The 1153433-nt window shown below is 39.2% G+C and overlaps 2 protein-coding genes, 1 long non-coding RNA gene, 1 other non-coding gene and 1 pseudogene across 18 annotated transcripts; 3 read left to right on the forward strand and 2 right to left on the reverse strand.

The window, feature by feature from the left end:
- Positions 1-9464: 9464 nt before the first annotated feature.
- Positions 9465-9536, forward strand: TRNAK-UUU (transfer RNA lysine (anticodon UUU)). Its single transcript has one exon. It is a non-coding gene; the product is annotated as a tRNA-Lys (tRNA).
- Positions 9537-55882: 46346 nt separating this feature from the next.
- On the reverse strand, positions 55883-67812 carry LOC147373868 (uncharacterized). Its single transcript, XM_086395808.1, has 2 exons — positions 66232-67812; positions 55883-61323 (listed from the first exon to the last, which is right to left on the reverse strand). The coding sequence occupies exons 1-2, from the start codon at positions 66749-66751 to the stop codon at positions 61307-61309; spliced, it is 537 nt and encodes a 178-aa protein (XP_086251934.1). The 5' UTR covers positions 66752-67812; the 3' UTR covers positions 55883-61306.
- On the forward strand, positions 62647-931218 carry GRM8 (glutamate metabotropic receptor 8). Of its 14 annotated transcripts, none has more exons than XM_086395795.1 (12): positions 62647-62755; positions 65848-65973; positions 77899-78721; positions 220444-220660; positions 427487-427622; positions 428092-428246; positions 429799-429936; positions 582497-582697; positions 737763-737899; positions 813126-814061; positions 922667-922968; positions 930619-931218. In XM_086395795.1, the coding sequence occupies exons 3-11, from the start codon at positions 78212-78214 to the stop codon at positions 922961-922963; spliced, it is 2727 nt and encodes a 908-aa protein (XP_086251921.1). In that variant the 5' UTR covers positions 62647-62755; positions 65848-65973; positions 77899-78211; the 3' UTR covers positions 922964-922968; positions 930619-931218. The 14 variants fall into 14 exon arrangements, with proteins under 14 accessions (XP_086251921.1, XP_086251918.1, XP_086251922.1 ...); XM_086395800.1 differs by lacking the exons at positions 62647-62755; positions 65848-65973; positions 77899-78721 and adding exons at positions 89334-89437; positions 95772-95890; positions 124070-124190; XM_086395801.1 differs by lacking the exons at positions 62647-62755; positions 65848-65973; positions 77899-78721 and adding exons at positions 94509-94876; positions 95772-95890; positions 124070-124190.
- Positions 344695-346275, reverse strand: LOC147373870 (ATP synthase F(0) complex subunit C2, mitochondrial pseudogene; annotated as a pseudogene). Its single transcript, XR_015162199.1, has one exon. The product of XR_015162199.1 is annotated as an ATP synthase F(0) complex subunit C2, mitochondrial pseudogene (transcript).
- LOC147373871 (uncharacterized) lies at positions 767804-772125 on the forward strand. The gene is made up of 2 exons (XR_015162200.1): positions 767804-768472; positions 769243-772125. It is a non-coding gene; the product is annotated as an uncharacterized LOC147373871 (long non-coding RNA).
- Positions 931219-1153433: the final 222215 nt, after the last annotated feature.

Consider the following 1153433-nt stretch of genomic DNA (forward strand, 5'->3'; position numbering starts at 1 on the left):
CTCCAGTTCCCTCCTTGTAACTTCATACCCAATGACCATTTGTTCCTCTCCGAATCAGCCCTTGCTCCCGGATTCTAATTTGCCATCCCAGGGCATCCTCTACTGGGTTTGCACCGAGATTAGTGCGTCTCCTGGGCTGCTTAGTCTGTGACTGAGCGGAGTCGGGGTGAGATACCAGACTCCTCCAACGAGCAACTTCGGTCTGCGTACTCCTCAGCAACCTGACTGAAACTTTCTTAGAACCGTGCCACATGAGCCTAAGGCTCTTCTTGCCCAACCTCCCTCTCCTTTTCTAGGTGTCAGACTTGCGTTATGGTATGAAGACTGCGCCCTGCTCCTGATTCTTTCCCTCTTTGCTTCACAGATGTCCCCTCAATAAAAGTCTTCTAAGTTAAACCCTGCCTCCGTGTCTGCTTCTAGAAGTGGTTGTTGTTATTCAGGTCGTTTCTGACTCTCTGTGACCCCAGGGACTGCAGCATGTCAGGCTTCTGTGTCCTTCACCATCTCTCAGAGTTTGCTCAAACTCATGTCCATTGAGTCTGTGATGCTATCCAACCATCTCATCCTCTGTCACCCTTCTCCTCCTGCCCTCAATCTTTCCCAGCTTCTAGGAGGACCTGAAGGAGGACCTGAGCTAACACCTTATCCGTCATTCCACTCTGATCACCATCTTCCTATCAGCCTGGATCCCTTGTTCACTGACAATTCATTAACTTCATTTTTCCCACTATTTATCAGCCCTTGTCACTTATTTGTCTAGCCTAGATCCTGTGACCCATCACTATTATCATCCTTGAAATAAAGTCCTCTCAGCAGTCTTGAACTTCAATTTTTTTCAGTTTACTTTCCTGGTAAAATCTCAACTCTGAATGAACCTTACTGTCTGCCTTCCATTGGCCTGACTGCGACAGCTGGACATTTTCTTTAAGGAAATCACAGTTTTACTTTGAATCCTTTATCTCAAACCTCAGATTGGTGCTATTGTTCCTACTATAGCCTCAGTTTCCCACTTCTGTTTATACCTTTTCATCTCTACTCAGAATTTCCCAATCTCCTCCTCCCTGTTTACTTTAAATTTCCCTTGAAAAATAGATGTTACATTCAAAGTCTATCTTCCCAGCACAAGACCCTCCACTCCCAACCCAGCTGCCTTGGTAACCACCAACTTCCTTTTTGTGACTATGGAGGAAGTTTCAAAGGCCACCTCCTCCTCTTGGACTTTGGATCTCAACCCTTCTTGCCTTTACAAGGACTTTTTTCCTTAGGCGTTCCCTTTTCTTCCGTGATGTCAATTTCTGTCTTGAATGAATCATTCTCATGAGCCTGCAAACACGCTCCAGTATTCTTAACCAAACCTTCCCTCAGGCACATCTTTTCCATCTATTAGCCATTTCTCAGCTCTCCTTCGTGACCAAGCTTCTTTAAGGAATTATCCTATAGATTGTCTTCATTTTCTGATCTTCTGTTCAAGTTCACAGTGTGACACCCTCACCCCACTCCTGAAAGTGCCCAGTTAAAGCCACCACCCACTTCCGTGTTGTTGTTCAGTCGTTAAGTCATGTCTGACTCTTTGTGACCCTATGGACTGCAGCAGCCAGGCTTCCCTGTCCTTCACCATCTCCTGGAGTTTCCATATTACCCTATCCAAAAGGATATTTTCCTGTCTTCACCTTGACCACTCCCTGCTTCTTTAAAGATTCTCTCTTCATATTCAAGACTATTCTGTCCAGATTTTCTTCCTGCTTCACTGTTTGCTCCTAATGTTATGCTCTATCTCCTGCCTAACTTTGAAATGTTGACGGTTTTTGTTTTTTTAAAACCTCCTCTGGGTCCCTTTTTTCTTTCTATGTTCTTTCCCAGGAGGATCTTATCAATTGCTATGGATTTAAGTACTGGCTTTATGCTAATAAGTTACAAATTTATGATTCCTACTTTGATCTTTCCTCTAAGTTTTAGACTCACATATCTAATTGCTTGCTTAATTAATATCTTCCTTTGATTGACTCAGATCTTTCAAACTTAACATGTCCCAAATCTAATTCCTCATTCTCACCCCAAACCTGTTTCCCCTGTTACAGTAAAGAGCGTCACCATAAAACCAATTTCTCAAGCCAGAAACCTATGTGTCCTGTTTGATTCTTTTCATCTCTCCCATACATCAAGTAGACCAGCATAATACAACCATTTTGTCCCCCAAATGTACTTTAATGTCTTCTTCTTTTCATTTTCAGTGCCATCACTTAAATCTAATTACTGTTTGTTCTCACTTGATTATTGTGACAGCCAGCCTACCTGTTGTCTCTACTTTCACTCATGACCCATGACCCACTTAAATACATTCTTCATAGAGTGGTGACAATGACCTTACTCCTCAATTGAATTGAGTAAATTGTAAGATAAAATCTAAACCCTTAATCATGACTCACAGAGTCCTGCACAATCTGACCCCTACCTATCTCTCCAACCCTATCTGTGCTCCTCTCTCTCATTGCCCACCATGATGTAGCCACGCTGGTTCCTCCAACATGCTTTTCTGCCCCGCAGGGGCTTAAAGTGAAAGTCGCTCTGTTGTGTCTGACTCTTTGTGATCCCATGGACTATAAAGTCCATGGAATTCTCCAGGCCAGAATACTGGAGTGTGTAGCCTTTCCCTTCTCCAGACTATCTTCCCAGCCAAGGGATCAAACCCAGGTCTCCTGTATTGCAGGTGGTTTCTTTACCAGCTGAGCCACAAGGGAAGCCCCAGGGGCTTAGCAAATGCTGTTATCTCTGCCAACCTGCTCTCCTTGGTTAGTCTCTCCCCAACAACAACCCTTAGATAACTGCTTAAATAAAAAATCTTTAAAAAGGCTTGCCCAGAGCATTGTTTGCAAATAGTGCTCACCTCTCTCCTCCCATTTGTTTTCTCACTTCTTTGTTTCTTTGAATTCCTATCTCGATTTGTACAATTATTTGTTTATTTACTTATTGTGTCTATGTTTCCCATACTGGAATGAATGAAAGAGGCTGTGTCTGGATGTCTAGATTCTTCAACATTGTGTTTCTAGCCTGAAGCACAATACCTGGCACACATTAGGTGAACAATAAATATCTGTTAAAGGAATAAATGAACACATTTGCCAGTTTTTCTGTTGGGAGTTCATTTTTTATTGATTTGTAAGAACTCTATATATTTAAATCACTAACCATTTGTTTATTCAATATGTTGCCAATATTTTGCCCCTTGTCTTATGTGTACCAATTTAATTTGTAGTATCTTTGATATACAGAAATGTTACATTTTTTATTTAGGTAAATCTATTTGTCCTTTCAAGATTTCTGCTTTTGGTGATATGTTTGAAAAGTTTTCTTCCAGCTCAATGTTATATAAATATTTGTCTATTTTTTCTTCATTTTTTTTAGATTTAAATCTTTATTCCAAATGGAATTTATTTTTTGATATAGATGTGATTAAGGCTCTAAATATTTATTTTGTTGTTGCATCATCACTTATTGAAAACCCCCTCTTCTACTGTTTTGAAAATTCTACATTTATCAAAAATTAAATTCTTACATATACTTTGAGTGGGTTCTGGATTTATTATTTATCTGCTTGTTTTTTGGGGGGAGGGGTATCCTTCTATATTCCTGAACTATGTTTTAATTATTGTCATTTTGTAATTTGCTTTATTGTGTGATTAACTTTTTAATGGAGTAAGCATTATTCTTCTTATTCAAAATAGTTTCAGCTATATTTGTGCTTTTATTCTTCCAGATAAACTTTAGTTATAGTTTGCTCGGTTTCCAAAAGAAACTGGCATTTTATTTAGAATTGCTTTAACCTCATAGATTAATTAGGGGAAAATGCCCATTGTTGTAATAGTTATTTTGCCATTCAGGAACTTGTCACATGTCAGGATTATTGAAAGCTTCCTATATATTTTTTCAGCAATTTTGTAGGTGGTGCGTGTTTCCTGTTAATTGTATCATTAGATATTTTATGTCTTAGTTTGGATCATTTTCCTGTTATGTTTTATAACTGGTTGCTCCTTGTTGGGTCAGGCTATTGATTTCTGTAATTGGTAAATTTTCTGTACTCTTTCATTAATTTTTCTAGTTGATTCTCTTCTAAGTAGACAATCACTTGAAGTATACTAAATAGTGATTTTCTCTCTTTATAATATTAATACCTCACATGTTATATGATGGTATTAATGTTAATTTTGTTCTTATTCCTGACTTTTTAGGAATACCATTAATATTTTACCAGCTTTTAATGTTAGCTGTTTGATTGAAATAAAGGTCTTTATCAGGCTAAAGAAGTGGTTTCCTGGTTCAAGTACTCTAAGCATTTTGTTGGAAGTTGTTGCTGAATTATATTAAATGTATTCTGGGCAACAAGAGATGATCATGTGGCCTATTGTTATAATAAATTACATTAATAGATTTTCTTAATATTGGATTATTTCTGTATGAGATGTATCCTGTTTCATTACAGTGGGTTTGTTTTCTTCTTTCAGTATAATACTGTTGAATTCAGCTCCTTAAATTTTAATTAGAATAATTGCATTTATATTCATGAATATGTTTGGACTAAAGCTTTGCATTTTTAAATTGTGTCGTAAATAGGCTCAGAAAAGTCTTGTTCCGTGCTCTAGATTAGTATAGAGTGTAAGAATCTATTCTTTGACGATTTGGAGGAATTTACCTACCACACTGTTTAGGCCCCAAACTTTTTTCAGGGTAAGTGAGTGGAAGATAACTCTCTTAAAAATTTTAAGTTTTCTTCTATGGTTTAGGTTTAGACAGGTTAACTACTATTTCTTATCAAATTTAAAAAATAGCAACTTTAAAGCAAATCATGCATTTTTATAGAATTTAACAGTTTACCAGTCTTCTACATATAATCTTACACTTGAAAATATTTTTCTCTATGTTTATAGTTATAGCTCTTTTCTCATTTCTAATCTTTTTAGTTGCATTTTCTTTCTTTTATTAGACTTGATGGTCTTCTAAAGGAACCAACATTTAATTATTTTTTCTATTTTCTACATCATTAATATAACTTTAATCTTTTAAAATTCCTTCTTTATTCTTAAGTTTATTTTGTTGTTTTCAGAATGTTTCTTTTTAATTAATGACTTAGTTCATTGATTTTTATTTCTTTCTTATTTAATAATAGGACATATAAGGTTATACACCTCTGAACAGAGCTTTGACTGCATCCTAAAGGTTTTGGTAATAGTTCTTAATTGTTGCTATTTTAAAAATAATAGATTATAATTGTTTTTATTTTGTTTTGACTGGTGTTATTTAGGATAGTATTGTGAGGTTTTGTTATTGTTAACCCTGATTTTTTTAAATAAAGAATAAATTTATTAATATTTATGTTGCTAATTCAATAAAGAGGCAATTTTGTTTCAAAAAAGTGAAATTACCCTTGAAGTTGAGTTACCTCAAGTTATACGCAAGCATTATCTAGAGTTCTTTGTTATGAGATCCTACTAATTGCACTGACTAGTGGTGACTATACTAGCTACTGACAACAGGGATTTGGTATGCCATTAGAGTCAATAATTTACTGGAACTGTGATTTATATATAATATTCTATTTATTCATAAAGGCAAAAAAGAGCTTTAATCATGTTTATTGCCTCAAAAATCCTCAGGTAATATGAAACTTAAATGATCATCTAAAAATTAGAAAAACTCATTATCAAAGTTTATGAAATCAGGAAGGATCTGAGAATTGTGAACAAGGAGTTTGAAAATTTTGGCATTGGAACAAGTTTTCTTTTAGATTTGGAAAGATTGGTTTTAAAAATATTTATTTTTATACTTACAAATGTAATTCATATACATTAAATAAAATAAAGATCACTTATAACTCTGTCACTCAGTAAAACACTGCTAACATTTTGTTATATTTTCTTCTAGGATTGTTTCTGTATATCCCTCTTTCATTCTATCTTCCATTGGATAGAATTGGGCTCATATTCTTTTGCATCCTGGTTTTGTTTTTTAGTTATTATTTGTTAGCATTTCCCAGTGCTTTAAGGAAGTGGAAATGGTTAGGAATTAATTTATTTCAGTATTAGTAACATAAGGATTGGACTCTTCTTGCTGTGGTTTCTACTGCCCAAGACTACTTGCTTCTAAGCCTGGTTCTTAAAGAGTCATCTAATAATCTTCCATTTAATTCTTTTATTTCTGTCATTGGCACTCAAGAACTCTGACTGATATGGTGATTTTCTTTTATTTGATTCATAGCATTTTCAGAATTCTAGTGCCAAGAAATATATTATGCGTGTGTGTACAGGTGTGCACACAAATGCACACACACCTAGGCACACACACACCTATATAAGTTTACTTGCTTATTTTGTATTCACAGACCACATTCTTATATTAAAGCTTCTGAGAAGTTCTGCATTAAAAATTTGCTTTAAGAATCTGCCTTTCAGACATTTCATTACAGAATACTGTACTTTTTTCTAGTAGAACTGGTAATTTCTTAAAATAGAACTTCAGGAAGCACTGATTTTGTTTATTAACTTAGCAGCAGCTTGATGGCCCTTTCTCTTGGTTTCCATTTGTCAGTATTAGTTGAATTAATACTGATTGAGCATATCGAATAAGTTTCTTTTCTGGAGCCTCTTCTTGTGTGCTGAGAAGTTAGTTCCAGCAATACCTAACAATTTGATTTTAAGATTACCATCAGACCCAGGTAAGAGAGACCCTTGCTTTGGGACCCACTCTTTACATGGCCCTGCTCTGGCCCTCTTTCAGTCACTTTTGAAGAGTCTGTGGATCTAAGGGAATATGCCCACCTGAACCTTGAGCACTCTTCTTTAGACTGCATTCTGGGTGCCTGGGACCCAGGATTCTCAATCTAAACAGCCTCACCTTCTGGAGCCTCTTCTAGTCCATCCTATCATGCCACTTGAGTTCTCTTAGGCCTAAAGGATGGTGAAAGGGTGGCTATTTGAAGGGTGTGACAGCTTGGTTCTGCAGACGGGAGTCCACATCGGTGTATGTGGGGCCCCTCACAGTGTGGGATGCAGCTGGGGTATGGTATAAGGACCAGTTATGATTAGGCTACCATGTTCCAGTATGGGACACTGAGGAATCCAAGGATTCTTACCTTGAATGTAGCCTTCCAGGAAATTATGAGGGCATATATATGTGGGCATAGAGCAACAGAAGTCTTTTAATAGTTTGTTGGTGTGGTTTGTAACTTTGAAAATATTTGGATGTAGGATACTTCTACTTTTCTCTTGTCCTGGCCCTGTGAATATTAGGAGTGAGATTGGTGCTCAGATGGCTACAAGCAAAAGTTACAATCCTGGGGGCAGTGGCACTTGGAAAGTCTTGGGGCCTCAGAGGAAAGTGGCAGGAGGGTGACACTTGGTGATAGAACCCAGGGAAGTAACTATATATATATATATATAGTTAGATGATAGGTAAGTGTGTATATATATGTATATATATATATATATACACACACATATAGATAGATAGATAGATAAATGCAAGCATTATCTATCTATATATATAGTTAGATGATAGATAGGTAGATAGATAGTTAGGTTGATAGATAAAACCTGGCTTCCCTGGTGGCTCAGATGATAAAGAATCTGCCTCTTGGGCAAGAGACCTGGATTCGATCACTGGGTTGGAAAGATCCCCTGGAGAACGGAATGGCAGCCCACTCCAGTATTCTTGCCTGGGAAATCCCATGGACAGAAGAGTCTGGTGGGCTTCAGTCCATGGGATGGCAAAGAGTTGGACACAACTGAATGAGTTTCACTTTTCACTAGGACCTCATGGAGCCTGAAAGTTTAGCATGAAGCAACAGAGCCTTCTGTATTTGAATGAAATACAAATTAGATGATGAGTGTCTTAGCAGTGGCCATGGGTCACAGTGAGTTAAAGACTAGAGTCTAAGTCCTAGGCTTTCCAGAGGCCTCCAGAATTTTGTACTCTAACAGCCTTGCAAAAACATGACTGATTTTTTCCCCCTCACACTAGTGAGTGAAAAGTTCAGAATCAGATTGAATTTTACTTAGAAAATTAAAGTAATAGTACCATCTCTTATACCCGAATGTGGTGGTATGAGTCACACTACTGCAGTATGTGCAAAATGGTACAGAAAGAAGCATGGACTGTCTTGGAAGTGTGAAACAGAGGAACCTCCCTTGGTCTGGAAGTTCAGATTAAGTTCTTGGAAGCAGTAACATTTAGCTGAGCAATGGACAGTGAGCAGAGTTTTCAGGGACAGATTCAAGGGAGAGGGAAAAAGGGCATTGGAAGCAGGAGGGAAGGCTGTATGGGGAGGTTGGAAGTTGGAGAGGACACGATGAATTAGCATTGAATAAAGGTCTGTATGGTGTGGGAGTTGAAAGCAAGAAGGACACTGTAATCAGATAAGACAGGAGAGGAATTCCGAGGCCTGATCACCCAGGGCTCTCTAAACCATGTTGTGAACTTCAGGAAAACAGCAGACCATGGTTTCTATCTTCAATGAACTCAAGGTCTAGTGAAGAAAAAAGTCTAGTAAAACAATAATGAAAAACAAAGAGGTAGTGTGAAGGTGTTCATCACTTAGTGGTGTCCAAATCTTCGGGAGCCCATGGACTGTAGCCCACCAGGTTCTTCAGTCCATGGGATTCTGCAGGCAAGAATACTGGAGTGCACTGCCATTCCCTTCTCCAAGGGATCTTCCTGATCCAAGGATTGAACCCAAGTCTCCCGCATTGCAGGAGGATTCTTTTACCATCTGAGCCACCAGGGAAGCTTACTTAAAAAGAGGTAAGTGCTACACTAAAGATACGCTCACTGTTACCTGGCATCCTCGGAAAAGGAGCATCTTAATTATTGCTGAGTGAATCAGAGAAGGATTTTTCAAGGCTTTGAGTGTTTGAGTTGCAACTGAAAGTTTGGAAGCTTTCCTGGTAAACAAAGGGAAGGGAAAGGAAGAGAAAGCGAACAGCAAGGGCGAAGACATGGGGTTAGGAACCATTCATATGGACGGAATTAGGCTGCATGCCTCATTAAGAGCTTGGATGTTTTCCTCTGTATGATGTCAAGTCTTTAAAGACTTATGAGTTAAGACTGGGCATGATTAGAAAGATCAGTCCAAGGACGATGAGGAGGATGAGTTTGAGGGACATGAAACTGGTACGGGGGACGTGGTAAAAATTTGTTGCCATAATACAGGAGAGAAGTAGAACTCCTGAAAAAGAGAATTTGTGGTGGGGTCGGGGGAAGATCAAGGGATGTTTTGGACGTGGAAGGAACCAACTGGTTTTCCCAAATCTTTGTGCCTTACTCTCACCTTAGCTTCACCACCAGTATGTTAAAAATGGGCCAATCTGTGAAAGAAAGGAATCTGATGACTCAATTACAGTAATGTATCAATGACTGATAACAGCTGGGTATCCCTTCTCAGAGGACTTTGAATTTAAAAGAATATGTATGAGAGTTCCCTGGTGGTCTAGTGGTTAGGATCTGGTACTTTTACTGCTATGGCCCAAGTTCAATCCCTGGTTAGGGAACTGAGATCCTGCAAACAGTGTGGGGAAAAAAAAATCTGAAAAATAATGAATATATATGTGTATAACTGAATCAGTTTGCTGTACATGTGAAACTAGCACAATATTGTTAATCAACTATGGCCCAATAAATTAAAAAAAAAGAATACTTTGGAATGGCAATGGATGTGGAATGATGGACTTCAGATGCTTTGGATCTTGGCAGGGAGGTATTTAGTGGGTGGGAAAAGGAAAAAGAATTTCCTTGCTTCTCTTACCACAGTGGTTCTCAACTAGGGACAATTTTGCCCTTCAGCAGACATTTGGCTGTGTCTGGAGACATTTTTGGCTGTCACAATTTGGGTGGGAGTGCTAGGGATTAGAGATTAGGTAGAAATGTTGCTAAAATACACAGGAGAATTCCCCTCCCCACCCTAAAACAAAAAATTACCCAGCTCAATAGGCAATGTAGCCAGGGTTGAGAAACCTTGCCTTAAACCATGACATGAGTGACTCTATATTAAGACTTGCTCTATCTCTGAGTTACATAATTATTAGATTGAACAATCATGACTCCAGGGATGAAACCATAAAGTGGCTTCTATTCTTGTCAACTCTTCCTTTAAAATGGTTCCATGGGGCTTGTCCTGGCCTTGGCCTTGAATGAAAACTTGGGCCCATCTCATGAATTTTCTGGTCACTGGAATACAATGAAAAATGTCTTTTATTCACTTTAAACCACAGAGTATATTCTAAATTTAGTAATTAGAATGTCTCAGTTTAGTCGCTCAGTCATGTCCGACTCTTTGCGACCCCATGAATCGCAGCATGCCAGGCCTCCCTGTCCATCACCATCTCCTGGAGTTCACTCAAACTCACGTCCATCGAGTCAGTGATGCCATCCAGTCATCTCATCCTCTGTCGTCCCCTTCTCCTCCTGCCCCCAATCCCTCCCAGCATCAGGGTCTTTTCAAATGAGTCAACTCTTTGCATGAGGTGGCCAAAGTACTGGAGTTTCAGCTTTAGCATCATTCCTTCCAAAGAACACCCAGGGCTGATCTCCTTTAGAATTGACTGGTTGGATCTCCTTGCACTCCAAGGGACTCTCAAGCATCTTCTCCAACACCACAGTTCAAAAGCATCAATTCTTTGGCGCTCAGCTGTCTTCACAGTCCAACTCTCACATCCATACATGAGTACTGGAAAAACCATAGCCTTGACTAGATGGGCCTTTGTTGGCAAAGTAATGTCTAATTAGAATGTCTAGTCCCTTGTAATAATCAAAATTTCAAGCTTGATTTAAAAGGACGAGGATGTGGCAGGCTTCTGTCCCCTTTCCTGTTAGTGGTCCTACCCCCCCCACCCCAAAGCTTGTATAGCCTTGGGGTTGGAATATGGGGTAGAGAAAGGGAGACGGGACTGGGACAGTTCTTAGTGAACTAATAGTGCTGTAAACTGGTGTGGTGCTCACTGGAGTGCCTGGCAAGTGTTTACAGCTGATTCTAGCTCCTTGGAGATTTCCAGGGTCCCTTTCATTTGGAATTCCCCTCTGTAAGTCATGCACTTTCCTCTGGTCATGGCTTTTTGAAAAATCTGTGATGAAGAACTAGGATTTTGTGTGTATGTGAAAGAAAGAGAAAGAGAACAAAAACAGCAATTTTCAATTATTTCCCATCTGCTAGTCTGAGTGAACTCCGGGAGTTGGTGATGGACAGGGAGGCCTGGTGTGCTGCGACTCATGGGGTCGCAAAGAGTCGGACACAACTGAGCGACTGAACTGAACTGAACTGAATAGACGTAATAGTTTTGAAATATATGATAAACATGAATTGGTAGTAAAATGAAAAAAAAAACATGCAAAATATAAAGCTGCATTTTAAATAATCACATTCTGCAACACAAAATTACTCTGTCAAACTGCTACAAAATTTTCCTTAAAGCTTACTTTCAATTTCTGTCCTTTTTCAACATTACAGACTGCGTTCCAGCACCAGTCCTCAGACCGAAGAGCACTAATCTAACTTATTTCTTATTCCTTCCATTGTGCCTGGGAAATGCGACATTTGACTTCTTCCTTCTGAGGCTTCCTCCCCTCATGCTACCTGAATATTCTCTCTCTCTCACTCACTTTGCTCAGTCATCCGGCCAATGGAAGACACGAGGCATCAACTGCTCTGACTTGGTCTTGGAGCACAGATTGCTTAGTGGGGCTGCCTCTGCCTGCTCACCTCCTGGCCACTAGCCCACAGGCACTCCCCAGGTGGGGTCAACAAAATTGAGAGCCCTCCATCCCCAACCCCCTATAAGATATACAGACCTGATCCCCAGAACTCGTGAGTATAATTGCTTTATGTGGCAAAAAGGACCATGTCAAGGGGGATGATTAAATTAAGGATCTTCTCATGGGAAGATTATTTTGCATTCTCCAGGTGGGCCCAGTGTTGTCAGAGGGGTCCTTATAAGTAAAAGAGGAGACAGGAGTGCCTAGTAGGTGGGATGACAGACAGAGGTTGGAGTGATGAACCAAAGAATATGGGAAGCCTTTAGAAGCTGGAACTGACAAGGAAGTTGGTTCTCCTTTAGCGTCTCCAGAAAGAACACAGTCCTATTGAGACCACATCCCTCCAGAATGGTAAGATAATGAATTGGTGCTGTTTTATTTATTTTTTATTTTGTTCTTTAATAGTATTTACTTGGCTGCATTGGGTCTCAGTTGTGGCATGCTGAATCTTCACTGTGTCTTTCCTGGTGGCGCCCAGACTCTCTAGTTGTGGTGTGAAGGCTCAGTAGTTCCGGTGCAGGGGCTCAGTTGCTCCTGGGCGTGTGGGATCTCAGTTCCCTGACCAGGGATCAAACCCACGTCCCCTGCATTGCAAGGCGGATCCTTAATCACTGAACCACCAGGGAAGTCCCAATTTGTGCTGTTTTAAGCCACTAAGTTTGTGACTGTTAACAGCAGTACTAGAAACTAAAGCAAGCAAGTCAGGCCCCAACTCAGTGCAGCCTGAAACTTGAAGAGGCACATAACTGGATGCTCTCTTTCAAGTCCCTCTGCTTTGACTTGTCATAAGTCAGATTTCTGTTTCATTTTTAAAACAGCATGGTGCTTAAGCGCTTGGCATAATTCCCTTTTCAGCGTCTTCATTGCTTGTTTGTGGAGGAAAGAAAAGGACTAAAGCCTCAACTTGAATGGTAGTGTTTAATGACCAGTTTATCTATTTTGAGCTGAATGAAAAACATTCCCCAAATTACAAACCTTAAATTTCATAATGTTACTTCTATGCCATTCTTTAACAGAGTGAATTATTCCTAACTAAAAGGTCTGTGCAATTAGCAATTTAATTTATTTGATTGCTTTGATAATTTTCTCTGACACTTTTCTTTCATCCAAATACTCTAAAGTGCTTTGTAGAAATTAGATTTCATGCAAATAGTATCATTAATCCTCCTTTGTAGGCTTTTGCTCATAGTGTTAGCAGAAATCTGAAAATGATATATGCAAACCCAAGTTTCTTAGGATAAAACAAGCAGTCTGCCATTGTTTAACTTATCTGGCTTTTCCATATTCTGTGGTATGTGATTGTTTATCATTGTGCATAATAAATCAAACACCTTGGCCTAATGCTAATCTTCTGAAAGTACTTCAGTTATTATATGGTTCTGTTTTTTTTCATCAGTAGGAGCTCTGTTATTTAATGAAGGTAGACTGATGTTCAGAAAGAAAGGACAGTGAAGGCAAGACTTAAAGTTCACAGCCCTCAAATGTTCCTATTTATCCTTTATAACGTAGATATTTGCAGACTAATTAAAATGTAAATGGCACATTAAATTCCATGGAATGCCAGAAATTATTTCTCTTGATTAATTGCCCTGGAAATAACTCTTAAGTAACTGGGTGATCATCCTCTTGAATATAACTATTCCCAGTAGTTGCCCACATCAGCACCATATCATACACATAATATCAAAGAAGACGAATGAAGAATGAAAGATATGTAACTTGAGAAAATCCATGATGAAAGGACTGATTTTATGGCTGAAATGAATGGTTTAGCATAGTCAAACTTAAAAAAAAATGTCATGCTTTCTTTAAAATTTTTTGTTTTAGTCCTCTGGGTTCTCATGTAAGTTGAAAAGATGATAAAAGAACTCAAAGAAGAGAAATGGTTTGCTTTTGAGCTGTCACTGTTCCAGGGCCCCCATTAAAAAACAAACAAAAAAAAACTCAGTTCATTTTGATTGAATAAGTTAACATAAATGAATGAAAAGAACTGAAGTACAAATGAAAAGAGAGTGTGGTTTAATGGGATAAGCAAGAGACTGGGAAATGGATTGGATACCTAATAGTTTTGGCTACTGACACTAATTTTATCTGTTAACGCTGACTTCTTGGTTGTGCATAAAGCAGAATCCATGGTATTATGGTTGAAGATGGAAAGAAGGCTGATGCTAACAACTGGGAAAAACAAAATGAAACCTTGAATCCATCAGCTAGGGTACTGTTTATATTCCTGTTTTCAAGACTAATCTTTTATTTGTTTTAGGTAATATTTTTTCTAAAATTACTTGCTGCTGCTGCTGCTGCTAAGTTGCTTCAGTCATGTCCAACTCTGTGCGACCCCATAGACGGCAGCCCACCAGGCTTCCCCGTCCCTGGGATTCTCCAGGCAAGAACACTGGAGTGGGTTGCCATTTCCTTCTCCAGTGCATGAAAATGAAAAGTGAAAGTGAAGTCGCTCAGTTGCGCCCGACTCTAGCGACCCCATGGACTGAGGCCCACCAGGCTCCTCCGTCCATGGGATTTTCCAGGCAAGAGTACTGGAGTGGGGTGCCATTGCCTTCTCCGAAATTACTTGCTAACATATCTAAATATCTACTAGTAGATTTGTATTTCACATCTTTTTATTGCAGAAATGCACATCATTAATACTTTTCTAGGCTGCCACCAGAAACCACATTTTAAATTGTTCCTTAAATTTAAAATAATTTTCTTTCTTATTAGAAGAATAAATATAACTCTATTAGGGCCCACTGTAATTTCCAGCAGTTTAATTAATATCAACGTAAATTAGTCTTTAAGCTTCAACTTACATTAAATTTATCCCCATTTTAGTTGTATAACAGGAAAGAGAAAATTTTAAAGATAATTTTCACTTATGTGTAAAAATGACCCTTGAAATGACAGCTGAGTCTGCTCTTTTCAGAGAGTATGTAGACTCAGAGGAGATGATCCCTGATACTTCCTGAAATCAGCACCGTTTCTTCCACAGTTCGTTCCTTTTTATGTGTGTGTTCTGTTTTTATGTTACATGTTACACCCTGGCATTGGTGGCTGTAGTGATGTAGTGTCCTTGACTTTGCAGCACACACAGGATCACTGCTTTTCATGCACTCCCCTCATCAATCTTGTGATGTGCTTTGTTGGCACTACATGTTGAGTTTAATTTAAACAAAAAAATGGTTAAAATTATCTTCAAAAACCTTGTCCTCTATAGCATTGCAAAGCCATCAGGTCTATAACAACCAATGAAGGTGGAAGGATAGGCTTATGATGGTTGTCAAGAGATACACATGAAATTTAGAAGGAAGAGGAAGGGAAAAGTATGATTTCCATGCTTGGAGCCCTTGGGAGTCCAGGATAAACACAAGTATGCTTCACCCAAATGCAGGATGACATAGGTGTTTTCATCAGAGGCTTACTCTGCCAGACTGCTTACATCTGAATCAGAGAGGATATAGCAGCCTGTGCAGTATCTGCTGACAAACTTCTGTGCTCGTGAAGGCTGGCTTCCAAGTCACACTAGAGCAGAGTTCATTGGCATGGACCAGCTCTGTGAAGGCCCAGTGAAGCACAGGTGAGTGGAGAGGAATGGAAAGTGGAGAGGAGAGGAGAGCACTCATGGTCAGCCTGTGCCCTTCACATATGGACATTGCCAGACTCCTTTGGGAACAAAGCTTTTGGGGCTCCAAGGAAGCTGAGGATTGGCGGAGGGGATATTCTCTCTCTCACAGGTACCAAATGATTCCTTGCTTACAATTCAGAAAGCAATAAATTCCATGTGGATGTACATGATAAACATCGTATGGGTTGGATGCTTATAAGAAATAATTATTTCAATAGTTAAAGAAAAATGAAACTCCCAGGCTTGATGGAAGAGGTATATTGGAAAGCTCATGCTGCTACACAGAGAATCCAGCCTATAACAAAGAAACTTAGAGTTTGAAAGAAAAGGTAGGATTGTCCTAAAATCTGTCTCATCTAGAAGAGAGATAAGGTTGCTCAGCTTCCTTGGGACTCAGGAACAGAACTAAATGCAACAGTACACACTCAATTCTCCATAAAATTTTTTTGTGTTGAGATGAAACACTTTCTGATCAAGAAAAAAAAATGTTACTCTATGATTTAGCATGGTAAAGTCATTATGTACAGAGAAAGGCACAGACTCAGAGCGAGAGGACATATGTTTGATATCAGTCAACCAGGTAGTCATTGTTGGAGGAATAACTGCAATTCTGTATTTTCTTGCAAAGCAAAATCTAGTGTACCTAAGAGAGGAAGTCCCTTAGGAGAGGACTAAGCAGATGAAGCTATGGTATCTTTCTTCCTCAGATACGTGCAGAAGGACTATGTACTACAGGCCAAGCAAAACCCCTGAAGGCAGAAGAATCCCAGCGTTTCAGATGAGTGATAGAATTTGAAAGCAATGAGTGAAGCTGGTGAGGTCAGTCATGCCTGGTGTGGTCCTATCGTTAAGGCATCAAACATAAGTTTATTAGAAATTTCTTCCTGTCTTTGAACTGACTTGCCTTAACGTCCAGCAACATGTGATTTTTGTCAAGTGAGAATAATTAAACTACTAGTTTAGTCAAAGTGGTAATGCTAATAAAATGCAGGTGTTCTTTGATCATCTCAAAATTATATTGTCAAAGCAAGTGTGCTATAAAATATCAAGATCCAGTGACCACAGCTTACTTGGCACCTGCCTCTAAGTATAAAAATAATTCTTTTAGTAAGTGTAAGATAACAATTCCAAATGATAAGAAAGCAGCATTATTTGTTTCTTGTTGTTGCTGAGTTGCTAAGTCACGTCCAACTGTTTGTGACCCCATAGAGTAGCCCGCCAGGCTCCTCTGTCCATGAGGTTTCCCAGAAAAGAATACTGGAGTAGGTTACCATTTCCTTCTTGGTAATACATATAAGAGTGGCACCTTAGGTTCTGAGAAATGCGCTCATTTTTCTGGAATCGGAGTCTCACACAGTATCAGGCACCCAGTGAGAGGTGTTGACTGACTGGAAGAATGAATGGTGCAGTGGCCTCCAGAACTGGATACGCTTTTCACGGGCACTCAGGTGGGTTCCCTGGGACTCTGTGGATTCCTATGAAGCTTTGAATTTGCTCCAGTTATTTCACATGCTAACCTAAGAGGACTTGTGCATCTCATGGGAGGAGACATAGTTAAGCAGAAGGAGAGGCAGTAACTCCTATTGTGAAATCTTTTTCCATCCCACAGCCAGCCTTGGGACGTGGTACAGCAGAGAGGTTAAAACCATGGGCACAAGAAAAAAAAAGAAGAGTGAAAAAAAAAATGGGCATCAGAGTCAGACAGTATGGGCGTGCCAATGATGGTACGTGGCCTTGATGGAGTGACTGTCTTTGTCTCAGTTGTTTCATCTATAAAATGATAATAATAAAGGAATTTCTATACTATGGGGTCATGAGCTTAGCACAGCATCTGGCACCTAATAGATGTCCAGTGAATAGTGCTATTGTGATGTTAAAGACAGAAAGAAATGACTGTTGCCCTTCCTTATAGGAGAGGAAAGTGGATGGAAAACCATGTAAATTAAGTTTGATCACCAGAAAGGCTAAAACCATAAAACCTGTAACACCAAAGGTCAGTGAGCATATCAAGCAACAAGAAATTTCTTAAGTTCATTGTTGTTGGGAGTGTGAAGTGGTTCAGTTACTTTGGAAAAAAAAATCTAGCAGTTTCTTATAAAATTAAACATACATCTACCCAATGACCCAGAAATATCATTCCTAGTTATTTACCTAAGGGAAATAAATATATCTATCCAAAGACATGTATCTTGCTCAAGTATCTTCATAATAGCTTTATGCATAATAGCTGAATGCTGGAAACATCTAAGGTGTTCTCTAAGAGAAGAGTGGTTAAACTGTGGTCTATAACAAACAATAGAGTACTACTCAGCAATATAAAGGGAAGTGGCTACTTAAATCAACCATGGCTCAGATGGTAAAGAATCTGCCTGCAAAGCAGGAGACCCAGGTTCAATCTCTGGGTCTGGAAGATCCCTTGGAGAAGGAAATGGCAATCCATTCCATTATTCTTGCCTGGGAAGTCCTATGGACAGAGGAGCCTGGTGGACTGTAGTTCATTAGGTCACAAAGAGTTGGACACAACTGCAGCAACTAACATGCAAGATACATAAAGGAATGAATGTCTGGTACTCACAAAAACATGCACAAATCTCAAAGACACTAATGAGTAGAAGAAGTCTTACATGAAAGAACACACAAAGTATGATTCCATCTTTAAAAAGTTTTTAGAACAGGTAAAAACTGATCGATGGTGAAAAAAAAAAAAATTAGAACGGTGGTTGCCTCTAGTGCAGGGGATGGGTTTTGACTGGAGAAGAGCCTGAGACAACTTTCTAGGATGATGGTAGTGTCCTGCGCCTTGATAAGCGTTTGGGTTAGACAGGTGTGTGCATTTGTCAACATACAATAAATGAATTAAAATGTGTGCATTTCACTGAATGTTAACTTTATGTCCAAAAGAGAAAAGAATTATAAGATTTGAACTCTAGGTGACAATATGCATGCTGATGTGTTAAGGAGTGAAGTGTGCTGATGTCTGCAACTTACTTTGAAATGCATCAGAAATAAGATAGATTGATGGCTGGGATGGAAAGATGAAGAGATGGATATCTGTGTCATGATAAAAGTGTAGTAAAATATTAATTGTCAAATTTAGGTGAGAGTATACTGGTGTACATTTCACCTTTTCTGTATGTTTGGAAAGTCTTGTAATAAAATGACAGGAAAATACTGCGTGTTTACAGTACATCCTTTTCCTGGAGCTGGCAGAGCAAGGCATCCGGCCCCCAGTGAGGCCTGCTACTCTTCTGTTTTCCTTCTTCCCATAAAGTTCTATTTCGCTTCCAGTTTTCTGCTTTTGAGGTTTGAGTTTTAGTATTTCCTGTGCCCTGGAGGGCATGTGAATGCTCTGGATGGTTTAGCTTCTCAGGAACTGAGGGCAGCTCTTTGGATCACTCACATTCCTATCCTCAGCCGATCTCATCTGTGTCTCCTTGACTCTCCTGACTTCTCCCAGAGCTGCCCTGCATGGATGCTTCTGTCTTCCCTGCCCACAGACATTGCCTAAGAGGGCAGGTGGAGGGGAGAAGCTGGTATGCCCTGCTTGCTTAGTCTATTTAGTGCTGCTTCTCAGTGAATGTGTGGGAGTACTTGATGCTTTTATCCATGGTGGCATCTCTATTTTTACTCTAGGAATTGGAATATGAGATTAATCTCACAAGGGTTATGGGCTGGGCTGTTATACTGACTTTGTATAGTATAAAGAACATTGATCTGGAAAGGAGGTGACCTGACTTCTGGCCCTGCTTTTTCTCCCTCTAACACTGGCCATCGGAGAAGGCATTGGCAATGCCACTCCAGTACTCTTGCCTGGAAAATCCCATGGACGGAGGAGCCTGGTAGGCTGCAGTCCATGGGATCGCAAAGAGTCGGACACGACTGAGCGACTTCACTTTCAGTTTTCACTTTCATGCATTGGAGAAAGAAATGGCAACCCACTCCAGTGTTCTTGCCTGGAGAATCCCAGGGATGGCAGAGCCTGGTGGGCTGCCATCTATGGGGTCACACAGAGTTGGACACGACTGAAGCGACTTAGCAGCAGCAGCAACGCTGGCCATACAACTCCGAATTAATGACTCAGCCCCTTAATCTATAATATAGAATGAGGGGTTGGATTAGACATTGTGTAGGGATTGCTTCAGTTCTAAAATTCCCAGTCCAAGCATTTCAATCAATGACTGGGCTCAAATCCTGCCTTACCACTTACTCATTATGTGATCTTAGGCAAGTTACTTGGGGCTTCCCAGGTGGCTCAGTAAAAAAGAATCCACCTGCCCATGCACGAGATGCCAGAGATGTGATTCAGAGAAGAATTCCTGGGTGGGGAAGATCCCCTGGAGAAGGAAATGGCAACCCACTCCAGTATTCCTGCCTGGAAAATTCCCTGGACAGAGGAGCCTGGCAGGCTACAGCCCATGGGGTCACAAAGAGTTGGACACAACTGAGAGACTGAGCACACACAACGCAGGCAAGTTACTTACATCTGGGGGCAACTTCAGTTTTTTTATCTGTAAAATGGGAGTAGTAATAACAACAGTTACTTATCCCTTAGGAACTTCCTTAAGGATTAAATTAAATTAAGTATGTACAGACCCTGCACAGGTGTCGGCTCATAGCAAGCAGTCCAATGTTAGCTACTACTGTTAGTAACTACTCAACTACAGTTACTACTTCCCCTCCTGCCCCTCCTCCTTTTCCACCACCAGCATGGGCTGGAAGCTACCACAAATATATTTAGCTATACAAGTCCTCCAAAGCCTTCACGTTTCTTTTTCTCTCTTAGAATTTTATTGTTATTTCTCTTCAACTTAAAGTTAGCTTAAATATTTTCTCTCTGATTTAGATTTTCTAGATATATTTGCAGTAACTTTAGGGGTGTGCCCTTTTATTTCTTAATCATATTGATTTTCAGAAAGGATATCATAGGAAAAATAAGGATCCATTTTAATCCTACATTCTCTTCTAATTTTTCATCTTCTAAAAGCAAAAATCTTCATATTGTTTCTTCTCTGAATCATAAGGGCTAAACCAAAAAGTCAATTCTTCCTAAGAAAGGAGAAAAAGAACTGTTATTAAGAAGTAAAGAATAGTCTCAGGATGGCGTGAGCAGATCAATGGAACTATCGGAGATATTGTTAGTTAGATATTGAAAGCTAAACCATCACCTCAGGCTGTTGCTGAAGAATGTCTGCTGCCACTGGAATCAATCCACGGAAATACAGGCAAGTACCCATCACCCTCAGCTCTTCAGATCTCTCTGCCTTTTACTTAAAAAAAAAAAAAAATGACAGGATTAATCTAGTTAGGTAAATGCAATTAAAAATAATTCCAGCGTAAGACATGAACTGCTTTTAGTTATCCAATATTGTATACTAATTAGAGACATGCAGCTATAACTTTTAGAAGCTAGAGAGTACAACTTTCAACCCAAAAGATGAATTAGATTTATAATGCAAAAATTTCCCCAGAAAGTTAGGGACCTAGAATAATGAGTGAAAATAGTGCGTGCATGTGAGTGCTCAGTCGTGTCTGACTCTGCGACCCCATGACTGTAGCTTGCCAGGCTCCTCTGTCCATAGGATTCTCCAGGAAAGAATACTAGATTGGGTTGCCATGCCCTCCTCCAGGGGAATTTCCTGACCCAGGGATCGAACCCACGTCTCCTCCACCTCCTGCATTGGCAGGCAGATTCTTTACCACTGCACCACCAGGGAAGCCCCAGTGAAAATAAGATACCAGTATTTGATCAGAAGTCCATGATATGTATAATCTTTGTCTTGAAGCAGTCTGCCATCTCTTCAAGGAAGTTGTGGGAAATATGGGCACTGAAGATAGATGTCTGCAAATGTACACTTGTTACAACTTGGGTGACAAACCCTAATATAAAACCTTACATTACATCCTAAAAAAGGGCAGGATTCCTTCGGCTGCCACTAGAGGCAGCCATGCATCTGGTACCAAGCTGGCTGCAAGACAACTCTTTCCCTTGGGCTCATTTCTAAGTCTCAGGTCATTTTGTGTACATCAGTTAAGTGAATAATAATTTATTTGTTGTTTATCTCCTGCCCATTATGCTAGATAGTAGGGAATGTAAGACAATCCCTAATTTCAAAGAGCTTTTTTAAAATTTAATGGTTATTTTTTATTGGGGTATAGTTGATGCACATTGTTGTGTTAGCTTCAGGTGTACAGCAAAGTGTTTCCGTTTTCATACACATATATCCATTCATTTTCAGAGTCTTTTTCCATGTAGGTTATTACAGAATATTGAGTAGCATTCCCTGTGCTACTGTGCAGTAGGTCCTTGTTGATTATATATTTTTCATATAGTAGTATATGTATGTTAATCCTAAACTCCTAATTTATCCCCACCTCCCTCTGTCCCTGACCTTTCTCCTTTGGTAACCATAAGTCTGTTTGTCTGTGAGTCTATTTCTGTTTTTTAAATATGTCCATTTGTATCATCTTTTGTAGATTCCACATATAAGTGGTATCATGTGATATTTGTCTTTGTCTTACTTTATGTAGTATGATAATCCCTAGGTCCATCCATGGTATGTACCACATCTTCTTTATCCATTCTTATGTTGATGGACATTCAGGTTTTAAAGCTTATTAAAAACCAAGCTCTTAGTATTCAAGCTAAGGTCTTGAAATCTACCTCCATCAACTCTTTCCCTCTAAACATCTTCTCTCACAAATACCTGGTTCTTAAAATGAAAAGTCAGAGCTTTCAAGGTTCTAATTTGCAATTGAAAACTGGGGACTTGACTCTGTTCATGCTGGACTTAATGATGGATATAAAGAGTAAAGATTCTTGGTGATGAAAAGATGAAGCCCAGAGGAGATAGATTAAAGAACTCGTTCTTAGATAAACAGCAAGGTCCTACAGTATAGCATAGGAAACTATTCAATATCCTGTGATAAACCATAATGGAAAAAAATATGATAAAGTATATATATATATATATACACACACACACACATATGTATAACTAAATCACTTTGCTTTACAACTGGAATTAACATTGTAAATCAAGCATATTTCAATAAAATAAATAATAATAAAAAAAAGAAGACAGAAAGAATCCATTCTTCACATTTGAGCTAACAAGGCTGGAAGAGGGACACTGACCAATAATAAAGGCAAGGTGCCATTGGCTGGTAGGGCGGCAGGAGGGGTCTTTCATGCTATGTCTCATCACAGTTCATTCAGAGCACGGCAAGTTTGGACCAAGAATTGAGGACCACCACAATGACCCCATCTCAGTTCAAGTTCTGTTTACACCCATCAGGCCTTGACACGTGACAACGGGCTTCTGGGAAACAGCCCCACATGGCAGACAAGGCCATAGATACTGGCTCTTTCTCAGCACAGGGATGAGCAGTGTGGGACACAGGAAGGAGCAGCTGTGAGCAGAAAACAGATGGAGCTTGTTACCGCTTCAGAAGCTCACTAAGGGACGCATTAAATGTGCACACAGGATAGAACAGGCAGCAGGCTGCTTGTGACCTTTGACCTCCTTGCCTTTCAGAAACCGCCTTGCCAGAAGTTTCTTTCCCTGGATTACGTTAAGACAAGCCATAATCACCTCTCTACAAGACCTCTGCAAAAGCATCCCAGCTCCGTGCTGCTCAGCTTGCCACCTAGGTTTGTGAAAAGCATGATCTGGCTTCCTTTACCTTTGCTCTCCCTTCTTTGTTCCTATGGAACCACCAGTGTGCACAGCTGAGCTGTATTTTCTGGCCCTACCACCTCTATGCCGGCCTGGGAGGGAAGTGAAGTCTGCTGCTGCTGCTGCTGCTAAGTCGATTCAGTCGTGTCTGACTCTATGCGACCTCATAGACGGCAGCCCACCAGGTTCCCCCGTCCCTGGGATTCTCCAGGCAAGAATAAGAGCTTCATTATTACCAATAATCCCTGAGAACTACAAAAATCCTGCTATACTGCCACTAAGTTTTGCTGCATGGCCATTAATTAACAGCCTTTTTAGGAAGGTAAGATTTTTAAAAAATGAAAACAACAGAAAATCTGTAATATTTTGAAGGTGAAGTGAAAGTTGCTCAGTTGTGTCTGACTCTTTGCAACCCCATGGACTATAGAGTCCATGGAATTCTCCAGGCCAGAATACTGGAGTGGGTAGCCTTTCCCTTGTCCAGGGGATCTTCCCAACCCAGGGATCCAACCCAGGTCTCCCGCATTGCAGGAGGATTCTTTACCAGCCGAGCCACAAGGGAAACCCATAATATTTTAATGATTTTTTTAATAGCAATTTTTACTTCCATAATCTTTGGATACAAACAATAATAAGACTTAAAAGGTATAGCCAGAAGAAGGTCAAGGTTAACTTCTTCTGTCTTATTTAGGAACACCAAGTGTGTAATGAATCTTTGCAAGTACAACTTCCACATATTGCGGTCCTCTGAGTTCACGTCAGTGGAGTCCCTTTCTGGTGAGATGCCCTCAGGTGGGCCTAATTTTATTATTCTGGTAACTGGAGCTATTTCCATGGAAAGGAGACAAGGGAAGAGAACCATATGCATCGAGGGCCTAGTATGTGTGAGCTTCTCTGCTCATGTTTGTTTTCTCATTTGTTATTGAGAAAGTTAATTCTTAGGTAGGTTGATAAGAAGTCTGGGGCTTCCAAGGAGGAGATATGGGTCTGGAGTTCTCAAGAAGGAGAAAAGGACAAACTTTTTTTTTTTTCTTCTACATTCCTTAGTCTTAGTCACATAAAAGGATCTTTTCTTTTAGCCCAGAGCTGATGTTTATACAACAAAACAACTCATCTTGAACTCAGTACTAAGGATTATATAACAACAATGTATCCTGCTTGATGTTTCTACTTCTTAAGAATCTTTTGAATAATCCTGTCATCTTAAAGTTTAGGAGTGGGTCTGGTAAGATCTTTCTATTGTTAGTTTTAATCCTATCATCTTAAAATGTAAACTGTGGGAGTGGGTCTGGTAAGCCCTTACAACCTTGAGATACTCTTTTGATTTACTGTAATAACCAACTGAAAAAGTATATAGCTCTCTTGCTAAGACTAGTGAGTGGGGCACTCTCCATCCCTCTTCTGATGTCAGAAGCTTTCTCTGTCCCCTCTTCACTGTAATAAAACTTCTATCCCAAAGCTCTTGAGTGATCAAGACTGGTCCCTGATCCCGAAGCTAAATCTTCTTCTTTAGAGATCACGTTCACTGTAAGCTATCATTATGCCCAACAGTTTTTAAGGCTGTATTATTATTTCATTTTATAGGTTAGGAAAATGAGGCTCTGGGAACTTACACGGCTCGCCCAAGGCAACACAGTCAGCAAGTAGGGTTTGAATCCAGGGCTGTCTGCTTCCAAAGCCTGTGATCATTTCACTATTTATGTGGCCTTGAATGACCCAGATGGGCCAACCTTATTCCAGATTCCAGTGCACAGTGATATTTTAGCACAACTTTGGAAAAACATAGGTTTCCCCGTTTCTACTTGGTTCACAAAATTCATGTTAGTTGTGTTCTTTCTGTCAGTGGTATTGGGCTTCCAGGTGGCTCAGTGATAAAAAATCTGTCTGCCAGTGCAGCAGACCTGGGTTCAGTCCCTGGGTGGGGAAGATCCCCTGGAGAAGGAAATGGCAACCCACTCTAGTATTCTTACCTGGGAAATCCCATGGACAGGGGAGTCTGGCAGGCTACAGTCCATGGGCCTGCATAGAGTTGGACACTGCTGAGTGACTAAACAACAGCAACGTCAGTGCTATTGCCTGCTCATCCTCCTAGGCCTTCTCATGAACTCTTATCTTTTAAATACTAATCTAGCCTCCATTTACAGCAAACTGTCACACCAAACAGGTCTAAGGGATCTTCTAGAAACTTCACCCAAGAAATCTAGTAACACTTCTTTTTGGGTTTGGTTTTTAATTAGGCCACTTATGTTTCTTTATTAATGGCCAGATTTCCTTCAATAATACCTCTTACACAATAATGCCTATTATATAACAGTACCTATTACACAATACCTATTGCAGAACAATACCTAATGACATTTTTAGTTACTTCATTCATTTCAGTCGCTCAGTCGTGTATGACTCTTCGTGACTGCAGCACGCCAGGCTTTCCTGTCCATCACCAACTATCGGAGCTTGCTCAACACATGTCCATTGATCAGTGATGTCATGCAACCATCTCATCCTCTGTCGTCCCCTTCTCCTCTTGCCCTCAATCTTTCCCAGCATCAGGGTCTTTTCCAATGAGTCAGTTCTTCACATCAGGTGGCCAAAGTATTAGAGTTTTAGCTTCAGCATCAGTCCTTTCAACAAATATTCAGGACTGATTTCCTTTAGGATTGCCTGGTTGGATCTGCTTGCAGTAAAAGGGACTCTCAAGAATCTTCTTCAACACCAGTTCAAAAGCATCAGTTGTTTGGTGCTCAGCTTTCTTTATAGTCCAACTCTCTCATGCATACACGACTACTGGAAAAAGCATACATTTGATTAGGTGGACGTTTGTCAGCAAAGCAATGTCTCTGCTTTCTAATATGCGTCTAGGTTGGCCATAGCTTTTCTTCAAAGGAGCAAGCATCTTTGGTGGCTGCAGTCACCATCTGCAGTGATTTTGGAGCCCAAGAAAATACAGTCTTCCACTGTTTCCATTGTTTCCCCATCTATTTGCCATGAAGTGATGGGACCGGATGCCATGGTCTTAGTTTTCTGAATGTTGAGCTTTAAGCCAACTTTTCCACTCTCCTCTTTCACTTTTATCAAGAAGCTCTTTAGTTCCTCTTTGCTTTCTGCCATAAGGGTGGTGTCATTTCGAATGATGTACTCTGCATATAAGTTAAATAAGCAGGGTGACAATATACAGCCTTGCCATACTCCTTTCCCGATTTGGAACCAGTCTGTTGTTCCATGTCCAGTTCTAACTGTTGCTTGTTGACCTGCATACTGATTTTTCAGGAGGCAGTTCAGGGGATCTGGTATTCCCACCTCTTGAAGAATTTTCTAGTTTGTTGTGATCAACACAGTCTACGGCTTTGGTGTAATCAATAAAGCAGAAGTAGATGTTTCTCTGGAATTCTCATGCTTTTTCTATGATCCAGCGGATGTTGACAATTTGATCTCTGGTTCCTCTGCCTTTTCTAAATCCAGTTTGAACATCTGGAAGTTCTTGGTTCATATACTGTTGAAGCCTGGCTTGGAGAATTTTGAGCATTACTTTGCTAGGGTGTGAGATGAGTGCAATTGTGCAGTAGTTTAAACATTCTTTGGCATTGCCTTTCTTTGGGATTGGCCCAAAGAAAACTGACCTTTTCCAGTCCTATGGCCACTGCTGAGTTTTGCAAATTTGCAGGCCTATTGAGTGCAGTACTTTCACAGCATCATCTTTTAGGATTTGGAATAGCTCAACTGGAATTCCATCACCTCCATTAGCTTTGTTTGTAGTGATGCTTCCTAAGGCCCACTTGACTTCACATTCCAGGATGTCTGGTTCTAGGTGAGTGATCACATCATCATGGTTATCTGGGTCATGAAGATCTTTTTTGTATAGTTTTTCTGTGTATTCTTGCCACCTCTTGTTAATACCTTCTGCTTCTATTAGGTCCATACCATTTCTGTCCTTTATTGAGCCCATCTTTGCATGAAATGTTCCACTGGTATCTCTAATTTTCTTGAAGAGATCTCTAGTCTTTCCCATTCTATTGTTTTCCTCTATTTCTTTGCATTGATTGCTGAGGAAGGCTTTCTTATCTCTCCTTGATATTCTTTGGAACTCTGCATTCAAATGGGTGTATCTTTCCTTTTCTCTTTTGCTTTTTGTTTCTCTTCTTTTCACAGCTATTTGTAAGGCCTCCTCAGACAAGCATTTTGCCTTTTTGCATTTCTTTTTCTTGGGGATGGTCTTGATCACTGCCTCCTGTACAATGTCAGGAACCTCCATCCATAGTTCTTCAGGCACTTTGTCTATCAGATTTAATCCCTTGAATCTATTTGTCATTTTCCCTGTTTCTTCAGGGAAGCATTTATTAATCCCCCTCTACTAACTTTTCATTCTTGTCAATTTTTATCACCAGCAAATGGTTGGGTCTGAAATATTACATCATAAAGGACACAAGAACAAATGCTATCCACATAAAGAAACTCTGATGATATCTTGTTTATTATTTGATAATCTCTTTGATAATCTCTTTTGAAATAGATTGATAATCACTTGATTATCATTTGATAATAATATTATCAAAAAGTAAGTAAACTTTGATCACATTTTTGGGCTATCTATGTAAATGAACGTGTTAATATCTTTTAACATAGGTGGTTGTAGGGGGCAGTGCCTCTAGAGGTATTTGTTAAAGCAAATGGTTAATTGTTAGTTTTTTGATGCATGATCTGTAAATTTATTTGTTCATTCATCATTTCATTCATTCAGTTAGTTATTTTGTTTTCAAGAGGCAATCATGGTCTGGAATATTGTCCAGCAATATAATGCAAACTTTAGTTAGGAGATCAAGCAAAATGTTAGGGCTTTTCTATTTTTTTCCTTGACCAGGGATCAAACCCAGGTCCCCATGTGCAAGCATGGAGTCCTAACCACTGCACTCAAGAGTGCAGGCTCAGTGGTTGTGGCCCATGGGCTTAGCTGTTCCACCGCATGTGGGATCTTCCCAGACCAGGGATAGAACCTGTATCTCCTGCATTGAAAGGCAAATACTTTACCACTGAGCCACCAGGGAAACTCCTAAAAGCTATTTTTAAAACTGAAAATTGCATGTTTAATGCACTGAATGAGTAACATGCTTCTTAAAGAATATATTAGGGAGTGAAAGTCTTGTTTTCTGACAAAAAGGCCAATCCCTACACAGTGTTCCACAGAGCAATAGGGTATCTATAATAAACCATTTCATTAAAAAATGTGAAATACTTGCATTGCCTGTTGCTTAATTTAAATAACAACATATGGCTATAGTCCGTCTTGAACACATGGATGGGAAGTAATTTTAGCACATTACTATTCATGCTTTTTTCTTGCAACAGAAGGAAAGAACGTCTGCTCTTAGGTTGCATAAACATGAAGACCTAAAGCAGGGCCAAGACCCCTCACATGTTTCTCCACATTTTCCCCCACTCTATCCTCTGACGCTTCACTAGCAAAGCCCCATAACACAGAGGCTTCCTTCTGTAGCTGCCTCCACAACAGGAAATAAAAATTCAGAAAGAACCCATGGTTCTTGCTCTTCCTGTCCATCTGCTTGGTAGTAGAATTATGGAACCAATTGGCTCTGAATTTGTAATGTTCTGGACAGAAACATCTTCAATCTTCTTATCACTCTCCATTCCCTACCCAAATAACAATTAGAGAGTGTGGTTAAACTTTTCTGAAAGTCTCTTAGAATACAGTATTGAGCTGAGAACTTGGAAGGCACATTTTAACTTCATGTTTAATTTGAAATGGAGTATTGACCTGTCTTCTTTCCTTCATATTAGCAAGTAAACTATTTGTTATCTTATGGAGAGATACTTTTGGACTCTGTTCAGCCATTCCCTGGTATCCATGGGTATTGACTGGTTACAAGACTCCTGCAGACACTGAATTTCGCGGATACTCGGGTCCTTTATGAAGAATGATGTAGTATTTGCATATAATCAATGCACATCCTTCCATATACTTTGAATTGTCTCTAGATTACCTATGATACTTTAAACAATGTAAATGCCATGTAAATAGTTGTAAGTACAATGTAAATAGTTGCCAGAGTGCAGCAAATCCAAGTTTTGCTTTCTGGAATTTTTTTTTTTCCCAAGTATTTTTAATCTGTGGTTGGTTGAATCCACACATGTAGAACCCAAGGATACGGAGGGCTGATTGTAATGATCCTGTCTTTCATCAGATCTTTAAAAATTAATTAATTAATTTATTTTTGGCTATGCTGGGTCTTTGTTGCTGTGCATGGGCTTTCTCTAGTTGTGGTGAGGGGGGTAGTTGCAACAGCAACTACTGTTTGTTGCAGTGCCCTGGCTTCTCGTCACGGCGGCTTCTCTTGCTGTGGACCACAGGCTCTAGAGTGCACAGGCTCAGGAGTTGTGGCTCTTGGGCTCTAGGGCACAGGCTTAGTAGTTGTGGCGCACGAGGTTTAGTTGCCCTGTGGCATGTGGAATCTTTCTGGACCAGGGATCAAACTCCACTGGACCGTCAGGGGAGTCAATCTCATCAGACTTTTCAGCCATAGATTTATCAATGATTCTTATCTGAAACAATTACTACTGTCGGATCTACCAAATAGACTTCATCCAACATTTATTTGTTGGAAATCTATGGTAATGAAGACAGTTTATTTATGCCACTATGAACTCCTGGATTCTTATTTGACTCCATGGCTATAATCTATTTCTATCATTTTGTTGTTGTTGTTCTTGCTCCAATTGTCTCAGATCTGACCCCGGGAGCCCTTTTCAGTTGGCTACTGTGTCCTTTTAACATATTCGAAGATGTTCCTATTTGAAAAAAGAGCATGCTAAAAATATTTGTTCAGATCCTGTAAAGATATAAATCTGAAGATTTCTGGAGGCTCTTTCCTGTCCTTTTTTAATAGCTTAGAAAGAAGCGGGCTCCTTGGATCCAAGACAGCTCCACAGAGGAGGAGGCCACCCCAGAAGTTGACATTTGGACCCTTTCTAACAAGACTGTCTCATGTACCAAACAGTTTCCATGGTTTTATACAGAGAAGCCTGGCAGACTATAGTCCAGGGGGTTGCAAAAGAGTTGGACACGAGTGAACACAGTACCACCACTGTTTCCCAAAAAACCTCACTTTGTGCTTAGATCATGTACTGTCCATCCTCTGATCCCCAGTGCAACCCTGTCATTTAGATGTATCCCTGTAATAATTTTAAAGAGTATTAAAAGTTGCCTCATGATGAAATTATTATAAGTGTCTCACTAGACTTAAGCTGTGAAAGTTTTAACAATATTATATGCAACCTTCTATACTGATTTAGAGTATTTCTACATTTTAATGGCATAAAATGAACAACTACTCAAGCATAATATTATGAACGAGTGAAAAATGGATGAAAGTGATAGTGAGTCAACAATTAATCTAAGTACAACGTACAATGAAAAATCACCCAGTCCAAATTAAGTTTTCGAGAACTTTAAATTAGATTATTTCAAGCATGGCCTATTAAGAAGCAAATATCAATACAAATTTACAAGTTTTTATGATAAAATGTTTTGGTCAATTTAATTGCTTTTAATTTTTCATTGTTCATTTATTAAAGCTTCACTTAAATTTTTTTTTAAGAACTGAAAAAGATCACAGTAGCAAATTCTTTCTCTATAAGAATTTTCATATTTTGTAAATACTTGCTTTAGTTTTTCAAGTGCCTTATAGACTGTAATGAATGTGTTATATTATTGTGGAGGTGGTGTGTGAAGGGAGAGCTTGAGACCCTTGGCATTTAAAGGAGTCAGAGGTTTTGTAAGGTGAACAGAGACAAAGAGATATTCTATGAGGGAAAGGAGTAAAAGAAGGAACAATATTTCAAGGAGGTAAGTTTAACATCTATTCAGGGTCAAATTCATTTTTGGTTCTATCAGGGCCACCTGATGTGAAGAGCTGACTCATTGGAAAAGACCCTGATGCTGGGAAGGATTGAAGGCAGGAAGAGAAGGGAGCTACAGAGGATGAGATGCTTGGATGGCATCACCAACTAAATGGACATGAGTTTGAGCAAACTCTGGGAGATGGTGAAGGACAGGGAAGCCTGGCATGCTGCAGTCCATGGGGTCACAAACAGTTGGACATGACTAAGCAACTATACAAAAACAGGGCTGAAAGTAGAGAATGCAGTCTCATTTTGATTAGATTATATAATCTCCAACCTTTTGGGCTCCAGGGAGAAATTTCATGGAAGACAATTTTTCCATGGAGTGGGGTTGGGAGATGGTTTCTGGATGATTCAGGAACATTACATTTATCATATGCTGTATTTCTAACCTCCTGCTGCCACTGACCTGAGAGGAGGTACCGGCCAGTGGCCTGAAGGCTGGGGACTTCTGAGTTGTACTGCATGTGGTGGTGTGGCCTGGCAGGGGTGAGCTGAGGCTATGAGATCAAGCAGACCTGAGTTGAGTCCTGGTTATGGGACCTCAGACAAACTTCAAACCTTCATCAAGTTTATGTGAAATGGCAATGTTTGTAGCACCAAACTGCATAATACTCATAGCTAGCTAGTGGTAAAGAACCCATCTGCCAATGCAGGAGACATAAGAGACTCTGGTTCAATCCCTGGGTTGGGAAGACGCCCTGGAGGAAGAAATGGCTACCCACTCCAGTATTCTTGCCTAGAGAATCCCGTGGACAGAGGAGCCTAGTGGGTTACAGTCCATGGGGTCTCAAAGAGTCAGACATGACTGAAGCGACTTAGCTTCATAAATAGCTTAGCACGATGAGTGGGCCATAATGAACCCTCAGTAAGTGTGAGCTGTTACTGACACCAAGCAACAGGGCAGTCATTTAATTATACATTTAAGATCAGCCTGAGACAATTAGAATGGAATGATGCCAATAAAAGTGATCAATAGTTTTGTGGTTTTATAGAAATGTGGAACAGGCTCTATTTACATACACAGATGAATCTGAGGTTTTGAAAGCTTCCTACCTGGGGTATTTGCAAGGATCCTGCCCCTCATCAATCATAATGAACTCAGCTGTATCCACTGTGTTGAATCTGTGGATTTGCTAGTGGCTGAAAAGTTGACACATAAAATACTTGCCTGAAGGTATTTAGAGGAGGGAAGGATATTGTAGTGAGGTAGAGTAGAACCATTGAGAAAACAGTGTTACCTTTTCTCACACGAAATTTGACCACTTGAAGTTCAAATGGATGTGGGTTGATTTAAAATGCCTAGTGGTGTCATTTAGCTGTATCTTAAGAAGGCTTTTGAGGACTTTACTTTAAGCTCCAACTTTAGATCTTGTGGAGCCAAACTGATGCTTTCGGAGACTCGGTGTGAATAATGTCCTCCTGTAGCCAGGGTCATAACTCATCAGATATTGCTCTAGTGGCCTGAAAGAGGCAATATATCTCTGAGTATGCACAGAGGATGTACTTTAATGCCAGAGGATCTAGTTCAGTAACCAAAAACATATTTAGAGCTTAAAATAAAAATCCCAATGGGAAATTCATGATTTAAATACATTTCTGGAGTATCTTCCTCAAATCAGTTGTCAGCTCCCATGGTGTTGATGCCATTTGTGCTCAGAACATGCTCGTGTGGGAATGAAATTACTACTAATTTAAACTTTTCAGAAAAGGCATTAACATCTTTGTTCTAATAGTAGCAATAGCAGTCAAGTCCTGGTGGTATGAACTGTTTTTGTGTTGTTGCAGATGACTATGGCACACCTGTTTTAAGGTGTTTCTGCATTTTTTCCATGACTTGCCACAAGTAATTAGTCTAGCAAGCTATTGTTCTTGGCTAGTATTTAACTGCTCTCATGATTCCCGGAAATATTCAAGGCATGGGACAGGTATGGCCAGCCAAGCCACCTTGTTACTCTTCTCACAAAATGCTCAGACTAGCAGGTCAATTGAGAGGAATGCTAACTTTTCAACTCACAATTTTTCCATTATATATACCTGATCAGAGGAAGTAAATCCATACATGTGGTGTAGATCTAAGGACTTCCCCAGTGGCTCAGTGGTAAAGAATCCGTCTTCAATGCAGGAGCCACAGGAGACAAAGTTCAAGCCCTGGGTTGGGAAGATCCCCTGGAGGAGGGCTCAGGATTCTTACCTTAGGGGAGAAACAGGTGCTGAAGACAAATTCTTGACTTTGACTTCCAATAGGTCAATAATTTCTTAATGTTGATGGCAAAGTCAATGACTTCAGTAAATTGCAGAAGTCCAGGTTTTTGAAAGAGAAAAGGTATTTTGAGTTCCAGAAGGCTAAGAGACAGAATGATTCAGAGCACATAGTTCATACAATAGACAATAGTTTTAAAAAAGATAGTGTGAGAGGAAGAGCTAGTTCTTCTCCTAAAAGGCTGAGTGGAAGATGCTAACATGATTCTGGGGTAAGAGATGCCCCATCCCAGCCTCCATCATGGACTAGTAACAATAACACTACCCAACACCGTAGTACTTCCTATGTGCCCAGCATTATTCCGAGTCCATTACAAACTTTGATTCATTGACCCCTCTCAACAACCTTATCAGATCTCATTTTGCAGATAAGGAAACAGTCACAGAGGGGCAAGTGATGGGCCCAAAGTCACACAGCTAGTGATTAGAACAGCCAATGTTTGCATACATGCAGTGTGGATCTAAGGGCTTCCTTGGTGGCTCAGTGGTAAAGAATCTACTTGCAATGCAGGAGCCACAGGAGACAAGGGTTTGATCTCTGGGTTTTGAAGATCCCCTGAAGGAGGGCATGGCAACTCACTCCAGTATTCTTGCCTGGAGAATCCCATGGACAGAGAAGCCTGGTGGGCTACAGTCCATGAGGTTACAAAGAGTTGGATGTGTCTAAAGTGACTGAGCACAGCACAAGAATGGATCTGGAGTCCTTGTTTAGCAGTGGCCAAGCCCTGGGTGAGGATGATAGAAAGCTCAGCTTGGTTTGGAAGTTTCTAACAGCAGGGAAGATCTGAGCCTTGCTTCCAGGATGAAGACTGAATGTGCAGAAAACCTCATGGACACACTGGAACAGCAGCAAAGCAGCAAAGCTGGGCCAGCCTAGGCAAGAATGGATCTGACAGCTTTGAGTCTCCTGAAGCCCAGAGGAGAGCCCATATGAACTTTTATTGTCCCTGAGAAGACTGTGGACATAACTGAGAGAAGTTATGGTGACAGTTTACTGTCAACACCAGCAGTACTGAAAAGCCAAGGGATGCTGTGGAGATAGAGACCAGCAGGTGGAGGTGCCCTTGTTGGGTTCCAGTGGAGAAGCTCCCTTACTCTCCAGTGCCATGATCCAAGCAAACCTGCAGACCTTCACTGCCATCTCAAGAGAATGAAAGGGAAGTGTGAAACCCTGAAATTGTCTTGTTTTATCCATGAAATGATTGAGGAATCACTAATTTGAATTAAATTAAGGAGATCAACTTTTCTGCTACAGAGAAGACTGAGAGCTTGAGACCGAAGTTAAATTTAATTACTGGAAACATAAGGGCTGTATTTTTTGCACCCCTGCTTATTGGCTTGTAAAACCATACTCAGTACATCATTCTATTGAAATCATGTACATTCAACACAGGAAGCCACCTTATAGACTTTTGGTCATGTTTTCAAATGGGACGTGCTCTGTCTTGGGCTTGGGTTGTTGAGCTGGATTCTCCATCCCTTGCTTCACATTTCCAGTGCACACACAGCTCTTTGAAAAGCCATTTCCACTCAATTGCATTTAGTTTTCCATGGGTTGGAGGCAATTAAGGGAAATGAAGGACGTTTTGGTGCCAGTGTTATATAGGTTACCAACACCAAATTATTTCTGGATTAGAAACACTATGTCTATATTGCAGCAGTAAAAGTGCTTCGCACCCCATCTATGGATGAGGCTAACGTGTTCGTTGATAGACTTGGATCCCCTAGCGGACCTTGTAAATCTGTGAGTTGTTTCCAAGTGCTCTATTTTACATTAGGATCCCTGAGAGAGCTGGAACATCGAATGAATAAATGTGCGCAGGAGCAAAGAGGTACTTGGTTAATTATGCGTCGCAGGAACCAGACATACTACGTGTTGTTTTTTGTTTGTTTGTTTCTTTCATAAGTTTTTTTTGGTTGAATTTTTGTCAGAGAATCAAAAAGGGCTTGTATTTTCTGAATAGAGGGCAACAAACTACCTCCATAAGAACTAATTGGCCTTGAAAAGAAATTTAAGTGACCAAATGGGTTTGAGAGTAGTTCCTAAGCAGAGAACAATCAGATTCTTATCACTTCTATGGTCATTTGATATTTACTGAGACTCATCAATGCAAATACTTTGGTTTTGGATTTAACACATGTCTTAGTTTTGTTGCTAATAAGGAAGTGTGTTTGAAGTCTTTTCTGTCAAAATGCTCTTCGTGGAACTTACCAGTGCATGCCTGGTCTTTTGCTAAATCAACCTGCTGGGAGCAAGGGGAGGCTTCAAGTTGTTCTGTGATTCTGTGCTTCAATTTCCTCCTTATTGCTAAAATGGGGATAATCTCCGCCACAGACACATATCAGAGAGATGTTAGGGTAATTTGTGAGTTATTATCTGAAAAGTACTTCAAGTGTCTTAGGAGAAAAGAATCATAAAATGTAGGCCAGCATTACTTTCCCACTTTCAACTAGGAGAGATTTCTCCATCTAACAGGCCTCCCTGGGAACATCCACATAGGACACGAAGTGGTGATTCATAGGTCTCCGAACACAGCTCCCATTTTTCACCGTCTCCTTGTCCTAAGGCCTGAAGCTGCAGGATCCAGGAGGTGCCAGCCCTCAGCCTGTGACAGAATTGCAGTGTTTTAGTTTTCTTTTCTGTCAATTTAGCAAAGGTAATTCATGGGATTGCCATATGGAGTGAGTAACCAGGTGCTTGCCAAGCCTCGTGCCAATAAAAAATGAAGCCCTTGGCAAATAAAAGGGCATATTTAAGTACAGACTAATAGTCAAGCACATGCATTTTGAATGTAGAGATATGGGTATTTGTTTGCTCAACCCTTTATTTGCAAGAAATGAGTATGTTGGCTGAAGGAAATCCGTCTACAGCTCTTAAGACGACAGCTGTGAGATGCTTAAAAACATATGCTGCTCCACATTTTGTCTGCTTGACACTGCCAGATTGAAGATCTAAAATGAGTTCCAAAGAATTTTCATGATATTGCATACTTTGAAGTCTTTTTCAGAAAGGACACAATTATTACTAGTCTATTTTGCCAAGCCACCTCTATGACACACCTGCCATGGAAGACACTACCAAAAGAAGTGTGTTCAGTGGGTGAGCAGAGGTCCCCTAGACATGTGAGGATGCCTTCAGTTGACAGTAGCAACCACTGTGGTCCCAGAGCAGCAACAGGCCCCCAAGGGCAGCACAAATCTGAACACTGTGAGTTTGCTAGACAGTGGCTCATTCTCAATCCCTTTTTGGGGTTATAATTGTAGTAATATTTTCTCCATTGTTTTTCTTAAGAGTCACATTGTCTGCATCCTGGGGAGCTAATCAATACGTGAATGTTATGGTTACCTAGTACATCCCTAAGCTCACACCACCTGGATAAAGAGTAGGCACAAACAGGTGTTTCCTTCCTGTGGCACTTCCAAGCTCTCCTCCAGTAAAGCCTGACATAATCGATGAAGGTATTTTTATTCCCTAAGTAGGAGTGTGTCTGTCTGACACATCATTGGAGTTCCAAAAAGAGGTAATTTTTGGGTTAGTGTTAGATGGAGATTCCCTGACAGCAGACTCCGGGAGGCCAAGGTCCTCCCTGGAAGGTTCAGGCCATTCCTGCCTGGGTTGTCCTTATAGGAGAACTCCAGCCCTGAGCCTCGGAGGTAAGTTACTTATCAGTCAGTCATGGCAACATCAACCAGTAAGGGGTGAAGAAAGGCAATGGGTGAGTGAGGAGGCAGAGGGGCAGGTAAACTGGGGAGCGAATGCTGACCTCAAGATGTGACCAAATGTGAAGATAGGGAGAACACCCTGCAGACTGAGTGCCAAGACTTGGGGGAGGCATGGGTACAGATTGGAAATGGTCCAATGAGAGACATAGACATCAAACGCATTAGAGATGCAGCCAGTGGTGGGAGAGGAAGATAGAAACAGGGATAGGGGACAGGAAGTAAATTCAGAAGTAAAATAAAAGAGAGACCTTTACTGAAGCCAAGGAAAACAGTGTGCTATCAACTATGGGGTACGATGAATTCAGTCCTCTGCTCTACAGTTCAAAAAAGAAGGCAGATGAAAACAACCTCAAGGATGTGCAATTCCAGCCCATGAGTCCTTTGCATATGTAGCTGGGAGTGTTCCTATGAATGGAGACTTAGCATTCTAGGTTCCCCCAGTACATGCAAGAAGGAAGCATGGTCTCTTGGACTGGTTCTTAGATGCCATTTCTAAGATAAAATAGCTTGAAATTGTCACCTCCTTTGTTCTATGAAATAACCTACACTTAATACACACTAAACCATCAGGTTGCTGCTATTGGTTACAACTCTATAATTGAGCCAAATGAACCAAGCATAGAATTTAGATTAAATGACTAATCAGAGTAACATTTCTATTATTTTTGAGGTTTTAGACACCACCCTTTTTGAAGCTGCCTCAGATTGAGGAGTAAAGGTGAAAACATTATTTGAAATTTGTAAAACCAGAGAGAGCAACTCTGCCTGGAGGATTTCAAGTGGCAGACAAAGGCCCATTAAATAATGTCTTATATTAATATGAGTGAGAATAATAGTCGGAGTTGGGTCAGAAACAAGGGATTCTATCCTGCCCGTTCATCTGAGGGTCTGAATCCTTTTCCTTCTGAGATTCTTGGAGGATGGTTTTATACATCTTCTCCATTTCCCCCACCCTTTCACCTCTTTCTGTTATCACTTAGAACAGTTTCCCCTAGAATAGTTTGGGTCCTGGACAGAGGTAGGAATCAGAGTACTATAGGAGTCTTTTCTTTGGCCTGAGTTGAATTTTTTTTTTTTTTCATTTCTTCTCATTAAAAAAAAAAAGGAAACAGTGAAAATCATTGAGGCAACATGTGGACAATACTATCTTCTTTTACTTGAGTGATGGTCTCTCCACTTCCACTTTTTGTTTTGTTAAAAGTTGACATTTTCTTACCAAGTGCTATTTCCTCCCAGTCTCTGCCATACAACTGGAAAAAGGAATCTTTTTGCAAGTAATTTGGTAGCCAAGATTTTGTGAAAGGATATTGTATTACTATGTAACATAGTCACAAATTTTAGGTATTTATCCTTGCTTTTCTAAATCTGTGAGAAGCTAAAAGCAGTAATGTTTATGTTTTCATATCATAAGAAAACAAAACATTTAAATATATAAATAGTGATTCATAACAATTTCAGCCCTGGAAAGAAGGAATGAGATGTTTCAAGCTTGAGAAGATTGCCAGGGTAGCTAATTAGGTTCATCGGGGAGTCTCTACCGATGCTTGTCTATACAAAGGTGTGCTAGATGGCAAGTTCAGAGTCCTTGTTACAAAACGCACGCTAGGAGCCAGAGTTGGATGAGGTGAGTTAGTTGTTGTGTTAATTTCTACCCTCTTGTTGTCTCATTGGAAAGATAAAAACCTTTATTAACACGTTCCCCTGTTTTGAATTTCTGATGAAGAGCCAGGAACCTAATTGCACTGAGTTCTGTACCACATACAGGAAGGGTTTTGTGGAGCCACAAGTGAATGAATCTCCAGTGGGAGCAGAAGGCCTCCTTCCTCAGGTCCATGAGAGGATGGGAGCTGTGATGTGGGTCAGGACTGTAAGGCACGGATATTGATCCATGGGAGGCGGAATGTCATCAAGGTCACCGAGATGTCTCAGGCTACGTTTGTCATTGAAGGATAGCTATGGTAGCTGGAGCCCCCAACCTGCCTGACTCTGGTGGTCTCTCCAGGTCACGTGTTATTTCTGCGGTTTTAGACATGTCTTCGGACTAGCTGGGCGGTGGTCTCTGCACCTTCCATTTGGCACATTTCTATTCCATCTCTCATATCTTTCCATTGCTTCTGGGCTTGAGGTGTTCCTGCTGTCTTAAAGGGATCGGGAGAATGGCCCCCACGGCTCTATGTCTTGAGCCAGGTAGTTGCTCTGCTGGTCTGGAGTGGCACCAGCTCTCTCTAGAACTCTTCTGCCAGGTTCTGGCCTTTTCTCCCTCCTAGCACTGGGAGGAAGAGCAGGAGGTGGAGACAGAACAGATATTTTACCCTTTGCTCCTTTTCTCTTCTTAATCCTCCTCCCCTCTCAGCATCTCCAGTCTCTCCCAGGTAGAAGACATAAATGTTAAGCCTAATGCATACGAATGGCAGAAAACAGGTATTGGGGTGGGAAGATAGTTTAACTCAGAGAAGGGAGAGTTGAAGTTTGGCTGCATTCAGTGTTTGAGGCTCCAATCAGCCAGGTGAAAATATGGCCAAAATTAATAGGCACGTAGATGGAGAACCTCTGGGTTCCATCCTCCTCTCTCTCTAGTGTTAGTCGCTCAGTCATGTCTGACTCTCTGTGACCCCATGAACTATAGCCCTCCAGGCTTCTCTGTCTATAGGATTCTCCAAGCAAGAATACTGGAGTGGATTGCCATTCCCTTCTCCATCTTTCTCTCTGCTTCTCCTTACTTTATCTCTTGTGACCTCTGGGTTAGAATGGGCCTGCAGGCGCCCCTTGCTTTGATCCCCTTAAATTAAATTAAAAAAAAAATTATTTGTTTGGCTGCATTGAATCTTAGTTGCAACACTTGGAATCTTCATTGTATCATGCAGGATCTTTCGTTGCAGTGCACAGACTCTCTAGTGGTGGTGAGTGGGCTCAGGCACAGAGGCCTAGTTACCCCGTGGCACATGGGATCTTCGTTTGCTGATCAGGGATCAAACCCATGTCCTCTGCATTGCAGGGTGGATTTTTAACCACTGGACCATCAGGGAAGTCCCCTCGTCCCCTTAAGTTTTTGAGGCTGAGGGAAATCAGGGAAAGTCTTTGGCTGGTGCCATCTCCTCACTAGACCTGCAGAAAGAAAATCTGTGTCTCTTCTGCTCAGGCCCAGGCCTTGAGTGATGGGTCTTGTGTAGCATCTCTAAGGTTCACACAGTCCAGGGCCACCCAACAGGCAGTTCCTAAACCTGGGCTTTGGAGAAAAACAGAGCAGACAATTGTCTTCAGGTCTTTGGCAGCACCTTCCCCATGTCTGGTGGATATCACGCCGTCCAAAACACCTTGATGAGACCTGGCGGGTGCAAATATCTCAGCGAGTATATTGAAACTGCTTAAACTACTCTGGCATCAAGGAAATGCTCATTTATGGAAGGTCAATAGGCTCATTATTTTTGCCGCTTATAGATAGACTCCCAAGGGCAGGTATATACTTGACAGCATTTTGTTGGATTATTGCATTTATGAAATGGTAAGAAAACAAAATTTCTTCCTAAAGTATCTTGGAATTTTTACTGTCTTTCCCTCAGTAAAAGAAAAATGGTGTTGCTGGACTTAATGGCTGTACTGGAACATCTTTAGAAAAGTATAGTTGGCAAAGCACTTTCCAATACCCCATCTTGTTTAAATTTTACAGCAGCCCTGTCTGATGATGAGGACAGGGCTGCCAAGGGCTTTGCCTAGGGTTACACAGCCAGCAGGGAGCATAATACGTTCACGAGTTTTCAAATCTTATTTCATGGTTCTTTGGTGGATTTTAAACTTAGAATGAACTTGAACAAGATGAATGTGAAGTCCTTAACTCTTCCAGGTTCCTTAATTTATCCCATCGCCAATTGTGGTAGCTTTAGGCCCTTCATAGGCCTTTCCTTTTCTATGGAAAATGCCCCAATATCTTTCTCATTTTTTTTTTCTTTTTTTTCTGTGAAAATTTCACGAGATTTTTATAATTTTGTTTTTGAGTTATTTGGCTATGAGCAACTCATTTAAAAGTTGGCAGTGGTATCTTAGCAATCACAGTGAATATACTCAGGGATTCCTGCAAGTGAGAAAAAAATCTATCCTGCAAGTTGTTTTCAGATATAATAAAGTATTGGGTTGGCTAAAAATTCCTTTGGGTTCTGCACGTTATCCCCAATGAGCTTTTTGGCTAACCCAATATATTAGATTCAATAATTAATAAGACTTATATAAGGCTATATATTCTAGACATTTTATTTAGCATTTGTTTTTATTTTGTAAAATTTTATTCATATATTTTAAGGGATGATGCATTTTCATAGGTCTTCAAAGAGCACATTTTCAGTTTTCTTATCCATAAATTGGATATAACAATAGCAACTGCCTTATAGAGTTGTTATGAAGATTAAATCAATTTTAATTAATAAACTTAAAGCTCTTAGAACAATATATAGCACATCATACTGCATAACTATTAGTTTGTATTATTTACCTATTAGGTGAAAGAGCTTTCATTATATACCTCACAACAGAACAGATTTGTAGGTAGCCAGTAATTTGACAATGTGAATCCTAATATAATCCATGAGCATCCCTGGTGGCTCAGATGGTAAAGAATGTGCTTGCAATGCAGGAGTCCAGGGTTTGATTCCTGGGTCAGGAAGATCCCCTGGAAAAGGAAATGGCAACCTACTCTAGTATTCTTGCTGGGAAAATCCCGTGGACAGAGAAGCCTGGTGGGCTACAATCCATGGGGTTGCAAAGAGTTGGACATGACTGAGCAACTAAGCACACCCAATATAATCCATGACTACTAGTTTATGCTGAATATCCAAATAATTCTGGAACATACCTCCTAAGAAATGATATGGTTCAAGAGAAGAGACTATATAAAGTAATTCTGGTTAAATATAGAAACAATATTAATGGGAATTTTTTAATGAGAGGCAAAAATCAACCCTTTCCAGTAGAATAGCATAGAGTATGATGATTAAGAGCATGGATATCTTTTTTTTCAAATCTTGGCTTTGTGTTTCCTCTCTGCATGATCTTGGGTAAGTCATTTGAGCCCTTGAAGCATCCATTCCTTCATCTGTAAAATTAAGTATTAATAGTATGTACATTGAGGGTTAAATGAGGTGGTGTCAAAGCCAGGGCCTGGCACAGAGTGATGGTCAAAATGTTGAGTGTTACAATCATGAGCACAGGATGAGAGCTCCGAGACAGGTCCCTTCTTTAGTCCAAACAGGCCTGAGGCTTACTTACTCAGTATATCCCCCTTACACCAATGTTAAGCAACTCTTTAAAATTCGTGTCTACTGTTGATTACATTTACATCTTCCTCTTCCCCCATCTTTTTTTTCTGAAGTTGGAATACCCCCTAAGAGTGAATCTCTATTTGAGAATCACCGTTTATTCTGCATATTTCTTCCAGCCAAGGAAATGTTGTCAAGCATTGATTGGCTTTCTGTTGTTTCTATTATAAAAATATACACATGCACATATATTTACATTTGAATAATATATACAGTTTCTATAATTGTATATAATATTGAATAAAATTTTTAAAATTATACAGTTATACTTTCTGATTCTTCTATCCAGATTATCAGAAACACAGGCTCCTTGTGGTGAGAGACCAAGTACAAAGGATACCATTCAGTTCATTGGTCACAGGTTGGGGAAAACCCAATATTTCCAAGGCAATTTGCTAATTGAGCAGAAAAACCCTATTGATATTTTAATGTGTAATTAATATTGTCTTAAGTCACTTGTTTGAACACTTGTCAAAAGTTAATTTATTTTCCTTTCAAGAGAAATTTACCTGCCCTTGATAATCAAATTTCTATTAAGTACTTTTCTTTTTGCCTTGTGTAATGGTTTTCTATTTCAACCAAACTTCTTTTACTTAAATGTGAAATTTGTGAGTCAAATATGGCAAATGGTGTAAAATGCAAAATTATCTTTCAATTCGTTACTCTAGTTTTATTCATTTCTGTAATAGGGCTCATGGTGGGGAAGTATTGACTTTAAGTCAATTAATTTAGAAGTGATTTCTATTTCTAAGACACAGCACTGGTCTTAACCTGTTCTGTGGTTCATCACTTTTAAGCATGGGTGAGCCTCAAAGAAATTTTGTAAGAACCGGAAATCTGAAAATGGGGATAAAGAAACAGGGTAGAGATTGGTATCCCACTGGGCAGAGAATTGGACAAATAAAAAAGTGTTCTGGGAAGGAGGAGAGGGAGAAGTCAGGGCTTCCTGTCAATGAGTAGGTAGAAAATAAAAGATTGTTGGCATTACAACAGCATAATTACATCTGAATTACTTACGACATTGAGATTTTTAACTCATATCAATAATTCCAGAAAACAATCAAAGGTTTAAAGTGAGTAATTGTTACAAGAAGCCCTCTGTGCTTAAAATTCACTTTCACATTAATGTTAAATATTAAATACACCTCGGCTCAACATTGGTGTGTTTCTGAGCCTTAAACTTATCTGCACATTTTACATTTATTTGCTTTATACAACAAAGGCTTTCCTGAAAAATGAGTTGCTAAATAAATTCTTATAAGCAAAAACTTTTTTTTTTAAAGAAACATCAGAGGAGCTTTCAATTTAAAAGAACTCAATTATTCTTTGATGTGGAAATTCTGTACGCCCAACTAGGTTCAACTAGAAACTAGGTTTTAAAAACAGGCAAAACACAAAGCAAAGTTATAAGAGCTCTGAGAAAACAGGGCAAGACAACAGAGGTTGTTTAAAATGGTCACAAATGAGGGACTTCCCTGGTGGTCCAGTGGTTAAGACTCTGCTTCCAGTGTAGGGGGCATGGGTTTGATCCCTGGTTGGGGAACTAAGATCCCACATGCTGTGTGGCTTGGTCAAATATGAACAAATAAATAAAAATTAAAAGTTTTTATTAAATTTACAATAATATTGTTTATTAAATTAAACAATATTAAAAATATTCACAAATGAGGCAGGGAGGACTGACTATATCCATACACATACTGGTCAGCAAATGCAAATATATATATCTGTAGAATAGACAGGGAATTAAGCACAACGAGAAGAGAATAGGACAAATAGGGGGTTAAGGATGCAAAAAATTTTCCCTGTAAATCCTTTTGTATTACTTGAATTTTGAACCACATAGGCATGTTACCTCCTCTCAAGAAAAGAATCAAGTCTGTCTTTTTGGCTTGTGAAAAAACAGATCATTCTTTCCTCTCTGTGTGATTTAGGTGTCTATCATGTGCCAGCCACTGTTCTGAGCATTAGTTTGATCACAAAAAATCTTTCTGAGGCCGGAACTTGTGAATTGGACCAGACTGTGCCAGGCAAAGGGAATATGTGCAGCACCTCCAGGGGGGAAAGGCTGGAAGGACAAACCATTTGGAGTGAGTGGCCGCTGTGTGTGTGTTTACACGCACATGTGTGCACAAGTGTGCATCACTCTAACTTTGGTTCACTTCATCACTGACCCTCATCCCTGGGGATGGCAGGATCAGGATTTCACCAGGGTGCCAGAAAGCTGTGGAGCTGGGAAACCACTTTTGGATTCTATTTTTTTAATTTATTTTTAATTGGAAGATAATTGCTTTGCAATGTTGCATTGGTTTTTGCCGTACAACAATGTGAATCAACCATAAGGATACATATATATCCCCTCCCTCTTGAGCCTGGATTACATTTTTTATGCCCCCAGGGTTTACCTGTAGCTCCCATTGGTGTTATTGTTTAGTCACTCAGTCATGTCCAGTTCCTTTGTGATCCCATGGACTGTCGTCTGCCAGGCTCCTCTGTCCATGGGATTTCCCAGGCAAGAATACCGGAGCAGGTTGTCATTTTCTTCTCCAGGGGATCTTACTGACCCAGAGATTGAACCCGTGTCTCCTGCACTGCAGGAAGATTCTTTACCACTGAGGTTTCTGGGAAGCCCTGTAACTCCCATACATACCACAGATAACACTCGGAAGGATTGCATTAAGTTTCCTCTCACAGAGGCAAGCCTGAGGTATTCTTCCGCCATAATCAAAGAGAATGTCAAAAAGCAAAAGAAGAGATGAGAGTTTTGGCCTCATGCCCAGAATCCCCTGTACAGATGCTGCCTTTGCATGGGGAGGGTTCATTTCAGTTCAATTCAGTCAGTCATGTCCAGCTCTTTGTGACCCCATGGACTGCAGCACACCAGGCCTCCCTGTCCATCACCAACTCTTAGAGCTTACTCAAACTCATGTCCATCAAGCTGGTGATGCCATCCAACCATCTCATCCTCTGTTGTCCTCTTCTTTTCCTGCCTTCAATTTTTCCCATCATGAGAGTCCTTTCTAATGAGTCGGCTCTGCACATCAGGTGGCCAAAGTATTGGAGCTTCACCTTCACCGTTAGTCCCTCCAATGAATATTCAGGACTGATTTCCTTTAGGATGGACTGGTTTGATCTCCTTGCAATCCAAGGGACTCTCAAGAGTCTTCTCCAACACCACAGTTTAAAAGTATCAATTCTTCAGTGCTCAGTTTTCTTTATGGTCCAACTCTTACATCTACACGTGACCACTAGAAAAACCATAGCTTTGACTATATGGAGGGGGAGGGTATGGTCCCCCAAATAGGATTTTGGAGAAATTCAGGGAGATCAGGTGAACTGTAAAAGTAGCTGGTAAGATAATGCTTGTTGCTGCTGTTCAGTTGCTAAGTCATGCACGACTCCTTGCAACCCCATGGACTGCAGCACATAAAGTTTCCCTGTCCTTCACTATCTCCTGGAGCTTGCTCAAACTCATGTCCATTGAGTCTGTGATGCCATCCAAGCATTTCGTCCTCTGTCGCCCCCTTCTCCTCCTGCCCTCAATCTTTCCCGGCATCAGGGTTTTTTCTAATGAGCTGGCTTTTCACATCACGTGGCCAAAGTATTGGAGCTTTAGCTTCAGCATCAGTCCTTCCAATAAATATTCAGGGTTGATTTCCTTTAGGATTGATTTGTTTGATCTTACAGTCCAAGGGTCTCTCAAGAGTCTTCTCCAGCACCACAGTTCAAAAGCATCAATTCTTTGGTGCTTAGCCTTCTTTATGGTCCAACCCTCACATCCATTCATGAAAGTAGTGAAGTGTTAGTCACTCAGTCATGTCTGACTCTTTGTGACCCCATGAACTGTAGCCTGTCAGGTTTCTCAGCCCATGGAATTCCCCAGGCAAGGATACTGGAGTCGGGTGCCATTTACCTCTCAGGGGATCTTCCTGACTCAGGGAGTGAGCCTTGGTCTCCTGGATTGCAGGAAGATTCTTTACCATCTGAGCCACCAGGGAAGCCCATCACGACTACTGGAAAAACCATAGCTTTGATTAGATGGACCTCTGTCAGCCAAGTGATGTCTCTGCTTTTTAATATGCTGTCTAGATTTGTCATAGCTTTCCTTCCAAGGAGCAAGAGTCTTTTAATTTCATGGCTGCAGTCACAGCCCACAGTGATTTTGGAGCCCAGGAAAATAAAATCCGTCACTGCTTCCCTGCTTTCCCCTTCTATTTTCCAAGAAGTGATGGGACCAGATGCCATGATCTTAGTTTTCTCAATGTTGAATTTTAAGCCAGCTCTCTTCACTCTCTTCTTTCACCCTCATCCAGGGACTCTTTAGTTCCTCTTCATTTTCTGCCATTAGAGTGGTATCATTTCCGCATCTGAAGTTGTTGATATTTCTCCTAGCCATCTTGATTCCAGCTTGTGATTTGTCCAGCCTCACGTTTCCCATGATATACTCTCCATGTGAGTTAAATAAGCACAGTGTATCGCTTTGACATCCTCTTTCCTCAATTTGGAACCAGCCCATTGTTCTATGTCCGGTTCTCACTGTTGCTTCTTGACCTGCACACAAACTTCTCAGGAGGCAGGTAAGGTGGTGTGCTATTCCTATATCTTTAATAAAATAATGCTTGAGGTAGTGATTTTATTGTCCCCCTAACAATATTTTCTTTCCTTTAGAGTAGGTCATAAAGAAAGTAATTTGATTTTTAATATTTTTCTGTTTTTTTTAACATATCATAATATGTCAGGTACTGCTCTAAATGCTTTCATTTATTAATTCATTTCATCCTCTTAACAGCCTTGTTGCTAGTCCCACTTAACTGACAATGAAACTGAGTCATAGAAGTTAGATAATTTGCCCTTAATTATATAGCTAGGAGGTACAGAGCTGGGTTTCAAATTCAGGCACGTTGACTCCAGAGTCTTGCCCTTAATAAGTGTATTGGCAAAGGAATACATTTAAACTTCTTTATTTTCCGTCTCAAAGGATTTCCATTCAATTTGAATATGGATGCAAACATCCTTAGAAAATAATTTGACAATAGCGAGTGACAGGGTTTAGATTACATTACGATTAGAAGGGAGATAGAGAAGAAAGTTTATTAGCTTGCATGTTCAGTCAGAAGATTTGACCTGGCTTAATTCAATTTTCCAGATGACTCAAAGAAAGGAAATTAACACAGGGTAATAATTGGTTGAACTCACCTCTTATTAGGTAAAGATGTTAATGGAGTGCAGTGTTCTCCCTCTTGGATATGAAGTTTTAATAGGAAAAACATCCATGAAATTCATACAGTTGTCATGGAATAGCAAAGAAAAGGTGAAGAGCTCAAGGTCCCCATTCAGTAGCCTGGCACTTGTTCATTCCATGGGACACATTTTACCTTATGGAGCCATTACACTTTATTTGGGTGCAATTAGCCTGTATGATGGCCTGTAAAGAAAAATTAGCTTTCAATAAAGATATCAGGAATGAAGTAAAATATGGGAAATTCATGCTGCTGCTGCTGAGATCCCTAAAATGGACCCCAAAGTTCTTGCAGTAAAATTTCTTTGAACTACATGATGCTCCATGAAAGCACTTTCGGAGGATAATAAAATGGGGAAGTGTACCCTTTGCCCTTGCCAGCTGTTTCCACACCTATGAAGACTGTATGCTGCTGCTGCTAAGTCCCTTCAGTCGTGTCTGACTCTGTGCGACCCCAGAGATGACAGCCCACCAGGCTCCCCCATCCCTGGGATTCTCCAGGCAAGAACATTGGAGTGGGTTGCCATTTCCTTCTCCAATGCATGAAAGTGAAAAGTGAAAGTGAAGTCGCTCAGTCGTATCTGACTCTTAGTGACCCCATAGACTGCAGCCTACCAGGCTCCTCCGTCCATGGGATTTTCCAGGCAAGAGTACTGGAGTGGGGTGCCATTGCCTTCTCCAGAAGACTGTATGGTACCTCCTAAATGCTTGTCCACTTCCTTCTAGCATAGATCTAACACTACACCATCTCTCATTTAACTATGCAGAGTCGAGCAAGTGCATCACTCATAAAATCTTTCACTAGGGTGTCAAGGGGCTTGAGCTGCATGTATTTAGGGTTTAACTTTGGTCTCTTGCTTCAGTGTAATGGCCCATGACTAGCCATTGCTTCCTCTCCAGACCTTGCTCCACATCCAGAAACACAGGCTTGCACCTCAACACCAGAGCAGGATAGGATTTGGCCTGAGATCCAGGTAGAGTTGGCAGAGACATTTAGGGAATACACATGCACCCATTCACACACTTGTAGACATACATAACTCTGTCTCACACACACATTGCTCTCCAGAGACATTATGTCTACAATTGATTAAGCAAATGCAAGAGAGAAATTTGGTAAATTAGTCCTATTTTATAGCTCTGTTGCAAAGAAGAATCACTGTAAGCCCAAGTAGAATCTATTCCTTTTTGTTGGTTTATTTATTTATTTGGTTGTGTTGGGTCTTAGCTGCCGCACTTGGGATCCTCGTTGCTTCATGCGGGGCCTTTCGTTGCGGCCCACAGACTCTCTAGTTGTGAATGCAGGGTCAGTAGTTGTTGCATGGGCTCCAGAGCACATGGACTTCAGTAGTTGAGGGACTCAGCCTCAGTAGTTGTGACGCTCAGGCTTAGTTGCTCCACTGTGTGTGGGATCTTAGTTCCCTGACCAGGGATTGAACCCATGTCACCTGCATTGCAAGGCAGATTCTTAACCATTGGATCATGAGGGAAATCCCCACAATCTATTCCTCTAAAGGGAAACATCAGAGAAGGCAATGGCACCCCACTCCAGTACTCTTGACTGGAAAATCCAATGGACGGAGGAGCCTGGTAGGCTGCAGTCCATGGGGTCGCTGAGGGTTGGACATGACTGAGCAACTTCACTTTCACTTTTCACTTTCATGCATTGGAGAAGGAAATGGCAACCCACTCCAGTGTTCTTGCCTGGAGAATCCCAGGGACGGGGGAGCCTGGTGGGCTGCCGTCTATGGGGTCGCACAGAGTTGGACATGACTGAAGTGACTTAGCAGCAGCAGCAGCAGTAGCAAAGGGAACCATATGTTAATATGTTTTGGATTTATATCTTAGGATGTATGACTGAAGCATATCATCGCTCAGGATAAGTAAGGAGTCATGATGCTTGTGTCATCCTCTGTCCAAAACCCTGTGGCCATTCTCCATGTCACCCAGAGGAGAAGCTGAAGTCCTCACAGAGGCTCACAAGTTAATGTCTTAGGTCCTTTGCACCAGCTATTCCCTGCCTGGAACATTCTTCCCCCAACTCCTTTCCTCTCTCCCCCACCATCAAATCAGCTCAAATCTCACTTTGTCAAAGAAGCCTGCCATGACTTGTGGGCCCACCTGTGCTATTCTGATCCCACTTACACTGCCCTTACTTTTCCGTTTTTGTTTTTTTTTTTTCTGTTATATTTAGCACTTCTACCCTCTTTATTTTATTTATTGTTTACCATTTAGCTCCTCTTTCTAAAGGAAAAGTGATGTCTCTGTGTATTAAAAAGCTTTACTCAAAGACATTACTTTGAGACAAAGTTCCATCTAGTCAAAGCTATGGTTTTTCCTGTAGTCATGTATGGATGTGAGAGTTGAATCAAAAAGAAGGCTGAGTGCCAAAGAATTGATGCTTTTGAACTGTGGTGTTGGAGAAGACTCTTGAGAGTCCCTTGGATTGCAAGGAGATAAAATCAGTTAATTCTAAAGGAAATCAACCCTGAATATTCATTGGAAGGACTGATGCTGAAGGTGAAGCTCCAATACTTTGGCCACCTGATGTGAAGAACTGACTTATTAGAAAGGACCCTGATGCTGGGAAAGATTGAAGGCAGGAGGAGAAGGGGATGAAACAGGATGAGATGGTTGGATGCCATCACTGATTCAGTGCACGTGAGGTTGAGCAAACTCCGGGACATAGTGAAGGACAGGAAAGCCTGGCATACTGCAGTCCATGGGGTTGCAAAGAGTCAGACACAACTGAGTGACTGAACGACAATGGAGGCAACCCTACAGCAACCAAGAGAAGCTTGTATGTTGTGTGTGTGTGTGTGTGTGTGTGTGATTCTAGGCTAGGATCTAACCTTTCATGTAGTTTTAAGGTCTTGTGGGGGTGGGGTGAAGTTGAGGATCAGAGAGAGGAGATAATCACAGAAAGCTGAATGACAACATCCCTGAATTTACATGTGACGTAAACTAACCTAGAGAGAAAGGGAGAGAGGATAAATAAATTTGCGTCAGAAAGCTCTGTAGTGAGCCATATGTTTTCCATTTGAGTTTTATTGTTATATTCCTGTTAATCCAACATCTCTTAAGATACTGTCTTTCAAACTTGAGTGTGCTGAGAAATTTCCTGCGGATTATATAAAAATGCCATTTCTCCTATACTTTGGCCACCTGATACAAAGAGCCTACTCATTGGAAAAGACCCTGATGATAGGAAAGACTGAAGGCAAAAGAACAAGGGAGTGGCAGAGAATGAGATGGTTAGGTAGATCACCAACTCAATGGACACGAATTTTAGCAGACTCTGGGAGACTGTGGAGGATAGAGGAGCCTGTTGGGCTATAGTCCATGGAGTCACAGAGTCAGATATAATTTAACAACTGAACAACAGCAACAACAAGTATAAAAATGCATGTTCCTAGGCTACATCCCAGAAGCAGTGGTTTTGTAAATCTGTGGACCCAAATCTGCATTCTTAATAAGCTCTTCTATGGTTTCAAAGCAGGTGACCTAGAGATCACAGTCAGAAATCTGTCCTGAAGACGTATAAGGGGAAAAAAGTGACTTCATTGAGACTTGTCAAGTCCCTAAAATATCCACTGTCTCAGTTTAAGTCTCTTTCATCTAAAAAACGGAGGAGTCTGTCATATTAAGACATTCAAATGGGCTTAACAGTTACTCCCTTAAGGAGCCTTTGCCATTTGGCTGGTTAGTGATTGGAACCTACTGACAGGGGTGGTGACTGAAATACACAGTTCTTGGGTGCAACATGCCTTCCGAAAATACTCACTGACGTGAAATGCGAGTGCCACAGCCTCTCTTGAACAGCTCTCTATAATGAAATGTAACAGTTATTCTCACTCCTGTAGTTAAGTTCCCTTGCTAATGTCTAAAACATCTATACCTCTAGGCTGCTCTCCCAAAGTCCCATGACTTATGAAGGCTGGGGCATTGGTTCAATGCCTTTTACTGTATGGAAAACCCCTCCCTTTTCTTGAAATCTCTCTGTTGTTGCCATGTGGTTGGGAGCTGTGCCACAGTGAAGTTATGATTAAAATGCAGCCTTATTAATGAGTTTGCTAATAATGTTTCCCTGTTTACAGGCTTTTCAATTCAGTGACTTCTCTTGTTGCAAAGCGTAGGTTCTAGTCGCATGGGCTTCAGTAGTTGCGGCTCATGGGCTTAGTGGCTCCATGGCATGTGGAATCTTCCTGGACCAGAGATTGAACCTGTATCCCCTGCAGTGACAGGAGATTCTTATCCACTGTAACACCAGGGAAGTCCAAGAGACCTCATCTTGAGGATGATCCTGAGGATCAGGCTGGACTGTGACTCACCAAAGGTCATCTTGCCTATTACTGGTAGAATCTAGATTAAAACCCAGTCCTCTAACTCCTAGTTATGGACTCATTATTTTAATTCATACAACTTCATGAGCTTCTCTTGTGGCTCAGATGGTAAAAACTCTGCCTGCAACGCAGGAGACCTGGGCTGGATCTCTGGGTTGGGGTGATCCCCTGGAGAAGGGAATGGGTACCCACTCCAGTATTCTTGCCTAGAGAATTCCATCGACAGAGGAGCCTGGTGGGCTACAAGTCCATGGGGCTGCAATGTGTCGGACATAACCGAGCAACTAATACTTTCTCTCACTTTCATGTTCCTATGGCTAACTGGAGACATGGGACAGTTTTCAGCTGTAGAATTGAATGCAACTAACTAGCTCACCTAGGAAGGGGACCTACCACTGTGATCTCTTTAACACAGCATCCTAACCAAACTAACCATCGAGAGTGGCTATCCCAGCTCACTGTAACTATGAAATGGATGAGGGAGAGTATGTGCTTCGTGTAGACCTCAATCTAATTACTACAGCTAGATAGGTTTGTCTAAGATTGGTCCAAACTTTCATTGCCCCGTTTTCTTGAGAATTTCAAATATTAGTAATTAGATTCAGTATTGAAGGTACTTCTCTCTTCCATCTTTGTAAAGCATTTGGCCTTGAATCTGTATTTCTAGTGTGGGTATAGAATTCCCTTCAAACAGAAAGAGAATCATTGAATTTCTTTTTAATTGGTAAAAGCTGTAAAATGGTTTTCCATGGCCCTATAATTTCAAAATAATCAGTTCAGCTGCTCAGTTGTGTCTGACTCTTTGCGACCCCATGGACTGCAGCACGCCAGGCTTCCCTCTCCATCACCGGCTCCTAGAGCTTGCTCAAACTCATGTCCATCAGTTGGTGATGCCATCCAACCATCTCTTCCTCTGTCGTCCCCTTCTCCTCCTGCCTCCAATCTTTCCCAGCATCAGGGTCTTTTCTAATGAGTCAGTCCAGGACATTCAGCTTCAGCATCAGTCCAGGACATTCCACCGTATTTCCTAGTACAGAGACTCTGTAATATAGGAACATTATTGTGGAATGAATTAATAAATATTTACTTTTGTCATCCAAGTATATGAAGTTATATTTATACTATCATTCCTTTGGTAGCACTGGATGAAAATAAGACTCTCACAGACACAAAACCAGACCTCAAAGGACCAGCCAAGTGGCTGGTTGTGTGATGGAGCCTGAGAACCAGGCTAGATGTTCTGGTTCCTGAATCACCTAATCTTTCCCTAATGATGTGTCATGAAGATCTTTGATAATTTCTGTAAAAGGAAAGTCATGACCTTCACACAAATGTGAAATGAACATTTATCAAATATTTTATTTAAATCATTAATTTAATGAGGAAACCAATAAGATGTTAAAAAACTGGTTCAAAGAATATTTGAGGTATCCCTATGCCTTTATAGGCAATACTAAGATAAGAGTGAGGGGATAGATAAAAAACTGGTTAATATTCCAACTGAGTCATAAACCGTAACCTCTCTGGTTATCTCTTCCACCAAACAAACATCTGCAAGTTAATCTCTGTTCTGCAGAGTTGTAAACTGGCTCAGACAATAAAAAGCCAAGCCCAGCACTGCAGTGAAAGCATTTCCAGTAATCTTTTTTTGCCTCTTTCCAAGTTTTAGACAATTTTCTGACACCCTGGTATGTTAAGGCTTTCTTATCATCACCACTTTCTTACTGCCCAGGCTGTTTCTTACACTGATCTTTTATTCTTCCTTTTCTTCCCCTTTACTGTCTCTAACATATATGGATTCCCTTCTAATTGAAACTCAAAGTTTTGTCTTGAGTGAAAGTGAATTGTGGCATTTAACCTGTGACTTCCCTTCTAGCTCACTGATACTCTCTTTTCTTTCATCCATCTTATCATCTATCCATCCAATCATCCCCTTCCGTGCCTCCATTTTTCCATCCCATTTTTATTCATTTGTCCTCACATCTATTCAACCAGCACTGCTGAGTTCTGATTACAGGTGAGGCATATGTTAAGAGCCGTGTAAAATAAGACACCATATCTATATCTCCTTTGAATTCAAGTTTATTAACTAGTTGGTGAGACAAGCTATCCATGAAAACTATGTTACAAGAGTTATTTGGTTTGCCTGGACTAAAATAGTAATATATCAGTCAAAGATTTTTCCAAATGGTATCTGAATGCTAGCACTCTTATATGAACCAATATATTGTTATACTGATAACCATAACTTACCAGTAGAAACAGTTGTCACTCTGCAAAGAGTGCTCCAATGAAAACAGTTTGATTTTGCAGTCTTTAATTTTGCCCACTGAGCTGTCAATTCAGTTAAATACAAAGTTAGAGAGTCTGTTAGGTCCTGGGAACCGAATAGGCACTGGGTATACATCTCCACAGAATTTTGCTAAAAGGCAAATCCTTTCCAGGGAGATGTATCTTTTTTAAGCTGCTGGTAGTCATTTCAATTTTAGTGTAGCGTACTTTTTTCTTGAGAGTAGATTTTGATTGAGCTAGAGAATGTGAGGGTATTTGAGTCGTCAAAAAATAAAAAGAGACCTCCCCTGAAAAAATAGAATGAAGAAAATGGATGATGGCACTTTAGTCATTTTTTAAGACTCGGGGGTGGGTTTTCAAAAAAAAAAATTTATTATTTGATTTTGGCTGCACTGAGTCTTTCTTGCTGCACTCGGGCTTTCTCTAGTCGCGGTGTGCAGGCTCCTCACTGCGGCGGCTTCTCTTGTTGCAGAGAGCAGTGTATAGGGTGCGGGCTCAGTTGTTGCAGCCCTTGGGCCCCGGAGGGTGGGCTCAGTGGCTGTGGTGCATGGGGCTCATTTGCCCCAGGGAATGTGGGATCTTCCAGGACCAGGGATTGAATCTGTGTCTCCTGCACTGGCAAGGGGATTCTCAACAACTGGACCACCAGGGAAGTCCCAGGGACTGGTTTCGAGGGAGTTAGTTAGTTAGTTAGTTATGGTTGTTTTTTGGAGATAAGAGGATTGCTTAATTATTTATTGGTTGGTTGGTAGTTGGTTGAGAAGAAAGAGAAAGAAATAGAAGGGAGGGAAGAACATGACAGAAATTTCCAATTACTTTGCCATAGCTATATGGGCCATGAATGGGGAAAGGAAACCTATTCTAGAAATGCAGAGGGTCTTATTGTCTTACTACAAATAGACACTAGTTTAAACGCTGCAGCCATCTTCTGCAGTGGCTCAGATGGTAAAGAATCTGCCTGCAATGCAGGAGATCCAGGTTCAATCCCTGGGTAAGGAAGATCCTCAGGAGAAGGAAATAGCAACCTATTCCAGTACTCTTGCCTGGAGAATCCCATGGACAGAGGAACCTGGTGGGCTGCAGTCCATGGGGTCGCAAAGAGTTGGACATGACTGAAAGACTTATACTTTCACTTTAAACATGCCACAGAGGTTGCAAAATAAGTCACGTAGGAGCCATCCTTGAGAAACCAGGTAACTTAACCCTAGCTGACGACAAAACTGTTAGAAATCATATTTCCTTGTCTACGTGATTAACATACAGTTGCTTTCAGCACTGGCTTATTCGGTTTGACACAGTTTAGTGATCTGAATAGCCCTCATTAATAAAGAAACATCTTACATGTGCTAAACACGAAGTTTCTACTATTGTCCCTTTGTTTAAATGTTGATAATTTTGCTCCTGAAGGAGAGGGGCTGGTGGGCTGGGAGGAAGAAAGCTGGGGACTCAGGTCAGGTTTGCTTGGAGAGATGAGTGTCAGCTATCTTTGCCAGTGTGTTGCCATTGCCCAGAACTCATCCTAGTCTCAGGGAGGAGTCTAAACTGTTACAGATGCCACACCTTTTATCCATATGTCTTGAAAATGAGATTGAATCTCATTTCCATATTCAATCTCATGAGGTTGAATATAGAAAGCTTGTAAGTACAATACTGCTATGCTCAAGAGTAGCTAATCCTTAAATCATGCTTTTGGGAAATGTAAATAAATTGCAATATTCACTTTCTTTGTCTCCTTTATTTGAATACACTTCATTTTGAATGAGGTTAAGACATTTGGTCATGTAAATTTAAACACCCAGTCAATGTTAGAGTGTGATTTAGTATAAAACATATTAACTTAATTTGAAAATATATTACATAGAATAGTCAAACACAGAGAAAATAAACCTGTAATGCTGCAAACATATATACCATATATACATAACTAAAAATGTAAAACTAAACACTCCCCATTCAAGGTCAGGGTGGTGTGCCAAGGACTAGACTGGGGTCAGCAAGCCAGCTTCTATTCCCATCTCTTCCTCTAACTTGTCAGGGACTCTGGCCATCAGTTTCCTCACCAGAATTTGAGGGGTTTGGAAAGATCATCTCAATAGTTTTTTCCAGATCAGTTATTCTAGGTTTGGTCAAAATTTGAGTTCCTTAGAAACTAGTGCTCCTGGTTTTGGGGTAACTTTAATTCTGTTCCAGGTGGTAAAGAGTCTGCCTGCAAGAGACTCAAGAAGCAAGGGTTTGATCCCTGCGTCAGGAATATCCCCTGGAGAAGGAAATGGCAACCCACTCCAGTATTCTTGCCTGGACAATCCCATGAACAGAGGAGCCTGGTGGGCTGCAGGAGTCCATGGGGTTGCAAATAGTCGGACATGACTGAGTACACACACACAAAATTCTGAAGCAAACTTCTGGCTTCCCTTCTTGTTTCATTCCCTCTTTTTCCTCTTTGCTTTCTGTTTTCTTATTTCTTTGTCTCCTCTCCAAGCCCAGATAAGGGTGGTGGTCCTCACTGATAGAGAACAGACTTACTTTCCTCCCGCTACACCTATGAGAATTTACAAAAGAAAATCTTAGGCCTTACACACTTGTTTTGAGCTTCCGAGATGAACGTGTGAGAATGCATTTTTCTGAAAACAGTTCCTTGGAAGGAGACACCTGGGTAGATGGCTGGTCTTGTCAGATGGTGAGCTGGCTGCCTCTACACGCTTCTGTTTGGACATGAAGACAGGTTTATACTGTTTGTCTGTTTCTTGGTGAGTTTACAAAATCCTCACCTGATTAATTTGAACTTGAGCATGGTGAACTGTCTAATTGTCTTTATGGTGGGGCACTGGGTGTGCCTGGATGTCTGCTGACTTGAGGGGATGTTTTGGCCTTGCCTGGTGTGGGGACGGATGAGATGCCTCCTTGCTGTGGCAGTTGGAGCACAATCCAGCGACAGTCAAGTACCTCTGAGAGTTCTTTTAGTCAAGGCACAGCTGTGACAAGTCCTCCTTGAACATGGCAGTGACAAGATCACACCTCAGCATGCAGCAGCTGGAGGCCCTACTCAGGCATCTAAAATTGTATCAGAATTAGGTGAAAGGTTTAATTATAGGCTTTGAGAGTTGCTGGTGCTGCTGCTAAGTCGCTTCAGGCGTGTCCAACTCTGTGCGACCCATGAAACGGCAGCCCACCAGGCTCCCCCTCCCTGGGATTCTCCAGGCAAGAACACTGGAGTGGGTTGCCATTTCCTTCTCCAATGCATGAAAGTGAAAACTGAAAGTGAAGTCGCTCAGTCGTGTCCGGCTCTGAGCGACCCCATAGACTGCAGCTACCAGGCTCTTCCGTCCATGGGATTTTCCAGGCAAGAGTACTGGAGTGGGGTGCCATTGCCTTCTCCACTTTGAGAGTTAGGCCCTTTTTTTTTTTTGCAAAGTCTGTTGTTGCTTATCATCCTTTCCTCACCCACCTGCCCACCCTTCCAACAGCTGCCAATAAAACTTCTATTGTCCTTTGTCATGATGTACTGTATTTGCAATATAGATTACTGAAACCAGTTTAACATGTCCTCTTTGTACTGACTTCATATTGGAAGGAATCCTTAATCCCCAGGTCATATGCAGAAATTTTTAATTTAGTTCAGATTTGACAGGTCATTCTTATTTTCAGTTGGAAACCTTGGACTTACAAAAAAATGGCCCTCTCGTCAAGGGAGAATTTACCAATAAGTGTACTATTTTATGGGCTTCCCTGATAGCTCAGTTGGTAAAGAATCCGCCTGCAACGCAGGAGACCCCAGTTCAATTCCTGGGTTGGGAATATCCCCTGGAGAAGGGAAAGGCTATCCCCTCCAGTATTCTGGCCTGGAGAATTCCATGGACAGTCCATGGAGTCCAAAGAGTCGGACACGATTGAGCCACTTTCACTTTCACATACTATTTTATAGGGTTTCTCTGGTGGCGGTAATGGTAAGGAACCCAGCTGCCAATGCAGGAGATGCAAGAGACACAGGTTCGATCCTTGGGTCAGGAAGATCCCCTGGAGAAGGGCATGGCAACCCACTCCAGTATTCTTGCCTGGAGAATCCCATGGACAGAGTAGCCTGATGGGCTACAGTGCAGAGGGTCCCAAAGAGTCGAACACAAGTGAAGTGGCTTCTGCACTGGCAGGTAGATTCTTTACTGTTAAGCCACCAGGGAAGCCCTCTGAAAGTATAACATATAATAAATACCCTTCTGCTCCATAATAAATTCATTTAGGAAGTAAGGACTGAAAGAAAGGGGAAAGAAAGATGGGAAGGAAGGAAGGTGGACAGAGAGAGGGTAGATTTAGGAGTCAAAGGTAGAGAAGGCAGGGGAGGAAAGGAGAGAGAAGTGAGCAGGTCCAGGAGTTAGCGATGGGGACTTTGCATGGACCTTTTTAAACACCCTTCCAGTTCTGAGCAACCATTAACTCGTCCTTGGGGAAAAAAGACTACTCTTCCACCTCTTGTTTAAATTCTCGATTTTCACATCCTCTTATCTGACCCTGGCCCCTCCCACCAGCTACTGTTCTGGGCAGGTTCCCTCCTCTGCGAGGTCCTACCACTCCCAGGAGCTGTGCGGGTGCCCTCCCCTCTGCAGGGTGCAGTTCGAGTGTTCCCACCAGCCTGCACACCTCCCTCTACCACCACTTACTTTCCTGCTCAGAAAACTGTCCCCACAACTTGCCCCTGGACATCCTCTCGGATTCTGCTTCTCAGAAAAGTGAACTGGGAATTCCTCCCTGACTTCTAATTTAAGGCAGTTTAAGACCCCAGAGGGCTAGAGTCTTTCCTGGAACCTTCATTTCCCCTCCTCTCTCCTTCTCTCCTTCCTTCTTTGGTTCCTTTTCTGCTTCCCTTTCTCCTTTCCTCAACTTGAAATGGGAAAAAAATTAAGAAGTGCAATAATGCTTCCAAACAACGATCATCTTTTTCACTTTTCTTCCTCCTAATAAAGTCACTAAGTATCTGAATATGGAAGAGGGAAGAGGAAAAGCAGAAAAAGGGGGAAGCAGTCAGCAGTACAGCAGTCAGGTACCAGCAGGAGAAATCCTCTAGACTGCTATGTGATCATCCGGAAGTAAAAGAATAAAATGAAAGCTGTAACCACTAGTCTGCTTCTTTTTTGTTATATTCACTAGCTTGCTGTATTTTTTAGACTCCACAAATAAGTGACATTATACAGTATCTGTCTTAGGCTGCTGATTTCACTTGGCATAATACCCCCAGGTCCATGCATGGTGCTGCAATTGGCAAAATTCCATTCTTTTTAATGGATGAGTCGTACTCTACAGTGTGTGTGCATACATGTACATGGGCTTCCCAGGTGGCGCTAGTGGTAAAGGATCTGCCTGCCAATGCAGGAGGCACAGGAGTCCTGGGTTCCATTCCTGGGTTGGGAAGATCCCTGGAGTAGGACATAGCATCCCACTCCAGTATTTTTGCCTGGAAAAGCCCATGGACAGAGGAGCCTAGTGGCTAAAGTCCACGGGGTGGCAAAAAGTCAGACACGACCAAGCACACACGCAAAGACCCAAAAGACATATGTATATATATATAAAACATCTTCTTCATCCATTCATCTGTTTATTGACCTTTAGCTTGTTTCCATATCTTGGCTACTATAAATACTGTTGCTATGAACACTGCAGTGCATGTATCATTTCAAATTAGTGTTTTTGTTTCTTTCAGATATATACCCAGGAGTGCGGTTGCTGGGCCACATGGTAGTGAATATAAAAAAAAAAGAAGCTGACCCAAAGATACAGAGAACAAACTAGTGGTTATCAGTGGGAGAGAGGGAAGCAGGGAGGGGCAATATAGGGGTAGGGGATTAAGAGGTACAAAATATTAAGTCTAAAATAAGATATAAGGATATATTGTACAACATGGGGCATATAGCCAATGTTTTATAGTAAGTGGAATGTAATCTTTAAAGATCTTTACAATATAATATTGTACACAAACTACTGTTGTTGTTCAGTCGCTCAGTCGTGTCCAACTCTTTGAGATTCCATGGACTGCAGCTTCCATGGACTCCAAGCTTCCCTGTCCTTCACCATCTCCTGGAGCTTGCTCGAATTCACGTCCATTGAGTCAGTGATGCCATCCAACCATCTCATCCTCTGTTTTCCCCTTGTCCTGCCCTCAGTCTTTCCCAGCATCAGGTGGTCAAAGTATTGAAGTTCCAGCTTCAGCATCAGTCCTTCCAACAAATATTTAGGATTGATTTCCTTTAGGGTTGACTAGTTTGATCTCCTTGCAGTCTAAGGACTCTTAAGAGCCTTCTCCAACACCACAGTTCAAAAGCATCAGTTCTTTGGCACTCAGCCTTCTTTATGGTCCAACTCTCACATCCATACATGACCATGGAAAAACCATACCTTTGACTAGATGGACCTGTGTTGGCAATGTCTCTGCTTTTTAATATGCTGTCTAGGTTTGTCATAGCTTTTCTTCCAAGAAGCAAGCATCTTTTAATTTCCTGGCTGCTGTCACCATCCGCAGTGATTTTGGAGCCAAGAAAGTCAAGTCCTTCACTGTTTCCACTGTTTCCCCATCTATTTGCCATGAAGTGATGGGACCAGATGCCATGATCTTAGTTTTCTGAATGTTGAGTTTTAAGCCAGCTTTTTCACTCTCTTCTTTCACCTTCATCAAGAGGTTCTTTAGTTTCTCTTCATTTTCTGCTGTAAGAGTGGTGTCATCTGCATATCTGAAGTTATTGATATTTCTCCCAGCAATCTTGATTCTCACTTGTGCTTCATCCAGCCCACATTTTGCATGAGGTACTCTGCATATAAGTTAAATAAGCAGGGTGACAATATACAGCCTTGACATACTCCTTTTCCTATTTGGAACCAGTCTGTTGTTCCATGTCCAGTTCTAACTGTTGCTTCTTGACCTGCATACAGGTTTTGCAGGAGGCAGGTAAAATGGTCTGGTATTCCCATCTCTTTCAGAATTTTCCATAGTTTGTTGTGATCTACATAGTCAAAGGCTTTGGCATAATCAATAAAGCAGAAGTAGATGTTTTTCTGGAACTCTCTTGCTTTTTCTATGATCCAATGGATGTTGGCAATTTCCTCTCTGGTTCCTCTGTCTTTTCTAAATTCAGCTTGAACATCTGGAAGTTCTTGGTTCATGTACTGTTGAAACCTATGTTGAAGAATTTCAAGTATTACTTTGGTAGCATGTGAAATGAGTGCAATTCACAATACAAAAAAAAAAAAAAAAGCTATTAAAAAGCATTGAAATCCCTTCCTATTGTTGGTTCTCTACCTTAAACCCTTATGTTTTTCCTTTTTCTATGCAACAATATCTAATTCTCTGTCAGTTGAAGAGTGTTTTACAAATGGAGGATGCTTTTCCTTGCATAACAAATGCTCTGAGTGCTCGACAAGCTATAGACATGCATGATTAGAGCTCTGTACTAGGGCTTCCCTGGTCGCTCAGATGGTAAAGAATCTGCCTGCAATGTGGGAGACCTGGGTTTGATCCCTGGGTTCAGAAGATCCTCTGGTGGAGGGCATGGCAACCCACTTTAGTATTCTTGGTTGGAGAATCCCCATGGACAGAAGAGCCTGGCAGGCTACAGTCCATGGGGTTGCAAAGAATCGGACACAACTGAGCGACTTCACTTTCTTCTTTCTTTCATATAAGAAGTGAAAAGCAATTTCTTCCTCACAAGTACAGTCCCCCCTGGGCTTGAAGATGTTACATCAAGTGGCTATTTTGGGAGGAGGCAAACACCAGTGATGTAGAGGAGCTGCATTAGTCATCGTTTCCTTCTCTTAGGCCCAACTATGTGAGGGGTAGGGAGGACTGGGCTTGTGAAGGATGTGGACATGGCTCCATGCCACTGGGTGCATCAATGGTGCTGTGGGAGGGTATGTGACCTGCTCAGCTTGATCTCAAGTGGGGACAGATGTTACCATGTCCATTTGCTGGCTTGCAACCTTGGGAAGTCCCTGGGTGAGATCTGAAACTGACCCTGAACATGGAGGGCAAGGAGAGTCTGGAGAATGAGGCGGACCACTCCAGACGGGTTTAATAATAAGCAAGGCAACATCTGAGGCTTATCTAAGGCGACTGTGAGATGAGTAGATGTTCACATTGACTCACCAGAATCTTAAAAGTTTATATAGAAGCCTTAACTGGGTTCAGTTACATATTCAGTCCAACAAGCTCAACAGCACCTCACTCTCTCACAGTTGCGGCCATGACCTTGAAACAGCTGCTAACATGGGAACGGGAGGCAGCTGTACACTCCAGGGACAGGTGAGGGGAGTGAGAGACCCCTGATTGTTTGGGGTCAGTTTGCTGGTCAAGAGGTCACGGCTTCCTGATGACCTCCTCCAACACCGCCTTATCGGAGTAACAATTAGGTGCTATAACAATTGAATCCTTAAATTTCAGTGACAACACGTGAGAGTTTCTTGCTCTCCCAACAATTCAATATGGATGTTCTGGCAAGCAGGGTGCATTCCTCAGCTTGGCAATTGGAGGACCCAGGGCCCTTCCATCTTAAGCTGCCAATCCTAGGACCATGGAAATCTTTGCTTCCCACTGGAAGAAGGGGAAAGAGAGGGTGAGGAAGCATTTTCTTCTTGATTTTCTTGGGTCAGAAGTGATCTGTATCATTTCTGTTCATTCATTCTACAAAGAGTAGACACATGGCTCTGGCTGGATCCTAGATGGAAGGAAGGTAGGGAAATGTAGCCCCTCTGTGTGTGTGTGTGTGGGCGCACGCACACGCATATCACTTTCTTGTGGCAACTTCACACTACTGATGAATCTCGGTTGGACAGGTCTCTGCCACACCCATATAACAGGTAAGAAATTGAGGTGTAGAAATGTTAAAAGGTGAAAATGAAAGGACCTGTTAGTGACAAAGTTGGGGCAGCAGAGACTCAGCCCTTTTTCCCCTCAGAAAACACTAGGTGGAACTTTCTTGGTTTGAAAAGAGTGGAAACGAGGAGCTTCCGTGACCACAGACTTGGCACGGGCCTCTCTCCTCCAGGGATTCCTGAGTTCTAAGGTCTGTTTCCCTAGGCTCTGCAAGTTAAGTTTTTATGTATTTAAATGTGCTGCCTGTTGATTGTGAGGAGAATGATTTCCTGAAAGCAGTGGGTTTCCCATTTTAGGGAAAGTCATCAGAGTCACCTGGAATGTTTGCAAAACATGAAAATCCCGCAGGCCCCACAGGGGCAGCTGGCTTGATAATGTACTGTATTGTGACTCAATTGCTCACTCCACTTCTGGGCCCTTCTTCACCTATTTTTTTTTTTTTTTTTTAAGGAGGATCATTTTTTTTAAAGAGTATTGAATCTGTTACAATATTACTTCTGTTTTTTTGGCTAAGAGGCACATGGGATCTTAGCTCCCCAACCGGGAATCAACCCCACATCCCCTGCATTGGGAGGCAAAGTCTTAACCACAGGACCACTGGGGAAGTTCCTTTCCTTTACCTCTTAAATAAACTATACTGGAGTGAGTTGCCATTCCCTTCTCCAGGGGATCTTCCTGACCCAGAGATTGAACCTGGGTCTTTGGCATTGCAGGCAGATTCTTTACCATCTGAGCTACTAGGAAAGCCCCTTCTTAAACTGCCTGCCCTTAAATCTCAGGTTGTGCTTCTGGAGGAGCCCAGCTGAAGCCAGCAGGGATGCACATACACAATGTCATCAATCCTCTCTCAGGAAATCCCTTCCCTGGTGCCTGCAGGTAGGGGAGGGGCACACTTGAACTTCATTGGCCCTGTCTGTCAATCTCACATGTCTAATCTTGCTTCCAGGAGCCAGTGCTTTCATAAAGTGAGCAAAATCCACATTGGTACACTCACCACCACTTGCAGACAGTCTAGTTAAAAAATTTTTTTTATATATGTATGTGTGTAGTCTGAGTTTCCGGAAGAAATAAATTTTATTCCCACTTTGCTCTGTCAGCTTTGTCCCATGTGGGAGCTTCCTGCCATCAATATTCCTTCTGGGTGAGTAGCCTGCAAGGTTCTGAGTCTCAGTGATTACCCCAAAGCAGGAATTGTGGCATAAATCTCCATGTGTGAAATACATATCACAGCTTGAGTTAAATGGACCCCAAACATATGGCATTGTTTTTTGCATTTTCTAACACATGGGCAGTTTTTCACATTTTAAATCAATGGAAAAGTGAAGAGATTACAGGCAAATCTTCTTGGAGGATTAACTATCAGGAAATAGATTTGGCTGGCATAAATATTTGGGGGTGGGATGGATGATGAGGTCAGACACTTTCCAAAGACACATTTCCTACTGTGGTATGGTAGCCCAAGGCGGGACCAGGCTGGTGGTTCTGGAATGAGCTGCTGACGTGGGCTGCAGCAAAAGGTGAGAGGAGCCATATGATGAGAGCAGGATAAGTCCAGCTGGGACTGCTGACTGCCTTTTCCATGTGACTGTCACTGACAGGGACCAGTGACTCCTGGAGATGGTCTCTCTTCCTGTGCCCTGACGTGGCTATCAGTCTGTCTGGATTCTAACCTGTGTATAAGCTTGCCACTTGCTCAGGGGCCACCAGATAAAGTCACTAGAAACACTCTTAGAAATGTAGAATGAATCTGTTCTCTATGGACCAGATTTCATGTAGGACTGGGATGATAGCCCTGTTCTGACTTTCGAGAGTTAAAGAGGATGCAGAACTGAACATCAGAATTATACTTTCCCCTGTATGTGTTAGTTGCTCAGTTGTGTCTGACTCTGCGATGGCGTGAACTGTAGCCCGCCAGGCTCCTCTGACCATGGGATTCTGCAGGCAATAATACTGGAGTGCGTTGCCATATCCTTCTCCAGGGGGGTCTTCCTGACTCAGAGATCAAACCTAGGCCTCCCACAGTGCAGGCAGATCTTTACCGTCCGAGTAACCAGGGAAGCCCAATACTCTCCCTGGAGAGGTCAATTCTGCTCATCTTTGCGAGGGCTGCCCCGGAAGAGACCGCGATGTACATGTGTGCAGGGCGCCAGTTCTCCACAGGCAGTGATCAATAGAGGAAGAAGAAAAGCAGGCTCGCTAGGCATTTCTCCCTGAGCAGCTCACTCTGCCTGGCCAGCCCTCCAAAACCACAACCAGCTGTGCTGTCCTTGTTTCTGACACAGGCCACCGGATTGCCAGGGCACTGCCCTCTGTGCTCTCCTGGGCGACAGCCCTGCTGGCCCCATGGCTGGTCTCTAGCAGATCCTGAAGGCTACCGTGCAGTCAGTAGCTCTGTGGGCACATGTACCTTTGGGCTGACTCTGCCTGTCTTCCCCTTCATCTCTCCCCCCCCCCCCCAAACGTATTAATGCTCACATAGTAAAGCTGAGACAGATATCGCCAGTCTACAGTGTGGGGTGGGGTGGGCTGTTGACTACGGAATCAGGCTTCTGAGTTTACCTTCCCACACCTGGGGGAGGAGGGATCCCTTTCAGTGGGTAAGAAAGTCCCCCAAACTTCATGTGCAGACATGTGGCCCACGAGCCCTCCCAGCCCCATCTCTGTATCAGTGAAGGCTTCTTCTCTCTGCACTGCCCCAGGCTGCACTGTCTGCTGGTCACTCCCTTCAAGGCTATGCTGTGCATTCACAGTGAATTGGGATTCCCGGGTAGAAACTTGAGGACAGGGGATCCAGCCCCTTTTCTCTCTCCAAACTCTCCATCCTCCCGCCAGGTGGATGATTCTATGTCTGAACAGCCCCTCATGTGATGGGAGAGAAAAGGAACGGGAAGAGATGGAAATGAACAGAGAAGAGGTCTGCTGAGCTGGAAACCTGTAGACTTTTCTAAGTGACAAAGGGTGAGTGTGGCTTTATGAAAGAGGAAACTTGGTACATTAATGCTAGCCTTGGGAAAAGCAACAGCCCCAGATAAGAAGTGTGTATGGGGCTTGGAAGCCGGGCAGCTCTGATTTCTAGCTCGAGGGCCTTCCAGTTGTGTCTCTAAGCCTCGGTTTCCTTCTTCACCTGTAGAGTGGACTTAATAATTTTGACAGTTGATGTGGGAACGAAAGAAGCCCACACAGGATAAGCAATATACAGAGATTAATGCAAGGTACCTGTCATCATGCTTACGAAGTTCATGATGCTTTGAAAGGTGTAATTCATTGCAGAGATGCCGACTGGGGAGAGAGGGCCTGCCTTGCACCGGGCCTGTCCTCCCCTCCTCCATCCTCCCCATCTTCCACTGGCGGTTCCTTTCTCCTCCACGTTCCTACGCGGTCTGGACAGTGGGGAGAGGAGACGCTCTGTCCTGGGCTCACTCGGCGGCCAGGGCAGGAGGTCGGGCCTGGGGCGCGGGCTGCAGTTGCGCGCGGCCGCCTCTAGATGGAACTTTCTCACCAACACAAGGTCGGGTGGGCCGCAGATCCCCCAGGCGCTGGGCGGCGAGGGGGCTCTCTCACTTCTTTTTTCAAACAAGTGCGAGGTGCCTGGGCGGTAACGCGTGCGGGAGGGCCGCTGGGCCGTGGTCGTAGAGTCCGGTGGGCTTGCATCAGCTGGAGGCGAAGGGACTCCCGATTTCCCCTCGGGAACCCAGGAGCTGCGGGCATGGGTCTCCAGGATTTTGCAGCCCCGCATCTGCAGCTGCTAGAATCACCTCAATAAGACGCCGGCCATCGTGCCGGCCCTCACCCCCTTATGCGCAGGGCCGGCAGCCGGCGGGTCTTGTGTCAGGGCTTGGGCTGCGGGGGCTCGATAGACTGCGCCGTGGGAGTCAAGGGCAGGGAGATGATCTCCCGAGCCGCCGGGCAGGACAAATGGCTGAGCGGCAGCGCGGCGCGAGCAAACTTTGCAGGGGAAGCGCGCGGCTGGAGGCTTTACGTTGAGCATCCCCGACAGGAAAGCGTGGGGCGGGACAGGTGCGGTCCACCATGTATTCTTCACCCGGACCCTTTTCGGAGCGGCGTTGATGAAGGCGAGCCCCGGGTTCGCGGTCCCGACTTCGGGCTCCGGGTGGCCTTGGTGCGGCGCTTACCGCGCGGGTCCCGGACTATCCTGGCATTCAGAGGCACTCAGCTGCTTCCCAGCCATATTCCTCCTTCCAGCCGCCCGCACTTCTTCCTACCCTCCCCGCCACTATCCTCCTTCTCCCCTGCCCCGCCCCGCGTCTTTGGGTCCTCCCTTTTTTGTTGGGGGCGGGGCGGATGGGGTGATTTTAAAAAATCAGAACTATTGACGTTTCTGTTCCCCGCATCGCTGAGGACTGAGATGATGTAGCGCAGAGAGGGAATCCGCCGGCTGAGTGACCCTCTCCCTGCCCGCACCCGGGCAGCTCTGAGACACCGAAATCCAGGGGCTCCCACCCCTCGGAGTTCCTCCTCCCGCTTCCCGGGGTGACTGGTTGGCGCGAAGCGATTGGCGATCCCGGGCGCGATCCCGGCCGCGGCTCCGCGCGCCGCGCGGGGTGAATGGCCGCAGGCGGAGGATCGGGAGGCGCGGCGCGCAGACCAATCGCGGCCGCGGGTGGGAGTATTTGTTATTCACATGGAAGAGACTTGGCGCCGGCACGGCCAGCTCAGCCCCCTCAGCCCCGAGACCAGCCACAAGTGCGGCCGCGGTGCTCGCCTCGCGCGGCAGCGGCGCTGACATGGAGCGGCGGGCCCACAGCGGGCTTTCTCACCGCACCCTCTGCGGGGAGCAGGGTAAGACTCGCCGAGCAGTGGAAGGAGGAAAAGAGGAAAGCAAGTGCCCAACCACAGGAAGAAGAAGAAAAAAAAAAGCCCCCCCCCCCCCAACTCTCCCCAAAGGCTGTGCTTGCGGAAAAAAAGAAAATTGCCCCGTTTAAATTCCTCTTTACGTTTTCTTCCGCCAAACCATCCAGTGGCCAGGCAGGTGCACCGTCTCTTTCAGATCACTTTAGTGATCTGCTTTTCTGGCGTGCAAGTAGATGGCCTTGCTCACCCGGAATCTGGGAGAGAACTAGTGGGCGGAGGTGACGGGAATGGGGGGGAGGCGAGGGAGAGTGGGCACCAGGGGGCGAGGGGCTGGCCGGGCATTGGAGCTTGATTGGGTGTCTGTTGATTTTACGTTGCAAAGAACAAGGCAGCCACCCCTCTTATCTTCCCGTGATTACATTCCAGTGAAGAGGTTCGGAAAAGAGGGAGGCTTTAGCATGGAACTCCTGAGGCTTGGAGATGTGGTCCCCCAAAAGTTTAGTCGGCGAATGGGAGACTGAAGGGTGACGGGAAGGGGCAGGCGCGCCTAGAGTGCTCGGATGGGGCGCGCGGCGGCAGGATTGTAAAGCGTTCTTCCTCGGACTGCCTGCCCGGGTGACCTCCCGGACCTACTCCTGGAGGAATCCGGACTTGCCCCGCCGAGATGACGAGGTACCTCCGTTCTGCGAATGTAACGGGAGGGATTTCCGAAGTTACAGGCTTCCAGGATGAGTTGGGGTAACCCCAGCCCCCCGCCTTCTTGAGCGTGGGGCTGGATGAATCTAACCAGAATCTAGGAAAGATGAGGGGTCGCGGGAGAAGCCGGGTACTTGAGGCGTTCGCGGGACCCCACATCGCGACATAGGATACGTCTGCCTCGAGTTTGCATTCACTGAGTTAGCTCTGTGAGACTGGGATTCCCCCCCCCCCTCCCACCCCGACCCCCTTTTTCAGCTTTCGGGAAAACATCGGAGTTCCGTGTCCTACTGGGGATGGCGGGGGGCGGCGGGGGGTGGGGGGCGGGAAGGCGGAAGGAATGGTCTCAGGAATCTTGAGTTTAAAAAGCAAAGGCGAGGCACCGGGCAGCTCCCCCGAAGCACCTGCGGCCAGTGTGGCCCCAGTTTGGCACCGACCCGCGCGGGGCGTGGGTACTCTGGGTGCCAGGTGCGGCGGGGGCGGAGGCGCTCCCTGCCCGGTCGCGCGCTGAACCTAAATTCCCCAGGCGCGCGGGGGGACTGGGGCGGCGCCGCAATACCCCGGCGGCGCGGGAAAGCCAGAGGACAGGGTAGTTCTCCTAAGGCCCTGGCTCTACCGGGAGCCTGGGTTCAACAGTCGAAGGAACTGAGAAGAAAAAGGAAGATGCGGCAGGGAAGAGGGGAGCGGGGGTGGGGTGAGTGGCTGCGGGCTGAAATCTCGGCAGAGGTAGAGAATCCTCTGAGCCGCACCGAGAGCAAGCCCAGCTGCTCAGCTAAACAGCTTGGAGATCCCTTGAGGTTCGTACAGTTGGTGAAAATATAACAGACCCCCTCTTTTCCACCCCCAACGTCTGTCGAACTCGCTCTCTTGGTGCAAATGAAATGCAGAAGGGTGTGCGAGTCACCCAACTGCGCAAGACCCCACCCCCCACACCCCCCGCCATCCAGGCTGCCCTGAAGACTTGTTTCCCTGGTGGCCCAAATTACGGAGCCCAGGATCAGAGAGTATGTGAGCGCCTAGGAGGGTGGGGATGAAAACAGACCCACCCGCCAGCTGCAGAAGCCCCAAACCCTCAGACCCCGAAGCGAGTCCTGCTCGAGAAGGAGTAAATGCCCTATTTGCCATTTGGGGGTGATCCCTTCCCATAGACCTGACGGCGTTGGAGTCTCGCAAACACCCAAGAATAAGCTACCGTCTCGGCCACCACCGCGCTTGAATACAAATTCTGCCAACAGACGAACTGGAAAACCGGGTTGGTGGTGGAGATACTAAGACACATCTTAAACGGGAGAAATGAGTTTGATGATAGCTGCTGTTTCGCTTGAAAGAAAAAAAATAAAAAAGAGAGAAAAAGAGCCACCAGCAGGTAGATCTTGGATAAACAGCTTATTGCACTCGACTGTAATTTCCATTTTCCGTTATGAAATTGTTTGTCAATAATTGCAAATGGCTACAGAAACCACTTTAGTTTACCTCGGTCACTTGCTTGTGACTAATGCCCTGAAAGATCTCTGTCAGAGACAGAATCAGCTATATGAAATTCATTGCCTGGTTCTTGAAAATATGTAGTTTGATGATTTTGAAGAGAAAAGCTTTACCCATCAGGGAAAATGAAGTAAGATTTTTTTAAATGCAGTTTTCTCATTTCAGAGTCAACTTACAGGTTGTATCATACTTGGGATAAAGACAAAGAAATTGTCATTTTTGCTTTTAAACCAGGGATCTGGGGAGGAATAGATAAGAGGAGGCTCCCAGCAGAGGATTTATCTAGACTAAAGAAAAAGATGCTGAGAACACAGCTCTTTACTGTTATTTAGGCTTCATTTGTTCTATTTGGTTGGTGCTAACTAGTTCTGCCCTCCTGCTCCTTTTACAAATTATTACTACTTGAATAATTCTAAAAACATCTAATGCCAAAAGGAATAATAAAAGGAAGAGTTGAGCTCCAGTGAGTGCGGGAGAAAGTTAGAGGTCTGGAGAGATGTGCTCTTTTCAGAGTTGGCTGGGCAGGTTGCAGCTGCTGTGGGGCTTGTTTAATTGGTATTTGTGCAGCAACAACCCGCTGACATTCACACTGGCAACATCTCATGCCAATCATTGTGGAAGAACCGTTCCACTATCTTCAGGGCATGAGACACAGGACACTGTACACATGTGCACAGGGTAGCAACGATTTTTTCCCCCTCCAACTTCCTTCTTGTCCTCTTCCTCCTGTAGTTAGGATGCCCAACAGAAAGAGGACTTTGCTTTCATCTGGGGAGTGGGGTTGTGCTGTCCCAATATCTTAAAAAGAAATGGTTGCATGGACTTATCTCTTAACTGGACCCACAACAAAGATCTGGCCACATCTCCATGCCTGTTGAATAGGCTGGTGTTTTAAGGTTCAGGTAATTGCTGATGTTTTCTTGACAGGACCTGATTGGACATCACCAGACTCACTCATGTAGTTTGCTCTGGTGGGGGCACGGTCACCCCATGATGTTCTGGGAGAAATGGATATAAATGGAGAATCAGCTGGATTATAATGTTTCCATCCCAAGGTGGGCGGAGTTCTGTTTGCTAAATTTAGGTTTGGATTTAGATTTAGAAATTTAGATTTGAACTATCTTTTTCCGTTCCCTCCTTCTTCCCTCCCTCCCTCCCTTTCTTTTCTTTCTTTCCTCCTCCCGCCCTTTCTCCCTTCCTTTCCTGCTTTCCCCTCTCCCCTTCTTCCTCTCTTCTTTCTTAGCTCAGAGAGTTCTTTGATTTTCATTTCTACTTAGTACTTGAATTCAAGTTGTGATAACTCACTCCCTGACTGAGGACCTTGAGCACGGTGCATTCTTCTCCCAGGACCTGCCTTCCAAGTGGTGGGCATTGCTGTGGGAGGGATTTGAGAGGCTCCAGACTCAGGGTCACTCCCCACTTTGACTTGTTACAATGTCAGTCCTAATCACTATTAGAGACATTTCTTTGGTAAAGAAATTGTGGATCTCCTGGAAACAGTGTTATAAAATGCAGATGTTCCAGTTGGGGGTGACAAGTAATGCATCTTCAGGTTTTGATCCCTGTTGATGAATTTGCTCCTTGCCTGGGGAGGGCCAAAGTAACAAGAGAACCAAGTCTTAAGATTTTGACCTGCAGAACACACACATCAGCACTGACGGAGGGAAGATCCAGGTCTGGGGCAGGAGGGAGCAGGTGTGCAGAAGTGGGAAGATGTAGAAGAGGCTAAAGAGGAGTATGTGCAAATTACTGGGCACATACTTTTCCAGGTAAAGGTGTATCTGTGGTAAAAGCCTTAGTGGTAGAAGCTCTGCATCATATCCTGCATACAACTTAGGAAGGCTTCCTCTTGTCCTCTTCTCCCTACAGAAGAATATCTTGTCACCACTTTCTCCAGAATAACCCTCTTGGATGCTCCAAGTGTCCATGAACTTCAGCTCTCCAGCCAGATGTTGATCTCCATTGACTTTCCTCTTATGTCCTTCTTTCCAGTTTTCTTTTGATTCATTGGACACATGACTTATTAAGGTCTGACCAGCCCTGTGTATGATGGAAAAGTGTTTTTTCTTCAGGTCTTCCAAGTCTTCTAAGCACAATATATCAGTAAACTATTTGAATTGTAGGACCAATTGTTAAAGAATAGTGTCCCTGTGCATTCTTATAGCACTTGGCAGTTTATGAAGTACCTTGATATACATTGTATCATTTGACTTCAAAACCCTGGGAGGTGGCCAGAAATCATCCCTCAGTTTAGAAACAAACTGGTCCCAGGTTAGTGACTTACCCTGTGCCGTGGAGTGAGTGGAGTGAGTGCTGGGCGCACTTCTCAGACCCTAGGATGCCACACTCACAGTTCAAACCTTCAAATCAAGGTCAGCTGGCCATCCATCATGGTCTGCTGCACCCAAGAGTGTGAGGTAAGGGAAAGAAGGTACAATCAGTCGATGTGAATTCGTGCCCAAGATTTTAGACATATTCGTATAATCCTTCTGTTTTTAGATTCCTTACATCCCCAGTGGAGGCTGTGACACCAACCTCATTGGGAGTATCGTGCAGTGGAAGTGAGATAACATGTGCGAGGGTCCAGGCATGTTGTGTTTGTTGTTCAGTCGGTCAGTTGTGTCTGACTCTTTGCGATCCCATGGACTGTAGCCTACCAGGCTCCTCTGTCCCTGGGATTTCCCAGGCAAGAATACTGGAGTGGGTTGCAGGCACATTGTAGCACTCAATAAATGTTGGTTTCACCCCTTCCCCTCTCCTTATATGATACATATTATAAAAGTGGCTTCTCATTACTTTAAATGTGGTCTTTTTATGCAATGGTTGTGTTATTAAAAATAAAAAAAATGGCACAAATTGAATTCTACTAAATCAGATTGCATTTTAGATGCATGGGGGGATTTAGCTATTTAAAGGAAACCCGTGGTGAATTCTTTTGTAATGCAAATAATCACCTTCTAATTTATCTGTTTAGTCAGTTGAGCTTCTCTTGTATCAGATTTTCTTAATGTGGGGCCTGCTCCTAGAGAAGAGCTTTCACAATCCTCTTTTACTGATGGGAAAAAGCCACTCAGCTTGCAAACAAAATCAGTTATTGTGTTCTGTTGGCAAAGCCTTGCTCTGGTGTTTTGAGCATAATCTCATATTCCTTTATTATTAAATAATAGAACCTCAGAACGGGAAGCTGGAAGACACCTTAGAGATTATATGGTCCATCTCACTCATCTCACAGATGAGGAAATGGAAGCACATAGAGGTGACGTGACATGTTGAGTGTCACCAGCCAGGGACTGTCAGACAAGGATCCAAATCTGGGACTCTCTTACCAGGGAAGGCTCTGTCTAGCCCATCCTCACTCTGCCCCAACCAGAATTCCAGGGCTGTGCACACCTATGGTGGCAGAGGAGGTGACAAACAAATCTGATGCATTTTCTACAGCAGCTGAAAAAGGGCTGCAAGTACGGGGAGAAACTGCCAAATTTGCAATTTTGTGAATTGATGACAATATTTGGTTTAACCTTTTTGTTAAAGAGCTGAATAGAATCCAGCAGAGGGAGGCTGTTTGGCCTTTTTATGAGAAAATGATTACAATCCTTGGCTATTTCTGTTCCTGTAAGGATTTTATCCTGTCATGTCTCAAAAGCACTAGCCAAGTGCTGGAGGAAGACCTGGTGACCTGGTGACAGCTCCTGATAGATCCCCCCCCACCGACTCCTCACTAACCCCCCACCACAAGGCTTGGTGGTTTTGTTCTCACTGTTATCAGGCTGCCTGGGAAACCTGATTTGAAGCCCAGGCGTTTGGACAAACTGCATTTGACATTCTCAATCCTTTGAAAGATTCAGAAATCACCCTGCCCTGGAAGTGTCCCCAGGTGACCCCTCCTAATGAGTGCATTGTTTTTCTTAAAGAGCTGGTCAACAAAGCTGTGCCTGTTTCTGAAAGACTTCAGTGGAGGGGCAGCGCCTTCTCCTTGTGTTGTCCCAGTCAATCTCTGCAGCTCTGGGGGGTTTCCTCAAAGGGCAGGACCCCCCCGCCCTGGAGGACTTTGCCTGTGGTGCCATTCAGGTCTTTGGGCCATCTTCAACCTCTTTGAGCCTTTTTTCCCTCTCATTTACATACGAGCTTGGCGTATGAAAATTCAATGGATACTCTGTTAGGTGAGTCTTTGATACAGAGAAGGTAGGGCTTCCTGGGTTGTGCTAGTGGTAAAGAACCCACCTGCCAGTGCAAGAGACATAAGAGACGTAGGTTCAATCCCTGGGCTGGGAATATCCCCTGGAGGAAGAAATGGCAGCCCACCCCAGTATTCTTTGCCTGCAGAATCCCATGGACAGAGGAGCCTGGCAGGCTACAGTCTATAGGGTTGCAAAGAGTTGGAGATGACTGAAGTGATTTAGTAAGCATGCACTGAGAAGGTACCTAGAAAATAAAAAGAAGCAGAATTCACGGTCTTGGCCCTGGAGGAGTTGTCCATACTTTCAGGAAACAGCTGGAGCCACAGACTCAGATCAGGGGGCCTGCTCCCCAGCAGACTTGGGCCAATGCGTTGGCTAATGGAAGTGCTAACGATCTGCAGGGTACCCATATACGATGTACTTAGGACTGGCTGGGAGGTAATGAACAGGGCTGCATGGGCATTTAATGGGTAAGCCTCCTGGAAGGCCCTTCTGAGGGCTTAGAAGCTCCTCTCAGAGGATGTTTTCAGGAGTGTGGACCTCACACCTCTTTGAAGAAGTCCATCAGCTCAGGCTGGTTTGTATCGAGCCCTAGAGGAAGGTCAGTTTCAGAGAAAACCTGATTTTAAATCAAGCCCAGAACCTGAAGTAGAGCTATTTGGCTCGGTAACATAAAAAGGTCATTATTTCATTAAAATTCATTGACTCTGACTAGGATGAGTTTAGATGAAAGCTCCCAAGAATTGCCCAAGAGCAAGATTAGGCAATGCAAGATTATACGATGCCACCAGATTTATGTCGTTTTCCACAAACTTTCAAATATATTTTCCCTTAGAATTTAAAAGGAAAACTAAGCCTTCTAGCCATCAGGAGTCTGATTCTTATGACAATGTATCAGATTTTGAAATAACTGCTGTATTTCAATATTTTATGAGTAGCTCTGATTTTACTTTTAAAGTGACGGAAATTTTCAGTTACAGCCTCACCAACTGGGCAAATATGGAAACAGTTGCTCTGCTTCAGTGAAAAATGAACCACAGACTAAATTAGCAATGATAGGTCCTGTTTACTGAGATCTTACCTTGGCCAGCACATAACCTGTGCCATGTGGCGGGTTCTGACACCCCTTTACGGACCAGAAACTGAGCTTCGGAGAGGTTATGTGCCATTAATTCTATGTTGCAAAGGAGGAAACTTAAGCAAAAATACAAGTAAACTGCCCAATAAATAACAACCAAAATAGAACTTCTCATTTTCCATTTAAGAGCATTCATCCAGTAAACAAGGGCTTCCCTGGTGGCTAAGACGGTAAAGATTCTGCCCACAGTGTGGGAAACCTGGGTTCAATCCCTGGGTTGGGAAGATCCCCTGGAGAAGGGACTGGCTACCCACCCCAGTATTCTTGCCTGGAGAATTCCATGGACAGAGGAGCCTGGCTGGCAACAGTCCATGGGGTCGAAAAGAGTTGGACACGCCTGAAGGACTTACACACACATCCACTAAACAAAACTAATTTTTGTCTCTCTGTTACTCGCTCCCCAACTTTTCCTTAACTTAAAGCTCTAAACAGACCTATGGGATGCATACCTTTAAAAGAAACTCTATTTTACTATTTCCAGGGCTGTACAGCAAGGGGAACTAGGTTAGTGTTATGTGAGTGGCAGAGGTAAGGATGACTTGTAATTAACAGATGAACTGTGTTTATGGTCATCTATAATTGATAACCATTTATTCTCTGAAGTGTTTTAAGTACTTGGGAGGTGGCTTGGAGTAACGAAGAAAGGCTGGTCATTGAAGAACAGCACATTCCCTTTTCCTCTTCATCATCTCTTCTTTGAGTATCCATTCATTCTGTGCTCTGCCAGAAAGGATACACTCAGGGTCAGCCCAGCCCTGTGGACTTGGTCTCAAGCCCTGAATTAGTGGTCAGAGTTAAAGTTTTATTGTCTTCTAACTGGTCTTCCTTGTGAAACTGTAAAACACAATACTCCTTCTCTTAATGGGTGGTTGGGGTAATTTATGGTCCATCACTTCAATGGCGTCATCCAGAAAGTCAACTTGACTTTCTAAGTGTTTTCCTCTTATGGAATGCCTGAGGTCAGGCTGTTGCCAAATCAGATTTTCTGTGGGACAAGCAGCTGCTAGGAAAATTACATGTGATAGAACATCTGACAAGTGGTGAGAAAAAACGGAAAAGGACTAAGTATTTTGGAGCAGAATTGGGAAAATCCAGAGCTTGGCAAGTGTCAAGAGTCCAGAAATGCTTATCATGGGCAGACAAGAACTGTCTCAACAGACTGGGTCATTGGCTGTATTTCTGAGTGTGTTCCAGGTGTGTACTCTGAAATTCCAGGCAGTGGGCTCTGACGAGTCCCCTCTCTTCATCTGAAATTGAAAAAAGTGCAGCCTTCTCTGAAGGGTTTTGGACATATGTTCAGTTGTTCTCTAGGGAGGCACCATCCTCTCCTTTGGGATAGTGAGGACAGGATGAAAATTTTATGAACTGGAAATTGAACAAGTGAATGGAAAATACAACCAGATGTTGGTTGACTAGGGTAGAGGAGAATTATCCACATTTCAGGTTTCAAATTTGTTTGTATAAGTAGGTTAGAAATGAACATTAGATTACCCATTCTAGCAAAATATGTTGGTGTGTTTACCCTGTTAATTGCATGTACATTTCAAACATCAAATGCCCTTCCATGAAGTCAGTTCCCATTTTCAGTTAAACCTCCACTAAAGTCCTTTGAAAAAAATCTCATGGAATTATTTAAGAGTGAAGGTCTTAGAATAAACTTCTACCAGATTTGCTTGTAGTTGTTTTCACTCTTGGTTATTTCTCATCTTGATGAAATGACTGTTTTTCCCACTGAGTCAGACAAAATTGAGAAACTCTAGTTCATCTCCAGCTCTGATTTGGTCATAGTGATTCTAGGATCAAGGAGTGTTTACTTCAGAACTGCAAGCATACCGATTGCTTCCATTCTGACAAATTAATGGGAAACATACAAAGGTGATAGGAATATTTTTCACATATAACCCACCCTATATGTTTGATTTTCATGTCATTTTTTATTACCAGAGAACAATAAGATAATTTACATGAAATCGCTGACATTCTATGTTTAATCTTTTCACAAGCTCTAAAACTTACACATTTTGGGCTCCTTGGGTGGATTTTTTCTCTCTCTCTTTCTCTTTTTTTTTTTTGTGATTGAATAATCACTTTTCCCCTTGGGAGATCCGAGGCACCAAAAAATGTCATTAACAGATAACTGGCTTGTTGAATACATCACAGAAAATAGCCGTTCATTCTGATTTTGTGGACAAAATTTAAATGCTAAATTCAGACAGCTGTAAAAAGCAAAAACAGATTTGAAAAGAAATAATACCATCAATCACAGGATTTTTACCTTCCTGGAAACTGGATTTGTTGAAATAAAATGGTAAATAAAAGTACTTTCTGATTTGGAAGAGTCAACCTAGTTACTGATAACTTTTCTGTTTCTCTTGCTCCAAAAGTGTCATCCATCTCTGTTTAGATGCAGTGCAGCCAGGTGTTCAGAATCATAAGGGGACAGAAGGAATTAGTTTCTTACTGAATAGTGAAAATGAAACAACAAAAAAAGAGGTCAGTGCAAACAGGGCTTAAGAAATGAAAAATGTAGGCCCATTGAATGGAACCCTTTCTTTTCTTCCTTCTGCCCTCCAGGAATAATTCTGCTACAGGGCTGACTTCAAGAACGTGAATTGGTGACCTCATCCCAACATCAGAACCTCAGCTGTTTCTCTGATTTTTGCATCATTCCAGGCAAGTTGACTTTATGTGGAAATAAAATAGAACCTTGGGGTCTGATGGAAATTCACTGTGACATTCAAATCAAGAACACTTGCTGAAACCCACAGAGCCTTTTCCCCATGGGCCCTGATGGTAGCCTCCAGAAGGTGCAGCCTCAGGTGGTCCCCCTTCTTCTGTGGCAAGAATAAACTTTGGGTATTGGATTGCAACACCGCCCGTGGAGAAAATGGTATGCGAGGGAAAGCGATCAGCCTCTTGCCCTTGTTTCTTTCTCCTGACGGCCAAGTTCTACTGGATCCTCACGATGATGCAAAGAACTCACAGCCAAGAGTATGCCCATTCCATTCGAGTGGATGGGGACATCATTTTGGGAGGTCTCTTTCCTGTCCATGCAAAGGGAGAGAGAGGGGTGCCTTGTGGGGAGCTGAAGAAAGAGAAGGGGATCCACAGATTGGAGGCCATGCTTTATGCAATTGACCAGATTAATAAGGACCCTGATCTCCTCTCCAATATCACTCTGGGTGTCCGGATCCTCGACACCTGTTCCAGGGACACCTATGCTTTGGAGCAGTCCCTAACGTTTGTGCAGGCTTTGATAGAGAAGGATGCTTCCGATGTGAAATGTGCTAATGGAGATCCGCCCATTTTCACCAAGCCTGACAAGATTTCTGGTGTTATCGGTGCTGCCGCGAGCTCCGTGTCCATCATGGTGGCTAACATTTTAAGACTTTTTAAGGTAGGTAAAGGCACTAGACAATTCTGACCATTGTGAAAAGACAATAAGTAGTCCTAATTCCAGCTGCAGGTTTAAGAAGAAAGTGAACCCAGTAAAGATGCTCATAGACTCTTTCAGGGCCACAGTTTCCCCAAAGAGAGGAGTTTGTGTCTAGGTTTCTACAAGTGTTGATTTGGTTCCACGTTTTTAAAGCAATTAATTGGATTGATTGTGACTTTTTTTTTTCTGAACAAACAGGTGATAATTCCCATGACATGTTGAATCCTCAGTATCTTGTGATATTCTCTTTTAATTTAATTTTTATTTAACACTGAAAGCATTTTGTATTGGGGTATAGTCCGTTAACAATATTGTGGTAGTTTCAGGTGAACATTGAAGGGGCTCAGCCGTACATATACATGTACCCTTTCTCCCCTAGTCCCCTCTCCCATCCAGGCTGGCACATAACGTTGAGCAGAGTTCCATGTACTATACAATAAGTTTTTGTTGGTTATCCATTTAAATATAGCAGTGTGTACATAACTGGGCTGATTTTAAAGCAAAGCAAGTAGTTTTTGAGAGTCTAATGAATTTTTAGCTCATTTATCAGATCAAATGTTTTTATGGTATTTGAGGTATAAGATAATTTACTTGGTGAAACCTCCTTAATGTGGGATGCTCTGTTATGACAAAAGTTGCTGTGTGAGGAAATTGCATTTATCACTAATGTGTAGATGGGAGTGACACTCTGGACTAGAAGATGGCCATGAAGTTGTCAGGTTTATTCTAGCTACAATGGAGCAGCATCTCATTAATTCAGACAATTCTTATTGCATTAAAAGCTCAGATTTAGCAGGATAATGCGAAACGTTTTGGTTTAGGATGATCTATTACCTACAGATTGCATTTACATATCAGATAAAATTGGCAAAAGAATATAAATATGAAACAATAGTTTGAAGGCATAAAGTCCCATAAAGTTATTGTAACTTATTTTTCATTAACATTCTCATTTTATTTATTAATATTTGTTATGTAGTCTTTGGTAATAGGCAACATTTTAAAAACTGAAAATATTTGTCACTCTGATTTTTTTACTTAGTGGGACATGACTTTTCCAACTTATTCTGAATTAATGAGTCTTCATTTAATATTATGAGAAACTGTTTCTGTGTGTATTAGATTTAAAAATATTAAAAGAATATGGAGAAGTCAGATAGATGACAGATATAATGACGAAAATGAACAAAGTGATGGAAAACTTAAAAAAAATAGAAGTGTTCAAATCAAAGTCTTTCTGGTTTGGAAGCTGTCTTGGAGGACCATCTAGTCTGGTTCATGTCTACAACATCCCCCTAGCTTCTGTATGAATTCCCTTAGTTTAGAGGAGAGAATGGTAAGAGACAGCTTAATGACTATTTTCAGATTGATGAAATTTTCTCAAATGAGGATGCTGCTGAGCAGAAGTGCTCTGTGTCTAAGGAGTACTGAAGAGTCACACAAAGGCATCAGGGAATGCCTGAGATATTTGAGCCAGACGTTAGGAAGAGCCTCCTTGGCAAGAAGGATGCCAAATTGAAATAGGTGGCCAAAGGTGCTCTAGTTCTCCATCTCTGGAAACTTTCAAAGGAAACTGGATAAAGTTGTTAGCAACTTCTTTTGGGCCAACTGACCCCTTACCTGGAGCCAAGGTAACCCCTTACCTGTGTTAGTCTGTTGGATTATTTAATGAGAAAATGCAGGTGAAGGATTCCACCAGGACCTGACTGTCCTTTGTCTGCTTGGGCTGCCAAAGGAAATTTCAGGCTACCCAAAGGGCAGGTTTTGTTTTAATGCATTCTAGACCTGGCTTCTCTCTGCTTTGTTCTTCTCTCACTGAGAGGCCAATTCTCTCCTTACCCTCTTGGGTGACTCTGAGGGACCTTATTCAGCCAGGTGGGAGAACTACCATTGACTCTGGGCAGAGTCCAGTGCTGTAGGCCAATTCTGGAAACCATCCATCAGCAGATGAAGGGGCTGCCATTCCTGCCTTTTAGCCAGGAGGAGATCTTGGTTATGCTGCTAAGTCGCATCAGTCGTGTCCGACTCTGTTCGACCCCATAGACGGCAGCCCACCAGGCTCCCCTGTCTCTGGGATTCTCTAGGCAAGAACACTGGAGTGGGTTGCCATTTCCTTCTCCAATGCATGAAAGTGAAAAGTGAAAGTGAAGTCCCTCAGTCCTGTCCGACTCTTCGCAACCCCATGGACTGTAGCCTACTAGGCTCTTCCATCCATGGGATTTCCCAGGCAAGAGTAGTGGAGTGGGGTTATGCTAGGTGTCATAACTAAGACCAGTATGCTGGTCCAGAGTGAGCATTTAATATCTGGAAGCAGATATATTTTTTAACCAAATAACTGGGGCTTGAAAAATTTGTCTTTTATAAGCAAGTGAGAAGATGTAAGTGATCAGCCGGTCTTCTAGCTGAACCTGGAATCACGTGACTGAATTGATAATTGCAGTTTCATCGTTGTGCCATTTTCATTTATTTTGATGATTTATATGAGACCTCCAGCCAGCGCTCCACACTGATATTAATTATGAAATGATGATGGTCACTTTTGGAATAGAAAATGTTTCACTTTATGTGTGAAAATATATTCTGTTTAAACATGTATGCTAGGACTGACATGAAATATTAGAATAGTTATCAAAGGAATGATTGGCAAATTAATGCATTGGGGAAGGGCTTATACTTCCTTTTGAAAGATTAATACTTTGATTAACCAAATGCTGTGACTGTGAATAAAATTAAACATTTAGGACAATTTTATGGAGCTTGGGACCCTCCAGAACAGCATATGACCCACAGTATCTAAAAAAACTCCTGGATATCAACATTGTGTCACTTATTCCTGGATTAATGGAGTTACAGAAGGTTGAGCATCTTGGTTTGGAAACCCACAAACGATTAACCCTGACCGTGAGGGATGTAAACAAGGTCTTGATTAACGAATTTATCACTGTCCTGCTCAACAATAAGCATTAGTTGGGTTTTTTAGAATCTGTTTAAAATTATATAGAAAATATCTGGGCTGAAATAAGAATTAACTCCGAATGTCTCAGTTCTCTTTTTTATGGAGAGTCCGGGTAAAGCCACGTAGTATCTGCCTGGGCTACGTTGTGAAGGAGACAAAGTCCTTCGGGCACCCCCAGCTTCCTCTTCCTTCAGTCTGACCTACCTTGGCAGTCTTTCCTGGCTTCATGTCCCTCTGTGTTCTCCTAACTGCAGTCTTGTTTCAGGAAAGGAGGTATATGCCATCTGCATATAGCATGTCTGTTTAAGTCAGAGGAAGATTCTGTTTTTCGTGGGATCACGAATTGTGGTTTGATGAAATGGTGTATCTTTGTAAAGGGAATTCAGACACGGAGGGAGGTTCATTTAGCCCTCCAGAGACAGCACTTTTGGGGGTGGAGAACAGTGGGCGGGAGACTCAAGAGACACGAGTTCCATCCCTTGGTGGGGAAGATCTCCTGGAGAAGGAAATGGCTACCCACTCCAGGATTCTTGCCTGGGAAATCCCATGGACAGAAGAGCCTGGTGGGCTGCAGTCTGTGTGGTCACAGAAAGTGGGACATGACTGAGCATGCTGGCAGCCCACCACCATGCACCTATGCATCTCCTCTGCCCTGGAATACAGCTGGTCCTGCTCCTTTCTAGAGTGAAGGAACGTTGCCCTTTGTTTCTCTTCCTGTCAAAGCTCAGGGGCAAATGAAAAAATCAGTCCTTTAATTTAAGAGGTGAATTGGACAGGGAGTGGAGCCAGACTACTGGTGAGGGGGACGGGCAGAAGCTGCCCTGTGGCCCCGCCCCTGGGGCACTGAATGCCACACTAAACCAGTGATTGTCTACCCGGGTCAAGGGGCGTGCACTGTCTCCTCCTGCCCGGGGGATGGGGTATCAGCGGTCAGAACTACCTCAGAGGCTTTTCCTGTGACAGGACCCAGTGAGTGCGAGCCTGCCAACTCCCGCCTGAGAACCATTTTTACTGATTGCACTGTCTCCTGTTTCTCAGGAGCACTGGAAGTGAAAACAAGTTTGAGAGTCACAGACAGAACGTAAATGATCTGAACTTTTTAGAAGTGCTACACACAGCCTTAGCACACACACACACACACGTCATATTTGGGTTAACAGAGGGGCAGAGCAGTCACCTCGGTGACTGTTTTATGTCTAACCAAGTGCTGGGAAAGATTGAGGACAGAAGAAGAAGAGGACTACAGAGAATGAGATGGTTGATGGCAACACTGACTCAAAGTGTTGCAGAAACCAGTAATTGAGAAACCAAGCACCACACTGGGAGAGCTGGAGAATTCTGGCTTATTAGCTCAGCTGTTGGAGGAGTTAACACTCCAAGCTCTGAGCCCTGAACAAAGGGGTTACATAGTTTTTATACATTGGCAAGGAGATCCAACCACTCCATTCTGAAGATCAGCCCTGGGATTTCTTTGGAAGGAATGATGCTAAAGCTGAAACTCCAGTACTTTGGCCACCTCATGTGAAGAGTTGACTCATTGGAAAAGACTGATGCTGGGAGGGATTGGGGGCAGGAGGAGAAGGGGACGACAGAGGATGAGATGGCTGGATGGCATCACTGACTCGATGGACGTGAGTCTGAGTGAACTCTGGGAGTTGGTGATGGACAGGGAGGCCTGGCGTGCTGCGAATCATGGGGTCACAAAGAGTTGGACATGACTGAGTGACTGAACTGAACAGAACTGAGGCATGATTAAGCAGGTTTGTGGGTTTGCAGAGGCTGGGTGATTGCAAAGAGCAGGACAAGGGTGAGTGAGATAAGCTCCAGTTCCTAGTATTGTGAGTCCCCATTTTCTGAGACCTACGTGATCCAGACTTTGCAAGGAGCAAGCTGAGTTACAGAGGCAGAAGGAGCAGGAGGTTATGTAAAATTTTAACTTTTCCTCTTCAAATGGACATGAACTTGGGCAGACTCCAGGAGATAGTGGAGGACAGGGAAGCCTGGCATGCTGCAGTCCATGAGGCTGCAAAGAGTTGGACATGACTGAACAATTGAACAAAAACAACAGCAATGTTAATATTTGTAGATAATAGTAGGATCGATTAGGATAACTGCAAAGTGGCAAACTCAGAAAACTCGGAACTGCTCCAACCTGCATGAAAGCAGATCTGCCATTTCAGTGGCTCCTGCGTTGCAGAGAGACCAAAGAAAAGAGGAGTCCAACTCTCAGATAGAGATTGTGTAGTTTGAAAAGAATTAAAAAGAACGAGAGGGTCTTTTGGGTATGTTGGCCAGGGAGCCCATCATTTAAATTTGTTTTATAAAGCAGTTTCGAGGAATTTGCATATGTTTTATAAAGAGCTGGGATTTTTTTCCTTTTCTAGAAATTTCCACCCCTCTCCTTTAAATTAGAGCAAATCTGCTCCTCAAAACACTAATCATGTCTTACTGTGGGCAAAGATTGAACATTCTAAGTTAAAAATAGCACATTGGCGCTTGGAGGTAATGCATGTTAATGTCCACATAGATGCATCGAGGTTAAGAAAGGACAGTGTCAGATGTAATTCTCTTTCTCCTGTTTTTCTGGTGAACTTTACCTAGAGTTAATTTTCGACTATTGAAGGATGGGAGGTTAGTCTATAGTGTATGCTTTCCAAAGTAATCAAATGGGACTTTTGAATGGAAATCCACTTGTGGGCTAGATAATTTCTCCCCGTGTGGAAGCGTCCTGGCTCTAAATGGCTAAAATTGACCTTCATGTTAAGTTGGTGAAGTACAGTGAAGCATCCCATTGCCCTAGATGTGCTCGCCAACCCTTCTGTGTTTACAAAGATGTATTTTCTTCCAAGAGACTCCACTAATTGCAGCAACCACTCCCATAAAGCCAAGCATTTTGCAAGTTATTTATTGCTTACAATGGGCTTTCTTCACTCTAAACTCTGAACAGGTAAATCTGCCTATCCAGGCTTATCTAGTTAGATGGACAGAAAAATGAGCCCAATCAATAAACTCAGCAGGAGGCAACATTTTATGTTAAATCTTATTTGATGGCAAATAGATAATGGAAAATTGAAAGATAGACTCCTCAGTCAATCCTTTGCTTCTGTGTCAAGCTCTAATTGAGTTTTGTAAAGAGCCTATTCACTTCAGATGAGAGATGACGGGTGTTCTCTCTTAGTGCCTCTAAGTGGGTGAGATGGGGGAAATGGGCACTGCCTGTTGTCACTGACACAACTCGGCAATAGGGATACATAAATGTCCAGATGTGGTCATGCCACTCTTCTTAAAGCTCTCATGGCCGTCATTACTTCCATGATGAAGATCTACTTCCACTTGGGCAAGTCTTTTCTCACTTCTCTCCACTACATTAAGTTTCTCTGTTACATGTAACAAAGCTCCATGAGGGCAGGATGATACCCATGATAAGCGTAGGGCATACATGTCTTATTTGTGGTTGTATTTCCCATACCTAGTATGGACCTATCTGGAAACCCAATAAATGTTTGCTGAATGAATGAATGAACCATATCTCTCCACCCACTTCCACCACCCTCACCCCAATTCTAGATTTTGGAAACAATAGGTGTTGGGTACATAGAACAGATATGGGATTTTTTGTGTTGTACTTTTGTACTGTTTGAGAAAAAGGAGCAAAAGGAGGGAAAGGAGGAGAAAGAAGGAGAGATGGTATATTTGGGGAATTCCTATATTTTCTTGTGCTACCTCATTTTCCTACCAATGCATGTTTTCTCCAAACAGATTTTTAAAATTAAAAATTAAGTAAAAGACATGAGCACATTCTCATTTTGAAAGTCCAAGCGACGAATAAGTAAATAGTGTAAAATGGAAAGAGGCTATATTCAAACACACATATCTCTCAGTAAAGTTACATACACAGAATTTTATTAACAGATATGCCTTATGACATTGTTTTTTTTTTTTTTTTTCATATAACAATGTGACTGGGAGAGATTTCCATATTGGTTAGTATAGATTCACCTCAGTAATTCTCAACCCTGGCTGCATGTTACCATCACCTGGATAGTTTTTTAAAAAGCCCAAATCCTACAAGACGAACAAAACTGGGGTGGAGCCCTGGCATTGGTGTATTATAATCACCAGGTGATTCTGTTATTTGTCCAGGACTGAGAGCTATAAAACTTTAATTATATGAATAGAGCATCATTTATTCAATAAATCCTTTAAGTTATTTGACTTTGATTTCTTAAGGTCACTTAATCATTTAAAAAAAAAAAAAAGTAAAAACAATGCCAGAGGCATTGTTAGATGCCTGAGCACTGTTAGCTCTCAAGTGAATTTTGATGTCATAGAGCCCTTTCTTGGACCAACAGAGGGGCTGAATTAACGAATCCCCCCAAAACACTTTGCTATAAGTTAGACTGACATGACATAGGCCCGCATCACAGGCCATGGCTCTTTATGACGTTGAGTAACTTAGAACCAGTGTTAGTATTGTGGTTGTGTGCTCAGACCGTTAAAGCAGCATCATGACTTGTTGAGTGGAGCAGATTTTAAACTTGGTGAATTTAAATTAAATGTTTCTTACTTTCCCTTTTCCTAGCCTCAAAAGTTTTAACATCTTAAAGTGAATATTGAAGATATCTTAAGACCTGACAGTGATTAATGCCTGTCTTTTCAGTGTTTAATAAGGCAGGGACTTCCCTGGCAGTTCAGTGGTTAACACTCCAAGTTTCCACTTCAGGGGGCCTGGGTTTGATCCTTGGTCAGGAAATTAAGATCCCAAGTGCCAACCATGGTGCAGCCAAAAAAAAAAAAAAAAATTGTTTTAACTAGTGATTGTGAGTGAGGACGGGCTCCCCAGGTGGCGCTAGTGGTAAAGAACACGCTTGCCAATGCAGGAGACATAAAGAGATGCGGGTTTGATCCCTGGGTTGGGAAGATCCCCTGGAAGAGGGCATGGCAATGCACTTGTATCCTTGCCTGGAGAAACCCTTCGACAGAGGAGCCTGGCTGGTTATTGTCCATAGGGTTGCAAAGAGTTGGATATGACTGAAGCAACTTAGCATGCACACATGCGTGAGTGAGGAGAGGGAAGAGGAGAGGGGCAATAAAGGAGTAGGGGAAAGAAGGATTATTATGGGATTATATGAAATCATGTGTGTGAAACTTTTGAAAATTGTTTCAGGACAGGTTTCTTCCCAGACTCTTCAGAAGATAGCTAGAAAGCTATAAAACAAGCCTATAGAATTTAAAGAATCTTTCATTCAGTTAAAAGTCAATAAGGGCTTCCCTGGTGGCTCAGTGGCAAAGAATCTACCTGTCAATGCAGGAGACATGGGTTTGATCCCTGGTTGGGGAAGATCCCACATGTCACAAAGCAACTAAGCCCTGGTGCCACAGCTCTTGAGTCTGAGCTCTAGAGCCTCGGAGCCAACAACTACAGCCCACACACCTTAGAGCCTGTGCTCTGTAACAAGAGAAGCCACCGCAGTGAGAAGCCTGCATACCGCAACTAGAGAAAAAGGCTGCATGGCAATGAAGACCCAGCACAGCCAAAATTAAAAATTTAAGTAAATAATAACGAGGTTGTTTGGAAAGTAGTGAGTTTTTCCAAGAGAATTGTGACAGTACTATGCATTTTTTTCTTTTTTTTTGCATAAGAAGTTGTCTGAAAAGCCTTTCTAGAACAAGTCAGGGTATATGTGGTGGTGGTGGTTTTGTTGCTAAGTCATGTCCAACTTTCGACCCCATGGACTGTAGCCCACCAGGCTCCTATGTCCTTGGGATTCTCCGGATAAGAATACTGGAGTGGGTTGCCATTTCCTTTTCCAGGGGATCTTCCCGACCTAGGAATTGAACGCAGGTTTCCTGCATTGCAGGGAGATTCTTTACCGAGTATGTAGATAAATAAATTTGTGCAAGGAAAGGCCTATGCTCTTCTGTTAACTCTTTCACCCCGAAGATCGCAGTGGTTAGTTTTTTAAAGACATTTAGAGACTTGTTTTTTTTTTTTTAAAGAGAAGTTTTAGCATACAGCCAAATTGAAGGTGGCAGTGCTTTTCTTTGGTTTCAGGACAGGTTTCTTCCCAGACTCTTCAGAAGCTAGCTAGAAAGCTATAAAACAGCCAAAGGTTGTACCTTCTGGGGAAACTTCACCTCTGGGGGCTGCCCCTGGCTCCTGCCCAGTAGCTCTGAAACTTTAGTCTGCATCTGAATCACCCAGAGGGCTTGTGAAAGCAGCATAGCTGAGCCCCTGGCAGAGCTTCTGAGTCAGAAAGTCTGGGTTGGGGTCTGAGACCTGGTATTTCCAGTGGTTCCCAGGTGATGCTGATGCTGCCGTTTTGCCGATCACGCTTTGAGAACCTCTGCTTCCTGCAAATCGCTTGCTGGCTGACTTAGCAAGTCAAAGTACACAAGACAAAAATGAGGTTGAACAATGTTCTGTCTGGTAGCGGCCTTTTATTCTTTTGACTCATGCCTGGTTGAATTTCTGTTCCTATTGGTCATAATCACAGCAGCTGCTGTATGGATCTATTTTTAATTATGTGCCCTTTTGGAAGTTGTGTTCCTTATTAAATAATGCATGGCTCAGGAGTCCTGATCAGTGGAATGGCCTCTTGAACACGGTTCCTAGAGCAGGGTCACTTAGATGACCACGTTTCCTCATTTTTACTACCTATGACAGTGGAGCAGACCGATTTAAGAACCTAGACTGTGAGGTACACATTAACAAGGAATTGAGAACAGTAAGAGACGAAAAGAGGCTATGGTTTGACTCAGCTACCAGCAATTTGTCTTCAGAAACCATGACAGCTACCTCCTGATTTCCATTATGCGATGAGATTGCAAATAACATTCCACAGCAGTCTTAATCAATAGAGGGTCACAAGAGGCCCTCCTTTCCCAACAGTGGGGAGAAAGGGCTTATTTACCCATTAAATTGATAGAAAGCGTTCTCTGGCAAAAGACAGAGACATCTCTTTCAGTTGTATTAAGGGACTCTCCCTATGTCTAAGCACTCTTAATAACATAAAAATAAACGTGTAATCTTCCTGTTGGGCTTCCTAGGTGGCACTAGTGGTAAAGAACCTGCCTGCCAATGCAGGAGATATAGAGGATGAGGGCTCCATCTTTGGGTTGGGAAGATCCCCTGGAGGAGGGCATGGCAACCCACTCCAGTATTCTTTCCTGGAAAATCCTATGGACAGAGGACCCTGGAAGGCTATGGTCCATGGGGTCGCAGAGAGTCAGAGACAACTGAAGTGACTTAGCACAATATTTATATATTTTAAACATATAATGAGTACCAGGCTGGTGGGTTGGGAAGGGATCCAGGTATAACATCAATTTGGGCTTCCCCTGTGGCTCAGGGGGTAAAGAATCAGCCTGCAGTGTGGGAGACCTGGGTTTGATCCCTGGGTTGGAAAGATCCCCTGGAGAAGGGAAAGGCTACCCACTCCAATATTCTGGTCTGGAGAATTCCATGGACTGTATAGTCCATGGGGTTGCAAAGAGTTGGACACGACTGAGTGACTTTCACTTTTCACTAAGCTACCTTTGTCTGTTTTCAGAATGAAGCCAATTTCTGCTGCTTTATTCCCTTTGGCCCAGTAAGCTGACAGGCACGTGTTTTCAATGTTGGCCATTTGTCTCCTTCCAAAACTCTCCCAGGCTCCCTCTGTGCTTGGGGAGACTGGTTTAGCCCCAGGTCTACTGCTGAGGCTCAACTTTGGAGTCAGGTATCTGTTCTGTGTCCCCCACCTGCCACCCTGGGCTCCTTTGGGAAGTAGGGATGGTGACATATTCTTGCTCCAGCTCACCCTTGCTTCTTTTTACATGGATTTAGAGTGAATTCTAAGTTTCATTAGTGTTTGCACTATTTCTTACATTTTAAATTTAAGTATTAACATTGTGACAATTCTATGTATTAGAGTTCTCAAAGTGATTTATCATTTCAGTTCTGAGAATGTTTGGGTTTATATTGTTTAGAGAACAAAAGACATATTCCTATGCGGATTTGTTGCAGTGATATTTGTGTCCTATAGATATTTATCCTCAGGAGCTGTCTCTTCAAATTATAGATTACGGTAATGTACTTGTCTAGTGGTGCTTGGTACTGTTTTGAGTAAAGCAGATTAATGTGAACTATATAAAATAGGTCAGGTTTCATAGTCAGACTTCCTGGGTTCAAATTCTGATGTAACACTTTTTAGCTGTACTACCTTAGGCATGACTACTCATTGGAAATAACCCTGATGCTAGGAAAGATTGAAGGCAAAAGGAGAAGGAGATGGCAGAGGATGAGATGGTTATTTAGTATCACCTACTCAATGGACATGAATTTGAGCAAACTCCAGGAGTTAGTGAAGGACAGAGGAGCCTGGTGTGCTGTAGTCCATGGGGTCACCAAGAGTTGCACAGGACTTAAACAACAATAACAAATTTTAAGCATGCTAGTTAATTTCTAAATCTTAGCTTTCTTTTTGTTATGTGTGTGTGTTTATTTTATTTTTTAAAATTAAAAAAATTTTATTGGAGTATAGTTGATTTACAATGTTGTGTTCATTTTAGGGGTACAGCGTGATAAGTTGCTTCAGTCATGTCTGACTCTTTGTGACCCCATGGACCTTAACCTTAGGTTCTTCGGTCCTTGGGATTCTCTAGACAAGAATAATGAAGTGTGTTGCTATGCCCTCCTCCAGGAGATCTTCCCCACCCAGGGATCGAACTCATGCCTCCTGCATCTCCTGCATTGGCAGGCAGGTTCTTTACCACTAGCATCACCTGGGAAGACAGGTGTATAGCAAAGAGATCTAAATCTTAGCTTTCTTGGATCAAAAAGTAGATAATAATAGTACTTCCTTCATAAGGTTTTAAGATAAATTAGATGATGTGCATGGAAGTCCTCAGAATCCCTGATACACAGTTATGCTGACCGTAGTGAGGAGGGAGATAATTGATGTCCACTGTTAGTTGAATATTCATCTTGAGTTAACCCTGTCCTCCAGCACTCAAGCATCCTACCTGACTTGCCTTATTTTGTGAACAATGGCAGGTTAGAATGAAAGATGGTGTCATTGGCCAGGAAACAATGCAATCAATAGTTCTAAATAGGCTCTGGCATGGAGCTAATTTGCCTGAAGGCCAAATGTGAGACTGGGACCTCACCAACCCCACTCTAGCCAGCGGAGCTAAAAAAGCAGTTCAGTTCAGTTGCTCAGCTGTCTCTGACTCTTTGCGACCCTATGGACTGCAGCACACCAGGCCTCTCTGTCCATCACCAACTCCTGGAGTTTCCCAAGCTCATGTCCACTGAGTGGTTGATGCCATCCAACCATCTCATCCTCTGTCATCCCCTTCTCCTCCTGCCCTCAATCTTTCCTAGCATCAGGGTCTTTTCAAATGAGTCAGCTCTTCGCATCAGGTGGCCAAAGTATTGGAGTTTCAGCTTCAACATCAGTCCTTCCAATGAACACCCAGGACTGATCTCCTTTAGGATGGACTGGTTTGATCTCCTTGCAGTCCAGGGGACTCTCAAGAGTCTTCTCCAACACCACAGTTCAAAAGCATCAATTCTTCAGCACTCAGCTTTCTTTATAGTCCAACTCTCACATGACTACTGGAAAAACCATAGTTTTGATTAGATGGACCTTTGTTGGCAAAGTAATATCTCTGCTTTTTAATATGCTGTCTAGGTTGGTCATAACTTTCCTTCTAAGGAGTAAGCGTCTTTTAATTTCATGGTTGCAATCACCATCTGCAGTGATTTTAGAGCCCAAGTCTACCACTCTTTCCCCATCTATTGCCATGAAATGATGGGACCAGATGCCATGATCTTCGTTTTCTGAATGTTGAGCTTTAAGCCAGCTTTTTCACTCTCCTATTTCAGTTTCATCAAGAGGCTCTTTAGGTCTTCTTCACTTTCCGCCATAATGGTGGTGTTATCTGCATATCTGAGGTTATTGATATTTCTCCTGGCAATCTTGATTCCAGCCTGTGCTTCTTCCAGCCCAGTGTTTCTCATAATGTACTCTGTATATAAGTTAAATAAGCAGGGTGACAAAATACAGCCTTGATATAGTCCTTTTCCTATTTGGAACCAGTCTGTTGTTCCATGTCCAGTTCTAACTGTTGCTTCCTGACCTGCATATAGATTTCTCAGAATGCAGGTCAGGTAGTCTAGTTCCCATCTCTTTCAGAATTTTCCACAGTTTATTGTGATCCACACAGTCAAAGGCTTTAGCATAGTCAATAAAGCAGAAACAGATGTTTTCTCTGGAACTCTTGCATTTTTGATGATCCAACGGATGTTGGCAATTTGATCTCTGGTTCCTCTGCCTTTTCTAAAACCAGCTTGAACATCTGGAAGTTCATGGTTCATGTACTGTTGAAGCCTAATTTGGAGAATTTTTAACATTAATTTGCTAGCGTATGAGATGAGTGCAGTTGTGCGGTAATTTGAGCATTCTTTGGCATTGCCTTTCTTTGGGATTGGAATGAAAACTGACCTTTTCTAGTCCTGTGGCCACTGCAGAGTTTTCCAAATTTGCTGGCATATTGAGTGCAGCACTTTCACAGCATCATCTTTCAGGATTTGGAATAGCTCAACTGAAGTTCCATCACCTCCACTAGCTTTGTTTGTAGTGATGCTTCCTAAGGCCCACTTGACTTAACATTCCAGGATGTCTGGCTCTAGGTGAGTGATCACACCATTGTGATTATCTAGGTCGTGAAGATCTTTTTTATACAGTTCTTCTGTGTATTCTTGCTACCTCTTCTTAATAACTTCTGCTTCTGTTAGGTCCCTACCATTTCTGTCCTTTATTGAGCCTGTGTTTGTGTGAAATGTCCCCTTGGTATCTCTAATTTTCTTGAAGAGATCTCTAGTCTTTCTCATTCTATTGTTTTCCTCTATTTCTTTGTATTGATCACTGAGGAAGGCTTTTTTATCTCTCATTGCTATTCTTTGGAACTCTGCATTCAGATGTTTATATCTTTTCTTTTCTCCTTTGCTTTTCGCTTCTCTTCTTTTCACAGCTATTTGTAAGGCCTCCCCAGATAGCCATTTTGCTTTTTTGCATTTCTTTTCCATGGGGATGGTCTTGATCCCTGTCTCCTGTACAATGTCATGAACCTCCATCCATAGTTCATCAGGCACTCTGTCTATCAGATCTAGTCCCTTAAATTTATTTCTCACTTCCACTGTGCAATCATAAGGGATTTGATTTAGGTCATACCTGAATGGTCTATTAGTTTTCCCTACTTTCTTCAATTTAAGTCTGAATTTGGCAATAAGGAGTTCTATTTACAAATCCATGTCTTAGGTGGTTAGAGTCAGTTTTATTGAATTAACAAGCAACTCAGGACTCAGGGAAAGAGTGGATGATTCAAAGATAAGCTGTGCTGAATTTTAAGGTTATTCCAGCACCCAAACAAGTGCCACTAGGGTTCAGTTTTGAAAAAATAACATATTCTGGCTCCACTGAACTCTTTCCCAGTAGCCCTGGTTTGATGGTTTAAGAGGTGGAGCTGCGGTTGAGGACGAGCAGTTGACTAACCGCAAGGCTGGAGGCAGGCTTTAAGGCTTTCTTTTGGGTTGGAATTCCCTCTCTTTGTCATGTGTGGTACAGTGATCTAATATAGTTGGAATCACAGGCCCACTCTGGGCCAAAAGCAGTATCCCTTTATTGAGGGAATACTCTCATGGACTATATAACATGTATACCTGTCACCTTCTGATTCAAATGTCAGAAATGGAAGCATGAAAAGGTTCAGAAGTACTTTCTCTAGAAGTCACATTCATTTTTGGACAACCAGAAAAACAACGGAACTAAATACATAAAACTTTGACTCCCACGCTGACCTCTTTTGTTCCACCTGTTTAAACTGTGAATCACTCATATTAATTGTGGCCCGGTAAATTTTCCTGTTAATCAAACATGGATAGTTGACTTAAATGTGAAAAGACTTCACAGGGAAAGAGAAGTGATATTTTTTGTAATGTAGAATTGCACCGTCTCTGTAGAAAGGACAGAATCCTACCTGAGTGTTACTTGCTAAATAGTTCTTGGTGGTGCTCTTTAAACTCAGTAAGTGTGAAAGCTCTTATTTTCCATCAAGAGAAGCAGAATAGGGTGAAGAAATGCCAGCATATTATCCACTTATTTGCATTCTTAACAGGTGAAATAGGTAACAGCCAGTCAGTCCCCAGCAGGTGTTTGAACTTATTCAGCATCTTGGAAGTATATACATAGTGTTTGACACTCCTGGGGATAATTATGAAAGAAGTAGAAGATTCTAAGTTTTACATTGCTTAGAACCTAGTTGGGGAGAAATTACTAACATGTATACAATAATAATTCTTCCCTGGTGGCTCAGATGGTAAAGAACCTGCCTGCAATGCAGGAGACCTGCGTTAGATCCCTGGATCAGGAAGATCCTTTGGAGAAGGAAATGGCAACCCACTTCAGTATTCTAGCCAGGAGAATTCTGTGAAAAGAGGAGCCTGAAGAGCTATAGTCCATGGGGTTACAAAAGACTCGGACATGACTTAACAACTAAATGAGAATACAATAACAACAAATGGTATAAAACAATGTGATGAGGCTGTGATGTGCTGCTAGGGTTTAGAGGAGAGGCTGACTTTGCCTGAGAAAGCTGCAGCTATCAGCCAGCTGCTCGTGGCCATGTGGGACAGGGCTGGGCCAAGGGGGAGGGTAGGAGTGTAGAAACCCGAGGCCAGGCGAGGAGAAGAGCTCTTCAAGTGTAGGGAATCTCAGATCCAACCTTTGATCTGATGCCTTCAGCTCTGTGAAGATGGAAGCAAGTGGAGGGCTTGTTTCTTGTGCTTCGCTTCTGCTTGTTTTATCTCTGCGATGACAGAACTTCAAAGGGTCCCTTTAAGTGTTTCCTAGAAGGACTGAGGAATGCAGGAGATGCGGGTTCAATCTCTGGGTCGGGAAGATCCCCTGGAGAAAGAAACAACCCACTCCAGTATTCTCTCCTGGAAAATCCCATGCTCAGAGAAGCCTGGTGGGCTACAGTCCATGGGGTCGCAAAGAGTCAGACGCGACTGAGTGACTAATCACACGCCACAGGAGGATAGAGGAGGGTTGGAGGTCTAGGCCCCCAGCTCCCACTGAATGTGGATGTTGGGACTTCAGTTAAAATTCAAGCAAGTGAGTACCAGGCATCCAGAGGGCAGAACTCTAAGCCCTCTAGATTGGGGTAGGAGCGAAGACAGGAGGTGAATTGCTGTGCGATTCAAGCAAGGGCCCAGTGGACCCAAGAGAAGCCCAGTCCCCACCTCCCATTTTTGTACTTTGGAAATCCAAAAGTACAAAAGATCAAAGATCAAAAGATCAAATGTTTTAAGATCAAAAACATTTTTTTTTGTCATTTGACACATGCATATATTGATTATTTCTAGTGTTCTCATTAAGTGTAGATATACAATTAGTTGCTGAGAGAAAAATTAAATGCATTATCAGTGAATCAGTTTTATTTGCCTCAGTCCACTCAGGAAAGCCACCATCCTTGAGGCGCACAGCTTCTCCTTGTTGTCTTTCTGATTCTCAAGTTACCTGATAGTAATAGTATCTGCACTTTCTCTGTTTCACCAAGTAGTCATAGATCTCAGTAAGGTTAAAAAAAAATTGAAGAATTTACAGTATTCTAAGCATAAAGCATTATAGTGACTTGGAAATAGGTTCTGTATGAAAATGGCATAAACGCTTATTTTTCTTCTTAATGCTGTTGTAATTTCTACTCTCATTAACCCCACTTATTTAAATAGGAGCTTGATGGGAGATGTTTTGTTGTCTTTGAAACCACTGGGGTGGAATTTTAAATCCTTGGGTTTTTTTTTTTTTTTTTTTCACCCTTTGCCTGAGGAGAAAAGATACTGGAAACTCCATTTTTTAGTCTGGATTATTTTGTTTCATTTACATTCAGACAGCTCAAAGTACCCAGTGAGTTTTGCGTGTGTGTAAATTAATATTTAGAGGCAACACCTTGCTGAAAGTAAAATAGATTAAGTGGAGAATATTTTCCCACTGCTTCCTTCTCTAACAGAAATGAAGTAACCCAGCACCACTCTTTAACGGAATGCCCCATATGTCACCTCCATGCGAATCTGAGCCAACATGGACTGAGAGAGCTGTATGGGGCCAAGGGTGTGCGTGCGAAATACGGTGGGTTTAAACACAGGCTGGAAGAATCGGAATATATTTACCCTTAAGCAGTTCTCTGAATTATGAGGAATTAAAAATGAAAACTTGTCTTTTTGGACTGCCATTACAGTTAAATTTCAGCCTCTACTGATCAGTGTTAGGCATGGCTGCTGCTGCTGCTGCTGCTAAGTCGCTTCAGTAGTGTCCAACTCTGTGCGACCCCATAGACGGCAGCCAACCAGGCTACCCCGTCCCTGGGATTCTCCAGGCAAGAACACTGGAGTGGGTTGCCATTTCCTTCTCCAATGCATGAAAGTGAAAAGTGAAAGTCAAGTCTCTCAGTCATGTCCGACTCTTTGCGACCCCATGGACTGCAGCCTACCAGGCTCCTCCGCCCGTGGGATTTTCTAGGCAAGAGTACTGGAGTGGGGTGCCATTGCCTTCTCTGGTTAGGCATGACATGTGATAAGAAATTTAGATGTTAAATCAATAATCTAAAATACTGTAGTGGTCCAAGATTGGTGAATAAATATTATTTTAGCATCTCATTTAAAAAATTTCATTGTGTTTAATAGCATTAATATTTCATTCTAGTAAAGTGGTACAAGTTTGCAAATTGAAGTGAAAGAAATGCAAAACCTATAAATAATGCTGATCACATCTACATGATGAGAATTGCCCTTAAAAATCTATTCCCAGGTAGAGAATGAATCTTATGAAGGGAAAGTACACAGTTCTGCATTGTACTTTGTTTTATATGGGCTTCCCTGGTGGCTCCCTGATAAAGAATCTGCCTCCCAAGCAGGGAGATGCAGTTTGATCCCTGAGTCAGAAAGATCTCCTGGAGAAGGAAATAGCACCCCACTCCAGTATTCTTGCCGAAAAATCCCATGGATGGAGGAGCTTGGTGGGCTACAGTCCACAGGGTCGCAAAGAGTAGGACACAACATAGCAACTAAACAACAACAACAGTTGTTTTATATAACAATTCAACTCAGTAGAAGACTTCAACTGTTTTCAAATATCATATCCACTGACGGACATTTGTTTTTTAAATGTAATTGGAAAGTAATTGCTTTACATTGTTGCATTAGTTTCTGCTGTGCAGCAACGTGAATCAGCTACATACATGCACATATCCCCTCCCTCCTGAGCCTTCCTCCTGCCTCCTCCCAGCAATCCCACCGCTCTAGGTCATCACAGAGCACTGCGATGAGCGTCCCGTGCTATACAGCAGCTTCCCACTCGCCGTCTGTTTGACACATGGTAGTGTGTATGTGTCCGGAGAAGGCAATGGCACCCGACTCCAGTACTCTTGCCTGGAAAATCCCATGGACGGAGGAGCCTGGTAGGCGGCAGTCCATGGGGTCGCTAAGAGTCAGACACGACTGAGCGACTTCACTTTCACTTTTCACTTTCATGCATTGGAGGAGGAAATGGCAACCCACTCCAGTGTTCTTGCCTGGAGAATCCCAGGGACGGGGTAGCCTGGTGGGCTGCCGTCTATGGGGCTGCACAGAGTTGGACATGACTGAAGCGACTTAGCAGCAGCAGCAGCAGCAGTGTGTATGTGTCAGTGCTCCTCTCTCCACTCGTCCCACCCTCTCCTTCCCTTGCCATGTCCCCAAGTCTGTTGTCTATGCCTGTGTCTTTATCCTTGCCCATTAAAAAATATACTTTGGGGACTTCCCTCTTGGTCCAGTGGCTGAAACTCCGAGCTTCCAGTGCAGGGGGCCTGGGTTAGGTCTTTGGTCAGGGAGCCGGATCTCACATGCTGCAGTAGGAGTTTACAAGCTGCCACAAGGACCTGGTGCAGCCAAATAGATAAATATTAAAAAAATGTTTTAGGAAGCTTGGCACAAAAATAATTTACTTTTTAAAAACGTTGTCTTCCCTCATTCCCCTAATACTTGGCCTTATGGTACCTTGGGGATGAAAGGCATTTTTGAGATCTTAAAGTCTTTCATCCAAAGCAGAATCTCATCTATTAAGATCCTTAATACCTAGTGATTCAATGCTGCCTTTTATTCCTTTTAGTGTTAAACATACATCTCCACTCAACCTTCCTCTAGAGTTCGATGCTCTTGAGGGCAGGAAACATGTCTTACTCATTTTTATGTCCCTAAGAGTATCTGGTGTGGTCCTTGTACAGAGAGGTCCCAAAAGAATGCATCCTGAGACATTTAAACACTGTCAGTGGTGGGATGCTAATAATCTCATAAACTGGCTTACTCCATTTTATAGTGACATTCTTTTTTTTCCTTTATTCTGACCTGAAATCTTCCCTCTTGAGTAGATTTAGGAATGGCTTTAATTCCAGAAGGGATGGGGAGGCCCACCCAGCCATTTGGACAGTGAAGCAATCCTGGTGCTCAAGATGGGAGCAGAGGTCATAGTCAATCACTTCTACCCATTAGCCCCGCTCCTGTCTTCTGATGCATCTCTTTCTGTCGTGGGACAGTTCTTCAGATATCTAAAGGTCCTGATTGTCCAGAGCCTTGGGTTCTCCAGGCTAAAAGTTTCTACTGTTTCACCTGCTCCTGATGGTAACATTTACTGAGAGCCTCCTATATGCCAGGCACTGCGCTAAACACTTAGCATGCCTGATCTTATTTGATCTCATTACAGTTCCATCAGATAAGTGTGGTTTTCAGATGAAGAAACGAGGCTTACTTAGCTTAGAAAGTAGATAACTTAGAAAGGAAGTGGCAAGCTATAGTCAAACCATGGTCTAACAGATGCAAAAACTCATACTTTCAACCACTGCTTTGCAGTCTTTCATACATTATGGTTTCAAATCCTTTCTGTTATGGTTCCTTTCCTCTGAACACATGCCTGCTGTTAGCTTAACTCTGTTCTAAGTGAAACTTGTTTTTCCTTGCCATTCTAAAAGATGGCCTTTAAGCAAGGAAGTTAGCATAGAGGACTTCAACTCTCTAAGCCTCATACTCTCAGAGCGGAAGTGGCCTGAATGGCAGGTGGTCTGTCCAGCACATCTTCAGTGGGCAGAGGCCTGGATAAAAGGATGGAGTCTGACTGCTGTGACCCCGTGTGTCTTTCTTGCTCCTGGGAACCATTAGGAAATGTGTCCTCCTTCAGCACGCTGTGGACGGGAGCTTCCGGTTGCGACAGATGGTTTTTGAGGAGGAGGCTGGATGGGAAGAATTTTTATTATTACAGATGGTCAGAGCACTTTATGGATCAGGAAGTTTTCCATGGAAAGACTAACATATCCACAATTATTCTTTTAAGTTAATGGGAGGATGTGGTGAAACAACTTGGAGTTCAGGAAAACACAGAGACACTTAAACAAACACATGTGGTTCCCAAACTAAAATATGATCCTTGACAGCATTTCCTCAATACATGGAGTTGAGTCTAGTCGAATGCAGTGGTGGGCTGAAGCTATTGGGACCACAGTGTGTACAATATTATCAATATCAGAAGGACAGATGATTCATTTTTACATACGTGGGGAGAGACCAGCGTTCTGACCCTACTTCCTGTACTTTGGCAGAGGAAGAGAGTTGGATGTTTTTTAGCCCCTTCTGAAGTATGCTTGGTCAGCAGCCTGCATATCCACCCGTTGTCCAGCCACAGCAGCTCCCAGTGCTGCTGCTGCGTGTTCGTTGGCATTCCACCCCCTCCACTCTTTCTCTGTTCACCTGCCTTGATATTTCACCCCAAGGCTTCTTTAACCCAAACTAGAATGACCTTACATACCTTTGTTTTGAAAACACGTTTGATCTTTTTTGAGTTCCTGTAGGTTTTCCTATTCGGTAAAACAGCTTTCTGTACCTTTGGTTCCATGGTAATGGATTCCAGGACTACCTTAGAAAACCACTAGCTTCACGTGCCAGTGGAAAGTTGGCGTGTAACGGTCTAACACAGTAAACACCAGCTCACCTGCATGAGGAGCACAAGCAGGGTAGAACACTGTAGAACCATGGTCGTGAGATGATGTGAGCACAAGTATTTTTATTGCAGTCAGCGGAATTTGGAAAGTGACTCCTGCATTGCAGGCAAATGGTATGGGAGCACTAGCATGAAATTTAGTGTTCACTAATCAGCTCAAGGCAGAAAGAGCCAAATTAACTTGAGGCAGTAATTTCAAATTTAACGGTAGTTAAAAGCCATGAAACCCTGTTTCTGAATTTTCAGCAACCTCTCCCAGTTTTCCAAGTGCCAGGCCTGCTCTGGGAAAGTCAAAGGAGGACGTAGGTGCAGGAGAGCCTTCCTTGAGCTGTTTGCCTTTTGAGGAAAGGAAGATTGTGTCGCAAAACTCAAAAGAACCTACCTGGTACTGTCTGCAAATACACCTTTTAGGAAACTGGGATACAGACCAGAATTCGATGGAAAAACCTATTAGAGTTGGTTAAAGATGGTGAACATGAAGAGCAGAAATTCTTCTGGGAAAAATAGAACTACCACTTTTGTAAAAAGCCTTACGTTTCTGAGTTTGTGGAAGAATAATTAGCTTTTCTGGGTCAACCCTGACTCTGTTCCTACCACCCTGCTCTTTGTTATCTGCGTCCTAAGGAAGAAGAGCAAGAGGAAAGAGAAAAGGCAGAAGGAAGGAGAGAGGAGAGGAGAGAAGGGAAGACTGGAAGTGTGTGCCAAACTGCTTATTTGGAAGGAGAGAATGAATCAGAGCAGCCCCCCCTTTTTTTCCTAATGTGGATTTTAATATTTAAAATGATCAGTACCATCATTGAGGATATTAAGATGCTTTTATGTTGAACTGATTAAAATTACATTTGGAATAACGAATGACATGAAATATACAAATATCATCCCCAGGATATTTGTACATTTTTCTTTTTTTAAAGCTTAAAAATGATAAACAACAGTCATGGTAAGTTTTCAGAAGCATTATCCTAAGAGATACAGGGTTGTGAGGGGGTGGGGCAGAAACACCAGACTGGCAGGTCCCATGAAATGATTTACTGTAACACTGGGGGCTCCCCACCTGCCCGGAGGGATTCAGAATTCCTGCCTCTGGTATAATTGAAGAGAATTTGAACTACATTAGAACTCAGGATTCATTTTCTTCCTTGTATTTCTAAGACTGAAGATGCCTGTAAAATAGGTCTTTATAGCTGGTAGGGAGAGTTTCCCGAGGCTGGCTGATCTTGAACTGAGCTCATTTCTTGAAGCATTTGGGGCATGGCTCCAGAAGATCACACTTGTTTCTTTCCTTTGCCCAAGCTACATCCAACCTTCACCAAAGCTACCTTAATTAATTTTTTTTCCCAGAAGTATAGGTTGCAGAGTGGGGCTTTTGGCTTTTGTAATTGGCATGTAACTATCATCCTCCCCTTGGAGGGAGCCTCCACTGTTCTGAAGGTTAGCAGAGACCCAAGCCTTGGCAAGGAGCCCCTTTGGGTGGGCTGGCAGGTCAGCCTGCTGGTTTTGACAAGGGTCTTCCATGATCGTCCGTAGGAGCATCACCAACCCTCTGTAATTTCCAAAGGAAAGCTCTGAAATTGCCTAAATTCCACAGAGGAAAACAAGGGTTCCTCCCCTTGTCCCTGCCCTAAAGGTAAACCTGAGCAGCAAAGGGACTATTTTCTCCCTGTGACAAGGGTCTAGTTAGCTGGGGAGCGACCCTGATATAGGAAGTGGAGACGCCGCCACCCATCCCACTCCCTCCTCTTCAGTCTCTCCTCTGCCCTTTTCCTGCTTCCCTATGGGCTGCTTGAACATTTTATAGTATTCTGTTTTGATTTATCTGTTGTATTTTAGAGTGTATCTCTTTATGTAGCTTTTTTAGTGGTTGCTCTATGTATTACATTTATATACAGATGATTAATCACTGTCTCCTGGTGTTGACATTTTACCAGTTCCACTGAAGTGTAGAAACTTAACTTCCTTTCCCCTCCTCCTTTTATGATTGTTTTAAATATTTCCTCTGCATACCTTGCAAACCACAATAGACAGTGCTATGATTTTTGCTTTAATCATAAACCAAATTTAGAAAACTAAAGGGAAGTCAAGTCTGTAGTATTTCATGTTTTTGCTCTTTTTTTTTTTTCTTCTCAGACTCCTCCTTTGATTTTTTATTTTCTCTTTAGAGAGCTTCCTTTAGCCTTGCTTTCAGGATAGGTCTGCTGGCAACAGATTGTCTTAGTTTTCATTCTTCTGAGAGTGTCATTCCTGAAGACTATTTTCTCTGGATATAGAGTCCTGGGTTGACAGCTTTTTCTTTTAGCACTTGAAAAATATTGGGCCTCTTCCTCCTTGATTTCTTATGAGAAATCCTCTGTTATTCAAACTGGTTTTTCCTTATAGTGAATGCATCATTTCTCTCTGGCTGCTCTTTTTTTTTTTTTTGGTTTTGTTTTTAGTTTTCAGAAATGTGACTATGGGTTGTGACCTGAAGACATATTAGTTTACCCTGTTTGATGTTCACTGAAGGTCTTAAGTTTGTTTTTTGCTGGAGTTTTGGGAGAATTTTTGGCATTATTTCTTCATATCCTTTTTTTGGCCCCACTCTCTTTTCCCCCTCCTGGGAGCCAAATGACCTATGTTTTAGATTTTTCACTATAATCCCACAGGTCTCTGAGACTCTGCTCATTTTTTTCAATCTACTTTCTATTTTTTAGATTGGATATTTTCTATTTTTCTGTCCTCAAATTTGTGGATTCTTTTCTCTATCTCCTCCATTTTGCTGTGAGCCTATCCACTGAGGGTTTTTTGTTTATTTAAAATTTCAGTTATGGTATATTTTAGCTCCAAAATTTCCATGTGGTTCTTTTCTTTGTTGAGAGTTTCTACTTTGTCACATCTTTCCAATTTTTCATTCATTTCAAGAAAGTAATTACTTATTGAAGCTATACTGGTCTGGCAGTGAGAAGGAGGGCTGCTTGGACACTGCTCCCCACCTGAGTTCTGCCCATTCTCCTGGGGATGGTACGGCTGAGGGCACTTGGTAGAGTCCTGAATCTCCATGAGGTTCCTCTGACAGCTCCTCAGCTGAGATTGCACCTGGAGGAAGTGAAAGTCCTGTCTCCCCACTCAGGTGTCTCAGAAATCATCCTGGTGGGGCTGTAGGGACAACTCAGTAGAGTCTTTGCTGGTGGGTTGGGCTTGGGACCAGTTTTTCCCTGCAGTGTTTAGTTGGAGTAGGGTGATTGTTATTAATATCTAAAAGTTTTCTATCTGCAAGGGGCTAGGATGCCTCATTCTTCACTCTTGGGTTAGAGAGAGGAGTTCTGGATTTTTGTCTAAGCCTGTTGGCATTTCCAAGTTGCTGACTCCTCCAGTATCTAGTCTGGAATATATGAAGGAGAAAAAAAGAAAAGCCAACTAGGAACTCATTGCCATGTCATTCCTTGGGTCCTGAGATCCTTAACTTTCTTGACTTCTCTCTACCTTTTGGAGTCTTATTATGTTTGTTTCAGGTATAATATCCCTGTTTTTGGCTGTAGCTGTGGGAGCAAGACGGAAGAGTGTATTTACTCCATCTTCCTGTCTGAACCCCCTTGCTCCTCATTGTTATCCTCATCCTTATCCACACCAGACACCCTTTATATTGCTTCACTTTCTCAAGATCAGAGAACATGGTGTGGTTTCAAGGGCATCCAGTAATTCTGTAAGAAACTTAGCTGAGAACGGGCATCACTGCAGGGCAGAGCCAGCCTCAAGCTCTGAGCCAGTGGCAAGGACAGTTTGGTGAGTGGCCTCGTCACAAGTTTCATGGTTAGATCAACCTGGGTTCAAATCCTCTTTCTAACCACGTAGTTGTTATGTGATGCTGATATATTATTTAACCACCCTGGGCCTCATTTCCCCTACCTGTTATGAGGATTAGAAATGGCATACTTCTACCACGTGATATTGCCTTGCTTATATGTGGAATCTAGGAAAAAGGGTACAAATGTACTTATTTACAAAACAGAGGTACAGTCATGGATGTAGAAAACAAACTTATGGCTACTAAGGGGTAGAGGGAGGGGGATAAATTGGGAGATTGGGATTGCTATATACACACTGCTAAGTCACTACAGTCGTTTCAGACTCTGTGCGACCTCATAGACGGAAGCCCACCAGGCTCCCCCGTCCCTGGGATTCTCCAGGCAAGAACACTGGACTGGGTTGCCATTTACAGATAACTAGTAAGGACCTACTGTATAGCACAGGGAACTCTACTCAATACTCTGTAATGGCCTATATGGGAAAAGAATAGAAAAAAAAGAAAGGGTATATGTATATGTATAACCAATTCACTTTGCTGTACATGTGAAACTAACATTTGAGTAAATCAACTATACCCCAATAAAAAAGTGGCATATTGCTGGTGCCTAGCACATACTGCTGCTAAGTCACTTCAGTCGTGTCCGACTCTGCGTGACCCCGTAGATGGCAGCCCACCAGTCTTCCCCATCCCTGGGATTCTCCAGGCAAGAACACTGGAGTGGGTTGCCATTTCCTTCTCCAATGCATGAAAGTGAAAAGTGAAAGTGAAGTCACTCAGTCGTGTCCGACTCTTAGCGACCCCATGGACTGCAGCCCACCAGGCTCCTCTGTCCATGGGATTTTCCAGGCAAGAGTACTGGAGTGGGGTGCCATTGCCTTCTCCCACCTAGCACATACTAGGTGCTGTAAAAAGAACAGCTCTTATTGTTACAAAGAAGGTTATACATTCTCCAGATATTTTGTCAATAATCTGACCTTTGCCAGGAAAGAAACAAGTCCAAACTCAGTGAGGATGCTGTTTTTCTGTAAACAAGTCATAGTTAAGTAAGAAGCCCCAGAAATGACCTCTTCCCATCCCAAATACTTCATCCAAGTGAGAGCATCAGCTAAAACACAGAGCAGGTATGGTGATTCCTCTAAAGAAGTGGAGTAGAGTCATTTCTGGAGCAATGGGTAGCTTGTTAATGCTGTGATTAGACTCCTGTTCTCTGTTTAAAAGATTTCATACTGCAGGAAGCAAGTTAAGGGACCTTGGGGGAGGCTTCTCTGCTCCCTAAGGAGAACCAGAAGTATGAATCATTGATTGTATTTTAGGCAATGTTCTGCTGCTGATAAATTCAGCTTGATCATACACTGACTTCAGAATACATCTTTCAGCTCCTGCTTATAAGTTAGGTGAGATCTGAGATGGAAGGAAGGAGGGACATCAGTGCTTTTCCTAGGGGAAAGGTGGACTTCTAAGCTGAAAGGGACAAGGGGGCTCTTCCTGGCTTGTCTGAGCACTGGGTTTCATGGCTCTGGATAAAGACAGTCCATGCAGGCCTTTGGACCATTCTGGGGTCTGAGCCAGGAGGCCAGCTTGAACACTAGTGGAGAAGCACAGCATCAGGTCAAGTTCCCCAGATGGGGATTCTTAGGCAAGTGATTTATTGAAGCACATTCTCAGGAGAAAGAATGTAGTTAAAGGTGAAGCCTAGTGTCAGCCTGATCCTGTGATTGCTCTGTAGTATCCTTTGCACTGAGTCTTTTCTGTTTTGAGGCAAGGAAGTGGGGTTTGTATCCTTGCATCGTAAGCTAGGGACAGCCTAGCCCTAAGTTAGGGGTAATTCCCAGGCCCCTTTAGGCAGGTGGTACTCCTCTGGAGGTCATAGTTATGACCTGGGCTTCCTAGCCTATGACCCATGGAGAACTTCAGCAAGAGAGAAGAAGGTAACTGTGAGGTTATTGTCACGTGGCCTGAAACCCAGGGGCCTGGAAGGGAAGAGGGTTCCTTCCCTTGGGCCTGAGGACTAGAATTAGACCCACACAGACCTATGGCTGGGGCCGAGGGGCTATGTGGCTTGGTGACAAAGAGGACAGCAAGAGGGTTCACATCAGGAACTTCATCTAGAAAGCAGATTCTTGGAGGAACCCATGATCTTTGCTCCTTGTTTGAGTGGTTGCAGTGGGAATCTGATCTAGTTAGAAGTTCAGCATCTGGACTTCAGTTTCTTCAATTCTGTAAATGTGATATTTTAATTCCATCCATCTCATAAGAGCCCTTTGTGTAATATGATTGTTTTATTCATAATATTTTGCAATAATTCTTTGACCCATTATTGCCGTTTGTGTCCTGGTTAGGGAAGAGGCAGAAATTCTTGTATTTTCATGTGTTTGATGTGCAGAAACTGGGCGGCTCTGGGGAGCAGTGGAAACACGTGGCGTTGGGGGACAGAGGGGAACCTCAGTCCTGTTGGTCTAGGGGCTCGTGGGATAGCAAAGCTCTTCTAATTCTAAAAATTAAATGTTTCGAATGGTTCTTTATGCTTAAACTTGATGCAGGTTTATAGCATTTACTGTCCATTGTCATTGCCAAGTAAACCTGCAGTGAATAATAAAGTGCAAAAAAAAAAAAGAAACCCCAAACAAAAAAACAAAGCATGACACATGTGAAGCCATCAATTTGCTAGCCATCAAGATATTAGAGAATTCAATAATATATTCAAGATTTAGCCTTAGGTTTAAGGAAATTTAGCGGGTTAAAGAATTCTGCCTTGTCACTTCATATTTGAGCAACTGGCAATCCGAACTTTATACAAATGTAACCAAGAGAACAAGAATGCCAGAACTTTTTCTATTGTCCTCTTAACCAAAATAGAATAAAAATTAAACAGTAATATGGAAGTGCCATGTCTCTTGGATGTGGTTTGCAAAGTTAAAAAACTTGAGTCTTAAAGCTTCAGAAACACTTTTGAACTTTGTAACTGGTTTGTGCAGAAAAAACTTCTAATTCAGACAATTTCCTTCTCTAGGATGGAGGTTTCTAGTGAAAAAATTTTGTTACATGATGTGGGTCATATTTTGCTCAGCTGCTCTTGTTGAAATGGTGGCATAGATTCAGCGTTGGGCCTTGAAACTGATTTGGTGTTTTAGAAAGTTATAGGTCACTATCCATCAAAATAAACTTCTGAGGAGCTTCCTTCTTTTATGCAAGTCTTTTGATTACAGAGTTTTTATCACTCAAGCTTTGGCTTATACTGGACACCCTCCCAGGCTAGAAACACCATCACTATAGCATTGGATCTCAGGTCAAATTGACTGGCCTCACAGCAGGTTATGGAAGACAGCTAAAGCAGGCATCTTCTTTGGGTGTAGTTACTGCTGACTTAAAAAAAAAGAAAAACGTGAGAGTTGTGAACTGGGTTATATTTGGGGCAAAATGAAGACTATAGCATGGGAGAGAGCACCTCAGATAGCTCTGAGAAAAAGTCCCAAAGAAATGGAGCAAGGTCAGTATATATGTGATTTCAGTGAAGGGGGAGTACATGCAATCAAGCGCGCACGCACACACACACACACACAAACATATATATATATATATATATTTTGCAGAAGGTTTCTGCCAGTCACAAGGAGCAGTCATTGTGAAGGATTTTAATGCTTCTCTAGCTATGAGGAGATACAAGAATTAGGCTCATAAAATCGGTTCCTAGAACTATCTAACAATCTGAAGACCTGTCCTGCCAGTTTTTCCCAGAGCACAGAGTGCCTCACTTCTGCTCTGCACTCTGACCTCCTTTCAGGGAGAGTTGAAAGTCAGCAGCTTGAAGCACATGATTTAGTCCTTGTACAGGTAGATGGCAAGTGCCAATTTGTAGTTGACCTTACCTGTCTTGGCTTTCACTGAAACTCAGCATTTAAAAAAATTTTATACATTTTTAAACACTAAAAACATTTTGTATTGGGATATAGCCAAAGAACAATGTGATAATTTCAGGTGAACAACGAAGGGACTCAGCCATGCATATACATGTATCCATTCTCCTTAAACATCCCTCCCATCCAGGCTGGCACATGACATTGAGCAGAGTTCCATGTGCTCTATAATAGGTCCTTGTTGGTTATCCACTTTAAATATAGCAGCGTGTACATGACCTTCTCAAAGTCCTTAACTATCCCTTCCCCCTGGCAACCATTAGTTTGTTTTCTGAATCTCTTTCTGTTTTGTTAAATTCAGTTGTATCATTTTTAAATTTGAGATTCCACATGTAGATGATGTCATATGATATTTTTCTTTCTCTGTCTGACTGCCTTCACTCAGTATGATGCTCTCTCGGTCTAACCATGTTGCTGCAAATGGCCTTAATTCATTCTTTTTAAAGGCAGAGTAATATTCCATTGCCCAAAACCAAGCATTTACTGTCTGGAGTTGGATATTTCTAAGAAGTTTTCAAACTTGATTAATTTACTGATTAAAGATCAGATTCTTAGGGGACCTGTATCTTTCCCCAATTTATTTAAAGGGTTCTGCATCTGAGAAAGCTTTAGCCCCTTTCAGAGAGAGAGAGGTCTCAGCTTGCTACAACACAAGGCATCCTTTCCAGGAGTGAGCTGCCTGTTTGCCTGGTCCTGCCGTGTTTGGGTGTTGCTTAGTGGATTGGCTTTTCCAAAGGGGGCGTCAGTTTGCTGTGTGTTCTGTGGTCTGCAAGGGCTTGTGCCTTGTGCACCTCACATACCTCATCTCCTTCATCTCTGGGCAGAGCTTTTGGGATGGGTGTGGAAGCTCACATGAATATCCCTGGATTTGCATGAGGATAGTGTGGCAAGCCTGCTTTTTATGCTGACTCTCCTTTCTCCGAGCTCTTGAAATATCTATGGTCATAAATAGTGGCTTATTTTAAATTCTCTGCATGACTATAAAAATAGTTTCATTTAGAAAGAAAAATGAATAATTTTAAGTACCTCCTTAGGAGATTTAGTAAAAACATGACTTATAGAATAATTTTTTGCCATGGAAGAAAGGAAGTCTTGGATGTATTTCTCTGTTTCAGTTTTGCAGTAGCTGACGGTCTAAGGATGAGGCTTGCTTCCTTGACCGAGATGTCACCCGGACAGGTAGCACCGTTTGCTCCTAATGATGACTGATGGTAGTCAAACAAGTTCTTCCATGTCAAGAGGGCACTTAGAAGGCAGGTGATAGAGCGCAGTTCTCACCACCTGAAAGCATTTGTTATCACTCAGCTTTGATGCAGCAACACATTGCCGTTCTTGGCATAATGAGAGCCGGGCTGCAGGAATTACTGCTGCAACCAACTCTTACCTGCCAAACTATAAAGACAAACTATTTTGAGGATTAAAGGATGGAATCCCTTTGTGCTTTGTTGAAGCAGAACTGAGAGGTTCATAATGACAGACAGAACCATTAGGAAGCATGAAAGAAAAAGCAGCAGCAGGTCTGAAAGTGTTCTGTGTAGAAAGGAGTTGACGCCCTTTGAATGTTTAAGTTCAAATAATGTGCAGTCCTTTATCTCCAAAGACCACATTACCGACCCACTGTTAGTGGAGCATGTGCTATGGGTTGTTTTCCAGCAGAGGGGATAGATTGTCTTCAGATGTGTCTCCTCATGCTTGCCAGAGAGCTCCCTAGAGACCAGTGACAGCCACTAAGGAGCCTGAAGGCAGGGGAAAGGGGAAGCTGGATTGTAATGGCTAGTGCTTGTGTTGTGCTGGGTTCCTTTCTAAACATGGATCACTTCAGTTATTCTTCACCAACAAGCACCTTAGGAAGCAGGAGTGCTTATTAGTCCCACCATTACAAATAGGGATGGGCTTCCCAGATGGTGCTGGAGGTAAAGAACCTGCCTGCCAATGCAGGAGATGTAAGAAATGGGGGTTTGATCCCTGGGTCGGGAAGATCCCGCTGGAGGAGGGCATGGCAACTCACTCTAGTATTCTTGCCTGGAAAATCCCGTGGACAGAGGAAGCCTGGCGGGCTCTACTCTATAGCGTTGCAAAGCGTTGGACATGACTAAAAGCGACTTAACAGGCAGCACAAGTGGAAAAACTAGGCTAAAGAACTTGCCCATGGGCACACAGCTAGTAAATGGTGCAGCTAGCATTTGAACTCATGCAAGCTGATGCCAGGGCTGCAGCTCTTAAGCTTTGCATCCTGCTGCAGTCTAGGGAGTGACTGAGAACACAGAATCTGGGCTCAGAGAAATATGGACTCAAATTCTGACTCTTCCAACTGACTGTGTTATGAACATGAGCAAGTTATTAAACATTGTTGAAGCAAGAAAAGAAATCAGCCGGAGAAGTCTGTTACAGATCATGGCCCGGAATACACATGCCATAAATGCTAGCTGCTGCTGCTGTTAGCATTTTGATTTTGCCACAGAACAGAGTGAAGCTGAGAGGTAGGGGCTCTCTCCTTGAGGGTGTGTAAAGAAAGAATTACCTTGACATTCTTATTATCAGCAGGGCAGATTTCTGAGCCCCACTCATGAAAGATCCTAATTCAGTAGCGTCTGGGGGAGTGGTGGATAATTAGACCCAGAAACCTGAGGTTTTCACGAGGACTTTAGGTGATACGGAATGGATGGTCTGTGGAGCTCACGTTGAGAAGCTCACTGGTGTGGGAATCACAGAAATGTCCTGTCCTTATCCTGGCTGGGCTGACTGGCCACAGATGGTGTGCACAAGGCTTTAGAATTTCCACTAGTTCAGAGCTGCCTTCCATAATTGATTTCTACATTGAGTCACAGTCAAGCAATAATGTGGCACACGCGTAGTCTGCAGACGCTCTCTTAATCATTAAAAAACAAAAGTAACAAAAATAAAGCAGCAAAAAACAGCCATTGGAACGTAAAAGTTTCAGTTTCAGTATTGGCAATTTTAGAATGTGTGCTGGAGTGAACAATAGGAAAAAAATCACAGACTTTTAGAGCCGGTGCTGAACTGAGGATAAGAGGGGAAATGGCTGGTTTAAAAATCATACAGTCAACTGGCAGCAAGTCTGCAACAGGACTTTGGTGTTTTGATACCCTGGCCACCTTTGGACTTGCACTCTTTGGGAGGCTCTGCCTTCCCTGAGTTTAAGGTGACAGCCTAAAGGAAGCAGGCGCCCCTCACCTGCCTGCCACTGGATTTACTTTCTTTCAGTCTGGATGCTTTCCTCCACCTTGTGCAGCCGGCAACTGCCCACTCATTCTTTAGGGTCTCCTGTAAGCTGCGTGTTCTGGGATGGTTTCTTTGCCTGTCTCCCACCCTTGCTCCCACCAGATTCATTACTGCCCTCCCCGCCCCGTCTCCCCTGGCCATTACTGAACCTTATGGCAAGTGTTGCACTTAATTGGAATTTTTTGCTACTTGTCTTCTTTCCTGGGATGCAATTAGGTGGCACAAGTGAAAGCCACTGTCTTATTTTCCACACTTGCAGACACCCTTAACCACTTATTTGTTTATTCTCATAAGTGAATGGAGCATCCACTGCCTGTACTATGAACACTCAGAGAATACAAGGAAAGCGAAATATAGCCTTGATGAGAAAATCCATTTAAAAAAACTAGATAATTTGCTACTGATATGTAGTGTGAAGAAAACAGGAAAGGGTGATGTGATAGATAAATGAAATGGTGGTGGATTTCTTTTGACTGGATGGTCAGGGAAGGGCCTTTTCAAAGGGTCTCTCATGTGAGCTGAGACCCAGATGGTGAGATGTGGGATCCATATAAAGATCTGAGAAAAGAGTTTTCTAGATGAAAGCAAGGGTATATGCAAATGAGCTTAGGATGAGAATGAACTGGCGTCTTTGGAGAACAGAAGGAAGCCGTGTGGGGAGACTAGAGTGAGTAAGAAGAGGAGGGTGTGAGATGAAGACAGGCAGGGCAGCATCTTGTATGGCCTTGGTGACCATGGAGACATCTGTCTGGATCCTAGTCTAGGGATGATGGGAGGCAGTTAGTGGTGCTGAAGCAGGAACACGGCATGGTGACGTGCACATTGTTCACAGAGCACTGTTACCTGCTGAACTTCGACTTGTCCTCAGATTCTTAATACAGTATCAGCAGTCCCCAACCTTTCTGGCACCGGGGACCAGGTTCATGGAAGACAATTTTCCATGGATGGGAAGTAGGGGATGATTTTGGGATGATTTTCATAAGGAGTGACCAAGCTAGATTCGTCATATGTGCAGTTCACAGTCGTGTTCACACTCCTATGAGAATCTAATGCCAAGGCTCATCTGACGGGAGGCAGAGCTCAGGTGGTAATCTGAGCGGTGGGGAGTGGTTCTAAGTACAGATGAGTCTTCTCTCACTTACCCGCTGCTCACCTCCTGCTATGCAACCTGGTTCCTAACAGGCTATAAACTGGTACCAGTCCAGGGTTGTGAACTCCTGCTCTAGACAATCTCTACTTATTGATCAGTTTGCATTTAAGGGGAAAAAAAAAACTTGGGCATTCTTGCTAAACCATTTGAGGATCCCGTTCATGTTTCAGTCACTTTTGTATGTCTGGCCCTTGGTACTGTGCCTGGCAAAGAGTAGGTTCTTGGCAATATTTGTTGTATAAGTGAATGGTTTCTGAATTATTTTGTTCTTTCAAATAAGGAAGTAGCAAAGTTCTCTCTGTTGGGTCGCCTTTGAGCAAGTCCACAATGTGGTAGGTGGGAGCGTATTTTGGAAATGAGTTGGTTGACATGCCAGCTTATTTCAGTTAACTTTAAACATTTCTTTAGTTCTATAAAATTCAAATATAGTTAAGCTGGGAGACAGTAGAGTGGGGGCTTCGGAGAGACAAAGTGACAGCTGTATTTTCTCACCGGCCTTTAAGCATCAGATACGAAAGGCCTGGTGGACTTCTGCCTCTGGTATCATCACAGACTGTTTTGAGAAACTTCTAATTATATACACTGAAAAATGTTGGATAGCATACAAATGTTGTAGCCAAGCTCATCAAAATTTAAGGTAAATTCATAAGCGCTGAAAATTGAAGAGAGAGCTGACATCATGGTGGTAAGTGAGAATTCTAGGCTGCCTTGTGGGTACCTGGAGATTAGAGAAACCCAGACCTTGGGGGAATGAAATAGTGCTGTATAGCAGCGGGTGAGTGAGTGTCGTCTGTTGTGGGATGGGAGATAAGGCCATGGGCACTATAAGGTGGGGAGTTAGGATTTATTAAGAGCCTGAAAAAGCCAAGAGTCTTGAGGATCTGCACACCCAATGAAAAGATGGACCAGAACCACCCATCAGGCAGAGAAAGTTGCTACAAAAAGTTGTTTGTTCCAGGCTGGGCTGGGAACAGAGGAACAGAAAGTCTCTCTCCTGAGAATTTAGACCTCATGAGGGTTTAGGGTTTAAATTCATATTATCTCTAACACAAATGCTGTCCAGGAAACCTCAAGGGGATTAAGATGATTCCAGTGTGGTAGAGACTCAGAATGCCAGGCAGGATCAGATGAAGATCCTCTTTGGGGGAATGCACACAGAGCCGAAGTTCTTTAGAATCTTCACAGGTTGTGAATAGCCCTATCTGAGCTCACAATAGAAAGTTACCAAATCGACAGAGTACACAAGTCATTAAGTAGAAACAGAGAACGATAGAATCAGATGTCCCAAGGACCTTGGTATAAGAATGATCAGAGTTTATAGGAATAAAAGAAACTTTCATTAAAAGTGTGGAGAAGGGACAGGAAGCTATTAAAAAGGACTAGGCAGAATTTGAAAAAGAAATAGTGAGATTCTGGAAATAGAGATTATTATCTGAAATTAGAAACTCAAAGGATTTTAGCCACAAATGTCTTGTTTTGATAATCGGATGAAAGGTTTGAGTTTACAGTATTCTTAAAGTAGCACACACAGCAAAGTATACAAATTATAAGTGCATAACCTTATGAATTTTCACAAATTAAATGTACTACATAACCAGTATTCAGTTTAGGAAACAGAACATTATCAGCATCTTAGAAACCCTTTCATGTGCTTCTCCAGGTAATCTCCCCATTCCCAGGGCAAACACTGTCCTGAATTCTAACACTATGTTTAGTGTTGCCTGTTTTTATAAACATTATAAATGGATTTATATAGTACATGCTGTTTTGCATATGATCTTTAACTCTCAAAATATGAAAATAATAAAAATATGAAATTCATTTATATATATTTTTTGTAGTTTGCTTCTTGTTATTTAATATAGAATTCTATTGTATAAATAAACCATTCTTTATTTATCCATTCTATTGCTGATGGGTATTTGGGTAATTTCCAGTTTGGGGCTATTATTTATCCATTTCTATCAGTTTGTATCTAGGAGTGGAATAGCTAGGTCCTGGAGTATGCATGTGGAAAGCATTAGTAGCACTGCCTAACAGTTCCCAGCCTTTTCTAACCTAGGTGAAATCTTGTGTGAAAATACAACAGATAAAACTGTATTAAAAAATGTCAGAATAAAACAAACTAATGAAATGGATGGATTAACAGATTAGACCCAGTGAAGAGTCAGTGATTTGAAAGATAAATATCCAAGATTCAGTATAGAAAGACAAAAGGATTGAAAAAGAGAGAAATTGAAACATAAAATTAGAAGATGCAACTTAAGTCTAATTGAAGGCTCAGTGGAACTGAGTTAGAGCCTAAAATTATCTAACTCAACATTATCCAGTAGAGATATAATGTGAGCCACACATGTAGAAAATTTTAAGTTTCTGGTATATATGTTTTATTTAACTTAATATATAAAATGGACTTCCCTGTAGCTCATACAGTGAAGAATCTTCTTGCATTGCAGGAGATACCTGGGTCAGGAAGATCCTCTGGAGAAGGAAATGGCAACCCACTCCAGTATTCTTGCCTGGAAAATTCCATGGACAGAGGAGCCTGGTGGGCTACAATCTGTGGGGCCACAGAGAGTTGGACATGACGAGTGACTAACACTAATATGTAAAAGATATTTTTATTTCAACAGGTAATCAATATGAAAATTAATAATGAGCTATTTCACATTTCTTTTAATACTAAGTCCTCAGAATCTGGTATGTAATTTTACATTTTGGGCTTCCCTCATGGCTCAGTGATAAAGAATCCACCTGCCAGTGCAAGAGACGCGGGTTCAATCCCTGGGTCAGGAAGATCCCTTGAAGAAGTAAATGGCAACTCACTCCAGTGTTCTTGCCTGGGGAATCCCATGGACAGAGGAGCCTGGTGGGCTACAGTCCATGGGGTCACAGGAGTCTGACATGACTGAGTGACTAAAATGACAACAACTTTACATTTATAGAGTATCTTAATTTAGACTAGTCACATTTCAAGTGTTCAACAGCCACATGTGGCTAGTGACTACCATATTAGCGTAGCTCTAACCAGTGAAGGTGTTTAGGGAGGAGAAGTTCACAGAAGGTCACTAGGTATTTGGAGAAATGGGCCAGTGGTAGCAGAGGGCGGTGTTGGGAGGAATGTGGGTTAGTGTAACATCTCAGTGGTGGCATCAAGCTTTGAGTTTACATGCATTCATGTCCCTCTGTACACTTATTATACCCTTCAACATCCAGTGAGTTGAAAAATTACAGGCATTGAGTTGATCAGAGCAATAGTCAACCATGGCTTAGTACCAGAAGAGAAATATATCATGTCTGTTGAATTTACAGAGGGGATGTGGAAACTCAGAATTTAATTATCCTCATGCAAATTTGACCAGCAGCCTAAAGTGAACATGTCTGACATTTACATCAAAGTTCACTGTGTTTATTAATAGCAGCAGGCAGGTTGGAAGTGGTTTTCATTGCTTTGGCTGCAATGATGTGAAAACTTGACAATGAATATAAGTAGGTTGTTGCCTTGGTTTTTATGTCTCAGTTAAAAGAGAACACCAGGTCCTAGTGTGCTCATATAACCCAAAAGCTGTATTATCTGGCTCGGAATCAAATACCTTATGAACTTGACCCAAATAACCTTAGACTTCCTGGGAAATTCTATGTTTAGGTAAGATATGTGACTGCAGTCTGTTGGGTCACTGTTGCAGCAGCTTCAAAAGCAGTGAAGAAAGTCCTTTAGAACCTCTGTCTAGTGTTGCTATTTGAAAAGTAGTAATAGCACTGCTCTATTTAAAATAAATAACCAACAAGGACCTGCTGTATAGCATAGGGAACTCTGCTCAATACTCTGTGATAACTAAATGGGAAAATAATTTGAAAAAGATTAGTTATGTATGTGTAATTGACTCACTTTGCTGTACACCTGAAACTAAACATTGTTAATCAACTCCCATATAAAATAAAAATTAAAAAGCAGAGAAGTAGTAATGAAGTTGAAAATGTTTCTTTGCCCTTAAAAACACCTCTAAAGTGCTGTGTTTATTTGTGTAATCATAACACTTTTTTATGCTGGCTCTGCCATTCCAAAAATAGGGGTGTGACTATTATGCAAGAGAGCCCATTATGTAAGGTTGGGATCTTTACGACAGGAAAAAGTTCTTCTTTATCCCTTGGTTTAAGTATGAGACCTGCTCAGGCAAATAAGTGCAGCCACTATGTTTGATTATGAGGCCAGCAATGAAATTATTAGTTTAATCCAATTATCCCAAATACTGGAACATACAGATATAGAGTGTTCTACTGTGTTAACTTTGAGATACTCTTTATATTGTCTTTGAGAAGTTTATGAAACAGTCCCAGTCTAATGTAGAACTTATATTAAATGGATCATTTTCTCAAATTATGGGAAAATAGATCCATCACATGTTGAACTTTTTATTTGTGCCTATTATCTGTGACACCAAAGGGAATGTCTCAAAGCCTGTGCCAGAGTCCTCCTGGTATCATGAGACCAAGTTTACTGGTGAAAATCAGCCAGTGGAAAGGACAGTCAGTCCTCTGTGTCTGTGGGTTCCTCGGGTTGAAAATATTTAGAAAAAAAAAATTTCCGAAAGTTCCAAAAACCAAAACTTGCAGGCAGCTTAATTTTTATGTTGTATTAGGTATTATATGTGATTTAGAGATGATTTAAAGTGCATAGGAGGATGTACTTGGGTTACCTGCAAATCCTACACCATTTTGTCTAAGGGACTTGAGTGTCTGAGAATGTTGGTATCTGCAAGGTCCTGGAACCAGTCCCTGGTGGATACCAGGGATGGTTGTATTCTAGGAGTTGGGGTGTTGACTGTGTGACTAGGGAAAAGTCACTCATCACTTTACTTCTGGATGCTTTTGTGATAAAAATTATTCCTCATGTACATTAGAATTGGAAGGAATTGTTTAGTTGTTTAGTTGCTAAGTTGTGTCCAGCTCTTTGAGACCCCCATGGACTGCAGCTTGCCATGCTTCCCTGTCCTTCACTATCTCCCGGAGTTTGCTCAGAGTCGTCATGTCCGTTGAATTGGTGATGCTATCCAATCATCTCATCCTTGGTTGCCCCCTTGGACTCTTAGGAGTCAATTATTCTCACTTCCCTGGTGGCTCAGATGGTAAAGCGTCTGCCTGCATTGTGGGAGACCTGGGTTTGATCCCTGGCTTGGAAAGATCCCCTGGAGAAGGAAATGGCAACCCACTCCAGGACTCTTGCCTGGAAAATTCCATGGACGGAGGAGCCTGGAATGCTACAATCCATGGAGTCGCAAAGAATTGGACACAACTGAACGACTTCACTTTCACTCTCACTTCACACCCAAATTACTAGAGCTCTGAAAAGCATCTGGGACAAATCACCATTAGACTTTGGCCTGAATGCTGAACCAGAGGTTACTCCTTTACAACAGTATTCTCTCCATGATATTTCACAGGGTTAGAACACTCTCCTGTATCGAGCCAACATCTTTTTTAGCCAATTTCCTACTCATAGGAGCTTGGGAGATAAAACATTATAAATGTGGATTTTTTTTTTAAGAAACAAGTAAAAGGACAGTATATCAATCTATATCAGATGTTTACAGGTTTGGATCTTCATGAATTCATCTAGTCTAATTATAATGCCTAAATTCTTGCTTTTTTTCCCCCTGCAACTCTCCAAATTTCACAAGGATCAGCATCTTTGTGGTGTGGCTTCAAAATTCAGGCATTGTGCTACTATGGGTTTGTGTCAAAAGCAGAGAAAGTACTTCTGCCTCTCTAGATCCACCAGGAACCCTCATATATATTTTTTTTAAGAGCTGATTTTATTTTTATCTTGGGTCTAACAATTAACAGGGTTAGGGATTCTCCCATTCTACTCAAGAGTTTTCTTGCCAGGACTCCAGAGCCTTGTAGCTTTTTCCAGGGTGGAGATGGTGAATTACATGTGTGGGGATGCCAATGGTCCATGGCATCCCCACACATGCCAACAGGTCCATGGGACTCCTACAGTCATAGTGTCTCTCTGATTCATTTCCTGTTCATATAGGATAGTTACTCATTTCTCATTTACTCAGCTAGTATTTGTTGAAAGTGCATGATTGGTGCTTATACTCTTCCTTGGGAAACTCTAAATATCCTCTTCAGTCTGATATGTTATGGCCAGAGGATCCTCAATGAAGGTGGAGTTTTTCCAGGCTAGTTGTGGAGGCTCAGAGGACCTGGACTGGACCTCAGCGGGATTTCCCACCTGGGTTAGAATCCCCAGTGACTTTACTCTCCATCTCTCTGATTGCCATGCTGATCTTGATCCCTATAAGAGCCTTGTGAAGGATGCTGGCATCCCCTTGGTTCACGGTACCTATATCACCGAGGAAGCGATGAATACAGCTCTGAAGGTTTGGAATTCAGACTTGGACAGGGAAGAGAGTAGCAGATAGAGCAGTAGGGCCAGGTGGGGGCTGCTAAATTCTTAGAGTTTTGGGGGTGGATGCCCTTCTGCTACCTCAGTGATCCTCTTTCACTGAACACTCTGAGCTCTTGGCTGTCCTGTCATACAGGACAGGGCATCCTGGGCTTTGGGAAAGGTGGTGGGATTTTAAGGAGCTTCCTTTTTGATTTACCACCTGGCCCAGTTCAGCTGGTAAAGAATCCACCTGCAATGCAGGAGACCCGGGTTTGATTTATGAGTCAGGAAGATCTCTTGGAGAAGAGATAGGCTACCCACTCCAGTATTTGTGGGCTTCCCTGGTGGCTCAGATGATAAAGAATCTGTCTGCAATGTGGGAGACCTGGGTTAGATCCCTGGGTTGGGAAGATCCCCTGGAGGAGGGCATGGAAACCCACTCCAGTATTCTGGCCTGGAGAATCCCCATGGACAGAGAAGCCTGGCAGGATACAGTCCTTGGGGTCACAAAGAGTTGGACATGACTGAGTGGCTAAGAACAGCACAGCGCTTGGTTCTAAAGTAATTTCTTCCCAACAGCTGCTCTGTATCTCTGCTCTTTCTCACATGGAATTTGCAGGTGAATTGACTTCCTCAGCAATCTCAGAGTGCAAACTGAAGGTGCAGCTGTTTTGTGCTAAGTGCTAAATCTTGTTGGGGTAGTGAGAGGGGAGAAGCCTGGACTATATTTAAGTGAAGATGGGAAGCCCCTCGAGTTGGATGACTCTCGGTTTATCACTGCGGTGTAGCTGTACCAAGCAGAACCTCCACTTTCAATGTTCGGTTCCCTAATGTTGAAACACACACACGCTCTGAGACATTATAGGGTTTAACTTGTGCCAGGAGTGGAGTTGGGAACTTTTCCCCAAGGAAAGTTTTGAAGGCAGTTTTCAAGGAAAGCATTGAAGGCAAAAACTCAGGAAACAGGAAAAAGAAAAGAAAAGGAACCCAGCTTCCAAGCTGGAAAACTCAATGTTGCTCTCTAATCAGATGACTGAAAACGGGTGACAGCTACGATTACAGGCCATGTGAGGGTCAGGACTGGTGATAACACAGCGTATCAGGAGTCCTGAATCAGGAGGTGGGAAGCCTGAGACTGGCAGTTCTGTGAGATTTGAGGTGAACAAGCAAAGGGGTAATTATATAAGCTTGAAAAGTGTTTAGGCACCTGTCTTCCGAAGGCCACACAGGGTGGCTCTGTACTCAGCGTGTTGGACTCTGACTCCCTACTTGTCTGAGTTGCTCAACATGCCACTGCCTCTGTCCTGGCCTCTGTCAGTACAGCTGTTCCCATAGCACTGTTCTCACAGCGGTGTGAGGTGGGGACTGTTCATGGCAGGCCAAGCCCCTAGCATGATGGGCAGTGCTTCTTACGTGTTAGCTATTATTATCTAGGTTTCTGTAACCCAGAACAATACTTGGCTCATAGCTGACATTCATTCAATAAATGCTTGTTGATTAAGTGAACATTTATGATGTTTTAATATAAGTTTCCTTTTTATTTAACAACTTCCCTCCCTTGCTGATAATGTTATTTGATGCCTTATAAAGACATATGAAAAACTTTGGAGTAAGAGTTCTGAAAATAATGCAGGATCAAATGCGTAAGAGGGTACATACAAATATTTTCTCTTAAATCAGACTATGATAAGCATTTTTAAATCAAAAACATATTCCCTTCCATTTTTTCATCATTTTGCAACTGTAGCTTAGTGTTCAATTAGCCATATTTCTCTCCAGCTCTGCTTCATTTCCTATGTTTAATAAAAAATGGCAGCTTTCTCACATTGAAGCCAGAAATCTGGGCGTTGTCATCGTCTCTTCTCTGTCCTTTGTTCCCCACCCATTCGTGTTCCTGGATATAGCCATGTTCATTTCATCTCCTGATGAGCTTCCGAATCTGTTCTTTGTACCTCTCTCTGCTATTATTTTATTAGTCCAGCTACTGTCATCTCTTGCCTAAATTAATGTCACAGTTCCCTGACTGATAATTAAGGGAAAGTCTTCTAGGAATGTCCAAGGCAACCAATGTTTGAACTTGCTGCTGGCAAGCACTCCAGTGCTCATGCACATAACATTTATGAAAGATTTAAGCAGCTTGGATTTCTATGGGCTTGCAGAATGTTGAGGCTTTCTTTCTCCCCTACTGAATTATGTACAGAAGACTGCTGCTGAAGCTACTTGGATATTCATTTTCAGGTGAGGTTTTTCTGAAGTTTGCTGTTATCATGGAGGCATATTAATTCCAAGGAAATAAAACTTCTCAAGATTACAGAAGATCTAGTTGTGGAAAAAAATCCAACATAGAAAGATTTTTATGTATATTAGAAAAGCATGGCTTATTCAATCCAGATTTATTTGGCAAAGCCCACATGTATCCTGAGGCTACCCTGCTTAGGGCAGTTGATATCCTATGTGGTAGAAGTCATATAGGATTATAGAATCAATCTTTCAGAATTCACAGGCTAAAAGTTTCTACATTGATTAGGAAAACTGAAGTTTAAATGGAGTAATAGTTTCAAATCAGCTGTCTAAGAGATGACTTTACCAGACTAGGGACAGGCATATTTACCATATTTGGGCAAGCTTACCAGAATGATTACCCTGGCTCTGGTGGCTCAGATGATAAAGAATCTGTCTGTAATGCTGGAGACCCAGGTTCAATCCCTGGGTTGGGAAATCCTCTGGAGAAGGGAATGGCTGCCCACTCCAGTATTCTTGCCTGGAGAATCCCATGGACAGAGGAGCCTGGCAAGCTACAGTCCATAGGGTTGCACAGAGTTGGACACAACTGAAATGACTTAGCACACACATACTCCCATATACACGTTTTTAAACTTTCGTTTGATTTTCCCCTGTTAAAAAAAAAATAGCAACAAAAAAGAACTGATTTTGGTACTGATGTCCTTAAAACCAAAGGCTCACATCCATCTGAACCTGGCAGGTCTTCCTCGTGAAGTCCAGCCTCAAGCATCCTCAGGCTGGTCACTCCTATGGTGATGTTGTTGCCTGAGATGAGGGTCATCAATGCTTCTGTTTCAGAAGGAAAAGGAAGGATTTTTTTGTTCATAAGTGCCTGGATAGAGCTGAAGAAAGAGATGAGAATCAAGGGAAACATGGAGTCTAGTTTGTCTGTGAAAGACTATAAGTTTGGGCAGGAAAGAACTATAGGGCCCAGGTAACATTAGAAGCCAGGTGAGCATCCATCTTCCTCTCCTCACTACGTGGACCGCAGGGTAGACTGACACCCCAGATCATCCTGGTGCCCCTAGCCAAGCACAGTGGAGAGGGGCAGAGCATCAGGGGAGAGGATGGCTCCAGAAAGTTGGTGATGTCATGGTGGCCCCGAAGACATGGCGGTCGGTCAGGTTTCCACCTGGCTCCGAGGACAGGCCTTGCAGAAAGGCTGGCGTGAGGAACTGAAGTGGTTGGTTTTTGTCCTTATTGGACGTGAAGAGTGACATCTGATTGTTCCCCTGAAATAATATGAGGGGGGCTTCAAAGGAGTCTTGAGCCCTAGTAATTCAGGCATGAATGGAAATACGATTGTATTTGCATCCATGGGGTGGTGAAACTTGTAATATTTGGAATACATACAGTCCTTTAATTCTAAAATTGCTATGATTATATTTAACAGCATTCACACATGCAAGGCCAAAACACTACTTAGCACTAATTTACAAATCAATCCTAGAACTTTCTGCTCAGGAAGGATCTTTGGAAAAAAAATCTACAGCAACGCCCGTGATTTAGAGTCAGATGGCAAAACTGGGAAGTATCAGCTCTGTGATATTGGTCATGTTGCTGGCAGTTAGGACTATATCTAGATTCCCAGGTCCTAGACTTAACCATTTTAGAACAGAAGGGGTGAAACAGAAAAACAAAAAATGAAAAACAAACCCAAACACTAAGACATGCCACAGACAACTTGGGTTTACAAGTTAGAATGCCCAGAAAGTCACATTTTAACACCAGTGTTGTGCCAAATCCATCAGTAGTTTTCTAGGCGTGTGAATAATACATGTGTACATTGAAGAAAAAGGCTCAGGAATTTCAGTTCTATCAGGTATGGACAGGAATTGTGTCTCTGATTGCTCTGTCTTTGGTGTCTCCTCCCTGTAGGTTTTATTATGGGAGAAGTTTACTGGTGGCTTTGGTGTGGGAGGGAACAAGTCAGATCACTCCTATCTCTGAGCCTCTAGCTGTTTCCTCTACTGTAAGTGTTCTTCCTCTAAATCATTCTAAAACTATCTCTTCCTCATCTTTTAAGTCTCAGCTCAAGAATCTCCTGTCTTGAGAAGCAGCTATTCCTCTCCCTCCCCTCTCCAGGCCGGCTATCTTTTTAACCTGTGAAGTGAAAAGTCAATGTGTTAGTTGCTCAGTTGTGCAGATCTTTGTGACCCCAAGGACCATAGCCTGCCAGGCTTCTCTGTCCATGGGATTTCCCAGGCAAGAATACTGGAGTGGGTTGCCATTCCCTTCTCCAGGGGATCTTTCTGACCCAGTTATCGAACCTAGGTCTCCCACACTGTAGGCAGATTCTTTACTGTCTGAGCTACCAAGGAAGCCCTATCCCTGTCCTGCTGCTGCTAAGTCACTTCAGTTGTGTCCGACTCCTTGCGACCCCATGGACTGCAGCCCACCAGGCTCCTCCATCCATGAGATTTTACAGGCAAGAGTACTGGAGTGGGGTGCCATTGCCTTCTCCATCCCTATCCTGCTGCTGCTGCTAAGTCACTTCAGTCGTGTCCAACTCTGTGTGACCCCATAGACAGCAGCCCACCAGGCTCCCCAGTCCCTGGGATTCTCCAGGCAAGAACAGTGGAGTGGGTTGCCATTTCCTTCTCCAATGCAGAAAAGTGAACAGTAAAAGTGAAGTCACTCAGTCATGTCCGACTCTTAGAGACCCCATGGATTACAGCCTACCAGGCTCCTCCATCCATGGGATTTTCCAGGCAAGAGTACTAGAGTGGGGTGCCGTTGCCTTCTCCGATCCCTATCCTAGTGGCTCTCAAATTTTGTCCCCCAAGAAATATTTACCAATGTCTGCAGACATTTTTGACTGTCATGTCTGGGGTGGGAGTGGATGACAGTCAATGTTGATGCTAAATACCTGTTGTACACACTCCCCACAACAAGGACTCACCTCATCCGAAATGTCACTGGTGGAACTTCTCTAGTGATCCAGTGGCTAAGACTCCAAGCTCCCAATGCAGGGAGCCCAAGTTCAAACCCTAGCCTAGAAGTTAGATCCCATATGCCTCAACTAAGAGTTTGCATGCTGCAATGAAGATGGAAGGTCTTGCAAGCCACAATGAAGAGCTGGTGCAGCCAAATAAATAAATAAAAATAAATATTAAAAATACAAACAAAAACCCCCAAATGTCACTGGTGCCAAAATTGAGAAGCCCTACTCTCACCCATTGCAAACATTGTACCACAATCTTACTTGTTTACATGCATTTCTGTCTGTCTCCTCCCATCCCACCCCTTTGAATGAAAGCTCTACAAAGCCAGGAACTGGGTTTGGTTCATTATCATTGAGGCTTCCAAAACAGTTCTGGGCAAAGAGAACAGTTCTGCTCTGTATATGTGGATTGAATTGATTGACTGAGTCTGTCGCTACCACTGGAAAAATCACTTCCAGGGCCAGCTGATTCTCACTGATAAAAGAAACCAAAGTGAAAGCCCCAAGGAAAATAGAGCGACTCTTTTCCTTTGGGTCTCATATAGTCAGGATCAGCACCGTGTTGTCTTTCAGAAAACCAACAAATGAAAAAAGGCAAAGGTCATTGAACATGAGTGGGTCTTGCCGGTGTGACAGCTGTGAGTGTAATCCTACAACTCCTATGACAGTGGTCATCTGGGCTCAGACTGCAAAGGTGAGTGGAAACGAAGCCATTCGTATGGGAGCTGCATCTGGCAAAGGGTAACAACTTATTGATTCAGGCTGTCTAGGAAGGCCATGTTTCTTTTCCATGTCTTTTCATTCCCAGTCTGGGTTGAATTGAGAACCCAAATTCTACTCAAATGTATTAACAGCTTTCTTAATGTAAGCTATCAGTCAGGAAGAAATGAAAGGAATTATTGAAGCACTCCAGAAGGCCAGAATTTCAAGCTGGTTTATTTTACCTGATGTATTGTAAAAAAAAGAGCAATGCTGCCCTAATGCCAAGTCAGAGATGCGGTTGTACAGTTTTCTCCATAGAACTGGATAATAGATTAGGGAGTGCATCTAACTAGCAAAATGAGATCAGGAGCATCATGGAAATAAAGACCGAAAAGTGCCTTAACAGCTTTCAAATCCACAGATGGCAAATTGAGGGAAAGATCTGTTTATCACCCTCCGAACGCTCTGTCACGTGTACGTCAAGGGCTTGGCAGTTTCAGATGGCAGTGGCTGCACTCGATGAAACCTCACTGAACACTTGGCTCTTGGATCCGAAGCTCTTCTGGTGTTTCTCTGCAGGACGGGGAGCTGCCCTCCTGACCAATAGCTTCTGGACAATAAACTGGGAAGACCTTGTGCTTGGCCCAGAGTGTCTGAAGGCAAACAGGAGAGTGTCAGATCTCTATAAGAATGCATCGGAGATTATTATGTCATGTTCTCGGAATCATAAAGTCTTGCATAAACAGCTTGCTATAGAATATTACAGCTGCTTTTTATTGTTTGGGCTCTTTCTGTTGACAATTCAGTGTATATAATTCATATTAACTGCACAGGTTGGCTACTACTTTTTTTATGCCATGAAAATGCAAGTCAATTTAATGAACTCCATAATGAATTAGCACTCCAACACATGCTCTTATATTTTGCATATGTTATATTTTTAGATATTTATTGTTCCCTATTTATTTGCATTATCTACATTTCAAGAGTCCTATGAAAATAAAATTAAAAAAATTTTTCTACAATCCAGGCATTTCTTTTCTAGCTGTGAGGAGCATCTCCCTTCTTTTTCTTTCTCTTCCTCTTCTGTCTCCCTTATTCTGGTTTCCTTTCTCTGTTAAACCAATTTGTGCTTATTTCAATCCTTTAAAATCCCACATTTAATCTGAAAACAATTTTTAAAATGTTTCTCAAAAAAATGTTTTCTTGAAAAAATGCGGAAATATATTTGATAGTATTTACCTATCTATAAAATAATTTCATTTATAACATGAATCTATACTACGTGTCCAGTTATTATATGGATCAAACCATAGCTCATAAAACATACTTTATGGTGAAAACCTGATATGAGCATTTGGCCACTAAGACAAGTGACAGCTCTGCCTCTAACTTCTAAATAGTAGAAGCCTAAAAGCTTTGGCTTCATTGAACTTCAAAGACAAATATATCTGAAGATGAAGATTTTTGATCCTACCTCTTTGAATCACCATTGGGTCAGAGGGATCTCGAAAAAGAGAGTAGCTGGTTAAGTTTTTCTTTTTTTAATTTATTTATTTGGGTGTGCCGGGTCTCAGTTGTAGCATGTGGGATCTACTTCCCTGACCAGGGATTGCACCTAGGCCCCCTGCATTGGGAGCATGGAGGCTCAGCCATGAGACCATCAGGGAAGTCCCTGATTATTTTTTAAGGAGTCTAGTCTATATAAATGGATGAGTGAACATTTTATTTGAGTAGGGACAGGCTTTGGAGCTATGTGGACTGCAGTCCAAGTTCTGGCTCTTCCATTTACTAGGTCTTGAATAACTTTATTTAAATTTCTCAGAGTCTATGTTGGTGGAGATTAGTAGTAAGCAACTTGTACAATTATTGTAAGAACTAGGAATGTATACAGAAACTGCTTTGTGGCCTGGCACCCGGTAGGTATTAATAGATGGTAGCTATCAGCAATACCTACTTGTAAACAAGTACAATGGAGTGCATTAAGAATCTGGAAAGTTCTGCTTTTGTGTTGTTAGTCACTCAGTCATGTCCCCATTCTCAGCCAGAGTTTGTTCCTGAGACGTCAGATTCAAGAAAACTTCTTTGAGCCTTTCAGCCTTTGGCTTCCCAGTGAAAAAGGGTGTTAGTCACTTAGTCATGTCAGACTGTTTGTGACCCTATGGACTGTAGCCCACCAGGCTCCTCTGTCCAAGGAATTCTCCAAGCAAGAATACTGGAGTGGGTAGCCATTCCTTTCTCCAGGGGATTTTCCTGACCCAGGGGTCAAACCGGGTCTCTTTCATTGAAAGCAGATTCTTTATCGTCTGAGCCACCAGTCAAGCCTACTTCCCAGTGAAGGTATAGCTATCTTATATTTTATATAATGCTTCATCAAGTACAAAGCATGTGCTAAACAAGTATTAAAAGATTGAAGTATGCTCCCAAATAACCTCTATTTGGGGCAATGTTTATTCCTACTTTTAATTTCTTGGTGAAAGTCACTCAGTTGTGTCTGACTCTTTGTCACCCCATGGACTGTAGCCCATGAGTTTCCTCTGTCCATGGGATTCTCCAGGCAAGAATATTGGAGTGGGTTGCCATGCCCTCCTCCAGGGAACCTTCCTGACCCAGGGATTGAACCCAAGTCTCCTGCACTACGGACAGATTCTTTACCATCTGAGCCACCAGGGAAGCCCTCTTTCTTTCTTAAGGTTATGATAATTTCTTTTCCTTCCTTTTTTTATGACTTGGGGTACAAAAATAGATGTGCCTGAAGCAATTTTTCTTCACAGGCCTGTTCACACACACATTGGGCAGGACAAGAGAGGGAAAATGGGTTCGTGGGTGGCCCCCTGAATTCTCATGCTTTTATTCCAGGCACGAGGGAGTCATTTCCCCATTTCACTCTCTTGGAACTCACAGAAAAGAAAGAATGAAAGTCCAAGAGGGTTACTGTATTTGAAACAATTCAAAAAGTGTTTGGGTACATTTTTGACTGTTCTTACTACCATAAAGCTTCCTCTTTTTTTTCACAGTTGGGAAAGTATACGTATTTTATTGCAACTTAAAGAATAACAACAATAAGTAATAAAATCACACTCCTCTACATATGTTGTGAGAAGTGGCTGGGGGTTCTCTGTGTCAGTCCTTTAATCAGATCATGGAATCTCTGCCTTGACTGTCAAGGGAATCATGTGATAAGATCATTATACATTTTAGCAAATTCTGACTCTGGATAAGGTTAAAGATTTATTAGGAAGATTTAACTGAAAAGGCAGTGTGGACTTAGAACACAGGTACATTTGAAAAGATCTGCCTCTTATTACCTATGTGACCTTGGGTAACTTCATCTTTATAATGGAGATTAAAACTACTTACACTTAGTTTTTATATGGGTCAGGTGAGACAGCCCATGAAGCGGTAAGAACAATATTTATCTAGCTCAGAGTAGGTGTTTGACAAGAGGTAAACTTCCTTCCTGTCTCCCTCACTTTATTTTTAGAAAGAGACTAGTCATCTCGCCCACTTATGTTAGGGTGAGTATTTGCATTTGTGACTGTCAAGTGAAACAGTATGAAAGCACTTTATAAACATAAAGCACAATATAAAACAATGAAGATGACCGATTTTATGATCCAGGATATGACAAGCTTGTTTATACATTGAGAAGTTGATGAAGGTTTCAAATTGACTTTGACTTCCTTTGAAAGTCACTAGTCATGGAGAGGTGAGTAATTTTTGTGCCTTATATATTCTGAGTCCAATAGTGTTTTCTCAAATTCTTGTCTTCCTGGAATCTCAGAATGTGAGGAATAGGGTCTTTAGAGATGTGCCCTGATAGCTCAATTGGTAAAGAAACTGCCTGCATTGCAGGAGACCCCAGTTTGATTCCTGGGTCAGGAAGATCCACTGGAGATGGGATAGGCTACCTACTCCAGCATTCTAGGGCTTCCCTTATGGCTCAGCTGGTAAAGAATCTGCCTGCAATGTGGAAGACCTTGGTTCCATCCCTGGGTTGGGAAGATCCCCTGCACAAGGGAAAGGCTACCCACTCCAGTATTCTGGCCTGGAGAATTCCATGGACTGTATAGTCCATGGGGTTGGGAAGAGTCAGACATGAATGTGTGACTTTCACTTCACTTTAGTTAAAGTGAAGTCATACTAATTTAGGATGGCTTCTAATCCAGTGACTTGTACTCTTATAAGAAGAGAAAACAGATACAGATACACATAGAGGAGAAAGCCATGTGAATAAGGAGGCAGAGATTAGGGGAGATACACGTGAGAATTAAGGAGTATCAAGAATTGCCAGAAACTGATAGAAGCTGGATGGCCTCCTGGGTGGCTCAGTGATAAAGTATCCACCTGCTAATGCAGGAGGTGTGGGTTCAATCCCTGGTTTGGGAAGATCTCCTGGAGAAGGAAATGGCAATCCACTCCATACACTCCAGTATTCTTGCCTGGGAAATCCCATGGACAGAGGAGCCTAGTGGGCTACAGTCCATGGGGTCTCAAAGAGTCAGACATGACTTAGTGTCCACCACCAACACCACCACCAATAGAAGCTGAAAGAAGAAAGGAAGGATGCTCTCTTTAGAGCATGGCCCTGTTAACACCTTGATTTCAGACTTCCAGCCTCCAGAACTGTCAGAGAATAAATTTCTGTTGTTTCAAGCCATTCAGTTTGTGATATTTGTTACAGGTGCCCTAGGAAGTCAGTACACCATACCTCATTCTTTTTATTGGTTAAAATTTTTCAGAATGTAAATGATGTAAATTTGTTGTTTTCACTTGAAAATAAAGATTAGTTGCACAGAATCCGACACGACTGAAGTGACTTAGCAGCAGCAGCAGCAGCAGCGAGAGGTCTTAGGACTTGATGGAAATCCTGTTATGTGTGGAATTAAATCTGACATCGCCTACATCTAAGAGCTCCCAACATACTGACTGTTTTTGGAAACCCCCCCTTTGGGTAGAACTCTGAGTTGAGACAGAGCTTTGAGCTTCTTGTGAAAATCAGTCTCATTGATTTGCTAATTAAGTGAAATTACATAGATCAAAAAGGGGAGGGTGGAGTGGGGAAGGGGGAAAACTAACGAAACTTGAGAGATTTTCATAATGGAATTCTCATTTTTAGAATTAAAATTATGTTGGGGTCTTGACCATGGCCACTTAGCTGATCTGAGAGTTGTATTTTACTTCCCAGAAAATTTTGGGTCAGCATGTAGGCTGTAGAAGGCAGGCAAGCTTACTCTGTGCCTGTGTTAGTGTTTTTAGCAAAATACTTTATTTTCTTTTTGGAGGACCCTCCACCCTCACACCAAGTGTAGGGTCTCCTGCAGGCCTCTGGTGAACATTTGTTGAGTCAGTGCGAGGTTGGATATAGAGACTGGACAACCAAATTGCATTGATTCTTCCTGTGGACATTGAACCAAGCATCCAGAACACCTGAATTACTGCTCTACTTTTAACTCACTGTAGAAGACCAGTGAAACATGTAGGGTTTGGTGAGGTGTAAATCTGTGTAGTTTTTCCATGTTTCCTCAAGCTCAGCCTCACAAGTGCCTCTGGTTAGTATGAAAGCTGTTTCTCTTCTCCAAAAAAAAAAAGTTTGCTTTATAATACTTCCCCGTGTAACTTAAAGCACTCCTGGTTATGACCTACATCTACAAAGAGGCAAAGTTGAAGTTAAATATTCCAAAAATCAATAGTATAATGAACCACACAGTATTTTGTCTGCAGACTTTTGTTTTTCCATTTAGAGGATCTTTCTGTTTAAAACAGGCACTGCCATAGTTAGTGTGGTCCTTTGGCTAATTAAGATCCCTGTGCAGTGCTGGGACCTGGGTAATCCGAGGAATGGCTTGTGCTTTTCTACATGAAGGGACAAATTTGCATCGTTTGTAAGACTAGGCAGCATGGTTTGAGACAAGGGTGCTGAAAGGTGAAGGAATGATTTGATGATTTCAGGACAGAGTGGAGAGAAATCCGGTGTTTGTGGCCTCTGTTCTCTCCTAATGTGGCACAGTATTTTAAAAGCCAAGGCCGGAAGCTGCCTGTGATTGTTATCTTAGTACAGCTGCATCTGAACTGGTGGGGAACCTGACTTTTATCACCTGCAATCTCTACACATTACAGAGAGGAACCTGTCAAAGAAAGGACTAACTCCTAGCAGTGGTTTCAAGGTCCTTTGTCATAAACTTGCAATAGACTTAACTTTCTTCATTCATGACACATGTTTGCCTTTTATTTGAAAGCAATTTTAATTTCTACTTAATAAGCATTGAAGAGGTTATCCATTAGTAATCATCTTTTTAAAAATTTAATTCTATTTTATATTGGAGTATTATTGATTTACAGTGTTGTGTTTCAGGTATACTGCAAAGTGATTCAGTTATACATAGCCATATATTCTTTTTTAGATTCTTTCTCCATATTGGTTATTACAAATATTGAATAGAGTTCTCTGTGCTATACAGTAGGTCCTATACCTGTTTTATATATTGTAGTGTATGTATTAATCCCAAACTCTTTGTTTATCGCAATCATCAAAAAGTCTACAGATAATAACTGCTGGAGAGGGTGAGGAGAAGAGAGTAGGCATGAGTGTAAATTGGTACAGCCAATATGGAGAACAGTATGGAGGTTCCTTAAAAAACTAAAAAGAGTTACCATATGATCTAATGATGCTACTTCTGAGCATATATCTGGAGAAAACCATAATTCAAAAAGGTACATGCACTTCAGCGTTCATTGCAGCATGATTTACAATAACCAAGACATGGAAGCAACTTAAATGTCCATCAACAGATAAATGCATAAAGATGTGGTATAGATATACAGTGGGATATTACTCAACCATAAAAGAGAATAAAATAATGCTGTTTGCAGCACCATGGATGGACTTAGAGATTATCATACTAAGTGAAGTAAGTTGGATAAATTAGCAATCATCTTTAAACAAGGTTAAGTTGAAAGTCCATCAGAGAGTACAAAATAAAAGATTTACGTATTTCTTGAGCACAGGATAACATAAGCCAGAGGTTGAATCATAGACTAGGATAACAACAACAACAACTCCATATAGCATCTCAAGGAAATAATAACAACAATAGCTCACATTTATTTGGGGCTTACTGTGCACCTGCGCTCTGGGTGCTTTACATGAATGAGCTCCTTTAGCTACTCAAGGATATTCAATGCACCCCAATTGCTATCCTTTTCATTTCATAGAAAATTGCTGCTGCTCAGATCGGTTCAGTAACTTGACTAAAGGTCACAGAGCAGATGTGGGTTTTCAGTTCAGTGCTGTCTGGGTGCACACATTTATGCTCATCATGACTTAAAGGTTTGCTGATCTTTGTGTAGTTTCCGTGTATCATGTTCGGACCAGTCCTGAAATAGCATAAATATAGCTTAAACAGATTAGCTATTTGGTTGTCAAGAATGAAGGAAAACCTCATAAGGCCCAGATAAACAAAAAAATCTCTTTGGTTGATTTCATCTCTAGAAAGCAAAATTGTAGAGTATGCATATGATTTGGAATTTAGATTTCAAAGTCTTTCTGCTAGACAAATGGCACTGAGTCTACATGTGTTATGTCCAGAGAGAGAAGTTTACAGAGTGTAAACCTTTCCTTTGGCTACTCTCTGTGCCCCAAATCTTTTAATACTGCTGCTGCTGCTAAGTCACTTCAGTCGTGTCCGACTCTGTGCGACCCCATAGACGGCAGCCCACCAGGCTCCCCCGTCCCTGGGATTCTCTAGGCAAGAACACTGGAGTGGGTTGCCATTTCCTTCTCCAATGCATGAAAGTGAAAAGTGAAAGGGAAGTCGCTCAGTCATGTCCGACTCTTCGTGACCCCATGGACTTCAGGCTACCAGGCTCCTCCATCCATGGGATTTTCCAGGCGAGAGTACTGGAGTGGGGTGCCATTGCCTTCTCCGCTTTTAATACTAGAGGTACTGAAATAAGAACAGTGACAAGTGATATTGTCCCCTTTGTCTTATGCCTTCTTTCTTTAGCTCTCTCTGTATTCAGTGCTTGCTTCCCACTAATAGATGGGCAATATCAAAGACATTCCTGGCATGTTTTATTGTTTTCCTTTCTGCTGTTTCTTCCTTTTTCTGAGAGATATTTTTCTGTTCTACTTTTTTCTTTTTCTGACAGATATATTGCCTTTCTCATTGAGGGAAATGAAAGAAACTCTTTCTCTTTAGTGACGGCAAAAAAAGCAAAAAAACAAAACAAAACAAAATGCACACATAAATGAATTTTGAGTTGTGAAGCCAATAAGAAATAAGGATTCTTTCTTTGGTCACAGCTCTCTCTCCCCAGGATATATGTAGAAATGGTTCGTTAATGAATCCTCTGAGATGAAAAGCTTGAAATAAAAACCAAAGCTTTGGGCCCTTTGATTTCTTTGCCAGTTGTCTCAGCACAGGTTGTTGATGTTTTGTGAAAATATCTTTAGTTTATAAATAAACATATAAAATTAAGTAATTTTACATATGAGCATCTAGAAATTGAACTAGAAACCCTTTTGGAAATGGGCTGAAGTCCTAGGGATTTGTTCTAAGGAAGTAAACCTGTGGAAGTAAAAGCAACTAACGAAATAACCATTCTCAAATCCCATATCCTTAGAGATGCTATTGTGATATAACTAAACAATCTAGAAAAATCCCTAAATGATCAATAGTAGCACATGAATTCCTATTTACAATAATAATTACTATAAAGCTAAACTTGTAGTATTTACCATACATCAAGCACTCTAAATTATTTTAGACATTAATTTAGTCTATGGTCATACCCATGATCATATCCGTTTTGCTCATAAAATGGGTATAGTCATTATCATCTCTGTATTAGATGAGGAAACTGGGGCACAAAGAAGTTAAGTGATTTGTCCAAAGTCAAACAGCTACAAAATGATAGAATTAGCATGCAAGCCCGGGCAGTGTTGCTTGAGGATGTGTTCTTTTTTTTTTTTTTTAAATGTGGAATCTAGGATCCCGCACCCTCACTGGATTCTTTGTTTTCCCTGGACTTTAGGAGCTCAGAGTTTCAGCCAGGAAGCCACAGGCATCTGGCAGGCAGTCAGGAGGATCCTCTGCTCTGTGCACTCAACTCAGCCAGGAGGCCAGGCCCAGGATGTGTTCTTAAGCACTCACTTTATTGCCTTTGAATTATGGTAAATTAACAGACAGGTTATTATGTTACACTAAAGATGCTAAGTATGAAGAAAGTAAAAATGTGGACCATATACAGAGTACTATACCAGGAACCTCTAAACATGTCTCTGGAATTCTGAAGATGACAAAATCATTTGTTTCACATCATTAATCTTAAGCTCCATTAAGAAAGCTAAACATAAAATAACACTTCATACATATGCTTTTTTCTTTAATCTATCTATCAACTATATCTATCTATCTATCTCTATATTTAAACAGTAACAGAAAACAAATCAAACTTAAGGATTATATATTAGGTTTTGACATCACTTTCTCAGTTCAGTTCAGTCGCTCAGTCATGTCCGACTCTTTGCGACCCCGTGAATCACAGCACGCCAGGCCTCCCTGTCCATCACCAACTCCCGGAGTTCACTCAAACTCATATCCATTGAGTCAGTGATGCCATCCAGCCATCTCATCCTCTGCCGTTCCCTTTTCCTCCTGCCCCCAATCCCTCCCAGCATCAGAGTCTTTTCCAACTCTTTGCATGAGGTGGCCAAAGTACTGGAGTTTCAGCTTTAGCATCATTCCTTCCAAAGAACACCCAGGGCTGATCTCCTTCAGAATGGACTGGTTGGATCTCCTTGCAGTCCAAGGGACTCTCAAGAGTCTTCTCCAACACCACAGTTCAAAAGCATCAATTCTTCGGCACTCAGCTTTCTTCACAGTCCAACTCTCACATCCATACGTGACCACTGGAAAAACCATAGCCTCGACTAGATGGACCTTTGTTGGCAAAGTAATGTCTCTGCTTTTCAATATGCTATCTAGGTTGGTCATAACTTTTCTTCCAAGGAGTAAGTGTCTTTTAATTTCATGGCTGCAGTCATCGTCTGCAGTGATTTGGAGCCCCCCAAAATAAAGTCTGACACTGTTTCCACTGTTTCCCCATCTATTTCCCAGTTCTTTATTAATATATTGGTGATCAATAACCTCAGATATGCAGATGACACCACCCTTATGGCAGAAAGTGAAGAGGAACTAAAAGGCCTCTTGATGAAAGTGAAAGAGGAGAGTGAAAAAGTTGGCTTAAAGCTCAACATTCAGAAAACGAAGATCATGGCATCTGGTCCCATCACTTCATGGGAAATAGATGGGGAAACAGTGTCAGATTTTATTTTTTGGGGCTCCAAAATCACTGCAGATGGTGACTGCAGCCATGAAATTAAATGACGCTTACTCCTTGGAAGGAAAGTTATGACCAACCTAGATAGCATATTGAAAAGCAGAGACATTACTTTGTCATCAAAGGTCCATCTAGTCAAGGCTATGGTTTTTCCTGTGGTCATGTATGGATGTGAGAGTTGGACAGTGAAGAAAGCTGAGTGCTGAAGAATTGATGCTTTTGAACTGGGGTGTTGGAGAAGATTCTTGAGAGTCCCTTGGACTGCAAGGAGATCCAACCAGTCCATTCTGAAGGAGATCAGCCCTGGGTGTTCTTTGGAAGGAATGATGCTAAAGCTGAAACTCCAGTACTTTGCCACCTCATGCGAAGAGTTGACTCATTGGAAAAGACTCTGATGCTGGGAGGGATTGGGGGCAGGAGGAGAAGGGGACGACAGAGGATGAGATGGCTGGATGGCATCACTGACTCAATGGATGTGAGTTTGGGTGAACTCTGGGAGTTGGTGATGGACAGGGAGGCCTGGCGTGCTGCGATTCATGGGGTCACAAAGAGTTGGACACGACTGAGCGACTGAATTGAACTGAACTGAACTGATAAGACTTAATGTAGTTAAGAAAATGTTTGTGTTACAACCTATTTTTCTTCTGATTTGCTGTCTACTTCTTGCTTCTAGGCCATTATTACAAAGTATATGCTTTTTTTTTTTTTTACCTACTCTAAGTTAAGTCTTTTCTAAATTTTTATTTCTGATTTTCATTAGATTTGTTTTTTGAGTTTATTTTGAACTCATAAACAATAATGTGCTGAACATGCCAAAGAATCGATGCTTTTGAACTGTGGTGTTGGAGAAGACTCTTGAGAGTCACTTGGACTGCAAGGAGATCAAACCAGTCAATCCTAAAGGAAATCAGTCCTGAATTTCACTGGAAGGACTGATGCTGAAGCTGAAACTCCAATGCTTTGGCCACTTGATGTGAAGAACTGACTCACTGGAAAAGACCCTGATGCTGGGCAAGATTGAAGGCAGGAGTAGAAGGGGATGACAGAGGATGAGATGGTTGGATTGCATCACTGACTTGATGGGCAGGAGTTTGAGCAAGCTCCGGGAGTTGGTGATGGACTGGGAAACGTGGTGTGCTGCAGTCCATGGGGTTGCAAAGAGTCGGACATGAATGAGCGACTGAACTGACTGAACACACTGTGTGTGTGAAAGTGAAAGTGTTAGTTACTCAATATTGTACTAGGCAGAATAACGCCCGCTCCCCACCAGTGATGTCCATGCTGTAATCCCTGGGACCTGTGAATATGTCACCTTACATGGTAAAAGGGACTTTGTAAAAGTGAAATTCACTCAGTTGAGTATGACTTTTTGCAACCCCATGGACTGTAGAGTCCATGGAATTCTCCAGGCCAGATTACCGGATTGGGTAGCTGTTCTTTTCTCTGGGGGACCGTCGCAATCCAGGGATCGAATCCAGGTCTCCTGCAGTGCAGGCAGATTCTTTACCATCTGAGCCACCTGGGAAGCAAGGTAAAGGACCTTGATGTGGGGAGATTACCTGGTGGGCCCAATGCAAGCATATGAGTCCTTAAAAGCAGAGAGCTATTCCTAACTGTGGTCAGAGAGAGATTGAGGATGGACTAAGATGCAGTGTTGCTAGCTGTAAAGATGGAGGAAGTAGGAACATGAGCCAAAGAATGTGAGCCTCTGGAAGCTGGAAAAGGCAAAAAAGTTGATTCTTCCCCAGCTCCAGGAAGGAACATAGCCTTGCTAGCATCTTGGTTTATTCCCAGTAAGACCGCTAGAACTGTAAGATAATACATTCATGTTGTTTTAAGCTACTAAATTTGTGACAATCTGTTATAGCAGAATAGGAAACTTAATACATATACTGACAAAGAATAATGATATGAAGATATTTTTGAAATCCAGTTTTCTCAAGAGTACTCCTCCACTTATTAGTGATAGTAGATCAGATTGCATTATTTACAATTAATTTTACCAATGAAGCAGATAAATCAATGTTCTTGCTCTAGTACTTTACATATTAATTAAAAAGTTGCTAGTTTGTCTCTTGAAGTCATCTAAAAAACAAAACCCGGACTGTACATTATTAACAGACTATTTATCTGTGTCACTATTGCCCAATTCTTAATAGAGAAATTACATAATACCAGTTTGGAGGAGATAAAACATTGTAAGCAATAGTTTGCCTTCTTTTTAACTGCTTTGTGAATCTAAACAAGACTATTTTTTACTATTTTGTTGACTTAACCTTTTTTTTCTTTAAAAGATTATGTTGGTTTAGAAGCTATTTTCTGCCATACTTATTTCAATTTTCGGAGTGTTTGCCCACCCAGATTAGATTAAAATCATCATCTACCTCTAAAGGGCTCATCTCTTTTTTGGCCAGCACTTTGGATACCACATGGTCTTTAGTGATGGTTTTAGGACTCACCACATCTTAGAACCCCAGATACCCTCTCTGATGGCTTTGGCACTAGGGAGGTCATGATTAATACAGATGCTGGGATGTGATACATGGCAGAGTCAATGACCATAGAGTTGACTTCACTTCTGGACTTATAGTTATTACATGGAATCTGACCTACTGCAGGTCAGAGTGTCTCTTTCCCCAGAAACAACCACACATGATAGGATTGTGCTGAACAGTGCTCTGCTACAAAGCAGGTATTGATTCTGAATTCTGGTATTAACCTCATAAAGGGATTTTGTTGACTTTCTTTTCCAGAGACCATTGTTTTGCCTGAAGCTTGTCTTAATTATTTCAGAATTTTTGATTTTTGTCGCTACAGTATACTGAGGATAATGGTGTCTTTTTGGAATTTGATATGCAAAATTAACATAATGTGAACTACAAAATTAATCTTCTTGGGGAGAATTGTGTCATTAATACCATCATCATAATTGCCCATTATTGAGAAGGAAAAATGTAGCCCTCTCATCTATTCTTTATTAATTAATTAATGAAGAGCTCTGTTCAGAAAGATCTCAAAGGAAAGTCAAAACCATTGTGAATGAAGGTTTAAAATCAGTAGCAAACAGTTTTTATTCTACAGAGAGTTTAGTTCTGGTGTGTGACAGGGAATCACACTGAAACAGAAGATAAATGAAGGAATGTTATGAACAAAGTCCCTGATATTTGAAATTTTACTGTTGTAAATTTGAATACAAGGGGACAATATTCCAGGACAGTAAGGCTAAATAGGCTGAATCAGGCTTTTTATAGGGGGAAAGTCTAGAATTAGGTCTTACAGAAAGTCATGTATTGTGAAATCAGAAAGTACATTACATTTCCTGATTTTGAAATATATTACAAACTATAGTAATTAGAACAGTATGATACTGGTATGAAGACAGATGTATAGATAAATGGAATAGAAGAGAGAATCCAGAAGTAAATCCATGTATATATAAGCAGAATGGCAAAGATATACAATTAGAGAAAGATAGTCTCTGCAACAAATGGTATTGAGAAAACTGGGTATCCATATGCAAGAGGTTCAAATTGGACCCTGATCTTGCAACATACACAGAAATCAATTGAAACAGGGTTAAAGACTTAAAACCTGAAAGTGTAAAACTCCTAGAAGAAAACATAGGGGAAAATCTTCATGGTATTGGTGTTGGTTATGATTTTGTGGGTATGACAATAAAAGCACAGGCTACACAAGGAAAATAGATACACGGGGTTATGTCAAACTAAACTAACTTATTCAAGCAAAGGAAACAATCAACAGAATGAAAAATCAGCCTATGGAATGGATGAAATATTTGCACACAATACCTGGTAAAGACTAATCTCCAAAATACATGATGATCTTCTATAACTCAGTTGCAAAACCCCCAAATAATCCAAATAAAGAAATAGGCAAAGGACTTGAATAGACATTTTTTCAAAGAAGACATACAAATGACTAATAGGTACATGAAAAATTGAAACCCAAAACCACAATTAGATATCACCTCACACCATTCCCTAGTGGCTCAGATGGTAAAGAATCTGCCTGCAGTGCAGGAGACCTGGGTTCGATCCCTGGGTTGGGAAGAACCCCTGGAGAAGGGAATGGCTATCCACTCCAGTATTCTGGCCTGGAAAATTCCATGGACTGTACAGTCCATGGGGTCACAAAGAGTCAGACATGACTGAGTGACTTTCACTGAAACTATTATCAAAATAAAAAGAGATGGCATGTGTTGCAAGAATACAGAGAAACTTTTTTATATTGTTGGTGAGACTGTAAAATGGTACAGTCACTATGGAAACAGTATGGAGATACTTCAAAAAATTAAAAATAGAACTGCCATATGATCCAGCAGTGCAACTTCTAGGTATACACACAGAATTGCAATTAGTATCTGGAAGATATAGCTACACTCCCATGTGAATTGCAGCATTACAATAGCGAAGATTGGGAAACAACCAAATGTCCATTAGCAGACAAATGGATAAAGAAAAAGTGCTGTATACACACAATGGAATATTATTCAGCCCTTAAAAAGAAAGAAGTCTTGCCATTTGTGACAACATGAATAGACGTGGAAAGCATTATGCTAAGTGAAATGTATTACAAAAGGGCAAGTACTCCGTGGTTCCACTTATATGCGTATCTAAAACAATCACATTTGTAGAAGCAGAAGACAGCTGGGGGGTTCCAGGGGAGTGGGGGAAGGGTGAAATGGGGAGTTGTTCAATCTGGATAAAATGATAGTTACACAGAGTGAATTATAGAGATCTGTTGTACCACATAGTGCCTGTTAGTAATAACGTATTATACACTTAATACATCTCATGCTAAGTGTTCTTAACACGCACACACACACACATGCAAGAGGATATAAGACTTTTTGGAGGTGATAAATATGTTTATTATCTGGTTTGTGCTGATTGTATCACAGTGTATGCATGTGTCCAAACTCATCAAAATGTATACACTAAATATGTGGAACGTTTTGTTTATTAGATATACCTCAGTAAAGCTGAAAAAAGGGAAGTGATAAAGATGAATGAATGGGGTGGAGGTTGAAGCACTCTCTGTGAGGAGACCAGCAAGGAGATTTCAGCAAGAAGGACCAAGGCTGATGTAGGGGTTATGTGCCAAGGACAAAACTGGCCACCCTCTACAATGAGATCACTCTTAGATCTCAATGCTTAATGGTATTAGGGAAGTCAGAATCAAAGCTTTATTTTGACATTTTTATATTCCATTTATCCTTTCAGCTGGGATCTTGGAGGGACCCAGATTTATACACCTGTGTATAAATCAGCAAGTTGTGTGAAAGTCTCTGGAAAAAGTGACTTGACTTGTGTTTATTAATCCTTTTGATATAGTTTCTTAAAATGATTTTCTTTATATAAGTGTGATAAGGAGTAGTTTATGGTGATTTTTCTGGATGTCTTGCCAAAATCAATGTCATTACTTGGTACTCACATTTTCTATATTTCATATAATCAGTCTACCAGGAAAGCTAGTTAAATGAGGGAGTTAGGATCACTTGTTATAATTAGCCATCAAGTTTGTTGAAATGGGGCCATTATTCCAAATGTTATTTGTATGTTTAATTTTAAAAATAGAATGTATCTGATTCTTGAGCAGGGATGCCCCAAAGCCAACGAGGGTGCCTGACCTTTTCATTATGGTGCAGAAGGAACAAATTGGTGTCTATGGCAGTGAAAGGTAGAGGTTGGATGGCGGTTGTCTTCAAAGTCTTATACTGTTCTTTCATAATGTCTTAGAAGTAGGATGGACATTTAGAAGGTACCCTAATCCACTTCCCTTAAAAGAATAATACCCTTCAATAATGATGCTAGCGGCTGCAGTTTACTGCCACTCATACAGTAACCTAAGTTTTACCATAATCTCATGAGCATTACTCATTTAGTGACGAAGGAACTAAAGCTTAGACTGATAAACTTGTTCAAGGTCATACAGTAGGTCAATGTCAGAGGTGACATTTGAACCTAGGTCTGTTGAACTCACACTCCAAAGCCCACATTCTTCAATATTATCCTCTACTGCTGCATTATACATGGAGCTAATTGCATGACTTAAAGCACAGGACTAGTCACCTGTAGAGCTGAGTATAGAAACTGCACCTTTAAGAGCCGTTGGAGGAACTCTGAACCTGTGGGCCAGGTAGTGGGAAGAGATAGTCTTGCTCCTCCCTGGTTGCCTCTCATACCTTCAAGATGGGGCTCATGTGTCTTGTTCATGCTTCAAGTATTATTCATGTTACTCCAGGGATGGGATGCTAATGCTCTTGGGGTTTTATTTAAGCTGTGTTCTTTCTCCATACCTGTTTTCTGATGCTTGGATCAATGATGGAAATGTCTTCTGAACACATATTTCAGGAAGAGGTTTTTGGATGACTGGGCTCTAAGTTTTGGAGATGTAGAAGCTTAGAGAAGCAACTCCTAAACTTTGATAGTGTTTTCACACCCATCTTCTGTGCAAGTTGCAAGACACTGTAATATTTGAGTAGGTGATTATTAATATATAATTCACAACCACTATTCTTGACCTATAGTATTAACAACTGCTCAGGAAAAGCCACTGTGTCACTCTTGAGAAGCCTCAGTAAGACTTAGAACCCCTTGAAATGCCCTGAGATTATGGTTTCAAATTAGAGTTGACTTGGGGATTTGCTGTTTTTCATATTCACTTTGAAATTTCATAGTGAGGAGTCAGGATCCCACTTAGGGATCCAGTGGTAAGGGAGAGTAGGTTTTGATTGTCCAACAAATGATGAAAATTTCAAGTTTCAGTACAGCCTGAAATCCCTGCTGGGGTCAATGGTGCAAATTCTTCCTCTTCAATTGGTTAACTCAACACTTCTGAACGGACATTACTGAGAGATATGGCTTTTATATTACCATTTATGTTTGAATGTTGTGTATATAACAACATGGTATTATTTTTGTAAGAAGTAAAATCTTAAAAAGAAAAATATAAAAGTCATAAAGACCAACTTGTATATGAGTTTACTTTGAATAAGGCAGTGTTAGCCATTTAGGGGTACTGCTGAATATTCTGACATGCCTTTATTCTTACAAAATATATAACGTATTAAGGAAACAGTGACTACTGACATAAGTCATATGGTAGATATATGAATGATGGAGAAAGTGAAAGCTATAATTTCCCTGAAAAAAAGTGAGTCAGCTGTGTCTGACTGTTTGTGACCCCACGGACTATACAGTCCATGGAATTCTCCAGGCCAGAATACTGGAGTGGGTAGGCTTTCCCTTCTCCAGGGGATCTCCCCAACCCAGGGATCGAACCCAGGTCTCCCACATTGCAGGTGGATTCTTTACCAGCTGGGATTCTTTACCACAAGGGAAGCTCAGGAATACTGGAGTGGGTAGCCTATTCCTTCTCCAGCGGATCTTCCCGACTACTAACTTTGGATCGAAATATTCAGGGAAGGCTAGGATGTAGGAAATGAATTGTACCTTAAAATACAGGCAATATTTAGTTGTGAGAGGCTGGAAGGTGGGAAGTACAAGATATATCAGGGAATATTTGGGGGGGGGCAGTGATATTCTGGGGACAGTGTTGAGTTTTCAGAGGGAGATGGGAAGGAAAGTGGGAATGTGTACTGCCTGTGCTTTAGCCTGATACCTCTTCTCCAACCCAGGGCTTTGGGAAACTTCAAGTATGATTAGACATTTTATTTAAATAACATGAAGAATGTAAAGATGGCAACTGAACCCATGCCCTTCAGTACCAAGGGTTCACCCTATGCTGCATGTCATATAAAAGGCTCCCTGGCTTGGTGTCAATTTCTTTTTTTCTTTTTTATGTCTCTCAGACTTCCTTTCCTTCGTAAGTCCTGATGGGCTCCCTGAGGCTGGTGATAAAGCGCAAACCTAGCGGGTAAAAGCAGATACATCATAAATTAGCAAACAGGAGCTCAGAGAGCTGTGTTTGGAACAGTCTGGAATCTGTGACCACAGATTTTTGCAGTATCTTCCAGAAACAAATTTTTAGAGTTCATCTCCTTAGAAGAGCCACACCCCACCCCCACCCCCTACCCTGCCTTGGGAATTTGAAAAAGCTGCAAATAGACTAAAATTTAAATGAAGCTTTAGTACCTATAACACACTTTAGTTAGCTATTCAAAATAATGATGCATAATTTGGTAGCATAAAACATATGTTCCTCTTTATGCATTTGTTCTTGTTCCTCCAAGTTTTTATTTGAAGAGTTACTTCACATATATTCGATGCCCCAGGTAGGATTTCTTAACCAGAATCTTGTGCAGATCTTTTCATGTTGAGCTTCCTTGTGATGTGGCAATATGATAATAGTAGCACCAGTTGTTAAACACTATTTTACAGAAAGAGGGGAGAAACCTGTTTCATCAGTTTGCTACTGCAAATTGAAACATACATGCACAGCCATGAGTTTTAATAAATGTGACATAAGTTAACAGAGCATGGAAGACAGAAGAATAGAAAATGGTGTCCCTAAATCAATTTAATGTGGTAGCAACCCCAAACAAACAACAGATTGGGCCTCTTCAGCAAAACACACTAGAAAAACGAAGGTTGTCAGAAACGGTTCACAGTGTATTCTTCACCAAATTGCAGAGGAGATTATCTGACAGAATTAAGTACCAAGTCAGTTATGAGAAATTTGTCCTCTTGTAGCTAATGTGGAGAATATTATTTATATTAACAGGCAAAATAGGCTGGCAGTACACAAGCAATTATCTAAATTTTATGGATGTGGTTCTGCCCATAAATCTCGGTAATGATGGCATATCGCTTATGGGACTATATTAACATAAGGGTTACCATCATTGCATTTAATCAGGACAGTGTCCACTTAAAGATTAAGGCATTAGAGTGAGAGCTGCTAACTGATAGGCAAACAGGTCCCAGTCTTCAATAATAAAAGAAACTTTCCAATGAACTATGAACAAATGTAATTTGAATACTGACCCCTTTTATATTCATTAGCTGCTCCAGAACTTCTTCATTGCTAGAAGGTTAAGGGATGTGAAATGAAAGTAGCCTCTTTTTTTTTCATATGATAAAAACAATATAGGTAGTCAGACTGTCAAAGGCATTGAACCCAGAAATAGAGATTCTGATTTCTATAGAGATATAATTTCATCTCAACCTTCTTTTAATCTGAAACTTCTTCTGATATTGCAGAGTGAATCTTGGTTCTCATGTGAATGAGTTGATATTTCTAAAATATAAACGTACATAATTGAATCAGATGAGAACTACAAATCCAGGAATCAGATACCTTTCCACCTTTGTTTTGTCAAAACTGTCACGTAAAAATATTTACTAAATTTAAAATACTGAAATGAATTTCTGTAATTTTTTCATAATCTTTGTTTGATAGGCTATTTCCATTCTCCTTTTCTCCAAAATTTGAAAAATATATCATTGTCATAGACTTACAAAAGTGATTAAAGCATTTATTCGCTCATAAAAATGTTTTACCAGGCCACTGGAATAAAGAATACCCAGAGAGGAAAGAGAGCAATTCATTCTCAGCATAAATGTTATTTACTTCAAGTTAGTGTTTAAGCTAATTATAATAACAGATTGAAGTTAAAAAATACCATTTGAAATAGGCATTAGAAAAAATAGGCACTTTCTTTCAGATTCATTTCCTAGTTTGACTTGCCAATATATCTGGTTTCCATCTTTGTAATTAAAAATACTATAGTGTTAATCTTTATGTAAAATACTTGTGGTATGCTGCACCATTGGCCTGAATTCTCCATCTTTCCCTAAAGCACTCCCTTTGTCATTTAATATTTTTAAAAATTTTAAATTAATTTAGTAATTATTTAATTTTGGGGGCATGCCACACGGCTTGTGGGATCTTTGTTCCCCAGTCAGGTATTGAACCTGTGTCTCCTGCTTTGGAAGCATGGAGTCCTCACCATTGAGCCACCAGGGAGGTCCCTGTCATTTAATGACACAGTCCACTTCCACTGAGAGTGGGATGTAATTCCTTGTACCTGGATTCAACTACATGACTTGTTTTGGCTAATAGGATGCAGGAAGGGTGTCAACTCTGAGTTCAGGCCTCAAGAATCTTGTGTATTTCTGATGGCAATCCACTTCTCTGTTGCCATGAGACCATCCCTGGAATCACCTGCTGGAGAAGAAGAGACCTATGGAGCAGAGTTGAGTAATTCCAGTTGTCCCAGTCACAGCCAGCTGTTATCAGCCAACAGCCAGTGACTGCAGACATGTGAACAAGCCTGGCTGAGACCAGCAGAGCCATCTAGCCAACCTCCAGCTGACGCAGGCTTAACCAATAAATGCTTACTGCTGATTGTTACTGAGGTTTTTATAGCTGTTTGTTATGCAGTGCTATGTGGCAGTAGATAGCTGATACAATATTTATGCTGATTTATTCTCAGAGGTAAAAATCTGCTGGCTTGTATATTTCCAGTAGTGGAGATGTATTTCTCTAAGCTGGTTACTTTTTTCCTAAGGGTTCTCCTAGTAGTAAAATTCAGGAGCAGATTGATTGGCACCTGAGGTCACAGAAAGGTGCTAAGCCCTGTAAGGTTAGTAGCTCAGGAACCAGATGAAGATGTACTTCATAACCTTGACTTCTTTTCACCTGCTGTTACCAACTTTACTTCCCTCCCTCTTTTGCTTCTGTTTTTCCTTTTATTGGTCAGCAAATATTAATTAAACATTTGTTTACTGTCTCCTACGTGTCATCGTGGGGCCGTGCAGACTAGACTGAGGGAGGGTGTGCAAAGTGCACTTTAGACCAATTAAGAAATAATTTAGGTAAAGCATCAATTTGGGGCTATTTGCTTAATATGCCCAAATATTTACACGCAATTCTTGCAGCAGAAGAAAGAAAAAGGAATAAACTGGACCTGTTACATGGGGCAAAGGAGACAATTCTGCAGATCCCCTGTCAAATGCAATGTAATGTTGCCCTCCGCCACTGCTCCTCCTGCCCCCCGCCCCGTCCCCCCCCCACCTCGGCCTTTCTAAATAAAGCCACTTCTCTGCAGCAGAGATGAATCACTGCATTCATGATAAGGCACTTGAGAATTACTGTTGTTTACAGAAGCCATCACCAACAGTAGGGTTTAAGAATACCCTGCAGTTAGAACACAAATACATTTACAATGAGGAGTGATGGAAAATAGCTCTAACCAGTTTATGTGTGAAAGTCTTCTTAACACGCGCAGTGTACTCGAGATAGGTCTAGCGGAGGACATTCTACCACTGGAGAGAAAATGTTGAGGGTAGATGTTTGACTAACGTCCAAATTCCTGCAAAGGCACTTTCAAACTTTCTAACTTTCACGGCAGTTTTGGATTTACAATATAATATAAAAACCTGGGCAGTGGAAACCATGAGAAAATAAAAGTTTCTTTCACTACTTCAAAGGCTTAGAGTTTATATTATCATTTAAGACAAGATACAAGTCAAGGGGATGAGGGTGTGGAGTGCTGATTGGAGAATTGTCAGCTTAGCCCTGGTGGATTGATGGGGGAGGCTCTGCCAGGTCAAGGTGAATGCGTGTCCTCAGACTGGTCTGGATGGTTTCAATTTGACTTCCTGGATAAAGCGATTATTTGCTTTATTAACAGAGTTTGCTTGCTATTTGATAAGCACTGTACCAAACTTGTCTGGAGGTGCCCTTGATAGATTGGTTGGGAGATTAAACATGGCAATGAGGAGAAGTCAGGAAAGATGATGTCGGATGTGGTATATGTATAGGTGAACAGTCTTATCAGGCACAAAATAATACAGCAGGGATAGGAGTCCATTCATTGAAAGTAACTTAGGTGAGTGGGCCTTCGAGCAATGCTCAAGATGGAAGTGACTTGGCTAAGGGTACATGATGCAGACTCCTGACAGGGCCATGACGTGGATATGGGGTAGAAAGCATCTTGGAGCTCAAGTAGCCCCTCATCCTGGAAGTCTTAGCAGAGCTACGATCACCTATCCAGTGTTTTATTCATGCCTTTAAAGAAGGACTTTTTACTGTTATTATTTAAGAGGCAGTATTGTTGAGGGCCAAATTACATAGGTTTGATTACTGGCTTTGCCATTTACTAGTTGTGTGACTTGGGCCATATTATCAACATCTGTGTCTTAGTTTTTCTTTTCTGTAAAATGGTGCTTTGTCATAGGGTCATCCTGAGGATACAAAGAGACAGGTCTAAATATCACATATAGGGACTTTCCTGGTGGTCCAGTGGTTAAGAATCTGCCTTCCAGTGCAAGGGAAATGGGTTAAATACCTGGTTGGGGAACTAAGATCCCACATGCCACAGGGCACCTAAGCCCTTGTACCATTAATGAGGACCCAGTGCAGCCAAATTTAAAATAAAATTAAGTTAAAAATAAAAGTAAAAATATGAATATCACATGTAGACATGCTCAGACATGGTAACTGCTCTTACATGTCAAAAACAGGGATGCTTACTCTATTCCTAGAATCCAACACTGTGCCCTTCCCATTGCAGCCACTCAGGAAATGTTAGATGGACGTGAGAGGACTGAGCCTGCTCACTGTGCTTAGTCTCATCCTATCATTGTTTTTTACAGATGAGAAAACAGGTCTTAGTATATTCATGTTAATCTGAGCCATTGGGATGTGGTATACAGGAGACTGGTATGAAGATGGAAAATTGGGTTTGGGTGTAGAGCTGAAAGGAGTCAAGGAAATGAAGGAAGTTGGAGCAGAAGCTGTGTGTTCCTCAGACTGTGGCAGGGAGACCTGACCCAGAAGGGACTGTGAAGTTGGAATGTGCTCAAGAATCACACTGTGGAGGGTCCAGTAATTCACGATTCAGGAGAGAGAAGATGAGAACATCAGATGCAGATTTATGACCAGGGAAGTGGTGCCCGTTATGGCCCATTAGCTGATGGCTTTGGAGGTCATCTGGGTGCACTGCCATTTGCCATTTGTATGGAAACACTAAATTTAGCATTCTGACTTCAAGGGTTGGAGACTCACTTTGATTTTACAGGTAGACCTGCAGTGCCTCTCTGAGTTGAAAAGAGCCACTCCTGTTTGCTTTGACATGAGCAGCCTTCTTTTAAAAATAAATCCTCTCTCAGAATAGTTTAGTCTTGGTGATGGAAAAAAACAGAAGTGTGTATGTATTACCTCTCAAGGTACAGGGTATTGGGGTTGTTGTAACCTAGACATATTAAATGATGTTCTTGTAAATAGCTTGCACTTGTCTTTGTCAGGAAACATGACTTGGAAGATAGTTCTGAGCTTATTATTAAATGTTGATTGTGTCCTGATTGTGTGTTCTTAACTAGAGCAGGAAATCACTGAATGCTTATTGAGCAATGGCCTAGAACAGGGGATAAAGAGAGGATGGAAACTCTCCTCTTGATCTCACTGTCTGAAAAGACAGACGAATTAAGGGAGCCCTCACTGAATTATGCAACTCTTGATATCTCTTCGTTGTGTGTGACTGTGCAAACCAACTACAGAGTCTTGAGTTGACATCACTGCAATCATCAGATCTCTAGGCATTCCTGTACATCTGTACATCTCAGATTCCCTCACTTCATGAGGCTTTCCCCAAATGAAGCCGGCTTGTCTAAGCTTCTTTCATGTCCACCACCATCCCTTGATATTACATGCTGTGTATAAAAAGTAAGAGCAAAGAGGGAGTCACAGCCAACTCTTGGGGTTGGTGGTTCCACGGAGGAGGTAAACCCTATTTTCCCTTATTTTGTATAGTGTGAAAGTTGCTCAGTCGTGTCTGACTCTATGCAACCCCAAGGGACTATACAATCCATGGTATTCTCCAGGCCAGAATACTGGAGTAGGTAGCCATTCCCTTCTCCAGGGGATCTTCTCAACCCAGGAATCAAACCCAGGTCTCCCACGTTGCAGGCAGATTCTTTACCAGCTGAGCTCCCAGGGAAGCCCAAGAATACCAGAATGAGTAGCCTGTCCCTTCTCCAGGGGTTCTTCCTGACCCAGGAATCGAACCAGGGTCTCTTGCATTGCAGGCGGATTCTTTACCAGCCAAGCTACCAGGGAAGCCCTATTTTGTATAAGTTAGATCTATTTGATTAAAACTGAAAAGTCCTAGTTGGCAAATTAATATATTTCATATTCTCTTTGTATGTATATATTTTATACTTGTATCAATCAGGGTTAGGCAGGTAACAAATGGGGAGAAATAAAAGGGACTGTTTTAAAGATGTGAGCAGCATGAAGGGAACTAACAGGGGATGGTGCAAAGCATGGAATGATGCCACTCATGTAGCTGATGGTGCCATGCAGGGGCTGTGAAATGTGGCTGTTTGCCAGGAGCTGTGATCTCTGCTAGAGAAATGTGGGCCTTGTCCATCCACAGCATAGCCAAGAGGAGGCTAGGAAAAAGACTACTCTGGTTATATTTTCCTCCTGTCTTCTGCTGTCTTGTAACTTGGTTTTCGTGGGAAGTTATAGTGATGGTAGCCCTTAATGAAGACCATAAAGGTCAGACCCCTGGGGAAGCATGGAAAAGATAGAGTCTCTCTCTCAAGACAATGGAAAATATCTAGCACAGTACCTGTTACATTTCTTGGTTTGGACTTTCACATATGAACCTGTCTAATTAAGTGAAAGTGAGGGCTTCCCTGGTGGCTCAGCTGGTAAAGAATCCACCTGCAATGTGGGGGACCTGGGTTCGATCCATGGATTGGGAAGATCCCCTGGAGAAGGGAAAGGCTACCCACTCTCGTATTCTGGCCTGGAGAATTCCAAAGCGTTGGACATGACTGAGTGAGTTACATTTCTTGGTTTGGAGTTTCATATGTGAACATGTCTAATTAAGACATAGGGCCATTACCCCCCTTCCCTCCAAGACAATAATAATGAAATATATTTCTGATTTATAAATTATCTAATTGGTTTTCTCTGCCCATATATCTTGTGGGTATCTCTTTAGCTATGGTTTATACAGTGTCTCTGTTCTCCACATCATCCCCTTCACTTGTCTGATCCAGAGTTCTTTTTGTTTTGTACTGTCGTAATATATTTATCATGAAGCTACTGTATGTTCTCCATGGAACAAATATATACATAAAGCCTTTTCTTTAGCTCTTTCTCTTATGGTTCAAATTAGTGCACATTATTAATTAAGCCTCAAAATACTCCATTGAGATAGATAGCAATGCATACATAATGAGAAAGATGACAGACAGAAATTTATTAAGATGATTAAATGGGTAAAAATGTTCTTGCACACTGGAAAGAAAGATTAAAATAACCATGTTGTATATATAGATTCCTGTGGGGATCACCTACTCCTTAGACACTGCATTGCCAGGGATCCTGGATCCTCTCCTTCTTGGTCCTCCATATAATAGCAAAGCCTCCTGAATAATGTTGGCACGTGAGCTGATGAATGTGCCTGAGTCCCGTGCCTGGGTGACCATTAGGATAAAATGCTATGGGGAATGGCTCAGGTGGCAACATTGTTTGTAAAAGTTTTTTGTTGTTCAGTCACTCAGTCGTGTCCAACTCTTTGTGATCCCATGGACTGCAGCACGCCAGGCTTTCCTACCCTTCACTCTCTCCCAAAGTTTGCTCAGACTCAGTCCATTCAGTTGGTGATACCATCCAACCATCTCATCCTCTGTTGCCCTCTCCTTCTCCTGCCTTCAGTCGTTCCCAGCATCAGGGTCTTTTCCAATGAGTCAGCTCTTTATATCAGGGGGCCAAAGTATTGGAGCTTCAGCATCATTCCTTCCAATAAATATTCAGGAAATATTGATTTCCTTTAGGATTGACTGGTTTGATCTCCTTGCATTCCAAGGGACTCTCAAGAGTCGTTTTCAGCACCACAATTCAAAAGCATTAATTCTTTAACTGTCAGCCCTTTTTATGGCCCAAATTTTGCATCTGTATATGACTACTGGAAAAACCATAGCTTTGATTATATGGACATATGTCAGCAAAGTGATATCTCTGCTTTTTAATACGCTGTCTATGTTTGTCATAGCTTTTCTTCCAAGCAGCAAGGCAAGTGTCTTTTAATTTCATGGCTGCAATCACCATCTGCAGTGATTTTGGAGCCCACAAAATAAAATCTGTCACTGTTTCCACTTTCTCCCCTTCTAAAAGCTTGAAAAGTTTCTATTGATATATTAATATCTTCAAGCTCACTGGTTCTTTCCTTGGCCATGTCCAGTCTACTGATGAGTCCATTCTTCATTTCTGTTAGTGTTTCTGGTTTCTAGAATCCTCTTTTGATTCTTTCTCAGAGTCTATGGTTTTGCTTACATTACCCATCTGTTCTTAAATGTTGTCTGATTTTTCCTCCTTATAACTTTTAATATATTAATTATAAATTATTTAACATTTCTATGTGATAATTCAAAAATTTGTGCCATATCTGAATTTAGTTTTGATGCTTACTTTGTGTCTTCAGACTGTTTATTTCTTGTCTATTAGCATTCCTTATACTGTTTTGTTGAATGCCAAACATGTTATATCAGGCAATGGGAACTGAGTTAAAAAGATCTTTAGTGTGACCCTTTATGTCAATATGCCTAGGATTGGGCTTTTATTAATGTTTTCTCTAGACATAGAGGAAGGAAAATTTCATCTAGATAGGTAGATCTGGAACATCAGGAAGCTTTGGGGTAGTGTGTATGGTGGGTAGGGTTTTGCTATGTGAAGTTAGGAACAGCATAAAGTATTATAACAAAGGTCAATACTTTTAAAAGGAAGGGATTTTAATACCCCCAAATGATTCTGTTTGGCTCAAATGGGAGAGTATTAGGAATAATAAGGCAGAGTAGAGTAGTAGTGAGAGTTATGAATAGAGTAGATGTCTATAAAGTATTCATGCCTCCTTGAACAGTTACACATGGGAATTTATATTTAGGTAGTTGAAGGGACAAAAATCTGGGGTTATAGGGTGGGCTAATGGAAGTGTTAGCAAGGGGAACTGGAAGGGTCTCCATTGCCCACCAGGCAGTAATTAATAAGCGCAAGATATCCACTGCCTTATCTTCTTTCTCAAGGAATTTATTCACTTCTTTAATTTTTTTTTTCCTACAGAGTTATATTTCTGATTTTAAGATAGAACTTACAAAAATCAGGTTTTTTCTTTTTGGTAATATTTAGAAATTCATAATGGAGTTAGTGCTATAAAAATAACCCATGCTTTGGAAAGTTTGAATAGGAATGTAGATGAGATGGAGGGGGGTATTCCAGGATTTAAGTGCTGACTGTGTGACAAAAGGCACCCACAGGAGGTATCTTCAGGGAGGTTCCTCCATTTTACCTTTCCTAGTGGGTTTTAGGTTATGGAGGCATGTTGTCTTCTCAGCCTTCTTCATTTTTGAATCTGCATTGCTTGCTGTGCTCTCTTTCTACTCTGTTCTACATGAACTTGCTCGAAGGAACTAGTCATTTGCACTTTAGTGTAAATTTATTAATCCCCCCCCCCCCAACATATACCAAGTTTATATATTTATTTTAATTGGAGACTGATTACTTTACAGTATTGTGGTGGTTTTTGCCATACATTCACATGAATCAGCCATGGGTGTACATGTGGTCCCCATCCTGACCCTCCCCCAACTTTATATTTTAAGAGTCAATCCTTATTGCACAATCTTTGCCCCATGTTAATGATGTCAAGGCATCAGTATTTAGGTGGGGAAACTTTATGGGTGGTGGAGTCAGGACAGGCTTTCTAATGTCTTTAAATTATATCAAACGGAGAGTTTATGTCTAATCCTCATGAGTCTTGCTTGGATGGAAGCTGTCAAGTGTGGGGAAGAGGCTAATCTATTACTCTGGATACAGAGCTCACTGTGCGCCCATAGCTGATTGTTGTAAGGGATAGAAAACATTTGTAACTCAAGCATTCAAATCTGGGCTTCTGAAGTAAGGGTTGACACTCGGAAATTACAAGCTCAGAGCTGTGACCACTGACAATACTTGGTGTTAGCAAACATCAGAGAAAACATTTAAACCATATTTTCTACATTTCTGGGAAATAGTATTGCTTATATTTGCTCAATCCTAGCCTCAAATTCAACTTTCGGTGGGAACTGTGGATAAAAATTGGTACCCAGTTTAATGCTTTTCATCTTGCTTCTGACAGTGCTACCCTTGGAGGAGACTTCAAAAAACAGTGGAGAAGTTAAAGGTCTTTCACTGTGACAGAAAAATGTCTAGAGATTTTACTGCCAAAAGATTTAAACAGAATGAATGTAATAAAAGTCTTAACAAAACAGAATTCAGGGGCCAAGACATCCAATTAAGATACCAAGAGGCATCCTTCAGTCACCTTTCCTGGAGGTGAAGGTCAGGGACAGGACAGGGCACACTGCTTCAGGTGTTTCATCAGAAGTCATCTTCCCAGTGGCCAACAGCCACCATATTTAAACCCACAACCTTCTGACACTGTCTCCCCCTCGTGCTTGTGTGCCCAGTTGTGTGACTCTTTGCAATCCCACAGACTGCAGCTCCCCAGGCTCCTCCTGGGAATTTTCCAGGCAAGGATGCTGGAGTGGGCTGCCATTTCCTTCTCCATGTGATCTTCCCCACCCAGGGATCAAACCCACGTCTCTTGTGCCTCCTGCGTTGGCAGACGAGTTCTTTACTACTGCGCCACTGGGAAGCCAGTCTCGCATAGCGCAGTGCATTTACCATTTTCTCCATAGCACTTAATTACCTTCTAACATACTGTACAATTTACCTGTGCATTATGTGTGCTTTCCATTACAATATAAAGTCCCAGAGGGCATGAATCTTACCCAGCTGTGTTCTTAGTGCCTAGACCAACACTTGACAGTGCTGGGTGACTACTACCTGTCTGTTGAATGTATGGAGGAGTGAATACGTGAATGGATTAATGCACACCTTAGTTGTCATTTGTCTTTTTTCTATCCCAGCCTTGGACGTATTCTAGCTGTCCTAGAATCCACCACCATAGACCAGCTCACAATTTTGATGCAAAGTTGTATTAGAACTGAGTGATGATAATACAAAGTTAGAACTGCTTTTTTAAATTGGTTTAACTATGGCTTTTCAGTTTTATATAGACAGCATCCCCTTTTTGCCTGCATCTCAATCAAATTGTCCCTTTTCCCCACTTTAGCTTGCCCCGGAACACCAGACCTTTTTTTTTTTCAAAAAACAAACAAACAAACAAACTCTCAGTCCCTAGATTTTAAAAGGATGTTTTAAAGTTAGTGATTTCCTCCTTTAAGAAAACAAACTTTCAATTTCGTTCAGCTCAGGTGTACAGATCATAATTTTTAATCCAAACACAGAAGGAGAAAAAAAAATCCTTTCCTTTGATCAGGAAAAAGTATGGTCTGGAAGATTAAAATGCGCCAGTCTCACAAGAGGCCAGTTGAAGGTGAACCAATATTAATTTTAGCATGTCATTTAAGAAGAAATATCAAGATCTTTGTTTTTTTAAAAAAAAACCCTTAAACTTGGATAATGCAGCATATTTTTATGAGGGAAATTTGTGTCTAAGGATGTGAGAAAGCAAAAAGCTGGAACTCTTGGGTATTTTTTCTTCCTTTTGACATTTTAACTTGCAAGATAATGAAAAGACTTGTATTATTGCTGAAAAGAAAGCAGTCTTTTCTCTCAGATTATAGTTTTTTCCTATTTGGAACATTCAGTGTTGCCCATGCCAGAGCGCCACCTGCACAGATGGTTACGTGGTACCTGGGAATGTTTTGTGTACCAGCCAATCTTTGGATGGCGGGATGTGCAAGCAGATGAAAACCAAGCTGAGTCTGCGTGGCCCTCATTCATCACAACTTCAGAAAGCAGGAACATTAATCTGAGTTGCTGAGTTCCTGGTGAACAAAGGCTCTAAATTTATGTGGTCTGAAGTGAATTCCTTAGAAGTTAATCTTAAGCATTTAATTTCTAAGCTTTTTATGTTTTCTACTCTTAACTGACTTTGGGCCCCATGTATGAAGGAGAAGGAAAAAAAAATTCACAGCAGAGGAGCAAGAAGTATAATAAAAGAAAAATATGCAGATAGCCCCATATTTGCCTGTGTATATTGCTCCATGTAGGGGAAAAGTCCTCTGGGTTAAACTGTCCACTGATATTTTAATTAGGTGGAATTCAAAAAAGTTCAATCCATGAACCCACTTACAAAGGTTTCCTATGGTGATAGTTTTCATTACTAGGATTTTTTCCCTCTTGGTGGAGAAAAGCATCATATTTATCTTCCTGACTCTCCCGACACTTCCTAAAACAAATCCTTACTTTATTAATTCTCAAATTCTGAAATTGTCAGAAAAATGATGGTGGGGCTCTGAGATCATGTAACTTATCTACATCTCATTTCTCTGAGTCTTCCATTCCCATCAGTACAACCTCCTTCCTCCTGTTCCCTCCAAACTCACACCAGTCCCTGAGGACTGGCAACTTCTATTGGAATCTCCTCTCCTTCTGGCTATAAATGGGAGCAAAGAGACAAAGAAGAAACAGTGAAAAAAAGTGGAAGAAAGTGAGAGGATTCAGTGACAGTGACTCTGATATAAAAGGAAAGCAGGTGAACGGAAGCCTGAAAGCAGTTTTAAGGTGTAATTCAGAAGGGAGGCAATTTGTTAGGGAAAAATTAAAGGTGAAGAAATTAAAAGGCTGTGTCTGTGAAAATAGCAACAAGAGAAGGATCTGTTAATGGTGTGAAGAATTTTTGATGACAAAGTACTGTTTTTGAAAAATGAGGTCAGAAAAGAGACATCACTTTGCCGACAAAGGTCCATATAGTCAAAGCTGTGAATTTTCCAGTAGTTATGTGTGGATGTGAGAGTTGGACTGTAAAGAAGGAAAAAGCAACCCATTCCGGTACTCTTGCCTGGAAAACCCCATGGACGGAGAAGACTGGTGGGCTATAGTCCATGGGGTCACAAAGAGTCGGACATGACTGAGTGACTTCACTTTCATTTTTATGTGTGGATGTGAAAGTTGGACTGTAAAGAAAGCTGAATGCTGAAGAATTGATGCTTTCAAACTGTGGTGCTGGAGAAGACACTTGAGAGTCCCCTGGACTGCAAGGAGATCAAACCAGTCACTCCTAAAGGAAATCAATATTTCCTGAATATTCATTGGCAGGACTGATGCTGAAGTTGAAGCTCTAATCTTTGGCTACCTGATGCAAAGAGCTGACTCATTGGAAAAGACCCTGATGTTGGAAAAGATTGAAGGCAAGAGAAAGGGCAACAGAGATTGAGATGGTTGGATGGCATCACCGACTCAATGAACATGAGTTTGAGCAAACTGGGAGATAATGAAGGACAGGGAAGTCTGGTGTGCTTTGGTCCGTGGGGTTGCAAAGAGTCGGACATGATTTAGTGACTGAATAACAACAATGAAAAAGACAATATGGGCAAGATGATCATATGTGAGAAGGAGGATATATGTGTTTGTATGCATATATGTGAAGTTGCTTCAGTTGTGTATGACTCATTGCAATCCTATGGACTATAGCCTGTCAGGCTCCTCTGTCCATGGGATTCTCTAGGTAAGAATACTGGAGTGAGTTGCCATGCCTTCCTCCAGGGGATCTTCCTGACCCAGGGGTTGAACCATGGCTCCTGGATCTCCTGCATTAGTAGGGGGATTTTTACCACTAAAGCCATCTGGGAAGCCCAGTATATGTATACTTAGAGCTGATTTACAATTTTGTATGGCAGAAACTAACACAACATTGTAAAGTGATTATACTCCAATTAAAAAATAAAATAAAAACGAACACCACCAACAAAAAATAAAACCGCAGTGAAAGGCAGCGTTGGAATGGATACTTATGTTTATAATGTGAATTTGCCCTTTAGTGGGTCTACTCATGCAAGTTAAGATCCTGGGTTATCATTACTACTACGTTGGAAAACATAGGGTTCCCAAACCTTAGCTGTTTTGATGTTTATTTAAGAGATTTTTCTCTTGTAGTGAAGTTGGTTTAAAAGCTAATTTCAATGTGTCTTTTCATCAAAATGTCACCATCTTAGGCAATTCCAGACCACCTGACCTAAAAATAATATCTCCCATCACTTTTACTATGTTTTGGTTCCTTCATAGCAATAAGCACTATTGGAAACCTTGATATTTATCTGTTTATGTGTTTGTTATCTGTCTTTTCTACTGAAAGGAAGCTCCAGGAGGACAAGGGTTTAGGTTTGTTTACTGTTGTATTCTCAGGACTTAAAAAACCAGACACATAGCAGTAGCTTACTATATATATTTGCTGAATAAGTGGTGATTATAGTAGTTAACATTGATTGAAAGCTGAGGATGAGCCAATTCTAAGCTGACTCATTTAATATTCATGCAAATCTGTGAGTGCATTTTGTTATGGGTTCCATTTTACAGGTGGTAAAACTGAGGCCTTAAGAGGATAACTACTTACTCAAAGTCATTCAACGACTGAGCAAGTGATCCTAAAGGTGAAGCAGTGTGATCCTAAAAAGGAGAGTTCATTTCTGGTACAGACATACTTTAAAGAAGGTCCAGACATACTTTAAAGAAGAGGTCAAACAAACTGAGTTTTGAGGTGGGTGAGTTTTGAAATGCAAAGGAAAAGACCAGGAACTTTATGCTAGGAAAAACATGTCCAAGACAGTGATAAAAAAAGTTTTCCATAAAGATTTGCAAAAAAAGGTACATTGTGAGATAACATTGGAGAGTCCATGAAGGCCAGTGTGAGGCTGAAAGTAAATATTAAAGTATTAAAAATTAAAAAAAAAATTATTGATTTTTTTCTGAGTCTGATTGTTCTTTTAATCAGAATGAATTAGCAAGGTTTTATTGTCTAGTTCCAGTTTAGAAATGACCACAGATTATTTGGGGCCCTTGCTTTTTAGCAATAGTTCCAGGGAACCTTATATAAGGGGCCATACTCATCTTGCTGATTCTTTATTGCCTCCTCATCTACTCCTGTATCTGGAGAAGGAAATGGCAACCCACTCCAGTATTCTTTTTTTTTTTTTTTCACTCCAGTATTATTGCCTGGAAAATTCCATGGACAGAGAAGCCTGGCCAGTTACAGTCCATAGGGTCGCAAAGAGTTGGACACGACTGAGTGACTTTCACTACTCCTGTATCAGTCCAGGTCCCCATTGGAAACAAAGAGCACACTCCAAAGGGTGCTATTCAATAGAGATTTTTCCCATTAAAATCTTTTTATGATGGAAAAATGTAAACATGGACAAAAACAGAAAATTGTAGAGAAGACCCATGTACTCATTTACCAATCTCTTAGTTTTGGCAATTATCAACTCACGGCCAAACAAACTTCATTTAAATGCCACTTTATCCCTAAATATTTCCATATGTATCTCTAAAAGATAAAGACCCCTTTCAAAAATAATCACAGTATCATTTTCACAGCCAAAGAAATTGGGATTTCTGAAGAAAGTTGCTGTTGCAGGGCCAATTTCCAAAGGGTTAAGGTTGAGGAAATACAACAAGGGTTGGAGAAGCACTCAAGGCTTAGCTGTATGGAAAGCTACTTTGACCTCTATCCAGGCTTGAAGAGATTCCTGAAACCCAGGGAGACCTGGAGTTGGAGGAGAGGTCTGCCTGGCAGGAGCTATGGCCTTGGGCAGAGAAACCCAGCCCTAAGTATCCCAGATTTACTTCCTTCCTGATTCCTTAGCCCTGGCAAGTCCTTTCCATTGACTAAACTCAACAGGCTGCTATGATTCATAGAAATTAGCCTCCCAGGTACATAGCAGGATGGAGAAGAATAGAGTAGATCTGGAACTGCCATACACTCTCACCCAGCATCACCCACATGCTTCTAAGGATGACTTTGAGGCTTGCCTTCACTACACTGTACCCCAGACCCTGGCTCCGTCACCCACTAGCCCACCAACTAAAGAAAATAATCTCCTCTGTCAACACTGATAAGCCAGCTGGATTAGATATCTTGGTAAAGGAAGACTTTTCCCTTTTTCCTTTCAAAACCATTCCAATTTTCAGCAGATCTTGATGCTATAAAACAAGAGCTATATTTCAAGATACCAGCCTCAGACACTGATAAATCAAGGTGTAAGGAAGCTCCCCTAACTGAGTTTTGAACTTGATTTGCTTTGCTGTCTTCCAATTAGGTTTAAAATATTTAGATGAGAAAAAGTAGTTCTGGTTCATTTAAGACAACCCTCCAGTAAGAAGCAGTTTGGAGTTTGCTGCTGGAAGCCAGCAGGGGTTATAAAATGCAGAGTCTGGTTAAATAAATCCTTTTACTATTAACTCCCAAGTGAGACAAGAGGGAGGAACCAGAAGAATGGTTAGTCTGACAAAAAGAGAGAATAGGAATCACTTTCAGTTAATACTTGGTTACCTAGGCAACCATTCCCCAACTGGAACAAAGCCAAAGTCTTGATTGGATGGAAGAGAGACCTTGGGTCTTCCTTTCTGTATCTTTCTCTTCTGGTCTGGAAGATAAAGGGCCAGGAATGAGGCACCACAAAGGAGGACAAAGCAGGGGAAACCAGTTCTGAATGGAGGTATTGGTGAGAGAGGTTCGGTGACTCAGGGAGGAGTCTTCACCGATGGGGCTGAGGTTGGAGTACCAACAAGGTTTGGACCCTCCTGAGGCTCTCCAAGCAGTAAAATCCACCTTGACCTCCCATTCTTCACAGCCTGAAAGGCTTCAGGGCCTTAGACTGTCTTAATTCTGGGAGAAAAACAGATCTGAAGCTACATTGTTTTTATAACATAAAGGAATTTACACATGATACATATACAAGAGTGCAGCACTTTTATAGTTGAAGAAACAGACCAAGAAGGTTAAGGGATCCATCAAGAATCACAAGCCAGTGAAGAGAGTGAGTGATGAGACTTATTGCCTTTCATCTGCTTTAAGATCTGCATTTGAAACTCCTGGGGACCAGAACTGTCCCACAGGTGATAAGAAGGAACCAAGTTCCGGTTGACTTGGTAGTATTTTTTTCCCCCATAACGGCATAAAAGAATGGCTTATCGTCTAATCTAAGGTGCTACATTAGATTCGCTGAAATATGGTCAATAGCGACAGAAGACTGCATCATTCTTTTGCACTTTCTTTAAATCTTGCTTTGTCATTGAAAGTGAAAGTTGCCCATTAAATCTTGCTTGTCATTGATAGTGAAAGTGAAAGTCACTCAGTCATGTCCAACTCTTTGGGACCCCATGGACTGGGAATTCTCCAGGACAGAATACTGGAGTGATTAGCCTTTCCCTTCTCCAGGGGAATCTTCCCAACCCAGGGATCGAACCCAGGTTTCTCACATTGCAGGTGGATTCTTTACTAGTTGAGCCACAAGGGTTGCTGGTCATTGGTGGGGGTGGTTTAGTCACTAAGTTGTGTCCAACTCTTGCGACCCCATGGACTGTAGCCTGCCAGGTTCCTCTGTCCATGGGATTCTCCAGGCAAGAATACTTGAGTGGGTTGTCATTTCCTTCTCCTGCTGGTCATTATGAATGTCTTATTTATTCATATCTTATGGCCTGCTGTGCCAAGTTGCTTCAGTCATGTCTGACTGTGTGCGACCCTATGGACTAGCCCCCCAGGCTCCTCTGTCCATGGAGTTCTCCAGGCAACAATACTGGAGTGAGTTGTCATTTCATCCTTCAGGGGATCTTCCCGACCCAGGGATCAAACCGAAGTCTCTTGTCTCCTGCATTGGCAGGTGGGTTCTTTACCAACTAGCGCCATATGGGAAGCCTATTCATATCTTATAGAGATGAGTTCTTTAAATTATTACCGGATTTTTCATTGGTAGAAAAAGTACATTCAGGTAAAGACTGAAAGAAAAGACTTTCAGAGATCAGGTGTTCCCATTTAGAGTAAGTCTATCTGTTCTGCTTAAGAAGGATTTCTATGAACACACACACACACAGCCCGTACATACAACATGGACACAGGGACACACATGCATTTCACTGTAACCTAAATCTCATGTCCACCCGCTTCAATTGCTGTCCTGACTATCGATGCCAGAGACTGGGTGTCAGGGCTTGGTGGTGACTTGGGTGATGGGAGAGTTGACTCAGAGGAGTGTGGGGTGGGGTTGAAAGCTCCCCATCTCCCCCAACTGCTCTACAATGGACCTGGCTATCCATATCTCTCAGACTGGTTTCCTCCTTTACTCTTCCTGTTTTTTCTAACTCTTGCTATTTGTCTCTTCTTTTCTTTCTTTTCTTTTCTCCTCTTACAGGTCAAAGTACCAACTGGGTTGGGTTTATTTGATGAAGATGGGAACATGGTATGGTTTGTCATAACCCTACCATAGGTTCACAATTCTTAAAAATCTATGTGGTGAGCTAAATGTCACAGTCTCATTTCTTGCTTTCATTATCTTTTAAAGAAAAAAAAATTTGTTTTGTATAAAAATTTCAAGTTCATTATAAAGTCTATTGAAGCAAATCAGAAAAGTACAGAGAAGAAAGTGAAAATGATGACCTCAATCCCATCATCTCAAAATAACCACCGTACTTGACTGTCTTTCCCCCATGACTGAGGTCCACTTATTTCTAATAAGAAAAGACAACTCAGGCTTGGTTTTGTTTTTTTTTTTAATTTATTTTTATTTGGAGGGTATTTTACAATATTGTGTTGGCTTCTGCCATACAACAGTGTGAATCAGCCACAAGTCCCCTCCCTTCCGAACCTTGCTCCCACCCCTAATCCCATTCCACCCCTCTGGTTGTCACAGAGCACCGGGCTGGGCTCCCTGTGTTATAAAGCAGCTTCCCTCTGGCTGTCTGTTTACACGTGGTGGTGTACATGGTTCAGATCCACTCTCAAGTCTTTCCTTTATGTCTCCGTCTCTATTTCTGCTCTGCAAATAGGTTCCTCAGTACCATTTCCTAGATTCCATACATATGCGTTAATACATGAGATTTGTTTTTCTCTTTCTAACATACTTCACTCCGTATAACAGACTCTAGGTTCATCCACCTCCTAGAACTGACTCAAATGCATCCCTTTTTAATGGTTGAGTAATATTCCATTGCATATATGTATCACAACTTCTTTATCCATTCATCAGGCTTTGTGGTTTTTTTTGTAAGTGTTTACTGAATTTGTCACAACGTTGCTCCTGTTTTATTTTTTGTTTTTTTTTTGGCCACGATGCATATGGGATCTTAGCTCCCCAACCAGGGATTGAACCCTCACCCCTGCATTGGGAGGTGAAGATTTAACCACTGGACCACCAGGGAAGTGCCCTGGGCTTTGATTTTTTGGGGGATTAATCTGCTTTACTAATTGCTGAGAACATAGCAGTGAGCAGGCAGGCTGAGTGGAGGGAGATGCTAGCTTTTCTGGATGCCATTCTCATTTCTGAGCCAGGTGATGCTACATGTTTTCCCCCAGGAGGGGGTCCCCATGTGCTTTAGATCCTCCTCCAATTCATCTTGTGGCCCAGAGGCTATTTTTCCCAGCAGCCTTTCCATAGCTCCCTAGAGGAGGGAGAAAAAAAAAGGCAGCCCACTCAACTTGCCTCTCTCCAGATTTATTACTAGTGTGAGGACTCGGGATGCTGCGGCTCCCCAGGGTGACTTGTGAGGACTGCATGGGAGTGTGTGTGTGCGTGTGTCAGGGGTGATGGACCTTCTTTCACAGTGCCCTCTGCTCCACTTTAGGCTCTTCTCTTTCCTCTCTCACTGTTTCCACAGGTGACAGCCTTAGGTTCTAGGCTTTCCTTTATCAAGTGTTGGTCAACTTTTGTTTTACTTTTTCCCCCCTAGTTTTTGTTTCATTAAAGTTGGGAGAGGGAAACAACATAAGCCAGTTTATTCTACCATTCAAGCCTGGAAGTCCCATGCCCAGCTTGGTGTAACTTTGAAAAGCTCACTCACTACCCTTCTCTGAAGGACGAGCTATAATATTGGCTGGGTATTTGCTTAAGCAGAATATATATATGGGCTACCTCTTCTTTGCTATAGTATTAGATTAGTGTTTTCTTGAAAGAGATATGTGTTAAAGGGCTTTAAGATACCATTTTCTAGTTTTCTCATGCTTAGCCAAGACTTTTATAATATCTCCCTATTAAATATGTTTTTTTTTTTTTTTACATTCCATTAGAGTATTTGTTTTTTAGCTTTGCTTTCTGACTGTGGAAGTAAAGCCAATTTTCAGAATCATCTTTTACTTGCAAAAATAAGAAAGTAGTATGCTTCAGCCTTTCAAGCATGTTTTATTGCACTGAATTGCAGTATCAGTCCTTTAGGGGGAAATCCAACATTTGGATTATTTTGCTTAAATTTTAGAATGCTCTAATTTAGTAAAGAGGCAAGTCCCCTCTTTGATCTAGTTTCCATTTAAATAACATTAACTCTCATGGAAGAAAAAGAGCAGTATAAAGATCAATGACTCTATATATAGGTACAGTGGTGAGAATGAGTCTGTGGTAAAATGACTACAATTCTGTTTACTAAATGAGGAGTGTGTTAAAGGGGGCTTCCCAACCTGCCTGCCAGTGAAGGAGATGTAAAAGATGTAGGGTTGGGAAGATCTCCTGGAGGAGACCACGGTAACCCACTTCAGTATTCGTGCCTAGAGAATCACATGGACAGAGGAGCCTGGTGGGCTACAGTCCATAAGGTTGCAAAGAACTGGACACGACTGAGACAACTTAACACACACACACACATGTTAAAGAGATACACAGAGATTGCTAAGAGATTTTTTTAAGGTCACTTTTCAATCCCATCCTTTTTTTTTTCCCCCTCAGAGACTCAATAGTTTTCTGTCTTCATGTATTTTTCCTGGCATGTTTGACAACTGTATTAAAATCATTCTATAAGCTTTTGGAAAACTGCTTCAACAATGTCATACATTTAAAGTCAATAGTGATTTATCTAAAAGGCTTGCCTATGTTTCTTTTCTCTCAATATTCTATGTAACAATTAATTAGGTCATCTTTAAAAATAGATGCTGGTGGCTAAATTCAGCATACACTCAGATAGTGTTTCCTTCCATTAATTTTATGTGTTCACAAGTACTTTATCTTGCATCTTATTATCAAACAGTGACTAAAAGACTTAGCTTAGAATCTTAGTAATCTTAGAAATAAGAGAACCTTGTGAATCAGATCTGTTCATAAGAAAGATGGCTTGAACCTTTTCCAGGAGAGCTGAAATCAAAGGCTACATTTCCCTTCTCCGTGTCCTGTTCCAGCCAGGCATCCATATGCCCTGCACCTCTCTGCTGCCTACCTTTACCAAACCTGAATGCTGGAAAGCACATGTCTGCACTATTTCCACCTTGTAGCAAGTTAGGGGACCACCAACTAGCTACTTCGGAGAAGGCAATGGCACCCCACTCCAGTACTCTTCCCTGGAAAATCCCATGGATGGAGGAGCCTGGTAGGCTGCAGTCCCTGGGACTGCAAAGAGTCGGACACGACTGAGCTACTTCACTTTCCTCACTTTCATGCATTGGAGAAGGAAATGGCAACCCACTCCAGTGTTCTTGCCTGGAGAATCCCAGGGACAGGGGAGCCTGGTGGGCTGCCGTCTATGAGGTCTCACAGAGTCAGACACAACTGAAGCAACTTAGCAGCAGCAAGTAGCTACTTAATATGTATTGCTGCTACCTACAGATGGGGAAACAGTGGAAACAGTGTCAGACTTTATTTTCCTGGGCTCCAAAATCGCTGCAGATGGTAATTGCGGCCATAAAATTAAAAGACACTTACTCCTTGGAAGGCAAGTTATGACCAACCTAGACAGCATATTAAAGAGCAGAAATATTACTTTGTGAACAAAGGTCCATCTAATCAAGGCTATGGTTTTTCCAGTAGTCATGTATGAATATGAGAGTTGGACTGTAAAGAAAGCTGAGCGCTGAAGAATTGATGCTTTTGAACTGTGGTGTTGGGGAAGACTCTTGAGAGTCCCTTGGACTGCAAGGAGATCCAACCAGTCCATTTTAAAGGAGATCCGTCCTGGGTGTTTATTGGAAGGATTGATGCTGAAGCTGAAACTCCAGTACTTTAGCCACCTCATGTGAAGAGTTGACTCATCGGAAAAGACCCTGATGCTGGGAGGGATTCGGGGCAGGAGGAGAAGGGGACGACAGAGGATGAGATGGCTGGATGGCATCACCGACTCGATGGACGTGAGTTTGAGTGAACTCCAGGAGTTGGTGATGGACAGGGAGGCCTGGTGTGCTGTGATTCATGGGGTCTCAAAGAGTCAGACATGACTGAGCGACTGAACTGACTGACTGACTGACAGCTAGAGGGCGCTAAAAAGACCAAAAGATTATATTTGGCCATCTTTTGGGTGTGGTTGGGATGGCCCATCTCCACCAAATGTCTGGACAACCACTGGATTCCTGAGTCTACCCTGGGTCCCCCTGACAAGACAGTGGACAGGGAGGGGGTCTTATATCTGAGCCGGAAAAGACAATCTGTTTTGAGCCATCCACAAGCCTGTTCTCGGTGCTATTCCCTGTCCTCTCCAGCCTGTCAGGCTTTTTTCCCTGCCCTGGCCTCAGTATACTCTCTTGAGTTGGGGGTAAGGAGATCTCTGCAAACAGCAATTTTAGGGCTATTAGCTCTGACAAAGTCTCTGTTCATTTGTGTAAACTCTTTCATTGCTATCTGCTTTTCTATCTATTCTAATAAATGCCAATTACTTCTTATTTTCAGCCTCCAATCATTTGTCAAGGTGGTATTTCCTTGTTTTAATCAGATCTCAGGTCCAGAGAGTTAAGTAAATCATCCTCCTTAGTTTATAATGCGTCATCCTCATTGATGGGTGCAAAGTCCTCTTCTTGTTTTATTTTCTTTCTCTTTCATCTTCTCTGATCACTGCTCTAATTCCCTTATCTCCTTTACACTTCACTCTGGTGTCTTTGATCTATGTCTTAAATATGTGGTATCTTAAATCTGTGTGCATCCTTGTTAAGTCTGCAGTGTTGTTTTGCAGTGAATGTGTTTTTAATGTTCATCAATGGTATAGCACCGTAAACCTTGCCCTGTTTTCTACTTTTATCACTCAGTTCTGCTGCTGCTGCTGCTAAGTTGCTTTAGTCATGTCTGACTCTGTGTGACCCCATAGACGGCAGCCCACCAGGCTCCCCCGTCCCTGGGATTCTCCAGGCAAGAACTCTGGAGTGGGTTGCTGAACCCATTGGTTGCCTTCTCCAGTGCATGAAAGTGAAAAGTGAAAGTGAAGTTGCTCAGTTGTGTCCGAATCTTCGCGACCAACAACCAATTCCTTAAATTTCAGTGTCAGCAATAGGCCAGGTGTTCTTATTCAAGCTACATGCTTGTTATGATTTGGCTGTGGGTCTGTTAGATTTTCCACTAAATTTTGTTCAAGTGAAAGTGTTCGTTGCTCAGTTGTGTCCGACTCTTTGTGACCTTATGGGCTGTAATTTGCCAGGCTCCTCTGTCCGTGGGATCCTCCAAGCAAGAATACTGGAGTGGGTTGCTATGCCCTCCTCCAGGGGATCTTCCTGACTTAGGGAATGAACCCAGGTCTCCTGCATTGGCAGGCGGATTCTTTACCATCTGAGCCAAAATCCTATTATGTGATGCATTAGTAAAGGAGAACATAGAGTCCTGGCCAGAGTCAGATCCTAGCCGTGGTGGGTTTTAGGAGGGGAGGCTAATGGTGTGCCCTGGCTTAGAGAGTTCATAGCTCTGAGTCTGGACTTGAATGTCACATTTGCTCCCCCTCGCTAAGAAACTCTGAACCTCTCTGCTTCTGCTCTGAGCCTTCTCTCTTCCTACATCTTTTCTAGGTTGGTTTTCTAGTCCTAACCTAGGGCTGTGGTGGGGACAGCTAGGTGGATGCACCCCTCAGGGGCAGGCTACTCACACTGTGCCTGTTTTTAGCTTCTTGCAACAGCAGCCAGACTGCATCTGTCCCCTGAGTTACCCTGCAGGGTGGGCTGGTGCTGCTGGTCTTTTAGTAAGGGGCAAGTGAAGTTCGCACTCCAGTATTCTTGCCAGGAAAATTCCACGGACAGGGGAGCCTGTTGGGCTGCAGTCCATGGGGTCTCAAAGAGTCGGCAACTGAGGACACATTGATCACAAGTAAAGTTCTACGGAATACAAAGAACACAGCTCATACGCACACCGCTAACCTGTCTGTCCATGCGTTGCTCTTCCCTCCTTCCCTGCCATTTTTTTTCCTACTTATGGTTACTACCAATCTTTTTCTCCCCAGAGTTTCTCCAAAATCTTTCTATCAGGTCTTCAGATACATGCACTTTTCCTCTGTGGCTTCTCTAGGGTTGGACTGGGGGAGGAATTCACTGGCTCTTGCTTGATGGAGTGGATTGCCTTGTAATGTTTACACATAGGTATCATTATAGAGGATCAGTTATTTCCTAGAATTCCTTAAATGTGTAGACCAAAACATGATTTTGTCAAAGATGGGTGAGTGACCTTAGTACACAGTTACTTTTTCTCAGAAATCTTTCTTATGACATGGCCACCCTGTAGATACAGCTAATCCCTGCTAGGCTCCTGTAATAGTGAGCACTGCTGGTTATTAAATGCCCGTTAGTCATCAAGAGTGACCCACTCCTCAGTTTTCACCACCCTCCTCTCCCATGCTGAGCCCCATGTTACAAGCTCAGAGATTCTTTGACTTTCTTCCAATTGCACAGATCCTACATTAAAATGAGCACGTGTGTGTGTGCTCAGCCATGTTTGACTCTTTGCAATCCCATGGACTCTAGTCCACCAGGCTCCTCTGTCCATGGGATTTTTCAGGCAAAAATACTAGAGTGGGTTGCAGTTTCCTCCTCTAGGAGATCTTCCTGACCCAGGGATTGAACCCATGTCTCTTGTGTCTCCGGTATTGGCAGGCGGATTCTATACTGCTGAGCCACGTGGGCAAATTGACTAATTCATTGTCTTTCTCTACGTTCTTTTTATTTTTTTTAAATTTTATTTTATTTTTAAACTTTACAATATTGTATTAGTTTTGCCAAATATCAAAATGAATCCACCACTGGTATACATGTATTCCCCATCCTGAACCCTCCTCCCTCCTCCCTCCCCATACCATCCCTCTTAAATAATCATGACATGTGGTTCCAGCCCTTTTGTATACATATTTTCTTTTGGCTGCAACACGTGGCATGTGGGATCTTCTCTCAGTTCCCTGACCAGGGATTGAACTCATGCCCCCTGCAGTGAAAGCACAGAGTCTTAACCACTGGACCACCAGGGAAGTCCCTTTGTGCACATTTTTCTGAAAATTATGTTTATTGATTGGCTGTCTGAGGAGGCCTTACAAATAGCTGTGAAAAGAAGAGAAGTGAAAAGCAAAGGAGAAAAGGAAAATATACCCATTTGAATGCAGAGTTCCAAAGAATAGCAAGGAGAAATAAGAAAGCCTTCCTCAGTGATCAATGCAAAGAAATAGAGGAAAACAATAGAATGGGAAAGACTAGAGATCTCTTCAAGAAAATTAGAGATACCAAGGGAATATTTCATGCAAAGATGGGCTCGATAAAGGACAGAAATGGTATTGACCTAACAGAAACAGAAGATATTAAGAAGAGGTGGCAAGAATACACAGAACTGTACAAAAAAGATCTTCATGACCAAGATAATCACGATGGTGTGATCACTGACCTAGAGCCAGACATCCTGGAATGTGAAGTCAAGTGGGCCTTAGAAAGCATCACTACGAACAAAGATAGTGGAGGTGATGGAATTCCAGTTGAGCTATTTCAAATCCTGGAAAATGATGCTATGAAAGTGCTGCACTCAATATGCCAGCAAATTTGGAAAACTCAGCAGTGGCCACAGGAATGGAAAAGGTCAGTTTTCATTCTAATCCCAAAGAAAGGCAATGCCAAAGAATGCTCAAACTACCACACAATTGCACTCATCTCACACGGTAGTAAAGTAATGCTCAACATTCTCCAAGCCAGGCTTCAGCAATACGTGAACCGTGAACTTTCAGATGTTCAAGCTGGTTTTAGAAAAGGCAGAGGAACCAGAGATCAAATTGCCAACATCCATTGGATCATAGAAAAAGCAAGAGAGTTCCAGAAAAACATCTATTTCTGCTTTATTGACTATGCCAAAGCCTTTGACTGTGTGGATCACAATAAACTGTGGAAAATTCTGGAAGAGATGGGCATACCAGACCACCTGACCTGCTTCTTGAGAAACCTGTATGCAGGTCAGGAAGCAACAGTTAGAACTGGACATGGAATAACAGACCGGTTCCAAATAGGAAAAGGAGTACATCAAGGCTGTATATTGTCACCCTGCTTATTTAACTTATATGCAGAATATGTCATGAGAAACACTGGACTGGAGGAAGCACAAGCTGGAATCAAGATTGCCAGGAGAAATATCAATAACCTCAGATATGCAGATGACACCACCCTTATGGCAGAAAGTGAAGAATAATTAAAGAGCCTCTTGATGAAAGTGAAAGAGGAGAGTGAAAAAGTTGGCTTAAAGCTCAACATTCCGAAAATGAAGATCATGGCATCTGGTCCCATCACTTCATGGGAAATAGATGGAGAAACAGTAGAAACAGTGGCTGACTTTATTTTTTTGGGCTCCAAAATCACTGCAGATGGTGATTGCAACCATGAAATTAAAAGATGCTTACTCCTTGGAAGGAAAGTTATGATCAACCTAGACAGCATATTAAAAAGCAGAGACATTACTTTGCCAACAAAGGTCTATCTAGTCAAGGCTATGTTTTTTCCAGTGGTCACGTATGGATGTGAGAGTTGGACTATGAAGAAAGCTGAGCACCGAAGAATTGTTGCTTTTGAACTGTGGTGTTGGAGAAGACTCTTGAGAGTCCCTTGGACTGCAAGGAGATCCAACCAGTCCATCCTAAAGGAGGTCAGTCCTGGGTGCTCATTGGAAGGACTGATGCTAAAGCTGAAACTCCAATACTTTGGGTACCTGATGTGAATAGCTGACTCATTTGAAAAGACCCTGATGGTGGGAAAGATTGGGGGCGGGAGGAGAAGGGGACAACAAAGGATAAGATGGTTGGATGGGATCACCTTCTCAATGGACATGAGTTTGGGTGAACTCCGGGAGTTGGTGATGGACAGGGAGGCCTGGCGTGCTGTGGTTCATGGGTCACAAAGAGTCAGACATGATTGAGTGACTGAACTGGACTGAATTGATTGGATTTTGAGGATTCTACATGATGACATTTGTAAATAAAACTTTTGTGAACCAAACTTGCCATTTGGTTCTGGGTAACCTCTTTCTCATTTTTCTCTTTTCCTTCCCACACGGGTCAGTATCTACCTACTGCACATTTAGTGTACCTGAGAATGCAGCCTTTCCCTCCCCCAGGACACATGGTTTAGAAAGATATTCAGCTCATGGCCAGGGTACAGTCTTCTTTGACTCCATCCTGTCCTTGTTCAATGAACTAAGTCTTTTAGAAGATATTTTATTTCCAGTGATTGGTGACAATTGAGTTATGTAGGATGAGTCACAGAAAGAACTGCATTCTGTTTCAAGAAAGTGAAGTTTCACCAAGCAACAGAGCTCTGGTGTTAGAGTATAAAAGCACTACAAATGCCGTGCAAGGTTAAAGCTGACGAAACCGGATGTATGCTGCTCATGCTGTGGCTGTGAGAAGGATACACGTGGCACTTTCGTAGGAAGTGAGGGGTGAATGCACTCTGCTGATAAGCTAAATAGCTTTAATGTCTATTTAACACTGTGTTGGAACCATCATCCTAAGTCCTTCTTGGAATCTACTTATCTCAGTCCTTCTTGGAATCTACTTATCTCTTCAAGTCTGTACCAAATCTCAAAATAGAGAGTTTCATGTTTGCCGCAGCTGTGTAAAGTAGTGCTCCCTTTTATTTATTTTCAAGTCACCTTCTTCAGGCTTCGAGGGGTGCCTCTAATTCTAATATTCCTGAGTTTAGAGAACAAGCAGAGTTTAATTTCTGTAACCCCTCATGTCTTTTGTAACATGTTTGCTGCTGCTGCTGCTGCTAAGTTGCTTCAGTCGTATCTGACTCTGTGCAACCCCATAGACAACAGCCCATCAGGCTCCTCTGTCCCTGGGATTCTCGAGGCAAGAATACTGGAGTGGGGTGCTGTTGTCTTCTCCGTTGTAATATGTTTAGGCATCTTTTTTTTTTTTTTTTAATCAATATCAATCTTCATATTTCTAGACTGAGTTAAAAAAGATAGAACAAAGTAATCAATATTCTTTTTCATCTTTATTATATATACATATAAACATTCTTGTTTAGATTTTGCCCCATTATAGAGTGTTACAAGATATTGTATATAGTTCTCTGTGTTACACAGAAGGTACTTACTGTTTATCTGTTTTATACATAGTAGTGTATATCTGCTGATCTTAAATTCCCAATTTATCCCTCTCCCCCTTTCCCCTTTGGTAATCGTGTTTGTTTTTTATATCTGTGAGTCTACTTCTGTTTTGTAAATAAGTTCATTTGTAAAATTTTTTAAGATTAAGCAATAAGATTACGCAATAAGATTTCATAAGATATAAGCAGTCTCTGCTGATATTTGTCTTTTCTGGCTGACTTCACTTAGTATGATCATCTCGAGGTCCATCCATGTTGTTGCAAATGGCATTATTTCAGTTTTTATGGCTGAGTAATATTTCATCGTGTGTGTGTGTGTGTGTGTGTGTATGATATCTTTCCCTTTCTTCTGGGAAAGACAGCTTTTTGTAGGAAGTAGCACTTGGGAAAGGATATTCCATACAACATTTAGAGCTTAAAATGACACAGAAATACTTTGGAGTAAATCAGGAAATGATTTGGAAAAGATAGAACATAATGTGCCAGGATGGAAGCAGTGAGAAGAAACTAGAAGGTTGCAGGTGGGGATAGGAGCTGGATCCTGAGAAAGACAGCTGGGTTTGCTCTGTTATTTTTCTAAATTCTAGGGAAGAGTGCTTTTTGCAAACCTAGAAAGCTGGATTATCAGGAATGATGGATCTCCTTCAAAGCTTTTCTCCTGATTCCAGCCTGCAAAGCATCATTTTCCTAGAAAAATCAGGGTCTGGTGGTGCCTCTGCTGATTCCCTTCATCCTGTTTCTGGAACCCCACTGCACTGAAGTTCATGTTCGGCAGAAGTGACCGGGCAGCCGTCTAACTTTCACACCCATGCTCTCCAGATCCCCTGCACTTGGACTTCTCCTCCCTTGGACCATTGACCAATCTTGAATGCAAAGTCTAGGCCTCAGGTTTTCCTTTGTGTTGAATTTATCTAAAAGTCACTTGTATTTTGCAAATATTAAAAAGTCTAACATATAGCTTGTTTATAGTCAGACAATTCAGGTATCTGTCACACGTAATTGAATTCAAATACTCCTTTATGCTAGGAGCTGTCCTAGGTGCTGATGACACAAACTCAATCAAGGCCTGAGGAGTCTGATCTAGGAGAAGACATGGACAGACTGGCTGGAGCTGTTTGAAGCTTCTCATAGTTCATACTCACCACCTTCAAATTGCCAGACATTCCTCAATGTCCGAATGAACTTTCCCTAACACCTCCATGGTAATTATTTTTAATGATACCCTCCCAACTGCCTTTCAATAAATGACTTTCTAGTACTTTGCAGAGCAAATTGACAGTATCTGCCCTGAACCATCTCAGTGTCCACCAGACCTTCTAACAAGTCAATAGCCAAACCTACCTTTTCTTTTGCCCTCTGGTTTGGTGGCAGAGGTGTCCCTCACATGAAAGTTCTAGCAATGGTCTGGATTTGACCTTATCCCACATTCTCATAGTCCCTCAGCAATCAATTTTTTTAAAAACAAACTTCTCTCTTCTTCACTGTATGTCTGACAGCCAGGGACACTGGGATTGGACTTGCACTAGGTTTGAATGGTACTTGGTTTAACTGAGACTTCTTGCCTGCAGAAGTGCTTCTGATGGCTGTGAAATATGCCTTTCCCATGGACTATAAATAAAATGAGCCTCACACTTCATTAGTGAATTCTTCCTTTCATTGTCCCAAGTGATCCAAATGCTAAAGGTATGGTATTTCACAGCAGGTTGTGAGACCTTTTATGTAATATACCCTTTAAGTAAATGGGTTATGGTCTTGTGATTAATGTGATCTGATGTTCACATTGAGAAAATGGGAGGTGTTAAACTCCTTAAGAAACCCAAGAGCTTTAGGAGATTTTTGTAATTCATGCTAATAAGATTGACTGATTTGTTATTCCACAAATAGATTGCCTATAATTTAATTTTGACTGACAAATGGTTCCAAATTGTTAAGAACATAAGTATCACATAGCATTTGAACTCTAGTTCCATTAAAAGTGTCTGAAAATAATTTTATTCAGTTTTCCTCTTTGAAAAATTTCTTCAGGGATCTTATAATTGTTTTATCCAAGTGTCATCAGTTGTGCTTCCAATTTAAAGAAATAGTTTCTGTCTTGTAATACCTACGCTCATTTATAACAAGGACTCAAAAACAAACTTGCAAAGGAAAGAGCCACCTAAGAACTCTCTTGACCCATCTTCCCTTGGAATCAGTTATTGAGTACTGAGGAGTCTGAATGTGAAGATAAACTGAAGTCAGGTTAGACAGTATGTAGATCAGAATGGGATTTACAGTCTAGCTTAAGTGTTTTTGAAAACAGATGAAGTTGTTAATCAGATTGGTAGAGTATTTCCTTTGTTGTAAGTACTCAGTCTTGATCATGTCTTGATTTTAAGGTAAACTTTATCCAGTGTTGCTTTCTTAGACCAGCCTTGCAAGGTGGGCATTTTGCTTATTTAACAAATTATGAAAACACGGTTCATAGAGGTTGATCAACTTGTTCACACTGACTCAGTAAGTGGTAAAACCCACATGGGAACTGGAGCCTGAACATCTACTTTGTTCCCCACCCCCACCATTGTGTCCATGTATCTCGCCAGTCGTTCTTATTCTTGTAGTTTCTACACTCTATTTGTTCCCTTTTCCCCTAAAGTGATAAGAGGTGGAGGAAAGTTAGCAGTTGCCCTATCTTCAAGATTAAAAATAAACATGAAAATCCAATAATGAGCAAGTGAGAAATAGTAAGAGTAATTTAAAAGTGGCTTAGTAACATCTGATATTAAAGCTTTTTTTGAACTACAGAATTAAAAGACTTTGGAATGCAAATGAGAAACTGATAAACATTCAGAATATAAAATTCAATTTACATGTAATCCTGCCTGTAGAAGAAGAGGGTAGTGTCTAGCTGTCTAAAGACCCTGCAAAGTCCATGCTACCCTGTCTTTAGGTTTGTCATCATAAACTAAGTGGAAGCAGCTTTTCCTTCCACTTGCTGCCTATACCTCTTTTCACACTTTTGATAAGTCTTGATGTGTATTTTTTAAAGCCCAATAGAGAGCTACAAACTCAGAGAGTCAAAGAATATGTGAGGACAGTGCTGATGAAGGGCAGAAATGGCAATGTGACTGAGCACCTTTCAGAAAATCACCTGATATATTTAGTTGTTGATGACTCCTTAGTGTGATATGGCTTTTCACAATCACCCATAATTGTGTTTTAGGGTGTCTTTTCTTTTATGACACAAGCAGATCCTTAGAAGAGATGTTACTTCTTACGAGGGTACTGTGAGTGGGGGGTTTTCTGGAGATGGTTGGGCTATGTATTCAGAGGTGACCATAGCCTTTGGATGACTGAGTTTACTGTAAGAGTGTGTGAGGTGTGATTTTCTCTAGGGAGGTGAAGGCTGAAGATGGGTCTGGGATAGCACAGGCTCTGAGAACTAAAATCAACCCCTTGGGCCAGGTTGGGAGACCTTCAGAATTTAGGGTACCCAGTGCTGCCCTCATGAAACCTGATCTCCCCAAAAGTCTTTCTGCACCCCAGGGCCAAGTGGACACATACTTAGTCATGCCAGCCACTGCTCTTCTCCACAGAAGGAAAAGTGCTTCATTTTTGCTAAAATTTTATGTCCATTGAACCATTTAGCATGTGCCACCTGGAAAAGGAAAAAACCACTTTGTTAAGATAGCATTTCATAATGCCAGCCACCTAGGCTTACTATGATGGCCATCTGGCTTTTTGAGGTAGGGTCTTCCTACTTCAGATGTGAGTGGGTAGTAATATGTCTGAAGGACTTCTTCAGTTTTGGACTTTATAAAACCAACCAAAGGGTTAATTAAGAGTGATTGAGTCCACACTCTTCAATGAAAACCACTCACTCTTTACTCACTTATAAGTAGACAAACGTGGGAGAGCAGAGTTTGAAGGACGGGCTTGGGAACCAGATTTGTTCTGAGTCCTGTGAGATCACTTTCAGTGGTATTTCTTGGAGTGAATTTCACAATCTTTCTGGTTTTTCAATTATGTAATCTATGGAATGGGATAATAACACTAATTGTCTATTAAAGTTGTGGAGTACTTAGTCTGGCTCCTGGCACACTCATTCTAGGCACAAATGAGCCAGTGGGACTGTGACTTAAATTTCCATTTTTTTTCACCATTAAGACTTGGGACAATCTGCATGTTTGTCTTCTTTTCTGGTCTGGTTTTTCTGACCCCCAGCTCCTGCTGGATACTACTGTGTAGCCATAAGCTCCTGTACTATCTGAGGACACTCCTTGATTTCAGAGACCTGCTTCCCTCTGACCCCTGCTATTATTGCAATGCCTCCAGTGTTAAGTGTCAATTCTTCATCAGTTGTTCTCCAGGAGATGATTTTATTCTTTCTGATCTGAGGCTGGAATTCTAGGCCTGTATTCTTTCCTGTTTCACCAAGGCCATGAAAAGAGGAATTTAAACCTTTTTGTAGGAAAACTGCTTTCTAATGGATAGGTTTGATTGTGCAAAATTTGAGACCTTTGAATGAAGGCCATTCAAGAGATATTCCTTGTAGATGATTTCATGCTGGGAATGGGGGAAGTCAGTGCTTCTAAAAATTTATTATGTGTACAAAGCACTCCAAGAATCTTGTTAAAATGCAGAATCTGATGTGTGGTGGGTTAGGGGTAGGGCCTGAGATGCTGCACCTCCAATGACTTTCCATGTGATGCTGGTTCATGGACCATACTTTGAGCATCAAGTAAATGGTCTACATGAGTGTGTTGAACTAGAGTTCCAGGATGGATGACGGAAGACATACTATGTTTTAGAACAACAGAGCCTATTGTGTTCCTCTGCACTAATTTTAATTTACTTACCCAGTTTTTAAAGCTACATTTGGAGTACCAATAATATACAAAGCTCTGACTTTCTTTCTCTGAGTAGATAACATAAAAACATATGCTAAAGACCTGGACATGTAAGTCTGTATGGGTTCAGATAAAAGGAGGAAACAGTAAAGTTGGATTCCATCAGTTGATTTAGAGGGGCTTCCACAGAGAGGTGTTTTGAGTCCAGCTTGAAAGAAAGATATGGTAACTGAGGACTGGAGGATGTTGGAATTACACTGTCAGTGCACTTGTAGAGGGCAGAAAGTGAAAGTGAAAGTGAAGTCTCTCAGTTGTGTCCGACCCTCAGCGACCCCGTGGAATGCAGCCTACCAGGCTCCTCTGTCCATGGGGTTTTCCAGGCAAGTGTACTGGAGTGGGGTGCCATTGCCTTCTCCGGTAGAGGGCAGAGGGTGGCTTTAATCCCTGGGTTAAGAAAAGGGGCAAAAGGGACAGCTGAAAGCTGTAGAGAGAGAATTGCAGCTCATTAGTAGTTAACAGAGAATTCACCAGCCAAGCTTGCACAGGGTCTTAGAGAGTTTAACCATATGTACTAGGACATAAGAGTTCTTTAAAATATACCCTCTGTTGCTGGGGTCTGTCTGAGGACCCTCACCATAGCAGTAAGAAGGCAGCATCCTTACTCTCTACACTTCTGCCAGGACACTTGAATTTCTGGCTTTGCCTGGTAGGGGTGGGGTGGGACTTCAGACCTCTTGGGAAACATCAATTACCTCTCTCTAAGGTTTTCTGTGGGCTGCCCAACTTTCATTCATTTGTACATTCAATATTCTTTTTAAAGAAGTTTATAGATTTTATTTATGGCTGCTCTGGGTCTTCACTGGTTTGCGTGGGCTTTTTCTAGTTGTGAGCAGGGCTGCTCCTCATCGTGGTGTGCAGGCTTCTCATTGCTGTGGCTTCTCTTGTTGTAGCGCGCCGGCTCTAGAGGCAAGGGCTTCAGTAGTCATGGCACAGGGGCTTAACTGCTCCAGGGCATGTGGAATCTTCTCGGACCAGGAATCAAACACTTATCCCCTGTGTTGGCAGGCGGATTCCTATCCACTGCACCACGAGGGAAGTCCCTATTTGCACTTTTAATATTGTTGGATTGAGTGCCCAGTATGTTTGAACCTCGTGTTAAGTTTGTGCTAATTGCATTGTGCTAATAGCAACAATGACAACCACACACTGGGAAAAAAGACAAAAAAAAAAAGAGAGCATCTAGTATAGACAGATGCCTGCCAAAGACCTTACATTCCAGGTAGACACTGATGCTAGGTGATTAGTTTCTGTTTGCTTTTCATTACCACAAGCAAACACCTTTTTCAGCTAGAGACCCTTTCTTTGAGTTGGGCTTGCTTTAAGACTGTGGAAATTTCTCTCAAGAGATATGAGAACTGCAGAGGTAGAGTGGGGTTGAGTTACTGTACAATGAGTGACTTTAAATTGGATTTTTGAGTAATTGGAGGTGAAGAGAGGGATATTTTTGAAAGGGAGGGGGATTATTAGCCCTAGTTCTGTCCTGTTGGAACTGATACTTCTCTTTGGCAAAATATCTGGGTAACTGGGTTTTCCAGCTGGCACTAGAGGTAAAGCACCTGTCTGCAGGAGCCATAAGAGATGTGAGTTCAATCCCTGGGTTGGGAAGACTCCCTGGAGGATGAAATGGCAACCCACTCTAGTATTCTTGCCTGGAGAATCCCATTGACAGAGGAGCCTGGTGGGCTACAGTGCATAGGGTCACAAAGAGTCGTACACTACTGAAGCGACTTAGCATGCAATTGAATTAAAAGATAATGGTTCTAATCTTGTTGATTTAAAAATAACAGGGATTTTAAGGAGACCATTTGTCCTGATCAGCATCCTCAATAGGAAGGAACACTTGAACGTCCCAAAGCTGGAATCTGTTCTCCTTGCTCTCCCCTCTCTTGGCCTTGCAGTGCATGGGTGTCTCTGTCCCCTTGTCCTTCTCCACCCTAAGCTGTAAGGACCCTACTTCTTTGTCTGAGGCTCACTTTGCCCTGGAGGCTGCATTTCTGGGAAGTGGGTTGTCCTCCTGGAATTCCCCTGTTGGAAACCATCAAGTCTGTATGTGATAGACCCCAAGGGTCTCCTTCTATGACAGAGAGCCCCCAAGCTGCAGCCCACAGTCCTCTGAGACCTATTTATTACAATTAAAAAAGCAGTTAAAGCAGAGAGGATTAAACAATAGATCAATAACTTTTAAACTCCAGAAATGGCTTCCTAATAAACAATGTTTGTCTCCTGGACATGCTTTCTTGATGCTGGCTAAGGACCTGTCCTAGTACCTTCCCAAGGAGCCCACAAAATCGTCTACCATCAGATTTCTCATTTTTGCCATAACTCACCCTATATCAGAGACCAAGAAAATGTTGCTCAAGGTGAATTTATCTTATAGGCACTGCTCTTTTAAAAGTAGTGTTACCAGGACTTCCCTGACAGTCTGGTGGTTATGACTCCATGCTCTCAATGCAGGGGACATAGATTTGATGTCTTGTTCAGGAACTAAACCCACATGCTGCATGGCTTGGCCAAAAAATAAAAAAAGAAAAGCTTTGAAATAAAAAGAAAATAATCTTGAAAGCTCATTAGGGGGAAAAAAAAAAAAGGTTACTGGAGAGTTCCCTGGTGGTCTAGTGGTTAGGATTCGGGGCTTTCACTGTCATGGCCTGGGTTCAGTCCCTGGTCAGGGAACTGAGATCCCATAAGCCATGTGCAAGGTCAAAAAAACAAACAACAACAACAACAACAAACAAATAAAAAGAAAATTAACAAGGCATGTATGGAGTCTAAAATATGACACAATTGAACTTACCTATGAAACAGAACCAGACTCACAGACAGAGAACAGATTGCCAAGAGGGAAGATGAGTAAGGGAGGGATGGATTGGGAGTTTGGGGTTAGCCAATGCAAACTATTATATATATGTATAACTGAATCGCTTTGCTGTACACCAGAAATTAACACAAATTGTAAATCGTCTATACTTACTACACTTCAATAAAATAAACAAAAAAGGAGGGTTGCCAGATGAAATACAGAATTTCTGATAAATAATGAACCATCTTTTTATTTTTGACTATACTCTAGTTGCAGAGAGTGGGACTACTCTCTAGTTGAGGTACACAGGCTTCTTGCTGCAGCGGTTTCTCTTATTGTGGAGCACAGGCTCTAGGGCATGTGGGCTCAGTATTTGCAGATCTCTGGCTCTAGAACACAGGTTCAATAGCTGTGGTGCATGGGCTTAGTAGCTCCAAGGCATGTGGGATCTTCCCTGATGGGGAATTGAACCCCTGTCTCCTGCATTGGCAGGTGGATTATTTACCACTGAGCAACCTGGGGAGCCCTGGACAGTCTTTTGGAATAAGTATGTCCCAATATGGAACAAAAAGGCAAAGCTTAAAATTAATTAATTATTTCATGCTAATCTGGCAGCCCTGATCAGTTCAGTTCAATTCCATCGCTTAGTCATGTCTGACGCTTTGTGACCCCATGGACTGTAGCCTGCCAGGCTTCCCTGTCCATCACCAACTCTGGAGCTTGCTCAAACTCACGTCCATCGAGTCGGTGATGCCATCCGTCCATCCATCTCATCCTCTGTCGTCTCCTTCTCCTCCTACAGCCCTGAGAGCAGGACTTATTCTGTTTTCTTGACAAGTCACTATCTGTTAATATCTTAACAGGCATCATTTGCCATGCTGTCACTCCACTCTGCTTCCAAGTGTTGAATGGCCCATGTTTATTTTTAAAACCAAAATGAATTAAATCTAATCTTCTGCTTTGAGAAATTAATAATGCCACTTGACACAATTAGCAACCCTGAGTGTGTTTCAAAACCAGGGACAGATCTCACTGACCTATGGCAATATGAAAATGGGAGATCATGGAATTGGTTTGCTAGGCTTTACAAAATGACTTATCTGGATTTAATGACCAAGCATGAATCTTTGACTGTAGTATTCAACCCTGAGTTACTGTAGTACTGTGTTTTTTCACAAGATGTAAGCAAGTGTCTTGAAAGATGTAATTACTATTTAGCTACACGGCTGCTTGCATACCAAGTGAAGAGAACAAGGTCAATAACACTGAGAAACTTTACTTGGAAACCTATTTATGGCTATGATGTTATGATCATGTAAGTACATAAAAGGGAAACATTTTTCATCATGGGTAGTTTGAGGTCACTGTTTTTGCAAGGAGAAATATTTAAATCAGATTTAACAATAATTTCCATCAGGCTATTTACAGTTGAGAAAATTAATTAAAATGTCATCTGTTTAATTATTGTTTGTTACCCTTAATTAAAATGTTAATTGAGTACATTTGTATGTGCAGCATATTTAATGTGTGGACTTTTTGACAAAGGCAATGACAATGTTTTCTACCTTCTACAATCAGATGTTTAATTATTCACTTATCTTAAATATTTTGGAAAAGAAGAGATGGATATATTTAAGCAACATAGCAGCATAGATTGAAAGATCATTTTTCTGCCAGGGCTTTAGACAGCAGATCTGTAGGAAACCAGCACTTGAATCAGCAGGAAGGAAATCTACCAGAAGTATGCATTTGGGTCTTGTATCTGCATATGAGAAAAAGGGACAGAAATTAATCAGCTGTAAAATGTCCATTCAGAGTGACATTTGTAAGTAAAGAAATTGATTATGAGGAGATGCATTTTAAATGTGTTCTTGCCTCAGTAACAGAAGAGGCTAAAGGATAATGAGGACCTTCATATTCTTTCATATTGATGTACACTTGACCTTTTCATTTGGCCAACATTTGAGACAGTTGTTAGAAAAACCATATAGACCTCTGCTGCAAAATTGGTTTGAATTTTGGCAATGGTTATGATTTCTCTTTTCATGCAAACTTATGGCACTGACCTCCATTCAGTAAATAAGCATGCTGGTTGTGTTTTGCACAACGAAAAGATCTCGTATATCAGCATAAAAATAAAATGGTTCCTTTTCAAATAATTTATGAAGTGTAATGCTTTCCCCAAGCAGCATCAGTTAGGCAATCACATCCACTGTGCACCTTTCAGCAACCCAAGCAATTGAGAAATGTAGGGTCAGACATAATTCTCCATCTTGATAAGAGTTTCAAGTTTAAAGATTTCTTTTCCTTACCACCCGGAACTTACTCTTTTTTTTTTTTTTTTTAAAATAAACTCCAAGACTTTAAGACTTAGTATTGGAGGTAGTGCTTCTTAGGAAGTAATAATCAAGGATAACAAATTGTTGTTGTTGCTGTTCAGTCGCTAAGTAATGCCCCACTCTTTGCAATGCCATGCACTGAGGCTCTGACAGGCTCCTCTGTCCATGGGATTTCCCAGGCAAGAATACTGGAGTGGGTTGCCCTTTCCTTCTCCAGGGGATCTTCCTGACCCAGGGATTGAACCTGCATCTCCTGCATTGATAGGCGGATTCTTTGCTGAGCCACCAGGCAAGCCCAAGATAACAAATACATAATGATTATTTAGTATACACACTAAGTGCATTGCTTATAGCGTCTCATTTAATCCTCCAAATAACCCTCTAGGCAAGTACTGTTATTATTCTCATTTTACAAGTGAGGAAACTGAGACATGGCTTTCCCAAAGCTGTATAGCTGTATATAAGCTTCATATAATTATGAGGTTAGAAGTTGAGACCACACATTCTGAACCCAGAGTCTGCCCTCTTATCCATCCACTATCCTTATGGATAGTAAAAGGAGTTAGTGCAAGAAATGCCACAATATTGTGAGCAACCACATACTTAAACCCATTATAGCAAAGGAAAGCAGCAAAGTACTTGTGTTGACACTTCGGTTCCAAACCTTATGGTTTATTTATAGACTTTATTTATGTTTATGAAAATATTAAAGAATGAAAGAATGATTAAGAGCAAACAAGGGGAAGCAGAGCCTTGCGGAGTCAGTTTTCTGAGCAGAGTTTATATTTTTTTCATACATAATAAGCTTTCTGACCTTAATGGATATAGTCATTTTGTGGAGTTATGTGACACTTGTTAAAATTTAAGCTCTTCCTCTTACTAGCAGAATGATCCTGGACAAATTACTTAACTCCTATATGCTTTAACATCTTCTCTTACAGAAGGCAGTTGATAATTCTGCCCACAGAGGAACATTGTGAAGATGAAAGAACCAGTGCATACCACAATGTTGGGCTCATCCTAGAGACCCACAGAATGTGAACTATGGCTGTTTCAAATTAAATAAGCAAATCATTATGTTGAGAAGTATCAGATTGTACCCTAGTTAATGCCTATTAGGATGTTTCTACAGAAACTTAGGGAGAATATATGTAGATATGCTAATATATGTAGATAGGCCCAAGAGGATTGACTACCGCAATTTTAATGGTTTGCCCGTTACTAGCAATGAATAGTTCATAAAAATTTAAACCAAATTTCTCCATCTGTTACACTTCTAGGGAATATTCACCAAGAACTGGTTCACTTCACTGTTTTCCTTCCCTTTCAACAGGCTTATCTACTAGAGCTGTGGGAAAGAGAGAAAATTAAAGGGAAAGATGCAAAACAGAGCAGAGAGGATGGCTTCAAGAAGACAGGCTTGATTTTGAAGGCAGACTTGTGGAGAGGAGGCGAGGAGAATGATACGGGCTGTTCTTCCCATTTCATTGCTATCTGGGGCTTCCCGGTGTGGCGGGGCAATTGTTGGGTGGGTCTCTCTTGATGGCGTAGTGGAGAGGCTGCTTGGGCATCTCTGTATTATAAATAGTGTCTTTCAAACTTAAAAAAAAAATCTATGACATCGCAAAGAAATGCATTTTACATTTCTATCTAATCTACTGTATATAGCATCACAAGAATTTTTATCTGTTGTAGTCACTGATGTGTCTGTTTAGAAAAGTACTTGACACGTGGAAGGTGCTCAGTAAATAGTTGTTGAACTTTTGTTTCTATCCATCTGTCTATTATCTGTCTGTCTATGAGCCTCTTCATCATCTATCTAGGGAAGAAGTTTCATGCAACATTCTTACCCTTACTATTTGCTTGCAATTACATTCTGAAATTTTCTCTTCCATTCCTCAAAAGAAAAAAATTGCAGTCAAGACCTATTAATTAATTTCAGTGCATTCACTAGGAAGAGAGCCTTAATAGGTCACTCTTTCCAGTCCTCTTGGTTATGATCTGCAATTTGAAAAGCACTGCTTGTCACGGGGAGCAATTGGCTTTGTGTATAAATCGGCTTGTATCATTGAGACTTAGCTTTCTTGCTGTCACAATGCTTTCATTTAGCTTGTGTTTTTCCCCAGTCCAGGCACTAGATTGGTGCAGGCTGGTAGAATAAGCTGGGTAGTACTGGGGATTTTGGCCTAGCTACTGGGAAGTTCTGAAAATATCTGGTGTGCTCTAATGGGTCCTGTTTTTCTTTTTCTTTAAATTAAAAAAACTTTCTTTTTTTTTAGTCTTTTGGTGAAAGCATGGAGTCTTAACCCCTGGACCACCAGCGAAGTCCCTAATGGGTCTTGTGTTTGTGAAGGCCCCACATAACTTTTTACCTGTGGGGAGGACTATTGCCTAGCCAAGGTCTATGTCTTATGAGAATGGTTTGGATGCCTCTTCTGCCTTATAAAGGCAGAAGACTGGCAGGAGTGACCCTGAAGGTTCTCTCTGCAGTGAGCATACTTTTAGTCCATGTTGATACACAAGTGAAAATTAATTACTGGGTGGATTTTGGTACTTTTAAAGTCTTTTTATTTTTGTTTTTGATTTCTTTCTGAGCTGTGTGTACTTAAATTTTATACTTGCTGTAGTTATGAAGAAGGTGGGAGATAAGCTAAAGAAATTGAAGCAATTAAGTGTTTTGATTAGAGTGAGAATTGCAAAAATCTTTCCTTTCCTGAGAAAATGTGTGGGAGTAAAAAGAATAATGTACCCAAATGTTATGTTCACTGTGAAACGGCCCTTGAAGTCCTGTTTCTGTTAGTTTTTCTAAGCTTCACATCTTTCAGGAAGATATAACTAGAAAGGCAATATTCTGGCTTAAGGTTTAAGTAAAATTGAGTGAACTGCCTAGAAGAGCTAATTGAATATTAATTCTAGTGGCATGGCTTAGCTAGGATAACAACCATATCATAAGCAAAGACCTGGATCTGGACACCTCACCCCACACTTATGTGGGGAGGACGGGCACTGTGGGAGGGGACAGCAGGGTTCTAGAACAAGACTGACAGGCTGAGGATGGTATCCAGAGAGTCGGTGAAATGGCAGATGGTAGCAGCCTACTGCAATCATTGGCATCTTGTAAGTGTAATAAGGTCTAATGAGAGCATTGACAGTCGTAGAAGCTCAGTGATGGCCAACACCAAAGCAAGTGATATTTGGAATTCTAAGGAGCAGACAAAATAATATTGGGCCAACAATTTTGTCAGCATATAGATAGTCACAGGAGAAGGCAATGGCACCCCACTCCAGTACTCCTGCCTGGAAAATCCCGTGGATGGAGGAGCCTGGTAGGCTGCAGTCCATGGGGTCGCTGAGGGTCGGGCACGACTTGAGCGACTTCACTTTCACTTTTCACTTTCATGCATTGGAGAAGGAAATGGCAACCCACTCTGGTGTTCTTGCCTGGAGAATCCCAGGGACGGGGGAGCCTGGTGGGCTGCAGTCTATGGGGTTGCACAGAGTCAGACACGACTGCAGTGACTTAGCAGATAGTCACAAATTCTGAGGCAGGGCTGCAAGAATAATTTAGGGTTTTGATTCTTGAGGATCATGGCCTCATGAGACCACTTATAAAAGTATATAAAAAGTGACAGTTGCTCAGTCGTGTCCAGACTTTGAGAGTCTAGAAACTGTAGCTGACCAGGCCCCTCTGTCCATGGAATTCTCCAGGCAAGGATATTGGAGTGGGTTGCCATTCCCTTCTCCAGGAGATCATCCCGACCCAGGGATCGAAGCTGGGTCTCCTGCCTTGCAGGCAGATTCTTTACTGTCTGAGCCACTAGGGAAGCCTGAAGACAGAACTTAAATTATCAGCACTGATTGATAAGTGGCGATTTTATTTCCAATTCAAGATACACACCTGGTTTTCAAAACTGGGTCACCTGCATGTAGTTTAATGACAAATAGTGGGAGTAACAGGACACTGATTATGAGAACATTAGGCTTGTCTCCCTCCTTGCCAAATCAAGGGCAGTCCTTGAGAGACAAGGTTGGAGATGTGTCTAAAGCTGGGTGAAGCTTCAGGATCCCAGGTTTTTGGAAAAAGAAGGTGGAGAGATGGAAATCAGGCAGGGTCTGGCACTGGAGCCAAGGGAATTTAAATGCAATAACATCAGAATAGGAAAGGCAGGCCACTTGATGTATGAATAACCATCAGAGAATCTCAGAGACTGTCACTTGGGTTGTGTGCTGTGCTGTGCGAAGTTGCTTCAGTCACGTCAGACTCTTTGTGGCTCCAGGGACTGCAGCACACCAGGCTTCCCTGTCCTTCACCATCTCCCGGAGTTTGCTCAGTCATGTGCATTGAGTTGGTGATGTCGTCCAACCATCTCATCCTCTGTTGCCCCCTTCTGCTCCTGCCTTAAATCTTTCCCAGCATCAGGGTCTTTCCCAATTAGTTGGCCCTTCACATCAGGTGGCATCAGTCCTTCCAATGAATATTCAGAGTTTATTTCCTTTAGGATTGACTGGTTTGATCTCCTTGCTGTCAAAGGACTCTCAAGAGTCTTCTCCAGCACCTGGAGGGCTTGTGAAAATGCAGGTTTTAGGTCCCCTGCCAGGAATATCAAGGTTCTTCAGGTTACTTACTGATTTGATGTGCTACTAGATGCAATGAGTAGGAAGAACAGAGGGCCTTCCATGCCCACTGCTTCTGCATCAGTCAGTTCAACCAACAATTTAGTTCATTTGGTTGAATCCATGGATGCAGAACCTGGGAATATGGAAGGCCCACTGTACTATGCCATTTATATAAAGGACTTGAGCGTCCATGGATTTTGGTATCCACAGAGGTCCTGGAACCAATCCCCCATGGCTACCAAGGGATGACTCTGGGTATATGGGACTTGTTATATTAAACACAAACAAATAAATAAAAACAAAGAGAATAATATATCAAAAGAAGGATGAGTGTGAGGTGGGGGTGTGGGGTGCAGTTAGGTGACAAGGTTTATTTGTTTGGAAAAGGTAAATTGAAGAAGTGCTTTGCAGTTGTGCCTTGAGGGTATCACAAAGGTTCAAATTCATGGTGGTGCCACCTTTTCTGTTTCACTTGTTTCTTGCAGACTTTGTAGAGAGGAGACTGGATTAGACTTCTGTTTAGGAGATGCTGCTTAATTCTGACTGGGATTGGCCACCAGTTGGAGCACGAAAAACAGGAAATATGAAAATAATCTGATTTGTGCTATATAGGCTGTTGTAATCTTGGCAAGTTGTTAGAAATTAGGGTCTCCTTTTTAAAACAGAAATGAGCTTGAGCAATTAGTGCAGACTCTCATCTGTAACTTTCCTATGGGCTTACAGTCTGGCAAAAAGACTTTCATTTCTTTCATTTTTAGCAAAACTGTAAACATGGCATCTTGCCAGTAGGCAGAAATCAGTTATTTAAGTTTTTACTCAGAAGGTTTATTTCATTTTGAAACAAAAAAGAAACTCACCTGTGTTCAAGACCCACAATTCTGTTAGTATATATGTAATAGCAAATCAAATTAAATTTTTGTAATAGTACCAGACAAACCCAAAGACGGTAAAACAATGGGGGAATTTCAAGTTTCACATTTTAAATAGAAAACCAGCAGTTGATTGTTACAGCTAAATAAGTGTCTACCTACAGAAGTTTAACAAAAATAGAGGAGAAAGTTGACTAGGTTAAGAAGGAACATTTTATGTTTGCCTTACTTGATAAAATATGGTAACATATAGGAGGAGCCAGCTGTTCTAACCAAGTATAAGTAGCAATTGACTGCTTTATACAATATGTCAGGCATGTGTGAGATCCTGAGGTTATGGAATTGAATACGACACAGCCTCTGCCTGTAATGGCTCATAATGCAGAGGGGAGGAGAGAACATGAGCAGATAATGCCTGTATAATGTGGGAAATGGGATGTACGTATAGCTCTAGTGTGTCTACATGATATTATACATGTACAACTACAAGTTTATGTAGTGCCTGATCCATGGGATAGTGCTGGAGCCTTGGATGTGTGATGTGTATGTAAACTTCAACTCCCACAGCAGTCCTACTTTTATCCCCATTTTTCACATGAGGGAAGCAGGGTTTAGCAACAGTAAGTTGTCCAAGATCAGGTAGCCAGTTTTTTTAAGAACTGAGATTTGGACTTGGAGGTCTTAATGACCTTGAAACCTCTTTGCCTTGGAATGCTATGATTTTTATCCTCTGATCTAATTCTTGTATCCTGTCTGTCAAGCTGATATGCAGTTATTCATTTTCCCAGGTAGATCTGGAAACCTCTTTAGATTGCAAATATTTTAGAAATTGCTTTTATGTAATGGAGAGTTTTTTGGGGAGTGAAATTTTAAAAAGGAGAGCTAGAACTCAAAGCACTTTACAAGGAGCTTTACTGTATAGTACACATTCATCTGGAGGAAGAAATGTAGATATCTACATTCTCAAATGCAGATGCATTCTCCATGTTAAATGAATGACGAATTTGCTCTTTGTAGAAGCGTCCATGCCTGTGCATGTACAAGTTTATAGAAACAGTGAGTTGAATCTGGGGAGTACACAGCAAATGTGATACATTTTTCCATAATCCCAGGTAAGTTTTGCAGCTGATCTCAGGTACTAGGATTTGAAAGATGTGAATCAAAACTATATCCCTTTAGTGGAAAGAGAGAAGTCTCTGATTTGCCACAGCATTCAAAATTTATGTTTTAAATATCTTCACATTTTATGTTATAAAGTTTCTGCTGGATGGTGCTTTATAACACACAGTTGAATGCTACTATTATGGATGCTAGTTTGCTTCCTGTAGGTAAAATGAATACAACATAATCCATTCTGCCATAACACAAGCTATTTGAAGTGATACTTCTGGCTATTAAGGATAAATCATATCTGTGGGATGAATTAAGAGTTGGGCTGTTTGCAGTATATTGGATTTGCCCATTTCACAACTGCATTCATTAAATCCAAATTTGATGAAAGCTGTTCATATTAAATTTGATAACCCCAGTTCTAGCATGTTATATACATTATAAAGCTCCTTTGAAAATTCTATGACATGTTATTTTTGTCTTTTAATGATTAAGTCCTTTTTAAATTAGGTCTCCATGCTTAACCATATATTGTTGTAAGCACTTCATAACTTATGACTTTTACAGAATTAGCTTAGAATTCAGCGCTCTTATCTTTGCACTTTGACATTGAAGAAGCTAAGCTTAGTTAATAATGCTAGTTTTTCAGTGGAGTTCACTGAACCTTTGAGGAATTCCTATGATGTGCACAACATTGTGTGAGATGTAGTTAGTTTGAAGAGCAGAAAGAACTAATCCTCACACTCTCAAAATTACTGTCTACTGAGATAATAACAGGACAAGAGATTGTATTGGGTATTTCCCCTGTTATTTGTGAGACAGGGACACCTCTTTGGGACTAGCCAGGTGGGGAAAATGACCTAGCTTATGATATTTAAATTCCCCTTGGAAATAATAACAACAATTCTAGCTGAATGTAAAAAAAGATTACTATTCCCAGTACTTCCTAACAGTCTTATATGTGTGTGTGCTTAGTTGCCCAGTCGTATCCAGCTTTTTGCGATCCCATGGACTGTAGCCAGCCAGTCTTCTCTGCCATGGGAATTCTCCAGGCCAGAATACTGGAGTGGGTAGCCTTTCCCTTCTCCAGGAGATCTTCCCAACCCAGGGATCAAACCCAGGTCTCCCACATTGCAGGTGGATTCTTTACTGTCTGAGCTACCAGGGAAGCCCAACAGTCTTATTCTTGATTTAATTAAAAAATACATTTTCTGCTAATTCTTTATCTCCCAGCTCTAACTTTTCAAGTAAAATATTCGCATCTGTTCCCTCAGTCCAGTTCTGTTCTTTGCAGAACAAAGTCACTTCTCGGGGGAGGAGTGGGGCAAGCTTAGGTGGAATTAGTAAGAAACCTTTATAATGAATGTTTTAAATTTAGTTTTGTTATTTTCAAAACTAAATTTGTGATAGCTTAAACAATGCCTAAAAGGAGTTGCTTGGAATTATTTTCAGTTTAGGGATTTCTGTGGACCTGCTTTGATGAACAGCTAAAAAAAAAAAGGATTTATAATTAGTTTTACATAATGTTCAAATTTATTTATATGGAAATGGGCATGCTTAGAGTCCTCAAAATAGTTTTTATTCTTTTAAATGGGTCAGTTACTGTGTTCTAAGAATGTTTCTATCCTATTAATTTATTGAGTAAACTTCTCTTTTAAAGAAAGGATGACAAAAACATAAACCCCAACATGACCAAACATCTTCTTAATCTGAATCAGTGATTTTCCTGAATACAACAGGTAGTACCATTGATGAATTAAAATATAAAAATTCCCTTGCCTATTAAATTTTCATCACATTGTATTTCTTCACTGGTTGTACAATTAGTATTAATATTTTTCCCCTGAAATCTGTAAGAAATGTTAGTCTGTTACAAGGTCCTTGTGAAAGTTCAGACCTATGTGTAACAGACCCAGAGGAAAGCTAGCTGAAATTTGAATAGACTCTACACTTAGCTGAAATACTTTATATATCTAGAGGATATATGTCTCACTTACATTTTATAGTTAACAGCTTAAAGTTTTCTTTCATGGGTAATGAAATGCTTATCAGTTAGGAGACTAGAAAATGTCATGAGCCTTGCTCTGACAGTTAACAGTGTTTCAAAATATTATGGTAACAAGCTGAACAATACTGCACTTTATTTTTATTTTTTCTTCTTAAAATTGTTTTGACTCTCTTTTAATTTAAATTCTATTTCAGCTGCATTTACCTTTGATAGCAAAATGTTTTAGTTTATTCTTGAAATGATCCCACTTGATTCTCACCCTTCCTTCATTGAATCATAGCAGGTTTTAAAGCTAAATCAGGCCCATTGGAATTTATGCAATGGTAGTTTATCAAGTTGAGGTGATATTTCAGGGAGGTTGATCTGTAGCAAGATGTGGTTGTTTTAAATTGGTCTTTGAAGTGTTGAACAATGTTATCTATTGCAAAATTGTAGATATTTTCTCACTCATTTTTTTTTTTCCAGAAGAAAGGACACTTTCTGTTAAGTACTCACTGTACTTAACAGTGAATTCTTGATTTTCCCAAAGGCTTGTCAACAGCCATGTTTTCCCTGCCTTCATGTCTTTTCACATCATTTTCCTTCTAGGCGTGTCTGTCTCTGTGTTCAAATTTCCCCTTTATGAAGACATGAGTCATGTTGGATTAGGGCCAACCCTAATGACCTCATTTTAACTTCACTACCTCTATAAAGACCCTAACTCCAAATATGGTTGCATTCTGAGGTATTAGGAGGTAGGTCATGGGAGATAGGACTCCAGTGTACCTTCTTTGGGAGAGCACAGTTCAACCCCAGATAATCCACTGCTCTTTTTGACTAGAGACATAAAGACTGTGTCTGTAGAAATTAAAAACAGCTTAAAAGTAGTTAAGTACAGTGTAATGGATGATGTAATGTTTCCTGGCTATGATGAATGTTGTCACTTTAAGCCACTGAGCTTTGGGCTAGTTTGTCATATAGCAATAGATAACTGATTCCATGATTATGCAAAAGCTTGCTTCAGAGATTTCTGAGACTTTAGAGGAGAAGGATCAATGTTTCTGTGCTATTATATACTACAAATAAGGGGATTTTTACAAATGGCCTTATTGAGGTATACTTGGTAAACAAAGACCTGCACATATCTAATGTGTGCAGTTTGATGAGTCTGGATGTATGCTAACTGATACCATCACCACAATTATAGTAGCAGACAGATCTAGCACTTCCCACAAAAGCAAATGCAAAAACAGACAAGTAAACAAATGGGACCTAATCAGACCTAAAAGCTTTTGCACATCAGAGGAAGCCATAAATAAAGTGGAAAGACAACTTATGGAATGGGAGAAAGTGTTTGCAAACGATGTGACCAACAAGGGCTTGATTTCCAAAATAAAGAAACAGCTCATACAACTCAACAAACAACCAAATCGAGAAATGCAGACCTAAATACATCTTTCTCCAAAGAAGAAATACATATGACCAACAGATATATGAAAAGATGCTCAATATCACTCATTATTAGAGAAATGCAAATCAAAACTACAATGAGGTACCATCTCAAACCAGGCAGAATGGCCATCATTAAAAACTACAAATAATAAATGCTAGCGAGAATGTGGAGCAAAGGGAACCCTCTTACACTGTTGGTGGGATTGTAAGTTGGTACAGTCACTGTGGAAAACAGTATGGAAGATCTTCAGAAAACTGAAAACAGAGTTGCCGTATGATCCAGCCGTGTCACCCCTGGGTATAGATCCAGCCAAGACTCTAATTCAAAAAGATACATGCACCCCTATGTTGATAGCAGCACTGTTCACAATAGCCAAGACATGGAAACGACCTAAAATGTTGATCAACAAAAGGATGGGTAAAGAAGATGTGGCACATATATACAATGGAATAGCACTCAGCCATAAACAAGGACAAAATAACACCATTTTGCAGCAACGTGGATGCAGTGAGAGATTATCATACTAAATGAAGTAAGTCAGAAAGAGAAAGACAAGAACCATATAAGATTGCTTACATAAGGAATTTAAATATGACGCAAATGAACCTACCTGTGAAACAGGCTCACAGACACAGAGAACAGACTTGTGGCTTCCAATGGGGAGGGGATTAGAGGGGGTGGATTGGGAATTTGGGGTTAATAGATGTAGGCTATTATATATAGAATGGATAAACAGGTCCTACTGTAGAAAACAGAGAACCGTATTCAATATCCTATGATAAGCCATAACGGAAAAGAACATTAAAGAATGTATATATATATATTATAACTGAATCACTCTGCTGTACAGCAGAAATCAACACAGGTATTAAATCTACTATACTTCAAATGAAAACAGAGACAAAGAGACACAAGCTAACACAGGGATTTTCTCAGGCTGAGTTCAGGAGCTCAAATATTAAGTGTTGCAGTCTTCTTCCCAAGTCAGTTTCTATTTTTTGTGATTTCTAAGAAATCTTGTCTTGAGTATTGAGAGGGGGATCTGGTTGTGGGTAGAGCTTTTGAGAAGAGAAGAGACTAGAATTAATGAAGGTGTGGCATAATATCTTTTGTTTCTGGTCTCTTGTTTGGATTTGACCTGACAGAATGCAAGTTTCTGTGTAAAACTGTGTAAGATTCTGGGCACCAGCATATCTGCTTAGGATCCCAGCTGACACAGTGGGTCTCTGAGTTGGTCCTGGAACCTTGAGAAGCAGTTTAGAAGTCTCAGGACAAGAGAGATATTGGCTTTCTTGAGGTGGGTACTACCACAGGGACATGAGTGGTGAGCATTCTTCTAATGACTTTGTAGGTGGGGATGTATATTCACAGGTGGGAGCCAGTGCAGAAGGGAGGATGGGACAGTTGCCCTAGGCTGCTGCAATGACAGCCTGCTTTGTGGGCACCTATGAGGCTTTTCTTGGGGGACTTAGAGTGTGGTACCAGGACCAGCATCATTAGCATCACCTGTGAACTTACTAAAACTTTAAATGCTTAGGACTTTCTCCAAAGCCGTGGGAGCATGTTCTAGTGTAGACGGAGTTGGGGAATCAGTGCCTTGGGCAGAACCCTCAGCCAGTGAAGTAGGAAGTCCGCAAATAAGTGTCCTGAATTCCTGTCATTTAGAAGGACAATTCCAACGTCCCCTACAGAGTGAAGTTCCAGATCCCCATAGTGGTAATTAGGTCATAATATATCCTTTAACTTCTCCATCTCAACTTCCCAACTCCTTCCTGCTTTTTGGAAACAGTACCTGAAAAAGCTGCCTGCACCCAAAGTTCTTGTATCAGGCTCTTTTTTTGGGAATAATAATAAAATAATGAACCAATAGTAAGATACTCACAAACACATGCATTCCTCTATGAAAATATTTTGATTTATGCTAAGTATATGTATTCTAAAACTTTTTAACTTCCACACTACACCAAGGAGCTCTGTGAGGGGAGGGAACATAGGATTTCTGTCATCTTGGTGAATGTCAAGTGTTGCTTAGGAAGAAATAAACTCTCCACCAAGATGCTGTCAGAGGGGGAAAAAAGGCTGCATTCTTGGTTGCCACAATAGTCTTTCAGATTGATTCTCTCATTGGTTTAGTTTCCTGTGGCCAGGAATTAAATACCCTACTGTGTGCAATTTTCACTTATTGAGAAGTTTAGTCTCTTGGCAAGCTGTTCCTTGGTGTGTCTGGATAAGGATGAGAAAGGAAGTCTTTAGCAGTTTAGCATAGGCATTTGGGAATTTGGTTTTTGGTTATTTTGAATACTTAATTTGTATGAGTGTTGCAGAAGGTTTTGGAGAGGATGTGAATGCCAGGTGACCTGTAGCTTGACTCAGACAACTGAAGGCTCCTCACTCCCTCCCCTGTCTTTGGAATGGACATCTGCCCACTGTTCCCACACTAGCAACTGTTCTAAGGAGGCAGCCTTGAGAGAGTAATGTGTTACTGAGACCATCTGGACTGAATACATGTCTGAACACCATTAAGGCCACCATATAAACTTTTCAGTCTTGCATGATGCAGATATCTACTTGTCTTGTAGGGGCTCAAGCCAAGACTTGTATGAAGTTCCCTTGCTTGTTAAGCCTGCCACCTACCAATCTGGAATAGCCTGCGCCTTTCTTCAGTCTTCACTTGCTCTCCATGTATGGAGGCCAATTTCAGATCTCAGCTGGAGAACGCTGAATATTGTGAACCAACAATGAGAATATTTTTTTTCAGTGTGTAATAAATTGATGGTTAAAATTATACTAAAGAACAAGGAGTTTGCTTCTATGCCCAGCAATTTAGTTTCGCAAAGATATTGAATACTTTTGCTTTGATGTGGGGGAAAGCAGTTCAAAGGAAATGAATGTCTTTTTCATAAAGTAAAGCTGTTAGCTAAATAGCTTCAGCCTAGAAAGGTAAATAAAAGCATTAAGTCTCATTTATTTTTCAACTGAAAGTATAATAATTTTTTTGGTTTATACCTATGATTTTATAGATTTATTAAAGATGTCAGGACTTGAAAATGTTGACTTCACCTGGGTTCCTGCTATGAAATGCATCATGCATGAAATTCTGACATGCTTATGGTCATTTATACACATTTATTTCTAGAAAGAAATAATTCCAATTTGTCAGGTTGGATGTGCTAAAGAAGGAGTTGTTTTGAAATCATATGATTAATGTTAATAATTCAGTTATTATAGGATCTTAATTCATGTGAGTTTTTTCCTTCCTGCTGTTTTTTTCTTTGTTCCACTCACATACTAGCTATTGCTATATATATTAGTAATATTAGCTATTGCTCAGTCTTTTGCTGGGTCTTCTGTAGCAGCTGCCATCCACAAGCTGATTAGGGAAGAGAAAATTCTAAATATAAAAATATTTATATATAATATAATATATATAATTTTAAATATAAAAGAACATAGATATTAAAGATATAAATGGTAGGAAATTTTTTCCTGCTATTCCTAGGGAAGTTATATATAATATGGAAAGAAGATAATCTTTGTAATCTAGCTGATTCTAGCTTAAACCTTAGCTTTCATCATTATACTCAAAGGACAGCTATTTAACTTTCTATGTCTAAGTTTTCTTACCTATCACAGAGATACTATCCACCTTAGAAGATCGTTACAAAAGTTAGAGATAGTATACTTAAAGTGCCTAGAAGACTTACAACAAATAGTAGATATTATTACTGTTATTTTACTACATTGAAAGGAACTTTCAGAGAAAGATCCCTTTGGTCAGAGTGAGTGGTAAACCTTGTGCTTAGAGGGCAGGTTTCCAGGCTGTATAGAAATAGTGGTGTAAACAAAAATGACTCAGCTTGAAGGTCTTCACATGAAACTTTCCTCTAAAAAGCCCCACTGACTTTACAGTGTGATATTCAAACCTGGATGATTTTTTGGATATTCAGAAGGACTGTTTAGTGTCACCCCAGAGTGGGGAATATGAATTTTTAAAAGTTGCCTAAGGTGATCCTGATAATCAGTCAGCTTTGGAACCACTTCTTTGTTTTTTAACTGGAGCATAATTGCTTTCAGGTTTCTTAGCCATGCTGTGTTATCAATACCTTCATGCTCTTTACATTTCAGAAACCGCCTGCCAATGCAGGAGATGCAAAAGAGGTGGGTTCGATCCCTGGGTTGGGAAGATTCCCTGGAAGGGGAAAATGGCAACCCACCCCAGTATTCTTGCCTGGAAAATCCCATGGATAGAGGAGCCTGGTTGGCTGAGGTCCACAGGGTTACAGAGTCGGACACGACAAAAGTGACTTAGCGCAGCACAGGACATAGTTGCTTTACAATGGGAACCACTTCTTAATATTCAGATCCAGCTCTTACAGGCCAACTTTGAGCATTATTGGGTGAAGAGCTACAAATTTTTCTTAAGATCCTTTATCTTTTTTTTTAAAGTTATGCTTTTCTGTTCTGAGCAAAATTAATGTAATTTCTTAATAGCATCTAAGACCCAATCCATATTCAAGTAGCCCATATTTTCTCAAAATGGGCTACTTTTATGTTTGGTTTGTTTGAATCAGTATCCAAACAAGGTCTACAAATTGCGTTAGGTTGATATGTCTCTTATGACTTATCCTTTTTTTTTTTTATATCATTGATTTGTTGGAGACACTTTCATTTGTATTTTAGTGTATTTCCACTTTTTGCATTTGATGGATTTCTTTCTCATGTTATTTAACTTGTTGCTCTACTGTATATTTAATACAAACTGGTAATTTGATATAGAGGCTTGATTAGATTCAGGTCAATTTATTTTTGGATTATTATATTTTTTTGTCCAACTTATTGCATTCACTATTCTTTTTGATGAAATTTGCTCCATCTTAGGTCAGTGGTAATTTCTTTATGTTGGCTCTGGTGTCCTTTGACACAGCACTTAGTTCTTGATAGTGCTGCTTTCTAGCTCAATGAAATGCCCCAGGCTCATCTTGCTATATATCTAGAATCAGTGATTCCTAGAAGGAATCTTGCTTTTTTTTGGTGGGGAATGGTATTTAGAGACCACAGTCTGAGTGCCAGGAAAGTGCATTAATCTTGCATTGAAATTGCATTTAGCAATCTTCATAGATAGAGTTGGGAAATAGATGTTTAAAAATAAAAGAAATCACGAGTGTACACTGACATTTCCAATTCAAATTTCAGGTTACAGAATATTTACTTAATTTGCTTGATTTTATGCTTGTATCTCTTTAGACTTGGGCTGGAAGTTGAAAGGCTTTCACCCTGATCTGGAGAACTGTGCTGGCCCTGAGTGTGCCATGCCATGCCATGCCGAGTTGCAACAGTCATGTTCGACTCTGTGGACCCTATGGACTATATGTAGCCTGCCAGGCTTCTCTGTCCATGGGGTTCTCCAGGCAAGAATACTAGAGTGGGTTGCCATGCCCTCCTCCAGGAGATCTTCCCAACTCAGGGATCGAACACATGTCTCTTAAGTCTTCTGTATTGGCAGGTGTAACTGCTCTTATATCCATTTTTCATCCATCCTCTGCTTTGCCCTGTATTCCAGGAGGCTGGCACCCTACAGCCTGCATTTCCCTGGCTCCCCTGTCAGCTGGCTCCCAGATGATCTTTGTCAGTGGGGAACACTGCTAGGAGGTTGACAGATGGGAAGGGGAACGAGTTCAGATTATTTCTGCCTTTCTGTCTCTGCCTTGAAAATCATCTGTGGCAGCAGCCAGGTCTCCTCTGAAACCTCAGCTTCAGTGGTCCTAGCTCGCCAAGGTTTTAGCTTTCATTGGGTGACCCTGGCCCTTGGCTCTGGTTCTACCACCTCCTTCCCCTTCCTGTTTCTGCCGTAGGCATGCTAGTGGCTTCATCTTGGCACTAATTTCTGGGTTGTCTCACTGTCCTCTGGGTTTTTGCCTCTCCTATCACCTGTATAACAGAATTCTCTATGTTATATCGATAGTAGTTCTGCTTTAAATACTCAAAAGGTTTCTGTTATTTGATTAGACTCTGATGCAATCGTGTTGCTTAATCACTGAACGTTTTATTTTACCAACAAAGTCTTGTGAATTTTTGACTGCTTGGAGCTTGCAAACTGAATCCTGACAGTCATTATTATCATTATCACAAGTCATTTATTAATCATCTCACTGTGGGTATCACTTCATACATTTATATTTTTCCTTTTTAATCGTAACTGTTAGACTTTGTCAAATTATGCTTCCCCTCTGGCTCCTGAATCTGCCATCCCTACTGTTATCACCCCACTTCAGGCCATTATGACAGCCTCCCTAAATTTTGAAATAACTTCACAACTTTCTCCCTACCTCCGGTCCCTTCATTCTCTAGTCTATTTTAATATATGCTGCCAGATTTATTTTTATAAAGCACAGCTCTGATAATGTCACACCATCACTAAGAAAGAAAACCTCCTGTGGCTTCCCATCGCTTACCAAATTAAGCACAGACGCTTTGTACTGGCTTTCAACATTCCCCACACAATATCCCCAAACTTACCTCTGTGTTGAGTGTTTCATCATACAAACCACGCCTCGGCCTGTTGATCCATTGGCAAGGAAGATCCTTGGAAGTAAAAGAGTTACCCTTGACTTTGCCATGTGCCTTGTGCTATTTGAAATGTCCTGTGGAGAGGCAAAGTCAAAATAGAGATAGAAAACAAATTTGGACGTTGCCATCAGAGAAACTATTCCTTCTGCATTTATTAGATATAATTTTTCTATTAAAGAACTTTCCCTCATTCACTAATTTGTCTGCACTACTGAAAGGCAAGTTAAATATAGATATTTCTCCCCTGTTTGTTGTCAGTTTTTAGTGTAATGATTTAGTGCCCAAGCAACTCTCAGTGGTGGCCAATGAATTTCTGAATAATATTATGAATCCACGCACCATTGTATATTTACATTCATTTTAGCTATTTTTCTTCTTGATGCAGATTGTCCCATTCAGGTAATGAATCCATCTGTTTTAGATTTTAAAACATAGAGATCACAATGAATAAGCCCTTAAAGATAAAATGACATTCACCTTTTATAGGCTTGTTTATTTTACTCTGAGTTCTGGATCCCTCTGGACTCATTTTAGAAACAAAATGTCAGTGATTAAAGAAACTTCTTGCTCTCAGTGAAGGTCATTGTTGACACTTGATTTTATTGTTTCTGTGGGCTTCCTTGGTCTTACTTGTTCTTGGTCATAGGCTCTGTTCATTCATTTATTCATTTTTGTTGAATAAGATGCACAGGGCTATTGCTGTTGCGGTTGTTTTTGGCTGTGCTGTGAGGCTTGTGAGATTTTAGTTCCATGACCACCAGGCATTGAACACGGACCCTCGTCAGTGAGAACGTGGAGTCCTAATCATTGAACTGCCAGGGAATTCCCCAGGACTATGTTCTTGTGAAGCTGAACCCCTACAGGAGACACAGACATTTAACAATAAATTACACAAATGATAATACAATTCCAGTTGAAGTGGGTACTGTGGAGGAGAAAATCAGTGTTATAAGCAGTTGTGTCAGGGAGGCTCTGACTTGTTGGAGGAAAGGGGCAGGGAAGGCTTCCCCAAGGATTTGATGTCTGAGCAGAGATCTGAAGGATGAACAAGGATTTAGGTAGAGGGGCTCATTAGCACAGAACACAGAAAGTGAGAAAGCCTCGATGAGAGAAGAAACATGTCCCTTTGAGGATTGAAAGAAAGGCCACTGTGGCTGGAGTATGGAGACCTACAGGGTGACTGAAATAGGTCAGAGAGGCATGTAGGGACCAGGCCATGCAAGGCCTTCAAGATCATGGTAAGGATGGTACAGTTTTTTAAATAAAGGGCTATCATGATCAGGTCTGCATTAGGCTGAAGTGTGGGAAATATATAGGAAGGACACAAGACTATGTGCCGAGATGCCACCAGAGATCCAGGTGAGAAATGTCTGTATTTCAGAAAGTATTCCTTGTTCTGAATTCTTCTTATCTAGTCATAGCTATTTTAGCTTTTATATGAATATTTCTTTGGTATATGCTTTTTATCTTCCTACTGCTAACTTCTCTACGCTTTTAAATCAAAATGAATTTCTTTTTTTCAGTTTTATTGACAATAATAATATACTTAAAGTGAACAAGGTGCTTAGTACTTAGCAACAGAATCAAGGGGAAACCTGTGCTGATTTCTGGAGCTTTTTCTCACCTTAGCTTCCTTTTTTCTGGTTCTTTGATCTACAAATTACTGTCACTTCAGTTTCTTTGAAATTTGCTTTCTCAATTCAGTGGGATCACCTTGCTTTGTTCAAGAAGTCCCTCCCAGCTCCACTGTCCAGAAGATGCCTCTAGACAGGGAGCCAGGGCAGGCAGAGGACTCACCCTGCTTGTTTCCTTTTCTCGGTGATCTCAGTCCGGAACAGTCTCTTTTCTAAAGTAATCATTTCATATATTTTGTTCCGCTTTTCTAGTTGTTTACAGTGTGTATGTGAAGGATTCCTTCTAGTCCCAATTATTTTATCATGGCCAGAAATGAGTCTGTGCATTCAGTTTTGATCATACTGAACTCAAGTTAGAAATTTCTAAGTGGAAGTCCATTATCCAGTTGGTGTTAGATTTGCATTTTAGAGAGGGAATCTGAGTTGAAGAGATACATTTGGGGATTGGAGTAGGATGGCAGGTGATCAGAGTCATGAAGCCTGATTGGACATTATCAGTTGTGAGAATGAAAGCGTGTGAAGAAAATTGGGCTTTGGGTTTGGCCTTGGGGAATTATACTTTCAGATCCCAGGCAGAGGAAGATGAACCAGAGGAGATGGCAGAGAAGCATCATCTAGAAAGGTTAGAGAAAACTAGGACAGCATGTTGCAGATATATGGGAAGGTATTGTTAAGATTTTCATCATTAATTATTATCAAAATTTTAATGATGCCGGTTCAGATGAATGGAGGACTGAGAGTTGCCAACTGCGTTTTGTGACATGAAAAGTTTGAGTGGTCTTGCCCAGAGCACTTTCGGGAGAGTACTGGGACAGAAGCTAGATTTTGATGCTGAGGAGAGAGTGGGAGGTCAGACAACGGAGAGGTATGTTTAGACAATTTTTATTTAAGTACAGAATTTTATTTTTTAAATTAAAAGGTTTTTTTTACATATATATGTGTATGTAATTCTTTTCTTGTTTAGGTTATTATAGAATATTGAGCAGAGTTCTTTGTGCTATACAGTAGGTCCTTGTTGGTTATCTATTTAAAATATAGCAGTATGTACATGGCAATCCTAAACTCTTAATCTATCTGTTTTTCCCCTCCCCTTCCCCACTGGTAAGCATAAGTTTGTTCTCTATAGAAATCTGTGAGTTTGTTTCTGTTTTACAAATAAGTTCATTTGTATAATTTTTTCTTAGATTCTGCTTGTAAGTGATATAATGTATTTGTCCTCTTCACTCTGCTTTACTTCAGTTCAGTTCAGTTCAGTTCAGTCGCTCAGTCGTCTCCGACTCTTGCGACCCCACGAATCGCAGCATACCAGGCCTCCCTGTCCATCACCAACTCCAGGAGTTCACTCAAACTCACGTCCATCGAGTCAGTGATGCCATCCAGCCATCTCATCCTCTGTTGTCCCCTTTTCCTCCTTCCCCCAATCCCTCCCAGCATCAGAGTCTTTTCCAATGAGTCCACTCTTCGCATGAGGTGGCCAAAGTACTGGAGTTTCAGCTTTAGCATCATTCCTTCCAAAGAAATCCCAGGGCTGATCTCCTTCAGAATGGACTGGTTGGATCTCCTTGCAGTCCAAGGGACTCTCAAGAGTCTTCTCCAACACCACAGTTCAAAAGCATCAATTCTTCGGTACTCAGCTTTCTTCACTGTCCAACTCTCACATCCATACATGACCACTGGAAAAACCATAGCCTTGACAAGATGGACCTTTGTTGGCAAAGTAATGTCTCTGCTTTTCAATACGCTATCTAGGTTGGTCATAACTTTCCTTCCAAGGAGTAAGCGTCTTTTAATTTCATGGCTGCAGTCACCATCTGCAGTGATTTTGGAGCCCCCCAAAATAAAGTCTGACACTGTTTCCATTGTTTCCCCATCTATTTCCCATGAAATGATGGGACCATATGCTGTGATCTTCATTTTCTGAATGTTGAGCTTTAAGCCAACCTTTTCACTCTCCTCTTTCACTTTCATCAAGAGGCTTTTTAGTTCCTCTTCACTTTCTGCCATAAGGGTGGTGTCATATGTATATCTGAGGTTATTGATATTTCTTGCGGCAATCTTGATTCCAGCTTGTGCTTCTTCCAGCCCAACATTTCTCATGATGTACTCTGCATATAAGTTAAATAAGCAGGGTTACAGTATACAGCCTTGACGTACTCCTTTTCCTATTTGGAACCAGTCTGTTGTTCCATGTCCGGTTCTAACTGTTGCTTCCTGACCTGCATACAGATTTCTCAAGAGGCAGGTCAGGTGGTCTGGTATGCCCATCTCTTGAAGAATTTTCCACAGTTTATGATGATATTTAGGTCCATCCATGTTGTTACAAATGGCATTATTTCATTCTTTTTAATGGTTGAATAATATTCCATCATATACCTATACCACATCTTCTTTATCCATTCATCTGTTGATGGGCATTTAGATTGCTTCCATGTCTTGACTATTGTAAACTATACTGCAATGAACATTGGGGTGCATGTATCCTTTTGGATCACATTTTTATCCAGATATATGCCCAGGAGGAGAAGTGGGCAACAAAGGATGAAGTGGTGGTTGGATGGCATCACTGACTTGGTGCATATGAGTTTGAGCAAGCTCTGGGGATTGGTTATAGACAGGAAAGCCTGGTGTTCTGCAGTCCATGGGGTCACAAACAGTTGGACATGACTGAGCGACTGAACTGACTGATATGCCCAAGAGTGGGATTGCAGGGCCGATAGATAGTAAATCTAGTTTTAGTTTTTTAAGGAACTGCCATACTGAAGATAAGAGTTACCTTGAGAGCTGTAACTGGATGAGAATTTCCAGAATTGTTTTCATTTATTTTCTTTTTTAAAAATGTTTTCTTTACAATAAGAGAGCCTTGAGTATATAGAAATGCTGGTGGGAAGAACCTGGCTGAGGATATAAGGTTAATAATTTGAGAGAGAGCTGATACTCTGTAGTGTCAGGAAGAAAAAGGCTGCTGCATGTGCAATTCATGAGTTGAGATTTGACCTTAGATAGGAAAAGTTATATATTTTCTTGTAACAGAAGGAAAGAAAAGAGAATGGGTATCCAGAAAATCAGGTTTGTTGGTTTGGTGGAGGGAAGTTCAAGATAAACCATCAGTTAGAGATAGTGATGGTTTCCATGTCTCATAGAGAATGTTTGAAAAATATGTGTCCAGTATTGACATGGGCTTCCCAGGTGGCACAAGGAGGCTGGAGAGAAAGCAGTGGCTTCTTCACCTGTCCATCCTCTGCTAAATGTTCCCATTTCTCTCCTCTTTTCAGGTTTCTTTCCCTATTTCTGATATTCAGTTCTCAAGCCTTACTGCTGTTTCAACCCATCCTCTTCTCGATCTCTAGCTTTATTTTTCTAATTCTGGTTTCTCATCCAATCCTTAACCTTATTCTTGCTCCCTCTCCTGCATATAATGTCTTTATTACTTATTGAAAACCTTTCCCCCCATCCTTCATCTTTTCCAAATCCTCTTCTTCTTGTATGTTTGTCCTTATGTCTTCTTTCTTTTTCTTTAAGCCATCTTGAGTCCCACTTGTTGGCTCACTCTCTATTTGTTTACAAAAGAAAAGTCCACGTTTTCAGTATTCAATCTCAATTTGAGATTGATTTTATTCTTAAATGCCATCTTGAGCTGCTTTAAATGTTCTCAAATTTTATTCCTTAGGATGGAAAAATAAAGGGCATTTCAATAGCAGTACATAAGTCTCATCATTTGAGATTGAAATAGTATTTTTTAAAAAGGCAGAAGTGCCTATAAGTTTTTTTGTTTGTTTGTTTCTTGCTTGTTTTTAAAAAAGAGAGACCAGTGATATTTACATATAGTTGGGCAAAGCATTATGAAAACATTTACATATTTAAATTACTTAGAAAATTAGAGTGAATTGGAAAAACAATAAATGTCTTCATATATCTAAATTATGGTTTATGAAAAAGTATGTAACTCTTCATAAAAAAAGAAATGTATGTTTTCACTTAAGCACCAAAAATGTGGGAAGCTTTTGAGAAGCACTTCTATCAGGTAGGGCTTCCCAGGGGGTGCAGTGGTAAAGAATCTGCCTGCCAATGCAAGAAATGCAAGACTCCAGTTGGATCCCTGGGTTGGAAAGATTCCCTGGAGTAGGAAATGGTAACTCTCTCCAGTATTCTTGTCTGGGAAATTCCATGGGCAGAGAAGCCTGGTGGGCTAACAGTCCATGAGGTTGCAAAGACTCAGACATGACTGAGCAACTGAGCACACACACACATATTTATCAGGTAGGCTGAGTCAGGAATTTGAGTTGTTTCACTGTCACAAGTAGGCAGTGACAACTACACAGATCATCTAATATGTACATCTACTATGTACAAAGTGCTTTCCTAGCATCTGTGAAAGAATAACAGTATAACCTTGAGTCTTAGCTTTCAAGTCAGCCCTCAGAGAGAGAGAGAGAGTGGCATTAGGCATGAATTTGATCTTTGAAACCCAAGTGCAAGAAACTTTCTTCTTCTGTATCACATAACTCTGGCACTGAGCCACATTGACTAATATGTCAAGAAATTCAATCAGTTTCCAGTGCTATTGAGATGTTCACTGTAGAGATGCTCAGTATGGTCCCCATGGGTTATTTAAAGGCAGTGACTCCATTCCTTCCATGGCAAGAATAGGAAAGGGACTTCTTTGATGAGGTTCCTGGGTTCCTGGGCATTGGGAAGGAGAAAAATGAAGATCTCCATTATTCCAAGTCCTGAACAAACCATCTCTTTCTCCATTTCCATTTCCTCCTCTTCAAACCTTGGGTGATCCTCTTCCTCTAGGTAATTCAGTTGTACAGTCTCTGTAAACTAAGGCTTCTGAAAATAAGTCTTGTTTATTCTCTAGGGCATACAGGGTTGATTGCTCTTGGGGAGGGCCCAAAAAGGAAAAAAAAAAAAAAGAAGAAAATCTTTCATGGGCCTTCTAAAACAGCCATAATTAGATTTAAAATATTTTAATAGATTATCAAGCTATATATGGATACTATGGGAAATTTATTGATGACAAGGTACATTGCATCTCACATTTGACATTCAATCATATAGCTTTTGTCAAATTCTAATTTTTCCAAAACTCATCTGTTATTTTCAAGTCAGTGAGAAACATATTTAAAAGCCTCTTACTGACTCAACACTCACCATGACGTACTGACTGATCTGTAGATTTACCAGGACACTAAAAATAAACTTTATGCCAAAATTTGATGCAGAGAAGTGGAACATAATACTCTTAAAATATAATTATAATTTTTGAGTAATGGGGTATTTTTGAAAAGAAATGTCTAGCTATCACGAAATATTCACCCTAGGGAAAGGAAACATCAGGTTTAATGTATCAACTTCTTCATAAAGTGAACCTAAAGAGAGCTTTTACATCTCCACATGATGGCAACATTCAGATCTACGAAAATCATCCTTGCAATGAATATGATATGGAAACATTTCAAAAGAAGATGTGGGGCTCAATGCTTTAGACTAGAGCAGTGATTTTCCAACTTTGTTGTGTATATAAACCACCTGGAGATCTTGTTAAAATGCTGATTCTCATTCAGTAGGTCTAGGGTGGGGCCTGAGGGTTCAGCATTTCTAAGAAGCTCCTGGGTGATGTTGCTGCTGTAGGTTTGCTGACAATCCTGAGCAGCAAGGTTTTAGAGAGTATAGTTTCTGTAGTCAATGATGAAAAGTTGACTTTTTTTGCAATGTGAATATATCTTTTATACACAAATCACATAGGTTTTTTTTTTTTTTCCCTTTCAAGGAATTTTGGACCTAAATTTAATTTTTTTTTAATAAAAAACTTTATTTATGGAGGTTAACCAGACCAATGAAAAATATAGGAAAGATGAGGGCCAAAATAGACCAGAGTCATGCATTGTGTGGTAAATATGGAAAACACTCAACACTATGTAATAGAAATGGTTATGATAAAGTGTGTAGTAGTCACATACATGGAGAGCCAGGCTGATTGACTTGCTGAGACTTGAGACCCTTGGTGCACCAGTTGGCTTCCAGTTTATGCTGGGAGACATGAGACAAGTTTTGAATGTGTGATTTTGATATACCAGTTGGACACTCAAGAGGAGATTCAAATAAGTAGGACTTGGGTGGAGCTCAGCACAGAGATTGAGTCTGGATGTATAGATTTAGAGTGGGTGTGAAGTGAAAAGAGAGCCTAGTTCACGTCCTAAAGAATACTAATATTTAAAGGAAGAAACAAAGGAATAATAGTCAACAAAGGATTTAGAGATTTATGAGAAAAATTGGGAAAATGAGTTTTCACTGAAGCTAGGTAAGAGTGTTGTAGGTGCTTAACAAATGTTGTTAAAATGAAAACCAATAACAAATACACAGTAAAGAAACAAACAGAAAACCAGACTGAACTGGGTTTATGAATGCTTTGTACCAAGACCACTGGAATGTTTGATTTTCCTAAGCATATATTCTTTAAAAATTTTATTGTTTTTTAAATTTACTTTTTTTTTATATTGGAGTATAGTTGAAACTCCAATACTTTGGCCACCTCATGCAAAGAGTTGACTCATTGGAAAAGACTCTGATGCTGTGAGGGATTGGGGGCAGGAGGAGAAGGGGACGACAGAGGATGAGATGGCTGGATGGCATCACTGACTCGATGAACGTGAGTCTGAGTGAACTCCGGGAGTTGGTGATGGACAGGGAGGCCTGGTGTGCTGCAATTCATGGGGTCGCAAGAGTCGGACACGACTGAGCGACTGAACTGAGCTGAACTGAACTGATAGTTGATTTGCAGTGTTGCATTAGTTTCAAGCGTGCGGCAAAATGATTCAGTTACATATATACATATATCCTTTTTTTAATATTTTTTCCCATATAGATTATTGCAGAATATTGAGTAGAGTCTCCTGTGCCATACAGGAAGTCCTTGTTGGTTAGTTTATATATAGTAGTGTGTATATGAAGCGACTTAGCAGCAGCAGCAGCAGTGTGTATATGTTAATCCTAAACTCCTAATTTATCCCTCCCCCCTCCTTTCCCCTTTGGTAACCATAAGCTTGCTTTTGAAGTCTGTGAGTCTGTTTATGTTTTGTAAACAAGTTCATTTGTATAATTTTTTAAGATTCTACATACCAGTGATATCATGTATTTGTCTTTCTCTGCTTGACTTACTTCACTTAGTATGGCAAGCTCTAGGTTCATCCATGTTGCTGCAAATGGCATTATTTCATTCTTTTTATGGCTAAAATTCCATTGTATATATGTACTACCTCTTTTTTATCCATTTCTCTGTTGATGGACATTTAAGTTGTTTCCATGTCATAGCTATTATAAATAGCGTCCTACGCATATTGTTTTATATGTTTTTTCTATCAAAGACTGTCTTCTCTCCCTGGAATAGCCTTCATTCTCCTTCCACTTTTTGTGATCTCTGCCTCTGCTGCCTACTCCCTCTTATGTTTGCACACACTCTCTCTGGCCCTGGGACATCAATGATACTCTTTTGCTTCTGGCTCCCCTTGTGGAACTGGATGATTGCTCGTCAACCTTTCCAAGCCCTGTGTGCCAGCACTGTCTCTGACCAATAAGCTGGTACCCAGCTGGACTAGAAAGCCCTCATCCCATAAGGAACTGTAGCAACTGATTGAAACCAAAGGGGGAGAAAATATTTGCTGATAGTTGATGTTAGTATTTCCTTTTCACTATGATGCTGTATACGATGATGGCTGGTGGAGTCCAAGTTCCAGATGAACCATGACATGTGACCCTGAGAGACCCTGTATATGACCAGAAGAAGTTGTTGTTTTGTTGCTAAGTTGTGTCTGACTCTTTGCGACCCCATGGACTGCAGCACACCAGGCTTCCCTGTCCTTCACCATCTCCTGGAGTTTGCTCAAACTCATGTCCATTATTTCAGTGATGCTGTCTAACCACCTCATCCTCTGTCACTCCCTTCTCCTTTTGCCTTCAGTCTTTCCCAATGAGTTGGCTCTTTGTGTCGGGTGGCCAAAGGATTGGAGCTTCAGCTTCAGCGTTAGTCCTTCCAGTGAATACTCAGAGTTGATTTCCTTTAGGATTGACTGGTTTGATTTCTTTGTAGTCCAAAGGACTCTTAAGAGGACTCCCTGGTTAAGTGGTTAAAATTCCACATTCCAGTGCAAGGGGTGCACGTTCGATCCCTTATCGGGGAACTCGGATCCCACTTGCTTCTCAGCCCAAAAACCAAAGCATAAAACAGAAACAATATTGTAATAAATTCAAGAAAGACTTAAAAAATGGTCCACATTAAAAAAAATTTTATTAAAAAGTGGACTAGAGGCAGTGGAGAGCAGAGGTGTTTACGAGATGAGCTGAGAGTCAGGCTGCCTGGATTTGAATCCCATTCTGCCATTCACAAATTGTTCAGTCTAAGAAAGGTTACTTAACTTCTTCATATCTCAGTTTTCTCCTCTGTAAATGGGGACTGGACACATAGCGTAGTTCTTGGTCAATATAACCTGTTAAAGAAATGGTGACAAAACCAATCAAACATATGAACACAAATACATGCATACATAATGTTTCATGTTAGGTGTGCAGATGGGATCTGACACTAAAGGAGGAGGTTGATCAGGAGCAGTGAGCTGGGCTTCTCAAAAAAAAAAAAAAAAAAAACAACAAACCTGTAGATGGGGCAGAGATAGGCGGAAAGGCTAATCAGTCCACTTTGGGGAGAATTAACGTGATGCCCTTTTGGACACTAAGATGATGAAATGATGTTTGTCAGAGGAATGTGGGCTTGACATATTCTCCAGTGTGGAGTGGAAGAGTGAGATCTAAGTCATTTATATTATTTTTCTACTTTTCCTATTATTCAGTGATGGTCATTTATGAAGTTGGCTATCGTTTTTGGACAGAGAGTGTTTTTTTTTCCCCCTTTGTAAATGGATCTCTAAGACCTCTAACCTCATCTGTACCCTCTTATAATATGAGCTCACCCGTTTAAACAATATTAAGGAAATGAAAATTTCTAGTGGTATTTAGTGTTCAGAATCAGTCCTTGAAGGATGCCAGGTGGGGGATAAAGGATCAGTCAGATACCGTAATATCAGTCAAGATGGATAATCACTGAAAATCCAAGAAATTATCATCAGAGAAACTTATTTGCACAGACAAATGTCCTTATCAACATCAGGCATTATTTTTAAGATTCAAATCATGTATTATTGAGTAGCATAATGCCAGTCTAAATGAAATATTTTCTAGCTTAAGTTTTATTGATTTCAATTTGTTAATTATAATTACTAACTTTTTATTTTTTAATGTTCGAGTGCTGACATGCTTGGGGGAAGGTGGGGTGGGGGAATTGAACCACAGTGGCGATTGCACAGCAAGGAAATCAGCAGAAGAGGAAAATTAAATGCTAGGTGATGGTGTGAAGTCAGCAGTGAGGAGAATGAGTGGGGGGAAAGAGTTAAATTTTTAAGTGATTTAGCAAATGATGTCAAGAAAGTGCCACACCATTGTTTCAGTTTTTCTAATATAACAAGCCATAATTGATCATTTTTTTGTACTCATGTAAGAAAACCTCTTTAGGGAAAATTTTCAGTGTCCTAAGGAACTCATTGCAAAATTGTTTTGTTTAAAAGAATACTTAGAGGCTTAGCACGCACACACACAGAGATAGATATCATTTTGAAATCCCAAACTGCTTGAAAACTGTTGAGAAGGTATCAGAAGCATCTTTTACTCTGGAATCCTGGACTGAGCAGAATTTTCAGAAGTGGACAGAACCATTTACTTCTCTTTTCTCCTCCTGAGAGGTGTTGAAAATGTATATTGGAAGCAAAAAAAAAAAAAAAAAAGTCTTCTCCTGGTAAGTTCTAACCTGCTTCTCATGTCTTTTGCAATCCTATCCCAAAGCCTTTACTGCCTGAGTAAAAATAAAGAGAGTTCCCTTTTTAGTTTTCCATCACCTTTTAAAAACTTTCCTAAGTAAACATATATTTGAGCTTGTAAGTAATATTAAGTATACATTTATTCATTTTTCTGGGTTCTTGTGTTAAAATTGTTTCTGTTCTATGGGTTTAGTTTCTGCTGGATTCAGTCATTCTTTCTTCGTCCACCTATCCATTCCTTTGTTCATTCATTCTGGACCCCTACACACCTGAGGATCTATGAGAACATAATGCAATTTCCTGCCGATAATTAGTGACTTTCTCAAATAGTTCTGATATGAGAACCCCAGTTAGACATATATTCGTTAAAAATAGTCTGTGTAAAAAGCATGGGGGAGTGGTGGTCTTTGATTTAATATTATTCTGCCTGTGGCGGGTTTCTAAAATGAAGTACCTGTCAGTCGACTGCCCATCCTCCTCGCTTGTCCAAATTGGGTGGTTTACACATCTGAAGGAAGGCTGAAGTGAGAGGCAATCTGTGGACGGTGTTCAGTGTTCATTTCCTTTTCTCCCTCATTTTTCATGTGTCAGCTTAATGTCATTTCTTTAGGGACGCCTGCTCAACACCTCCCTATCCCACTCCCTCCAGATGAGTTACTCCGTTACTCTTAGCAGCCCCTACTTCTTTTTCACAGCCCTTATTACAGTTGCAGTTAAATGTTTGTTTGGGTGATTGTTTACTTAATGCCTGTCTTTTCCATCTGACCATATGCTCCATGGGGGTGGGGCGACCATGTGTTGTTTACAGCCCTCTCCCCAGAGCCTGTCATGGAGTCTGGCACATAGTGGGAGCTAATTTGTTGACTGAATTAATCAAAAAGTAACCATTAAAAAGACATTAAATTTAATTTAACCACTAACCAGAAAAAGTGTGTGTATTGAATTAACCTTTTTAATTTGCGTGTGATATTGCACATGCACGGATTATCATTTTCTAAAAATCACAGCATGCTGAAATGTGCGAAAATTAGGAAAAAAAATGGTGTTCACTTTTTTTTTTTTTAATAAGGGAAAATTGAAGATCAGGAGAAACCATAAACTAGAGGAACTATAGAATTAGTTGGAATGTTAAAGTCCCTTCCCCACAAAGTGAAGGTTTTAAATTTAATATGCTCTTAGAACTGTTGAATGAATATATGCAGGGTAGTTAGGCTTAAAAATTTCCACACTACTAGTGACTTGATAGATTATAATCACTCTTTCCCTAGGAGCTGCTGTGCTTTCTCATTGTAAAAAGTAATTAGCAGATGTAAAATAAAAGTTTATTAATCTTATAGGATATAATTATGGTTGTTTGTATGTAAATTCTTTCATGTTCGTGGATTGCTTATCTTTCATTTTAAATAAACAGGTTAGAAGTCAAATATCATTACCAATTTGATTAAAACCATTACAATTCTTTTTGTTTAAAAAAAAAAACAGAGCCTTACTTATTTTTCAAAAGATAATGCTAAATTAATTGGCCTAGTTTTAGGGTTGGAATTCCCAGTAGCCAAACCAAAATGTCCTAATGCAGATGATCTGCCAAAAGTATTTGAAAATATCAAGTTAAAAAAAAAAAACATGGACTATAACACAGGAAACTGCATATCTGCAGCACCATTCGTCAATTTATTTAAAATGTCTGATGTTCAATGATGAGTGAGACCGGGGATGGATGGCTTCTGCTTGCCTAGCCCATCTACCTTCTCTCTTGTGCAGTCTCTTCTCTCTCCTAGGAGGCAACTCTGTCCAGACAATGTCAACTGGTTCTTTGACTCCTTGGTTTCTAGTGGATTCGGTCAAGGGGAGAGCCAGCAGGAAGTCAGGGAGGGCAGAGAGTTCAGGATATAATATCCTGGCTCCCTCCCTGTGGGGTTGCTAGGGGCTGGTTGTGTCCCTCCCCTCCAGGGATTAGGGGAGAGGTCACTGCTCCTCTCAGATGGCATCTGTCTGTGACTCCTTCTGGCTTCTATAACTGCTCCCTCCTCTGGTTTTTAGGGTGCAAGGGTAGTAGCTGCCTTCTTCTGACTTTACTGGATTATGGCTTTCCACTGCTTTCCCTCTAAATTGCCTGTGCCTTGGAAATAGCCCCCCTATTAACCTCCCTAAATTACCCAAATTCAAGGGTACTCTTTGTTTCCTTCACTTCCCAGACTCATACAGTACCCTTGAAAAAGTACTCATACAGTACCCTTGGTAAATGCACCCTTTAAAACGTGGCGCTAGTGGTAAAGAACCTGCCTGCCAGTGCAGGAGATGCAAGAGATGTGGGTTTGACCTCTGGATTGGGACGATCCCCTGGAGAAGGGAATGGCAACCCACGCCAGTGTTCTTGCCTGGAGAATCCCATGGACAGAGGAACCTGATGGGCTATGGCCCATAGGGTCACAAAGATTGGACACGACTGAGGCGACCTTAGCATGCACACAAAACTCAGTAGAATATATCCAAGTGAATTACGAAAACCAGGATATGACATTGTATAAAGCATATGTCTACTCTCAGGTGTACACGTATGTACAAAAATGCATTCTTCATGTTTTAAAGAAAGTGTGCCTCCTGTGACTTGGTCTTCATATTTGCCTCTGAAATTTCAGATTCAGCATCAGCAGGAAACCATATTTGAATTCTTTATCTAATAATGAGAATGAATTGTCTCTTTCTTCTCTGGTTGGCTTGGTTATGGGTGTTGTGAGAGGTAAGGTCTGTATCCTGGCTCATAACAGAATTAGTCGTGACTGTAAGGGTATGAACCATCTCTCTATACTCAGCTGTGTTGACTGACCACAGGCCCTTTTAGTGTGCAAATGTGGATAGATTTTGCTCACTCTGAATGAGCTGATGTTGGGCAGGTGGATAACATCACGCTACAATGAAATCATTCGCTCTCTCCGTGGCCTCCACAATTTCCCATTTCAAAAGACCCCCTCTCCTTTTCTATTTCTAAGCCCCACCATGCATCAAGGGCTTCCCAGGTGGCTCAGTGGTAAAGAATCCACCTGCTAGTACAGGAGACACAGGTTTAATCCCTGGATTGAAAAGATCCCCTGGAGAAGGAAATGGCAACCTACTCCTGTATTTTTGCCTGGAGAATCCCATGGACAGAGGAACCTGGTAGGCTACAGTCCACGGGGTTGCAAAGAGTCAGACATGACTGAGCACAAACACACATACACACACACACACACGCACACTGTGCATCAGAGCACAACAGCTAGTGTCCTTTTTCTGAATCAGTGGTGAAGATTCAGTTGAGAAGATAGTCATGGACTCATTTCACACTTGTACAAATAGGAAGCTTGCTCTCTATCCATTGAGTGGGCAAGGTTTCTTTGAGCAGGTCCTGGTTTGGGAGGGTAATAGAGTTTCAAGAACAAACTGAGGATAGTCATCCTTCTTCTTTATTTCTCCATGTTTAGGCTCCACATTTCTTTCTCCTTTTCCCTCTCATTTCATTTTCATGAAGCTGAGAGGCACATGAAAGCTCAGGCCAGCATGAGGAGGGAAAGGTCAACACTGAACTGAACTTCTAGCTCTGACTCCTGATTTTTATCCAATTTCTGGTTTTATACTCGTGTTTTGCCACAAGCAACTAGTAGTTTTAGTACCAGAGAGCAGTCACGTCTGAAAAGACAAAATTGATGGCTATAATCATTATGCTTTTCTGGACCGGGTTCTGCAGCAGCAACAAACCATCCCAAGACCAGGTGGTAGGAAGCTGTTATAGCGATGGCGGCTGTTCCTAAGAGCAGCATCACTGAAGAAGTGCTCAGGCAAGCACTAGCCCCTGAGGAAGAGCACAGCTTCAAGCTGATCTTTCACTGGAGAAAACCAGTGGCACTATTGAATGGCACTAAGAACACACCCCGCCAACTTCCTCCACCACTAAGGTTGACAATCAATGGATGAGGTTGGTTGTAGAGATGAAAAAGCACAAAAACCTTGTTGGTAATTGATGGTGAAGATGTGGGTGACTCAGGTCTTAAATTGTCTTCTGTCTGCAAATCTGTTCTCAGATGTATGTGAGTTTCTTGCAGGAAGACTTACATTTCCTATGATCCTGGGGGACTTCCCCTGAGCTGTGCTTTAGGACTCATTGCTTGTTAGGGGTGTCTTGGCCTCCTCGTGGATCTTTGGCAAGCCAGAAACTGGGGGAAATGCATGTGGGATACATGTCATTTTCAGCAGTCACAAAAAGTTTAAAACTTACCACAGTATTTTAATGTGCAAGCAGCAGGGAACATTTAAAAGGCACCTGAAGGGGAATTGCCATCTTCTTGTGCTGTGAAAGAGTATATATGGTGCCTAAAAGCCTCTTGGAGAAGGCAATGGCACCCCACTCCAGTACTCTTGCCTGGAAAATTCCATGGACAGAGGAGCCTAGTAGGCTGCAGTCTATGGGGTCGAGAAGAGTCAGACAGGACTGAGCAACTTCACTTTCTCTTTTCACTTTCATGCATTGTAGAAGGAAATGGCAACCCACGCCAGTGTTCTTGCCTGGAGAATCCCAGGGATGGGGGAGCCTGGTGAGCTGCCGTCTATGGGGTCGCACAGAGTCGGACATGACTGAAGCGACTTAGCAGCAAAAGCCTCTTGGCCCCTTTATATCTCAGTAACATCCCGTCTCACCCTGCCAGTCATGTGGAATTAGATTCACTGACTTCAACAGGGAGAGGCACAGACCATCTGAGGAAGCTGTACGCATTCTCAACCCTGTCTAGAAAGTGTAGAAAGCAATGGGCATGAGGCTTGGGGAAGAAATAGGGCTTGGCTGGGCCAGGGAACAGAAAAGAATCTAGTGAGTCAAGTGAGAGACGGGAAAAGGAGGTCAGAGGTCGAGTCATGGATCCTGTGAATAGAGGCTTAGGCTTTACTTGAATTTCACTGGGGAAAATGAAGGGCTTTCAGCAAAATTTTGATATTATCTGTTTTTTTTAAAAAGCTCAGTTTGGTTGTTTGTGTAGAATGGATTTGAGAAGGGCAGGAATGGAAGTGGTAAGAGCATAATCAGGTGGTTTTGGGAATCAGATATCACAGTGGATTGGACTAGGTTGGGGTGTGCTGTTTTGTTTTACCATCCCTAGGTGATGGCCTGAGATGGCTAATTGAACATTTGATTATGTCCAAATTCTGGCCAGCAGGAAGAAGGGGCAGGGCGTGAGAAAGAACTACTCTTTCCCTTTAAGGATACATTTTCAGAAGTTGCACTCACCACTATACTAAAGATCATAGCTGCAAAGAAGGCTGGGAAATGTAGTTTTCTTCTAAGTGGCCAAGTCGTACATAAAAATAAGGGGTTCTATCTGCAAGAAGTAGAAAACAGACACTAAAGGACAGTAATATCTGCTAACTTCTATTTAAAAAGAAAAATATATATATATATGTTTGCTATTTTTAGCAAAATATCTAAGAAACTATACATGAATTTCTTTTGAAATAGAAGTTTTGCCTCCTTGAGATCTACGTTGAACTTTTGGATTATATTAGAGTATGTTGGTCCAAGATTCACAGACTATCTAGCTAAATGTGGATCAAGTAATTGGTTTTAGTCACAGCTGGGCAAACACCAGATAACTTCCCAGATGCATAGACATGTCTGTTAAGACCAGAATTGGAAAGAATTCAGCGTGGACTTGAGTTCAGAATGGTGCCTCCTTCTCCCGCACTACAACTTATCCTTCTGCCTAAGCCTGGGCTCTGTGGGGGTATGTTGAGAATGAAGGCAGAGCGTGATCCACTCTTGCCCAGTAAACTTAGAACTCTGACCTCTCGTTCAGATTCTCCTCCCCTTTGGGGAGAATAAATAAGAGATAGAGGTCTAGGGAGGAGACAATACTCTGGAACTCCCCAAGAGGAGTGAGGTTTGGGTGGAGATCTCTTCTTTCTGAGCGGAAGTGTAATATAGTGGAGACAAAAACAATTATCAAAAAAGTGGAAGCTAATTGTTTTTTAATTTGGTGGATAATTGCTTTACAATGTTGTATTGGTTTCTGCCATACAACAATGTGAATCAGCCATAAATATACATATATCCCCTCCCTCTTGAGCCTCCCTCCAACTCCCACCCCATCTCACCCATCTAGGTCATCACAGAGCACCAAGCTGAGCTCCTTATGTTATATAGAAACTTTAACCAGTTTTTTATTTTTTTTTTTTTTTTTTTATTTTTTTTTAACCAGTTTTAAAAGAGGGGTATGGTCATGGGTATTTTGAGTTGTACAATTATTTGCCTCAAATATGCTTTATTGGGGTAATGGATATATGGCCCTATTTTAAGCACACATCATATTCTTATGAAACCTCAGCACAAGGAAAATATGAGAGGAAAAAAGGCAAAAAGACAGGTGTTTAAAAATGATGCAGTTGGATGCCTTAAGGCACTGAAAGAGAAAGGGAAGGAAAACATCCTGTAAGAACGGTGGTGGAGGAGGTTGGGAGGGGAAGTGGATGGAGAAAGGTTAGCAGGTTATGGCAGGGCTGAGATTGGGAAGGCAGGGCAGTGGGTGTCCCTTCCCCAGAGACCTGGAAGAGTGGGTGGACTGATGGGCTTCCAGCACACTCATGGGATAATAGAAGAAAGGTTAATAAAAGGACCGTTTATAAGGTGTGGGCACAGGTAAAGGCCCCAACTCAAGATGGAGCATGCTTAGGAACTAGCAACTGTGGGGAGACTGGAGGTGCAAGGGCAGTGACTCATCACAGGAACCTGGAGAGGGCCTCAGAGGCCGGTAAGGACTCAGGAAGAGAAACACCAAGTCAGGGTGAGGGAAAGAGATGGAGGCATCAACGCTCTGACTGCTGTCTTCTCCTGCCTTCCTACCTCTTGGAGATGCCTCCCACTGGGTAAATTCGACTGAAAACCTGAGGCTAGGAGCCCAGGTGAGACAGTCACAAAGCAACCTCCTAGGACATACAGCAGGATAGAGAAGGATGGAGAAGGACAAATGAAGAGCCAGCATGGTATTTTGGTGGAATGTCAGGTAGGGGGCTGTTGGGAAGAAGCTATATCAAAATCCCTGCCACAGTTTTTGAGTAATGAATTGCTTTCAAACATTCATTGAACACCTGCTGTGTTAGGGACTAGTGACACCAAAGAAGTCAAACAGAGACTTTGTCTCTGTGGGTCTCCTAAGCTAGCACACAACTGTGGTTCTTATGGCAGATGATGGAGACTGTGGGATGAGGGACAGCAAAAGGCAGCTCTGCCCGAGAGAAGGCTTCCTGGAAGGAGGGGATGGATGGATGGGTGGAATGATGGTTGAAGCACAGTTGATTTACTGCATGGTGTTAGTTTCAGGTGTACAGCCGAGTGAGTCAGTTATACATACCCATACATTCATTCTTTTTTTTTTTAGATTATTTTCCCATTATAGCTCATTATAGAATATTGAGTAATTTCTCTGTGATACACAGTAGGTCCTTGCTGGTTGTCTGTTTTATACATGGTGGTGTGTATATATTAATCGCCAACTTTTAAGCTGGATGTTCCATCTGTGCAGAAGGTGAAGGTGTCTCTCTTGACAGAAGCAGCGTGGGCAGGACTGCAGGCATCATCGGGGTGACAGTGAAGGCATGAAGCTGGGAAGGAGGATGGGACAGTGTCTGATACCAGGGCTTCAGGAGCCAGTTTGATGAGTTGGGATATTACCCTTTGAATGGGCAAATGGAAAGGCTTACAAGGGATGTACGTCTTGAAAAGGATGAACTGATACAGAATGGTTTCCACACTTGTTTTCTTGGTACACTCTCCTTTCCCCTCTCATTTCCCTCTTTTTCTTCTATGCCTCTCTCACCACATTTTTTGTTGTTCTGTTTCTGGAAACTGAAATATCCAGAGTGAAAGGATTAGTTAGAATGGATTCAGTGTAGGAAAAAAAAAATATCCCAGGTTAAAAAAAAAATTCCCACTTCAGTTGCCAGTAGGGGTTTAATTTGAGGCATTGGAAATATTGAGGATGCCAACACAGAAATTAAATTGCTTCATGAGCCAGTGCTTAGTGGTCGGCTACAATAAAGTAAAAATGAGATGTTACCCCATGACAACTTGAAAAGATGTCTTGAAATATGATCAGTATTCAAGATGCCTTCTTGTAGGCTGAGACATAGCATGAATTGAATGAATGAAAATACAAACACATACTCTCACATTACTTTTCTGCACATTGATCAGCAAAGAGAAAATTCTTTCAGACTTTGGGGAGAAAGTCCTTTGCCTAATTATTCAAACAACCATTTCTTATCTGCACTTTTATTTTATATACCCTTTACACCTGTTTAATTAATCCTAAACATGATGCTGCCTGCTAATTAAACAGCCCTGAAAGTGACTGACTGAAGGTAGTAATTTGAGATAATTAGTTTTGGTTTCAAACACTCAATTTTCACACTTTGTGCTCATTTTTAGAAAGGGGTGGCTCATTATTATAGGCAGGGTGTGGATTGTGTAGGGCATTTTACTGCTGGACTCTGAGTAGCTGAGGAAGTAGGAGGATTATTATATATCCAGATAGGCCAATGTAATGGTATAGCACTATGGAATTTGCTATAGAATGCTCCCTGTTCCCTCCTACACTTGTGTGTGCATACACACACACACATACACAAACACACACACAGAATTCCTTCCAAAGTGAAGGTCAGGCTGTTGGATCTTTTTCACTAGAAGATAGAAACACACATGCTCTTGATCTTTGGGAAAGATCTCTAGCAAAGGGTAGACCTCACTGAATCATCCATTATCTCTTTCCCAGGTCCTCTGGAAACAACCAAGAAGGGCAAGTTTGGTGTGTGGTTAGAGATTTGGACGGATGTCCTTGCTAAGTATTTATGTACTACAAAGGAACACAGCCTAATCAAGGGGACAATCTATCAAGAGGTGACTGGTATATCTGGCAGAGAATGCAAAGGAACAAAAAGGAGACAGTCAAGACTGGTTTTCATGATCCCACAATATTGACAGGCAAGTTAGTAAGGTCCTACCAGGAGGACAGGACCCATAAGAATTGGGTGTGAAATAGAGTAAATCATTGTTGTAGGTGACGTAGATAGATACAGGTTACTCAGAAGCCAAACAAGTTCTCCAGCACCCTGGAGAGCTCCAAGCACAGTCTTCTGGGTAAGGAGGCTTTTACACCTTAGGATGTTCAGTGTCACTTCACTGGCCACCAAAAATGGAGGAGGACTCTCTAGACCTACAAAAGGTCTGGATACAGATGTTGAGGGCTTTTTCAAGATGTCAAGAGGAAAGTTGTAACCTCCTTGTGGATTGGGGATTGTCTGGTCAGGGGGTGGCAGGTGATGGACGGTTCCCAGAGTGTGTAACTCTGTACAGGAAGATGAAATGGCAGCCCATTGAACATCAGAGCCCTGACATTACCTGCAAGATCTGATGGAGAGCAGAGTTAACAGTTTTATGTATGAGTCAGACCTGCATCTTCAACCAAGCATCCTGAGTTAGGGCATCATAGATTCATTCTGACCTCTGGATTTTCACATCACAGATGAAGTTCACATCTCTTAAACTCCAGATGCCACAATAGTGTTGCCCACTTTTTAGTTGCTTTCATTCATCTCACAGGAACCTCAGAAGAAACAAGTCAAAAACTGAACTCATCATTTTTGTCTTCCAAATCTCCTCTTGTTCTTCTACCTTGGAAAATATCAAACATCATCTACTCAGATAGCAAAGCCATAGAACTGAGAGTCATTTCCCATTTTTTCCTACACCTTTCTTCGTCTTTTAGATACTCACAGGTTCTACACCCTTCCTTTTTTGCCACCTGCTACTGCCTTAGTTCCGTTTTTATACTTTCTTACATAGATTTCTATAGTAGTTTTCTAACTGGAACTAGTAGGCAACTTCTTATGTCTTCCCTTTAATTCAGTGTATCTCTGCATTATGGGTCCACTGGCATCAGATTGTTCTGGAGGACATATTAAAATGAAGATTCCTAGATGTCTAGACATACTAAGTCAGAATTTTGGGGCATGGGGCTGCCCAGGTGGACCCTGAAATGTGAGGGTTTCTACTCTTCCCACTGCTGCCAATGTGATCTTTCTAAAACAAAATTTCTGTTGTGCCACTCCCTTGGTTACAATCATGCTGTGCTTCCTCATGACCTTGGTGATAAAGTCCACACTCCTTGTCATACCTGAGTAACCCTTCATCCTCTGGTTTCTGTCTAGCTCTGAAGTTTTACTTCCTAATGTTCCTCCCTTGATATTTTGCTTTCCCACCACAAGAAACGCTGCAACACATATCCTTTCTTGACTCTGCCTTTGGACATGCTGTTTCCTGTGGCTGAAATGTCTTTCCCCATGTTTTTGCTGGATTTCCTGCATCTTCTCTGCTCGGTCTAGCCTGCATGTCCCTCTGCCATACTTCTTTAACATCCCTGTGTTCTTCTGTCCTAGCACTTTTCATAGATAGAATAAGACTCTTCATTTGTATATAGGAGGGAATATTGCATTTCAAACCTCTTTGGGGTAAATTTATGGCATGCAGTTAATTTGCTACTCAGCTTGAAGCTATTTAGGAGAAACAACATATCTCTAATTTTGAATATCTTCTAGCAATTCACCCTGTTTATGTCAGAAAATAGTCTCTTATCCTAAAGAAATTTCGATATGGATTCCTGTTTTGTGATTTTTTTTTTTTGAGGATGGAAGCCTGGAAAGACATTATAATTAAAAGATACATGGTTAGCTGTTCCCAAATCTTATTGTGGTACTCAGTGATTATATTAATAAGCACTGACTAGATTTGCAAAGATATATATTTAAAATAATTTACCCAAAATATCATAGTACTAAAATGGTATCAAGTGTAAAAAAAAAAGTCTTGTATTAAATGCTGTACTCATCATTATGTAGCCTTTATATCCTGAAGCCAAAGATGATTTTAGAGGTGACCTTTTCTGGGGCGTGTGGGTACATTTCATGTTCATTTCTGCCTCATTTCTTCACCAGAAGTTATCATGTACAGAATAAGAAGAGCAACAACAACAAAAAGCACAAATGTTTTGCTTTGGCTTCTGAAACAATGGGGACTGAATCAAAACTAAATTCTTTCTGTTTTGTTGTTATTTTTTAGTTGCTCAGTCATGTCTGTCTCTTTTGCGACTGAAGGGTTGCTGTTCCCTTCTCCAGGGGATCTTCCCCACCCAGGAATCAAACCCATGTCTCCTCACTGCAGGCAGATTCTTGACCACTGGGCCACCAGGGAAGCCCTCTTGTTTAGAAATGTGCTTTGAAAGAAAGTGAGCCCACAGACCTATATAACCTACTTTCTAATGCAACTGATGGTGATGAAATCTTATCTTGGCTGCAGGCTGCTGTCTAGGTTTCTGGTATAGCTTTGACTGTTTAATCTCTTGTGCAACAGTCCATCATTTGACAAGAGTCCTCATGGGTGGAAATGACCTGTCATCTGTTTTGCAGATACCTCAAATCAGCTATGCATCCACCGCCCCAGAGCTAAGTGATAACACCAGGTATGACTTCTTCTCCCGGGTGGTCCCCCCTGACTCCTACCAAGCGCAAGCCATGGTGGACATTGTGACGGCCCTGGGGTGGAATTACGTGTCGACGCTGGCTTCTGAGGGTAACTACGGAGAGAGTGGTGTGGAGGCCTTCACTCAGATCTCGAGGGAGATTGGTAAGTGTATATTTATCAGATGATCGTGTTTGAGGCGACAGGCTGTGGAAGTCTGAGTGTCCCCAAGAGCTCTCTGATCTGTGTGGGATAATTAGAGCTCCTACAGATGCATGACCCAGGCTGTCCACTCTAGGGGGAAGCTGGGCTTATTATAAATGGTTTTGTTGTTCATGGTCTATCAAGGTGACACTCTTGTGCTAATTTAGGAAGTAGAGCTCCTGACTCAGGCGAACATTTTTTAAAGTTGTCTGTTTTGACGTGGGAGTTTGCTGGCACATTAGAGCCACTGTATATTTGAATAAATGGCATACTATTTGATTGTTCTAGATGGAAGCTTACATTAGCAAGTCATTAAATATTTTTAAAAAGGCAGTAGAATTTAACATCCAACACTAAAGGGATTAAGACTGGTAATCATCTTAAAACAACACTGAAGTAGCCCCCAAGGCTATACTTGAGTGATATTTTTATTGTCATTTTTGACTTTTTGAATTTTGATTCTTACCTCAAACTCTAATCTTGGTTTACAAACTCTAATCTAAAGCTTGCAGTGAGTGGGATTAAGGGCAAGATGTGGAAACCTGTTTAAAACAGGGTGCTTGTGAACTCTGTCCTGGGTTTTTTCAACGTTCTCATTCAAATCTCCATAGGCATTTTACTCTGTATGTATTTATCCATGAGGCTATAAATCTACTACACTATGTGAAGACCCAGAAGACAAAGACACCTCAGGGCATAAATCTTATTGCTGACTGGGCAACAATATAACTTTTCAGATGAAAGGAGATATGTTACCAGTTACTTAACAAATGCTATTGTTCTTACTAAGAATTACTGAATAAAATTAGCATATTTTTCTATTGCATTGTTTTCTGTAATAGCAATGTTTTGCCAAAAATTTAAAGCATCCTTTAGCTGTTTTGGGGGTAATTTTGAACTTTGATAACTTAATGTTTTTCTTTGAAGCTTTAATGCAGGAAAAGACCATGGGAATGATTTGGGCTTATTCCCTAATTAGCAGACAAAACATCTAAATTTATTGGAATAAGGTTTTCTCTTAAAAGATATGAAGATGCCTAGGATCTGTTATGCTGCATGTAATAAGCATGGAAACTTATGATGCACAATATTTAGTGTGTTTAATATTTGTTCCAGTACTGGGCTGCTGCAGAAAATGTAGAAAAGGCCTGGTCTTGTTGGATAGATTGGTTTAATTTATTTAAGGGACAGCTATTCATTCTTTGTTATAAATATCCATGATGGCATAATCTTTGCTCTTTTGAATTTTAAATTATATCACTATTGCTATAAAAGTGATTCAAAACATTCAACTGAACTTTAAATGATGGTAAATTATATTACCTTCTTGGAAAAGAATCTCACATTCATCCTTAGGAGAAATGCCCACTCAAATGAAAACAGTAGCTTCTGAAAGCAGGTTTGAATGCATTATTTAAGCAGCTGATGTTAGGTCTCACCCAAGTGATAATTTAACAAAAGAAGGCAACTAATAGAATATGTATTGAAATGAGAAGTTTTCTGCAGTGATCTGTACATTCTCAACTAGAGGACACATGTTGTGTGCATGCCACAGATTACTACAAAAAATTTAAGACAGGACATTGTTGCAGACTCTGATAAAACGCATTGTTTTAAAAGTTAAAAGTGAGAGTGCAGTTTTATTCTTCTTACCAGAAGAAAAAAAAAAAAGAAATACTTAGTTCTCACTTTTAGGGAACATTGCTATACTTTGGTAACTGTCACCTTCAAGGATCAGGTGGTATCTTTCATGATTACTGTCTCTGTCTTAGTCATTAGTATGGGAGAAAATAATTTTAGTGCCTTGTGTATGCTCCTGATTACAGCAACATTTCTTTTCTGTTGATCCTTTCAGTATTCTGTGACTTGATTGGCTGTCCATTCTATTTCAGTTCTCACTTATCTGGGGAATGGAGGAGGGCTGTATTGTCAATTAATATGCAGAATACTGAAAAGGCCAAATTAGTGCCACACTAGAGTATGCCATGGAATACATTAAATATCAAAATCATCCCTCATTTTAATGACAAAGATTTTATCTAGAACAAAAATAGCTGAAAATTAAACCTTTTACATGACAATGAGATTAATGGGAATGACAAATGGTAGCAACTTAACCCATTCTGAAGTGATCTGATGACTCTAATGAAAATTCATTAGTTCTGTAACATTTGCTCCTCTTACTACAACATTGATGACATCTCTGTCAGTGTGTTACCAGTGTTTTTAAAGATCTTAGTCTCTTGACTGAGAAGGAGATATATGCATTCATTTTTTGGAGTGTCTGCCTATTAATGAAATTGTATATTTTTCCAACTCTTGTAAATTTTCCTGTACTCTGTTAAGAATTTCTCCCTTCAGCAATGTTAATTGCTATGAAATTTCAGTGTAGACTGGGACTTCCTATGTTTTGTCTCTGATTAATTCTGACAGATCATAATGGAATGATAGTGAAATGAAAATCTGTTTAGTGATACATTGCTTGTATGGTTTGATTATAACGTTTTTCATTTTAACAAAATCTGAGATGTGAGGAAGCATCCTTAGTGAGTCTTGGAGAACAAAGTTTATGAATGAATGATGGTCTTGAACATAGATGTCAATGATGTCTCTTCTGTAGTCAGGATCCTTCTCAGGGAGAGAGGGACAGGAGTTATTTGATAAAATAAGACAAATAGTCCCTTGATATTCTAGCTGTTACAGTCTCAGCCCCAAGCATCCTAACTATAATGTTTTTACTGGAGAAGGCAAAAAAAAAAAAAAAAAAAAAGGAGGATCAACAAATGTCACAATTTGACTGGATCATAGTTTGTGTAGTAAGGTATGGAAGACAAAACTGGAAGGCTTGACATGGTACATAGATGACTATTGTACCCCATAGTGTAGTAATTTTATCTTTCATTTTCTAGACAGTGGAGGAAACTACTGAATAGAGAGGAATCCATCAGAGTACATAATTAAGATTGTGCTAATAAGAAGTAGAAGATGGGGAGACCAGTTGAAAGACTTTTGCAATATCAATCTTAGCCTCATGGAGGGCAGTGATAATAGAAATGGATGAGGGAACAGACTTGAGAGACACTTGTGAGGTAAAGTCTCTGGAACTTAGCGATTGATTGGAAGTAGAGCTCGAAGGTGAGGCTTCCCTGATATCTCAGCTGGTAAAGAATCTGCCTGCAATTCAGGAGACCCCAGTTCGATTCCTGGGTTGGGAAGATCCCCTGAAGGGATGGATTACCCACTCCAGTATTCTTGGGCTTCCCTGGTGACTCTGATGGTAAAGAATCCACCTGCGATGTGGGGGGGCCTGGGTTGGGAAGATTCCCTGGAGAAGGGCATGGCAACCCACTCCAGTATTCTTGCTGGAGAATCCCCATGGACAGAGGAACCTGGTGGGCTACAGTCCATGGGGTTGCAAAGAGTCGGACATGACTGAGTGACTAAGCACAGCACACAGAGCTCAAAGGTAAAACAAATTAAACTTGAAATGTTGGTCAATTGGAAAATGCAAGTACCATGAATAGAAAAGAGAGAGTACAGTGGAAAGGCTGAATTGGAATGAGAAGCATGGTTTGATTATGAACTCAATAAACTGTAAATGCCGGTACATACCTTTGTGGAGAAGAACACAGTCAAGGACATTGGTTGAGAGCCAGATGTAGTTCTGAAGCTCATTTTCACAAAATTTATAATCGAGGTGAGAAAGGTAATTGCTAAGGTATAGAGTATGAATTCGGAGAAGGCAATGGCACCCCACTCCAGTACTCTTGCCTGGAAAATCCCATGGACGGAGGAGCCTGGTAAGCTGCAGTCCATGGGGTCGTGAAAAGTCGGACACGACTGAGCGACTTCATTTTCACTTTTCACTTTCATGCATTGGAGAAGGAAATGGCAACCCACTCCAGTGTTCTTGCCTGGAGAATCCCAGGGAGAGGGGAGCCTGGTTGGCTGCCATCCATGGGGTCGCACAGAGTCGGACACGACTGAAGCGACTTAGCAGCAGCAGCAGCAGAGTGTGAATTAGAGTGTAGGGTGAGAATTAAAGGGGGCAGAGGATACACTTGTGGGCTTTACATAAAGGAATGGGATGATGAGCATTGTTGAGGATGTAGAGGAAAGGAAAGCATTGTACATGGTTGATATGAATGTAGTCATTATGGAAAATAGTATGGAGTTTCCTTGGGAATTAAAAATAGAACTACCACATGATCCAGTGATTCCACTTCTAAGTTTATGTCCAAAGAAAATGAAATCAATATTTTGAAGAGGTATCTGCCTCTTGTGTTCATTGTAGCATTATTTTCAATAGCCAAGATATGGAAACAAACTAAATGTCCATTGGTGGATGAATGGACAAAGTATATCTATATTTATGTATCTATCTATCTATATAATGGATATTATTTAGCCTTAGGAAATCCTACCACTTGTGACAACATGGGTAATCTGGAGGGCATTGTACTAAGTGAAAAAAAGCCAGACACAGAAAGACAAATCCTGCATGCTCTCACTTATATGTAGGATTCTAAAAAGTCAAATTCATGAAAACAGAGTGTATTGCTAGAGGCTAGTTGTGGGGAGGGGTAAGGGAAATGGAAGATATTGGCCAAAGAGAATAAACTTTCAGTTAAATAGGATTAATAAATTCTGAAGATCTAATGTACAGAATGGTAATTATAGCTAATGATACTGTGTTGTTTACTTGAAATTTACTGAGAATTGATCTCAAGTGTTCTCACTACACACACACACACACACCAACTATGTGAGGTAACGGAAATGTCAATTAGCTTGATTATGGTAATCATTCCACAATGTATACTTTTATCAAAACATTGAGTTGTACGCCTTAAATGTATACAATTTTTGTTTGTCAATTATACCTCAATCAAGTTGAAGAAAATAAAATTAGTATAAATGAAAAAAATGAAGATGTGGCAATAGTGGCTTAGATTTAGCAATGGAAAGCCAAGAATAAGGCAGAGTGTTCTCTTGATGGGGTTTGTGGTATGGGAGGGCTCTCAGTCTTCTTTGAAGTTTTCCATGATGAGAGATGGTAGGAGTTCTTGATGAAAAAATCAAGGCTATTGAGCAGATTTTCATAAGAGAACAGGAACTTTGCCAGAGGGCACAGCTGAAATTATGTGGCATTGTGACAGAGGATCAAGGATTGTCCTTGACAGGGAGTGTATTAAGGCTGCCATAACCAACTGAGTGGCTAAAAACAACAGAAACTTAACTGTCTCACAATTCTGGAGGCTAGAAATCTGAAATCAAGGAGTCGGCAGAGCCACACCTTAGAATTTGCTGGTAATCAGTGGTGTTCATTGATCACCAGAGGAACCTGGTGGGCTGCAGTCTGTGTGTGGCAAAGGTTTGGAGGTGACCAAGCATGCATGCAGTGGAGTTCATTGGATTTATCCATCAGTTTAGTCTTTGCATCCATCATCACATTGCTGTCTTTTCCCTTCTTGTTTCTGTCCCTGTCTTCTCTCCTTATAAAGATGCCAGTCATGTTGGATTAAAGGCCCCACCCTACCCCAGCATTACCTTAAGTAATTGTATCTGCAATAACCCTATTTCCTTATAAGGTCACATTCTGAGGTATTGGGTGTATCTTTCTGGGAGACACAATTTAATACCCATAACAGGGGAGATAGTATGAAGAAGGGTGTACTTAGGGAGAAAATTTCCATGACAGAGATGGGAGGTAAACCAGGAGGACAAACAGTAAGCAATAAAGATGGGGGGGTTTCTAAGTAGACAGAGTTTGGTAATGGAGAAGACCATAATATAATATGCTCAAAAGTTCCTTTTGAAGTGCCACAGAGTTCTACTCTCTCAATCTTGACTAGTTGGGTAGATGAGGTGACCTGATGGATAACTCAGGGTTCTAGACTGGGTGGGATCTTTCTGTCTGGCTTTCCCAGGATTCTAAGCAGTCAGAAGTTCTCTGGTAAAATCATTGGCCACTCCCTATACAGTGGAGGTACCAGTTGTTCAGCCCCCCTGCTTTGTGTAATTCCAAGCTATTGTTCTTTTCAGTAACACCTGGGAAATTATGGACATCTGAGAGTCCTTCTGGCCTAACTGATTTTTACTTTTCTCTTTGGTCTTTTTTGGCTTGAGGGAAGGGAATAGCTTAGTTGCTACTGGTTGTTAGGACTTTTCCATCTCCTATTTTACACACCCTCGGTTCTTAGGACCACAGTCCTCTATGTCTATCTTGTTTTAATGATTTGATATGATGTTTTCATTGATATTGTAATAAGGAGGTTAATAACACATGCCCATGCTTTTCTGTCGTAAGCTCTGGAACTTGTAGCTTGTGACTCAATAAATGACTTCCTTGAGGCTTTAGACAGGTTGTTTCCCCTCTTTGTCTTAGCTTATTATATTATTTAAAAAAGAAGACAGGATAATAAATGTTAATGCTGCCATGATCATTATAAAGGGGCAAGGAAGCTAAAGCTTCATCTTTGAAGATAAAAGGAATGTGTGAAAGCACTGTATCTTATCACTGTGAATTTGCACAGTATGGCAACACATGCCCTTTAATCAGCCATCATGTTTATGAATGGTTTATTGAAGATGACAGGCCTGCAAGTTGTCATCGCACACATTACGGGGGCAGAATAGACCTGATTCTGTCAAATCTTCTACTGTACGTGACTTTTTTTCCTCCCAATTTGCAAGTGTTGGAAGCTTCTGACTATTGTCTGACATGTGTTCCGAATCTTAAAATCTCAGACTTGGAAGGGACCACAGAGGTCATTGGATTGGCAAAATTTGTTCAAAATGTTAATGCAATAAATCAGTTTAATTAGTTCATTTTTTGTGTATATAAAATGACCGACACTTGCCAAAACACTTGATAGTAATTTATTTTTGGTGTGGATCAAGAAATAAAGTAAATTTCATTCCAACTCTCTGATGAAAAAGTGCCCACTGATCATATTTTTAAGCTATCTCAGTACAGTTTTAAAAGGAAGCATTTATTTCCTCCTGGGTTATAAACAAGAATCAAGTTTCTATTAACTGCAATGGATTCGCGTTGAGATTAAAACAAAGTATTTTCAATGACAAAGGAAAAAAAATACAGAGAGCAGCCTTTTCCCTCAGATGTTCATTGCTTTGGAAAAATGACTTCCAGCAGGCAAAAATCAATTTGACAAAAGTATTAATGTTGTAAAATACTATGAATGAAAGGAAACATTTTAATTCAATTGAAAGTTTTGCTTTATATTCCTACAGCTGAGTTCCATTGATAACACCACATTTCAAGTTGCAAATCATATTTAATTAATATTAACACCAGGTAATTGGCAAGAATAACTTCAAAGGAGGGCTGAGGAAATTGCAAATTGGAACTGCAGGTGCAGTGATCCTGCAGAAGCTTTACAGGGATCCAAAGAAAATGTATATGATTTTGACAATTACTGCAGAACTTGATCAAATAGAGCATCATTTCAAAGCTGTTCTTCACTCTGGCCTTGCTTAATATTTAGGGCTTAGGAATGGCTAAGTAGCAACAGCTGCTATTAATGTGAAATGGCAAATAGCATCCAATAGATGCTTTTAAACCTATGATTCTAACACTATAGTTAAGTATTTAGTAAACAATGGCAGTTTGATGCAGTGAAACCCACCTTGGAATCACAAATGTGTTTAAATTCCCCTTCTTCAATTAAGAGATTTTGTTTGAAGATTCATTTCTATTCTGTAAAATAGATGAGGCCTCTGCTCAGTGATCATCACGTGATAGAATGTTCTTCATAAACTTGAAAGTGCTGTTTGATATCAGGTATTGCTAGTGAAAGGAGTTGAGGTAATACAGGTTTTTTTCCAGAATGTGTGGCAAAGCTGTAGATGATTGTGAAGGTGGTGGATGTACTGCCTGCTTCTCAAGCAACGAGAAGGCTTTGCTTGATTTATTAATTGCTTTCAAACTTAATCATATTCTGCCTGAAAGATCAGAGAGGAGATCTTGAATGGCTTCTGACTACCTACTCTCTATGTTGCTAGTCCTCCACAACCACCGTGGTATGGATTCTACCCTGTCTTATTCTTATCGCCCCTGGCTATTGCATATTGCTTATCATATCACCAACAGTGGTGTTTGCTTGAGTCTGCTTACTCCGGTAGGACATTGTTCAGATATCAAAAGAAAGAAAAGTGAAAGTGAAGTCACTCAATCGTGTTGGACTCTTTGTGACCCCATGGACTGTAGCCTACCAGGCTGCTCTGTCCATGAGATTTTCCAGGCAAGGGTACTGGAGTGGGTTGCTATTTCCTTCTCCAGGGGATCCCAACCCAGGGATTGAACCCAGGCCTCCCACATTGTAGGCAGACGCTTTACCATCTGAGCCACCAGGAAAGTTAAGATATCAAGATATCAAGTTCAGATATCAAGACAAGCTTGCCGCATGCTTAGTGATGTTTTCTCATGAGCTTAACTCTGTGGAACCACTTGCCATTCTGATTGTAACGCCAATTTCTCTGTATACCTCTCTCACCAGAATGTGTTTTTCTCAATAGAAGAATCCTCTTCCATCCTAATACCCAGCAGAGTACCAGCATATGTCACATGCTTCATGAATTTCTGTCGAATAACACTGTTGCCAGCCTCAGGGCAGTGTCAGTGCTGTGATCCTTGTGGTCAGGCTTGCTTGTGCTCTGGAAACCGAAGGGTGGAGATGGCCCCAACAATGGCTTGTGCATTTTCCTTGCTAACATGTAACCTCCATGGGAACATTTGGGACTTCCCTACTGTTGAACCACTCAGAATTCATTTTTTTTTTTTTATTACTGGAAAATACCAAAGCCTGTCATCTATAGGTTGAACCCACCCTTAATCCCTCAGTCCAAACAGTGCTGGGAAGTGGGTTAGAGCTTCTTATCAGCTGGGTTTGACTTTCAGATCTGTCATAATCTAGCTGCAAGATCTTGGGTAAGTTACTCTTGCTATGCCCCCATTTTCTCATCTGTACAATGGGGGTAACAATTGTATAAGGATTGAATGAAGTCATACAGAACAGTGTGTGGCTCATGTGAAGTGGTCCGCAGCTGCCAACTCATGTTAGGAGCCCGTTTTCACTGATGTGTGATCCAGGGGTCATCTTATAGCCCTGAGTCTGTGCCAGATTTGCTCAGTGAGCAAATAAGAAGGCAAAGTGAGGCCTCCGTCAGAGCTCAAATCAAAGCAGCCAATACCCCTCATTCCTAAAACTTGCTTTGCACCTCCTGGCAGAGACCAATCCAGTTATTATTAATGATAATAATCCAATTATTATTTTTTCTTAGCATGACTAATATTGTACATGGAATAGTGTTGGCACCTGGTTGAATGCATGAATTGATTAAATGCCAATCAGTGTTGACTCACCAAATACACTTTCTGGTCTTCCTTTGGAACGTTCTGTGTATTAGCTGACTCAGCCAGCATTCATTGTTGTAGTCATTGTGGATCAGGGCATACTTGTTCTAGACTTTCAGGATCCAGAGATGAATCATGGCCTCTGCATCGTAGCTGGTTACTGTGTATCAGAGGAAACAGAGATGGAAACAAACAATTATAAATGAATGTGAGCATTGCCTTCATAGAGGCATCAACTAGGGTCATTGTCCAAGAACACACTGCCCAAGAGAGGGTATCCTGCAGTGCATGTAACGAAAAGACCTGCCATAATGCTGTGGAGGGTGACAGTTTATGGACCCCCAGACTCAAAGGGAGTACACTGTGTGATGTGAGTGAAGTAAATTTAGGTAAGGTCAACACAATTTCCTGAGAAAAAGAGACAGCACCAAAAATGTGTGTAGAATATGATGCCAACTTTGTAACATATATATCTGTGAGGTGATTAATGTATGTAAAAATATGTATAGTTTTTGACAATTCTTTCTCCTTATCAGAATATATTTGCTTTACAATGCTGTGCTTGTTTTGGACAAGTCTTATTCCTTGATCTGTCAGTGGTACTCAGATGTGTCTCTTCACAGACAACCAGTGTCTGACTTGCTCTTCAGCTTCAGCCCCTGTTCTCCCTGGTCACTGCCACCCAGCATCATCCATGGCCTTGGCAGCAGTTTCAGTTTTGTTCAGTCCCCGAGTCTTAAAACAGGGCCAACAGCTTGTCCCGACCTCAGCTTGCAAGTTTCTGGGCTTTGGAATGAGTTTACCATGGTGGACCCTGTACCTGGTGGTCCCAGAGTAAGCTTTGGGCCCCCTTCTAGGTCCCTGCACACTCACAGGGCTGTCCCACCTTGACTCACCCTCTGCATCCCTAGGAATGGGGCTCTGCCTCAGACGCTGGCCTCTGAGGTTGAACCATAACACACTGCCTATCCCTTGTCAACTCTTTCACCTGACTGGGTGGAGGTGACTGGTCCTCTGCATGACTCATGCAGTTTTTTGGATCTGACTGTGTGAACCCATTGCAAAGAACCCTGTCTATTGGGTTCCTAGGGTGTGTGGGTGTCCTGACCCTGTCTAGCTTGTTGTCTTTATATTTCTCCTGTCTTTTCAGTGTCGTATCCCTAGACTAAAGGAGTTCTGCTTCAGAGCCTGGTTTGAGTGTCTCTTGCAGAGATTCCCACTGAAATGCTTAGGAAGGATTAGAATCTCCCTACCAACAGGATAGTCCCTGTTTAGAGTTATTCTTTTCCTGGTACCTAACTCTTCTTGCCAGCTGTATGAGTTTCCTAGGGCTGCCATAACAAAGTACAATAAACCCGTGGATTAAATGGCATAAATCTATTTTTTGGGGGGAAGGGGGGCTGCTGGTTGCATTTCTCATGTGGTCTTAGTTCCCTGATCAGGGATCAAACCTAGGGCCTCTGCAGTGAAAGCATAGAGTCCTAAACGCTGGACCTCCAGGGAAGTCCCATATAAACCTATTGTGTCATGGTTCTGGAGGCTAGAAGTCCAGGATCAAGGTGTGAGAACCTTAATTCAATAGACTTCATATTATTAGTATGACCTCATCTTCATTAGGGCTTCCCTGGTGGCTCAGTGGTGAAGAATCCTCTTGCAAATGCAGGAGACGTGAGTTTGATTGCTGAGTTGGGAAGATTCCCTGGAGAAGGAAATGACAACCTGCTCCAGTATTCTTACTTTGGACAGAGGAGCCGGGCAGGCTATAGTCATGGGGTTGTAAAGAGTTGTACATGACTTAGCAACTAACAACAGCAGCAGCAACATCTTTATTAATCGTATTTGTAAAGACCCTTTATTAACTATATCTCTAGTGAAAATAAGGTCACATTCTGGAATACAGGGGTTAGGACTTCAGTGTATGAATTTGGACATGGCGGGGGTCACAATTCAGGTGTAACACATAACTGCTGGATTGAGTCCTAACTTACGGAGTTCTGTCTGAACTGAACCCACATTTGTCCCAGTCCTTTAGATGGATTTTGGGTTGTGGACTACTCAGTTTTTCCTGAGGGATCAGCTTCTGTAACCAGGTTGCTGTTGCTAAGTCACTTCAGTTGTGTCCGACTCTGTGTAACCCCACAGACAGCAGCCCACCAGACTCCCCTGTCCCTGGGATCCTCCAGGCAAGAACACTGGAGTGGGTTAGCCAGCCCCATTTCCCCTTGAACTTGCCAGCTGGGCTCTGCTTGTAGAGCTTATAACTGAATGCCTGTGCCATGACAAGAGTGTGCTTTTCCCCTTCCCCCAATTCTTAGCCCCAAAGAAATTGCATTCTTTTCTTTCCCTTTCCAAAGTAATTTTCTTGTTCAAGCTCTTCTGTTTGGAAACTCCAGCCCTAGATGAGAGCTTTAAGGTGCCATCCTCACTTTACTGTTGCTAGAAGAACATAATATAAAACATCTTTCTACAGAAATGAAGCAACATCAGAATCCATTTATGTGACTTTTTTGTAGGTCCTGAAAGAGCTGGCCTGAGAATGAGGAGTGTTTTTACAGTTTCCTTCATGACTTATCTGCGAGGCAATAATTATGGTTTTCTTGAAAATAAATGGTTCAAGAATAGAGCAATCAGGAGGGCATAAGATGAATAGTTTATTGAAAAAAGGTGCCAGTTATTTCCAGGATCATATCCCTTGGCAAAACTGGGCCGCTTGGTCTTTCTTCTCCAACAGCTGCATGCTTGACATATGCCAGGCTTCTTTCTTTGCTTCTTTCAGTGTTACCTGGTCAGAGTGGTTTCATGATTCATCAGGGACCCCACAAGGGGAAGGCTGGAGAAAGAAAGCAAAGTGAAACTCAAGTCAGCACATTTTGTTTCTTGTTAACAGCCCTGGGAAGAGGTTTGGTTGGGAAAGGAATTTTAAGTGATGATTTAAACATATCTCTTGGCAGTTCCACTAGTGAGGAAAAAAAATGCCTCTTGTAGCAGCTCAGACATACTTCTGAAGCAGCGGTACTCAGGGCCACGTGACTCCAGGGCCACATTTACATCATGAATCAGCACTGGCACCCACATAATGGGCTATTAAGGGAAAGAAGGAAGTGCCAAGTACATTGTTAGCCTTTCGTGTTGAGTATCATGGAAGGTTTTCCAGGTGGCTCGGTGGTAAAGAATCTGCCTGCCAATGCAGAATATGCAGGAGATGCAGGTTCGGTACCTGGGTAGGGGAAATCCCCTGGAGGAGGAAATGGGGCCCTACTCCAGTATTCTTGTCTGGAAAATCCATGGACAGAGGAGCCTGGCGGGCTAGTCCATGGAGTCACAAGGGTCGGACACGACTGAGCAACTAGGCACAGACATCATGGAGTCTCCTATCTCTGTGCTGTGCTTAGTCACTCCAGTCATGTCCGACTCTTTGCAACCCCATGGACTGTACCCCACCAGGCTCCTCTGTCCATGGGATTTCCCAGGCAAGAATACTGAAGTGGGTTGCCATTTCCTTCTCCAGGTGCATCCTTTCAGAGTGGGCTTGTCATGATGCCAGGGGGATCCTAGGATGGATGGAAAATTCATGGGTGCTGATGTGACATTTCATTCAAGAAATATTTGAGCACCTTGGGCTTGCCTGGTGGTCCAGTGGTTAAGAATTTGCCTGCCAATGCAGGGGGCATGGGTTTGATCCATGCTCTGGGAAAATCCCACGTGCCACAGGGCAACTAAGCCCATGCTTTGCAACCACTGAAACCTGAAAGCCCTAGAGCCTGTGCTCTGCAACAAGAGAAGCTGCCACCATGAGAGGCCATGCACCGCTGCTAGAGAGCAGCCCCTGCTCTTCGCAACTGGAGAAATCCTGTGTGCAGCCAAAAATATATAAATGAATAAATAAAGAGAAATATTTGAGCACCTACCATACGATGGGACCCCATTCTAGGAGGTTAGAGTATGGCACCAGGTGAGTCCCATCTGATTTCTGCCCTTGTAGGGTTTCTAGTCAAGCTTACCATCTTCACTTGGTAAGCTTACATCTTACCATCTTCTTACCATCTTAGCATCTTCACATGTTCTTTTAGTCTCCTGTCTCTGTGCTGTGCTTAGTCACTCCAGTCATGTCTGACTCTTTGCAATCCCATGGACTGTACCCCACCAGGCTCCTCTGTCCATGGGATTTCCCAGGCAAGAATACTGGAGTGGGTTGCCATTTCCTTCTCCAGGGGATCTTCCCAACCCAGGAATTGAACTCAGGTCTCCCACAAGCCTACAGTGTGAGATGCCTCCAACTGAGAGTCCATGAAAATAATGAGAGAGTCTTTATGTGGCACATTGACAAGTTGATTCCTTAGGTGTCCTGGAGATGCCAGCATTCAACTGAGGTGTCCAAGGCATGCTGGGGGAAGGGATACATATATGTAGGAGAAAGGTGTCTTCTTGGGCACAGAGAGGGATAGATCTGACTTGGGAAGCTCACCAGGTACAGATGTTTGTAAGCAACCACGGATGCAGGGGGCGCAAATGTGGATTTTATTCTCAAGCAATGGAAAGTTTTTGAAGGGTTTAGAGAGTGGCATAGTATAGTTTAGATTTTAAGGGGATCATCTGCAAAAATAAGATTGTAGGGTCAGGATTGAACCAGAACATGAGTTAGAAGTCTATTGGGATTGACTTGGACTAGGATGGGGTAAAGGGAGGGGAGTGTGTGAATTGGTATAGGTACTGGTAGGATCAAACTCCCAGGCTTGGGAAAATGAGGTGACTTAGTGCTACAGGGATCTAAGCCATTGAAAACTTGTTGGTCAACAGCAGAATGTGTCCTAGATTGTCCTTAGATTGGAATGGATGTGTCCCAAATGACTATATGATTCCCTTAAAAGAATGATTCAGGGGTGGGAGACCAAGTGAATTATTTCCTGGCAAAATTTTATTCCAACTAATGCTTCAGTGAAAAAGAGCTAAAAAGTTGTGTCCCCCATGTTGTTGTTACTTAAAATAAAAATAATCCATTAGAGATCTTTATTGCTATTCTTATGGTATTCTAGGAGGACCTGAAGTTTTCTTGTTAATTGTTCTAAATATTTTCCTCTTAACTCACATTTCTTGTTGGCTTCATACTCTTGTGTTACTGATTCATTTTAAGTCTCATTAAACATGCAGCTTTCTGAACATTTTTGTGCTTTCATAATACAAGGGTTATTTTGGGTCCACATAGCCAAGGGTCATAGAAATGAGTGATTTGACACACTGGTCTCTAAAAATTAGGTTTAGTGTGGCTTTCATTAAAGCATGTAAAATTATGACTTGACCTAATTACTTTTGATTTGTAAATTTGTAAACGCACCATATTCTGTTGATGTGAATATTTGCCTACCAAAGTCTCTCTCCTTCTCTCTGTCTTATTGTCCCCATGTCCAAGTTTGTCCTTAGATAATTCCTTGAAAGGGGAGGGAACTATTAGTGCTTACTTTATAGGTATAGTATAACTGAATTTTCACTAGGCTATGAGGCATATATTATAATACCTCTCTTACAGATGGGAAAACCAAGGCTCAAAAAAGCTACATAGCAGTCCAAGATAACCTAATTCATTAGTAAGTGGTAGCATGGGATACAAACCAAAAGTTCTCTGATTCCAAAATCTGTATTTTTTTTACTACCTCTTGCTATTTCTCTTTGAAGTTTGCAGAGTTTGGTTTCTTTAGTCGTTTCCCATCCTTGTCCTAGGAAGCTGCAGGGAGGACAGAGACCGTGCTCTCTCAACAGTCTGGTTTCTTGACTTTCCTTCACTCTCCCCACACTCATTGTGCTTTTGCACTGTACTTATGATCTGAGCATTTTCTAATGCACCTGCATGGATCCTCTTCCATTTTCTGGAAATGCTGCATCCCGCATGTCTGCCTGGAGCTATTTTCGTTCTTTAAAACCCAGCATTAATGATATTTCCTTAGTGAAACCTTCCTAGATTCCCAGAAGGCATTAGATGAGCTCTTTTCTGCAGTTGCAACCCTCTGTATACATACACCATTAGTGAAGGAAGTAGTTGACCTGAAACACGTACATATTCTTCCAGCCAAGATAGGTTTATTTGGAATCAACAGAGAATTACAGTTTAGGGTCTGCAACCATGGCAAGCTATAGGCAGGTCCCCGCAGGGCAAGGGAAGAAGCACACTTTTACAGAGGAGAAAAGAAAGAGGCCTCTAGTAAATAGAGTCCATGGCTTTTCATTGACTGAGTCCTAGCCAGGGGAGGAATCTTCTTCCTGTTGCGCTGTGCTCTCCTCATGGGGCACAAGACTTTTTCCTTCTGGCCTGCCAACTCTCTTTTGTTGATATTTATGTTTATTCACTTTTTTACTAAAACATTTATTTCATGGTTTCAGTCAAGACTCAAGCCAACAAGAAAATTAGGGTTGGTTAACAGTCTCAGAGTAACTCTGATCTCAGGTTGGTTTAGCTCCACATTTTAAAGTGAACTGACAGGAATGCGTCCTATTCCAGCTCTGGCTTCTGCTTTCTTGCAAGTTGGCTTTATCCTCAGGTTTCTTCCACATGGCAGGAGGAGGGTCACCAGCAGCTGTGTACTTGTGGACTGCCAGCTTAGCAGCTGTACTCCTTTCCTAGACCTGCCTTAGCAAATCACCACACTGTGTGAGTTAGAACAGCAGAAATGTATTCTCTCTCCCACCGCTCTGGGGCCAGATCTGAAATCCAGGTGTTAGCAGTGTTTGCTCCTTTTGGAGATTCTGAGGGATCATCTGTCCCCTGCCACTCTCATGGCTTTTGGTGACTGCCAGCAATTCCCGGCATTCCTTGGTTGGTGGCTGCCTAACTCAGATCCCTGTGTCTGTGGTCACATCACCTTTCTTTCTGTGTGTTTGAGTCTTCTCTTTTTCTGTCTCTTATAAGGACACTCGTCATTGGGCTTAGAGTCCACTCTCATCCAGGTTGATCTTATTTTGAGTTCTTTCCCTTTGTTAAATCTGCAAAGACCCTTATTCCAAACTAGGTAACATTTTGAGTTCCAGATAGTTATATCTTCTGGGGGAATACTGTCAAACTACTCTGGCAAGCGTAGTGGGAAGGGTCTGCTTCTTTTCCACTGGTTCCAGCAGAGACCCCCGCCATACTGGGTTTCAGTCCATCACTCAAGCAACCACTATGGCCTAAGGAAGACACTTTTCACAGTGGCCAGGCGTGGGTCCCATGTCCATCTGGAGCTGGAGAGAAGAAGGTGGGGAGAGCCCCACTTGAAACACATGGTTAAAGCCACAGGGAAGGATCATTCCTCAAGGCTAAATTGAGGTGCCCTTCAAGAGCAAGGAGAAAAGGCTGCCAGACAGGAGAAGCACTGTGCATATTGTGTGCTATCCGTCTGTCGACCTCTCCGCCTCCCATCTAGACCGTGACCTTCTCAGGGTAGCGGCAACCTGGTCTTATTCATCAGTGCCTGGGGCAGGGTAGAGTTCTATCAACATATGTTAAATTGTAGCTAAAATTTCCCTGAAAAATAAGATTTAAATGTAGCCATGAATCATAATATTTGTCAAAAATAGTTTTGGCCTCCGTCTAAATGATAACAAGCAAAGCAGTTTCAAGGACAAGGAAAGATTTCTGTTAAGTGTTCTCTGCTTTGAAAAAGCTCTGCCTTCTGTCCTGTGTCTCTCAGCTGAGCGTGTTGGCGACCAGAGGAATGGAGCCGGGGGCTTCAGGCTCATTGATGGTAGCCATGTCCGCCTCCTCAGCAGTTCTCTGTGGCCAGATGCGCACTCTGCCTACCGTCCCTCACCACCAATGGAGTCCAGCCTGTGAAAATAGCACAGTTCACACATGGCCAAAGAACTGCCTTTTCAACCATGGGCCAGCTCTGACCTCTAGCTGACTGGACAGCAGTTAGAGGAGTCCAGATTGTCAGGAAGGAACTAGAATATTTTGTTTGGCTGTTTTAAAACATGGCTGAACTCTTTATTTTCAAGAAGATATTTCAGTTCTTTTTATGGTTTCTAAATCAATGAATTTTAAAATTTCTCCATTAAAAAAACCCCCAAAAAACCCAAAACAGGATTCCCTGCAGGCCTGTGAGGAAGTCTGGAAGCCTGTGTGTTCTGTGCATCTTCAAGGGAGAAAGGCACTTGAGAAAGCCCTGTTATTGAGAACTGACGTAAAAAGTGCAAATGTAACTGGCACGTTGAAGAGCCTCCACGGTGTTACTTCTTTATTTTTAAAATTCAGCTCCTTTATTTTAAGCAAAATCTTTATTTTTTCTTCCTCCTGGTTCTTGACGTATGATGGTCTAGCTCCTTCTATATCCTCCTCTAGAGGATATCTTGGCTTCAGACTCTTAGTCCTTTAGTGACTTCTAAATATATGAAAAGTCTCATTTTTAGTTATTAAAATGACCAGCCCAGTGGCATACAGCTGAATTTCCACAAAACAGAAAATTTCTCCCCTCCCACGCGTTGGAGCTGCTTTGGGCTGGAACCCTGCTGTGGCGAGGGGGTGGGGGGCTTTGCTGGCCGCTTCTCTGCTGCCCCCTGTCCCCACACCCCCACCCCAGCCGCCTGGCTCTGCTTTAACGTCTTGCAATAGTTACCAAAGTGTCGGCACAGGTGTTCCTGGAGTTGGCTGGCTACAGTACCCGTCCTTGATAGAGGATGTTTTCTCCTCTTTTTCCCACTTTTTTTTTGTTTTGTTTTTCCTTGGAGGAACTTTGGTTTTCCTCCTGGCTTCTGGCATTGGGCCCTCCATGTGGGCCGACATATGCTTTGGGTCTTGATCTCAGCAGTGTGAACTTGTAAGTTCAGCTTTTCCCCTCCTTGTTTGTAGATGAAAAGCTGGAGGTAGGACTTGATTAATGAAGGTGGAACAGGAGCAGAACTCTGGCTTCTTTTATTTACGCCCGGACAGGAGCCGTCCCTAGGTCAAACTGGGCTAGATGTACTGCACGTTGGCTGTGGGCCAGGCACGGTGATAGGTGCTGGGCAGGGACACAAAGATGGATGTGATGGGATGGGTACCCTTCAGGTGCTTAGAGGCAAGTTGAGAGAGAGTCACTGCTCCATAGAAGTGCAGATCAGGAGCTGTGTGTGTGCAGAGAGTGAGGTGATGGGTTCCTACCAGGAACACTGGGGGAGGGCTTAGAGGGGAAGTGCTGGGTGAGGTTCTGAGGAAGAGGAGACACATGCAGATGGAGGTGGGGGAGACAGATGGAAGCATTTCAAACAATGTTTCATAGAACTAAAACTTTTCATTTATAAACACAACCTTGTGTTTTTATTAATGAAAAGCTGTAATTATTAATCTTGTGTCTTTATTACTTCACTCAGTATGACAGTCTCCAAGTCCATCCATGTGTCTGCAGATGGCATTGGTTTTGTTCTTTTCTATGGCTGAGTAGCATTCCATGGTATGTAAGTACTACGTTTTCTTTTTCCATTCCTCTGTTGACGGACATTTAGGTTGCTTCCTAATATCATATGGTATTGCTTATACATGGAATCTAGGAAAAGGGTGCAGATGAACTTATTTATTAAATACCAAACAGAAATAGAGTAACAGATGGAGAAAACAAACATGGTTACCAGAGGGTGAGGAGGGGAGGGATAAATTGGGAGATTGGGATTGACGTAAACACATTGCTATATATAAAATAGATACATAATAAGACCCTACTGTATAGCACAAGGAACTCTACTCTGCACTCTGTAGTGCCCTATATGGGAAAAGAATCTTAAAAAGAAGTGGATCTATGTGTATGTAAACTGATTCACCTTGCTCTCCATCTGAAGCTAACGCAACATTGTAAATCAACTGTATTTCAATAATTTTTTAAAAAAGAAAGACAAATAATGTTAAAAAGATTGCTTTGAAATTCTCAATTATAAAAATTCATTTGCTTCCAGTGGCATATATGCCTATATTTTCCCCTCACTTCAATTTTATGGTCAAGAAAGGCCTGCTGTATTGATGGGATTTATGTTTCTGAGTTCCTGACATTCTTGGTATGAATTATTTTGTCCCATACCTTTTCCATGTTCATGGTGATAGAGATTTGCCTTACTCTGTTCTTATTCTGAAACATTCAGTGGTCTGAATGTCATTGTCGTTGGAACTGTGGTGTCTCCTTCACTAGTTTTCAGTAGCAATGATTCCTAAACAGGGGCCAGGATGGGTAGGTAAGTGAGTAAAGGAACAGAAACACTTCTTAATATCCTCAGACTTAGTCAAGGTGATTGGGACTTGGAATCACTGTCTCCCTCAACAATTACCTTTTTCCCCCCTTTGTGTGGATACAACACGATTATGGCATGGCTTTGTTTTAAATACTTACAAGATATAAGGTTTATTATAACCTCATGTCCCCCAGGGGCTTTCCTGGTGGCTCAGTGGTAAAGAATCTGCCTGCAGTGCAGGAGTCGCAGGAGACAGGGGTTTGATGCCTGGGTCAGGAAGGTCCCCTGGAGGAGGGTATGGCAACCTGCTCCAGAATTCTTGCATGGGGAATCCCATGGACAGAGGAGCCTGGTGGGCTACCGTCCATAGGGTCACAAAGAGTTGGACATGACTGAAGCAACCTAGCACACACGCACGTGTGTCCCCCAGATTGTCAATGGTCTGTGTTCACTGAGTGCCATAAAGCTTGTCTCCTCTGTAATGAAGGTGGCTTGTGGTTTCATGTCTTATTTATTGTAACAAACACAGACTAGCGTACAGCCAAAGTTCCCCAGACTGCTCTCACCGTTCAGGTACTCATGTGCACAGCCTCTGGAGACAGCAAGATGACAGTTCAGCCTATCTCATTAGAAGAATCCATCCCCTAATCTTTTTTGTGTCAGAAGATCCTTTTGTTTGCAAGTATCTTGAAGTGCAGCTCAGTCTGCCTCTGTCCTTCTTCATTGTTCTAGCCATCATTTCTTCCTTGGTTACCAGTTCTCCTTAGAGGTCGGGAAACATTTTTTCTTTTTTTTAACTCTTCAACAACAACAACAACAACAACAACAAAATCTTATACTCTTTCCCAGGGAAAATGGGACTGCTTGCTATTTCTTGGTACCTTTGGTGATGTCTAGGCCCTGCATTATATTCTGAAATGATAGGCCCTTTTTTCCACTAAGGGGACAACCACAAGTGTGACCTCTAGAAGGTCATATTTATGCTAAATGCATGTATGAAGTACCTGGTCTCATATATACAGGTTACTGGGTTGTTAGGTGTTTTTCTTACCAAAATTAACAGAACACCACACTGTCTCCCAGGAATTTACATTCTAGACAGGAAGGTACTTACAGTGGCTGGCAAATTCTCTATTGACACTCTGGGAGGGGAGGGATGGCATTATTTTGCCCAGATCTCAGGAAACACTTTGACAAAATGATCATTTTGATCTGATTTGAGGAGAAAGGGAGCTGGCATTTGAGGCAGAAGGAAACAGCACTTGCAAAAGTTTAAAACCAAGAGAAGCTATGGCAATTTTGTTAATGAGAGAGTGCGGCTATTTTTAGTGAAGGGGGACAGCAGTGAGTGGGGGCTGGTTTACTGGAGGGGTGACAGGAGATGAGACTGGGAAATAAATGAGGACAGGATTGTAAAGGACCTTTTCACCAAACTAAGGAGATAGGGCTATTGAGGGATTTAAAACAGGGTAGCAGCATGACCAGATTTGTGTTTTACAAAGATCCTTCTGACAGTAGGTTGAAAAATGGATGGAGAGACTCAATCCATCTGTAGGCAGCAAGATGAGTTAGTAGGTTATTGCAATAGTCCAGGCAACAAGCTACAAGATCTTAAATAAAGCTGTGGTAGTGAGGATGGAGGGGAGGTGATAAATAGGAGCCCTGTTAGGAAGTAGAATCAATAGGTCTTTGCAAGCAATTGGATATACAGAGTGAGGAAGAAGGAAGAGTCAGGGATAACTCCCAACTTCCTGGTTCAGACACCTAGGTAGAGAATTCTGTGGTTAACAAAAATGAGAAAAATGAAAGGGAATGTTTTGCAGTGAACTAATAATTAATAAAAAAAAAGAAGTATTATTGAGTACTCCATTGTGTTAAGTGTACAGATATGATGGTCAATTTTATGTCACCTTGGCTGGGCTGTGGTGCCAAAATATATAGTCAGACATTATTGTGGATGTTTCTGTGAGTTTTTAAAGTAATTGACATTTTAATCAGTGGACTTCAAGTAAAGCAGATTGCTCACCCTAATGTGGGTGGGCCTCACCCAATCAGTTGAAGGCCTGGGTTGAACAAAAGATTGACTTTCCCAAGCAAGGGGGAGTTCTGCAGCAGGCAGTCTTCAGACTCAAACTGCACCATGGGGAGCTTTTTCATGGATCTCCCGCCTGCTGATCCACTCTGCAGATTTTGAGTTTGCCAGCTTTCATTATTGCATGAACCAATTTCTTAAAATAAATCTCTATGTGTTTATACCTTCTACTGATTCTGTTTCTTTGAACCCTGACCATACAACAGGCTTTGGGGCCATGCTACATGGCTATGAATCCTTTTCTGGCCATTGCCTGGTGATCTCACCATGTGACAACATTAGTGACTTCTTAGAGGCCAACTTGCTTCATTTGTAAACTGAGAATAACAATAGTCTTCACTTCTATTGTTCTTGTGATGATTAAAAGAGAAAATCCATGTAAAGTTTTAATCTTAGGGTCTAGCAGGCAGTAAGCTCTTAAGAAATGTTTTCCATTATTATAACCAAGGAAACATTTACACATTAGTGTTAATGACTAATAACAGCTCAGATTGTTACTTTTCCCAGGAGGGATTTATGTGATAATAGGGATCAGAGTTTTCCATTAGAAGAATTAGCCTCTTAGCTTAATGCTTTGCTCACTGAACTCAAAGGTAAATATTCATTGAATGGCTGAATTACTTCCCAATACCAATGAGTGGAATCAGAGAAACACAGCAGGTTAGAAAGGGAGAAACTGAGGCCCAGAGAGATGAATGACTTAGTAAAGGTCGTAGAATGAGTTAGTGGAAAATCTAGTACCAGGACTCAGGTGCCCTAGCTCTTGTCTTGTGCCCCTTCTCTTGGAGCAAAGCACACCCCTTCACTGAAACCATGCCTTGTGACCCATCTCCAGGCTGCCAAGTCAGCCACTTGCATAGAGAACTGTATTTTATACCCTTCTTTGTATAGCGAAGTGCTTGATGGTCATCTGGTACCTGGTTGGGTACACTCCTTAAAGGGCTTATTCCTAAATGGACCAAAATGTGTAAAGGCATTAACATTTTGAAAACCAGAAATGTCTTCAGGGGCTTCCCAGGTGGCTCAGTGGTAAAGAATCCGCCTGCCGGTTCAGAAGACGCAGGTTTGATCCCTGGTCCAGGAAGATCCCACATGCTGTGTGGAGTGACTAAGCCCATGTGCCACAACTATGGAACCCACACACTGCAACTCCTGAAGCCCGTGTGCCCTACAGCCTGTGCTCCTTAACAAGAGAAGCTGCTGCTGTGAAGAGCAGCCCCTGATCGCTGCAACTAGAGAAGAACTCAACAGCAACGAAGACCCAGCACAGCCAAAAATAAATAAAATCTTTTTTTAAAAAGGATGTTTTCAGGCTTATCAGCCTATATGAATATGAAACAAAAGGAGACAGAGTCGTATATTTTGTTCTCTTTCTTTTCTGGTCCAGTCATTTGCACATGTGGGTGTGGTCAGTGTGGACACACCAATTGTTTATTCTCCCCGAGTCTCCTGTCATTTAACCTCTTTTCTACTCATTCATAGGAAATTGCTGTCTTGGAGGCTCTCTCTCAGAGGCCAAGTGCAAGGCCTTCACCAGCTCTTCCTTCTTGACTCTTCTTCATCTTTCACTGTGACTGATCTCTTCTTCTCCTGGAAACTGTCTTCTGTAACAGCAGGCAGAGCTCCTTGTGCTACGTTTCTCTTTTCTTCTTGGCACCTTTACCTCCTCCTACCCCAGTGGTAATGTTTCTGAAGGCTCTGTTCTTGGCAATCTCACTGAAGCTTTCACTTTCAACCATCATCTGTGTGTTGATGACTCCCCAAATGAGATCTTCGCCCTGGTGTCTCATCCACACTCAAGATTCAAGCTCTCTTATTTATATTCATCCTCCCTTTCTTTCTCTCTCTTTCTCCTCCCCCCTCCTCCCTCCTGTTTTGGGCCAGGTACAGAACTAGGTACAGGGGTTACATGTGAAGATCACAGTTTTTGCCTTCAGAGTCCAGGTTAATGGAGGGGAGAGACAGGTGTTGACTCACACAATCACAACAGTCCTAACAATTGGAAAAGTACAGATGAAGATGTGCCTAAGATGCTGTGGGAACAGAGGTAAAGTAAGATCGCTAATGCTTAATACTCTCTGGGTAGGGATCATGTCAGGCTTAGCTTTATGAGTTGAACTGTGAAGAATGAGAAGGCATTAGCCAGGAAAAAGAGCTCTAGTGACCATTTTGTGCAATCACACAGGGATGGAGAGGCATGTGTTTGCAAGGACAAGTTCTTTAGGGTGTCTGGGGTACAGGTGACATGGAGTGCTGTGTAGGGGCTGGGGTGATGGAGTGAGTACAAGGGGATAGACTGTGACGATGGGCAAAGGCTAGCTTAGAAAAGACCTTCTGTGTTATTTTAGTTTTTTTTTTCTAAACTGTCTGCTCAACATCTCTAATTAGCATCTCATTCTTATAGTCTCTGTGACTGAAATGATCTTTTACTTCAAATATTTCTATTCACCACATTAAATCTCAGCTAATGAGGGGATACCTAGTGGTGGGTGTTTTGCTTACAGAATGAGCTTATTTCTGGTAAAGGGAAGAAAGGCTGCTTTTGCTAGCCAGCCTTGGACCTGATCCAAAACGGGCTGAAATAATAAGTGCATTTTTCTTCCTCTATAACAAGAAGGTTGGAGGTATGTCAATTCCACGGTTGGCTATGCCAGTGCCTGACTAAGGCAACAAGGGTTTTGCTTCTTTCTGCATTTCTACTCTGCCGTTCTTAGCAGGTGGGTTCCTCATCATCCTTCTGCCCTCATTGCCTCATTGTAGGATGTTCAAGTATCACATGTAGATGGCAACATTGATAGGGAAACAAAGGCAATTTTCTCTTTAAGAATATCTTCATTTATTTATTTTTTTAGGAGCAAAACCCTTTCTTAGAAACCTCCAGAACCACCTTCCCCCCCGTCTCCCCCATGCTGCCACACATGATTTTGTGGCCAGCATTCTGTCATGAGCTTATTCCTAAATCAGTAGGAAAGTAGAAATACAATGGTAGAGTTAGACTGTGCATGCTCAGGGGCGGCAGAATTGCCACCATAGGAACGAAGATTGGTTTGGGGTGAGGGAGGGGTTAGTTTCTCATATTCCTGATAGAAAGTGCCACAATATATACAATGGAATATTACTCATCTAAAAGACAGGAATTAGATTGAGTCATTTGTAGAGAGGTGGATGGACCTAGAGTCCGTCATACAGAGGGAAATGAGTCAGAAAGAGAAAAACAAGTATCATATATTAATGCATATATGTGGAATCTAGAAAAATGTTACAGAAGGACCTGTTTGCAGGACAGGTCCTCCTGCCTTCCATAGAGAAGGGGCATGTGAACACAGTGGGAAAAGGGGAGGGTGGGGCAAGTAGAGTAGCATTGACATAAATGTGCTACCATGTGTGAAACAGCTAGCTAGTGGGAACTAGCTATAACACAGGGCACTCAGCTCGGCACTCTGTGATGACCTGGAGTGGGGTGGGGGGGTTGGGAGGGAGGCCCAAGAGGGAGAGGATGTATGGATACATATAGCTGATTCATGTTGCTATACAGCGGAAACTAATACGATATTGTAAAGCAAGTATATTCTAATAAGAAAATAAAATAAATAACTGTTTTAAAGAAAGTACGACATAAAAAAATTATGTTTTAAAAAAAGTACAATAAACTTAGGAGTTTAAAAGCAGCACAAAATTATTATCTTATGAATCTGGATGTCAGAAACTCAAAATATGTCTCTCTGGGTCATAATTGAGGTGTCGCCAGGGTTGTATTCCTCCTGAGGCTCCAGGAGACAATCCTTGCCTTTTTCCTCTTCTGGAGGCTGTGTGTACTCCTTGGCTCCATCTTCAAAGCCAGCAATGATTAATTGAATCTTTCCATAATGCTCCCTCTCTTTCTGATCTTCTGCCTCCTTTTCCCCATTTAAGAAACTCTGTGATTACATTGGATGTACCAGGATAATTCAGGATAATCTCTCCATCTCAAATTCAGCAGAATAGCAACCTCAATTACACCTGAAATGTTATTTTTCCTTTGCTCGGTAACCAAACATATTTAGAAAATCCAGAGATTAGGATGTGAAAAGGCCTGTTGTGTTCAGTCGCTAAGTCATGTCCAACTCTTTGCGACCCTATGGTCTGCAGCATGCCAGGCTCCTCTGTTCTCCACTATCTCCTAGAGTTTGCTCAAATTCATGTCCATTGAGTTGGTGATGGTGTCTAACCATCTCATCCTCTGCCTCCCCCTTATCCTTTGGTCTTCAATTTTCCCAGCATCAGGGTATTTTTTTATTGAGTAGACTCTTCACATCAGGTGGCCAAAGTATTGGAGCTTCAGTGTCAGTCCTTCCAAAGAATATTTAGGGTTCATTTCCTTTAGGATTGACTGGTTTGATCTCCCTTCAGTCCAAGGGACTCTTAAGAGTCTCCTCCAGCACCACAGTTTGACAGCATTAATTCTTCAGTGCTCAGCCTTCTTTATGGTCCAACTCTCACATCCATACATGACTACTGGGAAAAAACCATACTTTTGACTACATGGACCTTTGTGGAAAGGCCTAGGGGGCCATTATTCTGCCTTCCACAGGGACAAAAAGACTTACATGTGATGATGGGTCATTGTTTTTCAATGGGCTGTATAAACAGATGCACGGTATATCTGTGGTATTAAAATATCATGGGAGGAATTTTGGGAGTATTTGAGTAAAAAAATGTCTACAAAGATTTCATGAGGGGTCAGTGAAAGAAAGAAGTTGAGAAATACTGGATTAGATTAACTAAACCAAGATCTACCGGTGGGGCATGGGAGGGGCCACGTGCTGGGAGGCAGGTGGCCTGTGCCACTTGAACTGGCGAGGAAGACGGGGAAATGGCTGTTGGGTCTACAGATAAGCAGGGTTCTGCTCCAAGGGAGTGGTCTGAAACTGAGGCAAGAAAAAGGGTGATCAGTATTTGGATAAGCAGCAAAGAGCCATTCAGCAGGGATGAAGCCACGCAAAATCCAGATGGTTTCTGCCACTGATTGTTCTGCCTCTCCACAGGCAGATTGTTTTCTGTTTGCTTTTATTTTATCTTTAAATAAACAAAGTGGTGCAGCATCTTATTCTTAGAAAGTATCAAAGTTTGCCACTGACTTTTTTAAAAAAATATAAGTGATGTTGCATAATACTTCAGTTTTGCTTATGTATGTCACAATTGGATGGCTTAATATAACAATATTTGGAAGATGAGATCAAAATGGTTGATTAGAAATGTGATAATGAAATTTCCTATTTCTTTTATATGTGCTCTTTTTTATAGGGGCATACTTTTTTTGTTTCTTTTTCACTCACCAATTGTTTATCTAGGAGTTACCATTTGAAACTCTATTACTTCATGAACTGCTCACAAAGCCTTGGAAAATTACTGCTAATTCTAAAATAATTGTACCACTTATCATTACTCAGTCAGGAAAAATGGGCATTTATGAGTGCTTTCGCAATATTTAGATAGGCTGTTACACCTCTTCCTTTAAAATAGTGTTGATTGCAATGCAAATCGCAAGCTGTGATGCCATCACTGAAAATTGGAACTGCGACAGTTTCCTCTTGTTGAGATCCTCTGTTGACAATGGGTGCATCTGAGAGCTGTGCTCAGTCATCTTGGATGTCTTCACTAAGAGGACCAGTGTGTGGTCTTTTCGACTAAGGCCATGCTTTGCATCACCACATACTCATTGCTGGGGCACACGTGCCTTCTCCACCTAATAGGAGTTATGATTGCCCTCTGCTGCCAATAGTCTCCACCATTCTGTCAGGCTTGGTCCTGAGATGGGAAGCTGCTCATTGAACACTGGATTCAATTCCACAAGCATTATTAAATGCCTTTTGTATGTCAGGGTCTGTGAGAGGGGTGCTAAAAGGGATTGATCTATGCCACTGGGAAGCTGGAATCTTACAGAACAGATGACTGATAGGATGGTGCTCTGCAGAAGTGCCATGAAGACACAGATGGAGGACTGAGAAGGTCAGGGAAGGTTGCGAGAGCAGGTGATGTTTCATCTGCCTCTTGTTAGTGCAACAGAAGTGAGAAGATGCTATTTTAAATGACAGCCACTTTCTAAGGTGGGTGGAAGGAATTTGGATAAGGCTAGCATTGCATTTGAGAATAGCCCTTGCAACAACCACGTTTTGCTAGATGAGAGTTTCTCAACCCCATGACATTTGGGTCTGGACCACTGTTTGTTAGGGAAGCCTGTCCTGTGCGTTGTGGGACTTTTAGCAACATCCTTGGTCTCTACCTACTAGATGCCTGTAGCACCCCCAACTCATGACAGTCAGAAATGTCTCCAGACAGTGTTGACTGGTCTCGGGTTGGGGTGGCGGGGGGAATCACTGCAGGTGAGAATTGTTGCTCTAGATAGTAGATTGAGAAGAATATAGAATCCCAAGCAGTCCTAAAAAGAGAAGGAAGGGAGAACAAGAGTAGGGGAAAGAAGAGGAAAGAGGAGTCGGGGAGAGGGTTAAAAAGTTAGGTTACCAAGGGCTTACCAAGAAGCTCACTGGAGGAGGCCTGAACTTGTATATATTGCACATGTTTACTCAGTCGTGTCTGACTCTTTGCGACCCGAAGAACTGTAACCCTCCAGGTTTCTGTCCATGGAATTTTCCAGGCAAGAATACTGGAGTTGGTTGCCATTTCCTCCTGCAGGGGATCTTTCTGACCCAGGGATCGAACCCGAGTTTCTTGAGTTGCCTACATTGGCAGGTGGATTCTTTACCAGCTGAGCCACCAGGGAAGGAAGACACTTTTAAAAAACAGGCATGTCTGCTGGCCAATTTGAAGTGATTTGTCTTGTTTCAAAGTAAACAGCCTCACCCAAAGCTTCTTGTACATATGGTGGGTGGTTTTATCTTTGGTAGGAGTTTTTGAAATAGATTTAACTTCCACATACAGTATAGAACAGGAATATCACATTTGTCCCCGTAGCTAGTCTGCAGCTAGAATTATTTGTCAGAAAGGAAGTTAGGATCATAGGTAACCACAAGGCTAGAACTTGCTCAGGAAGTCAGAGCAAGGTTCTCAAACAGCAGTTTGGGGTCTGTCCATGAAGGTACACAGAGAATAAAGCAGAGGTTTAGGCTAATACAGTTTAGATCTCAAAGAGGGAGGAGACCTCTGGTTGAGGTCCAGGTTATATGAGAGGATCCACCAGTTAACAGACTATTAATTATGAAAAGTCCTGGAATTTGGCCAGAAGAACATAAGAGGGCCAGAGTGAGCACATGTGTACTCCCAGACCTCTGCAGATGCCCTGCTTAGCAGAGACACACACTTATACATGCATATATGGATGCTCCACTAAAGATCTGCTTTGGGAAACTAGAATGGACCGAGAGCAATGCAGAATAACAAGGCTGTCTAAAGGGAGAACAGTGGGTGCATACAATGTGTGCATAGTGGTCGGAGCACTTGACAAGAAGTCAGGAGACGGGGCTTCTGTGTCTAGGTTCACCCTCTAATTCTCCGTGTGACCCTCAGGAATCATTTCTCCTCTTTGGACTTTAGTTTCTTCCTCTTTAAGGACCTTGTTGGACTAGTTGTCCAGCCATCAACCCTTCCTGTTCTAGTATCTGATGAATCCATGAGAAACCCGAAGCCTAACTGGTGTGACTCCTGTTCTTCACTTGGACAGGACGTCTGTTTATAGTGCCTGAGCCAAACCAGCTCAACGAATGCCAAACCCCAGATTTGGGATGGACACAGTGGCCGAACCTGGAGCAAAGGACCGCATGACAGAGAGAGGTTCCCATCAGCCACCAGCTCCCTGGGACAGCCCTGATGGATCTTGCTCTTCAGGGGCTTCTTAAAGGGCTTAAAAGTCAGAGTGTTGTCATGGGAGGAAAAAGGAGGAGCAGGAGAGAAGACTGTAGCAGGCTGGGTGTTCTGGAAGCTTCCTAAAGCTTCTTCTACTGCATCTCCTTGTGGACAGTCTCCATTCTCTGTTTCCCTGGGCTTGAAACCACGCCCCCTTTACTACCTATTCACTGCTGATGAATAGATCATGACTCACAACTGGCTTTCTCCTCTTGATTGCTTGACTGTTTGCTGTGCTTTCAGAAGGAATGTGGAACAGAAGTAGAGGATTTCTGTTCCTGTTGCATATGTTAAAGCATTAAAAGTCTGTTTTTGCACAGAGCACAGAGGATTCTTAGGGTAGTGAAACTGCTTTGTATGATATCCTTTTCTCTCTCTGTCTTTTTTTTTTTTTTAACTTTTTAATTTATTTGGCTGCACCAGGTCTTAGTTGCAGCATGCAGAATCTGTGATCTTCCTTATGGTATGCAGGATCTTTTTCAGCTGTGGCATGTGGGATCCAGTTCCCTGACCAGGGATTAAACCCAGGCCCCCTGCATTGGAAGCATAGAGTCTTGGCTACTGGACCACCAGGAAGTCACATCTTTATGGTATCTTTTTAAAAAAAAGTTTAACTTTCATTTTATGTTGGAGTATAGTTGATTTACAATATTATGTTAGTTTCAGGTGTACAGAAAACTGATTTAGTCATACATGTACACGCTGCTGCTGTCGCTAAGTCGCTTCAGTCATGTCCGACTCTGTGAGACCCCATAGACAGCAGCCCACCAGGCTCCCCTGTCCCTGGGATTCTCCAGGCAAGAACACTGGAGTGGGTTGCCATTTCCTTCTCCAATGCATGAAAGTGAAAAGTGAAAGTGAAGTCACTCAGTCGTGTCTGACTCTTTGCGACCCCATGGACTGCAGCCTACCAGGCTCCTCCATCCATGGGATTTTCCAGGCAAGAGTACTGGAGTGGGTGCCATCACCTTCTCCGATACATGTACATATATCCATTCTTTTCCAGATAGGTTATTATAGAATATAGAGTAGAGTTCCCTGTATGAGATCTTAATGGTAAGTGCATATCATTATAAATTTGTTAGAATGTGCAACACCAAGTGTGTGCTCTAGTGTAAACTGTGGACTTTAGGTGATGATGTGTCAGAATAGGTCATTAAGTGTCACCAATGCGCCCTTGGTGGGAGATGTTAATAATTGGTGAGGCTATGCATGGGGGGGAGGGGCAGGGTCTATGCAAAATGTCTGTAGTTTCTGCTCAGTTTTGCTGTAAGCATAGAACTACTCTAAAAAAATGAAGTTCATCTCTAAAAAGTCAAGTTGGCTTTATTTTTGGGCTTCTCTGGTGGCTCAGACAGTAAAGAGTCTGCCTCTAGTGTGAAAGACCTGGGTTCGATCCCTGGGTCGGGAAGATCCCCTGGAGAAGGAAATGGCAACCCATTCCACTATTCTTGCCCATAAAATCCTATGGACAGAGGAGCCTAGCAGGCTACAGTCCATGGGGTTGCAGAGAGTTGGACACGACTGAGTGACTTTATCTGCTGCCTTTATTTTTGGTTTCTTTCAGCTTTTCTATCCCTCTTTGAGACTCAGAGCTGCCTTAATGAATCTTTTACCACATTCTGGGAAGTTGTTTACCAATTTCTTCTTTTAATGCAGCTGTTAGACACTCAAAACTGTTAGCCAAACTGGCTTGCTACCAACCACCTTTTCCAAACTCTCTCTCTTAAATACAATGTTTTTGACTAGACTAAGCATATCAAACAGTCTTTTAACACCTTTAAAGTGTGGTATTTGCCACGATACAATTCTATTCAATAAATATCTTAAGCACTTTCCCTGTGGAAGGCTTTCTGCTAGGTACTTTGGGATTGTATAAAGATGAATTAGGAGCTATACTGGCCTTTTCAATTTGAACTCCAGTGGGAGCTTAAAGATGTAGGTGTGAGGGTTATTTATTTATTTGGCCTCCCTTCTTCAGGATCATAACGATGGCTCAACTCTTGGCTGTTTGCATGCCTGTCCCTACTTCCCCTAATAATGGGAAGAGTTCTCTTGGCAAGTGCCTAGAAACAAGAGAGGCCTATGTTCATAACTGGGTTTAACATGTTCTTGGTAGACTCTGTAGGTCATTGCTACTCCTTTCCACCTTGTTCCATCCCCAAACCAAGAAGGCAGATTTATCTCATGGACGGTGATACAAGTAGCCCTAATAATTTCTGGTTTCTCTGTTGTTATCATACCCCTGCCCCCATTCCTTTCCAATCAAAACAATACATGAATGCATTTATCCAGTAAATATATTACTATATTTCCATCAATTTAATTTTAATCCATTTACTTATTTAATCCATTCATTTCATTTGATTAAACTACTGGTACAGCCACATTTTGTGCAGTGTGGTCCATGAGCTACATCATCCTAGGGAATAGCCAATTCTAATTTATTTAAGGCTTAACTCCAAGTCATGCTGCATTTTACTGTGGAAGACAATATTGGTTGCCCACAGTTTCTCATATTAGGGGCCCACAGTCTGTAGCTGGGACCAGCTTAAGCTTGAACCTTATCTGGTGAGAATGTAAGAGACTGACGGCCAGCATTCCATTTCCCACCTCTTCCACTTAGGTCCTTAAAAGCAACTTGATTCTGGGCAGTGTCTCCCATCCCAGTGATCTTGGAAAAATAAAAAAAGCCTCTATAAAGATTGAGTAGGGACCCTTCACATTAGGTGTGCCTCTCTTGGGATAGGAGATATGCAGGTTATGCTGAGAGTACAATGAATTTCAAGAATACACAAAGGGGAAGGCTGGCCTTCTGTTGGAACAGCCCATGATGGGGAGTGTTTGTAAATGGGACACTAATGAGAACCCAAAGAGTATCCAGAATTCTGGAATTTCCAATCCAAGGATCAGGGTAGAGCCTTAGACAGAGCTTACCTGTGTCAGTGGATTCAAAACTATGGCAGGATGGAAGGTACTACTGCTCAAGAGAAGAAGGTGCCAACAGGAGATGGAATCAATGTTTCAGAAGGAGAACACATAGGAGGCAGTTAGCGTCTATTCAGCACTCTTAGGAGAGAGGGTGAGCAGACCGGACGGAATCTTTCGGCCCTACAGGCAAGGTGATTTGTATAATGGGGAAGGATGCGTTATGTTATCTCAAGAGGCATATCTCAAAACCACCTTTTCATGTCGAATGATAGTGAAATGCGTGAGCACTGGTTAGTGTGAGCCAGTTTCCAGGTGTTTCACAAAGTTGCTGGATGTACAAAGCTGAGGGTCATCACCGAGAAGAGGGCAAGTGGGGACATCTCAGAAGCTGTGTCCCCAGAGAGGAGCAGCTCCCTGCCTCATTCCCTTTCCACACACACATCTGTGACCCTCTACTGTCCTTGTCCTTTGCCTATATTGCACAATTTCATGCTCAGTTGTGATGCGTGAATGAGAATTGGAAATGTAAAAAATGGACAACGTGGAATTAAATTTTCATAAATGGCAAAAAGGCTGAGTTTTATATTGAAGTCCCCAAAGCCTTCCCCTACCCCACTAATGGTGCCTGTACTCTGGATCATCATTAATCAGCAAACTATTTGAGTTCTACCTTCTGCTATCAAAAAAAAAAAAAAAAAAAAAAAAGGCCCAATATTATTTGGAACATCAGATGAATTCAGCATACTATTGTATTGCCATCTGGGCTTATCAGTAGCAACTACTTCCATTTCCAAGTCTTATTAAACCAAACACATTATAGCAATTTGTACATGAAACATTCCAGCATTACTAAAACTTCTATAGTCCTGGAAGCACAAGTTAAATTAAAGCATACTCCTTTACTTACCTAAAGGTTTTATGAATGTTACAGTCCTATCTGCCGAAGACTTGTCAAGGATGAAAATTCATTACAGAAACTTCATATTATTTAAGAACTTGTGACTCATACTCAACAGGATTTTCTGTCTCTAGTTATAGGAACATAGTCTTACCATGTGCATAAAAATGTGTGAGGGAGACTTGGTGCTCAAGAATCTGGGTTAGGTCTTTTCACTGGGTCCCTGCTCTAGTGGGTTGTTCCTTCCCAGTTGAGTGCTAAGAGCCTGCGTGGCTCATGAAGCTTCAACTCAGAATGCTTTCATGCTGCTTCTGCTGAAATCAGTCTTTAGTGGACCAGACTTCTGGAAAACCAAGCCGACCAGCCTATGCAATCAGACAAAAGAAGTTTCCTTGGTCTATACTTCCGCCACTCCTGAAAGAGTAAGTGGAAACTTCTAAGCTAGCAGTCACTTCGGAAGCCCTTTGAAAGTGCTGATCTGTTCAAAACCTATTCCCATCATAAAACATCCTCAATAGCCACCCTCAGGGCTTCATGGATGGAACACAGACCACCTTTCTCTGAGCTAAGTCATCTGCCTCCTGTGGAGTCATGGTCCATTACTCTGTTCTTCCTGTTCGTGTGGTCAGATTGACCCAGAGGCAGACTTCTACCCTGAAGGCCTTTTGTGTGGCCGACCCTCTTTGACTGTTAAGTGATCTCTCTCCTAACGGGTCCCTGCAGTCCCTAGAAGTGTTATCCTCCATAAAGGTCTTCTCGGTGGCCTGAAAGGCAGTGATATTTGTTCCTCCCTCCTGGGCAGAGGAGGGCTGCCTTCCTCTCGCTATGGCGTTGATGACTGACTGACTTCTCTCTCCTTATTCCCCCTTCACCTTCCCTCCCCTCCTCTCAGAGCTGTCTCTATAGAATACTACTTTTTGAAGCAAGAAGGAGAAAGAAAAAAAGAAAGGATGGCTTATTTGCAAGCAGTCGGTGGGCTAGGTTTACCTCCTTTGGTCCCCTGCCAAAATAAAATAAAATAAAATAAAATAAATGAAAAAAAAAATAAAAGAAATGCACATTAAAAAAAAAATAAAAGAAAGAAGCTAGAACAGCATCTGACCTTACTCACCCTTCTTTAAGACCTGCTTAAAAATAATGTTTAAGGTTTAACATGTGGGCTGGAAAAGCACCTAGACTTTTCTACTTTAAGTTGTACTTTTTCCCTCTCTGTGAAACCTTCTTAGTGTTTCTTTATGTTTCAGGGTAGCTGTATATTTTATTCATTCATCCATTCGGTCTGACTGAATTAATAATCATTTATTGGGTGTCTATGATACATGTGGTACTGAGCCAGAAGCTACAAAAGAAGTATAAGAGGATTCAGCACTTAATGGTGGTTTGGTGGTTTAGTCTCTAAGTCGTGTCTGACTCTTGTGACCCTATGGACTGTAGTCTGCCAGGCTCCTCTGTCCATGGGATTCTCCAGGCAAGGATGCTGGAGTGGGTTGCCATTTCCTTCTCTAGGGGATCTTCCCAATCCAGGGTCTCCTGCATTGAAGGTAGATTCTTTACCAACTGAGCTACAAGGGAAGCCCATTTAGTAGATAGGAGAGGGAAAAAACACACAAAATGCTTATGAAATAGTGCGAGCATGCGTGTTAAGTTGCTTCAGTCGTGTTTGACTCTTTGCAGCCCTGTGGACTGTAGCCTACGAGGCTCCTCTGTCCATGGGATTCTCCAGGCAAGAATACTGGAGTAGGTTGCTATGCCCCCCTCCAGGGGATCTTCCCGACCCAGGGATTGAACTCACATCCCTTATGTCTCCTGGATTGGCAGGCAGGTTCTTTACCACTAGGGCCACCTGGGAAGCCCATGAAACAGTGCAAGGAAACAATAATTCAGTTCTAGAATGAATGCTACAGGGATTTCCTTGGCAATCCAGTGGTTAAGACTTCACCTCCCAATGCAGGGGTTGCAGGTTTGATTCCTGGTCAGGGACCTAGGATCTCACATACCTGGGGGCTAAAGACCCAAAACATAAAGCAATATTGTAACAATATTGAAGCTATGTTGTAACAGATTCAATAAAAACTTTAAAAACGGTCCATATTTACAAAAAAAATCTTAAAAAAAGAATGCGATAAATATAAATGCTAAAAAGTTTCCAAGTAAAGGAAATCAATATATTCTGAGGTGAGTGGGGAAAAAAATCCACAAATGCTGGGAGACCTTGGAGAATCGTGCTCAGGAGATGTAGTTTATTCTATAGATAGTGGGAAACTTTTTGCAAATACTTTAGCACCCTCAAAGCATCTTGTTGGAAGAGATGAGCAGACAAGAACTATGCAGTTGTGAAGGAAATAGCTTGGTAAAATGTTAATAAAAACATTTCCCTGTTCATAGCAGGGAGAGGCTTTGGAGATGTTCAAATCAAGTGTGATGACAATGAAGAAAAGAAGATGTTTGTCGAAGCCCAGTGGGTTGGTTAGGTAGATGTAGATCATGCCGGGTGATGTTTGAGGGGACCAGGTATCCATCGAGCAGGTGAGCATGAGTGGAGAGAAAGGGAGGCTGTAGACAGGATGCAGGAAGCCAGGCAAAAGCCCTGGAAACAGAGCATAAGCCTCTCTGCATCTCAGTGGGCAGAGTGGCAGCCCTTAGGACATCTTAAGAGCTGAGCCATCAAAGGGAGTGGAGAGAAATTCATCAACTCAGGAGATATTTATCAGCAGTCTCTGTGGCATTCCACTCATGGCACTGCTGGGCATGTGGGGACACAGAGGGAAAATCCTGAACAGAAAGACAGATATTTCTGTTGCTACCACGCTTAGTTTCCATTGTGGTGTCTGATAGTCAATTTGAAATATCTTGAAGAGAGAGAAGGTCAGTGTGATTTATTTCTGCCCAAAGGAAAAAAAATGGTGTAAAAAAAGTCAAACATGAATCTCAACCATTGCCATATTTTTAAACTACTAATTTGAATTACATTCAGAGACATCATTCTCTTTTGAGTTACAGTGTTGCCCATTATCTCTGAACTGACCTCTACAAATATGAAGAGGACTAGGAAAGAAAGCTGAATTGCCAGACTGAGTTGTCTCCACCTAGCTTTTGATCTGTTTCAACAAATGAAGGCCCCATCAAGGGCTAATAAAGGAGGCTTGTTGTGGGTGATGCAGAGACTGTAGCTTTAAATGGTCTTAAATTAATATCTGTTCACCTCATGCTTGACTTTGACTGAGCCTAATGACATCAACGCACAAAGGAGACAGGATGAGGTGGTCTTAAATCATTATCTGAAAACCAAGTCTGTAAGAAAAAGTCCAGTTTTAAGCTCATTAAGGGCTACTGCTGAATACTCTAGGATATCAAATCAACCATTAAAAACCTTTGAAAATTGAGTTGAAAACGAGAACATTTTTTCAAATCCTTTGAGATTCAGTTTTTGAAGTGAGTAAAACTCAGAGCTTTAAAAATTTTTTTCCCCAGCCATGATGAAGAGAACATGAAAGCCTGTTGGCTTAAACTACTTGTCAAGTCTAAGAAGTTAGCTTGGAGAAAAACCTTCTTTGGCAGTAATGGTATTTTCTATAGGATAGTAAGCGTGATCTATAGAACCTAAAACTCATAGAAAACAGCCTACAGATAGATCCTGGTATGCAGACAGTATGGGAGGTAAAACCAAGATACCTATTTCGATACATCATTGAAAGCTATTAGAACTATTAGATGAAATTACATTGTCCAACACCTTCCTTGGTTAGGATTGTCATGTTACCAAGAAGGAGAAGAAAATTCCTTTTATTATACAGTTTAATGGCTTAAGAGTATAGGCTTTGGAGACGGATAGACACAGATTCCAGCTTTATCTCTGATGTTACCAACTCTGGGACCTTGGGCTATTTTACAAGTTTTAGTTTCTTCATCTGTGACATGGGGATAATCATAGTCCCTACAGCCCAGAATTATTTGTGTTCAATTTACATATCATCTATCTATCTATCGGAGAAGGCAATGGCACCCCACTCCAGTACTTTTGCCTAGAAAATCCCATGGACAGAGGAGCCTGGTAGGCTGCAGTCCATGGGGCCGCTAGGAGTCAGACATGACTGAGCGACTTCACTTTCACTTTTCACTTTCATGCATTGGAGAAGGAAATGGCAACCCACTCCAGTGTTCTTGCCTGGAGAATCCCAGGGACGGGGAAGCCTGGTGGGCTGCTGTCTATGGGGTCACACAGAGTTGGACACGACTGAAGCGACTTAGCAGCAGCAGCAGCAGCAGCAAATTGTATGCATTGGAGAAGGAAATGGCAACCCACTCCAGTGTTCTTGCCTGGAGAATCCCAGGGACGGGGGAGCCTGGTGGGCTGCCGTCTATGGGGTCGCACAGAGTCGGACACAACTGAGGCGACTTAGAAGCAGCAGCAGCAATCTATCTATTTATCTAATGCGCTTGGGTCAGTCCCTGGCATATGGTAATGGTTCTTAATTTTCAGCAATAATAAGCATCAAAATTAAAGAATATAATCCCTGTGCAAGCCCCTTTTTAAACAAGCTCCTGTGATGCATCCTGGTTTCCAGGGACTTGGGACAGCCTATACATGGACCAGGTATGAGAAGAATTATTGACTGTGTTGACTTTTACACATTACTACAGAAAGGACTCCTGATTTCTGTCATTTTGATGATTGTTCAAAAATGGTGGTGAACTCTGTCATTGTTCACTTGATACTTGGATTGGGGATATAAGTAAGAATCAGCTTCAGAGGTTTTTAAGTGTAGTATTCTTCCTTATACCTGAAAATCATGCTTTTTACTTAGAGGATAATCAAATTCAGTGAGATGTTCAGAATGGAGATTGTTGTATAGAATGATCCTTGCGTAGAAACAAGCCGACTTATAGAAAGACACACACATAAGTGAGATGAATTGGTTCTACAAGTGCATTTTAGAACTTTTCAAGTACAATTATCAGGTTGTCTCTACCAGATATCCATTTATTCTGATAAATGGTATTTTAAAAAGACATTTAGATTTTGAAGGTTAAGATAAATGCAAAAGACAAAGAAAAACGAACTGAATTACTTCCCATCATGCTGCTACTGAGATTGATAATAAATGGTGATAATGAACATTTTTATTCCAAATTTGAGTGACCTATTTGTTCATTTGCATACTGGATATTGGCAGGGAAAAAAGAAAGGAAAATTACTAACATTTGTTGAATATCTACCAGCGTCAGAGGTAGAAGTCTACATTTGTTTCTTAGGTAATTCTCACAAAGCCCTGCTGATTGTGAGCTATGCTGACCATTTTTCAGATGGGGAAATTTTGTTTCATGATGATTACGAGAAACAGGTCGAGGTCCTATATTCATGAGTAGAGTAGTGAGTGCCCCAGTCGTAACAGTGTATTGTTGCTCATTTGTGAAGAAATATTATCTCCCTTATTGTGCCCATCTTTGCATGAAATGTTTCCTTGGTATCTCTAATTTTCTTGAAGAGATCTCTAGTCTTTCCTATTCTATTGTCTTTCTCTATTTCTTTGCATTGTTCACTTAAGAAGTCTTTCTTATTTCTCCTTGCTATTGTCTGGCACTCTGCATTCAGATGGTATATCTTTCCTTCTGTCCTTTGCCTTTAGCATCTCTTCTTTTCTCAGCTATTTGTAAGGCCTTCTCAAACAACCATTTTGCCTTTTTGCATTTCTTTTTCTTGGGGATAGTTTTGATCACCGCCGCCTATACAATGTTACAAACCTCTGTCCATAGTTCTTCAAGCACTCTGTCTATCAGATCTAATTCCTTGAATTTTTTTCATTAAAAAAATTTTTTTTTTTTACTGGAGTATAATTGCATTACAATATTGTGTTAGTTTCTACTGTACAGCAAAATGAGTCAGCTCCTTTAGTGAAAATAAATCAGTGTTTTGAGTATCACTGGGCTTCCCTTGTTAACAAGAGAGGAAACTTTTGGCGGGAGGAGTCGAACATTGACATTTCCCCTGGGGGTTCTCTCATCTGCTCCCCTGACTATACAACCACCACCCAGCCCCCAAGTCATATTGTTAGGTTCCTGTTTTTGCAGAAAACAGGATTATCTAAGCACAAGAAGGAGGTTTCTTAATACTGGTTATAATAGATGCAGCAGTGTACTCTGGCTGCCTGTGGAGAGAGTGAAGAACTTCAGCTGCCTTCCAATGAAAAGCACTTCAGTATAATAGAAACTCCAACTGAGTGCTACGTTTTCGGGGTGTTAGTGACAGGTAGAGAGGTTTCCCTCACAAAAGCGGTGGACGCCCTGTAACTCTAATGTGGTTCTGATCTCCCTTTGTCAGTGTTGACGTGGGAGACTGACTCTACCCACACAGGTTCAAGTGTAAGGCGGTGCAATGGGTTTAAATGAAGACTGATAAGAACAGCTGGCTGATCGGGCTAACAGAGGAGTCCCAAGGGGAGCTAGGTGTGGGGACAAGACTTCCGGATGTCTTCATCCCCTGTTGCTCCAGGCTCTGTTGTGTGGTCATCTGTGCCCCGGCTGCAAACTCAGCCTGTCTTTTTGAGGTAGATCTATTCTCAGTGGAGGGTAGTAAAAGTTTTCACGTGCCCGTGTGCTGAGTTTCTTCAGTCGTGTCTGACTCTTTGGGACCCTGTGAACTGTAGCCAACCAGGCTCCTCCGTCCACTTGCCTGGGATTCTCCAGGCAAGAATACTGGAGTGGGTTGCCATGCCCTCCTCCAGGGGATCTTCCCAACCCAGGGATCAAACCCACGTCTCCTGCACCTCCTGCATTGCAGGCAAGATTCTTTACCACTGAGCCACCAGGGAAGCCCTAAAGCTTTCATACTCCTGTATTAAACTAAGTATGGCATCAAGGCCTCTAGCCCAGCTCCAAACTTGTCTTCTGGTTCCAGAGATTCAGCTTTTGCCTTCTTCGCAGGAGCAAGTTCTCTTACACAGGTGCTTTACTTCCACTTGGAGGTTTTCCCTCCACCTGAATCTAGGGAAATCAACCTGGTTTGTCCAGCTCTGTCTCAGTTTTACCACCCAAAGTCCCATATCCTGGGGAATCTTGCAGTCCTAGGTATTTCAATACGATCAGTCACCCTAGAAGCCCACATATGGACAATGTGTCCAGAATCCTTGTAGCATTAAGCCTGGCACACTTCTTGTTTCTTGTTAAGTTTGAAGCCTCAGATTAAATTGCTTCAATACTCTTTAGTTATTGCTGAGTGCATTGATAAACTGAACTTGGGATTCCGGCTGCAAATTCCTGTAAAGAATGTGATTTGGATTATGAAGCCATCCACATCTTTTGAGCAGGAATTTTAAGTGATTAAAATTTCAATTCATTAAACAGTACTGTTAATACAAGGTATTTAGGGACGTTATCCTTGACTAATACGAGGGGATGGAAGAGGTGGGGAAACCTCATGTTTGACCATATTAGGTTAAATGTTTTATTTAGTGAGAAAGCATACTGCTCTGTTGTTTGCTTTCATGGGTCTAAAGGGATTGGACGTGTACAGTTAGCTAACTATATGCAATTATAAATCATATCTCCCTTTATTCTCCCTAAATCACAAGTCACTTTTTACTGGAGCTTTGTCTAAAAGCATATTTTACATGATCCTTAGAGTGTTGTTTTTTGTAGGTTAAAAAATTAAATAATATGGATTGAGATGAAAATAAAGATGATTATAACAAAATGATTTACTATGGAGCTGGTTAAGAAGGGACCTGACATATTGTTCTAAATTGGATGGAGTTTACTTTTGCTGTAAAAGAAATGTCACTTTTCTCTAACGACACTTCTAATTGCTTACATCTAATGCAGGATAATAAACTTTAAAACAAAGGGGAGACATTGAAGCATAATGAGGTACTCTCAGGAGCAGATTATAGAACTAAAGCGTTGCTTTTATCCATCATAGGCAGTCTTGGTGAGAAAGAGAAGGAGGAGGAGGGAGAGAAAACTAAAAAGAATATTTCAGATAGTTTCTCCAATCAAGCTAAGTATTGAATGGGCAAAACGAACTCTCACAAAATTAGCTTACAGTGAGGCGAGTCTCCTTTAAGAATTTGAAATAAAGAGTAATTCTTGATTGGGTAGAAATCTGTTTGCTGTTTACATGAACCGTCACATGGCAGGAATCATTTATTCAGAATAAATACAGCACCTGTTATTACCAGATGTGCAGCTTCCTTGGCTTACAGAGAGGATGGGTATGCATTGCAAAAATGCTTGCAAGTGATTTGATTCCTTAGACAAGAAGCATTTTCTCTCTAGAAATGAGAGCTTATAAAGTTTCTCTAGCAGGGGCTCCCATGAAAACCCTCTGCCACCAGTGGGAGGCGGCCAAGAAAGACAAGGAAGAGAGCTGAACCAGGCATGGCTGGGTGCTTGTGGAACACAGAGCCTGTTAAAAAGCCATTGGTATCAGTATTGATCACGCTCCTAGAGAATATGGGTGTTGAGGACAGAACAGAGATTTTGGGGGGAGAATCTCAGTATGTCTGTGCTAAGTCGCTCCAGTTGTGTCTGACTTTTTGCAACCCTATGGACTGTCGCCTGCCAGGCTCCTCTGTCCACGGGATTCTCCAGGCAAGAAATACTGGAGTAGGTGGCCATGACCTCCTCCAGGGAATCTTTCTGGCCCAGGGCTTGAATCCATCGTCTCTTATGTCTCCTGCATTGGGAGGCAGATTCTTTACCACTAGTGCCACCTAGGAAGCCTGAGAATCTCAGTGCCACTATTTAATAGCTAGACAGCTTTAGGCAAATCACTTCCCCTCTCTGTTCCGTGTTGTCTTCACCTATAAAATAAGTTGGGTTAATAACACCTCTCTCTCAGGGTTGTTTTGAGCATCAGATGAGATAATGTCTGAGAAAGTACTTTGTAAACTCTTAAATGCTACACAAAGGTTAACTATTTTCCCATAATGTGGTTTATAATTGCATGTGTTTAGGTATTCCATGAGTCACAATGTTACCACCAAAAGCTAAGGCTTGATATAAGTTATTCTGTGACCCAGATATTAGTCCTGTCCCTGTGTAGAAGCATTATAAAAGGTTAGCACTATATTAAGTAATAGATCTATTGCTCTACTAAATTATTCATGATTATGTGTTCAGTGAATGATCAGTTTGATTGAAATAATCTTCAGGTGTTCTCAGGGCTCTGGAGAGGAAGCTGATAAATGACATAAGGTTTCTTCAATGTGATGACTTTGCTACTATTAAATATCAAGAAAAATCAATTAATAGACTCTCTGTGAAAAAAAGTCATCAAGTCACAGTCTGGAATGTTAAAGGAATTATTCCTTTTTGAAGGTTTCCCTCCCCCCCGCCCCCCCCCCCCCCCAAATCAAAGCTTTTAAGTAAGTTTCAGAGTGGTGAATGATTGCAACCATTTTCTGAAGGTTAGCTTTTGAGTCAAAAGAGAGAAACCTATTTCTTTTTCTTAAAGAAAGACATGTTAATTTTTTGTTGTTATGACATGAATGAATGAATGGGTTTGGTGAATTTTGGTTAGGAATTTTAATAGCTGTTGAAAAGGTTTGTGTCAAGCCGCTTCTTGGGAATGTTGATGTTTTGTTTGATGTTTGGTCTCTAAGGCATGTCCAACTCTTTTGTGACCCCATGGACTATAGCCCACTGTCCATGGGATTCTTCAGGCAAGAATACTGGAGTGGGTTGCCATTTCCTCCTCTAGACCATCTTTCCGATCCAGAGACTGAACCCACAGCTCCTGCCACATCTCCTGCTGAGCCACCAGGGAAGCCCCTTCTCAGGAAATAGATCTCTATCTCCGACTTCTCTGTGGCTCTGGAACCATGATGGTGACAGGGAACATGTGAATTCTACTTGCCTATCCTGTTGTCATCTTAAGCTGTTCACATCTACATTGAAACCAATTTCCTTATCCACCATCTCCATCACCACAGCCACCTGACATCCCCATTTCTGTCAATAGTCTCTTGCTAAAATTTTTTAAAGTTGTATTTGTCTTCCAGTACCCTCCAGTATTTCCTGTAACCAATATGTCTGTAAATCCTGACTTCTGTCCTGCTGAGAACGTCTCTGGTAGGACCCCGGATTCCCTGTTACCAGCCTAATCCCACAGTTCATGCTTGCAAGTATCATGGCAGCTCTGACTCCAACAATTGGCTTCCTACAGTTCCTCCTGAGTCTTTCCACAATACCTCTTTTGTTACACTATGACTTCCTGTGCAAATAGCTCTACTGCTCTATTGTGTGCTGCTTCAAGCCCAACTCCTTTGTTGGTGGAACTTCTCTTCTGGTTGAGTGATGTTTTACTAGGTTGGCTGGGACTTTGCCCCGGCACACCTGGGTTTAGGCAGTTCAGGCATTTGCCTATTGCTTGCAGCTCTGATGATCTGACTTCCTAGGAATTGGCCTTTCCCCTGTGGGGAATGTGAGAAAGTCCAGAAACAGGGGGCCAAGAAGGTGTTTCAAAAATAGAGGCTAACCAATCCCAAACTGCAACTTGTATCTCTTTTTCTAGTTGTTTATAGTCTGAGACCCACAATCACTCCCTGTTCTGTCTGGACGAGCAGGAGACCATTTCCATGCTGGTCCGGCTGGCATCTGAAGTCCTGGATCTCTGGGAGTGACCAGGTGGGAGCCAAGATAGCATTGATAAAGTGCATATCATCAGTAAGAGTAGTAGAGAAATGGCATCAAACAACCCAGATGGCAGAGTAAGGTCTGGGGCACACAGCAGAACTGTCGATAAGCATTAGCAGAGGGAAGAGGAGAGTAGGGATTTGTTACATAAATAATATATCTATTGTTAAAAAATGTCACGCCAGCGGATTGATTCAAACAGCTGAATTTTGTAGTTTGTACTGGTTGAGACTCAGGTTCTTCTTCAAGATCATTAAGAATATGATTGAATTAAATACCATATGTAACACTCCAAACACAATTTCTAGCAGCTAGCAGGTCCTTAATAAATGGGGGTGCTTTTACCTTTCCCTTTCCCTGAGTTCAATAATTTAAAGAAAATTATTCATGTAGGTGAATAACATTTAAAAGTCTTCCTGTGAGTTGTTCTGCTCCAGCTCATGGGAATCTGAAAAGAAGTCGAAGAATGATTCAGAGGTAGGAAGGATGAGTACAGGTCTCCGATATAGGGGTAGAATATACATCTCCATGTAGGCATAGAATATGGAGCAAACAGGCTCATGTGAACACTTCTAAGCCCTTACTCCCAGGCCCAATGCATCACTATCTGAAACGGAGATATATTTGCACAAATGAATCCCCATTTGAGAAAGGGAGTATTGAACTTGTCAAATAGGCAAGTTGTGGGTTATTATTTTACTGCAGAAGTTCTTTGCTCTGAAAGGTACAAGTCAAGTAAAAATTGTTTTCCATATGTATGTTACATAAAATAAATTTTATCTCGATGAAATGTACATCAATATCCATCTGAATAAATCTGCAGAAACAAGGAATTCCTGATGCTTTTCTCCTGGAGTTGGAAGTTTTAAAAAAGATATACTTAAAATTCTCAGGGAAACAAGTCTTAAGAAGTTCATTAACTTCATAGCCTACCTTTGTATACAGTTGAGCTCCTATCTTCTACAGATCTTTTCCCTCATATCCTCTATATTTTATTTCCTAAAATGTATCATTTATTTCAGTTAAATTTCTTACTGGTTTTGTTTCTTTAGTATCCTATTCATGATAAAATTTTGTATGTTCTATATGTAAGAAAGAACTGGTATCTAGAAATTTTCTTTTCTCTCTCATTGATTACTATTTATTGAATGTTTCCTGAAGCCTATGTGCTAGGTCTCTGCTTTTTATTATATTATTTTATTAAAATAGAGTAATGATATACATGTATGTATGTATATAGGTATTTGGCATAGATTAAAAAAGATTTAAAAGTTAAATTAAAAATTAAAGATTTCATTTAGTTAAATAATTGCTGACTTCCAAGAACATATGTGTACACCTAGCTTAGAAATAGCATTTTAGAAACTTGTTGAAAACTTGCCTCTCAACATCATGTAATTCTCAGAGAGATGAAGGCGAGTCTTTTGGGGCTGAAATCCCCTAGAGATTTTTCTCTCTTGTCATGTCTAGTTTTTAAAAACCTCTTGAGGATTATGGTAGCAGTAAAAAATACCTAACAGTGACTTTCACATGGGACCGAATGTCAGAATATATAACCACTCACCATTGACTGGGCTGAGTTGTTTCTCCCATAGTTTGGAAAAATGAATATTCTTCAATGTCTATTTTATTAATACAAAGGTGAATCATCAATAGGGATTTTTCTAATCCATCATTATGCATATACTAGAAAAAGAAGTTACTGAGATCTTTGTGGCCAAATGCTTTCAAGAAAACATAATTGACTTTGATTTCCAATTTTTATTTCTTTATAGAGATAGCATAAAATATTCAGCCTCTTGGAAAAAAACTCTCCTAAACAATAAGCCTACTCAGTTCATATATTATACTTCAGAGTCATCTAGAAGCTGCTTGTAATTATGATGAAGGATTATGGTGATGTTAGTGTGTGAGTCAGTGCCCCCTCAAAATAGCAATTACATGAATGGATCGTGTTGGGAAAATATCTACAAAAGCATTAATTGGTCTAATACTTTGGGGTCTCACATATGCCCATTAAAAAAAACTGGAGTCTGGAGTTTTTCTCTCTTCTGCCTACTCATTTTTTCAAGATTCAAAAGGATGTTCCCTTCCCTGTGGGATCCTCTTGGCAACTCCAGATATTCTTTTCCCTTTCCGAGTGTCCAGAACGCTTTGTCTTATCATCATTAGAACCTTTAGGAGACTGTCTTGAGATCTGTTGTTCACCCGTCACCCTTACTGCTCTGTGAGCTCCTCAAAGTGACACTGCTTCTTCTGCTCAACTTGAACTCTTGTACCTAGAACAGTGCTAAGCAATACCAACTGAGTTCATGAAAGAGAGGTACGGCATGTCCTGTTTAAGGAACTGGTAACTACATCTTTTTGGAAGGTTTGGGTTGGGAGGATCCCCTGGAGAAAGAAATGGCAACCCGCTCCAGTATTCTTGCTTGGGAAATCCCATGGACAGAGGAGCCTGGTGGCCTACAGTCCATAGAGTCATAAGAGTCTGACACGAATTAGCAACTAAACCACAGCCACAACTACTTAAGTAAATTTAGGTAACATTCAGATTGTTTGGATAGCGTCTGGATAATATATATCTTATCCAAATGCCCATGTTTATAATGAACACTAAAATGGAGACTCTGCTCATCAGCAAGGCTGTGACGGCCAAAGGTCTCCGATCACAGCTTTCAACACTCCCTCCAACCATAAATGTTTCTCATCAAAAGTATTGACTGCATCTGCCTCTTGCTTTCCCATTACTTGCCATTTCAGAATGTTATAGAAGAAAGTGGGAGAAGAGGCAAAAGAATTGGAAGAATTGGAAGAATGTGGATGATGAGGGCAAGAAATGAGGAAACAAGGAATTAGGTGTTTTGCTTGTTTTTGTTTCTACCACCAGCCCACAAACTATCCTATGACCTGAAGAAAGGGGATATTAATATAGGGAAAATTTTCTCTTTCAAATGGATTTGGATATTATTAGCTATGGGGCAAAGAAAGGAACACCCGTGAAAATCAATCTTGTGAAAACCATCACCATAAACTCTCCTGTGTAACTTTTAAATACCTCTAATTTGAGATCTAGGAAGTTTTAGGAGACCAGGAAATAATTAGTAAAGGCTGCTGTTCTTTCCTACAGACCAGGAGTGTTGACAAGAGCAAAGGAAATCTTTTAATCCTTCTCGCCCTTCCTGGAGCCAGGCTGATGAATTTAATTTGATGATATTATGCCATGACATTGTGTCAATATGCGATGATGTGTGTGATGGCACAGCGTCATCACGTGGTGACGCAACATCATGACGTAAGACGTCACAACGGCCAATTAAAGACATGACTCCAGGAAGGTTTTCAAATTGAGCAACGAATCTACAATTATTTGACTCAGGAATTGGGTTACAAGGTGGTGAAGCAACCGATTTGTAAATTACAGATTAGAGAATGCTTCTTTGCATGAATTATGGCTCTTTTATTTGTTTATGGCTCCTTCCAGAAATTGTAGCCCCTGTACTTTGCAAGGCAGGTTTAAAATAAAAATCTAATTTTGTTTAATAAACTGCTCCTGTCAGAGGTTGTACTTATATTAGTTTTCTTTTGTTGTGGAATATGAGCTGGTGCTAAAATTAAATATAATTTCAGAATAAGATTAAGAAAATATAATCTACTCTTAATTTGCATAGTTGTTAAAATTATTTAGTACCTTATAGAGCTCTGAATAAAATGATTTATAATTGAATTATAATTTATAATTGAAATTGTACCTAATACCTTTTGTAGGCATACATTTCATAATAATAATCTTGCATTCAGAGTCTAATATTATGAAACTGTTAAAAAGGAGAAATGAATTGTAAAGTAGTATGTGTGTGTGTGTGTGATATCTTAGGCAAGCTTTTATCTATTTTGTGCCACAATTCTACCATTTTAAAAATGAGGATAATGCATTTTTTCCTGATTTTTATAGGGATATTGTATGAGCAAATTATATGCTGTATGTGAATGTTCCTTGTGCTCTTGGAACAAATGTTGTTATATAAATCTAGGGTACTGTTAAACACCTTCTCTAGGGCTATATAGACTCTACTTATGAACTTGAAATCAAATAGGGAAAATTTTGGTGAGTTAAAACTAAGATAGGCTTCACATTTGATATTTCATCGTGACTTTTCCCCTGAACACTTCATTTATAGATTTATGTGTCTGGAAATGAATTAGATTTTGATGTAGAACAGATGAATGATATGCACAAGATTTTGCTTCTGATCTTTAATGTTTTGGTAACTCTTTCTGTAAATGTGGATTCAAGGTGTATGTTTTCCACTGGTGAAAGGAACTTTACAGCCCACATCAAGGAGAATGTAATTTGAGCAAAAGTTCAGAATTCCATCATTCTCATGTAGCTTTGGCAATTCACAATCCAGAAAGTACTGAAAAAGGCTGAAGTGCTACAGAATTCTTGGCTCCTTCTAATTTCAGTAGTGAAATGAAGTTTTATTTGTTGTCTTAAAATTCATACTTGCTTCATCACTCCTTCTGGAACTCCAGTAAAAATGGACCCAAATTCCGCGCCTTCTGAAAGTGATACATGACTTCTTGATGGCGTTTGAAATGGTGGCTGATTACTTTTGAATATTCAAGTTCCACTGCTTGGCCGCTTACATCTGCAGCAGAGAAAAACAATTAGCAAATTTGTGAATTAGCTTTGGTTTACACATTCAACAAGCAAAGTAATTCTTTATAACTTTAACCAACAGGCTGTGTCTTGATTACAGGATCTTGGTGCTCATTAATAAAGGGAGTTATTTTTAGATCTTGCCAGCGCATATGCATTTCGTTTGCTTGCAGCCTTTTGTATTCGCTGTGAGGTACCAATATCTGTGACCACCAACACACTCTGTAAGGCCCAGTGTTAAAAAATTATTAAGACTTTACTGTATAGCAGAGGAACTATATTTGATATCTTATAATAGCCTGTACTGGAAAAGAATCTGAAAAAATATAGGTGTTAACTGAAGCACTTTGCTCTACACCTGGAACTTATACAATATTGTAAATCAACTTAAATAAAAAAAGTATACGGCTTTCAAGACATTGACAGCAGAGCATTCAAGCAAGTGTGCAGCCATTTTGAGCTCAAGGCCACCCTAAGTGCAGGGCCTTCTGCAAGTACATGCATTACCATGCGGCCCTGCCAGTCACGCTTTTGAACAGCTTTCGGTCCTGTGTGCAGACTCACAGTTTCTATAATTTATGGCCAGTTAGTCTGTGATCTCTCTTGCTTTGGTTGGATCCTTTAATTGTAAGTTTCAGACTGTTTATAATACTCACTTTTATCTCTGTCTAGATTATAATTACTTTGTTTTGGTTAATAAGGGTCTATCCTCATTTCTTGCTATCTGTAAGATAAGAACTCAAAGTCACGTATCATCAAAAAAAAGCCTCATAATAAACTGAATTAATGGGGCTTAATTTAAACTTGGGAAATGTCCAGTTCACACGAAAGCTGGGTTTTTTAGCATTATGAAAATTATTATTTTTAACTTTGTACAATATTCGGCATAAGTGCTGCTAACAAGTATAAAGTACTTTCAACTGATAAGTTCAACCTGACTTGAGGTGAAGAATGGATCATTAAGAAATTGGAAAGATTTATTTGTACAGAAATCATAAACTATTTTTAATAGTGTGTTTTCTTGACTTTAGATGTAAGCCATACTTTCCTACCAAAGTCTTGTTTACACTAACAATTTTCTTTGCAAACATCTTTTCCCCTAGAGGGTGGCTCAGAGATGGCAAATTTTGATTCTGTTCCCCTCTGAATTATTACAAATTCCAAATAGTAGAACCTGGTCTCATGAGACTTTGTTGTTCATTCCATTTTGACAAGAATCATATTTTCTTTATGTATGTGTATATACGTATTTGGGAAGTGGGTGAGTAGCAGATTTAAACTTCAAACCATATCTTGCTGAGACTATGATAACAAGAGTGAGTCTTTAACAGTCATTTCTTTTTTCGGGCAACTTGTGGATTTTTAATTCATTTTCCTTAAGATTTTCATGGGGATTCCAAGATTCATTGAGATAACTCTCACTGAGGGGTCCCCCTGTTCAGTAACCCATCAATAGCCTTCTCAGTCTATCTAGCATGAGGAAACTCACAGTCTCATCATCCTGTATGTAAATTTTCTTGTTATGTCAAGTTACAATCCGTTTTCATTGAACCTCCTCATTTTCATTTGACCTCTCTGGGTCCTTCAGAGTATTAAAGATAGCTATCATATCCTTCTTTCCTCCAGCCTAAACAGATCTTTGAAAATAATTATTATTACTTTTCAAAATGTCTCTTCATCTGACATGGGACTCTTCCTGTTGAGAAACTGAATGTCCATGTTGTCCACATTTTCAAGTTCCAACACCACTTTGTATCTTTAAGATTCAACATCAAAATCCACATGCAAGATGGAAGTAAATTACCAGAGCGAAGAAAAGCAAGCCTATGGTTTTACTTCTATGAGATACTTTTCTTATATTCCGTTATTGCAGAAACAGCTTATTTCTTTTATTGCTAAGGGTGGCCCCAGCTTTTGGGTAGTCATCTTGTGGCTTCATACTGAATTTACTGTCAACCAAAGTTCCTATGTCTTTTTTATGGTAGCTGCCAAACCATTTTTAAAAATCATCCTGTACTTAAGAAGTGTATTTTTTTGGATCTTAAACTTATCTCTGTTAAATTTCAATTTGTTTTGACTTGACTCATCACTTCACCCTGTCAAATCTATTTTGGCTTATATAATCCATTTATTATCCCACTCAATTTTTTTGTCATTTTCACCTTTTAGGACCTTGCTGTCTGTTCATCAAAGCCACTGGTAATATTTGGGAATAGAAAAAGGTCAAAGACAGGACCCTGCAGCATGATTCTTTGTCCAGGTTGAGATTCTTTTCTTAATCTGAACACAGCTGTTGATCCAATTACTAGTTGTTCTAACATTCAATCCACATTTCTCCATCTACTTCCTTTGGGTATGAAAGTCTCTGATAGATGTTTTGCTGTAATCCAGGGCACATTATTGGCTACATTTTCTGACCAGACTACTAGTCCTGTCAAAGAAAGTTATGAAGTTAGCATACATAATATAATATATTAAGAAGCTTGGTGAAGATAAAATAGGTACCACAGGTAATTCACAAAGTCAATCACCCATAAGGTAGTAAAAGCCAACTGTATTTATCTCTGTGAAAATAGGGTTTGGGTGGGTCCCAATGACTAATTCTTGTTCCAGGCTCCGTTGTTTTAGTTTTGTTTTGCATTACCAGAGAGGCATATCCTCATAACAATGAATAATAGAAGATGTCAGGGAAGTACTTCAGTAAGAAATATTAAGTTGTAGGTCAACGTTGAATGGAGGTTAGAAGTTGCTAGAATGAAATACAAGGTGAAGTTCTTAAAAAGCTTATTTACTGAGCACATGTCTATCTTTGGGGTATTAGTATTGTCACTGAAATGGACTAAAACAGACTTAGAATCCTGACTGGTATTTGATAGTACTGTGATCTATATCAGATAGGTAGTATCTGCCTCTCAGAGCTGCTGTAAGAATTAATGAGAAGTTGTCATAAGTACCTAACATAGTCCCTGTTATAATACAAACTTAATAATTTATCCTATTAATTCAGTAAGCCTTAATTATATGCTATCATGTAATAGAGACTGGGCAACCTTTTGCACGATAACTGAGCAGTGTTTATTTTTCCCATCTGAAATATATACATTTTGTTTAAGTAAATATGTATACACACTGCATTGGCTCTGGCTGTAGTCTACATGATTTGTTACTGAGTTTTTCATTGTTCAGCCAAAAAGTTTGAAAACTTCGACTGAGACTGTATATACAAGGCCAGATTTGTTTGGTCATTCCACGGAACCAATGGGTTTCAGAGATTAGAGGGACCTTACAAGTAACAAAGTCCAACTTTTTCATATCATAGATTAGGAAACTAAGGCCAAGAGATAATTTCATGAGACTGTTACATCCTAGAGCTAAAATCAGGTTTGCTTGTTTTTGCCTCATATTACTAGTTAGTCAACCTTAGTTATGTGTCCTACCATATCACATGGAACAGATGCTTCAAAAGGGACCTGAAACCGTCAAACATGTGATTTTGGTGTCACAAACCCCAAAGAGGAAAATGTGATTTCAACTTGGCCTGCTGATTTGGATATGCAAATTAGCAAAACTTAAAAAGATATGACAAATCTTGGTGGTGGGTATACTTTTTGTGTATATGAAATCTTTTATAGTAAATAAATTAGTTAAAATTGATCATTCTTTGTAGGCATAGTTCATCAATATTATGGTGTCCATGTTACTACAATGTTGATCACATTTAAAGTATCAATAAAAAATCCTATTTGGAAAGGGAATTGCTCTTCAAAGGCATAACTTGAAGGAAGTTCAAAAGAATCCATGGAAAATGAGAAGCTAAGTTTTCCTTTGTGGAAAAAGTTATCTAGTTGGTTGTATTGAGTCATATTTGATATCAAAGTGGAGGATAAGGAGGTGGAAGTGATACCCAAAGAATAGGGATAAGAGCTATAGAAAGGATGTATGGATACCAGGGCGGGAAAGAGGGCATCAGATGAATTGGGAGATTGGAACTGACATAGATACACTACTATGTGTAAAATAGATAACTGATGAGCACCCACTTTATAGAACAGGGGACTCTACTTAGCATTTGCCGCCGCTGCTGCTGCTAAGTCACTCAGTCGTGTCCGACTCTTTGCGACCCCAAGGACTGCAGCCTACCAGGTTCCTCCGTCTATGGGATTTTCCAGGCAAGAGTACTGGAGGGGGGTGCCATCGCCTTCTCCCTCCTTAGTGTTTATGGTGACCTAAATGGGAAGGAAATCCAAAAAAGAGGGGATATATGTATAGATAATTCACTTTGCTCTACAGCAGAAACTAACACAACATTTTAAAACAACTATACTACAATAAAAATTAATTAAAAAATAAAACACATTACACCACCTTAAAAAAAAAAAAGACTAGGGATAAAGCAGCAAATTGTCACTGTAATGTTAATTCAAAATTATCTTCCACTTGGTGAAATCCATGCTTAGGGATAAGATTCTCCTTCAAGGAAAGGTTGCTTAGAAGTTCAAGGTTATTTTCTAAATCTCACACAGCTTGTCTGTGTGCCAGAATTTTTGGTTTTACTTTTATTCTTTTTGCCTTAAAAATACATCTTAGAACACAGGTTCTCTGCTTCCTGCTTTGTGATATGTTATTACTGCCCGTCCCAGTTGTGGGGCCATTGTAAACAGGGGACTATTAGGGCAGACAGCTGGACGGTGACCAAGATCTGAGGAGGCTACAGTCTATGTGTGGAGACTGAAATGGCAAGGGGCTGGGGATTTTCTCTTTGAGGACAAAAATAGATCACAGAGGATGAATTCAACCTTCTCTATTTTGCAAAATGAGGAAACTGAGGGCCCTAGAGAGAAAAATAATCTGCCCAGTACCAAAGATCTATTATCAGAGTTGGCCTTAAAACTGAGGTAATTTCATAGCAGATTCCAACTGATTTTTTTTCCTTATTATTATTATTATTTTTTTTGGCCACAGCATGAGTCATGTAGAATCTTAGTTCCCAAACCAGAGATTTAACCCATCCCCCGTGCAGTGGAAGGATGGTGTTCTAACCACTGAACCACCAGGGAAGTCCTGCTATCAAGTTTTGAATGAACAATTTCATGTATACAGAAAAGTATGAAAATTAATATTAAAAATACCAGGGTACCCATTCCTCCTCATGTCAAATTTAACTTATTGTTATATTCTCTTTAGACTTTTTTTTAAGAATTAAAATTGTTGAGGCCTTATTAATATACCCCTGATCTGCTTTCCATTTATCATCCTTTTCCAGAGCTAAGCCCTGCCCTGACTATGCTGCTTCTCATCCCTCTAGGCTTCCCTGGTGGCTCAGATGGTAAAGAATCTGACTGCAATGCCAGAGACCCAGGTTCGATCCCTGGCTTGGAAAATCCCCTGGAGAAGGGAATGACAACGCACTCCAATATTCTGGCCTGTTTATAATGGACAGAGGGACCTGGTGGGCTATAGTCCCTGGGTTGCAAGGATTTTACTTCACACAGACACGCCACACACAATACCCAATGTTATTCAGCATGTTGCAAACATTGAATATAAATAATAATAAACATTATCAAATATATAAAGTTTGATAATCAGATCAGATCAGTCACTCAGTCGTGTCCGACTCTTTGCGACCTTATGAATCGCAGCACGCCAGGCCTACCTGTCCATCACCAACTCCCGGAGTTCACTCAGACTCACGTCCATCGAGTCAGTGATGCCATCCAGCCATCTCATCCTCTGTCGTCCCCTTCTCCTCCTGCCCCCAATCCCTCCCAGCATCAGAGTATTTTCCAATGAGTCAACTCTTCGCATGAAGTGGTCAAATTACTGGAGTTTCAGCTTTAGCATCATTCCTTCCAAAGAAATCCCAGGGCTGATCTCCTTCAGAATGGACTGGTTGGATCTCCCTGCAGTCCAAGGGACTCTCAGGAGTCCTCTACAACACCACAGTTCAAAAGCATCAATTCTTCGGCGCTCAGCCTTCTTCACAGTCCAACTCTCACATCCATACATGACCACAGGAAAAACCATAGCCTTGACTAGACGAACCTTTGTTGGCAAAGTAATGTCTCTGCTAATAAACGTTATCAAATTCTATGCGTTTTTCTGCAACCTGCTTTTTTGGCTCAACATGATATTTTTGATATTCCTCCGTGTTAAAACCTGTAGCTCCAGTGAATTCATTGTAACTGTGAGTGGCATTCCAGTGCACAAACATGCCATGGTTTCTCCATTCTTTGCTGATAGGTATCCAGGTGAGTCCTGATTTTCAAAAATTATGACAGATGAAGCCACAGTGATCATTCATCTGTATCTCCTTTTGCACTGATGTGAGTTTCTCTAAGTCAGAGTTGTCCTGCTGGTGGGCCTGTGAGAGGGTTATAGTGAGCTGCTCAAGCCACACTACTGAACAGGGCTGAGACTACTGATGTTAGGTCACTAGCAGCTTCATCTTCTTAACATGGGGGTACAGTACAGATACCATCACTTTCTATGTTTGCCTGAGATATGAAAAGGTTGGGAAGAACTGTATTAAAACAGTGGTTCTCAAACATTAGTGTATATCAGAATCATGTTGAGACCTTGCTAAACTGGCTGCTGGCCCCTCCCACTCCTGAATTTCTGATTCAGTAGGTTTATAGTGGGACCCATGTATTTGCAGTCTAACAAAATCCCAAGAGACATTAATGCTTCTGGTCTGGGGACCACATTTGAGAGCCACTAGGGTGTATATTTAGAAACTGAATGTGTGTGTGCTCAGTCACTTCAGTTGTATCTGACTTTGAAACCCTATGGACTGTAATCCGGCAGCTTTCTCTGTCCATGGGATTCTCCATGCAAGAATTCAGTGGGTTGCTATTTCCTCCTCCAGGGAATCTTCCCATCCCTGGGATCAAATCTGCATCTCCTGCATTGGCAGGCAGATTCTTTTATCACTGAGCCACCTGGGAAGCCCCTTAGGAATTGAATAAGAAGTTCCAATTGATTATTCAGATTCCTTTGCAGTATTGCAAAATATTTGATCATGTTAGTATATTATATAACCTAGGATATAATTTAAAAATAGAAATGATATGATTGTATAATCAAATAACTTGGTATTTGCAAGCTTTTGTGTGAAAGGATGATGAGCATTTAATCATGCTCAGAAACAATTTCCCTTTAACTGCAAATTCTATATTCCCTTTTGGGTGTTTGGAACCAGGAAGAAGGCTTTAAAAAGACAATTGAACGAGAAAAGCAGTCCTCCCTTCCTTCCCCTGTTATCTTTATTGTGTAATCAATAGGTACATCACCCATACCAAGGAAGGAAAGCAAAAAGGGAAATGTTGCAATTAGAACACTATCAGATCTCAGCAAAGTTGTAATCAGAATGTTCTTCCCTGTGTTCCTCCTTTGGCTCAGTTGCATTCGTCTTGAGATCTACTCCAGTTTCTACCTCTTTTGGTATTCTGAGCACCCTATTTCAGCTTGGGTATTGAGGGGGTTTCTCACACAGCACCAAGCAATTCTCAGGACACCAGCCTGTTGTCAGTTCAGTTCAAATCTGACACTATCAACCTGTAGATAGATTCACATTTTACAGGGTAAGGGCTCAGTCTCGTGACTAAATCACTCCACCAGCCCCCAATTTCAGATGTCAATTGCAAGCCCTGGTTGTTACCTGTACTTCTGACCAACTGGCTATAGCTTAGAGATACCCACAACCTCTTCCTCCTTGGGTTTCATTACTTTGCTAGAGTGGCTCATAAAACTCAGAGAAACATTTTACTTAGATTACTGGTTTATTATTAAAGAATATAACTCAGGAACAGTCAGATGGAAAAAGATGCATAGGGCGAGACATGGAGAAAGGGCAAGGGGCATCCATACTTTCTCCAAGTGCATCATGCTACCCAAATCTCCATGTGTCCACCACCATGGCAGCTCTCCAAACCCCATCCTTTTGGGGTTTTTATGGTGGCTTCATTATATAGTCATAATTGACTTAATTCATTGGCTATTGGTGATTGAATCTCCAGCCCCTCCTTCTTCCCCAGTGGTCAGGAGATGGAGCTGGAAGTTCCAACCCTTTCATCACTTGGTTGGCCAGCCCTGCTGGCAACACATTTTTAGGTACTTTAGGAAAGTCACCTTATTTACATAACAAAATACACCTTGATTGCTCTCATCACTCAGGAAATTACAAGGGTTTTTAGAACGCTATACCAGAAATGGGGATGAAGACCAAATACATATTTCTGATTATAAATTACAGTTGCACCCTGTTCTCCTGCATCCAGTCCTCGGGCTGCTTTGGTAAGTTCTGTCTTCAGAACTCTCCTTTTTTCAGAACTTTCCCCTGCTCTTCTCAAAAGATATTTGTCTCCCTTCTTCTGCAAGGATGACACTCTTCTTGTACCTTCAGTAAGAAGAGGTCAATGAAATAAAATCTTTCACAATCAAAAATTCAGGCTGGTAGAGAGAAGTGGTGCTGAAATAGATGTTGACCGACTTTCCTTCACCCCTAAAGGATACTTGGCATAGACCCACAGCTGCGGTGAAGAAGCTACGTGTCTCCCATCTTGGTGAGTGGCCCTTACCTCCACCCAGCTGGAAAATGAGGGCTCATCATTGCTTCTTCTTGCTTGTCCTCCCTACACAGTCCCTACTGATTTGAATCTGTCACCTTTGTCCACCGTCCTGCCCTTGGCTCCATCCATGTCCCACAGCCTCTCCTCTGGGTGATTAGATAGGCTCCTAAGTGCTTTTCATTCCTGTTCTCTCTTCTGATTTATTCTTCACAGAGTAGCTGGACTGACCTTTAAGTAACGAGAACTAGATGTGTCACTCCATGGCTAAAATCCCCCCTAGTGGCTTCTCTTTGCTCTTAGAGTTAATCTAAACTTTTAGCCTGACCTGACCTGGCCCCTGCCAGTCTCCAGCTCCACCTCCTGCAGTCCCCGCCCTATCCTGGTTTGCAGAAAGCACACCAGACTTCTCGCTCTTTTTTCCCCTAAGCCATTGGATTCACTCCTGTATCAAGCCCTTACATAGATTCTTTTCTTTATTTGAAAAGTCCTCTCCTCCTCCACCTCTTTGTGCTTCTTCTTGCTCAATTGTCTTCAGTGGAGCCGAAGCATTGCTTCTATAGGCAGGCTTCCCTGAACATCCTTTTCCCATCATGCTGGGTTTGGTCCATGTTAAGAGCAGCCCTGTATCCTCCCTATTACTTCATGGCGGTGCCCCTAATACTTCCAATTATATATTGGATTGGCCAAAAATTTGTTCAGGGTTTTCCATAAGATCTTACAGAAAACCCAAATGATCTTTTCAGTCAACCCAATATTTATTGTTTGGTTCCCCTTCAGGATTGTAGGCTTAATGAGGGCAGGGGTTCTGGCCTTTTTTATTCTCAACACTGAATCCCCGGGGCCTAAGATCATACTTAGGGAATACTCGGTAATTGCAAAAAATGTCTGTGGCTTACTGATTTCAATTCTTGGGACTTCCCTGGTGGTCCAGTGGCTAGGACTGTGCACTCCCAAAGCAGGGGTCCTGGGTTCAATCCCTTGTTAGGGAACTAGATCCCACATGCTGCAGCTAAGACCCAGTGCAACCCATATACTGATTGTTCATACATACACAGACACATCCAGACCCAATTTGAATTTCTCAACATTATTTACCTATGAACCTGAGCCAATGTGGCTGGTTTAAAAACTCAACAGCAAATGACTAGAGATCAAATTTGCATGAACTATTTTCATGTTGTTTATGTTTTATGTTGAGTAGCTGGAGCCACCCAATTTCTCACTGAAGAAAGTGATAAAGTGAGAAGTTGCCAGGCTCCTCTGTCCATGGAATTCTCCAGGCAAGCATACTGGAGTAGGTAGCTGTTCCCTTCTCCAGGGGATCTTCCCCACCCAGGGATTGAACATTGCAGGCTGATTCTTTACCATCTGAGCCACTAGGGAAGCTGAAGAGGAAGTGGAAACATTTCATTAGTAAACCTTTCTGTCTGACTATCTTTCTTACCAGTAATATTACAGAAGACAGCATTACTAGAGTGCCAGATGGGATTTGAACTTGGGAAGGTACCTGTCAGTCAGCAGATTTTACAAAGAAGAATCAGCACTTAAGCGGTGAAATGAATTTTAAAGAACACAATCTGAGACTCTATAGGGGTATAGGAACATAATCTTGTGCTTCTCATTTTTAGGGCTAGAGTAAATAAATCTCCAGGTCCTGAAGTTTATTTGAATCAAATTAATATCAAACTAATATTTGAAAATCTGGGTTTATTTCTTCAATAAGTAAATCAAGAATAAAACCTAGAAATTTAGATCTATAGCATCCAAGCAGTATTTTAAAAGAAATATGATTTATTTAAAAGATTATGAGTCAAAAATAATATATGATTAATATAAAACCATGAACTTTGGAAATAATTATGTCCTATATTATATGCAGTTATTCATGAAGTGCTTTTGTATAGTGAAGTCCAGGTTGGTCTGACTCCAGATACCACTCTTTGATGTTGGACAGACTCCAGGTTTAAACCAACTCTGCTTTCTAGTAGCTGTGTGACCTGGCAGTTATCTCTTTTATGGTCTTAGTTTCCTTATCCGTGAAAAGATATGAGTCATCATATAAAAACATAATAAGAATCATCATCTCATCCATTTAATCCTGAGGATTAAATGACACAAACTCTGGGGATTAAATAACATGACCTCTCCTTCAGTATTGTAATGGCCTCTAGGATAGTCTTGCAGCTTCTACTATAGTCTTCACCTTAATAGCCAGAGTGATTCTTTTAAAAATCAGCCAGAAGACTTAATTCTGCTCATAATCCTGTAGTGGCTCCTCATTTCCACAGAGTAAGGCCTACTGTGGCCACAGAATTGGAAAAGATCAGTTTTCATTCCAATCCCAAAGAACAATCTTCAAACTACCATACAATTGCGCTCATTTCACATGCTAGCAAGGTAATGCTCAAAATCCTCAGCAGTATGTGAAATGAGAACTTCCAGATGTACAAGCTGAATTTAGAAAAGGCAGAGGAACCAGAGACAAAACTTCCAACACACACTGGGTCATAGGGAAAGCAAGGGAGTTCCAGAGAAACACCTTCTTCTGCTTCACTGACTACGTGAAAGTCTTTGACTATATGGATCACAACAATCTGTGGAAAATTTTTAAAGAGATGGGAATACCAGATCACCTTATCTATCTCCTGAGAAACCTGAATGTAGGTCAGAAAGCAACAGTTAGAACTGGACGTGGAATAATTAACTGGTTCAAAATTGGGAAATGTGTACAACAAGGCTATATATTGTCACCATGTTATTTACTTCTATGTAGAGTACATCATGTGAAATTCTGGGCTGGATGAATCATAAGTTGGAATCAAGATTTCCAGGAGAAAATATCAACAACCTCAGATATGCAGATGATACCATTCTAATGGCAGAAAGTGAAGAGGAACTAGAGAGTCTCTTGATGGGGGTGAAAGAGGATAGTGAAAAAGCTGGCTTAAAATTCAATATTCAAAAAACAAAGGCCATGGCCTACTCTCTCATCACTTCATGGCAAATAGAAGGGGAAAAACTGGAAGCAGTGACAGGCTTTATTTTCTTCTCCAAAATCACTGTGGACAGTGACTGTAGCCATGAAATTAGAAGACACTAGCTCCTTGGAAGGAAAACTATGACAAGCTGAGATAGTGTTTTAAAAAGTAGAAACATCACTTTGTCAACAAAGGTCCATATAGTTGAAGCTCTTGTTTTTCCAGTAGTCATGTACAGATGTAAGAGTTGGACCATAAAGAAGGCTGAGTGCCGAAGAATTGATGCTTTCAAATTGTGGTCCTAGAGAAGACTCTTGAGAGCCCCTTGGACTGCAAGATCAAACCAGTTAATCCTAAAGGAAACCAACTGTGAATATTCACTGGAAGGACTGGCGCTAAAGCTGAAGCTACAATATTTTGGCCACCTGATGCGAAGAACCGACTTACTGGAAAAGACCCTGATGCTGGGAATGATTGAGGGCAGGAGAAGGGAGTGACAGAGGATGAGATGGCTGGGTTTGTATCACCCACTCAGTGGACATGAAGGAGTTTGAGCAAACTCTGGGAGACAGTGAAGGACAGGGAAGATTGGCGTGCTGCAGTCCATGGGGTCACAAAAAGTTGGACACAACTTAGTGACTGAACAACAAGGCCTACCAGGACCTCCAACATTTGGTCCTATAAGCTCTCTGGTCTCATCTCCTTTCTGCTTCATCTGTCCCGGCAGCACTGGCTTCGTTGGTGTTCCCTGAACACAGCAGGAACACTGGCCATGGGCCTTTGGGATCCCTCTGCCTCCTTCAGGGCTTTGTTCAGATGGCATCTTCTCCAGGGCTTTTGATCACTGCTCCCTCTCCGACCCCCATCCCCTCCTCTATCTACTCTTCTTCCATTATATATTATTTGCTCTGCTTTTTGTTGTTTGCTTCCCTCTGTTAAATAAGCTTCATGAGAGCAGTAATCTCTGTTTGGTTCACTGATATATTTCAAGCACCTAGAACAGTATCTGGTGTATGTACAGTGTTCAGTATGTACTGGGTGAATGACTGAATTTTGAATGAAGAAATTTAGTACAGCATCTAAATTTAGTACAGCATCTCATACTAGATATTGAAGAAATGATCAGTTTTCTTTTTGATTTAATGAGTGAAAGAGATCTTGCATTGCTTTTAAAAAATATAGAACAGCAATTAAAAAAAAAAGAACAAGAGAAGAAGGGAGAAAGGAAAGAGGGAAGGAGAGAGAAGAGGAAAGAGAACCATAGACAGATAGTGGAGAGAGATAGTAGAGGGAACAGATATTAGAGAGCTAGAAAAGGGATTTTTTTTTTTTTTTTCCAATTGGAGGGCAATTGCTTATAGTGTGATATTGGTTTTTGCTGTACAACGATGTGAATCCACTATAACTATACATATATCCCTTCCCTGTTGAGCCCCCCATCCCAACCTGCATCCCATCCCTCTATCACAGAGCACAGAGCTGAGCTCCCTGTGCGCTATAGCAGCTTCCCGCTAGCTAGCCAGTTTACATACGGTAGTGTATATACGTTAGTGCTTTTCTCTCAACTTGCCCCACCTTCTCCTTTCCCTGCTGTGTCCCCGAGTCCATTCTCTGTATTTGCATCTCTATTCTTGCCCTTCAAATAGATTCATCTGTTCCATTTTTCTAGATTCCATATATATTCATTAATATAGGATATTTGTTTAAAAAAGCCACTGGCCTGCTTCCCTGCTTATTCCCCAGACCCTCAATGTAGGGTGAAAATTGTTAGATTTAATCTGCTGTATGTCAGAGTGGGCAGACATCTTCTATAAAGGGCCAGATGGTAAATACTTCAAGCTTTGTGGGCCATTCGTTCTCTGTCAACTACTCAGCTCTGTCATTATAATTTGAAAGCAACCACAGATAATATGTAATCAAGTGGGTGTGGCTGTGTTCTGATAAGCTTTTTATTTTTTTAAATTTTTCTGCAAAACAAGTCTAAGCTATCCTTTTCTGACTTATGGCCCAACATATATTGTGCTAAATATTCCTTGTAAACTGCAGTGTAGGGGTTAATTGAAATAAAATCTAAGTATCTGTATCAAGACTCATTCATGATAAGAACACACATCAAACTAGGAATGCAATGGGTCTTCCTTACCCTGATAAAGAGTATCTAACAAAAAATTATGGCAACATAAATCTTAAAGGAGAAACTTTAGAATATCTTTTGAAGAGGGTAAGACAGGTATGTTCCTATTTCCTATTCCACTTATCATGAATCTGTTAGTCTTGGATAATACAGTAAGATAAGAAAGACACATATTTATAGGTATAAAGAAGAAAGAGGAAGAAACTAAATTTGTTCTTACTTGCAGGTTAAATCATTATCGAAATGAAATTGGAGATAGTCTGCAAACTCTGAACTTACAAGAGAATTTGCAAAGCTGCCAGATATAAAATCAATGTATGCAAATTGATAATATTCTTATAATATTAATAATAAAAGCTAACATTTACACTGGATTTTTATGCACCAGGCATTTTGCATATATTAACTAATTTACTTCTCACAATCATCTTGAGGTAGCACTGTTTTATTCCCATTTAAAATTTGAGAAAACTGTCTCAGAGAGTTTAAAGAATTTGTCCATGCTAACAGTATGTGATGATATCAAGGTGAACTGACTCTAGAATTTGTGATAATGCTTCTCTTCCTCATATATACCAGAAATAGAGAAATCGCCCATTAAAAGTGTAATAGAGTATTTTTCATAATACCAACTAAAATGATATGGTTCTTTGGAATAAATGTAAGAAAAATCTATAAAATCATCTTGGAGAAAATATAAACATTATTGAGAGATAAAGAAGAAGACCTGAATAATTAGTGAGATAATGCTATGTTTATTTAAATTCACATATTAGATGTTTCAGTACTTCAGAGTTATGTTAATGATGTGTGTGTGTGAGATTTGACAGATTCTAAAACTCAGATGCAAATGTAACATTGCAAGAATAGCCATAAAATTCTGAAATCAGCAAGTAAAAAGCAAAAAAAAAAAAAAAGAATTTGCCTATATATTGATTTATAAAAAATATTTTAGCAAATGGCACAGTTTGGATTTTGGAATTAGTACAGGGATAGGCAAATACATCAAATAGAACAGAATAGATAGCTTGACAAAGTGCTCACACACATGAGACCTTGGTGTAGAGGTGGGATTGTCGTTCTTTCTTTCATTGATAGATTTTTTCATTGATATTTTTGTTAAAAAAACTAAACTAGGTTACTACCTTATACCATTTCTTTTTATTTAAGATGTATTCAGAGGGGTGGGATGAACAGAGATTGGGATTGACATATATATACTATTGACACTGTGTATAAAATAGATAAGTAAAGAGCATACTGTATAGCTCAGGGACCCTACTCAGTGCTCTGTGGTGACCTAAGTGGGAAGGAAATCCAAAAAAGAGGGCATATGTGTATACATATAGCTGATTTACTTTGCTATATGGTGGAAATTAACACAACCTTGTAAAGCAACTGTATGCCAATAAAAAATAACTTTTAAAAGCTGTATTCAGGAGCATATGTAAAAAAGAAAACTTTTTAACTATATGTAGGAAATAGAGTTGCAACATGGATGATAGATAAGGATAGTGGAGGATGTCTTTATGACATCAGGATAAAGAAGGACCAACAGATTGGACTACTTGAAGTTAGAGATCTGAATGACTAAGACCCCGTGGAAAGGGTAAATGTAGGCCACATCCTGGTAGAAGATACTAGCATATATATCAGAGCAAAGACTCTTCCTAGAAGTTATTTTTAAAAAGACAAATAATAGTTAAATAGAAAGATGGGCAAAGAGTATGAATAGACCCCACATAGAAGAGGAAATTCAGAGAGCCAGGACCTGTATGAAGATGAGCTCAAACTAGTGAGTAATCAGGACTAACATTAAATTAACAGAAAACTGGGATGCCATTTTACTCTTTTTGTTGTTTTTATTTTGCTTCTATTATCATTCTTTTTTCTTCAATTAATTTGTTTTTTAATTGAAGGATAATTGCTTTACAGAATTTTGTTGTTTTCTGTCAAACCTCAACATGAATCAGTCATAGGTATACATATATCCTCTCCCTTCTGAACCCACCCCCCCCACCATCTCCCTCCCCTTTCCACCCCTCAAGGTTGATACAGAGCCCCTGTTTGAGTTTCCTGAGCCATACAGCAAATTCCCATTGGCTATCTATTTTACATATGATAATGTAAGTTTCCATGTTACTCCCTCCATACATCTCGCTCTCTCCTCCACTCTCCCCATGTCCGTAAGTCTGTTCTCTATGTCTGTTTCTCCATTGCTGCCCTGTAAATAAATTCTTCAGTACCATTTTTCTAGATTCCATATATATGCATTAGTATACGATATTTCTCTTTCTCTTTCTGACTTACTTCACTCTGTATAATAGGCTCTAGGTTCATCCACATCATTAGAACTGACTCAGATGCATTCCTTTTTATGGCTGAGTAATATTCCATTGTGTATACGTATCACAGCTTCTTTATCCATTCATCTGTTGATGGACATCTAGGCTGCTTCCATGTTCTAGCCATTGTAGATAGTGCCACAATGAACAAGGGAATACATGTGTCTTTTTCAATTTTGGTTTCCTCAGGATATATGCCTAGGAGTGGGATTGCTGGATCATATGGTGATTTTATTCCTAGTTTTTTTAAGGAATCTCCATACCATCTTCCATAGTAGCTGTATCAATTTATATTTCTACCAACAGTTCAAGAGCATTCCCTTTTCTGCACACCCTCTCCACTGTGTATTGTTTGTAGAATTTTTGCTGATGGCTATTCTGACTGGTGTGAAGTAATATCTCATTGTTTTGATTTGCATTTCTCTAATAATGAGCGATGTTGAGCATCTTTTCTTGTGTTTGTTAGCCATCTGTATGTCTTCTTTGGAGAAATGTCTGTTTAGGTCTTTCCCCCACTTTTTGATTGGGCTGTTTGTTTTTCTGGCATTGAGTTGTATGAGCTGCTTGTATATTTTGGAAATTAATCCTTTGTCAGTTGTTTCATTTGCTATTATTTCCTCCCATTCTGAGGGTTGTCTTTTCACCTTGCTTATAGTTTCTTTTGCTGTGCAAAAGCTTTTACGTTTAATCAGGTCCCACTTTTTTGCTTTTGTTTTTATTTCTATTACTCAAGGAGGTGGGTCATAGAGGATCTTGCTTTGATTTATATCATCGAGTTTTCTGCCTACATTTTCCTCTAAGAGTTTTATAGTTTCTGGTCTGGCATTTAGGTCTTTAACCCATTTTGAATTTATCTTTGTGTATGGTGTTAGGAAGTGTTCTATTTTCATTCTTTCACATGTAGCTGTCCGGTTTTCCCAGGACCATTTATTGAAGAGACTGTCTTTGCCCCATTGTATATTCTTGCCTCCTTTTTCAAAAATAGGGTACCCATAGATGCATGGGTTTATTTTTGGGCTTTCTATCTTGTTTCATTGGCCTATATTTCTGTTTTTGTGCTAGTACCATACTGTTTTGATGACTCTTTGTATTATAATCTGAAGTTAGGGAGGTTGATTCCTCTAGCTTGATTCTTCTTTCTCAAGACTGCTTTGGCTATTCGAGGTCTTTTGTGTTTCCATATGAATTGTGAAATTTTTTGTTCTAGTTCTGTGAAAAATGGCATTGGTAATTTGATAGGGATCACATTGAATCTGTAGGTTGTGTTTGGTAGTATAGTCATTTTCATAATATTGATTCTCCCTATCCAGGAACATGGACTATCTCTCCATCTGTTTATGTCATCTTTGATTTCTTTCATCAGTGTCTTATAATTTTCTGTGTACAGTTCTTCTGTCACCTTAGCTAAGTTTATTCCTAGATATTGAATTCTTTTTGTTGCAATGGTGAATACGATTGATGCCTTAATTTCTCTTTCTGAGTTTTGATTGTTAGTATGTAGAAATGCAAGTGATTTCTGTGTATTGATTTTATATCTTGCAACTTCAGTAAATTCACTGATTAGTTCTAGTAATTTTCTGATCCTATCTTTAGGGTTTTCTATGTACAGTATCATGTCATCTGCGAACAGTGAGAGCTTTACTTCTTTTCTGATCTGGATTCCTTTTATTTCTTTTTCTTCTCTGATTTCTGTAGCTAGGACTTTCAAAACTATGTTGAATTATAGTGGTGAAAGTAGACACCTTTGTCTTGTTCCTTATCTTAGGGGGAATGCTTTCAGTTTTTCACCATTAAGAATAATGTTTGCTATAGGTTTATCATATATGGCATTTACTATGTTGAGGTAGGTTCCTTCTATGCCCATTTTTTTTTTTGAAGAGTTTTAATCATAAATGGGTGCTGGATTTTGTCAGTTTTTTCTGCATCTATTGAGATGATCATATGGTTTTTATCTTTCAATTTGTTAATATGATGTATCACATTGATTTTTTTTGCATATACTGAAGAATCCTTGTATCCCTGGAATAATCCCAACTTGATCATGATGTATGAGCTTTTTGATGTGTTGCTGAGTTCTGTTTGCTAAACTTTTGTTGAGGATTTTTGCATCTATGTTCATCAGTGATATTGACCTATAGTTTTCTTTTTGTGTGTTGTCTTTGGTTTTGGTATCAGGGTGATGGTGGCCTCATAGAATGAGTTTGGAAGTGTTCCTTTTTCTGTAGTTTTTTGAGAGTTTTAGAAGGATAGGCATTAGCTTTTCTCTAAATATTGGATAGAATTGTCTTGTGAAGCTATATGGTCCTGGGCTTTTGTTTTTTTTGGAAATTTTTGATCACAACTTCAATTTCAGTGCTTGTAATTAGGTTGTTCATAATCTCTCTTTCTTCCTGGTTCAGTCTTGGAAGATTGAACTTTTCTAGAAATCTGTCCATTTCTTTCAGGTTGTCCATTTTATTGTCATATAGTTGTTCATAATAGTCTCTTATAATCCTTTGTATATTTGCATTGTCTGTTGTAACCTCTCCTTTTTCATTTCAAAATTTGTTGATTTCTTTCTTACTGCTAATTTCTTTTTCTTCTTTTTCCAGTTGTTTTAGGTGTCAGGTTAGGTTGTCTATTCGATGATTATCTTGTTTCTTGAGGTAGGATTGTATTGCTATAAATTTCCCTCTTAGAACTGCTTTTGCTGCATCCCATAGGTTTTGAGTTGTCATGTTTTCATTGTCATTTGTTTCTAGAAATTTTTTGATTTCCCTTTTGATTTCTTCAGTTCATTTCAGTCGCTCAGTCATGTCCGACTCTTTGCGACCCCATGAATCGCAGCACACCAGGCCTCCCTGTCCGTCACCATCTCCCGGAGTTCACCCAGACTCACGTCCATTGAGTCGGTATTGCCATCCAGCCATCTCATTCTCTGTCTCCACTGATCTCCAGTACCATATTGGGCACTTACCGACCTGCGGAGTTCCTCTTTCAGTATCCTATCATTTTGCCTTTTCATACTGTTCATGGGGTTCTCAAGGCAAGAATACTGAAGTGGTTTGCCATTCCCTTCTCCAGTGGACCACATTGTGTCAGACCTCTCCACCATGACCCTCCCATCTTGGGTGGCCCCACAGGGCATGGCTTAGTTTCATTGAGTTAGACAAGGCTGTGGTCCTAGTGTGATTTCTTCAGTACCTGTTGGTTATTTGGAAATATGTTGTTTAATGTCCATGTGTTTGTGTTTTTTACAGTTTTTTTTTTTTCATGTAATTGATATCTAGTCTCATAGTGTTGTGGTTGGAGAAGATGCCTGATGCAATTTCAATTTTCTTAAATTTACCGAGGTTTGATTTGTGACCCAAGATGTGCTCTATCCTGGAGAATGTTCCATGTGCACTTGAGAAGGTGTATTCTTCTACATTTGGATGGAATGTCCTGAAGATATCAATGAGATCCATCTCATCTAATGTATCATTTAAGACTTGTATTTCCTTATTAATTTTCTCTTTTGATGATCTGTCCACTGGTGTGAGTGGGGTGTTAAAATCTCCCACTATTATTGCGTTACTGTCAGTTTCTTCTTTTATTTCTGCCAGTGTTTGTCTTATGTATTGAGGTACTCCTATGTTGGGTGCATAGATATTTACAATTGTTATATTTTCCTCTTGGATTGATCCCTTGATCATTATGTAATGTCCTTCCTTATCTCTTGTAATCTTCTTTATTTTAAGGTCTATTTTTGTCTGATATGAGGATTGCTATTCCAGCTTTCTTTTGCTTCCCATTTGCATGGAATATATTTTTCTATCCTCTCCCTTTCAGTCTGTATGTGTCTTTAGGTCTGAAGTGGATTTCTTGTAGACAGCATATATATGGGTCTTGTTTTTGTACCCATTCAGCCAGTCTGTGACTTCTGGTTCTAGCATTTAATACATTTACATTTAAAGTAAATATTGATATATATGTTTATATTGCTGTTATCTTAATTGTTTGGGGTTTGATTTTGTATATCTTTTTCTTCTCTTGTATTTCTTGATTATATAAGTCCCTTTAACATTTGATATAAAGCTGGTTTGGTAGTACTGAATTATCTTACTTTTGCTTGTCTGAAGAGCGTTTGATTTCTCCATCAATTTTGAATGAGATCCTTGCTGGGTACAGTAATCTTGGTTATAGATTTTTCCCTTTCAGTACTTTAAGCATATCCTGCCATTCCCTTCTGGCCTGCAGAGTTTCTGCTGAAAGATCAGATGTTAAACATATGGGGTTTCCATTGTATGTTACTTGTTGCTTTTCCCTTGCTGCTTTCAATATTCTTTATTTGTGTTTAATCTTTGTTAGTTTGATTAGTATGTGTTTGGTGCGTTTCTACTTATGTTTATCCTGTATGGGACTCTCTGCACCTCTTGGACTTGATTGACTATCTCCTTTTCCATGGGGAAATTTTCAACTATAATCTCTTCAAAAATTTTCTCATACCCTTTCTTTTTCTCTTTTTCTTCTGGGACCTCTATAATTGGAATGTTGGTGCATTTGATATTTTTCCAGAGGTCTCTGAGACTATCCTCAATTCTTTTCATGCTTTTTACTTTATTCTGCTCTTCAGAAGTTATTTCCACCATTTTATCTTCCAGCTCACTGGTTCATTCTTTTGCTTCAGTTGATTCCTTCTAGAGTATTTTTAATTTCAGTAATTGTATTGTTTGTCTCTGTATGTTTATTCTTTAATTCTTCTAGGTCTTTATTAATTGATTATTGCATTTTCTCCATTCTGTTTCCAAGGTTTTTGCTCATCTTTACTATCATTATTCTGATTTCTTTTTCAGATAGTTTGCTTATTTCCTCTTCATTTATTTGGACTTCTGTGTTTCTAGTTTGTTCCTTCATTTGTGTAGTATTTCTCTGGCTTTTCATTATTATTTTTTAAAACTTCTTGTGTTTGAGGTCTCCTTTTCCAAGGCTTCAAGTTTGAATTCTTTCTTTCTTTTGGTTTCTGCCCTCCTAAGTTTTGTCCAGTAGTTTGTGTTAGCTTTGTATGGGGTGAGATTTTTGCTGAGTTTTGTTTGTTTGTTTCTCCTCTGATGGGAAAGGCTGAATAAGGTGGTAATCCTGTCTGCTGATGATTGGGTTTGTATATTTGTTTTGTTTGTTTAGATGAGGTGTCCTATGTAGGGTGCTACTGGTGGTTGGGTGATGCTGGGTCTTGTATTCCAGTGGTTTCCTTTGTGTGAGTTCTCACACAAAGAATTGGGGTTGATACTCCCTGGGGTTTGATACTCCCCGGGGTTAGTTCTCTGGTAGTCTAGGGTCTTGGAGTCAGTGCTCCCACTTCAAAGACTCAAGGCTTGATCTTGAGTTTTTGTGGGTTTCTATGTATTCTTTTCAACTGGTCAGGTACTCCTGTCTGCTCTCAGCTGGTGTTCTGCATGCACTTCTGTGTCTGAAGGTGTATTCAAGATGTATCCATGGAGAGAGATGTACTCTATGTCAACCTACTCCTCCACCATCTTGTTCTCTCCTTATTTTTTTTGTTTTCTTTTTTTGCTGCACCACATGGCATGTGGGATCTTAGTTCCCTGACAAGGGATCAAACCTGTGTTCCCTGCAGTGGTAGTGCAGAGTCTTCACTATTGGACCTAGGGAAGTTCTGCTATTTTACTTTTGTTTTTTGGAAAAAATAAAGATCTGAGAATGCCAAGTGTTAATGAGCAAGTAGAAAGCAATGAGAGTGCATGGTGATCAACCTCTTTGGAGAGTAATTTGATAATATTTAGTAAGGCTTAAAGTGCATATATCCCTGACCTACTAATTGTGCCCTACATAAATGCCTTAGGGAGACTTTTGCATATGAATACAAGGATTTCATGCAATATTGTTTATGATATCAAAAACTTAGGAATAATTTCAATAGATCTTAGTATATAAATGGATAGATAACTTCTGAAGCCTGCATAAAATAGATTATTCTAGAAGTTAAATAAATTAACTGAATTTCTGTTACTTATTCAATGAATATTTGCTGAGCATCTACTATATGGCAGGTGCTTTTTATGTGCTCAGGGTACATTATGGAATACAACAGTAACAAAAAAAATCCCTCTATTTCTCTTACAGTCTAATGCAAAGTCAGTGAAGTATAAACAAAATCAATGAGTAAATAATAGGTTAATCAATAGTAATAGATTTTGAAATCATACAGTTGAATTGATAAAAGAAAATTTCAGGTAATAAAACAAAAATCTGAAGCAATCCTCTTTCGTGTTTACAGGTACATATAAATGGAGGAAAATATGAAAATAGAACTGACTGTGCCCCAGATTTCCCACCTAGTATCTGACTCTGAAAAGAGAGAGGGAGGAAAAGGAGATTCAGAAAATATAAATTACTGGATCTGTAACTTTTTAAAAATTAAAAAAGTCTGAAACAAATATGACAAAATGCAACTTTTGCATTTCAGATGGCGGGTACATAGGTATGGCTGTATTTTCCTTTGTGAATGTTGGTTTATTAAAAGAAATGATCAAATAAGAAAATACCTGAGTCACAAAAGCAGACAGTGAATGTGAGCTTTTGCTCCAATCATTCCAATATTGTTCCTTCCTACTTAGTTCTCTGTCCACAGTGGCCTTAAATAACCCTCAGTCTGCTTGACTCCATTCCTGCTGGACTTTGCCAGAATTAGCTCTACTGCCCTACTTGACATGAAGGGATTTTGAGTTTGGAGCCAAACTCTGTTACTTAAATTAAATTCCATGCCAATTACTTTTATTTTTAAAGCTAAACTCTAGGTCTAAAGAGCACCTATAGAGAGACACTGTATGCATAATTCAGGTAAACAGTGAAGGATTTGTTTTAAATACCTTTAATATCTAAATTGTACTGGGACTTATAAATAGACTCCATTTGAAGGTCCACAAGAAAAGGTCAATGTGTCTTTTTAAGTTTGATTATTCCAGGATGAGGGCTTCCAGATAGCTCAGTGGTAAAGAACCCAACTGCCAAGCAGGAGATGTGGGTTTGGTCCCTGGGTTGGGAAGATTCCCCTGGAGAAGGGAATGGCTACCCACCTCAGTATTCTTGCCTGGGAAATCCCATGGACAGAGGAGCCTGGTCAGCTACAGTCCATGGGATCCCTAAACATGACTTAGCAACTAAGCAATGACAACACTTCCAGGGTGAAGCATGTTAGCCATCCAGGTGGGTCTTCCTTCCCTGCAGCAGGCAGGTAGAGTTAGGGGAAGGTTGGGTTGCTTAGTTTGTACTGAAGGATTGGGAATCTCCTACTCATGAGCTTGCTTCAGCTTCAGAGGCATGTTTGTGTACGTGTGTGTGAGTGACAGAGTCACTGTTTGCCTCTCCACTCTGAGCAAGGGCTTGGGCATGGCTCCAGAATATTAGGTCCTAAGAGAATCATGAGAAACGCTGGGCTGCGAGAAGCACAAGCTGGAATCAAGATTGCTGGGAGAAATATCAATAACCTCAGATATGCAAATGACACCACCCTTATGGCAGAAAGTGAAGAGGAACTAAAAAGCCTCTTGATGAAAGTGAAAGAGAAGAGTGAAAAAGTTGACTTAAAGCTCAACATTCAGAAAACTAAGATCATGGCATCTGATCCCATCACTTCATGGGAAATAGATGGGGAAACAGTGGAAACAATGTCAGACTTTATTTTTCTGGGCTCCAAAATCACTGCAGATGGTGATTATAGCCATGAAATTAAAAGACACTTACTCCTTGGAAGGAAAGTTATGACCAACCTAGATAGCATATTTAAAAGCAGAGACATTCCTTTGCCAACAACGGTCTGTCTAGTCAAGGCTATGGTTTTTCCAGTGGTCATGTATGGATGTGAGAGTTGGACTGTGAAGAAAGATAAGCACCGAAGAATTGATGTTTTTGAACTATGGTGCTGGAGAAGACTCTTGAGAGTCCCTTGGACTGCAAGGAGATCCAACCAGTCCATCCTAAAGGAGATCAGCCCTGGGTGTTCATTGGAAGGACTGATGCTAAAGCTGAAACTCCAGTACTTTGGCCACCTCATGCGAAGAGTTGACTCATTGGAAAAGGCCCTGATGCTGGGAAAGATTGAAGGCAGGAGGAGAAGGAGACACCAGAGGATGAGATGGCTGGATGGCATCACCGACTCGATGGACATGAGTTTGAGTGAACTCTGGGAGTTGGTGATGGACAGAAAGGCCTGGCGTGCTGTGATTCATGGGGTTGCAAAGAGTTGGACACAACTGAGCGACTGAAATGAACTGAACTGAACTGAAGAGAAGTTTAAAAACTTAAATATATCATGGCATGTGAAAAGGATAGTGGACAGAAGGCAAACTTGTTCTTGGTGTTCTCCAACTCCCTTTTCAGAACCCTGTGCCCTTCATCTCTTGTAGCTTCTTGGCCAGAGTTCTTCTAGGAGTCCACCTCCTCCTGGACTGGGCTACCCAGCATTTCCTACAGGTGACTCCAGAGCCATCTATTTGCCATGGTTTTTATCTTTCAGATTATAACCTTTTCTTTCCCTTCACACAACCTTATCACTCCTCATACCTTCCCACTTCATCTCAGTCAAAACTATGGCCCTTCATGTCTTCACACTTGCCATTTCTCAGCTTTTCTGTCTAGATAGAATACACAACCTTGCTTTCTCATACTCCACTTGACCAGGCTCAGGTGTCAGCCTGTTGTGATCCCATTACTCACACTACAGTCACTTATTTCTTCTTTGTCTCTGCTCTGGGAGCTCTTTAGACATAAACTCTATTACCACATCTCACAATGTTGATGCATATAAGTTCCTCCTTAATGGCAGATAATACGTTTTATTCATTTGTGTTTCTCCAGCACATAGCATAGTGCCTGATCATGGATACTGAATGAATGAATGAACAGAAACTTCCATTTTACCTGTATCAGGAAGACATCTGTACTGAGATGATACTGGTTTGCAACCCTGCCCTAAAATCTGCTGATACCAGCCCACTGTCTGTGCCTCATTTTGTCTCCCCACTTTTGGGGTTGACTCTGGATTCTGGGGATTTTAGAAGTGCCTCCTTGTAACTTTCTACTCTGGGTGACTTAACCCCCTCCTATACCTGACCACAAACATGCTAATTATGATCATTTACAGGAACTACTTTCATTTATTATTAATCACCATAAAACTCTATAATTCAATATGAGTGTCATTAGTTACTCCTGTAACATGAATTGAACTTCTAATCTCAGTCCCTGTGCTAGTCTTTGGAGATAAGAGGATTGAATTTGCATGTCAGATGAACTTGGTTGCATTTTGGATTTGATTGGAAGATGAGAAATTCTAATTCTCTATTCATGAATGCTTGTTTTTTATATTCTTATCCTTTCCTAAAGTGTTAGCGCACAGCATTAAAAAAAAATGGGCATTTTTAGTCTCCATCCCCAGGAAAGAAGACAGTCTCAGAAGGTGTGGGGCCGAGTTTGTCTGTGGCATCTTGGAACCAAACCTCAAACACTACCTTTGATCTTCCCACTCCAGGGTCAGCTATGCTAGGCTGTACCACCTGTTGCTTCCTGCTTTGGAAGCTCCTCAGCAGGACCATCACAGTCTTCATTAACATTATTACTTTGAGTAACTGGCCTCTCTTCTCACAAGTGAAAAAGAGGTAACTTGCAGGACAGATACCTTCCATGTGTCCAGAACTCTTCAGTCAATGTAGACTACATTGTTTTTTTACAGAGCCTAGAACTATATTTGTTTCTGAGGGGAAATAGAATGTTCTGGAGCTTGTGGTGACCAAATTGGAAGACTGCCTGTGGCATTTGTGTTGTCTGATTGGAAAGGCCTTTTTGAACTGTCCAGAACCATGAAGACCTTTAGTATGGATGGCCATGAAGATGTACTGCTCAGATTTCCAGATGTAGGGAGCATATAAACTGACAAATCAACTGCTGTGCTCTAAAATCCATCATGGATGCTGCCTGGGAGCAGTTCTCAGCCAGTGACTGAGCATGGCAGGGGGTACCAAGGCAACCCATTCCTGGGAGATAGAGGACTCTTCTGTGGCTTTGCCAAATTTGCCTTAGATCAGCACCACAGTCTCAGGCTTTCCATCTACCCTTGCTTCTCTTTCTCCTTCACTCACGGTCAGACCAGCTTTGCTCCCAGCACTCATCAGCTCCATCCTCATTTCCTCTTGTAGGACCTTCTTTGTAATGTATTGGTTTGCTAGGGCTGCCGTTGCAAATACTGCAGACTGGATGGCTTAAACAATTTATTTTCTCACAATTCTAGTGGCTAATAGTTGATCAAGAGTAGGAGGGTTACTTTCTTTCTGAGGCCTCTCTCCTTGGCTGGGAGATGCCTTCTTCTTCCTATATCTTCACGTGGTCCTCCTTCTGCTTCTTTCTGTGTCTGTGTCTTCTTCCTATGAGGACACTAGGTCTACAGGATTAAGGCCCATCCTAATGACCTCATTTTAACTAAGAGACCCTTTAATCTGTTTAAAATCCTTTGATGTCTTTAAAGATCTCCAAATGCAGTCTCAGTCTGCAGTAATGGGGGTCAGGACTTCAAAATATGAATGTGATGGAGGGAGGGACACAATTCAGTCCATAACATCTAATAAGTATCTTTCACATTTAATCCTCTTAGTGTTTGCTTTTTGGAGGATATGGACTAATACTCCTGGTCTCCTCACTGGTCTTAGGGAATTAAGATTGCAGTGCAGTGACTTTGCTAAGCCCCTGGGGCACTCGAACAAGTGGAATGAGAGCTCTCTTTGCCCACAAGAGGTTCTGGTGAGTTCCCCAAATCTTCAGCTTTAACTTAGACTTTTAAACATTCCATTCATTTTCATTTTGTTATGATTTCATGATTAGATGAATTTACTACCAACTGTCATTCATTTTGGTTGTTATCTGACCAAGCATAGTTATTGTTTTAGCAGTCTCAAACCAAGATGAAGAAATACCACTCCTCAACCTACCACTTTATTTAAGCAAGAAATAGTAAGTTTGGTTGTGTCATTCACCATTGGTGATTTTCTTATGCCATTTTTACTACAAATTACATTTTATTATTTAAACTTTATAGGCAGCTTTATGGCTTTGAATTTTTCATTGGCTTTTAAAAAATTAGCAGTCAAGATATGAAATAAATAAAAATAATGTTTAAAGTTCTTTATAAAATTCCTTCAAAGCTTATCTTATTTCACTGTGATATAGGGGTACATTAATATGAAATAAAGAGTTATATAAAATCCTGTATATTTTCTGTGTCACAGAAAACAATTTTTCAGCCTGGACTGGATTGCCGTCAATCATATTCTTGTCCTAGGTTTTCTTTAAGACTAAGTTCAAAACCTGCTTTCTTCATGTAGGCTTACTTTGGCCCATTGTTGCAAATCATCCCCATTTGTCTGTAAATCATGTGTACTGTAACCTTCTCACATACTATCTTGAATTTTTCTCCCATGCTTTCAGGTACATATGCAAGCTCTGGTCCCCATAACGAGATTATCACTTTTCAGACATCTCTTGCTGGATTATTTAGATGATAAGGGAAAAACAAAGGAGTATAAGATATGGTTCCTGTCAACATCTCCCTTAATGTTGGAAATTGTGAGCAGCAAATCTTGAGGCCTGACTGACAGGAAATAACTTTTAGCATGCAAATCAAATTCTATTTATAATAAAATTAATGATTTATATGTATACTGCCATCCTAGTTATTTTTCATGTGGTAATTAGTCATAAATGGTAAATATATTTCATGTATAACTGTAACTGCCATTTCTTTTACAATGTCAAACCATGTTTTTAGTTTTTCTTCTCTTCATTAATCCTTAGGTATGTATTAAAAGCATCTGAGTTGACAGATTTTGCTCATGCTATATATAGCATAATTTAAGCTCCAGTTTTAAGCACACACACACACACACACACACACACACACAGAGTGAAATTCAGTGTCTGTTCAGTCATGATTCCATGGGAGCCCTGGGCTCTGTGGGGCTCAGGTATTTTTCTTCAGTCTCTGCTTCTGAAAGCTCTTCACTCTGTCTCTCTTGTCCTCTCATTTAGGTCCTGAGAGCCCTTGTTCCTTGCTTACTTCTGTCCACTACTGAAGTTGTGAGGCAGCAACACTTTGGTAGCTGAGGCTATGCTAGTGGACTCAGCAGAAACTCATACTTGGAGAAAAAGGAGTCAAGTTGGGTGGCTAGGATGCCAGTTAAGGTCATGGCATGAACTGAGGCAAGGACCCAAGAGGATGGTCTTGCGGAACTATTACTTTACACTTTTGGGGAAACTCAGATGGGTGGGAGGCTTTGGTGACAGGGCTTGGGAAAATCCGTTCTGCAGGGCGTGCCGCCAGTCCTGAGAGGTGGCTTCTGAAACCTTGTACATTCACTCAAGCAAGGGTTTATCCCCTGCAGTCCATGATTCGGGGTCCAGCTTCATATAATCAAAAGCTCCTGGATATGTACTCAGTCATTTTGGACGGGAGTGTATTCTTTTCTGGAAAGGTCTGTGCTTTTAGCGAAGGGGTCTATGACTCAAAAAATGGTTAAAAACTTTTTCACCATCATGTAAAATAATTTTTAAAAATCTGTTTTTGAGCTGATGATGTGGGAGAGATAGGGAAGAGTGTGGGAATGCTAATAGTTGGGACTGTGGAAGGTTGAGAGAAGACAAGAGATAAGCAGTATTCCATGTTCTCTCTGAAGGCTTATCCTTGTCTTTATCCATTTTAAATTCAAAGCAAGGGAAAAAGTAAAGTAAATGAGAGTCATTAAATAGAGTCAGGGACAAGATTAACATGACCATAAAACCTGTTTACTTGCTTAGGGTAGGTCACAAATTTAGCTCTAACCAAAAAGGGAAAGCTGGTTGGTTAAAAATGTCATACATAGGGTCCACAAGAAAAGATAAGAAAAACTGTTCGGAAGAAGTTCTGTCCTTGGTGCTGACAGGACTCTCTCCCAAGCATCTTAATGAAGGGGATTCTGCAATGCAACAGGGTCCTCAGAATCCTAAGCAAGGACCCATGGTCAGATCCCACAGAGGTGGCTGCTTGTCAAGTTACCATTTGGCTTGGTCATTAGTGGGGACAACTGTGTGGCTCTAAGAGCCTGACACTGTGGGGATCCAACTGCCTGATTCTCTATTACTCTTGCTTGTGTGTGAGTACAAGGTAAGTGCTGATAGGTAAGTGTGTAGAGATGGGAAACTGAGCAGCATCTTTGCAGGGAGCACTTAACTAACCTTTTTTATAAGGCCCTTTGCACAGGATGAAACAAGTAGTGTTTAAGGATTAAGAGATGGGACAAATTCTACCTCCTGCTCCCAGGGGCAACTTGCCAATATCCATGCCACTGACTGATTCCCCATGCTCTACAGACCCTGACCCTGAGCCAGGTGCTGGAGGTAGGAGATGGAGGGAAATAACCTGTGCCCTTTGAGCAAAGAGCTCAGTTCTTAGTGAGGGAGATAGTCTGTCGCTAGGTAATGATCCTGCAGAGTGTAGAAATGGGAAGTGAGAGTTGTGAGGGACTGCTCCAGGTGCCCAAAGGAGACATGGAAAGTAGACAGGATACAGCAAAGTGACCAGCCAGTCAAACATGCCAGTCAATCACTGCTAATAAAGGCAAACAACAAGGGCTTGAGTAAATGTTTCACTAAATTGACTGGCTGCTTGAGTGCATCAACCTAATCAAATGTTTGCTGGCATCATATACACACAGCCTCAAAAATGCAAATATTATTATAATCCCTTGGCTTTGAAATGACTTGATGGGACCATCCAAGGAATCTGGGCTCCTAGTTTTCTCTACCTTTGTTTTGACTTTCTGTCCCATGGTGAGAAGAGAATTGTTTTCTTTAATGGACTATTACTCACAGTCTAAAATGCGTGTCTGCAGATATTTCCAACATTGATGTTAATTCTGAGATTTAAAAAGATACATTTGAAATCTCTCTTTGAAGGCTTAAGTTATTTGTGTGGCTGTTCGCTGGAAACTGGTGTAAGCCATGCTGGTTTACTTTGTGACCATAACCACCTGGGTTCTGTTTTTAAAGCTCTGCAGATTTTTTTTTTATGCCACCCTATCCAAGGACTTTTAAAATGACTTGAGTGAAAGTTCAAAGTTTTATGGGCTTTCTTACAGTAGTACTATTTTTAGGATATTCAGTTCTTTTCCAAAAATCCAATTTTGTCTCCATGATCCACTCTATAGCAGTGTTCAAGGTTATTCGAAGGAAGGAGTGAGTGCAATTTTGCTTTTATCCCCTGGAGCTTGTATCATACACTGCACAGTGAAAACACTGGATTTATGGAAGGTCAGGGATGTACCTCTGTGACGTCGATTGTGTAACCAATTTTGTAATCTGACTCTACAGCCTTCTGGACTGAGCTTGAGTCAACAACAAGTACAGCTATAAACCTTGCCATCTGGGGTTTGGTAGGTAAAGGTAAGGAGTAGGATCAGGAAGAATTAGGGTTAGAAGAGCAGAGTGACTGTTGATGGATTGTACAGTTGCCATAGTGGCTTTACCTGTTAAGTTTATTTCAGGGGTGGTATGCCTGTGGTAGACTCAGACTATAAGGTCTCTAATTTGGGCTTTGGTTTCACTATCTTCACAATCATGTGATTAATTCAGAGACTATAAACTCAAATGCCTCTAGGGGAGGGACCAGGTTTATAAATGTGTCACATCAGACCAGGTGTGATACAGTAGGGGATTTTACTGGTTGCGGCAAACTGGAGAAGATACACACTGTTGTCATTATTGTTGTTTAGTTGCTCAGTCGAGTCAGACTTTTTCACCCCCGTCTCCTCTGTCAATGGAATTCTGCAAGCAAGAATACTGGAGTGGGTTGCCATTCCCTTCTCCAGGGAATCTTCCCAACCCAGGGATTGAACCCGGGTCTCCTGCATTGCAGGCAGATTCTTTTCTATCTGAGCTACCAGGAAAGCCCCTAAATTCATTGGGGTAGAACAATTAAGGCTTTTCAGCTGGCTGATTTTGGCTATTGAGCATTACCATTTTGCAGCTCCTGAATTAAAGTACATGAGGAGAAAATATATTTATATGTAATGATGAAAAGATGTGAAAATTAATTATGCAGCAGTGTCCCTGTGTAGTTTGCCATCTGTGTCCATCTCCAATTTGATTAATGGAATGGGGAAACAGTGGATAGGGACCTTCCATCTTGGAGTTTCAAAATTTTCATTCTCTCAGAAAGCTATTCCATTACACCATGGCAATGAATCTTCCAAGCTTTAAGTTTTGTGGTATGTCTTCTGGACAGCATAATTTGTGATGCACAGTTAGTACTTATGGGGAAATAATTGAATAGATTAAAAGCAATGTGTTTATACATGTGATTTTAGCTTTCATTATTAATGGAGTCTATTCTTTTCAATATATGTGTCCAGAATTTATATGAGGGAGTTTTGTTCTGTGGGTCATCAGTACTATACTTATTAAAATTTCGAAGTTGTGGTTTAATGTTTAGGAAAGTCCCTTCTAGATAGAGGTTTGTGGGAGAAATGTGCATACCATTTTTCATAGTCAGTGAAATGCCATGATGATGCACATGGGTTTTGAAGACAGAAAAACCAAGTTCCCATGTTTAAATTCTGGTTCTAAGAATTTATGGCTTGTACAACCTTGAGTAAATTACTTCACTTCTTTGATCTTAAGTTTCCTCATGTATAAAATGAAGTTTTTATAGGGCTTTGATGAGATAGTGCAGGTAAAATAACCAAATCAGTCCGTGGTCCTTATCCATTGTGTTCAGGCTTGTCTGACTCTTTGAGACCCTACCCCATGGATGGTAGCCCACCAGGCTCCTCTGTCCATGGGATTTTTCCAGGTAAGAATACTGATTTGGGCTGCCATTTCCTCCTCCAGGGGATCTTCCTGACCTAGGGATCAAACTTGCATCTCCTACACTGGCAGGTGGATTCTTCACCACTGAACCACAATAGGTGTTCAATAAATGATTAGATATTACTATTATTAAAACTATATTGCTATAATATGCAATTATATATATATTATATACAAGTATTCTTGCCTGAAAAATTCTATGGACAGAGGAGCCTGGTGGGCTACAGTCTATGGGGTTGCAAAGAGTCAGACATGACTGAGCATACAGAATTATATTTTTAGAGATACAGGTGTTGAAATCTGATACAAGATTTCATGGAGATTTCACGTCATGGAGATTATGTGGAGTAAGCCTCAAGGCTTAAAGTATAGAACCCTGGGGTGGGGGAGAAACTAGGGGAAAGAAAATGTTTAAGATTTTGGGACAGAGAAGATGAAGGTGAAGAAAAAGTATATTGCTTTTTCAATGAAATAAAAACATATGTTACTGTGTTCTATAGGTTACAATAATTTGAAGTTGACACTAGAGAATATTTTTACAATTTTGTAGTGGGAAAGCATTGTAAAAAAGGTCAAAAGACAAGCAGCAGACTAGGAGACAAAAATCATGGCAAGTGTACCAAACAGAGGATTACTGAATATAAATAAATAATCTTTATAATCAATTAAAAAACAGCATCAAACAGATAAAAGCAAAAAAATGTGTAGAGACATTTCACAGGTTAAAAGATTCTTATTCTTACTGTGGTCAAGAAAATATAATTAAAACAAGTTATCAGGTTGGCAAAAAATAAAAAATAAAGGCCATAAGATAATTTCTAAAGACCCACTGATTAAGGATATTTAGAAAGGCCTTTGAGAGAAGTTTTGGATAAATGCTCTCCAGATTGTACAGCAAAGATCTTTCCCACTTCAGCCTTCAGTAGAAATAAAACAACAAAAAGCAAAATCCAAGTTTAAAAATAGAAAACTCTTATCCTCCTTATCGTGTAGAAAAAAACCACAACTATTTCTCTCATCCCCTCTCATACCCAAATCTGGATGCTATCCAGATTAGGAAAATCAGAGTTCTCAAAAGGGAATAGATGATTTGAGGACGAAATGGTCTTTTTATATTTTCTTAAATTTCCTATGTTCATGCATAGTTAAAGATTTGGGCTATTTATCTCCAGTGGGAATTAAGATTGCTATTGATTTTTTTAAGTACCCCAAATTGAAGCTGTAAATGAACCTTTCTAAAGAACAGGCCTTCAATTTTCTTCAAGGAGCATTGCTAGAAAGATGGCAGGAAGTTTGTTCTTTGGTGATGGTCTCCAAACTCAGCTCTTGCATCCTGGGTGGGTGATGGGCAGGGGTGGAGCAATGTCTTTCTGAAATGCTGCTAGAGGCCAGTGAATCAACAATGAAAATGAGTTGAATGTGATAGATTTGCCTGGCGGAATCCTTGGAAAAGTAGAGAGGCAGATCAGGGGAAATGCCAAAGGGAAACTGAGACCTGAGGTGAGGTGAGGAATGAGTTCCTGGGAGGAACACAGTGATGTCAAGAAGAGCTCACAATGCTGAATTTGGAACTTGCATCTCTGAAAATTGCTGGACCATAAAATGTTTTTTTCAAGATGTAAATTTGGAATAAGAACTAATGAAAGACTAGGCTCACCTCTTAGAGAGGATGGTATTGTAGGATAGATTATGGAGAAGAGGAAGAAAACTCAAATCTTAATTTTCTACTGTTTCATCCTTTCCAGTGGAGCAAATTATCTTCAGATTGGGAAAGGGCAGGATAAGTAATATAAATAATATGAACAACTAGTTAATTCCTGCTATGCACTGAGTTATATCCCTCCAAGATCCATAGATTGAAACAATACTAACACATTTCTTAGTGTGATGGTATTGGAGGAGGGCATTCGGGAGATAATTAGGTTTAGATGAGGTCATGAGGGTGGTGTCCTCATGATGGGATTAGTGCCCATATAAAAGGAGACATCAGAGAGCTGCTCTACTTCCCTGTCTTTCTGCCATGTGAGGACTTAGGGTATCTGCAAGCTAGGAAGAGAGTCTTCACCAGAACTCAACCATGCTGGCACCCTGATCTGGGAATTCCAGCCTCCAGAACTGGGAAAAATTAGTTTCTGTTGTTTGAACCACTCGATCTGTGGTATTTTGTCATGGCATCTGAGATGATTAATGCAATTCCTAAGAGTAAGGAAGAGATAATAGAAGAAAGTCTATCAGGCAGAAATACATAAAATGAATGCATATTCTTTCGATTTCAAACCACTTTGCTGTTGTTGCTCAGCGTTGCCCAACTCTTTGTGACCCCATGGACTGTAGCCTGTGAGGAAAATCTGGGCAAGAATACTGGACTGGGTTTCCATTGCCTTCTCCAGGAGATATTCCTGACTCAGGGGTCAAACCTGCATCTCCTGCATTAGCAGGCACCTGAGAAGCCCTTCAAACCACTAGGGCTCTTCAATACATAATGGATTTTGTTATGGTGTTAATTCTTGTTTTAGAAGAACTCTAAAAAGAGTTCATTTAATAGATCTTTAATGAGCACTTATTAAGTGTCAAATGCTTCTCTAGGTGCTGAGGGTACACTGAGATGGTGGAGAGTAACAAAGGAGCAAGATGAGATGGACAGAAAGCAAAGAATTACATGGCAGTAATATTTTCCTTCTTGGTCCTGGAGCTGGGGCTTCGGCTCAAAGTTGAGGACTAAAGAACTCAGTGAAACTCTATGTTCAAGGTTCTGCTGGCTGCTAAAACAGCCTTCCTGCAGTGCTTATGGGAGGCACCAAATAAGAATGAGTTTTACCACCACACCCACTGTCACCAGCCAGTGTTAGAAGTAGGCTGAAAGGGGTAGGGAGTCAGCACTTGCAGGATGCATATTCAGAGCTTGACTGTTCCCTTCCCTCCCTGTCACCGAGAGGTAGGAGAGCCTGTCCCCTCCCTGGAGCCAGGTGATCAGGGCTCTGAGTGAACCAATTTTGGGGATGCCTTCATAATGGTAGACTCAGGTCTCATTCCCTGGCAGGACCTGGAGGTCTTTTTTGACGCTGTCTCTGGAGTAGACTAAGAAGAGTAAGGTGTAGCCTGGCAGTAAGGCTCCATCCCTGTGGTGGTGGTTTAGTCTAAGTTGTGTCCAACTCTTGTGACCTGATGGACTGTAGCCCATCAGGTTCCTCTGTCACAGGATTTCCAAGGCCAGAATACTGGAGCAGGCTGCCATTTCCTCCAGGGGATCTTCCCAACCCAGGGATCAAACTCGTGTCTCTTACCTCTTCTGCATTGGCAGGTGGGTTCTTTATCACTAGTGCCACTGGGAAGATTAGCGGAGCTGTCTGGAGGCAGGGGCTGGAAGTCCACTGACAGAGCACAGGGCAGGGGAGTGTGGTATAGCTGGGGAGACAGGGCCGTGTTTACACCACTCTGGTTATTGGCAGCCATCAAGATGGGGAGCAAGAGGACTCCAGTTGTTAAGGTGGCTCTACTTGCAGCATCTGGGGAGTGCAGGAATGGGATCAAGTGTGGTTTAGGGCTCTTAACTTGGGAAAAGGTTAAAAGGTTTCATGGCTGCTTTCCTGGAAAGGTAGGCAGAAGAGTACTTCCCTCAGAAAACCCCACTCCTCATCTCAGCAGATTCCTTAGAACCATCTTGAATCAGAGTAAGACAGAGAAAACCTTTTACCACCAACACGTGTCCAGACATGTAAAAAATTATATTCAGTGATGGGGAGGGAGGTTGTGTCTCTGTGGAGTCAGGGACATCTGGGGACTCTCTCTACTTCCTGCTCAATTTTTCTGTAGACCTAAAACCTCTCTAAAAATTAAAGTCTATTAAAAAACAAAACAAAACAGTAGTTTATCTGACAGAAGCCTCCCTCTCAGAGTTGTTGAGGACTGATAGGATTTTAATTGCTAAATGAGAGCAGCTATAGCCAGTTTTATTGAAAGCAAGGCTAGCTCCTCTATTTTTCAGAATTTCAAAGATTTAACTAAACAGATAATAGAGTTTGCTTCTGGGCTGCTGTCCTGTGAACTGTCTTTGGACAGGATATTGACTCCCAGTGAGCTGTACATTACTTGTAAGAGAAAGAAGAAGTAAATGCTAAGATATAGGAGACTGGGTAATGTTTCCATGTATGCCAAACACCTGGGGAATATGCCAAACACCTAATGCGTGGTTGCTTATGTGAACAGAGGAGCTGGTGAGCCAAAAAGCAGGTGGCTCTTGATGCCTGAGGTAGCACATAGTGGAAGTAAAGTATCCTGCAGTGGTGGGGAGAAGGATGAAGGGAAATGCTGTTCTTTTCCAAAAGTCAAGCAAAATGAGAGAGACCGACTTCCTTCTCCTGGGTATGGTGGGTGAGACTGAGGTTCTCTGAGAATCCAGTGTCTGCAGGCAGAAGAGTGAAGGAATTGAAAGAACGAAAAAAGGGTGTAAACAGAGTGGATTTCACTCCACACTCTACCATACAGTCCTATGGTCTAGCCTGTGATGGAGACAGGGAAGAGAGTAGCTTTGAATTAACTTTGATATAAGTATTTGAAAATGAAGAGGCCTAAGTCTTAGAAATCAAAGTGAGACAGTTCTCAACCACAGTGGCTGAAATGCTATGGATTTTGGCCAAGATGCCATAAAGGCACCATTTCCTCTTGAGAAAGCGGGGTTGACATGGCAGTGTTTGGGGTACTGTTTCATATTTATATCCCAATAAATGGAGATTTATCCATAAATTGATTACTTAAAAAAAAGTCATATGGAGAAGTGAAGGAAACAAAATGGGTACTAGAGTCAGATGGGGGGAGATGAGATGGCAGGCCTGAGACACCTTTCTGGGGGATGGGCATTGCCCTGAGGAAGTAGCCTTTGGGTTGAAATCTTTGTGTGAAGAGCTCATGGATAGTGAGCTTTGTTGGTAAAGGTAACAGCAGGTACTAAAGCCCTGAGGTGGGAACAGGCTTGCCCAAGGCAAGCAACAGCAAAAAGGCCACTAAGACTAGATCAAACCAATCAATTCTAAAAGAAATCAATCATGACTATTCATTGGAAGGACTGATGCTGAAGCTCCAATAGTTTGGCCATCTGGTGCAAAGAAGGGACTCATTGGAAAAGACCCTGATGCTGGGAAAGGTTGAAGTCAGGAGGAGAAGGGGACGACAGAGGATGAGATGATTGGATGACACCACCGATTCAATGGAGTTTGAGCAAGCTTCAGGTGATGGACAGGGAAGCCTGGCATGCTTCAGCCCATGGGGTTGCAAAGAGTTGGCATGACTGAGCTACTGAACAACAACAAGACTGGAAGTGAGGAAGACATGGCCCGAGACGAGGTCAGGGATTGGTTCCTGGTAGATGTCCTGCCCACAAAGAGCAAAGCTAGATTTTATTCTCAGTGTGAAGCTTAGTCTTTGCAGTATTCATTCAGGAGAGGGATGTGGTCTGATGGACATGAGATAATTTGAGGGCTGCATGGAGAATTGTGAGGATGAAGGCTTGAGTGGAAGCAGGGTGACTAATTCAACAACTAGTTCTATTTTCTCGGTCAAAATAGGCAAAAAAGTATTAAACCTCAGCTGTTGGTGTCATCAGTAATGATGAACAGAGAAAAGATGGGGAAAAAACTGGAAGCTCATCCTGACCAATGCTGGACAGCTCACTTTCTTTCAGTTTAATAGCAATTGCAAAATAATTTCTATTAAAATATTAACAGTTGTCATGTATTGAGTTCTTACTCTGTGCCATGCCCTGGGCTAGGCATGTTAATTAATCTTACCTTATTTAGTCCTCATAAGAATATGCACCAGAAATGCTGTAGAAGAGATGGCAGCTATTAATAACCAAATATAAGACTTGACAAGCTATCAATTTAGTCAAGCAAATGATTAGCCATGCAGTGATTTAAAACCAATTCCATATTTGACTAAATTCCATCTTTTTAAACAAGTCCTTTATTTACAGACTTTCATATCGAAAGGGACACTTGAAATATTCTTCTCTAGATGCAATGATATTGTGAAGTTACAGATATCATCAGGAATACATCTCAGAAAAATTACCAAATTATTTTCTAAAATGCCCTTCAGATGTTAAAGGTTTTAATATACTGAAATGTTATGGTATAGAGAAAAACCACACTGGGACCCACTATTTACGGAGGGCCTCGCTTTAATAAGCAAACAAGATTCCGTGGAACTGTGCAAACGTTGAATGAGAGATGACCATGGATTTAAATTGGAAATTTTTTTGTCAGCCAAGGAGAGCTTTTTGGTCTGTCTCCATGAATTCAATTTTACAGTTTTTGCTTGATGAAATGATCAAAGCCTTTTGCTTCTGAACGAACATCCCTTTGAAATGTAAAATTAATAGTTTAAAACTTAAAGGAGAAACAATCACGGTTTTAGATTTCAGAAGATGACCAGTTGTTGTGAATATTTCAAAAGAGAAATTTCTGATTTAAAAACATGTTTAAACAGCTTTAGAAATTAACGGACCTTTTTTCCTGTAAGTATTCTCAGTGTTTGTCCCCTTAATACAGATACTGTGTGGTTTTCCAAAGAGCATGAGGGCTGTTGGCAGAAACTAATCATGAGAAGACTTTAAAATATGTTTTACCATAATAAGAAACTATAAATAATGTATGAATAAACAAAATTCATAAACATTTTTTATTCTAAATGAAAAAATTCATGATGAAAGCAGAGAAAGCCTGTTACAAAGGAAATAGTTTGGAAAGCCAAAGTATGACTGAAAATATAAAAAAGTATTCCTTCTCAGTATTAGAGAGAAAAGATAGCTTTAAGTGAAAGTATTCAGCTACTCACAGACAGTAGCATGTGCAAGAATAAGGACATAGATGGGTTTCTGGAAATCATACACATGTACGTGGATAGCTGAGTCCTTTTGCTGTCTACCTGAAACTATCACAGCATTGTTAATAGCTATGCTCCAATATAAAATAAAAGTTTCCTTTAAAAAAAGATTACTTAGAAATCAGATATTTACCATGCAGTGATCTATGCAGATGTAATTTATGTTGGGGGTGGGGGAACGAAAAAACATCAATGCAGAGAAAGATAATAAGTGGTATTATTCTAAGAAGATCCACACACAGTCTTAACTGTCAGTTTGGGCTGTGAGCCAGTTAGTTCCTAGATAGAAAAGTTAGAACTCTTAAGTGCAATTTTAATATTGTTGCCAATTATTAATTGCCTGAAACACAGGACTTAGGTTTGGATTACATACTCTTATCAGCTTCAACTCAATTATAAGCTGGAAGAGAAGGAAACAAACAAAATCTTCCAAAAGCAGGAGAGAGAAAAGTGGTCCCTATCTTTTCATAATATAGCACTTTCTCTAATCTGAATCTAACATTCTATTTCCTACCTTAAAGAAGTGGTGGGATTTAGCCTAGCAAACTTAACAACATTCATCTGTTTTCTAAAAATGTTTTTGTGTGAATAGACGACGTCCCAGTGTTAAAATACCATGACAGGTAGTAGATTTTATAGAAATATTGTAAGAGAGATGTTGCCTTTTTCAAATCAAGATCTACTTAGGGAAATTTAATTTAGATATAATTTCACAGAGTTATCAATTTGACTTGTTGATTGAACTGTCCAGGCAACTGGATTGCTTCACTTTTTTTTTCTATCCCTACAGATGGACAACTATGGTGACTAATTGACTTATATACAGTTGACCTGCTGGAAGTTAATGTCACTTAGCTATCACTGTTATTAGCAGAAAAAGAAAAAGAATTACCAAGGAAAGAAAATAATTTCAGGGTTTAAAGAGGGAAGGATATATGTATACTTATGGCTGATTCACTTTGTCGTACAGCAGAAACTAACACAACATTGCAAAGCAATTATACTCCAATAAAAAAATTTAAAAAGAGTTTAGGTTTGGTTTATATTTCTTAGACGTTCATTCTTTGAAGAAAAAAAAAATCTTCCTCTGAAGTAGCTCTCTGGCTTGAGGTCCTTAAGCAGTTGGTTTGGGACCCTGAGCCTGATGCTGAGGATAGGGTTTTGTTGAAAACATTCCTGTCCATGGCACTCTACAGTGTGGAAGCCAAGACTTCGGGCTCTTTGTTTGTCTTGGTCTCTGTCTCTGTGTCTCTTCTTTAAATAATAACTGCTGTATTTGCAATACTTGTGAATGTAAGTGAGCGTTAAGTGGCTTTCTCCTATAGTGGCCTTTGAAAAATGTGAAGATATTGTTCCTCGTAAGCATTTAGAACAGAAGTTGAAAGACGAGAGAGTGTTGGCAATTGTACATCACACAATTGCTTATCTCTTTTCAATAATGTACTGTTCAGCACAGTGTACATTCCCCGAGGAAGCTCTGTGGAATTGCCCTTTCTTTCACTTAGAAAGAAAGCTTTAATTTCCTTCCTGTATCTACTCTGAATGGTAATTGGACATTGAAATTCTTGTTTCCTGATTTATGATGATGATTAGGGCAACAGAGGAATAATACAAATTTGGCCACTCTAACATAAAATAAAATGAAACATCCTCTGAATAATTACAAGGCGATAACGATGATTCTCCTCTCCTCATCTCCCCACTCCTCTCAACCTTCCTATGAGAGAATGAATGAGGCAATGCATTTGTATTAACAAAGAAATGAATTGACATTTTTGAGATGGACCAAGGGAATGTTATTACTGCTATTTCCTGCAAGAGAAAGAAATGAATTCTGTGTCCATAAATGTGGCTACTGTTTTATCATTAAGGTCCTGCTTATAAATGTTTTGTTCTCACTGTTCTTTGCCTGCCAAACTGCTCTAAAAGGAGTGAAGGAGTCAGAGAAATGACTCATGTGGGAGGTGATGGAGAGAGGGAGAGCTGAGGGGCTCTCCTTGCTTTCCTTGGGGAGATATTTGCTCTCTCTCTGGACTGATTCAAGGTGAGGGAGACAGACAGCTGTTAATTTAAGGGTCACCAGGTGATGGGAGCAGAAGGATTCATCAGGAAGCATCTTCCATTCTTAACCGTTTCTGCTTAGGGCTGTACCCAGGCGTATCCCACCCCCTACCCCACCCCCATCTATAGGAAAAGGAGATTGAGTCCTCAGTATTCTTTCCTCTGATTTGTGCTTTGGGCTTTGTGATTGCATAATACCAGCATGAGTTTGAGCAAGCTCTGGGAGTTGGTGATGGACAGCGAAACCTGATGTGCTGCAGTCCATAGGGTTGCAAAGAATCGGACATGACTGAGCGACTGAACTGAATACCAACTTAGTCTTTCAAAAATGGAAATGGTCCTTAAGATATTCTTTTTATGGTTTGTATGATATTCTGACCATGGGAGCAAGTGATTTTTACCACCCTCTGTATGTGGCTAATTTTTGCTTCAGAATTTAAGTAGAAATCTTCTCTTCCTGTTACACTTAATTAGGTTGGGATCTGTACTGCAGGAACAGATTTTATCCCCTTAATGAAAACTCTTCAAATGCAGGTCGATGTAAGAACAGGCAAAAGAGAAAGGAGATGATATTTGTCGAGAGCTTACAGCCATGTAGGCCTTAGTGTAGACTGTTTGTTTATAAAGGATCTCATTTAATACTCACAAAATGTAGGTATTCAGGAAACCAAAGCTCAGATAGATTTGGTTATGTTCTTCAGGTAACACAATTAGCTTGTTCTAGAGATAGGATTGTTAGATAGATTGTTCTATCTAGAGATAGAAATCCTAAGGTTTTTGGCTTCAAAGTTACGTCAGATTGAACACACTTTCAGTGAAATTTGTGCGCCAATGGACATTACAGAACGTGTCAGTATAATGATTCTTGATCAAGCTGGCCAGAGCTGCCTTTACATACCCTTCAAAATGGGAGCATCATGACAAATCAATGTATAATTAGGGAAAGGAAAATGTTGGAAATCTATTTATGCTTTGATAACTAAAAAAGCACTGGTCACCTGCCAAATTGACATACCTTTTTAGAATCGGAGACTCTGAGATCCTCCTTAAATGCTACTTATGATAAATAATGCCATTTAAATGTCCACCACATGCTACAGGACATGGCTGAGTTCTTAGAACACTGTCATTACTTCCTCAGATGGTCTTGATTAATGTACAATGATGGATAAAGTTGTTTTCTTTTTTCTTGAGAAAATATTAAGATGTGACAACTCGATGTCTATAGATAACACCCATTTTCTATATAAGTTAAAGTTTCTAGAGGATAATTTTAACAGTTCCCAAAGCCTTATGCTAAATAAGGTAGTATTTATGTTAATGAGAAACTTGATTGTCCCATGGGTTTATGGCAATAACAGTGTCTATGTTGTAAAATAGGACTGGGAAGAGCTCTTGATTCCTCTTTGTGTCCATGTCATTTCTACTTTGATCACCTTTAACAGTGTAACTCTCCTTCCTTTTTATCCCCTGTTCTTCAGATTGCATAATCTCTACTGATTTATCTTCAAATTTATTTTTATTTTTTTTAAATTTTATTTTATTTTTAAACTTTACATAATTGTATTAGTTTTGCCAAATATCAAAATGAATCCGCCACAGGTATATATGTGTTCCCCATCCTGAACCCTCCTCCCTCCTCCCTCCCCATACCATCCCTCTGGGTCGTCCCAGTGCACCGGCCCCAAGCATCCAGTATCGTGCATCGAACCTGGATTTAAATTTATAGATTCTTTTTTCTGCCATCTCAAATCTACTGTAATACTTAAAAATTTTAATTTATTATACTTTCACCTCCATAATTTGTATTTCTTTTAAAATAATTTCACTTTATTAATATTCTCTATTTGATGTTATTGTTGTAGTACCATGTGGGCTGATCTTGACTCCCCAGGGACTGAAGCAAAGGTGCAGAATCCCAACCACTGGACCCCCAGGGAATTCCCCCTTTTTAGTTCTTTAAGCAGTCACCTTTAGCTTTTTGAAAACAAAAACAAAAACAAAACAAAAAAACACAATAGCTCCACTTCCTACCACACTACAGCTTTGTGCCAATTAGGAATTATATTTGACTGCAAACAGCAGAAACTGGTCTGCCTTGGTTTAACCAAGTAAGAGTTAGCTTTTCTCACATAACAAAAAGCCCATGGGTAGAGAGTCTCAAACTGGTAGAGTGGTCCCTGGATGTTCTCAAAATCCCAGACACCCTCTCCTTTCCAGTTCTGTCATCCTTAGTATGAAACATTCATTCTTAACAACTGCCTCGCATCACAGAATGGCTGCTTTACTTCCAGACTCAGTGTCATTTGAGGTCGGAAAAAGAAAAGCAGGATCATTCAGGAAGGAGCTGTGTTTCTTTTGCAAAGGCAAAACTTTGCAGAAACCTGCAACAGCGTTTCTCTTATGTCCTACTGGTGAAACCTATAGAGAAGTCAACCCTCGCTGCAAGGCAGTCTGACAAAATTAGTATTTTGGCTGGGCTCATTGTCACTGTAAAGAACTTAGGACTCTATTAGTAAGGCAGAACCAGTGAATAGATTGTGCATAAATAACTGTACCTATGCCCACCCTAAAACCCCAGGTGTGAGCTGTGTGCTTATACTTGGCTTTGGGATTAGAGGCGAAAGTACAGAGGAAAGAAGAAAAGGAGGCTTTCTCAAGGTTGCAAGGGGCTTCTGATTAGCTGTGCACTCTGTGTTTTTTCTTCCTTGGTGTTAGTTCTTTGTTGTTGGTTAGTTCTTTGTTAGTTCTTTGTTCTTTTCTTCCTTGGTGTTATATCTTTGTTCCCTTTGATTGGCTAGATTATCACTTTCTCTCTCTCTTTTTCTAATTACTCATTTTCCAGGTGATGCCATTTCCTTAGAGTAACCTTCCTTGACACTTCAGAAAAGAATAGACAACTCCCCCATGCTCCTTAGGTTTACCAGGTAGCACTAGTGGTAAAAAATCCACCTGCCAATGCAAGAGATGCTGGTTCTATCCCTGGATTGGGAAAATCCCCTGGAGGAGGAAATGGTAACCCGCTCCAATATTCTTGGCTGAAAAATTCCATGGAAAGAGAAGCTTGGTGGGCTACAGTACATGAGGTTACAAAGAGTCGGACATGACAGAGCGACTGAGCACATACTCATGCCCCTTGGAGCAAGATCTTTTTTTCCTTCTTTTTGGAACATTTATCACAATTATACTTATTTGTGAGAGGTGGGGGGCAGTTTTGCTCATTGTTCAATTTCTTGCTCTCTTTTCCATTAGACTATAAACTCCTCCCTTACGTGTCTAGCACAGTGCCTACAACAGGGCAGACCCTCAGTAAATATTTTTTGAATGAATTAATAATGAATGAATAAATTTCTTCCCTCACTTGCTGTTCTTCCTTTTCTTTATGCATCTTTTTTATCCTGGTCCTCCATTCTAATTTTAAACATTCTTTAAGTACTCTCATATATAGTTATCCATTCATTTATATATCTTTACTTTTTGTCTCTACCTCTCTCTAGATTATTCTTCCTCTCTCTCAGATAGGTATTGTCTGTATTCACAACTCTATAAGTCTACCCTCGTTTTTTAACTCAGGTGTCTGTATCCCACGTTCAGTTGCCTGCTATTTTCTATCTGGAATGCCTCGCCATCACTCTCTACCCAACAGGTTCTAAATGACAATCACATCTTAATTCTCTAGTGTCTGAAAGTGATGATACCTCCTTCTAGTTACTTAAGCTTGAAAATATGGTGTCATTTGTAGGATCATTTATTTATATCATTAAGTTGCATTTTCTTTATCTTGGCAAATAGCTCTAGCTGTTCTCTATTCTTGTTGCTACCACCCCAGGACACAATGTGCAGGGTTGTGGGTCCTGCCATATGTGGGATGACAAGATCAAAGGTGACAGGGGTCAATGGCCAAATGCTCTCCATCAAGAATGGGGCAGATTAGAGGCTTTTGCCAGTTTATGGCAGTATACTTTTTTTTTTTTTGACTTTTAAAAATTGGAATAGAATTGCTTTACAATGTTGTGCTAGTTTTTTACTGTTCAACAAAGTAAATCAGCCATATGCATACATATATCCGCACCCCCTTGGACCTCCCTCCCACTCCCCTTTGGCTCCACCCATCACATTACACTCTTTTACACACCGTATTCTGATGCTCATGACTTGTGGCACAATCAATTTGATAACCTTGGATTACTCTGCAGTAAAATGTGAGAGAGTTTAACTGCTTAAAATAGGGGGACCATGTTATGATAGTAGGTATGGACAATTTTTGCAGTTCTGATGAAAAGATCACAAAATGGTATTAAAAAATTGCAGAAGTAGAGTTGCAGTAGTGATGCATTTTGTAAAGACATATTAAATATTCCCACTCAGTCAATTTCATAATGCAGAAATTAGTGGAAATTTATTAAAATTAATAGGTCTGAAATTTAGAAAGTTAGCACAATTGCTTCACAGATTACCCCATTAATCAAGATGGACATTTTTCTTTTACAGGAAGATAGTGAATCATATGGACATACTGAATGAATAAATGAATATGGCAGTGTATGTATGAGGCCAGAATGATTGATTGAGAAGTGACAAATTTTGATCCTTTCTATTCAGCATTTGCAGTCTAAAACTCTATTAGTTGTTGAAAAAAAGCCCCCATGTTTGGAAAAGCTGTGAGCAAACAAAGTTATATTTTAACATAAAACTTTTAAAGTTATTTTGTGAAAGGATAGTTTCTACATGGCTTTAGATTGATTGGCCATGTAGTATGCAGAAATTTAGTGAACACTTTCCACATTACCCTGGTTATTTCCTACAGAGAATGTAAGGCTCTTTAGGATACTTTTTTTTCTGTTTGGACTGAGAAGGAGTAATGGTTTATGATATAGTTCATTTTTTAGTTCACTGCATTTGTCAGATTGAAATTCATCTCTGTCACCATGTTGTTCTTTAGGATATGTTCTTTTGATAGATAGAGGTTTAGATATATAGGGCGCAGAGGCAAAGAAGCACAGCTGGTATCAACAACAGGTTCGCTTCACTCTCAATTTCCCTAATTTTATACCTTTTCCCTTTCTCATTAAGTATCCATTTGATTATGGGGATTACATACAGACAGGGGAAGGACTCTTCCCCTCTCTATGGGATCGATGAAGCATTTGTTTCCTTTTAAATTTATTTCAGCTAATTCTGGCCCCTTTAATGTATCTAGCATTGAGATGTAGGAATTAAGGCATGTTTAGATATTTGCCATAGTCTTATTCCCACAGGAGGAATAATGCTGGAAAAGGAGACCAGAGACCAAGATCCTATTCCCCTTTATTGGTGGATGTATTTCATTTATTACTTTTAGAGATTCTTTTCCTCTGGACATTTTCATGTTTTTCCCCAATAGGGTAGAATAAATATTATTTTGGTTTTCATCCATCATAATAATAGAAAGCTACTGTCATAAGGAGAAACTTGAGAACTGGAGCAGTGTTAAGTCAAAAATCTAAGCTTGTTTTTATGATAAAAACAGTGAGTAAAAGGCATGGAAGTGATACAAAAATATGCGCCTAATATTTTTCTTTGGATCTCATCTTCATGGATCCCTTAAAATAAGTAGTTATAATTCAGTTCATCAACTTGACTAACATCATTCAAATAGACTGTCATTATTTAGCAATAAAACTGTTGGCAAGTTCTTCCCTTTATAGCTGGTTGGGTTGGTGTGCTTTTGCATATCTGACTAACCTTGGTACTTTGATACATGTCACTGTAATAAAATAGGAAAATCAGCTCTATCAAAAGATACAGTAACAACCAGTATTGGAGCTAGTAAGATATTCTGTTTGTATGGAACTGCCTCTTTCTCTCCCATTTTTATGGCAGTGGAAAATTCAATGGTAAGAATGGATAGCAGTCAATATCATGTTTTTAATGTAATATGATATGAACCAGAACTAGAAGCAAAGTTCAAATCATGTCTTTTGTTTAATGGCCTGTATCTTATGGTTTGACGGCAACAGATGAGTAAAGAAAATGGTTTTTAAACCTGCTGCTGCTGCTGCTAAGTCGCTTCAGTAGTGTCCGACTCTGTGCGACCCCATAGACGGCAGCCTACCAAGCTCCCCGTCCCTGGGATTCTCTTTTTTAGGTTACCTGCCTAGTATCCACCTTCCTCTTTCCTTTTTCCTTCCCAGACTAAATTCTCAAACATTCCAGTTCTAGCCAACTGGTGTATCCCTACCCTCTGGCACAGCGATTGGTCTTGGGATGATCATGTGACCTGACAGGAGGAGACCGGTGTTGGAGGGTCGGAAGGACTCTTCCCCTCTCTTCTTGGGTTGCTCTCTTTCTCCTTCCTTCCCTCTCCTGTCAGATGTGCAGGATGTACTAAGGAGCTTTCTTGCTAATGATCAACAGACTTTCAGTCACAAGAAGGTTGGTTGTAAGGTGAAGTTGACACCTTAAGTGGTAGAAAGAAAGCATTCTAGATAATTTAAAACCGTCTCACTTGAAAACAGTTGGTAACACTTTATGCCTATTGTTTCTTTACTATTTATTTAAATTTTTTATCCAAATTTTGAATGCGATGCTTTTAAAATCCATAATAATAGCCTCTACCAACTATTGAGTTCTTAATATGTGCTAGGGATTGTGCTGGATAATTTATGTGCATTAGGTCATTTAACCTGCAAAATCACATTATGATTTAAAAACCACCATCTCCATGTACAGATGAGGAAACTGAGGCATCAAAAGTTTAAGTTGCTTGCATGAGATAAGCAGCTAGCAAGTGATAGAAGCAGAATTTTGTCCTGTGGGACATGGTTCTACCCCATGAAGCCATCCACAGCCAGACCTTGAATTTGGAGAAGCCTGTTTTGAAGGTCATTCAGGTCTCTATCCTAAATATCCTAAAAAGCAACCCTTTGAGGACAGTTTTGCAGAGGCAACTTTTGAGCCATTAGGGGAATTAAAGTCTTGGTCATGGTTATATACTACCTGGGATGAAAAAGGCAGTGGTGTGTAGTAGGAAATGATTTGGCTTTGTGAACACAGTTCATCCACTCTCTGAGGTCAGTGCACTTTCTTTGTGGCTTTGTCTTCCCAGTATCCTGAGGCATCCTGCCTTTCCATCTTTGACTTTGTCATCATCAGTTGGTATGTTCTGGGAGCCCAGTTGTTGCCTTCCTAGATTAGCCTCACTCTACTATATGAGGAATGATCCTTTATATTTCTGTAGTGGCGAGTAACTCAACCAAGATCTCATCCGTGATCTCATTTGAGCCTTTCAACCACCCTATGAGATGGATTCTTGTACTCATTTTCTTTATGTCTTAGGTGCTTAGATATCACTTTGCTTTCAGTTAATTTGCACTTCTAAATATGTTGTCTTAGAAATGATTTTTAGTTCTATTTTACAAATGTTGCTGAACTTGCAGTTAAATGGTAAGCTGTACAAAGAGAAGAATTGATTATCAGTTTTGTGCGCTTGATTTTCCTTCAATAATGCCTCCTGTTGGTACTCAGTGGTTTCTCAGAAAATAAAAAAGATAACCCATTAATATCTGGGACTGACTTTCCAGAGTTGATTGTCAAATATTCAGAATTGTTGTTAGCTGGCTATTAAACTGTTGGTAGTTTGACATCTATGGCGGGATTATTTATACTAGGAAGATTGGCAAGGACTACAGTATCAAGGCTCCCCTGCATCTACTCTCACTCTCAGAGATCCAGTTTACCAGGACATCCCTGTTGACAGCCTTTCCTTTGGTTCACAGACAACTGCTCTCCCTTATCCTTTGTTGATTAACTAATGGCTATGACCCAGATGTCTTCACCTGGGAGGAAGGTTGAGGTGAGGACATTGTTTCAGTCTCCAGGTCTTTGCTGTCCTGAGACTCTGAGCAGAAGATGACAGCTTCTATTCACTGTAGAAAACCAGAAAATCAGAGAGAACTTGATCAGGAAGGGTGGAATAGACATCATGTCTCTTCCCATTCATCCTTTTTTGAACTGGTGAGCTGGTCAAGCTATGCCTGTAGGGATATCAGAGGATGCTTGGGTTGCAGGTAAAAGAATTCATGATCAAAAGTGCTGTAAAACCACAGGGATCTTTATTGTTTACTTAACAGAAAGTTTGGAAATAAGAAGCCCAGTGTTAGCTCCCTGTTTTATCAATGGCCGCAATGATTCCAGGCTGTTTCTTTCTCCCTCTCTGTTACTCTCAGAGTGAGTAAGTAGTATTTCCCCTTCTGGCTGCAAGATAGCTTCAGTAGATCTAAACAGCAGGAAATTAGTTCACCACCCAAATCCTCAAGAATATCCTGGATTTGTGACAGGAAACCCTGGTTTCTCTCTCCCTCTTTTTTTTGGCTGCACCGCATGGTATATGGGGTTTATTTCCATGACCAGGGATGGAACATATGCCCCCTGCAGTGGAAGCTCAGAGCCCTAACCATGGGACTGCCAGGGATTTCTTTTTTTTTTTTTTTTCCCTGAAGGAAAGACTCTCTAAACTTAAATAGAGAGTTTAAGGAATAAAAGGGAAATGGTGCATCTTATAGAGTAGTGCTAAGAAAAACCCTTTATGGTAAAAATAATTTTGAGATATTCATTTCCAATTAGCAGGATACTCCAGTGATTCTGTGTGATGAGAAGTTAATTAAGGAAACCAGCAAGCCAAGTCCATCGTAGAAGCTGTAGGAAGAACTAAAGCAAAAACATTGCAAGAAGAAAAAGTAAAAGCCTTCAGTTCATTATAACATTGGAGGCAGTAAAATGCTATTTAAGTGGAATTGAAGACCCAAATGGCGGCAATTATGGCATATTGCAACAATTTTCACATTAAGAAAAAAATAACAATATTTTTACTTTTATAGGAAGCAAAATTAAATGAAGTTGCCACAGGAGACAGGATATCTGAAATCTTAGGAATTAATGAGCACTGCCGCCCTAAGGGACTTGTTCTTTGTTTCCCATTGCTAACACAGTACCTGAAACACCATCTGATAAGACAAGAAATGATGCAGATAGTGGAACTGAGGTACGAGGTGGGGGTGTTGGGGTTGGGGACTGGCCGTAGTGGAAGGAGCCCATGCCGGTTATCGGAACCGAGGTGGATGGACTGCAGATGGAGTGGAGAGGTTACTAATGTTTGGACCTGTATTTTCCTCATTTGATGCAGTGGCAACAGAATTGGCCCCAACTGTAAGCTCAGTCGCTCAGTCATATCTGACTTTTTGTGAACCTATGGACTGTAGCCCGCCAGGCGCCTCTTTCCCTGGGATTTTCCAGGCAAGAATACTGGAGTGGGTTGCCATTTCCTCCTCCAGGGAATCTTCTTGACCCAGGGATTAAACCCAAGTTTCTTGCATCTCCTGAATTAGCAGGCAGATTCTTTACCACTGTGCCACCTGGGAAGCCTTGAATTGGCCCCAGAAACTGGTGAAATGACCCAGAAAGATCGAGACCCCACAGAGCTGGATCCCTGGACCCTTGTTCCCTTGTAGGACCAGCTTTCTGGCTCAATTTCTTTGACACCAAATATTACCTCTCTTTCCTTACTACTGAGTGAAATTAAGTAATAAAACGGTAAATGTGGATTCACAGGTGACTGATACTTGTCTTGACTAGCTTGATTAGCTATTTTATAATCCTTTTGTGAAGCTGGATTATCCACAGTATTTATTCCAGTTACATCGTCCACTTAAAATGCATAGGGAAGGGATCCCATGCCATGATACAAGGTACAGAAAATACTGTCACACAGACTGTAGGATATTAAGAAAGTCTTGTAATCTTTAAGATTTTTACTTTTTAAAAATAATGCTGTGTGAATATATATGGTACAAAACTTTTTTTTTTTAATTTCCCTTTAGTGCATCAGAAATGAAAATGTCCTTCAAGCATTGAGCATCAAAATCTGTCTTCATATAAAACATGATTATTGTTCCTTAGAACACAATAGATTTGGGGTTTTTATCTGTAGGAGAAATCCTCACAGGCTTCAGAGGCAGATTAAAGAGGAAGACAAGAATATAAATGCAAGTAGTTTAACGAATGTATTGTTGCTGTTGTTTAGTGACTAAATCGTGTCCAACTCTTTGTGACCCCGTGGACTGTAGCCCCAGGCTCCTCTGTCCATGGGATCTCCCAGGCAAGAATACTGGAGTGGGTTGGCAATTCTTTCTCCAGGGGATCTTCCTGAACCAGGGATCGAGCCTGCATCTCCTGCTTTGGCAGGCGGATTCTTTACCACTGAGCCAAACAAATGTGATACAGAATCACAACTCCATTCATCCTAAGTGAGATGTACAAATCTAGTAAAATTGGAAGCCTCATGTTTTGTGAAGGATAGCACCTTCCTTCCACAGATTTTAATTTATGCAATTAATTACACCTCAAGCCACATTTGAGTTTTCATATTAAATGAATATGTTCAAGTTGGTAGTGTGGCTTAATTTTACTAAATGTTAAATCTTTTCCTTTCTGGGGCAGCATCACCTGTTCACAAAGAATGTGTGAAAGGCCGTCTGCAGTATTTTATCAACATTGTCGTGGGGTTAAGGTTGTGCTGTTTTGTATTCCATGAATTTGCTGCTGAGGTTCATAGAATCTGACACTCGAAGGAAATGTCTCTTAAATATTACCTCTGACTGAATAATACATTGACTTTTTTTAAAAAAGAAGAAATATGTGAGAAAATGAAATAGTATCTAGGACAATAAGTAAAATTCAAGGACAATAATAAATAATAATCAATGCGATGGTAATCTCTTTGAGTTCAGGATCCTCCCCATCTTCCTTCTCCTCTGCATCTTTCTTGTTCTCTCCTTTAATTGCATCATACACAGCAAGTGACATTGAGCATCATAGCAACTCAGAAAAATGGCTTTTGAATACTGAGTGGACACATAAATATTATTATCCCTCCCCAAATCTGGCTTGCCCTGTTCGATGTACTTAGTGATTGATAAGCATTTGTTGAATAAAGTTTTTGAAATAGAAACTTTTTTCTTGTAGGGGGTTCAGTCATAACTTTGAAACTTGTACTGTTCTGAGCAAGAAGCTATTAAAATGCTGTTGAGTAAAGGTTTTGATGGGCCCAGTTTAATAAATAGAAGAGTCATTTAGAATTAATACAATGTTATGCAAATAAATACTGGGAACGAGATTGAAATTAATTTGTTCACCTAAGTAGATGGTTTTCTTCTTACCATTTTGTATGCAATTTTAAAATGTATTGGCTTTTATGTATTGACTTCCCAACATATAGCCATTTTTTACTACTTTCCTGATTTTGAGACATTCTTGCTTACCACCTGTACAATTATTACTGCATATTTTCTTTAAATTGGCTCACTTTGCAATCTAAATTTATTTAAAGAGAAAACTTTATATTAGTACTGTGAATAGAAACCAGTATCCTCTGCTGAAAACAGAAGGCAACTATAAAAATAAATATAATGTGATGAAAATGACGTTATTAAATTTTAGACAGCTTCTGTTGCCTGGAGAAAGACTGAGCCTGGTTTAAATTTTCTTAAAAAGATAAGAAGTTGTCAAACTTTAGAGAAGAGTTAAAGACATGCCAACACTGACCTGAGTCTTTGTCTTTGGCCATATTATAAGGGTTGAAAAAGAATCCAGGGAAGCGTAACTTCTCTCTACACTGAGTCAAACATAAACTTCAACCAAGAAAAAAAAATCCAGGTTTTTTTTCATAATTCCAAACTAGTGGGGTTTAACTTGTGAAATTTTAGGGCTATGTAATTTTTGTGATAAAGTAAAAACATTCTCTTCATCTTAAACTTTGTTGAAAACATTTGATTGAACACATACAAAGTTAAGAATATAATTTAGAGTGAAGCATCCGTCTTCCTTCTGTGGACTTATTTCTTACCCTATGGGTCATATAAGCAATGTTGGGGCATTCTGCAAAGGTACTATATGCTGAGTCAGGTTTATACTTTTTATATCATTAATGTTTCATAGTGAAAATCATTCTAGATAGTGTTCATGAAGTTAAGATACATACATTGTTGTTGTTGGGTCACTAAGTTGTGTCCAACTCTTTGCAATCACATGGACAGTAGTGTTCCAGGCTTCCCTGTCCTTCACCATCTCCTAAAGTTTGCTCAAATTCATATCTATTGAGTCAGTGATGCCATCCAAACATCTCATCCTCTGTCTCATCCCCCTTCTTCTCCTTCCCTCAGTCTTTCCCAGCATCAGGGTCTTTTACAATGAGTCAGTTCTTTGCATTAGGTGGCCAAAGTATTGGAGCTTCAGCTTCAGCATCAGTCCTTCCAATGAATATTCAGAGTTGATTTCCTTTAGAATTGACTGTTTTGATCACCTTGCAGTCCAAGGGACTCTCAAGAGTCTTCTCCAGCACCATAATTTGAAATAATCAATTTGTTGCTGCTCAGCCTTCTTTATGGTCCAACTCTCACATGACTACATGCCTACACGAAAACCATAGCTTTGACTATATGGACATTTGTCAGCAAGGTGATATATCTGCTTTTTAATAGACTATCTAGTTTGTCATGGCTTTCTTTTCAAGGTACAAGCATCTTTTAATTTCAGGGCTGTATTCACTGTCTGCAGTGATTTTCGAGCCTAAGAAAATAAAATCTGCCACTGTTTCCACTTTCCCTCTATCTATTTGCCATGAAGTAATGAGACTGGATGCCATGATCTTAGTTTTCTGAATGTTGAGTTTTAAGCCAGCTTTTTCACTCTTCTCTTTCACTTTCATCAAGAGGCTTTTTAGTTCCTCTTCGTTTTCTGCCATAACGGTGGTATCATCTGCATATCTGAGGTCACTGATATTTCTCCTGGCAATCTTGATTCCCACTCATGCTTCATCCAGCTTGGCATTTTGCATGATGTACTCTGCATATAAGTTAAATAAGCAGGGTGACAGTATACAGCCTTGGTGTACTCCTTCCCCAAATTTGAACCAGTCCGTTTTTCCATGTTCAATTCTGTTGCTTCTTGACCTGCACACAGATTTCGCAAAAGGCAGGTAGGGTGATCTGGTATTCCCATCTCTTTAAGAATTTTCCACAGTTTGTTGTGATCCACACTGTCATAGGGTTTAGTGTAGTCAATGAAGCAGAAGTAGATATTTTCCTAGAATTCCTATGCCTTTTCTATGATCCAGTGGATGCTGGCAATTTTATCTCTGGTTCCTCTGCCTTTTCTAAGTCCAGCTTGTGCATCTGGAAGTTCTTGGTTCACATACTGCTGAAGACTAGCTTGAAGAATTTTGAGCATTACCGTGCTAGCATGTGAAATGAGCACAATTGTACAATAGTTTGAACATTCTTTGGCATTGCCTTTCTTTGAGGTTGGAATGAAAACTGATGTTTTCCAATCCTGAGGCAACTGCTGAGTTTTCCAAGTTTGCTGGCACATTGAGTGCCTCTTTTAGGATTTGAAATAGCTCAGCTGGAATTTCATCACCTCCATAGCTTTGTTCCCAGTAATGTTTCTAAGGCCCAGCAACTTCACACTCCAGGATGTTTGGCTCTAGTTGAGTGACCTCACCATCATGGTTATATGGGTCATTAAGCCTTTTTGTATAACTCTTCTATGTATTCTTGCCACCTCTTCTTAATCTCTTCTGCTTCTGTTAGGTCCATACCATTTCTGTCCTTAATTGTTCCCATCTTTGCATGAAATGTTCCCTTAGTATCTCCAGTTTTCCTGGAGATGTCTAATCTTTCCCATCCTATTGTTTTTCTCTATTTTTTTGAGTTGTAAGGCCTTCTTATCTCTCCTTGCTATTCTTTGGAACTCTGCGTTCAGATGAGTATATTTTTCCCTTTCTCCTTTGCCTTTTGCTTCTCTTCTTTTCTCAACTATTTGTAAGGCCCCCTGAGACAACCGCTTTGCCTTCTCTCATTTCTTTTTCCTTGGGATGGTTTTGCTCACCACCTCTTGGATAATGTTGCAAACTTTTCAGGCACTCTGTCTACCAGATCTAATCCCTTGAATGTATTTGTCACCTCCACTGTATTATTATAAGTGGTTTGATTTAGATCTTACCTGAATGGTCTAGTGTTTTCCCCTAGTTTCTTCAATTTAAGCCTAAATTTTGCATAAAGAGCTCATGACCTGAGCCACAGTCAGCTCCAGGTCTTGTTTTTGTTGACTCTATAGAGCTTCTCCATCTTGGGATGCAAATAATATAATCAATCTGATTTAGGTATTGACCTTCTGGTGATGTCCATGTGTAGAGTCCTCTCTTGTGTTGTTGGAAGAGAGTATTTGCTATGACCAGTGTGTTCTCTTGGCAAAATTCTGAAGCAAGGCAAAGGCTAGCAGAGTTTTCCCGAGATACATACGTGTGTCAATTTTATTAATACTTTAGTGTCTCATGAAACTGACCCAACAGAAAATAAGTCTAGATGATCAAAATTCCTAATTAATGTAGTGATAGATAATGAGTTTAAGAATGTAAGTTTTGAAATACTTCATTCTTTAGCGATTGCTTTGGGCTGGTCATCTCAACATTGATAAAGACCATTATTTCAAGTCATACCTGAAACACGAACAGGTCAACCCTCTTGATTGAAAGAATTGATTTTCTAACAGGTAAAATAACAGTCTATCAATTCGGTCAGCCCCCCAGTGGTCAGTCACTTTAATCAAAGTCAAAATGATTTTTTGCAGGGATGGGAAAGCAAACTTGTAAGTTCTGCATCATTGCTTTCCCCTGTCAATTCAGGAAAAGCTATGTGGCTCAAAACTCAGCCTGGCAGATTTAAACAAGGAAGAAGGCAAATGAAAGATAGGCTTTAGACATTTAAGCTGTGATGGTGACTTGTGTTATGTAATATTTTCTAATGATTTTCATAAGTAATTTATTCCATTGATATAGATACGAATATACTGGAAATACTGAAATATCAGAACAGGTGATTTTTAACTGCTTTCCCTGGATAAGCAATGGATGTATCCTTTATTTCTGCTATACAGAAGGCAGCTTAAAAATATATGGAAAACGCTCTCATGACCAATGCTTGATGCTTTAGAATAACTGGGAACAGAGGTTGTTTTTAAAGTGGCCCTAGAATTTTTGAATTTTGTTTTTGTAACTACTAAATGATTTAAAATTAACAAATGTAAACTAAATCAAGAAGCAATGTTTTTACAAGCAAAAACACAGTTTAGTGAATGTTTTACTTTTAGTAGTTAATCTGAACAAACACTGAGAGATCAGATTTCAACATAAAATGTAAATATTCTTAAATAATTTAGAGAACAGTGCATGCTTTTCACAAATGCATCACGGATAATTTAGTACCTACGTCTTGAGGTGTGAGGAAGAATTTTAATAGTGCGATATTTATAAAGATGAATGTGCTTTAAAATGTGGACAGTTGAAATTTCAGCCCATATTTCTTTTTCTTCTACCACTTTTTTTTTTTCAATCCAAGTTTTTCTGAGATTTTCTAGAAGAATGCTTCTTTGAGTCGGTCGGAGGCAAGATGGTGCAGGATGGGAGTTACATTCTAATGGTGAATACATCTCATAAACATTCGTAGGTGCTATGAAGAAAAGAAAGCAGAAAAAAGGAACTTAGAATGATTGTGTAAAACATCATAGTTTTACATAGTCTGGTCAGACAAGACCTCACTGCAACAGTGGTGCTGGAGAGGATATCTGAGTGATTTAAGAGGATATCTGAGTGATATAAAGGGTCCATATATGAGAAGATGTTAGGGGAGAGAATTTCAGGAGACAGCATTGGAAATGTCCTGAGAGATGGAGATTTAGTATGTTTCTGAGGCAGGAATATAATGGAGTGGTCAGGAAATGAGTTCCACATGGTAAGGAAAGGCCAGATTATGTGGAACCCTGTGAGTCATGACTCTTGACTCTTAAATTCCGTAGAGTCAATCGATGGTTACTATATATGGAATCTAAAAAAAAAAAGAAATAGTACAGATTAACCTATTTTCAGGACAGGAATAGCGATGCAGACATAGAGAATGGATATGCAGACACGGGGCAGGGGGAAGGGAAGGGTGGGATGAACTGGGAGAGTGGCACTAACATGTATACTTGACCATGTGCAAAACAGATTGCTAGTGGGAACCTGCTGCACAGCGTGGGAAGCTCAGCCTGAGGCTCTGTGATGGCCTAGGCGAGAGAATGGGGAGGGGAGGTTGAGGTGGAGGGCATATATATGTATACATATAGCTGATTCACTTTGTTGTACAGCAGAAACTAACATACATCATAAAGCAATTATATTCCAATAAAGAAAGGAATTATGTGAATTAGGTTCAAAAAAGTATCAATGGATGGATACCAATTACAGTTTTCAAAGGGGAATAATACAATCTAATCTCTGTTTTTAAAAGCTCAATTTGACTATTCAATGGAGAATGGAATATAGAGAGGTAAGAATGAAAACAGGGAGACCAGTTAGGAAGCACTGCAGTTGTCCACGTGAAAAATGATGTAGTTTGGGCAAATGTGATAGCACTGGAAGTGACAATAAATGTTGGATTTATGAAGACAAAGCCCACAGAATTTGCTGATGAGATGAATCGGGATTGAGGGAAGTTCAGATCAGTTCAGTCGCTCAGTCGTGTCCGACTCTTTGCAATTGAGGGAAGGGATAGTTAAAATTATATACTGATCAAAATTATGAATAACAAATGGTTTCACTTTGGTCCTGGTGCTGGTAACTAAGATGGACGTAACTGGGGGAGGTTCAGAACTTGCAGAAGACACAAAGAGTTTTTCTTTGGCCATTAGTATAAGAGTCTATTAGACCACCTAGTGGAGATTTGAGTAGGAAGCAGCAGGACACCAAGAATTGTGAGCTTAGGGCATGGATGGAAGCCTGGAAGTAGAATACAAAGATTCGAATGTGGAATATGAGGACCTTATAATATCTGTGTGATTTGGGAATATTTATCCTATTGGTAATTATATAGTATCATGGAACTAGATGAGATTATCTAGGAAGAAGTAAGTATAGAAGGAAAGAGAGCCAAGGCCTGAGCTCTTGAGAATGCTAACATCTAGAACAGGTGGAGCCAGCAATGGAAACAGAAAAAAACACTGAAGAATTGAAAGGAAAACCAGTAAAGCATCCTTTCCTGGAAGCCAAATGAACCAAGTGTTTCAAGAACAAAGCTATTATCCATAAAGTTAACACTTTTGAGAGGTTGAGTAATCTGGAGACAGATGTAGCAAAATAGAGGCTGTTATTGACCTTGATTTGAACAGCTCTGTGGCAGAGGTGGAGGCTGAGCTTGATTGGAGTTGATTAAAGAGAGAATGGGAGTAAGTAGAGATACTCTTTCCCAATTGAGAAGCAAAGAAATGGGCAGAAGCTGGAGGTCAAATAGGGTCAAGGGAGTTTAGTTTGTTTGTTTGCTTTTCAAGATTAGAGACTTTTTATAAGTGGTTTACAGGCTGATGGAAATGACCCAGTTGAGAGAGGGGAAAATGAAGAGGGAGCAGAAGAGGTGGGTAGACTTTCAGTAACATTTATCAAGAGGGGAGAAGGAATGGAATCCAGGGCACTGGTTTAAATGGACCAAGGAGAGGTCCTCCATTGTATGGGGAAGAAAGACCAAGTGTATGGGTCATGTGAAATAAGGCTGGAAGATTCAGTGATAAGAAAATGAGGATCTTTTCTTCTGATTCCTTTGCATTTTTCAGTGAACTAGAAATCAAGGTCATCAGCCCAGAGTGAGAGGCAGAGGGAGAGTACTGAGGGCTTGAGATGAGAAGAAAAGTACATAAAATAAATTTTTGGTAGAGTAGGAAATGAACTTACAATAAAAGCACAGAAGGATGCTGAATGGTGATGAGGTGTTTCTTGAGATTTATGGTCATCATTTATTTTTATAAAAGGAATGGTTTTCTTAAAATTGTTCCTTAAAAGTTTAAATGAGATCAGGTAACTCAAGTGTGTGTTTTTTTTCCCCAGCCACTTTCAGGTCCTGGGGTGCAAGTGGGGAGTAGGTAGGGTTTGGTGTTGGCTAAATGAGCACAGTGGAGAAAGAAAACAAGGCATATTCAAGTTACTAAAAATAATGCCTGGCATAGTGGAAGAGAGGTTCCCAGTGAGCCAGTTGCTAAAATTCTAAGTGAAATGCCAAGAGAGGAAATGGGAAAGTAGTAGATAATTCTAAGAGACTCATTGCAAACAGAATTGTTCTTGGCAAAGTCACTTAGAGCTGCTACTTACAAATATCAGATGTTTGGAGATATGTCTGGTCAAGACAGTTCACAGCCTGGCCTTAGGGGTTTGAAACAATATCATCACCATAACTGTCAATTAGCTTACAATTTTATTTTTTATTTTTAGTACTTCCACCATGCAAAGCCACGCATTATCTGAAACAAAGAGACAGCACAGCCTATGTCTTCGGGGAATTGACATTCTACCAGAGATCTAGTAGAAAAGATAATTGGATGTAGAAAATGATCCAGAATGGTTTTGTTGAGGAAGAGTATGTTTTAATGGGAAAGCAACAGGCACACTAAATTATTTCTGTGTTCTCCTAGAGTGGAATGTAAATATTTAGGGAACACACACCTCTTTTAATCAGTAGCACAGTTGGGTCTCTATATGTACAGAGTTCTCTTTCAGATACTCTAAATTAGAGACAAATATCAGGCAAAATCACTGAGTAAAATTCTAATATATCAGATATAAGCAGATGTTCCAAAGAATTCACATACATGATTTGTGATCAATACAAAATGGATGATTATTTTTTCTTTCTTTCTCTTCTTCCTCCTCTTTTTTCCTATTCTTTTTTTTTGTGGGGGGGGGGTCAGATCAGATCAGATCAGTCACTCAGTCGTGTCTGACTCTTTGTGACCCCATGAATTGCAGCACGCTGGGCCTCCCTGTCCATCACCAACTCCCGGAGTTCACTCAGACTCATGTCCATCGAGTCAGTGATGCCATCCAGCCATCTCATCCTCTGCTGTCCCCTTCTCCTCTTGCCCCCAATCCCTCCCAACATCAGAGTCTTTTCCAATGAGTCAGCTCTTCGAATCAGGTAGCCAAAGTACTGGAGTTTCAGCTTCAGCGTCATTCCTTCCAAAGAAATCCCAGGGCTGATCTCCTTCAGAATGGGCTGGTTAGATCTCCTTGCAGTCCAAGGGACTCTCAAGAGTCTTCTCCAACACCACAGTTCAAAAGCATCGATTCTTCGGTGCTCAGCCTTCTTCACAGTCCAACTCTCACATCCATACATGACCACAGGAAAAACCATAGCCTTGACTAGATGAATCTTTGTTAGCAAAGTAATGTCTCTGCTTTTGAATATGCTATCTAGGTTGGTCATAACTTTCCTTCCAAGGAGTAAGCGTCTTTTAATTTCATGGCTGCAGTCACCATCTGCAGTGATTTTGGAGCCCCCCAAAATAAAGTCTGACACTGTTTCCACTGTTTCCCCATCTATTTCCAATGAAGTGATGGGATCAAATGCCATGATCTTCGTTTTCTGAATGTTGAGCTTTAAGCCAACTATTTCACTCTCCACTTTCACTTTCATCAAGAGGCTTTTTAGTTCCTCTTCACTTTCTGCCATAAGGGTGGTGTCATCTACACATCTGAGGTTATTGATATTGCTCCCGGCAATCTTGATTCCAGTTTGTGTTTCTTCCAGTCCAGCGTTTCTCATGATGTACTCTGCATATAAGTTAAATAAACAGGGTGACAATATACAGCCTTGATGTACTCCTTTTCCTATTTGGAACCAGTCTGTTGTTCCATGTCGAGTTCTAACTGTTGCTTCCTGACCTGCATACAGATTTCTCAAGAGGCAGATCAGGTGGTCTGGTATTCCCATCTCTTTCAGAATTTTCCACAGTTTATTGTGATCCACACAGTTAAAGGCTTTGGCATAGTCCATAAAGCAGAAATAGATGTTTTTCTGGAACTCTCTTGCTTTTTCCATGATCCAGCAGATGTTGGCAATTTGATCTCTGGTTCCTCTGCCTTTTCTAAAACCACTTGAACATCAGGAAGTTCACGGTTCACATATTGCTGGAACCTGGCTTGGAGAATTTTGAGCATTACTTTACTAGCGTGTGAGATGAGTGCAATTGTGCGGTAGTTAGAGCATTCTTTGGCATTACCTTTCTTTGGGATTGGAATGAAAACTGACTGTTTCCAGTCCTGTGGCCACTGCTGAGTTTTCCAAATTTGCTTGCATATTGAGTGCAGCACTTTCACAGCATCATCTTTCAGGATTTGGAATAGCTCAATTGGAATTCTATCACCTCCACTAGCTTTGTTCGTAGTGATGCTTTCTAAGGCTCACTTGACTTCACATTCCAGGATGTCTGACTCTAGGTCAGTGATCACACCATCGTGATTATCTGGGTCGTGAAGGTCTTTTTTGTACAGTTCTTCTGTGTATTCTTGCCATCTCTTCTTAATATCTTCTGCTTCTGTCCATTTCTGTCCTTTATCGAGCCCATCTTTGCATGAAATGTTCCTTTGGTATCTCTGATTTTCTTGAAGAGATCTCTAGTCTTTCCCATTCTGTTGTTTTCCTCTATTTGTTTGCATTGATCACTAAAGAAGGCTTTCTTATCTCTTCTTACTATTCTTTGGAACTCTGCATTCAGATGCTTATATCTTTCCTTTTCTCCTTTGCTTTTCGCTTCTCTTCTTTTCACAGCTATTTGTCAGGCCTCCCCAGACAGCCATTTTACTTTTTTGTATTTCTTTTCCATGGGGATGGTCTTGATCCCTGTCTCCTGTACAGTGTCACGAACCTCATTCCATAGCTCATCAGGCACTCTATCTATCAGATCTAGGCCCTTAAATCTATTTCTCACTTCCACTGTATAATCATAAGGGATTTGATTTAGGTCATACCTGAATGGTCTAGTGGTTTTCCCTACTTTCTTCAATTTCAGTCTGAATTTGGCAATAAGGAGTTCATGGTCTGAGCCACAGTCAGCTCCTGGTCTTGTTTTGCTGACTGTATAGAGCTTCTCCATCTTTGGCTGCAAAGAATATAATCAATCTGATTTCGGTGTTGACCATCTGGTGATGTCCATGTGTAGAGTCTTCTCTTGTGTTGTTGGAAGAGGGTGTTTGTTATGACCAGTGCATTTTCTTGGCAAAACTCTATCAGCCTTTGCCCTGCTTCATTGTGTATTCCAAGGCCAAATTTGCCTGTTACTCCAGGTGTTTCTTAAAAGTGATAAAATAGTACCTTGCAAATCCATAGTCTTTTCCTCCCTCCGTCCCTTCTTCCTTCCTTCCTCCCGTCCTTCCTTTCATAATGTTTTGCTTTTGTTAAAGTAGTATATGTTCATTATAAATATAAGAACAATAGAGAAAGTGCGAAGAAAAATGTGATTGCCCACCTCAAATTCTACTCCCAGAAATAGTCATTATAATTTTGATGGTTATAATCCTAAAAAAAATCTATGTGTGAAGGTAGAATAATAGATAGCAAGAACTGATAACTAAGTTATTTTTCTTTACCCTTGAAGTTGGGGGAAAATTTGTAGCCAAAGGTCTTTCTTGCAGGTGATCATTGCTTATCAATTTTTTCTTGGAATTGACATTGTGTGCTTTCAATATACAGATTAATTCTTTTCCCCTTAATTATCAGAGAAGTTTAGTTGCACCATATCTTTGGATATTTTTCTGTTGCATGTATGTACCTTTTCTACCTTCTATATATGTTATTTTTCTTATAATTGTGTTAGGTTTTATATTTTTTCTCTGCATTCATTTGATTTTCTCAAATGTTTCCCTTAGTCAGTAATTTAATTTTTAACTTTATCTACTAGGTTCTTTGATCTTACTAATGTGTTTGTTATATTATTAATTTAATTATTTTAAAATGACCATCAATTTGTTTCCAAACTTATGCAGTCCTTTTCTGAGTTGTTTAATTGAATTCATATTCAAATAATTTATTTTTTAGATTAAAGCACTCACAACAAATTTAAAAATTTTAAAAGGGCCACTAATAAAAAGAGATGCTGTTATCACAGTTGCAGTTGTTGATTGGATTCACCTGGTTGGAATACTTTTTCTTAACAGGGAAAGTGGCTATAAAGTCTTTAACAGGAATAACTGAGAATGGGATGTCACACTGGACAGAGGAGCCTGGTGGGCTACAGTCCATGTGGCTGCAGATAGTCAGACACGACTAAGTAACTAGCAAGCATACACACATATATTAAAAAAAATCTATAAACAATTGCATTCAGATGCGACTACATATTGTTCTGGGGTTAACTGTCAGTTTGACTCATTAAGGAGTTCAGTAAGTTCAGTCACTCAGTCGTGTCCAACTCTGACCCCATGGACTGCAGCATGCCAGGCTTCCCTATCCATCACCCACTCTCAGAGCTTGCTCAAACTCATGTCCATCAAGTCAGTGAATCCTTAACCATGAGAGGCTAGGAGGGTCTCTGGTGAGTTGTGACTGATCTTCTCCTATTGTCATCCTAGTTATTTTCTGGAGATACGTGTATATATATGAATGTACTTATATGAATTTATATATATATATAAATTCATATATATATATATGAATTGATGTGTGTGCATATGTATATGACAAAGGACTTGTATCCATAACTCATTATCTTCTGCATTGCATGTTGACCCATGTGGGTTCATGTTGCATTGGTCATTTTTAAGAGCAAAACCAGACATAGTCATGAAATCTGTCTATCTTTGTTCAAAGTTTAGACTTTGAAATATTGCTTCTTCATCAATTCTGTTTTGGTAGTTTAGTTATCTGTTCTGTTTGACACTACACGGTTACACCTAATATGGGCTCCTTCCAAGCTTTGCAACACTCTTCCAATGCATAGGGTGCAAAATTTCTTGGCACAGATTATCTTCCCTTTCTTCCACTGTGTAGAAAAGGTTTTATTGACTTCTTTCTGTGAGTGAGAAAGGACTAATTCCCCATCTGGATGCCACCTGTAAGAGTTCACACTTTTTCTCAGAAGAAATTTAATCTGTAACAGCAAGCTCTTTCATATTCTTTTAAGCAGTCCATGTTGCCATTCTCTAAGTGTTAAGTATAAAGATTCTTTATAGGTTGTTTTCCTAGGACTATGTTATTTATAGAATCCATGAGATTTCTATTTAAGATTTGTTTAACAGAAGCAAGGTCAGAAATCATATATCTATTACTCCACACAAAAATAATCTTGTTATGTCTTCATGAGAGACATATTTGAAGAAAATATATAGTGACTAAATTGACTTTGATTATATATTTTAATTAGTATCTAGCCTGTCAACTGACTCCAACCTAGTTGGAAAAATAAAAATTTAAGTGTCTCTGGCAAAGCTATGAAATAGGGAACCCGTGAGAGTGGTGTTTCTCAGACTGTGTTTGAAGGCTATCTACACTAGAATCATTAGGGAGATGTTAAAATGCAAATCCTTGGACTCTGGTTTCAGGCCCATCATAGACTTCTGAAGATTTGGTTAAGATCCAGAAGTGTTTGAGAACCATGATATTAATATTAGAATTAGAAATTGACAGTATCATCATCATTGAAAATGAACTTTATTAAGAAATTTAGGGAACAGGATGAATTTTTATCTGTGCAAAAAAAAATATAAACCACCAGTTTTGTTTTAAAATAATTTCTGGTCTATCTTGAAGGTGAGGAATTGAGAATCAGTGGATGGTCCTGGGTAGGTAAGCAATGGAAGTGACAAAAAAGCACAAAACTCAAACCATTCACAGATAAAATAGTTTACTAAAGAATATACCTTCTGGAGAGCTGGCCTTAACAAAGGTTTCCTGAGTCCTATCTCAAGTACCCACTGCCAGAGCAGCTATCTTCTTCCAGGAGGAAAATGCCTCATAGTCTGGCTCCTGGCTCTTGAGCTGTTGACCTGGAATATGTTCACTGCTGGTGGAAAAGAATGTGGATCTTTCTCAGCTGGGCATAAGGGAGAGCTTGCCCTTGATTTTGCTAGTGACTCAGGATTTTGTTTAATCTCAAACTGAACTTCAGTTCAGTTTTAGTCGCTCAGTCGTGTCTGACTCTTTGCAACCCCATGGACTGAAGCCTACTAGGCTCCTCTGTCTATGGGATTTTCCATTGCCTTCTCCGATTCTGAGTATAAAGCTCAATGAGTTTCGGCATCACCAATTCAATGGTCATAAATTTGAGCAAACTCTTGAAGATAGTAAAGGACAGGGAAACCTGGTATGTTGCAGAGTCCATGGGGTTGCAAAGAGTCTGACACGACTTAGTGATGAACAACATATATCTGTGTGATCACCATCATGGTCAAGATACAGGACGATCCCATGACCCAGAAAAGTTCTCTTATTGCCACCTTGCAGTCACCCCTCTCTCTCACTAGCCACAATCCTGGGCAAACACTGAACTATTTTCTGTCATTTTAAAATAGTTTGCTTGTACTGAAATTCAATGGATTTCAATGAAATTCAATGGATTATAAATGGAATAATATAGTATGTATGTCTTCTTTTGCTCAGCAAAATGTTTTTGAAATTAATCTGTGTCATTGCATGTAACAATAGTAAAATGGTCTATATATTTTAATGTTAAGTAGTAGTCCATTTAATGCGTGTTTCACAAGTTGTTTATCCATTTACTTATTGATGGATAGTTGGTTTGGTTTCCAGTTTTTCGGCTATAAGAGTAAATCTGCCATGGATATTCTTCTAGAGTAGGCATATGGTTTAATCATTCTTTGGATTGTTGGGTCATATGACAGATGTGTGTTGAACTTTATAGCAACCTGCCAAATTGCTTTACAAAGTAATTATACCACTTTATTGTCCCAACAGCATTGCATGAGACTTGATCCAGTTTTTAAATTTTTAGCCATTCTGATGGGTTTGCAATGGTATGTTAATGTGGTTTAAATGTGCACTTTTCTTTTGACTCATGTAGTTATGCATTTTTTGATGTACTTAGTTGCCATTTGTATATCTTCTTTTATAAAGTGTTCAAACCTTTTGATAATTTTATATGATAGGTTTTTGTTGTCTTATTAAGTTCTAGATACAAGTCCTTTGTCAGATACACATGCACACACATCAATTCATATATATGAATCTATAAATGCGTAAATTCATATATGCACATTCATATATATATACACATATATACACACATGTGAAAGTATTTGTACATTTACATACATATGCTTTATACACACGTATGTGTGTACATGTATACATGTGTGTATATACACACATATATACATGGCTTCCCAGGCTCAGTGGTAAAGAATCCACTTTCCAAGCAGGAGACTCGAGTTTAATTCCTGGGTTGGGAAGATCTCCTGGAAAAGGAAATGGCAACCCACTCCAGTATCCTTGCCTGGGAAATCCCAAGGACAGAGGAGTCTGGTGGGCTGCTGTCCATGGAGTCACAGAGTTGGACACACCTTAGTGACTAAACAGTAGTGGCACATATAGATACATATACGTGTAACACTTCATCCTGGTCCCTCCCATTTTCGTGCTTAGCTTTTTATTTTCTTAATGGGGTTTCTCAAGATTCGATTTTAATTTTGGTGAAATTCATTTGCTTAATTCTGGATTTTTGCAAAGTTTTCTCCTTTAGGAAGATTTATAGTTTTGGTGTTTATATTTCTGTCTATGATCCATTTTGAGTTAATTTGATGTATAATCTGAGGAAAGCTCAAAGTTCACTTACTCATGTGCACATCCGGATGTTCTTCACCATTCACTGGAAAGACTCCTCTCAGTACTGAATTACCTTGGCATCTTGTCAAAAATTAATTGATTGTATGTGAATCTACTTCTAGATACTCAGTTCTCCTCCATTGATCTATATATCTATATAGATCATATTGGAGCTACATATCTAATACTACACTATCTTGATTATTGTAGCCTTAGTGTGAGTCTTCGGATCAGGTAGTATTAGTTCTTCAACTTAATCTTTTCAAAGTGATTTTGGCTATTCTAGGTCCTTTATATAGTCATGTATATTTTACAATCAACTTGTTTTCTACAAAAACAAAACAAAACAAAACAAAACTTCCTAGGATTTTCTTTTGTAAATATTTTTTTTTATTGTGGTAAAATATATAAAACATAATGTTTGCTATTTTAACCATTTTAAGGTATACAATTCAATGACATCAATTACATTCACAATGTTATTCAACTATTACCACTATTTCTGAAATTTTTCATGACCCCAAACAGAAAGTCTGTACCCATTAAGGGTCAATACTCAATACTTCCCAGCCCTTGGTGATCTCTAATCTGCTTTCTGCCTCTATGAATTTGCCTGTTCTAGGCATCACACATAAATGGAATTATATATTATGTGTTGTTTTGTGACTGACTTATTTCACTTAATGTTTTCAGGATTCATTCATATTGTAGCATGTATCAAATTTCATTCCAATTTATGGCTGAATAATATTCCATTATGTAAATGTGCCACATTTTGTTTATCTATTCATCTGTGGATGGGACACTTGAGTTGTTTCTAACTTTTGGCTATTGTCAATGATGCTGCAGTGAACACTGACATAAACGTATCTGTTTTAGCAGTTGTTTTCAATTATTTTAGGTATATATCTAGGAGTGGAATTGCTGAGCTATATTGGAGAAGGAAATGGCAACCCACTCCAGTATTCTTGCCTGGAAAATCCCATGGATGGAGGAAGCTGGTAGGCAACAGTCCATAGCGTCTCAAAGGGTTGGACACGACTGAGTGACTTCACTTTCTTTCTTACGGGCCTGCTGGGATTTTAATTGAGATTGTGCTGAATTTGTAGAACAATTTTGAGTGAATTGATAAACAACGTTGAGCCAACTGACCCGTGAACATGGTAATATCTCTGTCATAGCATGGGCTGCCATAATGAAATACCATAGACTGGATGCCTTAAAAAACAGAATTTTTTTTTCTTACAGTTCTGTGGGCTGGGAAGACCAACATCAAGTTAGCAAAGTAGTTTTTATGCTGAGGCTTCTTTAGCTTGACTTAAAGGCAGCTGCCATTTTGCTGTATGCTTGTATGACCCTCTTGTGTTGTGTATATATAGAGAGAAATAAGCCCTCTCATGTTTTCCCTTCTATAAGGGCTCTAATTTCATCATAAGAGCTTCAGCCTCATTGTTTCACCTAAACCCAGTTACCTCCCAAAGCTCCCATTACCAAATACCATTACATTGGAAATTGGGGCTCCAACATATGAATTTAAGTGGGAGGTATACAATTTAGTCTTCAGCAACTTCCTTACTTAAGACTTATTTAATTTTTCTCAGTATATTTTATAATTTTAAGTATCCTACTTGGGTACACATTTTGTTAAATTTTCGTATTTCATAGTTTTTTGATGCTATCATAAATGTATTTTTGTTTCATTTCCAATTCTCTCTTTGTATATAGAAATACAAGTAATGATTCTTTTGGTGTTGATCTTGTATGCTACAACCTTGCTTAGCTCTAGTGGCTTTTTTTTTTTTTAAGATTTTCTATACACCCAGTACTCAATCAGATAGACTGTAAGTAAAGATAGTTTTACTTTTTCTTTTCCTATCTTTGTGCCTGGTATTTTCTCCCTCCCACATTCACTTTCTTGATTGTGCTGGCTAGGGCGTCCCATGTCAGGTAGAGTGGCACTGATGTGGGTAGACATTCTTGCCTTGTGCCCAGTCATAGGGAGAGGATATGCAATCTTTTACCATTAAATGTGATATTAGCTGCAGGACATTTTATTTCCATTTTAATATTTGTAACTAATATGATCAGTTTCTTGGCTACACAGGCTTTTTCCTTACCCAGAGTCTGTAGTCAGTGATTATGCTAGCTTCAGGCCCTTTAATTCTGTTTCAATTAAAGCAGTTCTTATTTGTCCATGTTATATATGAGCTGCTGCATAATATTTTATTTCCCTGGTTCCACGGCTAAAAATAATTTAAAAATTACTGGCATAATGTCATGCTATTGACTTTTATTGGAGTTCAAAGCAGCTAGTGAACCTCATTGATGAAAATACTGAATATTATGAAACTCAATTTTCCTTGAAAAAAGACCCATAAGATAAATGCCTAATGCAATTTAGTACCAAGGCCACACTTGGAATCAGTATATAAAAGTATTACAGCTTTGCTCTATAAAGTTGTGAGAAATTGCTTAATCAACTATGTTTCCATTTTCTTCTTAGTCTCATGGAAGCTCAGAGCTGAATGTTGTGCATAATCCCATCAATGATGATTTTATATTTGCATCTACTTTTCTAGTACCATGGTATGTTTTGATTTATTTCCATCTTGATCTATTTATGTCTTTTGTTGTAGGTCAATTCAAATCCTATTAGAAAGGATTTAGAAGTATAAATAATTATCTCTTTTTGAATTAATAAAAAAGCTATTTCATGAAAGGATCTACCTTTAAATATTTAATTGGAATAATATCTACCTTTAAGAATCTTAATGGAAAGCTATAAATGGAAAATCTCTAGGCTTAGGAACACTGTCTTTTATTAACCTTGCAAGATAAAGCTTCCAAAGAGAAGCATTTGGAATGATGATCTTGTTGAGGTGAAGCTGAAATGCTTATGACTAAAACAAGGGGAAATAAAACCCAGAGACCTGCTGTTTTCTTTAGTGATCCAAAAGAAATGGTTGAATATTCTGAAAATATCCTACTAAATGAAATGGTAAAGATTCACAATGACTTGGGTCTGGGTGAGATGGTAAAAGCAAGTTGAGAGTTACCGTGAGCCATTCCAGTCTATCCTTAGGCTTGAGGAAGCGGTTTGTTTTTCTATGACAATAACTAGAACAAAAAATTTAAATTATAGTAATTATGGTACCACCTAATGCAATTATACAAGTGTATTTATACATTTTAATGCTAATTGTAGATGTCTTGATCTAAAAGAGATATAGAGTGAAAATTATTTTACAAAAAGTTGAATTCTCTACCACCCTAAATGTTTAATTTTTATATGCAATTTTTTGGAAGGAGAAAAGACACAGCATTTACTTTAAAAATATTTGTATGTGTTTATATTTTAGTATTAGTATATATATCTCTTCAATGTTTGAGAGTAATATTAGAGTTCTGCTAATTACATGGGTTATTTCATATTTCTCAAAATAATTAACAACAATCCTCTAATGGCAGTTATACTTGTGTCCATTATACAGATGAGAAACTTAGCTTAGAGATGTTCAGTAATTTGCCCAAAGTCAGATAGTTAGTAAAAGGCAGAATTGGGATTTAAACCATAACTGTCTTAATTGATGACTCAGTTGAAAGGCATTTGACATTAACAGTGGCTTACACAAATAAAAATCTTTTCCTCATATCAAGTTTCCTGAAAGAAGCAGATTGCTTACATTGGTTTGCTTGCATAGTTCAATAATGCTATGTTATCTTTGCTTTAACTGTTCCCAACAAGCTGGCCTTTCATTTTCACTTTTTTTTTTTAGCTTCATGGTTGCAATGTGCACAATGCAGGTTTAGGCATCATATGTCATGATAGGAAGACCAGGCAAGTGGTAGTGCCAGCTAGAACTGTGCCACATGAGAATCCTTGGCTACAAGAGAAGCAGGAAAAGTAACCGTTAGGGTTCCTAACCACAGAAGGAGGTGGCTAGGGCCCAAGAATGGCTCTTGGGTTTGCCCGATAAATACATCAAAATGTTGACACTGTCAGGTTAGCACTAGTGGAATTTGATTATGATGATGCATAAGTTTTAAAAGTGATGATTAAAAGAGGGAGAGTAAAAGAGAATATTTTGCTTCTTGTAGAATCTGTAATTCAGTTTCCCATCAGAGAGCTTTGGGACACTTTTCTTTGCTAGCTCCTGGTCCTCGGTTTGCAGTACTCTATTTCTTTCTCCAACATGTTTCTGGAGTACTGTCCTGTGTAACTTGTCAGAGATGGCAAGAAAAAGGGATGGGAACCTGGACCCTGCTGTAGCTTAGAGTTTAGTTAAGAGATTATGCAGACATGCATTGTAGTAGAAAGGGTACCAATAGTACGGTGGGGGGTGCACATTTCATATTGTAATATTACCAATATTTTGAAGAATAAGCTTGAATAAGATAAGCTTGAATAATCATGTATTGTTAAAAGAATTTAAGCTGGTTACCAAGAAGCAGAGTTATAATTTATTATTTTGTCAGCTTCTAACAATAATTAGACTACCCTCAAAAGATAACCAAAAGGTAAAAAACCAAAACCCCAAATAAAACAGGATCAGGGATGAAAAGTTAAGAGCATTAAGGAAATCTCACTGAAGTGAATAGCTGTTAGTAAAGTTATACTTTGCCTTGGTTCATGAATCTAGTTAGTTTCAAATCATTTTGCTTTAAGAGCCTCAATATGATCTTTGCATTTAGGAAGGGTTAATATTATAAGGGTAACGGCCAAGTGGCCGTCTTCATGTCTGGTGTCTCTGGAAATTTTTATAAATGGGAAATAATTTCATAGGTTTGAAAGAGGTTATGTGGGGTCATTTATTCAAGCACTAATATACTGATGCCTGGCCCATGCTGGGAAATGAATCCAGCCCCAAAACCATAGAAGTCATGGTTCTTATGCTCAGAAGCTTGTGGTCCAGGGAAGTTGGTCTTCTGATGTCCATTCAGCTCACTCATGTTATGGACCTGCAGCCATCCCTGTCTACATGCTAAAGTCAGTTTGACTATTTCAATGAAACTGACCGATCAAATTAGGCAAAAATGCCAAATGAATAGTTAATCAGAACACTCAAACTACGTGTATAAGCTGACACATACCTACATATGTTCCTGGCATTCAGCAAAAGATGTAGGATTGTGTCCATTGAAATTCTGCTTCATTCCCATGTTTATGAAAACTTATTATCTACTGTTGTTAAATTTGATAAAATATCTGGATATTATTAACCCTATTTAAAAATATGGTTTTATCGGCAGAAAAATGATTCCTGTAAGTACACCGAGTAGAGTGCCTAGCACTAAGGGTACATAACTAACAATTTGATGAGTGAATGTTGCTGGATAAAAGTAAACAGATCACCATGTCTCTGGAGAACTTTCTTTTCGAAGTGTGAGTAGAGATCTTCTAACAAATCCTTAAACTTACAGACATTTTAGAAAAGTTATAGTTTGTGTTGGCTAAGTCTAGTTAAGTTCAAATTATTGTGCCTTAAGAGCTTCTATGGCAATTTTTCCTGGAAATGCTTAAAGTGATACGTGAAAGCCTTCTCCTGGTGTATCTAAATCCTCTGTTGAACTGACAAGTTGTTTTGATGTCCTTTGCATAAAATGACATAACGTCATTTCCTGTGCAGAGCAACGTGCTAGCTGGCAATTGTCTGCTTGCTGTGAGGTTTGGATTGTTTTGTCAGAGGAGCTTCATATACATTCCTTGGCTTTTAGCATCAAATGCTCAGTGCAACTGAGCTGCCACTTTTTCAGATGAGAAACTCCAGTGTTGATAAGTTCAAAGCCTCTCAAATTTTGAAAGCCCTATGCCAAAAAGAAAGTGGACCATCCATTTACCTGTTTTTCTGCAGTATCATTTCCTTCAAATGCCCAGCCTATGTCCACATATTGGCTAATTTTAAAACTGGAGTGTGCCTGTTCCCGTGGGTGAAGAGAAGAAATCTATTTGTTGTTGTCGTTGTTGTTTAGTCTCTAGGTCATGTCCAACTCTTTTGTGACCCCATGGATGGTAGCCTGCGAGGCTCCTCTGTCCATGGGATTTCCCAGGGAAGAATACTGGAGTGGGCTGCCATTTCCTTCTCCAGGTCATCTTCCAGATCCAGGGATTGAACCTGCCTCTCCTGCATTGGCAGGCAGATTCTTTACTACTGAGCCATCTGGCAAGTCCTAATCTGCTATTACAAGTGTCAGAACTTGATAAGGAAGTCATTTAACTCTGGCCGCTGTATGATTTCTAACAATGCCTTATCTGCACAGGTACATATTTGTGATGCAACTATGAAAAGACATTTTCCTTGCTCTGAAAGAACATAGTATTTAATATGCGGAAATCGTGATAGGTGCTGACACAGGAGAAGACACAGAGCTGGATGGTGCAAGAGGGCACCTGAGCCAGTGTGGTGGGGGGTCAGGAAGACCTTGGGTGTCTGTGTAGGAGCAGCCACGAAATGATTTCAGATATGAAAGGAAAAATGTTATTTTTTTCACAAAATTAAAAGCTTTAATATCCTTAGTATTGAAATTATATTCTAACTATGTAAATAATTTTGACGATGGAGAGGCAGCCTAGCAGAGCATTTAAGAGCTCAGATTCTGGAGCCAGATTGCTAGGTTCACATTGTGAATTTTCCTTATATTAGCTCTGTGGACTTGGGCAAGACCCTTAACCTATTTATGCTGCAGTTTCTCTGTTTATAAATGGGGGTCATGATGCTACCTAGCTCACAAGGTTTTTAGAAGGAGTAAATGAATTTACATTCATAAAAGTCTTTGAACATAGCAAGTACTCTATGTGTTTGTTAAGTAAATATTGTCATACAGATACAGAAGTATTTAAGCACACTTATTTGCCAGTGACCTGGAATATGACATGTCTTCTGTACTCTCCAAGTCAATGAAGTTAATTCTGATAGCCTGAAGCTCCTATACAGTGGTATTGAGAAGTGGGTTAAGCATTGATTGACTATGATCTCATCTAGTGAGATTGCTTATGCATATTAATGTATATTATATTATATATACATGTATGGCATCTGATCCCATCACTTCATGGGAAACAGTGGAAACAGTGTCAGACTTTATTTTTTGGGGCTCCAAAATCACTGCAGATGGTGATTGTAGCCATGAAATTAAAAGATGCTTACTCCTTGGAACTTATGACCAACCTAGATAGCATATTCAAAAGCAGAGACATTACTTTGTCAACAAAGGTCTGTCTAGTCAAGGGTATGGTTTTTCCAGTGGTTATTAATGGATGTGAGAGTTGGACTGTGAAGAAAGCTGAGAGCCGAAGAATTGATGCTTTTGAACTGTTAGAGAAGACTCTTGAGAGTCCGTTGGACTGCAAGGAGATCAAACCAGTCCATCCTAAAGGAGATCAGTCCTGAGTGTTCATTGGAAGGACTGATGCTGAAGCTGGAACTCCAATACTTTGGCCACCTCATGTGAAGAGTTGACTCATTGGAAAAGACTCTGATACTGGGAGGGATTGGAGGTAGGAGGAGAAGGGGACAACAGAAGTTGAGATGGCTGGATGGCATCACCGACTCAATGGACATGAGTTTGAGTGAACTCCGGGAGTTGGTGATGGACAGGGAGGCCTGGAGTGCTGTGATTCATGGGTTCGCAAAGAGTCAGACACGACTGAGCGACTGAACTGAACTGAACTGATGTGTATTAATAAGTTTGAATAGTTTTTAGGGAATCTTGAAAAAATGCAAAAATAGCAAATATAAAAGTCTACAGAGTTTCTCAGAATCTAGCACATTTATGATAATAGAAACTAATTATTATAAAAAAGGGAAAAATGTTGGACTTTAGTTACTTTAAGCATCAGTTAACTTGTATTAAAGACATAATACAACTACAAGTATTAATTTAACTACAGTAAAATATGGCAGAAAGATAAGAGAAACTTCCTTTTCCTTGATTGCAAGAGCTAGTTATGATACTAATAAAAGAACTTGAATTTTCTTTCATACGTTTAATCTTCATGAAAGAAGAAATAGATGTTTTTGAAAGGTAGCTATAACATGCTAATAAGGAATCTTTCTTTAGTTCTGCTTCAGTTACTAATAAACTCAAATTGCAGTCTTGTTCTTTCGACAAGTGAAATACATAGAAGATAAATATTTAGTTTGAAATCACAACAAAGTGATCAGTTTGTTCTTTTTATTTTTTATCCTCCTGGGCAGTGGTGAATTTATTAATCACTAGTAGATCCTCTCTTCAAAGGCTGAGCTGATTTTATTTTGCGGATGTTGAACCAAAAGTTGCCTGTAGAATGTCATTCTGTAATTCAAGCTACTGAGCTGGAGCCTATGGAAAAAGACGTAGTGTAGGTTTCATGTGGGTGTAAAGGAAATGGGAAAGGTATACACATTTGGCCAAAATAATGCTGAAATAGTTTGCTTGTGCTTCTTATAACTCCCATTTATGTCAGTGAACTCAGTAAATTATTTCTAAAAAAGCTTTTTTTTTCTTTGTGTGTGCACGCGTGTGTGTGCTGTGTGGAAGGAGTTTGGTAGAAACTTGGGAGGAAGATAATTAGGAAAGTTTTATCTAGATAATGTGAGGAGACATAGGTAGGTACCTAAGTCATAGAAGCCAATGGCACATAAGCCTGAAAAATCCAAAATCGTTTTCAGGGACCAAACAGGTTATTTATAATCCTCCTAAATGAAAAGGTCAGTTTAATAATAGAATTATTCAGTTTCAACATTATCTTTTCTAAGCACTAAGTTCATGAAAAAGAAACTTGATTCTGTAGGTATTAGGGAGCCAAGGTGCATTCCTAGCTAGGGTAATGGCAGGCTATAATTTTTCTTATTCATACAGTATTTACTATTTGTTTTCCCTCTGTCAAACCTTGAGTTGACCATTTTTTTCCCCCTCAGGCTGCTTGGAAAGGTATAGGGAAATAAATATACAGAACAGACAAGATGTGGAAGAAAGAACCCTGGAAGATGGAGACAGCTCCTTCACATGGCAAAGAGGATGAGAAAGGCCATCCTCAGGCAAAAGACCCCATGGTCTTCAAGAGGGCAAAGCCCGGAATGGCTTCAGAGAAGAATTGTAGCTTCAGAGATGGATTCTTGGCATAACAAGTGCTGAGGCTCCCAAACACAGTCTTAATCCCTACCCCAGAGCCAAGCCCCTCTGACTGTGGCAGTTCCAACCCAAATGAACTTGGCTGCTGTGTCAATGTCCCTTGAAATGGTGCTATTTTGGAAGCTGCTGTTAGGGATAAGTAAGGTCAGGGGACATGTGACTGCCAAGCTGCAGCTCTCATCTGTTAGTACCATCACAGAGAGTGGTTGGCTCAGCAGCTGAGAGGTAATCCTGACCAGTGAGTGCAAAGAGATGAACTTGGGGCAGGCATATATTTTCTGGGGGTGGGGGCAGTGGCAAGAGCTGCTCCCAGGGCAGAGAAGACAGAGAGGGGCAATGGCAGACTGTTTTAAGATTAACTATGATTTAGTGTACATGATCAATTGCAAGGGAGAGAAATTGAGATATTAAACCTTTGGGGAAGTTGTTTTAGTCATTCAGGTATAAATAGTGACAGACTCGACTGTATGGCCCCCTGGGAACAGAATAAAGATATTCGTTCAAAAACTAATGACGTGAAACTAAGGCGATCTAATGACAAGGTGAAGAAGCTGGGGGTGGAGGTTTTCCAAGAGGGAATGTTGAGTAGTTTGTTGTACTATATGGAAATAGAAGTAGTGAAGAGTAGCCACATCTAAAAATATGATCATTGAAACTAGAAAGCCTGGAGAACGCTTGTTGATGGAATAAAACATACAGGCAAGATGCTTTTTTTTTTCAAGCTGTGGGTAGACAGTTAAATGAGAAAAAGGCAGAAAAAATAGTAAACAGTACTGTGAAGAATGGTTATTTTGATAATTTTAGATAATTAGTTTGGGATATGTTTGTAATAGTATATTTAATGAAAAAAAGTCTTGATTCATACTGAGAACATACAAGCTCTTTTTCCTCAAGGAAGGGAAAAGTTAAACAAAACTTTGAAATCAGAAGTGTTAAGATAAAAATATAAAAATTGTGGGTAGAAATTCTAAAGAAAAGAAGACTGAAAAAAAACCCAGTAGATTTAAGGAAATCCTAAAACCATCAGTGTTCTCCATCTGAAGACCATCAAGGGAAAACAGACTGATGGCTGTGGTGTTGGGCTCACTTGAATGAAACAAAAAATAGCTTGTTGCCATGAGTCGGAAAGAAAGATACTCTAGCATTAAAATTCATAACTTAGGGACTTCCCTGACTATTTAGTGGTTAAGACTCTGCACTTGCGATGCAGGAGGTTCCCTGGTCAGGGAACTAAGATCCCACATGCAGCATAGCTAAAAAAAATTCATAACTTAAATAATCTTTTCCATTAACTGTTTACCTATTATGGCTGATCTTTCTACTAGAAAGTAAGCTCCATGAGAACAGGTACCATATCTGTTTTCTCCATGATGATATATCCAGCAGCTAGAAAAGACATAGATAAGTATATGTTGAATTAAAAAATGAGTATACAGTTGAACCTTCTGATCTTTAGCAGGCAATAAAGTCTGCCCAACTCCAAGAACAATTCACAATATGGAAAAGCATTCTCTGTGAATATTAAAGTACAACAGAGAGTAAAGTACTTATATATATTTAAAATATTTATTAGAGAAACAGTTGTCATTATACTTATCTCATTTATATTTAAATTTTAGAATGCTCTACTGTGGTTTTCAATTTAGTAGATTCACCTGCTTAGTTATAGCTCATTTGGGCAAATATTAGAATTATTCTGATTTCCTTGAGCTTTCTGTGACTGGGCCAGGGGAGGAGGAAGGAGTTGTTCAGGAGTGTGTTAATTGGCCTTGTGTTCAGAATTCACCCAGTGATGATACATATCAGTATCATGTATTGAACTGTGTGTAGGAGCAGATGTTTGGCATGTTTCAGGCTACTTTTGGGAATCATCTCTATTGAAGAAAGGAAAGTATGCTTCATATCCGTTCATGTTATTTATGAGAGTAAAGAGGGATTTCTCACAAAGGGAGAATGCTGGATGGACTATTATATTTACAAGATAAAGCACGCTATGTGCAAATTAGCAGAGTCAGTCAGTATAGAAGAGGACAAAGAGATATAAATACATTCCCGTGGAAGGAGATTAACTCTCTAAAGAGCAAACATGCAAGAAAATAGATGATTTTCTAGCCTTGGTTCCACTCCCCAAGGTAACCATTTGTTTCTGTTGTTTTTATTAGAAAAAATCTTTTGCAAGAACTCTATTGCCCCACAAAAAGATGTTTGAATATTGGAATCTTGGGGTTAAGAGGGATTTTCAAAAATTATCTAATCTTACCACCTATCTGATGCTTGAATTAATTTTGCAAAAACCTTGTCAGAGATCTTTCAGTCAGAGATCTAGCACCTTCTAGAGAGAGTGGCTAGAAGCTCCATCCTTGGAGAACTTTGACACTAAGATATGCTTCAGTTCAGTTCAGTTCAGTTCAGTTGCTCAGTTGTGTCTGACTCTTTGTGACCCCAAGAATCACAGCACGCCAGGCCTCCCTGTTCATTACCAACTCCCAGAGTTTACTCAAACTCATGTCCATTGAGTCGGTGATGCCATCCAGCCATCTCATCCTCTGTCGTACCCTTCTCCTCCTGCCCCCAATCCCTCCCAGCATCAGGGTCTTTTCCAATGAGTCAACTCCCTGCATGAGGTGGCCAAAGTATTGGAGTTTCAGCTTCAGCATCAGTCCTTCCAATGAACACCCAGGACTGATCTCCTTTAGAATGGACTGGTTGGATCTCCTGGCAGTCCAAGGGACTCTTAAGAGTCTTCTCCAACACCACAGTTCAAAAGCATCCATTCTTTGGCTCTCAGCCTTCTTTACAGTCCAACTCTCACATCCATACACAACCACTGGAAAAATCATAGCCTTGACTAGACGGACCTTTGTTGGCAAAGTAATGTCTCTGCTTTTGAATATGCTATCTAGTTTGGTCATAATTTTCCTTTCAAGGAGTAAACCATGGCTGCAGTCACCATCTGCAGTGATTTTGGAGCCCCCCAAAATGAAGTCTGACACTGTTTCCACTGTTTCCCCATCTATTTTCCATGAAGTGATGGGACTAGATGCCATGATGTTAGTTTTCCAAATGTTGAGCTTTAAGCCAACTTTTTCACTCTCCTCTTTCACTTTCATCAAGAGACTTTTTAGTTCCTCTTCATTTTCTGCCATAAGGGTGGTGTCATCTGCATATCTGAGGTTATTGAGATTTCTCCGGGCAATCTTGATTCCAGCTTGTGCTTCCTCTAGCCCAGTGTTTCTCATGATGTACTCTGCATAGACGTTAAATAAGCAGGGTGACAATATACAGCATTGATGTACTCCTTTTCCCATTTGGAACCAGTCTGTTGTTCCATGTCGAGTTCTAACTGTTGCTTCCTGACCTGCATATAGATTTCTCAAGAGGTAAGTCAGGTGGTCTGATATTCCCATCTCTTTCAGAACTTTCCACAGTTTATTGTGATCCACACAGTCAAAGGCTTTGGCATAGTCCATAAAGCAGAAATAGATGTTTTTTTGGAACTCTCTTGCTTTTTCGATGATCCAGCAGATGTTGGCAATTTGATCTCTGGTTCCTTTGCCTTTCGTAAAACTGGCTTGAACATCTGGAATTTCATGGTTCACGTATTGCTGAAGCCTGGCTTGGAGAATTTTGGGCATTATTTTACTAGCATGTGAGATGAATACACTTGTGCGGTAGTTTGAGCATTCTTTGGCATTGCCTTTCTTTGGGATTGGAATGAAAACTGACCTTTTCCAGTCCTGTGGCCACTGCTGAGTTTTCCAAATTTGCTGGCATATTGAGTGCAGCACTTTCACAGGATCATCTTTTAGGATTTGAAATAGCTCAACTGGAATTCCATCACCTCCACTAGCTTTGTTCGTAGTGATGCTTTCTAAGGACCACTTGACTTCACATTCCAGGATGTCTGACTCTAGGTCAGTGATCACACCATCATGATTACCTGGGTCGTGAAGCTCTTTTTTGTACAGTTCTTCCATGTACTCTTGCCACCTCTTCTTGTATCTTCTGCTTCTGTTAGGTCCATACCATTTCTGTCCCTTATTGAGCCCATCTTTGAATAAAATGTTCCCTTGGTATCTCTAATTTTCTTGAAGAGATCTCTAGTCTTTCCCATTCTATTGTTTTCCTCTACTTCTTTGCACTGATCGCTGAGGAAGGCTTTCTTATCTCTCCTTGCTATTCTTTGGAACTTTGCGTTCAGATGCTTATATCCTTCCTTTTCTCCTTTGCTTTTTGCTTCTCTTCTTTTCACAGCTATTTGTAAGGCCTCCTTAGATATCCATTTTGCTTTTTTGCATTTCTTTTCCATGGGGATGGTCTTGATCCCTGTCTCCTGTACAGTGTCATGAACCTCTGTCCATAGTTCATCAGGCACTCTATCTATCAGATCTAGTCCCTTAAATCTATTTCTCACTTCCACTGTATAATCATAAGGGATTTGATTTAGGTTATACCTGAATGGTCTAGTGGTTTCTCTACTTTCTTCAATTTCAGTCTGAATTTGGCAATAAGGAGTTCATGATCTGAGCCACAGTCAGCTCCTGGTCTTGTTTTTGCTGACTCTGTAGAGCTTCTCCATTTTTGGCTGCAAAGAATATTATCAATCTGATTTCGGTGTTGACCATTTGGTGATGTCCATGTGGAGAGTCTTCTCTTGTGTTGTTGGAAGAGTGTGTTTGCTATGACCAATGCGTTCTCTTGGCAAAACGCTATTAGTCTTTGCCCTGCTTCATTCCGTATTCCAAGGCCAAATTTCCCTGTTACCCCAGGTGTTTCTTGACTTCCTAGTTTTTCATTCCAGTCCCTTATAATGAAAAGGACATCTTTTTTGGGTGTTAGTTCTAAAAGGTCTTGTAGGTCTTCATAGAACCATTCCACTTTAGCTTCTTCAGAATTACTGGTTGGGGGATAGGCTTGGATTACTGTGATACTGAATGGTTTGCCTTGGAAACGAACAGAGATCATTCTGTCATTTTTGAGATTGCATCCAAGTACTGCATTTCAGACTCTTTTGTTGACTATGATGGCTACTACATTTCTACTAAGGGATTCCTGCCCACAGTAATAGATATAATGGTCATCTGAGTTAAATTCTTCCATTCCAGTCCATTTTAGTTTGCTGATTCCTAGAATGTCAATGTTCACTCTTGCCAGCTCCTGTTTGACCACTTCCAATTTGCCTTGATTCATGGACCTAACATTCCAGGTTCCTATGCAGTATTGCTCTTTACAGCATTGGACCTTGCTTCTATCACCAGTCATATCTACAACTGGGTTTTTGCTTTGGCTCCATCACTTCATTCTTTCTGGAATTATTTCTCCACTGTTCTCCAGTAGCATATTGGGTACCTACTGACCTGGGGAATTCCTCTTTCAGTATCCTATCATTTTGCCTTTTCATACTGTTCATGGGGTTCTCAAGGCAAGAATACTGAAGTGGTTTGCCATTCCCTTCTCCAGTGGACCACATTCTGTCAGACCTCTCCGCCATGACCCTGCTGTCTTGGGTGGCCCCACATGGCATGGCTTAGTTTCATTGAGTTAGACAAGGCTGTGGTCCGTGTGATCAGATTGACTAGTTTTCTGTGATTATGGTTTCGGTGTGTCTGCCCTCTGATGCCCTCTTGCAACACCTACCATCTTACTTGGGTTTCTCTACCCTTGGACATAAGATATGCTTACAGAATCTAATTCTGCTGCTTTGTGCCTGCCATTCATTTGTCTTGTTGAAACAACACCACCTCCAATTCTTTTTCCCACTGAAGTTCTTAGGGTATTTGAACATGCTTATCAGATATCCAAGGCTAAAGATGCATGATTCCTCCAAGAGTTTTTTGAATGGCATTGATTCGACAGATCACTCCTGAGGGTATCCAGTTGGTCCATACATACTTATACTGCAGTATATCTAGGGTGGTCTGTGGGGTTTTTCTCCTTTTCATATAGACTGTCTCCTCTCCCCTCATTTTGTCCTCATTTTTCTCTCTCCCTCTCCTCCCTTTTTTCTTCATTCCTCCTATTATTCTATAGTACCTTCATTCATTCATTCAGCAAACTTTCAGTTTACTGTTGATTCATATTAGCCTTTCTAAAGACCATGGGGTTGCAAAGAGTCGGACACAACCGAGCAACTGAACAGCAACAACACAGACTAACATCACGAAGCCTCTGTTGCATGGATTGTTACTAAGTTATTGCTACTGTCCAGTCTGTACAATTGTCCTTTGGATATAATCATCTTTTTTTACATTTATTTTTATTACTTTTCACCTTATTCAGCCCTTGTTTCTAACATATCAGCTTCTTTTTTGATCACTTTCAATCATCCAACACTGTCCTGTCTACAGATCCTATGGTGTCATCTTTATAGCTGCATCTCATTGATGAGAATGTGGAATGTTGAAACAAATGGAACCTAGGAAAGAATCCTTCTATGATGTTGGAAACCTAGAACTAGGTTCACACCCTCTGGGTTTTATTGTTGAAACTGTGACAAATCTGTTTTAATATTCATGCACTTACTTCTTCTTACTCCATTTTGTCCACAAAGATAAGTTAAAAGATCTTCTGAAGGTTTCACTGAAGGTGATGTGTGTTAGGTCTTTACATTTACTATAATCCCAAGAATTATAACAAGGAAAGGGCATTTGCCTATTATCCTTTCCTTCTGAAATTGTTGTCTCATTCTCTTTTTAGCATATTTCTTCTTAGGCAAGCAAACCTTTTGATTCCCTAACAGACACACAAGACTGAGAGAAGGATATTGGAAAAAGTCAAACCTTCAGATAATTATTAGAAATAATAAGGTATTGTATGGGAGTACAAAACATAAGATCAAAATGCTTTGATTGTTGCATGAGATCCACTACTTTCTAATCAGCAAAGGACTTGAAATAATTGATGTTTTTGTTGAAACAAATCAGAATCTTCAAAACTCTGCTAATGCTTATTTCTTGAGGTTTTTCTTAAGTCTTCCAAAGAACTGAAAATAGTAAAAATCATCATATACGTTGATATCATGAAACTGTGTTTATACAGATTTTGATCAAAATAGATAAAATGCACAAGGAATTCTTTAATGAAGATAAACCCTTGTGGAAAGGTATATACAAACGAATGAGTTGGATATTACAGTGATGGATGGAATTGAAGAATTACAAGACCAGTCTTTGTCTTTTTCTGTGGAAAATAAGAGTGAAGTTGCATTCATTGTGCAACTAAACCATTAGAGATAGAATCAACTGAACAAATACTGTCCTCTATTTGTTGTTATTCAGTTGCTAAGTTGTGTCCAACTCTTTGCAACCCCATGGACTGCAGCATGCCAGGCTCCCCTGTCCTTCACTATCTCTTGGAATTTGCTCAAATTCATGTCCACTGAGTTGGTGATTCTGTCTAACCATCTCATTCTCTCCTGCCCTCTTCTCTTGCCTTCAGTCTTTCCCAGCATCAGGGTCTTTTTCAATGAGGTTGCCAAAGTGTTGGAGCTTAAGCTTCAGCATCAATACTTCCAATGAATATTCAGGGTTGATTTCCTTTAAGATTGACTGGTTTGAGCTCCTTGCAGTCCAAGGGACTCTCAAGAGTCTTCTCCAGCACCACAGTTCAAAAGCATCAATTCTTTGGTGCTCAGCCTTCTTTATGGTCCAACTCTCACATTCATATATGGCTATTGGAAAAACCGTAGCTCTGACTAGATGGACCTTTGTTGGCAAAGTGATGTCCTGGCTTTGTAGTATGCTGTCTAGGTTTGTCATAGCTTTCCTTCCAAGAAGCAAGTGCCTTTAATTTCATGGCAGCAGTCACTGTCTGCAGTGATTTTGGAGCCCAAGAAAATAAAATCTGTTACTGTTTCTACTTTTTCCCCTGCTATTTGCCATGAAGTGAAGGGACTGGATGCCATGTTTTTTTTTGTTTTTTTTTTAGTTTTTTTTGAATGTTGAGTTTCAAGCCAACTTTTTTCACTTTACCATTTCCCTCATCAAGAGGCTCTTTAGTTCTTCACTTTCTGTCATTAGAGTGATAAACAGTAATGAATTTTCTGTAAGATATTGCTACCTATTTTTCACCTAAGCTGACAGATATTCTCTATGACCAGTGTGACTGTGTCTAAGATATCATTATTCAAGTGACTGAGTTTTATATTAAATTATATTCTACACATGTAGTCATTTAAATTATGTAGACATTTTTGTTAAATTTCATGATATCTTGTGTTTCTTATGCTGTAATTAGAAACATGAAAAATTTTAAATACCACAATTTAAAAAATCATCATTATGGTAAACCTTTACTATACAGCTATAGAAAGGAATTTAATATGAGCCAGGACCAAAAGAGGTTTCCAAGGTACAAAGGATTTTTTTGGAAGTATAGATTTCATTGGTAGTTTGTGTTTGTGTGCGTGTGTTCCTAAGACAGAGAGAAAATGAGATAGTCATTTATACTGGTGTATTTTGAAATTTTAATTATTATTGCTACAATTTGTCACTATTTGGACCCTCAAAAAATGTTCCTGATACTACCTTCCTAGTATCTTATTATTTTTTTTTTTTCTACTTGGTTTGAGTATTTGTTATCAGTTTCATCATTAAATGAGAAACTGGGTAGTCAAAAGATAAACAGTTAAAATGAAATTTTAATAGTTGGAGAATTGCAAATACAGCTGTGATTTATTTTATTCCAACATTTCATTAAAGATTTACATTCTTAGAATTTTTAGAAACTAAAATGAATGTTATTTTATTTTCTTGTCATTAATCCATGTGCATGGAGATTACCAGAGACCACTGACTGAAGTTATTAGATATCTTGAGCTCCCAAATAAAAATGTCAGAAGGTATTGCCCTGTTCTATGTTGTGTTACAGAATGGATGCATTTCCTGTGGGTGAGGGCATTAGTGTTAAAGTGAGGGAAGTTATATGTTACTCCTGCCTTCAATCAGAATTCCTATAGTGAAGGGAAACTGTAATCACCATAAATTTATACAAAATTAGGTTTGTTTTGATTTGGGTTTTTTTTTGGCCATACCTGGTGGCTTGCAGGATCTTAACCTTTTGGATAAATATTATTGTCCCCAGTAAATGAATTAAGAAACTGCGACTTAGAGAGATGAGGTCACTTGCCCAAGGATGTATAAATACTGTAAAGTAGAATATGAACCCAGGTGGATTGACTCCAAAGTTCTAACCAGTATATTATATAGCATTAAAGTGTGATCTGCAGACCAGAGGCATCAGTGTCTCCTAGGGATATATTAGAAATGCAAGTTTTAGGGCCCTAACCCAGTTGTAAGGAAACCCTGAAAGCAAGGCTCAGATATTTTAACAAGTCCTGCAGGCTATGCTGAGACTTTCTAAAGTTTGAGAACAACTGTTACATAGCACAGGGGTCTCCCACAATAGGAATAAGAGGCATTGCTAATAAAGATAGGACCTAATAAAGTTTATTGGCTAGCTGGCTGGCTCATATTGTAATCCTAAAATAATGTCATATTTGCAAGGTTGACTAAGCTTTTAGTCGCTTAATAACAAATAAAATTGCATTTGCTCAAATGTGCTTTAATTATAGTTCCCAGTAGGCAGAACTATGGTAACAAAATATACGAGGCTTTAATGTTTTTTGCATAATGAGCATAGTCAAAGCATTTAGCACAAATGGATTACAATTCCCCATGTTACATGGGAAAGTTCTAAAAGGACCACATACTTTTCTTGGGTCTGACCTCCTCTTGTTCTCCATCTTAGTCTAATCCTATTATTTCCTTTCTAAAAAAGTGCAGGATACAGTGTCTGTGTTCCTGAGAGGAAAGGACAAACTGACAAGATCCTTCCTTATATTATCCTGGGTTGATAGATTGGTTAAATCTAGCATTTGTAATGCAGACAGAAATAAACAGTTTCTGAACAAAAGCTGATTAAGAATTTAGCTGCAAAACAGAGAACTTGCTTGCTTTAGTGAAAAAAAAAATTGATTGACATTAAGGAATTAAGCATCCCCAAAGGATAAATATATTTGATTCCAAGAAAAAAAAAAGACAGTTTAAAAAATAATATACCAAAGCACCAAAGTGCAGAGATGCCTGGTGAATGTGATTATGTCTACCCAACATCAGTACAACTATTTGAAAAGCACAACATTCAAGTTGTAATTTTTTTGCTCTGCATGATGCAAAATAAGCAATTTGACTGTTCTTTTTTCCACTAAATTGACTGGTTTTTGAATGCGTTATTTGACCCACAGTACTGTATTATCCATAGCATTTCCCAGATGACTGAACTAAGTAGATGTCTTATTGTTGCTTTTTTCTAATAGATGTGTATGGGGATGAAGATAGTGATAATTGGAAAAGAGGAAAGCATAGCATTTGGAACTTGAAAGTGAAGATTTTAGAAGCATGAGTGGTCTTCAGCCTAGAAGACCTGGGGTTTGGCTGCAGTCACGGGCAGGCTGTCTCTGCCTGCATAGGCTTGTACACACTTGTTAGCGCAAATTGAAAAGCCAAAAGTGTTAGTTGCTCAGTTGTGTCCAACTCTTTGCAACCCCATGGACTGTATTTCACCAGGCTCCTTTGTCCATGGAATTCTCCAGTCAAGAATACTGGAGTGGGTTGCCATTCCCTTCTCTGGGGGATCTTCCCAACCCATCTTCCCTGGTCTCCTGCATTGCAGGCAGATTCTTTACTGTCTGAGCCACCAGGGAAGCCCAGATTTGTACCTTATAAATAGGGCAGAAGGGTCCAGCGTCTTGTTGCAAATCCTGAAATACTCCCTTCTTGGCATCTGTTTCTAACTTTTCTCTGATGTGGGACTTGAATCTCAAAATGGGCCCTGATTTCTACCCAAGAGCAGTTTCCTCTTGTGTCTTCCTGCCTTGAGTGTATCTCTCCACTCCTGTCCTACATACCCTGTTCTGTAGTTGCCTGTGCTCCTGTCCAGCTTGAACTTCAGTACTGGGGCGCACAGACCACCTGTCCCAGCCTTGAACCTTGCCTACCATGAAGGTTTGGCCAGCCTCTTGGAAATCAGTCCTGTTCGTTGACTCATGGGGGAGGGTGAGTTGGTGAAGTGCATCTGCTAAGTGTTCCAGTTAAGTGTATCTGCCTGCTTTGAGGCCCCCATCAGCAATTCAGTAATTTTAAGATCTGGAGTAACTCCTCTGTGGATCTCCGTTTCCTCATCTATTTTATATCCAGTGATGCGTGTGTGTTTTGCTTCTTTTTTTGAATGAATGAATGCTGATGAAAATAGAGTAGAATAATATGTTTCAGATGCTTATCAAAGTCTACACACAGATTAAGCGTTCAACATGTGTTTCTCTTTATTATTATGGATTTTTTCCTAGTCTTTTGTTTTGCAGGGGGGTTGCAGAGGGAATCAAGCCATTTTATTGAGGGGCTTTGGGGGAGAGTTAAAGGGGTGGGGGGACAGTGAGATCCAATGTCCTTCTCCTGGCTGGGATCTTTCTAACTTCACAGTGGCTGAAAATTCCTACTCTTTGTTTGGCTATTTGTTTTTAGCACTGTTACCACCCAGTCCCTGTCTATATAAAATGGTCCCTGGCCACAATCTCTATCTTGTTGGCTGGTTTTGGCTACTTTCATGCGACCACCTTCCACAACCTGCCATGACAAGACCAACACACATTTAGCCTGAATCACATAATTTATTTAGAGACATTTATTGTTATCCACTAAGGCTCAAGAGGATTGAGCCATTGAATGAAATGGTTTCCTCAATCTGTGCAATTAGAAAAACATTTTAGGAAATTTTCTCCTACAATTCTGTGAGAATTTCTGTGGGAGAAACTTCAACATAGTACAAATGTTTAGTTCCATGCTTCTGGCTTCCTGGACTGAGTAAATAGTAGAATGCCAGGAGTATGGAGTTTAACCATTTAATGTATAGTCTTGTCTGATTGTTAATTTAGGCATCTATAGATATAATCCAGAGAAGGCAATGGCACCCCACTCCAGTACTTTTGCCTAGAAAATCCATGGACGGAGGAGCCTGGTAGGCTGCAGTCTATGGGGTCGCTAGAGTCGGACACGACTGAGTGACTTCACTTTCACTTTTCACTTTCATGCATTGGAGGAGGAAATGGCAACCCACTCCAGTGTTCTTGCCTGGAGAATCCCAGGGACGGGGAAGCCTGGTGGGCTGCCGTCTATGGGGTCGCACAGAGTCGGACACGACTGAAGTGACTTAGCAGCAGCATAGATATAATCATTGGTTTGGGTTTCAGTGTTTGGCTTTTGCTTGACCTTGCAATAGCAGTCAACCAGTTTAAGCAGTTTGTCATTCTTATAGCAAGTATGCAAAGAAGACCCCCAAGTGGTAAGTGGGTTTGGATGTCAATGTAGCTAAAACTTGATGGAGGTGGAGGATTGATTAGATTATGACTGATATAGACATACTTCACTGACCATGATTTAAGAGCTTCACAATTTTATTTTCATTGCTAGAGTATTTACATACTTTTGAGTTGTCTAATAGATAAATCTTGAAAGTGAAAATAAAGTGAAGTCGCTCAGTTGTGTCCAACTCTTTGTGACCCCATGGACTGTAGCCTACCAGGCTTCTCCATCCATGGGATTTTCCAGGCAAGAATACTGGAGTTGGTTGCCATTTCCTTCTCCAGGAGATATTCCTGACCCAGGGATTGAACCCGGGTCTCCCACATTGTAGGCAGATGCTTTACTGTCTGGGCCACCAGGGAATTCTGATAAATCTTAGACCATGGCATTATGTTACCATGATGGTACAGTGGTAAACTCATATATCACGTCTAATGGATATCAAAGTGGTAGTTTCTCCAAGACCAGTGTGTATCTATAAGACATTTCATAAACTGAAATCAGAGAACACATTGAAATCTGTATATATATCCTGTGCATTTATAGGTGCACATTTAACTATGCATGAATAATTCACACACATGAGTGGGATTTCTTATGAGTGCCAAATATGAAACTTTTAAGTCATGAAGGTTTAAGGCAAGACCTATTTTTCCTCAAGACCGATTTTTGCTTGATTATGGTTTATTAGTTTAAACTTGACCAGTTGTATATTAATAGTAGTCTACTCTTTGAAGAGAGGGCTATTCTCTCAAAGCTTTTTAGGACAACATATGAATTTTGGACCTATTTAAAACTTGACAAATAGGATTACAGAAATAGTATATGAAATACTGTAAGTTTTTAAATGTGAAGGCTGCTGTTTTATGTAATTGACCATTTTACAATGCTTTCAGGCATTTTTAGGGACATGTTTGTATTTGAGGGCAAAAGGGAGAGAATAGTCTAAAGAGAGACAAAGGTGAAGAAGCAAGGCCCATATAATGTACCTAAAATTTCTGTATTTTTTTTCCCAAGGAGAGTGGATTTAAGATAACCTTCAGTTCAGTTCAGTTCAGTTCAGTCGCTCAGTCATGTCCGACTCTTCGTGACCCTATGAATCGCAGCACACCAGGCCTCCCTGTCCGTCACCAACTCCTGGAGTTCACTCAGACTCACGTCCATTGAGTCAGTGATGCCATCCAGCCATCTCATCCTCTGTCGTCCCCTTCTCCTCCTGCCCCCAATCCCTCCCAGCATCAGAGTCTTTTCCAATGAGTCAACTCTTCGCATGAGGTGGCCAAAGTACTGCAGTTTCAGCTTTAGCATCATTCCCTCCAAAGAAATCCCAGGGCTGATCTCCTTCAGAATGGACTGATTGGATCTTCTTGCAGTCCAAGGGACTCTCAAGAGTCTTCTCCAACACCACAGTTCAAAAGCATCAATTCTTCGACACTCAGCCTTCTTCACAGTCCAACTCTCACATCCATACATGACCACAGGAAAAACCATAGCCTTGACTAGATGAACCTTTGTTGGCAAAGTAATATCTCTGCTTTTGAATATGCTATCTAGGTTGGTCATAACTTTCCTTCCAAGGAGTAATCGTCTTTTAATTTCATGGCTGCAGTCACTGTCTGCAGTGATTTTGGAGCCCCTCAAAATAAAGTCTGACACTGTTTCCACTGTTTCCGCATCTATTTCCCATGAAGTGATGGGACCAGATACCATGATCTTCGTTTTCTGAATTTTGAGCTTTAAGCCAACCTTTTCACTCTCCTCTTTCACTTTCATCAAGAGGCTTTTTAGTTCCTCTTCACTTTCTGCCATAAGGGTGGTGTCATCTGCTTAGCTTGTGGAATTCTTAATCTGGCAGAGATCACAATAAGACCATTGAATTTGGAGAATTATCTGAGTTATTTTTTGCATACTTATGAAATAAATATATGTGAAAAAATGAAGCAGTGACAATAACTACCAGAAACTCATCTTATGTGTGGCCCCAAGGTAAGATGGTCCAGGCATTTTGTGTCTCAGGATGAGTGAGCGCAATAACAGATATTGCGTGAGGGAGACTTATGGAGCAAGGATGTGTAAGCCCTTACTTATTTCTGCTCTGGGGAGCTTGACGTAGTAGGGTTGGGCCCTAGGTGTGACATTAACACATGACGATGCAAACCCAACAGCCCCAGTCTGAACCATGGGTGCTTTCTCTGTCTCCACCCTTGTCCTCTTGTTTTTCAGAGCTAAGCAGTCACACTGGTTTGTTTCTCTCAAAAGCAATTTTCTTTCTCATTGACATTTTTTTCTGACGATCTGGGGAGAGCCTTGAGCAGCATGTTATTGTTTCTATTGGTCCAATTAGCTTTGTTTTACTTAGGAAGACAAGTTTACTAAATCAAAAGTTTTCCGGCTGGGTCATGCTGACCAGTACAATAGTCTCTCCAATTATTTTGCTATTAGAACAAAACACGTCCACTCCCTAAACCCTCAGTGTAGAAATCATGATATATATGTTTCTCTCTTTCAAGGGAAGATAATCATCATATTATTTGTAGGAAAATTTTCAGAGCACAAGCTGACACCTTTTGTTGTTTCCTTTTACTTTTAAGGTGACATAATCACTAACAGTTTTAAGAAATCTCTGTACTTTCTTACTCGGTGTATAAATCTTTTCCATTATTCTTGTGGAAGTATATTTTTGGCTCTTGCTTTGGTTTCACAAGGCACTGTTTTCTGTGTTTTAATCTAACTTGAGTAATATCTTTGATTACTTACCAAGTGTCACACATTATGCTGGTGGCTAGAGACAGGAAGATGAAAAGACATGAATTGCCCTCAAGCAGCTCATAATCTTTCAAACAGGAATCATTCAGTTTTGTGCTTATTTGTTGATATATACAAGTGTCATGAGAAGCTTGTCCACAGCATACCAGAAGACACAGAGGGTCATGGGATTGTGTGTGGGGATAGTCAGTGATGGTTTCAGAAAGGAAAAACATTCTGAGCTCATCTTTGAGCAAATAAAGGAATAAGGATGTATTCTGTGCTGTGTTGCTTCAGTCGTGTCTGACTCTTTGCAACCCCGTGGACCGTAGCCCACCAGGCTCCTCTGTCCATGGGATTTTCCAGGCAAGAATACTGGATTGGGATGCCATGCACCTCTCCAGGGGATTTTCCTTCCTGATTCAGGGATCGAACCTGCATTGCAGGCAGATTGTTTACTATCTGAGCCACCAGGGAAGCCCCAGGGATATATTAGTCAGAAAAAGAAAACAAAAAGCTTAAAAAGTAGGGTGTGTGCAAGAGGCATAGTTTTATTTTGCAACCACAGTAGACTCTATGATGGAAAATGTCCTCAAAAATTTATCATACTAGAAAGTATATTCAATAGTAGAAGAACATATTCAAGAGAATTTGTATTCATATCACAAAAAACTGATACATTTGGAATAAGTCTAAATTACTATGCTTTTCTTTAAAAAATATAACTGAATAACTTTGATGACATTTTAATCCATATAGTGTGGTAAACTGATTTAGATTCAGAGAGCTTCACTTGTGAATATGTCAGTTGTTTTTTATTTGTTTCAGTAAAGTATCGATAATTTTAAATGATCTGTTAAAATCTTCTTTTTCGTAGAAAACATTTTTGTTTTCTCCCCAAATGTAGGGCAGAAGTATATTCTTCCTCAGTGTCTATCAGAAATTATAAAATCTGAATTAGTTAGGTTCTGATGAAGGAGGCTTTTATAGCACCAACTAAAATACCTTTCAAAAATCTATTGTCTCTTTCAAAAGATACTTTACTCCGATCTGATGACATTTACCAATCTACCAGCTAATGCATGAGGAATAGGTTTTCATCAGGCATCGTTGCTCTTTCTTTACTATCCTATTGTATATTTTGTTTACATTTTTATTTGTGTGATTATCACAGCATTGTGGATATTTGTTTTAGTGTGTTTCTCACACACACACAAATTATGAGCTCCTTGATGTCACTCACCATTGCCCCTCATGACATTTAAATGAATGAATGAGGACATTCATGTCCAACCTCCATATTGTCTTTGACAAGTTGTTGTCAATTTTGGCTACTCATTGAAGTCACCTGGAAACTTAAAAAATATTGATGTTTGTGTCTTACTCACAGATATTCTGAGTTAATTGGCTTGGGAGGGGAGTAGCCTGAGAATAAAAATGTATAGAAACTCCACAAGTGAGCAATGAGGTTGCAAACCACAGATCTGGACCTGTGCAGTGCAATACAATAGCCACTGGCCATATGCGGCACCAAATACTTGAAAGGTGCTAGTCTGAACTCACTGTAAGTGTAAATATATACACACCAGATTTGGAAAGCTTAATATAAAATAATGTTAAATATCTCAATAGTTTTTATATGATTTCATATTGAAATGATAATGTTTCACATATGTGCATGCTAAGTTGCTTCAATCATGTCCGGCTCTTTGCAACCCTATGAACTGCAACCTGCCAGGCTCCTCTGTTCATGGGATTCTCCAGGCAAGAATACTGGAGCAGCTTGCCATGCTCTTCTCCAGGAATCTTCCCCACCCAGGGATGGAACCTGCATATCTTATGTCTCCTGCATTGGCAGGTGGGTTATTTACGAATAGTGCCATCTGGGAAGCCCAATATTTCACATACATTGGGTTTAATAAAATTCATATGAATAGTTTAGTGTTATAATACATTAATCTCACCTGTTTCTTTTTACCTTCTTAATTGTGTCTACTAGAAAATTTTAAATTACATATTTTACTTGCATCACATCCTATTTCTATTGAGCAGCTCTGATCTAGATGATGTCTCAACATAGAAACTCTAAGGACAGAGATGCCTAATTAACAAAATAAATGCTTAGTAAGTGCTTTCTGGTAAGTTATCTGGTAGTGTTCATGTTTTTGGACTATATTTGGTACAAACAGCTCCTCTTTATAGTGATCTCTATTTTAAAAAATTCAGATTCAATCATATTTATTAATCGCATGAGTTGTAGAAATTACTATGCTAAGAAAGTAGTAATACTCATGTTATAAATGAAAATAGACCAGTGACTCAATGGCATCAGGAATGTAAAAATGAAATAGTCCTTTGAAGCGAGTAAAAATAGGGTGAATTGATAATACAGAGTGTTATTTTTGTCACTGCCATTGTACTACAGGCCAAGCAAAAATCTTTCTAAACTGAGTCTATCTGGCCTTAACACAAAAACCAAAACCAAACTCTGAGTGAGTTAATTGGTTTCCATGCAGAAGAGTTGAATAAGTTATTCACATAGACATATGTAATTATATATGTATGTTTACAAAGGTTAGAAAGTGATATATCAGAAGAGAAGTCAAGGTCAGAGATGTTTACAGTTTTCACGAATGGGGAAATGACTATAGGATTGAGTCACTGGACAATATAACCATCTTGAATATGGAGCATAAAACTCAGTGTAGGGGGAGAGTACACAGGAACAATCTGATGAAACAGTCTGACCTACAGGGCGAACCACTGGGCAGACCAAATGCGTGGGCAGGAGGAGTAAAACACTTTCTGGAGGCTTAGCTGATCAGGTTATCGTGGTGGGCAACATTTGCTCTAACCACAGGTATTCAAAGAAAATGATGTTAAGTGTTTTGAGAAAGCTCTTATTGAATGGGATTGGTTAAAATTGGAAATTGCTAACTGTGAGTTATTAAGAAACACAGTATCCATAAATCAATTAAGGTACGTTCTATTCTAGTCCATTCCCAGCATTCATTTAAACATGAACTATGGTAAGTTTTACTCACAAATCAAAAGTTTAGGCTACTTCCACTATTCTACAGTGGCAATCTTGGAATAAAATATTTCTTCCAGTTTGTTTAAAGCTTGAAAAGAAACGATTTATATTAAACAAATGCCTAGTGCTGTAATCTAATTTTTGCTTTGCGTCCCACATTTTGACCTTATGAAGCAGCATGGGAACATGTTGAAAGCTGGGCTTTGGCATCTGAACAGACCTGGTTTGATTATTGTCTCTTATCCCTTGCTATTTGACCTTGACCAAGTCACTTAACCTATGCAAACCGTAATTTTCCTGACCCTGGTACCTGCCTTGTAAGGTTGTTTAGAGGAGAAAATGTAATATTCATTACCAAATATATGGTAAGTCTTTATAGATATTAGTGTTCTACTTATTATTATAAGGTTGAAAAGCACTCTGATTAGGATGGATATTTTTATATAATCAAAAATTATAGTCAGAATTAGTATTTTATAAGTGAACTATATTATTCCTACTTTTAGCCTGCAGAATTTGGAAGGAGGAGGGGGTATTGAGTATAAGAACTGGGAAAGGGGGAAAGGGGTATGTGGTATCAGCAAGGAAGCTTTTCTATTTGTAGTTGGGGCCTTTGGGGAGTTAAATTCCTCTATAGTGGATCTGGAAGAATCTTTAAACCCAGAATGGATGAATGAGAAGCTATAGCAGAGTGGGATCATCCTCCTCTGATGGGGGAGCAGGGGTCTACTGTGTGCAACCAGTGGATGTCCAAGCAAAAAGGACACGTAGCAAAGAAGTAGCAGCCTGGGAACAGTGATTTCCTGTAGGCTCCTGGGACTCTATTAATGTGCTTTCTGATAGACAGCTTGTGATCAGAACATTCTAAAGTATGTATCTTGGGATTTGCAGAGTCTGAAACATGTCAGGAAGCACCTGCAGTATGGTGTTCAGAGGCAGGGGCAGTGCCAGCACCATCCTGCTTAACCTGAGCCCAGCACATAGGAGGGATGCCATGGTGTTAGTTGGATCTGAATGAATGCACACATCCTGCCTTTTACAGCCCCCATGAGTATCCACCTTGTGAACAATTCAAGCTAAGTTTTAGACAAATGAGAATCTTGTTATATTCTCTTATATGTGGTGATGGCATAAGAGAGGAAAAGACAATGGAAATCAATGATAAATTAGCAAAGGGAATTAACTTCCCAAAGACAAGCCTTGAAATGCCTCTCAAAATTCTGCATTTGCTTGTTTTACAAAATGCTTTGATCGATGAAATGCGGGAGGTGATGTGTTTTGCACTTAGCGATTCTTTCTCCAAAGCCTATTTAGAATGAACCAGAAAATCTTTCTCTTTTTTCCCTCTAAGCTTAACCCTTTTACACAGAGAAAGAATTTCCATTACTTCATGTAGAGTAAGACTTAGATAACTAAGATCAATTGAGTTTTGAGAGTGATATGCTTTGTCCTTTAGCTATGATAATATGGTCAGAATAGTCTTTATGAAAATGAGGAAGGAGAATTGTTTGATGTGTGAATATTCGCAAGAGAAGAACTGACCCCAATTCTAGGCATCATATTTTTTTATATGCCAGTCATCCATAATGATGAAGAAGGTATATCCTGGAGGTGGGAGTGTTCTTTGCTGAATTTTAAGTATTGCTAAATCAGTTTTTCAAAAGCAGAGACATTACTTTGCCAACAAAGGTCCATCTAGTCAAGGCGATGGTTTTTCCAGTAGTCATGTATGGTTGTGAGAGTTGGACGGGGAAGAAAGCTGAGCACCGAACTGATGCTTTTGAACTGCGGTGTTGGAGAAGACTCTTGAGAGTCCCTTGGACTGCAAGAAGATCCAACCAGTCCATCTTAAAGGAGATCAGTCCTGAGTGTTCATTGGAAGGACTGATATTGAAGCTGAAGCTCCAGTACTTTGGCCACCTCACTCGAAGAGTTGACTCATTGGAAAAGACTCTGATGCTGGGAGGGATTGGGGGCAGGAGGAGAAGGGTACGACAGAGGATGAGATGGCTGGATGGCATCACCGACTCAATGGTCTTCAGTTTGAGTGAACTCCGGGAGTTGGTGATGGACAGGGAGGCCTGGCATGCTGCGATTCATGGGGTCGCAAAGAGTCGGACATGACTGAGTGACTGAACTGAACTGAACTGAAACCAGTTTTAGCGGGATAGATCCGGAATATCCCTCAATATCTATAGAAAGTGGGAGAGGCAGATAAAGAAGAAAATTAAATGGTGCTATTTTCAAAATAGTAATAGTTTGGGTTTTAACATTTCCTTGGAATTGACATAGCCTGATGCCATTTGCATATTTCAGTTCAATTCAATTCCTTTCTAAATATGTATCTGAGAAGTATCATGCACAAATAACTTTTTTGTTCTAGAACACAGCCAAATCTAGGTCTCAGTCTAAAGTTCCAATATTTTCTTGAGTCTGCCCAAAATATATTAAGATGATTGCTTCCACTTGTCCCCAGAGAGTCATCTTCTCTGAATGCATAACTTCTTAAACTATCAAATAATTTCATTTTCAATTATAAGCAGACATTGTAAGAACAGTGTTGTCTTTGGGCCAGAAGAATGTTATTAATTAGTTTATTAATTTTCTTTCTGGTTCTGATCAAACATTGTCTGCTTTTTGACAACTAAAGCTATGTTTTCTGTTTTCTACATTTCTTCAAAAACCAAGATGTCTCAGTTGTTTTTAGGGGGAGTATTTTCCCTTTTTTTTTTTTTGCTTGAGTCTTTGCAGAAGATTGAATGAAATAGCACTGTATTTAATATTATTAGTAGAATCATCTTCATTTGTAAAGACTTCTGCTAACTGTGACATCATCTGACTCTGTTTTGATAATAGAGTTGATGCATCTTTTCAGCAGATTTTTTTCCCCCTCACTCCCAGTTGCCAGGATCTTGTCAGAATAGAAAAATTGGAAGATTGATTAGTGTTCTTGTCTTATTCATTGATTTACTTGGGTTTCTGGCTGACCGATGTATGTGGAATTTGATACCATGGATTGTGTGTGTGAGAAGCAAAAATAAAGAGCTCAATGATAAAAATAGTGGGAACTAGCATTTGTTAAATGCTTGTAATTTTCTAGGCACTGTGGTAAGTACTTTATACATATTATCTCTTTTAATCTTTTCAATAATTGGATCTTATAGATGAGGAAGCTGAGTTTAGAGGATAATTAATTTATTCAGTGTCATTCAGTTAATAAGTGATGAAGCTGATTTCAACCTAGTTTTATATGACTTAACTCAGACCAGATGGCTTCTGATAAAATTATGATATATAATCAAATTAAATTCAAGATACTCTAGGCAGACATTTCACTAGGCACCAAGAAAGATACAAAAGCCATAAGAAGTTTAGAGTTCTGTAGAGGAAAAAGACACAGACTGATAATGATTGTAAGTAAGTGAACTTTAAGTTTTTCTCTTTTGCTGGAAATCTTTCAACTGTACAAAGTGTACCATTTTCCTCCAAAATTTGGGTCCTCTGTTCATTGGTTTGAGTGGAATATAATGAAGATAAAGTTTCAAGACCCTAATGCTGGGAAAGATAGAAGGCAAAGGGAGAAGGGGATAGCAGAAAATGAGAAGATAAGACAGCATCACCAACTCAATGGACATGAATTTGAGCAAACTCCAGGAGATAGTGGAGGACAGGGAAGCCTGGTGTGCTGCAGTTCATGGGGTTGCAAAGAGTTGGACACGACTTACTGACTGAACAACAAGCTTTCTATGACTTTCACCCAATCCCAGGACAATGTTGTCGTCTCTCAATTAAGGAATCAAAACTAGTCTTTAAATGATTTTAGATTAACTTTTGTCATAATTTGCCTCTAAACATGCCATCTTCCCCTCACTCCCAGGCCCCGGACAGAGCTTTAGCTCAGGGATTTTCCATTTCTGGTCTGAGCAGTTGCAGTTTTCCTTCTTCCAGCATTCGGCACCACCTCCTGTATTCTGTCCTTCCTGCCTCTTATCATGGCATTTTCCTCTTGATTAAACACCACACCAAGCCAGTCTTTAGAACTCTCTGGATTCCCAGGTCCTTATGAATTAGAGCTAACAACCTTCACTCTCCTTCAAAGTCTTTTCTCAGGGTTTCTCTGACAAACTCACTGCCCTCCTCTTTCATCTACCAGCTTTTTCCTTCCATCTACCCACATTAAATTTCACTGTGTTTCAGAACCTTGTTAAGGAGCCAAGGTAAATTTTGAGTCTAGGTGTATATTCCATACAGTTTTGATGACATTGGACAGTTTTACTGAATGTACTTCCTGATGAGATAAACTGGGTCGTGCATTAACTGCTTGCTATTTCAGGGCATGAGGTTGAGAGTGGGGCCAGGTAGGGAAAAACCTTAATATAATAGACAAGACTCTTTTCCACGTAGATTTTTTTTTTTTTTCTTTAAGGGAAGAGATCCCATGGTTATCTAATCCTCTGGGGGAACTTGTCACAGGCTCTTCTATTACAGGTTTTCTACTTTATTTCAGTTACTGTTTCAGTGCATACTAATTTTGTTCAGCTCTCTGATTAAGAGCTCTTACCTTTCAGGCACAAGCTCGCACTGCATCAATGTGGTGATCTAACCTCGTCAGGCACCAGAGTCATCTGCGGAACCTTTAAGAAGTGTTCATATGAGATCCCACCTCTGTGCTTCTGATTCTGTAATTTGTCACCCAGGGTTGAGAAAGAGGCATACATTCTTTAGAGGGTTCTCCATTGCTTAGATTATTTTTCTTTTTTCCAGATCTATCTTCATGATTCATTTTCACAGTAATAGTAGATTCTGTCTTGGGTGAAGAATTCCATTCTGAGAGAAAAGAGAAGATAAACTTTGCAAGTTTAATTAGGCCTAAGAATAAACTTGGCTTCTAGTGTTTTCTGTAGTGAATTCTGACAGGAAGATTCATCTCTCCTCATCACAAGTTATTGATCCCTTCCTACCATGTGCTTCTTATTTTTCCTTGTTCATGTTCCTTCCAGACTGATAAAGAAAATGTTAGAAAATAATAACGAGTCACATTGTGGCTTCTTCAGTTACATTTACATTGCAAAAGGGAATGCTGAAAAGGGTATGATGGAATTAGCATTTATTGAACATCTATTAACTGTCAGACACTATTGCTTGGTGGTCTTATATACACTGTTATGCTTAATCAAACAACAAACTGAGTTGTTGTGTAGTTGCTAAGTCATGTTCCACTCTTTTGCGACGCCATGGACTGTAAGTCACCAGGCTGCTCTGTCCATGGGATTCTCCAGGCAAGAATACTGGAGTGGGTTGCAATTTTCCTTCTCCAGGGGATCTTCCCGACCCAGGAATCAAAACCACATCTCCTGCTTGGCGGATGGATTCTTTACCTCTGAACTACCAGGAAAACCTCAACAAACTGAGTTTGGCATGGTTATTTGCATTTTATAGATGAAACTGAGGCTCAGACTATACAATAATAGTAATAGAGTTGTTGTCCAGCTGCTCAGTCATATCTGACTCTTTGTGACCCCATGGACTGCAGAACACCAGGCATCACTGTCCTTCACTATCTCCTGGAATTTGCTCAAACTCATGTTCATTGAGTCAGTGATGCCATCCAACCATCTTGTCCTCTGTTATCCCATTCACCTCCTGCCTTCAATCTTTCCCAGCATCAGGGTCTTTTCTAATGAGTTGGCTCTTTGCATCAGGTGGCCAAAGTATTGGAGCCTCAGTTCCATCGTCAGTCCTTCCAATGAATATGCAGGACTGATTTCTTCTAGGATTCACTGGTTTGATCTCCTCACAGTCCAAGGGACTCTCAAGAGTCTTCTCCAACACCACAGTTCAAAAGCATCAATTCTTCAGGACTCAGTCTTCTTTATGGTCTGGCTCCCACATCCATATATGACTACTGGAAAAACCATAGCTTTGACTACATGGACCTTTATTGGCAAAGTAATGTCTCTGCTTTTTAATACACTGTCTAGGTTGGTCATAGCTTTTCTTCCAAGGAGCAAGCTTCTTTTTATTTCATGGCTGCAGTCACCATCTGCAGTGATTTTGGAGCCCAAGAAAATAAAGTCAGTCACTGTTTCCATTGTTTCCCTATGTATTTGTCATGAAGTGATGGGACCAGATTTAAAGGACTAGATCTGATAGACAGAGTACCTGATGAACTATGCATGGTAGTTCATGACATTGTACAGGAGACAGGGATCAAGACCATCCCCAGGAAAAAGAAATGCAAAAAAGCAAAATGGCTGTCTGAGGAGGCTTACAAATAGCTGTGAAAAGAAGAAGAGAGAAAAGCAAAGGAGAATAGGAAAGATATACCCATTTGAATGCAGAGTTTCAGAGAATAGCAAGGAGAGGGCCCATGGGTTGCAAAGAGTTGGATACGACTGAGTGACTGAACTGCACTGCACTGATGGGACCAGATGCCATGATCTTCATTTTTTGAATGTTGAGTTTTAAGCCAGCTCTTTCTCTCTCCTCTTTCACCTTCATCAAGAGGTTTTCTAGATCCTCTTTGCTTTCTGCCGTAAGAGTGGTGTCATCCTCATATCTGAGGTTATTGAGGTAATAGAGTAGGGTCTTTCCAATACCACAATATAATTTTTCCTTCATCATATTTCCTCTTTGGAAACTTTCAAACCTCAGAGATATTTTTATAACTTCCTCCCATTTCTTCTCAAAATAATACTAATAAAGCCCTAATTTTATGGTGATGAACTTAGGTTTTATAAAATATTTTCATGTGGACATCTTTGTTCTCAGTGCTTTAAAGGGCCATTCATTTTTAGGTAAGGTAATATGCCCAAATTGAGTGTGGGCCTCTGTGCTGAGAGGTCACACATACATATGCAGAGGCTGTCTTTTAATGTACTCAGCTCTCAGCTTGACCAAATCAAGTTCATTTTTAAAGCTGCTATTGAAAATGGGATTGGGTTGACTAGGACAGAGTTCTTATAATCATTGGGAAAATCCTCCACAGTAAATATCAGTGTGTACTTATGAAACTGACAAAGCTGTCAGACTAGTCTCTTATTGACGAAGTTACAGGGAGAAGAGGAAAATGTTACAGGGATCTACATATTCTTTAGGGGTGGTGGCAATGTAAAGCAGGAAATAAATTTCCTTAAAGTGTTTGAATCTGGGGTTTATCTGATTGAATAGGAAAAAAACCCCACTGGAATTTGTTAACAGGAAGACAGACTTGAGTTGACAGGAATAATTAATCTCTTGAGGCTAGATAAGAAAAAAGGACTTATGTGAGTCTGTGGAACACCCTCAAATATGGATCCCTATGACTACTAGTTTGAAGAAGGGAATAGCAATCCACTCTAGTATCCTTGCCTGGAGAATCCCATGGACAGAGGAGCCTGGCGGGCCATAGTCCATGGGGTCGCCAAGAGTCAGACACAGCTGAGTGACTAACACTACTACTACTATGACTACTAGTTATAAAGAAAATGAATCATTTGTGTTGATCCTGGCTCTTGGGAAAAAGGAAATGTTCTTTGGAAACTGTTGGTGTAACTGGAGACTGAGAACTATTTTTATTTGTGTTTTTTTACCTCTCTAGTCAGCAGAAAGAATGAGTTGATAGTGATTCAAACAGTTTTCATTGAGAACCTTTCTGCTCCTCTGGTTTTTGCATCCAGCCAAGAGGAAAATGTTATTTTCCAGCCTTTGTATTGGAGTTGATGGGTTCTTAGGAAACTTCTTGAGGAAATGAAGGTGGAAGAGGCAGATAGGACCCTTTAAGAGAAAGGCTTAAATATTGGCTGTTATCCAGGCATAGGTAATCTTGGAAAGGCATTGTCAACCAGTCTCTACACAGAAATAGTTTACTAGAGGTCAATGTCAATTCATTTATTGAAGGGCTAGTAATAAGTGTGTTCTTAATTTACATATATACCTTTTCTTCATTTTTGTTTCGGCTTATCTCAGTTGTTTCACTCCAATTCTTCTGCCTTTTATTCCTAACTGAAGTGAAAAATGAAATGTATAAAACATCGCGAGGAAGTTTGGTAAGCATTCCTTATTCTGAAGTCTGACAGTAATTATTATTAAGGGATTACAGGAAAATCCTACAATGTAATTTAAGGATTCTCAATTTATTCGCAGACTTCTCCTTCCACCTTGCTTAGCAAAGACATTTTCTACCTTTCTGGTAAAATCTAGACTTTGCTTACTGACCTGTTTGCTCTTTCAACATTTTATTCGGTGTGAACAACAATAATAAGGTAACTACAATAATAAGGGCAAGCATTTTGTGGCTGCATAGTACTATGCTAAGCACTCAAGAGATTGTTAGAGTTCCTCTTCACAACAACCCTAGAAGGAAGTTTTTGTTTTTATTATTTCATTTTACAGATGGGGAAGTACATACATTAAAGAAACTGCTCAAGACCCACAGTGAGAAACTGGTGGATTTGTAGGAGAATTCAGGCCTGGAAGTTAAATTTCAGTGTTATGTATCATTTCTCAGAAGGTGGAGGGGAGTTGCTAAACAAAATACAGGACATTCAGTTAAATTTGAATTCCAACTAAGTGAGGAATGATTTTTAGGGTACATCCCCAATATTGCATGGGTTGTAGATATCCTGTATTTTTATTTGCTAGATCTGGCAAATAAAACACAAAGAACACTTGACTGTTGGCAGAATGATTTTGAGCCAGAAAATTTACTAAAGGCCATCTGCCTCTATTGTCTTAGTACCCAGATGAGAAAAGGCTCAGAAGTCTTACGATTTTCACATTCCTATGACTGACAACAAAGTGAGGCTTAGGAGTTTGCCATACTGGCTCTGGGTTAATTCCTCAGCAGTTTTCCGTTTGACTATCAAGTGAGATTTCTCCCATTATTTCTTTTTCTTTTTTATGAACTTCATTATTTTAAAGAGTTTTTTTTTTTTTTTAAATCTGGACCATTTTTAAATTCTTCTTTGAATTTGTTACAATATTGTTTATGTTTTGGTTTTTTGGCCACGAGGCTTGTGGGATTCTAGCTCCCTGACTAGGGATTGCATCACACCCCCTGAAATGGAAAGTGACGTCTTAACCTCTAGACCGCCAGGGAAGTTCCTCCCCTGTTATTTCTGAGGGTATTTCTCGTCTGCCTATTTTCTAAATTATTGTCTGGAAGGCAAATCTTTGCAAACATTCTACCAAAAGCAACATGAGGAGAAGTGGAGGCCAGGAAGTAGGAAGCGGCATGTAAAAGTTCCTGACAGTGCCCACCCACTAAGCACAGCATCCTGTCAATATGGCGTCTCACCAAAAAAAAAAAAAAATATGGCGTCTCGTTTGGTAGAAACAAGAGGCCTGAGTATGTGGCACATATTAAATAGCGACTTGTCCTAGTAGTGTGTCTCTTAAGATCTTGGCCAGAGGGTCCTATTTGAACGACTACTAGTGGTATCAGAGAATGAATAAATAGGAATGCATTTTATAAAGTAGCCATCCTTTCAGCAGATAGTAAATTAAAATGTTGTCTAATTCACTGGAGTTCAATATTGGGTCATTTTCTTCAAAGAAGAGAGAGGTATTAATTAGTCTGTTGCTTGGAGGCTTCGTTATATATGCTTCATTCCCTTTGCTGTTGTAACAAACAGTTCCTGGGCGCTGGGGCCCTGACTGATTAACTTGCTGAGCTGCCTCTTGGTAGCTCTTCTGCTGACAGACACTGCTAAATAGGGGAGAATGGGATAGAGGAGTAGAGAAAAAGAAAAAAATAATAACCTGGCTTCTTCATGATGTGAGAAAGCAAATAAATACAACACCTCAGCAGACAAAAGTGAAATAAACTGCTTGAGTTGTCCATCTTAGCCACAGGGTTCTTTTAGGCTGAAAATCAAATGTACTGGAGGCTTTTTGCAGTTGGAGTTGTTAACAGCTAAGAGATGACAAAAGCTTCTTGAGATCCTGTCTGTGGGAAAAGGAACTGGAAAATTTAGATGGATTTTAGTTGAAGAATAAAAACCCATAAGTGTGTTGATACAAGGAACAGGATTGGTTGATATGGATTCTTAAGTTATAACTGTCCAAAAGTGGGAATTTTAACCAAATGTAGTTTTCCTGATATTATTTTCACATAGTACCCCCACCCAACCAAATTTGGTCTTCACCCTCAAAAGAGAATGACTTCTTCAAAAGCATTTTCAATTCTGTTGGAGTAAACACAATACTTTTCACTTTTGATTTTTTTTTAATTTTATTTTATTCTTAAACTTGACAATATTGTATTGGTTCTGTCGTATATCAAAATGAATCCACCTCAGGCATACATGTGTTCCCCATCCTGAACCCTCCTCCCTCCTCCCTCCCCATGCCATCCCTCTGGGTCATCCCAGTGCACCAGCCCAGAGCATCCAGTATCGTGCATCGAATCTGAACTGGTGACTCGTTTCATATATGATATTATTTTGAACTGATTACAGATGTAGAAAAAAGTAGTAAAACTAGTACAGAGAGTTTCCTTATATGTCTGCCCTAGAGTCCCTCAGTGTTAAAATCTTACTTAGATCAGATCAGATCAGATCAGTCGCTCAGTCGTGTCCAACTCTTTGCGACCCCATGAATTGCAGCACGCCAGGCCTCCCTGTCCGTCACCAACTCCCGGAGTTCACTCAAACTCAAGTCCATTGAGTCGGTGATGCCATCCAGCCATCTCATCCTCTGTCGTCCCCTTCTCCTCCTGCCCCCAATCCCTCCCAGCATCAGAGTCTTTTCCAATGAGTCAACTCTTCGCATGAGGTGGCCAAAGTACTGGAGTTTCAGCTTTAGCATCAGTCCTTCCAAAGAAATCCCTGGGCTGAAATCCCATCTCCTTCAGAATGGACTGGTTGGATCTCCTTGCAGGCCAAGGGACTCTAAAGAGTCTTCTCCAACACCACAGTTCGAAAGCATCAATTCTTCGGTGCTCAGCCTTCTTCACAGTCCAACTCTCACATCCATACATGACCACAGGAAAAACCATAGCCTTGACTAGACGAACCTTTGTTGGCAAAGTAATGTCTCTGCTTTTGAATACACTATCTAGGTTGGTCATAATTTTCTTCCAAGGAGTAAGCGTCTTTTTAATTTCACGGCTGCAGTCACCATCTGTAGTGATTTTGGAGCCCAGAAAAAGTCTGACACTGTTTCCACTGTTTCCCCATCTATTTCCAATGAAGTGATGGGACCGGATGCCATGATCTTCGTTTTCTGAATGTTGAGCTTTAAGCCAACTTTTTCACTCTCCACTTTCACTTTCATCAAGAGGCTTTTGAGTTCCTCTTCACTTTCTACCATAAGGGTGGTGTCATCTGCATGTCTGAGGTTATTGAGATTTCTCCTGGCAATCTTGATTCTAGCTTGTGTTTCTTCCAGTCCAGCGTTTCTCATGATGTACTCTGCATATAAGTTAGATAAACAGGGTGACAATATACAGCCTTGATGTACTTCTTTTCCTATTTGGAACCAGTCTGTTGTTCCATGTCGAGTTCTAACTGTTGCTTCCTGACCTGCATACAGATTTCTCAAGAGGCAGATCAGGTGTTCTGGTATTCCCATCTCTTTCAGAATTTTCCACAGTTTATTGTGATCCACACAGTCAAAGGCTTTGTCATAGTCCATAAAGCAGAAATAGATGTTTTTCTGGAACTCTCTTGCTTTTTCCATGATCCAGCAGATGTTGGCAATTTGATCTCTGGTTCCTCTGCCTTTTCTAAAACCAGCTTGAACATCAGGAAGTTCACAGTTCACATATTGCTGAAGCCTGGCTTGGAGAATTTTGAGCATTACTTTACTAGCGTGTGAGATGAGTGCAATTGTGTGGTAGTTTGAGCATTCTTTGGCATTGCCTTTCTTTGAGATTGGAATGAAAACTGACCTTTTCCAGTCCTGTGGCCACTGCTGAGTTTTCCAAATTTGCTTGCATATTGAGTGCAGCACTTTCACAGCATCATCTTTCAGGGTTTGGAATAGCTCAACTGGAATTCCATCATCTCCACTAGCTTTGTTCGTAGTGATGCTTTCTAAGGCCCACTTGACTTCACATTCCAGGATGTCTGACTCTAGGTCAGTGATCACACCATCGTGATTATCTGGGTCATGAAGATGTTTTTTGTACAGTTCTTCTGTGTATTCTTGCCATCTCTTAATATCTTCTGCTTCTGTTAGGTCCATACCATTTCTGTCCTTTATCGAGCTCATCTTTGCATGAAATGTTCCTTTGGTATCTCTGATTTTCTTGAAGAGATCCCTAGTCTTTTCCATTCTGTTGTTTTCCTCTATTTCTTTGCATTGATCACTGAAGAAGGCTTTCTTATCTCTTCTTGCTATTCTTTGGAACTCTGCATTCAGATGTTTATATCTTTCCTTTTCTCCTTTGCTTTTTGCTCTCTTCTTTTCACAGCTATTTGTAAGGCCTCCCTAGACAGCCATTTTGCTTTTTTGCATTTCTTTTCTATGGGAATGGTCTTGATCCCTGTCTCCTGTACAATGTCACGAACCTCATTCTATAGTTCATCAGGCACTCTATCTATCAGATCTAGGCCCTTAAACCTATTTCTCACTTCCACTGTATAATCATAAGGGATTTGATTTAGGTCATGCTTGAATGGTCTAGTGGTTTTCCCTACTTTCTTCAATTTCAGTCTGAATTTGGCAGTAAGGAGTTCATGGTCTGAGCCACAGTCAGCTCGTGGTCTTGTTTTTGCTGACTGTATAGAGCTTCTCCATCTTTGGCTGCAAAGAATATAATCAATCTGATTTCGGTGTTGACCATCTGGTGTTGTCCATGTATAGAGTCTTCTCCTGTGTTGTTGGAATAGGGTGTTTGTTATGACCAGTGCATTTTCTTGGCAAAACTCTATTAGTCTTTGCCCTGCTTCATTCCGTGTTCCAAGGCCAAATTTGCCTGTTACTCCAGGTGTTTCTTGACTTCCTACTTTTGCATTCCAGTCCCCTATAATGAAAAGGACGTCTTTTTTGGGTGTTAGTTCTAAAAGGTCTTGTAGGTCTTCACAGAACCGTTCAACTTCAGCTTTTTCAGTGTTACTGGCTGGGGCATAGACTTGGATTACTGTGATATTGAATGGTTTGCCTTGGAAACAAACATAGTGCAATTAGTACAGCCAAGCAATTAACACTGGTATAATACTAGTAACTAAAGACCATATTCTAATGTTACCAATTTTTTGATTAATGTTTTGTTGTTTGTTCTGGGATCCCATATCAATCCTTCAGGATCCCATATTACATTTTGCTATTTCTCTATAGCCTCCTAAAATCTATAACAGTTCTTCTTTAACCATTATGACCTTGCCATTTTTGAAGCGTATAGAGCAGTTATTTTGCCAAGTGTCCCTCAAGTTGGGTGTGTTTGGTCTTTTCCCATGGTTGGATTGAGGTAACTAATTTTGGAAAGAATTACACAAAAACAATGTTGTGTCCCACTTAATAGCATGTGATTTATGATGTCACATTGTTTTATTGCTGGTATAATGTTGACCTTGATTGCTTGGTTAATTTAGTTTCTGCTGGGTTTCTTTATTTGACAATTACAATGTTTTTCCTTTTTGTTAACAAATATCTTGGAGGAAAGGCTTTGAGACTGAAAGTCTTGTTTCTCGTCAAACTTTCATCCACTGTTTTGAGCATATATCAGAGGATCTCAGTTCTGTATAATCGTTACTATGGTATTTACTTAATAGTGATTTTCCATTCTTGCCAATCCTTCAGCATTTATTAATTGTAATTCTAAAGCAAGGAAGTGGAGAAGGCAATGGCACCCCACTCCAGTACTCTTGCCTGGAAAATCCCATGGATGGAGGAGCCTGGAAGGCTGCATCCATGGGGTTGCTAGGAGTCGGACACGACTGAGCGACTTCACTTTCGCTTTTCACTTTCATGCGTTGGAGAAGGAAATGGCAACCCACTTCAGTGTTCTTGCCTGGAGAATCCCAGGGACGGGGGAGCCTAGTGGGCTGCCATCTATGGGGTCGCACAGAGTCGGACACGATTGAAGCGACTTAGCAGCAGCAGCAGCAGCAGCAAGGAAGAGCCCTCTTTCTCTCCTTTCTATCTAGATAATTGGTCATTTATATCCACAAGTATGGACTTATGGATATTTATTTGATTCTATGGGTCATAATCCAATATTAGTATTAATTTTTTCACTCAACTTGTTTCAGTTTTGGTTTTTTAGGAGCTTCTTCAGATTGGCGCTTGTGCTCTTGATTAGCCCTATCTTTTACAAAAGTTTTTTTAGCATCTTTTTGCTTCACGCTATTATCCCAGGCTCATATGTATTTTCCCTACCCTCATCCTAGAATCAACCACTTCTCCAGGTTTTCTTTTATTGGGGAATAGGGTTCAGAAACTGTGACGTTAATGCTAGGTGTGCTTTTTTCCTGCTGGGATGTCATTGCTCTAAGCCTTCTCAGTGGGCAGAGCTGGGAAATATACACAAGGATACTAACCTGCATAATACAATATAATTTCTATTACATATTTATTTATTTGTTGAATTCTATATGCATGCATGGGCTTCCCTGATAGCTCAGTTGGTAAAGAATCTTCCTGCAATGCAGGAGACCCCGGTTGGATTCCTGGATTGGGACGATCTGCTGGAGAAGGGAATAGCTACCCACTCCAGTATTCGGGCCTGGAGACTGTATAGTCCATGGGGACACAGTCAGACACGACTGAGCAACTTTCACTTTCAATCATGTGCATGGATATAAAGTACTTTCAGAATTGCTAACCCTGTTACTATAAGAAACACACGTACTGACTTAATTATAGCATTGATATACTTATTTTTATCTTTAGTTTTACACTATCCAGTCAAGACACTGTTTTCCACAATTATTTAAGTTAGTTTTATTATTCCCCATCCCTTCAGTGTGGTTCCTTTGTAATAGAGTGAGATTCATTTATTTAGTTTAGTATTGCATTTTGTTATTTCCACCCTCATTCCTCAAAGATAGTTTTAATTATTGATTGCTTGGGGGTTATGTGAACATATGAAACATAACTATGCTTCTAAGTGCTCAAACTTAATCAAATGATGTACTCAGAGGGGTGTCACTCCATCGTTGTCCCTGCTACTTCACACCCATTCCCTCTTCTTTCCAGCTCTTTCCCATCTACCCCCTTTACATAACCGGTCTCTTTGGTTTCATTTTAATCCTTCTCATATTTCCTTTGCACAAGTGGGCACTTGCACATGTATTTTCTTGTAAATATTTTTTCCTTAAAGAGTGTCATAGTCTAGATACTCTTTTGCACTTTGCTTTTTTCACTTAACACTGTGTCTTGGACATCACTCCATATCAGTTCATAAAGTCCTTAATGATTGTCCTTCATATATTTTACAGCTGTGCTGTTCTCCATTGAAGAGCCATATGACACTATCTTCTTCATGTATCCCTTTCCCTAGGAGAAAGGCACACCAGTTAACAGGCTAAGGAAGTTTAACATTATAGTAACCAGAAGACAGAGTGGAAAACTTAAGAAAAAACTGAAAAATAGAGCAGACTGGGCCAAGTTGGGGAATGTAGCTGCTGCCTTTATATCAATTCAGATGGGACAAAGCAGAAGTAAATTATCAAAATTTACTAGCTTAACGCTGCTGAATATGCTTTTGCACCTATCTGTGACTTTTTGTTAACACCTTCGTATGGTGAATAAGAGCAGTCTCTGCCATTATTGGTGGCTCAGATGGGAAAGAATCTGCCTGAAATGCAGGAGACTTGGATTCGATCCCTGGGTTGGGAAGATCTCCTGGAGAAGGGAATGGCTACTCCAGTATTCTTGCCTGGAGAATTCCATGGATAGAGGAGCCTGGTGGGCTACCATCCATGGGGTCACAAGGAGTCACACATGACTGAGTGACTAACGTACACACACATTGCCATTATCGGTTTGGAGCATCAAAAGTTTTGGACTGTTACAACTGATTAGTTTTAAAATATATGTTACAGGCTTATATTTCATATGAAAAAATAGCATACCTACCTATTTTGACAAATTATGTAGCATCCTTGGTTTTTCTTATCTGTAGAAGTAGAATAATAGGAATGTCTACCTCGCGGGGTTAGACTTAAACTCTGGGAAACAGTGCATTGTAAGGGACATGGTGAGCCAGAAACTGGGGATGGCAGTCATTATTGTGTGGCCGATTGCTTTAACTTGTTATACTAATAACTCTAAGCAGAAGTTTTTGATGGTTTGGTTTATATACATAGTTGGGAATACATGGTATATTTTAGTAATTAATAGTAATTAATTTTAGTAATTAATAGTAATTACTATTAATAGTAATTAATATTTAGTAATTTTAATAGCTGTTTTATATTGAAGAGATGCAAACAGGGTGCACGAGAGAGAGAGGGAGAGAGCATGCACAAGAATAGGGGAGAGAAAGAGATAATACATAAAAAGAAAATAAAAATTAATCCAAATTTTATTAACTAGAGAAACTCACTGGTCTTATCTTAGTATAAATCCTTCCAGATAACTTTTTGTACCTATGTACACAGAGTTTATCTTTTGACAAGATAAGTATATTTTAACAAAAATGGTATCATTTTCCACATACCTGTATCATTCATTTAAAATTAAAAAAATTTAATATACATTTTCAAGCTTACACTCTATTTACAGTCGTTACAAAATATTGGTTATATTCCCCATATTGTATAATACATCCTTGTAGCCTATCTCCACTTTATTATGACCATTTTTTCCACGTATTTTTCTTCCTACCAGAAGGCTCAACCAGATCATTTGTTCATTTCAGTCTAAGGTCTGACTAATCAAAGTGAAACAAAATTGAAAAAGCAGATTGTCAAACTAACCAAAACAAGCTCAGTAAGTTTGGGTGTTTGACATACCTGAGTGCTCAATTCAATCAACTATGTTTTCCAACCACTTACCCCGAAAATACAGAGTTAAATTCAATTAATCAGCCCCTTTCTTCTAAAACTTTTGTTTGTGATCTTCATGTAGTGGCATTACAAAGTGAGGGAATTAACCTCAACTGCAAACCCACAGCTTTGATCTAAACCGCTTGGCAGAAGCTCTCCAGATGCTCTATCAGTTCTAGGAAGCTCCTCCATTATAACTATAGTCTGCAAAAGTCATCAGTAAACTTTCAGAGTTTTGAAGCATTATTTAGGCAAAAGTCTCCCCAAAGGTCTCCTCTTCTCACTTCCTTGTTCCTCTGGCTTCATTATGCAAGAAATATTTATTGCTGGTCTCTTAATATTGCCAACTTTTTATACAGTGCTGAGACTTACGAAAATTTCCAGCAACATAAAAGGTTTAGCTTTATTTTCATTTTTTAATTCATGAAGGCAGGAAATGAGTGGATGAAAATTCATCAAATTTCCCATCTAAAGGGACATTCTTAACCCCAACTCTTAGCTCACAGAACTGTGAGATAAGAACAGAGGTAGGCATGCTATTTGTTTCATATGAAATATAAGCCTGTAACATATATTTTGGTTCTAGTATTCCTTGCTCTTTTTGAAAGAGGGTCTACTCAGTGGCAGAAGGAAGAAAATAATTTTTAAAAATGTTATTAGTTACTCCAAGAGTAGATCTGATCTTTTTTGGAACTTAGCATGAATATGCTTCCTACAAATATAAGAATTGCTACTATGGAACCAAGGAGAGGCCCTTTAAATGTAATATTTTCTCTCTGAGATCTCTAGAGAGAAGAAAAGGGATGAGACCTTGAGGAGAGTGTTTTGTGAACAATCTGCCAGGTTCCAGACTTCTTTAGGAATAGGCAAGGCACTTGACTGCAGGATGCCAAGTCATAATAATCACAATTGTGGATTGCAGGATGCTTTGCATGTGACAGATGAGTGCCGAGTGCCTCATGTACATCATCCATTTAATGTATACATGATCCAAAGCAGGTGTGACTGTGACCTGGAGTCTTGAAGAAATGAAATAACCTTGTGAAAGTTATAAAGCTACTAAGTTAGTAAACCACCTGATGAGATTTAGCCCAGCTGTGTGGATGCCTGCTTCAGTGCCACCTGTGACTGAGTCATGTGGGTCTCTGGATTCCCTGGGCCCTGGTTCTCTTGGGGCCAGTTCAGCCTTTACTCACTGATCCAGCTATGAGCAGCAGTTGGCTCTGGTCCTAACCCTGGTCCCTCCAGGAATCTTGAGCCTCTCCAAAGTCTTCCCTAGGGGAACGGGGTTTATGTGGCGAATGACACTTTTAGGCTGGGGGGAATGAAATCCAGCACAAACTAGTGGAAAGAGCGATAGACATGTGTTAGCCTCCCAGTGCTCTCATTTCTGTGGTAATCAATTTTTTCTCTAAATCATTAGCTGGCTTTTCTTGTCCGCTCTTTTATAGGAGCATGCTCTGTGTTGAAAGCAAGGATAACTATGTTCCTTATCTGTTGATGGTCTTTTAGTGGCTCATTCCTCATCTCCTAGGCAAAAGTCAAAGCTTTTTTTTTTTTTCTTTGCATTACTTATTCTTTCCTTTTTCTTCTTTCATGTCTGCTTACATTCCTAACCTGTATCCTAGGTTCAAGCTTATCCAACTGCTTAGTCTCTCAAACACAAACATGTGTGTGCTTTCAATGTCTTTGCGTGTGCTGTGCTGTCTGCCTTTCCCCCCATATCCTGCATGCCTTGCTGTTGCTGCTGCTGCTAAGTCGCTTCAGTCGTGTCCGACTCTGTGCGACCCCATAGACGGCAGCCCACCAGGCTCCCCTGTCCCTGGGATTCTCCAGGCAAGAACACTGGAGTGGGTTGCCATTTCCTTCTCCAATGCATGAAAGTGAAAAATGAAAGTGAAGTTGCTCAGTCGTGTCTGACTCCTAGCAACCCCATGGACTGCAGCCTAACAGGCTCCTCCGTCCATGGGATTTTCTAGGCAAGAGTACTGGAGTGGGGTGCCATCGCCTTCTCCGCCTGCATGCCTTACAGACTTCTAATTTTTCAAAATACAGCTCATTTGTGTCCTCCTCTATGAAACTTTCCATGTTTCTTTAAGCACAATGAAGCAGTCCTTTCTCTGGATTCTCAAAGGTCCCACAAATACCTCTGCTTTGGCAAATATTTTTGGGTTTTGTGACTCTTCCCTTTTTCTTCACTTCCACTAGACTCTGATCTCCATGAGGGCAATGAGTTTGTCTTAGTACTCTCTATATGAAGTACTCTGTGTTTCCTTAGTACTAGTGCCTAGCAGTGTCTAGTAAATGTTCATTAAGTCTTGCTTGAATGGATCTGTGGATGGATCAGAAATTATAAAGCATATGAGAACTTACCTTGCCCACCCAAATGCTGTATGGTGTTTGGTAAATTACAGGACCTTTTGGAATCCTGGTTTCCTCATCTTTATGCTGAAGTTGGCCATAAATGTCAACATCTCTTCCTTGGAGGACATTTACAATTCAGTCAGTTTCACAGTGAGACCTTAAGGAGCTTCTGATGGCAGCTACTTTTCAGCTTACTTTTGGCTGAAATCTTCATTTCAGTTCAGGTTTTTCAAGTGACTGATTTAGACTGAAGAGAAAGGACATCAAAATCTTCAGAGATTGAAGTGGATTGAAAAGGTTGCTTTTATGATAGGAAGGCCTCCAGGCCTTGTAACACTGTCACAGGATCATGGAATGTTCAGATTAGGAGAAAGTTAAGAGACAAATCATTCAACCTCCTCATTTCATTAAGAAAAAAAAAAAATCCAGACCTGGAAAGTTTAAGTGACTTGGTCTGAGTCACAGCACTCGTTGGTATCAGGATGTAGCTTGTGGATTCTTAGGTTTGTGCCCTTCTGCCAAGCACTTGGTCTGTGTCACTAAATCAAGATATGGAGTAACATTATACTAACACTTGCTTTTGGGTCATGGTTGACTCAGTTTGTAGCAAACTTGATGAAAGTTTAGAATTTTTCACTTCTCTTTATATTTATATTGACTTGTAATCTACTACAAAATGGAGAACATGTTTATGAACAATTTGTTATCTTTCTTCTCAGCATCTATTAAAGAAGGCTCATGAAGGCTAAGTAAACTCATAGGACATAACATGCCAGAACATAGGCTAAAAGATCTTCTTGAGCCTTGCTTGGGGGGTCTCCTGCTTCATAGAAGATAAAATATTTTTTAAATAAGAAACTGGACAATGTGTGGAAAGAACAGAGCAAGTTTTGTCAGACCCTAATGACGGCAGAAAGTGAAGAGGAACTAAAAAGCCTATTGATGAAAGTGAAAGAGGAGAGTGAAAAAGTTGGCTTAAAGCTCAACATTCAGAAAACAAAGATCATGGCATCTGGTCCCATCACTTCATGGAAAATAGATGGGGAAACAGTGGAAACAGTGGCTAACTTTATCTTTTTGGGCTCCAAAATCACTGCAGACAGTGACTGCAGCCATGAAATTAAAAGACGCTTACTCCTTGGAAGAAAAGTTATGACCAACCTAGATAGCATATTCAAAAGCAGAGACATTATTTTGCCAACAAAGGTCTGTCTAGTCAAGGCTATGGTTTTTCCAGTGGTCATGTATGGTTGTGAGAGTTGGACTGTGAAGAAAGCTGAGCGCTGAAGAATGGATGCTTTTGAACTGTGGTGTTGGAGAAGACTCTTGAGAGTCCCTTGGACTGCAAGGAGATCCAACCAGTCCATTCTAAAGGAGATCAACCCTGGGTGTTCTTTGGAAGGAATGATGCTAAAGCTGAAATTCCAGTACTTTGGCCACCTCATGCGAAGAGTTGACTCATTGGAAAAGACTCTGATGCTGGGAGGGATTGGGGGCAGGAGGAGAAGGGGACGACAGAGGATGAGATGGCTGGATGGCATCACTGACTTGATGGATGTGAGTTTAAGTGAACTCCAGGAGTTGGTGATGGACAGGGAGGCCTGGCGTGCTGTGATTCATGGGGTCGCAAAGAGTAAGACACAACTGAGCGACTGAACTGAACTGAACTGAGTGATGATATTAATATTAGAGGCTTGGAGTTGTTATATGTGTGCTTATATATGAATCAACAGGTTATATTTGCTAGAATGGATGGACCTTTTCTCTACTTTTAAAAATCTCATATGTGGCAAATGCATGTGTTAGCTTTGTTGAATTACCCTTTGGGTAGCAAGGTCAAAAAAAGGTTTGGTTAACTTTTTTCTATTTCTGGGACAGTTTGAATTTAAGATGGGTAACGGTAAATATCACTTCCAAATTTCTTTTTATTAGTACCTTAACATCTTAATCATTGAAGTCTGTTTAGGATAGAGCTCTCTGGGCAGGGGTGGGGTTTTCCTGTCCTCTATTCAAGGTCTGGGAAGCCCCAGGGGCCAGGTGTTCAGTTCTGGTTTCTCACTGGGCCAAGATTCAAGGCCAGGACACTAGGCCTGGCCTTCAGAGCCCATATTCTCATACTACCCCTTTTGGGTTATTTTGAGCCCCAGCTCCTACTTATGTCCTGACTTTGACTTACCTGTTTGCTTATGACTCCTGAGAATCTTCAATCTTTCCTTCACGTTAAAATTACATTATAATATTTATTTTGGTTATATTTGCTCCAACTTTCCATGTGTTCAGAGTCAGAAGAAGGTCTGTATCAGCTTTTTCTGTCATGCTGCTGAGGGATCACTGTAAAGTCTCCACAGCCCTACAATAACTAACCTAAGGATCTCAGTTTTATTTGCATGCTGATAGTATTTAGCCCAGGGAGGGGGTCAGTTGATCTATCTGGGGAGATGTGGAAAGTATTACTGTATATATTTAGCTTAGGCATTTAATATTTAAACTTTTGTCAAACTCACTGGTAAAATGAGTCCTTTACAAAGGAAAATATTAGGGCTATGCCTTCCTTAGAAAAGGAAAAGCTCTTTTGGCAAATACTTGGCAAATGTCTAAATCAATCTGTGTATGAATGTAAATTTGTCCATCTATTTACTCTCCATTGAACTCATGGGCGACTCACCTTCATTTGAGGCACTTCTGTGAACATGACTCTATAAACCTAATTTCAACTGCCTTATTATCTTTCACATAGGAGACCTCAACCAGAGAGTAGAAAAATGGATAGGGTTCCACACTGGATTACCCAAAGAGCTATTCCACTATGTTCCATGCAAATGGATCCTCAGTCCAACCACTGAGCTGGTCATCGCCAGTTGTCGTATAAAATCTACTTTTTGTTCCACATCACAATCTGAGAAGTGGCTTGTTTTTGTTATGTAGAATGAGAGAGGATGAAATTTCAAGATGATTTTTTTTATCTTCATTCAGCCCATAAGGCACCCACTTATTGAGTGTGATTTCACCTTTTCAATTTGCTTCAAATGCCAAATGACCATAGGATGGTCAACGTTGACTTTTTCAGCAACTTTTCATGTACTTTTAAGAGGATCAGCTTCAATGATATCTTTCAATTGGTCATTGTCAACATCTGATGACTGGCTACTATGCTCCTCATCTTCAAGACTCATTTCCTTTGTAAAACTTCTTGAATCACCACTGCACTGTACATCCGTTAGCAGTTCCTGAGCCAAATGTGTTGATGTTATGAGTTGTTTCTGCTGCTTTAAGAGCCATTTTGAACTTGAATAAGGAAACCACTTGGATTTGCTTTTTGTCTAATATCATTTCCATAGTCTAAAATAAATATAAAATACACAGCCAGTAACAAGTCATTGACAAAAAATGAGAAATTCATATTAAAATGATGTATAACATAATCATATTTATTTAAGAATGTATTCCAGTATCAAATAGCAAAGTTCAGTAGTGCAAAACTGCTATTACTTTTGTACCAACTTAATACTTGGAATGAGGTTCAAGGGCCCAGCAGCCTTGGCACCACTTGCCAGTTTATTTAGAAACACAGAATCTCAGGTTCCCCAACCTACTGAATCAGAAACTGCATTTTAAAAAGATCCTGAAGGCATTGATATGCACTGCTCCACTCGATTGAATTTCAACTCAGTGCTGGGTTTCATTATCAACCAGTGTCCATTTTTCAAAATATGTGCCCCACGAAATGATAGAAGTCACCCCCTTCACCTGCCCAATGAGTCCCCTCTCTGTCTGATGGTCAGTGCTCATGAGTCTGTGTTCCTGATGAAAGTGTGGCTCCTACTTAAGAGTGTTAGAGAAAAAACAGAAGTGAGAACCCCCGTGCCTGCTTCCGACCTTGACCACAGTCTGGTGCTACTGGGTTTCACCATGTTTGATTGTATTTCCCCGTGTTGCTTGTGTTGGGAAGTTGAACTAGAACATTCATTCAAATCCTCCTGATGGTCCACACTCCACCCCCAATAACACACTGGGTGCACAATGGCATTGACCAGACCGAGGCATTTGGCTTATTGTCACGAAGCAGAGCAAACGTTCACCCGTGTCAGGTCCAGCACCTTGGGCTTATTAGCACTGACCTACAAACTGAGCTTGTTATTGTGATGCTCCCCGTCAGGTAATGAGTACTTAAGCACCTACTGCTTCCAATTAGAGTGAACTATTGGCAGTATGGTCTCAGCCCTCCAGCTACTTTTACAGTCTGAAATGGGGAAATGATATGAGGAAGGAAGGACAAAAGACATGTGGAATGAAAAAAAAAATAGCATAGAGGTCTGCAGGGTGGTTATCTTGACCATGTGATGACTATTTCATTATCAGGAGATTTGGTGTTTTTGAAAATAGACACATTCTCAATATAGTCACAAAGGACCTCCATGCTGTTCTCTTGGATGTTTGGTGGTTTGTCTGCTTATGTAATCAATCCAGAAAGTAGTTTTTCAACTTAAACCTTTTTTGGCAGGTTTAAAGACATCACCCTCGTCAATTTTACTACCTAGAAAAAAAAAATTGTGACTTCAACAGACTTTACTCATTTTGTCAAATTTTTACTCCAATCCAGATGAGGAGAACTATTGTGGAAAAAAAGATATGCCAAGGTGCATTTTAATTATAAATCACATTTAAACTTTTAAAGAAGAGGAAAAGTTTTCATTTATCCTACATATTTAGAAGAAACTTTCTACCCTATCCGATGTAACAGTGGAGGAACTTTTCAAAAGAAATGTTTCTAGGTAGATCCCACTTTCATATTTAATAGTGATTATTTGTAAATCTAACAAACTTTGGAGTTTATAGCTTTTGCCACCACTTTTGTATTTGAGCATTATCTTGTTTTTTATTTTTCTGGATGTAAAATTATTTAAACAGTCATGTGAGCTTGTCTTGCTATAGTACAGACGTGGTTCTTAGGAAGGGCTCTAACTTGCCTGCTTTAGTTATAGCAAGACCTTGTTCCAGAAGATGAAGAATTAGACCTGCTCATGCTCAGGGTGAAGAGAGGCACTGGCTGTGCTGTGTACCCTTTGGCTCACTGTTTGCTGAGCACATGGCACAGGCCATGCAGGCCCCTGAGAAGGCTTCATGGATGGAACAGGCAAGCAGACCCTGCTCAGAGAACTTGTGAGTGAGTAGGGGAGACTCAAAATGATATGAACTGTTTTAATACGTGGTTGGAAGTAACTGTCATGGGAGAAGTGAAAAGTGCTGTGGTCCTTCAGAGAAGGACACAGGAGAGAGGGGGCAAAGGAAGTCTCAGGGCAGCAGGGACAAATGGACTGAGTTTGGATGGATGGGTAGAACTTGAATGTGGATCACATTCCTGCGTAAAAACCTGCTGTAGAGATAATAAACTAAAATGTGTAAAACTCTGTGCCTCATTATCATTGCCTTTGTTTCAAGGTAGAGGCAGACAAATAACCTGAAAACTGGCCAAGCAAGCAAATAATGATATACAAAGCCCCCTTTTCAATCTTGTAATCTGCAATGATTACACGGTGGGCACTAGCTCTAGGCTGGGCTCTTAGCCAGGACAACCAGCCAAGCAGCAAGCTATTCAACTGGACAAAGTCAAAAACATTCTCAAAGGAAGAGGAAGGACAAAAAAAAGGGGGGAAGGGTACAAATGATAATCATAAAAAACAGCCCAGCCTTTACAGGGGCTATTACGATATAGCCAGGAGTCCTAGAATAAGACTGTGCCTAAATGAGCCACCCGGTAGAATACTTCAATTGAAGTTCTTTTTAAATTTCTTATTTGATTTGCAGAGATTCAAGGGCTCTTGTCTACATGGTGAACCAAAGACCATGGAGTCTGGTTTTAGGTCTGCCACCACTTAAGCGGCGTGACCTGGGCCCATATACTCTCCAGGGGCTTGGGTACAGAAAGGCAACAGCAGTGACCACTTTATAAAGTGCCCAGAAGTGCCCACCAGTTGCAGCCAAGAAGGTTGCAGGGACCATGGCATACGGGAATGGAAGCAGATGAACTGTGAAGTCACTCAGCCAGCAGCTCCATGGCTGAGAAAAATCAGCTTGGAAAACTGGGTCAAACTAGAGTGGTGACTATAATCAGAAACTTACAAGAGAAAACACTACAAACATGTTAGCCTGGGCAAAATTGATTGTTTTACAAATAAAGATAAAGGAATAGATTAAAAGAAGAAATGCTACATATTTTCTGCCCTGAGATAACAGGGATGAAGTGTTAGAATTGAAGGTGGAGGAGGAAAGGTTCTATTTTAATCCACAAAAGAAAAGGCTCATTTTCCCTTCATTTTAAGCACTTTTTTTTTTTTTTTTAAGTTTCAGGCTTATCTCCATGTTTCAGGTGTAAGAGAAAGGCCCTGTTCCACTCTGAATGTTGGATTAACTGATGCCACTCAGTGTCCCAATCGGTTCCCTGGAGGCTAAGAGGGCATTTATTTTTTTTTTTCAAACTTAATTTTGGTTTTGTGAAATCATTAAGTCTTGGAAGGTGCTGGATGACACACTGCTGTAATTATTGCTTAGCCAAGCCTGGCATGGTCAGCTTAGTTGGATAGAATGTGGCACTTAACAACATTGAGAATACAATCTCATGTGAAGCATTTAACTTGACAAAGGGCAGAATTTACATTCCACTAGTACATCTCAACCACAGACATTGGGTTTGGAAACATAATGTTTTGGCATTGATGAAATTTGGGATAGAATGCTCTTTAGTGGCCAGTGTGACCCATTAGTGTGATGAGGAACATAGCACAAAGTGTTTGCCTGACAACCAGTGCATCTCAAACAATAACAAGTGTTATTGTCTTATATGAATGGCATTTTACTGCAGAGGATGAGATGGTTGGATGGCATCACTGACTCAATGGACATGCGTTTGAGCAAACTCTGGGAGATAGTGAAGGACAGGGAAGCCTGGTGTGCTGCAGTCCATGGGGTTGTAAAGAGTCAGACACAACCTAGTGACTGAACAACAACTATACCAAAGAAAGTTTTCATTGTTATTATCTGAGTGCCTTCTGTATGGTGGGTATTGTAGTAAACGACATCTTATATGTATTATCTCACTTAATATGCGTAGCAATCAGTGAGCTAGATACTATTGTCTTCATGTTACAGATGAGGAAACAGTCTCAAAGATGCCTGGGGACTTGCCCAATATCATACAATTAGGAAATGACAATTCAGAGACCTAGTGTTCCTTATTTAGATAGGCACAGCATGGGGAGGGAAGTGTTTTTTGGTCATTTATTTATTTAAAATTTTTATTGGAGTATAGTTGATTTGGGCTTCCCAGGTGGCCCTAGTGGTAAAGAATCTGCCTGCTGATCCAGGAGATGCAAGAGAGTCAGGTTGGATCCCTGGGTTCAGAAGATCCCCTGGAATAGGAAATGGCAATCTGCTCCAGTATTCTTCCCTAGAAAACTCCATGGACAGAGAAGCCAGGTGGGCTACAGTGCATGGGGTCGCAAAGAGCTGGACATGCCTGAGCGGCTGAGAACATGCAGAGCTGATTTACAATGCTGTGCTTGTTTCAGGTGTACAGCAAAGTGAGTCAGTTATACACATACACATAGCCATTACTTTTTAGATTCTTTCCCATATAGATTATTATACAGTATCGAGTAGAGTTCCCTGTGCTATACAGTAGGTCCTTAAATAAATTTTAGAAGATTCTACAATTAGAAGAAAGAGGGATGAATGGATACTGTGGAGTCTCAGAGTCCCTACCACAACCCTGCTGACTAATTATGAAAAGAAATTAAATATGGCAGAACCCCTAACTGGCTTTTAGAAACTTACTCCTTCACAAAGAGCCTATCCATCATAGAAATTATAGGAATGAAAACTATTCTCCTGGTCTTATTGCTTGTCCAGCTTTCTTCCTATGTTCTTACACATACAATGTCAATTGAGTTTTAAGGAAAAATACCGTAGGACAAGTGTTCAGCTTTTTCCAGTTCAAATATCTATCATTTGTTCAGTTCCTTTCAGCCAATCACAAGGTAATTCTATCATGGGGTCTTACTTGTGTGTCTGGAACTACATGTTCATTACTGATTCTAAGCATCATGGTCTAAGTGATTACCATCTTTTCTTAATACTGACATCTTTGCCAGCCCTGGTGGAATAATCAGACTTGTTAGGAGTAACATACACATGAAAGCAAGCATGCTTATACTGTTGCATGAAGATGTGAAAATAGCGAGCTGAGTGGCCAACTTGTTGTCTGTTGCCTCTGATAGCACTGAACTGGTAGACAAAACTGCTTCCCAAGTTTATATTAAGGAACAAAATTTATGTAATGAGAGAAACAGGAATATACAGAAGAGTCATAGTACTTGGTAAAGTTAGTATGCTGGGATATATGGTTGGGAAGTTATACGCGTGTATTGTTTTCTGATAAGGTAGGTTCCTCTGGGCACCTTAAGCAGTGTCCTCTTTATATTTGTTGATCTCTGTTTTCGTCCTCTACACACACACTTATCAGCATTCATTCTGGATCCATATGAGGGTGCATTCACTTGCTGAGTCAACAAGTAGCTGCAGTTCTGATGCGCTGGCTTTGCTGCACCCCAACCTTGAAGTTTTTCTCCTCTCCATCCCTACACAGTACTTCCTTGGACTGATTATCTACTTTGCTAGGGTTTTGTCAGTTTTAGTTGCTGCCTTCCTGTTTGGGTGTTGAGAATTCCTGTTCCCCTATACCTGGGTTTCCCAGTCCCCCTTCCTCAGCAGGTCTGGGTCTCAGCCAAATTGGGAACTTTGCCCTTCTGCCCTCTTCTTTCTGAATAATTCTCCCCCATGACATTTCCCTCTTCAGTACAAACTCCTGGGTAGCTTAAAATGATCTACTCCAAGCATGATGATTCTTTGTGGTTTCCTGTTTTTAAAATGCATGCAAATCTTAGATTCTGCAGCACAACTGATCCATTTGTTTAAAGAAACAAATGGTTTAAATGAACAGTTAAAACATTCACTTCCCTCTTCCTCAAATCTTCAAGTCACACTTAATTTGCAGGGAAATAAGCCATGTTTATCCTGTGGTTTTGCACAATCTTTCAGCATATGGCTCCAAACCTCCATGGAGTCAAAGTTTTCTTAGTCAAAGAAAATGAGCTGTAATAGTGGGATTTGAGTTAAGGGATTTTAAAAAATCCCTTTATTTTATTTTACTTATTTTCCCAGCTTTATTGAAGGATAAGTGACAACATAAATAAAATATTAAAAATAAAAACTATATATTTAAGGTGTATAAGTTGATGTTTTGAAATATAACATTGTAAAATAATTGCCACAGTCAAGTTAAATTAACATATCCATCTCCTCACATAGGTACCATTTTCTTTTTTTAAATTGAAGTATAGTTGATTTACAATATTGTGCTAGTTTTGAGTATATATCAAAGTGATTCATTCATATATATATATATATATTCTTTTTAGATTCTTTTCCATTATATGTTATTACAAGATACTGAATATAGTTCCCTGTGCTATACAATAGATCCTCATTGTTTATCTGCATTTTCTTTTTGTTCCTTCTTTTTTTAATAGTGAGAACACTTATGATCTACCCTCTAAGTAAATTTCATGCATACAGTGGATTATTATTAACTATAGTCCTATTGCTATACATTAGATCTACAGTATTTATCATGCATAACTGAAACTTTGTACTTTTTTGACCAGCATCTCTCCATTTCCCTCTCCCCCAAGTCCCTGGCAACCACCATTCTACTTTGTTTCTATGAGTTTGGCTATTTTAGATTGTCCGTGTAAGTGATATTATGCAGTATTTGTCTTTCCTTGACTGGCTTATTTCACTTAATTTGATGTGAATCCAATCTATCCATGTTCTTGCAAATGGCAGGATTTCCTTCTCTTGCAAGCTGAATAATTTTCCATGGTGTGTGTGTGTATATCTTTATCCATTCGTCCATGATGGAAGTTTAGATTGTCTCTATATCTTGGCTACTGTGAAGGGAAAGGCTCTCTCCTAAGCCTGGGAAACGCTGTTGTTGTTGTTCAGTCCATAAGTCATGACCGACTCTTTGCAACCCCATGGACCACAGCATGCCAAGCCCCTCTGTCCTCCACTACCTCCGGGAGTTTGCTCGGATTCATGTCCATTGAGTTGGTGGTGCTATCTAACTTCTCATCCTCTGCTGCCTGCTTCTCTTCTTGCCTTCACTCTTTCACAGCATCAGTCTTTCCCAATGAGTCAGCTCTTCACATCAGGTGGCCAAAGTATTCGACTTTCAGCTTCAGCAATAGTCCTTCCAATGAATATTCAAGGTTGATTTTCTTTAGGATTGACTGTTTGATCTCCCTCCATAGAAAAAATGACTCATAGGTCTGGTCCAACCAACAGTTCTGGTCTCTTCCTGTGTCTTGTTTGACTGTATAAGTGAAATTGCCTCTCCCATGATCTTAACTGCAGGCATAAAGGACCTGAGATTTCTATTCCTGACCCTCAAGAGGAACCTCATACTGTTCAGTGGTCTGTTGACTTTAATATTTCTAGTCATTTGAAGCTACATTTTATTTATTTACCTTTCAGTTTATTTATACTGCTACTTTCTCTGGCTTAGAAATGACTGGTATGTTCATTTTTAACTCTGTGGTTTAACCTCTGTGTATACCATTATTAAAATCAATTTTAGAAAATCACAGGCATGCTGTGGAGACCCATCCCTAAATACTTTTATGAATGATTTAGTGCAGGGCTAAATAATTACATTTTGTGGCTGAAAGATGCACAGTTGATAAGTAAGAGGGATTGGCTATTTCTTTGCCTTTCTTAAATATATACTAAAATTATGAATTCTTATATATTTAAAATGTAAAATCACTTTGATAGCATAGTTGAGAGCTCTGGGGGATTTTTCCTCCACCCACATTTTTCTAAATTTGGTTTCTTAAGTATTAGGAAAATACTGGGTTAAGTATAGGTCTGATCGTTATGAGCAATATACAGGGCACCCAAAAGGAATGATGTCTTGTCCTAGTCCTTGAAAGCAAGGAGACAGAATGAATGTGTATCTACATATGTATCAGGGCTTCCCTGATGGCTCAGTGGTAAAGAATCTGCCTGTAATTCAGAAGACATTGGGTTTGATCCCTGGGTTGGGAAGATTCCCTGGAGAAGGAAATGGCAACCCACTCCAGTATTCTTGCCTGGGGAATCCCATGGACAGAGAAATCCTGGCAAGCTACAATCCATGGGATCACAAGGGTCAGACACCAGTTAGCAACTAAATCATCACCACCACCTACACAGGTATCAAAGGCTGATTGGTGACTAGTATGGAGTGATGATTTATTCACTCATTCCACATATACTCACTAAGCTTCCCCTACATCCCAAGCACTGTGCTTTGTCTTGTAGAGGAGGTGGTAGATGAAATTGACAAGGTCCCTGCTCTCATGAAATCCATCAGGATTGATGCCATATTCATTGAAGTGTTATTACATGCCAGGCATTGTTCTGCCACCTTCACATGTACTAACTGTTAATCTTTCCATAACTATCATGAGGCATGAGATACATTTACAACTCATAAGTGTTGGAATCAGGATTTGACCTCTAGCAACTATCTCCCCGGGACGGGGGAGCCTGGTGGGCTGTCATCTATGGGGTCGTACAGAGTCGGACACGACTGAAGTGACTTAGCAGCAGCAGCAGCAGCAACTATCTCCATAACACAACTCCCACTTACATAATGCACCAACATGCACAGGTTTATCAACCTGTAAACTGTGATAACGGAGAAGGCAATGGCACCCCACTCCAGTACTCTTGCCTGGAAAATCCCATGGATGGAGGAGCCTGGTAGGCTGCAGTCCATGGGGTCACTAGGAGTCGGACACAACTGAGTGACTTCACTTTGACTTTTCACTTTCATGCATTGGAGAAGGAAATGGCAACCCACTCCAGTGTTCTTGCCTGGAGAATCCCAGGGACAGGGGTGCCTGGTGGGCTGCCGTCTCTGGGGTTGCGCAGAGTCAGACACGACTGAAGCGACTTAGCAGCAGCAAACTGTGATAAGTGCTTAGAAAGAAGAGTACAAGATGCTGTTTGGGGGTAGCAAAGGAAGTGGGGTTAGAGAAGAACACATGAAGAATGATTTAGTCACCAGTTAAGTGAGAACAGAAGATAGACTGAGTCAAGTGAAAGAGCTTGGTGAGTCCAGCTATGCTTTTACCTGGCTAGAGTCAATTTCTGGAGAAGGCAATGGCAACCCACTCCAGTACTCTTGCCTGGCAAATCCCATGGATGGAGGAGCCTGGTAGGCTGCAGTCCGTGGGGTCACTAGGAGTCGGACACGACTGAATGACTTCACTTTCATTTTCACTTTCATGCATTGGAGAAGGAAATGGCAACCCACTCCAGTGTTCTTGCCTGGAGAATCCCAGGGATGGGGGACCCTGGTGGGCTGCCGTCTCTGGGGTTGCACAGAATTGGACACGACTGAAACGACTTAGCAGCAGCAGCAGAGTCAATTTCTAGATAACCTTAGTCCAATCATTAATCTCTATGCACTCAATTGTTTTCATGATTCCTATTTGGTTGCATTGCCCATAACACCCATATGATTGTGTGCAACTTAATTGAACCCAGTGCTTTCTTTCTTTCAAAGCTTTGAAACCCATCCTTTTTTTTTTTTTTCCTGAGGTAGAGAAGTATGTTTCCGTTAATTGCATTCTGCTTGGGGCTAATCCACCATACAGCTGTGGTTGATGTCCAGGTATGATTCCGAGGGTCTTTTCCTTGCCCCCATGAGAGGATAGGTCTTTCTAAGAGGTCACAAGACCTAGTTCCTCAGGGAAGGAATCTTGAGCTTTTCACCATCAGCATCATGATCATCTGATTCTAACCCTTTCTTGGATATCTAGATAATGAGGTTCTTGGAACCCGGACAAACCTCTTAACATTACTGTTTTTTGATATTGTTGAACTCCAGAGATTGAACTCTTTCTCTATTTCATTTAATCACAACTCTAGTCGTAGTCAAACAGTTGAAGGATCCATCTCTACTTTTCCTTTTTGCCTCCCCAATCTTAATTGTACAAATTCATTTTTGATAATATTTACTCCTTCTAGAATACAGGCCTTCTCATTCTTTTTTTAAAAAATATATTTTAATTTGTAAAATCTATACCTCTTCATGGTTTTCTTTGATTAACTCAGTTCATTAAACTTTTTTTCCCAAGTCTCCAGGCATTTTTGTATGCTATTTACATGATATCCTTTGAACTCAATATTACAACTTGGTGCACATGCCTGCTTATATTATCCAACTATATCATGTACTCTTCAAGGGTGAGAATTATGCCTTTTCTTTATAATTCTTCTACAGAGTCCTGCATGTTGGCTAACTGTGCCAACTCAAAAATGTTCCTAAATAATGAATACAGTGTCAATTCTTTATTAGTTGTCTATGACTTTCTCTGTGTGGTCTCAACCTTGACTTTAGTTTGCCAACTAAAAATACACCCTTTATATGGTATTAACTAAGGATAAACAATGTGTTCATTGATTGACTTTCTTACCTTCCAATCTGTAGTGTTGGCATGGAGAAGAGTTAACCGTCACGTATTTTGGGTTTCCAGTGTCCTTAAAATAAAAGTCCAAATGCTGCAATGAACATAATAGAGTTTTAAAGAAAGACTCACAACAAAGCCAAATCAAAGTAGCCAACCTACCAATGGACAAACAAAACAATGTTTCAGAAATGCTCAGGAAAAGAGAAAAATCCTTTACAGTAATGTGTTGGAGAGGCTAGTGAAATTCCTACATTGGGAGGGTTTACTCTAGATACCCCTGAAGTTTCTTTCCAACTAAGATGCTATTTTAAAATTCAGAGTTAAAATTAAGAGGACTAAAAGGAATATTAGCAAGTGACTGTAAAAATGAGGCCTTGGGAATTTTTGGTGAGAAGGTCAATAGTTATTTTCTGTTGAGTTAGATGCTAAGTGCTGTGTGATGCTTTCAAAGCAACTGTGATAAATTATTAAGTACTTGTAATTTATTACCCACATCAGGGAATAATATATTGCAGTGTGAGCTGAAGACACCAGGCAGTGCTGGCTGAAGCATTTGTCTAGATATTGCACAAGATTGTCTGAAAAGCAACAGGCTCATTAGTAACTCAGGTTGTTGCAGGAGACTGTGTTTTCCTTGTTATGAGTTTTTCCATTTCCAACTAGAAAGTGAAGAATTGTAGAGACACATTTACATTAGTCAAGTGCCCTGGTGAGACTTCTGCCCTCTGAAATTATTGGGATAATCACCGGTGTTTTGCAAGTGTAAGAAATGAAGGAGAGACCATGACTTCTTCTATCGAAAATAAATGTTTTATGAATTCTTTATAAATACATATTTGGGCTTTTGACTTTTCAGTTATCTGTGGCTGATGTGAAATGCTGTTAATCTATTGTTTGTTAAGCTAGTTGCAAGCTACATTTTCTATTCTGCTTAGTGTAATTTTAGGAGGAATAATTCACACTAAGCATGCGGAAGCATGCCTCACATAAGGATTAATTCATAAAGTCCCTAGAGATGACCGTTTTTCATAGCATCTTCACAATCTGAGTGTTTTCTTCTACTGATTCAAAGCACATCATTGAATTTGTTATCTGGAGGAAAATAAAAAATACTCTTGCATTTTCCTGGCTAGCAATTATAGGAGCCCTTGTCATATGCTGAGGCTTGTTAGCTCTGAAACACCTTGAAAATCTTTAATTTATTTCACATAACTTCTGGAAATTCTTACTTTTTTTTTATCATTCTCTATTGTAACTAATGCTTTTCTTCTGAGGTATTCTAAATTTTACCTCCGTTCTAATGTGTTCCCCATCAGCTCTACTTATAGACAAATTATTTCACTGCTCTTGAGAGCTTTCCATAAAACTTTAAAAGCATCTATCCACCTGTACTAAGCCGTGTGCTGGTTGAAGAGAGGAGGAAGGAGAGGAGAGAGGTGGATGAGTGACAGCTGGAAGAGGGTGGTGGAGTCTTGGAAAAGCAGAGAAAGTTCAGAACAGGCTAGTATGTAACCAGGAGCAAGACTGTGTATACTGAGTACCTCCCAGTTGAAAAGTAGGAGACCTTCAACCATTCTGCCTGTGAATATCACTTACCATATTGTATTCACGTGAAAATGTTTAATAATTGGTTGGAATCATCAGCTCATACTTACTTATGGTTTGGAACCTATTAGAAAGTTGAAAGAAAAAGTGACCATGCAAATAAACTAGAATAACCAATAGGCTGGTAGTTGGTTGGAACTGGATTATCCAGAGCAAAGGAAACCTTAGTTGTAGACCGTCTATCATTATTATTTTTTTTAACATTATACTTTCCTTTGTCTGGGGTTCTGTCTTAGAGCTCATTTGAGAGTCATGAGGCAAAGACATATCAGAGTTAGAAGGACCAGCCAAGACTAGAATTGTGTGTCCTTTCAAAAGACTGTGTATGGGGTGGGGGGACGACTGAGCTCTTGGTTAATTACTAACCCATTATGAGCAATTTACCATGTATGTCAGGCTCTGTTCTAAGTGTTTTACATGTGTAAAAACACTGCCCAAGCCCATTAAATGTGTCAACACCTTTGCCTCCGGGCAGCCTCCTTCCAGACTTGCTTCTTTCAGACAGCTTTCCTGACCTGCAGGAGAACCCTCTGAAACTCATACCAATCCTATGTGGTTAGTACTACTTACTGTTCCCATTAGGATGAGAAGGAAATTGAGGCACAGAGAAGTTAAGTAATTTGACTAAGGTCACACAGCTGGAAAATCAGAACTGAGTTTGGGCACAGGCAGTCTTCTCCAGTGTCTGCGTTTCTAGTCCCTGTTGTCCTCTGCCTGTCCAGTGTGGCTCAGCAATGTCTTTACTCCACAGGAGTCACATTCCATTAAGGGCACAGGGCCCTGTTTCCCTTCTTATGGCCTCTGTTGCTGCAGACTCCACTTGCGTCTTCAGCGTCTACACTCCTGTTAAATAAAACCCATGAAAGTGCATATAAATTGCAAAGATCAATAAAAATGTTATTTCATTATTTCCCAAACAGGTAAGCTTGCCCCTTAAGTCCTTTTCCGCCTTAAATTTAAAAGTTTTCTTATTTTCTAAAGCCTGTAGGGTGATAGAATTCTGCTCTGCCCCAAAGGATGCTAGCTTTCTATTTATATTTAAATCCAGTAGAATGAAAAGCACAGTTGCTGGGTCACACCAGCCATGTGGCAGGGGCTCAGCGACTACACATTGCTGGCGGCTACTGCCCGGACAGGGCAGCAATAGGACATGTCTATCACTGTAGAAAGTTCTCTTGGGTGGCACTAGACAAAACACAAGATAGTATTTCCTTTCAAATGAGGCAGCATCATAATTACATGACTTTGATATTGGACCATCTCATTTTTTAATCACTGTCTTTACACTTATAGAATAAATAGGATACCACGTCTCTCCCCCTCATTCCTCTTGTTTATTTACTTTTCCCTTTAAAATAAATACACTTGGCCCTGTTTCTTTCTTTCTTTTTTTTTCTTCCCTCCAGTTTTCTTGCTTCCACTCATTCTTTCATACTGAAAATGTGTGAAAGGAGCTGCCCAAGCCCATTAAATGTGTCAACACCTTTGCCTCCGGGCAGCCTCCTTCCAGACTTGCTTCCTTCAGACAGCTTTCCTGACCTGCAGGAGAACCCTCTGAGACAGACCCCTTGGACTTGAGGCTCTGCATCACCCTTGAATTCAATTTCTTCCTGAAAGGCATTCATATGCTATGTATTTATTTGCATTTTTCCTGCTATGTATTTGTTTATTAGTAAGATAGAATTCACACAGTGCACATGTCAAAGAGCATCCAGGATTCTATTTAGTAAATCACCCGAGATCACCAATTTCATGTATCTTTCAGGCCATCCAACACTTTAACAGTACCTTGCACATTTCAACAGACCATTGGCCTAATCCTATGCAGCAGGCATTTAGTAGCAGCTCTCTAGTTTTTAAAAGTCACAACAAACAGGATCGGTTGTTTGTTAGATACTCTCACTGGAAGACAGAGGCTGGACTGTTCACTCTTTTATTTATTAATCCACCAGACATTTATTTCCTATAGTGCACACTTTGCAGGGCACTGAGGAGTCAGAGTTAAAGGCACAACATTAACCTGAAAGAGCCAATAGCCTAGCCAGGAAAACCAGAAGCTAAGTAAGTGACGATAATATGGTGGAATAAATGCTCTGATTGGAGATTTCTAAACTGTGTTGATGGAATTATCAATGACCAGCCAACACTGGGAGGATGTGGAATCAGGAAAGTCTTCTGGAGAAGTGGACCCTCCAGATGAGTCTTGCAAGACAGCAGTTATCTAAGCAAAGGCTTGTAAGAGTATCACCTTTGCAGGTGTTGAGTGGGTATGGGGTTATTGGTGACAAATGAGACTAAAGGCTGAGCTAGATTATGAAGAGCCTGGATTTTGTGCTGGAAAAAAAAATGGCATGCTGTTGGAATATTTAAGCAGGGAGTAACACTCACCATTGGACTAATATTTTAGACCACACACAATGGCAACTATTGAACTGGAGGCAAAAATACTGGAGAAGAGGTAATTGCAATATTCCAGGTGAGGGCTAAGGAGGGCTTTAACTAAAGCCATGCAGGGGAGAGGGAGAGAGTGGGCAGATTAAAGAGGGATTTTGGGTTTGAAACAGCAAGACTTAGTAACACATTGAATGAGGGCAATTAAGCACAGTGAGGAGTCTAGGATAATGGCCAGGTTTCAATCAAAGATATTGCTGCAAAAATTTCTCCATGGGTGAAAGACCACATTAAATGATACCTATAATTCTTTGCAGGACTGTGGGTCATAATTTAAAATTTTATTAACTTTTAGGACTCCTGACAACTTCCACTGAATATTGTAAAATATAATAAAGCTAACACTTAACATCTACATAATATGGTGGGATATCTTTTTTTCAGATACTTTAGCAAAACATTCAACATAAAGTACTTAATATTGGCAAGGCTGCTGTACAGTCATATTTTAGTGTGTTATTTTTGTTGAAGTATAATTGATGTACAATATCGTGAAAGTTACAGCTGTACAATATAGTGATTCATAGTTTTTAAAGGTCTGACTCCCTTTATATTTATTATAAAATATTGGCTATATTCCCTGTGTTGTGCAATATAGCCTTGCTGCTAAGCTGCTAAGTTGCTTCAGTCGTGTCCGACTCTGTGTGACCCCATAGACGGCAGCCCACCAGGCTCCGCCGTCCCTGGGATTCTCCAGGCAAGAACACTGGAGTGGGTTGCCGTTTCCTTCTCCAATGTGTGAAAGTGAAGTCGCTCAGTTGTGCCCGACCCTCAGCGACCCCATGGACTGCAGCCTACCAGGCTCCTCTGTCCGTGGGATTTTCCAGGCAAGAGTACTGGAGTGGGGTGCCATTGCCTTCTCCAGTATAGCCTTATAGCTATTTTATGCATAATAGTTTGTACCTCTGAAGTCCCTACCCCTATATTGCTCCTCCCTGTTTCCCTCTCCCTACTGGTAACCACTAGCTTGTCTTCCATATCTGTGAATCGGTTTTTTTTTGTTGTTGTTGTTATATTCACTAGTTGTTGTATTTTTAGTCTCTACGTATAAGTGATATCATACACTATTTGTTTTTCTCTGTCTGGCTTATTTCACTTAGCATAATACCCTCCACCTCCATCCATGTTGTTGCAAATGGCAAAATGTCATTCTTTTTTATGGCTGGGTAGTATTTCATTGTGTGTGTATAATGTACTATATATGTTGTATAATACCACACACACACACATATCTTAGCAATTGTAAATAATCCTGCTCTGAAAATTTGGGTACATGGATCTTTTTGAATTATTATCTTTGTTTTGTCTTTCAGATATATACATATATATATACATACATATTATATATATATATGTATATATATTAACCAGGAGTGGAATTGCAGGGTCATGTTGTAGTTCTAATTTTAGATTTTTGAGAAACTTGCATACTATTTTCCACAATGGCTGTGCCCATTTACATTCCCACCAATAGTGTATGAGGGTTCCCTTTTCTCCATGTCCTTGTCAACATTTGTGATTTGTGTTATTTTTGATCACAGCCATTCTGATAGATGTGAGATCGTATCTGATTGAGGGTTTGATTTGCATTTCCCTAATGATTAGCAGTGTTGGGCATCTTTTCATGTGCCTGTTGGTCATCTGCATGTTCTCTTTGGGAAAATGTCTGTTCAGGTCTTCTGATCATTTGTAACTGGGTTGGGTTTTTTTGATATTGAATTGTATGAGCTGTTTGCATATTTTAGATATTAACCATTTATTGATCATATTATTTGCAAATATTTTTTCTCATTCTGTAGGTTGACTTACACTATTGCTGGTAATAGTATAAATTTGTATAATTCTTTTGGAAAATGATTTGGTAGTATGCACTAAAAGGGCTTCCCAAGTGGCGCTAGTGGTAAAGAACACACCTGCCAATGCAGGAGACATAAGAGATGTGGTTTTGATCCCTGGCTTGGGAAGATTCCCTGGAAGAGGGCATGACAACCTACTCCAGTATTCTTGCCTGGAGAATCCGATGGACAGAGGAACCTGGCGGGCTACAGTTCACAGGATCACAAAGAGTCAGACACAGCTGAAGCAACTTGGCAGGCACACATGCTAAAAAGTATAGAGCATATAAAAATATGTTCATCTTGCCATGAAATTATATCAAAGATAGTCTTCAAAAGAAGAAAAGAGCTATGATATGGAAGTGTGTATTGCATGGGTACTTAGACCTGTGAACTATTGTTCATGACCTAAATGCTGAAGAACAAGGAGAAGAGTAAGTATAATTGGTTATATCAATTCCAAGGAAGGTTGACTAGCTGAGAAAATGATGACTCTCAGTACTGTACAAGGAAATCATGTGTGCTAAGTCTTAAAGCACACCTTGCTAGAAACCCAGCGTTCTTTCTGCAGCTTCTCTTGAAATAGCATAGAAGAATACTAACAGAACAATGATCAGTGGAAAACCGAACACCAGAAGTATGTGCACATTAATAAAAACTGATATTTATGGGTTTACGTGGATTAAGTCTGAAATATGTTGAAAAAAATTTTAACTCTAGGATGGTAAGGTTGTGGAGAGTATTATTTTCCATGTTTTTCTTTAGCTGTTGTTCAGTCTGTTTTTGTGCTATGATGCCACAATGATACTTTAACAATTATAAAAGTACAAAAAAAAGCAAAACAGTTTTATTTTGGTTTAGAATTGTATTGTTTAGGTCTTCAGTTTTTCCACAAGATTGCTTGTTATTATCCTTCCCAATTTAGAAGAGTTAGCTATTTAATAATGGAACACATGTGCAGCAATTCTAGTACTGCATTCTGCTTTCTAAAAATTCATTCAGCACAAATTTCACAGAAGCCCACCTACACTTTGGAGCTATTTAATTTTTCACAGTTTTATGCCCATGTTGTATGGTAGCAACCATGGAAAAATAAATTGAATGCTAACCGTGCTGCAGAAAATAGATGAAATGTATGCTGTGAGCTCTAAAAATGACAAACCCAGTGTTATTTTGGCTATTTTTCATGCTTAATAATAATAAATGGAAGCAGGAAGGAACAGGCCCTGTATTTGAATTCTTACTATTCTCTTGAGTCACATCCTACCTGAAGCCATTCAGCACCATCTCCTTTTCATCTGATGCTGTGGCCTCTTTCCTTACCTTCTTCCTCCTCCTCTTTGCCCACTTTTTGCCTTTTCTCACATAACTTATGATTTCGCCTACCTGAGTCTCACAGACACTCACTGGAGATGTTTTTTCCTGGAGGACAACGAGCAAGCATTTATTCGACTCTGGATTTTTGTCCTCATGAAAGGCATTGACCTGTTTCTCCCTCTTTTTCCTCCTTAAACTTCTCGCATAAATTGGCTCTGAGAGACTTGCATGTCCATTCACTTCCTTTGCACAATGCTGTGTCCAATTAGAGCCCGATGAGAACCTGGTTCCTATTGACACCATCGACATCTAAGAAGATTAGTGATTTTTTTTTCTAAAATAAAAAAGATAAACCACACAGATATCAGGTCAATAGGACCAAAGAAAATGAAAGAAAGGTAATATCACCCTTTCGAGGGCTGTGGATAGGAGTTGGTGGAGGGTGAGAAAAACCTGTTATCAGAAAACAATGTGGTCACCTGATTTCACATAAATCACAGCACATCTGGGACACCCATGATACCAGAGGGATTAGACAGTATAATCCCTGTTGCACAGTGACTAATGCAGGAAAAGAATTTAACAGTTTTGAGGTGACACTGTTAGGTTGTATGATTGTACAATTTTATGCCCAGCTGCTGTTACAAAATCTGTGAGACTTAAAATGAGTATTTGTTATTTGGTATTAAAGAAATGACTTATGAATCCAATCCCATTTGCTTCTTTCACCTCTTGGAGCCCAAATTCTGTGAAAACCAGGGTCTGGCCTCTCATCTCCTGTGCCTGGCGCAGTGCTGGCAGGAGACTTTCTTCCCATTGTTGCTGTTTGCAGTTGCCTTTATCCTGTGCATGCTGAGGGTGGGGCCTTGTCTTTCACGTGGTAAAGAGGAAGCAACCTATTGGTCGCTGGAGAAGAAATCACGGCAAATCTTTTCTGGAAAAATGTGATGTATAGATTAACTTCCAGTGCTTCAGTGTACACCATATATTTAAAACGTAGAATGTATTCAAATCACAGATTATTGAAATATTCAGTGATTTATCTCCCACTTAGGGCTCATCAGGTTTCAGTTCTGGATGGATGAGCTAAAATTTGGCCAAGGAGTTCCTTCATATCTTTTCATATTTTCCTGAAACCACCTTTACCAAGGCTTCAGATCCTCACTGGTGGGGTTTGAATGACAGCTTTTTATTTCCACCTGTTTCTCTTGTGGTGTAGGATTGAACACCTATCAAAGCTACTATAAACTCACGTGCCTGAAAGCTAGAATACTAGAGTCACCTCCATCAATGTCCCCAGCTGCACAGACTCACCTCTGGGAGCCTCTGGGCTCCCCTCCACCCTACAGTCACTTTGCCCGTAGACCGTCATTTCCTCGTGTTCCTTGAAATAAGATCACCTGGGAGACAATTATATCCTTATGTGAGAAAACTCATTTTTTTTAACATAACAACAAACATTATATTAAATTGGAAAGAGTGTCCAGGTAAAGTATTAGTTGTGTTTTTGTTTAAACGATAGGTTTTTATGTCATTGAAAACAGTTATTGATATATCTGTAGAGTTTGGGTGGGAAACATTTATGGACAGGTTAGCTTTGAATGAGATAAAAGCTGTTGCTTTAATTAAATTCTGGCAATGTAGGTTTTCATGTTGTTCCTATTAATTACTATTTTTGTCAATATGCATTGTTGTCTGGGTTTTGGTCACAATAAGATTAAACAAGCATCTGCTATGCCACCAAAAAACAAATAAGCAAATCCCCCAATTAGGTAAGATGATACAGGCCTAGGTATAAAGATACAGAAATATTTTTAAGAGAAATCCAGTTATAGAAGAGCTTCCCTTAAGAAGCCATCCTTCAGCTTTTTTTCTTCTTACTTCATGACTTTCAAAAGCAGTACCCCACACATGCATTTTATCTGAGTGATTTTGTATATTGTACAACCAGGCTTAACTAAAACAGCAATCACACAATCACACACCTCAGTCCTCCCAATTTTGAATTTAGAAAATTTGTTTTCAATACTTTTAGACTGTTTTTTTTTTTTCTGGGTTTTGTCTCCATTTCCCCCCACAACATCTTGATTTTTTAAACTTTCATCTTAACATTCGTCTTACTGTGGAAGATTATGACAGCTCATACAGAAATGAACACCATACACAAATTGCACGTGTGTGTTCACATAGACATGCCCTAAAACAATCCTTCCAGCAGGACTGTATCACAATTTTGGTCCATTTGATATTCAGTGTTTATATTGTCATGAATCTGCATTTGATGTTATGATTGCTTTAGAAAGGTACTAAAATAACATTTCTCTTCTATATACATTTTGTTTTTCCTAGAATTAATTCCTTGCTTTGTCATAAGCTTTATTTTTTGGTGTATCTATCATGAAATCCATCTTCAAACTCGGGTAGAACTATGCATATCCTTTCAGTATGTGAAACACATCAAATATTCCATCAATTCTGGCTTTATTTTTTTGAGATACTTCTGGAATCTTCCATCTTCCTGCTCTAACCTGAACTGGGTGATCTCTAGACCAGTTCCACACCTGTTAACTCTGACCTCGCTGTATCATCACTTTGAGAAATCCATTTACCTTTTCTGTGTTGAATAACTTGTTACCTGGATTCAGAGTCTTCCCCTTTCTTGTTTCCTTCCTTGTTTGGATGGTGTAGATCCTACAGAAGCCTCCTAAAAAGTAGAAGGGAAATAGATTTTTGAGATTTCTGCATCTGTGAAATAGACTTTATTTTACCTACGCATTTGATTTATATTTTAATGGTTATGTTTTGTGTGTGTGTGTGTGTGTGTGTGTGTGAGTGTGTGTGTGTGTGTGTGTGTGTGTGTGTGTGTGTATGGAATAAAACTCGTCTTTTCTCATCATTTTGAATGTGTTGCTCCATTTTCTTCTGACCAGTAGTTCTGCCATTGAGAATCCAGAAGCCGTTCTGAGCCCTAATCCTTTCTCTAGAATCTGTTTTCACTCTCAAGTGATTTTTAAAATCTTGTGTGAGTGTTTCTTCATGTGGGTCTTTCCCTTCCTCTTCCTTCTCTTTTCTTTTTGCTAGAAGCTTGACAGGTGTTTTCAATTTAAAAACTCATTTTCTTGAGTTCTCCAATATTTTATTTCTTTGTAATGGTCTGTGTTTCTGTTTGAGACTTCACAGTTTGATGTTGAATATCTTGCATGAATCTAATTTCATGACAAGTTTTCATTTGTTTTACCTTATGAAATCTTTCCTCAACTTTCTTATCTATTGAGATGTTCCTATCTCACTTACCTTTTTAATTTCTATGAGCTCTTTCTTATTCTCTGAATGTTCATTTTTATAGCCTCCTGTTCTTGTTGCATGGACAGAATGTCTTCTCTCTGAGATTATTAATATTCTTGAAGTCATCATCTTCTTATGTCTTGTTTCTGTGTCCACTGAGTTCTTCTTTTCTGTTTGGTGTGGCATTAGGAATGTGATCCTGGTGCTTTTTGGAAGCTTGAAAAGTGTGGGTCAGGTTCACTGACTGTGGATTCACTTTAAAATGAGCAGGTAGACATGGTTATCTAATTGGAAGATATCCATTTATGAATATCGGTGTGGTGTTACCTTTTGGTCAGTTTCTGATGAAAGTTAGGCAGCTAAAGTCTGAATGTTAAGCAGGGAAGGGGGACTAAGTACTCCCCATTCAGCATACAGGCTTTCACTTTATAGAAACTTGCTCAGTCCTTGGTGTGATTGAGTTCATCCTCTACAGAGAGTGATGCTCTGATCTGTGCAGAGAGGCTGGGGCTGGAGGAAGACACTGACACAGGTTTTCATCGAGTTTGATTTTCACTCCCACCTTCTGGAGTCTCTGGTGCTCCACTCCTAGAGCCTTCCTGGTGCTGGGTGGAGTGGTTGCTTTGGTATCAGTTACATTCCACCCCTTGTGGGTTTTCCTTTCGGTTTTTTATACTGTGATAAGTTAATTCTGACTTGATTATCATCTGCTTTTCAGCTTTTGAAACTTTGATAACATTTTTTTTTCCTGTTTTCCGCATGTTATACTCAACAATTTAATTGGATAGTTGAAGGAAGTGGAGATAAACAAATGTGTTATATTTTCCATATTTACCCAGACTCCAGGCCACACAGCAGTTCTTTTTCTTTTGCTGCTCTGTCCTGTTAGTGAATCTTAGAGAACAGTAGGACAGGCGAACTTGGAGGGGTGTTGTGTCGTGTGACCTGTCACCATTTTCTGGGTTTTGAAAGTGGAGAGGGTGGAGTATGAGAAAAGGAAAGGAAGCAAAGGAAAGCATTTGGGTAAAGATATGAGAGAGAAATTAAAGGATGAAAGGAGAAGAGAGGCGTTTTGAATGGTGAAATGAAAGCTATTAATGGAGAAATCTGCATCAGTGTCTCCATCTTCTTCATGACTCTGCCGAACCACCTTCTCGTTTCCTTTTCATTGAACTGAGAAGGAATGAGAGTGCTCCCACAAACTGGTCTTCAGAACCTAAGCGCTTGATGGATACTCTAGTACTCTTGTAAAAATGAGCTTTTAAGTTACCCAGTCATCCTCTGATTTGTGAAGCCAGACTTCATAATTTTGAACTGAACACATTTTCTTATGTCTCTTCTAGTTCTTCTCTTGTAGGCTTTAAAGAAAGTGATTAATTGTTTTTTATGTGATATTCTTTCTATTTTCATATTAGAACTTAACATAATTCACAGTACTCATGGGAGACAGTGTATGTGGTATATTCATAGAAATACAAAATGTTAAAATTCAAAGGCATCTTGAGGTTCCTGCCTGCTGTCAAGCACCCTTCTTTTTAGAAATGAGAAAACTGATATCCAGAGAGGTGAAGTGTCTGCCCAGGGTGGTACAGATGGCAAATGGGCATGATTCAGTGTAGGAATGAGAAAATTGTGTCATGTCACGAGTAAACTTGTGCTAGAATGGTAGGGCAAGTATGTCTGTCATACTATTCATTATTCAATAGTATTCATATTTCAGGATTTTTTTCCCACAAACTGCTTTTTATTTTATAGATATTTACTTGCTATAGTATATGGTTGAAATATACAGTAATGCATTCGTAGAGAGAATGAGTTTTATCTGGGAGTCACTGCATGAATAGAGGTTGTAAAATTGTATCACAGAAATTTATGAGGTAACAAATGGTTATCCTTTTGCCATTTGCAGTTCTGATCAGTTTTCATTTTTGTGCTTAGATGATATTGGGATTATTGAAAGCTTAATGTTCTTTTCTAAGAATCCCCTTAGATAAATGATATAATTTAATGCAAAATGTTATAACACACCTGCTGTGTTTCCTATAGCACCTTGGGTATAGATGTTTCTTGGTTTCAGTGAGTTTGATAGTGAATCTCTAAAGGATGCAATTTTGCTTTGACTTGTACATTCACAGCTTGCAATAATAGGAATAAAAAAAAAACTATTCTTGCAAGTTCTGACATGTTTTAACATTGAAATAAATAAAGCCTTGTGTAAACTGTTTGATTAGTTGTGATTAAAATGTACTGAACCCTACTACCATCCTTGGTTCTTAGAACTGATGTTTTATTTTCTTTTCAAATGGCCATATTAATGGTTATTTAAATTTTTTCTCCATATTCCTTCCACTTCCAGATGAGTTGTCTGTTTCTTATTGTAGAAAAGTAAAATTAAATCTCCCTTGTACATAAGCACAAGGGGTTTATTACATTGTATTTAAATTATTAATGACAATCACATTTTCTCAAGAAGTACTGGACATGTTTCACTGGTGGTATCCATTAAAAATAGATTTTGCTGGCTTCTGGCTGACTAAATCAATCATAAACTTACTTCTGAAATATTTTCTGACTTGTTGATCCTGGTGTGTATGCATGTACCATACAGCTACTTTTTATAGTTCTTTAACCATGTATTCCTACAGTCACTGACAGGAGCTGGAGAATCTTATTCGTAGTGAAGTACATCCTGTTCTGTTGGTCCCATATCCCTAGGCTACCCTACAGCGTAGCATTTCTTACATCAAATTGACATACTGTTTACATATTGCGTTATTTACTGTGAGTGCCGCAAGACCAGAAACCATGTCTTCTTATTCATTTTTGTATCTCCAGATTCCAGCAGAGCACTCAACATGTAGTAAGAACATGGTTAATACTCTGTGAGTGATGGTGGGTATGCATGGGTTCATAGGGAGAAGACTCCTACAGGATACGCTTTTGAGAAGCGGTTAATGAATGAAATTTTTGTCCAACCTGAACCAGACAAAAGTCAACTTTCCTAAGTTTTTCAGTTGGTCCTAATGGTATAAAACTTTGGAGTTCACATTTTGAGTATACTACCTTACCTGTTGATGCTGTTTAATTACATATATTGAGGAGATTTAATGACCAAGGGAACAATTATAAGAGATAATAGCAAAGTACAATGGGTATACTTAGTCATTAGGATAATGAAGTCTATACTTGATTCCTTCTTAGTTGTGTGACTTTGGGGGCAGTTTCTACAATAGAAAAATGTTTGTGGTATTTACCCTACTTATTCAATAGCACTGGAATATTATGAGGGTGAAATGAGATATTAAAGCATGGTGAACTAGTATTCAATACACCATTATTGTTATTATAATTATTTTCTATTTGTTCCAAATGGGCTTTTAGTTCAGGAAAAAGTAATAGAGTTAATTTCTTTTGTGTAGGGAGTTATGCATCTCAACTTACTAATTGTCTTCTATTTTGGGTAAAATCATCCAAAATTTATTTTAACAAGAATTCTTAAATTCCTACAATGCAATAGCAAAAACCCAAGTAACTCAATTTTAAAATGGTCAAAATACAACATTGTAAATCAACTATACTTTAATAAAATTTAAAAATAAATAGATAAAAAATGGTCAAAGAATTTAAATAGATATTTCTCCTAAGAAGAGACACTCCCCATACAAGTGTCCATGATGTATATGTGAAAGGGACTTCCCTAGTGGCTCAGATGGTAAAGAATCTGCCATCTGCAGATGTCTTCTGCAATGCAGAAGGCACAGATTCAATCCCTGAGTTGGGAGGATCCTTTGAAGAAGGGAATGGCTACCCACTCCTGTATTCTTGCCTAGAGATAGCATGGACAGAGGTATATGAAAAGGTGCTCAGCATCTCTAATCATCAGGGAAATGCAAATCAAAACTACAATGAGATATCACTTTGCACATGTTAGTATGACAATTATCAAACAGACAAACAACAAACTATAACATGTGTTGGCAAGGCTATGGAGGAAATGGAATCCTTATACACTATTAGTGGAAATGTAAAATGGTACAACCATTATGGAAAATAATAGAGCCTCCTCAAAAAAATTAAAAATAGAACTACCATATAATCCAGCAATCTCACAACTGGGTATTTATCCAAAAGAATTAAAATCAGGATCTGGAAGCATTACCTGCACTCTTATGTACTCTGAAGCATTATTCACGATAGCCAAGAGATGGAAACAACCCAAATGTCTATTGACAGATGAATAGATAAAGAAAATGTGGTATATACATAAAATGGAATATTATTCAGCCTCAACAAAGAAGGAAATCCTAACATTTGAAACAACATGGACTAACCCGGAAGATATTATGCTAAGTAAAATAAGCCAGTCTCCAAAGGACAGATGCTATATGGTTCTACTTATGTGAGGTGTCTCAAGTAGTCAAAGTCATGTAGGTGGGACAGTGGTAAGAATCCAGCTGACAGTGCAGGAAACGCAAGAGATATGGGCTCAATTCCTGGGTCAGGAAGATTACCTAGAAGAGGAAATGGTGACCCGCTCCAGTATTCTTGCCTGGAAAACTCCACGGACAGAGGAGCCTGGCAGGCTGCAGTTCATGGGGTTGCAAAAGGTAGAACATGATTGAGCATGTGTACGCGTGCATACATGCACATATGCACACACACACGCACACACAGTAGACAAAACATAGAAACAAAGAGAATGGTGATTGCCAGGGGCTGGGAGGATAGGGAAATGGGAAGTTGTTCAATAGGGATAAATTTCCAGTGATGCAAGAGGAATAAGGCCTAGAGATGCTGTATAAAGTACTGCCTATGGTTAATATTATGGTATTCACTTAAAATTTTGTTAAGAGAGTAAGTTTCATGTTCCTACCACACACACACAAAGGGACCATGAAACACAAGAAGACTTGGAAATGATGGATATGTTTATTACCTTGATTGTGATAATAGTATCATAAGTATATGCATATGTCCAGACTCGTTAAATTATATACATTAAATATATGCAGTTTTTTTGGTGCATCAATATACTTCAATAAAACTGTTAAAAAGTTTTTTTTTAAGAGTTCTTTAAATAACTAAAATGTATGATGACTTGCTTTCAAAAATATGTCAATTCACTCTCTTTTTAGTTCTCTTTGAATCCAAGAAGTTAAATATATAACTATATTTTTAACCTTTACATATCTTAAACACGTACATCAAATCTTTCTGTGGAAAGTTACCATGTGCTACCTGGAGAAACACTCCAAGTACTTAAAATAGCTTGAAAGATGGAGTTTTAAATGTTTTGGTGCTTTATTTTTGTTCTCTGCAGTCCACTTCTTAGCTTAGCCACTGTTGGGCAATGGTTGTGGTGCAATCTTTGCTTTGAATAGTTATTTAGCTAAAATAATAATGATCTTCAGTTATTAGCTCCTTCTTTAAATCAAGAATGTCAATCCCCTTTGAATCTCTGTTAAAATGCTGCTTTGTGTGAAGACCACTGATCAAAAGACAATATATAGGAGAATTCAGGTAATGTTGGTAAGTAGACTAAGATATAACTTGAGGTTTTCAGGCTTTAAGAGCTGTTGTTGAGATACTATTGAGAGTATCCTATTTGTAAAAGTTATTTGGGGGACTTCCCTGGTAATTCAGTGGCTAAGACCCCACGCTTCCAACGTAAGGGGCCTGGTCAGGGAACTAGATGCCACACGCTGTCACTAACAGTTTTCATGTTGCAACTGAAGATCCCACATGCTGCAATCAAGACCCGTTGCAGCCAAATAAATAAATAAATACATATTTTTAAAGGTATTTGGACCTGGGCTTCCCTGGAGGCTCAGTGGTAAAGAATCAATCTACTCATGAGGCTCAGTGGTAAAGAATCCACCTACTAATGATCTGATAGACAGAGTGCCTGAAGAACTATGGACAAAGGTTCATGACCTTAGACAGGAGGCAGTGATCAAGACCATCCCCAAGAAAAAGAAATCTAAAAAGGCAAAATGGTTGTCTGATGAGGAGGCCTTAAAAATAGCTGAGAAAAGAAGAGAAGCAAAAGGCAAAGGAGAAAAGGAAAGATATATGAATGCAGAGTACCAAAGAATAGCAAGGAGAGATAAGAAAGCCTTCCTCAGTAGAGGAAAAGAGTAGAATGGGAAAGACTAGAGATCTCTTCAAGAAAATTAGAGATACCAAGGGAACATTTCATGCAAAGAAGGGCACAATGAAGGACAAAACTGGTATGCACCTAATAGAAGCAGAAGATACTAAGAAGAGGTGGCAAGAATACACAGAAGAACTATACAAAAAAGATCTTTATGACCACAATGGTATGGTCACTCACCTAGAGCCAGACATCCTGCAATGTGAAGTCAAGTGGGCCTTAGGAAGCATGACTATGAACAAAGTTAGTGGAGGTGATGGAATTCCAGTTGAGCTATTTCAAATCCTGAAAGATGATGCTGTGAAAGTGCTATACTCAATATGCAACCAAATCTGGAAAACTCAGCAGTGGCCACAGGACTGGAAAAGGTCAGTTTGCATTCCAAACCCTAAGAAAGGCAATTCAAAGAATGTTCAAACTACCACACAATTGCACTCATTTCACATGGTAGCAAAGTAATGCTCAGTTCTCCAAGCCAGACTTCAACAGTACGTGAACTGTAAACTTACAGATGTTCAAGCTAGATTTAGAAAAGGCAGAGGAACCAGAGATCAAATTGCCAAAATCTGTTGGATCATTGAAAAAGCAGGACTTCCCTGGTGGTTCAGATGGTAAAGCATCTGCCTACAATGAGGGAGACCTGCATTCAATCCCTGGGTTGGGAAGATCCCCTGGAGAAGGAAATGGCAACCCACTCCAGTATTCTTGCATGAAAATCCCATGGATGGAGGAACCTGGGGGCTACAGTCCACGGGGTCACAAAATGTTGGACATGACTGAGTGACTTCACTTTACTTCTTCACTCACTTCATCGAAAAAGCAAGAGAGTTCCAGTTCCAGTAGTTCCAGAGTGTCTACTCCTGCTTTATCGACTATACCAAAGCCCAAAATGTGTGGATCACAACAAACTGTGGAAAATTCTTAAAGAGATGGGAATACCAGACCGTCTTATCTGCCTCCTGGGAAATCTGTATGCAGGTCAAGAAGAAACAGTTAGAACTGGACATGAAACAACAGACTGGTTTCAAATCAGGAAAAGAGTACGTCAAGGCTTTATATTGTCACCCTGCTTATTTAACTTATATGCAGAGTACAACATGCAAAATGCCAGGCTGGATGAAGCACAAGCTGGAATCAAGATTGCCAGGAGAAATATCAATAACCTCAGATATGCAGATGACACCACCCTTATGGCAGAAAGTGAAGAACTGAAGAGCCTCTTGATGAAAGTGAAAGAGCAGAGTGAAAAAGTCAGCTTAAAACTCAACATTCAGAAAACTAAGGTCATGGCATCTGGTCCCATCACTTCATGACAAATAGATGGAGAAACAATGGAAACAGTGAGAGACTTTGAGGGCCTCCAAAATCACTGCAGATGGTGATTGCAGCCATGAAATTAAAAGACACTTGCTTCTTGGAAGAAAAGCTAGATCAGATCAGATCAGTCGCTCAGTCGTGTCCGACTCTTTGTGACCCCATGAATCGCAGCACGCCAGGCCTCCCTGTCCATCACCAACTCCCGGAGTTCACACAGACTCACATCCATCGAGTCAGTGATGCCATCCAGCCATCTCATCCTCTGTTGTCCCCTTCTCCTCTTGCCTCCAATCCCTCCCAGCATCAGAGTCTTTTCCAATGAGTCAACTCCCCACATGAGGTGGCCAAAGTACCGGAGTTTCAGCTTTAGCATCATTCCTTCCAAAGAAATCCCAGGGCTGATCTCCTTTAGAATGGACTGGTTGGATCTCCTTGCAGGCCAAGGGACTCTCAAGAGTCTTCTCCAACACCACAGTTCAAAAGCATCAATTCTTTGGTGCTCAGCTTTCTTCACAATCTAACTCTCACATCCATACATGACCACAGGAAAAACCATAGCCTTGACTAGATGGACCTTTGTTGGCAAAGTAATGTCTCTGCTTTTGAATATGCTATCTAGGTTGGTCATAACTTTCCTTCCAAGGAGTAAGCATCTTTTAATTTCATGGCTGCAGTCACCATCTGCAGTGATTTTGGAGCCCAGAAAAATAAAGTTAGCCACTGTTTCCACTGTTTCCCCATCTATTTCCCATGAAGTGACGGGACCAGATGCCAGATCTTCATTTTCTGAATGTTGAGCTTTAAGCCAACTTTTTCACTCTCCACTTTCACTTTCATCAAGAGGCTTTTTAGTTCCTCTTCACTTTCTGCCATAAGGGTGGTGTCATCTGCATATCTGAGGTTATTGAGATTTCTCCCGGCAATCTTGATTCCAGCTTGTGCTTCTTCTAGCCCTCATTTCTCATGATGTACTCTGCATAGACGTTAAATAAACAGGGTGACAATATACAGCCTTGACGTACTCCTTTTCCTATTTGGAACCAGTCTGTTGTTCCATGTCCAGTTTTAACTGTTGCTTCCTGACCTGCGTGCAGGTTTCTCAAGAGGCAGGTCAGGTGGTCTGGTATTCGTATCTCTTTCAGAATTTTCCACAATTTATTGTGATCCACACAGTCAAAGGCTTTGGCATAGTTAATAAAGCAGAAATGGATGTTTTCCTGGAACTCTCTTGGTTTTTTCATGATCCAGTGGATGTTGGCAATTTGATCTCTGGTTCCTAAAACCAGCTTGAACATCTGGAAGTTCACGGTTCATGTATTGCTGAAGCCTGGCTTGGAGAATTTTGAGCATTACTTTACTAGCGTGTGAGATGAGTGCAATTGTGTGGTAGTTTGAGCATTCTTTGGCATTGCCTTTCTTTGGGATTGGAATGAAAATGGACCTTTTCCAGTCCTGTGGCCACTGCTGAGTTTTCCAAATTTGCTGGCATATTGAGTGCAGCACTTTCATAGCATCATCTTTCAGGATTTGAAATAGCTCCACTGGAATTCCATCACCTCCACTAGCTTTGTTCATAGTGATGCTTTCTAAGGCCCACTTGACTTCACATTCCAGGATGTCTGGCTCTGGGTGATTGATCACACCATTGTGATTATATTGGGAGTTCTTAATACTAGCATCCCCTGAATCTTCAGACTGAGGGACAGAGGCGCAGAGATGTCACATAACTTACCCAGTGTAACATAGCTAGTCAGAGAAGGGCTAGGATTTGGAGCCAGGAAGTCTAGCTCTGGGATGGCATCCATAACTGTCACACCACTGTGCCTCTGAGCATATGTTTGGATCTCTGATGAGCTGTGTCCAAGTGGTTGTTTTGTTGCAGGAAGTGGGACCCCTGCCAGAGCCCAAGAGTGTACTCTTCTCTAACACTTGGAAATGAATTGTCCAAAGATACACATGTGCTGAGAAAGCAAAAGACTATTGGAAAGGGGCACACAGGTGGAGAGCAGTAGTATAAGGGAACCCAGGAGAACTGCTCTGCCATGTGGCTTGCAGTCTTGGGTTTTATGGTGATGGGATTAATTTCTGGATTATCTTTGGCCAATCATCCTGACTCAGGGTCCTTTCTGTTGGTGCACACATTGCCCAGCCAAGATGGATTGTAGGAAGAAGGAGTCTGTGAGGCAATAGACATGTGGTATCTCCTTTTGACCTTTTCTGAATTCTTGGTGGTGGTGATTTGTTAGTTCTGTGTTTCTTACCAAGACCTCCTGTCAGAAAGTAACTCATGCACATGGTCACTATGGTGTCTGGTCCGGGTGGGTGGTTCCAGTCAATGTTTCCCAGAACACTTGAGTGGCTAAGTCTTGTCCAGTTCTGCTCCTCTGTCCATGGTGTTCTCCAGCCAAGAAAACTAAGTGGGTTGCATTTCATGACTGCATTCTAGTTTGTGTGGACCTGAGGAACCCAGCCCAGCCCAACCTGCCTCCTGAGCATCAGAAGCTTTGAGTGTCACATGGAGACAGGCAGGAGAGGGACACTCTGAGCCAGTCGTCTCCATTGCCACTTTTAGGGGCCAAATGGGAGCAGCCTGGAGCTTACGCCCCTTCTGCACCAGGATTTTCATTCCCTCATTTCACTGCTCTTCAGAGTGCATTTAAGGATGATGTGGCATTTGATAGACAAAAAATGTTTGGTGGGGCGAGGAGAGATAAGCACAGATTTAAGTGTGATTTTACTGTTTTAATCGATGTTGTTAAAGATAACACTTGCTTCGCTGTGATGTGCGAGATAAATCTTCTCTTTCACAAAGTGCACTTGAACCTGACAAACAGACGCCCTTCTATCACATTGTGCACTTGGCCGCTACGTCCCAGTTGTACCCCACATACGGAGGCGAAAATACTGCTACAAGAGGTGTGATGACACTTGTTCAAACTTTAGAACAAATTTCACAGAACTATCACTAAAGGACCAGTTACATTAGGCCAAATTGTTATTTTACTTATGTGTCCAGAAAGGTGGAAAGAAATGATGTCAAGGATAATTAGTGCAAAGAGTTGTGATATTGTGATTTATAATAAGAAATACATATTTGGTTTTTATCCAGTTTTTGGCATAGAGCTCCTAAAATCCTTGGAATTTACTAAGTGATGAGAGAGATAAAAGTGTCTTTTGTTATGTTAATGAGGTGACTTTGGGAAAGCCCTTTGAGGAGGGGAGACTTGCCAGAAATTGAGTTCAACCCCTGATGCTTATGTCAATAATGCCTATGTAAGGAAGCCTCCATAAAACCTTGAAAGGATGGGATTTGAAGAAGTATGGTTTTTCCAGTAGTCATGTACAGATTCAAGAGTTGGACCATAAAGAAGACTGAGGGCCAAAGAGTTGATGCTTTCCAATTGTAGTGCTGGAGAAGACTCTTGAGAGTCCTTTGGACTGCAAGGAGATCAAACCAGTCAATCCTTAAGGAAATCAACCCTGAACATTTATTGGAAGGACTGATGCTGAAGCTTAAGCTCCAATATTTTGGCCACCTGATGTGAAGAGCTGATTCACTGGAAAAGGCCCTGATGCTGAAAAGATTGAGGGCAGCAGGAGAAGGGGGCAGCAGAGGATGAGATGGCTAGGCAGCATTACTGACTCAACAGACATGAATTTGAGCAAATTCTGGGAGATGATGAAGAAGAGGAAAAGCCTGGTATGGTGTGGTTCATGGTGTTGCAGAGGGTTGGGCATGACTTACCGACTTAACAACCACAACCTAAAGGGTTGGTGAGCTCTTGGAGATTCAGAGACAGCATGGAAGCTCTGTGCCCTTTCCCCACACCTTGCCTGAGCATATCTTGCATCTGGCTGTTCCTGAGTTATATCCTTTTATAATAAACCAGTGATCTAGTAAGTACAGTGTCTCTCTGAATTCTTTGAGCCTCCTAACAAATTAATTGAACCTAAGGAGGGAGTTTTGGGAACCTCTAATCTATAACTGGTTGGTCAGGAGCCAGGTAACAACCTAGGCTTGTGACTGACATCTGAAGTGAGGGAGTTGGGGGGTGCAGTCTTGTATAACCTGGACTCTTATCCTGTGGAATCTGACAATCTCCAGCTAGATAGTTTCAGAAGTGAGTTGAATTGTGGCATACCTTGTTGGTGTCAGAGAATTGCCTGGTGATGGTGGAGAAATTCCTTACCCTGTATGAATTAGAATTAGGACATGGGCACTTTTAAGAGCTAACATATTTCTATTGTCTTTAAGAAACAACCAACCAACCAAACAAAAGAAAAGCTAGTTAATTTGGTTTTGCTCATTGCTATTATTTGGAGATGCATTCATAGGAAATAAGTTAATAATAGTTGACTGACCATATCACATTCTTATTAGGGTCAATTATAAGCCATCTTTTAAGATCAACTGACAATTTTTACCAATCACTTTGTTGTTGTTGTCATTATTCAGTTCCTAAATCATGTCTGACTCTTTTGAGACCCCATGGACTGTAACCTGTCAGAGTCCTCTGTCCATGTAATTTCCTAGGCAAGAATCCTGGAGTGGGTTGCCATTTCCTCCTTCAGAGGTTCTTCCCAACCCAGGGATTGAACCCACATCTTCTGTGTTGCAGGTGGTTTCTTTACCACTGAGCCACCTGGGAATCCCATCACTTTTTTGCCAGTAGCCTTAACTATTGATAAAAGGGTACCTTTGTTGATGTGTTATGTATCAAAACCATTCTTTCACACGGATCTAACAAGTTATATAATCAGAGGCTCAATATGATTTTTTTAGAACTTGACAGAAATTGTAAGCCAACTTGAGACACTGGTAATAATCATGTTGTTTAAAGAAAATCACATTCAATATTCTATATGCAGCTTTGTAAGTAATTTCATTTCTAATAATTTAATCCTCCTGGATTTCCATCACAGTTGGAAGTTGATGCTGTAACATTGTTTCTTGTTTTGTTTTTCTCTTTCTACATTATTAATAGAGATTTTGTTCTTAAAAATAAGCAACAACTAAAAACATGATTCTTTGTCCTCTCGGATTGCTTTAACAAAACTTCTCTGTTGAAATACAGGGAGTTTTATGACCCCAGTTCTTTTGTCTGAATTGGCTACAAGTCCAGTACTGTACTGTTTGGATAGGTTGCCTGTCTTTGTGCAATAAGTCCTCTTTGAAGAGGAACTTTAAAATTAAACAACGGTATTTTATTAATTGTTTGACTTGTACTATTATTTCAGAGATATAATATCTTTGGTTCTCTGTACGTTTAGTTCTTACATATGGTGAGTCCTCTTTCAGAGCCCCATTCAGTGAAGGTTCCTGGTGCCCTTGCCTCGTAGTGTGGCTGCACTATGGGGTGGCCCCGACTGCAAGGCACTTCCTTGACTAATGTATCTACCCCTTTTCCCAGGATGTCCCCCAGCAAGCCACTGATAAATGTGGAAGTATAATGGCCTGTCCTATCTGACCTAATTCAGAGCAACTCTGGAAGGCATTTCAGCCTCAGCATTCCTGGTGGTGCTGGGAATTTGTCATTAGTCCACAGTCAGCTGGACTTCTTCTCTGCCCACTCCGATTTCCATCCCTGGTAGTCTTCCACTGGGCAGAGATCAAGGCAAATATCCATTTCAAACTCCTAAGGTTGCAACAGTATTGTCTTAGCACTCTATAGTCCAGCTTCTTAATAATCTATAGGCAAATATTTAAATAAAAAGAGCCTATGGGTTGTTTCCACAACACTTACTATTTACTGGTTGGCACCATTAATAGATGAATAGTTTTCACCATGCTATTACTCTTTTAAAGAATTAAATTCTAATGTTCAACCCAGATCTTCAAAATACTTATAAAATCCCTCCAAGAGGAGGCTTGAATCCTTCAGGTATGAATTCAGGGATGACAAAGGAGAAGTAAGTCATTTTCTCCATTCTCTCACATTGAAACTGCCCTGATGACATTGTGATGATCTGTAATAGGCGAAAAGTGAAATCTACTCATCTTATTTACTGGCACAGAAAAGCAGGCAATTACCACTTCTCGGAATTTGGGATATTTAATAATATTACACAAATAAAGTTGAGGGTTCAAGATCTTACCTGTTGACAAACTCATGTTTTAGGTCTAAATATCAGCTATCTCTCCTCTCAAGTCTAATGATGATGCTTATCTGGTTAAGATGAGGATGATGATTAACAATATTAATAATGTATTCAATGTAACATTTGTATAGCACTTTATCATATTATCCTTTTCATCCCTAGAAGATCATTTCTATGAATCTTGTCACAGAGATGATGACACTGAGACTTGTTCAAGATCACATAGGTCCGACCCTCAGGTCTTCTGGCCCATATCTGTTTTTCTTCACTTCAACATCTTATTGCACTAGCAAACCAACATATATGTAAAGGACCTTTCGTCTCTTGGACCTGAGACTTTCAGGTACTCACATATGAGATAAAGAGACAAAAATTATGAATGAAATTTTTACAAATTTGCTGTTATTTCAATAAGAACAAATTATTGTGCAATCCCACAGATGAACAAACTAAGGCCAAGGTAATATTCTAATTTATTGTACCGTGATAAAAACTATTTTGGGTGCCATATGCCACATCAGTGAAAGCTTCCTATGAGTTAAAATTTTAATTTTTTTTTTTTTTTTTTACTTTTTGTGTGCCACTTTTAATCACTTTTAAAAATAAGGATATATTTTTACGTATCCTGTGTTTTCCTACTTGACTGAGAGGTGTCTGAGGTCAGAAATGTCTCACTTCTGTTTATACCAGCAGTGTCTCTTGTCTTACATTTATTTATTCAAAACATATTCACTGAAATCTGTATGTGCCAAGCACCGTGATAGGTAGTGAGAAGTATGGTGGTCAGTGTGAAAGCCAAGATTCAGTAGTCATGGAACATACAGTCTAAGGTGAAAAAAAAAGATAACAGAATTTTAAAAATATACAATTATTGTGGTTGCTACAGTCAAAGGTGATGTGGAAGACTGGAGGCCTCAGAAAAATTTTCCTGAGGACCTGCATTCACAGGGGCAATTGGAAAGATTTGGGGATGGACTAGTTAAATACTTAAGTTTAAATCAGTTCTATAATCTGCATGAGTTCTAAGTATTTTAACTTTGTTCTTAATGCTCAATAGAAGGACTGCATTTGTGTAGCTATTGATTCAGTTTATAAGGGGTGACCTGCTGTGTCTTTTGAATGTCTTTAAATTTACTTTATCTTATTCATCAGTCATGGATATCCATGAAACCATTAAGTCACAAGTATAGTCAGTTGTGGATGGGCAAGATGATGGAAAAAGTCTCGGAGTCACAAGATGTGGCTTTGAAACTGGGTTTCAAACTCTTGCCAGCGGTTGACACCCCTATTTCTCAGTTTCCTCATCAAAATTATGGTGATAATACCAAGGTTAGAGTCCTTTCCCTAGGACTATGGAGGTACAGAATGCATGAGACTGGGAAGGAGTGCTCAAGTGAAGTGTGTTGGAGAGTGTATGTAAAATGCTCAGCTCAACAAATGATCTTTTAATTATCACTAAATAATCAAAGGGAAAACATTTACACAGGTGAGGAAATCAGACAGGGAATTCTAGAAGGCAGCCAATTATAAATTCTTCTGTACAACAGTCTTTTCCTAAGTGCTAAGCTTTAAAAATTATTTCTTGCTAAACTGGGGACACCTGCAGAACAGGGAATTTAGAGTCCCTGTAATTGTACACAATCACTCTTCCAGAGTGGGGTATGAAGAAATAGATGGAATAGACATGCTTTGCTGCAGGAGAGCTCCTCTTCCACACTTTAGGAATCTAGATCAAATCAGAGAGTCTCTTTTAAAATTGAAACAATTGATAATGAATATTGTAGGAAAACACATCTTTGATAAAGCCTGAATGTTTGACTAAATTTTACTGTATTTTAACCAAACACTAACAGTATACGATGACCTCTTCTTATATAGTTTTAAATAGTCAAGATTATTTGAGGTGGTGATTTACGGTCATTTGTTACTGCAATTGATCTGACCTTATGCAATATTTTCTTAGCAGTAGATCATTTTATGTTTTTATCTGGCTTTTCTGACGTGTCCATCTTGTCATTCAGTTATAAGACTGTTGCAGGCAGAATGGAGACAGAAAGTCCTTAGCTCTGGAAACACAGTAGACCATGGGTACTTATGAATGGACTGTGTGGCTTTTTGACTGATGTGAAGATAGAAGTTGTGACTGAGTTTCAAGGCTAAGAAAAGGAATATTAGTTTTCTAACGCCAATTATTTGAGAGTAATTCATTCCACAATAAAATGACCATAAAGCACAAAGCAGCATAATGCCTTTGGGGTGCACGTTCTTTGTAAGGATTTGCTCTGCTGAGATAAATTACTTGTGCAGTTCCTCTTTCTAGAAAGATACAAATTGACCAGGCTCACAAATAAAAGGTGAAGTGAAGGAATAAAAAAATATAGACTAATGTAAAATTCCAACTTGACTGATTTTGAATGAACAGAAATGTTCAATGGATCTGTAGTAAATGACTAAATGAGTGAATTCAGACTAAACCATAAGTCTGGATTGCCTGTTTGCCTCATCTGAAAAAAATCATAATTAAAATTTTCTGGCCTTCATTTCTTCTGGTTATGGAGTCAGAGTTAATCTCAGGATGATACTTAAGATATGGCATGTCTTTAATGGGATCCTTAAGTAATTAGAACAATTTTCTTAAAAGTGCAGTCATGTTTTGAAACAGCTATTGTTCCCCAGAGAGTGTTACAGTTTGGATCTTACATTTCTATGGTTACTTCATGTTTCCACTCACCACAGTTCTTTATTTGATTTTTACACACATTATGCAGTTTTCAAGTAATCCCTAGACTTTGTCCCAAAAGTTTTCTCCTCAAAACATGTAATCACTCCTTTCCGGTCTCATTCCTAGCTCCTGTCCTGCTGGTGGGTTTTCAGAACTCTGTCATTAACCTTTTCCTGTTATTGATTTAAATATTCTCTGACTGATGACTTAATTCCCAACACTTCAATTACTACTGTGTCTGCAAGGCAATGGCACCCCACTCCAGTACTTTTGCCTGGAAAATCCCATGGACAGAGGAGCCTGGTGGGCTGCAGTCCATGGGGTTGCTAGGAGTCAGACACGACTGAGCGACTTCACTTTCACTTTTCACTTTCATGCATTGGAGAAGGAAATGGCAACCCACTCCAGTGTTCTTGCCTGGAGAATCCCAGGGACAGAGGAGCCTGGTGGGCTGCCGTCTATGGGGTCGCACAGAGTCGGACACGACTGAAGCGACTTAGCAGCAGCAGCAGCAGCAGCAGCAGCAGCAGCTGCTGCATCTAACAACATTGTGGTTACCACTCCCTGCTTTCTCCTTAGCTCCAGACTCATTGTTTCCATTTCAGTTTTCCATGGGTACTTTGAAAACCACTGGTTCTGAATCAAACTCATCAAGTCTGCCCCTCTTGTATTTCCTACTTGTTTAATGATGTCATCACAGAAAAGTGAAAAAGTGAAAGTGAAGTCGCTCAGTTGTGTCAGACTCTTTGCGACCCCATGAACTGTAACCCACCAGGTTCCTCCATCCATGGAATTTTCCAGGCAAGAGTACTGGAGTGGGTTGCCATTTCCTTTTCCAGGGGATCTTTCTGACCCAGTGATCAAACCTGGGTCTCCCGCATTGCAAGCAGACGCTCTACCATCTGAGCCTCCAGGGAAGCCCCACAGAAACCAGTCACAAAGGCCAAAACCTTAGAGTCGTGCTTAATGGTTTCCTACCACTGCACTACCTTGATCAAATTAATACAACCTAAATATTCAGTTGGCCAAAAAAATTTGATCGGGATTTTCTGTAAGATGTTATGGGGAAACCCAAATGAACTTTTTTGCCAACCCAGTATATACAATTTTTATTTGCCAGGCATGTTTCAGTAAAGGTGGGAAAAATATTACAAAGCCCCACTGATTCTAATTCCAATTTTCACTGTCCACCTGTCTCTGGTGACTCAGACAGTAAAGAGTCTGCCTGCAATGCAGGAGATCCAGGTTTGATCCCTGGGTTGGGAAGATCCCCTGGAGAAGGTAATAGCAATCCACTCTACTATTCTCACCTGGAGAATTCTGTGGAAGGAGGAGCTTGGCAAGCTACAGTCCTTGGGGTTGCAAAGTGTCAGACACGACTGAGCACTCATACACCTGCCCTTCCAGGTGTATGATACTGACGGTATCACCCTAGTCATCATTCCCTGTTGCCTGTCCTAGTAACTTCCTAACTGGGATCATGGCCTCCTGTTCTTTCCACTCCAGGTTGCCCTCTTACATCACTTAGTGGTCCTCATTCATTTTTCTTCCATGAAATGCCATGGTCATAGAAAAGACACTCCTGTGTGCTACTGAAAATTAGGCACCTTCATTACTCATAATCTTGCACAGGTCTTGAATGACATGCATGACCTGGATCCCATCTACCTCTCATCTTTGTCTCATACTTCTCTTCATTCATTAACTCCACTGGTTCTTTCCTGCCTTTTTCCACTCGATTCTCTCCCCTTCTCTTTTCTTTCTGAACTTAATGGAGAGATACCAACTTTAGGGACACTTTCCCTCAATATAAATTAAATGTCCTTGCTCTTCCTTGTAGGGCATGCCATAACTTATATACTTACTTGGTGGTTTGTTTTGCATTAAGCCTGTTTTACCCATAATATTTCTTTTTTTTTGCACAAACTTCATATTTTTAAAATTCCTATAGAAAGTACAAGGAGATTTCCTTCCTAAACTCTGGTAAGAGTTTTATTCACCATTATAATATGGTTTTATTCACCATTAAAATATGTCCATTTTATTCACCATTATAAATCCATATCTCCCGCATGGTGTCTGGCAGATAGTGAAAGTGTTAGTCCCTCAGTCATATCTGACTCTTTGCGACCCCATGGACTGTAGCCCATCAGGCTCCTCTGTCCATGGAATTCTCCAGGCAATAATACTGAAGTGGGTAACCATTCCCTTCTCCACATGATCTTCCCAACCCAGGGATCGAACCCAGGTCTCCCGCATTGCAGGCAGGTTCTTTATCATCTGAGCCACCAGGGAAGCCCCATAAATATTTACTAAAGGAATGAATCAATCATCACAACTATTTTGGACATATCAGTAGGTTAACTACTTACAGGCTCAGTCTATGGCTTGTAGGCAATTCTTAGCACTGAAGAGCAGAGTGTAGGGTTAGTGAAGGTACTGCTGTTGCAAGGATAATTTTAGCAGTGTTCTAACTTTTACAGAGAATAACCTTCAGTCCTGTGGCACTGTTAATCATACGGCATTGTCACATATATTAAATCAGATCACAACACACTGGACACCCATTGTGTGGCTACCACGTGGTTCCTCTTTGTTTGGCTACCTGAAGTTTCTTCCTAAAACACATAGCTCATCATGTAATTCTCCTGCTTATGAACTTTCTGTGGGTTCCTAGCCTTTTCAATATAAAACCCAAATTATTTGGCCTAACAAAGTCATTGTCAAGCTGGACCTGTTCATTCTTTCCAACCTCAACCCCAGACAGTCATGATCCAACAAGGTTCTTTCACACCTTGGCTTCTACCAGAAAGGTCCCAGTTTTGTCCCTGTGCGTATGTATATTTCCCATTTAAAATCTAGCTCTCTCAAGCACTTGAGTTACTCCCTCCTCTGTGTTCCCGAACTGTGGTATAGTCTCTTCATCCTAAAATCATTACATGCTCCATGATAATTTATTGGAATGCCCCTTTCCCAGACTAGCTGGCAACTGTCGGGTTAGACTGGGCATTCCCAGTGTCCAGCCAGATGCATGGCATATAATGGCACCCTGCAATGTTTGAGTAACTGAATGCATTGTCAATTGTGTGGAAGCAAAAATACCTTGCTTGTTGAAGCCATGCTGTAAATAAATGGTGATTTTCTTCTCAAGTGACTCAAAAAGTATGTTCAAACCATAATGCAATTGAAACATCTTGCTGATGTCACTTTTTCTCTTTATATTAGAATATGTTACCTCGACACCACTACGTAGACCAGAGGAAAACTCCTTCTTTTCCTCCTATCCCAGCCCATCAGCAAAGGGCAGAGATATTTTCTACATTTTTCTTTCTGGCCTCTCATTGCCTTAAGATGAGAAACCAAAAGAAGTGTTCTTCCTTTTTTGGTCTGTGAGTTGGATGATTCAGTTCAGTTGCTTGGTCGTGTCCAACTCTTTGAGACCCCATGGACTGCAGCACTCCAGGCTTCCCTGTCCTTCACCAACTCGTGGAGCTTGCTCAGACTCATATCCATCGAGTCAGTGATGCCATCCAACCATCTCATCCTCTGTCGTCCCCTTCTCCTCCTGCCTTCAATGTTTCCCAGAATCAGGGTCTTTTCAAATGTTTAGTTCTTTGCATCAAGTGGCCAAAGTATTGGAGCTTCAGCTTCAGCGTCAGTCCTTCCAATGAATATTCAGGACTGATTTCCTTTAGGATGGACTGGTTGGATCTCCTTGCAGTCCAAGGGACTCTCAAGAATCTTCTTCAACACCACAGTTCAAAAGCATCAGTTCCTCAGTGCTCAGCTTTCATTATAGTCCAGCCCTTACATTCATACATGACAACTGGAAAAATCATAGCTTTGACTAGACAGACCTTTGTTGGCAAAGTAACGTCTCTGCTTTTCAATACGCTGTCCGGGTTGGTCATAGCTTTTCTTCCAAGGAGCAAGCATCTTTTAATTTCATGGCTGCAGTCACCATCTGCAGTGATATTGGAGCCCCGCAAAATAAAGTCTCTCACTGTTTCCATTGTTTCCCCATCTATTTGCCATGAGTTGGATGGAATTTCTGCCATTCTGATTTTCATGGTGGAGAAATATGTCAACTGAGTGCTTGTGTCTTTGAAAGTTGACTTGTGTCTCAAATAATCTTGAAGACCATTTGTCTCATAACATATTATGTTTTTGCATAAGTTTCTTGCTACAATACTATGAGCTAAAAAAAGGAAATTAACTTTAAAAGAGGTCTACTGATAAATGTGAGTTCGATCCCTGGGTTAGGAAGGTCCTCTGGAGTAGGAAATGGTAACCCATTCCAGTATTCTTGCTTGGAAAATTCCATGGACAGTGGATCCTGGTGGGTCCATGGGGTCACAAAATAAGTTAGCAAAAGGACCTTCTTATATTTATCACAGGAAGTCTCACCTATAAGACATATTCATACCTTTTTTTTTTTTTTAAATCAAAGCACTTGTCCTTGGACTTATGTTAAATGAATTAAAACAGCCTTTCTTTCCACTCTTTCTCTCCTGTCCTACATCTTGTGCACTTTGATTTTTTTTTTAAGGACATTCACAAAATTAATGTTTAAACTTGAAAACAAATACCTGATGTGTGATTAAGTCACTGATGTCATTCATTTGATATATATATACATATTTGGATGCAAAACATCCTGATTGCTTTTAAATAGGTGAGAATGACAGATATTTTGAGAAACAATATCCATTACTGAGTCATGTGTTTCTATAAAGTAGCTAACCTCATTAAGTGTGTTAAGTAAATGTCTTTTCTGAATCACTTTCTCTCTCTCTCTTTAAATAGGTGGTGTTTGCATTGCTCAATCACAGAAAATTCCACGTGAACCAAGACCTGGAGAATTTGAAAAAATTATCAAGCGCCTGCTAGAAACACCTAATGCTCGGGCAGTAATTATGTTTGCTAATGAAGATGACATCAGGTACTGACTGATATTCTTCCTCATTTAGGATCATATTTGCACCCCACATCCTTTTTCTAATATATTTCATGTTCAGTGTAGAATCTAGTAAGATTTCACAAGAATTGTAGCATTCTTATGCAAGTACAGACTGCCTTCTGCTACATAGAAACAGCAGCCTTCTGGTTTCTCAATCTGAAATGTTTATCGAGTAAAATCCGGGGACTGAAAAGAAATGAGACAAACAACAGTGACAGACAGAATAATGTGAATGAGGTTAAGAATAAGGCTAATTATCAGGCACTGGACTTAAAGTCTCCAATTTATTTCTTTTAGGAGATGTTAAAACTCAGGCAGTTAGAGTGATTGACTTGTTGTTTAATGGTGACCTACTGAGTGTTGATGACTTGATACAGCAGGTCTTGTAACATTCACATGTATAGAGTTTCTTGGTAAATGTGGTGTGTTTTGTTTGTTCTTATTCTCATAGGAGGATACTGGAAGCAGCAAAAAAATTAAACCAAAGTGGGCATTTTCTCTGGATTGGCTCCGATAGTTGGGGATCCAAAATAGCACCTGTTTATCAACAGGAGGAAATTGCAGAAGGGGCTGTGACAATTTTACCCAAAAGAGCATCAATTGATGGTAAGAATGCACCATAGAGAACTGGTTTTATTCTAACTGAATCTAAACTCAAAAGCAAAATCAGAGTATTAGCATATGATGAAATGCATCCATTATTTTATGACTCTGGATAAAATTTGTAGCACTGATGGAAGAATTACCAAGACAGTAATTAAGTATGTAAGTAATTAAGTAAGTAATTTAAGTTAGCACATTATATATTTTTTAAATTAGAAAAGATATCCACAAGACATTTTTTTAAGGAGCACTGTTGTTGGCCTTAGATATCTCCATGATGTTAGCAGTTGCCCTCTAAGTTTGCAGATATCCATGGACATACACAGCAGTTATAGCATTGTTGGAAGGATAGTGTTTGCTTTATAGCAAATTAAGGTATGATGCTGGTTTGACTCTATGGATAAATGAATGGCAACAGAAGAGGTGACACATCCTTGAAAAGCAGTCTGTCTCCCAAATATCTTTTCTAGTGATCTTGACAGTGACTAAAATTCCTACCTTTGCCATTATCTGTTGGAACAAGGCATTATTTCCAGTTTTAATCTCATGTTTATCGATCAAAGCTCAATTGGAAATTGAAAGAAATATTAAAATCAGAGAAGTAGTCAGTTGACAAATGTTGGTATATTGGAGGTTTTGTTTTGGTTTTTAATGTATGCTGTTCAAAAGATCATTTCATCAATGTGTAAGAGTGTATGTATTAAAGAGAGAATAATGACAAACTAAGGGCTTCTCTGGTAGCTTGGGCGTAAAAAGTCTGCCTGCCAATGGAGGAGATGCAAGTTTGATCCCTGGGTCTGGAAGATCCCCTGAAGAAGGAAATGACAACCCATTCCAGTGTTCTTCCTTCAATGAGGTGGTTACCTGATCAGACTGACACTTTAGCTTATTACCTAGGACTCTAGAAGATTGGGTGCTTCCCAAGTGGCTCATTGGTAAAGAATCCGCCTGCCAAGCAGGAGATATAGGTTCAATTCTTGGGTTGGGAAGATCCCCTGGAGAAGGAAATGGTAGCCCATTTAAGTATTCTTGCCTGGGAAGTCCCATTGAGAGGAGCCTGGCAGGCTACAGTCCATGTGGTTGCAAAAAAACCAGAAAGTTACCTTAGTAGTGATTGGTTTACTGAGTTAGCTGAAAAGGGAACATCCAGATCAGATAAATCTTCAGGTGAGTAGAAGCACAGAAATCCAGAACATAGACCCCTACTAGGGGAAAGAGAGGAGAAAAAGTCTGAGTTTGTTCTAAATATTCAGCATGAGGTCACTGGTTGCTGCCACTGGGAGACATAGAGGAGAGGAGGAAGTGGTGGAGATGACACCCAGTCTGCTGTGCATGCCTGAACGGCAAATGGTGGGAGTAGAGACACTGTCCTTTGATCTCCATTGATTCTTGCCACAGGGATAGCCTTATTTCTGGGTTATTGGTCCTCCCCCATGTGTTATATGTATTTTTTCATGCAATGATCATAACATAATATAATATATATTCAAATTTCTGATAGTACATGGTTTTGATTTTGAAAAAAATATTTTCATACCTTTCTTCTTTAAAATAGGGTTTGATCGATACTTTAGAAGCCGAACTCTTGCCAATAATCGAAGAAATGTATGGTTTGCAGAATTCTGGGAGGAGAATTTTGGATGCAAGTTGGGATCACATGGAAAAAGGAACAGTCATATAAAGAAATGTACAGGTAACCATTTAAATGTTTTCCTTGGCGCATTTGTGTTTGTCATTACCTGAGAAATGAAGCTTTTCTATGTGGATAGTAATGGCAACATCTTCTACCTCCTTGGATCTCTTGTTACAGTTTCTCAGCAGGGCTGAGCTTCCATTGATCATTCAACAAACTTAACCTTGCACATTGGTTCTTGCCGTCAATGAACAAGTATTTATTGAGCATGTGCCATGCTGGAGTATTTCAGTTCTGTTTTTTTTTTTTTTTTAATTATGGGTATCTACTTTAGACAAAGTACTTTTTTAGGTTTGGTAGGATATTGACAAACAAACAAGACATGATTTTGTTTGCCAGGAGTTCAAAATATAGTCAGGATGACAGATGATAACAAATTGTGCTGACAGTGCTTTTCAACTATTTCAATCCATGTCCCCCATATCCTGCATAGCTCTAGCAGCTATGGTTTTTTGATGCTCTACTTTCTGTATTTTGTACATAAAAATAACAGTGATATTAAATATACATTTTTTGAATGTTAGAATTTAACTTTTTATTTGAAGATAACATGACTGTATATGTGGAAACATCTATGGAATTTTAAAAGTTACTTAGAACTAAGCAGTACATTTAGTAGGATCAATACAAGATAGAAGGTCTGTATAAACATACCTTTTAAATCCATTTATGGATATTCGTGGATGTATTTATATACCCATTTATATATATTAGAAACTAACACATGGAAAATGAAATATGTACAGCATAATTAAAAAGAACATAAAAAGGGATAATTTTAATAAACATACATCTCTTCTATACTAAGATCTACACTGAATGAGCATCTTATAACCAGACATTCCTCTCTTGCTTTCCCCTTGACCCACACATTTTGATATGATCTCCTTTCCCTCTATTTAGTTCCTTTGGAAATAGGTTTTCAAATAAAGATATAATCTGAGAAGGGCTAGAGCAGCCCTATAAATGGAGCAAGGATAGGGATGTGGAGAGGGGGTGCCCCAGTGGAGGGAACTGACTTCCAGGAGCTGGAGTAAGTGAAGTGAGACAAAGTTCATTCTTGTAGGTCTTACATTTGAGTTTGAAGAGTCACTAAATAAGTAAATGTATAAAGGAACAGAGACTTCCAGATGCTGAGATGTGCCTTGAAGAAATACAACAGAGTAAATGTAGAAAGGGTGACCAGGTGGTCTCAGGAAGGAGGAGGAAAGGCAGCAATTACTATCCTTTGGTTAAGATGCTTTGCCAAGGAGCTAACATTTGAGACCAGACATAAATGGCAAGGGACTTCTTTCATGGCTCAGACGGTAAAGAATCTGCCTGCAATTCAGGAGACCTGAGTTTAATCCCTGGGTTGGGAAGATCCCCTGGAGGAGGGCATGGCAATCCACTCCAGTATACTTGCTGGAGGATCCCCATGGACAGAGGAGCCTGGCAGACTACATTCCATGGGGTCACAAAGCACTGGACATGATTGAGTGACTAAGCACATGAATGGCAAGAGTCCTCAGCCATGTGAAAATATGAGAGCAGCCCATTCTAGGATCTAGCACAAGCCTCTTGAGTTTAAGGTAAAGAAAACAAAAAATAAAAGGTCAAGGAGGCCAGAGTAATTGAGACTGAGTGTGGGAGTGAGAGCAGAAGAGGATTGGGACAGGCCAGCTCATGCAGGGCTCTGGGGTTCTTCCTAGAGGCTCCAGAACTGGGGATTAGGGCCTTTATTCTACCTGTAGGGTAGAAGTAAATAAGGCTTTTCATTTAGGACATTGCTCAGATACTTGTTTCAGAAAGATTCCTCTGACAGAAGTGTAGGGAGGGTTGGAGATCAGGGGAGAGAAAAGAGAAAGGTAAGTCAGCGTCCATCCCAGAGCCCCAGTGGTGGACAGTCTCAGCCTCATGAGATGTGCTAGTTAGGGATGGAACACAGAGTATAGAGATCCTAGTAGGTAGCATTTACAGGACATGGTGAGTGCTGAATGCCCTGGGGGTGGTGGTGAGTGACGGAGGTTCTGAATGATAAATCTCTGCCGGCTAAGTCTAGGAAAACTTCTTAACCGAAAAAACAGCAAGAATGGTAATGGACTATTGGAAGGACTAACTGGAATTGGGTTCTGAACTCGCCCCATGGAATTGCCCAGCAGGTGGCACCTAAGGTTTGAGACCCTGCCTAGTGTAAGACACTAGAAATGCAGATTAGGTAGTAGTAGATGGAGGAGACCTGGAAGTTAAAAGACAAGGGCAGAGATGCAGTTACCAGGGAAAATTGAGCAGAGATGAGGGATAACAACCTAACCCTCTAGGGGAGGAACCAGAAGAAGAAATTAAGCATTGCGGGTTGGGGAAGGAGACGTACTGGGAGTCAGGAGAGGAGTTAGGGTGCATGCATGTTCAGTGCTACAGAGAGGTGTGGTTGAAGGACAGAAGTTTGATGGAGACTCAGATGGTGAGGATGGTGAGGGCTGGAGATAGAAATGGAATAGAAGTAGAGGGAAGAATGCTTTTTTAAAAGAAGTTTAGCAGAAAAACAAAGTAGCAATGATGGGAGAACTTGAGAAAAAGCAGAGTTACAGAAATTTCTTTAGGGGAGGGCATCTAATTTAAGCATATTTTCAGATAAACATGGTGGTGGGAAGGAATGTCAAGGGACTTCCCTGGTGGTTAGGTAGTTAAGACTTCCCTTTCCGATGCAGGGAATGTAGGTTCAATCCCTGGTCAGGGAGTAAGGATCCCACATGCCCTGAGGCCAAAAAACCAAAAACATAAAATAGAAGTAATATTGTAACAAAGGCTTCCCAAGAGACTCTGGTATTGAGTCTACCTGCCAGTGGGGGATATGCAAATTTGATCCCTGGGTCAGGAAGATCCCCTGAAGAAGGAAATGGTAACCCACTCCAGGATCCTTGCCTGGAGAATCCCACGGACATTGGAGCCTAGCGAGCTGCAGTCCACGGGGTCACAAAAGAGTCGTACATGATTTAATGACTATACAACAATTGTAACAAATTCAATAAAGACATTGAAAATGGTCTGCACCAAAAAAAAAAAAAAGTCTTTAAAAAATAAAGAGGGAATATCAAGAGAAAGATGTTAAACGTGGAGTAGGATCTTGACAGAAACTTGAAGGAGAGGCATAAGAGGCCTGTGTTACCTTTAAATCATGTGATTAAGTTGGGAAAGAGAGATACACCCAAACATGTACATAAGTAAAGGACAACAAAGTATCTTATGATTAAATGTTAAATTTGGACATAGATATTGAAGAAGTTCAAAAAATGTATGATTATAAGTTTAAGTTGTAAAACTCAAAGCTTCAGGGAGGAGGTGATTGAGAACAAGAAAATATTGAGAACGCTTCCCAAATGAGGGAAAAGATGGGTCAGCAGAGAGTGGCATGGAGAAGTGTGAAGAACGGAGGAGAGGTTCATCTCATGAAGAGTTTGCATGGCAGTGAATAGTGGGATATAAAGAGCAGTTAGTTTATAGAAAGATTTGAAAGAAGTTATACACAGAGGGCCTTAGGGGTTTTTCATTCATGTATATTGTACACTGTGCTTAGTTTTGAATTCTGAATGTCATTTGATCGTCCACGTGTTTATATCCTATTGTTGTTTAGAGCATATTAATGAAAATTAACCAGTTAGTGAAATGAATGACCTCATGGTAGTGTATATATGTCAATCGTAGTCTCTCAGTTTGTCCCACCCTCCCCTTCCCCACCTTGCCCACGTGCCCATTCTTCACATCTGCCTCTCTATTCCCGTCTGGTAATTAGGGGATGGCATCACTGACTCGATGGACATGAGTCTGAGTGAACTCTGCGAGTTGGTGATGGACGGGGAGGCCTGGCGTGCTGCGATTCATGGGGTCGCAAAGAGTCGGACAGGACTGAGCGACTGATCTGATCTGATCTGATCTGTATCATTGTTCTAGATTTCATATATATGAGTTAATATACAATCATAGAGCTTTTTAATGGACTGTTTTCAGAATGATCAATTTCTCTAAAGTCATTAACAAAAAATGTTGACGTCTTTAGATGTCCTTGATGGTGTAGAAGAAATACTTCAGGCAGAAACACTGAGCTGAGGTGTTGTAGAATCCAGATTGGTGGCATGTCTGCTTCATATTCCTTTGATTTATTTGGGTGTTGCTAAAATTGTAACAATCTGTCCAAATAGAACTATTTCTAGTGCAATGAAAATAGTGTTTACTCCAAGTGCTAGGGCAAATGTACCCTTAGGGAACAGGGTCAGTAAACAGATTTTCATGCAAATTCCATTGTGGATGATACTGAAATAACTTGTCTCTGGGTGGAAAATAAATAAAGAATGTGATGTTCTTACTTATGTTTTTGGAAAACAGTAACATAGAATGAATGTTTCCAGATGGTGAGAGAAGATATTTGTACCCCCAATTGGCACCAACACCCAGTTTTCATGTGTTTTTGGGACGCAGAGAAGATGATCAGCACATTAGTGGACAAAGAAGAAATGTGCTTACTGTACTTAAGAGGAGAAATCTACAGGATATTCATGGCTAGACGTGTCTAGGATTTGAACGTGCTTAGTTGCTCAGTCATGTGTGACTCTTTGTGATGCCATGGTCTGTAGCCTGCCAGGCTCCTCTGTCCATGGGATTTCCCAGGTAAGAATACTTGAGTGGGTTGCCATTTCCTCCTCCAGGGGATCTTTTGGACCCTGGGATCAAACAGCATTTCCTTCTTAGCTGGTGGATTCTTTACCACTGAGCCAACAGGGAAGCCCCAGGATTTGGACATTATTTATATTTCCAATTGGCAACAGTTCCACCTAATTCAGAAATGGGTATATACAGTTATACGTGTTTCAAAATCTGGCCTTAACAAAGTTTAGCAGTAGTAGTAGTCTCTCAGTCATGTCTGACTCTTTGTGACCCCATGGACTGCAGCCTGTCAGGCTCCTCTGTCCATGGGATTCTCCAGGCAAGAATACTGGAGTGGGTTGCCATGCACTCCTCTAGGGGATCCTCCCAACCCAGGGATTGAACCCAGGTCTCCCACATTGCAGGCTGATTCTTACTGTCTGAGCTACAGGGAAGTCCTTACAAAATTTATGTCTTAACTATTCACAGTGAGTCCAAAAGTTAGAGAATTCTGAAAGTGGGATATCCAGAGGTCCTTTTTGTTGCACTAAGAGCATCTTTTGTGGGTTATGTTTTGAGTAAAATTTTACATTAGGCGAAGGTAATCTGCAAACATAATTATTTGCTTCCAGTTGGGGGCAATACTGGAATGTATTTACATGGATAAGTGAGTGCCTCCCAGCAGGCTAGAACTTCTGTCTTATCAATTTTCAGGCAATAGAATGTCTTCAAGCAGTGAGGAGCATCCTTTTCCTAAAATTAACATGGTACAGTTTTTCTAAGATGATTTCCCCCCTAGAATCTCAGAAAAGCTTTCAAAAAGATGTGATATTACTGTTAACTTTGATATGCTGGCCACATTCCAAAGTGAAGTAATTCCTACCATCCACTTAGCTATTTATGTACTTATTATTGCTCCTGAGAGCCACTGAGTTCTGAAAGCTACTACTACTTAATCCTACTTAAAATTCCCTTTGTCTTTCTCAAAAAGAAAAAAGGATTTTTTATCAGTGATGATGGGTGTTATTTTATAGACACTTCTCTGACCTCTCCGCCCCTCTTTCCGTCCTTCCCTGTCTTCTCGAAGACTTAATGCCTTTCTGCCCCTCCCCATCCAGACACCCACACCCTCCCTTGAGGACTCCTCACCTCGCCTTGTTTCGGTGCTTTTTTTTGCACACTTGTTTTCCCACTCAGGCCTCTGCCTGAACTTCCCCTCCGTTGCTCCCCCTCACCACCTCATATTTTCTTTTTCCTGTTCTTTCTCTGATCAGTCCCTTGCCTGACCTTGTTTTGTCCAGCAAGACCCTCACTGACAGTGGAGAGTTTTTCTTTTGAGGTCTCACTTGACTTTTGGAATGGCCATCATTCTGATTTCTTGTCTTTCTGGTGAGGCCAACTTCCCTGGTGGCTCAGACGGTAAGGTGTCTGCCTACAGTGTGGGAGACCTGGGTTCAATCCCTGGGTTGGGAAGATCTCCTGGAGAAGGAAATGGGAACCCACTCCAGTATTCTTGCCTGGAAAATCCCATGGACAGAGGAGCTGGTAGGCTACTGTCCATAGGAGCTGGTAGGCTACAGTCCATAGGGTCGCAAAGAGTCGGACATGACTGAGCAACTTCACTTTCACTGGTGAGGCCTGATAGTGAATATGGCAGGGAAATTAGAGCAGTGCAGAGCAACTGCTCATCAAAGGCAGTCTCTCTCAGATCACAGTGTTTTGGCTTTCATTTCTGCATCATGAATTGTAAATAGGTCTGCACTTACCAAAATAACATTCTCTGACCCACCCTCAAAATCCAGTCTTTTCCTTGTGCTCGGACACTCAGTGGTGTCTGACTCTTTGCTACTCCCGTGGACTATATGTAGCCTGCCAGGCTCCTCTGTCCAGCATCTTAAAACCTTTTGACTCATTCAGCCATTTGTTCATTCATTCATTCTTTATTCACTTATTTATTTTGGATGGCCAGCCTTGTGCCAGAGATTGCTAGAGATACAGACAAAGAATAGATTACCCTTGCCTTCTAGTTGCTCACTCAGACATAAACACTGTCTTCATGAACTGAAGTGCTTTCCTTCTCTGGTGGGTTTGAATTCTCAGCCAGGAGGTTGGAGCACTGCTGCTTAGCTTGTGTATGGCTGACACTCAGATGCTAAATGGTGGTGAGCGTATGCTTCTCGAAATGGCCTATTGATTCTTATTTATGATGATAGAAACGGTGGTAATGGAAAAAGCAACGCACAAATATGTTCCTTCCCACAAACAAAAAGTTCTGTCAGTGAACCAAATATCAGGCTCAATAATTACCTCCTGAAAGACTTGTCAGTTTACTTTCTGGGGCCAAAGTAATGAGGTAGCTTTTCAGGTGTTACTCTTCCTTGAGCTTTCCCTGTTTTGGGTCAGAGATGAAAGCTCTCACGCTTTCACTAAGATTCAAGGAGACCATGTGAGTGAACTGGATAGTTAGCAAGGGGGAATCACACAACTTGATTTGGTGGTTCAGAATGAAAGGAAACTAAGATTAACTGTCGTGACATGAAGATATGTTCTGTCACCTCATTTGCTCCTTGCATAGAGAGAAAGTCTGTTGGGGATAATATCTTTCCATTTGCACCATGAGGTGCCACTAGCTCATATGCTCCTGTTCTTAGCAAATAAAATAGCAGAAATTCCAGAATGATTTATTTAGGCCACTTCTGAGATTTCATATAGAATTTCAATAGATGCATTTGAGATGACAAATGGGCATTGATTTCAGATGTATTGGATTTCAGAATTTTAAAGCTGGGACAATTTTAAAGTTTAGGACATAAAATCAAGATCATTCTTTCATTTTGTAAATGAAGAAACTGGAACCCAGAGATTAGTGAATGGTTGACAAATCACACAGTACTAGAGCTGCAACTAGAATCCTTGTCTGTTTTATTTGAACTTCTACTTGAATTTTATGTCCTTGATTTGTTTTATTATTTACTTATTTTAGAGGTTTTAACCACATAGTTGAAAGGTGTTTCTTTTTCCTCTTTATGATACTTTATGAATATAACAGTAATGTATTATGAAATTTTAAAATCAACAGCTATAAAGTGAAACAAAAATAACACATTGGTTGTTATCCTATGAAAAGGAGTCCAATATTTTAATACTTTTCATATTGACTTTCTTTTTTTTTTTTTTTTTATTCTTCCAATTTTATTTTATTTTTAAACTTTACATAATTGTATTAGTTTTGCCAAATATCAAAATGAATCTGCCACAGGTATACATGTGTTCCCCATCCCGAACCCTCCTCCCTCCTCCCTCCCCATACCATCCCTCTGGGCCGTCCCAGTGCACCAGCCCCAAGCATCCAGCATCATGCATCGAACCTGGACTGGCAACTCGTTTCCTACATGATATTTTACATGTTTCATTGCCATTCTCCCAAATCTTCCCACCCTCTCCCTCTCCCACAGAGTCCATAAGACTGTTCTATACATCAGTGTCTCTTTTGCTGTCTCGTACACTGGGTTATTGTTACCATCTTTCTAAATTCCATATATGTGCGTTAGTATACTGTATTTATGTTTTTCCTTCTGGCTTACTTCACTCTGTATAATAGGCTCCAGTTTCATCCACCTCATTAGAACTGATTCAAATGTATTCTTTTTAATGGCTGAGTAATACTCCATTGTGTATATGTACCACAGCTTTCTTATTCATTCATCTGCTGATGGACATCTAGGTTGCTTCCATGTCTTGGCTATTATAAACAGTGCTGCGATGAACATTGGGGTACACGTGTCTCTTTCCCTTCTGGTTTCCTCAGTGTGTATGCCCAGCAGTGGGGTTGCTGGATCATAAGGCAGTTCTATTTCCAGTTTTTTAAGGAATCTCCACACTGTTCTCCATAGTGGCTGTACTAGTTTGCATTCCCACCAACAGTGTAAGAGGGTTCCCTTTTCTCCACACCCTCTCCAGCATTTATTATTTGTAGACTTTTGGATCGCAGCCATTCTGACTGGTGTGAAATGGTACCTCATAGTGGTTTTGATTTGCATTTCTCTGATAATGAGTGATGTTGAGCATCTTTTCATGTGTTTGTTAGCCATCTGTATGTCTTTTTTGGAGAAATGTCTATTTAGATCTTTGGCCCATTTTTTGATTGGGTCGTTTATTTTTCTGGAGTTGAGCTGTAGGAGTTGCTTGTATATTTTTGAGATTAGTTGTTTGTCGGTTGCTTCATTTGCTATTATTTTCTCCCATTCTGAAGGCTGTCTTTTCACCTTGCTAATAGTTTCCTTTGATGTGCAGAAGCTTTTAAGGTTAATTAGGTCCCATTTGTTTATTTTTGCTTTTATTTCCAATATTCTGGGAGGTGGGTCATAGAGGATCCTGCTGTGATGTATGTCAGAGAGTGTTTTGCCTATGTTCTCCTCTAGGAGTTTTATAGTTTCTGGTCTTACGTTTAGATCTTTAATCCATTTTGAGTTTATTTTTGTGTATGGTGTTAGAAAGTGGTCCAGTTTCATTCTTTTACAAGTGGTTGACCAGATTTCCCAGCACCACTTGTTAAAGAGATTGTCTTTAATCCATTGTATATTCTTGCCTCCTTTGTCGAAGATAAGGTGTCCATATGTGCGTGGATTTATCTCTGGGCTTTCTATTTTATTCCATTGATCAATATTTCTGTCTTTGTGCCAGTACCATACTGTCTTGATAACTGTGGCTTTGTAGTAGAGCCTGAAGTCAGGTAGGTTGATTCCTCCAGTTCCATTCTTCTTCCTCAAGATCGCTTTGGCTATTCGAGGTTTTTTGTATTTCCATACAAATTGTGAAATTATTTGTTCTAGCTCTGTGAAGAATACTGTTGGTAGCTTGATAGGGATTGCGTTGAATCTATAAATTGCTTTGGGTAGTATACTCATTTTCACTATATTGATTCTTCCAATCCATGAACATGGTATATTTCTCCATCTATTAGTGTCCTCTTTGATTTCTTTCACCAGTGTTTTATAGTTTTCTATATATAGGTCTTTAGTTTCTTTAGGTAGATATATTCCTAAGTATTTTATTCTTTCCGTTGCAATGGTGAATGGAATTGTTTCCTTAATTTCTCTTTCTGTTTTCTCATTATTAGTGTATAGGAATGCCAGGGATTTCTGTGTGTTGATTTTATATCCTGCAACTTTACTGTAGTCATTGATTATTTCTAGTAATTTTCTGGTGGACTCTTTAGGGTTTTCTATGTAGAGGATCATGTCATCTGCAAATAGTGAGAGTTTTACTTCTTCTTTTCCAATTTGGATTCCTTTTATTTCTTTTTCTGCTCTGATTGCTGTGGCCAAAACTTCCAAAACTATGTTGAATAGTAATGGTGAAAGTGGGCACCCTTGTCTTGTTCCTGACTTTAGAGGAAATGCTTTCAATTTTTCACCATTGAGGATAATGTTTGCAGTGGGTTTGTCATATATAGCTTTTATTATGTTGAGGTATGTTCCTTCTATTCCTGCTTTCTGGAGAGTTTTTATCATAAATGGATGTTGAATTTTGTCAAAGGCTTTCTCTGCATCTATTGAGATAATCATATGGTTTTTATTTTTCAATTTGTTAATGTGGTGTATTACATTGATTGATTTGCGGATATTGAAGAATCCTTGCATCCCTGGGATAAAGCCCACTTGATCATGGTGTATGATCTTTTTAATGTGTTGTTGGATTCTGATTGCTAGAATTTTGTTAAGGATTTTTGCATCTATGTTCATCAGTGATATTGGCCTGTAGTTTTCTTTTTTTTGTGGGATCTTTGTCAGGTTTTGGTATTAGGATGATGGTGGCCTCATAGAATGAGTTTGGAAGTTTACCTTCCTCTGCAATTTTCTGGAAGAGTTTGAGCAGGATAGGTGTTAGCTCTTCTCTAAATTTTTGGTAGAATTCAGCTGTGAAGCCGTCTGGACCGGGGCTTTTGTTTGCTGGAAGATTTTTGATTACAGTTTCAATTTCCATGCTTGTGATGGGTCTGTTAAGATTTTCTATTTCTTCCTGGTCCAGTTTTGGAAAGTTGTACTTTTCTAAGAATTTGTCCATTTCTTCCACGTTGTCCATTTTATTGGCATATAATTGTTGATAGTAGTCTCTTATGATCCTTTGTATTTCTGTGTTGTCTGTTGTGATCTCTCCATTTTCGTTTCTAATTTTGTTGATTTGATTTTTCTCCCTTTGTTTCTTGATGAGTCTGGCTAATGGTTTGTCAATTTTATTTATCCTTTCAAAGAACCAGCTTTTGGTTTTGTTGATTTTTGCTATGGTCTCTTTTGTTTCTTTTGCATTTATTTCTGCCCTAATTTTTAAGATTTCTTTCCTTCTACTAACCCTGGGGTTCTTCATTTCTTCCTTTTCTAGTTGCTTTAGGTGTAGAGTTAGGTTATTTATTTGACTTTTTTCTTGTTTCTTGAGGTGTGCCTGTATTGCTATGAACTTTCCCCTTAGGACTGCTTTTACCGTGTCCCACAGGTTTTGGGTTGTTGTGTTTTCATTTTCATTCGTTTCTATGCAAATTTTGATTTCTTTTTTGATTTCTTCTGTGATTTGTTGGTTATTCAGCAGCGTGTTGTTCAGCCTTCATATTGACTTTCTGTGTATGTAATATTTGTAAGTGGGTCTTGAAGAGAATAGAGCTCTTCATCCAGTTCCCTGGCCCTTGCCATTTATTTATTTTTATTATACACACACACACACACATATGTGTGTGTATACATACACACACACACACTCACATATATATTTTGTTCTATTTGGCTGCACTGTGTGGCATGTGGGATCTTAGTTCCCCACCCAGGGATCTAACTTGTGCCCCCTGTGGGGGAAGCATGGAGTCTTAACCACTGGACTTCCAGAGAGGTCCCAACCCCAACTTATAAGGGTAGTTGTTTAATCACTAAGTTGCATCTGACTCTTTGGTGACCCCATGGACTTGTAGCCCACCAGACTCCTCTGTCCATGGGATTTCCCAGGCATGAATACTGGAGTGGGTTGCCATTTCCTTCTCTGGGGGTTCTTCCCGACCCAAGGATCAAATCTGCATTTCCTGAGTTTGCAGGTAGATTCTTTACCATTGAGCCTAGACCCAGAACTATATTAAAAGAAATGGAGAAATGATCAGCCATAAGCTTCTGTTAGTCTAAGTCCAGTGACACTGAGTTGTAGAGATTCACTTTGCTAAGTACAGTTGGTTGGTTTAGTCACTAAGTCGTGTCCAACTCTTGTGACCCCATGGACTGTAGCCTACCAGGCTCCTCTGTCCATGGGATTCTCCACGCAAGAATACTGGAGTGGGTTGCCTTTTCCTTCTTCAGGGGATCTTTCTGACCCAGGAATCGAACCTGGGTCTCCTGCACTACAGGCAGATTCTTTACCAACTGAGCTATGAGGGAAGCCCAAGTACAGTTAGGCCAGTCATTTATTCACTCCCTCATAGGAAAACCCCCTGCATATTTTAAAGCAGTGCAGGAAGCACTATAATATAATAGCACTTCTAGAAGTTTAGTGAGCATATAAATCACCTGAGTACCTGGTTAAAATGCAGCTTTTGATTTCAAAGATCTGGGATGAGGCAGTCTGAGTTTTTGACCAGCCTCAGGTCATGGGATGTTCATGGGCCTCTGGCCACAATTTGAGTAACAGGAGGGCGTTAAGAGTTTGTTTATAGTGATAACAAAAGTACCTGATGTTTAATTAGCATAATACACTCAACTGTGCTAAAGACTATTGACAAACTCAAGATGTCTTAAATAAGATCATCTACATAAGAGTTTAAATTTTCAAATACAAAAATTTATAATCACTAGTCTGTGTTAAGTGTACTATTTTCAGTAAGTATTTAGATTAGGGAAGTAAAAAGATGCAGTAATGTGTATGTGTGTATTTGTCTCCTCATTAGGAAATTTGAAGCTGGAAAGCTTAATTACTAAATTTTAAAGAAACGTACACAGATGCACCTGTATCTCCACAGTCTGCAAAGGAGATAGCAAAGCTTGCCATTATCAAGATACAAAAATATGCTGCACACTTAAAAAAGCTGCACTTCAGTCATAAAAACATAAAGAATTTGGAAAGGTCCTTAGAGATTATCTTGCTCAATTCTTTCATTTCTCAGTAAAGGAAATTGAGACCCATTTTTCCTGAGTGAGTTGTCTAAAGCCCCATAGCTACCTGAAGGTGATGGAAGGACTGAAGTCTGACTTGATGCTTGATTCTTTCCTCAGTCCTTTCCTGCTCTGAAAGTCTTTCCCAGCGAAGGTTGAGTCTCAGTGATCCGTTCTACTATTTTTCCCTGGCACAGCGGCTGGAATGTTTTCATACATGCGTAACATATTTAGGGTTAAGTATTCCCTTTATATGAAGCTCCCTAACTTCTAAAGGGGTCAGATTGTTGTTCTTGGTCTGAGAAGCACCAATACTGCTGGAAATATGGAAGCTTAGGGAAGTGCCCTTGATGAGTAAACTTCAAGGGTACATAAACTCTTACATTTTTCGGACAGTAACTTGAAACAGAAGAACATCCATTGTAGAGAGTCAAAATGACTGTAGGAGTCTAGAAATCTCTTCCTGCAAAGCGTACCATGGACTCTGGCATTGGCTTGATTGACAGAGAGCCTCGGATACCTCTGGAGAACATAATAAACATGATCTCTGGAATGTTGTGCTGAAGGAGGCAGAAATGGTCAAGGGAATATAAGCAAGTATGTGACAGTTAAGTAATTTTGAGAACCAATTATTTGGAAACCCATAATGTGGCTTCAGCCAGTGAGGATGAAGGAGGGATGTGTAAAGTACAGAAACATTAGAAGAAATTGTCTTTGCTTCAGTGCTTATTAAACTTCAGTTGATGGAACACAGTTCATTAAAACAAAGCAAAACAAAGAAAGAATATACAGATGACACAATATTAAGAAAATTTCATATTCTTCCTCTCCCTCAAAAGACATACAGAACAGATAAATATAGCAGCCAGCTATTTACATTACAAAAGAAGTAATTATTTTCTGAGAAGTTTACCTTGGGATTCCTTTAAATCCATGGGATTTGAGGGAATTCCATGGCTATGACCACAGATGAAATAAGAGATTTATACAAATTCTTAGGAGTGTACAATGTATTCACCTGAATGAACAATTGGGTACATTGGGGCAAAGGAGGCATCAAAGGAAGTGTGGGACTTCCCTGGTAGTACAGTGGGTAAAGAATCCACCTGCCAATGCAGGGGACATGGGTTTGCCCCTCCGGGAAGATTCCGCGTGTGGTGGAGCAACTAAGCCAGTGTGCCATAAGTACTGAACCTGTGCTCTGCAGCCTTCAAGCTGCAACTGCTGAAGCCCATGAGCCCATATGCTCTACAAGAGAAGTGACTGCTTTCTGCAACTAGAGAAAGCCCATCTACAGCAACAAAGACTCTGCACAACCAAAAATAAACAAATAACTAATTGATTTTTTTTTTTTAAGGAAGTGTGATCAGAGTTTACTAAGGCTAAATGACAATATCTTCTGGAGTCTTATTTTCTGGTTACTTATAACTTTTGTTAAAACTCTATAACATGCTGAACTTCTCCAGAACTTTCCCTCAAGGAACTTATATTTTATTAAAAAGACAGTAGTTAGAAAAACGAAGAGATTAGTCTGGAAGCTTTTAGTAGGCAGGGTGTGTATCCTCAGGACTTAGCATTTGATTAGCATTCATTGTATGTTTGTTAAATTAGTCAATCAGTTAAAAATGATGGCCAATAACCCTCTTGTTCTTCATTCTAATCCTGTAGGTATGATGTTGGCACCTCAGTTCAGTTCAGTTCAGTCACTCAGTCGTGTTCGACTCTTTGTGACCCCATGAGTTGCAGTAACCCAGGCCTCACCATCACCAACTCCCGGAGTTCACTGAAACTCATGTCCATTGAGTCGGTGATGCCATCCAGCCATCTCATCCTCTGTCGTCCCCTTCTCCTCCTGCCCCCAATCCCTCCCAGCATCAGAGTCTTTTCCAATGAGTCAACTCTTCGCATGAGGTGGCCAAAGTATTGGAGTTTCAGCTTCAGCAAAAGTCCTTCCAAAGAACAGGCAGGACTGATCTCCTTTAAGATGGACTGGTTGGATCTCCTTGCAGTCCAAGGGATTCGCAAGAATCTTCTCCAACACCACAGTTCAAAAGCATCAATTCTTCAGCGCTCAGTTTTCTTCACAGTCCAACTCTCACATCCATACATGACTACTGGAAAAACCATAGCCTTGAGTAGAAGGAAATTTGTTGGCAAAGTAATGTCTCTGCTTTTGAATATGCTATCTAGGTTGGTCATAACTTTCCTTCCAAGGAGTAAGCATCTTTTAATTTCATGGTTGCAATCACCATCTGCAGTGATTTTGGAGAGCAAAAAAATACAGTCTGACACTGTTTCCACTGTTTCCCCATCTCTTTCCCATGAAGTGATGGGACCAGATACCATGATCTTCATTTTCTGAATGTTGAGCTTTAAGCTAACTTTGTCTCTCTTCTCTTTCACTTTTATCAAGAGGCTTTTTAGTTCCTCTTCACTTTCTGCCATAAGGGTGGTGTCATCTGCATATCTGAGGTTATTGAGATTTCTCCCAGCAATCTTGATTCCAGCTTGTGTTTCTTCCTGTCCAGCGTTTCTCATGATGTACTCTGCATATAAGTTAAATAAGCAGGGTGACAATATATAGCCTTGACATACTCCTTTTCCTATTTGGAACCAGTCTGTTGTTCCATGTCCAGTTCTAACTGTTGCTTCCTGACCTGCATACAGGTTTCTCAAGAGGCAGGTCAGGTGTTCTGGTATTCCCATCTCTTTCAGAATTTTCCATAGTTTATTGTGATCCACACAGTCAAAGGCTTTGGCATAGTCAATAAAGCAGAAATAGATGTTTTTCTGGAACTCTCTCTCTTTTTTGATAATCCAGTGAATGTTGGCAATTTGATCTCTGGTTCCTCTGCCTTTTCTAAAACCAGCTTAAACATCTGGTAGTTCACATATTGCTGAAACCTGGCTTGGAGAATTTTGAGCATTACTTTACTAGTGTGTGAGATGAGTGCAATTGTGTGGTAGTTTGAGCATTCGTTGGCATTGCCTTTCTTTGGGATTGAAATGAAAACTGACCTTTTCCAGTCCTGTGGCCCCTGCTGAGTTTTCCAAATGTGCTGGCATATTGAGTGCAGCACTTTCACAGGATCATCTTTCAGGATTTGAAATAGCTCAACTGGAATGCCATCACCTCCACTAGCTTTGTTCATAGTGATGCTTTCTAAGGCCCACTTGACTTCACATTCCAGGATGTCTGGCTCTAGGTCAGTGATCACACCATCGTGATTATCTTGGTTGTAAAGATCTTTTTTGTACGGTTCTTCTGTGTATTCTTGCCACCTCTTCTTAATATTGTCAGCTTCTTTTAGGTGCATACCATTTCTGTCCTCTATCGAGCCCATCTTTGCATGAAATGTTCCCTTGGTATCTCTAATTTTTTTGAAGAGATCTCTAGTCTTTCCCATTCTATTGTTTTCCTCTGTTTCTTTGCATTGATCGCTGAGGAAGGCTTTCTTATTTCTCCTTGCTATTCTTTGGAACTCTGCATTCAGATGCTTATATCTTTCCTTTTCTCCTTTGCTTTTCACTTCTCTTTTTTTCACACGTGTTTGTAAGGCCTCCCCAGACAGCCATTTTGGTTTTTTGCATTTCTTTTCCATGGGGATGGTCTTGATCCCTGTCTCCTGTACAATGTCACGAACCTCATTCCATACTTCATCAGGCACTCTATGTATCAGATCTAGTCCCTTAAATCTGTTTCTCACTTCCACTGTATAATCATAAGGGATTTAATTTAGGTCATACCTGAACGGTCTAGTGGTTTTCCCTACTTTCTTCAATTTAAGTCTGAATTTGGCAATAAAGAGTTCATGATCTGAGCCACAGTCAGCTCCTGGTCCTGTTTTTGCTAACCGTATAGAGCTTCTCCATCTTTGGCTGCAAAGAATAGAATCAATCTGATTTCGGTGTTGACCATCTGGTGATGTCCATGTGTAGAGTCTTCTCTTGTGTTGTTGGAAGAGGGTGTTTGCTATGACCAGTGCGTTCTCTTGGCAAAACTCTATTAGACTTTGCCCTGCTTCATTCCGTTTTCCAACGCCAAATTTGCCTGTTACCCCAGGTGTTTCTTGACTTCCTAGTTTTTCATTCCAGTCCCTTATAATGAAAAGGACATCTTTTTTGGGTGTTAGTTCTAAAAGGTCTTGTAGGTCTTCATAGAACTGTTCAACTTCAGCTTCTTCAGCATTATTGGTTGGGGCATAGACTTGGATTACTGTGATATTCAATGGTTTGCCTTAGAAACAACGATCATTCTGTCAGTTTTGAGATTGCATCCAAGTACTGCATTTTGGACTCTTTTGTTGACCATGATGGCTACTCCTTTTCTTCTAAGGGATTCCTGCCCACATTAGTAGATATAATGGTCATCTGAGTTAAATTCACCCATTCCAATCCACTTTAGTTTGCTGATTCCTAGAATGTCGATGTTCACTCTTGCCATCTCCTGTTTGACCACTTCCAGTTTGCCTTGATTCATGGACCTAACATTCCAGGTTCCTATGCAATATTGCTCTTTACAGCATCTGACCTTGCTTCTATCACCAGTCACATCCACGACTGGGTATTGTTTTACTTTGGCTCCATCCTTTCATTCTTTCTGGAGTTATTTCTATACTCATCTCCTGTAGCATATTGGGCACCTACCAACCCAGGGAGTTCCCCTTTCAGTATCCTATCATTTTGCCTTTTCATACTGTTCATGGGGTTCTCAAGGCAAGAATACTGAAGTGGTTTGCCACTCCCTTCTCCAGGGAACCACATTCTGTCAGACCTCCCCACCATGACCCGCCTGTCTTGGGTGGCCCCACACGGCATGGGGAAGAGATACCCCATGTCCAGGGGAAGAGATACCCCATGTCCAGGGTAAGCAAAACCGAAGTAAGATGGTAGGTGTTGCGAGAGGCATCAGAGGGCAGATACACTGCAACCATAATCACAGAAAACTAGTCAGTCTAATCATATGGACTACAGTCTTGTTGGGGCCTAGCTTGGCATAAATTTGACAAATATTTAGTTATTGGAATGGCAATTTTTAATGAAAGGAAAAGCTTTTATAAATGGTTATATTAAGAGTCTTTAAGAATAAAATGTACTTTACTGGTAGTTTATCTCTCTTTAAATTTCTGACTGCACTGCTAATACAGAGATGAGAATATAATTCTATAAATGCATATAGGCCTGTGTCTTTCAGTCAAATCTAACTGGATTATTTGGTTTCATGATTATAAAAGCCATGACTATGTACTGTTGCATTTTTAAAACTTACATTTATATTATGTGGGAGGGTTATTCTATCTAACAGAATAATGAAAGGACAGTTGGAAAATACAATAGAAAATATCAGTTAAGAATGTATTTATTCATTCAAGTTAAAAGTGTTTATTTGTCTATCATTTGTTTATTAGTCTATTGTTGTTCCCCATGAGAACACAGACTTCATGAAGTAGGGATTTGGTCTAGTTCTCTGGTGCCTCCCAATGCTTAGGATAACATTAGGCACCATTAGATCAGATCAGATCAGTCGCTCAGTCGTGTCTGACTCTTTGTGACCCCACGAATTGCAGCACGCCAGGCCTCCCTGTCCATCATCAACTTCCGGAGTTCACTGAGACTCACGTCCATTGAGTCATTGATGCCATCCAGGCATCTCATCCTCTGTCATCCCCTTCTCCTCTTGCCCCCAATCCCTCCCAGCATCAGAGTCTTTTCCAATGAGTCAACTCTTCACATGAGGTGGCCAAAGTACTGGAGTTTCAGCTTTAGCATCATTCCTTCCAAAGCAATCCCAGGTCTGATCTCCTTCAGAATGGAGTGGTTGGATCTCCTTGCAGTCCAAGGGACTCTCAAGAGTCTTCTCCAACACCACAGTTCAAAAGCATCAATTCTTTGGCGCTCAGCCTTCTTCACAGTCCAACTCTCACATTCATACCAACTGGATAAGTGAATGAATTGAATCCAGCTTATTTATTATCTACTTTTAATCAGGCACTATTAGATGTTGGGGGCACATTAGTGAAAAAAAAAAAAAAAAGAATTGGTTCTTGCCCTCATAGGCAAGTTTGATTAAGAAGATGAATAATTAGGCAACATCCATGCAATGAGATGTGTTATGACTTGGAATGAGAGTATGTACCAGGGAGACCTCATGTTGTATAGGGAGAAGAATGATGTCATTTCAGTTGAGATTAAAACATAAGCAGGATTTAGACAGGACAAAGGTGATCAGTAGGATCATCATTTCAAATAGAGGGAAGCACAAAGGCCAGTAAACTAGAGAGAGGATGATAGTTTGAGGAACTGAAGAAGTTCAGTATGGCTGTGGTAGAGGTGTGTGCTAAGTCACTTCAGTCGTGTCTGACTCTTTGTGACCCCATGGACTGTAGCCTGCCAGGCTTCTCTGTTCATGGGATTCTCCAGGCAAGAATACTGCAGTGGGTTGCCATGCCCTCCTCCAGGGAATCATCCTGACCCAGGGATCGAAACCAAGTCTCTTACATCTCCTGCATTGGCAGGCAGGTTCTTTACCACTAGTGCCACCTGGGAAGTGATAGAGGGTAGGATAAAAGAATAGGAAAAGGACAGGTCAAATAAGATTTTATGTGCTTCATCAGGGAGTTCACATTTGTTTTGAAAGGCAATGAACAGGCACAAAAAGGTTTTAAGCAGATCAGTGACACAATTGGATTTCCATTTGAGAAAGATTGTTCTGGCTGTAGCATAACACTGGCAAGGTGTAACCCTGGAGAAAGAGGACCAGTTGGAAATTACAGGAATTCCTCCAAGGATGACAGTGGCCCAGGTTATGACGACTGTATCTGCACTGGGGTAGGGGGGTGTGGTGGAGAGGAGTGGATGGACATGAGATATTTTAAGAGAGAGATTTAGGACTTGGCAATTAATTGAGTATTTAAGGAGTGGAAAATTATGGATGACAAATTGATCTTGGGTTGGGAAATCTGAGTGATTTGAGTCTCAAATTTGGTTGAGAGGATCAAATTTGAATGAATGATTGGGGAAGAAGGGGAAGGAAAGGACGATGAATTCTGTGTGGAATATGTTGAATAGAGGGAACCTGTGAGATATTCAGCTACAGATATCTGAGAAGCAGTTTGTTGATTATGTGTGTGAAGTTGAGGAAAGATGTTTGCTGTAAAGAGGAGTTTGGGAGTCACTGGCCAATAAATGAAACTGAGTGAAGTAGATCTAGTCATTTTGTTGACAGCAAAATGGAGAGGGCTTGAGTTAGATCTTGAGAGACTCAGCTTTCAGGGAATGTGTTGAAGGAGAGGACCCTAGAATTCTAAATCTCTATTAATTACCCTCAGTATCCATGACTGGACCCCCTAAGATCAAATTTCTGATCTATAACCCGAGACCTTAATTCCCTCCCTAATGTCTCTGCAACTATAACTCACGACTCCAAGGCTGGGTGCTTGACCCAAGCTGGACCATCAGAGTTCCTCCAAAGGGTATTTAGAATTGGAGCTGAAGGAGGAATATAATTTTCCCTTGAGAGTGAGTAGGTGGTGAGGCTGTGAGAAGTGAGGCTGGGGAGATTGTCAGGTTCTTCACTGAGAGGAGAAAGTTGGTCTGAGATCATGATATTGACAAGTAGCAACCCACTTGCAGTGTTCTTGCCTGGAAAATCCCATGAACAGAGGAGCCTGGCAGGCTACAGTCCATGGGGTCACAAAGAGTCAGACACGACTGAAATGACTTAGCACACACCCTCTTTGGAACAGAGATGACAAATAGGAAGAGTTCTGAGTGTGATCAGCACCTTAACCATGCCTTTCCTGCAGGTGTGTGAGATAGTTCAAGACTTTTCTAATTAAATTTCTCCATCCTTAGCTAACAACCTAGTGTCCAGACTAACATATGATAATATTATGTAGGACAATTAGAAGAGATAATACACATAAAGCATATTGATTGCTATACAGGGAGTACAGCAGGTACTATAACTTATCCAACAGCAATTTCCCTTTCTTCTAGACCAGAACCATGCAATAGAGTGTTCTGAGATAAGGACTGGTTAATTCATTCTTGTGATATGAGATAATTATAAACTCTCTCAATTTTAAAGCCATTTTGCATTGGGTTTTCTCTTATTTGCAGCTGAAAGTATACTAGGTATTATCAATAAGTGGGAATGATTTATTTAACATGACATGAACATGCCACATTTTAAGAAGATATGAAAAAATTAAAATTCTTAGATAAATCCCGAGGTTAATATTTGCAATACAGACAAATTGTTTATATTAAATGGATTCACCAGAGACTTCTTAAATACTGACTTCCCAGTCAGTAAATGTAAAATGTGATTTGATTTATTAAAATTAAAATGATATACAGCTTTTCAGCAATCTTTCACTGAGACATGTTTCTATATAAGTTGCAGAATTATAAAACACAAGTATTAGAGAATGCTCCTTAATTTGTCAAATTAATTCAGCTTTGGGTTCCTTTAAGCAACATGCCATCTAGTCTACCAAAATGTTATTTTACAAATGGTGGTGGTGTTATATTTCCCACCTAGACAAACAGTAATTTAGCTAAGCATTTTTCTTTGCAGTGTAAGTGAAAACCTGTTCAAAGTGCTTGTAAGTTTATAAACTAAATCAAAAGACCTAAGAGGAACTAAATGTTTCCATCTAGTGTGTTTTCTGTGTCTAGTAAAATTCTTAGTCTCGTTGGTAGACACTCAGACACTGCATCTTAGCTGTGTGATCCTGGGCAAGTAACTTAACCTCTAACAATTCTTGCTAAATATTAATTTTTCCTACCTTTAAATTTTGGTGGTGGAGGTGGTTATTGGTATATGTACCTTTCATAAAGGCCATTCAAATGATTCTGGTTCTCTCTTATGTTACCCCAAATGCTCTATGGCTAAAACATTGAGCTTAAATGTAGAACTTGCATTGTTTTTAGAAGTGGTACTTATTTTTTTATGCACCTCTCCACACATCCCAACACTGGGCTGAACTGGGATGTGACTATTTGTTGGGAAAGAAGTTAGCATTCTGACCAATAGGTGATGTCATTTCACCCCCGCCCCCGTGTTACTTTCCCAGATTTATTTGCTTACATCACTGTGGTCAAATGGTTAGAACTGTAGTTTTGTTTGGGAAAGTGATTAATATCTTTCTTTAAGGACCCTTTTGTTCCTGGTTCCTGAAACACTTCAGAGGGCTTTCCCTGGCCTTCTGTGGGAAATGCGAATATTCTCTATGTCTGTCTCCTACCCAGATCTCTTCCAGAAAGAATGTAGACAATGCCAGCTAAGCTATTTGGTGGGAGCAACAATCTATTCTTTGCTAAGACAGAGCCAAGAGTCCAAATATGCTGATTCAGCAGAACACAGAGATGAAAACCGAAGAAGGGCTCAGGATTCCATCAGAACCTGTGATCCTTTAAATCAGATTCAAATCCCACTAGCACACAGAGAATCAGAGGATATCAGAGAAGAAAGGAAACTTAGAGGTCATCACTTCCCACATTTTGCCGAGAGTCACCTCTCAGACTGATGCAAAATGAGGACAGGAGTGCACAGCCACATTTCGGTTTTACTGACTCAGGAGAACTGGTGAAGGCTTTATCTGCTGCAAAATGAGTCTTTCTCATTGACTCTCAATAGGCTTATTAGTGGCACACAGAAGGATTTCCACTGATCTTCTCTTTGTCCCCAGTCAGAGTGAAGGCGTAGGTCTGACGAAGGCTAATAGCTGTAAAAGAGAAAAGTACCAGCAGACTAGAGCCTGGAGAATGGGCTGGCTGCCAGCTCTGGGCTCAGCATCCTGAGGAGTGTCATTTGTCTGAGCTACTTTTATGAAACAGAAGGCTTCTTTTGTGTATTTGTACCTGTGAAAGGGAGCCATGGTATAGCTTAGCAGAGAAGCAGAAAAACAAATAATCCATATTGATTTTGGGTCCCCACCTACACATCTCTTTTTCAGAAGTCTTTGTTTACATCTCAACACACAGCCAGTATTCTGGGAATTCTGGCTTGATGCATCCCAGAGGCTTTGCCTTAATGCGTCTGAAGTTTTAGTTCAGTGGAACCCAGAAAACTGTTTAGCCTTTTCTCCCCTGCCCCATGACAGAAAATGTCTCTGTAACTGCATGGTGGAATTAGTCTGCGTCATCTCTATGGCTGATGCAAAGCCTGACTTCAGCTCACTATGGAGCTGCATGAGTCATATCTTCCCCGAGGGCTGCAAGTTTGATTAAACATTTAAACGACCTTTTAGGACAGATGATTGTGCAGTTGGGCAAACTGTTTGTTCTTCCAGTTCTTAATAACTTTGGTGTGTGTTTGGAGTAGGTGTAGATGGAGTTGGGAAGAGTGTGAACAAGAGACTTGGGTAGTCCTTGGAGTTGAGAGTGGTGATGATGATGATGATTTTGATATAAATAGAGGGTGTGTGTGTGTACTTAGTTGCTCCAGTCATGTCCAACTCTTTGTGACCCTATGGACTGTAGCCCACCAGGCTCCTCTGTCCATGCGATTCTCCAGGCAAGAACACTGGAGTGGATTGCCATGCCCACGTCCAGGGGATCTTCCTGACCCAGGGCTTGAACCCTCATCTCCTGCATTACAGGCAGAGTTTTTACCACTGAGCCACCAGGGAAGCACTAAATAGAGAACCACGGAGCCACCAGAGAAGCAGTAAATACAGAGTAGGATTTGTTAAAAGAAGGGCAAACTCTACACAGTTGCTCAGTGCCAGCCTCCTCCTTTTCCTCTCAAAGTCAGACACCCAAAGCATGTTCTGTCACTGGTGACTTTCTAACCACCCGGGAGTTCCAGTGCTTCTTAAGGACCACAGCCCCGTGGTCAGGAAACTTTCTGCTGATGGCTATCTAGAAAGTTTAGAACTATCTCTAACATGCCTAGTATTATTTGAGAATAGATTTACTTCAGGGAACTCTCCAGATACAATATGCATTTATAAACTACACACAGTCTCTTTGTTCAGTCCATCCTTGTGGAATCTTATAATTAGCTATAATTTAGCTTTACTTCCTGGGGCTTAGATATCTGTTTCCAGTTGACTTTTTTTTCCCCATCTAACTCTAGTTCTTGAAAATCACTCTCTCCTGGTTTGATTTTCAGGTGCTTTCATGCTCATTTCAGGTTCCACATGAAAAACTTCCTTTTCTGAGACATGCAGATGGACCACGTTTTAGTCCCCCTGGTGCTTATCATCTGGATCCCTTGAATGAATCCACTTTGTCCGGATACATTTCCAGAATATTGTTTCTCTCTCATTACAAAATGCAACCTACCCTTCTTTTGGCCCTTATTCTGCTGCTCTAGTACATTCATTCATTGCAACTCAGAATAAGCACTATAGATAAATATCTAAGTTTTAGTTCCACAGTTTGTATGTTTTATTATCTGGGAATCTGGCTGCAGAGAAACTATAGTAACTTATGGGTGGGGGGTATTATTCAGGAAATTATCCATATATATATATTTTGTAAAAATGAAATTTTGACTTTGTAAGATGAATTAGGTATGACTTTTCTTCAGGAAAAAAATCTATGTCAGCAACTTTTTATTTATATGACCATACTATTAATCTGTTGGCATTAATGAATTCATGCAGCCTGCTCAGAAATTAATGAAGACTTTTTATCCTATGAATTTTCTCATTCACTCCTTTAGGCTTGTCTTGTCTTCTTGGCAGCACTGTTGAGATCATAAAAAATGTTACACATTCCACTATTATAGCCTTTGCAAGTTTTTTGTTGATTATTACACATTTAGTATGGATCTCTGGTCAAATTAATTTGAAATTGTAATATAAAAAGCACAGGAATAAAATGAAAATGTGCAAACGTAGGCATGCTTTTCTCTGAAAAAAATTACAATCAAAGTAAAAAGTAAGAGGTATAAAATGTGTCTGGCATTTTGCTGTTCTGTTTCCTTCATTCGTTGGCTTATGTACTTTGCTGATTGATCTCAAATGTGTTAGTAGATATGACGAAGGTCTGTGCAAGTCTTGGCCATAATGTGGGGAAGCTCAGATTTGATTTTGCAGGTTATGTGAGTAAGCAGAATGACCCTGTCATCAGTGTCTCTGTATTATAACACCTGCTTTGGCTTCGTGATAGAATACTTGTTTTGGAACAAGCCAATTGAGTAGAGCAGAGCATCTTTGTACTTGCACAAAGTTACCTGGATAACTCTGTGGTTATAAAGAGTAGGATAAAAACTACATCATTATAATCACTCCATGCTATTTATATGAGGGAAATAATACTCTGCCAAGTGCCACAGAGACTAAGAAAATGCAGCTTCCTGCACTTCAGCTGCTTTCATTTCCAAGGAGAAAAACAAGTTTGCTTTTGGATTTAGAATAAAATCTTTATTATGATTACAAGTTGGGTTTCCTTATTTTATTTCAGAAAAGTTACCTTTGGAGATAGAAGGTAGCTAGATGTGTTCCCTTGCCCCACTCCTACTCCTGAAGATTTAAAACTATTCTTGAATTACTATCTGAGCCACCAGGGAAGCCCATTCTTGAATTAGTAAATGTATTCAAAATTAAAAATTAGATCAGGTTTGTTATATGAAGTCATCTAAACTCAATTTCTCTATTAAAGCTATTTTAAGTTTATTTTCTGTTTTGTATGCTTAAGCATCCCATCATTTCTTACTATAGAAAACAATTCCCCTGCTAGTGTGAAAGACCTGGGCTCTTTTTCCAGCCTTTTATCATAGACCTTCAAGTAGTGAGTAAGACCATTATGGCTAGGGTACTCTGCTGACTGTTCTAAGGGTACAGAGGGTATGGACTAGTCTTGGGTTGACTTTGTAAGCCTTTCAATGTTGAACCTCTACTTTTGGAAGTTAGAACTTAGTTTGTGTTTGAATGTGTATGTCTCAGCTCTAGAAAGTTTGAGTTTATTCAGTTTTGCCCTTGAATTATTTACTGAGGCTCTTAAAGTGCATTCATGTCACCACAGGAATACAGTAGAGGAGAGGGCAGTGGGTTCTTCTGGGTCCCTGCAGAGTCAGCTATGGTGCTGCAAGCGTCCTTCATAGATAATGACCAAGATTGAACTGCTCTGGTTTGAAGGTGTTGGATGATGGGGGTTTGTGCCAGAGTGTTGCTCTATCTCTTATGACATGTTGAGCTCATTTTCAGCAAGGCCAGTTGAAAACCAGTGTCAGCTTTGGATGGAGAGGTATATAGTCTGTGGCTAGCCAAAGGATTGGATTTTAGGGTGTCCAGAAGGACATCTCTTCTTGGAAATACTTTCCTCACCTGGTTGCTGATGAATGAGACTCCAGGAATAGGATAAAAAGCCTCCTACTAGTCTTATCTCTCTGTCTAGAGTGGGTCTCCTTGCTACATGCCCATAGAACACTATACTCACTTTTACGTAATCACTCACTTGTACATTTATGCGTGAAATTGTTTGATTGATGTTGCTGTGCTGTGCTGTGCTTAGTTGCTCTATCATGTCCAACTCTTTGTGATCCCATGGACTGTAGCCCTCCAGGCTCCTCTGTCCATGGGGATTCTCCAGGCAAGAATACTGGAGTGGGTTACCATGCCCTCCCTCTTCCAGGGTTGACTGATGTTGATCCCCCATTAAATTGTAAGCTCCATGAGCTTACAGGGTGTATCTCCATTGCTCACCTTTGTGTCCACTCTGTATGCCATTTAGAAGGCACTGGATGAGCATTTGTTGAATGAATAATGACCTAAAAATATTTCTGTGGCAGGTGAGGTATTCATTAAGTTTATACTACAATGAAAGACATTTCTCCCCAGTAGGACATGATCTCCATTTTCTCTGTGTCATTTCTGGTTGCTAAACTGACTTTCGGGTTAAGAGATGGGCCTGTAACCCACTATGCATAAGCTCTTCATCAAAGAATGTGCTCCATTTTCTTTTTCTAAAGTCATAGGATAAGAATGAAAAAGAAGAAAGAAAGAGAGAGAGAGAAAAGTGAAAAGCTTATTAAGCTACTGACATACAGTTGTTTGGGCTTCCCAAATGGTTCTGTGGTGAAGAATCCACCTGCCAGTGTAGTAGACATGGGAGATACAGGTTTGATCCCTGGGTAGGGAATAACCCTTGGAGGAGGAAATGGCAACCCACTCCAGTATCATTGCCTGGAAAATTTCATGGACAGAGGAACCTGGAGGGTTACACTCCTTGGGGGCACAGAGTTGACATGACTGAATAGACTGAGCAGCCATCCAGTTGTTGGTGGAGAAAGTGCTTGTGTTGTTGCACTTTGTTTAGTGAAACTCCTATGTAGATATTTCTACTTTCGATGAAGTTTTATGCACTCAGTCTGGCTACTCAATTTTTTCTTTGATTTTCTTTATTTTATTGACTGCTGAATGGCATTCAATTTTGGGTTGTGGAAAATATTTTCCATGTCTCCATCTTTTATGGAAATCTTTCTAAATGGCTTAGTCATTTTGAATACAGGTTTTTGGTGTGTTTTGTTTTTAATTTATAGCACCAGCAAATGGTTTCTATTATATTGTTAAGTTGTGCTCATTGATGATGATGATTTTTAAATTCTAGGGAGCTAAAAGGAAATATCACAGCTCATTTCATTACTATGTAGCATCTTATGACAGGTATTTGGATACTGTTTTTCATCCTTAATTTTTTCTTGCTAAGCTATCTGTATTATCTTTAGTCTGACTTTTATTTTTTCATTGGATTTTTATGTTTTTTGCATTTGTTGTTTTTCTTTTTAAAAAACATGGTTGAAAAATTTGTGTCATTTTCTAGCATTCTATTGATTATCTACAAGCCAAAATTTTTGATACATATCTAAAAAATGGGTGTGGAATATATCAACAGTATAACTTGAGATATGAGCTATTCTTGGTGAAAGGATTTATTTCTTCTCTGTGACTTGGATTCTTCAACTTGGCATGATTTTGGCTGAGTCCTTTTTTTAAATCTGATTTTAAAGTTTTTGAATACACATTTGGCTGCTTCAGACTCACCTGAAATGCAGCTTCACTGAAATATGAGTCCACAATTCATAAAATAATATTTTTATCTTTCTTGATACATAATAGAACAGCTTTTTTGTAGAGTTGGAAGAAATATTAGCAATTATTTATCCTGTATTACTTTTTACAGATTAGGAAACTGGAATCAATTGGAATAAATAACTTGTCTTAGGGCCAAAGAAAGGAACCAGGCCAGAAACCCCATATATCTCTTTATAATGAATTGTTGTTAGATGTGATCTCCTAGTCTGAGCGATTTACACACACCATTCTATTTGTCTTTCTAGCATCAAAATAAAAGAAGGCCCACTTTGTTTTATTTTCTTCTTCTACCCATTGCATAGTTGAAGTGAGGCTCAATATTCTGTTGTAAATTCCACATCAGTCAAGCCTAAGAAGATGAAGGGGACTTTGATTCATCTGTCTAACACAAACACCTAAATTAGCTGTGTAAATTATTTGTCTGTGAAGCTTCTTGGGTTTCTTGTGGTGTTTTAGACTGCAGCCAATCAGAAGTGACCCTTGAGTTCTGATTCTATCTGGTCAGTCTCTCCTTGACCAAGGAGAATATTTGGGCATGAACAGTAGCTTTTGTTGTCCTGAGAATGACTCCCACTAGGGACAGCTCCCTGAGGCTAGCCTTCAATTCTCTTTTGATCTAATTATATTATAGACATAGACTTTGGTGTTCTCTTTGACCTCTGGAGACTGCGCCTGGGCATAGGAACATTACAAATACTACTGAGGTCTTAGTAATGAAGATACCATTTTGTATACTTAGGAGTAGATACCTTTTCTCTGTGGGATGCCTGAGTAGGAAATTTTTATGGTCCCAAATGTAACCACAACATTCAAATGTCAGGAGAGTCTACTATTACAGAAATTCCCTTGAAACTACTGATCTCAGGAGGATCAAACTGCCCAGTGCAGACACTTGATCTTCTAAGAATAAAGCCTTTTTCTTTCTTTCTCTCTTTCTTTCTATCTGTCCATCCACCCATCCATCCATCCATCCATCCATTTCTTTTTACTCTCAAAGCAAAGATCAGGGTAGAATCTCATTCCTTTCCAGTGAATTTTTATAAATTCTCCTCTCAGCTTTTGAGTTCCTTTTTCCAGTTGAGTCACACTGTGTGCAGATGTTTATTGGCTATTACTTAGCATTCTTGCTTCTTATTATTTAAAATATCAAAAAGGAACATTTGCAATGAGAGGAAACCAAAAAGGAACAGAATACCCTCTTTCTAACATCTTCAGTGCTACAGAAATGACAACTAGAGTACTTTTTTCACATTTTAACTTGCCCTTTGTTTTTAATCCAAGAGGTTGAATTAAAGATTTAAAGCAAAATAAGCAAAAAACCAGAGCTCTAAATTTCAAAGTCAGTCCAACTACATAACGCATTAAAAATGTCATATATAAAGCTAGATGCAAACTGACAGGGAGGAAAAAAAAAATGTTCGTGTATTGAAAGCCCCAAACCAAAAGCAAAATTAAAATTTGTGCTGACCCTTCTCCCTTGAGGCTGCAGATGTCACTGCTGTCCAGGGCACCGTCTGTTACTTAGTGGAAAGAAGAGAAATGGCATCCAAGTCACTAGTGTAAGATGAAATCGTCCTCTTGCCAAGTCCTGAAGATGTCCTGTCATAGCCTATAAGGCAAGGAAAGTGGGATCGAGGTGAGCTACAAAGAGGACCACTAACACCCAGGGATTCCTGTCTTTGATGGCTCATTCTTTTCTTTTCTTTTTTTTTTAAAGATTTTTTCTTTTTTTTGATGTGAACCATTTTTGAAGTCTTTATTGAACTTGTTACAATATTGCTTTTATGTTTTGGCTCTTAGACTGTGAAGCATATGGGATCTTAGCTCCCGAGCCAGGGATTGAACCCACACCCTCTGCACTGGAAGGCAAAGTCTTAACCACTGGACTAACAAGGAAGTCCCCTCATTCTTCTGTTATAAGACATTTTAGAAGAGTCAGTTTATCACAAGACTTATTATTATAAGACTGTCTATACTTAGTCGCTCAGTTGTGTCTGATTCTTTGTGGCTTTATGCACTGTAACCCACCAGGCTCCTCTGTTCATGGACTTCTCCAGGTAAGAATACTGGAGTGGGTTGCCATGCCCTTCTCCAGGAGATCTTCCAAACCCAGGGATCAAACCCAGGTTTCCTGCATTGCAGGCAGATTCTTTACCATCTGAGCCACCAGGGAAGCCCATTATTAGATTTAAAATTTATTTATTTATTATATAAAAATATCTTTTAAAATTTATTTTATTATGTATACATTTATTTTATGACTAATTTTTCATTATCAGTAATAGTAGTTACTACTTATTTAGAGCTTATTGTGTAGACATTTTATAGATGTTTTTCATTTAATAATTCAGAATAATTCTATAAACTATTATTGTCATATAACTCAGTTGGTAAAGAATCTGCTACAGTGCAGGAGACCCAGGTTTAATCCCTGGGTCAGGAAGATCCCCTGGAGAAGCAAATGGCAACCCACTCCAGTATTCTTGCTTGGAAAATCCCATGGACAGAGAAGCCTGGTGGGCTACAGTCTATGCGGTTGCAAGAGTCAGATATGACTTAGTTAATAAAACACCAAAGGTAAGAAAGCTGAGCCTCTAAATAGAGTTGCTCCAAGTGATCCATAGCTGTGATTTCAGGAAGGCCTGTAGCTGTTTCCTCACTGCAGATATGAGTGATCACAGGAACTGCCACCCCACAGGAGGCTACAGCTGATCTGGGGGCTGGGCAAGCTGTTCTTCACTTGCCCCACCCCCATCCATTCATCAGGGTTCTGTGTCCTTCCTGCATCCTGGGAAGCTGGCCTTTCCAGATTCCATACAGATTGCATGTCCAGGTTTCTCTTTCCTGCTGTTTTCATCTTGGGCTTGGCCAATGGGAAACCTTTAGCAAGACACTGAGAGGAGAAAGATATTTCTTCTCTACGTCCTGTTTGGTCCTATGGGCTGGCTGTAGTGGCATCCTTTCAGGCTGTCACTCCCTCCAGGCTGCCCTCTTCCATGCCTCTACCTTTAACTGGGCTTCTGTGGAAATGCTGCTCCTTTTCTTGTCTCTCTGTTTCTACTGGTAGTACTGTCTTCTCACCGTTGCTAGTCTCACCGTTCATTACCTCGCCATCTTGTTTGTTCCTTAACTCTGTCTGCATGTTGGTAAATAGCCCCTTCATTAAAATCTCTTCAGTTGAACCACCTGGGATAAATTCTGTTTCCTTTTGGGACCCTGACTGATAACGGAGACTGATAGCACACCCATATGAAAATAGGTCATAGATAATTTGCAAAGCAATTTTAAAAACTCTAAATTAGGATCACTAGCATGTACAAAAGCACAGATAAGAAAATGAGTATTTCATACAGGGCCTGGCAGGTTTCTTTCTTTTTGTTCCTTTCTAAACTAATGTAGAATCTGCATTCAGGGAGATATGAAAGACTAGGATGCTGAGAGGGTTGAAGACTTTAACAGTCTGTTATATACCAGGCTTTAGAGAACTGTGATAGGTTTTGAGCTAGTGATAAAAGCTGTCTTTGGGGAAATTTTTTCTAGTAGCCATTTATAGGAAGAGTGGATGTGGGAAGAAAGGTTGAGATCAGGGAGAAGAATTACAATGTTTTTAAATAAGCCTGTGTGGTAAAGTGATGGGAGACAGGTTTGCATAGTGGCTGCAGGGATGGATTAAACAAAACGTGGAATGAAACATATCAGAAGAAACATTGCTACTATGAGACTGCCTGCTTGCCTGTATATGGCCTTTGCTCTAAATTGGTAAAAGCTCTTCACACAGGGAGGCCCTGTATGCCTGAATGTAACATTAGATCAAACTGTAAAAGTTAAATTTGGAATTAAGGTAATATTTATTTGTAGTGAACATCATTCATGTGTCTATCTATCTCTTGGACTTTATGTGAAAACACTTAAAAGGTCCTAAGAGGCTAAGAGGCTTGTTTAATCTATTTATTTAACAATATTTCAGATTTTTAATTTTCTGTTCCCAAATGATCAGACTCCTCAACTTGAAATCCAAGGGCATTACAAACTCTAGGCAAATTGCTTGTATATTAAGGCTATTGAAGTTGGAAAGAGTAATCCTATAAAAGCCCCATTATTGTTGAAACATTTTCCTGATCGTGTATTCTTGAATGTTTATTTGAAAATATTCTCCTTTGGTGGGGCGGTAAATGAGCTGATGTACATTGAGCTCTATATACCCATTTGGTTTTTTATTCATCTAGCAAACATTTTGTGACTAGGTATCAGGCACATAGATGTTTTACCCAAGAGGTCTTTCATTTAATATTCAACCATTCAATCACTTGGTCATTCATAGTGGAAGGTCATAAGGTTAGGAATGAGGCAGGCCTGGGTTTGAAACTGACTTTGCCACTTTCTGGCAGGGTTGTCTTGGGAAAATTATTTTTAGGCTCCTTTTCAGATGAGATAAAATAATTTTTGCAAAGAATTTTCATATCACTGAGAAAAGGTACTCAGAGTAGTTGGGTTTAATCCTCCTCTATCTCACCTGCAACTAACCTTGTATAATCTCAAAAACACAGAAGTTTGAAAGATAGATATGAAAAAAATGGGAGTACAATGCTCTTAAGTATAACTTCAGATACAAGACAAAATACAGAACTGTTTAAGTATATGAAAAAAATTAATAAATAAAGAAGAAAATACAGCATAGCTTTTCTTCTGTTATTTAACTGGTATAAAATTAATTCCTCGAATCTCACATTTTGTTAACAAATATGACTATGTATGTTGTGATATATTGCTTCGCCTTGAGAAGGAAAAAAATAATTATAGCCATAAAACATTTAAGAAAATTCTAGAAGAAAAGAGTACTAGAATTAATTTTTTTTAACACTTCCCAAATGCATTCTAAGTGGCTTTCTTAGAGGAAAGGGAGAGAGAAAAAAAATGCAGATATAATTACAGATAAGACCCATGCATGTTAGTGGACTTAAAAATAATCATGCATATTTATAGCTAAATTGCTAATTACCATTCCCAGAATTTTGTTTAATATAAGCAAGTTATTTTAATGGGGTTAGGGCAAAAACAATATGATGATAATCTAAATTTGTGGCTATTTAACCAGCACTGACAAAACTGCCTCTCCCCCTCCCACAGACACCAACAATTAAGCCTTATTATCATATTTTTTTAAAGAATAAAAAGGGCAAATAGAAAACAGTATATTGAGATATAACACTTTGAGTCTTTGTTGATCGTTGATGAGTTTCCCTTGGAGGGTTTGAAAGAAAGGCTGGTGGAACTTTCAGGCAAAAGTCATGGGTCAGAAGTCCTATCCTTGTCACTAAAAAGAAGTGTGAACTTCAGGAGACCTCTGAACTTGCTCAGCCTCTGTGAAATGGTGATAATACGTCCTATGAGCTGCCTCAGAGCTGTTGGGAAATCATATGGAAATAAATAATGGTTGTCAACAAGTTTTGAACTGCAAATCACCTTATACATATAAGGCATCACTCACTATTAACTCATTCACCCATGGAGCTATGTCTAGCGTCATGAGTGGAGTGGACACTAATATGAAATGAGGTGGAGGAAACAGTCTGTCCCTGGAATTAAGAGTACGCACTCTGCGGGGACTTTCCTGGTGGTCCAGTGACTAAGATGCCACTCTCAGTGCAGGGTTCCCAGGTTTGATCCCTAGCCAGGGAACGAAATCCCATATGCTGCAACTAAGAGTTTGTATCCTGCAACTAAGACCAGGTGCAGCCAAATAAATAAATGCTTTTTTTTTTTTTAAGGTATGGGCTTTGAAGTTAGACCAATCCAGGGCGACTCAAGGTTCACCACTTCATGAGCCCAGCAATCACCTTTTGTCTTGATATCTTCATTTAACAATCACTTCATCATTTTAAATCCTGGTTTCTCTAATGTTAATATGGTAAAACACCACACATTTCACAGTGGAGTTACAAGGATCTGAGAAACTTAGCACATTGAAAGCACTCAATGAGTTGGCAAATATCAGCTTTCCAGATACTTTAATCTCTAAGCAGGAAGAGCAGACATTCACACCGATAATGACAGAACAGAGGGTAACAGTGGTACAAAAGAACTTTGTTGCAGTAGAGCTGCAACACTTCCAGTTAGAGTGAACAGGCAAGATTTGAGGAGAGGTAAGTATTTAGAGTCCCTTGGACTGCAAGGAGATCCAACCAGTCCATTCTGAAGGGGATCAGCCCTGGGTGTTCTTTGGAAGGACTGATGCCAAAGCTGAAACTCCAGAACTTTGGCCACCTCATGCGAAGAGTTGACTCATTGGAAAAGACTCTGATGCTGGGAGGGATTGGGGGCAAGAGGAGAAGGGGATGACGACAGAGGATGAGATGGCTGGATGGCATCACTGACTCGATGGACATGAGTTTGAGTGAACTCCGGGAGATGGTGATGGACAGGGAGGCCTGGCGTGCTTGGATTCATGGGGTCGCAAAGAGTCGGACATGACTGAGCGACTGAACTGAACTGAACTGAACTGTTTAGAATGAATCTGTTTCAGTAGCAAGATGTAGGGTTGGTGAAGAAAATTCCAGATATAAGGACTGAGGTTTAGAGGTGAGACAGTCAAGTAATCCAGCTGTCTAGATTGAAACTGCCCAATGGAAACTTCTGCCATGGTGTAATTTGATCCTTGGTTCGGGACAATCCACTGGAGGAGGGCATGACAACCCACTCCAGTATTCTTGCCTGGAGAGCACCATGGACAGAGGAGCCTGGCAGGCTACAGTGCATAGTATCACAAAGAGTAGGACACAATTGAAGCGACTGAGCCCACACACACACAATAGAACTTAACTGCTAGACCAACATGTTTAGATCCCAAAATGGAACCAAGCATATTTTGAAAATGGAAAAGCAAAAGAATTAATTAGCAAAGGAGATGCAAAAGCAAGAGAGAGAGAAATTGGAAAACCAGGAAACCAGTGAGGAATGAGTGTTAAAGAAAGTCCTGTCCTGCACTATTAGTTCAGAGGCTAATAGGTAGCCAGAAGTTTGTTGGATTTTAGCAATCAGAGATTATTAGTGATTTTAGACAGAAAAGTTTCCATTGAGTTGTGGAGGTGAAAAGATTACTGTTAAGGAGTGACATATGTTGAGTAGGTGGCAGTGTGGAGCACAGACTTCTTTTCAACTAGTTTGTGTTCCTAGAGTTAAAGAACAACACATTACAGACTAAGTTCCAGCAAGTATTGTATAATCGCGAAGTAAGTGGTCTTACAGGCAAACCAGGTAGTTTCAATGCTTGGTGTGAAATTACAGTGGTTTCAATAAAATTTTGAAGCAATTCTACAAATAACTACTCTGAGTCATGACATTTTTACGCCACATGGAAAACACTAGCTGAAAGAATATAAACAATGTTGAAATCACAACCTGGTCCATTGCGGAGATTATAGTCTGAGCTAAGGCTAGATTACCCTCATGACCTTATCTTAAAATTTTATTTATTTTTTGGCCACGACATGCGTGCCTGTGGGATCTTAGTTTCCCGACCAGGCATTGAACCCACATCCCCTGTGGTGGGAGCATGGAGTCTTAACTACTGGACGACCAGAGAAGTCTCCCTCATGCCCTTATTTTCATATGATTAAAAAAAAACTTTTTTTCTTTTGACTTGCACAGCACAGGTAGGTACCAGGTAAAGGGGAAGGGGGAAGAATCCCATGGCTATCTCAAAGAAAGGAGCCTGAAGACAGACATACTTTGTACAGACGTAGGTTTACTTACCTCTCAAGATTAAATGACTATAGTAATTCTCCCCCTTCCTCATTCACCCTTCTGGAAATCACTTGGAATGCCTGACCCACATGTATAATATTTTGTCCTAATTCAAACTGGCTAATATGAATTTCCAAGGAGTTAGTTTAGGGACCTGCACTATTTTGAGGTGGTGTTGGGTGGGGGGAATGGTACTTTTTAATTAGCATTTGAGTGATTCTTAAGATCAGATTATTTAGGGAAATTTTAATTTATTTCATTTATTCACCTTTTCAACAAACATCAGTTGAGCATCTGCCATGTTCTAGCCACTCAGCTACATACTGCGTTAGAAACATAAATAGGATATATAAGTATCCCCCGCTTTCCTGAAGTTTGCTTTATGACACTTTGTTTTTACAAATGACTACATTAGTACCTCTTTTTGCTGAGAGGACTTTCAATTTTACGTAAAAAGGTGAAAATGAAAATCGTGTTCAGTGTTCGTTTTGTAGTAGCCTTATGGAAGCAGGGTGTAGCCCGGCATTGACAATGGCACCACTGAGTTCCTGCCTTTCACTCAGCATCTCAGCATCAAGCCATCACTGCTTTGAATTCTGTCTGTGAGCATCTGCGCTTATTAATCTTGATTTTTTTTTTTAGATTTTGAAATTTTTTTGTTTTTTATTATTTTTTAATTTTTAATTGAAGTATAATTGGTCTACAATATTGTAGACTGATTTCTGCCATACATCAACATGAATCAGTCATAGGCATACATATGTTCCCTCCCTCTTGAACCTCCCTCCCACTTCCCACCCCATCCCACCCCTCTAAGTAGTCACAGAGCACCAGGTTTGAGCTCCTTGCATCACACAGCAAATTCCCACTGGCTATCTGTTTTACATATGGCAATGTATATGTTTCAATGTTACTCTTTCAATTTGTCCCTCTCTCTCCTTCCCCTACCATGTCGAGAATTCTGTCCTCTATGTCTGTGTGTGCATTGCTGCTTTGCAAATAGGTTTATCAGTACCGTCTTTCTTGATTCCACGTATATGTGTCAATATATGATTTTTTTTTCTCTTCCTTAGTTCACACTGCATAATAGGCTGTAGGTTCATCCACCTCATTAGAACTGACTCAAATGTGTTTTAAAAAATCTATTCTTCTGTCAATGGACATCTAGGTTGTTTCCATGTCCTTTGTTGTTCAGTCGTTAAGCTGTGTCCAACTGTTTGTGACCCCATGAGCTGCAACACACCAGGCTTCCGGTTCTCACTATCTCCTTGAGTGTGCTCAAATTCATGTCCATTGAGTCAGTGATGGCATCCAGCCATCTCATCCTCTGTCACTTCCTTCTCCTCTTGCTTCAGTCTTTCCAGCATCAGGGTCTTTTCCAATGAGTCAGTTCTTTGCATCAGGTGACCAAAGTATTGGAGCTTCAACTTCAGCATCAGTCCTTCCCATGAATATTCAGGGTTGATTTCCTCTAGTATCGACTGATTTGATCTCCTTGCTGTCCAAGGGACTCTCAAGAGTCTTCTCCAGCACCACAGTTTGAAAGCATCAGTTCTTCAGCGCTCAGCCTTCTTTATGGTCCAACTCTCACATCCATACCTTCTAGCTATTGTGAATAGTACTTCAGTGAACATCGGGGTACATATGTCTTTTTCAATTATGGTTTCTTCAGGGTATATGCCCAGTAGTGGGATTGTTGGATCATATAATAGTTTTGCATGCATACATGCTAAGTCACTTCAGTCATGCCCAACTCTTTGCAATCCTATGGAATGTAGCCCACCAGGCTCCTCAGTCCATGGGATTCTCCAGGCAAGAATACTGGAGTGGGTTGCCATGCCCTCCTCCAGGGGATCTTCCCAACCCAGGGGTTGAATCCACATCTCCTCCATCTCTTGCGTTGGCAGGCAGGTTCTTTACCAGTAGTGCCACTGTGGTAGTTGTATTCCTTTTTTTTAAGGAGTCTCCGTATTATTCTCCATAGTGTCTATATCAATTTACATTCCCACCAACAGTGCACAAGTGTTCCCTTCTCTCCACACCTTCTCCAGCATGTCTTGTTTGTAGATTTTGGCAATGGCCATTCTGCCCACTGTGAGGTGATATCTCATTTGTAGTTTTGATTTATATTTCTCTATAATGAGTGATATCGACCATCTTTTTGTGTGCTTATTAGCCATCTGTATGTCTTCTTTGGAGAAATATCTGTTTATGTCTTCTGCCCACGTTTTAACTGGGTTGTTTGTGTTTCTGATATTGAACTGTGTGAGTTGCTAGTATATTTTGGAGATTAATTCTTTGTCAGTTGATTCATTTGTTATTATTTTCTCCCATTCTGAGAGTTGTCTTTTCACCTTATTTATAGTTTCCTTTGCTTTGAACAAGCTTTTAAGTTTAATTAGGTCCCACTTGTTCACTTTTGTTTTTATTTCCATTTTTCTAAGAGGTGAGTCACAGAGGATCTTGCTGTGATTTATGTCAAGGAATGTGCTGTCTATTTTATCCTCTAGGAGCTTTATAGTTTCTGGCCTTAAATTTAAGTCTTAATCCATTTTGAGTTTACTTTTGTGTGTGGTATTAGGAGGTGTTCTAGTTTCATTTTTTTTTACATGTAGTTTTGTCCAGTTTTCCCAGAACCACTTACTAAAGAGGCTGTCTTTTCTCCATTGTATATTCTTACCTCCTTTGTCAAAGATAAGGTGCCCCTCAGTGTGTGGGTTTATCTCTGGGCTTTCTATCTTGTTCCATTCATCTATATTTTTGTTTTTGCGCCAGCATACTGTCTTGATGACTGTTGCTTTGTAGTATAGTCTGAAGTTAGGAAGGTTGATTCCGCCAGCTCCGTTTTTCTTAAGGTTGCTTGGACTATTTGGTATCTTTTGTGTTTCCATACAAACTGTGAATATTTTTGCTCCAGTTCTATGAAAAATACCATTGGTAGTTGGATAGGGATTGCACTGAATCTGTAGATTGATTTCAATAGTATAGTCATTTTTACAATATTGATTCTTCCAATCCAAGAACATGATATATCTCACCATCTATTTGTGTCATCTTTGATTTCCTTCATCAGTGCCTTATAGACTTCGGCATTCTTGATTGATTTTGTGCATCTGTTAGCAAGATGTATCCTAAGGGCGTTGCTTCTTCCCTTTATGCCATTTCAACTTATGAAGGGTTCATTGGACTCTACTTTCAGATAGTGAGGGAAACCTGTAGTTTTGGCCTCAGGAAATTGTTCTGATTGGAGAGATAGTAAATGCTATTGGGGAATAAACAGTTTGGTAGAGGTTCAAAGGGAGGGATAGAGGAAGACCATCTTAGCCAGGGGAAGGTCATGGAAAGACTTAGAGGAAGATAAATCTTGAATAGTGTGTCAAAGGAAATATCATCCAAGTCATGGGAAGAGAAGCATTCTGTTCAGGAAATGTCACATAAAAGGAAAGGAGAAAGAATATGTTGAGTCCATGAACAGCACTGAATTTAACGTGACTGGAAAATAGGCCTCCCATGAGAGGGTGGCTGGTATGGCTAGAAAAAAAAAATGCATTGGGCAGAGCACAAAGAGGAGTTTTCAGTTAATCTCAATGTGATGAGAAGTCATTAAAGGATAATATGGTGTTGATAAGATTGGAGATAGGGAGATCGATTAAAAGTTTAATATACTAATTCAGGTGAGAGGTGATGGTGTCTGACCTAAGGCAATATCCATAAAGGAAGAATGGGAAGGACATTTTTGATAAATCATTGGTGATTTACTATGCATGATGCAACCAGATGATAGTTTACTTGATTCTTTTATTAAGATTGTCTTATTGAGATGAATTGGATTGCTGAACAATTGAGAGTAGATGGCCCACATGGTGCATTTTGACCATGATAAAGAACATATAATTGCACGTTTGTGACTATATTCACTGTCTAACTTGGACTTTTGATGGACCATGTTTCCAAAATTATCCCATTGGCTCAGGACTATACCATCCCTAAGGAAGGTATAGAGGTTTTTACAGTTGCCTCTGTGAGTATCTCAGACTCTTTGACTTCATGTAGGCGAGAAAGTGCATATTGTTTACTACCTATTTAAATTCTTTCTGGTATTCTGGCCCTTTACTAATTTGTCTTATTTGCTTTTCCTTCTATGATTACCAGGGAAGCCCACTTACAACTGTAATAATATTTTTTAAAAAGTTTGTAATACTATTTTAAAACTTATATCTCTTCTTGATGCATTCCAAGTTTAAATTGCTATAAAGAATATGCAGTTTTCCAAAATAAAGCTATTTAAATATAAATGAACTAAAAAAATAATTTTTGAGATTTTTTTTGACACCCACTAAAATAATATATATTGAGTTGTCATGAAACTAAGCTTGAAAGGTGCTGATTTATAGTGATAATATCTGTAATGACTCAGGAAAAGAGGTACTGGACATCTTAATAAATAGTTTAATAGAATTTAAATAGATATGCCCAATTACTGACAAAACACAAAGCATAATAAAATACTTGGCTACCTTACCATTTGCAGACACATTTTACAAGTTGGAACAGTTTGAGGATTCATAGAATTTATGTAAAATGTGTGGTAGTTAACATATTTTAATACATTGGTTCTATTCTTGAATGCCTTTTAACATGAAATGTTTAATGATTATGGTCAAATGTATGTCTATGTCCATGCTATTTTCATTCACATGAGGGAAGTAGGTGACTCAGAAGAAGCACTAATCTAGAGAAACTGACTACAACCAAGGCATTTGGAGTGAAATAGACAAGATTTGGGATTCTGGTTCTTCCAGGGTGTGAACCTGGATGAACAAATTCACCTCCCAGAGCTTGTCTTCCCTCATTTGTAATGTGGGGTAATAGTACTTACCTTCCAGGGTCATTTTGAGGCTTAAATGAGGTAATGCGAGTAAAACCTTCAGTAGTGTGGCTGACTCATAGTATGTCTATGTTGACAGAAAGATTAGTAGTTTAAGAAAGAAATGGAAAATTTTATTTAAGCAAATCTGGAGGATTATACTCTAGGAGATGCCCATTAGCGGTCAAAGCACAGTAATATAAGTTTTTGAGACTAAGGGTTAGATGTCAAGTGGCATATTATTAACAGTTGATGCAATTCAGATCTATACATACAAAGCAAGGAGGTCATGGGTCATGGAACCCCTTACACCTTAAGGAAGAAGGTTATTTTCTAAAGAGTTGTGAAACTTTATGGGATTAAGATTGTTATCTCCTAAGGAGGTCTGATTAATGCATATGTACAACACACACTCAAAGGAAGAGAGGAGGCCCAAATGCAAAGAAAAACTTTATGTTTAAATTTTTCTCATCTTGCCATAAAATATGAATTTTATTTCAACATTCAGTATAAAAATAATAACAATTACCAAAAAAATAGGAGTTCAGATTCTAGCTGCAGCTCATCTACAAATTCATGATTATCTTGGAAAAGTAATGTTTTTTCTCAGAGTCTGAGCTTCCTTATCGATGAAACAAGCAGGTGGGTTGGATAAGTTCTAAATTTGGTGATCAGTGGTAGGATTCGATGACTAATGTGAGTCATATCTGAATTTTTGTCATCAGAAAATATATCATTTTAAAAGTCTTATTTTACCCTGAGTCATGCTCCCCTGCATGAGAATTGCGAATATATCTGATCTAAGCAGATTTGGAAACTTCAGGAATGATGACATGTTGATTTTGAAAGCGTGCTAGATATCCAGGTTAAGAATTCCATGAGATAGTTAGAGTTAAAACTCAAGGAAGGAGACAAGAGCTTCAAAAAAATGGAATTTCACAGTGTAAATGATACTGAAGGAATGAAAGTGATTGACAATTCCTTAGACACACAAAAAAGAAAAATATGCAGGCAAATTTCACATATATATTTATTCACTTATTTTCTAATATTCATAATGAGGGTAAATCATTAAGAAATCAATGCTCACCTGAGACAATTTATTATTATTTGCAAAAATTTTACAAAATATCAACTTGGAAGGAATATAAAAATTTGAAGACAATTTGAATTTCCACATATTTTTGTTATGATAATTAGCAAATGTCTGACATATTTGGAATAGCTGAAGCCAATTGTATTTTGAGAATGTTGAATTTTGCATGTCCAGGTCAGACAGGCTGGACATAAATAAATATATAGAATACTGCTCACGACAGAGATGACTTTGGAAAAAGTTGAGATCAGGAACAGAAAGATTCATATTTTTGGTTTATTTACCCTCAGTTACATCTAGTTAATTTGAATTAGTACATTTATTTGCTTATATTCTATTTGTGTCCAGTTAGGGAGCGTGACTATAGAGTATAGTCATTGGGAATTTAATTCTTGAACTAGACTCCCTAAGTTCCGATTCTGGCTCTGTATCATGGGAAAGTTATTTGACTATCTCAGTGTTAGTTTCCCCAGATGGGTAATGGAGATAATAATAGTACTGGCCTTGTAAGGATTTGTGAGAGTTAGATTAAATAATATTAATATGTACAAAGCACGTCAACTAATACATAATATACAGTTTATAACCGTTAGTTGGTTTTCCCTTCTCAGTGATTAAAATAAGTTTTGGTTTTACTAAGCCCAAAAGTTAAAAGTTCTGTATCCTAAAAAACTTCTATGTTCAGTAGATAGGCTCATGTACAGAATAAGAAAATGCAATGAGTGTGGTTGTTTTCTAATTGACTTGTCAGTTTCATCAAAAAGCCAAATTGAGTGCACTATGCAGACACAATTTAGGTTAAAAACTTCTCCTTGGTGAAAGTTATCAAAGGTGAATCAATAATGATACATGTCAGAAAGGAAAACCACACTATATATTAATAGTTACATATGTGTGCATGTATTTTAAACTGTAGTATAAAGCATAAATCTCTAGCATAATACTGGATGCTTGGTAACTATTTGGTAGATTCTTTTTATTAATATAAAATGAATTTCAAGTTTTTTATAATCTGAGTGCTTGATAACTGTGTTTAAAGAAATAAGAAATTTCACAAAAGTTATCTTAGTTTTCTTCCTCTGAAAACTCTGACATAGGCCTGATGGATATTGATTTTCATTTTAAAAATTAAAAAGGGGCTCAAATGAGTTTAGTTATTTTCTTTGATGATGAAATGCTCCCCAGAGGTGGACCAAGAAGAGTAATAAATCTTTGATGCACCTGTGTAATATATGCAGTACACTGCTGAGAATATCTGGTTTTGAGGTTTCAGTGGCAGAAAACCAACTGCAGGGAATCTGGATATTCTAGTACAGCTCTGACCTTAAATGTTTTATCCACTCAAAATAATAATGCACAGTTTCAAAAAAATTAACATAGTCGCAAAAGAAGGTGAGGATTTTTTTCCCCTTTCCATACCACTTTAGTTACAGTGTACTAACCAGGTTACAGTACTAGTATCACCTAATTTTATTTTATTTATTTTTAAATATTTTATTTATTTATTTAGCTGTCTTGGGGCTTAGTTTTGGCATGTAGGATCTTCATCCCAGTGTGGCATGTGGGGCATGTGGGATCTAGTTCCCTGAAAAGGGATGGAAACTGGGCCTCTTGCACTGGGAGTGCAGAATCTTAGCCACTTCACCACCAGGGAATTCCCTAATATCACCTAATTTTAAAACAGAGGACTCTTTAGTTCAAGTACTGCTACTTGAGATGATCTAAGCAGAATCTTAGCAGTCAAAAGAATTAATTTTCAAAATGTTCGTTTTGGCGCTGGGAAGCAACCTCCACGGAGGACAACCACGTCTAGACTGAAGAAGCTATGGGATGCAAATGTCTTTCTTCCTCCAGGATCCTAATCATGTGATTTCCTGCTTCCCAAACTTTGCTGGCATTTCAGAATGAAGAGGAAAAAAGGGGAAAATAACCAGGAAATTAAGAGAAAAATTAAAAAAGAAAAAAGAAAAGAAATAGGGCAGAACAACCTTTAGAAGAGTTTGCTCATCTTCAGAACCAAAGACAGGGAGTTGAAGTTCCCCAAGAACAGCAGAGGTGCTTTCCTTCCCTCCATCCTATGCAAACCGAAGACCAGGAGCAGAAGGAGGTTTTCATGCCAAACGTCCAGGTCATTTAACGATATAGAGGGGTTTACTTTCTGAGTGTCATTTGTTGTGGACTGACAATGCTGGCAAATACTTTATGCACAGGATAAAGTATGAAGGATAATTTTGATCCATGAACATAACACATCTTATGAATCATATGTATTAGGAATATTTTAGTTTATTATTGTTATCATACCAAAGTTGGGTCTACTCATGCAGCAAAACCAAGTTGCCAACACTGGGTTGTGGTAAAGGAAAATACAAAGTTTATTGGAGGGCCAAGCAGGCAGAATAGGCATCTCATGCTCAGAAGACCTGAACTCCCTGATGGCTTTCAGGGTAGGGTTTTTAAAGACAGTCTGAGAAGAGAGGGTCACAGGATATCAGCTCATGCACTTCTCTGGCTGGTGATGAGGTAATGGGAATGTTTTGGGAATCTCAGTCATCAACCTTCTGGTTTCAACTACTCTGGGGTCTACTTGATTGTGTTCAGCATGCAGTTAACTTTTTCCAACAGGTGGGGCTTTTAGTATCTGCAAAAGAACTCAAGAATATGGCTATATATATATACCTGTAGTCCTTGAGGAGGAGCTAAAGGTTCTTGACTTTATTTTATGGCTAAAATATTATTTTGTCTTGCTTGGTTGCTTTCCTTTGTTCATGTACTTTTTTCTCTTCTCTGATTAAACTTGCAATATGGAACTCAGGGAAAGCCTAGAAGGCTAAAGCTTTTCTACAAACAAGAGGTGGGGAGTACAAGACGTCTGTCCCCAGGAAGGGCCTACAAGATTCTTCTGTTTCATCATGATCAACTACAAAATTGTCTATTTAACAATTCCGTGTTTATTTAATAATTCTAGTGTTTGTTGTGGATAAGTATAATTATCTATAATGCTTAGAGATGAATTTAATTTTAATTATGTAAGTGATTTTCAGAAGAAAATCTTTTCTATAAATTTTAAAACAATATACACAAAATAGTTTACAAATTCTACTTTTGTCATGCTCTGGCAACTTTTTTAACATCTAGAAAGGATAGATGGTGTAATCTTAAGACTCATTTGCCCAAGAGATACACAGCAAAGTAAACTGACATGCACAGGGCATACAAGACAACGGTTAATCAAAAACCTCCCCAAAAACAAAAGCTCTGGGCCGGATGGCTTCACAGGTGATTTGTATCAAATGTTTAAAGAAGAGCTAATGCCTGTTCTTCTCAAACTCTTCCAAAAAATTGCAGAGGAAGGAACACTTCCAAACTCATTCCACGAGGTCACCATCACCCTGTTACCAAAAACAAAGACGTCACAAAAAAGCAAAATTGTAGGCGAATATCACTGATGAACATAGATGCATAAATCCTCAACAAAATTCTAGCAAACAGAATCCAGCAACATAGTAAAAGGATTATACACCAGGTGCGCTAGTGCTAAAGAACCCACCTGCCAATGCAGCAGGTGGGATGATCCCGTGGAAGAGGAAATGGCAACCCACTCCAGTATTCTTGCCTGGAGAATCCCATGGACAAGGAGCCTGACAAGCTACAGTTCATGGGGGTCATAAAGAGTCAGACATGACTAAAGCAACTTAGCACATACCATGATCAAGTTGGGCTTATCCAAGTGATGCAAAGATTCTTCAATATTTGCAAATCAATCAATGTGATATATCTTATTAACAAATTAAGAGATGACAATCCCATGATGATCTCAATAGATGCAGAAAAATATTTTGACAAAATTCAGCATCCATTTATGATAAGACACCCTAGAAAATGAGCATAAAAGGAACCTACCTCAAGATAATAAAAGCCATATATGATAAACCCTCAGCAAACATTATTTTCAATGGTAGAAAACTGAAAGTATTTCCTCTAAGATCAGGAATAAGACAAGAGTGCCCACTCCTGCCACTATCATTCAATGTAGTTTTGGAAGTCCTAGCCATAGCAATCAGAGAAGAAAAAGAAATAAAAGGAATCCAGATTGGAAAAGAAGAAGTAAAACTCTCACTGTTTGCAGATGACATGATATTATACTTAGAAAATGATAAAGATACTATCAGAAAATTACTGATGTAATTAGTGAATTAGGTAAGTAGCAGGATACATAATCCATACACAGAAACCCCTTACATTTCTATACACTAACAATGAATAATCAGAAAGAGAACTTAAGGAATCAATCCCTTCACCATTGTCTTACTATGAAACTCCTGACATGGACCCCTCTGCCCTGCCTTCTTCTCCCTTGTCCCCTGAACCACTTCATATATGCAATATGTACTCCTCAAAGAGATGGTTTAGCCTGTCCATTTCCAAAATAGAAATTTCATATGAATGTTAACAAAAGGATAATTATAAAATGTGTTATTTTATTATCTCTACCTTAAACATAAGCCAGGCACTTCATAACACCTACAAAGGTGAGATATTTCCAAAAAGCATTTAGCACGTTTTGCTATCTATACAGCTGTGAGTAATAACATGCACACACAGGGGGATGGGCATCATATGAAAATATCTCCTAAGTCTGACCAGTTTGGCATCGGCAACCATCCTATCCCGCTTTATTGTCTTCTTCATTGCCTTTGGCTCTGCTTCCTCTAACCTATAAACAGATATGGATATGGGTGATTCCTGGTGTCTCTTCTAGAGATGGTCTGAAAATTCTATTTCCAAAAGTCAGTTTCAGAAAACATTTCTTTCCTATGATTTATCCTTTCCTTTTCTTTCAAAAGGGCATGTTTAAGACATGGGATTTTCTATCAGATGTCAGAATTTCTTTACATGTAGAAGACCCAGGTGTAGCAAAGTAAGATTTAAAAAAATTCAGCTTTATGGAGGTATAGTTGACAAAATTAAGATATTTAAAGTATACCTGAAAATGATTTGGTATACCTATACATCGTGAGAGAATCCCACCACCTTGACCATTAAATGAGTTAATACATCCATCACTCCACATATTTATTTTTATGCATTTATTTATTTATTTTTGGCTGGGACTTTCAAATTTATTTTCTTAGCAAATATCTGTTGGACAATACAATCTTTTCTTTTAAAACGATGGGGAAACTTGAGAGCACTTGCTTCACATTATATACCCAGATCAGATCAGATCAGATCAGTCGCTCAGTCATGTCCGACTCTTTGCGACCCCATGAATCGCAGCATGCTAGGCCTCTCTGTCCATCACCAACTTCCAGAGTTCACTCAGACTCATGTCCATCGAGTCAGTGATGCCATCCAGCCATCTCATCCTCTGTCATTCCCCTTCTCCTCTTGCCCCCAATCCCTCCCAGCATCAGAGTCTTTTCCCATGAGTCAACTCTTCGCATGAGGTGGCCAAAGTACTGGAGTTTCAGCTTTAGCATCATTCCTTCCAAAGAAATCCCAGGGCTGATCTCCTTCAGAATGGACTGGTTGGATCTCCTTGCAGTCCAAGGGACTCTCAAGAGTCTTCTCCAACACCACAGTTCAAAAGCATCAATTCTTCGGCACTCAGCCTTCTTCACAGTCCAACTCTCACATCCATACATGACCACAGGAAAAACCATAGCCTTGACTAGATGGACCTTTGTTGGCAAAGTAATGTCTCTGCTTTTGAATATGCTATCTAGGTTGGTCATAACTTCTGACACTGTTTCCACTGTTTCCCCATCTATTTTCCATGAAGTGATGGGACCGGATGCCATGATCTTCGTTTTCTGAATGTTGAGCTTTAGGCCAACTTTTTCACTCTCCACTTTCACCTTCATCAAGAGGCTTTTGAGTTCCTCTTCACCTTCTGCCATAAGGGTGGTGTCATCTGCATATCTGAGGTTATTGAGATTTCTCCCGGCAATCTTGATTCCAGCTTGTGTTTCTTTCAGCCCAGCGTTTCTCATGATGTACTCTGCATATAAGTTAAATAAACAGGGTGACAATATACAGCCTTGACGAACTCCTTTTTCTATTTGGAACCAATCTGTTGTTCCATGTCCAGTTCTAACTGTTGCTTCCTGACCTGCATACAAATTTCTCAAGAGGCAGATCAGGTGTTCTGGTATCCCCATGTCTTTCAGAATTTTCCACAGTTTACTGTGATCCACACAGTCCAAGGCTTTGGCATAGTCAATAAAGCAGAAATAGATGTTTTTCTGGAACTCTCTTGCTTTTTCCATGATCCAGCGGATGTTGGCAATTTGATCTCTGGTTCCTCTGCCTTTTCTAAAACCAGGCCTTCTATAAATGTCCAGCAAATCTTCTCCAAGGGTAGTGGATGCTCTATGTTGGCCCAGTGTGGGATAGTGTTCTATCATTTCCCTACTTCAGTGTCAAGGTCTGGTGGAATAAAGATTTCCACCAACATTTCCACTCTCTGCTCCTTTTGGGCCCCTTAAGCAGTGGGGCAAGGTGATGTCTTATTCACTAGAGGTCAGAGAGGTCACCCCAGGTCTGGGATCTCCAGTGCTCTGTGACCTGAGGCTGAGGTGGCCAAGCTCATGTCCTTTCCAGTGTCTGGGTGTTGTCTCTCTTCTCTACCTGCCACGCCCCGCCTACTCCAGAACAGCAGCCACCACAGAACGGGAGCCAGAGCTCAGAGACCTGCAGGCTCTATAGGGGTAAGATCACAGGAAGGCTGTGCTGTTGCTGCCTCAGGGCCTGGGCCTGCTTGGCCACCCTGCTCTGGGCCCTCAGCTTACCCAGGCCTAGAGGGCCCTAGGCTGCACTCCACTAAGGACAACCTCTCTGCCTAAACTCCTTTATTTTCACATTCCATTTTTTCTGATTAACAGTTTAAGATGGATAAGTGTCCTAGAGATCCTGGCTATATGATTTTTCGGCTGAAAACTGTTACTAAGATTGAGACTTTATAAATACTTTTAGGTATATTATTGATTGATTGATTGTATGTGTGTGTGTGTGTGTGTGAGTGAGAGTGTGCATGTTCAGTCGCTCAGTCATATCCGTCTCTTTGTGACCCCATAGACTGTAGTCCACCAGTCTCCTCTGACCATGGAATTTTCCAGGTAGGATCATCTCATAAACTCCATTTAAAATTGCATTCCTGGTTTGCAGACTGCATCCTTTCTAATACAGCTGGATGGTAGCCTTTTGCCCTCTAGGTTTCTTTGTGTCTCCTTTTCCCAGCTCAGTCTTCCTGTCCTCCCATCTCATTGTGTGGCTTTCCTCTTCTTCCTTTCATTCCTCTTGTTTCTCTGTGAGCATTCCTATCACATTCTTTATTCTCCAAGACACCTTTTTAACAGGATCCTCTTTTCTCACTTCCCTTTTTAATTTCTCTTTTATCTGGTACTGCAATATAGAAAGAAATGCCGAGAATTACTTAGTGGGATTTAACATATTATAAAGAATTTCTGTTCTTTCTCCTTTGCCAACAATTCATTACTTGAAAATATTGACATCAATTTCCAGATATTCATAAATGTCTCCAGTCAATACATCTAAATTTCAAATAAACCTCCAATGGTTTTGGTGAGAAAGTGCCAAATTTATTACTTTCTTTCATTTCTTGTAAATCACAGCAGTGAGAGATTAGAACATGGCTGCATCGGGACATTGTAAGAAATCAGCCTATGCAAATGAGTTTTTTATTTCCTTAGAACCCCTCATACTAGTGACTGAAGTTGCTAAGAGCTCACTGAACTGTTTTGATCCTGGTATTTCAATACTGTTCCTTATCATTTATCAAAAGTACAGCAATGAGGATTTCTTTCAGTTCTGCTAACCATAGAGAAACATACACACCTGGACATATATAAAAGAACCGGTACCTCTGAACTAAGATTTTATAATTCCATGCTTTTTAGAGAGATCAAAATATCAAAGAGCCTGGTGTCTCATATCATGTAATTTTGCCATGATAATACTTTTACACAGTGACCCCAAATATGTCATTTTTGGGATCAGACCTTTAATTCTTAGAGAAGATCTTTCCAGGTGGTTGTCACCTTAAGAAATACCACTGTGCTTACACCATATAAAAAATAATTGAAAATGATCAAATATTTAAATGTAAGCTCTGAAACTATAAAACTAAAGCAGGAGTTCCAGAAGTAGAGCACAGAATGAGAGACAATAACCAAATAGACAATGATAAAAGAATAGCTCTAATATCTAAGATAAAATGGGTCCTCAGGCTAAGGGAACAAGCAGGCCCACCTGGGCACATCAGAGTGAAAAAGTGAAAATGTGAAATGCAAAGACAACAGGAAAGCTTCAAAGATACCAAAGAGAAAATAAAGTATCCATAATAGTACAGCAATAAAACTAATAGCAGCAGGAAAATATTTTTAAATGTTGAAGGAAAAATAACAATAGTTATAAATCTATACTCAAACTATCACACAAGAATAAAGGGAAATGAAGATATTTTATATCATATAAAGACTTAGATAATTTGCCTCAGATTCTTTTTGAAGGGGCTACTGTTGCTGCTGCTGCTGCTGCTGCTAAGTCGCTTCAGTTGTGTCCGACTCTGTGCGACCCCATAGACAGTAGTAGCCCACCAGGCTCCCCCGTCCTTGGGATTTTCCAGGCAAGAGTACTGGAGTGAGGTGCCATTGCCTTCTCCGTTGAAGGGGCTACTAACTTTAAAAGAGGAAAACTGATTCTACAAATAAGCAGTAGGATATAGGAAGCAATATTTTCAAAAAGTGGCTAACATTGGAAATAAAGTTCTTGACAACAGTGATATGTTTGAGGGGCTAGAGTTAAGCCTTCCTAAACTCCTTGTAATGTTCAGAAGAAATATAAAAATATTAATTATCCTAACACCTCATTATATAATTGGGCATGTTAAAAAGTTAAGGTTAACGATTAAAAGAATAAAAGTACAATGATAGTTTAGAAATCCCCGGAGGCATAAAAGGTTGATGGGTTGTACTGAAAAGCTGATCAATCCAATGGGAGTCAGAAAAGAACAAAAAATAGAAACAACCAAAAGGATGGTAAATTAGTAATACAAAAATATGTTGGTAGAAACAGATATCAAATATCAGTAGTTACAGTAAAACTCAACCATTAAAACAAAGAAAAATGTCAGATTAAAATCTAGCTAAAAAGTGACATATTACACACAGACTTATGCTTACATGTGATTGTATATGTATGTACACTTATGTGTACTTGTGTCAAGTAATTAAAAACAAGGAGTGATATGCCACGCAAATTTTGATGAAAAGAAAAGGAAAGGTGGTATAGTCAATTAAAATCAGAAAAAGTTATGACATTTATCAAAGGATATGACCATTATGAACTGAAATGAGCTTAAAAACAAAAACCACAGGAACTTGACATTAATAGAACTATAATCCAAATGACCAAATGAGGGATATTGTCTACAGATCTCTCAGAAATTAATAAATTAATTAGACCAAAATATTTAGAAAGAATATAGAAGATTTAAATAGCTCAGTTAACAAAGTTGATCTGACAGATATATTTACAAATGCACACCCAGCAAATGTGAACATCTCTTTTTTTTTTTAATGCATGCGGAATTTGAGGCTATTTCTTATAGAGTGAGAAACGCAGACTCTGGAGTTGAACTGACTAAGTTTGAGTCTCAGCACCACAATGTACTGGGCTTCTCTGGTGATTCAGTGTTAAAGAATCTTCCTGCTAATGTGGGAGATGCAGGCTTGATCCCTGGGTCAGGAAGATCCCCTGGAGAAGGAAATGGCAATATACTTCAGTGTGCTTGCATGGGAAATCTCATGGGCAGAGGAGCTAGGTGTGCTATGTTATTTTATCTTGTTACGGTTCAGAATCCTCATCTGTAAATTATAGGTAATAATAGTACTTATGACTTTAGTGACTTTTACCATGAATGTAAACTGTTTACAACAGTGCATAACATAAGGTAAACACTTAATCAATGTGAGTTGACAGTATTATATAAAAGCTGCAAAAACAGTAGCACAAAATTCAGTGAAATAAATTCAGTAAAATTTGGCACCAACTACAAAAAAGAGATCAAACTCTCCCTTAGAGCTGGAAATTGAAAAATAGGCTTTTCAATAATTAATGAGTTAAAGAAGAAAGTAAAATAGATATCATACAATATTTATAATTGAATGACAGTGAATATAGTACATATAATAACTTGTGGGGTGCAATGATCACTTAAAGGAGAGTTTCTAGTTATAAATGTATATATTAGAAAATAAGTCATTTGAAAAGAAGTGAATGAGGGTTCAGCACAAGAAGTTAGAAAATGAACAACAGAGAACCTACAAAGAAGTGAGAGGAGGAAAATTGTATGAAAAGGAACACAAAGTAGCAAAACAGTAAACAAGAACAATAGGGGATTTCTAATAAAATACACAGGATCCTTTTTTGAAAAGGATATTAAAGAAGCCCATGGCGAAATTGATCATTGAAGGAGGGCACACATAAACGCATATAGGCAATAAGAGGAATAAAAAGGAATACAATTTCAGTTCTAGTGAAGATTTTTTTAATTCTAAGAGACTATTTTGAACATGTTATGCCTAATAACTTAAGTAACTTGCTGTCTTAGATTAACTGAACAATTTTTTTAAGAAAATAAAGATTGTCAGTATTAACATAGGAAGAAAGGGAAAATCTGAATTTACTAATAACAATTTAAAATATTAAGTTGATAGTGAGAATGTTGCCCTCTTCCTCAAGGATGCATGCCATCAGTTATTATTTATTGTAGATAGGTCTTAGCCTATGCAACAAGATAAGAGGAACATATAGGGATTGGAATAAGTATATAGGATTAGAAAATAAGTAACAAAATTATTGTTTGAAGAATATAAGTATTGTAAGAAAATTTATAGACAGATTTTAGAAGTTATTTTATTGGATATAAAAATTATTTAATAATCTTTTTATATTACAGAAACAAATGTCATTACATTTTTTAAAATTCAAAATTATTCCTGGAAGATACCTACTTATTAATTTATTTTTGTACTTTTATTGCAAAACAGAACAGACATCTTAGAAACTGACCACTTGGGAAGTGAAATCAATAGGCTGGTATTAAAGATCAGTGTGGCGATAATAGATTATTGATTATATTGAAGTAACTTGCTATGTATGTGGAAAAAGAAAATAAATTAGAGTCATACTTTACATTATAAAACAAAATAAAATCCAGACAAATTTAGAGACATATATGTGGAAAACAAAATTTAAATGAGTTTTGGCGAAAGTACGGGAGAATATTTAAGTTTGACCCTTGAACAACAGCCAAATAAACATTAGAATGTTCAAGCTTACCAGTAATCAAGATAGTACAAATTGTAAAAAATCAAGGATATATAATTTTATACTCATCAGGTAAGAAAAATAATTTTGAAAAATACCGGTGACAATAAACATAGGAAAGTTTGTAGAAAATTGAAAACTCTTACTAATGGGGGGAGGATACACTGGTATAACCACATTACAGGGCAATTTAGCAATATCCAGTAATATAAAAAATTGGCATCCTATACTAGTAATTCTCCTTCTACATGTGTGTGTGTATGCTCAGTCATGTCCAACTCTCTGCAACCCCATGCCCTGTAGCCCTCCAAGCTCCTCTTCCCATGAAAATTTTCAGGCAAGGATACTGGAGCAGGTTACCATTTCCTACTCCAAGAGATCTTCCTGACCCAGGGATCAAACTCTTGTTTATTAATTCTCACATATGTGCCCATGGATATTCACTGCTGTGTTGATAACAATAGTGAGAAATTTGAAACAATATAAATAAGCATTTATAGGGGAAGGACAAGTAAATTGTGGTATATAAGTCTTAAGGTAAACAAACTAGATCTTCCGCACTCACCGTATCTTGAGAGCATAGTGGTAGACAGAAAAAATAAAAGTATGGCATAATACTTATATTCCTTATGAACAGAAGCATATGAGGGAAAAGGAAAATATGGATGGGAAAGGATGTACAGCAACTTCAGTATTGGGATTATGTCTGGGGAGGAAAGGGATTATAAATTCTTGATGTTGGGTGTGTGTTTCACATAACCTTCTCTCTGTATTTTTGCATGTTTGAAATATTTCAAATTAACAAGGTCTCAGCCAGCATGGTGTCCTTATAAGCTGCTGAGATCAAACAGCAGGAGACTAGTTGGCTAGTATGGAATAAGAAAGACATGTCTGAGCATGGCTGAAGGCCACACAGGGGAAATTCACCAATAAAAGATTTACAACAATTGCTGCAGTCACAAACCATAGAACAACCTTAACATGTTCACCATATCAAATGGATGCTTCATTATTCATAAGTCTTTTCGGTTCTATACTGATGTTCACAGGTCACATGCACTAAAAGTGATTTTATTTTCAGAAAAGCAAAAGGATCTCAATATATAAAAATACATATTTACAAAAGCAAAAGAGCGCAGATATTTTAAGTGCAGTATTTCTCCCAGTATTCTTAATTTAAGATGCATGTTTCGACCAGTAAGTGTTATGTACAATGGAGCAGGATATTTAAACTCATATGCTTGTAATTTCCATAAATAAATCTTTTGTGCTTTATTAATTCTTTAAAGAATTGGAGGTAATATCTGTAAACTGGGTAAGATACTAGCACATTTTTATGAAGTTATGTTTATACTTTTATTATAACACTGTAGTCATTTTAATTTATAATTGTTTCTCTATAATTATTATTTAAATGTAGCAAATATATCTATATTGCTAGTATCTTAGTTGAGGTCATCATCTTCTAAATAAAATTTTTTACTAAAAAGTGTTTCTTAAAAAAGGGCATAGATTCTTACTTATACATTGAAATCATTATAAATCATAGTAATACAACTGAGTCTATTAATTGCTCTCATAGCTCATTTTTCTTTAAGAAACTTAGTTTAAGGAATAAGCTATGTGTGGAATCTAAAAAGTATAATGAACTAGTGATTGTAAAATAAAAGAAGTGGACTGTCAGATATAGTCAGATAGAATAAACTAGTAATTACCAGTGAGGGTGAGGGAGGGGCTTTATAGGGTTTGCAAGTGGTGGCTACAAACCATTGTGTGTAACATAGGCTCAGGATGTAGTGTACAACATGGGGAATACAGCCAATGTTTTGTAATAACTGTAAATGGAAAGTAATCTTTAAAGGTTATATATAAAAAAAAGAATTAAGGAAGCCCATGTGGCTTGTATCAAGTCAGTAAAGGTGATAGTAACAGAAGATGAAGTCAGAGGGTTAAGAGGAGTGTCTAAATCATTAGTTAAAGAATGAGTGTCGTTTTAAAAACAAAAATAAGGGGCCAGTTAGCTTGGTTGTTTACAGCGAGGTGCTAATGAAAACATAAATGCATGCTACAACATAGAGAAAACGAATTTACCATCTGGATATGAATCAAGTCTCCATTACGAACTTCTTACATAGAAATTGCTTAACTTCATTTTTCCTCAGTTTTCTAATATGCAAAAATGTGATTTATCGTCCTTATAGGGTTGTCTTGAGAATTAAACTTAGTAATTCATGGAAAGCATATTGCAGAGTGCTAGACACATGCTCCAAAATCACTGCAGATGGTGGCTGCAGCCATGAAATTAAAAAATGTTTATTCCTTGGAAGGAAAGTTATGACCAACCTAGACAGCATGTTAAAAAGCAGAGACATTACTTTGCCAACAAAGGTCCATCTATCTTGTCAAGGATATGGTTTTTCCAGTGGTCATGTATGGATGTGAGAGTTGGACTGTGAAGAAAGCTGAGCACTGAAGAATTGATGATTTTGAACTGCGGTGTTGGAGAGGACTTTTGAGAGTCCCTTGGACTCTCAAGGAGATCTAACCAGTCTATCCTAAAGGAGATCAGTCCTGGGTGTTCATTGGAAGGACGGATGTTGAAGCTGAAACTCCAATTCTTTGGCTATCTGATGTGAAGAGCTAACTCATTTGAAGAGACCCTGATGCTGGGAAAGATGGAGGGCAGGAGGAGAAGGGGGCAACAGAGGATGAGATGGTTGGATGGCATCACCAACTCAATGGACATGAGTTTGAGTAAGCTCCAGGAGTTGGTGATGGACTCATGGGGTCACAAAGAGTCGGACACAACTGAGCGACTGAACTAAACTGAACTGAGACGCGTGTTAGGGTCCAGTAAATGTTAGTCTTCCTTTCACTCCTTCCCCCAATTTGAAGATTCTTTCTCTTCAGTCTGAAAGGGCAATGAAGCTGTTCCAAGTGTTTAAGGAAGAATTTTTAGCAAAACCAACAAATGGCCCAATATTTATATGGGATGGAGATGGACTCTTGTAATTCAAGTAAATGTAGAAATTATTTATTACAACCACAGTCTTCAGAGTGTAGAATAAATAGACTTCAAGGGACCCATGTATCATTCAAACTGTATGTAAATTTTTTGTGTATGTGAACTTTTTTCCAGATGTTTAGATCTGACTGTCAAAGCATCAGACTCTCAAAGTACATGTGACCTTCTAAAATATTAATATGCTCTAGCTCTTAAACATGAGTGGAACATCCTTTATAAAATCGAGTGTGATAGTGAGGATAATCTGTGATACCTTTCACATTGGGATAAACTAAGACTTCAACTCCAAAATGCTAATTGCTCACATATTAAAAAAAAGCTACTTCTTTCCCTTCCCTACCATCAAAGTGCAAAAAGCCTGGGGAAAATACAGCATATCTTTGTCAACCAGTCTTCCATGTGAGCTAATTCGCTGGAGTGTGAGGTGGTGTGTCAAAGGGCTTCTGAAGTGGAGCTGGTTTCCCTTTGTCAGATTTGGTCAGAACAAGCCTAGCTTCTTGTTCATTGATTTAGTAAGTTTTAATTGAAAACTCCCCTGTGTGCCGGAATCTACCCCAGGCACTGGAGCTGCTGTGGTGAACAAGAGAGAAGTAAGCTGACAAAGTGACAAGAAGATTTTTTTGGACACGGTGGGAAGAAGGGTGAGATGAGCTGGGAGATTAGGATTGACATATACACACTTCCATGGGTGAAATAGACAGCTAGTGGGAAGTCGCTGTATAGCACAGAGAGCTCGGCTCGGTGTTCTGTGATGCCCTAGGGGTGGGATAAGGAGTAGGGTAGGAGGGAGGTCAAAGAAGGAGAGGATATATATATATATATATATGTATATCCTCTCTCTGTCTTCATTATATATATATATACACACACATACACACACACATATATATACATATAGCTGATTCACTTTGTTGTACAGCAGAAACTAATACAACATTGTAAAGTAATTATATTCGAATTAAAAAAAAAATCACAGGAACGAGAGTTTGGTGGGAGGTAGAGGTGTGTTGGGAGAAGTGTGTGTGCCATGATGAAAACCAGCTAAACTGCTGTGGGAAAGGTCCTTTATGATGTGGGGGGTGGGAAGGCCTGTCTCTAAGGGGAGCATTAGATTATCTGCCATGCAAAGAACAGGGAAGGGCACCCAAGGGAGAGAACCCAGCAGAGGGCTTGTGGAAGTGGGAAACTGTCTGCCAAGTTCAGAAAGTAGGGCAGGACCAGCGCTATGGAAGCATCCTGAATGGGAGGGGGATGATAAGACGTAGGATTGAAGGGCAGGTGAGTCTTGTCATGCAAATACTTACACCTGGATTAGGAATTTGGGTTTTGCTATGAGTGTAATAGGAATGAATTAAAGAACTCGGATTAGAAGAGTGATTTAAGTATGAAAATTATGACTCCATGACTCTGTGGAAAATGAACTGTGTAACTAATACTGTCAGGCTTCCCTGGTGGTACAGTGGTAAAGAATCTGCCTGCCAATGCAGGAGACTCGAGTTTGCTTCCTGGGTCAGACAGATCCCTAGGAGATGGAAATGGCAATCCACTCCAGTATTCTTGCCTGGGAAATCCCATGGATAGAGGAGCCTGGCGGACTGCAATCAATGGGGTTACAAAAGAGTCAGACGTGACTTAGCAACTCAGCAACAATAACAGCCAATACTGTAGTGGGGGCATTCCCCACATTCAAACCACCAAATTATTGTGTAAGTTCTATCACAACCAAATATATAACAGATCCAGCCTATTTGGTATTGAGGCCTGAGGAAAGGGGTGAAGTACCAAGGTTTGGGCCTTAATAACTAGGTAAGTGGGAGTAATTTTTTTAATGGGAAAGATTAGGAAGGCTCTGATTTGAATGTGTAGAGGATGGGAAATTCTGTTTTGTATAACATTCATGTAGTGATGGCATTACACGTAGGAGTCTATAATGCAGAGGAAATACAGTCTGGACACAAACATTGCAAATCAATGGTGTTCAGTAACAGGTTTTCCTGGTGGCTCAGGTGGTGAAGAATCTGCTTTCAGTGGAAGAGACCGGGTTCAATCCCTGGGTTGGGAAGATCCCCTGGAGAAGGGCATGGCAACCTGCTCCAGTATTCTTGCCTAGAGAATTCCATGGACAGAGGAGCCTGGTGAGCTACAGTTCATGCAGTCGAAAGAGTCAGACACAGCTGAGCGACTAACATATAATAACAGTTAAACAATGGGACCAATAAAGCAGAGAAGCAAAGAGGGGCTGAGTGGTACCTCTCATCCAGTGAGTTTTTCTTTAAAGGAAAGCATGAAAATGATGGTATAGGTAGAAGTGGGTGTAGGTAGAAGAGGGAGGTATCTTTTTATTTTTTAATTTTTTTTAGGTGGAGTATAATTGCTTTACAATGTTATGTTAGTTTCTGCTGTTCAATGAAGTGAATCATCTATATGTAGACATATATCCCCTCCCCCTTGAGCCCCCCTTTCACCCTACCCCCACCCCTCTAGGTGATCACAGAGCACTGAGCTGAACTCCCCGTGCTGTACAGTAGGTTCCCATTAGCTATCTATTTTATACATCGTAGTACATATATATCAGCACTGCTCTCTAAGATGAACTGTATTAGCACTTTTTGTTTGTGAATGGAAATGATTGATTTTTAGGGAGTAAATGATGATGCTATGAGAAGATGCCTCATTGCAGTTGTTAGAACTGAGGCATTTCCTTTATCAATGGGTTTGACGTTGCACTCTATCTACCTGTTTTTCTGCTGACTATTTTACAAACCCAACATCTTGGCTCTCTTTAGCTGGGTAAACAAGTGGAAAATGGTTGCTTATAAATGCAACTGCCAACTCTGTAAATCGCAGGCAATCACAGACATAAAGCTTAGATAGACTTCTGTAGGCACCAATAAAAGCAAAGTTACCATCCCATGTGGTCATTGCGGTAGGCCACAGAATGTGTCCTAATATTTGTATTTCTCCCCTGCCCCTTTTTCTAGAAAAAGCATGTTTTCTGTTTCATGAGTAATTGGGTAAAATTTCGTGGTCCTCCAAGTCAAGATCTCCCTCCTCACAGAAGGACAGTTTACCTTGCTTTTGCAATAGAGTAAGTACTCTGCAAGTGCTTACTTTGTCTGCAGTGACAAATAACTTGTTTATCATTAAGATGTGCGTAAGAATCTAGTCAGAGAGACCTCTCCCAAAGGAGAGGAAGAAAGGCATGCTTATTTTCTAAGTATCATGAGACAAGAGCTCATTGACCTAACTGAGAGGACTACTTTCCACAGGACAGAATGAAAGAATGCATGAATCTTGTAGTGGCTAATATGTCATGTTTGATGGGCATACCCCGTAACAAGAACTACCCAGCAGTGTGGAACTAGGCAGCTTCTTCCTGATTTAAGGGCTTTGAAATTTCATTATTGCCTGGTTTGGGAGGTGACTGAGCATTATTATGTATTTGCTCTCCTTTCCAAATCCTTGCATAAAGAAGTCACCCCCAAATGAGTTAGCTAACACGTCCCCAAGTTCAGCTATATCATAGTGGTAGGCATTATGAATATATCCACTGGTCTTACTGACCTCTAAACTTAGTGGACTTCCCAGGTGGCTCGGTGGTAAAGAATCAACCTGTCAATGCAGGAGATGCAGAAGATGCAGGTTCCATCCCTGAAGGAGGAAATGGAAACCCACTCCAGTATTCTTGTCTGGGAAATCCCATTAACAGAGGAGCCTGGTGGGCTACAGTCCATGGGGTTGCAAAGAGTTAGACAAGACTTAGTGACTGAGCACAGACAAACTTAGTGGTATAAAGGAAGATATCACCACATAATAGAACTCATCCCTGAAGCTGCCCCAGAACAATTAGGAGAATAACAAGTAAATGAAAATGAAAGGCAAGTAGAAAAAACACCATTTCCCCTCTAAGTTTAATCACTTCAGTTCCAAATACATATTTCAACTGCATCTACTCAGACGCTTCAGAAAGGTTTGCTAAAAATTGTGATGATATTATTTTTGTTATCTGATTTTTTAATTTTCAGGTATTCCCTGAAGATATCTCTGTGACAGCAAATTTATAGAGTGCTAATAAAAAGGATGTACTGGCTGGAAATATTTTAAGATATGATATTTCTTAAAGTAATTACTCAAACTGGTATGGTCCATAGCTATAACATTCTGCATATTAGCCTGATCTTTCATTAATTATTTGAGTTCAGGCAAAAAAAGAAAAAGAAGAGTGAGAGGGAATTTACTTTTGGGAAAAAAGTAGATTTTAGCAATACTTGGGAACTGGAAATTAAAAGAACTGGAGAAAATCCATGTTTCTTAGTCATTGAGGCCATTTTTATCCTTAAAAGAAAGACTCTGTGTTCTCTTATTCTGAAATATTTTAATTTCTTGAGGTCAGTGTTTGCATCTTTAGTTAGAAATATTTATTAAATATCTTTGATACACAATGGAAGATACAAATCACTAATGTTACTCTTAAGGAATGTTCACTTACAAATGAACTCTAATGCATGGTAGTTGATAGTCTAAGAGAAGTCCAGCTACCTACAGAAGTCCAAAGGAGAGAGAAATTATTTTTAAATTAACAACTAGTGAAGAGTTCCTATAAGGCACAGCATTTAAGAACAAAGAGCAGCATTCACATAAGTGTAAATGAGTAGAAGTGCATTCCTGAGCGATTTAACCAGCGATTCTCCAAGTGTGACCCAGGGACCAACAGTCTCAACAGCATCTGGGAATTTGTCCCAAATGTAAAATCTTGGGCTCTACCCCAGACCTACTGAATCAGAAACTCTGGGAGTGGTTCCAATGACCTGTGTTATAATAAGTCTTCCACGTGATTCTGATGCATGCTAAAATTGAGAAGCACAGCATTGAATTAGTCAATTGAAATAGGAAGGTGGGAAATACAAAGCATTATGAGGATGAAAGATATCTTTATTTTTCTGGGTTTTATGATAGAAGAGAGGCCATAATGAAAGAAAAAGATAGGTTGGTATAATCTAGAGTAAGAATTCTCATGCTATGCTTTGGAATTTTGGCTTAGTTCCATTGGCAGAGGGAAGCCTTGAAAGCTCTATGAGTGGGAGAATGTCATCAAACTTGAAGTCAGCAATTCTTCTGACATCAGAGTATAGGTTCGAGAAGAGATTACCAATGGGGAGATCACTGGGGAAGGACCATGTAGGAGGTTATTGGAATTGTCCAGGTAGAAATTACTTATGGTGAGAATTGTGATGCCAGAGATGGAAAGAAAGGACTCCAAGGAGAAGCTGTTCTGACCCTTGGGAAACAAAGGAGTTGCTGCTAAGTCACGTCAGTTGTGTCCGACTCTGTGCGACCCCATAGATGGCAGCCCACAGGCTCCCCCGTCCCTGGGATTCTCCAGGCAAGAACACTGGAGTGGGTTGCCATTTCCTTCTCCAATGCATGAAAGTGAAAAGGGAAAGTGAAGTCGCTCAGTTGTGTCCAACCTCTAGCGACCCCATGGACTGCAGCCTACCAGGCTCCTCCATCCATGGGATTTTCCAGGCAAGAGTACTGGAGTGGGGTGCCATTGCCTTCTCCCGAAACAAAGGAGAAAAGGAAGTAAAATAGAAATTAAATAAAGACAGTAAAGGGAAAAGAGACGAGTGGATATCATTAATTTGGTTTTGGAAATTTTAAGCTATCTTTACAGATATTGAGGTAGAAGTGTCATGGGCTGTTGAAAATGAGTTTAGAGCTGCAGCATCCAATAAGACCAATACGGTTATTGAGCACTTGATATGTGGCTGGCTCAAATTGAGATGTGCTGTGAGTATAAAATACACATTGAATTTTGAAGCACAAAAGCTATAAAGTATTTTAAGAAGTTTTACATTATTCTTTGAAATGATAATATTTTGACATCAAAATATCTTGAAAGAGTTGACTACATGCTGATTCTAATTTCTCTTCCTTCTTCTCTCCTGAATCTACACCCATTATAATGTCTACCTTTCAGCTGTCCTCATCAAGGTCACTAATAACTTCCAAGTTGCCAAATCCAGTGGTCAGTTATCAGTTCTCCTCTTACTTGATGCTTAAAAGTACTTGACACAGTTAATCATTCTTATCTCCCCTTGGCTTCCAAGACAACTCACATTCCTGGTCTACATTCTGTGCCCTTAGCTGTTCTCCTCCGTGTCCTTGATTGGCCCATTTTAATTCCCAATATTAACATGTTGGAATACTCCAGGGCCCAATCCTTAGAGTTCTTCAGTTGTGGGCATATATTTACTTATGTCTATGATCTCCAGCCAAAGACCACCTGAAACACACCTATAGTTCAACAAGTTGGGTTTGTTTATTATTGGTAGAGCAAGAAGAACTCACAACATAGAGAAATGTGAGGAGTTTTATTAACATGATGTTAGAAAGGATTTATTAAAGGGTTTGGGATTTTGTTGGGTGACTTGGGGGAGGGTCCAAGAAATGATAGGGATTTCCCTGGTGGCTCAGATAGTAAAGAGTCTGCCTGCAATGTGGGAAACCTGGGTTCAATCCCTGGGTTGGGAAGATCCCCTGGATAAGGAAATGGCTACCCAGTCCAGTATTCTAGCCTGGAAAATTTCATGGATGGAGGAGCTTGGCAGGATACAGTCCATGGGGGTGCAAAGAGTTGGACATGACTGAGCAACTTCACACACAAGGAAGTGGTAGTTCACTCTGGATTGGGTGCTGTCAGACAATTCTGTGATTGAATGTTTTAATAAACCTTACCCATAGTGGGTGAAGACTAAAGAAAGTCTACAGCTGTAATTAGTAAAGAAGCAATGTGCTTATATTAAACAGGATATTTGTGGGGTTTTTTGTGGTTTGAACAGTGTTGATTTTTTCTGTGTTCATGCATGATTATGGAATGGTCTTCTTCCAGTTTTGATCCATCGTGGTCACAGAGTGGCCTTGTCTGATGTCAGTGTTCTCTGAAATTACTTAACGATCAACAAGTGAACATCAAGACCTAAATGATAGTACTAGGCTGGCTCCTGGAAATCAGGGGCTGCTTTTTCTTTCTTACTCATTGAGTAATCTCATCTCATGACTAAATTCCATCAATATGTTCAATATTCTAAATTTTTTTGCACGGTCCTTATAGCCACAAATTGGAATGATAGCCAGAAAGCTTTGCTAGAAGGTGTTTTAACTGAGTGTATCTGAATCTGGGGTCTTGAGAGTCCCCTCCAAGTCTACTTCTCAGGGTAGACTCCTCTATCCTGGTTTAGACAACACCATCCTTTGTAGTTGCTCAGACTCCAAACGTTTCCTTTCTTTGACTCTTACGTAGCTTGTCTTTCTCTTATATCCCACATCTGATATTTGGCAAATCCAACGGTCAGTGATTGTAAAATGTACCAAGACTCTGACTGATTCTTACATTCCCAGGACTCCCTCTCTGTCCAAGTCACCATCATACCCCTCCTGGATTTTTTTTGGAATAGTGCCTGACTGTTCTCTATGCTTCTGACTCTTCTCCACTTCAGTCTGTTCTCAACTTGTCAGACAGAGTGATCCTGTTAGAAAGGAAGTCAGATCATGTTGCTTACCTGCAGAAAGCCCTCTGCTAGCTTCCCATGTCATCCAGTGTAAACATCAGTGCTCTTTCTATGACGTATGTGATCTGGAACTTCTCTCTGACCTCATTTCTTGCTGCAAGTCATCCTTGCTCACTCTGCTTCACTGACTTCCTTGCTGTCCTTTGAATACACTAGAAAATCACCCATTTACTGTTCAGGGCCTTTGCCTGAACAATGGTTTCCTCCGCCCTCCCGCTTCCTTTCTCTATATTACGCCTTCATTTCCCTCAGGGATTTACTCCAGAGTCATATTGGAGTGTTCCTTCCTGGCCTTTCTGTCTAAAATTAACCTCCCACACCAGCCATTTCTTCCCATTTCTTGTTTTTCCTCCTTAGCGCTTTTTACTCTCTAACACATTTTACTTACCTGTTTGTATTTGCTGTTTCTTTTCCCACTGGAGTATAGCTTCCGCAGGGGGCAGGATTTCTGTTTGTTTTGTTCACTGCTGTATAAAGAGTGCTCAGTAAGAATTTGCTGTGTAAATGATATATTGACATGCTGGGGACAGTCGATGGTGGGGACATCTGGGGCCTCAGAGGGGGAGGCAGCCTGGAAGAGCAGGCTGGGTCACCCCTTGTCCCTCTATGGGCTGGAGGTATTGATGTGAAGTACTCCCAGGTATGATAATATGAGAGGCACCACATCCTTTTTTCCAGTTTTATCCTTGTTTGCAGTTGGAAATATTCTCTAGGATGTGCTCAGGCCAATGAAACCCTCTCCTTCTGAGACCCTCACCCTGCCCTGTGGAGTGGCCCACTCTGGCCATTCCATGTCCTTGTTTCTGAGCATCACAGATGCTAGGCAGCCAGGCCTGGGATGATCCACAACCGCTTTTGAGATAGATATTGGTGCCTGGCATTTTGTTCTTCCTGTTTAAGATATCATCAGTCAGAAATTTAGCTAGGGAAATGGCAGAGTATACAACTTGGGGAGGGGAAAAATGCTGAGATGGTAGTGGTTCTGTCTGCAGTGTAGAGGGCAGCAGATGGTAGGGGCAGGGTGGCATGGAGTAAGCACTACTCATATGTGTTTTCCCTATTAAACTATCCTAGTTCCTCATTAACAAAAAGGAGAAAATGAAAAGAGCTTACAGTAAGTAGATTTATAGAACTGAAACAGAAAGATCAGGCCTTGCTTTTGTACTAAATTGGGACATTTGATAAATTGCTTCAGAGATCTAAAAGTGTTTTGAGAGTGACTTCTTAAAAGAATTTTCAATTGTTGGGTTTGCAAAATCTGGTGACATGTGGCTTATCCCTCATACAGTCCGGCTTGCAAAACTAATCTTTGAACCAGGATATTTGTGTGTTACAAAATTCTGTTTTTTTTAATATATTTATTTGTATATATTGATGCATTTATATATTTAAATTTATTAAAATTATATAAACTCCACCATGTTGAGTGTTTTTAATTTTTTGGTTGACCCTAATGATGATTGATCAGCATTTTTAATTTAGTGCTGTTCAAATGACCTAATGTTGTTCCAAATAGTTTGGAAGTAAGCTGATTGACTTTGCTAATGTCTGTGTTTATTTTCAAAGTCAAGATGTCAGAGATGACAATTTTCTGATAGGTGGAATGTTTTTATAAATATTGACCTGAAGCCTGAATTTTTGGAAAAGGATGAATCAACTGGTCTTAGAGCATGAAAGAATCAGATCACTAGAGGCAGTGCAGGCTGGATTTGACATCAGCTTTTCTCAGTTACCAGTGTTTTGTTTGATCCACATATATTATATAATAACAGATGATTTTTTAAAAACTCTTCGTTCCCCTTAGTGTGACAAAATTCTAGCTGCCTGATTTGCACTTAACTTTAAGAGGCCTCAGGTCACAGGAAGAAAAGAAAAGCCTCTGGTAGGTCAAGCTTATTGAGGCCCACCTTCTAGAGACAGGTAGCCAGTTTCTGACTTCACTTGTATATTTTTAGAACTCTTTCTGGACCTAGAAAAACTTATAAGGTGACCAGCCTCTTTCATTCATGATCCATCCTGCATAACTAACCTTTGAGACAAGGTTTACATGTAAATCAATAGATAAAGGAAAGAAGGAAGAAAACAAGTCCTACAGTTAACTTTTGTGTCATTAAGGTTTTGCGTGAAGGAGCTTCATATTGAATTTGAGTTTTATTAGATTTCCAGAGCTTCCTTGAAAAATTCCTAAACCTAAAATGATAAACCCAGTTACCATCAGTTCAGTTCAGTTGCTCAGTCGTGTCTGACTCTTTGCGACCCATTGAATTGCAGCATGCCAGGCCTCCCTGTCCATCACCAACTCCCGGAGTTCACCCAAACCTTTGTCCATCAAGTCCATCCAGCCATCTCATCCTCTGTTGTCCCCTTCTCCTCCTGCCCCCAATCCCCCCCAGCATCAGGGTATTTTCCAATGAGTCAACTCTTGGCATAAGGTGGCCAAAGTATTGGAGTTTCAGCTTTAGCATCAGTTCTTCAAATGAACACCCAGGTCTGGTCTCCTTTAGGATGGACTGGTTGGATCTCCTTGCAGACCAAGGGACTCGCAAGAGTCTTCTCCAACACCACAGTTCAAAAGCATCAATTCTTTGGCGCTCAGCCTTCTTCACAGTCCAACTCTTGCATCCATACATGACCACTGGAAAAACCATAGCCTTGACTAGATGAACCTTTGTTGGCAAAGTAATGTCTCTGCTTTTGAATATGCTATCTAGGTTGGTCATAACTTTCCTTCCAAGGAGTAAGCGTCTTTTAATTTCATGGCTGCAGTCACCATCTGCAGTGATTTTGGAGCCCCCCAAAATAAAGTCTGACACTGTTTCCACTGTTTCTCCATCTATTTGCCATGAAGTGATGGGACCGGATGCCATGATCTTCATTTTCTGAATGTTGAGCTTTAAAGCCAACTTTTTGACTCTCCTCTTTCACTTTCATCAAGAGGCTTTTTAGTTCCTCTTCACTTTCTGCCATAAGGGTGGTGTCATCTGCATATCTGAGGTTATTGAGATTTCTCCCAGCAATCTTGATTCCCGCTTGTTCTTCCAGCCCAGCATTTCTCCTGATGTACTCTGCATATAAGTTAAATAAGCAGGGTGACAATATAGAGCTTTGATGTACTCCTTTTCCCATTTGGAACCAGTCTGTTGTTCCATGTCCAGTTCTAACTGTTGCTTCCTGACCTGCATACAGATTTCTCAAGAGGCAGGTCAGGTGGTCTGGTATTCCCATCTCTTTCAGAACTTTCCACAGTTGATTGTGATCCACACAGTCAAAGGCTTTGGCATAGTCAATAAAGCAGAAATAGATGTTTTTCTGGAACTCTCTTGCTTTTTTGATTATCTAGCTGATGTTGGCAATTTGATCTCTGGTTCCTCTACCTTTTCTAAAACCAGCTTGAACATCTGGAAGTTTACAGTTCACGTATTGCTGAAGCCTGGCTTGGAGAATTTTGAGCATTACTTTACTAGCATGTGAGATGAGTGCAACTGCACAGTAGTTTGAACATTCTTTGGTATTACTTTCTTTTTCATTGGAATGAAAACTGACTTTTTCCAGTCCTGTGGCCCCTGCTGAGTTTTCCAAATTTGCTGGCATATTGAGTGCAGCACTTTCACAGCATCATCTTTCAGGATTTGAAATAGCTCAACTGGAATGCCATCACCTCCACTAGCTTTGTTCATAGTGATGCTTTCTAAGGCCCACTTGACTTCACATTCCAGGATGTCTGACTCTAGGTGAGTGATCACACCATCGTGATTATCTGTGTCGTGAAGCTCTTTTTTATACAGTTCTTCTGTGTATTCTTGCCACCTCTTCTTAGTATCTTCTGCTTCTGTTAGGTCCATACCATTTCTGTCCTTTATTGAGCCTGTGTTTGTGTGAAATGTCCCCTTGGTATCTCTAATTTTCTTGAAGAGATCTCTAGTCTTTCCTATTCTGTTGTTTTCCTCTATTTCTTTGCATTTATCGCTGAAGAAGGCTTTCTTATCTTTCCTTGCTATTCTTTGGAACCCTGCATTCAAGTGGAAATATCCCAGTTACCATAGTTTGCCATAATTCCTGGTTCCACATTAATATTTGGTTGGCCAAGAAGTTCATTTGGGTTTTCCATAAGATGGTGCAGAAAAACCCTGAATGAACTTTTTGGCCAACCCAATGTCTATATGACTTGGACAAATTGCTGATCTTCCTGAACCTGAATTATCCATGCAATATTCAAGATTTTTATGAAGAAGATAAAATATATACATGTGTGTATGTATATATATATATATATATATATAATGTACATATTTTAATATTATATAGTGCTTGGCATAGAATAAGAGATACAGTTAATAATTATTATTGTCATTTTTTTCTTAGGAGGATCAGTAGTGATAGCATACAGTTCCCCACACCCTCCATCCACTCCTCCATTGTCTTCCATCTCCCTCTCTATAGAACTCTACTCATAAACCTTTAATCATGAATCACGTAAACTCTAATCATAAATCATAGACCTCACTCTCATCATAAACCTCTCTCCAGCAGATGCCCACTTTTACATGACATTTTGAAATGTTCTACATAAGAACAGATACTTCACTGATGATCAGTTAGCAGGAATAAAGCAGTCATAGCCAACAGGTACGATGTGGTTTTCAAATCTTAATAGAGTAACCTGGATTATATTAAAGCCAGTTCTCAGGTAATTAAAGATGGATTGTTCCTAGAAAACCTCCATGCTCCTGTCAGTGAGTGACCAATCACTATTCTTTGTCCACAGCCCAGCAGGGAACGGAGAAGTGGCAAGATAGGGTAGGGTAGTGGTGTGGGTTCTATTCTCAGGCCAACTTGGGTGCACAGTTTCTATCCCACTTACTATTTGTCATAGGTAAGTGTGATAGACTGAGTTGTCTCTCCCCAACCTTGTTCATCTGTTGAAGTCTTAACCCCCATCATGGCTTATTTGGAGATAGGACTTTTAGGAGATACTTAAGGTTAAATGAGATCATAAGGGTAGTATCTAATTTGATAGGATTGGTGGTTTTGTAAGAAGAGGAAGAGAGAGAGCTTTCTTTCTCTCCAAGCACACGGAGGAAAGGCCACATGAGCACACACCGTGATGGAAGCCATCTGAATGCCAGGAAGACAGCCTCACCAGACACCTACCCTGCTGACACCCTGACCAGCACTGGTTCCAGCCTCTGGAGTTCCAGCCTCCAGAACTGTGAGAAAATTAATTTCTGTTGTTTAGGGCACCCAATTTATGGTATTTCATTATGGCAGTCTGAGCAGACTAATACAGGAAGTGACTTAACCCTTTGCCTCTTCATCAGAATAGGGATCATGGTAATAACTGAATCACAAGATTATTGTGAGTAGTAAAAGAAATGATATTCATAAGGGCTTGGAAATTTTAAAGAAAGGAACAAAAGAACAAAGGAACTGGAGGAATCAACCTACCTGACTTCAGGCTCTACTACAAAGCCACAGTTATCAACACAGTATGGTACTGGCGCAAAGACAGAAATATAGATCAATGGAACAAAATAGAAAGCCCAGAGATAAATCCACGCACATATGGACACCTTATCTTTGACAAAGGAGGCAAGAATATACAATGGATTAAAGACAATCTCTTTAACAAGTGGTGCTGGGAAATCTGGTCAACCACTTGTAAAAGAATGAAACTAGAACACTTTGCTAACACCATACACAAAAATAAACTCAAAATGGATTAAAGATCTAAACGTAAGACCAGAAACTATAAAACTCCTAGAGGAGAACATAGGCAAAACACTCTCTGACATACATCACAGCAGGATCTTCTATGACCCACCTCCCAGAATATTGGAAATAAAAGCAAAAATAAACAAATGGGACCTAATTAACCTTAAAAGCTTCTGCACATCAAAGGAAACTATTAGCAAGGTGAAAAGGCAGCCTTCAGAATGGGAGAAAATAATAGCAAATGAAGCAACTGACAAACAACTAATCTCAAAAATATACAAGCAACTCCTACAGCTCAACTCCAGAAAAATAAATGACCCAATCAAAAAATGGGCCAAAGAACTAAACAGACATTTCTCCAAAGAAGACATACAGATGGCTAACAAACACATGAAAAGATGCTCAACATCACTCATAATCAGAGAAATGCAAATCAAAACCACTATGAGGTACCATTTTACGCCAGTCAGAATGGCTGCAATCCAAAAGTCTACAAGCAATAAATGCTGGAGAGGGTGTGGAGAAAAGGGAACCCTCTTACACTGTTGGTGGGAATGCAAACTAGTACAGCCACTATGGAGAACAGTGTGGAGATTCCTTAAAAAACTGGCACTAGAACTGCCTTATGATCCAGCAATCCCACTGCTGGGCATACACACTGAGGAAACCAGAAGGGAAAGAGACACGTGTACCCCAATGTTCATCGCAGCACTGTTTATAATAGCCAGGACATGGAAGCAACCTAGATGCCCATCAGCAGATGAATGGATAAGAAAGCTGTGGTACATATACACAATGGAGTATTACTCAGCCATTAAAAAGAATACATTTGAATCAGTTCTAATGAGGTGGATGAAACTGGAGCCTATTATACAGAGTGAAGTAAGCCAGAAAGAAAAACACCAATACAGTATACTAACGCATATATATGGAATTTAGAAAGATGGTAACAATAACCCCGTGTACGAGACAGCAAAAGAGACACTGATGTATAGAACAGTCTTATGGACTCTGTGGGAGAGGGAGAGGGTGGGAAGATTTGGGAGAGTGGCATTGAAACATGTATAATATCATGTATGAAACGAGTTGCCAGTCCAGGTTCGATGCATGATACTGGATGCTTGGGGCTGGTGCACTGGGACGACCCAGAGGGATGGTATGGGAAGGGAGGAGGGAGGAGGGTTCAGGATGGGGAACACATATATACCTGTGGCAGATTCATTTTGATATTTGGCAAAACTAATACAATATGGTAAAGTTTAAAAATAAAATTAAAAATTTTTAAAAAAAGTAAAAAAAAAAAAAGAAAGGAACAAAAGAGTTTGAGCACCAACAATGTCATTGTCCAGATTTTTATATGATTGCAAAACAGATCTTGTTACATCTATCTCATTCCATGTATCCTATGCATTAGAGTCTCCCAGAATGCTTGTTAAAAATACAGGTTCCTGGACTCTACCTTGGACCTAAATAATCTGAACCTCTCTGATGCAGCCCAAGAATCCAGAAGTTCAGGTGATCTGTACACTTAAAATTTAGGAGCACTACCTCAAAGGAATGGTATGCCAATCTGTCTCAAAATGTTGTTCTACAAATGTTTACTGCCAGGAACTCTGATTAAAGGAATTTATGTCTGTAGATGCCAATCGACAAAAAGAAGATTAATAGAAGTCTTATTCTGAAGGCTGCTATCAGAGTCTGCCTTGGCTATTGTTAACCAGCACATGAATCTTTTAGATTTACCACAAAGGACAGTGGATGAATGCTGGGTCATAAAATTAATTAAGATAATATAGCAAGATTATTAGGTAATTTTATAAATTGCTGCCTATTTAAATATCACTTTTTGATCAATAATAGATGGAAACATAGTGTGTTCAAGGAAATTAACTGAAGGAAGTTGCTGCTCATATTTCTTTATCTGTGCTGTCTCTCAAATAAATAGCAGGTGAAGTAGACTCTTTTGTAGACACATATAGAAGCTGAACTGAAGGAAAACATCAGTGCTACTCTCTACCCCAGCTCACAGAAATATTGACTTCTTTTTTAGAGATACCAAGTCTCATCTAAATGATTAAATCTTTAAAAAGCATGCCAAATACCCAGCAAATGGTAATTACAATGCCTAATCTTCCTCCTCACTTCTTCTTGCAAGACAATATTTACTCTGGGTTATGTTTTTGCCAGAACAATCATAGACCAGCTTTGGCTGGTGGGTGTTCAGCTGTATCTGTGCCATGCATGTTTGCAAGATGTTATGAAGACCCGACTGAAATTCAGCAGCTTTGTCAATGGTTAAAAATGTCTCACTAGGAATGTATTAGCATTTTTACTTGGATCTCAGTTTGATTTCTATTTTTATTCCAATTAATTTTAGCTCCCTTCTCTCTTCCTTCCTTTGCTAATGTACCCAATCTCGCAAGCCATATGTGATAGAGTTTTGTTATTTTATAGCCCTATTTAGTTTAAATAATGGATTTATTCTTTACATAGTTTCTACTATGTACCAGGCAATGTGCTAGCTACTGAAGTCTAGATCTGCCAAAATTGACATTAAGCAAAACAGGAAGGGGACCAATATTCCAAACAATACATGGAGCTCATTTGTTATGAACGTGATGGGATTAGATAAAGCATTATGTGTTATAAACAGTTATCTTCCTTTCTAATATACCTTCAAGTCTCCATATCATTTTTGTCATCATTGAGCAACTGTATGCAAATTACATTCATTTATTCTTCTCTTCCACGTGCCCTATACATTTTTCACAATTGTGTTCATTTTTGGCTGCTATAAAACATTATTGCATACTTAGTGCCTTAAAACAACACAAATGCATCATCTTCCAGTTCTGGAGGTCAGTCAGAAGTCTGAAATGTATCTCATTGGGCCAAAACCAAAGTGTCAGCAGAGCTGTCTTCCATTCTGGAGGCTTCAAGGGAGAATCTGTTTTCTTGCTTTTTCCAGCTTCCTAGAATCTGCTTACATTCCTTGGCTTATGGCACCCTAGCTTCTTCAAAGCCAGCAATGACCAATCAAGGCTTTCTTATGATGCTCTGTGTTATGGACTGAATATTTGTGTTGCCCTCAAATTCATTTGTTGAAGTCCTAGCCACCAATGTGACTGTATTTGTAGAATTGGGCCTAAAGGGAAATAATTAAAGGTTAAATGGGGTCACAAGGATAGGGATTGATCTAGTGGGATTAGTATCCTCCCCAGAAAAGACAGGGAGAGTCGCTCCCTCTTTTCCACTCTCTATTCTAATGCATCAAGGGAAGGTGCTGTGAGCACACAGTGAGAAGGCATCTATCTACAACCCAGAGGAGGGCTCTCACCAGACACCAGCTCTGCTGGCACCTTGATCTTGAACTTCCAGCCTCCAGAACTGTGGGAAGTAAGTTTCTGTTGTTTAAGCTACCCAGTCTGTGATCTTCTGTTATGGCAGCTGGAGCAGACCAATACACCATGTCTCTAGTTCTGGCTTTTCTGTATCCCTCCTCCCCACTTAAGGACACCTGTAATTTTATTGAGTCCACCCAGGTAACACTTTCCAGTGGCTCAGTGGGTAAAGAATCCACTTGCAGTGCAGGAGTTACAGGATATGCAGGTTCGATCCCTGGGTCAGGAACATCCCCTGGAGGAGGACGTGGAAACCCACTGCAGTATTCTTGCCTGGAGAATTCCCTTGAACGGAGGAGCCTGGCAGGCTACAGTTCATGGGGTCACAAAGAGTTGGACACAACTGAAGCGACTGAGCATGCATAAATGCACCTAGATAAGCCAGGATAATCTCCTTTTAAAAATTTAGGTGATTAGCCACTTAAATTCCATTTCCCACTTACTTCCTCTGTGTAGCACAACATTTTCATGGGTTCTCAGGAGTAGGATGTGGGGATTTATTTTTGTGGGGGCATTATTCTGCCTCCACAATACATATTTTGTCTCTCTGCTTTCAGAGGTTAAGTGTTTTGTTTTTTTCCTTTTATTGCATTGCCTTGGGTGGGAGTGCTTCTTCTTTTCAGCAATCTGTGATTCAAAAGTCATTTGCTTCCATGATCCGCTAAACAGATTATAAAGGCCAATAGTGAGTCTCAGTAACCTATATCCTCATAAACATCTTTTTGATGACCCTTATCCTCATTTATTCTGGTGTTCTTCCACATCAGGCTGCCCTGTTTTTTCTCCTGGGTCTGCTGCTGGGCCATTGTAGCCTCCCTTTGCCACTTAGAACCTTTTGTTCTCTTCTGAGAGTATTCTTTTCTCTAGTCCATTTCACTACAGGCAAATAAACTACATTTAAAATTTTCCTCCAAATTCTTGTGGTCACTCTTTTTAGCAATAATTCACAAAAATGTTTAGTGGTTAAACAATTTGTTGATCATATCTAACTTTTTTCAGTCAATATAGGCATATGAGCTTCCTTTTTAAAAATTTTTTTAGTTTGATAGTTTGATTTAATTTGATTTGTCTGAAATAACAAAAGCATTTCAAGCATCTTTCATTATGTCATTGATGTCCTGAATTAAACAATCTACTAAATTTTGAACAAAGGTTATTAGCAAGTTTTCAAAAAATTTAAAAATTAAACAGTTGTTTCAAAACTATTAAGTAGTAAATGTATTTAAGAAACTAAGACAGATGCCATAACTTCATTAGAACAACACTGCTCATGTTTTTGTTTTTTTGCTTTTTTTTTTAAAGAAATCATTAGTGTTGTCTATTTGGCTATCAGTATTAGCAATGTACTTATAATATTTAACAAAGTAAATTGTAGGCAAAAATTTAGTACAGTTTCAATGGAAACACCCCCCCCCCCCTTTTATTCTCTGAAAATGCAGCAGTATTTGGAGGACTAATTTTATCTCTGTATCAAGTTATAAGGAAGTGTCCCATCTACGAACAGGAACAAAAAAAGTATCTGCAAACCTTGTAAACAAATCTGCACCATTTAGAAACATAAATAACCAAAATTATTAACAGCCAACAGCAGAAATTAAAGCATCAGTTCAATGATCCAGGGCTCTTTGCTTGCTTGCCCATCTTTACTCCTCCCTCTCTCCCATCAAGGATTGAGATCAGATAAAGTTTTGCTAATATACTTGTTCAGGACCATTCTTAGGTTCTACTGACTTATGTTGAGTAACTGTTTATCTGTCAGTTCACTTCTCCCAGCCCCTAAAAAGTACCCTTAATCTGGCAGAAAGCTTTGCTTTTTAAAATTTTTTTATAAATCTACATTCGTACAAGTGTGTCTTCTGTTGAGCTTCCTTTTTATATTAACTATTTTATTTATTCCTTCCAGCAACCATTCTTTTAAAGACCACTATTTATTTAAATGTTTTTGGTTTTATCCAGTTTCCATTTTGTGTCCATGGATCCACATTCCACTGAGTCATGATGTTTCTTTAGGCTCCTCTAGATGGTGACATTTTCTCAGACTTTTCTTGTTTTGGGTTGCTGTTCAGTCGCTCAGTCGTGTCCCACTCTTTGCGACCCCATGGACTGCAACACGCTAGGCCACCCTGTCCTTCACCATCCCCAGAGTTTGCTCAAACTCATTCCATTGAGTTGGTGATGGCATCCAACCATCTCATCTTCTGTGGTTCCCTTCTCCTCCTGTCTTCAGTCTTTCTCAGCATCAGGTTCTTTTCCAGTGAGTCACCTCTTGGTATCAGGTGGCCAAAGTATGGGATCTTCAACTTCAGCATCAGTCCTTCCAATGAATATTCAGGATTGATTTCCTTTAGGATTGACTGTTTGATTTTCTTGCTGACCAAGGCACTCTCAAGAGTCTTCCCCAGCACCACAAATCGAAGACATCAATTCTTTGGTGCTCAGCCTTTTTTATTGTCCAGCTCTCACATCCATACATGACTTCTGAAGAAACCATAGCTCTGAGTATATGAACCTTTGTAGGCAAAGTAATGTCTCTGCTTTTTAATACACTTTCTAGGTTTGTCATAGTTTTGGATGACATTGACAATTTGATTAGTAATGGTGAAGATACTTTGTAGAGGGTTCTTCAGTTTTAGATTGCCTGATGTTTTCTCATGATTAGACTAGGGTAATTGGGCTTTTGAGAAGTATATTAAGGGTGCATGCTGGCTTATCAAGATGACTTATCACTGGATGTTAACTGTGAGGAGCTGACTGAAGTTGTGTTTGTCAGGGTTCCCCATCGTAAACCGGTAAAGTTCTATTTCCTGCTTTCCATACTCACTGTTTGGGAGGAGTCACTTAAGGAATGGGCACCCAGGTACCACCTCTCTGAGGGCAGAGTGTCACAGAAAGCATTTGGAATTCTGTGCAGGGGATTCCCCCTCCCCCCAGATTTATTTATTCAGTCATTTATTTTTATAAGTGTTGACTCATGAACATTTATTTTACACTTTGGGTTATAGCCCAGTACTACACTATAGGTTTTGTTGCTCAAATTGTTCATCTTTGGCCACAGAAGTTTTTAAAGTTGGCCCCTTTTGTCCCTTTGACATATCACCACCAGTTTGTTTTTTGAGCACTTTCTTGTTTTGTGGCCTAATAAGATATCCCGGGATTATCATGTATGTTTCCTGCTTATCACTAAAGTCAGTCATTTCTCCAAGGATTTCTGGTTCTTTTCATTGAAGAATGAAATTAGAAACCAAGATCTGGGTGCTAGGGTGTTGCTACTGGGGTCTTGTTAGTTCTAAACCCTTTCAGTAAGTGCACAGAGTTTGGAAATACATGGGTATATGCTAACCTATATACACACACATATCTATAATTATTTCTATATTTATCCATCAGCATTTATATTAAACTAAATGTGAGTTCATACTGATGTGTCCAACTCTAATGTATCACCCCACAGATCATTCTAGCCTCCTCCTCTTGCTTCTCTGTACCTGTCTGCTCCCACTGTCTGTTATCCATTCAGAACTGTTAACCTGTATCCCAATGCTTTAGCAACTAGAATACAGTGCTTAGGCACAGTTTCTTTTGTCTTTAGTCCTTTCCAAAGTCACTTTGGTCAGCACCACTGATCCACACTCCTTCAGGAAAGTTACATCATGTATTTGTAATACAATTAGATTCTCTTGTCATGGTCTGCATTCCATACTGGAATCCTCTGACCTCCTAATTTATTTTTAGAAATGTCATACCTTAAGGTTCACTCCTTGTGCTATGAAGTTCTACAGTTTTAGTGAGTAAATAGTGCCTTATGTCTATAGCCACAATGTCATACAGAAGAGCTTCACAGTCCTGAAAAATCTCTATATTTGACCCATTTAACCTTTCCCTCTCCTCATACTACTGGCAATCAGTGATCGACTTTACCAGGTGTCATGTAGATTGAATCATACAATATGTAGACTTTTCAGACCAGCTTCCTTCACTTAGCAAAGTGCATTTGGATTCACCTATGCAACTGTATGGATTAATCATTCATTACTTTTTATCACTGAGTAGTATTTCATTTGGAGAAGGCAATGGCACCCCACTCCAGAACTCTTGCCTGGAAAATCCCATGGACGGAGGAGCCTGGTAGGCTGCAGTCCATGGGGTCGCTAAGAGTCCGACACGACTGAGCGACTTCACTTTCACTTTTCACTTTCATGCATTGGAGAAGGAAATGGCAACCCACTCCAGTGTTCTTGCCTGGAGAATCCCAGGGACGGGGGAGCCTGGTGGGCTGCTGTCTATGGGGTCGCACAGAGTCGGACACGACTGAAGTGACTTAGCAGCAGAATTTCATTATATGGATGTATCACAGTTTATTTATTCCCTTTTAAAGGATGTCTTGGTTATGTCTAGCTTTGGGAGATTATGAATAAAGCTGCTATAAACATTTACTTATGTGTTAATAAGTTTTCATTTGTACTTATGTGTACATAAGTTTTCAAATCATCTTGGTAATTCCAGCAATTGATGAATCATTCAGTGAGACAATTAATAAAGCACAAAAATGTTGTCTGACGTGACTATACCATTTTGAATTCCCAACCAGTCATGAATGAGAGATTTTGTTGCTTCACTTTCTTTCCAGCTAGGTATTTTTGTTTTAGTCATTCTGATTGGTGTATAATAATATCTCATTGTTGTCCTCTTAGCTGTATCTGGAAAATGTGCTAAGCAGCTATAAATGGTCAAAAGAAGAGAAAATAAAGAATGACAGTGGTGGTATATATGCTTTTAATGTAGATAATTATTTGGGGGATAATAAAATTTTCTATATTGTATCATTTATTTGACTTATTTTCCAGTCTGGGACTCAATGAGAGAATTACATTTCAGAAAATGGGGTCTTCTTTAAATCATACTAAGTTGGAAATTTTTGTGTTATACATATATACATATGTCTTCATTTTTATCTGTCTATCTATAAGTCCAACTCCAGTTACTAGTTGGGAAAAATAAAGCTTAGAGATCTCAGTGGTTAGCTGTAGTGGATCAAAGATGGCTGTGTGTTCTTTGCTGCTTCTTGCATTGAGGAATGGAATCTGATTTAATTCCCCTTGAATTTAGTCTGGCTTTACTGACTTAATTGACCAATACATGCAGTGAATGTCACATGCAGAAGTGACATTCCAGGATTTCCGAGGCTAAGTCAGAAGAAACCTTATACCTTCTGTCCAGGACTCTTAGAACATTTTCTCTGGAAACCCTAGACTGCTAAGATCCATGACTACTCTGAGACCACCATATTTCAGAGGCCACATGGAGGTGCTACAGTCAACTGTAGCTTCTAGCCATTCCCACCAAGATTCCAGAAATGTTGTGAAGCTGGCTTGGGCTCTCTGGAGCAGCCCAGTCACCAGCTGAATGCCATCGACAGTGGCTTCTGTCAATGCCTGTGGCCGAGAAGAATTACTCAGATTCTTCTTGAATTCTTGATCCCTCAAATTATAATGAATGATAAAATGGTTGTTGTCATAAGAGATGACCAGAAGAGTACCCAGTGTCTTTCTAGATCTGAAAGTGAATCCCACAGTACGTGTTAAGGCTCATTCTATGAGATTTTACAGAGGATACAATGCTGAGGTGTGCATTATTATTAAAAATAAAGGATTGCATTTTCAGGCCCTGCCAGTACCTTTAATCTTCACACACACAGCTACTTACACAAAATGAAATGTATCTTCTTTATTAAATTTCCAGATCTTTCCTCTGATAAGAGCTAGAGTTATCTAACACATATTGATTATAAAAACAGAAGCTCTAATCTCATCTGTGACATAAAATTAGTATATACTTTTCACTACTGAAATGAAAGTTTGATGAAAATTGTAATCTTCCTTTCAAAAGTGAGTTCCCTTTCATTAATATTAAAAATACACACAAAGTTCATTTTTTTTTTCCTCTGTGGAAATGTATTCATTAGCAAGTCATGCTATGATGTGGAATTTGCGAAAATTTCACAATAAAAAACCATATGGCCACAAATTTATTTTAAAATAAAGAAACTAAAAATCATAGATAGTGACACAAGATGGGTGTCTTCTTGGGTCATCTGGTTACAATGACAGGTTGTAATGAACAAGAAAAAATACTCTTAAAAATAGCACTAAATTCTTCTCCAAGAAAAGATGAAAATACTATATCATTAAAGTGTTAAAAAATTAGATATTGTAAAAGGCACTTATAAGATACTTTACTACAAGAGGAAAGAAAAATAATAGGATCCAGTTAGTTTTTAATGAAAGGCAATAGAATGAAGCCTAGTTAATTACACTGACTTGAATTGTGGATGATCTGCAGTTTACCTTTCTGTTCTGGGAAACAAAGATGTTTGCTTAGAAAATATTATAGTGTAAATAAGATTGCATTAGAAATGCTTAACCAACTTAAGGTTAAGGGAAACTGTTTTTAAAATCAGATGCTAATTCACAAAAATAACATATTTGATTCCTTCTTGAGCTTGAATTCCATCAAAGTAGATCCCAGATGGATACCTGATGGATTGATATAGTTTGATTTATTATATATGGTAGAGAAGACTAAAATTGCATTTAAAAAAATGCACTATCACTCATACAGATATTTCCATTTGTCAGACTTAATGAAGTAGTTGGTAGCTGTATAAAGCTCAATATTGGCCTGATTGTCTGACATAAGAACTGGAAGAATAAGTATGTACATTAAGCAAAGGGGTATTTCTGGATTCTTATGCATAGGATAGGAAATGGTTCATGAGAAAGTGATCCTATGTATCATTCAATTAAGAACAACTTGAGCTTTTTGATGAGGTTATTTGACTTCTGGGACCGTTTCAGGTGAACTGAAACAGTGTTGGTAACAGAGTCAGTCCTTAGTCCTTAGCCAAACTATGAAATGGATCAAGTGTATTTTCATCCCAATTCATTTTCCCAGTGGTTCTCTCCTACTCACCTATCAGGGAATCTATTATTTCTCTGATTCCCAGCTCACCCTTTTATCCTCCAAAATTCGTAATTCTCCATATCGGATTTTGTCGGCTAATGGAAAAATCATGCCTAAGTGCAAATGTCCTCAAGGTTTTCATTCTTTAGCTGTAATTGCATCATCAAGAAGAGCTAACTATTTTAATATCTGGATTATTGAGTTAGATACACCCTGAATTTGAATCTCCGTAATTCCTTTTACATTAACACTATGCTTTTAAATATTCACATGTGTGTAAATCACCTGAAAGTCTTCTTAAAATGTGGATTCTTATTCAGTCATCTGTGTTGGGCCTGAGTGAGTCTGCATCTCCAAGTTCCTAGGTCATGCTGTGTTCTAGTCCATGAACTATATTCTGAATAGCAAAAATCTAGATACCATTTCTTGCCTCTGTTTCTTCCACCATCAGTTAAAAATAATGCCTGCTGCTGCTAAGTCCCTTCAGTCGTGTCCGACTCTGTGCGACCCCATAGACGGCAGCCCACGAGGCTCCCCTGTCCCTGGGATTCTCCAGGCGAGAACACTGGAGTGGGTTGCCATTTCCTTCTCCAAAGCATGAAAGTGAAAAGTGAAAGTGAAGTCGCTCAGTCGTGTCGGACTCTTAGCGACCCCATGGTCTGCAGCCTACCAGGCTCCTCTGCCCATGGGATTTTCCAGGCAAGAGTCCTGGAGTGGGTTGCCATTGCCTTCTCAATAATAATGTTTACCTCATAGGAGGTGAATACTGAACCTTCCCTGGTGGCTCAGTTGGTAAAGAATCTACCGGCAATGCAGAAAACTGCCTGCAATGCAGGAGACCAGTTTTGATCCCTGGGTTGGGAAGATCCCTTGGAGAAGTAAATGGCAACCCACTCCAGTGTTCTTGCCTGGACAATCCCATGGACAGAAGAGCCTGGTGGGCTACAGTCCATGGGATTTCAAGAGTTGAACATGACTGAGCAACTAAACGACTCCCACCATCTCCTATGGTGCTGTACTGTATGAGTTTCTTTATATAAGGGGTCTCGTGCAGTTCCTGTTCAAGAGTCCTCCAATACATTGTGATGGTGGTGATGGTATTATGATGATAATAAGAGTTTCAATAATATATTGGAGAATTTCAGGCTGAAGACTTGGCAAATAAGTTCTAGGTGTAGAGTCTTGGATACCAATCGCTGTACTCAGCAGTAGCCCATCAAACCACCTGCACCTAAAACTTTCCCTGATGGGCCAAGAAGCACCTCCAATTGTTCCTCAGTTGTCCTCTGATAACTGTTCAGATCAAAGAGGCTTCTGAGAGTTCATGTCTAGGCTCTGTGGGCCAGTCATCACAAGATGTGTACATGTGTGCTCAATCGTATCTGACTCTTTGGGACCCCGTGGACTGTAGCCTGCTAGGCTCCTCTGTCCATGGAATTTTCCAGGCAAGAATACTGGAAAATGTTGCCAGTTTCCTTCTCCAGGGGATTTTCCTGACCCAGGGATTGAGCCCGTATCACTTGCATCTCCTGCATTGGCCAGTGGATTCTTTCCCAGTTGAACCACTGGGTAAGCGCTCATCACAAGGTTCAGTTCAGTTCAGTTCAGTCACTCAGTTGTGTCTGACTTTTTGCGACCCCATGAATCGCAGCATGCCAGGCCTCCCTGTCCATCACCAACTCCTGGAGTTCACCCAAACTGTGTCCATCAAGTTGGTGATACCATCCAGCCATCTCATCCTCTGTCGTCCCCTTCTCCTCCTGCCCCCAATCCCTCCCAGCATCGGAATCTTTTTCAATGAGTCAACTCTTCGCATGAGGTGGCCAAAGTACTGGAGTTTCAGCTTTAGCATCAGTCCTTCCAAAGAACACCCAGGGCTGATCTCCTTCAGAATGGACTGGTTGGATCTCCTTGCAGCCCAAGGGACTCTCAAGAGTCTTCTCCAACACCACAGTTCAAAAGCATCAATTCTTTTGCGCTCAGCTTTCTTCACAGTCCAACTCTCACATCCATACATGACCACTGGAAAAACCATAGCCTTGACTAGACGGACCTTTGTTGGCAAAGTAATGTCTCTGCTTTTGAATATGCTATCTAGGTTGGTCATAACTTTCCTTCCAAGGAGTAAGTGTCTTTTAATTTCATGGCTGCAGTCACCGTCTGCAGTGATTTTGGAGCCCCCAAAAATAAAGTCACAAGGTCCTACTTTGAATTAACATTTTCTCTCATAACCTGCTTAAATGCTTTAAGTGGGGAATTTGGGGATTGGGGGAGACATGGGAGAGGGATTTTGTTTAAAATTATCTATAGGTTTGGAGGACTCAATATTTCAGGAAAGAGAATTCAAGTGCAACTTCATAATGCCTCTAAGCATTAATAAAATTGTACCTGGGAAATAGAAGTAAAGCACAATGTTCTTTGCACCCTTATCTCGAGGGTTCTCCAAGATCTTAAGATAGAATCATTTCTTTCCCCTTGGCAAGAGCTAGTGGTTGAGGAAAGTAATGAACCACTTCTTTAATGTCTTTGTTTGCTTACCTTACTCTGTTATTTCAGGAAACTCCACATATAAGTGCAGAAAAACTGAAGTTTCAGTACCTCAATGCTGAGCAAGCAGAGTAAAGAAACAAAAGAAGGAAGGTGATATTACCAGTACTTGACTGTGTCACTGGAGTCTTACTGTCCATGTTTTTTTGGCTGATTTTTCAGGAAAACATTTTTTTTTTCCTCTTGGGTCTTTTTGCTTCAGATGCTATTTCTAAAAGGTCACTTATTTGTCATATCACTACTACTGCATATTAAAATACAAAATTCATCAAATTAGACTAATCTGAAAAATACTCCAGCAATTCACTCAGTATACATTTTTAATATTATTTTTAAGACTAATATGTTTAAGGGCACAGGTACTATTTACGATGGAGCATCTATCAAAATTTTCATCTCGGTAGCAACTGTTATCTTTCATAATACATTTGAAATAGCCTTCACGGTCCCTTTAACTTTAAAAGGATATGGCTTCCGTCTTGGATTTTTTTTAAAGGGAAGCACTACAAGTCTTTGATTTTCTGCAGTACTGCTTGAAAGATGAAGATGTCAAGATGGATGACAGCTAATGAACTGAATGCTCAATAGTTCATCACCTTGGTTTTTCCTGAAACCATTTCTTGTCCTTGCTTGGTAAATTGAAATCACTTGATTTTGTTGCAATACCTGACAGGAGCCAAATCCCCCAAATATCCAGACAGGAGTAAATTCTTTCAGCATCACAAATCTTGTGCTGTCCAGGGCCGCTAGGCCAGTGGGTTAAGGTATAGAAAAGAGACCATGGCCATGTTCCACCTGGGACTAGTAGGCTCCCTTCTTCCTAATAAAAAGTGCTCTTGGACCATAGATCCTCTCATCTTCCCATTTGAAGAAGGAACAAGGTGAGAACTGTGCATGGATCAGCATAAATGAATCTCCACTCTTGAAAAAATAGCTCAGACAATAAGTCCACTCATTATTCATAAGTCATATCACTTTGGTGTATAAAGTATACTTCTAGTTTTCATGTTCATTCAGAGGCATATTTGAATTGTAAAGTGGCATTACCTTATATTGTTTTCTAAACTGCTGAAATAGTTCACATAAATAGAACAATTAAGTAATACCAATCAGTTTCTTTTTATGTGGCATCTTGGCATAAACTATATTAAAGGAAATAGTGTTAACTGAGATTTTGATATACCTAATGTGGCATCAACTTTAACTATAAATTGCGAAGCATCATTGTTATTCATAATCTATGATATTCCTTGAATACCACACTTTATTAGCATTAAATGTGAGAGCTTTTTGGATATGTATATAGAGTGATACAGCAACTAAATGAAGACTATAATGGGCAGTTAAATGATTCTTTGGTTTATAATCTTGATGTGACAAAGATAATACCTTCAGTTTATTTTTTTTTCTTGTTATTGTTCATAGAAAATTTTTTTGTTTGTTTTTGTGTGTGTTTTATTTATTTATTTATTTATTTTAGTTGGAGGCTAATTACTTCACAATATTGTAGTGGTTTTTGCCATACACTGATATGAATCATTGCCAGGAGAAATGTCAGTAACTTCAGATTTGCAGATGACACCACCCTTATGGCAGAAAGTGAAGAGGAACTAAAAAGCCCCTTGATGAAAGTGAAAGGGGAGAGTGAAAAAGTTGGCTTAAAGCTCAACATTCAGAAAACGAAGATCATGGCATCCGGTCCCATCACTTCATGGGAAATAGATGGGGAAACAGTGGAAACAGTGTCAGACTTTAGTTTTGTGGGCTCCAAAATCACTGCAGATGGTGACTGCAGCCATGAAATTAAAAGACACTTACTCCTTGGAAGGAAAATTATGACCAATCTAGATAGCATATTCAAAAGCAGAGACATTACTTTGCCAACAAAGGTCCATCTAGTCAAGGCTATGGCTTTTCCTGTAGTCATGTATGGATGTGAGAATTTGACTGTAAAGAAGGCTGAGCGCAGAAGAATTGATGCTTTTGAACTGTGGTGTTGGAGAAGACTCTTGAGAGTCCCTTGGACTGCCAGGAGATCCAACCAGTCCATTCTGAAGGAGATCACCCCTGGGTGTTCTTTGGAAGGACTGATGCTAAAGCTGAAACTCCAGTACTTTGGGCACCTCATGCGAAGAGTTAACTCATGGGAAAAGACTCTGATGCTGGGAGGGATTGAGGGCAGGAGGAGAAGGGGACGACAGAGGATGAGATGGCTGGATGGCATCCCTGACTCTATGGATGTGAGTCTGGTTGGACTCCAGGAGTTGGTGATGGACAGGGAGGCCTGGCATGCTGCGATTCATGGGGTCGCAAAGATTTGGACACGACTGAGCAACTGAACTGAACTGAACTGATATGAATCAGCCATGGGTTTACATAATGGCACTTTCCAATTTGCAAAATGTTTTTATAAATATACAATAGATGAAATATACAGAGGTTATGGAATTGGGCACATATTTATATATCAGAAACCTGAAGCTCAGAAATTTAGATGACTTGTCTGAAAAGTGAAAATGTTAGTTGCTCAGTGTGTCTGACTTTTTGTGACTGTATGGACTGTAATCCAGCAGGCTCCCCTGTCCATGGAATTTTCTAGGCAAGAATATTGGAGTGGCTTGCCATTTTCTTCTCCAAGGGATCTTCCCAACCTTGGGATTGAACCTGGGTCTCCTATCATTGCAGGCAGAGTCTTTACCATCTGAGCTACCAGGGAAGCCCAGATGACCTGTCTAAAATAACATAATTAGTGTCAGAACCAGAGATTTCATCAATTTAACATCTGTATAGTCAAAGCTATGGTTTTTTCAGTAGTCATGTACGGATGTGAAAGGTGAACTATAAAGGGGGGTGAGTGCCGAAAATTGATGCTTTCCAATTGTGGAGCTGGAGAAGACTCTTGAGAGTTCCTTGGATGCAAGGAGATCAAACTATTCAGTCCCAAAGGAAATCAACCCTGAATATTCATTGAAAGACTGATGCTGAAGCTGAAGCTCCAAAGATTTGGCCACCAGATGCAAAGAGATGACTCATTGGAAAAGACTCTGATTCTGGGAAAGATTGAGGGGAGGAGGAGAAGAGGGAGACAGAGGATGAGATGGTTGGATAGCATCACCAGCTCAGTAGACATGAGTTTGAGAAAACTCCGGGAGATAGTGATGGACAAGGAAACCTGGCGTGCTGCAGTCCATGGGGTCACAAAGAGTCAGACATGACTTAGTGACTGAACAAAAGTTGAGTATATACTATGTATCTATCACCATATATAAGTGCTCTGAAATCTTATGGTCTAATGAGGGAGAGAGAAATTATATAAATAATCACATAAACATATAATCATACACGTTGACAAATGTTTCAAATGTAAAGTAAAGTGCACTTTGAAAGAGTATAGGTACCTGATTAAGAATGTGGGTTAGGCAAGGACTAAGTTTGAGGAGTGACATGTGTGTGATCTGGGTCACATGATTGAGGAGGAGCCAATGGGTGCCAAGGCAGGAAGGGACCACGCATGTTAGAAACTGGACAAAACGACAGCAGATAGCAAGTGCAGGGGCACTGAGGGTCTTGTCACAGAGGTTTAACTTTATTGTAGGTTACACGGGAAGTAGGGGGACCCCAGGTATTCTGCTTCCAAGTTTGGTGCCTATTTTCATCATTCACCATCATTCTTCTGATAGTGCCTTCATAGAAGTCTTATTCTTTTGTCTTTATTTGCCTAGTGTTTAAATATACTATTTTCCTTATAGACTATCTATAGATGATTTTTATCTGTTGGTTGGTGTTACTGGTGCCTCCTGCATTTTTTTTTTTAACTTTGCATAGACATAATACAAACCGGGAAATTATAAGCAGTTCTAATAAGGCTGTGTTCCAGTCTCTGTGACTTCAGTTATATGGAATTCAGCTTAAATTTTGATGTAAGTTCTTCATTGTTTTAAACAAGTGGTTGCATAGTAATTTGAATCAAAATGAAATGCGTTGACAGAAGAGGAAACTTTTTTAAGACATGGGATAATGCCCTGACTGATTGTCAACTTTTTCTCTTGCCTCCATGCTCATTCATTGGTCTTAGCAGGCTATATCTACTTGTTAAACAAGTCTTTGGCCTTAAAGATGGCCTAACCCTTTCATAGGTGAGTTTTATGTGTATTTTTTAAAGCATAGAAAAGTATTCACATTGAAGTTGTTTGCTTTAAAACAACCTAGACTCTGTCTTTTGAGTGAATTTTCTAGAATTTTGGGGGTGGCGTTTAGGACACATAGATGTGATCATTTTTGTTTTCCCTAGGGAATCTGTTTCTGTACCAAATGGCATTTTAAGATCAGTACTTACAAATCACCTGAGGCCAAATCTATAATAAATCTAAATGTTTGGAAATTTCACATTCCAAAAGAAAAAAAAAGGGATATTTTAAAAAGATATTACTATTCAACTTAATTTCAATGAGTTAATCATATATCATTATAAACATTTTTATGAGCCGTACTTTTAACCTGGAATATTTCTTGTGAAATAGAAGCAATTTGGGGACTTTCCAGGTGGCTCTAGTGGTAAAGCATCTGCCACCATTGCAGGAGTCATAAGAGACACAGGTTTGATCCCTGGGTCGGGAAGACCCCCCAGGAGGAGAAAATAGCACTCCACTCCAGTATTCTTGCCTGGAGAATCCCATGGACAGAGGAGACTGTCAGGCCATGGTCCATAGGGTCTCAGAGAGTTGGACATGACTGAGGCAACTGAGCGTGCATTCAGGGGCAATTTAAGTTGGTATCAGGGAGGTCTTTACTTTTAAGGAGGAATGTGTCCCTGTGTGCTCAATTGCTCAGTTGTGTCCAACTCTTTGCAACTCCATGGACTGTAGCCTGCCAGGCTCCTCTGTCCATGGAATTTTCCAGGCAAGAATACTGGAGTGGGTTGCCATTTTCTACTCCAGGGGATCTTGACGCAGGGATCAAACCCATGTGTCTCGCGTGTCCTGCACTGGAAGATGGATTCTTTACCATTGTGCCTCCTGAGAAATCCTCAAGAAGAGTAATCTATAGAAATTAGACTTCATTTTTTACTTGCTTGTTCTTTTACTAAAACATAGTTTGAGTAAATCCAGTATATAAATAGTTTAATAATAATCAGCACTGTGAAGCCATTAATTTTTTTTTTAATTTCAAACATCAATAGTTTATTTTCACATTTGAAGGACAATTTGAGCTTTTATTGGTAAATATGCTCATACATTAAAAGCAACTATGATTATCTTAGTATTATTCTTTTCCTCTTGGTTCTTCCCTCTTATGCCTATGAACAGTAGTAGTTTTAAAAATCATCATACTATCTGTACTCTGAAACACTTGGAAGCTGTTAAGCTGATGATTTTAGATGATTTTAAAATGTAAGCCTCAGCACTCAATCTATCAGAGCCTTGCCCATTAAGACTTATTTTAGTTGACTCTCCTGCATTATCTTTCATACTACTGAATTATCAGTTCTTCTTATGACTTTTTTCTGAATGTTATTTTTTTGTTTGTTGATTTGAACTGTTTATGACCATAGATTTCCCTTCATGTTTTACAGAGAAGACAAATTGAATCAATAAATTAAAAATGTTGTATGTATTTAAGCCTAGTCTCAAAAAGCTCTTATTGTTATTGTTTCTCTTTCCAAAGTCCTTCCCTTGATGTTACACTGTCAGGGAGATGCCTCCTTGCTCAGGATGTGCACTTTTGGCCAGATTGAGTCCTTTGGCTTATATACCGATGTATTCCCCAATTGGCAGTCAAGTGCCTTTGGCTTCCCCTTTTGAAATCCATCTTAAAAACCCATCTTTAGGTTGGCTATGAGGATACATCCAGGATTTTTCTTTTTTATTTATATTTTGCTCAAAAATAGTTTTCCAAAGGTCATGGTAATGAGAGTGTGAGTGGGAATTGGGCATTGAGTATATCTACATTACTCAGATATACATTACTTAGCACCACTTTGCTGACATTTGTGTAGATGTCCCTCTGTTGGCACTGCCTTGTTCTGGCTGTTACCATTCACAGGACAGTTTGATCTCTGAGTACTTCTTTCAGTCCTCCAGGTATGGCACAGGGACTTGTGAGCCATCCCTTCTTCATAAAGCAGATCTAGGGCAGATCTCTCACACTTTGGCCAGTAGAATTTTGCAATAGAATTTCCTTGATTGTTTTTGAAAGTATTTCCCAACCATCTCCCAGAGAGAATGAATCAGAATCTCAAGTGTTGAAGGACTGGTCTTCTGCATTTTTCCTATATTTTTCCAAGTGGTTTGTGGGCACACTGAAGTTCGATGACCAGTATTATGGACTGAGTGTCCTGCTCAATTTCATGTTGTAGCTCTCAGTGTGATGGTATTAGGAAGGGGGTGTTTGGGAGGTAATTAGGTTTAGATGGGGTTATTAGGTTGGAGGTCTCATCCCCTCCAGCAGGGGATCTTCCCGAACCAGGGATTGAACCTGCGTCTCTTATGTCTTCTGCTTTGGCAGGCGGGTTCTTTACCACTAGCATTACCTGGTAAGCCCCTCATAATGGGATTAGTGCCCAGGTAAGAGGGACAGACCCCAGAGCTCCCTCTGTCCATCACATGAACATATAGCAAGAATGCAGCCATCTGCAATCCCTCGCCAGAATCCAGCCCATGCTGGAAACCTGATCGCTGACTTCCTAGTCTCCAGAACTGTGAGAAATAAAGGTCTGTTGTTTAAGTCACCTATCCATTAGAATTGTGTTACAGCAGCCCAAGCAGACTAAGACAGTCATGTTCTAGGGAAAACTTCCCACATCTAGACATAAAATGTAGTCTCTCATCATCTTTTAGGATGAGAATGAAGATGTAGGGTACAAAGAATGATTACTTGGAGATTAGTTCTTGCATAGAGATGTTGCCTCAGTTTTTCTACTGTGGTGACTATTGTGTTATCAGGTGTCTTCCTGCTCCTCTGTTATTACCCCCTCAAAGTGCTCCACACAAGCTGCATTTAGTGCAGAAAAGTTTTCAAAGCACGTCTCAGGTGTTGGATTTAAACTTTTAAATGTCCTGATTCCTAGTCCGCCCTTGGCTAGGCAAGAGACTGTAAGACTCCTTATGTTTCTGCAGAGTTAACTGAATTTGCTTTACCATTAAATTTGAGACTGTCGTGTGACCTCCCAGTATGCATTAAAATTAACAACATCCCTTTAGTCTTCAGTACAAAATCATATCTTTTTTTGACATTCTGCAAAATTCATGAACTTACATTGAATTTTCTGAAATTAAAACAGCATGTTAACAAATGGGAGTAAATATGATTTATGGGGTGATGAAGCCATTCAGCATATGCTGTAGCTTTTAATGCTTGATTATTACCATTAGCTAGGGAGCCAGCACACAATGCTTGAGAAAGACGACTGGTAGACGAGTATTTTCTCTAAAATGAAAATATCAAAAGGGCATGTGTCTTCCTAAGTTTTGTTGGAAATGATGGTCACATGGTTTGGAAAATTAAAGTCTGCAGCCACTTTGCTGTCCTTCCTTTATACTAAAGATTTCCTACTAAATAGCTTCTTAGTTAATATTAGGACTATACTTGATTACATAACATATAAATCTAAGGTAAAAAATTAAAAGGTATGTAAACTATTTAATTAGTTAAGAAAAAAATGAGTTGTTATCCCAATTCAGCTTTATCATGGTTGATTGTATATGACATTTCTTTTTGCTTTAACTGAATGGAAATTGAGTTTAGATACTGTGTATATAAGTAAGTTTAACAACAGCCTAAATATATTCAAGGGCTTTCCAACTGGCTCAATGGTAAAGAGTCTGCCTGCCAATACAGGAGACACAGTTTTGATCTCTGGTCTAGGAATATCCCCTGGAGAAGGAAATAGCAACTTACTCTAGAAAATCCCATGGACAGAGGAGCCTGGTAGACTACAGTCTATGGGGTTGCAAAAGGTTGGATGAAACTTAGTGACTGAACAATAGCAGCAAGTATATTCAAGGAAAATGCATTATAAATTATGATAAGTGAAAAATGTTTGAATGTCCATTCTTTGCTTTATGAGATTTACTACAACAATTATCCCTTCCAGTGTGAAGCACTGTTCTGACAGAGCACAGACCTGAGTACACCAGAAATCTGATCCATTCACTATGGCCTTATTTTGGAATTAGGGTTAGGGTTAGGGATTACCCAGTGACTCAATGGTAAAGAATCCGCCTGCAATGCAGGAGACACAGGTTCTATCTCTAAGTTGGGAAGATCCTCTGGAGGAGGGCATGGCAACCCACTACAGTATTCTTACCTGGAGAATCCCATGGACAGAGGAGCATGGCAGCCTACAGTCCATGGGGTTCCAAAGATTCAGACAAGACTGAAGTGACTTAGCATGCATGGTGTATATGTACAAGCTCCTGGACAAAAGAGAGGCAATGATCTAGGTTTTGACATGACTCTGCCCCGATCTTGAAGTTCCCTGGGCTTTTGGCACATAGTAGGTACACAGCACATGTCTTAACATTAATTTGTACAGTTTTGCAAATCTATTATACTTATTGAGATGGCTTTGTTCTCTGCCAAGGGAAAAGACATCTAGTCGACTAAATTCCTGGATATGGAAACTCTTAAAATTAAATAGAAAAGAAATTCAACCATTCAAATATAGTATAACATACAAGGGACTATTTTATCTATGGACATTTCATTTGTGGGTAGCTCTTTCTAAGTTTTGATTTTTTTTTTTAATCAATGCTGTTTCCATTTTCTAAGTTGTTATGTAAAGGTACAAATTCAGAGTCTGTTCTTGGTATGATTCTCTCATTTTACCAGGTCTTGTAACAGTATTTAAATACACTTCTGAAAGCATAGCCATTTTGCCGTATTCTAAGGCCATTTGTGGTGAGAACTTTGGACTTGAATTGAGGAATCTGGTAATTTGTCACTTATTAATTTTGCGACTCTAGGCCAGTTGTTTAATGTCTATAAACCTTAGGTTTTTTATTTATTAGTCAAGAATAATGACAGTAATAAAGAAAATAATAATGCCTCATAGTAACTTGTACATTTTGAAGAAGGTCATGCTTGCTTAATCGCTTTCTAAATTCTGATATAGCAATGGACATGAAGGGCTGCCCAAGTGGTCTTCCCAAGTTCCACTGTTTTTAAACTAGTCTTGTGGGAAAGAGGGGGCTTCTAGACAGAGTGATATGGTACAGAGGTTTTTATGACACCATTCCTAATGCTCATTTGTTGTCTTCTGTAACTTTACTACATATGGATTAAGAAGGGAGGATACAATATAATGGGACTGCTAAGTCATAAAGAAAGAAATATTTCAAAATATTTCTTAGTCACTAACCAAGATGGTAAAGAAATTAATAAAAACCTTATATTCCAGTTCTTGCTAAAAAAGATACTTGCACTGATATCTCAAGCTGTATTGCATAAAGAATACTATGGGTTTGGGGCAGGTACCACTGGCAATCATTATTGTGACATGCCAAATAGAAATCAGAGACTGAGCACAGTTTGTCCAGATGTAGTCTGTTAGTGGTACACAGTGGCCTGCCAACAAGCAGAGTCCTTCGCGTGGCAAAGCACCCTGCTCCCAATCAAGCACACAGGAGGTGAGGGAGAGAGGTGCTGTCATAAGACAGTAATGACTTCCTGGGAAGTGGATCAATGAACTTTTGGAGTCAGCATGTTTTAATTATTGACTTGTTCTTTGGCTCCTTCTTTCTTCATACCCACTTGTGATTTATATATAAAAATATTTTTTATTCATAACACAATGCTAAAGCCACAATTGAAACAAACTCTGCAACATCCCCTTGCTATTAATTTACCCAGACTGTCTCTTATTGGAGAATATGCAGTGACTCACTGAGGGAGGAGCCCTGGCCACCCCAGTCTGGGAAAGAGTAACAATCACAGTGATGATATTTTCAATATAAAAACTTCCTTTCATCTTATGTAAAAATGAATCAAAAAAATTTTTTTAGAAATCCTGCTTTAATGATTTGTGACATGCAATCTAAAAATAAAAATGCTCTTCTTATGCAAATAGAGATTTAAGACAGATTTCCTTTTGTGTTCCCCACTCTCTGCTACATGCACACACACACACACACACACACACACACACTCACACACACAGGATATAAAAATATCTGTCTAGAATTCCCAGAAACCTACCAACCACTATTGATGAAACCCCTAGTAGTCTTGGTTAATTTCCACCCTGCTGTAACTAGTCATGGCGGTGAACCAATCCTTTAGTCATTATCACTCTTCCCTAGGTGAGGATAGAGGTATGACGTGATGCAAAAAAACATTGTCAAGGAGTTTCTGTGAACTGACTCCTTGATGGGTCACAGATTATGTCCAGGAATGTCAAGAGATGTGCTGGAGTGGCTATGGGGGCAAACAAACAAATCTTCAATTCTCTCAGCCATGTTGGTAGGACAGTGCTTCTAACCTGCAGTTCTCCAAATGCAATAAAATTAATAACTAGTTGATGATTGTACCAGAGGTTTTCTGATTAATGGATTGCTATAGCCTGTGTATATAAGTCCCCGGTTGTATGTGGCAGAGCTGTGTCCTTTTTATTTCTGTTTTTTTCCTTTTGGACTGTGTTTGGATCCCATGTTTAAGATGAGGATAAATAAAAGACATGTCATCCCATTTGCAGATGGGTGGTATGGCAAACTCAGGGCCTGGGAAGCAGTTGCTTGTTCAGCTCTTGTATTCTTTAGATTAAAGTTAAGCTGCTATATCAGAGTCTCCAAACTGCAAGTTGTTTTCTTTTAAGGAAATGAAGCTGTTAAGTTGCAAGTGTAGCTTCCATTCACATTATGTTGACAGGAACAGGGCTACACCTTGTAGGGAAATGTAGTCTCTTCACCTTTCAACTATTCAGTACAGTAGCTATGGCCCCATGAGGCTGTTGAGCCCTTGCAATGTGCCTGGTCAAAACTGAGATGTAATATTACATGTAATATACGTGTCAATTTCAAAAACTCAGAATGGTAAAAGAAAGCATGCTGTCTCAAGATGTTTTATATTAATTGCATGTTGACACAATAGTATTTTGGATATATTGGGCTAATTAAGATATGTTATTAAAGTGAATTTCACCTCTTTATTTTTACTTCAATTAATGTGGCCAATAAAAAATCTAAAATCACATTTGCGGCTCCTGTAGCATTTCTGTTGGATAATGTTGCATCCAGCTGATAGCCAGGAACACAGATTAACCTGCAATACTATGGAAGAAGAGAGAAGGGATTGAGATGACAGCTAGCAGTGTGTCCCACTGTAGTACCTCAACATCTCACAAAATTTTAGTGCTTGCTCAGAGTATGTTGATTCAACAAATAATTAAATTACTGTGCTTGGATCCCAGAATATATCAGTCTTGAGTGATGGGCTAAATTCAGCTGACATAGTGTGTCTTAAATTTTATCGGTACAACTATGGGACTGGGAGAAAAGAGCTAAAGCAATATATTTATAAAGAAACCTGGGGTTTTTTCTTCTTTAGTCAGCTCAATATGTGTCAATTATGTGATGTGGCCACCACAAAGTCTAATGCAATTTTGGACTGCATTAATAAAATAAAAATCTGTTCTTTCAAAAAACAGACGACATTCTTGACCTACTATTTACTTTGCTGAGATTACAACTATAATGGCTCAGTAGGGGATCCTGAAATGTACAATAAGTCTTATTTCACAAGGTGAAACTTGAGATCTCTGGTTGGATTGTTTGGAGGATATGTTCAGTTTATGATTCCTATGAGATACTTGATGGGGATGTTTGGAATGCACATGTGTATATGAGTATAAAAATTAGAAGATAGAAATGTCTTGAAGGTTAGATGTGATAATTGTCTGTAACATGGGTGGCCAGTAACACCAGAGATAGAGCTACAATTGTGCCAGGAGAGTGCAGCTCAGTTTAGTTGCACAGTCTTGTCCGACTCTTTGCGACCCCATGGGCTGCAGCACACCAGGCTTCTCTGTCCATCACCAACTCCCGGGGCTTGCTCAAACTCATGTCTATTGAGTTGGTGATGCCATGCAACTATCTCATCCTCTTTTGTCCCCTTCTTCTGCCTGCAATCTTTCCCAGCATCAGGGTCCTTTCCAATGAGTCAGTTCTTCACATCAGGTGGCCAAAGTATTAGAACTTCAGCATCAGTCCTTCCAATGAATATTCAGGACTGATCTCCTTTAGGATTGACTGGTTCAATCTCCTTGCAGTCTAAGTGACTCTCAAGAGTCTTCTCCAACACCACAATTCAAAAGCATCAATTCTTCGGTGCTCAGCTTTCTTTATGGTCCAACTCTCCTATTCGTATATGACTACTGGAAAAACCATAGCTTTGACTAGACAGACCTTTGTTGGCAAAGTAATGTCTCTGATGTTTAATATGCTCTCTAGGTTTGTCATAACTTTTCTTCCAAGGAGCAGGCATCTTTTAATTTCATTGTTGCCTTCACCATCTGCAGTGATTTTGGAGATCAAGAAAATAAAGTCTGTTACTGTTTCCATTGTTTCCCTATCTATTTGCCATGAAGCAATGGGACCAGATGCCGTGGTCTTAGGTTTTTGAATGTTGAGTTTTAAGCCAGCATTTTCACTCTCCTCTTTCAATTTAATCAAGAGGCTCTTTATTTCTTCTTTGTTTTCTGCCATAAAGGTGGTGTCATCTGCATATCTGAGGTTGTTGGTTATTTCTCCCAGCAATCTTGATTTCTACTTGTGCTTCATCCAGCTTGGCATTTCACATGATGTACTCTGTATATAAGTTAAATAAGCAGGGTGACAATATACAACCTTGATGTGCTTCTTTCCCAATTTGGAACCAGTCTGTTGTTCCATGTCTGGCTCTAACTGTTGCTTCTTGACCTGCTTTGTAGACAAACAAGATGGCAGAGTAGAAGGACATGAGCTCATCTTTAGGAGAGTGCAGAGTTAGAAATAAGCACCAACATTTTGAGGTAGGTTATGAGAATAACCTCTTGATGAAAGTGAAAGAGGAGAGTGAAAAAGTTGGCTTAAAGCTCAACATTCAGAAAATGAAGATCATGGCATCTGGTCCAATCACTTCATGGGAAATAGATGGGGAAACATTGGAAACAGTGTCAGACTTTATTTTTTGGGGCTCCAAAATCACTGCAGATGGTGACTGCAGCCATGAAATTAAAAGACGCTTACTCCTTGGGAGGAAAGTTATGACCAACCTAGACAGCATATTGAAAAGCAGAGACATTACTTTGTCAACAAAGGTCCATCTAGTCAAGGCTATGGTTTTTCCAGTGGTCATGTATGGATGTGAGAGTTGGGCTGTGAAGAAAGTTGAGTGCCAAAGAATTGATGCTTTTGAACTGTGGTGTTGGAGAAGACTCTCGAGAGTCCCTTGGGCTGCAAGGAGATCCAACCAGTCCATCCTAAAGGAGATCAGTCCTGGGTGTTCATTGGAAGGACTGATGCTGAAGCTGAAACTCCAGTACTTTGGCCACCTCATGTGAAGAGTTGACTCATTGGAAAAGACTCTGATGCTGGGAGGGATTGGGGGCAGGAGGAGAAGGGGACGACAGAGGATGAGATGGCTGGATGGCATCACTGACTCGATGGACAGAAGTTTGGGTGAACTCCGGGAGTTGGTGATGGACAGGGAGACCTGGCGTGGTGCGATTCATGGGGTCGCAAAGAGTCGGACACGGCTGAGCGACTGAACTGAACTGAACTATGAGAATAAGTGCCACGGAAGGGGACCGAGAAAACAGTGAGAAAGGTGAGTGATAAATCAGGACATGTGGTATTGCAGCTGAGCAAACGTGTCAGAAGGAGAGACTACTCAGTAGTGTTGAGGCTGCCGTGTGGTCCAGGAGTAAAGGACCAAGAAGTTTCTTTTAAAATGAACAGCTAGAGAGCTCTTGGTGTCCTTGATAAGAGCCATTTCAGTACCTTGATGGGGAAGGAAGCCACTGAAGAGGGAATCAGAACCAAAAGAAAAAGATGAACTTAGGTCACAGAGAGGAGATAATTCTTATAAGAAGTTTTGCTCTGACATATTGCTATCACAAATCTGTTGATGTGATGTCCTGAGAAGGACACAAAATTCGATCTTCCATGGGCGGGGGAGCCTGGTAGGCTGCAGTCCATGGGGTTGCTAAAAGTCAGACACGACTGAGCGACTTCACTTTCACTTTTCACTTTCATGCATTGCAGAAGGAAATGGCAACCCACTCCAGTGTTCTTGCCTGGAGAATCCCAGGGATGGGGGAGCCTGGTGGGTTGCCATCTATGGGGTTGCACAGAGTTGGACACGACTGAAGCGACTTAGCGGTCTTGCTAAAAATGTGATATTTTTTCAAATTGCAATGCTGAGAAAATAGACAAACCCCAGCTGCATGGCATTCTATAAAATAACCAATTAACTCTCTTTAATTGTTTATTAATCAGTTAGGTCATGGCTAGAGTAGACAAAGGAAAATGACACCAATGAGCATTTCCTTGTTTTGGTCTTTGTGCCATAATTATGCAATATGGTTAACATTAGGGAAACCTGGGGAAGGCTATATGGAAACTTTCTGTACTAGTTCCACAATTTTTGTCTAAGTCTAAAATGAGTTCCAAAAAAGAAGACTTTTTAGTTTTGCTCTGAAGGGAAGGGGAGGGATGGGTGATAATACCTGGAAAGAATATGAGGCCAAGGAGGATTCAAAATTGGCAATAGGGTGAAAATTATCTATAATATTTTAAAAGAGCTTTGTGGAAATTTTTCACTTGATGTTTCATTACTATGCCTCGGAGGAAATCCTGCTGTTTTCTTGTTGTGATTCTTCGTGTCTAGATGGTAAAAAAGAGACGTGAACAAGTTAAACATGATCACACAGCAGGAAGGGGGCAGAACTAGGATTTGAAGCTGATTTCTTAAGTCATAGCATTCCATATTCTCTTTGAAAATGGAGAGAAATTAGGTATGCTTAAATGTTACTTAGATGGGGAGACATAGGCAAGTCAAGAAAAATAAGGAATAGAGGGTGGACTCCAGAATATGGATGGAATATGGACTTGGACCTGAGAAGGGATAAAGAATATATAGAGAATACATGATAAAGAATAAGTAGAACAGTAGGAAATGAATCGGTTCCTGGCTGGATACCACTGAGAAGAATCTTCTCAGTGGTTTTTCATTTCTTTGTAAAATAGGAGGGGGAATTGGAAGTTTGAGACAGTAGAAGGATTTCAGGAAGGCCAGTGTAGAGAAAAGCAGAGAGCTGGGAAAGGCCATGCAGTGTGGGGGAGGCATGCTGAGAAGCTGCTAGTCAGACTGCACACCTGTGGTTCTACCATCTCAGCAGTGGTATAGCTTTCTCTGGCATGTTCTATAGTCCAGGCTGTGGGTTGCTGAATTTATCCAAGACTGAGTGTTTTGCCAGGTGGGTGCCACAAAACAATTGATCAAGGAAGAGAATGATGTTAAAAGAGAGTGAAATGGACAGACTCAAATCTGACTAATGGGAATGGGGTAAAGATAAGGTGGGGTTGATAGAAAGGAGTTAGAATCAGTATATTGTTACAATTCATATTTCTCTGACAGCTAGTGCCTGGTGAATACTTTTCATATACTTATTGGCCATTTTTATTTCTCCTTTTGTATATTGTCTGTAACTGTCTTATTCTTGCAATCGGGATTTTTTTTTTTCCTTTCTAGCTACTTATTTATTTAGTCAATTCACAGTGTTGTGTTAATTTCTGGTGTACAGCTAAGTGATTCACTTATATGAATGGATGAAGAATATATGACACATACCCCCACACACATATAAACACAATGGAATATAACTTGGTCATTAAAAAGAATGAAACAATGCCATTTGAAGCAATATGGATGGACTTAGAGATTATCACACTAAGTGAAGTAAGTCAGAAAAAGAAAGACAAATACCGTATGATATCACTTATATGTAGAATCTAACCTATGACCCAAATGAACTTATTTATGAAACAGACATAGAGAAAACAAATGGTTACCAAAAGATAAAGGGGGTGGAGGGAAAAATTAGGAGTTTGAGATTAGTAGATACAAGCTACTGTATGTAAAACAAGGGAATTTTTTTCTTACTAATATGTATGAATGATTTGGTTTAAGGATATGATGTATTTATTCAATCAACAGATATGTTTCTCATTCTTTCAGTTTTGTGGTTTACATTTTTATTTTCTTTCTACAAGATTTTATTTGAACCTATAGATTCATGTTGTCCAAAATAGCAACCATTAGTTATAAGTGACTATTAAATTTAAAAATAATCTGAACTGTAGTTAAATAGAAAAAAATGGAATAAAATTAAGTCTTGCAGTCTCCTTAGTTAAATTTGTAGTTTCCTGTACCTATGTGGCTAATGGCTACTGAATTGGACAGTGTGACCAGGGGACATTTCTATCAATGCTGAAAATTACATTGATCAACACTGCTATAGAATTACTTTTTAATTAGAAAAGCAGTCACTGCTTTCTCAATTGATGTCTGCCTATGAAGTAATATCTAGAAAGATTTTTTCCATCCTTCAACATATTTACATATTTATTTATGCTTTTGCATTGTGTGAACTAAAGTCTGACTTGTAGTCTCTTCAAACTTTTGATCACAAATCTCAATAATGTTAAATGAAATTGAAGTGACATCTTTATAATTTAATGGATACTTAAATATTCATAATTTATTTATTGGCTATCTATTGCTTTGATTTATCTGTTAGAATCAATTTCACCTTGATGCATATTTATCAAGGAGGTAAATACAATGAAGAATAAAGCATGATTCATATTTTACCAAGGAGGTAGTAGACATAATAAATATTTATAAAATATGATAGTAATATGAAAAATACAGTGCTGTTTCAAAGGTTTTTAAAGCAGACTATGTCTCTGGGGAGTTGTGAGGAAGAGGAGAGCGTTAAGGTGATGTCATATGTATGTGTGTGAACAGGAACAGGGGGAGTGGGAAAAAGGAGAGAAGGAGGAGTAAGGAGAAAAAATGTGATAAAGTGTGCAAAACTAAACTGTGAAATAGTTTGTGTGTGACACAAACTAGTGTCACACAAACTAATTTGTAAGCCATGCTAAGATTTGTTCACTAGGAGGATCTTCTGATTGTTCAGTCAAGGCTAAATGATTGGTTGGGTGGACACAGAATCAGTGAACTTTTTTAGATAACTAGTCTATTTATGATCCAGGTGAGAGCTAAGGAGGGCCAGAACTAAGGCATTAGCAGTGGGCTGGATTAGAGAGATTTTAGCAGGTAGAAAAAAAGGAGCTGGTAATAATTGGATATCGAGGGAAATGCTGATTGAGTGATATTCCAAGGTCTACCTCCTGTAGACTAGAGTAAAGCATGCCTCGGTTCAGTTCAGTCGCTCAGTCGTGTCTGACTCTTTGCAACCCCTTGGACTGCAGCACTCCAGGCCTCCCTGTCCATCACCAACTCCTGGAGTTTACCCAGAGTCACGTCCATTGAGTTGGTGATACCATCCAACCATCTCATCCTCTGTCATCCCCTTCTCCTGCCTTCAATCTTTCCCAGCATCAGTGTCTTTTCAAATGAGTCAGCTCTTTGCATCAGGTGGCTAAAGTATTGGAGTTTCCACTTCAACATCAGTCCTTCCAGTGAACATTCAGGACTGATTTCCTTTAGGGTGGACTCGTTGGATCTCTTTGCAGTCCAAGGGACCCTCAAGAGTCTTCTCCAACACCACAGTTGAAAAGCATCAATTCTTTGGCACTCAGCTTTCTTTATAGTCCAACTCTCACATCCATACATGACTACTGGAAAAACCATAGCCTTGACTAGATGGACCTTTGTTGGCAAAGTAATGACTCTGCTTTTTAATATGCTGTCTAGATGGGTCATAACTTTTCTTCCAAAGAGTAAGTGTCTTTTAATTTCATTGTTGCAGTCACCATCTGCAGTGATTTTGGAGCCCCCAAAAATAGTCAGTTCACTGTTTCCCCATCTATTTGCCATGAAGTAATGGGACTGGATGCCATGATCTTAGTTTTCTAAATGTTGAGCTTTAAGCCAACTTTTTCACTCTCCTCTTTCACTTTCATTAAGAGACTCTTTAGTTCTTTTTCACTTTCTGCCATAAGGGTGGTGTCATCTGCATATCTGAGGTTATTGATGTTTCTCCCAGCACACTTGATTCCAGCTTGTGCTTCTTCCAGCCCAGCATTTCTCATAATGTACTCTGCATATAAATTAAATAAGCAGGGTGACAATATATAGCCTTGACGGACTCCTTTTCCTATTTGGAACCAGTCTGTTGTTCCATGTCCAGTTCTAACTGTTTCTTTCTGACCTGCATACAGATTTCTCAAGAGGCAGGTCAGGTGGTCTGGTATTCCCATCTCTTTCAGAACTTTCCACAGTTTATTGTGGTCCACACAGTCAAGGGATTTAGCATCGTCAATAAAGCATGCCTCAGGTTCTGTCAAAAATGAACCAGTCTCCAGACATGGAGAAGCTGAATAGTAGGCAATATGCCATTCACCTTATTACTGTCATTTCCTTGTCAGAGTTCTCAATAACTTGAGATGATTTTATTCAGTTTGAGTTTGATTTCCTTAGTTGTGATTTAGCTTAAAAGAATATCTTAATGCTGAAAAATAAAATGTACTTGCCTAAGTTCATCATAATGCTGAGGTTAATTCTGATAAGGATTGTGAAAATCCACAACTTTAAAAATGTTAAATGAATAGCTTAGAGCATCTTCCCTTTTACAGAATTTATTTGAGGTGGACTGAATATGACAAGAAGAGTGGAATTATTAGAGTTGAAAGATTTGACATTTGATATTTTCTGTTGGCACTAATGGCCTAAAAGTTAGTTTAATGACAACAAGCAGAAAGAAATTATCTTTGCATCTTTCAATTATATCTTCTGAATGTTCTTTCTGGAATATATTTAACAGGACAGTTAATGTTATTCACTTCAAGAAGATAATCAAGCCCCAAGTCAATACCACAGAAAACTAAGTTTAGATTTAACTGGCTGTAGGACATGCTTATACTAGGGAACTCATGAGGTTGAGGTTGTAGGGGTGGGTGCGTATCTAATTTGGAAGCCAATTTTATTGTTTGACAGCTGAAGATAAGACATTTCTGTTAATATTACATTGACTAATACATTTTTCATTAAGTTAAAAATGTCAGTTTTCTTAGAAGTTTCCTTCTTTAGCATCCTTCTTTTATCTAGTTTGAAAAAATTTTTTAAGAATTAAAAAAAAAAATCATTGTTGCTATTTCCCAGACAGAGTTAAAGACTGCAGTTTACTAGTTGAACTACCTCTGATTCTGTTTTATCCATAGGCTTGCAAAGATTTTGGGATGCTGTGGCATTTACTGTAGCTTTGGGGAAAAGGTGTGTCAAGAGAAATGAGAATGAAAAGAACATCTAATGAAATAATATAGAATTAATCTAAGATATTTTCTTTATCCTCTTGAAGGGATATTTTACTTACCTTGGTGAAATGAAATCTTTTTCACTGAGGTGAGTTATGGACTCAAAAATGGGAATACCTAAACAAACCTCCCTGCATCCATTCCCCTCAAATGTTTGATTCTGAAAATATTCGTCAAAACTGATGATGGCCAAAGTGGTCAGGATGTATGTAGAGGATGATAAATGATTGGGAAGGACTTTTTGTAAATATGCAACCTACAGGATATTTTCTCAATTTATAGGTAACTGTACATCGATAATCTTCAGTAAATAAACTGAGCCTTACAAATGAATCAGACAAGCAAAAACTCATCATCCCTCAGGTAAATTATTTCTGAGGAACTTGGTAACTATTTTGCAAATATTTAAATGAATGTTTATGGCATTGATTTAGTGAATCCTCATACATATTCCCCATGGTATCATTTTGCTGTAATTTCTTCTACTGTATTAAAATGAATTAAATAGTAAATATTGCACAACCTACTCTGGGTTGTTTAGCTATTAAAATACCACAAATTGTGAAGAAAACTCACCTAAGTTAGTGAAGATAAGTGTTGGTAGTGGTTTAGTTGCTAAGTCACGTGCAACTCTTTGTGATCCCATGGATTGTAGCCCGCTAGGCTCTTCTGTCCATTGCATTTCCTAGACAAGAATACTAGAGTGGGTTACCATTGTCTTCTCCAAGGGATCTTCCCAACCCAGGGATCAAACCCACGTCTCCTGTGTCTCCTGCACTGGCAAGTGGATTCTTTACTGCTGAGCCACCTGGGAAGCCCAAAGATAAGTGTTAATAGAGACATAATTTAGTTCTGTTCCAAACCCTCTATCCTGACAAAATTAGAGGAGTAATTCAATTACTAACCATTTATTTTTATGAACACCAATTTAAAGAAAAGTAAAATGAAAAAAGGAGCCATAAATGTGTGGAAACAATTGAAGTGTGTATAAATCAATGTTGAACTTCTCACCATATTAGATTCCAAGACAAGGAACCGATATTGGATTATATTAAGAATTTTTTAGTGGTCATAATGGTATTGCAGTTATATTTTATGAGAGTCCTTATTTTTTTATAGGTACATAATAGAATATTATAAATGAAATTATATGTTGTTTGGGATTTGCTTCACATAAAATAAAATGGAAGGGAGATTTGGGGGTCTGTGAGTGGAAAAGATTATCCATGAGTTGATAATTGATGAAACCAAGTGACAAATATATGGAGGTTTCTCATATTCTGTGTACTTCTGCATATGCTATGATTATAACATATATATAACCTAGTGTATATGCAATTTCTTAACACCACTGTGAGGTAGCAAATGGCAATCCAGGATTACAATCCAGATTGCAGAACTCAGCAAATACAAAACACCATCATCTTCGTCATCAATATAGTCCCTGCTTATTGGCCACCTATGTGCCAGACAATAGGACAAATATGTTTCAAATTTGTCAGATTTAATCACCACACCACATCCATTGAAGTAAGAAAAATAAGTGGTGCTTATTTTTCAGATAAGAAAACTGAGGCTTAGAGATAGTAAGTAGCTTTCAATAATATACATATCCTGAATGGCAGAACTAATAGTTAGTAGGTAAGTAAGTAAGAACTAATAGTAAGTGAGCTATGATGTCTTTTCACATTATAGGTACACCTGCTAAGGTTAAGTGTGCTGTGGACTGTGTACAAATGCATGAAAATGAATGAAGATCATTCAAATGAAAAATAGCAAAACTACATTATATAGGTCTTGCTATATCTCCTACTGCCACCATTTGTATTTGTCAGAGATTCAGAGATAGGCAAGAGAGTAGGCAATCTTTTACCAAACAAACAAGTAGAGCCCCTAGGTAATCTCTGATTGGACATCGTCGACATGAACTAGTACTGGCACATCTAGAGTGATTGGTTTCAGGAGCATATTTGGCTTTTCTGGGTTGGTCCTGTGTTGGAAGTGAGAACAAAAATAGGAAAAGTGGCTGACACTTTCTCCAGAGGTCGTGGTTTGGTTCCTGGGCTGGTTGCTATAGAATCTGTGGGTCTGAGTTCTGTTGTCATATATGATTGGTCATTGTCCATTTGTATATTCGGTGTCTCCGGGCATTTCTCTCACTTGAAAAGAGGTTGGCCAGTGCATGGGAAGCTAGACATCCGGATCATCAGCACTCAAGAGGGTTTGGTTGTTTCCATAATCATTTCATGCCAAGATCTTTTAGCTTTATGTTGTTATAGCACTATGACTGTCATCTGATAGGAGACTTGTTTCAATACAGATGTACTTAAGGCTCTAGGAAAAGTGCAGCAGACCAGCATCATGATCACTCTGACTAAAACAAGAAAATTAACAGCCCTCATAAGATATTTTGGGACCAAGAACTCCAACTGACCAAATCAGGTTATGAGAACAAATTTCACACAGCATGGGGATCACATTTGAGATCCAAGTAGCTTTTTCTTAAGACAAAGTATATATAGGATGTTCTAAATTGTCTGCTTCATTGATCATGTATAGCAAGAATTATTAGTAGTGGCACAGAGGCCACCAGGACTAGCAAACACATCTAGAGCAATGAGATTGTCCATTACTGCTTCTTCCAATGAGTTGAGAGTGATGTATATTTCATGTCAGTAACAGATAATATTGTTAATAACTTCTGCTGGAGTTAATGTTAAGTTTCGAACAGTCTTTTCTACTTATATGATTCCTACTGTTGGGAGCTCTGCTCTGATTCTTCATATAAACCATGAGTCAGTGATTCTAGGTAGAGTGCCTGAATAATCAAAGTGAAAGTGAAAGTTGCTCAGTCATGTCTGACTCTTTGCAGACCCTATAGACTATACAAGTAATAGATTATACATAGACTACATATGGAATTGTCTATACATAGAATTCATGGAATTCTCCAGGCCAAAATACTGGAGTGGGTAGACGTTGCCTTCTCCAGGGGATCTTCCCAACCCAGGGATCCAACCCAAGTCTCCTGCATTGCAGGCAGATTCTTTACCAGCTGAGCCAACAGGGAAGCCCAAGAATACTGAAGTGGGTAATCTATCCCTTTTCCAGCAGATCTTCCCAACCCAGGAATCAAACCAGGGTCTCCTGCATTGCATGCAGATTCTTTACTAGCTGAGCTACCAGGGAAGCCTGACTAATCAAAGGTGGCCTCTTTTTCTGGAGCTTGTGTTCGAGTTGGAATCTCAAGACTTGATGATGAATAGAATTAGGATTCCTATGTATAGAAGTCTCAGAATGTTATTTCCAAAGTGTATGAAGTGTTAGTTGTAGGCAAACACAACCAGGCTTCCTGGTCACAAAGGATTTAATAACCAGTAGGGGCATTTGGAGAGCCATGAGAAATAGAATTATTTGTGACATGAAGTTGGAACCAAGGCCTTATATTAGCTGGATTACATATTTAAATATCAATTACTCGATTACTATCTTCCAGATAAAAAGTAATTGGCCTATTGTTCAGGGAAAGTTATGAAATTCAAATTAAAAATTATCTAGGGTCTGATCAATAGATGGTAATCATTTTTTTTTTTTTTTTCTGGAGTAGAGGATCAGTAGCAAAGTCACAGTTTGATTTAAGGATCATTTGCCCATGTAGGTGGACAAGTAGTCATTGGAGTAATTCCTTATGATCTCATTTGATGGAACAAGGATTGCTCAGAGGTTTTTCTCAGGAGAGTTGGTTATGGATGACCTGCAAGGAGATCAAACCAGTCAATCCTAAAGGAAATCAACTCTGGATATTCTTTAGAAGGACTGAGCTGAAACTCTAATACTTTGGCCCCCCGATGTGAAGAGCAGACTCATTGGGAAAGACCCTGATGCTGGGAAATATTGAAGGCAAAAGGAGAAAGGGGCAGCAGAGGATGAGATGGTTAGATAGCATCACTGAGTCAGTGGATGTGATTTTGAGTAAACTCTGGGAGATAGTGAAGAACAGGGAAGCCAGGCACGTTGCAGTCCATTGACCTGCAAAGAGTCAGACATGACTTAGTGACTGAACAACACACAGTAGTGTGTAAAATTGAGGGCAGTGACTACTGTGCTGTTTGGAAGACTCTAACAATGGTATTAGAATGACTATGTCTGGATTTAACAATTATAATAAAGAGAGAGCAAAAAAGAGAAAATGGCCACTGTGAGTAGATGACAACCAGGCATCTTTAGAAAATGAGAAGCATGGTTATAGGCAAGACGGTAAAACAAAACAGGAATTAGATAGAGTTCTTGATCTGATATTTTAGGCAGAAACTGTCTACCATCTGAGGTCATATCCCTTTTCAGAAGGCTTTAGGTCCACTGTCTACATCTGAAGACCAGTTACTTCTGTAAGATCTCCAAGAATCTTCAGTTTAACATCCCTTACTGAAGTAGCCTCTTAATTGTGTGGAAGACTGAATTGTGACCCAAGGGTTGACTCCCTGGAATTTCAGTGCTGTATTTTTGTTAAGAGTATGTGATATTTCCTTTAGAAATAAGATTAAGAGCTGTTTTCTTCTGATATCTGTTCCAGTGGTCAGACTCTCCTGGTTGAAGATCATGAAGATGCTGTAGGAAGGCTACCCTAACTTGTTGGTGACAAGACTGGGTATAACTACATGAACATTTTACAATATTTTGTCATATCTCTGTGTAGCAGGTCTAGTATCAGAGACACTTGAATGAAAGAACCTTCAAATGACTGGTTCCTATGCAGAAAACTGATCTGTTCCTGAGGGAAGGCTAGGGAAAGTAACTGACCTCTCAAAGGAGGCTGGCTTATGGGTTTCTGAAAATTTTGTTAAAGATGCCATTGGTTCTTTCAGCCATTCTAGAAGATTGTGGCAGATTTTGAGTAAGGGGATAATGACTTACATATTTCTTTTACAATGGTTCCCATAAAGCATGTGCATTGGTCACGTGATACAAAAGTTGATATGTCCCGTATTAGAAACGTGTAATCAAGAAGCTTTTAAGTAACTATGAAGAATGTAGCTTTTCAGTAAGGAAGTGTTTCAACCCATGCTAAAAATAAACACGTATTAGCTAAAATATATTCATATCTGATGGAGGATGAAAGTGGGATAAAGCCGTCTGAAGGTGTTAAAGAGTCCTTGAGGCTTTAGTTCCTGGCCATGTTCACCTTTATAGCTTTTCCAGGATTGTGTGGTCAACAGGTGACGCATGACCTGAAAATAGTTTTGGCTGTCTTTATAAAATTTCTCCCAAATGTTGATGTAAGATAGTAACCAATTTGTCTACACCATGATGAGTAACTTAATAGAGCAATTGAACTGAAATTATTTTGTGCCACCCAAATATACTTATTGAGAGTGCCAGAGATGATCTGAGTTAAAGATACAACCAGACTTTTCTCATTCTTCCTTCTTATGGACTTAACTTTATCATTTCCTAGTGGACTCTGAATCCCTTAAGGATTTAATCCTTTCATGTTTAATTAGGATCATACTTTTGATGAGGGCTGCTTATTTGGTGGAATGATCTATTTTAGCATCTCCTTTATTTTTTTTTTGCATCAGCCTCAATGTGCAATTGTTACCTTTCTTTTGCTGTTGTTTTTCATTTGCTAAGTCCTGTCCAACTCTTTTTGACCCCATGGGCACGTGTGTGTGTGTGTGTGTGTGTGTGTGTGTGTGTGTGTGTGTATTACTTGCTCAGTCGTGTCCAACTCTTTGCAACCCCATGGACTGTATAGCCTGCCAGGCTCCTTTGTCCAGGGAATTCACCAGGCAAGAATACTGGAGTGGGTGGCCATTTCCTCCTCTAGAGGATCTGCCCGACCCAGTGATTGACCCTGGGTCTCCTGCATTCCAGCAGATTCTTTACTCCTGAACCACCAGGGAAGCCCCTGGCCACCTCTGTAGGAAGCATCTAAAGGTTCCTTAACTTGTGGTTCATTTCTGATAAAAGTTCCAACAGAGGTGAGAAACCCCTTTGGATCTAAAGAATTCCAAGTCATGTATTATTCCAAAAGTATACTTGCTCTCTGTATATGTTTCTTCTCCAGTCTTTGGCTGGATGACAAGCTCTAATAAGCATAATACCTTCTGCCACCTGAGCTTATTTGAGAATCTGAGGAAAATAGAGGGGGTTTTGGGGAGCCCCTAAGGCATGACTGTCCAGATATTTTGTTGTCTTCTCCACTTAGAGAACTATATTTAAATGAGAACTTAAATTAGCGATCACATGTTCTGCTTGATAACCGCCCCCCCCCCCCCCCCAGTTTTAATTTTGGGATATAATCCATCAACACATAACATTAGGTCAGGGTTCTCAATGGGAGTCTTTACTGAATCTGAGTGAGAAAGTTCTTAACTTAGTAAGTCATCATAAATCATCATAAAGTAATCCCTTCTTCTGGCAGCAGCAGGATTAGGATTCTGCTGTGGTGAAGAGGAATATGAAAAAGAGAGAGTAGTAGAGTGTCCTGAGCAGTTGAGTGAGTAGCTAAGAATGTTGTTCACGCTCAGTCAGCAGCAGTGTCTATACTGTGTGAAGAACCATGAGATCAAGCAGGGGACTTGGAACTAATTCAGGAGAAGCATTGACAAGTTTTGCAGTGGTAGCCTTGAGACAAGGAGGTTAAACCTTGGCAGTTGGGTCAAGGGTGAGGCTGGGTAAGCAAAGAGTTTTTGATGCTCCCATGAAATTGAGTTAAAACTTCAATCTGTCCAGACATGTACAAATAGATAAAAAAGGGCTTTTTCTAGCAAATGATCCCTAGGGAAAGGAGGCTTTTAAAGAGCTTTCTTTTTTTTTTTTTCTTTCTTTTTTTTTAATGGTTTGTTTTTATTTTTTATTTTTTTTTCTAGTAGAAAATACATTTCATAAGAACAAAAATGTAAAAGATAAGATCTCAAAATGGACACAACAGAGCAGTTCATTACTGGCAAAACCAAATTTTCTTGTTTTAAGGTTTTATATATATATATATATATATATATATATTTGCCTCTCAAACATAACCTATTTTATTTTTTAATTTAAATTTATATATTTTAATTGGAGGCTAATTACTTTACAATATTGTGTTGGTTTTGCCATACATCATCATGAATCTGCCACGGGTATACACATGTTCCCCATCCTGAACCCCCCTCCCACCTCTCTCCCCGTACCATCCCTCTGGGTCATCCCAGTGCACCAGCCCCAAGCATCCTATATCCTGCATCAAACCTGGACTGGCGATTCATTTCTTATATGATATTATACATGCTTCAGTGCCATTCTCCCAAATCATTCCACCCTCTCTCTCTTCCACAGAGTCCAAAAGACAGTTCTATACATCTGTGTCTCTTTTGCTGCCTTGCATACAGGGTTATCGTTACCATCTTTCTAAATTCCATATATATGCATTAGTATACTGTATTGGTGTTTTTCTTTCTGGCTTACTTCACTCTGTATAATAGGCTCCAGTTTCATCCACCTCATCAGCTTTCTTTAGGTTACAAAAGGTTTGTGCTTGGCTTCTGCAAGGAGAAGATCTCTTTATCTGGGGCTTTAGCCAATTCACGGAGAGGAATTTCAATCCCAGGAGAACTTGGTGCCTATTATCTGAAACATTAGTTAAATCTAGAAATCCTTTAAATTGTCATGGCGTTGGGGCTAGGATAAGTTTGAATAGTCTTTAGGCTACCAAGAAAGTGTATTCCCCGCCCCACCCCCCCATAGATAACACATGTCCTAAATAATGGGCTCTGGTTTGACAAAACTGTAATTTAGGTTGTGATATGTTATGTCCTTTTCTGCCAAAACTTGGAACAAGAGGAATTCTTTGTATAGGCTTTATTGTCCTCTGAAAAAAGATCATATGTATACTGTATTATAACTAATTCACAAGAGAAGTTTGGATCTTTTAAGTTTTAATTGAGAATCTGAGGAAAACAGAGGGGATTTTGATGAGCCCCTGAGGCGTGGCTGTCCAGGTATCTTGTTGTCCTCTCCAGGGGAAGGTGTAAAGATATTGACTGTACTGGTCTCCAGGCACCCTGTAAAAAGTAGATCAGAGATCCATCACAGTGAAGCAAGTGGCTTCATTTGAAATTGTTGATAGGATGCTACTTGGGTCACATACTACTGGGAAGGAAGATATCATAATTTTGTTGATAGCCCTGGGGTCTTAAACAAATCAGTATCTTCTCTTGTTTGGTTTCTTTGCTGGCAGGACAAGTGTTACAAAGCCTAGTTAATGTAGGAAATCAAAAGGCCTTTAGATGTAAGACTTCTATCTGTAGACTTGATGCCTTTGCTTCTGGCTTCAAGGGATTTGGGGGAAGTTTGGGTAACTATTTGGTTGGATCTATCCGAATTTTAATACGTTCTCTTCCAGTGATTTTTTTTCCTTATCTCAATTTTAGCCAGTAGTGTTAGATGGTGGTAGTGGTGGTTTAGTTGCTAAGTTACGTCCAACTCTTTTGCAGCCCGACAGACTGTAGCCCTCTAGGCTCCTCTGTCCATGTGATTTCTCAGGCAAGAATACTGGAGTGGGTAGACATTCCCTTCTCCATGGGATCCTCCAGATGCAGGGATTAAACCCAGGTCTCCTGCATTGCAGGTAGATTCTTTACCATCTGAGTCATGGGTACCAGGTTGTAATAGACAGGATGATAGACCCTCAAAGATGACCATATCCTAATCTCTGGCACTTGAGAATATGTTCAACTGTATGACAAGGGGAATTAAATTTTTAGGTGGAATTAACGTTGCTAATCATTAGGCTTGTGATGGGAGGGTAGCCCAGACTATCCAATGAGCCTAATGTAACCCCAAGTCCTTATAAGCTGAAGAAGAAGATACGAGTTAGAGACTTGAAGATGCCACACTGCTCATTTTGAAGGTGGAGGAAGGGACCATGAGAAAAGGAATTGAGGTGGCCTCTAAAAGCTGGAAATTGCAAGGCAATGAATTCACCCCAAGAGTCTCTGGAAGAAATGCAGCTTCGTCGATTCTTTGATTTTAGTCTTCTGAGACTCATTTTAGATTTATGGCCTCCAGAGCTATAAAATGATGAACATATACATTTTTAAGCCACTAAGTTTTGGGTAATATTTTATAGAAGCAGTTAGAAATTGAAATAATCCACACATCACATGCCTTTATCAAGTATAATGGAGGAGGCAAAGATATATCTATAGCATTTATAGAGGAGTCCCATGGCACCTCAAGAAATAGTCCCTCTGGTTTGCATTTAATGTTACAATTTCACTTTCAAAGTAAGTCTTCTTATTAAATTTGGAGGGTAGTATCATAGGCTTCCCAGGTGGCTTAGTGGTAAAGAATCCACCTGCCAATGCAGGAGATGTGGGTTTGATCCCTGGGTGGGAAAGATCCTGGGAGAAGGGAATGGCTTCCCACTTCTTGCCTGGGAAATCTCATGGACAGAGGAGCCAGGCAGGCTACAGTCCATGGGGTCACTAAGAGTCGGACGCGACTGAGTGAAACAGCAGCAACAACATCACAGAGCAGAAAGAAATGTTTTCATCCAGGGCCCATGGGTTCAGGTAAAAACTGAGTTTTTAATGCAGGGAAGCCCTGTGTACTGTTTGGAAAACCTACCACCTGTGTGGTGTGTTTACTCTGAGGAAGAGGTTGAGCGAAGGGGGTGGGTGGTTAATGAAGAAAAGGTAGCTCTTGGATCCAGCAGGAAGTCGACCATCTACATATACAGTTAATTCATCTTGAGTGTTTACTGGTAAGGCAGGATATTGGGTACTTTTTCCTTCCTCAGAGCATCCTTCCTTACCTAAGTTAAGGAATTTTTTTTTCTTTGACTTGGTGTTTCTTTTGTAAGATGGGACAATCTTTTTTCCCAGCCTCTTTTCTTCTTTTGTGGTTGACAATATCTATAAGAGTCTTTGTCAGTAGGTGATCAATCAGAAAGTAGGCTACTTAGCTGTTGGATCTGCATGACTTTAAGTTGTTATTTTTTTTTTTTCAAATTGGCATATGGTTGCAGGATCAAAAGTTTATTTTGGATCTTATCTCATTTTTGTTCCAAACCCACTTTGTTTCAAAATGTTCTGTAGAATGTTGTAATTCATGTAAAGTGCTATTTCCTACTCCAATTCCTGTTTATAAACTGTTTCCCAGCTTTAGGTGTAACACTATTGACAAATTAGAAGGAAGGATTGGTGTTACATCAGCACCTTTTTTACACACCAGTATTACTGAAGGTATTTTCTAGTCTATCATGAAAATGTCCTAATGTTTCATCTTTTCTGTATGCATGACTGAATTATGGTCCAATCAATTTTTATTGGAAATATTCAGCTGAACCTTTTACGAGACTTTGCCCTACTTCTTCATCCTTTTTTGACTTGCAGGTTTATTGTGGAAAGAGAGAGCCTGTCAGTCCCTTTTCGGGTCAGTCCAGCCAGCTATTGCCATTCAGGGTTTAGCAACCAAGTTGTTCCGGCCAGTGTGCATTTAAGCTGATGCAGGTCAAAGATCCATGGTTCATATGTACTCAAAAGAATTCTAAAGTTTTCTGGGGATAATTGGTAGTCTCTTCTGGGTTTAGGGAAATCCTTAATTATTGCTTGTAACTCAGTTCACATCTGAGGTGTCCATTTTAGAGTTGTCTCACAACTGGCTCTGGAAAGGATAGATCTTTAGAGGCAACTGGTACTTTGAGGACCTTAGGAGAAGTACTGAGAAATCACAGGGGGTCTGGACAAGGGGAAGAGGAAGGGAGGATATGACAGATGGGGAAAAAAGAAAGAAAAGAGGGCACCCTGACATCAGGGAGGCAGCGGAGGACAAGGAGGAAATGGATTTACCAGGGAGATGAATCTAGTTTGTTTTTGCCTCAGTCTCTTAAATTGCTCATTAACCTTGATCCAAAACTCTTTTAAAGAATTTTTGGAGGAGAATTTCATTGGAAAGTCTTTGCACACCATCACGAAATACTGCCCAGTGGGTCTGAGAAATCTTATTCCCTTTTTCACTAAGTCACCTCTGAAATGAACAATTTTGTTCAAGTCGCATGTTTCCTAAATGGTTTCTGAAGGCTCAAATAATCCTTGGTGAAGTTATGCCAGTCAGAGAGAGATGCCCAAGAATTAGGGTTGGACTGAGAGTACATAAAAGAAGCAGAAGTTTTTCCTTCGGGAGAGGATTTAGACTTGATGATCCCAGGAGACCTGACAAGGGTCAGCCAGAGGTGACACTTCATGTCTCAGGCCTTCCAACTAGTTGGCTGCCTATAAAACAGCAGACTGGACAATCTGTGCCTCCTGGCAGGAAGAAAAGTGGAGAACTCTCTCTCTGGATCAAAGCCAAGCTCTCAGGACAAAACATTGAAATTGAAGCAAGACCTCATTCACTTTTATTGGAGACTTACAGCAAAGTTCGTCCACGAGGGAGCTGGTCTGATGAAAATCCGCCGACTCACTGGTCTGTGATACTGGCTCCGACGACAGACTTCTGGGGGCTCTGCCTGTGTTCTGTCCTGTGAGTCTCCTTCACACTGCTGTTAGGTTATTAAGTGGTGTTATGATAAACAACACTTTTAGACAGCACAACACACTGAGCACAAAAGATTTTGTGAAAAGGGATGAAGACGAACTGCCTTCTGAAGATGTCAACAAATGGGAACTAATAATAAAACTTGGGTACCAGACACAGTAAACAGCTGAGGAACTCAGTGAAAAAGCAGAGCTCAGCTGGTACTGATTAACCACATCTGCGTGGACTCAATAAGCCACGGGAAGCCAGGCATGAGAGGATACCGTGGGCACCATACCTGATTGATTGAAACCTCGGGTCAGCAACAATGGGCAGGGTGACAGTACCGCAGTGGAAAGTTCAGGAATACTGTGGAAATGACAAAAACTACCCAAATGAGAATTGTTGTTCAGTCACTAAGTCGTGTCCGACTCTTCTGCAGTCCCATGGACTCCTCTGTCCATGGGATTTCCCAGGCAAGAATACTGGAGTTGGTTGCCATTTTCTTCACCCAACAGAATAAATTGAGGTATTTCTTCAGAGCTAGTTCTAGCAAAGGAGTCAGTCACAATCACTTGTGTCAAGGATAGGCAGGGGAATGAAAAAGCTTGATTAAAAAAAAGACCATTTTAGGTTTGCTCTGACTGGACATTGCTAGTATAAAGAAGCTGAAAATAAATAGGCTATCTAGAAGTGGGGTTTGGGGAGTATATTCGGTTTTCTCTGATTGGTCCTGAGTTGGAAACAACAGGGGAAAAAAACAAGAAACTGGCAGTCACTGACGTGGTCAAGTTCTGATCTTTCTGGGTCAGTTCCTGCAGAGGTTGTAGTTTGGCTTCCCAGGCTGATTGCTCTACAGGTTGTGGGCCTGAGTTCATTGTCATTGATGGTCTAGGCATACTCTGTGTACTTAGGATCTCAGATGGAAGCAGAGTATTAGAATATGTTCATATCTATTATCAAATGATGAGAAGCCCACCGTTGGGGCCAAAAAATTCACTCCTATTGACTGATTGTGGAGAAGGCAATGGCACCCCACTCCAGTACTCTTGCCTGGAGCATCCCCGGGATGAGGGAGCCTGGTGGGCTGCCGTCTATGGGGTTGCACAGAGTCGGACATGACTGAAGTGACTTAAATATAAATATATATTGACTGATTGATTGGGGGTTGGCATGGGAAAGGGTTCTGTAAACTTCTTTCTAGCAGAGCAGGACAGAGCTGGATAAAATTCTAGAAGATATACAAACTGTTAATAAGTCTTAGCATAGATAGGATAGATCTTTATGAAAACTTGATTCAGTCCATTCCATGTCATCTCCCTGGTAATAATCACATAGAGGCAGTTCAGCCACACTACCAAGTTCTGTAATGCAGCTCTAAAGAGTCAGGACTTCCTGATAGTGCAGTGGGTAAGAATCTGCCTGTAAATGCTGGGGGCATGGATTTGATCTCTGGTCTGGGAACATTCCACATGCTGCAGAGCAACTAAGCCTGAGAGCCGCAACTACTGAGCCCGGAAGCCTGGATCCTGTGCTCTGCTGCAGGAGAAGGCTCTGCAATGAGAAGTACACTCACTGCAATAAAGAGTAGCCCCCCATCACCAAAACTAGAGAAAGCCCTTGAAAAGCAACAAAGATCCAATGCAGCCAAAAATAAATAAATTAATACATTAAAGAAGAGAGGCTCACTATTTCTAGGCCCACTATTTAACACATTGTGGGCTGCAGTGTTTTGGGCTTGTAAAACAGAACAGTACAGTGACAATGAGGATAAAGTATAATTATCTGTTGAATAGATTCTGAAATGGAATTGCAGTTAAATTTCCTTTAAGCTGCTACAATAGTTAAAGGGGTAGGGGAAAACGGTGAGATCAATAGGTTAGTGACATAAGGTTTATTCCAACTGACTAATTAATCTGACCAACTAAGGCAAGAGAATAAACTGAGGAAAGAGACAATGAAATGGAATAGAGTTAGAGGGGATTTGTAGAAAATAAGAAGCTTGTGTACAGTCATTTAAGCATGTCTTGGTCATGTTTAGAAAGATAATATAAAAGAAGAAAGGACCCTGCTAAGTAATAATTTTGTTAAAATTTTAGAAATGGAAGGGGGAAAAAAAGCCCCACTCATCTGCCAGACAGCTGCAGGAAAAGCCTCGGAGCTGGTAGACCAGGCCAATGGAAAACAACATTGATAAGAGCTGTAATTACAGCATGCAGACAGAGAAGAAGTTGGCGAAGAGACTGAAATCAGTTGTAAAGGGAGAATGTGTCTCCTTGCTAATGTGGCAGCATGTCCTGCATCCTTTGTGATTAGGGTAGGAAGCCAAGGTGGGTCAGCTGCTGCCATTTTTTATCTGAACTTTCAATCAGAGAAAAAGGTACCCAATGAAGGACTTCTCATGAGTAATGACAATAGAACATTAGTGAGGGCTCCACTATGCTTTAGGCACAGTGCTTTCAACTTAGCACTTCAAACACGTATTCTCTCATTCAGTCCTAGGAGTCAGGTGTATTGTTAACACCATTTTCCAGATGAACACTGAGGTCTAATAAGATTAAAATATCTGCCCAGCTTAAGAGTGAACAGTTTAAAGCCATGGCTCTTTGACTGCCTGGGTCAGCATCCTTGCTTAGGGATTACCAGGGACATCAGTTTACTTGGTTATGGGAAGTCGTAGAATGATACTTAAATATCAATAACTAGAACATGAAGGCCTGGAAGAAAAAGGCAACTGAAACTGTGCTTTAGAATGTGCATGTATGCTCAGTTGCTAAGTCATATCCAGCTCTTCAACTCCATGGACTGTAGCCCACCAGGCTCCTCTATCCATGGAATTTTCCAGGCAAGAATACTGGAGTGGGGTTGCCATGTCCTCCTCTAGGGCATCTTCCCTACCCAGGGATCAAAATTGCATCTCTTGAATCTCCTGCATTGGCAGCTGAATTCTTCACCACTGAGCCACCTAGGAAGCCCGTGTTTTAGAATGTAAAGAATATAAATTCTAGGTATGAAATTTACAAAACAATTAATTGATAATAAGGTATTGTATGACTGGGAGGCTTTTAGAAACACCTATGGTGGTCTTTTTTTCTTTTGACTTTGATTAGCATTTGAAAATATAACCCCACGTCTTCTAATCTTTCTATAAGACTTAAACACATTGATTTTTAGAGGTTCCTACTTTAAGTGCTGGAATCTTCACAAATAGTTTTTGTGTTTAGAAAGAATTAAACTAGACATTTTAGGGAGAATATCTATAGGACTTGGAGAAGGAAATGACAACCCACTCCAGTATTTGTGCCTGGAGAATCCCCATGGACAGAGAAGCTTGGCAGGCTACACCCCATGGGGTCACAAGAGTCACCCATGACTTAGTGACTAAACTACCTACAGTTTGTGCCTAGAGGCTGTTACCTGCTCAGTTAACCAATGTTTCCATCTGCTGGTAGCTTCTCTGAACTGCAGGCACAAGGTTCCAAGGTCCTTACCAGTTAGCAGGCACCCTTGGTGGGCTTAGGAGCCTCCTGTGGCTCAGATGGTAAAGCCTTTGCCTGCAATTGCAATGCAGGAGACATGGGTTCAATCCCTGGGTCAGGAAGATATGCTGGAGGAGGAAACAACAACCCACTCCAATATTTCTTTCCTGGGAAATCTCATGGACGGGGAGCCTATGGCAGGCTATAGTCCATGGGGTTGCAAAGAGTCAGAAAACCCACTCCAATATTCTTTCCTGGGAAATCCCATGGACAGGGGGGCCTATGGCAGGCCATAGTCCACAGGGTTGCAAAGAGTCGGACATGACCTCACTACTGAGCAGACAATATAGTGTTACAGTGTAGCTTTGATTGGTATCTGTTTGACATAAATGAGACTGAAGGCTTTTTGTATGCATATTGGCTGATTATATTTCTCTTTTTAAAACATCCTTTTTATTGCCTTGTTATTAATTTTATTTTACTGATTTCAGACATTTCTCATTTTTTTTCTTTTCTGATTTATTTCAAACCACTTTTTCCCCTTTATACAGTGTTATATCTTTTGTTCATCATGTATTACAAATACCCACCAGAGATTTACTTGTCTTTTAATACTGCTGATAAAATATGGCTTTTATTTTTTGCACTTCAGGTGTTTTGTATTTTTATTCCATTAAATATAGCCATCATTCTTTTTAAGGTTTCTGACTTTTTAATGATACTTTTAAAAGTTATTCTGTAAGTTAAGGTTTATTTGCACAATCCTTTTAAACAATTTGTTGAGTTTTACATTAAAATTTTTTATTCATCTAGAACTTAATTTTGATGTACATTTAAGACAAGGATTTAACACGTTTTTTGCTGCTGCTGCTGCTAAGTTGCTTCAGTTGTGTCTGACTCTGTGCGACCCCATAGATGGCAGCCCACGAGGCTCCCCTGTCCCTGGGATTCTCCAGGCAAGAACACTGGAGTGGGTTGCCATTTCCTTCTCCAATGCATGAAAGTGAAAAGTAAAAAGTGAAAGTGAAGTCTCTCAGTTATGTCTGACTCTTAGTGACCCCATGGACTGCAGCCTACCAGGCTCCTCTGTCCATGGGATTTTGCAGGCAAGAGTACTGGAGTGGGGTGCCATTGCCTTCTCTGAACACGTTTTCTACTAAATCATTTGCTTAAATGACCCCAGAGAGCTGGATATTCTATAAAGCTTCACACCCTTCGAGTATTGACTATATTCTTGTGGCAGATTTGGGATGATGTGAACAGCAAGTTCAGAGTCCAGTTAAAGAAACAAATCATCTTGCAATAAGAGAGACAGAAGCATTAGCTCCATATTTAATGGTATGCATTTCTCTGTCATTAAATATAAGAAGAATTACTATTGATGAACTGGAGTATAGCTACATTACACTTATAAATATTTGAATAAGAAAAACAGGGGAAAAATCTACTGAAGGCAGTGATTTCATATCAGTGGAGTGAGAAGGAAGCCTGCCTGGTGTTCAGATGAGGAATTTCTAAGGGGAACCTAGAATGCATTAGGAAGGACACTTTGATGAATGACAGAGGCTGGTCTCCTTCCTGGGTCTATACAAAGCGATGCATTAGGATATGATGAGATTTGTGGGGCTTCTGGTTTTTAAGGTACCACAAAGTAATTTGGTAAGGTAGACTATTTTCAGCAGGATTACTCATCATTATCATCATGGCCATCATCTAAAAAAAAAATCAGAAACAGTCTGAAAGTTAGAGCTTGCTTTTGAAGATGATCATGTCACTGGACTTGAAAAAAAAGAGTCTGTTTTCTGATTTTTGTAACGTGAGATGATTTCCAATTCTAGGTATGTCTTTTGGAGAGATGTCTGGATTTAATTCTTCCTTTCCTTGTCTTCTCCTTTTCTTGGATTCCTCCTTTCCTTGGATTGGGAAAGGGGAGATGACTGGATTCTGCAAATTTGGGATGGTTTGCCTCAAATTCAGGTCTGTCTCACTTAAGTTCTTTAATATCAAGCAATAAGCAAACCCAACCTTTATGGAGCAGGTTAAATAAATGAGGAGGTACAACCAAGGTACTAGAAATAATTATTATAACAACAATAACCACATTTATGAAACATCTGTGTATGCCAAACAACGTTCCAGGTGCTCTACCCAAGCACTATTCTGGTAACTAGTAGCTGAGTCCCCCAGCTGGGGGATGTTTTTCCTCTAGTTTAGGGAAAGAAGAAAAAGGAATGCAGGTACCACCTTTGGATGAATTTCCTAAGCACAAAGAGGGCTCCTTGATACTTTAGCCACCCTATGTTCTTATGTGCCAAGCTAGGAATCAAAGAGGTAGCTTTAAGTTGGGTTGGCTGACCTTACCGCATAGGTACAATTGTGTCTATGTCACTGATACTGTCTCCTGAATGGCTGTTCCTTGTCCCTTTACCGTGATGTCCATTCTACTCATCCACACCAGATTTATGGTCTTCCGCTAGTTGGTAGTCCCCCTCCTCTTATTTGTCTCACCCAGGATGTTTGCTGAACTTGGAGATTCTTGAGCTGATCTTTAGCTTTAGCTGTTATTGTTGTTCAGTCACTCAGTCATGCCCAACTCTTTGCAACCCCATGGATTGCAGCATACGAGGCTTCCCTGTCCTTCACCATCTCCTGGAGTTTGCTCAAACTCATGCCCATCGAGTCAGTGATGCCATCCAACCATCTCACCCTCTGTTGTTGCCTTCTTCTCCTGCCTTCAATCTTTCCCAGCATCCGGGTCTTTTCTAAAGAGTCAGCTCTTCACATCAGGTGGTCAAAGTACTGGAGCTTCAGCTTCAGCATTACTGCTTCCAATTAATATTCAGGGTTGATTTTCTTTAGGATTGACTGGTTTGATCCCTTTGCAGTCCAAGGGGTTCTCAAGAGTCTTCTCCAACACCACAGTTCAAAGGCATCAATTCTTCGATGCTCTTCCTTCTTTATGGTCCAACTCTCACATTCATATGTGACTACTGGAAAAACCATAGCTTTGATTAGATGGACCTTTGTTGGCAAAGCAATGTCCCTGCACTGTCTAGGTTTGTCATAGCTTTTCTTCCAAGGAGCAAGTGTCTTTTAATTTAGCTTTAGTATCTTGGATTACTCAATTAAATACTTGAACAGTGTTTCTCTAATGCAGTGTGTATAAGAATCATCTGAGGATCTTATCAAAATGCAGATTCTGACTCAAAAGGTCTGAGGAAGTCCTGAAATTATATTTCCCTGAGCTTCCACAGGGTATTACTGCTGCTGGTCCATAGGTCACAGTTCGGGTAGCAAAAGGCTGGAATGTCTAACCTAGCTATTCTGGTATTTTAGTTCTTATATATATGTGACTTCTTTACAGCTCACCGAATGACTCCTCTGCCTCCTACCTAGCATCTCTGATGCAGTCAAAGCAGAATGTCCTCCGTTAGAGCCAGATTGAACTTTTGCTTCAAGTTTTCCTCACTGCTGTTCTTTCTAATTTTCATTTGGCAAAAATGATCCTTCTTGGAGGACCTTCCTCAGTAAGGCTGGGCTTCCCTCGTGGCTTAGATGGTAAAGAATCTGCCTGCAATGCAGGAAACCTGGGCTCGATCCCTGGGTCAGGAAGATTCCCTAGAGAAGGGAATGACTACCCACTCCAGTATTCTTGCCTGGGAAATTCATGGACAGAGGAGCCTAGCCGGCTACACTCTGTGGGGTCACAATGAGTAGGACACAGCTGAAGGGACTAACACTCACTTTCAAGGATCTTTCCAACAGTCCCAGCCCTCCAAAGTCCGATATTCTGTAGGAGCACAGATCATCTGGTCTGTGTATTGGAGTTCCGTTGTTCAACTAGCTTGGTGAAGTGACCTGCTTGATTTTCCCTTGCTCCCTGGCAGGAACCAAGGTTGTCATGGAGCCAGCACAGCCCTGTTTCAAAAGCCAAAGCTCTCTTTACCATCCCCACTGAGACGCAGGATACCCATCCCTGTTGTTACCTCTGACTTGAGCTGATCAATTAATCCTAGTAATGGGAAGGGGAGCCCATTGAAGTGACCCCATCCCTATGAGGTGGGTATAACCATGTCTGTCCCTCTCCCTAAAGTGGAGGAAAAGTTTCATATTTTTACTGTTTACTTTAGTCTTATACTTCCGGACTAACTTCTGTGGGTCTGTATTTTCCCCATCAGAACTTTCTTGATGTCTTCATTCCATCTTGGTAAGATGCAAAAGCAGAAGCCTTTTCTCTTAATCCTTAGTTATACACTTGGAATCTGTCCTTGCATCTGGAAGGTGATGAACACTACACAGTGGGAGAAAATGCTCTAAAATATTAATCTCAATATAATGCATGGCAAATTGAATAGAATGAACTTGGCACTGTGCAAATCTGGAAAGAAACTCTGAGACATTCCCTGATGCAGAGAATCAGAGACTTAGAGTATTGTGATGTTATTTGGTTCTTCTCATAAAACATTTTCTTTTCACACTTTTCCTGGAGATGTAAATGCATCCCCAAAGAATAAAATCCTGTGTCTCTTTCAGATGCTCTATCAGTGGTTAGCTCTACTTCTATGCATTAAATAGACTTGCCCAGTATTGATCTCTGTATTCCTACTTTTAATGTGGACATAAAATGTATCTTTAGATAGTATCAGTCTTAAGCCAGATGCAAATTTACATTGATGTTGAAGCGAGAAGAGAAGGGGCAACAAATTTGGAATGTCTTTGTTGTTTTATGCTATCTTAGAGCTAGTTATGGAATTTGGAATAATATTTCATGCTCTAGGAATAGTTTTTATCCAATGATTAGACCTTCAATTTTTCAACACTTTCTCCCTTAAACTCTTAAGGTCAAAAAATCATGAATAAATCCATGCTTGAGAGACTGAAAGGCTTTAGCTTCAGAGAGTTGTCAGTAGGCTTCAGACTGAAGCCATCTTTCAGGTCTCTTACTTGCAAGTTATTGATAAATTTGCACACTGCTGGCTGCAGGCTAATGAATATATTCATGGACCATGGAGCAGGGCTTGGCATTTGAAAGAATTTAAAATTGTGAATTAAAAATAAAAAGCTAAATTCAGTTGGGAATGTTATTTATGATTAAATATTTTAGATAAGTAATCAAAGATATGTGCCATTGTAATTTTAATTCCAGATTAAGTGTAAAAAGTACAAATAATACGTGGCAAATCACAAATGATATTCTTAGGCCACTCAGTTTAAGCCATCTTTGTTAATGCTAATCACAACACAGATGAAGTATTTATAAAAATTAAGAGGTTTAGTGTGGTAACTCTGATTAAATCCTAACCTTTATACAGACAGGAAACCTGGGGGAATTATAAACTGAGAATATCTCAGCGATTAATAAGCTGCAATTCTGATAATAATTCATACAGTGGAAACCTCCATATTTAATGCCCATTTCTATGGTCTAGAATGCAGTGTAAACTTTTTATTTTTCAGTAAACAAATTAGAACTTTTCAATGTCCTATTTAGCTCTCCTACCTGAGGAGAAGAAACAGAGAACTTCCTTTTCTGAAGGCATGTCTTGAAGAGAAGCAAGATGCTGAGCTCAGAGCAAGACTGAGTCTAGAATTGAGCTGCAGCCCAGCTAACCCCCCAAAAATGTTTCTTGGACTATTGAATTGCGTTACTTACTTGCTGATAATGAATATGCCTATGCTAAGAGAGTTATTCTTTTGGAAGTTTCCTTTAAAAGGAGAATCTTAGTAAACTGATTCTATGCTATGCATTCAGAGATCAACATGCTAATGCCTTCCTAGACCCAACATGGAAAAATGGGCACACTGTGAACCTCAAATGAGCTGGCATCTTACACCCAGTTTATTTTTAACTTAAAGGAATTTGGTGTGTCATCAGTAGGTCAGCAGATTCCTATTCTCCAGTTGGTTATAATTATCAGTGGGAAACACTTTGATAAATGATCATCTTAAATATTGCCATTGTGAAGACCACCAAATCCTGTGAGATATGTAGGTCAGTCTGATGACTGGCTTGCCCAGTGTATCATTATTTTCACAGACCCAGCTCAGTGAAGGTCATTTCAGTCATCTGATGGTCATCTATGTTTCCTTCTTTGATGAACACCACAGTGTAGAAGATGTGGATTAATTTTTTACCAAATCTGGAGCTGTACTAGTATAATAGATAGCAAGATAACTTTAAAATTCCATTTTAAGAAGATGGCTGATGGATGTTTCCTGGACACACACCTTCTTAGGATGTTTTCGTGGAACTTGATATGTGGACAGTCTTATAGAGATAAATTTGAGGAAAACAGCTTAAAATGGGCATGTTGCTTACCCACATTGATTTTTGTTTGTGTTCTTGCTTCAATTTATAAAGGTATGTTCTCATTAGAATTTATTAACTCTGAAATCATTTAGCTGATTAGACTTCACTTTTGTATAAATTTCAGTCTTTAAAATTTTAACTAATTCATGTTGAGAAAACTTGTAAACTGAAATTTTTTAAAGATAATGTTATCAGTTCAATTGTAATATATTTTTATCATTTTATTTTAAAGTGTTGGTTATATATGGGCTTCCCTGGTGGTTCAGTAGTAAAGAATCCATCTGCCAATGCAGGTGATGTGGGTTTGATCCCTGAATCGGGAAGAGCCCTTGGAGAAGGAAATGGCAGCCCCCTCCAGTATTTTTGCCAGAAAATCCCATGGACAGAGGACCTTGCAGGCTATGTAGTCCATTGGGTGCAAAAGAGTTGGACACTGACTTAGTGGCTTGACTAAACAATAATTGTTATTTACAGATTAGGTGGATATTTTAAATTTGGGGTGACTATGATGAGAGAACTCTACAGAAATTTTAGGGTTGTTATTTATCAACCTTACTTCATTGATTCAACTTTACCAGCTACTGTAACATATAATTGGTGATCTGTTACTTAACCTCACTCACTGTGTAAACCAGCGAGTGACTTTGCACCTGTGTTTTTTTTTTTTCCCCGTTTAGATCCCCATGTGGACAATTGGATAATAAAGGCTCCCAACCTTTTTCTGAGGGGATATTAGCATTACTTTCAGCTTCCTTTTAAACAGCAGATAGTGAATATCATTGAGAGAGGTGGCTGTCATCCAGGACTCTTCTCTTGCTGGGAGTCCTGGGGCTTGAGAGAGGGGTTTGTGATTGTAGAAGCCAACTTACCTACTAGAAAAGAGTTTAACCATGGAAACCAACCTTTTGGAGGTCCCCCTTTTACTTAGTATTTTCTAAGAGAATATTTCAATGTAAAAGTTAGATTGCCCCTATATAAAACCTACATCTTGCCTTTTATTTATACCTATGTACCTAATTTAAAATTAGTCAACTCCTATGAAATTTTTGGGAAAACAAGAGTATATGAAGTAGTTAAGGTGGGACAAATACTGCACTTTATTTGCCTGCTTTTTTTAGAATTGCTTTTTTATGTTTTGTTTTCTAATTTTTACGATGTTGTATTGGTTTCTGCCATACAACAATGCAGATCACCCATAATTATACATACATCTCCCTCCCTAGCCTCTCTCTCCTCTCCCACCCCATCCCTCCAGGTCATCACAGAATACCAGACTGAGCCCCCTGTGCTACGCAGAAACTTCTCATCAGCTATTCATCTTACACCTGATAGTATATATATTGATGCTATTTCTCCATTCATCCTACTCTCCCTCCCCGCGCTGTGTCCACAAGCCCATTCTCTATATCTGCATCTCCATTCCTTTCCTTCAAATAGTTTAATCAATGCCATTTTTCTAGATACCATATATATGCATTAATATGCTGTATTTGTTTTTCTCTTTCTGACTTACTTTACTCTGTATAGGCTCTAGGTTCATGCACCTCACTGGAACTGGCTCTAATTCATTCTTTTTTATGGTTGAGTAATATTTTATTGTATTGCCTGAGTGTTTCCATAAAGTTTATATTCTCATGTCTTTAAAACCTTTGTTTAGAATAAGTTGCTTTCAACCTCAGCTGTCCAGTTGACTCAAAGATAAGAAATCTTGTGCAGGGTCTCCATAATTCAGATTGCCAGATTTAATAAGGAAAAATATAGGGTGCTCATTTAAATTTAAATTCAGATAAACAACAAATAATTCTTTAGTGTATGTTTGTTAAATAAACATGTTCTGAATTTTATCTGTCAACCTTGTCTTTAGTATATGTATATATGTGTGTGTGTGTGTTTCTAATTTTGTGACTCATTTATTTTGTAACCAAAAATTTGTACCTCAATCTCCACCTATTTCTATCCTCTGCCCACTTCCTATCCCTCTGGTTACCACCTATTTGTACTCTGAATCTATGACTTTGTTTCTGTTTAGTTATGTTTGTTGATTTGCTTTGTTTTTCAAGTTCCTCATATAAATTAAATCATATGGTTTTTCTTTCTCTGACTTATTTCAATTAGCATAATACTCTCTAAATCCATCCATGTTGTCACAAATGGCAACATTTCATTCTTTTTTATGACTAATATTCTATTGTATATATGTGTGTGTGTATATGTATCTATACGTATAGATATATTTAGATAATCACATCTTCTTTAGCCATGCAATCATTGTTGGGCCCTTAGGTTGCTTCCATATCTTGGCTATTGTAAATAATGTTGCATTGAACATAGAAGTGCATATATCTTTTTAAAATAGTGTTTTCATTTTCTTTGAATAAATACCTAGGAGTGGAATTGCTGGATTGTGTGGTAGTTTTATTTTTAATATTTAGATTAAAATAAATCACATTATTTTCCATTGTAGCTGTACCAATTTATACTCCCTCTCACAGTGAGTAAGAGTTTCCTTTTTTCCACATCTTTAGCAATACATTTGTTATTCCTTTTCATTTTGAAGATAACCATACTGACTGGTGTGAGGTGATGTTTCACTATGATTTGATTTACATTTCCCTTATGATTAGTGATGCTGAGCATCATTTCATGTGCCTACTGGCCATTTCTATGTCTTCTTAGGAAAAATGTCTATTCAGTTCCTCTGCTAATTTTTTTTAATGGATTTTATTTTTTTGTTTTGTTTTTTTGGTCTTGGTGAGCTCTGCCATTAGTGTTTTTATAAGTTCCCCAGGTGTACATAATATGCAGTGATCTTGGAACTGCTGGCTACAATTAACTGTGTTTCACAAATGGTAGAGTGCGTAGGAGTCAACAGCAGTGTTTGTGAAAATGCAGCTCCTCAAATCCGCCCTACTCCCCCACAAGTCTAACTCACCTGGATAGAGTTGAAGAACCTAAACAAGTATCCTAGTTAATTCCATTGCAGGTAGTTTGTGGACCATACATTGAAAACTCTGTTTTAGAGCATATTAGCAATCACTAATGTTTCTCTTTCTTTTTTTGTTTTTTCTTTTCGACTCATTCCACCCTGATAGGTGGAGACGCCGGCAGTCGCCAGTTAGGCCTCTCGACGGCAAAGCCTTGGTCACTGCCGGACTGGAACCGCCATATGTTTCTCTTTCTTTAAAGAAAATAATCCTATGCTTTTACGCTACTCAAAGGAAAATTTCAGAATAATAAAATCACAGGGTATAGCTAACACACTGAATAAGAATGAACACTTTATTTTCATATATAAGAATAAGTAATATGAACTAGAAAGATGGTTTTCAAAAGAAAAAGAAAAATCAGTGTGAATTGCGTTCTGTTGTTTGCTATCATTGAACCCATGTCTCCTGCATTGCAGGTGGATACTTTACCAGCTGAGCCACAAGGGAAGCCCCATCATTTCTTATGGAACAAACTAAAGGCATTTATCTTCTGAACTGGAAAATAGGTCTTTGTGATGAAAGTCTGTTAACTTTAAGGACCCTGCTTAGCTAAGGGACTCTGATCTTCAGTAACTGAAGAAAGGGACCTTAGGAGGCCCTAAACCTGGGAAATTGACACTAACAATTTGGGATTGGTTGTAAGCCCATGCTGAGCAAAACGTCTGTAGGATGCACACTACAAGGTTAATAGGCTGACTTTTTTTCAAGATTATATACAAGGAAATATAATGTAGAGAATTAACACTGCTAGTGCCGAGGGCTAGGTTTGTTTTTTTTTTTTCCTTCCCTTTTTTTCACTTTTTATGTGGTTTCATACATAAAGGGAGCAAAGACATCTTATGTTAGCCTCTGTGTTTTGGTGATTTCTGAATTCTGAATCAGTGTTTTTTCCTAAATTAAAAAAAAAAACAGGGGGTAAACATTATGATTTATTTTCAAGGCCCTTTTAAGTGGGTGGATATCTATACTGCTTGCTGTTAATGATTCAAAATAATTTCTTATGGCTGTGATTGTCCCCATAATCTATTAAGGCATTATTGATTAATCACAGAGCCTATTTTACATTAGTAAACATTTCTGTATCGGATCATTGATCCCAAATCCATCTCCATGGTTCTTTTAGGTAGTGTGGTCTTTGGTAGGTTGACTCCTTTTGTCCCAATTTTTCTCTAAATGTGGAAATATCTTAGGCAATCCTTTTGGAGTTTTTTTGACTTAGAACTGTTTCAGCAAAACTCAACAATTACTATTTGCTTTTTATTACAGACCGGGCTTCTCATGTGATGCTAGAGGTAAAGAACCCACCTGCCAGTGCAGGAGACACAAGAGATGCAGCGGGCTCGATCCCTGGGGAAGACCCCGTGGAGCAGGGCATGGCAACCCACTCCAGTACTCTTGCCTGGAGATTCCCATGGACAGAGGAGCCTGGTGTCCATGGGGTCGCACAGAGTCAGACGTGACTGAAGCAAATTAGCAGGGCACAAACATTTATTGGCTAATCAGTTGGATCAATTTGTCTGAATGGTTTGTGGCATTCTGACTCTGTAGATTCCATGCTTAATCTGAGGAGACGCGATGACTTTCAAGTCCTAATTCTACTGGGTTTTGCTTTGAGTCTGTCAGCTCTGTCACTGATACTAGTAACTCAGGTTTACTGTGTCCGCAGTGACTTCACATACTTTTATTTTATTGTTAATCACCCTAGGTATAGGAAGTTTTGTTTGTTCAAATTTTTTAAAACCTATGTTTTTAAAAGTTGAAGTCTAGTTAATTTATAGTGTTAGTTTCAAGTGTACAACAAAGTGATTGAGTTCTACATACGTACATACTTATATATATACACACATACACACATATATATGTATGTATATATATCCTTTTGCAGATTCTTCTCCATTCTAGGTTATTAAAAGATATTGAGTGCTCTACAATAAGTCCTTGTTGTTTACCTATTTTATATATCATAGTGTGTATCTGTAAGTCCTGTACCTTTTAAAATTTGATCTTAAAAGTCATATGAAGCATGCAGGGTGGGGGTAATTATTAGTTCTGTTGTCTGAATCAGGAGATCATGGCTCAGAGTTTTAACTGTCATGTGCTTATCAGCCTGTAAGTGCCGAATCATCCCTTCAATGCAAACCTTCTGACCCGTAGTGACCTTTCTACTCTATCATAACCATCTTTTATTAGAACAGACCAAACCAGGCAAAAAAAAAAAGCTAAAAGTGCAGTGGGATGGTAGCTGTTACAAGGAAACCGCTACTTTAAGTTTTAAAGTATAGCTCAGAAAGGAAGTAAAAAAAAAAAGAAAAAAAAGGACACTTTTTATTACAAGTATAAAAAGGAAACAAATAACCAGGTGAATATTTGAAAATGAGCTGGTAGAACTGTCCTGAAAAGTTTCACATGGCAGCTTGATTTCTACGACACACTCCCACGTTTCTTCTGTTTCTAGGAGGGGAAAGGAGGTTTAGGGGATTAGCATGAACATGAAGGAGTATTCTAAAATCACTGCAGATGGTGATTGTGGCCATGAAATTAAAAGACGCTTACTCCTTGGAAGGAAAGTTATGACCAACCTAGACAGCATGTTAAAAAGCAGAGGCATTACTTTGCCAACAAAGGTCTGTCTAGTCAAGGCTATGGTTTTTCCAGTGGTCATGTATGGATGTGAGAGTTGGACTGTGAAGAAAGCTGAGCGCAGAAGAATTGATGCTTTTGAACTGTGGTGTTGGAGAAGACTCTTGAGAGTCCCATGGACTGCAAGGAGATCCAACCAGTCCATTCTAAAGGAGATCAGTCCTGGGTGTTCATTGGAAGGAATGATGCTGAAGCTGAAACTCCAATACTTTGGCCACCTCATTCGAAGAGTTGACTCATTGGAAAAGACCCTGATGCTGGGAGGGGTTTGGGGGCAGGAGGAGAAGGGGACGACAGAGGATGAGATGGCTGGATGGCATCACCGACTCAATGGACATGAGTTTGGGTAAACTCTGGGAGTTGGTGATGGACAGGGAGGCCTGGCATGCTGCGATTCACGGCGTCACAGAGTTGGACACGACTGAGTGACTGAATTGAACTGAACTGAAGGAGTATTCTGCAGTACAAATTATATTGCAGGAAAGAATGTGATGTAAATTCTATGGAGTGGACCTCAACAAAGAGGAAGAAGAGCGGGAGTGAGGAATGAGGAAGGAGCTTGTATCTTCTGCACCGAGGGGCACTGCAGGAGGGACCACGGAAAACATGGGCACAGACAATGGCCAGACATCCTGTTGACATTGGCAAACATTGTTCTGTTTCCCTCAGTCACTGAAATGGCTTGAACGGAGTCAATATACTGGCTGGGAAGGAAAAATCACCTGGTAATGTACATAGAGAGTTTTGTTTTTTTTTTTAAAGTCAGAAAAATAGCTTTATTTTCAAGAACCATGGATTTGTTTTGGCTTGAAACTCCTTGAAATATAAGATCTGTGATGGTAAAGTCAGGAAGACAATGAGATTCAGGTTAATTAATGAGTAGAGTTGAGAGTAACGTAGAATTACAGCTAACTGCTCACAGTTTTAAACAAGTGGCTCTTACTTCACAGTGCTTCAGAATCACTTTGTTAAAATGTAGAATGCTGAGCCCCAGTTCTGAGTTTCTGATTCTGTGAAACTGGGGTGATACCTGAGGAGTTTCTTTTCTATCAAATTCCCTGACGGGTGCTGCTGCTGTGGCCTGTCCAGGAACCACCTACTTAGGAACCACACTGGAGACTTAGAGAACAAACATATGGATACCAACGGGGAAGGGGGTAGATGGGATGAACTGGGAGATTGAGATTAAAATATATACACTATTGATGAGTGTGTGTGTGTGTGTTCAGGAGCTCAGTTGTGTCTGACTCTTTGTGACCCTGTCAACTGTGAACCCAGCAGGCTCCTCTGTCCATGGGACACTATATACAAAAGAGATACCTAATGAGAACCTACTTTATACTCAGGAACTCTACTCAATTCTCTGCGTGACCTAAATGAGAAGGAGATTTGAAAAAAGAGGGGATATATGTATACATATCACTGACTCACTTTGCTGTGCAGTAGAAACTAACACAACATTGTAAATTCTAATTTATCCACTGTATTCTAATAAAAAATATTTAATGTAGCCTTGATTACTTTGGGTTCCCAGCATCAGTGGATATTGGCAAAAAGACAACACATTGCTCACTGTAAAGTTTTTAAAATTCTCATTAAGAAAGCATACTGTTCATAAGTGGAAGGCCACCAGGACTGAAATAACCTGCGGTGCCCCCGTTGGCCTTCCCCAGTTCTCTGTTCCCGAGAGATACACTGTGGCCACGAACCTGGCCCTCCAGAGGATCATCCTGCCAGACACTGGAGATTATATCAGCATTTTGCATGCACCACAGGTCTTTTCGTTGCCCCTCTGGAAACGTTTCATTTAGAGCCTGTGAGCTTCTTTTGAAAGGGTATTAACAAATACCAGGCACTCCTAATTTCTGAAGAAAACTCAGCATCATCTGATACTGCATTGAGGAAGAACACAGAATGTTCAGGTGTGCTATTCAGTATCTCTGTCTCCATCTCTCCATCTTTCCAAAAAACCTGTTCCCCTGCAATTACATGTTCCATTTCAGCACAATGATTAATGACCTGATTAAAATTGATGTTTATCTGCTTTAGAGTTTTTTTTTTTTTAATAGAATTCAGTTAACCGCTCTTATGGGTCCTTTACTCAAGAGCTGTGGCCAAGAGTCTATTTCTCACCTAATGGCAACAAATTATAATTATGAGCAAAATACTTCAAAAGAGTATGTAAGGGCTATGCTTTTGAACACAGTCCTGTGAATTGGCAGTGGACGTTACAAGTCGGTTTCCCCCTTCAGAGCTCCTACACAAGAAGAAAAAGGAATGCCCTCCTCCTTGCTTCTGTCCTTGAGTGTATGCAGAGTTCAACATGTGAGTCACCGCCTGGAGCTGGCAGCCACCCTGGTTACAGCACGACTTAAAAACTGGTCTTGGAAAGCTGTCTCCTATGAAGCAACACAGACAATGCTTTACATTAAAACATGAATATAGTACAGACGGTAGAAAGAAAATAACAATGCTAATAGAAGGTCTGTGTTGTACATGAAAGTCAAAATAAAACTGCTAGGAAGTGAAGATTCAATTATCTCAACCCGACATCTCAAATTCAGTCCTTTTTGAGAATAGTAAGGCTGTAGTAGTATAATATTATTAAGAAATGCTTGCGAGGCTTAATAGACCTCTCTCTCTGTTTCAGCTTCTCCGTCTCTTTAATAGAATAACTGCATGTATGACATGTACCAGTCCTTATCACTCAGATGCATTCTTCGGGTGTGGTCACACTCTATATTAATACGCTGGCCGCTTTGGGATGTACATTTATTCCAACAGATGCTTGGGCTCCATTTAGAACACCAGAACATTGGCACTGTCATTTATCAAATGGCACCCTAGTGATCCCAAAGAGTTAATGAGAATCTCAAACTTCCTATTTAGCCCCCCTCCCCCAAATAGGAAAAACATCAGACTCATATTTCACAGTCTAGCAAAGCAGTCAGCACCCATTGAGTTCATGTCGAGTCCTTGCACTCAGAGCCTCTTTCTCCCTGAGTCTCCATTCATTCCTGTCTGCACCTACGGTTCATGGGGCATCACTGCTGCTCTTCCCCATTCACCTTCACCTGTTTGGACTCTGAACCATCCTTACCATATGTTCCTGTCTCTATTAGTGCATCCTGGCTCCAGAGGTGGTCTCTGACTTGGCAAATTTTTCTTCACTCTCTGATCTCCTTGGCACAACCATCTGAGCACATAGCTGATTCACCTCCAAGACTTATAGCCATAGTTTTTTAATGAAAAAGAAGCAATCTTTTAAATAAAATGCTGATACAATGGTTTACTAAAATGACAAATGCAACTGTGTGAATAAATACTAATGCAAAGCCCAATGTTGTTTCTGTTTAGTCACTAAATTGTGTCCGTATCTTTGCGACCCAATGGACTGTAGCCCACCAGGCTCCTCTGTCCTTGGGATTTCCCAGGCAAGAATAGTGGAATGGGTAGCCATTTCCTTCTCCAGGATATCTTCCTGATCCAGGGATCGAGCTAGCATCTCCTGCATTAGCAGGTGGATTCTTTACCACTGAGCCACCAGTTCAGTTCAGTTGCTCAGTTGTATCTGACTCTTTGTGACCCCATCATATGCAACATGCCAGGCTTCCCTGTCCATCACCAACTCTTGGAGCTTGCTCAAACTCATGTCCATTGAGTTGGTGATGCCATCCAACCATCTCATCCTCTGTCATCCACTTCTCCTCCTGCCTTCAAGCTTTCCCAGCATGATTCTTTTCCAGTGAGACAGTTCTTCATGTCAGGTGGCCAGAATATTGGAGTTTCAGCTTCAGCATTAGTTTTTCCAATGAATATTCAGGACTGATCTCCTTTAGAATGGACTGGTTGGATCTCTTTGCAGTCCAGGGACTCTCAAGAGTCTTCTCCAACACCACAGTTCAAAAGCATCAGTTCTTTGGCACTCAGTTTTCTTTATGGTCCAACTCTCACATCCATACATGACTACTGGAAAAACCATAGCCTTGACTAGATGGACCTTTGTTGGCAAAGTAATGTCTCTGCTTTTTAATATGCTGTCTGGGTTTGTCATAGTTTTTCTTCCAAGGAGCAGGTGTCTTTTAATTTCATGGCTGCAGTCACCATCTGCAGTGATTTTGGAACTCAAGAAAATAAAGTCTGTGACTGTTTCCGTTGTTTCTCCATCTATTTGTCATGAAGTGATGGGACTAGATGCCATGATTTTAGTTTTTTGAATGCTGAGTTTTAAGCCAGTTTTTTCATTCTCCTCTTTCACTTTCATCTAGAGGCTCTTAGTTCCTCTTCCCTTTCTGCCATAAGTGTGGTGTTATCTGCATATCTGAGGTTATTGATATTTCTTCCAGCAATCTTGATTCCAGCTTATGCTTCATCCAGTCCAGTAGTCGGCATGATGGACTCTGCATATAAGTTAAATAAGCAGGGTATCTTTGCGGGAGCTCGCAAAGCCCAATACCCAACATTTGATTTAAAATGTAGATGTGAATGTGTATATTATCTCTTTCATCCTTATTAAGTTTCATAACAGATTTCTCTTTAGCAAGTACGGTAACTCCATATTTACCAAACAAAAAGAAATTTCAATGTGTACTTTGATTATGCTAATCATGTGCTTTTTTTTTTGGTTTGTTTTAAAAAAGCTAGAATTTCATGGACAATATCTTTAAGAATATGCTCTTACATAGACTGCTTTTGCAATTAAACAGATAGTGAATTCCATACTCTAAACTACCAGTTAGACAAAAGAGTATTCAACTCTTTAAATACATTAAAAGAGTCTTTATGATCTTTCTTTTCAAGATAAATTGATCTCTGAGTCTGTATAGCATAATCTATACAGCAAACTTCTCTAGAAAGTCACTCTATAGAAGATGTAAATGATTACAGTAGCAGAAGGCAACTCACACTTTCTATTCCACTGAAATAAAATCATTTTAGCAAGTCATACAATTAGATGATATCCACATATTTTAAAAAGAGCATGCTTCATGTTAGTTTAAGCTTGTTATTGTAGCTACTTTCTCCTAATGTTTAGTTTTAATTATTTATATTTTAAACCTGTGTTATTTGTCATGCTCTATGGGGTTTTAGCATTAAAAAAATAAATTAGCTTCTGTGGAACATTAACCTGTACATCTGGTCTGGATGCTGGTGCTGATGAAGGGAGCAACTGCTGAAGAACTTTGGAGTCTCTGTCATTTGTCAGGGCGGTGAAGATAAAAAGCTCCAAGACCCCATAAATTTATAACATGGAAGCTGAGTAGGAGTTTCTTGCTGTTTCTTTATGTGTTGCCTTGTTTGCAGGGCCATAATTATAAACTGATTACAGCTAGAGAAAGGATGCTTCCATTCTGCTCCTTGCTGAATAGTAATTACACTGCGGTTGTGTTTCATTGCCATTCCTTGTGGTAGTTGTTAGTCTTTTGAACATTATTAAGCTAGGTTAGATTTTTTCAAGGTGGCTTCTGGCAAGCAGGAAATGCAAAATAAGTGTAAAATATGTAAGATGTTTATAGTGATTATCTCACTGTATGCCATAAATCATATTGTAGAAACCTACATGTATACTGGAAACAAAACATCTTATTTTTCTATCTGTATTCATTTGTATCATGTTTGATGCTGATCCCTTCTGCTCCTTGTTCTCTTTCTTCCTTGTCATATAGGTGGTTCAAAGGCTGTTTCAAAGTTAGAATGCCCTATGTTATAAGATCTTAAATAGGATCTGGACAGCATGAGATCTATTTCCAAGTGCAGAATAGCTTATCTTTCATAAAGGTTGCATTTATATCAGCTGAAAAGCAGAACTATTGACAGTTTTTTTTTCTTCTACCTCTGAGCTGATTTATTATTTTGTTTTAAATTGACTGAATCGACCTGAATGCTGTCTCACAGGTGTAATCTGTGAACTCATTTCCTAGAGCCTAGGCCTAATTAGTCTCAATGTTTTCTTGGTTTGCTACTAAGTGTATATTTAACTGTATACTTTTGATAAAGACCATGTAAAGAATAAACTAGAATTCACTCTTTATGTCCTTTAATGTAATTGTATTTTACCACTCCAATAGATAGGGAAACCAAATTTTCTCACATATTAAGGCCTAAGAGATATTTGAGTGACTCTGGAAAAAAGGGGGCAATATTCAGGAAGATTGTAGTATCAGTAGGATGGAAAATGTTAAAAAGCACATATAATTTGGAGAATAAGGAATAAAATAAATATAAAGGATATTGGAAAGAAGTTTTTGAATGATAGGATAACCATACCTTTTTTAGATGACTATTGTTGTTTTTGACCAAAGGTTGATTGAAGGAAGTAAATGGTAGAAGTGAATTTTCTAATATGATACTTTGAAATAGAAAGAAATAGGTGGGAATTTCCTCCTCATCTTTAGTTATTTGAATTTTATTCTCAGCTGACATATTTTAGCTAAGATAATGAAATTGATCATAAAATTAAAGGATTAGGAATTTCTTTGAAAATTACTGAAGGTACTAAGAATTATATTTCAGTGGAATTTACCTTCTTTGAAGAATTTGCATATTTGAGGTGTGAAGTGTTAGTTGCTCAGTCGTGTCTGACTCTTGCAACCCCATGGACTGTAGCCTGTCAGCCTCCTCTGTCCATGGAATTCTCCAGGCAAGAATACTGAAGTGGGTAGCCATTCCCTTCTCCAGAGGATCTTTCTGACCCAGGGATTGAACTTGGGTCTCCTGCATTGCAGGCAGATTCTTTACCATCTGAGCCACCAGGGAAGCCTGTAATTGAGATGTGATGACCTACAAATATGTGCAGGAGATGAGATCAAATATCCAAAAATAGAATTAAAAGATCTAGCAAATTATTGAAGCCCAGAAGTCTATGCCATAGCAAGTAAAAGCTGGGGATGATTATGAAGAAAAGAAAGAGCGAAACAATATAAATGGTAAATTATGTAATAAAGAAGATGAGATACCACCTGGAAAATTGATCAAAGTAAATAGAAAATTATTCATCATTTTGAAACTATAACAGGAATAAAAGATCTTGATAGGCAGGGTTTTTTTTAATTAGATTGAGAGGAAAATAGCAATTGGTTTGATAATATTTGATAATGTTTTTTCTGTATTTTTAATAGTGAATTTTTATCTTTGAAGAAAGGTAGAAATGTTATTAATAAAAGTTATACATAGGAAATCTTTTTAAAGCTAAATGTTTTTTCCATAAGTAATTTCAGTTGACTAGTATCTGATAAAAAAGGAATACTGTAGAATTTGGCTGGAGTTGTCCCTCCCCTCTTTGTTGATTCCTAGAAATCTGGGGAGAGGATCATTATTGGAATAGTTGAAATAAATGGCCATCTATATTTGGCAATTCTTTCTTACATACAATATGCTGATTACAAACATTCCAGAAGTGAAGGCACGTCAAGAAAATAATCTCAGGCTGGTCCCACCTTGAACATTATCAGCCATGAATATCTCTTTGTGAATCGGTTTATCTTGCTGGTGTCAGGCACTTGTTGGGCAGGAATGAAGGGACAGGAAAGCATGGCTGTTTAGAGGAGAAACATGATCAAGAACTACAGAAGCAAGAAGAATTGGAAATGAAATTGGTCTCCCTCATAACTTGGTTAGACATAGCCCCTGACTATGGGGGTAGAAAAGAGTCAATATTGTGAGGAAAAGAGCATTTGCAGACTGAGAATACAGCAGACTGAAAATGACTCCATCTGTGAACTTAACTGAGAAAAAGAGTGAAAAACAGCCATGCAGTTCAAAAGCACTTTGTCACATTAATCTGATCTTTTTCCAAATGAGATCAACACATCCAGTTAATCAACAAAAAGTCTATACATGCTAATTATAATAACTATAGAGAGGCGTTGAGTCTTCTTTATTTATCATATTTATTATTAAGCCATTAGAGTGTGGGATAGAATAATTAGTTATTATGAAGGAACATAATTGGCTATAGGATTGTACTTAGAAAGTGAAGGATAAGAGGTTGCCACAAGAGGTAATCAGTAGGGGTAGGACCTAAGTCTATTTGTAACTTTTCATTACATGGCAGAAGAAAGGACCCTTTGATTCTGAGATGACAAGCATGGAGGGATGGAATGGAGGGTACATTTACTGAGATGTTACTCTGTGCATGGGGGGCTTCCTCAGTGGCACTCATGGTAAAGAACCTGCCTGGTAATGCAGGATACATAAGAAATGTGGGTTTGGTCTCTGGATAGGGAAGATTCCCCTGGATGAGGGCATAGCAACCCACTCCAGTATTCTTGCCTAGAGAATCCCATGGACAGAGGAGCCTGGCAAGCTACAGTCCATAGGGTTGCAAAAAGTCAGACACGACTGAAGCAAGTTAGTATGTACGTACATCCTCATCTTAAAAAATGGAAAGAATAATAAAATTTGCTTCATGGAGTTATTATAGGGATTGTGTAAAAACATATCCTACTTGTCTAGCATGGATGTTGGCTCACAGTAGATCCCATTGAATGTCTCTTCGTCTTAGCCTCTAAAAAGAAGACTGTTTATGAAAATTTGTACATTTGAGCCATTAAATCTACATGTTTCCTTTATCATATCTCCCTGTTTTCTACTCAAGTCCTTGATACTAGTAACATAATTTGGGGAGTAAAAATAAACCACTGGGAACAGACTCAAAAAAGCAGATTTTAAAGAAATAAATTTAAAAGTGCATCTCAGGATACAATTTTCACATTGGTTCTAAATATATCAAATTCTATTTATAATTTTCCTCACAAAATGTGTTTTGGTATTTAAAGCATGTGATGAAAGTTTAAAGATGAAAATATTTTCAATTCTTTTTTGCATTTGCATGCATTAAAAGTTTAAAGATGGAAATATTTTCAATTTTTTTTTTCTTTGCATTCACATACAGGGGTAATAATGGGAGAGTCCATCTGGCTGTGCTCTGACTTTCCAGTTCAAACCAGAGCTGGTTGCCAGAACAGTCTTCAGGGTTACAAAGCTAGAATTCCACGTTTGTCTTGGAAAGGTCCATATAGGTATTCTAGGTCCACACAGGACTCACACTAAATCATGAGCTATTATTAAGTTTATATATAATGGTGAAGGAAACTACAGTTTATACCAGTTAGATTTTTTAAAAAAATGATGTGAAGCAAATCTACTCTGTTGTAAATTTCTAGTAAAAAACCACAATGTTTGATCTTGGGCAACTGTGTGTATCAGTTTGGCTTAATGAATACTGATGTTTTATTGATTATTTAGGAAGTGAACAAGTACAGTCACAGGTTCCTGATTTATAAGGAGTTTGAAATGAACACTTACCTCATCGTGGATCTGTTGTTTCAACACTGTCTAAGACAGTTAGTCTCAGATGTTCTGTTTCCTCTATTATGGAAATTATCCTACCAGTCTGAGTGGAGAGAAACAAAAAACAGAACACCCCTACTGATGCTATCTTTTATGTACATTTATTTGAACATAAAAATGAAAGGCATAGCTTTAGTTTATTTGACAGAAGTTTTCCAAGTTGAACTTTATTATATCCCATAATAGTTTCCTGGAGTAACACTTCATAGAATATTAAAACAAAGGAGATGGAGGTGTTATGCACAGCTAATTGGGATTATTTTATTGATATAAGCCTTCTTTAGAAAGAAACTTGATGCAAGTTGCTTTAACAGACATTGATACTCACTTAAGATGTATTTAGGCACCATACTATGCCCAGTGGGTATTCTCAGGAGGCAGATCCAGTCACCAACCTTCATGAAGTTTCAGATCATTAGGAGAGAAAAAATACTATTTAGAAACAAGCTGTAAATCAAGAATGGTCACTGAAAGATGAATCCTACTTGTTCATTAAGCACAGTCTGCAGCCTCTATGTTTACTGATTCCTGGTGAGGACTTGGTGTTGAGTAGATGGTTTGCATCGCTTAAGGTGTCTGATAGAAGCAGAGGCTGATTGAATTAATTGGAAGGCAGCAAGAGAGGTCATCTTGTCTGGTCCCTGTCCCTATGAAGGATGACACAGAAACTCTCCCAGACAGATTGCGACCTGCTTTAATCAGCCTCTGGCATTATACCTACGCCTGTGCTGTGACCCCTAAAATTGGGAAGAGAAGTGAAGGACCCAGTCAGTCACCCAAGGATGGACCACATTGTACAGAGGCAATGATTGTTTTCCTTTTGCAGTTGGGTAGTCCAGGACTACAGACAGACAACCTAAAATGTCCATTTCAAAGATTTGCATCTTATACTCAAAGTACCTCAGGTTTTCTTTGTTTTTTAAGTTTCTGTCATCAAATCCTTGGCTTTTATATTTTTGGCTTTTTTTTTTTTTTACCAAAAAAACATGCATCTTTGAATGTTATTGGTTTCCACTGATACTCTTGTTAAGTTGGCGTGAGAGCCTTACCAGAACTCACCTCTTCATTTCTTCCTGTAATTCACTCAGTAATTCTTTTAAGGCTTTTCATTTCATGATGGGCAAACTCATTTAGAGGTTCCCTTAAGTTTTACTTATTCTTGGTGGAACTCAATTATGAAGGGAGCAAAAATGCAGCTGAAAAGAGGCAAAGTGATAGGAAGAGAAGAGCCATGCATGAAGTGGTTAAGGTTCTATCATGGTTCTATCTCTTGATCAGCTATCAGAGCTAAAGACATCACTCAGTGTTCCTCTACCTTAGTTTCATTGTTTGTAAAAGAGGAAGACTGGACTAGGTCTGTGAGTTTCCATTTTTTTCTTTTTTACTTCACTGAAGATTAGTACTTTGTTGTACATGGCAACCCAGTACACACATATCTTGCAACTGAAGTAAAAGCTTCAAGAACTATTACTTCCTGTTACTATACGTGATGTGCTTGATTACTCTTTTCTTTAAAGGTATGCTGTTTGTGACTCACTACACTGATTTTAAGAACCACTCATAGGTCATGGCATAAAAGTTTAAAAACAGCAGAGTGGCTGATTTTTAGGGTTGTTTTAGTATGAGCATTGCTAGTTTATTCATTACAAGTTCAAGATTTCTTCATAATTACGGTCACCCTGCCTTTTGTGCTCCCCTTACTTCCCTTTCTCACCCAATCATTTAGATCTTTTTTTTTTTAACAATAATAATAGATAATATTTATTGAACAATTAATATGTGCCAGTAACTACATTAATGTGTGACTGACTCAACTTTTATTTATTTATTTAATTTAATTTTATTTTTTAACTTTACAATATTGTATTGGTTTTGCCATACATCAAAATGAATCCGCCACAGGTATACATGTGTTCCCCATCCTGAACCCTCCTCCCTCCTCCCTCCCCATACCATCCCTCTGGGTTGTCCCAGTGCACTAGCCCCAAGCATCCAGTATCGTGCATATGACATCAGGGACTAGGTGAGTTTTGATTTACCATTGTATCCAGCTCAGTGCTTAGTATATCGTACAAGGACGAATGATGATAGACAATAAAGATGATAACAACATCCCCTTATATAGTAGTTCAGAAATAGATTTAAGGGCCTAGATCTGATAGATAGAGTGCCTGATGAACTGTGGCATGAGGTTCTTGACATTGTACAGGAGACAGGGATCAAGACCATCCCAGTGGAAAAGAAATGCAAAAAAGCAAAATGGCTGTCTGGGGAGGCCTTACAAATAGCTGTGAAAAGAAGAGAAGTGAAAAACCAAGGAGAAAAGGAAAGATATAAACATCTGAATGCAGTGTTCCAAAGAATAGCAAGAAGAGATAAGAAAGCCTTCTTCAGCGATCAATGCAAAGAAATAGAGGAAAACAACAGAATGGGAAAGACTAGGGATCTGTTCAAGAAAATCAGAGATACCAAAGGAAAATTTCATGCAGAGATGGGCTCGATAAAGGACAGAAATGGTATGGACCTAACAGAAGCAGAAGATATTAAGAAGAGATGGCAAGAATACACAGAAGAACTGTACAAAAAAGATCTTCATGACCCAGATAATCATGATGGTGTGATCACTGACCTAGAGCCAGACATCCTGGATTGTGAAGTCAAGTGGGCCTTAGAAAGCATCACTACGAACAAAGCTAGTGGAGGTGATGGAATTCCAGTTGAGCTATTCCAAACCCTGAAAGATGATGCTGTGAAAGTGCTTCACTCAATATGCCAGCAAATTTGGAAAACTCAGCAGGGGCTACAGGACTGGAAAAAGTCAGTTTTCATTCCAATCAAAAAGAAAGGCAATGCCAAAGAATGCTCAAACTACTGCACAGTTGCACTCATCTCGCACGCTAGTAAAGTAATGCTCAGAATTCTCCAAGCCAGGCTTCAGCAATATGTGAACTGTGAACTTCCTGATATTCAAGCTGGTTTTAGAAAAGGCAGAGGAACCAGAGATCAAATTGCCAACATCCGTTGGATCATGGAAAAAGCAAAAGAGCTCCATAAAAACATCTATTTCTGCTTTATTGACTATGCCAAAGCCTTGACTGTGTGGATCACAATAAACTGTGGGAAATTCTGAAAGAGATGGGAATACCAGACCACGTGACCTGCCTCTTGAGAAATTTGTATGCAGGTCAGGAAGCAACAGTTAGAACTGGACATGAAACAACAGACTGGTTCCAAATAGAAAAAGGAGTTCGTCAAGGCTGTATATTGTCACCCTGCTTATTTAACTTCTATGCAGAGTACATCATGAGAAATGCTGGACTGGAAGAAACACAAGCTGGAATCAAGATTGCTGGGAGAAATCAATAACCTCAGATATGCAAATGACACCACCCTTATGGCAGAAAGTGAAGAGGAACTAAAAAGCCTCTTGATGAAAGTGAAAGTGGAGAGTGAAAAACTTGGCTTAAAGCTCAACATTCCGAAAACGAAGATCATGGCATCTGGTCCCATCACTTCATGGGAAATAGATGGGGAAACAGTGGAAACAGTGTCAGAATTTATTTTTCTGGGCTCCAAAATCACTGCAGATGGTGACTGCAGCCATGATATTAAAAGATGCATACTCTTTGGAAGGAAAGTTAGGACCAAACTAGATAGCATATTGAAAAGCAGAGACATTACTTTGCCAACAAAGGTTCGTCTAGTCAAGGCTATGGTTTTTCCAGTGGTCATGTATGGATGTGAGAGTTGGACTGTGAAGAAAGCTGAGCGCCGAAGAATTAATGCTTTTGAACTGTGGTGTTGGAGAAGACTCTTGAGAGTCCCTTGGACTGCAAGGAGATCCAACCAGTCCATTCTGAAGATCAGCCCTGGGATTTCTTTGGAATGACTGATGCTAAAGCTGAAACTCCAGGACTTTGGCCACCTCATGCGAAGAGTTGACTCATTGGAAAAGACTGATGCTGGGAGGGATTGGGAGCAGGAGGAGAAGGGGACGACAGAGGATGAGATGGCTGGATGGCATCACTGACTCGATGGACATGAGTCTTAGTGAACTCTGGGAGTTGGTGATGGACAGGGAGGCCTGATGTGCTACGATTCATGGGGTCACAAAGAGTCAGACACAACTGAGCGACTGATCTGATCTGGTCTGATTTTCAACACTGCCTTATATATGTTAACTCATTTAAATATGACAATCCCTATGGGGTGAGATACTATTATTATCCCATTTTACAGATAAGAACACTGAGGCATGAGGTATTCAGGAACTTAAAGTCCCATTGATAATAATTGGTGATGCTGAGATTTGAACCCAGGCAGACTGGCTGCAGAGTGGTAGTTCCTAATCACTTAACTAAATTGCCTTCATTATACTTATTGAATGAGTATATGAACCTATATCCTGGGTTTATATTGTGATTTCGTTTGTGTAATTGGAAAAGTGTTGCACATTATGGAAGATGAACCATGTTATAGCCCCACATAACAAATAATGGTGTCCATTTATTCACTATGTAATATTTCAGATCCTCTACATTATCTCAGTGCTTACAATAGCCATGCACAATAAGTGTACATTCCTATTTTCTGAATAAAGAATAACTCAGAGGCAAAGTCTCAAATTTTCATCTTCTGATCTCAGAGCCCATATTGTTTGAGATTTTTTGTTTTGTAGAAGAGAGAGGACTTAATCTGGGACTTCTTGGATGCATAGAGTTTAAATAAGGAGAGAAGAAAATGTTGAGCATTAAAAGTAAATTGGAATATAGGAATTATACCATGAAGAATCAGTTAAAAATAAAATGAAAAACTCTACTTGATAAAGTTCAAAACCACAAAATATTGAGGAATTACTTGAAAGGAAATGAGCAAGTAACATATCTGTCTGAGGATTCCAAAAGACTTGGATAAGTAGAAATCCTCTGTCCACAAATGGGAACACTTGAATAGTGCAGCTCTACAGCAAGTCTTCTACAACTAACTTAGAAATTCTAAGAAATTTCTTAGGATGCAATTCTAAGAAAAGATTCAATTACTGAAACTAGTTTAAATAATTCTAAAGTTTATTTGTAAAAATTATCAAGAATTAAAAAAAAATAAAACTACTGATAGAATTTCCATGAACAGATGGTACAATCTATAGAATTACATTTGTAAAAAGCAAGAAAGAGAAGAATAAAGGAGTATTGGTATGTTAAGAGACAAGCATCTTAGACCAGAGTTTCCATATGTATATATCCAAGAATGTATGAGTCTGATATGTGTTAAAAGTGCCTTTATATAAATTAATGGGAAAAAAGAATATTCATTCAATAGGAAAATTGGTTTGCAATTTAGAAAACATAAAATCAGATCCTTACCTTACACCTAATATCACTTTGGATATCAGGAATTAAATGCAGACACCTGAATCCATTAAGCGAACTATATTTCAAGTGGTAGGAAAACCATGCTTTCCTAAAATATGGGGAAATCCTCATTAAAGGTGAAGTGAATAGTGCATATTTTAAAACTATACCAGAATTATCTTAATTTTTAGAAATAAAGAGGGAAAGAAAAATGATGTGAGGCAATAGACCAGTGTGCAAATATTGGTTAATATTGTAGATCAATAAATATTCTCTATTTTCTTCTTTATACTTTCCCCCTCACTTTTCTACAAAGACTGTGATTTACTTTTATAATTAGAAAAAATGTTTAAGGCAAATCTTAAAGTGTGTCATAGGGTCTGCAATGACAAGTATAATATACTTTCGAGTAGAAGATGGGGCATTTCAAATTGAAAACCCTTGAAATCCTGTCCCCTGAAGGGGAAATTATGAAGAGGCAACTCAAATTCTTCAATAGGGGAGCTTTAATGATAAAGTCTACTATTTATCAGCATCTTTACATACTGTTTTTAATCAAAATTTGTCTCTAATGTATATGATCTAACATAATTATGTAGAAAAATGCAGCTGTTTGAATTTTATCAAATGCCTATTCTTTGTTTAGGGACCTCGATATATCTACGAAATAACATTCTCTTCTGAACACCTTCCTTTTAAACTGGTGGTTTTGCCTGAAGATACACTCAATCTTATTTGCCACTTACCTTAGGTTTTTCAGTGTTTTAAAAAAACCCTAGGGCTTTGCATGGAAAATTTAACACCTGAAGGGGACAGCTGGCACCTGCCTGGAGCATTTTCCATTTCCTGCCAGGCACAAAGGAGAGACGTTATCGTGGGCTGCTATAGCACTCGTCACTGGTTGATTTACAAGTGTCTCCTGATGTGTCCTCAGGCAGCCAAGAGCTTTCAATTCTTGGGACTATATTTAAATTACAGAAGAAGATGGAGAGCAGATGATTCTCTATAGAGGACCCTTACCTTCTCATTTTTCATGCGCTGTGTAAATAGATAAAGCCAAGGCTCAACTTAGTTGGTTAGTCTAATGCATCTGTTTATAAAGGTCCTTGACAAAGCCTACTATAGAAACTATGAAGCAGGACCTTAGGTGTGCAATTCTCTCTTGACCTTGGTGGTGTTTTCCTAGAGAAATCCTCTAGACAAATAAATACGTGCACAAAAGTACATTCTTACCCTCCAAAGCTAAAAATGCTCATTTATATTTTATAAACATAAAGGTATAGGTCTTATTAACTTTGATTTTCACTACAAATATCCAGTCACCTTGCTTATAAATTTCAGTCATTTATGCTAATTTCATCTTTGGTATATGGTTGAAATTCACAAACAAATTTTTTTTTGTAGTTTAAAAAAATGCTTAAGATGTTATTGAAATATATTTCCCCCACTTAGCATTTCAATATAGAGACTGTGATTTGTTGATATTTGTTAGTGTTTATTAGGATTTCTGTAAAAGTGTATATTATTTTATAATATTCTTTAATCCATGCTCTGCTAATTTCTTTAAAGATTCACACACACACACACAACAGACACACATGAACACACAATCTCTATACTTTACTAGGAGATAAGCCAGTCATAATGGCTGAATATTAAACAGGAATTCAGAGAAGTAAAAATTAAGCCTGAACTGAGAGAATCAAAGAAAACTTCACAAAGGAGGAGGAAGTTAAGCAGTAAATGGCAGAGGTTTGGTGTCAGACCTGACCTGACCACTTACTGTCATAACTTGTATGATCTTGGATAAATTATTCAACTTTTTGAGTCTTAGTTCTTTTATCCTTTTAAAAAAAGGAAGAAGAAGAAAAAAGGAATAATGATAATTTATGATCAAAGAGAGGCTATCTGTGAAGAGTCCTGCCCATTTTAATTGTTGGTGTCCTCATTCTTCCCTTTCACATCTTCATAATTGATTTTCCATAATTGATTCTTTTAACCTTTGGATCAAACTAAAAAGATAAATGAAAATGTTTCTCCTTTGTGAGGAACCAAATTCAATATATAGCTCAAGTCTAAGAATAATGAACATGTAGTGATGCAGTTAATCAGTCTGAGAATTCAAGAAGAAAAATTCAGGCTGGCATTTGGTACTTTTTTTTTGTTAATGCAGAATTTCCAGGTCTTGGTTACTGGATATTCCTAACTGTTTTGGAGAATTGAGTTTGTAGTGTCTGTTCCGTCACATCCTAATACAATCTTCAAGTGATCTTGGAAAGTGTAAGAAGGAAACAGAAATAAAAGAAGCTGCCCTAGATTCTAGAATTTTAGAACTGAAGGGACCCATATTGATCATCTTGTTCAGTCCTCTAATTTCTACTGAGAAATAAATAAATGTCAGAGGCATCATGACTTGAACATAAGTCTTTGAATTTGCAAACCATTGGTCTAAAGGCAGCACCTGTATAAGGTATTTTACTCCAAAGTGAGAGTGTTAGTCGCTCAGTCAAGTCCAACTCTTTGTGACCCCATGAACTGTAGCCCACCAGGCTCCTTTGTCTATGGAATTCTCCAGGCAAGAATACTGGAGTGGGTAGTCATTTTCTTCTCTAGGGGATCTTCCCAACCCAGGGATAGATCCCAGGTGTTCTGCGTTGCAGGCAGATTCTCTGTCATCTGAGCCACCAGGGAAGTCCATTTTACTCCAAGGTGGAGTATAAATTATTTCAGTGTTATAATCAACTGTCTCACTGTTATACAATTTTTCTAGACATTTGGGCCTGTATTCTTTCAATAATTTGATAAATTTATATAAAGTTTATCTTATATAAATTATATGATAGAGGATATAAAATACTATAGAATTGAAAAATCAGTCTTTTTAACTGCAATAAATGGAACCTTCTTGTTCACCTTGTTGCAGGAAGGGGGACTCCTTCCAGGGCCAGAAACTTGGCTCTTGTCTAACTCTCGGAAATGAATTGTCTGAGGAGACACATGTGCTGACAAAGCAAGAGATTTTATTGGGAAAGGGCACCTGGGTGGAGAGCAGTAGGGTGAGGGAACCCAGGAGAACAGCTCTGCCACGTGGCTTGCAGTCTCATGTTTTATGGAGATGGGATTAGTTTCTGGGTTGTCTTTAGCCAATCATTCTGACTCAGAGTCCTTCCGGTGGTGCACGCCTTGTTCAGCCAAATGGATGCCAGAGAGAAGGATTCTGGGAGGTAGTCGGATATGTGGTGTCTCCTTTTGACCTTTGCCGAACTCTTCTGGTTGGTGGTGGCTTATTAGTTCCCTGTTCTTCACCAGGACCTCCTGTCATAAAACAACTCTTGCAAATGGTTACTATGGTGCCTGGCCAGGATGGGTGGTTTCAGTCAGTGTGCTTCCCCTAACAATCTGATTTTCCAAATTCTGTTAATGGTGCCATTATGTACTATCTATCCTCAAACCTCCTGAGTTGTTGATTGCCTCCAACTCATACTCCCATATTTTATCAGGTTTCTAAATACTGTTAATTTAGTTTCTAAAATATATTTTCTCTCGTTGTTTTCCTTATCCACTGTTTCAACCTATTTCTGCCCTGCCTCCCGTCTTGTATCTCTACCTTTAACTTATATTTGTTTCAATTTATTGGGTTGGCCAAAAAGTTCATTCAGGTTTTCCTTAACTGGAACAGACTTTTTGACCAACCCAGTACTTTACATATCATTCCCAGAAGTAATTTTAAATACCAGTCTTGGTTCTTTGTTTTCAAACAAACAATATTTAGTATTTAAACTAAATATTTAAGATGCCCCTTGACCTGATCTGAGCTGTTAAATTGAAAAAAAAAATTAAATATCACTACTGCAGCCTAAACTTTGGAGATTGAGATGTAGATGCCTGGGATACAGTGAAGAAAGTTACAGGGTGAACATCTAAGTGAAGTCCCGTGGTTTGAATATCTCAGGTTATATTCAAGGACCGGAAAGTGGAGCAGAGAAAGGTAGGGTGGTACCAACAGATGAGGCTGCAGAGATGGAGACCCCATCACAGAGGTCCCTGTGAGCAACTTTCCCAGTTCAGTAAGATTCAGAAAATTGTCCCAGGTCTTTTGAATTGTGCAACTTGTACCCTAGTCCAGGTCTTCCCAACTGGTCTGTCCTCTTCTTCTGGCTACCTCCATCAGTCAGTTTGTCTTTCCACCTTACCACTGGGCCCATGTTTTTGGCCCTCTGCAGTTTGGGAGGTGCACACAATTCTTTTGCATATTTTAGTGCCTGGGAGTTATTTCTGTTTAATTGAACATGCTAATGTTTCTTTCCCATCCTTCCCCTATTGCGTCCTTGAAACAAAATCAGTTTAAATTCAGTATAAAATGACTTATGTTTGCTGATATGCTAGTGATTACTTTTCAGTGTGTGGTGCAGTTCTTGGCATGATTCTGCTGGTTTTAAGAATGACTATGCAGTTACTACATACATGTGCATTGTCAGGAAAGTGGATCAGAGTATGACAGTCCTGTCTCTGGTGTGTCGAGGACTGGGGCAAATAGAGTTCTTATGGAATTCAGAATGACTTGTAAATTTGGTCCTGTATGCATAAATGTGTTTATTTAGAGCAGCTCACATCTTCTCTTCTCTCTTACCAGTTTCCTCACAGCAACTGCAAGAAAATGATTTAATTATTTAAAATACTTGCTGCTTACAGAAGAAAAAGTCAGGGAGGAGCTAAATAAAGAAATAGTTTTTAACCTACACATTTAGAGTGTGGAATTATCTACTACATGCTAAGACTGTAGTAAAAAATTCAACCGGTTGGATGTTTGCTTTCCTGGGAATAAAAGGTCTAATATGATTTACATTTTTTCCATTGAATTGACTGTTTATAAGATCATCACTGCAGTAACATTATGAGTTTTATAACAATTTTAGGAAAAGGAAAATAGCCCCTACGTTCTCAGTTTATGAAACTAAACTATCTCCTGATAAACGAGATAGTCTTGGAAAACCAAGCTCAACAGCCATGTATCAAAGAGTTTAAAATTCATACCAGGTTCATCTTAGGAAGTCACGTTGAAATGTATACAGCACTTTGCAAACTAGAGCAGTTTTGCCTTTTCACTAAGAAGGACTAAAACCAAAAGATGCACCTTGGGGTGCAAAAGACCTTCCGTGGTATTGCCCAGACAAATAAGCATTTACTCTGTGTTCCAGGGACATGAGATGCTGTCAGAGTTTTGGATTTCATTAATGAAAACATAAAACAATCTTGCTATAAAATTAATGAGGCTGACTTCATCTCCCACCACACAATCACTTAGCTATATGTTGTTAATTTTAAGCAAAACACTAAAACACATCACAACTTTACAATCAGTGTTTTAAATGGATGACTGACACACAGCCTTTGACAATATTTAGCACTTTATAGCAATACATTAACACCAACTTTAGAAACTATAGCATACTGAAATTTTATAGCCAATCAAGTTGATGAGTCACTGTCAGCTTACAAAATTCTTCTTTTTGATGATAAGAGAAGCAGATATAGGAAGTGAGGGGCAAACTCTAGCTCCTGTAAAATCTTTACTATCATTACTGCTACTGCTACTGCTAAGTCACTTCAGTCGTGTCCGACTCTGTGCGACCCCAGAGACGGCAGCCCACCACGAACTTGAAATTTTAAGGAATAGAAAAACATCCGGTTGGCCCAAAAATTCATTTGGGTTTGGGTCTAAACAGCATGAAAACAAATCCGATGATTTCTTGTAAAATTTAGAAATGGTAATAGTGGTCAATTTTTTTAGTTTGTCATCATGCATGTACATTGATTTGTGAAAAACGTCATATAGTATCCATTGATGTGTGTGGCAATAGTCACTAGACAGCCTTATGGACTTTAAAAGAAAAAACGTGAAGTTGGATATATTTAATCTTCCTTCAAACTAATTGAAGTTTATAACTAGTTAAGGAAATAAGTAGTTTGACTAGAGAAAACAGATATCTATGTTTCGAAATTACAGATTATTCATGTCCTCATGTTGGGAGATTCTGATTCATTAAGTTTGAATGGTGCTGTTTAATCTGTGCTTAAAAAAGATAACTAAGATGGGAACAACTGCTCTGGGATGCCTAGTCTTCATTTTCAGTTATCCAGTTCAATGATGCAAAATAAATGACACAAGATTTCTCGGTATATAGATAGGGACCTATCCTCGATGCAGTTATTTCAGGTTTTTATCACTGTATTCTTTCCCTTGTCATATGCCTCTTTTTTATAAGCAACCATGCTGGTCTGCCCAGGACTGTCCAGGTTTTGGTCCTATGACCTGAGAGACTCCTCAGTCCTGGACAACCAGAGTGATTTGCCACCAGATAAGATCTTTAAAGAAATAACTGAATCTTTTTGGTCGCTGTGACCATTCTTCAATATTTATTTGTGAGTTGTCTATTTTGTGGTTAAAATCATGGGAGAGAAATTTTAGGTAGAAGCTGGAAAGACTGTTTTTACAGGTCACTTGATGACATTCTGGACATAAGCATTGAATACTACCTAGGAGCCTCAATCACTTAGACCTGAGTATAATAAGTGATTGAGGTTTCCTTGGTGATTCAGTGTTAAAGAATCTGCCTGCCAATGCAGGAGACTTGGGTTCAACCCCAAGGTCAGAAAGATCCCATGGAGAAGGAAATGGCAACCCACTCCAGTATTCTTGCCTGGGAAATATCATGGACAGAAAATCCTGGCAGTCCATGAAGTTGAAAAGAGTCAGATATGACTGAGCACACATGCATAATAAGTGAGGCCAGGGGAAAAAATGTTCAATGATTGGATAAATGAAAATGAATAAATTAACTACTACATTTGTCTAGAGAAGAGTCACTGTTTTTATCAGAGTATGAAAAAAAGAAAGTCGTTCAGTCGTGTCTGACTCTTTGCAACCCCATGGACTATAGCCCACCAGGCTCTTCTGTCCATGGGATTTTCCAGGCAAGAATACTGGAGTGGGTTGACATTTCCTTCTCCAGGAGATCTTCCTGACCCAGAGATTGAACCTGGGTCTCCTGCATTGTAGGCAGATGCTTTACCATCTGAGCCACCAGGGAAGTCAGAGTATAGGACCCAAATATAAAATAACTACTTAAATTAACCTCTCTAAATTTAGAGGAAATATGCATTAGTGTGAGGAAAGATAATATTTGTTGAACTTAAAGACTGTTTATTAAAGTTGACTAACTGACATTTATGGGAAAATTTAAAGTGCTTGCTTTTGCTCTATCCTAGTGTTATCAGACAGAGAAGGCACTGGCAACCCACTCCAGTACTCTTGCCTGGAAACTCCCATGGATGGAGGAGCCTGGTAGGCTGCAGTCCGTGGGGTTGCTAAGAGTTAGACATGACTGAGCGACTTCACTTTCACTTTCCACTTTCATGCACTGGAGAAGGAAATGGCAACCCACTCCAGTGTTCTTGCCTGGAGAATCCCAGGGACGGGGGAGCCTGATGGGCTGCCATCTATGGGGTCACACAGAGTTGGACATGACTGAAGTGACTTAGCAGCAGCAGCAGCAGTGTTACCAGATGTATAAAGTTTAGGGGAATGTGAAAGTGAGAGGAGATCCTTTTTGCTTTCCTTAATAAGCCCTCAATGTCCTTAAGTCACTTGATGGCATTCTGGACATAAGCAATAAAGATTATTCTAGGATCTAGGAGACAAGACACCGCACAGAGATAGAAAGACCTGTTTTGTTTTTGTTTTTTTTTTCCTTGTGTGTTCAATATTCTTGCCATCTACCCCATTTTTCTGGTAACTGAGAGAATATTGGTGTCAATTTGGAGAAGTGGGAATGGTTCCCGTATCTGCTCTGTGTGTCTAAGTGAATTTCACATCCATAATCTTGGTTTCCTCATCTTTAGAATGAAAAGGTTGGATTATAACTAAATTATATTTCATCTAACTTAAACATCAAATTTATCTTCCATTTTTAACTCTGTATTTATATCACGTGTTATATGATAAACATGAAATTAAAGGTATAATTTACAAGGCCAATTCTCAATCCTCAATATACCTAAAACAATTATTCTGAATGACTTCACTTTAAGAGCTCTGCATCGTTTATATAATGTACAGCAAGAAGACTATAGTTAACAACACAATATAATATACTTGAAAGTTCTTATAGATCTTAAAAGTTCTCACCACAAGGAGTCAAAAGGGAACTCTGTGACTGATGCAAATGGTAACTAACCTTATGGTGGTAATCATTTCACAGTATGCATGTATATTAAATCATCACATATGTTTCTTAAACTTATACAGTGTTATATGTCAATTATATATCAATAAGCTGGAAAAAATAATAAAAACATAAAATTGAGTTTTTATTTGAGAAGAAATTAAGAAGAAAACAAATTGAATGATTCTTCTAAAGATAAACTATTGGTTGCTGAGTTGTGTCCAACTCTGCAATCTCATGAACTGTAGCCAGCCAGGCTTCACTACCCGTGAAATTCTCCAGGCAAGAATACAAGAGTGGGTTGCCATTTCCTTCTCTGGGGGATCTTCCTGACCCAGGGATCAAACCTGGGTCTCCTGCATTGCAGGAGGATTCTTCACCATCTGAGCCACCAGGGAAGCCCTAGAGTTAAGCAGTGCACTTAAGGAAATATTGTCATTTAATATTTACAAAAAGAGCTCCCAAACAGCACTTTCTAAACAAGGACAGACCTGGGTTATGGGGGAGATCTTACTTTGAGCCACGTATTAGATAATGCTCTGGGAGCTGAGGTGAATGAAAAGAACAACAGTCTACACATTTTACTTAAAAGATCGAATCACTACCAAAATGCTAGGTAATTACTAACATGTACAGTATAATAGAACTCAATAAGGTGGAAATGAAGATAATGAAACTATATGTCTTTTATTTACTTTATATCTTTTTGTTGCTAATGGAATAGTTTCTGTTCTTTCCCAATAAAAATTCAATACCCAGTTTAAAAACCTAAGAGTAAAATCAAATAGCTTTATCTCATTAGGTATGCCTCAAATGGTGAAAATCTTAGCCCTCATTCCATCTTTTAGTGAAATCTAACCCCAGTTGATGGAGAAGGCAATGGCACCCCACTCCAGTATTCTTGCCTGGAAACTCCCATGGACGGAGGAGCCTGGTGGGCTGCAGTCCATGAGGTTGGACACAACTGAGCGATTTCACTTTCGCTTTTCACTTGCATGCATTGGAGAAGGAAATGGCAACCCACTCCAGTGTTCTTGCCTGGAGAATCCCCGGGATGGGGGAGACTGGTGGGCTGCCGTCTCTGGGGTTGCACAGAGTTGGACACGACTGAAGCGACTTAGCAGCAGCAGCAGCAACCCCAGTTGATGGATTTCCATTCTCTTACAGGGCTGGAGCGAATTGCACGGGATTCATCTTATGAACAGGAGGGAAAGGTCCAATTTGTAATTGATGCTGTGTATTCCATGGCTTATGCCCTGCACAATATGCACAAAGATGTCTGCCCTGGATACATTGGCATTTGCCCACGAATGAGTACCATTGATGGGAAAGAACTACTCGGTTATATTCGGGCTGTAAATTTTAATGGTAAGTCACAACTTTTTTTGTATCTAAACACTTGAGAAGTGACAGGGTGTGGCTATTCTCCCTATATATAGAATATACTCCAGCAGAGTGGGAAGCATAGGATAAGAAGCAGTTCCCCTTTTAATCAGAAGTGTGAGTTTTTCCACCTGCTTTTAAATCTCAAACACATTTTTGTATGTGTGTGCTACCATTTATCTGTTCCTGAAAGAAGTAGAAGTTAAAAATAAGCTGCTATCAATCAAAAATCACTCTTTCAGAAACAACTTAGGAGGCTCATTTGGAACCACTGACAACAGATTAGATTTCTCTGAAAATGTTTTGTTCATGCCATTATTAGAGAAGGCATTGTTCACATTTTGTTTTGAAACTGATTTTCAGCATTTTAAACAGTAAGATGACTTGAGGAAGAGGGAGTGATTTAGAGCTGCTGTATATTTACATTCTTTTAAAAGCTCTGTGTTAAGGTTCCACAGCTTCTTTCTTTGTATTTCTTTCAACAACTGGGTCAATTTGAAGCAATGAGCTGTATCGTGTAAGGTAGAACTACATACAATGAAGTAGAGCTGAGATTTGCCTATTGCCGCAGCAGAAATGCTGCTTCTCCGAGTGACACAAGAAATTAGTACAGAATATGCTGGATTCATAGTACTTGGCTGAGAATAGCCAAACTGCCTGTCTCGAGTGATGAAACTATTGAATTCTGCTGTTCTTTCATGAAAGTTGTAATGGTTGCTGCTCATGACTTTGACCATTGTTTTCAAATGAAATGATAGAATGCTCTGAGCTGTCTAATTCTTTCTGTGTGGCTGTAATCCACACAATGGACATGCCTCCGAGGCACGCACAGTGCTGCACTGTCCATCATAATACACTCCAGTGACCTCAGCTGCCAGCCTTCCTCAAAAAAGCACAAGGTCAACTTCAATTTAGAATTCAAGTGGAAACTTCTTTTGCTCTGTTCAGGCAATGGGAGACACAATTTGGTTTACATTCAATCCAAAGGACCCTCTTTTTTTCAACAGAATTTTGGTGAAACATTACATAATGCTGTTCCTTTTGTTGAGAATATAAATAGTAAGGGGAATTTGAAAACAATTTTCTTACAGTGATTAAATGGAGCGCAAGAGGAGTGTTACAATGCAAGGTTATTTACCCTAATGTGAGGCTGGGGAACACTTTGTTTATCTAAACTGTTAAACAGTGGAAAGAGGAATGCAAATGGATATATTTTTTCATAAACTAAAGCTCATTTCCAGAAGAGAGGCAGATCTTTTAAAGAAATATTGGATTAAAGCACTTCAAAGGTGAATTACCAATTTCTTTCTTAACCATAGATAAAAACCTAACCCTTACTTGATGACTTTAATTATCATACCATACTGTAATATAATGATGCCATTAAAGACTACTAAAAAAGTCATAATGTCTAATGATTATTAACACAATTTGCCTCTAGACACCAATGATTTCTGAGTTCTGTCTACTTTTTAGTTTTTTTTCCCCTTAACATTTTCAGAGTACTGTTGCTGTGATTGTTTTGGGGGCTGATCCCTTCCATAATTTGCTTCTTTCAATCTACCATGAATACAAAGGACTTCCCTGGTGGCTCAGACGGTAAAGCGTCTGTCTACAATGTGGGAGACCTGGGTTCGATCCCTGGGTCAGGAAGATCCCCTGGAGAAGGAAATGGCACCCCACTCCAGTACTATTGCCTGGAAAATCCCATGGATGGAGGAGCCTGGTAGGCTACAGTCCATTGCGTCGCAAAGAGTCAGACACGACTGAGCGACTTCACTCACTCACTCATGAAAACAAAAACACATAAAATTTCATCAATGTATTTATTGAGTCCATAGAATGTGTTAAACATTATGATAGGTGCTAAAGATACGTTAGTGGTAAAAACAGTTCAAACAGACCTAAGTTTCTTGGGGAATTTAGATATCAATCAAAAAAGCACACAAAGGTGTAATTATGTAATCTGCAATGAGTATTGAAAGAGAAGGTATGTTGGACTTAAAGTTTATAATAGGGGAATATGTCTATATTCTAGGTAGTTAGAGACAGCTGGAATCAGGATGAAAGTGAGAGATAAGGGTAAAACAGACAGGACTAGGGAGATCATGAGGTCTTATAGGTCATTCCTACAGTTTGTTCTTCATCTTGAAAGCAATAGGAACCCACTGAAGCATAATAGAACTGTGTCTGATACAAGAGTAAATGTACCCCAGATGAGGATCATGTAAAATACAAGGATTTCACTGTATGAACTTAAAAGATCTCTTTGAGCTCCTTGGAGATTTATTTTGCTAATGGCTTAAAATTTGGCTGTGTTCCAATCAGATCAGATCAGATCAGTCGCTCAGTCGTGTCTGACTCTTTGCAACCCCATGAATCGCAGCACACCAGGCCTCCCTGTCCATCACCAACTCCCAGAGTTCACTGAGACTCACGTCCATCGAGTCAGTGATGCCATCCAGCCATCTCATCCTGTCGTCCCCTTCTCCTCTTGCCCCCAATCCCTCCCAGCATCAGAGTCTTTTCCAATGAGTCAACTCTTCGCATGAGGTGGCCAAAGTCCTGGAGTTTCAGCTTTAGCATCATTCCTTCCAAAGAAATCCCAGGGCTGATCTCCTTCAAAATGGACTGGTTGGATCTCCTTGCAGTCCAAGGGACTCTCAAGAGTCTTCTCCAACACCACAGTTCAAAAGCATCAATTTTTTGGCACTCAGCCTTCTTCACAGTCCAACTCTCATATCCATACATGACCACAGGAAAAACCATAGCCTTGACTAGACGAACCTTTGTTGGCAAAGTAATGTCTCTGCTTTTGAATACGCTGTCTAGGTTGGTCATAACTTTCCTTCCAAGGAGTAAGCGTCTTTTAATTTCCTGGCTGCAGTCACCATCTGCAGTGATTTTGGAGCCCAGAAAAATAAAGTCTGACACTGTTTCTACTGGTTCCCCATCTATTTCCCATAAAGTGATGGGACCGGATGCCATGATCTTCCTTTTCTGAATGTTGAGCTTTAAGCCAACTTTTTCACTCTCCACTTTCACTTTCATCACTTTCACTTTTGAGTTCCTCTTCCCTTTCTGCCATAAGGGTGGTATCATCTGCATATCTGAGGTTATTGATATTTCTCCGGGCAATCTTGATTCCAGCTTGTGTTTCTTCCAGTCCAGCGTTTCTCATGATGTACTCTGCATATAAGTTAAATAAGCAGGGTGACAATATACAGCCTTGACGAACTCCTTTTCCTATTTGGAACCAGTCTGTTGTTCCATGACCAGTTCTAACTGTTGTTTCCTGACCTGCACACAGATTTCTCAAGAGGCAGATCAGGTGGTCTGATATTCCCATCTCTTTCAGAATTTTCCACAGTTTATTGTGATCCACACAGTCAAAGGCTTTGGCATAGTCAATAAAGCAGAAATAGATGGTTTTCTGGAGCTCTCTTGCTTTTTAGATGATCCAGCAGATGTTGGCAATTTCATCTCTGGTTCTTCTGCCTTTTCTAAAACCAGCTTGAACATCAGGAAGTTCACGGTTCACATATTGCTGAAGCCTGGCTTGAAGAATTTTGAGCATTACTTTACTAGCGTATGAGATGAGTGCAATTGTGCAGTAGTTTGAGCATTCTTTGGTAATGCCTTTCTTTGGGACTGGAATGAAAACTGACCTTTTCCAGTCCTGTGGCCACTGCTGAGTTTTCTAAATTTGCTAGTATATTGAGTGCAGCACTTTCACAGCATCATCTTTCAGGGTTTGGAATAGTTCAACTGGAATTCTATCACCTCCACTAACTTTGTTCATAGTGATGCTTTCTAAGGCCCACTTGACTTCACATTTCAGGATGTCTGGCTCTAGGTCAGTGATCACACCATCGTGATTATCTGGGTCGTGAAGATCTTTTTTGTACAGTTCTTCTGGGTATTCTTGCCATCTCTTTTTAATATCTTCTGCTTCTGTTAGGTCCATAGCATTTCTGTCCTTTATCAAGCCCATCTTTACTGTAATAATAATAAGGTAAGAGACCTGAGTATACGCAGATTATCATGGGATATCTAATTTGATTTTCAGTAATTTTCAGGATGTTTATCAATTTTTTATTTTATTATTGGCTTACTGTTAGCATTCATTCATTATTAATACCTTGCCAGTTTCTGATAAAAAGACACGTAGGGCTGTTCAAGTAGAAGTACATCATCAAGACAATTGAAAGGAGGAGAAACAAATTTAGTAAAGAACTGTGTCTGGTACAATAGTAAGAAGGAAGGACTAGGTTAAGTACTGAGCTTCCTAAGCAGTCAAAATGTTAAAGGGACATTTGATGGAATACATAAGCTTCATTACATGATAGAAGCAAGTTTATCTATTTTTTAGGAGAGAATGAATTCTCTTAGAAATTATTTCTAAAAGAAAAGTATCATATAAGACTTTGACAGCCTAATAAGCAGTGTTATTTAATAAAATTTTACTTGGGATGCTGGAGGGAAACAAAGGCCTGCCTTTTAGGATTCCTTTTATTGCTACCAGTTGAACAAAATGCTATTTCTATAAATTTTTTAAATTTAAAAATTTATCAAAAGAAAGACATAAAATAAAGAAAAGTTCAGATTTTTTCAGGTACTTAAGCAACAATGTCAATTTCTTCCTCTGGTCTGGTCTATAGGCAGTAAAATATTAATACTGTACATCTTGTATAGAATCAAAGATTTTTCTGTTGCCATGAGAACCTTATTCATTATAAAGAAAAAGCGTTGGATAGAATTCCAGAAATGTCTCCTTACTTCTCTATAGCTGAGCAGGACAGAGTCGGCATACTAATCAGGGCTCTTTGACTGTAGGTAACAGAAACCAACTTAAGCTTGCTTAATCTGAAAGGATGGATTTATGAGGATGTGTCAGGAAACTCCCTGGCAGAGTATAGAAGGGCCTAAGAACATAACTGGTTATAAGTACTAAAACCTTTCAGAAATCCAAACATCTTTCTGTCTGCTCTGTTTTGTTCTTCCTATATGGGTTTTCTCTACTTCTAGGTTCTTAGGGTAGGTAGCACAACTTTTAGAATTTGGTTGCTGTTTGGAACATGTGCTAAGATGAACATATATGTGTTTTAAGTCTCAATTCTAACTTCTTGGAAACTTGAATCTCGTTAGCTAAACTTAAGTTTGATGTCAGACCTATTCCAAATTATTCATGGCAAGGAGCAGATAGTACAAACTTAGCTGTCGTGAGGCACTCCTAGTGGGTGAAAAGGATATTTAGGAAGTTTCTATCAGTGACTTAGGGGGAAAGTTTAAATAAAGTGAGCAGAGAGATGAAAACCTAAGGAAGGGGTGATGCTGGGGTCTCTGAATCTCTTTGCTTCTCTAGGTGGGTGAGTTTTTGTTAAGGTAGAGGAGACACAATTAAGAATCACATACAATCGGTGGGAATCTGAGAGAGGAATCAATTTTGGAATTATTGAATGAATGCAAGCCTTCATGTTGTGATTGAATTCTCTGAATGAAGTACCTTCCTTAAGCTCACAGGGAGGTTGTGGTCTAACCATGTAAATGCTCGTTATTCTAAGAAGCATATGTAAACATTTGCCTGATTACAGAGACTGGTATAGAGATGGAGTTTATCAGAACTTTCTTTTCTTTAGAAACTTTATTATTTTATGGACTTACTGAAAGTTTTCCAAATACGCAATTCTGAGAGTCTCTGAACATTATAGACTGGATTTAAAGCAAATTTCCTTGTGTACAGTACCTTTAAGTTATCTAAAATAAATAAATACTGCTTAATACTAGGAGATGTATTGTAAGCACACTAATAGGTCAAATAAGACAATGAACAATATCTCATAAGATCTATAAAAAGCCGTTTGCTTAAAATATAAACATTTCTAAGTACAAAGACAAACTAGAAATGGAATAAATGTTTAACAGTATAAGCACATCTTTCTTGGCCTATAAATAATTATATATTTATTTATAGTTATTCTTGTTGCAGAGACAAATTAGTCCTATTAACACTGTTATTAATAGTCTATCAATTTTAGCCACTGAGATAAAACAAGGGACAAAAATAACAGAGATTACTACTAAAAAGGAAAAAGTAGAATTATGATTACTTCAAATGACTTGATATCCAGACAATAAATTGAGAAATATATTAGAATACTTTAAGATGATCAAATATAAAATTAATATTAAACATTAAAAACTTTGCTACATGCTAGTAAGAAGCCATTAACTCATATGGGAAATGAGACTCTGTTTTCTTTGCAAAATATTCATAGACAATATCTTGGAATAAATGGAACCAAAAAATATGAAAGATCTATATGAAGACAACTTTATTGAGGGACATCCACATCCACATCTCTTGTCTGTAACAGAAAAACAAATTGTATGAAAAAATGTTATTATTTTATGAGTAAATCTATATTCAGGCTTAGTATCAGTTCAATTCAGTTCAGTCGCTCAGTCATGTCCGACTCTTTGCAACCCCATGAATTGCAGCACACCAGGCCTCCCTGTCTATCACCAACTCCAGGAATTCACTCAAACTCACGTCCATCGAGTCGGTGATGCCATCCAGCTGTCTCATCCTCTGTTGTCCCCTTCTCCTCCTGCCCCCAATCCCTCCCAGCATCAGGGTCTTTTCCAATGTGTCAACTCTTCGCATGAGGTGGCCAAAGTACTGGAGTTTCAGCTTTAGCTTAATTTCTCCCAAAGAACACCCAGGACTGATGTCCTTTAAAATGGACTGGACACCCAGGACTGATGTCCTTTAGAATGGACTGGTTGGATCTCCTTGCAGTCCACGGGACTCTCAAGAGTCTTCTCAAACACCACAGTTCAAAAGCATCAATTCTTCGGCGCTCAGCTTTCTTCACAGTCCAACTCTCACATCCATACGTGACCACTGGAAAAACCATAGCCTTGACTAGATGGACCTTTGTTGGCAAAGTAATGTCTCTGCTTTTTAATACGCTGTCTAGGTTGGTCATAACTTTCCTTCCAAGGAGTAAGCGTCTTTTAATTTCATGGCTGCAATCACAATCTGCAGTGATTTTGGAGCCCCCAAAAATAAAGTCTGACACTGTTTCCACTGTTTCCCCGTCTATTTCCCATGAAGTGATGGGACTGGATGCCAAGATCTTCGTTTTCTGAATGTTGAGCTTTAAGCCAACTTTTTCACTTTCCACTTTCACTTTCATCAAGAGGCTTTTTAGTACCTCTTCACTTTCTGCCGTAAGGGTGGTATCATCTGCATATCTGAGATTATTGATATTTCTCCTGGCAATCTTGATTCCAGCTTGTGCTTCTTCCAGTCCAGCCTTTCTCATGATGTACTCTGCATATAAGTTAAATAAGCAGGGTGACAATATACAGCCTTGATGTGCTCCTTTTCCTATTTGGAACCAGTCTGTTGTTCCATGTCCAGTTCTAACTGCTGCTTGCTGACCTGCATATAGGTTTCTCAAGAGGCAGATCAGGTGGTCTGATATTCCCATCTCTTTCAGAATTTTCCACAGTTTATTGTGATCCACACAGTCAAAGGCTTTGGCATAATCAATAAAGCAGAAATAGATGGTTTTCTGGAAATCTCTTGCTTTTTCCATGATCCAGCGGATGTTGGCAATTTGTTCTCTGGTTCCTCTACCTTTTCTAAAACCAGCTTGAACATCAGGAAGTTCACGGTTCACATATTGCTGAAGCCTGGCTTGGAGAATTTTGAGCATTACTAGCGTGTGAGATGAGTGCAATTGTGCGGTAGTTTGAGCATTCTTTTGCATTGCCTTTCCTTGGGATTGGAATGAAAACTGACCTTTTCCAGTCCTGTGGCCACTGCTGAGTTTTCCAAATTCGCTTAGTGTAGTTCCAACCAAAATGACAAAGGAGCATTTTTTGGAATTTGAAATATTTAAAATTTTAACCGTAAGTATAAATGCGTGAAAGTAACTAAAAGATTTTGAAAGAAAAAATATTCCTACCAAACACATTAACATTTAAGCATAATGTTGTTATAGTAATCAGTCAATATGAAACTAATACCAGAACAGACATATAGTAAATGCAACCAGCTAGGAATAGCCAGAAATATATAATAAAATAATAATCTGTTTGTATATGTATATACATACGTATGAATTTATGATGTGATAAAGATGAGTTAGAACTCAGTGGGAAAAGACATTTATTAATTATCTATTTACAGTAAAATCAAGTGATCATGATTTCTCCATATCAAAGAGTCTTATCCATTTGGAATTTATTTTCGAGTTAGGTGAAAAGGAAGCAAAAGAAGAAAATACAGATGATTTATTTTTTAGATGGAGTGCTAAGTTGCTTTGTATCCCACTGTTTTTTGTGACCCTATGGACTACAGCCCCCCAGGTTCCTCTGTCCATGGGATTTCCCAGGCAAGAATACTGGAGTGGGTTGCCATGACCTTTTCCAAGGGATCTTCCCAGCCCAGTGATCAAACCTGAGTCTCGAAAGTCTCCTGCATTGGCAGGCCAGTTCTTTACCACTACTACTGCCTGGAAAGCCTCTTTTAGATGGAAGGATTATACTAAAATAACCTCAGTTCTCTTCCAGCTCTATATTCACCACAGATTATTTTAAAGATAATGGCATATTTTAAAAATATAGATACCTGTCAGTGTTCTTACTGTTGTCTTTTTTTTTTAGTTTATTTTTATTTTTTATGAATCATTCCTTTAACCCACATTCATTTTACTGGGAATCTTAAAAAGTATCTGATAAAAGGGCTCTCTGCTAGGCATTAAAAATGCAAAGATTAATAAAGTGTGGTTCTATGAATTTTCAAATATTATAGCTTAACAAAAGGAGATGTACAAACATGTTACCAACAATAATTCAATTTGATAACTGATGTGATAGAGGCATGGGCTTGTACAAATACAGCCTAAGACTGAGATTAGGGAGCTTAGCCTAGGGGGTTGGGGGGGTGGTGCTCAAAGAATACAATACAGAGAGCAGATGACATCTGATTTAAATTACAAATAGAATGTGACATTTCTCTAGGTGGACAAGATGGGAAAGGATATTCATGGCAGACAAAACTGTTTAATAGGAGACAGAAGACAGGTGAGAGTATGTGTTCTGAGAAAGCGAGCATCCTCAGTGTAAGAATTCAAGGGGCTGACGTGGGAGCAGCCTAAAGATGACATTAGCAACACGAACTTGGGCCTGTTAGAAATCCCTGCCAAACTCTGATGTTTGACTGTGACACAGGAGGCAGCAGGGAACGGAAGCTTTCTGACAGGACAGTGAAGTGCTAGGATTTGTGTTTTAGAAAAATAACTATGGCAGCAATTTGCAGACAGGAGGGAGAGATTGAAGATAGGCATGACAAGTTAAAAGACGGTTCCGATCATTTCCAGGAGAGAAGAGTGCCTGAAAGGGGAAAATGAAAATACAGATGGAATATAAAGAGATGAAAGAGGGAGGAAGGGAACAAAGACTCATTTGAGTGCTGGCTCTTTTCTAGGCACTGTGCTTTGATTAGAAACTTGAAGGTTTTGAGAAATATCTTTACCTCCCCAAATGATCTTTCTTTGTAACCGTTTGTGACAACTCCATTACTAGGATTAATTCAGTATCATTTTTGGGTGCATATATCTTTATTATTGAGTGTTGTCATTTTTAAAAATTAACTTTTTATTAGATAGTTCCTTTCAACGTTGTGTTGATGTCTGCTGTGCAGCAGAGTGAATCGGTTGCACATATACGTATGTCCACTCTTTTTAGATTCCCTTCCCATTTAGATGACAACACAGCACTGAGTAGAGTGTTTTAGTGTATATACCATTGATAAAATTGGCTTGACACAGCTTTATTTTATGAACCTTTATAAGGAGAAATGAGACATAAAATATCATCACTATATGGAAAACTGACAAAAAATTGTCAACTCTGAAAGTTATGATGCATCGTTTCCTTGTGATTAGATATTACTTATTTGGTAAATAGAGTTGAAGAAAAATCAAATGTGATGAAGTGTTTCTGTGTTAACCTTAAACATAAGGTTATATGTTTTTGATAGTTACCGTACTTGAAATAAAATTGAGAAAATCATTATTAATCATTTTGATGTACATTATATGATTTATTCTTGAAGATAGAAATTTGCAGACTGTGAAGTAATTCCTGGAAATATTTATGCATTTAAAAAAAAGTGAATGGCATATGTAGCAATATTGAATATGTAGTGATAAATAAACAGGTTGACTTGAAATTAGGTAATATTTCAGTTTCTGATTAAGAAAACTTCAGGCTGGTTAAAAAATATTAATCCTACAAGTGAAGCCATCATGGAATTTAGCATCATAATTATACTTGCTTCTGTTTTCTAAGATGATAAATTGTGTGTGGGGGGAGCTTAAGTCTAATTTCTCTGATAGTCATGAAGAACAAGGACTCTCATTTCTTCCCTTCATGTATAGACTTGTGGGCCAAGATGGAGGCAGCATCCTTCAAAGCTTCAGGCAAACAATAGACTTGCCTTAGTTCCTCCTTGGATCCTCCTCAACTTCACCTACTGCAGTGGGTTTCTTTTACTTCTTTGTTGTTCTTATAATTCATGAACTTCATCATGTGCCAAAAATTAGGGGAGAATGATAAGCAAATTCCAGAATTAGATGAGGTACCACAGGCTCACTAACTGAGCGTTAAGTATTGGTGTTGAATCTAAACAGGAATGCAGCAGTGAGCCTTGAATGAAGGACAGGGACATAGATGAAGAGCTGAGAGGAACTGAGGTGATGGGGACTTTCTGATGGAGTTCACATTTAATGATTTGTGTTTATCACAGTGATCAGAAGCACAGGTTTTATACTGAAAATTTAAATCCACTTTCAGCACTCACTACTTTGTGATCTCAGTCAAGTAACACCTCTCTAAATCTTTGTTTTCTCATTTGTACAATGAGGATATTAATCAGATCAGATCAGATCAGTCGCTCAGTTGTGTCTGACTCTTTGCGACCCCATGAATCGCAGCACGCCAGGCCTCCCTGTCCAACACCAACTCCCGGAGTTCACTGAGACTCACATCCATCGAGTCAGTGATGCCATCCAGCCATCTCATCCTCTGTCGTCCCCTTCTCCTCTTGCCCCCAATCCCTCCCAGCCTCAGAGTCTTTTCCAATGAGTCAACTCTTCGCATGAGGTGGCCAAAGTACTGGAGTTTCAGCTTTAGCATCATTCCTTCCAAAGAAATCCCAGGGCTGATCTCCTTCAGAATGGGCTGGTTGGATCTCCTTGCAGGCCAAGGGCCTCTCAACAGTCTTCTCCAACACCACAGTTCAAAAGCATCAATTTTTTGGTGCTCAGCCTTCTTCACAGTCCAACTCTCACATCCATACATGACCACAGGTTAGAGCTTATGTAAAATCTAAAGTGATAATATATAGAAAGTGCTTAATCAAAGATATACTGTCTTATGTGTGAGAATATTAATAGATAAATAATGAAGTTAGTACTTAGATCACCATATAAAGGTGATGAGATGAGTGGAATGGGACCGAGGACTTGAGACTTTTCAGAAGGATGCAGAGTTTAAAAGCTCTACGTATAAGGATTGCTAGTGGGAGTGAAAACAAGGCACAGGTTGGAAAAATGCTTCTGCTAGGGCACCAATCAACAAGGTTTCCCCAGAAGTGTCAGTTTCTCAGAAAAAGGGACAGAAATATGAATGTTTTTACAAGTTTCTCAAAGTACATGGTAAAGTACGCTACTGCTCATATGAGTATCTGCTGAGTCTAGGGTAGATCAAATGGGGCTCATTTTCTCACTGTTTCTTCAGTTTCCTTCAAAATTATGCACTTTTTAAATGAAAGAAATTATTTATTAGAATAGCTCCCATTCTATTAGGGATAATTATTTTCTAGTGATATTTCACTTCAGAAAGAATCTACCCGAAAATCATAATGGAGACTTGATTATTTTTCTCTTTAAGGTTATTAACTCTTATAATTACATTAAACTTTAATCAAGAAGTTAGTTTGAAAGTAAAGAATATGAATGAGAATTATTTTTAATTTGGGTATCTAATTATTACACTTTGGGGATTTTGATTTTCCCAGTCTTTTGAATGTATTAAAACCCATGACTATACAATAACTTTTCTTTTGAACCATGTGAAAAACACCTTTGTATGTGAACTGTGAACTTCCAGATATTCAAGCTGAGTTTAGAAAAGGCAGAGGAACCAGAGATCAAATAGCCAACATCTGTTGGATCATCGAAAAAGCAAGAGAGTTCCAGAAAAACATCTACTTCTGTCTTATTGACTATGCCAAAGTCTTTGTGTGGGTCACAACAAACTGGAAAATTCTGAAAGAGATGGGAATACCAGACCTCCTAACCTGCCTCCTGAGAAATCTGTATGCAGGTCAAGAAGCAAGAACTGGACATGGAACAACAGACTGGTTCCAACTCAGGAAAGATTGTGTCAAGGCTGCATTTTGTCATCCTGGTTATTTAACTTCTGTGCAGAGTACATCATGAAAAATGCTGGGCTGGATGAAGCACAGTCTGGAATCAAGATTGCCGGGAGAAATATCAATAACCTTAGATATGCAGGTGACACTGCCCTTATGGCAGAAAACGAAGATGAACAAAAGAGACTCTTGATGAAAGTGAAAGAAGAGAGTGAAAAAACTGGCTTAAAACTCAACATTCAGAAAACTAAGGTCACGGCATCTGGTCCCATGACTTCATGACAAATAGATGGGGAAACAATGGAAACAGTGAAAGACTTTATTTTTTGGGCTTCAAAATCACTACAGATGATGATTGCAACCATGAAATTAAAAGACGCTTGCTCCTTGGAAGAAAAGCTATCACGAACCTCGACAGCATTCTATAAAGCAGAGACATTACTTTGCCAACAAAGGTCCATCTAGTCGAAGCTATGGTTTTTCCCGTAGTCATGTATGGATGTGAGAGTTGGACTATAAAGAAAGCTGAGCATTGAAGAATGGATGCTTTTGAACTGTGGTGTTGGAGAAGACTCTTGAGGGTCCCTTGGACTGCAAGGAGATCCAAGCAGTCCATCCTAAAGGAAATCAATCCTGAATATTCATTGGAAGGACTGATGTTGAAGCTGAAACTCCAATGCTTCGGCCAGCTGATGCGAAGAGCTGACTCATTTGAAAAGACCCTGATGCTGGGAAAGATTGAGAGCAGGAGGAGAAGGGGATGACAGAGGATGAGATGATTGGATGGCATCACTGACTCAATGAACATGAGTTTGAGCAAGCTCCAGGAGTTGGTGATGGACAGAGAAGCCTGGCATGCTGCAGTCCATGGGGTCACAAGGAGTCAGACACAACTGAGTGACTGAACTGAACTGAAACACCCAAGTTAAGGAAAGATGATCAATTTCTTTTTAAAATTTACAGAGTGTCACATTATTTATGATGTTTATTTCATTTATTATGTCATATAACTTCATTCAACAAACATTTATTGAATGTCTATTTTGTGTCTCACTGGGCTATTTGTATTCTTTCTCTCTTCCAGTTCTCATATCTCCTTTTTCTTCCTTCATATGCCTTCAGATCTTAAACTTCTTTTCTCTCCTTTTGTCCTCTTTTCTTGCCTAATGTTTCTCCATTTGCTCTTGTGATCATTCAGTAACCAAGATAGTAATGTAGCTAAGGGTAGGAGCTGTCAACTAAAACAGAGATGTGAACTAAAATTGTAACTCTTGCACTTAAGTGGTGAAACCTTGGATAAGTCACTTAATTTTTAGAAACTTCCATGTTCTCATCTTTGCATGGAAATAATCATCATACCTACCTTGTAGTGTCATTGTGAGCATTTAATGAGCTAATTTGCAACTCCTGGGATGTTGTGAATAATCAACAAATGTTAACTATTATTTTTTCTGCTCCATGACAAAACTAAATCTTCTGTTTATGTTTACTTCATTTCAAACATACATACATAAATATCCCTCAAATACACAGTCATTTATATATTCCCTTACACACTTTAGTTTCAAAAGCATCCATTAAATTTCCTTTAAAACATTTTTTATTGGAGTATAGTTGATTTACAAGGTTGTGCCAATATAAATTTCTTAGAATCAGTAATACTGTGTTGTCTGAAATTAATGCCTTATTTCTTCAAGGCTTTAACTCATCAACTCATCTATCCTCAAGTTTGATTAAGCTTTCTTGTTCACTTTTTCTCTCTTTTAGTCACCTTCTGACCCTTGAGAGAGAGAGAGAGAGAGATATATATATATATATATATATATTTTTTTTTTTTTTTTTAGAGGTTTAGGGTGAGATATAAGAATAACAGGGTGTAGAGGCCATTCTAATCCATTCTGCCTTGAGTAAGATGATCAGATAGGTAAAGACGTGGAGGCTGTTGCTTGAAATAGTGTTCAGGGTATGTGTACTGGAATAGAATACACCTTGTATGTGAAGAAACTTGGAAACTTACTTAGACATAGATTATGAAAGACATCTATGACCTGTGCAAAGAATTTAGCTGAAGGTCTTTGTCTATACCCAGCTTCACCAGAGAATACTGTTATACCAGTGCACATCCCATTCGAGCTATCCATTCCCACAGAACAGAAAAGAGTGAATTCCATACAACAGCATTAGTTAAAAGCCATAAGTTCAATTCAGTTCAGTTGCTCAGTCATGTCCTACTCTTTGCAACCCCATGGACTGCAGCATGCCAGGCTTCTCTGTCCATCACCAACTCCTGGAGCTTGCTCAAACTCATGTTCATTGAGTCAGTGATGCCATCCAACCATCTCATCCTCTGTCATCCCCTTCTCCTCCTGCCCTCAATCTTTCCCAGCATCAGGGTCTTTTCAAATGAGTCAGCTCTTCACATCAGGCAGCTGAAGTATTGGAGTTTCAGCTTCAGCATCAGTCCTTCCAATGAATATCCAGGACTGATTTCCTTTAGGATGGACTGGTTGGATCTCCTTGCAGTCCAAGGGACTCTCCAAGAATCTTCTCCAACACTACAGTTCAAAAACATAAATTCTTCAGCACTCAGCTTTCTTTATAGTCCAACTCTCACATCCATACATGACTACTGGAAAAACCATTGCTTCAACTAGATGGACCTTTGTTGGCAAAGTAATGTCTCTGCTTTTTAATATGCTGTCTATGTTGGTCATATAAGCCCTATCATTTAAAAAAGTAACTCAAAATAAAAATGGCATTGTACATTTTGGTAAGTGAGAGGGATGTGGTATAAATTTCTCAGAAAGATATTTATTAATTTCTACCTTACTCATAATCCTTAATCCTATTTAAGAAAGCTTTCCTCATATCTTATGTTTTTCTTTCCTGACTGTCTAGGTTACACAGATGTCCTACTGAGAAATTCTAACCTGTTTAACAATAAATCCAAAAGGCCATTCCTCCCAGCTCCTTTAAGTTCCCTTAACTTTCTTTTCATTTTTCTCTGTCTTTATGTAAGCCACAGGCTTATATAAAAAGGTGTATAGCCTCATCTCAGTCTCCTTTGCTTCATTCAGAACTTCATGAAATGAAGAACTGCCTTTTTTTGGCTTCTAAAAAAGAGGGTAACATACGTACAGAAGACTGCAATAAGTCGACAGCTCCATCAATTTTTTACAGACTGAAATCACCTAAATCAGTATCCATAACAGCCAGTCAACTCCTCTTGAATCTCCAGCTGTCACCTTAAAACCTTCCTGTGCTCTTCCAGTCAATACATGTCTCTCTAGTAAGTTACTGTCCTGACTCAGAACAGCACAGACTAGGGTTGCCAACTTTTGTGCTCATATAAATGAAGCTACATAATCTGTACTCTTTTATGCCTGGCTTCATTTCACTGTAACTTTTGATAAAGAGGAAGTAAAGCACATTCCCACCATTATCTCTCTCTATTAACATCAGACTCATTATTTAATTTACTTTGTTACATATTAAGAATTTAATTTTTAAAGTCTAATGAATTATTTTATGAAATAATAACACTTAATATCTATTAATAAAGTTTATAATGTAGGAAAAATTAACATTTTAATACAATACCTACAATTTCTTAGAAAGTGGTAAAAATATTACTTTTAATAATATTCTTATCTTGGTCATGTTCTTTCATAATTTTTTAAAAAGTTATAGACTTAATTTTTTAAAGCCATTTTAGGTTCACAGCAAAATTAAGTGGAAAATACAGAAAGTTTCCATATATCCCCTACCTACCTCCCTACACCCCACCACCCGTCCCCCACCACCCCCCAGCCCCACACACAGCTTCTCCCAACTATCAACTTCTTGAACCAGAGTGGTACATGTGTTACAGCCAATTAACCTACATAGATGCATCATTATCATCCAAAGTCCATAGTTTACATTAGCGTTCTTAATGTATATTCTATGATGTTGACAAACTTGCAATTCTATATGTATTTACCTACCAGCATTCTCATAACTATTTCAACTTTAATCAGCATCATGAAAAAATACTCTTAATTCCATCAGTCTCAGTCCTAGGCACCAAAGAGAAAGAAATTATACTCTTCCAGCTGGTGCTCTAGTGTAATTCCCAAATACCCAAACCATCACTGCCAGATTTAGCAAAAGGAATTCGACACTTCATCCTCTTATTTTACCAGGAAGGAAAACACATTTGATCTCCTTACTTAGCTATTCATGACAACATATCAGAGTTGTCGTAAATTCTAGGGTCAATAAATTCTAGAGTATTCAGAGGTATTTGAGAAAACTGCAGTGTTCTTGATTGCACATTGCACTCACTTTCAGAAATAAGTGATCTCTGATTTTTCTATCCACATGTTTATCTTTCAAAATAATATTACATGCTAAGTCACTTCAGTCATGTCTGACTCTTTGCGACCTTATGGACTATATCCTACCAGGCTTTTCTGTCCATGGGGATTCCTCTGGGGGAATCTTCCCTACCAGGGATCAAACCCATGTCTCCTGTGTCTCCTGCATTGTAGGTGGATTCTTTACTGCTGAGCCACTAGGGAAGCCCACTCAAAATAATACTGGCCCTCTATAGACAAAACCAAAAACCTTCAGACTGACATTTCGGATTTTTTTTTTTTTTCCAGGTAGTATTTAAGTGAGAATTAGTGGGTTATATCTTTTTGGGGCTTCTCCAGTGGCTCAGTGGTAAAGAATCTGTCTGCAATACAGGAACCACAGGAGACCCAGTTTGATCCCTGGGTTAGAAAGATCCCCTGGAGAAGGAAATGGCAACCCACTGCAGTATTCTTCCCTGGAGAATCCCCATGGATGGAGGAGCCTGGTGGATTACAGTCCATAGGATCACAAATAGTTGGACACAACCGAAGCAACTTAGCATGCATGCACACATCTTTCTGATCCTACTAGATATGCTTTAACCCAGACCAAAGAGAGAACTGATACGTTTTATACACAGAAACTAGTTTGGGGTGAGGGAGGGAGATGATATTTTCTGTCAAAGACTGTAGTTAACTAGTAGTTTAAGTGAGAAAGTTTTTTTCTTCTTCAACATGGTTTTTCTATATATAGGCACACAAGCTATCAGATATTGTTAAAAATACTGAGTTTTTTTGCAATGTGTGCACAATACATTTTTTATACCTTTACAGGTGTGCTTCATCAGTTTGATCCATTTTAGCCTTTAAAGTGGGCTGTAGATGCAAAATTTAAATGATAATACTTTGGGCAATTATATGCTAATATATGAATAAATAAATACCATTTCATGTTGGATTTTTTTCTTTTCAACATTACTTGAAGTCTTCTTTTGGCTTTTGAGCATGATAGCAATCTACTTTACTGGTACTGAAGCAGAAAATAACCAGTTCATTGGTTTTCTAGCAACCTCCACACACAAAATGTTTATAAAAATAAAGTACTGTATTTAGCAAACTCAAGGATGGTTTCATCTGAGCACCTTTAAGTCCTACAACAGATCTAACCAGATCTGTTATATTTAACAGATCTAAAATCAAGAGTTTTTAAGTGCATGTGTACACACATACACACACACACACACCTCTCTTTCTATAGAAATAGAGCAAGTAAATAAAAATAGTAAAATGGTATTATGGAATAAAAGGATATATTTCTTTTCCAATGTCAAGGTAAAATTTTTCTAACTTAATGGAGATTGGGTAAAAGTAGAATCATTGCATTGCTTCATATCTTTGAACTGGGATTTAGATAAACCAAATGACCTTTGAGCTTATACTAACTTTGGCTGGCTTTTACAGAAAGTGTTTCCAATGTCAGTTCACTACCTGTATTATTTTAATATTTTTAATCCAAGAATTGATAAGAATAACAATCAGAAAGGCACTAAGTACTGTGATCAAGATCCATCTTCTTTACTACATTTTTAGAACATCATAATTTTGGCAGGATGTGTTGCAGATTAGTGTAATGTGCTGTTTTAAAATTTTAGCGATCTACTGCAGATTTGAGATCCTCCGTTCGGAAAGGGCCAGATGTGAGTTTAGGTGATCTGTGGTCCCATTTGATAGCACCAGAGGCTATGCTTAGAAATTCAATCTTACATAAATAATTAACCCCGTGCATTGAAAGAGTTCTTTGAAATAATAATTCCTGACTAGCCTATTCATGTCTATCATTTGATTTTAATTAGTGGCAAAATATTAAATGCCATGTCATTATTTAGTGATAGGTTTTAAATACTTCCCTCTGTGGATAAGGGAATTTGATTACTTAGTCATTGTGATTAAAAAGGCTTTTCATAGTTCCTGGCAAAGATAATGATGTCACAAATACAAATAATTCTAGAGTGGGTTCAGACCACTTGAAGTATGTAGGAGAAAGGGTCAAACAAAATTAACTATGTACTGCTTATGAAAAAAATGTTATTGCTGAAAACTTTTGTGTATTGTTTTTTGTTTTCATCGTAAACTCTGAATTGTCAAAATCCTATTAGTATTTTAGGTGAAAAGTAATCTTGTCATCTGGAATTTGCATTCAAACAAATGTGTATGTGTTAAAATGATAAGCCTCTAATAAATCATTCCCTGGGTTTTCTTATTTTGTATCTCAGTAAAAGATTTATTTTGATGACAAATTTTAAATTTATACATATTAAGTCTTTTTAGTGCTAATTACCTTGAATTGCACCATATCACAATAACAGTCCCAGGCATCTTAATGTTTTTCACTTTAAAGTGCTCTCATATATATTCTCTCATTAGCCCTAGCAGTTGTATGCGGGAGGGCAAGTAAGTGGATGTTATTATGCCATTTGACAGAGATGTATAAAAGTGAAGTAATATGTTTAAGATTCCCAGATACTAAATCAAGGAATAGAGATTAGACCCAGAATTTTCTTTTTTTTTTATTATTATTATTTTTTTTACTTTACAATATTGTATTGGATTTGCCATACATTAACATGCATCTGCTACGGGTGTACACATGTTCCCCTAGACCCAGAATTTTCAACTCTCTGTGTAGTGGTACAGGTTTCAAAGGAGCTGAAATAGGATATTGCTTTGAAAGTAGCCTATTAAAGTTGCTAAATAAAGACAGTACCCTCAGGAAGCTCAGTTTAGCAGGGCTAGCAGTCAGTTAACAAACAACTACAAAATGTGAAGAATTACAATGCCAACATAGAGAAAACGGGCTTCCCTGGTGGCTCCTCAGGTAAAGAATCTGCCTGTGGTTTGATTTCTGGGTTGAGAAGATCCCTGGGAGGAGGAAATGACAACCCACTTCAATATTTTTGCCTGAAAAATCCAATGGACAAAGGAGCCTGGTGGAGTGCAGTCCAGTTCAGTTCAGTTGCTCAGTTGTGTCCAACTCTTTGTGACCCCATGGACTGCAGCACACCAGGCCTCTCTGTCCACCACCAACTCCTAGTGTTTACTCAGACTCATGTCCATTGAGTCAGTGATGCCATCCAACCATCTCATCCTCTGTCATCCCCTTCTCCTCCCACCTTCAATTTTTCCCAGCATCAGGGTCTTTTCAAATGAGTCAGCTCTTCGCATCAGGAAGCTGAAATATTGGAGTTTCAGCTTCAACATCAGTCCTTCCAATGAATATTCAGGACTGATTTCCTTTAGGATGGACTGGTTGGATCTCCTTGCAGTCCAAGGGACTCTCAAGAGTCTTCTCCAACACCACAGTTCAAAAGCATCAATTCTTCTGTGCTCAGCTTTCTTTATAGTCCAACTTTCACATCCATACATGACTACTGGAAAAACCATAGCTTTGACTAGATGGACCTTTGTTGGCAAAGTAATGTCTCTGCTTTTAAATATGCTGTCTAGGGTGCAGTCCATGGGGTCACAAATGAGCTGGACATGGCTGAGCGACTTAGCAAGCATGCACATAGAATGTGGTGGAAGAGGGAGGATGGGACCATAGGGAAGGTGGAAATCATCATGAAGATAGTGATATTTAAACTGAGACCTGAATTATGAGAAGGATCAAAGTCTAAGAACTAACTGGTACAAAAGCCTTAATGCAGAAAAGGGATTGATTCACTGTCATGCTAAATGCGTCTCTTCTGTCTCTGGAGTCACAGTCTTTTTTGCTAAAAAAAAAAGTATGGTATTTTCTAAAATTCTCAAAATGGCACATTATCTTGTAAACACTTTGGAGAGACCCATGAAAGCCCAGGTAGCTTAATGGTCCAAGCCTGTCCTTCCCGTGAGTCTGTCCTTTGAAGTTCACACGGTGAACATGATGCTACTGAACACTGGAGAAATATTTTGTCTTGCAGTTATTTCCCAGATTATAATAGCAGTTGTGCGGAAGTATAGCACGGCAAACTACATCAGATAATAACTAGTCACAGTTTTTTAAAAAAGCTTTTTTATAGGCATATAATTGTTTTACAATGTTGTATTAGTTTCTACTGTACAACAAAGTGAATCAACTATGTGTATGTATATGTTCCCTCCATCTTAGTTCGTCCTCTCACCCCCTCCTCATCCCATCCCAACCCCTTTAGGACAGCACAGCACACCGAGCTGAACTCCCTGAGCTGTGTAGCAGTTTCGCACTAGCTATCTATTTTACACATGGCACACATTTTACTTTTCAGAGATTTTAACAACTGCTGTGGGCTTATAGGGAAAGTAAAGGCTTTCCACTGTATTATCACTGAGTGTTCTTCAAGCCTTAAGGAGGAAGAGAGTGATTTGAATGAGTCAGATTTGAGGCTTGACTACTGTATTCCTAGGAGGAGTCATCTTCTGGCTAAGAATGAGTGAACATGGCTATTCATTGGCGGGTCCCTGAAGGAATAGCAGTAGTTAGGTGCTGGGGTACTCTCTCTAAACAGGCCAGGCCATCTAGCTTTTGCACTGTGGCTATGCTTTCTCACATGTGGCCACTGTCCAAAGATCACTGTTTTAGTCTGAGAAGGTCTGAGGCATGCTGGCTTAGTTCAGCCCCAATTGGGTCTTGCTTGTGTAATTGGTTCATTTTCTGTTTTCAGTATTTACTATTTGGCAATGTCAGGTCTTAGTTGAGGTGCAGGGTCTGCATTGTGGTGTACAGGCTCAGTAGTTGCCAGCACACGAGCTTAGTTGCCCGGTGGCATGTGGAATGCTAGTTCTCTGACCAAGGTTTGAACCCACCTCCCCTGTATTGGAAGGCTAATTCTTAATCCCTGGACTACCAGGAATTCCCTGGTTCATTTCCTTAACTATCATAGAGGCAAGGAACTCTGCCTATTGTCTCCCCTGGTTTGTAAAGTTCCCTATGGAGTTTGAGGGCTTCCCTGGTGGCTCAGAGTTTAAAGCATCTGCCTGCAATGTGGGAGATCTAGGTTCGATTCCTGGGTTGGAAAGATCCCCTGGAGAAGGAAATGGCAACCCACTCCAGTATTCTCGCCTGGAGAATCCCATGGACGGAGGAGCCTGGTGGGCTACAGTCCACAGGGTTGCACAGAGTCGTACATAACTGAGCAACTTCACTTTCACTTTCACATGGAGTTTGAGGCCAGAGTCACAGTTAATAATCAAATTAAATCATAAAGCACTTTCTTTTGCCTTCTTAATGTATATGTTTCCTTGGAGGCCTCCATAGGAGGGTTGATTAAACCAAGACAGGACTTGGGTATTCCTAGTTTTCCTATCCAAACCATATATCCAAAGCAAGCCCTTTTAAGAGTTGCAAGTTGAATTTAGGATACAATAAAGTACATAAGTACAATAAAGTAATGCAAACGCATGAAATAAAAGATTATAATACATAGAAGAAATGTCATCCTAAGACATAATCTTTAATTTATCCCTGTCCATTGTAATAAAAACCAGAAAATTAAGGAGGCAATAGTAGCAAAAAAATAAATAAATAAAAATGAAAAGGCTACACAACACTGAAAAGCAGAGGTTGGCTTTTCTGTTGGGTTTTGAAATTACAGTTGAGTACAATTCTTCTCTTTAAAATTTCAGTTTGGCACTTTATTCACATTTGTTTCTTTTTTCTTTAATTTCCATGAAAAATATGAAGCCAATACAAATGTTAACATTTTTGGGGTACTTATGATGTTCCAGATGTATTTCAAAGCATTGTTTATATATTTCTAAGCATTATCTCATTGAATTCTGAAAACAGTCTGATGACGTAGGAACAAATTTTATCCTTATTTCTGCAAATCAGGGGACTGAAGAAAATATTTAGTTCACTACCTAGTCAAGTGTTGGAAGCAGGGTTTGAGATCTTGAAGCCTTAGCTCAAATTTGTATACCTAATTACTATGGTGATTATGGCAATTACTTCAACACCCAGTTGCAGATGTGACTGGGGATAGAAACAAGGTTCAATGCTGTAAAGAGCAATATTGCATAGGAACCTGGAATGTTAGGTCCATGAATCAAAGCAAATTGGAAGTGGTCAAACAGGAGATGGCAAGAGTGAACGTTGACATTTTAGGAATCAGCAAACGAAAATGGACTGGAATAGGTGAATTTAACTCAGATGATCATTATATCTACTACTTTGGGCAAGAGTCCCTTAGAAGAAATGGAGTAGCGATCATAGTCATCAAAAGAGTCCAAAATGCAGTGCTTGGATGCAGTCTCAAAAATGACAGAGTGATCTCTGTTCATTTCTAAGGCAAACCATTCAGTATCATGTAATCCAAGTCTATGCCCCAACCAGTAATGCTGAAGAAGCTGAACTTGAACAGTTCTATGAAAACCTACAAGACCTTCTAGAACTAATACCCACAGGGGACTGGAAAGCAAAAGTAGGAAGTCAAGAAACACCTGGAGTAACAGGCAACTTTGGCCTTGGAGTACGGAATGAAGCAGGGCAAAGGCTAATAGAGTTCTGTCAAGAGAATGCATTGGTCATAGCAAAAACCTTCTTCCAACAACACAAAATAAGACTCTACACATGGACATCACCAGATATTCAACACCGAAATCAGATTGATTATATGCTTTGCAGCCAAAGATGGAGAGGCTCTATACAGTCAACAAAAATAAGACGAGGAGCTGACTGTGGCTCAGATCATGAACTCCTTATTGCCAAATTCAGACTTAAATTGAAGAAAGTAGGGAAAATGACTAGACCATTCAGCTATGACCCAAATCAAATCCCTAATGATTATACAGTGGAAGTGAGAAATAGATTTAAGGGCCTAGATCTGATAGACAAAGTGCCTGATGAACTATGGACAGAGGTTCGTGACTTTGTACAGGACACAGGGATCAAGACCATCCCCAAGAAAAAGAAATGCAAAAAAGCAAAATGGCTGTCTGAGGAGGCCTTACAAATAGCTGTGAGAAGAAGATAAGTGAAAAGCAAAGGTGAAAAGGAAAGATATAGCTATTTGAATGCAGAGATCCAAAGAATAGCAAGGAGAGATAAGAAAGCCTTCCTAGTGATGAGTGCAAAGAAATAGAGGAAAACAGTAGAATGGGAAAGACTAGAGATCTCTTCAAGAAAATTAGAGATACCAAGGGAACATTTCACACAAAGATGGGCTCAAAAAAGGACAGAAATGGTATTGACCTAACAGAAGCAGAAGATATTAAGAAGAGGTGGCAAGAATACACAGAAAAACTGTAGGAAAAAGATCTTCATGACCCAGATAATCACGATGGTGTGATCACTCACCTAGAGCCAGACATCCTGGAATGTGAAGTCAAGTGGGCCTTAGGAAGCATCACTATGAACAAAGCTAGTGGAGGTGATGGAATTCCAGTTGAGTTATTTAAAATTCTGAAAGATGATCCTGTGAAAGTGCTGCACTCAATATGCCAGCAAATTTGGAAAACTCAGCAGTGGCCACAGGACTAGAAAAGGTCAGTTTTCATTCCAATCCCTAAGAAAGGCAATGCCAAAGAATGCTCAAACTACTGCACAATTGCACTCATCTCACACGCTAGTAAAGTAATGCTCAAAATTCTCGAAGGCAGGCTTTAGCAATACATGAACCGTGAACTTTCAGATGTTCAAGCTGGTTTTAGAAAAGGCAGAGGAACGAGACATCAAATTGCCAACATCCGCTGATCATCAAAAAAGCAAGAGAGTTCCAGAAAAGCATCTATTTCTGCTTTATTGACTATACCAAAGCCTTTGACTGTGTGGGTCACAATAAACTGTGGAAAAATCTGAAAGTGATGGGAATACCAGACCACATGACCTGCCTCTTGAGAAATCTGTATGCACGTCAGGAAGCAACAGTTAGAACTGGACATGGAACAACAGACTGGTTCCAAATAGGAAAAGTAATATGTCAAGGCTGTATGTTGTCACCCAGGTTATTTAACTTAAATGCAGAGTACATTATGAGAAATGCTGGGCTGGATGAAGCACAAGCTGGAATCAAGATTGCCAGGAGAAATATCAATAACCTCAGATATACAGATGACAACACCCTTATGGCAGAAAGTGAAGAAGAGCAAAAGAGCCTCTTGATGAAAGTGAAAGTGGAGAGTGAAAAAGTTGGCGTAAAGCTCAACATTCAGAAAACGAAGATCATGGCATCCGGTCCCATCACTTCATGGGAAATAGGTGGGGAAACAGTGGAAACAGTGTCAGACTTATTTTTGGGTGCTCCAAAATCACTGCAGATGGTGATTGCAGCCATAAAATTAAAAGACACTTACTGCTTGGAAGGAAAGTTATGACCAACCTAGACAGCGTATTAAAAAGCAGAGACATTACTTTGCCAGCAAAGGTCCATCTGGTCAAGGCTATGGTTTTTCCAGTGGTCATTTTATGTGTGTGCTGCTGCTGCTGCTGCTAAGTCGCTTCAGTCATGTCCGACTCTGTGCGACCCCATAGACGGCAGCCCACCAGGCTCCACCGTCCCCAGGATTCTCCAGGCAAGAACACTGGAGTGGGTTGCCATTCCCTTCTCCAATGCATGAAAGTGAAAAGTGAAAGTGAAGTCGCTCAGTCGTGTCTGACTCTTAGCGACCCCATGGTCTGCAGCCTACCAGGCTCCTCCATCCATGGGATTTTCCAGGCAAGAGGACTGGAGTGGGGTGCCATTGCCTTCTCCATGTGTGTGTGAGAGTTGGACTATAAAGAAAGCTGAGCACCAAAGAACTGATGCTTTTGAACTGTGGTGTTGGAGAAGACTCTTGAGAGTCCCTTGGACTGCAAGGAGTTCCAACCAGTCCATCCTAAAGGAGATCAGTCCTGGGTGTTCATTGGAAGGACTGATGTTGAAGCTGAGATGGCAGCCCACCAGGCTCAAAACAAAACATAAGGCATGGATTTTGTCATCACAACATTTACAGTTTCCATTATTATTATATCACTATACAGATAATAATGGAAACTGTAAATGTTGTGATGACAGAATCCATGCCTTATGTTTTTTTTTTCCTCATTGCACTTGGCCTATAATGGGGACTAAGAAATGGTTGTTGAACAAATGACTTATAGATCATTGAATCTGTATATCGAAAAACTTCAGACCAATAGAATGAAAAATAGTATTGCCAAAGAATTTGCCTTTTTTACTATCAATTATGTAGATTCATAATGTATAGTATTTTCTAAATCAGCAGTTCTCAAACACTTTGGTCCCAGGATCTTATACATTAGAAATTATTAAGAACTTCCCAAAGCACTTATTTGTATGCATCATACCTATTGATTAACTATATTTTAAATTAAAATAATAAAAATTTAAAACATTTATTAATTCATCTAAAAATAACAATTATAAATCAATTGCATGTTGATATAAAGAACATTTTAATGACAATGAATAAATCCTAAAAGAAGAAAAGCTATGAGAAGAGTAGTAATTTCTTACCTTTTATAAATCTCTTTCATATGTAGATTAATAGAAAGTAGCTTGCATTATCATATCTTTTGCACTAAATCATCTACTGCAATATGAACTATTGAGTATAGGATATTAAAAAGAAATCTGGTTTCATGCAAATATATAATGACAGAGAAAAATACTTTGATAGCATGTTCAGATTATCTTTGATACTACACCAAAATTTAGCAAATATTTTTTTATAAAAGCTAATTTCAATATAGAAACTGACACTTTGGCAATAAACTTAAAATCTGTTGTATATGTGGTTTTTGAATAAAATGTTTAACTATGGATGATTTTTAAATTTTTGGATAAAATTGGTTTATTGAGTTCTTATGTCTGTTTCAAATGTTGAAACATTTTATAATAATAAAATATTAATATTACCACCAGTATAATCAGAACAGTGATCAGAAAAGCCTGATTAGATTTGTGGAGGAAGCAAGTTTTCCAAAATACTAATTTTCTCTCAAAAGCTCAGGTTTGATAATTGGTCAAAATTTCTGTTTTACTTTAAATAATGAGTTTATATTTTTAATTTAATTTAATTTTTTATGTATTTTTGGCTGTTCTAGGTCTTCATTTTTGCAGAAGTTACTTTCTAATTGTGGCGAGCAAGGGCTACTCTTCCTCGCGGCGTGCGGGCTTCTCACTGTGGTGGCTTCTCTTATCGTGGAGCACAGGCTTTGGCACTCAGGCTTCAGTAGCTGTGGCTCCTGATCTCTAGAGCACAGGCTCAGTATTTGTGGCACACAGGCTTAGTTGCTGTGTGGCATGAAGGATCTTCCCAGATCAGGGATCAAATTTGCATCTCCTGCATTAGCAGGCAGATTCTTTATCACTGAGCCACCAGGGAAGCCCTACTTTATTCATTTTCGAGAAAAATCTTCCACACACCCAAGTCTTAATAATTGTGGTTTATCTGTCAGTAGACTTTTTAAATAAAAAGCATATGCCATTATATAGATGGCTAGTTCAGCTCACAAATGAAATGCTCCTATAAAAGCTACCTCTGACCCTTCCCTGAGTGTAACATCATTTTTCAGTCTGTAATAGAAGTGCTTTATGTGCACTTTACATTTCATCATACAGGATATTAAGAGCTTTACTCCAGTCAAAATTTTAAAAGCCAGTAGATTTTACTGCTTCATCAAGACTGTACTAAAGTGAAACTAGCAATTTTTCTTTTACTCCAACTGTGTAGCAGTTGTGAATATACTAACACCTTTCGTTCCCCTGCCTTCTTCATGCTAAGAGGTTAGCAGTTTTACCCACTGTCATCTTTTGTCATCATCAGGGCAAATATCAGCACAATAGAAGAGGCAATTACAATGTTAACATTGCTATGAAAACAGTTTTCACCTGGTGAATCACCTGAAACGGAGCATCATGGCCCTGTGGGCTACACTGAGAGCTGCTCTTCTGAATAACATTTCTTCATAATTACTGTTGTATGAAGAAGGAAGATAAAACTATTATGAAAATGGGTAGGCAAACTACACTGCTACAGAAGCAGCTCAAATATTATTTCATTTGAAAATGTCAGTACCCCCACTTGGTATAATTTCTTTAAGGAAGAGCGAGATACAGAAAATGTTTTGACCATGGCTGGATTCCCTCGCCATTTTCACTCCAGGTACATATATTCTCCTTCCTTCCTCCCTTCCTTTCCATTCCTTCTGTCTTTTTTCTCCCTCCTTCCTCCCTCCACCTCCCTGCTTGCATCTATCTTTCTCTCTCGCTCTTTTTATAAGATTATAATTGAAATCTAATTTAGGATAGTTTTAAAAACTTGTCAAAAGTGTCAGTGTAGGGTATGATATGAAAGTGAATAACTTTAATCTTACATGAACTAAAAATTAATTTCTGTTCCTGGGACATTACCCTGCATGTCTTCAAATATTTAAAGATGAAAATGGCAAAGGTTTTATTGGATCTGCATTGCAGTACATTAAACTATAATATCTTTATGTGGGAGAATGACTTTTTAAACTGCCAATTAGTTGCATCTTTTCACTGAAATTTTACTACATGTGCCACAGGCTTGGTTTTGCACTGGTCTATTTTTTTTAGATATTAAAGACTTTATGTTTTACTTTTCAGAGCACAGTTTTATTTAGTGTCTTCCATATACTGAATTGGGAGAAGGCAATGGCACCCCACTCCAGTACTCTTGCCTGGAAAATCCCATGGACAGAGGAGCCTGGTAGGCTGCAGTCCATGGGGTCGCTAATAGTTGGACACGACTAAGCGACTTCACTTTCACTTTTCACTTTCATGCATTGGAGAAGGAAATGGCAACCCACTCCAGTGTTCTTGCCTGGAGAATCCCAGGGACGAGGGAGCCTGGTGGGCTGCCGTCTATGGGGTCGCACAGAGTCAGATACGACTGAAGCGACTTAGCAGCAGCAGCATGTAGTGAATTAAAGGCATCATGGCAGGGAACCATGTGACTGAGACAAATTTTGCTGTGAGCTTTATCCATGTCCATGGCAGTCTGCAGTGCCCATCTATTATTCCAGCAAATTTGTTTTGAGTACCTACCACGTGCAAGATGGCAGTTTAGCCTGTATGGGAAATAATGAAGCTATGTAAGATAAACTCCCATTAGAAAGTTTGAAATCTAGTGGAAAGCCAAGTTTTTATAAATTGCCAAACATTAAGATATATCAAAGATGTGGTCCATATATACAGTAGAATATTACTCAGCCACAAAAGGGAGCAAAATTGGGTTATTTGTAGTGATACAGTTGAACCTAGAGTTTGTCATACAAAGTGATGTACATCAGAAAGAGAAAAACAAACATATAAACTCTGGGAAATAGTGAAAGACAGGGAGGCCTGGAATGCTGCAAGTCCATTGGCTCTCAAAGAGTCAGACATGACTTAGTGACTGAAAAACCACAACAACACATATATATGGAATCTAAAAAAATGGTACTGATAAACCTATTTTCAGGGCAGGAATGGAGACTCAGACATAAGGAACCAACTTGTGGACATGAAGCCGGGGGAAGGGGAGGGTGGGACAAATTGAGAGAGTAGCATTGACATATATATGAAACTGTGTGTAAAGTAGGTAGTTAGTGGGAAGCCACTGTATATAGCACAGGGAGCCCAGCTCAGTGCTCTGTGATGACCTAGAGGGGTGAAATGGGGGTGGGTAGGAAGAAGGCTCAAAAGGGAAGGGAGATAGATATATATATATATATATATATATATATATATATATATATAGCTGATACATGTTGTTGTATAACAGAAACTAACATAACATTGTAAAGCAATTATCCTCCAGTTTAAAAAAATAAAAGAAAATCCCTAAGAAAAGATGTATCAGAATGAATCAGTAACTAGAATTAATAATAATGGCAAACACAGATGATTGTTTTATAGGAGTACTCTTGCCTAGAAAATCCCATGGATGGAGGAGCCTGGTAGGCTGCAGTCCGTGGGGTCGCTAGGAGTCGGACACGGCTGAGCGACTTCACTTTTCACTTTCATGCATTGGAGAAGGAAATGGCAACCCACTCCAGTGTTCTTGCCTGGAGAATCCCAGGGACGGGGGAGCCTGGTGGGCTGCCGTCTATGGGGTCGCACAGAGTCGGACACAACTGAAGCGACTTAGCAGCAGCAGCAGTGGAGGGAAAGGTACATTCTGACTGAGAAATTTAAGGAAAGAAAAAATAGTATTTCGTCAGATCTTATGGGAGTGAGTTAGATTTTGCTGGATGAAGTGGTTTGTGGATTACATTCCATGGGGAAAGAAGGGCGGGAGTATAAGTACTGAGGAAGAAGATACTTCGTGTGTTGGACTGATGGCCAGCTGGCAGTAGGCACAGTGGGGAAGGAAGCTGGGAAATGTGGTCTTTCAAGGTGTGATGTGTGTGGTCTTGGTGGAGGCTGTGATAAGGAGCAGAGGTTCATCTTTGAAATGTTAGCCCTAGGTCTTTTTTTTTTTTTAAGTATCAGATTATTGTGATAGAATTGCATAAGTTTAGGGGTGTATAACATGATGATTTTATATATATATAGCAAAATGATGACCACAATTAGGTTAACCTATCTGTTGCCTCACGTAGTTTTGTCTGTGTTGAGATCTTTTAAATCTACTCTTTGAAGATCAGCTTTCAAAATGTACAGTACAGCATTGTTAACTGTGGTCGCCCTGCTGTCCATCACATCCCCAGAACTTATTTTATGTTTGGAAGCTTGTATCCTTTGACCACCTTCACCTATGTCTCCCCTCCGCACAGCAACCACCAATCAACTCTGTTTCTATGATTTTGTTTGTTTGCTTGTTTTAGATTCTGCATGTAAGTGAGATCATACATTATTTGTCTTTTCTTTCTGACTTATTCTACTTAACACCAGGTTCCATCCATCTTGTCATATATGGCAGAATCTCAGATTTAAGGCTGAACGATATTCCATTGTATGTATATATACCACATTTTCTCTATCCTGTCTTCCATGAGTAGGCACTTAGGTTTTTGTGTCTTGGCTATTGCAAATAATGTGGCAGTGAACATGGGGTACAGTATCTCTTGAGACAGTGCTTTTCTTTCCTTCAGTTATATCCCCAGCAGTGGAATTGCTGGATCACTTGCTAGTTTAATTTTTTGCGGATCCTATGTTTAATTTTTTGCGGATCCTTCATCCTATTTTCATCTAGATCATCTTAGAATCCTAAATCAAAAGAAACCAGAGGATTCTGTTTTAGGATTATTTTGCAGTCCTGAAACATGCCTTCAAACTGCCCTTCCGTGTTTTTTCAGTCTCTCTGACGGTGTATGGGTTTCTGAGCACATTCAGGGTTATGTTTTCACCTGCCATTGTACCTGCAGATGAGGTTAAAAAATGAGAAAGCAGTGTTTACAAATCCTTTATTGGGCCAGTTTCATTGCAAAGGTTTAACTTAAATCCTGCAGCAATCCCAATACTAATAGCAATAATGCACATGTTATCTCATTTACTCCTCCTCACTGCTCTCTGAGGACTGTGAGAGTCACCGATTTACAGATGAGGAACTCAGCCTTGGAGAGAAGGAGGTGGCAGAGCTGGGATTTGAATCTACCATTTAATGTCCAGCTGTACCCCCTCTCACAATCATGTGGAAGTCACTCCTCGTATTCTATTCCTTATTTACAAATAAGGAAACTCAAGCACAGAGATATTAAACAGCTTTCCAGTATTCGTATACTTTCACAAATGGCAAGCTGGAACTTTAGCTTTTATCTGCTGTGTCCTCCGAGCCTTTGTTCTTTTCATGACATTATGCTGTCAGCTTGTGTTGGACTGGTCTTATTTCCTGGGGACATTTGAATTCTCTCACATTTGGGATGAGATTTGCAAGAAAAAAAAATCCTGGCCTGTTGTTCTTCGGGTAAGTGGAAAGAGAGCAACTGATGCTTACAAAATCGTGTGCCCTTGCAGGCATATGAAGTACATCTTTGAAGTAAGCAAAGCTATTCTAAGACAGCCCTCTCAACACAAGACCAGATGTGTGGATGCTGATTCCTTCTTCTTGAAAATGGAGGTTGTCTTTTTTTTGTGTGTGATTTTCAAGTAGTCCGGTTTAGTGATTTCCATACATTGGAAGCAACTCCGTTAGAATCACCTTAGAAACATTGAACACACACACACAGAGACACGGAATAAACATGTTCCCGGACTTCTGACTCACTATCAGGTGGTACCCAGTCATCTATTTTGGAAAAGCTTCTTGGTTAAGGCAGCATATTACAAGTGCAAAAGGCTGGGTCTCTGGGGCCAGATCTCACTGGCTTATTCCCCAGCTATGAAGCTTTGGCAAGTTAAGTAGCTTTTCTGTGCCTTAACTCATCATCTGTATTTGAGCTCCCCCATATTGTCATCATAGAAGGCAATGGCACCCCACTCCAGTACTCTTGCCTGGAAAATCCCATGGACGGAGGAGCCTGGAAGGCTGCAGTCCATGGGGTCGCTGAGAGTCGGACACGACTGAGCGACTTCACTTTCACTTTTCACTTTCATGCATTGGAGAAGGAAATGGCAACCCACTCCAGTGTTCTTGCCTGGAGAATCCCAGGGACGGGGGAGCCTGGTGGGCTACCGTCTATGGGGTCGCACAGAGTCGGACACGACTGAAGTGACTTAGCAGCAGCAGTCTAGAAATATGATAATTTAGAGAAACATCAAAAGAGCAATGAGAAAATTCTAAATCTGAGGCACTATTTCCCTAGTTATGTAAAGAAAAGAATAATTATAACTGAATAATCTCAGGGTAATTCTATTGTGGATCTCACTTACATTCAGTGTGAACTATTCAAGTAGCATAGGGAAACAGCATACATTTTTCGACCTATTAAATTAAAGTCAGGGTGATTTAGATGCAGAATAAACTGAAGTTCATTCTTAAAATGTTTACAGCACAAGTGCTTAGTAAGCACATTAATATTGTAATCCAGTTGCATGAGGGATGTTTGACTGAGTTAAATGAACAACAACACATCTTAATTACCTCGCAGCATATACTTGTATGCAATCACATACACAGCTTTTCCTGGCAGTGAATCTATTTAGTAACTTTTTTATAGACCAGTAGGACCTTGAAGCTCATTAAGCCCTGGTAAATTGTTCCTTTTTATAGACAAAGAAATTGAATTCCAGGAAGGTTAAGATGATTATCTGAAAAACTTCACAGTCGGTTAGTTGCCGAATCAAGGCTAGGAGTTGGATTTTAAAATATTTTGTTCTAATCAAAACTATAGTAAAACTAGTTTTCATTGAAGTAGTTCCAAGAATCCAGACCATTCACTCTGCCAGACAGGCCGGGAGATGTTATATTGTAATAGAAAAAAAACAAAAAACAAAAAACCAGGATTTGGTGTTTTACAGAACTTAGTTGAAAGACTATCATTTAATGGAATGTGTGGCTGGCGTATATTACTTAGTTTTACTGAGTTTCGGCTCCCTCTTTTCTGCAAAGACAGATTACAATAAAATTAACCCTTGGCACTTCACAGGTCTGGCATCCACATGTTTCTATGTGTGCTTATTGCTCAGTTGTGTCCAACTCTTTGCGATCTTTTGGACTACAGCCTGCCAGGCTTCTCTGTCCGTGGGATTTCCCAGGCAAAAATACTGGAATGGGTTGTCATGCCCTCCTGCAGGGGATCTTCCCAAACCAGGGATTGAACCTGCATCTCCTGTGCCTCCAGCATTGTAGGTCAATTCTTTACTCACTGAGCCACCTGGGATATTTGAGAGCAACTTCTAAGTTCCATGATGTGGAGTAAACCATTTGCCTCCAAGCAGTGAATTCCTTAGCTAAGGAGAGATTATAATCAACTATGCAGATTTTTCTCTTGAAGCTATAAAAATCTCTATTTCTTTTTAAAAAATGAGCCTGAAAAGAAAGTCAACTGCTGGTGACTATGCCGAAAAGGAAAGTAATTGAGAGATCTAATAAAGTGATGTTTCTTAGCAGATAAAGGGTAGGGATGTGTTATAGAGTAGAATGTCAAATTCTTTACTGGGTCAGATCCAAGATATGACTAGTTCTGCCCTAAGATCCATACACAGAAACTAGAGAAAGTACTTCCTAAAATTGTTAGTAAATTCTGTCATCTTTGCAAAACAACTTAAGGAAAATCAAGCTTTAATGCAAATTGAAATGTTGGTTACACTGTGAAGATATGAGCAGGAAACAATTGAATTAAACATGAATGTGGTTTTAAAGACCAGAAGCTAGCATAAAAGTTTCCATATTTGAATATTTAGCTCTTTGCTAGGGTATTGACTATTTTGCTAGCAAATATAACACTCTACTGTAACTTCTTAATAGTTATGAGAATCATATGAGATAAAAAATCTATTTAGCATATTGTTGACCTGCCCAGGTGGCACAAGTGGTAAAGAACCTGCCTGCCAATGCAGGAGACGTGAGACATGGCTTTTATCCCTGGGTCAGGAAGGTTCCCTGGAGGAGGGCATGGCAACTCACTCCAGTATTCTTGCCTGGAGAATCCCATGGACAGAGGAGCCTGGTAGACTACAGTCCATAGGGTTACAAAAAGTCGGACATGACTGAAGCAACTTAGCACAGATGTATGCACTAGTATATACTATGTCAATAATAATAATTTCTCAATTTAATCTGTACAAGTACAGTTTTACCGTATGTTTTATAATACTTACTATTATATTCTAAATAAAGGATTAATTAATTACCCTTATTGGCTTTATTTATCATAAACTCTTCCACTTTCAACTTCTCATTTTCATAGCAAAAATTATCAAAATCTTTTGTGTTTTACTGCAGGAAGATGCTCATCAGAGTGTTAAAAGTTTAGCCTTACTATTTTCCTTAGTAGTTTTTCAAAAATTTAAGTCACCCACTATTATGGCTGGCTAACATGCATGCCTGAAACAATGTGAGCTTTCAGGATAAAGCTCCTCTATAAACATTATCTGTGGCTGGAGGAATCTTTCAGCACACTTTCATGGTCTTTAAAATCAAGAATTGTTGAGTTCAAGTCAAAAAGAATAGAGTTTTTCTTCCAAACCTATGAAACAAAGAAGTAGTGTAAATAATTTGTGCAAGGTCATGGAAAGAATGCTTATTTGAATTATTGAGATTTATAACTTGAGAGCCAAATTTTGTGTTAACCATTAGCACAGAGTTCCCTGTTTAGCAGTAAAAGCTTAATTTAAGAAAGAAATTTTTTTTTAAGTATGCATAAAATACCTGCATTTTATTCAAGCATTTTGATTATTCAAGCATTTTTAAATGACCATTGATCTTTTTGGCAAAACTAATTCTGTTTGACTTGATAAGAGTTACATCCCAATGCATTAAAAAATGGCCCATGTTAACAGAGATCATATTCGCTTGTGGCATAGTGTTCAGTGAAGCGTCTCCTGTGATTGATATTAGCGCAAGTTGCGTGAAGCATCTTTATTGTTGAGGAGCTAGGTAAACAGCATGTTACTTGTGTGACTGGTTGCTTTCATCATCCTTAACGTTGCCTGGCATTTATTCCTGTGAGCAGTGTGTAGTTTGGAAAGGTGCTTTGGGATCTCTCAGGGTGAACCATGTTATATAAATGTAAATCACCATAATTATAAAATATTTATAGATGATATAATATTGCAGTTAGAAACACACAATAGTAAAAACTAAAAATATTTATACAAAGGGGTTATGGGAGAATTACTGGTCTGAAAGGGAATAGTGAGAGGAGATTTTACTAGGAAAAAGTTTGGAAGAATTAATCGAAAATACTAAATATTAGGTGACTGAACAGAACACCATGATCTTAAAACAACTATAAGGTGCAATGGAGTGAATATTACATATTTATTTACACTCTGGTGGGATAAATTTTGTTTTGTGTTAATGGCATGTGTCTGTACAAACATGCTTTCGAATGACTTTGGAAAGGAGCTTCAAGGTGACTCACTCTCATTCCCACCTGCTGCTCCTGCTGTTGGTGCTATTTATTTAAAAATTTGGCATCAGAGTCGAAAGGGGGAAAAAAGTTTATCTTCTAGTCTATTAAAACCTTTTGCAAAAGTCATTATTTCTGTTTGAAACGGATGTTGTGAAAACATGCATTGTGGAAGAATTAGATGTGCTAATGATTGTATATTTTAAAGTTAGTGGTTGATATGGAGCATGATTGCGTTGTTTTTTTTTTTTTTTTCTTCCTTAGATAAACTATTAGGAAAATTGGTCCCCACTACCCATTTCCCTCCATAGCCTTCTGAGATTGATTACTTCTCTTTTCCTTTTTCCTCCCCCCATTATTTCCTTCAACTCTGATTTCCACATTGCTAAAGGCTCTGGCCATTTGTCTTGTTCATCCTAAATGACCTCTTTGAAGCATCTGAAATGCTTTACCTTCGTGGAGTCCTTCTTCATTCAGCTCTTTAGATCTCTTCTCCTCTTTTAGACCTCTCCTCCTCCTCTTCATCTATCCCTCTAGTAATTCAGTATTTGTAGTTTGCTTACTGCTCCCCTCTGTACTTACTTCCTATGGTTCCATGCAGGTACCTCTGTTCTTCTTTCTAAATAACATCCCATCTTCTCCTCCTGCCCCCAAACCTTTGATCACTCCCATGACTTCAGCTCTTTCTTCTAATACAGCTCAGTTGTGTATCTCAGACCTAGACCTTTCAGTTATCTAGCTGTGTTCTGCATGAATCCACTTGGATTTGGAACTCATCAGGTTCAAAATTAAGTTTATCAACTCTCCCTTCAAACATTAGTGGCACTAATGGTAAAGAACCTGCCTGCCAATGCAGGAGATATACAAGACTTGGGTTCCATGGCAACCCAGGAAATGGCAACCCACTCCAGTATTCTTGCCTGGAGAATCCTGTGGACAGAGGAGCATGGCCGGCTACAGTCCCTAGGGTTGCAAAGAGTCAGACACAACTGAAGCGACTTGGCACGCACACACACTTTAAACCTATTATTTCACTTTAATTTCTCATTTTATTGAGTTAAACATCATTCACTTGGCACTCCAAATCAGAAATCCAGACCCAATGTAAACTCCTTTCACCACATATGCACTGTTTCACCAGTTCTGAAATACATTCTAAATTGATTCTCTCTACCATCTCTCTCCTACCTTAACTGAAGCTGTTAAGATTTCTTGCCTGGATTATTGCAACAACATCCAATTTCCCTCTCTCTAGTTGGCTCTCCTTTCAGTGTGTCCTCCATACAACAGCCACAGGGCTTGTTTTCAAAGCACTTATCTCATCATGTTTTTCTCTTGCTTAAAGTCATGCAATGGCTCCCTGTAGCTTTCAGTATTATGTCCCCAAACCTTGGCAGCACATTGCATTCTTCCTGAAAATGTTTTTATTTTCCTTCTACCACATGTGCCCTTTACTCTGGCTATACTAGACCTTTTATTTCTGTAATGAATCATACCATGTTACATCTTTGTGATGATTCATATGTCATTGTCATTTTCTCAAAAATTCTCTCTCCTGCCTTTGATATGTCACCTTTTCCTCATCCTATTTCCCAGCTCAGTTCAAGGGTCACCTCTAGAAAGATTTCCCTGACTTGAGCCCATCATCATTAGCATTAGATTGGTTTCCATGCTCCTCCTCCATGCCCCAAATAAACCATACTGTGGTTGAATTGCTAATTTACTTGTCTGACTCTACCTAGACTATAATTTTCTTGAGGGCAGGAGTCATGACTTATTCAACTTTATATTCTTATGGTTTGGTTCAGTGCTTAGCTAAGTACTGTACAGTAAACATTTCCTGAATACATGGACAAATTAATGGACATCAGGAATGACTCTTTCATAAGTTTGGCCATTGGCCAAGAAAGGAATAAGAAAATTGAACAGTGTGTATTTAGCATTAAATTTAATATGTTAGCAGTCCTCTTTAGAGAGAAAATGAGAAAGATTATATTTTGTTGAAGTGGTACACTAAGTTGGGGACATAATTCTGAATCTCTAAGAAACTTGACAGCATTACTGTAATGAAAACATTTTCCAATCAGACACACCTTTGTATATTTAGAAATATGAGCATGTTGGTTTCAAATAGTGGCAGACAGCATTGTTTCATTTCTGTTAAGATATTTTGACATTATGGTACCTCAGAGACTAAATAGTAGCAAAGTTTAGAATTATTTAAGATGCTTTACTCCATAAATATAATGGTAGCTTTGTCACTAAGCCTGCCAGGCTCATCTGTCCATGGGATTTCCCAGGCAAGAATACTGGAGCAGGTTGCCATTTCCTTCTCCAGGGAGTTCTGACCCAGAGATTGAACCCACACCTTCTGCATTGCAGGCAGTTCTTTACTGCTGAACCACCAGGAACATGGAGATGGCAATTATAGAATCATAATGTTGACACACATAATGAATGAATGACTGTCCAAATTACAGGGTGAATTGAACATATCGAACATGGAAACTCTTTTGCTTGGTTCAGCAGGTTATATTTACAAAATCTAGAACATTTTTGATCCCTATTTTGGAGGGTTATATTTACACAGTTTAAGCAGTTGAAAATTTCAATAGGTGTATAGTTGTAAGGTTGCACATTTCCAGTTTGTGCTGCTAAGTCGCTTCAGTCGTGTTTGACTCTGTGCGACCCCATAGACGGCAGCCCACCAGGCTCCCCTGTCCCTGGGATTCTCCAGGCAAGAACACTGGAGTTGCCATTTCCTTCTCCAATGCATGAAAGTGAAAAGTGAAAGTGAAGTCGCTCAGTCGTGTCCAACTCTTAGCGACCCCATGGACTGCAGCCTACCAAGAAGAGCTCATAATACAGTCCCATATATTCACACATGTAAATCTGGTTGTGTTTGTGTGCACTCAGTTGTGTCCAACTCTGCAAACCTCTGGACCATATAGCCCACAAGGATCCTCTGTAAATGGAATTTTGAAAGCAAGAATACTGGAATGGGTTGCCATTTCCTAACCCTGGGGATCTTCCCAACCCAGGGATTTAACGTGCCATCACCTGTGTTTCCTGCATTACAGGTGGATTCTTTGCCCACAGAGCCTGTTTCCGATTTAACCCATAATATTTCCGTGGAGGCCTTCCTGGTCTCTTCCGTTCAGTTCGTTCAGTCGCTCAGTCCTGTCCGACTGTTTGTGACCCCATGGACGCAGCACACCAGGCCTCCCTATCTATCACCAACTCGCGGAGTTTACTCAAACTCATGTCTATTGAGTCAGTGATGCCATCCAACCATCTCATCCTCTGTCATTCCCTTCTCCTCTGGCCCTCAATCTTTCACAGCATCAGGGTCTTTTCAAATGAGTCAGCTCTTCTCATCAGGTTGCCAAAGTATTGGAGTTTCAGCTTCAACATCAGTCCTTCCAATGAACACCCAGGACTGATCTCCTTTAGGATGGACTGGTTGGATCTCCTTGCAGTCCAAGGGACTCTCAAGAGTCTTCTCCCACACCACAGTTCGAAAGCATCAATTCTTCAGTGCTCAGTTTTCTTTATAGTCCAACTCTCACATCCATACATGACCACTGGAAAAACCATAGGCTTGACTAGATGGACTTTTGTTGGCAAAGTAATGTCTCTGCTTTTGAATATGCTGTCTAGGTTGGTCATAACTTTCCTTCCAAGGAGTAAGCGTCTTTTAATTTCCTGGCTGCAGTCACCATCTGCAGTGATTTTGGAGCTCCAAAAAATAAAGTCTGACACTGTTTCCCTATCTATTTGCCATGAAGTGATGGGACCGGATGCCATGATCTTAGTGTTCTGAATGTTGAGCTTTAAGCCAACTTTTTACTCTCCTCTTTCACTTTCAACAATAGGCTTTTTAGTTCCTCTTCACTTTCTGCCATAAGGGTGGTGTCATCTGCATATCTGAGGTTATTGATATTTCTCCCGGTAATCTTGATTCCAGCTTGTGTTTCTTCTAGCCCAGCATTTCTCATGATGTACTCTGCATATAAGTTAAATAAGCACGATGACAATATGCAGCCTTGACATACTCCTTTCCTGATTTGGAACCAGTCTATTGTTCCATGTCCAGTTCTAACTGTTGCTTCCTGACCTGCATACAGATTTCTCAAGAGGCAGATCAGGTGGTCTGGTATTCCCATCTCTTTCAGAATTTTCCATGGTTTATTATGATCCACACAAAGGCTTTGGCATAGTCAGTAAAGCAGAAATAGATGTTTTTCCGGAACTCTCTTGCTTTTTCGATAATTCAGCAGATGTTGGCAATTTGATTTCTGGTTCCTCTGCCTTTTCTAAAACCAGCTTGAACATCTGGAAGTTCACGGTTCACGTATTGCTGAAGCCTGGCTTGGAGAATTCTGAGCATTACTTTACTAGCGTGTGAGATGAGTGCAGTTGTGCAGTAGTCTGAGCATTCTTTGGCATTGCCTTTCTTTGGGATTGGAATGAAAACTGACCTTTTCTAGTCCTGTGGCCACTGCTAAGTTTCCCAAATTTGCTGGCATCAAAGTTTCCCAAATTTGAGTGCAGCACTTTCATAGCATCATCTTTTAGGATTTGAATAGCTCAACTGGAATTCCATCACCTCCACTAGCTTTGTTCATAGTGATGCTTCCTAAGGCCCACTTGACTTCACATTCCAGGATGTCTGGCTCTAGGTGAGTGATCACATCATCTTGGTCATGAAGATCTTTTTTGTACAGTTCTTCTGTGTATTCTTGCCACCTCTTCTTAATATCTTCTGCATCTGTTAGGTCCCTACCATTTCTGTCCTTTATTGAGCCCATCTTTGTAGGAAATGTTCCCTTGGTATCTCTAATTTTGTTGAAGAGATCTCTAGTTTTTCCCATTCTATTATTTTCCTCTATTCCTGGCCCCTTGGTTCCCAAACAAATCACAGAACAGCTATTGATATTACCCATACTGAGTAGCGATGTTTGATGTGTGAAATATTCAGTTTGTGCTGAGTCACAAGTCTTTTGTACCCAGAGCTTACCTCAGCCTTCTAGAAGAACCTGACATTAACACCCTGGCACTTCTGTTAAAGGTATATTATACTAAAATATTTGGCTCTTCTCATTCTTGAATTGAATTTAACATTAGCAGGGCTTCTTTCTCATCCAGGGAAAGAAAGAGAGTTAGTGCCCAGGTGTCCCTGTTTCTGCCTCCAGCTTTTTAGTGTTTCAGAGAACCCATTTCCCTGCAGGTGCAAGAATGGGACTCATATTGTCTCCATCTGTCTCTTTTATTCTCTTTGTTCTTGTGATTATATCTTTTGAATTGTGGGTGTCATCCAAAAAAAAAAAAAAAAGAATCTTTGCATTTTCTTGATTTGGGTATACTGTGAGGACAGGGTCTTTACAATACTAAATAGCTTTTTATTCTGAAAAAATAAATAATTCATCTGAATCTTGGTAATAACATGATATCCTTTGTATATGAAGATGATGACAACAATCTGTTTACTTGCTCAACTATTTTCTCAGGAAAGATTCTTTGCCATGTAATTGCTGTTTTTAAGATTCTGGTTAGATATTATCAAATTATCCTTCCTAGTCATACATACAGTAGTAGTGGATAAGTTTACCTCTCTTCCTATACATTTACCAAAATTGAGTATTATTATTTTTCATCTTCATCGATAACCAAGGTAAAATTTACTTTATTATTTTATCTGCATGTCTTTATTTTTATCTGCATGTCTTTGATTCCTGGACTTAAATATTTTATATACTAATTAGTCAATTGTATTCTTTTGCAGATTACTTGTTCATTACTTTGCCTATTTTTCTTTTGGAGCATCCCCATATTTCCTGTTGATTTGTAAGACTCTCTTTTAGACTAAGTACATCAATCCTTTGTCTGGAAAATATTTTATACATTTATTTCTGTAGTTCATTCTTTCATGTATGGTGCTTCTTGCCATAATATAAAGAAATTATGAGGTTACATCCATCAAGATTTTTCTCTATACTTTCTGTCACTGTGTGATGCTTGCTGCTGCTGCTGCTGCTAAGTCGCTTCAGTTGTATCTGACTCTGTGAGACCCCATAGACAGTAGCCCACCAGGCTCCTCTGTCCCTGGGATTCTCTAGGCAAGAATACTGGAGTGGTTTGCCATTTCCTTCTCCAATGCATACATGCATGCTAAGTTGCTTCAGTCATGTCCAACTCTGTGTGACCCTATGGACAGCAGCCTACCAGGCTCTTCTGTCCATGGGATTCTCTAGGCAAGAATACTGGAGTGAGTTGCCATTTCCTTCTCCAGTGTGATGCTTAGGAATGTATATTGATAGTCCTGTAGAAATTCTTCTGTGGAAGGTCTGCTGCTGCTGCTGCTAAGTCGCTTCAGTCGTGTCCGACTCTGTGCGACCCCATAGACGGCAGCCCAGAAGGCTCCCCTGTCCCTGGGATTCTCCAGGCAAGAACACTGGAGTGGGTTGCCATTTCCTTCTCCAATGTGGAAGGTCTGGGTTCTCCAAAAATATTAACCTTTCAATGAAACTTTTCTTTTTGTACTCCAAACTCTCCACTAACTTATTTGAAATCTGAATGCCTCAAGTTATAAGTCAAATGATGTTAATTTATTGTAGTACAATTGTTTGAATTAAGATGAATGTTATGTTTGAATGGGCCTTCCCTGGTGGCTCAGATGGTAAAGCGTCTGCCTGCAGTGCCTGAGACCTGGGTGCTATCCGTGGGTTGGGAAGATCCTCTGGAGAAGAAAATGGCAACCCACTCCAGTGTTCTTGCCTGGAAAATCCCACGGATGGAGAAGCCTGGCAGGCTACAGTCCATGGGATTGCAAAGAATCAGACACGACTGAATGACTAACATATACACTGTCAATAATCCCTTTTGTTTTAGTCACATCTGATGAGTATATGTTGTCCATTTTGTCCTGTTCACACTGAGAGAGTTCAACTAGAACATAAGTTTTAAACTAGACTAAAACAGATATACTATATATCACAATTTTTAAGAAATATGTTTTCCTGTAACTTTTTCATGATTTTATTCTTTTTCTTTTCATAATTTTATATTGTAAGATACATGGTAGACACCTAACTTTTTAATTTATGTATAGCCAGCATCCAACATTATTTATAGAAAAAGTCATCATCTGTTTCAGTGATTTGAAAGCCATTTAAATCATATACTCCAATATTACATTTTCTGGATCTGTTTATGAATTTTCTATTCCACTGCTCTGACTTTATATTTTTTTGTGCTAGTACAACACTGTTTTAAATATTGTAGTTGTGTAATGTATGTTAAACTCTGGTAGAAAAAGTCGCCATTGTTTGTATTGTTTTCAAAATATCCTTAACTTTATTCTTGTACATTTAGATTGTTGTTGTTCAGTTACTAAGTTGTATCTGACTCGTTGCGACCCCATGACTGAAGCACATCAGGCTCCCCTGCCCTTCACTATCTCCTGGAATTTGCTCAAATTCATGTCCATTGAGTCAGTGACTCTATCTAACCACCTCATCCTCTGCCGCCTTCTTCTCCATTTACCTTCAATCTTTCCCAGCTTTAGGGTCCTTTCCAATGAATCAGTTCTTCACATCAGGTAGCCAAAGTATTGGAGCTTCAGCTTTAGCATCAGTCCTTCCAATGAATATTCAGGGTTGATTTCCTTTAGGATTGACTGGTGTGATCTCTTTGCTGTCCAAGATACTCTCAAGAGTCTTCTCCCTCACCAGGATTAGAAACATCAATTCTTTTGACACTCAGCCTTCTTGACGGTCCAACCCTCACATCTTTACTTGACTACTGGAAAAACCATAACTTTGACTATATGGACCTTTGTCAGCAAGGTGATATCTCTGCTTTTTAATGTGCTGTCTAGGTTTGTCATAGCTTCTCTTCCAAGGAGCAAGTGCCTTTTAACTTCGTGGCTGCAGTCACCATCCGCAGTGATTTTGGAGCCCAAGAAAATAAAATCTATCACTGCTTCCACTTTTCCCCACCTCTAAAATAAATTGGGACTTTCTTTAGAAATAGGCTGAATTCACACATCAAATTGGAAAAAATACTGTGTCCTGGGCAGAGATTTAAAATTTTTTATTCAGTTCATGGGTAGCTCTTCACTCATGAACTCCAGTTTTTAATGTAATTCTAGACAATTCTCATTGAGTATATTTTGAGCAGTTTATGTTTGTTTATGTTATTAATGGGATTCTTTTCCCATAATATTTAAGATTATTATTGTAGGTGTATTTGAAATTTATTAATATTTTTTAAATAAGGATTTTATAAGCACAACTTTTATTTATTATCTAACTGCATCTAATAGAATTTCAGCTTGAAAAAATAAATATTCATATTTAATAATGAAGGTGATTTTGTCTCTTCCTGCCATATATTTATCTCTTACTTATTTTACTTCTCTTATTGTACTGGTTAAGATATCTAGAATAATAGGCAATACTGATTATGATACTTTACATCTCTGTTTTGACCCTGATATTAATGAGAATGCCTCTGCTATTTCTGTTTTTGGGTTATAAAGCTTATTTTTGGTCTCTTATCATTACTCTTGACTATGCTAAACACTATTGCTAATTCAAAGTTTTTCTAAAAACATGTTTCAATATGAATTATGTCAAATGCCTTTTTGTTACCTACTGGCATGATAATATATTTTTGTTATATAATTTATTAGACATTATGATTTTTATTTAATAAAATATTTATGTAACAATACTCTTTAGGTTTAATTATTATTCTTTTAATATAATATTAGTCTAATATTATTTAAGATGAAGTATTTTATTGAGGAATTTTGGCATTTATATTTATATATGAGATTTAGTTGTAGGACTTTTCCTAGCAAGTCATTTTTTTTTAATTAAGGAAAAAGAAACACTGCTCATTACCAAACATATAGCCTGACATCATAATGTAATATGTATTAGATGTCAATTTCATGTGTATTATAGGTAGTAAAGTGAGGAAAACAACAAAGTAAAAGCAATAAAAAAATCTATATTTTACTAATCTTTTATTTTATTACAACATTCATTAGGACAATTCATTCATTGTTAGAAATGTTGTTTAGTCACTAAGACGTGAGCTCGTTGCAGCTCCATGGACTGTGTGCTTCCCAGTCCTTCACTATCTCCAATAGTTTGCTCAAACTCCTTTGAGTCGGTGTTACTATATAAATATCTCATCCTCTGCCATCCCCTTCTCCTTTTACCTTCAATCTTTCCCAGCATCAAGATCTTTTCCAATGAGTTGGCTCTTCACATTAGGTGGCCAAAATATTGGAGCTTCAGCTTCAGCATTAGTCCTTCCAATGAATATTCAGGGAAGATTTCCTTTAAGATTGTCTGGTTTGATCTCTTTTCTCTCCAAGGGACTCCCAAGAGCCTTCTCCAACACCGCAGTTCAAAAGCATCTGTTCTTTGCTGCTCAGCCTTCTTTCTGGTCCAGCTCTCACATTCATACATGACTACTGAAAAAACCATAACTTAGAGTATAAGGACTTTTGTTGGCAAAGTGATGTCTTTGCTTTTTCATATGCTGTCTATGTTTGTTATAGTTTTCCTTCCAAGGAGCAAGCCTCTTTTAATTTCATGGCTGCAATTACCATCTGCAGTGATTTCGGAGCCCAAGAAAATAAAATCTGTCACTGTTTCACTTTTTCCCCTTCCTTTGTTAGAAATTTTCTTTAATAATTTGAATGTTTTTATTTTGCTTTGTTCATCAGAAAGACATTGCCCTTTATAAGTGAGTTAGTGAAGGAGAGGGTTAAAAAGGACAATCACTAAGCTGATTTAAACATAATTGATTTACATTGATTATGCCTTTTAAAGAAACTGGATTATTCTTTACTCTTTCAACTATTCTGAAAAAAAAAAATTTATTTTCTATTTCTTAAGGGTTTGGTTCAGACAGTGATTCAATGTAAAGTAGAAAGTTGCTATTTGAAAAGAGAACAATTCATATTTTGAAAAAATTTTCCAACAATGATAAAGCAGAAAGAAAGTACTTTCCTCATACCACTATATTTCATATGTAGATATGCTATATGTTTGGTCAGTTTTTCAACTAGGCAGAAAATGCTTCCTCAAATGAACTGCATAAAGCAAGATGGGTGAATTTTTAAAATATATTTTTATAAAGCTTTCTATTATGCTATATTAATATTTTTGATGAAACAGAAGAAAACTATGCTTTCTTCTTTCATGATGTAAATTATTGAAAGTAGCTAGAGAAGATGACTTCACTAATATATCTTCCTTTAAATTAGGATATGGGTAGAGTACTCTTGCCTGGAAAATCCCATGGACGGAGGAGCCTGGTAGGCGGCAGTCCATGGGGTCGCTAAGAGTCGGACACGACTGAGCGACTTCACTTTCACTTTTCACTTTCATGCATTGGAGAAGGAAATGGCAACCCACTCCAGTGTTCTTGCCTGGAGAATCCCAGGGACGGGGAAGCCTGGTGGGCTGCTGTCTACGGGGTCACACAGAGTCAGACACGACTGAAGTGACTTAGCAGCAGCAGATTTTCCTACAAACTCTCTAAGGATTACTCATAAAAGATGTACAATTCAAGAGAATAAAAATAATTTATTCATTGGAGTCTTTGAATTTTTCTTAGATATTTTAGAGATAGTTGCCATTGTTCTGAATAGATTCAGAAGACTTAATTACATAATTTCTTAGATTTCTTAATGGATCTTTTAATTTTTACAACAGATGTTCTTTTACAACTGGTCTTTTATCATCCTTAATAACCTGCCTGCAGTCTTTCAGTTACATTTTAAATTAGTTTATTTAAAATTATATTAAACATCTAATGTGGTGAAAAAACATATGATGATATTTGTTCTGGCTACAGACTAAATTTGGTTAATGACTATATAAAAGGAATAACTGTTAACACATTAGACAAATTAGGGTTTTGGTATTACTTTTATTTTGAGGGATAGTCATTATGGTAGCTTCCTAGACTTTATATCTCATGGCAGTTCTTCTCATAGCAAATAAAGTTAGCTCCCAAACAGGAAATGTATATTATCTCTTATTTAGAGGAAGTCTCTATAGCACTGCATTATAAAAACCTCATTTAAGACAGAAAAGAAAACCAAATCAAAAAACTATTCTTGACAATACAAATGATGTATCTAATTGATTACTTAGAGTTATCCTCTGTTTTCAGATATTCAGAGAAAATTAGAGAAAAATATATTCTCAGCATCTTTGGGAAACTATTTGTATTCATAATTTATATGAATATGTATATGCATTTATTACAATGCCATGATTATAACTATGGAGCATATCCTAGTGAAGTAGACAAATCTAAATTTGAGTGTTTGCTTCTATTTACTTTTTTCTCATATGAAATTGTAAAATATGAAAATACATTAACTAAAGATACTTTAAGTTGAAGTTTTAGGATGCCTAGAAACAGTCCATATGGATAATAAAATGTTAGAACATGCCTAAGTTCAAACAAGAAATTTCTGGAATGGATTTTGTTTTTCTTCTGTTTACTGCCATTGGGAATATCCAGGCAATGTTCTTTCAATTTCTTCTTACAACAGGTTTAGAAAATTAAAGATTAAAGAAATATTGGAAAGGTAGCAGGTGGAAATATAAATCAGGAAACCCATAAAGTCATTCTTCAAACTTCTAAGATGATTTAAGCCCCAAGGTAAATATTTAGGTCAAATTTAGGTCTACACTTAACCTAGTTATATAAGAACTTCTCAGGATATCCAGTGGTTCTTTTGCTTCCTGCTGATAATGGCCAAAGTATCAGACTAATCAAGTGCTATCTCAGTGTAGGTAATCAATCCATAGTAGGTCTCACCATCAGGATATTAGGAGAGCACATGGATAAAGAATGATCACATCGTTTTTACCTTCACAAATTTCTAATTGGCAAAGATGGTTTAATAGGAAAATATAATCTAAAAACTACATTCTTTGAGGTCTCTTTAAAGAAATAATTGTATTCTAAAACATATGCTTAAAAATAGATATAATTTAATTAAATTATAACTTTTAGCCACATTCATTAGTAAAATGTTGCAGTGTTTATCAAGTGATTATGTTCAAGGGGAGATATTGTACATAATTATCAAAAGATGAATTTGATAACTAAATCAACTAAATAGCTATTACCCTCAGATGTGCATAGTTAATAGATAATTCCTTTTGTGCTCTGTATATAAAATACCTTTGTTTCCCTAATCTTCAAATTTAGTTAATAACCTGAACACTATCCTACTTTTTTTTGTCCATGCCACATAGCATGTGGGATCTTAGTTCTCTGACCAGGGATCAAACCTGTGCCCCCGCTGTTGGAAACACAGAGTCTTAACTACTGGATGCCAGGGAAGTCCCTATCCTACTTTAAATACTTTAGAATACTATCTTTCTCCATATTGAGCTTCATATTTAGTAGTAACCAACTATTGTTTTCCCATTGCACTATTTCTCCCATTTCTCCTTCTCTCCTTTTAAAACTTTTGTGATAGTTCGTCTCCTGTCTCCCTCTTGCATAGACGCCCCTCAGTTACTCCATTATTTTTTGCTTAAAAATTTTCAACAGTTCCTCATTATTTACAAAAAATTCATAAATTTCCTGGACTGACATCCAGAATCCTTCATGAAGTACCCCAAATTTCCTTGAAAATTTGCTTTCCAGTATCTCTAAAGTGATTCTTGTATTTTCCAATCCAACTGTATATTTCCTGTTGCACAACTTGACCTTGTAACTTCTCATATCTTGGATCTTTGCTCAGGCATTTTCCAACTTCAAAACTGCTCTTATTTTGTATTCTGTCTCCATGCAAGTCTTAAGCTTTTTTTTCAAATCTCTGCTCAAGCTACATAGCCTTCATTATTTTTTCAGCTTCTAAATCAGTGCTTGCCAATCCCATTTCTTTGACACATATACGGTTTACGTGTGGATCTATTGCTAATCTTCTCCACTAGTTCCATAAGCCTTAGATCATGATCTGAACTGAATAGAGAGACTCAAGCATTTCTCTTACATTATTGCTTCCTTATTCGTAAGTCTTTATTTTTGATTCAGCTCTCATTCGGTCTATATGTTTTGTTTTTCCTACTCAACTTTCTCAGTAGAAAGATGGTCTTTCTAAATTCTTACATGTGCTGTACTGTGCTTAGTTGTTCAGTCATGTCCAACTCTTTGTGACCCCATGGACTGTAGCCCGCCAGGCTCCTCTGTCCATAGGGATTCTCCAGGCCAGGATACTGAAGTGGGTTGCCACACTGTCCTCCAGGAGATCTTCCCAGCCCAAGGATCAAACCCAGGTCTCCAGCATTATGGGGGTGGGGGGAATTCTTTACTGTCTGAGCCACTGCAGAAGTGCATGAATACTTGAGAAGGTAGTCTATCCCTTCTCCAGGGGATCATCCCAATCCAAGAATCAAACTGGAGTCTCTGGCCTTGCAGGTGGATTCTTTACCAGCTGAGCTACCAGGGAAGCCCTGAACTCTTATATATTTGAGACTGTATTTCTCTTCCCTTAGCTTCAGTTCAGTTCAGTTCAGTTCAGTCACTCAGTCGTGTCTGACTCTTTGCGACTCCATGAATTGCAGCACGCCAGGCCTCCCTGTCCATCACCAACTCCCAGAGTTTACTCAGACTCACGTCCATCGAGTCAGTGATGCCATCCAGCCATCTCATCTTCTGTCGTCCCCTTCTCCTCCTGCCCCCAATCCCTCCCAGCATCAGTCTTTTCCAATGAGTCAGCTCTTCACATGAGGTGGCCAAAGTACTGGAGTTTCAGCTTTAGCATCATTCCTTCCAAAGAAATCCCAGGGCTGATCTCCTTCAGAATGGACTGGTTGGATCTCCTTGCAGTCCAAGGGACTCTCAAGAGTCTTCTCCAACACCCACAGTTCAAAAGCATCAATTCTTTGGCACTCAGCTTTCTTCACAGTCCAACTCTCACATCCATACATGACCACGGGAAAAACCATAGCCTTGACTAGACGGACCTTTGTTGGCAAAGTAATGTCTCTGCTTTTCAATATGCTATCTAGGTTGGTCATAACTTTTCTTCCAAGCTGAGTAGAAACCCTTAAGTCTCAGGCTTTTGCTTCAGAACTGTTTGCATCTGTTACATTGTCTCCTGACATTTAATGTAGTACAGATATTTTTTAAAAGTTAGATTTTTCCATAGTGGCTGTGCAGTGTGGAGACTCCTTAAAAAACTGGAAATAGAACTGCCTTATGACCCAGCAATCCCACTGCTGGGCATACACACTGAGGAAACCAGAAGGGAAAGAGACACGTGTACCCCAATGTTCATCATGGCACTATTTATAATAGCCAGGACATGGAAGCAACCTAGATGTCCATCAGCAGATGAATGGATAAGAAAGCTGTGGTACATATACACGATGCAGTATTACTCAGCCATTAAAAAGAATACATTTGAATCAGTTCTAATGAGGTAGATGAAACTGGAGCCTATTATACAGAGTGAAGTAAGCCATAAAGAAAAACACCAATACAGTATACTAACGCATATATATGGAATTTAGAAAGATGGTAATAATAACCCTGTATACGAGACAGCAAAAGAAACACTGATGTATAGAACAGTCTTTTGGACTCTGTGGGAGAGGGAGAGGGTGGGAAGATTTGGGAGAATGGCATTGAAACATGTATAATATCATATATGAAACGAGTCACCAGTCCAGGTTCGATGCACGATACTGGATGCTTGGGGCTGGTGCACTGGGATGACCCAGAGGGATGGTATGGGGAGGGAGGAGGGAGGAGTGTTCAGGATGGGGAACATGTGTATACCTGTGGCGGATTCATGTTGATATATGGCAAAACCAATCCAATACTGTAAAGTTAAAAAATAAAATTAAAAAAAAAGAACTGGAAAAAAAATAAAGTTAGATTTTTCTAACCTTAGTTTTCTTTTTTTTTTTAAATTTCTTTCTCTTTGAAAAATTAAATAACACCACAGGTATACATGTGTTCCCCATCCTGAACCCTCCTCCCTCCTCCCTCCCCATACCATCCCTCTGGGTCATCCCAGTGCACTAGCCCCAAGCATCCAGTATCGTGCTTTGAACCTGGACTGGCATCTCGTTTCATACATGATATTTTACATGTTTCAATGCCATTCTCCCAAATCTTCCCACCCTCTCCCTCTCCCACAAAGTCCATAAGACTGTTCTATACGTCAGTGTCTCTTTTGCTGTCTCGTATACAGGGTTATCGTTACCATCTTTCTAAATTCCATATATATGCGTTAGTATACTGTATTGGTGTTTTTCCTTCTGGCTTACTTCACTCTGTATAATAGGCTCCAGTTTCATCCACCTCATTAGAACTGATTCAAATGTATTCTTTTTAATGGCTGAGTAATACTCCATTGTGTATATGTACCACAGCTTTCTTATCCATTCATCTGCTGATGGACATCTAGGTTGCTTCCATGTCCTGGCTATTATAAACAGTGCTGCGATGAACATTGGGGTACATGTGTCTCTTTCCCTTCTGGTTTCCTCAGTGTGTATGCCCAGCAGTGGGATTGCTGGATCATAAGGCAGTTCTATTTCCAGTTTTTTAAGGAATCTCCACACTGTTCTCCATAGTGGCTGTACTAGTTTGCATTCCCACCAACAGTGTAAGAGGGTTCCCTTTTCTCCACACCCTCTCCAGCATTTATTATTTGTAGACTTTTGGATTGCAGCCATTCTGACTGGTGTGAAATGGTACCTCATAGTGGTTTTGATTTGCATTTCTCTGATAATGAGTGATGTTGAGCATCTTTTCATGTTTTTGTTAGCCATCTGTATGTCTTCTTTGGAGAAATGTCTATTTAGATCTTTGGCCCATTTTTTGATTGGGTCATTTATTTTTCTGGAGTTGAGCTGTAGGAGTTGCTTGTATATTTTTGAGATTAGTTGTTTGTCAGTTGCTTCATTTGCTATTATTTTCTCCCATTCTGAAGGCTGTCTTTTCACCTTGCTAATAGTTTCCTTTGATGTGCAGAAGCTTTTAAGTTTAATTAGGTCCCATTTCTTTATTTTTGCTTTTATTTCCAATATTCTGGGAGGTGGGTCATAGAAGATCCTGCTGTGATGTATGTCAGAGAGTGTTTTGCCTATGTTCTCCTCTAGGAGTTTTATAGTTTCTGGTCTTACATTGAGATCTTTAATCCATTTTGAGTTTATTTTTGTGTATGGTGTTAGAAAGTGTTCTAGTTTCATTCTTTTACAAGTGGTTGACCAGATTTCCCAGCACCACTTGTTAAAGAGATTGTCTTTAATCCATTGTATATTCTTGCCTCCTTTGTCAAAGATAAGGTGTCCATATGTGCGTGGATTTATCTCTGGGCTTTCTATTTTGTTCCATTGATCTATATTTCTGTCTTTGTGCCAGTACCATACTGTCTTGATAACTGTGGCTTTGTAGTAGAGCCTGAAGTCAGGTAGGTTGATTCCTCCAGTTCCATTCTTCTTTCTCAAGATCGCTTTGGCTATTCGAGGTTTTTTGTATTTCCATACAAATTGTGAAATTATTTGTTCTAGCTCTGTGAAGAATACTGTTGGTAGCTTGATAGGGATTGCATTGAATCTATAAATTGCTTTGGGTAGTATACTCATTTTCACTATATTGATTCTTCCAATCCATGAACATGGTATATTTCTCCATCTATTAGTGTCCTCTTTGATTTCTTTCACCAGTGTTTTATAGTTTTCTATATATAGGTCTTTAGCTTCTTTAGGTAGATATATTCCTAAGTATTTTATTCTTTTTGTTGCAATGGTGAATGGAATTGTTTCCTTAATTTCTCTTTCTGTTTTCTCATTATTAGTGTATAGGAATGCAAGGGATTTCTGTGTGTTGATTTTATATCCTGCAACTTTACTATAATCATTGATTAGTTCTAGTAATTTTCTGGTGGAGTCTTTAGGGTTTTCTATGTAGAGGATCATGTCATCTGCAAATAGTGAGAGTTTTACTTCTTCTTTTCCAATTTGGATTCCTTTTATTTCTTTTTCTGCTCTGATTGCTGTGGCCAAAACTTCCAAAACTATGTTGAATAGTAATGGTGAAAGTGGGCACCCTTGTCTTGTTCCTGACTTTAGAGGAAATGCTTTCAATTTTTCACCATTGAGGATAATGTTCGCTGTGGGTTTGTCATATATAGCTTTTATTATGTTGAGGTATGTTCCTTCTATTCCTGCTTTCTGGAGAGTTTTTATCATAAATGGGTGTTGAATTTTGTCAAAGGCTTTCTCTGCATCTATTGAGATAATCATATGGCTTTTATTTTTCAATTTGTTAATGTGGTGTATTACATTGATTGATTTGCGGATATTGAAGAATCCTTGCATCCCTGGGATAAAGCCCACTTGGTCATGGTGTATGATCTTTTTAATGTGTTGTTGGATTCTGATTGCTAGAATTTTGTTTAGGATTTTTGCATCAATGTTCATCAGTGATATTGGTCTGTAGTTTTCTTTTTTTGTGGGATCTTTGTCAGGTTTTGGTATTAGGGTGATGGTGGCCTCATAGAATGAGTTTGGAAGTTTACCTTCCTCTGCAATTTTCTGGAAGAGTTTGAGCAGGATAGGTGTTAGCTCTTCTCTAAATTTTTGGTAGAATTCAGCTGTGAAGCCGTCTGGACCTGGGCTTTTGTTTGCTGGAAGATTTTTGATTACAGTTTCAATTTCCGTGCTTGTGATGGGTCTGTTAAGGTTTTCTATTTCTTCCTGGTCGAGTTTTGGAAAGTTGTACTTTTCTAAGAATTTGTCCATTTCTTCCTCGTTGTCCATTTTATTGGCATATAATTGTTGATAATAGTCTCTTATGATCCTTTGTATTTCTGTGTTGTCTGTTGTGATCTCTCCATTTTCGTTTCTAATTTTATTGATTTGATTTTTCTCCCTTTGTTTCTTGATGAGTCTGGCTAATGGTTTGTCAATTTTATTTATCCTTTCAAAGAACCAGCTTTTGGCTTTGTTGATTTTTGCTATGGTCTCTTTTGTTTCTTTTGCATTTATTTCTGCTCTAATTTTTAAGATTTCTTTCCTTCTACTAACCCTGGGGTTCTTCATTTCTTCCTTTTCTAGTTGCTTTAGGTGTAGAGTTAGGTTATTTATTTGACTTTTTTCTTGTTTCTTGAGGTGTGCCTGTATTGCTATGAACTTTCCCCTTAGGACTGCTTTTACTGTGTCCCACAGGTTTTGGGTTGTTGTGTTTTCATTTTCATTCGTTTCTATGCAAATTTTGATTTCTTTTTTGATTTCTTCTGTGATTTGTTGGTTATTCAGCAGCGTGTTGTTCAGCCTCCATATGTTGGAATTTTTAATAGTTTTTCTCCTGTAATTGAGATCTAATCTTACTGCATTATGGTCAGAAAAGATGCTTGGAATGATTTCTATTTTTTTGAATTTACCAAGGCTAGCTTTATGGCCCAGGATGTGATCTATCCTGGAGAAGGTTCCATGTGCGCTTGAGAAAAAGGTGAAATTCATTGTTTTGGGATGAAATGTCCTATAGATATCAATTAGGTCTAACTGGTCTATTGTATCATTTAAAGTTTGTGTTTCCTTGTTAATTTTCTGTTTAGTTGATCTATCCATAGGTGTGAGTGGGGTATTAAAGTCTCCCACTATTATTGTGTTATTGTTAATTTCTCCTTTCATACGTGTTAGCATTTGTCTTACATACTGTGGTGCTCCTGTGTTGGGTGCATATATATTTATAATTGTTATATCTTCTTCTTGGATTGATCCTTTGATCATTATGTAGTGACCATCTTTGTCTCTTTTCACAGCCTTTGTTTTAAAGTCTATTTTATCTGATATGAGTATTGCTACTCCTGCTTTCTTTTGGTCCCTATTTGCATGGAAAATCTTTTCCAGCCCTTCACTTTCAGTCTGTATGTGTCCCCTGTTTTGAGGTGGGTCTCCTGTAGACAACATATGTAGGGGTCTTGTTTTGGTATCCATTCAGCCAGTCTTTGTCTTTTGGTTGGGGCATTCAACCCATTTACGTTTAAGGTAATTACTGATAAGTATGATCCCGTTGCCATTTACTTTATTGTTTGGGGTTCGAATTTATACACCATTTTTGTGTTTCCTGTCTAGAGAATATCCTTTAGTATTTGTTGGAGAGCTGGTTTGGTGGTGCAGAATTCTCTCAGCTTTTGCTTGTCTGAAAAGCTTTTGATTTCTCCTTCATACTTGAATGAAATCCTTGCTGGGTACAATAATCTGGGCTGTAGGTTATTTTCTTTCATCATTTTAAGTATGTCTTGCCATTCCCTCCTGGCTTGAAGAGTTTCTATTGAAAGATCAGCTGTTATCCTTATGGGAATTCCCTTGTGTGTTATTTGTTGTTTTTCCCTTGCTGCTTTTAATATTTGTTCTTTGTGTTTGATCTTTGTTAATTTGATTAATATGTGTCTTGGGGTGTTTCGCCTTGGGTTTATCCTGTTTGGGATTCTCTGGGTTTCTTGGACTTGGGTGATTATTTCCTTCCCCAGTTTAGGGAAGTTTTCAACTATTATCTCCTCAAGTATTTTCTCATGGTCTTTCTTTTTGTCTTCTTCTTCTGGAACCCCTATGATTTGAATGTTGTAGCGTTTAATATTGTCCTGGAGGCCTCTGAGATTGTCCTCATTTCTTTTAATTCGTTTTTCTTTTATTCTCTCTGATTCATTTATTTCTACCATTCTATCTTCTAATTCACTAATCCTATCTTCTGCCTCTGTTGTTCTACTATTTGTTGCCTCCAGAGTGTTTTTAATTTCATTTATTGCATTATTCATTATATATTGACTCTTTTTTATTTCTTCTAGGTCCTTGTTAAACCTTTCTTGCATCTTCTCAATCCTTGTCTCCACGCTATTTATCTGTGATTCCATTTTAATTTCAAGATTTTGGATCAATTTCACTATCATTATTCGGAATTCTTTATCAGGTAGATTCCCTATCTCTTCCTCTTTTGTTTGGTTTGGTGGGCATTTATCCTGTTCCTTTATCTGCTGTCTATTCCTCTGTCTCTTCATCTTGTTTAAATTGCTGAGTTTGGGGTGTCCTTTCTGTATTCTGGCAGTTTGTGGAGTTCTCTTTATTGTGGCTTTTCCTCACTGTGTGTGGGTTTGTACAGGTGGCTTGTCAAGGTTTCCTGGTTAGGGAAGCTTGTATCGGTGTTCTGATGGGTGGAGCTGTATTTCTTCTCTTTGTTCAGTCGCGCTGTGGGGAGGGAGGGAGGGATGCTGCAAACAAATAACACTGGCGTGCGCTCGCAGTGCCTCAGCCACACTGGGTCTGCCCCCGCTCACGGCGCGTGTAGCCTCCCTGCCCACACTGCTCGGGCTCTAGGTTGTTCCGCTGGGAACAATCCGAGGCTGGCCCTGGGCTGCATGTACCTCCCAGGTCCAAGCCGCTCAGGTTCAGGCACTCGGGCAGTCCTCAGAGGCGCAGACTCAGTTGGGCCTGAGTTATGTGCTCTTCCCAGGTCCGAGCAGCTCAAGTGATGAGGTGTTTAGCGAGCGCCAATGCTGCGACTTATCGCCTCCCCGCCACTCGGTTATCTGGGTGTAAAACCGGCGCACCTTCTCAGGCAGATGTTAACCATCCAGACCCCCAAGAAGTTTTAGTTAGCAAAGAAGCCTGCTTACAGTTTTATAGATAATGTCTCTCTGGGGCTGCGATTGCCCCCTTCCGGCTCTGGCTGCCTGTCACCGGAGGGGGAAGGTCTGCAGCCAGCTATCTCTGTTCAGTTCTTTGTTCTGTGCGCGGGTCTGGTGGTGTCTTAGGTTGGGGCTGGCTTTTCACGTGATAGATATCCCACAGTCTGGTTTGCTAGCCCAAATTATTTCGCTCAGTTAGTGCTCGGGGTATTCAGGCCAGATTCTTACTCTAAGCGATGCAGCCCTCGCTGCGCCTCCCTGCCCAGCCCCCGCTTGCTAATGGCGCGTGCAGGCGTCTGCGCTGCTTCTCCGCTGGGGGAGTTACCGTAGGACTCTCAATCTTCGAGTTTTAATTGTTTATTTATTTTTTCTCCCCGTTATGTTGCCCTCTGTGCTTCCAAAGCTCAGCACAGATTCGGCAGTGAGAAGGTTTCCTGGTGTTTGGAAACTTCTCTCTTTTTAAGACTCCCTTCCCGGGACGGAACTCCTTCCCTCCCTCTTTTGTCTCTTTTTTTGTCTTTTATATTTTTTCCTACCTCCTTTCGAAGAGTTGGATTGCTTTTCTGGGTGCCTGATGTCCTCTGCCGGCATTCAGAAGTTGTTTTGTGGAATTTACTCGACGTTTAAATGCTCTTTTGATGAATTTGTGGGGGAGAAAGTGTTCTCCCCGTCCTACTCCTCCGCCATCTTGGCTCCTCCTAACCTTAGTTTTCTTTAAGGTCTTGTGTTTTGCCTCAACACTTGAGAGAATTTTTACTTCCTTACCCACGTGTGTGCATGCGTCCTCAGCCATTCAGTAGTGTCCAGCTCTTTGTGGCCCTGTGGATTATAGCCTGCCAGGCTCCTCTGTCCACTGGAGTGGGTTGCCATGCCCTCCTCCAGGGGATCTTCCTGACCCAGGGATCAAACCCTCGTCTCTTGTGTCTCTTGCATTGGCATGCAGGTTCTTTACCACTAGTGCCACTTGGAAAGCCCCTCCTTATCCTTGTAATTCCTAAAATAATGGCCAGAGCATGTTTATGTGTGAGGTCCAATGGGATTTTGGTGTCTGAATTCTTTTCTCTGAGATCTTGGATGAGGAAAAATCATGGAAGAAACAAGGTTATGATATGAAAAATGATGCATCACTTTCTTTAGGGCTAGTCCAGCACTCAGCACCCCTCATATGTTTGAATTTCTAAAGTGGGAAGCACAACTTATTGTATGCGGCTTAGTGAGGTCGTCTGCTTCCTAGAGTCCACGTATCCAGCCAGCCTCATTGAGGATGGCAGCTCCCCAACCGGCCAAGCTACAGGAGTCTCTTCCCACGTGGAAGTGGGAAATGAGCACTTGGGCAGGCTTCTTCTCTTTTAAGGTGTAGGAAACCCTTTGTCCCATTAGCAAAATATGGCCAAAGAATGCTCTAGTTTCTTTCCAAACAGATGAGTGCTTGCTTTTTTGTGGAGAGCTATGATGTGGATGAAGAAACTGGAAATGGCCCTTTGCATACCTAGGTCCCTTCTGCCCACCTTGTTTTTAATATTAAGCCTATTCTTCCATCGGTTATTATTATGTTAATAATAATGAAGAGAACTTTATGATTTCTTTCTTAGGAACTCCTAAAGTTCTTAGCTTTGATTTTTGTTCTTTATTCTCCCTATTCATAGTATTTATTCCAGCCACTTTCACTTCTTAGCTTCTTTTCTTTAAATTCTGGAATAGTTTCTCTAGTCTGCTTCAATATTCCTAACAGGATTCTTCATGCCATTTCAGGCCTTTATTATCCTCTAATTTGAATTATAATAGCAATGCCACATACATATTTTTTATGGTTCTTTATTTCTCTCATCTCCCCTTTATCTCATATCATTGTCCTTTTATCCACTTTTAAAAATTCATTCCACAAAGTATTCATTAAACCTTTTACCAGACATTGTTCTAGATCCTGAGATACAACAATGAATAATACAATTAATATTTGCCAAATGCTTACTCATTTCCAGGCACTGTTTTAAATATTTGCTTATATCAACTCATTTAATCTACTCAACTACCCTATCACGTAGGTTTCAGAGGAAAACCCTGAGACTAGCATTTAAGTGGGACGAGTTTAGGTGGGAAGAGACCTTGAGAAGGACTGGTGAGGGAGTGGAAAACTGATACGGGGAAGGAAAGGAGGAGAAGAAAGTCATGACAGGGTGTATGGGTTGTGAGCAACTGGGGCTCAGTCCCGCTGTAGAACGATTTTGTAAACGTGGCTTCCGAAGTTCCACCAGTGGGGGCAAGGAAACTGAGATATTTATCTTCAGACAAATTCATCATAGTATGGAGGCTGTTCACTGGAGTTTTAACTCCTTGCCACCTCTGGCCTGCCTGACATGTAGTTTGGGTATCCTCTCTGGGCCAGCGGATGCTTTCTGGTTGAAGACTGTAGATGTCACAGTGGGAGGCCATCCGAGTGCACCAGAGTTCTGAGTTTTAAGGGAGTCAGACACTAACACCATTAGCTACAATTAATAGCAAATGAGAAAGATGAAGCCAAGAGTGAGTAGGTAACACAGCCAGGAAGTGGCAGCTCTGGGATTTGAACCCAGGGCCTTAATCACTAGGATAGACTGCCCTTGTGCTCAAGTGCTATGAACTCCACCTACTCTAAAGCTGGGTAAGGCAGTGAAGGATAAAGGAAGCTGTTCCTCCACAGGAAAAGCTCTTCTGAAGAGAGCAATGTGAAGACAGACCTGAATGAAGTGAGGAGGTGAGTCGAGGGATAAGATCAGGAAAGAACCTTCCAGCTTAGAGAGTGTCTGGCATGTTTAAGGTACAGCAAGGAGACCAGGGTAGCCGGAGAAAGGTGAGTTCAGGGAAGAGTGACAGAGAGCCAAGGGTCGTATCATCTCAGACCCACAAGCCCACCTGAAACCTCCTGTGATTTTGGCTCTTACATCACTAACGTGTTCCTTCTTGTCTTCTGTTGAGCCCATCAGTTTTCTAAGATGTTCATCTAGTTCCTCTATTGCAAGGTCTTCAAAGGTCTTCTCCTGTGACTTTTCAGAATCAGATTGTTTTTTCCTTGTGGATTTGGAGTATATGCCAGAGGCACCATATGTTTTTATTTTTTGTTTGTGAAAGAAAATAAGAAATTTGTGTAACAGGGGAAATCTCTCCAGAATTGGTGAGGTGTGTTGCTTCTGTGTGATTCTTTCTCCAGTCCTTGGCTTGATCTTTCACAGACAGAGAAGACGCTGGGAAAATGTACAAAGTCTAGGCCTCCTCCTAGTAGCAAGGTGGCTTTGCTTCTCTGTAGCGTTACTGCTTTGCACAGGGACCTTGTCTTCTGCTTCTACTGTGTGTCAACCACCTGGGCTCCATGTTTCTTCTGGAAATAAAGGGGAATTAGTCGTTATGCACAGATAGCATTCCGAGCAGTGCTTGCTGGCAAGGGCACAGACAGGGGGGTTTTGTGGCAGAGCCTGCCATCTGTGAAGAGGGGCCCTTGTGGAGGGGTGGAGGTGGGGTATAGGGAAGTAGTGACAGACTTGGATTGTTCTTACTGCTTCCAAAAGCAGTGACTGTACAGTAGACAGCTTCTCAACAATTATTTTCTTCCTGGCATTTCTTAAAATGATATTCACAGTCACAACCCACTTTCCTGTTTGTCTACAGGGGTTCCTATGATTCCTAATGTGCTAGAGATAACTTCACCCTTCCTTTCTGAATTTGTGAATTGTGTCAGAATGTAAGCACCAAAGTAATCTTAGATGTAATTGTGTTCAAGTGTCTATGAAGTGAAGTGGCTCAGTCGTGTCTGACCCTTTGAGACCCCATGGACTGTAGTTTACAAGGCTCCTCTGTCCATGGAATTTTCCAGGCAAGAGTACTGGAGTGGGTTGCTATTTCCTTCTCCAGGGGATCTTCCTGACCCAGGGATTGAACCCGGGTATCCCACATTGCAGGCAGACATTTACCATCTGAGCCATCAGGGAAGCCCTTCAAGTGTCCATAGAACAATATTAGTAAGACACTACTTGCTAGATACCTCACAATTGGTCTCAGTTCCCAGCTACTCAGTTTCAAGCAGTCAAAAATCTGTCATGTCATAAAGGAGTCTAGGAAGACAAACAGCAGAGGGAGGACCTTTGTTTTTTTTTTGGCAAATTTTCTTTCCTGGGCACCCTGCTGGGAGTACTTTTAAATCCACTTTAAGCTATTTAAAAATTTGCTTCAGATCCCAGTATTGGCCTTATTGTTAGTACTTTCTTTAGATGATATATTTGTTTTTCAATTTTTCTTAGTGTTCATAGTTATTTTAGTGGAAAATTAGAAAAGTCTGTATGAGAGGCATCTACCTAGATGACAATCTATTTCAGTTTTTTTTTTTTTTTTTAACTCATGCCAACTGTTTTAGATTCAAAAACTGTATTTAAGCACCTATATTATTCTGAGACAATACAATTCTGAATCAGGTATTGTTTCTATATTTATAAAGTTCTTATATGTTAATTTGGTGGTGAAATGGTAAAGATTCCACCTACCAGTGCAGGAGACACAAGAGACATGGGTTCAATCCCTGGGATAGGAAATAGCAGCCACTCCAGTATTCTTGTCTAGAAAATTCCATGGAGAGAGGAGCCTGGTGGGCTATAGTCCATGAGATTGCAAAGAATTGGACATGACAGCATTCATGCACCTTGATTTATTTATATTAACTTATACATAGCAATGGTTAGAGTTTTTTTTTTAATATGTTCTTAATATACTCATATACCTCAAACTCTAACCCACAGAAGTTTATAGAATATTTTAAATGCTATCTTATTGAATTTATGTTATTATACTTGTCAACATTTAAATGTATATTTTATATGTGTTGTTGCATATTTAACCATTTAAATATTTCACTTGGATGCATTTAAGTACTAGCTAAAATCACTTGATTTTTTGATTCAATAATTATATAGGCATGTATATATTTGTATAGTTACATTATTAAATAAAATAGTTAATGTATTTAAATATATATATGTGTTTACTAATAGTATATATGTTGTTGTTCAGTCACTAAGTCATGTCTGACTCTTTGAGACCCCATGGATTGCAGCATACCAGGCTTCCCTGTCCTCCACTATCTCCCAGAGTTTGCTCAAGTTCAGGCCCATGGAGTCAGTGATAATATCTAACCATCTCATCCTCTGCTGCCCTCTTCTCCTAGTATGCATGCTAAGTCACTTTAGTCGTGTCCTACTCTTTGGGACCCTATGGACTGTAGCCCACAAGGCTTCCCTGTCCATGGGATTCTCAAGGCAGAATACTGGAGTGGGTTGCCACTTCTTTCTCCAGGGGATTTTCCCAACCCAGGTATTTTCCCAACCCAGTGATTGAACCCATGTCCCTTATGTCTGCTGCACTGGCAGGTGGGTTCTTTAGTACTGGTGCCACCTGGGAAGACTTCTCCTGGTGTATACAATAATTAAAATACTATTTTATAGATTTTATATTATGCAGTCATTGAAACATAGCTAACACAATACTGTGATGTATTTTCAGGAAATCTTATTTTGTTAAAGAAGGAAAATGATGTGTGGAGAATATATAAATTGATATTTTTAAGTGCTTGACAGTATTTTTAATGGGCATTTTTTAAGTCCTTGGCTGTATTGTTTAAATCTGGTTCTGGGTCAGAAGTGGGAACGAGTTACAGAAAGAACTGGTCACACAGTGAACTAGGTTCACCCTGCCTAGGCAGGCTTTTCAGCTCAAAGAGGGGTGGTGGTGGCCAGAGCAGAGAATACTCACCTACATAGGTATAAAAATGTGACATGTCCTTTGAAGTCTGGATCCACATGCCTGTGAAAGGGTCTGAGTTGGGGTATCAAACAGCTGTTGACGTGGAGTATCCCAGTCAATCTATCAGGCAAGCCATTAGAATGAAGGCCTGCTACTCTTAACAAAAGCACAGATGTGATCTGTGATGCCACTGACATCACTGGGACTGATATATCCCCTCTTTCTTTTTTTTTTTTGACATATCCACCAATAATAATGATGATGATGATGCTAGCAACTGGCACAGAGTTTACATATGTCAGACACTCTTTGAAAGGTACTTGATATACATTAGTTATATTACTTCTCAAAATATATGGGAAACTGTTATTATTTTTATTCAAAAGATGAGGAAACTGAGGCACAGAGAAATACATTTAAATATCCAGTATGGTAATTGGGCAAGTCTGCCTCCTCAGCTTAGAAACTTCTAGATCATTTCCTGTCTCTATTTGGAAGTCAGAAGGACTTCCGGTGCAGCCAGTGTATTTATACAACCAACAGGGGCCTCCTGCTGCTGTTCCTGGGGTTCTGAGCATCATAGTCAGGGTCCTGACTATTGCATGTACCTTACATGCCAAGTTATAGAGAGATGCCCTGAATTGAAATATGTACAGGTCATATGTATTTATGCATGTAATAACTGACAATCTCAGTTAAAGGTGGCACAGACAGCAAATTGCTGTCTTTCATTATTGAGTATAATGAGATTACTCTCTGAGAGGCCAACTTTGTTGAAGATGTGAATCTGGGGTTTGTGACTGGCTTCAATCTCCCTGACTGTTGATAAATTGTAGACTGTGCTTTGATGTTTCAGAAAATCTCCAGTTGTCTTGAGCGAACATCTGCTCTTGTCATTTCCTTTGCAATTCTTTTTCACAGCGTGTACCTTGTCTGCAAGAACCCAAAGACTATAAAAGCTGACATGAGGTACTATCCATTTCCAGCTACATATAAGAATGTACATCAATTTAAGTAACTTTCACTATCTTTTGATTTCATTTCCTTCTCTTCCCCAAGGCCCATTATATGCCATTGATTTTTCATTTTTTTTAAAGTGCTGCTTAAAATCAGTTTTGAAGATCATTACAGGAGGTTTGTATGGAAGCAACCAAACTCCCCAGTCATTTTTTTCTGAAATAGATGCTTGTTATGCATATGTGTGTATTTCTAGCTTCCGCTTTTCAGGCACATATTTTAAAATGTGCTTTAAACAAATGTGTTTTTAAGTTATACGCATTCATACTCAAAAAGGAGGCAATGTAAGTGGATCATCATGAAGTATCCCTGAGATACATGTATTTGTCAGTATTACCAATCCTGTATTAATAATAAGCAATGCCAGAATCTAAGGGTATTAACATGATAAAGGTTGATTTTGTTATTGATATTACAGTCCAGTGCAGGTTAATGAGGCTGAAAGAGGACCTCTTGTTCTATGCATTCATTCAGGAACTCAGATTCCTTACACCTAGTGTCTTTGCCATCCCCTAGGTCTCAAAGATCCAGATCCTTTCTGGATCTTTGTACCTGTCCCATCAGTAAGGGAAGAGGGAAAGCTTGGGGGATCCAGCAGGAGGTCTTTCAGAGGCAAGCCTGGAAAGGTTATGCAACACTTCTGCTCACATTCATTGGCCAGAACTGTGGTGACTACACCTCACCACAAGGGATGCTGGGAAATGTCACTGTTCACCCAGGAAGAAAGAGATCCAGTCTAGTGGATCTAGATAAGCTTGTTAGCTTGTCTGACTTGTCTCATTAAAAAGAACTTGCTCTAGTGGAGAGTTGGCTCCCTTCTTCTAACCTGAGAGTAGGTCTAGTGAATGAAGGATAGCTCAGAGCAGAGAAAACATAAGAACACGTTCACAAACTCCTCTCCCATAGACACCTGTTTAAACCTGTATACCCTCCATGTAAATGTGAACTCCTAGAGGCTAGAGGTGACCTTTTATCTATATGGACTTCCCTGCTGGCTCAGATGGTAAAGTGTCTGCCTGCAATGTGGGATACCTAGGTTTGATCTCTGGGACAGGAAGATTCCCTAGGGAAGTAAATGGCAACCCACTCCAGTACTCCTATAGACCTTTTATCTAAAGGCTCTTCCTTTAGTAAAATTGGTTAGAGTTTGGGTTTTTTTCCCTCTTTGTTATCATTCCTTATCACTTGTGTTTTTCACCATGACCCAAATTTCTTCAGTGCTCTCACTTTTCACCTACAGCCCAGTGTCTGAACTTCAGTAGATATTAGTAGAAAAGCAATTTGATTAAATGATTTGGACTAAGATACAGTTAACTGTAAAATTCCCTTTAACCCCCAAATGTAAAATCCGCCTGACATTCTCATTCCTACTCCTCATTCAGATGTTGTGGCACCCCCTAGACCTCTGTATTCAGTGTCACTGTACTTTGAATGGCTCACACCTGTGAGTCCAAAGTTGCCTTTATCAGTGTTTATATCAAGTGTTCCTGTTGATATAAACACTGGTTCTTTTTATCTCTTTGACCTGTTGTTATCCTCTTGTTGAAATAAGGCTGTTTTAGTTTACATGTGAGCATAAATAACTTCAGATTCCTAAGGCATTGTTCCGATTCCGTGGCATTCTGACTTCTGTTATCCATGGGACTCTTTAATGCTTGGCTTATTATTTAACTCAGATCAGCTCTGGGGATTCCATTTCCTACCTCTGGTCTATTCTCCTGGCTGCTAGGCCCAGATCTCCGGTAACTTTTCAGTTGAAGCCAACAGTTAACAGCAAAAGGGAATTATCAATTGACAGAATTTTTTTTTAAAGTTCTATTGCAGTATAGTTGATTTACAATATTGTATTAATTTCAATACAACAAAGTGAATCAGTTGTACATATATATATATATATTTTAGACTATTTTAGACTATTTTAGACTCTATTTAGACTATTTTAGACTCTATTTTAGACTATTTTCCCATATGTGTCATTACAAAGTATTGAGTAGGGTTCCCTGTGCTGTATAGCGGGTCCTTATTAGTTATCTATTATGTACATAGTAGTATGTATATGTCAATCCCAATCTTCCAATTTATCCCTCCCCTCACCATACCATCTGGTAGCCATGTTTGTTTTCTACGTCAACAGAATTTTTTAAATGCAGAAATGTAGGTGTTTCATGAAGGAGCATAATTGTGAAGAGCCTGGTGTCTCCCAGGCTCCTTCACACTATGCCCTTGAACACAGCCAACAGTGTTAGATCTGCTTTCATCTGTCACTTATCTAGCCCTAGATAAGAGTGAAGGGAAAGGAAGGTCCTTAGCACTAACTTTTAGTTTCTACCTCTTTCTGAGGACACAGGCAATCAGTTCTTTTAAAAAGGGGGCAAATGCTCCCAAAGGAGGGCCTGTAAGATGGGCTGCCTGACCTAAACTTACTCATCCATACCTCATCCAATTTCAGTCTCCAGATCCTTGTGAAAAGAAGACCTGACTCTTCATGCGTTTAGATTACTAGAGATTTTGCTGGAGAAGAAGGAAATTCAGTCCCTAAACGCTCCAGGGACCTTCAGATAGATGTCAGAGATGATTCTTCCTAAAAGTAATTTTAGAAATTCCTCCCTCCTTCTAATTTCCTTACACCCTCATCTCCCCCATCAATCCCAGTCCTTAACCTGTTCCTTCATGCTAAGAGGCTGTGTTAGGAACTACTAACCGTCCTTCAGTGTATTCCTTTTTCTTTATGGGCACATGCTAGACTGTATTTCCCAGCTTCCCTTTGTATGTAAATATTCCCATGCCCCAATTTTCATCTGCTCCTTGAACTGACCTTTGCCATGTGACATAATAGATACACAGTTTCTCAGGACTAGCACATGGACATCTTTGGGAAGAGGACACTATTCTGCCCACCACAAGCACTGTACCAAAAGTTGGGTGATAGCTTTATTCCTAAAGATTGTAAAGTCCACTTGGGAGAACAATTAATAAAGTAATGATGCTGTGATAGAGACAAATCACAAATTATTGTGATAATACATTAGAAGACTGCTCAAAATAGACTGAGGACAAAAAGAGAGAAGATGGTGCCATGGATGCATTATTAGTTAAGCTTGGTTGATTTAGTGAGAAAAAGTATCATTAGCCAAATAAAAGCAGAGTCAAAGACTTTGAAAATTATCTCGAAGACCGTAAGAATCAACAAAGACTTTTTAGACTTCAGAGTGACAAGAATAGTTTGTCACTTAAAAAGATCATCCTCATAGCTCTACGGATGAGTAATTGGAGAGAGATAAGCCTAGACGTAGGAAGACCTAAAATGCTGTGACAAACATCCAGTGAGTGATGGCAAGAGCAGTGGGAGTAGAGACAGAGCCTGGGGCGTGCTTGAGAACAATGTAGGGCATAGATTGGTAAGGCTTGGCTAAAGGAAAGAGAAAGAAAATATGATCTAGAATGGCTCATTTTTTTTTAGGTGATGGAAGTATAATAATTAAAATATAAGAGGAAGAGTAGGTCTGTAGAGAGAAAATCTATTTTTGGATGTGTTGAATTGAATTCCTCGAGGGCATTCAGGCAGAGGCCCAGTTGCAAATAAAATAAATAAGTCTGATGCTCAGGAGCAAAGTGAAGGAAATATTTCAAGTGCAGATTTGATGGTCCAGTGCTTTCTGATGGCCCAGTCAGAGGTATAATGTCAGATTCACAAGGATCAGTCAGCTGTCTCCATCCAAAGTGCTTCTCTTAAAGGGGCCATGGGTGCCATTCGTCTGTCAAGTCTATGATTATAAAGTTTGGGCCTAGCCCATTCCTTGGGCTTCCCAGGTGGTGCTAGTGGTAAAGAGCCCCCCTGCCAGTGCAGGAGACATAAGAGACGTGAGTTCAGTCCCTGGATTGGGAAGATCCCCTAGAGGAGGGCAAGACAACCCATTCCAGTATTCTTGCCTGAGTAATCCCATGGACAGAGGAGCCCAGCAGGCTATAGTCCATGGGGTCACAAGAGTCAGACACAGCTGAAGTGACTCAGTACACACACAGACAGTCCATTCCTCAAAAAAGCAAACAACAAAAAAATCATAACAATAAGATCTACAAAATGAAGTAAGGATTAGGACTAGAAAAGAAAAGAAGCCCCAATACCAATATTTGCTTTTTAAACACTGTAAAGAAAGGCATGTTCAGTCTTTCAGTTGTGTCCCACTCTTTGCGATCCTTTGAACTATAGCCCACACTGGAGTGGGTTGCCGTTTGCTCCTCCAGGGGATCTTCCTGACCGAAGGATGAGCCTGCATCTCATATATCTCCTGCATTGCAGGCAGATTCCTTATCTCTGAGCCAATGGGGAGGCTCTGGAAAGAATGGGGTGGAGGGCAAAAAGAGGAAGTATTTGACAGTACAAATTAATGAAGGTATAAGGCTTGCTCACAGCATTTGTCTCTAGTGAATATTTAGTAAATGAAAGTGAATCAACATTCAGACAGGAGTACATGACAGGACAAGTCCAAGTAAAGTGAGGCAGAAGAAAAAGAATGAGAAAGAAAATCTATTAAGCAATCGAATGATTGTGAAAGTGAATTGATGTTGAGTTTTTGATGAACCTAAGAAACTATCTTTGAAGTCAATTCCAAAGAGGAATCCCAATGACCACGGCACAAAGGAAGTGTCTAAACTTCCAAGGGGTCACAAAGGAACATGTTTCTTTAGATGCATTTATTATTGTAAAATTGGTACAAAAATCTGTTTCATTTCTTTATAACTTTATTATATTCATTTTTAAAAGCTTAAAGGAGAAAGCAGTGCTTTACTGATGGCTGCACTTTACTATCCTAAGGCAAAGTGCAAGGTGTGGATGAGATTTGAAAAGATTTTTGATTGTATAGATTTGGGATCAGACTCAAAATTGTGTGCCTCTGAGTCTGATCACCATTCAAGCCAAGTTGAGGCTTTTGACATTGTAGAGAAATAGTGACAGATCAAAGGATAAAATGAAAAATCGCTGCAGATAAAATTCGGTTCACACATTTTAAAGGCAGGTATATCCTATATACCATTGGGGTATAAGGTCAAGCTGTTAGTCCTGATGAAATGGCAGCTCAAGAGAGTAGAAAACATCTTATGTTTTGATGACAGTAGAATGACCATCACACTGATCTTTAATCCCTGTGTTTGCTAGAGAGAAAGAGTAAAGGAAGGCAGCAAAACAGACACAAAGCAGTTTACCAAAAAGCTATTTGTAAGCTCCGTGTCTCCCAAACTTTTCTTAGGGATGAGAAAATCCTACCCCCATCCAGCGAAGATATTCTTTCTCTTCATTTGTAAAAGTAAAGAAATATGTTTGGTCAAGGCAGTATTACTACATTATGTTAAATTCAGTTTTACATAAGACAGGGATATTTTTTTTCTCATTTATATTATAACCATCCAAAGTTTTATGTTTTATCAGTATATGATAAAAAATTTTAAAATCTTACGTTTAGAAGTGATTGGAGGTCTTAAAAGCATTTATTTATTCTTTCTATGTCATACCTTTTAAATGATCATACCATGACAATTTTGGTTTAAAAATCAATTTTTGCTTTTGTTATAGTCACATGTAGTGCCCTTGGCAGGAAGTAATCTGTGGTTAAGAAGGACAATAGCTCTACTATCCAGCTACTTGTTTCAGAGATAACTTTTGAGGATCAAGTGAGCTAAATGGATGAAAAGAAGGATGGAAAAGAAGAGAGAGAAGGAAAGAAGGGAGGAAAGAAAAGAGAGAGTGGGGAAGAGGGAAAGAAGACAAGAAAAGAAAAGGTAGGTTTATGATGTAGAGACACATCCACTCCTTTTCTAGGGATGTTATCTATTAGGAAGATGTAAAAATTGGGGTTGCAAAAGAGTCAGACACGACTGAGCATGCAAAATTATGAATGTTACTTTAAAAACGAGCAGATTGGAATTTAGAAGAAGTCAAGGAAGAGAAAAAATAGAACTTGCTATAGAAGTCAGTAAACACCTTGTATTTCTTGATTTCCTTTTTAAAGACTCAAGATTGCCTTTTATCCTAACAGCTGCTGCTTTGAAGAAAAAAAAATCCACCCACTCCTCAAGTCTCTATTTGTAATTCCTTAGCTCCCTGGAGGCCTGGTGGATTGTGTGGCATTTTTTTTCCAGAGAAAGATTGCCCAGCTGAGTACGCTTGTGGCTTGCAGCCTGAGTAAACTTGAACTATCACAAGGCTTTCCCAATAATACACCTCTGTAAGTTCTCTCAGTGGCTCCAAAGCCCTGCATTGTCATCTTTCACACACGGTGACTGTCACAGACTACAATAGCATAATTTCATGGGAACGAACTAAAGGCTTGACAAAATCATTTACAACATTTTTTATGGTTCTTTTTAGTACCTTACCTGAACTATGCCTCCCAAGTTACTGGTACTTGATTGCAGCAGAATTCCTATGTGCTTAAAACCATTCATACTGATGAATACTTTATTGAATAAACATTTCAACTTTGACCACTTAATAAAGTTTAGAAAATAAAATCCATATTTATTTTATGTTAAAAGAATTACTTTCAAAATCTGCCTCTATATGGCAAGGACTCAATAAGTTAAAAATGAGTAATGCCTACTGTGACTATTTATTGACTGTGTGCCAAGAATTAGGCAAAATGCTCAAATATATTATCTTGTTTATTGATTTCTTCATCACAGTAACTTTGTAAAGTGCATATCACTCACTTTATGGGTTAAAAAAAAGATCTGAGGTTCACAGAGGTTAAATAACTTTCCTAAAACCTTCTACCTTTTAAGTGGCTCATCTAGGAATTGGACTCGTATCTGTTTGACTCCAAAAGCCAGGTTTTACATTTTCTTGCAGCATATAATATTGATTATACATTAATTTTCTTTTGAGATGGAGAAAAGAAAGATCACCCTAGAGAGTTAAACATTTTCCTTAAAGAAGTAGGGAGTGAGGTCATTTGCTTGCAAAATGCAGCTGATGTGAAATTAACTTAAGGCCATTTCCATGAGAAATGTCTTGAGCATCTAAAAAGTTAATTACTGTGGTGAGAGCCCAGAGCAAATTTGGTGGCACAAATGTCTAATGGTATAGTCACCAGAATCCTGTAGCTCTCAGCCTATTCTGGACAAAGAAGAGGTAGAAATCATGTACGAAAGAGGTGGATTTAGTGACAAACAATTCTAGAGACTGGAAATGAAAGGCAAATGGAAAATCCAAAGTTAACCAAAAAGACCTACTGTATAGCACAGGCAACTCTGCTTAATGTTATATGGCAGCCTGGATTCGAGGGGAGTTTGGGCAAGAATGGATACATGTATATGTATGACTGAGTCTCTTCTCTTTTCACTTGAAACTGTCACAACATTGTTAATCAACTACTATAATACAAAATAAAAAGTTTAAAAGCAAAACAAAAACTAAAATTAGCATCTGGTTACATCTACCTCTGACTCTCACTGCCTACGATGCCCTTGCAAAGTAGTCAATGGAAACTCCACCCTGACCAACAAAGAAACTCATCAGCACAGAGGCAGAGCTAATCAACGCAAATTCTTCTACCTGACTCATGCCAGGCTGTGGAATTTCTGAATGAAAGTCCCAAACCTCTGTGAATCAAATCTTTCTTCCTGTTCCCTAGCCTGATTCTGAAATAGTCAGGTATAAACACATATGATCCCTGAAAATGCACTTTTTTACCCTCCCTAAATGGAGCAGGTTTAGCCTTCCATCCAGAAAAATGGGAAAATAGAAATGACTTATTGAAACTCTGCAAGGCATCACTGTTCAAATTAAGGGGCCCATTCAATTATGTTCTTGTGAAAGGGTTATCTCTAGATGTGAGAAAATAGTTTTTGGATAATCATAAATTGTTGTTCTCAGCATCCTGCTGCTGCTTTGTCACTTGTGTCTAACTCTTTGCAACCCCATGGACTGTAGCCTGCCAGGATCCTCTGTCCACAGGATTCTCCAGGCAAAAATACTACAGTGGGTTGCCATTTCCTTCTCCAGTTCTCAGCATGATTTCTAAGTAAATAGATATTTGCATAAAATTATTCAGATTTTAACAAAAAGAACTGGTGACTTATGGTCTATTATTATTTTGATTAAATACTTTTTTGTGAATTTTATTTTTTACAAACATGTAAATGGGTAATCTGTAATATGGGGTAACGTATTTTCAGATATTCATTATCACAATCTTTGAAGTAGAAATAAAAGCTATCTTGAAACATATGTAGAGAAAATTGCATGTAAAGAAAGCAGGGTTATTGATCTGCTTTATTTTTCTTAATTGTCTCTTTTGGGGAAAACCTGTCTACAGCTGTGGGTCTCAGACAAGTGTGACCTGCTCTCCCAGCCTAAAGGAGGGCAGTGGTGTTGTGTTTACTGAACTCTGTTACCCCTGCCACTCATGTCCCAGGATGGCTCACACTCATGGTGCATGCAGGTTCTGCAGGCTCCTGTTTATCCCTCCAGCCTCCCAAGCCTGGACCTGCCAGTTAGTCACACTGACTTTTTTTCCATTTCCAGTCCCCAGAATTATTTGCCTCCAGAATCAGCTCTGTTGTTCATGCTTTCAGCTTCTTCCCTGTCCAGAATAGGCTGAGAGCTAAAGGATTCTTGGGACTACATTATTATGCATTGGTGCCAACAACTTTCACTGGGGCTCTCACCATGATTATTAACTTTATAGACACCAAAACACATTTCTCATGGAAGTGTCCTTAAGTCTTTTTCATAATCGGCTGCACTTCCCAAGTGAATGATCTCAGTCTCTACTTTCTTAAGGAAAATGTTTAGACTCTCTAGGGTCTTGTGCAGTTACTTTTCTCCACCTCATAAAAATTTTAAAGAAACTCTTATCTTCTTCCTGCTCCCCTTGACATGTTTATTGCTGCTCTTCATTGATGGAGGAGGAGCCCTCTGGCCAAGGTTTTGAGAATAACCCCTGCTCTCATGTTCATGATCCTTCCTCTCCTCTCTCATGCTTTCCTTTCTCAATTGTTTCCCTTTCTTTATTCTCTCCCTCTTCACTGATATTTTGTTTTCTGCACAGTTCAGTTCAGTTCAGTTCAGTCACTCAGTCGGGTCTGACTCTTTGCGACCCCATGGACTGCAGTATGCCAGGCCTCCCTGTCCATCACCAAACCCCGGAGTTTATTCAAACTCATGTCCATTGAGTCAGTGATGCCATTCAACTATCTCATCCTCTGTCGTCCCCTTCTCTCCTCCTGCCTTCAATCTTCCCTAGCATCAGGGTCTTTTCCAATGAGTCAGTTCTTTGCATCAGGTGGCCAAAGTATTAGAGTTTCAGCTTCATTATCTGTCCTTCCAATGAACACCCAGGACTGATCTCCTTTAGGATGGACTGGTTGGATCTCCTTGCAGTCCAAGGGACTCGCAAGAGTCTTCTCTAACACCACAGTTCAAAAGCATCAACTCTTCAGCACTCAGCTTTCTTTATAGTCTAACTCTCACATACATACATCACTACTGGAAAAACAATTGCCATGACTAGATGGATATTTGTTGGCAAACTAATGTCTCTGCTTTTTATTAAATTTTTTTTCTTTTTTTTTTAAATTTTATTTTATTTTTTAAACTTTACATAATTGTATTAGTTTTGCCAAATATCAAAATGAATCCGCCACAGGTATACATGTGTTCCCCATCCTGAACCCTCCTCCCTCCTGCCTCCCCATACCATCCCTCTGGGTCATCCCAGTGCACTAGCCCCAAGCATCCAGTATTGTGCATCAAACCTGGACATGCTCTCTAGGTTGGTTATAACTTTCCTTCCAAGCAGTAAGCGTCTTTCAATTTCATGGTTGCAGTCACCATCTGCAGTGATTTTGGAGCCCCCAAATATAAGTCTGTCACTGTTTCCACTGTTTCCCCATCTATTTCCCATGAAGTGATGGGACCAGATGCCATGATCTTAGTTTTCTGAATGTTGAGCTTTAAGCCAACTTTTTCATTCTCCTCTTTCACTTGCATCAAGAGGCTCTTTAGTTCTTCTTCATTTTCTGCTATAAGGGTGATGTCATCTGCATATCTAAGGTTAATGATATTTCTCCTGGCAAAATCTTGATTCTAGCTGGTGCTTTATCCAGCCCAGGGTTTCTCATGATGTACTCTGCATACAAGTTAAATAAACAGGGTTGCAATATTAGCCTTGATGTACTCCTTTTCCTATTTGGAACCAGTCTGTTGTCCACGTCCAGTATTAACTGTTGTTTCCTGACCTGTATACAGGTTTCTCAAGACGCAGGTCAGGTGGTCTGGTATTCCCATCTCTTTCAGAATTTTCCACAGTTTATTGTGATCCACACAGTCAAAGGCTTTGCCCCACAGATGTTCTCAAATATTCTGTCTATACATGAGAATAGTTGTTTAGTCACTAAGTCGTGTCCAATTCTTTTGCGACCCCATGGACTGTAGCCTACCAGGCTCCCCTGTCCATGGGATTTCTCAGGCAAAAATACTTGAGTGGGTTATCATTTCCTTCTCCAGGGGATCTTCCCAGCTCAGAAATCGAATCGAGGTCTCCTGCACTGGCAGGTGGATGTTTTACTACTGAGCCACCTGGGAAGCCTTGGGAGAGTAGTGCATGCTAAGTCACTTCAATCGTGTCCGACTCTTTGCGACCCCACGGATTGTAGCCCGCCAGGCTCCTCTGTCCATGGGATTTTCTAGGGAAGAATACTGAAGTGGGTTGCCATTTCCTCCTCCAGGGGACGTTCACGGCCCTGGGGATGGAACTCGCATCTCTTACATATCCTGCATTAGTAGGTGGGTTCTTTACCACTAGCACCACCTAGGAAGTCATGTGAGAGTAGAGTGATCCTTTAAAACACCCTCAGGGAGGATGAAGTTTCTTGGCTCTTGAAACTTCATAGGCACAGATGGTCTAGAAGATGCCTTAGAAGCTTTGGACAGAGGAGGATGGATGACCAGAGGGGCATTTAGGAAGGGATTATTGCTCTAGTGGGTGGGACACATCATGAAGTCATACTTCCTAGCAGCACTCACTTTGGGGCTCCTGGAGAATGACATCAACAGATGCTGCAGGGGAGTTAAAAGTATTATAGAAAAACAGTAACTATTACAAGCCTAACTGATCTCTTTCTAAATTTCAGTGCATTTCTGTAGAGAAATAACTTAGCTGTCAAATACACTTCTCTGGCTAACTGCTTTACAACTCCAGATAGTTATGGAAAATGCTGCTGCCAACATAATTTTTAAATTAGGCCAATTAGACTGAAAAGTCAGGAGTCTAAGACTCCTGGAAGGAAAAAAATTGTTTTGAAAAAGAGATCAGGCTAGCCTTTTATAAAGGAAAAATAAATACATTTATTAAATTCCAATGACTTAATTAAAATGTTTCCTAATCTAATTCAATTCTGTCACATAGGTCATTATTAATAAACACCTACTTTGTGTCTAGCTATGCAAGAGAATGCAAATGTCGGGTTTGAAGTTAGCCTTCCATGAGTGGATACTGTCATTATTGAATTACTTTTGCTAGTCTCTGAGTTCCATAAGGTCAGGGGCTGCACCTTTAATGTTGTGAAACACTAATCCTAGAGCATGCTGTGCTGTGCTGTGCTTAGTCACTCAGTCGTGTCCAACTCTTTGTGACCCCATGGACTGTAGTCCACCAGGCTCCTCTGTCCATGGGGATTCTCCAGGCAAGAATACTGGAGTGGGTTGCCATGCCCTCTTCCAGAGAATTTTTCCAACCCAGGGATTGAACCCAGGTTTCCCACATTGCAGGTGGATTCTTTACCAGCCAAACTATCAGAGATGCCTCAGACTAGAGCACAGAAGATGCTAAATAAATGGTTGATGAAGGAAAGAAAAACCACTAAGATGTTATATTCACTGGAACTCCACTTCTCTTGATATACACAGCTGATGGTAGTCACAGTCTAATGCAAAGCCCACGTGCCATTAGAATACTCATCTTGTTTCCATTTCGCTTGCAATTCTGATTCCTCTTTGAAATTCTAAACGTGAACATAAGGACTTTAACTTTATTTATTTATTTATTTTTAGTGTCTAATACATAATAGTCACCATAGCCTACCAATAGGAGTGACAGTTGAAAGTTAATCCGCCTTTACTGGTCTGGTGAGCCATTGTCAGTTCTTGTCTGTAAAGTAATGGTACTAATGTTTTAGGAAGATTTATAGAGTAATTGCATAGAAATGGAGTGTTATGAAGACAGACTTCTGGTGATAGGACTGCAAGGTGGGCATGAGATAACAAGGACTAAGGTCTTAATGAGTGATTTATCCACTTTTGCAGTTAATATGGCAGATACTGCGTATGGATGAAGCATAGTGAATAACAAGTCTTTTGAAATAAGGATGTGACGAAAATGCACTTAATAACATTTTACAATCAGACAGAGTAGTTTATACTCTCTCTGTCAGTTAGTATTCATGTTCACTGTTTTCTTTAGGGTGGAGTTTGAAAAAGACAAAAGATTTTTTATCTTTTTTTTTTTCAATTTTATTTTATTTTTAAACTTTACATAATTGTATTAGTTTTGCCAAATATCAAAATGAATCCACCACAGGTATACATGTGTTCCCCATATCCTGAGAGAATGTTGACCTACTGTGATGATCAGTTTTATGTGTTATCTTTACTTCACACGAGGAGGCCTGATATTTAACCAAACATTATTCTTGGTGTTTCTATCAGAGTATTTTCAGACTTACATTTAAATTGATAGATTGAGTAAAGTAAATTGCCTTCCCTAGTGTGGATGAGCCATATCTAATCAGTTGAAGACCTCACCTTCCCATGAGTAAGAGAGGATTTCTCCTGCCTGACTGCCTGTGAACTGGGACTTTGGCTTTTACTTGCCTTCAGGCATGAGCTGAAATGTTGTCTCTTCCTGTGTCTTAAGCCTGACAGTCTTTGAACTGGAACTACACCAGTGACTGTCCTGGGTCTCCAGCTTGCTGACTTGGGACTTGTTGACCTCCATAATTGTTGGCTCATAATTGCATGAGCCAATTCAATTCCTTATAAATCTCTTTCAATATATATTATATATTGAAATATATGTATATTGAAATTTATAAGTTGAAATATATATATAGAAATATATATATGTGTGTATATATAGGTTCTATTTTCACCCACCACCACAATGATGTTGATGATCAAATGTGCATACGGGATGGGTAAATTTACATACCAACAAGGAGATTGGCATCGTAAGGAACATCATATCTAGGGATGTTGTGAGCGTATTTACAAAGAGCAAGTTGGCTTCTCTAGGTAGTTATTAGAGCAATCTGAGAAGACAGGAGGTTACTGTCTCAGGTATAAAGTAAACACACAGTAAAAGGCTTGTAAATGACTACAGCGCCCAATTTAGTTTTTTGTTGAGGTAAGTAGGCAGGAGAGGTCTAGACCTTACTGGGTCTGAGGAAGTGTTCATGAATTTCAGGGAAAATATAGAGGCCATGGTAGTAAGGTTAATAGATGGGTCTTTGATAATAGCCAATATAAGAAATAGGTGCTTGGATGTGCTGTGCTCAGAGAGTATTTTCCTGACTCCTGTAGTAAAAAAAAAAAAATTGACCTGGTTCAGATGAGAGTCTCTAGATGGAAAGCTGTTCTTTTATAGACTATTATTTATAACCTCTCCTTGATATAGACCCTTGGATGTCCAGTTAGCATCTCAAATCAAGTTGTGTGAATAAATTCTTGATGCCTCGAACACACATTCTATCCCAAGTGTTCCCATTTCAGTGAATTGTACCACATCTATCTTTTGATATTCTACCTTTCCCTTCCTACTGCTGCTGCTAGTACTATCATCACCACTGCTACTGAAACAGCCGCATGACTTGTCTTCCTGCTTTCTTCATCTATATGGCATCCATAGTAAGTTCTTAAAACTAGATGTGCCTGATTGAAACTCTGATTTGGCTTTCCAAAGTACTTGGACAAAAATCTGAACTTGATATCACAGGCATAGATCTGATCTATCTCCTACTGTATCTCATCCTTCCCATTTCCTCCTGTTTGTTCCAGACCCAAACACTTTTCTGTTTCCTGAACCTGTCAAGCCCTTTTTCAGCCTCACTACCCTTTGTACTTGCTGTTCTCTCTGCAGAGAATTCTCTTTTCCTGACTTGTCACCTGCCTCCTTTTCATTCTTCAGGTCTTTATCACTTACTGTTCTTCAATAGACAAGAGAAACCACACTCTTTATAGCCAGAGGGAATTTAGCATGATAAATGAGTGCTTATACTTTTTTTGGAAAGACTTCGTAAGAGCTCCAGGTTGGACCTTCAAGAGTGACTTGAAGAACCAAAGAGCACTATTCTGAGTCGGTCCATCAGCACTGCCTTATCAGAAAGTGGGGAGTCAGGAAACCACGGTCCCAGCTGGGGCTTCAGGGCGTACCAGTGTCGCTGTGAGCAGGGCATGAGAAATGGGCTTGCCAAAACAAACCAGGGGATACAGTCAACCTACTTACTTTTTAAAATTATGTTTATTTATTTATTTATGGCTGTGCTGGATTTTTGTTGCTACGCACAGGTTTTTTCTAGCTGCAGAGAAAGTGAGCTACTGCCTAGCTGCAGTGCGTGGGTTTCTCATTGTGGTGAGTTCTCTTGATGTAGAGCACAGGCTCTAGGCACTTGGGCATCAGAAGTTGTGGTACAGGGGCTTAGCTGCTCAGCCGCATGTGGGATCCTCCCAGCCCAGGGACTGAACCAGTGTCCCCTGTATTTCAAGGTGGATTCTTAACCACTGAACCACCAGGGAAGCCCCAACCTACTTATAATGATCATTGTCCTGACAGACTCATTTCTTAGGTTGCCTCAGAGGGGTCCAGATGTCTCAACCCTCGCATACTTGGTTACTCTGTCTGCTTCCGTCAATTAAGTGGACTATGAAGGCATTTTATACTTCTGGTGGTATTTCCAAGACTGAGCAGATGCATTTCTCATAAAACCTGATAATTTGAACTCAATTCAAGATCTTGTAATAATAAAAATCAAAAGCAAGATTATAGTCTAAGGTTTTCCAGTATCATTTTAAACAGGCTACTCAACAGTCCCTGGGAGAGTTTGCTAGAAATGCAGACTAAATAAAAATTAAAAAATTAAAAAACTTCCTTCCTGGAAATATTGACTTCCTTGGTGGAGTGCAAGAATCCATTCCTTATCAAAACTACCAGTGCCTCTGGTACATGGTTAGATTGGAGAACCAGGAGACTAGAAGTATCTTGAAGTCCCTTCCAGATTTGGCATGAGAATTTCTAAGTACCTATTACATTTATAATCAGTGGTATTAACAAAGATAAGAGCTATAAATGGGCCTGCAGTGTGAACTTACAGGCTGCTCTGCTCCTACAGGTCTGAGTTGCATGTGGTTGCAATTCAAGACAGCCCAACCCAATACTCTGGGCCTGCAGCTGGGAGCAACTGTGACTAAACTGATTCCTAAAATAGCTGACTCATTTCATTGCTTCCTGTTTCTCATACTGCACTTTAAAATGTTTGCAAGGAAGAGCCTAGGAAACTGCCCAGTGTTTTGCAAGTGCTTGATAACTACTAGTTATATATACAGGTTTATTAAAAGAAGGAAAGGAGGAAGGGAAGAGAGGGAAAGAGGGAGGGAGAGAGAGAGGAATCAAGTAGTGGGATAATGTGGGAAATATCACACAGAAGCAAATTTACTGTCCTTAGGTCAGGATGCAATTTTGACTTAAGACCATAAATGCTTAAAATCTCTGGAGAAGAAGGAGGCATTGTTCTCTCCATTGTTTTATGACTGGTCAAAAGATTAAATTTTGTTGGGCTGCTTTTTTGACATCTGATAGATTAGATAGCTGCTTTTTTTTGGCTGAATGCAACTTAAATATAAATGTAATAGACATTTTTATTTTGTCAAATGATGGGAGAATGTCTTTGGGCAGTGTTCACACAAATGAGCCTGGAGTTCTAGAGACCCTGTTACCAGCCTTATCAAATTATGTAATTTATTCCTCTCAACTTTTTAAACTCTAAAATGCAGATTATGATAACTTTTTAATTATAGGGTTATGAAGAGAATTAAGTGAGCTAACGAGTGAGAACTTGGTATGAAATTCTGAAGAGTGAGATTTATATAAAAGAATACATGGAATTCTTGCAGAAATAGGTTTTCTTCTGGGTTGGCCAGGGAGGGAGGAGGGAAGAGGGTTCAGGATGGGGAACACATGTATACCTGTGGTGGATTCATTTTGATATTTGGCAAAACCAATACAATATTGTAAAGTTAAAAAATAAAATAAAAAAAATAAGTTTTCTTAAAAATCAATCATTAATTGCTAGAATGTAGAGGAATGAGGTATTCAATTCTGTTACAATCTTCAGCTTTATTTTCTGTGAATTCTTGCATTCCTGATTTCCTTGAAGTCCTATATGATTTCTTTCAGACACTGCACATGAAACAGCATTTTAGGTTCATTAGCAATCCTGAAATTGTGGAATTACAGTTTTTCTCTCTGCTCTATACCAACCTCCTACATATTACACCAATGTGTAAAGTCAAGTGGGTGATTAAAAGGACCCTATGAACTACCTGAATAGTGTGTGCCTTGGTTCTGATGTTTTTCTGTTTCATTGTGGACCCAGCACCAGTTCAGTTAATGTCCTCTATCCTCTTGTGCAGTGATGCTTAATGACCCTGAACAGATGTCACCGTGCCTGGAAAAAAATAGCAGATTTTCAATAGACCCTGATCTTATGTGTCTGAGAAATACTTTTCATCACTCTCTTTTGAGCCAATATTTATCGCTGTCACCCAAAATATGCATTGCAGCTAGAAAGACACAACCAGCTCAGGCAAGCAAGCCCCCACTGAGTTTAGGGCACTTCCGGGGCACTCTGACTCTTTGTCTGGAGCCTGAAAGTGATTGTTTGATACACATCGAAGGGAGGACCTCATTAGACACTGAAAATGCCACCCTGGAGTCTGAAAAAATCTTCCAGCTGCCTCAGGGGTGAAAAAACACAAAGATGCAGAAACATAAAAGTCAAATTCAAAATATTAAAGACAAATGAAAGGAAATAGAAGAGGAAGAAGGTGATAAAAAGTAATGTATGAATTGGTTTTCTATTTAAAAATCTTAACAAAGTTACAGGGGGTGTGTTTTGTCCATTGAAATCCAGAGTCCTTGGGCATCTAATGAAAATATCATGAATTTTCCAAGGGCTTTCCATTTAAAATTTTTGAAAGCAAGGGGATTTACATTTGACATCAATCCAGCAGATACAAAACAACACAACAGAGCTCTTATAAGCTTATTTTTTTATTGAATTAAATCCTTATAAAAGCAAAAGTTAAAATTGAGGGACAGTATGGAAAATGGTTTTGCCTTGAGTTTTGATAGCATTGTTGAATTTTTAAATCTACCGTCACTTGGGTCACTCCACCATTAGTCTTTCCTTCTGAAGTCCTTTGATGACAATCGTGTTTTACAGATGAACCCATTAATTCACTGGAACTTAAGTGATTAGCTCTACTTGGCAGTCAGGTGCACGGTTAAGATTAGATAAAAGTCCCTCAGGTTTAGGTGACTGCTAAACCTTGAGGAGAGTTACCAGACATGCAGAAATCATCCACTGGCTTCTTTCACCACATTCAAGAGAAAGTTTATTTCCCTTTAAAGAAAAAGTCCCTCTGAAATTTTTAAGGATCAAGTTGCTGGAAATATTTGCTTTTCTCCTCAGAAGCTATGATTACAATTTAGGAAGAATTCCTCAAAGTAAATATAAACATATTCCAGTATGTGCAATATACATGTAATTAATAAGTTGGTAAATATTATTGTGACATGATAAAATTCCTGGTACCATGGTAGACCCCACTGGGGTCACAAAGATATATTGTTCAGTTACTCAGTCATGTCCAACTCTTTGTGACTCCATGGACTGCAGCAGGCCAGGCTTCCCTGTCCTTCACCATCTCCTGGGGTTTGCTCAAACTCATGTCTGTTGAGTCAGTAATGCCATCCAACCATCTCATCCTCGGTCGTCCCCTTCTCCTGCCTTCAATCTTTCCCAGCATCAGGGTCTTTTGCAATGAGTCAGATCTTCGCATCAGGTGGCCAAAGTATTGGAACTTCAGCTTCAGCATCAGTCCTTCCAATATGGATTCAAGAAATCAGGATATCTTGATTTGGATTGACTGCTTTGATCTCCTTTCTGTCCATGGGACTCTATGTATACAAAGATGTGTAGCTCATGGAACCTGCCCACACTGATCAGTTATTTCATTCCTTCATTATTTAATCTATTAGTTTATGGTAGCCAATAACTAATAAATTAATTAAAAAAGAGCTGATCAGGTAAGGTTGAATGTTGTAGGAAGCATCAGTTGGATAAAGTGTTAGTGCGTAGATAAGTCTGAATCATTCCAGGTATAGAAAAACAATATGACACTTTTCCTTCCCAAGCAGATCCCAGAGATAGAAAAGCATTACTATGTATATATTTATGTTTATTGAGTAACATATACCCTGATATGCCTGGAGTATTTGGTGACATGGATGCAACTGAAAAATAATATTAATATAATTTAAATATTGATAAAATACTATAAAAGATAAGCACCCCTTTTGTTAATTTTTATGCAGATTTATGTCCTTTTGTTTAGTTTTCCTTCAATGGAAGAAAATAGAAAAATTTTATTATATTTCCATCTTTGTAACATACTCCTCTAAATAAAATTATGACAAAGAGCAAGCCATTACATACACTTTGAAAAATTTCTCTTCCATTTACTGTAGGAAAAAAAGAAACTGACTAGATTAATTGTGAGGGTTTCACCAGAGTATTACTTAATTAAAGATGACCAGAGGAGCTCCAGCCTTGGAGATTCCCTTAATTGGACAGTCTGGATACTTAGCATGTTTGATAAGTAGTTCCACCACCCATTCCACTAGTATCCACCCCTGGAACTTAGCTCCAACAGTAGCAGTGCACCAAGGAATACCTTGCTTCTCCAAACAACAAACATTTACTGCATTTGCTTGCTTTATTTTTCACCTTTTTGAGCAGATATTTTATTACTAAAATAAAAGAACTGTTGTATGGAGAAATTGCTCTAAGGTGCACACTGTGATGAGCTTGAGGATCCAGCCATGGCAGCCTTGAGTATAATTTCCACTTGAAGGTTGAAGAGTGTTTTTGAAATGATGTGAGCAGCAGTTACACATCACTTCTGTTATTTGCATTATACAGTGTTTTTAATGCTTCTTTGTTCTTCTCTTGTCGAAGCTTCACATTAGTAACTGCTGATGGATGCTCAAAGGAGATGGGGATTATGGGAGATAAAGATGGCATACTAATTCCTTTAAATTTAAGGATGGGGAAAATGCAGAAAGTTGTGAGGAAATGTTATAAACATTTCAAAAGATAAAAGAAATGATCTGCAGAGCGATGGTGTGCTGATGTGTTATCCAGACAATAAAAGCTCTTTCCTACGCCGTCAGTTCCTAAGTGGAAACTCGCTCAGTTCTGAAGACCTTTACTGACAGCTACATCAGCCCCCAGCTTCCCCTCCTTCCCTCCAGCCCCATCTCTCCCTGTACTTTTCTGCCTTCCTACTCCCAAAGCCCTCACTCCATCATCAGCCCTCTTTAACCTCAGAGAACAGACATGTTCAAGTTTCTTCTCTCCTACTCCTAAAGAACAGTAAAAAAATAAATAAGTTAGAACACCTCCATTTGTGTTATACAACACAAGTGGGAGGAATTTTTTCTTTGCTGAATTGCTATAATCATCCTCTATTCTTTTTGTTTCAGTATGTCCCCCTACCCTTCTCCAGTTACATGATTGCAGCCAGAGAAATTGTTCTTAAATGTAAATCTGATCATTCCATTGATGATTTAAAATCCTTTAGTACCTCCCCATAGCCTAGGATAGAATCCAGAATTCCTAGCAAGATAGAAACCTTAATCATATGGCCCTATTAAACCCTCCATTTCCATCTCCTGTCACTTACCAGTTAAGAGTTTGCTGGAATACTTGTGGGACCATAAGTGAGCTATTTCCTCACAGCTTTAAGCATTCTTAAGGGCTTCCCATGTAGTTCAGTTGGTAAAGAACCTGCCTGCAGTGTTGGAGACCTGGGTTTGATTCCTGGGTCGGGAAGCCTCCCTGAAGAAGGAAATGGCAACCCATTCCTGTATTCTGGCTTGGAAAATACCATGAACAGAGGAGCCTGGCAGGCTACAGTCCACAGGTCACAAGAGTTGGATACAACTTAGCTCTATCTCTTTCTTAAGCCTTCTAATGTGTGATTTCATCTGCTTGAAATTCTCTTCCTTTAAAAATTCAGTTTGTAGGCCACCTTCTCCGGGAAGTCTCCCAGCTGTTTACAGTCTAAGCTGGGCAACTACTCCCTGTCATTTAGCACTTTGGTCTCATAGCTGTTACACTACGTCCTACTCATCTGCTCGCCATGCTGTGAGCTCCTTGGGGACAGGGACTATATCTTTTAACTCTTTACTTCTAGTGCATGATAAGAGTTCTTGGCACAAAGTAGGTACATGTGTGCGTGCTCACACTCTTTGTGACCCTGTAGGATTTTCCAGACAAGAATACTGAAGTGAGTTGCCATTTCCTTCTCCAGGGGATCTTCCCAACCCAGGAACTGAGCCCACATCTCCTGTGTTTCCTGCATTGCAGGCAGATTCTTTACCACTGAGCCACCAGGGAAGCTCCATATCGTTAGTTACTCTGTCGTGCCTGACCCTTGGCAAACCCATGGACTGTAGCTCGCCAGTCTTCTCTGTCCATGGTATTCTCCAGGCAAGAATACTGGAGTGGATAGTCAGTCCCTTCTTCAGGGGATCTTCCCGACGCAGGGATTGAACTTGGGTCTCTCGCATTGCAGGCAGATTCTTTACCATCTGAGCCACCAGGAGTGCCCCACAATGTAGATATTTCCCCAATAATAGAAGATGTCAGTCTGGCTATCATTTTTCTTTTCTTATTTTATGTAAAATAAAACAAGATTTTCTTTAGAACTATTTTCATATATTACTAAATGTACTGCCTAGAAATTGTTATTATTATTTTTTTTTAAGATTGATTTATGTCGTTTTAGCTGTGCTGGGACTTTGTTACTACCTGCAGACTTTCTCTAGTTGCAGAGAGTGTGGAATTGGGAGCAGGGAGGCTACTCTTTGTTGCCCTTCATGGGCTTCTCTTTGCAGTGGTTTCTCTTGTTGTGGAGGTAGTGGCTTTAGGCAAGCGAGCTTTAGTAGTTGTGGCTGGCAGGCTTAGTTGCCATGCACCATGTGGGATCTTCTCAGAGCAGGGATCAAACCTGTGTCCCCTTTGTTAGTAGGAGGATTCTTAACCACTGGACCACCGGGAAGCCTGAATTTGTTATTCTTGAATACAGATTTCTCAGTCCCTCTCCTCCCTACCCTGCAGTACAAATTCCTGGAAAATTTACTCAGTCCAATCCAGACAGTCCTAGTAGGAACAGAGTTCCTTAAAAATCACGACTTTTTCTGGGTGGGAAGAGGGTTCACTGCCCTGCAGATACCAGACTAATCAGCACCATGGGTGCAGCCGTCCTGCTGCACCTGTGATGCTGGAGCATCTATTTCTACACTCAGTGCTCAGAATGGTGAGCAGGATGATTGGTTTGTACCCAGACATTGAAAAGCAAACAAATAAACATCATGACTATTTCATAGAAGATCCATGAAACAAGACCAGGGGTGCAGGCAAAAGCTAGAGTTCAGTCTCAGACAGAATCACACAAATTCTGTTTCTCATTTTTAAGCTTAGACCACTAGATACATGACATTGTCAATGCAAGAGACCATTGCTGGCCAGATGAAATGTCTTTGGCTTTGGAGCTAGACAGAAATTGCTGTACTTCTTGTCCAGGCAAGGAATCTAGAGTGGCAAACATATCTCAAGGGTCCAACTGACCCTGATTATTGTAATTTAATAGCAAATGTATGGCAGCATCATTGAATCTAATTAAGTTTGCCTAAGCAGAACCTCAGAGAAGGCAATGGCACCCCACTCCAGTACTTTTGCCTGGAAAATCCCATGGACCAAGGAGCCTGGTGAGCTGCAGTCCATGGGGTCACTAAGAGTCAGACACTACTGAGCGACTTCACTTTGACTTTCACTTTCATGCATTGGAGAAGGAAATGGCAACCCACTCCAATGTTCTTGCCTGGAGAATCCCAGGGACAGGGGAGCCTGGTGGGCTGCCATCTATGGGGTCGCACAGAGTTGGACACGACTGAAGCGACTTAGCAGCAGCAGCAGCAGCAAGCAGAACCTGGATGAGACATAGAGATCTAAAAATAAGATAGTATATTTCAACACTCGAGAGCTTTCTTGATCACTTTAAGGCATGCTAAGAATTTTCCATAGATATGACAGTTATGAGGCAATTAATGGAATACTTTGCAAATCAGTTGCAGAAAAAGGAGGAAAAAATGAGAAAGAAACAGCTAAAGTAAAAAATGAAACTGCTATAAATATAGATAATAGCTTCCATTAAAAGTGTCTTCCAACATTGGAAAGTTTAATCACAGTTACACTCAAATCATTGGTTACACTCTATTTCACAGCTATCCAGCTTGGGGAAATCTATGCACCATTAAACACGATAAGCTCAATGTTTTTTATAATATCTGGTCAATGGTGGAAATTTTTGTGAGGTAATTTCATTAACAAGTTTCAGTTTCATTTAATTTTAACAATAACAATTAAAAAGCAAGTTCTATTTTTTTTAAATCTGTAGGCAACTTTTAAAATAAGATTAGACTGGTTTATGCAGAAGTAGATCCTGGAATATACTAGAACTGAATTTCTGGAAAAAATTGGTATCACAAATGAGTAGGGATATAAATGCATTTTTCCTATTTGGAAAAGACTCAAGTTTAACTTTTACCTCAAATAATAAACCTTTATTGACTATGCCAAAGACTTTGACTGTGTGGATCACAACAAACTGGAAAATCCTGAAAGAGATGGGAATACCAGACCAGGTGACCTGCCTCTTGAGAAATCTGTATGCAGTTCAGGAAGCAACAGTTAGAACTGGACATGGAACAACAGACTGGTTCCAAATAGGAAAAGCAGTATGTCAAGGTTGTATATTGTCACCCTGCTTATTTAACTTATATGCAGAATACATCATGAGAAATGCTGGGCTGGAAGAAGCACAAGCTGGAATCAAGATTGCTAGGAGAAATATCAATAACCTCAGATATGCAGATGACACCACCTTGCAAAGAGTTGCAAAGGGTCACAAAGAGTAGAACATGACTGAGTGACTGAACTGAACTGATAAACCAGTATAATCTCTGTGAGATCAAATCATGATCTTATGTGTAGTAGCCAACTGTAAATCAATTATGTTAAAATGTAGATAGTACATATCTCAGATGGTAAAGGATATGCCTGCAATATAGGAGACCCAGGTTCCATCCCTGGGTTGGGAAGATCCCCTTGGAGAAGGGACTGGCTACGCACTCCAGTATTCTTGCCTGGAGAAGTCCATGGACAGAGGCGCCTGGCCAGCTACAGTCCATGGGGTCACAAAGATTCAGACACAACTGAGCAACTATCAACCTACAGAAGGGGAGAAATTTTTCTAAACTGAAAGGAACTGAGGGGAAAAAAAAATCACATAGGTAAATAAAAGTAGATTTAACTAAATACAAAGTTTAGACACTATGAACAAAGTTAAGAAAAAATAGCTGAGAGAAATATTTGCTTCAAATATAAAAGAAAACATTAATATGTTGAATATTGTAATGGTTATACACATTCCAACAACTTCCCTCAAAATCCTAAAATATCAATCAACAAAGAACATATTCAAACAATTCATAAAAGAAACCACACTTGACTATAAAAATGATTAAGATTTAGAAGTGATTGATTAAACATAATTTGAGACATTATTTTTCACCTATTGACTTAGAAAATAGATTCAGGAAAAATATTTTGGGTTGATGATAGGGCAAAAAAACGAAAGTACTCTTTTATATAGTTGGCAAAAGATTAAATAGATTATAAGGTAAAGAAAATTTTCTGGAAAATAACTTCCCAGTTATGCTCTTTTTACCTTTTGGTTCAGAAATACTTCTTCTAAGAATTTTACTCTAAGAAGTAATCTAAAATGAAAAGTATTTGTGCATGAAGATTTTTATTAAAGCTTTTAATGTAATAAAAATTATGCAAATGACAATAAAATGAAATATAATGGAATGGCATATAATATAGGCATTAATATTATAATAGTTTAATTAAATATGGCACCTTTAGGGGAGGTGTCATGTCTAATTATGTTAGTAAAGTTTGAGGCAATTATTAAGTTATTTACTTCTCCAGCCAGCTCTTCTAGGTTGAGGGTTTGGGTAGTGGAGCAAGGAAAGAGGAACACCCTTCTTTGTGATAATTTAATGAGGGTGTTAAATAAACCAATCACTAGACTGTGAGAAGAATCAACCCATGAAGTATGACCTACTAATTTTCTGATCTTGCATCTGTTTTACAAGATTGCCTTTTGGAAAGTGACTATTTTACTTTTGCAGGATTTGACATTTTTAGGAATATACTCCTGAAAGAATAATGCAGTTAAAGTAGCCTTAACTAAATTAGAAGTTAGTAAGGAACTCTTCCATGGTAGGGAAGAGAAAAATTACAGCTTTGTTGTTGTTAGGATGATGTAAAATTCTATATTCTGCAGTTAGGAGAAGCAATGAGTGTAGTCTTTGAGATTCTGAAATATTCTCAGTTTATTGCTCAGGGCCACAGTATTTTTTCATTATGTGCTGCTCAAAGAGTTCACTCTTCCAGGATGGCATATTGAACACACCTTCCAAGTGCGGAGTGGTGCTTTGTTCTGAAGACAGCTCCCTTCTCAACATCTTTAACACATGTCATCAAGTGTTGACAGCAAGGACATAGAGAGTGGCCTTAGCAGTCACTATCCTGGGTGGTTGACAACCAGAGGTCTTTGGGACTCGACAATGAGGCATTTCATCACCATTCTCTTTACCTCTTCTTCTACAACAAGTCTGTATATCTACCATTATTACAGAGTTTGACACAAATACAGCAGAGCTTCAAAGATTGTAGTGTGAAAATTAAAATGCTGGTTCTCAGGGATGTCTTCTGACTTTAGAAATGCAGACGTTGTTTGTTAACCCTCACGTTCCTCTTTAAGGTCTTTCTCCCGGGGAAAGTCTGGCTCTATCTTGTGAATAGGCAACACAGGCTTTTCCATCCCCACCTTTCACTTCCAGTATCCTCTCCTCCCAGCCTGATTCTCCCACCCTCACATTACCAGGGCTCTTGTCTTCTCCATCCTACTCCACAACTGCCATGGAGAAGAAGCTTCTCACACTCCTTTGCACTCAGATCCAAATGTTAGTTCGTTTACAGTGAGATTTTCATCACACTTGGTTCTATTTGCATTTACCCCAGTGGTCTGAGTAGTCTACAGGACTAAATTCTGACTGAGTTGAGTTCCTTGGGCTTTCTGGGAAGTCCTGTGGTGGTCGGGGCTTTTCCTATTCAGCGAGTGCTGGTCGTGAACAAGGGCACATGATAAAATTGATTGGTTCCTCGCTTACTCTCCTGCTCCCAAGCTCCCCTGCTCGCCTTCTGTGCCCCACTCTCATCCCTCCAGGCAGAGGCTTCCTCTCAGTGGGACCATGTGAGGTCTCATCTTTCCAATATTATCCATAATTAAAATTTCGGTTCTTCTGGCCAGACCTACTAACAATAGTAATAAATTCAGAAATAGCTCCAACATGAAAATTTGCCCTGGCTTTGACTGTCTTATTTATACAATTAGAACTTATCTTTGAGGTTTTCCCTTGAGGCTTAGACTGTAGAGAAAGCTCCTGCAATGAGAGAGACCTGGGTTCAGATCCTGAGTCAGGAAGATCCCCTGGAGAAGGGAATGGCTACCCACTCCAGTATTCTTGCCTAAATAATCCCATGGACAGAGGAGCCTGGCTTGCTACAGTCCATGGGGTCGCAAAGAGTCAGACATAACTGAGTGATTAACACTTTTCTGCTCAGCTTCTTTATAAACTACTTTATAGAGGACCTTCCACTTCACAGTTCTCTATCTATGTCATTTTAAACAGAGGAAAACAGACTCCCCCTAATGTTTTTCAATCAATCTAGCAATGGATATAGACACATATATCCTCTCAGAGTTCTGTCACATAGTAAGAGATTTACCCCTGATAATTCAGAGACTTCTGCTCATCTGTTTGGTACATATGTAAGTTGTATGTATATACACAAACACAAAGAAAGAAGTACTGTATTATGATTATAAGTGAAAATACAACCTACAGTAGTTAGTGGGATAACATTTGCAGAGGTCGATATACTTCTGGCCAGTCCCTCCCTTTTTGTAAATATCCTTTCCAGCCACACACCCCTATCACACCCTCCACACACTCAATTGTCACTCTCTATTTCATTACCTTGTGAGTGATTTTTTTTTTTTTTGAGGCCAGAACCATGACTTATCATTCTGTTGGGAAATTGCGGCTATTTAGTTTTAATTATCCTGCTCGTAAGTAAACTTTCTGCTATTAGCCATATAAAATAGACCCCATGCTAAGTAAATTAAATGTGTTTTCTTGCTCCATTATCATGATAACTCATTACTATAGCTGGCATAGTTCCTATTTTACAGATAAGGATAAAAAAGCCAAGGGTGGTTGCTATCTGTCTCAGGTCACTATTTTGCAACAGGGCACAGGGAGAATTCTGTAGAACCACATGGTCAAGGACCAGGCTTTATTGGAGAATCTTACAAGCTGATGTCAGTAGGAGGAACGCATTGCTGAAGACTCAGCATCCCAGAGAGGTGGCTAAGGAGCAGCTTCCTGCTGGATATGTGGTGGGCTAATGTTCTAGTGGAAGAACATTGCTCTTTTCTAGTGGGGTCGTGGGAAGAGTCTCTTGTCAAGACAGTGAAACAGACTTTCTGGATGACAAGCAGTCTGCGTTTAGTTGTCAGCAATGGAGGAAGCCAACTGCTCAGAACCTGGGCATCTCGGAACTCAGGGGGTTTATGCACTCACTCTTCCGAGGATGGGGAGAGCACTGTAACCCTACCCCTTGGGAAAAGTGAGGGCTCCAACTCTCCCTACTTCATTGTTTACTGATTGAAAGAGCATTTAGGGTTACTTTTTGAATATTCTGTTTCACACCCCATTCACACAGTTTGTAAGTGTGTGAGTATTTGAGGAATGTAGAATATAAACCCAGATCTCTGACTCCAAAGTTAATTGCCATCCGTTGCTCATAATACTCATCAACCATCTGTATTATTTTCTGTCCACAACTTTCAAAACTCCCTTTCATTGATATCCAGCTCAGCGCTTCCCCATCACAGGACAACCACACATCTGCCCTTAATTTTGTTTTAAATCACAAGGAATATTTATTTCAAGTGAATATATGCTTCTAATCTTAGAGACTCATTTTACCTTTCCTCAGTGATACCTAGGATTTTATTGATCACTGAATAGATGATCAATTCATCTTGGAAACTTTCTTCATCCAAGAGTACTGCTCTCTCTTGCATTTATAGGACAAGAGAGGAATCAAAGTATTTGTTTGCCATGAGACTCCCATTCACTTGACAATTGCTTTTCTTAAAAGTCCATGCCATTCTTATATATCACTTTCCCCAATTCTTGTTATCATTTATTCCCATTTAAAATACTTATTTTTCTCAATAACTTCAGTTGCTAAATAATTTTTCCCATTATCCTTATTGGTTTTGAAATTAGTTCAAACATCACATTGCCATGATTTTCTTAACCCCAGTAATTACGCTTCCACTCCTGTTCAGCTATACATTGCCCTGGGTATATTTAGGATCCCAGTATCATCTGTGGTATTTTTCAGGGTTCTCCAGGGAAACAGTACCAATAGGATATATATATTTGTAGAGAGAGATATTTTAAATAATTGACTCACATGTTTCAAGGGCTGGCAGGTCCCAAATCTGCAGGGCAGGCCGGCAAGTGGAGCCCTGGCAGGATGAAAAAGGTGATGTTATGGTCTGAAGTCCAAAGCTAGACTGCAGACAGAATTCTGTTCTTCTCTGGGGATGTCAGTATTTCTTCCTATGGCTTCAACTGATTGGATATGACCTACCTACATCGTGAAGCATGATCAGCTTTTCTCAAAGTCTACTGATTTATACATTGATCACAATTGAGAATTACCTGACAACAACATCTAAACCAGTATTTGACCACACAACTGGACCCCATAGGTTATTTAAGTTGACTCTTTAAATTGATGCAGAAAAATAAATGTCACATCTGGCATATTCTGCCTTGGAAATGGTTCATGACACTCTCTTGATTTGATTTTCTTCTTGTTTCAGGGACTATTCTTCAATTTCTTGTCCTATTGTTCCTTTCTTTTTTCAGACCTCTCTTCATTTGCTTTCCTATTATTCATTCTTCACAGTCTCATATACTCCCAAGGTATCATCTGTGAAACTTAGATTGTATTCTTTTTAGCTTTGTTCTTATTTCCTTCTATTCATGCTACTGCTGCTAAGTCACTTCAGTCGTGTCCGACTCTGTGACCCCATAGACGGCAGCCCACCAGGCTCCCCCGTCCCTGGGATTCTCCAGGCAAGAACACTGGAGTGGGTTGCCATTTCCTTCTCCAATGCATGAAAGTGAAAAGTGAAAGTAAAGTCGTTCAATCGTGTCCGACTCTTCAAGACCCCATGGACTGCAGCCTACTAGGCTCCTCCTCCGTCCATGGGATTTTCCAGGCAAGAGTACTGGAGTGGGTTGCCACTGCTTTCTCCATCTTCTATTCATAGAAGCCCCTTTAATTTCCTAGAAAATATGAATGCATATTTTCAATATTTACCTTTGCCTGACTGTTTTGAGTCCCCATTCCTCATAGGCTTAATTGGCAACTCTTTTTTTTTTTTTTGTACTCAAAAGTAACCTGGATATATGTTTATAAGAGAACCTGCCACAGACTTATATATGTCTCCTGGATTTGGATTTAGTGTCGAGTTAAAAGGCAAGCCACAGAATGGGACAGGACATTTATATTTATGACAGAGTGCTTATATGTATTCTGGAATATCTGTTAAGAAAAATGTCCTACTAATCAGTGAGAAAAAGGCAGACAACCCAATAGGAGAAACAAACAAACAAACAAACATGTGATTTGAATATATACTTCACAAATAAAAAAAGAAAAGTTAAAATGACTTTAAATTTCATTAATAATCTAGGATATTCAAGTTAAAAACCACAATAAGGTAGTGGGATATTCGAGAGTGGCTAAATTTGGACAAACTGAGACTATCGGGTATTGGTAAGGATGTGAGGCTACAAGGATTCTCATACACTGCTGGCAGGAGTGTAATTGGATCAACCACTGTGTAACCAGATAGGCATTTTCTATTACGTTTGAAGACATTCATGCCGACCAATCTACCAATTCAATTCTTAGTTACATACTCATTGGAAATACACATCCTTTTGTAGCAGGACATAGACAAAAGAAGGCTTCCTTAGTGGCTCAGACAATAAAAAATCTACCTGCAATGCAGGAGACCCGAGTTCGATTCCTGGGTTGGGAAGATCCCTTGGAGAAGGAAATGGCAATCCACTCCAGTATTCTTACCTGGGAAATTCCACGGACAGAGGAGCCTGGTGGGCTTCAGTCCATGGGGTTGTAAAGAATCGGACACAACTGAGTGACTAACACTACAGATAAAAGAATGTTTATAGAATTAATGTGTATAATAGCCCAAACAGAAATAACCCATATGTTCATCAATGCTAGCATAGATACACAAATGGTAGTATCTCTATATAGTAAAATACTATTCAGCAATGAAAATAAATGGATGACACACAGCTGTAACAGTGAAGGTGAGTCTCACAAGCAAAGTCAGAAGTAGCCAGGCCAATATACTGGTTCTATTATATAAAGTTCAAATAGGGAAATAGAGACATTTGATTTTACTTACATGAATTAAAAAAAAAAAAACAGGCAAAACTAAGAGGTTTAGAAATGCACATTTAGGTGGAAATGATAAGTAATCAAGGAAAATATTGTCTTAAAAGTCACATTGGTTACCTTTAGACAAGAGGAGAGACCCGTGATTGGGAAAAAGTACAGAACGGTCCCTGATGGTGCTCAGGATGGAGGGCTGTTGTCTGAAAGTGCCAGCAGTGCTCCACCTCCTGACTCATGTGGTTACACAGATGTTTGTTTTGTCAGGATTCATTAAGATGTATGATTAGATTTCGTTCAGTTTCTCTGTTTGTATATTTCCTAGTGAAACTCGCTCTATATCTATGTACATGCGTGCTCCGTCACTCAGTAGTGTTTGACTCCTTTGCAACCCTATGCATTGGAGCCCGCCAGGCTCCTCTGTCCATGGGATTTCCCAGGCAAGAATACTTGGGTGGGTTGCCATTTCCTCCTCCCTGAGATCTTCCTGACCCAGGGATCAAATCCAAATCTCCTGCATCTTCTGCATTGGCAGGCAGATACTTTACCATGGAGCCACCTAGGAAGCCATATATATTTATATCTATAGGTATATAGAGATGAAAACAGGTAGAAATGAGCTACTGGAATTGCAGGGTGATAGGCATCCCGGTGAGGACAAGACAAGTCAATGATTTCTGGCTGATTTGTCACATACCTTTGGGCTGAAGGAATTAACAACACATTAGTCCAGAGGCCATGTATTGTTTTCCACTGAGCTCACAGTGTAGAAAGGCAATCAAGGGTGATAGGAAAGTGCTGAGCTTTTAAACTTCAATGATCTGTGACTAACACAGTCAGGCTAACAGAATACGCAGAACACAAAGTGCATGGGCTCCAACTTTCAAATGAGTAATAAAAACAAACAGGCTTTTCCTATCCAGATAATCCTGAGAAGCTGGAGTATTGGTCACATTTCATCACAAATCCATCCCTCTTGTCATGAATTTGCTTGCATGTGCTGGAAAGCAGAAGAACGTCTGCAGGTCAGACTCTTCAGACACTGCTCTCTGGACCACTTAGTGGTTTTTGCTGCCCTGAAGGGAGTTGTGGTGCAGTTAAAGTCTGCAGGGTATACAGACAGAGGTACCACCAAGTCACCTTCTCCGGAGAACTTCAGTGTTCTTATAGTTCGGAGAACTATTGCTTAAGGACTCCTTTGCCCCTGCTGCAGAGTTCTGCCCTTCTCCCTAAACCTCATCCATCAAAATGAGGAGTATAATATTCTTGCCTAGCATCATGTCAGAAAGAAACAAGCCATAGCAAACATCACTGGGAACCAAGCATGGTAATACACAAAAGAGGCCATTTTTTGCAAGCTGAGCCCATGTACCAGGAGAAACTCCAGAACTGGCCACCTTCCACTGAGACTACATCTGCTCTCCCTCCCAGAATCAGGTGCTAAAATCTAGAATCTCAGCCTAGATCATCCACGCTGTTTTCTCTGATCTCCTCTGTCCCTTCCTTCCCTTCATCATTGCCCCACTTCCATGCCCACTCCTTCCCTCCCTCCTGCTTACCTTCCCTTCATCCACAAATGTTTACTGCCAGGCACTGTGCTAGGAAATGTAGAACACAGTACTGAAAAAATTCAACACGTCCCTTCTTTCACGAAGGTTACGATTTCCTGCCTTCTGGCTGTCTTGTGGATTATCTAATACCCTCAACAGTGTTTTAATAACTATCTCACAGAAAAGGCAGTGCAGTCCAAATTTATTTTCTCCCAAGGGGCCTTTAATCTACTATTAACATATCATTCATAGATCAAAAGAGCAACAGGAGAGAAGGACCTGCCCATCACCCAAAGACCATAAGTCTTTCCAACAAAAGCAACTAGTGTCTAGGCCCTCGCCTGAGTCATAATATCTTGTTTGTGTAACATCTATCATATGTAACATATTTTGGGGAGGGGCACACAGCATATGGGATCTTAGTTCTCCAACCAGGGATCAAACCCATGCCCCCTGCTTTGGAAGTGCAGTGTCTTAACCACCAGACCTTCAGGGAAGTCCCATATGTAACATATTTAAATGCTTGGCTTAATTAAGGAAGGAGCATTGACTTTACTAAAATAAATACATCACATACTTGACATTCGATAAGTCCCATAGATGATAAGTTGAGATATGTGTGGAGGGAGAGAAGAAGTAGAAAAGGGAGAAAGAGACACCTTAAATAAGAGAAGGGAAAGGCTTCCTAAGTTCTGAAATATTTTTACACTTCACATTGAGAACTGAAGAATGTGATTACCTCATCTCTGCCCTTTGGAGTTCTAATTAATTGTTTAACAGGAGCTTCAGCTCTCCAGCTGTTCTCACATTGAACAGAGACTTCACTGGGGCCGAGTTAGCCGTAGCATGAAGCAGGAACATGCATGAGATAAGCTGGCTGCACAGACCAGACCAATACTGACCTTAGGCTGGTTGAATTTAAATTAGGACCTTGCCTAGGTGTTTTTCAGCCCCACAGTAACCTGGTCGTGTTGGAGTGGACAGTGGGATAAGACTATGAATTCAGCATACGTGGAAATCAAATCTCTCACTTGGGCAGGAGTGCTTGCTTTTCCTTCCACTGTTTCTGTCACCACGATGACCTGCTCCTTCAGTTTATCCTAGGGCAAGGATCACACTCTTTCTTAAAGGACCCTGCTAATAAATACCCCAGGCTATCAGGCTAGACAGTTTTCTTTGCAAGTACTCCAGTTTTTCATCGTATCCTGCCAAAGAGAAGTACATGTAAATAAATGGGTGCAGCTGTGTTGCAATAAAAGTTCACTTACTAAAATTGTAGCAGACAAGAGGAGTGTGGACCATGCTTTGCTGACCCCTGTCCTGAATAAGAGCTCAGGCTTTAAACTTGACAACCTTGAGTCTGAATTACAGCTGTCGTTTACGGGATTTGTAATCTCTGCCAAGTGTCTTAACCTCGCTAGGCAGCTGTTTTCTCATCTGTAAATTGGGGATAGTAATGCTTGCCTTATGGTATCATAAGAATTAAATAGAACCATCCAAAAACTGTCCAAACACAGTGCCTGATTCATATTATGTCTTCCGTAAAGGGAAGGTGTCAATAGTTACTCACTAACTCATTCAAATTTGTCCCTTCATTCCTTCAATTTGTTGTTTGACAGACATTTAGTGTGTGCCTATGAGTCAGGCATTTGTAGGGTTATAATACAACAATACCTAATGTCTTTCCCTGATCCAAGGAGCCACATAGTATAGGAGGGGAAAATGAAGAAATGAATAAGCATTTATAGTGTAAGATTAGTGCGCAGGAAAATAACCTAATTCAAAAGTGCTTTGAGAACTAGTCAGTGTGCATCCAGTTTAGTTGTGAAGCTTCCTGAATTGAATGATGCTCTTTACACTTAGAGCAGTTGCTAGTTTATTTCTCTATATTGGGTTTGAGATAGCTCATAAAATCCAAGTAGGACATATTCATAAAGTGGGGGAAGGGAGGATTACCCATGAGAACTGGCAAAAATAATAAATGCAGTGAATAAAGGAGAAAGAAAAAAATGATCTCCAAGGATAAAAAAAAAAAATGTCTTTGTTGAATACCTGCCCAGATACTTAACCATTTTTGATTAGAAATATGGACTTGGGAAAGGGGTCATCATTCAAGCTAATGAGCCCCTGAACTCACCATCTGAGAAGGATCTTCCTGCATCTGCCTCTAGGATTATGTATCTAGAATTTAAAAGTGAGCACAAGTCAGTGTGATGCCTGGGAACTTTATACTTGGGAAGGAGACAAGGTCCCTGCTCTGCAGTGTGATTGGTTCAGTTTGGAGGAAGCTTCTCAAATCCTCAAATCTTTGAGTTCCCTTCAAGCTTTTCTATTCCATAATCAGGAATAGGTGCTGGGATAAAATGTATGCACCGTACTTTCTGTCCGGTTTGTAATCTCAGGTGAACACGTCACTGAGGGGCACATCTATAGTTGTGCGGTTATCAGGAGAACAGGTCTGATCCACTCAGCTCTTGTGATGGCTGGATGACTGCAAGTGGGCAGCAGCTCTCAGGGGGTGCGGACATGAGTGTGGACAGCTCTGTGAAAGGGGCGGAGCTGGTGGAGAAGACAAGGCTACAGCCACAGAGCAGTAGAGAGCAACTTTTGTCAATGAAATATCTCATGGGGAATCCTAAAAATAATGAAATATCTGATGGGGCGTGTCAGGGACTCATTGTTTTGCATGAGAATCTGCTGAAGATTAGGCATCAATAATACAGGGATTAAGAAGTCAAAGAACTGGCTGCCTTTATCTTTTATTTTCTCTACCTGCTCCCCATTCTTTCAAATATTTCTCAAAGTACTTATGTATTTTGTTCTAGAATCACCTCTCATTAAATTATAAAAACAATTTTTTTTCTTGTCCCAAGCAACCATATAAATGACAGAGGGCAAAGTGTGTGTGTGTCTGTCTGTGTGAGGGTCTGTAGGAACGAATAAAGGTAATTGATAACATAAAGAGGAATAAGTATTCCAGTTGTCAGATAGCTGTGCTCTTTTGAAAAGCACTGAGGGTGTTGCCATTACCATGAACATTACCTGAATATTACCAACAAGTTAGAGGTAGCAAGTATTTACAGAATTGGTTATTCCCTTGCTTCTTTGTTAGCAAAGCCTACTACTAATAGTGTTAGTTGACAGTACACCAGGCGAGATAGACAATTAGAAAATGGGTATTTTGGTGACCAATAGGTTACTGACAAGAGTTCTAAAGCTAAAATAATCTCATAATTAGCTTATTAATTAGATTGCATTGTATGGCACAGAGGGGCCAGACCTCACTATATGAAAGAAATAATTGGAAAAATTACACATATAAATATTTAATGTATGTATGTTTACTACCTTTCCTCAATTCTATTATGATCTATTACAAAATAAATGTGATTAATAATCAATTTTTCTGGACCTAATAGGTATTAAAGATACATAACAACTGAAAAAACAAGTTCTAGTCATTTGGAAACTTTAGTATGTGGCAATAAGTGCTTGATTAAGGAAATGTGGGAAATGTGGGATACAAGGAAATGTGTACATATATATATGCATATATATATGCACGCATATGCATATATGCATGTGTATGTATATATGTGTGTATGTGTATATAATATATGCATGTATATGCACATATGCATATACATACATATATATGTATTGTCAGCACTCTCGTTGAAGAATGAGCAGACTGGCTAGGCAGGACTAGAGGTGAGCTTATAAACTAAGGAGACAGTCTTCTACTGACAGTCTCATTGTCAGTAGGCAATAAATAACCACCAGTAGGGAACTTGCCAATGTATAGTAGAGGATGTGCCACTCATGATTTAAGAAACTTTGGTTCCAGTTGTGCATCTCACTGGCTATGTGACCCAGGGCGAGCCTCCTCTACATGAAGTTCCATCTTTAATGAGACCCTCTGAGACAAATGGGTTTCCTAGGTGGTGCTAGTGGTAAAGAACCTGCCTGCCAATGCATGAACCATTAGAAATATGGGTTCAATCCCTGGTTAGGGAAGATCCCCTGGAAGCAACCCACCCCAGTATTCTTGCCTGGAGAATCCCATGGACAGAGGGCCCTGAGGGGCTACAGTCCATGAGTCACACAGAGTCAGACATGACTGAAGCGACTTAGGAGCCAGCTGAGACAAATAGCCCCTGGATGCATAGACTGGGTTTAAGCACCTTGTTTTGTACTCTTTCAGCATCTCCTACTTCTCACTTTTGGCAATTGTTGCAATTATAATCCAATTATTTGTATAATTATGTATTAATTACACAGTCTAGTGTGGATCTCATTCATCTCTCTACTTCCAGCTTCTACTTCAGTGCCTCACATATGGTTGATGTCCCAATTATATTTATTGAGCAAAGAAAATTATTTCATTCTCTAGGTACCAGTTTCCATCATTAAGGTGAGACTATTATACTAAAAGAGCTAGGCAGAGCCCTTCTTGCCCCCAAATCCTTTAATTTTATTTTAATATATTTTCATTTAAAATTTTGTATCAGGAAATTCTAGGTTTTAATGATAAATTGTTTGACCATGTATCAATAGCAGGTGGAATATCAATTGGAAAAGATTTCCTGTTGTATGCACATTAAATATGATAATTTTGGAGGTACAAAAATTAGCTATTGAACTAATAAAAAATGAACTAGCAGAGTGTTCATCATTGGACTATAAGAACCTTGAGGGGAGGGACTGTGCTTTACTCATCTTTTAATTCTAATTTTTAGCATGGCACATAATCTTTATTGAATTAGTAAGGGAAGCTGGGGACAACTGCAATGATCCAGTGGTTAATACTCAGTTTTCCAATGCAGGGGATGTGGGTTTGATCCCTGGTCAGGGAACTAAAGTCCCACATGCTGCACAATGTGACCCCCCTCCCCGAAAAAAAAAAAAAAAGTAGATTGAGTGAATAAAATAGTAGGGAAATAGGAAGAAACAAACAACGTAATAGAGAGTTTTGTAGGCAGAAGTCTCAGGAATCTGAAGGGTAAACAGGACTAGATAAAGATACTCAGATTGGAAGCATTAATGAGAATGATTTATAGACTTCCAGACACAGACATTTCTGAATTGAACATCAGTTTTCAAATTGTTAGTTACAATAGTACTTTTTTTAATCATCAGCATTTAAGACAGTGGAAGGACCTGATGTTTGATTGGCAGCCTCTCCACCCCCACCGAAAATTAACTTTGAAAAACTCTATTCCTGAAATTGAGATGTGAGATACAGCCCTAGCTAGGACCTGAATATCAGTCAAAAAGAAGGCAGCAGAGCACAATGAAGAGGCAGAAAGCCTTCCAGGCAGCTGAGCACCTCTTAATGGAAAACCACTTACAAAATAAATGTTGCTGGTTCTTTCTTTTTTTTTTTTCCTGGCCTGTATTTTTTGACAGAGTACTTCTAAGAAATTCTCTTATTAGAAAGAGGAGAACCACTGGTTTAAAAGTGCTTTAACAAGCTTAGATAAAAATATTTCCTTTTTACTATATTATTATTTTTCCTCCCTTTGCCCAGAGAATCTTTCAGAACCAACACATTTTTCCTCCCAACTTCATGCAAATACAGCACTCAGTGGCTCTTTAGTGACAAAAAGCTGCATTTACACAAAAATTCTTCAAAATCATATTCCTCCATGATATTATTTGATTTTTTTGCCTTGAAATTGGGTCACCAGTCTGTACCTATTTATCAAGTATTAACATGTAACAGATATCACTTAAATATAAAAGACAAAGAGGAGAAATCAGTATCTTTTTTTAGATCTATGTAATTTCTATGCCCAAAAGGAGTTTTCAAAGGGAAGTGATCAAATCACAATCTTTAATATGAAATCTTAGTGTTGTGCATATTTGATTTCATCAGTGTTGCTGCTTCAAACCAATGATACCCACTAATATATTGTTGTTACTCTGTTGCTAAGTCGTGTCTGACTCTTTGTGACCCCGTGCACGGCAGCACACCACATTTCCCTGTCCTTCACTGTCTCCTGGAGTTTGCTGAAATTCATGTTCATTGCATTGGTGATGCTGTCTAATCACCTCTGAATTTCTAAGGGGTATCTTTCCAGGGCTTCCCACTTTCTGTATTCATGTCATGACACCCATAGAAAGTGATGACATCTCCACATCTGCCTGGGACCAAAAAAAGAGGCTGTTTGAACCTGAGGTGACTGACCTGGAAGTTGCTTTCCTCTTCTCATTCCTCTTCCCACAACCATCCATGCATTTATGGCACATCAGTGTAGATCTCTGCCTAGATATGTGACCAAAACTCTGATTCATGTTTTTTTTTTTTTTTTTTCTTTTTCAATAATTTGTCCTCACTCAAATTTTGAGCTCAGATATGTACAAACAGTAATTGCTAGTGACTTTCACCTATGTAATTTAGGTAAACTTACAAGTGAATGTTTTCATCGCCCTGATAACTTGCTAAGAACAAATGATGTTTCCTCCTCTCTGGGGGTCACGTGACCTTCTTGAGCTGGCCAGTTGTACCTTTCTCCTTTATTGTACTTATTATTTTTATATTATGAGTTCTTGGGAGCCAGCAATTGCGTCTCGTTATTTCTTCAGTATCTAACAGTACATAAAACCTGGTAGATTTCCTTGAAATCTACATTTGATTCACTCTACAGTCTGACTGAACATAACTGATGTGAAGCTGGAACTAGCTTTGAATATAGATACAAACTTACAGAAGCAGACTTGGAGGCATAAGCACCCACTGCAGGAAGACAATGTAGCTTCTCATTTAAATGAGAAAGGATCCCAAAGAGATCACAGAAAATGCTATTACCTGCATTTAAGGATTATGACTAGAGAAAAACACACCACCTTTTATATCCCTCAATCATTATGACACAGATAACTATAAATCTACTCTGTTACTGTTTGGAGTCTATCAAATCTCTGCTAAGCAGAACAGTTGAGCTGGAATATGGATTTTGTTGAGTTAAAGCATCAGTAGGAGAAGGAAATAAATGAGAAGAATCTGGCAAGTTGAAAGATGGAATAAGAATCAGAAGAGATTGAATTGTAGTGTGTGAGTTAGGTAGAAATGATGTTCAACCTGAGTGGAGTTTTTAATGCACTGAATCAGTTAAGAGACTAGAGGACAAAGGTCTATATTGATACATTTAAGTTCTTTATTCACTGTGCAGTATCAAGGAAGAAGGCTAATAGAATGCCAACTAAGATTAGGGGAAATATTAATAATGCGTAATACTTCTCCAGAGCATCTCATAAAACCAAAGACATTCTGAGTTGGAAAGTATCTTAAAGGTCATGTAGTCTACTTTTCTGGCTAATGTCTTTTTAAACTTTTATGTTTAAGACATACATCTGAACGTTAGAAATTGGAAGGATTAAAGCACTCAAGATAACATCTACTGTGACAAATTTGACAAGCATGAGTTAGCTCTTTGAAAAGAAAAAAAAAATTGCAACCCACACTGTATGTTAACAGCTCACAGGCCCTACGCTCCTCTTTATAAATACAGTGGGAAGATGCAGAATCACGGGTTCTTTTCTTGATGATCTGGTCTTTGTAAATTTCCCCAGTAATGCCTACTCTTCATGTGACGTTGTAGAATTTGTCTGCAATCCTCTGCATATCATGACTGCCTTGAAAAGACCTACCTGGAGAAGATGGCTCTGTATATCCTAAGAGTTCATCATCTCCCCTATACCAGGGAGCCTGAGGTATCTGGCCTGGGAGTTCCCTTCCTCTTCTCATACCAGGGCATGAACCTGATGGCTTGGCCCACATCCATTCATGCATTTATGGCACATCAGTGATTTTAGATCTCTGCCTAGAAATGTGACCAGAACTACGATTCATATATTGAATAGAGGCTCAGACTCCCCTTTATAGAGCAAGATGGTCTTGTACATCTTAAAAGTCTATCTCTGCTTTGAGATGTTTTCCTTAAATTGTCCACAAAGGTCATGAATTCTGCTTCCAACAGCAAATGCAGAGGGAGGCACAAGTCTGACAGGCTACTCTTGTTGCTTCTCTTGGCCACGTGTTGCTCTTGGGTCCTGACCTCTGCTGCCATGATGTTTGCTGGTCTGGATGCTGTCCCAGCACAGTGGCACATAGTACTATTTACCTGTTAGCTATTATTAATATAATTATCATTATATTTGAAATGATATTATATAATAAATCTGTAACATTGTGATTATATTCATATAATTATTTATCAATAACAATGATTCTTGTTGTTGTCATTTACCTCAAACCCTTGAGATTTGATTTTTTTTTAAGTTCTTGTTATTGGATTTTTATGTAAAAGGCAATGGGGAGATAAATGGAGATATTATGTAATATTTGCAGCAGGGCAGAGGGCAGAATCCTGTAATTAGGCACAAGGATAATTTTTCAAATAAATGTATGATTAAGCACACTAAGTTAGAATAGATAAAGACAGCCTCTTTTTATTTCAAGTCAGTGTTAGGCATCAATTGAGTTAAATGTGTTTTGGTTTTCCACCTTTTTGGATTTTGGAACTGTGGATAAAGAGCTGAAAACTTTTCTATTATTGCCATTGTATTTATTATTCTTTTTTTTTAATGACTGTTTACAATTTACTAGCCTATCATTCTCTGCCTGGTTTCTAATTTGCCACTATCTTGCTTAAGCTTGAGATTCCAGTGTACAACATGTTATTTGGAGTGTGACATGCTGGGTTCACGTGGAATTGATATACCACCTTATTGATGTTGATGCCAGTGTTTTTGTGGCCAGCTCACCGCTGTATGATTTTCAGTCAACAAAACCTTTATTTCTTTTTCATATGAACTACCATATAATCTCACATCCTCTCTCATTTTTGTGCAACTGGTTTTTGGAAAATAAATCTCTCCCTATGAAATTGTTTCTCCCCATGAAATTTAATTTTTAAGCCTTGGCTCATTTTCTTAGTCTGATGAGATAATTTTGGCTCCTGACTCTGATATCTCAGTATCTGTTATTGCCATGTGTCAGATGTAACTTTGATCAGCACGTCTTAATCCAATTTGGTGAGAAAAATATTGAAAAGGACAGTGCCAAGGGCAGAGTTAATGTTGCTCATTAGTGAACATTAGTCAACACTATTTGGAATCGTCATTCAACCAATTAAAATCCATCAAATTGTATGACAGTTTGTATTTCTATCTTGTCTCTAAGAATATCAAGAAGTTCTTTGTTTGAGGTCTTTTTAAAATCCACATTCCATCTGTCTACAGAAATCCCATGGCAAGTACAAGAGTAACCTGTAAAAAGAAGGAATGAAGATGGATCTCACCTAATTTCGTCTTAATAAACCCATGTTCCTTCTTAGCACCTGCTTTTTCTACTCTCAAAGTCATCACAAAAATTGTATGATAATCTGTCCCTCCAGTTATTAATGTCAAGTTTCATATTCTTTGGTCAAGATAATAACATGTTCCTTCTTTCCACTTTTGAAAATCAGAACATATGCTCGTCTTAACTTTCACAGCACCGATTGTGTTCTCCAAAAATGATCAAAAGTGATTCAATGCTACATACTCTTGGCATTCTGATACTTGTTAAAGATGACCATATAATTTATCATCCAAGTAAAGATATTTTTAAAAGAGAAAGAAGGTCTATTAATAAGTATGCCAGAAAGGCAGGCATAAACTGGGACTATCTTAGACAAACCAGGAAGTTCGCCAATAAGTGAACATGACTGAGAGTCTTCAGTTCATTTGGAATTAGAAAGTGCCTGTTCCAGTCTCCATACCTGGCTAGATTCATGCTGGTATTGACCCTAACCATCTTTAATCAACAGTTGTCATCCATGGGAGAAGAAAATTAGCAGAGCAGCACCACACTCTCTACCCCAAATATTCATTCATCTTTACCTCTATGAGGAACAAAGACATTTGCTTTTCTGGCCCTTTTGGATCTGAATGGCAAGTAAAAAAGAAGGAGAAGAAGATGAGGAGACTGTATTGCCTGCCATATATATATGTGTGTATATATATATATATATGTATTATATATATATATATATGTATTATCAAACCTTAGCTTATTGGGTGATCTAACATTTCCAACTCTATATTTTAAATATTCTCCTCTTAACTATTTGCCCTATTGTGTGCACAGATTCTCATAAAATTTGATGTCATCACAGATTCCTGTTGATCTTTTAAGATATGCCTTCCTGCCCTTTTTTCTTTTTAAAAATTACTTGTGGAAGAAATCCTGAAGTTTCTTTTTGAATAGCCTAATATACCTCCTGTTGGAGAAGGAAATGGCAACCCACTCCAGTGTTCTTGCCTGGAGAATCCCAGGGACAGGGGAGCCTGGTGGGCTGCTGTCTATGGGGTCGCACAGAGTTGGGCACGACTGAAGTGACTTAGCAATACACCTCCTGAGCTTTTTTCCCTTCCAGCATCTTTGCCATTTCCCCTTTATCAGGAGATTTGGCATGGTCCCTTTCTGCCGTCTACACATCTGTTAAACTTAACCTTTCTCTCACTAGCTCTAAAGAGTCTTAAGGTATCATTGACACTTTTCCTATGTCTTTTTTGTTTTTGTTTTTTCATTTTCACTCTCTCCATCTACTTCATGGCAAGAATTAATTTGAAAAACACAGAAGTTTTTTATTGTTTATTTATTTATTTTATTGTTTATTCTATATTCAGCACAATTTATAAATATCTATTAAATGATTCCTTCTCAGTTTCTTTTTCCTTTCAGTTTCCCAATCCCTGGAGAAAGTAAAAGGAACCAAGAGAGCCCGTTACAAAATGTAAATTTAATTTGGAAAGTCTTAACAAGGTATTTATTGTGAAATAAAAAACAAGTAGAATAGGAATGTGGACAAGGCATTTTACCAGTCAACAGTGACCTGTCAAAACATGTGCTTTGCATGCAGAAACCTGGAACCATTAAATAGGAGATAGGGCAGAAATCAGGCCACTGTGAATATCTGCAAACTTTCTCTCATTTAAATGGCATATATTGATTTGAAGCAATGTGCTAAGGAGCTTCTTTTTTGTTCTTATGTTTCTATGGGGGGATTTTAAGTCTATTCTCTTGGAAGGAGTAGTGTAATGCTAATATTTCTGGCACCTGTCTTTCCCCTTCATTAGCTTGCACCACAGGGGTGATGACTGACCAGATAAGTCAGGTGAATCTCACTCCCACAGACACCAACCATACTCTGCAAAGCAGAGGTACTACGAGAAAGAGCCAGCTTTTGGACCAGCCTTTCCCAGGCTCTGCAGGTGCTTGGTTTCTGCTTCCTTGAAGTTGTGGATGGAGCAGCATCATCTTGGATGGGCTGACCATGGTCCTGTGATGAATCAGGATCCTGTGGGTCCCTGGGGCTAGGTTTAGGGAATGGTTTGAGGAGACTCCCTGTATTCCTCAATGAGGTCTTTATGAAGATGCCTTTGAAGCCTGATTTTTTTTAAAAAAACAGTTGGTACTTCCCTGGTGTCTCAGATGGTAAGAGTCTGCCTGCAATCCTGGAGACCCAGGTTCAATCCTTGGGTTAGGAAGATCCTCTGGAGAAGGAAATGGCAACCCACTCCAGGACTGCCTGGAAAATCCCATGGACAGAGGAGCCTGGCAGGCTACAATCCATGGGGTTGCAAAGAGTCGGACCTGACTGAAGCAACTTCATTTCATTTCATTTTACTGACCTTTGTACACTTCTGCTCTGCTAGACAGAACCTAGGAAGTGATTAAGGTTCAGATGAAATTTAGACAGAAAAGTTCACCTTGGACTTTCCCAACGAATATTAGAGGAAGTCCTCAGAGTGTGCTTTAGAAGAATGACATTTTCATATACTTTTGTTAATTCCCTCTTGGAGCCTTAACCAGAAGTTTTGGCTGCTTGATTAGTCAAGGTCATTTTCTGAAAAAAAGAATAATTATGAAGGGATAATTGCACTACAAGTAATTAAAACATTATTCGGCCATACTGATTTTAATATTGTAGGAGTGTTGCATTACTATTCAGGAAGATCAGTGGACATCAATAAAAAGTCTAGAAACATATCCAAACACCTGTAGTCATTTAGTATATAATAGTGGTGGCATTTCAAATTAGTGGGACACAATATGCATTATTCAAAATATTGAATATTGGGACAGATTTGGAAACGTTTAAATTTAAGTTCTTTTTTATTGTATTCTACAGAACAATGTTCATTTGTAGTAGGGATGTTAAATAGTCTCTAGATTTTATTGGGTATTTATTATATGCCAGGCACCTGGTCATATATGTTACCTGGATTATATGTGTAGTTGTAGCATAGAGGAGATCTTTCAGAATGTGACACCAAACACAAAAACCAGGAAGAAAAATAATTTAAGTACATAAAAATTGAAAGCCTCCTATGTGTCAGAAAATACCATAAATGAAATAAGACAAATGAGTGAGATTTTCAATATGTATGACAGAGGAACCAGTCTGTTGTTCCATGTCCAGTTCTAACTGTTGCTTCCTGACCTGCATACAGACTTCTCAAGAGGCAGGTCAGGTGGTCTGGTATTCCCATCTCTTTCAGAATTTTCCACAGTTTATTGTGATCCACACAGTCAAAGGCTTTGGCATAGTCAATAAAACAGAAATAGATGTTTTTATGGAACTCTCTTGCTTTTTCCATGATCCAAAAGATGTTGGCAATTTGAACTCTGGTTCCTCTGCCTTTTCTAAAACCAGCTTGAACATCTGGAAGTTCATATTTCACATATTGCTGAAGCCTGGCTTGGAGAATTTTGAGCATTACTTTACTAGCGTGTGAGATGAGTACAGTTGTGCGGTAGTTTGAGCATTCTTTGGCATTGCCTTTCTTTGGGATTGGAATGAAAACTGACTTTTTCCAGTCCTGTGGCCACTGCTGAGTTTTCCAAATTTGCTGGCATATTGAGTGCAGCATTTTCACAGTATCATCTTTTAGGATTTGAAATAGCTCAGCTGGAATTCCCTCATCTCCACTAGCTTTGTTCATAAGTGATGCTTCCTAAGACCCACTTGAATTCACATTCCAGGATGTCTGACTCTAAGTGAGTGATCACACCATCGTGATTATCTGGGTCGTGTAGCTCTTTTTTGTACAGTTCTTTTGTGTATTCTTGCCACCTCTTTTTAATATCTTCTGCATCTGTTAGGTCCCTACCATTTCTGTCCTTTACTGAGCCCATCTTTGCGTGAAATGTTCCCTTGGTATCTCTAATTTTCTTGAAGAGAATCTCTAGTCTTTCTCATTCTATTCTTTTCCTCTATTTCTTTGCATTGATCACTGAGGAAGGCTTTCTTATCTCTCCTTGCTATTCTTTGAAACTCTGCATTCAAATGGGTATATCTTTCCTTTTCTCCTTTGCTTTTTGCTTCTCTTCTTTTCACAGCTATTTGTAAGGCCTTCTTAGACAGCCATTTTGCCTTTTTTCATTTCTTTTTCTTGGGGATGGTCTTGATCCCTGTGTCCTGTACAATGTCATGAACCTCTGTCCATAGTTCATAAGGCACTCTATCAGATCTAATCCCTTAAATCTGTATCTCACTTCCACTGTATAATCATATGGGATCTGATCCCTGGTGCCTCAGATGGTAAAGCGTCTGTCTACAATGCCGGAGAACTGGGTTTGATCCCTGGGTCAGAAAGATTCCCTGAAGAAGGAAATGGCAACCCACTCCAGTACTCTTGCCTAGAAAATCCCTTGGACAAAGGAGCCTCGTGTCCATGGGGTCACAAAGAGTTGGACATGACTGAGTGACTTCACTCGCTGAATGGTCCATTGGTTTTCCCTACTCTCTTCAATTTAAGTCTGAATTTGGCAATAAGGAGTACATGATCTGAGCCACAGTCAGCTCCTGGTCTTGTTTTTGCTGACTGTTTAGGAAAAGGAGTACATCAAGGCTGTATATTGTCACCCTGCTTATTTAACTTATATGCAGAGTACATCATGAGAAATGCTGGGCTGTATAAAGCACAAGCTGGAATCAAGATTGCCAGGAGAATATTAGTAACCTCAGATATGCAGATGACACCACCCTTATGGCAGAAAGTGAAGAAGAACTAAAGAGCCTGTTGATGAAAGTGAAAGAGGAGAGTGAAAAGGTTGGCTTAAGCTCAACATTCAGAAAACTAAGATCATGGCATCTGGTCCCATCACTTCATGGCAAATAGATGCGGAAACAGTGGAAAACAGTGGCAGACTTTATTTTTTGGGGTCTCCAAAATCACTGCAGATGGTGATTACAGTCATGAAATTAAAAGACGCTTACTCCTTGGAATGAAAGTTAAGACTAAACTAGAAAGCATATTAAAGAGCAGAGATATTACTTTGCCAACAAAAATCCATCTAGTCAAGGCTACGGTTTTTCCAGTAGTCATGTATGGATGTGAGAGTTGGACTATAAAGAAAGCTGAGCGCCGAAGAATTGATGCTTTTGAACTGTGGTGTTGGAGAAGACTCTTGAGAGTCCCTTGCACTGCAAGGAGATGCAACCAGTCCATCATAAAGGAAATCAGTCCTGAATATTCATTGGAAGGACTGATAATGAATCTGAAACTCTAGTACTTTGGCCACTTGATGCAAAAAACTGACTCACTGGAAAAGACCCTGATGCTAGGAAAGACTGAAGGCAGGAGGAGAAGGGGATGACAGAGGATGAGATGGTTGGATGGCATCACTGACTCAATGGACATGAGTTTGGATAAACTCCAGGATTTGGTGATGGACAGGGAGGCCTGGCATGCTGCGGTGGTCACAAAGAGTCGGACACGACTGAGCAACTGAACTGAAAGTATCTTACTATAGTTGATCTAGAAGTCAGTCTTCATACAAAGCTGTATAGTAACCCAGTGCCCAGGTTTGAAGCATGTGTGCTTCAAATGTGCTTCAAATGTACCATCCCCAGACTTCCTGGATTTGATGATGGTCTCGCAGGTTTGACAAGTTTTTCAGTTCTGTTCTCTGCTTATCCTTCCCATTCACTGGGGTCAGTCACTAGTTCCTGTCCTTCTTCATGATTCATTTTACATCATGTCCAAGGTAAGGACATTCTTTTCATATTCTCTTTGGTCCCTGAATAGGTAGTCCTTATGCTTTCTGGAATCTGGGTTCACCACATTTATTTTCTGTTGGGAATGGCCTTCTGTGACTCTGTGAGCCTTCATTTAACCTATGACTCATGAAATGCCCACAAACATCTTGTGTCTCAGCCACATTATGCCATCAACTCCCATGAGCTGAATGTCACCCATGCTTTCTGCTTCTCTTATCTTTGCTCCTCTTTTTTTTTCTCCTTTTGAACTCATGCACCCCTTAAAAGCTCTAGTCCTGTTAAATTATTTCTCAGTAGACAGACAATTCTAGCCTCCAGATCATCAAGCTATCATTTCCTCTTAAAAAATTAATATAACTGTTAGTATCTCTTTCAGTTCAATTCAGTCAGGTCTGTCACTCAGTCGTGTCCGAGTCTTTGCGACCCCATGAATCGCAGCACCCCAGGCCTCCCTGTCCATCACCAACTCCCGGAGTTCACCAAGACTCATGTCCATCGAATCGGTGATGCCATCCAGCCATCTCATCCTCTGTCATCCCCTTCTCTTCCTGCCCCCAATCCCTCCAAGCATCAGAGTCTTTTCCAATGAGTCAACTCTTCACATGAGGTGGCCAAAGTATTGGAGTTTCAGCTTCAGCATCATTCCTTCCAAAGAACACCCAGGATTGATTTCCTTTAGAATGGACTGGTTGGATCTCCTTGCAGTCCATGGGACTCTCAAGAGTCTTCTCCAACACGATAGTTCAAAAGCATCAATTCTTCGGCGCTCAGCCTTCTTCACAGTCCAACTCTCACATCCATACATGACCACTGGAAAACCATAGCCTTGACTAGATAGACCTTTGTTGGCAAAGTAATGCCTCTGCTTTTGAATATGCTATCAAGGTTGGTAATAACTTTCCTTCCAAGGAGTAAGCGTCTTTTAATTTCATGGCTGCAATAACCATCTGCAGTGATTTTGGAGCCCAAAAAAGTAAAGTCTGACACTGTTTCCACTGTTTCCCCATCTATTTCCCATGAAGTGATGGGACCAGATGCCATGATCTTAGTTTTCTGAATGTTGAGTTTTAAGCCAACTTTTTCACTTTTCTCTTTCACTTTCATCGAGAGGCCCTTTAGTTCCTCTTCACTTTCTGCCATAAGGGTGGTGTCATCTGCATATCTGAGGTTATTGATATTTCTCGCAGCAATCTTGATTCCAGCATGTCCTTTTCCAGCCCAGCATCACTTTACTTAATTTTAAGTCGTTGCTTTCTGCCTGAGAGGACAGCTCTATACTGGGGATCAGGGAGCTTTCCCTACTGCACTCTCTATCACCCTTTGTTGGTGCTTCTTCTGTTGATTCTTCCCATCTCATCCTGCCTTGGATTGGATGGTTTGTTCATTAATTAAATGACTACATTCAAACATTTCACTGTATCCCTGGCTCAGACACTATTGCATTATGTATCCACAGACATATCAGTTTTATTGAATTTATCATTTTTCACTATTAGCTAGTGGTCCTGTGGTCTGTAAGTTCAGGAATTCTGAAATTCACAGTTGCTGAGGGTGAAAGATGCCTGGAACTATTATCCATGCTCTCTGATTCAATATTTTTTAATCCATAAAAACATTAAATGCCCTAATAATTTTTAAATGTTAGCAAATATTAGTAAAATTCTACTAGTACAATGCAGTTTTTAATCTTCTTTATAAGAGAGTGAATGTAACATTATTTTGGAAAAAAAAGAATTTTACTGGTAAGAAATTATTTCAGTGCCACTGGTCTATTTAATGTCATGCAAACATTTTTGGCTCATTTTTTATTTTCCAAAAAGTTGTTTTTGTCTATATAGATACAGTCTGACTCAGTCTGTGTGATTCTGTATTAACTACTGAATGCCTTGTTTTCCTTATCTAAAAAAAAAAAAAAGAAAGATATCAGTCTTGAAGAATAAATAATGGAAGTCATTGTAACAGTCAGTAAATATAAATTGCTGTGTGAACATTACTAAATCATAGCCATTGTACTGTGTGCATAAGCACTTTCATTTGGGTTCCTTGCTAATGCTTTAATCTATTGGCAAAGGTTCGACCCTGCAACCAATGTCAGAGGTGGATGAATTTGTTTCTTAAGTACACATTGCCTTTGAAGGCAATGCTAACTGATGAGAAACAGCACTTTTTTCAATTTTAAATTTTTAATAGTAAACATAGCTTGCTGATGAAAGCAGACATCTCTAAAAACCAGTTATCCCCCATCAGTTGTAACCTCTGACCCCCTTCTCATGACTGCTCCAAGATGGGGACATGAGGAGGGGTCACAGTTCTTAGATCCTTCCCCAGATGACATGCCAATGGATGCCCCTGGAGACCAAGGATGGCCTTTGTGCCCACCCTTCACATTCCTTGCTGTTTTGACTGCCAGAAGGGAACAAGAAATAAGGCATAGTTTCTCACAATCCATTGTGATTATCAGAGCCTTCATGAGCCCTTATATCACACTGCAGATCCCCACAATGGTAGCATTTAATGCTCCTTGGCATTATTTTGTGATTATTACTTCTATTTTGTAAACCCTACCTCCTTCCCCAAGAGAAAGCCAAAGCTAAAAGTTCAGTGGGCAGATCCCTGTCTTTGATAACTATTTGGTAGACTATTTATGATAGTGTTTAGGATTTACATTACATTGCCAACAATAGGGAAATGGCCAAACACAATATTTTCTGCAATAGGAGAGAGTACCGAGGTTAGCCCACTTTCTGTGCATTTCTGTAAATATAGTTATCCTGGAAGGTGGCTTTAATTACTCTTCAGTGCCAACCTTTGGAAATATACCCATCTCAGGATTCAGTTAAATCACACTTGGATAGTTTGATAAATTGGTGGTGCTAGTGGTAAAGAGCCCGGTTGCCGATGCCGGAGGTGTAGGACACCCGGTTTTGATCCCTGGGTTGGGAAGATTCCCTGCAGGAGGAAATGGCAACACACTCCAGTATCCTTGTCTAGAGAATCCCATGGAGAGAGTAGCCTGGCAGGCTACAGTCCAGGGGTCACATAAAGTCAGACACACACAGAATCAGACATGACTGAAGCAAATCAGCATGCAGTAGTGATTGAGCCAAAGGAAGTACTTCTTTAGGTTTGGTCCAGCTATTTAGTTTCTGTTATCTGTACATTTTGATATTATTTGATAAATCAAAACAATGCCACAGATGCAAATGCCTAGTATGTATTTACAATAAGATATTCCAGAAAATATTATATTATGTGGTCATTTACGGATAGTATATATGTCAGGGATAACCCTAGTTAAAGATGAATAACCAGTATCTGAAACCAAGAAAGATGAGATGTTTAAAATTTTACATTTCATTTCATAGGATGAGGGGATGCAGCTGGGATCTATTCTCATAGGATAGGCGGGTAGTGAATTTCTTGATACAGAATTCAGCCAGATGTTCTAATAGACTGAGCTCCAAATATAATGTTAAATGAAGGAGTGAGTAAATGAATATTAAGAGCTGAGGATATTCTGATTGTCTTTATGATAATATGAAAGTTGGGAAAAGCATATTTGAGTAGAATCAATATTCTGCCTGAAAAATGTAATCCACATTGCACCCTTCCTTTTACATATCAACCTTACTTTTCCTTTTCTGCCCTCATTTCCTCAGTTCTGTTTCTTCAGGTCACTTCCTCTGTTTGCTAGAACTTGTTCCTCCTGTCAGTGATAATTAACATCAGTTCCCTGTGGCTCTTCCCAGGTTTTTTTTTTTTTTTTCCCCAACCTAATAGTCATTTTTTCTTGAACATTTCCTACTGCTTTAATTTTTGCTCCTGTTTTAAATTCTTCATTAACTTTGATTAAGCTTTCCCAAGGCTTAAATACCTGTAAAACTTTTTGAAGCTTAATCATTTGATTTGCCTGCTCAGCTTTCCTAGTCTCGCTTAGTTTTAAGACTGTTAAACCTAAAATTGTGCCTGGGAGATGGTGTAATCACAGAGGGGAAAAGAAATGATGGCATTGTTAGTGAAAGTTTAATGATGAGTTTCACTGGAAAAATCTCACACTTGAGTGTTCTTTGTGTGTCATGCTGATAAGCAGCTAATAATTTTAAATGCCTTCATTTTAGGTTTAATTTATTAAAAACACTTATGGTTTTTAAGTCTACATAACTACTAGGCACATTCACCCAGTCTACAGGAAAATTAACCTTACATTGTCCTTTGTAAATGTGCTGCTTATTCAGCAGGTCTTTTTGATTTTATAATTCTGTAGTTCATTAATTATTTTCTTAAACCTGCCATGATTTTTCTCATTAAGAATACAGAACTAAAAGTTGATCTTAAGAATGAAATATTCCATTTTTCCAGTTTCTAGAACCTGAAGCCAATAGAGGTTAAACTTGCAGAACTGGAACTGATCAGAACCCATGGTTGGCTGTTCTGGGAGTCTATCTATACAGTGGTTAACAAAAGACATTCATTGTAATCATAAACCATATCGTCATGCCAACTGCTCTGAAAATTACTGTTGTCACCTCATGTCAACTCAAGACCAGATGGAGAGGAAATATTAGAATACATATGCTCCTGTCTAGAGCTTCAGTTGTTATTAGAAATGCTTAAAGAGAGAATTCACTTTAATTCAAATGGATGGTGCTTTTTCTTGATTTTAGGAAAAGTTGCAACACTCATAATCCTGCTAAATGAACTCTAGGACTATGCCATTGTGACTTTTAAATCCAGCAGTTGTTTATAGTCTGTATTACAAAATCTACTGATAGTCATCAAAGGAAATGTTTTGCATCATCTGAGATAGTTTTGGGTCCAATTTTTCCCCCTTTTCCCTATGATGGATATTACCAAAATAAGTTCTACTACTACTTCTGAGAAAGATAAATAGAAATATAGATTTCTCTTTGATTAGAAAGAAAAAACCCTATTGAACTGAACTATATTAAAATAAACACCAAGAGTGTTCGGGGATATTCTTGTTACAGATTATTTGCCCTAAACTATTTTTATTTAGTTTTGTTTTTATTGAGGTTTCCGTATGTAACATAATCTTTTTTTTTTTTAATTGAAAAACTTAGAAGCAGCTGAAAAGTGAACTGCTTTGATATGGATAAATACATTCTATAATAAGATTTTGTGCTCTTAGGTACTGTTGTTTTTCAGTTGCTCAGTCCTGTCTGACTCTTTGAGACCCCATGGACTGCAGCATGCCAGGCTTCTCTGTCCATCACCATCTTCCGGAGCTTGCTCAAACTCATGTCCATTGAGTTGTGCTGCAGTCCATGGGGTCGCAAACAGTCAGACACAACTGAGCAACTGAACAACAGCAATGTGTGATAAGTGATATGAAGGAAAAGTAGAGCGCATCTTGAGACAGATTAGTCAGAACTAACTCTTTACTGACATTGGCAGGATAAGAAGGTGTCTTTGAAGTTTGGCATGAGGTCATGCTGGCTTGGCAGAGAGAAGAAGCCACATGTAAAGATCCTGATACAGAAAACCCCTGCTGTTTTAAATAGGTGAATTGAGATCTGAGATAGAGGATCCTTGTGAAATAAATGGCAGAGGGGGTAAATGATGCAGCTGAGTCAGAATCCACATTGCTCAGGGCTTTGGAAGTGACAGTAAGGATCTAGAATTTTTCCCATGGGCAATCAATGAGACACTGTTGAGAAATTTTCAATAACAGAACAACATGATTTTGGTTTTGAGAACTTTACTTTGCTACGAGGAGAATGCACTGGAAGAAAGTGAAGTGGGAAAAGAGTGAGGAATTTTAGAATCAGGTGTTTTGGTTCATTTGTGTACTAATGGTGATTTGATTTGGGATGATAGCGAATGGAGAGACAAATGAATGGACAAATTCAAGGTGTATTTTACAGGCAAAACTGACCATTTGGAAAATATAGAGGGTAAAAAAGAGAATATTCAGTGATATCTTGCAAGTGTTTAATGTAAGCAACCGTGGGTAATGTTGCCATATGCTCAGGTACAAGCAGAAGAGTAAAGGAAGGTGGGGTAATGAGTGAAGAAATTTTTTTTTTAAGGTAACTTTCAAGAACTTTGGCTGAGGAGAGAAGTGGAAAGTTATATAAGTTAGTAGCTGAAGAAGCGTCAGGATATCAAAGGAAGATATCATGTCCTCTTCCTTCTTTTCTTTTCTTTCCTTTCTTTCTTCCCTCCCTCTCACCGTCTCTTCTTCTCTAAGTCACAGTATAAACTAATATACACTTAAAACTTTGGTGAGGAAGAAGATATTAATAAAGCAATAAGGAATGTGACAACCGTTGAAGGCAGGGTCCTGTTATGTGGAAAAGGTAATGGCAGGACTGTGTGGAGTGGAGTTGACCTTTAATGAAACAGACGCTTTCTCTACTTTAGCTAGAGAGACAGAGAGGGAGAGGTGGGTAGGCAACCTTCACAATTCAGTTGTGGACTAAAATTAGGGGCTATGCTTTAGGGATTCTTTTCTTTTTTTTCAAGTGAAATATAGGATAAGATCATGAGCTGAGACAAGAGGAAGTTGGAGTCAGTCAGAGACATAATAGCGAGGAGAAAGAGTCAACTGACAAAAATATTATGAGATTTGAAGTCTTTTGAATGTTAATGGTCATGAATTTAAAATGATACTAATCAGACAATTTTCATTTTCCCTCTTACCTACAGAAAGACATTTAAAAACTATTGGGTTAGCCAAAACATTTGAGTTTTCCATAAGATATTACGGAAAAACTTGAACAAACTTTTTGGCCAGCCCAATATAATGCTGGATAATGTGTGGAGAATGGATTAAGGAGTGGATAAGGCTCAAAGCAGAGAGACATCAGCGTCCTCACAGAGAATAACTCTTTCCTTTGGGAAAATGGTTATCTATTATGCCATTTTCAGGTGTAATTCTACGGGCCATGGTCATGGCTATCATTGCACAGGACATATGGTTCACACACTAAAATAGGTGCTCCTAATTAAATGGCAAAAACAGAAACACACAGGTAATCATAGTACAAATATGAAGTGTGTCTCACTAGAGAGGGCTAGGTGAGTTTTCTTTCTGAAGTTCTTCCCCCGTTTACTTTATCATCTGTGTACTCACATATACCCATTAGCCAAGCATCCAGGCTAGTTCCCTCATCACTTTGTGGAGTTCATTTACCTTAAATGTATAGAGGTACATTTTGGAAGTGCATTAAGTATTTGATACTCAGTGTAATGTAAACATATAGTTAAATAAATAGTGCCAGCTAATATCCTTAGAGGAAGAGGAAGAAAAATAAGTAAACATTTTCATTGTGCTACTTTTTTTCCTTTCCCCAAGATAATTAAAATAGGACATTTTGCCTTGATTTAAGAATTTAGCGTCAGAAAAAGATCCCTATAAAATACCTGTGAAGCTGAAAGTACTTGTGAAATCTGTTCACATTTTCATTTACCAAGGATCATCATCAGTGCATAATGCTTTCTTTAACAACCAGCTGTTTGTCTAGAGAAATTCATGCTAACCTGAAATAATTCACTGCGTTACCAGTTTTTCATTCTCCACTGTGGGAGTTAGAAGGCATTTGGATCTTGGCTGTAACATATCATACTTGGATGGTATATGCAGTGCTGCAGAATAAGGAAGATTCAGGCAGCCGACAATTCCAAGTGGAGTGCCAGCTATACACAGAAAACCAATCATTATTTCCAAGAGATTTTGATTGAATAGGCTAATTTTCAAAAGGAAAAAAGTCATCCTCCTTTGCAGCATGACCTATCAGCTTGGGGATATATCATCTCTGTCCATGGGAAACACTGCCATATGGCCATGGCATCAGACATTTTTAATCCTTGAAAATTAGATTTTAAGAAAAGCCAAGGGATGATGTGAGTTCTCACACTTTGCCCATATTTCTTCCAAAAGCTTAACCAGATTATGATGAAAAAAGAACATTGTTTTGGTGATGAATGAGGCTACTATTAATGTGACTGGGATGGCTTATAATTAAAAATTTTAAATTCATGACAAAATATATATCAATATTGAACTTTATAATAAAAGTCTTATTTATTCTAAAAATAAAGTTTAGTCTGATTTATCCTCATTTAGCCTGGTGGGCTGCCGTCTATGGGGTCACACGGAGTTGGACATGACTGAAGTGACTTAGCAGTAGAAGTAGCAGCAGCCCTTAAATACAAGATTTTGGAACTGTAACATTGTTCCAAGATACCACCTAATGTAAGGTTCACATTTGACTTAATAAATTTATTTCTGGGAAAAAAAAAAGAAAAGAAATACTATATTAAATGTAAGTCATGTTTTTCAATCAATTTCACTTTTCTATAAAATCATTCCAGTGATTTCATTTGACTTGATTCTTCTGTATGACAATGAACATTTGGGTCCAAGTCTTTATCATATTTATGGTCTGCATATTTTACACATGTTTTCACCTCTGGCAGCACAATGACTAGCTCCTCTCCAAAACCCGTGCTTGTAATCATGACCTCTTTACCTGCCTTAGGACTGACAGAATAATTTTGAAGCATATCTAAAGACATCAGGCTTTGTTTGCTTTTCTTATTTTGTTGAATTCACAGCTTTGATTTTTCCATAATGAAAGTATGTATTGCTGGATATTAAACAGTTTCTCTGGAGTATCGTCTAGAAGCTTTTGACATTTGCCGAGTTTTAGTCTCTAATGAAACTCTATGGGTGTATGGAATTTCTCTTAGTTTTTCAAATCCTATGATATATCCCAAGATATTTGACAGTTTCTATTGTCTTTAGTTATCCTTCCTCACATGCATTAGATGATTTTATTTTATAATAACTATACATATAAGTAGACACACATACACACGCAGTTTTTATTGGCATTGTGTTTCTTCCTTCTGAGAAATTAGAAAGCACTTGAGTTTGGACTTGAAACATGATGTGAGAGGACATTTATTCCTCTACAGTGATTCATTGCCTCAAACAATATTCATAATAAGGATAGATAACATTTATGGACCACTTCCTGTGTCAAGCATAATCTCTCGCACTCTCATCAGCATTAGCTCATTTGATCCTCACACTGACCTTCTTGTCACCCTCATTTTATAGATGAGCCACAGGGGATGAAGTAAGTCCCCCAAGGTCACATACCTCCCAAGCAGTGGAACTAGCGTATGCTTCTCATTCTAGCGTCTGTGTTCTTGACCATCAGCAACACTGCCTCTAAAAGCAATTTTACTTTCTTCTACACTACTTTTGTCTTGTTTGGTATAATAACACTTTTCTATACTAAACAATAGCAAACATGGATATTATACCATGACACCATCTTTTTGTTGATATTTTCAATCACAATTAGAAATTTAAAAAAACACGAAGTTCAATCATGTGTAATGCTGCCAGTGAAAACACCTTCACCGTGGTGACGGAGGAGCATCAAATACCTTCAACACAAAGCCAAGTTGTGCGAGTTTCTCCTCACAGCAATTGTAGAACACATAGTGATTTAAGAAACGTTAGTGTGTAGGAAATGTGGGCCTTTGACTCAACAAAACACAGTAGTAATAATTAAGAACTATCATTTATTCAGTGCTTTCTGTGTGTGGCAGACACCTGCCCAATATCCATCCACTCATCATGCCCATTTTTATCCAGTCCAGTTTGCCTTTGAGATAGAAATGTGCTTACCTTCTCTGTCCATGGGATTCTCTGGGTAAGAACACTGCAGTGGGATGCCATGCTCTCCTCTGGGGATATTCTCAGAGGATCTTCTCGACCCAGGGATTAACTCCATGTCTATGTCCCCAGCCTTGCAGGCAGTTTCTTTACCACTAGTACCACCTGGGAAGTTATCCCTATATGAATGGAAAAGTGTTATACCCTTAAAGGTCAGAGTCTTGAGAATGGACTTTCCTGTATATTTCAGGCTACAGGCAAAATTTTTAACTTGTAGACAAAGTAGTAGAATACAAAGGTTGAAGTAAAAGAAACAGATCTAATATGGGGAGTCAGATTTGTTCTTTCCTATTACAGAAAGAAGCCCCGTGAACAAATGACGATGGGTGTTTTTTCTTTGTTTTGTTTTTTACTAAATCAATCATCTTGCTAAGCTTTATTTTTTTTCCTCACCAACAAAATAGAGATTAAAACTATCTACTTATCAGGACTGTGAGGATTATATGGAATAATATATGAAAGCTGCCTTTCATGGCCCCCGCCACAAAGCAGCAGCTTCTTGAATCACATGCTCACGTATACACGCAGCCAGAACGATCTTACTCTTTCTACCCTGAGAGTTACTTTCTACCCTGCTTATTTCACATCTCCTACTGTTATGTCTTTATTTTGATTAACACTATCTGTGTCTTCATTACCAAATAAAGGATGTTTCTTGAAGCCGCAGGCCCTTGTTCATAGTATTTATTTTTATTGAACTAAAAATATATGTTGTGAGACTTTCGGTTTCCAGTTCTGCATATAAAGAGCTTGGAAGTCAGAGCTCTGCCCTAACAACACGTAAGGAGCTGAACAGACTGAAAAATCAACAATATTTCTACAATCCTTAAAAGAGAGGGGGGTTATAGGCTAGAATGGAGACACACACAGGCAAATACAGGAATGCAGGCAGTCAGGGCTTATGGGAGTAGAGCTTCAGGAATGGAAACCACTGCAGGACCCAGTGCCTGAGTAGGAAAGCCTGACCTGTAATTATGAATTCCTAGAAGCTCAGTGAGGAAAACACTGAGAGTTAAAAATCCTGGCGGGGCTGGGCACAGGGGAGCCCCCGCAGTTTTGTTAGTTTTACCTCCAGGAGCTCAATCAGTGTTTCCATAGTGAATATCAGAGAAAGTTTCCTTGTGCTTTCAGCAGAGGGAGAGGTAAAGGAATCATTCTGAAATATGTCCAAACACTATTATAACAAGGTCTTCCCTCAGAGGAAACTAGTTAACCAGAGCCTAACCTCCTGGGGTTTGGTCAGAGCCTAACTGACCTGGGGAAGGGAAACACACAACCTCAGCCGACTGGAGCTATCCTGTCTGAGCTAAAGAAAGATAAAAAAAAATGGACAAACACTTAAGTTCACAGTCCAGAGGCAAAGGCTCACTAAAAAACTGAAGCCTAATTGTAGGACTATAAAAATCTTCCCTGCCCCCTGCCCCTCACCACCACAACACTAAACACCTGTTTACCATAGTTCTTCTAGTACATTGTGTCCAGTTATCAAGGAAAGTATCACAAGACACACTACAAGGCAATAAGCACAATTTGAAGAGACAGAACAAGCATCAGGATCAGACATGGTAGGAATACTGGAATTATCAGATGGGGAATTTCAAATAACCCTGGGTTGGGAAGATCCCCTGGAGCAGGAAACAGCAACCTACTCCAGTATTCTTGCCTGGAAAATCCCATGGACAGAGTCTGGTGGGCTACAGTCTATGGGGTCACAAAGAGTCAGAAACGACTGAGCAACTGAACAACAAAATAAACATATATGTCTATGTGTTCAGTCACTCAGTCATGTCCAACCCTTTGCAGCCCCATGGACTGTTGCACACCAGTTCCATGTTCTTCCGTCTATGCATATCTTTATACCTATGTCTATGTCTGTGTCTATATCTGTATCTATATATGGCTTCCCAGGTGGCGCTAGTGGTAAAGAATACTCCTGCCAATGCAGGTGACTCGGGTTCAATACCTGGGTCAGGAAGACCCTCTGGGGAAGGAAGTGGCAAACCACTCCAGTATTCTTGCCTGGAAAGTCTCATGGACAGAGGAGCCTGGGGGGACACAGTCCGTGGCGTTGCAAAGAGTCAGACATGACTGAGCACACATACACTGTCACACATATATGTTTTTGTGTATACATATAGAGATACATAAAATGTACATATAAGCATGCATTTATATCCCTAAATATATATACATATATGTATGGGTATATATGATTTTAAACTTTAAACTAACTTGAACTTATTTCATATATTTGCAGATGTATTTTTTTTGGTCTGAAGTTCAGAATAGTGGACGATCAGTTTAAAAAGTTTAAGAGAGCAAGTAAATATATCTAGGCTAGGGAAACTCTGACAAAGTATTTCCACATAGCACTGTAATAGTATGATTCAAAATGAATTATAAATTGATGTTGACTATGCAGTTTTTTTACAGTGACAAAAGTAACAAGGAATAGTTCAGTTGATATGATATTTTATGATGCATTTTTTCACCAATTTTCTTTCTTTCTTTATTTAAAAAATTTTTTATGTATTCTCTTTTTTTAATTTAAATTTATTTATTTTAATTGGAGGCTAATTACAATATTGTATTGGTTTTGCCATACATCAACATGAATCTGCCACGGGTGTACACGTGTTCCCCATCCTGAGCCCCCCTCCCACCTCTCCCCCGTACCATCCCTCTGGGTCATCCTAGTGCACCAGGCCCAAGCATCCCGTATCCTGCATCGAACCTGGACTGGCGATTTGTTTCTTATATGATACTATACATGTTTCAATGCCATTCTCCCAAATCAACCCCCCCACCACCACTCTCCCACAGAGTCCAAAAGACTGTTCTATACAGCTATGTCTCTTTTGCTGTCTCACATACAGGGTTATCGTTACCATCTTTCTAAATTCCATATATATATATATGTTAGTATACAATGGCACCCCACTCCAGTACTCTTGCCTGGAAAATCCCATGGACGGAGGAGCCTGGTAGGCTGCCGTCCATGGGGTCGCTAAGAGTCGGGCACGACTGAGCGACTTCACTTTCACTTTTCACTTTCATGCATTGGAGAAGGAAATGGCAACCTGCTCCAGTGTTCTTGCCTGGAGAATCCCAGGGACGGTGGAGCCTGATGGGCTGCTGTCTATGGGGTCGCACAGAGTCGGACACAACTGAAGCGACTTAGCAGCAGCAGAAGCAGCAGCAGCATACTGTATTGGTGTTTTTCTTTCTGGCTTACTTCACTCTGTATAATAGGCTCCAGTTTCATCCACATCATTAGAACCGATTCAAATGTATTCTTTTTAATGGCTGAGTAATACTCTATTGTGTATATGTACCACAGCTTTCTTATCCATTCATCTGCTGATGGACATCTAGGTTGCCTCCATGTCCTGGCTATTATAAACAGTGCTGTGATGAACACTGGGGTACACGTGTCTCTTTCCCTTCTGGTTTCCTCAGTGTGTATGCCCAGCAGTGGGATTGCTGGATCATAAGGCAGTTCTATTTCCAGTTTTTTAAGGAATCTCCACACTGTTCTCCATAGTGGCTGTACTAGTTTGCATTCCCACCAACAGTGTAAGAGGGTTCCCTTTTCTCTACACCCTCTCCAGCATTTATTGCTTATAGACTTTTGGATTGCAGCCATTCTGACTGGCATGAAATGATACCTCACTGTGGTTTTGATTTGCATTTCTCTGATTATGAGTGATGTTGAGCATCTTTTCATATGTTTGTTAGCCATCTGTATGTCTTTTTTGGAGAAATATCTATTTAGTTCTTTGGCCCATTTTTTGATTGGGTCATTTATTTTTCTGGAATTGAGCTGTAGGAGTTGCTTGTATATTTTTGAGATTAGTTGTTTGTCAGTTGCTTCATTTGCTATTATTTTCTCCATTCTGAAGGCTATCTTTTCACCTTGCTTATAATTTTCTTTAAAATTTGCTGCTGCTGCTACTGCTAAGTCGTTTCAGTCGTGTCCGACTCTGTGTGACCCCATAGATGGAAGCCCACCAGGCTCCCCCGTCCCTGGGATTCTCCAGGCAAGAACACTGGAGTGGGTTGCCATTTCCCTCTCCAATGCATGAAAGTGAAAAGTGAAAGGGAAGTCACTCAGTTGTGTCCGACTCTTAGTGACCCCATGGACTACAGCCTACCAGGCTCCTCCATCCATGGGATTTTCCAGGCAAGAGTATTGGAATGGGGTGCCATTGCCTTCTCCTAAAATTTGCTAATAATGATAATAGGATATATTGATCCGCACTAGAGAACGAAAAACCTTCTTTGTTAGAAGTAATTAAACTCTGATGACACATTCCTCAGCAGGATATTCTTCTAATTATTATGATGATGGCAGAATAAGAAAAGAACTAATATATAACTTGGAACCTCTCTTTTTCTCTTCCTCACCTGTATAAACCTGAGATAAGGAAGATGGGAGCAGGAGAGAAGAAGAAGGAAAAAAGAAATGAGGAAATGTATATAGGAAGGTTGTTGGAGAACAGTTCCCCAATTTCAAAGATGACAGGGATTGTAAGGAGAGTGAAAAGAGGGAGTAGACATCTTGGCGAGGAGTCAAATCAGAGAGGTTAACTAAAAAACCATAGAAGGTACATGTGTGCACATCTTTATACATATTCTATCATATGTCCACATGAAAAAGAGATACACAGTGAGACAGACAGACCCAAAATACAAATAAATGACTTTATACAGAAATCAATCAACATGCATAGATATTAGAAGAGGTCGTTCCCTTTCAGACATCAGTCCACCTGATTCATGTGGTTTGATTGATAAAAAGCAGACTAGCTTGGTTTTATCCCAATCTGAAATAATATTTTCTTCTTAGCTTTCCTGGTTCATTCTCAGGAAACACGTTCTCTTCCATGACAGATGGAATCCAATGTTAATCATAAATAACTTTATCTCTCAGACTCACCATCCTGTAAAATATTGATAGAATAATCTCAGACATCAGTGGCAGAAAAGGCCATCTGACATTTCAATTAATTGTATTGATAAGTTACAAAATCCTTTAAAAGTTTCTTTACTCCTGTCTAAGAGGTACTCTTCTGATAGGTACTTAGGCCCTAAGTAAGGCAACTGGAATGATTTCATACCCCTCATCCCTTCAACTACTCTCTTACGGCTTGTATGCTCTGGTTATGTGTTAATAGTTTTCTGACATTTGAAGTCACAGCCCCACTGAGCCACATGGAGTTATCTCTCTCAAAGGGATTCAGCTTTAAATACAGATGGGCTTGTCGGCATGGTCTAGATGACATTTTTATAACCTCTAATGTTCTTTAGCAAGATGTGGTTAATGATCCTTCACATCATCCAACCAGAGAGCCCTGGGTTCCTGGCAGAAAGTTGTGTTCACATCACAGCTTCTGAGGCTGCTCAAAACAAAGTTATTACTGTAGGAACTGGATAATGAAAATCTAGGTATTGCTACATTATTTATTTTATCATGATTGGTATTAATATTGTCATCTCCTGTTTGTGCCCGTATCTTATTACTTTAGCCCAGTTTAACCTCTTGCTTTTCTTTTGTCTTTCATTTATTTTATTCAAGTGTAGTTGATTGACAATGTTGTGTTAACTTCTGCTGTACAGCAAAGTGATTCAGTTATACATGAAAGTGAAAGTTGCTCAGTCGTGTCCGATTCTTTGTGACCCCGTGGACTATACAGTCCATGGAATTCTCCAGGCCAGAATACTGGAGTGGGTAGCCTTTCCCTTTTCCAGGGGATCTTCCCAACCCAGGGATCGAACCCAGGTCTCCCACATTGCAGGCAGATTCTTTACCAGCTGAACCACAAGGGAAGCCCAAGCATATATCAGTTATACATATTTATATGCATTTTTATATTCTTTTCCATTATGGTTTTTCATAGGATACTGAATATAGTTCTCTGTGCTTTACAGGAAGGCCTGTTGTTTATCCATTATGTATACATTAGCTTACCTCTGCTAACCCCGACCTCCCATTCCATTCCTCCCCCAAACCCCTCCTTCTTGGCAACCACAAATCTGTTCTCCTGAGTCTGATTCTCTTTTCTAGATAGAGTCATTAGTGTCATATCTTAGATTACACATAAAAGTGATATCATATGGTATTTGTCTTTTTATTTCTGACTTACTTCACTTATGATATATATGGTACATTCTAGTTGCATCTATGTTGCTGCAAATGGAATTATTTCATTCTTTTTTATGTCTGAGTAGTATTCCATTATATGTGTGTACCATATCTTCTTGATCCATTCTTCTGTGGCTGCCTTTTGGTTTTGGAATGCCATTCTGCCTAGACTTGTAAGGAAAGGACTGTCCTCCTGCCAATGCCTCATCTTGCTTGACTATAATTCCAAAATGAGCTAGTTCTTTTGGAGACTGACTTCCAGAAGGTGTATCGACCCCTCATTACATTATTAATGTGATGAGACTGTTCATAAAACTATTGTGGAAGGTACAATGAAGCCAGGATATAAGCTTATCGAGTACCTGTGATACATCATCTCTAAGTCCCTTCAGTTTTTCTCTAGCTTTTTTGGATTACTATTCTCTTGGCCTTTGGACCCTGGCACTATTTATGACTCTCCATCTTGTTCAGTCATGCCTTCTGGCTGTTTGTCCATATTTGCCCACCTAGGCTGCCTTTCAATACTCTAAACTACTGTTCTAAAGAAACCTGCCTGTTCATATGCATCAAACTATCAGCATCTTGCAGCTATCTAATGAACAGATACAATTATCTGTGTTGATGTATTATCAAGTTAGGGAGTAATCTCCCAGAGTGATCCTCTTGCATTTTACATGTAACCTTCTGCTTAATTTAAATAATTATGCTAATAGTGGGAATTCTCTGCTTTGTGCTGGAGTAGTAGGAAGATTTCTGGAGGCGTCTGTGTAACATGGATGCGTTTCTTCTATTTCTGGATGGAGTTGGCTCTATATAGAGCCATTACAGGGGAAAGGAAAATAATGTTAACATTAAACAGTGATATTTAGACAATCCAGGACCACAAAATAAAACAAAAAACAACTTTTAGCACCTGATAAAAGTTTATTTTCAAAATGTAGATGTATCCTTTCTTTAAAAATACAATGTTAAACACACTTATGTTACAGAAAATTCTGGCATAGTATGCTTTTATTTTAGTTTTTACAAAGTGTACTTCCATCCTGAGAATATGTTGATTAAACCAAACTTCAGGGGATAGGAAGAACAGGGGGCTGATTTGATCACTTCTAACAATGACCTCTCTGTGTGGAAACTTCCCATTTTGTTCTCAGGTGCTTCAAGGTAAATTTGCATCATCGACCTTTCAGGGAATAATTGTTCAAGTTGGGTACCTCTGTAATACAAAATATGTCATTCCTACTGAAATGCAGCCACCTTAGGGGCAGATGGTAATGGCCACTTGAAAGAGCGTGGACTGCTGTAAACAGATTAAACACCGAAGTGACACAGATTATGAGAGACTTTAGGGGACTTCGAGGCAGCTAGAACATAATTACCCAAATTAAATTTGGCCTAAACAACAGGCTCATGCTTCTTTTCTAGCCACATGTTTCAAAGAGATATTAATGTTCTATGTTGTGACTTTCTGTACAAGGAGAGACAGGCATTTTGGGCAAAACAGCAGTTCCTAAGCTATTGCTGTATTTTCTTTTGGTTGTTTGGTATCTTATTTATGTGTTTGTTTATTCTTTTATTTGTGTGTTTAAATTGCAGTAAAATATATATACCCAGGACTTCCCTGGTGGCTCAGGCAGTAAAGAATCTGTCTGCAATGAAGGAGACCCGGGTTCTATCCTTTGTTCAGGAGGATCCTTGGAAAAAGGAATGGCAACCCATTTCAGTATTCTTGCCTGGAGAATTCCATAGACAGAGGATCCTGGCAGGCTACAGTCTATTGGATCACAAATTGTCAGACATGACTGAGTGACGAACATGTTCTACAAAACAAAGTTTACAATTTTAATCATTTTTAAGTGAACAATGGCAGAGCTGTACAACCATCACCACCCTCCGCCTCCAGAAGAGTCTTTGTTTATTTTTGTTTCATAGTGATTTTAGTTTATATGATTGTCTATACTTTAAGAACTGTGGCTTTCTTTCTTTTTTCTTTTTCTTTTTTTTGGTTACCACAGCCTCTTTGACCTCAAATTTTGTAACTGTTTCAAAAATAGGTTTTCAATTCACATTGTATTTTTCTCAGGAAGATAAATCATACTTCACACTATTCTCAATAGAACTGACATCTCAATTTGAAAAATACCAGAATGCTTGGCTTCTCTAAGAATTGTGTTGCTAATGCTTTAACCAGAAGCCAGATATAATTATGACAGTACCAAGTTCAACCGTATTGAGCTGATGTCCTCAGGCTTCACAGCCGCTTCAGAGGGGACCACTTTAAGACCTGGGGTTCCCTAGTGACTCATTGATCAAGAATCCACCTGCAACACAAGAGATGCGGGTTCAATCCCTGGATCAGGAAGATTCTCTGGAAGAGGGCATGGCAACACAATATAGTATTCTTGCCTGGAGAAACCCATGGACAGAGGGGGCCCGGGGGTCTGCAGTCCTTAGAGTCGCACAGAATCAGACACGAATGAAGTGACTGAGCAGGCACACTTTAAGAGGTTTAATTATTCCAAGTTTTTTTTTAAGTTCATGTATTCCTTAAGCCAGTAAGTGGCACTCTTTAGATTATCTATATTGTGCTATACAGATGCACTTAAGAAAGAGGGCTGCAGTGATTGATCATGGACTAGTCAGCTGCTGTTGTGTCTCTTTGGGAAAGACCTTTACAGGAAGGATCAGGGACAGAGGTGGAATTCGGATCACACCTTGATCAGTCTTTCTGTTCACTCCATACAGCACAATAAAAAAATCATTAACAAGTCATTTGGTGTCATGACCCTTTGAATTTTAGATTGAAGTACTTTTTCTCTCCAGAATAATGCATTTTTACATGTGCGTTGTTTACTAATACAGGCAGTAGAAACATGTCATGAAGCTTATATATAGACCCCAGGAGTCTATGTAATTTAGGTTAACCATCAGTGATGTGCAGACATGGAGGTGAAAGGTTTCCTCAGGATCTTGTAACAATATATTGTTAAATCTGTAGGTACTTGCTGCTCAAACATTGTATGCAGATTAGCAAGACTGTCATCACCTAGGGACTTGTTAGCAAAGTTAGAAATGAAGACACTTAGACTCCACCCCAGACCCTCTGAGTTAGAATCAGACTTTGAAAAATATCCCCGGTGATTTGTGTGAACATTAAGCACTACACACAAATGGGCCAGAGAAAAAAGTGTGTGTGTGTGTTTACATTGTAAAAAAATTTTAAGGCTTTTTCATATTATATAAATATTAGTAATTATTCATATGCAGTGCTCTTTGGTTGTAAAATTCCTATAAGGAAGTGACTCACATAAGAATTTGAAATATTTGTTCACTTTGACACAGCAATCCCAGGTAAAGAAATGTAAAGAAAAATAGACTATTACACAAATAAATAAGCATGAGATTTTTTGGCAATATTGTTATATGACCAAATAATTGACAATGATACAAGTATCCACCACTGTGGGGCTGGTTAAGTAAAATATGGTGGATATGTTTGTCAGGTCATGCCTGACTCTTCGCAACCCCATGGTGCAGCACGCCAGGCCTCCCTGTCCCTCACCGTCTCTTGGAGTTTGCCCAAGTTCATGTCCACTGAATCGTGATGCCATCCAACCATCTCATCCTCTGTCGCCTCTTCTCCTTCTGCCTTCAGTCTTTCCCAGCATCAGGATCTTTTCCAGTGAGTTAGCTGTTCCCATTAGGCGACCAAAGTTTTGGAGCTTCAGCATTAGTCCTTCCAAAGATTATTCAAGGTTGATTTCCTTTAAGATAGACAGGTTTGATTTCCTTGCTTTCCGAGGGACTCTCAGAAGTCTTCTCCAGAACCACAGATTGAAAGCATCAATTCTTTGGCACTCTGCCTTCTTTATTGTCCAGCTCTCACATCTATACGTAACTATGGAAAGACCATAGCCTTGACTATGTGCACCTTTGTTGGTAAAGTGATGTCTTTGCTTTTTAACACACTGTCTAGCTTTTCCATAGTTTCTATATGGTGGGTATAGAAACAGAATAAATGTATAGCCAATAAAGTTATATTATTATACTGATGATTATATATTGACATATAGTTTTCCATTATTACCAAAAAAGGAAGGACTTAAATCTGCATAGATAATATTATTATAGTATTATATCATTTTGGGAAAAACTTTAATTCAAATAATAACCATTTTCCCTAAATGATAGTAGGATGATGAACCAATATTCTTTTTTTTTTTATTCTCCTGTCATTCTTTTGCATATATTGACTTTAAAATGTTTACAATAAATATGAATTTCTCTGTAACAAATATTTTACGTTTAAAACAGAAACATCACCGTGGTTCTCCAACATTGATGTTCAGCTACTTTTATCTGATATTTGACAATTTCCTGACTCCTCCTATTTTTGATGGTAAAAATGAAGAATTACATGTGTTTGGCTTTGAGAGCACAGTGGCAAGATGGAGTATGAATATTGGATGTTGGCCCTTGGATATAGTTTCCTTCTGTAAACAGCAGACTAGACTATGGACCAAGAAAATATGAATACTAATTTTTCTCTTTCCCCACTGAGACAATCCAGTCATTGGTTGTTGCAGATAACATTACAATTTATCTTTTAGATTCACTATAACTGGTTTAATAATGCCATTTTCAATAAGAAAGTGAGGAACTTTAGAAACTAGTGTGACAAAAGTTAAATGTGATGGAAAATGAATAGAAAGATTTATCGTCGCAAAAGCGTCCACATTTTTAGTTATCTTCCATTATTGGGCTTTTGCAATTTTTTTTCTAGCTTTCCATTTTGTATTTTAATTTAATTAGGATATAAGAACAAATTAATTTATTATGAGGTAGCTAACAGATATAGACAGAATTTCTACAAGCTTTCAGATTACCAAAAAAAAAACAAACCACACACACACATAAATGTGGCTTCTGATTTTGTTTTTATTCAGATAAAAGACACTTGCAGAATCTTACTGTCTAGTATCTATTATATGCACTATTCTCCTAGGCTATTCTCAGGACTACAAAATACAAAATATATATTTTACATAAGTTTCTGAGGGTTTTTTAGTCATAAACTTAAGTGCTTCTATAAACTTCCTAGAGCTCAATTTCTGAAGACATTTAAATCATAAAGCATAAAACATTCAGCAATTTCAGAGGGAGAAAAACAGAGCTTCATAAAAATTCCAAAGAATATTTTTGTTATTTTTCTTTTCAGACATTTGTTGGGGAACATTTAGAACTTCATCTTATGAATTAAAAAAAATTTTTTTGGTATGCTATCACCATTAGCTTGGGATATCCAACTTTCTAAAAGAGGAATGTTTTTGCTTTTGGTAATGAATTTTTAAAAAACCACTTTAGTGAGGTGTGATTGGGATACAAAAATCTGTACATATTTAATGTATGCAGCTTGATGAGTTTAGAGATATGTATATACTCATGAAACCATCACCATAGTCAATGCCATAAATTTATTCATCACCTCCAAAAGTTTCCTCCTTCTCCTTTTATTTGTTTTTAATCTTTTTTCAAAAAAAAGTTTTAGTATGCCAAGGGCACTTATAGTAGCTACTCTCTGAGCAGATGTTCAAGTATATAGTACAGAATTGTTAATTACATGCGTATGTTGTACACTAAATCTCTAGGACTTATTCGTCTTCCATAACTTAAGCTTTGTACCCTTTGACCAGCATCTCCCCATTTCTCCCATCCACCTAACTCCTAATAACCACTATTGGACTCTCTGGTTTTATGACTTGATGCTATGTAAATGTTTGTGTGTATTTAAGAAGTCTAATATTATTTGAATAAAACAGTAAATTAATTACTCGTTTTATTATAACAATGAGTGAACAATCCCTGGTTAAGCAAATGACATTAGTTTAGAACTCTAATAGGTGCCTCTTGTAATCCCAGTGTCATCCTTTGCAATGCAAGTGATCACGTTTTCTCTCTGTATGTCACGTGATAAATATGTACATCACACGCATATATTACGCATTTTGATGTTACTTTACTTACTCCACTAAGAGGATATGTGATATGCCAGAGTTCTTAGGTAAAAATATTTTTTAAATGTGATATTCATAAGAGGAAATAAAAAATACATTACTCATAGTTTGTCTGATATAAAATTTTAATTTTGAAAGAATGTTTTGTAATGTACTGAAAATTTAGTTTTATTTATAGAAACAAATAATTACATTAAACCTCCATTAAACTTGGGCTTCACAGCTCAAGGTAAAGGGATAGGTGGATTTGATGTTTTTGACTATTACATTTTCATAATTTTGGTGATATTCAACAGATCAATTTCTTAATTAGCTAAATATAGGGTAAAATACAGAAATTTGATATTAATCACCACTATGAATGTAAATAGCTAAAAGGCATTAATTTCTTTCAAATGGGAATTCATGTTGACAAAAATGAAATGTCAACCTATTTAATTTTTTACACTCTTAATTGATTAAATCAGTTGGGGGAAATGATAGGTTTTTTAAGTTAATTTTTTGGTTGAACAGTTATTGATTTATTCTACATTCATAGACATGGCACTGAGGGATGGGGTCTCTAATAATTATTACCACGAGATGTTTTTTAAATGTCATATCTTTCAATCCTCCAGCTATCTGCTGATGTAAGTGATATTGACCTCATGGATAAGAGGGAACAAACACAGTGATAGTTTCTCAGAGATCCGCAAGCTATGGCAGGATTGATTCCACAGTCTGCTGTTTCTATTAGGTTGACACAAAAGTAATTGCAGTTTTGCATTGTTGAACTTTGTTATTTGATATTAGAATATATTTTTAAATAAATATAGTTATGTTACACATCATTGTAGAGCACATTTCTTACTTTATGTTTTTTTACTAATGACTTATTACCTGCTGTTTATTTTATAAGGCAATGGCACCCCACTCCAGTACTCTTGCCTGGAAAATCCCATGGATGGAGGAGCCTGGTAGGCTGTAGTCCATGGGGTCACTAAGAGTCGGACACGACTGAGCGACTTCACTTTCACTTTATACTTTCATGCATTGGAGAAGGAAATGGCAACCCACTCCAGTGTTCTTGCCTGGAGAATCCCAGGGACGGAGGAGCCTGTTGGGCTGCCATCTATGGGGTCACACAGAGTCAGACACGACTGAAGCGACTTAGCAGTAGCAGCAGCATAGAAATGATGTTAGATAATAAGCAAATTTGAGCGACTTTTTTATTCAAATTCAAAATGGGTCATAAAGCAGCGGATACAACTTGCAACATCGGTAACACCTTTGGCCCAGGAACTGCTAAAGAACATACAATGCAATAGTGGTTTAAGACATTTTGCCAAAAAAAAAAAAAGACATTTTGCAAAGGAGATGACAGCCTTGAAGGAGCATAGTGACCGGCCATTGGAAGTTGACAACAACCAACTGAGAGGATCATTGAAGCTGATCCCCTTACAGCTGCATAAAAAGTTGCCCAAGAACTCAATGTCAACCATTCTATGGTTATTCAGAATTGGAAGCAAATTGGAAAGGTGACAAAGCTCGATAAGTGGGTGCCCAATGAGCTGACTGAAAGTCAAAAAAAGCATTGTTTTGAAGTAGCTTCTCTTACTCTATGCAACAAAAGCCAACTATTTCTCGATCGGATTATGATATGTGATGAAAAGTGGATTTCGTACCACAACTGGCAATGGCAAGCTCTGTGGTTGGACCGAGAAGAAGTTCCAAAGCGCTTCCCAAAGCCAAACTTGCACCAAAAGAAGGTCATGGTCACTGTTTGGTGGTCTGCGGCCTGTCTGATCCACTACGGCTTTCTGAATCCCAGCAAAACCATTACATCTGAGAACAATGCTCAGCAAATTGATGAGATGCACCGAAAACTGCAACGCCTGAAGCTGGCACTGGTCAATGGAAAGGGCCCAGTTCTGCGCAACAATTCCCAACTGCAGTTACACCACGAATGCTTGCTTCAAAAGTCACATGAATTGGACTAGGAAGTTTTTGCCTCATCTGCCATATTCACCGGACCTCTCACCAATCCCAGCTGACTTCTACTTCTCCAAGCATCTCGACAACTCTTTTTCGCAGGGAAAATGCTTCAGCAACCAGCAGGAGGCAGAAAATATTTTCCAAGAGTTCATCGAATCTATAAGCACAGATTTTTACACTAGAGGAATAAGCAAATTTATTTGTTATTGCAAAAAAATATGTTGATTGTAATGGTTCCTATTTTGATTAATAAAGATCTGTTTGGGCCTAGTTATAACGGAAAAATTCACAGTCCAAAACCGCGATTACTTTTGTACCAACTTGCTACCACTAGACCCTTCTCCCTTTGCATAGATGCTCAGTCCTGACCTTCATGTTCATTATTTAACATTCCATCATTAAAAGTCAACATTAAACATTAACATCACTGCTTTAAAGAAAGATAAAACCACTGAGATCTCATGGGTTAACTTAAGTAAAGGATAACCTTATGTTTGTGCATATCAACAATGTCTACCAAGCACTAAGGACTTGAAACTGGTTGATGCTGTTGGTGATGATGAGTGGAGATGACGATGAGGTACAATTGCCCTGAAAGTGCAGGAAGGCCAAGGAGGGGGGGTCGACAAAGGCCCAGTACTAGGTGTCTAGGAGGACCAGGTTAGGTTAGAAAGCACTCTGCTCTACTGATGTGGAACTTGCAGTCAATAGCTAACATGACAGGTAGATCTCTCTAAGGGTCTAAGTCAATGGAGAAGGCAATGGTACCCCACTCCAGTGCTCTTTCCTGGAGAATCCCAGGGATGGGGGAGCCTGGTGGGCTGCCATCTATGGGGTCACACAGAGGGTCTAAGTCAATACTGAGATTAAATTGTCTGTAGCTGAGTTTTGAAAGACAAACGCAACAAGGAAAATGAGAAACAAAAGCTTCACAACCTGTGAAATTAGGTTCAGTTAATGAGAAGGGTGCAAAGCTACAGAAATTCCCAAGGCAGGGTCTGATATTCCTCAGGACATATTTTTTGGGTGCTATGACCTGGGACATAGGAATGCCAGAAGCAGTTGAAAAGAGAAAGTTGATGATGGCCTGGACAGAGAACTAGCTTTGTATTTTCACAGACATATTTAGAATCACTTTAAAACACTTCTACTTGCTCTTCATTCTTTAATTAGCTTTTTAATTCAATGAGTTTCTGTAAAACATAACTTGAAAATGACAACAGGTTTTTTTCTATAATGATCATGAATAATACACCCAGTTCTCTTTTTAAATGAACCAAGAAATTTATTCCTGATTAAAACTAACTTCTATATAGCATTCCAGTACAAAACCATGCTAATTAATACACTGGGAAAATTTTATAAACATAGATTTAAAACATGTACCTCTGTTTTTAAGATGAAAGTGTTATTCTTTCCTGTACTTGTGATACATGTGCTAGAACACATGAGAAATTGTTCTTTGGTAATTGATGTAAAGGCTAAACTAAACTAGTTGTCAAATGGAGACTTAAATCCCTTGTTAATATGGATACTCAAAACATACCGCATAGTTACGAAAAGGGAGACGTTGTTTTAATGTACATTATTTTAAGAATTCCTAATGATTTTTGGGAAAAAAATGTGTTTTAGCTATTTAAAGGTTTTCAAAATTTAAGATTAAATTACATAAGAATATCAGTGTAATGAACATTGTCTCAACCATTTGTTTTAGTACAGGTTGTTTTCATTTTAACCAAAATGATTTTGTCTGCAACATTATATTCCATTGTATGGATGTGTCATTATTTATCCATACCTTGACTGATATATATTTATATTGTTTCTATTTTTCCTGTATTAAAGAAAGATGGCCTAAAGATTCATATATCTACATCCATTTAGATTGTCAACATTTTCCCATTACCCTAGTACAGAAGCAATAGTACAGTTAGTGTATTTATACATGTGTCTTTTTACACATGTATACCTGTACATGTATACACTTTGTACCTGCTCATTTTTATAGTATAAATGTCTATTATTGAGCCAAAGAATGTGTGTTAAATCTTCAAAATTTGCCTCCAGAATGATTGTAAATTTAAATTTTTATCCACATAGTATGAAAGTATCAGTTTTACCCCACCTTTACCCATGATATTTATGTTTAGATCAAATGAACATTCATGTCTCATTAATGTTTTTTATTACTAATTAGATGGATCATTGCATATACATTTACTGTATTTGTATGTATTTTACTTTTAGATTTTCTGTTCGTTTCCCAGTTGTGCTAGAGTGCTAAAGTTTTCTTATTATTTTCAAGAACTCCTTGCATATTGAGAGTATTAATCCCTTCTTATATTTCTCTAGACTGATTCTTTTAAAATTATTTTTGATACATGAAAATTATACATTTTATGTTGTTAAAATTATTGATTATTTCCTTAGTAGTTTTTACTTGATGTAATGCTTAAAAATCCATTTATTATCTCACAAATATAAAAATCTTTTTATATATTTCATCTAGGCCATGTGCAATAATAAACACTGAATTCTCTAAATTTTTTCTGAGAGAAGGCTTGACATGTCTTCTAGTTTTGAAATTTATTGATATTCACTAAATAGTACTCTATAATTTTAGTTTCAGCTATCTTTGACTCAAGAGTTAATTAACATGAACACTTAATTATTTTTTTCTGAATCTTTAGAAGTTTTCGATGTTTGTCTTCCTTAGTCTTGCTTTAATTTTTAATCTTTTTAAAGCTTATGTTAAAAATTTCTGTCTTTTTAATAGTGATCAGAAAATATGAATTGAGAGTTCTAGTTTATGATAATTATTCATATTTCATTTGGGGCAGAAAATTTTTATAAGTATTTCATATATATTTGAAATAAAACCTAATTTAATAGTTATTGTTTTCATCCATTTAATAGATCAGCTTCTGAAAAGGATATACAAAAGTCAAACTATACTTTTATTTTTAAATTTATGACAGTTTTTTACTTATATATATCACTGTTTCTTTTAATTATGCTCCAAATTGTTATGCATGCAGCATAGAGGAGAAACACCTCAAGTTACCATGGTAACAGAGACAATTCACATTTATCAGAGTGGCATAATATACATTGACAGTTTGTGTAATTATAGAAAATCAGATCCATTATAAATAAATGATTTGATATCCTGTTTTAAAATCAATATATACATTTTTATAAGAAATGAGTAGATGTCTCCTAGTTAGATATTTTATCCATATCTTTAGACACTTTGACATTTATTCCTATAGTATTGTCTGTCTTTAACTTTCTGTGATTCTATAAATATTAACAAACTATTAATTCTGAAATACATTGAAAGACTGTATGTTAATGATATTTCAAACAATCAATTTTACAAAGGCATACATAACCCAAGATAAAATAACAGTTTGATATTCGGCAGGAAATAAAGTAATAACTGGCAAGAGGTGAATTTTAACTTTATTTTACTCTTCAGAATCATCTTCATAATAAAAAAGTAAATTAAGCTTTTTGGCTTAAAAATATAATGTGATCCTAATCCCAGATAGTTATACTTTATAAACTGGGAATTCCGACAGAAGCTTGACAAATATAAAATTTAGAAATACATAGAAAAGCTGCTTTAGAGAAGTGGATGAAGACAATTCTTTTGTGACCTATTTTGTCTGGGTTTAAAGACCCACAGGGAGGATTCATATTCTCCAAGGGCATAATAGCAGAGCTAAGTATAGCATTCAGTTAATTCACAGAATTATACAACAGTTAAAGTACTGTCCTTCAATATATCCTTCCTTTTTTTACATAATTAATGTATTTCTCTTTTCTTTCATTCTTTTACTTATTATTTCTACCTTTCCTTCATTCATTAAGAGAGGCTTCCTTACTGCCTCTCTTCCTCACCCTCTCCCTTTTCTCTTTGTTTCTTTTTCTCCTCTTGGCTCCTTTGCAAGTGACACATTCTTATCATTGTTCCATGCAAGGTCCACTTTCATTTATTTATTTAGTTAGTTTGATTACTTCAAAGAATCCAGGAAACACCTATGAAAATATTCCCCTGTCCCCAAAACCTCAGACTGATAAAAAGCAGTATCCAAACATGTATTTTCGTCACTAATCCATCCTTACATCCCTCCTGAACAGTCGACATTCCTACCTTTTAAAATTGATTTGTGTTGCATTTGTTTTTGTTGTTGTTCAGCTGCTAAGTCATGTCCCACTCTTTGTGACCCCATGGACTGCAGCACACCAGGCTGCATATGTCTTGCATAAATATTCCCAAAAAAGCATGCAAATTTTAAACATTCTAATCATCTGTGTGTGTGTGTGTGTGTGTGTGTGTGTGTGTGTGTGTGTTAGTTGCTTAGTCATGTCCTACTCTTTGCAACCCCATAGACTGTAGCCCACCAGGCCCCTCCATCTATGGGATTCTCCAGGCAAGAACACTGGAGTGGGTTGTCATTTCCTTCTCCAAAAGGAACTATAGAAAGAAAGAAAGTGTAGTCAGTCATGTCTGACTCTATGCGACCCCATGGACTGTAGCCTACCAGGTTCCTCCATCCATGGAATTTTCCAGGCAAGAGTACTGGAGTAGGTTGCCATTTCCTTCTCTAATCATGTATACTTTTGTAAAATGTATTTTTGGTAGTCTCTTTTTTCACTCAATATTACATTGCTAAAATTCATCTATGTTTATGGCTGTCTACAGTTCATTCACTTTGGCTGCAGTATAATATTCTATTGTATAAATAGTTCATATATCACAATTGACTTATTCATTCTCTTGATTGTGTCTGAAATAACTCCAGGTGAGTTCAACAAAACTTTCAAGGAAGATATTATTACAATTTTATAAAAACTCTTGCAGAGAGAGGGAAAAAAGGAATATTTTCCAAGTTATTCTATTTAGCCAGGATAGTCCTGAAACCAAAACAAAAAGGAAATTATAAGAAAGAAACATTATGGATCCATTTCATGTGTGAGTATGAATATAAAGTTTCTAAACAAAGTTTTAGCTGATTGAATCCAACAGTGCAAAAAAATATTGAAATCAGGTTAGATACATCCCATGACAAACTTCCATGACATAACTGAAAATGTATAAATGTAATTCATCACAATAACAGATTAAAAGAAAAATATTTTGTCTCAAAAGATGCCATAAAATATATAGCTCATATTAAAAATATACTCATGATAAAAATACTAATACATTTGGGATGAAAGGAACTTAAACCAATAAGAAAAGAAATGCCTATAAAATACCTAGATCAAACATAATCCTAAATGAGAAATGTGAAAAATATTCACTGAAGACTGGCAGTCTAGGATGCCCACTACTGCCACTTCATGTCAAAATTGCACTGAAGATCCTAGATAGTACAATAGAAAAAGAAGAAAGCAAAAGATTACAGTCATAAGAATTGTTAGCGAGAAAATAAAATTTCAATTATTTACGGTGAACATGATTCTTTATATAGAAATCTAAGAAGTTTTAAGAATTTATAGATACAAGTCCTGAAGTATAATAGAGTTTGCAAAAATTTTTCAGCCTTAAAACTACTGACATTTTGAACTAGATAATTCTTTATTAAAGGTGGCTCTCCTGTGGATTGTGGAAAGTTTATTAGCACCTCTGGCCTCTTCCACCAATCACCAGTAGTTCCACTCCCCCAGTTGTAACATCTAAAAATGTCTCTGATGCTGTTGCTAAGTTGCTTCAGTCATGTCCCACTCTTTGTGACCCTATGAACAGTAGCCAGCCAGGCTCCTCTGTCAATGGGATTCTCCAGAAAAGAATACTGGAGTGGATTGCCATGCCCTCCTCTAAGGGCTCTTCCTAACCCAGGGATTGAACCTGCCATCTCTTATGTCTCCTGCATTGGCAGACATGTTCTTTACCACTAGCACCACCTGGGATTGCAAACCTATCTCTATACTTTGCTAATACCCCAGGGGATGGAATCACCTCCAACTGAGAACCCCTAGACTAAATAAAAGACTAGTGCAAAACAAAACAACCCTAGCCGAATTCTCTATACTAGCAGCAAATAGTAGATAATATAATTTAGGACACCATTTACAATAGCGTCAGAGAATATTAATTACCTAAGAGTAAGTCTATAAAAAAGTTTAAGTGCTATGGAAAGAAGATTATAAGACTGCATAAATATTGCAAAAGTAGATCTGAACAATTGAGAGACAACTTATGCTTATGTATAGGAAGATATTATTAGGATATCAAATCTTCCTCAGTTAATTTATAGATTTTATATATTTTTCCAATCATCATCTAAATATAATTGTTCATGGAACTTAAAAAAATGGTTCTAAATTGTATACAGAAGAGTTGAAAGCAAAGAGAAGTCAGAATACTTCTGAGAAAAAAATCAGGGAGAAGGAACTTGTCATACCATTATCAGTCTTAAGGAGCTTTAGTAATTCATACAGTCTGATGCAGAATCAAAGACACACAAAGGAATTAATGGAATAGGAGGGAAAGGCCGAAGAAAAAGGACACATTCCTCTATTTAACTTAGGTATAAAGCATCTGTCCAGTCATTTAGAAAATGGAGTAGTGCTGATTATCAACATAAACATATGAAAAAGGTAAAATTGTTTCCCACCCTCACACCATAAGCCAACTATGTGCAGACTAAAAAATGCAAATATCAAAAGCAAAATTTTAAAGCTCTTAGTAAGCAGTTATTATAAAAATTGATAAATTTGACTATTTTAAATCCAGATTTAAAACACGTTGGACTAGATAGTCAGAGACCTCCTGCTAGTACACAGCAAATTTGAAAAGGCAAGAACATATGTACACACACACACACACACACTCACATACACAGGCACTTCACTTTCATAAATGTACTCTTAAATGTAGCACTGTTACAGATAGAATGCTTAATTAAAACTTATCACAGAAGTCGTATGTGGTCTTCCCAGGTGGTGCTGGTGGTAAAGAACCTGACTGCCAATGCAGGAGACTCAAGATACTTATACAAGCATATATACATATATATATATATATATATATGTATATATATATATACATATATGTATATATGTATGTATATATATATATATATATGTATATATCAGTTCAGTTCAGTTCAGTCGCTCAGTCGTGTCCAACTCTTTGTGACCCCATGAATCGTATATACATATGTATATATGTATATATATATGTATACATATATATATATACGTATATATGTACATATGTACATACATATGTATATACGTATGTGTATATATATATATGTATATATCAGTTCAGTTCAGTTCAGTCGCTCAGTCGTGTCCAACTCTTTGTGACCCCATGAATCGCAGCACGCCAGGTCTCCCTGTCCATCACCAACTCCTGGAGTTTACCCAGACTCATGTCCATCAAGTCAGTGATGCCATCCAGCCATCTCATCCTCTGTCATCCCCTTCTCCTCCTGCCCCCAATCCCTCCCAGCATCAGAGTCTTTTCCAATAAGTCAACTCTTCACATGAGGTGGCCAAAGTCCTGGAGTTTCAGCTTTAGCATCATTTCTTCCAAAGAAAACCCAGGACTTATCTCCTTCAGAATGGACTGGTTGGATCTCCTTGCAGTCCAAGGGACTCTCAAGAGTCTTCTCCAACACCACAGTTCAAAAGCATCCATTCTTCAGCGCTCAGCCTTCTTCACAGTCCAACTCTCACATCCATACATGACCCCTGGAAAAACCATAGCCTTGACTAGACGGACCTTTGTTGGCAAAGTGATGTCTCTGTTTTTGAATATGCTATCTAGGTTGGACATAACTTCCCTTCCAAGGAGTAAGCGTCTTTTAATTTCATGGCTGCAGTCACCATCTGCAGTGATTTTGGAGCCCCCAAAAATAAAGTCTAACACTATTTCCACTGTTTCCCCATCTATTTCCCATGAAGTGATGGGACCAGATGCCATGATCTTTGCTTTCTGAATGTTGAGCTTTAATCCAACTTTTTCACTCTCCACTTTCACTTTCATCAAGAGGCTTTTTAGTTCCTCTTCACTTTCTGCCATAAGGGTGGTGTCATCTGCTTATCTGAGGTTATTGATATTTCTCCCGGCAATCTTGATTCCAGCTTGTGTTTCTTCCAGTCCAGAGTTTCTCATGATGTACTCTGCATATAAGTTAAATAACCAGGGTGACAATATACAGCCTTGACATACTCCTTTTCCTATTTGGAACCAATCTGTTGTTTCATGTCCAGTTCTAACTGTTGCTTCCTGACCTGCATACAGATTTCTCAAGAGGCAGGTCAGGTGGTCTGGTATTCCCATTTCTTTCAGAATTTTCCACAGTTTATTATGATCCACACAGTCAAAGGCTTTGGCATAGTCAATAAAGCAGAAATAGATGTTTTTCTGGAACTCTCTTGCTTTTTCCATGATCCAGTGGATGTTGGCAATTTGTTCTCTGGTTCCTCTGCCTTTTCTAAAACCAGCTTGAACATCAGGAAGTTCACGGTTCACATATTGCTGAAACCTGTCTTGGAGAATATATGGTATTAAATGCCTCCCAAATAGAAACAATAAAGGGCTTAACTTGTTCTAGAAAAAGAGAAGAATTCTGTCAGAGAATGAAACTATACTGAGATCTGAGTATTGCAACACATTTTGATATGTTTCCAAATTCCTTTTAAAAAGTATTACTTAAAAATGCCTACTTATTATGTATTCTCAGAGAACTAACTCTCAAGATGGTGGAGTAGAAGAACGTTCCATTTCTTTCTTTTGAACAAACATTTGATATTTTAATCATCTCTCAGGTCACTTTTCTTATAAAAGATTTTATTTAAACCTCCTAATTCATCTGCTTCCCTGAAACGTATATCACTAAATAATGGAGCTTTTCTCATATTAAACATTCAATCACCTTATTTGAGTACCATCAGTGCAATTACAGGTTGTATTCTACTTCTCAAATAGTGCTATTCATTCATGATAATGATACTTTTCATTTTTAAAACACTTTTAATGCGAGATCATAAGGACATTTCCACAATAGAAAGTGCTGTTGTCAGTTCAGTTTCTTGATGACAAAATCAAGAAGGCGGGTTGGCTGAGAGAGTTAGAAATGCCATTTGACTGCATGCCTTTTCCTATTTGTTTCACATGCTCAAATAATCAGTTAAAGAAAACCTTTCAGAGTATTTTTTCTTACAGATTATTATAAAATATTGAGTATAGTTTTCAGTGCTATAAGGTAGGTCAATGTTGTTTATCTATTTTATATTAGTACTGTGTGTGTGTGTGTGTGAGAGAGAGAGACAGAGAGTGTGTGTGTGTGTTTAGTCATGTCCAACTGCTTGCAACCCCATGGACTGTAGCCCAACAGGCTCCTCTGTCCGTGGGATTCTCCCGGCAAGAATACTGGAGTGGGTTGCCATTTCTACTCCACATCATCGTCCCAACCTGGGGACTGAACCCACATCTCCTGAGTCTTATGTATTGGCAAGCAGTTTCTTTACCACTGCTCCACCTGGGAAGCCCGTTAGTTATATGCAATATGTTAAATGATGAGAAGGACCTGGGTCATGCAAAGATCCAATTCAGAACATTTGAGAAAGAAAGAGAGAGGGTTGGGGAGAGAGAGAGTAGGGAGAGAGAGGCAGAGAATTGAGAGAAATAGAGCAAACCCCCCCCCCCCCCAAGTTCTGAAATAGAGCAAATTTCATGCTTCTGAGGAACAGAAAGAAGCCCAGGGTAGATGAAATATGGAAATGAGTGGCTGGAGCATTAACAAGGCCTTTGGGGCCATGATAAACATTTTGTGTTTTATTCTAGTGGAATGGGAAGGCACTGCATGATTTTAGGGGGAAAAACCATCTGATTTGATGTGTGTTTCACAGTCTCACTCTGACCACAGGATGGAGAGTGGATTGTTGTTGATCACACAGGTACCAGCTAGCAGTTCAGGGAGAGATCAGTTGTAGCTTGGACCAATGCAGAGAAGAGGAAATGGAGGGAACTGGACAGTTCTGGATGTGTTCTGGAGACAGGATGTGTTGATGTCTTAGATGTGGGCTTTTGTTTGTTTGATTTTTACCACTGGAGCAGTCTGAATTTTACTTTAGGATCTCATCTCCAGTGTGGCATCCACTGAACCACTGGTCAGGCTTGGATGGATCTGCAGCTCTTTAGGGGAGGGACTAGTGAAAGCAGGGTGGGTCTTTTAGACCTGCACTGTTAAATATGGATGACAGGTGAGCATTTGAAATACCACTAATCCGAATGTAATGATCTGTAAGTCTAAATTATATATAGAATTTTGAAGATGTGATACATAAAAATGAGTAAAATATCTCATTAACATTTGTATGTGTGTGTGTTAGTTGCTCAGTCATATCTGACTGTGTATAATCCATGGACTGTAGCCTACCAGGCTTCTTTGTCCATGAAATCCTCCAGGCAAGAATACTGGAGTGGGGTTCCATTCCCTTTTCTAGGGTATCTTCCTGACCCAGTGATTGAAGATGGGTCTCCTGCATTGTAGGAAATCCTTTACCATCTGAGCCACCTGGGAATTGGTTATATTTTGATATCATAATATATTACACATGATAGGTTACACAAATGCTTTAATGAAAATAATTTTATTTATTTTAGTTTTTTAAGCTTTATTTATTGGATGATTGATTTATCTGGCCTTCCCGTGAGGCTTGCAGAATCTTAGTTCCCTGAACAAAGATTGAACCCACACCCTTGGTACTGAAAGCATGGAGTCCTAACCACTGCACCACCAGAGAGTTACTTAAACTTCTTTAAAGAATAACTATATTTATAGAAAAAAGTGAGCAGACAGTACAGAAAGTTCACTTATTTCATACCTTCAAACACGCATTTTCTCCAGTAATTGACATTTTGTATTAGTGTTGTTGTTGTTCAATGACTGAGTCATTTCTGACTCTTTGCGACCCCATGGATTGAAGCACACCAGGATTCCCTGCCCATCACTATCTCCTGGAGTTTGCTCAAGTTCATATCCATTGAGTCACTGATGCCATCCAGCTGTCTCAACCTCTGTTACCGCCTTCTCCTCCTGCCCTCAATCTTTCCCAGCCTCAGGGTCTTTTCCAATGAGTTGGCTATTTGCATCAGGTGGACAGAGTATTGGAGCTTCAGCTTCAGCATCAGTCCTTCCAATGAATATTCAGGGTTGTTTTCTTTTAGGATTGACTGGTTTGACCTCCTTGCAGTCCAAGAGACTCTCAAGAGTCTTCTCCAGCACCACAGTTCAAAAGCATCAATTTTTTGGCACTCAGCCTTCGTTATGGTCCAACTGGAAACTGAAAACACCATAACTGGAAACACCATACTGGAAACACCATAACTTTGACTTCATGGACCTTTATCAGCAAAACGATGTCTCTTCTGTCTAGGTTTGTCTTAGCTTTTCTTCCAAGGAGCAGGTGTCTTTTAATTTCATGGCTGCAGTCAGCATCCACTGTGATTCTGGAGCCCAAGAAAAGAAAATCTGTCACTATTTCCACTTTTGCCCATCTATTTGCCATGAAGTTATGGGACCTGATACCATGATTTTGAATGTTTTAAGCCAGCTTTTTCACTCTCTTCTTTCACCCACAAGGGTCTTTTTAGTTCCTCTTCACTTTCTTCATGCTTTTAATATAGTACATTCATTACAACTAATGAACCAGTGTTGATACATTGCTATTAGCTAAGGTCCACAATTTTAGTTCACTCTTTATGTTTTACCGTTATATGTGGAGTTTTAACTTAGGTTTCAAGTTAACTGAATGGATAGACAATCCTCAGTTCCTCATTAAGAGGGGAAAGACTGTGAGGAACATGTTTGGAAATGAAAAAAAAATCAAGTGTTTTTTCTGGACACATAAAGTGGAAGGTGGTTATCAGACAACCAAGTGGAGATACAGGTAATTGGATAAATCTATGCTCAGGGCTAGATGTATACATTTGAGACTCATCAGTGGAGCTAAGGGGTTATATTTCAAGTTAGCAGTGTCTGATGAGTTAATGGAAAATGAGAAAATGGAATGTGAGGAGAGCTCATTCAAAAAAACTTTCGTTTTAACTGTTAAGGAGAATGGATAAATGAAACTGTAAGGTTATAATGAGATTTATTGGCTTGCTTTTTTTTTTTTTTTAACATGAGAGCTATGATAACTCAGTTGTAAACCGAAGGGACCACCATAGACAGTCTAAATCTGTTGATGTGACAGAACAAGAAGATGAGACTGAAAGTGCCTGGAGAGTGAGAGTGAAGGAGGTCCTAGCACTAGTGGACGGGCACACCTTTGATTGGATCAGGGGCTTGTGTGTTTCAGCAAGAGGATCATTTGAGCGTACATACAGGTAGACTGTAGGTTCTGTGGGGGAATGAGGAGGAAGTCTTTGTCTTATTGATGTTTTTTTTTTTTTTTTTTTAGTGAGAAAGTCTGAGATGAGCTGAAGTGGCAAGGGTGGAAGATGTTGGATGTGTTAGGCATGAAACAGTCATCCAGAAGTGCGGGAAGTGTGATAGGATCAACAAAGAACAGTGTTGACTACATATTTGAATCTGAGGTCACATCAGGCATTAAGATTTTTTTTTTTTGATGTGGACTATTTTTAAAATCTTTATTGAAATTATTACAATATTGCTTCTGTTTCCTGTTTCTGATTTTTTCACTGGGAGGCACATGGGATCTTATCGCCCCCACCAGGGATCAAACCCACACCCCTGAACTGGAAGGCAAAGTCTTAACCACTGGACTACCAGGGAAATCCCTGAGGTCATGCATTTAAAGTAAGAGCAGAGCACAGGGTCGGGACTAGATAAGGCAAATGGGACACCTAATGTGCAGAATCTAGGGAGGCACTGAAACTCAGAGTCACGCCCCAGGCATCTCACGTGCTTCAATCTAGTCCTGACTTTACCAGCCAGTTGTATGATTTTTTTTGAACAATATTGAACTGCTTGTGTAAAAAAAGAGGATATACAATTGAGTTCAATCTTGAGTGTTTTGGCAGAGGAATAAAATCGGACAGAGGGAGAAGTAACTACGGAGGGCATTTGCAAGGAAAATCATAGAACCTATGAACACTAGGAGGGAAGAGAAATTATCATGGGGGTGAAATATAATGAGAAATTGGGGTAATAAAAGAATCAATAAATTTAGGGCTCATAGAATTCTTGCAGTGAGGGTGGAAGGCAGTATACAGAGAGCAAAGTTTGGGAGATGAGGTAGTTACTGAGTTTAGAGTCATCATGAGAGCAGCTGGTGAGATGCATGAAAAGAATGAAAACTGGAAGTATAAGCGTCAGCTAACGTAGAGGCCAGGATACAGAGTCATTCAGGTGTATGATGAAGCCACCAGAAATGATCAACAGAAATATGGATGGAAGGGAATATAGTAGTCAAATGCTAAAGTTTTTAATAAACCAAGGCTAAGTAACAGATATATAAGAGTAGTCTGACTGATCACTAAATAATTAAACTCTAGTATGATTCTAATTCAAATATACAGTTCTCTTTATTGATTGCCATGAATACTTGATAAAAATAAATTGGATAAGAAAAGGGAAAGCATGAATAATTGAGATTCTGTGGCAAGTTGCTATTTCCTCTGGCAGTTTAGTCAGTGACTTCCATCTCATATATTCTTTTTTAAGGGTGCTAAAAATTAATACATTAACTGATTTTATTTTTAGCCTTCTTATTTTTTCTGCTTACCAAATAGCACAGGTGGTAATGAGAAGAAAACTGGGTAGTTTTGCAGTAAGGAAGAGAAAGCAAAGCGATAAACATGACTATACTATGCACTGAGTGGCTTATACTTATAAATATATTTACAATGTATACACATAAAGGTGAATGACTTACTCTTGCATTGCTTTTTGCATTGTGGAAATAAGAAAATGTAGACCAAGGGAGCATAAGTGTAAGCAAAGGAATGGATAATGATATGATAGCTTTCATCTACTGCATACCTGTTGTGTGCCAGTCACACATTAAGTGCTTTAAGTGCATCCTTATGTAACCCTTGTAATAGCCCAGGGGGGCTGGGGTTATAATGTTCTCTTGACAATTGACAGAACAGGTTTTGGGAGAATAACTTGCCTGGATCACACAGGTAACCAGCAAAGTGAGAAATCAAACCCCGGTTTCCAAATCCCAAGTGCATACTCTTCTCCAGAACAATATTCAACAGAGTCAACATTTTCAAATAAAATCTTCATTCGTTGGATCATTTTTCTTACAAAAGTACATTGGAGTGTGACTTGCCTAGTAATCAAAGTAAAGTTTTTCCCATGCATTTCCATGCAGAAAATATCCAAGGTGATATAGAGACTCTGAGAGCAGTATCTGACTATTAAAAGTTCCCTCAGCCTCCATGTTCTTTGGTTTCATTTCTCCACTAGCCCACATTGATTGAAGGGTATGTAAAAAATTGGTGCACTTCAAAATTTCTGAAATAAAGTCTAGAATGGAAAGAAACACAAGAAAATTTCCTAGAGCATAGTTTACTATATATGTATGAATTTAGCCTAAAAATATTTGTATTTCTTGTGTTTTTAGTAAAACATAATACATTGATGTATATATTGAAAAATTTATACTATCAAGATTTTTTTTTTTCTGGACAAAATCCCACTTAATTCTGTTTTTCAAGGTGCCCAGTCTCAGTACTAAAGATGACCTTTTAAATTTCTACTTGTAGAAATTAGTAAACAACATAGCCCCTCATGGCTTCCCTGGTGGCTCAGTCGGTAAAGAATCCTCCAGAAACGCAGGAGACTTGCTGTAATACAGGAGACCCGGGTTTAATCCCTGAGTTAGAAAGATCCCCTGGAGAAGGGAATGGCAGCACAGTCCAATATTCTTGCCAGGGATATCCCATGGACGGAGGAGCCTGGTGTGCTACCATCCTTGGGGTGGCAAAGAGTCGGACACAACTGAGCGACTAAACCACCACCACCATAGCCCCTCATAGCTACGCTAGGGTGTTCTTTGTTACATAGACCACAGTACCAGGGCAATTATTTGAAATAAACCAATACGAATTGAATCAGTTCTTGGCTGAAAGGGTTGAAGTAATTCTACTGCAAATCTAGCCCAATATCAGAAATCAGATTAATAACACAAGTTGCAAAAGAAGTTTCTAACACTACACCAATGACAGTGAAAAAGGGACTGATTTGGTCCCTTCAGTTGTTACTATAAAAAAATGAAAGATGATATAAGTGAAGTTATAGTGTTACAAAGAGGGTGAACATGGATTTATTTGGGATTGTTAGTGGGTGCTTCTTTCGTGTAATTTATTGTTTGCATACTAAATATTGAACAGTCTTTGGTGCAGTGCCCACAATAAGAGATGCAATCTGCCTGTATTAAGGAGACTACAGTTTTGTGAGGAAGGCAGAGGACCCACCCAGTATTGAGCACATAATAAGCTCTCAGTGAATATCTGTTGGATGGGTATTTTGATTAGGGATGGGGATGAATTGTACAAGTGTATGGATGGTAGTGATGGTCGTGCCATGAGAGACCAGAACAGAACGTGAAGAGGCCTTGGACCCCTGCTCCAGGTTTAGAAGATAAGGTAAATTAATAGGCGTGCTTTTAATACACATCTTGAAGGAAATATATAGAGAAGAAGAGTTAGAATAAAGGAGTAAGAAAACTTATAGAAAATAACATGTGTAAAACAGGATGGTGATAAAGAGTATGATGAACTTAAAGAACTAGATTTTAAGTATATGTGACCTTGTGTTGGAAGAGGAGAACAAAAATTGGAAAGGGTGACTTCAGAAAAGCCATACAAGCTCACTGAGTTTTCTGTTCATGTATAGACCCTGGATCTCAAACACAGCACTGCATTAAAACAATAAGAAAATAATAGCTAATATTTGTATAATGCTTACTATTTACTGAATATTTCTTGTGTATTGATTTGTTTAATCCTCACATATCCCTCTGAGGTGGGAATTAAAATTAGCCCATTTTAAAAATGAGCTGAATGAGGTACAGGGAGATAAAGTAACTTACCTGAGATCATCTGTCTAATAAGTGTCAGTGCTGGGGTTGGAATCCAGTAATCTGGCTCCCAAACCCACATTTCTAGCATATTATAATTTAGTGCATATGAGTATATTTACTTATTTATAGTCTTTATAATTTAGTATACTGCCTCTTCATGAAATGCCAAGTTTAGTATAACTTGTTATAATTATGTTGAATTATCTAAGTTTGGTGGGGCGTGCTTCCGTGGTGGCTCAGTGATAAAGAACATGCCTGCCAATGCAGGAGACACAGGTTCAATCCTGGATTGGGAAGATCCCTGAAGAAAGAAATGGCAACCCACTCCAATATCCTTGCCTGGGAAATCCCATGGACAGAGGGGCCTGTAGACTATACAGTCTGTGGGGTACAACTCAGTGACTAAGCAACAACAATCTAAGTTGGGCAATTACTTTTATGATAATATAGTTCTAATTCACTTGACTTCCAATATACTTTCCCAAGTTGGAAAAAGAGATATGGAAACAGCTGGCACACTAGGAATTATATATAACTCAGAGTATATTCATGAGAATATGTTACACAAGTGACATTCTCCTAAAACATTGGGAAGCTGTTGTAGGAGATAAGGAGCTATTAAGTGAGGAATATGACAACATTGGGAAAGCTAGAAAAAAATATTCCTTTATTCACAGAGTATATGATATCAGAATTTTAAAGTCATATATAAATGTCAGGACTTGATGATATTAATGTGAAATTTCTTAACTTGTATACACACACACACACACACACACATATATATATAGTCATCTGGTAATCTCTTACCCATTGAATTTCCATAATCCATTGTCTAGACATTACTTAAAGGATTTTCATTATCCTATCTATTACTCTGCATTGGTGTCTGCTGAGAATACATATGGGGTGAATCATCATCATTATTATCATAATATTTAATTACCATCTGCATTGTTCTTTGTACTTGACAAGTATTTGTTTAAGTTTCATAACAACTCTATGAGAAAAGTATTATTACTCCCATTTTAGTTAGCTGCTCAGGATCGGGGCTTGCCTGGTGACTCAGTAGTAAAGACTCCACCTGCCAATGGAGGAGATGCAGGTTCAGTCTCTGGGTTGGGAAGATCCCCTGGAAGAGGAAATGACTACCCACTCTAGTATTCTTGACTGGGAAATCCCATGGACAGAGGAGCCTGGTGGGCTCCAGTCCATGGGGTCTCAGAAGATTTGGACTTGAATGAAAACAACAGCAACAACTGCTCAGGGTCACTAAGAGTAAGAAAATATTTTTATCAGTTGTGGCACAGGGGTTTCCACTTGTGACTCTGATGAATAACTAAGAGATAGGAGAGCTCCTGTTTTATTCCCCAATTCCCTATTTCTTGATTTATATCTAAAGTTATTTCCCATGTGAACTAATAAAAATAATGTAAATGCATATAGATTTTTGAGACTTCTAAATATGTTCATCTTTGTTGTTAAGTCCCTATGTGACATTTGAAGAAAAGAGATAAACCTAAGTTGTGAAAATACATGCAGAAGCAAAGTGAGCATGAATGAGCAGCCCTTGTGTCTCATAACAGTGCTCTTTCCTCCATGCTGTGCCAATCTCTTGTGCCCTTAACAGTGTTTGTAGATGCCAGGTATCTCATCCAAGATTTCACACTGCGTTCAAATTTTAAGATGATTCCAGAGAACAGAAAATGAATTGAAATTCTCCAAGAATACTGGAGTGGATAGCCATTTCCTTCTTCAGGGAATCTTCCTGACCTAGGGATCAAACCCAGATCTCCTTTATTGCAGGCAGATTCTTTACTGTAATCTGAACCACCAAGGAAGCCCAACAAGCTGTGGAAAATTTTTAAAGACATGGGAATACCAGACCGCTTTACCTGTCTCCTGAGAAACTTGTATGCAGGTCAAGAAGCAACAGTTAGAATCAGACATGGAACAATGGACTGGCTCAAAATTGGGAAAGGATTACATCAAGGCTGTATACCATCACCCTGTTGATTTACCTTATATGCAGAGTACATCATGAGAAAAGCCAGGTTGGATGAGTTACGAGCTGTAATCAAGATTACCGGGAGAAATATTAACAACCTCAGATATGCAAATAATACCAGTCTAATGGCAGAAAGTCTTACTGTCTTAGTGGTGGCTCAGATAGAAAAAGAATCTGCCGGCATTGCGGGAGACCAGGGTTTGATTCCTCAGAAAGATCCCCTGGAGAAGGAAATGGCAGCCCTCTCCAGTGTTCTTGACTGGAGAATCCCATGAACAGAGGAGTCCAGCAGGCTACAGTTCTTGGGGTCACAAAGAGTTGGACACCACTGAGTAACAGCAGTGGCAGAAAGCAAAGAGGAACTAAAACGTTTCTTGATGAAAGTGAAAGAGGAGAGTGAAAAAGCTGGCTTAAAATCTCCATTCAAAAAGCTAAGATCATGGCATCTGGTCCCATTACTTCATGGCAAATAGAAGGGGAAAAAATGAAAACAGTGTCAGATTTTATTTCTTGGGCTCCAAAATCACTGCAGACAGTGACTGCAGCCATGAAATTAAAAGAAGTTTGCTCCTTGGAAGGAAAGCTATGACAAACTTAGACAGTGTATTAAAAACCAGAGACATCACTTTGATGACAGAAGTCCATAGAGTCAAAGCTATGGTTTTCCCAGTAGTCATGTACAGATGTGAGAGCTGGACAATAAAAAAGGCTGAGTGCCGTGCAGTTGATGCCTTCAAACTTTGGTGCTGGCAAAGACTCGCGAGAATCCCTTGGATGGCAAGGAGATCAAATCAGTCAATACTAAAGGAAATAAACCCTGAATATTTATTGGAAGGACTGATGCTGAAGCTGAATCTCCAATACTTTGGCCACCTGAAGTGAAGAACTGACTCATTGGAAAAGACCCTGATGCTGGGAAAGATTGAAGGCAGGAGGAGAAGAGGGCAACAGAGGATGAGATAGTTGGATGGCATCATCAACTCAAAGGACTTGAGTCTGAGAAAACTCCAGGAGATAGTAAAGTAAATGGAGGCCTGGTGTGCTGCAGTCTATGAGGTTTCAAAGAGTCAAACATGACTGAGTGACTGAACAATCAGAGAACAGAGGCTATTAGATTTCTCTCCTTGAAATAGGAGGAAAGTGCCCTAAATGACGCTGTGAGGTTCTGATTTTATTTATATGCAAGGTACTATTTTAGGTCATCATTATGCTTGATAAGTTAAATGTTTTAGACTTTTGTGATTTTTAGTTCTTTTTAAAAACCCACAAGTAGAATAAGACAGTGGTCCCCAACCTTTTTGTCACCAGGGACCAGTTTCTTGGAAGACAATTTTTCCATAGACTCTGGACTGGTGGAGCAAATGGATTTTGGATGATTCAAGAACATTACACTTACCATGCACTTTATTTCTATTACTATTATATCAGTTCCACCTCAGATCATTAGATGTTAGGTCCCAGAGGTTGGGGACCCCTGGAAGAAGAAATTCATTATAAGATGGAACTATATAGAGTTGAAATATGTAAGTATTAACAGTACATATATTTTTGGAGAGTACAATATGGAAAAGAAATAGCAAGTAGGGGACAGTTTCTTGAATAGTATAGAAATTAAACCTGGTATAGGGTAAGAAGAAATTCAGGAAAAGGGACATGCAGAGACAAGATAGGCACAAAGGAAATAGATTCATGTTTAGGTGAATTTGTCAAGATAGCAAAGTATAAGGCAAGAAGATAAAGGGGTGGGATGGGAGCAATATCTAAAGACTGTTAGAGAAAAGGAAGTTCTATATAGATATTGAGGCTATAGATGGAACAAGAAAACATGGGGTGTCGAGATCATTTTCTATCCTGAAAACCTGTGATTATTGTTGAAGTTAAGATTCTCTTAACAAAGAATGGAGGGGAAAATGAAGGGGAAAATCAGTTTGAGGGAGAGCTGTGGTTTCGGATCTTTGGGGACTGATAAGACTAAATATTTCCAGTGTTATTAATATATATTAATAGTTAACTAAATTTGTTGCCTCCAATCAATTGTGTTACTATCTGTACACCAGAAGATTTGGTCTTGGGATGGGGTGTTTTTTATGATATATATATATATATATACAGTTAGTTTATAAATCCAAAACATCAACATACATATACTACCATGCATAAAATAGATAGCTGATGAGAAGTTGAATATAACACAGAAAGCCCAGCCTGGTGCTCTGTGATGACCTAGAGGGGTTGAATGAGGGGAGGAGGGAAGCTCAAAAGTGAGGGGGTATATGTATGTATAATCATGGCTGATTTGCATTGTTGTATGGCAGAAACCAACACAACATTGTAAAGCAATTTTCCTCCAAATAAAAAATGATATTTGCATGTTTTTTGAATACTTAAATTAAAGGAAAATAGCAAAAAGGAGAGAGAGAGAAATCCTGTGATTATGTAAAAGTTGATGAGGGAAAGTAAAAGTGAGCAGAAGCTATTAAGAGAAAAAGATTAAAGCTTCTGAGAGAAATGGTAGTCTAGAAAAGCTGACTTTTCTTGCATCCTGCCACCCCATCTCTATTACACTATCACAGTGAATTGGGGGATCTTCTGTGATTTGAGCAGAGGTGGGACTTCTCAGTGATCGCTGCCTCGCCCACTAAGAGGGTCCAAACAGTAGCCCCTGTTGATAAATTCTTGGGCAGAGGTAGCAAAAGCAGCATCTTAGAAGTGATATTGTTATTATTATTATTTGGCCACATTGCATAGTATGTGGAATCTTAGTTACCAGACCAGGGATAAAACCCACACCCCCTGCATTGGAAGCATGGAACCACTGGACCACCAGGGAAGCCAAGAAGAAACATTGAATGGGGCTATTGATCCAGATGGCCTTCAAGTCCAAATAAAGTAAAACTCTAGGGAATCTGTCTGGGACGTTCCCCTGCCACATTTTGAGTTACTGATCATAGTTTGTATTGTTCAATAGCTGTTATGCTTCGAGGAATTTACACTCTACTCTATTAACTGTCGTTCTCTGTAGCTGGTATTAGCTATCCAGCCTATCAACTTTTATTTATTTAACTGTTATATACATTGCCTAACTTGGACGCTCGTCATTTACTTTCTAATGTGTGTAATGAGGCAGGTCTTCTTGAATGTACGTCTGGGCTTCTTTTCATGTCAGCGATACTATGCTATCAAGAATGACCTTGTATGGATTGTAATCTTCATATCTCTTACTATGCACAATATATTTTTATCTACTATTTTTTTCTTAGAGAAAAATAAGCCCAGTAGGCTATCTCACTGGAAAGTTATTAACATTGTTTTCTAAACATTTACAGGTAGTGCTGGGACACCAGTCACTTTCAATGAAAATGGAGATGCTCCTGGTCGTTATGACATCTTCCAGTACCAAATAACCAACAAAAGTACAGAATACAAAATCATTGGGCACTGGACCAATCAGCTTCATCTAAAAGCAAGTATCAGTATGAGCTTACATTTATGTCTATGGTTATCAAGGAGCGATGCTTTACTTTTAAGTGTATTATATCAATATACTATTCATTAGAATTGATTTTCTTATAAGCCGACTTTTAGAAAATGTATGATTTGATCCTTCCTCAACCTTAAAATGTGATGGGAAGTCTTAAGTGTCTCTGGAGAAATCTGGTACCTGTAGGGATTTAATGAAGATCTCATTTCCTTTTAAGTGACTATATAAACACTTTGGGAATTTTGCACTTTTCTGAAAGGCTCATTTGTTCAAATGTTTATACAGTATGTGTGTATGTATGTGTATGTGTGGATGTGTGGGAGGAGGGGTGACAGTGTGCCGTGAATGACCAAGTTGGTGCTTAAAAATAAGTGTATTTCACCTTTGCCATATCGTAAGTTGAGATCTATGGCTATATCTGATGGATGGAAGTGAATCAGGGTCCTCATTTATATTACCTTTTTGAGTCACAACACCAGAGAAAGTTAATGTACCCAAAAGAGATGTTCAGATTTTTAAACAACCCATAGGGCTGCCTGCCATCCCCATCTCCTGGAAAGTCATCAAGGTCCACAGATCTTGTTGTTCCTACAAGTAGCCATGTGAGGACAACTTGGAGACCAGATGGAAGGAAGGTCCCAGGGTGGGTCCCACCCTGAGAGGTCTCACCTGGGTCCCAGATGGGATGGAGCCAAAGGCAATTGGCATCTGCCTGCCCAGTGCTATGCTGTCACCAACACCCTGAGCTCTGTCTTCTCCTGCTGGGACCTGGTGGGCATGGCATGTGGATGGAGGCAGCAGGAGAAACTCTAGCAGATGTGTATGGTGGGCAGGCAGCCCTCCAGAGGGACTATCCTAGGGAATGGGGTCTTTGAGGACCCTGGGGAGTGGTGGCTGGTACCAGCACCCACTAATCAAAAGGGGCTCTGGAGCAGGAAGCTAATTCTGAAATTGATGGATGGGGAAGCCCAGAAAGTCCCAAGGTATAGGACTGGTAATGGCTGCAAGGCAGGGGTGTAGAGGTGTTGGAGAAGCGTCTGCTTACCACTGGGTAAGGAATTATTTCAGATTTAAGAGCCTGGAATGCCATATCCATGCACACTGACTCCTTCCGGTGCAGAGAAATAAGGAGTGTGCCTGGGAGTCTCAGCTAAGGGTCAGAGGTCCTTCATACATGAACATCGATGTCTGTAATACATTCTCGTATCTGTCTGTAACATTGGACTGTTTATAGGGACTGAGTGGCCGAGGAATCACTACAACAGCAGTGTTTCCTCTGTAGGCAGTAAGGAACCTTTAAAACGTGTCAAATAAAACTAGAAGCATATTATTCTATGGTTCTTTTGTCCTAGTATTTCACTCTTTCTTCTAATAAGAGCCTCTATTCTTCTTGATTTTCAAAGCTACCATAACACTGTGAGAGTTGAGTTCATTTCTTAAATGAATAAGTAAGGTCCTTTCCTAGCTATAGCTTATCCTAGCTGGAAGGTAGTGATGTATGTCATCCATGAGGGTGGGGAGAGAGATCATTCTGGTCTGTGGGTGTGTTACATGTGTGTGTGCTTTCTTATGGCTGAACCCATTCAGAGAACATCAATTTAGCGTGGTGTTTTTAATACAGTTTTCACTTCTCAATGTCCAAATATAGCCCCTGAAATGCTATGTTTATACAGCAACAGTTACCACAATTCACAGCAAAGCAGATAATAAGAAATAACAAAACTTAGGATATTTATGATTTATTGTCTATGTATGACTTCCTGATAATTATCACAGTTCTGCATTCAATAATGCACAGACAACTTATTTTGCAACTATTGTTATAGTATGTAAGACCACATATCTACAGCTTACTGCCTCTAGGAACCTGATGAAACTTCCATCCTCCTGCAACCCAAATTAACATTTACTGAAACAAAACTTTGATAACTCTACAGGTTTTTGATACCAACCCGAACATCTATAGTTTCTTGGCAAAAGTCCTTTTGACAGTGGACCTCTGTGAAATCAAATAATTGAACACCACAAAGAAAATTTGCTAATGATTAAAATGGGGAAGCTTCTTTTTATCTGACTTTTATAAATGCCAACCTGCCTACTATAGTCTGATGATTATCGATCTGAATAACAAAGTTTAATGGTTGAAAAATCCATGCACATATATATAATACCAAGATACCTAAAATAACTGTACACAAGTAGACATGCTCACACACATCTCTCACCATATATATGCTTATTATAAAACTTTATGTTGAATATCAAGCTGCTCTTTTATGTACATTTATGGTGCATGAAAGGTTTTATGTTTATTATTGTGTTGTTGCTCATAAAATATATCAAAACAATTTGTGAGAATTATTTCTCATGCATGATTATGATTGTTTATGACTAAATAGCCATGCCAGCTTTACTGAAACAGAGAAAATCAGCTCTCAGAAGAAAATAGAGTCAATTAGACTGTAAAGAGAGGTTGTACGTCCAGGGTTGAATTCTGAATTTTTTCAAAACAAACAAAATGACTATTTCTCTTTGGAAACTGGATTACTCATCTGTTTGAAGGTGCAGAAGGAGTTGCTTGGAAAGTGACAGGTTTACTCAAGTTCTGCTTAGATCTCAGGCCGTGTGTGTGCGCTTAGCTGCTCAGTTGTGTCCAACTCTTTGTGACCTTAAGGACTGTAGCCTGCCAGTCTCCACCATCCATGGGGGAAAAAAAAATAGAATACTGGAGTGGGTTGCCATTTCCTCCTCCTGGGGATCCTCCCGACCCAGGGATTGAACCCATGTCTCCTGCATTGCAGGCAGATTCTTTACCCACTGAGCCATCAGGGAAGCCCCCGATCTCAGGGAGGACACTAAACAAATGCTTTGCCTCAGTTTTGTCATTTATAAAGTGGAAGCATTAATAGCACTTACCTCAGATGGTTGTTATAAGAATTAAATGAAATCATACAATAAAGCAGTTAGTCCAGAGCTTGGCACATATGATGCCCATAAATGTTACCTATTACTAATCCAATATCTCATGGTACCATGTGGTTAAGGGAAGATCTGAGGATGAGTGTGGTGAGTAGAGAACTGAAGGTCCTTTAGGAAGAGGCACTTGTTTGCTTTAACAAGTTCAGACTCTGTTCACTTAAAATGGGGACCATTTTAGCTAGTGAGAAGCTGCTGTCTGGCGCAGGGAGCTCAGCTTAGTGCTCCGTGTTGACCTAGATGGGTGGGAGATGGGAGGGAGGCTCAAGAAGGAGGATATACATATGTTTACTCACAGCTGATTCACACTGTTGTACGGCAGAAATCAACACAGCATTGTAAAGTAATTATCCTTCAATTAAAAATAAATAAACAAATGGAGACCATTTGTCCCTATAGCCTATTGCCTGCCTTCAATATTGGCCTTAATACTTTAGCAAATCTGTCTGCATTACAAAGTAAACTTTATTTAATATAAATACGTAGTTTCTTTTCCTGTGGTAGGGTGTGACTAGATATTGTCACCTAGGCAGTCATTTTGAATGGATTGGATACATTCGTTCTGTGCACATACTCCATGCTAAAAGTTGGAATTAGAGTGAAAATGTGGACCTTGCTCTCAGGGCTCCCACAGACTGGAAGGATAGAAAGACCCTCAAATCAACAATTCTAGTGCAGTGAGGCAGGAACACAGATGAACGTTATGTCTGTGGTTTTGAACTTTCAGCCAAACACAGGCATCTGATCTGGACTGATGCTGATGGGGGTTCTGATGAGGGCAGGGGAGAGTACTCTTCAAGCACTCCATCTCTCCTTGTTCTCTTAAATCAAATTTGTAGTAGATTTCATACTTTCAATGATAAGCATTGAATTGAATTTGACTTATTTAAAAAGCAGCCCGTTTTTCTCACTGAACTCAGCCATAGGATAAGTTTGTACAAGAGGGTGTAAGATTAAACATATATGAGTCCAATAAATTTGTCCTGAATATATCTTAGTGAAGTAAAAGAAATTTTAAAACAAGTAGTTTATTCTTTCTTCCCCCCTGGAAAATTATGAAGCATTTTGTTTCCTCAAAAGCATTATCGGTATTGTTCCAAGTATTTTTTTAATGGAACTAGCATATGTTATTAACTTAGCAATTACAGTCAATTAGTAGAATTGTTCATTATGATTTCGGTTTTTTATTCCGTAATCTCAGTCTGCCCATGAAGGGCGTATTGTCTACCTGAGAGTGAATTTGAACAATTGGGCTTCTCCATTTGGTGAGACTGAATCTCTCAAGAGGCAGGTGGTCCTTATTAGTGATTACAAAACATAGTAACCTAGAGGTTCAGAGAAAACAGTGGAGCCTGAACTGTAAAAGGAACAGCCATATGCTGCTTCGAGTCCATGGGGAGAAGGTGTATGGAGTTTACTGGATGGGCCTAAAATAACTGAGGACTTTGTTTTTGTACTTCAAACCAGAGCTACTCTTTCTAGATTACTGTAAGAATTTGAGACATATTTTTTGCTTGTTTTGTTATTTTATTTTCTTCACTTTAGTTCAAATAAATAGTTTGAACATTAATACAAATATTAAAAGACAATGACTTCATAAGGGTGTTTCCACCACAGTTGTTGGCAGCACGGTGTCAATTGGAAATGGTGATTTGAGGGAGAAGGGCTTCATTTAATTTTGTGTGAGTCACTCCATAGAAGAAAGTAACTGTTGAACAGGTATTGAGTTCTGACCCTCATTTTTCTCATCTGTTAAGTGGGGGTAATAGATAGGTCTGTTATGAAGATTAAATGCATTGGGCATATAGGGGTCAAGAATAAGACTTCAAAGTCAGAAAGAAGATTTTTGTGTTTTAACCTTCCATTACGGAGCCTTGCACATGCTATTTTACCTCTTTTAGTCTCAGATTCTTCGTCTACATGAAACAATCATAACTACTTCATAGAGTTGTTGAGATAATTGAAGGACATTGCATAAACAAAGATCCTAGAATACTGCCTGCTGCATATTCAGTGTTAAAAGAATATGATATAATAACTTTGTTTTATTTTTCCAGGATAACCAGCATACTGCAGGGGACTCTTAATGGGTATTGCAGTCTGAAATTCCATACATGAAAAGTCTTTTCTGCCTTTATCTTGATTTTCTGAGTAGGGAGTAATTGTAAAAAGAGGGGCATACGTTATGATAACTTGTGTGTGCCTGTCAAACCCCAGACGTCTATTTTTGTATGAAAAAAAAAAGTGGGTTCCATGAGTCGATGCATTGGGGACAGCCAGAAACTTGAGTAAACTTTCTGGTAGAGTTTAGCCCACTTGAATCCGGCTTTCCTGAGATGTTTAGGTAGCATAAACGACTCAATTGATATGAATGTGAGCAAACTCTGGGAGATAGTGGAGGACAGAGGAGCCTGGTATGCTGCAGTACATGGGGTCAGAAAGAGGTGATCAAGGCTTGGTGACTGAACAACAACAAAATTCCTATGTACTTACAGTGTAGTATTTATAATATGATCTTTTAATTGAGTATATATGTTTACCTGTAAATGGCCAAATACTTGTGTACTAGGGGGTTCCTCAGCTTGCTTGAAATACAGAAAGAGAGAATTTCTGAGTCCCTTTATTTGTTCCATGGTTATATTGCTTTGGATAGACATCAAAAGTTTTTAACCAACATCATTAGATTCCCTAATGTCCTAGATGAACAGCTTTTCTACAATGAAAAATACTGAAATTACCCTGAATTAGAGGATAGAGTGAATGGGGTGGAAACAATGTTCAAGGGGACACTTGACCCTTTATTTGCTGCGACTCTTAGAAATCATGCATTTTCTCTTTGCCTCTGTTTCCCCATTGCTAAGTTGCCCGCATTTGAAAATGCTTTCATATGATTGTCATTACGTATAAAATATCATTCACCCTATGAGACAAGCATTATAAATAGCTCTTCCCATCCTACAAAGTATGAATGTGAAGTCAATTCTCTGCGATCCTTGACTATGTTCCAATAGGACTTTCAATGCCACTATAGTTCTTGCCTTTATATTCTATTCAGACAAGACTTTTTCTTGGCTTCCTTTCTTTGTAATAACATGATTGTCAAAACTTGTTGACATATATATGACATAATATATACATATATTATATTGACATAAATATACAAAAGGATATTTTCATTCACCAGACACACATTTGTTCTTTTAAAAATTAGTCATTTTGGGGTCAGTAATTCTTTTTTTGTTTATGAGAAAATAAACATTTAGTAAATTCATGTTTTTGACACATGAAGCAAAGTCAAGGTAATTGAAGTTTAACTACGTTCTTATTTGCACAGAGTAGGGGTTCAGTAAGTATTAATATTTGTTCATTTTTGTCATGAACACGATTCTGATATTTTCTAAATACTGATTTACTATTGAACACTGTTCCAAGATTATTGATTATCACGTAGACTTGTGCACAGATTATTCAGTGATTGCTCCCTACCAGGCCGAATGTTAAGCCATTGAGGAGCACAGAGTTCAATAAGCTCCCAGGTAGCAAATGATTTGCAATCAATTAAAGGCAACTGTGCACTTCAATAATTATAATAAAAGCATAATTAGAAGGTACAGATTAAGGAACAAACTACAAATTAAAATATGTAATGATTATCTCTAACTACAGTGACTGGATAAAATGTGTTGAATTCAAACTGGATCTTCAATTACTTTGGTGACCAGAAATGGTAGGAACAATTCATAGACTGTGGAAAAGCATCCATATATACTTTCATCCCTCCGTCCTTCCTTCCATTTATTTGTCTATCCATTCATTTGAGAACAAAGTGCCGCCAATGTTCCATTGCTTTACAAGGTGCTGAAATTATTTAGTGGTGTTACAGATTCAGGCCCCAACATCATCCCTGAGTTAGGGGTACACATCTGTAGGCCTATCCCGCCTACACAATGTCAGTTGTAAGTGCATTGGTGGAGATGAGGAGTGTTGATTAGGTTTTCATAGGGAGTGGAAAGGGTCAGTTTCTTTAGGGAACTGAGTGTGATCCTGAGCTGCTGGGACAGATCATGATCTGAGGAGAGAATAGTGTGGGGAGTGGAGAAAGATGACTTCTTTTGCAACCAAATTTTACAGGGTTTCAAAAACTATTAGAACACAAGCTAATGTTTTTTAGGGTATAGCGAGCTTTTCCATGAAGATATTCTCAGCTTTAAACTTCAGAGAAATATTTTGGGTGGCAAAGGGTAGATTGGCTAGAGAAGAGGTCGTTTCATTATTTAGTAGAAGCCATTTCATTCCAATCCCAAAGAAATGCAATGCCAAAGAATGCTCAAACTACCGCACAATTGCACTCATCTCACACATTAGTAAAGTAATGCTCAAAATTCTCCAAGCCAGGCTTCGGCAATATGTGAACTGTGAACTTCCAGATGTTCAAGCTGGTTTTAGGAAAGGCAGAGGAACCAGAGATCAAATTGCCAACATCCACTGGATCATGGAAAAAGCAAGAGAGTTCCAGAAAAACATCTATTTCTGCTTTACTGACTATGCCAAAGCCTTTGACTGTGTGGATCACAATAAACTGTGGAAAATTCTGAAAAAGATGGGAATACCAGACCACCTGACCTGCCTATTGAGAGACCTATATGCAGCTCAGGAAGCAACAGTTAGAACTAGACATGGAACAACAGACTAGTTCCAAATAGGAAAAGGAGTACGTCAAGGCTGTATATTGTCACCCTGGTTATTTAACTTATATGCAGCGTACATCATGAGATATGCTGGGCTGGAAGAAGCACAAGCTGGAATCAAGATTGCCGGGAGAAATACCAATAACCTCAGATATGTAGATGACACCACCCTTATGGCAGAAAGTGAAGAGGAACTAAAAAGCCTCTTGATGAAAGTGAAAGAGGAGAGTGAAACAGTTGGCTTAATGCTAAACATTCAGAAAACTAAGATCATGGCATCTGGTCCCATCACTTCTTGGGAAATAGATGGGGAAACAGTGGAAACAGTGTCAGATTTTATTTTTAGGGGCTCCAAAATCACTGCAGATGGTGATTGCAGCCATGAAATTAAAAGACACTCCTTGGAAGGAAAGTTATGAGCAACCTAGATAGCATATTCAAAAGCAGAGACATTACTTTGCCAACGAAGGTCCATCTAGTCAAGGCTATGGTTTTTCCAGTGGTCATGTATGGATGTGAGAGTTGGACTGTGAAGAAAGCTGAGTGCCGAAGAATTGATGCTTTGAACTGTGGTATTGGAGGAGACTCTTGGGAGTCCCTTGGACTGCAAGGAGATCCAACCAGTCCATTCTGAAGGAGATCAGTCCTGGGTGTTCATTGGAAGGACTGATGCTAAAGCTGAAACTCCAGTACTTTGGCTACCTCATGTGAAGCATTGACTCATTGGAAAAGACTTTGATGCTGGGAGGGATTGAAGGCAAGAGGAGAAGGGGACGACAGAGGATGAGATGGCTGGATGGCATCCCCGACTTGATGGACATGAGTTCGAGTGAACTCTGGAAGTTGGTGATGGACAGGGAGGCCTGGTGTGCTGCAATTCATGGGGTCACAAAGAGTGAGACACGACTGAGTGACTGAACTGAACTGAACTGATAAATGAGAGTTACTTTCTTTCTTATTTTACTTAATTGTTTGGCAGGTTCTTTCTGCCATATCTGTCCATCTCCTTGGTTTGAGTTTTTTTTCACAAAGTATTTAAAAGGACTTACTAAGATATATTTATCATAGTAGATTAGTAGATATCAAGTAAATTAGGAAGAAAGGATTAAAATTGAAAGTGAAAGTCATTCAGTCGTGTCTCACTCTTTGGGACCCCATGGAATATACAGTCCATGGAATTCTCTAGGCCAGAATACTGGAGTGGGTAGCCTTTCCCTTATCCAGGGGATCTTCCCAACCCAGGGATCAAACCCAGGTCTCCCACATTGCAGGTGGATTCTTTACCAGGTGGATTCAGGACAGGATTAAGGAGGATTCAGAAAGGATTAAGGGAGTTGATACATTTTAGTTAGTAGTTGAGTTTGATTTCCTCATCAATAATTATAGCCAATAGATATACCAAGGCTGTTCAGTAGAGTAAGAAAAAATCATGCTGCTATTTTAAGAACACATGGAATTATGCCACATAAAATGATTTAATCTAAGAACTGAGAAGCTGGATTCAGTTATCTGGATATAGTTGGGCACAGATTCTTGTGGTAATCTGATAGTATCCAAGGAATTTAATAGTTCATCAGGGAAAATGCAAGCAGGGCACTAAAAAATCTAGCATTATTCATGAAAAATAGGAAAAGTCATAAGTGCATAGTTATTTTGATAAATAATGAAAATGACACAGAAAGGGAAAAGAAAGCTAAAAAACTTCATAGAAGTTAAATTGGAAAAGGCAATGCAACTAAAGAAAGACATAACATAAAATATTAATAGAAAGTGCCTCTTTATACCAATACCAAAGAAGGGCAAAGGAAGATGGTGACTCTAGACTCTTATGGGGATAATAAAGTAATAAAAATGATAATAAATGGTATTTTAATCTTTATTTTAACCTTGGGAAGAGTAAAATAAGTGTAATTTTAACATGGTGAGTAGAATCAGTAAGGTTACAATAAGGTTATAAACATAAAATGATAATGTAGAATAGAGGAATAACTGATTTTAAAAAGTCATTTTCTTATGGTAGATTTACTAAAATGTATGTGAACCTTGTATCCTACGGTACTTTTAAAAAGCTCAGTGGACACATCAGTGTTATGTTAAATCTGCAGTGTACAAGAGAATTACCAGAACTGAAGAGTACTATTATATAAGAATAAAATATGTAGCCCCCAGCTGTAGTTAGAGGTCAGTAGTTGATAAGAGCATGAAAGTAAAGTGAAAAAAGTTAATATGTCTGTTGACTGAATCAAATGTTTAACATGACATCTTTCCTCAAAGCTTCTACTGTCTAAGAAAGGAAAACAGAGCCAGAAGCTAGACTCCTCCCAAAGTCCCTATTATATATTATTGAGGCCATGACCTTATCTCCAAGTGAAGTTGCAGAAATGTGCAACTGTACATAAACTCAGGGGTTGAGATGTAAAATGAGGTTTTTTCTTAAATCCATAAATAAATGACAGAGGGATGTAATGAGGACACAGAAACATACTAAATCTTAGTAGTGTTTGATTTTATTTGTTATAAAATCATTTTTAATAAAACATTATTTTGAGATAACTGCCAATTCACGTGCAGTTGTAGGAAATAATAAAGAGCACATGTCCCCTTTGCTCAGTTTTACACTGAATGGTGGCATTTTGAAGTACTATGGTGTAATAGCATAAGCAGGTTCTTGGTATTTATTCAACCTGCCAATCCTGATCATATCTCCTGTTTTACTTATATGTGTCTGGGAGGGAGGTATTTCTATACATTTTTGTGACCTGTGTAGGCCCATGTATCTACCACCCTGGTCAAGATATAGAACATTTCTGTCAACACTAGGATCCCAAGTTACCATTTAATAGCCAAACCCACATCCCTCCCATCCCTAGAGAGAATATATTCTCTATTTTTATGATTTTGTCATTTCAAGAATTTTGTGTGAATGAGATCATACTGTATGTAACCTGTTGGTTGTGAGTTTTTTTCACTCAGTATAGTTCCCTCAAAATTTATCCATGTTGTTGTGTCTCTTTTAGGTATTAAGTTGGATTTCTATGGTGTAGATACACTAAACTCTGTTTACTTATTCACTCTTTGAAGAACTCATGCAAAATAATTATCCAGCAACCTGCTATGAATACTTGTTGAATTCTATGTTGAGGGAAACAGCAGGCAAGAGTGATGTCTCATCTGGGAACTGAACTAAATCATTATTATATGACAGTTTTAGAAATTACATTTAACCCTTTAATATAGAATATTTTAGAAAATAAGGAAACTTTCTTGCTGCAACATGCACCTCAGATCCTTCACAACTGACATAGTGGTACCTTGGCTGCATTAAGCTTGCTACAGATGTAGCAAACATACCTAAGAGCAAAAGTTCTTACTTAAAAGTGATGCCACCTGGGCTTGCTGCTAAGTCGCTTCAGTTGTGTCCAACTCTGTGCGACCCCATGGACGGCAGCCCACCAGGCTCCCCTGTCTCTGGGATTCTCCAGGCAAGAACACTGGAGTGGCTTGCCATTTGCATCCTCTTAACCTTAGAGTCTGTGCAAACACATCTATGTTCTTTATCCTTGTGCTTCACCTTCCCATGCCTTTTATCAATATTGCACTAAAGTTACTGTCATGTGACCAAAACCCAACACTCATTGAGTTTCTAAGACTTCCTCAAAGTCATTCCTATCCTGTATTTCTTAAGTTGTTCTGATACTCTGCAAAGTTTGCTGTGCTAAGTTATCATTTGACTGCTTTTGTAGCTGTTGCATCTGTTGGTACATGTATTTTTCTACATTCAGACCATATTTTTAAGATTCCAAAAATCAGATGTGACTTCCAGATTAAGCCAGTATAAGACCTTTGAGACTACTGATCTTAACCTCTTTGATTATTTTTTTTAAAGGGGACCTTCAAGGATAGTGCAGTTGGCATAAGCTTTATAAATCTCCTAGCAGGAACCCACTTTAAGCTTGGCAACTGTGAATTAGATTCCTCAATTATCCTATCCTTAAACTAGTTTATCAAAGAGTCAGCCGATTTTTGTAAATGGTCTCTCTAAAATATTTGGCGGGAGTGTGATTTCATGTTGTTCAAGGCACACATCACAGGTTGCTGGAGGACAGACCTGGGGATGCGCTGCGTGGTGTGGAAAGTGGCATTGAAAACTGGGAAACTGGATTTTAGTCTGTGCTCGCACTCATTCTGTGACAGGGTTGTGCTTTGTTACTTAATATTTGGACTCTCAAGTTCCATGTTTATAAAATTAGGAATTTAATGAAGTTATTCACTAAAATTTCTTCCAGATCCATTATTCTCAAATTGGATACTCCAGGTAATGAGATTATGATGTGTTTTCCTGTTTTGATTACTTATTTTTTAGATTTAAAAGTTTAAAGCCTTCATTATTTATCTATACAGAAATGATCATATAGTGTAAATGTCACTAGACAGAGATCTTCCTCTGTGATTTTTTTTTTTCAATCTAGTGTATTTATTCTAAAGAAGCATGGCTGCTCATCCCCTATGAAAAATAAACCAATTAGAGAAGTTAATAATGACAGCTACGGTATTTTGCTACCTAGGTTTTAATAGAAATGTAAAAATTGTTAGAAATGGATATGACAGTAGTTTTCTTCGGTTCTCCCAGCTGCATGTTTTTATCACATTAAAAAAAAAAAAACTGGACTCTGCTATAGGGAAGTTAAGTTGATTCTGTTGGTTAGAGTGAATTCAAGCAGGGCTAAGTCGAAATGACTAACGTGATTGGAAAAATGCTAGTTTATCTCTAAAAGGAGGGCTAAGTCCTGTGTTTGTGAAGAATTGGGGGATGTCATGGTAGAGAAAAATAGGCTCTATTTGAACAATAAATGAGAGCTTGGCTTATTTTTGCTCCTATAAGAAGAGAAAAATAAGATGATTTCCGAATTCCTACTGTGTCATCAAAAATTTGGTTGCATTCAGCCTGCAACACTGAGGCAGTCAGGCCGCAGCTTTTATTCTCTTGACCTCATGTACAGTCAACATTTTTATGGTCAGAGAGGGGCTTCCCAGGTGGCACGGTGCGTTACGTAAAGAACCTGCCTGCCACTGCAGGAGACACCGGGACACAAGTTCAATCCCTGGGTTGGGAAGATCCCCTGGAGTAGGAAATGGCAACCCACTGCAGTATTCTTGGAAATTCCATGGACAGAGGAGCCCGGTAGGCTACAATCCATGCAGTCACAAAGAGTTACACATGACTGAGTGCACACACATACACACACACACACACACGTGTTAGAACTTAGGCACCATAACTTCATCTGGAGTCTGCCTTCATCACAGGCATGAGCTTACCTACTTCCTGAGTCTCTTGGAGTTCTTACCACTCTTTATCAGATATTTACATATTTTTATGTTGGACTTTTCTCCTGAGATGAAGTTTCACACCTGTTACAGGCTAGCTGAGCAATTTTTGGCATTGTACAAAAAACAGAATGTTTTCATATCTTTTAAGAATTGTTAAGAAATAATGGGCTTTAGAAAGTTTATATCATTTTACTACCCTAGGACACAGCTTCCCAAAGGACAATTTGGTTCATTTTTCTGAGAGTTTGTGATGACTCTGCACATTAGGAGATAGTAGTCTCTTAAAAAAAAAAAAGTTGGAAATTTGAGGCTGAAATAATTTCCAAAATGATAACTGTGGCTCTTGTTCAAGTCAGAAGTTTTTTAAAACACCTTTATCGGAGCACTGGTTATGCAGGATTTTAAATAGCTACTATATATGCACACAAAGACTCTCTGTTCTAATAAGTTTAATGAATATCAGGACAACCATTTTTGTTTTGCTTTATTTTGTTTCCCTGCAAGAATTTGGAGACCCTTTAATATACTAATGAACATCATGGCTGGCTGAGAAGTGGGCATTGAATGCAATGTTTAATAAATTGATTTAACCATGAATCCCTTTTTATTTGAAGAACATTTTATGAAACTAATATTCCTTGAAACTCACTCTGAGAAATGGTGGCTTAAGTTGAATTTTCCACCTAAGTTACATTTATTAACTCATTTAATCTTTGTCATAACCCTGTGTGGTAGTTACACTTAGAATGGCCATTTTATAGAAGAGGAAACCAAGAATAACAATAAGTTGTTTATTTAAGATCACTGGGCTAGTGGAAACACAGATGAAATTCACAGGCATGTATTTATTCCACTCCAGCATGCCTGCTTTTAAGAATATTAAAGAAGCAGAATCAAGAAGAGGTTGATGAATAATTGGATATGACGAATCAGGAAAGGTGGATCTTGTGATGACTCTTGAATAGATGAGAAGGCAGGAGAAAGAGACTTTAGGAAAATGATTGCTATAAGAGAAAGCTTCAAAGTAGAAGTCACATTTTAGGTAGATGGTTCTGGAATGTTCTGTGCAAGGGACATGACGGGTGGGCGCATGCTGAGGGTAAGGAAGAGACAGCACAGATGCAGAGAGACGAAGTCTCAGAATTTTCATGAAGAACAGAGAAAATAGGAAGGGGAATCACAGAAGAGCTAATCAAAAACTGAATTTCAGAATTTTGATCTCCGCTTTGAGTGTGGAGATCATTCTCTAGCTACCATCAGTACCCGTGAACAAATGACTGGACAACAATTCAGCATTAGGGAGATTAACTGCCATCGGTCTAAAAAAGACGGCTTTCAGAGACAATCAGAATTTAACAGTGCTATGTGGCCATTTAAATTCCTAGTGAATAGGTAGGCCTTTAACTTACAGCTTGTGATTAGTTGCTCAGTCTTGTCTGACTCCTTGCGACCCCATGGACTGTAGCCCGCCAAGCTCCTCTATCCATGGGGGTTCTCCAGCCAAGAAAACTGGAGTGGGTTGCCATGCCCTACTCAAGGGATCTTCCCAACCCAGGGATTGAAACCAGGTCTCTTGCATTGCAGTTGGATTCTTTAGTATCTGAGCCACCAACTTACAGATTAATTACAAAAAAAAAAAATTATCCTAAATAAAACTTCATTCTTTTTTTTTTAAATTTTATTTTATTTTTAAACTTTACAGTATTGTATCAGTTTTGCCATATATCAAAATGAATCCACCACAGGTATACCTGTGTTCCCCATCCTGAACCCTCCTCCCTCCTCCCTCCCCATACCATCCCTCTGGGTCGTCCCAATGCACCAGCCCCAAGCATCCAGTATCGTGCATCGAACCTGGACTGGCGACTTGTTTCATACATGATATTATACATGTTTCAATGCCATTCTCCCAAATCTCCCCACCCTCTCCCTCTCCCACAGAGTCCATAAGACTGATCTATACATCAGTGTCTCTTTTGCTGTCTCATACACAGGGTTATTGTTAACATCTTTCTAAATTCCATATATATGCATTAGTATACTGTATTTGTGTTTTTCTGTCTGGCTTACTTCACTCTGTATAATAGCTTTCAGTTTCATCCATCTCATTAGAACTGATTCAAATGTATTCTTTTTAATGGCTGAGTAATACTCCATTGTGTATATGTACCACAGCTTTCTTATCCATTCATCTGCTGATGGGCATCTAGGTTGCTTCCATGTCCTGGCTATTATAAACAGTGCTGCGATGAACATTGAGGTACATGTGTCTCTTTCCCTTCTGGTTTCCTCAGTGTGTGTGCCCAGCAGTGGGATTGCTGGATCATAAGGCAGTTCTATTTCCAGTTTTTTAAGGAATCTCCACACTGTTCTCCATAGTGGCTGTACTAGTTTGCATTCCCACCAACAGTGTAAGAGAGTTCCCTTTTCTCCACACCCTCTCCAGCATTTATTGCTTGTAGACTTTTGGATCGCAGCCATTCTGACTGGCGTGAAATGGTACCTCATAGTGGTTTTGATTTGCATTTCTCTGATAATGAGTGGCTAACAAACACATGAAAAGATGCTCAAAACTTAATTCTTCCAATGGGACAAGCAAGTTTACTTTTTATGAAACACATCAGTCTATTCTGTAGTATCTTCTTAGATTTAACTGATCTCATTTTAAGGAATTTAGGGCATTTTGGTATAGAGATAACAATTCAAAATTTATTTAGTACCCATTTGCCAACAGATCACTAAGTAAAATTCTGCAGATGGTGATTGCAACCATGAAATTAAAAGACGCTTACTCCTTGGAAGGAAAGTTATGACCAACCTAGATAGCATATTAAAAAGCAGAGACATTACTTTGCCAACAAAAGTCCGTCTAGTCAAGGCTATGGTTTTTCCAGTAGTCATGTATGGATGTGATAGTTGGACTATGAAGAAAGCTAAGCAACAAAGAAGTGATGCTTTTGAACTGTGGTGTTGGAGAAGACTCTTGAGAGTCCCATGGACTGCAAAGAGATACAACCAGTTCATTCTAAAGGAGATCAGTCCTGGGTGTTCTTTGGAATGAATGATGCTAAAGCTGAAACTCCAGTACTTTGGCCACCTCATGCAAAGAGTTGACTCATTGGAAAAGACTCTGATGCTGGGAGAGATTGGGGGCAGGAGGAGAAGGGGACGACAGAGGATGAGATGGCTGGATGGCATCCCCGACTCAATGGACATGAGTTTGAGTGAACTCTGGGAGTTGGTGATGGACAGGGAGGCCTGGCGTGCTGTAATTCATGGGGTCACAAAGAATCAGACACGACTGAGCGACTGAACTGAAGTGAACTGAAGTAAAATTCTCCAAGCCAGGCTTCAGCAATATGTGAACTGTGCACTTCCAGATGTTCAAGCTGGTTTTAGAAAAGGCAGAGGAACCAGAGGTCAAATTGCAAACATCTGCTGGATCATCAAAAGAGCAAGAGAGTTCCAGAAAAACATCTATTTCTGCTTTATTGACTATGCCAATAAACTGGATTTATTTGACTATGTGGATCACAATAAACTGTGGAAAATTCTGAAAGAAATGGGAATACCAGACCACCTTACCTGCCTTCTGAGAAATCTGTATGCAGGTCAAGAAACAACAGTTAGAACCAGACATGGAACAACAGACTGGTTCCAAATCGGGAAAGGAGTACATCAATGCTGTATATTGTCACCCTGGTTATTTAACTTATATGCAGAGTACATCATCCGAAATGGCAGGCTGGATAAAGCACAAGCTTTAAAGCACAAGCTGGAATCAAAATTGTTGAGAGAAATACCAATTGCATCAGATATGCAGATTGCACCATCTTTATGGCAGAAAGCGAAGAACTAAAGAGCTTCTTGATGAAAGTTAAAGAGGAGAGTGAAAAAGTTAGCTTAAAACTCAACATTCGGAAAACTAATATCATGGCATCTGGTCCCATCACTTCATGGCAAATAGATGGGGAAACAGTGGAAACACTGACAGACTTTATTTTGAGGGGCTCCAAAATCACTGCAGATGGTGACTGCAGCCATGAATTAAAAGATGCTTACTCCTTGGAAGGAAAGTTATGACCAACCTAGACAGCATATTAAAAAGCAGAGACATTACTTTGCCAACAAAGGTCCATCTAGTCAAGGCTGTGGTTTTTCCAGTGGTCATGTATGGATGTGAGAGTTGGAATATAAAGAAAACTGAGCACAGAAGAATTGATGCTTTTGAACAGTGGGGTTGGAGAAGACTCTTGAGAGTCCCTTGGACTGCAAGGAGATCCAACCAGTCCATCCTAAGGGAAATCAGCCCTGAATATTCATTAGCAGGACTCATGTTGAAGCTGAAACTACAATACTTTGGCCACTTGATGCGAAGAGCTGACTCATTTGAAGAGACCCTGATGCTGGGAAAGATTGAGGGCAGGAGAAGAGGATGACAGAGGATGAGATGGCTGGATGGCATCACCGACTCAGTGGACATGAGTTTGAGTGAACTCTGGGAGTTGGTGATGAACAGGGAGGCCTGGCGTGCTGTGGTTTACAGGGTCGCAAAGAGTCAGACACGACTGAGTGACTGAACTGAACTGAACTGCCACACTGGTGTGCCCCAGAAGATAGACAAGAAAATTTCTTTTCCTAGAATGCAAACTTTTTTGCCCTTTTCATACAAACTGGTTGGCCAGTGGCGACACCTTCTACTAGTACCTGAGGTAAGCCTTGTTATAACCCTCTGCCTGCCATTCACTTATTAAAATGTCACTACTCCAGAAGGGAGGCTGACACTTATAGCTCTGAAATCCTTTCTCAACTAGAAATTGAAGCATCTTGTTACATACTGGCTCCTAGTTTACAAAATCTTCTTAAAGATTAAAAGAATTTTGTATGTGAAAATACTTTTTAAGTTTCAAAGTGCTGTGTAATTGTTAGCTATTATTTGTGAGAACCATAATAGTTTTGTATAGAGAATAGCAGTCATACAAAATCATGTTTAAAAACAAAACCAAAAAAAAAAAATTAACTTTGTCATTTCCTTATTTGGGAGAAGTTTTGACGTATATTAAGGTAAGTATAAAATTAGTCAGAATTGGATTTGCATACATTTCCACAGAACTGAACTTCTGGTATTTAGTTTCCTCTGATTCTTGAATATTTCCTTTGTGTATATATGTGTGTGAAGTGAAATTACCTTTCTTAAATAATGTTTCATACTTACTTCACATTAGACTGCCTATGAAAAATTCTGATATTATAATTGCTGTACAGAGAAAACTCTCAGTAAATGTGGGTTGAATCTGCAAAATTCTTTCACAGGTTTGTCTCTTGACAATTTCTCCCTTGGCAAAGTCAGATTGGAAGAGGCAATGTGCATTTTCTTTTATTGTTGTTGTTTTTAATTTTAATAATTATCCTGTGTGTGTGTGTGTGTGTGTGTGTGTGTGTGTTAGTTGCTCAGTCCTGTCCAACTCTGTGATCCCATGGACTGTAGCCTGCCAGGTGCCTCTGTCCATGGAATTCCCCAGGCAAGAATACTGAAGTGGGTAGCCATTCCCTTCTTTAGGGCATCTTCCCAACACTGGGAAAGAACCTATGTCCCTGCATTGCAGGCAGGCAGATTCTACTCTGTCTGAGCCACCAGGGAAGCCCTATAGCAGATATTTACAATAAAATACTAGTAAAATTAGATAACTAAAGTCCCAAATTTAAAATGGTTATTTTCCACGAAAGAGTCTTTTTTGCAGCTTTTTAGTAGATTTTATTTGTTGGCATATAAAAGCTAGCTGCTCTTGGTAGCTAGAGTCCTCACCATTCAAGAGTGCACCTCTAGAGCATAACAGCCATCTGCTGCTGCTCCCCAGTGGTTACCCCCAGACTGGCCAGATTCTCTGAACCTTGAGTGGAGAAAGGGAGAGGAGCAGCTGTTCTGGAGTTCTGTGTCTGCCTCTGTCCTCCTCACCACCTGGCACACATACTGCTTGACTCATGGAGCGGCACATACACTTAAGCCAAGCTGCATTTCTCCCCACACCAGTGGCTCATTCCTCATACTAACCACCCATCTCTTCTCTACCATCACTTACCCTTCTCCCTTCTCTTATTCCCACAGGATGCTATGTGGGAGCAGGATTGAGAGGCTATATCTAGAGGGATGTGGGATTCTGGCCAACCTGTGTCCTGTTCCCCTTGTCCCTACTTTCATTTCATTAACCCCAAAATCCTTCCCATGTCAGAAATATATGTAAATACATAATTTCATTTAGCTTCAAAGCAGCCCTTTATGATGATAGTGCTGTTTGTATGTAACAGGAACAATATGTCTGGTTTTCTCTTTAAGGAGAACCATCTTTGCTGTCTATAATCAAGTCTATGAGTTATGGGAGAGTCTGGAGTCATTGAAATAAGCTTGATTGATTTACACTGAAAAGATCAGAGAAAGAAAGAAATACATCTAGCGGATCAGAATGAGTATAGAGAAAGGGGTCTGGGCTGGTTTGGTGGGAGATTTTGAAAAGGAAGAAAGAAGAGTCTTTCAAACTGCTGCAAGAAAGAGAAATGATTGCTTGAGATCAAGAGATCATACGTGGAAGAAAGCTTGCTCAAGAGAGATACCAAATATTTTAAGAAATTGTACTAGGTTAGATGGATTACTTAAAGATTCATCATTTGGAATTACTGAGAAACTTCAATGAATATTTAATCTCTTCAAAATTTTATTTGGATATTTGCCATGAGGCAGCTGAGTTTTCTGTGGTTGTAGTATTCCAATGTAAAATGTCATACCAAATGTTTTTTGGAGTAACCAGTGGAAAGGGGCCACCAGAAAATTTAAGAGGATAGCCGGTGAGCTGGTTCTGAGGCAGAGCCTGGAATTCAGTGGATTATGAGTCATGGTATGCTATCCTGGTCTACTATTAGGAGTCAGTATGGAGAAGGCAATGGCACCCCACTCCAGTACTCTTGCCTGGAAAATCCCATGGATGGAGGAGCCTGGTAGGCTGCAGTCCATGGGGTCGCAAAGAGTTGGAAATGACTGAATGACTTCACTTTGACTTTTCACTTTCATGCATTGGAGAAGGAAATGGCAACCTGCTCCAGTGTTCTTGCCTTGAGAATCCCAGGGACGGGGGAGCCTAGTGGGCTGCCGTCTATGGGGTCACACAGAGTCGGACACGACTGAAGTGACTTAGCAGTAGCAGCAGCATTCATCAGGGAGCCTCTGCACAGGAAGTACAGATTTCACACCTCAAGAGCCAGGTCAATCCATAGTATCAGACAACAGAAGTAGTCTCTGGGCCAGTCACCAAAACAGTCCAAAAAATGAAAGACAATCCTTAAAAAAAAAACAACAGAAGAATAGCGCACTGCAGTTTGAAAGTGTCTAATTAAAAAGGAAGGAAGGCTGCTTTGGCTATTCGGGATCTTTTGTGTTTCCATAAATAGTGTGAAATTTTTTTTTGTTCTAGTTCTATGAAAAATATCATTGGTAGTTCTATAGGGATTGTATTGAATCTGTAGATTGCTTTGGGTAGTATAGTCATTTTCACAGCATTGATTCTTCCCATCCAAGAACATGGTATATCTTTCTATCTGTTTGTGTCATCTTTGATTTCTATCATCAGTGTCATAGTTTTCTGCATACTGGTCTTTTGTATCTTTAGGTAGGTTTATTCTTGGGTATTTTATTCTTTTTGTTGCAATGGTGAATGTGATTGTTTCTTTAATTTATTTTTATGCTTTTTGATTGTTAGTGTATAGAAATGCAAGGGATTTCTGTGTATTAATTTTGTATGTTGGAACTTTATTATCTTCACTGATTAGCTGTGGTAATTTTTTAGCAGCATCTATAGGGTTTTCTATGACCCACCTCCTAGACTAATGGAAATGAAAATAAAAATAAACAAATGGGACCTAATTAAACTTAAAAGCTTTTGCACAGCAAAGGAAACCACAACGAAGATTAAAAGACAGCCCTCAGAATGGTAGAAAGTAATTGAAAATAAATGAAAAAGGATTAATCTACAAAATATATAACCAGCTCATAAAACTCAAAATTCAAACTGCACAATCAAAAAATGGGCAGAAAATTTAAACAGACATTTCTCCAAAGAAGACATACAGATGGTCAATAAACATATGAAAAAACACATGAAAAGATGCTGGACATTACTAATTACTGGAGAAATGCAAATCAAAACTACAAAAACTTCAGTATCATCTCATATCATTCAGAATGGCCATCATAAAAAAAATCTACAAACAGTAAATGCTGGAGAGTGTGGAAGAAAGGGAACCCTCACACACTGTGGGTGGGAATGTAAACTGATACAGATATTATGGAGAATAATATGAAGATCCTTTAAAAACTAGGAATAAACCTACCATATGACCCAGCAATCCCACTGCTGGGCGTATACCTTGAGAAAGTCACAGTTCTAAAAGACACATGCACCCTAGTGTTCAGTCTTAAAATTGCCAAGACAAGGAAGCAACCTAGATGTCTATATACAGATGAATGGATAAAGATGAGATACGTCCAAACAAGGGGATACTACTAAGCCACAAAAAATAATGAATTTGAGCCAGTTCTAGTGAAGTAGATAAACTGAGAATCTTTTATACAGAGAGAAGTAAGTCAGAAAGTGAAAAACAAATATTGTATATTAATGCATATATATAGAATCTATAAAAATGGTATTGATGTCCCTGTTTGTAGGGAGGGAGTACTTAGATGTAGAGAATGGATTTGTGGACACAGTGGGGGAAGAGGGAGTGGGGTGAATGGAGAAAATAGCATTTATATATATAGGCCTGGAGCTCTGTGATGTCCTTGTGGGGTGGGTTTAGGCACCAGGAGGGAGGCTATAGAGGGAGGGGATATATGTAAAGTTATGACTCATTTGTGCTGAAACCAACACAACATAGTAAAGCAATTTTCCTCCAATTAAAAAAGAAATTTTAAAAAAGGAAGGAAGGAGATAGAGAAATAAATGAAATGTTAAATTGCCTTGAAAGACTTAAGATCCTGAAGCCCTTAAAGATGTAAACTGTAGAAAAAAATTGATGACACAGTTGGAAAACACATCAGAAGATTTTAAAGAAAGAGCAGTCCTAAATACATAGGTTTGTCACTGACCAGAGGATGGATGGGAAAATCCTTAGCTCCTAAGAAAAGGCATCCAGCATCAGAATGTGTTCATGATGAGTGTGTGTTCATTTGCTCAGTTTTATCCGACTCCGCAACCCTATAGACTGTAACTCCCAGGTTCCTCTGTCCATGGGATTCTCCAGGCAAGAATACTGGAGTGGGTTGCCATTTCCTTCTCCAGGGGATCGTCCCAACCCAGGGATTAAACTCAAATTTCCTAAGTATCCTGATTGCAGGCAGATTCTTTACTGCTGAGCCACTGAGTATGTGGCTTTCCAAGTTCATTACATCTTTTTTTTTTTTTTTTTATTTCCTCTTAGTCTGTGCTCAGACTTAACTTCACTGTTGCCTAAGCCTTCACTCAGTCATGATAAGCTCTTTATTGTTATCTGTTAAATAGCTCTTATATCCCAGCTGAAATCTGTGAATTTGCTTATGTGCCACAGTGATAAAGAGTTTAATATTCTGACAGTTCAGTTCAGTCCAGTCAGTCAGTCATGTCCAACTCTTTGTGACTCCACAGCCTGTGGCATACCAGTCTTCCCTGTCCATCACCAACTCCCGGAGCTTGCTCAAACTCATGTCCATCAAGTAGGTGATGCTATCCAACCATCTCGTCTATTGTCATCCCCTTCTCCATCTGCCTTCAATCTTTCCCAGCATTAGGGTTTTTTCCAATAAGTCAGTTCTTCACATCAGGTAGCCAAGTATTAGAGCTTCAGCTTCAGCATCAGTCCTTCCAGTGATAATTCAGGACTGATTGCCTTTAGGATTGACTGGTTTGATCTTTTGCAGTCCAAGGGACTCTCAAGAGTCTTCTCCAACACCACAGTTCAAAAGCATCTATTCTTCAGTGCTTAGCTTTCTTTATGGTCCAACTCTCACATCCATACATGACCACTGGACAAACCATAGCGTTGACTATATAGACCTTTGTCAGTGATGTATGTCTCTGCTTTTTAATATGCTGTCCAGGTTGGTGATAGCTTCTCTTCCAAGGAGTAAGTGTCCTTTAATATCATGGCTGCAGTCATGATCTGTGATTTTGGAATCACAGATTTGGAGCCCAAGATTTTGTGATTTTGGAGCCCAAGAAAATAGTCTCTCACTATTTCCATTGTTTCTCCATCTATTTGCCATGAAGTGATGGGACCAAATGCCATGATCTTTGCTTTTTGAATGTTGAGTATGTTTTTAAAAATTTCATTTACTTATGGCTGTGCTGGGTCTTCACTGGTGCTTGAGGGCTTTCTGTAGTTTCAGAGCATGGGGGCTACTCTTTGTTGCGGGCCCTAGAGCACACAGATTTCAGTAGTTGTGGCATACGGGATCAGTCGCTCTGCAGCATGTGGAATCTTTCTAGACCAGAGATCGAACCTATGTCCTCCGCATTGGCAGGCGGGTTCTTATCCACTGCACCACCTGGGAATTCCAAATGTTGAGCTTTAAGCCAGCTTTTTTACTGTCCTCTTTCACTTTCATCAAGAGTCTCTTTAGTTCCTCTTCACTTTCTACCATCAGGGTGGTATCGTTTATATATCTGAAGTTATTGTCATTTCTCCTGGAAATCTTGATTCCAGCTTGTGCTTCATCCAGCTTGGCTTTTCACATGATGTACTCTTCATATAAGTTAAATAAACAGGGTGACAATATATAGCCTTCATGTATTTCTTTCCCAATTTTGAATCAGTCTGTTGTTCCATGTCTGGTTCTAACTGTTGCTTCTTGACCTGCATACAGGTTTCTCAGGAGGCAGGTAAGGTGTTCTGGGATTCCCATCTCTTGAAGAATTTTCTGCAGTTTGTTGTGATCCACAGAGTCAAAGGCTTTCATGTAGTCAATAAAGCAGTAGATGTTTTTCTGGAACTCTCTTGATTTTTTCGATGATCCAACAGATGTTGGCACTTTGATCTCTGGTTCCTCTGCTTTTTTAAAATCCAGGTTGAGCATCTGGAAGTTCTTGGTTCATGCACTGCTGAAGCCTGGCTCAGAGAATTTTGAGCATTACTTTTCTAGCATGTGAGATGAGTGCAATCATGCAGTAGTTTGAGCAATTTTTGGCATTGCCTTTCTTTTTGGTTGGAATGAAAACTGATCTTTTCCAGTCCTGTGACCACTGCTGAATTTTCCAAATTTGCTGGCATATTGAGTGCAGGTCTTTAATTTAACATTATCATCTTTTAGGATTTGAAATAGCTCAACTGGAATTCCATCACCTCCGCTAGCTTTGTTCATAGTGATGCTTCCTAAGGCCCACTTGACTTTGCATTCCACGATGACTGGCTCTAAGTGACTGATCATACCATTGTGGTTATCTGGGTCATGAAGATCTTTTTTGTAGATTTCTTCTGTGTATTCTTGCCACCTCTTCTTAATATCTTCTGCTTCTGTTAGGGCCATATAGTTTCTGTCTTTTACTGGGCCCATCTTTCCCATCTGACTGTAAAAAGGGTAATTTTTTGATATATTCATTTACTAAGCCAGCCATTACAATTCAGTGTTAGGAAATTGAACAGCATCATTGACTGAACCTAGAAATATGAATTTAGTTCCCAGGTTAATTGATGATGATACTGGCTTCATTTAAATTGGTTACAAGACTCATTTTTAAATTTGTTTTGAAGTCTTTATTTTAGAAAATGGCTTGAAATGGAAAGCAAGAAGTTCTGATATTCTCCAGAACCTGGATCCAGTGTAGAAAGGCAATGTCTTTTAATTGTCTGTAAGTTTTTTGTGTAACTTTATTATTTTTTAGCTTGAATTCTTCATGTATCAAGTTATTTACTGACATTATCATAAGAAAGTCAAAGACTTAGTTCACTTTTGCTACCCTCCCCTCTCTCTTCTCCTCCCAGTGTTTGTTTTTTTGTGGTATTATTTTGAAACTCTGGTTTTTCTTCTGGTAAATTCTGTGACCACAGGAAAGAATACTTAAGCCTCTATTTCTGTCTCTAACCTTTTGACGTATCTCTTACGACCTGTATTTCTACTCTCTGTTTTATAAGAAAAACATGTTAAAATATATACACTTTGTTATGTTCTGTCTTTTCATGGATATAACCTATTTTTTTGGAGCCACACTTTCACTATTTAATTATTAAGTTTTTAACATTGACCCTCTGTCCCAGAAGGGCAACCATGACTGGCTTCCCTGTCTCTGTCCCTAGACTGACTCTAAAAGTAGAAAACAATTAAACATTTACCTTATTTTGAGTATGTAAACATTATTTAAGTCTGGGCTGAAATTCCTGTTTCCTATTCTGAAAGATCTGTTTCCATAAACCTGGCCCTTTCAGAGGAGAATATTGCTGGCTTCAAGGTCAGATGGAGTCTCTTTTCTTATACTCAATCTGTTGCTTAACATTCAAAAGCATTTTTATTTGCTTTATACTCAGATTTTTAAAAAGCTATTTGTCCTGACTGTTCCGGTAGCCATTCTGTTTATTTTCCCTTGCAGGGCTTGTCACTGTTCTCTCTCTCTGTCTCTGTCTCTCTCTCCATTATCATCATGGGTCTTCCTTTAACCCTCTTGGAAATTTTCCTTCTGTACCTTTCTGTCTCCTAATCCCACTCTACTAGTTGCTTTCTAAGTTCCTTGCATAAATGTCTTCCCCTGATTTCCCTTCTTGGATGGAATCTCATTTTATGAATTCCATATTTTCCTCTTAATTTACTTCCTACGTTTTGGAAATACGTCTTCAACTGAATCCCCATGGTAGTGACAAAGGAGCCTGGCAGGCTACAGTCCACAGGGTTGTAAAGACAAACTTTCTTGAAGCAGTTCAGCACACACAGGGTGCAAGGGAATAAAACTATCTCAGTAAATGTCTCAAAAATTTATTTTGACTGGTACTTAGTTCATGGATTTGTTGAATTTTGAAGCATTGATATAAAATTATTTTTGTTTAGAATTTTGAAGGAATTTTTTGGTTGTTTCTAATATCCAGTAATGCTAATCAGGAATACCTCTGAAAAAAATCAAGAATGATTTGACATCTGTCATTTCTTGTACAGGGGACTCTAGGCTTTTTTCAATGTAAAGACTCATATCCAAAGCCCTGGAACATTTCTTTGTATGGTTTATTATATATTATACTACCCTCAGGCTGTATATTGTCACCCTGCTTATTTAACTTCTATGCAGAGTACATCATGAGAAATACTGGGCTGGAAGAAACACAAGCTGGAATCAAGATTGCCAGGAGAAATATCAATAACCTCAGATATGCAGATGACACCACACTTATGGCAGAAAGTGAAGAGGAACTAAAAAGCCTCTTGTTGAAAGTAAAAGAGGAGAGTGAAAAGGTTGGCTTAAGCTCAACATTCAGAAAACGAAGATCATGGCATCAGGTCCCATCGCTTCATGGGAAATAGATGGGGAAACAGTGGAAACAGTGTCAGACTTTATTTTTGGGGGCTCCAAAATCACTGCAGATGGTGACTGCAGCCATGAAATTAAAAGATGCTTACTCCTTTGAAGGAAAGTTATGACCAACCTAGATAGCATATTCAAAAACAGAGACATTACTTTGCCAACAAAGGTCCGTCTAGTCAATAACTATTGTTTTTCCAATAGTCATGTATGGATGTGAGAGTTGGACTGTGAAGAAAGCTGAGTGCCAAAGAATTGATGCTTTTGAACTGTGGTGTTGGAGAAGACTCTTGAGAGTCCCTTGGACTACAAGGAGATACAACCAGTCCATTCTAAAGGAGATCAGTCCTGGGTGTTCTTTGGAAGGAATGATGCTAAAGCTGAAACTCCAGTACTTTGGCCATCTCATGTGAAGCGTTGACTCATTGGAAAAGACTCTGGTGCTGGGAGGGATTGGGGGCAAGAGGAGAAGGGGATGACAGAGAATGAGATGGCTGGATGGCATCACCGACTCAATGGACATGAGTTTGAGTGAACTCCAGGAGTTGGTGATGGACAGGGAGGCCTGGCGTGCTGCGATTCATGGGGTTGCAATGAGTCGGACATGATTGAGTGACTGAACTGAATTGACCCCTCAATCTTCTCTGATTTTTCTTTTTATTATTTTCTTAGTCAAATATCATACCCTGTAGGATGATTCTTTATCTGTTGCAATGTGTCCTTTTGCTTTGTACATTCTATGTGGTCCCAAATTTATCTTCTAGTCTTTCCAATGTTTTATTTCAGCAATTACATTATTAACCTTTAAGAGTAGCATTTTTGTTCACTTTTTTTGTTGTTTAGTTTCTTAATCATGTCTGACTCTTTGCAACCCCATGGACTGCAGCACCCCAGTCTTCTCTGTCCTTCACAACCTCCTGGACCTTGCTCAAACTGCTCAAGTCCTTGCTCAACGGACTCATGTCTGTTGAGTCAGTGATACCATCCAGTGTCGCCTTCTCCTCCTGCCTTCAATCTTTCCCAGCATCAGGGTCTTTTCCAATGAGTTGACTCTTTGCATCAGGTGACCAAATTATTGGAGCTTCAGCTTCAGCATCAGTCCCTTCCAATGAATATCAGGGTTGATTTCCTTTAGGATTGACTGGTTGGATCTCTTGCAGTTCAAGGGATTCTCAAGAGTCTTCTCCAATACCACAGTTCAAAGCATCAATTCTTTGGCATTCAGCCTTCCTTATGGTCCAACTCTCACATCCACACATGACTACCAGAAAAATCCTAGCTTTGACTATATGGACCTTTGTTGGCAAAGCAATATCTCTGCTTTTTAATATGCTGTTTAGATTGGTCATAGCTTTTCTTCTTTTAAGAGCATTTTATTTATATATATGGGTATACTTTCCTTTATTTATTTTTAAAATTTTAACATTGTTTTAATTTTTTTTGCTTTTTATTTTGTATTGCAGTATCATTGATTCACAATGCTGTGACTGTTATTTACAATTTTTTAAAGTTTCTTTTCATTCTGTGTAACACCTCAGTTTCCTCCAGGATCAGAGAGTTTTCAGTTAATCTTCTGATCTCTCTTTCCCTTTTCTGTTTGGTGACTCTTGGTTTTACAAATTCCTGGATAGTTGGAATGGGTTTCCTCTGTTTCTGTGAAAGTTTATGGATATGTTTCCCCCTTGAATCTTTGATCTGAAGGAGAAGTCAGACCAGAAGCTCTGTGCAGGTGGGAGGAGGGTGAGATGTATTGGTTGGTTGGTGAAGAGGATTTTTCCTCCTAGAGGAAGGTCAGCATGCACACTAAAAAAGTCTTAGTATTCTAGTACTAGTATTCAGGCTGATTTTTGTACAGTTTCTTTAAGAAAATACTTCTGGTTTCTTGTCTGGCAGTAAATGCCAATTGAGGAGGATGAATATCCCATCCATCAATGATCCTGCACATCTACTATTTTAGCACAATATTTTAACATCATTTAAAGCTCATAAAATTCAAATTACTTGCTGTCTCTGGGTGTTATGTCTCCATGGGGTTCCCTTTGGGCAAACTGGTTTTCTCTGAAGCCCCGTAGCAATATATTTTTGGAGAAGGCAATGGCACCCCACTCCAGTACTCTTGCTTGGAAAATCTCATGGATGGAGGAGCCTGGTAGGCTGCAGTCCATGGGGTTGCTAAGAGTCAGACACAACTAAGTGACTTCATTTTCACTTTTCACTTTTCACTTTTATGCATTGGAGAAGGAAATGGCAACCCACTCCAGTGTTCTTGCCTTGAGAATCCCAGGGATGGGGGTGCCTGGTGGGCTGCCGTCTGTGGAGTCGCACAGAGTTGGACACAACTCACGTGACTTAGCAGCAGCAGCAATATATTTTAGGCTATGAACTCTCTATTTGCTTTTTCAAACTTTTTCTTTTGTGTTGAGGTATAGCCAATTAGCAATGTTCATTTATTTTTATCAACCTATAAGTCTTCATTTTCAGATTCTCTGGGATTTATTAAATATCTCATCTGTTGGTGACAATTCCATTTTGTGTAATTATATAGTCTTTATTGACTATTCTTTCTTACACAACTATACTTTTCCTACAGAAGACTCTTGAAGGGATGGCCAGAAAATTCATGAGTCCACTTCACAACCTAGATCATCAATATCAATGTGATTTTGAAAATAACCTCATGAAATATTGTGAAGAGAGAAATTGTCTGTTAATTATGTAGATTATTAGATTTAGAAAATAAGTGGTAGACAAGAATCTGGCTATAACTTATGCTGCCAACGTTCCAAATAAATGTTCTTAAGGCAAGATTTTATTAAGATATTTATAAATGAATATAAGAATTAACTGGACAGAGTTCTGGATTGTGTTTTTGCTCTTTCATATCCTAATCTTCCTAGGATGGGGTAGCCAGAAGAAGTGTTGTCATGGTAACTCTTATGGGTGGGAGTTATTGCAGAGAATATCAGAGAACAAGCCTGAAGTTTTTTTAATAGCTTTATAATTTAGCATAAATAAAGGTATTTTTCAAGAGCTCTTCAACTTCCCAATATATGGGTGATAGGAATAGGAATCTAAACTAAATTATTCATTGTTACCACTTACAAAAACTTCTTTAGAGATTTCTAGTCCTTGTCAGTGGGTGGATTGCTTTCATATAGGAGATACTTTGAATTTATAATTTACAGTTTATTTTATATTCATACAATGAAATTGGCTATTGCAGCTGTAGTAGCTTAATGCTTTGAGCCCTGAGGTTATAATAATGAAATATCCCACCTGACAGATGTCTAAGACCCATATCCCATTCCATGCTTAGTGACGCAAGGATATCTTTTGTCCAACACTACTCTATACCATGTGCTTCCCTGATGGCTCAGTGAGAATCTGCCTGCCAATGCAGGAGACTTGGTTTGATCCTTGGGTTGGGAAGACCCCCTAGAAAAGGAAAAGGCTACACACTCCAGTATTCTTACCTGGGAAATTCCATGGGCAGAGGAGCCTGGTGGGCTACAGTCCATGGGGTTGCAAAAGAGTTGGACAAGACTTAGCGAGTAAACAGCAACAAAAAATTCTATACTGTGTCCCAGTGAGAGCGTGCAGGTGAACTGAAATCAGACACAAAATGACTGAAGGCCAGAAAATATTAAGACATGGTATAAAAAGTGAGCATATGGCAAAGTACTAATTGAAAAGTAATGAGATAAGAAAAAAGCAACTAGGTGGGGGAAAGTCAATACCAATCAAAAAAAATATCAAGTTACTTTAGGAATCAAGGAGATTGGAAAAACGTGATGCAGAGCCAGCGAAAGGTTAAGAAGAAAATCAGAAACTTCTGGTCATAAAATTCAAGAGAATAAACAACAAACTCACACTTCTGGTGACTGGAGAGAGAGAAAATCTTTTCTTTTGGGAGTAGGTTGTTCTTGGAGCTCTGATTGAAAACTGTAAGCAGTTTTAAGGACTGGAATTTTAAAAAATGATAATTTCTAAGATTGGTATTGTTTAGATCTGAAAAACTGGCAGACCTGGGATTGATTTGGGTAAGTGTAATTTGCCTTTTTGTATTCAACTAATCTGAACATTTTGTAGCCTATAATAGAGTAGATTTTCCTTTCTAAATGGAGATACTGCATTTTGCAATAAGTTTTATCATTGGGGGTTGTAGAAGACACACTTTACACGTGACTAGGAAGATCCACTTGTCCCCTTCCATCCTCATAATCACAGCAAAACTGCACACTAGCCAAGAAAAGCTCCCTCCTTGTGAGTTCTCCGCCTGATTTCATTCAAATTTGGTGATGCCTGTTAATACCACCTGAGAAGTACTGCATGTCCTGACAGGTCTGGCAGGATTTGATTGGCAGCTCTGATCTGAATACAAAGTGTCCCTTTCTTCTTGAAAGAAGAAGAAAATTAAAAATAAAATTATTTCTGCATGTTTGTCTCTTTTTGAAGAAGTTCAGTATAACTTGAGAACAAAAATTTTGTTCCTTGGAGCCTGTCATGGTTGTTAAATATCCAAGTTGGAAAGTACTTCTTTGCAAACAATATCTACTTGGCTTTTTTGCCAGCTTCCTTTTCGAGAGCAAATTAAGGAAATGTTGGCTTTTGACTACATTATGTAAGACACAAAACAAAATGAGAGTAAGAAACTCCTCTGTCTTTGATGAGCCACTGTTTTGAGAGAAGAAATAATATGTTCCTCAGGAGATATTTGTGAAACTTTTGTACATTTATTCAGAGCAGCTAAACTTTGGGGACATAAATTTTGAAAGCACAGATTTTTTATTGGAATACTATTTCTTTACAGTGTGTTAGTCTCTGCTGTACAGTGAAGGTAACCAGCTGTATGTATACATATGACACTGAAAGATAAACTCCCAAGGTAAGTAAGTGCCCAATATACTACTGGAGAAGAGAGGAGAAATAACTCCAGAAAGAATGGAGAGAGAGAACCAAAGCAAAAACAATGCCCAGCTGTGGATGTGACTGGTGATGAAAGTAAGTCTGATGCTGTAAAGAACAATATTGCATAGGAACCTGGACTATTAGGTCTATGATTCAAGGTAAATTGGAAGGGGTCAAGCAGGAGATGGAAAGAGTGAACATCATTTTAGGAAACAATGAACTAAAGTGGACTGAAATGGGCAAATTTAGTTTAGATGACCATTATGTCTACTACTGTTGTCAATAATCCCTTAGAAGAAATGGAGTAGCCCTCATAGTCAACAAAAGAGTCTGAAATGCAGTATTTGGGTGCAGTCTCAAAAATGACAGAATGATCTCTGTTTGTTTCCAAGGCAAACCATTCAGTATCACAGTAATCCAAGTCTATGCCCCGACCACTAATGCTGAAGAAACTGAAGTTGAATGGTTCTATGATGCCCTACAAGACCTTCTAGAACTAACACCAAAAAAAGATGTCCTTTTCATCATAGGGGACTGGGATGCAAAAGTAGGAAGTCAAGAGATACCTGGAGTAACAGGCAAGTTTGGCCTTGGAGTAGAAAATGAAGCAGGGCAAAGGCTAACAAAGTTTTGTCAAGAGAACACACTGGTCATAACAAACACCCTCTTCCAACAACACAAGAGATGACTCTACACAAGGACATAACCAGATGGTCAATATAAAAATCAGATTGATGGTGTTCTTTGCAGCTCAAGATGGAGAAGCTGTATATAGTCAGCAAAAACAAAAAACAAAAAACAAAAAAAAAAACAAAAAAGACTGGGAGCTGACTATGGCTCAGATCATGAACTCCTTACTGCAAAATTCAGACTTAAATTGAAGAAAGTAGGGAAAACCATTAGACCACTTAGGTATGACCTAAATCAAAACCCTTATTATTACACAGTGGAAGTGACAAATAGATTCAAGAGATTAGATCTGATAGACAGGTGCTTGAAGAACTATGGATGGAGGTTTGTGACATTGTACGAGAGGCGGTGATCAAGATGGTCCTCAAGGAAACAAATGCAAAAAGGCAAGATGGTTGCCTGAAGAAGCCTTAAAAATAGCTGAGAAAAGAAGAGAAGCTAAAGGCAAAGGAGAAAAGAGAAGACATACCCATCTGAATACAGAGTTCCAAAGAATAGCAAGGAGAGATAAGAAAGCCTTCCTCAGTGCAAAGAAATAGAGGAAATCAATAGAGTGGGAAAGACTAGAGATCTCTTCAAGAAAGTTAGAGATACCAAGGGAACATTTCATGCAAAGTTGGGTACAATAAAGGACAGAAATGGTATGGACCTAATAGAAGCAGAAGATATTAGAAGAGGTGACAAGAATACACAGAAGAACCATACAAAAAGATCTTCATGACCCAGAAAACCATGATTGTATGATCACTCACCAACAACCAGTCATCCTGGAATGTGAAGTTAATTGGGCCTTACGAAGCATCACTATGAACAAAGCTAGTGGAGGTGTTGGAATTCCAGCTGAGGTATTTAAAATCCTAAAAGATGACACTGTGAAAGTGCTGCATACAATATGACAGCAAAGTTGGAAAACTCAGCAGTGGCCACAGGACTGGAAAGTGTTAGTTTTCATTCCAATCAAAAAGAAAGGCAATGCATAAGAATGCTCAGACTATTGCACAATTACACTCATCTCACACACTAGCAAAGTAATGCTCAAAATTCTCCAAGCTAGCTTCAACAGTATGTGAACCGAGAACTTCCGGATGTTTAAGCTGGATTTACAAAAGGTGGAAGAACCAGAGATCAAATTGCCAACATCTACTGGGTCATTGAAAAATTAAGAGAGTTCCAGGAAAACATCCACTTCTGCTTTACTGACTTCACTAAAGCCTTTGACCATGTGGATTACAACAAACTGTGGGAAATTCTTCAAGAGATGGGAATACCAGACCACCTGACCTGCCTCATGAGAAATCTGTATGCAGGTCAAGAAGCAACAGTTAAAACCAGGCATGGGACAACAGACTGGTTCCATATAGGAAAAGGACTACATGAAGGCTGTATATTGTCACCCTGCTTGTTTAACTTCTTTTTTTTTTTTTTTTTCAGTGATCTTTCTTTTTCTTTTTTTTTTTTTTCTTCCAATTTTATTTTATTTTTAAACTTTACATAATTGTATTAGTTTTGCCAAATATCAAAATGAATCCGCCACAGGTATACATGTGTTCCCCATCCCGAACCCTCCTCCCTCCTCCCTCCCCATACCATCCCTCTGGGCCGTCCCAGTGCCCTAGCCCCAAGCATCCAGCATCATGCATCGAACCTGGACTGGCAACTCGTTTCCTACATGATATTTTACATGTTTCATTGCCATTCTCCCAAATCTTCCCACCCTCTCCCTCTCCCACAGAGTCCATAAGACTGTTCTATACATCAGTGTCTCTTTTGCTGTCTCGTACACCGGGTTATTGTTACCATCTTTCTAAATTCCATATATGTGCGTTAGTATACTGTATTTATGTTTTTCCTTCTGGCTTACTTCACTCTGTATAATAGGCTCCAGTTTCATCCACCTCATTAGAACTGATTCAAATGTATTCTTTTTAATGGCTGAGTAATACTCCATTGTGTATATGTACCACAGCTTTCTTATCCATTCATCTGCTGATGGACATCTAGGTTGCTTCCATGTCCTGGCTATTATAAACAGTGCTGCGATGAACATTGGGGTACACGTGTCTCTTTCCCTTCTGGTTTCCTCAGTGTGTATGCCCAGCAGTGGGGTTGCTGGATCATAAGGCAGTTCTATTTCCAGTTTTTTAAGGAGTCTCCACACTGTTCTCCATAGTGGCTGTACTAGTTTGCATTCCCACCAACAGTGTAAGAGGGTTCCCTTTTCTCCACACCCTCTCCAGCATTTATTATTTGTAGACTTTTGGATCGCAGCCATTCTGACTGGTGTGAAATGGTACCTCATAGTGGTTTTGATTTGCATTTCTCTGATAATGAGTGATGTTGAGCATCTTTTCATGTGTTTGTTAGCCATCTGTATGTCTTTTTTGGAGAAATGTCTATTTAGTTCTTTGGCCCATTTTTTGATTGGGTCGTTTATTTTTCTGGAGTTGAGCTGTAGGAGTTGCTTGTATATTTTTGAGATTAGTTGTTTGTCGGTTGCTTCATTTGCTATTATTTTCTCCCATTCTGAAGGCTGTCTTTTCACCTTGCTAATAGTTTCCTTTGATGTGCAGAAGCTTTTAAGGTTAATTAGGTCCCATTTGTTTATTTTTGCTTTTATTTCCAATATTCTGGGAGGTGGGTCATAGAGGATCCTGCTGTGATGTATGTCGGAGAGTGTTTTGCCTATGTTCTCCTCTAGGAGTTTTATAGTTTCTGGTCTTACGTTTAGATCTTTAATCCATTTTGAGTTTATTTTTGTGTATGGTGTTAGAAAGTGGTCCAGTTTCATTCTTTTACAAGTGGTTGACCAGATTTCCCAGCACCACTTGTTAAAGAGATTGTCTTTAATCCATTGTATATTCTTGCCTCCTTTGTCGAAGATAAGGTGTCCATATGTGCGTGGATTTATCTCTGGGCTTTCTATTTTATTCCATTGATCAATATTTCTGTCTTTGTGCCAGTACCATACTGTCTTGATAACTGTGGCTTTGTAGTAGAGCCTGAAGTCAGGTAGGTTGATTCCTCCAGTTCCATTCTTCTTTCTCAAGATCGCTTTGGCTATTCGAGGTTTTTTGTATTTCCATACAAATTGTGAAATTATTTGTTCTAGCTCTGTGAAGAATACTGTTGGTAGCTTGATAGGGATTGTTGTTTAACTTCTGTGCAGAGTACATTATGAGAAATGCTGCAATGGAGGAAGCACAAGCTGGAATCAAGATTGCAGGGTGAAACATCAATAACCTCAGATATGCAGATGACAGCACCCTTATGACAGAAAGTGAAGAGGAACTAAGGAGCCTCTTGATGAAAGTCAAACAGAAGAGTGAAAAAGCTGGCTTAAAACTCAACATTCAAGAAACTAAGATCATGACATCTGGTCCCATTACTTCATGGCAGATAGATGGGGAAAGAATGGAAACAGTGTGAGACTTTATTTTCTTGGGCTCCAAAATTACTGCAGATGGTGATTGCAGCCATTAAATTAAAAGACACTTGCTCCTTGGAAGAAAAAACTATGACCAACATAGAAAGCATATTAGAAGGCAGAGACATTTTTTGCTGACAAAGGTCCGTCTAGTCAAAGCTATGGTTTTTCCAGTAGTCATGTATGGATATCAGAGTTAGAACATAAAGAAAGCTGAGCTCCAAGGAATTGATGCTTTTGAACTGTGGAGTTGAAGAAGACTCTTGAGAGTCCCTTGGGCTGCAAGAGATTAAACCAGTCAATCTTAAAAGAAATCAGTCCTGAGTATTCATTGGAAGGACTCATGCTGAAGCTGAAGCTCCAATACTTTGGCTACCTGATGTGAAGAAATAAATCATTGGAAAAGACCCTGATGCTGGGAAAGATTGAAGGCAGGAGGAGAAAGGGATGACAGAGGATGAGATTGTTGGATGGCCATCACCGACTCAATGGACATGTGTTTGAGCAAGCTCCAGAGTTGGTGATGGACTGGGAAGCTTGGCGTGCTGCAGTCCATGTGGTTCCAAAGAGTCAGACAGGACCGAGTGACTACTGAACTGAACTGATCTGCTCCCTTGGGCCTCCCTCCCAATCCTTGCCCCTCCATGCCACCCCTCTAGGCCATCACAGAGCACCAAGCTGAGCTCCCTGTTGGCTCTATAGCAGCTTCCCACTAGCTATCTATTTTACACAAGGCCATGTATATATGCCCATCCTAATCTCCCAGTTTGTCCCACCCTTCCCTTCCCACCCTGTGTCCACAGGTCCATTCTCTATATCTGCATCTCTATTCCTGCCCAGGAAATAGGTTCATCTGTGCATTTTTTCTGGATTCCACAAATACATGTTAATATGCAGTATTTCTTTTTCTCTTCCTGACTTATTTCACCCTGTTTGACAACTCTAGGTCAATCCATGTCTCTACAAATAACCCTATTTTATTCCTTTTAGTGACTGAGTGACATTCTATTGTATATATGTACCACATCTTTATCCATTCATCTGTCATTGGACATTTAGTTTGTTTCCATGTCTTAGCTATTGTAAATAGTGCTGAAATTAACATTGAGGTGCATATTTCGTTTTGAATTATTATTTTCTCAGGAGAAAGTGGAACCCTCTTACACTGTTGTTGGTGGGAATGTAAATTGATATAGCCACTGTGGAGAACAGTATGGAGGTTCCTTAAAAAAGTAAAAATAGAACTACCATGTGACCCAGAAACCCCACTACTGGGCATATACCTTAAAAAATGATTTTAAGAAGTGTGATTGAGTGAAATTTTGAAAATCATGAGTATGGGGCTGGATCACTAGCATTTAGCGGTGAATTTGTTCTCTGGTTTCCATTCAGGGATTACAAGCCTTGATTTGCTCTTGTTTCCTGAGTTCCCTTTCACGTCAATCAAGCTTGATAGTGATTTTACCTTGACTTCACCTGTTTCACCTTAGCTAGATACAAACCTTTTTGTCATGATTTCCTACAAACAGTTGTCCTGATACTAAAGACACCAGAGGTTCTACTGCCACTCTTTTTAAAATTAATTTTAATGTAATAAAAAATCCTATGAAAGAATAGTTCCATGTATTTTTTAACCTGATTGACATTTTTAAGTTTGGGGTAGACATTTTTAATTGAAATAATGGAAAGCACTGCACATTTTAATAATAATTTTCAACAGACAACAAATAGATGATCAGCAATAAATTTAGGAGACTAATCATTTACCCAAGTTCTGCCCTTTTTAAAATCTTCTAAAATTTGAAGTTATAAGAAGTTAAAATAAAAGTCTGCAGTGAGACAAGAGACAAAGAGAAAAGGCCATGCAGTTTTCATGGAGAAGTGTAAACCAGAGAAACATATGTTTTGTCAGCTAATTAGATAACCCTAGATTGTTTGGTTTTTAGATTGACATAATCTCTTAATCACTCATGCTAATAGAAAAGAATTTAAAAATAAACAAATCATCTATAAATATTTTATTTTTAATATTTCTTTTTTTTACTGTCATTGTAAATGAATATATTTGATGTCATGAAATTCATAAAACTTTAAACAGAATAATGAATTCATGTTGGAAATGTTTGAGCCAAGAGATAATAAAAAGTTTTGAAGCTTCCCTCCTTTTTAGCTTCATACTCATCTCTGATCTATTCTTTCCAATTCTGAGGCCCTCAAACTCTGAAACAACAGCCAAACTTTTTCCTTTATTGTTATTATAACTGGCTTATTAAATAAGTTTAATTTATTGGGGGTATAAATAAAACATTGCTTACTTCTCTTCCAGTTCTTTAGAAAGTTGAGTGCAAATTCCATAGCTTTCTGATAATTTTTTTGCTATCAAAATGAGTTCAGCATCATTTATGACCACAAGCTCACGTCCTATCCAAGCTCTACCCCTTATATCCCCAGTGTAGGCTGCGGCTGCTGCTGCTGCTAAGTCGCTTCAGTCGTGTCTGAATCTGAGAGCTATTACTTTGGCCAACTGAAGTGTAAATTAGAGACTGTGGGCAGGAATGAGCGGGGGGATGTGTCCAACACTAGTGTTCTCTTTTTAAGCATCTTATTAGTCTCTCTCTACAGCTATTTTGGGGGCAGAGAGGAGTAATAGGTAAGAATAACCTCATCTGGTGGCTTGTCAGTAACTGAAATATCTTTGACCTCAGTCTGGTCCAGTCTAGTTCCATCTGCTGGTGACTATGGCTGACAGGTATCTTCTGAATCAGTAGATGGTTTGATCTCTTTGAGATGAGTTCAGCTTCATCCTCACATCTTCTCTGATGAGAAACACTTCAGAAAACAATAGCCATAATATCCCTTGGCCTTTGCTATTGATCAAAATCTCCAAACAAATCTCTGTGATTAGGAGAAATGTCTCATTGCTTGACTCAGAGACTGCTTGAAAATCCTACCCACAGTACTTCCTTGTTGTGTAACTTCTGTGTTTTCCACGTATAAGTTGGAGCCACATCGTGTGTGTGTGTGTGAAGCCAAATTAACTACTACTAAATCCTCTTCTGCATCTCCAAGGTCCTGGAAGTCACCCACTCTCCCTGAATGTAATCATAATCATCACACTTTTAACTTCAGACTAGATGAGGCACTTTACTGTTGTCATTTTTTATCTCTTTGATTCAGGCTCCTCTACCAAGTCTCCAGGCTTGAGTACTCTCTAGCAATTAACACTCTCTGTGTTGACATACAGTCTCATACATGTTAGGACATACATCAGGTTATTCTAAAAGCCTGTCTCACCATCCTTCTTTTTGTTGGTAGCTCCAAATATACCTGTAGGTTCTGTTACACAGTAGAAATCCATCCAGGACATCTTTTCATCAGATATCAGTAGGCTCTACTGTGAATAGTGCCTTTCTCACAAGGCTGGAACATCAGATGGATGCCTTTAGATGGATGCCCTCCACAGTAATTTTATCCATGTATGGATGAAAGTTCAGGGTTATGGTGGGATGGAAGGGGGTGTCCATCCTTGAAGTGGGATGCTCCTGAATCTTGGTTGGCCTTTAGGGTAGCTTAATGACTCCTTCAGTTCAGTTCAGTCGCTCAGTCGTGTCCGACTCTTTGTGACCCCATGAATCGCAGTACGCCAGGCCTCCCTGTCCATCACCAACTCCCAGAATTTACTCAAACTCATGTCCATTGAGTTGGTGATGCCATCCAGCCATCTCATCCTCTGTCGTCCCCTTCTCTTCCTGTCCCCAATCTGCCCCAGCATCAGGGTCTTTTCCAATGAGTCAACTCTTCACATGAGGTGGCCAAAGTATTGGAGTTTCAGCCTTAGTGTCAGTCCCTCCAATGAACACCCAGGACTGATCTCCTTTAAGATGGACTGGTTGGACCTCCTTGCAGTCCAAGTGACTCTCAAGAGTCTTCTCCAATACCACAGTTCAAAAGCATCAATTCTTTGGTGCTCAGCTTTCTTCACAGTCCAATTCTCAAATCCATACATGACCACTGGAAAAACTGTAGCCTTGACTAGATGGACCTTTGTTGGCAAAGTAATGTCTCTGCTTTTGAATATGCTATCAAGGTTGGTCATAACTTTCCTTCCAAGGAGTAAGCCTCTTTTAATTTCATGGCTGCAATCACCATCTGCAGTGATTTTGGAGCCCCAAAAAATAAAGTCTGACACTGTTTCCACAGTTTCCCCATCTATTTTCCATGAAGTGATGGGACTGGATGCCATGATATTAGTTTTCTGAATGTTGAGCTTTAAGCCAACTTTTTCACTCTCTTCTTTCACTTTCATCAAGAGGCTTTTTAGTTCCTCTTTCCTTTCTACCCTAAGGGTGGTGTCATCTGCATATCTGAGGGTATTGATATTTCTCCCGGCAATCTTGATTCCAGCTTGTGCTTCTTCCAGACCAGCATTTCTCATGATGTACTCTGTATATAAGTTAAATAAGCAGGATGACAATATACAGCCTTGATGTACTCCTTTTCCTATTTGGAACCAGTCTGTTGTTCCATGTCCAGTTCTAACTGTTGCTTCCTGACCTGCATATAGGTTTCTCAAGAGGCAGATCAGGTGGTCTGGTATTCCCATCTCTTTCAGAATTTTCCACAGTTTATTGTGATCCACACAGTCAAAGGCTTTGGCATAGTCAATAAAGCAGAAATAGATGTTTTTCTGGAACTCTCTTGCTTTTAGATAGTAAATAAAAAATCAAAGCAGTTTTGGGGCAGCTCTTCTTAGACCTTTCAGCTTTGGGTTTATAACTTAGATTTTTGGGTCAAAGTAAAAGGCTCACTCAGCATTATGATTTCTTAGTATTTTGGGGGGTGGCATGAGAAACAATGAGTGTTGCTGGTAAAATATGCTTGTCTTAACTTCATAGGGTAAGCAACAGTTCTTCTATTATACAAAGAGGACTTCAGAATGGTTCAAAATACCAAGAATTTAAAAATATCATTGATGTCATAATTAACTGAGGGTGGAGTATAATGCCTGTGGATTCTACAGCGTCAAGTTTGCTAACTGCAGTATAACAGGGAGAAGTACATACAAGTACCAGGAGGCTAAGGGATTGCCACATTCATTATAATGGGCTTTATAGCTACAAACATTATATCCAAGTATTGTACAATGGGAATTTCTGAGATACTTTGAATAATAAGAGTTAGCCACTTATTTAACCATACATTCCTTCAGTAATTCTTTGTTTTAACTGTCTTTTTAACATTTAGAGCCCACTTATTTAAACCTTTGTTTGTTTTAACATAGAGCTTCCATGGTGGCTCATAGGAAGTCAGCTGGCCTGCACTGCAGGAGACCTGGGTTCGATCCATGGGTCAGGAAGCTCCCCTGGAGAAGGGACTAGCAACCCACTCCAGTATTCTTGACTGGTAAATTTTGACTTAAGTCTTACCTAAATGTTGTTCCCTAGTTTAGATTCTTAAATGATGTGCTACATAGAAACTTCTTAGTTTACATTAACTAAGTATTTCTTCAACATTAAATGCTTATTTAGTATTACATTTCTTTGGATGAAACTTAATACAGTAAATATCCCTCATGCCAGGATGCCCTAGTCAATTAAAACTCGAAAAACAGTTATCTAACCAGTTATCACTAGTCATCCAGGGTAAACAGTTCAAGAAACCCTGGAAGTGAGTGCATTCCTTTTGCCACAAGAAAAGACTAAGTCTTGGTGAAACCTCTGACACAAATATAACCTTTCTCCACTTCTCTTTATCAAGAGTTTCACCCCCAGATACTCTGATATAAAACTTCAGCCATCAAGACAATATATCTCATTGAACTATATATAGTTCAGTCCTCTTAATATCCATCCAGCTGGGCAGTTAATGATTTTATCATCTTTAACTATTTAATAGGCTTCCTTGGTGACTCAGACAGTAAAGAATCCACCTGCAATGCAGGAGACCTGAGTTTAATACCTGGGTTGGGAAGATCCCATAGAGAAGGAAATGGCAACCCTCTCCAGTATTCTTGCCTGGAGAATCCCATGAACAGAGAGGCCTGGTGGGCTGCAGTCCATGGGGTCATAAAGAGTTGGACACAACTAACACACACACAGCACACAACTATTTTATATATACTCTCTGAATCTTATTATTACATTTCAGGGCTTTGGGAAATACCTTTTTTAAAAAGATAAGTCAATTGAATATATTATTTAAAGAGAAAGTGTGATTTAAAAGTGTTAAAGAAAATACCTTGTACATCACTTACCCATTTTAATGAAAAAACAATAGAAAATATATGCATAGGTGAGGAAGGACCTATAAATCATTGCTGCTGACCAGAATGTATTATCATCTTGGAGTGTGCATGCTCAGTCATGTCCAGCTCTTTGTGACCTAATTGTAAAAATGAAATATAGTGTGTATTGTTGTTGTTTAGTCACTAAGTTGTGTCTGACTCCTTTGCAGCCCCCATGGACTAGAACCCACTGGACTCCTCTGTCCATGGAATTTGGCAGGCAGGAATACTGGAGTGGGTTGCCATTTCATCCTCTAGGGGATCTTCCCAACACAGGGATCAGACCCATGTCTCCTGTTATTCCTGTATTGGCAGGCAGATTCTTTACCACTGAGCCACCTGGGAAGTGCATCATTTTGGTAACAACATGGTGTGTCATCTTGAATTGGTTTTTGTTTTACTACTGCTGCATTTTTTTTTCTTAAGGAGTACTACTGCTGTATTTTTTTTTCTTAAAGAAGTATAAGATAGAAGCTGCCAATAATAGTAATCATGGTGAACCAAGTGGAATAATGGAATATATATTCTGCTGTGTTGACAACTGCTGGAAACAGTATATCATGCAGTGAGTCATTTATAAGTAGGAAAGGTTGACTAAACAAAGTTTTATATAAAACTGATTTCCAGTATCGAAACTCCATTTTCTTACAACTCACATTAAGGAGTGACTTGGAAAAGCTCATGTAACTTCACAGACTGCCACAATAATTAAATTAAGCACAAGATTGTCATTCATTAGTGTATTTTGTTAAAGTTCCTATTTAGCCAAGTTAGTAAATGTGCATTTTATCTATCTTCATTGGATAACTGTACTATCCTCATCCTATTCCTAAATGCCATCAGTCCCAGAATCGTTTAATCCTATCCCCAAGGCTGGAATGCTAATACTTCAAAATGGTACTGACAGAATTACACTGCTTCATTAGAGTATTTTTGGTCTCCTTGAAGAAGCCTATTAGAGAAAGTAATTTATTTACCAAATCAGATATAACTACTCATTATACTGTGTTCTTAGCCAAAAAGGACATGTTTTGACCAATAAATTTCATCTGTGGTGTTTGTTTGTTTACATTATACTCTTTGGTGTGTTGCTGGTTCATTTCATCTCTATGAAGAGATTTCTACTTATTTATTGACTCATTTATAAGTAACAGAAAGGCTGACTAAAAGTATTTTCTCCTGCTGTTTGAAATCTCAAGTTGTAAATAAACATCTTTCTAAAATTTGTAAGTCAAGAATTCAAAAGTTTTAACATAAGGTTTCTCTATTCTTTGCTACCTTTCCATCAAATATAATAGATCAAGGTTATTTCTGTGTTGTATAAGCAGATAGAATATTAACAGTTCCTAATAATTAGAAGCCTTGCCAATAACCTGACTTCTAGTTAAAGAAGGTAAACTCCCCTGGAGAAGGAAATGGCAACCCACTCCAGTATTCTTGCCTGCAGAATTCCATGGACAGAGGAGCCTGGCATACTAAAGTCCATGGGGTCACAGTCAGACATGCCTGAGAGACTAACACTTTCACTTTATAGTTAAAAATCTATGATTTACATAATCACTAATATAGACTAAAAATTATATGGCTCTGAAAAGTTCATTGTCCAACATTTTTAGGTTCTTTCATCTGAAATAGAAGTTCAGTTCAGTTCAGTTCAGTCGCTCAGTCGTGTCTGACTCTTTGCGACCCCATGAATCGTAGCACGCCAGGCCTCCCTGTCCATCACCAACTCCTGGAGTTCACTCAAACTCGCATCCATCGAGTTGGTGATGCCCTCCAGCCATCTCATCCTCTGTTGTCCCCTTTTCCTCCTGCCCCCAATCCCTCCCAGCATGAATCTTCCAATGAGTCAACTCTTCTCATGAGGTGACCAAAGTACTGGAGTTTCAGCTTTAGCATCATTCCTTCCAAAAAACATTCAGGTTCAGTGGTGCCTTTAAATAAAAAGAAGCAAAGTCAGCGTAGAATATAAGCACTGCTACTGATACATAAGTAAAGATCAGCCTTCTCTGACAATGCAGCTTTGTATCATTAGGTTAGATTTCGAGTGGCATTGGATTTGTTGTTCCAGCTTCCTCAGATCATAAAATGATCATGTCTGTTGACAGAATTACAGATGCTGCTATTCAAGACTAGAGAGTGATTGAAGAGAATTTCAAAGAAAATCTAATATATCTAGTTGCAAATGGACACATATGTCACTTTCAGTGGCATTACACTCACTACTTATGCTGAGCCTACACGACAGAAAAAATAGGTTTGGAACTTTCAGTTCCAATTTAATATAATGGTTTACATTCTTACTATGTGGGGACCTGAAATCCCAACTTTATCCTCAGAGATTCTGGTACCATTGGGAGAATTCACCAAAGCAATTGAGCGGTTTTTGATGATAAACACATTTCATACCTCACCCCCACCACTGTGTATCATTATAAGTTGTTAGGTCATTTAAATGACATTTTAGAAGGAACTGAGTTGCAAGACAATTTAATCCATTCAAGAATTATCCAGCATAACAGTAATCAAGATGGAGTTTGAATCTTGTTAAAGTTGAAACTGTTCAACTGGTGTTGAAATCACTTGCAGCCGGTATTTCCTTTATGGTCTGTGTGCGTGCTGGGTGCTAAGTAGTTTCAGTCGTGTATGACTCTTTGTGTCCTCTTGGACTGTAGCCTGCCAGACTCCTCTGTCCATGAGGCTCTGCAAGCAAGCACTGGGCTTATTTTGCTTTTCCAGCTACCTGTGGCCCATGTTCTTGTGTGCAGTGCATGTCACACACGCCACTTACACACCATGATTTGCTCTAGTGAAACGCATATAAGATTGCCTTGCATCAGTGTACTCGGCCCTCTTCACTAAGTGGCAACAGGGCATCAGAGCCTGACTTTATCACAAGCGTTAGTTTTTCACTTAGTTGCCCTCCTTATAGCTCTGGTTCTTAGGTCTAGTACAGTTGCCTTGGTTCTACCTTTATTGACTGAGAGATTTTTGCAGAAACTAACAACTGTAGCTTTTGATATGTTATGTATAAGTCAATATTGAATCACTCACGTTTGAGTAAATATCAAGAGCTTTTTTTGCACTTTCTGTATTTATTGGAAACTTTCTACATATCTTACTAAAGCATTCTAATATTGCATTAGAGTGTGATAGGCGAAATAGCAGAGGAACAGAACATCTGTTATAATTATACTGTGTTTCACTGCACTTTTCCCTGGAAGACCAGACTCTATTTTCTGGCAGCACATTTTTTTTTTTTTTTTTGGTCATGGGTATTACTTCCTCCAGAATTTTGTTGTTGGTGGTCAGTTGCTGAGTGGTGTCTAAACTCTTTGTAACCCCATTGACTGCAGCACACCAGGCTTCCTTGTCCTTCACCATCTCTCAGAGCTTGCTTAAACTCATGTCCATTGAGTCAGTGATGCCATCCAACCATCTCATCCTCTGTCGTCCTCTTCTCTTCCTGCCTTCAATCTTTCCCAGCATCAGGGTCTTTTCCAATGAACTGGCTCTTTGCATCAGGTGGCCAAATTATTGGAGCTTCAGCTTCAGCATCAGTCCTTCCAATGAATATTCAGGGTTGATTTCATTTGGGATTGACTGGTTTGATCTCTTTGCAGTCCAAGGGATTCTCAAGAATTGTCTCCAATACCTCAGTTCAAAAGCATCAATTCTTCAGCAATCAGCCTTCTTTATGGTCCAAATCTTACATCCATACATGACTACTGGAAAAACCATAGTTTTCACTATATGGATCTTTGTTGACAAAGTGATGTCTCTGCTTTTAAATATTCTATCTAAGTTTGTGTTCTTTCATTTTTACCTGATAGTTGACAAGGTAGATCTTTGTGGAGGGCTTTTTTAGAAATGAGAAATTTTGTGATGCATCATTTAAAAAAATCTATGGTAATAAACTTGCATTTATAATATACACGAAATTGGTACAAAAACATAATGGAGGAAAATGTGAATAATACCAACAACCACAAGTTGTATAATGAATACCTGATCAATTTTAAGCTCTAACAACTTTGCACGATGATGTTAATTGTATCACCCTCTAAAAATGTATTGACAAGTCTTCAGTCAATAATGTTCAGGTAGCATAAGATGTATTAATATGTCTCCAGTCAATAATGTGTTAAGATTGTAAAGTTTTCTTCTTAAAAAATCCTACGGGGAAGGAAATCACTAGTGAGGCACTGCCAAAGTCTGCTATGCCTGCCAGTCTGTGTGGAGACAGTGGTCCAGTGAATGTTACAGGAAAGGATCCTTGATCCCTTCTTTGGGGAGCAGTCTCCTGAAGGCAGGGCTTACCTGGTGGCTCAGTGGTAAAGAATCTGCCTGCCAAGCAGGAGCCTCAGGTTTGATCCCTGGGATGGGAAGACACCCTGGAGGAGGAAATGGGTACCCGCTCCAGTTTTCTTTCCTGGGAAATCCCATGGACAGAGGAGCCTGGAGGGATACAGTCCATGGGGTCACAGAGTCAGATGCAACTGAATGACTAAACAACAACTCGCTGCAGGTAGCTCATTTTTAGGGCAAGAGCAAGGATTTTTCTTTTTCTTTTGTGTTTCTACTTTGTGCTGTCCTCTAACCCCTCTCTTCAAAACAATATTTATGATATCCATAATTTTTCACGTATCTTTGCATTGGAGAAGGAAATGGCAACCCACTCCAGTGTTCTTGCCTGGAGAATCCCAGGGATGGGGGAGCCTGGTGGGCTGCCATCTATGGGGTTGCACAGAGTCGGACACGACTGAAGCGACTTAGTAGCAGCAGCAGTAGCATGGATTCTAAATAAAACTAAAGATACTAATGAAGCAGGCTTGGCATTTATACCTGATTAGAGAAAGAAACTAAAGAAAATGCAATGGAAGTAACACTTTCTTTAGAGGCAAAAAAAAAAGAAAAAACATTTTTGGAACAAAAAAATATTTGATTTATAGTTCTTTTTAAAATTTTTTTTAATTTTAATAGTTTCAGGCATGATTGATGTTTGTAGGGCTGCAGTTTCCCTCTGAAAATGAGGCAAGGCTTCTAACTAAAATTTATAAAATCATTTACCTTTTTTTTTCAGAGGATGGCTTCTCTATTGTACCTCTAGCTGCATTGTCATCCCAGAGCCCTATTTTGAAGTTTTACAATGTAGGTGCCAATCTGAAAACCACAAAACAATAACTTTATTTTTAACTTCTTGCCTCACTTTGAGAACTGAAATTATTCAAACATGCATCTGCTCTCCTGAGTAATTTTAATTCGTGGATACAAAGTGTTTTGTCTCTCACTTAAGTAACTTTAGACAAAGTGGGATATTTCTCCAACTGTATGTATCTAACCTCAAAATAATTTGTTATTTGGGGAAGTAAGGATGGAGGAGAGGGGACAACAGAGGATGAGATGTTTGGATAGCATCACGAACTCAATGGACATGAGTTTGAGCAGACTCCGGGAGAAACTGAAGGACAGGGAAGCCTGGTATGCTGTAGTCCATGAGGTTGCAAAGAGTTGGACATGACTTAGCAATGGAACAACAACAACATAAGACAAGAAAGCCACATGCTGTGGTTTTTTTTTTTTTTTGAATTCCAGATATGAGATTATGCTCACTTTTCAACCGGATGTGTTTGGTGCTTTGTAGACAGAGCCATTGTACTTTATTTTAGTGTTCTGAGATACAGTGTTTCCTTGGCATGTCCTCTTACAGCAAATAAAATTACTTTTCATGGGTATTACCAAATTTTAAGCTGAGAGGATTCAAATGTAATGTTCAAAGGGGAATTCATCCTGAGACCATTTGTATCCTACCCTGATTTTACACTTTGAGGAAAAAATTATCTGGGCACTTACAACCATACAAATAAACAAACATCAAACATCAAAACAAAACAAGCTATAAAAGCTGAACAAGAATAACAAAACGCTAGTAGAGCCTTCATTTAATAATTCGAAGCATCAAATACCAGAAACTCTCAGAATAAAGGATTTGCCTTGAAGTTAATAATCAATATAACACCTAGAAAAACAGTTGTAATTATAAACAATATATCATTCATTTGAATGATTGACAAGATTATGTAATATAGCAAGTGCAATAAATGCTGATGTTTATGATAACTATTCATTTCCAATAATTGATGAATATCTTCCTACAGAGTAGTTTATGTGTGACAAGGCAGGAATTCTGGTTCAGAGCTGTTCCCAGCATTGTGTAAGCTGATCATGGTGAAGGAAGGGAAATCTAGCCAGACCCTGTTGGAGTCTGCCTAGCTCTTAATCCAAGCTGTGAAGATCATCTCTTGCCTACGCAATTCATCTGAAGCTGCTTTTGTCATTTGGATGCCTTGCTTCTTCACATCTAGTTATGGATATCCTGTGTGCAGCATGGCACGGTGGCTTGGGGTTAGGCTGTAAATTGTACCGTAGTCTATCTTTTTCACGTGGACCAGATTAAGTTTCCCATGAATCTGTTAGGAAGATAAATTGCATCTGTTTTCTTCTACTGGTGTTTCTGTTCTAAATAATTTTATTTATGCTTTTTGTTTTGTATTTAAGTGTTTCCTTGAGTTTGGAGATCATAATTTATTCTAAGTGCTCTCACCCCTTCATTTTGAGTTGTAGGCAACACATTGTTCACTTTCATGATGCTCTTCTGAAAATAAGAGCAATCTATGTCCACAGACTGAAATCTCAAATTCCAACTTAATATTTTCTTCTTGCATTTATTCTATTATTCTCTGAACAGGAAATAGAGAATTCTTTAAGAATGTCAAATATTAACCTGTGTTGCTCTTAAAATATTATAAACAAAGTTTTATAGTTTAGTGTCTTGGAAAATAATACTTAGGACTATAAAGAGGAAGACTGAAAACATCAGAAAAGAAATTAAAAAACTACATCTAAAGACTTATAAAAATAATTTTAATTAACTAAATTTCTATTCTGATTTCCTCTTAAAAGCAGAAAACTGCCCTTAGGTAAAATAATACCTGTGTGCTTTGTCTTTTTCTTGTTCTTTTCTCCCATGCCCTTCTTTTGTTTGCTTTATTCTTTAGTGGTCTCTTTGAAACTTAACTTTACATATTTTGATTTTTATCTACAAAATTTTTGGATATTCTTACATCTGCACTCTTACATTTACTGATTCAGTTCAGTTCAGTTCAGTCACTCAGTTGTGTCCGACTCTGTGACCCCATAAATTGCAGCACGCCAGGCCTCCCTGTCCATCACCAGCTCCCGGAGTTCACTCAGACTCACGTCCATCGAGTCAGTGATGCCATCCAGCCATCTCATCCTCTGTCATCCCTTTCTCCTCTTGTCCCCAATCCCTCCCAGCATCAGATTCTTTTCCAATGAGTCAACTCTTCGCATGAGGTGGCCAAAGTACTGGAGTTTCACCTTTAGCATCATTCCTTCCAAAGATCGCCCAGGACTGATCTCCTTTAGAATGGACTGGTTGGATCTCCTTGCAGTCCAAGGGCCTCTCAAGAGTCTTCTCCAACACCACAGTTCAAAAGCATCAATTCTTTGGTGCTCAGCTTTCTTCACAGTCCAACTCTCACATCCATACATGACCACTGGAAAAACCATAGACTTGACTAGACGGACCTTTGTTGGCAAAGTAATATCTCTGCTTTTTAATATGTTATCAAGGTTGGTCATAACTTTCCTTCCAAGGAGTGAGCGTCTTTTAATTTCATGGCTGCAGTCACCATCTGCAGTGATTTTGGAGCCAAAAAAAATGAAGTCTGACACTGTGGAATGCAAACTTTTATTCCATCAAACTGAAACCAAAAACTTAACCACTGTTAGAAAGCTCTATTTAATTCGATTCATTTAAAATCTTACTGAGAAAAGATTCTATACATAGTATGCTTCTAGAAACGGAAAATACTGATAACTTATTATATACGTGCATGCAGAAGATAGACTTTGAAATTGAAGAAAAAGTCATAATTGAAGAAAGAGCACCAAATCTCAATTTGGAAGCAGGGAAGTAATCCTTATTTCACATCATCTGTGGTTTGGTGAATAACAAAACTAGCTGTCTTGCCATTGTCAATAGAAAATGCATTCAGCTTTTGAGTTTACTTGTCCTCTTATATTTGTTGTTGTTGTTGTTGTTTTAATTTTGTTTTATTTTTAAACTTTACAATATTGTATTAGTTTTGCCAAATATCGAAATGAATCCGCCACAGGTATACCCGTGTTCCCCATCCTGATTTTTATTTCCTTTTCAACTATATCCATAGTTAGATGTGTGGAATTTTCACAAACACTAACACCTAACAAACCTCTGGAGATATTAAAATAAGCTTGCATGCTGAAATGCAATTGAGTCTTAATTCATATTGTAATAACAATTGGGTTAACTTGTAAGAGTCTAATATCTAACTCTGAGTCTGGGTTACTAGGCTGGAGTGTACCTAATGGAAAGTTCATGTCAGGCTTTGGAAGAGAGACACAGTCTATCTATGGAAAGCAAAGTATTGCAAAGTATTGAGATTCATTCATTCACTCATGTGATAAATTTACTATTTCAGAATTGGTTTTGGTCAAATGAAATACTGTTTCAGGGAACACAGGTGTTGACATTTTATTTTATTGTTTTTAAATTAATTTTTATTGGAATATAGTTGCTTTACTGTGTGGTGTTAGTTTCTACTGTACAGCAACATGAATCAGCCATATGCACGGCTCCCTTTCCTTTTGGACTACCTTCCCATTTAGGTCACCACAATGCATTAGGTAGAGTTCCTGTGCTATGCAGGCATGCTCATTAGTTATCTATTTTATACACAGTATCAATAATGTATATGTGTCAATTCCAATCTTTCGATTCTTCCCACCTCTGCTTCTCCCTTGGTATCCATATATTTCTTCTCTACATCTGTGTCTCTGTTTCTACTTTGCAAATAAGATCATCCAAACCATTTTTTCAGAGGCTTCCCTGGTGGCACAGATCCTGACAATACAAGGAAGAAGATAGTAAAGAGTCCACCTGCAGTGCAGGAGAGCTGGGTTCAATCCCTGGGTCAGGATGATCCCCTGGAGAAGGGAATGGCTACCCACTCCAGTATTCTTGCCTGAAGAATCTTATGGCCAAGAGGAGCCTGGGGGAGTACAGTCTATGCGGTCATAAAGAGTTGGGCAAAATTGAGTGACTAACACTTCATACCATTTTTCTAGGTTCTACCTATACGTGTTAATATACAATATTTGTTTTTCTCTTTCGGACTGACTTCACTCTGTATAACACTGTCTAGGTCCATCCACAAAAGCTGAAAATTTAATATTCCATATCACAAAAAGGATATATTTTTAGAGCTACATCACCAACTTAACAGCATGCAGAGATCTCTGAATAAGAGAAGCCATTCAATATTAAGTATAAATATCATTGTGTTTATTTAATATCACTAAAATGAAAACAGCAAATAGAATATGTCAGTCACACAACAATGAGACTCTAGCAATAATATACCAGAGCTGTACATTCTGGAAAAAAATAATGTATGCAGAGAATAGAACATTTGGTTTTTTCCTAAATAATTGATATGCTGTTTGTTACACTTATTTTAGAGTAAGAAATAGAAAACAGGGTATCTCATTCAAGCAGTAAGTAGGGGAAATGCTAGGTGTATTTTGGGACATGAAACAGCAGCAGCCACAATGACAGGTAGAGGAAGCAGGTGAGTGAAGGGGAACAGGGTTGTGGTGGTTGTTAAGGATGATGGTCACTATGCTTATCAGACTTACCCTGTTCTAGGACTTTGTATGGATTCATCCATTCAGTTCTCAAAATATCATTTGAAGTAAGTTATTACTACTGACCTGTTTTCACAGATGGGGACACTGAAGCTCAGAGAAGTACTTTTAGTAAGTTATAAAACAGAGTTTAAATCCTGATCTGATTCCAAAAGTTAACGTTGAATCTGACAATTTCAAAATCACTGTCATGTCTGGTTCTTACACTTGCTTTGCCTCTTAGAATCATGTTTTTTTTTTTTTTTTGCCTTCAAGGGTGCCTGGAGATTATTTTCTTGATCAGATAGGTTGGGTAAAAGAAATTGCCATACACAGGCCTATAGTATTGTGATCATAGAGTGTTAGGGGTGGGAGAAGGGTTGTAACTCTGTGATGAGATCTCAGACTGTGAACTTCACTAGTGTTTCTCTGATATTTATTGTGAGAACCTAGTTGAGCTCCAGGGAATAAATCCTACAAAATTATGATTGGTCTCCACTGTAGTTCTAACTCCTACTAGCATTGCCCACATCGAGTCTCCAACAATTTACAGTTCAGGTTTTCCTACCCCACCACTGGCTTCCATGGTGGTAACCTGCTAGGAGCAGGGTGGTTCTTGCTCCTTCAAGCTATGACCAGCCCCATTCACCTTTCTGTCTCTCCATTCTTGGAGTCTGTGTTGCTCCTTGTGTCCTCACCATTTTTAGGGATTTTGGAATTATTATTGGCTCAGTCTGTTCAGCTTTGTACTCATTAGGATGGAGCGCCAACTGCCGAGCTCCTTACATGCAAACTGAACAGTACTACTTTGATAGCCAAAAATGGAAACATGCTCTTCTAGGAAGAGGCAAAACAGAAGTAAACAAGAAAGAAAGCCAAAATATGTATTTCAGAAAAATGAATATAAAAACTGAGTGAGGCATATAGCCCCTGAATAGGCATTTTATGGAACACTTGAAAGGCAGATTGAGGCAGAGGGTTTGAGGGCTTAAAGTTAGGTTACCAACTTTTATTTTTGCATTGTATTGTTGAAAAAGCAGAGCTTCCCCGATAGCTCAGTGGGTAAAGAATCCACTTGTAATGCAGGAAACACAGAAGATGCAGGTTCGATCTCTGGGTTGGGGGGATCCCACTGAGGAGGAGATGGCAACCCAATCCAGTATTCATGCCTGGAAAATCCCACCGTAACTTTCTATCAGGGAAGGAAAAAAAGTAGAAGATGCTCAGAATATTTTGACCAAGCCGCAATGTGCATGTAAAAGATGGGTTAGATAAGAAAAGCTGCAAGCTCTTTATGGCAGTCAAGTAATGGCATTATGACAAATGACTACAGTAGGGCTGAACAAAACTGTGAATGGATGAAAGAAAAAAAATGTATATAGTAGCTGATGCTGGCTAGGAAGTTCAACTGAACAAAATTAGAGAAATCAAGAGGAAAACTCCTTAGGCCAGATGATGGACACATTTTTAGACATGATGCATTTTCTCTCTCATGGTGTTTGGTCAGCAGACCACTGGGAATGTTGTTAATAGCTAGTGAATAGCAAGATCAGGATTGGCCACAGAACTAGAAAAGGCCAGTTTTCATTCCAATCCCAAAGAAAGGTGATGCCAAAGAATGCTCAAACTACTGCACAATTGCACTCATCTCACACACTAGTAAAGTGATGCTCAAAATTCTCCAAGCCAGACTTCAACAGTACGTGAACCATGAACGTATGTTCAAGATGGATAGAAAAGGTGGAGGAACCACAGATCAAATTGCCAACATCTGTTGGATCAAAAAGCAAGAGAGTTCCACAAAAACATCTATGTCTGCTTTATTGACTATGCCTGGGTGTTCTTTGGAAGGAATGATGCTAAAGCTGAAACTCCAATACTTTGGCCACTTGATGTGAAGAGCTGACTCATTTGAAAAGACCCTGATGCTGGGAAAGTTTGAAGACGGGAGGAGAAGGGGATGACAGAGGATGAAATGGTTGGATGGCATCACCGATTCAATGGACATGAGTTTGAGTAAACTCTGAGAGTTGGTGATGGACAAGGAGGCCTGGTGTGCTGCAGTCCATGGGGTCGCAAAGAGTTGGACGCGACTGAACTGAACTGACCTGAACTGATGATGTTTGAAGCCAGGGAGTGAATGGCAAGTCTGATAGAGAAGTTAGAAAGCATTAAGGCTAAAGAGTTAATCCTGACAAAGAAGAGAGAACCAACATTATGACAACAGGAGAAAAACAATACAGATAGGGTTCAAGATATCAAGACAGGAGGGTTTCAAATAACAGCTGGATTGCAAAGTCATTGGATTTGAATGTGTGCAATTTTCTTGCATAATGTTTAAGACGAGCACATTGCAAAAGCTAGTTTGCATGGGGATCATGGTGCAGAAGGCATAAAACATTGTTTCTAAAGGACTGGTCAAGAGAGAAAGAAGAGGAAGGAATCACCAGTTAAAGAATACAGCTCTCACAGTCTATTTTCAAGGTCTGAGAGTCAGGTTATATTTATAAAATAATATACTACTATATTATATTATATGCTGCATTGTATTTTTATATCTCTGGTTATATCTATAACCTCAGAATTAAGGCTGTGTATCTGAGTTCTTCCCTTTTTTTTTTCAATTAAGAGTTGCCAGCTATATGTAAATTTTATTGACTGATCCATAAAAACTGTTCTTTGATGCTGTTTTTAGTTAACCATTATCCTGTCTTCTAAGTCTTTAATGCATACTTTTATCAATTTCCCCTCTATTTTTCTGAGTTTTATGTTATTATTTTTGCTAGCTTTTAGAGTTTAATACTGAGTTCATTTATTTTTATTATTTCTTGCATTATAATAAAAGCATTGAAGAATACAAATTTTTGCTTTAAGTACAGAATGCTGTATGTAGCACTGTTATTATCTTCTACTTCTTAATGACTGTAATTGTGGTTTTGACTCGACATTTTGAAGAGAGTTACTGTTTAATTTCTAAGTGGTTACATTTATGTTTATGAGTTTATGTCCAGTTTTACTAGAAATTTTCATCAGAAAATATGGTCTAGACAAGGTTGTTTTGTTTTATTTTAATTTTTTAAAGAATTTCTTTATGACCCATTTCAAAATACATTTTCTCTGAGGTCTAGAATTTGTCAATTTATCATTTGTCTAACCATTTTTTCTTCTCATTGTTTACTTTGTTACCTATAAAAGTACATGGCAGATTATTTTTTCACTGAAACCTGGGGGATTTGGGTGCAGATTATTGTGATTGTGTTTTTTTGTTTTACAGTACATGTCACTTTAAACTATTTTTGTTAATTGTCCCCAGTTTTATAACCAATTTACTCCCATTTTGTTAGATTTCTCACATTTCAATGATCATGGTCATGTCTTTAATATTAGGATTCCTTCTCTGGACTTTCCAAGTTTCCTTTACTTTTTAGCTTATTAGATTATAAACTCTAACAATTTTTTTTTCCAGTAAAGTCTTTTTAAAGTATTATATTTTCTCTGGGATGGCATATCTATGAAAAATTTCCTCTAGTCCTCAAATGTGAAAGAAAACTTGTCAGGTTATTAATTACGTGATCATAAGGGCTTCTTTTAAAAATATTATGCTTCTTTTATTCTGTATTTGTGTTGTGGGAATGTTTGAGACTATCATTTTTATTTTCTGTTCGAAATTTTTTTTTTAATCTTGCTTGATTTGTATTGGACTTTTCTTTAATCTTCTACCTCCCATCAAAAATTCTTATGTTTTATCAGTCCCTTCCGTTAATTTTGCACATCAATCCATTCAGTAGGTTTCTCTATAGTAGTTAAATATTTTCTTTCCTCATTGTTGTTGTTTACTCACTAAGTTGTGTCTGACTCTTTGTGATGCCGTGGACTGTAGCCTGCCAGGATCCTCTGTCCATGGGATTTTCAAGGCAAGAATACTGGAGTGGGTTGCCATTTCTTTCTCCAAAGGATTTTCCTGACCTAGTGATAGAACCCACATCTGCAAAGGCAGGTGGATTCTTTACCACCGAGCTACTTGGGAAGCCCTTCTTTCCTCATCCCTTTGATTGCATTTTCCATAACAATTGTTTTGGTTTCTCTAGAAATGTTATTTGCCTGTAATTTTTCTCAAAGTCTCCTTCTTCTTGTTTCTGCCTTATTTTCTATTATTGTTTCTACCTCTGCATTTTTTCCCCAATGATTAAGAAGCTTTGCAGGTTGATCTGTAGACAAGAACATGATTTTTTGCAGACTCTTGCCTTCCCTTGAATGTTTTCTGTGTGGAATCAGTGGGCATTTCATTCTTAGCTCTCTTGCACTTCTCTGATTCTTATCCATCTTCCTTTATAACTGTACTTGTTAAGTTTTTTCAACTTGTTCTTATTTAAAATGTTTACTAAATTTATTTGTCTGTGTGTTTATAAAAAGTTTGTTGGTGTCACAAGGCTCATTTGAAAATGGCAGCCTGTGATATATCTGTTTTCAGATGACCAAATGCACCTACATTCAACTCCATATTTCTTAATGTGTTTTAATCTGTATTTCTAAGTAATTTCCTTATACTTACTTTCTACTTCTTATTTTTCTGCTAAGTCAGTTTATATTAATTTCTCACTATGGAATATGAGGAATTATCTCCTTTATATCTGTCTTCCTCTGCCATTTACACTTCCTGTCCTGTCATCCTCCGCTATAATTATATCATAACTTTCATTTTCATGTACTGTGGTTTTTCCCGTGGTCATGTGTGGATGTGAGAGTTGGACTGTGAAGAAGGCTGAGCGCCAAAGAATTGATGCTTTTGAACTGTGGTGTTGGAGAAGACTCTTCAGAGTCCCTTGGACTGCAAGGAGATCCAACCAGTCCATTCTGAAGGAGATCAGCCCTGGGATTTCTTTGGAAGGAATGATGCTAAAGCTGAAACTCCAGTACTTTGGCCACCTCATGTGAAGAGTTGACCCATTGGAAAAGACTCTGATGCTGGGAGGGATTGGGGGCAGGAGGAGAAGGGAACGACAGATGATGAGATGGCTGGATGGCATCACTGACTTGATGGATGTGGGTCTGAGTGAACTCCGGGAGTTGGTGATGGACAGGGAGGCCTGGCGTGCTGCAATTCATGGGGTTGCAGAGTCGGACACGACTGAGCGACTGAATTGAACTGAACTGAACTGAATTGAACTGAACTGAATAATCATCATTTGCAAAACTGTTTGGTTGCTTAGTGTTTTGTTTTGCTTTTTATATACTTAAAGCCAACTCACTTCCAAACTTTGCAACAGAAGACATCTGGTTAACTATATTTGTATTCTTAGAGATGTTCTCCAGCTTCTTCAATTTAGATTGTTATATCTCTAAATAAAGGCAAAACTTATATCCCAGTGTCCTCTTTTACAATAATTCAGAGGTTTTCTTTCAATTTCTTTTGTACCTATGATCCAGTTTCCCGTTTTCCTTCATTAATTCTTTTACTTTGGTACAACATATTAACTGATAGCCTCCTAAGTCTGAAAATTGAAGATACATTTTTTTGGAGAACTTGCGTTTATAAAAGTGTCTTCATTTTAATATTATGCTTATACTGCAGATTACTAAAGTCTAGGTTGGAAATCATTATAGTTTAGAATTTGAAGACACTGTTTCATTGTTCCCTGGCTCTTGGGGTATTCTGATTGTCATTCTTTGTAATTTTTTTTTTTTTTTGCACCAGAATCTTTTACGATCTCCAATTTGTCTTCTTTATTCTGAAATCTCATCAGGATATACCCTAATATGTGTATAATTTGTATTTATTGTACTGGACACTCAGTAGGTCCTTTTATTCTGAAGTATCTTTTTCTTTGCTTCTAGGAAATTTTTTGGTTTAATAATTGCAATGTTTCATTTTCTTTTTCTGGAATTATCATTTAAATCCTTGACTGATCCTTTCATTTTCTCCTGATTTTCTTTTCTATGTCTCTTTTAAAATTAATTAATTTTTGGCTGCAGTGCGTCACCATTGCTTTGTGCGGGGGCTGAGTGCATACCCTGATCCAGGGTATTCGAAGCGGGGACGGCGTCGGCGACCTATTTATTTAAATATTTTATCAAAGATATAAAGAGTAATAGGATGAGGATAGCTCAGTAGGAAAATTCAGTGGAGAAAAGAGGCTGAGTAGCTTGGTTTACGCGGGAGACCAATAAAACTTCAAGACAAGAAGTTTGCACCACTTACGTAGGCCGCAGGCGTCCTTCCGTTCTCCCGAAGGAGAGGAGACACTGAGGCCTCCCCGGTCGGATCTTAGAAGCCCAGGCATAATTAGTAAGCATGGTGGGTTCCGCGCTCCAGATGGAGACTCAACCAGAGTGAGAGAGAGAGCGACATGGGGAGACCAGTATTTCGAGAAACTGATCCCAATTCTTTATTTTCCAAAGTCTGTTTTTATACACTAAGATGTTATACAAAAGTCACGCGGGGTCAGCAGTCCTGACTTTTATCAAAGTCAGGTGCTTCATACAAATGTATACAGAGGTCTTAGGGGTGTTACATCATCTTCTGGCCAGGGGGGCCTGCTGACAATTTACGACCCTCTCCTTGTGACAGCGGTCAGTCAATCAGGACACTTATTTCTCCAGGGCTGATTATTCTCAAAACAGACGCCACCCAAATAAAGTTACATTCCTACAGGGTGAGGGTGTAGTGGGTTTTAGTTAAGGAAAGAATTTACTTAGCCTAAGGTCTAATGTGATTAATATCAAAGGTTAATTATATATATTCATTAATGTGTATAAGGGCAGGGGATATGGAGACTTAGCAACAAACATTGGCTCAACAAATGAAAAACCCTTCACCAACACAATTTCTAATTAGCCCACTATACTTATAGTTTTCTAACTTCTCTAAAGAACCTGTTTTTAGAGGGTTTAAAGCATCTCGTGCCTCTCACGGTTGGGAGGCTGTGAGCAATCACATGTGGCCGGACGAGCCTGTCAGGCAGGCTAGAGAACCTTCAGAGGAGTTTGTAGGTTAAAACACTCTTATCACGCCCAGGAATTATTATTAACTGGAGCTCTAGATTAACTCCTTCTCCGAAAGAGGTGGTGGGGGACAGCCCCCCGTAAAGTCAGAGATGTAGGTAAGAGCACAAAGTAGTAAAGTAGGCAGGCTCTGGTTATGGGGGTAGACGCTCGAGGATTTCCAGGGGGACTCCTGAGGCTCGATCCCGCCTTTGCGTATGTCGAGCCTCCTTCCTCATGACCTTTGTCATGGGCGGAGTACCTCACTCTGGCCCCCAACAGCTGAGATAGTGAAGGATAGGGAAGCATGGTATGCTGCAGTTCACGCAGTCGCAAAGTGCTGGACATGACTTAGCAACTGAACAACAGCTCTTCGTTGCAGTGAGTGGGCTTCTCAGTGTGGTGGCTTCTCTTGCTGCAGAGTACAGGCTCTAGGCATGCAGGCTTCAGTGGTTTTGGCTCAGGGGCTCAGTTGCCTTGTGGCATGTGGAATCCTCCTGGACCAAGGATCGAATCCATGTCCCCTGCATTGGCAGGCAGACTCCCATCTACTGCGCCACCGGGGAAGTCCTTCTATGTCTCTTTAATCTACTTTCTGGGATATTACTTCAACTTTACCTTCCAGTTCTTCTATTGATTTCTGTTTCTGAAATTATAATTCAGAATTATAATTAATTCAGTTATCTAGAATTATAATTATGAATAGAACTAATGTAATTAAGTATATTATTATAAAGATTTATAATTTATGAGTTATTTCATTCTCTATGTATGTTCCTTTTCCACAGAATATTCTTATTTATGGAGGCAATTTAAAAAGCTCTCTGAAGGTATTAATAACCTTTAATGTTTTTCTCTCCAGGTATAGCCTTTATGTACTGAAATTTCCTTTTCCCCCTATTTGTTTAATGCAATGCCTAGTGTTCATAGTAGAAATTGTCTTCATGCCCTATGACCCTTGGATTCCACTCCTATCTAAGAGTGTAGGGAAAGTCTGGTCAATAGCTCTCTGCACGCGAATGTGTTTGATGACAGTGTATGTCCCTGGGAAGTCACCCCACGTCACAGTGCTTAGATCTTTTCTTCTAGGCTGATGGATCTAACCAAAAGTCTCCCAAAGATGAGTCTTCAATCCTCTACTTAGAGGGTGTAAGCGAGGCCGGTGGTACTCTGTGAGCCTGACAGGGTAAGAGAATGGAAAAATTCACAATTCAGCATTTATATTTTTACTTATCACAACTGATGTCATTGTGGTACCCTGATCCCAAATGTGCCAGGTGTCCTGCCTCTAGTTTTAGCTTTTCTAGAGAGTAAATCTTTAGTCTTTTTTTTTTTTTTTTTTTGAGTCAGGTATGACCCAGCTTCAGTAACACCAAATATTTGATCACATAATTTTAGCATTGAACTCAAGTCCCTTCTAAATTTCTAAGATATTTGTGTGTTCAAACCTTGCTTCATTCATTTTTATATTCCTAGTACCTACCTTGTTGATTATACTGCTATTGAAATTCATGTTTTCAAATAAATAAATAAATAAATTCTTCATAACTGAAGGACATTCTTAGCTATATAAGACTTCCCTGGTGGTTCAGACGGTTAAGAATCTGCCTGTGTTTAAATTCTGGTTAGAAGATCCCCTGGAGAAAGGAATGTATACCCATTCCAGTATTCTTGCTTGGAGAATTCCATGGACAGCTACAGTCCATTGGGTTGCAAAGAGTTGGACATAACACTTACACTTTCACTTAGCTAGATATGGCTGATTAAAAATGTTTCTCTTCTGACATCAGAGAGCTCATTTTCTTATATTGTTGTCTTAGTTCTCATATAAGATTTGTCACTTCTGTTCAGAATAAACACGTCAATATCATGTGGGTTTTTCCCTGTAAGTTTCCGACAATTCAGTTTTTATATCTGCATTTGTTCAAAGTTGCACATTCTAAGCAACAGTCTTAACATTGTGTCTCAATACCATTTATCCTATGAACTGAAGCATAAAAACAAACAGTTCTGGAAAATATTTGAGTGTCTTCCTGAGTTATATTTGCTACTGGCTGTGGTCTCCTCTTGTATCATTCAGTTTTTCATTTGTCTCTGTTCTTTTTTGTCTGGTCACTTTGCTCCTGCTGATCCAAGGGAACTTTTCCTAATCTCTCCCAATCTTTCTATTCTGCAATCGGTAGGAAGTCTTTAGCCTCTAGGTTTGGGGCTAAAAAGCCACATCAGGTTCTCACCATTTTCCCCAAAGTCATTTATTTTTATGACATGTCTCTGTTGTGATAACTCTATTCCTTCCTGGCTGCAGCAGCCTTTTTTGCTGGTATTTAGCAGTTTCCCGCCTGTCTCTGTGTGGGTAGTGTAAAGTCTGCAGTCCCTAGAAATTCAGTATAGAAGTGAGATTTTTTAAACTGGGTGTCTTCTCTTTTTATTTCAAATAAAGTATCTTACTTTGCATGTATTCATTTGGGATTAATTTATAAACGCCTTTCAGGCAGGAGGAGTGCCATTCAGGATTACTGTGAATAAAGCATGCTCAATTGATACAGTTTCCTTTATGATGTTCTTAAATGGAATGTAATAGCTAGAAGAATGTTAGTTGGAGACAGGGTTTCACTGTAATAACTTTGAGGGTGAAGGAACCCCTAGGATGGAGTGTACTCAAACTATGAAGCAAATGTTTTTTAATTTTATCTAAGGTTTTTATATTGGATCTGGTGTGAAAAAATCCTTTAGGCAAATTATCACCAGATTCTTTTGATTCTTCTTTCTATTCTTTCCATCCCCAGTAAACTGATTTGCCCTGATCTCATTCACTCTTCTGCTCTTGTCTAGGGCCTCTCCTATCTGGGGCCACATCCCTTTTATCTGGACTTTTACGTCAAATGTGTTATGCCTGCTCCAGTATCTCCTCATCTCTCTACTCTGGATCTTCAGTCAGTTTTAATTTTTTTCCACCATCTATCATGTCATGCACTGCCCTGGGGAGCCATCAGGTACAGACAATAAAGTGCTATGATTGGGTGTATGACGTCATACCCCCTCCATCATTTAGTAACTATGTGATGTGGGGCAAGTCACCTACTGTTCTGTGATCCCTTAAACCAAATGGGTTGCTGTTGTAAGCATTTAATGTTCTGTGCTTAGGACAATTCCGACACAGAGTATACCCTCAATAAATGTTAGCTATTATCATCATTATCACTTTTTATGTTCTGTTTGCTTAGCAATATAAAGTAGCTTTCCCCTGGAAATAATTCATTCTAAACCTCATTGTCTAGCTTCTCACATTCTGAAAGCATTCACTTCCTATAAATTTCCACAGATTGAGTTAAATATACTTTGAGTGATATGGGCTAAGATTGAAATAGACAAGTGTTTTGCACTGAACATATATTACATTGTTCAAAATATCTCAAAATGCTTTATAAAGAATTGTTTTAGTTTTTCATGCATTTATAAATCAACTTAGTGTAGGAAAAATAAGAAATGTGAATAATTTAAAGGAATATCCTGAGTCAAAAATATTGCTCATAGGGAATATTACCCCAGGCTGATTCTCTTATTATTTACTTATTAGCAATGAAGGATCTGCTTAACTGAATTTAGTCATCATAAAATACAGGCACGATGTCTATAATGTAGCTATTCATATATGGTCTTTATATCATATTTTAAGATTTCAAATTAAAAATATGAAAGCTTATAAATTATATTCAGAAAAGATCTAGCATGTCAAATCATCCTTAGTGATTGAAATAGTAATTTTATAGTAAACATTCAAATGAAAAAGTGAAAGTCACTCAGTTCAGTTCAGTTCAGTCACTCAGTCATGTCCGACTCTTTGCAACTCCATGAACCGTGGCACGCCAGTCCTCCCTTTCCATCACCAACTCCAGGAGTCCACCCAAACCCATGTCCATTGAGTTGGTGAAGCCATCCAACCATCTCATCCTCTGTTGTCCCCTTCTCCTCCTGTCCTCAATCTTTCCCACCATAAGGGTCTTTTCCAATGAGTCAGTTCTTCGCATCAGGTGGCTAAAGTATTGGAGTTTCAGCTTCAACATCAGTCCTTCCAATGAACACCTAGGCCTGATCTCCTTTAGGATGGATTGGTTGGATCTCCTTGCAGTCCAAGGTACTCTCAAGAGTCTTCTCTAATAACACAGTTCAAAAGCATCAATTTTTTGACACTCAGCTTTCTTTACAGTCCAACTCTTACATCCATACATGACCACCCAGTCGTGTCCAACTCTTTGCAACCCCATGGACTACAGTCCATGGAATTCTCCAGGCCAGAATACTGGAGTGGGTAGCCTTTCCCTTCTCCAGGGGATCTTCCCAACCCAGGGCTCAAACTCAGGTCTCCCACATTGCAGGCAGATTCTTTACCAGCTGAGCTACAAGGGAAGCCCAAGAATACTGGAGTGGGTAGCCTATCCCTACTCCAGGGGATCTTCCTGACCCAGGAATCAAACCAGTGTCTCCTCCACTTCAGGTGGATTTTTTTTACCAACTGAGCTATCAGGGAAGTCCTTAAATAGAAAGCATTTATATAAAAAAAATTTGGTTGTTTACAATATAATCATAAACATAAACATAATAATACAAGTTATAACAATGTCTTTAGAGTTAAAATGACTACTCTTCATAGCATTCAAATTATGATTTTTATCATAAACTTAAAATTAAGGGAAAAGATTACCCAGTTTCAGTACTGTGGCTACAAATACCCCATGCTCCCTAGATATTTGCATATGTAGTATGTTGGGGTGAAATGCTATCATAGGGTTAGTGCATCCCATTCAATGAACGTATTGTAGGTGTGACTTCCTTACTGGTCCTCCAAAACAGTCATTCCACAACACTCATCCCAACATCCTCCCTGGCAGATGCCACCCTCTTCATCTTCAGAGTCAAGGGCACGAGGCACTGGCCTAGGTGCTTTTCTCTGCACAGAGCTGGGGTGAGTCAAGGGGCATCTCCTGTGGCAATTACCAGGAACTGACATTAAGAGCCGAGATTATGGGAAAATAAAAGCATGAAATAGCAGATCTGGATGAAATCCAAAGACCGTGGTTTGGTCTGTTGCAGCTGACATAGTTTTTTTAACAGAACAGCTATGTTTACTAATAGGTGGAGAGTGGTTACCTTCTTTCCAATGCTGCCTCAGTCCTAAACCAAGGCATATGAAAAGTTTCAGACTGCCCTTTACATTTTGTGTTCACCAACCATTTTCATAGATATTAGCTTGTTAGATCTTTCCAACATCCCTCTAAGGTGCATCCCTATAAGATCAGAGTACAGAGTGTCCCCCAAATTGGCTTCTCTGAAGGTATGGATGAAACAGTAAGAGGCTACACAGATTTAGGAAGAGTAAGTTTGTTACCATCCTACTTAAAACCCCAAATAGAGAGTCATTATATATTTGGAGTAGTAATAGATGTGTTTACCACACATTCTAATTATTAATCAATTTCTGTCTTTTTTTTTTCAAATATTGAATTCCTACTGAATCCTAGGTCTTAATACAGATAATGGGAAGTAAAAATATCTGTCCTTGAGATTCTCTGCTCTCTGTCTGGTGGGGAAATGAACAAGTGAACAGATAGTCCCAATATAATGTCAAAGAGTTATAATAAAATACATAATGGTATATAATGGAATCCAGGGAAGGAGTATACCCACCTGAGTGGTATAGGGTCTTTTGAGAAGATTTCACAGAAAAGTTAATTTTTTTTTTTTTTTTGTCATGAAGGTAACCAAGGACTCTCAATTTTCAAATCGTATGCTCACGAAATCTGTCTTTGGGCGCCACTGAGCACTTCCTCATTTCTGAAAATAATCTGTTGGGTTTCTTGGACCTTGGACTGGATTCTTCCCTAGTTTCCATCTGGCCATGTTTTTCCTTCCTCTTCTACTAATCTTACTGAGTCTGCTCTTTACATTTTGCTCTTTCCATGCCTTCATTTGTGCCATCTTCCTTTCACACATTCCATTGTTTCTGTGGGTGAGAATTTGCTAATACATATTCATGGTCTCGACCGCCTTGCATATGACTGTGCCTTGGAAATCTTTGCCTCAGGCAAACCTGACTCCTGAGCACAGCTGATGCGTTCAGCTGATTCCTGAGCTTCCTGGCTTGGAAGCCTCCCTGGGACTTTGGGTAAAGGACACCGTCACCTGTTCACTTGTTCTTCCAGTCCTCCTTCATTCATTCAGCAAATATTCATGAATGTTCACTGGAGGTTAGTCACCGTGTTAGGCTTTGGATCACAATGCTGGAAAAACAGAATAGGCTCTTCCTCTCCTGAGAAAAATAAATTTAACTTGGTGCTTAGCAAAGTGTGGTTCACTAATTACATGACAGAATCACTGAAAGAAGAAGGGCTTCTTTTAAAAATGCCAAGTTGAGGTTCTTTCCCAGGCCTGTTAAACTGTAGTCTCTAAGAACTGCTTTCCAGTGAGATATAGTTTGAGTAAAGCCTTTAAGTGATTCTAAGGAACATAATGTAAAATTTATAAAACCATTTATTGAAGTAAAAAGAAAAACAAGTGCAGAATTGCCTACTGTAAAAGTGCCATTGAAGAAGATTACAAGGTGTTGTGTGATGTACAGTAGGAGAGTAAGGAGGGTTGGTACGTAATTACCTGGGAGTTAGGCAGGGATGAGATCATGCCTGGCCATGCAGTTGGCGGTTGATCAGAAGTAAGGCTGAAGTAAGTGAAATGCTAAGGATGACTCTCAAACACAAGGCCGGATGCCATTGTTTGGTTTTTCTGTTTTCTTCTTGCCACTCTTATTTCTATTTTTTTCCCACTATATCTTAAACCTATCCCATTTTCTTCATAATTACTGATTCCAACAGTTCATAGGCTCTTGTCTTGTCTAGAATTATGACATTATTCCCTTAATTCTTATTCTTGCTAGTATCATCCTTTCTCCTGATCTGTCACCACACTGATCTCATATATATATATATATATATATATATATATATGTATATATGTATATATATGTGTTGGAGAAGGCAATGGCACCCCACTCCAGTACTCTTGCCTGGAGAATCCATGAATGGAGGAGCCTGGAAGGCTGCAGTCCATGGAGTCGCTAAGAGTCGGGAACGACCAAGCGACTTTGCTTTCACTTTTCACTTTCATGCATTGGAGAAGGAAATGGCAACCCACTCCAGTGTTCTTGCCTGGAGAATCCCAGGGACGGGGAAGCCTGGTGGGCTGCCGTCTATGGGGTCGCACAGAGTCGGACACGACTGAAGCGACTTAGCAGCAGCATATATATGTATAAAATGTATATTTTATTTTATATGAGATCACACATTTGGTTAAAATTCTTTAATCATGCTCTTGGGCCATGAGGATAGTCTGAGAAACCTGGTGCTGCCTACAAAGTCCTTCCTGCTCATTGCTGCTCTTTGGATTCCTCTTGTCATCACTTGCAGCTGGAATTTAGCAAAAGCCTCAGCTTGACAGGTGATTGACCATATCTAGCCTTGGATTTTTTCCATCTTCTCTCTATACTGCACAGTGATCCTTCTATGCAATAAAACTCATCATCTTTGCCCCTTCAGTTCAGTTGCTCAGTCGTGTCTGACTCTTTGTGACCCCATGGACTGCAACAGGTCAAGCCTCCCTGTCTATCACCAACTCCCAGAGGTTACTCAAACTCATGTCCACTGAGGCGATGATGCCATCCAACCATTTTATCCTCTGTCATCCCCTTCTCCTCCCGCCTTCAATCTTTCCCAGCATCAGGGTCTTTTCAGACAAATCAGTTCTTCACATAAGGTGGCCAAAGTATTGGAGTTTCAACTTCAGCATCAGTCCTTCCAATGAATATTCAGGACTGATTTCCTTTAAGATGGACTGGCTGGATCTCCTTGCAGTCCAAGGGACTCTCAAGAGTCTTCTCCAACACCACAGTTCAAAAGCATCAATTCTTTGGCACTCAGCTTTCTCTGTAGTCCAAATCTCACATCTATACATGACTACTGGAAAAACCGTAGCTTTGACTAGATGGACTTTTGTTAGCAAAGTAATGTCTCTGCTTTTTAATAAGCTGCTTAGGTTGGTCATAACTTTTCTTCCAAGAAGCAAGCATCTTTTAATTTTGTGGCTGCAGTCACCATCTGCGTGATTTTGGAACCCCCCCAAAAAATCTCTCAGTGTAAATTAAGTAGGGTGACAATACACAGCCTTGACATACTCCTTTCCTGATTTGGAACCAGTCTGTTGTTTCATGTCCAGTTTTAACTGTTGCTTCTTGACCAGCATACAGATTTTTCAGGAAGCAGGTCAGGTGGGTCTGGTATTCCCATGTCTTGAAGAATTTTCCACCATTTGTTTTGATCCACACAGTCAAAAGCTTTGGCATAGTCAATAAAGCAGAAGTAGATGTTTTTCTGGAACTCTCTTGCTTTTATGATCATCCAACGGATGTTGGCAATTTGATCTCTGGTTCCTCTGTCTTTTCTAAATCCAGCTTGAACATCTAGAAGTTCTTGGTTCATGTACTGTTAAACCCTTGCTTGGAGAATTTTGAGCAGTAGTTTGCTAACGTGTGAGATGAGTGCTATTGTGCAGTAGTTTGAGCATTCTCTGGCATTGCATTTCTTTGGGACTGAAATGAAAACTGACCTTTTCTAGCCCTGTAGCCACTGCTGAGTTTTCCAAATTTGCTGGCATATTCAGTGCAGCACTTTCACAGCATCATCTTTTAGGATTTGAAATAGCTCAAGTGGAATTCCATCACCTCCGCTAGCTTTGTTCGTAGTGATGCTTTCTAAGGCCCACTTGACTTCTCATTCCAGGATGTCTGGCTCTAGGTGAGTGATCACACCATCGTGATTATCTGGATCGTGAAGCTCTTTTTTGTACAGTTCTTCTGTTGTATTCTTGCCACCTCTTTAATATCTTCTGCTTCTGTTAGGTCCCTACCATTTCTGTCGTTTATTGTGTCCATCTTTGCATGAAATGTTCCCTTGGTATCTCTGATTTTCTTGAAGAGATCTCTAGTCTTTCTCATTCTATTGTTTTCTTCTATTTCTTTACATTGATCACCAAGGAAGGCTTTCTAATCGCTCCTTTCTATTCTTTGGAACCCTGCATTCAAATGGGTATATCTTTCCTTTTCCCCTTTGCCTTTCGTTTCTCTTCTTTTCATAGCTATTATTAAGGTTTCCTCAGACAACCTTTTTTCCTCTTTGCATTTCTTTTTCTCTGTCCCTTCAGAGGATCCCAACTATCACTTTCAGCATAACATCCAAACTCGTCTCAGCGGCTTGTAAGTTTCTTTTAAAATGATCTTGCGTTTCCTCTTTTCCTTAGCCTGCCTCTTGCCACTCCAACCAGTGTTTTAATCTGTATTTTTGCTATTTGTTTTATCTTTAGTTTCTCCAGTTTGTTATGGCTTCTCACCGCTGAAGTTTAATCTTTTTTTTTTTTTTTTTTGGCTTGATGCCTTCTTGGGATTCCTGTTCCTGGTGGTTTATCTCCTATACAGCCTTCAGGCTGCTGTCCACACATCCCCAGAACCCAGGCTGAGTGCCCCTGCTGAATCCTCTGCTAGCAGCACCACTGCCTCCCTGCTTTTCTTTCGCAGGGAGTCTAACACTGAGCTGCGACTGGCTCTCTGCTTATCTCTTTCCCCACCTGCACTGACTCGGAGGCCAGGGACCGCGTCTTGGTCACTGTTGAATTCTCACGTTGAGTCTTGTGTCTCAAAACAGAGTGGGTATGCAATATGGTTTTTTATACAGCAAATGAAGTACTGAATGTTAGTTCTTCCTGACTGTATCAACATAGTTTGCATATTTAAAAAGTAACAGCTTTATTGAGATAATTCAAATACCATAAAGTTTGCCCTTTTTAACATACATAATTCAGTGGTTTTTAGTATAGTCACAGAGTCATGTTATCCATTGCCACTAATTTTAGACTATTTTCATCACTTCCCAAGAAATCCTCTCTATTCCGTTCTTTCCTTAACTCCTGGCAGTCAAAAATCTACTGGCTGTATATGCCTTTGCTTATTCTGGACAGTACATATAAATTAAAATTACACACTGGTCTTTTTGTCTGATTTCTTTCACTTAGCATATTTTGAAGGTTCATTTATTTCATAGCATATATTATTACTTTGTTTCTTTTTATTTATTTTTAATATTTGATTGAGTAGATAAAGCACATTTCTTTAATGGAATTGGATTTTTTCTGCTTTTTTGCTATAATGACTAATGCTGTTATGAAATTCATGTATAAATTTTTTGCGTGAGCATATGTCTCCAGTTTTCTTAGACTGAAATAATTTAGGAGTGGAATTGCTAGGTCATATGGCAATTCTATGTTTAACTTTTCAAGGAAGTGCCGAACTGCTGTCCAAAATAGCTGTACCATTTTACATTGCCACCAATAATATAAAGAGTTTTAATTTCTCCATATCTTCAATAAAACTTGATTCTGTCTGTATTTTTTATTATGACCATCCTAGTGGGTATTATGGTTCTGTTTTGCATTTTTCTGATGACTAATGATGTTAAACATCTTTTCCTGTGCTTATTAACCAAACATATCTGTTTTTTTGAGAAATGTCTCTTCATTTCTTTTACTTATTTTTTAATTGGATTGCATGCTTTTTTAACAGTTTAATTCTAAGAGTTTTAAAATATATATTCTGATATGAGTTCTTTATCAGATATATGAGTTAGAAATATTTTTGCCCACTCTGTGGGTTGTTTTTTCACTCTCCTAATAGTATCTGTTGAATTATGAAAGTATTTAAGATTGATGAAGTCTGATTTATTTATTTTAACTTTGTTGCTTATTCTTTTGGTGACATGTCTTGTGCCAGAACCATTGTTGAAAAGACTATTTTTTTCTCCATTGAATTTTCTTGTCAGCTTTGTAAAAAAATCAATTGACCTTATATGTAATAGATTATTTCTGAACTCTCAATTTTCTTTCATTGATTAGTCTTTCTTTGTGCCAGTATCATGCTGCTTGATTACTGTAGATTTATAGGAAGTTTTAAAATCAAGAAGTGTAAATTCCCCAACTTCACTCTTTTAAGATCATTTTGTCTATTCTTGGTCTCTTATATTCCCCTATGAATTTTAGGATCAGTTAATCAATTTCTTCAAAGAAGTCAGAAGAGATTTTAATAGAGATTATGTCGAATCTGTTGATTAGTTTTGTGAGTATTTCCATCTTGGCAATGTTCAGTCTTCTGATCCATGAACTTCAGATTGCTTTTCATTTATTTCTTTAACTTTCTTAAAATGATATTTTGTAGCTTTAAGTTAAAAATATTACACTTTACTAGTTAAGTTTATTCCTAAGTATTTTATTTTTAATGCTATTGTAAGTAAAATTTTAATTAATTTAAAATTGTCTTTTTAAATAGGAGGAGTGTTTACATTTTTAGAGGTTATGTAGACCTGTAACATCACACAAAACTGTGACTTCAATCTAGGGATCATACATACATACTAGATTTGCAAAGGACACTAAACCTACTTACCACTTTGAATAGAAGTAGAAAGCATTGCATTACCCCAAAGAAAGGATGGATATTAAGGAAGCAATATATATTTATATATAAACATTTATAAATATGAATGTATAAAGTAATATATTGATAAAGTTTATTTTGAGTTGCATTAGCAAAACCATATGCTTCACAAAATATGTAACCAAATTCTGGCATTTTAAATACTGATTTTAAATACTCATCCTAATTAAATACACTTGTTAAACCTATTGATTATGTGGAAATTAACAAGTAAACCTTTGAGAAAATGTCCAGTTTCACTAGAAATGATTGCATTATGCTGTTATATAAGTCAGATGAAGAATTGGGTTTTTGAATACTGGAGTGGCAAAGTAGTCATCAAAATAATTATTAATACTATGCTTATTTATAGAGCAAGATAAAAAGAGCTAATTAAGAATGGTATGACTAGATATCAATTATCTTTGTGTTATATTTAAAATTTTCCCACATGTATAATAATCATAATGTTGAAGATACAACTTAATATGTGGGGAAAAAACCCTGTAATAGAGGTATTAAATTGAGTGAGAATTTTGTAGTGCATACTGAAAATGATTAGTTACAGTAGGGCCTTTAATTGGGAAATATTTTTGTAGCCCTTTTATCAGGAGTTATTAGAACTACACAGGAGAAAATTATTTTATAAAAAATAATGTCTTTAATTTATGTTTGGGAAGATTAAAGATTAAAAAATGTAGGCACACTCAGAAAGTTTTGGTTTTGTGGTTATTGGTGCCTTTGCATTAATAACAGAATTTGACAGCCGAAGCTGGTTGATAGCCCATATTCTAGAAAATGAACTGGATTGGGGCCTCCAGAATCTATCACCGTTGGTGAACATTGTCAAGACAGGAGTGGGCTATGGTTTCATCTCTGGAAGGTCTATCAATATAACTATCATCCGTTTGTTAGAACACATGTTTTAGACACAAATATCCTAATATCAGAATAATACCAAAGGAGAGGAAGACCTGTTTTAAAATATTTTTACTCATTATGAAAGATGCTATAATTTGTTAATATAGAAAAGCAAGAGGGCTGAATGATCTTTGTGTTTTATAGTATAGTTGTGAAAAATAAGAAGTTTAATTTCTATTAATACTACCAATCTCAATTAGTATTATTTTTAATTTGGTATCATATCTAAAATAAATTTTGTCTCAAACACTAATGTATTTACAAGTACCTGACTCAAGTGTTTGCTATTGCTTCCTCTTTGGGGTGGATATTAGTTGGTTCCCAGACTTCAACTATGGTATCAAAACACAGTACAGTTCAGTTCAGTTCAGTTCAGTTGCTCAGTCATGTCTGACTCTTCGCGACCCCATGAGTCGCAGCATGCCAGGCACCAACTCCCAGAGTTCACTCAGACTCAGGTCCATCGAGTCAGTCATGCCATCCAGCCATCTCATCCTCTGTCATCCCCTTCTCCTCTTGCCCTCAATCCCTCCCAGCATCAGAGTCCTTTCCAATGAGTCAAATCTTCGCATGAGGTGGCCAAACTACTGGAGTTTCAGCTGTAGCATCATTCCTTCCAAAGAAATCCCAGGGCTGATCTCCTTCAGAAGGGACTGGTTGGATCTCCTTGCAGTCCAAGGGACTCTCAAGAGTCTTCTCCAACATCACAGTTCAAAAGCATCAATTCTTCGGCGCTCAGCTTTCTTCACAGTCCAACTCTCACATCCATTTATGACCACAGGAAAAACCATAGCCTTGACCAGACGGACCTTTGCTGGCAAAGTAATGTCTCTGCTTTTGAATATGCTATCCAGGTTGGTCATAACTTTTCTTCCAAGGAGTAAGCGTCTTTTAATTTCATGGCTGCAGTCACCATCTGCAGTGATTTTGGAGCCCCCCAAAATAAACTCTGATACTGTTTCCACTGTTTCCCCATCTATTTCCCATGAAGTGATGGAACCGGATGCCATGATCTTTGTTTTCTGAATGTTGAGCTTTAAGCCAACTTTTTCACTCTCCACTTTCACCTTCATGAAGAGGCTTTTTAGTTCCTTTTCACTTTCTGCCATAAGGGTGGTGTCATCTGCATATCTAGTTATACATAATAGATTCCTTGATGAAATGCAGTCATGTATTTTTAACATGTTTACTGAATCATACATAGTTTTCTCCATTATATCACGAAATGTCACACATATTTCATGACTACATTGTTTTTTACTTAAAGAAAATTTACAGTTTTTAAAAGATGTGGTATTTTCATTGTCTTATAACTTTAATTTTTATTTATGAAAACATTTTTTCACTAGTTGAGTATTCAAAAAATTGATCAAGAAAAATGTAATGCTTAGCTTATAATGATGAATATTTATCTTCTGTAATGAGGCCTATCTGATTGAGTATATTTCTTTGTTAATAAGTCATTTCCTTCTAGAAAATAAAGTGCTTTGTGAATTAAAGAATCGAACATGTGGTTAGACAAGTTGACCTTTAAGGTCTCTACCAAATTTGAAGTTTAATGTGTCTGAGAATTTTTTTTTAGTGTCATTTTCTTCAACAGTAATATTATAAATCTATAGAAGCCCCAAACAAAATGCAATTTTGATTTTACAGTAATTAGCTTTGAAACATAACCTTCACAAAACATATTTTATTATCTTAGAAGAGTCCATTAGGGTATAAAATCAATATTTTAGCCACTCAGTAGAGCATTTCATTTTTCTCAATATTTTTGAGAGAAGCCACTTTCAATTTAACTTTTTTCTTGCCTAATGGAATCTTATACATAAATAAAATAACTTTTCTAAATCATTGAAAGCTAATAGAAAATTAACAGGGTTATGATAGATTGCTTTTCCTTTGTGGTGAACAGACAAGGTAGAACTAATAATCTTGAGTGCCCTTAGGACACATGAAGTACCATCTACTTTCTCAAGGGAGGATATTTGAAATAAAACATGCATGAATTCTCCACTTCACCTGAGGTGGGTTTGATGGCCCTCTGCAAATGTTGAGCTTAGAGGCTATACTTCTCTGCCCTCCACTATTCACACCACATTCAAGAAAGGAAAGCATCCTTAAGCAGTAGATATGTTTATGAAAACAATCTCAGTCACATAGTTCCCAAAGGGGAGGCAGTCTTAAGAGTGATGATAGAATGCTGCTGACAGTAGACAACTTGGGGGGCATATTTTGGTAAAAGATAGTTAGTTGTTACTACTTTCTCAGTAGATTCTCAATAGACTGCTATACTGGTGGAATTCACAGAATGGGTAAGAAAGCTTAACTTGAGTTGCATTAGTTTTCCATTGCTGTACAATAATTCCATGTTTAGCAGCTTAAGACAAGAAAACATTTACTAGCTCACACAGTTCCTGTAGATTGGAAATTCAGAAGCAGCTTAGCTGGGTTTTTCTGGCTCAGGGTCTCTCATGAGTTTGTGGTCAAGATGTCAGCTGGAGCTGCAGTCATCCGAAGGCTTGCCTGGGGCCAGACAATTCACTTTCTGGGTGACACCCTCACATGCATGGCAAGTCGGTGCTGGTTGTTGGCGGGAGGCCTCAGTTCCTTTCCATGGGGCTGCCGGAGAACTCTCATGATAGTTTAATTATTTCCCTGAAGTGAGCAATCCAAGAGAGAACAAGACACAGGCCAAAATGTCACTGATGACCTAACCTCAGAAACCACATGCCATCATTTCTGGAATATATTATTGTTTACACAAATCAGCCCATTTAAAGTGGGAGAGAACTCCATGAGTGCATGATTCCAGGAGGTAAAGTTATTGGGGGGCATCTTGGAGCCAGGCTATCACAGGATATGGTGATTTTTCCTTTAACTTGTTATAGAGCTGGTCTTGGAAAAATAGTTTTTCATTTTGTTTTGTTTTAAACATTCCTTCAGCTCTTATCTCTGTGCCTCTTTGAGCAATCCTTTATTTCCAGATCTCAGCACTTTCAAGTTGGCTCCTTCTACCTCAGGGGTACCCCTCACATTCTTCCTTCCTCACAAATTCAATAAATATTTGAGGATGAATTGAGTGTCCATCATTGTTTGTCCATATCAATGAGCAAAATCACTCTGTTCATAGAGCTTACCTTTTATATAGAAGCTGCTTGTCATAGTAAATTGTTGATCTATAATTTCTGTTTTTTTTCCTATAGCATTTGTGAGATTTGATGCTATTTCCAGGTAGATGATGTCAGAATTGATTTGACTTATAGGAGAAACAGCTAGTACTCCAGAATTTCTTTGTGGTTTAGGAAACCCCTTTTGCCCTGTCCCCCACATTGGAATTGGGTCCAGAACCTTTAGTAAAGCAATTTAAGGTAAGGGGTCAATGACTGGCAAAATTCCTTTAAAATAACACTTTGGTTTTAATAGAGGTATTCTATGGTCTAATTCAAAAGAGTGAGATGGAACCCTAAGGCCTTGACACAGAAATCCTACTAGGGGATCTCACTCATTTGTATCAATTTCATTGCTTTAAGCCTACTTTTGTTCAATGGAAATATCATCATCAAGCTGTCTCACTCAGCATGGTCTTTTCCCCAGTGTGAAAATGCAAGGCTGAGGGGCATAAGTGAATCTGAATGTTAAACAGAGGCAAAACCATTCATATAGTTGTCACTATGGACACATGAGGAGTGTCAGAGATTAAAGTAGCTAGTTTTGCCATTTCCTTTCAAAATTGACACAGTGAGATTTGAATTTCCCCAAATATGGTAGAAAGACTTGATTCATTGTTCATATGTGTATTTATATCCTAGCCAGTATTTCAGGGCATTTATATCTGAGTTTAGCTCTAACAGGTTTCTTTCCATAGGACTTTTCTTTTTTTTTTTTTTTTCCATTTTAAAGCTGTTTAGATCAATGCATCTTTCTCCAAATGTCAGATTGGTCAAAATCAAGGAGGTAAATGGAAAGTAATGACACTCATCAAGTTGATGATGTGAATGATTTATTGGCCCCAATCATTTAATACTTTCATAAAGTCAGGGAAAGAAACTCTGGGCTCTTATTATGGTAAACTGTCCTGTCAGCATTCAGTGATTTATTACAAACCTGTGGCTAGGATTAGGATATTATAAATGGGGGGAAAATGGAAGGCTCATTAATATTTTATACCCACAGGTGGAAGACATGCAGTGGGCCAATAGAGAGCACACTCACCCGGCGTCGGTCTGCAGCCTGCCCTGTAAGCCCGGTGAGAGGAAGAAGACAGTGAAAGGAGTCCCTTGCTGCTGGCACTGCGAGCGCTGTGAAGGTTACAACTACCAGGTAGATGAGCTGTCCTGTGAACTCTGCCCTTTGGATCAGAGACCCAACGTCAACCGCACAGGCTGCCAGCTAATCCCCATCATCAAACTCGAGTGGCATTCTCCCTGGGCGGTGGTGCCTGTGTTCGTTGCCATCTTGGGAATCATCGCCACCACCTTTGTGATCGTGACCTTCGTCCGCTATAACGACACGCCTATCGTGAGGGCTTCGGGCCGCGAACTTAGTTACGTGCTCCTCACGGGGATTTTTCTCTGTTATTCAATCACCTTTTTGATGATTGCAGCACCAGATACCATCATCTGCTCCTTCCGGCGGATCTTCCTAGGACTCGGCATGTGTTTCAGCTATGCAGCGCTCCTGACCAAAACAAACCGAATCCACCGAATATTTGAGCAGGGAAAGAAATCTGTCACAGCACCTAAGTTTATCAGTCCTGCATCCCAGCTGGTGATCACCTTCAGCCTGATCTCCATCCAGCTCCTGGGAGTGTGTGTCTGGTTTGTTGTGGACCCACCACACATCATCATAGACTATGGAGAACAGAGGACTCTAGATCCGGAGAACGCCAGGGGAGTGCTCAAGTGCGACATCTCTGATCTCTCGCTCATTTGTTCACTGGGCTACAGTATTCTCTTGATGGTTACTTGTACTGTCTATGCCATTAAAACAAGAGGAGTTCCAGAGACTTTCAATGAAGCCAAACCCATTGGATTTACCATGTATACCACCTGCATCATTTGGTTAGCTTTTATCCCCATCTTTTTTGGTACAGCCCAGTCAGCAGAAAAGGTAAGAAATGCATTTGCCAATCGTTTTCCTGGATTTAATTTCTTCCTTTAGGATGTTTCCCCTTCTTTCTCATTGGCTCACTTATATTCTTCCAAGAATCCTGGTGTGTTATATATATGCAAGGTCGCTTTGCTCTGAATATTTGTAGACTGAAGCTGATTTTTCATGAAAAACATTTTAATGTGTTTTCCTTGGTGAGGTTGAAGATTGACAGAGCTCACATCACTTTCTTGGTCCTTTCTTCCAGATCTGTTATCAACTAACATAGATGTTATTTTCCAAATGTTAAAAGAGGAAAGGAGAAAGGGCAGACATGATTCAGAGGAGTGAGCTATGCCAGAGGTATCTCAATGCATGACAAATGCCTCCTTTTCTGGTTCTAATGTGACTCTGAAAGAAAGCTATTTCTTAATAATCATGATGGTTTTAATCATAGAAGCAAACTTCAACAATACAAAGAAATTAAATGGCTTAGTTCAATCTGAACCATCTTACTATGTCTCTTTAGTCTCCATTCTTATCATTTTTCCATATGTAGAGGATGGTGGGGAGGGTTTAAGAAGCAATGGATAATTATATAATACAGTTTATATTTTTTTAGAAGTTGAAGATCATTTGAATTTCCCCAAATCATTTTATTTTGTTACTAATCTTCCATAAACTTCTCCATATAAAACACTGCATGTAAAGAACATCTGTGTTTGAAAGGAAATGTGTGCTGAACTGGATGTGTATGTATGTATGTATAGAAAAGCAGAGGATTGATGTTAACCATGAATTCAAGGTTCGGGTGGTGTGCCGGAGACAGACAGCTTATAAAACAAAGGCAAATGCTACCGTTCTAAAGGGATAGCTCTTCAGCCTTAATTGTATACGAGAAAGTTCTTTCTTGGTGTAAAGATGTAAAGATTGTCCCATTCTCCATCATTAGGAGTCATGAGGAAGTCAAAACATCTGGGGTGGGGTTGGGAGTGGCGATTTTATTCCCTGGGTTCTAACATTCCAAGTAAGGTCCTGCATAACTCTTAAAATTTCAACTAATTCAGAGGAAAAATACTCAACAAGAGCATGGAGAGCTCATTAGTATGAGCATTCATCCCTTACTCAATCAATGTGGGCTTCAACTTTGAAAGATAAAAAACGTACTTCAGGAAATGTGCCAGTGAATAGAGCAACTTTGCCGTGGGTTCCAGACCGGTGACCTTTCTTGACTTGACTGATCTGATGGAAGTCCTTGAGAGTGGCAGGAAAGTAAAGTAAGACAGTTTGGGGCTCTAAACCTAACAACTAGAAAACATTATATTTTGGCATATGCAGATGGGAATCTATTAGGATCAAACTTGTAAATTTTACTTAGGAAGAAATTTGTGTCTCTGAAAGTTTAGTAGATCTGTTTGGACATGGTTAGTTGGACTAGTCGGGAAAAACATTTTTCAGGGTCTGGAAATGTCCACATTATGTGAATTATTAATAACATCAATTTAAGTGGTACTTGTATTTGTGTTTGAATATATACTTCTTTTTTAAATATATTGTTTTACCTGGAGGAAGCCAGAGAGAGTTTATTTTGCTTTCTTGTGGATAACAGATTTTTTTCCGCTGTGCTGGGTCTTTGTTGTTGCTTGGACTCTTCTTTAGTTGCCGTGAGTAGGGGCTACCCTCTAGTTGGGGTACGCAGACCTCTCATTGTGGTGGCTTCTCTTGTTGCAGAGCACAGGCTCTAGGCACACAGACTTCAGTAGTTGTGGCTCCCGGACTCTAGAGCACAGGCTCAATAGTTGTGGCGTAGGGGGAACCCAGTTGGTCCACGACATGTGGGATCTTCCCCGATCACAGATTGAACCTTTGTCTTCTGCACTGGAACACAAATTCTTTACCATTGAGCCAGCAGGGAAGCCCAACAATAAATATATAACCAAACAAAATCTCCTGAGCTCTGACATCTAACTCCTTTTTTTTTTTTTTGCTTTCACTCCCTTTACATTTTATAAATGACAGCCTGCTCTTACTTTTCATGTTGTGACTTCAAGGGCTTGGGGAAGCAAATATAAGTGCATATAAGATGTTATTTCTATTTAGACAACTCTTTCAGTGACTTGATTTTTAGAATAAATAAAATCATGGTCCTATATCAAGCTATTGAACACCTTCATAGTAATTCAAACACGGATCATGCTAAGTTTTTTTTTTTTTTTTTTTAAGGTAATTGAAAAAAAAAAAGAAAGACCACTGAATCTCAGATCAGAAATTCTGCAGAGTTGCAGCTGTCCCCTGAGGAGCAGTGGTGGAGATAGTAAGAGACATTTCAGGATGAAATGGACACATGAACAAGTCAGGGGGTGGAGGCTGCCCAGTGCTGCAGGGACTATGGGAGTTGTACCACTCCATCCAAGAACCTGGAGTTTATGTACATACTTATGGATGTATCAGTGCTTCCCGAGAGATGACTGAATACTAGCTAGCCAGAATTCCTTTTCCTCTTTTAGCTTTGTGGAATCATAGTAAGTCAAAGAAGCACAATGTAAGACCAATTTATAAAATATGCTAATTGGAATAGTTTTGTATTGATAATATGATTGAATGTGGAGATGACTGAAGCAATCAGGATGAAACACTAATTTTAGGAGTTTTCAGAACATTGGAAAGTGCTCAAATTGTTTAGTTAGGCTTGGAGATGCTTAATTTAGACCAGCTCTACATCAAGAGCTATTATATGATAAGTAGCTGAGATTTACTACTGAAGTATTTTGTATAATACACTTATGTGTCATCCTAACACTTCACATTCAAATTTGCCTCCTGCTATTCTCTGTCGAAGTATCTCTAATTATTCAAAACAATACACAAAATGTTTGAAACTGTTTATTTTTTTTTTGCTTTGCTAAAATTACTGACACAGATATTAAAAGTGAATAAAACATTTATATCTCAAAAGGCAGGCTTTCTCTAAGTTTTTTGACTTTGGAAGACCAAAGAGTGGGTCAGTTCTCCACTCTCATTTATAATGCTCAGCCAGTTAACTCCGTGTTATCGGCTTGAAGTATTCACAAGTCAGGCAGCACACACAGCCATTAATTCAGCAGATCCTTATTGAGCATTGTGGCCAGCATTGTGCTAATTATTGAGCCATGTCAGTCTGCTTCCCAGAGCCTTCCCTGTACAAAGGCCCAGCCTGGCTCCCAGCCGATGCCGTCTGACGCCTGCCAGCTCCAGCAAGTGCCAGGCTCAAGGGCAGGAGAAAATCAGGCTCAAGGGCAGGGGGAGGTGGTGAGGAGTCAGATGTGAGATGAGAAAGCCAAAAAAGAGCTATGCATCCTGGGACACAGAATTTATAATGTGGAAGATAGCAGAAGAGCAAAATTTCTTCCAGTATGCTTTGAATACTGGAAATGACAACCCACTCCAGTATTCTTGCCTGGAAAATTCCATGGACAGAGGGACCTGATGGGTTACAGTCAGGGTTGCAAAGAGTCAGACACGACTGAGCTACTAACATTAACACACCATGCATTGAATTCTGTTTCATAGAGACATATCTATAGGAGAAAACCCATCTAGCCACATAGGTCTCTCTGAAATTATTACAGAAGTAGGAATTAAAAGTAAAATTAGTTGAATAATTTAAACAGATGTTTTAGAAAACCTCTGAGTAAAATCAAGTTATAAAGGGATTTTTGTAGCATTCATGAGGAAAGAAAGCTCTCTGAAGTATATCTTCATTCAATGACAAAACATCATTTAAATTTCCCCACATCCTTTTCCTTCAGATTTTAAAATCAAGATGAATCATACTTTTTCCTAATACATTTTAGTGACATCATTTATTAGCTTTGTACCTAGTGCTGCATTCTACTAAATCATAGTTTAAGTACACTTTTTTTTTTTCTATAAAAAATCAGCCTGAGTGGAGGGGCGGAGACACTGAGGCATGGACAGGGACCAACGTGAACTTTCATAGTTAGGTTGAAAAGACAAAAATTAAAAATATAATTAATGTAATAGTCAGGAAGAGAATACTCAAGGGTGGTTTAGGGTTGTTAGGATGGCAGAAATCTCTTACATACATATTTTACCATCTCTAATTGGGTTCACAAAGCCTAGATAATCAGACAAAGGTTATGACACTGCCAAGCTCCAAGGAGCACAGTGCTTCAACCAGAGCATAGCGTGGAAACATAACAAAACACCCTAGAGACAGGAAAGAAAATAAAGCTCCAAAGTGTCAAACAGCGCCTATGTCCTGAACCAACCTTTCTTTCTTCACCTGGATGAGTCGGGCAGCCTCTATCTAGTAGCCTAAGTCAGAAACCTGGTGTTATGTTAGACCCCTCCATCTACTCACATTCACCCCTTTATTTCCTCTTCTCACCTTCAAATGTCATCCTTTATTAATTCATGGAGGGCAACTTGTGTCTGTCTGATGTGTATCTGAATGAATACATCTCTTAACATTACACATTACATTCGTGTAATATGCTCTCGACAAATGCCTATTGAATGAGGGAATGGAGTGCCTTCCTTGCACATTAATAACATGATATAATAATAAAAATGCTTGCTTGTTATTTTATTATTTAAGTTAGAGCATGCCATAATGGTAACTTTATATAGTGATCATATTGTGATTCCCATTATAACTTTTTTTTCCTGAAAAATATTTTTCCTTGAATGATGGGCCAAGTGCATTTCTTTAAAAATTTTTGTCAGTATCACTTATTGTGATATAGGACTGCTAAATATTTAGGGAGAAATATAAAAAGGAATTCTTAAAGTTGTCCTTAGTTCTGTCTAAAATGCACAAATCAAAGGAGAATTGGTGCTGTTTTCCCAGATGCTTTTTGCATGACAAAAGCATTTCCCTTATGCTTCCACTCAATCTGTTGATAAGAGCAGAAGAGTGCAGGGATGCAGCGTGATGAGTGGAGACAGGAAGAGTGTGAACTCTGGAGTGGGAGGATGTGGGTTCAAATTCTGAAGCTCTGCTGAATTAGCTGAGAAAATGCAGTGAAGTGGCTCCATTTGTGCAGATAGGAATACATTCCCTGGAGAATGCAAACACAGATATAAAGCAACATGAAGCATTTGCCTGCCATCTGTGCCCAGCCCTATTCATAAACTAAGGCAGACTTGACTTCGTACCATCTAGGAAAGGGCAGGAAGGTGATTGACTTAAAAAAATCCTCTCGTCCCATTATGGTATGTTTTTGTATTAATAGATACCTCATGGTAGTTTTGAGGAGGGCATGGCAACCCACTCCAATATTCTTGCCTGGAGAACCTCATGGACAGAGGAGTCTGGCAGGCTACAGTCCATACGGTCGCAGAGTTGGACACTACTGAAGTGACTCAGCACACACACAAGCATGGTAGTTTTGCTGAGAGTTACATGCTATGAGTCACAAGATGTATTTAGCACATGATAGGCAATCAACAGAAGTTGGCTGTATTTCATGAGGGCAGAAATCATATTTTATCTTGCTTACTATCATATCCTTGACACCTAGCATAAAACGGCTTGGAATGGGTTCTCCAGAAATATTTGTTTAATGATTAAATGCATTTAAAATTATCCAGATAATTGCATTAATTTCTCCAGCCATTTAGACCATGTCTGTGGAGCATCCCAACCAGATGTACTTTTTCAAACACAGATAAATCACATAAGATTGCCTGAGGGTAAATCTCATAAGATTACAGAAGTTAAGAATCTTCAGGACTAGGAAGAGAGAGAAAAGAGTGTTGTTGCTCTGAGGCAATATGTAACTGCTTTCATATATTCAGCAGAAAATACTAGAAGAAAGGCAAGTGTCATCAGAAACTGGTTGCTAAAATACTTGGGTTAAAACTGAAAAGTGAATAACTCTAACAAGAGTTGTGCGAGGAGGTTCTGAAAACAATGATAAAGTCCCTGCTTTGAGAAGTAATACAGATGAGAAAAAACAGCCTGAAAACCTGAGCTAAGAGTGTCAATATAACCTAGACAGCAATGGAAGTAATTTTCAGAGGAGATCAGACCAACCATAACTGTCTCCTAACTTTTTCTCCATTTCTGTGGAAAGAAAGGAAGGAAAACAGTGATTAGTATCCATCTTGTGTGTCTGCAATTATCATTAACTTTACAGAGTTTTCTTTCCTTGTTCACTTACAGTCATTTGAAGCTGATTCCTTTAAAGGTTTCACAGTGTCCCACATTACAGAACAATTTCAGGTGTTATGGGAGATTCTGTCTAATCAAGATTAATCATACCAGCTTGTTACAGCCAACTCTGAAAGGAAAAAAAAAAAGAGAGAAACAAACAAAAAAGGCTGGAAAAGAAAACATTTATGGTAGCTCATTTATGCATTTGCTAGTGGCTCAGTCTGTTAAGAATTTGCCCTGCAATGCGGGAGACCCGGGTTCCATTCCTGGGTTGGGTAGATCCCCTGGAGAAGAGAACGGCAACCCACTCCAGTGATCTTGCCTGGAAAATTCCATGGACAGAGGAGCCTGGCAGGCTACAGTCTATGGGTCACAGAGAGTCAGACATGACCGAGTGACTAACACACACTTTATACACTCAGTAAAAATGATATACTTGTGAAGATATAGAAGAAAGAAATGAAATTGAGGAGATTCTGAGGCACACTGTGTGTGCTAAGTTGCTTTGGTCGTGCCTGACTCTGTGCAACCCCGTGGACAGTAGCCCGCCAGGCTCCTATGTCCCTGGGATTCTCCAGGCAAGAATACCGGAGTGAGTTGCTATGCCCTCCTCCAGGGGATTTTCCCAACCCAGGGATCGAACTCACCTCTCTTATGTCTCCTGCACTGGTAGGCAGGTTTTTTACCAGTACCACCACCCAGGAAGCCCCAAGGCACAATGTAAGCAAGCCTAAGTAGCCCTTCTAGAAAAGACTGCCGTAGCCAGGCTTACTACTTTTTTTTTTCCCCCCATTTGTTCTGCATATTACTGCTGCAAAATATTACCAACTTAGACATGTAGGGAAACTCATTGTAGGGGTGCCTATTTTATTAGATGCCAAAAAGAAATATTTGTGCAATGAACCTAGCCTAGATTCCATGATCCCACTTTTTTGGGTGGCTTAGAGGAAGCTGTGTGGTTTGGGGCTACTTAATTTAAGCATTTGGCTATTGGCGAGGTTTGCACCTCCATCTTTCTCTTTTTTAATTGAAATTGAGTTTACAAAACTTTGAATTTTCTATGTCCATTACAATAAATTATTAATTAACACTTAAATAGTCAACCTGGAAGTTTAGTCTTCAAGCTTGCATATCTCACTAAAATGGTTTAGCTTCCTTAATATCTTTGAAATGCTGGAGAACTAGATTTGATTTAGCCCCAAATGTGAATATTTTCTGAGATATAGTGACCATGACTTTATTTCAAAATGTTTAGCAGGAATGCCATACAGACTTATTTTTTTCTCTATAGGCAGAACTTTAATGACAACCCAGACTGTTGATGGTACAGAATGCAGTGACTAATTTACTTATGTAACTTCAAATTGCATTTTCCATGATTCAGTAGCTGCTTATATCTCATGGAGCACACAGGGTGCCAGGAAGAGCAGATTGCAAGCAAATAGTTCCTTTTGGCTGTAACCATATATCCATTTTTATGTTGGGAAGTTTTTTACAGTCTCTAAATGCAGTATCACATGGATTGGTACCATCCACCTCATAGTGCAGAGAAATAGTTAACCAAATATTAGTATAAATTCCAGGCTATTTAAAGCAAATGCAGAGCAGACTTATGTGCATCATTTAAAGAAATATCAAAAAATAGTCTGGTTTCTGGTTCAAGATATTACCTGGCACAAATATATGTAAGACTCTTGAGAGTCCCTTGGACTGCAAGGAGATCCAACCAGTCCATTCTGAAGGAGATCAGCCCTGGGATTTCTTTGGAAGGAATGATGCTAAAGCTGAAACTCCAGTACTTTGGCCACCTCATGTGAAGAGTTGACTCATTGGAAAAGACTCTGATGCTGGGAGGGATTGGGGGCAGGAGGAGAAGGGGACGAGAGAGGATGAGATGGCTGGATGGCATTGCTGACTCGATGGACGTGAGTCTGAGTGAACTCTGGGAGTTGGTGATGGACAGGGAGGCCTGGTGTGCTGTGATTCATGGGGTCGCAAAGAGTTGGACACGACTGAGTGACTGATCTGATCTGATCTGATATATATATTTCCTCTAAGGTGATAATGAAATAAAAAAAAGAAAGAGAGAAAAGGAAACTAAAATAAAGGAAGAAAAGAGAGATGGGAGAGAGAAAGAAGGAGAAGAGGCAGAGGGAGACAGAGAGATCATTACCTTTTCTGAGAAATTGTGGATTTAGTTCCAGACCACCACAATAAAGCAAGTCACCTAGATTTTTCTTTTTTTGTTTCCCAGTGCATATAAAGGTTCTGTTTATACTATAGACTATTATCTTTGCAATATTGTCATATCTAAAAAAATGTTTATTACTTAATTAAAAATACTTTATGGCTAAAACATGCTGTCATCTGAGCCTTGGACTAATCATGTCTTTTGGTTGGTAGAAGGTCTTGCCTTGATGCCAAGGGCTGCTGGATAATCAGGGTAGTGGCTGATGAAAATTGGGGGTAGGCTATGGCAATTTCTTAAAATAAGACAGCAGTGAAATTTGCCTCATTGAGTGACTCTTCCTTTCAATGCTGTTTGATAGCATTTAATCCAGGGTAGAACTTCTTTCAAAATGGGAGTCAATCCTCTCAAACCCTACTGCTGTTTTATGAATTAAATTTATGTAATATTCTAAATCTTTTGCTGTCATTTCAACAAGCTTCACAGCATCTTCACTAAGAGCAGATCCTATTTAAGAAATCACTTTCTTTGCTCATCCATAAGAAACAACTCCTTAGCCATTAAAGTTTTATTGTAAGAGTGCAGCAATTCATTCACCTCATTCACCTCATTCACATCCATAAGAAACAACTCCTTAGCCATTAAAGTTTTATTGTAAGAGTGCAGCAATTCATTCACCTCATTCACCTCATTCACCTCAGGCTCCATTTCTGTTTTTTTTTTTTCTTAATTTTTATTTTCAGTACATTAAATTAAGTCATGTACATGACTAAAAAAATTACATTTTTTCCTTTTTAACAAAGTACAACATAAAAAAACCCCAAAACAGAATACTTGACATTTACAATTCAAAATCAAATCAAATTAGAATATTAAATATTTACAAAACTACATCTTTTAAAAGCACTTACAAAATTACATGCAATTTTATAGAAATGGCATAAAAGAATGACTCAAAAATGGGAGAATTTTCCTTTAGTCCTAAAAAGAAAATATGTCCAATACAAGCTGTGAAGATTCTTGAGTATACGAGGACTTCAGTTTCAGCACCAAAGTCAAAGACAGGCCCCACTTCTAATTCCACTGCTCCTGCTATATCCACCTCATCTCTAGCTATTTTCTCTACTGAAGTCTTGGACACCTCCAATTCTTCTATGAGAACTGGAACCAACTTCTTCCATGTTCCTCTTAATGTTGGTATTTTGACCTATTCCCATAAATCATGAATGTTCTTGATGGTATCTACGGTGGTCCTTTTCAGAAGCTTTTCAATATGTTTTTTCCAGATGCATCAGAAGAATTATTATCTACAGCAGCTATAGCCTTATAAAATATATTTATTTTTTAAAATATAAATTTATGTATTTCAATTGGAGGCTAATTACTTTACAAGACTGTAGTGGTTTTGCTATACATTTACATGAATCCACCACGGGTGTACACGTGTTCCCCATCCTGAACCCCCCTCCCTCTTCCCTCCCCATCCCATCCCTCTGGATCATCCCAGTGCACCAGCCCCGAGCATCCTGTATCATGCATTGAACCTGGACTGGCGATTTGTTTCACATATGATAATATACATGTGTCAATGCCATTCTCCCAAATCATCCCACCCTCGCCCTCTCCAACAGAGTCCAAAAGACTGCTCTATACATCTGTGTCTCTTTTGGTGTCTTGCATACAGGGTTATCCTTACCATCTTTCTAAATTCCATATATATGTGTTATTATACTGTATTGGTGTTTTTCTTTCTGGCTTACTTCACTCTGTATAATAGGCTCCAGTTTCATCCACCTCATTAGAACTGATTCAAATGTATTCTTTTTAATGGCTGAGTAATATTCCATTGTGTATATGTACCACTGCTTTCTTATCCATTTGTCTGTTCATGGACATCTAGGTTGCTTCCATGTCCTGGCTATTATAAACAGTGCTGCGATGAACATTGGGGTACACATGTCTCTTTCAATTCTGGTTTCCTTGGTGTGTATGCCCAGCAGTGGGATTGCTGGGTCATATGGCAGTTCTATTTCCAGTTTTTTAAGGAATCTTCACACTGTTCTCCATAGTGGCTGTATTAGTTTGCATTCCCACCAGCAGTGTAAGAGGGTTCCCTTTTCTCCATCTCCAGCATTTATTGCTTGTAGACTTTTGGATAGCAGCCATTCTGACTGGCATGAAATGGTACCTCATTGTGGTTATATTTTTATATAAAATATAGTTCATAAATAATAAGACTTGAAAGTGAAAGTTTAGTCACTCAGTCATGTCCGACTCTTTGCAACCTCATGGACTGTAGACTACTAGGCTCCCCCGTCCACGAGATTTTCCAGGCAAGAGTACTAGAGTGGGTTGCTATTTCCTTCTCTAGAGGATCTACCTGACCCAGGGATCAAACCTGGGTCTCCCACATTGTAGGCAGACACTTTACTGTCTGAGCCACCAGGGAAGTCAGGGAATAAGACTTGAAACTCAAAATAATTCCTTGATTCATGGATTGCAGAGTGGATGTTGTGTTAGCAGGCAAGAAAATAACATTAATTAACATAATAATCATCGTACATCTCCATCAGAGCTCTTGGGTGACCAGTTTTATTGTCAATGAGCAGTAATATTTTCAAAGGAATCTTTGTTTCTGAGCAGTGGGTCTCTATAATCTGCTTAATATTCAATAAACCATGCTGTAAACAGATTTTCTGTCATCCAGAATTTGTTCTATTTATGGAGCACAGGCAGAGTAAATTTAGCATAATTCTTAAGGATTTTTACAATGGCAAATGAGCATTGGCTTCAAATTAAAGTCACCAACTGCATTAGTACTTAAAAGAGAGTCAGTATGTGCTTTGAAACTTTGAAGCCAGGCATTGACTTCATGTCTTTAGTTATGAAAGATACCTAGATGACATTTTCCAATATAAGGTTGTTTTGTCTACACTGAAAATGTGTTTTTTTATGTAGCCACCTTTATTAATTATGTGAAATGCATCTTCAGAATAAATTGCTAGTTTCTACATCAGTACTTGGTGCTTCACCTTGCACTTGATGTTATGGAGATGACTTCTCTTCTTACACCTCATGCACCAGCCTCTGCTATCTTCAAACTTTGCTTCTGCAGCTTCCTCACTTCTCTGAGTATTAAATGAATATAAGAGAGTTAAAAACTTGCTCTGAGTTAGGCCTTGGCTTAAGGGAATGTTGTGGCTATTTTGATTTTCTATGGAGGCCACAAAAACTTTTTCCCTATTAGTAATTAGGCTGTTTCACTTTCTTTTCATTTATGTATCCACTGGAGTAGCATTTTAATTTCCTTCAAGAATTTTTCTGTCGCATTCACAACTTGGCTAATTGTTTAGCATAAGAGACCTACTTCTGATCTGTCTTGGCTTTTGACACACCTTCCTCACTAGGTTTATATTTCTTGTTGTTGTTCAGTCATTCATTCATGTCTGACTCTTTGCAACCCCATGGACTGCACCACCACACCAGGCTTCCCTGTCCTTCACTATCTCCCAGACTTTGCTCAAACTCACGTCCATTGAGTTGGTGATGCCATCCAACCATTTCATTCTCTGCCATCTTCTCCTCCTGCCTTCAATCTTTCCTAGCATTAGGGTCTTTTCCAATAAGTTGGCTTGTCCCATCAGGTGGCCAAAGTATTGTATTTCTAGCTTGATTTAAAGTAAGAGACTTGCAACTCTTCCTTTCTCTTGATCATGTAGAGACCATTATAAGGTTATTAATTGGCCTAATTTCAGTATTGTTGTGTCTCATGGAATAGGAAAGTCCAAGAAGAAGGAAAAAAAAAATAGGAGAATAGCTAACCTTGTAGGTGAAGCAGTCAGACATATTACTATTGTTCAGTTGCTAAATCCTCTCTGACTCTGCCACTCCATGAACGGCAGCACACCAGGCTCCTCTGTCCTCCACTGTCTCCCGGAGTCTACTCAAATTCATATACATTGAGTCGGTGATGCTATCTAACCATTTCATCCTCTGCCACCCCCTTTTCTTTTTGTCTTCAATCCTTCCTAGCATCAGAGTTTTCTCCAGTAAGTTGGCTTCTCTTATCAGGTGGACAAAGTATTGGAGCTTTGGCTTCAGCAACAATCTTTCCAATGAATATTCAGGGTTGATTTCCTTTAGGATTAATTGGTTTGTTCTCATTGCAGTCCAAGGGACTCCCAAGAGTCTTTTCTCACACCACAACTCAAAAGCATCAATTCTTCAACACCCAGCCTTCTTTATGGTCCAATTCTTAAATCTATACATGACTTCTGGAAAAATCATAGGTTTGACTGTTTAGACCTTTATCGGAAAAATGATGTCTCTGCTTTTTAATATTCTGTCAAGGTTTGTCATAGCTTTCCTTCAAAGGAGCAAGCATATTTTTATTTCATGGCTGCAGTCACCATCCACAGTGATTTTGGAGTCTAAGAAAATACAATCTGTTACTGCTTCCTCTTTTCCCCCCTTCTATTTGACATGAAATTATGGGACTAGATGTCATGATCTTATTTTTTTAATGTTGAGTTTCAAGCCAGCTTTTTCCTTTTTTCCACTTTATTTTATTTATTTATTTATTTTAATTGGAAGTTAATTACTTTATAATATTGCATTGGTTCTGCCACACATCAACATGAATCTGCCACGGGCATACACATGTTCCCCATCCTGAACCCCCCTCCCACTTCCCTCCCCGTACCATCCCTCCGGGTCATCCCAGTGCACCAGCCCCAAGGATCCTGTATCAAACCCGGACTGGCGATTTGTTTCTTATATGATATTATACATGTTTCCATGCCATTCCCCCAAATCATCCCACCCTCGCCCTCTCCCACAGAGTCCAAAAGACTGCTCTATACATCTGTGTCTCTTTTGCTGTCTCGCATACAGGGTTATCCTTACCATCTTTCTAAATTCCATATATATGCGTTAGTATAGTGTATTGGTGTTTTTCTTTCTGGCTTACTTCACTCTGTATAATAGGCTCCAGTTTCATCCACCTCATTAGAACTGATTCAAATGTATTCTTTTTAATGACTGAAAAAGAATACGTGTATATGTACCACCACTTTCTTATCCATTTATCTGCTGATGGACATCTAGATTGCTTCCATGTCCTGGCTATTGTAAACAGTGCTGCGATGAACATTGGGGTACACGTGTCTCTTTCAATTCTGGTTTCCTTGGTGTGTGTGCCCAGCAGTGGGATTGCTGGGTCATATGGCAGTTCTATTTCCAATTTTCTAAGGAATCTCCACACTGTTCTCCATAGTGGCTGTACTAGTTTGCATTCCTACCAACAGTGTAAGAGGGTTCCCTTTTCTCCACACCCTCTCCAGCATTTATTGCTTGTAGACTTTTGGATAGCAGCCATTCTGACTGGCGTGAAATGGTACCTCATTGTGGTTTTAATTTGCATTTCTCTGATAATGAGTGATGTTGAGCATCTTTTCATGTGTTTGTTAGCCATCTGTATGTCTTCTTTGGAGAAATGTCTGTTTAGTTCTTTGGCCCATTTTTTGATTGGGTCATTTATTTTTCTGGAATTGAGCTGCAGGAGTTGCTTGTATATTTTTGAGATTAGTTGTTTGTCAGTTGCTTCATTTGCTATTATTTTCTCCCATTCGAAAGGCTGTCTTTTCACCTTGCTTATAGTTTCCTTTGTTGTGCAGAAGCTTTTAATTTTAATTAGGTCCCATTTGTTTATTTCTGATTTTATTTCCAATATTCTGGGAGATGGATCATAGAGGATCCTGCTGTGATATATGTCAGAGAGTGTTTTGCCAATGTTCTCCTCTAAGAGTTTTATAGTTCCTGGTCTTAAATTTAGATCTTTAATCCATTTTGAGTTTATTTTTGTGTATGGTGTTAGAAGTGTTCTAGTTTCATTCTTTTACAAGTGGTTGACCAGTTTTCCCAGCACCACTTGTTAAAGAGATTGTCTTTTTTCCATTTTATATTCCTGCCTCCTTTGTCAAAAATAAGGTGTCCATATGTGCGTGGATTTATCACTGGGCTTTCTATTTTGTTCCATTGATCTATATTTCTGTCTTTGTGCCAGTACCATACTGTCTTGATGACTGTGGCTTTGTAGTAGAGCCTGAAGTCAGGCAGGTTGATTCCTCCAGTTCCATTCTTTCTCAAGATTGCTTCAATCCAGTTTTTCATTCTCTTTCATCCTCATCAAGAGGCTCATTAGTTCCTTTTTACTTTCTTCCATTAGAGTGATATCTTGCATATCTGAGATTGTTGCTATTTCTCTCAGCAGTCTTGATTCCAGCTTGTGATTCATCCAGCCCAGCATTTCCTATGATGTACTCTGCATATAAGTTAAATAAGCAGGGTGGCAATTTACAGCCTTGTCATACTTGTTGCCAATTTTGAACCAATTAGTTGTTCCATGTCTGGTTTTATCTGTTGTTTCTTGACATGCATACAGTTTTCTTAGGAAACAGGTGAAGTGGTTTGGTACTCCCATCTCTTTAAGAATTTTCCAGTTTGTTGTGATCCACACTGTCATAAGGTTTAGTGTAGTCAATGAAGCTGAGGTAGATATTTTTCTCAACTCCCTTGCTTTCTCCATGATCCAACAAATGTTGGCAATTTGATCTCTGATTACTTTACTTTTCTAAATCCAGTTTGTACATCTGGAAATTCTCAGTTCACACACTGCTGAAGCCTAGTTTGAAGGATTTTAAGCATAAATGTGCTAGCGTGTGAAATGAGCACAGTTATACAGTAGTTTGAACATTCTTTGCATTGCCATTCTCTGGGATTGGAATGTAAACTGACATTTTGCAGTTCCATGTGGCATTGCTGAGGTTTCAAAATTGGCTGAAACATTGAGTACAGCACTTTAACAGCATCATCTTTTAAGATTTGAAATAACTCAACTGGAATTCCATCACTCCACTAGCTTTGTTTATAATAATGCTTTCTAATGCCTGCTTGAGTTCACACTACAGGATGTCTAGCTCTATAGGTGCTGCTGCTGCTAAGTCGCTTCAGTCGTGTCTGACTCTGTGCGACCCCATAGATGGCAGCTCACCAGGCTCCTCTGTCCCTGAGATTCTCCAGGTAAAAACACTGGAGTGGGATGCCATTTCCTTCTCCAGTGCATGAAAGTGAAAAGTGAAAGTGAAGTCGCTCAGTCGTGTCCGACTCTTCGCGACCCCATGGACTGCAGCCGACTAGGCTCCTCCGTCCATGGGATTTTCCAGGCAAGAGTACTGGAGTGGGGTGCCATCCATTGCCAGTGACTACCAATTGTGGTTATCATTAAGACCTTTTTTTTTTTTTTTTGGTATAGTTCTTCTGTGTATTCTTGCTACCTCTTAATCTCTTCTGCTTCTGTTATGTTCTTACCATTTCCGTCCTTTATCATGCCCATCCTTATATGAAATATTCCTTTGATATCTCCAGTTTTCTTGAAAAGCTCTCCAGTCCTTCCTATTCTATTGTTTTTCTCTATTTATGTGCTTTGTTCATTTAAGGAGGCATTCTTATCTCTCCTTGCTATTCTCTGGGTTCAGTTGGGTATATCTTTCCCTTTCTCTCTTGCCTTTCACTTCTCTTTCTTTTCTCCACATGTGTAAAGCCTCCCTCAGACAAGCACTTTGTCTTCTTGCATTTCTTTTTCTTTGATATGATTGTAGTTACTGCCTCCTGTACAATGTTATGAACCTACATCCATAGTTCTTTAGGAATTCTGTCTACTAGATCTAATCCTTTCAATCTATTCATTACATCCACTGTAAGGGATTTGGCTTAGAACATACATGAATGGCCTAAGGTTTTCCCAACTTTCTTCAATTTAAGCCTGAATCTTGAAATAGGGATCTCTTGATATGAGCCACAGTCAGCCCCAGGTCTTGTTTTTCCTGACTACATAGAGCTTCTCCATCTTTGACTGCAAAGAACATAATCAATCTGATTTCAGTATTGACCTCCTGGCGATGTCCATGTGTAGAGTCATCTCTTGAGTTGTTGGAAAAAGGGTGTTTGCTATGGCTCGCATATTCTCTTGAGAAAACTGTTAGCCTTTGCCCTCCTTCATTTTGTACTCTAAGGCCAAACTTGCCTTTTATTCTGGTATTTCTTCACCTTGTACTTTTGCGTTCCAATCCCCCTATGATGAAAACAGCACTTTTTTTGGTCTTAGTTCTAGAAGGTGTTGTTGGTCTTCATAGAACTGGTCAACTTCAGATTCTTCATCATCAATGATTGGGGCATAGACTTGGGTTACTTTGTGGTTGAATGGTTTGCCTCAGACACAAACTGAAATAATTTTGGACTCCAAGTACTGTATTTTGGACTCTTTTGCTGACTATGAGGGCTACTCGTTTCTTCTAAGTGATTCTTGCCCACAGTAGTAGATATAATGGTCATCTGAATTAAATTTGTTCCTGTCCATTTTGGTTCATTGATTCCTAAGTCATCAATATTCAATTTTGCCTTCTCCTGCTTGACCGTGTCCAATTTATTTTGATTCATGAACCTAACATTCCAGATTCCTATACAATATTGTTCTTTACAGCATTGGACTTGACTTTCACCACCAGACATGTCCACAACTGAGTGTCATTTCTGCTCTTGCTCACCTGCTTCATTTTTTCTGGCTCTATTAGTAATTGTCCTTCACTCTTCCCCAGTATCATATTGGAAATCTTCTGACCTCAGGTGCTCATCTTCTGATGTCATATCTTTTTGCCTTTTTTTCATACTGTTTATAGGGCTCTCCCGGCAGGATTATTGGAGTGGTTTGCTATTTCCTCCTCCAGTGTGCCATGTTTTGTAGAACTCTTTACTATGACCTGTCCTTCTTGGGTGACCCTGCATGGCATGGTTCAGAGCTTCACTGAGTAACACGAGCCCCTTCGTCATGGACAAGAGTGTGATCCATGAAGGGGTCGGACACATACATGTATCTCTATAAACTGACTGTCTTATACAGATGTAGTTCATGATGTAAGACAATTTTAAAAAGTAACATCATAGATCACCGTAAAAATAATAGTGAAAAAGTTTAAAATATTGCGAAAATTACCAAAATGTGACACAGAAACATGAAATGAGAAATTACTGTTGGAAAAATGGTGCCAATATACTTGTTTGATACGGGGTTGCCACAAACCTTCAATTTCTAAAAAATGCAATATCTGTAACTTTAATGAAATAAAGACCAGTAGAACAGGGTATGTCTATATATTTTTGGAGCCAACATTAGGTAAAACAATTTGAGTAAATCCTGAAAAATAAATGTTGAATGAATCTGATTTATAGAGAAATTAAAAGAGGGAAAGCACAGCTCAAGAGATATAAATTATTCTTACTACAAAAATCTCAATAAATTTCTAAACCTAAAGTTAACATAAGGACTTGAAACAGGCCTTGGAGGGGCCACCAGGAAATTTATTTTAAAAGCTGAATTTTAAAATACATGGGCTAGTTGATCCTTCAATTCTCCTTAAATGAAGAGAGTGAAAGTGAAAGTCACTCAGTCCTGTCTGACTCTCTGCAACCCCTTGACTATACAGCCCATGGAATTCTCCAGGCCAGAATACTGGAGTGGGTAGCCTTTCCCTTCTCCAGGGGGTCTTCCAAACCCAGGGATCGAACCCAGGTCTCCCACATTGCAGGTGGATTCTTTACCAGCTGAGCCACAAGGGAAGCCCAAGAATACTGGAGTGTGTGGCCTATCCCTTCTCCAGGGGATCTTCCTGACCCAGGAATTGAACTGGGGTCTCCTGCATTGCAGGCAGATTCTTTACCAACTGAGCTATGAGGGGAGCCCAAATGAAGAGAGAATGTAGGTTAAAAGTACAAAATTCTCCTCTGAAAAATAGAGCTTATCTGATATGGAATTATCTTATGCTTCTAGTATGGGGATGAGGCATTCAAAAGAAAACAGTAGAATTTAAACTAATTTTATTCCAGAGAGACATAGACAGGTGGAAAATAGGAAATGCAGCTTCTAGGATAGAACTATGATAAATTTCTACACTTTTAGCATAAATTTCTCCAGGGATAGGTCCTCAGTCTGCTCACTTGTCTATATCCATGCATCTTTAAGAGAAGTCAGTCAGGTGAAACTAATTTATATGGGTCCATAGTCTGCCCATCCATCCAAGAAAATGCAACCTACCAGTAATCCTTATGAATCAACCTGGCTCTTTAATTATAATCATACATCAACAGCCAAAGATGTCACGATAGCAAGAAGAGAACCAATAGTGTAATTTAAAAGGAAAACAGACACACACACACACACAATAAAAAAACAAAGCCAAAAGAGATTCAGAAAATATAAGATAATTTTTAAAAAATAGAATTTTAATTAACATTCTAAGAAATAATCAAGAGAATATTGAACATATACATATGCACATGTGTATGGTAGCTGTGGAAAAGATCAAAGGTCTATCAGAAGATAAGAAAATGACCCTAGAGATAAAAATTAGGAGCATGAAAATAAAAGGCTGAACATCTTCAATATGAGGTGGCTAGGGCTAAAGACCAGAGTGATAATCTGGAGGGTAAAATAAAAGGCAAAAAGTGAAAAAAAAAAAAAAAAGGAAAGCATGAGGAACATTTAGAACACATTGAGCATACACCCAGGATTCCTACATATATCTAATAAATGTCTGAGAAAAAGAGAACAAGCAGGAGAAGAAATGATCTACAAAAATAACAAGAAAAATTTCACAAAATAAAGATAGGCAGTTCTTAAAACTGAAACAGCCACATATCTTAGTACAATTTTCTAACCAAGATAAATTTCTAAGAGATTTTTTTGGGGGAAGAGGTTGGGAAATTAATCCTATAAGTAATGAAAATTGGACCTCATATGCCTTCCTAGATTCTAGAAGGCAGTGAGTCAAGACTTTCTGAGGGAAAAATATTTTAAACTTACCATTATAGAACCAGCCAAATTATCAATCAATGTAAGGTTAAAAATAAATTTGGTTCAGAAAATCTGGTGTCTACACAGCTTATGTATGAATTATTCTAGATATAATCCAGCAAAATGGTTTTTTTTTAAATTTTTTGTTTAAATTTTTTTAAATTTTATTTTATTTTTAAATTTTACACAATTGTATTAGTTTTGCCAAATATCAAAATGAATCCGCCACAGGTATACATGTGTTCCCCATCCTGAACCCTCTTCCCTCCTCCCTCCCCATACCATCCCTCTGGGTCGTCCCAGTGCACTGGCCCCAAGCATCCAGTATCGTGCATCGAACCTGGATGTTTTTTTAAAAAGCATATCCAATATGAGAAGAGTAACTTTGGCAATCGCATATGACCTAGAAGAAATGAAGAAATTTTGAAAGCAACTGTAGAAGAAAGCAGACCCTAGTTGTTTAATTACCCTTTAAAAAGCAGAGTTTTAATAATTATATTTATTCCTTCTCTGGGAATCCAGTCATGCTTCTTGGGTGAATCTGAAGGGAATAATATTTAGTAGCCATAATACATGCAGTTGTTTTTTTGTACTAGTGTCACACTATTAGAAGGAATCTAGGAACAAAAACAGAAATGTTAATTTATCTACTGAAGTGAATGTAAATACCATAAACTCTGCTAAATTAAAAATAGTAATATATATATATATATATATTTTTTTTTTTTTTTTAATTGGGAGGTACTTAAAGATGGGCAATAGAGAGGGGAATTGCGTAAGGGTATCAGTCACTCAAATTTTACTACGAACAGTCAACAAATGTGATCTAAAATTGGTAACTCAAAAGATATAACTGCATTATTTAAACAGCAGCAAATAAAGAAACAGGTAGATAAGTAGTTAAATAAATAATAAAAGCTGTTCAAACTTGTTAACTCCATAAAATAGCATCAGGATATGGGGATATGGGTGATGGAGGGTTTTCATTTTATTTAATAAATAACTTGGATTTTATTTTTTAAAATAACAAATCTATGACAAAAATAGAAATCACTGCATAGAGAATAGTTTAAGTGAAAGTCTCAGGAAAAAAAATTTCTGCTTTTAGATACAGTAATAGGTGAGGGATTTTGATCTGTTTAAACGTCTCAAGATCTTTGGTCATCAAAAACAGTTTATGGCTTTCCTCTTTTTTAGTGCTAATGACATTAGTAAATAGATAATTATTAAATATCAGCTGGTGATTGCATTTTAAAATATTTGCTATAAAAAAGGACTTTTGCTTGGTGTTTCAGTTCCATCAGTCGTGTCCAACTCTTTACAACCCCATGGACTGCAGTACGCCAGGCTTCCCTGTCCAGCACCAACTCCCAGAAGATCACTCAAACTCATGTCCATTAAGTCTGTGATGCCATTCAACCATCTCATCTTCTGTCACACCCTTCTCTTCCTACCTTCAATCTTTCCCAGCATTAGGGGTTTTTCCAATGAGTCAGTTCTTCTCATCAGGTGGCCAAAGTATTGTAGCTTCAGATTCAGCATCAGTCCTTCCAATTAATATTCAGGACTGATTTCCTTTAAGATTGACTGGCTGGATCTCCTTGCAGTTCAAGGGACTCTCAAGAATCTTCTCCAACACCACAGTTCAAAAGCATCAATTCTTCAGTGCTCGGCTTTCTTTATGGTCCAACTCTCACATCCATACATGACTATTGGAAAAAACATAGCTTTGACTAGATGGACCTTTGTTGGCAAAGTAATGTCTCTGCTTTATAACATGCTGTCCAGGTTGGTCATAGTTTTATCCAAGGATCAAGCGTCTTTTAATTTCATGGTTGCATTCAACATCTGCAGTGATTTTGGAGCCCAAGGAAATAGTCTGTCACTGTTTCCATTGCTTGGCCATCTATTTCCCATGAAGTGAGGGGACCAGATGCCATGATCTTAGTTTTCTGAAAGTTGAGTTTTAAGCCAAATTTTCATCCTCCTCTTTCACTTTCATCAAGAGGCTCTTTAGTTCCTCTTCTCTTTCTGCCATAAGGGTGGTGTCATCTGCATATCTGAGGTTATTACTTATTCTCCCTGCAATCCTGATTCTAGCTTGTGCTTCATCCAGCCCAATATTTCTCATGATGTACTCTACATATAAGTTAAATAAGCAGGGTGGCAATATACAGCCTAGACGTACTCCTTTGCCTATTTGGAACCAGTCTGTTGTTCCATGTCCAGTTCTAACTGTTGCTTCCTGACCTGCATACAGGTTTCTCAAGAGGCAGGTCAGGTGGTCTGGTATTCCCATCTCTTTCAGAATTTTCCACAGTTTCTTGTGATCCACCCAGTCAAAGGCTTTGGCATAGTCAATAAAGCAGAAATAGATGTTTTTCTGGAACTCTCTTGCTTTTTCGATGACCCAAAGGATGTTGGCAATTTGACCTCTGGTTCCTCTGCCTTTTCTAAAACCAGCTTGAACATCAGGAAGTTCACGGTTCATGTATTGCTGAAGCCTGGCTTGGAGAATTTTGAGCATGACTTTACTAGCATGTGAGATGAGTGCAATTGTGCAGTAGTTTGAGCATTCTTTGGCATTGCCTTTCTTTGGGATTGGAATGAAAACTGACCTTTTCCAGTCCTGTGGCCACTGCTGAGTTTTCCAAATTTGCTGGCATATTGAGTGTAGCACTTTCACAGCATCATCTTTCAGGGTTTGAAATAGCTCAATTGGAATTCCATCACCTCCACTAATGTTGTTTGTAGGGATGCTTCCTAAGGCCCACTTGACTTTGCACTCCAGGATATCTGGCTGTAGGTCAGTGATCACACCACTGAGGTTATCTGGATCATTAAGATCATTTTTGTATAGTTCTTCTGTGTATATTTGCCACTTCTTTTTAGTCTCTTCTGCTTCCTTTAGGTCCATACCATTTCTGTCCTTTATTGTATCCATCTTTGCATGAAATATTCCCTTGATATCTCTAACTTTCTTGAAGAGATCTCTAGTCTTTCCAATTCTGTTTTTTTCTTCTATTTCTTTGCATTGATCACTCTTGTTTAGGAAAATACAAAGATAAGTGACTCGTTTTTTTTTGAAGTCAAGTAGGAGAGTCCCATGGACAGAGGAGCCTGGCAGGCTACTGTCCATAGGGTTGCAAAGAGTCGGACACGACTAAAGAGACTTAGCATGCATGTACACACACACGTGGGGCCAGACCAAACACACAGAGGCCTGGTACAAACAAGGGGAACATAATGAAAGCTAAATGCCTTGTGTAAAGCCATGAGGTCAGGGATAGTTAAAGAAAAGATCCTGTCCTCTTGAGAGATTGAGAGTCTCCATGAAGAACAGGGGGATTAAATCGGCCTCAAAAGTTGGAGAGTAAACGATGGAAACCATTTTCCAGGCAATAGGAGGTGTGGGTTTAAACTTTCAGAACAGGAAAAATAAGGGCCTTGTATATAAAACTTTTGACTGAAAAACAGTTCTGAGTTTAGGATAGTCACAGGGAAAGCTGAGTGACCATATGTCCTGATTCACCCCATTGTTAATAGCACTCCTTTAGTCCAAACATGTATTTCCCAGTGTGAGAGCAACAAATTATATGGTTACGCACAAAATAAGGCTTGTCAGATAATTGGCAGCCATTCATAGTGGAACGTTTGCCAAAGCTATACTTTGTTGGTGAGGGACTTGAGTATATTTGAATCTTTCTGATCGTGGTTGTATTCTTAATACAGTCCCATTTTGTGAAATTTCTCTGCCAGTGATGATTCTGATGAGTTGTAGTGTGCAAGGATAAGGAAAAAAGACAAAATATTACTGAAGAAATCTGGGCAAGACATATTGGGGCTTGACTTCTGGCAATGGAAAAAGGGGATTCATTTCCAGCTGAATTGGGAATGGAAGACAGAGTGGGAGATGAGGTGCTTGCACTGTGTGGTCAGTATCTGGGTGTGATTCTGAACCTTCTCTATCTAATTGGACTTCAAGAAAGAGCCCAGAGCTTCTCATCAGGTCTGAGCTGATGGAGAGAAAGCAATTCTTTTAAGTTGCTGATGACTGCCTCCTGCCAAGAGTGGAGAATGATATATGGTCCTAAAATAGTGAAGTTGTGTAAAAATCAGTGCATGGATAAAAGCAAAGGTAAGAATGCAAGGATGAGAATATCTGGTAGACTGTGATTTTCAGGGAACAAAACTGCTAACTAATATTCAAATGAATTTTTAGAGGAAATAAAAGGGTAACTTCTTTAGAAATAAAAGTCAAATCATTACAAAATGATTATGACTTCAACTTAAATATGTAACCACCATTGTCATGATATCAATTTGGACATTAGATAGATTTATATTCTGCTAATCTTGGGCAAATTTTAGAGTAATCTTGATTTTTCTCTGCTTGTCATGGTCATGACCAAGTTCAATCATTATTGTTTTCCTTATTATGCAACTTTGGGCACCTAGCATATAATATTTAAATAAATCTATTTTCAATTATATTGTTGTTTCCCTTTAAAATAATTTCTAAAAAGTCATGTATTGAGGTCTTAGGGTAAACTCCAAAGTTCTGCATTTTGGGCAGTGTTCAGGATCTTGTTCACAGGGAGCAGTTTAAATCAAAATTTACAACATTAATTGTAGGGGTTTCGTTTAAGGATGACTTCAGGTTATTCTCATTTTCAAAAATAAACCTTTTTAGTTAAAAAATTACAATCAGTTGAATGTTTTCATCAAAATTTTATACTCACTGAGTTATTTGTTCAGTCAAGTGTATCTACAGAAAAATACTGAGAAATGTGATGTTTTCTGCTGTCTGTTGGCCCAAATTCTGAACAATACAGTTCCCTATATAATCTTTGTGAGCATATACAAACACACACATTTCACACACACGTACACATATAGCTTTGTAAAGGATTTCATGTTGTCAGGCAAGATTAAATGTCATCGGTTTCTTCTGCCAGCTGTTTTCTCTAAAAATTCTCATTCACACAAATTGAATTGAATTGAAAACAGTATTGGTAGATTGTGAGCCTGTCATAAAACCATAAAGTGTTTACATCAGCAGGCAGCTTATCACAGTAGCACTGCCCTTTCTTCAACAAAACACTTTCGCCATGCTAAACCATCTAATCACACTGCAATTTATTGAACATTTGGTTATATTGCCTACTTATTGTTAAGTATTGACAATAACAGGCATGGAATAAATAATTACATTTGGAATGAGAAAAGAAAGATGTGTGTTGAAAGTTGCAAGAAAAGCAGACATGAGTAGAGGCAGTCAGTACCCTAGGATTATAACATACATGTCTCCAAACAAGGCCCTCAAATTACTTACTTCTACTTCACTTATATTTTCGTAGTGTATTTTATGTACAGAGCATGTATATATTTGTGATTGCTAATAGATGTTGCTTTATATCCTTCTACTTCCGTCTTCTATTTTTCCCTCCCCTACACTCTGGGAAACCATATTGCTTCGCATCTCTTTTTGTTTCTTTGTCTCCTTGATCTTGTCTTCCTTCTGCTAGGCTCACCCCTGACTTTAGTCTTTTTCTGAATCACTATTCCCTTGAAGCACTCATCCACTGTTCACATGGCTTCTGCTATAAATGCTGTAGCTCAGCTGGCAAAGAATCTGCCTGCAATGCAGAAGATCCTGGTTCAATCCCTGGGTCAGGAAGATCTGCTGGAGAAGGGAATTGCTACCCTCTCCAGTATTCTGGCCTGGAGAATTCCATGGACAGAGGAGCCTGGCAGGCTACAGTCCATGGGGTCACAAAGAGTTGACACGACTTTCAGTTTCATGCTTTTCACACGATTTTCTTCATTCCTGCTCTTTCACATGTACAAATATGTGAAATTAAGCAATCCAAAACTGAAATTGTGAATATAAGATATCTAAAACCAAAATTTATTGTACTTGAGGTAGACAGTATTCGTTGAATGCCTCCTATGTGCAAAAGCTGGGCTAAGCTTTTTTTCCTATGAATTATCTTTCATCTTGAAGAGATGAATTTACAGATGCAGGGAAGTTAATTCAATCATTCTTACATTCTGACTGTTACTATGAGGGCCCGGTTTAAATCCCTGGTCAAGGAACTAGATCTCAAAAGCTGCAGCCAATTCCACTTTTAACAGCTGCTTTATATTTCTCCATTATGGTTAAATCTTTAATTCCTACTTTCTATCAACAGTATCTCTGTTGTTCAGTGATCCAAACTTTTGAGTTAACGTATTCTTCCTCTTCGGAGAAGGCAATGGCATCCCACTCCAGTACTCCTGCCTGGAAAATCCCATGGACGGAGGAGCCTGGTTGGCTGCAGTCCATGGGGGTCACTAAGAGTCGGATACGACTGAGCGACTTCACTTTCACTTTTCACTTTCATGCATTGGAGAAGGAAATGGCATCCCACTCCAGTGTTCTTGCCTGGAGAATCCCAGGGACGGGGGAGCCTGGTGGGCTGCCGTCTATGGGGTCACACAGAGTCGGACACGACTGAAGTGACTTAGCAGTATTCTTCCTCTTCCTTTTCATTCCTGTTTATACTTTGTCAGCAAATTATATTCCTTTGAAACTTTTCCTGGGCCCATCCTTTCCTTCCCATGTTCAAGGAAAATTCTCTAGTCCAAGTCTGGGCTTCTGTGATGATTAAAGAACCGACCTCCTGCATTTACTCCTCAAGAGTGTCTTCTGGATTTAGGCCATAAATTATTCCACACACTTCCTCTGCTTTGTTGTTTTTTCAAATATTTACTCAATCAACCATTTTTTAAAAATAAAATTACTTTTCTTTTGAAAGTATATTTCTTTGGCTACACCAGGTCTTAGGTGCACCATGCAGGATCTTCTAGCTTCGTTGTGGCATGCAAACTCTTAGTTGCAGCATGCGGGATCTAGTTCTGGGACCTAATCTGGGCCCCCTGCGTTGAGAGCATAGAGTCTTGCCCGCTGGACCACCAGGGAGATCTCCAATCAACCAATTTTTATTTAACACCTTCACTCTGCTGAATGCTGAGAGCATTGATTGAGCTAGATATGGCTGGGCTTTCCTGGTGACTCAAATGGTAAAGAATCTGCCTGCAATATGGGAGACCCAGGTTCAATCCCTGGGTAAGGAAGATCCCCTAGAAAAGAAAATGCCTACCCATCCCAGTATTTTTGCCTGGAGAATTCCATGGACAGAGGAGCCTGGTTACATGGAGCTTGATTTCTAGTAGATTCTAAACTGATATTAATAGAATAATTACTCAGTAAAAATTGTTACCAATGTTATCAAATGTGCTATGAATATTTCTTAAACTAAAATGATCTTTTATTGACCATTAGCTCAAATTTAAACTCCATCTCTCACAGCCATTCGTTTCATTGAACCCAGGTTTTTCTTGCTAGCCTCACATACCTGACGAAGTACATTGCAAATAATTTTTAGCTGAAAAGGTTCTGGTGGAATTAGATAAACAAGAAAGAGGTAAACATTTCCAAGCCAATTCTGAGTCAATGTATGCCAGAAAGTGACTTTAAACAAAAGTGGGGAAAATATTTGGATTGAATAGTTCTTGTGTCAACAACTTTGTGTGTGTGTTAGTCACTGAGTTGTGTCCAACTCTCTGCCCGCCAGGCTCCTCTGTCCATGGGATCCTCCAGGCAAGAATACTGGAATGGGTTTCCATTTCCCTTCTCCAATGTGAATTTTAGTAGTAGTAGTTTAGTTGCTAAGTCATATCTGACTCTTGTGACTCCACAGACTATATATCCTGGCAGGTTCCTCTGTCCATGGGATTTTTCAGGCAAGAATACTGAAATGGGTTGCCATTTCCTTTGCCTAACAACTCTGTGGTCTTGATAAATTGAGTTACCTTCTCTGAATCTCAGTCTCCTCACTTGTAAAATGGGGCTTGACCAGGTGGTCTGTCTTCCAGACTGACTTGGAATGTCAGAGCCCAGGGAATGTCATTGCCTCCAGGATGTATGATTTCCTCACAATTTCACTAAGATTCACAATTTCTCTAATTCTAATTTCTTGTCTAACTCTAAGATGCTCTTATTGTAGAGAAGATTGCTGGCTACATAGGAAATGGTCAACCATTCTGAGATATGACCTAATTTTTAAGCAAATGCACATGAAAATTATTATGCATGTGTAGTGAAGGATGCAAATGAATGCAGGAAGCATTGTAGATGATAAATGTGCTTGAGGCAGTCATCAGTCTCATAAGTCTTAATCAACTGCATTCACATTAGCATAGCATGATACAAACGTATGATCCAGAGTCTAAATTACTTTTCCAAAAAGCCCTATGGGGAATGTACTCACACCGTATGTTTCTTTCAGTGTTACTGAGATATCTTAGGCAGGAAAATGACAGAGGCACTCAGTATTCCATCCTCCACATTAATTTCTAAATTCTCTTGCTTTCCAGTTGAAGGAAACAAAGGTGAACTAAACATTTCCCAGCTCATCGGGTTTTGCTAGTTCAGCTTGCTTTTCTTTGGCACATTCTACTCATCCTTACTCCTTGATTATCGGGCAAATTATTTTTCCCTTGCTAGATATACACAAGCCACTGACTGGAAGGCTTTAATGTGACCCCAGAGAAGTTAATGTGTAAAGTAATCTCTTGTTAGAGATTGATTTTGATTTTGCCTCACATTAATGAGTTCCTTATCCCTTCTACCACATTTTCCTTGTGCTTCTAGTTAATGTGGTGTCATAAATCGCTCTGCCACAGTGCCCTAGGAACAGAACAGGGAATTGGGTCTACTAAAGAGCCCTATCATGACAAATTATAGAATGTTGGTACCAAAAACCAGTTAAGTTCCTTTATATACCTTTGAATTTTTCTCTCACTTGATTTTTATTTTCCTAATTCACTCATCCTCTGGACCCCAAGAAAAAGGTGTTACTTTAAAGCCCTTTTGTAACTGGAAACAAGAAAAGCCATTTTCTTGAAAAGAAATTAATGCTGTTTAAGACTCAATTCAAGTATGATAACCATGTAGGTGACAAGAGTTCTCTTCCAGTTGATTAAGGACCTTGTAAGACAGAGAGAGAAATACATAGGATTTATTTTGAAAAATAAAGGCCATATTTCTATCACAGGGAATGTGTTAGGGTCAGTTCTAACTGACCACAGTCACAATAGTTACACATTATACGCTGTTTTTAACATGAGCAATTGAATTGTGTTCAGTTTAGCTTAATGAAGGCACCATGGGACAGTGATTACAAGTACGGATATTAGAGCCTGACTTATGGTTTTGTGGTTTAGTCACTAAGTTGTGTCCGACTCTTTGCAACTTCATGGACTGCAGCGTGCCATGCTTCCTTGTCCTTCACTATTTTCTGGAGTTTCCTCAATTCTGTTCATTGAATCCGTGATGCTATCTAACCATCTCATTCTCTGCTGCCCACTTCTCCTTTTGCTTTCAATCTTTCCGAGCATCAAGGTCTTTCCCAATCTTTTCTTTGCATCAGGTGACCAAAGTATTGAGAACTTCAGCTTCAGCAAATCCTTCCAATGAATATTCAGGGTTGATTTCCTTTAGAATTGATTGGTTTGATCTACCTGCTCTCCAAGGTACTCTCAAGAGTCTTCTCCAGCACCACAGTTTGAAAGCATCAGTTCTTCAGCACTCAGCCTTCTTTATGTTCCAATTCTCACATCAATGCATGACTATAGAAAAACCATAGCTTTGACCAGACAGACTTTTGTTGGAAAAGTAATGTCTCTGCTTTTTAGTAAGCTGTCTAGGTTGGTCATAGCTTTTCCTCCAAGGAGCAAGCGTCTTTTAATTTTATGGCTGCAGTCACCATCTGTAGTGATTTTGGAATCCATGAAAATAAAATCTGTCACTGTTTCTACCTCTTCCCTTTCTATTTGCCATGCAGTGATGGGACTGGATGCCATGATCTTAGTTTTCTGAATGTTGAGTTTCAAGCCAGCTTTTTCACTCTCTTCTTTCACCCTCATCAAGAGGCTCTTCAGTTCCTCTTTGCTTTCTGCCAGTAGAGTGGGGTCATCTGCATATCTGAGGTTCAGTTATTTGCCAGATATTTCTGCTGGCACTCTTGATTCCAGCTTGTGATATATCCAACCCAGGATTTTGCATTATATACTCCACTTTGAAGTTAAATAAGCAGGGTAAGAATATACAGCCTTGTCCAACTCCTTTCCCAATTTTGAACCAGTCAGCTACTCCATATCCGGTTTTGTTGCTTCTGGACCCACATAGAGGTTTCTCAGGATACAGGTAAGGTGGTCTGGTATTCCCATCTCTTTAAGAATTTTCCACAGTTTGTTATGATGCACAGTCAAAGGATTTAGCGGATTCAATGAAGCAGAAGTAGACATTTTTCTGAAACTCCCTTGCTTTTTCCATGATCCAACGAATTTTGGCAATTTGATCTCTAATTTCTCTGCCTTTTCTAAACACAACTTGTATATCTGGAAGATCTCAGTTCACACACTGCTGAAGCCTACCTTGAAGGAATTTGAGCATCACTTTGCTAGCCTGTAAAATGAGGGCAATTGTATAGTAGCTGGAATATTCTTTGGCATAGCCCTTCTTTGGGATCGGAATGTAAATTGACCTTTTCCAGCCCTATGGCCACTGCTGAGTTTTCCTAATTGGCTGACATATCAAGTGAAACACTTTTTTTTTTTCAAGTGAAACACTTTAATAACAGCATCATCTGATTTTAAATAGCTTAGCTGGAATTTTGTCACTTCCACTAGCTTTCTTTGTAATAATGCTTCCCAGGGCCCACTTGACTTCATACTCTAGGATGTCTGGCTTTAGGAGAGTGACCTAACTATCATGATTATCTGGGTCATTAAGATCTTTTTTTGTATATGCTTCTGTGTATTCTTGACACTTCTCAATCTTCTGCTTCTATTAAGACCTTATTGTTTCTGTCCTTTATCATGCCAATCATTTCATGATATATTCCTTCGATATCTCCAATTTTCTTGAAGAGATCTCTACTCTTTCCCATTATATATTTTTTTCTCTATTTCTTTTAATTCATTTAAAGAAGATCATTTAAGAAGGCCTTCTTATCTCTCCTTGATATTCTCTGGAACTTTTTTTTTTTTTTTTGCTATATCTTTCCCTTTCTCTCTTGCTTTTTGCTTCTCTTCATTTCTCAGCTATTTGTAAAGCCTCCTCAGATGACCACTTTGCCTTCTTGCGTTTATTTTTCTTTGGGATGGTTTTAGTACAATGTCATGAACCTCCACCCATAGTTATTCAGCACTCTGTCTAAAAGATCTAGTCCCTTGAATCTATTTGATCTATTCGATTCTATTCTACCTACAGTAGAGTGTCTACCATATAATCATAAGGGATTTGTTTTAGGTAATACCTGAAAAGGCTTAGTGCTTTTCCCCACCTTCTTCAATTTAAGCCAGAATTTAGGAATAAGTAGCTCAAGATGTGAGCCACAGTTAGTCACAGGTCTTGTTTTTGCAGATTGTATAGAGATTCTTCATCTTTGGCTACAGAGAACAAAATCAGTCTGCTTTCTGTATTGTCCATCTGATGATGTCCATGTGTAGAGCTATTTCTCATGTTGTTGAAAAGGGTGTTTGCAATGACCAGCATGTTCTCTTGATAAAACTCTGTTAACCTTTTCCCTGCTTCATTTTGTACTCCAAGGCCAAACTTGCCTATTATTCTGGGTATCTCTTGACTTCCTATGTTTGCATTCCAATCCCCTATGATGAAATGGGCACTTTTGGGGGTGTTAGTTCTAGAAAGTGTTGTAGGTCATCATAGAACCGATCAACTTCTGTGTCTTTGGCATCAGTGGTTGAAGCATAGACTTGGATTACTGTGATGTTGAATGGTTTGCCTTGGAAATGAACAGAGATTATTCTGTCATTCAGCCAAATACTGCATTTTGGATTCTTGTTGACTATGAGAGCTACTCCACTTCTTCTAAGGGATTCTTGCCCACAGTAGTAGATATAATGGCCATCTGAATTAAATTTGTCCTTTCCTGTCCATTTTAGGTCACTGATTCCTAAGATGTCAGTATTCAATCTTGCCGTCTCCTGCTTGACAGTGTCCATTTTTCCTTGATTCATGGACCTAACATTCCAGGCCTGTGCAGTATTGTTCTTTACAGCATTGTACTTTACTTTCACCACCAGACACATCCACAGTTGAGCATCATTTCTGCTTTAGTCCAGCTGCTTCATTCTTTCTGGAACTACTTGTAAATTACCTCTGCTCTTCCCCAGTAGCATATTGGATACCTTCTGACCTGGGGGCTCATCTTCTGGTGTCAGCTCTTTTTGCCTTTTTGTCTTGTCCATGGGGTTCTCCAGGAAAGAAGACTGAAATGGATTGCCATTTCCTCCTCCAGTGGACCATGTTTTGTCAGAACTCTTCACTATGACTTGTCAATCTTTGGTAACCCTGCACAGTATGACTCATAGCTTCATTGGGTTCTACAAGCCCCTTCACTACAACAAGGATAAGATCCACGATGAGCCTGGCTTCCAGTACAAATCTTGGTTTAGCCATGTGCTCTGTGCTGCATCCTTTATGCCTCAGGTTTCATTTGTAAAATGTGGATACCAACAGTATTTAGCAGACAAGATTAGACTATTATACATATGACTACTGCTTCCTGTAACTCCAGTGCTGGTGATGGTGAGATAGGTATCCTTAATTTCCTACAGTCAACCAATCTGAGTGGGTTTGACATTCACCATCTTCTACCTTCCCTTCTTTTGTGCTAATGCATTTGGGTACTTGAGGCATTACAAGTTTATATTCTTGTTACATAAATCTATACTAACTATAGCACCCTATTTTTGAAGTGTAGACCTAGCCCCAAACAGGCAGTAAATGTCTCACAGTTTCATCTGCTTTAATAGTGTAGAGACTAATCATTTAATATTAATTATGATGTGATTTGATATTACAAGTAAAAATTTTATGACCATTTTTATGACTGTAATATGACTCGAAGTAGAAAAGGAGTAGTTATAACCCAGTTCACTTCTAAGTTTTTTTTCCCCATATTCCATACACTCTAATAATATGTTCTATCAGGAAATAATCTTAAACTGTGTGATTTTTAAGAATTGATGTGTTTGGTAATATATAGTTAAAAAGTATGAACAGTATATTTTTTGGAGAAAAACAGCCTCAATTCACTGTTAGTCAATGGGAAAATGTATTTCTACATAGTGAAATTCACTTTAATATAATTTCTAGAATATATCTTATATAAAGTCAAGTATATATAACGCACAACATTTTTCAGTTTGAGCTCTTTATATTATAAATTCCTAAAGCATGGCTTCTTTGTCAAATTGGTTCACATATTCTTTGTCAGTTTATTATAATAATTTAAAGTTAGTCTGTATGATCTGGTATTATACCAAATGGTTCTCATTCTCATCACTCCACTATTGGTTTCATACTCTATATCAGAAAGACATAGGTGCTTACTTTTCATATGCCATACAGCATGCCTCCTTCTGCATCCTGTTAACCACATATTTATATTCAGTCATTGAAAAATTTGAGCAAATTTCAGCTTCTCTTTGAAACTATTTTGACCTCATCAATTGCATTTGAGTCTTAGTTTCCTATCAAATATCTTACCAGATGATCCTATTAATTCCCTTTCAGTTCTCTAGAAGAATAATTCTGTTTCCTCTATTACTGTATATTTTAGTGAAGAGCAACTTCCAAATGGAATCGATTACTCATTTTTCTCAATAATTTACATTCACTCTTTCATCTTATTCCACATACACTTTTTCATCTTATTCCACAATTCCAGTACTTTAACTTTATTTTTGAAAAGTTGGTCTCCTTCAAGTCATCTCTCTCATTGTTGAGATGAAATACTGCATATATCACAATATCATAAGAAAAACCCTGTAACTATACTTTAAAATACAATTTTGTCATAACATCCCTGAAATCGCAATGCCCTAGACTAGTAAAGCAACTTTGGAATTGTTAATATGTATAGAAGGAAAATTATTAGTATTTATAATATTAAAATATTCTGTTTCTCTATGGAGTGCTGATAAGCAGAAACTATGCCATTTTACATCTCAATTCAGTATATAATAAGTCATCATTTCACAAACTTACTTTAAAAAAATATTAGGTTAGGGTTACCAGATTTATTACATAAAAATACATTCAATTAAATTTGAATTTCAGATAAACAATCAATAATTATTTTGTATAAATATGTTCTGTGCAATATTTGTGAAATCCTAAAATATTATTTTTTGTTTATTGCAAATTAAAATTTGAATAGATGTATTTTGTTAGGCCATTCTGTACTAGGTTGATAAGACTAGCTTTATGAGATAAATTTAAATATGAAACAGGAGGTTGAAATCTTCAAATTATTTGCTGTAAGAATTTAATACAACTTTTTTTGTTTATACTAAGGCACAAAACATTAATTTACAGTGCAAAAATACATTTAAATTTCAAGAAAAGATATATCAAAATAAGACAATGTTCCCTGGATGGGTGTATGCTAAGTTGCTTCAGTTGTGTCCAACTGTTTGCGACCCTATGGACTGTAGCCCACTAGGCTCCTCTGTCCATGGGATTCTCCATGGGATTAATACTGGAGTTGCCATTTCCTTCCTTCAGTTGCCATTTCCTTCTCCAGGGGATCTTCCTGATCCAGGGATCAAAACCACGTCTCTTATATCTCCTACATTGGCAGATTGGTTCTTTACCACTAGCGCCACCTAGGAAGTCCTTGGAAAGATGGCATTAAAAGTTCAATGGCTAATAATTGTGATCAGCAGAATAAAGATCAAAAATGCAAACATTCTACTCACTGAAACATGTGAATACGTTATATTTCATGGCAAAGGATAGTTAAGATAGCAGATATAATTAAGGTTGCTAATCAACTGACCTTTAAATAGGTAGATTATCCTGGATTATCTGAGTGGGTTCAAGCATAAGTATTTAATGCCTTTAGGTGGATTGAGAATTAATGTGGACCAATAGGGTCTCTAAATCTCCCTCCTCTCACTGGCCACTTTCTCAGTGCTTCTACTCATCTTTATTTCATAACCTGGGAATAACTTTTATCCAAGTTCAGATTCATTTATCAACTTTGAATTTGTGGTCTGCATGATCAGGATGTTTTCTCATTCTTTTATTTGACTCCTAAGCACTGCAGAGTCAGCATGGAAATGACTGAGACTTTGTTTTCAGTCTTCGTTTCAGCTATAGCTGATGGGCTCTGCAGAGCTGTATTACAAGCTGTGGCCATCAGGCAGCCACAACCTGATGAGCCAGAGCAGACACTGGATAGTAGAGTGTTTGCACAGTACTGGGTATGATGAATACAAACAGTGAGAGGGAGGCTCAAGAGGCTGGAGTGTCATCTGTTGAGGTCAAAAGTCAAGGGATGGGCATGGCCCGGATCTGCAGATGGCATTTTGTCAGTCATGTTGTCCTCAATTGCTGCCAGTGAGTGCTAGGTTTCATTTTAACCAGTCTGTTAGCTGAATGATTCGGAGATCTGTTCACCTCACAAAGTAGCCACCAGCTACAGATGAGAATGCAATTGGCCAGGAGCTATCTAAGTCCAGGCTCAAACTACAGATACAGTTGGTCAGGCCCATGTTATTCTCGACCTTCCTCTGCAAAGGGGTACAATATAGCTTAGAGACCATTACGACCCATTTTCTTCCTCTCTGCTTTTGCAGAAGAGAAGCAAACAAATCCCATTCCTTTGCTTCTCCCATCCTCCAGTACTACTAGTTCTTAGTCTACATGGTGAAAAACCCTTCCTTAACTTTTCGTGTCCATGGAATTTTCAGGATCCTTAATTAGAGGTTCATCTTTTTATACTAGCTATTTTTTTCCTTTGCAGGATCTCAAATTTTTGTTTTAACTCAGTCTTTTCTATGTGCTCAACTTTCTTCTAGATCCAACCTCATATATGATTTTTCCACTGATGTCTTTCCTGTTTATTTCTTCCTTGGCCTTTTGGGCATTCTTATGTTTTTGTTTATTTGTTTGTTTAACTGACAACCAAAGCTGAGAAATTTCCAGTTGGGATCTCCCATTACATTAACAATTAAAGTTTTACTAAATTGACTAAAGAATTATTTCTCTTATAAATTATCCATATTATTTTGAAGGTTTTCTAAATTCTCATTGGTATATTCCCTGGCCTTTTCCTACGTTCAATTTCACAGTCTTCCTCAAATCTGATGCTGTTAACACACAGTTAACAGTCATTCATGGAAGCATTTATTGTTCATTTTCTTGATACTCTTTGTAGTGGCTTCATGAAAACTTTACCTCCATGGGATAAAAGGTATACCCCATAGAGCTTTTCTCATCACAATCTATGTTGGAGGGAAGAAAGATTCCAAAAATATCTGTCTGGTTGTCTATGGATTCTAAAATTCTAAAAGAAATATCCTGCTAAGATTACTTAAATCAGCTTTCCTGTTGTCACATCAAAGTTCATCATATACATCACCGAGTACCAGAATTTGACATTGGATAACCAGGAAGTCGTGGGTGGTCATATTGTAGCAGACCTTAATGGATAGCAGGGCCCTTAAATAAATACTAAGCTTTCCACTGAGCTTGCCTTTAGTGACACCTGATTCTTCTATATATGGGAGCTTCTATGGGCAGTGTTTCTTCCCACACCCCACACTCCAACCAAAGAGGACTGCTTGTGGGTGTCTCCAAAGGGAAAATGGGCACTTTTATCAATATGTTGACATGTTTGAATTTTAAGAATGTCTCCATATGTTTTTTTACCTGTTTCCTTCACCAACACTTTTCGGCCATGGCTATGAAAGAGGTTCAGGTTTGCAGGATATGATATTCATGAGTCCAAGGCCTCAGGTTCAATCTCACAGGTTAGACACTTAATTATGTCTAAAAACTGGCTGAAAACTTTGGTCAAAATGTTTCATAAATATGTACCAGTGTGACAAGAGGGGTGGTTAAGGAATATGTTCAAATTACAGTGTCAACATTGAGAGATATCTTAAAGGTCACTGAATCCAACTGCCCATCAAGAATTAATGCTATCCTGTATAGGTCCACCTGATGCCTGGACTGCACTGAGTAACTAAAAGCTCCTTATCTTTCTAGCTAACTTATTACACAGTTGTCAGCAATGGCTCTAAGTCTTTCCTTAGGTTGAGTTAAAATTTATCTTTATTTAACTTATGCTGATGGGATAAAACATCAAGACTAATCCTCCATCTTCCATGTGGCAATCAATTCATCCTTTACATATTTGAGGATATCCACCATGGCTATTTTGAATTATGGTTTTATTTTAAATGTGTTTATTTCTTTCAAAAGCCCTTCATATATATTTTGGTTTTCCCATTTCACATGTTCAATAATTCCCTTTTGAAAAATTTTTGACAAGGATAACACTGAGTGTGACAATGGAGACCAAATAGCACAGGTCAGTTACAGCAGGGAACTGGATTCCATAGATTTCTTAAGGAATACTCAGATCACATCAGCTTTCATCTGGAAGCTCTATCAACTCTTGAATCATACTGAGCTTGTTGCTGTTCAGTCATGAAGTCATGTCCAACTCTTAGAACCCCTGTCTTTTATAAGTGTATTGCTGCTGACCCATGGATAGTGTCCACTGCCTTTTGCATACTCTTTTCCTGCTTTTAAAGTGCTGCTGTATACCTGAGGAGGACTCCTGCTTTCTGCCAAACAGGTCTTGCATCAATAGATGGCATGGCGGCTTTGTGATTGGGTCAGGAGCTTTTTAACTATGTCCTTCTTCTGGCCAGGGGAATGCAGTTTTGCTCCAGCTGAATATAATCTGGATTTTCAGATGATTTTCCCTTTCCTTTTTGTAATCAATAGGGTATGTGTATGTGTGTGTTAAAGTTTTCTATTCTGGTCTTGTTCAAATAACAAAAAAGGGAGTAATTGTCCCATTTTTTCCCAGTTTTATTTACATTCATGAATATCTAACCTTGACCTGTATTATCATGACAATGATATTATATTTCCCACCTATATCCAATGTGGAGATGGGTCTGTGGTTATTTAAGATGCTTCCTGAAAGTGAAAGTGAAAGTGAAGTCTCTCAGTCGTGCGGACTCTTTGTGACCCCGTGGACTGCAGCCTACCAGGCTCCTCTGTCCATCGGATTTTCCAGGCAAGAGTACTGGAGTGGGTTGCCATTTCCTTCTCCAGGGAGTCATCCGACCCAGGGATTGAACCCAGGTCTCCCTCATTGTAGACACATGTTTTAGCATCTGAGCCACCCTCCTCCCAAATGTCTTCTTCTTGAATGCCTAGGACCATGGTGAGGCAGTATAGCATGATGGTTTACACTGTAAACTGTGGAGTTAGACGATCCTGATTTCAAACACATTCTCCAGCATTTGCCAGCTGTGAGATTTTTAGCAAGTAACTTAAGTAAATTAAATTTAAACACAATTTAAAACAATCTGTGTATTGGAGGCATCAATTACCTACCTCAAAGGAACACCAGAGCATTGAAGTAGATATCTTTCAACTGCCTGGGAAATAGTAGGCACTCAATGAATAGCAATAATACTTTTATTAATACTTGGTTACATTGTGGTTTCTACACTGCATTTACCTTGATAATGTACTCAATTTGTGACTGATTTCATAGCTTAATGTGGGCTTTTATTCATCTCTCCATTCCATGTTCAAATTAAATTACTTATGATTGTATCAGTCATTCTCTGGACAAATACGTACTTTATGAATCTCATGAAATGATATACTTTGTCTCCTCAAGCATCTATTTTTTTGGTATCATAAGCAACATCCCAGAAACCAAAATCCCATAATAGCACATTTCCTATGCACCACCACCTATTCTCTTCTAGGAGTCACATATCTATTCCAATATTTTAACCATAAATCAAAAAAGTTATTAAAAATACTTTTCTCTTTGAATATTTACTTTCTTGCCCCTGTCTTCAGAGTTCCAATATAGTTTCCAAATTGATGCTGAGTCATTGCTTGTCTCCTCCCAACCACACATACCTCATCCCCTTGGGATAACTAGGAATCAGTAGTGATTACTGGATTTGTCCCATCCCCACATCCAGGTTTGTGTTATTGAAAGACAATCATATATAGATTGACTTGGGCAGGTCTGTGTAAAGCCTGTTCCATTGATACCCTCATTATGATATCAGATCAGATCAGATCAGTCACTCAGTCGTGTCCGACTCTTTGCGACCCCATGAATCGCAGCACACCAGGCCTCCCTGTCCATCACCAACTCTTGGAGTTCACTGAGACTCACGTCCATCGAGTCAGTGATGCCATCCAGCCATCTCATCCTCTGTCATCCCCTTCTCCTCCTGCCCCCAATCCCTCCCAGCATCAGGGTCTTTTCCAATGAATCAACTCTTCGCATGAGGTGGCCAAAGTACTGGAGTTTCAGCTTCAGCATCATTCCTTCCAAAGAAATCCCAGGGCTGATCTCCTTCAGAATGGACTGGTTGGATCTCCTTGCAGTCCAAGGGACTCTCAAGAGTCTTCTCCAACACCACAGTTCAAAAGCATCAATTCTTCAGCGCTCAGCCTTCTTCACAGTCCAACTCTCACATCCATACATTATGATATAGGTTCTTGCAAACATAATTACTGTCTGGTATATTTACCAATGGTCCTAATTTATTCAGTAGCACAGAGTTTCATTCTAGGGTTGCAAAATTTCTTTAAACTTTTCCTTATGCATGCCTTTCATTCTTCAAAACACATGATAGATCATTTATTTGAGAGCCACTCATCTGATTTAACTAACCTACCTCTCATCTCTTCACTGATGATAGTAAAACAAATCTCATTCACTTGTAATGCCAAAGATATGTAATATACAAAGATAGGATAAAACATGAAATTTGGGCCAGAAGCTGCAGCTGGAAATGTGACTTTTCTCCTTCAACCACAGCTAATAAGCACTCTGAGGGTTTGATAATCATGCTCACATGTTGCCATCCTATTCCTGTCCTACCAATACACATACCTCTCAGTATTTCCATAAAATGATGACAGTGAAGTGGATTTCATAATGAAGAGTGTAAATGGGAGAGGGAAAACCCAGAGCCCAGAAAAGGTGTCTTTATTGACAGAAGAGGGGTTATTGCTGAGCAAATTGAAACCATAGAAACCTTAAGGATGGGTCACAGGAAAGTAAAGTTGAAGAAGAGGGTGTTGTGTAGAGCACTGTTTTTTCAAAGAGGATACATGCCACCAACAGAACCAATTGTTCATAGGAACAGATGTTCCATTCAGGCCTTAGATATCATTCTGGATTCCGGTCAAAGGGAAGTTGGTATTTTAATACTGCCAGAAGTTGAGGGCAAATACAAACAAATTAGATTTCAGAAAAGAGAACAACCCAGGAGTCCAAGAAGAAAAAGTACTGATCAAGAAGGCGAATCATCTTGCTGAACACCTAAAACTATCACAATATTGTTAATCAACTATATTCCAATATAAAATAAAAAGTTAAAAAAAATAGAAAAGAGTTATTGAGATCCTGCTGTTTGAATTTTGGCAACAAAGAAAAGTTCCCCAAAGGACATTACAAATGTATTAAAGGTTATAGTATAGTTATACTGAAAACACCTCTGACTGCAGAAGAGGAAAATGTATATTTATTGCCAATATTTATTGAATGTTTACTAAGTGCCAGGCACTGATTTAACAGGATATTCTAAACAAATCAACCCAGGGCCTTCCCTGGTGGTCCAGTGGTTAAGCCTTCACCTTCCAATGCAGGGGGTGAGGTTCGATCCTTGCTCAGGGAGCTAGAATCTCCCCTTCCAGCTGAAAAACCAAAATGTAAAACAGAATCAGTATTGTAGCAAGTTCAATAATTCAATATGGTTCATATCAAAGAAAGTCTTAAACAATAAAATATCAACCCAATTAATCCTCATACCAATGCTATAAGATATGTGCTATTATTGTTCCATTTTATAGATGAGATGGATGAAGAAACTGATGTATAAAAAGGGGAGGTTACTTGAAGCCATTTCTTGGGCTTCAGAATCCATTTATTAATTACCCTGGTGGCTCAGCAGTGAAGAATCTACCTGCCAATGTAGAAGCCACAGGAGATGCAGGTTCGACCCCTGGGTCGTGAAGATCCCCTAGAGGAGGAAATAGCAACTGACTCCAGTATTCTTGCCTGAAAAATCACATGAACAGAGATGCCTGGTGGGCTGCAGTCCATGGTGTGGCAAAAGAGTCAGACACAACTGAGTGACTGAGCACACACACGCACATGCACACTGCCACGAGGATAATCGCACGGGGAGGTAAAGGCGTGAGGAGCACTGATCTTTCTGTAGGTGATTTCGAAGGCTTCACTGAGAACCTCTACAGGTTGGGTTATCCTTGAACTTCTGTGGTCTTTGTACGTCACCCCATGTGATGCACTGCATTATATTTTACATACTAATTTGCATCTGTGTTCATCACTAGATCACTACCTCCTACAAGGGAGGAATTGCCTCTCATTTATCCATCCTTGTTACTGAGCAATGGTCACGCAGAAAGACATTCAAGAATTGTTTCCTGAATAAATGAATTAATGAGGCTTGAAATGATGAGTATGGTTTCTAGAGGTAGAAAGGGGCTTTTGGGGAAAGAAGAATCCCTCCTGAGAGTTTCCAGTTAGAATAGGCAGACAGTCTGAAGTTCACACTGCCAAGGCAAGAGTTTTGCAGGGAACACATTTGAAAGAAGCATCTTAATGTGAACTGGGGCAGACACAGAAAGAAAAGACTGAGACTGAAACTCTGTTCATTTAATTTTTCCTGGTTTGACTCTGCTGCTGCTGCTAAGTCTCTTCAGTCTGTCTGACTCTGTGCGACCCCATGGACTGCAGCCCACCAGGCTTCTCTGTCCATGGGATTCTCCAGGCAAGAACACTGGAGTGGGTTGCCATTTCCTTCTCCAAGGCATGAAAGTGGAAAGTGAAAGTGAAGTCGCTCAGTCATGTCCGACTCTTAGCGACCCTATGGACTGGAGCCTACCAGGCTCCTCCATCCGTGGGATTTTCCAGGCAACAGTACTGGAGTGGGGTGCCATTGACTCTACTTACCTCTAACCTCAGATAAACACAGATTTGCAGAGCTGAGCAATTGCCTCCTTCTTGCTCCATTGATTTTGGGGAATACTAGTCTTGTTCCAGACTGAGCAGTTGTCAAGCCACCACTAGCCTGGCCTGCCTTCACTGAATAGGAACCATGATTAGAATGGGGATGTGTGGGGGAAACCTATCAAGATACAAATTCAATAAAGAATCTTATGGAAAGATCTCCAATCTGAATGTCTATTCAAGAAGATACTGAAGGTATTGAATCAGGGCCATTCTAGTCAATATTCATGTTAATTAGTGGTGAGATTAATTAGTGAGTCTATACAGTTAAGACACTAGAGGAAATTTAGGTGATGAGAGAAGGAAAACAGAATGGTTGTAGTTTTTATATGTCTGCTTATATAACAAATCAATTTCAGTCCTAGTAAAGATTTGCTTGCATCCATCAATCTGAAACCTAATTGATGACAAGAGTTGCATCTCTTGCTCATGATTCTACTTGAAAACTTGAAACTGAAAAATGACTCAAGCTGCACAGTTGAAAACCTTAATCTTTCCTTCTTCCTATGAAAAATCTCTATAAATGGGCTCTACTACAAGCTATCATTACTTGCTAGCTTGTGGATTTGATATTATGCACTATATTGGGTTTTCCTGGTGGCTCAGATGGAAAAAAATCCACCTGCAGTGTGGGAGACCTGGGTTCGATCCCTGGGTTGGGAAGATCCCCTGGAGAAGGGAACAGTTATCCACTCCAGTATTCTGGCATGGAGAATTCCATGAACAGAGGAGCCTGGAAAGCTACAGTCCATGGGGTTGCAAAGAGTTGGACATGACTGAGCAACTTTCACTTCACTATAGATACTAACAAAAACTTAGTTATTTGGAAATTAGTGGGTAACAACTCTTTTACAGCTCAGCTTTATAAATTTTCAGGTAAGGAATCATGTCTCCTTTGTAAACACTGGTAAACATTTTATTGAAAAAAAAAAAAAAACGGACCAGAGACAATCAATTGATGTCTTAAATTAGATTATTTTACTGTATACATATATGATTTTAGCAGAATAACTGGAAAATAGTTGATAAAATGATTGATGAAAAACATAATGTTTTGTATTGTCTATTGAGACATAAAAAATTAAAAGTCATTAGCTGCAAAATCATCAGAACACTGATGATGTACATACATATCATCATTATAAATGTAGTGAATAGGAAAACAAATAAATCAGTGGGAAAATGTCCATGTTCCCAAGGAAGGAAAATTTTTGATTTATACTACCAAAAGAAGCCTGAATTATATGTGGAAATAGAAAACTTACAGTGAATCTTAAGATGTTTCACTTTAAATTTAATAAACCTATAGCTTGTTAAAATGTAATATGCATAGCTGGATCAGTAATTAATTATGAAATATTTGACAACTACACACATCTTTATGATTCCTTGAAAATATAATTTCCATAAATCACATCTACAGCTCCAAAATGGTGCTTAAAGGTTCTGGATCTTTTTTTTTTTTTGAAATGCCTTACTCATATATTGTCAAACTCAATCTTATGAGCAAAATGAAATGGGAAATAAAAAGGAAAATATTAGTGAAGAGAGACTAAGTTATGTTGTGGTAATAAAATAACCCTGAAATCTCAGTGACTCATCAGAATAGAGGTTATTTTTCTTTCATGCATAGCCTGCTGTGACTGGGGTAACCCCCTCCAAAGCTACTGTCCTCCATGTGGTCATTCAGCAGTGAAAGAGGCTTCCAGCTTGTGGGTACACCATCTCAGTGCATAAATAACATAATCACTATGGCAGAGAAGAGGGAGCTACAGGGTTAAAGACTGATTTTTAATGCTTCACCCCAGCAGTGTTACAGGACACTTCTGCTCACATGTCATCCGTCTGACCTGGTCACATTCTCCACTATCTCCGTGGAGCTAGAGGAAGGTGGGTGAGCACAAAGCTATCTGGTCACTTGTAGCCAGGACTGGGATACTTATTGCTAAAGTATCACCATATTTTATTGCTAAAAACAAAGTCTTCTACGAAAAAAGAAAAAAAAAAAAAGATTGTGATTTGGTAACTGTAGCTAGCCAGATTCTTAGCTTTCTAGTCCTCTTTGTCCACGTCAGTATGATATTGCCCAAACCTAAATAATTTGGCCCATATCTGTTGCTTTCTGATATGTTTGTTATAGGCTTCCCTGGTGGCTCAGCAGTAAAGAATCTGTCTGCAATGCAGGAGCATCAGGAGACATGGGTTCAGTCCTTAGGTTGGGAAGATCCCCTGGAGGAGGGCATGGCAACCCACTCCAGTATTCTTGCCTGGAAAATCCCCACGGACAAAGGAGCCTGGCGGGCTACAGTCCATAGCATCACATGGAGTCGGACATGACTGGAGCGACAGCACGCAGTTGTGCATGCAGGATAGTTAGTTATATGAATAGTCTCATATCTTGTCAGCTGGTCAGAGCCACAACTCATGTTAATTTTATATTCACGTGCTTTGACCTCTTCCTCCCTTGTATCCCTCTCTGTGCTCTCTGGTTTCTTTTTCCTCTGGGTCTTATTTTCTCAGCTGCAGATATGCTTCCTCTTCATGGCAGGAAAAGATGAAGGCTTATAATCCTAGAAACAGAACCCTTCAGTTTAACAATATCAGCAGAAAAAGACATTCTTTCTCTGAGAATAATGTATCAATTTCTGGGAGTCACGGTGATGGTTTATGCTTGAGTTTTAATCCCTAATTCTTACACAGTTCCACCTGCCAGATGAATGAAATCCTAGAGATCTTGGGAACCACACGCATCCCTGGAGTTGATGACCAGGAAAGATCTTGGCATGACAGCACCACAGAAAGCACCTGGAATGTGGAGCAGGGAACTGTTCCCAGAGGACCGAGCAGGACTCTATGTCCTCTGCAGCGCATTTGATAATTATATCTAGTCTTCCAACTCCATGTTCATATTAGACCCCAAACTACCTATTATAAAGTATATATTCCATCAATAGCATTTTTATGTCCATGTATTTTTGAAATGTATTAAATAAACCTTATATTGGATATAAGGGATTTTCAAGTTATTTATTAAGAATAACTTCATCACTTCATGGGAAATAGATGGGGAAACAGTGGAAACAGTGTCAGACTTTATTTTTTGGGGCTCCAAAATCACTGCAGATGGTGATTGCAGCCATGAAATTAAAAGACGCTTACTCCTTGGAAGGAAAGTTATAACCGACCTAGATAGCATATTAAAAAGCAGAGATATTACTTTGCCAACAAAGGTCTGTCTAGTCAAGGCTGATTTTTCCATTGGTATGTATGGATGTGAGAGTTGGACTGTGAAGAAAGCTGAGTGCCGAAGAATTGATGCTTTTGAACTGTGGTGTTAGAGAAGACTCTTGAGAGTCCCTTGGACTGCAAGGAGATCCAACCAGTCCTGCCTAAAGGAGATCAGCCCTGGGTGTTCATTGGAAGGACTGATGCTAAAGCTGAAATTCCAGTACTTTGGCCACCTCATGTGAAGAGGTGACTCATTGGAAAAGACCCTGATGCTGGGAGGGATTGCGGGCAGGAGAAGAAGGGGACGACAGAGGATGAGATGGCTGGATGGCATCACTGACTTGATGGACATGGGTTTGGGTAAACTCCGGGAGTTGGTGATAGACAGGGAGGCCTGGCGTGCTGTGATTCATGGGGTCGCAAAGGGTTGGACACAACTGAGCAACTAACTAAACTGAACTGATAAGAAAATGAAACTCTACTTTAGACTATTACATATTGTATTTTATAATTATGTATATGTCATCTTGTGAGTGAGTGATAGTTGCTCAGTCATGCCTGACTCTTTGCAACCCCATGGACTGTAGCCGGCCAGGCTCCTCTGTTCATGGAATTCTCCAGGCAAGATTACTGGAGTGGGTTGCCATTTCATAAAATTATTTTTGAACCTTAAGAATCTGTATTTTACCAAACTTTTTTTTAGGTACAAATAATTTTTTCCCTTTTAAAATGGAGGATTTTGGTTTATGCAGTTTTGTGTATTAAAAATGGAATATCTACAACGGGGTCTATCTCTAACACTTTAAGTGGATAATTTTGGAAATTTCTATCTCCCCTCTCCTGTAAATAGATTCTGTATAGGAGGCTTCTAAACTACCCGTGGCTTGATTGCATTGCATTTGCATACCTGAGGAAGAGTCTACCACACTGTTTTTATTAAGTCTGTGTCCATAGAAGTAGACTGTGCCTTTCATGGCTACAGCATTAAGGAGCAGTTACGTTTTCCATTTTTTTCTCTTTTAAAACATTTAATTATCTGTTGGCTGAGCTGTGTCTTTGTTGCCGCACAGGCTTTACTCCGATTGCAAGTACAGTTGTGCTGCGTGGGCTTCTTACTGCCATGGCTTCTCTTGTCACAGAGCTTGGGCTCAATAATTGTCACACATGGGTTTAGTTGCTCTGTGGCATGTGGGATCTTCCCAGATCAGGGATCAAGCCTGTGTCTCCTGCATTGGCAAGCAGATTCTGTACCACAGAGCCACCAAGGAAGTCCTCTTTTCCATTTTCTCTCTGTGTCTACTGTTGCTGCTGCTAAGTCACTTCAGTCGTGTCCGACTCTGTGCGACCCCATAGACGGCAGCCCACCAGGCTCTGCTGTCCCTGGGATTCTTCAGGCAAGAACACTGGAGTGGGTTGCCATTTCCTTCTCCAGTGCATGCAAGTGAAAGTGAAGTCGCTCAGTCGTGTCTGACTCTGTGTCTAGTGATTGCCAAATTATAAATCTGTTCTATTTTTTTCATTCTTGGAATGAACATTTGCAACTTGTGCTGCCCAAATATTTGAAGATAAAGTCACTAACTCATAATGGAAGATTCTTCACCATGAAAACAGAGTCTGTAACTCATCCCAACAGGTCATATGGTAACTATAACCAATTCAGCCTTGCTAAGAAGTAAAACAGGTCTAATCATCAGACCCTGAAAACACCTTATGAGCATTTGTTATCTGTCAGGCATTGATCACTCCTGTTGCATGTATCCTGCCTCTGCACCCAAATCCTGCAGGCTGATTTAAGTCCAGGCTCATCACTGTTCTGCCCAGAGTTGTTATCAGCTCTTTCCAGAACCGCCTGGCACTATGGCCTCCCTTCCTGTGGCAGCCTTCATTGATTGACATACTCTCTGACACCAACTTCCAGCCTGCCTGTCCCTGCTTTCTGGCTTGGTATTTGTATCTCCTGATGAGTTTACCAGTCCCTGGAGCTTTTCCAACCTGATCTGACCGGAGTCAACAGAGTCACCCAAACCCCGTGATCACAAGTTCTTGCTCTTTTAATTAAGCCGTCCTTTACACTGTTGTTTCTAATAAATATTATCTCTGCCACTGCTGCCGACCTGTCTGCCCTCCCTTCTTTTTACTTCCTTTTTCTTGTTTTTGTCTACTGACTGCCACTTTCCTCAGGCTTCTAAGGATTCAGATTTAAAAATCTCCATGCATCAAGTATTATTTGTGGGGTCTCAGTTTTTCTCAGCTGTGATCGTGTGGGTACTGCAATATGAGAACAATCCTTTGTTCCCCTTACGAACTATTTCTTTTTCTGGAAATTCTATATCTCTGGGAGCTTGATTTATTTTAAAATAATTTTATTTATTTCAATTTTCACTGTGCTGGATCTTCGTGCTGCACAGGCTTTTCTCTTGTGATGAGCAGTGGGGTACTCTCTAGTTGCCGTGTGCAGGCTTCTCATTGCAGTGGCTTCTCTTGTTGCGTAACGTGGGCTCTAGGGCGTGGGGGCTTCAGTAGTTGCGGCACGTGGGCTCGGTAGCTGCAGCTTGTGAGCTCAAGAGTTGTGGTACCTGGCCTTAGTCACTCCGATGCACGTGGGATCTTCCTGGACCAGGGATTGAACCCTGTCTCCTATGTTGGCAGGTCGATTCTTTACCACTGAGCCACCAGGGAAATCCTGAAAACTTGATTTATGAATAACCAACATTTCACTGCACCCCTGTAGGGAAGCCATGCTCTCTCAACTGTTCTGCACGTTAGTTTTCAAACATCATTTTCCAGCTTAGTACTCATTTTATAAAAATCTGTAAAATGGAAATAATAGCATTTACTTTCCTATCTATCGTGCAGTTACAAATAAATAATTCATGTAGAATTTTTGGAGATCCATTTGTAAATTATGTGATGTGAGTAGAAATTTTTACCATTATTCAAATAAGTCTATTATTACTACTGGTTGGATGTAAAAAAAATAGAAAAGATTCAGAAAGAAATTATAAGAATAAATATAGTACTAAAGATGATATTAAATACAGTATTAACAGAAGCAGAAGATATTAATAAGAGGTGACAAGAATACACAGAAGAACTACACAAGAAAGATCTTCATGACCCAGATAACCACGATGGTATGATCACTCACCTAAAGCCAGATATCCTGGAATGCTAAGTCAAGTGGGCCTTAGGAAGCATCACTGTGAACAAAGCTAGTGCAGGGGATAAAATTCCAGTTAAGCTATTTCAAATCCTAAAAGATGATGTTGTTAAAGTGTTGTACTCAATATGCCAGCAAGTTTGGAAAACTCAACAGTGGCCACGGGGCTGGAAAAGGTCAGTTTTCATTCTAATCCCAAAAAAAGGCAATGCCAAAGAATGTTCAAACTACTGCACAATTGCATTCATCTCACATGCTAGCAAAGTAATGCTCAAAATTCTCCAAGCCAGGCTTCAACAGTACATGAACTGTGAACTTCCAGATGTTCAAGCTGGGTTTAGAAAAGACAGAGGAACCAGAGATCAAATTGCCAACATCCTTTGGATGATGGGAAAAGCAAGAGAGTTCCAGAAAAATATCTACTTCTGCTTTATTGATTATGCTAAAGCCTTTGACTCTATGGATCACAACAAACTGTGGAAAATTCTTAAAGAGATGGGAATACCAGACCACCTTACCCGCCTGCTGATAAATCTGTATGCAGGTCAAGAAGCAACAGTTAGAACTGAACATAGGACAACAGACTGGTTCCAAATCAGGAAAGGAGTATGTCAAGGCAGTATATTGTCACTCTGCTTATTTAACTTACAGGCAGAGTATATCATGAGAAACACTGGGTTGGATGAAACACAAGCTGGAATCAAGATTGCTGGGAGAAATATCAATAACTTCAGATATACAGATGATGCCACCCTTATGGCAGAAAGTGAAGAAGAACTAAAGAGCCTCTTGATGAAAATGAAAGAGGAGAGTGAAAATGTTGGCTTAAAACTCAACATTCAGAAAACTAAGATTATGGCATCTGGTCCCATCACTTCATGGCAAATTGATGGTAAACAATGGAAACAGTGAGTGACTTTATTTGGGGGGCTCCAAAATCACTGCAGATGGTGACTGCAGCCATGAAATGAAAAGACTTTTGCTCCTTGGAAGGAAAGTTATAGCCAACCTAGACAGCATATTAAAAAGCAGAGACATTACTTTGCCAGCAAAGGTCCATCTAGTCAATGGTATGGTTTTTTCAATAGTTATGTATGGATGTGAGAGTTGAACTATAAAGAAAGCTGAGCTCCAAAGAATTGATGCTTTTGAACTGTGGTGTTGGAGAAGACTCTTGAGAGTTCCTTGGACTGCAAGGAGATCAAATCAGTCCATCCTAAAGGAAATCAGTCCTGGATATTCACTGGAAGGACTGTTGCTGAATCTGAAGCTCCAATACTTTGGCCACGTGGTGCAAAACACTGACTCATTTGAAAAGACCCTGATGCTGGGAAGGATTGAAGGCAGAAGGAGAAAGGGACAACAGAGGATGAAATGGTTGGATGGCATCACTGACTTGACGGACATGAGTTTGAGTAATCTCTGGGATTTGGTGATGGACAGAGAAGTCTGTTGTGCTGCAGTCCATGGGGTCACAAATAGGCACGACTGAGAGACTGAAATGAACTGAACTGAACTGAAAGATGATTTATTTTTAAAACTTCAGAAATATGAAATGTGATTTAATAAATAAAAACTAAGGATAACATAATAGATGACCAATAGCTTAACGGTCTACAATACAAGCAAAATTCACATGAGGGCACTTTGATATAATGCAGTTAAAATGAAGTCTAATCCCCTTTGGGTTGATGTAGTATCTCATAATTTATATTATCATGCATTAAGAACTATATAAGAAAGACTTCTGACTAGCAACAACTGAGTTTCTGGTATTTAATAATCACTGATGTTAATCAAGGCTATGGTTTTTCCAGTGGTCATGTATGGATGTGAAAGTTGGACTGTGAAGAAAGCTGAGTGCCGAAGAATTGATGCTTTTGAACTGTGGTGTTGGAGAAGACTCTTGAAAGTCCCTTGGACTGCAAGGAGATCCAACCAGTCCATTCTAAAGGAGATCAGGTGTTCTTTGGAAGGAATGATGCTAAAGCTGAAACTCCAGTACTTTGGCCACCTCATGCGAAGAGTTGACTCATTGGAAAAGACTCTGATGCTGGGAGGGATTGGGGGCAGGAAGGAAAGGGGACGACAGAGGATGAGATGGCTGGATGGCATGACTGACTCGATGGATGTGAGTCTGAGTGAGCTCTGGGAGTTGGTGATGGACAGAGAGGCCTGGTGTGCTGCGATTCATGGGGTCACAAAGAGTCGGACACAACTGAGCGACTGAACTGAACTGATGCTTATTTGCACTTAATACTATGGGACAAACACAGTTCTAGACATTTTTCATGTATTCACTTACTGATTCTTCACCATCTCCCTGGGAAGTAATTATCATTATGCCATTTTGTAGTGAAGAATCAGAATGTAGCTGGTCCAGGATCACAGAGTCTTAGGTAGTAACGAGTGGAGCCAAACTCGGGTTGTCTGTCTCCAAAACACACATCCAGCCATATCACCTTTGTGTAACATAAAGGATCACACTTCATGGTTCTTTTCCAATCTCTAACAATATTCCTTCTCTGTGGCTTTTGCTAGCTCATCTCTCTTTTGTTCCATCTTAAATTTCAGTGTTCTTACTCTTGTTTCTCTACTTTTCTAATTCAGTATTCTTTCTTCAGGTGAACTTCTTTGTCCTCCTTCCTGATACTGTTCCCCAAACAAATTGTTTTGATCTCTGACCTTTCCTTTAATCACCAGACCTCAACCTCAAGTTGCCAATGAACAGATCAATCATGTGTCTAGGAGGTATTTCAAGAGAACAGATCAAAAATGGAAATCTTTTACTTTTCCTTCAGTTTCTCATCTCTGCTAATGCCCTGCGTTGTAACTCAGGCACCTTTGACTCCTGTGACTCTTTCATTTCCTACATGGATTCTATCACCAAAATCTTTAAGTTTCAAAATTTTCCAGAAACCTGTTAAATCTGGCCTTGTTTCTTCAGTATTTCTACCTCCAGTTGGTAATGGCTTCCTTATGTCTCACCTAAAGTAACAAAAATCTACCAGTCTCCCAACCGCCAATTATCTTAGTCCTCTAGAGTCCATCCAATATTAACACTTTCCTAAAAATACAATATAGAGAAAAAAAGAAAAGCCTTCTGGATTAATAATTTTCCTGATTTCCATAGGTCCAAACTTCCTAGAACATTTCCCTCAAGCCCATGTAACTCCTTATGCTCTCCTTCTTCGAAATTTTTTACTGAAAGACATGTTCTCTATTCCTTTTGCCTTGAAAGAAACAAACCTGTGGCTCTATAAATGCCTTTTTTCTTTCTTCTTATCTCTATCAAACTTAATCGGTACCACCCCTTGCTGTGTATTATTGCCTCTTGATTGGAGCTATCTATACTCAGTGTAAGAACCATGTTAGATTCATCTTGATAGCCTCAATATCTTACCCAATGCTTGGCACAAAGGAAGCATTTTAAAAGTTTTCCCTGAGTAGAAGAATGGATGCTATTTCATGATTTCCCTTGATAACATGATTTAATGTATCTAAATACTATGGCTATAAGCTATCAACAAAGTTGTTTAACTTACAGTGAGGAGGAAAGGCTGTCATATGAGTTATAAATTTCATTTAAAATGGTCAAACTGCTAGCCTTGTACTGACATCACTAGATGTTTTATGCTCTGTCATGGACATTTACATGAGTTTGTTCTTCTTTGTTCTTTCCTTATAAAGAATCATCTGCTGCTGAGAGTTCTCATGAAATATGAAGCTTCTGATGCTGGAAATGAGCTAGATGTAGGTCTGGGTGTCACATATATAAAATTAATCGAGCTGTAAATCTAAGATTAATGCTCTCTATGCATGTTTCAGTATCTATCTTATACACCAATAATAAAAAAAAAAAGTAACAAGAGGAAAGAAATAAAGACCAAGTGAGCTCCCAGATGTAAAGAACCAATTACTAAAGATGGCAAAACTCGTGTCCTGTGCTCTGTTCCACTTAAAACAACAACAAAATATGCCCAACAAAACTGTAACAAAACAATGCCTACCTACATGGGTTTGTGTGGCAAAATGTAGTACTATATTTATTTTCTCCATTTGAAAAGTTAGTTTCCTGAAGTGAGAATTGCCTATGTCAACCTGTATAAAAAAAGCAAACATGAAAATGTTAAAAAAATAATAAAAATAAAGAAAACAACAAAAGCAACAATAATACAGCTTTTAACTATTGAATAGATATAAGGTGTTAATTTGGAGCATTGTTTAATTATCTTTCAGGGAGTTTTTAAATATATGCTCCTTGGTTGGTTTAAAAGCTATTGGAGCCATAAAAAGTTAAAAGGGGTTCTGAACTAAAGCAGTTATAAATTCAAGAAGCAGCTACTACTTCCTAGGGCTGGAGAAATAAAGAGAAAAAAAGAGTTATCAGAACCTAGCAGCTGGGAGGAGGGGTCCTGTGGATTCATAATTCACACTTTGGATGTGGGGTGTGGAGAGAGTTTGCTGTGTGGCAGAGCTGACACGTCAGGACTCAAGGAGGGGTCCTTCAGAGTTGGGATTCAGACTTCTGAGGAGGGAGCCCAATGTGGCTGCTGCTACCTCAGGAGCCTAGAGGAGAATTCCCTTGACCTAGAACTCACCCCTTTGAGGAAGAGTGGTGCTTGGCTGTGCTAGTTCTTATGGGGAGTCCAGGGGGCATCTCTAGAATTGATAACAGGAAATGGAGACCAGAGCCACTGTAGCTATGGGGTAAGGGTCATTGCTAGAGGCACATACTTAGGAAGAAGAAAGCCCCTTCTCCTCTCACCTTGTCTTCTGTTCTCACTCCTGCCGGGGACCAGCCCCGGTGGATCCACGGTATTCGAAGCGGGGACGGCGTCGGCGAGGATCAGGAAACAACTGCTTAATTAAACGTTAATTAAGGATATAAAGAGTAATAGAATGAGGATAGCTCAGTGAAGAAATTCAGTGGAGAAAAGAGGCTGAATAATTCAGCCAGAAGGTAAGAGAAAGAACGACATGGTGAGACCAAGTTTCGGTGAACAAGGCCCGCACTTTATTTTCCAAAGTAGTTTTTATACCTTAAGTTATGCATAGAGGATAATGGGGGAAGGGGTAGAGTCATGCAGCAAGCCAGGCTTTCTTCCTGCAAACTTATCATATGCAAAAGTTTAGGTGATTTGTATCATCTTCTGGCCCAGAGGCCTTTTCCTCTAAAGGTGATTATTCTAAAATCAGGCGCCAGCCTCCAAAAAGCATTAGATAAAGTTGCATTCCTACAGAGCAAAGGTGTGGTGGGCTATAACAAGAAAAAGAATTAATTCAAGGGTCCCAGGTTACAAACATTAAAGCTACTATTTACACCAATTATATTAATCAATACACTGCCAGGGACACAGCAGGTAAGGGATATGGAGACTTAGCAGCAAACATTGGCCCAACAAGTGAGAATCCCTTCACCAATACAATTTCTAATCAATCTTTTAACTGCTCAAAGCAATCTGTATTTAGACAGTTTAGAACATCTCATGCCTCTCACAGTTTGGAGGCTCTGAGCAATCACATGTGGCCGGAAAAACCTATTCAGGCAGGCTAGAGGATTTCCAAAGGAGTTTGTAGGTTAAACACTGTCACACCCAGGAATTATTAACTGGAGCTGTAAGCTAACTCTTTTTTCAGAGAGAGGTAGTAGGGGACAGCCCCCCGTAAAGTCAGAGGTGTAGGTGAAAGCACAAAGCAGAAAGTAGGCAGACTCTGGTTTTGGGGGTAGATTGCTCGAGAATTTCCAGGGAGACTCCTGAGGCTTGATCCCGCCTTTGCGTATGCCAAGCCTCCTTCCTCATGACCTTTGCCAGAGGCGGAGCTCGCTCCCCGCACACTCCTCTACTAACTATTGGCCCTAGAAGCAGAAATCCAGCTAACAAGAAGCAACGTATCTTATAAGAACCCTGCCCCACCCTCACACACCGGCATATATACAGGGTGGATTTGGAGCTGAGGGGCTTCCCTGGTTTTCAGACGGTAAAAAAAATCTGCCTGCAATTCAGGAGACCTGGATTCAATCCCTGGGTTAGGAAGAGCCCCTGGAGAAGGGAATGGCTACCCACTCCAGTATTCTTGCCTGGTGAATCCCATGGATGGAGAAACCTGGCAGGCTATAGCCCATGGGTTCAAAAAGAGTCAGACATGACTGAGCAACTAACATGCACACACACTCATTGAGGTATAGTTGATTTACAATATTGTGTTAATGTCAAGCATACAGTAAAGTGATTCAGTTATACATACATATGTATTTTTCAGATTCTTTCCCCTTGTAGATTATTGCAAAATATTGAGTATAGTTCCCTGTTCTATTTAGTAGGTCCTCATTGGTTATAATTGATTTTTAATTTAATGTTCTTGTTATTCTAAGAAGCCCATTAGTGAATGCTCACAAGAAATTTTATATGCTGTCAACTACACTGAGCACATTTTTCACCAGTAGTCATCTATTTTTATTAAGCATGTAGTATTCCCCAGTGTTCATTAAAGACACTGTGTTTTGTACATTCTCAAACATGGCATTTCGTGATTTTAGACACCTAGGTCAGTAGAGAAGTAACATGTTTTCAAGAAAACTACAGTTTGAAATTCTGTATTTTCAATCACTGGCTTGTTACTCTTGTTTAGTCACTAAGCTGTATCCAACTCTTTGAGGCCCCGTGGACTGTAGCTCGCCAGGCTCCTCTGTCCATGGGATTTCCCAGGCAATACTAGAAATGCACTGCCATTTCCTTCTCCAGGGGATCTTTGCAGCCCAGGGATCGAACTCACATCTCCTGCTTGGGCAGGCGGATTCTGTACCACTAAGCCAGTAGAGAAGCCCACTCAATGGCAGTGGCTTTCAAATTCTACTTTTGATGACTTGACTTGTTTCCTTACTTTCTTTCTTTTCATTCTTCTTTTTTGGTGTGTGTGGTGGGGGGGGTGGGGGTTGGGGGCGCATTCTTTGAAATAAAGGAAAACAAAGTAGAGTCTGTGTTTGCTTGTCTTCCCCAGCCATTTCCTCCTTAGAGTTTGCAAACAATTGCTATGCTACTTCCTTGTGCTACTGGCTGTATTTGTTTGTTTAAAGAGATAAAAATGTGAATTATGAATACAATTACTTTAGTTTTTATAATGTGGTAGATTAAAAGTGCCCCCCAAAATCATTACAATCAAGTGTATGGCATTGATAATTAAGCTGCCTGTAATTTGCAGATATGCTCTAAGTTGTTTGAAATGATGTTTTGTTTCCTGTTACTAGGCTGCATGGCCATCTGTTTGAGCTAATGGTTAGATTGCTTCTTTAAAAGGTGATGACAACTTTCCATCGAAAGACTTGTGAGTGTACGAGAATCACAAACATGCTCCTATCTCTAAGTTCTAAACCAACTGCAAGATGAATACATTTATAACTAAGTTGCCGCTGCTGCTAAGTCGCTTTAGTCATGTCCAACTCTGTGCGACCCCATAGACGGCAGGCCATCAGGCTCCCCCATCCCTGGGATTCTCCAGTCAAGAACACTGGAGTGGGTTGCCATTTCCTTCTCCAATGCATTAAAGTGAAAAGTGAAAGTGAAATCGCTTAGTCATGTCCGATTCCTCGAGACCCCATGGACTGCAGCGTACCAGGCTCCTCCATCCATGGGACTTTCCAGGCAAGAGTACTGGAGTGGGGTGCCATTGCCTTCTCCGTATAACTAAGTTAGAACATGATTATGTTCTTATTGGTAAATTAGGTTGGAAAATACAGCTGGGATCCGAGAGCTGAACTCTGGCTTCCTAATACCCCAGCCTTCCCCAGTGGTCATCAAGTCTGGTTCTTGAGACTCGTTATGGGACAGCATGAGCAGGTCTGCAGAGCAATTTCCCCTGCCAGTCATGCCATGGGAAGCTGATCCTCATGACAGCAGTTGCAGAGAGAAGAATGTGCTTCCTACACCCAGCGGATTCCAAAAAGGGAGCCTGGAAGTAGCTGAGTTGTGCATTCTTAGTGCCTTTGCCTAATCGTATCCATCAGATAAATCACTCCCTCTTGCAGAGTGAACCACAGGGGAGATGTCTGGACTAGAGATAGATTAGCGAGAGCGCCACGTAGAGTTGACAGTTGAAAACTTTAAGGTGGCCATTATTATTCCAACTTGGAAAATGAGAAAGCAGTCTGATAGAGATTAGAGACTCGGTCACTGTCAGGGAACTAGTGACTGATGGAGCAAGGCTTTAGATGTTCCACTCAGTGAGGCTGCCTTCATCAAAAGCAGCACAGCTATAAAACGATGTTGCTGCACTCATCTGCTCATTTCCTTCTCACTTGGAGGCTGCCACAGGAATTTGTTTTTCCACAGCTCAGACTCATGTTCTGCTAAAATCATTTCTTCAGAGAAAGATGGTCATTACTCTCTTAGTATATTCTTATGACTTTTTGGTGTGTGCTGTTCTCGTCCTTGTCTGGGAGAAGCTTCAGTCAGTGTCTCTGGCCCTCTGCTCTTATGATCACTGGCCTCTGCTTCCTCCTCCCCTCCAGCGCCACTCCTGTGCCACCGCCATGTGACGGACAGTCTGTGCTCCAGGTCTGATCATGGGCTCCCTGTCTCTCCTGCTGTTAGTCAAAATGCAGTTGTATTTAGAAAAATATCCTCTGATTTCTTACAGTCAGATGCCTTTTAATCTCCATTTTCTTTCTTAAATATATTAAAATAATTAACTTTTTTTTAAAAAGCAGAGGGGATTTCCTAGTTGAATAATTTCATTAGATAAAAATATTTATACACTCTTCTCTTAAAAAAAAAATTCAGAAACAACAACAAACCCTCAAAACCCTTCTCTAGCAAAATCAACAAACTACCATATTTTCTCAACACCTTCTTCCCCTCCCCATATGTACTGGTGCCTCTTTTGATGTTTCACATTTATTCTAGCACAGATTTTTTAAAAATCAATTTTGAGAAGCATTTCAGGCAGAAGTCAAATGGGTTTGTCATTAAAAATACTCATTTGTGATTTCTACATGTGTTACTACTGTGACAGATGCTCAGAATTCTAGCTTGTAGCTTAGCTTTGCCGAGGAAAAGAGTTCCACTTGATAGAATTAATCCATTGTGTATAAGGAATACCTATCTGTAAATTTATCTACATCTTTATCTCTAAAATCAATGATCGTCACATAATAAAACTACCCAGTTAAATCTCATTATTAGGTAAATAATTATATTTTGTTAAATATTGCCATATATATTGGCTAAGACCCAACCATATTGATAAAGAAGGCTTCAGGAGACAGGAAACTTGGAATGGAGACTGGCTGCAAGAGTCTCTGGGTGGCACGTGTTGTATAGCTCAAATTTCTTCAGGATTAAAAAGTGAATAATAAGATCTGACTCATTGGCTGAGTTAGTATTAAGTTAAAGAATGAATGTAAGGTTCTTAGCACATTTCCTGGCCTGTAAAAAGTGCTTCATAAATGAGAATTACGTAATTATTGTATGTGTGTGTGCTCAGTTGCTTCAGTCATGTCCGACTCTTTGGATCCCATGGACTCCAGCCCGCCAGGCTCTTCTGTCCATGGGGATTCTCCAGGCAAGAATACTGGAGTAGGTTGCCATTTCCTCCTCCAGTGGATTGTATTACTCAGTAAGGAATACCTTGTTTCTATACCTTTAGGAAACAGTGCATGCATGGGTGCTAAGTAGCTTCATTCATGTCCAACTCTTTGCAACCCCATGGAATGTAGCCCACCAGGCTACTCTGTCCATGGGATTCTCTAGGCAACAATACTGGCGTGGGTTGCCATGCTTTCCTCGAAGGGATCTTCCTGACCCAGGGATTGAAGTCATGCCTCTTGTGTCTCCTGCATTAGTAGGCAGGTTCTTTATGGCTAGCACCACCTGAGAAGCCCCAGTTATTGTATAATTACATAATTAAAACTATGCAATAAAAGGGAAGATAGTTTTTCTTATTATTCCTCTTTGAAATCAACTTAACTATTTAGAAACCAATTCAAAAAGACAAACAAGGAAACAGGTTTTACAGAAACATATATAATCTGTATGAATGATTTAAATAATCTGAAATTTATTGAAGGCTAGGCTGGAAACAGTGAGACTCTTTCTACATTCACTGGTTTATTATTTTCTTATATTTCCAATGTTATTTTCAACCTTCATCTTATTATTTCAATAGCCCTTCCTATTATTAACCTTATTTCTACAAATAAGGCACCTGTTGCTAAGAATAAATGGAATATATTGACTAAAGTTTCATGGACCCTATAGGACAAGCATAAGAAGGAGAATCCACATGCCCCTCATTTCTAGTTCACTGTCATTTCTATGATGCCTCATAACGTCTAACAACATGAAATTCTGTGAAAGTTAAGTTCTTATATTTACATTTATATACTTATTAAATGCAAGTGCTCCATATCTATAATACTTTCCTTAAACTGAAACTCCTTGAAGAAGCACATAATGTATTTATGAAAACTTAAACAATATCCATTTCATTGTTCTTGCCTGTAAAATGAGGATAATAGAAACACTATTTTAGGACTTGCTTGGTTTTTGAACATTTGTAATAGTGATGAATTAAGTTTCATTAAAATAAAACAAGAAGATTGGCTCCATTGAGAAAATTGTCTAGAGTCTACAGAGAGGGAAATTATGATTTTGTCAAATAGTATATAGTTTCATGAAATTCATAAGATTGTACTAGTGCTTGTAGAGCAATGCTTAATTTTGAAATGTTAAATTAAGCCAATTTGGTTAGACACTTACCACCTCAGACTTCACAATGGATAAAGCTGTCATGTTTAGTTGCTAAGCCGTGTCTGATTCTTTCGCAACCCCATGGGCTGTAGCATGGCAGGCTCCTCTGTCCATGGGATTCCCCAGGCAAGAATACTGGATTGGGTTGCCATTTCCTTCTCCAGGGGATCTTCCTGACCCAGGGATCGAACCCATGTCTCCTGCATCAGCAGGTGGATTGTTTACCACTGAGTCACCTGGGAAGCCCTAAATAGATAAGGTAAATATAGATTAAACAAACTAAATAGAGGAGTTATTCATGGTTGCAATTAATGACAAAATTGCCACAGCATAGAAAACATAGTGTAATTTTAGAGTTAAATGGTCCAACGACAGGCTCACATCTTGGATCTGTTGTACATTAGCTATACAACCCTGGGCATATTACTTGATCTCTCTGAATTACTATTTATAATGGAGACTTCCCATCCTTCCCAGCCCTTTTCCAGGATTGGGGATCATCTGTGTGAAGAGTCTAGAAATATAGTGTATTTTCCATGAAACAGATGATATGTATAGAAACAGATGATCTTGTGTGTATGGAATGCTCTGAAAGCAGAAGGCTGAGAGAGAGATTGTGTGCAGGCAGTTTACTTGGGAGGAAATAACAGGAAGTAGGAGTGAGGGAGCATGGTGAGCAGGACTGGGAAGGAAGCAGAGGAAGAGAAGGCTATGTCTAGAGTCCATGAGGGCCCCATTCTCACTGGGACCTCTGAAAACACAAACTACCTTCCCTTTTTATCCATCTGCATAATAGAGGGGACCAGAACACTTGTCCACTGCTAGAGTTCCTATTCTGTAAGGATTTATTTTTCCAACTTCATTTTAAGAAATGTCACATGCTTATATCGTTTTTGGTCAAGGTACTGTGAGCACTAAATGCAAAAGTTCTCTAAGGCTTGGCTTTCCATTGTTAAGGCTTTAGGGTCTTATGTACAAGATGGAAGCCTCTATTCAGCAGAATACTGCTATCATTTTCAAGAGTCTGGTACTCAGCATGATAGAAGAGACCTGGCTGAAGGGAAGAGGGTGGTCATGGTCATTTTAGAAAATCTGGATAGAAGGAAAAAGAGGAATTGACTAGGACACAGCATGCTGGCAGGGGTACCAGTCAGAGAGATGAGGGTTGCAGGAGATAAAGGTAAAAAATGTAAAGGGAAAAAGGTAAGTCTAAAGTTTTAGGAAATTTTTCTTCATTGTGATGTAGATACAAATATACAGTTATATCATCTTTTCAGAGCCTTATTCTTCTCCAAGGCTTTCAAAGTTAGGTTCTTAATATTGAACCATAAGGCTTCTCTGCTTTATATGGGTTACATGTGAGATATGTACATACCTCGAACTTAACTAATATTCAAGTCATCCTCAAAGTGGAGTATTGTGGATTTAATTCCCAAGATGTGTCATTTATGGGTGTTAAATCCTCCTAATTGTTATGCTGTCCATCTAATCATCTTGTAACTGATCCTGGTTTGCAGTCAATGTGCAAGTCTCAGGGACGTCCCTGGTGGCTCAGTCGGTAAAGAATCCACCTGCAATGCAGGACATCTAGGCTGGATCTCTGGGTTGGGAAGAGCCCCTCGAGGAAAAAAATGGCAACCCACTCCAGTATTATTTCCTGGGAAACCCCTGGACGGAAGGACCTGGCGGACTACAGTCTGTGGGGTCACAAGAGTCGGACACAACTTAGGGACTAAACCACCACCTCAGGGAAATACTTATATCAATAAATTGCATTTAAATACTAACTTATTTACCAAAAGAACACCTTCTTATAAAATTTTTCACTTAATAGACGGCAGCCCACCAGGCTCCTCCATCCCTGGGATTCTCCAGGCAAGAACACTGGAGTGGGTTGCCATTTCCTTCTCTAATGCATGAAAGTGAAAACTGAAAGTGAAGTGGCTCAGTTGTGTCTGACTCTTAGCGACCCCATGGACTGCAGCCCACCAATTCCTCTGTCCATGGGATTTTCTAGGCAAGAGTACTGGAGTGGGGTGCCATCGCCTTCTCCAAAATATCACAAGAAGGGGGATTTCACTGTTCTAGATGTGTTGTAGACACTGGGACTCAAGGTTTGTGGCTACTTTAAGTGCATATGGTTTTCTAAGTCCATACTGTGTGGACACTTAAATGTAGATTTTCCTTCTTCTAGTCCACTTTTCTTTCCACTAAACATGGTGACATTATCATAATATTTGTATAGCATGAGGTTTATATTACTTTATAAATTGACATTCCATATTAAATATATCTTTATTATTATGGATTACATAAAATAAGTCACTAAATAATTTTTAAAGTTTTCTATATAAAATATTTACATATATAGAAGCTTTTGTGGATCTGTGACATACTCTAAAAAGACTGGTTTATAAATTTCAAGGTATTATTAGTATCATTGTTATTATATGTCCAACTCTGTGCAAAGTATTATAGTCAAGTTAGGAGAGCTATAAGACAGCGCTCACTTTGGAGAGATAATTCTAATGCCCAAAGAAAAATTATAAATAACATTTATGGTTCAGTTCAGTTCAGTCACTCAGTCAAGTCCAACTCTTTGCGACCCCATGGACTACAACACATCAGGCCTCCCTGTCCGTCACCAACTCCTGGAGTTTACTCAAACTCATGTCCATTGAGTCAGTGATGCCATCTAACCATCTCATCCTCTGTCATCCCCTTTTCCTTCTGCCTTCAATCTTTTCCAGCATCAGGGTCTTTTCAAATGAGTCAGTTCTTTGCATCAGGTGGCCAAAGTATTGGAGTTTCAGCTTCAGCATCAGTCCTTCCAATGAATGTTCAGGGCTGATTTCCTTTATGATGGACTGGATGGATCTCCTTGCAGTCCAAGGGACTCTCAAGAGTCTTCTCCAACACCACAGTTCAAAAGCATCCATTCTTCGGCACTCAGCTTTCTTTATAGTCCAACTCTCATATCCATACATGACCACTGGAGAAACCATAGCTTTGACTAGATGGACCTTTGTCAGCAAAGTAATGTCTCTGCTTTTGAATATGCTGTCTAGGTTGGTCATAACATTTCTTCCCGGAGTGTCTTTTAATTTCATGGCTGCAGTCACCATCTGAAGTGATTTTGGAGGCCAAAGAATATAGTCTGTCACTGTTTCCACTGTTTTCCCATCTATTTGCCACGCAGTGATGGGACCAGGTGCCATGATCTTCATTTTCTGAATGTTGAGTTTAAGCCAACTTTTTCACTCTCCTCTTTCACTTTTATCAAGAGGCTCTTTAGTTCTTCTTCACTGTCTGCCATGAGGGTGGTGTCATCTGTCGTATCTGAGGTTATTGATATTTCTCCTGGCAATCCTGATTCTAGCTTGTGCTTCATCCAACTGAGCATTTTGCATGATGCATTCAGCATATAAGTTAAATAAGCAGGGTGACAATATATAGCCTTGACATACTCCTTTCCCAATTTGGAACCAGTCTGTTGTTCCATGTTCAGTTCTAGCTGTTGCTTCTTGACCTGCATACAGATTTCTCAGGAGGCAGGTAATGTGGTCTGGTATTCCCATCTCTTTAAGAATTTTCAACAGTTTGTTGTGATCCACATAGTCAAAGGCTTTGGCATAGTCAATAAAGCAAAAGTAGATGTTTTTCTTGAACTCTCTTGCTTTTTTGATGATCCAATGGATGTTGGCAATTTGATATCTGGTTCCTCTGCCTTTTCTAAAACCAGTTTGAACATCTGGAAGTTCACAGTTCACGTATTGCTGAAGCCTGGCTTGGTGAATTTTGAGCATTACTTTTCTAGTGTGTGACAAGTGCAGTTATGCAGTAGTTTGAGCATTCTTTGGCATTGCCTTTCTTTGGAATTGGAATAAAAACTGATCTTTTCCAGTCCTGTGGCCACTGCTGAGTTTTCCAAATTTGCTGGCATATTGAGTGCAGCACTTTCACAGCATCATCTTTTAGGATTTGAAATAGTTCATCTGGAATTCCAGCACCTCCACTAGCTTTGTTCATAGTGATGCTTCCTAAATCCCACCTGACTTCACATTCCAGGATGTCTGGCTCTGGTGAATGATCCATTTATGTGATAGGGTTATCTAATGAAATAAAGTCAATAGGGTCATCCAAGGAACTAAAACCAATAGGTGATAGATGATGGATAGGAGGGATTTATTATAGGTATTGCCTAATCTGATCATGAAGGCAGAGAAATCCCATGATCTACCATCTACAAGCTGAAGAGCCAGGAACACCAGTGGTATAATTTAGTCTGAAGACCTAGTCCAACAGCCAGAGAATGGGGATGAGGGTGGGGAAGAGTCGTGGAATAGTAGAAGTCCTTGTCTCAATCAGAAAGCCCAAGAACTAGAATCACTGATGTCCAAAAGCAGGGGAAGATGGAAGTCCCAGCTCAAACCATGAGCAAATTCCTCCTTCCTCTGCCTTTTTTGTTCTGATCAGCCCCTCAATAGATGGATAATGGTAACCAGCATGGTGAGAGTGAGCTTCTTTACCCAAGTCTATTAACTCAAATATTAATCTATTCTGTATATATCCCCCCACCCCAGACACCCAGAAATAATGTTCTAACAATGATCTGGGCATTTTTTAGCACGATAAAGTTGACATAAAATTAATCATCAGAGCATACAATTCTGTCCCTAATCCAATACAATAGAAATGGAAATGAATTGGGCTAGATCTTGAAAGAAGAAAATGTTTATATATGATGAAGACTAGAAAAATACATGAAATTAGGAGGTGAGTAAAAGAGTTGTCTTTCAAAAGTGATAAAATTGGTTTAATGCAATATTAAACTGGAACCAGATTATTCATGAATAATAGCCATATTTTGGACTATTTTGGACATGAGGCTTTAGCATGGCATTTTTTCCAAACATTGCCTGAAGACATGTAGGGATCCCCTAAAACATTTTAGGTGTCTGTGATGTAAAAACTTTCATAATAATCCTAAGATATCACTTTTTAAAATTTTGGATTGATATTTATATGATATAGAAGTGCTTGCTATAACGGTTGGCATCTCAACATGAATCAAGACACCAACACCTGTGCCTGCTTTGGCAGCACAAATACTAAAACACCAACACCAAAACGGTGTTATTGGCCGTTGTATTCTTCACCACTATGCACTTATATTTAAGAAAAGCAAAGGTAAAAAACAGTTGTAGTTGAGTGCTATTGATGAAGCAGTCAGAATGATTAATTTTATTAAATCTTAATTTGCTAGGCTTCTACAAGATGAAAAGAGAGCACTTCTGATAGTTTCCAAAGTATGACTGTCTCAAGGAAAAACTCCTATGAGATTGAGTTGCAAGCTGAACTAGCTGCTTTTCTTATGGAGTGCCATTTTTCCTTCAAGGACTGACTGACAGATAAATTATGGTTATTCAAACTTAAGGATATGGCAGATATTTCCTTGAAATGAATGGAATAAGCTTGTCACTTCAAGGAAAACAACTGACAGTATTTGTTGCCTGTGATAATGTTTTAGCTTTCAAGCAAAAAAGTAGAGTTTGGAAAACTTATGCTATCAATGTGAACTTGAAAGATTTGCCTTTTTTTTTTTGGGTGGTGGGGTGGTGCCTCACCACGTGGCTGGTAGGATCTTAGTTCTCAGACCAGGGATTGCACCCAAGCCCTTAGTATTGAGAGTGCAGAGTCCTAACCACTGGACTGTCAGAGAATTCCCAGAATTTAAATTCTTAAAGACCTATCTGATGAAGACAATGGTGATATTAAGAAATATAAATTTTAACATTAATATTTTATAATGACAAGTGTCAGTGTCAAAGGCTTATATAGCTTGCTGCTGCCGCTTGGTGAACTACTATTTACCCTGTAATAAATACTTGATGTTACAAGATCATGCGTGGAAGAAAAATTCATTCAAAATGCAAAATACACCAATGGATTTTAATGTAGTGGTATATGAAAGTTCACTGATATTTCTTTGGTTTCTGGATTACCACTAATCTTTAAGAAACTACTGTAGTAAACTAATAGGGTAGTCTCAAAGAAAAATATCTATAATTATCAGAAAAGGTTATTAAAATACGCCTCATTTTGCAATTATATTGTGTGCATGAGGTTAGGTTTTCTTTAAACACTTTTACCAACACAACATATGACCATAAATTGAACATAGAAGAATCCAGTTGTCTTGTATTAAACCAAGCATTAAAGATACTTGCCAAAATAAAACAGTTACTGCTTCAATTTTCAATATTTATTATATTAAAAAAAAAATCTAAAATGAATAATTATGTTTTTAAAATATGTTACTTGTAAAGCAAGCATACTGAGCTAAATCTTGCTAAATCTTTGTTTAAAGTGAATTAATCGATATTTTTAAATTTCTATTTTAATTTCAAATATTATAAATAGTAATAGATATAACCCATATACACAAAAGCACTTAGGTATCCTCAGTAATCTGTAAAATTTTTAGGAGGTCTTAAGACCAAAAAAGGGAGAAACCTGCTACTTTAGCAGAAGGGTAATCATGGAAGTTTTTTGAGTCTTCAGTTTTGTCTCCCTCACTCCCAGCCTTTACAGTCCAACAGAAAGCTGTGTTTCTAATTCCTTTTTAAATTCCCCTAAAGACTAAGTTTTTTAACATTTCATATGCGGACCTCTACGCAAATTCTTTAGCTTTCTTTCCCCAGGCACCACTCACCATTTTACATATTATCATTTACCTGTGGGGATCAAACACACCTTGTCAGGCTGTGTTACATGCTCATGTCTTTGCTCCTGCTGTTCCCCTACCTGGAAACCCTTCACATATATATATATTTTTTTCTTTTTTCCCCCTATAACTATATCTGACTTTTCTATCAAGACCTAGATAAGACCATCTCTCTCAGGAAACTGTAACTGAACTCCCAGTCTGGGTCTTATACTAATTCTTTATGCTCCTATATCTCAACATTAGCATTTAGCATATTATTTTGATATTTCTTATTTCTGTATCTGTTTTATCTCATGACTAATTAGCTTCTTGAGGCTAGAGACCTTGGACCTAATTAATGCATGGTTGTCACTTAGAAACGCTTGTTTATTTAAATTTGCCTGCTTAATAAATCATAGTACTGTAAATTCTTATTTAATAAGCAATATAGTAAAAATACTAATTAGGAGCATTAATCTGATAACTGCTTTTGCAGTGATTTCAAGTCAAAGAGGTCAACAACAGGACTTAAGAATTCCGATAAAACAAGTACATAAATCAAATTCATTTTTTCTCCTTGTTGACATGCAGGTCAAATGACAATAATAAGTTTTGAAAAAAATTAGTAGTAGATCTATGCAACTTCAACTTTACTCAGCTTTCCAAAAAGGAAAGTTATTATTTAATATTTTTAATCACATTTGTTTTATGAAGGCCAACTCTATTGAAAATTTGGTTTCACAAAAATCCATGTAAGAGTTTTCTTTTTTTTTTTTTAATTTAATTTTATTTTTAAACTTTACATACTTGTATTAGTTTTGCCAAATATCAAAATGAATCCACCACAGGTGGGGAACACATGTAAGAATTTTCAAAGAAATGAAACAGACTGGTTTGGAACAAGGTTTATCATAACATTTTTTAAAATGTTAATATTAAAGTAACAGATTATATTTAATTTCTTGTTTGGTTTGAATATGGTCTTTAAATAATAGTTGCAGTTAAAAATGAGGGTACTTTCTAATGAATGTGCTTATTGTCTTGCAATGACCAGCCTTAAATATATGTGGACACAAGACACCTATCTTGTGTACTGAGTACTGACTGGAATGATATATAAGTACTTATGACTAATATTGCTACAAATTAATGCTATTGAAATGCAGGTTCTGAGCTACAGGGACCTGTTTGATTGCTTTTCCAGTTACTTCCTTAATCCTAATATAGGTCTATTAGCATACTGCCTGGGTTGAGTTTGCACGCTTTCTTGCCAAGGGCTGCCCTGTAGTTGCTCCATCATAGGGGTAATCAGCTGTTACTTATTTAAAGCCTCCATCATTTTGTATGACAGAGTAACTTAATTATGCCTTGCTTTGGAGATGCTAAATGAAATTATCTTCAAAACAAGTGCACTTCACTTAATATTTTTCTCCATCAAGTACTTGAACTGTGACATTTACGTCATAAGCACTAAGTAACTAAATGCTTTATAAATTGTGGCCTTCTGATAGGGTAATTATCATTGAGGCAGAACACTCCTCTAAAGTACCTGAGACAGAAATTGTGGTGGCTGATGCTCATGTCTGGATGAAAGGGTTTTGGAAAAAATGAAAATTTGATAAACAGATAATGAGCTGTCGTTATTCATGCTCTGGACAAAATTTTGCTTTTTAGCTCTTGGATAGGGTCGCATTAGTGGTTGTTTGTGGTCCTTTCGGTGGATCACAAAATCTCTTTATTGAGTCATTATCAGTATTTAGAGAAAGAAAAGAGAGAGAGAGACACAAAACACAGAGAAAGACAGAGAGATGGGGAAGGAGATAGAGAAAGAGAAACCTAAGGAGGTAGTTATGGAGGGAAGGAGAGAAGGAGAAGGGAAGGAAGGAGGGAAGGGAGGTGAAAGGGCAGGAATAGAATGTAAAAGAGTGTGTAGTGGGTGCCAATGGTAAGTTCTGTTTCATGAAATGTTAATTTCAGTTATATGTATACATTATACATTCTGGATCAAATGTAAGTATTTTTCTTACTGTGAATCCCTGTCAAAAATTTTTTTTTAAATTAAAAAAATTGAAAAGCAAAGTTCTGAGATTAATTGCTATATGAAACTTTTATAGAAGTTACCAAACTCCTCTACTCTGTACCTCCCTGGTGGTTCAGTGGTTAAGACTCAGCCTTCCTGTGTAGGTTCGATCCCTGGTCAGGGAGCTAAGATCTCACATGCCTTGTGGCAAAAAAAAAAAAAATAATAATAATAATAATAAAACAAAACATAAAACAGAAGCAGTATTGTAAAGAATTCAATAAAGACTTTAAAAATGGTGCATGTTAAAAAAAAAAAAAATATATATATATATATATATATATCTTAAAAGAATCCCTGGCAACTCAGATGGTAAAAAATCTGTCTGCAATGCAGGAGACTCAGATTGATTCCTGGATAGGGAAGATCCCCTAAAGAAGGGAATGGCAGCCACTTCTAGTATTCTATCACTATGATTTTGACTACTCCAAGTATATAAGAAGAAGCATAATATTTATAAATTTTAACTGGTTGATTTCATTTCGTATAATGTCCTAACTTTTGTTAATGTTGTAGCTTATGTCAGAATCCCCTGATTATGAATAATATTCCATTGTGTAAATATACCACATTTTGCCTATCCATTCATCCGTTAATGGGCACATGGACTGCTTCCATGTTTCAGCTAATGTGAATAAGGCTGCTATTTACATGAATGTTTGCAAAGTACATGGCAGTTTGAGATTTGCTTTCAATTCTTTGGGGTATATACCCAGAAGTGCAACTGGTCGATCATAAAGTGAAAGTGTTAGTCGCTCAGTCATGTCTGACTCTATGCGACCCCACAGACTGTAGCCCACCAGGTTCCTCTGTCAATGGAATGCTCCAGGCAAGACTACTGGAATGGGTTGCCATTCCCTTCTCCAGGGAATCTTCCTGACTCAGGGGTTGAATCCGGGTTTCCTGCATTGCAGGTAGACTCTTTACCATCTGAGCCACCAGGAAAGCCCAGTGGATCATATGATAATTCTAATTTTTAACTTTTGAGGAACACCTATACTGCTTTCCACATCAACTATACCATTTTACAGTTCCAACCAACTGGGTACAATTTCTCTACATCCTTGCTAACGTGTTGTTTTCTGTTTTCTTGATGGTAGCCCTTCTAATGGGTATGAAGTGGCATCTCATTCTGGTTTTAACATTTCTCTGATGATTAGTGATGGTAAGCATCTTTTCATTTGCTTATTGATCACTTGCATATCTTCTTCAGAAAACTTCATTCAAGTCTTTTCCCCCTTTTTTGAATCAGGCTGTTTGGTTTTTGTTTGTTTGTTTGGTTTCTGATACTTCATAGGTCGTAAATGTATTGGATGGAAGGGAGGACAGGTGAGTGGGTAGGAGGTCTTACCTGGCTGGTACTGGTATGAACTACTGTATCAGCTCTCTGAGCTGACCCATTTCTCATTGAGCATTTATGCTGGATTTTGAGAGTTTCCCCATCACTGGAAACATCTCAGCCTGACTTTGTGTTGTGAAAGATAACTCCTTAGCCAACTACCATAACTACCCTAACTTGGTAGTTGTCCTTGGAGGTGTCCTGTGGAGACATTCTCTTGGAATCTCACTTCTTCCCTTTTCCTTTTAGGATAAAATACCTTGAAAGAGATTCTAGAACTTGCTTTCTCTCTCCTATCTTTCTCTCTTTGTCCACAACTTGTGCACAAAAAATATGTGTTCTTCACTTTTTCTGATGGCAATTAATAACTTCTTTAATTGAAGTATTTTCTCTGGTCAGTCAGTTCAGTCGCTCAGTCATGTCCAACTCTGCGACCCCATGAACTGCAGCCCGCCAGGCCTTCCTGTCCATCACCAACTCCCAGAGCTTGCTCAAACTTATGTCCATCAAGTCGGTGATGCCATCCAACCATCTCATCCTCTGTCATCCCCTTCTCCTCCTCTCCTCAATCTTTCCCAGCATCAGGGTTTTTTCCCTGATTTTCTCTGGTGTCAAAGGCCAATTCAGTCAGCCTTTTGCCCTTTAGGTATCAGTCAGGCACAACTCTTCTATGTCTCTCAAACTGGGAGGGAAACAAAAGAATTCTATGATGTTTCTTACACTACTCTTACAGGAGGTGAAAGAACCCTCTCCTAGCAGACCAGGAAGCAAAAAGGTACAGAAGAAGAAAATTCTCCAAGAAAGTTGTCTGTCCAACCTCTGGTCCATCGCTGGGCTTCTTTAAACTTCTTTTAAGAGTGAGAATAGGTGGTCAGCTAAATGTATACAATTTTTGAACATCTCCTTTACAAATTCTCTTTAGTTAGAGGTCTGCATTTCACTCTGGAATGTGGAAAATAGAACATTCCAAATTGTCCTAGGATGACAGCTGAAACTGACTGGATTGATCAAATGTGTCAAATGTTGCTGAGAGACAAATAAAGAGAAAAGTGAGAAACAGTCATTTGGATTTGACACATGGAGGTGAACTTGCAAAAACAGTCTTCACAGAGCCTGACTGGAGTGGATTCAGGAGAGATTGAGAAGAAGGCAAAAGGATTCAGCAAATGGAGAGCACAATTTCACTGAATTGTACTGAAAAATGACAAAAATAACTATTTTTTAATGTTTGGAAATGAGGAAATCACAGAAAAAGTGTCATAAAATGGGGTATGATAGACTGTTTCTATTATGATGAGAATAATCCATTAGAAATGGGGAAATTGATAATGTAGACAAGTAGGGGAGAATCATCAGAAGGGCTTAAAGAGGAGAAATGAGTGGAATCTTGTGCACAATGGTGAGCTGGCCTTAGATAGTAACCAGAGAAAAGGCAGAAATGATTTCTATAGAGGCCAGTAGGCTATTGCAAGTGATGCAGAAGTGGAAGTTCTCTAATTGTCTTTTCTGTTTTCTCAGTAAAATAAAAACTAGTTATCAGATGAAAGTGAGGAGAAGGGTACGTATTTCAGTTTTGAGGAAAGAAATGTGAATACATCATGTTCTTGAAGAATTAGACAGTGAATTGAGGGAGACAATCTAATAGAATTGAAGGCTAACTGAAGCCCAGTTCAGGCTTACTATTAACAACTTAAAATGAGGCTAAATTACAACAAGCTCAGTGTGAACTTTCCCATCATTACAGACATAGAGGTAGCAATGATTTATATTTAAACTGAGTTGGAATTATATTTTCTAGATATAAGCAATGAAAGGAAAAATGAACAGGGAAGTAGAGGGTATTTTCACAGCAATCCTCTTAATGATAGACAATGAAATCTAAGACAGATAAGAAAGGAATAGAGGAAAGTGAGAGGACTTAAGAATGGTGTTTTGAAGGAAATTGTAAGGTTGAAAAATCATTGACACTGGTACTGTAAAGGAATAGGCTTGAAAGAGTACACGTATCAGACAGAGCTTAGAACGCCAGAAGCTGAGGCTTTGGCAGGTATGCAGTTATTTTTCAAACAAATGAGATGCAGGACATAATTCAGTTCAGTTCAGTTCAGTCACTCAGTCATGTCCAACTCTTTGCAACCTCATGGACTGCAGCACGCCAGGCCTCCCTTTCCATCGCCAACTCCCGAAGTTTATTCAAACTCATGTCCATTGAGTCAGTGTTGCCATCCAACCATCTCATCCTATGTCATCCCCTTCTCCTCCTGCCTTCAATCTTTCCCAGCATCAGGGTCTTTTCCAATGAGTCAGTTCTTCTCATCAGGTGGCCAAAGTATTGGAGTTTCAGCTTCAGCATCAGTCCCTCCAATGAATATTCAGGACTGATCTCCTTTAGAATGTACTGGTTGGATCTTCTTGCAGTCCAAGGGACTCTCAAGAGTCTTCTCCAACACCAGAGTTCAAAAGCATCAATTATTTGGCACTCAGCTTTCCTTATATATATGATTACTGCATGATTTTTGCATCCTATAATGCAAGAAATTGAGAGGAACTTCCTTCAGTTCCCTCAGAAACTTCCCTTGTCCAGTGGGTAAGACTCCAGGCTCCCAGTACAAGAGGTCTGGGTTCGATCCCTAGTTAGGGAACTAAATCCCACATGTTGCAATTAAGAATACTTCAGTACTCTTGCCTTGAGAACCCCATGAATAATATGAAAAGGCAAAATGATAGGATACTGAAAGAGAAACTCGCCAGGTCAGTAGGTGCCCAATATGCTACTGGAGATCAGTGGAGAAATAACTCCAGAAAGAATGAAGGGATGGAGCCAAAGCAAAAACAATACCCAGATGTAGATGTGACTGGTGATAGAAGCAAGGTCCGATGCTGTAAAGAGCAATATTGCATAGGAACCTGGAATGTCAGGTCCATGAATCAAGGCAAATTGGAAGTGGTCAAACAAGAGATAGCAAGAATGAATGTCGACATTCTAGGAATCAGTGAACTGAAATGGACTGGAATGGGTGAATTTAACTCAGATGACCATTATATCTACTACTGCGGGCAGGAAGACCTCAGAAGAAATGGGGTGGCCATCATGGTCAACAAAAGAGTCCGAAATGCAGTACTTGGATGCAATCTCAAAAACGACAGAATGATCTCTGTTCGTTTCCAAGGCAAACCATTCAATATCATGGTAATCCAAGTCTATGCCCCAACCAGTAATGCTGAAGAAGCTGAAGTTGAATGGTTCTATGAAGACCTACAAGACCTTTTAGAACTAACACCCAAAAACGATGTCCTTTTCATTATAGGGGACTGGAATGCAAAAGTAGGAAGTTAAGAAACACCTGGAGTAACAGGCAAATTTGGCCTTGGAATACGGAATGAAGCAGGGCAAAGACTAATAGAGTTTTGCCGAGAAAATGCACTGGTCATAACAAACACCCTCTTCCAACAACACAAGAGAAGACTGTATACATGGACATCACCAGATGGTCAACACTGAAATCAGATTGATTATATTCTTTGCAGCCAAAGATGGAGAAGCTCTATACAGTCAGCAAAAACAAGACCAGGAGTTGACTGTGGCTCAGACCATGAACTCCTTATTGCCAAATTCAGACTTAAATTGAAGAAAGTAGGGAAAACCACTAGACCATTCAGGTATGACCTAAATCAAATCCCTTATGATTATACAGTGGAAGTGAGAAATAGATTTAAGGGCCTAGATCTGATAGATAGAGTGCCAGATGAACTATGGAATGAGGTTCGTGACATTGTACAGGAGACAGGGATCAAGACCATTCCCATGGAAAAGAAATGCAAAAAAGCAAAATGGCTGTCTGGGGAGGCCTTACAAATAGCTGTGAAAAGAAGAGAAGTGAAAAGCAAAGGAGAAAAGGAAAGATATAAGCATCTGAATGCAGAGTTCCAAAGAATAGCAAGAAGAGATAAGAAAGCCTTCTTCAGTGATCAATGCAAAGAAATAGAGGAAAACAACAGAATGGGAAAGACTAGGGATCTCTTCAAGAAAATCAGAGATACCAAAGGAAAATTTCATGCAAAGATGAGCTCGATAAAGGACAGAAATGGTATGGACCTAACAGAAGCAGAAGATATTAAGAAGAGGTGGCAAGAATACACAGAAGAATTGTACAAAAAAGATCTTCATGACCCAGATAATCATGATGGTGTGATCACTGACCTAGAGCCAGACATCCTGGAATGTGAAGTCAACTGGGCCTTAGAAGGCATCACTATGAACAAAGCTAGTGGAGGTGATGGAATTCCAGTTGAGCTATTCCAAATTCTGAAAGATGATGCTGTGAAAGTGCTGCACTCAATATGCCAGCAAATTTGGAAAACTCAGCAGTGGCCACAGGACTGGAAAAGGTCAGTTTTCATTCCAATCCCAAAGAAAGGCTATGCCAAAGAATGCTCAAACTACTGCACAATTGAACTCATCTCACATGCTAGTAAAGTAATGCTCAAAATTCTCCAAGCCAGGCTTCAGCAATATGTGAACCGTGAACTTCCTGATGTTCAAGCTGGTTTTAGAAAAGGCAGAGGAACCAGAGACCAAATTGCGAACATCTGCTGGATCATGGAAAAAGCAAGAGAGTTCCAGAAAAACATCTATTTCTGCTTTATTGACTATGCCAAAGCCTTTGACTGTGTGGATCACAATAAACTGTGGAAAATTCTGAAAGAGATGGGAATACCAGACCACCTGATCTGCCTCTTGAGAAATTTGTATGCAGGTCAGGAAGCAACAGTTAGAACTGGACATGGAACAACAGACTGGTTCCAAATAGGAAAAGGAGTACGTCAAGGCTGTATATTGTCACCCTGTTTATTTAACTTATATGCAGAGTATATCATGAGAAACACTGGACTGGAAGCAACACAAACTGGAATCAAGATTGTGGGGAGAAATATCAATAACCTCAGATATGCAGATGACACCACCCTTATGGCAGAAAGTGAAGAGGAACTCAAAAGCCTCTTGATGAAAGTGAAAGTGGAGAGTGAAAAAGTTGGCTTAAAGCTCAACATTCAGAAAACGAAGATCATGGCATCCGGTGCCACCACTTCATGGGAAATAGATGGGGAAACAGTGGAAACAGTGTCAGACTTTATTTTGGGGGGTTCCAAAATCACTGCAGATGGTGACTGCAGCCATGAAATTAAAAGACGCTTACTCCTTGGAAGGAAAATTATGACCAACCTAGATAGCATATTCAAAAGCAGAGACGTTACTTTGCCAACAAAGGTTCGTCTAGTCAAGGCTATGGTTTTTCCTGTGGTCATGTATGGATGTGAGTGTTGGACTGTGAAGAAGGCTGAGCACTGAAGAATTGATGCTTTTGAACTGTGGTGTTGGTGAAGACTCTTGCAAGTCCCTTGGAGTGCAAGGAGATCCAACCAGTCCATTCTGAAGGAGATCAGCCCTGGGATTTCTTTGGAAGGAATGATGCTAAAGCTGAAACTCCAGTACTTTGGCCACCTCATGTGAAGAGTTGACTCATTGGAAAAGACTCTGATGCTGGGAGGGATTGGGGGCAGGAGGAGAAGGGGACGACAGAGGATGAGATGGCTGGATGGCATCACTGACTCGATGGACATGAGTCTGAGTGAACTCCGGGAGTTGGTGTTGGACAGGGAGGTGCGTGCTGCAGTTCATGGGTTCACAAAGAGTTGGACAAGACTGAGCGACTGATCTGATCTGATCTCTGATGCTGAAAGTAAAGATTCCATGTGCTGCAACTAAAGATTCCATGTGCTGCAACGAAAGATTAATCATGCTAGCAACTAAAAGATCCAGTGTGTCATAATAAAGACCAGGCCCAAATTGCATAAATCACTAATGGTGATATCAGGAAGAATTGTGGAATAGAGAGAAAAATAATTAGTCTGATAAATCTCCAGTATTATATAAATGATACATTGTCCTTTCTCCGGTTATTCTGCATTTTAATTTGATTTGCGTCAGTTGTCTCCCTTTGATTGTAGACAAGTGACAGAGGCAGATACTGGAATTTTATGGTCAACCCCACATATCTAAAATGTCCTACAACACTTTATGATCTGTATGGTTTATGAAGCAATTTCACATGCATTATCTCATTTTGTTTTCATAGTTATCTAGTGTGACAATTAGAAATGGCATTGTGTAACAGTTTTATAGATGAGGAAATTGAAGTTTGATCACATTAAATCATTTGCCAAAATTGGTATGGGTACCAAATGACAATGTTTTTTCATGGGAAAACATATTTCACATGAATATGTTTGAGAATGGTGAATGGAAGACATTTATTAAGTATCAAAACTACTCTTCATTATTTCTGTAAAAAGTGTGTGACCATTTCTATGCAATGGGAATTTATAATAAGAAAAAATGTATTATTTTAAAATTCTAAGACACAATTTAGTTATATAATATACTTTCATATTGTTTCTCTCCTGTACTTGAACACTGTTTTCATTTTTATTTCTTTATCTTTAATATAATTTTTATTTTCAAGAACACTTAGTAATTCTTAAGATGCCTTAGTTATCATAAGGCAATGTATTAAGAATGTACCTGCTTTTTAAAAGGTACTATACTAACTATTCTTATGAATATAGATACATAAAAGTAAATAAAATACAGAGAGCAATTATTCAAAAGAACATGAAAATACTTTCAAAATGAGAAGATAAATATACCAGAATATTAATTAGTTGGTCAAATGATAAAAGCCTTACAATCTTATCAATGGATTAGAAAAAAAAGAATCCAAAAACTTTTAATATCTGTTCTTTTTTCTTAAAATATGTAAAAACTAATAATAGAAAAATATTCCCATTTTATAATGAAGCATGTGCATGTAAAAGAAAGAATTAGAACTATTCATAATAATGAGATTCTAGAGGCATTCTTAACAAAATCCCCCCAGAATAAGGAATAATTTTATTTAGAATTTTTCCAATTAGGGTAATGCAGTTACTTACACTGGGGCTTCCCAGGTGGCGCTAATGGTAAAGGACCCGCCTGCCAGTGCAGATAGATGTAAGATTCAGGTTCTATCCCTGGGTCCAGGAGATCCCCTGGAGAAGTAAATGGCAACCTACTCCAATATTCTTGCCTGGAAAATACCATGAACAGAGGAGCCCGGCAGGCTACAGTCCATAGGGCGGCAAAGAGTTGGACACGACTGAAGTGACTTAGCACCCACAATTAGATATTAGACAGGATTAAGAGTTTTTGTTCTTGACAAGCAAGAGAAAAAGTATATTTCTTTTCCCAACCATCCCATCAAACCCCTAGAATATCAAAAGACATCAAATAAATGCATCTTATATTAATAAGAAATTTTAGGGCACAATACAGTAACCAGATACATTATGGATAGCAACAAATCAGTATCTTTCTTATCCTAGCAATAACCAATTAGAAAATGTAATGAATAAAAAATACCCTATTGTAATGGGACCTTAAAATCCTAAGAATAATTCTAACAAGAAAGCATAGTGCCTATTTTAAGAAAACTACAGGACTCCATGGAAAGATTGAAAGCAAGATTTGAATAGATCAAATATGTATTGTGTAGACAGGAGGAAAAAGTAAAAAAAAATGCCAATTCTTAAATTAACTGAAATTCATTATAATCAATATCCATTCATAACTTAAAAAACATTATCAAACTAAAAATAGAAAAGAACTACCCTAATCTGATAATGAGTAGTTCAGAAAAGACAGAAAATAAATACTTAATGTTGAGTTACTGAAAATTATCTCTCTGAATTTGGGAAAATAATGTGTCCACTATTGCTTTTATCCACTATTGTACCAATGTTCCTATCCAGGGCAAAAGAAGAAGAAAGACAAATAAGAGACAGGAACTTTTAGAAAGAAAAAAAATTCTCATTATTTGCAGATAACATCAGGTATTCCAAAAGAAACTACAAATATGCTATTAGAATTAAGTAAACTTAACAAAGTTACTGTACACGAGATCAAAAATATAAAATCAACTGTATTTCTATATAGAAGCAATGAATAAACATGAAAATTTGAAAAGAAACTACTTGTAATAACATAAATATAAAATACCTAGAAATAAATATGGCAAAACCAATACATGAACTCTACACTGAAGCTACAAAATAATATTGTTGTTAAGTCACTAAGTCATACCAACTCTTCTGTGACCCCAAGGACTATAGATGGCCAGGCTCCTCTGTCCATGGGATTTTTCAAGCAAGAATAACCTCTCCAGGGGATCTTCCTGACCCAGGGATTAAGCCCACATGTCCTTCTTGGCAGGTGGATTCTTTACCACTGACCACTAGGGAAGCCCACAAAATAATACAGATGCATATTAAAGAGGATATAATTAAATGGAAATACATATATATTCCTGGTTGGAAAGACTCGATTGTATAAAGATATCACATCCCCAAATTGATCTACACATTAATGTAATCTCAACCAAAACCCAGTAGGAGGGTGTGTAAATGTGTATTTGTGTACAAATGTAGGTATATGTGGTCTTTTGTATGAAAATTGATATGGAATTGTAAAGGACCAAGAATATCAAAGGCTATCCATCTGCTGCTGCTAAGTCACTTCAGTCATGTCCAACTCTGTGCGACCCCAGAGATGGCAGCCCACAAGGCCCACCCCCGTCCCTGGGATTCTCCAGGCAAGAACACTGGAGTGGGTTGCCATTTCCTTCTCCAATGCATGAAAGTGAAAAGTGAAAGTGAAGTCACTCAGTCGTGTCCGACTCTTCGTGACCCTATGGACTGCAGCCTACCAGGCTCCTCCGTTCATGGGATTTTCCAGGCAAGAGTACTGGAGTGGGGTGCCATCGCCTTCTCCGGGCTATCCATCTAGCTATCATCTATTTATCTGTCTCTCAGGAGTTGGTTCTGTTTCTCTGGCTGAACCCTGATACAATCCATAAATATTTTGGATTAAGTAAATCCATTCCAGAGATGGGAATACCAGACCCGCTGACCTGCCTCTCGAGAAACCTTTATGCAGGTCAGGAAGCAACAGTTAGAACTGGACATGGAACAAAAGACTGGTTTCAAATAGGAAAAGGAGTACGTCAAGGCTGTATATTGTCACCCTGCTTATTTAACTTATATGCAGAGTACATCATGAGAAACACTGGGCTGGAAGAAGCCCAAGCTGGAATCAAGATTGCCGGGAGAAATATCAATAACCTCAGATATGCAGATGACACCACCCTCATGGCAGAAAGTGAAGAGGAACTAAAGAGCCTCTTAATGAAAGTGAAAGAAGAGAGTGAAAAACTTGGCTTAAAGTTCAACACTCAAAAACTAAGATCACGGCATCCAGTCCCATCACTTCATGGCAAATAGATGGGGAAACAGTGCAAACAGTAGCTGACTTTATTTTGGGGGGCTCCAAAATCACTGCAGATGGTGATTGCAGCCATGAAATTAAAATACACTTACTCCTTGGAAGGAAAGTTATGACCAACCTAGACAGCATATTAAAAAGCAGAGACATTACTTTGTCAACAAAGGTCTGTCTAGTCAAAGCTATGGTTTTTTCAGTAGTCATGTATGGATGTGAGAGTTGGACTCTAAAGAAAGCTGAGCACCAAAGAATTGATGCTTTTGAACTGTGGTGTTGGAGAAGACTCTTCCGAGTCCCTTGGACTGCAAGGAGATCCAACCAGTCCATCCTAAAGGAAATCAGTCCTGGGTGTTCATTGGAAGGACTGATGTTGAAGCTGAACCTCCAATACTTTGGCCACTTGATGCAAAGAGCTGACTTATTTGAAAAGACTCTGATGCTGATGCTGGGAAAGATTGAGGGAAAGAGGAGAAGGGGACGACAGAGGATGAGATGGTTGGATGGCATCATTGACTCAATGGACATGAGTTTGGGTGAACTCCGGGAGTTGGTGATGGACAGGGAGGCCTGGTGTGCTGCAGTTCATGGTGTCACAAAGAGTTGGACATGACTGAGAACTGAACTGAACTGAACTGAAGAATAATTCTAAAGCATGTTATATTTGAAGTAAAAATACCCAAGAAAATATGGCCATGAATACATGGAGGAAGTGTAAGGTATGAAGCAAGCACGAAGTTATCAAGAGCTAAAATTTCAGGCTTTGAAGTAAGGATAGAAAGTGAAGAGGAGTTTAATTTTAGATAATATGTCCCCAAGTTAGAAACAAAAATCTAAATATGCAACATCAGAATATTATTTTAATACATGTTGTCAACAGGACTGAAATTTATGGGGCTATTAAAACTAGATTAATAAACCTGGAAATTATCTAAAAATTATTTTTAACTGTTGATGGCCAAACACTTAATATTTACACTATTCTAAAGAAAACATGTATTCATTTAAAATAATATAAAATTATGCAATTTGTTATATAAAATGTAATAACAATGTTTTTGCTAAAAATGAGTTAATGTTCCAAAATACAAATTAATCTCATGAAAAAATTGCAATTTCCTAAAATAAAATGAAAATATTGGTAACAAATTGTATGTCTTTTGGCATAGCAAAATTAATCCAATAGTGGGCATTGCTGAACTCCTGAGGTCATATTGCCTAGCTTGCAGTAAATTTAAATAAGCACGAAAAATAGATCACATGCTTATTAATGGGCTTAATGCTTATAATATATAGTCCTTTTGAAGTAAGACATGTTTTATAAAGACATTTTTTTGACCTTGTAGAAATATATTGATAAATGCAAACTAGCGGTCAAAAGGATTACAAAATTAACAGCAAATAAATTTGAAGAGTTATTCAGTTATTATATTTCTAAATAAAAAATTACAGCTTTAAAAATCTGTTTTATATTTTTTTATATTTTGTTTTATAATATTATTTTATAGTTCATTAAGGTAATTCCTATATCAAAGATGAGAGTAATTCTCTTTGATGGCAATTAGTTTCATTCTTTGTCATATTCAAAGGGTCACATAACCCTTAACATTTCTCTAAATTTGGTTAATAAGGGATAATGAGTGACTATGGTTTGCTTAGTTCACTTCATCTTACTGCCTCCATGGTAAGAGGGCACTAACAAAATTGATCTCATTTCTGTCCTTCCATTAGTTGTTGATTTATTTTGAATAAGATACACACATACATGCATCTGTAAAAGGAAGATCATGTCTCATTTCATTAGGTTACCCTATTTTTTTTTTTCACTTTATAAAAGCAATTTGGACCCACTTTAGAAAAAAATTTAAATGTAGACCAGAAAACCAAAAAGAAATAAATATCACTCATGATTCCTCTTCAGATGAACAATCAGGGTTAATGGGTTTATCTTCTTCTAACTTTAGCCTTAGAGATAAACATTTGTCTTGAGATCATAGGATAGATACAGTTCTGTCTCAATATGTATTATTCTTTAAATTATATATAAAATTTCTTCATAAATACCAATCATGATTGTGCCGTGATTTCTGTATTCATATTTTTGGTCACTGTGCTGTGCTGGGTTCAGTTGCTTAGTCATGTCCAAATCTTTGCAACCCCATGGACTGCCACACTCCTCTGTCCATGGGGGTTGTCCAGGCAAGAATACTGGAGAGGGTTGTGATGCCCTTCTCTAGGGGATCTTCCTGACCCAGGAATTGAACTTGGGTTTCCTGCACTGTTGGCAAATTCTTTACCAGCTGAGCTACCAGGGAAGCCCCTTTTAATCACTGCTGCTAGGTTATGCTAAATTTTAACTTTTTATAAGTAATTTCTAAGGAATACTTTGTAAATAAAATTTTGCCTAAAATATCTGATTTTTAATTTATTTTCAATAGAGTATTTTCCTTCTGAGAAATTGCTGCCTTGAATAACAACAAACAGGTTAACTAAAATTTTCTACTTTCCTTCATATTTTAAACATTGATGGCTATAAGTTTTCTTGGCAAGGAATGGATAGATTTATTTTAGTTGATTATCCATTTTCTTTTATAGTCTTCCCTTGAGTCCAATTTTTTTTCAAAATTTGTGGAAATTTGCTCCCTTTCCTCTTTAGTGTCGTGGAATCACAAATCTGGGTAATGGGAAATACACAGACTTTGAAGCCAGATTAAGGTGGTTGGAATTCCAGCTGTGCCACTCACTAGCCCTTTGAAGTTGGGAAAGTGGTTAACATGTCTGTGCCTCATTTCTTTATCTGAATAATGAGAATAAACGTAGTACCGCTTAAAGAGTTGTATGAATTCATATAAAGTGAGAAGGCATGAAAAGTGCTTATAGAGTCTGGTGCACAATAAATACTAGTGTAAAAATATACTTTTCTTTTATCTTAGGTTTTTTTGAAAGTTTCCTCCTTTCTAGTACTCAATGTTTTTTATCTTCTCCAGTCTCTGTGGCAGAAAATTTAACTTCCCTCAACTTGTGTAGAGTTTTCTGAGTTTCTAGGCAGATCATAGTCTCAACTGGATGACGGAATTGTTTTCTCTAATTACCTCTTCGATTTGGTTGTGTTGTCTCATTCTTCTTGCCCATTATCAAAACTTCATGTAAGTAAGATATTCCCAAACCCCTTATAGTTGACAGAAGAGCTAGAGGCAGAAATACTTGAGGGAAGATATCAATACTAAATAATATTAACACTCAACTTTACTTTCAAAACACTTTTTTATACATTATTCACAATCAACCCTATCATTTGATTAGGTCAAGAAATGTTTTTTCCTATTTTCCATATAGAGGAAGAGACTCATAGAAGTTAATTTATTGGCCTGGAGTTAGTATATCTAAGGATGGCAAAGTCAAGCATTTAGCACTAGCTTTCTGACTCTGTAGAATGGTCTTTCCATTGCATAAAAGTCTCCATAATGTATTAGTCAGCTTTTACTAACGTGCTTCTATAATAAGTAACATAAAAATCAGTGGCTTGCAAAATCAACAGTGCTTTATTTCTTGCCTGTGTTATCTGAGATTACAGTTGCATTGCTGATGGACAGTCTCCATCTGAAAGATACCATTCTTTTGGCCAAGAGAAAGAGCAAGGACTCATCACTCAGTGATGCTTAATGCTTCTGCTTGGGCATGGTATGCATTGTATCTGTTGACAACTCATTGTTTAAAACATATCGTATGATGAATCTTGGCCAGGATGGGATGGAGAAGAAAGTTCTTGTCCAAAGAGTGGTTCCGGAAATCATAAGACAATGGGCAAAACTGTGTAGTCATATCACAGAGAAGGACAGAGTAAGTAAGTGAGGGCAGTGATATAATAGACCATGGAAATTCATGAACTGAAAAAGATACAGAGTATCTTAGAGTCTTTGGAGTAGAAACAGAGAAACAAAGATAAATACTAAAAGAAAATAAATAAGAAATAATAGACTTCGGAAGGATTTCTCTGTGTGAGAAATTTCTCAGTGATAATTCTATAGCTTAATTTTTTTCTCCTTAGGTATGCAGAGGTTGGAGATAGCTGTTTTCAGTGGCAAAGAAGTTGGTTAGAAGCAGTGTCAGATATAAACTAGCTGAGGGAAAGAGGTCAAAAGAGAAAGCCGTATGTCAGGCACAAGTGCTAGGTTGCTGACTTCGGAATTTTAGACTATTAATTTGACAGCACAGCTTCCTTTTGGAAGTGCTGAGTTATATAGGCTTCCTTTCCTGTAAAGTCCCTCAGGTACTGAAACCTATAAAAAGTGCCTGAAATGATTCTTCCTTGAAAATGTAATTCTTCCTTGAAAACCTAGCTTGGTTCTTTCTTTCCCTAACCAAAGACTGGGGTCACTGAACCTATGAACCAATTCAATGGCTGGGGATTATATTTGATAGACTAGACACTTTGTCAGAACATGGTAATGATGCGAATGAGGTCAATGGTTGCAATCTATCTGGAGATATCTTAACTTCATTTTTTTTCCCATCGCTATTATCCTTCACTTTGCTCAGCCATCATGTGTTTGTCAGAGGGCTGAGGAACCCTGTGTGCAACACAAATCCACTACCTGTAAAAAAAAAAAAAAAAAAAAAGGTCAAAACATATGATCTGAGGATACAGTTTTATTTCCCACTCACACAATAGTCTGAGACCTTCTGGTTGACTGGCTGCTCCCCTCAATGCAGTGACTCAGAAACCCCCATTTCTTCTATCCTATAGTTTTGCCATCCTCATTATAACAAATGCCCAGTCAGCAAAGAGGGAAATATTTCTTGGTTTCTTGTAATAAATATGCAAGACCTTTTTTTTTTCTTTTATATTTGTCATTTTGGTTCACATTATATTGGTTGAAAATTAGTCAAATGGTCATACTAATTCTAAACAGAGTAGACTGGTCAGTCAGGAGCTCCCTAGAAACAATTTCATGCAATGGAATAAAGGGCACCCAATTTGATATCCCTGCCACACCCTTTTTCACAATTAAAGATGTCTGGGTTTTTTTCCTCATAATTTTCTCCTAAAAAAGTTATTTTATTTATAACATTGCACCTAAGTTGCTTGGTACAACTAATAAAAGGAAAAGAAAAGTACATGACTATTTTTTCCATAACATTAAAAGAAAGCATACCCAATACTATTTCCTTCGTGGCAGTTAAAGGTTCCTTTTGGGTGTCATTATTCTGAAGACTGAAGCATCAATAATTTGAACATATTTGGAGCTCTATCTATCAGAGATACCAACGGAATAATTTACCCACATAATGCGCTACGCCTACTCCTAGGAAAACAGTTTTAATAATAGCATCCAGATGGTCCTCCAACTTAAGAATGGTTTATGTTCTCAAATTTTGTTTATAAATTGATTTGTGGTCTTTGAGATATCATTTTATACATTCAATATTACATACAGTGATTTTCTTTATGCCATCCATTAAAAGCTTATTTAACCTATCATATAATTTAGATGCAGAACCTTTGCAATAAAACCTGTAGTACATATTTTCGTTGTGATATTGGTAATTAACATAAAAACCTAGAAATGAAAAGTCATTTTCTGAATATTGAGTACTTAATTAAAAATGTTGACACTATAATGTATAAGACAGAGATTATAATGGCACATACTTTGATATTTGATAACAGCTGGGTTTACTTTTTATTTAGAAAAATAGAGTCAGACTATTTAATACTTGTATTTCTACAGTTGGAAAAGTCTACATTCCATCACAGTGAAGTATGGTCAAAGTTATCAACCCCAATTTTAAAATACCTGGAATCAGTCATAAATTCATTTCATAAGATCCCTATATGCATTTACATTAATTCTGGCACTGTAATAGTCTGCTTGGTGAGCTATTTCCATATATAAATATGCATTATGAGAAATGAGAAATACCCACCTCTTCTGTATACTAGTTATTTGTCACCCATGAGCAACAATGTTGACATTCCTGAAGGGTGTGAACATTATTTTAAGTGGAATGTGCAGTGACCTAGAGGAAAATACAAGATAATGTAAATAATCTCTTACTAAAAAATAGCATATTAAACCAAAAGTATTTTACAGAACTGATAACAAAAAAAAAATGAAAGCAGTATATAATCATGAAAGTGAGTGGTGGAGATGGAGTAAAGGACATCATTGGAAATGAAGGTGTTAAGGAGATGCTAAGTCATGGAACTAGAGCAATCATGTACACAGATGTTGAGTTTATCCAAAACAACCATATAGCTTGGGATAGAGAGCAAGGCTGTGGGTCAGGACCAGAACATCCAATGCACGAGGGAGAATGATGGCAGAGAGAACAACAGGGAAAATAATCCTTTTAGGAAGAGAGAAGTTTCAGTTGAGACCACAGGGTCAAGGCAGGGACAAGAGATTGGAGATTTAGAGGAGTTTATATGGAATAGGACTTACCAAGCACTCTAAAACTGGTTTATAAGTGTTGTTGTTGTTGTTCAGTCACCCAGTCGTGTCCGACTCTGTGACCCCATGGACTGTAGCATGCCAGGCCTCCATGTCCCTCCCCATCTCCTGGAGTTTGCCCAAGTTCATGTTCATTGCATCAGTGATGCCCTCTTCTCCTTCTGCCCTCAATCTTTCCCAACATCAGGGAGTTTTCCAGTGAGTCTGTTCACATCAGATGACCAAAATACTGGAGCTTCAGCTTCAACATCAGCCCTTCCAGTGAATATTCAGGGTTGATATCCCTTAAGATAGACTGGTTTGATCTCCTTGCTTTCCATGGGACTTTCAGGAGTCTCCTCCAGCCCCACAGTTCAAAGGCATCAATTCTTTGGCATTCTGCCTTTTTTATGGTCCAGCTCTCACAACCATGTGTGACCACAGGGAAGATGATAGCCTTGACTATACGGACCTTTGTCGGCAGAGTAATATCTCTGCTTTTCAACACACTCTGTTTGCCATCACTTTCCTGTCAAGAAGCAATTGTCTTCTGATTTCATGGCTGCAGTCACCATTTGCAGTGATTTTAGAGCCCAAGAAGAGAAAATCTGTCACTACTTCCATCTTTTCCCTTTCTATCTGCCATGCAGTAATGGGGCCTGATGCCATGATCTTAGGTTTTTTTTTTTTTTTTTTTTTAAACATTTAGTCTTAAGCTGGCTCTTTCACTCTTTTCCTTCACTCTCAACAGAGGCTCTTTAGTTCCTCTTCGCCCAGAGTGGTATCATCTGCGTATCTGAGGTTGTTGATGTTTCTCCCGCCTATTTTGATTCCAGTTTGTAACTCATCTAGCCCAGCATTTCTCATGATGTGCTTAGCATATAGGTTAAACTAACAGGGTGACAGCAGACAGCCCTGTCATTCTCTTTTCTTGATCTTGAACCAATCTGCTATCTTTATTAACAGTGCTTTATTAGTTAATAAAGCAGTACATTTATTAGCAGTGCTTCTTAAGGCCCAGTTAACTTTGCACTCCAGAATGTCTGGCTCTGGGTGACTAACCACACCATCTTAGTAATCCAGTTCATTAAGTTCTTTTTTATACAGTTCTTCCATGTATTCTTTCCATCTCTTCTTGATCTCTTTAGTGTCTACTAGATCAGCCCTGGGATTTCTTTGGAAAGAATGATGCTAAAGCTGAAAGTCCAGTACTTTGGCCACCTCATGCAAAAAGTTGACTCATTGGAAAAGACTGATGCTGGCAGGGATTGGGGGCAGGAGGAGAAGGGGATGACAGAGGATGAGATGGCTGGATAGCATCACTGACTCAATGAATGTGAGTCTGAGTGAACTCTGGGAGTTGGTGATGGACAGGGAGGCCTGGCGTGCTGCGATTCATGAGGTCGCAAAGAGTCGGACACGACTGAGAGACTGAACTGAACTGTTTTTATCCTTTATTGTTCCTATCTTTGGGCAGAATGCTCCCTTGATGTTTCCAGTTTTCCTGAAGAGATCTCTAGTTTTTCCCATTTGTTGTTTTCTTTGATTAATAAGCATTGTTCATTGAAGAAGGCTTCTTGTCTCCTTTTTGGAATGTTAGTGTTCGTCTCTCAGTCATGCCCAACTCTTTGAGACCCCATGGACTGCAGCCCACCAGGCTCCTCTATCCATGGGATTTTCCAGGCAAGAGTACTGGAGTGAGTTGCCATTTCCTTCTTCAGGGGATCTTACTGACCCAGGGATCAAACTCAGGTCTCCTGCATAGCAGGCCAATTCTTTACCAACTGAGCTACCAGGGCAGCCCTTTTTTGGAACTCTGTTTAATTGGATGTACCTTTCCCTCTTTCCCTTGCTTTTCACTTCTCTTCTTTTTTCCACTATTTGTAAAGCCTCCTCAGCTAACCACTTTGCCTTTTTGCTTTTATTTTTCTTTGGGATGGTTTTGTTCGCCTGTACAATATTACTGACCTCTGTCCATAGTTCTTCAGGCACACTGTTAACTAAATCTAGTCCCTTGAATCTATTCGTTATGTCTACTGTGAATTCATATGGGATTTGATTTAAGTCATACCTGGGTGGCCTATTGTTTTTCCTGGTTTTCTCTAATTTAAGCCTGAATTTTGCTTTGAGAAGCTGATGATCTGAACTACAGTTAGCTCCAGGTCTTGTTTTTTGCTGACTGTATACAGCTTCTCCATCTTTGGCTACAAAGAATGTAATCAATTTTGATTTCAGTATTGACCATTTGGTGATGTCCTTGTATAAAGTCGTCTCTTGTGTTGTTGACAAAGAGTCTTCACTATGACTAGTGCATTCTCTTGGCAGAATTCAGTTAACCTTTGCCCTGATTCATTTTGGAGGAAGGGAAAAGAGCTGACTAGGTTTCAAGAAAATTCAGAATATTCTGCTTGATGGTTTAAGAGAATAATTAGTGCTGGAGCAATATTGCTTTGGAAGTGGACTGATGATTGTAGAAAGAATCTGGTGTTTGGAGTCTCAATAAAACAGCAGAGGGCCCCAGCAAGAGAAGACTCAGTTATATATCAATGGCTCAGGCCATTCAAGTCCCATGCAATGGTCCGATTGACCTGTTTGGGAATGAAATGGGTCATCTGCCTCCAGCTTGTTACTGAAGCCAATTATGGTGTTAGGCTCTTTGGAAAGAGAGAAATCTGAGATAACCTTTGTGTTCAGTATTCCAGGAGATTTAGGTTCTAAATATTTCTGATTTATTCTTGGCTCTAGAATATACTTTAAAGTTTCTCCATTCTACCCTGTGCTTCATAAGTCTCTTGTTCTGAGAACTTATTGGCAGTATTACTAAGATGATAGTGTGAGTGTCAGGGAACAGCTCTGGGGCTTGGATCAGACTGTGTGGGAGGGACCTTGGGTTAGTTTCCTCATGGAAGATTGTACAGAGGTTCCTCTCCATCACTCTGTGTTTAGCCTCCTCAGGTGCCTGGCCATGATAATCTTTTTTGTTTTAATTTATGTATTCATTTTTGGCTGCACTTTATGGCATGTGGGATCATAGTTCCCCAACTACGGATCGAACCCAAGTCCACTGCATTGGGAGGGTGGAGTCTTAACAACTAGACCACCAGGGAAGTCTCCCTGGCCATGATAATCTTAGAGCACTGCTAGATACTTCATTCACAATAGCCCTTTGCTAAAGTTTGATGAGGTTTTTTCAGCTTTGGGTGGGATGGGAGAAACAACCAAGCTCTCTTTCACATCACATAGTTTATATCTGTTAGAAAAGGACTTGTAGCTGTGATCTGTTGAAAGCATGCTCCACCTTTCACACCCACATCTTCTTTAGACTGTGATTGCTGGCTGTTTCAATGTTTTGAACATATTTGAAATAATTCTGTCTTTTCCTGAAAGCTGTCTTTACCACAGAGCACTGGGTTTCCAGGGTGAGGTACTTGGTGCTAATGTGTGTGATTAGTCCATACAGTAGCAGGTCACTGGACTGATACTGGCCACATGGCATTACCATGGCTAGGCATGATCTATATGCCCTTATGCTGCTGCTGCTGCTGCTAAGTCACTTCAGTCATGTCTGACTCTGTGCGACCCCATGGACTGCAGCCTACCAGGCCCCTCTGTCCATGGGATTTTCCAGGCAAGAGTACTGGAGTGGGTTGCCATTGCCTTCTCTGGACATGCCTGTATGGAAAGTTGTTATTTGTATGAGTAAAGTTTTAAAGCTTCAGCCATGGATGGAATCCAGGAAGACCCAAGTATTTGTATCAGACATGGTAAGGGACGGTTGTACTAAGTAAAGCAATATTAAGTCTCAGGCTTTTCATCTAAAGAAACTTGGCTTTTATGACCTTCATCTGTATCTTCTAGAAGCACTTAATCCTGGGAATAAGGTTTCCTTACACCCAAAGACATACCTATATAGATATCTCAGAAATGGTGATGTGATGAGTCCAGAACTGCCAGGATCTAGGCAGGTACATGACAAGGGTAGGAAAAAATTATTGCTGGACCAAAGAAGTCATGGTCCCTGTTATGGAAGATGCCATTCATTAGGGTCTGGAACACAGAAGATTATGAATCATTGAGGCTGAGCTGATGTGGATTTGTCACACTTTCAGACAGAGTGATACTGGTATCCTCCCCAGCTCATCGTGTGTTAGGGCTAACCTTAGGAAAGGGGTCACTGCTAATGAATAGTCAAGCTCCCCAGAGATAGTGCACAGATAAAGGGGTGAGCAGAGATCCTGAATTTTCACTGGACCCTTTTCAGCACTCCAGAGAGGGAGGCTCTTTGTCATGCTCTTTGTTTCAAACTACATTGAGGCGCAAAGGAAGATTGAGAGGGTAGTGAACCTGAGAAAAATTGTTTCTGCCAGTATATTTTATGAGTACTTGAATGTCTAATTCTGAAAAGGATTATAAACTTTCCAAGGTCTTGGGCCTTTACCTATTATAAGAGCAAAAGCACCAAAGAAATGCTGATGTAAATATGTCATCAAAGGAGAGGTGAAACAGAATGGGGGAGGTGGGGTGGGCATTTTCCCTATAGTCCCCCCACTCAATGGTATAGTACAAGCAACACTGACTGTCTCCTCTGTGTCGGGTTACCATCCTTTTCTCAGTCATATACTAGCTCTCTAATTTTTTCCCTCATGGTTTTCTAGTCTTTCCCCCTAACTTCTCAGATCTATTTCCTGGACAATAATGCATTTTTTTTCCTAGATGTGTATATTTAGTAACATTAAGTTATACATAATTTGCTCATATAATCTGAAAATATAATGTGCATCTATTTGTATCTTCTTTATAATTTCTGTCAATTAGTCATATCTTATCTCCTTTTTGTGATCACATACTACCAAATGTGACTTGGTTTTATTAGTTATGTCTGCTGCCTTTGCTAGTTGTTTTTGTCTTATTCATTTCTTCTTTTATCTCAGATCTCAGGTGTTTCCTTTCTTCTACATCTACTGAGTTTGACTTTTTTTTTTTTTTTCTTTTTACTTTGACTAGTTTTGTGGTTAATTTTGAGACTTACCTGATTCCTAACACTGCCATTTTAGATTTAAATTTTCCTTCAGTTACTTAGGTTGCACCCATCAGGTTGCACTGGCACTGTTTCTCATGATCGTTCATTTCTAAATAGTTTGTCATTTCCTTTTTAATGCAAGTTACTTACAGAGGTGCTATTCAGTTTCCAGATAAAAACAAACACTTATTTAATTTAAAATTTTAATTCTGATTTGATTGGTTTTTGAGGGGAAAGAATGTAGCCTGTAAGTTTCCTATTTCATTTCATGATTAATTTATGCAAAGAGTCTGTTAGATTTTAAAATAATGCAATTAAAATAAGTTTTAGTTACTAAAATTATTTTGAGTTACTTAAACTATTTTACCCTTAATTTTTACATCATTTGTTTCATTTTAAATCTCTGAAGAGATGAAAGCTCTCATAATGATTTTGGATTTGTCTGTTTCTTCTTGTATATTTACAATGTGTTGCTTCACACATTTTCACATTGTCGCAATGTATTGTTGGCAATCTATATATAGGTAATAATATTACTATTCTTTTTTGTGTTTACATTTTTTCCTATCAGTTTATTTTCAGCTTTTATATATTATTTTCTCTTTAATGGTGTTCTCAGTCCCTCAGTCATGTCAGACTCTTTGGGGCCCACAGACTGTAGCCCGCCTGGCTCCTCTGTCCATGGGGTTCTCTAGGCAAGAAAACTACAGTGGTTTGCCATTTCCTACTACAGAGGATCTTCCTGATTCAGGGATCAAACCATGTCTCTTGCATCTCCTGCATTGGCTGACGGATTCTTTACCACTAGTGCCACTTGGGAAGCCCCCTCCTTATTGGATTCACATTTAAAATCCAATCCGATAACCTGTGGATTTTTTTTTAATTTATCATGAAAAAAAAAATCACTGATTTATATTTACCATAATTTTGTATTTACTGTACTCTCATGTTTCTTTCCTTTTCCTTTCCATTTTTTTAATTGATCAAATTTTCATTCATCTTTTTTCTACTTTGAAAATTCAGAAAATTTGTCTCATTTTAATTTTTTTAGGTTGCTCTTAAATTTTACATACATACTTTAATCTTCTTTGTGTTTTGTTTTTTGGTAAGGACATCCAGAACTAGTTTACTGGTATGGTTTGTTGACTTTATACCATGTCTTGTCCTTTTTATTTTTAGTTAGCCTTGTAAGTAGCTTGTTAATTTTACAGTCTTTTCAAGGAATTTTTAGCTGTGTTGCTTTTCCCCTATTTTGCATTTGTTTTCTATTTTACTGACTTTTATCTTTCATCCTAATTATTCTCTCCCTTCTGTATTTGTTGAGTTTAATTGCTCTCTGTCTCACTGTCATGCTCTTTCTCTTAACTTTGTGAGATGCATAATTATAGCACAATTTCTTCTTTCCTAATATACATGAAGCTTATTTTAGCTGTATCCCACAACTTTTGATATGCTGTACTGTCATTATTATTGTTTGAAATAATTTCTAATTTTCACTGTCAATCTAATCTCATATATTGAATTCAATTACTATATTTTCAGCCCTATAATTTTTGCTTGAATTTTTAAATATATATATATACTGCAGTCCCCTAAATTCTATTATCTCACTATGTATTTTCTTCAACATACTTATGCTCAAGCTTTTGTAAACTTCATCTAAGAAATATTGTATCTAGATCATTTGTGAAACCCTTTTATCTCTTGGATTTTTTTCCCCCATTTGGTTTTGTTAATTTGTTCTTATGTCCTGACATGCTTTGCTGGTAGCTGGCAATCTGTTATTGGATACTGAAATTGTACATTTTTACAATGTAAATATTATAGATGTTGCCATTTTCCTCCAGAGAAGCTATAGTTTTCCACTAGTCCACCATTAAAGTAGAGGAATTTCATCTTGATATAATCCAGGATTGTGATAATTTGAGACTAGATTTCAGGCTTTCTGTGGGTTTGTCTGTGTTTGATATTTCTTTTATCTTCCAGGATATCTCTTTAGATATATTAGCTGAAAGTCCAGGATGTTTATAATTATCCTTTCTCCTTAACAGACCCAAATTCCAAATTTTATTTCCCAACCTTTATGACACTGCTTAACTTCTTAGCCTGTGAATCTGAATTATGTTTATTTTAGTCTGTTGCTCCCTCGTACTTAAGATATACCAAAGTTTAAAGAAAAAAGTGTTGGTATAAATCTCAGGCTCACTTCTGTATCGTGCTCGTGCTAAGTGGCTTCAGTCGTGTCCGACTCTGTGACCCTAAGGACTGTAGCCCACCAGGTTCCTCTGTCCATGGGATTCTCCAGGCAAGAATACTGAAAGTGGGTTGCCATTTCCTACTCTAGGGGATCCTCTCTACCCAGGGATCGAATGCCAGTCTCTTACATCTATCTTCATTGGCAGGCGGTTCTTGACCACTAGCACTACCACTTCTCTATAGTACCCTGAAGTCCTGAGTCCTCAAGTCCCGACTGCATTGGTAAACCCAAATTCCATGTTTTACTTCCCAGCCCTATGAGACTGATGATAAAAAGCCTGTCTAAACATTTCTGCCCTTTAACACTCATACCATGAAACAGCAAATTCCCAATGGATAAAAGCAGTGAAAAACACCCAGCTCACACCAGTGTGTGAGTGTGCATGTGTGTGTGCATGTGTGCCTGTGCATGTGTGTGTGTGCATGTGTGTGTGCTTGTGTGTGTGTATGTGTGTGTGTATATGCACCCTAAGATCTTTTCCTCCTAAGTCCTGGCTGCCTTGGTTTTTCTCTGATGCCTCCAAGCATTCTTTTTTTTAAATTTGTGATTCTTTTATAGCTATTCTCAGTGGGTGGACTGGTTTAATCACAGCTGCTCTTTCATAGCCAAAATCAGAAGTCCCTCATCTATTGAGATGTTAATTTTAATGATAAAAATATTCATTTCTATGGTATTTATTTGATACTTTTTCTTTCAAAATTTTACAAAGATAGTTATTTTTTATCTCTAAAGTCTATTTCCACTGACTCTGGTAGATCTAGCTTCTTGGATTTTTATTTTTATATTTTTGTGGAGTTTGATGCTTATCTTTTATAGTATCGGTTTTCTCTGAACATTTACCAGTACTTGGTGCCTATTCATCTGTATTTGTGAATCCAAGTTTGCTTACCTACTGTGTTGTTAATAGCCTGTCTCTGATGGCTGTGGAAATGTAGCCATGCTTTGCAGGAACAACGTTCCAGCAATTTGTCTTCTGAATGTAAGGAATCCTTGTCCCTTCTAGTGGTCAGTGGTTCCATCAAGTTTTCTTCTGCTCTGGCCAGTGCAAACTCAGTGCTAAATATATTCATTTAGAAGAGGAATTTATCTATCTTTCTAAGTCTGTGTTTCCAGCTAGATGATTCTATAAAGTTCAACAAGATATAGTTCTAAGAAAGAGTCTCCAGGATCTACAATGAGATTTCTTTTGTTGAATCACCTGAGTTCTAAACTAAATATCAATTCAGGTACTTTAATTGAGACTCTGTTATTGTTAAGAAATTTGGCCCAACTCTGTTAGAATAGGATGATTTTCTGACTTGGTAAGGATTCAAGTCATTAACCCTGCTCTTTCACATCTCTGTATATCTTTGGGAGCCATATGGTGTGTGCTAAAGATACGGGCTTTTAAGTCAGGCAGACTTCAGTTTAAACCTTCACTTTATCTTCATGAGTTGGGTGACTCATAAAGTGTTATTTATTCTCCAGAATGAACCCATTCCGAACTTACAGGATTATTATGAAGGGTTAATATCCATAAAATGTTTGGCAATAATATGGATTACCTCATCCTCAATAAGTGATAGATATTATGGGAGTAACTACTGTGGGTGGTGGTGGTGGTGGTGGCGGGGATAGTGGTGGTTTAGTGAGTTAAGTCATGTCCAACTCTTGAATCCCCATGGACTTTAGCTCACCAGGCTCCTCTGTCTGTGGGATTTCCCAGGCAAGAATACTGGAGTGGGTTGTACGGTACCTAAAAATTCACCTCTTTAATTAATATCAGAGATCTTAGAAAATTTTCATTTGTTTAAGCACAAACCAACCACAGTCACAGAACTCTCTGTGTGATTTTAACTCTTCATTTGAATTAGCCTGCTACGGCTGCCATAACAAAGTATCAGACTGGGTGGCTCAAAAAACATAAATTTGTTTTTCATAGTTCTGGACCCTAGAAATCTGAGATCAAGGTAATTGACAGTGTTGGTTTCTTTTGAGGCCTTTCTCATTGGCTTTTAGTATTATTATTTTGGCTGCATGGGGTCTTTGTTGCTGTGCATGGGAGTTCTGCAGCTGTGGTGTAAGGGCTTCTCATTGCAATGGCTTCTCTTGTCACAGAGTGAGGGCTCTAGGTGCACTGGATCAGTAGTTGTGGCTCACAGGCTTAGGTGACCTATGACATGTGGCATCTTCCCAGACCAGAGATTCAACCTGTATCCCCTGCACTGGCAGGCAGATTCGTAAACAGGAGACCACCAAGGATGTCCTCTCATTGACTCTTAAGTGTCCACCTTCTTTCTGCCGGGTCCTCACAGGGTCTCTGCACATATATCCTGGTGTGACTTTGTGTGTCCTAACCTCCTCTTCGTATAAGAATAGCAGTTAGATTAGGTTGGAACCCACTTTAAAGACCTCATTTATCTTAATTATCTACTTAAAGACTGTATGTCCATATACAGTCACATTCTGAGTGCTGAGGGTCAGAAATTGGAGATGTGATTTGGGGTAAGGGGAGGGGCCACACAATTCAGCCCTTAGCACCATTACTCTTGATTCTTCCTGCATTAAGTAATATCACAAGGGAAAGAAATCGTATTTCTAGAACATCTTATGTCTCCATACTGAGGTACTGCTTTAATTCTTTTGGCTCTAGAAAGTGTTATGTAGGAAGTGTCTAGTTGAACAATGATTAGTTTTAGAAAGCTATGTTTGAAACCATTTCCATAATGCTATCAAATTTCCTTTAATAATACAATCTATATAATAAGTATCTCCTGAAATTTAAATTCTAGCAACACTTCCATCTCCAGACAATGATAACTATAGGATAATGATAGATAGATGATAGATAAATAGATAGATATAGAAAGATACAGAAGTATATATAGATTATATATATATATATAAAATATGTAGATTATATATATATTTTTTTTTCCTCAGCTAACTATGGAGTTACAGCCCAATAAACCCATCATAAGTTGAAAATATTGTAAGCCAAAATACATTTAACACACCTAGCCTGTCAAATATCATTAACACCTCAGCCTACATTTGGGCAAAATCTAACACAAAGCCCATTTTATAATACAGTATTAAATGCTTCATGTAATCTGTTGAATGCAGTACTGAAAGCAAGAAGCACAGTGGTTGTGTGGGTACAGAATGGTTGTAAGTTACCAGTTTACCTTCCTGATCACATGGATGACTGGACGCTGTGGCAATGCCATCACCCAGAATCACAAGAAAGTGTCCATACCACACGGCACAAGCCCTGGACAAGATCCAAAGTCAGCATTTGAAGTATGGCCTCTGCTTATTGGCTATCACTTTTACCCTATCATAAAGTCAAAAAATTCCAAATCTAACCATCCTAATTGGGGGATCATCTATGTGTGTGTGCTTGTGTCCGTGTGTGTCTGTATGTGTCTGTGTGTGTGTGTGATCACACGGTACTGAGATAAACTTAGTTCTCTCAATAGTTGTTTCTTCTCCTTTGCTTCTTTATAAAACAAATTTAAACTTTTATTTGTTCTCTTTGTATAAATATTCTACTATATTTTGTATCTATTCAAATAGATGGTATTTCCCAGGTGGCTCTAGTGGTAATTAACCTGCCTGCCAATGCAGGAGACATAAGAGACACAAGTTCGATCCCTGGGTCAGGAAGATCCCCTGGAGAAGGAAATAGCAACCCACTTCAGTATTCTTGCCTGGGAAACCCCATGGACAGAGGAGCCTGGTGGCTATAGTCTATGGGGTTGCAAAGAGTTGGACATAACTGAGCATGCATGCACACATTCAAATGGATAGTGTTAAAATCATAACAATTAAATGTATCTCCATTACTCTTTTTCTCGTTTCTGCCCACGCTGTTGAAAAATGATAAAGGGCTAAAAGGCAGCATGAAAGCAGGAGTCTATGGAGGGAAACAGAGAGAAAAAAAAAACCAAAAACCCTGTAAAGGAGCAACCTATAAACACCCAGCAAGCAGATGCTTTATACTCATTTGCAAATGTCACAGTCAAAAATGTAGCATCGTTGTTTGAGAGAATTTTTTGTTTCTATAAGTAATACTTATGGAGAATAGTTGAAAACTAAAGTCTACATTTTATTGAATAATACTCTACCTTAAAGCATCTACCTTAAGAAATGTCTATCAGGCTTTAATAGAAAGTTTATTTACTGATCCAAGTATTAAATATGATATATATTTAATTATAAATACTCATTTTAAGCTTATTATCACTTCTGCCTTCTTTAGATGATCTTGAGCTTCCTCACACTTGTTTTTCCCTACCCTTAGAAAATCTGATAGTTTACTTGTTGGTAGATGTTTTACTATTCCCTGAAGCGATTTTCACCAATAAGTCCAAGGTTAAGGATTCAGACCTCACAAGTGAACCAGCCCAGTTCTGTGTCCCTCGTCTTCGCCCTTTGGTTTGACTCTTCATTTCACTACCATGTGTCCTGGCCGGAAGAGGACAAAAGGGAGACAGCAAATGGATCAGAGCAAACCCATCTCCATCTCCACTAATGAAAACACAATGTAATGTCTCTGACCTGTTGGTAGGTTAGCAAGCCTACGATTTCTGCCTGACAAGAGAGACACAACACTCAGGATGGTGATTTTTTCCAAAATGAAACTAGACTATGACTCTTTGAATGTGTTTCCCACAAATATAAAAACTGCTTCCTTATGAACAAACATTTCATGCCTATATTTGTGTGTGTTCCTTGTTAAAAAGGCTAATTCTTAGAGAGCAGTACTATTATGTCTTTATCATGTGAGGAATGGAGGAAAGTCCATGGAGAATAGAAGCAAGGCTAAGTAATAACAACATTAGGCTTCTCTGATAGTTGGTGAAGAATCTGCCTGCAATGCAGGAGACCCTTGTTCGATTCCTGGGTCAGAAGAAGGAATAGGCTACACAGTTCAGTATTCTTGAGCTTCCCTGTGGCTCAGTCGGTAAAGAATCACCTGTGGTGTGGGAGACCTGGGTTTGATCCCTGGGTTGGGAAGATCCCCCTGGAGAAGGAAAAGGCTACCCACTCCTATTCTGGCCTGGAGAAGTCCATGGACTGTATAGTCCATAGGGTCACAAAGAGTTGGACACGCCTGAGTGAATTTCACTTTCATATTCCTGGTGCCAATACTTTATATACACTGTCTCCTTAAAATCTTTAAGTCTGTGGACGTTTATAACTAGTAGGAGTGCTTTACTCTCAGTTGTACATTTCTTAAGTTGGAGAGGGATGTAGAGCTGAGCCCAGAGTTTCCATGTCCTGATGCTACATGCAAGACAGCAAAAGAGACACAGATGTAAAGAACAGACTTTTGGACTATGTGGGAGAAGGCAAGGGTGGGACGATATGAGAGAATAGCATTGAAACATGAACTAGATCACCAGTGCAAGTTCGTTGTATGAAGCAGGGCACTCAAAGCTGGTGCTCTGGGACAACCTGGAGGGATGGCGTGGGGAGGGAGGTGAGAGAGGGGTTCAGGATGGTGGGACACATGTGCACCCATGGCTGATTCATGTCAGTGATTAGCAAAAAACCACCACAATATTGTAATTAGCCTCCAATAAATACATGTTTAAAAAATGTGGAGAACACTGACTTTGAGTTGTCTTATTTACAGTTTAAAAGAGCATCTTGGGACTTCCCTGATGGTACAGTGGCTAAGACCATGCTCCCAATGCAGGGACCTGGATTCAATCTCTGGTCAGGGAACTAGATCCCACATGGTGCAACTGGAGACCCCACATGCCCAACCAAGACCTGATGCAGTCAAATAACTGGATAAATATTTTTTAAAAAATAAATTAAGAGATCATCATGTTTATATATGCAATAGTTTCTGTTCTAGCCTAGGTACTGATCTGAAGGAAATGGGGCCCTCACATTTTCATATATTTTCTAGCTTTAGAGTCTGATGTAATTTTTCCTATTGAAATTGCATGAGTTATTTCCTTAAAAGGAATTATTTATGTATTTACTTAATCTTTGGTTGTACTCGGTCTTCGCTGCTGTGCGTAGGCTTTCTCTAGTTGCAGTGAGTGGGGACTACTCTTCGTTGTGGTGCACAGGCTTCTCAATGTAGGGGCTTCTTTTGTTGCGGAGCTCAGGCTCCAGGCACGCAGGCTTGAATAGTTGCAGCAGATGGGTTCAGTAGTTGTGGCACATGGGTTTAGTTGCTCCGTGTCATGTTCAATCCTCTAGGACCTGGGATTGAACCTGTGTTCCCCGAATTGGCAGGTGGATTCTTATCTACTGTGACACTAGGGAAGTCCCCATGGGTTATTTCCTTTAAAAGTCAAAGTCAAGAGTAAGAATGCCTTAAAGAATACAGAAAGTTCATGTATTCAGGCAGTGTCTTAGGTGTCATTTATAACAGTGAATAAAATACATCAACATCCCTGGACTCATAGAATTTTTTATTCCAGTTAAGGGGAAAAGGCAATATATAATTAGTAAAATATATAGACTTTTATGGTAGAAAATGTTAGATACTGAGGAGTGAAATAAAGCTGGGAAAGTAAAAGCTGGTGAAGGGGTGAGGGTTACAGTCTTTAACTTCATGTTTAGGAAAGGATTCATTGAGAAAGAACAGTTCAGAAAGGAACACTTCCTGAAGGAAGTAAAGGGGCAGGCATCAAATTTAAAAGGCTCAAAGCAGAAGCATGCTTGATGTGTTTTAAGATTAGCCAAGAGGCCAGAATGGTGGGGCAAGAATGAATGAGGGGAGAAGAACATTAAACCAATTATGATGTCTTTCCCAGGTGGCACCCGTGGTAAAGAACCAGGCTGCCAGTGCAGGAAATATAAGAGACGTGGGTTTGATTCCTGGTTGCGGAGATCCCCGGAGAAGGGAATGGCAATCCACTACAACCTTCTTGCCTGGAGAATCCCATGGACAGAGGAACCTGGTGGGTTACATTCTATGGGGTCCCAAAGAGTCAGACACAACTGAAGTGACTTAACATGATGTCTTTCCTAGTGAAGGAGTCTGAGACAGACAGTACAGTACAGACAGACAGTACACCTGGAAAGCTGGTCCAATAGATAGATAGATAGATAGATAGACAGACAGACAGAGACAGACAGACAGATAGAGATAAATATCCAAGGACTGAGGTCTGGGATGCATGCATGCTCAGTCATGTCTGACTCTTTGTGACCCCATGGACTATATCCACCAGGCTTCTCTGTCCATGGATTTTTCCAGCAAGAATACTGGAGTGGGTTACCATTTCCTCCTCCAGGGGGTCTTCCCCTCCCAGGGATTGAACCTGTTGTCTTCCGCATTAGCAGGCATATTCATCACCACTGAGCCTGGGTCATTCCCATTACCTGGGAAACCCCGAGGCCTGTGATACCTCAAGGTAATTATGTTAGTTGTGTTAGAGAGAATAAGGAGGATCTCTCAGAACTGACTTAGAAGGAGATGCCAGCAAGGTATTTGAACTAAATGAAACAGAAACAATGATCAAATGATTAATATGGACTTGGGATGGTTCATCAGTACTCAGGGTCAGCCCAAAGAACTGGGTCATTGCCCCGGTGTCTGCTATGTCCAGTTGTTAGGAGAGTTTTGATTAGCTTGGATTGTTGCATGCTAGGTTGATTTGAGGCTTTTATCACCCACAAGACAACTCCAGAGTTTCTCTATAAACTTGTCTATCTTTAAATAAAATTGTTTTAATCACTTCTAGTAATTAAGGAGATTATTTTAGTCCACTGACCAAAGCCCTTCTGAAAAGCAGAAGAAAAATCATTTATGAATACAGGTGTCACTTTGGTGGGCACACAGATGAGGGAGTAGATAACAGGGGTAGAGAAAGGCAGGCTTTAAATGTAAATGTAGCTTTCTCACTGGTCAGACTGTGTGTGAGGCAGCCAAATAGGACCTGGCTGGCTGGCAGAACGTGAAGTGAAACCATCCAGGGCAAGGCAGAAATATTGAGAAATAAATAATCTGTTTCTTATCAAATGGCACAAACCCATTTGGGGTGTTAGATTTCATAATAGGTTACCTTAGGTGCTTAGGAGTTGAAAACTTACCAGCTTGGATATCTGTGGAGTTCTGTGTGCAGGCAGCTGGTTGAAACGGTTGAAAGCTGACCTGTCTCCTGAAGGAATATAATCTCTTCCCTCCTTACTCTTCCTGTAGTCTTTAGTGATTCCAGGTCATGACCTACACTGAGGAGACCCTGGATGTGCACATATGACTCCAGCAGAGAATGAAGAAGAATCCTGTAATAGGTCCCAGAAAAGATGTCATGTTAATATGCTCTATTGTGCCATCTCCTCCCTGACTTAGCTAGACATCATTTAAATCTGTTTCAGTGCATCTGATGGTTTGAGATTCAAAATGTCCAGGAGTCATAGAGGCAGAGGGTCGTGACAGGCTATCAGTGGACATAATAGAAAAGACACTCCCCTTCCTCCAAGTACTAGTATCTTGGAGTAATAGGGGGCAGAAGGTGGGGCATAAAAGAAGGATGGAAAGAAGAAGGTTACATTAACATATCCAGTACCACTGTCAGCATTTCTCAATGGATTTATGTTGGTTATAGGAAGTTAAATATAGTTCCCTCCTAATATAGTTAGGATATTCTGGTGAGTTGTAACTTTGATATAGAAAGCCAGTACACTATTCTACTCCCTTTCAGCAAATAGGAGTTGACTTTGAGGCAAAATTTTGTTCTGCCTACTTTGAAGTACGATTCCAGAAGCACTTTCCTTTATATCATATAGTCGGAGCACGGCTGTCAGCTCTTCATTAAACTGTCTACTCTGGATGACTGACTCATAGACCACTCTCTTCTTCTATATTCCTGGAAGTATGCTTTGTTGGCAGCCTTTTAGAGTCAAAGTTGTAGGGCAAATATTCTTTGTTGAGCTACTACGCTTTTGTGCCTTTGAGTCATTTTATAAAAATTATGTCATTTCATCTGTAACCTTTCTGTGAAAAAGTACTATTTTTCTCCATTTTGGTGGCTCAGTAATAAAGAATCTGCCTGCCAAGCAGGAGACATGAGTTCGATCTTTGGGTTGGGAAGATCCCCTGGAGAAGGAAATGGAAACCCATTCCAATATTCTCACCTGGAAAATCCCATGGGCAGAGGAGCCTGGCGGGCAAGAGTCAGACACTACTTAGCGACTAAACTACAATCATGCCATTCTACCTATAATCCTTCTATGAGAAAAGTGTTAATTTCCTCCATTTCATAGGTAAGAAATTAAAGGTTAGGGAGGAAAACAAGATCTCACAACTGTTCAATTGCCAGGGATGTTTTATTGTCACCTCGTGGGTCGACTAGGGAAAATTTTACCACCCACAAGGCAACTGTGGAGTTTCTCTGTAAATCTCTATATCTTAAAAAAATTATAAATCATAAGCGCTGGTGCTGGAATTCAATTTTAGGTCTGCTTGATCATGTTCCTTCCTTACATGACTCAAATAATTAGACTATTCAACAGGTATAAAAGAAATCCAGGAGGTTTTTGGAAACATCAATCCTTTAATGTAATCTTTCCATTTCTTCCAAAATATGGGAGATACTAAAGTCCTATCTTCCACGGTGCTAAGACGTTAGCATCTCTAGAATGACAGTAGGTGGTGGCATTTTATTTCTTTGCTTATTTTGCTTTCACTGAGGTTATAATATATATACATTTTCATTTCATTACATATTCAAATATGAAGTTCAAAAACTCAGTCTGCTCACAGTCCAAAATCCTGTTAACAAAGACTTGGCCAATGGTTTTAGATTTTAGGGTATGATTTTGGTATAAATGCTTTTTGTGTAGTAAACACATTAAAATTTTCATAAGCTGTTATAAGAGAGCACATAAGTAAGGTCAGCATTATGGCATAATTTGTAAGCATAGTGACTAAAGGAGAGCTTGAAACACTAAGCATAGTACTATTTGGCCTAATTCTATTTTATTATATCTTCTCTTGAGTTGGCTTGCTGAAAGGACAGACTACAGTAATGCATTTATGTGGAAATCAGCATTTCAGAATCTACTTCATGCTTAATATTTAGCAAAATAAAATTTACTATATATTACAGAAATTATTCTGAAAAGGGGAAGAAATTTATCATGTATATTTAGGGTAGCAGATAAAATTTATAAGACTTTCAAACTAGAAAGGTGTTTATGATTGTTTGGTCTAGTATTATATGTTTTTAAAAGACCAGCAGATTAAGACTTATAAAAAGAATCCTAGTAATCAATGTAGTGGGCTTCCCTGGTGGCTTACTGGTAATAACCCCACCAGCCAATGTAGGAGACGCAGGTTTGATCCCTGGGTGGAGAAGATCCTCTGGAGGAGGAAATAGCAACCCACTCCAATAGTCTTGCCTGGAAAATCCCATGCACAGAGAAGACTTGCAGACTGCAGTCCATGGGGTCCCAAAAAAGTTGAACACAACTTAGCAACTGAGCAGGAGCATAATCAATGCAGATGTTCCTATTGTTTCATGGCTGTTTCATCTCTGGAGGTATTTATGTTTGGATTTGTTTCTTTTTTAAGTTAAATTGACTTGGCTGCGTCTGACTTGGATAAAATTGATGGTTACCTATTTGAGAGACTTTGAAATATTTATATCTGTAGTTTGCATTTGGCTTTATTTTTTCTTTGTATCCTTTCTGTGCAGCCCATTTTCTGCATAGCCTTTCTGAAGCAATACTAGCAGGAGAATAAGTAGGAATCCAAAGAGGACTAACCAATGCAAGAGAAGCTTATGAGTATTCATAAGTTGCCTAAAAGTAGGTGGCATATCTTAGGGAGGTTTAAGTGGTTTAAAAGCACATTGTCACATTTTAACAGGACCTTCTTAATTGTAGTGGGCTTCCCTGGTGGCTCAGACGATAAAGCGTCTGCCTGCAATGCGGGAGACCCGGGTTTGATTCCTGGGTCAGGAAGATCCCCTGGAGAAGGAAATGGCAATCCATTCCAACACTCTTGCCTGGAAAATCCCATAGATGGAGGAGCATGATAGGCTACAGTCCATGGGGTCACAAAGAGTAGGACACGACTGAGCGACTTCATTTTCACTTTCTTAATTGTAGTAGATCTTTTTTAGTTCAGTCACTCAGTCCTGTCCGACTCTTTGTGACCCCATGAACTGCAGCACGCCAGGCCTCCCTGTCCATTACCAACTCCCAGAGTCCACCCAAACCCGTGTCCATAGAGTTGGTAACGCCATCCAACCATCTCATCCTCTGCCATCCCGTTCTCCTCCTGCCCTCAATCTTTCCCAGCATCAGGGTCTTTTCAAATGAAATAGCTCTTTGCATCAGGTGGCCAAAGTACTGGAGTTTCAGCTTCAGCATTAGTCCTTCCAATAAATATTCAGGACTGATTTCCTTTATGATGGACTGGTTGGATCTCCTTGCAGTCCAAGGGACTCTCAAGAGTCTTCTCCAATACAAAACATCAGTTCTTCGATGGTCAGCTTTCTTTATAGTCCAACTCTCACATCCATACATGACCACTGGAAAAACCATAGCCTTGACTAGATGGACCTTTGTTGACAAAGTAATGTCTCTGCTTTTCACTATGCTATCTAGGTTAGTCATAACTTCCCTTCCAAGGAGTAAGCATCTTTTAATTTCATGGCTGCAATCATCATCTGCAGTGATTTTGGAGCCCAGAAAAATAAAGTCAACCACTGTTTCCACTGTTTCCTCATCTATTTGCCATGAAGTGATGGCTGGATGCCATGATCTTCATTTTCTGAATGTTGAGTTTAAGCCAACTTTTTCACTCTCTTCTTTCATTTTCATCAAGAGGCTCTTTAGTTCTTCTTCACTTTCTGTCATAAGGATGGTGTCATCTGCATATCTGAGGGTGTTGATATTTCTCCCAGCAATCTTGATTCCAGCTTGTGCTTCCTCCAGCCCAGCGTTTCTCATGATATACTCTGCATATAAGTTAAATAAGCAGGGTGACAATATACAGCCTTGACATACTCCTTTTCCTATTTGGAACAAGTCTGTTGTTACATGTCCAATTCTGACTGTTGCTTCCTGACTTGTATACAGGTTTCTCAAGAGGCAGGTCAGGTGGTCTGGTATTGCCATCACTTTGAGAATTTTCCACAGTTTATTGTGATTCACACAGCAAAGGCTTTGGTATAGTCAATAAAGCAGAAATAGATGTTTTTCTGGAACTCTCTTGCTTTTTCGATGACCCAACGGATGTTGGCAATTTGATCTCTTGTCCCTCTGCCTTTTCTAAATCCAGCTTGCACCTCTGGAAGTTAATGGTTCATGTATTGCTGAAGCCTGGCTTGGAGAATTTTAAGCACTACTTTACTAGAATGTGAGATGAGTGCAATTGTGCCATAGTTTGAGCATTCTTTGGCATTGCCTTTCTTTGGGATTGGAATGAAAACTGATCTTTTCCAGTCCTGTGGCCACTGCTGAGTTCTCCAAATTTGCTGGCATATTGAGTGCAGCACTTTCACAGCATATCTTTCAGGGTTTGAAATAGCTCAACTGGAATTCCATCACCTCTACTAGCTTGTTCATAGTGATGCTTCCTAAGGCCCATTTGACTTCACATTCCAGGATGTCTGACTCTAGGTGAGTGATCACACGATTGTAATTATCTGGGTCATGAAGATCTTTTTTGTACAGTTCTTCTGTGTATTCTTGCCACCTCTTCTTAATATCTTCTGCTTCTATTAGGTTGCTAACATTTATGTCCTTTATTGAGCATCTTTGTATGAAATGTTCCCTTGGTATCTCTAATTTTCTTAAAGAGATCTCTAGTCTTTCCCATTCTATTATTTTCCTCTATTTCTTTGCACTGATCACTGAGGAAGGCGTTCTTATTTCTCCTTGCTATTCTTTGGAAACTCTGCATTCATATGGGTATATTCTGCATTCATATGGGTATATCTTTCTTTTTCTCCTTTGCTTTTCACTTCCCTTCTTTTCACAGCTATTTGTAATGCCTCCTCAGACAGCCATTTTGCTTTTTTGCATTTCTTTTTCTTGGGGATGGTCTTGATTCCTGTCTCCTGTACAATGCCATGAACCTCTATCCATAGTTCATCAGGCACTCTGTCTATGAGTCTAGTCCCTTAAATCTATTTCTCACTTCCACTGTATAGTTCTCTCAAATATAATATGGGTTTTCACTTGTTGGCGGGTAGCCTAGTCAAAGCAATGGTTTTTCCAGTAGTCGTGTATGAATGTGAGAGTTGGACTCTAAAGGAAGTTGAGCACCAAAGAATTGATGCTTTTGAACTGTGGTGTTGGATAAGACTCTTGAGGGTCCCTTGGACTGCAAGGAGATCCAACCAATCAATTCATTGGAAGGACTGATGCTGAAGCTGAAGCTCCAGTACTTCGGCCACCTGAGAACCGACTCATTGGAAAAGACCCTGATGCTGGTCAAGATTGAAGGTAGGAGGAGAAGAGGATGACAGAGGATGAGATGGTTGGATGGCATCACTAACTCAATGGACATGAGTTTGAGTAAGCTCCTGGAGTTGGTGATGGAGAGGGAAGCCTGGAGTTCTGCAGTCCATGATGTCGCAAAGAGTTGGACACGACTGAGCAACTGAACTGAACTGAGCCTAAGAGGTCATGACGTGTAGTAATTTATCACTTTGCTGAGGGATGTATTTTCATGATGCCTCTATTGAGGCTGGCCACCCACTCCAGTATTCTTGCCTACGAATCCCACTTACAGAGGAGCCTGGTGGGCTGCAGTCCATGGGGTCACAAGCAGTAGGACATGACTGAAGTGACTTAGCATGCACTGCATAGCCCAACCTACATAATCTGGATTCACATCTCATTATTTTGTGTTTCTCATTTAAAACGTCATCAATCTCAATGTCCATTTCACACAGTGGAATGCATAGAAAACATATTTTATATTATTTGTATAAATCAAGGGGTTCTTGAAGATCTTCATATACTTGAAAATAATGAGTGGTATCTAAGTAATTATTGTTGTTTAGTTGCTAAGTCATGTCTTGACTCTTTGCGACCCCATGGACTATAACCCATCAGGCTCCCCTGTCCATGGGATTCTCTAGGCAAGAATACTGGAGTAGCTTGCCATTTCCTTCTCCAAGTAATTATTATGTAATTACATTATGTATATAATTATTATGTAATTTCTTATTATTATTACATAATTATTGTGTAATTATTATGTAATTTCTGTATTATGAGTGGTATCTAAGTAATTATTATGTAATTTTTAGAGATATGTAAGTAAAAATGTGGATTACAGATCCTAAGGAAGTTTATACTCTAGTTGTATGTTTTATATGAATTATTACAAAGTTTACATAAATGACTATAGTTACATAGTTACATGTTAGCAAGTGCTCCACTGTATTTATTTTTCAATGCATTAGTGCTTAGAAGTAAAATAAGGACAATATAATTAAGATAAGATTTATCATGGAAGACTTCCTGGAGGAGGTGAACTTTGAAACAAGCCAATCCTAAATATCCCTACCTGATGAGTGTTCCCACACTCATGATAGGGTTTTAAGCAAAGAGCAGCTTTAGTGGTAGATAAACTGAACTTAAACTCAGTAATCCACAGGATATGATTTCTCTGATAAGGACAGCCTCTTTAGTGGTGTCTGAAGTTCTCTTCACAGGTTGGACAGTGTCTTATTCAAGGCTTTGTCATCTGTTAATAGAAACAGTCTCCCCTAGAAAAAAGCAGCCACAGGTTGACTCAAGTATTTATCCTTGAAGGCATATGTATTTTGAGCCTTTATTAAAAAGGACACAATTTGTTTGGGTCCTGGGGATTACCAGATGCAATCTGACAACTTTATGTTAGAGGTATCATTACAGGTGAACAGATATGTAAATGATAAAGGGATCTCTTCATAATCTGAAAACATGGCTACTTTGTAGCCTCAGTATTCCAACTTATTTGGGAAAAATTATCTTTTGAGCTCAGGCAATGAAAAATGTTAGTAAATCAGAGGTTTTTATTTTTAAAGATGTGATATATTCATATAATAGAATATTACTGACTCTCAAAAAAAAATAAGAAATCTTGACATTTGTGGCAACATGGATGAACCTGGAGGACATTATTCTAAGGGAAATCACCCAGATACTGAAAGACAAATGCCACATGATTTCACTCACATGTGGAATCTAAAATTGTTGTTCAGTCACTCAGCTGCATCCAATTCTTGGCAACCCCGTGGGCTGCAGCACACCAGGCATCTCTGTCTTTCACTCTCTCCTGGTGTTTGCTCAAACTCAGGTCATTGAGTCGATGATGCCATTCAACCATCTCATCCTCTTTTGCCCCCTTTTCCTCCTACCCTCAATCTTTCCAGCATCAGGGTCTTTTCCAGTTAGTTGGCTCTAAAACAGCCTAAATATTTAAAAAATATTTTAAATAGGCAGACTCATAGAAGCAGAGAGCAGAACTGTGGTTGCCAAGGGCAGGGGGAAGGGGAACTGGGGAGATACTGTTCAAAACGCATGAACTTCCAGTACTGCAAGATGAATATGTGACAATAGTAAAATTACTGAATTGCATACACTTGAAATTTGCTAAGAAATTTGCTTAAACATTCTCACCAAAAAGTAAAATAAAATAAAAAGAATGAATAAAAATCTTCTCTGGTGATCCAGTGGTTAAGAATCTGACTTTCAATGAGGGGGATATGGGTTCGATCCCTGGTTATGGAACTAATATCCCACATGTTGTTGGCAACCACAGCCATGTACTGCAGTGAAGAGCCTCTGAGCTGCAACTAAGATCTGATGTAGTCAAATTAAAAAAAAAAAAAAAGAATGAAAGAAAGAAAATGGTAACTGTAATGGATACATTAATTAACTTGATTGAGATAATTTCATAATATGTTCAGCAAAATATCAAGTTCTATACTTAAATATATAGAATTTCTATTTTTTGATTATACCTCAATAATACTGGGGAAGAGAAAGGATTAAAATATTATCATGTCTGTTTTCATAACAAAATGAAAAAGCCAAAAGCAATGATTTTATGCTTGACTTTTTCAGCTCATTAACCTCTAGATTGCAGGAAGAAAAATCTTCCAGAGGGCCTTCTCTTTGTAAGCACCAGAGCAGTCAATTTCAGTGAAATAAGGATAAAAAATGAACACACAGGGAGAATTCTCAAAATGCAGATGTCAGGACCCATCCCCAAAGGGTATATTTCAATCTTGGAAGGAGGAAGTCTTTTGTTATTTTCTAAAAGCACCCACGCATATTTGGATCTGATGCTGTCATCTAGAACCCCCTCAGAATTATCCTTGGGTGGGAAAGGCTGTTAAAAAAATCCAGCCCTTATGGCATGCTTGTGATTTATCAGGTTTGGAAGCTCGACTTAAGTCATTATGTGTAGATGCGAACACTAGCATTATTCAAGCAATGGTGTGAAATAGTGATGTTATGGACTATTTCACTCCCACTCTATTTCTACTGTATATAATTTACCTTCTAGGTTAAGTTTATTGTTTGACCCTGGGATACCCCCCTGAAGAAGGTTTGTGTGACATAACGTGTTAGTTTTTTGCTAGACTAGTTTTGTTCCCTTCCTTATATATGGTTAATTACAATCTAAGCAGGAAATTAAGCTCCATCAGCCTACTTATTTTTTGGTCTGTTTTAAGGAACTGGACTTTATCAATAATACAACTTTATCCACGTCTGTGGGTAGGGATAAAGGAATGTTTGACTATAAGTAAGGGTAATTTTAATAAGGACCTTTTAGAAGAGAATCTGGAATAATTTCAGAAAATGGTTGTGTTATTTGCTGTACCTTAGATCAGGCTTACCAACATTGATTCCTTTTGTTTTTTTCCTTCCTCAGATGTACATCCAGACAACAACACTCACTGTCTCCATGAGTTTAAGTGCTTCGGTGTCTCTAGGCATGCTGTATATGCCCAAGGTTTATATTATAATTTTTCATCCAGAGCAGAACGTGCAAAAACGCAAGAGGAGCTTCAAGGCTGTGGTGACCGCTGCCACCATGCAAAGCAAACTGATCCAAAAAGGCAATGATAGACCAAATGGCGAGGTGAAAAGCGAACTCTGTGAGAGTCTTGAAACCAACAGTAAGTCATCCGTAGACTTTCCGATGGTCAAGAGCGGGAGCACTTCCTGATAGATGTACGTTGAACATTCTTCTACTGGTCTTGGGGACTGTACAACATGGTTCCAAGGGCATGGTGGTATCCACACACCATGAGACCATCACAGTGGTTAGAACCATTTGGTTAGAACCAAAGGATTTCAGTGCAAGTGGCTCCTCTCCAGAGCATGAACATAGACACAAATTCTCTTTAAAAAAGGGCGATGCTCAAGTCTCTCTTGTGAAGCATCACAGAGCTTGAAGATTGGAACTAGGCTCCATTTATAAAATTATCCTTTAGTATTCATTCTCCAATTGTTGTTAGTTCAATATGGGTTGCTCTTCATAGAATTAGCAGTTAACTAGTATTTATGGAGCAAGTTACCAAAGATCTTACACAAATAGCATGTGTGTATGCTAAGTTGCTTCAGTTGTTTTCAACTCTTTGTGACCCCATGAACTGTAGCCTGCCAGGCTCCTCTGTCCATGGGATTCTCTAGGCAAGAATGCTGGAGCGGGTTTCCATGCCCTCCTCCAGGGGATCTTCCCAACCTAGGGATCAAACCTGTGTCTCCTGCTTTCCATGCAGATTCTTGACCCACCAAGCCATCAGGGAAGCCCCTTCCACAAGTAGAAAATATGCTATTTATGTATTTAGGGAAAGGAGAAAACTGGTTAGCCAACATGTTAGGTTCAGTCATAGTTTATATTTGTTTCCCCAAAGTGATCCCCTTCTTTGGCTTTCATTGATCTCTCTAATTCTTAATATATATTCAGATAGAGTTCTTCTCTGAAAGCCTCATGACCCTGAAAATAGGACTCTTGCTACAACCACCCCTCCACTTTTCCTTCCCTCACCTATCTTCCTCGTCTCTATATTCATCTCTGAAGAAGCACATAATAATACACTATTACCAAACTAATCCAGTAGAGTTTAACTGAACTATTCAAGTCCATCTTGGTATCTATTGAAGAACAGCAAATTGAAAGTATGTATTGCAAAATACCAGAAAGTTGAATACAGTGAGCGCATACATACACACACACACACACACACACACACACACACTCACACACACATATTCTCTCTCTCAGATTCTTCCAGGAGGCTATATCTCCTATTCTTTGTACATTTGACATAAAATAAAGGGATGATTGAGTTGATTTTAGCTGATTCAATTATTATAACAACTTAATCTACAACACTGTCTACTTTGATGCCCTATATGCAGAACTATCCTTAGTAAATAAGCATGTATTAATTAAACTTACTGACTTCAATTACTATCAGACTTCTTGGAATGATTGGCCAGATCCTCTAGGAAGATGACCTTCAGTTCATGAATATCAAATTTACCTGTATATCTATTCACCCTTCTGCAAATGTGAACCCTTAAAAAAGTACAAGAGAAGGCACAATAAGGATTGGTTTGGTATCCAATTGTTAAAACCACCTCTGATTATAGGTAGGGAATTGACTAATAGTGGAGCTATTTGGACACTTAGCAGAGGATGTACTAAAACTACTCTTAAAGGCATTCTATCAGAGTAGAATGCTTGTGACTTGAGGGCAGAATTTGGTGTGCTTGCCTTGAAAGCATCAGTGCAGGAAGTTATTACCTATTGAAAAATGTCAATAAACTACTGTTGGCCAGTGATACAGTTTGAACACTGGCACATCTCATATGACTCACCAGAGTCTATAGATGCACTTGGTTTTTAACAGCAATCCAAAGAACTTTATATAATGTGGTTGCAAATGGAAACAAGCAAATAAACAGTGAAGTAAATATCAGATATCCTAGTGAAAGGTTGTTGTTGAATCACGCAAATACACCGGGATTCTTGGCCCCCGGAGGAGAAGAATTCAATCCGGGGCCAGAGATGAGGCTTGATCGCTCAGAGCTTTTGTGTAATAAAGTTTTATTAAAGTATAAAGGAGATAGAGAAAGCTTCTGACATAGGCATCAGAAGGGGGTAGAAAGAGTACCCTCCCCTGCTAGTCTTCAGCTGGATGTTATATAGTCACTAGCAGTCTGTTAATGAAAGAAAGGAATGTCTTAAAATTCAGAATGGCACCAGGCCCCTCACCCATAAGATGCATTTTGGGATAATCTTGGCACCAAATGGTTTATCCTGGGCCATAAAACGATTAACTTGAATCTTGAAGAAGGGCAGACCACCATACAAATAGTTTCATTTACATAGATTAGGGGAACAATATCTGAGTATAACATACTGGTTTGTCAAGTAGGTTCTGGGCCAAGAGGCGGAACCGACTTGGAGACAGAGTTTGGGGTAAAGGCATAGCACGTTAGCATAGCTTAAGATGAACATTTTCATAAGAAAAAGGCATTGGTTATCTCTAGGCTCAAGAACAGCTAACTTCAGGCGAAACCAGGTGTCATTATGGCAACACAGTATTTTAAGAGAAACCTCCCTTTAAATTTGTGTAGAGAAGGAAAAAATATTGCTAGTTTGTTTCCTCCTGCCGCTTAAGAGAGATAAAGATGTCTGACACTTGCAGGCTATTTCTTCCATTTGGAGACCCCTGGCCTTCCTGCCTGTTACCCTCTCACTAGATTTACCTCTGGAACATAGTAAGGAAAAAAATAATCAACATTTTCTACCCCTTTAAAAAATAATTGGTTCTCTGAAGGGAAAATTTCTGGTGTTGATAAAGGCTAATTCCATGTCATAGAAATAAGTCTAACACATTTTGTTTTCCTTCTATTATTTTCTATTGACGCTGAAATGGAAATTTAATAGCATGAGTACATTTCCCTATTTCTTCTGAAATAAGAATGAAAGATTACAAAAGTGGAGCCTCTCCGGTAGGTAATCCTATAATATTCTGGAGGAGTTGAATGCTCACTTTTGGAAGGTGAAAGAAAGCCAAGATAAGGTGAATCAAGATAAAGTCAATTATGACCTCAAAGAAGGTTAAACTGTACTTTGTAGTTTTCATCTTTTACAGGAGTAATTTGGGTTGAATAAATTAGGCTCAGATAAAGTGATTACAGTTCAGACATTCAAAAAAGAGTGTAGGAAATCTCCACACATCCTTCTTCCATCTTACTCCCTGTAACCACTATTAACCTTTGCTTACTTAGATGACTAGCGACCATGGACCCCGTGGATGCCTATCCCGTCTGCCACATGTTTGAATGGAGTCAAAAGTCTTCCAAAATCACAAACTCTCTAAAACTACCAAAAACTTGAAGAGCTTAAATGCAATATTCTTCTTCTATAAGAACATTTTATGTCTTTGGAAGTATAATTGAAAACTGAAAAAAACTTTTGCCATTAAATTCTCTGTACCTCCTTGGATTTGAAAAACCTCCTTGCAAAACTGAGGGAGCCCATTCTCAATCAGTGCCAGGCTGGTTAATTCACTGGGACTGTGTCCATGCTGCTGCATTCTCATACTTTCTGCTATCAGACTTTTGATAAATCACCCTCACCACCATGACATGACAATGACATACAGGATAGTGTTTTGTAAACTATAAATCACTGTATAAAAGTAGATGTATCATTGCTGTCTTGAAAATATAAATTGGGCTGGGGGTCGTAGAAAAGAGAAGACAAAATTCTAGAACTATTGTTTTAGCATCTCTATTTTTAATACGTGAAGGATTTTGATAATTATGGCTACTGTTCTACAGTTGGAATTTTTTTCAAATTAGCTGTGTATTTATGATATACATGCAACATTTTTTCTTCAAATTGATAGATCTCTACAAATCCTCATACTTAAGCCATTTCATCTTAAAGATGACTTGTTAATGCCTGAAATTCTGATCATACATATAAGGTTTTACAGCTTCTAAAGGTACACAGAATAAATAAAAGGAATGTGAAGCTGGAAAGTACACCAAACAAGTCCATGTTAATGATTGAATTTGCAGAATACTACATTTCACAAGTAAAAAGGTCAAGTGTTGTTTCATAAAACTTCTTCTGAAAAGAGACTTAGGAACAAAGTTGATATATATGAATTTTATCAACGGTGCCCAATTAACAAATGTTGTAACATGATAGTCCTTAAGCTCTGTTCATGCATAATTCATGAGAACAGCTGCTGTTGGAGGTAGATCCACTTTCTCTGGCTTATAAACCCAGTGTGTGTGCACAGGAAATTCATTGTTGCTGCATTCAAACCTGATTTTCACAAAGCATATACATCATCAGAAGTATTGCATTAGCTCATATGTATATCTCTGAATCCTTTGTGTTCTGTAACACTTCTGGAATGAAGGCAAAAGTACCACTGCTGTTATGAAAATCTGCAGACATACCTCCTTCTATTGAGCTTCACTTGATTGTGTTTCCCAGATACTGAATTTTTTTTTTTTTTCAAAAACTGAGCATTTTGTGTCAAACTTGCGTTGTTGGATGATGGTTAGCATTTTTTAGCAATATTTTTGTGTAATTAAGGTATGTGCATTATGTTTTTAGACACACTATTATTACACACTTAATAGACTATAGAATGTTATAAACAGAATTTTTTTTTTTTTGGCCATGCAGTGCCAAATCCCTGTGTGGGACTTAGTTCCCTGACCAGGGATGGAACTCATGCACCCTGCACTGGGAGCTCAGAGTCTTAACCACTGGACTTCCAAGGAAGTCCTAACGTAACCCTTATATGCACTTATGTGCGTACCTATGTGCTAAGTCACTTCAGTCGTGTCCAACATTTAACAACCCCATGAACTGTAGCCCGCAAGGCTCCTCTGTTCATGAGATTTCCCAGGCAAGAATACTGGAGTGGGTTGCCATTTCCTTCTCCAAGGGATCGTCCAGATCCAGAGATGGAACCTGTATTGCATTGGCAGGCATGCTCTTTACCACTACTGCCACCTGGTAGGCTGCAGTCCATGAGGTCGCTAAGAATCGGACACGACTGAGCGACTTCACTTGACTTTTCACTTTCATGCATTGGAGGAGGAAATGGCAACTCACTCCAGTATTCTTGCCTGGAGAATCCCAGGGACGGGGGAGCCTGGTGGGCTGCCGTCTATGGGTTGCAGAGTTGGACACGACTGAAGCGACTTAGCAGCAGCAGCAGCAGCTACCTGGGAAGCCCTTATATGCACTGACTTGCAAAAAACATTCACATGACTTGCTTTATTGTGTGCAATATCATTTTACCTAGTGATCTGGCCCACAAAGTCTAGATTGGTCTCTGAATAATAAAAAAGATAAGACTTAAAATTCAGAAGTGTTCAGAGCCTTACATCCCTTTTCTAATCAAAAAAATTATGATTACTTTCCTTTTGTAAATTATAGTTCTCAGTAGAATTCTACCATCTTTTTCTGGAGGTCACTTCTAAGAGTCTAAAAAATAAAACATGAATTTCTAAAGAGGTTTAGAGTCTTAAAGTTGGAATGATCCTTGAAGAGTAACATCTGAATATCATCTTCGTCAAGATCTTTTTGTTATTGTTCTTCTGTTACCTCCATAATTTTTCTTTCTACCTATCTTCAAATCTGATAAATATTTCTTACATGTATAGACATACTGAATATGGCAAAAAGTTGAGTATTTTTCTTTCAGGGCTGTTTTTTTTAACTCATAATTTTTCTTCATCTTATCAACAAAGACCATATGAAAATCTTTCAAAAGCATAGCTGAAGTATAGATTTTATTTTCTTAGAAAATATTTAGAAGGATACGATAGCATTATACAAACAAGAAAGAAAAAAAGTTAAAAATGAAATAAAGACCATAAAAATCACTGTCCTATTTTACACCAAACCAAATGGAGCAGACACCCTAGCTTTTAGAAGGGTAAATAGAAAGTAAAGCATTCCATATTGATTCTCTAAGAAAACTGCTGTTCCCCCACAAATCTCCCCTGCCTCTGTCCTCACAAAAACCCAATGTTATGGATTGTGGACCAGTGACGAAACTGAGGCCCTGTAACCTGGTTTAGTGATGTTTTTGCACTCATTTTGGAGAGAAGAGGATGCAATTTGAAACCAAGTCTAAGATCTACTTCCTTTCAATTGCATGTCAATAATAACCTAATGTGAGCAATATAGAAAGATATGCAGATATGTCCCACCTGTTTTTAGCATGAAGCTCATAATAGTCAAGGAAATAAAAATAGCAAAAACATCTACAACTAGCACATCCTGGGCTACTTGCTTTAATTTTACTGATTGTGGTCTTTAGGTAATGCTGGTCTCTGATAAAAAATTATCTGGTCAATTACCAGAGTTCATGTACACTAAAATGGAATGAGTCTAATCACCCATTATTTCAAAGAAGGAACTTTACAATTTTCTTATTCAGTGTTCAAAAGTAAATCATTCTCTAAAAAAAAATAAAATGTGTTTCACTGTGGATTGGATTTATGTAGTGAAATACATAGGCTTCCCTGGTGGCTCCATGGTAAGGAATTTGCCTGCCAATTCAAGACATGAGGGTTTGATCCCTGAGTTAGGAAGATACCCTGGCGAAGGAAATGGCAACCTACTCCAATATTTTTGCCTGGGAAATCCCATGGACAGAGAAGCCTGGTGGGCTACAATCCACGGGGGTCACAAAGGAATCAGACACAATTTAGTGACTAAACAACAAAGTGAAACATATATGTTTAGCATTTTTTCTTCTTTTTTCTTATTCATTCCAGAATTCCACTGAAAAATAGAACATCACATTTGAATTTTAGAACAGAGATTTATTCCATCACAGCTTTCAAAAACACAAAGGAATTATCTGGATTTAGACTTGTATTTCTGAAAATTTAAGTATGAATATCAATTTGACTTAGAATATTTTCTTGTTCATACCTATTTAATAATCTTACAATAATGGGTTTTATTTCACAGTAAGCTGGTACCAGAAAAATTAAATATTCATTTGCTTCTTCAAGTCTTTATTTTTTAAACATCTCCATTTGTATCCTTTTGATGAAACCAGACCGTAAATATGTGTTGGCAATACATTTTAGTGCATTCATTTTTAGAGTTTAAAAGTATTATATTTAAATAAAAGATATATTCACTCTCAAAGCATGACTAATTATAATGAAGTGAAGTGAAGTCGCTCAGTAGTGTCCGACTCTTTGTGACCCCAAGGACTGTAGCCTACCAGGATCCTCAGTCCATGGGATTTTCCAGGCAAGAATACTGGAGGGGGTTGCCATTTCCTTCTCCAGGGGATCTTCCCAACCAAGGGATGGAACCCAGGTCTCCTGCATTGTAGGCAGATGCTTTACCATCTGAGCTACCAGGGAAGCCAATTATAATGACTGACCCTTTTTTGGTCATCAAGCAGGCTCAAAAAATTGATGTCTTTAATGTGGATTATAAAAAAATATATATATATTTTTTATTTTGCAGGATACAGAATTGATCTGTTCTTGCATTTTTTTACACCGTAAATCTCTGTTAATCAAAACACACATTAAATAGAATTTCACCTAACTTTATTAAATAGCAAGGTGTTCATATTTTTAGTTTTCTGCTATATGTGTATATTATAAATGAGACTAGGGTTTCACAGATCAAAAATTCTTCTTTTTCTACAGCTGTTGAATTCCTACCATGCGGTTTAAAATAATATGTTGTAAAGACCATGTATAAAAAGTCACTGTAAGATTTGAATTTTAAGATCATTTTAACAAACTGATGTATTATCCTGTACTATAATTTGTCTTAATTTGTCTTAACAGCTTCCTCCACCAAGACAACATATATCAGCTACAGCAATCATTCAATCTGAAACAGGGAAATGATACAATATGAAGAAATGTGGTCTGCGATCTTAAACAATGAACGTGACACCACCAACACTCACTCCTGGAGATCTCTGTAGACTACAATCAATCAAATCAATAGTCAATCTTGTAAGGAACAAAAAGTAGCCACAAGCCAAAAGTATTAATAATAGGGAGTGAAGAAACCCGTTTTATACAATACAACCAATGAGTGTCAAGCTAAAGTATTGCTTATTCATGAGCAGTTAAAAAAAAAAAAATCACAAAAGGAAACTAATGTTAGCTTGTGAAAAAAACAAAAACAAAAACAAATGCTGTTGAAATATGAAATAAACCTTGTCTGATGTTATTCTTGTAAGTATTTTTCTGTGATTGTGAGAACTCCCGTTCCTGTCCCACATTGTTCAACTTGTATAAGACAATGAGTCTGTTTCTTGTAATGGCTGACTGGATTGAAGCCCTGGGTTGTGCTAAAAATAAATGCAATGGTTGACGCATGCAATTTTTTATACAAATAATTTATTTCTAATAATAAAGGAATGTTTTGCAAATGTTGAGAGTTGTTTTGTTCCAGTTTTAAAGCCAGGGGAAACTCTTTCCAGTTGGCACTTCTGCTGTTATTTAACTCCTGCTGTAAAAGCCCTGATGTGCCAAGAAAATACTCTTCCTCGAGGAATGTGTTTTTGTACATTTCTTTATATGTGAAGAAGATTGTTTTTTATTTCTATATCAAAAAGAATTATTTGTGTAAGACTTTGTGACTATTTCAAGATTTATGTGGTAGTTTTTCATAGTAATTGCCTCTTTTCTGAAGAATCATGCAGTAGTTTGACATCAATTGCTTCAGGTATCATAATTAACAAATGAGTTAAACATTAAACATGACTTGTGAGAATGTAACCTGAAAGTCATCATCTAAAAGTATATCCAAGTATCACTGAAATTCTCCATTTTCTAAGTCAAACTTTTGCATAATGAAATAGTCCAAGGTGTATAATATTAACTTTTTCTCAACTGGACCTGGTGTCCAATGAAATCAATGAAGTAATGACCCTTACCGAATACATTCCTCAAAGCACAGAATTAACATATTTATTCCCTTGGCATCACTAAAGAAACCACAGTTCAGATAACATGTCAATATTTCTTATTTTCCAAATGAAAACATTCATTGGTTCGTAGAACAGTATCATTAAAGAGAGAGAAAACAGGGAGCCTGTGTCATGCTAATAAACCATGCTAGGATGGCTAAAAGGCCCTGTTAAAGGCTTCAAATCTGCTACCATTTTTATCATGGGTGCCTCTTACCTACACAGTCCCAGACATCCATCAAGTCAATGGGTCTCTAAGATCATTTTATTAGTAAATGTTCTCTCTGCTGAGTTAGCTTGGATGGCTCATTGCACTCCTTATAAAGAGCTATCTGTGCTCTGTAGCTTCAACTAGGATATTGACAGTCACTTTATTTAATATAGAGGGTTGAAGTAGAGTAGTTCAGGCACCTTCAACACAGAGTAACATTTCCTAGATCCCAACTCAGAGAGCTGCATACAGAAGGAAATGGGTACTTATTGGCCTCTTGTTATAGTATCTGTTGCTTGTAGATAATATGTAAATCAAGAGAGAGTATTATTTTCAAGTTTTCAGATAATCTGAATTACTGATAAATACAATCCTGTAATCAGGATTGTAAACCCATCTCTAGGTGTGCCTTTCTAGATAAGATCTAGTTTAAAACAAAATAAACTCATAACTACATTTTATTGTACCATGTAGCTCAGTATCAATAGCTAACCAAGAAAATTAATTATGATCATATTTTAATTTTTAAATGGACAGTTTTCTTTGTATTGGAGATTACTATCCATTTTCACAATTTTTTAAACTAGTAAGTACACAAACGTTTGGCTAAGGAAAAAAATGCTTGAATTTTGCAAGCCTTGTATTTCATTCAGGGAGCAAAATTCAAGTATATATTTATATTTTCGTTTAATAATTGACTCTAGTCAGGGTAAGTGGATGCAACAGAGTGATTATGAGAGCAAACCTGGACCAACGGTAGGTTTTTATTATGATGATGACTTTTTCCTTTTAAGGCTTTAGGAAGAAAGATAAAACATTAAGCCAAATTCATGACATTTCCAAATTGTTTTTCCAGTTACAAACTTACTAATGGGTTGTCTTCCCTTAGTACTTTTGTAAATAATTGATAATTCTTTGGTGTTCTACAAATTTTTATTTAGCTCATAATGGAGTTGAATAATAGTTTCCATAGATTTACATATGCCAATTATCTTGTATAACATTATCTCAGTGGGAAATTTTCTTCCTGATGAAACTATCATCTCCCCAGGCAATGGGAGGATAAACTCCTTCACCCTCTTATAGTAGGAGCTGGAACGTTTTGACCTCCACTGCAGTTGTTTTCTCAGGGACTCTGCAGAGGGCTCAGGAGATAGATGCTGGGACAGTGCGGGGAGACATCCTGTAAGGAAAGGATTTAGCGTGTGCCTAGTAGTCGTTCTCAAGTCCCATGCTTTAAAACGAACTGCCTGTGTACTACAGATAAGCAAATGCAAAGTTGCATGGAAATAATATCGTATTATATTCTTTAGAATCGACCTTGTGTTTTATTCTGGCCAGGAAATGTCACATCTAATCTCAGCATGCCAGAGGGAATGCTAAAAATGTAGCCTAGGTAATAGTCGGCAAATGTCACTTGTAGACAATAAGCAACATATTAGTGTGACCTTGGGCCAACCAAATCTGACCTCAATTAAAAAAAAAATTAGCTTATACTTGCTCATATTTAAAGGCATCTGAATCCGTGATGGTTGAGCTGGCACAGACTAATTTTATTTTTAAGGAAAACTTATCATAAATTTAAATTCGAGGGGTGACCACTGGGACATGAATAGGGAGCTAAATGATTGAGCTTAATTTTTGGTGTTTATCAGAAATTTTCACAGAAAATTTATCATCTTAGAAGAACAGGATTTTACTTTTTTAAAGTAAATACCATATTACAGGAAATCTCACTAAGAACAGAAGTTTGTGTCATTTTATTTCCTTCCCCTTTGACTCTATATTCTCTATTATTTACCAATGACAGTGGAGAATAACAATTTTCTAAATTATGTCAGCCAACAGTGATATTTTATTCAGTCAGTAAGTGGAAGAAATGCCATTCTTAAACTCTATTATGCAACATTACCAATTTTTCTCATTTCATTTATTTAATTCCCTTTAACGTGAGTATTTCATCTATCTTTTAGAAAAAAATTACTAAAAATAACAATTAGGTGGCATGAAAGGATGAATAAGAAATAATACCAAATTATAGAATATTCTAATCATACAAAATAATCTTTAGAAATGCTCCTTTTTGCTTTTATTATTGTTCCCTTTTAATAGACATATGAATAATGAAGAAACATTTGATCATAGCTAGAAGAAAAGATTTCCTTAAGAAGAAATGAAGTCTATGACTGTTCAGAAGCTTGCTGTCATTCTTGGAAAATATCATATTATAGTAGCAAAAAGAACAATTGTTAAAAAAAAATTCCACTGTCTATGTTCTATTTCAGTTTATTCCTTACAAAACTTTTTGTAGCATAACCTTTAATGATGCTATGACTTATGAGTGCCATTATTTTTTATTTAATTTAACCCTTCATTGGGATATTAAGAATATTTTTTTACTGTTGCACTCAGTGTGTTGTAAAGCCTCGTACTATATTTTAGCTGTCTGCAGAGTGATAAGGATAGAAGAAAGGAAATTTGACCCATTAAATATTTATTTTTCTAACTGTGTAATGCCTAATTAAGTAGTTTTAGCAAAGTTAACTTTGAAAAATTACTTGTTACAAAGGTATGAAGGCCGAGAATGGATTGGGACCTATTAAAAAGAATAGGCCATGCAATATCTTGGATGGGAGGTAGGAACGATGTGATTATAGAAAACAGGAAAGGCAAAAGATCAATGTGATGTATCAGGCTTTGAAGTAAGCAAGTAAGATTATTTACCAATGAACAGTATTCTTGCCTGGGGAATCCCATGAAGAGAGAAGGCGGGTAGGCTACAGTCCATAGAGTGGCAAAAGAGTCGGATGCAATTTAATGACTGAACAACCACCACCACCACCAATGAACTAAGTTCCATTAGGTAAGTTCACTAGAACATAGGATGATCTAATGAAAATTATCAGACAGCTAATGAAGAGAGCTCATGAAAATTATCAGAATGGTAAAGTATAATTCTGAAAGAGTTAAAAAATATAACTTTCATAAGGAGGCAAAAGGAATAAGTTAAGGATATTATTCAATCCACTTATTAATTAGGAAACTGGTAATATGTTAAAAATGACTACAAAGAGAAGATGAGAAGCTAATGATAAATACATATATATATTTTTAATATTTGTAATTAGATATTGGGATAAATCAGGGGATTCCCAGGTGGTGCTAGTGGTAAAGAGCTCACCTGCAGATGCAAGAGATGCAAGAGACACAGTTTCGATCCCTGGGTTGGGAAGATCCCCTGGAGAAGGAAATGGCCATTCCAGTATTCTTGCCTGGAAAATTCCATGGACAAAGCAGCCTGGCAGACTACAGTCCATAGGGTCACAAAGAGTCAGACATTACTGAAGTGACTTAACATGCATGCACTGGGATATATCGGGGATAAGATATAAAACTAGGTAAACTGTAAACTTAGAGGTCGTCTGTTCCACTGGACAGACATTACTTGAATCTACTAAAAAAAAGACAAATTAACCCCTATATTTACAGAGTTGTAAAATAACCATGTTGATAGAAATTCAAACGGAGCACTATATTGGAAAAATCCCCTTTAACATCTTTTACCTATTTTTAGGTTTTGAATAATTTTTCTAAGTTATATTTTATTGTTTCCCCCTAACTTCTAACATTGCATTTGTAGTGTCTGAATAATAAGGGCTTCCTAGATGGTGCAGTTGGCAGAGTCCACCTGACAGTATAGGAGACCAAAGAGTTGGGTCGGGAGATCCCTGGAGGAGGAAATGGCAACCTATTCCCTTATTCTAGCCTGGAAAATTTCATGGACAGAGGAGCCTGGCAGGATACAGTCCATGGTGTTGAGAAGAGTTTGACACTACTAAGCACGTGCTCATACACACACACACACACACACACACATACACATGCACCTAAAATCATATTAAGATAATCCAAGTTAGTAGAAGAGTTCTGAGATAGACTCTGTTTTCATTAGTCTTTCTTTAATATTTGTGTGCAACTCTGAGGCTGGATTGAATAAGATGATACGGAGGATAAGTGCGAATAAATGTGTTGTAGCCTTCAGTTCACAGTCCTCTATCAAGCGGTTCCACAAACAATCTGAATCTGTGATTTCTTCCTTTCATCACATAGGTATTTGTTATCTCTGGGGGTGTTTATTCTCTCTTTTTTGTAGCATATTATGCAAAAAGGGCAAATTGGCTTTTCAAGATTGTCACAAAAGATGAAAAGCCATGGGTAATGTATCTTGCCTCCATGCATATCTCCTAGTTCTCCTTGGCTTCAATTCAGTTCAGTTGCTCAGGCGTGTCCGAACTCTTTGCAACCCCATGAATTGCAGCACGCCAGGCCTCCCTGTCCATCACCAACTCCCAGAGTTCACTCAAACTCATGTCCATCAAGTCGGTGATGCCATCCAGCCATCTCATCCTCTGTCGTCCCCTTCTCCTCCTGCCCCCAATCCCTCCCAGCATCAGAGTCTTTTCCAATGAGTCAACTCCACGCATGAGGTGGCCAAAGTACTGGAGTTTCAGCTTTAGCATCATTCCTTCCAAAGAAATCCCAGGGCTGATCTCCTTTAGAATGGACTGGTTGGATCTCCTTGCAGTCCAAGGGACTCTCAAGAGTCTTCTCCAACACCACAGTTCAAAAGCATCAATTCTTTGTTGCTCTGCTTTCTTCACAGTCCAACTCTCACATCCATACATGACCACAGGAAAAACCATAACCTTGAATAGATGGACCTATGTTGGCAAAGTAATGTCTCTGCTTTTGAATATGCTATCTAGGTTGGTCATAACTTTCCTTCCAAGGAGTAAGCGTCTTTTAATTTCATGGCTGCAATCACCATCTGCAGTGATTTTGGAGCCAAAAAATATAAAGTCTGACACTGTTTCCACTGTTTCCCCATCTATTTCCCATGAAGTGATGGGACCAGATGCCAGGATCTTCGTTTTCTGAATGTTGAGCTTTAAGCCAACCTTTTCACTCTCCTCTTTCACTTTCATCAAGAGGCCTTTTAGTTTTCTTCACTTTCTGCCATAAGTGTGGTGTCATCTGCATACCTGAGGTTATTGATATTTCTCCCGGCAATCTTGCTTCCAGCTTGTGCTTCTTCCAGCCCGGCGTTTCTCTTGATGTACTCTACATAGAAGTTAAATAAGCAAGGTGACAATATACAGCTTTGATGTACTCCTTTTACTATTTGGAACCAGTCTGTTGTTCCATGTCCAGTTCTAACTGTTGCTTCCTGACCTGCATATAGGTTTCTCAAGAGGCAGGTCAGGCGGTCTGGTATTCCCATATCTTTCAGAATTTTCCACAGTTTATTGTGATCCACACAGTCAAAGGCTTTGGCATAGTCAATAAAGCAGAAATAGATGTTTTTCTGGAACTCTCTTGCTTTTTTGATGATCCAGTGGATGTTGGCAATTTGATCTCTGGTTCCTCTGCCTTTTCTAAAACCAGCTTGAACATCTGGAAGTTCGTGTTTCACGTATTGCTGAAGCCTGGCTTGGAGAATTTTGAGCATTACTTTACTAGCGTGTGAGATGAGTGCAATTGTGCGGTAGTTTGAGCATTATTTGGCATTGCCTTTCTTTGGGATTGGAATGAAAACTGACCATTTCCAGTCCTGTGGCCACTGCTGAGATTTCTAAATTTCCTTGGCTATTACCCTGGTCTTTTTTCATATCCTGCCACTGGTGTCCTCCATGCAAGAGAAGCAAGAATGAAGTCTTTCCAATCAGAGGGCTGGAGTTTGCAGGGGCAGAAGTATGAATAGAGCTCTGCTTTTCGACAAATATCCTAGAATTATGAACACCCATCTACTCCTCACTTCTAGTTTTTAATGGAGTCCTAGTAGCACTGGAATTCAACGAGAATCTTGACTAACCTGGAAGAAGGAAGAAGAAGCAATGTGTACAAAGCATAACACAGACAAGATGCCATTTACTAACTTTTTTTTTCCTCATAATGTTCTTGACCTTTTTTCTACCTCCTGCACATGTTATCCACTTAATGAATGGCCTCTTCATACATTCTAGGTACTCAGAGATCCACTTTTGCATTTTCTATTTCTGGATCCACTAATACTTTTCCATGCTCCAACGCCTCAATTCCAAATTACATTTCTATGTCAAAGCAGTCCCCATCCATAACACACACAGATATCAAAAAGGCACATCCAAGGCCCCTAGGGAATCTACTACAGTTAGATTTTTAAGTAATAAAACATATATTTAAGATAGTTTAATGATTCACTTTTAGAAACTATTTACTGAGGGCCAGCTATACAGAAGATGTTATAGGTGCTGAGAATGTATTCAGTTCAGTTTAGTTGCTGTTGTGTCCAACTTTCCACAACCCCATGGACTGCAGCACGCCAGGCCTCCCTGTCTATTGCTGACTCCTGGAGTTTACTCAAACTCGTGTCCACTGAGTCGGTGATGCCATCCAGCCATCTCAACCTCTGTCGCCCCCTTCTCCTCCTGCCTTCAATCTTTCCCATAATCCAGGGTCTTTTCAAATGGGTCAGCTGTTCGCATCAGGTGGCCAAAGTATTGGAGTTTCAGCTTCAGCATCAGTCCTTCCAATGAACATTCAGGACTGATTTCTTCTATGCTGCACTGGCTGAGAATGTATTAGCAGACAAAAAAGACCGCAACAAAAAACCAATCCTGGTCCTCAAGGCATTTACATTTCTATATGACAGAGAAATAATAAACAAGATAAATGTATAAGTCCAGGATGTGTAAGTGATAAATATTGATGGTAAAAAATAAATCAGAGAAAATGTATATGAAATAGGTTAAGTAACAATTGTAGAGTAATGGGTTAAAATCTTAGGTAGATAGCTTGGGAGGATGACATATGATTAAAAGCCTGAAGCAAAGGAGGGACTGACCTACACAGCATCCTGAGGAAGAGAATTCGAAGGCAGAGGGAGTGGCAAGGTCCAGCGGCAGGAGCAAATGTAGAGCAGGGTAAAGAGAAGGGGTGGCATGTGGTGAACAAGCTCCTGAAGGGCCCTGAGAGAACCGGAACTTTTACCCCGACTGATGGGCGACTCTCACAGGGTTTTGAGCAAAGGAGTGGCATGTGGGTCTTAATGGTAACTGCATCTTTCTGACTGCTGTAAGAAAATAAGATTAGCTTCATGGAGGCAAAGGCAGAAGCACAGACATTGATTACACACTCTTGGATGATCATGGAATGGGCTGGGTAAAGCAGTGGAGGTGATGAAAAGTGGTTAAACTCTATGCATTTTAACAGAATATGCTGATGCATTAGATGTGCTTGAGAGAAAAGGATGATTCCAGGGCTTTTGACTTAAGTAACTGAAAGGATGGAGATGAGGAGACTGTGAGAAGAACACATTGAAGGAAATATAATTCATACTAGAGTATGAATGTCCAATATTTCTTCCCACTTGGGCTCCTTGATTTGCATTTTTAAAGATGCATGAATCACTAATTGGAATAACTCTAGAAATCTTATGATGAGTCTGGGTACAGGAAATACTTTATGAATGAGCCTCTGTTCCCTCTGTGATATTTTCAGCAGGGTCTTAGATCATTTCCTGATGTTACCAAATCTTTCCTTTTTCTCTAAACTCTCTCTTCCAGGCTGAATCCTGAGCTGATTTTTCTTTTTCTTTTAAGCTTCTTTCAATAGCATTTATCTATCTCCTGGGACCTATCCCAGTTCTTTTGTGGTATTTTAATTTTGTTTGATTATTGTTGTAGTCATTGTTGATATTCTGTTGCTTTCCCAGGAATACCCTGTGGTCTTTGGATAAATTTTATTCTCTAACTTTCTGCTTCCTTGGCTTCTGAGTTATTTTAAAGTGAATGGTGCTCCTCAGAATCTACCCCAGGAATATTATATTTTACCCCCAACTTTTTATCTCAGTCAAAACTCTCTCTTTGTTTGAGAAGGTCCATTGCCTTCTCAAGAAACATACATATTGGGCTTTCCTGGTGGCTCAGTGGTAAAGAGTCTGCCTGCCAATTCAGGAGACACAGGTTCAATTCCTGGTCCAGGAAGATACCACATGCCACAGAGCAGCTAACCCGTATGCTACAAATATTGAGCCTGTGCTGTAGCAGCCCAGGATCTGCAACTACTGAAGCCCACATATCCTAGAGGCCGTGCTCCACAACAAGAGAAACCACTGCAATGAAAAGCCTACTCACTGCAACTAGAGAAAACCCACACAGCAACAAAGACCCAGTACAGCCAAAAAGAGACATATTAAAAAAAAAAAAGAAACATAGCTACCTGGCTGAAATATAGAATAAGTAAATAAAGGGGATATTGCCTGAGATCAAAATAAATATTAAGGGCTGCATGACTACACTACTTTAGTCATGATTTCTGCTGGTATACAAGCTACCTATTTCTCAAGGGCTTGCCTTTTAAAAAATTCATCAAATTCATTCAATCATTCACTTAGTCCTTCAGTAAGAACAATGTGAAAATCATATATTATTTCTTGTGTGGAGATGCAAAGAGCTTACAAGCTGGAAGGGATCACAAGACACCTAATGATAACACTAATTACAATAACTATAATAAAAACTAGGGACTTTCCTGGTGGTCCAGTGGTTATGACTCCCAGCTTCCCCTGCAGGGGACACAGGTTCAGCCTCTGGTCAGGAAACTGAGATCCTGTATGCCATGCAGCAATACCAAATAGATATATATATATACATAATATGTAAGATTATGATGTCCTCAGATCACACAGCTTGTAATTGCTGCACTGAAGTAAATCTTGCAAAAGCCTTGTGGGATTGATTCATCATTGCTCCTGTTTGTAGATGATGAAACGGAGACAAAGATTGATGAGTTAACCTGCTGGAGATCATCAAGCACCTGGCTGTGGAGCTTGTATAGAGATATGTATTGGAGAGAATGTGTCATCGGAAAGTCAGGACACTTTAGGGGTCAGCTGAAAATATTAGGCACAAGCCTATTCTTTTTCCTAGAATCCTTCAATCGGATTTCTTGTACTAGTGTGTCTGATTTGTTGTAGAAAAGCTAACCATCCTTTCTAACTCTGGCAAATATATTTTGATGAGGGGTAGTCTTTGGATAAATTCAAGTCAGTGCTAACTTTTATATTTGCTTGAATTTTCATTTCTATTCTGAGTTACCTCTAATGTACAATTTTTACAGTTATCCATGTACATCATAAGGCCAGACACAGAATGCAGGCCTTTTTCTTCATGGTTTATGATCTGTTGTATCTCATTTGAAAACTCTTCAAATACAATGAAAGACATTACAAAAAAAAAAAAACAAAACACACCACTTGAAGGATGTATTTACAACTTACTGGTAAGTTTGCACAAATCATCCTTAGCTTTACAATTTTTATACACAGGGTAAGGGTAACTTTATTCAGACATTCACCCAAATCATTTGCAAATGTGTTCTTATTATATTTTTAGCTAAAATTGTTTCTTTCAGGTAGAAGTGCTCTTTTAGTATTTTAGTGCATGATGTCCTTCCTAAGATATAGACATTATAATCATAACATCTTACAGACAGGACAATCAAAGCTGAAGATTATTAAAGTTCATTGTTGAATCATCCATCATTAATTGAGTCAAGAATAGAAATGTACAATTCACAATGCTGGGCTAAAGTCCTTAGACCAAACTGGGCCCAGCCACCCTCTTTGGGTCTTGAACACTGTCATTACCTAATGGCTGTTTACTGGGCCCATAACCCTGGCACTGCCATAAGCAGAAGTTATCTACAGTCTTGGAGTCTATTACAGTGGAAACTCCTGGCAGAGCAAAAAGGCAGAACTGAAAGAGACCTTGCTGCCTTTTCACTGGCATGTTCAATCTCCTAGGTCAGAGGGGAGAGGGAAAGTGTTTGGATAGACAAGTGTTTGGATGACAAGCACCTTTATTAGCGCTATATGAGATCCAGGGTGCAATGTAAGAAAAAAAGTTTTCTAGGGCTCCCCTGGTGGCTCAGTGGTAAAGAATCCACCTGTTCCATCCCTGATCCGGGAGGATCCTGTGTGCCATGGAGCAGCTGAGCCCGCGGGTCACAACTATTGAGCCTGTGCTCTCGAGCCCAGGAGCTGCAGCTACTGAAGCCATGCACCCAAGAGCCTGTGCTCCGTAAGGAGAGAAACCCCTGCAATGAGAAACACGTGCATCACGACTAGAGAGTAGCCCATGCGCTCTCAGCTAGAGAAAGCCTGTTCAGCAACGAAGATCCAGCACAGCCAAAAATAAATAAAATTATTTTTAAAAGAGGTTTTTTAGGTGTTTTGAAGTTGTAAAAGTCTGAGTCCTATTCAGTTTTCCCCTAATTCTCCTAACCAACACACACACACGGCAACATTAATGATGATTTTTAAGAAGCAAAAACTAGACCAAGGTTGTGTTATATAAAATGGATATTTCAAAAACTGTTATACCTATTTATGCATTGTAACTGGGGTTCAGTTCGAGAAAATGTGTCTTCTATCAGCAGGCATCTGAGACCTAAAATAGATTTTTAATGGAGCCCTGGGGCGGCTGGACACAATTGTCCATAATGACTTTATGGAGTGGGTCAGTGAATCAGAATACAGAGGGTTGATATGATTGGTCTTAACTATTATGAAGAAGCTATAATAGCCTCCAATAGCAAAGCTCTCACTTTTCAGAAAGTACCTAATTACCAATTTACACAGTAGGGATTTTTAACTAACACTGACAGCTCTCCCCTACAGAGGAGGTATCTCTTTACTAGTAACCAATGAGAGAAAATTCTGTTGCTTCAACATATTTAATTTCTAAGTGTATTGACTGCATAGTATTCAAATATAATCACCATATTTATGGGTCTCATTCTGCCTACCGAATATAAGAGTGGCATATTTAATATAAATAATAAAGAGAAAATGTCTTCTTAGTATATTCCTTATTGCTGTCAGCTTTAGAAATTCACAAGTGTGTTAAAATATACTTTAATTTAATTTCCACCATAAATACATAATAATGATTCCTTCTTTCAATCACTATATGTTCTGAGGTTAGCATTAAAATCCAGGATGAAATGACTCATGCTGAATTAAGTTAAATAAATATTTAAAATCGTTTTGACATTCAGGAATGATAAAATTAAGCCAGACGATGGTATTGAAATATTTAATGATGGTATTTTGTTGAGAGGTTGTGCAAAGGTCACTAACATAGCTATATGCTGATAAAAATTTTTCTTGAACTTTTTAATGGCTGCATAAAATTTATTTATTATTGAATAGACTACAGAGTTTTTTTAATGGAAAATTTAGCAGTAAATACTCAGAGTTGTTCTAAAATTATATAGTTTTAGAGCTTAATTTAAATACTGTGACTCTGGTATGGTTCCTCCACCAACTAAGCTGACTGGCATCATATTTTGAAGCACAAAAATACAAAAAAAAAAAAAAAGAGTCCATACTATATATCAGTACATGGTGACAGTTTTCTAAATTAAAGTATGTAAAGCCTATGCAAATATATGTGGGCAAGTCATTTTACAAAATAAGCAAGAGACAAACAGGGACCTCAGTCCTTGTGTTTCTACCACACATTTCTATTACCATCTCACCATGCTCAGCATCACAGAAGGACCATTTAGGAGCTAGGCTTTTAGAAACATTCTATAAATGTCTAAGTCTAAAATTAGCTTAAAATAAAAAAAATGGTTAAATATACATAATTCTGCCTCACCTCTCTTCTTCCACTGGTACCCACGAACCCCAGAAATTTCCTTTGATCTTCAAATAGAACACGGTTATTCCAGAAATCAAGTAAAACAAAAATCCTTTAAGAATCGTTTTAATTGCAAGGTTCTCCAAAACTGGTCTGAACACAACTTGCATCAAGGTCTACAGGGATGTGGTTTAAAAGTAGTTTATGGAGTCCTGCTGGAGACCTACAGAATTAGAATGTCAGGGTATGGGTCTTGAGAATCTGCATTTTTATTTATTTTTGACTGTACCCCACAGCATGTGGGATCTTAGTACCCACTCTAAGAATGAAACCTATGCCTCCTGCATTGGAAGCATGGCATCTTAACCACTGTACCACCAGGGAAGTCCAGAGAATCTCGATTTTCAAATCAGAACTTGTGTTCAGTAAACCTGTGAACCACTGGACTAGAGAGATGAGTTGGAGAAACTTTCTCCCACAAATGGTCCATGATACACACTGCATCTCAGATAGTTTTTCTTACCAAATTTTACTATTTTTTTAGTTTTAATTCTATAGATTCTTTGTACCACAATATAATTACTTATAAGTACATGTAAGTTTTAACTGACTACGCAATGACCACAGAGAGTTTTAACTGGCCAAGGCCTTTTGGCTCTTTCTTTGATCTAAATGAAAAGTCTTCACCACAGCTTTAGTAAATTTGCCTTTCTCTGTTCAATAAATTCAAGGGCTGATAACATGTACTTCTCAGTCTGGTAAACTAGAGAAGACTTTCCTCTGATCTTACTCTATTCCCCACTCCCCATTTGATTAACCAAATTATACTTAAACATGCACATGGATAATGGGCCATTTCCCCACCAATGTTCTTGTCTTATACCTAGAACAGGAGTAAACAGGTAAATAGATATAATTAATCATGTTGTCTTTCAGTGGCACATGATGCTTTTAACTGTGGTGTTGGAGAAGGCCTTTGAGAGTACCTTGGACAGCGTGAAGATCAAACCAGTCAATCCTAAAGGAAATCAGTCCTGAGTATTGGAAGGACTGAAGCTGAAGCTGAAGCTCCAATACTTTGGACACCTGATGCAAAAAACTAACTCATTGGAAAAGACCCTGATGCTGGGAAAGATTGAAGGCAGGAGGAGAAGGGGACAACAGAGGATGAGACTGTTGTATAGCATCACCGACTTGATGCACACGAGTTTGAGCAAGCTCCGGGAATTGGTGATGGACAGGGAAACTCGGTGTGCTGCAGTCCATGAGGTCACAAAGCGTTGGACATGACTGAGTGACTGAACTGAACTAAACTGAATCATGTCATGGGTTCTGAGGGAGTAAATATGGCATGCAAAGTTTGTTCAACTTGATTATTGCCTTTATCAGTAATAGATAGGGAGTCCACTTTATGGAAATTACTACTTATTCTTTAAGAATTCTAAAAATGTCACCCATCTTATTGGTTCACATTACTGCTTCATGTTATCAAAACTGTTTTCTCAAATGATCTATGGAACATATTTTTTCATAAATAAAAAAACCACATATTCATAATGTGTTTTTTTAGCACCTTGCCTCTCAAAATGCAAATATGAACAGAATGAAGGCTAGTAAACATCAGAAGCTCTACTGAGAAGACAGATCTCAAAACCCTCCTGAAATGGACCTCTTTTCTAGTTGACTAGTTGAATAATGGTGTGGTGTTTGGCATAACACTGTCTTTCTTTTCTCAAAAATGCTATCAGTGTCTTTCCACTTAGGTAAGCAAAATGCAATAATTCACTCTCTAGAGGCAATGAAATATCCAGCATTAAAATGAGCATACTGTTCAGAATGAGAGGAAGAGTCTGTCACATCCCATATTAATTAGACCAAATCTATGGGTTTAGGTTTGGGGGTCAGAGTTGAAGAGAAATAGTTAACAAACAGGAGTATAATTAAATGAGCATGAATTGAAATCATTATACTTAGGGTTTTTTTTTTTTTTTTGAAAAGAAGAAAAAAATAATTACACATGTGAAGTTAAAAGAGAAGACTTAAGTAAAGAGGAAATGCAGAATAACTGACTTCAGATTCATGGGCTGTCCTTAGATGAAGGACTGAATTTGGTTAAATTATGAAGGCAGATTGAAACTGCCTTGCAATATGACAAAGTTTCAGATGGAAGCTATATGACCATCTCTAAGAAATTACGTGCAAAATTTCTTGCTTTAAATCAAAAAGTGTGATGAGATGATCCCGTTAGATTATGCCAGCAATTATGGGCTGAGTACCTGCAACATGCCACTCATCCTGCCAAGGGCTGCAAGAACACAGAAAAATAAGGACACCATCTGTGGCCTCAACTGTGATAGATGTTAGAGGAAAAGCTAAAAAATCCCTACAGAGTTTCGAAGTCAGGAAATATTTCATCTCTAAGAATCTCTGATTTGTGGGTGTCTTTTGAGATTTATCATCATACAGTTTTTAACACAGCACTGAGTAAGATAAAACAAGGATTCAAACTTTGTCAACTCTAGGTAACCTGGAAGCAAATCATCTAAGACAGCAGAGAAGTCCCTTATGACTCGAGCAAATAGATCCTGAACACAGAGATTGGTACTGGAGACTATGAGTGGTTGTAGGTGTCTCTAAAAAACTATTTAAAAATTATCTGCTCAGTACCATAATTATATATCTGCTGGAAGTAGATCTCTTCCAGGTACACATGTGTAGAGTTCATTGATAAATGAAAACAAACCTTGCAAAATGCAAATATGAACACTTTGTTCAGCCACTCAGTCGAGTCTGACTCTTTGTGACCCATGGACTGTGGCACACCAGGTTTCCCTGTCCTTCACCATCTCCTGGAGTCTCATTCATCTGTATTTTAACAGCAGACCATATCAATGACCTTGAACAGTTGTCTGATACTCAGTCCAGTATAAATTTCAGGTTTCTGGAAAGGATAGCATTTAAACAGCTTGCTGTTTTTGTTTTGCTTTCTTCTCTTTGCATTCTTTAAGACAATGACTGTCATTTCTGTACAAAGGGTCATGAGATGTTTCTGAATATTGTCATGTGGCTTATTTATTTTAATCACAATGGATAGCACTACCCATGGCAATCCAGGAAAGAGGAAGACAGAAGAAGATCTACCTCAGCCTCACTCTCCTGTCCTCAGATCTCCTTGGGATGCCTCCTATTGGCTAAACCCAAGGTGGTGCCAGGATGGCTCCATACGGGTTGGCCAGTGGATCAGACAGTAAAGAATCTGCCTGCAATTCAGGAGACCAAGGTACAATCCCTGGGTAAGGAAGATCCCCTGGAAAAGAGAATGAAAACTCATTCAAGTATTTTTGCCTGGAGAATTCCATGGACAGAGGGGCCAGGGGCCTGGCCAGCTACAGTCCATGGGGTTGCAAAAGAATCGGACATGACTGAACAACTAACATTTAACACTAGGTGCAGGACAGAGTATTAGAGATAGGCTATCTAGTATGGGATCTAGAAAAATGGTACAGATGAATCCATTCGCAGGGAAATATAGAGATGCAGACATAGAAAATGGACCTGTGGACACAGCAGGAGAAGGAGGGTGGGAAAAACTGGGAGACAGCACTGACTTATAATCACTCATCTCAGTTCAGTTCAGTTCAGTAGCTCAGTTGTGTCTGACAATTTGTGGCCCCATGGACTGCAGCATGCCAGGCTTCCCTGTCAATCACCAGCTCCTGGAGCTTGCTCAAACTCATGTCCATTGAGTCAGTGATGCCATCCAACCATCTTATCCCCTGTCATCCCCTTCTCCTCCTGCCCTCAATCTTTCCCAACATCAATCTTTTCCAATGAATCAGTTCTTCAAATCAGGTGGCCAAAATATTGGAGTTTCAGCTTTAACATCAGTCCTTCAAATGAATATTCAGGACTCATTTCCTTTAGGATTGACTGGTTTGATATCCTTGCCATCCAAGGGACTCTCAAGAGTCTTATCCAATATCAAAATTCAAAAGCATCAATTTTTTGGCACTCAGCTTTCTTTATGGTCCAACTCTCACATCCATGCATGACCACTGGAAAAACCATAGCCTTGACTAGACAGACCTTTGTTGGCAAAGTAATATCTCTGATTTTCAATATACTATCTAGGTTGGTTATAACTTTCCTTCCAAGGAGTAACCATCTTTTAATTACATGGCTGCAGTCACCATCTGCAGTGATTTTGGAGCCCCCCAAAATAAAGTCAGCCACTGTTTCCTCTGTTTCCCCATTTATTTGCCATGAAGTGATGGGACCAGATGCCATGGTCTTAGTTTTCTGAATGTTGAGCTTTAAGCCAACTTTTTCACTCTCCTCTTTCACTTTCATCAAGAGGCTATTTAGTTCCTCTTCACTTGCTGCCATAAGGGTGGTGTCATCTGCATATCTGAGGTTATTGATATTTCTCCCGGCAATCTTGATTCCAGCTTGTGCTTCTTCCAGCCCAGCGTTTCTCATGCTGTACTCTGCATATAAGTTAAATAAGCAGAGTGACAATATACAGCCTTGACATACTCCTTTTCCTATTTGGAACCAGTCTGTTGTTCCATGTCTGTTTCTAACTGTTGTTTCTTGACCTGCATACAGGTTTCTCAAGAGGCAGGTAAGGTGGTCTGGTATTCCCATCACTTGGAGAATTTTCCACAGTTTGTTGTGAACCACACAGTCAAAAGATTTAGTGTAATCAGTGAAGCCGAAGTAGATGTTTTTTCTGGAATTCTCTTGTTTTTTCTATGATCCAATGGATATTGGCAATTTGATCTGGCTCCTCTGTCTTTTCTAAATCCAGCTTGAACATCTGGAAGTTCTCAGTTCATATACTGTTGAAGCCTAGCTTGGAAATTTTTGAGCATTACTTTGCCAGCATATGAGATGAGTGCAATTGTGTGGTAGTTTGAACATTCTTGGCATTGCCTTTCTTTGTGATTTCTATGAAAACTGACCTTTTCCAGTCCTGTGGCTACTGCTAAGTTTTCCAAATTTGCTGACATATTGAGTGCGGTACTTTAACGGCATCATCTTTAAGGATTTGAAGTAGCTCAGCTGGAATTCCATCACTTCCACTGGCTTTGTTGGCAGTGATGCTTCCTGAGGCCTGCTGTCTTCACATTCCAGGATCTGGCTCTAGTGATCACACCATCATGGTTATCTAGGTCATTAAGATCTTTTTTGTATAGATCGTCTGTGTATTCTGCCACCTCTTCTGAATATCTTCTACTTTTGTTAGGTCCATACCATGTCTATTCTTTATCGAGCCCATGTTTGCATGAAATATTCCCTTGGTGTCTCTAATTTTCTTAAACAGATGTCTAGTCTTTCCCATTCTATTGGTTTCTTCTATTTCTTTGCATTGATCACTGAGGAAGTCTTTCTTATCTCTCCTTGTTATTCTTTGGAACTCTGTATTCAGATGGATATATCTTTTCTTTCTCCCTTGCCTTTCTCTTCCCTTCTATCCTCTGTTGTTTGCAAGGCTTCCTCAGACAGCATTTTGCCTTTTTGCGTTTCTTCTTTTTGGGGACAGTTTTGATCAGGCACTTCAGGCACTCTGTCTATCACATCTAACCCTTTGAATTTATTTGTCACTTCCACTGTAGAAACATAAGGGATTTGATTTAGGTCATATTTGAATGATCTAGTGCTTTTCCCTACTCTTCAATTTAAATCTGAATTTTACAATAAGGAGTTCATGATCTGAGCCAGAGTCAGCTCCTGGTCTTGTTTTTGCTGACTGTATAGACCTTTTCCATCTTTGGCTGCAAATAATACAATCAGTCTTATTTTTGTATTGACCATCTGGTGATGTCCACTTGTAGATTCTTCTCTTGTGTTGTTGGAAGAGGGTATTTGCTATATGACCAGTGCACTCTCTTGGCAAAACTCTGTTAGTCTTTGCCCTACATCCTTTTCTACTCCAAGGCCAAACTGGCCTGTTACTCCAGGTATCTCTTGACTTCCTATTTTTGCATTCCAGTCCCCTACATGAAAAGGACATCTTTTTTGGTTGTTAGTTCTAGAAGGTCTTTTAGGTCATCATAAAACTGTTCGACTTCTGCTTCTTTGGCATTACTGGCTGGGGCATAGACTTGGACTACTGTGATAGTGAATGATTTAAATATCATTGGAAATGAACAGAGGTCATTCTGTCATTTTTGAAATTGCACCATGTACTGCATTTCAGACTCTTTGTTGACTATGAGGGCTACTCCATTTCTTCTAAGGGATTCTTGCACACAGTAGGAGATATAATGGTCATGTGAATTAAATTTGCCCATTCCAGTCCATAGCTGAAGCTCCAATACTTTGGCCACCTGATACAAAGAACTGACTCATTGGAGAAGATCCTGATGCAGGGAAAGATTGAAAGCAGGAGAAGAAGAAGATGAGATGGTTGGATGGCATCACTGACTCAATGGAAGAGAAGAGGATGACAGGAAATGAGATTGTTGGTTGGCATCACTGACTCAGTGGACACGAGTCTGAGCAAACTCAGGGAGATAGTGAAGGACAGGAAGCCTGGTGTGCTGCAGTCCACAGGATCGCAGAGTCAGACACGACTGAGAGACTGAACTGAACTGATTCCAGTCCATTTTAGTTCACTGATTTCTAAAATGTCAATATTCACTCTTGCCATCTCCTGTTTGACCACTTCCAATTTACCTTGATTCATGGGCCTAACATTCTAGGTTCCTATGCAATATTGCTCTTTATAGCATCAGACTTTACTTCCATTACCAGTAACATCCATAACTGGGCATTGTTTTTGCTTTGGCTCAGCCTGTTTATTCTTTCTGGTGCCATTTCTCCACTCTACTGAAGTAGCATATTAGGCACGTACCGACCAGGGAGTTCATCTTTCAATGTCTTATCTTTTTGCCTTTTCATACTGTTCATGGTATGAAACATATATATACATCGCAACATGCTAAAACAGACAGCTGATGGAAGCTGCTGTATAGCACAGGGAGCTCAGCTCAGTGCTCTGTGATGACCTAGAGAGGTGGTATGGATGGATGGGGTTGAGGGAGGCTCAAGAGGGAGGTGATATATATATACTTATAGCTTTTTCTCATTGTTATACAGCAGAAAACAACACAACATTGTAAAGCAATTATCCTCCAATAAAAAATTAAATTAAAAAAACAAAAAAGATAAGGCTTCTAGAGAGGTGAAGAATAGACCAGGTGCACATACGCAATATATACAAGGCTCTCTTCTATGTACATGGAGTACAAAGATAAAGAGAACAATTTCCACCTTGCAGGAACTCAGATCAGTAAAGAAGTAACTTCAAACTCCTGAAGTGGGATGATGGGTATCGTGTTAGAAGCAAGCCTGGGGCTCTTTGGGCACAAATAGGAGGAATTAACCTACAGTTGCACCTTCCTCCTCTGGATGGTCAGTATTTACACACAGCCACCCTTATCACAAAGATGAGAGGCAATAAAAATGGAATCTGTGGAGAAGCGCTGAGTTTCTAAGTCCCATATATGCTTCTGCAAAGCTCCAAATCCAGGGAGATTTTTCTGAGTACAGTTGATTGTTTACACAAAAGAAAAACACGTTCTACTTTTTAAAAGTTGATATTTAACATCTCATGCCTGAATCTATCTTCTTATTAAAGCAAAAAAAAATGAGAGGAGAAAGAAAAATGTTTTGTGATTCTGTGACTCAAGTATAAATTACGACATATTTGTCAGAAAGAAAGTCTACTCTCTTTTAGGTTGGGAGATGACAAGACAAATATTTCATATGGCAGGACTTTGTTTTTGCTTTTATTTCTGTATCTTAGATCCCTGACCCCAGAAACACAAGGGCTCTGGATTCTGTGAGGCTACAAAACAATCATTTAGCCTTTGGGCCTTGACTGCTTTATCTGTAAAATGGAAGTAATAAGACTTCCTATCTCCTTCAGAAGACCTCAATTTTGATACCCAATAAGAACTAATAACAAAATGTTTAGGTTCCCTGGAGGACAGCCACTACCTGGGATAAAGTTGGGTTATCATAATAGCATTTCTTGAGATATTGGTACTTAAAGAAACCAAAAACAAAATCTATCATATCCTGTTGAAAGTGCCCTTGGATAGGAAGAGTGCAATTATCCAGGGTTGAAATTGATTGCAGACTGTCTGGGAACATCTGGATATTTATAAAGTGTGTCTTTGGAGCTCTAAGATATGTAGACCATATATAAAAGTGGACTTCTCTCAGAGAAGAGTTAAGCATGATAGACTCTTCCTGTTTCTACAGCATTTTAACATTGTGATACGGTCAGAAAGATATGATTCCTTTGCCCCTACCGTCTCGGCCACCAGCAATTCTACCATTTGTAAGTGAGGGGATGAAGATAGACTTTTCTGTTTGCGGGGAGAGTCATTAGTGTCATGTAATTTAAAGAGGGGAAACGTATGTGGAAACAACACTGGTTGTTTCAGGCAATTATTTCAAATCCCACTATGCCAGTAGGTGGGATAATAAATAAATCTCCTTGGGTGCCTCATTGATGAAATGAGACCCACTGAACCAGACCTTCTTAGGAGTGAGGCCCAGGCTGCTGTGTTTTGAGGAAGCCTTGCAGGGGATGCTGATGAGCAGCCCATTCACAGATGTGCTCCATTGAAGCAGGTGATGACCAAGGTCCCAACATTAATTCTCTGTTTCAGAAATGGCCTGAGGCAGCCTCATTTCCTTTCTCCATTACCTCTTAAGACCTTCAATTCAACCCTAATTCCTTCCTGCCAAAGAAAAATGTTTGGTACTATGGCCCTAACAACAGCACAGCAATTATCACCCAGGCTCTGCCTCTCCCCTAGGCACGGGAGAAAAATGGCAAAGTCATGGGAGCCTGGTTCTGATTTCTTATCTCTTACAGGAAGGGGCTGGTTGGATTCTTTCTGTTTTAGCCAATATCCTGGACTCTGAAATATAGCTCAGGAAATGAAAAGTCATAGGGTTGCCAAGGCAGAGTAGAATTAATGAAAGTTGGCAGCATTGGAAGAAGAGAACAGAAAATAGAAACGATATTCAGGTCCCATTCTTGGGCAGCATTATTCAAACATTATTTTAAAAGTGCATTTGGACCACCCTGGTGATCTAGTGGTTAAGAATCTGCCCATCAATGCAGGGAACATGAGTTTGACTCCTGGTCTGGGAAGATCCCACATGCAATTGAGCAACTAAATCCATGCACCAGAAATACTGAGCCCATGTGCTGCAATTACTGAAGCCTGAGCACCTAGAGGCTGTGTTCTGCAAAGAGAAGTCACCATATGAGAAGTGCTTGTACCGCAACAAAAAGTAGATCTCACTCGACACAACTAGAGAAAGCTCGTGGGCAGCAACAAAGACCCAGCACAGCCAAAAATTAAAAAAATAAATTAAAAATAAATAAAGGCTGCATTTGACCAGGGGATTCAGAAATGCTGGATCTTGCCCTCAGCCACAACTGCTCCTCTAAGAGTTAAACACACATACATACACACAAACTTGACAGACCTGGCAGAGAAGCTGAGATAATTTATCATTACCAAATGTAGTTTGGACTCTAAATTCTAAAGCTAGAACTAAAGCAGCTGTTTTCAAAGCTGATCCTTGAACCAGCTTCATAAGCATCACCTGGATACTTGTTAGAAATACATGTTCTTAGGCCCCACCCTAGACCTACTATGGAGAAGACAATGGCACCCCACTCCAGTACTCTTGTGTGGAAAATTCCATGAATGGAGGAGCCTGGCAGGCTGCAGTCCATGGGGTCTCTAAGAGTCGCACATGACTGAGCAACTTCACTTTCACTTTTCACTTTTACGCATTGGAGAAGGAAATGGCAACCCGCTCCAGTGTTCTCGCAGGGATGGGGGAGCCTGGTGGGCTGCCGTCTGTGGGGTCGTACAGAGCTGGACACGACTAAAGCAACTTAGCAGTAGCAGCAACAGACCTACCTAGTCTGACATTCTACAGTGAGGCCCAGAAGCTGCATTTTAACAAGCCCTCCAGGTGATTCTGATGTGTGGCTCAAGTTTAAGAACTACTGTCTTAAAGGAACAACATAAACCATGGTCACTGGGTCACTGGGTCTTCCTTATCTACTTATCCCCAAACTATCCAAGGTCTTTGGTTTTTAATTCCGAATAGGGAAAGAGGCAGATCCAAACTTAGAGGAAAGGAGTGAGAGACAGGATAAGAGAAAGAAGTTATTTACTGACCCTAGCTATAGGATTGGTTTGGGCTGCCTGCCCCAAAAGACCCAGAGGTCTTGCCAAAACCGGGCAATAGCTGTTGAACTGACAGAAAAGTGCTTGGAACACAGACGTGGAAGTCCCTAGTTATCTAAAAACTGATCCACCTTTGTGCTTAGTGCAACAGTACATTTCAAAAATCTCTGCTGACCCTCTTTTTGTGTGTGTGGGTGTATGCTTGCTAAGTTGCTTCAGTTGGTCTGACTCTTTGCAACCCTGTGGACCATAGCCTGCCAGACCCCTCTATCCATGGGATTCTTCAGGCAAGAATAATGGAGTGAGTTGCCACGCCCTCCTCCAGGGGATCTTCGCTACCCAAGGATCGAACCCACGTCCCTTACATCTTCTGCATTAGCAGATGGGTTTTTTACCACCAGCACGACCTGGGAAGCCCACTGACTCTTTAAAATTTATTCTCTAATGTTATTTTTCTTTATAGTGTTACATGAACGAAGCACCATAATTTTCACATGTTCATTTAGTTCTTCCGGATATCTAACTCTTAGAATAGAGTTGAGAGCTGAGAGGAAAGAAGAGCGATGAGAGAAAAGAAAGAGAGAGTGCACTTGAGGCTTTGGGAGCTAGCTAGCAAGTCTCCCTTCTGGGCCTCAGGCACTGGCTGCCTCCTGACCATGCAGATTCTGTGGATATTTAGATATACACTGTCAACATGATCTTTTTCTTCCATTCACTCTTCAGTGCTTAATCTGTATTCTAAATCCTGTCTCATCCGGTAGGGAAGCTCTGATCAGTAATTGGATGGCTCAGATGGTAAAGAATCTGCCTTTAATGCAAGAGATCTGGGTTTGATTCCTGATTCAGGAAGATTCCCCTGAAGAAGGGAATGGCTACCCACTCCAGTATTCTTGCCTGGAGAATTCCATGGACAGAGGATCCTGGCCGACTACAGTCCATGGAGTTGCAAAAGAATAAGACATGACTGAGCGACTAACTTGGTGAGAAGTGAGAGGTATGAGCGAAGGTCTGGAGCTCCCCCTAGAGGTGGGCACCTCTAATAGTCTCAGGATGCCAGAAACGATGTAGCTGGTGACATTTTCAAAGCAATGCAATTTCCATGCCATAGCCACAAGAGGCTATTCAATCTTAAATTCATTAAAATTAAAAATTCAGTTCCTCGGTCGTACCAGCCACATTTAAAGTGCTCAGCAGCCACATGTGGCTAGTGGCTGCAATCCTGGACAGTGAAGATGCAGAACATCATTGCACAGCCAGAGGTGTTAGAGGGACAGTTAGGAGTAAGGGTGTGGAGATAATCTGATATTAACATGAATAAATCCCATCCTAGGGAAGTGACACAGTAACCTACAGATGCCAAGTAGTCTATTCAGACACAGAACAAATGCTTCTGAGTTGACGCTCAATTCGAGGGGAAAGGCATCCTGCACCTTAGGCTTTTACATTTCAAAGACACAGCTTTATTATCACAAAATCCTCCATGGTCAACTTCTCCATGATGCGGAATTCTGCCTTATCATCCCCGGAGAGAGAGCCACAGACTGTCTCTCCCCTCTACTTTGTAATCCAAGGTCCTAATCATGGGTAATCACAATTAGACAATCATTACTTTCTCTAAGTATCAGCAGGAAATTCCTATTTACCTTGAGCTTATTGTATTCAATCCACTATCTCTCTTTCCCCAGTCATTACACCAATTCGCGTTGTAAAGCAGGACCCATTTACTTAATAGGTAACAGAAGGTCAGCCTACCTTCCGTGTTTCCTTCCAAACCTTCTTTCAGGTACACCTGGGAGGAAGGCTAGGTGACTGAAGAAGGGGTTTAACTTCATAGGTAGGAAAGTAAATAAAAAGCATTTAGCAAATAAGAGTAGCTGCCCTGGCAGGTTTTTTTTTTTTTTCTTTGCCTATTTGACTTAAAGGCCTTTTATGAGTTCTACCAGTCCAGTGCAATTTATACGATCCGCTCCTGGAATAGGATGATTGCAAAGCATTATGCGGAGCTATATTTCTGAATTTACTTATCAGCAAGTCTGTTTCCAAAAAGATTGAAGGGCAGTTTTGTCCTGTAAATATTAACTGTTTTTGGGGAAACAAATTTATAATCATACAAGGGATGGTTATGAAAGTACAAACCTGTGTTCCCAAGGCACACACCCAATCAATCTCATTAACTTAGAGCTATGTCTTGTAAATACACACACATTTTCCATCCCAGATTGATGCTACTTGTCATTCATATAGATTACAACGTAATTCATCAGCGTGGTCCAGGAAATTATCCGATAAAAACAAAAGTACCTTGATCACTTATAAAACAAAAACTATGGTTTTTAAATAGACAAAACAGACAAAAAGAAAGCAACAATTGCATAGACACCTTAGGACATAAATCTGTACATAAAATTGAGTAAAAGCAGACATAGATATAGTAAGACTCCTCCAAATGATGCTAATGGGGAGAGGGGATAATCACATCTTGGAGAAACCCTACATTATAGAATACTTTAAGAACACAGTCTTGTTATATCCAGAGAAACAGCAACAATGATGACAATAAGCCTAATTGCTCACAAGATATTTTGAGGTATCAACTACTTCCTTTCATGAGCAGATTTTACTGCAAAATGAATAGAAGAGAGTTTTATTGGTCAGGAGACAGAGGCTAAACCAGATGACCTTTCAAGATCATTCAGATTGTGACCTATGAGTCCATGGTCTGCAACTAGCAGCATCAAGTTAGACAAATCTAATTAATGTGATAAAGTTGTTAAATATAGTCCTTTCAAATGGGTTAAATATTTTCTATAGTACCCTTCATGTGTCACTTTTTAGAGAGAGCATAAAACTGAACTACACAAAGACCAGGTCAAATGATAACATATTTCAAGTTAATGGAATTGTTAGGGGAAGCACACTGATCGAAACTGCCCACCCTGGTCAGGCACCATAGTAACTATTTGTATGAGTTGTTTTATGACAGGAGATCCTGATAAGGAATACGGAACTAATAAGCCATCACTAACCGGAAGAATTTGGGAAAGGTCTAAAGGAGACACCGCGTGTCTGTCCACTTCCCAGAATCCCTCTCGCTAGCATCCATCTTGGCTGAGCGATGTGTGCGCCACCAGGAAGACTCTGAATTAGAATGATTGGCCAAAGACCACCTGGAAACTAATCCCATTACCATAAAACCTGAGACTGTAAGCCATGTGGCAGACAGTTCTCCTGGGTTCCCTTACCTACTGCTCTCCACCCAGGTGCCCTTTCCCAATAAAAGCTCTTGCTTTGTCAGCACGTGTCTCCTCGGACAATTCATTTCTGAGTGTTAGAGAAGAGCCCAGTTTCGGGCCCTGGAAGGGGTCCCCCTTCCTGCAACAGAATCTGAATTAATACCACTCCTCTTGGATACATATCTTCAGTACACACACTTGAGAGAGAAGACAGGTGGTAGAGTCCCAGCTCTGCTTCAAAGGACCGTTTTACAATCTCTCTGACCTCCACTATGGAGTTTCACTCCTCTCATCTCTGAGGGTCCCTTCCTTCTCTAACCTCTGATGTTACATACATAGCTTTAGATTCCTTGCAATTTATATCTAACCTATGACATTAATGTATCTAACATAGAGGAATAAAGAGATTAGAGCCTCTTTCTTATTGGACTGAGTTGTTATATCTTCAAACCTAAAAGAGAGCATGATTCTTGTATTTTGCTCTCTATATTAAGAAGAGACTGAACATTTCTTTGATAATCATTACTTTTATATCTAATCTGAAAACGTTCACATTGGTCTTTTAATTTTATAACTTAAGAAAATAATGCAGAAAAAAAATTCTGAGGGCTTCCCTGGTGGCTCAGTAGTAAAGAATCCACCTATCAATGCAGGACAGGGGTTCAATTCTGATCCGGGAAGATCCCACGTGTTGTGGAGCAATTAAGCCTGTGCATCACAACTACTGAGCCTGTGCTCTAGAGAGAGCCAGGGAGCCACAAATATACTGAGCCCACGTGCTTCAAATACTGAAGCTGGGGCACCCTAGAGCCCATGCTCTGCATGAAGAGAAGCCACCGTAATGAGAGCAGCCCCCACTCTCCTTAACTAGAGAAAGGGTCTCACAACAAGGAAGACCCAGCACAGCCAAAAATAAAACAAATAAATCACGTTGTTTTTTTTTTTTTTTTAAAGTCCTGCAATATTTGCGATTTCAATTGTCTTTCTGTTGACCTAGAGATAGTCTGTGGCAAGAACAAGATAAGAAGCCAAGGAACTTTCAGCCGGATGCTGGTAAGGTTGAATGCTCCTAAACACACATTTCCTGTGAAAAGTCATAATGACAGGTGACCAGGAGGAAGGTAGAGCTTGTTCTGGCATTGCCCTATATCATGAAAGTGAAAAGTGAAAGTGAAGTTGCTCAGTCATGGCTGACTCTAGCCTACCAGGCTCCTCCGTCCATAGGATTTTTCCAGGCAAGAATACTGGAGTGGGTTGCCATTTCCTTCTCCAGGAGATCTTCCCGACCCAGGGATTGAACCCGGGTCTCCCACATTGTAGGCAGACGCTTTACCATCTGAGTCACCAGGGAAGTAAAAAACAAAGTCCCAGAGCAGAAAATGAGCTTCCTGAATAATTTCCAGATGCAACTAATATCTCTGGAGCTTATATATCTTAAGACAATTCTCCTTTTGTTCCATGTTATAAAACAGGCAAGAAGTAGAAAGAAATTCTGAGAAGAGTGCCATAAACATTAAGATTGGAAAAGCTATTCAATGTATATCCTGAAAGTCAAGTGACTGTTTTCATTTGGAGGAAAATGAAACAGTAGGTAGAGAAAATAAACTCATTTTTAGTAAAAATTGAAAGTGTACCCACTGTCTATTAAGTATTCTGCTTTCATGTGTCACTCAAATTGCCAGGTTTTGGAGACAATCTGATCCAATTCACAAAGGCTGACTTCTCCTTTTCGATTGTTGGTCTGACTACCAGCTAGTTAGCCTGGTCAGATCAATCCAAAAATGCCATTTATATATTTAGAACCGGAATACAATCCTCAAAATGCAAAACAGTATTTCCATTGATTTTATCACCTTTTATCAGACACTCATCATTCTAGCTCATTTCAGTTTATCTCGTTAAGATGGCTGTAAAACTGTGGGAGTCCTGATTTAATGATAATGTCAGCTGATTAACAGCAAAACTTCTCTAATATGGAAGGTTTGAAAAATGCTTTAGCCTCAAAATGTTTGTCTCTCCATGACAGATACCTATTTTCACCGATTTCTCTCATCTTCAATATACTTGTCCATTTTATAGTAGCTTTGACTCACTCCTTGTCTATGTTTATGTTTAACTGGATCAGTAAAGAAAGTACCACATGTTAAAACATGGAGAAGAAAAAAAAAATAACAACATGACTTTGGGGATGAACAAATACCCTATTGATATTCAGCTACAGCTTCTGAAAATGCTCGCAGGATGTTTGGAAATTGCATTTCTAAATGCTATGGGCTTCAGGTCTTTCAACCATGTAATGAATATATATTTTTTCTCCGTTTATTTATTATTGGTAGAAATTGAGTGATGGACTTTTCCACTGATGCCCCTGTCCATGTTTATTTTCTCATTGCTCCAGTCAGCATTGTTATCTGACAATACAAAACAAGTTATGTTTGGGTTGATACACATAGGCAATCCTTCTTTCAAAGATTTTTCATCTGTCACCATCATCCCCACTAAGATGCAGAACAGGAAATGACAGAATGATCAGTTTTATCTATATTTTGGTATATTTTTCTTTGAATAGCAGTCTGAGAGAACACAATTTTCAAGACAAAATAACAAAACTGTGATGATTGCAAATGGCAGGATCTAATGGAGGGTTATAAATTATTGCCTGTAATGCCAAATACTTTGAACTGGTTGCTGGAAATTGTGTTCTGGAGACTGTTTGGAATGACTGCTTCTCACAATCTCTCTTTCTTCATTTAAAAAAATAAACTTGAAAATGGCATAAAATAAAAAAAAAAAAGAAAAGACATCACAAAATAGCAAGGTCAAAATAAACTCAAATAAAATAGACTGTATACTTTCCTTCACATTAGTAGCTCTTGTCAATAGTACTTATTAAAGATATACTCCTTTGTTTTCCAAAAGTAAAATGATTTTTAAAGCATATTGTAGTTTTAGTTTTTCAAATGATATGGATTTAAACACAACTGGGTAAGTCTGATAAATTCAGAACATCTGTATCATCAACTCCTAATTGAAGGCTCATTACAATGTTAAATATTGATGTTCACATAAAAGAGCTTTGTGATATATGCTAACCAAGTTGAGGTCCAGTCAAGGGACCTATCAAATAAGACACCTGTTTCTTGGGCTTGGGTTAAGCTGAGCAGTGGCTAGGAGATTGATTGGCCAAAGATGGTAACAATGACACAGATATTTTGGTCAAAACTCTTCTTTAGATCTTACAGCAGAAAAATAATGATATTTTCAACCTGCAGGTGAATATTACTACACACAATGTTAAAATGCAGCAGTGGGTTACCTGATCATTTTTCCTTCTACAAGGGTTTCTAGATTAAGGAAGAAATGTAAAATGCTGAATGCAGCTCTGTTTCCATAACCTATGAGATATGACCTGATGAGGTCAACTACGTGCCTCAACATACTCCCTTGTTGATCTATGATAGAGGAGAATATGTAGGAAGGATGTGTGATTTGTTTAAGACTAAAGTATCTGATTTCAGTGAAAATACTTTTGCAACCTGAATGAGCATCAGATTACAGACTCCACTGATGTCCCCAATCTTCCAGCCCTGTTAAAATAAAACATCTACTATCAGTGATCCTAACACTGTCAATATTTACCTGTCAAAAGAGAGGGTTGCCCAATTTCATAACACCTCTGAGCTAAAAATATAGCTAATCTAGGGGTCTAGTGAGGAAAAATTAAAAAAATTTGGGATCAGAGGTACCTGCATTCATGAACTGGATTATTGTGAATTCAGTCGTTTCTGCTTTGCTTTGCTAAAGAAAGACAAAACATTACATTGCTTTTGAGAATAGTATGATTCTTGAAGCTATCAGTGAGAAATGTCTGTGCAATTTAATTATAAATAAATGACTACAGGAGAGAGCTTTTACATTGAGTAACATATCATTAAGATAAAAAGTTAAACAGCTGAGAAGTTTACAAAGCATTAAAACTGATTGACAGCCACATATACATCTGCTTTTGGGCTCTGAGATAAGAGCAAAATGAAGCTTTCTCCACTGATTATTGTCTAAATTAGGTATCCCTGGCTCTCTGTTTTCTGTTTATTTGGAAAGTCAGCAATGGAGAGTCAGGGGAAAGAGGAAGAAGGAATAATTTAGTGAGAAGAGCAGAAGAGAGGTTCATCTTTGAATGATTTTATTCTATCTGGAGAAATGGAAACATTATAGTAAGACCTAAGAAATAATATCTGTATTTTCCACCCCATTTCAAAATAAAATGTGCAGTTCAAGAACAATAGATAGGGACTTTTCTGGTGGTCCAGTTAAGAATCCACCTGCCAGTGCAGGAGACACAGGTTTGATATCTTGTTGGGAAAGATCCCACATGCTGAGGGGCACCTAAGCCTGTGAGCCACAACTACGGAGCCTGCAGCAACTACTGAAGCCTGAGCACCTAGAGCTTCTGCTCCACAAGGGAAGCCGCCGCAATGAGAAAACTGTACGCAACAACTCGAGAGTAACTCCCACACCCTGCGACTAGAGAAGACCCCTCACAGCAATGAAGACACAGCACAGCCGAAAATAAATGAATATTTTTAAAAAGAACAACAGATAGAGAGTGAACTTCTGGCAAACATTGTGATCACTTCAATTGGCCACGGAAATTTTTCATTGAGAAGAACAATGATTAATGGTGTGCTAAATCTTCTATTAATACATTAAAGCCATGGTAGAAAAAAGAATTAAAAAAATTTTTTTTTATCAAAGTGATTATTTACATATATCAAACAGGAAACTAAGATGTTACTATGGAAATCAACGTCCTTTGGAGTTGCCAAATTTTGCCAGTACAATTAAACAGCTCTAGAAAAGACTCATTTCTAGCAAAAATAAAACAACATATGGTTTTCTCTAAAAATAGATCTCTTGAAGAAAAAAGGTTTTATGCAGTTAATGTGCTTTTGAGGGCTTTAAATATTATTCTTCCTTAAAACAAGCTTGTTCTTAAAAATTTTAAGAAAAGTTACAAATTCACTTACTCTCATCTAGTAAGAGGTAAGTGACAACACAGATTCCAGCTAGTGAAACCTTGTCCCATTCTCTTTAGAAACATGTTGAATGGATAAAACAGTTATCTTACAGCCAAGGGCTAAGGAATGAAGTTGGTGTTACCATTCCTGTCTGTCAAAATCCATAGACAAGCACACTTCTAAAGGTCTTCTCTTATTAAATCAAGTCACCAGCATTACAATTGAGACTAGCTTCTCTGGCTTTGAAGAGATAAGACTGTGATCAGAATTAGTGATAATGTATAAGTTCAACAGTTTCAGGTGTGGTAAAAATGAGCCATTTGTCAATAAATCAATTAAGCAAAATTTGGGCTTCTCTGCTATCTCAGTTGGTAAAGAATCCACCTGTAATGCAGGAGACCAGGTTCAATTCCTGGGTCAGGAAGATTCACTGGAGAAAGGATAGGCTACCCATCCCAGTATTCTTAGACTTACCTTGTGGCTCAGTTGGTAAAGAATCTGCCTGCAATGTGGAAGACCTGGGTTTGTTCCCTGGGTTGGGAAGATCCCCTGGAGAAGGGAAAGGCTATACACTCCAGTATTCTGGACTGGAAAATTCCATGGACTTTATAGTCCATGGGGTCGCAAAGAGTCAGACATGACTGAGCAACTTTCACTTTCATTTTGGATGTTCAGAATAAGAATTAAAAAATAAAATAAAAAAAAAACCCACCACCCATGGGCTTGTTTTACTTACTGCTAAATTCTAACTTACGAAAACAATAAGTACATAGGTACTTAATATTTGTTGAATGAGTAAATGAATAAATATTTTCAAAATACTGGAGGATATGATAAAAATAAAATATTTTACAATTGTTCAAGCAATTTATATGGATTATCTCCTTTATTATAACTACCATGTTTGGCTTTTGATAACAGTACCCTGATTTACATGTGAAAAAAACTGAGGAATAGACAATTAAACGTCTCACTTAGGGTTCATTCAGTTCAGTTGCTCAGTCATGCTCGACTCCTTGTGACCCCATGGATCACATGCCAGGTTTCCTTGTCCATCATCAACTCCTGGAGCTTACCCAAACTCATGTCTACTGAGTTGGTGATGCCATCCAACCATCTCATCCTCTGTTGTCCCCTTCTCCTCCCACCTTCAATCTTTCCCAGAATCAGGATCTTTTCAAATGAGTTAGTTCTTCACATCAGGTGGCCAAAGTATTGGAGTTTCAACTTCAGCATCAGTCCTTCCAATGAATATTCAGGACTGATTTCCTTTAGGATGGACTGGTTGGATCTCCTTGCAGTCCAAGGGACTCTCAAGAGTCTTCTCCAACACCACAGTTCAAAAGCATCAATTCTTCGACACTCAGCTTTCTTTATAGTCCAACTCTCACATCCACACATGACTACTGGAAAAACCATAGCTTTGACTATGGAGCTTTGTTGGCAAGGTAATGTCTCTACTTTTAAACATGCTATCTAGGCTGGTTATAACTTTTCTTCTAAGGAGCAAGCGTCTTTTAATTTCATGGCTGCAATCACCATCTGCAGTGATTTTGGAGCCCACTTAAGGTTACCTACCATCTATCAAACAGTTGTGTCAAAATTAAAACTTAGTCCATCTGATTTCAAAATCCACACTCTTACCCACTTATTAGTTACAGAAACAGTGCTAATGTTGCTGCCCTTTATCTAATACATCTTTTCAGTACAGTGAAATGTAAGTTGATTTTTAAACACCTTCTCTGGATTTATGTCAAAGCTCAGTGATAAATATGTCAAAAAGCACCTGCCATTAATGACATGAAAATATCTGATGCTGGTAGGTATATGACTTTTTATTTGGACATATTCAGAAAAACTAGCATTAAAGCTGATATAATTATGTTAGGCATTTAGAATAGGAAAAAGGAGTAAAGAATGAAGGTGGCTAAAAGACAAGGAAGGGAAAAGCCTGTGAAAATAGAACAAAGGAAGGTCTGAGGACTGGAGTTAGGACCTGGGGTAGAACAAACAGCACTCTTGACTAGTCCAATTTACATAGGGCAGACCCAGGGGGAGGAGGAAAAAAAAAAAAAACACACACACATATAAAAAGAAGAGCCAAAAAATTTGGCACAGCCCTCTCTTTTCTTCACATCTTTTGAGTCAGCATGCCCTCACACCTTGAGGATGTATTTTCCTTTACTTTCTAAGTAAAATGGACCTGTAACAGTGATCTATCCCAGGGCTGTAACACTGGTCCGTCACTTCAAATTTTTGTTGCGACGAGACAGAACCAAGGAAATTACAAACTCCCCTGACAGTTATTATAGGTTGATCTAATATCTCAGGTTTTTACAATTTAAAAAGAATTTTGGACCACAAATATTCACATTTGTGATTTGAAGAAAAAAAAAAGGACTAAAATCATCTTTCCAGGGCACGCTTGAGAATTCTGTGTCAATCCACCTTTTTTTTCATTTATGAAAGCTTAGTGCACATTTACAACTCTAACATTTCCTAACACCATCCTAAAGACACAGAAATGCAAGAAGGCAATATGGTTGTTTGAAGAGGCTTTAAACTAGCTGAGAAAAGAGAAGTGAAAGGCAAAGGAGAAAGGAAAAGACATATCCAACTGAATGGAGAGTTCCAAAGAATAGTAAGGAGAGATAAGAAAGTCTTCTTAAGTGAATGATGCAAAGAAATAGAGAAAAACAATAGAATGGTAAGTACTAGAGATCTCTTCAGTAAAATTAGAGATACCAAGGGAATATTTCATGCAAACATGGGCACCATACAGGACAGGAAGGTAAGGACCTAATAGAAGCAGAAGAGATTAAGAGATGGCAAGAATACACAGAAAAACTATACAAAAAAGATCTTAATATCCTGGATAACCACAATGATGCGATCACTCACCTGGAGCCAGACATCCTGGAGTGTCAAGTCAAGTGGGCTGTAGGAAGCATTGCTATGAACAAAACTAGTGGGGATGATATAATTCCAGCTGAGCTATTTAAAATCCTGAACGATGCTACTGCTAAAGTGTTACACTCAATATGTCAGCACATTTTGGAAACTTAGCAGTGGCCACCAACTGAAAAAGGTCAGTTTTCACTCCATTCCCAAAGAAGGGCAATGCCAAAGAATGTTCAAACTACTGCACAATTGTGTCCATTTCACTTGCTAATAAAGTAATACTCAATATTCTCCTAGAGAGGTTCCAACAGTATGTGAAACAAGAACTTCCAGATGTACAGGCTGGATTTAGAAAAGGCAGAGGAACCAGAGATAAAATGGCCAAAATCCATTGGATCATAAAAAGAGCAAAAGAGTTCCAGAAAAAAAATCTACTTCTGCTTTACTATGCTAAAACCTTTGACTGTGTGGATCACAACAAACTGTGGAAAATTCTTCAAGAGATGGGAATACCAGACCACCTTTCCTGCCTTCTGAGAAACCTGTATTTAGGTAAGAAGCAACAGTTAGAACCAGATATGGAACAGTGGACTGCTTTAAAGTTGTGAAAACAGTACATGAAGGCTGTATATTGTCATCCTGCTTATTTAACTTATATTCAGAGAACATCATGAGAAATGCTAGGCTGCATGAATCACAAAATGGAATTAAGATTTCTAGGAGAAATATCAATAATATAAGATATGCTGATAATACTACTCTAATGGCAGAAAGTGAAGAGGAACTAAAGAGGCTCTGGATGAAAGTGAAAGAGGAGAGTGAAAAAGTTGGCTTAAAACTCAACATTCAGAAAACTAAGATCATGACATCCAGTCTTATCACTTCATGGCAAATAGATGGGGAAAAAATGGAAACAGTGACAGACTTTATTTTCTTGGGCTCCAAAGTCACTGCAGATAGTGATTGCAGCCATGAAATTAAAAGATGCTTGCTCCTTGGAATAAAAGCTATGACCAAACTAGATGGCATATTAAAAAGCAGAGACAACTGCTTTTAGGTGCATATAGTTAAAGGGGCATATAGTCAAAGTTGTGGTTTTTCCAGTAGTCACATATGGGTGGATCTGCCAGTTGGACTATAAAGAAAGCTGAGAGCTGGAGTATTGATGCTTTTGAATTTTGGTGCTGAAGAAGACTTTTGACAGTCCCTTGGACAAGCAAGGAGATCAAATCAGTCAATCCTAAAGGAAATAACCCTGAGTACTCATTGGAAGGACTGATGCTGAAGCTGAAGCTCCAATACTTTGCTCACCTGATGCGAAGAGCCAAGTCTCTGGAAAAGACCCTAATGCTGGGAAAGATTGAAGGCATGAGGAGAAGGAGACAACAGAGGATGAGATGGTTGGATGGAATCATCAACTCAACAGACACGAGTTTGAGCAAGCCCTGGGAGATACTAAAAGATAGGGAAGACTGGTGGGCTGCAGTCCAAGAGGTCACAAAGAGTCTGACATGACTGAGTGATTAGACAACAATAGCAACACTTCCCTGGTGACTGAGATGGAAAAGAATCTGCCTGTGATGCAGGATACCTGGGTTTGATCCATGGGTCTGGAAGATCTGCTGCAGAAGGGAATGGCTATCCACTCCATTATTCTTGCCTGGAGAATCCCATGGACAGAGGAGCCTGGTGGGCTACAGTCCATGGGGTCACAAAGATTTGGACACAACTAAACACAGCAACGGAGAAGGCAGTGGCACCCCACTCCAGTACTCTTGCCTGGAAAATCCCATGGATGGAGGAGCCTGGTGGGCTGCAGTCCATGGGGTTTCGAAGAGTCGGACACGACTGAGTGACTTCACTTTCACTTTTCACTTTCCTGCATTGGAGAAGGAAATGGCAACCCACTCCAGTGTTCTTGCCTGTAGAATACCAGGGATGGGGGAGCCTGGTGGGCTGCTGTCTCTGGGGTCGCACAGAGTCGGACACGACTGAAGCGACTTAGCAGCAGCAGCAGCAGCAGCAGCAAACACAGCAACACAGAACACTTTCCAAAGGAAACACATAATAAAGTAACAGGAATGTCAATTTTTCAAACAATAAGTCCAAGGCAGTCAGATTTGTCTTTTGACAACACTCATTCTGTCTTCTAGCCAAGCTCCCACTCTGGCTGTAACTTGGTGCCAAACCAACTGTACGGGGATTACCCTAGACCCCTCCTGGAACCACAGGGGATTTAGCATATGATCAAATAATGAAGATTTTCTAATAATATTCAGTTGTTTCTCACCTGAGTGAAACATGTCAGTGATCCCTTGGGGACCATTTAAACCTCAGGTGATAACACAGTCACTACCAATAAAGATGAGAAAGGGCAAATCTCTACTCTCTCAACTTCTCTGTAGCTTCAGCCTGAGGTTTTTTGGCACTTTTGTAAATGTAAGTGTAAACACCCACTTGCCTTGAGAATCAGCCCCGCTCCACCTTCCTACTGTGTCACTCATTTATCTCTTATAACTTTCAATGTTTGAAGACAGGCACATTGGCTATACCATGTGAGCAGTTTTATCATGTTTTATCTAAACAGGTAATCTCAAGGCCCCAATATACTGGACTTTAGGGACAAGTTATTAGCCACGTTCGATGTATTAGTTGCTCAGTCGTGTCCAACTCTTTGTGACTCCATGGGCTCCTGTCCATGGGATTCTCCAGGCAAGAATACTAGACTGGGTGGCCATTCCCTTCTCCAGGGGATCTTTGTGACCTAGGGATTGAACCCACATCTCCTGCATTGCAGGTAAATTCTTTACCATCTGAGCCACCAGGGAAAGCATTAGTGTCATCTAAACTTGACCAGAATTAAGTCAGAAACAGAGCAATCATGAACCATGAGTGAAACACTCATCTGGAGGAAGTCAAGGGTGATTTACTAGGCTCAAGTCTAGAATGCTGCAGTTGGCATAGCATTAAGGGGAGAAGGAAGCAAAGGGTTGGAATTAAATACGAAAACTGGCATAGTGAAACAGGCAGAAAACACTTGAGGATCTTCAGCACCCAACAATATCAGCCATGTCACTTCTCTGTCATCTCTCTTTGATGAGAAAGAAAACCTGCTAAACTGCTGAATCGTGATTTTGTTTTTCAATGACGACTGCTTTGGTAGAGACTTCTACTTGTCCATGAATATGCATTAAATGCACTACAATTTTCAGCTGGACACATACCCATCTGTAATAAAGACCATATTTCCTATCCCCATGTAGCTCATGTGAGCATGACCTTTTTCTCTTTCTGACTTTTCTGCTAGTTAAAATACAGATGTTAAAAAAATCTGCCCAGCTAACTTCTGACAAAGAAGAAGAAAACAATTCAATGAAAAATTCTTCTTAGCAAACAGAATTGGATTAGTTGCATCAATTTTCCCCCAAAATGAACCTTGACCAAAGCCCACACTTTACACAAAATTTCACTTGAAATGGACTATCGATACAAATGGGAAGTGTAAAACTGTAAAACTTTTTTTGAAAATAATATAGGAGAAAAATCGTCATGACCAATCATTAGGCAACAAATTCTTCAATATGATACTGAAGGCATGATCCATAAAAGAAAAATTCAATTATTGGATTCCTTCAAAATCAAATTCTTTTGTTCTGTAAAAAATTAAGAAAATGAAAAGACAACCAACTGATTTACAGAAAATGTTTGCAAGTCACATATCAGACAGGATTCATATCCAGAATACATAAATAACTCTCTAAACTCAACAGTAAGAAAGCAAATTATCCAATTAGAAAATGAGTAAAAGATTCCAACAGACGTGTCATCAAAGAATATATACAGATGACAAACACAGGGAGAGACGTTCAACAACACTAGTCATTAGTAAATGCAAATTGAAACCACCATGAGGACTACCCAAGTGGCACAGTGGGTAAGAATCCACCCACCAGTGCAGAGGACACAGATTCAGTCCCTGGTCTGGGAACTAAGATCCCACATGTTCCCCACAACTATTGAGCCTAACCACCAAGAGCCTGTCTTTGCAACAAGGGAAGCCGTCACAATGAGAAGTCACGCACCACAACTAGAGAGCAGCCCCCACTTGTTGTAACTACAGAGGGCGCTCATAAAGCAAGGAAGACCCAGCACGGGCAAAAGTAAATAAAACAAGGTAATTAAGTAATTAAAATTTAAAAACCACTACGATACACCCCTCAGTTCAGTTCAGTTCAGTTCAGTCCCTCAGTCGTGTCCGACTCTTCGTGACTCCATGAATCACAGCACGCCAGGCCTCCCTGTCCATCACCAACTCCCACAGTTTACTCAGACTCACGTCCATCGAGTCAGTGATGCCATCCAGCCATCTCATCCTCTGTCGTCCCCTTCTCCTCCTGCCCCCAATCCCTCCCAGCATCAGAGTCTTTTCCAATGAGTCAACTCTTCGCATGAGGTGGCCAAAGTATTGGAGTTTCAGCTTCAGCACCATTCCTTCCAAAGAAATCCCAGGGCTGATCTCCTTCAGAATGGACTGGTTGGATCTCCTTGCAGTCCAAGGGACTCTCAAGAGTCTTCTCCAACACCACAGTTCAAAAGCATCCATTCTTCGGCGCTCAGCCTTCTTCACAGTCCAACTCTCACATCCATACATGACCACAGGAAAAACCATAGCCTTGACTAGACGGACCTTTGTTGGCAAAGTAATGTCTCTGCTTTTGAATATGCTATCTAGGTTGGTCATAACTTTCCTTCCAAGGAGTAACCATCTTTTAACTTCATGGATGCAGTCACCATCTGCAGTGATTTTGGAACCCCCCAAAATAAAGTCTGACACTGTTTCCACTGTTTCGCCATCTATTTCCCATGAAGTGATGGGACCAGATGCCATGATCTTCGTTTTCTGAATGTTGAGCTTTAAGCCAACTTTTTCACTCTCCACTTTCACTTTCATCAAGAGGCTTTTGAGTCCCTCTTCACTTTCTGCCATAAGGGTGGTGTCATCTGCATATCTGAGGTTATTGATATTTCTCCCAGCAATCTTGATTCCAGTTTGTGTTTCTTCCAGCCCAGCGTTTCTCATGATGTACTCTGCATATAAGTTAAATAAGCAGGGTGATACACCCTTAGATATCTATTAAAAGGGATAAATTAAAATAGATAATGATGCCGGTAAAGTTCCAAAGAAACTGAAACTCTCATGTATTGCTGGTGAAAATGTGTCTTTTAGATACAGCCTCTCAGGAAAATAGTTTGGCAGTTTCTTTGCAAGTTAAATATATACTTACCATATGACCTAGCACTTGTACTTCTGGGCATTTATCCTAGAAAATGAAAACTTACGTTTTTACAAAGATCTGTACATGAATATTCATGGAAGCTTTATTTGTGATAGCCCCAGACTGGAAATGGCTCAAATGTCCTTCAGTGTGAACTGTTAAATAAACTGTGGTGTATCCAGACAATCTGATACTTCTTGGAAATAAAAAGCAATGAACCACTGATATATGAGACAAATTGCTTCAATCATAAGGTTATCCTGCTCCCAGAACAAAAGCCAATCTCAAAAGTATATAGTGTATGACTCCATTTGTATGCACATGCTCAGTTGTGTCTGACTCTTCGTGATGCCATGGAAGGTAGCCCACCAGCCTCCTCTGTCCATGGAATTGTCCAAGCAAGAATACTGGGGTGGGTTGCCATTTCCTACTCCGGGGGATCTTCCCGACCCAGAGATTGAACCTATGTCTCTCGTCTCCTGCCTTGGCAGGGGGATTCTTTACCACTAGTTCCACCTGGGAAGCCAGGTGGAATGGCAAATTATAAAGATGAAGAACACACTTCTGTTGTCAGGTAATAAGGAAGAGGAGATAGGGTATGAGTATAAAGAGGAAGCCAGAGGGAAGCACTCTTGTGTCGTGGGACAGTTCTGCATCTTAATTATAAGGATGGTTATATGAATCAATTGGAGAAGGCGATGGCACCCCACTCCAGTACTCCTGCCTGGAAAATCCCAAGGACAGAGGAGCCTGGTGGGCTGCAGTCCATGGGGTCCCTAAGAGTTGGACACGACTGAGTGACTTCACTTTCACTTTTCACTTTCATGCATTGGAGAAGGAAATGGCAACCCACTCCAGTGTTCTTGCCTGGAGAATCCCAGGGACGGGGGAGCCTGGTGGGCTGCCGTTTATGGGTTCGCACAGAGTTGGACACGACTGAAGAGACTTAGCAGCATATGAATCAATATCTGAGATAAATTGTCATAGAATTAGTTAAAAAGACATACAAAAATGAGTGCATGCAAACAGTGATGAAACCTGAGTAAGGCCTGTAGTACAGTTTATTGTACAGTTCTAATTAACCTCTTGCATTTGGTAATGCTCTACAGCTATGTAAAGTGGCACCAGGGCAAGGATGTGGGTGATGGGTACACAAAACCTCTGTGCACTATTTTTGCAAATTCTTGTGGGCCTAGGTCTGTAACTATTTCAAATTCTTAAAAGTTAACTAAAATACTCCTGGTCATTAGGTTAAAAGAATGAATCAGAAAAATAAAAATGAAAAGCACAATTAAATGAATTTTATTATCATACTAATACTTGTAATAACGATGCATACACTATGTTTTCTTCTCTGTTTCTTTAACATGAGAGTGCAATATGGGATGAGAAGATTTAATTTCACGAGGTCATGGACTCTTACCTACACCAGGGAAATTCGACTCCTGAGGCTAACTATCTGGCTCTGGACAAAGACAGTGTTTTTGGCAGCTAAGGGACTCAGGTTTGATATTGTATCCAGAATTCAGAGCATCCTCATTCACACTCAACTTTCAATATTTCATCATTTTATGTGTTCATTTCACTCTTCTTTCTTTACTAGAGTGTCATTTAGAAAATTGAGCTCATTCAAAAGACTCATCAATATGGTAGCATTTAAGGTAAAATCCTTGGTGTCTACCTTTCAATATGAAAAGGCTGATTTCAGTGGGGGCTGGAAGGCTGCCCTGCAGCATCCCCATCTCTCTGACACTCCCAAGATTATCTTCATAGTGAACGTCAAATAGTCCAGAGTACCAGGTATTACAAATCACCTCCACATATTTTCAGCTTAATTCTGAATGTTTTGTTCACCTAAAAGTCATAGAAGGTGTAAACCATTAACCGGCTAATATGAGGTCTTCACAGTGCAGGACAATTTGGAAGCAGGAGCTAGACAGGCTCGATGTAAGACATTTACAGCTGGCCTCTTGTTTGCATTTCATGGGGCCTGAAGAAGTAGGCATCAGGCTGTATTCTTAATAACTATTAGCATCTCCTGAGAAAATAGATAAATAGGCTCCAGCTGAGGAATTTACAATTAGCCTCCTGTCTGCCTCCAAAATGGAAATAACAACAGAAAGAAGGTAAAAAGCCAGTGTTAGTCTCTTGTAAACACCTTAAGGTAATAGTCATGGTGAGGACAAAGAAGGGCAAAACTCTCTTTGAGTAAAGGATTAAGGGATCTGTGCTCCCTCCGCTTTTGGGACAAAGGAGACGCTACACATGTGCAGAAAGGCTCCTTGTGGGTTAAAAGTCAGGGGATAATGCCAGACCATAATAAGTTTTGTTCCCCCCAGAAGCCTTCATTTTGAGATCCACCTTGGCTGACGGGTGGATGCGCACCAAGGGGAGGGTCCCAGGGTAGGTCAGGTGTAGAAAAAGAAACCAGATAACTGGTCTGAAGGAATATAAAGACCTGGAAGAAATGACCTATAAAAATGACTTAACCACCTCTTTTCTACGCTCTCCTCACTGGGGGGACACCCACACACTTTCTCTCTAGGTGTGCATTTCTGCCTTGCCTCTATCTTAACTAACTAAACAAACTGTTTCTCTGTGTGCTTTCCCACTTGTTCCTATGCTTTGTCTCTAATAATAAATGCTGTACCTGAATTTACAATTTCTGCCTCAATGATAAATGAACTTTTCACTGGGGGCAAACATCCAGGCGAAAATAACTTCTAGCAGCTAGCCCTTGCTGGTCTGGTTCTCATCCAGGTTCTCAACCAGGTTCAATTCCTGGGAAGGGAATGAAGATCTCACTTCATACCACCACTCACTGCTGCCTCAATGAAATCAGTTTGATCATCCTAATCAAGTACTGAGTTCTTTACTTACCATAACAGAATATAGCTACCGAATACTCATGTCTATCTACTCTTTTAACCTATTTCATTTATAATAATTTCTAGAAAGCTATAACTTCTAGAAACATAATAATTTCTAGAAAGAACAACAAAAACCATTTACTATGTCCCTTTAACTAGTTACGGGGGCTTCCCTGGTGGCTCAGATGGTAAAGCATCTGCCTGCAATGTGGAAGACCCAGGTGTGATCTCTGGGTAGGGAAAATCTCCTGGAGAAGGAAATGGCAACCCACTCCTGTACTTTTGCCCAGAAAATCCTTTGGATGGAGGAGCCTGGTAGGCTACAGTCTATAGCGTTACAAAGTTGGACACGACTGAGCAACTTCACTTCAACAGTTATATATTATTAGCACCTTTAATAATAAATTGTTGATATTCTCAGTATAATTAATACATTAAAATTTAAGTATTTAAATCAGTAAGCATCCCTTCATAAAAGGTGAGCCTCATCGAAGCAAATAGGGTTTGTTCTTCTCATGTTTATTTCCGAGTGCAGAAAACAAACCCAATAGAAAAAACATTCTCATTCATTAAATCTTTGTTGAGTGAATAAATAAATGTGTGCATGAAGACAATAAATGGTGGTGGCAGAAGCTTGCTTCTTATTTGTCAACAAATAATTCCAGCACATCTTATATAGAATAATAAAGTACTAAATATGGCTTTCCTAAGAGAGCAATTCAAAGAAATTGAGGAAAACAATAGAATGGAAAGACTAAAGATCTCTTCAAGAAAATGAGTGATACCAATGGAACATTTCATGCAAAGATGGGCACTATAAAGGACATACCTAACCTTCTGTTAGGTATGGACCTAACAGAAGCGGAAGATAGTAAGAAGAGGTGGCAAGAATACACAGAAGAACTGTACAAAAAGGATCTTCATGATGCAGATAATCATCATGGTGTGATCACTCACCCAGAGCCAGACATCCTGGAATGCGAAGGCAAGAGGGCCTTAGGAAGCATTACTACGAACAAAGCTAGTGGAGGTGATGGAATTCCAGTTGAGCTATTTCAAATCCTAAAAGATGATGCTGTGAAAGTGCTGCACTTAATATGCCAGCAAATTTGGAAAACTCAGCAGTGGCCATAGGACTGGAAAAGGTCAGTTTTCATTCCAATCCCAAAGAAAGACAATGCCAAAGAATGCTCAAACTACCGTCCAACTGCACTCAATTCACATGCTAGTAAAGTAATGCTCAAAATTCTCCAAGCTAGGCTTCAACAGTATGTAAACTGAGAACTTCCAGATGTTCAAGCTGGATTTAGAAAAGGCAGAGGAACTAGAAATCAAATTGCCAACATCCATTGGATCATAGAAAAAGCAAGAGAATTCCAGAAAAATTTCTGCTTCACTGACTAAGTTAAAGCCTTTGACTGTGTGGATCATAACAAACTGTGGAAAATTCTCCAAGTGATGGGAATACCAGATCACCTGACCTGCTTCCTGAGAAACCTGTATGCAGGTGAAGCTGCAACAGTTAGAAACGGACATGGAACAATGAACTGGTTCCAAATTGGGAAAGGAGAACATCAAGGCTGTATATTGTCACCTTGCTTATTTAACTTATATGCAGAGCACATCATGCAGAATGCCAGGCTGGATGAATCACAAGCTGGAATTAAGATTGCAGGGAGAACTATCAATAACCTGAGATATGCAGAAGACACCACCCTTATGGCAGAAAGTGAAGAGGAACTAAAGAGCCTCTTGATGAAAGTGAAAGAGGAAAGTGAACAAGCTGGCTTAAAATTCAGCATTCCAAAAATAGCCCCAAAGATCACGGCATCCGGCATCCAGTCCCATCACTTAATGGCAAATAGATTGGAAACAATGGAAACATTGAAAGATTTCATTTTCTTGGGGTTCAAAAGCATTGCAGATGGTGACTGCAGCCACGAGATTAAAAGACACTGGCTCCTTGGAAGAAAAACTATGACAAAACCTAGAGAAGGCAATGGCACCCCACTCCAGTACTCTTGCTTGGAAAGTCCCATGGGTGGAGGAGCCTGGTGGGCTGCAGTCCATGGGGTCCCTAGGAGTCGGACACGACTGAGCAACTTCACTTTCACTTTTCACTTTCATGCATTGGAGAAGAAAATGGCAACCCACTCCAGTGTTCTTTCCTGGAGAATCCCAGGGATGGGGGAGCCTGGTGGGCTGCCATTTATGGGTTCGCACAGAGTCAGACACGACTGAAGCAACTTAGCAGCAGCAGCAGCAGCAGATGGTATATTAAAAAGCAGAGATCACTTTGCCGACAAATGTCCATCTTGTCAAAGCTATGGCTTTTCCAGTAGTCATGTATGGATGTGAGAGTTGGATCATAAAATAGGCTGAGTGCCAAAGAATTGATGTTCGAACTGTGGTGTTGGAGAATACTCTTGAGAGTCCCTTGGACAGCAAAGAGATCAAACCCGTCCATCCTAAAGGAAAGCAACCCTGAATATTCATTGGAAGTACTGATGCTGAAGCTGAAGCTCCAATTCTTTGGCCACATGATGGGAAGAGCCAGCTTATTGATAAAGACCCTGATGCTGGGAAAGATTGAAGGCAGGAGGAGAAGGGGATGACAAAGGATTAGATGGTTTGATGGTATCACCGACTTAATGGACATGAGTTGAGCAAGCTCTGGGAGGTGGTGAAGGACAGGCAAGCCCGGCATGCTGCAGTCCATGGAGTCACAAAGTCGGACATGTCTGAGCCACTAAACACAGCACAGCACAGCACAAATATAAACTAGTTTGAAAAAAATCAATTAAAATAAATAATATTTGGGAAGCATGGTTCTATTTGGTAAATAATTAAACATATTAAACTTTTCAGTGTTAAACTGTTCTTTGTGCAATTTGCTTCTTGTTATTAACATCATGTGTGTGTGTGTGTGTGTGTGTGTGTGTGTGTGTGTCGCAATGTTGCTTCAGTCATGTCTATTTGCAACTCTATGGGATGTAGCTAGCCAGGCTCCCTTATCCATGGAATTCTCCAGGCATGAATATGGAGTGGATTGCCATATATTCCTCCAGTGGATTCTTCTAACCTAGGGACTGAACCCAAGTCTCTTGTGTCTCCTGCATTGGCAAGCAGTTTCTTTACCAGTAGCACCACCTGGGAAGTCCTATTAATATCACAGTGCCTTTATTTTCCTGATCCGGTTTATAATAAATTCCTAAATAATTATGACACAGAAAGTACTCTGCAAGTACTGCCCTATTATCTTTGCACCTTATCTATTTGAGGGTCTCACAAATCATGGATACAACATCCCGGAGTTTTTGAGCAGTTGGCCATCTTACTATGCGCTGAGTGTAAGAAATTTCCCACCAAAATTTATTTCTAAATTTTGGATTAGAATCCAATTAGATTCTCCCTTTTGGTCACTGAGTAAATCCATACGTCATTTTCATGTAAGTTGAAAAATATAATATTATGTGGGATGGGTGCCTTTTCTAGGAAGTAAGATTACATATTTGACTCTTTTCCAAAAGTATCTAAGATTTTAAAATAGTTGCCCTTCACTGTCTTATTTGAAAGTTGTGGATGGTTGCTTTCTTTCTTTTTTTGGGGAAAGGAGATTGAGTGGACAATTTAATGTTTAATGCTTATAGGGCTTTTTTCTATGCTTTAAAATAATCAAGACACTCTGCACAATTCCCACAGGGTGTTTTAAAAGTGAGATTCAGTTAGATTATAAATGATCTGACTCATAGCTCCATATATTCCGGCAATATTCAACTAAAGTCAATTACGCATCCTTGTGTTTTTCAAGTTTCCAACATATGGGGCCAAGGAAGGACACTGCAAAAGCATCCAGAAACTCAGACATATTACTGAACCACACACGCAAACTGGTTGAGAAATTCTGCTGATTTCATTCACAGAAGGATTAATTTTAGGAATAATTGACTACTAACTAGCTAGTAAATAATTTCTAACTTAGCAAGAGTACCATAGCTGGGATGAGACTCAAGTATTTGCTAAAGCCCAAATAGTTGTGGGGGAAAAATACCCAGCAGCTTTCATGTTGTCATTTTTTTTTTCATATTATTTAGAATTGTGACATTTTAAATTCAATTTTGAGAGCAGATGTACCTTAACTTTGGGGAAGAAGGGAAGGGACCCCACAGGCCTTTTTTTTTTTTTTTTTTTTTCTAACATAAAGGTCACTATCCTAGTCTGGAAGGGACTATTTGGAGGTAAGGATAAGCCAAATATTGATGAAAATATGAATAATAATGAAAAGTTTGTTTTCTTTTAGACAAAGTTGCATCTGTGACATTATTCACATTTAGGAAAATAAAAACAATGAAATAACATAAAACAACAGAGAGGGGATTCTTGTTTTCTCACTAGGAACTTCAGAAAGTGTGAGGGTCCAGACTGAAGGCAGGATGATCTGAGATATGGATTCCTCCTTACGCAGTTGGTGAACTGACCAGTTGAAATCATAGTAGGCATGGGTTGAGAGCCACATCCATCCAGTAAGAGAAACTGTGAAGGTTTATGATTGGGAATATCCATTTTAAAATCTGCTTTGTGCATTTATTTACCCTTGTATTATGCCAAGATTTTGGTAAATTTTTGCTACAAGTGATAGCCAAAGGTTGGTGCTGTCCTTTAGGATAGGGGTCCCTAACCTGAGGGTATGAATGTCTGAAGATCTGAGGTGGGGTTGGTATAATAATAGTAGGAAGAAAGTGTGCAATAAATGTAATGCACTTGAATCATCCCCAAACCTCTCTCCCTACACCCCGGGCCGTGGAAAACTGTCTTTCATGAAACCAGTCCCTGGTGCCAAAAAGTTTGGTGACTGCTGCTTTAGGATGAGACAGTATGAGAGATACCCCATATCTGCACTTGACAGACTAGAGGACTGTAGGAAGAGGGGAAATGAGAAGTCAACAGGCTGCATCAGACACAAATGCATTTATGGGGTTTTCTCAAATATAGATAGGGGCAAGCACTTGACTTCCTCTGACCAAATATGAGAGAGGCAGTTTGGATAATAAAGGATTATCTCTGGAGACTAGAGAAGTTGAGGATGGCTTATGCAGGAATAACTGGCTAAAGAGATCCGCTATTTAAAATGAAGTACATCATTTGTCTCCCCCCAAAGGTCACTACTTAAGTGAAAAGAGTTAGTATATACTTAGTTGATGTTTAATAACTGTTACCATTTATCAAGATAAAACTTAAAAGAAATAACCATGTTGAATTTTGTTATACTGATTTATGTGGAAAAAAGCACATGTTAATCACAAATGATACTCTTTGTGAGACATGAAGCACAGTAAGTAAGCATTTTGTGATTAATGGATTCAAAGATTCAGTTTGAAGAGAATGAAAATAAAGTATAGCCTACAGAGCTTAAGGCTTTAGGACACTAAAGCTGCTGATAAAAACAAAGCTAAGTGATTAATCAATCTTATGAATTAGATTAATGCAGCCAGTCAATTCGAATATTATGGGAAAATCTTTTTATTTTTCTCAATAGCAAAGAGTTTTGTCTGTAATTGTTGTTAATCATTCAAATAATTGCATTAGCTATCTTTGCTTGTGTGAATGACTTTTCTTGAATTATTTCATCTATAGGTTGGGTATTTAATTTCTGAAGGTTTTCTACCACATGTCCTGTTTTTATTTGTGGTCATCCAAAAATTGTTCCTTTTCCATAAAATATGTATCATTTCAATTATCTGATGTTTTTTCCCTTCTTCGATGATAATCAACCAGAGATTGTGACCTTGATCTTCTTGTCTTAAATCCCATTTTATCTCCTCCATAAAGTTTTCTTTTACTTTGTCTATACATTTATCTTAATTAGCCTTCAGTTCCTTCAATTAAGTATATCTCTATCAATGTTCACTTTGACCAGGACAAATGGTGGATAAAAGTGCTATTTAAAGCAAGTATGAGTCAGATAACTGCAGCCCCAGGAAGGCTGTGTCTTTTTCTCCTCCTTGAAAGTCCAAGGACCTAGAGAAGGACAAATGGAGTCATGAGAATGAGAGTTGTACCTTCATAGTACAGGCAGGGTCTAGAGATGCTTAAGTTCATTTATGTGGTTATTAGGAAAGTCTTTTGTTGCTGTGATAACAAGGTAAGTCAAATGCTTCCGTAACATTAAGTGAATAGGAGATATCTATGTAGGAACTCTATAGATTCTGTTGAAATATATCATTTATTTTGAGTAGATGACAAGGTAGACTTCTGACAATTCAATCACGCAGACATTTAAGGAAAAACAGTCATTGCTATAGTTAAGAAAATGTTTTAGCCTACGGCAGAAATAATCCAGGACCTAATAGTATTTGGTTTCCCTTTTTCTCTTGTTTGCCTGGAAATAGTAAGAGTAATATTTTAAAAAGGTGGGAATTCCACTCTCTCACACACAGTCATAAAACTCTTATAAGAGAAATTTCTCCCCAAATGGAAAGAATATGTAGTTTATAGGGGAAAACAACTTCTGATGGTAAACCATAAATATGTGATTTGACATTCACATTTATAACTTCTCTTAATCTAGATAATTTTTGCTCAGATACTATTTTATTTTCTCTGCAATCTATGTGATTTGTTGATCTGTCTCTACCTCTGTACTTTATAAGATTCTCAAAGAAGTGTGGTTTGCCTTATTACTATAAATTATGATTCTATAACTTTCATAAATTTTTTCTTTCTTACAAAATAAAACTGTAACTCAATATATCCAGCTAACTTCCATTGTTTGTTAAAAGGTAAGTACAAGTAATAAGGAGATACAAGAGGAAGCCATAATACAGGTTTATCAGAAACATCTTTTTGAACAGCAAATTAAAACTGCAGATATTTTAAGCAAACCCATCATCATATTTTAAAGCTGCAGATCAAAAGTGATTTGTCCAATGTCTTTATTTTTATCAATGAAGAAGTTGAAGCTCAGAGGTCTTAAAATACTTGGTCCCAAACTGTTGGATCCAGTATAATCAGCAGTAAGGTATTTGCCTGACCTGAAGCATAGCTCTAGAAGGGTGAGAAAGACAAAGATAGAACTTAATGCAGGTTAAATTTCAACCTGAACCTCTGGTGATGAGGACAGCTTCTTTTGAAAATTCAAAATAGGGAGTGGAGTCAAGACTCCTTCTTTTGCCTGGGTTCGGTTCAGTTCAGTTCAGTTGCTCAGTTGTGTCTGACTCTTTGTGACCCCATGAATTGCAGTACGCCAGGCCTCCCTGTCCATCACCAACTCCCGGAGTTCACTCAAACTCATGTCCATCAAGTCGGTGATGCCATCCAGCCATCTTATCCTCTGTTGTCGACGTCTCCTCCTGCTCTCAATCCCTCCCAGCATCAGAGTCTTTTCCAATAAGTCAACTCTTCGCATGAGGTGGCCAAAGTATTGGACGTTCAGCTTTAGCATCAGTCCTTCCAAAGAACACCAAGGGCTGATCTTCTTCAGAATGGACTGGTTGGATCTCTTTGCAGTCCAAGGGACTCTCAAGAGTCTTCTCCAACACCACAGTTCAAAAGCATCCATTCTTCAGTGCTCATCTTTCTTCTCAGTCCAACTCTCACATCCATACATGACCACTGGCAAAACCATAGCCTTGACTAGACGGAACTTTGTTTGGCAAAGTAATGTCAAAAGCAAACTTTTGAATAAGCTATCTAGGTTGGTCATAACTTTCCTTCCAAGGAGTAAGTGTCTTTTAATTTCATGGCTGCAGTCATCATCTGCAGTGATTTTGGAGCCCCAGAAAATAAAGTCTGTCACTGTTTCCACTGTTTCCCCATCTATTTCCCATGAACTGATGGGACCAGAGGCCATGATCTTAGTTTTCTGAATGTTGAGCTTTAAGCCAACTTTTTCACTCTCCACTTTCACTTTCATCAAGAGGCTTTTGAGTTCCTCTTCACTTTCTGCCATAAAGGTGGTGTTATCTGCATATCTGAGGTTATTGATATTTCTCCCAAAAATCTTGATTCCAGCTTGTGCTTCTTCCAGTCCAGCGTTTCTCATGATGTACTCTGTATATAAGTTAAATAAGCAGGGTGACAATATACAGCCTTGATGGACTCCTTTTCCTATTTAGAACCAGTCTGTTGTTTCATGTCCAGTTCTAACTGTTGCTTCCTGACCTGCATACAGGCTTCTCAAGGGGCAGGTCAGGTGGCCTAGTATTCTCATCTCTTTCAGAATTTTCCACAGTTTGTTGTGATCCACACAGTCAAAGGCTTTGGCATAGTCAATACAGCAGAAATAGATGTTTTTCTGGAACTCTCTTGCTTTTTCGATGATCCAGCAGATGTTGGCAATTTGGTCTCTGGTTCCTCTGCCTTTTCTAAAACCAGCTTGAACATCTGGAAGTTCACGGTTTGCAGATTGCTGAAGTCTGGCTTGGAGAATTTTGAGCATTACTTTACTAGCATGTGAGATGAGTGCGACTGTGCGGTAGTTTGAGTATTCTTTGGCATAGCGTTTCTTTGGGATTGGAATGAGAACTGATCTTTTCCAGTCCTGTGGCCACTGCTGAGTTTTCCAAATTTGCTGGCATATTGAGTGCAGCACTTTCACAGCATCATCTTTTAGGATTTGACATAGCTCAACTGGAATTCCATCATCTCCACCTGCTTTGCTTGTAATGATGCTTTCTAAGGCCCACTTGACTTCACATTCCAGGATGTCTGGCTCCCTGTCCCAGTCAATGCCAAGTGTGTGTGATAAGCCTAGACCCTCACATCTGCCTCTTTCACCACCCTATGTACTATGCCTTAGGGCCAGGGATAAATAATCTGTTTGTATCTTTTTTTTTCCTCAGCCCTTCATCTACACCTTAGCCTCCTCTTCCCTTCCATCAGGAGGCGTGGTGACCTCATGGTCCCAGACCACCACTTCATTCCTTACTGGAGAATTCTATGAATTGAGTCCTCCAGATTTAACCCTTAATGTGATGAATATTATAAAAGAAACTGGAAAATCTTCTCTCAAGAAAATGTCCTTGCTAGGAGGGTCATTGTTTCACTGCAAAATCCTATTTTGAATGCCAAAAGCAAAATGTTAGTTCATGTCTTACTCTAACTATTCTCAGGGAAACCTAATGAAACCCCCAGAAAGATGGATGCCCTGGGGACATATTGAAGGGGAAGAAACACAATAAGGAAAGCACATAAATAATTTTCAGCTTAGAATTCTGATCACATTTATTTTGTAACTAAGCAAATAATCTAGGAAGAAATCACTACAGAGAGGCTTATACCTAACACAATATTGCTGGTAGTTACTAAGATGTGTCAAAAACTTAGTAGGATTTCTAAATGCCATCAATCAGAGGTTACAGCTACATTGCTATTGGAGTCATACCTATGAGACATCAGAAAAATTGGGATGCTAATGCATTTGAAATGCAGGTTGGGTATCTGGGGAAATAGAAGTGTCTCTTTACCTCTGAAATTGCATAACCTTGTACATAGAGCAAAAACCTAGTAAGTGGATCAGCCATCCAAAGGGAACTTGAATGATTTTTCCCAGTCCTGTCATTCTGTAAGTTTCTCATTGTACGATACTTATGGTAGAGACAAATTGCAAAAGCAAGTTCACTTAGAATGAACAAAATTAAAGCCTAGCAATGATTCAAAAATGTTGTGGTTTCAGCTTCACCTCATCCTAGCCTTTTAGTAACTACAAGTAATCAAAACCACTTTAAGAGTTTTATGTAAGCTTTCATTATTTTCTTATTGTGTGTAATTCTTACTGTAGAAGTAAGATATATTTACCAATCTGTGAACTGACACGCAGTAACTGGTATCTAAATACAAATGAAACTTTGGGAGAACAAGGAAATGTTTAATATGTGAGGATCACTCAACCTGTAGAGGTTTATCCTGTTGTGTTTAGGTTCTCTCATCCCCTCAGGATGTCATCTAGTGTAATTGTTTTTGGAATAGCTCTAGTGATTTTAACAACCTTGCTTGTAGGGTTTCTTTTTTTTTATTTCCTATTTTTTAAAGTGTTTCTAATATTTTATGAAAAGATGCTTCTGACATTTGCTTTGATATTTTTCCCATTCAATTTCCATTTATGCCCTAATTCCATTATTTCTAGAAACTGGGAAACTGAAGCTTTGAATATGATCAAGGCTATGAAAAGCATGTATTTTCATTGAAGCCTCTTACCATTTTATTCTGGTTATTATCAGCCTCAGTATGGGAACAAAAAGGGAAAAGTTAAAGTTTGGTAGTGGTTTAGTTGCTAAGTCGTGTCCGACTCTTGCGACCTCGTGGACTGAAGCCCTCCAGGCTCCTCTGTCCACAGGATTCTCCAGGCAAGAATACAGGAGTGGGTTGCCATTTCCTTCTCCAGGGGATCTTCCCGACCCAGGGGTCAAAACCGGGTCTCCTGCATTGCAGGTGGATTCTTTACCAACTGAGCCACCAGGGATGGCTGCCCTTTGTTTTTATTCAGTTTTAAGAGTCTAGGAATAGTGTTTATAATCCTAACACACTTGGATAACAAAACTCGTATCAGTGTATAAATTTTACTTATGAAATGATATTGGAAATTGATAACAAAAACAATGATCTGACTGACAGTGATTCTTCCCAGCATAAAGTTGACAATAAAGAAGACATTTTACATTTTTAAAATTAAGTAATTACAGATCATTGATCATTAGCTTAATGATGTTTTCTGATCCTATGACATGTATTCTCACCAGCATTTCAGCTGTAATTTGTTTAGCTTTGAATCAGGGATATTTTGTACCATAATTCATTTGATGCACCTAAATTTTACAAAAGCAACAATTTAGCCTTTTTTCACTTTTGTATGCAAAGGGCAATATAATAAAAATGATCTGGAAACTTAGTAAGAAAATAGGAACTGAACATTCACAAAAGCATCTTAATAGATAATTTATTATGATGAAGAGTTCAAATTATAAGGCCAGCTCCTCTTAAATCTTGCAAGGAATACCCTTGCTTCAGCATTAAAAGAGCATTTCTTTTTAGATTAAAAAAAAAAAAAATTAAGAGGTGTTAAAAACTTTGAACCTAGATGCTAAATCATTCAACCAATATTTACAGAACACCTAATATGTGCCAGTCTCTGTTTTGATCTCTAGAGATAAAGAAGGAAAACTAAAGCAGGTAATCAACCTAAAAATAAGAGCTCAATTCTGGTTAACTGCATTGGGATTATTTTATTCAGGACAAAAAGGTCAAGAAATTAAAATGACAATTTCCTGCTTAATTTTTAGGTACTACTGCAGAGTACATTATGTGAAATACCAGGCTGGATGAATCACAAGTTGGAATCAAGATTGCCTGGAGAAATATCAACAACTTCAGATATGCAGATGATACAACTCTAATGGCAGAAAAAAAAGAGGAACTAAAGAGCCTCTTGATAAGGATGAAAGAGGAGTGTGAAAAAGCTGACTTCAAACTCAACATTCAAAAACTAAGATCTTGGTATCTCATCTGGAAGAGATTCTTGAGAGTCCCTTGGGCTGCAGGGAGACATCAGTCAATCCTAAAGGAAATCAACCCTGAATATTCATTTGAAGGACTGATGCAGAAGCTGACTCTCTAGTACTTTGCCACCTGATGTGAAGAGCTGACTCACTGGAAAAGACTCTGATGCAGGAAAAGATTGAGTGCAGGAGGAGAAGTTGAGATGGTTAGATGGCATCACCAACTCAATGACCATGAAGTTGAACAAACTCTGAGAGACAATAAAGGACACAGAAGCTTGGTGTGCTGCAGCCCATCGGATCACAAAGAGTCAGGTATGACTTAGTGACCGAACAACAACAACAAAACAACACCATGGAATTATTTTTCCTAACTTATAAAATTTCTTTTTTTTTATTTTAAAAATGTAAATAAGATACAAATATGAAAATATACAATAAAATGAATTAATGAATTATCATAAGACCAACACCCACTACACACCATTCATGTCGAGAAACTAAACAATGCCCAGAACCCCAGAATGCCCTTTCTGCGCTCCATCTCATAATAATCTCATCCCTCCCCAAAAATGTAACCAATTTCTTTACTTTTCTAGTAATTATCTCTTTTCATTTCTTTATAGTTTTATCACCCAGATATTCTAGGGTCTAGATCATAACTTGCAAACTGCATGTACTCAATAAATTTCTCACCAAATTAAGTCACTGAAGATTCATTCCTCAAATATACATTCCTAGAAACTGTATTTTATCTTTCCTGGTATTAGTTTTTTTTTTTTTTTTAGGGTGGGGGGAGGTGGTCAGGGTAATTTTTGGATATATCTCTTAAGTCATTATTATTCTACATTTTTCTTCCCATCCTTACCTTTTCTTACAATTTATTTTTTGAAAAACTAAGTCCATCTGACCTATAGTTTTTTAAACATTTTAAATTGGAAGATAATAGCTTTACAATGTTTTATTGGTTTCTGCCTTACAACAATGCAAATGGGTCATCAGTTCAGTTCAGTTCAGTTGCTCAGTCGTGTCCAACTCTTTTTGACCCCATGAATCGCAGCATGCCAGGCCTCCCTGTCCATCACAAACTCCCAGAGTTCACTCAGATTCACGTCCATCGAGTCAGTGATGCCATCCAGCCATCTCAGGCTCTGGCATCCCCTTCTCCTCCTGCCCCCAATCCCTCCCAGCATCAGAGTCTTTTCCAATGAGTCAACTCTTCCCATGAGGTGGCCAAAGTACTGGAGTTTCAGCTTCAGCATCATTCCCTCCAAAGAAATCCCAGGGCTGATCTCCTTCAGAATGGACTGGTTGGATCTCCTTGCAGTCCAAGGGACTCTCAAGAGTCTTCTCCAACACCACAGTTTAAAAGCATCAATTCTTCGGTGCTCAGCCTTCTTCACAGTCCAACTCTCACATCCATACATGACCACTGGAAAAACCATAGCCTTGACTAGACAGACCTTTGTTGGCAAAGTAATGTCTCTGCTTCTGAATATGCTATCTAGGTTGGTCATAACTTTTCTTCCAAGGAGTAAGCCTCTTTTAATTTCATGGCTGCAGTCACCATTTGCAGTGATTTTGGAGCCCAGAAAAATAAAGTCTGACACTGTTTCCACTGTTTCCCCATCTATTTCCCATGAAGTGATGGGACCAGATGCCATGATCTTCGTTTTCTGAATGTTGAGCTTTAAGCCAACTTTTTCACTCTCCACTTTCACTTTCATCAAGAGGCTTTTTAGTTCCTCTTCACTTTCTGCCATAAGGGTGGTGTCATCTGCATATCTGAGGTTACTGATATTTCTCCTGGCAATCTTGATTCCAGCTTGTGTTTCTTCCAGCCCAGCGTTTCTCATGATGTACTCTGTATATAAGTTAAATAAGCAGGGTGACAATATACAGCCTTGATGTACTCCTTTTCCCATTTGGAACCAGTCTGTTGTTCCATGTGCAGTTCTAACTGTTGCTTCCTGACCTGCATACAAATTTCTCAAGAGCAGATCAAGTGGTCTGGTATTCCCATCTCTTTCAGAATTTTCCACAGTTTATTGTGATCCACACAGTCAAAGGCTTTGGCATAGTCAATAAAGCAGAAATAGATGTTCTTCTGGAACTCTCTTGCTTTTTCCATGATCCAGCACATGTTGACAACTTGATCTCTGGTTCCTCTGCCTTTTCTAAAACCAGCTTGGACATCAGGAAGTTCACGGTTCACATATTGCTGAAGCCTGGCTTGGAGAATTTTGAGCATTACTTGACTAGCGTGAGATGAGTGCAATTGTGCGGTAGTTTGAGCATTATTTGGCATTGCCTTTCTTTGGGATTGGAATGAAAACTGACCTTTTCCAGTCCTGTGGCCACTGCTGAGTTTTCCAAATTTGCTGGCATATTGAGTGCAGCACTTTCACAGCATCATCTTTCAGAATTTGGAATAGCTCAACTGGAATTCCATCACCTCCACTAGCTTTGTTCATAGTGATGCTTTCTAAGGCCCACTTGACTTCACATTCCAGGACGTCTGGCTCTAGGTCAGTGATCACACCATCGTGATTATCTGGGTCGTGAAGATCTTTTTTGTACAGTTCTTCTGTTTATTCTTGCCATCTCTTCTTAATATCTTCTGCTTCTGTTAGGTCCATAACATTTCTGTCCTTTATCAAGCCCATCTTTGCATCAAATGTTCCTTTGGTATCTCTAATTTTCTTGAAGAGATCTCTAGTCTTTCCCATTCTGTTTTTTTCCTCTATTTCTTTGCATTGATCGCTGAAGAAGGCTTTCTTATCTCTTCTTGCTATTCTTTGGAAGCATTCAGATGTTTATATCTTTCCTTTTCTCCTTTGCTTTTAGCTTCTCTTCTTTTCACAGCTATTTGTAAGGCTTCCCCAGACAGGCATTTTGCTTTTTTGCATTTCTATTCCATGGGGATGGTCTTGATCCCTGTCTCCTGTACAATGTCACGAACCTCATTCCATAGTTCATCAGGCACTCTATCTATCAGATCTAGTCCCTTAAATCTATTTCTCACTTCCACTGTATAATCATAAGGGATTTGATTTTGGTCATACTGAATGGTCTAGTGGTTTTCCCTACTTTCTTCAATTTCAGTCTGAATTTGGCAATAAGGAGTTCATGGTCTGAGCCACAGTCGGCTCCTGGTCTTGTTTTTGCTGACTGTATAGAGCTTCTCCATCTTTGGGTGCAAAGAATATAATCAATCTGATTTCGGTGATGACCATCTGGTGATGTCCATGTATAGAGTCTTCTCTTGTGTTATTGGAAGAGGGTGTTTGTTATGACCAGTGCATTTTCTTGGCAAAACTCTATTAGTCTTTGCCCTGCTTCATTCCATATTCCAAGGCCAAATCTGCCTGTTACTCCAGGTGTTTGTTGACTTCCTACTTTTGCATTCCAGTCCCCTATAATGAAAAGGACATCTTTTTTGGGTGTTAGTTCTAAAAGGTCTTGTAGGTCTTCATAGAACCGTTCAACTTCAGCTTCTTCAGTGTTACTGGTTGGGGCATAGACTTGGATTACTGTGATATTGAATGGTTTGCCTTGGAAACGAACAGAGATCATTCTGTCGTTTTTGAGATTGCATCCAAGTACTGCATTTCAGACTCTTTTGTTGACCATGATGGCTATTCCATTTCTTCTGAGAGATTCCTGCCCACAATAGTAGATATAATGGTCATCTGAGTTTAATTCACCCATTCAAGTCCATTTCAGTTCACTGATTCCTAGAATGTCGACGTTCACTCTTGCCATCTCTTGTTTGACCACTTCCAATTTGCTTTGATTCATGGACCTGACATTCCAGGTTCCTATGCAATATTGCTCTTTATAGCATCGGACCTTGCTTCTATCACCAGTCACATCCACATATGGGTATTGTTTTTGCTTTGGCTCCATTCCTTCATTCTTTCTGGAGTTATTTCTCCACTGATCTCCAGTAGCATATTCGGCACCTACTGACCTGGGGAGTTTCTCTTTCAGTATCCTATCATTTTGCCTTTTCATACTGTTCATGGGGTTCTCAAGCAAGAATACTGAAGTGGTTTACCATTCCCTTCTCCAGTGGACCACATTCTGTCAGATCTCTCCACCATGACCTGCCCATCTTGGGTTGCCCCACCGGCATGGCTTAGTTTCATTGAGTTAGACAAGGCTGTGGTCCTAGTGTGATTAGATTGACTAGTTTTCTGTGAGTATGGTTTCAGTGTGTTTGCCCTCTGATGCCTTCTTGCAACATCTACCGTCTTACTTGTGTTTCTCTTACCTTGGGTGTGGGGTATCTCTTCACGGCTGCTCCAGCAAAGTGCAGCCATTACTTCTTACCTTGAACGAGGGGTATCTCCTCACTGCCGCCCTTCCTGACCTTCAACGTGGGATAGCTCCTCTAGGCCCTCCTGCGCCCGGGCAGCCACGGCTCCTTGGATGTGGGGTTGGTCCTCCCGGCCACCGCCCCTGGCCTCGGGCTTAGGGGCGTGGGGTAGCTCCTCCTGGCCGCCGCCCCTGACCTCAGACGCGGGTTAACTCCTCTCGGCCGCCCCCCCTGACCTCGGACGCGGGTAGCTCCTCTCCGCTGTTCCTCCACCGTCGCAGTCTGGTACTCTCAGTCGCTGCCCCTGACCTCGGACGTGGAGTGGCTCCTCTCAGCCGCGCTTAGCGCACCGGTCTGTCTACACAGCAGCTTCCTATTTGCAGGGCAGGTATAGAGATGCAGATGGAGAGGATGGTCTTGTGGCTACAGCAGGGGAAGGGGGTGGCGAGGGTCAGGGGACGGCGAGGGGGACAAATAGAATAGCATCGACATATATATACAACGATGTGTAAGATAGATAGCTAATGACCTATAGGTTTAAACATGTCCCTGATGCGTATTTTCCACTATTTGGCAGCTGATACAGAAATTTGATTAGGATCAGACTCAGTCCCTTTGGCAACATTGCAACTTACACTGTGTTCTTTTATTAGGAGGTACATGCTGTTTGCTTGTCCTTCTTTTTGTGATATTAGCAGCTGTGAATGCTATAACTAGATCCATTAATTTGATGGGAATTATAAAATGGTGATATTCCACTGCTGTCATTTACTCTTCATTTACTGGATGGAATAATTTTATACATAGAGGACCTCTCTCAACTGTTATTTTGGTACCCAGTCATATCTGTAAGGGAGGATAAATGTTTTATTTTTTTTTTCTTTTATTTCCCATTTTCCACAAGAATGAAATTGTCCCCAAACACCTTCTGAAAGCAACCAATTAGCTCTTTTATCCTTTTTATGTATCATTATGAACTCATGGATTTAAACATATTTTATGAGTGTCAGTCTGATCAGGCTGCTGTAACAAAATACCATAGACTGAATGGCTTATACAAATTTATTTTGCACAGTTCTGATGTGCATCCTCAGTGTGTGAGACATGTTTTCCCTCCCACTTGTATTTTAGAGTTCATGGAGGATATCATATCACCTAGATAATGGTAAGTGTTGTACCCTGGTTTTATTTGCTACTCTGTTTTTACAAAAAGTTTTAAAGAGATTCACAAACTACACAGCATCAATGGTGTGTTCTTCCCAGATTCCCTTACTTCCTTTGTCTTTTTATTTTCCCAATTTCTCCACTCCTTTATTCTAAACCCCAAATTATCTAAAACTGATATTCCCCCCTCATAAGTTAATTATTCAGCCTAGCATCACAGACTATACATTTGAGGTCTTAGCATGTTATCCCGATTTTTAAAAAATAAACACAAGTTAATTGATTACAGATGTTTTCTTCCCATGAGTCTAAAGCATTGTATACTAGATGCCCAATAAAAGTTACTTTGGATGATTATTCACACTGTGTACAATCCTTTGGCATTAGGAAGTGTTATAAAAGAGGATAAAAATTGGTCTGAATACCAGCATCTCTGGAAACTGTTGATACTATATTTCCCAGAGGGACAAAATAAGAACCAGGGCATAGCTTTCTCTAACCTAGCTCCGAAGTATTATTATTATTATTTTTTTTTTGATTAGAGAACACACAACAAAGAAAAAACTCCCTTTCCAGTGAAGCATTTCACAATGTTCTTTTAGTCACAGTCTCATTCCCATACAATATGAATACCAAACATGCAAAACATGGCATGGCAAGGGAAGAATTTACATGGGTTGGTAGTGGTGGTTTAATCACTAAGTTAAGTTTAACTCTTGTGAGCCCATGGACTGTAGCTCCCGCCAGGCTCCTCTGTCCATGGGGATTTCCCAGGCAAGAATTCTGGAGGGGGTTGCTATTTCCTTCTCCAGGGCGATCTTTCTGACCCAGGGAATGAACCTTAGTCTCAGCCTCTTGCATTGCAGGCAGATTCTTTACCAACTGAACCACCAGGGAAGCCCTTAGGGAAACACTGATTTCCCATAGTGACCTTTGCTCTTCTTTCACTTCCAGAGGGCTGAGTTTACCCTAAGGCAGTGGTGCCCAATCTTTTTGATATCAGGGACTGGTTTTATGAAAATAATTTTTTTCGTGGATCGGGTGGGGGCAGATGATGGTTTCAGGATGATTCAAATGCATTGCATTTATTGTGCAGTTTATTATTTTTATATCAGCCCCACCTTAGATCATCAGGCATTAGATTCTAGAGGTTGGGGACTCCTACCCTAAAGAATGTAAGGTTTTAGCCTGATCCTGATCCTCATTTAGCCTTATCCTTACTCCTTGGAAGGAAAATTATGACCAACCTAGACAGCATATTAAAAAGGAGAGACATTACTTTGCCAACAAAAGTCCGTCTAGTCAAGGCTATGGTTTTTCCAGGAGTCATGTATGGATATGAGACTTGGACTATAAAGAAAGCTGAGTGCTGAAGAATTGATGCTTTTTAACTGTGGTGTTGGAGAAAAGTCTTGAGAGTCCCTTGGACTGCAAGGAGATCCAACCAGTCCATCCTAAAGGAGATCAATCCTGGATATTCATTGGAAGGACTGATGCTGAAGCTTAAATCCAATACTTTGGCCACCTAATGCGAAGAACTGACTCATTTGAGAAGACCCTGATGCTGGGAAAGATTGAGGGCAGGAGGAGAAGGGGATAACAGAGGATGAGATGGTTGGATGGCATCACTGACTCAATGGACATGGATTTAGGTAGACTCCAGGAGTTGGTGATGGACAGGGAGGCTTGGCGTGCTGTGGTTCATGGGGTCGCAAAGAGTCGGACATGACTGAGCAACTGAACTGTACTGAATAGTACTACATAAAAATCTGTATTAATAAGTCAGGCTTAGCATGTTATCTGAAAACATGGAGCAAAGGAAACTAATTTATCCTTACTAGGCACTTGACTCCCACGAACACCATGACCTAACAAACTGAACTTACTGAAACACGAGTAATGTTTAAAAGAATAATCAACATGTTATCTTTAATGCAAGAACTCTTTACTAAAGTCATGTTTATTCATTTAAAAGTAAGTGACACATTTCTATATACACCAGGAGAAAGTGGTCCATGCTGAATTCAAATTAAGCATCGCAAGCCTCATGTTTATAGATAGTCTCTTAATTACGAAAATTGCCAGGAACCAGTCTTTGATCTAAAACCTGTCAGCCTGCATTGAATTACAATCTAATTTGCTTCCTCTGTCCCAAAATGACCAGTTTGTGCTGTAACATAATCTTTTAATAATGTGATGTGAAGTAACTGATCAAAAGAAATTTAATTTGTTTGATGAGCAGATACAAAAATACTGCAATAATATTTTTGTCTTAGAAAGAGAATTAAAATCCCTTTCTTCTGATGAAGCTGCCTTAGATATACCTATATTTCCAGTGTCCTAGAATGCAAGCAGTTAATGGTAGTAAGAATCAAAGGCCCATAGAAAGAGTATCTCAACATTATGATTTTATTTTGAGGGGCAGAACCAGGACTGCAAGGAGGGGCAGAACCAGGACTTGCAAGGACTGCAAAACCAAGTCAAACATCACATGGTTTATACTCCATTTGAAATATGCATTTTGAAGTCAATATTTGTTTTTGTTGTTTTGTAGTTTCTCAGTCATGTCCAGCTCTTTTCTGGCCCCAAGGACTGCATTCGCCAGGCTCCTCTGTCCATAAAGTTTCCCAGACAAGAATACTGGAGTAGGTAGCCATTTCCTTCTCCAGAGGATCTTCCTGACCCAGATATCTAACCAGAGTCTCCTGAACTGGCAGGTGGATTCTTTACCACTGAGCCACCTGGGAAGCCCTTGGTGTAATTACAATCAATTGGATTTTTCTTGCTAACATTGCTGAGAGAGAGTGTATGCGTTTGGGGGAGGGCGGATGTACAGATGAGGAGTAAGATTGCTACAACAATCTTTGTCCCTTTCCCTTCATAACACTGCCGTTTTTGCTCCCAGGGGAGTTATAAACTCAGTGACCAATCCACATTGTTGTTGTTTGCTGTTCAGTCACTAAGTCCTGTCTGACTTTTTGTGACTCCGTGGACTGCAGCATGCCCAGCTTCCCTGTCCTTCACTATCTCCTGGAGTTTGCTCTGATTCATGTCTATTGCCCTGTAGCAGCAGCACAAGTTCCAGAATGGCTGGAATTGCAGATCATGAAAAAGTTCATTGTGAATTCAAGCCGGAAGGGTTCATGACTTGTAATGTCAAAAAGCACTGACCAGAAACAGTGAGGAAAGATTTAGGATTAAGTCATAACACATTTACTTGGGCATCCCAGGTGGCTATAGTGGCAAAGAATCCACCTGCCAATGCAAGAGATGCATCTCAAGAGATCTTCCTGGGTCAGGAAGGTCCGCTGGATGAGGAAATGGCAACCCACTCCAGTATTCTTGCCTGAAAATCTTCATGGACAGAAGAGCCTGGTAGGCTATAGTCCATAGGGTTGCAAAGAGTTGAATATGGCTGAGAGACTGAGCACACATCATTTACTATTTACTTATTTACATTAATTTTTTTGTTCCCAGTAATCTATACTCTTCCCATGTACATGAAACTTCTTGTGTAACTAATTTACCAAATTCTATGATTAGTCTGCTCTTCTGAACTAAGACATGTTCATAAAGTCACTTAATCTCATTTGACTATTCTCTCCTTTTAAAGAAAAACAATAAGTTACATCTCTCTTGTATTCTAAGAACAAGAATTCCTATTTAAGAATTTGATAAAAACCTAGCACTAAATTCTATATTTTGGTTTAGTGTCCAAACTTACTTTGAAGAGAGATTTATAGTGATATTATCCCTTTCACTGGAGAAGGACATGACGACCCACTCCAGTATTCTTGCCTGGAGAATCCCATGGAAAGAGGAGCCTGGTGAGCTACAGTCCATGAGGTTGCAAAGAGTTGGACATGAATGAGTGACTAATACTTTCACTTATCCCTTTGACAACTGTCCCATGGATTGCTCTGGATGTTAAATATTCAAAATAATGTTTATCTTAAGTTTTAATGTATTTTGTCACAGATGTAATAATCCAATATCACAAGAAACAAATTATACATTTAAATAAACTATATCACTATATATAGAAAGCATTTTTTTCTATAAAATTATCTTTAATCCTATCTAAAACAGCTTATTTAGCATGTTCAAAATTATACCCTCCTCCTTCAAGTACTCTGCTAACACTCATGAAATTCAATCAATTTCTTCTAATTTCTTCCACTATGATACTACTGTCCTCTGTGAAGTCATTAAAGGCCTCTTGTCATGCAAATGAAGTAATTATTTTCATTACATCTTTTATATTAATTTATTGATAATTCTCTTGTTCATTCATATCTTCAACAAATAGTTGAGCCCAAACATGATTTTGGGCATGAGGAATAAAGGAGGGATCAAAACAATAGATATTCTCTGTCCTCATGATACTAAAGTCTCAAAGACAGGAAAAATTAATCCCATAATAAAATATTGAATACTGAAAAGTACTATAAAGAAAAATAAAGCATAGTAAGGAGTAAAGATTAGATGGTACCTAGGGGGGCTTTTCTGGAGAAGGATTCAACCCACTCCAGTATTCTTGCCTGGAGAATCCCTTGGACAGAGGAGTCTGGTGGGCTGCCATCTATGGGGTTGCACAGAGTCGGACATGACTGAGGCGACTTAGCAGCAGCAGCAGAAGGGCTTTTCCTGGTGCTGTAATCTGATCTAGGACCTGGATTAAGTGAGGGAGGGAACAGGGTGACTGTCTGGGAAGAGGGATGTTCAAGCAGCAGCACAAACTGAGGCTTAAAGGAAGAATGTATATTGACATCTTTGAAAAGCTAGTTGGATAGACAGATAGTGCTTAGAAATTACAGCATACAGGCAGCTAGGAGTTGGATTATATAAGGCCGCAAGACCACAGTAGATTCTTTGTTTTTGTGAAATTTCTTTTGGAAAGGGTTTGTGCAAGGAGAGACATGTTCAATAAAAGGATCAAAAGAGTGGTTTTGGCTGTTATATGGTGAGTCAAGTGTGTGTGTGTGTGTGTGTAGGATGGGTGCGTTTGGAGTGTTGGAATGGTCATGGCAAGATGAGTAGCTGGGAGATCAGGTAGAATATGATATCAGTAATCCAAGTTATTTATTATGATGACCTAGACTAGATAAGTGGACCTAGTTCAGAGAAGGAGCAGAAGATAGGATAAGAAGATTCAAGTTCAGACTATAGTTAAAATGTATAACTGAAGGACCTTAATGGACTAGATGAGGAATGTGAAAAAAAAAAAAAAGCAAGAAGGATGATTCCAATGGTTTTGACCTGAGCAGCTTGGTATATGTTGTTGACATCTATTCACCTAGAGAAACTGAATCAGAAACAGAGTAGAGAAGAACTGAATTCAATTTCAGACATATAAATGGGGATATTAAATAGCAAGTTGGATAAAAGTCTTGAGTTATGAAAGAAGTTGGGTCTGGAATTGTAAAAATGGGAGTCATCAGTTTCCAAACTGTATTTTAAAGTATGAATCTGAACGGAATAACCAGGGAGTATAGATGAGAAGAGAGAAGTGAAGAGGATAGGACAGGGCCCCAGATAGAATACAGGTTGAAAAGAGAAGGAAAATCCAGCAAAGCCTATTGAAAAAGTGAGGATGGCGAGACATCAAGAGATAATAACCTGTCTCTGCCAAAGTAAGGGAAGGTTTGCAAGATGAACTGTATCGATTGTTTTGAGAAAGTTAAGGAAGATGAACACTTAGAATATATCCTTGGATTTTCAATCTGAAGTCATTCATGACTTTGACAAGAATAACTCTGTTCAGATGTTAGAAACAAAAGCTTGCTAGATGTAGGTTCAAGATAGAATAATCATTGATGAAATGAATAGCACTTAAGGGGCTTTTCAGTTAAAAAAGAAGTATAAAGAAAAAGAGGGAAATGTGGCAAAAATATTAAATTGAAGAAAGAACTGCCATCAGGGAAAGTAAGAGCTAAATTTGGGGAAATCATGGAGAGATTGCATGTTGTATTATCCATTTGGCAGATCCAGAAAGTCACACCCTAAGTAAAACTTTCAAATGATATGAGTCCGCTAACTTAGATCCATGGGAAAAAAGAACTGGAATGAGAGGAAGACAAATTCAGGCAGAATAGAGTCTATGAGTTTTGCTTGGTGGAGTTTTAGCACTTCTGGGATTCACTTTTATGGTGATAGGGGTTTATGGTGCACAAGTGTGTTATGGTGGTTTAGAAATAGTCAGGAAGACATTCTTCTTACTGAATTCTTTTCCTAAGTATTTTATTCCACTATAATAGACCTAAATATTGCTTATAAACAGGTATATCTAAAATTCAAAATCATGTTTCTCATTCATTTTCTGGGAACAGCCTCCAATTAACAATTATTTACTGGGTACCTGCCACTGAAATTCCCACTGGTAATTCATCTGAGCATGCTTTAGAATCAAATCATTATCTTCTTTAATACAATTTTGTTCCTCTCATTTTTCCTTCACATAATAGTCTTTCCATTCTTCCCAACACCTCGGTTTCAAAACTGACTTGTCTTCATTTTCTTACAGCCAATCATTTACCAAACTACCTGTGCAGTGGTCTCTATATCCACTTCCCCTTTCCATTTGTACTGTCAGTTCCTTAATTCACACCCTCATCAAGGTTCACATTGTCCATGCAATGCCCTCCTACCCGGGTCCTGCATTGCCCCACAATCTAGCCTTTTACACTGTTGTATTTGCTTATTATCCACCTGTAGAATCATATCACTCCCTTCCACTTTAATCATCTTGAATATTATTATGTAAGGAATTTAACCTCTTGTGTAACTTTCAAGTATTCAGTCTTTTGGTTTTAGCCTGATTTTGAAGGTAAATAATTTTCTGGAAGGATGGACAGCTGGGAGTCAAGAAGGGAAACAAGGAACGCCAGGCACTAAAATTACTTTTTCCCTAAAATAGAATATGATTTTGTCAATGTGCACATAAGGTAAGAAAGCCCAGCTGTCTGCAATTTTTTCTATTGAAAGTATAAAGTGATTGAATATGTTTTCTTCCCTGAAAACAGATGAGAATCCAAAGTATAAAAATACTGGGAAGACAAAAATGTTAAGACTTTGAGATCTAAAAAGTTCCTAATATTCTGGTACAGTTATTGATGACAGATTATCATCTCCACCAGGGACACTCACCAAAGAAATGAAGCTATTGTAAAATAATTTTGTATGTTTTGCTTAAGATAATAATAGTGATAGTAATAAGAGCAATAATAATAAGAAGAAGCAAGCTAAATTTATGGTTTGGGTTTGTTATGTGCCCATAAATTCACAGTGCATTCTGAGGAGCTGTACCTATACTGAGTCACATGTTCCTGCATTTTGAAAGTTCTCTTTATGCCACTAGGCCTTGTGAAAAACCCACATTAGTATCTGTTTTCACCAACTGAAAGAAATCCAAAGAGGATTTTTGCTTTTACATGTTTGTTTTGCAGCAAATTATCCTAGAAGCAGCACACACCCAGAGCAGTGAGTATGGTACCTCAAGTTCCTTCCCCAGGAACTACACTCAGCATCTCAGCCTCAAGCAACCATAGCTTTGAGCCATGTTTGGGAGCATCTGTGCTTTATCTCAATTGATTTTGCGAATCTATTATCAAGATGTGTCTTAAGGTAATTGCTTCTTCACTTTACACCATTTCAGCTTACACAAGTTTTCACAGGAACAGTCTCCTTTCAAGTAGCAGGGGGAAACTGTATTCTTTGTATCATATCTTTTAGTCACTGTTCTATTCTTTCATGTTTGTTCATGCTATGCCTTTGCTTTTGATAGCCACTCTTTACTTCATAATTGTTGTAGCTGTTGTTTAGTCTCTACCTTGTGTCCAACTCTTTTACAACCCACCAGGCTCCTCTGTCCATGAGATTTCCCAGGCAAGAATACTGGAGTGGGTTGCCATTTCCTTCTCCAGGGGATCTTCCTCACCCAGGGAAGGAACCCACATCTCCTGCACTGGAAGGTGGAAGTTTATCACTGAGCCACCAGGGAAGCCCTGCTTCATAAATATATTTCCTTCAAATTTCAAGTTTCCTTGAATGCCACTTCTACAGTAAATGCTGCTTCTACAATAAAGTGTTCTTTCTGCAGCACTTTGCTTTTATTCCTGCATTTATTTCATTTTCCTTGTGCAGAGGTAAACTGATAATGTGTCTGGGAGCTGACCACATCATCATTTCTCTATCCTCACAGCTGCTGTTGTCCAGTTCCTTACTCTAGGAAGGTGATTCATTATATTTGCAACAGTGGGATTCAGTGGATCAGCATACATAGGAGCATCTTTTCACTACAATAGAACTCTTCTGGACTGGTGTCCCAAAGGTGAGACTGTGAAAATGCATTTCAGGGAATATGGGATAGTAATTATGATGATAGTTTTATTTTTAAAACTATTTCACAGTATACAACTCAGCAATTTTAAGTATATTTGCAATGCTGTGAAACCCTCACCACTATAAAATATTAGACATAAATAGAAACCCTAAACCTCCCAATTTCTCCTCACCTCAGGCAACCACTAACATATTATACTGTCTCCATTGATTTCTCTACTCTGGACATTTCATATAAATGGAATCACACAATAGGTTACCTTTTGTGTCTGGCTTCTTTCACTTGGCATAATGTTGTCAAGCTTCATCCATGCTGCATTATTATCAGTGCTTTCTTCACTCCTTTTTATGGTTGAACAATATTCCACTGTGCACACACATTTTGAATAATCTACTCATCATTTGATGGAAATGTAGATTGTTTTCACTTTTTTGCTATTATGAATAATGCTGCTAAGAACATTCATGTATGAGTTTTTGTGAACATATATTTTCCATTTATGTGTTTGACTTTCTGATCCCATGAACTGTTGTCTGCCAGGCTCTTCTGTCCATGAAATTCTCCAGGGAAGAATACTAGAGTGGGTTGCTACTCTCTTCTCCAGGGGATTTCCCAGCCCAGGCATCGAACTAAGGTCTTCTGCATTGCACTGTAGGCAGATTCTTTACTATCTGAGCCACCAGGGAAATCCCGTGCATATACATAGAAGCAATATTACTGGGTCATACAGTAATTCTGTGAGAAGCTGCCAAACCTGCCCATAGTTGCTGTCCATTTTACATTTCCACCAGTATACGAGGACTTCACTTTTTCACATACATACGGACACTATCAACACTTGTTATTTTCTTTTTTTTCAATGAAATAATGTCTTTTGATATTAGTCATTGTATATCTTCTTTATAGAAACATCCATTCAAGTCCTTTTTCCATTTTTAAACTGGGTTATTTGGCTGCAAAAGAGTCTGGCGGGGTCACAGAAGAGTCAGACATAACTTAGTGACTAAACAACAAAAATTTGTGTTTTTATTGTGGAGCTCTAAGAATTCTATGTCCGAGTCCTTATCAAGTATATGACTTCAAATAGTTTCTCCCATTCTAAAAGTTTTCTTTTAATATTTTTCTGGTTTTGCTGTCATATTTAAGAAAGTATTGCCTAATCCAAAGTCAAAAAGTTTTTAACCTATTTTTTTTGTTTTATAGTTTTATTTCTTATACTTTTAGCCATTGATAGAGTTTTTGAGTCAATTTTTGCATATAATATGACATAAGAGATCAAACTTATTATTTTGAATGTGGATATCCAATTGTCCAGTGATTTGCTGAACCAGAGATCACATTGCCAACATGCATTGGAAAATAGAAAAAGCAAGAGAGTTCCAGAAAAGCACCTACTTCTGCTTCATCGAGTTAAGTCTATGACTGTGTGGATCACAACAAACTGTGGAAAATTCTTAAAGAGACAGGAATACCAGACCACCTGACCTGCCTCCTGAGAAACCTGTTTGCAGGTGAAGAAGCAACAGTTAGAACTGGACAGGGAAAAACAGACTGGTCCAAAATTGGGAAAGGAGTACGTCAAGGCTGTATATTGTCATCCTGCTTGTTTAACTTCTATGCAGAGTACATCATGCGAAATGCCAGGATGAATGAAGCACAAGCTGGAATCAAGATTGCCAGCAGAAATATCAATAACCTCAGTTACACAGATGACCTCACCCTTATGGCAGAAAATGAAGAGGAACTAAAGAACCTCTTGATGAAAGTGAATGACAAGAGTGAAAAAGCTAGATTAAAACTCAGCATTCAAAAAACTAAGATCATGGCATCTGGTCCCATCACTTCAAGGCAAATAGATGGGGAACCAATGGTAACAGTGACATACTTTTTTTTCTTGGGCTCCAAAATCACCACAGATGGTGACTTCAGCCATGAAATTAAAAGACACTTGCTCTTTGGAAGAAAAGCTATAAAAAACCTAGACAATATATTAAAAAGCAGAGACATCACTTTGCCAACAAGGGTCAGTCTAGGTGGGACTATGGTTTTTCCAGTAATAATGTATGAATGTGAGAGTTGGACCATAAAGAAGGCTGGGCACCAAAAAACTGATGCTTTTGAACTGTTGTGTTGGAGAAGACCTTTGAGAGTCCCTTGGACAGCAAGAATTCAAACCAGTCAATCCTAACATAAATTAATCCTGAGTATTTATTGGAAGGACTGATGCTGGAGCTGAAGCTCCAATACTTTGGCCACATTATACAAAGAGCTGACTCATTAGAAAAGACCCTGATGCTGGGATAGATTGAGAGTAGGAGGAGATGGGGATGACAGAGGATGAAATAGTTGGATGGCATCACCAACTTGATGGACTTGAGTTTGAACAAGTTCTGCGAGTTGGTGAAGGACAGGAAAGACTTGTGTGCTTCAGTCCATGGGGTTGCAAAGATCTGAACGCTACTGAGTTACTGAACTGACTCAATTTGCTGTAAAGACTATTCTTTTCCCATTGTATAGTCTTGTCATCCCTGTCTAAAATCAGTTGAGCATAGACATATGGGTTTACTTCTGTAATCTTAATTTTATTCCATTGCTCTATTCATCTGTGCTCATGGCAGTACCAACTATTTTAATTTATATATCTTTGTAGTGAGTGTTTGAATCATGTGTGAATCCTCCAACTTACTTCTTTTTCAAGGTCATTTTGGCTATTCAGGAATCCTTGTATTTCCATATGAATTTTAGATCAATGTTGAATAGGAGTAGTAAGAACAGACCCTCTTGCTATTCTTAATCTCAGAGGGAAAAATAGTATTCTAAGAATTTTTACTTATTAATATGAGAGTTTAACTTATAGGTAATTATTGAAAAAAAATCACTTCTGCCAATTTGCTGTTTGTTTTCTCTATGCTATATATTTTTTCTGTTCCATAATCCCCCAAAAGGTGTCTTATAATTGTTAAACAGATATTTCTTGGCTATCAGTTAGACTCTATTATTATTTTTACATTATTTGTTTTGAGACATTTTTGAGTGGTTGTCTCATGAATTATAATCAATAATAAATTAACACTCCAGTTTGAAATAATATCAGTTTAAATTTAATAGTATACAAAATCTTTTTTCCTATGTAACAGGTGAGGTCTACTTATTTTCTAATGTCCTTTCATTTCAGCCTGTAAATTGCCTTTTAGCATTTCTTGTAGGCAAAGTCTAATAGTCCAACAGATTTTCTCTCTTTGTTTTTGTTCTTTTGAGAACAAAATGCTTGTTTTGTCCTTTAATTTTGAATGATAGTTGCTGGACAAACAATTCATGATTGTCAGATTTTTTTTTTCTTTTGGAACATTGACTATGTCATCCTACCACTGTCAGGATCCTTAAAATTCATATATTGAGACCCTAACCCCCAAAATAATGGAGTTAAGATGTGGGGTCTTTGGGTAGAGTAGGTCACGAGTATGGACCACTCATGATGGAGTTAGTACCCTTATAATAGAGATGCAGAAAACTCTCTTTGAGAACACAAGTGAGACAATGCCATCTATGATTCAGGAAGCAAAACTTCACCAGACACTGAATATTCCGTCACCTTGATCATGGACTCTAAACCATCAGAACTGTGAGAAATAAATCTCTGTTGTTTGAAAGCCACCCTGTCTCTGCTATTATGTTACAGCAGCCCAAACTATGGCAGCTACTTTCAGGCCATCATGGTTTCTAATGAGAAATCAGCTGTTAATCTTATTAAGGATCTCTGTTCAGTTCAGTTCAGTTCAGTCACTCAGTCATGTCCAACACTTTATGACCCCACAGACTGCAGCATCAGGTGGCCAAAGGATTGGAGTTTCAGCTTCAACATCAGTCCTTCCAATGAATGTTCAGCACTGCTTTCCTTTAGGATGGAGTGGTTGGATTGCCTTGCAGCCCAAGGGACTCTCAAGAGTCTTCTCCAACACCACAGTTCAAAAGCATCAATTCTTGGGTGCTCAGCTTTCTTTATAGTCCAACTCTCACATCCATACATGACTACTGGAAAAACCATAGCCTTGACTAGATGGACCTTTGTTGGCAAAGTAACATCACTGCTTTTTAATATGCTGTCTAGGTTGGTCATAATTTTTCTTCCCAGGAGCAAGCATCTTTTAATTTCATGGCTGCAGTCACCATCTGCAGTGATTTTGGAGCCCCCCCAAAATAAAGTCTGTCACTGTTTCCACCATTTCTCCATCTATTTGCCATGAAGGGATGGGACCAGATGCCATGATCTTCGTTTTCTGAATGCTGAGTTTTAAGCCAACATTTTCACTCTCCTCTTTCACTTTCATCAAGAGGCTCTTTAGTTCTTTTTTGCTTTCTGACATAAGTGTGGTGTCATCTGCATATTTAGATTATTGATATTTCCCCCCAGCAATCTTGATTCCAGCCTGTGCTTCATCCAACCCAGTGTTTCTCATGATGTACTCTGCATATAAGTTAAATAAGCAGGGTGACAATATACAGCCTTGACATACTCCTTTCCTGATTTGGAACCAGTTTGTTGTTCCATGTCCAGTTCCAACTGTTGCTTCTTGATCTGCATACAGATTTCTCAATAGGCAGGTCAGGTAGTCTGGTATTCCTGTCTCTTTAAGAATTTTCCACAGTTTGTTGTGATCCACACAGTTAAAGGCTTTGGCATAGTCAATAAAGCAGAGATAGATGTTTTTGTGGAACTCCCTTGCTTTTACGATTGTCCAACAGATGTTGGCAATTTGATCTCTTGTTCCTCTGCCTTTTCTAAATCCAGCATGAATATCTGGAATTTCACAGTTCATGTGCTCTTGAAGCCTGGCTTGAAGAATTTTGAGCATTACTTTGCTAGTCTGTGAAATGAGTGCAATTGTGTGGTAGTTTGAACATTCTTAGTTTGCCTTTCTTTGGGATTGGAGTGAACACTGACCTTTTCCAGTCCTGTGGCCACTGCTGAGTTTTCCAAATTTGCCGGCATATTGAGTGCAGCACTTTCACAGCATCATCTTTCAGGATGTGACATAGCTCAACTGGAATTCCATCAGCTCCACTAGCTTTGTTCATAGTGATGCTTCCTAATGCCCACTTGACTTTGCATTCCAGAAAGTCTGGCTCTAGGTGAGTGATCACACCATTATGATTATCTGGGTTGTGAAGATCTTTTTCATATAGTTCTTCTGTGTATTCTTGCCACCTCTTCTTAATATCTTCTGCTTCTGTTAGGTCCATACCATTTCTGTTCTTTATTGTTCCCATCTTGTATATGAGTGCTTTAGTTTTACTAATTTCAAGGACTTCCCAGGTGGCGCTAGTGCAAGGAATCCTGCTGCCAATGCAGGAAATGCAAAAGAGTTGGATCCTTGGGTAGGGAAGATCCCCTGTAGGAGGAAATGTTAACCCGCTCCGGTATCCTTGCCTGGGAAATCTCATGGACAGAGGAGCCTGGTGGGCTATAGTCCATGAAGTCGCAAAGAGTCAGACATGACTGAGCACGCACATACAAACTACTTTCAAGACTTTTTGTCATTGACTTTTATCAATGTGATTTTGGGCATGTGGATCTCTGAGTTTATATAAAATTTGAGCTTCTGAGTTGGGTATGCTAATGTTTTTCATCAATTTTTAGAAGTTTCTGACCATAATTTCTTCAAAAGCTCTATGTGTTTCTCTTTATTAATATTTGAATCAGATCATCACTAGCATCCTCACTCAGTCTTATATCAAAACTGCAGAACTGACATTTCTAAATCTAGCCTGCCATTTCATTACCCACAGCACAAGATTAAAACAATGATAAGCTAATCAGATCTGAACAAAAGTTTGATTTCAACATTCACATTTAAGGATAATATTTGTAACATGGATTTATAACATTATTCTTAAAATGTCCAACACCTTAAGTAAATATTTAACATTTAGATATTAACATATGAATTCACCATGATGAATAACAAAATACATTTTAAAAATAAGCATACAAAACAGAAATAAAAACATCTACAATAGTTTCAGTGATTTTTAAAAGCATTAATGCTCAGTAAAATTCTTTATAAAATATCACTGATGTCAACATAACAGTAAATATTTAGATAGCTTTTTTGAGAATTCTTGGTCTTGAAAAAGAATAATCAGATATAATTGGAGAAACACTTGTTATTCCTTTCAGAGTGAAACACTAAAATAATACACTAGAAAAATAATCCAATCTTAAACTAGAAATTTGTTCTTTCATCAGAAGATACTGTTAAAAGATACACAGAAAATAGTGCCAAAGAATTAGAAAAACAAGTAACAGATCAAGTTACTGAGTATGTGAGTTATTATAGTTGGATGGTAAAACATGTTTCTAACAAATCTTATCTCAGGAAATTTGAGGAAAAATATTCAAATTATTTTTTTTTCTGTGAACCTCTCAAAACAATATGTGTTGGATAAAGTGGTGGTGGTGGTTGGTGGTTTAGTTGCTAAGTTGTGTCCGACTCTTTGCAACCCCATGGACTGTAGCCTGTCAGCCTCCTCTGTCCGTGGAATTCTCCAGGCAAGAATACTGAAGTGGGTAGCCATTCCCTTCTCCAGGGGATCTTCCCAACCCAGGAATTGAACCTAGGTCTCCTGCATTGCAGGCAGATTCTTTACCAACTGAGCTACAAGGGAAACTCATCTGATAAAGTTTCAACAGTAAATAATTATTTTAAATAATAGTACATAATTATTTTCATTAATTAGAAAAAATATATAAATGTAACCACCAAATACTGGTTTCTTTGACTTCATTAAAAAAAATGAAGATAACATTGAAGAAATTGCATCATACATGAAATGCGTTTATTGCATTATTTGTAGCCAAGACATTAAAGGAAGGAAAATAAAGGCAGCAGTGGATAAAATGCTTTACTATGTCGGTATTATTGATATACAAAATAAAAATCTTTATACATAGTAAAATCTTTTAAATAGATTACTACAGGAAGAGCTATGATCCTGAAGATCAAAAGTATTACTTAGAAATGTGCTGGCTGCTTTGTTTCAAAAACTTGAGTTGAACTTGGATTAAAAAAACAACACATTTTTCTTTTAGAGAAAAATCTTTCCAAATAAGTGGAAATTTTCTCAAATGGTTTCAGGCAAATATGAAAAAGAAAATGTGACTCTTCAAAGTACATTAGCGTTTTAAAATGTATTTATTTATTTTAATTGGAGGCTAATTACTTTGCATTATTATGGTGGTTTTTGCCATACATTGACGTGAATCAGCCACGGGTGTACATGTGTGCCCCATGCCAACCCCCTCCCACCTCCCTCCTCATCCCACCCTCTGAGTTGTCCCAGTGCACCAGCTTTGAGTGCCCTGTTTCATGAATTGAACTTGGACTGGTGAAACAGTGAATGGCAGTTTTTGAGTTTTTGAAAGAAACTTGTGCTATAGAGTAAAAATTATTCATATGGCCTCTTGGTGACTATTTTCATTAGGCAATTTAGTTGTTGAAAATGAATGTGTGTCACCTATAAAAATATTCAGAGTTTCAAACTTCAGAAATAAAATGTTCTAACATATTTAAAAAATTTTAAGTGAATGTTTCCATGGTTGTTCAATATACTAGTTAATATTAAAAGGCATCATTTTCTGATCAGCTTAAAAAAAGTACTGGCTACTAGGGAAAATAAAACTTTACCAGATCACTTTCAGTAAAATCACCGACAATTTGTAAGTGTGACAGAAATTTTAATATCATGATGTGGTAGGCATAGATGACAGTACTCCTTTGGTTTGAAACTAACCTTATTATGACATATTTTTTTACCTGCAACAGTGAATAAAATCAATTATTTATATAAACTGAACTAAAAATCAAACTTTTAATTTGTTGACTCAAAGTGCTTTACTAAATTTTCAAAATTAGCAAAGCATTTTCTATCATATTATCTATGAGTGAAATCTTTTAAAAATCATGAATAAATAAATTTTGAAATAATTTTAATTTTTAATTTATACTTTTGCATATTTTGTAACATTAAATCATTAATACAATAGTGTATGATTTATAAACAAATACTGAAGATCAGTTTTGCAATTATGCAAATCTACATATTAATCATTGATTTGACTTTTAAGTATTAATATACACCAGCAACTAAAATATTGTGTTCTCTGCTCTTAATTTAAACTACATTAAAGTTGTTATGAGGAATATCTTTATCTTTATTTTAAATTATGCATTTCTGAAAAAATGCTGGAACATTGTTTCGTTTTTAATTAGACCATGTTTGCTTTTGACACATTCCTAACCTTTATCTGGGCCTTCCCAGTTAGCTCAGTGTAAAGAATCCACCTGCCAATGTAAGGAAATGCAAGAGATGTGGGTTTGATCCCTGGATTGGGAAGATCCCCTGGAGGAGAAATTGTCAACCCACTCCAGTATTCTTGCTGGGAAATCCCATGAAAAGAGGAGCCTGGCAGGCTACAATTCATAGGGTTGCAGAGTCAGACACGACTGAACCTGAGAGACAGAGCATGCACACCTGCAACCTTTATCTGATAATGAAAGCTTTTTCATATCCTCCCAAATCTTATCTCACTTTTTCATTTTAAGTTATCCAGAATTTATTTGTTCCTCAGAAAATGGAGTTGAATTACAAGCCATTCTCAAATACAGATAAGATAGCCTAAAATGAGTTGTGTGCATATTTGATAGGGAATTTTATGTACCACAGATAAAAGGACAAACACCAAGACACATATTTTGCTAGGGTAATCAAGTCCGAGTGATAACGTCTTAAAAATGTAACCTTATGTGAGCTTAAAAAGTCAGGAACAAAATATTCTGTAAATATAATTTGGAGTCAGACTAGAACAGAGAGCAGAGATCAAATTCAACGGTAAGCTACTATGTACATGTCCTGTCTATAATAAGATAATGATCATAGTAATTGTAGTAGTTGTAGTAGTATCAGTAGTAGATGTGTGGGCAATGGTGGTTGTAGTAAATAATACTAATAACTATGAGCACAATTTTAAACACTTTATTCCTGATGCTCCAGTGGCTAAGACCACAAGCTTCCAATCCAGGAGATCTGGTTTTGATCCCTGGCCAGTGATGAACTAGATCCCATATGCCCCAACTAAGAGTCCGCATGCTACAACCAAAGATGCCATGCGCTGCAACCAAGACTAGGCACAGCCAAATGAATACATAAATACTTTAAAACACACCTTTGCATAATTATTCATTAATTCTCACAACAAACTCATAAGACTGGTACTACAATTGCACTCATTATACAAGTGAGGAAGCAAAGCTTAGAAATGTAAGTAACTAGTCTCCAAACTCACATTTAGCAACTGGAATAATAAAGATTCAAATCAGAAATTGTACACTAAGTCCATGCTCTTAGCCACAGTACTATATTCAGTGGTGCAGCAATGGGAGAGGAGTTAATTACACAGGATGGGATCCAGGAATGCCTCAGAGATATCGTGGCTTTGATAAAGCAAATATCACATTAAAGTGAGTCTCACAATTTTTTTGGTTTCCTAGTGCATATAGCAATTATGTATACACTATCCTGCAGTTTTTTAAATGTGCAATAACATTATATCTAAAAAAGTACATAACTTAAAACACACCTTATTGCTTAGAAGTACTAACCACCATCTGTCAATGCAGGGTTGTCACAAACTTTCAATTTATAAAAATCGCAGCATTTGTGAAACACAATAAAATGAGATTTGCCTGTAAGTGGAAGAAGACACAAGATTGTACAGGGTGGAGGTTGGGAGTAACATAAACAGACTACTATATATAAAACAGATAGCCAACAAGGACCTACTGTATAGCACAGAGAACTATACTTAACATCCTATAATAACATATAATAGAAAAAAATCTTAAAAATATATCTATATAATTGAATCATTTTACTGTACATCTGAAACTGAGACAGAACTGTAAGTCAATTATATTTCTATATATATATATATATATTTTTTTTTTTTTTTTTAACAAAAGACTACAGGACAGAGGTTCCTAATCTCTGGAGCTAATGCTTGATGATCTGAGGTGCAGCTGATGTCAGTCAGTACAACTGATCAGTTGTGCCTGACTCTTTGTGACCCCACGGACTCTAGCAGGCCAGGCTTCCCAATCCATCACCAACTCTTGGCGCTTGCTCAAACTTACGTCCATCGAGTCGGTGATACCATCCAACCATCTCATCCTCTGTTGAACCCTTCTCCTCCTGCCTTCAATCTTTCGCAGAGGTAAGGTCTTTTCCAATGAGTCAGTGCTTCACATCAGGCCAGAGTATTGGAGTTTCAGCTTCAGCATCAGTCCTTCCAGTAAATATTCAGGATTGATTTCCTTTACGATGGAGTGGTTGGATTTCCTTGCCATCCAAGGGACTCTCAGGAGCTTTCTTCAACACCACAATTCAAAAGCATCAATTCTTTGGTGCTCGGAGTTCTTTAGGGTCCAACTCTCACATCCATATGTAACTACAGGAAAAACCATAGCTTTGACTAGATGGACCTTTGTTGGCAAAGTAATGTCTCTGCTTTTTAATATGCTGTCTAGGCTGGTCATAACTTCTCTTCCAAGGAGCACGCATCTTAATGTCATGGCTGCAGTCACCATCTGCAGTGATTTTGAAGGCCAAAAAAATAATGTCTGTCACTGTTTCCATTGTCTCCCCATTTATTTGCCATGAAGTCATGGGACCGGATGCCATGATCTTAATTTTCTAAATGTTGAGTTTTAAGCCAACTTTTTCACTCTCCTCATTCACTTTCATCAAAAGGCTGTATAGTTCTTTGTTTTCTGACATAAGAGTGGTGCCATCTGCATATCTGAAGTTATTAATATTTCTCCCTGCAATCTCGATTCCAGCTTCTGCTTCATCCAGGCTGGCATTGTGCATGATGTATTCTGTATATAAGTTAAATAAGCAGGGTGACAACATACAACCTTGATGTACTCCTTTCCCTATTTGGAACCAGTCTGTTGTTCCATGTCCAGTCCTAACTATTGCTTCTTGATCTGCATACAGATTTCTCAGGAGGCAGGTCAGGTGGTCTGGTACTCTCATCTCTTGAAGAATTTTCCACAGCTTGTTTTGATCTACACAGTCAAAGGCTTTGGTGTAGTCAATATAGCAGAAGTAGATGTATTTCTGGAACTCTCTTGCTTTTTTGATGATCCAAAGGATGTTGACAATTTGATCTCTGGTTCCTCTGCCTTTTCTAAATCAGCTTGAACATCTGGAAGTTCACAGTTCATGTACTGTTGAAGCCTGGCTTGGTGAATTTTGAGTTTTGCTTGCATGTGAGAAGAGTGCAATTTTGTGGTAGTTTGAACATTCTTTGGCATTGCCTTTCTTTGGGATTGGAATGAAAACTTACTTTTCCAGTCCTGTGGCCACTGCTGAATTTTCCAAATTTCCTGGCAAATAGAGTCCAGCACTTTCACAACATCATCTTTTAGAATTTGAAATAGCTCCACTGGAATTCCATCACCTCCACTAGCTTTGTTTGTAGACTTTCTTCCTAAGGCCCACCTGACTTTGCATTCCAGGATGTCTGGCTCTAGGTGAGTGTTCACACCATTGTGGTTATCTGGGGGAGCTGATGTAATAACAGAAATAAAATGCACAATAAATGTTATATGCTTTAGTCATCCTGAAACCCCCACCCTCCTCACATCCATGAAAAAAATGCTCTTTCATGAAACCAGTCTCTTGTGCCAAAAAGGTTGGGGACCACAGTTACAGGGTATATATACTTCATGCTCAATCATTCAGTTGGGTCCGAATCTTTGCAATCCCATGGACTATAGCCCCCCAGGCTCCTCTGTCCATGCAATTTCCCCAGAAAGAATACTGGAGTGGGTTGTTATTTCCTCCTCCAGGAGATTTTCCCAACCCAGGGATGAAACCCCCGTCTTTTCCATCTCCTATGTCTCCTGAGTCTCCCGCATTGCAGGTGGATTCTTTATTACTGAGCCACCAGGAAAGTCCAAAAGTATAAATTGACTCTTTGTGACCTTATGGACTGTAGCCCACCAAGTCTCCTCTGTCCATAGAATTGTCCAGGCAAGAACACTGGAGTGGGTAGCCAATCCCTACTTGAGGGCATCTTCCCAACCCAGGAAATGAACCCCAGGTCTCCTTCATTGCAAGCAGATTCCTTACTCTCTGAGCCACCCGGGAAGCTAGTAAAAATTACTTCTGAAGATTATTTCACACCATCCAATAAAGCATAACAGAAGAAAGAAAGCACAGACAACCACAGAGAGCTTCTAAAAATTTCCAGGAGCAACCCCCAGCTCTTTTTCTTCTTTGGGTTATGGAAGACCAAATATGTGTGAGGTATCTCAATTTCATGGGAGCCCAGACATAAATTGGCTGCAGAATCTTTCATACTCCTCTTATCAGGTAGCTAAAGCAAGAGTATAACTGATTAAGTCATTTGAAAACTGCAAATCTATGCATCATAGACACCCTAGTATTGTATGTGGGGGCTTAAATCTAGCACATTTTTCGGTTATTGAGTCATGTATCCTGGAATCTTTTGAGTAGGGCTGAATTCTTCCAGATAAAATGGAAATTTTCTAATTGACAGAAATCACCTCATGAGCCAACAGTAAACATGTAGCTGAAAGAAGTCTTTGAAAGGGAATAGAGAAGCTGTGAAGAAAACACTGGTCAGCAAAATGTGAGAGGAGGGAGTACACTGAGAAAAAATATGATGAAGACAGGTTTTCAGTTTTGTCCAATATACTTTCAGTGGTTATGACTTTTATCCATCTTTCTTTCTTTGCATAATTTAAACTATTTAGTACAGTATACCAGTTTAAAATGTAAAGGATCACAGTCTTTTTATCCTTTAAAATTTTGTTGAATATCTATGAATACTAGACAATAAGATAAAAAAAAGTGTGTGTTGGGGGGGGGTGCTTTCCAGATGACTCAATGGTAAAGAATCTGCCTGCCAATGGAGGAGACAAGGGTTTGATCCATGGGTTGGGAAGATTCCTTGGAGAAGGAAATAGCAACCCACTATAGTATTATTATCTGGGAAATCCCAAGGAAACAGAAGCCTGGTGAGTTACAGTCTTTTGGGTCTCAAAAGAGTCAGACATGACTTAGCAATGAAACAAGAGCAAAAAGATAAAATGGTGAATAATATGTAGTTACTGTACTTTTATTGGAGAAGGCAGTGGCAACCCACTTCAGTACTCTTGCCTGGAAAATCCCATGGACGTAGGAGCCTGGTGGGCTGCCATCTATGGGGTTGCACAGAGCTGGACACGACTGAAGTGACTTAGCAGCAGCAGCAGTACTTGTATCTCTTTTGATGGAAAACCTGTTCCTTTTGCTCAGCCACCATGTTAGGCTGGATCTCATCTCAATCACTCCTGCTGTCTGTTCCTGACAGTGACTTTAACTGGATAAAGCCAAACTCTCATACTCCAATCCCAGAGAATGGTCCTCATGTAAACATTTGACCCAATTTGAGTAAATTTACTATAGACTGTGTTTTCTGGATATTTGACTTATATTAGTTCAATTTCTTTTCTGCAGAAGTTACCAGAAGGAATACTGCTGATCAGGGTGGAATTTAAAAAAATTTTTTTTTTGTTTTGTATTGGAGTATAGCTGATTAACAATGTTGTAACAGTTCCAGTTGGACAGCAAAGGGACTCAGCCATACATATATTAATATATGTATCCATTCTCCTCCAAACTCCCCTCCCATCCAGGCTGCCACATAACATTGAACAGAGTTTCTGTGCTATATGGTAGGTCTTTGTTGGTTATCCATTTTAAATATAGCAGTGGAGTTTTGGATCAACATGTACACACAGATCAGGATGGAATGTTCCAGGGCTACCACATGAGGGAGTCTGGTTAGAGTGCCGGAAAGGATGATAGAGAATCAGAGTTGGATCTTTCTTAACATTTAAACTTTTTTTTTTTTCTTAATCCTAGATAAAGCTGAAATTAAGAGCATGTGAATATTGGTATGTGCCAATCTGTGTAGCAGTTTGGGAAAAGATAAGACTAGAAAGTAAGGTTTGAACTAAAAAAAGAAGAAAAAAAATTTGAATTTACTAAAAGTTTTCTTCTAAGCATTGTGGAGATGTCTATGATTTTTTTAATGTGAAGAACTAATATTTTTATGACAAATGTCAGATTATATACCTCTGCAGTTGGAGATAAAGGAGTCCTAAATTTTGGATAGCTAACATCCTGGAAGTTTTAATATGCAACACAGTCTCTGTATAATCACAATAAAAGGTGTAATCAATTGAACACTGTCAAAGTTAATTGTAGTTTGAATGGTCCAGGATGCCATACTTCATGTCAAATTTAATTTAAATCAATTTAAAAGGTAGGGTTGAATTTTAGTTGGATTGAAATCTTCCCCAAAGCATGCCTTTCCAGCTGAACTCTCTTCATTGTGAACAGGGAAAAAGTGATGTGCTTGACATAGCCAGATGAAACACATCACCATTGTACCTGACAACCAAGAAATTTAAACTGACAAGAGCCTCTTAAAAAAGTCACAGAAAAAGTGGACTTTGAACTAGCAGTGCAAACAATAGACACTGGTGTGGCCCTGGGCACAATGGGTGGAATTTTCCTTTTTTAAACATCTCTTTTCTCAAAAATCTACTTAAGGAAAAGGGTTTTTTCTCTTAAGTTTTGTAGAGAACTCTGCATATCCCACCTAGGAAAAGGAAATGCATGAAATAAAAACATGTATAGAGTTATGCAACCCATTATTTTGGCTTTACTTTCTGTAATTAAAGAATAAAGCTGATTCTCCCTTTTGACTTAATGACAATAAAACCTATTTCTCCCCATTCTTCCACATACCTCTAATTGACACTACCACCCACCTCTCAGCAGCATGCTAAAAAAGTCACTTATTTCATTATCTAATCATTCAGCAAATTTTGTTGCTTGTACATACAAATACATTAAAAGGAATTCATTTATGTCCATCTCTGCCACTTTCTCAGTCCATATAATCATTATTTCTTAACTAAATGCTGATCAATAATTATGTTCACTAAGTATTTTGAACTGTCTGCTTCCCAGGGCTTGTCAAAATTGTATTTGCTCACTCCACTTGAAGTTATGCATAGCCATGTCACTTTATTTGGCCCATAAAATGTGAGTGGAAATAATGTCTGTTACTTCCAGGTGAAGGCTTTAAAAGTCAATATAATGTTCCATCTACCTAGACAGCATATTAAGTAGCAGAGCCACCACTTTGCTGACAAAGATTCATCTAGTCAAAGCTATGGTTTTTCCAGTAGTCACATTTGGATGTGAGAATTGGACTATAAAGAAGGCTGAGCACCGAAGAAATGATGCTTTTAAACTGTAATGTAGGAGAAGACTCTTGAGAGTCCCTTGGACAGTAAGGAGATCAAACCAGTCAATCCTAAAGGAAATCAGTCATGAATATTCATTGGAAGGACTGATGCTGAAGCTGAAGCTCCAATACTTTGGACACCTGATGCGAAGAACTGACTCATTGGAAAAGACCCTGATGCTGGGAAAGATCGAAGGCAGGAGAAGGGGATGACAGAGGATGAGATGGTTAGATGGCTCACTGACTCATAGACATGAGCTTAAGAAAGCTCCGGAGATGGTTAAGGACAGGGAAGCCTGGCGTGTTTCAGTCTATGGGGTTGCAAAGAGTCTGACATGACTGAAACACTGAACAACAACAATGATCCATCTTTCTTTTGATACCTTCACAGTTAAGAAAGCTCAGAGGTGGAATTTCTCTCTCTCCCAGATTCAGGGAGAATGACATGGGACAGTCCCTGAATGGACCCTCAGTGGCCATGTGGCTCATTCTTACCAATGAAATATGGACAGAAATGAAATTAATCCCTTCCAGGCAGAAACTAGAGTGCCTCTTCTTTCCCTGTTTACTATTCCCTCAAGAAATGACAAAGAAGCTGTATACTGAGTTGTCACCACCATATTGTAGCAATCTGTATCTCCAATATACCTCACATTCAAGTATGAGGCTTAATTCACAATGAACTTTGTAAGAGTAAGAGATAAACCACAGCGACAAAATGTTCCCCTCACCAAAGTAATATAAAAATTCCAAATCTAAATACATCTAGTGAAATCAAAATATGTAAAGATATAATTGATAGAATCACAAAGGAAAGCTGCCAAATTCATTATTGCAGTCATGCCAAGAATCAGTTTCAAAAAAGCAGTACAACAGTCGGGACGCAGGTTCAATCCCTGGGTCAGAAGATCCCCTGGAGAAGGGTAGGGCAACCCACTCCAGTATTTTTGCCTGAAGAATCCCAAGGACAGAGGAGCCTAGTGGAATACAGTCCATGGTGTTGTTAAGAGTTGGATATGACTGAAGCAATTAAGTACACATGCATGCATTATGCACAACAGTAGTGAAGGAATGAAACGTTGAACAGGAAAATCAGTTTAATTTAATACACCTATATGATGCCCTGCATGCAGCAATGAGAGAACCCACATTCTCAAGCACACAAGAAGCACACATGAAAATTGTGTATGTATGTGGTCATAACGCAAGCCTCAAGATGAGTATCCTAAAGACTCTTACAGGACTTCCCTGGAGGCTCCATGGTAAATAATCTGCTTGCCAGTACAGGAGACATAGGTTAGATTCCTGATCGGGGAAGATCCCACGTGACATGGAGCAAATAAACCCATGCACCACAAATATTGAGCCTGCACTCCAGAGTCAGGGAGCCACAACTTCTGAGCTCACGTGCTGCAGCTATTGAAGCACACATGCCCTAGAGCCAGTTCTTGACAACAAGAGAAGCCACCGCAATGAGGAGCCCAAGGACTGCAACTAGAGCCCCCGCTCACCACAACTAGAGAAAAGTTTGTGAAAAAATAGAGCTACAGCACAACCAAAAATAAATAAATAAATAGATTAAAAAAAAACAAAACACTCTTACAGAGCATGAGAAATAAAGAAAACATTACTCAGTTGTAAGCTGGCTCAACCTATAACCTTAAAAATAAGTGAGGTTGATGATATATGAAAGGGAAACAATACATGCATCAAATTATTTGTATACTCTTTAGCGAAATATGAAAACCATAAATCTAGGAACTTAAAATTAAGTCTCATGACTGAGTCTTGTCTATTACAGGAATTCAAAAGTGCTTATTTAAAAATTATAAATGGCATTCATTAAAGTAACAGATCAAAGAAAAATAATCTTACCTCAAAAAATATAGAAGAAATATTTGATGTCAGTACCCATTCATGATTAAATTGCTGAGTAATTTAGGGAGACAAGAAACTTTCTTAATATTTTAAATGATCTACCAATAGTCTACAGCAAAAATGTGTTTATTGTTGAAAGCTTTCTCATTTAATTAGTGACAAGCAAAGATATCAACTATCACCATATCTACTTGATTTTTTTATTGGTAACATCTGCTGATAATAGTATGTACGTTAAATAGACAAGAACAAAATATAAATAATTAGTCAAGGGAAAAAACAAATCCAAACTTGTCATTACCTTATTTGATGGAATTATTTTCACACAAAAAAACAAAATGTCAGTTATAGAGCATCATTAGAATTAGTATTTTTGGCAAGATTGCTGAATATAAGATCAAAATACAAAAATAAATTATATAGATACCTATTAGCAGCAATGATCAACCTTGTTTCCTAAGCCTAATTCTAGACTTGCTATTCAGTGTTCTATTGATGAAGCTGATAATTCATTTTGCAATCCTATGTTAGCTTTTCTATCTGTCTGACATCAAGACATATGTAAAAAACAGTAATTGTTTTTTACAACATAGAGTTGTTTAGCAATATAGAGTAAATGGGCCAGGCTGTTTCTGGCCAGAGGAAAACCAGTCCAGATGCCTTCATGGCAGATGCTCTTTCATACTGATAAACCAACCTAAAGCTTACCAAGTGTATTCATAGACATTTCATGATCTACTGGGTAGAAATGTGCAACCACCCCCAATGAAGTTATTTTTTAATAGATCTGATTAAAATGGTTATTATGCACATGTGTTATCTGATATACTCTCCTGGCAATATAGCCTACTTAGAACTGACTGAGAAAGACTATCATTAATTCTTATTATAATACTGAATTGATACATGAAACCATTCATTTCCTCCCCCAAATAACTTTATTTTTGCCATTAATGTGAAAGACAGTGTTTGGACCAGGTATAATAGTTATCTCAATATGAATCAGGCTTGGAAAGTTCTTTTAATCTTAAAACCTATAAGACCAGATTTCCAACTTCAGTATTTAAAACCTTAGGTAGTTTCACGATGGAATGGGAAACAACAATAAGGTGTGTTAATTATTTTGGAATGTTTTCTATAAAATTTTCTTTTAAAAATTAGACTGAACAATTTTCCTTTCAAACTAGTTTTAGTCTAGGAGTTGTCTAGAAATTTCTAAGTTCAGATATTTACTTATCAAAAAGGTAAACAATCTGTATTTTAATATAATTTCACACACAACTTGGGGAAGATTAGAAGGATAAAATATTAATGTGGAAACAATATACACATTCAGGATTCAAACTCATGAGATCAGTAAATCAGTTTCCTCCATCCACCGTCCCACATTTCTTAATATTCAAAGGCTTTCAACCTTTGTCAGAATTTTGTGTCATTTATTAGGAACTCAGCGACTCTGGTTTACTTGCTTCATTTACCTGCTTATTTTTGGTCTCCATTTATCACTATTTTTAACAGTTGTCAGCATTAAATGTGATTTGCCGCATCAGCCAACTTACACAGCAAATGTAAAGCCTTTTGAATTTCACTTGCAATTTCTGGACTTCCCCAGCCTCCTTTTTGCTTTATCAGCATCATTTGATGTTTTGCCATTAGAGACAGTTCTCAGTGATTTTTATTGTTTTAAAGGAAATAGAAACTAAAATAAGCATGTTCAATTAGACATGGTTATTCAGTGTTACACAAACTAGAGCACTTGTATTTCAACAACAGCAATCTAGATCACTAAGATTTCACTATCTTGTGACTGATAATACAAAATCATTGGAATGTTTGATCAAATTTTTTGACCCAAGCTTTGATTCAGCTTTGGGAGGACAATGTGAGAAGAGGGTACATGTACACCAACCGTTTAGGCTGTCTTCATACTGTTCCATTATAGAATGCAACTTTGTGCTTACCTTTTGTTTACTACTGTTTGATTTTATTTCTGAAAATGACAACTCACACCATATTTCCTGATGAATAGCCAACACTGTATCATTATTCAGAAGTTTAGCTTTCTGTTTGGACAGTAATCTAATTTTTAGCGCCATTTTTGTGCTAAATTGTTTCAGTCATGTCTGAGTCTTTTGCAGACATATCTGACTCTTTGCAACCCTATGGACTGTAGCCCACCAGTCTCCTCTGTTCACATGATTCTCCAGGCAAGAATATTGGAGTGGGCTGCCATTTCCTTCTCCAGGGTATCTTCCCAACCCAAGAATCGAAACTATGTCTCTTACATCTCCTGCATTGGCAGGTAGGTTCTTTACCACTAGTGCCACCTGGGAAGCACCGTCTCTAGGTTTCTTTAATTATATTTAATATTCTAAAAGGGCTTCCCTGGTGGCTCAGACTGTAAAAAATCCACCTGCAATGTGGGAGATGGATCTGGGCTTGATCCCTGGGTTTGGAAGATTCCCCTGGAGAAGGGAATGGCTACCCACTCTGGTATGCTGGCCTGGAGAATTCCATGGACTGTATAGTCCATGGGGTTACAAAGAGTCGGCAAAGAAAAAGAGTTGCAAATAAAGTAAGCAACTTTCACTTCACTTATCGTTCTAAAAACTCTTTGAGCATCAAAAGCAAATTGCTTCATATCCTTTATTATAGATCATGGGTACATGTGTTCAAATAGGCATTCTTCCAAAACTGGGTGAGGTGTAAAACCATGGAGATGCACTTTCTGTTTTTTTGCCATCAACAGAAATAGTAGCAAACTCATCCATTTAAAATCAAGTGGAATGTCCTAAGTAAATGTGAAAGAGTAAAGCTAAAATCACAAAATTATGCAAATACTTAAACTAATATCAATTAGAAAGACAAGCAAAAGAAATTCATTGCCAGTAACTTGATCATAACACTCCTGAACCCTAAACTTCAAAACTGTTAACCAGTGAAAAGCAGCAGTTTAGATCAAAATGGTTTGATTTCAGGATCCTTCCCCTTTGCCTACCTCTTGTCCTGGATACATACTTTCAGAGCGTGAATTTGCTATGGGAAGGCACAGACCTTTTCTGGATTAACCACTGCAGATTTCCTCTGTCTCACTGGTTGAATGTGGCTGCATGAAATCTGGGAAAGAGTGAAGCCAGCAGCCCTTTGATTGATTTCAACAATCCCAATTCTCTGCCTGGGATCAGGTACATCATCTTTAGAATCAAAATGGGGTTCTTTTAGCAAAGAAGAGGGGGTATGTGTCAGGTATGCAACTCTGTGCGCATCACTCTTATTTTCTCTAATTCAGAGAAAAAGACTAAGGTGGTACCTTTATCCCTTCTATCCTCCTATTAAAGCAAATAAGAATGACTGTTGAGAAGTGGGGAAAGTTGTAGAAATTGGAGGAAAACAATTAAGATTCTATTACAGAAACATGGGGCTATGGTTCCAGATGGAATTGGGAGAATAAAAAATATGTCTCTGTGGCGAGCTTTATTCATGTTGAGGTTTGACAGAAAACAACAAAATTCTGTAAAGCAATTATCCTTCAATAAAAAAAATACATTAAAAAAATAATTCCTCCATGTGGCTTGTGTCCCCTGCAAAAGATATTCGCATCCTAATCCCTGGAACCTTGTATGTCAAAATAGAAAAAGGTCTTTTAAAAGAAGAATCTTAAGATAGGGAGGTTGCATTGCATTATTCAGGTGGGCTCTAAGTGCCCTAAATCCTCATAAGAGTGAGGCAGATGGAGATTACACACAGCCCCAGAGGTGGAGGAGGCATTGTGAATACTGAAACACAGATGTGGTCATAAGCCAAAGACTGCTGGAAGCCACCAAAGCTGGAAGCGGCACCCTAGACTTCTGCTCCACACTCATGTAAGCACTCTGAAGTGAGCTAGCAGTATTTACCCAGACACATGTAAAATATAATGTGCTGTATCAGCAAAGAAGCATAAAGTATTTTAACTTTTTATTTCATTATTTTCCATTTTCTATCATAAGCCATTTGCTTTCATTTTACTGAGAACATGCTTCTATTTTATGAGATTAGGCTTATAGCAAGAAAAAGAAGTGGGAAAAAAAGGAAGACAAATCTTGAAAAGACAAATGCTTTCTTAATTAAGCAAACAAACTAGGTTAGTATTTTGTTTAACATAGGTCAATGTCTTCTTACCATTTATGCAAAATGGCACTTTAAGGCCACTCATTAAATGTTCATCATTCCATAAAACATACTTCATGTCTAAATGTTTACCTGCATTTCACAAATGAAATTAGTGTGACATTAAATTGAGAGATTTAAAATCTTTTTACATGATTTAATGATCTATATCTTTTCATGAGACATGAAAAATGTGCTTGGAGTGACATTAATTCCTGAGAAGTGTTATCCTTAAACAGTCTTGTGTGCTCCAAGTTGTAAAGTGAAAGTGTCAGCCGCTCAGTCGTGTCCCACTCTTTGCGACTCAGTGGATTGTAGCCCACCAGGCTCCTCTGTCCATGGAATTCTCCAGGCAAGAATGCTGGAGTGGATTGCCATTCCCTTCTCCAGGAGATCTTCCCTGACCCAAGGACTGAATCCAGTCTCCTGCATTGCAGGCAGGGTTTTTTTCCACCTTAGCCACCAAGTTGTATTTTTGAGATTAGCTCTATTATCTACACATGGTAGAGGTCCTTTAGTTCATACTCCATCCTCAAATCCCTTTACTAAAGCCTGAGATTTCTTTATTAGAGCTACACTATTTTAGGTGAAGTCTTGGGTCATTCGTTAAATTCAACAGCCTACAGGAGAAGGTAATATTATGAGTGTTATCAATAAGTCAAAAGGTATTTAAAACTTTCCAAATTATACTTTCTGAATAAAGAAATATGTATAAATCTTGGGGTCCTGAATAGATTGAGGGTATTTGTGGAAGGACACAGTAAAGAAAACAACAACAACAACACCACACATAATGATCAGTCAGCATGAAAAGAGAAAAAAATCAAGACTGTGAGCAATAGTAATGCCAAAAACAAGCTTCAGTTCTTCTAAGATTTTCATGGCTGAATTATAACCAAGTGCAGTTCTGTCCTGAGCTGATAAACATCTTTAAGTGTCATATGAATAAACCAGCTATAGTTGAAGTTCATTCAATAGACAAAATGTGCAACACTACTCTCAAAACCATGTAACAAACAAACAAATAGTTTTATAGCTTCCACTCTTTCCCATAAGAAGGAAATCTGTATTTTGGAGACTTCTCCCTGCTTCCTACACATGTATCTTTGCAATACACAAATCGAGACTTAGACCAAAAAAATTATATATATACTTGGAAATTAGAAAATGAGTGAGAGTATTATAGAACACTTGAGAGTGACCATTTAAAACTGCTTAGATATTCACAAAGAGATGGCTGAATAATCGATCAAGTTTATTCAAGCATATGTATGTGATGGTTGTATTGATTTATTTTTAAGTAAGCAAAATATATTGTCTGCCTTGAATTTAGTATTGTTCGTTCACAGACTGCCGCTGCTGCTGCTGCTGAGTCGCTTCAGTCATGTCTGACTCTGTGTGACCCCAGAGACGGCAGCCCACCAGTCTCCTCTGTCCCTGGGATTCTCCAGGCAAGAACACTGGAGTGGGTTGCCATTGCCTTCTCCGAGTTCACAGACTAATTGCCTTTAAATGTAACTGACATTTTTAGTTCTATGAACTCATGTGTGTTAAGTCACTTTTGTCCTGTCTGACTCTGAATCCCCATGGATTGTAGCCTATCAGGCTCTTCTGTCCATGGGGAATCCTCAGGCAAGAATCTGGAATGGGTTGCCACCCTCCTCCAGGAGATCTTCCCTACACAGGGATCAAATCAACGTCTCTTGGAGCTCCTGCATTGCAGGTAGATTCTTTACCACTGAGCCACCAGGAAGCCCCCTTTGTGTTCCTAGTTTACGTCAAAGAATACATAGCTATGAAAGGAATTTTATAATTATGAATGAATTTCTAGAATAATTCTTAGATATAGAGATAGAAGAATTTGGAAGCTGATAGTTCAAAGTTAGCAAATAGTTTCCTCAAATTTGAGCAGTCAAGTTAAATTTCTATTATCTCTAAACCAATGAAACAGTTTAGATGCTTTTTAATTATTATTCCTTAGAAGTTGGTTCAGTCACTCAGTTGTGTCTGACTTTTTGCAACCCCATAGACTGCAGCATACCTGGCTTCCCTGTCCATCACCAACTTCTGGAGCTTACTCAAACTCATGTCCATTGAGTCAGTGATGCCATCCAACCATTTCATCCTCTGTCGTCCCCTTCTCCTCCTGCCTTCAATCTTTCCAAACATCAGGGTCTTTTCAAATGAGTCACTTCTTCACATCAGTGGCCAAAGTATTGGAGTTTCAGTTTCAGCATCAGTTCTTCCAGTAAATATTCAGGACTGATTTCCTTTAGGATAGACTGGTTGGATCTCCTTGCTGTCCAAGGGACTCTCAAGAGTCTTCTCCAACACTACAGTTCAAAAGCATCAATTCTACAGCACTCAGCTATCTTTATAGTCCAACTCTCACATCCATACATGACTACTGGAAAAACAATAGCTTCGACTAGATGGACCTTTGTTGGCAAAGTAAGGTCTCTGCTCTTTAATATGCTGTCAAGGTTGGTCATAACTTTTCTTCCAAGGAGCAAGTGTCTTTTAATTTCATGACTGCAGTCACCATTTGCAGTGATTTTGGAGCACCCCCACCAAAAAAAAAATAAATTCTGTCACTGTTTTCATTGTTTCCCTATCTATTTGCTATGAAGTGATCGGACAAGATGCCATGATCTTAGTTTTCTAAATGTTGAGTTTTAAGCCAGCTTTCTCACTCTACTCTTTCACTTTCATCAAGAGGCTCTTTAGTTCTTCTTTGTTTTCTGACAAAAGTGGGGTATCGTCTGTATATTGAGGTTATTTATATTTCTCCCAGCAATCTTGATTCCAGCTTGTGCTTTATCCAGCCTGGTATTTCACATGATGTACTCTGCATATAAGTTAAATGAACAGCATGACAATATACAACCTCTCTCAATTTGGAACCAGTCTGTTGTTCCATGTCTAGTTCTAACTGTTGCTTCTTGACCTGCATACAGATTTTGCAGGAGGTAGGTATGGTGGTCTGGTATTCCCATTGCTTTAAGAATTTTCCACTGTTTGTTGTGATCCACACAGTCAAAGGCTATGTAGTAGTCAACAGCACAGAAGTAGATATTTTCCTGGAACTCCCTTGCTTTTTGGATGATCCGGCAGATGTTGACAATTTGATCTCTGGTTCCTTTACCTTTTCTAAATCTAGCTTGAACATCTACAAGTTCATGGCTCACGTATTATTGAAGCCTGGTTTGGATAATTTTGAACATTACTTTGTTAGCATGTGAAATGAGTACAATTGTGTGGTAGTTTGAACATTCTTTGGCATTGCCTTTTTTGGGATTGAAATGAAAACTGACCTTTTCCAGTACTGTGGCCACTGCAGAGTTTTCCAAAATTGCTGGCATATTGAGTGAAGCACTTTCACAGCATCATCTTTCAGGATTTGGAATAGCTCAACTGGAATTCCATTGCCTCCATTAGCTTTGTTCATAGTGATGCTTTCTAAGGCCCACTTGACTTCACATTCCAGGATGTCTGGCTCTAGGTGAATGATCATACCATCATGGTTATCTGGGTCATGATCCTTTTTGTATAGTTCTTCTGTAGTTCTTCTGTACATTCTTGTTGCCTCTTCTTAATATCTTGTGCTTCTGTTAAGTCCATACCATTTATGTCATTCATTGAGCCCATCTTTGCATGAAATGTTCCCTATCTCTAATTTTCTTGAGGAGATCTCTAGTCTTTCCCATTCTATTCTTTTCCTCTATTTCTTTGCATTGATCACTGAAGAAGGCTTTCTTATCTCTCCTTGCTATTCTTTGGAACTCTGCATTCAAATGGGTATATCTTTCCTTTTCTCCTTTGCCTTTTGCTTCCCTTTTTTCTCAGCTATTTGTAAGGCCTCCTCAGACAACCATTTTGCCTTTTTGCATTTCTTTTTCTTGGGAATAGTCTTGATCACTTCCTTCTGTACAATGTCAGGAAACTCTGTCCATAGTTCTTCAGGCACTCTATCAGATCTAATCTTTTGAATCTGTTTGTCACTTCTGCTGTATAATCATAAGGGATTTAATTTAGGTCATACCTGAATGGTCTAGTTGTTTTTCCTACTTTCTTCAATGAAGTCTGAATTTGGCAATAAGGAGTTCATCATCTGAGCTACAGTCAGCTTTCAGTTTTGTTTTGCTGACTCTATAGAGCTTCTTCATCTTTGGCTGTAAAGAATATAATTAATCTGATTTCAGTATTGACCGTCTGGTGATATCCATGTGTAGTCTTTTCTTGTGTTGTTGGAAGAGGGTGTTTGCTATGACCAGTGTATTTTCTTGGCAAAACTCTGTTAGCCTTTGACCTGCTTCATTAGGTACCCCAAGGCCAAACTTGTCTGTTACTCCAGGTATTTCTTAAATTCCTACCCTTGCATTACAGTCCCCAATAATGAAAAGGACATCTTTTTTGGATGTTAATTCTAGAAAGTCTTGTAGGTCTTCATGGAACCATTCAACTTTAGCTTCTTCAGTGTTACTGCTCAGGCATAGACTTGGATTACTGTGATATGAATGGTTTGCCTTGGAAACAAACAGAGATCATTTTGTCATTTTTCAGATTGCATCCAAGTATTGCATTTCAGACTCTTTTGTTGACTATGATGGCTACTCCATTTCTTCCACAGGATTCTTGCCACAGTAGTAGATATAATGGTCATCTGAGTCCAAATCAGGAAAGGAGTATGTTAAAGCTGCATATTGTCACCCTGCTTATTTAACTTATATGCAGAGTACATCATAAGAAACGCTGTATTGGAAGAAGCACAAGGTAGGATCAAGATTGCCGGGAAAAATGTCAATAACCTCAGATATGCACATGACACCACCCTTATAGCAAAAAGTGAAGAAGAATTAAAGATCCTTATGATGAAAGTGAAAGAGGACAGTGAAAAAGTTGGCTTAAAGCTCAACATTCAGAAAACTAAGATCATGGCATCTGGTCCTGTCACTTTGAAAGGTGGTTGCTGAATGAAAAGATACCAGGATTCTTGGCCTCCGGAGGAGAAGAATTCAATCTGGGGCCAGAGACAAGGCTTGATTGCTCAGAGCTTTTGTGTAATAAAGTTTTATTAAAGTATAAAGGAGATAGAGAAAGCATCTGACATAGGCATCAGAAGGGGGCAGAAAGAGTACCCCCTGCTAGTCTTCAGCTGGATGTTATATAGTCACTGAAAGTGAAAGTGAAGTCGCTCAGTCGTGTCCGACTCTTTGCGACTCCTTGGACAGTAGTCTACAAGGCTCCAAGATCCATGGGATTTTCCAGGCAAGAATACTGGAGTGGGTTGCCATTTCCTTCTCCAGGGGATCTTCCCAACCCAGTGATCAAACCTGGGTCTTCTGCATAGCAGACAGACGCTTTACTGTCTGGGCCACTAGAGTGATCCTATAGTCACTAGCAGTCTGTTAATGAAAGAAAGGAATGTCTTAAAACTCAGAATGGCACCAGGCCCCTCATATATAAGATGTATTCTGGGATAATATTGGCACCAGATGATTCATCCCAGGCCATAAAACGATTGACTTGAATCTTGTAGAAGGGAAAATTACCATGCAAATAGTTTCATTTACGTAGATTAGGGGAACAACGTCTGAGTATAACATCCTGGTTTGTTAAGTATGTTCTGAGCTATTATGTGGAACTGACTTGAAGCAGAGTCTGGGGTAAATGAATAGCACATTAACATAGCTTAAGACAAACATTTCCATAAGAAAAATGCACTGGTAAACTCAAGGTTTGAGACTAGTTATCTGAACTGTACAAAACAGATCTTCATGACCAAGAAAATCACGTTGGTGTGATCACTCACCTAGAGCCAGACATTCTGGAATGTGAAGTCAAGTGGGCCTTAGAAAGCATCACTAGGAAAAAATCTAGTGGAGGTGATGGAATTCCAGTTGAGCTATTTCAAATCCTGAAAGATGATGCTGTGAAAGTGCTGCACTCAATATGCCAGCAAATTTGGAAAACTCAGCAGTGGCCACAGGACTGGAACCCCAAAGAAAGGCAATGCCAAAGAATGCTCAAACTACCACACAATTGCACTCATCTCACACGCTAGTAAAGTAATGCTCAAAATTCTTCAAGCCAGGATTCAGCAATATGTGAACCATGAACTTCCAGATGTTCAAGCTGGTTTAGAAAAGGCAGAGAAACCAGAGATCAAATTGCCAACATCTGCTGGATCATCGAGAAGCAAGAGAGTTCTAGAAAAACATCTATTTCTGCTTTATTGACTATGCCAAAGCCTTTGAGTGTGTGGATCACAATAAACTGTGGGAAATTCTGAAACAGATGGGAATACCAGACCACCTGACCTGCCTCTTGAGAAACCTGCATGCAGGTCAGGAAGCAACAGTTAGAACTGGACATGGAAAAACAGACTGGTTCCAAATAGGAAAAGGAGTCCGTCAAGGCTGTATATTGTCACTCTGCTTATTTAACTTATATGCAGAGTACATCATGAAAAATGCTGGACTGGAAGAAGCACAAGCTGGAATCAAGATTGCCAGGAGAAATATCAATAACCTCAGATATGCAGATGACACCACCCTTATGGCAGAAGTGAAGAGGAACTAAAAAGCCTCTTGATGAAAGTGAAAGAGGAGAATGAAAGAGGTGGCTTAAAACTCAACATTAAGAAAGCAAAGATCATGGCATCTGGTCCCATCACTTCATGGCAAATATATGGGGAAACAGTGGAAACAGTGCCAGATTTATTTTTCTGGGCTCTAAAATAACTGCAGATGGTGAACGCAGCCATGAAATTAAAAGACACTTACTCCTTGGAAGAAAAGTTATGACCAACCTAGATCAGATCAGATCAGATCAGTTGCTCAGTCGTGTCCGACTCTTTGCGACCGCATGAATCGCAGCACACCAGGCCTCCCTGTCTAACACCAACTCCCTGAGTTCACTGAGATTCACGTCCATCGAGTCAGTGATGCCATCCAGCCATCTCATCCTCTGTCGTCCCCTTCTCCTCCTGCCCCCAATCCCTCCCAGCATCAGAGTCTTTTCCAATGAGTCAACTCTTCGCATGAGGTGGCCAAAGTACTGGAATTTCAGCTTTAGCATCATTCCTTCCAAAGAAATCCCAGGGCTGATCTCTTTCAGAATGGACTGGTTGGATCTCCTTGCAGTCCAAGGGACTCTCAAGAGTCTTCTCCAACACCACAGTTCAAAAGCATCAATTCCTCCGTGCTCAGCCTTCTTCACAGTCCAACTCTCACATCCATACTTGACCACAGGAAAAACCATAGCCTTGACTAGACGGACCTTTGTTGGCAAAGTAATGTCTCTGCTTTTGAATATGCTATCTAGGTTGGTCATAACTTTCCTTCCAAGGAGTAAGCATCTTTTAATTTCATGGCTTCCGTCACCATCTGCAGTGATTTTGGAGCCAAGAAAAATAAAGTCTGACAGTGATTCCACTGTTTCCCCATCTATTTCCCATGAAGTGATGGGACCAGATGCCAGGATCTTCGTTTTCTGAATGTTGAGCTTTAAGTCAACTTTTTCACTCTCCACTTCACAAGTGGCTTTTTAGTTTCTCTTTACTTTCTGCCATAAGGGTGGTGTCATCTGCATATCTGAGGTTATTGAGATTTCTCCTGGCAATCTTGATTCCAACTTGTGATTCTTCCAGTCCAGCATTTCTCATGATGCACTCTGCATATAAATTAAACAAGCAGGGTGACAACATACAGACTTGATGAACTCCTTTTCCTATTTGGAACCAGTCTGTTGTTCCATGTCCAGTTCTAACTGTTGCTTCCTGACCTGCATACAAATTTCTCAAGAGGCAGGTCAGGTGGTCTGGTATTCCCATCTGTTTCAGAGTTTCCCACAGTTTATTGTGATCCACACAGTCAAAGGCTTTGGCATAGTCAATAAAGCAGAAATAGATGCTTTTCTGGAACTCTCTTGCTTTTTCCATGATCCAGCAGATGTTGGCAATTTGATCTCTGGTTCCTCTGCCTTTTCTAAAACCAGCTTGAACATCAGGAAATTCACGGTTCACAAATTGCTTGGAGAATTTTGAGCATTACTAGCGTGTGAGATGAGTGCAACTGTGTGGTAGTTTGAGCATTCTTTGGCATTGCCTTTCTTTGGGATTGGAATGAAAACTGACCTTTTCCAGTCCTGTGGCCACCGCTGAGTTTTCCAAATTTGCTGGCATATTGAGTGCAGCACTTTCACAGCATCATCTTTCAGGATTTGAAATAGCTCAATAGGAATTCCATCACCTCCACTAGCTTTGTTTGTAGTGATGCTTTCTAAGGCCCACTTGACTTCACATTCCAGGATGTCTGGCTCTAGGTCAGTGATCACACCATCGTGATTATCTGGGTTGTGAAGATCTTTTTTGTACAGTTCTTCTGTGTATTCTGGCCACTTCTTCTTAATACCTTCTGCTTCTGTTAGGTCCATACAATTTCTGTCCTTTATCGAGCCCATCTTTGCATGTAATTTTCCTTTGGTATCTCTGATTTCCTTGAAGAGATCTCTAGTCTTTCCCATTCTTTTGTTTTCCTCTATTTCTTTGCACTGATCACTGAGAAAGGCTTTCTTATCTCTTCTTGCTATTCTTTGGAACTCTGCATTGAAATGTTTATATCTTTCCTTTTCTTTTTTGCTTTTCACTTCTCTTCTTTTCATAGCTATTTGTAAGGCCTCCCAAGACAGCCATTTTGCTTTTTTGCATTTCTTTTCCATGGGAATGGTCTTGATCCCTGTCTCCTGTACAATGTCACGAACCTCATTCCATAATTCTTCAGGCACTCTATCTATTAGATCTAGGCCCTTAAATCTATTTTTCACTTCCACTGTATAATCATAAGGGATTTGATTTCGGCCATACCTAAATGATCTAGTCGTTTTCCCTACTTTCTTCAATTTAAGTCTGAATTTGGCAATAAGGAGTTCATGGTCTGAGCCACAGTCAGCTCCTGGTCTTGTTTTTGCTGACTGTATAGCGCTTCTCCATCTTTGGCTGCAAAGAACATAGTCAATCTGATTTCGGTGTTGAGCATCTGTTGATGTCCATGTATAGAGTCTTCTCTTGTGTTTCTGGAAGAGGGTGTTTGCATATTCAAAAGCAGAGACATTACTTTGCCGACAAAGGTCCGTCTTTTCAAGGCTATGGTTTTTCCCGTGGTCATGTATGGATGTGAGAGTTGGACTGTGAAGAAAGCTCAGCGCTGAAGAATTGATGCTTTTGAACTGTGGTTTTGGAGAAGACTCTTGAGAGTCCCTTTACTGCAAGGAGATCCAATGAGTCCATTCTAAAGGGGATCAGTCCTGGGTGTTCTTTGGAAGGACTAGTGCTAAAACTGAAACTCCAATACTTTGGCCACCTCATGCAAAGAATTGACTTATTGGTAAAGACTCTGATGCTCGGAGGGATTGGGGGCAGGAGGAGAAGGGGATGACAGAGGATGGGATGGCTGGATTGCATCACCAACTCGATGGACATGAGTCTGGGTGAACTCTGGGAATTGGTGATGGACAGGGAGGCCTGGTGTGCTGCAATTCATGGTGTCACAAAGAGTAGGACACGACTGAGCGAGTGAACTGAACTGAACTGAACTGAACTTCAGGTGAAACCAGGTGTCATTATGGCAACACAGTATTTTAAGAGAAACCTTTAAATTTGTATAGAGAAGGAAAAAAAATATTGCTAGTTTGTTTCCTCCTCCTGCTTAAGAGAGATAAAAATGTCTGACACTTGAAGCCTATTTCCTCCCTTTGGAGACCCCTGACCTTCCTGCCTGTTACCCTCCCAACTTCATGGCAAATCGATGGGGAAACAGTGGAAACAGTGGCTGACTTTATTTTATTTTATTTTTTGGCCAACAAAATCACTGCAGATGGTGACTGCAGCCATGAAATTATAAGATGTTTACTTTTTGGAAGGAAAGTTATGACCAATCCAGACAGCATATTAAAAAGCAGAGACATTACTTTGCCAACAAAGGTCCATCTAGTCAAGGCTATGGTTTTTCTAGTAGTCATATATGGATGTGACTGTTGGACTATAAAGAAAGCTGAGTGCCAAAGAATTGATGCTTTTAACCTGTGGTGTTGGAGAAGACTCTTGAGAGTCCCTTGGACTTCAAGGAGATAAAACCAGTCCATCCTAAAGGAGATCAGTCCTGAGTGTTCATTGGAAGGACTGATCTTGAAGCTGAAACTCCAATACTTTGGCCACCTGGTGCAAAGAACTGACTCATTGGAAAAGACCTTGATGCTGGGAAAGATTGAGGGCAGAAGGAGAAGTGGACGACAGAGGATGACATGGTTGGATTGCATGACCGACTCAATGGACATTAGTTTGGATAAACTCTGGGAGTTGGTGATAGACAGGGAGGCCTGGTGTGCTGTGGTCCATGGGGTCACAGAGTCAGACACAACTGAGCAACTGAATTGAAAGTTAAATTCATCCATTCCAGTCCATTTTAGTTTGCTGATGCCTAAAATGTCAATGTTCACTCTTGCCATCTCCTGTTTGTCCACTTCCAATTTGCCTTGATTAATGGACCTAACATTTCAGGTTCCTATGCAATGTTCCTCTTTACAGTATCAGACTTTACTTCAATCACCAGTCACATCCACAGCTGTGTGTTGTTTTTGCTTTGTCTCCATCTCTTCATTCTTTTTGGAGTTATTTCTTCAATGATCTCCAGTAGCTTATTGGGCACCTACCGACCTGGGGAGTTCATATTTCAGTGTCCTATCTTTTTGCCATTTCATACTGTTATGGGGTTCTCAAGGCAAGAATACTGAAGTGGCTTGCCATTCCCTTCTCCAGTGGACCATGTGTTGTCAGAACTCTCCACTATGACCTTCCGTCTTGGGTAGCCCTATATGGCATGGCTCATTGTTTCATTGAGTTAGACAAGGCTGTGGTCCATGTGATCAGATTGGTTAGTTTTCAGTGATTGTGGTTTTCAGTCTGTCTGCCCTCTGATAGAGAAGGATAAGAGGCTTATGGAGGCTTCCTGATGGCAGAGACTGACTGAGGGGGAAACTGGGTCTTGTTCTGATGGGCGGGGCCATTCTCAGTAAATCATTAATCAAATTATCTGTTCATGGGCGGGGCCGTGTTCCCTCCCTGTAGTTTGACTTGAGGCTGAACTATGGTGGAAGGTAATGAAGATAATGGCGACCTCCTTCAATAGGTCCCATGCAGGCACTGCTGCACTCGGTACCCCCAACCCTGCAGCAGGCCACCACCAACCCATGCCTCTGCCAGAGACTCCTGGACACTCAAGGGCAAGTCTGGGTCAGACTCTTGTCAGGTCACTACTCCTTTCTCCTGGTTCCTGGTGTGCACAAGGTTTTGTTTCCTTAGAAAGCTGTACCTAAAACTGTTCAGAGAAACTATTGCATAACTTAAAATCAGGAGATTTCAAGTATGAAGCTGTGAAGTGACCAAGAATCCATGGAATATTTTAAATGGGGTGGTATGCTGGTCCAGTCAGGAGAGAGCTGTAGAGGACCTTCAGCTCTCAACTGGAAGCCGGTGCAGAAAAAAAAAAAAGTGCAGAAGAGAACCCACAAAAAGGAGTTGAGTACAGGGCAAAAGTGATGCTCAGGGCAAAGTGAGTGAAGAACTTTTACTAAATCTAGTGTTAGTCACTCAGTCGTGCCCGACTCTTTGCAACCCCATGGACTGCAGTCCACCAGGCTCCTCTGTCCATGAGATTTTTCAGGCAAGGATACTGGAGTGGGTTGCCATTTCCTTCTAAATGTAGTGGGAGGTAAATCTAACAATGGATGGCTAGAGATGAGAGGGAAGAATTTAGTTTGAAGAGATAAGTAATGACTTTGGCAGACACAGTTGCATTAAAGAATGGAGATAATCAGTACAGAAGCAGTTCTTTCTTTTTCCCCTTCCAGCTTTATTCTGGTATAAGTGATGACAGCATTGTGTAAGATGTACAAGATACTGATTTGATACACTGACATACTGCAATGTGAATATTATTATCAAATCATATAAATACCTTTTCTTTTTTTGTGGTGAGAACAGTTAAGATCTAGTTCTGTAGCAATTTTCAAGTACACACCACAGTGCTGTTAACTGTGTCACAATGCCATGCATTGGATCCCCAGAACTCATTCAGCTTCTAACTGGAAGTTTGTACCCTTTGGCCAACATCTCCCTAATTCCTTCATCCCCCAGCCCCTAGTAACCACTGTTCTACTCTATTTCTATGAGTTCAGCTTTCTCAGATTCCACATATAATCAATTGTTATGTAAGAGGCATAGTCTTCTAATAGACTGTATCATTATTTCTTGGAGAGGGAGGAAGATGAAAAAATAACCTAAATGCATTGATAGATAATGTTCAATAAAATTGTATGTGAGAAAAGGTTGAGTAAAGTTGATATTGAGACTATATATTTGACATGCTTAGAAATTAAAGCACTGAGTGAGTAATAGCTAGAAAGGATGCATACATGAGATAATTATATTTAGCAATGCAATGCTCAGTATTAGCTCTACTACTTCTGAGCAAACTTTTTGCCAATATATTTTTCAAAGAATGTGAAATGCATTGTGCTTCTCTATAAGAAGGATCTATATAAAGTCCCTGTTATTGAAGTGGATTTATTGCTATTAATGGTCCAAATAGAAATCGAGTTCATTTGAACTCCCATTTGCTCCTGAGTGAGACATGCAATCTATTTAAAACTATATTATGATTGAGTGGTCATAGCTGAGAGAACTGATTAGAACTACTTCAACAAGGAAAATGAAGAACTCATTACCTTAATTTTCTGCTAACAGGCCTTTTGAGCCCTTTTAACCAACAGTGAGTTGTCATGGTGATGGCAGAAGTTAATGGGTGACTGGGTGAGAATTCTGACCCAACCCTCTCAAGCAGCTAACAAGTGATCAGACCATAGAATTGGAGCCACAGCCTCTTTAGAGCTTACAAGGACAGAGATCATTTTTAACATGAGAGACTTAAAATGGAAGCATTTCCTTGGCCTTTCTGAAAACTCTGCATCTTCTTTTAGTGATCTCCAGTGCTCGAATCTTTTGATTGTTTGAGCAATTTACTGTTTTCTTTGGCGGGGATCAAGCTATGGCCCATTTCAGTCTTTGAGCAAAGTCATTTATTTTGATGCCTCATGGCATAACAAAAGCTACACCAAATACTATTTCTTTTACTTTTTAAACCCCAAGTTTATTCTGCATTTTACATGCAAATGACATAAACATATTCAGGATTGAAAGGCCCAATTTTCTCATTTTCTTTCTTCTTCTCTCTCATCTCTATTTCATAGAAAAAGTTCATGAAACAAGACTAAAGTTTAAATGATGTGATTTTTTAGAATGCTTTGTTTTTTTGGCCTCACAACAAGTCCTGTGGGATCTTTGTTCCTCCAACCAGGGATCCACAGGATCGAACCCACACCCCCTGCAATGGAGTCCTGGAGTCTCAAGCACTGGACACCCAGGGAAATCTCCTATGTGCTCTTTTTGATTAAACATTTTTGCTGGCTTGAGTGTAATCTATGCTATGACATTTAATACCCTTCAAAATAATTGAGTAAATTGAGGGATTAAGATGTGTTCTTGGTGCCTTTTATACATTCTGTATCTTGTCCTATAACTTATATAACTTACTGAGGATGGTTCAAAGAGAGTGATTTTTCTTAAAAGATCACTAGAACATCAAGAAGGCTTAAGCAAAATCTTAAAGGATTTTCCCTAGAAGATGGCCACTGCTGCTGCTGCTGCTAAGTCGCTTCAGTCATGTCCGACTCTGTGTGACCCCATAGACGGCAGCCCACCAGGCTCCCTCGTCCCTGGGATTCTCCAGGCAAGAACACTGGGGTGGGTTGCCATTTCCTCCTACAATGCATGAAAGTGAAAAGTCAAAGTGAAGTCGCTCAGTCGTGTCCAACTCTTCGAGACCCCATGGACTGCAGCCTACCAGGCTCCTCCGTCCATGGAATTTTCCAGGCAAGAGTACTGGAGTGGGGTGCCATTGCCTTCTCCAAGAAGATGGCCACTAGTGTTTATCAAAAGAAAATCGGAAAGATACATCCTAGTATAAGCAATCTCACCTTCCTATTGTTTGGATCAAGTTGAAGGTCATCTGCATAAGTTCTGAATATACAAAATTTGTATTTCTTTTATGGGAGGCCTATGGTTCCACTTATGATCCTTGACCTATATCACCAGCACAACAGAAAGCCTTGACTGCAAATAAGAAATAGCATTTTTATTTAAGCCCTTGCTTATCTTATTGTAAAACTGTTAGGTTTGTAAAGTTGAGAAGCACATGAACACATGCATACATGTTGATACATAAATGCAGACTCCAAGGACTAGAATAGGTTTTTAGGTCTTACTAATTTCAAGGACTCTAGAATTAATCAGTTCAATTTCTAAAGAGACTATCCAGACACTTCCCCCAATCTGCAGCCTTCACAGGTTTTTACAGCAGTCTCCTCAGCCCTCAGTGCTGATCCTTAAGGATCTTCATCAACCATTTCCACTTTTTACCTGCACATACTCTTTCTCTCTAAATTGTGAGCAAGGTTACATCAATGTTCTTTCCTTGTACCCTGGCTTATTTATGACTCTTGTATTCTTTAATGATATTTTCTACATCTTGAATGGAATTCGCTCTTTTCTTTTACAGTAAAAAAAGCCATAATGATATTTTAGTCATTTAAAAACTAGCCCATGCACACCCAACAACAAACAAACAAAATTAAAATAAAGCCATCTACTTAAGCCTAAGCAGAACTTAGATTCACTTAACGTGGAGCTCATAGCACTAGTGAATTCTTCTGAACTAGAAATGGATTTATTTTTTGCTATTTTTTATATAACCTATATGAGTTATTGCATAATAGCTTGCACACTATTGTGTTAGAAATGTTTCCTTAGGACTTCAATGACATATATACAAAAGTTACATAACAAGATGTGTTTTAAAATTTATTCAAGTATAAAAAAAAAAAAAAATGGGATCATTACCAGTGATGGCACCTATTAAAATTTCATCTCCTAACTGAAAAGAGACCATTAAACTTCAACAATGATCTATGATTTTTGAAATATATATGCATTTTTTCCCAAGCTATACTCAAAGATTCTCAGCAAAAAAATAAGAATAGAAAATTAGTTTTTCACATTATTAAAGATCATTGCAGTTTTAACATCTTTATGTTACAAAAATGTCTCCAAGTTTAGAGTATAAGAAACTGTCAAAAATAAAAATTACTTCTATTATTATAATTCATAAAAAGAAACACTGTTAAAATTTTGGCATATACCCCTCAGAAAGGCAGATAGAAATTCAGCTAAAATATGCAAGTAATTAAAACATGATAAATAAAACTAAATATAAAGTTATTTACAATTATTATTTGTATTTTACGTAATTTATAATATGATGTTATAAAATGTATATGTACACACTGGTAATCAGCTTCTTCAACTTAATAATTTATAACTACCCTTACATATTGATATGTATGCATTTAAAATTTAAAAGATTTCCTAGTATTTAATTGTATGACAATATCATGATTAATTTAATGTGTCCCTTATTCGGGTCTAATAGTTTGGTTCCTTTTTAAATAAATAGCAAGGAACAACTTATAGATTCATTTTTGTGATATTTACATCTATATGCTATATCTCTACAAGTGAAATTGCTTAATAAAGTTTCTGGTGTATTTTCTCAAAAATATTTCCCAGAAGGTGCTCTACTATATAATCTCAAAAGACTTGTGTCAGTGTTCACTTTTCATGCAATTAATAGTCCTCTACCTATTAGGAGAAGCACGGTGGTGCAGCAGCTGCGACTGACCACACAGAAGCGCAGCCAAGAGGAGCTACCCCACGCCCAAGGTCAGGGGTGGCGACCAAGAGCGCCAGGCTGCAACAGCACACGGTGGCTGAGAGGAGCTATCCCACATCCAAGGTCAGGAGGGGAGACCTTGTCCAAGGTAAGAAGCAGCGGCTGTGCTTTGCTGCAGCAGCCGTGAAGAGATACCCCACGTACAAGGTAAGAGAAACCCAAGTAAGATGATAGGTGTTGCGAGAGGGCATCAGATGGTAGACACACTGAAACCATAATCACAGAAAACTAGCCAATCTGATCACATGGAACACAGCCTTGTCTAACTCAATGAAACTAAGCCATGCCCTGTGGGGCCACCCAAGATGGGTGGGTCATGGTGGAGAGGTCTGACAGAATGTGGTCCACTGGAGAAGGGAATGGCAAACCACTTCAGTATTCTTGCCTTGAGAACCCCATGAACAGTATGAAAAAGCAAAATGACAGGATACTGAAAGAGGAACTCCCCAGGTTGGTAGGCACCCAATATGCTACTGGAGATCAGTGGAGAAATAACTCCAGAAAGAATGAAGTGTGGAGCCAAAGCAAAAGCAATACACAGTTGTGGATGTGACTGGTGATAGAAGCAAGGTCCGATGCTGTAAAGAGCAATATTGCATAGGAACCTGGGATGTTAGGTCCATGAATCAAGGCAAATTGGAAGTGGTCAAATAAGAGATGGCAAGAGTGAATGTCGACATTCTAGGAATCAGCAAAGTAAAATGGACTGGAATGGGTGGATTAAACTCAATCACCATTATATCTACTACTGTGGGCAGGAATCCCTTTAGAAGAAATGGAGTAGCCATCATGGTCAAAAAAAGAATGCAAATGCAGTACTTGGACGCAATCTCCAAAACGACAGAATGATCTCTGTTCATTTCCAAGGCAAACCATTCAATATCATGGTAATCCAAGCCTATGCCCCAACCAGTAACACTGAAGAAGCTGAAGTTGAATGGTTATATGAAGATCTACAAGACTTTTTAGAACTAACACCCAAAAGAGATGTCCTTTTCATTATAGGGGACTGGAATGCAAAAGTAGGAAGTTAAGAAACACCTGGAGTAACAGGCAAATTTGGCTTTGGTGTATGGAATGAAGCAGGACAAAGGCTAATAGAGTTTTGCCAAGAGAACACACTGGTCATAGCAAACACCTTCTTCCAACAACACAAGAGAAGACTCTACACATGGACATCACCAGATGGTCAACACTGAAATCAGATTGACTATATTATTTGCAGCCAAAGATGGAGAAGCTCTATACAGTCAACAAAAACAAGACCAGGACCTGACTGTGGCTCAGACCATGAACTCCTTACTGCCAAATTCAGACTTAAAATGAAGAAAGTAGGGAAAACCACTAGACCATTCAGGTATGACATAAATCAAATCCCTTATGATTATACAGTGGAAGTGAGAAATAGATTTAAGGGATTAGATCTGATAGAGTGCCTGATGAACTATGGACAGAGGTTTGTGACATTGTACAGGAGACAGGGATCAAGACCATCCCCAAGGAAAAGAAATGCAAAAAAGCAAAATGGCTGTCTGGGAAGGCCTTACAAATAGCTGTGAGAAGAAGAGAATTGAAAAGCAAAGAAGAAAAGGAAAGATATAAACATCTGAATGCAGAGTTCCAAAGAATAGCAAGGAGAGATATGAAAGCCTTCCTCAGTGATCAATGAAAAGAAATAGAGGAAAACAACAGAATGGGAAAAACTAGAGATCTCTTCAAGAAAATTAGAGATACCAAGGGAACATTACATGCAAAGCTGGGCTCAGTAAAGGGCAGAAATGGTATTAACCTAACAGAAGCAGAAGATATTAAGAAGAGGTGGCAAGAATACACAGAACTGTACAAAAAAGGTCTTCACGACCAAGATAATCATAATGGTGTGATCACTCACCTAGAGCCAGACATCCTGGAATGTGCAGTCAAGTGGGCCTTAGGAAGCATCACTATAAACAAAGCTAGTGGAGGTGATGGAATTCCAGTTGAGTTATTTCAAATCCTGAAAGATGATGCTGGGAAAGTGCTGCTCTCAATATGCCAGCAAATTTGGAAAACTCAGCGGTGGCCACAGGACTGGAAAAGGTCAGTTTTTATTCCAATCCCAAAGAAAGGCAATGCCAAAGAATGCTCAAACTACTGCACAATTGTATTCATCTCACACGCTAGTAAAGTAATGCTCAAAATTCTCCAAGCCAGGCTTCAGCAATATGTGAACCGTGAACTTCCAGATGTTCAAGCTGGTTTTAGAAAAGGCAGAGGAACCAGAAATCAAATTGCCAACATCCGCTGTATCATCAAAAAAGCAAAAGAGTTCCAGAAAAACATCTATTTCTGCTTTATTGACTATGCCAAAGCCTTTGACTGTGTGGATCACAATAAACAGTGGAAAATTCTGAAAGAGATGGGAATACCAGACCACCTGACCTGCCTCTTGAGAAATTTGTATGCAGGTCAGGAAGCAACAGTTAGAACTGGACATGGAACAACAGACTGGTTCCAAATAGGAAGAGGAGACTATCGAGGCTGTATATTGTCACCCTGCTTATTTAACTTATATGCAGAGTGCATCATGAGAAACGCTGGACTGGAAGAAGCATAAGTTGGATTCAAGATTGCCAGGAGAAATCTCAATAACCTCAGATATGCAGATGACACCACCCTTATGGCAGAAAGGGAAGAGGAACTCAAAAGCCTCTTGATGAAAGTGACAGAGGAGAGTGAAAGAGTTGGCTTAAAGTTCAACATTCAGAAAACGAAGATCATGGCATCTGGTCCTATCACTTTATGACAAATAGATGGGGAAAGAGTGGAAACAGTGTCAGACTTTATTTTTTGGGGCTCCAAAATCACTGCAGATGGTGACTGCAGCCATGAAATTAAAAGATGCTTACTCCTTGGAAGGAAAGCTATGATCAACCTAGATAGCATATTCAAAAGCAGAGACAATACTTTGTCAAGAAAGGTCTGTCTAGTCAAGGCTATGGTTTTTCCAGTGGTCATGTATGGATGTGAGAGTTGGACTGTGAAGAAAGCTGAGTGCCGAAGAATTGATGCTTTTGAACTGTGGTGTTGGAGAAGACTCTTGAGAGTCCCTTGGACTGCAAGGAGATCCAAACAGTCCATCTTAAAGATCAGTCCTGGGTGTTCATTGGAAGGACTGATGCTAAAGCTGAAACTCCAATACTTTGGCCACCTCATACGAAGAGTTGACTCATTGGAATAGACCCTGAATGTGGGAGGGATTGGGGGCAGGAGGAGAAGTGGACGACAGAGGATGAGATGGCTGGATGGCATCACCGACTTTATGGACATGAGTTTGGGTAAACTCTGGGAGTTGATGATGGATAGGGAGGCCTGGCATGCTGCGATTCATGGGGTCACTAAGAGTCGGACACGGCTGACCGACTGAACTGAACTGAAGTGAACCTATTGAATGGATTATAATCAGTTGAGTTCAATCGCTCAGTCGTGCCTGACTCTTTGCGACCCCATGAACCGTAGCATGCCAGGCCTCCCTGCCCATCACAAACTGCTGGAGCCTCCCCAAACTCATTTCCATTGAGTTGGTGATGCTATCCAACAATCTCATCCTCTGTCGTCCCCTTCTCCTCTTGCTGTCTAGGTTGGTCATAGCTTTCCTTCCAAGGAGCAAGTGTCTTTTAATTTCATGGCTGCAATCACCATCTGCAATGATTTTGTAGGCCAAAAAAAAACAAAGTCAGCCACTGTTTTTGAAACATTTAAAAGCTTCCCAATAACTGAATCAAATATAAATTTAAAATTTTTAATTTAAATTATTATGAAATTTATATCCAGTGACACTAACCAGATTTCATGTGCTCAAGTGCTACATTTGGTTCAGGGACAACAATACTGCATGGCACAGGTCCTAGGTTCTTAGTACAATCAACAAGACCTACAAGATCCAATGTTCCATAAACCCTGTGCCCTCATTTCTTGCAGTCATGCTCCTCACTTCTCCAGCCTTCAACTCTTAATCTTCTCCAGCTCTCTAGCTTTCCCATTCTATGGGGCACCCCAGGCATCTCAGGACCTCTGTAATAGCTATTCTTTCTGTCTGGAATGCTATCTCATCAAATACCTTCATGGGTCGCTATTACTACTTCCCATCTTTGCTGATACGACCCTTATCAGTGACAGTGTTTATAACCAGTGCCACTCCCTACTCACTGCTCTATGATCCTTATTGGCTTTATATTTCTCTTAATACTAAATTCCCTCTGTGATTGTGTCTCTCCATTCTAGAATATGACTACAGATGCAGATGCATGCTCCCTGTTGTACCTTCAGTGCCTGGCACATAGTAGATGCTCAAATACTTGTTAAATATAAAAGCTCATCTATAATTTCTAATTAATAATAGGTTCTGTGTGTATGTCTGTGTGTGTTCTACCCCTCTTTCATTTCACTGAAGAGCCACTTCCCCCTACCTTATTTCGGAATCACATACTCTATTAGCTCTTCTACCAAATCCTAGTTTTCATTGATGGGTCAGTTGGTAAAAAACATTTTCATTTCAAATATGGGCTTTGTCATACTCAGAAATTTACAAAAAATATGCTAGGAGTTAAAAACTCTTGGAAAGAGCTGTTTAGGCCAAAGATTACAAAGTGGTATGGCCAGTAGCTAGTTCCACCTTATATGTGAGAAAAAATGATTTAAGACATTTAAGTATCCCTCATTTCTTCTGTTAAACAAAAATCAGTTATTCCTAAAATAGAGCTTATCTATGATTCTGGAATAGATTGCAATTGGAAGCTCATGAATATATTTTAGCACTGTTTGCATAATGAATACTTAGCTCAGAAGAGATCATACAAACTTAGAAAATTATATCAACAGTAATAAAGATTGAATCAATAGGTGTATCAGACATTTCTCAACCAAAACTTCAGATCATATTTATAAATATTTACTATAAACATTCATAACTTAATATAATGCAAATTTTTAATTATAATAAATTACTCATAATTACAGAAAGAGTAATCATCATTTTCAGAGAGCTCTTTCTGTTTTACTATATCTCCTACAACTTTCTTTCTTATAGATCTCCACAAATAATACAGAAATTAATAAAGTTTTAATAAAGAAATATATTTAGAACATTTATTATCCTAAAGTAAGTTTATATATACCAATATCCCTTGTGGTACTGCAAAATCCTGTCCTAAGAGATAATCTTCTCATTTGTCCACTTTCTAAATATTATCTGCCATGAACACACTGAGTTCTCACTAGGGTAATGTCATCTTATGGCTACCACTGCCTTTGTTATTTCAGGATGAGTTTCTCTAATGCGTTCTAACTAAATCTCTGTTTGAAGACTCTCAAGGGAGTCAGGTCATAAAACTGTTCATTTGTAGTGAAATGGAGCATATGGACTATGTAATGCTGGTCTTGGTATCCCTAAAATATCTCACAATGTGTTTCAGGTTTGAATTCAAGATCCAGCTAAGTTCCATTTCAACACTTCTGTTGAATAGCTAAACAGAAAATTAGAATTGCACAGGTAATTAGTAGCTTGTGTTATATTTCTTGGCATTGCCCAGTTGGTTTCTAATGCACCCTTTTCAAACTTCTCTGCCTGGTGAGCTTCCAGTAACTCTTGAAGAGTGTGTGCATGCTAAGTTGCTTCAGTCATGTCTGACTCTTAGGGACCCTATGGAATGTAGCTCACCAGGCTCCTCTGTCCATGGGATTCTCCAGGCAAGAATACTGGAGTGAGTTGCCATTTCCTCCTCCAGGGGATCTTCCCAACCCAGGGATTGAACCCGGGTCTCCTACATCTCCTGCATTGGCAGGGGGGTTCTTTACCACTAACACCACTTGGGAAGGCCCTTGAAGATCCAGGATAATTCCCATTTCCTCTGGGAAAATGCATCCACCTGGCAAAGGTAGCTAGTTGTTTCTTATTATGAAATAACACAGCCCTTTGTTTCTAGCTCTGTGTATAGCATTTTAGATGCTTCCCTAATGGCTCAGTTGTGTCTGACTCTTTGTGACCCCTGACTATAGCCCACCAGGCTTCTCTGTCCCTGGAATTTTTCCAGCAAGCATACAGAAGTGAGTAGCCATTTTCTCCTCCAGGGAATCTTCCTGACCCAGGGACCGAACCTACGTCTCCTGTGCCTCCTGCAGTGGCAGGCAAATTCTTCACCACTGAGTCACCTGGGAATCTTATATATCGAAATAGATACATCTATATCCATATATAAGTATATATCTTTCTACATATCAGATATAGATAGATAGATATAGATGTAAGATATATGGGCTTTTCAGGTGGCACTAACGATAAAAAATCCACCTGCCAATGCATGAGACTTAAGAGACTTGGGTTCAATCCTTGGGTCAGGAAGATGCCCTGGAGGAGGGCAGGGTATTCTTGCCTCTCCAGTATTCTTGTCTGGAGAATCCAATGGACAGAGGAGCCTGGCAGGCTACAGTCAATAGGGTCATAAAGAATCAGACATGATTGAAGTGACTTAGCACACACACATGCATAAGATATATGTGTGTGTGTGTGTGTGTGTGTATTAGGTTGGTGCAAACATAACTATGGCTTTGCATTGTTTAACTTCGCCATTTGGTATTGGAATATACTCTTAAATAAATGTGGGTATGTTATACATCATTTTAATGCACTTTTCTCACTTTATGTTTTCTGTGGATGACTTATTACTTGTTGTATATTTTATATTTATTTTAGACTAGTGAAATGATGTTAGACAAAAAGCAAATTCGAGTGATTTTCTTATTTGAGTTCAAAATGGGTCGTAAGTCAGTAGAGACAACTCGCAACATCAACAACGCATTTGACCCAGGAACTGCTAATTAACATACAGTTTAGTGGTGGTTCAAGAAATTTTGCAAAGGAGATGAGAGCCTTAAAGATGAGGAGTGCAGTGGCCAGCCATGGGAAGTTGGCAATAATGATCTGAGAGGATCACTGAAGCTGATTCTCTTAAAGTTACTCAAGAAGTTGCTGAAAAACTCAACATTAACCATTCTACATTTTCTCCAAATTTGGCATTTGAAGAAAATTGGATAGGTGAAAAAGGTCAATAAGTTGATGCCTTGTGAGCTGAATAAAAATTTTAAAAAATCATTGTTTTGAAGTGTCATCTTCTCTTATTCTATGCAACAACATCAAATCATTTCTTGATCGGATTGTGACTTGTGATGAAAAGTGGATTTTGAGACAACTGGAAGCAACCAGCTCAGAAGCTGGAGCAAGAAGAAGGTCCAAAGCATTTCCCAAAGCAAGCTTGTACCAAAAAAGGTCATGGTCACTGTTTGGTGGTCTACTACTGGTTTGACCCACTACAGCTTTCTGAATCTTGATTAAGCTATTAAATCTGAGAACTATGCTCAGCAAATAGATGAGATGCACTGAAAACTACAATGCCTGCAGCTGGCATTGGTCAACAGAAAGGGTCCAATTATTCTCCACAAAAATGCCCAACCTCATTTTACACAACCAACACTTCAAAAGTTGAATGAATTGGACTATGGAATTTTGCCTCATCTACCTTATTCACCTGACCTCTTGTCAACTGACTACCACTTCTTCAAGCATCTCAACAACCTTTTGCAGGAGGCAGAAAATGCTTTCCAAAAGTTTGTCGAATCCTGAAGCATGTATTTTTATGCTACAGGAATAAACAACTTGTTTCTTGTTGGCAAAAAATGTGTTGATTGCAAGGCTTCCTATTTTGATTAATAAAGATGTGTTTGAGAATCTAGTTGCTGCTGCTGCTGCTAAGTCACTTCAGTCGTTGAGTCTAGTTATAATGATTTAAAAGTCACAGTCGGAAGCTGCAATTACATTTGCACCAACCTAATATACCTATATATCTATACTACTACTACTAAGTCACTTCAGTCGTGTCCAACTCTGTGCAACCCCCTAGACGGCAGCCCACCAGGCTACCCTGTCCCTGGGATTCTCCAGGCAAGAACACTGGAGTGGGTTGCCATTTCCTTCTCCAATGCATGAAAGTGAAAAGCGAAAGGGAAGTCACTCAGTTGTGTCCGACTCTTCGCAACCCCATGGACTGCAGCCTACCAGGCTCCTCCGTCCATGGGATTTTTCAGGCAAGAGTATCTATATCTGCTTTTAAATCTATATATGTGTATGTGTATACATATATATATACATAGAAGAGTGCCTGGGAGGAAGTAAGCACTCAAAAATGCAATTACTATGAGCTATAGTTCTTTATTTGCATTTTCTCATTTGAGTTTTTTAAAACTCTATGAGGTAAGTATCAACATTCTTCTTAATTTCAGATAAGGAAATTGAGGTTTAGATAGGATAAATAATTATATGAAGTAAGGGTCAGGAATTGGAAATACAGCAATTTGTCTGCAGGACATGTTGGTTTATACTATTTATTTGGATTATATGTTATTCTTATTTAATTAATTTGGGATTTTTTTTTCAAATTTGAGATTAATTTTCCATATCAAATTGCTAAACATTCATATATGTAACAAACAGATCTCTTAAACAACTGATAAGATTTGGAGAGGTAAAGTCATTTATTAATTTCCCAGCATAATGAAGACTCTGAGCTGTTTATTTTTTTTTTAATTTTATTTTATTTTTAAACTTTACCATATTGTATTAGTTTTGCCCAACATTGAAATGAATCTGCCACAGGTATACCCGTGCTCCCCATCCTGAACCCTCCTCCCTCCTCCCTCCCCACACCCTCCCTCTGGGCCGTCCCAGTGCACCAGCCCCAAGCATCCAGCATCGTGCATCAAACCTGGACTGGCGACTTGTCTCATACATGATATTACACATATTTCAATGCCATTCTCCCAAATCTTCCCACCCTCTCCCTCTCCCACAGAGTCCACAAGACTGATCTGTTTATGTTTAAGGAGAGTTAGATTCAGATAAAAAATGTTTCCTTAAATACAAAGTGAAATATTATGAGTAAGTCTGATATTCAACTTCAAGTCTTTCTTGGGTATATAGCAGAGAAGAATCATGTATATTAAGAAGTCATTAGCTTTATATATGATTAATAAATAAGATCCAGATATTATAGTTATTTTAAATAAAGAGTAGTTGAGTGGATTTTTATGTAAGAAACTGAAGTTGAAGCAAAATTATTACAATAAAAAGAGGAGTGGCCTAAGTACTTTGGGCCTATTATTTCTCAGAATTTTAATTTGTTCTTAATGAGCATATTTTACTCTGTGTTTATGAACTTTCATTTGGACACATTTATGCAGAATGCTCTAAACAGCTAATTTGAGAGTCAGCAAGTTAAGGACTGTAAACTATTTATCTTTATATCACCAATACCTTGCTGGCTTCTTCATTAGTTTATTCAGCAACTACTCAGCACCCATTATGGGACAGGGAGTGTCATCTTGTCTTGAGATACAGTGAGACCATGATAGTAAAATGCTATCTTAATACAGTTTAGATTCTTATCAGGAGTGATAAGCAGCAGACAAATGAACAAATTAGTACATAATGTCACTCAGAGATGTCTTAAATGAATGATGATTGGATCAATTATAGCAGTTTGCAGTATTTAACCACTTTCCTTTGTTTTGTATGATCACAATGCTAGAAAATAATTCAGGGAGATACTTTTACTTAGAGGGGAGACATTGATAAATCTATAGATTAAACCATCTGCTCAATCTAAGCTTACATAGTTAGTTGTCCAAAAAAAAAAAAAGTGTGAAAACATATGTCTTTAGATTAATCAGTACACTCTCATGAAATTTTTGTATTTAAATTACCTTTAAATATAAACCTACTACAGCAACTTTAGTAGGCTGTGTCTAGAGGTACACCATGCTACCCTAAAATCCATGAGCTCTTCCACCATGATAATGTGTCCCAGGACAAATTCAAAATATACCCTTATAAAAATAATGAAAATTTTATGAGCAAATGCAATTTAAATAAAAGTAGTTGATATGAAGAAAAATATATATCTACACCTATATCTACCTTTCTTTTTATATGTCTATCAAACTTGTTCATCATAAATTCATTGCTTTTTGTAAAAATGTCAGTTAAATTTCTTTAAAAGTTGTGTCTATTTAAGGGACTTCAACTTTCATTTGAAAACTCTTAAATTTTCATTTGAAACTCAAGATGAGTAAAACAAAAATCAAATATCAACTAACTCAGAAGACCAATCAAATGCCCAAATCTCAGAGGAATTTCACTAACTGTAAATAATGAAAGTTGTTGGAGAAAACCAATCTTCACTTCATGAAAACAGCAAACCACCATCTATAAGTACACAGAAGAGACAATTTAGCTTTCTCTAGCTTTCTGTCCACTAATTTATAGGAACTTATTTGTACCAATCAGAAGGCTAGGTAGTTCTCTCTGTATTGGGCTCTCCTGGTGGCTCAGTTACACAGTTCAGTGGCTCAGTTGTGTCTGACTCTGCATGGCTCACTGGTAAAGAATCCACTTGCTAATGCAGGAGACTCAGGTTTGATTCCTGGGTTCAGAAGATCCCCTGAGAAGGAAGGAAATGGCAACCCACCTCAATATGCTTGCCTGGAAAATCCCATGGACAGAGGGATGCTACAGTCCATGGGGTTGCAAAAGAGTTGGGTTGCAAAAAAAATATTTTTTTGCAAAATGAAGTTGTTTACTAAATAAATAAATAGTTGTTCTTTAGTTGCTAGTTGTTACTTAGTGACTAAATAACAACCTTAAATTACACAGAAAATATTTCTATGTTGCTTTTATTCTTTGCAATTTTATGTCACTCCCACTCAACATCTCTCAGCATCCTGCTGACTAAGATTGCCAAATCCATTTCCCCACTTGCCTGCATCGTGGTGAAGATAGAAAGTCCAGAAATGGTTCACTATGGTCCAACAGATATGCAGGAGATCAAGGAGTCCTTTCTAGTAGAACCGAGCTAAGGAAATGACATCTATGTTCCAGCTCTAAGTCTAAGAACAGGGTTTGATTAGGACCTCAGTGAAAAAGGAGGAGGCACACAGGCAGCCCAAACTTTTTCCCAGTTGACATATTCTAAACATGGTCAGATGACTTGTCTTTTGAAGAAAAGCAGAGAAAACAACAAGAAGGGGAAGATGTGTGCTCTTTGAGAAGAAAATTATACAGTAAGAGGGGATAGCATAATTCTAAAAATATTGTCAATGATTAGAAGAAACTTCAAAAACTGATAGCTGTAAAAAGTTAATGAAAATGAATTATCTATGAAGTTGGAGCAGAGAGTCATCGAAAAGTATCTCCTGAGATACAATAGGAGGAACTTTTTAAAAATCCAGAAAATAAGATGTAGATGCAACAAAACTGAAATAAAGAGAGAATGAAATGATTAAAAGAGTGAGAAAAGGCCTGAGAGGAATTGAATCATGATGGTGAAATTAAAATCCTCATTGGCAGCTGTTAAGTAGCCAAAAAGATTCTCAAAGAAATGTATCAAGGATGGAAACAAGAAAATAATGAGAAGAACAATTTTTAGAAAGGGGTCAGGAAATAGGTATCAACAACTAAGAAGAATCCATTTTCTGGTGGAAAAAAGCCAAAGACCTGGGGAAAAAACAATAATCAAATTATGGTTGGGAAAACCCTATTGTGAATCACAGAAGGACAAGAACAAAAATCACTCACAGATTTAAAAACCTCTTCTCTGGTTGCCATGTAAAATCAACAGAGAAAACCCGCTATATTCCCCTGCCACTGCCTCTAATGCTATGTTCCCTGATACAGGAAAAAGCAGGTTAAATGAAAGTTATAAATTCAGGGCAGATAAATACAGTGGAAGCCTTTCTGTTTGGGCATAATGTGTGTGTGTGCATGTGTACATGTCTGCACATGCACACAGTAGAGAGTGTGATTTTAGGAGTGGTCAAAATCTTAGAAGAATTTGAGAAATAGCATCTGTGTCCACCATTAGAATCCAATGCAGGAAATTTCTAGATCAACACTGAACATGAGTAGAGTAACTTCCTAGGTTTCCCAGGTGGCACTAGTGGTAAAGAACCCACCTACCAATGCAGGAGACTCAAGAGACATGGATCCCATTCCTGGATCGGGAAGATCCCCTGGAGAAGGGCATGGCAACTCAATTCAGTGAAGAGAATCTCGTGGACAGAGGAGCCTGGTGGGATACAGTCCATAGGGTCACAAAGAGTTGGACACGACTGAAACGACTTAGCACGCAGCATGCATGCAGAGTAACTTAACCTGATATATTAGAAAAGTAAGAACAATGTTTCCAAGCTCTATCCTTATCTGAAGTGTTTTTGCCATGCTTTTATGCTACTTCTGGGAGATTCCTTATTTCCTGTTTCACTCTATCATGTGATTTCATTTACCTGTTTTCATGTTGTTGCTGTTGTTGTTTAGTCAATAGGTTGTATCCAATTATTTTGAGAAAGACTAAGATCCCCTGGAACAGGAAATGGCAACCTACTCCAGTATTCTTGCCTGGAAAATTCGGTGGACAGCAGAGCCTGGCAGGCTACAGTCCATGGGGTTGCACAGAGTCAGACAGGACTGAGGGACTACCTGTCTCTCACATATCAGCCATTGTAGGCTGGTGGGGGATAGGAGGTTGCTCTGTGGTGGATACTGACTGGTAGTTCTTGTCCTTTATGAAACACACAGAGAAGGAAGCAATCAGAAGGAAGGGCAGATGCTAAAAGACAGTAGAGAAAATGCAGTAAATAGAAAGCACGCATTAAAGAGGTGACAAAGTAACAAATCATGAGATAGAGGAAGAGATAGAGAATTGGTTGGTAACATTGATGAAGTCATCTTAGGCAAGAAGGGAAGTTGAAGAGTGGCCACTGTGCAGAGCTGTGGGCTGTAGTGGAGGGAGGCACCTACAGCAAACAACAGAGAATAGAGGGAGGGATCCTGAGCGATACATTCCTGCAGTCATTCCCTCCTGCTCTCCAGTCTCCTACTGGTGCTCCCTTAGGTAGGATGCAGCTTCAAGCCAGAGGGCAAGAGAGCCTTTGATGTACTTCTACAAAGTAGGTTAGACTCTTAGGGGACATGGGGAATTAAAAACAATCCAAATTAAAACTCTAACCTAAATAATCAATGAAAAAGTAATAGACTTTTATGATAAAGATAAAATCTTGCAAATGAATATCTAAGTAGGTAAAAATATGTTAGCTACAACGGAATGGCAGATTGGTTTCATTCTTACTCAGAAACATCTTTTAAGAAATTCTTAGGCTGAAGATTAATGTATGTGCTTCAGGCAGCTCTTGAATTATAAAAGCCTTTGTTAATTTTTTTTGGTATTTTGAATAGATAAATGCTTGATTTCTATGTAGAGGCCTGAGCCTTTCATCAAATTTGTAAAGATGTCTGAAGCCAAAAAAAGTTCAGAAGCACAGATCAGTACAAATTTAAGATGAAAAGATTACCAGCAAATAACTGTGTATTCTTGAGGATTGTTTTCATGTAAGAGAGAAATAGAAGACAATTCTAGACATAAAATATTTCAGAAATAAAGTTTGGTGACCTTGGAAAAACTTTCTTCAGCCAACCAAAACATGAATGAAGATTAAAAGCACAAGAATACAAATATAATGAGATAGAAGGCAGATAGACACTATTGAAACTATAAGGTTAAAATAACTGTTGTAATTATGGTTACAAAAATGGAATAATTAAAAGATGTATGTAGTAATGTCAGAGAAGGTGATGGCACCCCACTCCAGTACTCTTGCCTGGAAAATCCCATGGACGGAGGAGCCTTGTAGGCTGCAGTCCATGGGGTCGCGAAGAGTCGGACACGACTGAGCGACTTCACTTTGACTTTTCACTTTCATGCATTGGAGAAGGAAATGGCAACACACTCCAGTGTTCTTGCCTGGAGAATCCCAGGGATGGGGGATCCTGGTGGGCTGCCATCTATGGGGTTGTACAGAGTCGGACATGACTGAAGTGACTTAGCAGCAGCAGTAATATAATGTAATAAAATTTAGTGGAAATTATTTTTGTATAAATGATCAGTCTGTTACTGATCTTTCTTCTGTGAGAAGAAAAATGGTAAGTTGAAACTTGGATAAAAAAGGGTTTTAGATTTATAGTCTTCTGTAAAAAATAGGCAAAGGATGACCTATTATTAGTTGATTAATTTGAGAAGTATATACTGAATAGTGTTTTTGAGAAACTTAAAATTACTTGAAGAATTACAAGTGTAAGAATTTCAAATCACTATGGAACCAAGGCATAATTCACACAGCAAAAGAGAAAACAAAAGGAAATAGAAAGAAATAAAATTATGTGAGAGAAATATAACTGCACAGTTCAGTCTCTAAGTCGTGTCCAACTCTTTGAAACTCCATGAATTGCAACAAGCTAGGCCTCCCTGTCCATCAATAACTCCCGGAGTTCACCCAAACTCATGTTAATTGAGTCAGTGATGCTATCCAACCATCTCCTCCTCTATTGTCTCCTTCTCCTGCCTCCAAAAAGGTTATGCAAATATTTATGTAAATGTAATATTTTAAAAACTTATCTAACTATAGGATTCTCATGATAAACCCACTAATAACAATTAGAGGTTTTAAATTAAAGATGCACAGAAGTTTATTAAAAATTTGATTTAAGGCAAAAGGCATTTAAAAATGACAGATATTTGTTCACACTGATAAAAGGAATAATTGATTTAATGAACTTTTCTGAGCTAAAAATCAAATTATAGGGGGGCGGTCCTAAGATGGCAGAGGAATAGGACAGGGAGACCACTTTCTCCGCCACAGATTCATCAAAAGAGCATTTGAACGCTGAGTAAATTCCACAAAACAACTTCTGATTGCCAGCAGGGGACACCAGGCACCCAGAAAAGCAGCCCATTGTCTTCGAAAGGAGGTAGGAAAAAATATAAAAGATAAAGAGAGAGACAAAAGAGGTAGGGATGGAGCTCTGTCCTGGGAAGGGAGTCTTTAAAAAGAGAGAAGTTTCCAAACACCAGGAAACACTCTCACTGCGGAGTCTGTGGTGAACCACTAGCAAGCCGGGGCTGGGCAGGGAGGCGTGGCTGCATTGCTTAGAGTAAGGACTGGGTCTAATGCCCCGAGGGCAATCTGAGGCAACTAACTTGAGATAGCAAACCAGACTGTGGGATAGCTACCCTGCAAGAAGCCCTAACCTAAGACACCGCCAGGGCCGCTCACAGAACAAAGGACTGATCAGAGCTACGCAAAAAGCCCTAACCTAAGACACCGTCAGGACCGCTCACAGAACAAAGGACTGACTAGAGCTAGCCAGCTGCAGGCCGGCCCATCTCCCTCCGGTGACAGTCAGGCGAGGGCAGCCAGAGCCGGAAGGGGGCAATCGCGGCCCCAGAGAGGCATTATCTACCAAACTGAAAGCAGGCTTCATTGCTAACCAAGACTTCTTGGGATTCTGGATGATCAACATCCACCTGAGAAGGTACACGGGTTGTACACCCAGAAAACCAAGTGGCAGGGATGGAGGAGCAGATAAGTCGCAGCGACCACGCTTGCCAAACACCTGAGCTGCTCAGACCTGGGAAGGGCACAAAAAGTAGGTCCAACCAAGTCTGCACCTTTGAGGACTACCTGAGTACCTGAACCTGAGCGGCTTAGAAGTGCTTACAACCCAGGGCCGGCCTCAGACAGTTTCTGGGAGAGCAACCTAGAGCCTGAGCAGTGTAGACAAGGAAAGCACACACGCTGTGAGCAGGGGCAAACCCAGTGTGGTGAAGACACTGTGAGCACACACCAGTGTTATTTGTTTGCAGCGTCCCTCCCTCCCCACAGCACGACTGAACAAGTGAGCCTAAAAACATGTCCACCACGGCCCCCTTGCATCAGAGCGGAAATTAGACACTGAAGAGACCAGCAAACAGAAGAAGCTAAAACAGAGGGAACCTCCTTGGAAGTGACAGTGCAATAGATTAAAACCTTGTAGTTAGTACCGACTACATAGGAAGGGGCCTATAGATCTTGAGAATTATAAGCTGGATCAAGGAACTATCCAAAAATGAACTGACCCCACACTGCCCATAACAATACCAGAGAAAGTCCTAGATATATTTTTACTATCATTCTTTAATTAAAAAAAAACTTTTTTTTATTTTTAAGTCCTCTATTACTCCTTTAATTTTTATTTTTAGAACCTACTATTACTTTGAAAAAAAAAAGAGACCCTATTTTTTAAAGCAAACTTCATATATATATATATATATATACACACACACACATATATATATACACACATATATATATTATAATTTTTGTGATTTTTTTCTTTAATATTGAATTTTTGGAAATTCAACCTCTACTTTTTTTAATCTTTGCTTTTTTGTATTTGTTATCAATTTTGTACCTTTAAGAACCCAATCTTCAGTACCCATTTTTACTTGGGAGCGAGATTACTGGCTTGACTGCTCTCTACCCCTTTGGACTCTCCTTTTTCTCCACCAGGTCGCCTCTATCTCCTCCCTCCCCCTTCTCTTCTCTACCCAACTCTGTGAATCTTTTTGTGTGTTCTGGGCTGTGGAGAACACTTAGGGAACTGATTACTGGCTGGATCTGTCTCTCTCCTTTCGATTCCCCCCTTTATCCTCCTGGCCATCTCTGTCTCCTTCCTCCCTCTTATCTTCTCTGTATAACTCCGTGAACATCTCTGAATGGCCCAGACTGTGGAGTGCACATAAGGAAGTGATTACTGGCTACCTTGCTCTCTCCTCTTTTGATTCCACCTCATCTCATCCTGATCACCTCTATCTCCCACCTCCCTCTTCTTGTCTCCATGTAACTCTGTGAACCTTTCTGGGTGTCCCTCGCTGTGGAGAAACATTTCATCTTTAACCTAGATGTTTTATTAATGGTGCTGTGTAGATGGAGAAGTCTTGAGGCTACTGTAAAAATAAGACTGAAAACCAGAAGCAGGAGGCTTAAGTCCAAATTCTGAGAATACCAGAGAACTCCTGACTCCAGGGAACATTAATCGACAGGAGCTCATCAAATGCCTCCATACCTACACTGAAACCAAGCACCACCCAAGGGCTAACAAGTTCTAGAGCAAGACATACCACACAAATTCTCCATCAACACAGGAACATAGCCCTGAGCTTCAATATACAGGCTGATCAAAGTCAATTCAAACCCATTGACATCTCATAACTCATTACTGGACACTTCATTGCACTCCAGAGAGAAGAAATCCAGCTACACCCACCAGAACACCAAAACAAGCTTCAATAACCAGGAAACCTTGACAAGCCACCCGTACAACCCCACCCACAGTGAGGAAACTCCAAATAAAGAGAACTCCACAAATGCCAGAATACGGAAAGGCCTCCCCAAACACAGCAATATAAACAAGATGAAGAGACAGAGGAATACCCAGCACGTAAAGGAACAGGATAAATGCCCACCAAACCAAACAAAAGACGAAGAGATAGGGAATCTACCTGATAAAGAATTCCAAATAATGATAGTGAAAATGATCCAAAACCTTGAAAACAAAATGGAATCACAGATAAATAGCCTGGAGACAAGGAAGAAGAAATAAAAAACAGTCAATATATAATGAATAATGCAATAAATGAGATAAAAAACACTCTGGAGGGAACAAATAGTAGAATAATAGAGGCAGAAGATAGGATTAGTGAGGCAGAAGATAGAATGGTAGAAATAAATGAATCAAAGAGGAAAACAAATTAAAATGAATTAAAAAAAAAAGAATTAAAAGAAATGAGGACAATCTCAGAGACCTCTGGGACAATGTTAAGTGGCCCAACATTCGAATTATAGGAGTCCCAGAAGAAGAAGACAAAAAGAAAGACCATGAGAAAATACTTGAGGAGATAATAGTGGAAAACTTCCCTAAAATGGGGAAGGAAATAATCACCCAAGTCCAAGAAACCCAGAAAGTCACAAACAGGATAAACCCAAGGCGAAACACCGCAAGACACATATTAATCAAATTAACAAAGATCAAACAAAAAGAACAAATATCAAAAGCAGCAAGGGAAAAACAACAAATAACACACAAGGGGATTCTTATAAGGATAACAGCTGATCTTCCAATAGAAACTCTTCAGACCAGGAGGGAATAGCAGGACATACTTAAAGTGAGGGAAAAAATAACCTACAGCCCAGATTACTGTACCCAGCAAGGATCTCATTCAAATATGAAGGAGAAATCACAAGCTTTACAGACAAGCAAAAGCTGAGAGAATTCAGCACCACCAAACCAGCTCTCCAGATCAGATCAGATCAGATCAGTGGCTCAGTCGTGTCCAACTATTTGCGACCCCATGAATCACAAAAAACCAGGCTCCCCTGTCCATCACCAACTCCTGAAGTTCACTCAGACTCACGTCCATTGAGTCAGTGATGCCATCCAGCCATCTCATTCTCTGTTGTCCCCTTCTCCTCCTGCCCCCAATCCCTCTCAGCGTCAGAGTATTTTCCAATGAGTCAACTCTTCGCATGAGGTGGCCAAATAACTGGAGTTTCAGCTTTAGCATCATTCCTTCGAAAGAAATCCGAGGGCTAATCTCCTTCAGAATGGACTGGTTGGATCTCCTTGCAGTCCAAGGGACTCTCAGGAGTCTTCTACAACACCACAGTTTAAAAGCATCAATTCTTTGGCGCTCAGCCTTCTTCACAGTCCAATTCTCACATCCATACGTGACCACAGGAAAAACCATAGCCTTGACTAGATGGACCTTTGTTGGCAAAGTAATGCCTCTGCTTTTGAATATGCTATCTAGGTTGGTCATAACTTTCCTTCCAAGGAGTATGTGTCTTTTAATTTCATGGCTGCAGTCACCATCTGTAGTGATTTTGGAGCCCAGAAAAATGAAGTCTGACACTGTTTCCACTGTTTCCCCATCTATTTCCCATGAAGTGATGGGACCGGATGCCATGATCTTCGTTTTCTGAATGTTGAGCTTTAAGTCAACTTTTTCACTTTCCACTTTCAGTTTCATCAAGAGACTTTTGCGTTCCTCTTCACTTTCTGCCATAAGGGTGGTGTCAACTGCATATCTGAGGGTACTGATATTTCTCCTGGCAATCTTGATTACAGCTTGTGTTTCTTCCAGACCAGTCCAGCGTTTCTCATGATGTACTCTGCATATAAGTTAAATAAGCAGGGTGACAATATACAGCCTTTATGAACACCTTTTCCTATTTGGAATCAGTCTGTTGTTCCATGTCCAGTTCTAACTGTTGCTTCCTGACCTGCATACAAATTTCTCAAGAGGCAGATCAGGTGTTCTGGTATTCCCACCTCTTTCAGAATTTCCCACAGTTTATTGTGATCCACACAGTCAAAGGCTTTGGCATAGTCAATAAAGCAGAAATAGATGTTTTTCTGGAACTCTTGCTTTTTCCATGATCCAGCAGATGTTGACAACTTGATCTCTGGTTCCTCTGCCTTTTCTAAAACCAGCTTGAACATCAGGAAGTTCACGGTTCACATATTGCTGAAGCCTGGCTTGGAGAATTTTGAGCATTACTTTACTAGCATGTGAGATGAGTGCAATTGTGCGGTAGTTGAGCATTATTTGGCATTGCCTTTCTTTGGGGATGGAATGAAAACTGATCTTTTCCAGTCCTGTGGCCACTGCTGAGTTTTCCAAATTTGCTGGCATATTGAGTGCAGCACTTTCACAGCATCATCTTTCAGAATTTGGAATACCTCAATGGGAATTCCATCACCTCCACTAGCTTTGTTCGTAGTGATGCTTTCTAAGGCCCACTTGACTTCACATTCCAGGATGTCTGGCTCTAGGTCAGTGATCACACCATCGTGATTATCTGGGTCGTGAAGATCTTTTTTGTACAGTTCTTCTGTGTATTCTTGCCATCTCTTCTTAATATCTTCTGCTTCTGTTAGGTCCATAACATTTCTGTCCTTTATCAAGCTCATCTTTGCATGAAATTTTCCTTTGGTATCTCTGATTTTCTTGAAGAGATCCCTAGTCTTTCCCATTCTGTTGTTTTCCTCTATTTCTTTGCATTGATCACTGAAGAAGGCTTTCTTATCTCTTCTTGCTATTCTTTGGAACTCTGCATTCAGATGTTTATATCTTTCCTTTTCTCCTTTGCTTTTCACTTCTCTTCTTTTCATAGCTATTTGTAAGGCCTCCCCAGACAGCCATTTTGCTTTTTTGCATTTCTTTTCCATGGGAATGGTCTTGATCCCTGTCTCCTGTACAATGTCATGAACCTCATTCCATAGTTCATCAGGCACTCTATCTATCAGATCTAGGCCCTTAAATCTATTTCTCACTTCCACTGTATAATCATAAGGGATGTGATTTCGGTCATATCTGAATGGTCTAGTGGTTTTCCTTACTTTCTTCAATTTAACTCTGAATTTGGCAATAAGGAGTTCATGGTCTGAGCCACAGTCAGCTCCTGGTCTTGTTTTTGCTGACTCTATAGCGCTTCTCCATCTTTGGCTGCAAAGAATATAATCAATCTGATTTTGGTGTTGACCATCTGGTGATGTCCATGTATAGAGTCTTCTCTTGTGTTGTTGGAAGAGGGTGTTTGTTATGACCAGTGCGTTTTCTTGGCAAAACTCTATTAGTCTTTGCCCTGCTTCATTGTGTATTCCAAGGCCAAATTTGCCTGTTACTCCTAGAGGAGCTATCCCACGTTGAAGGTCAGTAAGGGCGGCAGTGAGGAGATACCACTCGTCCAAGGTAAGGAGCAATGGCTGCGCTTTGCTGGAACAGCCATGAAGAGATATCCCACGGCCAAAGTAAGAGAAACCCAAGTAAGACGGTAGGTGTTGCAAGAGGGCATCAGAGGGAAAACACACTGAAGCCATACTCACAGAAAACTAGTCAATCTAATCACACTAGGACCACAGCCTTATCTAATTCAATGAAACTAAGCCATGCCCGTGGGGCAACCCAAGACGGGCGGGTCATGGTGGAGAGATTTAACAGAATGTGGCCCACTGGAGAAGGGAATGGCAAACCACTTCAGTATTCTTGCCTTGAGAACCCCATGAACAGTATGAAAAGGCAAAATGATAGGATACTGAAAGAGAAACTCCCCAGGTCAGCAGGTGCCCAATATGCTACTGGAGATCAGTGGAGAAATAACTCCAGAAAGAATGAAGGAATGGAGCCAAAGCAAAAAGAATACCCAGCTGTGGATGTGACTGGTGATAGAAGCAAGGTCCAATGCTGTAAAGAGCAATATTGCATAGGAACCTGGAATGTCAGGTTCATGAATCAAGGCAAATTGGAAGTGGTCAAACAAGAGATGGCAAGAGTGAACGTCGACATTCTAGGAATCAGTGAACTAAAATGGACTGGAATGGGTGAATTTAACTCAGATGACCATTATATCTACTACTGCAGGCAGGAATTCCTCAGAAGAAATGGAGTAGCCATTATAGTCAACAAAAGAGTCCGAAATGCAGTACTTGGTTGCAATCTCAAAACCGACAGAATGATCTCTTTTCGTTTCCAAGGCAAACCATTCAATATCACAGTAATCCAAGTCTATGCCCCAACCAGTAACGCTGAAGAAGTTAAAGTTGAATGGTTCTATGAAGACCTACAAGACCTTTTAGAACTAACACCCAAAAAAGATGTCCTTTTCATTATAGGGGACTGGAATGCTAACCAGCTCTCCAACAAATGCTAAAGGATCTTCTCTAGACAGGAAACACAGAAAGGGTGTATAAACTCGAACCCAAAACAATAAAGTAAATGGCAACAGGATCATACTTATCAATAATTACCTTAAATGTAGATGGGTTGAATGCCCCCACCAAAAGACAAAACTGGCTGAATGGATACAAAAACAAGACCCCTATATATGTTGTCTACAAGAGACTCACCTCAAAACAAGGGACACATACAGACTGAAAGTGAAGGGTTGGAAAAAGATATTCCATGCAAATAGAGACCAAAAGAAAGCAGAAGTAGCAATACTCATATCAGATGAAATAGACTTTAAAACAAAGGCTGTGAAAAGAGACAAAGAAGGACACTACATAATGATCAAAGGATCAATCCAAGAAGAAGATATAACAATTATAAGTATATATGCACCCAACATAGAAGCACCACAATATATAAGACAAAAACTAACAAGTATGAAAGGAGAAATTAACAATAACACAGTAATAGTGGGAGACTTTAATACCCTACTCACACCTATGGATAGATCAACTAAACAAAATTAACAAGGAAACACAAACTTTAAATGATACAATAGACCAGTTAGACCTAATTGATATCTATAGGACATTTCATCCCAAAACAATGAATTTCACCTTTTTCTCAAGTGCACACGGAACCTTCTCCAGGATAGATCACATTCTAGGCCATAAATCTAGCCTTGGTAAATTAGAAAAAAAATTGAAATCATTCCAAGCATCTTTTCTGACCACAATGCAGTAAGATTATCTCTCAATTACAGGAGAAGTACTATTAAAAATTCCAACATATGGAGGCTGAACAACATGCTGCTAAATAACTAACAAATCACAGAAGAAATCAAAATATGCATAGAAACAAATGATAATGAAAACACAACAACCCAAAACCTGTGTAAAAGCAGTGCTAAGGGGAAGGTTCATACCTCAAGAAACAAGAAAAAAGTCAAATAAATAACCTAACTCTACACCTAAAGCAACTAGAAAAGGAAGAAATGGAGAACCCCAGGGTTAGTAGAAGAAAGAAATCTTAAAAATTAGGGCAGAAATAAATGCAAAGGAAACAAAAGAGACCATAGCAAAAATCAACAAAGCCAAAAGCTGGTTCTTTGAAAGGATAAATAAAATTGACAAACCATTAGCCAGACTCATCAGGAAACAAATGGAGAAAAATCAAATCAATAAAACTAGAAATGAAAATGGAGAGATCACAACAGACAACACAGAAATACAAAGGATCATGAGACTACTAGCAGCAACTATATGTCAATAAAGTGGACAACTTGGAAGAAATGGACAAATTCTTAGAAAAGTAGAACTTTCCAAAACTGAACCAGAAAGAAATAGAAAATCTTAACAGACTCGTCACAAGCACGGAATTTGAAACTGTAGTCAGAAATCTTCCAGCAAACAAAAGCCCAGGACCAGAGGGCTTCACAGCTAAATTCTACCAAAAATTTAGAGAAGAGCTAACACCTATCCTACTCAAACTCTTCCAGAAAATTGCAGAGGAAGGTAAACTTCCAAACTCATTCTATGAGGCCACCATCACACTAATACCAAAACCTGACAAAAATGCCACAAAAAAAGAAAACTACAGGCCAATATCACTGATGAACATAGATGTAAAAATCCTTAACAAAATACTAGCAATCAGAATCCAACAACACATTAAAAAGATCATACATTATGGCCAATTGGGCTTTATCCCAGGGATGCAAGGATTCTTCAATATCCACAAATCAGTTAATGTAATACACCACATTAACAAATTGAAAAGTAAAAGCCATATGATTATCTCAATAGATGCCGAGAAAGCGTTTGACAAAATTCAACTTCCCTTTATGATAAAAACTATCCAGAAAGCAGGAATAGAAGGAACATACCTCAACATAATAAAAGCTATTTATGACAAACCCACAACAAACATTATCCTCAATGGTGAAAAATTGAAAGCATTCCCCCTAAAGTCAGGAACAAGACAAGGGTGCCCACTTTCACCACTACTATTCAACATAGTTTTGGCCACAGCAATCAGAGCAGAAAAAGAAATAAAAGGAATCCAAATTGGAAAAGAAGAAGTAAAACTCTCACTATTTGCAGGTGACATGATCCTCTACATAGAAAACCCTAAAGACTCCACCAGAAAATTACTAGAGCTAATCAATGAATATAGTAAAGTTGCAGGATATAAAATCAGCACACAGAAATCCCTTGCATTCCTATACACTAATAATGAGAAAATAGAAAGAGAAATTAGGGAAACAATTCCATTCACCATTGCAACGGAAAGAATAAAATACTTAGGAATATATCTACCTAAAGAAACAAAAGACCTATGTATAGAAAACTATAAAACACTGGTGAAAGAAATCAAAGAGGACACTAATAGATGGAGAAATATACCGTGTTCATGGATCGGAAGAATCAGTATAGTGAAAATGAGTATACTACCCAAAGCAATCTATAGATTCAATGCATTCCTTATCAAGCTACCAACGGTATTATTCACAGAGCTAGAACAAATAATTTCACAATTTGTATGGAAATACAAAAAACCTTGAATAGCCAAAGCAATCTTGATAAAGAAGAATGGAACTGGAGGAATTAAGCTGCCTGACTTCAGGCTCTACTACAAAGCCACAGTCATCAAGAGAGTATGGTACTGACACAAAGACAGAAATATAGATCAATGGAACAAAATAGAAAGCCCAGAGATAAATCCACGCACCTATGGACACCTTTTCTTTGACAAAGGAGGCAAGAGTATACAATGGAGAAAAGACAATCTCTTAAACAAGTGGTGCTGGGAAAACTGGTCAACCACTTGTAAAAGAATGAAACTAGAACACTTTCTAACACCATACACAAAAATAAACTCAAAATGGATTAAAGATCTAATCATAAGACCAGAAACTATAAAACTCCTAGAGGAGAACATAGGCAAAACACTCTCTGATATACAGCAGGATCCTCTATGACCCACCTCCCAGAATATTGGAAATAAAAGCAAAAATAAACAAGTGGGACCTAATTAAAATTAAGAGTTTTTACACAACAAATGAAATTCTAAGCAAGGTGAAAAGACAGCCTTCAGAATGGGAGAAAATAATAGCAAATGAAGCAACTGACAAAGAATTAATCTCAAAAATATACAAGCAACTCTTGCAGCTCAATTCCAGAAAAATAAATGACCAAATCAAAAAATGGGCCAAAGAACTAAACAGACATTTCTCCAAAGAAGGCATACAGATGACTAACAAACACATGAAAAATGCTCGACATCACTCATTATCAGAGAAATGCAAATCAAAACCACAATGAGGTACCATTTCATGCCAGTCAGAATGGCTGCAATCCAAAAGTCTACAAGCAATAAATGCTGGAGAGGGTGTGGCGAAAAGGGAACCCTCTTACACTGTTGGTGGGAATGCAAACTAGTACAGTCACTATGGAGAACAGTGTGGAGATTCCTTAAAAAAACTGGAAATGGAACTGCCATATGACCCAGCAATCCCACTGCTGGGCATACACACTGAGGAAACCAGAATTGAAAGAGACACATGTACCCCAATGTTCATCGCAGCACTGTTTATAATAGCCAGGACATGGAAGCAACCTAGATGTCCATGAGCAGATGAATGGATAAGAAAGCTGTGGTACATATACACAATGGAGTACTACTCAGCCATTAAAAAGAATACATTTGAATCAGTTCTAATGAGGTGGATGAAACTGGAGCCTATTATACAGAGTGAAGTAAGCCAGAAAGAAAAACATCAATACAGTATACTAATGCATATATATGGAATTAAGAAAGATGGTAATGATAACCCTGTATTGGAGACAGCAAAAGAGACCACAGATGTATAGAACAGTCTTTTGGACTCTGTGGGTGAAGGCGGGGCTGGGATGATTTTGGTGAATGGCACTGAAACATGTATAGTATCATATGTGAAATGAATTGCCAGGCCAGATTCGATGCATGATACAAGATGCTCGGGGCTGGTACACTGGGATGACCCAGAGGGATGGGATGGGGGGGAGTTGGAAGTGGGGTTCAGGATGGGTAACATGTGTACACCCGTGGCAGATTCATGTTGATGCATGGCAAAATCACTACAACATTGTAAAGTAATTAGCATCCAATTAAAATAAATAAATTTATATAAAAAAAGAAAAAATCAAATTATATAGTTCAAATAGTAACAGAAATCTACAAAAATGTAACTGTGGAAAAGAGATACTAGCATGGATCTTAGTCTTTGACAGATCTTAAACAAAAATTAATAAAATTATAGAGAAATCTTAATGTTTTTCTAAAGTTGAAAATGTAGCTTTTTGCTAATATAGATTGATTTTCATAGGTACAGAGCTATATCAACAATAAATCATGCAAATACTTAACCCCCCAAGTATATGCAGTCCTCCAAATGAATTGCTAGATGGGTTTCAGGACTTATAATTTAACTATAAATTTAATCCAGATGAAAAATATATATTTCATGTCAAGATAAGAATTCATTATATATTTTAAATGTATTACACATTTTCAATGCTTCAGAGTGTTATGCTACTTAAACATCATATGGTTCTGGTTTTATAATCAATAAGCAAATTAATAATAACCTAAAACATTCCTTTCTGTAATGTAATAATAAATTTTTGATAAAATTTGTATCAATAACAGCAATTAACATATGACAACAATGCACATGACAACTTTGAATAAACTATTTTCCAGCCTTCCTTGTCTTTAGTCACAGTCATGTGACAATCCTGGCTAACATTTTGCGAGTCATAATAACTTATTCAGGTTTCTTGGCGATAAAGGGAAATGATATACCTTTCCCCTTTTTTCCTTTTAGCTGCTGGATGAAATATAGTGGCTGAAATACAGATGCAGTGATTGGAGCTAGAACAGCCAACTCAAGTCAAGAAGTAAAAACCAAATATGTTGGAGATGGAGAGTTAAAAAAAAAAAACCACAGAAGGACTATGTGGTAGTCCTTCTACCACATTGTGGTAGATAGGATAATTGTGGTAGATTGTGATAATTGTGGATGCACCTTCCTTTTCTCCTGTGTCTGGGCTATTCACCACTTCAGTAACACATGAGGAACATAAATCAACATCTTGGTCTTGGTTAAGTCACAATTGTGTGAGTTTTGTCTCCCTGATAGATAAAATTAATCTTAGTATATTTGTTTTAGTTTCTTTTTTAGTGAAACAATTGTGTTTGGTTCCATAGATTTTTTCACTAAAATTAGAATGTGAGACAAAGTTGTACATAATAATAGAAAGTTTTGTATTTTTAAACATTTTAAAATTTTTTAGATGTAAATATGATGTTAAGAATATGAAAAATACTCAAAACGATCACTAAACTTAGATAGTAAGAGTAAGGCATTTTAAATATTTCTGAAATTTTCCATGCATATCTTAACTGATGTCTTTCTCCTTTCCTATCTGCCATGCCTGGATCTCCAAGGGGAATAACAATTCTGACTTTGGTATTCATCATTCCCAGGCAAGTGTTCGTATTTTCACTATAAAGGTTGACAATATGGATTTTTTTTTTTTAGATTTTTAAAATTAAAATAGAACCTTAATTGGGTCCCTCCCCCTAAATTCAAATGTTGAAGCTCTAATCCCCAATATGATGGTGGGATGGTATCTGGAGATGAGAGATCTTTAGGAGATAATTAAACTTAAATGAAGTCATGAGGGTAGGACTTTTACCATGGGATTAGTGCCCTTATAAGAAGAGACACCAGACAGCTTGCTTCCTCTCTCTCTTTCTCCATTGTGTGAGGACACAATGAGAAGGCATTGTCTGCATGTCAGGATGGGGGTTCTCACCAGGAACTGAACTGCCAGCATCTTGCTCCTGTACTTCCCAGCCTACCGAACTGTGAGAAACCAATGTCTGTTGTTTAAGCTGCTCAATCTATGGTGTTTCAATGTAACAACCCAGGCAAACTAAGACACGACCCAGACTGTGTGTAGTCTTCTACAGGTTGCTTTTCTTTAATTATTATTGTTTGAAAGATACATCCATGATAACATTTTTTCCATTTGCTCATTCATTTTCACTGTGATATAGTATTCCCTTACGGACTGTATTATGCTCCTTTATCTATTTTCACTTTGCTGGTTATTTGTATTGTTTCTAGTATTTTTTCATATAAAAATTGAAGGTGTTATGAACAAACTTGTACATTATTTTTTGGAAAAATGTCAATTGCTACATATCTGGTGGAACTCCCATGTTATAGCGTATGCATACACCAGATTTTGCCAAATTGTACTGAAAAGTTAAAGGTTCTCCACATTCATGTCAACACTTAGGATACTCAAATTTTAAAAACTGTCAATCTATTAAGTGTGAAATGGTATTTCTTTTTACTTTAATTTTTGCTTAATTTTCACTAATATGGTGAAACTGTTGTGTTTCTTCAACCATTTAAGATTTCTCGTTTGAATTTATCTTTGGTATTTTTGCCTAAATTTCTAGTTAATTATTTGTGACTTTCTTAATGACTGGTTGGAAGTGATTTTATTCTTCAGTTGAAAAAGATGTCTAGTCAATTTTAATTAAGTTTCCACAAGGAGATCTTTTGCTACTATGTCAATGCTATTTTACCTCCTATATCAAAACCTGTGTCACCAGGCCACCATTTCAAGTATTAAAAACTTGAGAGAGGGACAATGAATCTTTTTCATTCTGCCCCCTGTAGTCTGTCTTTTATTAATATAATCAGAGCATCCACCTCCACTGAGTCTGAAAAGAATAACGAAGTGGAATATCCCTCTCCTTTTTACTTCTCCCTTGTGCCTGGTTGTAATACAAGTTTCTCTTCAGGCTCTTGTGGAATTGCTGACATAAAAATACAGGGAGACTTTAGCAGCAGGAACAGGTCAAAGAAGCAACCCCCACTCCTCCTGCCCAGTTTTGGTGGCCACACTCTAGCTCTCCCCTGAGCTTCCTCACTGCTGGTTCTCCTTCACAAGGGCCCTGGGGTGTTTCTAAGTCCACATTCATTATTCATCAAACACTAGGGCTTACAATCCCAGACTGGGATGAAATAAATCGGCATGTATCTTCATTTTACATTTCTCAAAGAGGCTTGATGTTATTCTTTAAAAGGCATGAAGTCATCGCAACAGTGTTAATCAGTTATATTCCAACGTAAAATAAAAAGCTAAAAAAGACAATCTGATAGAGAATTCTAAGGTTCAACTGAATAAAAATGTAGGTTTTATAGGACAGTAATTTAAATGATTCAAATTTCAAACAGTACAAAGAAAACACAAGAAGTCTTCCTGTCAGGTCTAATTCATTCCTCTTCCATCAGGCAACCAGTGTTAATTATTTTACATAAAATTCTACATTTTTAAAAATTTTTTATCATTAAAAAAAGGAACAGTAGCATTTTATTCACAAGAATGTGAATTGCAGAAGGAGTCTAAAGATGTCTACCTCTAATCCCTGGAAAAATGAAATTTATATGTGTGATTAAAGGTATCCCTTGAGATGAGATTATTTTGGGTTATCCAGATGGGTCTGGATCATTTTGGATTATCCTGATCACATAAATACTTGTAGTCAGAGAACCTTTCCCAGCTGTGATCTGAGAAAGGTGTGACTACAGAGGGGGATTCAGAGTGGTGTAATGTTGCTGTTTTGAAGAAGAAGGAAGAGAATCATGAAATAAGGAATGTGGGGGACTTGGAGAAGCTGATAAAAAAACAAGCCTCCAAGAAGGTCTGTAACACTGACAAAACCTTGAGTTATCCTGGTAGAACCATGCCAATCTTCTGAACTGCAGAATTGTAAGATAATAAATTCAAATTGTTCTAAGCCTCTAAATTTGTGTCCAAGTATTACAACAGCAACTATAGAAAGCTGGCATAATTTCAATATATTTACCTTATTTTTTTTTACTTTCTTTCATTTAAAAATAATTTCATATCAGTCCTCAAAGAGCTTACTCAGTTTCATTTTTTCATGACTACATAATATTCCATTACATGATTAAAACATCATCAAATGTCTTGAATGAAGTCTTCTGCTATTTGAAGTAAGACTGTAGTGAATATCTTGAATAAGTGCCAGTTCTTACACATGTCAATTAATATATGGAGCAAAACTTAAGGAATGGAATTAACCATTCAATGGGAATGGGTATTTTATATTTTGACTGATATTTCCAAATTAGCTTCCACAGAGGCTGTTTCCCTTTATATTCTATGTCTGAAAGTCCTGCTTCTGTATACCTTTGTGAATACAGTATGTTGAAGCTTTTGCTGGAATCAAGATTGCCAGGAGAAATATCAATAACCTCAGATATGCAGATGGCATCCTTAGGCAGAAAGTAAGGAAGAACTAAAGAGCCTCTTGATGAAGGTGAAAGAGGAGAGTGAAAAAGGTGGCTTAAAACTCAACCTTCAAAAAACCAAGATCATAGTATCTGGTCCCATCACTTCATGGCAAATAGATGGGGAAACAGTGGAAACAGTAACAGACTTTATTTTTGGGGCATACAAAAGCACTGCAGATGGTGACTGGTGCCATAAAATTAAAAGATGCTTGCTCCTTGGAAGAAAAGCTGTGACCAACCTAGACAGAATAATAAAAAGCAGAGACATCACCTTGCCAACAAATGTCCATCTAGTCAAAGCTATGGTTTTTCCAGTAGTCATGTATGGATGTGAGAGTTGAACCATAGAGAAGGCTGAGTGCTGAAAAATTGATGCTTTTGAACTGTGGCACCGGAAAAGACTCTTGAGAGTCCCTTGGGCAGCAAGGAAATCAAACCAGTCAATCCTGAAGAAAGTCAACCCTGAATATTCATTGGAAGTACTGATGCTGAAGCTGAAACTCCAATACTTTGGCCACCTGATGTGAAGAACTGACTCATTGGAAAAGACCCTGATGCTGGAAAAGACTGAAGGCAGGAGAAGGGGGTTACAGAGGATGAGATGGCTGGACAGCATCATCAACTCAGTGGACATGAGCTTGAGCCAACTCTGGGAGACAGCTAAGGACAGGGAATTCTGGCATTCTACAGTCCATGGGGTCCAGAGTCGGACACAACTGAGCAACCAAACAACAAATTGAACACAGTCTTTATTTATCTGATAGCAGATAAGTGGAATCCTAGTTTGAATTCATTAACTTTTGGGATAAGTGAATTTGAGAATCTTTTCTTTCATGATTTTTCTTCATTCTGTATTTCTTTCCTTGATCTCTCCCATGCTTCTTCTTCCCATCTGTTTGCTCATATTTCTTCACACTATGTTGATGGAGAATCTTATAGATATATCAATGCTTTATAACTGTTAAAGAAATGAATTCTTTTTATTTTGGCTTTTCTTATGGAAGCTTTGTCAATGTAGGTTTTTTTAAAAATGTAAAATGCATCAATTTTTTATTTTAATTTAGAGTTTTATTTCATATTTAGAGAAAATATTCACCAATATCCTGTTTTTATTCTTCCACAGATTATTTATTATTTTTATGATTTCAGGATCCACATTTTTGATCCATTTTCTTTACACTGAAAGTTATGAAAAAACTTAACTTTTACTTTTTCCAGAAGGCGATTTAGCTATTTTAACACCATTTATTGAATATTCCATATCCACTTTTAATATACTTTTTAAAATGATATCCTTTAACACCAAAATTTTCAAGTTTAACAATGGACATATTGCATATACCTAAAATTTTTTAATTTCAATTTACATTAATTGTTTCCTTATTTATTAAACTCTTATAAAGGACTAACATATTTTCTGTACTTTAATGAATGGACAGATGATTTAATATGTCTTGGCAAGAAATGTAGTAGACCCCAGTTGGGTTTGACTGTCTAGCTAACATCAGTGTATCCAGTGCACATATCTGTCCTACAGATTTTCCTTTGGGAAACCATTCGTTTTCCCCTGTTCTGGTCACGGTCTTATACAATCACGGTATCTTATACAATCACAGTATCTTACCACTCCAGACACAGAGCTGAAAATATGATTTACCTTGGCTCAGTAACGGAGTAATTCATCCTCCTGGCAAGCTCTTCCTGGGCCCACTCCCAGACAGCTGTCACAGGAATGGAGCCCAAGGATTTAAGTTCTAGGACCCAAGTTTCTTTTGCCTGTTACTTCTTCCCAATATATTATTAGGGCAAGGGAGAGAAAAAGAATCACTTTTCTTTCATTATTTTGTTTCACTTCCCTTCCCTTAATTAAGCTTGATGATCCATCTAAAAATATTTGATCAACCATCCTAAAGAAACCTCAACTCTTACAGCACAAAACCTTAAAGTATCCAGTTTTGAGAAGCAGAAAGATCTTACTCCTATCCTAGTCAGGGATAGGCAGGCACTATTTTTTTACTTCCTGATACATTTACCACTTCCAGAAATGGGCAGAAGAGCTTCTCTTTAGAATAACAGAAAACAGAATACAATATCAATTCAGTTCAGTTCAGTCCCTCAGTTGTGTCCTACTCTTTGCGACCCCATGAACTGCAGCACACCAAGCCTCCCTGTCTATCATCAACTCTGGGAGTTTACCCAAACTCATGTCCATTGAGTCAGCGATGCCATCTAACCATCTCATCCTCTGTTGTCCCCTTCTCCTCCTGCCTTCAAACTTTCCCAGCATCAGGGTCTTTTCCAATGAATCAGTTCTTCGCATCAGATGGCCAAAGTATTGGAGTTTCAGCTTCAACATCAGTTCTTCCAACAAACACCCAGGACTGATCTCCTTTAGGATGGACTGGTTGGATCTCCTTGCAGTCCAAGGGACTCTCAAGAGTCTTCTCCAACACCATAGTTCAAAAGGATCAATTCTTCTGTGCTCAGCTTTCTTTATGGTCCAACTCTCACATGCATACATGACTACTGGAAAAACCACAGCCTTGACTAGATGGACCTCTGTTGGCAAAGTAATGTCTCTGCTTTTTAACATGCTGTCTAGGTTACTTCCAAGGAGTAAGTGTCTTTTAATTTCATGGCTGCAATCACCATCTGCAATGATTTTGGAGCCCCCCAAAATAAAGTCAGCCACTGTTTCCACTGTTTGCCCATCTATTTGCCATGAAGTGATGTGACCAGATGCCATGATCTTAGTTTTCTGAATGTTGAGCTTTAAGCCAACATTTTCACTCTCCTCTTTCACTTTCATCAAGAGTCTCTTTAGTTCTTCACTTTCTGCCATAAGGGTGGTGTCATCTGCATATCTGAGGTTATTGATATTATCAGCAATCAAAAGCTGAACACGTCCATTGGTTTGAAATATTTTTTCCCCTCCTTGAAATCTAGGCCAATTAATTAATTCTGTATCTCAGGGACTTAATACAAGTACAGAAAAGATACTCAGTAAATGTTTATTTACTAAATGAGTAAGTGCATAAACAGCCCCTATTTCCTTTGGGAGAAACTATCAGAAAAACCACCACTGCCTTTTGCTTCAGTAGGTTTTCATACCATTCTCTGCTCCTAGCAGTGGCTCCCTGGGGGATTTCCTCTGGGGGATTTCCTACAACCTCTGTCCTGTGATGATTCAGTATTTCTCTTAATTGTGTCCTCTCTCCATGGATCAGAGCACAGATGACCATCCTGAACCATGCTATTCAAGCCATCCTAGGTCTCTTTAAGATCCATGATTTCAGGAAGGAATGCTGGAATAACATGTTCCTATTTTCCAGAACTTTATTCAAATTCTACTTCTGCTTTATTGACTATGCCAAAGACTGTGTGGATCACAACAAACTGGAAAATTCTTAAAGAATTGGGAATACCAGACCACCTGATCTACCTCCTGAGAAATCTATATACAGGTCAAGAAGCAACAGTTAGAACTGGACATGGAACAATAGATTGGTTCCAAATAGGGAAAAGAGTACATCAAGGCTGTATATTATCACTCTGCTTATTTAACTTATATGCAGAGTACATCATGAGAAATGCTGGACTGGATGAAGCACAAGCTGGAATCAAGATTGCCTGGAGAAATATCAATAACCTTAGATATGCATATGACACCACACTTAGGTCAGAAAGAGAAGAAGAACTAAAGAGCTTCTTGATAAAAGTAAAAGAGGAGAGTGAAAAAATTGACTTAAAACTCAACATTCAGAAAACTAAGATCATGACATCTGGTCCCATCACTTCATGACAAATAGATGGGGAAACAATGGAAATTTTGGGGGGCTACAAAATCACTTCAGATGGTGATTGCAGCCATGCAATTAAAAGACGCTTGCTCCTTGGAAGAAAAGGTGTGACCAACCTAGACAGCATATTAAAAAGCAGAGACATTATTTTGTCAGGTCTGTCTAGTCAAGGGTATGGTTTTTCCAGTAGTCATGTATGCATGTGAGAGTTGGACTATAAAGAAAGCTGAGTGTCGAAGAATTGATGCTTTTGAACTATGGTGTTGGAGAAGACTCTTGCGAGTCCCTTGGACTGCAAAGAGATCCAACCAGTCCATCCTAAAGGATATCAGTCCTGAATATTCATTGGAAGGACTGATGTTGAAGCTGAAACTCCAATACTTTGGCCACCTGATGGGAAAAACTGACTCATTGGAAAAGTCCCTGATGCTGGGAAAGATTGAAGGCAGGAGGAGAAGGGGATAACAGAGGATGAGATGGTTGGATGGACATGAGTTTGAGCAAGCTCCAGGAATTGGTGATGGACAGAGGCCTGGCACGCTTCAGTCCTTGGGGTTGCAAAGAGTCGGACACGACTGAGTGACTGAACTGCACTTATTCAAGAAAATGACTTTTCCAATCTCTTTTGGGACTTTTGCCAGATCTGTTGTTTACCTTTCTAGATAGAGGAAATATAGTTTGGCCCCTACTCTCTGGAGCTGCCCACTCCATACTGATGCAGCCCCTCAGTTTACATTCATCAGACACTGAACAGTGATAACCCAAGTCGAAGTCTGCTAGAAGTCTTGTCATTAGTATATGAGTATGCGCGGCCTGGAGTGCTGCCTTAGTATTACTTGCACACAGGGACACTGGCAGGATGAGACTTGGGTCCCTCATCTAAAGCCATGGATTTTAGCCACAGAGGCAGCTTTTTCAAAGTTCTGGTCCCCAGTCTGTGAGGAAGTCTGAGCTATGGGTTTAGAAAGCCTCTCACTGGATTCTGATGTACATGCCTGGTAAAGTCTGTTTCCTGAGTATTAATCACCACTTATCAACTAGATCTGACTTTAAGTAGTAGTTGTGACATCAACGAGGAGTTTTCTACCCAAAAGTCCCTTAACCTTTCTGACGTTTATTTATAAGCTGTACAATATATTGCCCCTTTCCCAAATGTTTGTGAAGATCAAATGATATAATACATAGCACATGGACATAAATAAAATAAAATTATGATTATGTAACTAAGCATGTGACTCTGTTCCAAAGGAGCATATGAAAAAAAAGGATACCTATTCATTACAGTAGTGAACAGGAAGAAGCATCTTTTAGAGAAAAGTAGGGCAATGCTACTTTAAAATAGTTTATTTTGGAAAAGCTTATTTGGTCCAAAAATAGTGTTAGAGTTAAATTCAATAAAATATGGGCTAAGTCCATGGAAAGAGCTATCAAAGAACCCAATGAAATTTAATTCAATTCTTTACCTAAGCTTATAAATAAGTGCTGAAGCTGCCTTTCTCCATTTAAAGTGCTTTCAGCTGAGACAAACAACTCAAATCCTTTTATTTTCCTTTAGTTGCTCTTAAATGAACACCTTAGTTATTTCTGACATCTCTAATCCAACCTGGAGTCCTCCATACCTTCTGTAGCTGCTATTTGTTTTCTCCAGAGTCTAATAGTTCCCGTCCTTCTAAAAGATGAATTCAGAAGCCCCTTCCAGATTTCTTACTCTTGTTTCAGTTTGGGAAATTTACTTCAAAAGCCATCATGTTACCAAGCAGTAAACTCCAGCCCCTTCATTCGTTAAAGGGATATAAGGCTGGAGAGTCAACCTGCCTCACTATTTTCCAACTAAGAGATGAAGCAACAATTATAGAATCCATAGCTGGTGATGGATCACAAAATGCTGGGCTATAACAGAGGACTGAATTTCATGGTGTGACACAGGAAACATAATAAGAGCCATAACTTCAGGGGGACTCAGAAATCACGTAGTGTCACAACCAGGAAAGCCTCTATTTCCCATCCCCCTGTTGTGCTCAGAGGAAAAGCAAGCAGGTTAAGGATGACCATCATAGACAAGAGCTGCAGCCCAGAGAGATTTTTCTCCCTTCACTAACAGGTGCCTGCACCAAACCTCTCTCCTTTATGAAGAATCATGACATTTTCAGAAGTATAGTATCCTATCAATTAATTGATAATAAATTAGAAACAGAGGTAAAGTGACAAATAAATAGTTGGTCAAGATTATAATGTAAATATACTCTGAGCAAGGGTAGACATAAGCCTGACACTTACATGAATGAATGGAAAGTTCTAACTCAGTGAAGCCACTTTGCTCTAGATTAAATGGTACATGTAACAAAACAGTGCACAGCTGAAGGAGAAAACAAATGAGAATATATACATTTCCCTTAGTCATTTTGGTTACAAATTTCAAAAATTCTGTAATAATGAGGAATTAAACAGATGCTATATAATAGCTCAAATTTTATTATGGGTATGTGTGCATATATGGTAATTCTTTATCCCATTCCATAGTACAAATATTCCCAATTAACTTTTCCTATTGCTTTAAAAAACAAAAAAACCCAAATCTTAATCTAGTATTTTAAAAATTGAATTAATATATATTTTAATTTTAAAATAATTCAACTTCTTCACCTTGAACACACAAATTATATGTTGTCTATAGCAACACCATTTTTAAACCTTTTAATTTTTGTGTTTCTTCTTTTAAAAAAAAATTTAATCAAAGTGATACATCACATGGATGTTGCTAAAAGGTTAGATTTATTCAATCTTTTAATAAGCACTTAAGTTTCAATGGTGAGTCAGGCAATTTTTTTAGGCACTGATAAATTCAATAATGAAAAAAGAAAAAATATAAAAACTCCTATCCTGAAGGAACTTAGACACTAATTGGGGTTCAGATGCTACAGTTATAAGATTTAAAGAGAAAAATAAAATGAAAGAGGAAGATAAGGACTGTAGAGCATGGGGGCAGGGAAGAAATATAATAACAGTTACTCTCATGTAATTTAAGTCTTTATTTAAAAGATCAAGCCCTCAAGTATATTTGTTCTTGAACTCAGTTTGCTTGCATATTTTGAAATAATTTGATTTCATATACCCTTTTTAGAAATGTGTCTATAATATATGATGATGACTTAGTAATTGGCTTCTAATGAAATTAATTTCTGCTTGCTTCTGGATCATACCTATATTTTCATCTTTTCATTTAGATACCTAAACCAAAGGAGAAAATACTTCTCAATGTTAATGGATTTAATTTCTTAATTCACTATATAACTATCTAGTATATACCAGACATTAGGTATGATATGTAAGTCGTGATATGTAAGGCCATAAAAAAAAAAAAAAAAACCTTCTGGTATAGCTGGGAAGACATACGGGATGACAATACAGTATGATAAGAACCATAATAAAATGAAGCCTGAGGTTTCATAGCAGTAGAAAGGCAGATGAATAGAGACAACCAGGGAAACATAATGCTTTTGAAACGAAGGGAAATCTAAACTCTCTGGAACAATGAATAACTCTCCAGGCTGAAATCAGAGGAAGACATTCTAATTCATGCCATGTACAGCATATAGAGGCATGGAGTGAGCAGTCCATTAGGTGAAGGCGTCAGTAAAATTCCAATAATTCTTTTAGAATTTGAAACAAAGAGTTAGTGAAAGTCATGAGTATGTTGGGAGGAGACCAGGAGCAAAGATCTTGAAAACTTCAAAATCTCCAGGCCCTGACTCTAACAGCAGCTGTTTTTGTTGCCTTGGCTACCCACTGTGTCCTACCTACTTAGAGGGTGCCCGCTGTCAGCACCTGCATGTCTTTGTTGGAAGGCTCTTTTATCCCAGAAGCCTGCTTTGCTAGTGAGAACAACAGGCTGAAAAGGTTGGGAATTACTGCTTCCTGAGTTTATTGCTTAACCAACGCTCTCAGGAACTGGTGTTTAAATACTTTTACTCTGTTGTCTCTGTAGTGGGACAACCCTGAGGAGCACATGCTATACTAGTTCCTAGAGTTCCTGAAGCTAAGTTAAGCTCCAGATTCCCATACCCAAATACTCAGGAAGGGGTGCCAATCTTGATTTGGTAAGTGGGCATGTCGTAGTACCACAATTATTAAGATGCTCACCCATGCTGAATTGTGTTGGGATATTGGTAGAAGAAGGTGTATTGTTTATACATCTCTAGTATTTGCAAAATGTTGGGGCAATGGCAATTTCAAGGTTTGGGAAGTCAGAAGGTGGTTGTTAAGTGTCATTAAAACATTGAAGGAAAAGCCAATAACAGGCTCAGGTCACTCAACTATCAACTCAATTTCACAGTGTGAAATTCAGAGGGGCTCTGAGCACCATTAAAAGAGGGAGGAGGGAGGAGGGTTCAGGATGGGGAACACATGTATACCTGTGGTGGATTCATTTCGATATTTGGCAAAACTAACACAATATTGTAAAGTTTAAAAATAAAATAATATTAAAAAAAAAGAGAGAATAACCAGAAGACAGAATGGGATGAATCCTACATTTTAGACAGGATGGTGAGATTAAGGAATTTTCAAACAAATTTGAATTCAGAACCCTGGCTAGTCTTTGCTAAACTCAGGGGCTGACCCTGAGGATGGGAACATAGAATGGGTGTGGTTTTAGCAGGCTCAGGTCTTAAGTTTAAGTGCCAACGAACATCTACCAAATTCCTTGGTAGAAGCATTTCCATCCCTGCACCTCTAGTCTAGTAAAAAACTAAAATTGTAATAAAGAGTAGCACCAATTCCTCAAGAGAATCACTATGAGGTATAATGAGATTTCCTCCTACATCTACCCTTTGGTTTTAAATCCATGTCTTCTAGTTGTAATGAATACAGCAACTCTTCATCCGGGTTGGTACAAAGTATATACTGCATCTTGACAGATCACATTCAATCCTCAAGCTAGCACTTCATATATATTTTAAGAGGGCATTCCATAGTTCTACTAGACTGGAAGCTTCTGGAACATATGTGCTCATTGTTGAACTCTGCCTTAGACCTCAAGTGGGTTCCTTTGTCCAAGGCAACATTATATAGGATCAAATGTCACTCATTAATCACTCTATGAGCCCTGCGGTGGTGCTGATGACTAAGGCATGAAGACCAGAGAAGATAAACCCCTTGTCTCGCTTTAGATCCAATTTTGACCCGCATTAGATTCAATCTGTACTGTCAATGGTACTTTAAGGTGATGGTCACTCACAATTTTGGAGGGAAAAAAAAAGAAAAGGAAAGACTTACAAAGCAAACTGTAGAAGGGTAAGATAATATACCTGCAGGTACAGTCTTTCTTGAGGAATTGATACTTATCATCTTCCTTCTCTTACCAGTCACCATAAGTTCCCTTCATTTCCCACCAGTCCTCAACTCTTTATCCCTGAGGAGGCAGAGCCCCTGATGAACATGGCCTTGGGGAGTCCCTTGATTAGCATGCCCTTGGGGAGCTGTTGCCGGTGTTGGCCAGTTACGGTCACCACCAGTTATAAAATCACCTATCAGTTCCCCAGGGAATCAATTCCTGAGTTCCATACTCCACACAGAAAGCAAGTCAGCCACCTCATGAAAATCAGGGCCAATTATATTACCAGTCATTCTGTTCTTCCTCTTCTGGTACTGGCATAATAAACCCACTATAATAGAAATCATGCTCTCTCTTTAAAGTAAATTTATATTTCTCTGCTCTCTTCTACTGTGGTATGATTTTATAATTTAAGTATGAGAAGATAATTTTATTTCTTCTATTTCCAACTATTTAAGAAGTGCCCTGTCATCACCCCTGTGTGCAGACTATAGTTCAGTATCCCTGCAGATGTGTATGTGAGAGAAGGAGCTGGCAGGAGATAATTTTGGAGAAAGAATCAGACACTAATTTTTGAACGAGTTTAGAGTTTATTTATTCAGTAGGCAATGGGATGCCTTTGAAAGATTTTAAGTAAAGGATAAAGGGATAAATTCAGATACATGATTTTGAAAGCTAATTACCATGGCTTGGAGGGCTGAGGCTAGAGGAGGTGATCAAGAGGAGCTCAGTAGTCCAGCTGAGGGCCTGAAGGGGTGATTGGATAAAAGGGGAGATGGCAGATTTGAAACATGTATTCCAGGAAAAATGGTCAACTTCTATAACTAATAAGTTACAGGGTCTAAAAAGGAAGGAGAGTTCTAACTGAACTGGGTTAGATCCTGTCCAGTCTTATCTCAGCTTCTACAGCTTGTCACTCAGTAAAAACTAAAAAGACTTGGAGAGGTCCCAGGACTGCAAAGAAATGAGCAATTTGGCTTTATAAAATAGGACATAGAAGGGATGTTAGAGGTAAGTATTTGTTGCGATATCAAGATAGAATAAAGAACCATCAAAAAAGGAGCCAAAGTCACATATTTTCTAAGGCTTTAGCTGAAAATGTTTTCATGGCTTTGAAATATAGCCCCCACATCTTAAGTATAAAAGTTTCAGAAATGATTGGAAGAGAGCATTTTGAGGGTGACTTTTAAAATGTGTTATAATTCCTAACCCTACTCTTTTATCACTACCACTAAAGAGGGCAATATGTTAAATGTAACAAGATAAATAAAAATGTATAGACATACAAAAAAATGAAATATGTGTAAAAGCTAAGAGATAAGCAAGCTAACTGTAATTGGCAAAGCAAAGGAGAAATTACTGAGTTGAGAATGAGTCATCATTTCACTCCCAGGATTTGCCAGGACAAAGGATGTGAGTGCTTCCTGTGGGCAGGATGTGGACCACACAAAAGAGAAAGCTGGTGTGAGGCTGACCAGAGACAAATTATAACATTTGAGGGGCTTGAAAAGCTTTTGTATTTAGAAGAAAGGAGGCAGCAGGAACTAAGTGTGTGAATTAAGAGCATGAATTTGTCAAAGCAACCAAAATGAATAAAATAAAATAGAGGAAAGCAGTGACAATAAAGTGATGATAGATGGCAACTTCAATAGGCTTAGGAGGACAAAAAGATCTCACTCTAAGGGGACCGTTAACAATGACACAGCTTCCTATGCCTATTGCCCTACTTTTTCTCTTCACAGACAACCCCGTCTTAAAAGAGTTGCTGGTAGTTACTACTCCTACTAATTTATCTATAAATCTCTCCTCAACTCATTCTGATCAGACTTTATCCTCTGCACCATTCTACTGAAAGAGCACTGATGAAGGCCGTTAATGTATGTGCTGATGGAGGTGACTAATAATATGCTGCTGCTGCTGCTAAGTCGCTTCAGTCGTGTCCGACTCTGTGCGACCCCATAGATGGCAGCCCACCAGGGCCTGCCGTCCCTGGGATTCTCCAGGCAAGAACACTGGAGTGGGTTGCCATTTCCTTCTCCAATGCGTGAAAGTGAAAAGTGAAAGTGAAGTCGCTCAGTCGTGTCCAACTCTTAGCGACCCCATGGACTGCAGCCTACCAGGCTCCTCAGCCCATGGGATTTTCCAGGCAAGAGTACTGGAGTCGGGTGTCATTGCTTTCTCCGGACTAATAATATGGATGTTGCAAAAACCAAGGATTACTTTTCTGGCCTTTCTTATTTGAACTTTCACTGGCCTTCAACACAGATGACTATTGCTTTCCTCTCTTGGCTCCTATGATCACATTCTCTTCTGTTTATTTCACCTATCTCACTGGTTCCTCCTTCTAAGTCTTCCTTATGGTACCTACTTCCTCTACTTGAAATATAAATGTAGGAGTATATCCAGGATTTGTTCTTAGCTCTTTATTCTTAGAGCTATTCAAGGTACTGCCTTGTACCTTGCTTTAGAAAGTCACATATGTGCTAATGTTTTCTAAACTGTATCTAAAATATGAAGTTACCAAATAAATTACCTGATAGAGCTAGTTGGATGACAAATAGGCAAGTCAAGGTTATCATATCTAAATCATAACTTTGATTTACTTATGTTCCATCTGCTATCCACATAATTTTTTGCAATCTTCCCTGCCTTGGTTTAAAATCTAGCCAATATCCACCCAGTTCTTCAAGTTAAAAGTCAAGGACTAATTTTGATTAGTCCAACAGATTGCTCATTAAGTCCTCAGGCTTTTATATTTGAAATATTTCATAAATTCCTCTACTATTCACCAACTCAAGTACTATCCTCCTTGTCCAAAAACTTGGCAGTATTTTGAATGGATGACTGTAATAGCCTTATACATATGTGCAGGCCTTCCACAAGCAATTACCCACAAGGCACTTCCCCATCACTCACTGTACAATACACACAGTTGAGAAATCATCATATCACATTGATTTTTTCTGACTACTCAGTCACAAATAACCACCCAGTTTTGTTTCTCTATACAGCTATTATATAGCCATCCACTTCAGGGATCCGGTCATGACAAAGGGGCTTGTGTAACTCAATGAAGATATGAGACATGCTATGCAGGACCACCCAAGATGGATGAGTCATCTATCCATCTAACTCTAGTGAAGAGTTCTAACCAAATTTGGTCTTGTGGAGAAAGAAATGGCAATCCACTCCAATATTCTTGCCTGCAGAACCCCATTGATGAATTATAAGCTAAAATCGAGATTGGAATCAAGACCATCATACTTGCTTCCTGAGAAACCTGTATGCACCAGTTAGAACCAGACAAAGAACAATGGATTGGTTCCAAACTGGGAAAGGGGTACATCAAGAATATACATTGTCACCCTGCTTATTTAACTTATATGCAGAGTACATCATGCAAAATGCCAGGAAGGATGAAGCACAAACTGGAATCAAGATTGCTGGGAAAAATATAAGTAATATCAGATACACAGATGACACTATCCTAATGGTAGAAAGCAAAGAGGAACTAAAAGAGCCTCTTGAAGAAGGCTAAAGAGGAGAGTGAAAAAGCTGGCTTAAAACTCAACATTCAAAAAAGAAAGATCAAGGCATTCAGTCCCATCACTTCATGGCAAATAGATGGGGAAACAATAGAACCATTGAGAGACTTTATTTTCTTGGGCTGGAAAATCACTGCAGATGGTGACTGCAGCTGTGAAATTAAGACATTTGCTCCTTGGAAGAAAAGCTATGCCAAACTTAGACTGAATATTAAAAAGCAGAGACATCACTTTGCTGACAAAGGTCCATATAGTCAAAGCTATGGTTTTTCCAGTAGCCATGTAGGATGTGAGAGTTGGACCAGAAAGAGGGCTGAGCAGCAAAGAATTGATGCTTTTGAACTGTGGTGCTGGAGAAGACTCTAGAGACTCCCTTGGACAGCAATGAATCAAACCAGTCAATCCTAAAGGAAATGAACCCTGAATATTCATCGGAAGGACTGATGCTGAAGCTGAAGTTCCAATATTTTGGCCAACTGAGGTGATAAGCCAACTCACTAGAAAAGACTCTGATACTGGGAAGGATTGAAGGCAAAAGGAGAAAGGTTGACAGGGGATGAGATGGTTGGATGGCATCACTGACTCAGCGGACATGAGTTTGAGCAAACTCGAGGGGATAGTGAAGGAAGGCAAACCTGGTGTGCTGCAGTCCATGGCGTCACAAAGAGTCAGACATGGCTTAGGGAATGAACAACAAATAGCCATTGTATTTCTTGTTTATTATTAGTAATTTTTCTTTTGGCTATTTATTCTTTCCACCCAGGATAACTGATTAAAACAACAGTTATATTAATAGTAATAACTTACAATGGAAAATAATGTAAAAAAGAATATATATCTAAATATATATTCATTTCTATATATTTTCTTTTTACATATATTTATATAAAACTTAATCACTTTGTTATGTACCTGAAAGTAACACAGCATTGTAAATCAACTATACGTCAATAAAAATTTTTATAAAAGTAATTATATTTTGTCCCCCCTGACTAGAACAATATGTGAAGCACAGTAAATATCCAATAAATATATGTTGAATAAATGAAAGATGGATAAATAGTAGGGAAATGGGTAGTTTGAAGAGGATTAATGGCTATTTCAAAAATATTAATATTTCAAGATTTGATATTTGAAAAGGAGAGAAGAAAACAATAATGTGGAAGTTTAAGAAGGAGGTAAGGTTAAAAAAAATAAAAAAGCTTTTTTGCTGGTTTTAAAGAATGAGAAGAACTGAATGCATGTGAAGTCTTTACCCAAGAATAAAAAGTTTATAAAAATAATAAATAAATAAAATAATGAAAAATAAAGAATGAAACATGATTCTAAAATAATCAAGAACTACTGGATCAGAGCTGCAGCTTCTTATTGAAGGATCAGTCTCAGAAAAGAGAAAGTGCAGAAGCTTCTGTCCTTCTTCCTCTCTTCCTTCCCACTTTCTTTAATTTCCCTCTCTTAACCTTTCTTTCTTCTTCTTCTTCTTTTTTAATTGCTTTCATCTCTCCTCTACAACTATTGTTTTAGCAAGTCTATAGTATCAGGTGCTGTAAAAGAGGGGGTTTAATCTGAATAAAAACAAAAAGTGAGATCTGATTGTAGATAAGAAGAAAGAAAATGCCTTCATGCCAAGGAAATTAGCAGCAGCATCCCTAATGGGTTTATTACAGCTATTCTATTACAGCTACTCTATTAGTCACAAATAACCTAATGGACTCTGGGTGATGTCAGTAGAAAATGACTGTGTTAAAATTGTGGATATTGGGGATATCTCAGAGAACCTGCCAGAAGGCACCAGCTATATGGCACAAGCAGAGCAAGGCAGAGTCAAGACAACATGAGAGACAACATCACCGATGCCTGGTGGCCACTTCTGCAACTGGCATTGCCTCTAGTCATCCATTGGTTTCTGGACTCCAGTACTCTGAACTGTTCGTCATCACACCATTATAGTCTCTACTCCACTGGAGGGACCATAAAAAACTCTTCGTCGACCCTTCCTGTCACTTCACTCCCTTAAGAATCAATAGAGTCATCTGACAGGTTATGCTCAGGTCACATAGAACCTGAGGGGAAGGAACTATCCAACTTCTTTTGAGCTAGAATAAGTGACAGTGTATCTGTCTCTTGTATTCCTTTGGATCCCAACACACATGAGTATAAGTCCTGGTTACCCTCAAAGTCAAATATTCACTGGAAGCAATTTTTAAAAAGGGGAGCTGTATGATGCAGAAATGACACTGGCTCCCTGGGCTCTCGTTCACACCTCTGCCTCGAACCACTACGTGACCTTGTATAAATCAGCCATAGTCTCCAGGCCATTGTTCACTTGTCTGAAAAACATGGCTGTTGTTTTCACATTTGCTAGCCCTTTCCAGTGCCAAGATTCACCATGTAGCATCTCAGAGCTAAAGAAAAGGTCAGTAAACCCAGTCATATCAGTTTACAGAATTTTACCACTTATGACTCTTCTTGGAAAACCCGTAGGGAGCCAACATAAACCAGAATATCTTCACTAGGCATTACAAAGATAGAAAAATACAAATGAGAAATGGTAAAGGTCAGACATATATACCCTGGTCAGATAAACTGAAGTGAGACTCAGAAAAGGTGTCAACACTGAGGTTATATTTATGCTCTTGAGAAAGAGGAAAAATATGCCGGGGGAACTAGATTTTCATCTTAACAAACAGTTCAGCAGAAACAGGGAAAACGACAGAATATAAAAGGGAAGTTATGTCAAGTCAACACAAAAATCAGTTGGCAGTAACAGGCCTAATATAATTCAGGTTTCTGTTCACAGAGATGTCTCTACAGCTGGGAAGTTCAAAAAAGACTGGTCCAGACTGCAAATGATGCAGACTCGTCTTTGTGACACATTATCACCAATTGCCATTGAGGAAAGCATCAGGAACACGGAAAGTTCAGATGTCTAGTATGTTTTTAAAAATAAGTGTTAGGAAAATAGAAGAAGACAATGTACTAGTATTATTTTTAAGTCTCTGATCATTTAAGTAAATATACTGGAGAAGAAAGTTAAGTTAAACCTGAAAGGCTGAAGAAGGTGGCTTAAAGTTGTATCTGTTCATATACCTGAGAATACAATCAGTCACTGGTCAATAGACAAGTAAATTCAAATTGCTACCTTGGATTTACGTGAGATCTTACTGATATTTCTCGACATGAAAGATGCTGGTAATCAGGAAAGGATCTTTCTCTCTTTATACCAGCTCAGTTCAGTTCAGTCGCTCAGTCGAGCCCAGAGTTACAATGTGGGTTTCTCTACCAAATTTTGATTTGAGCTATCCAGAAATATCTTGAAAGAAATACCCTATTTTATCATTTTGTCTACAATTAATAACAGTATGAGTGTAGACACTTTAATTAGTATAAATGTTGTGAAAGGCAAATAGTCAATATTCATAAAATTGAAAAATGATCACACTGTTTGATCCAGCAACTCTATGCATAGGCATTACATCCATAGATACACTTGCAAAATTATGCTATAATGTATCTTTGACAATTTTTGTTATAACTTTTATGATAGCAAAAATATCTGGAAATAATGATAATTGACAGGAAAGTGGTTAAATCAGTTATACACACTGATATATGCTCATTCGTGTCTGACTCTTTGCAACACCATGTACTATAGCCCGCCAGGCTCCCCTGTCCATGGGATTCTCCAGGTAAGAATACTAGAGTGGGTAGCCATTCCCTTCTCTAGGGATCTTCCTGACCCAGGAATCATATCCAGGACTCCAGCATTGCACACAGATTCCTTACCATTTGAGCCACCAGGAAAGCCCCTCTACATTGATACAATATTCTGCAGCCATTAAATAAAATGAAATTGATGTATATGCAGTGACATGAGAAGACAATGTGTTTATTTAAATCAAGAAACATAACTGTGTATATCAAATTGTCACTAGATAATTTTTTACAAGGATATATGTGTGTCCATTCTGAAAGAATATGTAGGACACTATTAAAAGCAGTTACCTTGGTGAATCATATGTCCATGCATATAAAAATTTATTATAGTTGACTTACGGTATATGCATAGTGATTCAACATTTTTATAGACTATACACTATACAAAATTATTGTAAAATATTGACTATATTCCTTGTGCTATACATTACATCCTTGTCACTTATTTATACTATAACTGGTAGTTTGTACTTTTTAATCCTATTCATCTCTTTCACCCCTTCCCTATTCCTCCCTCCTCTGTCAATCACTAGTTTGTTGTGACTTTAATTCCAAAGTGCTAACCACATACACATACATATTCATCTCATAAGGGATATCACAAACTTTTTCCCATAATTTTTGTTTATTGAGGGTAGAATAAGCGCTGAAAACACAACTTAATTATTAAATATCAGATAGTACAAGAGCAAATCCAATTAATATCAGATCAGATCAGATCAGATCAGTCACTCAGTCATGTCCGACTCTTTGCGACCCCATGAATCACAGCATGCCAGGCTTCCCTGTCTATTACCAACTCCCAGAGTTCACTGAGACTCACATCCATCCAGTCAGTGATGCCATCCAGCCATCTCATCTTCTGTCGTCCCCTTCTCCTCTCGCCCCCAATCCCTCCCAGCATCAGAGTCTTTTCCAAAGAGTCAACTCTTCGCATGAGGTGGCCAAAGTACTGGAGTTTCAGCTTTAGCATCATTCCTTCCAAAGAAATCCCAGGGCTGATCTCCTTCAGAATGGACTGGTTGGATCTCCTTGCAGTCCAAGGGATTCTCAAGAGTCTTCTACAACACCACAGTTTAAAAGCATCAATTCTTCGGTGCTCAGCCTTCTTCACAGTCCAATTCTCACATCCATACATGACCACAGGAAAAACCATAGCCTTGACTAGACAAAACTTTGTTGGCAAAGTAATGTCTCTGCTTTTGAATATGCTATCTAGGTTGGTCATAACTTTCCTTCCAAGGAGTAAGCGTCTTTTAATTTCATGGCTGCAGTCACCATCTGCAGTGATTTTGGAGCCCAGAAAAATAAAGTCTGAAACTGTTTCCACTGTTTCCCCATCTATTTCCCATGAAGTGATGGGACCGGATGCCATGACCTTCATTTTCTGAGTGTTGAGCTTTAAGCCAACTTTTTCACTCTCCACTTTCACTTTCATCAAGAGGCTTTTTAGTTCCTCTTCACTTTCTGCCATAAGGGTGGTGTCATCTGCATATCTGAGGTTATTGATATTTCTCCCAGCAATCTTGATTCCAGCTTGTGTTTCTTCCAGTCCAGCGTTTCTCTTGATGTACTCTGCATATAAGTTAAATAAGCAGGGTGACAATATACAACCTTGACGGACTCCTTTTCCTATTTGGAACCAGTCTGTTGTTCCATGTCCAGTTCTAACTGTTGCTTCCTGACTTGCATACAAATTTCTCAAGAGGCAGATCAGGTGGTCCAGTATTCCCATATCTTTCAGAATTTCCCACAGTTTATTGTGATCCACACAGTCAAAGGCTTTGGCATAGTCAATAAAGCAGAGATAGATGTTTTTCTGGAACTCGCTTGCTTTTTCCACGATCCAGCGGATGTTGGCAATTTGATCTCTGGTTCCTCTGCCCTTTCTATATATCATGTGGTATTTCTCTAATTGCTTCTACATGTGTACCATAAGTCCTTACAGGATTTCAACTTCTCCGACACCAGCAAGCTATATTTGGCCATGTTGGCAGCTTTATTAAGATAGCTGTTAGTGACGCTAAGAAAGTAAACTAATTTTCAACTGAGGCTGAAAACATCTGTTACACAGGCCATGTTGATAACTACACTAGTTGGATCATTTTGAATTCGAACATTCTAATTCGTCTAATGTCTAATTCGTCATTAGACGAACCATCAAAAAGTCAACTAGTTTGAGTGTATACCAACACAGTCACAGGTCTGACTGACATTTTTTTAGCGATGCCAGGATCTTATCTCTCTGGGAGATAATACTGATATTTATAGGAGATTTAAAAAATGCTCCAAACTTCTTTTTAAATTATCAAAAACATCATAAAACTGAGTAATACATCTATAAAAATATGCAGTCAGTTAAATTACTGGAAAATCTATAATAAATGGCTATTTCAGTTAAGATAATTTTGTTTCTAAAACACTTTCTGTTATATTTGAGTATCAAATCACAGTAAATGTGATACTGACTGTTGCATGTTGTCCTAAAATGACGCCAGGACTTCCTCGGCATTCCAGTGGTTAAGACTCTGCACTTCCACTGCACAGGTTCAATCCCTGGTAGGGCAAGTTCCAAGTACTGTGCAGTACAGTCAAAAGTTTTTTTTTTTCCTTCAGTAAATGAAAATTTCTAAGTAGTACTCAGGAAGTTAGTTGGCTACAGACACAGTGTTGAAAAAATATAACAGTTAATTCTGGCCAGCATTAGCTTCTAGTCTTCCCAGCTTTGGAGAAAAGATGGGATGCTGAACTCTTCTTAAGATCCAAAAACAAGATTTACATTTACATAGTAAGAGTGACTGAGACCTTCCCTTTCAGTATCAGACCACAGCCTCACCTCTATAAAATTCTTTCCCTGTGTTCCTTTGCTGGACTGATTTCAGTACAAATCTGCTGGGAGGTAAGGACAAAATAGAAGGCACTTAATTGACCTGTGAGTGATCTGTTGGACTTCTTACTGACATGGTTGAGTTGACAGCTGTTTGTGTTTCATCAGTTGCCCAGAAAATCCGAGACAGAACTTCTGACATGTAAGCCCCTTTTTTCAGGTTTGCTAATTTCCCTATGATACTAAGGGAATATTTCACACAAAGATGGGTTCAATAAAGGACAGAAATGGTATAGACCTAACAGAAGCAGAAGATATTTAGAAGTGGCAAGAATACACAGAAGAACTGTACAAAAAATAGCTTCATGACCCAGATAATCATGATGGTGTGATCACTCACCTAGAGCCAGACATCCTGGAATGAGAAGTCAAGTGGGCCTTAGGAATTCTCACTACGAACAAAGCTAGTGGAGGTGATGAAATTCCAGTTGAGCTATTTCAAATCCTAAAAGACGATGCTGTGAAAGTGCTGCACTCAATATGCCAGCAAATTTGGAAAACTCAGCAGTGGCCACAGGACTGGAAAAGGTCAGTTTTCATTCCAATTCCAAAGAAAGGCAATGCCAAAGAATGTTCAAACTACCACACAATTGTACTCATCTCACATACTAGAAAGGTAATGTTCCAAATTCTCCAAGCCAGGCTTCAACAATACGTGAACCATCAACTTCCAGATATTCAAACTGGTTTTAGAAAAGCCAGAGGAAGCAGACATCAAATTGCCAAAATCTGCTGGATCATCAAAAAAGCAAGAGGGTTCCAGAAAAACATCTATTTCTGCTTTATTGACTATGCCAAAGCCTTTGACTGTGTGGATCACAATAAACTATGGAAAATTCTGAAAGAGATGGGAATACCAGACCACCTGACCTGCCTCTTGAGAAACCTATATGCAGATCAGGAAGCAACAGTTAGAACTGGACATAGAACAACAGACTAGTTCCAAATAGGAAAAGGAGTATGTCTAGGTTGTACATTGTCAGCCTGCTTATTTAACTTACATGCAGAGTACATCATGAGAAACCCTGGGCTGGAAGAAGCACAAACTGGAATCAAGATTGCCGGGAGAAATATCAATAACCTCAAATATGGAGGTGACACCACCCTTATGGCAGAAAGTGAAGAACTAAAGAGCCTCTTGATGAAAGTGAAAGAGGAGAGTGAAAAAGTTGGCTTAAAGCTCAACATTCAGAAAACGAAGATCATGGCATCCGGTCCCATCACTTCATGGGAAATAGACAGCGAAACAGTGGAAACAGTTTCAGACTTTATTCTTTTGGGCTCCAAAATCACTACAGATGGTGATTGCAGCCATGAAATTAAAAGATGCTTACTCCTTAGAAGGAAAGTTATGAACAACCTAGACAGCATATTAAAAAGCAGAGACATTACTTTGTCAACAAGGCTCTATCTAGTCAAGACTATGGTTTTTTCCAGTAGTCATATATGGATGTGAGAGTTGGACTCTAAAGAAAGCTGAGCATCAAAGAAATGATGGTTTTGAACTGTGGTGTTGGAGAAGACTCTTGAGAGTCCCTTGGACTGCAAGGAGAACCAACCAGTCTATCCTAAAACAGACCAGTTCTGGGTGTTCATTGGAAGGACTGATGTTGAAGCTGAAACTCCAATATTTTGGCCAAGTGATGTGAATAGCTGACTCATTGGAAAAGACCCTGATATTGGGAAAGAATGAAGGCAGGAGGAGAAGTGGATGACAGAGGCTGAGATGTTTAGATGGCATCACCAACTCAATGGACATGAATTTGGGTAAAAGCTGGGAGTTGGTGATGGACAGGGAGGCCTGGCATGCTGCACTTCACAGAGTCACAAAGAGTCAGACACGACTGAGCAACTGAACTGAACTGAACTGAATTTCCCTATGAATCAAGTCAATTTTACCTCTCCTACCACAAATTCCAAAGTCTCTTATTTCATGGTATTTATTTCTTCCATTTTTCTTAGAAAGTAAAGAATTTGGATGTAGGTAATTATGTTAAATCGTGTGGGATGTCTCAGTTTTTGATAATTTATTGCTTATTAAGAAAATATCCACTCTATTTATCAGAAATAGCTGTGTCCAAAAGCAATGGAATTAAAAAAAAATACTATGCTACCTAAAACACTATGGATCCCAGATGATACTCCTGTCCTAGGATAATGGAAAAGCTCTTCAGGAAGTACAAAGATAAGGAAATCTATGAACTTCAAATTACTGATGATGAGAGCAAAAGTGTACATTGTGGCTAAACAGGAAGAATCTCTTTGTTCATGCACCTGGAGATGTCTGTTAATAGGAGTCACCTAAATTTTGGTTATACATAATTTTAAATAGGCATACAAATTACCAGGTTGGGTAGGTCTCCTACAGAATCAGCAGGTAATCTAAGAGAAGAGGAGTTTCATTAAATACAAATTTTTAGTGCCTATTCAGTAGAGGGTAAAATTGACATGATTCAAGGATTAATTAAGCCTTCCCTAAAGCTCTTTTTTAGTTGCCAAATACAGAAAAAAGATCAACCTCATCATAGGCAAATGGTCAAAGAAAAATAGAATTATCTCATGCTAACTCAACTCTCTCACTTAACATCCAGCTAGCACCTAGCAGCTGCCAAACATGTGCTTTGAATGATGGATTCTGCTCTAAGCAAAGAATTATATTTCTTCCTAAGTAACTGAAAGTCTATTAACTATACCTTGGAAAATTATGGAATTTTTAAAATGCATTTGTATGGGTACACTAAGCTTTTGAGTGGGTCAGGAGTATCAAGAAGATGCTGGAGCTTGTTCCAAGTTTCATTAAGGTCTGAATTCAGATAATGCTAAGAAGTACTGACAGATACCACAGCCTAAGCCTCTTTATAGACTTGAGAGGGGATGAAACCTCACCTTAAGGTAACCTGGACAAGATAACAAGAATTTAGAAAGTTACAGAGGGGCAGGTAGGATACTAATTCCATGAGATAATACAAAATCAGATAACAGGCATAATATCAATAGTAATAAAACATATGTACTGAGTGCTACATATCTGAAATATCATGTGCCATCTCATTGATCCTGGTAACACTCCTAGGGGTTATATGATATGTTAATTAGTATCGTCATTATTGTTATTTCATCCATTTTATTTTCAAGGAAACAGAGATTTCATACAAATTAAAGAAAACTGCCTAAAGTCCCTCTGCATTGCAATGGCAGTGCCCAGGCTCTTAACAACTATCCTTCCTGAACTACCCATCTGCTCAAAGGAACATCACTAAGGGGCAAAAGATACCAAGAATCTGAATGAAAATGCCTGTAGTGGGGTCGGCTGCAGAGAAACTACGTTGCTGAGAACTATCAACAGCAGAAGTTCTTGCTTGTGAAGCCTGCAAGAAACATTACTCAGAGAAGACGTTGGTTACAAAGCCTTGGAACATTTGCTACTCCAAGTGTGTGCCCTTGTTAAGTGTCCTCTCAGAGCCCACCCCAGTCCTGCTGAATCTGCATGATAACAGATCTTATGACTCTGCATAAGATCTCTAGATAATTCACATATAATGTTTGAGAACCACTGCCAATATCACCCATAAAGTACTGTGTGGCATCACTGAAGCTAGAATGTTACAGCTTTATTTTCAATTTAACAGGGTGAACTGGGGGTGGGAATTGCATACACGTAAGTTTACCATTTCTAGAAAAGTAATTACACTGGTATTAAGATAGGACATTCAATTTAGGGACAAGGCAGTTAGTTCCACTCTCTGTGACAGTTCATAAGACTGCTGGTGTACCACAGGTGTGGAATTAGCTGCTAATCCACAAGGTTCAATTCTGCCTGTTGAAAAGCTTCTCAGAGGCAGTTGATACCACAGCGCCATTTTAAGGTAATTTAAAGTGAATATTCTGGAGAAGGCAATGGCACCCCACTCCAGTACTCTTGCCTGGAAAATCCCATGGACGGAGGAGCCTGGTAGGCTGCAGTCCATGGGGTCGCTAAAAGTCAGACACGACTGAACGACTTCACTTTGACTTTTCACTTTCATGCATTGGAGAAGGAAATGGCAACCCACTCCAGTGTTCTTGCCTGGAGAATCCCAGGGACGGGGGAGCCTGGTGGGCTGCTGTCTATGGGGTCACACAGAGTCAGACACGACTGAAGCGACTTAGCAAGACTTAGCACAGTGAATATTAAGGTACACCTCCATAAATCATCATGGAGTAGCCATCCTAAAATGCCTTCTGAGTGTAATGTGGAAATGGATAATCTTAACAATAACAAATGCAAACTAAAAGTTGATAGTCTCCATGGAGTCTAGAGAAATGAAAAGTTAAAAAAAAGTAGAACATCTCATTGTCTTTTTAGCACCATTCAGAGGAGAAGGTCTCATCACCAGTCACCAGAAATTCTCTCTTCATTCAACAACTGTATCTACTCAGAACAGATGTCTCACCAAACCTTGACTGCTAGGATACTACCCATAAACCTTACAGTCAGCTGTACCAGTGCTTATCAAACTCTGTGGGAAAGGACCAGCTTTTTCTCACTACATTCTATTTTGGAAGAATAAATGCAATAAAAAATAAATTACAGACAATGAAACAAGTGAAAGTGGAAGTATTAGTCGCTCAGTCCTGTCCTACTCTTTGTGACCCCGTGGACTGTAGCCCACAGGGTCCTCTATCCACGAAATTCTCCAGGCAAGCATACTGGAGTGGGTTGCCATTCCCTTCTCTAGGGGATTTTCCCAACCCAGGGATCAAACTCAGGTCTCCTGCATTGCAGGCAGATTCTTTACCATCTGAGCCACCAGGAAAATTGGCATAAAATATTATAAGCTCATTTTAAAATCATTATTAGATTTAATGATCCTCACTGTGGATGAATAACAAAAATTGTGCACTGCATTTTGAGGAACATCTTTTCACATAACCCCAGATTGTCTTCCTCATCCTTTAAGGGTTTTACTCCCTGATTTTCTATTATTTTCTCCCAAATTGCTCCTGCCATGGCAACTTTAATATCTATGGAGGAGACTCTTCTAATAACTTTGACTCTCAGGTGTTTGACCTATTATAATAATTTTGTTCTTGACTCTTCCTAAGATTTCCAAGTCTGTGAACATCATCTAAAGTTTGTCATTACCAGTATCTGTAATTACCTCATTCTCTGGACCACTTACAGACCCCCGTGTTCAGCTAGTTGGTCTTTTTATCATCTGCTCTGGAGAAGGAAATGGCAACACACTCCAGTATTCTTTTCTGGAAAATCCCATAGATGGAGGAACCTGGTAGGCTACAGTCCATGGGGTCGCAAAGAGTCAGACATGACTGAGCAACTTCACTTTCTAGACCACTAAGAAAATCCCAGGCAAATCAGGGTAAGTTGATGATCCTCCCATCAGAGCAGAAATTGTGAGTAGCCACTCACACGCTTTTGTAGCAATTGGACAGGTTTGTTTTAAATATCCATTAAGTAAAATAGTAATAATAATAAATGATTTACGCTTATGCCCTTTTCCATATTATTCCCTCTTGTAACTTTACTAAAATAATTTTTCAACCTGACAGGGATCTATAATTCACTAGCTTTACCATCTTCTGAAATTTTATTTTCATTATGAAGTATACAGAATCAATTTCTCAATTCAGAAAATAAAAGTTTTATTTTTTATTGAAATGAATCTCTTGATCAGTTTTGAGATAATTCTATCATTTCAAAACTGCCACTTTCTATGCCATGCTATATTATCCATTCATTTAAACTTTACTAATCCCCAATATACTACATATTTACTTAATTATTTTTTGATTGACTCTCTTTACTTCAATGTAACATCAATGAAGGCAGGTATTTTTCTGTTTTGTTCAGAAAACACCATTTTGTGTCTTGTTTGTGTTTTGTTCACTATTGTATATGCACCACCTAAAATTGAGTACTTAACACATAATAGACCTTCAACAATGTCTGATCTTTCATTCATCTATTCAGTTAAACAAGTTCACTGGGGAGGACCCTGGGATACATATGAAATGAAATCTGTTTTCAAAAATTCCATTGATTTGGCTGACAAATGTTTAAACAAATAACTATAATTCAAAGTTTAATATGAAGTAGGTTTGTACACAGTGTATTATGGAAAAACTAAGGAAATGCATACAGTTCAATATAAGACTTGGAGCAGCTTTGAGGATAACCATATTTATTATAGAAGGAGAGTAGCACTGTTTCAGGGAAGGAAGAAATAACTAAGGATATGTTCTAGGAAGCTTGAAGTCCAGGGAAACAAACTTTACTGAGCCTGATTGGGAGTTGACTGGGGTATAAAATGAGAATTATGGAGAAGCAGTGATAGGGGCTGAGAGACAGTGATGCAAGTTTAAGAAACCTGGAATTTTTTTCCTTTTATGGACATCACTAAAGAATATTAAGTATGGAAGTAAAATATATAGATTTGTTCTTTGTTAAGGATGAAATTGAGCATGACATAGTCTAGGGAATAACAAGTTTGATTTTGTACAGGGTTTATAGGAATAGAGAAGACTGAACAGATTTGAACATTATTAGTAGTTAGGAGGCAGGAAGTATTAACGAGAGAACTAGCAAATGCATGGATTTGGGAGACAATGGAAAAGAGCAAAGTGAATGATGACTATTAGTTAAAAGCAAGCAGTTTTGTGACCAGGTCAAACATTAACCAGCAACTAGCTTTACTACATAGAAAATATGCCTTTTAAAATGAGAATAAAGCACAAAATACAAACAAGGTATATGTAGGACACATACCTACAAGATTTAAATGTTTATTTAGATATGAAAGAAAATTTTAATAGAGTATGATACTTTGTGCTTGCCCAGAAATAGTCACATTAATTAATTGCAAAGGCAAATATAAATCGAATATATTTAAATAAATTAATATTGTGACTCTCTATCCTCTCATTCTGCTCATTCTACTTTTTGGGAAAAACAACTTCCTAAAATTTATGTATTAATAAGTGTGTAAGAAGAAAAAGAAAATGCCGCAGAAGGTTTTTTAATGGTAGAGAACTACTCCTGTCAAGTATACACTGCTGCTGCTGCTAAGTCACTTCAGTCGTGTCTGACTCTGCGACCCCATAGCCGGCAGCCCACCAGGCTCCCCCGTCCCTGGGATTCTCCAAGCAAGAACACTGGAGTGGGTTGCCATTTCCTTCTCCAATGCATGAAAGTGAAAAGTGAAAGTGAAGTCACTCAGTCGTGGCTGACTCTTAGTGACCCCATGGACTACAGCCCACCAGGCTCTCCGTCCATGGGATTTTCCAGGCAAGAGTACTGGAGTGGGGTACCATTGCCTTCTCCGAAGTATACACTAAGCTGTACTAATTAAAACCATGTGATAATGGCTTATGGGCTGAAAAATCAATGAAACAGAATAAAGAACAAAAATAGAACCATTTCTTTGGGATATTTAGTACATTATAAATACCAGTTTTCTTTCAAAACTCAGTGATGGAAAAATAGATTACTCAACAGATTAGACTAGGATAACTCACTGTGTTTTGAGAAAAAAGAGCTCAATTCTTGCCTTTCTCAATAAAATAAACTCCAATGATTCACAGTCAACAAAACTTAAAAACCAAACTGAAAAAAACGCTTACAATACATATGGCATAATTTCCTTAATCTACAAATAAGTATTAGTATTTTTTTAAATGAACAAATTCATAAAGTGAGCAAAGGGTGTGGAAATACACTCTTCTCTCCCCCAACATGCACACACACGGACACACACTCACATCATATATATATGACTAATAATATACATAAAAGCTCATCTTCATGTAGTTAAAATATGCCTTTAAGACAAAATTTAGAAGTTTCTTTACCAATGAGACTGGCAAATATTGTAAACATTTATAAAGTTACATGTTATTTAAAGCAAGGGAAGGTCAAAACACCGTTTGTCAGAAGTATATAGATGTTTCATACCAATTTTTATAATGAAACTGCAAATTTTCAAAATATAAACTATATATATCATTTGGAATTTAGTCTATAAGATTTACTCAAACAAGTGCTCATGACATATACAAGGATTTTGTTTCATAGGCATGATACTGGGTTGGATGCATAAGTTGGTCTATGCAGTTAAGATGCAACACTCCTGCTGCTGATGCTAAGTCGCTTCAGTAGTGTCCAACTCTGTGCGACCCCATAGATGGCAGCCCAACAGGCTCCCCCGTCCCTGGGATTCTCCAGGCAAGAACACTGGAGTGGGTTGCCATTTCCTTCTCCAGTGCATGAAAGTGAAAAGTGAAAGTGAAGTCGCTCAGTTGTGTCCAACTCTTAGTGACCCCAGGGACTGCAGCCTACCAAGCTCCTCTGTCCATGGAATTTTCCAAGCGAGAGTACTGGAGTGGGGTGCCATTGCCTTCTCCGAAGATGCAACACTACAGACCCATTAATGAAGAGTGAGTTATAGCTATGAGTGCTGTCATAGGAAGATTATGCATAATTTTTTTTAAGTGAAAGAAGCAAGTGGAGATCAATATATGTGATTTGATTACATTAAAAATAGCATAGGCACATGCTTTTTTATTTGCATATGCTTGCAAAGAAGTGCTAGAAAAATAACACTCAAAACTACTAACAATAGTCACAGCTGAGGAGAGGAATTAAGACGGCAGTGGGCAGAGGAAGGAGATTTTTTATTTTTATTTTGAATATTTTAGCATTTTCTGAATTGCTTTATAATTTTCACATATTATATTTTAATAAAGACTAATTACTATGTAGTAGTAATTAATTAAATGCTGTAATATTCTATAGTTCTGAGTTTCCTAACAATATCAAATTTGGAATAAAATTAGACACATTTCCTCCCCAGTAAGGACTGTGTTTCTGTAGGCTCTTGAGCAGAACTGTTATGGAAGCAGAGATAAATGGGACAGAGCAAGATAAATCACCCATCCATATGACTGACCTGCAAAGTCAAGGGTTCAGTTAATTTTGTCAGGGATTTATTTATTCTGAAGATGGAATTAAGTGATTAACATAACCCAGTGTCAGATATTTACAACAGAATCCTCTTACATTCTTGCTGTTTCTTTTTTTTTTTTTGCTCACCAGGAAAACTTTTTATTAGAAGTTGGCTCCCAAAGTACTTCTGTTTGTGTTGTAAATTAATAAATTGATATTCTCATTTATACTTCAGGCTCTGCAAACCTGATTAATGTGAGTCTCATCCTTAGCCATTGTTGACCCACTCTTGGAACATGGACAAAATCAAATTTCTGAGCACATGGAAACGATCCTAGGACCTAGACTCTGGTGTCATCACCAAGGCAAGTGCCGACTTCAGAAACCTTTCATTCAAATTGGACTTTGGCTGAAAACAGCCCTTTTAATGAAAATACCTCATTTCTATCAAATTATAACCATTATACAAGGCTTGACCCAAACCTTATCTCCTACCTAAAATCTTTCATCATCATAACAGGTGACTTGCTGCTTGTAAGTTTTTTGTAGAAATTATTTTCTTTGTACTCAGGCACTCACTTATCACAGATTGATTGCATTTTTGTTCGCTGACATTGATTATATCTTATACAAAATCACAATAGTGATATATTTTTCTGCAATCAGTGTTACCTGATATAATCCCTTACACACACTGTGGTTAGAGTTTAGTATATACTTATTAATTTAAATCTTCTTGATTGCCTTCTTCTGTAACCTTTTTTTCCTCTGAACTTATTCCCTATATCACCTTTTAAACATGTGCCTCATTATATTTGTTTCATTTTTATTTTACACTATTAACTTCATAAGTGACTATCTTTTTCTTTTAGTTTATATCCTATCTGGTGGTGAAAAACATTTCTTAGTACATGTGAAAGAAATGCTTACTAAATGAATTTTAAGATATTATTTTCCTTTACGTAACTATAATGCATACTGTTTTAACAATGTAAACCTCCTCTATATGAATCTTAAACGAGCAGATATCACATTAAATTATAGGAGTTTCTAAGAGAAGTTCTATGAATTAGTGATTCAGGAGTATTTTTAGATAACTATTCTTAGATTTGTTCTGAAGAAAAACAGAAAACTCCAAGTTTTATCTGAGGTCAGTTCAGTTCAGTTCAGTTCAGTCATTCAATCTTGTCCAACTCTTTGAGACCCCATGGACTGCAGCACACCAGGCCTCCCTGTCCATCACCAACACCCAGAGTTTACACAAACTCATGTCCAGTGAGTGGGTGATGCCATCCAACCATTTCATCCTCTGTCATCCCCTTCTCCTCCTGCCTTCAATCTTTCACAGTATCAGGGTCTTTTCAAATGAGTCAGCTCTTCGCATCAGGTGGTCAATATATTGGAGTTTCAGCTTCAACATCAGTCCTTCTGATGAATATTCAGGACTGATTTCCTTTTTGATGGACTGCTTGGAACTCCTTGCAGTCCAAGGGACTCTCAAGAGTCTTCTCCAACACCACAGGTTAAAATCATGAATTCTTTGGCGCTCAGCTTTCTTTATAGTCCAACTCTCACAAACATACATGACTACTCGAAAAACCATAGCTTTGACTAAATGGACCTTTGTTGGCAAAGTATGTCTCTGCTTTTTAATATGCTGTCTAGGTTGGTCATAACTTTCCTTCCAAGGAGTAAGCATCTTTTAATTTCATGGCTGCAGTCACCATCTGCAGTGATTTTGGAGCCCCCCCAAAATAAAGTGTGCCAGTTTCCCTATCTATTTGCCATGAAGTGACGGGAGTGGATGCCATGATCTTAGTTTTCTGAATGTTGAGCTTTAAGCCAACTTTTTCACTCTCCTCTTTCACTTTCATCAAGAAGCTCTTTAACTCTACTTCACTTTCTGTCATAAGGGTGGTGTCATCTCCATATCTGAAGTTATTGATATTTCTCCTGGCAATCTTGATTCCAGTTTGTGCTTCTTCCAGCCCGTTTCTCATGATGTACTCTTCATATAAGTTAAATAAGCAGGATGACAATATACAGCCTTGACGTACTCCTTTTCCTATTTGGAACCAGTCTGTTGTTCCATGTTCAGTTTTAACTGTTGCTTCCTGACCTGCATACAGGTTTATCAAGAGGCAGGTCAGGTGGTCTGGTATTCCCATCTCTTTCAGAATTTTCCATAGTTTATTGTGATCCACACAGTCAAAGGCTTTGGCATAGTAAATAAAGCAGAAATAGATGTTTTTCTGGAACTCTCTTGCTTTTGTGATGATCCAGCAGATGTTGGCAATTTGATCTTTTTTCCTCTGGCTTTTCTAAAACCAGTTTGAACATCTGGAAGTTGATGGTTCACGTATTGTTGAAGCCTGGCTTGGAGAATTTTGAGCATTACTCTACTAGCGTGTGAGATGAGTGCAATTGTGTGGTAGTTTGAGCATTCTGAGGTCAGGTTCACCCTAAAGAACAGTACTAAGCAGATGAATACTGAAGTGTCATTTACCCAACAATGATTGTTATGTTTATGTTCTCACTGTCTGCTTTCAGGGTGAAGAAAAATATTTTGTGAGTTGATACCTTTTTATTTTTTATACGTATTTGAAAGACTGCATTAGCTTTTGTTAATTAACTTCATTACTGTGACCCAAAGCAACTCAGGCTTGTTTGAAATGTTAGTCAGGGCAGGAAAAGAGCAGATAATGCCTCATGGAAGTAGTACCCCCTGTAGACTCTGTCTCATGGTGTGCTCATTTCATTGGTATTTGGGTGCCTTGCTTCATGGAGTTTGGCTATCTTGACCATATATTAAACAGGTTATAGAAATATAAAAGTGATGTGTTGAACCTAAATTAGGAAAGCATTTTTATGGTAAGTGTAGGTCACTTACTCCTAAATTTCTATTTAGGAAATTAGTTCTCATAATCATTGCCACTTACCTTGAAGGTATTAATTATCAGAGCTAAAAATACATCTATAAAAGTTAAATTTCTTATTTATACTTGCATATATACCCTCTGTTTCTCTTCTCTCTCTCATTTAATCTATTAAAGCCAGTTCATTTCTCCTGAAAGATTCAATTTTCAAATTAAAAAATGGGGCATCATCCTATCTTATTCTTAGACATTTCTGTCACTATCTTTTAAAGATTCTTTTTAAAGACCTTTACTGACCATTCAGAACTGGTGACCAAACCTCAGCATGCCACTTTTATAAGTACATGTACTCTTGAATGTCAACATGGTAGAGAACCAAGAGGCAGAAAGCTATTTCATCTTCCTGAGAAAGGAGAGCAGAATAAATAAAACTCACAATATGTTAGGCACCAATGTAATGGTGTCACTTTTAGCTCCCTGATGGCAGTCTGCTACATAGGGCTTTTTGGATGACCACTGGAGTGGTGGAGAGCAGACCACCAGAGACCACAAGAGAGGGAAGCAAAAGGATAAACTGTGATAAATAGACCGTAGGTTATAGAGCAGTGTGCACCATTCAAAGTGGAATGAATGACCCCAGCGCTGTTGTTGTGTGTGTGTGCTCTGTCGTGTCCCGACTCTTTGCGGCCCCATGGACTGTAGCCCACCAGGCACCTCTGTCCATGGGATTTCCCCAGCAAGAATACTGGAGTGGGTTTCCTCCTCCCAGGGATCTTTCCAACCCAGGAATTGAACCTGCATCTCTTGTGTCTCCTGCAGTGGCAGGCTGATTCTTTTCCACTGTGCCACCAACAAGGACTCAAACATCTTTTCACTTCTCTCTCTCTCTTCTGTCCCTAAAGATACCAGAGTACTGAACTATGTGAATTTTACCTAAGGGAGTGTGGGGGAGGCAGGGGGCAGTGAATACTTAAGGGAAAAGAAAGCTATAGAATAATACAGCCCTGATTCTATGGTTTCAGAATGAGAGGCCACTATGGAAGTTACAGAGTTATTTAAGGATGCAGGATGTGTCCAAAATTCGAGTTTGGCAAAGATTTGTTTTTGGCTGAGTTAAAATGATTTTTCTCAAGAAAAAAAATCACAGTCTAAGTCATAAAGGAAATTAGGAAGTTGGAAGTTGTATCTGGTTCTAGGATGTGTGCATTGCACAGAGGCACTATGTTTAAGAGTCTGCCATTTGTATCTAAAATATTTACTAACATAGATGAGCATGTGGACTGATTTGAAGAGTCTTAGTTTTTAGGCTGTGTCCATTTAAAAAGAAATCTGTTCCATGTTGACCCACGTGTATATGCATGGCTTTGCGTACAAACCATGATCTGGGCTTCCAATGAGGTTGATTCCCTCACCTACTTGATGGTTTTGATGTTTTAAATGGTCTGTACTTTCCACTCTACTTACCCTCCCCCACACCCCCATACCCCTCCACATCCCACACCCAACCCCATCTCCCTGCTTTCCCCAAAAGACCTAATCCTGACATAACAGTCTGGATACCTCACCTTGGAAAGGGGTGGATTTCAGATTTGTACACTGTGTGCTAGGTCCACTGTTTCTTAAATGGCTATACCAAAGAGAGTTGGTATAGAAAACTCAAATGTATCCATTTCTGCTCTAAATATACCTGTGTAAGCATTGGAATATGGCATGAGATAATGATCCCAATCCTGCCAAAGGAGTCAAAGGCTACCTCTAACTAGATGCCTGAAACTCAAGAGTGGTCACCTTCAGTTGTAGCAAACACTCTGTCTTAATCTATTTGGTAAAGGAGTAAAATGGACCAGTGGCTTGGTTTTATCAGAATGTCAGAATTGAGACCTTTGAGTCCTTTTTAAACATTTCTCTCTTTGCCTCTTGGGCTTCCCTTGTGACTCAGCTGATAAAGAATCCGCCTGCAATGTGGGAGACCTGGGTTTGATCCCTGGGTTGGGAAGATCCGGTGGAGATGGGAAAGGCTACCCACTCCAGTATTTTGGCCTGGAGAATTCCATGGATTGTATAGTCCATGGGGTCGCAAAGAGTTGGACATGAGTGAATGACTTTCACTTTCACTCTTTGCCTCTCACTGTCAATCAATTGCTGTGCCTCATAAATTCTAACTTCCTAAACGCTTCTCCGGTCTTCGTATGCCTCTCCAATCCTACTACTAGAGATTTATTTCACACCCCCATCATTTCTCATGTGATTTATTATATTTATCTACCAGATTATTCTGTTTGTTATCCATCTTTGTTCATCATCAGTCTCTAGCACTTCTCAACAGGCCTTGTGAGAGGGGGGAGCGGAGGCAGACTAAGGCGGGGGAGAGAATGAATACTTGTTCTGTTCTTCACTGTACCTCCATCATGGGCTACATTGCTTGGCATGTAAGCAAAACATATGTTTGAACATTATACCTATGAATAAATGAATGAGGGGTTGCGTGCATAACTGGAAAGATGTATTCAGCCTACCATCCTGTAGGTTATAGTCATAGTGATTTTTGAAATGAAAATCTATACATGTCACTCTCATCCTGGATATCTGATTTTCTCTGTGGCCATAAATATGAAGTCTACCTGATGTGGAATTTAAGAACATCTTTTACATCAGTTTTCACCATTCTTTCCCATGACCAGTATTACACTTTCAACCATTTGACTTTTCTACCTTCTCTGAAAACACTGTTTTGCTTCTCACCTCCATGTCTATATGCATAATATTACTTTCAAAAACATTCACAGCGCCCTTCTTTAGACATTGACGTCATGAAGGAAGCTGAGCACGTGACTTACTTCTATCCTTATTACTTTCCCACTTAGGAAAGTGAGTCCTTCCTAGGTAATGGTAGATTTTTTGTATACCTGGGGACTTACAGTTTTCCCTGCTCTTAGTAGACATTTAAGATATGGCTACTGAACAACAACAAAAAAATGAACCATGACACACACCATGAAAGATACAATGATGACTTCAGGCATTTGGACCAAGTTTAATTTGGGGTTGACAGCCATCATTGGACTGAAAGTATTTCTTTCTTTTCTCTATCATTCAGTTAGTTAAGTGGTAGCTTTAAAGTAAGAAAGCTGGTACCTGAGACTTGAGGAAGTTGAGATTTGATACTTGAAACTTGATTTAGATTGATAAATAAAAATGACAGATATGTCCAACCAAGGTTTTCAATAACATCACCACAGAATTTTCCCCAGAAAATGGTACTTATTGTGCTCACTTGCATATATTTGAATGTCTTACTCAAAAGTACTGTTGACAGTTTTAGGTGCATATTCAAACTACAAAAGTGAATAATCAGGCTCTGTAAGGATTTCAAAGAATTTGGCAACGCTAATGTATTCTCCTTACATCTGTATGAAACTGGACCAGTTAATTAACTTCTCAGATCCTCAACGTCCTTGAGTGTCAACTAGTGATAAGAACTTTTAATTCACAAAGTCAGTGATGATGATTATGTTTATCTCATTTATTTAGCACTTATTACATGTCTGGAGAAGGCGATGGCACCCCACTCCAGTACTCTTGCCTGGAAAATCCCATGGATGGAGGAGTCTGGTAGGCTGCAGTCCATGGGGTCACAAAGAGTCAGACACGACTCAGCGACTTCCCTTTCACTTTTCACTTTCATGCATTGAAGAAGAAAATGGCAACCCACTCCAGTGTTCTTGCCTCGAGAATCCCAGGGACAGGGGAGCCTGGTGGGCTGCCGTCTATGGGGTTGCACAGAGTCGGACAGGACTGAAGTGACTTAGCAGCTATTACATGTCAGTTTCTATGACAAGCACTTGGTGTAACCTATTTAACCTTTCACACACCTGAATGGATTATCATCTTCTTATGTATCATAAAAAGATAACCACTTAAGATTTTATAGTAAGTGATAGGATTAGAGTACAGGTTAGACAGATCCAAAGTTATGCACTTAACCACTACATTATGGCAAAACTTCCTATGACAAAACCTTCCATGTGTAATATACCTAATTTCTAGGTAATTGTGCATATTGGGAAGAAAGTATTGATTTTTAAATATAATCCCTCTAAGAAGCTAATAAATATGATTCATTAATGGGTCATATAACTGCTCCCATCACATCTCCTTGAAGAGGGCTATTACACTGATTTCTTTCTTAATTTACCATGAGGAATTAACATTCTATTATTTATTCAGTTCATATACCACAATAACGTAACACTATAAAAATAATTGAAGTATTCTGAGTAGAAGGCAAGTAATTAACATTATTTCAGCTGTGTTCTGCAGAGTGAAGGAATGTATTTCATGATTCAAAACTATTTTGGCTTCTAAAATGAGTACATCTTCTGAAATGCAGTTGTGCTATTGACACATTTTTTCTGCTTCTGTTATTTCTTGAAACACTTTAACAGTTATTTTTCTATCCATAATGAGGGAAAGAGTTATGGAATGTTAGTCAAGGAAAAACTAATACCTCCTTAGGGTCTCTCAGAGGTACACTGAATGTTTATGATTTGTAATTTTTAAAGTGAGGTACTATTTGTGAATCATCACCATCGTTATTACCTACCTTGTAATTTTTTGGAAACTGTATGGATTCCAGTTCAGTAGTCTGCTCACACAAGCTCCTGTACAATGAACTGTGGATAGAATGTGCTGTCTTATAATGCAGAACAATGCTTTTTTTTTTTTTTTTTTCGTTTAAGAGATGGATTGAGGAGGAAAGTGATAAAACTGCATGAGAAAGAAAGGAAAATTAAAAGAAGGGAAAAGCATTTTCTTGCGCTCCAAAATCACTGTGGACAGCGACTGCAGCCATGAAATTAAATGCTTACACCTTGGAAGAAAAGTTATGACAAACCTAGACAGTGTGTTGAAAAGCAGAGACATTACTTTGATGACAAAGGTCCATCTAGTTAAAGCTGTGGTTTTTCCAGTAGTCATGCATGGATGTGAGAGCTGGACAATAAAAAAGGCTAAGCGCCAAAGAACTGATGCCTTCAAACTGTGGTGCTGAAAAAGACTTACTTAAGAGTTCCTTGGACAGAAATGAGATCAAACTAGTCAATCCTAAAGGAAAGCAACCCTGAATTTCCACTGCAAGGACTGATGTTGAAGCTGAAGCTCCAATAGTTTGGCCACCTGATGCAAAGAGCCTAGTCACTGGAAAAGACTCTGATGCTGGGAAAGACTGAGGGCAGAACAAGAAGGGGGCAACAGAGAATGAGATGGTTGGATGGCATCATCAACTCAATGGACATGAGTTTGACAGGAAAACTTGGTGTGCTAAAGTCCATGGGGTTGCAAAGAGTTGGATGGGACTGAGCGACTGAACAACAATTTCCAAAACCATTCCATGAATTCTTCACTACACAACCTACCTTTTGTCAACATTTTTTTTTAAGGCTAAATCTATCAAATATTTCATTTTGACATTTTTACCAAAAATGTTTCAAACCAAATATAATTGAGAAAAAATAATGGAAACTGTATTCATAGTTTCATTTAAGGAATAAAACACTAAGGATATAGTTGAATACCACTATCTCTCTACAGTCACATCAGCTAACTATACCTGTACATCAGTGAGGACAGGTTATAGGTAATAAACTATGCCCCAAATCACTGTCATGGAAAACAAAAACCAGTTGTTTCTCACATATGGTAAAAGTCCATGTGGACAGGCACTCAGGGGCCAAGAAAAAAAACCTTGCCGAAAACCTTCGAGGAGTTTGGGATTTCTGAGCACGAGCAATCCATCTCTTTCTCTTTGCATATCCTGTAAAAAACCTTTCATTGCTCTAAACTCTTACGTTTCTGTTTGTTTGGCCTCACTGTGTGTTTGGCACATAGACTTGTGTTCAATAATGTGTACAATTCTCTACTTCAGTATATAAGTTATAGTAGTATTGGGGGTATTTTAATATTCACTATATGGTATTATAAGTAAGAACAAATTATGCTTTAATTTACTTGGAAATGACTTTTACATATTTTATAAGAGAGATGCTCAATTTTAAAAGTTTACACATAAACATCCAATTGTCTGGAAGCAATTATTTAATAATTTGCTCTTTCCTATTAATATAGCATCACCTCAATCACATATCAAGTTTAGCTCTGGCTCTCTTCTTGAGAGGAGAAGGCAATGGCACCCCACTCCAATACTCTTGCCTGGAAAATCCCATGGACAGAGGAGCCTGGTGGGCTGCAATTCATAGGGTTGCTAAGAGTCCGACACGACTGAGCGACTTAACTTTCACTTTTCACTTTCAGGCATTGGAGAAGGAAATGGCAACCTACTCCAGTGTTCTTGCCTGGAGAATCCCAGGGACGGGGGAGCCTGTGGGCTGCCGTCTATGAGGTTGCGAAGAGTTGGACACGACTGATCGACCTCACTTTCACTTTTCACTTTCATGCATTGGAGAAGGAAATGGCAACCCACTCCAGTGTTCTTGCCTGGAGAATCCCATGGACGGAGAAGCCTGGTGGGCTGCAGTCCATGGGGTCGCACAGAGTCGGACACAACTGAAGCGACTTAGCAGCAGCAGCTCTTCTTGAGATCTATTTTTACCCATTGAACTATGTACTCTGTTTCCATTAATGATGTTTCCATCTCACTGCCTTCACAGCAGCTACATACTAAGTTTTGATACCTGGTTGTGCAAGCATTCCTACTAGGTTGTGCTTCATCAAAATTACTTTGGTGAGTCTTAGTCCTAGGCTGCACACATACTTGTTAAACACCAAAAAACAGGCTAGCAGTATTTTTGTTGCAATCAATTAAATTTATAGATTAACGTGAATAAAATTAGCTTCTTTAGAATATTGAGTTTGCTTATCCATAACAGCAAATACCCATTTATTTAAAAACTTTTTGGAGCATGTCTTTCAATTTTATTTAAATTATTCTATAAAGAACTTAAATATCTTTTGCTATATTGGCCTGGACAAAAAGTTTGTTTGGGTTTTTTCATACTATCTTATGGACGAATGCGAATGAACTTTTGCCTAACATTTTTCTTAATTATCTTATATCTTATATTGTTATTGCTAGTATTACTTATATCTTATATTCCGGTTTTAGTTACTTCTTAAGAAAATTTTTATTTATTAATATCAACCTTGTACCCAAAGAGAGATTATTGATTCTCTTATGGATTTCATTAATTCATTTTTAGAGTCTCTCGGATTTCCTACATAGATGATCACATAATTCTTCAACACTGGTATTTATTTCCTACTTTTCTGGCCCTTAAAACAATTCTTTGCTTTTTCTTATCATAACACTGCCTAGAGCTACCAGTACAATATCAGATAGAAGTAATGAAATGATAGTGAATATCCTTATATTCCGTAAGAACATTCAGTTCAAATGTTTAATTATTAAGTTTGATGTATTCAGACTGTTATCACTTGAGAATCCAGACTTTATGTGAGCAACTAATCACACTTCCCAACATGAATCTGCCCAAAACTTCTTATCCCTTAATTCATGTTGGATCGAGAGCTCCTTTTTACTGAAATTGGTAAGTAATCAAATGACATGTCAATCCCAGTTTCTCATGCTCACTTTCTGCTGCCTATTCATTTTTCATTTATCTTGATATATGTATTACTTTCTTTTAAGCTCTGATAATACCTTTAAAAGGTGAAGGGTACATTACATTCCTAACTTTTCCATGCTTCATAATTGGATTTTAAAATGATATTAGAGTAGTCCATTATTTTTGTAAAATTGTCTTGACCACAACTCGGACAAGATCAATCATAGGACCAGACAATTTGATGTGAGGCTTGATAAGGGGGATGTAAAAGGAAAGCGAGGGAAAGAAAGATATGAGTCAGTTTCTGGGCTTTCTTTTTCTTGACATTCACTCATTCATTCAGTCATTCATTAAACAAATATTAATTGACACTTGGCCATTAAGCAACAGTTTTTAATAAGGATTCTCAGTTGGGAGTTAAACCTAAAATGGTATCTGATAAAGGAGCAGGAGTTAATTGAAAAACTAAGGGAAGGAAAACGGGCCAAAAATGGAAATTGCGGTAAAGGGAAAGCATCTTAGTAAGGATTCTGATATTGAGGTTAACACGTCTACAGCTATTTTATTTGCCTTGCATAGCATATCTTTAGCATTTTTAATTTATTATTTTGCTTTATTTCAAGAAATTCAGGAATCACTTATTTTGCTTATTTTACAATACCAGGCACTTAATGAAATACATGACCTGCTTATTTGAGAGTGACTTGCCTCAGAGATTCAGTAGCATTAATTTTTGTAAAGTATCCTTCTTTTGTGCTCCCAATTACAATTAATTGGTGATTTTTGTCAGTTTACTTTTTAAAATACTGCAGTATGAAATATAGGTCATATATCAAGTATATGCCTTTCAATTTTCTGATGGGATTCATACTCTGGTTATCTTTATTTGTATATTTTCTAATACATTTAGATGCATATGTTTTCCCCAGTTTAAACCTAAACATCACATCAGCTATACAGATGTATGCAGGCTTCTATTATGCTAATTCTAGCAGGAACTATATAACACTCTTCCTCTGGTGATAAAACATCCACCCAAACCAGAGATGTGTTGTGACTATGAAATGCAGCGCATACTGGCAGCCTCAGTGAAGGCATCAGGATTCTCTACTGGGTTATGTCTCAGCTGTTGTACTCAGGTGGTGTACAGCCAAGTTCGGGGCTCCATCTATGTAGTAAGGCCCTAAAATAATTATTCAAAGACTGTTCCAAGTTTGTTTGGCTTAATAATTATACCAATAGGGTGCAGGAGTTTGGAAAGCAATTTTAGAGTGACAGAAAAATGTATTTTCCTATTAAAATATTAAAGCTTCAATATTTGTATAAAGCAAACCACAAGAATTACAGACAATGAGGAAAACTTTTAAAATTATAGTAAAGTGAATGGGAAATGGTCTGAATAAATGTAAAGATATGTTACATTCTTGTATGCTACGATTTGATTTTATAACAATGTCTATTTTCATAAAACTAATTGTAAAATTTTCAGTGAAGCTGTTTGGCAAAATTTGATAAACTTATCATAAAATATACCTGGAGGAATAAAGACACATGAACAGTTAACTAAAAATTTGCATAAGAGTTTACTACATGCTGATGGGGATGATTGATGCTTGATGCTAAGTTGCTTCAGTTGTGTCTGACTCTTTGCGACCCTATGGACTGTAACCCGCCAGGCTCCTCTGTCCATGGGATAGTCCAGGCAAGAATACTGGAATGAATTTCCATGCCCTCCTCCAGGGGATCTTCCTGACCCAGGGGTCGAAGCTGCATTTCTTAAGTATCCTACATTGGCAAGTGGTTCTTTACCACTAGCACCTTAAATACCACTGGCTTCCTTCCTAACACTTTAACACAGGAGACACTACACTAAATACACTTTAATATAAACTGTAGGTGATCTTAAGGTGAAACCATGAAGTTAATAGAAAAAAATGGTGAAAGATAAAGTCTCTGGGACTCTCATCTCTTCTATATCCTTCTCCCTCCTCCTTCTTAGCATGATTCTCTTTTTCTCTCCCTCCTCCTTTGACAATTGATTTAGGCTATTAAGAAAACTAAAACACTCACTCAGTTCAACTGCACTGTCAAATCCTGATTGTATGGCAATGGAACCCCACTCTAGTACCCTTGCCTGGAAAATCCCATGGATGGAGGAGCCTGATGGGCTGCAGTCCATGGGGTCGAGAAGAGTCGGACACGACTGAGCGACCTCACTTTCACTTTTCACTTTCATGCTTTGGAAAAGGAAATGGCAACCCACTCCAGTGTTCTTGCCCAGAGAATCCCTGGGACAGGGGAGCCTGGTAGGCTGCCGTCTATGGGGTCGCACAGAATCAGACATGACTGAAGTGACTTAGCAGCAGCATACATGTGCTAACGTTATCCTCAAGTCAGATGCAATATGTTTGTCAATACCTATATATTTGTTTAGTCTGAAAAACTAGAATTTGATTTTTCTACTTAGTGCATATAGGTCTCCTTATACGACTAGGTTGGTTGTCTAAAAGTGAAACAAAACCATCCTATTCACCTGAGTTTGGGTATAAATCAAATGATTTATTCAGGAAAAAAATGAGCCCAAGGCCAATGTTTAAGTAATCATGGACTTTTTCTGACAGAGGAACACAGTCTTCAGGTACTTCTCCAGTAGTAGAAAGTTCCTCTAGTTTCCAAAGAGTCATAGCAGTTTACAGTCAGAGCGTATGAACAGAATGAAATTTAACTTGTCCTCAAAGGAATAAACTTGTGACCTTGGTCTCATTAATTCTGCAGTGTTCTCTGAGTTGACTCATACTTGAAACCATTTAGAATTATATTCAAATGCTAGAAATACCCTGATTAATTTTTCCACATCAGGAAAAATAAAGAGTCTTGGTCCAGGTGTTCACTGCCATTCTTTTTATGGAGGGAAGCCCTGGGCTTTTAGTCCCAATACCAACCTGCCTTTGGTGTCTTTCTGGCTCTTTAGGATCTTACCCTTGACTCTTGACTGTTGAAAATTCAAATTTTATTGAAGTGTCTTCCTTATTGCATATTGTAAAGCAATGCTTAGTGATGGCAGCTCCCCACCACAATGACCATCCAACCAAAGCCATTCTTGAAGCTGAGGTCTAGAAATAACTGCTCATCCCCCACATAATAAGGGCTAGGAGCATTCAACACTCCATTGGCAACTATGGAGGCACTGCTTAATACTCTGTATTCAAACCACACATTTTACATCTTTTCTATCTCTGAGAAAGGCAAGATGGAGAGTTGAAGAAGTAATTCTATTAGGAAATTTGGGGGCCATATGTAAGTCATCTAACATATCTTGGTCTCAGATTATACAATTGTACAATTAAAGGATTGGGCTGGGTGACCATGAGGTTGCCTTTAAGGTCTGAGATTGCTGACTTCAAATTCAAGGGAAAATCCTGCCAATGTTCTTACAAAAGCAGTTTTTTGTTTTTTTTTTTAAAGATCTCTCTCAGAACTTAGTCCGGGGTGGGGGGAACTTCAAGGGAGAACCTACTGCAGTGGTTGCTAAGGAAACCAGCTGTATAGTGATTCAGGTTATTAATCAGTAATATCTTCCCAAGTAGTCAGCCTTGGTGATACAAATACTACCATTAAAACAAAATTTCTTTTGATTGAACTGTATATAAAGCGGCTTCTGATTAAAATGAAAATGTTCGCAGGGGTATCAACCTGTTGTTTGCTATTAACAATTTATTATATCAATTTTAAGCATTGCAACAAGACAGGTACATTTTGAAGCAAATGAAGGAGGCAAGATGTAGAATATGGGAAGTCTGCCTGGGAGAGAAAGATAAGGTGCAGGTTCACAGGAAGGAATCTCACATAGTTAGAATTCAGCTTATAATGACCTTAGCAAATCACAGGGAAAGAGGCACCATAATGAGGATAGAGAGATGAGAAAATCAGAAATAGGAGAACACTGATGATCATTTGTTGGACACTGGTGGCCAGAATCAACATGCTCCATAAGTGGGGGAGACAGGTCGGAAGAAAAACAAAATTCATTGACTAAAATTACAGAATATTTCCCCCTCTAATGTCTTACAATGCATGTTCTAGATATTTAAATCTTGATATTGAGTTACTGAGATCAAGACACAGCAAATTTCTTAGTGTAAAAATAATGGAGAAGACTCTTGAGAGTCCCTTGGACAGCAAGGAGAACAAATCAGTCATTTCAAATCAAATCAACTGATCAAATCAGTTGATTTCCTAGAGGAAATCAACCCTGAATATACATTGGAAGGACTGATGCTGAAGATGAAGCTCCATTACTTTGGCCACCTGATGTGAACAGCCAACTCAATGGAAAAGACCCTGATGCTGGGAAAGATTGAAGGCAGGAGGAGAAGGGGAGGACAGAGGGTGAAATGGTTGGATGGCATCACCAACTCAATGGATATGGGTTTGAGCAAACTCAGGGAGATAGTGAAGGACAGGAAAGCCTGGCATGCTGCAGTCCTGGGGTTGGACATGACTGAGCAACTGAACAACAAGGAATAAGGCTACTTTTCAATATTTATTAATATCAGCATGCCTAAAGGAGTTTTATTTATAGATTTTGAATGAGGATTCAAATGGGGATTTTTCAGTAGTCATTCTGAAGTAGTCATTAAGGCAAAATAGTTCGTTTCATTTGGTTTTACTTTTTCCCTAAAGCTACATTAAATACTTCTTTCAGAAATTATTATACACACTGAGATAGTCCAGGCACAATTCTTAGATTTGTGTTTCCTGGAACTAATATGCTATGGAGATATGAAGGTTCTTGCCCTCTGTGACACATTTGGACAAATGTTTCTGGAGCATTTCAGTAAGTTCCTGAATTTGCTTTGATTGAATCAACAATGAAATTTCTTAAAATGAAGTTTTATACCAAAGAATAAAGTGAGCCAATACAAGTTAATAACTTACTTCATACTTGTGTCACTCTAGATAATCCTAGAGTGTTCTATGAAATGGTATAAATCCAGGGGCTGGAAAGATCATCACAACAACTTGGCTGGAAATCATGAAGTGCGCTATAGACTACATAAATTTGAACATAACAATTTTCAAGTTAGGTGAAGATCCCTGACATATAAATGTCTGGAAATAAGACAGAAAATCTATGTATTTGGAAAATTATAAACATGATAGTAAAATCTTAAAGTTGCTCCAGAAATTTTGCCTGCCTCCTGCTTTCAATGACTCCATTTTTTTTCCTTTTTTAAAAAATTTATTTATTTTGTAATTGAAGGATGATTGCTTTACAGAATTTTGTTGTTTTCTGTCAAATCTCAACATGAATCAGCCACAGGCATACATATGTCCCCTCCCTCTTGAAACTCCTTCCCATCTCCCTCCCCATCCCACCCCTCTAGGTTGATACAGAGCTCCTGTTTGAGTTCCCTGAGACATACAGCAAATTCCCATTGGCTATCTATTTTACATATGGTATTGTAAGTTTCCATGTTACTCTCTCCATACATCTCACCCTCCCCTCCCCTCTTCCTGTGTCCATAAGTCTGTTCTCTATGTCTGTTTCTCCATTGCTGCCCTGCAAACAAATTCTTCAGCAACATCTTTCTTTCTAGATTCCATATATATGCATTAGTATATGATATTTATCTTTTTCTTTCTGACTTACTTCACTCTGTATAATAGGCTCTAGGTTCATCTGCCTCATTAGAACTGTCTGAAATGTATTCCTTTTTATGGATGAGTAATATTCCATTGTGTATATGCACCACAACTTCTTTATCCATTCATCTGTCAATGGACATCTAGGTTGCTTCCATCTTCTAGCTATTGTAAATAGTGCTGCAATGAACAATGGGATTCATGCGTCTTTTTAAATTTTGGTTTCCTCAGGCTATATGCCTAGGAGTGGGATTGCTGGGTCATACGGTGGTTTTATTCCTAGTTTTTAAAGGAATCTCCATATCATCTTCTATAGTGGCTGTATCAATTTACATTTCTAACAGCTGAGCAATAGGTTTCCCTTTCCTCCACAACCTCTGCAGCATTTATTGTTTGTAGATTTTTTGATGAGGGCCATTCTGACCAGTGTGAGGTGATATCTTATTGTAGTTTTGATTAGTATTTCTCCAATAATGAGTGATATTGAGCATCTTTTCATGTGTTTGTTAGCCATCTGTTAGTCTCCTTTAGAGAAATGTCTGTTTAGATCTTTTTCCCACTTTTTGTTTGGGTTGTTTGTTTTTCTGGTATTGATTTGTATGAGCTGCTGGCATATTTTAGAAATTAATCCCTTGTTAGTTGTTTCACTTGCTATTATTTTCTCCCATTCTGAGGGTTGTCTTTTCACCTTGCTTGTAGTTTCCTTTGTTGTGCAAAAAGCTTTTAAATTTAATTAGATCCCACTTATTTACTTTTGTTTTTATTTCCATTTCTCTAGGAGTTGGGTCATAGAGGATCTTGCTCTGATTTATGTCATTGAGTGTTCTGCCTATGTTTTCCTCTTAAGAGTTTCATAGTTTCTGGTCTTACATTTAGGTTTAATCCATTTCGAATTTATTTTTGTGTATGGTGTTAGGAAGTGTTCTAATTTCATTCTTTTACATATAGTTGTCAATGACTCCAAGTTTTGATTTGGTTTTCTTCACTTCCAAGATTTCTTCTGTGAATTTCAGAACTATTTATTTTGACATCTACATAGGCTTATCTAAAAGACATCAAAAATAAGGCAGTCCTTGCTTTGCTTGGTCCCTGTATACACACATTTCAGTAATCAAACTTTAAATCAATCTTCCAATAACACAGTTCCAATTCCTGTTACCATAATATATTAACTCTAGGTGATTGTCTAAATTACAAGCTTTACTGTTCTTCAGTCCACAAATTGCTACATAAATAATAGACACATTTTGTCATCAGTGATTACTCATATCACTTATTTCAAAGTCTGTTGGTAATCTGCTGCTGTGGATTTGGTATTCAGTTTCGGAAAAGACAGCAAAGCATGTGGTTATGTTACCTCCTTGTCTCCAAAATAATAAATTCGCATGATATTTTACAAAAATGATAATTGAGAAAGAAAACTGGCCAAGAAAAAAGTGCAGCAGAAAAAAAGAAAAAGTGACAGCTGATAAGACGAGAAGTATAAATAGCGTAGAACATAAATGGAGCTGAAGAACTACCTGATCTTCTAAATGTTAACATTACCACCTTTAGAAAGAGTTTTGATGTGCAGCCAGAGGGAACATAAATAAAGGCAAAATTTACCAACATAAAAGAAGAAAGTAGTTACTATAAAAGAGATGATGACCAGAAACTATAAAACTCCTAGAGGAGAACATAGGCAAAACACTCTCCGACATACATCACAGCAGGATCCTCTATGACCCACCTCCCAGAATATTGGAAATAAAAGCAAAAATAAACAAATGGGACCTAATTAAACTTAAAAGCTTCTGCACAACAAAGGAAACTATTAGCAAGGTGAAAAGGCAGCCTTCAGAATGGGAGAAAATAATAGCAAATGAAGCAACGGACAAACAACTAATCTCAAAAATATACAAGCAACTCCTACAGCTCAACTCCAGAAAAATAAATGACCCAATCAAAATATGGGCCAAAGAACTAAATAGACATTTCTCCAAAGAAGACATACAGATGGCTAACAAACATGAAAAGATGCTCAACATCACTCATTATCAGAGAAATGCAAATAAAAACCACTATGAGATACCATTTCACGCCAGTCAGAATGGCTGCAATCCATAAGTCTACAAGCAATAAATGCTGGAGAGGGTGTGGAGAAAAGGGAACTCTCTTACACTGTTGGTGGGAATGCAAACTAGTACAGCCACTATGGAGAACAGTGTGGAGATTCCTTAAAAAACTGGAAATAGAACTGCCTTATGATCCAGCAATCCCACTGCTGGGCATACACACTGAGGAAACCAGAAGGGAAAGAGACATGTGTACCCCAATGTTCATCGCAGCACTGTTTATAATAGCCAGGACATGGAAGCAACCTAGATGTCCATCAGCAGATGAATGGATAAGAAAGCTATGGTACATATGCACAGTGGAGTATTACTCAGCCATTAAAAAGAATACATTTGAATCAGTTCTAATGAGATGGATGAAACTGGAACTTATTATACAGAGTGAAGTAAGCCAGAAAGAAAAACACCAATACAGTATACTAACGCATATATATGGAATTTAGAAAGATGGTAACAATAACCCTGTGTACGAGACAGCAAAAGAGACACCGATGTATAGATCAGTCTTATGGACTCTGTGGGAGAGGGAGAGGGTGGGGAGATTTGGGAGAATAGCATTGAAACATGTATAATATCATGTATGAAACGAGTCGCCAGTCCAGGTTCGATGCACGGTACTGGATGCTTGGGGCTGGTGCGCTGGGACGACCCAGAGGGAGGGTAGGGGAGGGAGGAGGGTGGAGGGTTCAGGATGGGGAACGCAGGTATACCTGTGGCGGATTCATTTTGATATTTGGCAAAACTAATACAATATTGTAAAGTTTAAAAATAAAATAAAATAAAATAAAAAAATAAAAGAGATGATGATATGCCAGAGGAAATGATGCCAGCAAAGAAATACACATTAAAGAAATTCTTGCAAAAAGTTCACAACAGTAGATTCACAAAGGATCTAAATTGGGAAAGGAATACAGTGAATTTCCAATTTTCTTGTTAAATATATCCTGCCATGTTGAGAAAATACATTATTCTTCACAAATTCTCTAAGATTTCTGGAGGAATTGATAAATATAGTTTTATTGAGGCAATACTGTAAAATCCTAGGTCAGAAAGAGAGTTGGATAGTGTCTTTATTTTGTTTACAGTCCCATAATCACAAACTATTACTATATTCAGAGCATCCCTGTTTCTTTCCCAATCAACATTTCCCCAGTAGTGTCTTCTATAAAATGGGTAAGCCAGACACGAATGCTAAGAGAAGTGAGAAGAAGGGAGTTATTCAATGCCTTCAGAAAGCATTAGACAAAAATGGTAATTTTATATCAGGCCCTGGAGAAAGAAATGGCACTCACTCCAGTATTCTTGCCTGACAAAACCCATGGGCAGAGGAGTCTGGCAGGCTACAGCCCATAGGGTCCGCAAAAGAGTCAGACGTGACTTAGCGACTAAACAATAGAAAATATAAAACCTTGTAGATATAAATAACATGATCTATTTTATTTAAATGCTAATTTTATTATCCACTTTTTTTCTTGAGAGTATTATTAACTATCATTAGATAAATAATTCTTTGTTCCCACAACCTTCAGAGCACACTGTATAGAGCTGTTCCTGTAAGAAGCAGCTCAGTTACAAATCAGCAACCAAGTCTGGCAGATCAGCCATCAAGGCTTCCAATTTTTGGAGCATGTAGCTGAAACCAATGTTGGTTTTCTGTTCATGATATGATGATTTATATGAATGTCACTGTGGATCAGAAGGCATATCTTGGTAGCATATTTTTCATCTTCTGAAAAATGACTGTTTATTTCTCTTAGGTGCTCACCAGGAAAACTTGAAACAGAATCATGAGCATCTTACATGTCCTATTCTATAAACACACAATGCAAATTTGATGATTATCACTCCAAATGTTTCAAACTGATTCAACAACTTATAACAACAGACAAATTTAATTTTAATTTTGTTTTTACGTTTGGGATGTATTTCATCACACCTGCAACTCAAAAAAACATACAAAGAGTTTTTCAGAATATCATACTAGTTGGTAATGTTCAGAAAGAGTCCAGAATGGCATACTGATGTGATCTTTACAAATATACACACAAATATACCTTATTTATGCTCTCAGTGCAGGGGTGTGTGTGTGTGTGTGTGTGTGCGTGTGTGTGTGTATGTACATTCATAAAATACACTGATTATTTTACTCACTGTTTATTTATTCAACTAACTTGTATAAATTGTTAACTCCTGACAGATAGATGTGAGGACAACAAGAACCATCGACCCATGTGGGGCTTTCAGGTTACTGAGAAGATGGTTATGTATCCCAAGGGCAGGGAGGATCAGACAAGCTAGTGATTTCCACCAGGTGAGTATGACTAAGCCCATTGGACTCTAGTGATTTATCAAGCCTCCAAAGGATAGAGAAGTCTCATAAACCATATTCATCATGAAATTCCCTGAATTCTAGCACCCAATCTCTTTCCACTTGTCTGATATCATCTTGTGTCCAGTCACTCTTAGTGAAGATTGTCTTTCCAACACCAGTGGAGAATGAGCTACAGATTCTTTATCCTACCTTCTATTTCCTCCCAGTTCCATTTTTTGCTTTTAATGTTTTCTTCTGTAGCAAAAAAGGATGAGAAGGGAAAATATAATAATGACATATTAATGAAACCACAGAACTTCTGCTTTGGGTCTTTTTTATACCTTAATTGACCTTTGGGGTAAAACTGTATACCATGGAGAGGACATAAGCATATTTATGAAAATTTGGTGCTTAAATATTCTCAGTCCACGGTTAATGTTCATGTTCATCTCAAACGTAACTTGAAGGGCAAAGTGAGATCGTGATAGGGTAAGAACTGTGTAGCATGAAAATCTGGGCTTGAATCTTTATTGTTCTGTCTACACTCTGTGACATCCTGGCAGATTCTTGTCTCTATGTTTGTCAGTTTCTTTATGTGTGTTAAAGAGTCAATGAACCTCGAACATAGAAGAGGGAAAGAGTTTAAATACAGAAAGACTTGTCAAAAATTATCTTCCCTTCCTACTGAACACGATCTTTAATTTTCACATTAAGACATATAGCTATTATAAGGAATAAAATACAACATTTACTGAAAGCTTACTATGTTCCAGGAACTGGGCTTAGTGCTTTTATATATTGATCTGTTTTATTCTTATAACAAATTTATAAATTGGGAACTATTATTATCTCTCTCTTAGCGTCAAAGAAAATGAGGCATTCAGAGTCACAGTAACTCCCTGAAGTTGGAAATTAGGCAACTAGAATCTGGCTCATCCATCTCTTCTGTGCTGTTGTCCACTAGACCACCAATCTCTTCACTAAAGCATCATTTCCAAACATTTCTTTCAAATTATCATTATACAAAATTTTAGAGAAACATTTCCATCTAAAATATTGAATCAGTTAACTAAAATATTCTGGTCCCAGATGTTGTTTAAATGCACTACTGTTGAAGGGCTTTGCTGCTGCTGCTGCAGCTAAGTCGCTTCAGTCGTGTCCGACTCTGTGCTACCCCAGAGATGGCAGCCCACCAGGCTCCCCCGTCCCTGGGATTTGCCAGGATGAACACTGGAGTGGGTTGCCATTTCCTTCTCCAATGTATGAAAGTGAAAAGTGAAAGTGAAGTCGCTCAGTCGTGTTCGACTCCTACGGACCCCATGGAATGCAGCCTACCAGGCTCTTCCATCCATGGGATTTGCCAGGCAAGAGTACTGGAGTGGGGTGCCATTGAATGGCTTTAGGAGAAGGTTAATTCAAAAGATAAGTGAAAAATTCTGAGTTCAGATGACAAAACTAAAACATTTGATCACCAGACCACCAAACGTCAGTGAACTCTCACTGTGATCCAGTCCTCTTCAATTTCCTTCAGCTCTAGATTTGGAAATGCTTAATTATTAATCTCAATATTTACAAATTATTTTAATATCAATAAGCAAGGGATTTTATTTAGAAAACTAAGCATGTATCTATCTCATTAAGACTAAATGATAATTATTTATTATTTCAGGTAGAAGTGCAAACTTTCTGAAAGAGGAAATTTAAATATATTGAAGAAAATAAAGATGAAGACTCTAATATATCAGGTCTTTGACAAAGGAAGGAAGATAATTCTTTAATCTGAGAAGTAACCATTCATCTTCCTATAGTTATAGAGATGTGATGGGAGTGTGTGCACTCCTGTGTGTGTGTGTGCATGCAATTGTTGGTCATGAATTAGGCTAGTTTAAGCCCAGTCAGGTCTGGTGGCTCACAAGATTTCTCCAGCCTTTGGCCTGAACAAAGTTCTCTCTGACCCAAGGCCAACGATTCTGATGATTGATTATATTTCTGTGCAGTAAGCTGTTAGAGGGGAGAGATGAGTCTCCCTGAATCCCTTATCATCTTACACTCCAGTTTTCTTTTATGCCTGGAACTATCATTGTACTCTGGCCCTTCAATCATCACCTCCACTTTCACATTCAAAGCTCTTACTGAAGGGTCCCAAAATGTCACAAAGATAAGATATATGAATGTATGGAGGAAATAGAGAATCCTCAGCTCTATTTGTATTCACTGTAATCTTGCCAGCAAGAAGAGAGTGACACATGTTACTTTCTGGCTGGAAAACTATAAGGAAAAAAAAGCAATTTGCCACAAGAACATTATATTATTTTTTCCAGAAGAATAACTGGTTTAACCTCCAAAGAAGTACCCTCTTAATGTGTGTGTGTGAGTGTGTGTGTGTCTGTGTGTGTGTGTATTAATGGTAAATTTTAAGTAGAAGATCGATTAATTTTCTGATTTACCAAAGGGTTCTTAATATATACTCTAAGTACCAAAGAAGCATCATTTTTAAGACTGAGGCGGTTTTATCTCACTGTAACTTACATATTTCAGTATTAATAGTACTTTCTTACTCTACTGTTGAGTGGATTCTCAATAATGGCGGTCTGTGATGTATATCCAACACCTACATTTAGGAGGAGGTTGAATTAAGGTATCTCCCAGTTGTCTTTCCAGAATTCATGATATCTTTGTGTCCTTATGCAACCAAAAGCAGAAAAGTCAGAGTTTGGTCTTTTTCCCCCCATTGCCTGTTATGGCAGTTCTGGCATTTCTTCACTTAGTGTGGTCATCAGTTTCTTCAAGCTTTCAGGAGTTGTTTTGACAGCAAGTTTGTAATGTCTTCTAGAATCTAGGTCAGGATGTTAAATTCAGAGCTCAGGAGAGTGCTTCCATCTTGATAAACTCTCCCTCATCTAACTTTATCTTCTTCCTACGCTCTTGCTCCAGCACCATCAGAATCCAGTCCCATACACATTCTCATGATTCCTGCCCTTGCAAGTAGGTTGAGTCCTGTAGGTCCTTCATCATCTAGTCCCATTCCCCTCTTAGCAGGTTCAGCCCCTCTTTGACTATCTTACATTGTTTTTCAACCACCTGATACACTTTATTAATCAGTGTATTTCCCTCCATTCAGAGATCATCTGAGTTTACAACTAATGATAAGTTTAAGGCTACACCACTACCTGGTATAGCAATATATCACAATATATCAGTACTCCATTTATTGCCAAGAAGGGGTCCTCATTGCTAGATAAGCACTGTATGACCCAGACCCAAAATTTCATCTTAGACTCTGTTTCCTTAACCACTTTCAATACAATTGCTGCAGTTTGCATTTCCAGGAAAACAGATATTAGTATGTAAGAAGTTAATTGATGAGTGCTTCTAAAAATATTAAAATATATCTGCATAGAAATGAAGAGAGTGAAAATGGACAGAGTAGAAATTGGGCCATAGTGCAGTCACAACAAGCCCTCAGCTGAATCCACGGGTCCTTTGAAGCTGGACTGGCCCATTAGAGTTGCCCAATGGCAGGGCAAAGAGGCTAGACATTTACATTCAACATTCAACCAGTGATGACTCCAGGAAGAGTACTTTTCTTTGGGAGAGGTAACTTCTCAGCAGAGGACAATTAGCTGAGAGGACTGACCTCTGAGATCTATCATCCAACATCTAGGGAATAAGTCCTTCAGTCTTGGAAGGAAGATACAGATGGCAGTGTGCAGCACCCATTAGGACACCTGATTCATGCTGCTTCTTCTATAATTTAGATTTTTGTGACTATAAAGACTACCTTTCTTTCTATCCCCATATCATAAGCTATGTATTTTTTTTTCATATACTGCCATATATTTTATGCATTGAAGACAAGCAAAGTTCTTCTCCTGCTTTAGTCATCCCAAGTCCAAGCATAAATCAGGGAAGAGTCACATTTCTATGAGCACAGAAATTGAGAAGAGACTGTATATTTGGAGCATGGAGTAGTATGTAAATTGTATGATTTTCTCCATGAAAATTAGAAGTGTAGATACAGTTTGGCTACTTGAGAATGGCTTCAATTAGAATTGAAGAAGTCTCACCCCTCCGCCCCCACCATCCATCCCAACTCTGCATCAGTTAATTGGCAGAAATCTGGAGTTACACCTTCTTTAGTGTGCATTTCTCCTATGGTGTTCTATATCTGGTCATGTTATTTAGCAAATACTGTGCTGATCAAATTTTGTAATCTCCTTTTCTCACACACGGTTTAGGTTTCTCTCTTTTTTTAATTTAATGTTCTGATTTTAATTTATGCAATTTTGATAGTCATCTATTTTGAGGTTGCCGGATATTGGATAAGACCTCAATGATATCGCCATGGTGCTAAGAGATATTGTTGAAGGCTTAAAGAACAAAAGCTCAGAAAGAGAAGATAAACACTAAAGTTTAGTTAGAAAGCCTCTGCATCTATTACCCTCAACACACAGATGCACACAATCACCCACATCCATATATGTTTAGTGATCAAAGATTAGCCTGTTAGTACCTTGATTTCTCTTAACATAATTAACAGCAGAAGTTTATTTGTGGATTTATTTATTTAGCTTTAATTTAAAAATTTTAATTGCTGTTTTTTAGTTTATACTTTTTAGAGCTTATAAAATTTTATGTAATTATTAGTTATTAACTCTGATTTAGATGTAGAAAACAGTAGCAACAATGTTATAAAGCTTATTTTTGGCTAGGATAATTAATGAAGGTGACTGGTCCCATATGCTTCAAATAAAATACTAAAAAATATGCTTTAGGCTATTACTTGAGGTTAGTTTTATCAAAACTTTTTGAGATCAGACTTATAGAAAGTTGCAAGGTTACTAAGAATTTCCTTCACTTAGATTTCTCAAATGTTAACATTTTTAAATATTTGTCATATCCTTCTCTCTATTATTGTCTATTATGTAAATCTCATTTTTTCTGAACCTTTTGAGAGTAAGCTGCAGGAATGATGACCCAACATTTAAATACTTCAGTATGTCTTCCTATAAACTAATATATTCTTTCACATAACTGCAGTGTAATTATCAGAAACAGGAAGGGAGTTTTCTTCAAAAAAAAAAAAAAAAACTAAACTAAACAAAGAACTACCATCAGATCAGATCAGATCAGTCGCTCAGTCGTGTCTGACTCTTTGTGACCCCATGAATCACAGCACGCCAGGCCTCCCTGTCCATCACCAACACCCGGAGTTCACTCAGACTCATGTCCATCCAGTTAGTGATGCCATTCAGCCATCTCATCCTCTGTCGTCCCCTTCTCCTCCTGCCCCCAATCCCTCCCAGCATCAGAGGCTTTTCCAATGAGTCAACTCTTCACATGAGGTGGCCAAAGTACTGGAGTTTCAGCTTTAGCATCATTCCTTTCAAAGAAATCCCAGGGCTGATCTCCTTCAGAATGGACTGGTTGGATCTCCTTGCAGTCCAAGGGACTCTCAAGAGTCTTCTCCAACACCACAGTTCAAAAGCACCAATTCTTCGGTGCTCAGCCTTCTTCACAGTCCAACTCTCACATCCATACATGACCACAGGAAAAACCATAGCCTTGACTAGACGGACCTTTGTTGGCAAAGGAATGTCTCTGCTTTTGAATATGCTATCTAGGTTGGTCATAACTTTCCTTCCAAGGAGTAAGCGTCTTTTAATTTCATGGCTGCAGTCACCATCTGCAGTGATTTTGGAGCCCCCAAAAATAAAGTCTGACACTGTTTCCACTGTTTCCCCATCTATTTCCCATGAAGTGGTGGGACTGGATGCCATGATCTTCGTTTTCTGAATGTTGAGCTTTAGGCCAACTTTTTCACTCTCCTCTTTCGCTTTCATCAAGAGGCTTTGAGTTCCTCTTCACTTTCTGCCATAAGGGTGGTGTCATCTGCATATCTGAGGTTATTAATATTTTGCCCAGCAATCTTGAGCAATTCCATTACTGAGCATCAGTTCAGTTGAATTCAGTTCAGTCGCTCAGTCATGTCCAACTCTTTGTGACCCCATGAATCACAGCATGCCAGGCCTCCCTGTCCCAGAGTTCACCCAGACTCACGTCCATCGAGTCAGTGATGCCATCCAGCCATCTCATCCTCTGTCGTCCCCTTCTCCTCCTGCCCCCAATCCCTCCCAGCATCAGAGGCTTTTCCAGTGAGTCAACTCTTTGCATCAGGTGGCCAAAGTACTGGAGTTTCAGCTTTAGCATCATTCCTTCCAAAGAAATCCCAGGGTTGATCTCCTTTAGAATGGACTGGTTGGATCTCCTTGCAGTCCAAGGGACTCTCAAGAGTCTTCTCCAACACCACAGTTCAAAAGCATCAATTCTTCAGCGCTCAGCTTTCTTCACAGTCCAACTCTCACATCCATACATGACCGCAGGAAAAACCATAGCCTTGACTAGACAGACCTTTGTTGGCAAAGGAATGTCTCTGCTTTTGAATATGCTATCTAGGTTGGTCATAACTTTCCTTCCAAGGAGTAAGCATCTTTTAATTTCATGGCTGTAGTCACCCTCTGCAGTGATTTTGGAGCCCCCAAAAATAAAGTCTGACACTGTTTCCACTGTTTCCCCATCTATTTGCCATGAAGTGATGGGACCAGATGCCATGATCTTTGTTTTCTGAATGTTGAGCTTTAAGCCAACTTTTTCACTCTCCTCTTTCACTTTCATCAAGAGGCTTTTGAGTTCCTCTTCACTTTCTGCCATAAGGGTGGTGTCATCTGCATATATGAGGTTATTGAGATTTCTGCCAGCAATCTTGATTCCAGCTTGTGCTTCTTCCAGCCCAGGGTTTCTCATGATGTACTCTGCATATAAGTTAAATAAGCAGGGTGACAATATACAGCCTTGATGTACTCCTTTTCCTACTTGGAACCAATCTGTTGTTCCATGTCCAGTTCTAACTGTTGCTTCATGACCTGCATACAGATTTCTCAAGAGGCGGGTCAGGTGGTCTGGTATTCCCATCTCTTTCAGAATTTTCCACAGTTTATTATGATCCACACAGTCAATATATCCTGAGAAAACCGTAACTCACACAGACACAAATACCCCAATATTTACTGCAGCACTATTTACAATAGCCAACATGTGGAAGTAACTTAGATGTCCATCTACAGATAAATGAATAAAGAAGACATAGCAAACATATACAGTGGAATATTAGTCAACCATAAAAGGAACAAAATTGAATAGTTTCTAATGAGTAATGAACCTAGAGCCTGTTATATAGAGAAAAACAAATATCGTATATTAACACATACATATGAAATCTAGAAAAATGGTATTGATGAACCTCTTTGCAGGACAAGAATAGAGGCAGAGTCAATAAAAAACTGACTTGTGGACACAGAAGAGAAGGAGCGGGATGAACTGAAACAGTAGCTTTGACATATATACAAATATGTGTGTGCTCGTGCTCAGTGTGTGTGTGCTCATGCTCAGTCATGTGTGTGCTCGTGCTCAGTGTGTGCTCGTGTGTGCTCGTGCTCAGTCATGTCCAACTATTTGCAACCTCATGGCCAGGTTCCTCTGTCCATGCAATTTTCCAACTAAGAATACTGGAATGGGCTGCCATTTCCTATACCAGGGGATCTTCCTGATCCAGGGGTCAAACTTGTGTCTTGTGTCTTCTGCACTGGCAGGTGGATTCTTTACCACTGGCACCACCAGGGAAACCCGTATATACACCAGGTGCCACATGCTAAGTCACTTCAGTCATGTCCAACTCTGTGCAAGCCTATGGACTGTAGCCCACCAGGCTCCTCTGTCCATGGGATTCTCTAGGCAAGAATACTGGAGTGGGTTGTCATGCCCTCCTCCAGAGGGGCTTTCCAATCCAGGGATGGAACCTACATCTCTTATGTCTCCTGCAATAGTCGGACACAACTGAACGATGAACACACGCACAACGTATAAAATAGCTAGCTAGCAGGAAGCTTCTGTATAGCACAGGGGGCTCAGCTCAGTGTCTGTGATGACCTACAGGGGTGGGATGGGGAGGTGGGAGGAAGCTCAAAAGAGAAGGGATATATATGTGATATATATGTGTACACATAGCTGGTTCACACTGTTGTACAGCAGAAACTAACACAGCATTGTAAAACAATTATATTCCAATAAAGAAAATGAAGAATTAAAAAAAAAAAAAAGAAAACTGTTCAAAAGTATTGATGAATTTTTCTGTTTGTTTTTGTCACTTTCCTTATATCAACCCAAACTTTCATTTTTGCTTTTGTCACAACTTACAGTGAAAATACACAGTTCAGCCTATGATCTAAATGCAAATGCAAACTTCTTTCATATTTGTGAATATTTCCCAGCTGCTTTGAGATAGGAAGCCAATTATGTACAATATATCACAGAGAGGAAGCAATTACATTCATTTTCTTGGGCACTGAGAAATTTGATAAGGGTGACATTTGGCACATTGAGCTGTGATAACAGTTAATTTTTTAAAAGGCATAAAATATAGGGCAGTTGAATTGAAGCCATTTGTTTTTAAATTGTAGGAAATTGTGTTACCTTAGATGCTTTCATATGACAAGAGGGAGTGAAAAAATTAATTTAGAAATCTGTTCTAAATGCAAAATGAGTACTAGGCCCATTCAATTAAAACAAAACACTTCATTCTAAGAATAAGCCAACTCCTGAAACCTAACAATTAGCTTCAGATTGGACTGGACCTTTGTAAAACTGAAGAAGGCAAAGTCTTATCACCATGCATAATGTTGTTTTCCTGAACTGTCTTCCATTTATAAATAATGCTTCTTTTTCTTTTTTATCTGTAAGGCAACCAACATCCATATTTCTTCTTCTCTTTATTAAAATGCTTTCCAAGGGATATCAGGTAAATTTATCAATACTCCATGATAGGTGACTTAAAATTCTAACTGCACAGAGTGCTTTCATCCATTTATTCAGTAGATATCTCAAATTGGACAAATACTACACAATTTACTCATTATACCATGTGTGTGTTAAGAAGACTGATGCTTTTGAACTCTGGTGCTGGAGAAGACTCTTGAGAGTCCCTGGGATGGCAAGGATCAAACAATTCAATCCTAAAGGAAATCAACCCTGAATATTCATTGGAAGGCCTGATGCTGAAGCTCCAATACTTTGGTCACCTGATATCAAAGAAAAGCTGACTCTTTGGAAAAGACCCTGATGCTGGGAAAGATTGAGAACAAGAGAAGGGGGTGACAGAGGATGAGATGGTTGGATGGCATCACTGACCCAATGGACATGAGTCTGAGCAAACTCAGGGAGATAGTGAAGGACAGGGGAAGCCTGGCATGCTGCAGTTCATGGGGTCCCAAAGAATTGGACACAACTTAAAGACTGAACAACAACAATATTAGACATTACTGGGCTTCCCTGATGGCTCAGTGTTAAAGAATACACCTGCCAAAGTAGGAGACGTGGGTTAGATCCCTAGGTCGGGAAGATTCCCTGAAGAAGGAAATAGCGACCCACACTAGTATTCTTGCCTGGAAACTTCCTAAACAAAGAAGTCCAAGGGATCACAAAAGATTTGGACATGACTTAGTGACTAAACAACAGCAGTGCACACTATCTTTTTTTCTTAGCAATTAAAAGTGAAGCAAGCAAAAGCAAGCTCACTGTATTATATCTGAGGTCACTTTTGTAGGATTGGCACTTGCTCAGTATGTTATCACAACAAAATTAAGACAATCTGCTTTTACTTTATGGCAACTAAGAGAGTATTCTTTATTTCAAGCTTTAATTAAAGGTGTTTATCTCAATAAATGTCCCAAAATGCATTTGTTTCTTTGCAAAATCAACTTATTTCTTCTCCTAAATGGGAGGTGTAAGTCAAAATGCTTCTGTTTCAGAATTTTGGTGCTCTAATTATTCACACGTCCCTGCTCTAAAAACACTGAAGAAAGTTGCACTTCCTTTGCAATGAGAGCAAAGCAGCATCCCAGACAGAGATCATCAGTCATAATCCCAAGAGACAGACCCCTTCCATTCCATACAGATGCCCAGTCAGACAGTGTTCTTTTTCTCTTACATTTCCTGATAAATGCATTAAAATATAACTTACTTATATTGTAGGGCTGTGAAGAAAAAAGTTAATTGCATGATGATATAATATGCTAGAATTGGGGTCTGTAATATTAACCTTAAAAGATAATAAGTTCAAAGTTGGTTAATGCACAATGAAATAGGAAGCAAAACTCGAAAGGTAAGGGCTACAAAAACCTAAAGAACGGTCAACTTCATTTTTTAAACAGAGAATCGAATTCTTTGTAGCCAACTCATCCGTTCACTCATTCAACAAATAATTGCTTTATTTTATTTCCGGCTAAAGAGATCCACAGTTGCAAGGATGAAAGATGAATGTGGGAAAGTGAGAGAAGCCAGAAAGGTAAACAGAGAGGCTCAATCATGGGATGACCTTGGGGCCAGGTCAAGGGATAAACACAAACAAAACTATTAAACAGACAATAGATGAGAATATCTCCACCAAACACTTTGGTTTCAAAGGATGTAGAGGAATATCGAAAAAATTTTATTTATGGGTTTAATGTAAATTCCACTTTAACTATTAATTAGAGGTATTTCCAAACGAGTTAATTAGAAAGTCAGCCTTTACTTAAAAGCATCCATGACACATTACCCATTTCGAAAACTGAGAACTGAAATGCACGCATCAATGTCAGTGCTTATTCCTTTTAGTTATTTGCTCATATTTGAACAAGCTCCTTTTAGGTGCCTGGCATCATAGTAGAAGCTTCCCAGGTGGTGCTGTGGTAAAGACTTCACCTGCCAATGCACGAGATGCAAGAGATGCGGGTTTGCTACCTGATTTGGGAAGATCCTCTAGAATAGGAAATGGCAACCTGCTCCAGTATTCTTGCCTAGAAAATTCTATGGCCAGTCCCTGAGGTCACAAAGAGTCAGACACAACGGAGCTTGACTGAACATCCATACACACACATCACACTAGGTGAAACTGATAACAGCAAGTAAAAGATCCGTGGGCATCTGATCTTCTAAGTCTTCCTGGCTCACTATGTATTAAACTATGAATAAAATTTGTTATTTGTCAGTTATTATGCTTTTAACATTTCTTTCCTACCCATTGGATACTGGGTTAATCATTGGAGAGGGAAAGATTAAACTGGCTTTGCTCTCATGGAGCTCACAATGCAAAATCATATCTAAAATTGTTTGTATGTATGAAAAATATTTTGATAAGGTAATTAAAACACAATGCAGTAGGATATTGTATTTACTGGCAATTATTTTGTTTTAGCCTGCACACTGCTCAACAACAGACCACTCTGGGCTGGACTCTGGCCCTGGGCACATTAAATATTCTGGGAAAATTATCAAAATACTCCTGATCCCTAAGAATGATAAAAGAATGCAATAAGAGCTGTCAATTCAAAATTTATGAAAGATGGTCACTCCAGTAGTGATAATCATCAATATCCATCATTAAATTATAATAAAAATTTACTATCACAATTTTTATAACCAGCTTGTTAATACATTTTGTCCAGAGTTTAGACTTCATGTTGTACCAACGTTTGTGGTATTTGGTAAGTGTGAAGGGATTTAATACCCCTTAGGTAATTTAATATCTTTGTCTAACTGTCCAAAGTTGTTTTTTTTTAATCTCTGAAACCCCCTATCTTTATTAATTTATAACTTGGTTTAATTTGACAGTATCACTGTTTTTCTTTGAACATGCATTCTTTCAATCGTCTGTGTCTGGGATTAGAAACATTTTATCTCATTGTATCTTTGAATATTTTTTCTTTTACTTTAGTTTTCTTCTATTGGGACACCTATTATGTGTAACAGGCTATCATTTAGTGACTCAATTATTATTAATGTAATCTTTTTTTCTTTATTATTATTATTATTTACTTTACAATATTGTATTGGTTTTGCCATACATCAATATGCATCCGCCACAGGTGTACACGTGTTCCCCATCCTGAACCATCTTTTAACCTCTCTGTTCTTTTCTATTCATTTTCAATTTCATTTCCTTTGATGCTTGTTCTCCATAGCCTTAACTGTTACTTGTTAAATCAATCAAATTTTTAAAAATAAAGATTTTATATTTTTAAGTCAACTTATTTTGTCTTTGATATTCTTCCTTTTTTATGAAGATCTACATTTCTGACCCATATACTTTTCCTTCTGTTAAAGTTCTTCCTTAATGTTTCTGTCAAGGCACATCTATTGGCAACAAACTTCCTCAATTTTTGCTTGTCTGGGAAAATCTTCACTTTTGGAAGACAATTTCACAGGGTAGATAATTTCAGATTGGTAAATTTTTTTTTCTTCTTCTCACAACACTTTCCCTTCACTCTCTTGTTATATTATGGTTTCTGACAAGTTGGATGTGGTCTTTATCTTCTTTATTCTATTTTCCCCTGATGTCCTTCAGGTTTTTTTCCTTTAACCTTCACTTTCTGTCATCTGGAAAAAATATATGTCAAGGTATAGTGGGGTTTTGTTTCTTGCTTTATTGTTATTCATCCTGTGTGGTCTTCTGTGGGCTTCCTGAATCTATATTTTGGTGCTTGACATTAATTTGGGAAATACAGGTTTTCCCTGCTATCTGAAAGTAGAGCATTCTTATGAGATCTCTTGTTAGTTGAAATCGTATAAAATGAAGATGAAATTACCTTAGGCCAGATCTGCTAACGGATGCACAATACAAATTGACATAAAGCACAGATGCTCACAGACACACTTCAAAGCTATGGCGGCTTGATGCTGAGATGCTGAATATAGTTCCGGGGGGAGGAGATTTTCAGTGTCGTTCTCTCTGCTCCCATGTGTGCTGCCTCTGTACAAAATGGCTTGCTGCAGAACAAATGCTGAATGCTACTTTTGCTTTTCCCCTTTTTAAATAAAAGTGAAAGTCCTTTTCGTATTTCCTTCAGCTAGTTAAAACAGAAAATAGTGTAGGTCTTCTATAAAAGTGAAGTGACATAAAGCAAACTTTCAAAAAGCAGGAATACCTGTACTCAGTTATTGATTTTTCAAATATTTCTTCTGTTCTTTTCTTTCTTCTCTGGTATTCTCCTTACATGTAGGTTACATCTTTTGTAGCAGTCCCACAGTTCTTGGATATTCTGTTCTCTTTTCAGTTTTTCCCCTGTTTTCTTTCCAGTTTTACCTATTGAGATGCCATCAAGCTCAGCCATCCTTTCTTCAGCTACTTATAGTCTAAGAGGCCCAATAAAATATTTTTTTTTTATTTCTTTGAAAGTGTTTCTGTCTCTAGCATTTCTTTTTGGTTCTTTCTTAAAATTTCCATCTTTTTCTTACATTGCCCATCTGTTATTGCATGCTGTTGACTTTATCCATTAGAGCCCTTAGCATATGAGTCATAGTTATCTTAAATTTTAGTCTGATAATTCCACCATTCTTGCTGTATCTGAGTCTGGTTCAGATACTTCCTTTGTCCCTTCAAACTGTATTTTTTGCCACTAAATGTGTCTTGGAATTTTTTCTTGACAGCCAGGGACAATGTCCTGGGTAAAAGGAACCACAGTAAATAGGCTCTAGTATTGGGAGTCTTTTGCCTCTGAACTATGAACTTGAAAGGGACCTATTGGTCTTCTCCCCTTAGGTGAATAGGAAAGCTGGAGCCAGTTGGAGTTGAGTATTTACCTTCCCCCATGATAGGGAGGCTCTGATAATATGCTAGCAGGTCAGGCTCTGGTTAAATAACTGCTCCTGAGAGAGCAGACCTTCTTAAGAAGAACACACTGTTCAGGCATAGTTAAAGATGTGTCTTTTCTCTTCCCTTCCTGCCAAGAGTATAAGGGGATTCTTCCATATTCCCTGTGAAGTTCTAGGAAAGATCTTTTATGTAAAACTAAGAAAATTGTTGGGGTTCCCTGGACAGGCTCTACCTGGAGTTTTCACATCTCAGAGATAGCCATACTAAGCCTCCAGGAATTCATTAACTACAGTTCAGGTTCCCTAACCCTAACACTGGTTCTTGTGGTTTATGCGAGTAAGATGTGACTCTCCATGTTCATCTGTGGATTGCTCCAATTCAGGGGGCAGCAGTTTGCTCTGTGAATTCTCTGAAACAGTTAAGAAGAATTGCTGAAGTCTGTTCAGTTTTTACTTACTGTTAGGATGGAGTGGTGACTTTCAAGCTTCTTACATACCTGATTAGAAACTTATTCATTTGTATTTTTTCACTTTGAAGTTTTTGTGAATCTATTAATTAGTGTCCTTATTGGAAAACCCGTTGCAACTTCATCCCCAAGAAGCACAATGCTTACTCCTTTTCAGGTTGAATTTGTTAGACATATCTTTTGCATCTGTTAGGTGAATAAGTAACATTCACATTCAATAAGTATCTTAAAATATACTACACTGACATTCAACTATTTGCCCATCTTTGAGCCATCATGGGCCAGAACTAATGAGGCAGCAAATCATAGTTGTTTACATCAAATGATCCTTAGTTATATGTCCAGAGTCATACTTAACAATCTGTGTGAATTTGGGGAAATCATTCAGTCGTTGTTCATCCTCCTCCCATATAAAATGAGTTTAACAACTATATCTAATATGATTATTAAGACATTAGTTGAGTACCAAATGTAAACTCCCTAAAGCAAAACATAAATAAGAAAATAAAAAATAAAAATATGACAATAACATTTGGTACAACTTTGTTAAGCAACCTTAAGAGGAGTGCCTTATAAAGAAAGGCAAATGAGCAAATAGTGGACCTGTATTTATGGGCAGACTAATGCAACTGAGCTGATGACTTCTTGTCAAAATGGAGTAGTACAATTTATGAGATCAGGTTTTGAGTACAGTGACAGTGTCTATGAGGCTACAGCATCCTGAGAATTACACACACTTAATAAGGATTCCCAGAGGGTATTTTCTAAATAAATATTCATTGGCAGATAGCTGGCAGCTTCACTGGCTGGTGTTTTGCTTGTACAGCTGACAGCTTTTTGTCATCCTTTTTTTTATGAATACCATTGTCTCTACTGATTTAGGGTCCGACCACGAAAGAAAATTCCCACTGATTCTGAGAACTGCACATGAAGGCTGAGCAGAGTACATTTTAAACTTTATTTTTATTTTATTTTAATTTTGTAAACAACAGTAGAACATGGGGGTTCTTCAGAAACTGTCTATGAATTATAAGTTTCTTTCAGAGTGATCCATTCTTTTCCAGTGATTCAGAGCATCCTATTCTCCACTTCCTGCTTTGCAGAAAGTAAAGTCTGTCTTCAGGAACAGAAAATAGGAAAGATTCTTCTTTTATCTTCTGACTATGATACAATTCAAGCAGTAAAAAGCATCATACTTTATGTGCAATTATAAGAATGATCAACATTATTATTGAATCATACTTCTTTTCCAAAAATCTCCTGTCTTTAGTGATTTCCTGTGATGCTGATAGGGAATAAACTGGTTCTCATGCACCTCAGTACTACACGTACTTTGTATGTGACATAATGGCTTTGCTTTGATATTACTTTGCACAGAGAAGGACATGGCCTGGAATGAGTGCTGCACAGTCAGTTTGTCCACGTTAATGCTATTAATGAAATTATTTTTCCTGGGCAGTCCTGGCAATAGTTAAAGAGTTGTAGATAAGACAGATATGTCAGCATCTCCTAGCTTTTCTTTTGCCCCAAAGACTATGTTTCTAACCTTCTGCAGAGCATGAAGAGGATAAAATTATTTGGTTGGAAAAAAGTTTAAAAATGATATTAACAACAAACTTTGGACTCAATTGTCTCATTTTTCTTCATCCAGATACAGACATTGAGAAAGGAATGTTTCCATGCAGGCTTAAACATCTGTGATAACTGACATGAAGCAATAAGAATATCTGTCTAATACAGAAGCTGAACCAAGAGGCTCTATTACACAGAGTTTGGCCAGTCAGTTTATTATGTGAAATAGCAAACTGGTATCTCTCCTGTAGTCTGGCAACTTCATGGATTCAAAGGTGGAATAAATGCTACATTTAATATGATGTAATCATGTAAATGCTACATCAAACTAGTCAACTATTACTGACCCGTGTATATATACATATGTAGAAGATGAATCATAAACATCTGAAAAGATTCTGCAACATCTGTATATTGCCAAAACATGTCCCAGAATTGAAGCATGGGAAATTTACTTTTAAGTGCCTATTTCCATCCCTCTGTATCTTTTCTGCTCTCTGCTATTTCTGCCTGAAAGGTCTTCAGAAGTTACCCCTGAATGCTCATGGTTACAGTTCCCAAAGATGCTTGCTGCACTATGCTCTGGACATCTTTCATCCTTATCAACATGTATCTTTCCTAAGAGTAAGCACTTAAGGTCTTATTAAGTTTTTAATTAATCCATACAACAATTAGATGGTTGAAAAACAATAAATGATACCCTCTCAGACAACATTTATATCTTAAATAAAGGGCTTCTAGCTGAATACATGAGCAGCAACTGAACTACCACTCTTAAGGTAAAGTCAGTGGGGTAGGGATTTGTATGTACTGATTTCTCTGAGCATCTCAAATCATACAAGATGGGAAGTTATTGATTTTGCTCATGAGTACTTAGGGCCTTGTCCCTGGGTGACCATTTAGAGCTGGTCAAGCCTATATAAAAAGCATTTCTGTTATCAAATCTTAATCAATTTTGCAAAACAAATGTATGCAAGTGAGAATGAATTTAATTACTTCTACCAAAGAGACCTTAATATCCTCTTAAGGAAGTTGAACAGTTGTAGATTATGGTCACCTTTATAAACTGATTCTCTGCAAATATTTATAAGAAATTAGTGTTAGGATTGAATTTTAGCAAGTTTTAAAAACAACTACATTTTTGTAAGCTGTTATTGTGCTTTAATATAATGTACATTAAGGCATATTTCAAATCTAATGTCTGCTGTGTCTCACTAAAAATCCCATGATTTTCAGAACAACTGTAATGCCTAATTGTCCATAATGGTGAATTTATAAGTTACAATTCTTCTGTGATGAACTATGAAACTAAGTTATGAAGATGTAATGGTTTAAGAGTATATAGGGAGTTCTATTTAAGCAACAAATTTCAGGAATCTGTATAGGAAACAACATTTTAAGAACTATTTTTTTTCAGAGAAAATTAATTAAACATTTGTTACAGTCCCTTCTTAATAGATGCAGAGAATATTTATTCAGACAAAGGTGTGATTTACTCTGAATTGAGCCCAGTAATTACTAGAGATGACAATGATCTTGATACCTCTATCCTAATTCCTGGCTAATGACAATGAAGTTAAATGCATTTTGCTTGCTCTTAGCTCTTTCCTGACTGTACCACATATCTCTCAAGAAATAGACTGAACAAGCTAGTTGATCACATATCATGAAACCATATGTGAGGTTGGCACAAATAACTGTGGTTTTGCATTCTTGAAATTTTCCATTTAATATTGGAATACATTCTTAATAAATGTGGTTATGTTAAACAGTGCAGTGGTGGTTTAAGAAGTTTTGCAAAGGAGACACGAGCCTTGAAGATGGGGAGCTTTTGGGCTAGGCACAGAAAGGTAACAATGACCGACTGAGAACAATCATTGAAGTTGATCCGCTTACAACTGCATAAGAAGTTGCCCAAGAACTCGACACTGACCACTGTACGGTCATTGGGCATTTGAACTGAATTGGAAAGGTGAAAAAGCTCAATAAATGTGTGCCACATGAGCTGACTGAAAACTGAAGAAATCATCATTTCGAAGTGTCTTCCATTATTCTACACAACAGTGAAGCGTTTCTCCATTGGGTTGTGACATGCAATGAAAAGTGCATTTTATAAGACAGCTGGTGACTACTGCTCAGTGGCTGAATCAAGAAGCAGCTCCAAAGCATTTCCCAAAGCCAAAGTTGCACCCAAAAAAGGCCATGGCCACTTTTAGTGGTCTGCTACCAGTTTGAGCCACTACTGCTTTCTGAATCCTGGCAAAACTATTACATCTGAGAAGTATGCTCAGCACATCAGAGATGTATCAAGAATTGCAACACCTGTAGCCAGTAATGGTCAACAGAAAGAACCCAATTCTTCTTCACGACAATGCTCAGCCACGCATTGCATCACCAAGGGCTTCAAAAGTTGAACGAATTGGGCTACAAAGCTTCACCTCATCTGCCATATTCACCTGACTTCTCTCCAATCAACACCCACTTCGTCAAGCCTCAGGAAACTGCTTTCCAAGAGTTCATCAAATCCTGAAGCATGAACTTTTATGCTACAGGAATAAGCAAACTTATTTCTTACTGAAAAAAATGTGTTGACTGTAATGGTTCCTATTTTGATTAATAAAGATGTGTTTGAGCCTAGTTATAATGACTTAAAAGTCACAGTCTGAAGCCACAATTTCTTTTGCATCAACCTAATATTAACTGCAAACTAAATTTTACTAGGTTATATCCACATATGAGTTGTTTTGGATTTCATTCTCTTCTAGAATGGAACGCTAAAGTCCTACTCAAAAAGTAAAAAGAGAGACCTGGAAGGTTCATCCAGAAATAGATGTGTTACCGAAGTACAGACCCAGTGTCTGGTGCTAGTTGTAAAGACTGGAATTAGGGAAGCTGATATACATAAGAATTGAGATTGAGGCTAATCATTAGTTCAAGTAAGCTAAGGTCTTAGTAGAGGAAAATCAGGAAAATCAGACCTTGGGAGGGCTCATGTATTACACAGACTGAAAAGAACCGGATGATCAACGTAACAGGTATGAGCATTAGATATAGTATCAGGGCAGGTTTTTTTTTTTTTTTTTCCCCTGGGTAACAAACAAAGATCCAGTGTTGGGACTTCCCTGGTGGTCCAGTGGTTAGGAATCCTCCTGCCAAGGTAGGGGACATGGGTTCCAACCATGGTCCAGGATGGTCCCACATGCCAGGGAGCAACTAAGCCCGTGTACTGCAGCTACTGAGTCAGCGTACTACACCCACAGAAGCCTATGCATCTAGAGCCTGTGCTCTGCAACAAGAGAAGCCACTACAAAGAGAAGCCCACGCATGCCAACTAAGAATACCTCCTATTTGCCACAACCAGAGAAAGCCCGCACACAGCAATGAAGACCCAGCACAATCAAAAATAAAATTTTAAAAATATCAAGTGTTTATTGTCATTGATACTTCCAGGGTTTAAATCATCATCTTCCATTACAGGCAGTGGCTACAGTAAGGCTGAGATTGTTCAAGACAAAATCCTTTAAAATAATTGAAGCTAAGAGATCTTTTACAAACTCCCAAATCTGCCCCATGGATAGGATTGTGAACTCATCCCTTACTAGATGTATAAGCTTTGTGGCCTAAATATAACTATAAATGAGAAATTTGTGAAAACTACCCCCACTGAGGTCCCAAGGCTTTCCAGCAGCACTTTGCTGAATGGCATCATGCTCAAGCCATGAAGTATTTGGGCATTCAGAATCACTGCCAGCTCTGCTAATGTGACACAGATTGATGAGCTATCTCCTTTTGGGCCAAGCTGAAACTGCAGAGGGCATCAGTAACAGTGGCAGCCTGATACTGAAGAAGAGTATGAGGACTCCAGGGGGAATGTTGTGAATAAGAAGACAAATAAGGACCTGCAAAGAACAAGGATGACACTAGCATTCAGGGATGTATCTCAGCTTTTATGCTGGCCTAGGCCTCCCTAAAATCTGGTCTTTATTTTTTTCTATTTCTCCTAACCAATGCTCCTAAACCAATGCTGTTTTCTATTTAGTCTTATGGACTAACATGCATCTTGTAGAAACATGGCATACTGGTCAATTGCAGAATTGAAATGTGTTTTATCTTTGTTTTCTATTAAAAAATTCTTTGGGGAAAAAATGTGACCCATTTAATATGATTGTAGTCAGGAAGCTAAGGTCTAAGGCCTCAGAGTTGGGGATTCTCTCATTTCAGCTCTTTGTTCTTCTCAGGAACAGAGATTAAACACACCCACCAGTGACTATCCATCTAGGGTAAAAATTTCTGGCCAAACAGCAGTGTTCAGGGAAGAGGAACCATCCACTTACTAGAGGGCATCTCTGATTCCTCCCCTGAAAACATATTGATTATATTATTTGCAGCCGAAGATGGAGAAGCTCTATACAGTCAGCAAAAACAAGACAGGGAGCTGACCATGGCTTATATCATGAACTCCTTATCACAAAATTCAGACTTAAATTGAAGAAAGCAGGGGAAATCACAAGGACTTTCAGGTATGATCTAAATAAAATCCTTATGATTATACAGTGGAAGTGACAAATGGATAAGGGATTTGAACTGATAGAGTGCCTGAAGAACTATGGACAGAGCTTCATAACATTGCAGTGATCAAAATCATCTCCAAGAAAAGGAAAGGCAAAATGGTTGTCTGAGGAAGCCTTACAAATAGCTAAGCAAAGAAGAGAAGTGAAAAGCAAAGGAGAAAAGGAAAGATAGACCCATCTGAATGCAGAGTTCCAAAGAATAGCAAGGATACAAGAGAAAGCCTTCCTAAGTGATCAGTGCAAAGAAATACAGGAAAACAATAAATGAGAAAATTAGAGATACCAAGGGAACATTTCAAGCAAAGATGGGCACAATAAAGGACAGAAACAGTATGGACCTAACAGAAGCAGAAAATATTAAGAAGGGGTGGTTAGAATATACAGACTACAAAAAAGATCTTAATGACCCAGATAACCACGATGGTGTGATCACTCATCTACAGCCAGACATTCTGGAAAGTGAAGTTAAGTGAGCATTAGGAATCATTGCTATGAACAAATCTAATGGAGGTGATGGAGTTCCAGCTGAGCTACATCAAATCCTAAAAGATGATGCTGTTAAAGTGCTGCGCTCAATATCTCAGCAAATTTGGAAAACTCAGCACTGGCCACAGGACTTTAAAAGGTCAGTTTTTATCTAATCCCAAAGAAAAGCAATGCCAAAGAATGTTCAAACTGCCACACAACTGCACTCATTTCACACACTAGCAAAGTAATGCTCAAAATTCTCCAAGCTAGACCTCAACAGTACATGAACTGAGAACTTCCAGATGTTCAAGCTGGTTTTAGAAAAGGCAGAGGAACCAGAGATCAAATTGCTCACATCAGCTAAATCATAGAAAAAGCAAGGGAATTCCAGAAAAACATCTACTTTTGCTTTAATGACTAAGCTAAAGCCTTTTACTGTGTGGATCATAACAAACTATGGGAAATTCTTGAATAGATGGGAATACCAGACCACCTACCTGCCTCCTGAGAAACCTATATGCAAGTCAAGAAGCAACAGTTAGAACCAGACATGGAATAACGGACTGGTTCCAAATTGGGAAAGGAGTACGTCAAGGCTGTGTATCATCATCCTGCTGATTTAACTTACATGGAGATTATATCATGTGAAATGCTGGGCTGGATGAAGCACAAGCTGGAATCAAGATTGCAGAGAGAAATATCAATAACCTCAGATATGCAGATGACACCACCCTTATGGGAGAAAGCAATGAGAAACTAAAGAGCCTCTTGATGAGGGTGAATGAGAGTCAAAAACCTGGCTTAAAACTCAACATTCAAAAGACTAAAATCATGGCATCTAGTCCCATCACTTCATGGCAAATAGATGGGGAAACAATGGAAACAGTGATAGATTTTATTTTCCTGGGCTCAAAAATCACTGCATATGGTGACTGCAGCCATGAAATTAAGACACTTACTCCTTGGAAGGAAAGTTATGATCAACCTAGACAGCATATTAAAAAGCAGAGACATTACTTTGCCTACAAAGGTCCATCTAGTTAAAGCTATAGTTTTTCTAGTAGTTGCATATGGATATGAGATTTGGACCATAAAGAAGACTGAGAGCCGAAGTAGTGATGCTTTTGAACTGTTGTATTGGAGAAGACTCTTGAGAGTCCCTTGGACAGCAAGGAGATCAAACCATTCAATCCTGAAGGAAATCAACACTGAATATGCATTGGAAGACTGATGGTGAAGCTGAAGCTCAAATACTTTGGCCACCTGATAGGCAGAGCTGACTCATGAGAAAAGACCCTGATGCTGAGAAAGACTGAGGGCAGGAGGAAAAAGGGATGACAGAGGACACGATGGTTGAATGGCATCACCCACTCAATGGACATGAGTTTGAGCAAGCTCCGGGAGATGGTGGATAGGGAAGCCTGGCTTGCTTCATTCCATGGGGTAACAAAGAGTCAGCCATGACTGAATGACTAAACAACAACTGATTCCTTCAGCAACATTCCCAATTCTCCAACTGTTAAGACTTTAATCTTACATTACATGTCCCATAAAGATGGAAACAAATCTTTCTCTTCCTTGTCTTAATGATGCACTTTTTCTGATATCTGGAAAAATAATGGGCCCAACTTTCCTTCTGATTACAGAAGGTGTTTTTTAAGCAGAAACCTATAGGATATAAGAGAGTGAGCTATGCAGATAAACAGAAACAAGAAACAACAGGGAGAGTTCAGCCAGGGTAAATGCCTTGAAGCAGGAGCACAGGAAGTGTGGTTGAGAAATAACAAAAAAGCCTCTGTAACTAGAGTGTGAGTGAAGAATTTGGAAGGAAATTAGCTCAGAGAAGTAGCCTTGCAGAACATGGGGGTGCTGAATTTATCTCCCTCAGTGGAATGGAGAGTTATTGAAGAGCTTTAAGCTTAGTAGTTATATGATCTAATTGTTTCCAAAGGATAAATCTGATGCTCTGTCAAGACTAAAGAAAAGACTGGGTAGAAGCAGTGATACCAGTGTGCAGTGGGGTGAGGAGTAGAGCTACTGAAAGGTTTAAGCCATGGATAAATACCACTTGAATCAGAATACTAACAGTGTAGATGGTGGGAAGTGATTTAATTCATACATACACACTCTCACAAATAAATGTACTGATGTATAGCATACATATAGAGACACACACAAACCAGAAGTGAGAACAGCCATGTAACCTGCTCCTGTACCCATGAAACATTACCAACAAACATAAGCCCCCTTCCAACTCCTTTCAGTCACAATCTCCCAGCACAGCATTAAAACACCATCCTGAAATCTACCACCATAGCTCAGTCTGCCCATTTTGAAATTTTGTATAAATGGAATCTCCAGTATGTATGTTCATGTGTTTCTTCTGTTCAGCCTATTTGTAAGATTAATTCATATTGTTTTATGTTGTTACAGTTTGTTAATTCATTTCTATGCAGTGTTTAATTGTATGGATATTGGGATAAGTATATAGTAGCTTGTTTACAATTTTAGGCTATTAAAAACAGTATTTCTAGGAACTTTCTTTTTATGTATGTTTTGATAAAGATATGTACATAGTTTTAAGGATATATACCACAGGATGTAATTATTATATCACAGACTATGTGTATGTTCATGGGTAATGATAAGTAGTTTTCCAAAATCATAAGACAAATTCCTTCCAGAAGTACATATGAGTTTCAGTTGCTGAATATTTTTTCCAATACTCAGTTATTGTCTTTTTTTTTTTTCAATTTTATTCATTCTGGTGGGTGCTTTGCAGTATTGCAATATGAATTTGATCACCTTATCATACATTACAGGCCATGTGAATATTCTTTTTGTTAAATATTTGTTCAGATATTTTGCACATTTTTTATTTGACTATCTGTTGCTTTTACTGTTTGTTTTATTCTGGACACAATTCCTTTGTCATACATATGAGTTGCAAATATATTTCCCACTCACTGACTTCATTATTCACTTTCTCAAAGGAGTCTTTTGATTAAGAGAAGTTCTCAATGTACTTCTATGGTTAAGTGTATTTATTAGCATAATTTAGCATATTAGCATTTAATATGCTAAACACAATATTTGCCTATTTCAAAATCATGAAAAAATTACCCCTTTCTTTCTTATGAAAGATTCAACTTCATATTGCTGCTGCTGCCGCCAAGTCACATCAGTCGTGTCCGACTCTGTGCAACCCCATAGACGGCAGCCCACCAGGGTCCCCTGTCCCTGGGATTCTCCAGACAAGATCTCTGGAGTGGGTTGCCATTTCCTTCTCCAATGCATGAAAGTGAAAAGTGAAAGTGAAGTCGCTCAGTCGTGTCCTACTCCTAGCAACCCCATGGACTGTAGCCTACCAGGCTCCTCCGCCCATGGGATTCTCCAGGCAAGAGTACTGGAGTAGGGTGCCATCGCCTTCTCCGTCAATTTCACATTAGGATTTACAATATATCTGGCTTTTTTTGGTAGTGTGTGATGTAGAAGACAGATTATTACTTTTCCCGTATAGATGGACAATTATCCAAATGTAGTTTAATGAAAAATTTCCTTCTTACAGCACTAAGAAGTATAAGCTTTGTCATAAATATAAACAGCTCTGTTCTAGGATATTTCACTAGTATGTATGTCCAACTTGGCAACATACTGTGCTGCCTTAATTACTAGTAAGCTTGAAATCTTTTAGTGTAATTCCTCTACCTTTGTTGACTTTTTCAATATGGTCTTGACTTTTCTAGGTAATTTGAATTTCCATATATATATATATATATATATATATATATATATTTATAGTCACCCTGACATCCAGAAAACCATCTAGGGATTTGATTGGGATTGCATTTAATCTGTTAGTTGCTTAGTCGTGTCCAACTCTTTGTGACCCCATGGACTATAGTCCACCAGACTCCTCTCGTCCCTGGAATTCTCCAGACAAGAATGCTGGAATAGACAGCCATTCTCTTCTCCAGGGGATCTTCCCAACCCAGGGATGGAACACACCTGGGCGGCCTGCATTGCAGGCAGACATTTTACCATTTGAGTCACCTAATCTATATATGCATTATGGAATAAATTCTATTTTTCAATATTGAGTTTTAAAATCCATGACCAATATCTTTGTTTTCTTATTTATTTATATCCTCTTTAATTTCCCTCAGTAAAGTTTGTAGTTTGGTAAGTAAATTCTTAAATACCTTTTATTATACAAGAGTTAGTCATTGGATGAGATAGTTTTTACATATTTCACATTCTGATTCTATTATAAATGGACTTCTAAAATATACATTTATATATATTTTTTAGCAAATAAAAATATTAACTCCATTCTTCCTCCTTACAACTAAAACCTCTTAGAAGCATAACCAGCAGGCCTAGGAAGTTTCTTTAACATGCCAAGTAGAAGGCGTGCTCCCTAGGGACCTTGGGATTTGTGATGTGCAAGGCAGTGAGTTCTTTGGTTTTCTATATATCCCAGATATTGCCTTCCAGAAGCCTCTAACCCAGAACTGTTAGTAGAAACAGGTAAATCTTCAAGAAAAACATGTTTTCTGTAGCCAAAGGATGGGGAAATGCATGATCTAAAAACAGAATGTCTTGTTGGCAATACCTTTACCCCATTTCAGCCAAATACCTACAAAATATTTGTATCCATTCTCCCAACTGGGGTCCAAGGGAAGATTTACTTTGCAGCCCATTTCTCTCTTGTTCTTAGGGAAGTGGGGCAGGGGCAGGGGCATAATTACACTTCAATTCCCCAGTAGGACTGTAATTTCAAGGTGAAACATGGAGCTGATCTTCCATCCTTCTCCTGCACATGCAGGCAAGGCTCTTGTACCTTGGTGGGGCGGGGCAGCCTTGGTGGGTTGGAGCAGGAGCTGAGTCTCTACCCCTACCTCCCAGCATCCACTGGGAGCAAGATGGCCCAGGCTGAGTACTCCACACTCTGCAGTTCTGTTCTTTGAAAGACACTTTTAAGAAAACGAACCAATAGACCACAAGCTGGGAGAAAATATTTTTGCAATGAACATATGTGTATCTAGAATTTGTAAAGAATATATAAATCACATTTATGACTTAATAATAAGACAAAAAATCCAATAAAATTTCAATATGTACTTCACAGAAGGTATGCAAATGAACCACAAGCACTTAAAAGGATACTTCTATTATTATCAGAGAAACGAAAATTAAAACTAGAAGACAGACAGAAGTCTTATATATTGCTGTTGAAAATGAAAGTGGTACAGTTCATTTTTAAAAGAGCTTGAAATATTCTTTGAAGTTAAATTTATCATGTAATCCTGAAATTCTGCTCTTAATTATTTACCCAAGAGTTATAAAAACATATTTCCAATTAAAAACCTGTGTGCAAATGTTCATAACAGAATTATTCATAAAAGCCAAAAACTGGAAACAACCCTCTGTCAATCATCCTGCCAATGATTAAACAAATCACATATACACTGTAATAACTACTCTTTCAAAAGACATTGCTCATGAATACACAAAACAATGTGGATTATTCTTTAACATATGACGCTGAATGAAAGAAGACAGACATGAAAGCATACACATTGTATAATTCCATTTATATGAACCCAGTAGAGACAAGTTTAATCTACAGTGATATAAAGCAGATCAGGGTGGTTTCCAGGAACTGGTGTTGGAAAGAGAAGGGCTGCGAATGGGGTCACTAGAACTATTGGGATGATAGGAATATTTCATAACCTGGGTTACATAATCATACATCAAAATTCATCAAACTATGCACTTAAAGTGGGTGAACAGGTAAAGCATAAAGTCTAATTAAAACAGAAAGTCCTAACATACACAGATACATAGACACACGTGAATACACACACATACATACACACACTTACATCTTTACCACAGTATAATAATCATACATCTTATTGATATAACCTCAGAAGAACAAAAGAAGAAGAACTAAAGAGCCTCTTGATGAAAGTGCAAGAAGAGAGTGAAAAAGTTGCCTTAGAACGCAACATTCAGAGAACTAAGATCATGGCGTCTGGTCCCATCACTTCATGGCAAACAGATGGGGAAACAATGGAAACAGTGACAGACTATGCTTTGGGGCTCCAAAATCACTGCAGATTGTGATTGTAGCCATGAAATGAAAAGACACTTGCTCCCTGGAAGAAAATTATGACCAACCTAGACAGCATATTAAAAAGCAGAGACATTACTTTGCCAACAAATGTCCATCTAGTCAAAGCTATGGTTTTTCCAGTAGTCATGCATGGATTTTGGATGGAGAGTTGAACTATAAAGAAAGCTGAGCACTGAAGAACTGATGTCTTTGAATTGTGATGTTGGAGAAGACTCTTGAGAGTCCACTGGGCAGCAAAGAGATCCAACCAGTCCATCTTAAAGGAAATCAGTCCTGAATATTCATTGGAAAGACTGATGCTGAAGCTGAAACTCCAATACTCTGGCCACCTGATGCAAAGAACTGACTCATTTGAAAAGACCCTGATGCTGGGAAAGATTGAAAGCAGGAGAAGGGGACGACAGAGGATGAGATGGTTAGATAACATCACCAACTCAATGGACATGAGACTGAGTAAAATCCGAGAGTTGGTGATGAACAGGGAAGTCTGGCATGCTGCAGTCCATGGGGTCGCAGAGTCTCGGACATAACTGAGCAACTGAGCTGAACTGAACTGATGTTAAAGCTTAAAGTCAAGATTAAAATGACTATTTATTCAATTATCCCTGTTAACTATCTCTCAATATTAAATGAATGACCTAGCACCAATTATTTTTACATAATGAGATCGGTTTAAACATTAGAGACCTGACCTTTTCCTATAAATATATCAATTTTGGAAATTTATTAAAATACAGGCTAATACAAAAATCTCATCTTTTCACACATCAAATGATATTCGTGTGCTTTTAAAGATGCTACCATCTATTAAAATAAATTGCTTATTCGTTTCTATTAGGGATGAGTCATAATATTCATATTACATTTATAATTGTAATATTTAAATATTCTAATATTTACTACAAAAAAACTCATGTGTCTACTTATAAAAAAAATTTGAAACCAGTTTCGACCTGTTTAATGATGGCCTAATGAAACATTCCTTCCATGATGGACATACTCTATATTTGCTCTGTTTAATGTGGTTCCCACTAGCCATATGAAGATATTAAACACTTGAAATGCCAGGATGACTGAAGAACTTAAAATTTATTTACTTTAATTAATTAAAATTTGGGCTTCCCTAGTGGCTCCGTGGGTTTCATTGGTGGCTCAGACGGTAAAGAATCTGCCTGCAAAGCAGGAGACCTGGGTTTGATCCCTGGGTTGGGACGATCCCCTGGAGCAGGGCATGTTGATCCACTCCAGTGTTCTTGCCTAGAGAATCCCCATGGCCAGAAGATCCTGGCAGGCTAGAGTCCATGGGTTTGCTAAGAGTCGGACACGACTGAGGGACTAAGCACACACAGCACAGTGGCTCAGTGGTAAATAATACACCTGTAATCCAGGAGGCACGGGTTCTATCCCTGGGTCAGGAAGATCCCCTGGAGAAGGAAATGAGAAACCACTCCAGTATTTTTGCCTGGGAAATCCCATAGACAGAGGAACCTGGCAGACTACAGTCCTGGGGTTGCAAAAGAGACAGACACAACTTACTGACTAAACAACAATTTAAATTTAAATAGTCACATATGAGTATTAGTTACTCTATTGGACAGCCAGATCTAATACTTGCAATGGATGAAGTGGATAATTCTTTGCATAGGTGTCAATCTGCTATTTGGCATTATCAGGAGATTCTATCTAAACCGCCTCACCCCTATTTAATAGAATGAGATACTCACCTGATTTAGTCGTATTCTGAGCATTTGTTAAATTAACTTTACAATGGCAGGATTATTCTACACTCAATGATGTCATATATGAGTATGGTGATCTCAGTCTTTCTCCATACTCAAGGCAGATGGAGAAGGCTGAATCAAAATCTGCCTCACTGGGTAGAGTCTAAGCCAGTTTATTTCTTTTTCTCTCCCACAGGTTGTTAGATACTTTGAGAGTTCTTGGTACTGGTTAGCGTTAAGGTATTTATCTAAGCTATCTATTTTAGTTCAGAATACTAAAGAGTCTGATCTTTGGAAAAATGGGCACTGGCTATTAATGAACAGTTCTTTGTATCTATTGCCTTTTCAGTAATACAGAAGATTTTATACCCGATAGTGGTATGGGTTCTGAAAGAGTGTTCATAAGTTCTAAATTCCTAAAGAATTTAGACATTTTGTCCCTGGATATTTTTAAATGAGGCACATTTTTTTGAATGATTTGTACTTTGTCTTTCAGAATGGTTACTATTTTGGAATGTTTTATTATTATGGAATGTTCTGTTTTCTCCTCTTAATTTTCATCATAACCATATCCTAACCACCTTTGCACCTATTAGAAAGGATAAGGTTAATAGTGCAATACTAATAAGAGCAATACATTCTCCACAAACCCATAATAAAGAAAGGATCTGAAATTCCTGATCATTTAGAGAAACTTCGATCATTCATATTTTGAAATGTTTGATTGTGAGTGTCAATTCTCTGCGGAGTAGATAGGGACCACATTTATTTGTAATTCTTAAAAATTACATTTTTAAAAATATAATAAATGTGCTAAAACTTAGAGATTCTAAATTAAAATTCATTTGGGGATACATGCTTTAAAAATATTTTTAAACAAGGTATATGAGCAATTTTTTGAAAACCAATGGTCCAGCCAATGATTAGCAAGATATAAAGCTTCATTTATGTAATTTTAAGTTGGGTTATATGTTGGGATGATTTGGTATTTCCATCAGCCCTTGACCTGGAGGATGACTGACAAAGTTATCTGATCTTGGTAACCTGTTTTTAAAATCATTAAAATTTTGCAATGATTTTAAATATTTAAATAAAGCAATGCCTTGGAGAAGGAAATGACAACCCACTCCAGTGTTGCCTGGAGAATTTCACGGACAGATTAGCCTGGCGGGGCAAGGTCCATGGGGTCGCAAAGAGTCGGACACTACTGAGCAAGTAACACACAGCCATGCCTGGTGAATGAAAAAGAACATTTAGAGACACAAAGTCTCCAGAATCACAAGCGCAATCCAGTCCCCTTTGATATCTGACCCATTAATGAAAACCATGACTATACACAGCACGACACAGTGTGGACATGGAGTGAATGTTTTTTGAATGAATAAATAATCCTGGACATTGATTAAAAAATTTTAACAAATTTATCCTCCACAATAAGACATACACACAGAAGAACTTGTGCATGTGCATACAAACACACATATCTGAGGGCATAAGCTCATTTTGCAATTTACAGAGATCCTATCAGAAATCTGATTATCATTTTTGAAAATCATTGTATATATGACTCTTTCATCAAACTTGGAACCTTCTTCTTACTAGTATCTTATCTACCTTGTAGGAGAAACTGGTTTTGAAAAATGTTTTTGCCTTGAGGCTTTCCTAGTAGCTTATATTCAAGTGATAGGAAAATTCTGTTTCTCTGAATAAAATTATTATTTTAATAAAACTTGTCTGCTTTGGAAATCATATTGCCTTTTCAAATTTAGCTTCAGAAAATACTTAAAGACTGAGGACTACCAAATTCTATTAGTTTGCTAACATCCAGAATGAATATTTAAATTTACTTGCTTAATACCTAATTTTTATACTATTTCTCAGTTCTTAGTAACTAAAATTTCCACTAGATGTTGTTTTAAAGTACTGTAAGAATTGATTTACATTATACCAAGAATTTGTATAAGACAGAGTCTTTGCTATGTATAATAGCAATTTATTTTTCTGTATTCCAAACATCCCCTCACGGTTCACACCATCTGTTGTAGCTACCAGAATGCTAACAGGCTTCTTCCTCAGTCTTTATTTACTACCCAAAATGAATATTTGTAAATGTGTAACATTTATAAACAGAAACAGGAAACTCTATGCAGGATGTGGAAAAAGGAATTTTTTTCTCACTTTTCTTCTATTACGCACAATCTGCCTATCCTGTGGCATTCCTGAGCTCCAGGAACTTGGTGGATAGACCCTTTTGCCATTCATCAGTAAGACGATAATGAAGCTCATGGTAATAACCTCATCAACTATTAGGGCTGTTGATTCAACAAAGAAAAATTATATTTTGTTTGGTATAGGCTTAATGTCAAAGGTATTTACTTGAATTCTAGTGTTTGGAAATTTAATTATCTGCAAAATACATACAGCAACTATTAATCAGGAGACCTGATTAAACAGAACACTGATTAGCTACCATCTAATCATATCTGATGAAGACCAGTAGGGCAAAAATGGGTATGATAAAAGATTCACAGATGGATTCTTTGCTGTGAGTCAGAAGATTTGCATCTTCAGAGAGAGCACACACAATGATCAGTGATACTCATACACACATTTTGTGTTTATAACAACATCTACCCATCTATTGACATAACCACTGTGTGTTTTAGCTGCAGTCATATCTATATTTCTCAGGCAGTCATCTGGGATTCATGTTCTGCCTTTGGATACCATTTATTATTTTGCTCCTTTCACTGCCACTGCTCCTCTGCCAGCCTGCAAGTACAGGAAGGAGGCCGATGGTTGGGAAAAGGAATCCTTGCCCCAGCTCTGCCAATGATCAGCTCTATGACCTTCAACAAATGGCATTACTCATACTTCACTTATGGTGCAATTCCCTCATGTAAAATTGTCTTGGACTAGACCACTGTGCCGGACATGACTGAGCGACTTCACTTTCACTTTTCACTTTCACATATTGGAGAAGGAAATGGCAACCCACTCCAGTGTTCTTGCCTGGAGAATCCCAGGGACGGGGGAGCCTGGTGGGCTGCCGTATATGGAGTCGCACAGAGTCGGACACTACTGAAGCGACTTAGCAGCAGCAGCAGCAGCAGCAGACCACTGTGCGGTTTCTTTTTGAGAAAAGGAATTGTATCCTTAAAAGAAAAGAAAAAAAAAAAAACCTCTATCTGAAAATCCTACATCAAGTGCCTGAATGAAAGACAGATAACAGGAAAACTGCTCTGGGTTCTAGACTAAGGCTGGAGTCCTGCCCTCTCAGCAGCACAAATACATCAGCAAAGCTCCAAAACATCATTTTAGAACAACTAGACTAGATTTTCTCCAAGTTTTTTTTTTTTTACATTATAAATATTATGATTTAATATAACATGCAAATCAGTTATTAAACACTTGAAAAGGAAGGTGGTTGTAGTTAATGATGAAAACTGAATTTTAAATTCACTGCAGATTTCTTTTCTTTATAGTCCAGCTCTCACATCCATACATGACTACTGGAAAAAACATAGCTTTGACTGGAAGGAACTTTGTTGGCAAAGTAATGTCTCTACTTTTTAATATGCTGTCTAGGTTGGTCATAACTTTTCTTCCAAGGAGTAAGCATCTTTTCATTTCATGGCTGCAGTCACCATGTGCAGTGATTTTGGAGCCCCCCCCAAAATAAATTGTGTCACTATTACCACTATTTCCCCATCTATTTGCCGTGAAGTGATGGGACCAGATGCCATGATCTTAATTTTCTGAATGCTGAGTTTTAAGCCAACTTTGTCACTCTCCTTTTTCACTTGCATCAAGAGGCTCTTTAGTTCTTTGCTTTCTGCCATAAAGGTGGTGTCATCTGCATATCTGAGGTTATTGATATTTCTCCTGGCAAACTTTATTTCAGCTTATGCTTTATCCAGCCCAGCATTCCTCATGATGTATTCTGCATATAAGTTAAATAAGCGGGGTGACAACATACAGCCTTGATGTACTCCTTTCCCGATTTGGAACCAGTCTGTTGTTCCATGTCCAGTTCTAACTGTTGCTTCAGTCCATGGGGTTGCAAAGAGTTGGACACGACTGAGTGACTGAACTTAGTGACTGATTGTAGATTTCTTATAGTTACACTAGACAATACTTCTTGGAACCAGAGAAGGCAATGGCACCCCACTCCATAATTGAAAATTAGTCGGTCTCTATTACCATTGGTTTTGGATTCAGTGGTGTTACCAAATGCTCTTTAATTATGGGTTAAAATAATATCATTCCTATCTATTACTGAATAATACGATCTTTTCATCTATTAAGTAAGGAAACTGGATTAGATAGATGGCTTTGAAGGACTTTTCAAAGTCAATGTTTCTCTGAATCCATGATAAAGTTGGCTAAATTTAAATAAAGATTAAATGACCAAGGACCTTTCAGTTAAAATGAATTTTAATTAAATCCATATTTAAATAAATTTCAACTACAATGAGTTTTAGTAAGAACTTTAGCCTTACTATAGCCAACAGTTTGCCCAATCCTGTACATTCTTTCTTCTTTTACCTCTATTCTTTCTTTACTGTCTGTTTACCACATTAGACTAACCAAACTTCAGCAATTTCATTAATTTCCATACTCTAGATGGTCTTTCCACTGATAAAACCTACCAGTTCTTGCAAGAATATTCTTTTTAAAGAAGCCCCATTGTAAAATCTCAGAAGGGCCCTCTATATCACAATGGCAGCTCATTGCAAAGGCAACCACAAAAGTAACCCTTCTCTGTGATCACACTTCTTGAACTATGACTTTGCAATAAGTTTCAGCAAGAACTTAGCATCTACAGCCTGACACTGCGATTCTAGACTGGTCTTGCAACATATGTGTATTTACCAAATGTACTAGATCATACACTAGCCAGTTTCAAGCCTAGACTTCCAAAATGTTTGTTTCTGCCCTCTCTTGACTCTGCCACATCCATATGACAAAATCTGGACTAATCTGATGTTTAAGGAAACACACGTGCTTCAGTTATCCCCATCTTCCCTAGTGACAGGTAGTCATTAGTGAATAAGTCCATCCAAACCAGGGAAGCCCCAGTCTACCTGTCAGCACATTACAGATGCATTAGTCAAGCCATGATCACCCAGCACTATCTACTTTACCTGATTCAAGAGCAACTACAAATGGCTGTTATTTTATGCCAATAAGTTTGGAGTGATTTTTTTTTTTAATGGAACAACAACTAAAATCTACTTCCACTTCTGAATTTCCTACTAAATGATAATTCAGTTCAGTTCAGTTCAGTCACTCAGTCGTGTCCGACTCTTTGCGACCCCATGAATCGCAGCACGCCAGGCTTCCCTGTCCAGCATCAACTCCCAGAGTTCACCCAGACTCACGTCCATCGAGTCAGTAATGCCATCCAGCCATCTCATCCTCTGTCGTCCCCTTCTCCTCTCACCCCCAATCCCTCCCAGCATCAGAGTCTTTTCCAATGAGCCAACGCTTCACATAAGGTGGCTAAAGTACTGGAATTTCAGCTTTAGCATCATTTCTTCCAAAGAAATCCCAGGGCTGATCTCTTTCAGAATGGACTGGTTGGATCTCCTTGCAGTCCAAGGGACTCTTAAGAGTCTTCTCCAACACCACAGTTCAAAAGCATCAGTTCTTTGGTGCTCAGCTTTCTTCACAGTCCAACTCTCACATCCATACATGACCACAGGAAAAACCATAGCCTTGACTAGACGGACCTTTGTTGGCAAAGTAATGTCTCTGCTTTTCAACATGCTATCTAGGTTGGTCATAACTTTTCTTCCAAGGAGTAAGTGTCTTTTAATTTCATGGCTGCAGTTACCATCTGCAGTGATTTTGGAGCCCCCCAAAATAAAATGCTAATTATAAAAATATAAAATATTCTACTGATCTGGGTTCAGTCTTCATATTCTCCATTGCACTGTCCCTCAGCAGCCTTCAAAATGTTGTATTCATATAGATGGAAATGGTCAACATTTGCCAAGGAACATGTAAGGCCAAATAATTTTAAGGGAATCACTATCCATCCTCTATTCCCATGGGTTGCTCTTCCCAAAATTGACCTTCTTGAGAATGCTCCTCTGATCAGGATCTCATGCTGGCTTTCCCCCCCCATGTCCTCTTGACAATATGTCAATTCTAAATCTTGGTTTTGAGAAAACATCTTTATGAGTTGCTATATTTTTTCACAATATCAATATTTTGAGGGAATGTATAAGCAAAAACCTTTTTACAATCAAGCTGCATCATCGCATGCAAATGTGACCACTTTTCTCTCTAGATTAAAATACTTCAGCAGCTTCTCATGATTCATAGGATAAAATCCAAAACCCTTGGCCTGGTGGTCAAGACCCTTCAAGACCTAGATCAACATCATTTTCTGGTTTTATTTCCTTTCAGGAACCCTGTTTTATTTATACTGCACTACTTGAACCAACGTGCTTCCTGAAGTTAGGCTACTGGGGTTAGTCTTCTCCTAGTCTCCCACAGAGGGAGGTCAATGGGGCACCATCTTCCTTGATGATCAGATTTCAGAGGGATCACTCCTATATCTATTAGAAAGACAGTCCTGGGTTATAAAATTGATAGGAGGCTTCAAAAACTTTATATCTCAAAGGAGTAGAATTTACATATATAGCTTTCTGAAGTAAATTTTCTAAGGAAAGGGAGGCCAGGGAGCTGAACCTGAGAAGAAAAGTATCTATTATTTGGTCAAGCTGAGGGAAAATTTAAGTCTACCTTTGTAGGTATATAATGGTATTTTAAAATGTGGTACCAAACCAAGTTATCAAACAAAGTTTTAGAGCTAGTTCTTATACTGAACTCTCTATAGAAAAGTCTATCAGTTATAAATGTCGTCTACACTAAATTTTTTCTCACTGTAGCAATTCCTTCTTGGTTGACTCTGAGAGTCAGTCACTCACAAAATTCTTTATCAGTTCTGACAATTGAAATGATTATCTCACAAAACAGTTATTCTATCTTTGCATGGTTCTAATTAAAAAAACAAACAAAAAAAACTTCAGTATTCCTTTCTAATTATAATACAAAGGATTCTTATTAGGACCTTCCAAGTTGATTATTTCGTGGGAAGTCAGACAAAAATAATGTGGTTAAGAAATCCAAGATTCTATTTTCACAAATTTTCTATATCAGAACTTCCAGATGTACAAGCTAGATTTAGAAAAGGCAGAGGAACCAGAGGAAAAAATTGCCAACATCCACTGGATTATAGAAAAAGCAGGAGAATTCTGGAAAAACATCTACTTTTTCTTCATTGACTACATTAAATCCTTTGACTGTGTGGATCACAAAAACTGGAAAATTCTTACAGAGATGGGAATACCAGACCACCTTATCTGCCTTCTGAGATACCTGTATGCAAGTCAAGAAGCAACAGTTAGAACTGGACATGGAACAACAGACTGATTCCAAATTGTGAAAGGAGTACATCAAGGCTATGTACTGTCAACCTGTTTATTTAATATATATGCAGAGTACATCATGTGAAATGCTGGGCTGGATGAAGCACAAGCTGGAATCAAGATTGCTGGGAGAAACATCAATAACCTCAGATACACAAATGACACCACCCTTATTGCAGAAAGCCAAGAAGAACTAAAGAGCCTCTCAATGAGAGTGAAAGAGGAGAGTGAAAAAAGTTAGCTTAAAATGCAGCATTCAAAAAACTAAGATTGTGGCATCCATTTCCATTACTTCATTGCAAATAGATGGGGAAACAGTGACAGACATTATTTTCTTGGGCTCGAAAATCACTGCAGATGGGTGACTGTGGCCATGAAATTAAAAGACACTTGCTCCTTGGGAGAAAAGCTATGACCAACCTAGACAGCATATTAAAAAGCAGAGGCATGACTTTGCCAATGAAGGTCCATCTAGTCAAAGCTACGGTTCTTCCAGTAGTAATGCATGGATGTGAAAGTTGGATCATAAAGTAGACTGAGCGCCAAAGAATTGATGCTTTTGAACTGTGGTGTTGGAGAAGACTCTCGAGAGTCCCTGGGACTGCACAGAGATCCAACCAGTCCATCCTAAAGGAACTCAGTCCTGGGTGTTCATTGGAAAGACCGATGTTGAAGTTGAAGCTCCAATACTTTGGCCACCTGATGCAAAGAGCCAACTCATGGGAAAAGACCCTGGTACTGGGAAAGATTAAGACAGGAGGAGAAGGGGACGACATAGAATAAGATAGTTGGATGGCATCACCAACTCAATGGACATGGGTTTGAGCAAACTCTGGGAGATGGTGAAGGACAGGGAAGCCTGGCGTAGTGCAGTCCATGGGGTCACAAAGAGTTGGACACGACTCAATGAGTGAAAAACAACAACAACTAATTTCAGAATAAAATCAATATATTACCAGTTACTAGTCTTCTTTGGGAACAAATGTAAAACTTATTTTTGTTCAAAAGAATAATCAGGTGATATATATTTTAGAGGCATATGAAGCAACTACAGATAAAAGCTACCTTTTATAATGTTTAAATATGAATACCTGACAATTAGCACAAAGTGTCAAAATACTTGATAGAAACATGGAATCATCATAGTCATCAATGAAGTCACCTACTGATGTTTGCTACACTTTCCAGTAAGTTTGCTTCATATATATATATATATATATATATATTTTATTGAAGGATAATTGCTTTACAGAATTTTGTTGTTTTTTGTCAAACCTCAATATGAATCAGCCATAGGCATACACATATCCCTCCCTTTTAAGCCTCCTTCCCATCTCCCTCTCCACCCCACCCCTCTAGATTGATACAGAGTTTCAATTTGTTTGAGTTTCCTGAGCCATACAGCAAATTCTCATTTACTATCTATTTTACATATAGTAATATGTTTCCATGTTATTCTTTCCATACATCTCACCCTCTCCTCCCCTCTCCTCATGTCCACAAGTCTGTTCTCTATGTCTGTTTCTCCTTTCAGTTCAGTTCAGTCACTCAGTCCTGTCTGACTCTTTGCAACCCCATGAATCGCAGCACACCAGGCCTCCCTGTCCATCATCAACTCCTGGAGTTCACTCAGACTCACGTCCATTGAGTCAGTGATGCCATCCAGCCATCTCATCCTCTGTTGTCCCCTTCTGCTCCTGCCCCCAATCCCTCCCAGCATCAGAGTCTTTTCCGATGAGTCAACTCTTCATATGAGGTGGCCAAAGTACTGGAGTTTCAGCTTTAGCATCATTTCTTCCAAAGAAATCCCAGGGCTGATCTCCTTCAGAACGGACTGGTTGGATCTCCTTGCAGTCCAAGGGACTCTCAAGAGTCTTCTCCAACACCACAGTTCAAAAAAATCAATTATTTGGCGCTCAGCCTTCTTCACAGTCCAACTCTCACATCCATACATGACCACTGGAAAAACCATTGCCTTGACTAGATGGACCTTTGTTGGCAAAGTTATGTCTCTGCTTTTCAATATGCTATCTAGGTTGGTCATAACTCTTTTTCCAAGGAGTAAGCATCTTTTAATTTCACGGCTGCAGTCACCATCTGCAGTGATTTTGGAGCCCTGACAAAAAAATAAAGTCTGACACTGTTTCCAGATGCCATGATCTTCGTTTTCTGAATGTTGAGCTTTAAACCAACTTTTTCCCTCTCTACTTTCACTTTCATCAAGAGGCTTTTTAGTTCCTCTTCACTTTCTGCCATAAGGGTAGTGTCATCTGCATATCTGAGGTTATTGATATTTCTCCTGACAATCTTGATTCCAGCTTGTGCTTCTTTGAGCCCAGTGTTTCTCATGATGTACTCTGCATATAAGTTAATTAAGCAGGGTGACAATATACAGCCTTGACGTACTCTTTCCTATTTGCTGCCCTGTAAATAAATTCTTCAGAACCATTTTTCTAGATTCCATATATGTGCATTAGAATATGATATATATCTTTCTCTTTCTGACTCACTTCACTCTGTGTAATAGGTTCTAGGTTCATCCACCTCATTAGAATCGACTCAAAGGTGTTCCTTTTTATGGCTGAATAATATTTCACTGTGTATATGATTTTTCATTGTTAGTATATAGAAATGCAAGTGATTTCTGTGTATTGATTTTATATCCTGCAACTTTGCTAAATCCACTGATTAGCTCTAGTAATTTTCTGATACTATTTTCAGGG

The sequence above is a fragment of the Bos grunniens genome, chromosome 4 (assembly GCF_055505025.1).
Source record: "Bos grunniens cultivar Pamir isolate PY7600 chromosome 4, Bosgru_T2T1.0, whole genome shotgun sequence".
Lineage (NCBI taxonomy): Eukaryota > Metazoa > Chordata > Mammalia > Artiodactyla > Bovidae > Bos > Bos grunniens.

Excerpts from the sequence above, each read along its gene's own strand:
- GRM8 (XM_086395795.1), top strand. The coding sequence starts at position 78,212 with ATGGTATGCGAGGGAAAGCGATCAGCCTCTTGCCCTTGTTTCTTTCTC. Across the intron at positions 220,661-427,486 it reads TCAGATCTCGAGGGAGATTG|GTGGTGTTTGCATTGCTCAA; the intron begins GTAAGTGTATAT and ends CTCTTTAAATAG. Across the intron at positions 427,623-428,091 it reads GCTAATGAAGATGACATCAG|GAGGATACTGGAAGCAGCAA; the intron begins GTACTGACTGAT and ends TTATTCTCATAG.
- LOC147373868 (XM_086395808.1), bottom strand. The coding sequence starts at position 66,751 with ATGCGGGGCTGCAAAATCCTGGAGACCCATGCCCGCAGCTCCTGGGTT.